The sequence below is a fragment of the Sphaerodactylus townsendi genome, linkage group LG08 (assembly GCF_021028975.2).
Source record: "Sphaerodactylus townsendi isolate TG3544 linkage group LG08, MPM_Stown_v2.3, whole genome shotgun sequence".
In the NCBI taxonomy this organism is placed as follows: domain Eukaryota; kingdom Metazoa; phylum Chordata; class Lepidosauria; order Squamata; family Sphaerodactylidae; genus Sphaerodactylus; species Sphaerodactylus townsendi.
Window position 1 is genome coordinate 31,707,316 of NC_059432.1, and position 1,077,505 is coordinate 32,784,820.

At 42.4% G+C, this 1,077,505-nt stretch overlaps 3 protein-coding genes and 1 long non-coding RNA gene across 11 annotated transcripts; 1 reads left to right on the forward strand and 3 right to left on the reverse strand.

Moving 5' to 3' along the window:
* Window positions 1–1,212: 1,212 nt before the first annotated feature.
* Window positions 1,213–5,164, reverse strand: DKK1 (dickkopf WNT signaling pathway inhibitor 1). Of its 2 annotated transcripts, none has more exons than XM_048506139.1 (5): window positions 5,014–5,164; window positions 3,949–4,188; window positions 3,685–3,847; window positions 2,710–2,847; window positions 1,213–1,831 (listed from the first exon to the last, which is right to left on the reverse strand). In XM_048506139.1, the coding sequence occupies exons 2-5, from the start codon at window positions 4,180–4,182 to the stop codon at window positions 1,581–1,583; spliced, it is 786 nt and encodes a 261-aa protein (XP_048362096.1). In that variant the 5' UTR covers window positions 4,183–4,188; window positions 5,014–5,164; the 3' UTR covers window positions 1,213–1,580. The 2 variants fall into 2 exon arrangements, with proteins under 2 accessions (XP_048362096.1, XP_048362097.1); XM_048506140.1 differs by lacking the exon at window positions 5,014–5,164 and adding an exon at window positions 4,609–4,711.
* A 25,076-nt stretch (window positions 5,165–30,240) lies between these two features.
* On the reverse strand, window positions 30,241–947,221 carry PRKG1 (protein kinase cGMP-dependent 1). 5 transcript variants are annotated; one of them, XM_048505459.1, is made up of 18 exons: window positions 946,882–947,221; window positions 767,763–767,929; window positions 560,460–560,573; window positions 358,833–358,938; window positions 308,621–308,684; window positions 257,543–257,620; window positions 255,042–255,136; window positions 180,547–180,612; window positions 163,210–163,284; window positions 100,217–100,313; window positions 61,975–62,114; window positions 57,839–57,928; window positions 50,802–50,943; window positions 48,927–49,090; window positions 45,285–45,407; window positions 45,109–45,171; window positions 35,255–35,321; window positions 30,241–32,448 (listed from the first exon to the last, which is right to left on the reverse strand). In XM_048505459.1, exons 1-18 carry the CDS (start codon window positions 947,145–947,147, stop codon window positions 32,350–32,352), a joined length of 2,016 nt encoding a protein of 671 aa, XP_048361416.1. In that variant the 5' UTR covers window positions 947,148–947,221; the 3' UTR covers window positions 30,241–32,349. The 5 variants fall into 5 exon arrangements, with proteins under 5 accessions (XP_048361416.1, XP_048361415.1, XP_048361417.1 ...); XM_048505458.1 differs by lacking the exon at window positions 946,882–947,221 and adding an exon at window positions 840,550–841,391; XM_048505460.1 differs by lacking the exons at window positions 767,763–767,929; window positions 946,882–947,221 and adding an exon at window positions 607,386–607,419.
* Window positions 947,222–1,007,163: 59,942 nt separating this feature from the next.
* On the forward strand, window positions 1,007,164–1,041,282 carry A1CF (APOBEC1 complementation factor). Of its 3 annotated transcripts, none has more exons than XM_048505463.1 (12): window positions 1,007,164–1,007,208; window positions 1,015,606–1,015,750; window positions 1,017,901–1,018,035; window positions 1,023,870–1,024,000; window positions 1,024,752–1,024,990; window positions 1,025,820–1,025,984; window positions 1,029,929–1,030,026; window positions 1,031,193–1,031,463; window positions 1,033,288–1,033,496; window positions 1,034,830–1,034,966; window positions 1,036,622–1,036,755; window positions 1,040,226–1,041,282. In XM_048505463.1, the coding sequence occupies exons 2-12, from the start codon at window positions 1,015,652–1,015,654 to the stop codon at window positions 1,040,375–1,040,377; spliced, it is 1,770 nt and encodes a 589-aa protein (XP_048361420.1). In that variant the 5' UTR covers window positions 1,007,164–1,007,208; window positions 1,015,606–1,015,651; the 3' UTR covers window positions 1,040,378–1,041,282. The 3 variants fall into 3 exon arrangements, with proteins under 3 accessions (XP_048361420.1, XP_048361423.1, XP_048361422.1); XM_048505466.1 differs by having other exon boundaries at window positions 1,033,312–1,033,496; XM_048505465.1 differs by having other exon boundaries at window positions 1,007,173–1,007,208; window positions 1,015,647–1,015,750.
* Window positions 1,041,283–1,069,378: 28,096 nt separating this feature from the next.
* Window positions 1,069,379–1,073,554, reverse strand: LOC125437658. The gene is made up of 3 exons (XR_007245254.1): window positions 1,073,043–1,073,554; window positions 1,069,833–1,069,899; window positions 1,069,379–1,069,528 (listed from the first exon to the last, which is right to left on the reverse strand). It is a non-coding gene; the product is annotated as an uncharacterized LOC125437658 (long non-coding RNA).
* Between the last annotated feature and the right edge of the window lie 3,951 nt (window positions 1,073,555–1,077,505).

Here is a 1,077,505-nt window from a genome sequence, read left to right on the forward strand (position 1 = left end):
AAAAAAATGTGGTAGCTACTTGGAATGCTTTACATTTTTGCCAGAAAACTGTAAGAAAACAGAGCTGAGAAGAGCAGGAGTGAACACAAGTGGTCTATATGCCCAATGGATTTAGGGGAGGGGGAGTTGGAGGATTCAAACTTAATACTAGTATTTAAATCTTTGCGGTCTTTGTCTTTAAAAATGCAAGTCACAAATGTGTTTATGAAATGAACCACCTTAAATTATCCTGATGTCAGTAGAACTTGTTATCAAGAGTGTTCAGAGGCCTTCTATAGATAGGAGAAGTTTATTTTAGATAGCCACAGGTCTTTACAATCTAAAAATTTTAACAAATAAAAATTTAATATCCCAAAAAATCTAGTATTTTGAGGGCATCTATATGCAATTGCATTGTACTTTAAGGTGAATGAAAAGTCCTATTTTGTCTAAAGCACAGACTTCTCTGGAATAGGAGATACATAACTTTACTCAATGGTTCTTAGGATATCATGCACAGCTCTGTCTTTAAAAGAGAATTAGTAGGTGACATTCCAGTTGACATTCAGATGACATTCCAAGTTAAGGCAAGTCAGTGGGGAATTATTCAAGAGGTTATTTGGTCATTCCATTTACAAAATTCTGGCATGTCAAGTGCTCAATATCCTATAGATGTTTATGCTTTTACAATACAGCTCAGCCTGTATTTTCTGACAAGTTATTTGTTTAAAAAAGCTACCCAGTCGTGACTGAATATGGAAATCCCATAACTGACTGAATAACGGAAAATAGAAAGAAACCTATTAAGATAGCAGCTTCATACATTCTGAAGAAATACCACACAACTGAAATGGTGTGTGAGGATGTGGAAGAAGAAATCTTACTTGCTGGGAAACCCCTCTGCTTGCTCCAATAATCCATCAATAGAAACAACAGTGGGGACTAATGCTGTCACTCAGCTCCAGTCAGTCTGGTGGACTAGCAGGAATCCATCCTGCCAGAAGTTCCAACACAGCATGGAAGCACAGCATGACACTCTTAAGCTTCCAGATATCTCCTTTTATTAAGAGGAAGTTATTTCTGACTATATCCCTGTACAGTAATATATCCCTGTACAGTAATACATCTGCTACTAATTGTTCTGGAAAGGATCTGGTCCTCAACGCACAATATCTCCAATTGCTCCGACACGCATAGGTCCCCAAGGAACAGAAGCATCAGGAAGTTACCAACTATATGGAGAAGTAATTTATTTCACAAATATAATAAAACCAGTGTGTACAAAACATGTCACAATAGACAGAATCATGCAGCACTCAAGGAACAAAAAACCAGAAATCCCTGCTCATGTACAGAAGTGCCACACCCAAAGAATGTACAGACACAGTAATTTACTGTAAATCAGTCACTTGGAAAAAAAGTAGTTCCTTAAAGAAACGAACTTCTTCACTCCAGCTCCAGAAAGAGGAGTTGCCAGAGTACTTTAAATGTAAACTCTAAAATGTGTCAGTCTTTGGGAGGTGATCTTCCAGAACAATAGGAGTCTCCACACCTCGTTAGAAAGTCTATCAAGTCCATCAGGTCTTCTCAGAAAGCACCAGCTAGTGTCTCTGGCAGGTGTGCAGTCTGGAAGTGTTGCTGGTGCTGTGGTCTCTCTGTAGCCGACACACCAGCCCATCTGCACAGTAACATCGCTGGAAGATCTCCAAACCGTGAGATCCCTTTTTTCGGTGTTTTGTACACACTTGGCCTTCCTGAAGGACAGGTTTGCAAATCTTGGACCAGAAGTGGCGTGCGCAGCACAGGCCGGTGGCACAATCCGAAGAGCGAAGGCAGACGGCACCTTCTTGACCTTGAGGAAGAAGAGAATACAGAAGAGATAAGGATACAGCACTTTCACTTATCCATAATCCCCCCTTTTTTATTATGAGCAATAACATTGGAAAAACTAGGAGACCAAGACAGCATGGAACAGTGTGCTTCCTTAGAAGTTTAGCTAGGGATTTCGTAACTAGTTACGAAAGACAAGCTTTTCCAGAAACCAGTTTATCATCATGACTAGACTCTCTCTGCAGCACCTGGGCTTTTTTTTTTTTTTTAAAGATGTATATCTTATTCATGCTGGACAAAGTCTGGCCAGCATTTTGCATGCACAGTAACTGAAACGTCCAACATGCCACAGAACCCTCTGCAAGGGTTCCACAGCAGACGTGCAATTTTGGAAAGCGTTTAAACTTCTCAGACTAAGTGGGGGATGATATTTTGCCAATTCTGCTGTTTAGAATTGTTGCAGGCCTCTTTCGTTTCAGCGTGAGATCACATGACTACTGGTACCTATTGCAAGGAGATAAGTATTTCCTTGGTGGGAAATGGGTCTCCGGGTATTGGAAATGTGGAGATATGAGGGCCCTGATTTTAAATGCATACTAAGAAGCTTAAGAAAAGGTAAGCGCACCTGTTTAAAGCAAAGGATTGAAAGTATATCACGCTGTATGAAGACAGCTCTAACTGTATGTAGAGGACAGTTCTTTCATTATCATTGGTAACAAATGATGTCACCAGTCTCCAGAGGTTTGTCACTTGCAGTGAACAGCTGCAGTAGCCCTAATGGTAGCCATACCCTGTCCACACCATATTAATCTTCATTTTCCAAGATCTACAACTCTCATCACATTTCTCAAAATCTAATTGATACACTCCACCACAGCTGCTCAACAGCAGCAACTTTACCTTTCAGATAGTGTAGTTGGGATGAAGATGTGGTTCTTTTGGGATGAGGGTACAGAGTGCCATGGTCAAAGTTCTCTAGCACCGTCTCCTCGATATCCCCAGGATGAAAGTGATCGTGTTCTGATGGCATACACATTCCTTTAAGAAAAAATAATCAAAACTTAAACACACAAAAGTGCCTAATCCCTATTATCACCCACAGACAGGTCAGGTCAAAATGGGACAGTTGACCTTGTATGGGCAGACACAGCGTATCGCCCTTGCTGAGATAGATAATTTAATTTACAAATGAAGCACTTTTAGAACACATCCAAGGATCTCCTAGTTCTGCTAGGATCATGCAAGAGCTGACAGGCTCATTTGCCACAACCAGTGAAGAGGGCAAGGTCCCCCCAGCAAGCTTAACTTCTATTAATTTGTTTAGTGCATTTTAACCTCACTATCCCTTTAAGGACAGCAGTAAGAATGGTTATTACGTCCTGCTCCATTTTACCCCTAAAATAACCCTGCGAAGGAGATGATAACTGGCCCAAGTGCCATGGAAAGGGGAAGGAGGCATTTGTACGTGGCTCTTCCCAGTCCAACATGCGAACCTTTGCAGAGAGATGATTCCACTGGGTACTTAAATTAACTTGTCTCCCTACCGAGTGCGGAGCTGACAAAGTTTATGCCCCCAAAGTTTCTAAGGTGCCACACTGATTCTTAAGGTGGCCACGAGTCGGAAGTGACTTGAGCGCACTTAGCCGGCATGCACAACCACTCAAAGGCACTACGGGGCTGGCATCTATCCCCCAGGTAAAGCCTCCAACAGAGGACTGATGGAAACGTCTCTGCCTATCTGAGCTCTGCCATTTCAATTCCACAGACTCCCGACGGGCACCGAAGCCCAAATCGTCAGATATTGGGGAGAAGCAGCGCTTTCAGGGGGGCGGGGGGGGGGCGACCTTCTCCCTCTCCCCGGTTTGCCCCACTCACCGTTGCTGCAGCGGCTGCCGGGGCAGCACATGGCGTCGCGGAGGCAGCGCTTGCGGCGTCTCCGGCACGCGAGGCAGGCTTGGCCCCCGAGGAGCCCCCCGCGGCCCGGGACGGAGCAGAACTCATCGGCTTTGCAGTCCTGGTCCCCGCGGCACGATGAAGGCTGCAGGGGAAGCAAAGGGAGAAGAGAGCGGTTGAGCCAGGAGCCGGACGCTGCAAGGAGCCGGGAAGGGGCCACGCTGGATTCCCCCGCCACCCACGTACCTGATGTGCCTCCCCAGCCGGGGCGTTGTTGCTCAAGTCCCGCAGCCCGGAGTCCCTCGGGGCGACGCTCACTGGGGAACCCGCCTCCGCCACAGCGCCCCCCGGCGGCAAGTTCTTGATGGCGTTGGAATGGAGCAGGTTGGCGCTGAACGCGGCGCTCCCCGCAGACCTCGAGAGGTGCAGGGCGGCCGCCAAAGTCAGAAGAAACCCCCAGGACCGTTCTGCTCCTAACATCTTTGCCTGAGATATCACGGTGCCGGGTTCGAATTCGAGCCACGTTGAGAAAAAAAAAGGCGGAGTGGGGAAATAATCAGCTGCGGTTACCAGAAGCTCGGAACAATGTACTTCTTGGAGCTACTACGAATCTTAGCCCGCCTGGCTGCGTTGGCTTTATACTCCCGGGAGACCTTCGCTATTCCCGCCCCTCGGGGAGGAGGGCAGGCCGCACGACCAAGGATGGGATTTCAAACGGATCCCGGGAGGGGGGAGGGGGAGGATGTCCCGGTGCTCCCCCCACCCCTCGCTAGGGAATTCGCTCATTGGATAATTATCCCAACCGGAACGGGTTTCTCACTGGCTACAACAGGATGAATGAGTGCGTGAGTGAATGAATGAATGAATTGAGACCCGGCTTCGTTTGATTCGAGTAGAAGTGCATACGTTTCTTCAAGGGACCCTGTTGACCCGCAGACTGCAATCCACATAGGCCAAGTCTATCGAAGCACCATGCGCGGCGCAATCCACAAACCCTTTGACATCGGGATTAGCCCACCGACAGAAGGTCTCTTGCTGCAAAGCTATTTCTGCCATTTTAACGCGCGCGATAAGCTAAGGAGGCTGCGAATGGTCGACAGCTGCGCGTCTCTTGATGTGCCCCAGCCGACCCCCTCCACCCTTATCTGGAGCGGGAGCGCCCAAGCCTCACAAAGGGAGCCCGTTTGCACATCAAAAGAGGCGTGTTAATGGCTCCGGGACGGGATCTTTAGAAACGAGGCGCGAGACGGGCGGGTTGTTAATTGCAATTACCGCAGAATCGGAGGGGAGGGTTTTAAAGGCGCGACTGACCTCTGCTTACTCATCTCGACCCTACGTGCGCCGCTTCCTGCCGGAGAGTTTCCAAGCTGTCATCGCGGGAAGGCTGGATAAACATCAATCAAAGGGAGCGAGGAGCAACTTTAGCTTCTCCCAGCCTACCCCCCTCAGACCATGCTAGCTTGATCTGGTGGTCACGTCGATAAGGAGACTTCTGAACGGGTGGCCCAGGGGAAGCTCGCTCTTGTACTCAGATCATTCCCAAAGTTCAAAGAGTTCTGTCCTGCCACCCTCAAAACAGCTGTTATTACACGGATGGTTGTGCCTGTATTGCCAAACTTGAGTGTATATTGTGTATATATTGCCAAACTTGAGTGTAGCTTAACCTGCATCATTCTTCCTGAGTTGCAGAAAACAAAGTGGTGGGAATCTATTACTCAAAAACTGCTTTGCTTGGGTTTAGGTTTTGAAACATTATTAATGTTGACGCCAGGGGAAATATTATCCCAAATAAAAATATGCCAGAAACAGCAATGGTTCTACAGTCATGCCAACACATCCTGTTCACCATTATATCATGGAATCTCTATAAAACTGGGCCAGTCAGCATATTATCTTAGCTTACTGATTGATCCTAGACAGAGATGGGTTTTCACCAGGGCCAGGTGTAATGTTTTCCCTTTGGCTCAGCACTAAGGCCAATTTAGTAAAACACCATATGCTGATAAAATTGGTAAAGTATGTAAAACAACTGTTGAAACTCTGGAATATATTCTTCCTCCAGCTGTTCGTACCATGCGGGACCTTGGGGAGTTCCGCAGGGCCTGTAAAACCAAGCTGTTCAACGGGGCTTTTGGGGAGACTAGCCGCTGAAATCCGCCCCTCTCTGTTGCCCTATGTGCCATCTGCTTACTTGAACATCTGCCAGTCCCCTCCCGGGGTATAATACTGGACGTCATCTGTTTAATTAATTATGGATGGGTTATTGCTGCTACTGTTTTTATTATATTTATTGTTTTAATTGGGATTATTCAATTTGTTTCTTCTTAATTACATTGTATTGTTTGTCTCGTTTGTACACCACCCTGAGCCATTTGGGGGGTAGGGGCGGTCTACCAAATCGAATAAATAAATAAATAAAATATTTGACTGTCAGAAATATGATGTGTTTAGGAAGGACTGTTCTCCACTAGCCAAACCTATTTACAACATGAAATTAAGAATGGTACAAATACTAAATTGTAACAATCTTCAAGTTTTACAAAGTGTTGCAAGATTTTTGGTGTCAGTTTTAGAGAAGTGATTGTTTTCATATTTTTATTAATATGTATGCCTAATAAAAGTTACCAGAACTGAAGGTTATGTTGCCAAATTACTTACGGTCCTGAGGAGGTTAATATGGTCTCTAGGAAAGCATGTCCGGTGGGGAATTCGGGTCAATCAGTTACTAGATCGCTTCCATCTCATTCTGAAGCTGTGCCATGATGAAGGAATTGCTCCACTGAATAACTAGATGGATTCAATGATTGACAGCATCTTGTGAGACCAGAGTACCCATCCCAGAGGCTTCCTGATGCATCTCTGGATGAGTTACTGCTCTGGTCTTGCCACTTCAATCTGTTTCTGCTTCACAGTTCCATGCACTCATGTATGATATTGTTTATCCTATCATTCTTTCTTTCAAGAAGCTTCTGTCTTGGTTCTCCCACTCACTATCAGTTTAATTATCAGCAAACCTGTGAGGTAGGCTAGGCTGAAAAATAGCAATTGCTCATTGATCACTGGGTGAGATTCATTACTAAACTGGGATTTGGACCACAGTGCTTATTGTGTTTTCTCCAAGCTCTTGTCAGTAACACACAGAAAAATCAAGAGGGGTCCCTTGCTGCTAGGGTTTTCTTTCTTTCTCTGAAAATCTGACTTCAAGAGTCTCTAATTTTAATTAAGAGGTTGAGGTAAGCTCAGCCATCAGCTCTTTGGGAAATTATGATCTGTGTTGAGTGATTATGTAGGAAAATCAAGCACTGGGATAAAAGGTGATCTCAGAATTGGAATATTCATCAGTAGGAATTTACCAACAGAACATCAGAAGTCCCAAGATTCTTCTATTCCTTGTGAAAAGTTTGGTCTGTGGTCACAGGAATCTAGTGGTGCCTTAAAAACTAACAGGATTTTTATTCCAGCATAAACTTTCAGGAACTAGAGCTCAGTTGGTCAAAATGGGTTCCAGGTCATGAATGTTTATGTTGCAGTAATATATGGTTATTCCGTTTATTCCGTTAGTTTATTTATAGACTGTTTTTCAAGTATAAAGTCCTTAAGACAGTTTACTGCACAATACATTTCTATTAAGCCAGTAACACACAAGAAAAAATCCAATTAAAATACAGAAAAAATCAATACAAATTAGTTTTCCAATAGTTCCACTACCCTTTTACATATTTTTCTTAATCTGAGGTCTTGTTAGAAAGGTACTACTACTGGATTTCTGTATATTTTTGAAGACACACAGAAGCTGTTAACTCTTGGAAAAAATTATCTCATGAATCAGGAGAACACATTACTCAACCATCTTCCTGTTGAAATTGGGATGAAAATGAATGCTATGTCTGCAGCAGTTATTTCTGAACTGGTAGTGAATAGGAGCATTCAGAATTATAGTCAATTTCAGTATCATTTCTTCTGTAATGGAACACAGGTTTGACATCATACTCTATGAATGCTTTAAGCGTGCCTACTCAGAAGAAAGTCAAATGGTGTTTCTGGACACTTACTCCCTTGCAAGAAGGCAGTGTGGAGTAGTGGTAAAGAGCAGCGGACTCTAATTTGGAGAACTGGGTTTGATTCCCGGTTCTACACATGAAGGCTGCTGGGTGACTTTGGGCATGTCACAGTTCTCTCAGAACTCTCTCAGGCCCCACCTACCTCACAAGGTTCTGTTGTGAGGAAAGGAAGGGAAGAAGTTTGTAAGCTGCTTTGAGACTCCTTACGGTTGAGAAAAGCAAGTCATCTGAACTCTTCTTCTTCTGTTTAATCTGCAGCTGGGGCAGTCTGTTTGAGCATTCCATCTTTTTAGCTATTTTGTAAGCAGTCCATCCTGGTAAATGTGGTTTCCAGCAACCTTCTAGGAATTTGTAACATTGGTATCATTCTAGGCATATTTGTGCATTGCATTAGCAATTCCTTCAATAAAAATTTGTTGTCAGATGCTATCCACTCCTGAGTTTTTGGAAAGGTATGCTTTTGACCTGCCCTCCTGTCTATTTACAAAACTAAAACACATACTGAGCCTTGAACTGCTAACTATTCAGAAGATAAGCTGTGTTTGTGTATGATTCTACATGGCATTCAAAGGGACAGCTGTGATAGAATGTAAAAAGGGAGACGGCTAGAATGACAGCGGAGAAAGACTCCAGACCAACCCAGCAAGGCACTTATGATGTTCTTCACCTTGGGCACCATATTTGAGTGGAAAGGTGGCATAGAAGTGTTGTAAACAAAGTAAAACCCAAATACTTAACAATGGCCTGTGAATCTAATCACATCCATCCAATACTGAATGGAGACCATCGTCTTTTGCAGCCCTCCATAATAATGCGAAATCCTCTGTACCGAGCATGCTTAACATAACACAGCACTCAGAATGACACAGACTAGAACAAGATACAAGCCAAATGTTGGAGCTAATAATGGCTCACCACCCGGGCTGCGAGTGTTTAGTCAATTAAACCAATTAATTCATTCAAGACCTTGAAACCAAATCTAAAAGTGTCCCTGATTAATCAGGCACCATTTTAGATTAAGCACTTACCCAGCTGCTTAGTGTGCAAGCTCAGATCTGGCCATGTGGCATGAATGTGTTCTGCCAGTGGAACAAGCAGTAAAAAGCTACGGTGAATACTCTTGTGGGGCAAACCCAAACACACCATTTCTCACGCTGGTTCCAATCCCAGAAGGGCTGCTATTGAGAATGCCCCATTAGCCACAAAGATGATGGCTGCTTTCACCACAGTGTTTCTGCTGCCCACCTGCCTTGTGCTGTCTGCCCCACTTGGATAGGCAAGTATGCAAGTCTGAGCCTGGTTTAGTTCCACCTAAACAGTTGGAAGCACAATACCCTAAAACCACAGCAAGACTTTGAGGAGATGTGATGGAGGGCATAGAAGAAGGGACCCTATCTTGACAGCATATCTAAGCGGATTTTATGCTGCCAATTTTTTATAGCTGTAGCAGAAATGGTAGATTCTAGTAATGCTCTGAGATCATTGGCATCATATGGGCAAGATCATTCCCTCAAGTGTTATAAACACCTTTGCTACTTTAAGAACACAAGAACAAGCCTGCTGGATCAGACCAGAGTCCATCTAGTCCAGCACTCTGCTAATCACAGTGGCCCACCAGGTGCCTTTGGAAGCTCACATGCAGGATGTGAAAGCAATGGCCTTCGGCTGCTGCTGCTCCCGAGCACCTGGTCTGCTAAGGCATTTGCAATCTCTTTAAATTTGCTTGCTTCCCAATGCATTAAAAAATTAACTCAAGGCATGTCCCTCGTCCTGTTTTGCTCTGTCCCCAACTGTTCTTTGTTTTAAAAATCGGAATTGTCAGGCGTCTAACCTGAAGACAAATCCTCAGTCTTGGAATTCCTGCCCATCAACCCAAATATCTGTGCATGGATTGATTGTGATTTCTTACTTTTGGTAGGGGAGCATACTTTCCATGCTCAGAGGCTCCATCTTTATTATTATGCATTCCGGGTCCCAAAATACATACAAATGAATTCTTCAGTCTGTTTACAAAATAAATATCCAACTTTGCTTGCATTACAAGATCCACCGTCTTGGTGGATACCCAAATCTGCAGCAATCCCTTGTGCTCTAGGAACAGCAGAGACAACAGAAAGAGCTGCTATGTAATTGTGGTTTTTTTTCCCATGAAGACACAAATTAAAGGACTTTATCTAGTGAACTTCATACCCAGACAAGTCCATCACAAGGGCTTCTCTGGCTGGGGACAGTCCAAGACACAGAATACAGTGTTCTTGTTTATATAAGACAAAGAAAGGCCTTTCAGTCTCACCTAGCTTCTCAAGTACAATGAGAACAAATTACCAAGAGGATAGGTGGCGGTGGGGGGAGGGGGAATACTTCTGCCAGGTTGAGTAGGTTGATTTGTACATCAAGGGCTTTGAAACAAAAGGAAATCTCCAATAAGAAGGAATTAAATTCTAGGAGAGAGAGAGAGAGTTGGAGATAAAGTAATTAGGAGGAATTGTCTGCTTCTTACATATCCTGGAAGAGTAAATCCATAGCAGAAGACAGCCCACCCACCATCACAGTGCTATTCAATGCGAATGTTGTAACACTACCTTAATGCAAAAGCAACAATAAGCTAATACCTTTATCAGGGCCACCTAAAACATCACAAAGTAGTGAACTAGCTTTCAAATGAACTAAAACGCTCCACCAGACAGGGCATTAAACAAGATGAAAAGGGGGTATGTACAGAAGGAAAAAGAGGCTGCTAGGAATGATGGAAAACACGTATCTCAAGACTTTAAACAGTTTTAAGACTAAAATGCAGACTTAATTAGATTAGAGCGTGCTAGGAACACAAAAGATTTCAAATTGTACCGAAGGCCTCTAGGACAAAGACACAATAGCTGCTATCCCTTTGAAAACTCACACACCAGCAGTCCTTTGGATCATGATTAATGGCTATCTTTCCATGAATGTGAATTGGCCAGTTAAAGACAATTGTGCCACTTACTAGTCATTTTTAATACAGTTAATTGCACCATAGTGTAAAGGACGCACACATCTTCCTCACCTGTTTTACTTGAACATTGCTACTACTAGTAAAACAAAACCCAACTTACCAATGGTTTTGTGTTGAGAATTCTGAAGTGCCTTCAGTGACCTTCTGGGTCCTGCATTATGACGTCTCATAGACTCTGCCCTTAATTCCCTCAAATCCAATCCATCCATACCACAAAGTCTACACTGGTTGTATATTCTGTATATATTCCTGCTATCAAAGCAGGGAAAAGGTGTCTTGTCTTTTTAAAGATGGTTCTTCAGCTCTCAGTTTGGTCCTGAGACAGTAAGATGATAAACATAATAATGGTCTTAAATTATGGGGTCAGTTACACCCAAACTGAAGGAGTCACATGCTCTTGGATTAGATCTTTTTTTTAAAAATCCAAACGTAAGTGAAAGCTTAAAGCCAAGTACTCCAGGTCTGAAGGACAACAGAATCAAATGAATACCACCACAAGCTAGGCATTGATTATATTATGAGACTGGTTTAAAATCAAGACAATTAAAAGTTTTTAAGGTCTTTCTTACTCAGAATCAGGATCATATAGGACTAGGATTGTCAAGAGGCAGGGTCAGTGCTGGATTTAAATCAGGGGTTTGCAACTCGCAGCTCTGGAGCCGCATGCAGCTCTTTCAGCCTTATACTGCGGCTTCGCGTGGCCTGGAGGTCGGAGGGTATTGTGGGCCTGTCCCTCCAGAACAGCTGCCACCCCCCTCTGCCCCACGGAGTAGGTGACTGCCTGCTCTGTAGGGCAGAGGGGGTTTCCCTGCCCGGCGCTTCCGCCTCCCAGCACTGAAAGGAAAGGTGAGTGGAGGTGCCGAACCGGAGGCAGCTCCATGTGGAGCCGTCTCTCTGGCTCGGTAGATCTTCGGGGCCGTGGAAAACGGGCCCAAATGGCTCTTTGGGTGGTAAAGGTTGCCGACCCCTGATTTAGATGAAGAGAGACCCTAGGCTATTCTGCTGTTGAGGCCCCTCCCAATCCCTCACAACTAGAGGAAGATGGGGTCCACAAAATGTGGTCCACTTCAGTGAAGTCCCGGAAGGACAAAATCAATACAGAAATCACTTCCAGTGTCGTGTTATCGGCTTAAGACAGTATTAGTCTAAAATGGAGTGCAAGAAAAATTACTGAAGGGTTGTTAAGAGACTACAGTGACAGCATGTGTAAGGAAGACCCACGACAGTGTCAAAAATATTATATACCTGGGCTGGAGGCCCCCTAGATTTTGAGGTCCTAGACTTCAGCCTGCCAACCCTATAGGTAAATCCAGCATTGAGCAGGGCACCTGTGCCACAGTTTCTGCATTAGAAGCAGAATTTCAGCACTTGATGCTTGCAGATAATGTTTACTGCCAGTCATATAGGTCTTATATGCAGAACAGTGCTACTGGGAGAAATATATATATATATTGTACATCAATATGAATATAATCTGGGAAACTAGCTCCCCTATTTTCAGTGGAATTTACTTGGCAAAAAATCCTAGTGAATGTATTGTCGAAGGCTTTCATGGCCGGATTCAACTGGTTCTGGTGGGTTTTCCAGGCGGTGTGGCCATGGTCCGGTGGATCTTGTTCCTAACGTTTCACCTGCATCTGTGGCTGGCATCTTCAGAGGTGTGTCACAGAGGGAAGTCTGTTACACACTGTGTCCTGTTACACAGTGTGTAACAGACTTCCCTCTGTGATACACCTCTGAAGATGCCAGCCACAGATGCAAGCAAAACATTAGGAACAAGATCTACCAGACCACGGCCACACAGCCCGGAAAACCCACCAGAACCAATCCTAGTGAACTCAGTAAGAGTTACTTCTTTATAAGTCTGGACTCACAGTACTAACAGAAGCAGATGTATTGGGGAATAATTTCTATAAGTATCACTGGAACTTGCATAAGACTATTTTTCTCCTCACAGGGCAATACAAAAAAGTTAACTCAAATGAGCCAGTGAGAGGTTCCACTCATTTAACATTTTGAATACCTGAAGTTCAAAAACACTTTCCCTATAATGTAGCCAACAAATGTTTTTACACTAAGAAAATCACAAGTATCATTTTCCCCAAAATGTGGCTTCTAAATAGTTTTTTAAACAAAAATGTATTGACTGACAAAGCTGTGTGTGTGTGTCACCAGAACTGAGCAAGAAAAGTGATGTTCTACCAGTCAAAGTGGAATGTTCCATAATTAGGTATGAACTGATTGATGAACTCTGGTAACTGGTATCCCGTAGAAACAAACAGATACTGACTGAACTTGGAGTTTTCACCCATGATGTAGCCCTGTGAGGTAGGCCATTGTTACACTGGCCTGAGAAATAAAGGCGAAACTGCCAAATTTATAGAATGAGGTTGCTAAAATTTTTTACAATTAAATAAAGCTTGCTGAGCAGTCTGGCCCTTAGAATTATGGCACATATTTCTTTGGCCTCTGGCACAACTTTAATGAACTTTCCCTCATAACTGGGCACTTCTCTTCCGCATGTCAAAACACTCTCCTACATAATCCATCATGAGTATAGGTGGATTTTTCACCTCACCACATTTTTATATGAATGTTGAGCCATAGCAACTGTAACAGCAGTGAATGATAACGCATTTTAACAGAATACTTATTGAGAATAATCCAAGCAGAAGCAAGAAGAATTCAGTCCCATGCAGGATTGATTGTTCTTATGTAATCAATGAAGCGATACCCTTTCCCACCAAAAGATTTAAGTGCAGTCAGTAGCACGTGGCAGAATAGAGAGAGTACCATGCTTCTGCAGTAGAAAATAGTCCCTTGGTGTTTGGGGTGAAGAGAGGGTTGGTGTTTGGGGCAGGGTTGAAGATGGAGGAAGTGGCAGCAGATGAATTCACAGTACTTATAACTTTTGGTGGGACAGTATATAGAAACAATGTGAAGGTAAGGACTATATCCTGTTCAGGATACAGATGGCAGGAGATTTGTGAATTAATGCGCCATTTCCTGGACCGTCTTTGTTCTAGAATGCTCTGCTTGGGTCTTAGTGCCTACCTAGTTCTGTTCCCAAGGCACTAGGTAGGACCCAGGCAGAGCTTGCTAGAACAAAGACAGTCACTTTCTGTTTGCCTTGATGAACTCCATTCTTTCCCAAACCTGGCCTAATAGGGTCTTTTTGAAAAGGTGGCAATCACAGCATTGCCACGTCAACGTGAGGTGTGCATTTTTTTTCACATTCCTGCCCTTGTTAGCACCATATTCCATGCCACAGCCACCTGCCTGGATAAAAGGGCTGCAAATACACCTTAAAACAAGATTGCAAGTTGGGAATGTAGAGGTGTTAGGAAATGGTGGCAAAATATGGTTATAATGTTGTTCTGCGAAAGTGATCTAGCTGTTGATGATTTTTAAAAGGATTTTTATAGATATTTTTGATCGATATGTTTACATGTATTTTACAACCTTTTATTACATCCTTAATATCACTTTACCCCCTTTTTCCCCTCCCTCCCTCCCCCCATATTTTTCTTCTCTTCTTCAAATGTGCAGCAGCAGGTTCATTCTTTCAACTCTTCTTTTCCATTTATCTTCCGAAATTCCAACTGCAATCAACCAGGCTGTGAATTCCGTCCAAATCATCATCATGTCCATTTGTTTTTCTTGCCATATCTGGTTTCTTGACATTATTCCAAATATTTCTAATGGTATTTGTTCCCATACATATTCCAGCCATTTCTGTATTGTCCATATTTTCTTATCTTTCCATCCCAATGCTATTACAGCATGAACTGCTCTTATCATTATTTTAAACAATGATCTCTGTTTTTGTTCTATTTCTTTATTATCAATTATTCCTAGAAGTAATAGGTCTACATTTATCCTTAATCCGTACTTTTAGAAGAGAAGAAGAAGAGTTTGGATTTATATCCCCCCTTTCTCTCCTGCAGGAGACTCAAAGGAGCTTACAATCTCCTTGCCCTTCCCCCCTCACAACAAACACCCTGTGAGGTAGGTGGAGCTGAGAGAGCTCCGAGAAGCTGTGACTAGCCCAAGGTCACCCAGCTGGTGTGTGTGGGAGTATACAGGCTAATCTGAATTCACAGCTCAGGCGGCAGAGCTGGGAATCAAACCCGGTCCTTCCAGATTAGATACACGAGCTCTTAACCTCCTACGCCACTGCTGCCGTATATATTTTTCTATATACAGCAAGAAATGTTTCCACATTTGTTTAACCTCTTCACATTCCATCCACATATGAAGATATATAGCATTTTTCCCCAGCTGTTGATGATTTTAAAAGCCCTTTACAGCCCTGTTTTGATAGAGAGGAAAATGGCAGCGGGGGGGGGGGGGGATGGGGGATGGGGGATGAGGCAAGAAACAAAGTAAGCTGCTATGAGTTTTTCCACTGTGATGGCTACAGGACTTGTAGGACCAGACAGAACTACATAGAGAACTGTGGAAGCAGCATGTATTTCTTAAGCGTAATAATATTTACTGAATATAATGATGTTCTGATACAAGTGAAGAGTTCAAGAACTTCCGAGAGTTCAAGAACTTCCGAACTCTTGTAGTTCTTCCCTTCCCATTTGTGCAGTAACAAAAGAAAGATTCAAGCTGTCTACTTGGAATAAAAGTAACTGAAATTTCTCACTGGTACCATTTCTCACCCAGAAGATCTGAAGTACCATTTCATCTGCTTTCTTGCTAATAGTCCATACTAAGCTATGCCAGCTTCATTTCAACCCTGCTGCAGAGCCAATCAGAAATAGCAGAAGCCCCATCCAAGAAAAATACCACCATAGAATGATTTGCCAAAGCCCAATTGGATGTTATGTTATGATTATTGTTATGATTTCACCACTTTGTTCTGGCATTTCTTCAAACCAACCTCCCTTCTCTACCTTCCCGCCCCCCACACATTCTGGTTCCTTGTGCGTTTGGTATTTTAGCTTGTAAACTTAAGGTGGGGCCTTTGTTTTATGTTTGTTTATGTGTAGTCCCTGTTGCCAAAATAGTTTAAAAACATTAAAGTGAACTGCTTTGGGGAGTGTTTTTTTTTTTCATTTGACAAACAAGATACTTCTCTCTCTCTCTCTCATATAAAGAAATGGCCCATATGTCAGAAAAGTTTTAAAATAATGCCCTTAGGATTTTGCTCCATGGAAGAGCCTATGGATGTAGATAGCATCTAAGATAAATGTAGTCAAAAGGGCTGGGTAATTCCCACCCACCCCCACCCCAACTGTGCAAACAGAAAGCAGAAGAGAGCTAAGCTTAAACTGAGGGGTTTGTTCTATGATCACACAAGAGTCACTGGAAAGAACAATAATGCTAGGAAAAGTTGAACACAGCAGGAAAAGACCCAATATGAGATAGATTGACTCTACAAAGGAAGACAGACCGCTCTGTTTGCAAGACCCGAACAAGCTGTTAAGGGCAGGACATTTTGGAAGGCAGGGAGAGTGCCATCAGTTGCAAGCACACAGAGAGAGCTAGAGCAAGTGAGTTGTGCGTAAGGTGAGTCTGGCAAGTCATGTTGGAAATACAGAGGCCACCTTTATTCATTTAGACATTCATTAGACTCTTCTCTCCAACGATAACCAAAAGCAGCTGACGCGGTTTAAAAAAAAACTCTCCTCCATTTTGTCCTCACAACAACTCTATGAGGTAGGTTAGATTGCAAGCGTGTGACAGGGCATGGTGGGAATTCCAGTCTACATATTATACCATACCCCGGTTCCATACTGCAACCCCCACATTATCTTGCGGTTGCACAGCTTAGATGACACAATATTGTTCCCCGTGCACTAGCCATTGCTAATTTGGGGGGCTGGAGGAGACCGGCGGCCACTTGGGAAAGGCGCAGCAGTGTCCCATCCTCGGGGCGAAGCAGGGGCTGCTCCCTGCAAGATGCGCTCGGGGCTTTGGCGCCGGCGCTGTTGTTTCAAGCCATCTCTGGGCCAAGCGACGGGTGTCAAATGAAGCTTGCCGAGGTCTCTCTTTGAAGAGCGGAGATCAAACAGCTTCAGGACCTCCGGCCTTAAAGGCTTTGAGCCTTTACCAACGTTTCCACAGGCGCTCCCGTTTGCCTGGGGCGTCGCGGGGTTTGTGCTCAGCACATTCAAGGACGCTTGCAAATCAGTCCAAGGGCGACTGGTGCTGTTGGTGTGCCCTACCCCCCGGCTCCCGGCTTTCGGGAGCTACAAAATACCTACTTTGAGCAGCCTTACGACGAGGCAAGGCCAACGCATCTTCTTCGGGGATTCATTTTATTCGCCGGGCTACAATGAAACGCATTTGTTTGGCGCCCTCTTGTGGAACCGGCGAGGTTGCACGTGTGAATTCTGCGGAAGGATTTCTAGAGTTCAGCCCTTCTTTTTAGCACCGCCTGCAGTCTGAGATCAGCTGTGATCCCAAAAGATCTCCCCAGAAGGCTGGCAAAAGCGCCCACACTTCAATCTGATGAACTGGGCTGTTGGCCATACAAATGTGCCACAATAATTCTGTTCATTACGCAGCAGATGAAAAAATGTCAATCGTCTTTTAAGATGTAATTGGACTCTTTTTAATTCTGTTAGTCTTTTTAAGATGACTTATCTTTGCTTTAATAGATGGTGATTGGTTGGTCTGTGGGGATGGTTTATGTGTGGAGGTTGTGGGCGCACAGCTTTCTCAGAGGATCCATCACATAAGCAAGATGCCTTTCTTCAGAATGGCCAGGTTTTCTAGAATGGTCCTGTGTATGAACATTGGCATTACCCCCCCATCCCCCGCAGCCATGAAAGTAAGCAGATATAGTCCAGTCTGACAGATGGGTAAGACCATGACTCAAGTGGTATCTACCATCGTCTACTTCAAGGCAAGTAATAGAAGTTACTTTTGCCCCCTAGGGTTATTAGCTCCTTGAAGGTGCTATTTGGATCAAGAAAAAGCAGGCTACACTGTTCTGAGCAAGTTTGGATTGGGGCACAGTTGCTTTGAAACAACAATGAAAGTGTCAGGTGATCCAATCCAGTATAGAGTAGTGGGTATGGTATTAGACTAGGTCAGATCTGCAAGACCCAGGTTTGAATCTCCAATTCTGCCATAGAACTGGTTGTTGTGGGCTTTCTGATCTGTGTGGCCTTGGTCTGGTAGATCTTGTTAATGTTTCGCCTGCATCTGTGGCCGACATCTTCAGAGGTGTTATCACAGAGAGAAGTGTGTTACAAACTGTGTCCAGTGTGTAACACACAGTATGTAACACACTTCTCTCTGTGATACGCCTCTGAAGATGCCAGCAACAGATGAAGGCAAAATGTTAGGAACAAGATCTACCAGACCATGGCCCCACAGCCCTGAAAGCCCACAACAACCAGTTGAGTCTGGCCATGAAAGCCTTCGACAATATATCTGCCGTAGAAGTTTGCTGGGTGACTTTTTGAAAAACCAATTAAACCCTTTCGTTGGTACGTATCTATTAATAATAACCAGTATCTGTAATAACTTCCCTTTAATTGCCAACCAATGGCTCTCTTTATATATTAATTTCCACTTAATTCCCCAAGGTTCTTCTTCAATTACAAGGATGATCCCTTTTGTTTATCTACAAGCTGCTGTTGACTTATGTCTTCCATAATGTTTTCAGCATCATGCCTAGGAGGATACTTATACCCATAACATTGGTTTCTTGGAGGCAAAAACCTAATTTTTAAACTATGCAGCTGCTTGTTTCCCTTTTGAAGGCTGATTTAGGCCATTATCATTTAGATAGATACATTTTATTTTCTGCATTGTTATCTCTTTTGTTTATTTTAAAATGTACAATAACATTTAATGTTCATCAATAATAAATCCATTTGCTCCTGTTATTCCATACGTTGAAAGGTTAGATGAGCGTATGAGTTTATTTAAGTGCTTTGTGGCTCTGCCATCCTAGTGAAAATCCAGCCCCTTTTATAAAAACCAACACTTTAAAAGTAGGCCTTAACTTATTGACTTAATTTAGAAATGCATTAGTTGAACTGACTCTTCCTGTTGAAAGTATTGGGGTGTATAGAAGTATCAGTTCTAACCAAATTCACTTACCAGAAAAAGAGTAGAGATTAAAGAATCTCTCTTAATGTTAGGCAATCAGGCTGCTAATCAGGACCTATTAAGCTATTAATCAGTTCAATAAAAAGCATCCTGCAACTTTAACATTTCCAGCAGTAACAAACTAGACCCACATTAGCATTTCACTCTAAGATTCCTACTTTGGATTAATCCAGTACGAGTTATTTTAAATTACCCATGCCCCTCCCCACAGCTCAATGAAGAGGCCAGACTACCCCTAGTAAACCTTATTCCCGGCCTTGATACCTTCCATCTGTTCCTAATTTGGAAAATGTTTCCAGGGCCTTGTACCTCCTTCCACTTTGCTGTGGATAAATCATGAGCCCTATATGTTAACACACCTGGTCCCCTCTCTAAGCAAAGAGGGACAATATGTTTTTGTTGAACTTAAGCCTCTTACCCTATTGCTCAAGCCAGAATCACTCCCCATGTCATACATTTCTACGCTTTGCTCATGCTTTGCCTTTCCTATATATGCTGAAATGTAATTCTCAACCATGTTCGCTTTTCGACGCTTTGCCATCGAGAAGGAGCTTTTTGCCTTCCCGAGACTGCAAATGTCAAACTGAAAGCAGCTTACAATAAAGACAAATACATAAAACAAACTGTATCTTAAGGCCAGTCTAGAATCCAACAGCCCAGTTGTCCTAGGCCACGGGCCATTGGCTAACATCCCTTTGGCTCATACCTCTTGGCAATACCCAAGACAAGAAGAGCAAACAAAGCACAGCGAAGATGTTGCAGCTGTCTGCTGTCCCTGCCTGAGTGTCTGTTCTCTCTGCTGTTATGGGTATTCAAATACAGACATGGGCAAAGGGTCTTTGCAGAGGGAGGAAAGTCTCTTGGTCTTTTGTTCTTAGCCTATGGCTCATAGTCCATGACTTCGAGTGAATGAGGCTAGTGGGTCCGTAAACAGCTCAGGATGTTGTGAGTTGTATTTTTCTATGCTTGTGAAATATTTCTGTGCAAGCTCAGATTTCCTACCTCTATTCTTACTCCAAAGAGAGGGAGGCCTCTAGACCATGCCAAGGGAGGACGGCATACAGGGAAGACGCATGGAAGCCCTCGACTCTACTGCGTTGTGGGGGCAGCTTTCCAGCCTCTGCCATTGGCAATGCCCAGAGATGCTTCAGCCAGCCAACCCTGAGGTAGCACCTGGCGTGAGCACCAATGGGGGACATCTGGGTGGTCCTGCCCTGGCCCCTGCCAGGTCAACGCGGCATGCCATGCGGCTGCTGGCTTTCGGTCATGTGGCTGGCCACTGGGCATGCCAGGGTCTCTTGCTGGGGTGGGATTCCTCTGCAGCCGCAAGCAGGCCCTCCCTTGTGGGCGCAATGCTGAGGCCGCCTGAGGACAGGGAGTTTGAGTGGGGGCGGCCCAGCAGTGCCTGGAACACCAGGCACCACATATGACCTGGTGGCTAGCAAACGGCTTGAAGAGGAGCAACGGAAAGGCTGCCGTAAAGGGAGCCCTTTCCACTTCCATGAGCCACCAGCAGTCCCAGAGCGCCTGCCTGCTGGAACCTGAAGACAAACAACAGGTCAGGTAAGCAGCAGGCACTGGCCAGGCAGCCAGCCAGCCTGGCCTTCGATCGATGCAGGTGGGTGGGCGGGGGCGGCAGCGACCCGCTGTTTGGGAAGTCAGGGGGTGGCCTGGGCAACTCTCTTCATCCCCTCGGCTGCTCTGGGGGTGTTTGGCGCACTCCATGGTCGGCAGGGCCTTCTGCAAGGATTTTTCTCCTGTAAAAGAGCTTGCAAGAAAGTCTCCAGCTCTTTTACAGGAGAAAAATCCCTGCGCAGAAGTGCATCTCGCCGCCCACTGACCAAAACACCCCCAGAGCAGCTGAAGGGCAAGCCCCAGCCAGGCCTTGATCTGGAAGGAAGGAGGCAGCGCATCCGGCTGCTTGGGAAGGCAGGGTGGAAGGAATGGGCGTACTTCTCTCCCTCTCGGCTTCTCTGGGGGAATGGATTTAATTGGCATGTCGGTGGTTGGAAGCGGCCTTCTGCAGGGATTTTCCTCCTGTAAAAGAGCTGGAGACTTTCTTGCAGGCTCCCCTCCCCTCGGCTGCTCTGGGTAGTAATGGTGGAGGGCAGCTGCCCATGGGGGGGGGAGGGGCGCAAAACTCAGATTTGGCCCCGGGCTACATTTTCCCTAGCTACACCCCTGCCTGAGGGTCAAGGAACCTACCACAGGCAATGGCCTGTTACCTGCCCTGGATTAATTGCTGAACATAACAAGCACGTGCTTAGGGCACCAAGGGGAAAGGAGCACCACAGAAAGTGAGATCACCACAAAAAAAATTTTGTGGCTAAAAAAATATTAAAAAGATGTGAAAGGAGGCACCACCACCACAAAAAAGTTAGTTCAACTTCAGGTGAACTAGGGTCCCACAATAAAGGCCTCTGGCACATACCTGTGCCCCATGAGCAAAAACTGTACATTATATGGCAGTGTTTCTTTCACAAAGTTTGGAAAAATGTTCTAACTTGAAACATTTTGAAATGATAAGTTTTAATAGTGTCATTTGCATTGTTCCCTTATGCCCATTTATTTTTTAAAAATGCTTTTTTGTACTTTCCAGCTTGTTAAAAGCAAATACATTGCTTTTTGCTATAAATTGTTACATAAACGAAATAAAAAAAAACCAGGCTATATCGTGAATATAAATTGTGAAATCTGGTCAGCCTGCATGTAAACTTAATTCTGAATCTTGCAAATGGAGGGTTTGGGCACCAAGGTGGGACTGTGCTTATGGCAGCAATTGGACTTAATCCTGCATGCTCCTCATATGTTGGGAGAGCTATGAAGGCTTCTTTGGTTGGGTGGGGTAGGAAACAATAACTTCCTTAGGCCAGCAGGGGTGGTGGGAGGAGCAGGAGAAATAGGTATCCTAGGCCCAATGGGCAGGCAGCTGCCCATTGGACCTAGGATCTACCACTCTCATTGGCTGCCCATTGGACCTAGGATCCAATGGGCAGCCACTCTCATTGGCTGCCCATTGGACCTAGCAGCTGCCCATTGGACCTAGGATCTACCACTCTCATTGGCTGCCTATTGACGGTGGATCCAATGGGCAGCCACCTTGGCCACGCTCCATTGACCTAAAGAAGCGCTCCATTGGACCTAGGATCTACCATTCTCATTGGCCCATCTCCTAGGATAATGGAGTGGGTGTGGCTGGCCTGTCTCAGCCCCCCAGGAAGCTGTTTAAAAGGGGCACCCTTGGCTGAGCCAGTGTGGAAGGGCCAGATATTAATTTTTAAAACGTACACATCCCACTTGGTTTAAAGTTACACAAACACACATATAATCTGTGTGTACACACAAAGACACAGACCGAAAAAATGGCCAATTGAAAATAAGGTTGCATTATTAGATTTTTAATACAGGTACAAACTGTAATCCTGAATTAAATCCTCCTTTTGTGCAAGCAGGCAGACAATCCCACTTGGAAAGAGAGGAGCTAATTTCTGCTGATTTTTACTTCTCAGTACATTCTAACTTGTGCTGGATGGCCCAACTAGTCTGATCATATCAAATCTCAGAAGCTAAGCAAGTTCTGACTAGTACTTGGATGGAAAACCACCAAGGAATACCAGGGTCTGGGGTGTTGTGTGGTTTCCAGGCTGTATGGCTGTGTTCTAGTAGCATTTTCTCCTGACGTTTTGCCTGCATCTGTGGCTGGCATCTTCAAAGGATCTGAAGATGCCAGATCCTCTGAAGATGCCAGCCACAGATGCAGGCAAAACATCAGGAGAAAATGCTACTAGAACCCGGCCACACAGCCCTTGTGTGCTACTAGAACCCGGCCACACAGCCCTCTATTGGGTTGCCCTAGGACAGCTGTGACTTGAAGGCACTTCACACATATATACAAAAATAATTTCCTGTAAGGGAAGTGTGGATTACTATTTAAAACATGTCCCTTCCTTCCAATTGAATTAACCATTTCAACTCTAAAGTTTATATCCCAAATTTTTGATTAGTTGAATATACATGAGAGACCTCAAATCAGTACTGACGGAAGGTGCTTAAATATTATTTATGCATTTCTGCTTCATTTGAAATTTGACAGAAGTAACAGTGTGACCAATACAATCAAATAAAAGGCAATTACTTTACAAAGGTAGCCTAGAAAATCAACATGGGGCCGTTACCGGGGTCCTATTTGTGTACATCTTTTCAAAATGCCAATATCAGTTCCAAAATTCTTCTAAGAAAATAAAGTGTCCACAAATATCTGCAAGATCTGTCCGTGCCATCCATGCCAGAGTGGTTTTAATTTTAGTGCAGGCAGACTAGTGTAGGCAGACCTTGGCGTTCAAAGTCTAGTGGGACCCATCTCTTGGAATGCACAACTTTTGGTCTCAAGAAAAGCAGCAAGAACTGCGTGGAGTAGAGGAAGAGTTAATTCAGATGTTGCCTTTGAATACTTGATTTGGAAAGCCATGCAGTTAAATTTTAAAATGTATTTTCTTTTTAGACCAATCCTTTAGTACCAAGTACAGCATGCCTAAGCCTATTGAAATGAATAGATCTGCACTCTACTCTCATGCATTGTTGATTTTTCTATTCAGCTGCATAAGATAGTTACTCCAAGCTCTATCTTCCTGTCTGATATCTTTAAATAGAGGCAGCAGCCATCTAAACTACAAGGAGAGAATCACTGTGCGTCGCTGTGGCACTGAGATGAATACACTCCTAGCTGGAGGTTCCAACAGGTCTTAATTTTCCCTGTATTGAGCCAAGTTGCTTAATTCATTCCAATTCTTTTGAATTTTCCCTACATTCCCAGAGAGCGCAGTCAATTCAGTTTGCTGATTTCCTTCAGTGAGGACAGATAAAAATATCATTACGCTTATCATGCCCATGAAAATAGTTTTGGAGGTGGAAAAAGGCAAACAATACCCCCCCCCCCCAATAGTACCCACTTCATCAAAGCTATACAGATTATAAATGTTACTTTCCCTTAAGGGCTGAATGTTTGTTTCATAAAATCATATCTTTTAATTACAGAAGTGTAATAGCTGACCACCCACAGAGTTGTTATTGCTGCTTGCCAGGTAAGGTATTGTCAGGTCTTGCAAGGAATGAAAGGCCAGGTGACTTGGTGAGGTTAGTAAGTGGGTAGATAAGGGAAGCCATTATATTAAAGGTTGCAGGAAGTGCACGTCAGGCGTGCCAAAGAGCTCACTGCCTAAATTGCAGCTTCAATTTTATATTGCTAAATATGCCATCCTTCTGATGAAAGGGAAAGATCAACAGCCTCACCATTTCTATAACCATTTGTGGTTGCATCATGCATATACACAGAGACAGGTGGCAAACCAATTATTTGCAGCTAAGCTTTTTAAAGGTTTTTAATTGTTTTGATGGTATCATTTATTTTTCATGACTTTGTGACTTAAAGCATGATGTTTTGTCCTAGTATTCATTACTATATTTACTAGCAAATATTACTGTACTTACTGTATTTATTACTATACTTACTGTATTTTATTACTATATTTACTATATTTACCCACATTTAGGTAATACCAGCAATAAAGCCCAGGGAAGAGGGTGAGTTCCTATCTGAGGAAGGAGAGAAGGATGATGGGGAATTGCAGGTTCCTAAGCAAGCTCTTTGGTTCTTTCAGACTGGAGACTATCAGTACCTCCTTTCCCAAGCCCTGGCAGTTATTTATCTCAAAAAGACCTAGAGGGAGAACAGGCTAAGGTGGACACAAAGCACAAAGGAAAAAAGGAGTTTCCCCCCATTTGGTCTTAAATGAGAGGGTTTTCTCATTCTGAGCAGCAATTGAAGGCAGAATGGGCAAAGCCTACCTCCACTGGGTGGATTCCAGGGTGAGCTAAGCAGTTTTAGACAGTGCCTTCTTACTCTAATGATTTGTTACAAATTCCCTTAACAGATGCTGCTATAACAGTCCTGCAGTCCTCTGGACTTCTTTCTGAAGATGGAGACGGCCACATTAGAGACAATGGTTTGTAAGGCAGATCAGCTCCCAAAATATGTCTCTTCGGTTTTTGTCATATAATGCTTTTATTTTGCCAAAAGAAAAAAAGTGCACCGTGGGTGGGTGCGGGGAGGACACATTAAAAGAATCATTGTATTTCAGTTTGAATGACAGTATTTCGAAAGGTAATAAAATTCCATCACAAGGCAACTGTACTGAAAAGTAATTTTTTTTTAATTTCAACTCTATAAAGTATACAACAGGCACTCGGCAATTACAGCTGCAGGGAAAATACAGAGCAAAACAAAAGCAGTTAGGTTTATGGTAAAAAGTTTTTTTCAGTCTACATCAAAAGAGTGCAACTGGTCAATGACCATTCAATGGAAGTGTTTCTTGGACAGACAAAATCCCCCTCTTTCATGTAGAATTATTCATAAGAAAACTAAAGGGGTGGGGGGTGGGGGAAGGATAGCCATAAGATTATAAAGCAAACCACCAGTGTAAAAACAGCATACATTGGAATAAGTATGGTAGTAGGGAACTCTGAATCAACCCCCCTTTGCTATTGAAGCCTGAAACATCAACGTCTCAGTGCTGTGGTCTGTTTATGGAGTGGACCATTCACAGAGGAAGAGGACTAAGAACACACTTTCAGTGGTTAGCTTTCTAGGTGTACTGAGAGCTTGTCTCAGAAATGGTTTGCATATACAAGAACTCATAGAAAGCACTGGTCCTGTTTTGTTCAGTGGTGCAACAAGATTCACCTCCTTTGCAGTCATTGGTTTCACGACGAGAAGAACGCGATTCCGCTTGGTGTCAATTTTTTTACAGCCAATTTTGCTAATCATTGGTTTGACTGGAACGTTTTTGCAATGGAGCCTATTAGAAAATATGATATGTTAGAACTTTTACTGCACTACAGTTTTAAAACTTGCACAGCTTAGCAAAACAGGAATACCTGTATACAGACTGATAGTATGTCATATATTAATTTGACCTGCACATACATTTATACATTTCACAGAAATGACGCTGTATCTCATTAACAGATACACAGCTCTGGTACATTTATAACAGAAATAAGAGAACAACTTCATCATTTCTGTAATTCATCAATATTATATAATAAAGGCTTATAAACTGTTAGCCGAAAGAACTGTAAAACGCAGCAAGCTAAGAAAGGACAACATTTTGAGGTGTGTTTGTCTTTGTCATGCAGCATAACACCAAATTTGTATTTTTTTTAATAGGATGCCATGAATTTAAGGCACTTGCAACAATGCCAAACAGCTAGATGATGGTCTAAACTATGGGACAGATGGACAACGGTACAGTTGACATCAGTTTCAGTAATACTGACAGTTATGACATTCATTCAAGTCTACGTTGATCTAAAAACATTACCTTACAAATAAGAAAATGGAGGAATAATGCCATGAAGTTCTAAATCAAAAGCTCCATGAGTACCACAAAATATCAACACGAAAAATACCTATTTACATAAACATTTGCTTGTGGTCCTATTATTAAATAAGAATTTTAACGTGAATAATGCAGCACTGTAATAAGCTACGGCTCGTCTTTTAGAACCCAGTTTTAGCAAAAAAGTGTCTTAAATAGGATAGCAAATTTTCTTCACGTACAAGCACATCGTCTTCCCATATATATTAAAAGGGAAACAGAGGTCCCAATCTCAGGCCCATGATTAGTGAGTACAGCCTGTTGAAGTGAATGGATCTAACTCTTTTGAAGACTGCTGCCTTAAATATGTGGGCTGCCCACTATGCTTGTCACGTGGATGCTGCCACAAATGACACCCTGTGGTGAATTTTGCATTCCCAGCTGTAATGGGAAGGACCACTCAAAACATGGATGTGGTAGAATGTTGAAGAGGGAGGAGAGAAATAGGGTACCTGATGGCCCAGCTTCCCATGATAGATACATACAGTGAAAGTTCTGACTCATGTCAAAGCTAGGATGCAAATCTGGGTGCAGTTTTGGGCAGAATCTGTGTGGAAAGAATAACACGCAGACTGGTCGTAAGAGACAGTACGTGAAAGTGTGAATGTGTGTTTTTCTCTCTCTATACATGAATAAAATATATTACTTATTAATGTAGGGTTCACTAATATACATATTCTAGTTTTAAGGTACGGTATTTAAAATACATTTGGTAAAAGAAATGCAAGGTGAATGAATCATATGACAAAATAAATTTGTATTAAGTGCACATCACACCAATTACATATGATTGAGTGTGGCTGAAGGACAAACAGAAGGGAAGCAAGCATAATAATTCATCCCAAGCACATTTGGACACTTTTTTGCATAAATCTTTTTTCCCCCTTTTGTATGTGACCTCTTCAGCTGAGTGCCTTGCACGGTCCATTATCATAAGAACTCTTTAGGCTAGAGACAGCAAGTCCTTATGCATGGATTAGGAAAAGTCAATTAATTAAAATGAAGAAACTTCATATTTCAGTTTGCTCAGTGTAGCCGCACACTATCTCTGGCTGAAGACGTGGGGGTGGGGGAGCATTTATGTAAAAGCAATTCCAGCTTTAATGCTGCACCAAGGTGACTTCTGACTAAAGTATTGTTTTAGCCCTAGTATCAAATGTCTGCTTCAGTCAATGTTTAAATTCTTCTATTACACGTGTAGAACTAAGTGTTAGATTTGCAAGGTGCAAATCATTCTGCTTTGGCAGATGTGTGCCACACAGGATTAATGAGCAGCTGAAATGATCAACAAGTGAATTTATGCATTGTCTGTTAGGATTGATATTCAAAGCAGCATGGAACTGAGCATGCATTATTTTAGGATCTGCCCTTAAATGAAGCACTCTGTTCTTCTGGAAATTTGTTGATTTGTTCAGCTTAGACAATACTATTTTTTTTTCCGTGTAGAAAGCTCTGTTCAAATTATGGGGGGCCTCACCAGTGTGAAGGATAGTCAAACCAAACTGAAAAGAGATAGCTCTGAAGTGGAATAAACTGATACTGTTTTCTTGCACCTGCAAGCATGAACTGGTCCACTTTAATGGTTTTTGGCAGATGAAATCAAAGCAAATCTGATTAGTTGAAACAAAGAAAAATCCAGGCTCCAGATTTCCCAAAGACAAGGAGAAGGAGAAGAAAAGCATCCCTTACAAAACAGCAATTTGTAAGATGAGCCCTGTGGCACAGAGTAGTAAACTGCAGTACTGCAGTCTGAGCTCTGCTCACAATCTGAGTTCAATCCCAACAGAAGTCAGTTTCAGGTGCCAGCTCAAGGTTGATTGTTCAACCTTTCATCCTTTCGAGATTGGTAAAATGAGTACCCAGCTTGCTGGGGTAAAGTGTAGAGGATGGGGAAGGCAATGGCAAACCATCCTGTAAAAATAGTCTGCCTTGTAAACGTTGTGATGAGACGTCATCCAGTGGGTCAGTAATGACCTCGTGCTTGCACCTTTACCTTTAAGACAAGGTGAAAAATTAATACTTCCCAACATGAGTACCATTCAGGAGTACCACAATAGTTTTAGATTTTAAATGATATAAATTTACAGAAACTGACAAATGTGTATTCTTTAATACTGGCTGAACAAAACATGCTTATGTGTGGAAAGACATCTCTGGCCAATATGATCCTTTGGAGTTCTTGCTTTTCTTATACCTTTAAATGTGATGTTTCCGGTTTTATGAATCACTTGGAGCAATTTTTAGAAATAAAATGATTGATCTATTTTATACTAAGCAAGCAAGTAATGAGCTATGTTGGTTCCAAACAACCCTGTGTTTGGGAAATGTAATATTTCCATCTAGCTGCTGTCCAGCTAAGGAGCTCCATAGTTTCTATATATGTGCTCAGTTTTTCCCCAGAGCAGCCCTAAACATCCAGTAAGAAACTACAAGGAGAGCTGTGTGTATGCGTGTACGCAGAGGTGGGATCCAGCAGGTTCTCACCAGTTCCCGAGAGTGGGTTACTAATTATTTGTGTGTGCCGAGAGGGGGTTACTAATTGGGTCCACTTTTCCACCTCCACGCCTTTCTCCCTCGAAAGAGGCATCCTGCCTTTGAACTTGAAGGTTCCATATAGCAATTGCGACTAATAATGTAACTCCCGGAACTGGGTTAATCCCTTTCAGGTACTGCAATTCATGGATTCTCAGCTTTTCGTATCTTTTATCTCACCAGTCTCATCAAAGAACCTGTGTGTTTCACCATTGCTGGGGTCAGATTTGTGAGTTGGGGCATTTTCTATAATGTGATGATGATTTAGAAATGACCTGGTGTAAAAACAAAATTGGGGGGTCATGGTGGGGTGGCTGCCCATGGGGGGGGCATCCAACTCAGGTTTTGCCCAGGGCTCAGGTTTGCCTAGTTACGCCTCTACCCCCTTTGCTGAGGGGGGGCTAGCGAGGGAACCTGTTGCTAAAATTTTTGGATCCCACCACTGCGTGTACGTGTTTGCGCATGTGACCTAATCTGCTATAATGCATGACTAGTAACTCTGGATTCTACTGCCACTTGATCCTGTGTGTGCCAGAAACAGCATGCTGTTTCTTATAATGTGGTACCCAATCACCTACACTCCTGATTGGTGTGGATGAGCAATATGCCATCACATTCTTTTAATACAGAAACTATCAAGATATTCAGGACAGAGCTGAAAGACAACATAGGATGGTAACGAGATCATGTGTCTGCTCTGAAGCACACTTGTTTAATCAGAAATCACAAAGAGATATGCTAGTTTCAATTCTGCAACAAGGAAAATTGCAAGCTGTTGCACCTCTACTGATGACTAGAAGCTCAATTGCCTTGGTTAACTGAAAATATTGATGCTGATTTGTAAGAATCTTAGATTTTCCTTTTTAGCCAACTGTTGTGATTGAGCTAGTGCAAAATCATTGTAGCAATGCATCGTGGCTGGGGGAAAAACCCAAGAGTTGCTCCCAGTATATAATGTGGTACAGTGAAAGAGCAATCGATGAAGAGGAACTGTTCTTGCACAGACTGTTGAAAGGGAATGGTGGTGGGAAGCAAGTAGAGGAGGGGAATGGAAAGATGAATAGGGTGACTTCCACAGGATGTTTCTTTAATCTTGCCTCAATGCACAATGTGGTGATTCACTGTCCTCTTTATAAGTTTCTCCATCCACAATATGCATTTTCTAAAAATCTGCTTTACTTCAATCTTTTTGGAAAGAATACTGTTCAAATGTGTTATTGTGCCATCTGGAAGGAAAGGTGCTGTTTTCCAGTCCTGCAAAGATTTTACCCACATTGGCACCATTTTCTCATCACCATCTCCTCACGGGCACATTTTTTTACTGCTGCATGAAGGCAGGGCTTTTTGAAAAATTGTGGTTTCTATTGCCCCATCGTGAAATACTATTACAGAGAGCTGTTACCATGTTATCTTTCTTTCTATTTCAAATTTTCATTTCTTCAAGTTCCCAGTGTACAACAATTAAAATTTAAGTCTCTAGCCCTTTTCATTGCAGAGATAAAAGCGGGGAGGTGCAGATAGTTTTGTTTAGATTGCCTAAAGGAGAATGGATTGGGGAAGCTGAAAGACAGTTGGAACAGAGTGGGTATTCACCACAGACAATTCTTTGGGTGGAAGCTCTATCATCACTGCCTCTGCATTGACAGCAATTTTGAAAGTAAAGAATCCTTGCCATAGTTTAGGAGAAATGTGGATACAAAAAAAAAAAATTGGAGACTGACTAAATGAGATGAAAATGGGCTATCGTTGGCTTCAGATGAAGGAGTAGGTTGTTAAGACTTTGGTGGTGCAGCTGTAATCAGAATGAATGGGTTAAATGAATGGATATGAACGACTGGATAGCGTTGTATATTTTCAGGGGCATTTCCTATTATGCGATGGCATCTAGAAAGTTGGAAAACATTTTATTGAAATGAATAATTTTTTTGTCATATCAGCAAAGATGCTTTAGCAGTTATGATACTTGCCATAAAGATATGAGTATACTGTGAATGTACAGTTGCTGGTTGATGCCATACATGGGGGAAGAATGCCTACGCTAAGATTGCTATCGTTGCTTTATGTGTTCATAATATGTTACTGTTAATACAGTGACATGAGTATGTCAGATGATTTCTGCCAAGTGGGTATAATCCACCCAAAGAGGAGTATTTTAAAAATGCATTGATTCCTATGGGAGAAATTTAAGCCTGGGCTTAACTCTTCCTTTGAAATGAATGGCATTCCAAAGTGCTCCGCTCCAGCTGCATTGTGCGCCACGTTTTAGACAGAATGATAAAGTTATATGATTTTGTGTCACAGGAAGAAGTAAGCTACTTATCTTTTGAATGGAAAAATAAACAAGTATAGCCCGATCACTTCGGGATTAAGAGGATCAATAAAATAACAAAGCAGAAAAGGCAACAATGCTGTGGAGCCAAAGCAAAATTATACATATAAACAATCCTTTGCGTTACTCTTCTCTTGCTACATTATTTTCCTAAAATTACTGTGGATGTTTGTTTCACAGATGAAGAATGTACATAGCACCTATAAAGTCTGCAGTGGGGGTTTGCATTTTCCCTCATTGGGCTCCAAAAGGTATTATATGTAGTTTTAAGCTCAGTGTTCGTGCCTATTAGACCGGTTGGCTGCTTTCCAGGACCTTTCTATAAGCATAGTTTTCCTTGTGTTGGTGTGTGTATAACATAAATGTAATATATATTTATATATATATATGTATATGTATATGTAAAATGAGTAGGTTTAAGAATAATTTTCTACATGCGTTTATGTAGCTGTACCAACAAAATTAAATTTTAGATATACTACGTTCCCAGACACATCCGAGAACAAACCGACCCATACCTGCCCTAACAGTTCAACAAAAACTGTAGCAGTTGTGCTTTTGTTATCAGTTTACAAAAAAAAAGCACATCAGGAATTAAAACTGGGAAAAAGGTAACATTCATTCTTGTCATGAATACTGCTTGAAAAGAAAGACAACTTACAGCACTGCTTTGACATAATCTCCTCGACCAATTGCTTCGTGGTCCTCCGCACACTGGCCTCTTTAAAGAGACCCCCCCTCTTTAAAGAGACCCCCCTCCCCGATCTCTTTTGCCATTTGGGAATACCCCAGATTCTAGACTGTAGATTCTACAGCGTAGAATAAACTACAGTACTTAATATTTCATTATTGAGAACTGAAACAATAAAGAAACCAATCTTGCAGCTAGAATTATGTGTATCTTACTCAACTTTCAAATTACAACTAGAGCATAGCAAATTCATTACAGTGATAGAAAACACATTTATTTACCAGTGAAAAAGGCTTCGCTTCAGGACCACCATGTCAACTGCTATGATAAGTTCAAACAGAAAACATGTGAAGAGCACTATTGTCATCTAAGCAATAAGTCCTAATGCCACTGTAGTTCTGTAGCAGCATCAATCAAGGCATCATGGTGACCCCGAGCACTAATCCTTCCCAATTCCTTCAGGTCTGCTGGCAGCCAAGTCTCAGGAAGCTGTCTTCAGCAAGGCAGAAGCAGGTAAGAGAAATACATTAAAAGTCTATGTCCCATCCTGAGTTGTCATCAGGTGGTGGTTCATCGTTGTCCTCAGGGAAACTATCAAAATTGCTTGTATCTGTGGGAGATGCAACCTGTTCAATGAAGAAAATGAGGTTTTTGGTATTTCAGGTTTCCAGAGTTTTGTTTGGAATCTTTAGGACATTTTCAGTTTTCTGCTTTCACATATATGGCTTTCTTATGCCCATATACACCACTTCCGGTTAAGTCATGCTCACTAGAAAGAGTTTCAGACAATATATTGAACAAAAGTTTCATATGATACTGCTTCCATTTACAGTAGCACTCAAGACCAAGATAGAATGAAACCATCTGTCTGAAGAAAATAACATTCATGAGTTCATGCAATACTAAATTGATTTCAAGGTTCTGTACACTTGGCAATAATACTTAGGTGCTATTTCTGAATTTGTAATTTGTGGGTTGGAAGAAAGTTACTGCTTCAGTTTTGTCCAAAAAGGTCATAGTTAATTGCTGAAATCACAAAAGCAAAATATTTACTGTGAAATTTGCAGCAAGTGTGAATAATAATGAGAGTGTGAATTTATACCCCGCCTTTCTCTCCTGTAAGGAGACTCAAGGCAGCTGAACACTCCTTTCCCTTCCTCTCCCCACAACAGACACCTTGTGAGGTAAATGGGGCTGAAAGAGTTTTGAAGACCTGGGACTAGCCCAAGGTCACCCAGCAGGCTTTATGTGGGAATGCAGGAAAACCAATCCAGTTCACCAGATAAGAACCCACTGCTCATGTGGAGGAGTGAGGAATCAAACCCAGTTCTCCAGATTAGAGTCTATCTGTTCTTAACCACTACACCATGTTGGGGTCTGAACTTGTCCTACAAAGGAAATCTAAAGGAAATGCAAAGCTTATTTGTAAATTGGAAAAATTCAGCTTATACTGTGTTGTAAAGCTTATACTTCTTTTTGTTACATTTTGATATCCCAGACCCTTTGGTGATCATATGTAAACGGGACTTATCAAAGGGGATGGGGACCAGTCATACCACAAACAACAAGATTTTTAATTACATTTCCAATTCTTGGGAAGCACCCCCTCTCATCTTGTATATCTGGCAGAATATGGTTACTAAGACTAGGCTTAAAAATTGCTTGTGAACATTTTTAAAGGCAAAAGGCAAGTTTTAGAGGTACAAACTGCCTCTTTGACTCCCCTGAATGTACCTCATTTGTTCATTTCTTAATGGCTATTCACAAGCTACCATTGTGCTCCTTTCTGCACTATTTCATCTCCCTCCCCTCCAAGGTCAACATGGGCCCCTTCCGCACATGCAGAATAATGCACTTTCAATCCACTTTCACAATTGATTAAAAGTGGATTTTGCTGTTCCGCACTGTAAAATCCAGCTTCAAAGTGCATTGAAAGTGTATTGAAAGTGCATTGTTCTGCATGTGCGGAAGGGGCCATAATGAACAAAATGGCACCAGACTGTCAATGAAGTAGTGTGAAAAGAAGTATTGCCAAAATTACCCTAGATAGTTGGTAACATTGATACTTTCCCAGCACTGTGCTGTGCAGGAGGGCCATTAAACTGGTATATTCTAGCATACAAAGATTGCCTAGGCAAGGCAGAGACACATTCCTTTCATTCCACCGCCACACTGCAGTGGTTTGATTGACTTCCTTTGAAGTGAGTGCTGGAAGAAAGGTGGCAACCTTTCTCCTACAGTGGGGTGCTGTGTGTTTTCCGGGCTTTCTCCTACACTTTATGAAAATATCTTACCTTTGATTGCAGCACCTTTCCCTGAGCACCATCAAAAGGAAGCGGGCTTCCTTAGTAGTCTGTAAAGAAGGCTTTGAAATTAGTGAATCCAATTGGGCTTAGTCCATATGGCTGTTTCCTGGAGTTTGTTTAGATGGTTTTCTCCCATTTTGTCACAGTGACTATAGCTCCAAACCAAGAAGTCCAAACAAGAGGTAAACATATTGGGTCATGGGTGCATAACCAAATGTAGAGTGAGATACACATTGGGGGAACTCATGTTAAGTGTCAGATGCACAAGCATTTTTTAAAGGTTAATTCCACCATTGTGGATCTGACTGCAAGTCCAGTTGTGCACCTGTGACCCTTGTTGGGCATTTCATGTAGTCTGGCCCTCAAGTTGCAGTAATTGGTTTGGTATAACAGTTGCTGTGCCACCTAAACAGATTATTTTAGTTCATCTGGATTAGCAGTCCTTGAATATATGGACTCCAACCAATGACATTAAGAACAGGCCAATCACTTGAAAAATACTTTGAGTGCAGCTGTATTACAAGCATGCTAATCTGCAAATGTATGTGCAGGTGTTACTGCATAGAAGAAACTTTTTGTGCTACAACAGCATCAGCTCGGATCAACCGTTGGAAATAGCAGACATCAGCATGTGAACTGGCAGTTGTGTGGCTAATATACTGAGTCACTGCGCCTGACACTAAAAAGGCCTTTTCAATGGATTATTAGTGACTGGTTTAGGCTTGCAAAAATCCTGCAAATAGTTCAATAATTACAAAATAAAGATCATGATGGTGAAAGAAAGGACGCAGCAGCAAAAGAAGAAGCACATGGCAGTTTTAATGTTCATTGCCTGGGAAAAGGGTAAAAAGGAACAAGTATTTACAGAGGCATCTCAGTTCAGGGCTCCTGTATCTATGGCATGGTGTTGATGCATGCTCCAGGGTGCTGTCATTGACTTCAGTGTCAAGGGCAGCAATTGAAACCCAGTCATGCTGCTGACAACAATGTCAGTGAGAAAACACTTGACACAGACACACGTACAACTCTGATCCAGACTGCCTGTTCGAAGCCATTTAGCCCATTCACTGGTGTTGCTGTCACAATTAGGCTGTAAAACAAATATAGGGATTAAAAGAATACTCACACTTGGTACTATGGGAGGTGTCAATGTACCTTTTCTCAAGCCTTCCCAGTTAAAGCCTTCAAACCACCTAGAGACAGGAAGATACTCAGGTCAGACATAGAGGTAGATGGTACACAGGCCATCACAGTAGAATTGGACAGCCTAGTAAAACAACATATTTTGAATCCTCAAGACACAGATATAAATATTTGGGGGCTTTTTTTATGATGAAGGGAATTTTGCAGAGCCAGCCTGAATTACTGGTACCGTTTTTGTATCACAATTATCCATTTAACATCTGTTTCATTTCATTTGCATACAAGTAGTGCTTCTCAACCTTTTTGATACAGTGACCTACAAGTCCAAATCCATCAAAGGTTGACCCAAGGTTTTCTGGCAACCTAGGTGAACCTTGGAACCCATACAGTCCAGCATTCCATTTTCTATAGTGGCCAACCAGATGTACTATGAACCCCAAGAAAGGGATATTCTGAAGTACACAGACTCTGCATATCGAGGTGACAGCCCAGCTTTTGACTATTCTCTTCTTCTCCATCACCCTTAGTGTCTTGCAACTGTGGTACAAGCTGTGAAAGCATCTCCACTTTCCATCCAAACCTTGAAGACATTCCTTTTACCATGATGGCTATTCAACAGTTGCTTGTTCAAACAGCTTAACAATGAGCGTTATACTATCTTTAACCACCTCCAGAGTAGACTTCCATCAGTACCTGTGTTGTAATAACGTAAGATTTAACCTACACAGTACTAATTGTATGAGTAGGGAAATTAAAAGGTTTACGTTACAGCAATCAAACCCATCCATAAACATGTCACTCACAGGAGAAGGTTTAAAACAAATGGTTCCCCCCACCTCCAAATGGATCATTCACATGATGCTTCCTGAGGTCACGCAGTGACAGCAGAGACCATTCTGTTGTCATTGCCAACTGAGCCAGACTGGAATTTGTGGAGACACATGGGGAGGGGCTAGGACAGGGGTCTGCAACCTGCGGCTCTCCAGATGTTCATGGACTACAAATCCCATCAGCCCCTGCCATCATGGCCAATTGGTATCGCCTCTGGGACGGGATGCCAATTGGCCATGCTGGCAGGGGCTGATGGGTTTTGTAGTCCATGAACATCTGGAGAACCGCAGGTTGCAGATCCCTGGGTTAGGAGATGTGTGAAGATGGCAGATGGGATAAAGGAGTTGGCAGCGAGGGGTTCAGTGTGGAGATCTCCCAAAGCAGGGAGGGAGCAATGTGGCACTGCAGCAGGCTGAACAAGAGATTGGGCTGATGAGGGAGCATAATCAAGATGAAGGCGGTATCTGCACTTGCCTCTTTCTCGCCTCCTCTAGTTTTCCCATGTCCCGCTGAACAGCTCCCACCCTCTCTCCAGCCTGTTCCTTCTTCCTGGTATACCGTAAAAATACTAACTGCTAGATGGCTTTGTTTTCCTCCTAATTACTGTCAAAGTGGGGGGGGGGGAGCAAGAATCTGAAAGAAGGAAGAGAGAAAGACAGCAGTGCAAGCCGTCAGAGACGGCTAATAGAGAGGACTGTGCCTGCAACCCACTTTCAGAGCCACAGTTAGGAAATAAGGTGGGCTTTCAGAGAGGGCTTAAAATTGAGCTAGGAAGAGTAGCATAAAGGTGAAATAGATGAATCTAGAACAGGGGTAGGGAACCTGCGGCTCTCCAGATGTTCAGGAACTACAATTCCCATCAGCCTCTGTCAGCATGGCCAATTGGCCATGCTGGTAGGGGCTGATGGGAATTGTAGTTCCTGAACATCTGGAGAGCCGCAGGTTCCCTACCCCTGATCTAGAAGGATAGAAAAATAGCTGGCTGGAATAAAGGAAGGGAAAGTGGTGGCAGTCAGGTGGCCGGACTGTGGTGGTCTAAAACGAGGCCCACTTTACAAAAGAAGTGGATTCTATGGAGGAATACGAAAGGAAAAAACAGAAAAGCTGGATAACTGCAGGTGTTAAAAATGGACAAGGAGCAAAAACAACATGGCAAAAGGAAACAGGAAGGAAGATGATAGCTTCAGCATGTGGCCGGCTGTTATCGCTGACCTATTCAGCCTATGCAGCACATCACATACGGTAATTTAACTGTGCTTGAGTGAATCAGAATAAAATCTGGCTCAGGCTGCATAAGGCACAGATTTCCAAAGAAATGTGGCAAGTAATATGGGGCTTCATCTGGGATTTGGAAGTTTCAGAATACAGAGTTGATTCATCAGGTAAAAGCAGATAAGTCACAAATGGAGAAATAAGATGAAGAGGTAACTTAATACTGACATGTGGACTCTTGGAACATACAGGAACAAAAATTATGTGTCTTTACATCTGGTAAACTTCAAGGAAAACCTAACACTTTGACAAATACCACATATATCATCCAGTTATGATGTATTATACTGACTGATGCCTGATCCTCTATTGGTGGTCTTGTCACTGTGCAGATAGTCAACAGACACCATGGGATATGCTATAGGGGTTTTGGTTTAATTTGCTGGATTCTGGTAAATCCTGTCAAAATCCAAGGGGACTGCAAAAAAGAAATACCTGATCGACTGTCCTCTGATTGTACAGAAGAGGTTTACAAAGGATGCAGTTGGCTCACAGGTTGGCAACAAAGGGAGAGTTTTAAAACTACTCATTGAAACAAAGCCAATTATGTATTACTGCACTTTTAAAATTCATTTTACTTCAGTTATTCCCCTCCTTTCTCTCAAGTGGGGACCCGAAGCTGTTCACATTGTTCTCCTCTCCTCCATTTTACTCTCACAACAACCCTGTGATGTAAGTTGAGAGAGTGTGATTGGCCCAGAGTCACTGTAAGGAATTCCATAGAAGCAGAAATAAAAGGCTCTTTGGTGTAAAAGACCGTTTATTCAGACATCTTAGAAAGCTCTTCGGTACACGAAATTGCAGTGGCTTAGGAATAAGATCTCCATAGAAACATACAGGTTATAATCCTGTTCATCCCATCCCCCACCTCCGATTCCCATGGGGAACGGGAGGTCTCATCTCCCTACAGAGATAAAGGTCTCCGCTTTCAGAGAAGCTGGGCCCACTCGCTTGAACTGGAAGGATATGTAGCTCAAGGCCAGGCTGACACTTCGCTCTCATTTACTGCAACACCATTGAATCCTTTACACTCTGCCTCCTTAAAGAAGACCCCTCCCCCTTGTAGGTTTGTCGCGGAAAGAAGCAGCGGTGGAAAGCAGGTAAATAAGAGGCTGGGCGCCAATATTTTTCGAGAATAAACCCATTGATTATACCCAGAGTGAATACCCCACCCAAGAGACTAAATATTGTAAGCGCTTTGGCGATTAAGCGAGTCCAGGATAAAGCGCCAATTTCACGTCGTCTTGTGGCCATCAATAATAGTCGGTGGGAGCCTCCGCTCGGTCGTAAGTGCCAGAGCATCGAAACTTGAGGAGCCCCTCCTTGAGTAAACTGGAATGGAAGACTGCAGGATGAATGTTACTAAGAGAGTTAGGCAAATCCAATCGGGCAGTGACATCATTAATCACTTCTTTAGTAATCTGAAAAAGGTCCCACCTAATCTTTTGCCTAGTTTAGAAAAATTTATGCACGCCTCCTCGAGATTTTTGGTGAACAAATACACCTTGCAAGCTTCTACACAGAAGAGGGAAACTGAAATCCGGCGGTGCTTTATCCGCTTACACAGCTTTTAGGAGTCTTTAGCCTGTTGTAAGCAAGCAGTTCTGGACCGATTTCCACCCCTCGGCCAGAGATGCGAAATCCATTGTTGAAACTCTGGAGGATCCAATGCTTCCGCCCAGGTAGTTGGCTGCAACGGTGGGGAAGGAAGCGCACTGCAGACACAATTCTGAAGGGGTTTTTTTTAGACACTACCATGGAACCGCGATTGTTATAGTAGCGCGTACTCGCATAAAGCGGATGAGCTCGCGATCCAATTGTCTTGGTGGTAGTTGGTGTAATGCGCGTAAATACTGCTCTAGGGTTCTGTTCGCTCTCTCCTCGGCTCACCGGTCAGCTACTTGAACGTGGTAGGGGCAACGCAACCGTGGCGGCCCTCAACAACCCTAGAAAAGCTTTCCAGAACTTTGAAATGAATTGGGGGCAAATGCTGTCGGTAAGACCACACCTTAACGGGGCGTAGTGTAGACGGTAAATATGCTGAATGAACAGGCAGGCCAACTTAGGAGCCGAGGGATGCGAAGCACATGGAATAAAAATGGGCTTGTTTTAGGAAAAAATAAGTCCACCACCACCCACAAGACCGTGCGTGTTGCCATGACTTTCTGGCAAATCTGTAATAAAAAATCCATGGAGATGACTTCCCAGGGCGGGAGGCCACACCGGGAGAGGTTTCCCAACAGCCCATGGGGCTTTCCCTCGGGGCGGTCTTTGGCTTCTGCACAAACAACAGAAAGCAACCTTTTAATATACGCCTCAATGTCGCCTTAAGCATGGCCGCTACCACACCAGAATTCCGACGGCGGCGAATTTAAATGCAGAGTTTTAGAAAGCCTAAAATGTCCAGCGGAAATGGGCATCATGGCAGGCCTCGAGAACTCTGCTTGCGGAGGGAGGGAGCCACGCATCACCGTGACCCCGCCAAACGCCATTCTCCAAACGCCAATTGGGAATTAAGCCTTCCATCCGCCCGAGATGCGTCGCCCGCTTACTCCTCAAGAGATCCGTAGGAAAGGGAGATGAGAGACCAGGCTGGGGAATGGGCGGAGAAAGGAGGAGTGGATGTCCTGAGATTCGGGTGATAGCCAGCCCCTGAATAGTGGGAGGGAGAGAATACAGTCGCGCTGAATGTCCCTCCGGGTAAGCTATCTCCACCCCTCGTAGGCGCCGGGTATATGCCTTGTGACGCATCAGCCAGTTTATTGGTTTTTTTCCGGGAAAGCAAATGGACCGTGAAAGAGAGAACGAGAAAACTGGAAAATCGCCCAACGGCTTACGTTTGAAGTTCCCGCCCAGCGGTTGCTTCATGGACACTTGAGGGGTGGAGAGGGGCGCTGACCCGAAGTTCTTGTGATCCCGACCAAACTTGAAAGGGGTGTTTAGCCCCCCTCCAGCCAGTGGCGCTAAGCGGAGAGTGCTACTTTAATGGCCGCAGTCATCGCTATCCCCCACAGTCCAGTTGAGTTCAGCACCGGAGTAATTTCTTTTGATAAATAAGCACCTTGGCGATGAACCAGCCTTATCATCTTTATTTCTTCTGGCAACAGGGCTGCCCTGCCGCTTTTGTCCGAGGTAGGCATCCGGCGTGAACCACAAGCGGGGAGATCTGGGTCAGGGTGCTTTTAGGATAGGTTCGGTGGCAGAGAGAGAGAAAGCAGACTTTAAAGTTGAAAGGCTGTCGATGACATCTCTTCAGACCAGGGAAGGGGCCCGGGCTTACGGTGGACAGTGCGATCTTTACCCTTAGTGCGTAAGAGGTCTGTGAGAGGGAGAGTCAGTTCAGCTTAATTGGGGTATAAAGTCCACGATAGAAATTAGCAAAAAACCTAGAAAAGATTGAGTTCTTTTGGTTGGTCAAGGTTACCCGACCATTGGAGGACCGCATCAATCTTCCAGCAGGATCCATTTGTAGGTCTCCTCAGGGAGATTCGTATAGCTTAAATAGTCAATAGAGGCTTTGGTGGAAAACAGCACTTTGGAAAGTTTGGTAAAGAGGTGGTTGATGAGCAAGCCGCTTCCAATACTTCGAACTAATGCTTCATGCTCCTCCATGGTTTGGAGAGAATAAATTAAAAGCGCCATCTTAAGTACACCAACTACTCCCTTTGTACAATAAATCACAATGGAGAACTTCGTTGATAAAGGGCTTTCAGCGTAAAAGCTCCGAGGCCCCACTTTCAACCGAATGGCATTTATTAAGTATTCAAACTGTCCAAAATTTGTGTTAAATGTAGTCAAGAGTTCATAGACTTAAGCAATTCTGACCCTGTAGTAAGCTTCTCTCAAGTCCAACTTAGTAAAGATCGTCCTTTGCCCAATCGTCTAAAAGGTCCTTTGATTAAAAGCGCAAGTAAAGGGTATTTGTGGACAAGGGGAGACTCGGCATTGAGACCTCGGTAATCTGTGCAGAGCCCATTAGAACCACATCTTTCTTTTTTACAAACAATACCCAGGAGCAGCATGTGGTGTTTGCAGTGGAAGTACGCCGTGATGAACCAGCTGAAGCTGGAGTTCTTTATTCTAAGAAGCGAAAGTTCCTTCTCCTCATTGGGACTCCATCACAGTGGAATTCTACCTTTGGGCAGTTCGCCTCTGGCTGTATTTCGATACGATTTTGCAGTCAGTGTCTCTATGGGGTGGCAACTGATCGCATTCTTGCTCCTGAAATAATACTCTTGGCTTAGATCTTGATGCGATTGGGATGCCGGTAGAATCGGGAACTGTCGCTGATGAAGCTAAGGGGGGGTGTGTGTCAGGAAAAAAAGGTCGAAGTTTTCCACAATTCATGTGTTCCCCGCAGGGAGGGTCAGTGAATTCCAAGATCCTTTCTTTCCAAAAGGAATTACGGTTCATGTAACAACAACCATGGCATGCCCCAGAACTATATGGAGTGTTTGGACACTGGCGCCAAGAATAAAACTAATTTTTTCCCAATGAATTCGAGCGCGAGCTGAGAGAGAACCGGTTGTGTTTTGAACTGGGCCGGTCGCTTCGCTTTCTTCCTTCCCGAGGACTGCCCGTCCATTTGGGTGAAAGGTATGGGCTTAGCCAGGGGACTTTGGTTCTAGACCTAGCTCACTCCGCCACTACACCTGGGCCCCATTAAACAATGGGGAGAACCTAAGCCAGCAATCCACAAGGGCTGAGGCTATAATCGCAGTATGCTATAGCGAAGGGTTGGCCAGAAACGCTTTGATTGTAATGGGGCTGCTGCTCTCTACTCAATCACGCTGTCTGAATTCGAACCCATGTCCATTGGGGCTGAAGAAAGGCAAAACAGCTGCTTCCCCTCTCCGGTCAGCTTTCGATGACTGCTTTAGATAGGCGTTGGGAAGCTGACCCTGATTTCTTGGTGGCCGGGCAGATGGTACAGCGGCGAGTGGATTGTGCTTCCTGTTTTTTTCAGGCAGTTACGGCTAGATGACCGGGACCTCCGCGAAGTAAAGACACAATCCCAGTCGGGCGACGCTTCGGAGAGTGGTCTCCGATTACTTAAGAGGCGGCTTGGGCTTCAGGGACGAAGTGGGTCGCAGTGGCGGCTTCGGCGAGGCGTGCGACTCCGAACGCATCTGCTTGCATCTAAGCCAGCGCCACTTCTGGGATCCCCAATGCAATCCAATCAGCAATAAAGCGGGGGCCGAATTAAACAGCAGTTGCGCGCAGCTTGCCGCCGACAGCATCCGAGAAGTATTAGCAGATTTCATGCGTACCAGGCCACTCAGGAGGAGTCCGAACGGCAACGCCGCGACGCATCTAAATTCACGGGCAAATTCTGCAAACGGCGGTTGCCTTGCTGAATAGTTTTGATACGTGCGGGGATAGCTTCATTTTCTGCACCTGGATCTTGAAGGCGCAGCCCTCCAAGGCTGTTGGGAGGAATCGCGGGTGCGATGCGAGAATCTTCATCTTGCAGGTTCAAAAGAGTCGACGCAAAACCAGTAGAGGCTGCTGCCCCCCATCCAGGACTGAGCCCGATAAGTCCCCTCGTATTTTCGGCGCTACCAGGATCGTATAAATCATCATGGTCCTCCATGTGGGCATCGAAGTTGCAAGATGAAGTAGGGAAGTTTAGGCGGTCCCATCCCGAAATCCGTGGCAGGTATTGGAGGACCTGTGCTTACCTCTCCACGCGACCCTTGGCGCCACTGGCAGGGCGATTTCGGCCAGAGTTGAGCGGGTTGAAGCGTGATTTAGCAGCGGGGGGGGGGGGGGGCTGGAACCGTCGGTGGAGGTATCAAGCGCCCGGTGCCGCTGGTGTTCGGTGGAGGCGGTCAGCTTTTTTGAAGGTGGCTGGACTCCAGCAGCATTAAGCCTGCCTCCTTGGCGCCGGGCTGTACCACGTGATAGCCGTAGACTCCAACTTGGGCTGTCCTGGTCTCGTTGCTTCTTCAATTCCCTCTCCAAAAGTAGCTCTCTCTCCTTACTGCGAGTCAATGCATCCTGGTAAAAGTGCGCATGCAAAGCTTCGCTTTCTCCCTGCTCCAATTTCAGCCAGTTCGTCCCGTTGAACCAGCTGCAGTAAGTTCACTTTATGCAATTTAGAAGGCCTGAAACACTTTCATGTTGACGCTTTCGTAAGTTCAGCGTTTAAGGTGTTCCAGGACTTTTATCATGGACTTGATAGATTCTGGCGCGATATTGCCGCTGGAGCGCCTCTTGGCACGGTCCCGCTAATCTCGAAGCGTTGGACTTCTTTAGCGCCCAAGCGTGCTCCCCTGGTCTCTGCAGGTTTTCACGCTCTTGCTGCAGCTGTTCCCGTTCCCTCTTCCCATAGCTGGATTCCACGGGCCCATGCTTCTTGGGCATCTTCGGGTGAATCGTCGCCGCCTTCACTCTCATCCCAGCTCTCTTTCGATGGGAGAGGAACAGATCCGGCTGGGAGGAGCAGGCTTCTCCAGTTCCCTCGCCAGTCTGGACGCTTAGGCGGCATCGTGTCTACCGTGGCTCCATCGGGGGCATCTCAGGTGCAGCCCTGCTCTTTGGGGATCAGGGAATCGGTCCGGATCGAAGACGGTACAGATACCCCTCCCAATCCCTGAGTATAGTCCTGAAGTGTCACCCGGTGGTCTTCGACGGCCCCAGTGCTGTGCCACGGTGTGGTTCTTTTGGGAGCATCACCCGAAATCACGGAAGTCCAGGAATCGCTCTCAATGGACTCCTGGGTTGCCGCATATGAAAGGTGGTCAGGCCCGTCTCCCTCCGTGACAGGTTGCATCTGAGGTTTGTAATCCCATCTCACGAGGAAGCGGTGGTAGATATCCCGGATCCACAGAGCTCGATCCATAGAACAGCCCCCAAGCGACTCAATGTAAGTCCCCATGGTCGCCACGCCCCTCGCTCCAACGGAGTAAAGGAAGACTCGCGCTGATACGAGGACGGAAAGAGCTCAGCTGGTGACTTCGCTTCTCCGGGTTCCTCCAGATTCAGAAGGGAAAAGGTCGGAGCTCTTTGGGGCTACCGCGACTTCAGAAACATTCAACCTCTCTCATGCCGAGGCACCAGAGGTCCACTGTACAGTAATGATGAATTAAGCGATTCTCGCCACAATGTAAGGAATTTCCATAGAAGCAGAAATAAAAGGCTCTTGGTGTAAAGACCGCTTATTCAGACATCTTAGAAAGCTCAGCACGGCAGGAATAAGATCACCAGAAACATACAGGTTATAACTTGTTCATCCCATCCCCCCTCCCGGATTCCCATGGGAACGGAGGTCTCATCTCCCTCGCAGAGATAAGGTCTCCGCCAGAGAAGCTGGCCCATCGCCCGGGCTGTGGAATGTAGTCAAGACCAGGCGGCTGCCCCTCTCATCAACACCATTGAATCCTTTACAGTCACCTAGCAAGTTTCCATTGCACAGTGGAGATTTGAACCTGGTTTCCCAGATCCTAGTCTGGCACTCTGGCCCCTTCCACGCATGCGGAATAATGCAATTTCATTGCACTTCGCAGCTGTGCGGAATAGAAAATCCACTTGCAAACAATTGTGAAAATGGATTGAAAGTACATTATTCTGCCTGTGCAGGAGGGGCCTCTGACCACTTCACAATTCTTATTTTTTCCCTATCACTTCCAACTGCAGGCTTCTGTGGGCAGCGCCCTCTTGTTTCCTTACGTTCCCTGCTGGTGCCATATAAACAACAACAACTATGATTTTCCCACTAGGGAACATACTTACTTGTGCTTTTGAATATCCTTGACTCCGTTTTTCAAGTTCCCTAATCTTTCTGATGGGTTGTCCCTGAAAAAAAAGGTTGAGCGACAAAATAAGTCAGGAAGCGGTGTTCATCCCTTGTTGAAGTATATGCAAGTGTCCTCCCTTGGCTACACCCGACAAGCGTTAAAAGTGTTTACCTGCATAGTTTTTTAATTAGGTTAGCAGCATTTTTGGCAATCTTCTTTGGAAATTCGATCATGTCAATCCCCCTTAATATGATATTATAGGTTTTCATGGGGTCTGGGCCTGAGAAAGGTGGACTGGAGGAGGAGAAAAACCCAAAGTTAAAATCTGTTTTTTAAAAAATGTCACACAAAATGCTAAAATTAGGCAGCTGAAACAGTTTGTGCATTTTGTAGATATATTCTATCACAGGGGTAGGGAACCTGCGGCTCTCCAGATGTTCGGGAACTACAATTCCCATCAGCCTCTGTCAGCATGGCCAATTGGCCATGCTGGTAGGGGCTGATGGGAATTGTAGTTCCTGAGCATCTGGAGAGCCGCAGGTTCCCTACCCCTGTTCTATCACAATCTTTAAAAAATTAAACTCCCTAGACACTCCTTTGCAATACTTTTTCCAGTCTGTGTTTCTGTAGCACTTCCATTGGCTTAGGCTAGTCGGATGAGGTCTGTGTTCCAAACAATCAGTCAGGGCCATGAAATGACCATGTGAATCCAGCAAACCCAATGAGTAATCATGAATGTATTTACTACACTGTAACTTTAACAATAATGAAATGATTTGTGATATTATCAGCCACAAAAAGTATCATAGTAAAGCTGCATTGGCTTAGACTGGAGTAACTGCATTAGCTCAGACTAGAGTAACTCAGAATAGGATTGCAACTGTTGCTGGTTTCATAAGTGTAATATATACTCTGGGAATAGAAGAGTAAACAATTCTAGGAAAACAGTGGTAGTGATTTTGAGCTTCGCTGACTCTTGTTTCAAGTGCTGTTCTAAACACACCATTGGCCCATATGTACGGGACACAGATAGCAATGTATCTCTTTGATGTACTGTATGGACTCACGTCAGTTCCATCCTTATAAGTACCCAGAAGAGCATTCTGACAACCAAAAGAAATCATGCTAAGGGATCTGTCACACCAACAAAGTAACCTCCTGTCAACTTCAGCAAGACAGTCACAAGAATAATGATCAGATTTAAAGAACTGGAAGTAAAGCTTGACTTGTTGGACATATTATTGATGCCTCCACATTCTTACAGCAACAAGTTGTGCCCCTTCAAACCCACCCTCATGGGAAACAGGACAGGAAATAAAAATCAGAAGAAATTAGTTCCTCTCTTCCCCATCTGCTTTCACAAGGGAAGGATTTAGTTCAGGATTACAGAGTTTGTACCTGTATCAGAAAACTAACAATGCAATTTTATTTTTAATTGAACTTTTTTCTGGCATAATATATATTTGTAACTTTAGACCAGGTGGTATATGAATGTTTTAAAGATTCATGTATGATTGATTAATGTGTATTATTTAAATTTTATAAGACAATGGAGAATATTATAGTTTCTTTGATGTAACATATATACTGTTTTTGTTCACATCACTATAACTGTTAATTATGTAAACGGACTTAACCCTGTAATTCCTACAGCATTATGATGATAAGGATTCAGATATGTATAGCTGCCTATCTCATATGTCATGATTCTGATTATTATGTATCTGGGATGAAACTTCAATTAATATCTTGCATCTTCCCAGGATGAGACTAGTATTTTAGTATCAAGATTTATTCAGATAGCAATTTAGACATCATGGATGTGTCTGGATACAAACAGATATACTATCCGAAAGGATGAAGTATTCCAGGGGTCTGAAAGTAATGGGGCAGACTAAAATTCTGAATGAGGATTTTGAGACTAGCATTTAAGCACTTTCAAAAACGTGAATTTCAAAAGGAATCCATTTGATGGCTTCACATTGTGTAGTATCTTGTAGATCTTAATATACAAGCATGCTGATAAATCTCTGTATGTCGAATGAACAAGACTTTTCAGTGTGCTTAAAGCTTATGACACAAATAGGAAAAACAGCATGCTTTATGGTATGACAAGAATGTGCAATAATGTCGTACACAGCAATGTTTCCTTTATCTTTTATGTCTGCAGTGCCAATATTCAGTTGTCCTTAATCAGGAGCAATTTTAGTAACTGCTGCTTATGGTAAACCACTACTGTTATATTAATTGTTTTAATAGGTCATGTTCTTCTCTGAAGCATCCTGATCCCACAGAGTAAGTTCAGTGAATAGAAGGCCATAACATAATCATGTTTCATCAGAAGAACTCCATATTCTGAGGCATCCATCCTTGGTACTGATGGAGCAAATATGGACCTTGTAAAATATGGCTTCTCTGATTTTACCCCTTAATGTAGTGTCCCCTGATAATTTCTGACTTTGCCCTTTGCTCCCCTGACAAATCAATCGTCTTTGCAAGGACTGGGAGCCTAAGCAATGCTGCTTATCATGGCCAAACAGGACTTGGGGTGATACTATTTCTGTAGCATTGTTTTGTAAATAGCTGATTGCTTATGGGATAATAGTGGAGACTCAGATACCTCCACTTCGGTTTGTCTAAAGTAAAAAAGTACAGGATCCCTCTATGATTTCAACAAAGTACTTACGATAAGTCAAGTTGCACCTTTCTAAACCCATTATTTAGACAGGTGTCACTGTTTAGGATGACTGAATTCAATGATATTCTTAAATCCTGAATTGGAAGATGCAAGTACTGGAAAATATATGAAGGGTCATCTACTATTACTGTTGTTGTTGTTATAGTCAACAACATTGTTTACAGCAGCTTCTAACATTACAGATCCATCCTCCTCTGAGAGAGGTTGGTGATGTTCACACTTTACACATGGGAACTGAGGCCGACGAGAGAATGACAAGAGTTTCTTGGCTAAGAAGGGATTTGAACCTAGGATTAGGGTCCACTAAGCTATCTACTATGCCACATCTAATCTACACCATTTAACCACTATATCTCTTCAAGTTAAATCACCCATGACACTTGCTAAGGCAGCCTCTCTTTATAGAAATCTTCAGGGAAGATAGCACAATTTCCTCAGGCAATGTATCCCAGTGTGCAGGTGATTTTATAATTATTTAGGCATTTCCCCCCTTAATGGTCAGTTCAAATGTCATAATTATACTGCGAATCCATTGGCTCTGGTCTTGTTGGAGATGAAGTTTGATTTTCATTCATTCCTTTTACAGCAGCCCATGAGGTATTTAATAACAGATGAACTTAATTCCTTGATTGTGTACAATGGCCACTGCACACTGTGCAGTGTACAATGGCCACTGCATGCCACCAGAAGTCTGCAATTTGATGTGTATGTGGTGTCCAATGCATATTGAGAGCAAAAGAATTTAAAACTGCTGCCACGTACCTTAGAGATTCCCTACTGGCTCTTAACTGTCTCTACTGGCCCCTAATCTCCCTTTACTTAAAGAATAAAGGCCAATTCAGACAATCTTCAAGGTAAAACAATATTACAGGTGCTCAAATCTTTACACTGGCTGTTCCACAGCCATTATACATCAGCAATACTGGCTATGGAGCGCTGCAAAACAATAATGAACAGGCTGAATGGGACAGTTTTCAGACCTTCCCCACCCCCCCCCGTCATAATGGACTATGCCACCTCTAAACCTCCAGTGCTCCTAATCAAAGTGACAAAGGCAGAAACACTCTAATTTGCTGATCTATTTTTATCAGCAACTCTGATTCCGATGCCCATACCTGCCAGTCAAGAGTTCATACATTAAGATTCCCAGTGACCAGTAGTCTGCTGAAATGTCATGACCTTTGTTCAGGATGATCTCTGGGGCTACGTACTCTGGAGTTCCACAAAAAGTCCATGTTTTCTTTCCAAATCCTATTTTTTTTGCAAAGCCAAAATCGACCTGTGAATGAAGGTTCACACACCATCAAGGAAGAAAAAAATATAGAGCAGTTCTATGGACAGAAAGGCTTGAGGAGATGATCCTGTTTTGATTAGGATAACAAACATCAGAAGGAAAGCTTTAACCATGGGAATGTTATTGGGGTAAGAACACTGGCTTTCCCAGAAACGAAAAGGAGAACCGTGTAGCACTTATCTTTTTAGAGTTAAGATTTGCAAAGGATGTGCACGATGAACAGGTGACAATTATGCAAGGTTTTATCACAGTTCTTTAGTTTATGTAGAACTAAACCATTTAATTATCCAAGGTAGTAGTATCCAACACTTGGAATGGATTCAGCCCATCAATGCGCAATTGCTGGAGTAAGATGGGACCCAAACAATGAAATCTGGTCTAACTACCATATACAGCCACCCTCGGTTTACAAAACAACTGTAAGCAGAAATCTGCTTAAAAGGGTATAACTCTGTCTAGAATTGCACTGATAGGATACTTCCCAAGATGTCAATATTAAATTAGTTTAGGGGTTTGTGAGTGCCATTTTTTGCCAGGACTGGACCCACAGCAAAATTAGAGTGACCATGAGCTGTCTCCATCAGCATACAGTAAATACTGCCCTGACTGTTTGCAGTGTATCAAATGGTCCTCTGCTAGTTACTTAATCCACTGCCTATTCTATACATACAATTATGTCCAGCTTGTTTACAATTGCAGCTACCACGTTCTTTTCTGCTCCCTGTGTTACTTTTGAAGGAAAGGGGAAAAAACTTTTCGAGTTTGGGTGGACCCTAAAAATCCAGGAAAGACTATTTCATGGCATCCTCAATTCATTCATTAAAGACCTTGGGGAATTTGCAGTTCCTGGTATAACCTCTGCTGCCACCGCTGTTCCAATGGAGAATTGGAATGGTCATCTATGATTTGGGTGTTTGTGGAGATGCAGTAACAATGAACTATACCATGCTAAACCATAGACAGTATGTTATTGCAGCACCTACACCCAGACTTAAAGAGGATTGGTGAACTGAGCCTCCCGCCGCTCCCCTGCCAAGTATTTCTGGACAAGACTTTGTTCACTTAGTCCTAGATTCTAACACTGACATGTTAATATCAGAAAAGAGAAGATTCCAATACATATTAGCACAAATGTTTGCTTGTGTCTTGCTTCTGTGACCCAGGGTCTCTTTTTCAAGGACAGAATGAGTTCTGCAGGTCTTGTACCTAGCTAGGACTAAGTAGATTTGAGGCCTAACTATTTTAAATCAACAAATGATAACCCATCATATCTGCACTAGAAAAAAAAGAATGTTGTATAAAATGATAGTGGTATGTGTTTTCTTTTAAACAAGTAATTTAAGAAATGGAAACCATAATCAAATACCAGAAGGATGGAGGGAAATTTACCCCGAAAACAGTTGTGAGTGAAAGTACACAAGAAGGCCTTTAAAACCATCCAGGGTAAATTTCAGATTTTCGCACCTTTACAGCAAGACAGATTTGCTTTTATTAGTTCTCCTCCTAAACCAATTTGTCCTTGGAGTGCAGTCCTGAATACTGCCTTTCAGCCCGAAGAACTATTTGATGGCTGTTATAAACCCATTAGAGAAGGCATTTTATAATGGAAGAGGAGCCAGAGCCTTAACTGCAATGCAGTGAGCATGACACAGTAATATTTTCTTGCTGCTTGGAAGAAAAATGTCTGAGCACTCACCAGTTTGGCATAACCTCGATGATCTAGGATGAGGTTTTCTGGCTTGAGGTCCCTATAAATGATTCCTTTGGAATGCAAATAGGCAAAAGCTTCTACCACACATGCTGTATAAAATCTGGTTGTAGAATCTTCAAATGAACCTCTGTAGGGGGGAGGAAAGATAATAAGAGCTCCTGAGTTCTTTCATTTTGTTTAAAAACAGCTTCAGGGAAGGGAAAAATTGGATCACTAGGGAAAACATACAAGTTTGCTTTGACATCCAGTTTTCAGCTTCACACAACACTACCTTCTGACATAACATGGTCTCTAATTTATATCTTTGTATCTAATTCTGAACATGGCTCCACAGTATGGATCAAAAGTTCCCCATAATGTACAGATACAGGGGTTCCCCCCACCAGTTCAGGGGAATCTCCCGTTATTGCAGTGAAATCCTAAAATGTAGACGTTGGGGACAGTAGATGAACCCTCCCAACTGGGAAGCAGTCTGTGTAAATGAAGTCACTACTCACAGCTCCATATTCTATCTCATTACTTCTGCAAGATTTCAAGAAAAACTATGAGTAGAGACTTGAAGCAGAAAATGCACTCTGTCTCTAAACCGCTGGCAAGCTGACGGTGGGTCTGGTTCAGAGGTGCTTTCTCCTCTGCTCCAAGAACACAGAATGCATTGCCTTCTGTAAGTTTCCCGTCATCAGCCAGAAAATGAGTGTGTTGTTATTAATTAATTTTCATATACCACCCAACCCCCAAAGTGTTCTGGGCAGTGTACAATGTTAGAGGGGAAAGTACTTCCAACCCAGACCCACCCCTTCACCAGGCCAGTGGAGTAGCTTACTGCTGGCAGTCAGGTGATGAATGGGTCTGGGCTGACATGATTTTTCCTCCAAATCCCCTCCCATCAGCTGGCAGTGGCAAGAAGCCTGGGGTAAAGAAGGAGCGGAACAGAAAGAGAGAAACTAGTAAGTGAGCAATGGAGAGAGAAAATGGTGGGAGGAGGGGAGAAAAGTGATGAGGGGATCATGGGAATAAGGACGAAAGGATGAAGTAGGGCTGGCTGGCTGGCTGGCATGCCCCCTATATTGCAAATTCTCAAATGTCTCCTCTTGTGCCTATTTAAATGTTTAACCTCTCAGCTGCATAAGCATGCACAAGTCTTCCTTTTCAGCTGGTACCCACACAAATAAAGGGATAAGAAGTTTTTATTAGCTCTCTCCCCACCCCAAATCCCACATGGGATGCAAGGACAGGAGCCTCTTAATAACTGCATTGACCTGAGGGGGACTTTCGTACAAACTGAAAGTCACCGTTCAAACATTTTTAGGCCATGAAACCACCTGAAGGATCTGCCTTGTCAGGAGAACATATTTCACATATTTAATGATGAGGCCGTAGAAGCCCACTGGCTGCCTGAGAAAGAATACTGTGAAACAGCTGTAGGGTTACGACGGAGTCATATTTCTCCGCTTGTTTGCATAGTTGTGGGAAGCTCATAATTTTTAAGGCCACAAATAACTTGCCCACATGTTGCATTTTGTTTTGCCTGGTGGGAACAAAGTGGGTCATTGACATCACTGGTTTCTAATGTGCATACTGCAAGGTCTGAAATAATTGCTATCTATTGCAGTCAGCTGCCAAACTAGTGTTGGATGTCAGGAACTAGAAATTGAAGTCATTCCTGTTATTTACAGTCAGAACTACTGAGACTGACTTCATAATAATCAGCAACTAACAATGCCCTAAAACCTAGTGGCAAGGTATGGAGCAGTATACTGCATATTTCCTTGACTTGTTTGGAGAAAAACAAATTATTAATATATTGAAGACTTTTTTAGAACCACCTTCCTATTTTCATTTCTTTAAATTCATTCCAGAGTAAACACTTTAGAACAGAGTTGAAGAATAGAAAGTGTTACAACATATCAGTGATATTTTAAATAGGAATAAATAAATGGTTATGGAATCATTAACAGCAGATACCATTTAAATAATTTTCTGCCTTGTGTTTTCCTGTTATATGCAATATAAACATGGGGGTCCAAACTGGAATTATTATTATTTTCAGACACCAGCCAACGTTTCTATTTCTAACTGAAGCTGGTTAGCAAGCTACAGATGTTGAAAAAAATTCTTGAAGTGAATGTAATTCCAATTAAATTTTAACACCATGGTTTCCAACTACAATGCTAACACACATCATTGAAGTAAAAGAATCATATTCAAAGCTAGATGGCAGCAGATACCATGAGTATAAGGAAAATAACTGCTTCTTTAAAAAAAACTTAAGAAAATATTAGTGAAATGGATTTTACTTAGCTGTTTTAATGATTATGAAAGACATGGCATTTGATTTAAAAAATAAGAATAAATATTCTTGTAAAAATCCCAAAGAAAAGTGACCATACCAATAACTTGTATTGTAAAACTAACTTTTTCCAGTTAGCTTTCCTCTTTTTGCTTTGTCATGCTATGCTATGACAACTGTTTCATGCTTATTAAACCATTTAGATTGGCTCCTGACTAATTTTTCTTAAAGGCAGAATAAAACGTTCATCCTGCTCTCCTTCCACAGCAGCTCGCTAATCTCCAAGAAATGTTGCTCCTGGAAGACAGGGGACCCGGAGAAACAACATTTGAGGGTTTACAGCATGAAAAGGAATTGGTGCCATCTTAACTTTTGTTTCCATGGCCGTTTCCGCATGGCCAAAACAGCGCCCTATGGACGGAAAAAACGCTGTCCCTAGGGTGCTGTTCGCACAGGAGGCACCCCCAGTGGTGCGAAGACGCCGCTTTTAAACCTTGCTCGTTGAGCGAGGTTTTTGAACAGTGGTGTCGACAGCATCATGAGGGTGCCGCTTTTGGCCCCTCCAGTGTCTGCGAGGGACTTACCTTGCCTTCCTCTGCAGCCTTGGGCAGGGTTGGAGGGCAGCATGGGCGTGTCTTTCCAGCTGCCTGGAGCTGCAGAGGAACACAAGGTAAGTCCCTCGCAGACACCCTGGGTGGCTCTGTGCAGAGCCACCCCTACAGGCAGCGGCAGGGTCGGGACTGTCCGCAAGGGACCATGCGAATGGTCCTGACACTCCACTGGCTTCATCAAAGCTGGTGGGAAGTCGCTGCTTCTGGCCGAGCGGAAACAGTCCATGATTCTTCCTATGGCTATAAGTTTTGATACCCATTACCACTGGCTAGGGATTTTGATCTCTCCCCATCACAGGAAAGATTTGAAGGCAGGGTGTTGAGGAGGCTGGTTTTGAAATTTAGTTACTACAGCAGTCATTTTTCTACAGACTTAGCAGAAAAGAGCAGGAAGAATCACAAGATATTGTGATGTCTCTTTCTCCTGTTCCTAGGGAAGTTGCCCTGTCTCAGTCCTTGGACTCTGACTCTGCCAAGAGCCACCTGTGGCAATGGAAAACCCTCTTCTACCACCATACCGAGTCCTGAGGTAGCAAGATTATCTCCAGCCTCTTCAAAGGGCTTGCCTCTGGAATACAATGAATTTCCTTTTAATTCCAGGCAGTGGTCTATAGAGAGGCAAAGCATGATGCACCTGCCATCGAAAGCTGATTTCAGATCCCATTTGATTCCAGTTTAATGCTCCAGGAAGTTTTGGTCCCCTGCATGCCAGCAATCTTGCACCAAGTCCTTTAAGTGATCTAGTGGCGTTCTTTGAATGCCTAATGCATCTTTCCAATCAACTAACTAATGTCTGGACTGACTGCCTAGTTGACCACTCTGATATCTTACCATATTTTGCTAGTACACCTCTGCAGCAAGGGACTTGAAACAATCAGTGATTTATGCTCATTGAGTGTTAATTTCATGCACCTGTGTGTGCACACTATGCAATGCCTTATCGCGTGATTACTCAGGAGTCAAGGACTCCTGGCTGAATGTCTGAGCTGCCTTCAAAAGCTACGTTTGAAAAGATGTCAGGGGATAGGAACAATTCATATGTAGTCGCAGATTTGTGAAAGCTGTTCATTTAACATTCACTGGCCTTTTGTGCATTTACTTCTGAGGCGCGGATGGTTGCTTCGCTGTGGGATTTCCCTCGTGGCTCTCTGTTTAAAAAGGAGCCTCCTGCTGCAAGGCTTCCTCTTTCTTGATCAGCATTTTGCCCACCTGTCACTTCCTGTTTGTCTCCTCTGGGAGGTTGCAAAACTCAGAAGAGTTACATTTTCTAATTGGCTGATTAGCTTCTCAGGGAAAGGGAAGCTATAGGAAAGGTCACATTTTGCCAGCATTTGAAAACTGCGCAGCTTCTATGATCTGCAGCACAACAGCTTTGGGGGAAGCCAAAAAAATATGCAAATGAAAGTATGGCAAAGGGAAGGTAAGCTTGCTGCAAGGCAGAACAAAAGTGCATAAATGCCCCCTTGTTCTCTATCTAAAACTAAGCAAACATATAAAACATAAAAGAATGAAACATTCATTTTAAAAATCCAGGTGCTCTACTTTGCAAACCTAACCCTCCCCCCAAAAATAATGAAAACTGGAATGTATAACATGTATAAAAATCATAATGAACCTTACTGGCATAAGCATGAGGGATTAAGACCCCTCAAGAGGCTTTCTGTAAACAAAAATGTTTTTCACGATCCATCTAAAATGTGTCAGGGAACAAACCTGGTGATCATTCATTATACGCATGAGCAGCATGCATGTATCAATCAGCCCTCAGTCGCATTCTAATAAAAAGAACTTCGGTATTAATCGCCAGTTAATTAAATGGAGCTCTCCTTGGTTTTTTTCTGAACCAGGGTTTTGCTCCATTCTGGTTTCTTAAATGCATCATTCTACCCCCAGACCCAAACATAGTAACATTTGCCTAGTTGTTGCTCTCCTGGTTTTCTTTTATTTTTTTTCTATATTTTTTTCAGGCTACTTTTGAATAGTATAATGTAGGGGGGAGAATGATGCAGTTAAGAAGTCAAGCCAAGATGCCAAGGGCAGGCATCAAACGACCCCAGGTTGAGCACTTGTTCGGGCCCAGGGTTTCTGACTGGGCTTACTGTTGCCAGCTCCACCCTGCCCACTCTTTTGCTAGTGGCCTATCACCCATGGTTCTTGCTGCATGCACTGCCCACTGGTGAAAGGTCTACAGGAAGCTGTGAACATGGACAGTGGGAGTGCTTGTGAGCAGATAAGGGAAGGACATGTGAACAGGTGGGAGGCATGCAGGTAGGAGGGAGGAAAGGAGGGCCTCATGGTAGGCAGAGAAGGGAAGGGGAATGGGCCAGGTAGGTAAGGGGGACGTAGGTAAGGGGGGTTCTTGGGTTCAACCTGCCGGTGGGGGAGCAGGGCGGGTGGGGCAGGGGAGTCTGCTTTTGTAAGCACTGAGGCCATGGGGAGGGCTTGGAAGACATGGTCCTGCCCCCAGGGGTGGGTGGGGGCATGGCCTCGCCCCCCAACCCCTCTAAAAATCTATACCTATGTCACCGGAATGGGCCCTTGGAATCTTCTGCCCATGCCCCCACAAAGCCTATAACAGACTCTGCTGGTGGCTGTTAGTTCTGAATTGTATTTGACATTTTTAGTTAATTCCCATGAGAGCTTTGGGACTCAAATTCTTCAAACAGCAGCTGCTGCACAGCTCCAAGGACACATAGCAAATCACTTCTGAAACTGAGAGGGACTTCAAAAGCAGTTCACTTTCATGATATGAAGGACTTCTATTCAAAGTATTTTTAATAAATAACACAAGATGCATATATACAACTTAGAGCTGTCAGATCCAGGTTGGGAAATGCCTGGAGATTTGGGAACAGAACCTGGGGAGGACAAGGTCTTAAGTGAGGTACAATGCAAGAGTCCATCCTCCAAAGCATCCATGCTCTCCAGGGTAACTGATCTCTGGAGATGAACTGTAATCCCAGGAGATCCCCAGGGGACACCTGAAAGCTGGCATCCCTAATAGAATCTGTTGGATCCAGGCTCTAACCTGGAGGGGAAACACTGGCCTGAATTTGGAATGTATATTTTCCATAGAAAGCATAATGGTGTCTGTGGTTAAAATGGTTGAAACCATGATGTCTATGATAAACAAAGGCTGTTTTTAATTTAACAATTTAATACTTTTAATAATGGTTTAATGCTTTTAACAATATAGGTTTGGTAAAGATTGGTAACGAGACAGGGAACAATTGCCTTTGTGACTGGTCCCATACACTGAAGAAACACCCACATAGCATCTGCCTCAGTTCCTGGTCAGGTGTGTCACTGATGGCATCATCACAAAAATCCAAATCTCAAGATCTTCCCAGTGTGCAAATCAAAAACTCTGCACAATAGAACTACTGGGGGTTAGGTAAATGTTTCTGGACACCTGGGAGAGCACTCGAATTTGTAGAAAAATCAGAAAATCTGGGGGAAATGTGCAGCCTCAAGTTAGGTCAAAGGATGTGTGTGGCCAAGACTGACCCATTTGTTCCACAAACCAGGATTTGACTCAGTTCTCTTTCTACGATGCAGGTGCCCCCTCACTGAAGGTCGGTTGTGGACACTGCCCAGCTTGTACAAGTGCCACAACTGTCTGTGTCAGCCATATGCAAAAGAGTGTAACATCTTGTGTTGAAACCCTCAGGACACAAAGACTGCAGCGATTAGGTGCGCTGCATGAATGCGCAAGATTTTCTGAAACAAACCTTGAACAGATGAATGCTGAGAGAATGGGCAAGGAAAGGATTTACTATTTAAAAACAAAAAAAGAGTAAGTTCTTAAAACACAAACAATAGAGAATCAGTGAAAAGAAAGTAATCGGAGGCTCCTAATTCAGTGTGGTATCATGGTAATGCTTCTTTTCATGCTGCATATAAAGTAATGAGATGACTCCTGTGCCTTTGAAAAGACATGCAAATGTTTTACTGGAATGAGTAATGCATGCATTTGGTACTCAGCCAGAGCCCAGAACTCCACATCTTTGGGAAAGAATTTAGAATTCGCAAAGTCTAGCTGAAAAGGATGCAGATTGACCATGTGACCATTCTGCCTGTCATATGAATTTCAATTCATACAAAAAAGTGAAATCTCTCACCTGTCCCTGAGAATTGTCCAAAGCTCTCCTCCTAAACAAGCTTCCATCAACATATATAAATATTTGCTGTCCTTGAATGTCCTGTATAGCCTACAACGAAGGGCAAAAGAAAAACAGTACTGCTAGTGCTTTGAGTTATTAAAACCATATAATCTCAGTGTAGTAGAATTCTTATTGGATGAAAATTTACCACAATAAATGAACTACAATAAAGTGGGAGTGGTACTCTCCAGTGATCCTTGCAATAACATCAAATAACACAATCACCAGATGCATGCAGTGTTACTCTTCCTTGACAGAGAGCTGGTCCACTGGTCTGATACAACTTAGGCTGTTTTGTTCTAATGTTTAATGATTCATCTGCAGCATTTTTATACCACTTATCATGGATCTAATCTTCAAAGTGGTTTACAACATAATATTAAAACCAGGAAAAACAGTGGCAGATCAATAGCCAACAGAAAAACAGCAACAGGGTTTTTTCTCAATATGGATTGATTTCAATTAACAGCAGTTTCATTTTTAAAGGGCTGGCAAAACAGCAATATTTTTCTCTTTGTCTTGATGAAGCCAATCAAAGTGTATTGGGGAAGGTCTTCCATGAATAAGGGGCAACCACTGAAAAGCCCCTGCTCCAACTGCATTTATAAAAGATAGCACATTGACCAACAGCCTCACAGATTCTGTTTAAGTATGGTGTTATTGCTGTCATATATGGGACGACAGTGCGACTCCAAGGTGATTGGTATATCAGAATAAAAAGTTCTAAGCTAATTTACTACTTGAGAACTACATGCAAGACCTTTTTCTATAGAATGCAGTTCAGACTTCTGATTCCTCCATTTGTAGTCCAGTAGGGAACAGCCCCTGAAAGTGGGACTGTGATTTTGTTATATGTATAGATCAGGTCCAACTGGCTAGATGGGATCTGTATCATATTTTGTATCATATCTAAATTATTTTACAATAACAAATACTACAGTTTGTAATGTTTACAGAAGGGATTCCCAAAGTGGGCAATACCACCCTCCTGACGAATTTTGGAGCAGTAGGGAGATGGCACAGGGATTCCTGAGCCAGCTGGCAGGTGAAAGGTTCTCAGGTCAGAACACCAGCGCTGTGGGCCAGACTTAGCTGAGACAGCCTTTGTGAAGCAGCCAGCCCTGCCATGAAAAGTATTGCTCTGCACTGCTGCCAAACACTGCTGCTGACTGGGATATGCAGGGCCAGGCTGGGTTGAGGGACGGCTGTGGGAAAGACCCCCTGGCCATCAGAGGGAGGAGGGGAGATGGCATCCTTCAGCCCTGCAAATCAGCCCCTGATGTGGATGGGTAGGTGGGATGACTCTTCCTCACAGAGAGCTGCCACAGATATTGAGTTCTCTGGGTAGCAGCCAGAACACCCTCTCCACTCCCCCCCCCCTTTACTTTTTCATATTGCTAAAACAGCTCAATAAATTGGTTTACTTTTATTAGGTCATCTTTTATTTGGAAATACATATATGCATTTACAGTGTTAGAAGTTGTTTTGAATTTGCAGTAGACCTAATACCAAGACAGAGGTGTGTGTTCATATGTGTGTGTGTGTGTGTGGGGGGGGACTAGGGATGTGGCTTGGGAGCCAGAGGGTGACAGCCTTGAAAACATTTGGGAATCACTGGTTTACAGCATCATATTTGCTAGGATGAGATATATTGTTTTTCTGGGATACTGCAGCATGACTTTTTTTTGCAGTTAGTTTGGGAGGGAGGGTATAACATCTAGCTGAGTGTCCACCTCCTTCCTCTTTGTGAAGAATATGAGTCTGGGCAAGGCCAGAGGTAGAAGTCTCACTTGTTTGATTCATTTATCATTTATTATATTGTGTAATTTATAAATTTCTGTAAGGTGCTTTGGGTAGCTCTTTGAGAAATGCCTAACTAAATTAATAATACTTTGGTGAGAAGACCAATGCTTCCTATCCTCTTCCTTTTAATAAATTCACAACGTTATTCTTCACACAGCTATCAGCAGACGTGCTTCCTTTCCTTTCAGCACTTTCAAAATGCTGCTAAAAATGCCACAAATAATTTTCTAATCTATTTCATAGAATTTTTTTTTCTGCAAAAGCCTATTACCATCTGGATATCAAAGGATAGCCTTCACCCAACAGATGAATATGTGGGCAGATCCATGTAATGAGACAACTGGGAGCAAGAACCACGCTTCTTACATGCCCTGCGTTTGACGGCGGGCTTGACCTCTGGTCTGCAACAAATCCCAAAGTTTCTAGTGCACTCAGCAGCAAAGTTCTCTTTCTAGAAGGAAGAGGGTTTTCCTGCAGACAATTTATTGGCTTTTTATGTTAGATTATTGCTGCGGCTGATCAGATGATAATTCAGTACTTAAACTATTGGTTTGGAATGGCCTTTCATGTTTCTCAGCAGATGCTGTCACTGTTAGAAGATGGTTCCCCGATAACTCTGTCAGGATATAAAGGGGAAGTGTGACTATTTAAAAAGATGTAGATCAGGGGTTTTGAACTCATTTGTTACAAAGGCTAAATATGACATAAATATGACTTGGTCAGGCTGGGCCTGAAAGGGTGGAGTAGCTGCCTCATCTGGAGAGCCCCAAGCAGGCTTGCCAGTCCAGAATGATACTGGAGGAGGTGGTCAGCACTGCGGGAGGGGGGTGGTCACTTCAGCTGGTGAGCCTGCAGCAGCCTCACCAGCCCAGCTCAGCACTGGGGGAGGTGGTCTGCACTGGGGAGGGGGCTGGTTGCCTCAGCTGGCAATCAGCATGGATGTGTGTTTGTGTGCCTGGCCTGGTGAGTCTGCAGCCGGGTGGGTGTCTGGCTTGGTAAATCCATAGCAGGCTCATCACGCCAGATCAGAAGCAGGGGGGGGGGGATGCCTGCAGTGGAGTGGGGGGGGGAGGAAGCCTCAGATCAGGAGTGGAGGGGGGAATTGCCTCAGCTGGCTCATGGGCCAGATAAGCTCTCTCAAAGTGTTCTAGAAAGACTGAGGGTGAATCAGACAGAGACTGCTATGCATTGCCCAAAGCACCCTGGGTATTCCCTCTCCATGTTGGGATCCAATGTGAGATGACTGCCTTGCAGGAATACCTTTTGCTTCCACCTATGATCAAATCCAAATCAATCTTATTATGACTCAAGATCAGCATATGATCTACTTTATATCTGCAAATGCATCAACTATTACAAAAAAGATACACAAGTCTCCAATCGTCTTTCCTCCAAAGGCTACCAAGCCAGGTAGCTCTGCTTCTGGAAATTTTCATTACTCAGAGAAGCAGAGGTCATGTAAGAATACTGTTATTACCTTGCTTAAATTGCTTTGCTAAAGAAGTTTGCAGTTTTGATAATAGAAATAGCACAATAATCTCCCCCTGCAACATTAGCATTTCATACTTCCTCAATGTAAAGTTTATTGTGGCAGAAATGGCCTAAAGGAGGATAAGAGTCCAAACATCTGCAGATTGCAGATGCAGAAATCAGTATTGACATAAACCATCTTGATGACCTTTTAGTGGGAAGATAAGGTAAAACACTCACACACACATGTATAAAACACTTTTTAAACTGAAAGTTAGCTATTCAATCAGGGAATGATTTAATGTGACCTTATGAAGTGAGAGGACATGCCCATGGGAATAGTTAAATACCAACATGTGGTTTGGTTTTGCTCATTAGATGTATTTCATGAGGCAGAAATCAAAAGCATTTTTTGCAGTTTGTGTATTTGCTATCTGTAATGCTGTCTTCGAGTCAAAAAGGTGACATTCATTCATATATAGAATTGACTCTCAACAGAAGGATAGGGAAGGATTTTCATATTCTTTACACACACACTTATCTAATTCCCCTCATTCAAGTTTCCCCCAGTGTCTATGCTTGCATTATCTTCTCTTGAACTGCCCTGAAGATTCCACTGTTAAGAATTACAGCTCCAGCATAACGGCTGCATCTCCACTCAGTGTCTTGGAAGACTTCTAAAAAGTGAACTCTAGAGGTTAAACCAGATGAGATGTAACCTATGTACCAATTCCGTCAACCCTCATAAGAGAGGGGCTGAGAAGTGGGATGCATGTGGCTGCGCGTGGGGAAGTGGGTTTAGGTGAGGGAAATGACAGTACCTCACAATAAAATCTGAGTGCGCCCCTTGCATGATCTGCTTCTCTGAGCGTATGTGCTCCTGTTGCCTTGTGTCTACTATGTGGCGTTTCTTTAGTATCTTCATTGCAAACGTTTTTGATTCCTCACTTTTCAACTGGACCTTGAGTAAAACAGAAAATCAGATTAACTGGAATCCGTGGGTGTAAGAAATCAAAATAATTGCAACTCAAGCCTTTGAAATATAGCTGAAGATAAAATATTTCTTTCTAAATGAAGAATCCAAACAAAATAGCTGGTCATACTAACAAGCAGAACTTTTAGGCTATTTACACATCTGGCCGTATTCACATTGAGTGTACATTCCCCTTCTGATTTGATTCTCCGGCTAGGCACATGTTTTCCCCGCTTTGGCAGCCATCTTGCCTTCAGATCAGAGAATCCCCACAATTTCTGAAAGCTCTCAAAGTGCAACTTTTTCTTTCCCTTCACAGGAAAACATAGTGGAACATATGTATTAGGCTTTCTTCAGTTTTCTTGCTCCTCCTTGCCTCTGCCCACCAACACCACAGCAATTTCCCCCACTCTTCAGGCTACCATTTCACACTTCAGGTCTATCCCTGGAGGACAGAACCAGTGAAATTGACAAGAAATTGACATGGTCTAGCAAACTGATGGTAGACTAAAGACAGCAGGGAAAAAACCGGCCTCCCCAAATGGTGATTGCATGGAAACAATGAGAAATTGACCGGGGCGGGGGAAGGGATGGTGGCTTGCCTTGACTCGGAACACTTTACAGGAGATGAATCACTGTGCAAACAAAAAGCCCCATTGTGAAGCAAACAGCCACAGGGTACATAGTGCATGCATAAATGAACTTAAAAGTTCTAAATATTAATATTTGGTCCCCAGATGCTGCCTTCCTTGCTTAGGCTGTTTTGAGTTCTAAAACACTCCCAAGTTTCAAGTCTTTTGCCACCAGTATCCTAAAGTCCACTTGCTTGGATACCTTCCGACCCTGAAAAATTCTTCAGTTCATTATTCCATTCTCAACATGAAGTGGACTGACTTCTCCATTAACTTGCACACTTTGAACAGATATTAAAATGTATCTTTGTCGGGGGCAGGGGAAACGATAGTTCCTACAATGTTGAGGGACACAAATGAAAGAAGTAACCCTTGCCCTCTTTCTCATGAATTAGACCAATAAAAATTTCTCTTCAGTTGGATCAATCACATCTTCTATACCAAAAGAAATAAAAGACACAAGGATGTAAACCACAAAAAACCTCTCCTAGAGCATCAACATACATCTGATGTGATACCTACAATGCATACAAAAGTCGTTTTGAACAGATTCACTGGAAGAGAGTTTTCTTCCATTGAGTAGCATGCTCTCCTCTCACTCTTCATCAGGTGTTGGACAGATATGTTTATCAGTGATATGAATGTTAATTCAGCTGTATACCTTGCATCTGTTCCCTATGCTTCAGGGAAGCTGTCTGCCTTTTTTTAATGCACCACTTGAAGTTTATTGATTTAAATGTTCCCTCTTAACTTTAATTTTTTAAAAAGATCAACGTTAAAAAAAACTTGGAAAACATTTCTAAGGGATTAGTGTGGTATGATGACACAGGTGCCAAACAATCAACTCTGTGCACAAGACTGCTTCTGCAAATGAGCTTAATCATTGATAGGAAATTGTTCATTTGATAACAGCAAAATGATGTGCTGCCCCAGCAGCTAATTTACTCAAAAAATTTACATCTGTGTGCAAACACAAACAAAACAAACAGCTATTTGTCTTGTTGAAGGCTTTCACAGCTAGAATCAACTGGCTGTTGTGAGTTTTCCTGGGTATGTGGCTATGGTCTGGTAGTTTTTGGCTCCTAACATTTCACCCACATCTATGGCCGGCACCTTCAGAGGCATGTCACAGTGAGATGTGCTACTCTCTCTGGCCACATACATCTCTGAAGATGCCAGTCATAGAAGGTGAAACATAGCAGCAAAAACTACCAGACTACAGCTACCCAACCAGGAAAACCCACAACAGTCAAACATTATTTGTTCAAGAACTCTACGTTTGAGTGACTGACATTGGCAATCTGCAGCTGAGCAAGGATTCTTTCAATTTTTCTGCAATCACCACTAAGAGACAGTTTTATCATTTTTCATATTATTCTGCCAACATTTCTTTTTTTGATCCATTCAGCTTTTGCTTCATTAGGTGTAAACCACAGCAATTGAACAGTTTGGTTATTAAGACAAGAAGGAAGTCAGATGTACTAAAAGATTCAAGGAAACTGAGGCAAGAAGCCAGTTTTCATCGCAAGCAACTGACCCCACACCCACCCTCCGCATGGAAGGGGGAGCAGCAGGAGAAGGTTAGATCCTGGCTGGGGTCAGGCTTAGAGCTGGGTCCAAGCCTGACCCCAGCCATATTTGGACTGAAGCCCACTGCTCAGGAGCCTCTAGATTCATACCGTTGGCTCCATCCCCCAAGCTTCACTTCTGGAAGTGGCATATTGGCAGACAATGGCACCCGGGACAAAACCTGATTTTTCTACCCCTGTCTGCCCAGCCCCACTTACAGCTGCCCTGTCAGCCTTGAGGGCCATCCTTGGGCCTGTTGACTGGCCCGGGGCCACTTAGAGAGCGGGATGCTTGGCTCAGCCCTTCCAGCTTGCCTCCGCCAGTTGCATCCTCCAAGCTGTGCATCTTCTCCTGCACTGCCTTTCACAGTCACAGTGAGTATGGACCCGGCGTGGGGGGAAGGAGGGGGTGTGTGGAGGGTTCCACTGCATGATTAAATTGTCTGCACCTGGGGACATTTGTACCCATATGTCCCTCTGGCAGGTACGCGTCTGACTTCTGGTCAGGTGGAGCCTGGGAGCAGAGCCAATAATATAAGGCTAAAGAGATCAAAAGCAGCCAGCTTCAGTCTGAGCTCAGCTGAGGCCATGCTTGGATCTAGCTTTAAGCTGAAGCCTAGAGCTGGGTCCAAGCCTTAGCCAGGCTCAAATGGGGCCTTGCTCCGCCCTCCTCCAAGTGGCAATCGGGTACGGGTTCACAATGGAGACTGTGAACAAAGTGAGCCCTGCTCACCAGCCTTCAATAGTGTTACTAAATGGGGAGTTCTTGACCGGGGCAGAGTAGGGGGAGTGGGGGCACCTGCAAAATACACCCCCAGAAGTGGTGCCTGGGGCTTGAGACCTTCCCCCTGCCCCCCCAGACACTCTACTGCTTCTGACTATATGAAGGTTTTTATTGCACAGGCTGTAGAATTTCTGAAGCACTGCAGTGAATGAGAGAGTTGATGTTTGTGCAGAGTTTTATGCATACTTTGGAGTTGTTGAAGCAGTTGCTTAAGAATGTGCCCAAGGACAGAAAAAAGATATGCATAACTGCAGCATAACAGGGCTGCTTTCAAGCCAGTCCAACTGCTCTTAAGAAGTTACAATTGTCCTTAACCCTGAGGCCAGAGAGGGTGCACTGCAGTGTGAATGGCACAGATGCTTTAAATTCAGAATAGGGATGATTTGGGATCAAAGGGTACGAGGGACGGTTTCAAGTTCTGTGCTCTAGGAGCCTCAGCCAATAGCTTCAAAACAGTGAACTGGAATGCAGAAAGATTTTTAAAAGTACATGGTAGTTTAACAGCTGGCCAACTGACAGAGTTGTTGAATTTTGGTGTGAGAAGGGTTAGGAGGTCTGCTGGTTAGGCAGGAAGTCCTATCAGAGACTTTTGAAGATATGTAGGACTTGTGTGCTGTTCTTATCAAGAATAGATAAAAGATATTCTGTTCCATGTCATAAGTCTGAATCTGTCAAACAAGAAACATCCCTTCTTGGAGATAGCTGGAGGAATAGAAAACAGAGAAACAACCAAGCCACTGAAGTAAACCCATTTCTTAGTTGTTCTGAGAGTTAACATGGTGTTGTGGTTAAGACCAGTGGACTCCAATCTGGAGAACTGAGTTCAGTCTCCCACTCCTCCACACAAAGCCGGCTGGGTTACCTTGGGCTAGTCTCAGTTCTTCAGAACTCTCAGTCCATGTGGAGACAACCAATGGTGAACCACCTCCAAATGTCTCTTGCCTTGAAAACCCTACAGAGTCACCACAACCCCTAGACCCATTCTAGTCCACCTTTTGACTGGGCCATGAGACAGAATCTGTGTTGATTGGCCTCACAGACAATCTCTGTAGACAGTTGGATCAGGGCATGATGGCATTGCTGTTGTTAGATCTCTCAGCAGAGTTCATGGTTGACTGTGATGTGTTGACCCACTGCCTCTCCAACTCTGGATTATGTGGGACAGTTCTGCAATGGCTGATCTTGTTTCTCCAGGGTTGGGGACAGAGCGTGGCACTGGAGAAAAGGGTCTCAACATTTGGAATCCTATATAACCGTGGTGGTGAACCTTTGGCACTCCAGATGTTATGGACTACAATTCCCATCAGCCCCTGCCAGCATGGCCAATTCGCCATTTGTTGATCTGACAATCACTCACAGATTGTTTATAATTTAGGAGAACAAAAAATGAGATGATGTGTGGATGAGGGATGCACATATCATATACCGAAAGCACTCGCAGCTCAATATAATAACCATTTGTGATTCAGATTAGGTAGCTTGCTTTAAAAAAACCATATTTTTTCTAGCATTTGTGAATGATTTTCTGTTTATGTTTTATGGAGTTGTTGCTGAACTATTTAGCTATTAAAAATAAATGACAAAAGAAAACAAATCCTATTTGTAATGCCGGCATTACTACTGCGGACGGTGCACTGGCTTTTGTTTGAAATTATTCATGTTGGCAGCTGTTTTCTCATTATTGGATGCATAATTCTGAGAGGAGCCCGGCAATTTGGCAATGCTAAATGAATTGTGTAGTAAATGCAGAACTAATTTTGGTTCTATTTTAAAGCTTTGTAAACAAAGGATACTGGTAAGGCATACTACTGGTAAGGCAAAAGGCTTGGAGAAAATCTTTCTGTTGGAGTCTGTAAAGCTATGCATTGTCTCATGAGATGCTGTGCAAAACTTAAAATAACAAAAGTGTCCATACAGACACAGCGAAGAGCAAAAACTGCTCATCTCCAGAACAGAGGCAAGTTCCATGAAAGATGGAAAATGCTAGCAGCTGTGGCACAAATGGAAAACGACACACACTAGCACTGAAACCATACTTCCACTGATCCAATAAAGCACCCACACGAAGGCCAATAAAAGAAGTTGGAATCAGCCGAGGTGGTCTATTTGAACAGGTGGTCTTAAGGATGGGAGAATTGAATCCAGATCCCTAAATCCAGACTCTTTCTCCTAAATGGCTGATGGCTAAATTCTACGTAGGTGTTGGGCTTAGGAATCACACCTTTAGCATCCATTGGGCCTGAATACGGTAATTTAGTGGCACCTGGGAGGGACTGTGGCTCAGTGGAAGAATCTCTGCTTGTAGAAGATCCCAGCTTCAATCCCCAGTATTATCAGTTAGAGGTCTTGGCAGTATGTGCTGTAAAGACCTTTACCTGAAATCCAGGAGAGCTTCTGCCAGTCTGAGCAGACAATCTTGACCTTGCTGCACCAATAATCTGATTCAGAATAAGGCAGCTTCATGCATGTTCACAGAATCATAGAGTTGGAAGAGACCACAATTGAGTCCAAACCCTGCCATGCAGGAACCAAGGACATAGGTAAGGGTGGGTGGGTTCTTGGGTTCAACCCCCCCCCATTACATGTCCGAAGCTCTGCCCCCCGTTTGTGATTTTTTGGTATTTTTAGTGGTGTTTGGTTTTTGGTCTGCAGGGGGCACTGATGACACTAACCAGCAGTGGCGTTCCTGCCTAGGGACAGGGGGTACCCTATGTCCCCGAGCGCCCCCCATTTGGTCATGGGGGGGCGCCACCATTTCAGGGTCGTTTGTGTGATTTTAAATTTTTTTGTGTTTTTTACGTTTTGGCCTGTAGGGGGCGCATTTTTAAGGCTAGCAACACCAAATTTTCAGGGTACCATCCAGAGACTGTCCTGATGATACCACCCAAGTCTGGTGATGTTTGGGTCAGAGGAAGCAACATTATGGACCCCCAAAGAGGGTGCCCCCATCCCCATTGTTTTCAATGGGAGCTAACCGGAGATGGGGGCTACCCATTTGAGGGACCATAACTTTGGTCCCCCTGAACCTAACTTCACCAAACTTGGGTGGCATCATAAGAATAGGTACCAGATGATACCCTGAAATTTTGGTGTCACTAGCTTTAAAAACACACCCCTTACAGGCACTCCAAGAAAGTTGCCCAAGATTCTTTGTTTTGCAGTGACTTTGCTCCATTGTAGCCAATGGGGAATTTCTGAGTGTGTAGGCAGGCTGCACATTTCTGAAGATAGAGGCACCAAACTTTCAAGGTGGCTCCAGGTGGTAATACTCAGAAAATACTCCAGACTTTCAAGGTGGCTCCTCCTGGTAATAGCATCCAGGCATAGAGACCTTTGCTTCTGAGGGTTCAATTTTATGGACCCCCAAAAGGCTTATTTTGTTTCCACACTCCTGCACATGAAAGCCTGTGGGCTGAGTCTCTCAGAACTCTCTCAACTCGTCCCCCCCCCACTCCAGAAGCAAAGCTCACCAAGCTTGGATGCTATTACCCAAGACCTCTTGGAGCCACCTTGAAAGTCTGGCGCCTCTATCTTCAAAAATGTGTGGTCACTGCTTACGCACTCAGAAATTCCCCAGAATCTGCCAGGCTCTTCAGCAAGTTCTGTGGTGGGAAAAATTGCTTTTACCACCATAGACTTCAATGGGGCTTTCTGTTATGCCCAGCTGGCTCTGTGGTAGAGGTTTCAATGGGAGGCACTGTGGTGGGGGTCTTGCTCTGGGTGGGGGCATTTTCTGCAGGGCTGCTGGTGTGAGTCTCCTGAAAGGAACCAACCAAATTTGCTAAAATGCTGTGGGCACCAAGTTGAAGGTGAACCTGATGCCCACAGCATTCGCCCATCCCAGGCAAACTTTAGTGCCCCCACCCAGAGCAAGACCACTACCACATTGCCTCCTGTTGAAACCTCTACCACAGCGCCAGCTGGGCATAACAGAAAGCCCCATTGAAGTCTATGGTGGGAAAAATAATGTTTCCCACCATAGAACTTGCTGAAGAGCCTGGCAGATTCTGGGGAATTTCTGAGTGTGTAAGCACTGACCACACATTTTTAAAGATAGAGGCACCAGACTTTCAAGGTGGCTCCAAGAGGCCTTGGGTAATAGCATCCAAGTTTGGTGAGCTTTGCTTCTGGAGTGGGGGGGGGGCAAGTAGAGAGAGTTCTGAGAGAACTCAGCCCGCAGGCTTCATGGGCAGGAGCATGGAAACAAAATAAGCCTTTTTGGGGCCCATAAAATTGAACCCTCAGAAGCAAAGGTCTCTATGCCTGGATGCTATTACCAGGAGGGCTTCCTGGAGCCACCTTGAAAGTCTGGTGCCTCTATCTTCAGAAATTTGCAGCCTGCCTCAGAAATTCCCCATTGGCTACAATGGAGCAAAGTCACTGCAAAACAAAGAATCTTGGGCAACTTTCTTGGAGTGCCTGTAAGGGGTGTGTTTTTAAAGCTAGTGACACCAAAATTTCAGGGTATCATCTGGTAACTATTCTTATGATGCCACCCAAGTTTGGTGAAGTTAGGTTCAGGGGGACCAAAGTTATGGTCCCTCAAATGGGTAGCCCCCATCTCCTGTTAGCTCCCATTGAAAACAATGGGGATGGGGGCACCCTCTTTGGGGGTCCATAACTTTGCTTCCCCTGAACCAAACATCACCAAACTTGGGTGGTATCATCCGGGCAGTCTCTGGATGATGCCCTGAAATCATGGTGCTGTTAGCTTTAAAAATGCTCTCCCTGCAGGCCGAAAAACACCAAAAATACCCCCCAAAAGCCCAAATATCTTGCATTCACACTTGTTCATATTTGGGCAGGACATAATTGGACACTTTTTGTCCAAATGTGCCCAAATTTGCCCAGATTCCGGCTGAATCTGGTATTTGTTTCATCTAAATCTCCAACCGTCAAAAGTGATGTTGTTTCAGGGTGGGGGAGAATCCACCCCCAAACAGAATCACTTTCAATTTTGTTTTAACTGGGGACCCCAGATTCTCCCTTTAAGGTGGATTTAAAAGAAGAATCTGAGCTCCCTAGTTTAAACACCATTGAAAGTGATGCTGTTTGGGGGTGGATTCCACTGGAGGTGTTTTGTGAGAGATGATGCTGACATTTGTTTGGTAAATGTTTTGCTGGGGGTGGTTTGTGAGAGATTTACATGCTTAATACCCACTTGCACTGGCTTGGAGTTGTTTCTCAGACTAACAACCTACCTCATAGGGTTGTTGTGATTAGGAAATTAGGAAAAGAGTTGGTGGGGAGAGAGCCATGTATGTTTTGCTGGGAGTGGGAGGTGTTTTGTGAGCTGGTGCAAAAAATAATTGTTTCTTCATGGTGGGGGAGGGTGGCCACCCATTTTCCAGGGGGGGGGCACCAAACTCAGGTTTTGTCCCCGGGCTCCAGTTTGCCTAGGTTTGCCCCTGCTAACCAGGTTTGGTGAGGTTTGGTTGAGGGGGTCTAAAGTTATGGACTCCCAAAGTGGGTGCCCCATCCCCCATTGTTTTCAATGGGAGCTAATAGAAGATGGGGGCTACACTTTTGAGGCTTCATAACTTTGGACCCCCATGAACCAAACTTGCAAAACCTGGGTGGTATCATCAGGAGAGTCTCTTACTGATACCACCCAGGTTTTGTGAAGTTTGGTCCAGGCGGTCCAAAGCTATGGACTCCCAAAAGGGGCACCCCATCCCCATTGTTTCCAATGGGAGCTAATAGAAAATGGGGCTACACCTTTGAGGGTCAATAACTTTGGACCCTCTGAACCAAACTTCACCATACCTGGGTGAAATCATTAGGAGAGTCTCCTAAAGATACCCTGAAAGTTTGGTGCTGCTAGTTTAAAATTGCGCCCCTGACAGCAGCCACCCCCCAAATTTCCCCAGATTCTTCTTTTAAATCCACCCCTTCGACATGGATTTCAAGGGAGAATCTGAGGTCCCCAGTTTAAACATTGAAGGTGATGCTGTTTCAGGGTGGGGGAGAATCCAATGTTGTTTTAACTGGGGACCCCAGATTCTCCCTTTAAGGTGGATTTAAAAGGCGAATCTGGGATCCCTAGTTTAAACACCATTGAAAGTGATGCTGTTGGGGGTGGATTCTAGCATCACAGTGGCCCCCCATGGGGGGGTGCAAAACTCAGATTGTTCACCAAGCTCCATTTTCCCTAGCTACACCTCTGCCCAGAAGGGGGCAGAAGGGGCTGCCGACTGGGAGCCCAGCTTGGGGGGGGGGGAGGGCGGGGCTGGGAAGTCTGCCATCCCCGGCCTTGAAGAGCTACTTTTATAAGCACTGAGCCCCAGGGTGGGGCTTGGGGAGGTGTTGCCATGCCTCCAGGGGCAGGTGGCGGCCTGGCCCCCTGAGCCCCCCCTAAAATCTATACCTACATCCCTGGCAGGAACCCACAATCAAAGCATCCTGACAGATGGCCAGCCAGTGTCTGTTTAAAAAAAAGGAGGAGACTCCACCACACTCTGGGGCAGTACATTCCGCTGTTGGACATGATGATGAATATAATGCCTAACCTAAGTTGTTCTGGTGCTGGTCAGTGTAATGGCTAGTAGACTCTGGTTTAAAATTGTACATGATTCCAAGTAGGGAATATGTGTGGGGCAGTCTGTATTGTTGCATATATAGTTCCTAGGAAGATTCAATCAAAACAGCGTAAAGATATTTGAACGACAACAAAAAAATATTCTCCTCCTCCTAGGCCAGTGATGGTGAACCGATGACACTTGTGTCAAAGGTGACACACCACAACATTTTAGGTGACATGTCAGTGTTCACTAACATCCAGCTTCTATTCTCCCTATTTGGATTTGAGTCATTTTTATAATTATTTGACATTTCTTTATATAATACATAGCACCATACATGACTGGACTACAAAAAAGCATGAATATGAAAAAAGATTATTTCTCTGTCGTTTGAAGGGGAGTGACATGCAAGCCAAATCAAGTTAGGTATTTTCTGAATTTTTGACAAGCTGAGCCCAGAAGGTTCGCAATCGCTGTCCTAGGCCATAGAGCCCCTATTACAAATTAGAGAGGGGCATTTGTTTCAATAGAAGCAGAAATGCAAAAGAATAAAGCTTAAGCATATCAATCTTATGCCAAGAATGATAAATACTGTCCAGTCACAAATTTTTCTTGAACAAGGTGTTATCTCAACAAGCAGGGGTCAGAAATCTTTGCAAAAAACCTAACCATTTTGAAGGAGTGCTATACATCTTCAATTCCCTGATCTTATTAGAATTCATCCATCTTAAACAGTGTCATACAAATACAAGTCAACAGCTTCTGTAGCTTTTTCTAAGAAGGAAAAAGTGATTTATATCTCTGACAAACATCAAAGACTGCTATACTACGTTCTGGGTCATTATAAATGGAATCTTTCAAGTACTCAATAAACCGAAGTGTTTTATTATAAAAACATCTGTTTTGAGGGCAAAACAAGGAATATTCCGTAGGCAAATATGTTCTTCCAATAGGAGTTTATCTATACAGAAAGGAGCTCTGAAATTCTCTGAAACGTTTCAAAGTCAGTGATCACAGGTCCAGATTCTGTAGCTGGAATTAATTATGTAATACAAGAACAAATTTCAAGGTTTTTCATAATGTGAACTGTCTGCTTAGTAGTAGCTGCATGTTCCTATGGAAAGGGTTTTTTTCCCCTTCTATACTACATACTGAAGTAGTCCTTAAAACAGGCCTCCACTCATTAGTTTATTGGGGAACTGTCATTATTTGGACACCATTCTGGCACACAGTTCAACTTGTTATTTTAAATCATATTTATATGGTGCCATTTATGTAGTGCCTGTTGGAAGTGGCTCACAAACAATTAAATCATAAAAACAACAAACATAAAATTGTCACTATTGAAACAATTCACAAAAATAAGCCAGAGAAGAACATTAAACAACCTAAAATGACATCCATAAAAAAGCAGTCTAGAAGTATAAAAAAGATGGATCATTTCCATAAGAGAAATAAAAATGTTTTTGACTAGTGCCGAAAGAGCAAAACAGGTGCCAAGTGAGCCACAAGGGCAGAGGCTTTCCAAAGGTGATGTTCCACCAGTGAAAAAAACCCTGAGTCTGAGTACCACCTGCTGCACTCCTGCAGGTGGAGGCATGGAAAGCAGGACTTGGGAAGAGGATTGTAACTAAAAGACCAGATCAGAGATCCCCAGTTCTTTTGAGCCTGTGCAATGACTTACCCACAGAAAATGACACCTGGGGCAAGTACTGAAATTGCAACCCCCCAAAATTGTGCCCTCCCCCCAAATTGTGCCCCCTGGGAGGGGTGGAGGGGAAGGATGCCCTCAATCTCTTGCCTACCTCTCCAGCAGGCAGGCAGGCAGGCAGGCAGGCAGGCAGGCAGGCAGGCAGGCAGGCAGGCAGGCAGGTGGTGGGTGGGCAGGCAGAGGTGGGGGTGAAGGAGGAGGCAGCGGCAATGAAGGCAGGCAGTGCAAAGCATCTCTCATGAGGGGAAAGAGGTGGCTGAATGTGCCCCTCATGTAATACTTGCAAATGCCACCTAGGGCGCTGGCCCCCACTGTCCCTCCCAGGTATGCCACTGAGCCTGGGGGCATATTTGAAATTCTGACACAAGGTATTGGTTGCAACCACAAAATGGCTGCCACAGGAAGCACAGCCAATTACAAAATACTGCAGAAGGCACAGTCATCTACAAAATGGTTGCCAAAGGAGAAAAGGAGACACAGTGAGAAATGTTAGAGAGTGAGGTTATACATGACTCTAATGGTAACTCCACAAGGTGGTAAACTGAAGTACTGCAGGCAAAACTCTTCTCATAACCTCAGTTCAATTCTGATGGAAGTCCATTTCAGGTAACCAGCTCAAGCTTGACTCAGACTTCCATCCTTCCAAGTTTATAAAATGAGTACCCAGCTTGTTGAGAGTTGAGAGATGAATGGGGGAGACAATGGCAAAGCAATGGTAAACGTAGTCTGCCTAGTAAACATGCAATGTGATGTCAACCCACAGGGTCAGTAACGACCCAGTGCTTGCACAAGAAACTACCTTTACTTTTAATAGTAACGCCCAAGCATTTCAGAAAGAAGTTCTGCTTAACAGACAGCCTTTCAAAATGAACATATTGTTTTCAATCAATATGTCATTCAATCAGATCCCTAATCGCCTGTTGGAAGCTCTGCTGGGCAAAAGTTGCACATGGTCCCACCAACTTTCTAAAAACACTTCATGGGCACCTGAAAAGGTGTCAGCAGATGTTATGGCATCCATGGGCACTATGTTGGGTATTGTAGGGGTGAGCCCACGAACCCAGCAGAACCGTAGAAAGAGCGCCTGGCATGCCGGTGCCGGCTACGGCCTTCTGGGCGCACAAGCTCCCCCACCCCCCAGTCCCCCGTGAGTCACAGGTCATGAGATGCCTGACTCACGGTCACCAGATGTCCCAGACAAAGGGACAAAGGGGGCTCTTGCCCTCCAGGTGTGGATTCGACCCAGACGTGGATGCTTCCTCCTGCACATAGTAGCCCGATGAGATCATGCATCACATGATGATCTCCCTCTCTCCCGGCTTCTCTCCTGCCTCCCGGTCAAGCCCACATTGCCCCCCTCTTGTAAACTCCTAATCAAAAAGGAGTGGCAGAGCTCCACAGCATCACGGCAGAGTTGCCGGGATCAACGTGGAATCCTCGGGTTTCCACAGAGCACGCTGGCGCTCTCCACCAGATGGAATCTCCAACGTGCCCTTGCTCTCTTCGCTTTGGGGCCTGCCGTGGGCAGAGACTACAAGCTGGTGCCAGAAACCAGGGGGGATCCCTCGAACCCTTGGCTTCGTGGCTTACTGTCAGCCTTGGGAAAGGGGCTTCTCGGTACCGATCTTCCGGCTGGATCAATGCGCATCCAGGGGACTCCACCCCTCAGAGTACTGACCATCCGGCTGGATCGGGCGCATCCAGGGGATTCGCATCGCTATAGGACACTCTCTCTGTCTGGATCTAAATCCACTGTGGCATGGGCGGCTTGTAAAAGCACTGGCTTTTGACAAGCACGCTAGCGAAGCTGAAAGCGCTTAGCGAAACAGCTGTGGGCAGGGTCTCCGGTAGAAGAGAGGGGAGCTGCTTGCTGGAATTGGTTGAGGAGGATTGATAGGCAAATGTCCATGGTACTCCAGAAAGGGGGGACATTCAATCTTAAGGACTGTGGAAAACATCGGGCGACACTCCTTTGCAACCAGAGAGCTCTCCGGCGCGCCGATACATGTCGCTAAGCTACTGGGACGTGTGGAGACAGTAAGTTATGTCGCCATCAGCCTGCAGGTCTCACGTGTGTCTTTGCCATGGATCTCCCTCCTTTTGATCTTTCACCTACAGTTTCAAGTAAGTCCCGAGACTTTCTCTATCCCACACTAAACAGGGACGCTTCTGTCCTCCTCCCGTTTCACTCTACTTCCTCTCCTCCATTCAAACTTCTCCCGGCTTCGTTGCTCACGCGGCCAGTGAGCCGCCTCCTCCTTTTGCTCCTCCTTCTGCTCCGGCTTCCCCTCCTGTTTCTGAAGCTACCCACACCTCCGTCAATGCCACACATAATGGTGCGGAAGTTTCTTTAGAAATCCTCTAGTAGAGCGTATTAGCCAGCTGATCTGCGGAGGAAGGTGAAACTCCTGATCGGAAAACGTAAGCCGACTCCTCCTGCAGCGCTATGTGCCTCCCCGGTCCACTTCACCCGACCATGTGGGGAAGATAAGCGTCACTCCAGCCCGAAGTTATCGGGTATCACCAGAGGGTTGGGTTACAACGCTTCTCACCCGAACCCGCTGCAAGGCAAAGCGACAGCCACTGATTTGTGCAGTGGGAGGAAATGCTCGACGGGAAGAAAAAATGTCACGACATCCTGGCACCATGCCCAGTCCATCTTAAGTTAACCGAGAGGGACTGCAACCTTGAGATCCTCTCCTCGGGCAAAATGCCCCCCATAGCCAATTCTACAGGGCAGGGAGGCCTGGGAGGGGGGAAGATAATTTCACACAATGGCCTTTAAGCCTAGAGTCCCCTTCATATAGAGAAGAAAGCCCCTTGGCCCCTCCATGCCGCAGCCAAGGTTTTAAGCCAGATCTCATAGTCTCTGGAGCTTGTATGCAAAGCCCTAAGCTCAATGCTCCCAGTACCAGAAAAAAATCGTCAGTACCTCAGGAAGAGCAGGATCCCAGCCTGTAAGGGAACCGCCTCTGCAAGGTCCAGGGGATAAGCTTCCCAAAACCCAGGTGGTAGCCATTCTCGCGATAGGTAATCCAACATGTGCGTGCTCTCTAAAAGAGACACTAGGAATGAGCCGGTTCGGAATCAAGCCCATAGAGAACAAAGGCTTTGCAATTTCGATCCCCCCTCATGAAGCCCCTTCACCTAAACTCCTTTTCTTTTTTTCACAGCAAAAGAGTCGACTGGCCCCTCTCCCCGCCCAGGAGGGGGGGAAGGGAAGCTTCTGAATGCTTCAGCTCATGTTGTTTCCCTCCCAGATATGTCTCCCATTGTGTGCTCAATAAAGAAATGAAGTTCAGTTTGGATACACCTCCTACTAGAGCTAGAGAGAAGAGACCTAACCACACTTCCTTTTCAGCTCTCTGCTTATTAAGCTTCAACTGGATGCCTGGAAAGAAGGATCTTGAGTCAAAATTGCAAACCCTCCCTCCCTCAGACATGTATGATTATGTATGTTCCTGTGTGTGTCTTGGGTTCCCTTTTTAGAGACCCCTTGAAAGTTTTTTTCCCCTCATGAGAGGGGGATTTTTCCATTAGCTTCTAAGCTATACTCTTGTGCTTAAATTCTAAAGTTTTCCCTCGCTTTTGGATTATGTGTGCCTATGCCTTGAAAGGTTTCACCCATTATGGTATCAGCCTTTAAGGGGCACAGTGCCCTCCCCTAGGGATGCCATTGGAATCTGGCTTCCAAGCTACCTCTATCTTAGTTTTAAACCCTCAAAGAGTTCTTCTTGCCGCTTTCCTTGAGTAGAACCTTTTCCTTTGTCTATCTGAGCCTAAGCACTGCCGCATTGGCGTGAGCACAGGTTTGCCATATGTGAAACCAGAATTACTTCCGCGGTCCTACATTTCTCGGGCTGAGTGCCATCTGGCCAGTCTCATGCAGTACTCCTCTGGGCTCTTCTTAGTCCCCATCTATCTCCTACACAGTCTCCACTGTGAGAGATGAGGAAGCGAATTCAAACCAGCTAGAGTCTCCTTTACAGGGGGAAAGGAGTAGGGTTAACTTCCAAACCCTCCCCCTCCCTCTTCTTCTGCTCACCTCCCTCCTTCTCTCGAATGGGCTGACACACCCCACCTCTAGATCTAGGGATTTTGATAAAGGTTTTTTTTGCAAAACCCTCTCAAGTTGCTTTCGTGGTGAGCGTAAACCGCCAAGCCCAGGAACTGTTCCCTCCCCTGCATTCTTTCTTTCCATATCCTCTCTATGTGATGCCTCTATTAAGATATGTTCATAATTGTGAATTGTTTAAGTTGCTTTCCAAAAACCCACACTTTAGATGGTGATTGGGATTGCTTTGCAAAACAAGCAACCCGACCTGGGTGTGACCTTTACTCTGTGTCATGTGTTCCTAATGCCTTGGAATGTTTGCAAGCCCGTATCACTGGAATGGGGCTAGCCTGCATCTTCAAGGAGATCTTGGCACAAACAAATGAAAGAAGGGGGAGTAGTGCCCCCCATCAACCCAAATCCAATCAGAGTCTATTGTCATCTACTAAACTCAGCCAGCGCACAAATCCCCTGGGGGAAAAGCGTTGCTTGTTCGTTTTCTCTTCCTACTACTGGTGGCTTCCAGTGCCTTCTGGATGGGGCCAACTCAATCCCAGGGACGCAGGGAAAGCCAGCCCTATGTGGAGAAAGTCCAATTGTCGCCCTGCCTGAGCCGAGATGGGAAAGATCTCTCTGGAGCCAGCACACCTATTCCTCCCACAAAGATCACAGCCCTCGCTGCCCCCAGGGGGAATACCGGCGAAGCCCTGGGCCAGCTAATGGCTCAGAGGTTGACGCCTGTGTGTCGCTGCCCCTCAATCTACAGTCGCCATTCTCTCTCTCCCTCTCTGCCGCCCCCCCTGGCTGAAGTTTAGAAGTTGCAGCCAGGAACATTCCTGGATAGGTTAACCTTTGGAACTCTCCACTGTTTCCAGCCACCTGATTGTTATCGGAACATGCCCCCCTCTCCTCCACAGCCCTTTCTTGCTCGTGAGAGTCACTGAACTCTGCAAAATGCTAAAGACTAATCGAGTAGCTCTCCCTGCACGCTCTTGGAGAGAAAATCCATGGACTTCTAACACCATTGCTCTGCAGCTTTGGTAGTCAAGCAACAGCAAGTAGCCATGCATTGGACAATTATGCAGCCACGGGCTGCCTCCCTCCCGCACATCATCCAGCTTATGTATCGTTTAGCAATGCTTTTATTGTTACTGTAACCCAACTGATCGTTGAAGTTAGTTGCATGCCTTGGATTTTAGAAGTTATGTTATTTGTTGTTGTTACATCCCTGCTCATCTTTCCGCTGGGACTCTCTCTGCTGTCTCTCAGTCAGCCTTTACCATCGTCTCTGCCTTCAGGCTCCTCGGCCCTGGGAGCTCCAGGCGTCTCCACCGCTTCTGCCCTTCCCCTCGACCCTCTCTCGCCCGGGAGCTTCCGGCGGCGGCTGCCCTCCCTTCCCGAGGCAGAGTATGTTTTCCCTCGTGGACTTCCCCTGTGGGAGTCCCCGGACTTGTTTCCTGAAACGCCAAGACTGTCGGGCTGTTCTGGCCTGCAGCCCTTGCTTTAAGTCCTCATCATTTCCACCTCGACTGCTCTGGATGCTCTGGCCTCCGGGCAGCAAGAGCTTTCCGCTGCTTAAGCTGCACCTTAGATAATCATGTCAGCTATTGGATTTGCTTATTGTTGTTAGTTCATATGAAGGCAAGTCTGCTGTGAGGTTGCAAGATGCTATACTTTTGTTCAATTCCTTGCATTGGTTTGATTGTATGCCTTATTGCTGAAGCCTTTTTTCTATGTAACAATGTATTTCCAGCTCCTTGCTTATAATGTTTGTGTAAGAGACTCCTTTGACTTTCCCCTACGTCGCAACCAGGTCACTCATGTTGCACAAACAGCTCAGCCAGCTTGGAAAGCGAGTTCCTGGGGAGGCAAGCATCCCCCTAAATTCAAGCCCCCCCAACTGATTTTGGCTTCCTTTCCTGTAAAACATAGAAAATGGGAAGATGTAGGGGTGGAGCCCTTCACAACCCAGCAGAACTGTGAAAGAGCTTGGCATGCCGGGTGTGTCCGGCTCTGACGGCCTCCTCTGGGGCGCACAAGCTCCCCCACCCCCCAGTAGTCCCCCCGTGGGAGTCACAGGTCATGAGATGCCTGGACTCCACCCGGTCACCTCAGATGTCCCAGACAAAGGGACAAAGGGGGCTCTTGCCCTCCAGGTGTGGGATTCGAGCCCAGACGTGGATGCTTCCCTCCTGCATCGTAGGTAGGCCCTGGCTGAGACTCATGCACTCACATGATGATCTCCCCGCTCTCAGCCTCTCTCCTGCCTCCGGGTCCCACTCCCACATTGCCCCCCCCCTCTTGTAAACCCTAATAAAAGGAGGCAGAGCCTAGCACACGGCAGAGTTGCCAGGATCACGGAATCCCGCGCTTCCTGCCGCTGGCGCTCTCCACCAGATGGAATCTCCACGTCTTGTCTCTTCCTTGGGGCCTCGTGGGCAAGACTACAGGGTATCTCTGGAAGAAGCAGAAGTACTGTTGCACAGAGCCCATTATTTCCAACCCAAACAGCCTCTCTAGCCTGATATCAGGGTTGATGGCATAAAAATCTGCCAGCAAATTTAGCAGAATCAACACTAGGCAATAATTATTTACATAATTTGAATCCAGAGACATCTTACTGAAAAGGTCTCTCACCACTTCTTTTTGAATGGTTGTAACTATACCTCCTGTAGAGAGGCATATACTATCCCCGAGACCCACTTAACAAGTCTGATCAAGGCTAGAAGCTATCAACTATGAAGGCAAGGGTCAAGCCTAGAAATGATAGGTTGATATTTCATCAGCCCTTGTCAACTGGAAGTCAACTGCATATCTTGGACCAGACTGTATTCAAACAGAATTCTGCAACTGAACTAAATCAACCATTGCATCTAAGCAAGAATATTTTTTTGCACAATGCATCACAAAAAAAATGTGAATTTCCACATTTTCTGGGTCTATACCAGTGATTCCCAAAGTGGGCGCCACCGCTGCAGCGATCCAGGGGGGCGGTGATGGCCACAGGTAGAAACATGAATACATATATCTTTCTGTTTAATTGCTATTAAAATTTAAAAAAAAAATTTCCAGGGGGTACTAAGTAATATTTTTTCTGGAAAGGGGGCAGTAGGCCAAATAAGTTTGGAAACCACTGGTCTATACCCTCATAAGCTCAAGACAGAAGTCCCCTTACAATTTGGAAAAGCTGCCCTGAACAGAATGATGGTGAAGAAAGTTTACTGCCACAACAACCAACTGGCATTATAATGAATTATCCTATGTGTTCAGTCACATTGACTTCAAGTTTTCCTCTGCTTGTACCTCTAACCATCTGATCTGTTTCATCATCCTATGTTCCTGGGTAAACTAAAAGCCATTCTGGATTCTGTCCACCACACAAATATTCTCTGTGTTCCATAAGCTGACCAGGCTTTCTACAAGAGAAAAAGAGAAGGGAGAAGAGTTTTGGATTTATACTTCACCTTTCTCTCCTGTAAGGAGCCTCAAAGCAGCTTACAAACTCCTTTCCTTCCTCTCCCTGTAACAGATACTTGTGAGGAAGGTGGGGCTGAGAGAGCGCTGAAGAACTGTGACTAGCCCAAAGTCACCCAGCAGGCTTCATATGTAGGCCAGGAAAACAAATCCAGTTCACCAGATATGTTTCCACTGCTTATGTGGAGGAGTGGGGAATCAAACCCAGTTCTCCAGATGAGAGTCCACCACTCTTAACCACTACACCACGCTAACCTTCCTGACTGGAAAATTCCAAAGAGACACCAGGAAATTTGGATCAAGTCATCTCCAGCATTGTGTATTAGTTAAGAGTAATGGACTCTAATCTGGAGAACTTGGTTTGATTTTCAATTCCTTCACATGAGCAGCAGATTCTTATTTGGTGAATCAGATTTGTTTCCCCACTCCTACATTCCTGCTGGATGATCTTGGGCTAGTCATTGTTCTTCAGAACGCTCGCAGTTTCATCTACCACATAAAGTGTCTGTTGCAGGGAGAGGAAGCGAAAGGAGTTTATAAGCCGTTTTGAGTCTCCTTACAGGAGAGAAAGGCGGGCTATAAACCCAAACTCCTCCTCCTCCTCCTCCTCTTCTTTTCCTCCTCCCCTTAAATGGTCCCCCACTGTTGCATAGATTCTGAGTGTCTGTGAGACTAAATCACACCAGGTAATAGTCTGCACATCACAAGAGCATAGTGGTAAATTGTAATTGCAAGCTGCCTCCAGCACACCTCTAAAATGGCAGCATTGAAATCTCCAATATATATAAATATCCCCCTCCCAATTATCAAGTCTTGTAATTTGTTTGCAGGGAAAACCACATTAAAAGCATATACCCCTCTTTTTGCACAGGGACAGAAATGTTCTGGGACAGCTCCATGGTTATTATTGGGTGCCATGAAGTCTTGAGTCTGTAGGGCAGGCTTAGCATTACCACCTTGAGGTTGTCAAAGTAGCCATCAGCTCAGGCGGGGGAATATTCTGCTTTTGCCCCACCACAATTATTTATTTTAAATGCATGCACGCACGCACGCATGCGCACACACACACACTGTTACTTTCAAATACTGATAGTGGACCCAAATTCATGCTCACATGACTACGTTTGTACTTTATTTAGGAAGCATATTACAACTTCCACTGAAGGTCTCCTTGTTGCTTGGACACAAGATTTATTCTACAGGGCATGGGCTGAATAATAAAATGCCAGAAGACAACAGTACTTGATCTGAACTCAACAGCTCCCAGCACAGGTCTGTGCACGTCCTTTTTACTGTTTCTGGTAAAAGGACACACTCAGGCATCAAAATGAACTGTCAAAAGCAACCTTGGTGTTCAAACCACACACTGATATCTATGGCGTACGTGTCTTTGAAAGGCACAGTTAGAAATGGAAGTTTTATTTGTTTATTTGCAAATGGTCCTTAGTGTAATGACACAAGCTAAATGGGCCCTTGGTTAAAAATAAATTAGCCAGCACAAGCTAAAACACAAGAAAAGCTGTGTCCATTTATTTTCGGAAACGCTGTGCTTCATCACACACCATTATACATAAAAGGCTGCATGGATATTTAGCTAAACCAAATCCTTATTTGGCCAATTAACACAGTCAGTAGCTTGATTTCCTGCTCAGAATGCGCCACGGTCGTGGCAGCCAAGTTGACTGAATCTATTTGACATGACACATAGTGAACACAAATCACAATTCTGAATGTTAGGAGGTTAAGAGCAGTGAGCAAAATTATGCCTTGTGCCCACAGTGGGTCATTTTGGTGACCGTATTCACCATTAATATGGTGCAAAGAAGGGATAAAAAGAAGCAGTTGATCAGGTTATGGTCACAAGTGTGTGTGTGTGTGTGTGTGTGTGTGTGTGTATGAAAGAGAGACTATAAAAAGCTAACACAGAATCCCTGCTAACTACAGTTAACAAATGAGAAGCCACCCTCTCAAATGCAAAAATCTCCACCCTCACCCCATTTAAGAACTTCATGTCCATGCAAAACTGTGTTGTCAGATCCTGGTTCAACTGCATTGTCAGTGCTAACAAACTGCTGAGCTGCAGCTGTATGGGGGTGGGGGCACGCTCCAGAAAGGGAATGAGCCCTCAGATGGAAGTGTGTTGTACTGAGGTTGACTTCCACTTTGGGAATAGGAAAGAACAGGGAACCAGAGTTGTGAGTGAGTTGGATCCAACGGAGCTTTTCTAGAGACAGAAGGATTTCTCATGTCTTCCACATGCAGCCCCAAATAATCTTCCCCCAAATGTTGTTCCCTCATTCGCTGAAATGCTCTGAGGGATGCAAGTCTATGGTCCCTTCTGCACATGCAGAATAATGCACTTTCAGTCTACTTTCAATGCACTTTTCAGCTGTGAAGAATAGCAAAATCCGCTTGCAAACAATTGTGAAAGTGGATTAAAAGTGCATTATTCTGCAGGTGCGGAAGTGGCCAATGTCTGCACCTATCAAAAACCAGGAGAATATTTCTTTTAAAATATTTATATCTTATATCCTCAGGCTCAAGGCTGCTGACAAAGTGACAAGAGTCCAAACTTCCACCCCAAGTCAATGGAAACCTAGGAGGGTTGGAGCATAACATGTTTCTGCTTTACGTCTCCCATCCCTACCCAGGAATGGTTTTTGTTGAGATCTTTCCCAATCCATACATAGCCCCATTCTGTGGATCTTCTGATCTACACCATGAAACTATGCTCACAATTAGATACATAGACAAGGGGGGGGGGGGTCAGAAGATTCACCCAGAGGAGAAGGTCTTCTTCCTTCTCCTCCACATGCTCACCAAGCCACTCACCCACCAGATCCCACTCCTTTCCCACTTACTGGCCTGCCTGCATAATTATTGCCCCTAGAGCTCATATGATTACTGTGACATCTTCTGTTTTTCCCCCACACTGCCCCCACTCAGCAGTTCACACATGGAGAGGAACGCTGTAGTGACTCCTACTACTCCCTTGCTTGACTGTCCACCTTACCATTGCCTCCTTGGTGCATAGGGTGCTGGTAGTATCACTTGCTCCTCCTCTGCCTGGGTACCTGCACTGCCACCTCTCTACTGCTCGCATAGTGATGGTGACGGCAGCAGTGGCTCCCATTCCTCTTCCATCTGCATCACCTCCTCCACCAAAGCTTATGCAGTGGCAGAAGGGGCAGTGTTGATATCTCCTATTCCTCCCCCAGCTGCAATACTATCTCTCTGCAGCTCACAAGGCAGAGGTGATGGCAGCTCTCACTCCCCCACCTACATCATTATGCCAACTCCTGCTCCTACCCACTCATATGACCATTTCCTCTGGGGCTCAGGCAGCAGTGCGGAGAATGGCAGTGGTTTCGTGCCTTTGTCTACGTTCCGCCTGACTGTCTCATGGCCCTCTGTCTACTGCCTCTCCATGAGGAAGATGGATGAGGCTGGGCCAAAGATGGTAGAGCACAGACCATGCTCATCCTTTTTTGGTGGGGGGGGGGGTCAACCCACCCCTTCTTTTTTAACTTTTGGGATTTTTTTTGCAAACAGGGTTTTTCCCAAAATTTGTAGACAAAGTTTCTTTCTGACTATATGACATCAGTCCATGGATTTAAGTCTCCAAAGATAGGGTCATGTTGAAAATTTGATATAGTGATGATAGCCAGTTATGAGTCATGCTAGCTACTGCATCATTTCAAGTTATAGAACTAAAGTTTTATGTATCAATTCTACCAGTTGGAGTTCCTAGGGATCACTGAAAACCTGAAAGGCAATGTCATACACACACACACACACACACACACACACACACACACACACACACACCAAACGTGTGTGTGTGTGTGTGTGTGTGTGTGTGTGTGTGTGTGTGGTAAAACTGAAAAGACACAGCACTAAGAGAAGAAAATTAATCCTCCTTCCAAACCATTTTTTCCACTGAAATCTCCCCCCTCGCAAATATTAGTTGCAAAGTGTAAAAAAGACACAGACCAACAATAATTTCCATGGAGAATTAATATGAGGATAAAGACTGAATCCAATTCACCACTCACCATGTTGTGGCCCTCATCCCAGGATTCCCATGGTACCCATGAGTGCCATGGAAACCCGCAGGCCCATTCCTGGTGCCCAAATTGTTTTACAGAGCGCTTCTGAGTGTCCATCAGAAATCTGATGGGTTGTGCAGATTTTTTAAAGAACACTGCTTTGACGACATCTGCCACCACATCCAAAGAGTCTTCACTGTTTGACTGAAAATAAGGTAAGTATTGGCAAGAAAATATTTTAAAACAGTATGTTCATTTTTTTTAAAAAAAGGTATCCTATTAAGCAGAGTTTCTGCCTGAAATTCTGGACTGTTATTGTTAAAGTTATACATAGCCTCACTCCGAGACATTTTGTGGTTGGTTCCAACTCTGTGGCACACATTTTGTGGCTGCGCCAGAATTCCACACATGTCAGCATTCCAAAGGTACTTGCAGGCTCCTAAATGACAGGGACCCCTGCCTAATCCAATTTACGCCCACAGAAAAATCTGATCTCTCATCACAGATCTCTTGTGTAACTTTCTGGCTGGCTCTTTAAATCTATAACAACAGGTTCCTCACTAGTATGGCCTATTTATGAATATATACAATAGCTTTTAACCTTTGAATTTTAAGAAAATATTGCTGTTCAAAATCCATGCAATGGCAAAAGCATATTCTTCAGTATCTAGGATATCTAAATGGATACCTTGGAGGTTTAACATTATATTTGGGCTCTAATTTTATTTTAAAATCAATTTGGCAAGGAGTTAAGGGATTTAGGGAGTGGAAGAGAGTCCATAAAATCAATTAGGTCAGGGGTGCTAAAATTAAGCAAAATACTCTTCCATACTATTACTGATGTTCTTATTTCATTTACATGTCAGCTGGTAGGCATATGACTCACACTCAGCTTATAGAAAATGCTTCTTTTATGGAACAACTTCAAAAGATGCTATTTTGCTTTATGGTATGTGAATGCCTTTATCTGTAAGTCTTGGTGTTTTTCTTTTCAGGAGTCTACCCACACCAATAAAGACATTTAACTCTTCATTTTTTGAAGATTTTTAAAGGTTTATTTTCTTAGAAAGTTTATAAATAATCTAAAATAGTTTTAAAGCGCCATGTTTGTTTTAAAAACAGGCTTTGCATGATTAAATCCTAAGGAACAATTTTGAAGATGCTGCATACCTTGTCCTACCTTAGCTAGCCCCAACAAAGCTTATTTGAGAACATTAACATATTGATCAGTTTAAAATACTTGTTTTAAATGTTTAAACGTATTGTGTATCTCATCTAATTAAATTTTATGAATGAAAACGAAGAGGTCCGGTCAATCATTTTTAAATCCAATTTATTTTAATGGAAAATGTATAGTGTCTCCAGTTTTACCCACTGAAATCCATGGGATACAAAAGTGCTTAACTTTAGTTGGCTCATGCCCGGAATGAATGAGTAAATGGGCACAAATGAATGCAATTATCTTAAAGAGATTTATTTAGAGAATAATAATATGGCGTATCAAGCCAGGGATGCTTAAGATCTTTTTGACCTCAGACACACACCAGTGTTACCCTTGAATATTGGATTAGGTATGGAAAACTGAACTAGTTTAATTAATAATTGTTTATCTCCTTTGAAGAGATGAAGGTCAACTATGCAAGCATATGAATTCAAGAGCTGCTTATAGGCTCACGGTATATGGTTAGATGATCCTGCCGCAAATATGTCTATCAACTCCGAGAACGTGCAGGGTGGTCAAGAAAGCTTGTCCTTCTGTACCAAACTAAGGGTCAAATTACCCAGTATGTTTGCAGGATTATAAGTAACAGCTTTCACAGAATATTTGTCATGTTTATGACACACTGCTGTAATATCTTAGTTAGATTTTATTTACAACGTCTGGCCCCAAATAAAAAAAGAAATATTCATTCATTCATTCATTCATTCATTCATTCATTCATTCATTCATTCATTCATTCATTCATTCATTCATTCATTCATTCATATTTATATTTATATCCTGCCTGTTGGTGACCACAGCCAGGCTCAGGGCAGCTTACAAACATTTAAAACCCTACATAAAATATAGCTTTATCATAAAATTAGAATGTTAAAATCTAAAATACGTTCACAGATGGCGAAGAATATGACATCCCAATCTTAATTTCCTTCATTTCCTAAATCAATACAGATTGGGGAGGAGGAGCCAAGGGCAGATGACAATAAAATATAAACAGATATGGGGGACGTGCACAATTAGTGTATCACAGTATAACAGTAAGTGCTCGGTGATGTTTGACACTTAATGGTTGATGGTGAATGGTCAGGAGGCCAGCAAGATGGTACAAAAATGATGGATAACCCAAGGACGTAGGTGGGGAGGGGTTCTCGGGTTCAACCCCCCCATTCATGTACGAAGCTCCGCCCACCCGTTTGTGGGTTTTTAAAACATTTTTAGTGTTTTTTGGTTTCTGGCCTGCAGGGGGCGCATTGTTTAGGCTAGCAGAACCAAACTTTCAGGGATTGTTTGGGGGACTCTCCTGATGATATTACTCAGGTTTGGTGAGGTTTGGTTCAGGGGATCCAAAGTTATGGACTCCCAAAAAGAATTCCCCCATCCTCCATTGTTTCCAATGGGAGCTAATAGAAGATGGGGCTACACTTTTGAGGGTCCATAACTTTGGACACCCTGAACCAAACTTCACCAAACCTGGGTAGTATCATTAGGAGAGTCTCCTAAAGATACCGTAAAAGTTTGGTGCTGCTAGCTTAACCATTGCACCCCTGACAGCAGGCACCCACCAAATTTCCCCAGATTCTCCTTTTAAATCCACCCCCTTCTGCATGGATTTAAAGGGAGAATCTGATGGGCCTCTTGGGTTCAGAGTTTGGATACTGTGATGTACTAACTGTTGCTGGTTCTGGAAATTACACTGCATTCAATTTTACTGTATTTTAATTGCTGTTTGGGCATGTTTTTTTTAAAAAAAAATATAATGGTCTTTGACCATTAAATTGGATAATATATGCATACATGCTGCATACACTCCATATTAGGAGTTCAGGGTAATAGCTACACTGTCGTAAGAGAACAGATCTATCTGCAATTAATTCCATACAATATGAGCTAAAGTCTGCACAATTAACCTCTGATGGTTTTTTTTTAAAAAAATAGGTCCATAATATCCAGCGGAGGTCTCTAATAACTGAAATGAAAGTCCTCTGCATTTAAAATGTATCTTCTACTTATGGGCTTCTAAAATATATGCATTTAAAATGCCAAAAATAGTAACACTTGTTACATATAGCAGTGTGCAGAATGTGGACAGGCTATAAAAATCACATTCAGAGTTATATTAATCCCAACAGCTGAACTACAGCATGCAGAAGTATTAAATATGTTTTCTGAGCACAGAAACATTACATCTGCAAAGTGGTGCAAAAATGTATCTGGCTGGAACTTATCTGTCATTGCTTGTTTATTTTACAAACTTGGAAAATGTATGCATTACTATCTAGATAAAGCATACCAAGTTCATACCAATGTCTGCTTTTTTGTGTGTGCCTGAACATAAAAATGGGGGTGGGGGATCAAACAAGACAGGAAAGTCTTTTTTAAAACAGGTAGACTCCACCTGCTTGCACTGTGTATGTGTGTGCACACTGTTGCCCTACCCTTCATAACCTGCCTTATTGAAATATGGATTTAATATGATTTTCTTGCAACATGTACTGACAAATGCCAGCAACCATGTGTGTGTAGCAGAGTGTCCAAACCAGAGGTGTACCTAGGCAAACTGGAGCCCTGGGCAAAACCTGAGTTTGATACCCCCCCCCATGAGCGGCCACCCTCCGCCACCATGACCAAACAATGGGTTTTTTTTCTACCAGGTCGTTTCAAAGTCACCATCACATTATAGAACATCCCCCAATTCAAATCTGAACACAGCAATGGGTCATGCCACACAACAGAAATAATTTTTGGAAAACATTTTCTAAATGCTTCCAAAATGTTTTATTACTGCTATGAAAACATTTTATGGTGTTGTATCCCGTCCCCCCAATTGGGGGAAACAGCATCACTTTCAATGTTATTTAAACTGAGGACCCGAGATTCTCCCTTTAAGGTGGATTTAAAAGGAGAATCTGGGCTCCCAAGTTATATTGGAATCCACCCCCAAACAGCATCATTTTCAATGGACATGTATTCATGGACATGTATCTTGATTACCACACCTTGCCAAGGTTGCTGTAACACAAAGGAACTGGGATATACCCTGTCACAAGAGGTTGCATCTTACTGCCTTTAGCAACCACCTCCTCCCCTGACGGATTCACGCCTCAGCCAAATCTGCATGATACACCTGGACAAAGACTCTTAAAAGAAACTCTGCCTAAGCCATTCAAGGCTACCCCTGATTCAATCACAAGACAATTGGCTCTACTGTCCCAACATTTAGAAAACAATAGATGAGCTGCGAATTAGCTCAACCCAGCAATCCCAGCATGGAAATCCAAGAACTCCAGGAAGAGAGCTCCTAGCTCCCGCCCCAGATCACACTAAGGGGTATAAAAGTACTGTTCACCCCAAGCTCAGCGCTCTTTACTAGCCTGAACTTCTCTTGTGTCAAGTTGGTTTTGAGTCACGATATCATCCTTTGCTTGGATTCACATGCTGGCCATTTGAATCCTTGCCTTCTCCAAGAACTTCTCAACTGAACCTAGGTAACGTATAAGTCCCTGCTATCCCCTCCCTAATCTTTCATCCAAACCTATTTTTCCATCATTTTTATATCTCTTAGGAACTGTGTGTAAGCTTCTCTATGTTTCACTGTGTGAATGTTTTTGCCAAAAACTTATAAAAATATTTAAATTCAATTTGGTCTCTTTTGTATTCTCTGTGGAACGTTTCAAGCCATTTTCTGGTATAGCTGTTGTAAAGATCCCACCGCTAGCCTACCTCTCACTGCCAAGCTGAGTTATCCCCCATCGCCATTTTAAAACATTTTAACTGTTGAGCTAGCGTAACAACACTGGGATAGATTAAACTCACAAAATCAGTAGTTCATGGATGCACACTACCCTGAGACTTGGTGTAAATCAGTGATCAGTAAGCAACTCATTGCAGGGCGGGATCAATCTGTATACTTCTCTTGACTCCAGTCCAATATTCTGTAAATGCCACTCCCTTGAAGGGAGAACATAAACAGACTTACAATGCAGGACTGTATATATTTACTTCAAAGTAAGTTCCATTTTTTCAATGGGGCTTACCCAGAAGTAAGTTTTTCTTAAAAGTGCAGCCATAGTCAAGGGGTATGAGATCAAATTGCCTCCTTCCATAATGGCTCTGTTCCACTGAACAGAAAAAATGAGATAGGAATATTTAAATAAACTAATACATTAATAATATATTATATACAAGACACCCGTGGTCCACTTGCTCAACCCAGTTACCAAACGCATCTTTTGAAAATATTAGTTCTGAAATATGATGGGCAAGGATTCCTATGTGGCAGAGGAAACAAGCGTTTTTCTGTTTGTTTCCCCCACTATGAGATGTTCATGTATAAATGATATTGTAACAACAGTTAAATGGAGACGGGGATAATAATAGACACAGGGTAATGGATGGAGAAAAAGAGGAGCTTGGATTTATACCCCCCTTCCCTTTCTCTTCTGAAAGGAGACTCAGAGGGTCTTACAAACTTCTTTTCTTTTCTCTCTCCACAACAGACACCTTGCAAGGTAGGTGGGGCTGAGAGAGTTCTGAAGAACTGTGACTAACCCAAGGTCACTCAGCAGGAATGTAAGAGTGGGGAAACAAATGTGATTCACCAGATAAGACTCCTCCACTCATGTGGAGGAGCAGGGAACTCAGTTCTTCAGGTTAGAGTCCACCTGCTCTTAACCATGACACCATTTTTTGTTCTCAAAAGTATCTGACATTGTAACTGAAAAGCTAAAAGAAGAAAGTCCAGGATTGTGAGCATCAGATATCTACTTAAAAAAATGAATGAAACCATTCACTTATGTATGTCCTTATATATTCTAATGTATGTCCTTATATAATCACATCAGAAACTAAAGTGTTTGTTCAAAAGAAATGCTCTGTTAAGGGAAACCTGGAGCTTTGTAACCATTTGCTTAAGAAAATGTATACACAACAAGTCAATAAAAGAATGTCTCTGATGGCAATGTTTTATGCTTTGGAACTAGGTAATCCAACAGACTGCTACCATTTAATGTATCAATGGGCATAGTGGCAAAAGGGCTTTTAAAAATCAGTAACATTGACTCACATGCCCCCCCCCCTCCTGAAAACAGATTACAATTTTATCCAGCTATCAAACTGGGAGAGTCATGTTTTTGATTCATTAGAAATTATTGTATTTTTAGAAATAACCTAGCTTCAGAACTTTTCCCAACTGAACTCATGTCCAATTATTACTCTCCTCTTCCAAGTGCTTGTTTATTCTTGTTCGGCTGTTACAAACCAGCAAAGCATGAACATGCTGAGTCAGGAGGAAGGACCAGCAAATTTGAAATCCAATTTGGTGAGGAGACTCCTCCTAACGCCTCTGGGTGTGCCTTCTGATAAAGTAAGTATCTTTGCCCCCCTGCTCCGTTCTAGCTTGAGCATTTAGCCATTATGTTCCTTTCCTCTCCCTCTTTTGCTTTGGCTTCCATTTAGAAGTGTAGGAATAGCTGGTAGGAAATCTCTGAAATTTAGAAGAACCGCCTCAAGTTATGAGAAGAATTGGGGATGTTTGTGTTTCAATTGCAAGCTTTTCGATTCAGGACATGATGTCTGGGTAATGTAAGATCCTGCTACAAACCTGCAACAGGAAACCTCTGATTAGAGGGAGATGCACAAAAGTTGCTTCAGTCAGTTTTAGGACCTTTATAATACAGATCCGGCACATCCACCATGGGATTTGTTGATTGACTGATTACTGATTGATTGATTTAATCCGTGTTTCTCCCCAATGGGTAATCTCACCTTCTGGTTCTCATTTTTATCCTCACAACATCACTAGCATTCTGCCTGAGTTGTCCTGGATTATTTTGTTACCAAGTGAAAAGAAGTAAAGAGAGAGAGAGAGATACAGGAGTCCATGTAACTGAGTTGCCAGAAACGTACCTACAGACTGGTGATCACCTCCTGCTCTGCTATAATATTGTACTTGTGTTGCCTAAAGCAAAGACATCTATTGATGGCTAACCTAGTGTGAAAAGTTGGGGCTCAGGAGGGAAGGACTAATCAAAGAACTATCTGCAGCTGCTATAAGGGTTTGCTAAAGCATGGATAGCAACTGACATGACTTGATCCCAAATACACCATGGCCAAAGGTGACTAGATAATGATACAAGGTCCAAAGTCCTGTTCTCTCTTGATGTCTGTATTGTATTTTTATGGCCACATTATGGCTGTTTATATCATCCTGACAAGCAACAGTAACAGGAAAATTCTTTTGCAGGGAGAGGGCTTGAGGATGCTTAGAAGGTCTAATATGTTGATGAAGGAGCTGGTCTCATGGGGTGACCCCATATCACTGACTGTGTGGCCTCTGAATCAGCCCCCCTCCACAGAGAAATGTTTATTGCTTTTCAGCATGTACAGGAAACTGCTGTGGGAGATCATCCAGAGATCTGGGGTACAGACTCCTCAGTAGCCTGTTCGCATGCAACCCTATCTCTCCTTTTCAGGCAGTGTAAACAGAAAAGCAATGTTTAAAAACAGCGAAGGACTGAATGAGGGTTTCAATAAATGGAAGATCCAAGTGTTACAGGTGGAGGCTACTTTAGCGAGCATAAATAATGGAGAGCAGAGAGGACTCTGGCTGTGGTACTTTTATTCTTGGTACACATGCAAATATTCCTGTAAACAGATCTTTAAAATGCCTATCTTGAACCCAAAGATTTTATATTGGAACAAACATTTGGCCAAGAATGACTCCATTTCTTGTTGCCAATGTTTAAACTGGAATGGTCAAGATAACTGTGCTTCTTTTTAAAGGAAAGTCTTATTTCTGGCAACTGCACCTCCTTGGAGGGATCCACAACATGTTTCTCAGCCTAGTAGTCCATGCTTTCGCCTCCTCTCTCACTTCAGATCCCATTTCACATACTGTCTTCACTTAAGAAGCTTATTTTAACTTTTCCCCCAATGGCATTCCATAACAATCGCACACTTCTAACCTTTCCTCTTAGTGGAGAATTCCAGACAAAACAAACAAAGCTTCTTGATGTCATCAAGGAATGAAAATAAAATAACTCCAAAGTCACTATGTTCTTCACAAGGATGAACTATCAAAGCTGAAAGGTCCAGTCAGAGGTCAGCAGAGTGGATTATATCAGACACAATGCACAGTATGACAATCTGGAATTTCCTGGTATTCGAGAAAGTGGTGGCGACCTGTCTCAGGTGCACAATAGGACAAAGACCTCCATCTCTCTGTGGGATGATAAATACTGGACAGAAGCCCTTGAACCTCTGAGAGGGAAGAACTCTTTCTGTAGTATCCTGCTGTAAGAGGGCAGAGTTCTCTGAAATAACAATACAGTTTAGGCATATCATTTTCTGAGTGATGGAAGAATCAGGATATCTGGTGGGCCTGTCTTACTTGTGGCAATGCAGGCAGGACTCTGCCTTATGCTCATCACTAGGACTTACAGAACTGCACGAACTGATACTGCACTTCAGGCACTGTTGAAAATTGGACTCTTTTGCCACAGTTGTGTAGTCCAACTCAACAAAAGGAAAATAACCAGAAAAGCAGTAGAAAGGAGGGAAGCTGGAGATAAAGGACAGACTGGGGAAAAAAGGGAAACTGCAGCTTAACATCATGAAAAAAGACAAAGTTTGCCATACTGTTGCTGCAGTGACAGACAAAAAGTAACTGAACTGGAAGGAACTCAAGCATGCATGTTGGTACCCTCTTCACTGAAGTGGGTGGGGCCAACTTCCAAATTTCTTTTAGCTTTGTATTGTCGAAGGCTTTCTTTTAGCTTTGTTTTTGAAAGTTCTGAACAGTGTTGTGGAATGGCAGAATTCCAACAGTGTGCTTGCACAGAGCAGACACCTAACGTTCCTCTGAAGTCAGGAAATAGTTTTGCACAGTTTTTGCTCCAATTCATGCTGTTACAGGGAGACAAAAATGCAATCTTATGTAGAGTTTCCCCAGTCTGAGGCTAGTCACTGGACTAACAGTCCAGTCCAAATGCCCCTGACAGCGGGGGACAGCGTCGCTGCTGCACCACCACCTCCAGAGGGGTTTCAGGTGATGCAGAGAGGCAGCCAAAACAACCCCCCACCCCTGCCTGAAAACCCTCCATAGGGCTACATGGATTTATGCTACCCTTTTTAGGAGTTTTCAGGAGTTTAGGGTACTTTCTGAACTCCATGTGACAGAAAAGATCTATACGGCAAACTCTATCAGGTTAGAGCCAGTCTGTACAGATAGTGGAAACTAAGGACTAAGGCAATGTATAGATCATGTCTTACTCAGGAAAGAATTCAGTTTATTTCTGTTGAGCTACTACAGTTAAAACAAAATGACTGGGTATCATATATTACTTCCTTTTATTTTGTCTTTGGATAGAACATGAGACAGACATTTCTTCGAACAGCAATGTTGTTGGCAATCTCTATTGAGATTTATGATAGTAGCTCTGGGGATTGCCCACGTCTCCTAGACAAGGACATTGAGGAGTGCTGAAAATATACTTCTTATATATTTCAGCAAGAGGGAACAAGCCAAGGCTGATTACTTTGACTCATTTATGGAGAGAACTTAAATCCAGTAATTTGACATTTGTGGTACTGGCAGAGGTCTATTATATTCTGCCCAAACAGCTCATGTTTTATTGTTAACTAGCAAACTCCCTGTCATTTCAGTGGGTGGTGTATGTATATGAAAGAGAGAGGATTTGAACATTGCAAGCACCTTCGAATGGATTGCAGGGCACCCTCCCCCCAATTGCTCTCTCATGTGGGACCCAATTCAAGACTGTCAGGGGCAAAGGAGAGGTTGCTTTTCAGCAATGTCCTCATGTGCAACACTCAATTTTTCTGTATAGGAATGGATTTTAAAAAGTCTTCAAAGTGAACAGCAACCATTCACTGGCCTGACAACATACCTGTGGCAGGAGCTAAATCTTTCCTCTGTAAATTATGAACCTGGCTGTTAAAAAAAAAAACATGCTCCTATCTTCCTCCCTTTCATTTGCAATAACAGCTTCCCTTGGAAGCATGGAATTGTGTGAGGTCTCAATGGGGAGAAATATGGGCAGAGGGGTTTATAATGTATCCATCCTCAGACTCAAGACACTTTGCAATCTATTGCATGAGAAGTTAACCTAGTTCTGCTCCTCTCTCTCTCTCTCTCTCTGAATTCTTTATGGATGCACCAGCCAGTTGAGGTGAGGAAAAGAGCAAAAATAGTAACCACCAAGAGCTAATAAGATTAAGGTCATATTCTAAAAAAAAAAAAAAAAGGCAGGAAACTCCATTAATAGTAACACTACTAGAACAGCCTATCAATTTATGAAGAAAACCAAATTACACAGGAAAAACCCAGCACTGCATAAGACAACTCACATTTTGCACTGCATCAGTTTTATGATGTGGCTTTTTGCAGCTAAAGAAAATCTCCACCCCACCCCCACTTCAAATTCTACTCTAATTTTTCTTAGAAATGAGGAATGTATTGTCAGTATATAGTATCTATATGGCCGTTTCCACATTGCCATTTGCTAGAGTATGGGTCAAGCGTTACATGACACTCGACTCCAACTCCCCCGGAGACGGGTTCACACTGGCTAACGGGTCCCGGTAACAAAAGGGAAGACGTCGACGCGGAGCGCTGTTGCCTGATTGACCTACCTTCTCTGCGACCGTCCGGTGCATCGCAGAGGCCAGGGGACACCCCCCCCCTGCCCTGCACGACCGCTCCGGAGTCGCAGGGCAGGGGGGGGCATGACCCCAGGCCTCGGCGACGCGACGGAAGGTCGCAGAGAAGGTAGGTCGATCGGGCAAAGGGGGGAGGGATGGTGCCTTTGCATGGCCTTCACACGGCAGCGGCTGGAAGCCACCGTTTTCCAACAACCTCGCTTGGTGAGCGAGGTGGGAAAATGGCGGTTTCGCGCAGCGGCTGCGAAGCATCTGCGCCCCCCATGCGAACAGCTCCCTGGGGGCGGCGTTTTTGCCGTCTCCAGGGCGCTGTATTTGGCCCGTGCGGAAAGGGCCTGTGTGACTGAGAGGCATTCCTACCTCAATGAAACTTCTTGAAACAACTAATCAATGCTGCTTAAAGATATATGTAACCACTGCCATTTGGTTCATTCTTTCCTTGAGCTTTACTTTATGGCTTCACACACATTGTAGATAACTAGGCTTCCCCTGACACCCTCGTCCCATTAGAAACAGAGTTACCTCCGTTATCTCATGGAGGCAGGAATCCAGGAGGCTCTCTCATAGTATCTGCCACCGACCCTGGGTGCCTCAGCTCTGGGGACTGTTTTTCACAACTTCTTGGGAAAGCAGGGGGTGGGGCTTGCTACACAGATAAAGAGGATGGCAAATGCCAGGTTTGTTAGAACTGGCTTTGCCAAGCTTGGGTGCTTTGATGCCTCATCAATAAATGCTACTGCTCAATACCTCAGAATCTGTTTATTGACTTTAAGATCCAAGACCTAACCATTATTTAAATAACTAATTGTCTCCTCTAAAGGACACAAACCTACATTTAAACTGATCAAGAGAATGCATTCTCAAAACAACTAAGAGAGCTCTATCCATGTACTTACACAGTCCACATCTGAACATCTATTCAGATGTCACCTATAGATTCCTGATAGATAGGCAATATTTACCCTGTGTCATAGAAATGGCAGTTTGCAACCATACCACTGATTGCAACCCTAAAAACAGAAATTTGGGTGAGATTTGGTAACTACAGAAATTAGACATTTTGGCAAGCATGACTTAACTCATAAACTTATTTCTCACTTGTGTGTGTGAGGTACTTTCTAGAGAGAGTCCATGGATGAAACACACAGGATCAGTTGAAGATCCCACATGTGGAAATCACACCAGACATCTTATAGAACACAGTTATTTGAGGAAGTAACCTCTGCACATCTATGGTTGCAGTGATTTTTAAGAACCAGCAGCTCATTTTTAGCTGCCGCTGTCACATCTTCAGGGAAATGGTTACCTTATCAGGAGAAGCTCCAGGCAAGAATCTAAACTGACCCATGAGGTCAGTCTGTGCAGACACTGCAGTACAAGTGATGTCTTCCTCTACATCCTCTAATTCCCTACCCAGCCTGAAATAGGGTTGGAGGAAGATGAGGTCATATTACCTTGCTGTGACCTATGGAGCAGTGAATCAGAACTTTCTAAAAGTGAACAGTAAGTCCTTTCTTTATCAACACTCAACTACTGGAAACTGCTTACTTTCCTATGCACCCCTTGCAGAAGGCACATTTTGGTTGATTACCCATGGGGCAGCTGCCGCATGCTGGCAACTGGTGAATGCTGGGGGTGCTTCCTCTTGCCCCACCTGTGCTTTTCATTTCCCCCGCAGAAAACAAGATCACTTCTGCCGTGACTTTTGCACCAGAGTGGGGCAAGGGCAGGGCAGGGCAAATAAGAAGAGCCGGCCGTGGGTAATTGACCTTTGTGACTTTCAGTGTGATCACAGCAGAAGGCTGTAAGCCAGAATGATGTACCTTTTAATTTCTTGAAGTCTCTGTTGAATGTTAAGGGATAGGCAGTAGGCAGGTGAGTTTTAGGCTTTGTTGGGGTTGGATATAGACTAAATTTTCCATGTGGAGAAGGGCACTTTCCTCCCATCCAGAGTGAAGTCTGCTGATGTCCATGAAATGCTTCTCCTGAAGCTTAGGGGAATTTGAGGAATGGCATTAAAACATCAGCACTGGGAAAGGGGGAAACCAGTTTCAACTGCCAATTTAGTTGAAGCCAACCTAAGATCTGTGGTAATGATTTTGTTGCACATGCAACACTCCATTGTCATATTATCTTGTTACCTTGACTTTTTCTGCTTGGTCCAATAACTGACCACTAGCAACTTTCTAACTGCAGCAAATAATATCCTACTACCCCAGGAAGTCCTTCATGATACTGCTGGACAACATGATACCTTTCCTTCTCACCATTAAATATTTATTTATTTATTTTATTTATTTTCAGACTTCTAGACCGCCCCATCCCCTAGGGGCTCTGGGCGGTGCACAACATAATGACCATCAGGTACAGTTAAAAACAACTAAAACTTTTAAAAGCAGCGGTAAAATAGAAACTGACTATAATAGATAAATTAATGTATAAGATGGCATCCGCAATCCCAATTTCAAACCCTCTTATGGGAGGGAAGAGCAGCAAATCCCAAGATGACAGGCGCAGATGTACGGCCATGGGGGGGGGGGGGCACCATCAACGGCTGGTACCTCCAAAGGCCCGGCGGAACAGCTCCGTCTTACAGGCCCTGCGGAACTCTGTCAGGTCCCACAGGGCCCGGACAGCTGGTGGTAGAGCGTTCCACCAGGCTGGGGCCAGGGCTGTAAAGGCCCTGGCCCGTGTGGAGGCCAGCCATACCCAAAATACGCAGTCACCTGGAAATAAACTGCTACTTATTACATGCAAACTCTAGGTACAGTTCAGTATTTTCTGTGTGCATCAGACCAAAATAGTTTGAAAGTTTGTCCCCATAAACGACTGTCTACTGGAAGAACTAAACTGGTTTTTAAACTATGCAGCTTGGTATATGAAGCTTGGTATAAGTATGCAGTATAAGAGATGCTTCCCCAAAACTTTAAGGACAAAAAAAAATACCCAAAAGAGATTATCTGAGATGCAACTAGATATGGTGGGAAAGTTTGCAATTAACCAAGTTATGAATGTATCCAGCTTGTAATGCTTAGCTATGTGAAAATAAAGTGCCATTCGCCCAAGAAGATTTTCCCTAGCTCCGAATATTCAGGGAGATTCTGTGCAGGGTTGTGGTGTGACTCCACGCACAGCTATATGAGCAGAAATCATTCAGTATTCTCATTGATTGCTGGGCAACATTTAGGAATAGACTGTGCTAGGCTGCACAAATAAACAGGAGGAACCACAGTGCTGCAACATCTGCATTTGCTATAACTTAATCATATCTGTGCTACCCATCCAAAAACAATTCCCAGGGGGAGAATGTGATAATAGCCCTTAACACCATTAGGACACATTTCCAGGATTAGGGAGAGAGTTCTTGGAAAACATAAAAACTTTTCCCAAATGCTCACCAAAAGCATTGAGCCGATTTTGAATAGAGTTGAAAGGCGCTTGCCCAGCACGAGATCAGATTTTAGATATTCCCAAGGACTCGCCATTAGGGATTTCTTTTGGTTTTACAGCAGACCCCAATGTCATACTAGAATTTGTACTGACATACTGCAATTTGTTCTGAACTCTTCTCCCCTTCTGTTTCAAACACTGGGCGGCTGGTTCAAGGAATCAGTTGCACAGTTATTAAAATATTAGCCATTGATTGTTGAAAGAACCCTGAAAGCATTTGGGGTTCACTGTTGGATTGTGTCCCAACCTGGTAGTCTATCCTGTGCAGTTGAAGTTGATATGTCACTTGCTGACTTTCGTGAAAGGGATATCCCCTTTATTACTGCAAAAGCAGCAGTTAAATGTGTTTACTGCACTGTACATACCTTAGAGGAGTTCCTAAGAGTTCCCCTGGTGTCATTTACCAGGGAGTCTTTCTAGCTAGTATAAATCTTGCTTGCATGATCTCACAACTGAGTCACTTCGCTAATAATATTGCACATTCTCTGTACCGATTTTATATATACTTCTCAGTGGAATCTAATATTTTTTCCCAAAACAATTTTCAAGTTATTTCATAATTCAAATTGTAAAGAAAAATTGTTTTTCATAATTGCAAAAATACATGACTCTTATTTCCTCTGAAATGTTAGCAGGACCTTACATTTATAGGGTGGTTGTAGCAATTTTTTCCTTAGCAGCAGTAGTGTATAAATATTAAAGGACATTGGAGAGTGATAAATCCAGAGGCATCAAACAAATGACAGGGGCTTCCTGAGATTTTTTGGGGGTGGGGGTGGGGGTTAGAAAATTTATCACAGCTTTTAGTAACTGACTTTTATAATCCTAGCTACAGTAACGTATCTCAGATACAATACCTACACAAAGCTAATTTTTCCTCAATATTCCCAACAGTAAGCAATATCAAAACGGGTATTTAAGGTACATTTTGAAAAATAACTTTTACCTACCAGCTCAACTCTTCCGAAACCTCCAACTCCGAGGGTGTCGATGATATTGAAGTCAGAGAGTTTCAGGTTGGCGAAGAAGGCAGCTTCGGCTTCATATCTGGATTTTTTAATGCGAAAAAATGGAAATTTCTTAGAGGTGCAGACATGAGTGCCATGTAATTCTGTTCTCAGATGGTATGAGTGCTGAACAGGATTTATCGCTTTAATTTCCATCTCGTCTCTCAAAATTCCTTGGTTTCCTCACCCATTGTTTTATTGGTCCAAGTTTCACAACCAAAATCTGTTTGCATTTTTTCTTTCAGAACAGGAGACCCAAATGCATCAGCCGCCTGTCTGTAATGCAATGCTTTGTGCTGTAATTCAATTTTGGTTATCAGTTGAACGCTACATCTTGACAGTTTCTATTAATCTTCTGTCGAGGCTTTTTTGGGGGTATTTCTTTTTCTTTTTAGTATTTTTGGAAGATAAAGCCTTTCATATGAGTTTCTCTTATCCACAGGCTGGCAGAGTTTCTATAAATGTTTACTGAATGTGCCAAGATCATTAAGGTCCCTGGAGGGAAATCACAGCCAGGTCTTATGAAATCCGATCCAATAAACTGAACACAGGCATGTAGATGCCTGAAAGGAATTTATTTCGGACAGACATTAACATTTCCAAAACAGCATTTTCTCCTTCGCCTACATTTAGAAACTCAGCCTGTGGATTCCAAAGCTTGTGGTCCCAAAAATCCAGAAGCTGTCTCTTCAGCCTCTGTAAAGAGTGGCTCAAATGAAAAAGTAGACAGAACTAACTATGTGAACAACGGGAACCTGACACAGGCACGCATGCTGAACACAAGCTTCCCATTGGCATGGCCATAGATATGAACGTCTTAAAATAGCTTCTTTGGGTGGATTAGAGTATTATTAGAAAGGTTAAGACGGGGCATTAGAAGGACAGGTTTCACCCACTTACTGAAGTTTGATCTGGGAAGTATCTGACTTCCAGAAAAAAACAAGAGACCCTTTTTGCACGACCCCTTCAAGCACAGCCTTTGTTCTTCAGTCCCTGACAGAGTAATGTTCACCATGTAGGGAGAGAATGGTCCTCCAAGCGTTCCAAAATAGACTACTTGTAAGGTCACAGAGGACTAATCAGAGGGCATCATTCTGAAAAAGCTCACAGGGACTTGAACTATTTAGCTGTGACTTCTTTGGCCTATCTTGTTTTAATCAGCCTTTGGTTCAACTTGCCAGTAGCTGGGATTTTTTTAAAGCAACCATAGGTGAATCCATGTGTCTGGTTTTCTGTGCCTAGTGGTAAGTTTTAATATTTTTTAAAAAAAATATTGACATCAGCATCATTCCCTCATAATTCCAACGCAGTTTGCTATTTAATACTGAGGGATGTGGAGACACTGGTTGAGAACCTTTCAGAAGCATGTAGAAGTAGCAGCAAATATTGTAAAATCAAAGTTGTTGAAAAATTTATCACTGATTCCCCTCCTCCCCTGTAGATTTTAAATGATGTTGGATACTGATTACATTTTTATTTAACTATTTATTGGCAATGTGATTTTCTAATATTCACACTCTGGACAGTTGACAACAGACAGCCAAACAACATGGTCAGCAACGTTACGCAAATCAAACGTTTTGAAAAATATTTATAAAGCCATCCTCCACTGTTATGCTCAAAGCAGTTTTTCAGCATTTGTGCTACAGTTAAAATGAAATGGCATACTGCTACTGATTATCATACGTATTACCCTCTAGCATCTGGTATGTGTTATGCCTAACATATTGCATCAGGTTTAGCTTTAAGCATTTGCTTCCTTTCTCTTTTAGTAAAAGAGGACAGAGTAGATAGCAACAACTCCAGGTTTCTGTGAGCCCCCTGTAACCACTGCCCTGCTGTCCACATCATTGGTGGGGCCAGTGAAACAGAGTTCTTGCTCTTCTGGCTGATCATCGTAAACCTCTCCCCTTCTGCAATCCAATGGGAGCAAAGGTGGTTTGAGGAAGAGGAGAAGCAGTTGCTAACATTAACACTAACTTTAAAAATCTGTTGTGTGGATACCATTCCTCTGCTTTTTCTATCTTCAGAAGAAGAAGAAGAGGAGGAGGAGGAGGAGGAGGAGGAGTTTGGATTTATATCCCATCTTTCTCTCCTGTAGGAGACTCAAAGGGGCTTACAATCTCCTTGCCCTTCCCCCCTCACAACAAACACCCTGTGAGGTAGGTGGGGCTGAGAGAGCTCCAAGAAGCTGTGACTAGCCCAAGGTCACCCAGCTGGCATGTGTGGGAGTGCAGAAGCTAATCTGAATTCCCCAGATAAGCCTCCACAGGTGGCAGAGCGGAGACTCAAACCTGGTTCCTCCAGATTAGATACATGAGCTCTTAACCTCCTACGCCACAAGCTCTTAACCTCCTACGTCACCTACCAACTTGCCATCTGGAGAAGTCTCCAGCTCATGCACTGGTCATCCTTCCCTTGCTGACTGAGAAAGTTACAGTCCTGTATGAATTTTGGAGAATTCACAGAAAGTTGAACAAATCAGAAGAAGCCGCCTGTAGTTTATGGGGCTTTGGGTGGGGGTGGGCCCTTTCCTGGGCTAGAGCTGTGGCAACCATAAAAGCCCCTGATGTTACCTTTGGGGTTGGCATGAAGGGAAAAAATATTTTTTGCTCGAAAGTAGATGCAGGATAAAAAGTTACAATAATTTTTAAATGGAAAACCTACAGAAGTATATTGCAAAGTTGTCCAAGCTTATTCTAAAACATTCAGATGGGAAATTATTGGAAATGTACGCTTTATTGTTTATATTGTTACTAGATCTTCCCAATAACCTTGTGTCTGCGACCACTGCATTGCATCTGATCTTAAAAGCTAATCAGCACTGAGCTTTTGGTGGTTCATGAAATAACCTTGTTTGACACAGTTGCTTATTGATCATTTTACGCTTGCCATGATGTGCATAATAAAGGAGAAGATGGAGCTAAACAGCTACCAAATGGAAGATCAACTTACAAACCTCTTTATTTCTACATTATAAAGAACACACAACGGGAAGATCTGAAAGGTAGTGAAGAAGGATGTTTTGTCAGTGTACTGCATAGGTCTGTTTTAATTTTGTTGCTATGCATACTAATTTTTTTTTAAAAAAAACTACTGCTTTCTTCACATATTTAATATTTTCATCTTTTTGTTTGCAAGGACACATCCGTCACACAGCTATGCTGAAATTACTAATGTAATTGTAGCTCCTGTCATAGAGAATAAATTAGTTAAATCTCTGATCTGTGTCTCTGAAAACATTATCTGAAAGCCTGTTTATTTGACAGTGGGTTCCCCTTAAGTGACACTTACTACCAAAATAATTCTCTCTGTTTTAAGATTACAGCTTTTGAATTCAGAGGTCTACACTACTCACATGACAGACCAGTCACTGAAACTTTTATCGAATAGTGGCTAACCACAAGATTGTCCATTAGTGAGAAGATATTCCTGTAAAATTATATCACCACATGTAAATGGATTAAGTAGTCTGAAATGATTTTAAAAACTGCAGTTTATAACACTGTTAAACTACATAACCTGTAAAAAATAGCCACTGAAGAAGGGATCACTGATAAATGAATGTATTTAGTTCTCTAATCAAACATACTCTTAATTGTGGGTTGCTCACATACAACATCCACATGGATATCTGTTCACACAACTACTTCCACACTAATGTGACCTTCTGAAAGTTCAGGTTTAGGCCTAAATCCTAGGCCGATTTTGCATGCCGAAATTGCCTATCTGTTGGCATGGGGAATGCCCCAATGCAATTGAGAGTTTTGCACCACCCTAGGTGCTACAGCATGGCTGCCATGTTTCTGCCACAGAGTCGCCCCACAGCAACGACTTTGCTCCGCAAATTTCCTGAACTGCAAAGGTTGAGGTCCTTTTGAAATGCCCTTTTGTTGCTCCGGAGGCTTCCACTGCCATGCAAAACACCTCTGTAGCAGAAACTGGGGCAGTTTTCCCACCTGCTCTGGCCCACCCTCCAATGGCCAGGTGCCAAGAAGCAGAGCCCACCCTTGCAGTGAAAAAAATGGAGGGAGAAACCTTGGGCAGAAAGCGGCACGAGTCGGCACCACGAATGGGACGGCAGAGATTCTCTCGCATACACAAGGATTTTAAATTTACATTTTAGACAGGTGGATGGTGATCCTGTCGTACATGCAAGGATTTTAGACTGGGTGGGGGTGGGGGTGAGGGCACTGATTGTCAGTGCCTGTTTTGTGTTCAGAGTCATGTAAAACTAAAATAGTGAAAGTGAGTGGGGCGAATGGGGCAAGATTCTGCCAATCCGAACACAGGAAATGGAGGCTGCCCGCGCACAAGAGACAACGGAAGAGCTCGCAATGCTTAAGCGGTGCTTATGGGAAAGCCGAGGCTTGTGGGGAACCATTCAGGGCTTCCCGCACCGGTCTTGACTCAAGCAAAGGAAAGAGCCAGGCAGCAGTGAGGAACTACAAGCAGGATGAGAAGTCCTGCAGCAGGTATGCTCCCCAGCTAAGCCACAGAGCATTTAGAAAGTGCAAAATCAGTCCTAATCTTTTTCATAAGTCCAAGGCAACTCTATCCACTAGTCCATATCTGTTATGGGGAATAGCATTTTAACTCAACATTCCCAGTATGATTCCAACTGAATGAAACATTGGCCTGCCAGAAATGTCACCAGCTTCGTAGCCAAACTCATTTTTTTTACTTCTCATGAATTTCTTGTTTATCTTGAGTAATGGTACAGTAAAGATAGTTTCCTCAGCAAACACGGGGTCATTACTGACCATGGGATGATGCCGCATTGCGATGTTTACAAGGCTAAGACTATGTTCACAATGTGGTTTGCCATTTTCTTCCACAGTCATCTACACTTAACTCCTAGCAAGCTGGGTACTTTTTTTTGCTGACCTAAGAAGGATGAAAGGCTGAATCAACCTTGAGCCGGCTACCTGAAACTGCCGTCAATTGAGATCAAACTCAGGTCATGAGCAGAGTTTAAGGTGCAGTACTGCAGCTTATCACACTGTGCCACAGTTCGATTCCCCACTTGCGGAATCAACCTAGGTTCGACCTGGTCCATGAAAGTACTGACCTAGGTCAATTTCACAGTCACTCCCCACAGCAGCCAAAATCGTCGTGCTGGAGCTGTGCTCATAGGACGGGATCACCTTGGCGCCTTTTCTCCTCTTCGTTCCCGATTGGCTATTGTCTGCTCTACTCACTTATCAGATCAAAATGGCATCTATCCCTTAGAATGACAAACGTTTTTAACATGCCACCAGAAAGAAGGGAGGGAGTGTAACTGATTAGCCGTTATGTTTCTAGGCAGGAAAAATGTTGCAACTTCATTGCTATCAGCAGTGAGTAAACGTGCGCCATTTATATGTATGGCCGTCGCTTCGTATACAAGAAGGATTTTTTTAAAGGCGCACTTTTCCCCACCATGAGTCTCCCATTCTGTACATGCCCAAAACACTTATCTGTGATTGGCTGAACGGGAGAATCATGGCGAGGAAGATTCCCACTTTACCAGCTTCAACCTGAGTTGGCCGAAAAAACTGTACCTCCCTGGTGGAATCAGAAATTTAACAGTAAGAAGGGGCAGAGCTGGAATGGCCCCAGGTTGAACTCAGTGGATGTGTGGAGTTCCTAGGTTGAACCTAGGTTGCTCCTAGGACAATTCTGCAAATGGGGAATCGACCACAGAGTTCTTTATCCTCTAAATTCACATTCTTTAGGTGAAATGCATGAGATGGGCAAGTACAGGTCACACAGTGCAAGTGAGAAGCAGATGATGCAGCAAAGTTTCAGTGACAACTTGCATTAACACTTTCTATGTTTTGCAGTAGTGATGCACAGACTCCACAACATTCTGCTGAACCTTGCTGCAAAAAAACTTTGATATTCTGTCCAACAATAACGAGTCAGAATGTCTTAAAAATTTTGAACTCTGGAACATCTGGTAACATTTATTCTCAAATTTAGTTAAGCAAAGTTAATAAATATGTATACATCTTTTTAAAATTATTACAGCTAACTAAGATGTAGAACATTACACTGGTAAAGGTTTTTGCTTCTTTAGGTGTTTTGTCACTGTTTCCGTTCTTAAAGGAACAATCTTAACAAACTAAAATGCACTGGAATGCCTAGGGTTGTAGAGGAAGCCTCAAATGAAATCTGTGTGGGTAGACTGTCACCCAACACATATAAAAATGTCTCCTCAGATAGTGCAGTTGCTGCTGGATCTGTCAACACTCTATCCTCTATACGAGCATCTGAGGAAAGCCACCTTTCACTTCTCACTTCAGCCGAAAAAGAATGGCAATACAGTCTCTTTGCAAAGGTGTACCTGAAAAATAGGGAGAAGCATGCATCTGCCAAGTCCCTTCTCTTTTGCTTATGGATATTTCCTTCTTTATGTCAGAGGTTCTCCTAAATTCTATTGTAAAAAAGGCATGACATTTGAAAGGGCTTAGAAATCCCTTGAGCTATGTCTGAAAAAGTAAAGTGGACTTAACCTCAGGGGATTACATATCTGAGGTGTCTCCTCTCTCTGGTACCAGTTAGGCATCATAAATCCAGCACCGAAGTTGTCAGAGTTCAGAGGCTTACCCCCAGTGGCTCAGTAGGGAGCTTCTCAAATCAAGGCTGTAGCCATAGCCACCCTTTTACCTAGCAATGCTGTTTTGAAGCAGCCCAGGATCATGAGAACGTCCTTGAACCTGCAGCAAGCTGAATGCCCTACACATTGTGCACTGACATCATCTTTGAGCAGGAGATAGAAAAGGTGGAAGAAAGCTGTAGCATCCATGCTCAATGAAGAACAGAGGGAAACACAAAGAGCTGGGAGCAGGAGGATAGACATGGGTCAAGTCTCTCCACTGGAGAAGGGGAGCCAGTTAATTCTGTATGCCAATGAATACAGAGCGGCTTTCTAAATCTCACCTCTCACTTCTGATTTCTAGCTTTGGCATCCTAGTGCTTGCCATTTTACTTATTTTTGTTGGATTTGTTCCTCTGTGTTCAGACATGCTGCATTCCGTCTGTTCTTGAGACAAGATCTCTCTTGCTCTCCTGTCATCCTCTTACCAAGTCTAGGACTGCTATTTTAGATTCAAGAAAACTTCTGGATTGGGACTGCATTTTTCCTGTGGAAAAATTTCCCTATGGCTCATTCCGCACATGCAGAATAATGCACTTTCAAACTGCTTTCAGTGCTCTTTGAAGCTGTGCGGAATAGCAAAATCCACTTGCAAACAGTTGTGAAAGTGGTTTGAAAACACATTATTTTGCATGTGTGGAAGGGGCTTTGAGATCTACAACAGTAACCTTGGGTGGGAAAAAGTGACCCCCATTCACTTCAAATAAGCAAAAGTATAGCAAAAACAAACAAAAATTACTGCAATGACTTTTTCTAGGGTTCTGTACATTTCTTAAATCCTGAAGATCCATATGGACTGAAAAAATAGTTGAATGCCATTTACTTCCAAGTAAAATCCATGACTCACTCATTGTACAACACATGCTTACTTGGGAGTAACCCCCTGAGTTGAATGGGACTTTTACTACAAGAAAGTCTGTACAGATTTACAATAGTGCAGCTGGAGTCTGCAAATGTTTGCTCTGAAGCAAGTCTGAGTTCAACAGGGCTTACTCCAAAGTCAGCAAGCTTGATCCTGTGCACACATTTATGGCATGTTTTGTCTAGGCTATTGATAAAAACATAGGTTTAACTGTCCCTTCACTCTGTTCTTCTCTGCTGGTTATAGCAATGTCCACTTGTATCTCTATTAACTCTAAAGTTTTATGACTGAAGCAAAGAAATCTGAAATCATCCAAGGCCACAAGTACAGGCCTTATCAAAAGAAGAGGATGAAATTGCATGTTTGCTACTAAGTTAAAATGTGTAATACCAAAATATATGCTATGGTAGTTTGCAATCTTGATTCACGTTTTATGAAGTTTCCCTTATAATCTATTTGTTGAAACAAAAAGTCCCTTCAAATGATTAAGGAATTTGCAACCACATACGGTAGGAAAAAAGCTGGATATAAAGACATTGGGACCCCAAGATCAGTATGTGTAACTGGTTAAACTTAACTTTAAGATACACCAATATAGTGCTTTATGGGTGGCTAGAGAAAGGAAATTAACTAAAGCAATAAATAGTTCAATTTTATATTAAGGGGTACAAGTAGGGGGGACATGCAAGGATTTCTATGGTGTATCTCATTTTTCCCTCCTCCACTATTTTCTCTTTCCCTGTCCTGGAAACCATCACAGCTTCTACCCTTTCCCTGCTTCCTTTTCCCTTCCCTACCTACTAGTCAGCCAATGCTTACCTGTCCACCTCTTCAACTTTACTTCCTTTTCTCCCCATCACCTTCTACCAGGAAAACTATGGCCTAGTTGCATAGTGGCAACTGGTGGACCAGGCCAGTGGTGGGATCCAAACATTTTAGTAACAGGTTCCCATGGTGGTGGATTCAGACAGTGGCATAGCGCCAATGGGGCTGGGTGGGGCACGACGGGGACGTGGCCGGGCATTCCAGGGGCGGGGCATTAATAATTTCTCTGTTACTGTAAAAAACTCTTACTGTAAAAAAAAGTTCCTAATTTCCAGCTGGTATCTTTCTGTCCATTATTTAAACTCATTATAGCAAGTCCTATCGTCTACTGCCAACAGAAACAACTACTTCTCTAATTTACTGCCTGTCAAATACTTAATACTTTCAAATACTTAATTTTGTTTCTAGAAATCAAAAGAAGGATACTTTCCTTAAACAAGGAACTTTACCATATTTCTAAAAGGCTATGTTTTTAAAACAGTCGAACAGGGAGAATTATCTGCGTTTTTCTACCTTCGCTAACCAGCCACATAGGAAACAACAGGACTTTATGATTTTTGGACCTAATGGAATTTCTAACGGAAAAGCAGACCCAATTAGTAACCCCCTCTTGGCACACACAAATAATTAGTAACCCACTCTCGGGAACTGGTGAGAACCTGCTGGATCCCACCTGTGGACCAGTCCCAGTTATGTGGTGAGGAACCTGCATAGACTTGCAGGGAGCACCTTATTTCTCCTGTATGCTCTTCCTCACACTATCTACTCCTTCTCTCCTCCTGGCAACTCCATTTCCTAAATTTTCCTGGCCATATTGAATTAAAAATATTGAAAAGTAAACACAGTAAAAATTAGTGGAACAGTAAAAACCAAGTAAATATAACCAGTTAAAATTATTTGTCTGTAGTTGAGTAAGACAAGCATGTTTACCTGGAAGGAAGATGATCTTCCTTCCAGTGTTCTACATAAGAATATTTTTATTAGAGTCCATGCAAGTAAACTGTATGCAAATGTAGGATAATGTCCTCTTTTTTCTTTTGGGTAAATAAAGTATTATTTCCTGTCTTTAGCTCAAATACCTATTGTCAAAAACTGTTCAAGATACATTTTTTTCTTTGTCTCAGTAGTAACAGCAACTTTTGAAGAGCTATAGAGATTATAATTTATAAATGTATATAATTTATAAATGTATAAGAGCTCTCTGTCTTCTGCTGGGATGCAGACATACATGCTGGCTGAAGGAAAAGAGAGCTCTCCAGAGAGATCTTGAGTCTAGTCTGCCTCTCACAGGCCAAAGTGGGCCATGTCCTATTGTGGAATGTCATCAGATATGACACATGATGATGAAGAACAGTTGGATTTTATAACCTGCTTTTCTGTATCTTTAGGAGTCTCAAATCACAATTCAGTGAGAAACCGAAGGTAAAAAATCATCGTCTTGGCTCAATCACAATCCCTTCCTCTCATCACAACAGCCACCTTGTGAGATAGGTGGAGCTGAGAGAGTTCTGGGAGAACATTGACTGCCCAACAGGCTTCATGTGGAGGAGTTGGGAATTAAATCCAGTTCTCCAGATTAGAGTCTGCTGCTCTTAACTACCACACTGCAATGGCATCACCTCTCTTTACTCTTTCCTCAAGGGTGGAAAAACGACAAAGCAAGTAACAGTACGATAATACAAAAATGAAACTAGCATGAAAAAGACACAGCATTTCTCGAAATAAAAAACAGAACCATTGATGAATGAAGGTCTACTGTAAGAACTAGTCACTCTTAGGGCCCACATAAAATAAACATCCCCTAACACCTCAAGCTTGGGAATGTGGATGGACAGATGAACTAGGGGAACAGCTGCGCCATTTTAAGCTGTGTTACACCCAAGTCAACAGGCTTAGAAGGATGTTACTCCACTTAGGATGGCACTGCCAGAATCATTTTGCTTCTTCTCTTTTTCTCAGGAGACCAAAATCAAGCTTCCTGTTTTTGTACCATCTCATCATTTTCTTAGCTGTGATAGCAGATTTGGATCTATGAGGTTACTTTTTCTTTGCCTACATTACCATCCAATTTTGCCGCACAAATATAAAGTTCTAGTTCACAATACATCTATTATGAAATGGTTAATTTTGAATGGTACTTCAGAGTATAGCTGTTAAAAATGGAGCGCATCTGCAAAAACAACTAAAGACAAAGGCAGGCTAACAGAATATGGCAACACAAATCTCGAACAAGTCCCACAGTACTAATACACAATTGTATAACAAACAAGACAAAGGATAGGCGATGCAAACACATTACAAGCCCTCTGTTTACATTTTCCATTTTATTTAAGAGGCATTACAGTTCTTCTAATCATTCATCAGCACAAAATGATAGATGAGAGCTGAGCTTTGTAATTACCCTACTGCTTTAGGTTTATGGATCTAGTTCTAGTAAATAAACGAGATGTGTTGGGAAACATTAGACATCTGTTAGATAGCATCCTCTCAGATAAACAGCCAAGCTCAATTCTACCATGTGGTAGACCGCTACCTAAATAGAAACAGGAACCAGCTGGGACAGATCAAAATGAAACACAGAAGAACCTAACGTTTAATATCAAAATCCTGTCATTCCAAAGAACAGTCTATGTTCCATTGTATCCCTCTTTTTTCCTCCTAGTTGTACAATTAGTGTAGGGTGTGAGGTTGCAAGTCACAGTGAACTACAGAAGCAACCAGGGTGTGGGGACAGGGGGAGGAAAAGGGAACAAAGCACCAGGGGACCCTCAAGGCTGATGGCTCCTGAAGTACCAGTACGTATTGCCTGAGGTTAGAGAAGAAGGAAGGCTGCATCTGTCTGACTTTTCACCTTTGACCTGCAGTGAAATTACTCATAAAGTCAAACATAGGCTTGCCATAATTTCTTAGGCTCAAACCAGGTCAATCAGCCAGCCACCTATGGATTCGCCCCTCCGCTGGGGTGAGTGCCCTGAAGAGGGCAAATCTACCAGTACAGCCCTGTACGGTCTGCCAGCGGATTTGCCCTCCCCACTTTGGATGGAGCTGTAAATCTAACAGGCACACAGATTATATTATTTTGTTAAGAGTATATTAAACAATCATTTGATGCTACACTGAGGCAAAGTTTGAGAAATATGGTTTTAGATCCAAGTTTGATAGATCCTAAGCTCATTTAATAGAGTGACCCTGATTTGGCCATTTATACAAAACCACTGATCAATTAAACCATGGTTAGTGTTTAATTAAACAACAGCTCTTTGTAATGTCTAAACCAAGCCAATATTTTTCACTGGTACAATTGAAAACTTGACTTTTCCCTAATGCACACATACTTTCATCACCCTAATTGATCTAGTTGTGGATGCTTGTGGACATGCCCCACTTCCTTTCTTATTAAATGTGTAGCCCAAGAAGGTCAGTATATTACAACGGAGAAAGAAAAGCTACGTTAACTCTTTGTCCCAATCAAATTATAATGCTTAATAAACTGTAGTAAAGATGGATAGTCAGACATACTTTATTCTGGAAGAATACATTCTTATGCAAAAGCTTCTTTCAAACAAAATTGAACGCTTTCTGCTTCCACAATGGAGTTTTGAATTAGAAGTAATACAAGGCAATGCCATCTAAAGCAGGAGTTATAACCTCCGCCGATCTCAGAAGATTGTTATTCTTGCTTTAGATGCTGGCTGCTGTATTTTGCTTTTATTCAGAGGGCCCTTCCAGAGATAAAGAATTCAATCCACACTGCTTTCCTCGGTAGCTCCAATGGCACTGCAAGGAAACTGTGCTGGGAACAAAGTGATCTGAAGCTCATAATGCGAATATCTGTGTCAAGCATGCAGAAATGAGTTCTTTGTGCCAGCAACAAAGACGGTAAACAGTTGAAATTTCCAGCTCCGCAGACAATGGCGTTAACACCCTTGTTTTCTTTTTTCTCGTTCAAAATATTGATTATCTGACAAACTCTGAGTTCCATTCTAACGGAAGGAAGGTGGAGGAGAGGATTTCTGACTTTCACAGATACCATTTCCCTGCTCAGATTCTGCTGCCAAGAATTGAGGCCTGGCTGCGGCTATTCAGAAAGGAACCGCAGCCGAAAAGCAACCCAAGCCAATGGGAGGTGGGTTATAACAGGCTTTGGGAGAGACATTTACTTTACTCCTGGCTGAATGCAGGTGTAGGTTATAAAAAAGGAGGCCGGTACTAAGCTGCCGAGCGTGTGGTTTTGTTACTCATAAGCCGCAAAGGAAAACGAAGGACAAAAAGCTAAGTTGGCAACGTATATTTCCTGCACTTGGCTGTGATAGATACCCTGTGTCAGCGGCTTCTGTTCTCACATTTTTCTCATTGCAGATGTTAAGATCTCTCCAACCACTCAATCACAAAAAATCAAGTACATAATGTTTTTTTTTTCATGCAGGCCATGTAGGACCCTTGTTCTCATTGTCTTCGTTCACCTGTATTTCAAACGGAAAACTAAAAGAGCCATCCGGACTCAAATCCAGAAGTGACCTAGCCAGTGATGCAAGTACTATCCAAGTAAAAGAAAGGGCAGAAGACACTTAAATATCTGTCAATGAGGCAATGAAGATGGGGCAGTCATCCCAGACATAGTTGCATTACACCAGTGCTTCTCAACCTTCCTAAGGATGCGACCCTTTAATACAGTTCCTCATGTTGTGGTGACCCCCAACCCTAACATTTATCCATTCTACAGATGGAGAACACTGATGCAGAGACTCTTAGGCAACCCCTGTGAAAGGGTCATTCGACCCCCAAAGGGGTCACGACCCCCAGGTTGAGAACCGCTGCATTACACTCAGGCCACTGAGCCCATTGGTGACAAATGCTTTTGTTATCTTTCTCTTCCAAGCTTCAGTTCAGGTACAGGGGTTGTTGTTGTTGTTTTTAGCTCATTTGATTGGGAAAATCTCATACAGTCTCTGATAATTTAAGGATGCTTCTTATTTTCACTTACTTGTGCTGGGAAATATATAATGATCCTTGATCAAGATGCCGAGAAGTGTTCTCTTGTACGTGTGCAGAAGCACACCTCTTTGCATCTTGATTATTATTTCCACTCAATCTCTGTCTTTAAGTTATATTAGAATCCTATTTAGGCTCTGCATTCAAGGGTCTGAGAATATCCCTTGATTTCCCGAAACAAAAGCCAGAGATGGCAACAGCCAATTCTCCCCTGAATAGTAGTAAATAACATGAATGACCCCAGCAGCACCTTCATGCAGGAGAATGCTTCCTGTGTATCAGTTTATTTGTTGGGACCTTTGAGCTTCTTCAGACAACCTAAAGTCTGCCTAGGTCTCCTTGAAAGTGCACATGAGCTACACTTATCAGAGCTACACTCACACTTTATTGTAATGGCCATGAGGAGTCTACAGAAAGTTGTTAGCCAGACCACAGCCTTGAAGCACACCAACATGATATGGGTTAAAAGGTTAGTTTGTCGTATGAGGGGAGAAATGCAATGTTTTGGAAGTTTCAATTCAAAGCACAGATAACAATGCTGAATCCTCACTAGATCAAATATTTCCCTCAGTTCTTTATCTGATCTTCACAGACATGGCCACACTGGGGCTCAATCACATGTAACCTTTTCCCACTTCATCAGCATGCTCTATAGTTTTCCCTTAGGTTTCCCTGTGGCTTAAACATAATTATCAAAAAGTGCCAGCTTTCTTTTACTTGTTTGCCTATGTACGAAGAGACAGCAGCTGCTCCAACAGCAGAAACTTCTGATGGCCAGGAGGGAACTTCTGCCAGATGTGTTTCCTTCCACCACAGTCCTGGGTGATAATGCAACAGGGACACACTGGGTGGCTTTAAGAACACTGGCCTGGGTGAAGGCCAATCTAATCCCCAAGGGACTGTTGACTATTAGCTGCTGGGGTTGCAGCCTTAAAACAGACCACCTGAGGCAGTCTGAGACTGGGGTGAGAATTTTGCCATCTCTGCACCTCCTCTGGTAATGCTACAAAGATGAACAGCAGTAATTTGGACTCATCATCAATATATAAAAGGTCCAGGTCGTCTGCAAAAGAACCAATTAATATTCATTTAAAAATCATTTCCACTCATCAGTCAGATTTTCCTTCAGAATCAATTGGAAATATTCCTTTGGCAGAAATACCAAATTCATTGTAAGTTCAAGCCTTTGGGCCAGGTGACAGGAGATTTTATTATTATGCAGCACCTGTCATGGTGCCCTGATATGATAGCATTGGCAAACAACATGTAATTGGTCACCTGAACTAAATTTGTACAATTAATTCCAGCCTACTTATTTTCCAAAGTTGCAGGAGCACATAAATGTATTGCACATTGTTAATTAGAGGCCATGAACTTAAAAAATGTGATCATCTAAGCATGTAAATACTTGATGGGCCTCTAGTCTCCACTCTGGATACTGAAATAAATGTTCATCACAGCGACAGCAATGCTCTGATGAATAACTTAATTGTACTTTTGGTTTTTGATTTTTTTAAAAAGGAAGAACAAAAAATGAAAAGGGGGAAAATCACATACCATCTGTCTATCGTGCATAACCTGTTGGCATGGCGCATATTTATTTGTCCCATGCTGCATGTACTTTAATAACTATGTATTGATTGAAACTGCAGCAGGGAACAAGTCATATTGCATTGCTCAGATCTTTTGCTCTTGGGAAACACTCATATTAACCTGTTTCCTGTTCAAAAGATTTTCCTTCAGAATCAATTGGAAATATTCCTTTGACAAAAATACCAAATTCATTGTAAGTTCAAGCCTTTGGGCTAGGTGACAGGAGATTTTATTATCATGCAGCATGTGTCATATCGCAAATGTCCTTAAGAGCAACCGTTACATTTACATTTTATTTAGGGCATTCAGTCAAAACCAAAAAAGCAATTTTATGTATCCATCAAATATAAAAATGCAAACATCACCTTTGATAGTACTGCAGTTTAAAAGCATATTGTAAATCCTTTAGATATACTCTTATTTTTCTGCCCTGACAGCAGAATTCTCTAATGCATGAAGAACTCATATAGAATTATTTATTGACATATGTACTGTGGTATTTTTGTCTGATTAACCAGAATTTCAAAACTGTTGTCAAGGAGTTCAACTCTTTTTCCTTACATTGAAGCATAGACGACATAGTTTTTCTGCTCTTTCCCTCTCCCAGGTCCTCGGATTAGGATTTGGGAGGGATACCCATTAAAATAGATTGGCAATAGATTCAGGATGGACAAAAAAAGGAAGTACTACTTTACTCAACAATCTGCCACAAGCAAAACTTCTAGAAACATCTCATGGGTAAGTCTCGGGACAGTGGAGAAATCTCTGAGGAGAAGAAGAAGAGTTTAGATTTACACCCCATCTTTCTCTCCTGTAAGGAGACTCAAGGTCTTTTCCCTTCCTCTCCCCACAACAGGTAGGTTGTGAGGTAGGTGGGGCTGAGAGAGTTCCGAAGAATTGTGACTAGCCCAAGGTCACCCAGCAGGAATGTAGGAGTGCGGAAAAACATCTGGTTCACCAGATAAGCCTCTGCCACTCAGGTGGAGGGGTGGGGAATCAAACCTGGTTCTCCAGATTAGAATCTACCTGCTCTTAACCACTACACCATGCTGGAGCCATGTAGGGAGAGATCAGATCTGGCAGGTATGAAGCAACAAGTCTAAAGAGCAAGAAGAAGCACTGATAAAAGCTCCCCAGCCTGACAAGGTGTTCCCAACTCTCAGCCAGGCAACAGCTGAAGGAACCCAGGCCTCTCGTTTAACAAACTCATCTGCAGAGTGATGCAGACAGCATCTGAGAAACTAAGTGCAGTTAAAAGATGCAGTGCTCACTTATTGCAAAAAAAACACTGCTTGCTTGAAAGCAGTCAGTCTTCTCAGGATGAAAGCTAAAACCTTCCCAGCAGCAGTGGCGTAGGAGGTTTAGAGCTCATTTATCTAATCTGGAGGAACTGGGTTTGATTCCCAGCTCTGCCGTCTGAGCTGTGGAGGCTTATCTGGGGAATTCAGATTAGCCTGTACACTCCCACACACGCCAGCTGGGTGACCTTGGGCTAGTCACAGCTCTTCTGAGCTCTTTCAGTCCCACCCACCTCACAGGGTGTTTGTTGTGAGGGGGGAAGGGCAAGGAGATTGTAAGCCTCTTTGAGTCTCCTGCAGGAGAGAAAGGGGGGATATAAATCCAAACTCTTCTTCTTCCCAGTCAATTACAAAAAGGATTGCTGGACCATCTGGAGTTTGTGAATACAACTGTGTGAATTCCTCATGGCAGTGCTGATACCTATCTGCCTCTGTCTTCTTAGAAACATGACCTTTGGACTGGAACTGTCAGATTTCACCCCTGACTTTCCCCTGACTTTCCCCTGACATCAACTGAATTACAGACTTCTGGCTTCTTTACTATGGGCTGGTACAAGATTTTTGAATGTAGTACACTTTTTGCAGGTGATTGGTTCTTTGGTTGGCTCTGAGTGCTGAAACTTGACCCCTGGGCTGTCCGAGCCAGCATAAAAGGCAGTGGATAAATTCCCTAAATAAATAAATAAATAAATTGTGGAATCCATTGGCAGTAGATGTAGTGATGGCCATGAGCACAGATAGCTTACAAACTCCTTTCCCTTCTCCCCCCGCCCACAACAAACACTGTGTGAGGTAGGTGGGGCTAACAGAGCTCCAAAGAACTGTGACTAGCCCAATACACCCAGCTGGCGTGTATTGGAATGCACAGGCTAATCTGAATTCCCCTGATAAGCCTCCACAGCTCAAGCAGCAGAGTGGGGAATCAAACCTGGTTCCTCAGATTAGAGTGCACCTGCTCTTAACCACTCTGCTGCTGCTGCTCTCATGGTATAAATTGTTGGTGTGGATTTTGTCATGGTATTTATTATAGGTTTTAACTGTATTTTATTGTATAACATGAGCTGCCCTGAGCCCACGAGGAAAGGGCAGAATAGAAATCTAGACAGACAGACAGACAGACAGACAGACAGACAGACAGACAGACAGACAGACAGACAGACAGAGAAGGTAAAGCCAAAAAAAGTTTTAGGTTTTAGGTTAAAGATATTGTTTAATATTTTAAAGATATTGTTTAATATTTTGTGTTCATTGTTTAGTGTTTGTATGGATGGAAATGTTGGTATTGGTGACTGTAGTAGTTCCCTTGGTTAGATTTTTGTTCAAAGTTTCTATACCAACTCTCCTGGATTTGGTATACATCTCCTAATGAATATTTTTATTATTAAACAAAACAAATGGCTACTAAGTTAAAGTAACCTCTGAATTCCAGGGCAGTAAGCTTGAACGCTAGGGTTGTGAGACCATATTAGTCCTGGGTGCTGTGCTCGCTCTCCAAGCCAACAGATTGAGGGTTGTGTGAAATAGGATGCTGGCTCAGACAGACCACTGTTCTGGTTCTGCAGAGTTCTTCTTATATTCTTATGCCAAGATTAAACAGTACAAATTACCTTCTTCAAATTGCCATTCCCTGCTAAGTAATTGATTGGTGGCATTTTTAAAAACAGAGCTACATGCAGCCCTAGTTGCTCTGTGAATGGTGAAACAGAGAGCGCAGCTGCAGAATGATCCAATTAAGTAGGTCTCACATTGGTCTGCTTTATAGGCTCTGTTTCTTTGCAAGTGAATGATCATATATACATAATTTAAAATAACTCATTAGCAACAGTGATAAATGTACATGTGCAGCTAATCATAGTAGTCAACGTAAGTTAGGCACTCTGAAATACTTTTTGTATGTTCTCAGATGGGAAATTTCAATCACCCAATAAAAGCTCCTATGGTGTACTTTTGTATACCTCCACTGGGGGGCAGACATGTTCTAGGCTTCTAGAACAAGAAAGCCCTTTTGCACGCTTTCATCTTGGTAAGATTCTTCAGCATGAACTGTGGCAGACTTTGATTTGACAAACAGTTTTCAGAGATCAATAAACTATGGCTCTTGTTCTACATTTCTTCCCACTCAAGATTCATCTTAAAAACTAGACTATCCAGGAAATCACTTTTTTCTGTGTTTTTGTGTATGATACTGATATGTTTTCATATATGTCGCAGCAAGATCAGTTCATGGTGTTGCTTCCACTTGTGATATTTTCATGGCATTCCATCTTCATTTTAAAATATTTCATGAATAATTTCCCAGTGGGCCACAGTTTTAGGCACCCAGGGGAAGCAGCTGTCTCCCAGCAACTCTGCCAGTGCCTGAGGAGCTGCTCTGATTGGACCTTTCATGGACAATGACGATTGGTGTCACTTTGCTAATTGCCTTTTCCTGCACTATTGCCAGGTTGTGGGACGAAGCAATAGGTGAGCTAAAGTACCACTGCAGTCCTGGCTTGTATCACTCAAAGGGGTCACTCAATTTGCCTTGCTCCAGGACCATTTGAGCTTCCCAGTCTGCCCCTGCTGTGAACAGTATAGCAGCTTGGCTTATCTTTAAAAGTAGTACCAGTGTGTGTGGTAAAGCTTAAGGCTTTAAAGGAGAAGAAAATAGCACTGGTGTTCTTTTAGCCTCCCAGTAGCTCTTACAATCCACTTGTGCTTGTTTCTTTTGCCTCCATTTTCACTTGCCGCAGTCTGCTCAGCTCTCTGATCATAGCTGTTGCCCTGATTCATAAATGCAGCCCATACTATGGCTTGTCCCCTGAGATTATATAAACAAAGATCTGTCACAGCTTGAATCTCACCTGTTCATTCTGATGATCCCTGTAGGTCTAGTACTGTTGTTTACTAAACTGAACCTTACATTTATTAAGGTTCATGTTGCGCCCTTCAGGATGATATGTCACAAAAAATCAGTTCACAGAAGATTGGATGAGAATGCTTGTGGGAGAAAGTTAAAATGGCCTGCTCAGTACTGAAAATCTATTTAGTTTGAATGTGGAATCTGGGGTGTGGGAACAAGATTTGTTTTGAGAGAAACCTGTTCATATAGAAACCTGTTCTTTCTAGTGAAGCTGCTCTTCTACCATATTTTAAACCCAAGGCTCAGCCAAGCAGGGCTAGTGCTAGCCATTGGATGGACCAGTCCATCAGGAGTGCCTCTCTACACAAACTTAACTGAAATGGAAAAGCAAGACATTGGCCTTGCATAACTTTTATTGATTTCAAAAGATTTACACTGATAATGTTCTCAGTTCCATGTTTGTGTCCTGTGGATCACAGAATCAATCTCCTCCTAAATAAGATTAATTTTTCCTAATGGCCAAACTACTCAGATGATCGGATCTGCCAACTTGCTTGCACAGCTAAAATGCAACGCAGCTGCCAATTTGATGACAGGAATTATGATAATTTATTTATTTATTTATTTATTTTATTGGACTTTTATACCGCCCATCCCCGAAGGGCTCTGGGCGGTGTACAATATATAAGGATACAATATAAAAACAAGTAGACAATTAAGAGCAGCGATAAAAATTTACATAGCTGTAGTTCTAATTATATAAAAGCTCAGTGGGTTAAAATGTTAAAATAAATTTATCCTCCTGCCACCACAGTTGCCATTAGAGCCACAACATATTACAAAAGAAGCTACCATTTCCCTGTGTAGTTTTGCCAGTCTCATTCATCCATCGCCTGTGCTGCTGTGAGACCTGCTAAGGAAAGCTTCTTAGCCAAAGGTTAAAAAAAAAATGACTTCGAGGAGAAAAGATTATTTACCCTTACACTAGGTTTCCTTCTGAAGATCATCTTTCTACATTTCCTCTCCATTAATGGATACATCATCAATCGAAGCTCCCAGCAGAGTCCTAATGGTGTCTATGTTTCCGGATATTAGCATTAGTGGTTTTAAATTAGTATCTATTTCTACCATGCAGAACTGGAAATGCGCTCAAACAGACTAAACATCTGAATGCTGAACATGTCGGGCCTTTCAAAGTATAATACTTTACTGTGAGCCACAGTGACTAATGGTACAAAAATACCACAACCTAGCATGGGCTACAACAATTACATGGGATTACAAAAATACTGTGAGTTGACACCTAGTGTACTAAATATAGTTTAATTTCAGGTGTTGGTACATCAATTGCCTTATGTATTACGGTCCAAATTCAAGGAAAAGACAGGAACCATGCAAAACCATGAAAGATACCATTAAGGAAACACAAATGTGTTCTCTCTCCTCTGGATTTCAATTGTGGCTGATTCCACACAGTGGCTTTTCCCCCCAGTGATGATACTGTTTTTGATTTAATTGCTGCTTAATTTTCCCTTAAATTCCCCCCAAATTCTATGTGGTACAAGGCAATCCAGCTTTTTACCCTTGTTAGCTGTGGTTTCCCTTTCAACACCAGGTGCAGGTTATATTGTTTCCCCTGCTGTTATCAAGTTGCCATTACAATTTTCTACATACCTTTTAAATAGAATTTTGGTGCATGTCTAGCGTTGCTCAGGAACAGGATAAAAATATTCTTAAAAGAAATCGACACATTGGCTCCAGAAGAACACAACACTTGAATACTTGGGTAGTGCTAACTGCTGGAAGGGACTAGATGTCCTATTGCAGTCATCTACATTGAAAAGACTGATTGGGTTCCTACTTCTTGGGGGAAGGGGAGAGAGCACTTCAGGAATTTTTCAAATGCTATTTAAGAGAGCAATGGGAAAACACTTGCCATTTGTTTTGTATTAACATAGCAATGGCCATATTCAGATTGTGGGCCCCAGGACAAAGACACTTCTTGTCAGATCTGACAAGCAGGGCTGGCCATAGTTAGTACTTGGACTGGAAGACCACCCAGGAATACCAGGGTCACTATGCAGAAGAATGCAATAGCATACATCCTCTGTAAGTCTCTTGCCTTGGAAACCCTTTGGAGTCATGACAAATCGCCTGTGACTTGATGGCACTTTACATACACACACAGTTGAATGTCACTAGGGCCCTTTCCGCACATGCAGAATAATGTGCTTTCAATCTGCTTTCAATGCTCTTTGTAACTGTGCGGAATGGCAAAATCCGCTTTTAAACCATTGTGAAACTGAACTGAAAACACATTATTCTGTGTGTGCGGAAGGGTAGGAGACTTTTATCAATATTAAACAACATGGGAGATAACATGATACTTCCTAAGCTTCGACTGCAACCTTCTGCTGATTCGTTGCGGGATCCAACTGCCTCTTTTGATAACAGTACTATATATTTTTTTTAATGTGGTGTAAAAGTAATTACTTAAAAAGCACTTACAGGACTTTTAACAAGTCTCAATTGTCCTTTACTCCTTCTCTTTCTGTGCAGTGAAATTAACCAAACACTTAGGTTTGGTGTATTAACATGCTGCAGAAAACATGTCATAATTAAGAAAGCCATTCCACTTTTAACAAAACAAAAATAATTCTCAAAAGTTGTACTTCATAATCCAAAAGGGCACCATAATGGGCATCTGACCGTCGATTGCCTCTCTCTTTTTTTTTATTTAATTTCACTATAAAGTCTTTACAGTCACCTTTTCCCACCACTTTTCAACGAGAAATTCAACCACTGAACAGGTTTTCTTCAAGGTGTATGTGGCAAATGTTAATAGAAGATGAAAGATAACACTCTTAAGACCTTGACATTGCCCTGAATTCCCACTGACACTTGAAACCAAAAAGCACACGTACACAAATACTGCTCAGTCTACTTCACTTACAAAATTGCTATCAAGACTAATACCTTCTCAAAGCTGATCTTGACTCAGACAGTCTCTCTTTTCTTTCCCTGAGGATATTTAACCCTATTTTCCTCTTACCTTTTATTTCAGGAGTAAAGCAAAGATCTAAACCCTGCCTAATAAGCACCAGCAGTCCTTTTAAATGGGAGTGTGCTGCTGTGGTATGGAACCAAAAGTACGTTTCCATGGGCAGAAGACTTTCTGTCTGTTAAATGTGACAGTTTCACCTCCCTGCTCCCACTGTAGCTCTTAAGAGCTACCAAAATGCCACAGGAAGCAGTTTTGATTGCACTGGGAGGCAAGAAAGTCATGCTCTGAGGGCAGAAATGCTTCCGTCTCATGGAAATGCACTGTTAGATCCAACCCAGTGATCACTCTACAAAGAGTATCAGGAAAGTGTCAGGAAAGGGCAAGTCAGAAATTAATAAATAAATAAATAAATAAATACATACATACATACATACATACATACATACATACATACATACATACATGATATGAACTTTCTAAGACTAATTTATTTTCTACCCAGTTACTCCGGCTTCAGACTTTTGCCCTGCTATAGTTTTTCTTGTCCCTATGTCATGGGTGGGCTGTTTGGGCCATGAGTAGTACTCAGAGGACAATATGTAAAGCCAAATGTTTTTTGGCAGGGGTGACGAAGAGAAGAGATAGCCTGTCTGTTAAGGTGTACACAAGGATGCCATATTCAAAGCTTTGAAAATCTGCAACCTAACATGCAGATTATGCAAACTGTTTACTAATTATGCAAATCAAGAACTCTAATTGCTGCACTATCCAACAGTTGCTTTTCATCTCCTCTGGTTAACAATGACAAAAAAATTGGAAAAGGATCACAAGAAACATCTCTTTCCCTGACCCTTTGCGCATGCCAGGAATTGCTTAGCACCTCTTCTGAGATAACACCAAAGCTTGTCTGGGGGAGAAAGATAGAGCAAAGCACTGTGCCATATGGTATCTGGTTTTGTAATTTCAGCTGTAAATGGCTCTTTTTTCCCTTTCAATTAACATGCAAATAGAAGTTTCCATGAAAGAGATTCTTAATTTTTGGCTGCTGTGGGTCTTGCAGGCTGTATGGCTGTGGTCTGGTAGTTTTTGCACCCAACATTGTACCTAACCTTGCCCGCATCTTCAGAGGCATGTCACAGTAAGATGTGAATCTTTCCGCGACTTTGACAATACATTCTTGTTTTCCACAGTTAAAAACCAAAGCACAACAGAGGCACCTTAGATTATAGCCTTTTAGCCAAAACAAGATCTGAAATGTTTATATGCACAATGGCCTTCTATTGATTTCAGAGGGGTTTCACTGCTTTCCATGAAGGTCAATGAAGCTTTATACTGCCACAGCTTTACAACTCCTCAAAGGAAATTCTATCTATTTAAATAGGTCTAATTTCAAAACAGGCATATATAGTATTGCAGCCTCAAACATCCCACAATAACACACAGCAATACAAATAATTTCTTTGCACGTACAAGGAATTAGCTATAAAGCTCAATGCAGCAGTCCATCATTTCATCCTTTTAACTGAACCCCAACAAGTGCTGTTGTAGATTTCTTACCAACATCGGTCTCAGTGCCAAACCAGACTATCCATTTTACAGCTAGAATTCCCTCCTTTTTCTAGTGCCAAAGGGGTCCAGTCCTGCTGGGTACTATGACAAAGGAAGAGCCCCTGTCTTTCCTACTGTCGTTTTCATGAGCCCAAACACAGCATGCTGCAGTCCTGAGCACGAATAGGCCCTTGCAGCATTTTTACAGTGAGAGAATTCCAGCAGTAAAATGGTGGTGTCATCCAAAGGGGTGCTATATCATTTAGTTTGGTTGTAAGTGTAATGTCACTCCACCTCATCCGAGAACCTGAATAAGCTACTTATTGACATACCCAATAAAGCATACCCAAAAAGCATAACCAAAAAATCAGTATATGGAAGGTAGGGTTAATGTTGATGTCAGTGGGCTTAGATGGGCATCACTTTGCTTAGGACTGAACTGCACCCTTGATTTCAAGTGTCTATGCCTTCTAGATCTGACCACTGAAAGCAAAATGTACACTGTATCACTGACTTCAATGGCTGTAACTTAGAAGGCTCTGTCTTTTAGGATTGCACTACTGGTTTGCAGTGGCAAATTGACAGAAAATGGAGCCCGAGGCAAGAACTGAGTTTTCCGCCCCCCCCCATGGGTGGCCTCCCCCACCTTCTCACATTCAACTCTATTTTATCCCCACAATGACCCTATAAGGTAGGTGAGGTCACGAGTGCATCTGATTGGCCCAAGGTCCAGTAGGGAGCTTTGGCGGCAGAGCAGGGAGTCTGTCATGCCAACCGCCTCTCCCCTTTAGTTGCTGCGCTGCATTCCCCCCCCCCCACTGAGTGCTAGTGGCTCTCCATGGTGGAGGGGGGTCATGAGGGGCTTCGCTCACTCACCCTGCAGAACCTTGGCTGGAGAGGCCATTGAGAGGTGGTGCAGCACCCCCTCCACCTCATCTGGTTCTCTGGGCCCCGCAGGGTGGCAGTTGGGTCTGCCCTAGCAGGAAGTGCTTTCCCCAGGCTGGCAGGGCAAGGCCAGGCTAGTGTATCCCGTGACATCAGCACCCTGGCTAGCTGGCAGCAGGGAGCAGAAACGCAAACCCAGTGGTTGTGGCTGCTGCTGTCGGGTAGGCCAGGCTGGGCCGGGCAGCCTTCTCTACCAATGGCCTGGACCCTGCTGCTGCTGGTGGGAAGGAGGAGGGTCAATTCTCTGCCCCCACGTGACTAAGTGGCCTCTGCCCGGGGACATATGACCCCATATGTCCCACTGGGTGGTATGCCCCTGCTGATCTGTTGCAGAAAAAGTCCAGTGGTCTCTAAAAGGCAAACCAGATTTATTTCAGCATAATCTTTTGTGAGGCAGAGCTGTGTTCATCATGTGCATGACATGTACATCCCTAGATGGTATATTTATACTTAAAGTTTCAAGCAAAAAAAAAATGATAATGGGGAGACACTGCAAAGCCAGGTGAGTTAGAAACAATAACCAATCAAAGAACTAATATATTGTCTTAGGATGTATGCACCATACACAAAAAGCAAATCAGAGATCAAAACCCAAAATAAGCCAGAAACCAAAAAAAGGTTGAGAAAACCAGAACAAATAACTTAAATTAAGATTTACAATGTCTTTATTGAATAGCGCTTAAAGAAATAATGTTAAAAAGATGTTAACTACTTAAAATTATAATAATTCAATAGGAAATGAGAACAAAAGGTTGCATCACAAATGACACCAAAAACATCAAATTGATTACACATGTCTTGTTACATGGATAGACCTGACATGTTTCAACCTGATAGATTTGCACTGGTACACAGTTTGCAAATTTTTATCTAATCTAGTGGTATGAGTGTTATAAGATACCCAATCTCCTGAACAGCTCTGATGTGCTCTTTTGTGAAACTGTTGCAAATTTTATACTGGAAATTAGTAATTTTAACTGTATTTCTTAACCTTGTTTTGTTTTAAAATTTTGTCCTGTTTTATAGGCCAATAAAGGCTTGTGTGTGTAGTTAAGGACAGATAGTTGGTTTTTCATTACCATCCACAATATGAACTCACAAATGAATAGCGATTGCTATCTTGCAATAATTATATGACCTACATTTGATTGGCGATTTCATAACCAATTTCTCTACCGGATTCTTTGTACTGTTTATACTCCTATGTTCTTTGACCTATTAGGTCGAAATGTGTCACATCTACCCACATAACAAGTTATGTGTGTACGCACCAGAAAGAGAAAACATTTGCAGTACTAAGACGTTTTCCTCATTAGGTAAGGTCAGAGCAAACAGGGAGCAACTGCCTGGAAACGTCAGTTAGAGAGCTTGAAAGGCACAGAAAAGCCAAGTTATTGCTATTTATTGTAACTTGTTTTTAAAGTTTTAATGTATATACTTTTATATATTCATTGTATTATATTGTTTTATTCGTTTTCTTGTAAGCCGCCCTGAGTCCTCTAGAAGATTTGGCTGGGTAAAAATGTAATAAATAAAAAAAATAAGTGCAAGGAGCTGTTGTCCGGGCACTTTAGAGTAAGAAGCAGAGAGTGACCTAGGTCTCGCTAGCATTTTAAATCTCACACCCCATAGGCAGAATTAAACTGCACTCCCACTCATATGTGCCATATGGTGAAGTATGCAAGGAGTGTAACATGTGGAGATGTGTATGAGATGGGTGAGAATTAGATCATCAAACCATGCTGTAGCGAACTGTAGAAAGGTGGAATCCTGCATGATTCCAGGGCTTCTCCCTATCGACCCTGGAGCGTTTTTGACATGTTAAATAAATAATTGGACTTCTCACTCTTGGTGTGGTAACTGGAAGTGATCTGGCACTGAGTACAAGCCCTGCTGCCAAAACCTTGGTAACATGTGCAATCAATTGGATGTTTTGGTTTTATTTGAGATGCAAACTTGTGAACCAGATTCCTACTGAATTATTATAATTTTAACATATTTAACATCATTGTTAACATTAATTCTTTAAGCACTGTGCAATAAAGACTTATTCTATGTATTAATAATTTTGATTATTTCTTCTGCTTTTCTCAGTCTTTTTTGGTTCCTATATGCACCATGGATCTGAGCAAGTGACTTCTGCCTTACATAAGCTTATGTCAAAGTAACTGTTCTCCCTTTTAAAGGTGCCACTGGATTTCTGCTTGATTTCACATCAACCAAAGGACCTTTCAGTTTATATCTAAAGGCACAAGTGATGATCTATAGGATTATGCACATATCTGACCCACAAAATATGCTGCAAAAGGTAAGTCTCTGGCCTCCAGAATTTCCTGAGGTTTGACTGTTTCCAATTTGTGCAGTTGCAATCAGCAGAGTAAATATAATATGGCAATGCCCAGATAATGTATTGTTTGTTTAAGTGTATTTTTTCATTGCCTGAGAACTTCATTAAGTAAATCTGTCTCACTTACTATCTTCTAGACAGCCGCTTCTGAGGAGAAAAAACAAAGAAAAATGCTCTGTGACAGTTTTTCACTCTAATTGAATACGGAGAAAACAAATAATAATGATTATATACAAGCTAGAGACATCAAGAGAGCGCTAGAAAATAATACAGAACAATATGTCAGATGAATAGAAAAACAAATAGCATGGGAGAGAGACAAAAGGCATGCAATAATAACGAAAGGACGGTGATACAAAGTCACCTGAAGAACACCCAAAACATTTACTTTGGGAGTGTTACAAATAGTCATTTCATACATTATGCAGAGGAAAATCAATACTTGCTACAACCATGTATACTATCAACAGGCAAAAAAGGCCATGGGCAAGTATCCTGCATGATACACGTGTCTGCACACTTTTTCTGATCTATGAAGCAGGAAAAACAAAAATCAAATGCTAAAAAATGGCACATTCAAAGTCAACCGTAAAACAATTTAAGTAAGAACTAGCGTACCTGGCCACGCGTTGCTGTGGCTCAGATTACCTCTGCGTTTCCTGAGGAGGGCCAGCTAGCTTCCTCCTTCCGCCCCTCCGGCTGCGCTTCCCTCTGCCGGTGGCCACCTGACCTTTCAGTTCCCCCCCCGGCACCACTCAGCTCGGGACCAGGACTGGGTCCAGTTGCCTGGGCCTCTGCATCTTCCCACGGCGGCTGGCTCGTTTCCTCCTTCTAGCACTCTGCTTGTGCCTTCCTGCTGTGGAAGGCCCCTGGCTGTCTCCAATGGCTCAGAGGAGTTGCACATGCACACCAGATGCCACCCCTGCCTATCGGATTTACCTGCCTCAGGTGTGGTACCTGAGGCTTCCAAGGAGTGGAAAACATGCTCAGACATATGAGTAGCATTCTCTGAAAGTTTCAGGGCATTTGCTCCAGCAGTTCCTGAGTTAGACCGTGAGGAACAAACACATGGTTAGCTTTTTATATATATAGATTGAACAGAAGTAACCCATTAGTTCAACCTATCTATTTATCAACAAGAAGATAGCCTCTCCAGCAAATCATTTGGGATTGTCTCAGAGATTGCAAAGTTCCTTTGTAAAACAATGCATTCTTCTGTAATCTTTTCGACCTCTCCAGGTTTCTGTCCTCTTTGCCCCACCCTGCAGAAAGGTGGTGAGGAGTGTATTTATTATTCTGCAAATATTTTTAATTAGAATAATCAAATTTTCATGAAGAATATGAACTACCGATTGGTTGCCCATGGAAATTTTACAGCTATGTAGACTCCAATTTCAGAACCTTCCAGTGGATCCCATCATGGTAGGATACTTTGTGTGTGAATGTGCCACCAAGTCACAGCTAATTCATGGCAACCCCATAGGGCAGTGGTGGCGAACCTTTGGCACTCCAGATGTTATGGACTACAATTCCCATCAGCCCCTGTCAGAATGGCCAATTGGGCGTGCTGGCAGGGGCTGATGGGAATTGTAGTCCATAACATCTGGAGTGCCAAAGGTTCGCCACCACGGCCATAGGGGTTTCAAGGCAAAAGAAGTTTGGAGGTGATTTGCCATTTGCCGGCCTTTGTTTGGATTGAGAGAGGTCTGACAAAACTGTGAGTTGCCCAAGTCACCCAGAAGGTTTCATGTGGAGGAGTGGAGAATCAAACCTGGTTCTCCAGAAGAGAATCCACCATTATTTTACAACCATGAAAATTTACAGCACAATCATTGGGGCTGCTGTAGCAGAGATGGCCTGCCATGACTGCAGCAGAAGGGCTGCTTGACGATCACCTGAGAGGAAACAATAGAGCCCAGTGACTGCCAGGGGACTGTCCTGCCCCCCCCCCCCAGGTTGCACCGTCAGTCTCTGCTGCTACCCTGTTTATCTGCATGGATAAAAGGACTGGTGTGTGATTAGCAGCAATGAAATGAAAGTTCAGGTTTTCCATCAAAATGTGAATACTTTTTTAAAAAAATCTGAAAAACTAAAAATCTGGAAAAGTGCTGAAAAATGAACTCTGAAATATTTTCTCTTTTAGATTGTGTGAAATGGCGTTTAAACAAGATTTTACTCACTCAAAACGTGCAGTTTGGAAAATTTCTGGAGAAGGCTTTTAAGAGAGCTGTTTTTTGGACCTTAGGGAAGCATATACTGATAAGGATACTTGTGTGATAACCCCAGTAAAACAAACAACAGCTTCTTAGGACCATTTCAAGTTGGGGAAAAGGTGTACAGAAGAATCTACCGGTATGTACTTTGCAATGAGACCTCTGAATATCTGAAAACTGATTTTCTAAAATAAGTGCTGGGAGGTTTGTGCACATTTAGTTTGGCCATCAGTTATGTGAAGAAACTTCTTGTTGGATACACCTTTCGGGCTTATTCACAGGGCATATCGTCCCATATGTTTTTAGAAACGTGACTGCCCTTTGAACATTACAGAAAGGGCAGTCTCCCCACTCCTCAGAACATCTTCTGAAAACATCACCTTATCCAAGCAGGTAGACATGTTTTCATGTCTGTAGGAATTTTCTAATTTCACAATTTTTATTTATCCTCCTAACATTAACATAAATTGCCTGATGGTCAAAAAGTTGCCTGGAGCACCTTACGAGTGAGCCTGTAATAGATGTAGAGACTACAACTCAATCATCTATCAGTTGTGTCATGGGGTCTCACATCTAATGAGGGATAAAGAAAACAGTTACCATAAAACATAGCCGAAGATGAAAGTCACCATTTCATCTTCACAACACAGTGACCCAGATTAAATTGAAATAACGAGGAACCCATTCATTTGAATTTGCTTTGATCATTTGATTGTTTATATTGCGGTGGGGGGGGGGGGTTCGTTCTATGGCACTTTATTTAAAAAAAATTGTACAAAATTTTGTGTCGTCCAGAAGGCCATGAATTGGATAGACAAGCCTATAATAAATGTAAATGGAAGGACAAGCAAGAATTTCAACTGATGTCTCCCAGCATTTGAATCCAGATTAGCTGCTTCTTCTATTATACTAGACTTACAATGAGATTCTAAACAGAGATGACACAAATTAGTTTCGAAGGGTGTAAATGTGCACTGCTACTTCTAATAGTTAATTAGCATTGACCATATTATTGATAATAAAGGAATAGTTTTGAACTGCCAAAAAAGCTGTATGAAATACTGACAATGAATATCAGTCTAGGAAACAAGGACACAGCCCTATAGCATTGTTTTAAAAGAAAACTTAATATATGACAATATCAGTGTGCCACTAACAGCCCCATCCGAGGGGTGGGGGGCAAAAGGGCTCTAGGGAAAGGCATTGCTTCATATCAGCACATTTGCCCTCCCAAGGGCACTTCCCTTGCTGGAGGAGCAGTTGCTCTGGCTGTCACCTGTCTCGCAGCACTGCAGAACCTAGAAGCCCGGGCTGTGGCAGGGCTGTGGTGATGTCCCACTTGAATGCCAGTGGAGGGGGTGGGTGGGCTGAGGCATTTCTGAGGGCAGAACCCCGGAATTGAGGGGTGAGAGCCTGGTGCCCCAGCCCTCAGACTAACTCCACCCTTTTGATACCACTTTTTGATACCATATGTCCTGCTCACTCCATGGGGCTTCCTGGCAGTGGGGAAGCTTTTCCATAGTAAACTTCCTCACACTGCTGGGAAGACTCTGAGGGAGCGGCAGGCCAGTGCAGCTGTGGTGCCATGATTGGCCGGTCTGTTGGATGTATCTGTACAATACTTAAAAACCTGGTATTAATCTCAATTATTACCATTCTTGACAATCATCTGGTCCACTTCCTCCATAGACACAGATTATGGACTATATCAGGGGTAGGGAACCTGCGGCTCTCCAGATGTTCAGGAACTACAATTCCCATCAGCCTCTGTTAGCATGGCCAATTGGCCATGCTGGTAGGGGCTGATGGGAATTGTAGTTCCTGAACATCTGGAGAGCCGCAGGTTCCCTACCCCTGGACTATATAAATGGTTACATTGCAGTTATCAGCTTATTAAAAGTATGCCTTCATGTGTATATAGACTAGACTACAAATTCTTCCAAGATCATTTTGAAAATTTCATTGACCTAGATAGAATTTTCTGATACAACACATTATTTTTAAAAAATCCTTCTATTAATACTGCATGTTAGCTATTATTAATTATTCTACTTTTGAGTCACATAATGGATATTGGGGGTATGAACATGCGAAGGTGTAACTGGACTTTCCATCGCAGAAAAAAAAAGTATGAGATAAACATGAAGTTGTTTAGCTCTTTTTTTCAAGATTAGAAGAACTGAAACCTATGTACCGTATATACTTTCGAGGTATAAATTAGGCCGAATATAAGTCGAGGCACCCTAATTTTACCACCAAGAAACTGGGAAACTTATTGACTCAGAGTATAAGTCTAGGGTGGGAAATGCAGCAGCTAGTGTTAAATTTCAAAACAAAATAGATACCAATAAAATTCATGAAGGTATCTCACTGGTTCCTAGAGAAAAGTTGACTGAAAGCAATCTTCATGATCAGAGGGATGGATGAACAGGATGAAGGCAAGAAGGAGACTGCCTGGCTGCTTCATGCCAAAGACTGTAAGTACTCACAAGGCCTCCCCTCAAAAAAATGGTTCACTAGAATTTTTTTAAAATGTCATTAAGCAAGGCAGTTTTAAAGGGATGCAGATACTGTTTGCTAGTACCACCTGGTGAACAGTGTACACTTTTATCTTGCATGTTCAGGGGACATATTTTATTCAAAGGTAAGATTTAGCCATTAGGAAGATCTACAGTGTCTCTTTTGCCTCCTACCACACTTGCTAAAATAGCACAGAGGGTATTTCTGTCCTTGGGAACTGTAAGACCCTCTCTTTTCAGCTTTAATTTGTATTGCTTTACAGAGAGGAATTTGCACAAAAACTCAGCTTGGCCTGATTTACTAGTAACAAATCTTGGTATTTTGAAGTCTTTAAACGCTACAAAGTGCAATGGAATATCTCTCCAAGAGGATGCCATGCCTGTCAGAACACAAATTTTAAGGGCACAGAGTAATATCTAACATGGCATTCAGAGCCAATGGAGCAACTCTATTTGCAAAGACTGTGGCTTTATCAAAGTTGGAGGATTTACAAGCCTAGCTTTACATAAAAACATAAAAGGGAATGGTGAATTTAATACTCAAAGTTGGATGCAGGCAAAATGCTTCTGCCACAGTTGGTGTGATCTCCTTTCTTGGTGTGCCACAGCTCTGGCGGCCATCTTGGAATTACCATATATATACTCAAATGTAAGCTTGAGGGGCTTTTTCAGCATTAAAAATTGTGCTGAAAATGTCAACTTATACCGGTATATCACGGTAGCAAAGCTTCAAAGAAAACATGAGGCTGGGTCTATATAGGAATTTCCAGCAGTGCTGATAGGATATATTTACTACCCAAGCAGAGATTCTTTGACAAATACTGGGGACAAAGGCTTGGCGAGTTTGTCCAAAAGGCTTTCATGGCGGAATCACTGGGGTGTTAGGGGTTTCGGGCTGTATGGCCGTGTTCCAAGTATTTTCTCCTGGCGTTTTACCTGCCATGTGGCTGGCATCTTGAAGATTCCAGCCACAGATGCAGGCTCATCAGGGAAAATGTAACTGGAACATGGCCATACAGCTCTAAACCTAACCTGAAGTGCCCAGGGGAGAATGAATCATCTGGACTGAGCCATTCATACTGTCTCTTTTAATTTTTGGTTTGATTTTAGGGTTAGGGAAACCAAAGTTGAGAGAGAAATCTAAGTTAGAAGGAAGGATTAGTCCTTGTGGAAGTCAGTGTAGTGGATCACTCACCCTCTCACAAGCTTATGCACACACATTCTCTATCATGATATTTTTCTGTTCCAAGCTTTTATAATTTTATGAGCGTGTTCTTTCTGTTTTGCTCACCCAGAATATATCAGTCTTTTTTGAATCTAGGTAAGTGAATTACTAATAAAAACAGACTAGCAAATTAGGCAGCGGCCCTTCTACAGCTCCTCCACAAAATATGAAATGCAGTGTTGAGAATACATACAGCTCAAATGCTAATATCTAGATTGTTTCTGGCAATTTATATAATCCATGGACTTCTATACTGAGATCATTTATATCCTTGAAGAACTGTTTTCATGTCTTTTATTCTCTGTTGTCATACCAATTTAGGTTTCCATAGCAACTGGCGAAAGGAAACAGTAAAATCCAAATAATGAACTGGCCTAAGTCGACAATGTTATGATTCATTATATATCAAAATGCAAACAAAAAATGAACTTACAAAATATACAAACTGGGTACCAACTGAAATATAGTAACAAAATAATATGTGGTGTTGCTTTTCAATGATACAGCTAGATGATATTGTTAAGGAGCTTAATAGCAATGCTTCTATTAAATGAGATTATAGATTAATACAAAACTGAGATTAATACAAAATTGAGACAGTTCTGAAGAGTGAAAAATTATTATTTTGTTGCAGCTGAAATTTTGGTTCTTCAGTGTTGTGGCATTCATTTCAGTATTCCCGTAGTAGCTTGGAACTAGATTTGGTTAGACCAGTTACATTCATTGGTAATTTTCAATAGATCAATATAATTCCACAGGAGGAAATAAACAAACCACACTGGTAGACAAAACACATTCAGTTACTCTTGTTTATGTAGTTAACACTCACACGGCTATGCCATCTCATACATGTATATATGCAACAGCACAGATAGCTGGCAAAATTACTTGATAACTGCCTACATCATGGGGGTCATGATACTTTCTTTTCTATCAGGACTCAACCAAAACTACTTTCTTTGTTTCATATTCATGTATAGCCCCATGGGGGTGGGGGCAAAGGCCTTACACCAGTACATTTGTGCTCCCTGGGGTGCTTACCCCAGTGAAGGGGCTTGAGGGAGTGATGTGGCCTTGTGTCAGTAAGTTTGAACTCCCTGAGGTGCTTACCTCTTTCACTAGTATGTTTGCATTCCCTGGGGTGCTTACCTTGGCAAAGGAAGCAGCCGCACCAGCAGCCGCCTGCTCCTCAGCCCTGCCACCACAAAACCTGGGAGTCTGGGCTATGACAGGGCTGAACTGGCATCCCAATTGGATGCCAGCATGGGGAGGGTATGGAATTCTCAGAAGCAGAGCCGATGTTAGTTAGCTCCCACCTCAGAGTTAGGGTTGGAAGTGTGGTTCCCTGGCCTTGGACTTCTGCTACCGTATGCCTTATGGAGGGCTTTCCACGCTGCCAGAAAATCCTCTTGGAGGCAGCAAGGCAACACCACATGCTGTAGGCAAGGGCTCTGGACCACATGCTGTAGGCAAGGACTGTTGGTGTCAAAAAGTGTCTCCTGCTTCTGACACATTTCAAAAATATTTGTTTTGTTTGGCTGTGAACTACCATGTGCCCATTGCTGCTCCTCATTGCCATTTTCCTTCTTCTTTGTTGATCCTGCTGCATTTACAAAGCTTTTCTCTGTGGCATCCCACAAAATGTTGTTGATGTTACCTCAGACACTAGGCAGCTACTGAACAAAATCAAATGTGACATTACAGCAAATCAGATTAAACAAGAGTGAGAATGTAGGAACTAGGGGAAAGAAATGTATTGAAAATAATTCAAAAAGATGCAGACGATCAGTGAGGAGAGTATTTTTCTGCAATTTTTCGGATGTGCTGAATATACAAAATTCAAAGTGAGTGCCCAAATACTTGGTAAACATTGAAGCAACTGTTACACAACACACACACATTCAGATATACCAATAAGCTGCAATTAATTCCTTTCAGATAAAAGCATGATGTGCTGCTGTGCTTCTGTGAGCCCACTTGATCCCCCCCCCCCATTTTCTCTTCCTCTAGCATAAGAAGCATGAATGAAGAGTTCTTGGCTCAATCAAGCTCCCATACACTGTGCTACCTGAGTGCACCTCATTGCAGAAGCCTTGTTGAACTGAAGGAGAGTTGTTTTTATACCCCACTTTATGGAAGGACGAAGTGGTTTACAGTCACCTTCTTTCCCCTTCCTCACAACAGACATCTTGTAAAGTAGGTGGAGATGAGCGGGTTCGGAGGTCACCCAGCAGGCTTTATTTAGAGTAGGTGTGTCAAACTCATTTGTTATGAGGGCCAGATATAACATAAATGTGACTTGGTCAGGCCAGGATCTGGAGTCTGTGTGTGTATGTGGCTGCCTCTGCTGGCGAGTTCCCAGCAGGTTCTGCAGATCAGACTGGCACTGTGGGTGGCTACCTCGTCTTCAGAGGGCTTATCAGGCCCACATAAGCTTACCAGTCAAGACTAGAAGCGAGGGGGCAGGTTGCCTCAGCTGGCTCAAGGGCCTGACAAACCCTCTCAAGGGGCCCCCAGGCTGCATATCTGACACCCCTGATTCAGAGGAATGAGGAAACAAGCCTGGTACACTGCATTAAAATCTGTCACTCTTAACTACTACAGCACCCACAAATCACTTTGAATGGTTAAACAAGCTAAGTGAGGGATCCATATGAGCACAGAAACAGACAGCATGTGCGCTTCATCACAGTTTAACTGCAGCTTGTCATGATATCTGAATGCAACTTTCTGCACAGCAGCTATTTTGCTTGAGAGCATACGCTTAGGGTGAATGTTCCTTATAATTCACATATAACCTGCAGGATTGGTTGAAGCCACACACTGTATTTTAGATGGGAAATGCTAACGCACAGTCAACTTGAAACCTTTCCCTACTGAAAATCTGAGTTCAGGCTGTGGTGATGAAGCTAATTACTACTTAAGGCTTTCACTAATTTTAACAGAACTTCTCATGAGTAAGCACGTCAAGGATCAGAGGTGTTTAGAGGAACAGATGCAAAGATAATTGAGTTGTAAGGCAAATTAGTTAATGAACATCCTTCTAACATACAGCATCATTTTGTCTGTTATGTTAAAGAGATGTTTTGAGTGGGAAATCAATTCCATTTCTCACAACAGACTGAAATTCTGAATCAAATCCATCCCAGAATCTCTCCTAGCAGTTCTGCTAACACACATGCCACACCCTCTCGCAACGGTAATAAGATGCTGTGAATATAATGATTTTGAAAATGAGGTATGTTGGTACATTAAAGATTCTGAAATCTGAAGACATCTAGCAATTTAGTTTGGCACTTAGATTTACAACTTTCAAAAAAGACTGTTCACTTGCTTAACAAGTTATGGAAAACAGATGGTAATGAGAACTCAGATAGTTGGAAATACAGAGAGCCTTGAAGAAACACATGTAAACAGTCTTAAGAAATAATTTAAAATCAGCCACAAAACCCACTGTTTGAAAACATTTCCATGTAAAATATCCATGTATTTTCTCAACAATATACATCCCGTCCATTCCATCTTTCTACAATTAACAGAGTTGTTTTTCTTTTTAAAAAAAGTTGTTTCAAAACTTGTTTTATTGGTTTGCAAGAATGTCAAAACAATCTAAACTTACAACTTGGATTCTGTGGCAATTTGGACACCACAGGCTAAGCATAGTGGCTCAGAGCACAAGCTACTAGCAGGATTTTAAAAAACCCTCAGTTATGGATTAAATTTGTGGCCTTAACCACACCGTATTCTGACAGTCTCAGCCCTCCCCTACTATATGGCAAAGGCACTAATAATATTTAACTGCCTTACTGAAATGTTGTAAGGATAAATAAAATGCAAGGGAAGAAGAGCTACAAAAATACATATTCTCATCACTTGAGCCACAAGGAAAGGTGGGGTGGCAATACTTTAAACAAATAAATAATGGTATTGCCCTGATTCACACCTATTAAGGGGAAATACTCGCCCTAGTCCAGCCAAGATTAAAGCCCACTGAAAGCAATGTGTTAGTCATGAGTAAATCACATCACAAGAATTCACGGGACTGAACTGATTTTCTGTGGCACTGTTAGCCCAAATGAATGTAACTCAATAAAAACACCATCTACCTTTTCATCCTTTCAAGAATGTATGTTGTAGCATAAACTTAAGGGTCATTGGAATGGACATTTGGAATTCCAGAACTGAGAGAATCAAAGGAAACCTAGTTTAACCCTTTGCCCCAAGGCAGAATCTTTCACCCATCAACCCTGTACAGAGAGGACTACACTATAACTGACATCCTAAGCAGACTCAAAGCCTTCTGTCTTCAATGGATTTAGAAGGGAATAACTCTATTTAGGCAAGGAATTTTTTTAGCAGAGGAGTCCATTGTATTAGGCTTAAAAGGTTTGCACTGGCAGGAATTAGAAGGGTTAAATTGATACCCGTGCTCACAGGAGCCAAAATAAATTCAGTCAAGTGTATTTTTTTTACATTAATACAAACTGTGATAACCCTAGATAACATTTTCTTGAGAGTAGGGCCCCAGAAAGGGAGTCTACCATTCTAAGCTTGACAGTCTACATTTACTGGCATCAAAGGTAGAATTAATTTATGGATAGCTGGTGTTCCTTCTCTCCAGAGTTCGCCCCCGAAGCATGCCTTAAGGCTAGGCTTTTTAATATCAGGATCTTAAGTTAAATGGGGCAGCCAATGCTTGCTAGTATATCAAACATTTTGATTCAGTTTCTCCAAGCTCTAAACTGCAGCAAGACAGTCAGAAAGAAATACTTGGAACACTACATTTTGTTGGATGAATCTCACTGACCCCTTCTGCACATGCAGAATAATGCGTTTTCAAACCACTTTCACAACTGTTTGTAAGTGGATTTTGCCATTCCGCACAGCACTGAAAGCAGTTTGAAAGTGCATTATTCTGCATGTGCGGAATGAGCCTAGGTTTTAATGTTCTAACAGATGTGGTGATGGCTGCAGTGAAGCCTCTGGCTGTGGCGTTTCCCCCATGGCCAATATATCCTGGGATAAGGAGGTGAAACATCCCGGTTCGGCCATGACTTCCACATGGCTTCCGGGTCTAACTCAGCAAGATATGGCAGCTGTGTATCCTTTCCTTCTGTCATCCCTGGTTCTCCCTCACTCGCACAAACTCCTAGATCGAGGATCCAATCAGAAGAGGGAGAGATTGTTTTTCCCTGCTAGTCATTTTTCATTTTTTTAATACAAATCTCACCTTCTATTTGCTTTTCCTCTTGCAATGGAAATATATATATGTTTCTTCATGTTTTCTCCTGCATCTTAAAAAAAGCTACCGGGGGCATAATTCTCAGGGGAAAACTGATTGTCAGGAACATTTCCAACCTCCCTGTACATTTTTGTAGGCTTCTGGTTGAAGCCACCGAAGACTGCTGTCGTTTATTTTAAAAAGTTCTGGGAAGTTCCCCAGAATTCTGCAGAAATGTGCGGAATTGTGGCCATCTGCCACAAAGTCAAGTCAGGGAAAATTAACGTTGCACATGTTCCTACTGAGGGGTAGCATTTTTCATGACGTTGAAGTGAATTAGAAACTCTTACTTTGGCAGGGCTTCTATTTTTGAGGTTTAGATTGAGTTCTTTACGTTTACTCTACACAACGCTTAGGAGTAATCTGTGACTGAAACGTGAGATTCTTTATACTTCACATATGCACACAGCTCAAAAGGTATTCTGTTCTTCTGACTAAATGTGACCATTCTGATTTTCCGTGGCTTATTTTGACAGTCTCCATCGTGAATTCTAACTCTCCCTCCCCTACTGTCTTTGTCTTCTCATTATAAGATGACTTATGAGAATTTGATAAGATTTGCCATGAGGTTCATTGGGACAATGGACCTGTTAATCTTGTAACTTTGGCACAGAGCCTGCAGCCATATTACTGGAAACAGAAGCAGATTTGCTGCGTGATAGACCACCATGGATCACCAGATATGAGCTATTATTAGTGATGTATTTCAGATGAATTGGTAAGAGTTTAAAATGGACATGAAGAAAACAAACACTGACAGTTTCTTTCCTATTGAAAAGAAATGCACTTAGAACAAATACCCACCCATTCATAAACACATTAGAAAATATTTTAGAAGTGCAGACAGTACACACACACACACACACACACACACACACACACATACAGGGAGAGAGGGAGAGAGAGAGAGAGAGAGAGAGAGGGAGAGAGAGAGAGAGAGAGAGAGAGAGAGAGAGAGAGAATGGATGTATAGACAGTAAGGATGAGCTAAGCAGAGGGACATGATTTATAATGAAAACATTATACTGAAATTCTACTAATTTATCTTAATTTTAAAGGATACATTTGTAGATATGGGATGCACCCACCCTCCAATTCAATCATATTTCACTTCTGGCAAAATTCAGTCATGGGAACGTTTGAGGCTGTCTCATACCAAATCAGGAAATAGTCTGTCTAGCTCAATACTGTTTATTCTGACTTGCATCAACTCCCCAGGGTCTCAGGGGCAGAATTGTCTTCCTGTAACACCTGCTACTTACATCCTTTTACGGGAAAGGCCAAGGACTCAACTTGGAATTCTCTGGATGCAAAATACATATTCTGTTGCTTAGTCACACTTCTCTTCATAAACTGAAATCACAAGAGCCCCTCTGGAAAGTTTGCCAAGTTTATAACATTACTTAAAGTTCACTAAACAGTTCTTTGTATGTTTTCTGTGAGCAGACCACTCCAAACAGGATTTGAATTTCATTTACGATGAAAGGCAGTTGTGATGAATATGAAATAAAGGGGAGGAAGAATAAATTACCTATCATTGGTGATCTCTCACTAATTGGAAATGATCCTGAGCAGGTCTAGCTGCAGGAAGATGCAGTGGTGGCGAACCTTTGGCACTCCAGATGTTATGGACTACAATTCCCATCAGCCCCTGCCAATTGGCCATGCTGGCAGGGGCTGATGAGAATTGTAGTCCATAACATCTGGAGTGCCAAAGGTTCGCCACCACAGTGCTAGAGTGTAAAGCAAGAGTGTTTATGGATTCAACTTCGGGCATTCTTAGTCTTCACCTGAACGTGTATGCTAAAAGGCAAGAGTACTGCTCAATCTGTATATAGTGGTACTGGGGAGGTCAGCACTGGGGGGTGGCACAGCTGGCAATCACATCACAAGCTCCCTAGCCCAGATCAGCACTAGGGGGGAGTCGCGGCTTCAGTTGGTGAACCTGCAATGGGACTGCTAGGCCAGATTGGTACAGGGAAGAGGGGAAGCTTGCCAGGCCAAATCAGAAGCGGGGTAGGGTGGATGCCTGGACTGGTCAGCCCACAATGGGATAGGTTGGATGCCTGGACTGATGGGCCTTCAGCAGGGTGGGTGAGCTTCATGGATTGGCGAGTCTGCAGCGGACTCACCAGGTCAGATTGGAAGTGACGAGTGGGTGGGTGCTTAGACTGATGAAACTGCAACATATTTACCAGGTCGCATCAGGAGCCAGGGGTTGCATCAGCTGGCTTGTGGGCTTGATAAGCTCTCTGAATGGCCGCATCCAGCTCCCAGGTCACATGTTTGACACCCCTGCCCTCAAATGGGCTCAAATTCTGATTTCTTCTTGCTTTCCTTCCATGGCTCAAGAAGGCTGTTTGTTTCTTTGTTTCGCTTTATTTTTAAAGTTATTTGTAACTTTTTAAAAACAATGTAACAATTGCTCTCAGGAGAGATATAAATAAGCACTGCTGAATCAGGTCCATCTAGTTCAGTATTCCATCTCACTCAGCAGCAAAAACATAGAGTATAGTTGCCAATGCCTTTCCCTGTGTCATTTCCTAGCACTGATATTTAAAGGTTTACTGTATACCAATGCTAGGAGGCAACATCAAGAAAAGCCTTGGACTCTGGGCCATGTTTGTTGACCCTCCAGGAGAACTGGATCATTATGTGAGACACAGGCTGATTTTGCATGCCCAAATTGCCCCTCTGTTGGCACAAGGAATGCCCTGACGCAATTGGGACTTCTGCATAGCCCCCAGTCCTGCAGCACGTCTGTCACGTTTTTGGCCAGGGGCTGGCTTTGTTCTGCGAACTTCCGGAACCGCAAAGGTTGAGGTCCTTTTGAAAAGCCCCTTTGTGGCACCAGTGGCTTCTGCCGGAGCGCAGAACTCCTCAGCAGCAGAATTGGGCCCACTTTTCCTGCCTCTCTGCTCTGCCCCTCCCAATCAATCGGCGCCCCCCTCGCACGAGGTGTTTGCAGGGGGTATAAATGGTGATTCTCTCGCATGCGCAAGAAGTTTAAAGAAGGGGGAAAGCTGGCCGGCGATTCTCCACTCGACCAGTTTGCAGGGGGGGAAGCCGGCTTCCCCGCCAGCAAACTCCTTGTGCGTGCAAGAGAATCACTGGGTTTTAAAAATAAAAATAAAAAGTTTTAACAATAAAATAAAATATTGTCAGTGAGTGGGGGGAATGGGATGAGATTCAGCCAATCAGAAAGCAGGAAACAGAGGCTGCTCTGAGAAGATGGGGGTGCAGGAAATGTAGCATAAAGGTTTTAAGCTAGTATCTCAAAGAACCAGATTTGCATTTCCACTCTGCCATAGAAGCTCTTGGGGGCCTTGGGACAGTCACTCTGTCTCAGCCCAACCTACTTCACAGGGTGGTTGTTGAGGGAATAAAATAAGAAAGGGGGGAATGATATAAGCTGCTTTGGGTCCCCATTGGGGAAAAAGTGGGACACAGATATCTAAATAAATATTCTTAATGACTGGTAATAGAATTGGCAAGTCAATGGGAATACATAAATTAGATAAATAGTTGCTCTTTAAGTGTGATCCAGGAGAGGATACATGTGTCATATATCCACTGAAGTTATTTACCTTTGTATGCTCTGAAAGTGGGAGCAAGAAGTCCTTAAGGGTGGAATGCAGAAACCTCTGCTGACAAGGCTGTGCTTTAGACACAGTTTGCTTTGTTTACATATTAAACAGTAATGAAAATTCACTTCAATGGCATCATTACATTAACTAGAATGGCTTAGCAAGATATCCTCCATTTCACTTGTTTCAAAGCGCTAACTATAAGTGCTGCTCACATGACCCTGAGAGCCTTTGCTGAGCTCCACAGCGGTCTCATGGCTTCTGGCATCTCAGCATTGCCTACAGCAATACTTAAAATGGCTTCCACTGCCAGCTAGTCACAAACTAGTAAAACTCAAGGGGATAAGATGGCAGCTTCTTCAATCTGCTAAGTCATTTGCATTTACAGAAGCCAGGGGGAAAAACACCTTTTTGCAAAGAAAAAAACAACCCTGCCCTGTTCTTTTCAACCATTAACATAATGAGCAGCCCCATTATTTTCTGGAAAGAGGTTTAATTTGGGGATAAAGGGCCAATAAACACATTCAGCTTCTCATTATAGCTTTCCATTGAAGTAGCTTAATTGGCTTTTTTCCTCCTCATTGGTAAATTTAGTGAAGTTGCAGGGGTAAAACAGAAAACATTTTCAGGCTCTTCAACTCCCAGTGCTTTTAAAATGCAAGCGTTGCTCAGTTGATTATTTCCTTCCTTTAAAAACTGAAACAAAATCATTGAGCTTCTTCTCATTGCCTTTAAGGTTAGCCTTCCATCTCCCTATCTTGCTCCCGGGGATGTGGCAACCGAAAGCTAATTACATTGAGGAAAACAGCCTAATGCTGTACAGAGGAGGAGTTTGAAGAATTCTTAAAAACAATAACTAGAAATTTAATGGTAGCAAACAATGAATATTGAATAGGACCAATGCTAAATATTTAAAATCATACATAACTTATGGAAAAGGAACAAATTACTCTGGGGCTGCACTAAGATGTAACAACCAACCACAGCTTGATACAAAAATAAGACTTGAAACTGCTCTGGATTTTGTGCTCCCTTATCCTGTCCCTGCCTCCTTTTGTGTGCCTGCTTCCTTTCTCAACATACCACTTAGGCCCTTTTCGCACTACAGGTTTAATCTAGATTAATTATTTGAGGCTGCTCCATATTCCACAAGTTTTCCACACTGTCGAGCCCCCTAGCACGGATTAGATTTGATCACTTACTGATTTGCGCCACATCTGGGCCCCACTTTTACCCCACTTTTTTCCTGCCCCTGGATGTATGCAGTGTTTTTTCAAAAACCCTGGTTTAACTCCAAATGTGCCCGGCTAGTGTGTAAAACTTTTGTGGTTGCTCCACTTTCAAGGTGCCCGCCTAAGCTGTGATGCAATTCAACTCAGCCAATTGGAAGGCACTACTGAATTGGAGTTGCGCGCGCAGATTTTTAGGTTTCGATTTGCTCTCACTAGCCTTTTACTGCTCCTTGAGGTCGGTCATGCGTTCCATTATCTCTCCATAGCACTCATTGGATCGGCAGGAAGGGAACACAGCTTATTGTTATGCCGTTTACTCGGGGGAGGCTGTCCATAAGAGGCAGAGAGCCCCCCCCCTTTTGATGCAACCAGTGTGTACTTCAGAGATGCTCTTGTAGAAGGAAGGGGATTCTCTGCTACACTGGAGGGGTGGGGCTATCCAGGGATGTAACGAGGCAAACTGGAGCCCTGGGTAAAACCTGAGTTGGTGCCCCCCATGGGGGGGGGGCTGAACTAAGATGTAACAACCAACCTCAGCTTGATATGAAATTAAGACTTGAAACTGCTCAGGATTTTGTGCTCCCTTATCCTGTCCCTGCCTCCTTTTGTGTGCCCCACATGACCCATTTTTGCACCACGTCATTGGGCTAGCAGGGGGTGCGTTTTTAGACATATTGGCACCAGAATTTCAGTGTATCATCAGGAGACTGTCCTGATGCTACCCTCCAAGTTTGGAGCAGTTTGGTTCAGGGGGACCAAAGTTATGTACCCTCAAAAGGGTAGCCCCCATCTCCTAAGCTCCCATTGGAAAGGATGGGGCCACCCCGCAGCCTGCACCCCCCATTGACAGCAATGCAGTAAACTCACTTCAGAACAAAGGCTGATTCCGCATGGGCCAAAAACAGCAGTGTGAAAATGGTGTGAAAATGGTGTAAAAGGGTTTAAAACAGTGTAAAAGGGTTTATACTGTTTTCACACCATTTTCACACTGCTGTTTTTGGCCCATGCGAAATCAGCCAAAGATTCTTGGGCAAATTTCTGGGATGTTCCTGAAGGGGTCACATTTTTAGACGTAACTTTGGTCCTCCTGAACCAAGCCTCACCAGACCTGGGGGGTATCATCAGGGCAGTCTCCTGATGAGACCCTGAAAGTTTTGAGACTGTGCCTTCAGAAATTTGCCCCCCCCACCTGCACCGCTCCCCATTGACATCAATGCAGAAAACTCACTGCAGAAGAAAGCTTTTGGGGCAAATTTCTGGGATGTTCCTGCAGGGTGTGCATTTTTGGACGTATCGACACCAAAAATTCGGGATATCATCTGGAGACAGTCCTTATGACACCCCCCAAGTTTGGTGCAGTTTGGTCCGGGGGGGGCAAAGTTATGGACCCTCAAAAGGGTAGCCCCATCTCCTATTAGCTCCCATTGGAAAGAATGGGGGATGGGGGCAACCCCTTGAGGGTCGATAACTTTGGTCCCCCTGGACCAAGCCTCACCAAACCGGGGGGGGGGGTCATCAGGGCAGTCTCTTAATGAGACTCTGAATGTTTTGAGACTGTGCCTTCAGAAATGTGCCCTCCAGACAGCCCCCCCTTTGGATGCAACCAGCCTGTACTTCAGACATGCTCATTTGGGGGAGGGGAGGAGGAGGACCCAGGCATGACAAGTTGGGGGCTGGAATAGAAGGGTGGGTAGATCAGAATCACCAAGATAGTTAATAACCCCAGTGAAGTGAGAATACTACAGTTTGTTTTTAAAGTGCAGGCACCAGCTCTGTATTCTGTTGTGCAACTCTGTATTCTGTTATTTTCATAAGTCTTGGAGCGGACAAAATTTAATAAAAAAAATAGCCAGGTCTTTGTTGCTTTTTCAAAAGACACATTCCAACCAAGGATGCCTTGTGCTCAGTTGTGGAGAGTTTTCACCTTCCATTGTAAAATGAAAAAAGAATCCTTCGGGTACACATGCTTTTGGGTTGCCAAAAGATCTGCTGGAGAAAAATGTCCTTTTTTTTGAAAAAAAAAAAAAAAAAAAAGTCAAGGCTTTAATGTGTGGGAAATGCACGGAGCAATGCGCCATGCGATAGGCGAATTGGAAGGAAGGTTTTGAGATCTCGTTTTACCCCCGCGAGAAAGCATGAGATAAAGGTAGCCAATAGGAAGACAGGAGTGTCATCTTCTCGTTGCCACATCCACTAGCTGCAACGCTGCTTCGAAGAAGTACCGCCGCTCTGAATGCACACGACAGCCAATCAGGACATCCATGGCAATCGAGGGCAACAGGACTTTTCAGTAGTGTGGAAATGTCAGCTTTCTTGAATCCGATGAAGGACTGGATACCTTCCATGGAATGTAGGTGAGGTGTGGAAGAAAAAACCTACATCAAAAAAATTCAGTTGCTGCTCCACATAGCATTAATCCACATCTACTTTACATTTTTCGCCAGTACGAAAAGGACCTTAATGATCTAATGAAAAGCCACAGTATTGAGGGAAGATTTAATAAGGTAGGGAAGAGGGAGAACCATTTTGCCAACTGCTGCTTCTCTGCTCAAAAACATTTCTTCCCCAGCTGCTTTCCCACACATGGAAGAAAAGATACAGGTCATTTATGCACATGTGGTCTCCTTCATTTTGAGCGTACATTTCCTTTGAGCAACATTTTCGGTTACATGCATGTTTTCTCCTCTCCGCACTCACCCAACTCTCACATCAGAGAATCCCCATGGTTTCCAAAACCTCTTTAAGGGAAACTTTTGTTTTCATCCTCCACAGAGAAAGCAAAGAAAATCTCTATGTGTTAGCATTTTCTTGGGTTTTCTTGCTCCTTCCTGCCTTCCAATGCTCCCACAACACTACCCCCAACTCTCCTGGCCACCATTTCAGAATGGTCAGGCTCCCCTACTGGCTTCTTAAAAATTTTTCCATTCAAGGTCTATTGCTGGAACAGTAAACCCAGTGAAATTGACAAGGCTGGGTACACTCTTGGCTCCTGCTTATCTTCCCTTTTGCGTCTCTTCCCTCACAGCTGCTGCCGGCTTCTTTCCTCCTTCCCTCCTTCCCTTCCCTTCCCTTTTGAGCCTCCTGCAAAACTTTATTGCTGAGTATGTTGTTCAGCATGGCAGACCTTTCAATGAATTATTGATAGACAAAAAATGGCTCCAAAAAGAAAGGAAGGGCAGTAGACAACCTCCCAAAAAAGAAGAAGTTGGTATAGGCTTAATAAATAAAGATCGATGTGCAGAAGCAACTCCTTTTCCATTTTGGAGCGCATTACATCAAAAAACATGAAATCAGCTCCTTGGATAGGGAAACAAAAAACTGTGGAGGGAAGAGAAAAGAATGATGTAAACAAGAAAACTCCACTGCGAAGCACTGCTAGCAAATCAGCAGTTTCTCAGCCACAGGGTAAGCAGTGCATGCATAAATGGGCACATACAGTATATTTTCTCCCATTGGAAACAAAAGGGTTAAGCACCTTCACGCCTTGCTGGTACCCCTCATAAGATTCCAGGCTCCTTTGGGGTCCTTTTGGGTGCTTTTTTTAATTTAAAAAAATCACGATAATCAATTGTACAAATGCTAAGTATCTTGGGAGAGAGAAAGAAGGGGTAAAGAATGAGTGGAGAGGATTTTGTATTGAGGTATACAGAACAAGAAATATCATAGGAAGAAGGCCCTGAACAGCAGATGGCATCTGAAGACAAAACAGGAGTTATTTCAAAATTCAACTTGTTCATTTCAATTCAACGAAATGGTGGCGCTTTTGTTTTTATGCACTTTTCCTGCACTCTCCAAAGAAGTACTTATGCTTGCAAGCTGTGCTTCTACAGAAGCCAAAGAAAGCGGTGGTGATAAATCCAGGCCATCCCATCCCTTTGTGAGTGGCCCATAAAATGAAAGCATGGCACACATTAGTCAACCATATTTGCTCAAATGACACAACTGTTTCTGAAACAGCAACGCCTGCCGAGAAACCCGACATTAATGCTTCGGGGTGGGTGGGGGGAAAGGACAGAACTGCAGAGAGAATATTTAGTAAGGTGAAACACAATTAGCTAAAGATGTCAAAAGGTGTGCTGAAAAATCACTTGTCATTTTAATACCTGCAGGTGATGCTTCCCATAACAGCAAGGGAAGCAGGGCTTTTCCCCTGTTAAAACAGTAGCTAAAAGAAAAGGAACATGATTATGTTTGGGTAAAATTCCTACAGTGTTGGCATCTTTTTTTGCAGACAATAGTACTAAACAGTTGCAGCTCATGGGGTGGGGAGGCAGTGAGCAGCTGTTCTTGTTAGTAGATGCCAAGGAGAAATAACTGACACCCTTCTGGGCAGGCATCACTGAGATGCAGAGAGAAGTTGGACTATATATCTCACTCTTGACGACTACACCACTCTGTTTCTCAGTTCAAAATTAGGACAGATTCGCACAGGTATGTCATCAAATCGTAACCACTACCACATGATAGCCTATACCTGCAGATCAACATGTGGGCCCTGGTCAAGAACACATAAATGGGGTCCCTTGCTTACCCTTCTTGCAGTATAAGCCAATGGAAACATAGCCTGTGGCAGAAAACAGAAACTGCTGCCAAATGGTTCCTGATGGAATTCAGGGCAAGACTAGATTTTGCCCCAAAATATGTGTGCATGTATAAAGTGCCATCAAGTCACAGCCAACTTATGGCAACTTCAGCAGGGAGCTTTCAAGGCAAGTGAGAAGCAGAGGTGGTTTGCCATGGCCTCCTTGGCAGAGACTTTCTTGGTCAGAGACTTTCAGAGACTTTCTTGATGAGATCAGGCTATACCATGATGTCTTTTTCAAAATATACTGTATAAACTCGTGTATAAGCCGACTCATGTATAAGCCGAGGCACCTAATTCCAAGTACTGACCCCGCTTATCTTCCAAGACCTGATGAGATCAGGCTATACCATGATGTCTTTTTCAAAATATACTGTATAAACTCGTGTATAAGCCGACTCATGTATAAGCCGAGGCACCTAATTTTACTACCAAAACCTGGGAAATGACATGTGACTCATGTGATGTTTAAGGTGGAAAGTTAGGAGGCAGAGGGAGCTCCTTATTTGGGCAGGTGACTCCCCTGATGCTCATTGCCCAAATAGGGAGTTTCCTCCTCTCCACCTCCCAGCTGGGTTTGAGGAAGCCCAGGCAACCAGGAGGTGGAGGGTGCTCCTTATTTGGGCAATGACATCAGGGGGAGTCACTGCCCAAATAAAGAGCTCCCTCTGCCTCCCAGGGTTTGAGGAAGCCCAGCCAGGGTTCCCCTTCACCCTCTGAGGAGGGCAGCAACAAGCGGCTTGTGCAGCCGCAGGGAGGTCGTCCTGGCCATGCCCCCAGCCTCAGTAGAGGCCTGAAGAGCCAGCTGGTAAGCAGTGACTTGTGTATAAGCCAAGGGGGCATTTTTCAGCCTTAAAAGACGGCTGAAAAACTCAGCTTATATGCAAGTATATATGGTAAGTAATCTAAAATAAGAAGTAGGGGGCAGACAGGGAATAACCCTTTCAGGAAATCCAAATTGAAAACCTTACCCACCTCTGCTAGAATGCCCCCTAGTGGAAGGTCTATATCAGAGGCATAGCTGGGCCAAACTGTGCCCGGTGTGCAGTGTGTTTTTTCCGGCCCCATGGCCCCCCGCTCCCCTGCAGTGCCCTGCCCCCTTCCCACACTTAAATTATTCTTTTACTTTTTCTAGTACTTTTTCAGGCTGAAAAAAGCAGCCTCTTCACAGTTCAGGCTAAAAACTGCCTGATGAACTATATTTCCCAAGAGACCTTGTGAGCCCCAAGGACTCCTGAGAACTGTAGTTCCTCAGGCCATTTTTGAGCCTGAACTGTAGATAGCCACTTTTTTCAGCCTGATAAAGTAATAGAAAAAGAAAAGGAACTAAGGTAAATGTGGGGGTGGGGCCAGCGGGAAGGCTGTGGGGAGGGACGTGGGGGATCGCAAGGAAAAGGGGAGGGGCCGAGGCAATTTTCTGCCCCCCAGGCGTGTGCCCGGTGCGTAACGCACCCCCATCCCCTTGCTGCTCTGCCACTGGTCTACATACATTCAACAGCACCCAATGGGTGTCATAAAAAAGATTTAAGGAGGGTTCAGGAGTCAAGCAGCTATTCAACGTTTGGAAACAATTTGGTGGAGCACCAATGTTGTAAAAAGTCCTGGATCACTGAGAAGGGTGAACCATATTGATTGCACCTGTCCTGTGACAAATCCTTTAGAAGAAGAAAAAAACATGTTTGCCAGGCCAAAGAGGTGCAATCAATATGCAGTGTGTGCCATGTAACCTGATTTTCAAAAGGAACTTGTGTAAAAGTGGTAAAGGAAAGCATAGGAAAAAGCCTTGTTTTATGGGATCTGGAAAGCTTCCCCCAGATGGGTGGAGTTGCTTCCTGCCCTTGTGGCACAAAGATCTATCTGTGGGTATTCCCATTGATGAAAAATAGGCAGAAGACATTTGTCCCACCCCCCACCCCCAAACCACTCATGGTGAAGTGTGTCTATGGTGCTGCATGGGTCTGTCTTATTGATGGAACAGGCATTATGGGTGGCCTGAAAATGGACATTTTTGCATACTTCCCAATTTAAGACTGCTGGAGCCTCCATGCATGGAGAAAAAACATGGCTTCCCCTGCTTGTTGACATAATACATGCCCATGGGGTGTCAGAGGAGATTTGCAAAAAAAGTAAATGAACAATGAATTACTCTCAACTCTAAGATGTTAATGTGTAAGTTGGATTCAGAAGTAGACCATGTACCATAAGTAGAGGAGCTGATGCAGTGGGTTCTCTAACCAATGGTGGAGGTTCCATCGTCATAGTACAAGATGGCAATAGCACACCACAATGAAACCCTCTTAGCAGTGGTGGGATCCAAAAATTTTAGTAACAGGTTCCCATGGTGGTGGGATTCAAACTGTGGCGTAGCGCCAATGGGGCTGGGTGGGGCACGACGGGGGCATGGCCGGGCATTCCAGAGGCGGAGCATTCCTGGGTGGGCTGTGGCAAGGACGCAGCCGCTGCGCTGGTCCTTGGGTGGGAAACGAATGCACACAGGCGTAGGCTGCCACACACGCCAGTGCACCTCCTGCTAGACTGCTTCAAGTTCTGTGCGCTACTGCTGAGAGTTGGGCCGTAACTAAGGCAAAAATCACGTGGCAAAATCACCAATTAGTAACCCCCTCTTGGCACACACAAATAATTCGTAACCTACTCTCAGGAACCTGTGAGAGCCTGCTGGATCCCACCTCTGCCTCTTAGTAAATTCTCATGTTGAATTCACCACTGCATAGGGAAGATTGCAGATCTTGGGATAATAAAATGCATGCATTGTGAATGTGTCTGAAGTCTAAAATATTCAAGAAACCAGTTATGCAATGGCCTCATATGCAGCCTGGTGAAAAGAACCACAGCTGTGGTGGATGCTATGAGACCAAGCAGGCTCTGGATCTCCCAAGCTGAGCCAACGTTTTTTACTTGTACCTGGCAACAACAAAAAAAATATGGCAGAAATCCCAAGGGCAGATGGATATGCACTGCCTTCCACAAAGTTCAAACAGACCCAATGAATTGCATACACTGACATGGGATGAGGTTGGATTTTTCATAGTTGATAGCCAGCCCCAATTTAGAGAGTAATTCTAAAGTCAGCTGAATTCCATGGGCTGAGGAGCCTACTGGTAACCAATCATTTAGATTGGGAAATATTGTACAACCTTTAGAACATAGTAAACCACTATCACCATATACTTAGCAAAAAATCATGATCCTGTGGCCAGACCAAAAGGAAACACAGTGTGCTGGAAACACTTCCGTGAACACATGAATGCATGGAGGTATTTCCTGCGAAATGGAAGTAGGCAATGTTAAGATCTAAAACAGCAAACCACAAATTTAATTCAAGGGACTGAACGATACCTGGGATAGAAATCTTCCTAAACTTCTTGACATTAGAAAACTTATTCAACTTCCTCAAATCTGGAATTGGCCTAACTCTGCTGTCTCTCTTTGCAACTTGATTTTTTTTTTGAATAAAATCTGTTTGATGTGCTGGGAGTTTTGCTAATGTCTTCACGCAGTACAAATCCAGTCTAATCCAGTCTAATAATAAAAAAAAACTTATTCTCTTTTTCTTTTTTTTCAAAAAGAGGTTTTTAATAATCCTTCAGTTAAAAATCATGCTGCAGATACAGTAAAAAAAAGAGTGGGAGATTACAAAAAACCTAAGAATAAAATAAAGGAAAAAAATAGAACACCCAGAGAAAATGAAAGTGGGAAGCCGCAAGAATGGGCGGGAGGTGGGGCGGGGGGTGAGAAGATGGAGAGGCAGCTTCTGAAAGCTGAATGGCTGGCTCACACTAACTGATCCTAAATTTTATCAAAACTATGGGTCAAAAAAAAAAGAACTCAAACAAGTCCACCTGTCAAATCGAAGGTCCCCAGAGCTTCCTGTCTGCTCTTTGCCAGCAATTGTCCCTGTGTGTGCTAGAGAGTTCCTAAAAGCTCAGTCTGTTTGAAGTGCTATCTTCCCTACTATCCATTATCCATATGGGACCAGTTGTATGGCATACTTCTGCAGGAGATCCTGTAAGGCATATAGCAGAAACATGATAGCTGAGGCAGCCTGCATTCATTTTGTTGCTTGGAAAATTTAACTGCTTCCACTTGCAAAAGTTTGGCCATTGACCTCCTCCCCCTGGAATAAGATATAGATAGGCTGACATATGGTGTGTCCCCCCACCCCCCCGGATATGCTGCCATCATGACTTGGTAGTTAGCTACACATGTTTTGAATGGAGCAAAAATATGATCATTGCCCAATGGAGTCAAGCTTATGCCCTTCCTTATCAGTTGGTGCTGAGTCTGCGCCTCTTTAGAATAAGGATGAGTAACCAAAAAAGAGAATCCTCCTGACACACCCTATAAATACTCTCCACCTTTCCTGAAGTTGGTGGGATGGTGGAAGATTTTTTCCAGACTGACACTGGAAGGTCCAAAAAGTCCTCCAGTATTGAGAAGGGGACCAATACAGAAGCCTCCAAGTAGAGGGCATTGGGGATCTACTTTTTGGTTTTGCATAAGATGGTATCATGTCCATATTGACTAAGTTGGCCATACGAAGTATTTGTTGGGAATAGAAATGCAGGTCCTTGTTAGATGAAATAGTTGAAGTATCCTCAACTGCCTCATTGGGAGATGGATCTGACAGGAATTCAGAAAAAAAAGCTCAGATGGGGAAGTCACATAGTCATAATCCGAATCGGACGCATGCTGGCTAGCAGCATCCTGAAGAAATGCAGCAGCATGGAATGGAAGCAATGGCACAGCTGGATGATACTGTTCATCCCATATTGGTCCATGGGTGAGAGACAGGGCATGTGGATATAGCTGCCATGGAACTGGTAACTATGGAACTAGCACTGGCGGGCTGTGTCAGAGCTGTGTGTGATTTCTTTGGAACTGGCATCTTCAAAACAGGAGCCATCCAGTTCCTGGAGGTAAGTAGACAAAAGTGAGGTGGTGACAACGCTGTCAGATCATTCTCCTCCAAAACTATTGGGTCTACTGGTACTGTCGGAATCAATGGGGTAGGTTCTGCATCCTTCTGATAATGGAACCATGGAGTCTTGTGAGCATGCTTCAATTTTGACTTAGGCCCCTTCTCCACATGCAGAATAATACACTTTCAATCTACTTTCACAATTGTTTGCAAGTGCATTTTGCTGTTTTGCACAGTAAAATCCAGCTACAAAGTGGATTGAAAGTGCACTGAAAGTGCATTATTCTGCAAGTATGGAAGAGGCCTCAGTTTTCTTGTGGGAGAAAGAATCTGACACACTCCACTGAGATGAGGATGAAAGCAGTGGTTGGGACCAATGCCAAGCTGGGTTAAGAATGGAACCAATCTTACAGAGAACACTGATTCCAGACAGGATGATTGCTCCCATGCAACAGATTGCTTTGCTACCAGGGTATGAGACAGCACCTTTTTCTCAAAGGGCTGCTTTGAGTCGAAAAGTCCTATCACTCCAGCCTTCGAGGGTAAAGCATGGACAGTGCCAACAAAACCCCCAGTGGGTGGCAAAGAAGGAACTGAGGGGAAGTAGTGCCAGTTTCCTTGATGGATTCGATGGCCCTTGTGGTCTCTTCCAATTATATGATTCCTTGATGCATTGATTTCTGCAGAAAATGTCACAACAGCATCTGAATGGAGGGACACCTTTCAGTCATACAGAGCTAGACAGTTCTTTCTCTGGTCAGCCTATGTGTGCATGCATGCAAACACACACATGCACACACATGCACACACACAGTGATTAACAATCCTAAGAATGCTTTTGGGGGATATAAGCCCCATGCAATACTTTCTGTAACCTCTCTTCACTTGGGATACTATTAAACATTCAGAAAAGCAGCAATATTTTATTGGCAATGACTTTCACTGGCATTTTTTTTCTTTATCTGTTGCACATGCAGTTTATTTATTTAAAAAAGAACATGTCTTAATTACTACCTTAAATGGAGTGCTACCATATAATGGGAACACATTTTATCTATATTTTCTACTCCCATATATAATTAATTTATACTGATAAGGACTTTTGCCTACTGCATAATGAATCTATCAATAAACACTGCATTTATAGTTTAAAGAACTATAGCAAATTTAAGCAAACACTGAGATTGTTATTTTTTGGAGGATCATATTTCTTTTTTGCTTTTGTAACACAAATTAATACTGACAGGAGTAAAATATTATTTCTACTCACCCAGAGCCCTTCAGAAACCGCCCAGAGCCCTTCGGGGATGGGGCGGTATAAAAATCCAATAAATAAATAAATAAATAAATAAATACTCAAAATTGATCAAATAACTGCTTTGAAATTTCTGATTGTAAGAAAAAAACTGATCAGAATTACATATTTTAAAACACAGCTTTGCTCATTTTATACTCCACAAATATTTACATCTTAACTTGGGAAGCCTGCAGTTCATTTTAACCCTTCACTGCAGTCTTACACCCCTTTACTGAGTGGCACAAATTTGGGGAAATTTGTATAAGCACTTAACACATTGAAGGTTCACACATTCCAGTATGCACTGTTCCCACAATCACACACACAAATGTGTACGAAATAACTTTTCTGTAATAACAAATGGTGATCTATAAGAAACTCACGGGAAAACGTCTCTCACTGATTTCCATTTTTACCTCTGGATTTTGACTATAGCCCCTCTCCTAGTCACCTTTCTGTACTACCGCCATCATCCTCACTCTGCCCTGATCTCTTTCTCTCCACACTCTCCTCCTTCTCAACTCTTCCTCCCATCACTGGTCCCGACCTCCTTATCAACTGTTTTTCTCCCCTCCCTCTTCCGTTGTCTTCTCTTTTCTCCTGCACCTCCTCCTTGTCTCCTCCAATGTCCTCCTATGCTCCCTCCTAAATTAAATGCTGCCAATGGTGAGTGCATAGCTCCTAGCAGCATTTCCTACATATGAAAGAAGAATGAATGGCAACTGCACAGGGAAAATGTCCCAGAGGAGAGAGTTGGGAACATCAAAGACAGATGAATAAGATGTGGGATGCCCATCTGTTTCTCCCTTTCTGCAGGCCATTTAAAGTTTGGATGTGGAGAGAAGTGCAAACCTTTGGCAGGAACCAAAGGACAAGAGCCAAAGGCATTTTGTCCCTTTACCTCTTAGCCTGTGGCTGGCAACAATGTCCCCGCATGAGCCATGGTAGTAGAACCAGCACCAGGCCAGGCTGACCATGTTGCTTATCACATGCTTTGAGGTATATTGAAAGTCTTTGGGGCTGTACAGGCTGTATATCTTTATGCAAAGTATACATTGTGTTGTGTAGCTCATTTGGTAATCTGAGAGCCCATGCAATGGAGTCAATCAGAGAGACCTGAATTCAAGCCCTACTGTGACACAATGGTCAGGTGACTATCTGTCAGGTGACTATCTGTCAGAATAAGCCACTCTCAGAGTTCTTTGATAAAAATGGTGAGGGAAATCATATCTGCACCCTGAGCTCCTGGGAGACTGAGGGGCAGGGGGAGGCACTTGATTTTGAGCAAGGTATCTTTGAATCCTTGTAAGGTAGGGGGTTAGTTTCTGCTCCGCTTCCCTGACCTTGGCGAATTCCACGTTCTGGGCCGCGTGCCCGGGATGGTTGCTGTCTTTAACCTTGCTGCGCTTATCTTATGCGTTTGAAGCTTGCTTTTCGCTCTGCCGTGGGAATTGCGCTTGGGAGTTCGGGGAGGGCTGGATTGTCCGTATAAGCGACACCTCAAGCCCGGGAAAGTCAGAATCCGCATTGCGTGTATTGTGATAATTGAAGTTTATGAAATAAAAGAACTGAAACCAGTTGCTATATTTCGAGTCCTTTGAGGTTCCTTACATTATGAGGATTCTCACTATTCTATCTTCGGTTTGATAGTGGTCAAGTACCATCCTTCATCCGTTTTGTGGATCCCTGATGTCTACCAACATGCAGGGATTGACTACTGAGAGTGCGTTGCCTTTGGAAGGCGAAGAGACTGTGGTAGCCCCCAAAGAGGGTTCCCTCTCTTCCTTCCACACAACGGCCTCTGTGGAGGTGCCAGCGGAATCAATCTCCCTGCGACCTCTCCAGGCTCCCGGCTCAGCCGGAGCTTAGCCTTCCTCCAACTGCCCCTTGATGGCTCGACGCTCGGTTTCGACCGGACGTCTGGAAGTGCGTCAGGAATATTACGATCCTGGTGGTGGAGTGTCGATGGACCGTGCTCCCCAGGAGCGGCATTTCACCACCCGCCAACATGTGGATTACAAACTGGTGATGCGAATGGTGAGGGAAGAAATAGGGGTATCGACCATCCATGGGGATACTCAGGAATCCTTGAAAAGATTTCTGGACCACTATCTCGAGGACCCTCCTCCCGAAGACCACTGGCAGAGGACCGGAGCGCGCCCGAAGGGCTCGCGTCCTCCACCACCCCGAGACTCCGGGGAGGATGTTTTGGATTTACCAAAAGGTTCCAGAGTCAGGCTTACCTTTGTGGAAGATGCCCGCGCCCGTGACCCTCCGGACTTAAGAGAACTCGAGGGGGCGACTGCCCTGCCCATTGAGGGTGGCTGGGATTCTCCAGACCTGCATGGACGTGAGGGGGCGACTGCCCTGCCTGCCATGGATGAGCGGCACCCCCTCATTTCGGAGCCGGATCTTTGGGAACAGCTCGAATCCCTTGAGAGGGCCAAACGTGACTGGGAACAGGAGCGGGAAGCCCTCGAAAGAGAGCGCGAAGCCCTAGAACTGGAACGGGAGCAGGAGCGAGAAGCCCTCGAAAGAGAGCGACTAGCTTTTGAATGGGAACGTGAACAGCAGCGCCGAGCCATGGAAGCAGAGTTATCCTGTGAGAAGGGTGTTCTTAGAGACCAATTTCTCAAAGATCTCACTTCCCGTGATCATGTTTTGGAACACTCCAGGCTCGAGCTCCAGCGTCAACGCGAGTGCCTGAAAGCACTGGAAAATCAAGGAGAGATCGAAGCTGCAATGCAACGCAGGGAATGCGATAGACTGCAGCTTGACCGGGAAGCTCTCACACGCCGGGGAATTACGGCAAGAGAAGCGCTGCTCGAGGTCGAAGAACCGCGACCCTACCTAGCACCGGCGGCGCTTAGCTGCGCCTGCGCTTCATTGCCCCCCCTATTCGCACCGCTCCGCGAATGGAGGCCCCCTTGCAGCAACGTAGAGTCCTACTCCCGGTGCAACCACCTCCTCTCCCACCGGTGCAACCTCCGCCACCTATGGCACAACCACCACCGGGACAGGTTCCTGCCCCGGCTCCGCGAGTGGCGCCAATAGCCGGTAGGGGCTATAATCGTCCGCACATCCCCGCGCTGTTCAATGGAACCGCTTCCAGATTGCCTTATTTTATCCTACAACTGGACGCACACATGCTCGAATTTGATGATCTCTATCGATCCGAAGCCAAGAAAGTGCAAGACATCGGATCCGTGTTGGATGGGGATGCCGAGGAATGATTTGTGGAATTACATGAACTGGGAGGGGCCCCTGAACTTCAAAATGTGGCGGCCTTACTACAAGGCCTCCGATTACGCTTTCAGGACCCGGAGGAGGTGAACAAGGCCATTAAGACTGGGTAACAAAACCTTCGCAGAATTTGCTCGAGAATTCCATTTAGCAGCGAGCAAACTCCCAGACTGGCCCGAATGCATGAAGTGCGAGTACTTCCACGATGCTATCGACCTGGAAATCTGCACCTGGGCAGATATGGTGCGTGAACCACAAACCATTGCCGAGTGGATTACAACTGGCAACCTTATTGCGGCCCGACTTACCCGATCCAAGACGGGGAAAACTGCCACCAGCAAGCCTCCTCCCAAGCCTGCAGCGGTTGCCGCCGCCCCGCCGAAGAAGGCAGGTGCAGGACCTCCTGCAACTGAGTCCACCTCTGAGCGTCGCCTGTCACGGATTATGCTTATATTGCGGGGACTCAGCCACATGGCAGCCAACTGCCCAAAGAAACAGCTCGCCTCGCTCGCAAGTCGACGGCACGAACCCCACGTAAACCGGGACCTCGGGATCCCAGGGAGCTGGGCGAAACCACCTGTGAGGACGAATCCGGAGATGTCGAGGACACCGAACCTGAAGGAGTGAGCCTTTCCTCTGGCCCCGCAGAGGAGATTCCAGCGCCAGATGTGGTGAGTGAAGGGGGAGCTCCCATTACTATTATGACCACTCTAACCAATACGTCCAAGCACACTCATATTTTAGCACGAGCCCTCGTGGATTCAGGTTGCTCCCACTGCCTTTTGAGCCCTCAGGTGGCGGAGCAATTAGGGCTTGAACATATAGCATTGGCCAAACCCATCCCCTTCACCCAAATGGATGGCAGCCCATTAGGCACCGACGGCCCGACCCGTTTCAAAACCCAACCAGTGCTCCTACAATGCGCTGAACACTGGGAAAGGTGTAGCTTCATCAGCTCAAACATCCCATAGTGTTGGGAATGCCCTGGCTTCTCTCCCATGAACCCACCATCTTCTGGGGGCAACGTATAGTCCGGTTCACCGATCCTCCTTGTGGGGATCACATGCACGAGGGAGAGCCACCGGCGGAGGCCAAAGAAAAACCCGATGAACCCCAGCCAATGGCCCTCGACATTGCCCCTTGCCCGGAGTTGACCGCAGTTCCCAAACAATACTGGGATTTCGCCAAAGTCTTTGAAGAACAAGAGTGCGATCAACTCCCCCCCCCATCGGGACACAGACTGTAAAATCCTCTTGGTCCCAGGGGCACAACTTCCGAAGGGTAGAATATACTGGATGAGCCCCACCGAGGAGAAGGAGCTTCGTGCCTTTCTCGATAAGAACCTGGCTCGCGGGTTTATTCGACAGGCCACCAAGAGCACCCACACAGCCCCTGTTCTGTTTGTGAAAAAGAAGGATGGGACCCTGCGACTTTGTACTGATTATTGTGGTTTAAACGCTGTCTCAATAAATACCCTTGCCCTGATCAAGGACTTACTCGGATGCATTGGGGAAGGGGCGATCTCTCACCAAGCTGGATCTGAGAGAAGCAGATATTACCGAAAGTACTCGAATCGCTGAAGGATTTGAACACTTAACAGCGTTTAATATGAAATTTGGTCAATATGAATACTGTGTAATGCCCTTCGGGTTATCCGGAGCCCCAGGGGCTTTCATGTCGCTTATCAATGATGTCTTACAGGATTTTCTGTTCAAAGGGGTGGTGGTGTATTTGGACGACGTTCTCATTTATTCCCAAACAGTGGAAGAGCATGAACGTCTGGTCAGGGTAGGCTCGCCAATTCCAAAACTGTACAAATGTGCCTTCCACCAGACCTCTCTAGACTACCTGGGCTATCGGATCTCCCCAGAGGGCCTGGAAATGGATCCTGCCAAAGTAGCAGCGGTTGTAAATTGGCCTGTCTCCACCACCCGCAAGGAACTCCAATCCTTTTTGGGTTTTGCCAATTTCTATCAGGATTTCATCCCCCAGTTTGCCATCCTCTCTTGAAATTGCAAGGGTTCTGAATCCTATTCCTCTCCATCTTCATGTTCAAAGCCACTAGCAGCTTTGGCAAGACAAAAATCATGTACTTTTGTCTCCTTGATATCAACACAGCAATTCAGAAGGAGAACAGAATAAAATCCATTTCTGCACTGCTGCCACCAAGATTACGCCAGGAAAAGGAGACGGCAGCCAATAGGGATGGGAACAGAAGAAACAGTGAAAGGTGGTGAAACAAAAGCCATTTCTGTGTGAACCAGTAGCTCCAGCTGATAATTATTTTCTCTCTTTCTCTTCTGCAAACAGGATGACAAAGTCCAAGCATTATTAAGCATAATTGTTTCGTTCATTTTTTCTCTCTTGTTTAAAGACAATAATGGATTATATAAAGAAATAATGATAGCGTTATAGAAGGTTATTTATAAAAAAAGAATGTTTTTTGGCATTAATCTCTGTATTTTCTGAGCTATCAAATATTGTAATAAGATAAGTGTATAATTTTCTATTATGATTTACTGTATGTTCAGTTATATTTATGTAATAAAAATTTTAAAAGAAAAAAAAAGAAAAAGTCCAAGCAGAACTTCCTATGTCCATGGGTAATTTTTCACCTCATGGAAGAAAATGGGAAAGGACTGTTCATGGAGAGAGCTTCTGGTAGGTTATGATAAGAACCCCATTCATCTGAACCCCTTCTTGAATCTCCAGTACTTTCTGCTCTGTAACATGCCTGCCAGAGCCAGGTGACAAACAGAGAAGAATAATATTATGCCACTTAGCTTATTAGCAAACGAGCACCTCGCACAGGCAAAACTGTGCTTCCTGCTGTCACTTCACAGTCTGATACCGTGAAAAGATATTCCCTTGAAGGGCAATTAGTGGAAGTCAATTAGAGCAACACAAGAAATCACCGCAGAGGAGCTGAGCTGCGTGTGGTAGGGAAGAACAAACTGCTGAGTGTTACACCTTTGTGAAGCAGGTTTCAATACAGCTTACTGGCAGCTTTTCCAGTTCATTTTATTGTGTACCATCTTTGCCTCTTCTCATGTGGTTGCTTTCAGAAAGTCAACAGAAATCTATCAAGGGGTACTGCTTCACTAGCATAACTCATTCTTTTCCCTGTAAAAGCATTTTAGTGTGGAACTTTTACAGTGAGATTCCAGGCAGTTATAACATCCTATGCCTGTTCAAATCAACAGGCTTAAAACAGCATAACTCTGTTTACAATTGAACCGTCAAAGCATTGATGCTTTCAAGCTTTACACAGTCTGAAGGTTGAGAGTCAATAATTTTGCTACGTAACAGTGTGTCCTAAATAGAACTATACCCTTTTAAGCGCACTGGTTTTAATGGACTTCAAAAAATATAATTCCGCTTAGGATTATACTGTAAATTACCTTTCGATTAGATCTGACAGCGCAACATAAAAGCAAACTATCTTAAAATTATGAAAATTAAAACAAATATCTTTAATCACTCAAGATTCTTCTAATGAAAGTCCTTTTTAGTGATAAAGATTTCATTAAATTACATGGACATAGCTTTATATTAGATAAGGCTGGTAATGCACCAAAGTACCTGCTAGTTATCTACTGGCTGATTTTGTAATAGTCAATCTTCAAATAAAACTGAATGCCTTCTCAAAGGACCGTATGTTTATGGAGCAAAGGGTGCCAAAAATACAGAAAAAGAAAGACCGACTATACCCAGGCTGCTGGCTGTAAAAACGCCAACCAAGAATACAGTGTCAAGTGTTCAATTTAATGTGACTAATATGTGCCACAGTGCAGCCATATAACAAGTATACAAATGCAACAAGAAGACAAGAAGGCAACAAGAAGCCAGCCAGCGAAAACGCAATAAACCCCCAAAGGGGATGAACGCTATAAATCCATGGATAGGTCAGTTTCAGGTAAGTGGATGGTCTCAGTAAGCAATGAATGCATGGGATTTTCCAGATGACCCCGGTTTTGCTGTAGATATGTTTCAGCAATGTACAGACGTTACAGACTTGCCCAGAAGAGGGATATATATGTCAAGCCTTAAGGAATTAAAGTGCAGCTTGAACAAAAATTCCCCAAACTAATAGGGCTGAATGCAAAAGATGAAATCACACTGATCATTTGATTTGCAACCTACCCATCAACCAGCAGAACACATTCTTCTAGTGACTAATAACAACAAGGGGGCAGCAGGGATTCACCGCGGCTGCCATTTGCTGCCAGGGGAAGGGCAGCGTGCTCCTTCTTCCCTTCCAGCTCGTCTGGGAGGCAGGCCAGTCCCCTTGGGATGAGGTCAGCAAAGGCGAGCCTGCTGACTGGTGTGAGGACGCATCGCCTTGGGGTCAGTTGCCCGGGCTGCCCCCTGGCTATATCAGGCGAGGCTGGGGCTCGTGCAGATGCTCTTTTGCCTCGCTGCTGAAATCGTCCCTCCCACCACTCCCTTACTGCAGGGGCTCAAGATTTTGTTTTGCTCTTGTCATAGCCATCTGGTGGTTTGCGCATGGGGGAAAAATTACAATAAACATTGATCAATATAAAACCACAGGAAAAAAGCTAAAATTCCCACACTAAGCAAATATAAAAACAAGATATTAAGCAATGATTGGGTACTGAATCCAGTTCCGTCTTCCATGTCCAAACAACCAATCCAACAGGATTGTAACTATTTTTAAAGGGCTAAATGAACTAGCAATGGCTGTTGGATCAAAAAGTGGAATCAAATACACAGCTCTCACTTATATGTGCAATTCCCCATCCAGCTTGGATTTTGTATCTGCTTGACAGTCATTATGGTTTAACTTGGTAGAACATGCATGACTCTCCTAATACCAAGAAATGCTACAGTGTTATCAACAATACCCCAGAAAAGCTATGAATACAACAAAGAGTTACCATGCCAAATTTTAACTATTTAGATACTTTCACAATCAGGATCTCTGATTCTGTCCACTTATTACAAAAATTATAGAAGTCATTTCTGGTTTCATACAGAAGATTAAACTATAATGCATAGTTGTAAAACTTTCTATTAAGATCATTCAGGCAGAAGAATGTCTAAGTGGCAATTACAGCCGTCCTTATCACTGATTTTCAAAAATGTGGGTTATTTTACATGGTTTTTTGAGAGGCAAGAACATATTCCCAAGTGACAGAATTGGTACATCCAGTCAACATACTTGTAGGACTTCTGCATGTGTTCTGTGTGTGTTTACTAAAACACTAGCCAGCACTTTAAAAATATCATTCCTGTTCTATGCTTTCTTTTATATGTTAGAATTGTGGTTTGCACACTAAACCGTGTAAAGAAAATCTAAAATACATATGAAACGACAGTGGATGGAGATGAACACCCATTGCCCTCTCCTCTTTGTCATGTGCAGTGAACCTATGGACAGAAGATCCATCTGCTGATGTTACTGTATAACAATTATGAAACTTGGGATATAGCAAAAATGAGTCCTCCTACTCTCCTGCTTTGTGGAGTTGAACTTTGCTGATGCCTTAGGCAAGCCAGGGCCCCTGCTCCTCCCCACTCCATGCTAGTTCCTTTTGTTCATCAAATCTTTCTCTCCTTGCTCATGGCAAGCAATGGGAACTCTGTACTCATTAAAAACCAACCCTAGCATGTACAATGTCTGGCCCACCAAGACAAATGCAGGCCATCACTACTGATGGTGGTCCACAAGGTTATTTATTTGTTTTTATTTATATTGTCAGAAGAAATACCATCTAATCTGCTCTGTGCTTTTGGGAGGATGTAGGATTTTTAAAAAAATCAATAGCAGAAGGATGATTCTTCTATTTCACCCTTTTAATGTGTTTCTTTTCATGTCACCAAGGCAAGAATGCTAACAACATATAGTTTCATTGAAATGTAGACTGCTGGCAAGGATAGAAGAAAGATGAAAGGACTTACTTTGCTTTTGCTTCAGCATCCTCATATGCTTTATTGGAAACATCATCCAAGCCCCCGATCAAATGTTTGAATGAACTGCAAAATAAATGCATATTTTAAAGAAAAGGTCTCTTGCATATTTAATTAAAGACCAACAAACATAATCCTTAATCTGCAACTAAAGAGGACTATACTTCAATGGAAGAATATTTGCTTGGGATGCAGAAGGTACCCGGATCATCAATTACAATTACAAGGATCAGGTTGCAGGTGATGCTAAAGATCTCTACCTGAGATTCTGGGTAGCTACTACCAGCCTGCATAGACGATACTGACCCTGATGGATAAGTAGCTTGACTCACTAGAAGGCAGTTTCTGGTATGTTCGGATGCTTACAAAATATTGTGGGAAAAGGAATGGTGTAAAGAACCAGCCACTACTTTCTACAGAACAAAAAATCAGTGGAAGATAGAAATAATTAGATAAACAACTGTACAAAAATGGTCCTGCTAATGTCAGGCCTGTGCTGGCCTGGCAGCTCGCACGTACACAGCCTGGGTGCAGATGGCCCAACTGTTATCACTGCCCAAGGCCATGGGGCCTCTTTCATTCGCTTGCAATGAAACTAGCAATTAATGTCTACTCTTATCTGCATTCCTGAACGAGTATCCCGCCTGTCCCAAAAAACAATGTCTCTTTCTCGCTGTCCTTTCTCATGCTGATATTGTGGGAATGTGAGGGAGGGGGGAGTCTGGAATGAGTCAAACTGTAACTTACAGGTATATACTGGGGCCAGAAAGCCAAACCCCAGTTTCAGCTGTCTGGCCGTTGGGCTGACACGGTTCTGAATAAAGCTCTTGAATCTACCTTGAGTCTTATTACTGACTGGGGTACAAGACCCTTACAGCTAACCAAGCTGGTTTTAAGGACATCTTTTGGGGCAGAATAGAGTTTCAGTGTTAAAAGAGGATATTTTTCAGGATAAATGTCTATGATCCAATCTACTTTCTGTACAGCGGTGTCTTAAGCTGTCTACGTTTTAAAGAAATAGTCAGTTCACACATTGCAATACATTTTTAGCTCAACCAACTTCAAAGGAGGATATTTGTCTCTCATCACCAATATTAAATTATACACGTAAGTGGTCCAAGATTACTCAATGAATTTTACATCTGAATAGAGATCTGAATCGAGGCTACTAAGCTCCTAGGTGGAGATACTGAGCACTGCACCATGCATGGCATGCTGGCAAGACATGTGGAGTATCACTTCTGCTATAGAGCACTTGCAAGTCTCCCTGGTAGATATGAACTGCCAAGAAAGATCAGTAGGCAGGCAGGTCTTTTTGCAGAGGAACCCCTGGGAGTTCCTGAGGAACAGTTTTCTAGACTGTAAACCAATCTACTATCCAAATATAACCAGCAGAAGGAAGGTTAATGGATAACTCAAACAACAACTTATCTGTATCTGCATCACTTCCCCTAGTGAAATCCAGGAAATTTTGTGTTCACAAAGAAGTCTGACTTCTCAAGGTTATTCATGAAGTTTGCAAAACACAGCTTCATGATCAGCAAATCCACAAAGGTATGTAACATGCATGCCCTTAATACTCCAACAATATCCCAGTTCTGCTTCCCTGCTGGCACTATATTGTTTAATTGGTGTTCTGGGAATAGCCATTGAAAGAAAGGTCCCGTACCTTGGAGACTGCAACGGACAACTTCCTATGACTACCCAATTTTTCTCTATAGCCATTGTTCATTTTTCACTCTCACCTGGTGTGACCTTATGGTCAGGTATTCCCTTCTTCCTCCTCATGGGGAAGAAGCAAAGAAATCACTGGATTGTACCCACATGGTACAAATTAAATAGTTATTTAATGCAGCACCTGTCTGCCTGATCTGTCCTGAGGAATAACACTGGTATGGGAACAAATGGTCAGACAGATGACATGAAGGAGGAGAAGACTTTGGATTTATACCCCACTTTTTTCAAAAGTAAGGAGTCTCAAAGTGGCTTATAAACTCTCTTCCTCTTCCCACAACAGATACATTGTGAGGTAGGTGGGGCTGAGAGAGCTCTGAAGAGCTGTCACTAGCCCAAGGTCACCCAGGAGACTTCCTGTGGAGGAGTAAGAAATCAAACCCGGTTCTCCAGATTAGAGCTTACTGCTCTTAACCACTACATACATCACACTGGCATATACCATTTCCCTCTTTGCTTATCGGAAGGAGAGGGAGCCATATGCTCATCAGAACGAAACTCATCCTGGACAAGAATATGTCTAAGAAGGCCAATCTTTTCCTATGGCCAATTACTTTCCTTCTTAAAATCAGCATGGGCATTCCTGATTCTAGAAAGGAATCACAAACAAGAACCAAATTTTCTTCTGGGGTAACAAGAAAAGTGGAATAATCTGTAATGACAGTGTTCTGAGGAATGTTCTGAGGAATGGAAGTACACAGAATGCCTGCCTTGTTCTGAGGAATGGAAGTACACAGAATGCCTGCCTTGCTAGGTGAACCAAAAATAAGCTGGTAAGAATGGCACACAGCGAGGAATATTGCCATGGACTGGATATCTTGGATGATTGCTTGTGAAAGCCTATTACAAAGCAGGCCCAGAATATTAGATTATTTTCTTCTGGAGGATTCTGCCTCATTTACTCATCAAAGCCAATAATAGATAAGTCTTTTGACATAATCAGAGTAGCTCATCTGGTACCATGGAGGCCTTGCTCAAACAGTTCCAGCACATCGCTGAGACTAGCAAAAGATGATTGCTAAAACATTAACAGGACCAAATTGTACTGCTCATATTTTTATAAATAAGACAGAGGGGGGAAGGGGTCGTAGGTTCTCACAGAATAAAGTGGTACTTTAATTGTAGCTTTGCACATTCAAATCATCTCCTAAGGCTGAGCTCTGGCATTCAATGTGTGGGTCCATGCTTAAACTAGGCTATAATTAGGTTTTGAAGGAGCCTAACTTACATCCCTGTACAAAGGTGGGGGGCCAAATTGCACCATGGAAGCTTACCCTGGTTGGAGGGGCAGAAATGCCAGCTCCCAGGACTGCATCAAGGTTCCTATGCCACTGCTAGCTGAGCTGGGGCAGCAGGAGCATGGTGGTCCGGGAGGTGGAGTTAACTTCCACATCATGTTAGTGGTAGTTATGCCACGGCCCCAGCTCCTGGGCTTACACCACCCTTTTGGGTGACATAAGTCCATTGAGCCCAATGGAAAGTTCTCTGGTGGTTGGTGGGCTTCTGCCTCTCCACAATGCCAGAGCTTATCAACTCTGTGAACTACCTGGAGGGTACTCCTAATTCTAAACCACGAAATCTGCCTCCTCTGCCAAAAGCTTTGGAAAGGAAACATTCAGAGCATGGTATTCATGCTGTGAAGTGCCAGATTTTATGAATTTGCAATCCACAAAACTGCATGAAGACAGGGAAAGAAGTGGTGGATCTACGTAAACTGCTGTTCACATCACCTCCAAATGTTAGGTGACACAAAAGAGCTAGAGAACCTAACTTTTGCAGTATCTTTGGGGGGTAGTGAAGCCTTTAGTCTCCAGCCTAACACACCAAATCATGGGGTACTTATGGCTCACACAAAAAGCTCTGTAATTGCAGATTTTGCTTCTTTTCTACCTTGTGGGTTTTGTACAGCCCAGTGGGTACCATGAGACCCAGAACTAAACTCCAACCTACCTGTAAATGGTTTGGGGCAGTTACATAGGTCAATGAAATATGTTTGTCTGAGAAAGACACCCCCACCATATTTCTATTGTGCCTTAGAAAGCCAGTGCTACTCAAGCTCCTTTTTCCTCTCCTTCCAGTAAAACTGCTGCATGATGTAACTCCACTGTAACTAAATGGCACAATTGTATTAAAGATTTACAGAGGAATCTTAAGCCACTGGCAAATTCATAACTACAAAAAGCATGACAACATCTAATGGATCAAACAGCACATTTGCATTCCTTCCTGTTACCCAGAGGAGACAGTGAAAGCATCCGGTTGGTCAGGTGTTGATGCAAGCATTTTAGTGAACAAAAAAACGTTCTGATTTGTGAAAGATTTACCGCTATTTTTGGCATTCCCAGTGTCAGAATGACATAAGTTTATCTTACAAGAATAATTCAGCTTTACAACTCCCTTCCATCAAAGATACTGATCATGGAAAATACAGGCATACCTGCCATTTAAAGAGACACCAGATGTTCTTGCTATCCAGACCGGGACATACTAATTAATGGAAACAATACAAGCTGAACAAGGTCCAGGGCACCTGATCGCTGCTTTACAGTTCATTTTAATTTTCTGCTTGCATATTTGTATCCTGCTTTTCTCTCCAAAGCAGCTTACAGCATTGTTCTCCCCTTGTCCATGTTATCCTCACAACAACCTTGGGAAGTGGGTTAAGCTGAGTTAGAGTAACTTGCCTAAGGTCATTCAGCAAGTTTTTATGGAAGGGTGGGGATTTGAATCTGGGTTCCCAGGATCCTAGTTCAATGCTCCAACCACTAGACAATGCTGCATTATGCTCAGCTCTTAAACTTATCCTACGAGGTTATACTTGTGTTTTCATTCACCACAGATCTGAATTTAGCTTGGTCTGTGTTGGCATGCAAGCAGTCCAGTACTGTACATTGAAGTTGTTTTAGAAGAGTCAATTATCATAAAAAGGAAGACAATGGGTGAGCAAATTTAAAGCAACTTGTCAGCCATGGGGGTTGCTTGTATTGGCCCTAAGGGGCCAAATCTACATGCGTGGCCACCATACAGAGTTGGCAGATTTCCGTTTAGAAATCAATTATACTCTGTTCCACAGAATAATGACAGTTCAGTCAGTCAAGGTGAAGTAGTTGAGAAAATTGTAAGGTTCTGCATTAGAATATAGTCCCGAATGAATATGAGTGGATACAAGAAGGGGAACTATTGAGCTCACTGGCAGAAATTCAAGGGCAAGAGGGTCTGAATCACCATTCTGCCATGGAAGCTTACTGGGTGACCTTGGATCAGACACACTCTCAGTCTACTTTACGGGGTTGTCACCAGTGGTGGGATTTAGCAGGTTGCAGCACTTTGGCAGAACTGGTTGTTAAAATGGTGCTTGTAAACAATCAGTTGTTAAATTGGGGTTCTGTGTGGTTTCCGGGCTGTATGGCCATGTCCTAGCAGCATTCTCTCCTGATATTTCGCCTGCATCTGTGACTGGCATCTTCAGAGGATCTTCTGCAGATGCCAGCCACAGATGCAGGTGAAACGTCAGGAGAGAATGCTGCTAGAACATGGCCATACAGCCCGGAAACCACATAGCACCCCAGTGATTCCGGCTGTGAAAGCCTTTGACAATACAGTTGTTAAATTATTTGGATTCCCACCACCAGAACTGGTTGTTAAATTATTTGAATCCCACCACTGGATGTCACTGTGAGGACAAAATGGAGGAGGAAAGAACTTTTTTGTGAGTTGCTTTGGGTCCCCAATGGGGAGAAAAATTAAGTATAAAAATCAAAGTAAATCATTTTCATTTCAGGAATTGGCAACCCTGCTTTGATCATGCAAACTGCAGTTGTGAGAGTAGATAAGCAGTGATGCAGGTCTGGAGGACAACTCAGTTCCTCCCAAATTTCATTCACTGGCTGCTGCAAAAAGAGGGTCACAGAAGGAGCCTGGAGTGCACTGAGCTTGTAGGAATGGAACTTGCTGCGATGCCTGCTATTCCCTTCTCAAGTTCAGATTTGCAACAACAAAAATATCTGTGCGAAGCCAATATGTATTTCTGACACTCTGATCCAAATGAAACCAACCCTGACAATATTGCTTTAAATGTCCCACTGCTCGGGGGAACGGCAGCTAAAGAATGCCATTATTCTGATGCACCACCCTGCAGAGTCAAATAAATTTGTGTGATGATAGCACAGTAAGTTGCAAGGCAAAGAAAGAACTGTGGCAGTATAACTGAGTTCACTGCAAAATGAAACACAGGAAAGGAGGCTCTGCTCTTGGTCAAGTGTGAAAAAATGATATACAGATTAAGAATTCAAACATAATGTATTGATTAATTCATTGCTACACATGTGCCCAAGTCAAAGTGAGCTTTGCAGATTAAAATGTACTTTAACAGAGAAAGGTATTATTATCTTTTGCTCTTTCAGTTTTTCACAGACATACATGCATACTAATTAGATAGGCATAGATGTCTTCAGTATAAAATATTGAAAAAATGACAACCTAACTGTATGGGCTGGAGCAGTCAAAGATATACCATCTCTCCCTGCCACCTGAGTATTTGTGCTGCCCCAGGCACATAAACTTGCTCAACATTTAATTCCCTTCTGATTTTACATTTATCACATTAAGTATTTTCCATCCCTTTGCAAGTACTTACCAGCAATTATCCATCAAGCAATAATAACTCTCTGAGAGTTTAAATAGCTTTAATAGATATTCCTTCGCCCCATAGAACTCTATGCACTGTAACCATACAAGGACAACTAGGGATAATGGACGTTCTTGGGTACTTTAGAACAGTACAATTCCCAGAAGTGTTTGGAAGGGGGAGGGCAGAGCGTGAGAATTAAATTTAGGTAAAACCAAGTTTATAGGCACCAGAGTGTGATATGATAAAGCAGTGGTGTAGGACCCATGGGGCTGGGGCGTGACACCCTGGGTGAAGCCGCAGTGGAGGTGTGACCAGGCTGTGGAGGGGGCATGGTGGGGGCGTTCCGGGGTGGGTGGCATTGCAGCAGGGGTGAAGTTTCCGGAGTGGGCAGCACTGCCCCAGGCGCAGTTTCCCCTTGCTCTGTCTCTGTGATAAAGGAATGACTTACTGGTACACCTTGGGACAGGTGTGGATCTTGAACCATTTCCCCCCCTAACAATGATTTCAAATTAAAAAAGAAAGAAAAAGCAGAGATTCTAGACTCTAATTTTACAGTTTCTTTTTAAAATCTATCTAATGTAGATGCGTATAATATTTAATGACAATGCTGTGTCTGAGACAATGAGATCCACTGTCTGAGAAGTCACTGCAGCTAGATGATGTTGCTTTTTATTAACTGACCACTCTTGGCCGTAAATACAAAGTCTGGAGAACAGCCTTAAGTCAAGATTACTGAAGTTAGCCATCCCTGATATACCAAATCCTTCAAAGCAAGAAAATCCCTTGATTTCTCTTGCTAGTTTTTTTTTAAAGAGCTCGAGGAGCTTCAACAATTTTTATGGGGTGAAGGAGAAGGAAAATATGATGATGGTGACCTCACTGTCATATGGAGGGTTAAGATGGTATAATAACCCACTGTTGACATAAACCTTCAAAGAATTGAAGGAGAAAATGATTTGCAGAAATGAGTGGAGTAAAGCCACATTTTAATTCTAAATCTACAAAGCCGTTACAGAAATTTAAAAAAAATTTCGGTATTCTGACAGTCAGTGAATTTAGGTATTCAGCTTGAAGAGTGACAGGAGGAAATGCTATTGAAAGTAGATGGAATAAGCAAGCCAGTAAAAGACCTGATTCAGAACTTCTGGCAAAGTAGTCTTGCAACGATATACAACTAGTCGGCATGTTCATTAACACAATGATGGATACTTTGGTTTGACAGGATGCTGTGCAAAATGTAACATTTTTGCAACAAGGTTTTATCATAAATTGGATTGTGTTTGTGAAAATCTCATACCATTAACCACCCTGGTGTTTTAGATAGAAACAGTCCTCTCTCCCCTCCTAAGAGCTGAGAGGGACGCTGGGATGTCAGGACCTACTTATTCAGCCTCAGAACGCAGAGTTAAAGATAAGTTCTCTCTCTCTCTCTCTCTGATAGCATGCTATGGTGACTGATCCTGCTTGCCATGTTCCCTCTATATTGTCTGAAAAGGAAAGGGAATTCAGAGAATGTATAAGTTCTGGATGGGAAAATAGTTAGCACATCCACTCAGCTTTTTTACCATGGACTTTACAATGGTATAGGCACCTGTAGAGACTCTAGCCATATCATCTAACATAGTTTCAGTGTTGTAATGGTTACAGTAAGAGCTAGGAGAACCAGATTTGAATCCCCACTCTGCAAGGGAGGTTTCCGGATGACCTTGGGCCAGTCACACACTCTAAGACACACACACCATTTGGATTTGTTCGGCTATCACTGAGCTGTCTGTGGAGATTGCAACCATCAACTCTTCTGGTGATGGTACCAAGTAACAAGCACAAGCAGTCCAAAGGATTAGCAACCAAAACCATGCTTCTCTAAACTACACTAGCGTAGTGTAGTGGTCAACAACAGGTGGACTCTAATCTAAATAATGGGGTTTGATTCCCCACACCTTCACCTTCATATCTGGTGAACTGGATTAGTTTCCCCACTCCTTCACATGAAGCCTGCTGGGTGACCTTGGGCTAATCACAGTTCTTCAGAGCTCTCTCAGCTCCACCTACCTCACAAGGTGTCTGTTGAGGGGAGAGGAAGGGAAAGGAGTTTGTAAGTCTCCTTGAGACTCTTTGCAGGTGAGAAAAGTGGGGTATAAATCCAAATGCTGATGCTGCTTCTTTTCTTGCTCACGCTGAGTCAGGTGGGCTGCCCCAGCAAAGTGGTTTTGAGCAGACTTCTCTGTAGCCAAGATAAGAATGGATTATCAACAGGAAACAAGGCAGGATGAACCCAGTCTGCCATGTTTGTATGTTAACGAGAAGCCATTTTTAAGATTAACTCTGGCTAATACATTTAGGCTGCTTCCGCACAGCACAGGGAGAGTGGGTTGCAGGCGGGATAAAGGAACCTGCTCTTTCTCTTGCCCCATTCACATGCCTCAGTGCAGGTAGTGACCAGAACCAGCAGAGGAAATGTGCACTGCTATCATGCCTTTGCATGGACGCATGGCTTTTTAAAAGAGACTTACCTCCGTAGCCATGAGGGAGGGCTTGCATGGCCCCCACAGCCATGCTGACATCTCGCACTCATGCGAGACATTCCTGCAACCCTGCGTAGCTATGCAGCCACAAAGCGGGGATGTTTAAAAACCGGAAGGCATGGCCAAGTACAATGCTTCCCAGGGCAGCCTTTTGAATGCGATCGGCTGCAAAATGCGCTAAAACAAAAGAATCACAAATAGTGTGATTCTCAAACAACCCGTTTTGCGGGGAATACAGAGCAGCCTCGCTTTGGGGCGAGAGCTGTGCAAACTTCCCCTCCAAAATGGTTTTTTGTACCATTATCATCCCGGGTTTATTGGCCTGTGCAGAAAGGGCTGAAGTTCACATCCTGGCTTCAGAACTTGGTTGGATAGACCCAAACTAACTATAACTGGTATAAAGGACCACATTCACATAATACATTGATTGCGGGGTAGTTTAATTAAACCATAACATCAACACTGAGCCATGTCTAACATTTTGTGACTTCTTACAAATGAGGCTCCATGTACACTGTGATTTTCCAGCTCAACAACAGGCTTCAGATATGTGTCAACAGATACCACATTCCCCAACATTTGCTTTTCTCCTATTCTTGTTAATTCCCTTTCCTTGGTTTCAGCAGGTCTACCCACTACATTAGTAGATTAAAAGTGGATTGCTGGAGACAACCTCATTGATGGACAAACATTCTGGTTTGGTATGCCTCACTAGTATTTCGTTGGCACTGATGAGACTATTGTGCTTTAAAAAGAAACTAAAAAATGAATGCTGGGAATAGGTTCATTTTAAACTAAAACAAAATGAATGATGGGAATTCTTGATAGATCCCTTACAGTTACATTTTGCCTGTTGTCCTGTCTATGTTGCAAATCACTTCTAACTTAAAGTGACTCTATGAATTAATGACCTCCAAAACATCTTATAATTAACAACTTGGCTCAGGTCTTGGAAACTGAAGTCCATGGCTTCCTTTATTGAGTCAATCCATCTCATGTTGTGACCACAGTTGAGTCAATCCATCTCATGTTGCAGTCACTATTAAGTCAATCCATCTCATCTGCCTTCAGTTTTTCCCACTATTAGTGCATTTTCCAATGAGTCTTGTCTTTTCATGATGTAACCAAAGAATGACAGCCTCAGCCTCTCTAGGCAAAATTCAGGCTCGACTGGATCTAGAAACTATTTATTTGTCATTTTGGTGGTCTATATCCTGCAACACCACAAATCAAATTAATCAATTTTCTTTTTGTCAGCATTTTTTGTTACCCAACTTTCACATCCATACTAATGTGAAATACCATAGTATGAATTATTTTGACCTTGATCTTCAGTGATGCTTCCTTTCACACTTAAGGATCTTTTCTAGTTCCTTCCATGGTTGACTTCCTTTTGGAGGATGATTGAGACCAAGACTAGCAAGTCTTTAACAATTTCAATTTTTCTTTGTGAACCTTTAGGTTTTTTAGTTTCTATGAAAATGTCATTACATTTGTCTTAATAATCAGCAGTAATCCTGCATTGGCCCTTTTAACCTTCATCAGTAGTCATTTCAAGTCTTCGCTATTTTCTGCCAGTAATGTGGTATCAATTGGATATCTCAAATGGTTAATGTTCCTTCCACCCATTTTCACTACACCTTCTAAATCTAAATCCAGCCTAAATTCTATCCAGGACATACATCAGTTGTTAATATTAGGTGGTTTCAGTTCACTAAGATTTGTGCTACCATCTTTATCCTTTAATTTCTTAAAATGTATTAACTGTTAGCCTTTGCTATACAACAGATCTTTCTTTGCCACAGAGGAAACTTTAGCTGTAACTTTCAGTTCTATACATTAGAGTAGAAGGGACTTTGGTTTGGTAGCAGTGCATCTCTTTTGCATGTAAAAGTCTCAGGTTAAATTTCTGACATCTCCAGTAAAAAAAGTCAGGTAGCAGGTGATATTAATATCTCTACCTGAGACATCGGACAGCTTCTACCAATGTGGGGAAGTTAAAGTCTGACAAAGTTACAAGCAGTGAAAAGTTAAAAGCCCCACCACTAGTTATGTATACAACATAACCAAAGTGTTCGCTAATGCAATTCAGAAATCTGCTTGGCTAGCTTAGTAGCAGGAATGTTTTGACCACAGAGGCCCTTCAAAAGCAAGTCCCTATAGCCCTTTCTGCACAGCACAAATAAAACGTCTTGCAGACTTAAAACACACACACCCTTTTTGGCTTTGTCTGCACAGGGACCTATGTACTGCTTGTAAAACAAAATCAGAAGCGAAACATGAAAATATCCTTTAAACCTGAATTGGGCTCACTGGATCACAGTTAAATCTACATTTTTTAAATTGAGATTCTGTTTTCCATTTGCCCATATAATGCATTTACAAAGACTTTTTCAAGCTACTAAAATATTTAAAGAGAAGTAATGTTCACACTTGAACAAATGAAAGCTGCATTTGATCTGTAAAAGTCAGTATTGTCTACTCAGACCAGGGGTACCTTTCCAGGATGTCGGGAAGAGGTACTTCTAGTGCCTGCTCTAATGCCAGGCACTGAACCTTGGAAATTATATGTGGCGAAGACGGACCATGGCCCTTCCCCATGCACAAGACTAGTAATTTTTGAAGTTTCATAGAAATACTTTTTTTTAGACAGAGTCTATTTATAACCATATTAAGAGCAACTAGAATACTTTACTTTTCTTTATTGCAATTTTTATCCTGCTCTACCCTAGCTGAGGCCAGGCTCAGGCTGGCTCCCAACATGGTATAACATAAACAATTCAATATACAATATAGGCATACAATATACAATAAAATAGTAAAAACACACATTTGCTTTCTTGCTTAGATTGGAAAGAACAAATTCTCATACACTGGAGCTTAGCAGAAGACAAATGATATAGTTCTGTATAGATGAATCAGAATAGTGCAAAATTAAAAGAAGTCCTTTGCCTGTTTTTTTCTTTACCAAGAAAGATAGCTTCAAACTATAGTGATTAACGCTCTAACCAAATTCTTATTCTCAAATTCTCCTTCCCCTCCCTCCCCTTACTTGCATGCCACCCCTCCCTCCCTCTCCTCCCTTACTCCTCTTCCCTTGCATGCCACCCCTCCCTCCGCTAGGGTGGGTGGGCCATGTCCAGATGCCGGGTCCCCTTCCCTTCCCTCCCCTTACTTGCATGCCACCCCTCACTCCCTTTCCTTCCTCACACCTCTTCCCTTGCATGCCACCCCTCCCTCTCCCCCTTTGCCCCCCCCTTGCTAAAAAAGTAGGCACCAGAAAAGGTGTCGGTGGGCGCCCTGGTTAGGACTGCTGCACTGAGGCCTCAAATAAACAATTAAACGATACTTCAAAACTGAATGACAATGCGAGCAATAATGTATTCCTAGAGTGTACGATATCTAATTAGCAGTGCAATAGGACCAGGAATGCAGTATTGAGTTTGAGCGGGAACGCCCCGTGTTGTTGAAAGTTACAAGGACACACGGCATTTCCTGCAGGCTTGAGAATGCCTAGATACAACTGCAATCCTAAACCCTCTAATGTGGAAGAAAGGACAGCTGTCACCAATGTGACTTTCTTGTAAGAAGGATTTTGGACAGAAGGGCAAGGTTTGGGCCCACAACCCTGTATCCTGTTGGGATACAATAGTGTTGAGGTAGAAGTCATCTCTTCTGAAACCGGAGGTATTTGGGTTCTAATAATAACCACGGACTGACTTTCTTTAAGGAAAATGAATCTGCTGTCAGACCCCATTATAGACTCTGGAAGCTTGGCAAGTACAAGCTGTGCCCAACATAACTGAACACATGAATACAAAACTGAAGTTTAAGAATTTATCTCTCTCCTTCCAAAGGGTTCTTTCCTCCCAATTCATTCTTCATTCAGCATAGGCCACGATAACGTGCCCTGTTAATTTCTGTCAACTTTGGCTGTTTCTGAAACCTGCTGATTAAAATCATCAATTAATATAAGGTCCTGCTTTCATTCAAGCAGTTCCGAAGAGCACTTTTCTTTAGGAGAAGCCTTCAATTTCCACCATATCCCTCCTCCAAAAGCAGCTCGACGAACCTCACAACATTTTGCTCATGGAAGTCAGAAAGCAGCACAGGGAGCAAAGCAGGAAGGAGGAATCAGCAGAAATCTCCTCTTCCAAAATCTTACATGCCTTTAAGTCTTTGGAACTGCATGGCCACTATTGTTTTAAAAAAAAGTTGATGAGAAAAACATTCCAGTTGGCCCATGTTGTATCCAGCTGCTAGAGTCCAACATGTAGGTTTTTTTCATCTTTTAGCAAAAAAGATGGACTCAGATTTTCCTACAAAATTGATGCAGTGCTATAGAGCAGGTCTGCTTCTTGGAAGAAAAAGAAAGAAATCCCTGTCATGTGCATAAAAATATTAAAAAGCCATAAACTGAGAATATTAAGGATGTTTCCATATATGCAACTCTCAGCTTTTTTTGCCTAAATCATCTTGTGATATGAATGAAAAACCTACATTGTCACCTGCATCATAAAAATATTTATGCTCAGATTGCTAAATCTGATTTAAAAACACCTGTCTTTTACATTCTATTCAAGTCAGTATGGTGTAATGGTTAGAATGTCAGGCTAGAACTGGGAAATCCAGATTCAGCTCCACACTATGCTCATGAAGCTCACAAGGTAACCAAATGCCAGTAACTCTCTGGTCTAACTTATCTCGCTGGTTGCTGTGAGAAGAGAACAGAAAAGGGCAAAACCTGTCTGCCACCGGAACTTTTGAAGGAAGGGTAAGATCAAAATGTGATAGATAGAAAGATTAAATGCTGTAGGAGATGATTCAAAGTTATTTAAGCTCCGGGGATCAAAACCTAAATGTTATGGACTAGGGTTCCGTCTCCTCCTCACTAGCTGAAGAAACGGAAGACCTTGATAATAGAGTGCAATTGTTTTTAGGTTATCGGTATTTTGACTTTTATCTTATGCTGTAACCCGCCCAGAGGCCTTCAGGTATAGAAGAAGGATAAAAATACAAACAAAGGGGAGGAGGATGTCCTGACACCACATTAGAAAGGAGAATCAGAGGTGCTTCTCTTTTATGCCTAGAAAGAATTCCAAGAGAGTGTGTCAGCTCCCCTGACCTGGGACACAGTCCTGCCTTCCTCTACAGACCCAGTCTCCAAACCCTACAATTCAGAGCCCACTGCAGCCCCTGAAGGCTCTCCCAACTGACCACTCATGCCCCACAAGTTAATCCCAACTGCACCAGAGAACTCTATTCCATAACCAAGCATGACACCTGTAAGAGTTGGTAGTCTGTTCCCAGAAAGGTGAGGCTTGTATCTCCATCTCTGTGCAGGATTACTTCTCAGTCCACCTTCAGTCTTTGCTAGAACAATGTCTGAACTATTGGATCCAACTGTAGTGACTCCTGCCTTGACTTCACGGACCTCACCATTGACAGGTCAAATCGATAGGATTTAGTTGTGTATCGTTGAGTTTCTCTTGACAAGCCACCAGTCCAGAGATCCTGACGGAATAGCCTTCCCCAATCACTTCTATAAAAAGGTAGTTTACTGGGTTAATCCCACTTTTTTTCCTGCCAAGCTGCTCTTCCACAGAAGTTACAGAGAAGCTTTGTGAGCATACCCAACCACCACTCATAAGATTTGTGGTTTGAAGTCACACACTTTATGGCCGTGGTGGCGAACCTTTGGCACTCCAGATGTTATGGACTACAATTCCCATCAGCCCCTGCCAGCATGGCCAACTGGCCATGCTGGCAGGGGTTGATGGGAATTGTAGTCCATAACATCTGGAGTGCCAAAGGTTCGCCACCACTGCTTTATGGAGTAAGCAAGATATGAATGGCCACAGGGCTGCATCCCTAATATGCAATTTGAATAATCTGTGAGAAGACATCTTGAAAATATTGATGTGAACAATTAACAGAGACATGTACTTTTTTACAGAGCCTAATAGGTTCCCACTAATCTAAAGCAAGTCTCACCACTTAGCTTTCCATATATAATTAACTGAGTGGTGGAAATAGATAGGGCAACAGCAAAATAAGATTCTCCCAGGTCACAATGAAGCAATGCACATATTTGGCTATAAATAGCGTAAATGTCGTCACACTCAGTTGCACAACACTGCCGACATTCTCTGATATTATGTGGATGAGCGAGACTTCAGAGTTCTATTTGCACCTCTTGCTACTTCAAGGGCATCGACGGCAGCAAAAGAAAAACATATTAGGCTGCTGCCACAAAAATCATAAATAATTACTTGATGATTAAAAGCTAATTTTTGAATTAATTCCACCCATTTATTTTAATTATGATTAAACTCCAATGACAAAATGTTTGTACAGGATCATTCAAATAAAATATGAGCAATCGGTTAGCAGGTTTTCCTCAATGAATATCTGCCGAAAGTGTCTAATTGGGTTCATTAATTTCCATCTTTCCCTATGGATTGCTACAGCAGAACCGTTATTTTATAAAACATGGAACCTATCTTGCCGTGTGTCAGAGAGGTGACTTAGCTAACATTCTTAACGTCCCTCATCTGCCTCTACTGGATGTAGACTCAGAGAAATTCCAGTGGGCCTTTAATTTAAAACAGCCTACATATTTCCTTGGAACTAGAATTTTCTTACCATTCAATAATACAAAGCAAATTTTCCCTCACTGACAACTGTTCACAACTTTGCAACCTTCCTAATTTGGAGTCACAACTAAATTCAGAAGGGCGTTTAAAATTTCTAATAACATCTTCCTAACTGGTGCCATGCATCTTCCACTACAATAAAGTCAATTTCTCTGTGGTGTTTCAGCTTTATTTTGTTTTGTCTGTGTGTGTGTTTAAAAAATGATTCAAGCCAGTTTTAAGAGTAGAAGGAGAAGTTGAAAATGTTGGGGGGAAGAATAAGGACTAATAAAAGGAAACACTTCTTCATGCAATGTGTGATTGGTGTTTGGAATATGCTGCCACAGGAGGTGGTTATGGCCACTAACCTGGATAGCTTTAAAAAGGGCTTGGACAGATTTATGGAGGAGAAGTCGATCTCTGGATACCAATCTTGATCCTCCTTGATCTCAGATTGCAAATGCCTTAGCAGACCAGGTGTTCAGGAGCAGCAGCAGCAGCAGGCCATTGCTTTCACCTCCTGCATGTGAGCTCCCAAAGGCACCTGGTGGGCCACTGCGAGTAGCAGAATGCTGGACTAGATGGACTCTGGTCTGATCCAGCAGGCTAGTTCTTATGTTCTTATGTTCTTAAACATAGTATATCCAAGGTACTGGGATGCAAATAGTGAAATTTCACAACAAATGCTTCATGCTTCTAATATCCTCTGTGGTATGTAGGGTTAGTTTTGGTGGTGAAAATTGTCATCAAGTCACAGCCTGTAGGGTTTTCAAGGCAAGAGATGAACAGAGGTGGTTTACCATTGCCCACCTCTACATAGCAACCCTGGACTTCCTTTGTGGTCTCCCATTCAACTACTAACTAGGGCTGTCCCTACTTAACTTCTGAGATTTGATTAAATCAAGCTAGCCTGGTCCATCCAGATCAGGACACAGGTTACTCTTACCTATCCTGATTTCAGTGCACCCTAAAACCCTGCTCCATAGTCAACACTATGAGAGCCTTTTGGGGACTGGGCAGTATAGAAATCCCATAGATAGATAGATAGATAGATAGATAGATAGATAGATAGATAGATAGATAGATAGATAGATAGATAGATAGATAGATAGATAGATAGATAGATAGATAGATAGATAGATAGATAGATAGATAGATAGATAGATAGATAGATAGATAGATAGATAGATAGATAGATAGATAGATAGATAGATAGATAGATAGATAGATAACACATGAGATGCTGGGTAGACTCAACAACAGGTTATTATATTGGTTTCAATTGGGAGAGGGCAATTACTAATGGGTATCTCCAGCATGCACTCAGAGGCCACAGCTTCAGCAAGCACACAAGGCAAAAACAAGGCCTTCCATATAGTTCTGGTGGTGGGGAAGAAATTAGCCCTTGTAGGCTTACTGTGGTATGTATCCCTACATCACAGTGTTGAGCTGGCGGGTGATATCAAGAGGAAATGTAGGTATGCATATTGGAAATGTAGGTATGCATACCATCAGGGCTTTGGAGTGGAAGGAAAAGAATACATCAGGAGTTTAAGATCACAAATATAATTAACATTGGAGAGAATTCCATATCCTGGGTGTTACCCCATGTACATTTGAATCTCTCTACTTTAAACTATTATCTCAACATCCATTGGAATCATTGCAAAATACTCTTTTAAGCAAAAATTAAGGACCATCTGACCCCAATACTAATGCAAAAAGGTTAAACGATGTCAGTTTCTAATGGATAACTGAACATCAGCATCAAACTGTATGCTATACTAACAAATTTTGTACTTACTCTCTGTCGATTACAAGACACGTTACGGCTTCAGCAGCAATAACATTGGCTGTCCTGACATCTTCCCTGAAAGGACAATAACATATATTTTTAGACAGAACATTCCACTAATTGTCTCAATAGTGCAGTAAAAACAGAGTGTTGATGCACCTTGCAAATGACAATGATCTCTTACCATTTTATTACATTTTAGAACACTGACAAAAATGTGAAGTTTTTTTTATCCTGCAGCTCTGCAAAAGCATTTCTCAAAACAACATTAGCATACAAAGTTGTTTTCTCAACAACTAAGCTGCTCAGTCATTTAGATACACACCCCTCCCCCCCCCCCTGCAATTAATTTTTCCTGATTGCTGGTGTGTGTCATTTTGCAGTTCAGCTTGGCAGAAACAGGCAACTTATTTCGTACTCCAGGCTACATCAGAAGCATGAATGCCAATAATGTAATTTCCATGCCTTTTTAAAGTGAACACAGTAAGTAACAAACAGGTTGGTGGGAAGGCTGTGGTATATATGAAGACAATAGACCCATGTTTTGAAGCACAGCTCTGTTCTATTCAGGGTTGAAATAGGGATAAAGTGTCAGAGTAGAATACAGGTATCTTTCAGCAGAACTATCTCCCCACCATTCTTTCAACCCCCTGTTTTCAGGCTGAAATCTTGAACAATACAACCATAAAACTTTAAAAAGACTGATTGTGTGCTGATATGTGGGGTCCCGCTTGCCCCAATAACATAATTCTCTTTGGAATAAAATTGGGCCGCAGCCCTTTTTATTAATACAATGTAGGAAGCTGGGCGAGCATAAGGGGCACATCCTAGCAGCCGGGCAGCACCCTTGCTAATCCCTGTTGGGGAACTGGAACAGAAAGTTACTAGGTTCCACCTGAGCACATGCCCAATATGTGACACCCCTTTCTGCTGGGGGGTAGTGGACTCCCTAGCAGAGTCTCCACAGCTTGTATTATTGAGCCCGCCCCACCCCCAGACCTCCAAGCGGACCTTGATAAATTAGGTGAGTGGGCTCAGAAATGGCAAATGCAGTTCAATGTAGCAAAATGTAAAGTGATGCACATAGGGGCAAAAAATCCAAACTTCACATACACGCTACAGGGGTCAGTGCTATCAGTCACAGACCAGGAAAGGGATTTAGGCGTCTTAGTTGATAGTTCCATGGGAATGTCAACTCAATGCATGGCAGCTGTGAAAAAGGCAAACTCTATGCTGGGGATCATTAGAAAAGGAATTGATAATAAAACTGCAAAGATTGTCATGCCCTTATATAAAGCAGTGGTGCGACCGCACTTGGAGTACTGTGTCCAGTTCTGGTCGCCGCATCTCAAAAAAAGGATATTGAGGAGATAGAAAAGAAGTGCAGAGAAGAACTGGCAACAAGGATGATTGAGGGACTGGAGCACCTTCCCTATGAGGAGAGGCTGCAGCGTTTGGGACTCTTTAGTTTGGAGGAGGAGGCGGCTGAGGGGGGATAATGATTGAAGTCTACAAAGAATTATGCATTAGGGAATTTAGAAAAAAATGTTGACAGAGAGAATTTTTTTCTCTCACTTTCTCACAATCTACTAGAACCAGGGGGCATTCATTGAAAATGCTGGGGGAAGAATTAGGACTAATAAAAGGAAACACTTCTTCACGCGAACGTGTGACTGGGTGTTTGGAATATGCTGCCACATGGAGGTGGGTGTGTGATGGCCACTAACCTGGATAGCTTTTAAAAAGGGGCTTGGACAGATTTATGGAGGAGAAGTCGCATTTATGGCTACTCTAATCTTCGATCCTCTTTGATCTTGAGATTGCAAATGCCTTTAACAGACCAGGTGATCGCGGGAGCAACAGCCGCATGAAGAGCCATTGGCGTTCACATCCTACATGTGAGCCCTCCCAAAGGAGGCACCCTGAAAATGGGACCACTGGAGTAGCAGAGAGCTGGACTAGATGGACTTTGGTCTCGATCCAGCTTTGGCTTGTTCTTATGTTCTTATTGAGATTCCCAACCACAGGAAGGTCCGGCACTCAAGCTCGGCCTCCCCAGAAAGTATGTGCTCCTATGCCCATACCCGCCAAGGCTGCGATGAAAAAAGCATTTAACAAACATTATAAACCCCACAAAAACCCTTTTAACCAAAGGGAAGGGAGGGTGGGTCTGCTTGCTTGACTGCCCCGAAAGAGGCCGGAGCACGGCACGTGCCACCCTTTATAGGTGTGCACACTCATTTTCAGACCTGGATCAGTACCTGCTGGGCCCTGTCATGTGCTCCAACCCTAAGTGCGTGTGTGCACATTGCTTGGAAGCTGGGGCTTGCTTCTCCCTGTCTGCTGCCACAACAGAAGCCCCCAAAAAGTCTGGGGCTGCGTTATACGTAAAAACACCTCCCTTCGACTCTTCTCTGCAGACTCTAAAAAATGAGCAACAAAATAAGTACGCTGAGGGTCAGAGTCCTCTAAGAGGAACTTTTTAAATCTAAAGTTGTTCTAGAAAATGTGGACCATTTATTAAAACATGGCACAACCCATTTTAGCCTCATTTGGGACACACGGCCATTGGAAAAAAACATGTACCAAGGAGTCCACTGACTGAAGTGGGCAGAGATATTGCCTGTCTATAAAAGGAATCATAGCAAACGACTCAACAAAACCATTGAAAAAAAGGGCAATTAAATCTTGAGTGTATAACTATTCTACATAACTTTAAACTAACCAGAGAATCCAAATAGGAATGAAGATTACCCTTAGACAGAAGGCCCATGGCAAGCAGAGAACATGTCCTCTGAGCATCAAAATGAGTGTAACTTTTATCTCTAGCACAGATCTAGTTGGTGACATGTTTTTTACATTGATATACAGAAAAAGAGAAAAGGTCTTCCACCTCCCCACAAATGGCTTTCGCCTTGCATTCCTTACCCTCAAAGTGTTTATTGCCCAATTAGCTTATTTTCAGCTACATGAAACAGACTGTGGAGGTAAGTGTGACATACGGGATTCAAACATGGGTGTTTCTCTGAAAAGTGTGGTTTGGGCTTTTATTTTATGCTGCTGTTATTCTGAAAGTATTACTCACATATTTGAAAAGTATATAGTTCTTTCATAAATCATGAAATAATAAGTAATTATATTTTTTTTCAAAATTAATGAAGTTATACTATATGTAGAACTCCAAACTAAAATCAGTCACATACTGTCTGAAATCCAATTTGAGCATTTCTCTGAGGATACATCCAAACCTAAGCACTGACATCCTACTAAGTGGTATAAGTCATATGATCCTACAGACAAACATAATGACATCAGTTCTGGTGGATTTTCCGGGTTGTGTGGCCATGGTCTGGTGGATCTTGTTCCTATCGTTTCGCCTACATCTGTGGCTGGCATCTCCAGAGGTGTAGCAGTGTGTAACAGACTTCTCTCTGTGATCCACTTCTGAAGGTACCAGCCACAGATGCAGGCGAAACATTAGGAACAAGATCCATCAAACCATGGCCACACAGCCCAGAAAACCCACCAGAATCAGTTGAATCCGGCCGTGAAAGCCTTCAACAATACATAATGACATTGGTTGGGGACATTTTGCTGATGGGCTGTTGGAAAGAAGCAATGGACATTAAAATCAATGGTCTTAGAAATATATAAATATTTACTTTTTATTTCATTAATTTCATATGCCACCCTTCCCCTGGCAGGCTCAGGGCAGCTACCATGTTTCATAAAGCACTAAAATCAATATGTAGATAACATTTACATAACAGTCCTGCCCTTACTAAAATCTGCTTAACTAGATGGCAGAGTTCATTAAAAACCATTTGAATCTTTCTGGAGGAAAAAGGGTGGCAGAAAATGGAAGAGGGGGAGGCCAAGTGCTTAGGACAGCATTTTTTAAACTGTATTTTATATAAGTTAAATAAACCTCCCACAAAGACAAGTAAGAAATCAGAGTTGGTTAGATCAGTAAGCCTCATTGATATCTGAAGATACAAGCGTGGTGGCAGACACATAGGCTGATTCCGCAGGGGCCAAAAACAGCAGTATGAAAACGGTGTGAAAATGGTATAAAAGGGTTTAAAACGGTGTAAAAGGGTTTATACTGTTTTCACACCGTTTTTACACTGCTGTTTTTGGCCCATGTGGAATCAGCCAGACACCCACTTCACCAATCCTCTTTCTTAACAATGTCCTAAACTTCTGCAGCTTTTCTTGCAAATATTCACTAGATGTCTGAAGGTTTCTGATTATGCCTCCACAGAAGAGTAGATAATAGAGAAAAAAAAACCCAATTGTCTTAAAGGAACAGAGCTGGTAAAAATGGCCTCTGAAGAAACAGACACTTATTTTAAAATCAATACCATATCTGATGTCTGTTTTGACACAGCATGGGAGCACTTTTAAAGCAATTTGAAACAGGTTATAAATGAAGTTACTACTACAAAAGATCAAAATACGATAAATGATATACTGCAGTTGGAATCTCTCTATAAACTGGGGCAAATCACTTAGTTCACTATATGTTCCTGGAATTCTGAGAAACTCAGGAGACCACCAATACAGGAAAGAGCGGCCCTGGAATCAACAGGGCCTGCCATTGCTGCCCGGGATGGACACTGCAAAGAGGCCCTGCCATGCCTCCCCTCAGAAGGGCAGAAGGGAGGCGTTGGCCACACCCACTATGGGCGTCAGCAGGTGGGGCGGCCAGGAGCCTATATTAGGCTTTGACCTGGCCCTTGGCCCCACCCTGGAGCAGATCGCCGGCTGGGTTCCACGATTGCTGCGCAAGGTTAACAGTTTCCTCCAACTGGCGGGTTGGAGGAAAGTTTTCACTGGGGGACAGCTCTCGGGCTGCCCAGTGTTCAGATCAGATCCCATACTGCGCCTCACACTTCTTTTCATCCTTTGTCAATAAAACGGTTTGGCTATGGCCAAAATTTTAACCCACAGACAAGAGTGTTGTGTCGTTATTTTGTTAGGAACTCTGAGCAGTGCCAGTCCCACCCTCGGGTGGCAATGCAGGTCGCTTCTCCTTCAGCGAGCCAGGGATAAAGTCCTTGCACTACCAAAAGGGACCGAACCCTTATATCAAGTATATTCTGCTGAACTGCTCTCTAGAACTACAGTGTGGCTCAGAATTGAACGGATTTTGGGGAGCCCACAGGAATGACGGCATAATTTTAATAATTTTTGCCCAGGTGCATGGGGGTAAGAGGAGGAGCAAGAGTTGGGGGTGACAGCAGCAATGAGGAAATAGGGGGCGTGGATAGCATTCCTGACTTCTCCCACAACATCTGCTGCTGCTACAGAGGATGCACATTTTCATGCCCCTATCTGGAAGCCCCTATATAAAAGGGACAGACCCAGTGGTGGGATTCAAATAATTTAACAACCAGTTGCGATGATGAGATTCAAATAATTTAACAACTGGTTGTTTACAAGCACCATTTTAACAACCGGTTCTGCCGAAGTGGTGCAAACCTGCTGAATCCCATCACTGGACAGATAATTTGTTGCACAATTTAAAAAAATATTATTTTAAAATGTCTGAATTATTAAAGTAGCTGAATATAAAAACTTAAAGTCAATTACTTATAGCTGCCCAGGATGCATGTAACATTAGGGTGCATGCTAAGTGAAACAGGGGGAAATATTTCTCAGTAAGTCCATAGTCTAGACCTGATGCTACAACTATCCCAAACAATGGGAATTGTTTAACATGTAACTTTCTAAAGAAAAAGTGTATAAACAAATGGGATTCTTTCTGATAAAAGGGTACTTTCTGATACTCAAGTACACAAATTAATGCTTGTCATTATAAACCAGCAGCACTACACATCACTACTGCCACTGAGCTGACATGTAAAAAAAGAAAAACAGAATATATATTAATAATTTTTGGTGCAAGAGAATGTCTACCTGGAGAGTGTTATGCTTGCTTACAGAATTGGATATGATCCTTCCATGCTGCCTTTTTGTTTCCTGTGTTTAGTGGCCCAACATACGTTGCCTCAAGAACATAAGATTTTTTTCAATGTTGAAGTGGGATATAGCAAAATGTTTGTTCTCTTTTTTTAATGTCACAATGCAAGAGGGATGCCTTTTAATATCTTCTAAAAGGTCACATGCATAGCAAAAGCTACTGCACAACAGAATTTAGTTTAGAATTGAACTCAGGTTTCAAAAAGGAAAAGGTTAATATTCCTGTACTGCAGTTTAAGACTATTAACCTAAGAATACTATTTGCACTTCGCTATTATGTATTAATATCTGCATTCAATTCATGGCAATTATTTTGTTCCATAGTACATCTTTAGGTTAACGCCATTTGACAAAAATATATATAGAAAGGTTCAGATCCGAAAAATTACATTAAGTTCACACATGCAAAAATTTAATATAGCCTGCGTATTTGTCTAAGTCAAATGTTCAATATAATGCAGCACTCTAGATAGTCACAGTGCCCAAACCAGAAAAGCTTCAGCACAAAATCATTATTAAAATATAGTCCACTAACTCTGAGTTTTTTCCAGCTTCAAGTGCATAATCTTCGTCGCTACTTCCGGACAAATAGCGCACTCTCTCAGAAGAGTCACTTTCACTGTCTGAATAGCCCATAGTTTGCATGCACCATTTTTCTTCTCTGAAGAGCTGTTGTTTTCTTCAGCCCAGCAAACCTATCTTGCAGTCTGGACTGGCTTTGGAATTTTACAGACCTTCCAAATTAAAACCTCTAGGCTTGAAAAAGGTCACAGCTGCTCAGGGAGTATCTCTTGTGTATCACTGGAAAAACGTATGCTGAGCATTGGAGCATGGAGTTCACCTGCTTGAGGTTATTTCCCCTTCTCACTGGTCGTCCCTTAGCAGCTCTGGCACACTGAGATTGTCTACTCTCAACAGACTTAGCAACAAATGCTTTTCACCAGCACATACTTAAAAAGGACACCTGTTAACTGAACACAAGCAGACCAAGCTAATCTGTAATCCAAAACCTTTATGTTATTTTCCCATCCAGCATAGTTGTGTCCCAGAATTGAGACTGTTCTTTTGGCATACATTCTGGAAGATATGTTATGCAAGACTGCATATATTAAAAGTGGTGCTATCAGGCTAGAATTTAAGGCCCTGACATTTGGAGGCAAAACTCACCAGTTCAGCAATCTCCTCCCACCACCAAAACATACTGTATCTGTGCAATTAAAGTGTGTTTTATCATCTAGAGAGGGGAAGCCAGTGGTGGGACTCAAATAATTTAACAACTGGTTCTGGTGGTGGGATTCAAATAATTTAACAACTGGTTGTTTACAAGCACCATTTTAACAACCGGTTCGATTGAAGTGGTGCGAACCTGCTGAATCCCACCACTGGGGGAAGCTGATATAACCATTCAGTCCAGAGTCTAAAACTCCCTCACTATGTTTTTTTTCTGAGGAAACTACAAGCAATATTCCCTAGGACTGTTTGACTACATATAACTGACCAAGGAATTAAATAAACTAATGGTTATTCTGAAGGAGAAAACTCTTCACTGAGACAGAGTCCATTTGGAAATGCTAACCAATGCTAACTAATACTTCTAATATTTTAATATTTCAAAGTTATCATGACTTTGAATATTGTTTCCAGAAGAACCATTTTGAGAAATACAAAAGGTTGCAATGAAATGGGGAAGAGCAGGAATTTGCTGCAGCTAGTACCACTCAATTTTTCCTGTTCAGGATCCAAGCCAACAACACTGGAGACATCAAGGCAATCATTACTGGGGTTCTAATTTTTTTAAACATGAAATGCAGTGTTAAAGCATTGTAAAACATAAATGTTAGACAAACGACTGACTGAGATCCTGGCAAACTGAACTTACAAGTTTGAAGTGAACAAAAAATGCTGACCATAATGTAATGAGATTTAAATGCCAAGCTCTGAGCTAGCATGGGTTTGAGACCAAAAATTCAAAGTAATTGGAGAGTTAAGCTCCAGGGGAGCAGTTTTAAAGCTCCCAGAGCTGAGATTTACTAAGGGGGTTATTAATTAAGTTCAATTTTTGCATATCAGATGTTAACAAAGTTGACTCAAGTGGATTCTAACACTGACAGTGCAATCCTAACTGTGCAATCTAACACTGACAGTGCAATCCTAAGGCGGGGTACTGCAGCATGATTGGGAATGGCACAGCTTGCCACCTCCTAGAAGGCTTCCTGTGCTGTGGTCAATAAGCCAAAAAGATGCTTCTATGACCTCTGTGAAATCCCCGTATTGCAGCACAATGGACTGCCCTGACCATTTTGCCAGTGTAAATCTGCGACAATAAATGGAGGCATTCCCAGTCCAAAAGGGCTTAGGACAGTGATGGCGAACCTTTTCCAGACCGAGTGCCCAAATTGCAACCCAAAACCCACTTATTTATCGCAAAGTGCCAACATGGCAATTTAACCTGAATACTGAGGTTTTCATTTAGAAAAAACAGTGGGCTCCGAGGCATGCGTTACTCAGGAGTAGGCTTGGTGGTAGTTGGTGGCTTTGCTTTGAAGCAACCGTGCAACTCTTCCAATGGGTGTGAATCACGATGCTAGGAGGGTTTTCTCAGAAGCAAGCCCCATTGCCAGCAACCGAGCTTACTCCCAGGTAAAGGATCGTGCTTTAGTTCTTCGCATGAAAATCAGTGGGGTTTAACAGCGCTTAACAGGGCTGCTTCCCCAAAACTGGGTCTTAGGTTTAATGCTAATAATCGAGCCCAGCAGCCCAGGCCAGCCTAGATGTGGGGAGCACTCTGTTTGCGCATGCCCACAGAGAGGGCTCTGAGTGCCACCTCTGGCACCTGTGCCATAGGTTCACTACCACTGGCTTAGGAAGTCAGCTGCAGTGAGCTGCTCCTCAAGAACACCCCTTTCAGCACTGCCATGGGCTCCTGCATCAAAGAGGTGCTGGTGCCACAGCTGTGTTGATGCCACATGTCACTCTGGCACTGTCAGAAATGCCCCTTATGCTGAATTACAGGGCATTTATGCTGGAATAGGGGATACACCACCTTTTCAGTGGTCCCCCGCCCCTTTGGATTGCAGTGTGAGTCTAACAGTTTTACTGTTGGGATGGCAATCGTTGTTTTAAAATGTAGGTATTAGCAATGGCTGTTTCAAGTAAAAACTGTCAGCCACAACATCACACAGACTTAAGAGCATTTCAACCTATTGATTTAGACAGACAGAGGCACATTAAAGGTTGTGTTGATTTATGGCCAAAGTGCTTTACAGTTCTTACCTATCTTCCCCAAAGGGTAGTTCAGAGTGAATGATAATGGCATATCTCAGGCTATCCAGAAAATGTCATGGTAATCACTCAGCCTAAGCCTCATATCCAAAACCAACACACTGTGCACTTTCTCACATTATCTCTGGGCAAATAGCAACTGTGGATTAGAAATACTCCACTCTTGCCAAACGTCATCGAAATGAATAGCCGTTGCTTGAGTGTAAGCCATTTCTAGGAGCTTGGAGAAGTTGTGGCACATTCATTTGACAAAACCTTTGTGCCAGCAAACTGGGAGAGAAAAGTGAATACACTTAAAAAAAACCCTGACAAACATTTGCAATGCGGAGAAAAACAGTGGGCCCGATTTCTGCAGAATTTTACTAGGAAAAGCAGCACTACGCAGACCCTGTTTTGGCCACACAGCTAACAAGAGGCATCTCAAGAGCTGGCAACCACAGTCAAAGAACACGGTCTACATGTATCCTTTAGAGGTTGCAGACTTCACAATCCAAGAAGCTCATTTGCTCAGTACCATATGGGAGGGTAGTGGAAGAAAGCAGTGCAGGGAATAGACTGAACATTCATTATGCTGAAGTATATAATTTATGACACCATATGCTGCATCTCCTGAAAAAAAATATTAATTGTCACTGGAGCCTTGCTAAGTGTAGCTCTTCAAATGATCCTCTGATTAAGACAGCGACGCTATAGTCTTCTGCTGTACACAATCTGTATGAGGCAGGTGGTTCTGCTGAACTGACAGTATTAATTTTTTTAATCCACTGAAGCAGACACATATTATAGAGCAGGCAGAAAAGAATTATGTCAGCGGTACCTAATTCATAGCTATCAGTGAGCCTGCAAGATTAGACACTTCTGGATGTCTCTTTTATCATGATTTAGTCATGTTCTGCCATCTGAGGATGGTTAGCAGCTCCAAACTGTGAGATGCTTTTCCCTGCCTCCCCAGTTGAGTAACACCATGGAGTCGGCAGCATCATGGTTGCAATTGCTTCCTAGGTGTCACTTTGACTACAATCTCCTGTGACTGGCAGATCTATTAAAACTGAAATGAAACTGCCTCTTTAAGCGTCATTCCCTCCTACCATCAGATTCTCTCTCCTGCCCTGGCTATTTGCTTTACCTGAAAAGACACAGGTTTGTAAACATCATAGAATTTCCTCCCCAGGAAGATTTGTCTGTCACCCTCTATCATCCACCAGCAGGTGAACATGTTTTTGTTTTGTTTGATATTTCCTTACTAATGACCCTTGTATAGAATTATTGTTTTTTAATGTATTTTTTAAAAGTTGGTTTTAATGCTTTTTAACTGTTTCCTGCTTTTAGGGCTGTATCTGAATAGAAAGGCAGGACAAAATGTTTCAAATAATAGTAACCATGAGCTCCTGCCATGAGCTTTTACATCAAAATGCAGTTGGCACCAGACATTAGCGACATCCATTATTAACAACCATACCAGACAGATGCAGTTACTTAAATTCCCCTTCCACTTAGCATGCTGAATTGCAAACCATTTTTAAAATTTTGAACCTGATATCAAGATTTCCATTACAGAATTTGGATTTAGAAACCACTGTTTTACTGCTTTGGCACTCACAGCGGCTATACTCAATGTTATGGACCAGCCTGGTGATACCTCCTCAGAGGGACTCCGTCTCAGTCTCGGGCTAATATCAGATAAGCAATCACAGGAAGAAGCCAAGACTCAGAAATACTTACCGTCAAAAATTGCTACACTGTGCCCTCAGCTCTTTAACTCAGCAACTCAAGTCCTGCCTGAAACCCAGGAACTGCCAGCCTCACCTTTAGGGTTGCCAGAACTTTTAGAACAATGACAGAGGCATCTATGAAGAGAACTGCAGGAAAGATATGAAGTGCACAATTGCTGGCTCAACACAGATCAGTTCCTGACAGCAAAGTGGAGGTAGTGTGATGAATGACACCTGGCTTGGGATGCTGGATTAGCCCAGCTAGCTTATTCATGGCAGCAAGTCACTTTCCTATTTAAGCAGTTAGCAAAGAAAAGCTGGTGTGGAAATGATGTGACAATACCCTTGAGCTGCTTGCCTTTGTTTCTGTGCTGAACTCTGGACTTTTGGTGAACATGCCTCTTTTATATTTGCACCTGACCCCTATCTTTTGAATTTGCCCTCTACTGTTGGACGCCTTGGACTCTGTCCTATCTGTATTTGAACTTGGACTATATCATCTGATCATACTTCTTATTGCCTACCAAACCTAGCTGCCTGACTCTGGATGTTCTAAATGTACACACAGGTCCCCAGTTTAATTCGTAAAGTGGACATACATTGGATCTTTCTTACAAACGGATGTACACAGGTACAGGCAGAATACACATATATTCACTGTAATGTGAACAGGGCGCCGTTTGGGCAGCTCTGAAGTCAATTTCTGTTTCCACACAAATTCAACTCTACAGTCAAGAGAAAGGATTTTTAAAAATACATCAATTTACCCAAAGTTTGTTATGTTCAGAATGGGTGTCATGTTGTATTACACCTGTTCCTAAAGTAGTTTTATTGATACAGACCTGGTATTGCACTTCTGCATGCTATCTTCGCACTGCTGCAGGAATTGAGGGAAGCCAAAGAAATTGGCTTGCCTGCTAACCTCCCAGCTGACTGGAACAGCAGTGCCTTGCTATTTTGAATTGACAAGAGTGCCGGTGGCAAAAACACGTTTTATTATGCCAAAAACTAGCTTAAAAAACCAAACTTAAAATTAAATTTTACAGAGACTCTTTCTATAGCATCATAAATATTTTATGCAATCTGCAATATTCCGTCATGGAAAAAAAAATCCCAAGCAACTGAGCTGACATGAGAAGAAATGAAGCAGTTTCCAATCCCAGTGCGCATAGGGGTGGCGTTCGTTCAACCTACAGGAAATTATGTTACTGAGATTATGATGGGAGTGATATAGTGCAATTACATTGGTCACCTGCCATTTTCCATGAAGAAATGGGATGGATTTTCATTCTGTTGTTTTACAAGGGCAAAGGCATGTCACTGAATACAAATTTTTTAAAAATGCAATCCTAAAATCAAATGGCAGAACAGCCAACTCTCTATACAAAATGCTCGGTTTTTTAGCACCAACCATTCTGTCAGACTCTCCCTTGTGGCAGATCCACTGCAACCCACCCAGCTGCCCAATATAAATTCTATGGCTCATTCCGCACACGCAAAATAATGCACTTTCAAGCTGCTTTCACAACTGTTTTTGCCATTCTGCACAGCTTCAAAGAGCCCTGAAAGCAGCTTGAAAGTGCATTATTCTGCGTGTGCGGGATGAGCCTATGTTTCTTAACTTTTACTCCATTGCCACTTACTAAATATGCACCGTTATCCTTGAATACAACCTTCCTTCCCCCCCACAACTCCAGGCAAGGAATACATTGAGATTCAATTAGATTCTTGTGCCTGGCTTGAGAGAGAAATCTAGAATTTTTATCTGCACAGCTGTTTGAAACTGTTGAAGCAGCGGCTACTTGGAGTAGACCACCTTGTAAAATGCAATGCAGAAACAACTAACAGACACACAGTCAATGGTGCAGAAGTTCTATTTATTGGTACGACTACCAAACTGCTTCGTCAGACAACAGGTGTTTGCAGGCACACTCCTCTGTGTTCTCTGTGCCAACTATATATAATACAGGTCCCAATCAGGTGCACGGGTCTTATCAGTTATACACACGTTACTATTGTTGCACTCAACATTGATTATGCGCACGGCACCTGTCTAGGGGTGGACACATCTGTCATGTAGAGTTTGCTCATCTATACATGTCTTTTTGACAGGTTCTAACAGAAACAAACTCCATCCTGCCTGTGAAAGTGGGGAGAAGGGGCTACTGCCCCCTAGCAGACATCAAAATTCTGAATTTCCGCTTTACACGGAGTCTAAAGTTGACTGGCATTGGCTCACCAGGGTCTCAGTGAGAGGTCTTTCACACCACTCTACTACTTGATCCATTTTGCTGGAGGTGTTGGGACTTGACTCTGGGACCTTTCACACAGAAAGCAGACAGAGCTGCCATCAGGCAGCAGAGGAGGCAGGAACTTCCAGCTACCTAGATCTGTTATTGACACATCAATGTGAAATGAAGAGGCAAGCAGACTAGATAAGTGTTGTGAGGAATCATAGGAACAGGAGGTGAGACAATAGAGAGCAACAGCAGTTTGATTCCTGTTGGATTACTCAGGGGGAAAAAAGATCTAGTGAACCAGAAGGTCATAACATTTCCAGATAATCAATTACAGTAATGTCAGACGCTCCACGATTATACCACTACTGCGCAGGCCTAGGCATGAAAAGGCCAGCAATATGGCTATATATTTCATTCACAACAGATATATGTGGTGCAATCCTCAGCCTTCTCACACAGCTTAAGCAATTGTCATAAGTGCATAGAACTTCATTAGAGTGTAGCATTTTAATGATAATTCAACTTCTGTTGTCATTTGAATATTGCTTTTGCCATATTTTTATTTCAACTACTTATATGCCAAGGATAGACCACTCTGGACACAAATAAGCTTCTGGAATAGTTTCAGTGTATACCCTATTGAAGACTCCTTTTCCTAAAGATACAGATTGAACTTGCTCTTAATTTGTTTTTTATTTATTCTTTTATATGTATGTAATTTACTGAATTTGGAAGAAGGGCAGAAGAGTCTTTTATGCATTATAGGGTGGGGTGGGGGAGTTCTTTTTTGAGCAATTCCAGAAGGGTAGCTGTGTGAGTCACCTTAAGACTACCAAAAATTTATTTCACCGTAAGATTTCATTGATTAAAGCCTACTTCTTCATATGCTATGCAATACTTTACGTAAGTACATCTGCTTATCAGGTTCAAATCCAAATGCTCTCACAACCTAATGACCCAGACATAAAACCTGCTCAGGGTCATAAAATCAATCAATGACTCCAGAGACTTATCTATAAGTATCTATTTACTTGAACCATATCAGGAATAAAAGAGATAAAAATAAACAACTTTAATATAACAACATTTTCTTTTAGAGAAGTCAAATAGAATACAGTCTTCACCTATCAGATAAATTTTCCAAGAGAGTTTTGCCTAAGAAACTTACCTAACCAACTTTCTTTCTTGCTGTAAAAGAAAGAAGGCAAAAATACAGCTTACTGGCTTTCTTGCCCCAGCAGGAGTTCCAGAGATCTCCTGCCAGGCAAGAACCCAGTCCCAGTGCATCTTGAAACAAGGCTGGAAGCCAAGCCCAAAAGTCCAGGGGTAGCTTGCATCCTGGTTCTAAAGTCCAGACTCCAAGCACCCAGTAGCATCTCACAACTTGGTTAGAAAGCCAGGCTGAAAGAACAAAGAGTGAGCTAAAACTTCTGCTTTTATAGTTTTATGCATTAGTCTGCATTATCTCATCCCCACCTGACTACAGTGAGCTCATCTTAAACAAATCCTCCGTGAAGGCAGGTTTTCTATATAGCCTTACGTTACTTTAGGTCAGTGATAGCAAACCTTTTCAAGACTGAGTGTCCAAACTGCAACCCAAAACCCACTTATTTATCGCAAAGTGCCAACATGGCAATTTAACCTGAATACTGAGGTTTTAGTTTAGAAAAAAAGGTTGGCTCCAAGGCATGCATTACTAGGGAGTAAGCTTGGTGGTAGTCGGTGGCTTTGCTTTGAAGCAACCGTGCAACTCTTTGAACAGGTGAATCACAACCCTAGGAGGGTTTACTCAGAAGCAAGCCCCATTGCCAGCACAGACTTACTCCCAAATAAAAGATCATGTTTAGTTCTTCGCATGAAAATCAGTGGGGTTTAACAGTGTTTAACAGGGTTACCTACACTGCTTCCCCAAAACTAGGTCTTAGGTTTAATGCTAATATTCTAGTCCAGTGGCCCAGGCCAGCCTAGATGTGTGTGTGGGGGGGTGATCCCCCCCCACATGATGAACTCTGTTTGCACATGCCCACAGAGAGAACTCTGAGTGCCACCTCTGGCACCCGTGCCATAGGTTCGCCACCACTTCTTTAGGTCAATCTCCAACTGAAAGGGGAGGGAGCAATGTCTCATTTGCAGTTCACATGAGTGACTGAACAAGAACCTTGGCAAGATCTTGGCAGACTTAGCAGACAAGACATCCCTCCAGTTAGGCTCAAAGACACTCAAGATCATGTGATTTTTACAGTGACGTGTAAAGGTTAAAAAGTTCAAGACAGACTTTCTTATACAAAAAACCTTTCAAACATATCTTCTCAATCTAGACAGCAAATTCTAGATCGTTCATTCTATCAACATATTTACATTTAAACATTTCTACCTTCTACTTATACAAAACATAAAGCACTCAATATATTTTTTTTCTCAGAATGGTACCTCTGCTATATAATTTATACAGGGGTATGGAAAAATAAACAACCAACATGGACATGGAGCCAAACATGTTTGAAGTACAGGGCAATTATGTAAAAGTCATATAAAAATAAAACAGACAGATCATATGCTAGTTTTGCTCAACTAGTTAACAGTTGGAAAGAGCACAGTGACCCGGGTTTTAAGATAGTTAACACCAATGTGAGCATGTGAGTTTGCTGTCAAGTCACAGCTGTTTATAGCAAATGCTGATGGAGTTTTCAAAGCAAGAGCTGCTCAGAGGTGGTTTGTTGTGGCCTGTCTCTACATGAGCTGAGAGAGTTCTGAGAGAACTGAGATTGGCCCAAGGTCACTTAGCAGGCTTCATATGGAGGACTGGGGAATGCCAAGTCTTGTTCAACTGGTGGGGGTGGGAAAACAGTGTGAAACTATTAAAAGCAATTTCAGATCAAGTCTGATGTCACCGTAAATTCCACTGGTTAGGGATTAAGATCTGGAAATCCTCAAGGGATTTGCAAGTCAGGATTGCAAAGTGTCCTCTGCCAAGCTATAAAGGAGCCTGAACAATACCGAGCAATGGAAAGCACTTCACTTTCCACTGTCCTAAAGTTTAAAGCCAAGCTGCTGGCTGGCTGACTGGCGAGCTGAAAATGACTCCTCTGCTCATGTGAAGAGCTTGACTGAGCTTCTTTAATGGAACATTCATTTTTTGAAAGAAAAGCTAAACCACAAATTCAGTCCAGTTTACTAGACTGTGTTAAATCTATGGGGAATTGTGGGGCTAGACATGGAATAGAGGTGGATCAAAGAGATTTGGGAAGAAACAATTGATTGCAGACTGGGCGTGAAGAAGACATACTCTGAAACAGTTCTGAGAACGAGTATTGGAAAAGAGCTAGAGAGACTAATTATATGACATTTGAGTGTCCTGTCGCACAAGGCTGAAGGGCTTCAGCTGTTTCAGCTTCATCATCTCCCCAAAGGAACTATTAAAGACTGGCACACAGATGAGGAAAGCCTAATGAACTTGAAATGACAGAGATTGATAGCACAATCGAAGAACAATGTACAATGAAGCCACTAATTGCAAACTGAGAGGATGATGATTTGGCACACAAGACTGGTAACAGATCAAATGCAAAGCTCCTTTTGAGAGAAGGTGGCTTCCGCTATAGTATGCAGGAGCTCTTGCAAAAATAATAACAGAACACAGAGCAAGATTGGCATCTCTTCTAACAGCAGTGGTTTGTGGCAGGGGTGGAAGTACCGGGCAACGTTCATTGCATTTTAAACATCTTGAATCACTTCTCTGCCTTTTTACGCTACTGCATTTAAAACTTTTCTAGAGATCTTGGGACATTGTTGTGCATTTTCACAACACTATAGAAATATGCTATTTATACTGGATGCCTTACATCAGTGATGGCGAACCTTTTCGAGACCAAGTGCCCAAATTGCAACCCAAAACCCACTTATTTATCACAAAGTGCCAACACGGAAATTTAACCTGAATACTGAGGTTTTAGTTTAGGAAAAAAACAGTTGGCTCTGTGGTGTGCATTACTCAGGAGTAAGCTTGGTGGTAGTCAGTGGCTCTGATTTGAAGCAACCGTGCAACTCTTCCAACGGGTGAATCACAACCCTAGGAGGGTTTACTGAGAAGCAAGCCCCATTGCCAGCAACTGAGCTTACTCCCAGGTGAAGGATCGTGCTTTAGTTCTTAGCAGGAAAATCAATGGGGTTTAACTAGGTCTTAGGTTTAATGCTAATAATAGAGCCCAGCGGCCCAGGCCAGCCTAGATGTGGGGGGGGCGGGGGGAGACTCTGTTTGCACGTGCCCACAGAAAGGGTGAGTGCCACCTCTGGCACCCGTGCCATAGGTTCACCAAAACTGCATTACATGGCTCTACATTGCAAAATATCAAATAAAGCTAAGAATGGAAGGCTATATGCAACTGATTTTATTGTTATGAAAAAGGTCACCGTTCTGAGTAACTAACTGTGCAATTCAAAGAGGAAGGGTTCTGAAAATGCACAAGAATGTCTCAAGATCTCTAGAAAAGGGGAGCTGAAGGTGCACTGGAAGTAGCAGAAGGATTGCACTGGTTCCAGTGTCACACAAAGTGGCACAGACACTGTACGAAGTGGCACAGACACCATACATTGGTGACGGGATGCCACGGCACCAGAACCCAACAGTTTCCCCACACTGTCACTTCTGTGCCACAGAAGGCCACACTGGTATTGTGGGGGGCTTTCCAGGGGCTTACCCAGGGATAGAGCTGACTTTAGTCAGTTCCAAAGGAGTTCTGGACCAGGAACGCCCCCCTCCCTTTGAGTAGTGCAGACTGACATTCCGTCTCCCTCAGTGGCAGTGCTGCCAGTTGCCTCTTTGGTAGCAGTCCTGCGTCATCATTCCTGGCCACCCCTCTACCACCCCCCTCCTCCTTTGGATTGGGCTATAATTAGATGATTTCATAAACCCATCGCTCCAGAGTACTTTCTCCACATTCTGGTACTTTAAAAAATAATCAAGATGACAGCCTTCTTTTTCACATGCATATTCTAAGTATGCCTTCCCATGAACCATATCAACACAAAGCAAAAGAATTCTTCAGAACATTAACATCAATTAACAAAGATGGTAACAAAGTGCACAGAAAAACAAACTCTCATCATTAAGCAGTTCTCAGTCATGTGGACTGACTTGGGTTGCCCAGCTCTGGCTTTGGAAACACCGAGAAATTTGGCGGGGTGGTGGTGGTGGTATAAACTGAAGAGGGCAGGGTTTGGAGAGGGAAGGGGAGGGACTTCGATGAAGTCCCCCTTCCAAAGCAGACAATTTCTCCAGGGGAACTCATTTTGGTCATCTAAAGATCAATTGTAATAGCTGAAGATCTCCAGAAGCTACCTAGACATCGGCAAGCTCAGGCCTGTCTCTTTTTCATTGCTCCTGCATATCCTGTTGCAGTGCTGAACTTAAATCCTTTAACTTAATTCTGACATTAATTTTAAAAAGAGTCTAACACTGGCAAACTTTTGTGTTTTCAATACCCCTTTGCATTCTGCTGCTTCTCAGCACCATTTTAGTTGCTACTTTGTGCTCCATGAACTCGTCCAAATTTATCCTCAGGGCTAATACAACAGGATGTATGACTTACATGATCTGTTTTTATGGGTCACCACAGCCAATCAGATTTAACAGTAGTGAGACCAAATGTTGTTGACAACACTGAAGTTAAGGGAAACAAAGATGAAAATGGCACTGAGAAGCAATAGCAGTCAGAACACAAAAGAACACAACCCTACTGATAGTGTACATTCTGAGAGGCACAATGTTTTGGTCCATTTTATAGACCTATTGTTCAAAATCTTCCAAAAGGCATTACTCACATGACAATGAGCACATCCTGAAAGTGGAATCAAATCTGCAGCTTCATGTCTCCATTTCAATAGTTGGAGTTACATGTGTAGCATCCTTCTCCAAAATCTCAAAGGAGGAGGGAAAACAGCAAGCAGGGACCAGAATACAGAGGTTTAAACTAGATTAACACCACATTATATTCCACAATAAACCCCATTTCCCCTTCTGTCTGAAACAGATGATCTCCAGAATTTTAGCTTTTAAAAAAGGCATTGCATGCTCATCTACACATGTTTCACTGAACCAAAGTGTATTTTATATGGTTTTCACAAAGTTTAGATACTGAGACACACTTGACAGTATAGCTGCCCAGAAAGAATTTGGGCTGGCAAAAAAATCATCAAATAAGAGGTGAATGAATGAATGAATGAATGAATGAATGAATGAATGAATGAATGAATGAATGAATGAATGAATGAATGAATAAGATGAATAACATCTAACATAGTGAAGCCACTTAGGCAGATACCTTCATCTTTGTTTCCATAGTGAATTATTTGTTTTGGCAAACAGCAAAGATCTTGTCAGTCACATCCTCTTATTTTCTAGTGAGAATTCAGCAGTTGATTTCCATGACATGGACTTTGTATATCAAAGGGATTTGAGAATGGTAATATTTTGCCACTGAGAATAAATCTACAGTCAGAGTTGCCGGCATCACACAACATGGATGCCTTTTTCACAATGACATTTATTGGAAGAACATTTTTGCATAGAATACTATTTGTATGATGGCTCACTAACTACCACCTGTTTTCTAATCTTCTTGTATGGTCCTATAAATCAAGAACACTTAGCAGAATTTTGGTTAAAATAAAATAAAAGAGTCAGGTAGTCATCTTCATTTTTCCTAAGCCAGATGGCCACAAATATTTGTAAATAAATCTGGACTTAATTGACCACTAGTTCCTGAAGACCATGAGCTGACTACTCCTGAAACTGCATCATATGGAACCAGACCATTGGTTTGTCAAGATCAGTACTGCCCATTCTCACTAGCAGCTACTTTCTGGGATTTCAGGTTTCTAATGACCAACTACCTGACCCAAGGATGTAGGTAAGGGGGGGTTCTCGGGTTCAACCCCCCCATTACATGTCTGAAGCTCCGCCCCCCGTTTGTGGCTTTTTTGAATTTTTTAGTGTTTTATCGGTTTTTAGGCTAGCAGCACCAAAATTTCACGGATTTGTTGGGAGACACTCCTGATGATTCTACCCAGGTTTGGTGGGTTTGGTTTAGGGGGTCCAAAGTTATGGACTTCCAAAGGGGGTCCTGAACCAAACTTCACCAAACCTGGGTGGTACCATCAGGGGAGTCTCTTACTGATGCCATCCAGGTTTTTGTGAAGTTTGGTCCAGGGGGCAAAGTTATGGACTCCCAAAGGGGGGTGCCTCCATCCCCCATTGTTTCCAATGGGAGCTAATAGGAGATGGGGCTACTACACCTTTGAGGGTCCATAACTTTGGACCCCATGAACCAAACTTCACCAAACCTGGGTGGTATAATTAGGAGAATCTCCTAAAGATACCCTGAAAGTTCGGTGCAGCTAGCTTAACAATTGCACCCCTGACAGCAGGCACCTCCAAAATTTCCCCAGATTCTCCTTTTAAATCCACCCCCTTCGGCATGGATTTAAAGGGAGAATCTGAGGTCCCCATTTTAAACATTGAAGGTGATGCTGTTTCAGGGTGAGGGATAATCCCCCCCAAAACAGCATCACTTTCAATGTTGTTTTAACTGGGGACACTAGATTCTCCTTTTAAGGTGGATTTAAAAGGAGAATCTGGGCTCCCTAGTTTAAACACCATTGAAACTGATGCTGTTTGGGAGTGGATTCTAGTATCACAGCAGCTGCTGGGGGGGGGGGCGCAAAACTCAGATTTTGCACCAGGCTCCATTTTCCCTAGCTATGCTTCTGCCCGGAGGGGAGGGCAGAAGGGACTGCCGGCTGCCGGCTGGGAGGGAGGGTGGAGGAGGGTGGGACAGGGGAGTCTGCCATTCCCAGCCTCGGAGAGCTGCTTTTATGAGGCTGGGGGTGGAGGTTGAGGAGGTGTGGCCTGACCATTTTACCGGGGGATGCGGGATTTGCAATCTGGGACCTTCTGTAGACAAAACAATCACTTTATCTCTGGGCCAACAGACTGGGGAGGGGCAGTCTTCTGGTCTGTATGTCTACCTTTTTCAGCGAAGTCCTTCAAATATAAATTGCACAGTGTACTGTCTGTTGGTATATATAGACATGGGGTTTGTTTATGGTGGAAGAAGCAGAACTGAGTATCTTTTTGGGGGGTCTCTTCCGAGTCCTGATGGGGGAATTGGCGGTAATAGAACCTTATATATGTCCACTGGGACCTTTTCTTTTTTTTAAAAAAAACAAGAAAGCACTGTATAATAGTTTTTAATATTTATACAAACACAGAAATGAACTCTCACCCTAGAAAGTCAATGGAACTACTCTAAATGTTTACAAATCTCCTTCACTGGCTTTCCAAAATGTCAGTTTTCTAAATTTCAGAAATAAGCTGTTTGTAGGCTTTCATGCTGCTTATTAGCAGCCCCATTTAGTGCTTTCCTTTACTTCCTGCAACAACTTTTTCTATCTCCTGCTGAATTACTTAATTGCTGCCACAGTCACATATGTCACGACCTGCTTGCAGGAAATGCTAGATAATTAAGGGAAAATCCTACATATAGATGCAATCCCTTGGTGCTCATGGTTTATGGATAAGTTATGGGTCATACTCTGAAACACAGAGTTAGAAGCCTCTTGTTTCATTATTCACACACACAACACTCTGTCTGGGAAGGAACCTTCTAACCCAACTGCAGAGACTGTAGGATTGATAGTGAAGCCAATTAGGATCTTACAAAACAGCTTCTGAAGTTTTGCCTAATAAAAACAATATATGCCTGTCATTTATAGTGGGCAGATTCTAGATAGTTTCCAAAAAAAGTTGCTTTTTAAATGCATATTAGCTTGTAAAGAAATGACATTTTGGTCCATTTATGGCAATTTATTATGTGTTGAAAGGTAAAGTTTACAGCATGGACAAATAAATCACCCATTACAAGTCTTTAATGGAAAGCAACTGCCCATTTCTCCAAGGAAATGACTTATAAGGCATAATAATAATGAAGGGCTGCAGTTCACAAAGTGAAAATCCCATTCACACATCAACAGGAACACCAATCATCACACTGAGTTTTAGCCTGGCATGTTCCCATTGGATTATTTTGCCATACCCATGGTTGCTTATCATAAGATAACCTGAATGGTCAAAGGATTATATATAGTTATCAAATGAATTTACAAATGTGCATGTATTAAATCATTCTGCGGTTGAAGTTACTTCACATCACTTGTTCACTTCCATTTATAGATGCATTCCACGGTACATGATAATAATATTTAGAATTTAAATAACACTTTCAGTGTTTCAATTATCACAGTAATCTTGACAACAATCATCTAGGGTGCAGAGCAACTGCTCTGCGTGGCACCTACTTGAGGGACTTAAGAAGGCTTATTAGTAAGTTCAGATAAAGCATACATATTATTAATAAATTATGGAAACTGCTTATCTCTGGTGAAGGATTATCCTGTTATTCAGGTCCCTGATCCTGGTGGAATGTGGCGATCTCTACCCTCATAGTTTAGCATAAGAATGACATAGATTATGGGGAGATAAGTTGAAACCTAGCAGGAGTCTCCTTATTCATAAGTAAGGTGTTGTCTCATACTGTGCATTCTCTGAATTCTGCTATTGGTTAATACTGGCAGAATTCACTTCTACACAGCTTCACACGGCATTGCTGGGGCCCACTACTAGCAAAATGGCGTCCTTGCTCCTGGTCAATCTCTTTGAACACTTTCTCTGCACTGCTCTGAACCTCAAAATAGTCCAGAATATTGAGTCCTGGGAAAGCCTGGTCTAGATTGCAGGCAGCATTGTTAGTCATAGCCATAAAGGGAGCCTCCAACCATTTCCGGGGTTGCTCCCTTCTAGTACAAATCAAACAATTTGGGAAAGATCATCTATAAATAAAGGCTATCAATGGGAGCATAGTTTCTGAACCAGTACAACGACAGGCAGGGTAATCTTGACTAATCAAGGGCTACTTATTCAAGGCGTTTAGAACATGTCAACTGGCAAAGAAAAACAGACACAGCAACCAAAGACACAAAGCACAATTTTAGATGCTATGATTAGTAGTTCAGATGACCGAAGCAACTATTCCTCCATGAATGGATTACAGAATACCTAGGGTACAATCCTATTTGGCCTGTGTGTGGAAAGCAGAGAACAGAATGTCTTCCCTGGAGATTAGAATCCAAGCTATTGTGCAGAGCCAGGGGGATAAGAGGGCTGTTGAAACACTTAAAAGTGAGATGGAGGAGGGGAGGCTTGCAATGAAATTACTGTGACAAAGAAGAGCAGTCCTCAAGGAAAAGGTTATATCAGCAGGCGACAGAGTTGCTCTACCTACTGCTCACTGGAACAAGTGGATTGCTCCCCTTAGACTCAGTAATTCACTATAAGGCCTGAAGCAATTCAACTGACCACTTCAGAAATAAGCAGTCATACTGGGACTCCTAAAAACGTGCTGTAGTAAACTGGCAGAGAAAAGCTGAGCAAAGAGATTATTGTAGAGAGAGTTTGTAGCAAGTACATGAACTTGTGTTTTTATTTCAGTTTAAATTAGGTTTTAATATTGATGTAAAAAGGTCAAATGAAATAAAATGGGCACTAAGATATTAATGTACATTATTCATAAACTCTGTTAAATGTTTTTAACCAATTATTCCTGCAAATTGCTCTCTAAATTAACTGCCCACTGGTAAAATCAGCAACAAGCTTGCTATCTCAAATGACTCAGGGATACCAAAGAAAGTAGATTTACTAGAATCCTTATGCTTGGAGAAAAAAAGGTTGCTTCCCCAAATTACAGCTCAACCCCAAGGATATTTTCTCAGAAGTAAGTCAAATCTGAACAGGATTTACTTCTGTGTAGACCAGGTTAGTGTTGCTCCTTTATTCCCCTGAAGAGCATTTGCTTAAAATGCACTGTACCTCACATTTTACACCTTGCGGTTTCAAAACAGCAAAACAGTATAAAATGCAAAACACAATGTCACTCAACACAAGAAAACAGAACAAAACAGACAAAGCTATTAACAACAGAAAATAGCAAATAAAACAGTTAAGTCCTGGGGCATAATTTACCAAGTAGATGAATCTCTAAGAACAATTATGAAAGTATTTCTACAGAAGGAAATGAAAGTGGAATCAGTTGAATAATCACATTATAAAAAGTAAATGATCAATACATTCAAAGCAAAAGTATTTGAATGCCCTTGCAATGTGGACAATCAACAAACTGAAGTCATACTCCTGTTATTCCCTCTGGCTTACATTTGTGTGAACTCCCTAACCTTTGATAGGTCTGTTTTGTTTTTAAATAATAGTTCCCCTTAGATAGATCACAATATCATTGATCATGTTTAGATACTAGAAAAGTTCTAGTGTTTTTCTAATCCATTTAATTTTGCACTACTATGGTTTTTCTTTTTATTCTTTATCAAACAAACCATTTCCTTATCTTTCTGTTAAAAAAGAATCTTTCCGCTAAAAATATTTTCTTTGCAGAAATTCCACATTTTGTGTAGCGTGAACAGCTATGCAAATACATCTTTTGCACCATTCAGTGGGGGCCTTTGAAATTATGGTTTTGGAGGCTGTTGCTGTAACTTTGCATTCCACATAGCTAATTTTGTAATTAAAGTTGCACAGCTACCTAACTATGTGTTTATCCATCTCAGCATATAACTACTGCAAAGAGTTTAACAAATTTAAAGGCTAGCACATAGCACATTAGGTTTCTGTTTGATACCTTCATATCATACAGTGTGATCTGACAATGACTCCAATTGTTTCTTTCACAACTCATGGCTGCATTTCAAGAAGCCAAGTATTGAGTTTTGATGCCACATCTTGAACAGAGTAAACACTTTTCAATTTCAAAGCTACTTGAAGACTACAGGGAGAGGAAGAGGTCTCTGAGGCATCCTTTGAAGATGGCAAATGTGAACCAAGGGTTATCTGGATTCATAAAGATTTTCACTACTTCTATTTTAAGACTCATGAGCTTGTCTGATCTTAGTGTTTGTTCTCTTTTCTTTCCCAGCATAACATTTCCATTAGCATAATCTACAAGTTGACTGGCCACAAACACTTATCTCTGACAAGAGATCCCTGGGGCACTTGTAAAGGCCAGAGATAAGCTTCAGCTAGGTTGTGGCTAGTGTGTGCTTCTTCCAAGAGATCAGCTCACCTTTACTGAAGTTTCTCTGAAAAATAGACTTTTAAAATTTCTGATATGGAAATTCCTTTAAAAAGGTTAGAGCTTTAAAAAGGGGTAACTATTTATTTAAAAGTAATAGAGAGGCATCTGGCGTCCTGCAAAATAGCAGCGTTCCAAATTCACCCATGTGACTCGCCAACCAAACTGTGCCTAACTCCCTTGGGGGTAGTTTTCAAGATTATCCTTACACACATGGGCTCCTGAAATTCAACCTGTGCTACTATAGCAGAATATGTAGTGCAACAGTTAATTTGTTATTTCTGTAGCAGTAGAAGTACCAGTGGCATACAGGGCCTAAATGGCACCCAGGGACATGACCACCCTGCACCCCCTTGCTCAGCTCCCCATGCCCTCCCCATGCCCCCTGCACCCCACTTACAGGAGTCAACAGGGAGGCTGGCGCTTGAGGGTGGGACTCAGGGTGGGGCTTGGGGGGTGCTGCGGTGGTGCCTGTCTGAGCCACCTGCTGCCGAGCTCTATCCCCTGGCATCCCTGCAGGCCAGCTCCCGTCCTCCGAGCCTCCCTGGTGGGGGCAGGAGCCATCTTGTGGCCACGGCAACCAATGCAACCAGCAAGTGGTGCCCTGGCATGGGGGGAGCCACCAGGCACTGGCCGAGTCACCACACCATGGGAGAGGCTGGGCGCAGTGACCTACCCAGTGCCCAGCCCAGCACATGACAAAACAGCGTGCACCTGGGGACATGTTCTGTGGACATGCACCTGGTTAGTACATAGCTCACAGGGTGCAGTGTCGAACTTGGGACTTAGAATACTCAACCCAAACACCTGGTCAGCCTCAAAATTCACTTGGGGCAGTTACTAACTTTTTGCCTAACTTACCTCACAAGGTTTTTGTGAGAATAAATTAGATAGCCTCCATGAATGTCATACTCAGCTCTTGGGAGAAAAAGAAGGATAACAAAAATTTCTTTAAACATTTTTATTCCCTTCCATTGTATGACCTGTTTAACATGGCATCAGATCTTCACTGTCTTTAGATCTGCACATCTGCCTTTTTAAAAAACTTTTCCCTATTAGCACAACCAAAGCCTAGGCTACCAGGCCAAACAATGGCATACTAACTGCTCTGCTAGGCAGGAATAATGGCAGGAAAATCTGCAGAGAAATCTGAAAATGTCATTTGTCGAGCTGCCAACCAATATTTTATAAAGATGAGTGAGTGAAAAGGCCATTTGAGAAAGGGAGAGAAGCTATCATTGAAGAAATGGACTGCTTCGAAACCTCTAGCCCAGCAATATCTCAGCTATGCACAATAATTTTAAGGTCAGGCTGCACACTGAAAGTATATGTGAATTATTACCTAGCTTTATGATGCAGAGATGTCTAAATATGGATAAACTATCAAAGTCTTTGATGAGAAAGAAACAAAGCCCTATTATTGGGAATCAATTTGTTTGCAAAACGTTAATGAACTCAGTTGCATGTAATTAAATAGGATGAGTAATGTCAAGGATCAAAGGCTGGCTAAAGGAAACAGATGCTTGCCAGATTAATCTGTACATAATCAAACACCCAGGTTAAGTATGTGGATTACCCTTTCCCCTTTCATCTCCTGACTTTAGGCAGAATTCAAGCATTTAAATATGACACTGGATTGAGCGAGAAGTTGTACAAATTTTTGTACACAAGGAGATTGTGTATGAATTAAAGGTGCAAACGTTGAGCTGTTGTGGAGCCTTTCCTTGTATTACTGTTTCTGAATTCAATAGTTACAAAAGATTGTTACAGCATGTTATACAAAATGGTTCCTTTGGGACATGGCCCGAGAACAGAAAAGAGACCATTAGCTGATGTAAGTATAAAGTGAGGTCATGACACCTGAAGTGTGCTTTGCATGCAGGAAGATACCAACTTTAATCCCTGGCTTCTCCTTTTAAAGGAGTTTGAGTTAACCTTTGCTTTCTCCACCACAAACCCTGGAAAGTGACTGCCAGGTATCGTAAACAACACTGAGCCAGTTCAGTTGGACCAATGGTTTAACAACTTCATAAGGCACCATGTTAAGGCACATCCTAATATTGGGAATGGGATTATAACTTACCTTTGCTAACTTTGTCTTAGAAAAACAAAAATAATGTCAGCAGGAAAGCTGAAGGAACGGTTTGAGCTTTGCTTGGGAGCAACCACAAACAAAACTGTGTTCAGGGGTGCGTGCAGATATAACATTCAAACTGTGGGGCATGGGTGGGGGGAAGGATGTCAAGACTTTGGAGAAGAAGTAGGAAAAAAGATGTCAGCATTTGGGGAACAATTGCTTTCTAAGCCCAGAGAAGAAAGGCTGGTTGATTGCTCTTTCCAGGGCCTAAACATGAATGGTTCCTCACCTTTGGAGATGCCCTTAAGAGATTTGGGGGTAATAACTAATAGAGGATATGCTTAGCTCAGGGGCTATTGGGAAGCACTCACCTCCACTGGCAGGGAAAACTACACAGTGTCCTATGTTCATGTGGAGTTCTCCCTGCTGCCAGTCCATGGTACTACCACAGCAGGCGGGTTGAGGAGGTCTTTGCGCATTGGTGAGCAGGGAGGTCAGCCGAAGACTGGATCCGTTTACTCTTATGCTGTACCAAGACTCTGTCAGCTTCAACCATCAAAAAACTGTGGCCACTGTCTTTCCCCCAAAAATAAAAGTTATCATTTCTGAATACCTGTTTTTGGGGTTTGCTTCTAGCCACCCTTCCATTCACCTAGGCACTGGGACTGCAAGCACAGACTCTGAGATTGCTTTCAATATTGCATACCAGTTACAGGAGTTTTCCCTTATCAAGCACAATATCTACAATGCCTTCTCTCTTGCCTCATTTCCCCACCCCTAGTAACTGAAGCTTAGCACTTTCAAGAGATCCCCTACCCTAGACTGAGGACCTCTTGACCTTAAAGTAGCAGTCTGCAAAGCATGACTGCATAAGATGATTAGCTAAAACTGGTTCACTTAAAACATAACACTTTAAAATCCATTCGGTTTCATAGGAAGACTAAAGTGCATGTTTAAATTACTCACCTTAAAAATGTAATCACTGAGATTTGAGAGCACTAAAAGGTAATTATAGTGCAAAGCAGCGAAAACCAAAGTAAACTAAGTCTCGACATATCCCATTATGGGGCTTCTTGGACAGGTTTCAGTGAGGTTTCCTTACACAGCTTCAAGCTGAGATGTCCCTAATAAGGATGAAGCACAGTGAAGGATGACTCTGGATTCTGCCCCTTGCTACAATGCAAGGGTAATATGGTTGTCAATACTGAAATTCTTTTGGAAAATTAAAATGGCTCTTCTCTGGTTCATTTTATTTACCCTAGTCCACACAAGGGAAATTAAGTCCCAGTCTAAAGGTAGCAAAAGTGAAGGTATAATTCCGTAGAAAGGTAAACAAAGATGCTTTATACATAACAACAAGAACTGTGTTAAGCTATTACATGCTTTTCTAAATTAGTCTGTATTCCTCGGTGACTTCTCGCTTTGGAAATGTATTTGAAAAATGTCAGACCATTCACAAGCACACAATGGCATTACTATAAAAATCTAAACATTTTGTAATTATTTTGTAGCAGTCGGGCAAAAAACCAACAGGTACAAAAGAATCATCTCTGTTCAAACGTTGCCAAGTCTCTTACGTAGGACCTTTTCCCACAAAATGTCAGGGTATTAATTTATTTTTTCCACAGGCTAGTGGAACCTTTAGCTCACAGTTTGTGGCTTTTTGTCTATGTGAAAGGCAGGTGTCCTACACAGATGGACTCCCATGGCCTTGTGACACCACAGTGAAATCTATGGTGTTCAGTTAAAAGGCAGGATGAAGTCAATGGCATTCAACACAAATGCAAGCATACTGTTATATTCAACACAATACATACGGTGTCTAAATAGAACCACTTCCCTAAGGGCCAGTTCACATTTTATGTGGTAAGCATTCCCAATTTAAAACAACAAGCGCATGGATTGCTGAGTATTTTGGGACATGTGATCAACACATACCAGAGAAAAAATGTTTTGAGATGTTCAATGTTTTGTCGAAGGCTTTCATGGCCAGATTCAACTGGTTCTGGTGGGTTTTCCGGGCTGGGCAGTCAGACCACCACCGGACCACCAATCCACCAGACCGCAGCCACACAGCTTGGAAAACCCACCAGGACCAATGTTTAGAGAATTTGATTCTGTGTTTGAAAGGATATGTTCCATCCAAGTCTTCCTCAGTAGTCATTAACTCCATTAAAACATTGCTAGAGTCCAAAAAATGCACACTAAATAAATATTTAGTATTAAATATTTATATAGAACACTTTTCAGGTATTTTTAACAACATTGTTTTTTACTCATTTGTAGGGTATTATAGCAGAATGCTTTTCCTGTGGAGGCAGCCTGCCACAACATTGTTTCTAGGATACCATAGTAAAAGTAGTTTTATTTTTTTTCCTCTGGGGAGGCAATTTACTATATTAACATTGTTTTCAGGATGAGTTAACTTATTACATTTATTTTTATTTAAAATTTGTTGTTTCTTTAGTTTTGTCTATTCTGATACAGAGCAGCTCTGGTTCTTTATTTAGCATGTACTTTTTGTACTCTAGCAATATTTTAATGAAGTTAATGACCACTGAGAAAAAGTTGGTCGAAATGCATTTGCTTATATATTTCTGATTTCTTAACATAGTAATACCTGTACCTCTAATATTCTGGTTGAGCACCTCTGATCTGTTTTGTATACACTGGGCTTTTGTGCATTTACTGCATGCCTCCAGGTTGTTTGCTTCACAGTGAGGTTTTCCCATGGTTTTCTATTTGCACAAGAGATTGGGGTGGAGTATTCACTCAGGCACCCTTTCTCAGGTCCACTCAGCAGAGACAAGCTGGCAGTGGCGTTCCTGCCTAGGGACAGGGGGTACCCTTTGTCCCCGGGCGCCCCCCATTTGTTCCGCGATGGGAAACAACATTTCATGGTCAAGCTATGTGTGTTTTTTTTTTTTTAATTTTAAAGTGTTTTCACGCTCTGAGCCTGCAGGGGCATTGAAGTACTTTGCTAGCGGCACCAAGAATCTCAGGGTACTCATCCAGAGACTGTCCTGATGATACACTCACCCAAATTTGGTGCATGCTTATTCAGGGGAGCAAGTTATAGACCCCAAAGGTGCCCCCATCCCCATTAGTTTTCAATGGGAGCTAACCCTGAGATAGGGCGTTACCTGATATTTGAGGGACCATGCAACTTTAGGTCCCCCCTTGAACATAACCTCACCTAAACTTGGGTGGCATTTCATAAGAATAGTTAACAGATGATACCCTGAAAAATTTCCAGTGTCACTAGCTTTTAAAAAATACACTCTTCTCCAGGGCACCCCAAGAATTTGCCCAAGATTCTCTTTTGTTTTGCTAGGTGACTTTGCCCCATTGTAGCCAATGGGGGAATTTCTCTTTGAAGTGTGTAGGCAGGTTGCACATTTTTGAAGATAGAGACACCAGACTTTCAGGGGTGGCCTCCAGGAGGGCCTCCTGGTAATAAAGGCAAGCATCCAAGGTTTGGAGGCCTTTGCTTTGGGGGGTTCAATTATGGGCCCCCCAAAGGGTTTTTTTTTTTCCTCAGCCTCCTGCACCTCAAACCCTGTGGGCTGAGTTCTCTCAGAACTCTCCCAACTCCCCCCCCCCCCCACTCCAGAAGCAAAGCCTCACCAAGCTTGACAAGCTATTACTCAAGGGGCTCTTGGAGCCACTCTTGGAGATGTCTGGTAGCTTCTATCTTCAAAAATGTACAGCCTGCCTCTGTGAAATCTCCTCATTAGCTACAATGGAGAAAAAAGTCACTGCAAAACGAAGAATCTTGGGCAAATTTCTGGGGTGCCTGGAAGGTGTATGTGGGCTTTAAAGCTAGTGACACCAAAATTTCAGGGTATCATCTTTTTAACTATTCTGATGAGGGCCACCCAAGTTTGGTGAGAGGTTATAACAGGGGGGGGACCAAAGTTATGGTCCCTCAAATGGGTGGGTAGCCCCCATCTCAGTGTTGGGGCTCCCCATTGAAAAACAATAGGGATGGGGCATTCCATTTTGGGCATCCATAACTCTTTGCTGCCCCCCTAGAACCAAACATCCCATCGCCAAACTCAGGTGGTATCATCATCAGGAGACAGTCTCTGGATGATGCCCTGAAATCCTTCAATGGTAGCTGCTAGCTTTAAAAATACACTCCCTGCAGGCCAAAACACCAAAAATACCCCCCCTCAAAAAAAAACAACACAAAATACCTTGCATTACTCATTTGTTCATATTTGGGCAGGACATAATCCGGATACTCTTTTGTCGAATGTGCCCAAATTTGCCCAGATTCCAGCCCGAATTCACTGCCATTTGTTTCCCATCTGAATCTCCAACCCTCCAAAAAAAGTGATGCTGTTTCAGGGTGAGGAGAATCCACCCCAAACAGCATCACTGTTCATTTTGAACCAGGGACCCCAGATTCTCCCTTTTAAGGTGGGATTTAAAAAAGAAGCAATCTGAGCTCCTTAGTTTAAACAATCACTTGAAAGTGATGCTGTTGTTTGGGGGTGGATTCCACTGGAGGTGTTTTAGAGTGAGAGATGATGCTGGACATTTTCAGTTTGGTAAATGTTTTAAGGGGTGATTTAGAGAGATTTACATGCTTAATACCCACTTGCACTGGCTTGGCAGGTTGTTTCTCTCCGCTAACAACCTACCTCATAGGGTTGTTGTGATTAGGAAAAGAGTTGGTGGGGAGAGAGCCATGTATGTTTTGATGGGAGTGGGAGGTGTTTTGTGAGCTGGTACAAAAAAATCATTGTTTGGTCTTAGTGGGGGGAGGGTGGCCCACCCATACTGGCGGGGGGGTGGAAAGCGCAAACTCAGGTTTTTTTTTTTTTTTTTTTTGTCCCTCGGGCCTCAGCCTGCCTAAGGTCACTTCCCTGCAAGCTGGTACAAAACAACAGCTTTTATTTACAAGGAAGGCACCTCTTATGACCATCAGAATTAGCTAAGAAGAACTAGAAAGTGAAACCAAGAGCTCCACCTAGTAGGACCAAACTACATTACAGAATTTCTCAGTGGGGATTCGAACACAGAAAGGCCATTCCCTAGCTACAACAGTAGACCTGAAGGGTTTAAATAAATGTGTGTGCACACGCACACAAGCGTGTGCACACACACACACACACACACCGAACACTTCTGATAATTCCAAAATGGTGGCCCATTTGTGGAGGGACCCTTTCTTTTTTCCTCGTGTCTGAAAGGTCAATTGAGCATCCCTTTGCTTCAATGGTAAACCTGCGGTGTTTAAAAACACATATGTGAATGACGGGAAGCAAAGCCCTTCTGACAGTTTGAAAATGGTCATCAGAAGAGCTGGAAAAACTGCTGTTGGATGAGCTGGGGAAGGTAGGAAGGAGCAACAAACCCAGATAAAGAATTACATTTCATTTCTTTGTATGTTATTTTAAAATTAATACAAACAATTCAGAAAAAAAAACTTATGCTAGCAAAACCCCTGGTAAACTTTCAGGTACCAAAAGATTTAAGTTGATTTTGCTTTTGTTACATCCAGCCTAATGAAAAATTCTTGCAGTGGAGACAGAATAATTCAGGGGGAAAGGGCTCAAGAGAGAAGACCATGGTCCATTGTGCACAGGACAAATAAGACATCCTGAGGATGGGGGGAAATAGGCATCTTGGGGTGGAACTCTGCACAGCTTTCCCCCCAAGATGTCCCCAGGACAACTTATTTCAGTTCGAACCGTTGTATTTTGAGGACAGAAAACTACTGACCATTTCCCCCCAAATTTTCTGCAAGTCATCTCCTCTTGCTGTACAGGACTCAGGAGATGTCTTATTTTTCTTGCCCGACTGTTAAAGCTCTCTTATCAGTTTCCTTCACCCTTATGCTCAACACTTTAAAGTGCTGCAGTGATGCTCTATGCCTGCAGCCAGTTGGTGAAGGTTTCACACTGAATCTTTAGGTGGATGTTTCAGGATGTTTGCTCTGCAGGCTCCACTGCTGGGTGCCTTCTCAACCTGAAAAGTACATGGCTGTACTCAGCTCATCCTGCCAATATACAGTTTTCCATTTTTAAATTTTTTTGATGAGCTGTCTTCGAAGACACAAACCCACAATATGAGAATCCAGGCCAACTGTCATATGTGTTCGTGTCTTCAAAGACAGCTCATTGAAAATTAAAAGAAGAAAAAGCTACATATTGCCAGAATTGACAGAACAAGCTGAAAGCAGCCATGTACTTCTCGGGCTGAAAAAGTGCCCAGCATTGGAGACTGCAGCTCAAATGTTCAAGGGAAAGCTAAGCAAAAAAGCTGTGTGCACAGAGAATCCCTGCAGCACAAAATGTCAGCAAGAAAGGTTTAAATGTGGGCAGGAGAAAATAGCGCGCGTGTGTGTGGGGAGGACTCTTTCTCCTCTGATGCCTTTTTTGTCCATGCTGTCCAAATAAAAAAAATAAGGAAGTGGATTTTTTAAAAGAAGTTCGCAGAAGTTTTTTAAGAAGTTGTGCTGTACGGAATGGACCTATGTCTCTCAAATGAGCTGCAGTGGCGTAGGAGCAGCAGTGGCGTAGGAGGTTAAGAGCTCATGTATCTAATCTGGAGGAACCGGGTTTGATTCCCAGCTCTGCCGCCTGAGCTGAGGAGGCTTATCTGGGGAATTCAGATTAGCCTGTACACTCCCACACACGCCAGCTGGGTGACCTTGGGCTAGTCACAGCTCTTCGGAGCTCTCTCAGCCCCACCTACCTCACAGGGTGTTTGTTGTGAGGGGGGAAGGGCAAGGAGATTGTAAGCCCCTTTGAGTCTCCTGCAGGAGAGAAAGGGGGGATATAAATCCAAACTCTTCTTCTTCTTCTTCTGCTCAGATCTCAGTAAAGAGTTTTCCCCTTCTTGATATTCAGGAAAGTCCTAAAGAAGTCACAAGCAAGAAAAAAAGATTTGCATCCCCCTCCAACAGGACAACACACAAAGGATTACAGCTCACCTCAATACCAGCAGCCCGTGGCTCAGCTCCCCTCTCCCCACCCCCCACCCCAAGTCAGGAGCAAAAGCATCTTTGCAGCAACGGTCACAGCAAAAGATAACAAGCTGCACTGTTGCTAGAGTTGCTAAAGAGGGAAGGAAGGAAAGACAATCAGTCAAGGATGACCAAGATGTGGTGGCTCATGTTGTGGGCTTTGCCTGGTCAGGCTGGGTTGGCAGGCAAGGGCAGCAATCTCTCCATCTTTTGTGCCAGCACTGCTGCAACTGGCTACAGCAGGCAGCAGCAAAAAGGGAGTAGGTGGCTACACTAAGAATGTGGCACTGTTGAAGGCACAGGAAAGAAAGATGGACATAATCATGTGTCAGCACCAACCTGGGACTACCTGCAGCAGCTGTCCTTATGGACTTAATCTGGGCAGTCTCTACTACTGACAACATACAAGGGTAGTATCCTGTCAGGATGCCATTTTTGGGAGGGGGGATTGCTGGGGTGTGCTTTAGCTTTGCAGCTGTTGTTTATCAGTTCCCCTGGCCTTGGTGCTTGTTGGCTGGGACGGGCTGCCAGGCTGGACTTTTCTATCTTTCAATACACATGAGGGGGAGGGGATTTGCTACAACATGTTGTGAACGGCTTTGGCGCCTTTTTCGCCAGATCTGTCTTTTGCTGTCTCTTTCATGCATGCAATAAAAATCCTTGAATCCATCAAGTGAAGTTATTGTCTGAACTGGGAGTTTGACTTGTCCTTCCGCCCCTCATCCAGCTCTGCTGCCACGGAGCTGCAACTGCAGGTGCTTGGAGGGTGAGGGTGGGCTGCTGTGCTGCAACCAAAGGTGCAGAAAGGAAAGACGAACACTGTCACAGGAGAACGCCAACCTGAGGATGCCTGCAGAGGCTGTTCCTGTGGGCTTCATCTAGGCTGGCTTGATTGATGTGGGTGCAAGCACAACAGCTCTCTGCCCCTCATGCCAACCCAACTGCTACTGCAAGAGGAGATCATCAGCATGGACTTTGTACCAATCCTCAAACTCTGGAACCCTAGATGACTGCCTAGGTCACCTATATGGAGTCCTGCTGCTACCTTAGACTATCTTTAACTGGAGATGTTATGGATCTATAACCTCAGTTTTGGGTCTTCCAAATTAGCAGGACAATCAGAGAAAAATGTACTGCCTTAGCGACTATGAAAAACTGATCACCTTAGGAGGTGACTCGTGCTTGTTTGTTTCAAATCCTTGAGCTAAATCAATACATATTTCTTTTTCCTGAGGTTAACACACTCTGCTAAGTTGTTGCCAATTAATTTAAGACACTTGCTCTCTTCCTCTCCACCTTTGGTCTTGCTACCAAGTAAACAAGTATTAAACATATCAGTGGCTAATAATGCTTGTTCCACAGTATTATTTGTGATGAATAAGAATTTTTGAATCTCTGAAGAGTTTCTGCAGGCTGCTCCAAGACACGCCCATTTTATTTCATTTCATTTATATTTTGCCACTCCCAGCCAGGGCCAGGCTCAGGGCAGCTAACAATACAAAAAAAATCAACAAGTAAAATACATAAATTAAATCTGTGGCAGAAACGCCACTCTAAATCTAGCCACGAGTGTAGGGTAAAAGTAACAGATCTCTTATACCACACCACACTGTAATCCAATACATAGTTCGGGGAAAATTGTACTGGGGGTATAGGCAGAGTAGCAAGATGATTTCTAGCCAAGGACAATGCAACAGAATGAGAGGAAAGTCTGCTGGTGTTTTTGTTCCCAACCAGTTATGGCAGTTAAACTTTTCAAGGAAGGCTACTGTAGGTTGCTGGCTTAAACGGAATATTTATGGCACTGAGAGAGTCTGAATAAAATGCTCTCTCTTTTATGATGCTTTTTAGAAATGCATTATTACAACACTTACCTCCTCCTGCCACATTTTACCACTTCAGCAGAAGTATTTAAACCACGTAAATGAGTGCTTTTAAGAAATAAAAAGGGTCTTCAAGGAGCAATCTCCTGTTTCATTGATTGATAAAAAGCCAGCAATGCTTCCACACATCAAGCAAAGCATACCAGCACTGGACTAGCATGTGAAATCTCTGCATTTTCTGACTGTAAGATATAACAAAAAGAAGCACAGCTGCTGGAGCTTGAGGTGAGAGCACAAAAAATGCCGCAGGTATCAAGATATTTTAGCTGATTTCTCAAAGGTCCTCTCAAACAGTTCATCTTGCAGATATAAGTGGGGAAAAGATTCTCGTTTTTAGAACACTCCATTTTGAACCTCCGCTTGCTACACTATTGTTTTATTGGCAAGCCATTCGGTCACCTGGACAACAATAAAGGAATACAATTACACAAATACTAGGCAAGCTCGAACACCTGTTAGTTCAGTTCACCAGCTGCTCATCTGTTGTTAACAGGAAGGTGATCATCCAACAAACTGTTTGCTGCTCATGAATTGTTCAAACCTGTTCATCAGATCATTTTTCAAATATTCAGACAGTACAGGGCAGTGCAAATGGTGATGTTTTACAACACGATTCCCCCTCCCCCACTTCTGGACAGGCAAACAAACACGTCATTTAGTTCACGGGTGTTTGCAGCAGTCAAACATGGAACACAGGATGTTCGACTATCCAATTTGTTCACTGCAAAATTTGCAGCATCTCTAACAAATATAGAAATTTGGGGGGGGGGGGGAATGGGTTTGGCGCCTGCTCAACTTCCCTGCTGCCGTCTCCCTGCTTACTGTAGTGTGGTGACCTGCACTCCACATACTACAGCAAATGTTTGTGTCAATACATAATTACAGTGCATTTATTTTAACAAAATGTATGATCCATAAGCAAATGTCACACAGATAGATTGAATCAGGTGTCTTTTGCTGATCCTCCCCAACTATGGGGAGGTAAAAATGCAGTGGCGTAGGAGGTTAAGAGCTCGTGTATCTAATCTGGAGGAACCGGGTTTGATTCTCCACTCTGCCGCCTGAGCTGTGGAGGCTTATCTGGGGAATTCAGATTAGCCTGTACACTCCCACACACGCCAGCTGGGTGACCTTGGGCTAGTCACAGCTTCTCGGAGCTCTCTCAGCCCCACCTACATCACAGAGTGTTTGTTGTGAGGGGGGAAGGGCAAGGAGATTGTAAGGCCCTTTGAGGCTCCTACAGGAGAGAAAGGGGGTATATATATCCAAACTCCTCCTCCTCCTCCTCCTCCTCCTCCTCCTCCTTCAGTTGAGCTCTTCTCTGGCTAGCATTGGCTGGTTCCTCTTTGGTCCCACTCTCCCAGCCCAGGCCATTGAGCTGGGCAGGAAGATTGCCAGATCCTGGCAGGAAACATGCTCTCTGTTCTGCCCCGCTGGCTTCCCAGCAAGCCAGGCAATCCTGCTTGTTCTGTGGCGGCAAGGATGAGCTGGCCACGTGTCGCTTTCCCTTTTCGTTTGTTTTCAGTGAGGCACCTTCGAAGCTACAGAGACACAACATGAGAATTGGCAACAGATGCATATTTCGAGTCTCCATAGCTTCAAAGCTGCCTCACTGAAAACAAACAAACAAAAGGGGTAAGCGACATGTTGCCAAAATTGGCAGGCAAAGCTGATTTGATTCATGCACTTAAATCACTGAAGTGTCACCAGCAGCAATGCCAGCAGAGGAAATGTCCCTGGGAAAAACTCTGCAAATGGCGGGCAGTGCAGAGAATCACAAATGACACAAAATGACAGATGCAACATAACCAAAGAGATAGCTTTACAGTTGGGCAGCAAGCACCATTTTTACCCGAAACACTTTATTTCCCCATGCTGTGCAGGAGTAAAAAAGCCAAAACGGTTCTTCTTAAAAAGTTTGCAAATGTTCTGTGTGGCAAAAGCCAAATACAGCCTGATGGAGGAATTCAGATATGGAGGTAGAAAGGGCCCAGGCCCAGCCTCCCCAAAAACCCGGATCCAGCTCTGGTATGCCTGCTTGTTTATCTCACCTGCTCACAGAATCTGCTTCCCGAATCGCTCAAGCACTGCTCAGCCCAACCCTTGCTTGCTTGATTATGCAAACCACTGCACCAAAAGCCTACCAAGTATAGAACTGCTTCATCATTGTCTGGTTCTGTAACTATGTTTTTGGAAACAAGATTGAGCTGAATGCAAGGAGAACACAGAAAAACTTTAAAGTTTTAATGAGAATGGTTGTTTGACAAAAAGAAACTCAAACACATTTTTTTTGTCCTGCACAGTCACACACCTATCATCACTATGAAGAAATTCAATAAACTGTTGAGGCCCTTGTCTGCGACGGCACTCAGTGGGCACCAAAATAATGAACGTTTCTTAAGGTCATGCTAATAGGCTCTTCCAGTATTTCAGCTATGAAGGTTACAGAAGAACTTAGCAGTATAACATGCATTCCTCAACTGATTTCTAGGGTGCTCAGGACAAACTGCTTAGTTACGGGTCTTTAGTCTGGTAAACAACCATGAGCAAAAGCAGGGGCAGACTGAAGGAAAAGGGGCACTGAAAAAGAGCTCCACCTCTGCCCACTATGACTCTGCCACTCCAAAGGACCGAGATAGCAGAAGGTGCCTGACCATGGAGACTGGCAAGGGTTAGTCTGGGCAGGATGGTCCTGGCTCTCATCGTAGCAAGTCCTGTCCAGTACCAGGCTGAGACACCCTGCCCCTTGCTGTGGTGAGGCATGGTTGGGCTGCCCTCTCTCTGCAGACAGAAAGTCCCATCCTTCATCTCCTTGCCCTTTTTTGGAGATGGGATGGCTCTGGCAGGGGTAGCCCCGGTAGCCCTGTGGCATTTTCTGCACTCTCACCTCAAGCTCCAGCAGTTGTGCTTCTTTAGTTATATCTTACAGTCAGACAGTGCAGGAATTCCACATGCTAGTCCAGTGACGGTTTGCTTTGCTTGATATGTGAAGGCATTGCCAGCTTTCTATCAATCAATGAAACAGGAGATTGCTCCTTGAAGACCTTTTTTATTTCTTAAAAGCATACATTTATGAGGTTCAAATGCTGAAGTGGTAAAATGTGGCAGGAGGAGATTAGTGTTGTAATAGTACATTCTGAAAAAGCATCATAAAAGTAAAGTGAGTCTCCTCCATGTCAGGACTGCCAGCACCCTTCCCTTTCCTCCACACCCTCTCCCAGCCCTCAAACACCTACCTGATCCACCAGCAAACCCCTTCCATTCTGGCCCTATCAGCAGATCTCTCATTCTCTAGACCCCACACATTATTGTTACTGCTCCACACATTATTGTTACTGCCACACCCCACTGCTTCTGCCAGTGTCCTGGGACCAACACATATTTGAGGCTCATCAACAGGTAGGATGTGGGCCGGGGTGGGGGGTGGGGGGAAGAGGGTGGGTAAAGCAGCAGAAAAAGCACACTGTAGGAGAAAATGCTTGATCGCCCCCACTCCTTTTCTAGAGTCCATAGCCTTTCCCCCTGCAATGGGTTTTACTGCTAGGAGAAATATAAAATGTAACAGGAATGTTTTAGAATATATTTTATGAACGAATGGGTAGACAGACAAATCTACCCCATTCCAAAGTTTTCATATATATGAGTTGTTACAGAGCTGAAAATATTTCTCTTTCCTAAAAGATTCAATTGCATAGCGTATGAATCTTTCTTATACTGAGTCAGACCTTCCCTTTAGTCAATCTACCCCAGTACCATCTACACAGAATGCAAGTAGTAAGTTACCAAAGGTTTTTCTCAATGCTCCAGTCTCTGACCTCACTAAGGACTGCAATCTGGGGCCATGTCCATGCAAGACATAAGCATTGTCACTGTGTTGCTCTGTTCATTTTCCTTCATTGCTAGTATTAAAATATGCCCCAGGCCATCTTAATTTCAGAATCTGTATTAATTAAAAGTCAATTAAATTAAAAATCACTCCACTCAAGCTACTTTATCCTTCTAATGCAGCGGTTCTCAACCTGTGGGTTGTGACCCCTTTGGGGGGGTCAAACGACCTTTTCACAGGGGTCGCCTAAGACCATCGGAAAATGGTCTTTTTATATTTTATATATACCAATTTTATGGTTGGGGGTCACCACAACATGAGGTTGAGAACCACTGTTCTAATATGTGCTTTCACCAGGATCTCCACATGGTCAAAGATGAGACAATCCCCTAGAACTGTGAAGCTGGTACTGTGATGGCTTGGCTTATTTACATTTACAACTCCAAAGGTCAACCATCACCATCTGGCCTAGCCAGTGCCTTCTCCTCACCTCTACCTGTTCGAACCTTGTTGCTAGGGCTGCTTTCCCCATTTGGGACCTTCTCCAACATCCTTAAACTCCTGCTCTGGCCACTGCAGCCTTCCTTCTGGTTAGCCCTTCTGCCTGGGTCAGGGATGTGAAGTTCCTCCCAGCTGCCCTTGGGACCACGATGCTGACTTTTGAGGTGTGGTGCCTCTTGTCTGCAAAGGCCCCAGGACTGCCTATCTATGGCCCTTGCCACTTTCAGCTGAAGTTTTTTTAATCTACCTGGCCATTTCTAGTTCCTATTTCACTGTTCTTCCTTTCAAGCAAGTCCTTCCTCTCCAGGAGGCCTTTACACACATGAGGAATCATTTGCTCCACAGGGAGCTAGTACTGGTGGGCTGCCTTCCCTTGCTGTTTCCATTCCCCTTGTTGTCTGCCTCTAGGTTGTTGCCCTCTTTAGCATCATGCCCCTTCTTCACCACTTCTCCCTCAGGAGTAGAGAGCTCTGGGCTGTCAGAGAATCTTTACAGAGTACTTTGCATCATTCACAATCTCCAGCCCCTTCTGAAGAAACTGTAGCCATGTACATGGGAATAGCTCTTGCAGACTCGACCCGTGCACAGTAGCCACTGAGAAATGATGCCATTAAGGTGAATTCCTTTGATGTTCATGGCAAAGCAATTGTTACTGTGTAATTGGTGAAATTCATAGTTGTGATGAGGGAGGGAGGGAGAGAGAGAGAGACTTCCTGGAATTGGGAGGACTGATTGTCTCTTATGGGCCCTCTGCCTTGAAGGATTCCTGCCAACAACTGATGATGTGAACTCATTCCACATAAGCTTCCGCCAAATGCAACCAAACATTTTTCAAGTATGGTCCGATTGAATGTGAGCTGCTTTTAGGGAGCAACTCCAATAGCAAGATGCACTTTAATAATATTGACAATAATTCTTTGGCAAATGTCTAGCAAGGAACAGTAACATTATAAAAATGTCATTCAGTGCACAGGGAGGTCCAGAACAAGATACCCTGAAAGGCTGTTCTCAGATTTCTTGTTTGTGTAAAATAAAGAATGACCCTGCCTATTAATCTGTACAGCTATTTATAAATAGGAAGGGCACAATCCCATGAGCACCACACAGCTTTCATTTTTTTTCCAGTGGTCCCTGCATGGGGGCCTCCTCAAAGCCACTGTTAAGTACATACCGCACAGAAGCTGCAATTTGGTTAAGATCATTTCCTGTGAGCATGGAAGGGGGTAGTATAATGTGCTCCTGTGAATAGATAAAAATTGTACATTTATGGGGGGTGCATGCATGTGTGTGTGTGAGAGAGAGAGAGCAAGCAAGACAGAGAGTAATTGCGCAGAGTCAACAGATTTGTTTTTGTATCTCCTGTCCTGGTGTGCTCTAATTTGGAGGAGGACACAAGCATGTCAGGTCTGTTTTGTTTAACTTGCAGCATGTTTGCATAAATGCTGAGGGTAGGGAAATGTTGGAACATGTGCTTAGATGGGACATGATCTATTTGACAGTTGGACACTCCCTCCTGCTAGTGCCGTGTGTAAATCAGTGCAGTGTGCATAACCAAGTAACGTGTGCAAAGACTGATATGGCATGGGCATCGGATTGGCACCTGGTTTGTATATTAGTAGACACAGTCCACTCAGTGGAAGGAGCTTGGAAACAGCTGTGTCTGGCGGAGCACTTTGGTGGTGGTTAGCAAATAAACGGATCTGAACGGTGACTGTGTGTCTTGCAGTTCTTGTTTGCCTTGCACCCCTCAAGGTGTCCTACTCTCGTGTAAGCCGCTGCTTCGACAGGTTATGGGCCCAGATTCTGCCCTTACTCGAGAGTAGCTGTTTTTGTTGCTGTGTCTTGAAACAGTTCCCTGCTGCACCATGGCTGCTTCTTTTGCCGGTTTGCCTTTCGAAGGCGGCTGACAGAGCACAACTATGTGACCTGGTGTTTGAAGATGAAAGCCTTTCTTCTGCGGTGGAGGATTTGTGGACTTTTGTGTCAGCTCCCTTACCCGCCGCAGCCCTCCCGCGTTGGAGATAAGAGCTGAAGAGCGGGCAAGAGCATCCATCATCTCTGGCAGTAGAAAGCTCCCAACTGCTCTATATTAAAGACGCAGCGTCTGCAGCCGAATGCTGGAACTTACTCAGAGGCGTCTACCAGCGTGAGTCTGTTGGAGTGAAAGTCTTACTAACAAGACAGTTGCATCACCTCAGGCTTCTGGAAGGGTGACTCGATCTCTGAGCACCTACAGAAAATGCGAACGTTATTTTCTGAGCTGGCTGATCGTGGTCTGCTTTATGAGGACTCACATAAAGCCTACCTGCTGATTTCGTCGGCTGGACGATTCAGGAGTCGTTGGTCAGCAGCCTCCAGACAGTTGCGGATGCCGCCTTAACTCTGGACTTCGTCACCTCGAAGTTGCTGGACTGCGAGCGACAGAGGGAATTCCAGAAGAGCGTTGCCGAGGAGCCTCAGAGGGAAACAACTCCTGAAGAGTTCGGTCCGTCGTGCCACCTGCTGTTTGTGCGACCAGGCGTTTGCCTACCGGGTATTGGAGCTCCTGGCCACTTAGCAAGAGCATGCGTGAAAGTGCTGGACAGACGGGAAGCCCAAACAGAGACAGAAGAAGGGTCCTGGGAGAGGGGACTCTGCCTCTTCTTCGTCTGCTTTTGTGGTTACGTGCACTGACAAGGACAGAGATGGAACTTGGCTCATTGACTCTGCCTGTTCTATGCACATGTCGTGAACCGTGAGCATTTGCTTACGCAGAGGATCAACGTACCCCAGACATCAAACACGTGTGTTTGGCAAACGGGACTCCAGCCTCTGTGGAGAAGCAAAGGTTAACAGCTTTACGTGCCTGCTTTTGCATGGACACATTAAAAATGTCCTTTATGCGCCCCTGTTTGATTTCTGTTTGCTCAGCGTCGCTAAAATGACAACAGATGGGTATGTTGTTACTTTTGCTGATCAAATATGTACAATATCTAAAAATGATGTTGTGTGTGCGCGAGGGAAATTGTTAAATGGCTTGTATTATTTAGAACACAGTGATAATGGTACTGTCTGTATGTCTGAGAAGGTAGCAAATGTGTCAGTGTCTAATGTTCCTCCTCGCGACCAATGCATTCATTATTACCATCGTGTGTTTGGACACACTTGAACTTCTGTAGAGCACTAGCCAACCGGTAAAGGCGGTCTGAAGGTAAAACCCTGCAAAAAGTTTTGGAGTGCTCTGTGTGTGGCAGAACGTAAAGCGAAGGCGTATCCTTCAACTGCCAGAAGCACCAGAGAGTCTGTCCGATCCACTCCAACTGGTCCATATGGATCTTGCAGGACCGTTCCAACTCAGTCAGGGGCGAGAGGTACCCAATGGTTCTGTGTGACGATTTTAGTAGGTACACGTACTCCTTTTCCTAAAGTCGAAGGCTGAGGCATTTCCAAAGTTCAAGAACTGGGTGGAAATGATAGAGAAGGAGCTGGGTCATAAGGTGACTGCGTTGCAGCCAGGACAGGGGAGAATGGACAGGTAATCAATTTCAGTCTTGGCTGGAAAGAAGGGGAATCCAACACCGCGAAAACGAATCCTTATCGGGCTCATGAGAACGGGCGAATCGGAAAGAAAAATAGCCGTGCTTAAAAATATGAAAGAAAGCATTGGTCTGGTTGCCAGTACTTCTGGGCAGAAGCAATAAATACAGCCACATATGTGCTGAACAGAATGTGGTCTTCAGTGAAACAAACCCCGTTTTTCCTGCTGTATGGGAAAAGAGCTTGTCAAACATGAGGATTTTTTTGGCAGTAAGGCTCATGTGTTGGTGCCACCACAGCAGAGAAAGACAGGTGACCCCAAGTGGCAAACTCTGACCTTTGTTGGCTTTGAACCACTGACGAAAGGATTTCGTTTCTTTCATCATTTTGGACGGGTTGTCATCTCCCGGAGTGCTAATTTTGTTAAGCATGCGAACTGGGAGAAAATCCACTCAAACACAGAGGTGTTACTTCCATTTACTGAGCCTGAAACAGATAATAATGGACAGCAGGCTTTGCCAGCTGCTGTTCAAGGTCAGCGCTCAGAGAGTGTGAAAGAAATAAACAAACCGTCTCCTCTAGTGAAGAGTCAGAAGGGAGGAGGTGGAGCGAACTATCCCCCGCACATCCAAAAGGATAAACAAGGGGTGTACCACCTGACCGGTACGGTCACAGTCAGAATGTTTATGTGTGTCGAACTTCTGTTTTTTGAACCGTCCTCCTATGCAAGAGAGAAGTGGGAGGAAGCTATGGAGGCGGAACATAGTACCCTTTGTTAAACAAAATGTGTTTGTAAAGGTAACTGCACCCCCGAAGCAGAAAATAATCGGTTCTAAGTGGGTATTTAAGAGAAAACTGTTGCCCGATAGGCTGATTTATAAGGCAAGAATTGTTGCTCGGGGCTTTGCGCAGGAAAAACCGGAGGAGGAGAAAGGGTATTCTCCCACAGCCAGACCAGAGTCTTTGCGGTCTGTCCTTGCTCTAGCGAGCAAATATGACATGAGGTTACGCCATTTTGATTTTCAATGTGCGTACCTTAATGCTCCACTAAGGCAAAACGTCTATATGGCCTGCTGGTTATGAAGGCGATGACCCAAACATGGTTTATAAGCTGCAGCGTTCCCTGTACGGCCTGATTCAATCTGGGAGGAACTGGTACTGTTGCTTAGATGCAAAACTGAAAGAGTGTGGGTTTCATCGTACCTCTGCTGATGCCTGTGTGTATGTAAGAGGTCAAGCATCAGACAGAGAAATCATACTGGTGTATGTTGATGATATTTGTGTATGTACTAAGACTGACCAGCAGGCAGAAAACATCTACAAAGAACTCAGTGAAACCTTTGTGGTGAAAGATCTAGGTGAAATAACCCACTACCTAGGCATAGACATTAAACAAGTAACAAATCAAGGCTTCTTCATGTGCCAGAAGAAGAAAATAGAAGCCATAGTCAAGAAAGCTGAGTTAGATCGCAGGAGAACTGCTGCGACCCGATGACTGTAGAGTTTTGTAAAGGATCTGATACAGAACTGTGTAGTGATCCAGAACTATACAGGTCTCTCTTAGGAAGCCTACTGCATATCGCGAACTGGACGCGACCAGACCTGGCTTTTGCCGTAAGCATGCTAAGCCGACATGCTGCTAAGCCAACGCAGCATGACTGGATAGGTCTGACCCGTGTGATACGATATCTGAATGGCACTGCTGAACTTGGATTACTGGTCAGAAACAGAGAAACAGAGTAACGTGCTTTGTGCAACAACAGATAGCTCTTTGTTGTTGAGAACCAAAAGTCATGCACAGGGTTTGTAGTGACTTATGCCAATGTACCAGTATCCTGGCAGTCCCACAGACAGACCTCAGTTAGTCTCTCAACTGCTGAGGCTGAGTTCTGTGCCATCTCTGAAACATGCAACGAACTGATCTGGTTGAAAGCATTGTTGTCAGAGTTAGGGGAAACAGTGCAAACAGCCAATCCCGATGTTAGAGGATTCACAGACAGCCATTCATCTAGCAGAGACAGAGAATCTAAAGGCTCGTACCACGTACATAGAGGCGTGAAATATGAACAGGTCACGAGAACTTGTACAATGTGGGTTCATTGAGCTGCAGGATGTGGATTTAAAGTCAAATGTAGCTGACGCCTTAACCAAGCCTACTGCTAAAGAAAAGTATGTACTTTTATGTGAGCAACTGAATGTACTGTCTGTATCCAATGTATAAAGTGTGAATATGTAATGTCTGTCAAACCGATCATGGAAGGGGTGTTGGAACATGTGCTTAGATGGGACATGATCTATTTGACAGTTGGACACTCCCTCCTGCTAGTGCCGTGTGTAAATCAGTGCAGTGTGCATAACCAAGTAACGTGTGCAAAGACTGATATGGCATGGGCATCGGATTGGCACCTGGTTTGTATATTAGTAGACACAGTCCACTCAGTGGAAGGAGCTTGGAAACAGCTGTGTCTGGCGGAGCACTTTGGTGGTGGTTAGCAAATAAACGGATCTGAACGGTGACTGTGTGTCTTGCAGTTCTTGTTTGCCTTGCACCCCTCAAGGTGTCCTACTCTCGTGTAAGCCGCTGCTTCGACAGGAAAGAGGGTTGTTTCAACAGAAAGTTGAATTAAGTGATCATGCAGTCCCATTTCACACTACGATTTTTGATAAGCCTTTGCTAACAACACTTGTCAGGTTTTCAAAATTTTAAAGCAGAGCATTTGCATTTATTTATTTATATCCTGCTTTTCTTCCCAGTGGGGACTCCAAGTGTCTTGGAACACTGCTCTTTCCTCCTCCGTTTTCTTGCAGCTACTCTGCAAGGTAGGTTATACAGAGAAATTTGCCAGGTCCAAGCACACCCAGAGAGTTTCCATGATTGAAGGGGGAATTCAAATATGGGCCTCTCAGAACCCAAGTGGTTATCCATTCTATCAAGCCAGCTCTGTGCACAGCATTATTATTATTTATGTACAAAATGCATCTTTCTGTCTTCATCTTTCTGTCTTCATCAAGGCCTCCAAAGCAGCTAGCATATTAAAAACAATGCAATAAAAACACAACAAAAGAGCTAGATGACCTTTAACATATAAACATGAGTGCAGGAAAAAAAAACATTAAATAATCACAGTACCTAAAACCCAAGTGAGCAACAATTTATGAACATCTAAAGAGCCTTAAGAAGATGGTTAAAAAGAAAAGGTTTTCATCTCTTTACAGAACATCTGAATGGACCAGGCATTCCAAACACTGGAGCACCTACAGAAAATGTTAGCATAGCAGGCAGTTTTCCCTAGGAGAAATAAAAGCTCCTCAGCTGAATGTTGCAGTAGTTTAATCTAGAGGTCACCAAAGTATTTTAAATCATATTCCTGTCTCTATAAATACCATGAATACTGAAATTTTAGAAGCCAAGAACATTTCTGCCCACTAACATTCCCATTTATGTTTGAATATTCTCAGTCTACACACTTTAATTGCTTCCATTTCAAGTACTTCAGGGAGCAATCTCAGGGTTGTGCCTACAGCACTGCCAATATTTTTTGAGCTCCTTACAGTAGCCCCTTATATCCAAGGAAACTCTGACAGCCTCTCTTAAACAGGACAAAGCCTTCTGGTATGCATTAATACTGGTACCAGCAGAATAACAACAGTAGGAGCGGTGGGGTTTGGAGAAACTGGTCCAGGAGGTTAGAGACTATTCATGGTGATGTCATGAAGGATATAGCAGAATAGAAATAAAGCTAAATAGCAGGGAAAAGATCAGGACTCTTGCTGTGTTAGGTTTTGCACTAAAAATGTCAAGACAACCTCAAACCAAAAATTTCCTTGTTTTCACAATAAAGATACCACCTGTCTTACTCAAATTTGCCTGAAACTTCATACAACTGAAGGAACAGAAATGCCAGGACAAAATCTATTTTACTCCACAGAAGTTTCCATTGATCCCACTGAAACAACACTTATCCTTGAAGGGATTTCTGTAGCTTGCTGAAGCAGTTACCTTCCTAGACTGATTCTGACAATGTTCACTGGCAAGTAATTCTCAATAATTTTGATGAAGACAATTGTTACATGTGGAAACCAATTTCTTCTTTCAAAAACAAAAACAAATCAGCAGCCTCTAAATAGGAAGCACATAAATATGTATTGTTACATATTAAAATGAAGCCATGCTGAATAAACCTGATCTGCTAAAAGCCACAGTAGGCAAGAAAATCAAAAGTGCTGATTCACATTATACCTGTCAGGCATACGGTAACTACAGATACAGGTGTCAGGAAATATCACACATTTATGGACAGGCATTTCTCCTTCACATTATGTGGTGTTTTTGACAGGAAGTACTGGTTTTCATCTCTTTACAGCAAAGTCATCTTTGGTTCAGTCCTTACATAATGTGTTCTCACAAGGTGCTCAGGCGCTCTTTTTGAACAGACTCCAAAAGACAGAATTCAGCAGCAGTGAGGCTCCTCCAAAGCACACTAATATACAGTCATGAGGAAACTGTAAACTGCTGTTATGAGATTGCAATGCAGCCAAAGGAAACAGACTTGTACATACTGTGACTCACAAAGCCAAATGCAACTTAGCAGTCACCTACAAGTAAATGCCAGGGGCACAATAAATCTCTTGTATTTCATAGATGCGGGCAACTGCAAAAACAGGGCAGTTTACTTGGCACGCCAGCCTATATGATTGTTGAACTTTGGGGCAGAGCGGTTTATTAAGTTGAATTAACCACCACCACCACCACCACCACCACCACCACCAGCACCACCATCATCATCATCATCATCATAAAAAGGAACACCAACCGTGCCAGAGTGGTCTCAATTGAGGAGCAGAGCTAAGTGCACCCGACCCATTCAAATATGGTGAAACAAACTCAAAGGAACTGGTTCTGGTGGGTTTTCTGGGCTGTGTGGCCATGGTCTGGTGGATCTCGTTCCTAATGTTTCACCTGCATCTATGGCTGGCATCTTCAGAGGTGTATCACAGAGGGAAGTCTATTACACCCTGTGTCCAGGCAGAGGAGAATGTTTTGGGTGTATATTGTCCATGTCCCAGGGTGGGGAACAAATCAGTAAGTGTTTGGGTGAAACTTGTAATGCAAAGATGTGGCTGATAGTATTGTATTGCGGGTTGGGCTTATCAGTCCAGGGAGTGATTCACATTTTCATGCCCTGCAGCAGTAGTAGTATTGGTGAATGAAAATCCTGTGTTTGGGTGGAGTCCATTGTTCATGAACTTAGCATGCCCTTGGGATTTGCTTCTGGTGTTTTTAAGTACTGGTAGCCAAGCTTTGCTAATTTTCAAAGTCTCTTCTTTCCTGTTGAAATTGTCTTGGTGTTAGTGAATTTCAATGGCCTCCCTGTGCAGTCTGATAAAGTAACCTTCTGAATTGTCCAGAATTTCAGTGTTTTCAAAGAAGCGGCCGTGACTTACCACGGCTGCCATTGCTGATGGGGAAGGGACAGCCTCCTTGGTGGCTGCCACCTTCCCTGGTGGCCTTGCGAGCTTCCAAGTGCTCGCGAGGTTTTTTCCAGGCCCTGGGGCGCCAAGCAGTAACGCTGGGCGCCCTGAAGTTGGTGGGGAGGTGGGCCTAGGCAGCCTTTATAAGGCTGGGCCTGGCCTACAACCTCCCCATTTGCTGGAGCTCAATTGTTGCCCACCCACCTCTCCCTATTTGGCTTTATGTTAATGCATGCCTATTTTGTTAGAGGGTTGGCAGTTTGCGCATCAGGGACTGATCTTTAGCCATTCCTTATATTTTATTGTAGCACACTACCAGGAGGGCTATACCATACTTATTTAATGCATAAATTGACCCTCAGATATATAACTAATACTATTCATTCTTTAACAAAGTTTGCTACATAAACATATTGTAACATAACACATTTACAATATTCAGGATCCTTTCAGGATTTAATTTATTAGCATATTTGCCCAGTATTTATGAGCAGTGAATGAATGTCCTTCCTTGTGCTCCCTCTACTATTTATGAGCATTGAACATAATTTTGATCTTGCTAGAAGATTACTGGTGCCATCTCAAGCAGAGTTATACCTTTCTAAATCAAATGAAATCAATGATCTTAGAAAGATGTAACTTTGTTTAGGATTGTGCTGTAAACATTAGAGCAGATTATATGAATGCTGCAACAATTCACATGGAAGAGGTAAAAAGGCCAGAACAAATAGTAATGAACACGATGCCCAGCGATACCCAGCAGAACCCAGTGCCACTGTGGAAGAGCAGGGTCAACAGAACTAAAATTAAACCACAGCAGTACAAATCCAAGCACTGAACAACACTGTGAAAACCACGAAGGGGCACAAAGCAGCTTGGGTAAAGAAAAAGGGGTGGGGGAACCTTTTGAAACTGATGAACACACTTGAAAGCCTAGCAAGCCCATAGAACCACCACACACAAACACACAAAAAGAAGGGGGGGGGGGAGAGAAAAGAAAAAATAGTCCCCAGGAACTTGCGAACAATGACTCCCAATCTTTCTTGTAAATCTCAAATATTTCCATGATTGGTTGTTGTGCATTTTCCAGGCTGTGGCAGTTTGGTAATTTTTGCTCCAAACATTTTCCCTACATCTATAGTTGTTATCTCCAGAGGCATGTCACGGTAAGATGTGTTTCTCGCCACAACATGATAGCCAATCAGAAGAAAGGGACATGGGCGGCGAGATTGTACACATGCACGTACATGCTTACGTAACGATGTAGCTTCGTGCCAATTTTTTTTAAAAAAAAATTACTGCCCCAGCACAACACAACAGCCAATCAGGACAGAGCCATCGAGCCAATCACGTGTTTGCGCATCAGGGACTGCGCATCAGGGACTGATCTATGGCCAACTTTTTCCCACACAAAAAGTGTGTGTACTTTCATTTATTCCAGGAATGGCAAGGAGGCCTTTAGTTACTTCCCTCAAGCAGCAAATAAAATGTTATGTCCAGTTTTGTTTAAGACATGTTTTGCAACTGCAGATTTTTCAGGATGGTTAAGCCGATAGTGTCTTTCGTGCTCCTTAATACGAGTTTGAATGCTGCGTTTTGTAGTGCCTATATAAACCTTTTCACAGCTGCAGGGTGTGCGATAGACTCCTGCAGAAGTGAGGGTGTCTCTCTTGTCCTTTGCTGAGTGTAGCATCTGCTGTATTTTCCTGGTAGGTTTGAAGATGGTTTGTAGGTTATGTTTCTTCATCAGTTTCCCTATTTGATCAATGATTCCCTTAATGTATGGTAGAAATATTTTTCCGGTGGTGGGCTGTTTCTCCTCAGTCCTCTGGGTTTCTCTTGTTCTTAAAGCTCTTCTGATTTCTGTTGTGGAGTAGCCATTAGCCTGCAGAGCCCAGTCTAGAAGATTGATTTCATCAGGGAGGAGGTGAGGTTCACAAATTCGTTTTGTACAATCTGTCAGAGTTTTGATTATGCTCCTTTTCTGTTGTGGATGGTGATTGGAGTTTTTATGTAGATACCAGTCTGTCTGTGTCAGTTTTTTGTATACTGTGTGGCCCATTTGGTGGTTGGGTCTGTGAAAGACCAAGACATCTAAAAAAGGCAGTTTTCCTTCTTTTTCAGTTTCCATGGTAAATTGGATGTTTGGGTGGATGCTGTTAAGGTGGTCCAGAAAGTTCAGCAGTTCCTCCTCACCATGGCTCCAGATTGCAAAAGTGTCATCCACAAATCGCAATCAAGTGCAGGGTTCCTGGGTGCTGTTTTGAGGGCTTGTTTCTCAAAATGTTCCATATAAAAATTGGCTATCACTGGGCTGTGGGGCCTTCCCATGGCCGAGGGGGCTCCTCATCAGTCTGTTAATAGTATTCATTGTCCCATTGGAAATAGCTGGTTGTTAGGCACTGTTGAAATAAAGCTGTGATGTCATCTGGAAACATCTGGCCAATGAGTGCAAGTGTGTCTTTCACTGGAACTTTGGTGAACAGTGAGACAACATCAAAGCTGATAAGTCTGTTGCTATGGTTGAGATGGAGATTGCTAATTTTTTTTGATGAAGTGGGCTGAGTCTTTAACATAATGATAGTATTATGAACAGATCAATGGAGTAGCCATGGGAAGCCATTGGGGAGCAGAAAACATGGAGGCTGCCATACCCCCTCTGCTCCATGGATTGCCTCCTCCATTGGGCAGAAGGGGGTTTCCCTGCTCGGCACTGCCGGCTCCCATGGAGCAAGAGCCGGCAGCACCGAGGGGGCCGCCACCGCTATCCACCCTCTGCCGAATGGAGGAGGAGGCCACCTTTCCTGGGCAGAGGGGGTTTCCCCACCCGGGGCTGCCGGCTCCTGTGGCATGAGAGACGGCAGCACCAGGTGGGCCGCCACCGCCATTCTCCCTCTGCCCAATGGAGGAAGCGGCTGCCTTCTCTGTTAGGCAGAGGGGGTCTCTCTGCCCAGTGTTTCCAGTTCCCGTGGCACGAGAGCTGGCAGCACGAGACAGGCTGCCATTCCCCCTCTGCCCAACAGAGCAGGCAGCCACCTTCTCCATCAGGTGAAGGGGTTTTTGCACCCCCCAATGAGACCTGGCAGGGGTGCGCCCGAGGCGGATGTCTCTGGATGTCCCCATTGGCGCTACGCCACTGTCCATTCCACATAATGCGACCAAAGTACGATAGTCTCAGTTTAATCATCTTAGCTTGGGGGGAGAGTTCAAATTTGATTTGATCTACAGCCTATTGGAGGTCCACAATATTTAACAAATTCTCCTCCACCACATTTCCAAGCAATCAACATTCTTTCTGTCAGCTTTTTTCACTGTTCAACTTCCATAGTAACAGGAATACTATGGCATGAATTCCTTTGGTCGCCAGTGAAACAAACTTACACTTAAAAATATTTTCCAGCTCCTTCATGGCCACCCTTCCCTGCCTCAATTTCCTTCTGGTTGCTTAGTTGCAGTCTTCTTTTTGTTCATGATGGAGCCAAGGAACATATTTTTTTAAAGAGCAATTTCCTCATTGGTAACTGTGTAATTCCCCAGCAGTTATTACTTTGTCTTCTTGGTATTTCGCCGTAATCCTTCTTCGGTACTTTCTGCTTTAACTTTCATCAGGAGTGGTTTCAAGTCTTCACTATTTTCTGCCAATATTTATTCACTTTATTCAATTTGTCCATGGTGTGATTTGCATATCTCAAACTGTTAATGTTCCTTCCACCAATTTTCGCTCTGCCTTCATCTAAATGTAGTCCAGTTTTCTTTATGTTATATTTTGCACAGAAGTGGAACAGATAGAGAGATAAAATACATGCATATCTGACATTCCTTTGCTGATTGGAAACCATTCTGTTTCTCCATATTCTGTCCTAACAGTAGCCTCTTGTCCAAAGTACAAAATGAGCATCAAAATAATCAGATATTGTGGCATTCATTTCTTTTAGGTGAATTACAAGATGTTTATCATGATGTGAGGTTTGTAATCCTGTCCTAAACCAAGTTACCTAAACTAAGTTACACCTTCAAAATTTATTAATTTCAGGTTGTAACTAGTTAGTAGGGCGCTGTCAAACTAATTAGAATTTTATAGGTCAAAATCAACACTGTGGATTGTTCTTAGAATAAGGATACAAAAGACAATACACTCTGAACACCCACTAGGAGCAGGAATTAGGCTGGCACATTTCATCATTTACAGCCATCAAGGGCTGTCCTGATAGAGTATAGTCTAGCTTTAATAGATATATATATCTATAGGATGAACACTAGATATGGCAATTCAGCAGCACTTTGTGAAGATAAGAACATAAATACAATGCTGGAGTCCCCTAGTTTCCAATTACTTGCTTTTTCCTCTTTAATCTTTGTTCACACTGGTAACAATCTAATTTCTTTTTGTAAAAAACAGCTTTCAATAACTTATTAATGTGCTTGTGGTTTAAAAAAACATTATCTTTATAAAGATTCATGTAGGAGCAGAAAATTCTTGCATACGTAGTAAGAGCACATAGGTTCCTATATCAGCAATTCTATCATCACAGAAACAAAACACCGTATTATTTTTGTCAGTACTGCAAAATCTATTGGATTGTAATGCTAGAAAGCTAAAATTTCCGAAATGATTTCATTTCCCCCTCACCTATAATCTGTAGCTCACACATCTGTATTTCTCAAACATACCCTGATTGCATCGTCTGGCTCTGCAATTACTATAGTTTGTTTTATTGTTATGTGGATTACTGTGATTTTAAGAATAGGAGGCAGTTATTCTCAGATCAGATATATAGGCAAGCATCCTATGAAAATCAACATGTAAATTTATCAAGACCTAACGTAGTTTGCAATCAACCCACAGAAAAAATAGTCAGAATGAAGTTTAAGCTGTAACAACATGATACACAATTGAGTGTGTCTTTTATTGCAGGCACTCAGTCTGGAGAATTTCACCAATACTATTAGAACTGTTTTATATTTGTACCAATTTTATAGAAACAAGTCTGTTTCCTCAAATGAATGTAGTCTGTGCAGAAAAACTCAGGCAGTATTTAATCAGGTTATCTTTAGGGTGTCCCAGTACATGGACCTGATAAAGAAATAAGTGCTTAACATTACGCAACAATAACATGCAGCATTAAAATATATTGTGTAATTCTGTTGTGGGAATACAGATATTTTCAACTCTTTCCCCTGCCTGCTAGCCAAGTCTCTAGAGTCATTTATAAGCAACATTAAAAAACACTGTGCTTCAGCAATATTACAAAATGTATCCCAAGTGTCATCTTCATCAATTCCTTCTTACTACTTTCTCAGGATAATTTACCAGTACACAGTACACAGTTGGAAAGCCCCAACCTAGCTGCATCATTATTAGTTTGGAAGTGGAAGTACCTATGATTTCCAGATAACAATCCGGAAATTTCAATAGGTGTCATCCTGCCAAGAAAAATGGAAATGCTTCATAACCACCTTTATATATAACAAATGATTCCATACTTTCATTTCTGGATTGTGTGGATGCTAAGCAGAGGTCATGCTTCAATAACCAGCAACCAGATTTAGCAGAACTATCAACTCACCAGATCTTCTCCATAGCTCTGCTCTTTAACCTACATTTTCCTTCCGCTATTAACTAAAATACTTCACATTCTTTTTTAAAGATGTTCAGTGCAGTTGCTAAATTGGAATCAGTTCAAATTCTTATTTCCCTGAAGCTATTCCACACAACTCAGTGGAATAGTGGATAACATATAATGCAGAAATGCTCAACTGGGTCAGCATCGTAATCTTGGCTGAATTTCTAAGGGAGTTGACCTTAATTCCCTCTGCTTCTTCGTATGTAGAACTTGTGTTGCCGTCCAAGGGGGGACCACCCTTGGTCAGAGTCCTCTGACCCAATAACCACACCACACTCTTGGTTGGGGTAAATTATTTGGCCATAGCCATTGTTTATTATACAATCAGAAGCATGAGGCGTGGAATTTTGATCTGTTCTGGGACATTGCTGCGGAGCTCTAGCAGGTGGTCAGCCTCTTACTGGAGCTTCGCTCTGCTGTGGAGCTCCACTGGGTGGTCGGCCTCTTGCGGGACCATCTCCCTGACATAATGCCTCTTGCTGTAGCATTCTCTATCAGCAGGGGTGGGGTAGCTCCCTAGCTTCCCTCCCCTGGCCCTTTCAGATCATGCGCCAAACCAAGAATAGCTATGACAAAGAAGAATGCAATAACAAAAACCAAAGCTCTAAGGGGAGAGGTGGGCGGGCAAGTCGCTGGCCAGCCCAAGCACATGGCCAGCGCAAAGGCTGGCTTGGTCCTTTATAGGTCCAGGCCAGCCTCTTTCTTGATGACATCATGGGGTGAGTGCCGTGATGCCTGTTTGCCCTGTCCTGGCATGGCTACTCGCCCACTTCCCCCCTTACCGGGGCTGAAGCTGGGGACTCCTTTTCCGCCCATCCCGAGTAGTAACTGTAGCCATGCTGATTCATAGCCGCTCTTTACTGGGGGAAATATGCATAACCCAAAAGACACCTTATTCTTCATTGTGGGCTCTCATAACTTTCTTTCCATAATGATGTACCACTCCTGTATCTAACTTGGGCCTGTCAGTTGCGAATCTCTGGGTTAAACTCACCCCTGATAAAGAGGTGAAAAAGTATGGCACAAATCCAAGAAGATGCAAATTTTCATTTCAAGTGCATCCTTGAATGGCTGTGGTCAGTTTTTCAGGCTGTGTTGCCTGTCTGGTAGTTTTAGATCCTAATGGTTCACCTGCATTTATGGCTGGCAGAGTCAGGTGAAATGTTAGGAGCTAAACCTACCAGACCACAGCCCTATTGCCCAAAAATCCCACAACAGTTAGGTAATCCTGGCAATGAAAGCCTTCAACAATATATTGCAACATTAAACTTCATCTTTGGACCTTCCTTATTCCACACATTTCCTTTTCTGACTTATTCTAACTTTGCTTTCACAAGCTACAGTATTATAGGTTACATTTTATTAAAGTTCTAAAGTTATAATAGAACTATATAGATTTATAATTCACCATGGGTTTATAAAGGGCATGGCATTTGGGAATCTTAATCTTTTCTTTTCTTCCAGCACTTTATGTTGTCTGATTGTTTACGTTGGTTGCTGTCTCTTAGAAATCAATAGAAGATATTCACAGAAATTACTCTATAATCTTCCTCTAAAACACATCCCTTCTGGCATAGTTAGATGAAACAAGAAACTCTTCTTATTCTGTAAATACTTGCCTATCTCATTAGGAACAAGACTTAAAAATGCTTCAAAAGGAAATTGCAAAATAATTCTAAATTCTGCTGTTCCTCATAGGAAGCAACTTATGCTTGTCACAACACTGTGTGCTTAGAAAGGCTTAAGGGAAAATGTTTTCCATCCAATTTCTTCACAATGAATAATGTTCAAAAATTGTTGTGTTCACAAAATCCTAGGCTTAATTCTGGTATGAACTGGCTACTAATTATAAAGGAGTTGCAGCAATACACTCTACCGCTCACATTTTTTAAAAAGAAAATAAACAGCACCATTTGCTTGCAGCTGTTTGAAGCAGTTACAGTTAAAGGTGCTGTCAGTTTTTGAGGGAACACTGCTTGATGGAGCATTGGGAGCAAAAATGAGGGGAGGGATCAGCATCACACAATACCACATAATTTCCCAGATCTCTATAGTTTTTACCATAAAGACTTGGGAAATTCCTAGAGTGACACATGACACTGATTTCTGCAGTCCCTCTCACTGATTTCTGCAGTCCCTCTCACTAAAATTTCACATGCCCAAAAGGCTATTTAGTCAAACACTGAATTACAGGATTTTGTTAAAACACAGTGTTTGTTTATGACTGATTTATATGGTTTTTGACTGATCTGTCTGTTTAAACAACTGTCTTCTGAGCAGCAGGGGTGTGTGCAGGACTAGAACTTCTGGCTGAGTGAGAATTTGCATGCTCAAAATTGTTCTATACTGTATTGTTAGGAGGGAATAGTAGAAGGAACCCACTGATTAGCCCACTCAAACAATCAGCTCCCTGTTCATAATGGGTGAACAGGCTTTGAGCCAAACTGGGGATGTTAAGGCACCCTCCCTCTCCAATTCAATTGTATCTCATGTCAACCTGGATCAGAATATCCTGTGCTTTTATGATGGGATGCTCCCATCATTCACTGCTGTTTTAGTTGCTGATGTATCACTGGAAGGCTCTGATATATCTGGACCACAGGAATGCCTAAGGCTCTTTCTACACGGGTGGATAGAGCGCCTCAGGGAAGGGGTTCGCACGGCCGCAGCCACAGCCGCATCGCAGCAGTGCCAGCCTCACTACCCCAGAGCGGCGCAAAGACGCTGCTTTCGAACCTCGCTCCGTGAGCGAGGTTTTTTGAAAGCAGCGTCTTTCAACCGCTGCCGTGCGAACGGCAGCAGCTGGAAGGTGCTATTCCCCCCCCATCGTCCCTGTCACCGTTCCTCGTCTCCTGGCTTCTGGCGTGTCACAGAGGCCAGGGGATACGCCCCCCCTGGTCTGCAACTCCAGAGCCACCGTTCCAGCCTGCAGGGGGGGTGTCCCCTGGCCTCTGCAATGGCCCGGGGATGAGGTACAGTGACAGGGATGGCGCAGCCTATGCAAAGGCTACACCGCCGCCCGCACCCCTACCGGGACCATCTGTGTGAATGGTCCCAGGGAGGCGTCGGTATTGTTTATGCCAACGCACCCTCGCTTGTGCCCATGCGGAAAGGGCCTAAGCTTCAGTAGGGTCAAAGTAGTTGGGGCTGTTCAGAAGAAACAACAACACAATAAAGTTTGGCACTACATGTCAGGTTTGTGAACTGCACAGTAAGGTCTTCAGCATATCTGTAGTCTTGCAGAGGTTTAACATTACCGTTCCTTTGCAACCTAATGTTGGAACAGAGCAGCATCCTCCAGATGATTTTCAAGTTTTTCATGATAATTGGAAGAATACATGTAAGAGTCAGGAGGTGTATGTAACAACCCCATCCCACTTCTATGTACTTTGCCTATATCAGCTATGCTGTGCATATAGAACTCTGGTTTTGTACATACAGCACACAACCTGCCCTGAGATGAATAGGGAAGTCCTTAGAATTCCACAGGTGATTCAGAGGTCGGACATCCACAAAGGATTGGACAGTCAGATCAAGAGGTAATCATCATTGTAGCATATATAAGTGAAAACAGCACTGGAAATTCACATGAAAGAGAATGACATCAGGTATAGCCCACTTTTGTCCACACATCTCCCCCTTCATTCTGTTTAATTCTAAAAAGAACAGTTTATAACTTGTTTTCCTGGAGCAGCCATGTTACTTTCACTTCAGGTCTTTTCTTGACTTTGAACTTCTCCTTCTAAAGATGCTCAGCTTACATATTACAAACGAGTACCCAACTTTAATACTCTTTTCTTGAAAGAAGCATAAGCTATCCATGCATGTTAAACAGAACTATAATTTATCTTCTGATAGACTTTTGCCAAGGGATCCTAGGTTTTTAAAAAAAATCTAGAAGTCAATTAAAAATTGGCATTTTTTCTTTTTCATAGAAAGCAGGTTTTATTCACAGAATTTTTATTAACATGATTGTTTCCTTTGACTATCTAATGCATTTTCATTATTTTGTATTTTTTTGTAAACATGTTTTTTTGAAATGCAAAGTAGCAATTTGAAATTCAGCACAGAAGGCAGACGGCTGATAAGGCACAAAAGATTCTAGTTTACTGTTCACTGATCTTCCAGCTCCAGTGTATATTATATTCATTTGCTCATTACTCTTAGCGCTATATTTGCTAATGCTGTTCAATTGAAATGGATTGTTCTTCAAACTTTATTGTAAAGGAAACCTACATGAAAGAGCACAGGCAACTACACATCATCTCGAAAAGTTTTGAGTTACTGAACAACAGTCATATGCTTATCCATGGTTTACTTAAATCCAACAGAGTTATCTGGGTCTTTTTCAGTGTCTTAACAGAATGGGATCTTTGAAAGAGGTTCATTCAAGTCATTTTTTTCTTAACAAATCCACATTTCCCACTTGAGAACAACGATGCAGGTATGTCAACTGCAAAGGCTCCTACACAAGTCATGTACATGATGAAAGTTAATGCATCAGGATTGTTGATTATTAACAATTGCCTCACATGAATATGAAATTTCCCTAAATATAGATTCCCATATGCCCCTGAAGAATGGGTTGTCCAAAACATTTATCCCAAGTTCACAGTGACCTTGGAGGCCATTACTGAACTGACATTAGGAAGGTCTGACATTGCGGACAAGATTGTGGTTCATGTCAAACGAGTTAATGGCCCAGTCAAGGTGGGGGGAGGTCATTTGGTGTTGCACGAGCTCATGCCAATACATTTCCTCATCCACCGGCATAAGGGGGCATTCCCCACCCCCGCAGACAGAGATTGGTCTGTAAAGTATTTCTGACGCATATCTGTAAAGTATTTCTGAAGCAGCATTACTCCTTTAATTGATATAATATTATTGCAGTCTGCAATGAATCATTTATACAGAAGTCAATACTAAGTGGCAGTTTTCAATGCCAAAAGGATAAAATCCACTTGAACAGATGAGATCCGAGATGATCCCCATTTTGGTCACAACCCAACATAAAAGTGAATATGCATTTCAACAAGCTTAAGGGCTCTTATCTACGTACAATTTTGGGCTCCGAGGGTTATTCTGAGACTTGTCATTCACCTGTATCTGATTTCTCTTTCAGTTACCCTACTTATCCTTTTGTCCTGAAGAAACCTTTAGGACAAAGTGTATGTTTGCAACCAGACGGTTTGTATCCCCAGTGAGCTCCAGTTTTCAAATGCAAGCATTACAGTAGATATAAATTGCAGGACTGCTCAGACTATAAATCTGCAAAATACTGGAACGTATTCTTGCCAAAAAGCTAAGAATTTCTATGTTACACTGATTTCACTGAGATAGTTAAGTATTTTGCATGTCACAATAAATTTAGCTAACGTTAAGTTGACAAGTGGTAAGCTGGATCACTTGTGATGAATGATACAGGCAATCCATTGTGTACATTTCAGTTCATATTTGTGTATATCCAATATGTACATTTCAACACATATTTGAGTGGTGGGGGAGTCCTGCTCCACATGTATGAAAGTCATGTAAAGCAAAAATCAATCATTCAAAAATCTGATAATTTGCCTTCAACATGTGTTGAATTCATATATAATTCTCTCTGGGAATTCATATGTAAGTGCTTAAGCTGAGTTGGAGTTTTACTCTGCAAATTAAGTATGCAATATTCTTTTCAACTGAAATAAACTGGTTGCAGGAATGTTGTAACTTTTGTTAGATCAAGCCCTGGAACTCAGTTAAACTAATTTATATTTACTCAGAGTTACAAATGTATTTTTTTATTTGCCATTTTCCAGAACGCATATGCAAAAGCAAGATTCTATGTCTAAAACAAGCCAATACAAAATTAATGTAGCATTCTGGGCGTCAGATTCTAATAAGCAATTTCAAATAAACTTTAAATAATGGAAAAAATGTAATGAAGACATCATATAAATAAACTTTGACCACGTAACAGTATAAATAGGATCTCATCAGAGTTGTCTTTTAGACTGAGTCATGCTATCTGAGATAAATTATGTTAACTGTATTCTTGAATCAATGTTTTAAATGGAAACTATAATCATGCCTGCCATACTGATATGTTTAGTGCTGAAAAGCTATTTTTTACATAAAATAGTATGTCCAGCTTGTGGTGGTAAGTACTGTCAAGTCACAGCGGAATGGGTCACATGGTGGCAGTTTCACCCTTTGCTAGAGTAAGTGCCCCGGAGAGGGTGAATTCACTGGTGCAGATTCGGACTGCCCCTCTGGATGGATCTCTAAGTCATTTAACCATTCTGCTGAAGACATAAAGTCTTCAGAAGTGAAGTGAAGCAGGATGGGGGTGTTCTGTGGTTGTGCTGCATTCTGGAACATTTCATCAAGAGATACTTGTCTGAATCCAATGCTGGTATCATTCAGATATTAGGTGAGTATTACTCTGTTTCCTTTCATTTTTGGTATGGTTTCACCTTGATTATTTTTTCCAGGTAATGGGCTGGATCCAGTGCAAAACTGTACAAGATACAGAAGTAGCTGCTTGCACTCAGTCCAATTGCTTCTATTTCTGGTTCTACAAGATTTTTTGTGCAACCAATTTCTGGGCAGTATAATATGTAGGAGGAAAATGATAGGTGTTGCCCAAGCTTTTGCATAAGCAGAACTAAATTGTTTATGTTTCTACTTGCACATTGCTGAATCCAAGACAGGCAGTCCCATCCACGAGATCAGGTGGCCAGCCACAGCTGTGGCATTGCAGCCACAACACCCCACTGCTCCCGTAAGGGCTTCCTGGTGGCATGGAGAGGCTTGCAAAGCAAAAAAGCTTCCCTGTGACCAAGAAACCCCCACTAGGCTTAATAGATTATGGCACTTTTTTAGGTGCCATAAATCTAAAGTCCCAACTGCTGGTGTAAGCTGGCAAATGGCTGAAGCCGATATCTGTCTGCTCCTCCCTGGCCATGCCTCTGGCCCACTACACCAACAGCAGCAGCAGAAGGACTGGGATGCTGGCACCGCATCCAGTGCTGTGTTCCAGTGCTGGGGAGGGCCGCAGAGGCCCTCTCCAGTTTCTCTCAAGGATGAAGATGAGCCATTGATGAGAACTCAAAGGGTGCTCATCAATGTCTCATCTTCATTCTGGAGAGAAGTGACTAGTGAGGGGTCACAGGGTTCTGTCTTGGGCCCAATGCTATTCAATATTTTTTATCAATGACTTGGATGATGGAATAGAAGGCATGCTAATCAAATTTGCAGATGACACCAAATTAGGAGAGGTAGCTAATACCCCAGAGGACAGAGTCAGAATTCAAAATGTCCTGGACCAATTACAGAGCTGGGCCAAAACAAACAAGATGAATTTCCACAGAGATAAATGTAAGATTCTACATTTAGGCAGAAAAAAATGAAATGCACAGAAATAGGATGAGTGACACCTGGCTTGACAACACTACATGCAAAAGGGATCTGAGAGTCTTAGTAGACCAACAGCTGATGCCTTATACTGGATCTGAGAATCCTGATGGGTGGGGGCTCAAAAAAGAATTCTACTGTTGGCAGTTGAGTGTGGCAATCAGAGGTTGGCCACTAGAAAGTGGGAGGAGAGCAGTGTAGCATCAAGAAGTTTCCTAAGGTAAGTGGTAGTCCTTCTCTGAGGGAAACAATTCCAAGGAAAAGAAGGAGATCCCTATCAAGTGTTAAAGGAGGAAAATTGGAACTTGTGTGTATGTTCCTGCCTCTACAAACTTTAGAAATTTTATGTCAGATAAGCTTATGCCTGTTATTCTAAGGAGTGAGAGCCAAGGGATCTTTCTCAACAGTTCCTAACACTGAGTAATACTCTCAACAGTTCCTAACACTGAGTAATACTCTGGTAGAACAAAACAGCTGCATTCATGTGACAAACTATCTATTGCATATACTTATACAAAGTTTCCCTCATTCTGTTTGCCTTTTCGCCTGCCCAGTTTAAACCGGAAACCTCCCTCACAGTCTGACTTGACAATTTCCCCATGAAACAGTTTGTGTTGAGAATTCACATCAGCCTCTTGTGAGCCATATTCAAACATACGCTGACGGAGAGTCCTCCAGTTCCTCAGCTTCCTAGGCTGGGTCAGAATATATCTAAATACATTTAATATATATCTGGGGGGTTGGGGAATCCTCATGGAAGCCTAGAAATACTTTAAGAAATGAATTAATTGATCAATATGGCCTCAAAGCATCTGTCAACGTCTCTCTGAGCCATCATTAAATATTCCCAGAAGGGACTTCAGCTCTTACCCTGGCCCATTCCTTCTCTGAAAAGATCACAGACGAAGTAACTGTAGTGTTCATAATATTTTATACTAAGTCAGGAATGCAAATCTAAAAGTCTTGATAAATTGTCTAATAAATGTTACCCTCTACAGAAACAAATTGCATTATGGAATCAGCAGCTACTGTGATTCAAATGAAAGATGGGTATTAGGCTATCAAACTGTTCCCAGATCGGAAACTGTGTTGATATATAATGATAAATTCACTCAAGGACATCCTGATAGTGTTAAAATGCACAACTGTTCAAGCATTGCAGAGGCCGAATGAAATGGCAATGAATTTAGTAAATTAAAACTCGTATTATCTGTCTCAACAGGTGATTTGCAAATAGGTTGTATGTCTGCATGTCAAATGAAGAGGAAATGAGCGAGCCGCTTTCTTCGACTGTTAGTGGGATGAATCTCAGCTTGTGTCCATCAGAATTTCAGTCTGTACACAAGGTTTGAGAAACATACAAAGGAAATTCTTTCATGCACGTCCCTTTTTAAAATAATGAATGTCAAACCTACAGTGCTTAAACCAGAAACCTTCTAGTCTGAGTCTGTGTTCAAGTCAACTATGGTGAAAATTCAATCCTAGGTCTTCCTAGATCCTAGTCTGACACTATGCTACATGTACATGCATAGATCTATTTGTAAAAAAAGACCAAAAGTGCATTCATGGTGATACCAGGGACAAGAACCTGAATAAATGTTAGGTTTAAATCACACACAGATTTGTAAGTGAATTGAACATAACACAAGAAGTACTCAATACATGTACAATAGTCCTTGTTAACAGGACTATTATTACACAACTTCTGATGGAGGATGAAGGAATTTGGAAGGGGTGATGGATGGTCCCCCAGGAAGTATGGGAAAATCAGTAATGGGAGTATTTCACTCTAACACAAAAATGCATTCTTGCAAAAGTGGGTGAAAATTATTTTAAGAGAAAATTTCTCTCTTCCCCCTTTTAGTTGTCACTCAAGAACACTCTTTATTTCCTGCAATAAACAGAAGCTGATTCAAATTTTAATACTGATGGAGTGAGGAGACAATATGCATGCAAATCCTTCACGCTAACATTCAAAATCTGCATTGCTGGCATTTGATTCTTGGGCCATGTGATAAAAAATGAATACCCTTGTCTGCATTCTTGGCTCATCTGTCTTGATCTGAGATCAGAGGATAGCCAAGATTAGAATTTAATCTTTCCCTTTGTGCTGCTAAATAATTAACACACATGCACATGCCAAAGGAGAAATATAAAAACCAGCAGCACCAACCAAGCCACAATGCATAAATGCTTTTAGCACATATTGATTCTCAAGTAGAGATCTTCATCTTTAAGGCTTTCAGAAGAAACTACTTTCAAGCAAGCATCTTTGGTTTCTCTTACAAGCCACACAGCTTTGTATAGATTTCATGCTCCATAAAATGTAAGACCTAAAGCTTGTCCAGTGGCAGAGCTGCCTTCCAGCAACCAGCAGCCCTCCTCGCACCTCTCCCTTTCATGGATGCCCACCCACGGATGGCAGGACACCCTGCAACTGGCAACCCCAACCCCAGACTTCCCAGTGAACAAAGGCAAATTGTGGAAGCCAAAAGCCAGGACAAGCTGTAGGAAGCTGGCAGAAAGGCCTGGGCAGCAGAAGCTACCATCAGCACTTCCACAGAGCAGGGTGGGGTCAGTACAACTGAGGCCAAACTGCTATCGGCAGGCCTCAGCAGTTCCCCAGAGGAGGTCAGAGCTTACACAGCCCCAACCAGGCTGCAATTAGTAGACCACAGCCTTTCCTCAAAGTAGGGTGAGGTCCACACAGCCCAGACTAGGCTGCAATCAAGGGACAAGGCCAAGATCACTGAGGGGGGGGGGGTCAATCCCAAACTGGCTGAGCTCAACTGATAGCCCACTGGCCATTGACAGCCTGGAGCAGGGAGATCCAAAAGGGAGACGGACCCTTTTGAGATGGATAAAGGGAAGGGAGAGGGGCAGCACAGGGTGGTTGGTAGGAGAGATGTGGAAGGGGGGAGAGGACTATAACTGCTTGATGCACAAAGAATCCTGTGGTCTTCACCTACTGTTGCACTGACTGGCCGGGAAGGTCTGAGCCCTAACCCTGGCAAGAACAGCAGAGAGCGGCAGTGCTTACAAAGCTCCAACTTTTCAACATGCATTATTTCTTAATATTCAACATAAAATTTCATGCGATCAATGTTATTGAAATTATGGGCACAAAGAAATACAGGAAACACTTGATCAGAAGCATGAAGAAGACTAGAAGGTGCAAGGCATATGGCCTGTCATATAGAAGGGCACAAAATGTAAACAGCTTCTATTACAGCCTAGTTTCTATCATGATCTTGCAGACATTTTCCTTTGATTGCATACAGATCACGCAAAGGACTTCTACAACATTAACTTAAGTTACCAGTGTATGATAATGATCCTGAACAAACTGTGGATACTTATCACAACGTATAAAGTAGCTATTATAATGGAAAATGTCATGCTTGAAACAGCACAGCAAAAGTACTGGACAGAAGGGTATTAATTTCTAAAAATAAAAACCTCTATAGATCAGCAACCAAAACGAATCAGAAGATTTTTCAAATGTTGCACAAGGGGCAAAGTAGATCAGCTACAGCCAACAGCAAAAATTAAACTTGCCATCAACACAGTTCACCATCCCCTGTGTAAATAAGGCTGGAAGGATTCATTCCTTTCAAAGAAATGAAGATGAAATAAAAGATGCACAGTTGTATGTGCTATGTGCACTTGGCCCACAGATCAGGACTTGCCAGTGTGGGCAGCATCTCAAAACCTTTGCATGTAATAGTTGGCTACAAGTGGCAGTGGGACCACAGAAATGACAAATTCCCATAAGGATTATGTTTCTGTGATACCACTCAACTCTCTTAAAAAGATGAGCAAGGAGACCATGAAATAGCTAAAGAGGAGTTTTACTGAACAGAGTTCCCTTCATGCAAAAGCTAACTTAAAATCAAGTGCTGATTTTTCATTTCCAGTCAGAGACGCTATGTACAAAAAACTAAAGGCTATTTGATGCAGTGATTACAGGTCAATCTGGAAGTATGGTATGATTTGATCAAAGAAGATCACTATCAAAGGGTGCTAAAATATGTTATGTCTTGTGTAGCAGAAATGGAAGCTGAGACACAGTAGGGCTACGGTCAATTACTTCCTTGTATTTCCACTCACACAAGAGCTCTTTCAGAAATGGAAATGTTCCAAGGGGTCCAACCATCCTTCTTCTCAAGGCTCACCTACCAAGTTGAAAATGTTCAGGTGTTGTATCAGCTAACAAAGTGGGCAGACATGTATATAAGCAACAGCTTTCTCCTTTAAAATACACATGAGTGGTAACCGAAAGGATGGGGTCCCAGCCTGCATCTGTTTTAAAAGACAAGCATGTATGCATGGTTCATTAACGGATACAATCAATGTATTATGTGTACTCAAGTACCTGGGCTATGGAAGCCTCAGGTAAAAAGCAGCCACAAGAACCATCAGTGTTTAGATGGGTCACTTCAGTGTCCACCTAGAATCTTAAAATTTTGAATAATGCATAGAAAATTGCTCAAACTGACAAACTAGGCTCTTTTGACTGCTGTCATTCTTTCTGAAAGCCTTGCTCCATCATTTGTTACAAAAGCCACTATGCCCCTTCCACAGCTGTTCTAAGTACGTCACTGTGTCACATCCAGTGGCTGCACCCTGCATTTCAGAAGTGGTCTCCAAGATTGCTTGTAGAGTGAGAGAGGAAGCTATGCTGCAGCAAATGCAACCCACACACGGCCCAAGAGTCAAAAGACAGCTTCTTCCTCAATATTGCAGATCATTTTGGAAGGCTCTTCCTGGTGTCCAGCACTCATTAAAACTCCTCAAAAGACTCGACGCTCAGGTAATTGCTTGAGCAGGTGGGTTGGCTTTGCGTTAATCAACAGTAATGCACTAGTCTTACTGAGGGGGCAGAAACTCATGCTGCATCACTGATTGATTATTATTGTCTGAGCTTCAAATAAGAACAACTTCATAAATGCCCGATGCAAGAGCCTTGAAGAAAATTATAAGAAGGGCAACACCAGAGAATTATTTATTTATTTATTTATTTATTTATTTATTTATTTATTTATTTATTTATTTATTTATTTATTTATTTATTTATATTTTAGATTTATAGGCCGCCTCTTCCCCGAAGGGCTCGACCTGCAGGACATCAAGAAGAGATGGAGATAATATGCAGAGGAACTATATGCTGGCAACAATGCTGATCATGCAGAGGGACTTTAACTGGATCAAGTGGAACTAGAACTGGACCTGTTGGAAAGTGAAGTAGCTGCCAAATAACAAATCACCTGGTATTGATAGAATTCCCACTGAGCTGCTCACACCAGTCCCAAGAGCTGCACTGACAGCGTTATGTCAGAAGATCTGGAGGACTTGCACATGGCCAAAGGAATGGAAAAGATCAGTTTTCATTCCACTATCAAAAAAATGTGACTCCAGAGACTGCGCCAACTATAGAACAATTGCCCTAATCCCCTATGCCAGCAAGATACTTTTAAAGATCATACAGAAGCGATTGGGCAACATCACTGAATGAGAATTTCCTGATGTCCAAGCTGGATTCTGCAAGGGCAGAGGAACCAGGGATCACATTGCAAACCTGAGATGGATTATGGAAAAGGCAAGGGAGTACCAGAAGAAGCTCTACTTATGCTTCATTGACTACACCAAGGCTTTTGATTGTGTTGAGCACAACAAGCTCTGGGAAGCATTGAGGTAGGAGTGCCTATACACCTAATCAAATTGATCAAATCACTCTATGACAACCAAGAAGCCACAGTGTGAACCAGGTATGGTTCAAGATCAAAAAGGGTACCAGACAAGGATGCATCCTCTCTCCTTTTCTGTTCAACCTCTATGTAGAAGTGATCATGAGGAAGCTGTACTTAAATATTGGGGTGAAAATCAACAGAAGAACCATCAGCAACCTGAGGTATGCAGATGATACAACTCTACTGACTGAGAGTGAGAAGGACCTGAAGAAACTGGTACTGAAACTAGAAGAAGAAAGCAAAAAGATGGGACTTCACCTAAACATCAAAAAGACCAATATCATGATCACTGCCAACAAAGAAGTCCATCAACAACGTAGAAATAGAAGTGGTTGACAGCTTCATTTTCCTTGGATCCCTCATCCATCTTAATGGCGACTCGACAGCAGAGCTCAGGCGATGCTTAACCCTTGGGCGCACAACCATGGTATGGACCAATCACTACCAAACAAAGACAAAGGTAACAGTCATTGTGTTCCCAATCATGACATATGGTTGTGAGACATGGACACTGACAAAAACAGATAGAAGAAAAATGGATGCCTTTGCGCGTTGAGTGTTGGAGAAGACTTTTACAAATCCCATGGACAGCTAGAGTCACCAACAAAGCTGTCCTGGAGCATATTAACCCACAGATGTCCCTGGAGGGCAAGATCGCTAGACAGAAGCTGACCTACTTCGGACATGTGATAAGGACAAATTCACTGGAAAAAGAGATGCTACTCGGAATGGTAAACAGAAACGGGGTAGGCCAATGACTTGTTGGTTGGAAACTATTAAGAGGGACATGGGCAAGAACATCAACCAATTGAAAGAAGTTGTGGCAAGCAGGGAAGCATGGAGGGGACTGGTTTACAGAGTATCCAAGAATCGGACACGATTAAATGGATAAAGAAGAGAAGAGAGAGAGCTTCAAATGTTGGATCTTTTAGAAAAAAATCCCCAAAGCTACAATCAACAGAAAAGATTCATCTGAAGCTGGCAAAGAGATCAGCAAATCCAAAATGAGGCACTATTTTCCACCTTCTTTTACAACCACTCCTACCCCCTCGACCACCCACGAAATTGCTTGGTGCACTTTGAGTTCTACTTATTCCTTGACTTTTTTCCTTGAAATGTTACCATTTATTTGTGGAATTGCATACTCCTAGATGGAATCCCATTTGCCAGCATGACCGAATTTTGAATTCTGACAAATGTGCAGGCTATCAAAGGAAAACTTGTGACAGCATGAGGCAGTTTGGTGCACTATAGGAAGGGTAATTAATTCATAAGAAATAGATGATGCTCTGCCTCCACAGCACCCACTCAGAGCAAGGGCAAAACATCAGGTTTCATTTGATCTTGGTGAGTTCATAATATGAAATCATTATGAATCAGTAAAACTGTATTTTGTGTACGAGCCAGAAAACTATCACGAGAAAACTCCATGGCTTTGGCGGTGGCTTGTTCTTGATAAGTCTTTCTCCCTATACCTGCAATTCAATCATTAGTATGGGAGATGATACTGTAGAGTCAAATCTCATTAGGGGGGAAACATCTAACTCAGCAGCGCTTCACCTCATCTCTTCTGTCTCTTCATTCTAGGTAGAGAGCTGAGTGTTTCGTGCTGAAAATGCCAGAGAGAATGTAGGTCAAATCTTTACAAACTGTCATAATATTTCACATTTTGTACAAAATGGACGGAAACCAGGCACATGATTACATAATTATTGCAGTGTATTATCGCCAGTTGCTCAACTAACTTAACATGTGCGTTATTCCTAATAGAGTGAAATATAAACATTATGGAAAATGAAAGGGAAGCAGACTTTAATAGAAACATCAATGTAACTGAGAAATACAATTCTGCATATTTTTAAAAAATAGTTTTTGTCCTTTTTTTCAGGTAGGTTACCTAGATAACTGAATGGTCAGGTGTTCTGCAGGATGGGCAACCCAGTCCATAGGGTGAGGTAGCTGGCCATGGTTACGCTGCCTTGTTGCTTTCAAAGGGGCTTACCAGCAGCGCAGGAAGGCTGAACAAGTGTGACAGCCTCCCTGCTGGCAAAAGCCCCAATTAGGCTTCACAGACTTATCTACCCAAAAGCCTTCCTGCCTCTTCACCCCACCCACCACCCCAGGCCACAAATCAGCTAATCCACGGGCCGCACAAGCCCTCTCCACCTTCTCCCCCTCCCATAGCAATCACCCTGACCCATGGTGATCCCTGGGCTGAACAAGCCCTCCTCACCTCCCACCCCAACCCACAGCAACCACCCCGGCCCATGGATCAGCAGGCCCCAGGAGGGGAGGGGAGGGGAGGGTCCCAATCCTGTTTGCTGGACTCAGCCACTGAGTCCAGCAAGTGGGATTGGGGCTTCCATGTTTTCCCCACCCAAGCATCCCCATTCCACCCTCCCCCACCCCAAGCCACATCTTTCAACCCTCCCCACCCCAACCCTTTCCATTCAACACTCCCCCACCTCAAGAATCACCTTGCCACTCAGCTCCCTACCCCAAGCCTCACCTTTCCAACCCTCCCTACCCCAAGCCACAATTTCCAACCCTCCTCCAGCTTAACCCACACCTTTCAACTCTCCCCTCACCCTGAGACTCACAGTTCCACCCTCCCTACATCCAAAACCACACCTTCTATCCCTTCTGCCTCCCCAAACCTCACCTTGCCACCCTCCCAACGTCAAACCTCTTCACCCTTCCCCTATCATCACCTTCCCTCCTACTATAAACCACACTTCTCCCACCTCTGAGCCACAGACCCAGAACCAGGTATTTATTTTACAAGACCCTCGCCACATTTTACATGTGGTGTGTGTCATACCAGGAGCAAGGGGGGGTGTGCTGCATCCCCAATAGCCCACTGCAGGCGAAGATGCTTCCTCTTCCATCCTTTGATAGGGGCAATTGCATCTCCCCCGGAATTGGGTTTGCTGCTAGTGAATATAATATTTCAGATGTAGTGCAGCAAGTGTTTACTGTTCAGATTCAGGGCGTAATGCAAGGTACTGGTTTTAATCTGTAAATGACATTAACCAAGCATTTTAGAAAGAGTACTACTCCACACATGTGGCTCATTTGCTACGTTCAACTTGAAACTCCCGCTTAAGACCCCTTTATTTTACAAGGCAGAAAAAAATAAGTCAGATTTTTGAAATGTTGAATCAGGCCCTCCTCAGAGATGGATGTCATATCACAGAGTAGACCTTCTGGTCAAGACCGTAAAATAGCACAAGCAAATGAAAATTTTCTCTAAAATCTCCTTGCTCCACTAAGCTTCTGTCATACCGTGATTAATAGTGTTCTAAAGAAATCAGCATTTGTTGTGTTGAGCTTATTGCTTTGTCTCAACAATTTTTGTTTTTACCTGTTAGCAGCTTCAAAAATTTGCAGGAAGTTGTATTAAAGGCACTGCCAAAGTTAATTGTTCTTCTGGCCAGAAGCAGGAGAATCATCCTGTTCTATGAATATAATGTGTGCACAGGCACCCAAAGCTGGAATATTAATTTTAAACAATTTAATAATAGTGACAGTCCAGGATGAAGGTCTCATTCAATAAGAGAATCAATGGATAATGTACGGGTAAAATGCCAAAAAGGCTTTGAAGCATTGTCCTTAAATGCTAAGACGCAGGTGGAAAAAGAAGTATCAAATCTGAGAAATAATATGCCAGCTGTTTATCTTGGACTACTATGCAGCAACATATTTTATTGACATGTAGAGATTCCTCTGTCATTTAAGCCCTATTGCTGAAATTAACTCTAGCTTACACCTAACAATCTGGGCCTTACAAATGCTCATCTAGGTACTTTCATTCAAGAAGTGGTTGCACGATTAAGCTTCTTGTAAAATAAAGATAACCGATAATCCCAGTGTTTGACCTTAATTTCATCAGATTTCCAAGATATTCTGCACCACTTTTTTGCACACTCAAAATAGCTTACATCAATCAGGCGGATTCTTCATGGGTCCAGGGAGCAGCAGAGCACCGGTGTACATGACACTGGTGCAAACCTGAGGCCCTTCGCATATGACACAATTCTGTTGGGATGAGGGGACAACCCCCCCCCCCCCCTGGCAATGCCCTGGGGTTGAAGGGCAGGAGGAGTTTCCCCTCGTCGTGACAGAGCTATGTAGAAAGAGAAGGTAGGGTTTTTTTTAAATAGCAGCACTCCAAAAAATGGCACCTTCCACCCAGTGCCGTTTGCTGAATCTGCCTCAGTAAAACAATATAATAAAATACATCTGACAATAACACCAGTAAAACCATATTAGAGAATGTCAAACCAACCAAAACAACTACACAGATTTAGGAGCACCAAAATACAAAGCAACAAAGATCAGTAGAACTTGCAGTATATTTTCAAGCAGCTTACAATGGAAAAAACTATCTGGCAAATATCCATTGAAGCAAAGCCGCTTTGTGTACTCTACGAAACCTAACCAGAGATGGTGCTTTACCCTTAGGGTGACAACCTTTAGATGGAGCCTACACATGTCCTGGAATTATGACTCATCTCCAGAGATCTCCTTGTGCAGAAAAAATGGCAGCTTTGGAGGGTAGACTCTATGGCGGTATTATTTACTACTATTGTCTCCAAAGGTCACCCTCTGCAGGCTACACTTCCCAAATCTCCAGTTCTTCAACCTAGAGACAGCAACCCTGTCTTCCTCAAATATCCCATCTTAAAGGGCAAGGAGCAAACTGAAAAAGCCATTGCTTTTACTGAGGTGAAGTCAATCTTCAAAAAGAAGGGATCCTCCCAACAAGTGCTAATGCTGCCCTAAGTCAAAGGCCATCAGGAAGCCACTCTGCCTATGGCCCCAGACAGCCTGGGCTTCATCAAGAATTTGACTTAGTTGCTACTGAAACTCCCCCAACAAAATTCTGGAAACCTATAGGATTTCTAAACCACCAGTGGTGAGCCATACTCCTTTGGAATGGATAACACTTTGGAATGGATAACACTCACTGTTATGACAAAGTATCACAACACGACAATTTGAACTACTGGGAGTTGAGTATTTTATTGAATACACATTGTCTGTGCAGTTGTTCATCAATAAATTTGTTTCAGTTTAATCCAGCTAACAATAGGACTTTAGAAGATTTAGCCTTGGGGACCACCAAGAACTGTCAAGAACTGGCATTGTGGAATAAGCAATACTAACACCAACTGCTTAGGAGAACTCATCCTTCCAATATAAACATCTGGCCTTTGCTAAAACTAACTAATGTAGCCTATTTTCTTAAAAAATGGCACAAATTTAGTTCATTTAATGAACATTTGTTTATAAAGGAATACATGTAGATTAGAAATATTGTACAGCATATGCTGGGGCTACTCTGTAGGAGAATATGTAATATATATTTCCTACCAATATTAAGAGAACTCTATAACTGAAACTTTACCTTTGGTAAATACTCCTTCTTTGACTGACAAATCAGGGTCCGATTAGATACAAAACCCTCACATTTAACTTGTGATTTAGCACTCACTTTATAATTGTGGTGTGTGTGTGTATGTGTGGCTCATTCCGCACATGCAGAATAATGAACTTTCAAACTGCTTTCAGTGCTCTTTGAAGCTGTGCGGAATGGCAAAATCCACTTGCAAACAGTTGTGAAAGTGGTTTGAAAACGCATTATTTTGCGTGTGCGGAAGGGGCCTGTGTGTGTGTCAAATCTGCTCCTGAGCATGACAGAAGGAGAGGATTCATCATTTCCTCCATTCCACCCTTTCATTAGCAAAAAAAAAAAGGGTGTGTGTGTGTGGATGATGGTTGTTTGTTTTACTGCTGGTAAACATCATGTGTTATGAGTGAAACATAATCTTAATAGAACCCTGCTCCAGTCCACTGAAATCAATTCAGTATTACTGTGAGGACACAAAAGTGGCAACACAGTCTTCCTTTTTCATACACACAGGATGAGAGAAATCTTAGCACATCTTCTATAGGATGGTAGCTATCAAGGTTGATTTTTCACCAGTTCCAGACACATAAGCTGTTCTTCAAATATTACTCAAAACACATCTCAATTGCACACTAAGATAGTATTTATTACTTACCCCTGGAGGGCTTTTTCTCCAAACCAATCTCCTTTTCCTAACGTACGGAGAAAGATTGGATCTTCCCCAGGAGAATCTTCCCGAGTAACGTTTACCTGATCAGAGATTTTGATAAAAAAGGATGTCAGTTTTGAAATGTTATAGCATAAAGGTTAAGTCAGCAAAACGTTCCCACTGGAAAGCACCCTGTTCAAATCTCAACTCAATAATCTGTTGTTTTTTGCCAGTGGCCTTCAGTGAGTCTCTCCACTGCCTCAATTTTTAACATGGGGACAAAAACCAGGAGAAACCTTTGAAGGGTGGCACAACTATGTCAGAGATACTTTTAAGAGCAGCACTTGGGACACTTGGAATCAACACTAGATAATTGATTTGCTGTTGTAATCAACATCATTGAAACATTAAAGTAGTCTCCCTGGATGCCAAGGTTGCCACTAAGGTTGACACCAAGGTTGACACCAGTTTCAAGCTGGCAGAGGGATTAATCCCCCCCCCCCCGCACTCTTGTTGCCTGCTGCTACTCAGCTAGATGGCTGGCAGAAATTCCTGACCAAAATGGGAAGGGGCACAATGTCATTGCTTCCACCTTGACGTGGAAGCAATGTCATCATGCCAGGTGATGCTTGAGTGTTCACCCCAAATTCTGTGGTTAAAAAGCAGGCTTATGTTGTATTTATAGGTTGCCCTTTCCCAAATGGGCTCAGGGTGGCATACAGTACTGATCAGACAGTAATAAAATCAATAAAATCCACAACTGTATCTTGACCCCATTACTCCACCAATGAATAACAATTAAAATTAATTATATCCCTTAAAAATGCATTCATATTAATGAAAGGAAAAAAGGAAAGGAAAAAAGGAAAGGGGAAGGGGAAAAGAGAAGGGAAAGGGGAGTTAAGTGGATGGATGCACTGGTGTCATTCCCATAAGCTTGGTAGAACAGCTCTGTCTTATGGACACCGTGAAACTGCACCAAGTCTTGCAGGGCCTGGATCTCACTTGATAGGGCATTCTACCATGCTGGGGTTAGAGCTTAGAAAGCCCTGGCATAGGCAAAGCTACCAGGGGGCGGGTTTGCCTTGCACCAGGCACATGCCTGGGGGGTGAAAAATTGCCCCAACCCCTCCCCCGGACCCTCTGCAGCCCCCCCCCACTTACCTTAGTTCTTAGTTTCAGGCTGAAAAGTGGCCTGTTCAGGCTGAAATGGACCCATTGTGGGAACTACATTACTCAGGAGACCTTGCGAGCTCCAAGGACTCCTGGCTAGAGCAGTTCCCACCTGAGCTTTTTTCAGTCTGAACTGAACAAGCCACTTTTCAGCCTGAAACTAAGAACTAAGGTAATTGGGGGGGGGAGCAGGAGCGGGGCCCATGAGGGGGCAGAAAATGCAGAATCCGCCCCAGGCACAGTTTGGCCCAGCTAGGCCTCTGGGCCCTGGTCCTGGTCAAGGACAGCCAGACAGCTGTTGATGCAGATGGTAGCCAAAACATTCATCTGGGCTCACTTTTTAATGTTTCTAATTGCAGTCTGAAATAGATTGGGACAATTGTCTAGATCTTGCTTTCCCATAAGTCCTTACTCCTATTCACTGGAACTACAAAAAGTACGGAATCACACCCTCCCATGCTCAGCTATGGATCTCTATGGCACACCAGCTGAACATTGGATTTTTCGTCTGCAAGTTTAATGAAATTAAAAACAAAATGTAACCTATCCATAACAGCCTGGAGAGTTTTGTACTAGTTGAAGCCTGCAACGTAGTGCTGAAATAACTTATTTAAAATGGAACAAAAGTCCAGTGGCACCTTAAAGACAAACACAGTTTATTCAATATGAAGTAGAAGAAGAAGAAGAAGACGAAGAAGAAGAAGAAGAAGAAGACGAAGACGAAGAAGATGACGAAGAAGATGACAACAGCGACTTTATTTATGGTCAATGACCAAATATTTATTCAATATGAGAATTCACAAAAAAGTGAGTTGTGAAATTGTGTAAACTTATACTAGAATAAATGTTAGTCTTTAAGGTGCCACTGGATTTTTAACATGGCTATTTCTTTCACAGTTTTCTTCAGCAAACAATTATGGGGGCAGCAAGTATCAAAACCAATGTGGTCTGAATAAGGTATTAAGCCAAAAACCCATGTTCTTCCAGACATATTTTGTTAAATCAAAGTCACTGTGCTTACATTTTTGTACAGATCTGGGATCATTCACAAGGGTCACATTTGGAAAATTTATCATGACATTTACTTATAATAGCGATGCAGCCATGTGATACCTGCAGGAAAAGTCCCACTGCCTCACAGTGTGCAAGTAGCCTACTTTCCAGTTGGAGAGGTCAGTCTCCGCTGCCATTAAATCATAATATCTAATTAAATGTGAAATATGGTAACTTTCTTGACACTGAATGCAAAGAACGGATGGCTGGTGCTGTATTCCCATAATATGCAACCCACTTCACATGACATTTGCTCGAAATAGCATGTCACAAGAACTTACCTTGCCTTTGCTGATTATGAAGAAAGTGTCCCCTCGAGCACCTTGCCTGATAATGTACTCTCCATTTTCATAGTGTGTCTGCAGAGAACAAAATTTGCAAGAATAAAAGGAATCATACTGAAACTCAGCTTGCAGCTTTCCAAGTTTTAAGGCTGTATGGAGCAACAGGCTTTATTCAACCTTGGAAAGAAATAAAAAAGGTAATAATTACGTATCTTCCTAATTGTCTGTTTTCATCAGACTATGTTATGCAAAATTATTACTAGGTAAAACTGCTTTTCCTTAATTATTTGTGGTTAAAATTCTGTTTTTCACCTTGGGATAATTGACTAACAGTGCAGCCTTGTCCTCTCTGCATTCTCTTTTTCCTTGTCTCAAAGTTCCTGTTTCTTCAGTGTTTTTTTTTAAGTTCGGCTCAATTTTTGCTCCCTCTCATGGTTGATTTGAAATCACATCCACATTTATCAAGAGTAAAAAACCCTGCTGCATATATCAGCAGGGTAAAAAGCTACATTTAATATTTCTCTGCTATATCGAATCAACCACTAGAGGGAGTAAAACATATGTGGATCTTTTTAAAAAACCAAAGGAACTTCAAGATGAGGGAGAAATCCCGCCCTCCCCCCGTTTCTTTGCACTTGATTGACTGTAAATAACTCTTACATTGTTAGGAGAAAGAACAAGAATTTTGTACTAGAGAGCATAGGCACACAAGATTGAATAGACTCAGATGACAGAAGATCCCAAATCCTTAAATCTTTAAACTAGATAATTGGCATGAAGTTACAAGTTACTTCCAGCTGATTTTTAAAAATGGACATTATAAGTACAGTCAGCCTTTTCCTGGAGTTCTCTTGGAGTTATAACTGCTGTCCAGGCAACAGAGATCAACTCCTCTGCAAAAGAATGCTTGTTCAGTACAGTGGAATCTATGACACTATTCTCCACTGAGGTCCTTCCCCTCCAAAAACCTCACCCTCCCCAGGCTCCAGGCTCCAATTTCTAGGAACTTCCTAACCCTAGGTAATCCTAGGCCCAGAGTACATTACAAAATCTCTAACACAGACAGAAAAACAGTGCTATCCTAGGCAAGGTTATGCACTTCTATGCCTACTGAAGTCAAAAGAAGAATATAACATTGCTTAGGACAGCATACTTTGTCTGTCTGTCGATTGATGATGTATAACCACTTTTTTACCTGAGTGTCTATATCTATTTCAACACTACATGATTACTCAGATCTTAAAAATAAAAAATAATACCATATAAAGCAGCTACTGTAAATGAAAAGCTATTAAAAGAGAAGTGAATTCTCATGTCAGGAGTGATTTGATTGTGCGGTTGAACTTGATGGCCCTTGGGGTCTCTTCCAACTCTACGATTATGTTATATTTGTTCTTAGTTCAATTTAACCGTCTTTATTAATTAAGAAAATGTAACATTTGTGAATCTTAGTTTAAGGCAAGATGTATTAATTTAGAAAGAAGTGTTGTAAGAATGAAAGTTTATATCAACATGTATTTCATATTATTTAAAGTATTTAGAAACAATATTATTTATAAGCCTACTTTAACTATTTCAATTATATATGTCAAGTAACTTTGTTTCTAGGAGGAAGGACAATCCTAAAGTAACACTGGCCTCTACATGCTCCTGAATACCTCTCTGTAGATAGTGATATTTGTGTGCCTCTGAGTCCTGTGACAGTATGGAGAGAGAAGGGCTTTTTCTGCACACCACAAATAAAACTTCTTGCAGACACTATAAAAAGAACAACCTTCATTTTTTTTGTCCACACAGCAAGGAAAAATGAAGAGTCGCCAGTGAAAATGGTTCTTTTTTCTGCCATTTTCTGAAGCTGCAGTAATCCTCTGTGCCACCCGCCATTTGTATTTGTATTTTTTGTATTTATATATTTAATTTATATACTGCCTCCCCCCCCCCAAAAAAAGACTCAGGGTGGTGCACAACAATAACATAACAACACCAGTAATCATATCATAATACAACAAACATCAATAAACATAGCATCAATAAATATAAAATCAATAACATAACAAAAGTCTTAAGCATAACATCATAAACATAATGTTGTAAACAACAATAACAGCATTATAAACATATCATTATGAGCAACAATAATCATAATATTATAAACGACACCAGTAGCAAAATATAAGAAATAAAAATACAGCAATAAATAAGCAATAAAACATATAAAATCAATTAAACATTGTATCTCAGATGGTGACTGCGTACAAACTTTTAAGCATATTAAACTTCTAGACATATTAAACCTAGCACTAACCCTTACAATAATAGCAGCAATTAACTGACACTAACAGGCTATACTAACTTCATAACAGCTGCTATCCTAAACACAATACAACCCCCAACAATATACACAAAAGGAGTTAACTACCTAACCCTCACTCTACATTTCTATCTACCTGTTCCTAATGCTAATCACAGGGAAAGAGGTCTTCTGAGGCAGTCCACTTTCCTTTGATCTCCCTCTCTGGAACTGACCACCAACAGTTGTTGGATGCAGTCGTCATATTGTGGCCCAAGCTACTGTTTTCCAGTAGTCCCAGCTTAGCGACAGCTCGCACCTCTATCTCAGCTTCACCAATAACTCGCTCAGTCACAACTTGCGTCAGTAGCTGCCCGCCATTTCAGCATTTAACATACATGAATAAACTGAGATTTGCCTGGTAATTCTCTGAATGTGTCTCCCGCCCCCTTTTTTTGTTTTCAATGGCTTTTTTTGTTTAATTGAAAAAAAATGCACAGACAGTTGAATGTGAGACCAAAACTCCTCATTTACCCAGCAACTAATTCCTGATTTAATGTGCAAAATGAATGTGTGTTGGCTCTTATCTTCCAAATAGATGAATATGCATGTGAGCAGGGATAAAGTCTTTGTGTTTGCTGGGTGATAACACAGGGATTATGAAGTGAACTGGAGTTTTTCTGCCTTCCAAATTCACACATGCCCTTTTCGCATCATGACTGCAGAACAAAATTACAACATCCCCTGGAATTACAACTGGCCTAAAGACTACAGAAATCAGTCCCCCTGCTTCTATGCTGAGATAGATCAACTCTTCAAACCTCCCCTTCTCCAGGGCTCATCCCCAAAACTCCAGGAACTTCCCACCTTGAACTTGGCAACTCATCTTCCGCCTCAGGGCAAAACAGCCCTGATGAAGGAAGGGAGGCATCCAAAGCCTCCCATTGGCAATTTTCTGATGAATCTTAATGACCGGTCTTGACTCTTGGAACTCGTTTGGCTTGCAGATATCATACATACACACACGTCTGTATCTGGAAGCCCCCTCCAGGTTCAAAAGACAGTAAATGAGCTCAAAGGAAAACCATTTGAATATGACATTGTTGCATGTTTTCCTGACATTGTAAATAGATATATAATTCTTTCTGGCCAAGGTTAGGACTATGTCAAGATCGTGCACATGAGGTGGGGGTGGGGTGGGGTGGGAAACAGAGCAAAATTCATTTGAAAAAAATGTATTAGTTCAGTTGCCATATATGTTCATATTTGAAAGCTAAAATAAGTCTGCAGGATTCTTAAAACTGAAAGAATTCTTAAAAAAAAAGGACTGATACATCTTTTTTTCCTCAGTTTTTAAAAATATCTAGCCAGCTTTGGAGAACTTGGAAGTGACTTGAAACTGGTGACAAGGAAAAGTTAAAAGCACAGAGCAAAATCCACGGAGGACTGAAGGGCACTGAACAGGCCACACAGTAGTCATGTTTCATCTCTTTTGGTTGATGTTGATGTGAATGTGGAGTAAGTATCTACTCGTGAGCCCTGGAGTAAGCACCAATAGTCTAGTCAAGTATTTTGATCTCCTTGGGATCTCTGCTATTGAAACCAATAGAACTTCATTAAAATGCTTCACTTTGCCTGCTGGGTGAGATATACACAATATACAATTCTCATTTCAAAATATATTTTAGATATTTATACTCTTTTCTCCTCAATGGGATTCTCAGCGGCTTACAACATTGTTTGCTACTCTTCCACATTATCCTAGAAATAGCCACTCTAAGTAGGTGAAGTGAGTAAGGCCCCTTCCGCATGGGTGGAATATGGCGGCCTGGGGACAGCAAAAACGCCGTCCCCCGGCTGCCATTCGCACAGGGGGTGCGGCTGCTGCACAGCTGTGTCGCCCTCATGCCGCCCGACTGGCATGAAGCCAGCGTTTCCAAACCACGCTTCCCCCAGCGTGGTTTTTTGGAAACGCTGGCTTGGAGCCACTGCTGCGCGAACGGCAGTGGCTTCCAAGCGCCTTCCCCCCACCCCCCACCGGGCGACTCACCAGTCCCGCGGCCCTCCAGCATGTCACTGAGGCCTGGGGACACGCCCCCTTTGCGCTGCGACCCTGGAGAGGTCGCGCAGGGCAGGGGGGCGTTCCCCTGGCCTCGGCGACGCGCTGGAGTGCCATGGGACTGGTGAGTCGCTCTGACGACGGCGCAGCTCTGCGCCGTTGTCCCAGCTGGTTCTGGGACCGTCCATGCGGACGGTCCCAGCGTCCCATGCGGACGGTCCCAGCGTCGTTGGGTCGGCGTGGGTTATACCGACCCAACCCCTTCCGCCTCTGTGCGGAAGGGGCCTAAATGACTAACCCAAAGTCACCAAATATGATTCAATAACATTTAAACCAGATCCTAGCCCAATGTTATATGCATACCCCATATAAATACTGTGGCAAGTCAACAAGTGGATGACTTTTACAGTGACTGATTTGAACATCTTGCTGTTGAGTAAGAAACCTCCTGAGTTAGCAGCTTAGTTAATTTGCACACATTTATTTAGACAACTTTGCCAGGTAGAAGAGATTATTGTCAAGGGTTCTACACTTGGTTATTTTAAAGAGACCAATGTTATCGCTCGCTGTAGCACCTTCTTGGGGCACAGGAAAACAAAACTTGAATACCAAGTTGGTTTATGGGTAAACTGCCACATTCACACGTAGAAGTTAGTAACTTGTTTGAGGCACAACCTATATAACAGTGTTGGAAAAGTACAGGTCATATGAACATAGGAAGCTACTTTATACCAAATCATATTATTGGTTCATCTAGCTCAGGACTGTGTACTCTTGACATGAAGCAATCCTAAAGGGCAGGAGTGTCAAACTCATTTGTCATGAGGGTCACATATGACATAAGTGTGACTTGGTCAGGATGTGGAGGGGAATGGTGGCTGCCTTGGCTGGTAAACCCCCAGCAGGCTCACTAGCCCAGAAAGGCACTGGGGGAAGTGGTGAGCACTTGCGGGGAGGGTTTGCCTCAACTGGTAAGCCTGCATCAGCCTTGCCAGCAAATATCAGCACCGGAGGAGGTGGTTGGCACTTGGGGGGTAGCTGCCTCAGCTGGCAAACCCTGGGGGAGGTAGTCTGCACTCGATGGGCAAGCCCACAGCAGGTTCACTAGCCCAGATCAGCTCTGGGAGGGGGCTGCCTCACAGTGGGGCTCGCTAGCCCAGATTGGCACAGGGATACATTGGCTCACCAGGATAGATCACAGTGGAATGGGTGGAAGCCTGGACTAGCCAGCTCACAACTGGTTCACTAGGTCAGATCAGAATCAAGGTTGCCTTGGCTATCCGTTGGGCCTTGTAACCCTGCCCTTTATCCCCTGCCTTATGAAATATTGGATTTTCATATTATTTCTTACACTGCATGCTATAAAATGCCAGTTTCCATGTTTGTATGTGTAGGTAGCAGAGTGTCCATCCGAAAGCAGTCCACAGGCAAAAGGTCTGTTTTGCAAAATTAAATCAATGCATGAGTTACTCCAGGCAATAGAATCTGGAAGCCTCATTGACAATGGGCATATCTTGATTACCACACCCCGCTAAAGATGTTGTGACTCAATGGATCCCAGAGAACTCCTTGATACTGGATGTTATATTTAATCTGCTTTTGAGAAACCATTTCCTCAACAATTGCTTCTCCCATGCATTTCCTCAATCTCTAGATATGATCTCCCTAACAATCAATCCCTTCCTGATTCACTCAAGCCTCAGCCAAATTTGAATACTCTAGGCAGAGACTTTAGGAAGTATCTCTGCATAAACCATTCAAGGTTTCACTGATATAATCTAGGACCAATTGACTCCATTGTCCCGGGAAGTAGAGACAATAGATAGAGCTGCTAATTAGCTCAACCCCGCAAGTCCAGCAAGGAAACCCCAAGCAGTTGCAGAGAAACAAAACCTAAGTTTGAATTTCCAGCCTTACCTGCACAAAGGGGTATAAAAATACTACACACCATAGCCTCAGTGCTCAATACTGGCCTGAACCTCTCTTGGTCACGTTGGTTTGAGACGCAAGGTATTGTCCTTTGCTTGGGTCCCTATGCTGGCATAGAGATCCTTGCCTTCTTCTGGAACTTCTCTGCAGATTTTAGGTAACATATAAGTCCCCTGCTTCCCCTCCTACTCTATTATCCAAAATCTATCTTTTCCTCCCTGTTTATATACTTAGGAACTGTGTGTATGAACCTTAATGTATCACTATATGATTGCTTGCAACCAAAATTTATATAAACGTATTTTAACTACAATTTAGTCTCATTTGCCTTCTCTGTAGAACATTTCTAAAGCCAATTCTGGTATAGTTGTCTAAAATATCCCACCTAGCCTGCCTCTCGCACTGCCAAACTGAGTTATTTCCCCATTGCTACTATAAAAATATATTTGTAAACTGTTAAGCTAGGTAACAGCCTGATAAGCCCTCTCAAGGGCCCACTTCCACCCCCAGGCTACATGTTTGGCATCTATACTCAGAAAGAGAGAAAAATATATTTCCTGCCAGCTGCTACTAAACCCAGAAATGTCTATGTGCAAAGAATATGATCTACCACTGATGAATCTACTGAAACCAGTATTCTCAAGCACAGCTAATACTATGTTGGCTTCTGACTTCTGCATCTTTATGTATGTCTCTGGGCTGGAGAGCACTTCATTGTGACTCGGAAAAAGAAGAAAAGAAGAATTTGGATTTATACCACACCTTTCTTTCCAGTAAGAAGTCTCAACACAGTTTAAAAACTCATTTCCTTCATCCCTCACAACAGACACCTTGTGAGGTAGGTGGAACTGAGAGAGTTTGAAGAGAACTGTGACTAGTCCAAGGTCCTGTTGCAGGTTTAATGTGTACAGTAGGGAAACCACATCAGAGTGTAATGCTCTTAACCACTACACCACACTGATCAGAAAGCCTAAGGGAACTAAAAATATGGTTATGTTTAGAAATAGCAAAGTTCTTTCCTTTAATTTTAGACTGTATTAACTATGTGGCAGTTCCTTTATTGTGTAATGTAAATAATGCATTCATATATTAATTTGTTTACCTCAGGTTAGAATCAGAAATTTTTCATTAAAGGAAACAGATTTTTTATAAAGGGTCCTTAATTAAACACATATTGATAGCACAGAAAATCACACAGACCCTTCAGCTAAGTTATGGCCTGAGCTGAACCTTTTCTTGTTCTACAGAACGTCATGCAGCTTTTCATGGTAAATATTCCATTAACTGGGAGGATGAATTATTAACTGCAACAAACTGTTGAAATATCTGGAAACCAGTCTTGACAATGATCATAACCTGAGGCACGTGGCTTTACTGTTTCATTACTCAAAGTAGAAATAATTCCATTTTTCCTTTAGATTAACTACCCTTGAAAAAGTAGCACTCTCTACTCCTTTGTCTGTTTATGTCTGCATTTCCCCTCCGCTCTTGCTCATCTCTTTTCCAAAATGGTCACTGCCAGTCTTTGCAGACGCTGCATTCTTAATCATCCCAGTCGACCTTCTGTGAACTACATTCAGTCATGCAATATTCTTTCAAAGATGAAGTCAGCCATATGGCACACAGCATTTCAAGCCCAGATGAACCACTGACTTGTATAATGGCATTATGATGTCTTTGGCATTCCTCTCTCTACAGCCTTACTTTGGCATAAAAAGACAACAGGTATAGGTATAACTTATTTTTGCCCACTAATGTGGATGACAGACCTGGAAGTGACATTGAATTTCATTTGCAATTGAGATACTGAATTTCTAAGGTTAGGAAGGGTGAACATTTCAAATCATCCACCCTACTCTAAGAAATTAATCTATCAGTTGCCTTTGACCACATGGTTCATTGTGATGTTCTGTGTTTGGGACTGTTTTCACACTTTGTGTAAGCACAACTTGGATTTAGCAATACAGTCCCAATAGCCTCAAGCAATGCTTCATCTGACAAGGCAACAACAGGGAAAAGCTTTAGCCTCCATGCCTTTTTTGAAGATCTTCTAGAGCATCTGGTTGGACACCATGAGAAAGAGGATGTTGGTCTGGATGGATTATCAATTTGATCAAAAAGAAATTTTTTTAAATGTTCTGAAAGTACATGAAAACTACAAGGCTGGCAAAACCAGTAGCATGTATAAGGTAAATAGTGTGGGAAATATGTGATACTTTCAATATGCTAATTAGAATAAGAGGGGTGGCTTCATGTACTGTTTGCTGATAATGTCATCATGTAGAAGTCAGTCAAGAATAACAGAGCCTTTAGAGGATATCTTCCATAACAGTAGAACCTGAACAATTCTATGAGACATAAACAATCAGACTCTGCTCTCAAGATCTCTCATTAATTTCCATAGGAAGTTCACTGCACGCACCAAGGAGGAAACAGGGCATACAATTTTCACATGCACAGCAATTTTTATGAACTGTATTATACTCTGATTTCTATCTGTTGTCTCAAAATGCTTATAAACCCATAATTTTTTCTTGATTGCAACAGAAATCTGATTTTAAAGGGAAACATTTATATGAAGGAAATTCAAAATTATTTCAAATTCAATTTCAGATCAAGTTTTTTTGTGGACTTTTCCTAATACTGTACATGTAAAGTTTGGCCATTGAGGATTATTTATTGTTTACAAATGCATTTGTAATGGAGAGTTGACATACCCATTTTAGCTTTACTCAAACAAAACCAAAAAAGAAAAGTTAACCACCTGCCAGGATAGGCCAATTCCCATACTACAGTGTTCTCATGGCAGCCACAAGGATTTGGATCATACAATGGCTGGGAGTTCCACACTTCCCAGGCATGCATGGACCCACTGCAGCTAGTTGGTACAGCACTGTGCAGCAGCTAATGGATTCACTGGAAACCTGCATGTAAATTTTCCAAAGGAGTAAATAGTAGAGGTTTTTTTAAAATCATTTCAGTTTAGAAAAATTGAATGGGAGGAGGGAGTGAAAAAATGGTCCCCTGTGCACCTGAGAAACATGGGACTCTCATCTCATGTATAATCGAATGTCCTAATGGCAGCCAAGAGGATTTAATAATGTGTGAATTCACCTCACATTCTGTCTGGATCAAAGCATGTTTGTTTCTGTTTAGAACCCCATAGGGCAGATTTTTAACATGTTTTTTGATCATGTTCAAAACTTCAGCCTTTTTGAAATTGGTAATTCAGTTTTTTTTTAATGAAATGTTAGGCTGAAATATACCTCTTGATTCAAAAGTTATTTTGTTGGGTTATTTAAAAGGGCACATTGCCCTTTTAGTTGCAGAATTAATCCTGAGCTTATGGCTGTTAAATTGGTGATAGTAGCAAAATGGAAAAAGTTAGATCCATGTTTAGTGGAGGAACTGTTCCTTTCTCTCTACAGTTGGGGAGTGTAGAATATGTTACATTTTATATGATGTGATTGAATGTAAATGAAAAATAAAACCTTACAGAAGGTTACATTATAATATCTATATCTTGTTGATTTATTCTAGATCAGATAAAAATCTATTAACAACTGAGTAGCTATAAGTCAAGGCTATACACTAAGCAACGTGGAAATAATGTTCTCGAGCAATTCACCATAGATCCGTGGTGGCAAACCTTTGGCACTCCAGATGTTATGGACTACAATTCCCATAAGCCCCTGCCAATTGGCCATGCTGGCAGGGGCTGATGGGAATTGCAGTCCATAACATCTGGAGCGCCAAAGGTTCACCACCACTGCCATAGATAATAAATGGTGAAGGTCTACAAGTTTATGCTTTCCGTCTTCTTCTTCAGTACCACCTGGATTTCCTTCCTTTCCTTATCAGAGTAAGTCATGGTGTAGTTCTACCGCTGAATCACTTCTAACAGTAGTTGATGCTAACCAAGTTTATATAAAACCCAGATTCAGATTCTAGTTTCAAACTCTGGGATCAATATAACTGTGGTTAGCAATGATATTAATGTAATTGTTAAACATGGTTGATACTGACAAAAGAAAAGAGAGGTATTAGGGGAAAGGGAAAAGCAAACATGTCTATACTGAACCAGTGAAAGTATCCCATTATGTTAAAAGGTTGAGTATACACAGATGTAAAGCATATTATTACAAAACATGACATTTCCTCGGCTTTAATCATCCCAGCAGTATTTTTTTTTTCAAAAGCACAAAGATACAACTTCATATCCAAACAGGTTAAAATTACTTTAGGAAAGGTTATGGTGATTTATAGAAGAAATAGTAATGACACTGGCAAAGTAACACATTTGCTCAGAAAATAATTGCCACTGTAGCTCACATTCTTTTATTGGACTAAAAATATCAATTTTTATATTTTCTTGGTTAATTAGGGTATGACTAAATGGGGATTTCATTTGCTCTAGATCTGGGAATCTTCACACACATACAAAACAAACAACAAAGTCAAGTGGCAGCATATCCCCATTATATCATATGGATCCTGTAGCTGGTGCTAAACTTCCTACAATTTCCTCCTGTGAGTGAGATATTGGTGTGTGTGTGTGTGGGGGGGGGATATCATTTGTTTTTATTTACATGCAGAGGTACTAGCAAACACACTAAAACCAAAGTATATACAAATATTACCATACTATTAAGCTAATACATAAACCATACTAATTAGTCATCAAAAAAACTACAATACCAGCAGTTCTTGCAACAACAGAGTTCAACAGTAAGCTTTATGAAGAATTGAAATAAAATAAAAGTTTCTCTGTGACATTGGCTCAGTGTGTGCTTCAAAACTAGGTTGTGATATGGGATTGGAAATGCCAGTGTGGATTTCATATGGGAAAAAAGGGGGGGGTCCCCTCAGGCTCCCCTTTCTTCCTTTGTCCCAGTGATCATTTTAACCTTAACATTATATTAAATGTGAACTGATGCTAACCATAGCCACAACTAATATCAGTGAGACTCCCTCTTACCCAGGGGTTGAAAATTTGCTTCAAACCCAGTTTTCAAATAAAATCATAGCTACAAAGGGAATTCTGGAACAAAGAGAGAAGGTGGAAGATGCTATGTATGCTCTGACATTCTTCCAATAACATAGAATAGAATAGAATAGAATAGAATAGAATAGAATAGAATAGAATAGAATAGAATAGAATAGAATAGAATAGAATCTTTATTGGCCAAGTGTGATTGGACACACAAGGAATTTGTCTCCGGTGCATATGCTCTCAGTGTACATAAAAGAAAAATACATTTGTCAATGAATAGGAAATTTGGAACATAACCATGAATAGGAAATTTGGAACATTATGTCTGCTTCAAGTCACAAAAGAGTGATCCAGTGTGAATGCCAGAATAGCCCTGCCCATTATAAGTTGATTGGGAAGGAGGGGCGCTATGGGAGATTTGTGATGACTGAATGAAATAGCTCACATTTCCCTCATAGAAAATATTTTACACATTTCAGAACCATTTATACACTCAATATCTCTTTAATTGAATTGGAACACCACATGTCCCGTGAAGAAATAATACGCATACAGAAACAAATACTACGTCGTTATGCCCCAAATGCTGGGAACATATTGCTACAATTTCAGGCTCATTTAGTGAAAACTTTGACAGATTTTGACAGAATGGCATGGTCATGGTAATTTATGTCTTAGAACTATCATATCAGACTGCTACAAAGTGTTCTCCTTGAGAGGCTGCAATTTAACAGTATGTGAAAACTATAGCTGATTCAGAATATGACTACTAGAATGATGATGAAGAAAATGCTATACTGTGTCTCACAAAAATATGTTAGTAGATCATATATTCCTTCAACACAGAATTCAATCTTCTTTGTTGTAGAATGCTCCTCCTGGGTCCTAGTGCCTACCTAGCCCAGTAGCCCTGCTTCCTCCCCCATCCATTTAAAAGTAAAAATACAATTAACTATACATGTTCTTGGATCAAATTAACTATATTCATGTTCTTGTTCGATAATACACAAAATAATGGTTTTGATGAAGGATTTTGATTTTGAAAGGTTTTGATGCTCAAATTGTCTATTTGTTTGGGACTATATTCTAATGCGGAAGAATACAATTTTCTCAATCACTGCACCTCAACTGACTGTACTAATATCTTTATCTGAGCCCTTCGGGGGTAGAGTGGTTTATCAAATCAAATCAATCAATCAATCAATCAATCAATCAATCAATATCTGAGACAGAGTATCAGTTTTACACAACACCACTGGCTTTCAGTTGTTTTCTGAGTTCTGGTTTTGACCCTGCAACTTCGACGTAAGGAAGTGTCTCAATACCCCACGTATATCAAAGAACCTCCCAAAAGGTCTTAATCTGTGTGTTCTCTACTTCTCCTTCACATCTGATACACAGTGAATGGATATACCCTGTTTCCCCGAAAATAAGACATCCCCTGAAAATAAGACGTAGTAGAGGTTTTGCTGAAGTGCTAAATGTAAAGCATCCCCCGAAAGTAAGACGTAGCAAAGTTTTTGTTTGGAAGCATGCCCGTCGAACAGAACACCAGAGCATGCAGCTGTGGAGCGGAAAAATAAGACATCCCCTGAAAATAAGACATAGCGCATCTTTGGGAGCAAAAATTAATATAAGACACTGTCTTATTTTCGGGGAAACACGGTATGAAACTGCTTTATGTAGAGCCAAGGCAGTGTATATTGTTGGTTAGTTGGAAATGGGTTCTAAATTACCCAGGAGGTGAACACTGAACAGTAACATACACCCAAAGCTGCCTTCTACTGAGTCAATCAGTCTATCAAGCTCAGTACTGTTTTCTCAAACCAACAACGGCTCTCCATGTGTGAGGACTTTGACATAACCAGATTGTTTTAGTGAGAGATAGAACTAATCACATTGCTAGGTTTCCCCAATTTGAACAAGATTTGCCTCATCCCATGACAGACCAAACACAGAGTTCTTCAGAATAATCAAACTGAACTTCTTCAGAATTTAAAGACCAGGCTTGGTAACCAAATTAACAGAAATGTCATATCTGACTTCAGACTTGGGATGGGGATACCCAGTGTTCATTCCATAAACCAAGTTGAATTGTGTATACCTTCAATATCTCAACTTCACCTATCCCTTCTACTAATGGATATGTTAATTGGTGTTAATGCTGCAAGATATTACAATTATATGGTGGTGCCATAGGATAAAATTGCCAAGGTGGATGCTTTTGTAGCACTCTTGATGCAAGGTATCCTTCATGAATAAACCATGCATATGTGAGTCATGTAAGTTAGACAATCTTGACAGTAATTGCCTTTGGAATTTGGGAGCTAAATAAAGCAACGGAACTCCTGGAAGAGGACTAGAGTATGTTCTTTGCGTATAAAATTCCTACATCCCTGTCTCCACAGAACTCTTTCTACTAAAGCCTAAGCTTTATGATGACATCACTGAAGTTTTGAAGTTTAAAAAAGCATCAAGACATTTATCTTCTCTCCTATTAGGATCAATAATGTACTGAGAAAAGAAACAACCAACTAATCCTGCATACTGAATGCTCCCTTCGTGGTGCACTGAAAGAAAATAATTCAAGCAAACTTCCTGCTCTCTTGTGTTTAAGAATAGAAGCAGTCTTGGTTTTCCTGAGATTTTTGATAAGAGGGCAAGAAGTTTCAATGTCGCCTCCCCCTCTCCCTCTCCCTCTCCCTCTCTCTCTCTCTCTGTGGTGGATTCCGCACGGGGCAAATATAATAGGTGTAGGATGCAATACAAGCCATTTTGGGAGGAGGGGGACTTCACACAGGTCCTGTTCCCAAAACAAGTCTGCCCCTTTTTATTTCCCTCAACCCAGGATTTTTGAAAATCCTGCTAAACCCAGCAATCCTGCTGCAAAATCCTGGGTTGGAGCCAATCCCACGTGAACAGCCAGGCAAGATGTGCTTTATTTCCCTCCCTTCCACCGTGCCATCCACAGTCAGGGAGAATCTGCCTGCCACAGCAATTTATTCATTATTGCCCTGCTGGTGCTCTGTGGGCAGGGGGAATCGAATGTCAGGGCAATGAATGAGGGTTTGTTTCTGTATTCCTGTGCAGGATGCCTCTGTTCTTCAACACACTAGTTTTGGGGGAGTGCTAGAGCATTACACTGGCATAATATTGGCGCTTCCAGGTCACACCAGAAGCGACATCATCATGCAGTGACAATGATTGCTCCTCCTTCCTGGAAAGTACCCATCTCTTTCCACCAGCAGTTGCCAGGCCAAGCAACCCTAGGCAAGAGGAATTGTGTCCTTGAAGCCTGCACAGGCACTTCCAAAAGTGCCAAGAAAAATGGTGGCTATATAGGGGCTTGCAACTCAGGAGTTGTGACTGTCACAGCCCAAGGGAAATGAAAAAAGCACAGCTACTCTAACTTATGAAAAGAGATATAGTGATTCTATAAAAAAGAAACATCAAAAAGGAAATATGCCATGCTGTGAAAAGTAATAACAGCTGTTCAGTAGTAGCCCAAAAAAAATATCCACCAACTGGGAAGGAAGTACATAAGAATAATCAAAGTGGCTGAGACTTATGGCACATTTAACTCTTTTTTTGTTCAATGCTGGCCCAAATACTTTGGACAAGATCACAAAAAGGCCACATTGCAGACAGCAATTCCCTGGAGTTCCACCTTGTAGTAGGAGCTTCTGTGAAACCAATATCTGAATCTTAAGCAATCTTTGAACCACAGCAGACTAATATAGCAATTTACAACAACTGACTGGGGACAAATCATCTATTTATGATGATGGGCCATAATTAACTCAGAGAATGTAATCAAGAGTTTTAAAACGATGATCACAATCCTGTCAATGGAACGTATGCACACATAATAGGGGGCAGGACTGTATCCTAGATTAACAATTAAGTCAATGAGTGGACAATCTGCTTAAGCAAGACAGAAACAAATCACAATCAAAGCTAGCTGATTCCAAGGTAATAATTTAATTATTTCAGTTACTTGCAATCAGCCTAGGGATATGTGACAGCCAAGGGGATAATAATCAAGGCATTAACAAAGGCAGAAAACTGTGACTAAGACAGCTGCCATTGCAAGGAAGAAGTAATGTCTGCATCTAACATGGAGGAACTTTTCATTAGACTTTGCCCTTCTATGCTTATTCTTATTGCTTCTTAAATTTTGTATCTCGCCTTTCAGTCAACCTCAAGATGGCTTGAGTAAAAATGAACAAGAACAACCAGCATAATCAAACCTCACTAAAAACCATTACAAAAACAATCCCTAAAAAACAATCTCTTGCACCTTCCAGCAAAAGAAGCTCAAGCAGGTACTTTGTGATGAGAGGTTCCCAAAGAGAGAGTGCCTCACCATCATCCTAGCTACAGATTTGGTGTCTAACAAAGGAGGGGTGCGGGGCAATGCTAGATGAAATTAACCTTTGAGGAAACGTATATGGAAGGAAGGTCCACAAACTCTTTAGGCCTCTCAAGGAAGCAGCCAGCATGCAGCAAAATGACCAAAAAAATTTCACTGGAATTTCCTATGACATCAGTTTTGAACATTACATAAAAGGGGAGCAATGAAAATCTCTCTTATCCACTCTGTTTCATGCTTTCTGTGTACATTCTGAAGCAGTGGCCACATGAGCACGTATGAAACAAATCTGAAACTCTTGAGGGATGTGCCAATTTTTCTTTTGCATTCTTGACGGGCAGCACAATCCTGGAGGAGGGGGCAAGCTGCTCAGAGAACTGACCAAGCAACAACCAACAAATGTCAGCAAAACACGGGCATAACATTATGGTTTAGTTATTTCAGGGCACATATTCTGTGCCTGTTCTGACAAAGCTTGAATATTACATTTCAGGAGTGCAAACAAGCTCATCTGTAGGTCCAAAGAATGTGCCTAAAAAGATTAAAACATACTACCCTACTTTAAAAGAACCACTTTTATAAGACTCATTAAAAATTAAGGATGACATTAAAAACGTTCATGTTTATTTTACTGATGTATATTTTAATGACAATAAAAGATATGGCTGGTGTAAGAGATCAGGGAATACAGGTGTACAACAGTGCCATGTCCCCCCCCCCCCCCGGCAACTCACAGGGGGAGGGAATATGCTTTGTTGATGGATGATTGGTTCTTTGCAGCATCACTGAGATCAAAGACGAGACACACCAGGCCTCATGTCAGAGGAGACTTGCCAGGCCATACACTTGGTGGGGTAGGCTGCCATCCAAAAGGCCCTTTCCTGGGACTAAGCCCCACTGAATAACACAAGAACCTAAAAGTATGTCAGAGGGATACAAGCAAACTTATGGCTAGTTAGACTACAGCAAAACAAGAAGTCCCATGTGCATGCTGCTGTTAGATCCAAGATTCATGACATATCCATATGGATTAGAACACTACATATGGGTCATGTTTAATTTCTTAAGCATTACTTTCATTTGTTATTTCTTAACTTTCTCCAAGGAGTTTGCAAAAACCAAGAAAGGCAGAGATTGAGCTTTAGGATGCATTCTATAAATCCTTTGATAAGTTTCCACAAATATTAAATAGGCAATTAATTTACATTGCATGGCAAGAGTGTGAAATAAACAATGTAAAACCAACTCACTGCTGCCTACATTTCTCTTAATTTGGAACACATTTCATTTGCTTAACACTGTCAGATTTGCTGTGTAGCCATAAGGAAGAAGATTAATTTTCTAGTGAATTACAGGGACTTCTTTTCAGGAAAGAAAAAGATAAATTGGAGCTGTTCAGGCAGTCTTGCTGACACAGAATGATATAATTGTATTCTCATAGCCTAGGTTGTGTGGCTTGTCTCAGAAATCAATGGGCTTTAGGGGATACAGGTATCATGGGAAGAGTTACTACTTATGCCAAAAAAAATGAAGCCATTGCTGAGGTAAACATCCTTGTATGCAAATGAAAAGACATACAGTTTTTGCAAACATACATTTTAGCTGCTTGAGGTGGGTTTTCCGGGCTGTGTGGCTGTGGTCTGGTGGATCTTGTTCCTAATGTTTCGCCTGTATCTGTGGCTGGCATCTTCAGAGGTGTATCACAGAGGGAAGTCTGTTAACACAGGCAGTTCAATCCAGGTGGGGGTTGGCAAAGTTAGCATCTGCCTGCCTCCCTGTTTGCCCTCCCAGCTGATGTAAGTGAGTCACTGGTGGGGTGGGCAAATGCACCAATGTGGCCCTGTACCAGCTCCAAGAGCTGCTTTGCCAACCCCCCCCCCGGATTGCCCCCCCCGGATTGAACTGCCCATGTAACTTAATGAGATTCATTCACAAGGTCAGGTTAATTAACTAAGCCTATAGTGTCATGATGAAAACAATCCACTTCAAATTTGAAAATATGACCATTTATGCACTCTCCACTGACCTGAAGGCTCTTTGACTCAAAGGGCCACTCCCCACTTACCTCTTCTGATTGCAGCCCCGCAGCGACCCCGCGTAGAAAAGCCTCCGTGGCTTTTGACCACGGAGACATTTGTTTCCCACACTGTTTAGGCTCCCTGGCTTAGGCGAGAGGGGCGCCGAGGGAGAAGCGCTCCCCTAGACCTGCTCTTGTGGCCACAAGCATGCGCCCCCAGCCCGGCCCTCGCCTGCCCACCTGTCCTCTTGCTCGCGCGCCCACCGCGGCCCCCACCGACCTGCCAGGCTGTTGTAGCAGTCGGCCTCTGCTCGTCGCTGAGTCCGGCCGCGTCGTCGTCGTCGCAGCGCTCCTCCTGGGCCAGCAGCAGCAGCAGCAGCCCCTTCAGCTCCAGCAACACCCAATGGTACTTGCTGCAGGGTTTTTGAAAATGCTGCCCTTTCTTGAGGACCTAATTTGCCGTGCGGCAAGGAGGTGGGAGAGCGGCAAATTCTGGGCAGCTGCGCAGTGGGCGCTGGTGACGTGGGGAACGTCCAGTATCCCCGTGTCTTTTAAAGAGGTGACCCCACGGCTTATGGTGAGTGGGGAGTGGCCCAAAGTGAGGTTTTCCCTGGTCTTTTATTGTTAGTATGATTTGAAAGAAGTCTGGGCTGATCTGCCATTTCGCCCCCTTTCAAACTCTTTCAGCAGTCATTTCAGGACAATCAGAAGAACTTTGATTTTTTTTTAATGACGATTGGATGAATTCTGACCCCCGCCCATTCCATATTACTCTCTGTTCTATGTAAACTCTACAGAAAGTTGAGAAAGTTGATTCAATGAACTCTGCAATCCCATTTCCTTGTGCCACCTTTATTTTTCCCCAGAGTAGGGACTGCAGAGTCCATCGGATCAGCTTTCTCAATTTCCCATTGAGCTTGCATAGGACAGAGAGCAATCTGGAAGTGGGGCAGGGGGAGGGGGACTGCAAAATCCACCCATTGTTGTTGTTGTTTTAAGCCCTTCCAATCACCCTGAAATTGCTACCATGGAGTGTTGTGCTATGGGTGGGGGAAGCAGGGAGGAGCCAGGAAACCTGAAGCAAGCTTAACGCTTTCCGATTTCCTCTGAGGGGAAAGCAGAGGGACCAGAAAAAATGTACTTTGCCAGGTTTCTAAAGCCACAGACCTTCTACAACTTGGGGTACGGTGAATTCAGAAGTTGCTTAAAAGAATGCAGAACAAAAAACAACACCTGACAGAAAGTTGAGCTGGCTGTGGGGCAGATGACAAGGGCATAATAGGCCTATTCGTTTAGATATTTATATCCTCCCTGTGGCCTCAAGTGACTTAAATCATCATTTTACCTCCTTCCTTTTACCATCACAACAATAACCATAGAAATAGTTTAGGCCACAGGTGTCAAACTTGTGGCCCTCCAGATGTTATGGATTACAATTCCCATCATCCCCTGCCAGCATGATGCTGGCAGAGGATGATGGGAATTGTAGTCCATAACATGTGGAGGGCCACGCATTTGACACCTATGGTTTAGGCTGACAGAAAAAGTAAGTAGTGGGGTCAAGGTCACCCAGCAAATTTCCGTGGGATAGATTTTAAGGTGTAGCATCCTTTTTTCCTCCCTGTCTCTCCAGGAATGCTTCATAAATGCCCAGAGCTCGAAGCCTGAGCTGAAAATTCAAGCAGCCTGATTGCTGATGCCAACAGATCAACATCTGGGCTAGTGGAAGTTTACTGTTCTTTAGTCAGCTTCCAATCACCAATATGTTTCAGCAGCATATACAAACCCAGTAAGTATGTCAGGCATTTAGTCACCATCTATATCATAGAGGCCATAATTATTAGGGAGAAAGAACTGTGGAGTTCTCTAAAATCAAACTGATGATTGTTAATCATACGAAGGCACAGCTGACTCACTTAGGTTTCAGCCAGATTTCATAATTTAAACACTTGTCATGAGAAAGTTAAAAGGTCATATATATTTGGAGCTGAAATTCCACACAAGTGTATAAAACAACATGCAGGCTTTCATCTGGCTTCTACAGTAGTTTATTAAGCAAAAGAAAAATTTAAATACAGAAAGGAAATCAGAATCCAAGGAGGGGGAGGATTTGCTGCTTGTTTTGCCAGCTGGTTTTAAATACCTGCTGAGCCACACCTCCCCGTTCATGTCCTTATCTTTATTTCCACTCTCCTATCAGAGGCTGTGCTGTTTTCTGCAAGTGTTTTTTTTTTCACATACAAGTTCTGGCCTTCTGCTTTGACTTATCCCTTGATTTCTGCATGCATTTTTCTGCTCTTAGTTTTCACTCTTTCACCATCCCGTTTTTTTTCTGGCTCTTTTGAGACCAGTTTTACTCTGTTCTTTTTCTGGAAGCTGGTTCTGAGTCAGCTTATTCCTAGTGCATAATGTTTCTATTGGGTTTCTTTGTCCCACCTACCTTCGTACTGTCTTCATCACTGGTGGGGTCCAATATTCAGTTGAAGTTCTGCTCTTCCCATTGCCTTTTCCCAGATCCATTCAGTTGAAGCTCCCTGCCCTCTACCAGTTGCTTTCCTAGATCCATGTGGACTTGCAAAATAGTACAGGGGGTACCATCTTTTTTATTTGGTAATATTCGAGCTTGGGTTTTAGAAATCTGAAAATCTTTGGTAAAAGCCGAACAAAACTGATGGTTATATGTAGATTTGGAAAATGGCAAGAGGGAGTGCAGAGCTTCAAACGAACGGTGGACAGTTTCCCTGCCACAGTTTCCCAAGTCTATGTGGACTGGGGAACTGCAATGGGGAGAGCTTCAACTGAATGCTAGACTCCAGTATTCAGTTGAAATCCTCTCTGTCCCACCCACACTAGCCGGCTCTTTCCCCAAAGTCAGACTAATCAGACAAGATCTGCTCATCACCAGAGACAGACCTAACAATCAAACACTCTCTTCTCTCCCAGAGATAGAGCTAAACTGCTCTGCCACACTACCAGCTACCCTTCACTCTGTCTGCTCTTTTTCGTGAGTCAGACCTGAAGTGTCACTACTGTCTCTGAAGTAAAACTCAACTCCTTTGACTCCTGCATTCCCTCTAACATCTCATCCACCTCCTCAAAGGTGATTGGATACTGGAACAGAACTCTCATGTGCTCATCTGAGTGGCCGATTTTCTTTTTGAGGGCTGGTCACTCTCCTGTCCATCACAGATACACATTCCAAGTAGGCCATCATTCTATCACTGCATGGTAGCTATGCAAGGACATAGGTAAGGTGGGGTTTCTCAGATTCAACCCCCCCCCCCCATTGCATGTCCAAAGCTCCACCCACCGTTTGTGGGTTTTGGGATATTTTAAGTGTTTTTCGGTTTTTGGCCTGCAGGGGGAACATTTTTAGGCTAGTAGCACCAAACTTTCAGAGATTGTTTGGGATACTCTCCTGATGATACTACCCAGGTTTGGTGAGGTTTGGTTCAGGGGGTCCAAAGTTATGGACTCCCAAAGAGGGTGCCCCATCCCCCATTGTTTCCAATGGAAGCTAATAGAAGATAGGGGCTACACCTTCGAGGGTCCATAACTTTGGACCTCTTGAACCAGTCTTCACCAAACCTAGGTGGCATCATCAGGAGCATCTCTTACTGATACCACCCAGGTTTGGTGAAGTTTGGTCCAGGGGGTCAAAACTATGGACCCCCAAAGGGGGTGCCCCATCCCTCATTGTTTCCAATGGGAGCTAATAGAAGATGGGGGCTACACCTTTGAGGGTCCATAATGTTGGACCCCCTGAACCAAACTTCACCAAACCTGGCTGGTATCATCAGAAGAGTCTCTTACTGATACCAACCTGCTTTTGTGACGTTTGATCCAGGGGATCCAAAGCTATGGACTCCCAAAGGGAGTGCCCCATCCCTCATTGTTTCCAATGGAAGCTAATAGGAGATGGGGGCTGCACCTTTGAGGATCCATAACTTTGGACCCCCTGAACCAAACTTCACCAAACCTGGGAGTTATCATCAGGAGAGTCTCCTAAAGATACCCTGAACGTTTGGTGCTGCTAGCTTAATAAATGTACCCCTGACAGCAGGCACCCCCCAAATTTCCCTAGATTCTCCTTTTCAATCCACCCCCTTCAGCATGGATTTAAAGGGAGAATGTGAGGTCCCAAGTTTAAACATTGAAAGTGATGCTGTTTCAGGGTGGTGGATAATCCACCCCAAAACAGCATCACTTTCAATGTTGTTTTAACTGGGGACCCCAGATTCTCCCTTTAAGGTGGATTTAAAAGGAGAATTTGAGCTCTCTAGTTTAAACACCATTGAAAGTGATGCTGGTTGGGGGTGGATTCCAGCATCACAGCAGCCGGCTGGGGGGAGGGGGTGCAAAACTCAGATTTTACACTGGGCTTCATTTTTCCTAGATATACCTCTGCCTAGAGTGGAGGGCAGAAGGGGCTGCCGGCTGGGAGCCCAGCTGGTGGGGGGTGGGGGAGGGGAGGGGAGTCTGCTGTCCCCGGCCTCGGAGAGCTGCTTTTATAAGCACTGGGGCCGGGGTTTGGGGAGGCGTGGCCATGCCCCAGGGGCAGTGGGGGCATGGCCCCACCCTCGAACCCCACCATAAAAAATCTATATCTACATCCCTGTAGCTATGAATGCCAAGCACGGGCTTTCTCTTCATTTCAGTCTGAATACAATGCTAACAAAGTACAGAGAAGGGGGCTTCTGCTGCATCTGAATTGTGAATGCTGACCCAGCTCTAGGGATTTAGTAAATAAGAAAAAAATGAACCACACAACTTCCATTATACATTCTAACTATACGGAGTCATTGTGACAGCATGTATTTTAGTTCTCGTGCTAGACATCTGTTACAGCACAGCTGTATACTGCTGATGGAATCAAATATCTTTAATCAGGGGACCAAAGTTCCTTTTATTGCATATATCAAGGGCCCTTTAGTGCATAACAAGGGTCTTTTAACAAGACAGATTGCTACTTTACATTGGATCAGAACAGTGAATGTATAATTCAAAGTCTCAGCATTTCTACCCAAGACTTTTTAAAACTGGATATACCAAAGACTGAAATTTACGCAACCTTTTGTCTCCATAGCTGGGTTATTGATCTTTGCTTAAGTAAAAGGTATGGCTGATCAGGAAATTGGACCCTGACTTGCTGCATTAAAGAAAAAGAATGCTGGTTCCTATAGTAATGAATTTAGCTGGCTTTGCTTCAGTGTACTTTTTATTGCTATGTACCGTTTGGTTTGTAACTGCTGCAGCATGACATTTTTAATGTCTACAATGCTTTGGAAAGACACCCCGAGGGAGGGGGGAGTCTGTTGCTGTTTAATAGGAAGTAACTTCTTTGAGCCAAATGTTTAAAACATTGCCCGATCCAACAAAGGTTATAAGCTGATGAAAACTTCACAATAAGGTAACACTTTATTATTTTTAAAATGCCAAATTTTAAGGGAAATACAAAATAAATGAAAAAAAAAAGCAAGTTCCAAGAAGTGAACCATTTGCCCAAGGATACCAACTTCTTTCTCCATAATAGAAAGAGTTGCTGTGGTCTATGAGTACGGAAGAGGTTAAGAAGCATGTCTTTTATTTATTTCATTATTGATTTTATTCGCCACCTTCCCCCTCACAGGCTCATTGAGGCTAACAATATTTAAAATCCAGAATCAATTTAAAATCCAGAAAGCCAGCACATAATTTACTAAAATCTACAGAGATGCTGTAGATCTCCAGATCTAGATTTACACTGTATGTGATTTTAATTTTTCTTAGCAGTCACTGATGCACTCCATGTTCAAGAATCAATTAATTATAGAAAGTCTGGAATCACACCTAATTAGGCACCCCCCCCCCCCCCAGTTTCATGCAGATAAATCTGCACGGGGGTGTTTTCCTGAAGATACATAGTTCTGCAAACTCCAGCTATAAAGAAAATTTAAAAACAAAATGGAAAAGTTAGAAATATAAAAAAAATCTAATTGGTGATGTCTGCACATCTACCAACATTATGAGAGAAAAGTATGAACTATCCTAGTTTGTCTGTCAACAGACGATGCTGAGTGATAATATGGTGGTCACAGCTAGTCCTAATTTCTGGTTGTGAACCCAAACTGAAACATTGATGATATGTAATAGTTTTGCATCTTAGCATAACATAAATGTTTCACTACCTCAAATCTTGCACCCCAACATTCAGCAGACTGTCCCCTACAAGAACAATCTATTCCTTAGTTCAAGGTCTGGTGTTTATGTTGACTTTGATACTGACTGACCTGAATGGTCTGATTCAGTATAAAGCAGATAGGTGTGTTTGCATGAAACATTCCCGATACAGAAACTAGAATATAGCCACTGTAGCATACTTCATTTGGACAATGACTCTGTGTAACTGAAACTTAATTTCAATATGCTTTTCCACACAAGCACTGAAAGAGAGATTACATAAAGGGATGATAAAAGCCATACCAGTTGTTTCTGTGCCTCTCTCCTTAGCTTTTTATAGCCACCTTGACAAAGCTGATTATTTGCATACTTGGAAGCAATTCTGTTTTAATAAGCTTTTGTAAAGGGGTTGTACATGTGAAAGCCCTTTAAAGCCTTACATTAAGTACAAACAACCTTGGCAATGAATAATATCCCAATTGAAAAATGTTGTTGTGCTGTCAGGTGCAGAAATAGGATGACTTCATTCTCTGCCATTTTGCTGCCTGGCTAGAAATATTTTCCTATTTATAACCTTTGTTCCATGTTGAAACAAAATAATTCTAAAAAAATAAGTGAATGCCTGTCTATAAGTCTTGCTGTTGCTCATCATCAAAATCAGGCCTTGCAAACTGCCAATTTTTCTCTTAGGAAAAATGTTTGTTTGTTTGTTTGTTTACATAGATAGATAGATAGATAGATAGATAGATAGATAGATAGATAGATAGATAGATAGATAGATAGATAGATAGATAGATAGATAGATAGATAGATAGATAGATAGATAGATAGATTTATTTGATATGCTATCCCTCACCTTCTCATCTTGGGATATCTCAAAACATTCCATATAACTATTTGAAAACATTGCAATATATTACATTTACAGTTTTCTCCACGATGGCTGTAAAACAATAAACAGATCCATTGAGGGTTGACTGTTGACTTGATGGAAAAGACGAAGGCCAGAAGGTACTATAGCTGCCTCAACCTTATGCCTGGTGGAACTGCTTTGCCTTCAGGCCTGCGGAATTGCTTAGTCTTTACAAGCCTTCCCACACAGTCAAGAAGCCTCTTTGGGGTCTGTGGCTAGGCATGGCCACGGCTCGATGGCTGGCGCCCAGATCATGAATGGGGTTGAAAAACACTTCAATAAGGATCCTGGAGAGGTGGCATAAAAACATCCTAAACAATAAATGAAATAAAGCATTTGGGATCATTTAGTTTAAAAACTGGTGATTAAGCAGTATTTTCATGGGCCTTTGCATGGGCTGAAAAAGTGGGATTGAAAGAATTTTTCACATTCTCTTATTCCTTTTGTATTTGGAGTCACATTAAAATTGATGGGTAGACAAATAGAAACGTTTCTTCACATAACACATGATGAACCTAGGAAATATACTGTTATAAAATGTGGTAATGGCCAAGGGCTTAGAAGCTTTATATAAGGCAATTCAATGGAGTACACCTCTGAATATCAGTTGCTGATGGACAAACCAGGCTTGTTGACTCCAAGGTCTGCATATGGTTGGATACTGTCAGAATGGAGATGGAAAACTAGATTAACTAAATGGAATCTGGTCCAGTAGGATTCCATTCATGACAATTTGCAACATGATTACTTACAAATTGATTTTAATCTGCTGGTGGTGGGTACATAGCTCTGCAACAATGTGCAAGTTGCTGGAACACTCAAGGTCAGTTTCCATTAGAAGGAGTTCATGAGTAAGACCTGCGCTGTGAACAACAACACAACTATATGTGATTTGTAAGTTTTCTACTATTTCTGACATTCTGCTCCCACCAAACAGTTTCTGAGGGAATAGTTGGGGGAAAGTTGATCTGTTGCAGAACTTTTTAGATGCCACAGGATCTTCTGAAATAGGTCAAATCATTCTTTCCCTGGACAATGTCTGATTCTGAGTGAGAACAGTGTGCATGGGAGTAGAGGAGAACACATGAATAATTTATTGGAGATCTTAACACTGTGCAAGAAAAGGTAAGATCATGTGATTGAAACACCTGTGTAAGGAAAGGCCAAAGGGCTCTATTCAAAGTGGGGGTGAATCCATGTGTGGGAATGGCTATTATAATTGTCTCATAGTAGTCCACAGCCCCTGCCATATGAACTGTATCTGATGAAAACTGTATCTGATGGAAACTGACCCTCAAAGTTCAAAATACATGGATTTTAATACAGTCTAGAAAGTGCTCTGAGTTGAAAAATCAGTGTGACACAATTACAGTTGCCTCCTTTAAACAACAGTGAGCAGGTCAAGTGTGTGCGCAATGAGACCTCTGTATTTTCCTTCTCCAAAGTTTAAAGCATGTGTCCGCTTTCCACTCTACTGGGAGCTTCAACATATATTGAGTTATAAATTAGATCAGTTGACCACTTATTGCAAAGTATACAAGTTCCAACGCAGGATGAAATTAAAAGTAGTTAAGAAGCAATAGTTCAAGGCTTAAGACACTGATCCAACAAAATAAAGTCCTTGTGTCACTAATAACATAGCATGAAATAAAGAAATGATCTAATGGGATAAAATGAAAAACTGAATAACACTAAAAAGGTTAATAACAATCTCAATCTTAGCTAACAATTCAGTGATGAAGGGAACAGAAGTTTAAAAAGTTAAACTTAATTTATAAGGCAGAGGTTCCCAATTTTGATGAACAGATTTAATAAAGATTTTTAGTTCAGTCTGTCAGAGTTCAAGACAAAGCATAATTCTGCTTCCAGTGGACAACTGTGTTCTTTATTTTAAAAAGCCTGTTTAACAGATGACTGATGGGGAGCTCAATCACATTTATGTGAAAATAAAAAAAAAATTAGAATATTAAAGCGTAAGCCATAAAAGCTGCCTCAGATTGGTCAGTTTGGGCATAATTTGTTATACACACGTCACAGAGGTCTTTAAGGACTCTTACCCTGCTATCCTAAGAGCACATCCTTGCAGGTAAGAAAAATTTAATAGCACAATTCTAAGTGGACCAGTTTAGGATTGCTCTCCTAAACATTTTACATCTAAAAGGTTGGAGGGTGGCATAAGCGACAATCCTAAGAACATTTTCCTGGGAGGAAGTCCCACTGAATTCAATAGGACTGACCTCTGAGTAGACCTGTTAAGCAAAATTTAATAAACCCAAGCACAATTTTGAGTGGACCAGTTTAGGACTGCTCTCAGAGGCGTAGCTCCAAGGGGACGGGGCGCACGCAACGCACCGGGTGTACACCCCTGTGGGAATGTGGCAAGGGAGTTCCGGAAGCATTCCGGGGGCATGGCATGGCATTCCGGGACGTGGGCGTTACAGGGCGGGATGGGGTGGAGGATGTACCAGTGCACCGGGCACTTTCCCCCCTTGCTATGCCTCTGACTGCTCTCCTAAATACTTTGCATCTAAAAGGTGGGAGGGTGACATTAACTTGGTGTCATAAGCTACAATCCTAAGAACACTTTCCTGGGAGTGTTGAGTTAATGTAACTTTTTTAGGACAGAGTAGTGCTTCCAAAAACCTTTTAAGCATGAATTGTCTTATTTTTGACACTTATCTTAGTTGGGAAAGCCAAGCTGAAACATCTGCCAATGAATCCTCGAGGCAGCTACATGCAACTGTAGATGTCACTGCAAGCAATATTATGGGATTGAATACAAGAGGCAACCCTAAACAAACTATTAACATTATTTTTCCTTGATTCGAAATATTAGCTTCTACAAAGAACCAAGTGGAGTTTACAACATAATTATTTAACATCAGTGAGAAGGATTTAGGTTATGAATGCCTTCAAACAACAAGAAGAAAACCACTAGGAACAAAATCCACCAGAGCATGGCCACACAGCTTGGAAAACCCACCAGAACCAAGAAGAAAACCCTTGAAAGAAATTATGTTCAAGACTTTTTGCTGCCTGGGAAGATGGGGGACAAAGAGAACCAGATACTACAACAACCCCATCATTAAAAAAACTAATGAATTTTCATTGGTAAAGGGCCTGTGGGAGAAAAAAAGGTGTTTTGAATTCCTGTTGAAACAAAACTAGGCAGAGGAGGCTCCTGAAAAACATTTCCTCTTCTATTTAATCCTCAGCAGTTTGTCAAAACATAAATTAGGTCACCAAGAGTTATAATCCATTCTCCCAGGGACAAGACGATCAGGCCACTATGATGCTAAATTCTCAGAGCTACTATATTTTATACAGAAAGACAAAATAGCCACAAAGTTCTAAGAGCAGGCAGGGTCGACTAATAACTCAGAATGATAGGGCCAAATGCCACTGAACAGCTCAACATAAACCTTTCCAATCTAATATATAAATTCAAGATAAAATGTGGAAATCCTGCAAGAGAAGGGGTACTGGGGCAGTGTGATTTGCACGGCAGTAATGATTATTTCAGTGTTGCCTCCGCATGCTCAGCACACCTTGCAGGATTTAGTCCCTACGGCAGAGTGAAGTGAGGTAATGAAAGGTAGGGAGGCACACTCAAGATTACTTAGCTCCAATGAATTTCCACTTAATCCATTTTGAGAGGTACATATTGTAAACATCCCCATTGCAGAGAAAACTACTGTGATACTAGAATGTGTTTTTCTTGCACAGTTCAAACGAAAACTTAAAAAATATCACTCAACACATTCTACAAATACAGGACTAAGCCGTGATTCAAATATCTGGAGCATTACAATATCTGTTTAGCTGCATGTAAAGATTTAAAGTGCATTTATGCTCAGACCCGGAGTGGAGGTTCCTACATCATCACCAGAAAAACAGCTGCCATACTTGCACACTGAGAACTATTTGGAGTTCTGGCCAATGTGAGAAGGGAAATATCTGCAGATGATTTCAGGGATTAAGAAAGATGGAGTGGACCAGCATGAATGATTCTGTGTCTGCTGACAGTGCATCTTTGTATACAAGTATCAAGTTATTAATATTGGAGTTATTGGAGAGCCTGTATGGGGTAGTGGTTAAGAGCAGCAGACTCTAACCTGGAAAACTGGATTAGATGCCCCACTCCTCCAGGTGCAGCCTGTTGGGTGACCATCGGCCAGCCCCAGTTCACTCAGAACTCTCTCAGACCACGCAGAGCCAGGCACATCCTTCAAATGTGACCTGTCTTGAAAACCCTATGGGGTCGCTGTAAGTCAGGTGTGCATTGACGGTACATGCATGCACACACACACCCATTATTAGGTGGAAGTGAAAGGACTTTCATAAGCTACATTTTTAGCAATATACACACACACAGGCACATACTACAACTATAGCATGTAAGGGAGACAAACATTTTTTAAAGATATAGGCCCTGTGTAAAATGTATGTCCCTGACTTCAGGGGTCCCCTAACCCATGTGCAATCAACAATTAAAAGCTATACATTTCTTCTGTAATGTTTGAAGAGGCTCTGATGAAACACAAGTAATGGTAATTACAGTTATTATAGCGAATTAATTGAGGTGGTTAAGAGTGACGGTTTCTAATCTGGAGAACTGGATTTGATTCTCCACTTCTCCACATGAACCACATACTTTCATCTGGAGAATGATGTTTGATTCCTCACTCCTCCATATGAATGGTGGACTCTGATCTGGAGATTAAGGTTGGTTCTCTGCTCCTCCACATGATGCCTGCTGGGTGACCTGGGCTAGTTACAGTTCTCTCAGAACTTTTTTTAGCCCTACCTACCTCACAAGGTGTTTGTTAGGAGGAGGTGAAGGGAAGGTGATAGTAAGCTATTTTGAGATTCCTTAAAGGTGAAGAAAAGTGGGGTATAAAAACCAGCTTTTCTTCTTATACTCTCTCTCTCCCTCTCTCTCTCTCACACACACACACAAAGCAAAAAACAAAAAAGTCACTTCTATATTATAAACCTTCTAGAATACATAGCTCAGTAGGAGTCCCATAGTCAATTCCATGATCAAGTATTGGATCAACAAGAGTTAGAGCTCAGTTCTACGTTTATGTACTTTAGTGATGCTTATAAAGTAAGCAAATAAAGGATTTGGATCCTATTAAATGACCGAGCTTGCTAAGTGATGGTACCAGCCATGTAAAAAAGTTGTGAGAGTCCTCTGCTATGTTGAAGTATAGGAGAGCCACAGCAAAGACTGCTGCCACGGCCATCTGGAGGAATGTGTGACAGTCATTCTTGTTAAACCCAAAGGGATTGAGCATAGAAACAGTTTAAATATTAACCCTTTTCCTGTTCCATCTGGGGACAGAACCACCAGCCTGTATTTTTTTAGACACCTCAACAGAAAACACTGCAAACTATGTTGCAAAAAACATATATAGCTTTCCCACATAGATTTTGAGTTGTGGTAGAAAAATATCAGAAAGAAGAACATGGCTTGGTTATACATTTACATACATAAGAGTATGTGACACACAGCAGAGAGTTCCAGTCCCTTTGTAGTAAATCTTCAAGGCTGTAGTATAGCGCCTCACTCATTTTAATATCGTTTGAATCTTTCATCATCTTTAAGTTACATCTGAATAATTTATGATGGAAAAGATATGTTTCTGCTCTTCAGTCATCTAATTACATGACAGGAACAAGGGCTCTGCCACAATTGTTCACTCAGAACCAATCAGGATTTAAACAAGGAGTAAATTCAAAGTTCTCAGCAAACTTACAGAAACATGTGAAGTGCTCTTTTACCAAAAAAACAAAACATGGGGTCCTCTAGCTCAGTGTTGCCTCATTAACAGCAGCTTTCCAGGGTCTCAGGCAGAAAAGAATCTCTCTCAATGGCCCCTTCCGCACACGCAAAATAATGAGTTTTCAAACCATTTTCACAACTGTTTGCAAGTGGATTTTGCCATTCCACACAGCTTCAAAGAGCACTGAAATCAGTTTGAAAGTGCATTATTCTGCATGTGAGGAATGAGCCCATATCTGCTGCTTCAGTTCCTCTGGCTGCAGGTGCTAGGGCTCAAATGTGGAAACCTCCACATGCAAAATGTTTGTTCTGCCATGGCTCCTACCAAACTATGAAGCCAAGACAGAGGAAAGCCTCATACTTCAAAATATTATTCAAAATGATGGCTTTCTACTACTTTCTTCCTTGTCTTTTATCTGCGTTTTTATGTTTGGAAGAGACGAGGATGATTTGCCCTAATGCAACAAGGAAATGGACAAGGAATAATAGGAGACTCTAATCAAATATAATTTGATCTGTTTGCAAGAAACGTGGCAAATAATGTATGTTGTGAAATTACTGCTCTTGATTTTCTCTGACTGAATAGATCAGGGGTAGGGAACCTGCGGCTCTCCAGATGTTCAGGAACTACAATTCCCATCAGCCCCTACCAGCATGGCCAATTGGCCATGCTGACAGAGGCTGATGGGAATTGTAGTTCCTGAACATCTGGAGAGCCGCAGGTTCCCTACCCCTGGAATAGATATTAGAAAGGGATGAACAACTGAGCCACAGTATTTTAACTGTAAGCAAAAAAAGGGGGGGAGGGATTGTTCAAAATGCAATTTCTTGGGTTACTTGTAACTGTTCAGAAAACACAAATGTATAATTTTCTAGAGAATGAATCTGGCTGTCATGGTTTAACATATTGGACAATATTGTCTGCCAAGATGCTTGATTAGAAAGATGTTTAAAATAATCACTATTGAAAAACCAACAGGAACAGCTATGAAATTCTTACCTGGGAATACAAATGGAGGAAGAGCCGTGCTAAACCATGTTTGTGTGTATGTTGGGGAGACATGTCTCAAATCTATATTCCATAAATTATGGTCATGTACAGTTAAGGTGCAGAGGGCAAAACGACTACAGCTGTTCATCTCTCTCTGCCCCAATGAGGATTTGATATAATACCTGAAAAAGTCTATGCATATACAAAATATGTCCACTTTGTCTCCAAACTTGTAATTAGGAACTCTGTCAATAGATAGAGTTGATAGAATGATAGATGACAGAATGCATGTTTGTACAGATTTCATTTATTCATCATATACCAAACTATGCACCTGGCCCCTTGCAGACAGAAACAACCCAGAGGAAGGTGCTAGATTAGGATAAGGAATATTCATCTAGAGACTTGGGGAAAACCCCAGGTTTGCATAAAAAAGTGAAAATCACAACAGTTGGGGGGGTTACCCCACTCCGCAGACAAAGAGCACAGACAAAAAAAAAGACTCTCCTTGGGAACAGCTGTGAGTGGTGGGTGGAGGAGCTCCAGATGGTGGGTGGAGGAGCTGCAGATACCACCTAAGCTAGGTGCAATGTATGAGGAAACACTATATTCTAGGTAGGTGGGGGCAGAGAAGAGGACAGCTGGAACCACCATCACTGCATGAGTCAGCTGGTAAGTAGACAATGGGGAGAGACTGGAACTGAAAAATCAGTGGTTGATCTTGCAGTATCTCTAGAGCAATGTATTGAATAAATGGAACTGCTTTAAGTAAAGTTTCCCTTCTAACACCACATGCTAAGATCCAACCAGTAGACTGTACACCACTGTAACATGGTACCATTCATGAAGAATTTGTGTCTAGTGGGATCTTTATACAGCATTTAATAGATTTCAGATTATTTATGAATCATATTAATACATTGTCTCTTTGGCCTGTAACTCTACATCTGAAATATATATCATGATACAAATAGCACAGGTGACGTTAGATAGGATAGCAGCTGTTTTATTGTTCCACAACTGGAAACATGGTTATTATTCATGTAATGGAATAAAAAATATTATGCTATTAACTTTGGGGAGATTATTTTAACAGCAGAATAAAAATGTTGTACAATAATTGTTTTTCTAATTTAGCTTTGGGCCTGTTCTAAATTACATGTTCACTTTTTAAATGTATTTGTTATATACAGTCCTCAGTATTTATCATCCTCACAGATCTACAGACAGCCATTTAATAAAGAATCATGGACATTTTGTTATGAAGCTAGTAATATAACAAGACAATATAATGGCTGGATTTCCTAGATTACAGAAGTCCAAATCACCCAACAGCAGGTATATGTAGTGCACTAAAATGTACCCTATGATCTAAATACAGCAGTAGCTTTATAAATTAAAGTGTTGGCTTTGAAATTTGTTCAGATGGGATTTCAAACTCCTTTAATCACTTCCTTTTAAAGAATAAATTAATTAGGCCATGTATATACAGCCATTTCATAAATATTGCATTGGTGAGCACTGGATTGCTGTATCTCTGAACGTGATGTTCTGCTATATGATTCATGTGCTGTTCTTATAGTTAGTAATAGATATGAACTCACTCCAGGGGAGCAGTGGGAAAATTATGAGTTAGGGAAAGTGGGTATGAAGAACTCTCTCCAGTGGTCAGCCCATTAAAACCTCTTAATTATCTTCTTTATTTACTGTACCTTAGTATGCCTCTAGTTGGGGAGGGGGGGTTGCAAAGGAAAATTTTCCCCAGAGACAATGAAGCTATTGATCATGTTAAAATGGTTACAGAACATGTAATGCTTATATTATACATTTAAACGTGTTTGAGAGTGTGTGTGTGTAAATTGTCACCTTATGCAACTGACCATCTTATGCAACATAACCATATTATGCAATCTCAGCAAGAAGTGAGAAGTGAGAGGCAGAGATGCTTTGCCATTGCCTGCCTCTGCAGTGCCTTCCTTGGTGGTTTCCTGTTCAAGTACAAACACTGCTCAGTTTCTAAGATCTGGCAAGATTGCACTATGCCATGCTGCCTTCCCTTCCATATATTTAAATATGAAGTTAACAAATCTTCTAAAGCCCCTTTTAAAAATAAAGCTGCAGTCCTATGCTCTTTAACATTGGAGCAAGTTTCACTGAAGCCAATGAGACTTGACTTAAAGTGAACATGCACAGGCATGGGTTTTTTGATAAGAATCTAGAATAAAAACAGATCTGAACAAATCCAGGGCCCTCAAATAAAAATAAATTTACTCCAAAATGTTGTCAAAAGTTGTTTCCATTGTCAGGTAAGCAGAGAAATAGATAGACAGACAGAAAACTGACTCTCCCTTGAAGGAACTGAAAAAAAGGAAAGAGAAAATACGGCCATGGTTCTTTCTGCACAGCACAAATAAAACATCTTGAGGACATTGAAAGAAGCATTTTGGGGAGGAAGTTCACACAGCTTTTTCCACAATATATCTTCAGGATGATTTGTTTCTGCTCAATCTGGGCTTAAAAAAAACTTTTCCCCACAAGTCGTTGTTACCCTATTTCCCCTTGCCTGTGCAGAACAAGGAACCATATTATTTTTCCCACCCGACTTACAAGCTTTCTACTGTCATTTCTCCCTGTCTTCCATTTTCTGCTGCTTGACTCCTCCATGCAGCCTCCCATTTGCTGAAGATCCCTTGGGACGTTTGCTCTGAAGACATCATGGCTGGCTACTGTTTAAGTCAATAAAGGACATGATTGAACTCAGCTTTTCCTGCCAATTTTGGCAATGTATAGTTTTTCCATTTTTTAATTTTCGATGATGTGTTTTCAAAGCTACGATAACTCAAAATGAGAATCCATGCTGATTTTCATTCTGAGTTGTAATTTTGAAGACATATCACTGATTTTTTAAAAAATGGAAAAGCAATACATTGCCAAAATTTATAAGTAAAGTTGGATTCAGTCATGTACTTTATTGACTAAAAAATGGCTGATATGCCAATAAAGGTTGACTTGACTTGACTAAAAAGGTGGATGGCCATGATGCCTGCAGAGCAAATATCCTGGACAATCTTCAGCAAATGGCAGGCTGCACGGAGGGGTCAAGCAGCAGAAATTGACGGCTGGGGGGAAATTAAAGTAGAAAGCTTGTAAGTCAGGCAGGAACAATAAAACACATGGTGGGGGAGCGGAATGTGCTGTCTTTTCAAACACTTTATTTTTTGTCTGTGCTGTCCAGACAAAAAAATGAGTAGGTGTTGTTTTTTTTTGTTAAGATGCCCCCAGGACGTCTTATTTTGGTGTGCGGAAATAACCACGGGAAGCTCTGAAACTCAAAATATACTGGATCTTTCAAGAATACAAATGACTTTAAACTGCAACTTTAACTAGAACTCTTCTTTGTTTCAGACTGTGTTAATTGAAACTAATGACTACGTTACAAACTGTTAGCATCTAATTACACAGAATATCAATTTCCTGTCTTTTTCAAGCAATGATCACAATTAGCATGGTTCTTTTTTTCCAGCCATCCACATTCCATCCGGCATACAAGGTAGCTATCAATAGGAGAAATACTTTAAAGAGAAGGGATGATCACCAAATGAGTTTTGCTGAAACTGCCTTAGATTTGTATTCAGTGCCAGTGTGCTGCATGATAAGGCTTGTGGATCATGTAATAGGGGCAAAGTCCTCAATGTTTTAAGTTGGCACAACTTCACATTGGAAGGAACACTATTTTCTTAAGAAGAAAAAATGTGGTTTACAAATAGCTCCACTGACAGAGTGGGTAAAATGATTATTATCCTGATCTTAAGTGGCAAAAAAGACATTACCAGGCAATCTAACAAATGTGTAGCTTGTCCTAGGAAATGGACATAAGCAAGGGTCCCAAACATGGTGCCCATGTTACCCACTGACACCTTTTTTGGTGCCTCCCAGGTGATTTTAGAAATAGGGTCTGCCCTTGCAGCTTGCTTGTGTATTTTACTATTTTTAATCCTTGATAAAATTGTAAACTTTCTTCACTCTGATTGTGTGCATGTTTCTAAACAGATCTGAATTCTTTATACGCTGGTGTAGACCGCCTCCCCCCACCCCAGCCTTTCACTTTGCAAACTCTGTTACCTGCTAATTCCCGAAACTAAAAGGGGCCAGAACGAACTAACTTGGGTAACACTACTTTTAACTACCCAGACTGTCGATGAAGCACCACATTAGGAGTGCATTTTGAAACATTAAAAGGGCTCCAAGAAAGCCTGATTGTTGTCAGACTCTCGAACGTGGAAATAACACAGACCGTAGGAAAGTCCTAAAGCAGCTTTATTCCAGGTATAACGGAGAGTAACAATGCAAAGAAGGATCTGAGCTGGAGGCTCAGACCCAGGACCTATATCTTTCTAGCCTCCCCGTTTCGCCCCACACCAACTGTCCACTACAATTGCACTACAGAGCTTCAAAGGACCCGGGAACCATTCGCGCCTCTTTGATGATGGGCTGGCGCCAGGAGATTGCCAGGAAGGGGAGCGGGAAAACAGGAAAACATTTACAGGGAAACATTTGCAATTCACACACACCAAGACATCTAGGTACTGACAGGCATAGTCCTGACAATTGTATTATCTATAAGGAAGCAAAGTTAGAACAAGGGCCAGGTTGGGCACCGTAAGTAAGTTGTGCTAATGATTTAGCTATATAAAACTTAACTGCAGCTGGAAATACACCACCTCTCAACATGGCTAAAGTACTTCTTTGAGCAGACTAGAGAACTAATATGAGTGGTTAGCCTTCTGTTGTATCATAAGACCACTCCAAAGTACCTGAAACATTTCACCTGCTCTATACAGTCCTCATCAATAACCCAGACATAATTTTTAAGCCTTCTATTTAAACACATTATTTTCATTGTAGCATAATTAATTCCCAAATGCTCCTCCTGGTAATACAAAGCCAAAATTCTCAAAGCTCTCTGCAGTCCTACCTTTGTTTGCAAGAGTATCATCGGATCATCGACATACAGTAGTATTGGTGGTAGTCCTTTGTCTACTAGCTGTAGACAATATCTGCATTCAGGGAGGACAGGGACTTCAGTGGGATACAATGCCACAAAGTGCCCACTCGAAATCATCCATTTTCTCTAGGGAAATTGATCTCTGCAGTCTGGAGAAAAATTCCAGTGGACCCTCAAGTCCCATCTGAAGGCTGGCATCCCTAGTGCACACTTTCTAAGAAATCCCAAAACTTTAAAAGGGAGGAATCCACTGGTCTCCATTTACTGGGGTAATCTGAGCAGGATCAAATGTCTGATGTACCCTTTTTTTCCTAAACAAGTACCTGTTTTCAGAGGCTTTACTTTGACTTTACCTTGATATCATTACCTTGATATCATTTACCTTGATATAATTTGGTGGAAATGGGAGAGATAAATTGCTATCTTAGTTTTCCTAAAATCTTATGAACTGACTTTAGTTGATTTAACAATTTGTAGTGCACAAACAGTGTGTTTTGTCTAGTAGAACATAGAATCTCAGAGTTGGAAGACACTACAAGGGTCTTTCAGTTCAACCTGCTGCCATGCGGGAATACACAGCCGAAGCACTCTCAACAGGTGGCCATTCAGCTTCTACTTAAAAACCTCCAAAGAAGGAGACTCCACTATCCTCTGTAGCAGTACATTTGACTGTTGAACAGCTCTTACTCTTACTGTCAGGAAATTTCTCCTAATGCTTAGGTGAATCTCTTTCCTTAAAGTTTGAATCCATTATTCTATGTCTGAATTTCAAGAGTAGTAAAAAAACAAGCTTGCTCCATCTTCAACCTGACATCCCTTCAAATATTTAAACATGGCTGTCATATCATCCCTCAACCTTCTCTTCTCCAGACTAAGCATACCCAGCTTCCTACGTCTACCCTCATAGGGCATGGATTGCAGAACTTTTACTCTTTTAGTTGCCTCCTCTGGACACACTCCAGATTGTCAATGTCTTTCTTAAACTATGGTGTCCAGAACTGGACATGGTATTCCAGGTAAGAGCTGACCAATGCAGAATAGAGTAGTACTATTACTTCTCTTGATCTAGTCACTATACCCCTAGTGATGCAGTCCAGAATGGCAGCTGCAGTCCTGAGTATAATCTTCTTTCTGTACTGGCTGGACTACCTTTTTGATATGATAGCTTTAGCCTGTGAAAACTTTATACCAAGGTTTATATAGGGCCACCCTGTTGATTAACATGTACTTGCAGCTTCTAGAGTCCTAACTGTCATGCTTAACAGGCTTCCTGGAGCATCTGGTCAATCACTGTAGAACATAAGATGTTCAGTGGACCCTTAGAGAACACTGTAAAGCAATTTCTCTTCTCTTCTTCTTTTTTTTTGCCAGGAGAACACTTGTGAGTTATAGCAAGCAAAATATATAAATCCATGAAATATTTTTCTTTTATTTTTTATATATTTTTATTTTATATTCACATTTACACCCCGCCCTTCCCAACTGGGCTCATGAAATCACAACTTACATGAAAATTTACCTGATACCTGCTTAATTGTCCAAATGGCCCAAATTGAAAAAAGAAAATCTTAGCTCGTTTCTGCATAGCCCAAATATCCTGGTTTGGCCAAGAAGTCTACACAGTTCCCAGTCCTAAAGCAGGTTTGTCCTGCAGTATTTCCCTCACCCCAGGATATTCAAAAATCACCACTGGTTTCTTTTAAAAAATGCTGTATTGGATCCATTACCATGCAATCACCACAGGAGCAGAACCAGTTTATTTTTCCCACTTAGCCACCTGATCTCCCTGCCCTGCCCCCTGCTCCCCTGATCTTCCCACCTGACATCATGTCAGTTTTAAACTCTGCTGAGCCATGAACCATTGCAGCCCACCCTTTCCAAAACTTTCCCCCAATCACGTTTTTTACTAATGGTATCAACTGGGTGCTGGGTTAATCAAGAATGGAGTCCAAAAATGTCCCTGTTTTCCTTTCTATACATGTACTGGTTGCATGGAGAGCATAGCTAGGAAGAGCTGAATGTTAGTGGGCATATCATGGGGAGGGTTCTCATTTTCCACAAAAATATGAGAATGTGAGTGGGAATGTGATGTGATGCTGTGCCCCATTGTTTTTTGCTGCCACTTGCCATGTTGAGGCCTGACCCAGGCCCTATCCAGAACTGAGGGAAAGGGGGGGCTTCATTTTCCCAGCTCACTGTGGGCTGGTCAATCAAAAGCACATCCTTTTCGTGGGCCAGCAATTCAAAAGGCAGGGCGGAGGTATTCATTCAATCAGCCACCCAAAAACAACACCCAATCAGAATGTGGGATACCAAGGATGTCTGCGCATGCATGGATACACTTGCAATGTAAATACAAAAGACCCATGCTCGTGCAAAACAAACTGGAGTATTTCCTCTCAGTCTTCACTTGATTCCTTCACAGAAATGGGCAGCCATGCCAAGGGAGAAACTAGGATAAAATAGACCCGGATTGTAAGATGCCGATTGTAACCCGGTATAATTGTGCCGAAAAAAAAAAAAAAAAAAAAAAAAAAAAAAAAAAAAAAAAAAAAAAGAAAAAAAAAAAAAAAAAAAAAAAAAAAAAAAAAAAAAAAAAAAAAAAAAAAAAAATGGAAACGTCCTTAAAGAGCTTTTCCCATCATGTGTTGTTTGGCTCCCATTTTGAAGTCATCTAGAACTGTTATATAATTTTTGTTTATGGTGAACTGAGGCCTTGGTTAAGTTGTTCTGTAATAGACTGGGAAGTCATCAGTGCTGTCTTTTAGTGCCTTCCAACTTAGCAATTCTATATAATTTTATAACAAATGCTGCTGTTTAGAAATTGCTGTTTTGTTGGTTCAGATCACTCAGTCTGTTCTTCAGTTCACAGGTTACAGATTGGGCATTTATAAAGCAATTGCCTTTCTTTCTGCCTGAAGTCTGGGGTTAGGAATAGTTTAACTTCTCAGCTCCGCTATTTTAGACTTCAGTGCACTCCATTAATGATCACTGGCACATTATTTAATGAGTTAAATACATTTCTCCAGAATTTATCTTGAGTTCACAGATCTGTTCGTCCCTCTGTTTCTATTATTTACTCAGTGCATTTTCAGATTGGATCCTGCTGGGAAAGTGATTATGGGGGTTCTGAACAATTTAACCCCAGGATGTCAGGCAGTCATTGTTGGCCAAGAGGATGGATAGCAGCAGTAAAGACCTCAAACAAGGGACTAAGAAAAATATCTCACTGGCAGGCAACAGAACCATCCCTTCAAAGAGACAAGTGTAGCCAACACAGAAAAGACTAACTCTTGTCCTGGTAAGGATCAGCTCTGACTTATATGCCTTTGTAACCTTTTCCAGGTAGGGGAAACTGGTGAACTTCCTAGAGTACAGATATATGACTGGGAAGACAAGATCTCCTGTTCAGTGGGAGATCTCCCAGTCTCCCTGTTTGTTGGCTGTGACCACTAAGTGGGGCAGCAGCAGAAAAATTGCCAAAGCAAATATCCTGAAGTGACATCATATCGCTGTCATATCACAGACATGACACTCTAGGATCTGGACAAAATTCTACGGTTTTACACATTCCCACCCCCTGCCTGTCCCACTGGTGATGGTTGGCAACCCTGTTTATTAAGGGTCACCAATGATAAAATCACACTTCAAAAACCATTAAAATCAACAAAAACGCACAATTAAAACCTGAGGCAAAATACACATTAAAACATAAAAACAACCCTGGCACGAGACAAGTTCACCAAAAACCCCAGAAAGTCTACATATGAATGTTATTGAGGTATTCAACCTGCAAATGTACAATGCTCTTCAGAGTGCACTCAGAGAGATTCACATATCTGAATGTTTTTCCATACCCCCTATCCCTGCACACATAAGACTTTCACATTGGAGCTAGGCTAGATGCTCTGAGTTAAATCCACAGGTTGTTTGCTACAGGTAGAATAAATGGTGATTTTCTACAAGAGAAGAAAGGGCTTATTTTGACTGATTTCCCACTATTACTAAAGTTCCTTTGTTCTTCCCACTACTTCTAAGGTTTCCCTGTCTCACAGCAACAGTTCAGTGGGCTGCAGCAGGAAGGAAGAGATAAGAAAGATTTGTTCCATCAGCAGATGTGCCTTCAGTGGGTGCAAAATAATCTTTGCATCCATCTTTTTGTTCCTGTCTTGATTTTTTTTATGCAGAGGGTTTTTTAAATGGATGAGCATTCAATTACATAAAACTACATACAATACAGGTGCAACATAGGTTCACACAGATCCGTCTCAGGATTACTACGTCAATGAGAACAAGGTCTAGAGTTCACAAAGACTACTATGGTACTATAGCCAGGAACAAAAGAAAATCACTCAGTAAAGCCTTTATAATTTGCAATAATGACCAGTGAGCAATGGCTACTAAGTTGTTTCAGTGGCAGTGCTTCAGGTCTGATGTAGCAAATCCAAAGCAGTAAGGTAGCCCTTATATATAAGGCAGCTGAGCCTCAACAGAATTTCATTCTCTATCTCAGAAAACCAAGCTCAGTTCCTTAAATACAGATATCTGTAAAATATAGGTACACCCACAAAAGCAAATAGTGCAGACTTTGAAATCTTTTTAATAGATCCATTTTTACATTGAAGAATCTTGAAAAATATCTGCTATTAAGCAACTTACAGAATAATGACTACTTGTTAATTCACATCCACTGCGGTATGCAAAATGAAAATCTCCTTAAATTGCCTCAGTTTTCAAGGTGCTATGTCATTACATAATCGACTTTTTTTGCCACCATTCTCACAAAAACATTTGCACATTAGGATTGCATAAAATGGACAATTTAAAGTAGATCTTTCGCTTCTGGGTACCAGCTAGCAGTTTGTAAAGGCTGCTAGAGAGTGGCAGTGCAGAAGTGCTAGATTATTCACAGAGTTTCATAAGGGAAAAGAGGATTTTAAACTGCGCTATGAAGAAAGAAGAGATTATTCCTTGCATCAAACTGTACTAGTCAGCTGTTCTCACTCCATTCTTTTTAGACTAGCAACCCAGATAAAATGCAGTTACATTGTTGGTTAATTTAAATACATTAGTTTTTGATGAAACATTACCAGTCCAGAGATTTCCACAGTATGTATAATCCTGAATAGTATTAAACAAAATAGAAAGATTGCAAGGGGGGGAGTCTCTACAGGGGAAAAAATATCAGTATAACAAATAAACTGGCTTTCCCTTTTGTGCTTGATGAAATTGGGCTGCTCACAAAAATGTGGGAGGCCAGACAATAGTAATATAATAAAAGAAAAACCATGTGGAGACAGAAAACTCTCCAGAATGGACAGGATTTTGAGATCAGCTGACTGACAGTTAAAGAAAAGGAAGGTAGAAAAAGAATAAACCTGCTCATACGCCTGAGTCTTTAGACAATTCAGAGAGGGAAAAGTGTGGGGATAGAGTGGAATTTACATATTGCTCAACCTCCAGATGGGTCTTTCAAGTTCAAGCCTTGTAGATGGCAAATGGAAGGAAGTAGCAGTGGGGATGCTGGAAGCCCACCTGCCCTTCCAAGCCACACCTACCAGGTAGAGCCTGAACAAATAAGAGACAGAAAATGTGGGGCTAGTACGAGGAAGAGGGACTAGGCAAGTCACAAGATGGAATGTGGTTCAGGCCAACAATCCATGGGCAATAAAGAAGATCTGTGATCTGGAGGTGGCTCCTGCATAGCCTAGGGGATTATGAGTGAAGACAGATCAGGTGGCGGAGCCTGGAAGAGCTCAGTAGATGAGGAAGAAGAGCAAGGCTGGAATTCGTTAACTCAACTCCCCCTCCCCCCTCAATTCATGTAAGATGTACACTCTCATATAGACTTACAAGCCATCTGTCATCAAGCAAGATGTGAGGGGGAGGGACTGTGGCTCAGTGGAAGAGCCTTTGCTTTGCATGCAGAAAGTCTCAGGTTCAATCCCCAGTATCTCCAGTTAAAATAACTCAATAGTAGGTGAGAGGAGCCAGTGCTGACCTTGATGGACCAATAGTCTTAATTCAGTATTAGGTAGCTTCATGTATATACAATGCAGATAAACACAGTTCAGCCTACAACTGTGTTTCAAGAAAATAACCTACATGCAAAGTTGAGAACCTTTAAAAGGTACCCAAACCACACATCACTTGTGTTGTATGATCAAGGAACTAAACTCTCAAAAAACATTGCAGAAAATATTTACCCACTGGAGTGGTAAGACACCTAGTTGCAAAGCCCTTGGGAGAACTCTAAACACAATAATCTTTCTCTGGCCTGCAAATGAAACTCAATTTAAAAGAAACACCACTTCCCTTTCTTTGTTTTCTCTAAAGTGCAGATGTTGGTCACCAGAAAAAGGGAATGTTGTCCCACTTAAGCACAGTTGACAAGCTTCTCAGACAGAACTGAGCGGCAGCAGCCAACACTGTAATCAGATTCTTGGACTATGTAGGGTCAAGGTTACAGACTGAGTGCCCAGGTCAAATCTGAACCCTATCCCCAAAAACACCATTCAGACTACAGTTCTGCTGCTTCAAAGAATTCACTTCACAGGAGGTAAATATACTTTCCTATATGATGATCAGAGCAGTTCAAAGCAGAATTATAACCTTCTAAATCCATTGAAGTAAATCCCATTTATATATTAAAATATCCACAATCTGCATTTTCTTTGATGCTCAAGGCAATTTATCAGTCCAGATTTAAAAGATAAAATATAATATAACCCCAGTAATCCCACCCCAATGGCTACAGTCTACACTCTAAGAAAAAGATCTAGCAAAAATGTGATCTTGCAACACCTCAAAACTTGTAGAGATGGCAATGCTCACCTCCTCAGGGAGCCTATTCCACAGGGTGGATCCTCATGTAGTTAAGCACAGATTCTGATCCATGCCAAGTGATCTACGTTAAGCAGGGAAACAGATAGTAGTCAAATGAAGATCCATGGTTAGTGTATGGGAACACATGGAGAAAAAAGATTCAGATTCTGCTGCTAATTTCTCAACTAGATTTTCCACCATAACATTATTTGCTATTATTTTACCCCAACTAATAACCACCAACAATTCTCAGAGAGATTAATAAACAAGATTAAGCCAATATACATTATATACTTGAATTTAAATAAATCTACATAAATACATCTAACAGTCCTAAATCTCACAGTTCCTAAATAAATCTAATAGTTGAAGCATAAGAATAATATTAGCCCACATCCATGCCCTTTCATCCAATTCCAGTATTGAGATATAATTCCATTTATTTACACAATACAAACTTGAATTATCTGGATTTGACACAAAAGAATAAGTATTAGGCACTGTCCCTTTAGCCCCTCCCCCAAATAATAGTATGGTCCCATGTAATCTTAATACTGTGAAGTTTATAATTACTTATCAATGTACTAACAATAAGCCTCATTAGAATATATTGATAAACTAAGGAATGGACTTGAAAATCAATTTTAAAAAAACTTCATGAGTATCTAATCCATGTTTTCCCAAACCTGAATATCACCCATATCATCTGGTTTTAGTATTTGTGGATTGTAAACAGATGTGTTAACAAGACAATCAATAGTTTATTCTTAAACTTATGTTAATATGATTATTTGCATTGCCTTCCCCAGTCATCTGCACTTTACCCAAAGCAAGCTGGGTACTCATTTTACTGATCTCAGAAGGATGGAAGGCTGAGTCAACCTTGAACTGGTTACCTGAAACCGACTTCCACCGGGATCAAACTCAGGTCATCATGAGCACAGCTTTGACTGCAGTACTGCAGCTTATTACTCTGTGCCATGGGGCTCTTTTAAAAATCTCATATCTGGAACCAGTCTCTCAAGAACTGATTTTTACCAGCAGTAGTACTTAAAGCAACAGTGATCTTTTAAAAATCAATTTCTATTGTACAATATCATTTTTAATTGCTGCCAGTCTACAAGAACGATAGTCAGTTTTTATACTAGACACAACTAAGCCACCTTTTAGTAAGGTTGTTAAAGAGTTGTTAAAGATATTCCTTCCTATGCTGGGATGTTTCACTGGCCAAATAAAATCAAGTCTAAAATTTCTGCCAAGCAAGTAGGTGAATAAGGACAGTTTCTAGAGCAGGGTAATTAATATATGTATATATTGCCCCCCCCCCCCAAATTGAAGTGAACATTAGTAGTATGGTGCATTAGAATGAAGTTGGATTATTAAAGACAAACTCTCTAGAATTTATTCAGTTAAGCTTTCCATTGAGTTATTTATTATATGATTTTGTTACGTCACCTGAGACTTTTTACTTATGCTCATGTAAGTAAAGCTACCAAATAGAAATAAATGGTTTTACTTTGAACGCAAAATTATCTTATGCCCATGGAAGTAAAAAAAAATGTCTGAACTACCACCAAAGGAGATCACAGGGTGTGTGAGGAATACAATCAGGTGAAGTGCCAACACACCTACAGTAAATGCACAACTGTGAAAGTAAATCAAATATACTATCTTTTTCCCACCCACCCCCTTTCCAGTTTTAGTCTTTCCAAATGGGTTGTAGCAATCTCACATACTGAACAAGTCAGGAAGTTTTATTATTTGAGGACTGTTTTCTCTTCAAATCTTTCTTGGTTCTCTCAGCTAATGTTTGCACTGAGTAAGACTGAAACTGTTAACTGAAGCAGTCTTACTTTTTTTTCCCCTGGGGGGAGATATATGCCGAATGCAACTCAGGTGTTCAATTCCAAAATAATTTCACAGCGACACTATTATGTTGTTATTTGAATTTAGATGATCTCAGGGTCTACTGATCATCACCTTTGTAAGTTTTTGCATAGGATAATGGGAACCCCTCAATGTGTTTCAGATGTGTCTCTCAAAACTGAACTAGGCCAAAAGTCATTGGAAACTAGAGTGTGCCTTAGTGCTTTTAACCTAAGAATAAAGACTATCTGCCACAGAAACGCATATATTGCTGTTTTCTCTCAAACAAGATGCTTATTATTCAGCATGGATGCTTATTATTCAGTATGGATTGATACTAGATTACAGCAGCTGGGCCTTACAATAGAAGAAATTCTCCAGCTGGGTAAGGCAGAGACCCTCTCTATTGTCAAGCATCGTCTTACTGAGCTTGATTATGATAGCACAGTAATTTGTGCTCATAGGAATTGTTCAGATCAGTTCTTTGGTATTTTACAACCTTGGTCCTTGTCTTCCTATACAAGATATTTAACTTTTTTTTTTACTATGATAGGGCATTTGCTCTAGCTTGTCTTCACACTAACCGCTCTGAAGCACTGCATGGGAGATTTTGTAATATTCCATATTCAGATTGTGTTGGTCCTTGGGTTCAGGGTAAAATTAATATTTTAGTTCATAAAATACTGGAATGCTCCTTTTTAATCTTTTTTTAGGAATAACTGGATTTTTACCTATTTTATCACTTTTGTACATTGTCTCACAGAAAGATAAAACCTCAATGTTGAATTAATTCACAACCATTTCCTGGGTCTTCTTTGTATTGAAAAAAAGTGGTAGTCATCTTAGGGGACCAAAAAAAAAGACGACAGTGGCAGGCTTGAGTTTTGAAAAACTGATAAGTGGAGAAGAATTCCTGGGTAACTCCAAGCAAAATGTCTCTGTTATACTCTGTTATACTCCAGGGATTCCAGACATACAGGTGTTGTTACCCATGGTGGCCACTTTGAAAAATCAGGGAGGGTTCCATTTTTTAAAAAAATGGGGGGGGGGCATGGAATCCTCAGAGGCCATTGAGCAAAATGCAGTTAAAATCACTGTAAGAGCTTCAGGGATACCAGAGATACAGGTGGTTTTATCCAGAGCAGCCATTTTAATATCAGAACTTTTTTCCCCACAGCAGAAGCACATTGTTTTTGCTTCCTCCAAACAACATAGAACTGCATTTTATAATCTTTTGGTGGGACAAAATGCCTGCCATTAGAGTGGAGTGGAGCTAATTACAAAATATTAGGATTTTCCAAATCAAGCAATGGGGGAACTTATTTCTGAATGGGTGTTCCTTGCAGACAGAAAGGTGATGCCTCCTGGAGTCTTCTGAAATACCTCCTACTCCAATGAGGTGGAATAAAGCCAGAACTGGCTCTTTGCCAGTAAGTGGGTACCAGGAAATACATTAAACATCAGCTGATACATTTTTGCCCTATTTCACTGGTTTCACTGGTGCAGGGTTCTGAGGCACTACTTGCTACATAGAGATTTTTGGTATGGATATTAACAAATCAATGAATATAAACTAATGTTAAGTTCTCCTATTTGTTTTTGTTGTAACTGTGACAATAACAAATGGAGCAAAATGCATTTGTTACTGTAATTAATAAATGACATGAAGCAATTAATACCAGCTGGGGTGGGAAAATCAAAAAGAGGACATGTTCTCCTTCTTTTAGACCTCATGGATTCTCTGATTGGCTGTTGTATGAACCAGGATCTAGTTATGTTTAATTTTATAATATTCTAGAATTTACAGCTTTGGTTTTTCAGATTTTCCATCTTCGAGTACATATGTCTTTCTTGCTTGGTTTTCCTAACAGCATTTATATAATCTTTAATTTGTAGTTTTCTCAAATTATATTTTACATCTTCTTTGATACATGGTTTGTTTGTTCATGTGCTACTTAAAAAGTGAAAATGCTAACTGAGAAATATGATTGAAGTTACAATTCTAAAGGAAACTTTATTTAAAAACATCAAAAATAGGGGACTTCCAGTGGAATGGTGTTTCACACTCTGGTTGAGCCTATGAGTGCTTCCAGACTGCACACTGCTGATAGGGGGTATTTTGCCAGCTGTAGAGCAGGCTTATTTTAGTTCTCTCCTTCCCAGATATTGGGAACCTTAAATTTGACAGGTGAACTAGGAGGTTCTGGATTTTAGACCCACTAGTTCTGAAAAAAATCCAGAATGAGCAGTGTGAGTGAGTTGTTGAAATACTTTTTCATAGTTTTTTCTGCTCATTTTCGGGATGCAGGTCTTGCCAGCATATAATTTTGCAGGTGCAGAACTAGTAATTAGGCAAATCACAACTAACATGAAGTTGCCTGGTGTGAAATTAACATGCATTTAATACATTTTGAATGAGGAAATCCAGATCTTCCTACATACTCTGGGACCTGAGGGTCATTATAAATGTTTCATTAAAATTCTAGCAGCCATATACCTTAATTGCGAGAGATTATATTAAGCCCAGATAATCAAAATTCAACTGTCAGATGTGATGTGTCAGATACAGAGAGTGAATATAAGGCTAAAAGAATAATGAAGAAAAACCAGACTCCACTGCAGTGAGAACAACATGCATCGAATCCAAGAATTTTAAGAGTTCAAGCTAGCAGAGGAAATCAATCCAGCAGAGGAAAAGAAGAGGATTTCCTTTTAAAACTTAATGGAGATTCCTTTCACAGTTCATTGACTTAGACCAATTTTAGCCCAGGAATAGTACTGTAAAATCTGTCTAGTGGCATAAGCTGGCACAAACTTCTGCTGCCCCTCAACAAGCCATCAAACAGTATGGGGGGGAAAGTAGTCACTGCAATTAAAGTTTGTGATTGGACTGCCCCCTCACATCTGAACTGATTTAAGTCTTTCCAAGATTTCTTGGAGAGCTTCTAAGAAAATGCAAAAAATTTCTGAGTGATTTCTGAGAGTGCGGGGGGGGGGGGGGGGGGGATCATGCCAATCTTCAACAGCTTCCAGTCCTCCAATGTTGCCCATTCCCTCCTCTTCTTATTTTCTCACACAAAACATAAAAACATACCAAAAATACAACCCATTACACATCGTAAGGTGACCTCCAGCGATCTCATCTTTGACTATAGGTTAAATCTAACTTCAATGCATACAATTAACATGTTTTCAGTAATTTTCTAAAGTGTCTTCTGGCAATTACAATCCACTGTTTTCCTTAGATTTGAAGCCCTGACACCACTTCTCCATTTGAATAGTTTTTCAAAAGGTATTCTGTAAAGGGTTTCCATTTTTGTGAAAAATTGTCCAAACTGCTATGTCTTAATAATGCTATCAGTTTTGCCATTCCTGCATATTCAGTAACTTTCAGAATCCAGTCCTCTTTTGTTGGTATCTTATTGTCTTTCCATTTTTGAGCAATTTTCTTTCAAATGGTAACATGCTGTAAATTATAAACCTTTCTTCCACAGTCTCTCCCACGGCTCCATCAAAATATCATGGTTAACATTTAATTGTTACAGATTTAACTGCCTTATCATCTGAATCCCATTGTAATTGCATCTCATACATTTTGGTAATCAATTTGTCATAATTTATACGTAAGTTAAATTCAAAATCTGTCATTTGTGGATTAAAACCAGCTTTCTTATTATCATCTTTAAATGTTTTTAACAGTTGGTAATGGTGAAATCAATTTTAATTATGTCTTTTAAATCACTGGTAGATTTTGCACAGCAAATGTATATGGGTTGCAGTCATTATAAAGGAACCCATTTTCCTTTTCCCCATTCATATGCATGCCATGCAGTAGCCCATGGAAACAATCTGGGTTGCTTTCCTGCCTTCACCAGAGACACTTCTCTTTTTTTCAGTTTTCTAAAACACATGCATAGCTGCGCAGGCATACAGAAATTAACCCCTGCAGCCATGGCAATCATCCCACAATATGATCAGCTGCACCTGTGTAGCTGTGCAGGTGCAACATGCAAAGTAAAAAGGAAAAGGAAAAAGGGACCTCCCGGCAACGGCAGGGGAATAATGAACATGTTGCTGTGGCAGGCGGATTCTCCCTGGTTATGGACAGCGTGGTGGAAGGGAGGGGGAGAAAGTGCCTCCTGCCTGGCCATTTGTTGCTCCAACTCTGAATTTTGCAAAAAAAAAAATATAGCGGGTTTAGTGATTTTTGAAAATCCTGAGTTAAGGGAAATAAAATAAGGCAAACTCATTTTGGGGATGGGATCTATGCAAAGTCCGTCCCCCCCCCCCCACCCCAATTTTGTATTGCACTCTACACCCGATATATTTGCCCGGTGTGGAATCCACCATTCATAGATTTCAGTTCACAATTATTATCTTGAAAAATCAACCACTCTCTACATGTAGGCCATTTTTCTTGCATATTCACCTCTTTTATGGCAAACTTCAATTAAAGACAACCATAAAGGAGTAATTCCTGCAATAAATCTCCTGTATTTCAACTATATCCATAGTAAGCTCCTTCAAACATAATGATTAGATTTTTTTCTGTATTTTCCCTTTATCATACCAATCAAATTTCCAATTGTGTCTAGATCCAGGAGTCTACTGTTCATCAAAATCACCCATTACTTACCCATACTAAAAAAGCAGCTTCAAAGTACAGTTTTAAATTTGGCAATGGGAGGCCCCCTCTTTCCTTTGTATCCTGGACATTTTTATATTTAATTCTCGTTTTCCTGCCCTGCCAAATAAAGCTACATATCTTTTTTGCTATTGTTTAAAACATAATACTGAGTTGATTATTGGAATGGCATGAAACAACAATAACTTTTTGGATTGAAATTTTAAAAAACATTCATTTTTACCACAGATATTCTTCTGAAAAAGGACAGATTCGATGTATTCTATCTCAACAAGTCTCTCTAGATTTCTTTCCATATTTTGTTCCCTCCACTTTCTCAACCTTATGCTGTGTAGGGGAGGAGAAGAACCGGCTACAAAAAGGTCTAATGATATCAGATGCCTCTTAAGTTACCAGGTTACAGGCAGTGATGTTCAATTAAGCAAGTTCAATTGTCTACAGGAAGTCTTGGAACTGTCTTTTTCACTCAACCTAGAGAAAACAACCTCCATCAATGGTCCCTCTAAGAGTTCCCTGGTGCTATGCAGCAGTCTGAAAAAGATGTGTGGAGCTGAGCTGCCTGGGAGAGCTCTCCCTCCCGACGGCCCCTTATCTGCATGGCACCGGTACAGTAGCTGCACAACCATGAACACGTGCAGTTTACACAGAATGTTTCCCCACAGCTTCTTGGTGACCTTGGAACCTTTAAGACTTGGATCATCATCCATCCTTACACCAATAATGTAGATCCAACCCATCACGAACTGAACTTGAAATCAGAGGAAATCTGAATTCAGTTTATAATGGAGTGGTAAGAGTCAACTCTAAATTGTGCTGTTCAGAATTCCAAATTGATCTGATTATTAATTGGATGGCAAAAGTCAATTTGGATTGAGATTAATGTAAGGTGATAAGCATGCATATGACCTGAGAGAAATATTCTGAAAACTGTGGCAGCCAAAATCTGAACGAGTTATATCAACAGACATCAATAAAAATGTTGATTTTGTGCTTCTCTAGAAAACAGGATTTATTTGAACTGGAATATAAACCATGTGTGACTTGACCTTTTCTCCTGCAGTTTGTTTTGAAGAACAGTGAAACACCATAATTTCAGAAAAGATATTCTCCTTCAGCAGAGGAGTCCCAGTGAACAGAACAATGTGATAGCTGAAATACTTTTAACAACAAAAGACTGGCTACTTATAATCCTCACGCTATTTTAAAGAATGAAAAGCAAATACCTCTTCAAGGACATCAGCAAGCTTACTGAGTATCTCTTCAGGGAGGCTCTGGAATGTTGGTACACTGTAATATAAAGTGAGAAATAATTTGTGAGCACTGATGTGGTTACTTAAGAAACTCTTATCACTTGAGAAAAGTTCTACTAGAGCAAAACAAAGGTGTTACTTTATGAATCCATATGGATTAACACCTGCTCAATAGTTTTTAAAATTGAAAGTGAAAAGCCAGTAGAAGAGGATATATTTTTAGAAAGCTGAGCAAAAAATTTGGCATATTCTTTTCAAATTACAAAAAAACAGATCCCAGTGTTTGACTTCCGTCTCTTGTTGGAAGAATATAAATTACATTTCTCATAATCCTTTTTTTAAAGTCCTATTAGGTGATACTGAATGATGTGTAAAGACACAGGACAGAAAAAATGATTAATAAAAGCATGACAAAGGGTTAGTCCATAGAGTCGAATTACCCATTACAAGTGCCACTGTCATGTAAGGGGTCTCTTTCACCACTGTAAAACAAGCAATGACTTAGAGTCCCATCTAAAGGAGGGAGATGAATCGGCTCAGGGAGTGTTGTGCCATCAGAATTACCCTCCCTGGGGTACTTACCCTGGTGGAGGGGCCAGCCTATCAATGTGTGCCTCCCTGACAGTGAAATGTGACACTAAACACCATGTCAGCACCACAGCACCACTGCCAGCATAGTAGAGGCAGGCCAGGAGAGGCACCAATATTAGTTAGCTCCCTCCTGCCTTTGCCTGCATTACGCCGATGGGCAGCAGCCTGAACGTAACGCAGTCTTTTGGCTGGCGTAAGTACAGTGTGGTAAGTCCAGTGTGGCCCACTGAGGCTTCTCGGAGGCAGGGAGGCTTTTTGATTTTCTCATGCTGCCGGGAAGCTTCTTTGGGTGCGGTGGCTGGGTGCAGTCATGACACTGCGGCTGGGTGCGCCGTTTATGATCTTCCCCATCTCCTATCTTTTTCACAGCATCCTAAAATGCCTCTTGGTATAATTTTGAGTCATCACAGGAGAGAAGGGGAAAAATCCTACCCTGCAGACAAGTCCTTGTGCCTACAAAAACATCAATACAGATCCAAGACATTATCTTCCATACTAATCTGTGATATTGATAATGCTAAAATAATATCCCTAGCAATTTCAAATAAACAAATAGTTTTTCTCTAGAAGAAAAGTATATTTCTGCTATGCAGTATATGAAAGGAATGGAGCAAAAATACAGAAATGCTCAGATGTCTTTGTAGACTAAAAAGTCACTCTCCTAGCTCTTTCCCTCACTTTTATTCTAATGGAAGACAACTAATGTAGAAAACTGATTGTATCATTTAAGCAAAAACAGAATGTTAATGGAATTACATTTTAATCAGTCTTGAATAAAGTTAATAAATTAAGCAAATTAATAATATTTTCTTTTCACAATATATTAAAGCGAACCACCAAAGGAAATGTCTGTGTAGACCACCCCAGGTTTCTGTGTAGGCTGCCCTAGATTTAGTTAAAGCAATTTCTGTATCAGTGGCATATCTGATGAATGAACCTCAATGAACTACAAAAATGCTATAGTTGAAAGCTTAGTTAAGGAGCCAATTAAGTTCATACATAAGTAGGAAAACTAAAAGGGGAAAAAAATTAAACCATTATTCCAGCAATGGAGCAGGTAATCAGGCAATCAGAAATGTTGGCAAAGCACAAATTCTAAATAAATGATGTCTTGGAGCTACGTAATTGATACTACAATAGATTTAGAACCTAAGAGCTTTCAAACGATGGGGACACAGATACAGATCTAATGGAAGACATTCTAGTACTGCAGAGACAAACAGCTTTATTCAATCAGGATTAAAAATAAATATTTACAAAAATATATACATAAGATGTTCATAACTCAAATAATGAATTAAAATATGTTTACTTTCTTTAGCCCCATCAATTTGATAACTACGGGCATGACGCCACTGGAACCCCTGCAAATCTGCAATGACATTCTTCCACAGGATTATTGGATGAGTTCTGAAGCCCACTATCAGTTTGCTTAGGGTTCCTCAAAAGAATACGCCTGGAACTTGTCAATATTCCCCTGAAGTGCAGGGAAGAATTGATTTTGGCATATAATATACCTTCATGGACATTTTCCCAATTGTTAAGCTTTTAAGAAATCACAGTCCCCACAGACACAGTTTAAACACTTAAAGGGAAGGGGACAGCAAACTGATCCTCAAAAGTGGGAGCAAGAAATGATAACATATTTTCAATTTCTAAGACTGCATGTATTTCTCAACCTTAATGTGGTATCATTGGCTATCTCAAACTGTTAATGTTCTTCCTCCCAATTTTCACTTCATCTTCATCTAAATTTCATCCAGCTTTCCTTATATGTTGTGTTTACAGATTGAAGAGAAAGACAGATAAAATATATCCTTGCCTAAGATTTTTGCCAATTGGAAACCATTCTGTTTCTCCATAATCTGTCATAACAGTAGTCTCTTGTTCAGAGTACAGGTTGCACATCAAAATAATCAGATGCTGTGGCACACCCATTTCCTTTAAAAACATCCACACAGTCAAAAGCTTTGATTGTAATCAATGAAACACAAGCTGACTTTGTTCTGAAATTCTCTTGCATGCTCCAGTAGCCAACCTACTGACAGACACTACTGGTATGTCAGTCTATACAGAGAAGCCATTGAAATCCACAAGCACATGGACAATTTCAACAGAAAGGAAGAAACTATGAAAATGAACAAAATTTGGCTACCAGTACTTAAAAATCAAGAATCAAGACAGTGGTTAGTTATTACCACCCAGACACAGGATGTCTCTCTGAAGGAAGCAATTAAATGGATTAAAATGCCAGGCAACTGCTATGCAGATACCCTCACTAACTGATTATGCAACTTCAGTGTTACATTCATATGCTTAAATGGGTGGATTGCACTTAACACATGCAAATTACACTTGCAAATTGCACCTTAACACCTTTAATCATTGTAAATGGTTCTTTCTCCCACCCTGGACATTCCACAGGTATATATACTCCACTTGCTTTACTACCATCAGATCCTCTGAAGATGCCAGCCACAGATGCAGGTGAAACGTCAGGAGAAAATGCTACTGGAACACGGTCATACAACCTGGAAAACCCACAACACCCTAGTGAAAGCCTTTGATAATACAACCAACCTATGTTTGAAATATGATCTCTAGTGCCTCTTCCTTTTCTGTATCCAGCTTGATATCAGAGATTTCTAGTTCCATATCTGGTAATATGGGAAGAGAATATTGGTGTAATATACAGTATATTAGAAATGCTGTTTGGTGGTAGACCAGAGGGGACAATAGAGTATGCACTCTCTGTATATAGTCATGTTTAATATGGCTAAATAAGCAATTTACAGTTATGTTACTGAGGCCTTGTGATACACACTTCTTTGGTAGAGACGTAGAAACTGTTTTCTCCCTCTTTCTCACTGTATATTTCACAATATATTTTAATTCTACAACAAAACCAGCAAAAACACAATAACAGTAATGCAAACTATAAGAAATATAGTTCTTGCAACCAACAAGTTCCAGTTTAGAAATGAGGTCCATCGTGAGATAAATTCTGATAATGTTGCATTTTTAGTGACCAAAATATTTGCAACATCTCAGATGTCTTCCTTCAGAGTTTATCATGAACTGCACCATGTTCAACCAATTGTATGCCATGCTCCACCATCACAAGAAAAATGTAGAAATATACACCGGAACATATTTAATGGGAGAACCAGTGGAATAATTGATCACTATGGGTTGGGTTCACTAAGGTCAAGAGACTTTTAGAGCCTCTGGTATTAACAAAACTCTCTCTGTGCCAGGGGGAAGTACTATCTTTACCAGAATTGGCCCATATAATCCAACACCATATACCTTTGAAGAAAGAAACAATATGCAACATAAGCCATCTTCTAACCACAATGCATGGTGATTTGACATGAAAATAATATTCTGTTCTCTATTAAATAACAATATAATAGAAGTGATGTGTGATAAGTGCTACATTTACAGTATGACAGACTATAAAGCCAGTTTAGGTAGAGCTGCCCAACATGGCAACACTGGCATCTAAGAATGATACTGGCACTAACAAAATGCCTTCAGAGGGTTCTGCTTAAATGATCATTTCATTGTTCAAGGGTCTGTAAGGAAACTGAAATTTAACAGTAGCAATAAGCCATGACTTCTACTGATCTGTCTCACTCATTTGTTAAAAGGCTTTCAAGAAACACAGACCAGACAGTATTTTCCTCCCACCATAGGACACACAATCAGTATATGCATAAGTAATTACTTAGACTTCCTTAACATGAATAATTTTAGGTTTAGAATTTTGGTTTATTCATTCACTGTTGAAAGAAGAACTTGCCAGTATGATAGCTTTCTGGAAACAGACACTACAAGGACATGTGGGAGATATCTCATTCCCTGCCCCCATTATTTTTTCTCTTTCCCTAACCTGGCAGCTCCCACAGCCTCCTTTTCCTGTTGTCTTCTCTCCTGCCTACCCGCTAGCACATCTAATATTATCTGACCTCTCCCCCCCCACCCCCTTGTCAGTTTTCCTTCTTTCCAAGAAAACTCTTGCTAAGGCTGATTCCGCATGGGCCAAAAGCAGCAGTGTGAAAACGGCATAAAAGGGTTTAAAACGGTGTAAAAGGGTTTATACTGTTTTCACACTGTTTTCACACCATTGTTTTTGGCCCATGCGGAATCAGCCTAAGTTTCCAAGAAAACTCTTGCTAAGTTGCGACTTCTCACAAGTCGCAAAGACTTGTGAGAAGTACCTCACTTTCCGCTATATCCCCACCTAACACTACACACACACACACACACACACATACACACACACATTTCATTGCTCCTTGCTTTCTTCTCTCCTTGACCCACCAATCTACCTATATTCATCTTACCTTCCATTTTCAGATATATTTTATTTATTTACTTCATTTATAGATAGCTGAGAGAGGCTCTCTGCGTACTGGTTGTCAAAAAAAATATTTCTCTGCGCTTTTTAAACTATTGCTAAGATTGTAATTCGAGTGCAGAGAATTGCCACTGCTGCTAGTGATATTATTTTATATTAATCTTGGGGTTTATGGCACCTAAGAACATTAAGAAAAGCGAACAGAATGGGAAGGAAAAACCGGCAGAGAGACGCTGAGGATTATACTCCCCCATTAGCTGAGCAATTAAAGATTGCTGATTTTTATAATATACAAGTCCCTACTGCAAACTGCTTCTCTGTTTTAACAAACAATAGTGAAGAGTGTTTAATGCAACAAAACTATGATGATAATGAGGTAATTGAAGGTCCTTGTGGAACCAACAATAAGGCATTGGAGGAGTCACAGTTTAAAGGCAAGGTAAGATTTACAGCTAATGAATTAACAGAGATGTCTGATCCATTTACTCCAACAAACAGCTGTAACTGTAGAATTTATTTGTAAAGAATTAAAGATGATTAATAGCAAAATAGAACATGTCAGTAAAAACATAGAATTGGAGAAAAAACAAGAACAGGTGAAAGTAAATGGTCACAGTAAAGCTCCAACTAAAGACCCAAAACTTTTAATGAAAACTGACTCTGCTAATTTATTACCATCAAATAAGACGTCTCCTTTATATTGTAATAGGATAGAAAAATCATGCCAACTACTTCTATCCTCAAACAAGGTGTGCTTGACAGTATGTAAACACAGAGGGATAAGACCAGCTTGGAACTCTAAACACCTTGCTAAAGCACCTTACTAAAGCAGGAGATATATAATTTAGATCTAATGTCAATGGAGGTTTTAACCACTACATATCAGACACCGAGGATATTACTAACTTTTAGTACAGATCACATTGTCTTAACTCTTCTGAAACTAAGAACCCTTCTGGCAACAAAGGGAGTTTCTCTGACTAGACTCAAGTATTTACTAATGTTATAGTACTCCCACTAATTTCAAAAGCTAAATACCTATGTGCTCTGCCAAATGCTCTCAGAGGAGATGCTAATGGTGTAAAGATTGGTAATAAGAACAAGCATGAGGAAAATATCTCACTACCTGACTGTTCTGCCCCACAAATAACTCTGTTGGAGGTGCCCTGTACTTGGCTAGGACAGAGTGCGGGTGACACAAGCCAGGTTCAACAGTTCTTACAATAGGTTTATTACTGGAGAGAAACAAGACCCTAACTCCTCCCCTAGGTCTATCTAAATCAGAGTACTTGCTTGTCTTGAGCTGGTTTGAAGCTGAAGACTGTGTTTTCTCTTGGCTTCTTTCAAGATAGTCCACTGTGTCTTGCTTCCTTTCAGTTCCTTTAGTCTTTGTCCAGTTCTTATTACTGATAAACTTGACTTGTGCTCTTTGGACCACCATATACTAATATGGACGTCACGAATATTCCGGTCACCAACTACCCTTAGCACCTCACTGAGACTGACTGACTAAACAGGGGGTTGCTGGGTAAGGAAAGGAAACTGCCTATTCAGAAATGTCTTAAAGGGGCAGGGACTAACTAAAATACCCTCCCATAAAAGACTTAACAAAGAACTAAAACCATGCTAACCATGGGGAAACTGAACCTTAAAGGGGAAATAACAAAAGCCTCTATGGGGGCATGACACTGACCAATTTAAAAACGTTAACATTAACTTGGACTCTGAAGCTGATATAAAAACAACTAACCAAGTACTTGAAGATAATCTCAGAAAATCCTTTCTGGCATTACCTGGACAGGGATTATAGAAAGACTGGATTTACTAAAGACTGAGCCCTTTGGGGATAGGGCGGTATACCAAGTTAAATAAATAAATAAATAAATAAATAAATAAATAAATAAATAAATAAATAAATAAATAAAAGATGATCTTGCTAATAAGCAGGATGCAAGTTACTGCAAATCCTGACCCTTCTGCAAAAAACTACGAAAATAATGAAAATAATGGGAACCAGATTTTTAAAAACCCTGCCTCCTTCGAGATTCAAAATTAAAGAGGATGTTCAAGCCCCTAAAAATAACATCCAAACTCTGGCATTTCCACTTATAGAATTATATGATCTTGGAAATTTGTCAGGGACTAATGACTTAGCCAACTTGACTAACCATTACAGAGTACCTGAAGCCCAAAATGAACTTATTCAAGTGTCAACTCAGCTGCAGAATGAGGGATCCCTTCTAAGTTGGAACTGAGTATGCACTCAACTAGTGTACTGCAACACAATCTTAATAACAGAAGTGAAGGAAAAACTTGGTCCCAGGAGTTGGCAGAATTATCCCAGGCATCTAATCCAACAATTTCAAAGGAAAAATTCTGCATTGACAAACAGGAAGCTGGGATATAAGCTTAAAATGGAGAATAAAAGGAGACCTTCTATGAATAATGGTTGTGACTTCACAGCCAGCCAGAGCCATTTGGATTTAATAACAATTGACTGTCTAGGAAATACATCTACAACAAAGGGCATTCCATCACAAATGCTATCTTTAATCTCATGGAATGTGATGGGATGGAAGGAAAAAGGAAGGATGATGATGCATGCAGATATCTCTCAAAATTTGATTTTACATTACTTCAATTTTTGGTATATGTTAAACATCTAAAAATAGGATGAAGACATGTGGGTTACATACATTCAAACATTAAATAAAGCTTAATAATGCTAATTTTAAAATAATAGAATTAATTTGTTCTGTGACTGCTGCGAACATGCTTGCTGGGCTAAATTCTTAACAGGTATTAAAGTTGTCCAAAGCCTTCCATTTTGGTGGCAGAGAAAAACAAAGTTCACAAAGCCTTTAAAACTCTGTCAAGTAGAATATAAACATGATCCTCATAAATAAACTCCTTTCATTATCCCCAAAACAGCTTATATTACTTTCTCCTAGATGTAAATGCCGTGATCAAATTACCTACTGCAGCTTAAGGCAAAAGCTGGTAATATTTTCCATTAAAATGAGATAAATTGTTAGAGTTCGAGAGAATGGAATCAGGCTGAATTGCAATTGGGCCCTGCAGTGCTGGTAAATGGAAATGCAACCTGTTTTCCTTTAGTGACATTGTGAACTGTCACTGTGGCCCAAGTCCAAGCTAAGAAGCATCCTTTGAAACTGCCCCCATGCATGGCTAGGCATGCTAACTACTAGTGGTCCCTCCATGGCAGCAGTCCAGTTAGAACAGTCCAGTGGGAATTTTTCCAATAAGTGGCCGTTTCCACACGGCCACGGTAGGGGTCGGGTCGGTGTACATGACGCCAACCCGACCCCTCTGGGACCGTTCACATGAATGGTCCCAGAACCTCCCGGGATGACGGCGCAGCGCTGCGCCAAGGCCAAGAAATAGTTTGCGACGGTTTGCCCTGCGTCTCTTCTGGCTAATACGCCGCCGAGGCCAGGGGACATGCCCCCCTGCCCTGTGCGACCGCTCCGGAGTCGCAGGGCAGAGGAGGCGTGTCCCCAGGCCTTGGCGACGAGCTGGAGGGCCACAGGGCAGGTAGGTCTACCGGACATGGGGGGAGGGAAGATGCCTTGGAGCCGCTGCCATTTGCACGGCAGTGGCTCCAAGCTGCCGTTTTCCATAAACCTCGCTTGGGAAGCAAGGTTGGAAAACGGCGGCTTCTTCATCGCCGCTTCAGGTACGCAAGGCAATCGCCGCTGCGCAGCAGCTGGGCGCCCCTGTGCAAATGGCTCCCTGGGACGGGCGCTTGCTCCGGCCCCTAGGGCTTACTATACCGCCTCGTAGGAAAGGGCCAGTGAATGGGCCAGCCCATCCCTGAACAAAGTGAATTTGCCATGGTGCAAAGATTAATCTACTTATAGTAAAGCATAATTAAGTCCAATTGGCTTCAATAGGAAAATTAACCACATGTTTAACATTGGCTGGTTTGTGAGACTCGTTGTTTTTTCTTTTCACATCTATGATATTTGACTTTTGTATAAACTCCAGAAAATCTGGAAACATCTCTAGCAAATGCTGGAGAAAGAACTGTATAGCAAACAAATGAAATTCACAGATGATGAACTTGCTTCCAATTTGCAGTTTACTGGGAAAACAATTTGAGATAATTAAAACAATCACTAGATTCAATTTAAACAACTGGACCTGTTCATTTTTCTGTTAAGTTGTTGATAGAACTATGTCCTGAAAGTGTTAAAATGGCATACAACATTGTGACTAGGGAAAAGTTACCTAGATATATAAGAATGAGGTGAGGGAAACAAACCATGCACACTTGTACAGTTTTGCTTGTACAGTTTTTTATCATACGTTTTACCATATCATGAAAAGTTTTTATCGCACTTGCAATCCAATGAGAAAGGTGGACTACAAATGAACATATTAATAATAATTTATATATTTGCATGGAATGTTATCTATGGTTCAAGAGTCAGCACTTGTGACTGACTTTGCCCCTCTGCCTTGGTAAGTGCCCTGGAGAGGACAAATCTGACAGTACGGGCCTGCACCATCTCCACAAGCCGGTTCACTCACACACACACACACACACACACACACACACACACACACACACACACACTGTGCCATTAATATTATTAGACACTCTATTCTGATGAGGTGAATTCTAGGTTATAATAACCTTATCCAGCATTGCTTTATTGAATATCCAAAGTTATTTTTCCCTAAGGATGATCTAAAGCTGCTTTCACACTTGTGGATAATGTACTTGCAATGAGCTTTAGCGATGGTTTGCATGTGGATGTTTTACCCAAAGTACATTGAAAGTGCATTATCAGGCGAGTGAAGGGGGGCGATTGGGCTCTTGGATTAGGATCCAAAGAAATAACTTAGACACAACTTTTTAAAAAAAATCTGCACGTATAGCCACTTTTTTAGGTGAAGATTCTTCTGCAGCAGCTCCTACTTCTGCAGAGGGAAACATCTTTCAAAACACAAAGGGGCTTGCCCTTTCAAGAAATGCTCCAGAAAAATCTCAAAAGAAAACTCCACCTGGATTTGCTGTTGGACAGCTTGTGCATGAATTGCTCTTGGTGCTTTAAGCACAAGCAATTACAACATTGGAATTCTCCCCTGCAAAATAATTATCCCACTAGATAAATAAGAGTGTTTCCTAAGACAAAATGAACACCTTATCCTCATGAAATCACAGGAAGCTTACTGAACAGAAAGGCCCGATACCCAATCCTGCTTGTATTTTGGTATTTTGGAGATAATAAAAAACAAACAAACTGAACTGGGTATCAGACAAACTAAATCTCAAATAACAATAATACTAACACTTGAATGTTAGCAATTGTCAAATCTGCTAAGAGAATCAAAAATTCCTGCAGAAGAAAAGGCCTTATTGCACAGCAATTTTGTGTTGATATAAATCTTATGATTTCATTACATGATGATGGCATAGTTTTGTCATGTGCCTTCACAAGATAACAAAAATTGGAATCAATTTCTACTGGTCATTTGATTTTAGTCTAATAGATACTCTTGATATGCTTGTAAGTGTATCAGCTTAACAATATTTGACTGGCTATTACTTTGGCAGGACAATGGGAAGCCATTAGAATTTTTAGCCCTCTAATCCAACAAAAATGCAAGAATGGCACCCTGTCTTTAACACAAGCTGAATGTTTTCAAATAGCCAATTTATACACTTTTTCAGAATTATTTAAAATGAAAACGTGGAATGAAAAGATGTTTCGTATAAATTACATTCTGCTCTGCATGCATAGTGTTGTTTTCTTTGTATACAAAGCTGGGTATACCTGTGAGAAAGTAATTGCACACCTCTTCTGCGAGACATCTTACTACAAACAAATTTCGTTCAACTTGAAAAATTACTGGCACAAAACAATAGCCTAAAGTCCTAATCTGAAACATTGCACAGGAATGTTTTACTGTTGAACAGCAATTCCATGCCACGCAGTTTTAAGCTGATTCTGTTCTGTTTTCTTAATCAAGTTTCACAAGCAACTTGAGATGTACCCTCAATAGAAGATTTGTAGCTTAAAGGCCAGTCGAGATGCTGAACAACTTCCCCAACCTCCACCCATCCCCATGTGCTTGTCTCTACTTGGGGGAATATTTCTCTGGAGAATGTAATGTGTGATCCACAACATCTATACTCACAACTTCAACTACTCGGAAGAAGCCGCTGGAAAAAAACATTTTGAAACCATCAATAGGAAACTATCACTAGGAAATTGTTGTTAGCTCATAAGTAACCTATGGGTAGCAAAGATTATGTATTACATTTTCCCCATTCAAGTGCAACCAAGGACAAACAGAGACCATCATACTGAAAAGCTATTTAAAGACTTAACCTCTTCCTCCCAGCAAGAACACTATTATCTATTATTATTATTATTTATCTATTGGTCAGATAAAATCAAATAGACATTCAGTGTCGCCTTAAAGATTGCATCTGATGAAGTGGACAATGACTTGTGAAAGCTTCTGCTGAAATCAATCTAATTTGTTTTAATGTTGTCACAAGGCTTCTGTTTGGTTTTGCTTCAACAGGTCCTTAGGTCTACCTCTACTTACTTCCCCTGTCAAAAAGACCGCTGTTTCAGCAGTCAATGTGCCGTAGCTGTGTTACGCAAAACAAAGGAGAAGTGATGGGAGGAGTGGACTGACATATGGATCTCAATGAACAACATCAAAACAGAAGAAGCCTACTAGGGAAGATCAGGGACCTGGAGACCAAGCCCTACAAAGAAAGGCTGAGGGGACTGTTCAATCTGGAGAATAAGAGGTTGAGAGAGACACAGTTTCTCTTTGGGTATCTGAAAGGCTGTCACTTAGAGGAGGGGACAGAGTTGTTCCTGTAGGTAGTAGAAGAAAGCATTCGCAATAATGGGTTTAAATTACAGGTGAAAAGATACTGGCTGGATATTAGAAGGGAAAATTACAGTAAGAGTAATTCTGCAGTGGAATCAGCTGCCTAGGGAGGTGGTGAGCTCCCCCTCACTGGCAGTTTTCAAGCTGCGGCTGGATAAACACTTGTCAGTGATGCTTTAGACTGATCTTGCATTTAGCAGGGGGTATGGCCCCTTCCAACTCTATAATTTTATGATTCTGTGAGATCACGTTGTCTACCACCTAACAAGAATTCTGCATACAAAAGAGTATAGTATACTCCATGCCTGTTGGGAATTTTTTCCACAATAAAGCCAAATTTTTGGACAATTATTTTCAAGCAAAGCTAATGGCAGCATTAACCTTTGGCCAGCAAGTGAGAATTTAACATTCTCACACCCATCAGCAACTATAACGAATCAAGATGCGGGCTGAGGAAATAGCTGTGTACTCTTTGATATAAATGGTTCCCTTGACCAAATCCTTGACCAAGACTGATGCTAGAAGTGGCATATCTCCATCCCACCTTCCCTGAAGCTTATCTCGTAGAATGTGGCTGGCTGGTACAATAAGGCCAACAACCCTGATTTCCTCAACTATCTCCTGAGTTTTGACTTGATCTGCTTTCAAGAGACATGGGCACCAACCCCAGTTTAACTACCAGGATATAATTCAGTCTCTCTTCCAGTCTATAGGTTGAACCCGAAGGGTCGTCACCAAGGGGGCCTTACTATACTGATAAAGTCTGAGGTGGGAGCTGCTGCTAAGACGCTGTTTTCTTGCCCCTACCTAGGCCAGGCGGTCCACCCAATTTGGGAGAATTTTGAATTAACTCTAGTGAATGTTTACTTACCTCCTAGCACAGAAAGGATCATGAAAGATTTATACTGGACTCAACTGACAGAATATATATAGAGTATGAAATTAGCACTTCCATCTGCTAATTTGATTTTGGCAGGGGACTTGAATGCTAGAGTAGGAAGGGACAAAAGCAACTTTCAGCATTTAGCCAGTCTGAACTTGGACTTATTACCCTGGCTTTTCTTTCTCCAAAGATACTTAAGAGATAATATAACTAACTCTGCTGGCATTAAACTTGTTAAACTGTGCTTCCAGCTTGACCTGATCCCACTTAATGGTCTAACCAAATATATCAATATGGGAAAGTACACCTTTCTTTCACTGCGGGGAAATAGCATCATAGATTATGTAATGGTTTCCCAGTAATGCTTTGTTCTTGTTAAGGACTTTCAGGTTGTACATCAGGTATGGAGCAATCATTTGCCACTAATGTTAGATATAGTCTCAAAGTCACCAAAACAGAGTGTTTGTGACTCCTGTAAAAAGATGAGCCCCAAAATTATCTGGTGCGACTTAGTAGAATCAAAAATCCACGAATTTCTTTACTCTCCAGCCCTAAAAACTCTTAGAGCAGAACTGATCTCAATGACATCACCTGTTGAACTTTCTCATCAACTTGATGCCCTGTTGCAGAGGATTTTGGCTCTATCTACTCAACAGCCAAACTCCAGTGCAACACAGACCAATAGACTCTGAGATATGGGCTTTAACAGGGATTGTAGGATCCTGAAATCCCAAATCATGGAGGTCTATTATTCTTTTAAGACTAGGAACGAAGCTAATCTGCCCACTGAATACTTTACCCTCAAAAGGCATTTATCACAACTGATGCAAGAACTTAGGTTCATAGCCATTTATATCTGAATGCTGATTTCATTGGCAGATCAATTAGTGTTACAAGATCCCTGAAAGCCATTGTCTCATTCATTCATCTGCCACCAACTGAACTTAGTGAACAACAACATTCTCTTAGATTTATACCCCGTAGCAGTAGTAGTCTTTATTTACAGTCAATGACCAAATACATTTATACCCTGTTAAACCTAAAGACCAACACCAAAATCCTGCTTCAATAATTGATACTTATGCAATTGGAATAGGAATCCTGACTTCAGGATTTGCTCAAGGCAATAACTTACTGATAAGTCCCTGCTAATTTTAAGAAATGCCAACATCTTCACAATCTCCTTATTTGTACGTTTTCGGAGTGTAGATGAAAGAGAGAGTATTGATTCTCTCTCGTATGCTGTAATTCAGGGCATTTAGCCTCTGTGAATTCCTGAAAACTAACAAATGGACTCTCCTTATTTATTCAGCATTTCGTACTGCTCTTTCTTCTTCTTCTTGCTCTTACTCCTCTTCATCTTCCAGTGTCAGTATTGACATCAGCGAGTTTCCTCTTGAGCTAAAAAATACCATAGCTGCTTTAAAAGAGTGGAATTTAATTTTGCTATTTGGTGTTGGAAATAAAGACTTGTCAAGTTTTTAATTATTTGTTAATTTGGAATTGTTATAACTAAGCCACCTAGGTGTTCCTTTTTATGAACAGTTGAGATTTTAAAATGTAACAAATGCTTGGAGCATGAAAGTAAACAAATCAAAGCTATTAATTTCAAAGAGAAGAACCTTGTTATCATAGCAACCATCTTTGGAAGTTGCAAATTTACCAGTTTGTTTCCCAGGCATATAAAAATACAGAGGGTTTCCCAGAAGGCTGGGTGAAATTACACAGCCATACTCTCCAAGTACTGCAGCCCTTTCATAAAGTCAGACGTTTTTAGTTGATAGTAATTTATGCAAGGTAATATCTTAATTAACTGATAAGTCTTGCTACATACAAAAGATAAAAACTAAGTACTAGCCAAGCAAAAGAAAAAAAATGGGAAAAATATAGTTGAACACAATTTACCATGAATTTCTTCTGCACAAAAATCTGAATATGCTGCTGTGATAAAAATTCTCCAGTTCAGTTCCTGGACTGAAAACGAGTTTGGGGGCTGATGGATGGGTGAAGTATTGCCCCAATCCCTCAACTGAGAGAATGTCTGTATCTAAAAACCCCACTGATACAATATATGCCTCTACAGAATGCTGCTTCAGTCCAACTATCTTTCTATTTAAGGGCTTCCTTTCCCAGAGGTGGTACCTGTCAATCAAAAGCTGTGCAGCAAACATGACAACACCAGGGCACAATCAGATTTGGCTCTGTGTTGATGTCATGAAGGGACTCATCTAGAGTGAGGCCTGAGTGATAAAACATGTGGGGAAATGTCCATGTGTCCATATCTTGTTCATTTAAACACTATCACTGTCAACATTATCTGAAGGACAGTATTTCTCTAGAGACTGTTACTTGCCCTGTTTATAAATAAATTGGATTATGGCAAAAGAAGGAACTGGATCAATTTAGTTTTGTACTTGCATAATAAAAATTCCACTTCATATTGATTAAAAAGTTCTCTTACCACGCGTTAATCTAGGGAAAAATGGAAAACTATGCCCAAATGCATGGCTATCCAAGCCCTCCACAGGAACAATTGTCATGGTCCTTGGACAGCCCATCTAGCTCTCTGAATTTTCTTTAGTACTAAAAGCTTGATAACCATGAGACCCATGGTGGTATGGTATCCTCACAGTATTTTTAATCTGCGGACTCTAATCTGGATGACCGAGTTTGATCCCCCACTCTCTACATGAGTGGCAAACTGGATTTGTTTCCCCATTCCTATATTCCTGCTAGGTAACCTTGGTCTAGTCAGTGTGTTCTTACAAGGTTCTGTTGTGGGGAGAGGAAGAGAAAGGAGTTTGTAAACATCTTTGAGTCTCCTTACAGGAGAGAAAGGGGGTATAAATCCAAACTACTACTCCTCATTATCCTTTCCCTCTTATTCTTTATTAAAGTAACTATGCAAGATTTCTCCAGGTATAGTGCAGAAGTCCTAGGGATAGTTAGGGATACATTTGACTTCTGTTTTATTATCCTAGCTTAGCTTGGTTTAGGGATCTGAAAAAAGTACAAAACATATTTTGAATCAATTTCTCTACCTAATATCCAAATTCTATCAGCTTCCAGTTTGAAGCATGCCATGGAATAATTCATTTCATAGCTGCTCTGCGATCCAAAATTCCAGCTTGTGGTTCTAAAGAGAGCCGTATGCCTCTCCAGAATAAGGAAAGAGCAGGAGAAAGCCATACATGCTCCTGAGACAATCTTCCCTGGCTGGGATCACACGGAATTTGGTCTGTGTCCAACAGGGGGAGAGAGACCAACAGGGGTGGAGACCAACAGGGGTGGAGAAATCGGAGCTCATAGTGTCATCAACATACCCAGCTGGAGTCACTCCCTCCTTTTGGAAGAACTACATCGAAACTATACATACCTCTCATTGATGGAATGAAAAAAAAGATAATTGAAAGACATTCATAAAGCCTGTTGTGGATAGTTCCAGAAAGAAACAGAAGAACTCCCTAAAAGATATGGAAGACAGGGAAAATTTGAAAGTTTTTAAAAAAGAAACAAATGTAAAAAAGACTAACCTAAGGGAGATTCTTTGAATTGAAAGCATTGGGGAGAGTGAGTGCTGCTCTGTGACTGCGTAATAAAACTGATCATGTAGTTTCTTGAGCTGGGAGTTTGCCAGAGTAAGACTGAAAAAGAAATGTTAATTTGAAAATGTCATTCCATACGAGGGGGAGGCAAGAGTGGTTCCAGAATTAGTTCACGGCTACGAAGTTTACCTAGTGGTCATTAGAGACATTAGAGATATAATGGTCTCAACCAGAAAAGGCTTGGCTTTGTTGGAGATAATGGAGCTATTTGGAAACATGAAAGCTTTGCCTGCTAATATACAGACTCTTCAGTTTGACATAGACTCTCCAAAAAGCAGTATTGGAAATATTCCAAGTGAAGAATTGAGAAATGTGCTACCAATGACCACTAAATTTTTGAAGGAGTTCAAAGAAATAAAGTTTTTTTTAATTGTACAGTTGGAATAAGACTTAAAAACAACAAAGTAGGAGGTCAAAGATTTGGGTGGAACATACTAACTTTGTACAAATTGAACTTAAAGCTCATAATCAGGCCATACTTCATATTGAATATCAGACAAGGGAGAAGGTCTTAAGGCTAAAATGAATACCAGAAGAACAGGATTCTTTAAAAGAAAACCTTATAAAGAAAATTGGCTCAGTACTGGCCAATTTATTTTTAAGATGGAAGAGGAAGAGATAGCTGCAAAAATTGAAAAAGTCTACAGAGTTAACTAAAAAAATCCAAAATCACAGGGATTTTGCAGAGATATTGTCATCTTCTTCGCAAAAGAAACTGCTGATCAATTCATAGTGACTCATTGGAAATTACCACTCAAGATGGAGATGTCATTGTGATGAAAGAAATACCATTGAGAGTCTTACAAAAGAGAAAAGATTATGCTTTTCTGGCTGATGCTCTAAGGGCCTTCTTTTTACATACAAAGGAAAGCAACAGAGACTCACCTCTACAAGTGCTAAATAATGCTTCAAGAAGAATAATAAGGTTTCACTTAAAATATCTAGGTGTTGAATTACTGAAATGTTTGATGAAAGCTGATTAAACAGATTAAAATGTAAGATATGAACGTTAACAGAGAAACACTAGATGTCAATTTTAATCACATAAATTTGTGGGAGAGATGTTTAAAAAGAGATGGAGGGTTTTTATTTACAAGTCTTCAATTTTTGAACTAAGGGAGATAAGGTTATACTATAGTTATATCTGTATTTACTTTGCTATTTTTTTTAGAAACTGAATTTGGTTTAAAGTACTTACCCAAATCTTACAGCTTTCTGGCTTTGATATTAAGGAAAATTTATTATCTTATGGATTACTTAAACAATGGATGATGGGTAGGAGGCCAAATAGGTTTTTTTTGCAGTTTTTTTTACCTATGTTGTCTTCATAATATAGAGTGAATGGATCACTATTGTGTAATTGTTCCTATTAATTTTGTTGTAGTTTTTATAAAAATTATACCCAAGTGCTATCAAATGTAGTATAAAACAAATTTCACTTCAGGTAACTCAAACAAAAGCTCATATGAGACAGTTCCCTTTGGCACATTCATCATCAAACAAGTGACCAATTAAATCCCTTTGAAGTCCCACTTCAATAAAGAATTCTCACCGCTGGCATAACAGTAGTCTGAATACACCACTGTCTACTTCATCACAGAAAAAGGCATGCAAAAAATCCATTAATGGTAACAGTTGTACTTAGCCAGTACAAGGAAAAGAATTTTTAAAAATACCAAGTTATCAGATTTTTCTCCAGAAGATGGGGAGGGGCGCAAAGGTGGATATCAGTTATATATTTTTTAATTCAACTGATGAAATCACAGCTGAAAGCATTCTCATCCCAGTATCCTGTATATTTTTAAGGAAAAAGTTGATGTATGAATTCTGTTGCATAGCTTCCACATGGCTACCTGATCTACAAGTGACCTCCTTGTCTTATCTCTCAACACAGATATGCTCACCCTACTCCTGTAATATAGTAATCCATTATAGTTGTGTGCCTTGATGCAGAGGTTGCATACAAAAGATGACTGTTGGGGATAAAATGCCTCATTAGTAAACACAGTGCACCAAGGCATTGGTAATTCATGAATTTTCTTGATGAATGGGTCAACCAGTGTCCATATTAAAAAGCAGAGACAGCAGAAAGGATCTTTAAAAAGTATCCTTTGTGAAAATGGTTGTTTTTAAAACATTTGGAAATAGGGAAGCTATTTGCAAAAGGGCACACAGTGCTGGGAAGGTCTGTTTGTTGCCTGAGGTTTAAAGCATCACACACAGATGTCATCATGTACCAGAACTTTTCCATACAGAAATTCCTTAAAGGATCTATTCTACCACTTTCTATCAATATATCAGGCTTGAACCAAGAACCCTGTAGATGTGAACTGGCTTCCTGAACCACTGGGACTGCAAAATGGAGGAGCTATTCTAGGTGTGATGTTATCACAGAACCCATGATTATCTTAGCTGGGAAGCTCAGGAATGTTGAAAAGCCAAGGGAAACTACTAAGAGACAAATTTATTGTCTAACTAGATGTGATGGAGAACACTATGTCTGTTAAGTTTTTCAGTCAAATTATAACTTTGGTGCAGCCTCAATTCACATCAGGACCCAATGATGGGGTGGGAAAGGATCCACGCCATATGGTTTTGATCATTAAAAGCAGCCTCTCCCACCCCAGCCATGACATCATTAGCTATCTGCAGGAGAAAAAAAGACAATACTCTTTTGCCAGTCTTTCTCTTATAACAAGGCAGGGATCTCTGTTTCAATCTGTATGGGGTATAATAATGATAACCCTCCTCTTCCCTCCAGGCACCGCTTTGATCTGATCTGGTATTCTGTGTGAGTTTTAAAAGTTGCTGGAAAGTTCCCATCATGATCCTCCCAACATCTGATCTGTTTTGATTCTAATAGTCGGTCTGACATTTTGCTATGTCTGAACAACTTGTCATTGTGTTTTGCCATCTGTCCCGGCTTCTGTTCACCATTCCTTTTGGTTTCCAGACTGCTTTTAAACTGCTTCCCAACTTCATGCTTGTTTCCAGCCCATCTGCGTTCAGCCGGTCAGCCTTTGGACCCCTTGCTTGCTGCCAGGCTTCTATGATGGAACTGAACTGTGTTTCTTGCCACCATGCCAACTGTCACTGGAGATGTATCTTATGAGAGTCCATTGATCACAATTATATATGTCTGGCTACGCAAGGACATTCTAACATGGGCCAAAGGTCAATACAAACGGAACTGCCTGACAGATTCTTTTCAACATAGTCACTGACAATGTTGTGGAAAATGTGCAACCAGCTTCACAGATGTCACCTATGACAAGAAAATGTTGTAGCTAGTAGCAACTGGATTATTTTAACCTACTGGCTGTAGACAAGGGAACACATAGGGCTACACATGAACCTGTCTACAAATTAATGTCAAGTTCATCAACCAGTGTGAATGATTTATGACTATTGGTTAATCCATGCCTGGAAAATTATATTCATAGACGTATTGTTTGCTGTATTTATAAAGGCACTACTGAGAAATACCTACCCCTATGCCCCTGTTCAGTGGTTAGCTCATTAGGACCATTAGGTTGGATCCCAAGTTGCCATTCCATCAGTGTGGCAGGTCCTCTGAAGGAATTACTTTTCTACATCTGGAGGAGGAGATTTTTGCTGATTTCGGCCACCACCAGCCCAGCTGCTACACACTCTCACTTTGCTCCCCCCCCGTTTCATCAGGTCCACTGACCAACAGGAGCACCATTTGTTGGGGAGGAAAGTGGGAAAGTAGCCTTTCTCCACCACAGCTTAAGATCCAAGCCTAAGTTATCATCATAATTCTTTGTTGAACAATCACTAGTTGCAATGTCGAAAGCTGAAGGGATATCACCTATCATCTATATATCTCATTTTAAATCTGCTCCCAAAGTGGCAATCAAAAAATCTGTGTACTGGGGCCATGTATGGACAGGTAAGAGGTTTCTCCGGATTCCCAAGTTTGCAGGAGACAAAGTTTTTTTTAAAAAATATTTTATTTACAAAGTTTATTAAAAATATGATTACATTTTTAAAAATTATAAAAAGTCAAACTCTTGGAAGATTACTTCATGAAAGCTAGACAACTTACAAAGAGAGCCTGGACTTTTGAAAACTTTTGCCTTGGAAATCTAGTTGGTCTTCAAAGTGCTACCGGACTCAAAACTTGCTCTTCTACTGGAAGCTAACATGGCTATCCACCTGAAACTAAGGCCCCTTCCGCACAGGCAAAATAATGCATTTTCAAACCACTTTCACAACTGTTTGCAAGTGGATTTTGCTATTCCGCACAGCTTCAAAGAGCACTGAAAGCAGTTTGAAAGTGCATTATTCTGCATGTGCGGAATGAGTCTAAGTTATCATTTGCTGCTTAGGTAACCTAAAATGGCAGTTGCAGTTTCATTTTGAAATACAAGGCGATCTGGGGGCAAAAGAGTGGGTAAGCAGGCAGGACAAAGAAGAACACTGAAAGGGAAACAAGGCTAGAATTCAAGGAAGAAGTTATAAAATACAGAACAAAAGGTAAAGAAGCAGGTTCTATAGACAGGAGAAGAAAGCAAAGAAAAAGACAACTTGCATGGGCTTCCATGGCGAGAAAAGAAGGGAAAGTATGAGTAGCAGGGAGAGGATAACAAGGAGAGTGGACCTCTCTTCCTTGCAGGTCCATCGCTCATCATATCCTATTTTTTTAAAACCCACAGTGTTGAAAATTACTGGAGCTGATAATAAAGGTTATCCTTGGCCTTCAGTTTAATCAAACACCTAGTTCCATACCCTTGACAGGATAAAAACATGAATTCTGCTGTCATGTTACTGCTTTTGAATGGGAATGCTTTATTATTATCATCAATGTTAAGAATGGTAAGGCTAATATGTAAACACTTCTCAGATTTTAAAATGGCAAATATCATATAAGTCTGTTGAACCAACATTGCACATCTGACTATTTGCCTGAGCCAAATAATGACTCTAATTCAGGAAAGCAATTTTGATAGAAGGCTATGGCAAATGGAATAGCATTTTGAATGTGACCTATTTTAGTGATTTCTTGAATGCAAACACCCTCTGTCTGGGCTGGTATATTAGACTGAGTAGGTGCTTTACATATCTAAACACTTCCTTCTTAGTAGCAATGGGAGGGTATGTGCCAAGTTGGTTGCTGGTCTGATCAGAGGCACTTTCTTCAAAACATGTCTTATGAAGCAGTATGGGGAAAAGTGTGATGGACGACTCTGGTACCACTTTCCAGGCTTCCCAGCAAATCCTTGTCAGAAGAGGCACTTCGACATGATCAGTCAAAGAGAAGCTGTGGAATCTCTGGGGAGAGGTGGAGGAGAGTTAAGTATGTAATCATCTCAGATAGCGCTTGGGAAAATATTAGAGAAACAGGAGGAAACCACCAGGAGATCAGTTAGGTACTCAGGCATATACAGCATAGGTTCATAGGATTTAGGAACCAATGAAGAGGCAGAAATAGAGCAGGTATTCCGTGTTATGTGTGAGAAATAGTAGATTAATGACTTGAGAGGGAATAGAAGGAAATATCCTAAGAGATGAGCCATCACTATTTCCATATACAGAGATGTTTGATGAGAAATTTCAAGTGAAATCATTCTCTTTCTCTCTCTCTCTCTCTCTTTCTCTGGCAAGAACAGTCTGTCAGTTAAGTAAAGCTGTGAGTGCATGAAACTGTAAATGTTTTAAAGAAGAGTTCTGCTACTCCTTGCTGACAATAGCCAATAACTTGTTACATTCATTGCCTTGTCCACGAAATCACTATGCACTGCACCCATATAAACAAGGGACATTTTTTTTAGTGAAAAGAAGCTGTTGGTGTGAATCACTCCAAGAGAAGGGACGATGCAATACAAATGCCTCAGATTTCTATTCTACCTCCACTGCTTCCTCTGTAGCAGCAGCATGTAATCCAGCAGAGTTAAAACTGCTTCTCACATCTCATCCCACAACTGAATTAACTTGATCACTGTGGAAAGTGTGATGGGGTTGGTGGGTTGCAGAAAGTGGTGGGTTGCAGAAACTTGATCACTGTGGAAAGTTTGGTGGGTTGCAGAAAAAGCACCTGGATGTCTCAGAACATCAATACATTCCAACCCGAAAAGGAGGAAAGTGATGGAAGTTCCTGAAAAACAGCATTTGAATATTTATTTATTTCATCACATTTCTATAATGCCCTCCCCCGAAGGGCCCCTGCTGTTTCTCAGGCTGGGAAGTTTAAGACTTTTATGTTCTCTAGGGATACTAGGTCTGCCCTGGATAGTCCAGGATAGCCTGACCTCATCAGATTTCAGAAGCTAAGTAGGGTCAGACTAGACAATAACAAACTACCGCTCTTTGGCCATTTCCACAAGGCCACGCTCGGGGGGGTGCGTCGGCGTATATGATGCCGATGCCCCCCCCAGACTGTTCACACAAATGGTCCCGGTAGGGGCAGGGAAGATGGCGCCCCCCTGCCCTGCACGACAGCCCTGGAGTCGCAGGGCAGGGGGGGTTGTCCCCAGGCCTGGGCGATGCGCCGGAAGGTCGGAGGGAAAGTAAGGCATTCGGGAAAGGGGGGGATTGGCGCCTTCCAGCCGCTGCCATTCGCACAGCAGCAGTTTGAAGCCGCTGTTTCTGAAAAACCTCGCCCAGGGAGCGAGGTTCAGAAACAGCAGCTTTGCGCCGTTGCTGTGATGCAGCGCCGGCAGCCGTGCGAACCCCACCCCAGGGACGCTGTTTTTAGTGTCCCTGGGTTGCTGTATTCTGCCCATGTGGAAACAGCCTTTGTTTCTTGCTTTGAAAACTCTAAGTGATTGTCATAAGTAGGCTGAGCCGCCCTTGGCTGCAATTTCCATCACCAGGATAGTTAGTGCCTATACATAGCACTATTTAAAGCTGGACCTACTACAAAGATTGCATTATCAACTAGTGCTGACTGGCAGATTTTGTGAGACAGCAAGTTAATTTGAAATCTGTAAGAGCTGCATGCCAATAATCATGTTTAGGACTGAGGTGCTGGTTTATTATAGTTGACAATGCTAACATCTAATATGCAAGATTGTTGGTCACGCATCTTTCCGTTTAAAATATTCCTAAAACTGCTGCTAGCTGTGTGATCAGTAAATCCTTTGATGTAAAGTGTCACAAACAGGATATTGGGCTAGAGGAGTATGATCCTCACACGGTTCTAATGCAACATTTTCTATATTTAGCTGGCTGCTTTTCATGTTTCACATTAAGTAAATGTTGGCATTCTTCTGTGTCACATAAACATTTCACAGAAAATGTTTATAAACAGCATAGTCTTGCTGTTCACTTCTGGAAGATTACTGTGCTCATCAACCCATCACTTTCCTCACAATGATCATGGGCAAATGGTGATTTATCCTGATTTTATCAGTGTTGAGTTCAGGTTGTGAAGACACTGAACTGTTGCCAGTGATCACTTCATTTTTATCCAACATGTTCCATTAAAACCTGAAGTTTTGAATATGGTTTCAAATTCCGTTGCAATTTGTTTCCCACTAATTATACACACGGGGATGTGTTTAAATCAATACTTTTGATAACTTAGTTCTTCAGCCTATTTGCTCCCTAAGCTCGTTATGGGTACTTTGTGACAAAATACCAAATCTCTAGTCAATTGCAAATTATGTTCTGGGCAACACGTAACTTGAAAGGTCAAAATATCTGTCAAAATAACTCTCACAAATGATAACATTTAATCCATACATCTTAGCTGTTTACAGAAAATCATCTTTAAAAATCGTAGCCAGTCACTAAAAAGGGCAAGGATAGCACTGAGAATACAGCTGTTTTGGATTTTCTATAACTTTTATGAAATCTGTGAATTCCCATAATTTGTACTATTGATCTTCAAATGACTTTCGCATTCAGAGATACCTTATGCCTGCAATTAGCAATTTTGATTGTATGCTTTTTCTATTGGGATTCAGAGATACTTCGAAACTTATTGCTGTGCCATCCAGTGAGACTTCTACTGAGATGACAGAGATAGTATCTGATCTGGTGATGAAGTACCCTAGACTGAGATAGTGGATGTCAAAATATATGCTGAGTCTACCTTACTAGGCTCAGTTCAGAATTTGACAGCCTGTGTGATTACAGAACTAATCCAGATTGTTTCACACACAGTACATGACAACAGGACATAACTGGAATGTACAATTCTGAATGGAGCTGGTTCCTGATATTTAGTTTTAAGTACTTTTTTATAACTTCTGTTTGTGCAAAGTTTGGTTGGTGTTATTGCCCCCTTGTGCCATAAGCATGGTGGACGTGTTAGGATCATCCACAGCTGCAACCATATGCTGGTTTCCAGAATGCTCAGCAGTGGTGACTTCTGAAACTTGGGTAACACTCTAGAATTGCAGTCTGGCAGAGAGGGTATTCCCCTAGCGTCTGTCACCCCTTGCACCATAGAACTACTGATTCTAGTATACTAGGAAGATGTCAGTTTTGAACCACGTTGGGAGACATCTGGACCAACATAAAAGGCTGGATAACCTGGAGCAAATAATTTCAGAAGAGTTAGCCAGTATAACCACTATTACTTGCAACTTTGATAATCATCTGCACTACACAAAAATAGTCTGTGACAGCAACAGGAATCTTCAGGCAGTGGCCCATCACCCATCTGGAATTTTCCATCACTGCTCCTCAGCATCGGGCTTGAGGAAATCAGTAGCTGGGGGACAGCATTCAGGCTGTCATACCTCCATGCTGCGCCTTTCACTTGTTTTCCTTGATCCAATAAAGAAAATGGCTATGGCTGATATGTTTTTCTCACAAAAAAATGGTGTTGTCTCTGATTTCTGGGTCTGGTTAAGGGTAAGAGAGAGGGCAAATCATTCCCTTGGCTGGCAAAAACCCTTTATGCAGGAACTTCAAGAAAGTAAAGGTATTGGGCCATACGACCTGGTTGATTTTGAATACCAATAGAAGAAGGAGAGTACACACATGGCCAGGCAGGAAAGAGTTTAGGATAATCCTGGTCCAATAATCTCTGTTAAATAGATCTAAATATATTTCTTTCATCAGAAAGTAATAACGAATCGAAAGCAATTCCAGTCTGAGGTTCTTTTAGTGTAATTGCTTGAGACCATTTGGACCAGTAAGAATCACTCTTTAGATAATCCAGTAAACTCATAATATCATTTCTGAAATGTATTTTAATCCAGTATTTGGAAGGAGCAATCCAAGCCATAACTTCAACAGAACTTTGACCTAATTCAGCAAACATGGCCAAGTAAGGGACGCATTTCGGAACCCAATTTGTTCCAAACCGATTATATTTTGGGAATTAATCCAATGCTTTAAGCAGAGTTCAAGGTGTTTGGCATTTAACTTCCCAATTATAGATAATAAACTGATTGGCCTGAAATTGTCTGGATTTTTAGGATCACCACTTTTGAAAATGGGTATAAGAATTGAATTAAGCCAAGAGTTTGGAATAATCCCATAGTGATCTATAATAAGAGTGAACAATTTAGCTAAAGGAGGGAACTACCAATCGGTATGTTTTTTCAATAGTTCAGCCAGAGAGAAAAGATACTAAAGAAGTTTGAAGACAAGCCTGTGATTGTTGGTCTGGTAACAGAAAGACAATTCTTTATTTTAAAAAGGGAGGCAGATAAATTTAAAGCAAAAGGTAACAAAAATGTCTGACAGCCTCTGCATTATCAAATTTCTTCAGTACTAGATTATTAAATATTTCAGGAAATTTATTTATTTATATTTTATTTATTTATTTATTAAGCTTGTATGCAGGCCCTCCCCCGAGGGGCTCAGGGCGGTTCACAACATAGTTATATAAATACAATTAATTAATAAGAACACTGGTTCTTATTAATAAGAACACTGGTTTTCCTTCATGTTCCTGATGTGTTAATGTAATGTTCTAATCCAGATGTTCAGCAGATTTATGCTTAAAGAACAAAGAACTGACTTCAGTCAGCTTTTAAATAAATGCCCTTTGTTTATATATGAATAAAATGGAAGAGGAAAAGAACATCGTAAACCACTGTAGGTCCTTATTGGGGTGAAAAGTGGGGCACACAGGAAGTGAATCTATCAATAGAAACTAACATTTATGGATTGGTAGATTCAAGTCAACTAGCACCTTAGAGACTGTGACAGACTACACAGGAAATTTGTGTTTAAAAAGTGAAGGTCTGTTTAAAGCCAGAAGTGTTCACAATCAGAATGACGCATAGAGGCCCTTGGAACAGAGAAATGACCTGATTGGTTGTGGTTACTTTGCACTCTGTTTGGGTGAAGTATTTGATGTCACAGAGAGGGAGGAGAATATCTTCCCGTGAAGAACAATCTGAGGGGCTTTTGGATTTTGAGATTCCTTGTGTGAACAGCTATCTGCCTTTGATGTGTAAACATAACAACTCTGAAAATAGTTGATGTAATCAGAGTGTGAATATCTGGTTTGGTGACAGTTACGTGAGCTGTGTGGGGAAAGCAAATAATACACAGCCTGAGTGTATTGATGGTGGGGTTATTGAGGGACCCAGGTGGAGAGGCATAGATATAACTGGATAAAGGGATAGATCTTCCAGGAAGAAGGAAGAAGAATCCCTAAAACTACTTAGTCTGGAGCATTGGCTTTTGCTTTATTTTTCCTTAAGAGAGTGGTTTATGATTTACTGTTGGGTTTTTTAACTGTGAGGGCTGAGTGAAGATACTATTGTACCAAGCCTGATAGGATCCAGTGTGTACTCACTAGTGTGGATTCACTAGCCAAAACAACTTGAAATAACTGTACTAGCTAGGAAACACCTTTATGCCACTAAGCTAACTGAAACTGAACAAACATATTAAGCCTGTGCCCGAAAAACCAAAAACGGATTCTCTGCCAAAGCTATTTATGTAAATATATATTTCTTCTGCTTCCATTTTTACCTCTAAGTTATTTATCTCCTATTCCCATCTCCTCTCAATTAAGTAAATCTTTTATTCTGTTTAATTTTGAAATCTGCCTCAGTATTATTTTGTGTGCCTTGTAAAAGTTTTTGGTCTGCCTAGAAAGTTTAAAAACAATGGGCATCCTTCACTTTCTGGAGAGCATATCAGAGCTGAGGGAAATTGCTTTTATTATATCATGTGCTACCAAATCTGAGGCAGGTCAGAGCCTGACAGGACAAAAGGAAGGACAATGGGAAGGGCCTGGTCAGAGAGTGGTTTCCCTGCCTCAGGGATATAGGAAGATGTGGGGAGGGTCTGTCTCAGAGACCAACAAGGTCTTTGGGATATAAACTTTCAAAAGTAAAAGCCTCCTTCATCAGATACCTTTTGTATTTGACAAAGTGAACATTGACTCTTGAAAGATTCTGAAAATCTTGTTGGTCTCTAAGCTGCTACCGCACTTGAATCTAGCTTTTCTATTGCAGATCCCTGAGGAGGATGAATTCATCAGCATAAGGCCATGATGCTCCCTAAAGTCCTTCACCCCCTGTTAGGGCTGTAAGTCTAATTTTACTGATGTGCTTTAACATATGTCCACATACATAACCTACAAATTATAGGGTACAATTTTTTCCAAATGAATAAATAAATAAATCTTATAAGAGAGGCTTCTTTGTACATTGTACTGGGCTTCTCTGTGAGAAAAAAACAATAATACAAAACATTAATGTCAGTTTTTAAATCAGATGAAAGTGGGAAGTTATAGGCACAAATTGCAGATAGAAGTATAGAACACAGATATCTGAACATATTTTGAATGGTTTCATTTGGCTAAACAAGCAAGTCAGATTTAGATGGGAAAATAATCTGTTCTGTTTACTGGAAAGTAACCCAGGAGCTATTGTTACTGGCAACCAATTGTCTACTCTGAAATATACTGCAGAAATTAGTACTGGTAATAATGCATGTAACGTGTAGTTCAAGACACTGTACACACAGATATACACATACATCCCTCTCACACACTAAACTCTCACGAACGTCTGTTTATCCTATTAAATTTCCATCCATGAACGTGAGAAAACTTAATCATTTGACAGAATAATTGCTTTAAATTAGTCAATTTACATTTGCATTGGATTGCTGTCTTCTTTTCCACATGCAAATTATGGCAACAAAAAAAGAAAATATGTGAAAAGAAAAACAGATACTGATGATATCTTGCTGATAAAGAAGTCTGAAAAAATGGAATAAAGGAAAAGTGCAAATCAAGCAACCATAGCAAAACAAACTGCCTTACAGTCCAAGCCTGGTGCATGATGTGGGAGGGGGTGAATTGGCTGTTGGAGCTGGGCCAGGACTGTGTCGGTGCATTTACCCTTCCTACTACCATAGATGGCACTTACACCAGTGCAAACAGGGAGGTGGGCAGGTGCTGTGGACCTCCACGGCACCCGATCCAGAAGAGCCTATGCCCTGCAGACCTGCCCGGGCCTAAACCTGGCAGCTGGCACAGCTAGTGGGGAGATAGGGACGTTCCTGAGGGTGTAATCAACTTTAGACAGTTTCCACTGGGCTTTTAAGCCCCCAGCACAGTCCTCAGACTTACGCCACCCACTTTGTCTCGTGGAGGACTTTCAGGCAGATGAGGGTTTCCCGTTTTTGTTGCCTTCCTGTCTCACCTGGAAGTCTCTTGAGGCAGCACAGTGGCTCTGCTGTCCCTGGCAATTAGAGCCCTCTGAACTGGGCTGTTACATATTTATCTTTGAAACTGAAATACAGTAAAAGGATTTCACTTCATGGTTTGAGAGTTATAGAGTTATAGGTGACTTTTGTGAAACACAGATTCAGAGCAGAGATTTTTTAAAAAAAAATAGCTTAAAATTGTCACAGTATATATATGTAACAATGAGAGTTTTTTTGAAAACATATAACTTTATTGCAAAGTTACAGGACTTTCTATATTTTTTCTTTTTAGAATTTATAATCCATATTTCTATTTAAGAGGAAGCAGTGGATAAACAAAATTTAGTAACCATCTTCTTCAACATTTAAGCATAATATGCAACAGCTTAAAGCTGTGATAAAAGTGAATCCTATAACAAAGACACAACAGAGATGAAGAAACACAATTGTCACATGATAAATTTTGCCTATTGGATGGTAGAACTGGCTCTTCATACCATTTAATGAGCTTATTTACTAGACATATGTGAAAAGCCATACTGGGAGGGTAATTTTATAGGAACAAACAGTTAAGGAACCTCACAGTATATATACTCCACTTGCTTTCCATTCCTACCATCAGATCCTCTGAAGATGCCAGCCACAGATGCAGGCGAAACGTCAGGAGAGAATGCTGCTAGAACACGGCCATACAGCCCGGAAACCACACAGCACCCCAGTTAAGGGACCATTGGACCAAATACTGGACCACTGGCAGAAAGGAAGAGATCTTGGAGGTCCAGATAAAATCACTGCATCCACTCTGATCTGGACTTCACTTCAAATAAGAACTGGGGGTGAGCCTTCTAGAGACAATTGTCCCTGTTTGATCAATACAACCTGAGAATGTAGACAAGATCTTTTGAAAAATGAAGCCCATAACATCTGCTTGAGCTTTGCTCTTCATGCCTGTTAATAGTAGCTAGGTGTCTGTTTCTATAGACAACAGAGATGGCGGAAGCTGCATTTAAGGAAAAATGGATTCCTGCAACTCTTGAAGAAGTCCTGAAAAGAACAGTTTTCATTTGCTACCTTAGACAACAACAGACTTAGTTCTATGGACGTTATGCTGGCAGCAGGATAGAAGATTAATTATTTGATGGTTCTGTTCCTTTCATGAAAATGGGATGGAGAAGGTGCCACTAAAAGATTACTGCTTTTCTTTGTGGCCTTAAGCCCATAGCATTCCACAAGTTTCCTTCTTGATTCATATGTTATTCAACATTAAGGCCACAAGGATGGATCATCTGAGGAATTATACTTATTCAGTATGTAGGTGAAAAATCCATCTCCCTTTGCGAACAGATCCAAAGCAATCTGTGAAGAGTATGCATCAGTGTCAAAATGAAGTGATGAGAGTAAACTGAAGCAGAATCCTTACAAGGAGGTACTATTGATTGATGACACAGATTATGCAGTGTTGGAAGTGATTTATTACCCCTGGACACTCATGTGTGCAGTCTGCATGACTGCATACAGCCCCACAGCCCCTACGAAATCTTGGACATTCTGGTGGGGGCTGTGCTCAAGAAAACCTTTGGCAGTCCCATCGAGTTGATATAAAAACTTGCATCTTTTCCAGCACTGTCTAATCTAGCTACAGTTACACAAGTGCTTGTGTTTGCCATTGTCTATTTATGTAGAGGCTTTCTTGACAGTCTCCTTTCCTTGCTTAGTTTCCATGATCGGAGGAGACTGTGCTAAACCATGCCACTTTCCCTCCTGAAGACTGCTTTTTAGAAAACTTTACAGCCCAATCCACAGGGTTCCAGCTGCTGGGGACAGTGTTGCTGCCATGCCATCTCCAGAGAGCTTTTGGGGGGTGTGGAAAGGCAGCAAAAAAGAAAAATCCCCTAGCTTCGTGGAAATCCTCCATAGCCTAAAACAGAGTTATGCCACCTTAGGGGTAGTGTAACTCTGAAGCCCATACCATGGCATTCCTGGCTCCAAAGTCTGGGTGGAACGCCAGTGTGCCTCCAGCACAGGAGTCTGTGCTGGTGATGAAGAGGGCATTTCTGGGGAAGGAGCCAGCTTCAGTTGGCTTCCTGAGCTCTTCTGGCCCCCAAACACCCCATTTTGCCAGCACAGACCTGCACCAGCACTGCCCGGGCACAAGCTGGTGCCGAGGAGGCATTCCTGGAGCTGGGGCCAGTTTTAGTCGGCTTCCTGAGCCTTTCTAGCCAGGGATTGTCCCATTTGCCAGTGCAGACTTATTCTGGCAAAAAGATACGTAGTGTTCTCCAAAAGGGATTGGGGAAGCATCACTGGTGGCCAGGGTGCAGCAACACTCTTTGGAGGAATATCTGCAACCTCATGATATTTAGAATACATGTCTGAGACACATATAAATGTCCGACCTTGAAAGGCCAGATGTTCCAGGAATGGCATCACTACTACACGGGGAATCAGAGGTTACGCTTGAATGCTGGGAGCAAAACACTTTGAGACCAAAACCAACAAATAACTGCTTATACACTCTTGAAGCCATATATCTAAAAGAAGTGGGAAAACCTGAGAGCAAATCCCTAAATCTTTGACAGTCAGAGCAGTGACCCCATCTTTCTTGTTTATATCATAAGACAGGTCACTTGATTACTTACAGCTTTTCCCCCGATATGTGAAGATACACCTGAAGTCCCAGTATGATTTAGAGTAAATTGCTGCCTAATTGAGCCACTTTCTTGTCAGAGAGATTTCTTTGTACTCTGCCATCCATCTACCAGATGGACACCTGCTGCATTTGTTCTCTTTTTTTAAAAAAAGCAAATTGCTTCTACAAAGGTTCACCATACAGTCACTGGCTTTGTCATGATCCTGTATTTTAAAGAAATGTACAGTTTTATAGATGACCAATTGTTTCTGATTCTGGTGGGTATTCCGGGCTGTGTGGCCGTGGTCTGGTGGATCATGTTCATAATGTTTTGCCTGCATCTGTGGTTGGCATCTTCAAAGGTGTATCACAGAGGGAAGTCTGTTACACCCTGTGTCCAGAAAGAAGGGAATGTTTTGGGTATATATTGTCCATGTCCCAGGGTGGGGAACCAATCAGTAAGTGTTTGGGTGGAACTTGTTATGCAAAGCTGTGGCTGATAGTATTGTATTGCGGGTGGGGCTTATCAGTCCAGGAAGTGATTCACCTTTCCATGCCCTGTAGCACCAGCAGTAATGGTGAATGCAATCCTGTGTTTGGGTAGAGTTTATTGTTCATGAACCTAGCTTGTCCTTGGGGTTTGCTTCTAGTGTTTTTAAGTACAAGTAGCCAAGATTTGTTAATTCTCAGGGTCTCTTCTTTCCTGTTGAAATTGTCTTGGTGTTTGTGAATTTCAATGGCCTCCCTGTTATGTCCAGTTTTGTTTAAGACAAGTTCTGCAACTGCAGATTTTTCAGGATGGTTAATATGAGTCTGAATACTGCATTTTGTGGTTCCTATATAGACCTTTCCACAGCTGCAGGGTATGCGATAGACTCCTGCAGAAGTGAGGGGGTCTCTCTTGTCCTTTGTTGAGTGTTGAGTGTACCATCTGCTGTATTTTCCTGGTAGGTTTGAAGATGGCTTCCCTATTTGATCAGTGATTCCCTTGATGTATGGTAGAAATATTTTTCCTGTGGTGGGCTGTTTCTCCTCAGTCCTCTGGGTTTCTCTTGTTCTTAAAGCTCTTCTGATTTCTGTTGTGGAGTAGCCATTAGCCTGCAGAGCCCAGTCTAGAAGATTGATTTCATCAGGGAGGAGGTGAGGTTCACAAATTCGTTTTGCACAATCTGTCAGAGTTTTGATTATGCCCCTTTTCTGTTGTGGATGGTGATTGGAATTTTTATGTAGATACCAGTCTGTGTGTGTCAGTTTTCTGTATACTTTGTGCCTAAGTTGATGGTTGGATCTGTGAAAGACCAAGACATCTAGAAAAGACAGTTTTCCTTCTTTTTCAGTTTCCATGGTAAAGTGGATGTTTGGGTGGATGCTGTTAAGGTGGTCCAGAAAGTTCAGCAGTTCCTCCTCACCATGGCTCCAGATTGTAAAATTGTCATCCACAAATTGGAACCAAGTTGCGGGTTTCCTGGGTGCTGTTTTGAGGGCTTGTTTCTTAAAAAGTTCCATGTAAAAATTGGCTATCACTGGGCTGAGAGCTACCCCATCAGTCAGTTCATAGTATGCACTGTCCTATTGGAAGTAGCTGGTTGTTAGGCAGTGTTGAAATAAAGCTGTGATGTCATCTGGAAACATCTGGCCGAAGAGTGCAAGTGTATCTTTCACTGGAACTTTGGTGAACAGTGAGACAACATCAAAGCTGATAAGTCTGTCACTAGGGTTGTGCTGGAGATTGCTAATTTTTTCGATGAAGTGGGCTGAGTCTTTAACATTATGCGTTGTGTGTCCAATGTGGCTTTGTAACTGTGAAGTCAAAAATTTTGCCAGATCATATGTGGGGGAACCAATCACACTCACAATAGGTCTGAATGGGATGGAGTCCTTGTGGATTTTGGGGAGTCCATATAACTGGGGTGGAAGAGCTTCTGACTTGCAGGGTCATTGGCGTGTGTCTGGTTGAATGGAGGAGCTCTTAATCAATGTGATGGTTTGGCGAGTGATTACAAAAGAAAGTCTAATTTTATTCAATAGCACTTGCTCATAGGAACTTTCATTCAACAGCACTTGCTCTCAGGAAATTCCTAATAATTTCAGCATAACAATGCAATCATAGAAGAACCACACCATTTGGGAAGCCCCATTCAAATGGTTGTGTGCCCAGATGCAGTGCTGCAGCTGCGCCAGCCCATCATACGCAAGGAGGCTTTCCAGCAGCACAGGGAGGCTAAAAACACACACACACACACACACACACACAGCACATTCACTCCTCCCCCCCACTTTGGATGGGACTGTTAGTTTACTAACTTAAATGGAGTTAGATGAGTTCTTCCAAATAGATCTGTGGTGCAGCGTCATTCTGAACACTGTGTGCAGTTATGCCTCCATATTCCCAAAAAGATATCATAGAGTTGGACAAAGTACAGACGAAATCAGTTAAAATTATTCTGCTTCAGTCTGCACTGCAATAGCTTTAGTCAGGAAGCTGATATGCTTTATTATTGTGGTATTTTCCAAACAAAAGCTTTGGACATGCTCAGAATAAATTTCACTTGAGTGTGGAAAAATTAGCAAGAATGCCTTAGTACATCTTCAGTGACTGGAGAGTTTCATATGAATGCAGAAACCATAAAGTTTGTCAAGTCCAAAGTGTTTAGAATTGGCCACTTGCCTTTTGAATGAAGGCAATTTAAATGTTCATTAAGAGCTGCCTAAGAATGTCAGTTTACAGGTAAGCTGGCACATCTGTGTGCTATGCAAATTTCTTACATCTGTGACTTTTCCCATATTTCACAAATATACAAAACTATTCTGAACATCTCTTCTTTTTAAAAATTTTGATGCTTCCCTACGATAAAGACCAGATGAGAACCAGGGAGCTGAAATTAGAATATTAGGCAAGGAGGAGGAGGAGGAGGAGGAGGAAGAAGAAGAAGAAGAAGAAGAAGAAGAAGAAGAAGAAGAAGGAGGAGGAGGAGGAGGAGGAGGAGGAGGAGGAGGAGGAGGAGGCAACATGTACCATTTAATTAGCACAAAAACAAGGACACATTAGCCTCCTTCTGTCCCAATCAAACCACAAAATTGAGGGAGCCCATTATAAACACTATGACATTCCACAGTAATAAATGGAATCTGACTATTAATCAAAAGCAGTTATTTGTCTTAATAAGGCCCTACCAGTCAATGTCAATGTCTAAAAGCTATGAATTGCTTCTGATATGGCTTGGCTGCAATTCAAAAAGATTGTGAACACTTTTGTGAGAACTATGAGCATACCCTTCATAAATAAAGATTGATTGGTATTGTAAGCAATGGGTTGCCCATTCAAGGAGGAGATAGGGAAGGGAGGCACAGAGAGGAAGGACACACAGGCACCAACTCTTTCATAAAATTTGCTGGCCACAGCTTTTCATTAAGAACACAGGCAAAGGAGAGGATCCTGGCATCAGGCAACTTGCCTACCATCCAATGAAACATCGTCCCTCAGCCCGTCTGCTAAGGAAAACTACGGGATGGCATGTAACTGGGGGCCAAGTGAACATCGACCTCCAAATAGACCCTCTTGCTACACAGAGGTGTAGGCCAGATGGCCGTCCCAACCTGGGCATGTGGCACAGTGGCTCCCCCAAATCCTCAAGGCCCCTTATGGGGGCTCCCAACAATGGGGAAGAAGGCTCGCTGGCACAGGCTCCCCACAAAATAATCTATCCCAATGTTGAATCTTCCAAACTGTGACAAAATAAAAACAGATAATCCAGGCATACAATAAACAACTACTTCAGCAAGGCGGGGAAGGGGGTGGGCAAGTCAATGATCTGGAAGCAGAGGTATATCAGGGGAAATGGTGCCCGGAGACAACACCTGCTCTGGGTGCCCCCTCCCCCTTGCTTGGGGGTGGGGCTCGGGGTAGCTCAGATGGACACCACAGTGGTAGGCTGGCTCCTGAGCCCACCTGCTGCCCTGGTGCCCATATGAGCCACCTCCCCAAACCAGTCTCCCCACCTCCCTGGGGAGAGCAGTAGCTGACCTGCAGGGAGAAGCCAGAAGCCAGCCAGTCACCACAATGCCCGTCCGAGCCATCCCCACTCTCGAGGGCCTGAGGAGCAAAGGAGATGGCTCGGATGGGCATCACCGCAGCAGGTCGGCTCCTGACAGCAGGCAGGCTCTGTCTTTAGGCTCCTCCTCTGCACCAACCCAGTTCTTCTGAGCAAGGTCGGCGCAGGGGAGAAGGGGGGTGATTTTGCACCCCCCAGCATTGCACCCGGGTCATTTGACCCCTCATGTCTCCTTGGGTGGTACACCACTGTCTGGAGGCAACAGGAAGACTGTGATCAGTGCAGATCTTGTAGAGCCCCACAGTCTCTGCCCTGCCCACCTGCTTGATCAGGCAGGCAATTCATACACCAGCTCTGGCCCCAACAGTCATGCCCAGAGCCAGAGGGAACCATGTGATCCACCAAATGTACCTTCTTCTCCTGCTTCCCCCTGCTTTCCTGAACAAAAACTGCCAGTGCCCAGGATAAGTCAGGGTCATGTCTATTAGAACTGGTATACTGAAAAATATCACAGAAAACCCTTGCTGAGTATACATTAATGACTTGTATGTGTTCATACCACTCCATTGGAAACAGCTCATGTTTATAAAGCCACTAAGATATCAGATAAGTGCATTTAAACTGAACGAGGCACCTCCCATTTTTTGTGCCCCCAAAATACAATTTTCTTCTTTTCTTAGAAGCTACAAGAGGAAATCTGGTGAAAACAGAACTTGCTGCAAAGGTCCTGGTTTGTTTTCCTTTGAAAGGTAGCAGTCCCCCTGGCAAAACAGCCCTTATTTCAGTGCGAAAACTCAAGAAAGAAAGGGACATTAAAGAAATGTCAAATACTTCAAATCTTTAATATCCACAGATGCCTTATTACCAGCTACCACCTGTGGCCTTTGTTGCACAGTCTGCAGATTTCATTTATATATACAGCTTTGTCTAACAAGCTGTTTCCTAGCAGACATATCAATGCATCATTTCAGTAAGGCCTTAAATTGCTTCACAGATGGACATCAGGGAGAACAGGAATCATCAACCACCTGCCTTTTGTTGAATTATTTGCTGCTGATTTGCAGATCTGAATTATGAACAGCATAGTCAGAGATATGTATAGCACAGAATGATATTCTTTTCTTTTTTAGTGATTGGGGAAATAAAAGACACGTAAGAATACCGTACCTGAAACAGGAAAAAGGGTACCAAAGGCTATGGCAGCTTTTTAAAAAAAGAATTCAAATGGCAGTTATAGCAAAAACTATAATTAAGTACAGTAATCACAGTGAGCCCCATGATATGTTCCTATAACTAAAAAAAATCTTAGCCAATAAAAGTGATATGAATGAAATCACATAGATTACTCAGTTCCTGTCAATGCAGAAAGGATAAGGAAGTGTGGTTAAGGGTTTGAAAGATGTTTAGATCAACTCAGAGCCTAAATCATAGTTGGAAGATTACTAAAACTTGATGGTCACTGTATTGTCAAAGGCTTCCATGGCTGGAATCACTAGGATGTTGTGGGTTTTCCAGGTTGCATGACCGTGTTCGAGTAGTATTTTCTCCTGATGTTCCACCTACATCTGTGGCTGACATGTACCAGCTACAGATGCAGGCAAAACATCAGGAGCAAATGCTACTGGAACACAGTCATATAACCTGGAAAACCCACAACATCCTTGCTGGCCACTCTTCCTAAACTGTCTTGTAATTCATGGTTTAATTATATGTTAGAATCCAGGCTCTAATGTTCTGTTCTTTTTTATTTGGAAGAAGGAAAGATTAAGTTTAGACACCACAATCTTCTAAGATAACTGATATTGATGGTGTTCAGTTCCATTTGTATATACTTATTTATTGTTATTATACAATTTCTGTTCAATAGTGTTTAAATTCCGTAGCACTAAATTGACTTGACCTAATTGATAAAACTAATTAAAATTTATAAATTGGCTTAAGGCATTTTTGGTCCATGACCGTAATAAAGTATTCATGATACTTCACCAGAGGCACCCAAGTCAGTAAACTGTCCCCACCATGGTAACCTCATGGGTAGCTGGAGACACAGGGCACAAGGTGAGACATTAGAATGGTAGCACAGAGAAGGGAATCTGGGCACCCTGATCTTCTCAGTTGGGTAGTTCCTATAAAGACCAGGTGATGGCAGTGAGTGAGAGAAAGGTCCCTTCAGATGCTGGGAAAGCCAGGTGGGTGACTGTGTCAGGCAGACACCTTGGACAGTCACAGGTGCCCAGATGCCTTGGAGGGCAAGACGAAACAGCATCTGCAGGCCAGAGGGTGGCTGTTCCACCACATCTTGTAGTTAATCCTAACATACATAGCCCAGGCTAAACTGATCTTGTTAAATCTTGGAAGCTAAACAGAGTTGACCTTGGTTAGTATTTGGATAGAAAATCACCAAGGAAGTTCAGGGTTGTAACACAAAGGCAGGCAATGGCAAACTACCTCTGTTTGTCTCTTGCCTTGAACACCCTACAAGGTCACCATACGCTACCATTTCATAGCACCTTTCACCATCATAAAATGTTGTCCGTGCACAACTGTGTCAGGTAAATGAACAAAATCCCTGCTAAAAATTAGGATAATTCAAACACCATACTAGAAATAAACAAAAATCCAGCAGGGCACCCTTACTTTTTGTTAAAAAGCGAGACAGCAGACAGCCTGAAGATTTCTGGAAATCTGATTCAGAAGATCTCTTCCTAACAAACATGTAGAAATACAGTGCTGGAAATAATTGTGTAGACTAATCATCAGCAGGTAATGACCCACTGATATTGGGTTGAACCCTTAAAACTTTAGAACAGAGTTCCTTCTGTGGAAGGGGTGTACTAATTTGCCATTCCCGCTGTTGCGAAACCTTCAGGAGTGCCTTCGAAGTCTACAGCTTTGAAAATGCAGACACTCCTGTAAGCAACACTTTGGATCCTGCACATTTTTGACAGAAGAAACCACACCTTACTCCTCTGTGGTTCCCAATTCTTTCTTTGTGGATCATAAACATTATGGTATCCATTTAAAACTGACTTTTTTTTAATGTGCAGCTGGTTATTGAGGGTAGGTATTCCTATTTGTCCATTTCTTGTTTTCTGGGGGGGGGGGGGGTTGCCACTGAGATGGTTCTATTCTCTCACTTAACTCAGAACATAACTGACTTTCCCACTGAATTACATCAAGCTTGCAGTATAATCTCTTATTGATATGCATGGATTCTTCAACTGTAACTTCCATTAGCATTAAATTGAGTGTTTCATAGATGTTCCCAAACTTTGTGATGAGAGTACAGAACCAGCGGATAGTCGTCTAATCAAAAATGTTGAAAACAGTGAATACCTCATTTAAAATCACTTTACCACCTGTAAGTAGGCCTAAGGCATGCTCTATAAATCCCCAAAGACTTGTTAAGGAAAAGTTGTGAGCTTCCATTATTCAAATTTCACCCTGCGTAAAACCAGTGATCCGTTTTTAAAATGTGACAGAAAAGGCACAAACAGTACTTAACAAACCTTATGTCCTCTTTTACTGAGGACATATTAGCAATACAGGAGACACTTCTGAAAAAAATCAGTCCAGATTAACTGGTTCTTGTATACGAAAATGTAACACAAGCCACCTTGCATATTTTACTAATCATTGCTCAGTGCTCCCCTACCTGAGATGTGAATATGAAACTGCCTTACACAGTGATAAAGTTCTACAAACACCAAGTGATAAAGTTCTACAAACACCATCTCAATACTCTGCAGAGTTCTCTTTAAAGCAACTGACCCAAGGGAGAAAGAATCTTAAAATGGGCAGTGCAAAAACAACAGTTTGATTATTTTGGCACATTGACTCAGTTCTGCTCCACTGCCTGTGTGCTGGGTGTGAAAAACCACCTTTGTACTGCCAGTTATTTACTAGCAAACCTCTTGCAAGAATAATTCTCATGTGTCCAGACTTCCAGCTGCACTTAAAGTAATAGTGCAGAATGGAACAGGAGGGCAGAAGCCCAGCTGTTCTTATAAAATTTGGGCCATATGGTCTCCTCGGGAACCACTTCAAGTGTGACATTTTCCTGCAAAGAAACATCATCTGTATAAGTAAAATCATGTGTTGTCACTCATAAATTATGACATGAAAATTGCTTTATTTAGGTATGCAGCTTTGTACAGTGAAGGAATTATTTACACTGCATACCTGAGATTAGATCTCTGAAAATCAGTGCTAGGAGGAACAGGGGAAGGCCCTGCTTTCTGTGCTTTGATTGTTGGCCCTCCAGGACAACTGGTTACATCCAGCATGAGTAGTGTTGCCAAATCTGGATTGAAAATGCCCTAGAGATTTGGGGAGGGTGGAATTTGTAGAGGGGAGGGACTTCAGCAGGTATGATGTCACACAGTTCCAGAGGTGGGATGCAGCCGGTTCGCACCGGTTCAATAGAACCGGTTGTTAAATTTTCTTCAGTTCGGGGAACCGGTTGTTAAAGATTAACTTCAACTCCTTTGATAAATCTTCCTCAGTTCTGCAAACTGCCGGTTAATGATTAACTTCAACTTCAACTGACCCAGCAAGTCTGTTAATGATTAATCCCCCTCCCCTCCATGGCGAGAGATGCGCCCACCCTGCTTTGTTAAACGTTCTACCCTTGTGGCATGGGGATGGGGAGTGCAGAATTGGGCCAGTGTTTGGTTTCTGTGGGCAAATCTTGCTTCCTGCAGGGCAGGCGAAGATGGACCCGGCGGCTCGGATCTGCTTGGCCGGCCGCCGGGAGAGCGCCCGCCCCGCAAGCAGTGGGGCGGGCAAGAGGTAAAGCCCACGGCACGGCCTGGCCGGCTGCGGGCGAGAGATGCGCCCGCCCTGCAGGAAGCAGGGCGGGCGAAGATGGGCCCGGCGGCTCGGCCTGGCCGGCCGCCAGGAGAGCACCCGCCCGGGCAGGAGGTAAAGCCCACGGCACGGCCTGGCTGGCCTTGGGCGAGAGGTGCGCCCGCCCTGCTTCCTGCAGGGCGGGCGAAGATGGGGACGGCAGCTGGGCCTGGCCGGCTGCTGGAACAGCACCCACCCTGCAAGCAGCGGGGCGGGCAGGAGGTAAAGCCCACGGCATGGCCTGGCCCTTAGGCGCTGCTGGCTTGCCGCAGGGCGGGCGGCTAAGATGGGCCCGGCGGCTGGGCCTGGCCGGCCGGGCCGAGGCACCCGCCTGGCAGGTGGAGGCAAGCCGCGGCTGGCCTGGCTGGCCTTGGCTGGAGAGCACCCGCCCTGCTTGCTGCAGGGCGGGCAGGAGATAAAGCCCACGGCTCCGGCTTCCAGTCTGGCTGGCCGCTGGCCGCCCGCCCTGCTTCCTGCAGGGTGGGCGAAGATGGGGACGGGGGCTCGGCCTGGCCGGCCGCCGGGAGAGCACCCGCCCCTTCAAGCAGTGGGGCAGGCAGGAGGTAAAGCCCACGGCACGGCCTGGCCGCCTGCTTCCCTGTGGGCTGGCGAAGATGGGCCCGCGCCTCGGCTCTTCCTCGGTCTGGCCGGCCGGGAGCGCCCACCTGCTTCCTGCAGGGCGGGCTAAGATGGGGACGGCGGCTCGGCCTGGCCGTCAGCCGGGAGAGCACCCGCCCGGGCAGGAGGTAAAGCCCACGGCACGGCCTGGCCGGCCTTGGGCGAGGGATCCCTGCTTCCTGCAGGGCTGGCGAAGATGGGGACGGGCGGCTCGGCCTGGCCGGGCCACCGGGAGAGCACCCACCCCGCAAGCAGGCGGGCAGGAGGTAAAGCCCACGGCGACCACTGGCCGGCCGCGGGCGATGCAGCCCGCCCTGCTTCCTGCAGGGCTGGCTAAGATGGGTCCGGCCACGAGCCTGGCCGGGCCGGGAGAGCACCCGCCCAGGGGCTGGCAGGAGGTAAAGCCCACGGGCACCACCCTGGCTCCGGTTGATGGGATATGCGGCTCGATTGGCCGGGCCGGAATAAGCACCCACCCAAGCAGCCGGGGCAGCCCACGGCACGGCCCGGCCCTACCCTCCCGCAGGCGGGGAAGAGGGAGGGCAGATGGCCTGGCCGGGCGGCCGCCGGGTCACCGCCACCGAGCCCGCAAGCAGTGGGGCGGGCAGGAGGTAAAGCTTCCACGGCTGGCCGCCGCTGGCGAGATGGGCCCGCCTCTGCCTCCTGCAGGGCGGGCGAAGATGGGCTGCTCCGGCCTGGGTCACCCTGGCCGGCTGCCGCCGGGAGAGCACCCGCCCCTGGTGGCAGAGGTAAAGCCCACGGCCTGGCCTGCCCGCCGCTGGCGAGATGCCCCACCCTGCTTCCTGCAGGGCGGGCGAAGATGGGGACGGGCGGCTCGGGCATGGTCTGGCCCGCCGCTGGCGAGATGCACCCACCCTTGCTTCCTGCAGGGCGGGCGAAGATGGGACGGGCGGCTCGGCCTCGTACAGCCGGGTCGCCGGGAGAGCTCCCGCCCTGCAAGCAGCGGGCTGGCAGGAGGTAAAGCTTCGCACTGCAGGGTTCCCCGGCCTGCCTTAGTAGGGAGAGCAGGAACACCACGAAATAATCTCAGACTGTTCCCTCCCTGGTATTAATAAAGTAAGCAACTGCTTTTGTTAAACGTTCTCACCCTCTTGTGGCATGGGGATGGGGAGGGCAGAATTTGGCCACAAAGTGGCTCACTTCTGTGGGCAAATCCTTCTATCCCTGGTGGCATGGGATGGGGAGGGCAGACCTTTGGCCTGTGTTTGGCTCTGTGGGTAAATCTTTCTATCCCTGGTGGCATGGGGATGGGGAGGGCAGACCTAGTCTCTGTGTTTCTGTGGGCAAATCCTTCTTCCTGGTGGCATGGGGATGGGGAGGGCAGAATTTGGCCAGTGTTTGGTTTCTGTGGGCAAATCTTTCTACCCTGGTGGCATGGGAATGGAGAGTGCAGAATTTGGCCAGTGTTTGGTTTCTGTGGGCAAATCTTTCTACCCTGGTGGCATGGGAATGGAGAGAGCAGAATTTGGCCAGTGCTTGGTTTCTGTGGGCAAATCTTTCTACCCTGGTGGCATGGGGATGGAGAGTGCAGAATTTGGCCAGTGTTTGGTTTCTGTGGGCAAATCTTTCACCCTGGTGGCATGGGGATGGAAAGTGCAGAATTTGGCCCAGTGTTTGGTTTCCTGTGGGCAAATCTTTCTACCCTGGTGGCATATGGGAATGGAGACAGTGTAGAATTTGGCCAGTGATTGGCTTCTGTGGGCAAATATTTCTACCCTGGTGGCATGGGAATGGAAGTGCAGAATTTGGCCAGTGTTTGGCTCTGTGGGCAAATCTTTCTACCCTGGTGGCATGGGAATGGAGAGTGCAGAATTTGGCCAGTGTTTGGTTTCTGTGGGCAAATCTTTCTACCCTGGTGGCATGGGAATGGAAAGTGCAGAATTTGGCCAGTGCTTGGTTTCTGTGGGCAAATCTTTCTACCCTGGTGGCATGGGAATGGAGAGTGCAGAATTTGGCCAGTGTTTGGTTTCTGTGGGCAAATCTTTCTACCCTGGTGGCATGGGGATGGAAAGTGCAGAATTTGGCCAGTGCTTGGTTTCTGTGGGCAAATCTTTCTACCCTGGTGGCATGGGGATGGGGAGAGGAGTTTTTGCTCAGTGCTTGGCTCCATTTTGCAAAACTGTCTACCCAGGTGGCATTGGGGTGGAGTGGGGAGATTTTGCCCAGTGCCCCTGCTGCAGTACCGCCCACCCTGCTCTGGAAATCCCTTCACCCAGAACGCCCAGACCATGCCCTCGCCATGTTGTGCCCCACCCTGCTCCGTTTGGCACTACGCGACTGTTTGAATCCCACCACCATCGGAACCTGTTGTTAAAATTTTTGAATCCCACCACTGCACAGTTCCCCATTGAGAGCAGCCATTTTCTCCAGGGGAATTGATGCCTGTTGTTAGGAGGTCAGTTGTAATTTCAGGAGATCCCCAGGACTTATACAAGGACTGGAATTGGGAGCGTTTTTGTAAGCTGCAGTATTCAATTTCTGTGGTTCACATATGAGGTAGTCTTATGCCTAATAACAATGCTCTCTTGTTCAGAACTACAAGTTACTGAAAAGTCTAAAAGATAGATGGTTACGATAAGCAACAAATTGCAGTTAAAATTAGTTTAATGTTTATAGAAGCATTGATGTAATCATTTACATTTCATAATATTTGTTTTGCAGAAGAGGGTCCATAGGATTATTTTTTTATTATAAACCCATAAAATAAGGACATATTTCATTTAAAAAATTAGATTTTTATAAGAGATATGTCTTCCTCTCTATCAGTGCTTTAACTTTGCTAAGTTCTGTGTCATTTCATAGACTAATAAGGGTTCCCTTTATCTCCCGTCGTTTCATAGACTAATAAGGGAGATAAGGGTTCCCTTTACCTCCCGTGAGAAGGCGGGCCACCATATTCTGGACCGCAGCATTTCATATGTGTTTACAGCTGGGTGACATCCAACCAGCAGGGCGAAGTAAAGAGTATAGTCTGTTGTTTAGGAGAACTACAGAAATTCTGTAGAGGGAGAAAGGTGAAATGATGAGGTAAGAGCTTTTCAGAATTCAAGACATATGAGGGCCAAACTACACATTACTGTTTTTAAAAAGTTGAGTCCAGAGAACGTTGCGGTTCTCTGAAGCCACATAGCAGTTGGGAATGTCTTCTTATTAAAAAAATGTCTTCTTATTCAAAATGCCCAACCTTCCACCTCAACCCACTTTCTTGTCAGAAACAATCTTGCTAGTGATGGGTTACTTCCCCATTTTTGCTGTTCACTGTGCATTCAACACAACAAAGATTGAACTATTTAAAAATACTAATGTGTATTTTGGCCCTGAGAGGGAAAGGAATACATTGGAGAAACAGGTACATTACTACCATCTTCATTTTCCTTTGCTCCAAAGTTTGCCATTAAAGCTATTGATTAAGCTCTCTTGTCTGACATTTTAATAGAAGACACTTTCTTGCATGAAACATAGCATTTGGTACAACCTGAAAACAACTGTTGTCTTGAGGTCTATTTTAAACAATGAGCTTTGATTCTACAGAGATCACCTTTTTTCTTTTAGGAGGATAGAAATCAAGCTCAAGAAAAGTGATTATCAGCAGTTGATTGCACAATAAAAAGGCAAGATAATAACTTAATCAGTGTATTCAGTCACCTCATTTCTTCCCTGCAACCTGATCCCCCCCACCCCGCTGCCAAGCACTGAATAGAAAATAAGAACCATGATGGTGCTGAAAATGTGGATGTCGAGATATAGACACTAACACTTTATCATTTCAAATACCAATAACAGAATTATAAGAATTTAAGGGAGCAATCCTAAACAGATCAGGTTAATCTGTGGAGCTTACTTGCAGGAAAATATTCTTAAGATTGTACTATTAATGTGTTTAAAAATATAGACATCATTTAAAAAATACTCCCTCCCTTCTCTTCTCATCCTACTTGTTCCATATGAGTCAAAGAATGGTCTACTCTGCAGTTAGAGTTCTGGAGACATGGGCTAGATCAAGAAATGTATTAAACCTAACCGGGATCCTAAAATGTGAATAATTCTTAGACAACAATTGAACTTCATGTCTCACATTTCCTGGAAATTAATTTGCCATTTGCTTATCTCCTCTCAGATTAGGTGACAGTAAAATGCAACTGTCTTTTGATGTAACTATCCTTTGCAGTAATAGCTATTGAGCCCCAGAATTTTAAGAGCTTCCTCATTAGACCCACTTTATCCTAAAGCAGTTTGCAACACTGATCTCCATGTCTCCATTTTATTCTCACTACAACAACTTAGGTTAGGTAGAAAGAGTGACAGGCCAGATGTCACTCAGTGAAGTTTCACTGCAGTGTGGGTATTTTGAATATGGGTGAACCTGCAATGCTATGAGCTAGGACTAGGGTTGATTCGGATAAAACGAATCACGTATTCAGGCCAAATCGCGGCCTATTCGAGCGTATTCGGGCAATATTCACCTAAATTCCTTATGCCCAAATACAAGCCGATCCAAATAGAAAGCATTTGGATTGGCTTCTATGTATTCGGGGGCATTCTGGGTTTGTTTAAATGATTCTCAAATGCCACCACTTCCCCCCTTCCTCGGCAAGAGCCTGAGGAAGGCTCCTCCTGGCAAGAGGGGAGAGTGATTCTAACCCCCTCTTGTCAGCTGAAGCCTGCATGCCGTGGATCTTAAAGATCCATGAGGTGCAGGCTCCTCCTGACAAGAGGGGAGAGTGATTCTCCCCCCAAAGTGGATTATTTTGTTGGTTTTTTCTTTAAGATTGTTTAAAGGGAGTTCAAGCAGCTTGAACTCCCTTTAAGCAATGTTTAAAGAAATTTTAAAAACCCTGAAGAATCCACTTCCACAGAGAATCCCCCCCCCCAATACTTACCTTGGGATGCCTGTCAGGGGTGCATGTGTTAAGCTAGGAGCCACAAAATTGCTGGGCATCTTCAGGTGACTCTTCTGATGATACCTCCCAAATTTGGGGAAGTTTGGTTCAGGAAGGCACAGTTTCCAATGGGAGTTAACAGGAGAGGGGGGCTACTCCTTTGAGGGTCCACAACTTTGGCCCCCCTGTACCAAACATCACCAATCTCAGGTGGTATAATCAGCACAGAGTCCAGATGATACCCTGAAATGTTGGTGTCACTAGCTTTAATAATGAGCCCCCTGCAGGCAAACATGTGAAACAACACCAAAAAATACACAAAAAATCAGACGAACCAGGATTTTTTGGATATATTTGAATTTGTTATTTGTCTTATTCAGGCATACAGATAATGTTATGCCTCAATAAATCTGAATTTTGCCAAATTTCTAGGGTAATGACCAAGCCTAGCTAGGACTATGTTTTCTAGGCTGAAAGTTTCTATGTTTCTATGTTTTAGTCCAGCCACAGCAAACTTTCTGAATAAATACTTTTCCAAATATTTTCCTACTTGGTTGCTTTGAATTAAAATGTGTACTGTCTAGTACCCTTCTTGTAATCTTCCTGAAGATTCAGTCTCTGAATGTAGATTGCCAAATTCATGGGTAGATAACAGGCAAAAATCTAAAGTCAGTGGTAGGACTGTCAGAGTCTAAGGGCCATTCGTGGCACAATGGGGACTTGAACACAAGGTTTACTGGGTGAATTTGGGCTAGCCCATTTCTTTCTGTCTACTCAACTTCACAGGGTTGTTGTTAAAAAACAGGTGGGATAAAATCTAATTAAATGGTCAACCTGTAAGCCTAGCACTCTCTCTGAACCTTTCTTAGGATTGTATTATGTTAGTGGTGATCTGGCTTTTTAAAACATAAGCATTCTCTGACATCTAATTTTCTAGACAAATATGTATGGCAAAATATTTCATCATGTAAACTGCTGTTGAACAAACAAGTTGTGAAAACAAGCTGTCAATCAACCGATTTTAGAAGCCTCAAAACGAACACTGAAGGAAAAAATAATCCTCTGAATTTCTGTTTTTTTCCCCTCATTCTGGAAGTAATGTGTAATGTTTAAAATATGGAAGAACTTCCTTGAATTTTCACAGCTTGCTATTTTCTACCTCATAGCAAATCATATCATTTCACAGTGCTTTTGTAGTTCAATTTTTCACAAAAATGTAGTACAGAAAAAGAACAATTGTACGTATAAAGTATAACTAGAAGAATAAGGCTGTGGATTTCAGCACCAAAACTGCCCACATTTCTTTGTTAAAGTCCTCTGAGATTTAATTCAAACCAAAATATTTCCACTCCAGTCACAACTCTTTGTCATTCCTTGTAATAGCCAAGAATTGTGCAAGGCAACATGCTGTGACAGATTTATCGTGCTTACAAATATTGAAGGATTTAGGCAATAATGAAACCGGGGGTAGGGGGGGTGGAGAATCGCACATCCTGAGGAGTCAAGTTCATGGTACAATTAAGAAATTCCAAAATGTATTTTAGGCAAGTAAATTTAAAAAATCAAGGATTTAGATTTTCTTACACCTCTGATTAGAATTTGCAATTTCCACTTTTTCTGCACTATATTGCTAGTAAAATTTTCTTCTCTGTGTGCAGGATTGAGACTAAGTATTTTTTTTTATTGATACAGAAGCAGAAAATAAAATGAGCTTCATGTTTATAGAAGCAGCTTTTAGCTATATGCAATATTTGTGCACAATAACACTTTTATGGTCCATTTACTACATGAGGAATTGTTACAAAGAATCTGTGTAAGCTGATAACTGTAAAACATGTATAACACATTTGCCATCGATACTGCATATATTGGGGAATAAAATGCTAGAATAAAATACTGCTGCATTAGTCTAAAAAAACCCTAACAGATGCAGAAAACTTGATTTGCATGCTGACCTTCCACACCTGCGAGGTTTACCACAGCAGAGAAGCTAGCTGAACAAGGAAATCTCTTTGCTGAGGGCAGCACATTCAAACCTCTGGATCAGGACTTATATCTGAATTATTCAGCCCTCAAGGAAAGAAACTGGCTACAGCTGTATTCATTTCACTAAGTTAACTCCATGGAAGATTTGACATAAAAGAGGGAAGAGAGGACACATGTAATATAACCCAAAGACTAAGTTCAGTGGGATTTATGCCTAAGTCATTTGCTGTATAGTGCAATGGAGGAGCTTCCAGGAGATAGCTTGTAACCTATTGGTAGCCTGCTAATGTAGAGCAGCCTGGGTATCTCTTATTTATTCGGCATGCTGCCACCAGGACATCACGCACAGGAAGGGGAGGGAGGGAAGGGTGGAATGCAAGGGAGGGGAGGGGGCCCGGCATCTGGACATGGCCTACCCACCCTAGCCGAGGGAGGGGAAGGAGGAGGAGGGTGGCATGCAAGGGTGGGGAAAACTAGTCTTAGAAGACTAGGCAAAGACTGAAAAAATCTGCTCCAGGATTTATTTATTTGTTTCAAAGAGCTTTCATTACATAGGTTTTTTTCTCTGTGTTGTTTATGTGATAGCTTCTTTTCTGGTGCTCATCCCAGTCCATATGCTGTTTCTAGACCAGCACAAAACTTCATAACATGCTGGTGTGTAGAAAGAAGTAACAGCTGAAGGGTTTTTTAAAAAAATATTGCGGCATTAATACATCTAATTCAGAAAGGGCTGAGACTCTGTGGTAGAACATCTGCTTGGCATGCAAAAGGTCTTAGGTTCAATCCCTGCCTTTTCAATTTTTTTTAATCTGGTTGGAGTGGAGGTAATGTGAAAGACCACTACATAAAACCCTGAAGAGTTACTTAGGGTTGTCAACTCTGGTTGGAAAACATCTGGAGATCTTGGGGGTCAAGCCTGCAAAAGGGAAGGTGATCAGTAGGGTACAATTCCATAGAGTCCACCATCCAAAGTGGCCATTTTCTCCAGGGAAACTGATATCTATTGTCTGGAGAACAGTTGTAACAGCAGGAGAACTACAGGCCCAACCTGGAATTTGGCAACCCTATGCTGCCAGCCTGCATAGACAATATTGATCTTTATGAACCAATGGTCTGATGCGGTATAATGCAGTTCCGTGTGTGTGTGTTCTTCTGGATGCACCACCAGCTTCCAGCAACACAGGGCAGGATTGGAACAGTAGGCATGTTTATTATTAGTGGATTAATTTTTAACTATTTAAAATTAATCAGAACTTTATTAGATTCATACTGGGAATGGATTCAATGTATTTACTCTGTAAATTATTCACAAAACTGAATCTTTGTTTACAGTTTTGCCAGTTTGATACACAGTGACAAATCTGCTGTGGAGTAAGGGAGATTCAGTAGGAGTAGGCCTGAAGGCTATCAGAAACACTGTTGCTAGGCAACCCAAATGATTTTGTGGTTACTTATACCTTCTTGGTGGACTTTGGGAGGGGGGTTCTATGAACATGGGCCACGTAATTCATATCTTTGCCATATTCTTCATCATTTTTATTAAAATATAACTAATATTTGCTTAATACGTTAATTGGCTTAAATTTTGTGGAATTATGCAGCACCACATTTTGTCAGCTGTATGATGTTTTATGAAGGCAGAAATACTTGAATAAATTTGGAGAGCTAAAACTCAAGTTTAAAGGATGAAAAAGCATCTCATTATCCCGCTCTTCTCTGAGTCAAATGACCCATATTGTACGTGCCTGAAGCAAAAAATAGTTTTTGTTTCACTGAAGCCTTATAATTGTCCTCCGTTTCGGAGACACACAAAAATGTGCTTTAAGTGGAACAGTTTGCAGATTAATCTATGTACCATTTCCATGAAAGATGATAATTTTATTTCTTTGATACTTATTCCCTCAAATAAAAGATCTTTGACTCATATAAATGTTTGCTCCTTACACTTGTGCTATATTTTGATACCGTTATAATGGCAGGTGCCATTTTCCTACAAAACAACCATGCAGATGAACAATCACAATGAGAAGAATTGTATGGTAATGAGACGATGATCTTCAGCTATTATATTTCCTTTTCCAAGTTCTTACAGCATACATGTGGGTAGCATGCAAAATTAAAAGGGATGAAGAGAGATGAGCAGTCATAATGCTGCATTCACAAAAAAGAGCCCCAAGAAGTATGGGCAGCAAATTTAGCGTGTGTTCCAAAAAATAAACAAGTGCCATACCTTTTCAAAAATTCCATATACTCTGTATGCTTGATGAGGCCAGTCCTCATCATTATTGTTTGAAAACATTGCCGATCAATAGCCCAAAGTTTCACATTTACGAGAGCTGGAAAAAAAAAACAAGACAAGGGGAAAATTTTAATTAGCAAACTGAAGTTTTTTTTAAAAAAAACTTTGTGAATTGCAGAGGAAATGAATAACTTATGAGAAAACATGAGAATGATAAACTTTTAAAAACAAACAAAATTAAAAACGTACAAAAGAAAGATTTTTGTCTGGGCAATGGATTCAACATGCAGTTCTCGGATGCATCATCAAATTTTTTGTTCAAAGATCTCATTATAAATTTGCTTGCTAGATCCCTTTATCAGAATACAATAAACATACACTAAGAAAAATATCTACCAATAAAGAGGTTCAGCTAGCTAGCAAGTTGACAAAAGGCAAACACTGTTTTAAGCATTATAGATTAGCTCCTGCAACTTCATTCAGCTAAACGGGATCTTATGACTTCATTCCATCAAGACTTCCTTCAATAGAGAAAGTTCTTCTAACTTGGTAGATTTGGGAGAAAAGTATCATAGAATTCAATTTAGTTGAACGGGACATGTGCATTCCAACATGCTTGTTGGGACGTTTTAAAATATTAAGAAAAAAGGAATCAGTAAAAAAAAATCTAATTGTGATAAAATCTATATAGACAGAAATATTCTCCTAAAATATACTAGTTCACAAGTTAATAATTAGTAGGCAAGCAATGAAGTTATCCAACTCAATGGCCCATCGGCCTGATGGAGTTCTTTGATCCCCCTTGCCTAGAAATGATACTATGAATACTTTACTTTCATTCAGCTTTAGAAGATGTCTTTAGCCATGCTTTTTGTTACTATGATCCTGAAGATATGAAAGCTGAGTTCCACAGAGAAATAAAAAGCAAATCAAGCACTTTCCAAGTAATTATTAAGGCCTTTTATATCCGTTTGATTTCAGTGGGAGAGAATTTAGCTCATGTATACTGACCTATTGAAATAAATAACGGTGAAAGCCAGCTTTAGCTGACCAGGGGGCAATAGTTTCTTCCATACACATCATTCTGAAAGGCTGATTTATGAACTGGAACATACAAGAGCTATTCATTACCCTGGGAATAAATAAGTAGTTTGGTTTGAGAGGCAGGAATAGGCACAGGACTTGCCTGTGCCCTTCACTGTACCAATAACTTGCTTGGAGGGAAGGAGGGAGGAGAAAAAGTTAAATTCTGTCTTCCTTCCTCCAGCCAAACAAATGAATAACTATTGAACACTATTTCATTGAGATTCCCGCCACAGGTCTTCAACTGAACTTTTAAGCTAAGAGAAATGTGCACATTGCCACAGATTACTGCACTTCAATTTGAGCTCAAGTCCATCTTTGGCCATCACTGAAATAGATTCTTCAAGTACAGAAAGTGAGTACAAACTACTCAAAGATTGGCCAGTTGCAAACAGCATATTGCAGTTTTGTAGATTAAAAAAATAATCCCATGAAGTTGTGACGTTGCTTGCCTTTTGCTTAGGAAAACAGCTGAAACAAGTATGAACCGTTCAAATTGATGTGATACACACACACACAACACACACACACACACACACACTTTGTATTGTTGCATCTATATCAGAATTTTGATTCCCAACCTCCATGTGAGGCCCAGAGTTCTCCTGAAATGACAACTGATGTCCAGACTACGGAGGTCTGTTCTGCTGGAGAAAACAGCAGCTTTGGAGGATGAACTCTGTGGCATCTAATTCATGCTCAGCTCGCCCCCCCTCCCTGAACTCCATGCCTCCTTGGCTCCACTCCCAAATTTCCAGGAATTTCCCAACCCACAGTTGGTACCTTAATCAGAATACAAAAAGTATTAGAAGAAGAGGTAATTAGAGGGGAGCTTTCCCAAATAAGTACTTGTTTGATTATTCTGGTAAACTTAAAGGTTGCATTGGGGCACTGCTGTGCAACCATTATGAAAAGGAAACACAGCTCAGGCAGTTTTAGAGCTGCTGATTGCTGTTCCCCAACCCCCATAAGTGGTGTTGACCAGGTCAGTAATCCTTATAATTGGCTTTGACCCAAATGTCCCTGAAAAAGGAAGGCTCTGTAAGGCACCAAAGTCTTCAGAGTATTTTTTAAAATATTATATTGAAAACATTTTGGATATAATTCCTATATGTAGCACTCAAAAGTACTGCCAGCCTACATACACAGCAACCATATTACTATTATTAAATCCTAAAAATACAGAAGTTGCAAATAACTGTCAGTTACAAGGCCTGTTCCATTTTTGAACTATCAAATCATAAGTGATACTGAAACAATCCCCTGCTGAGAAAAATCAGAATAAAACTTGTGTAACTGCAGAAGTTATGGAGACTCCAGATGAGGTTTTGCCAAATGAATAGGGATCATGGATTATGCAACCACATTTCAGAAATGAATTATACCTCAATAGCACAGCATACTCTCTGCATGCAGAAGGGGCAAGGTGGTATCTCCAGAAGAATCTCAGGTAAGCGATGCAAGAAAGGACCTCTGTCCACAATCTAAAAATTACTTAACAGATAAATAAAACCATATATAATAACAAAGAACTGAGAGCTGTCAATAGCATCACTACCGGTTTTTTTTTACTAGGGAACTAACAGTAAGAAGTGGAGGGGTTAATGCAAAGTAGCTTTAGACATTAACAAAGTATGACTAAGGAAGCCCTCTGCCCTCTCCATTCTTGAAGATGATGTTTCTTCCTTAAGTTTCTTCTGATTAATTCACTAGAAACAGGATAAATGTGTTTTTTTAAATCAGAAACAGGTACAGATACTCCCAGATGAAGAAGTACAGCAAAAATTCAAAGATTTTCCCCAACGGGCAATTTTGAAGCTGTCTGCATTTTGGTGTTCTGATTGTCATTTATCGTTTTTTAGACTGGGATTTTCAGTGCCCTGAATGAATGCTTGGTCACCTGAATATGGTGCTGAATAGTAAATGCTCTGGGTAGCCTGCAAAATAATCGAGTGAATGTAGAATGAAGTAAGGCAGTGAGCTGTCATGTGTAACCTGGATTAAGCAGTTACTTAGAATTTTGCCACTGACATTTGCCAAATTTGCTACATCCTTTTTCTTGGCATTTTTTCCTGTTTTTTCCCTAAATAAACCAATAAATTATTTCAAATACCTGATAAAATCAATATTTTTTTAAAAATATTGAAAATAACACAAATGTCCTACTACCCCCATTCTGAAAAACTCATCAAGAGCCACCTGTTAGCCACACAAACCATAACTACAAACACATATTCCTGGCAGTGTCATAAATGTGGCGACAGATATTGTCATTATTTGAAAACAGGCCTGGTAATACTTTGAACTAATCTGAAGAGGAGGAGGAGGAGGAGGAGGAGTTTGGATTTATACCCTACTTTTCTCAACTGTAAGGAGTCTCAAAGTGGCTTATAAACGCTTTCCTTTCTCCACAACAGACACCTTGTGAGATAGGTGGGGCTTCATGTATAGGAGTGGCATTTTCCAGATTAGAGTGGTTCTCCAGATTAGAGTCCACTGCTCTTAATCACTACACCACACTGGCTCTGGTGCAGTGATCATTTCAATCATCATTTCCAATAATCATCATTTCAATAATCTTTTTAAGCTGAAATGCACAGGGCAGAACTACAATAATTGACAGGAATATACTGAGGGAGGATGTGTAACACAAAATCTATGGGTAGCAGTGCTTAAGTCTTCAGGAATCTGAAAGTTCCACCTGCAGACAACTTCTTTCTGTTAGTTTTACATCGATAAGATTCTTATGGTCACAGAGTTCTGAAGGTACAACGGTAAGCTGGTTGGAGACCTTGGCTGAGGAAAGAGTTAGGCAACTGCTTCATCAGGCCCATAACCAAAAATGTTAAGGGTAGAGGTATAGTTATCATGTTCCTATCAATCTAAACCATGAGGTACATCATATGGGGACTGCTGATGTCATGGGTTGGGTCTAGTCACACTGTCACATTGAACAATTATACTACCAATATAATTTCCACACACCAGTAGTTATATACCACATAACACATGTGTGTAGTCACCATCATGAGACTTCGGACATATCAATTTTATTTGCTCACAGGTTTAATTCAAACTCCATTGGATAAAAGAAGTTCTTGAGCATCAAAATAATGACCACCAAACATATTTGACTTACAGCCAAACTTTGACAGCACAAAACTACTGATGCCTGTTTAGGAATTTTCCTAACACACGGCTTTCGGCTGAATGATTATTCCGTGGCTATGTCAATGAGGCAGAAATTTTTACAGATGTCTCCTTAATGTTTTTACCTTAGGAAACAATTCAAATGCACAGTCAGGGAAAAGATTCAACATATTTGTAACTATTTCTGTTTCTTTAAAGAAACTTTGTAGTGAGCTTGGCATTTCTGTTCTTTAAAAAACCTGATGTGCAACCATTTTTACCTTAGCCTTCTACTCGATTCTACACTAGTTTTAAACATGAATAAGCAATGCTTCCAATATAAATACTCGGTGCCTTCCCTCTTTATTTCAACTGTAAAAAAATGACTTTTTAAATTTATTTAGTGATTTGGATGAACAATGCTTTGTTCTTGGGTGCTGTGTGGTTTCCAGGCTGTATGGCCGTGTTCTAGCAGCATTCTCTCCTGACGTTTCGCCTGCATCTGTGGCTGGCATCTTCAGATGATCCTCTGAAGATGCCAGCCACAGATGCAGGCAAAACGTCAGGAGAGAATGCTGCTAGAACACGGCCATACAGCCCGGAAACCACACAACACCCAAGTGATTCCGGCCGTGAAAGCCTTCGACAATACAATGCTTTGCTATGTTGATGACTCAGAATGTTAGTTGACATTTCCCCCTCCTTTTTGCCATCCAGTCTTGGCTTTAGCTGAATACCACAGTACCTTTTGCACCACTGAAATAAAAGATGAAAATAAGAGCCAACTTATGATGACTCCATAGGGTTTTCAAGGCAAGAGACATTCAAAGTTGGTTTGCCATTGCCTGCCTCTGAACCTTGGTATTCCTTAGTTATCTCCCATCTAAATATGAACCCTGGCCAACCCTGCTTAGTTTCCAAGACTTGATGAGACTGGGCTACCCTGGGCTATCCAGGTCAGGGTAACATTTCCATACTGGCTATAAATGGTTAACAATCCACTAGCAGCATTCTCTCCTCTCTTCAGACTAATGAAGGTTAATACATTGCACATATTCAACTGGAAAACTGCTAAACACTAAAACCCTAAATGTTACTGGCCCTCCTTCTAGTGTTGTTTATGTGTTTAATTGAACTTTCTATACTTTCAACTGAACTTTCAGTTGCTTAAATATTTTATTGTTTTTATGTACACTGCGTTGGGGTCCCTGATCGGATAGAAAAACATTATGAAATGTTTTAAATGAACAAACAAATAAAAATAAAAGAGACAGGCTTCAAACGGTTCAGTAAAATTTGGCAAAACAGCTGAACTTGGATTTTTTAAAGAAGAATTCATGTAGAAAGACTTTGGACTCCTAAAACATAACCAAACCTAAAAGAACTCAAAATGTACCGGTTAGTATATCCCTGTTTATGGCTCATAAACGTCTATGAAAACAGTCAGTGTTTTCAGTATTTTGTCAATGTTTTGTGCATGACTGCAGTTAGATGTTTAGATAGAAAGTATATTTTACTTGTAACAGGAAGATTCATGTACTCTTATCAATCGTCTGTGAAGATACTGCATATCTCCAGTAAACACACTCCAAGGGGAAAAATGATAAGTCACAAACACTCACTCATACCTCGGCAAGAGACTGAAATATTGCACACCCCAATCACAAATGATACCTCTGAGGAGAACTGCTGTGTGGCTTTTGCCAGGTTCACACCTGTTTATTATGTCTTTCACAATAAACGTCCTAATGAATTTAATTTAGTGTTCCCCAACACAAAACAAAGATTCTGCTTTTCCACTGTGAGGCCCTTTTCGCATGGGCCAAATACAGCGTCCCAGGGACACTAAAAACAGCGTCCTGGGAGACCGTTTGCATGGCTGGCACTGCTGCATCGCAACTCCCAAGCGGCGTGAAGCCGTGCAAATGGCAGCAACTGGAAGGCGCCATTTCCCCCCTTTCCTGAACGCCTTACTGTCCCTCCGGCCTTCTGGCACGTTGCACAGGCCAGGGGACACCCCCCCCCTGCCCTGCAACTCCAGAGCTGTCGTGCAGGGCAGGGGGGCGTGTCCCCTGGCCTGTGCGACGTGCCGGAAGGCTGGAGGGATGGTAAGGTGTTCGGGGGATGGCGCAGCCTCTGCGCAGGCTGCGCCGTCTTCCCCACCCCTACTGGGACTGTCCATGCGAACGGTCCCAGGGGGGTGCGTCAGCGTCGTTTACACCGACGCACCCCCGCAGCGTGGCCGTGCGGAAACGGCCTACGTGAGTGATATGGGTAACTTATTAAAGGAAAATTAGACCAGGCTGTAATCAATCAGAGTTAATTACTCCTTTTGGTTGCAAATGAATTTAGGTGCTATTGTATGGCATACTATTCTGTGTTGGACTGTGTAAAGTTAACAGATTAGTAAATATTAAGGCACAATACACATAATAAATGATAAGTAGTAATAATCTCTTGGATCTGCAAAAGATCACACATTCTCGCTAAAGATTATGGTTTCACTTGAAATGTAATAAGGCGGTATCATAGAGAGGCCAAATACAGAGATAACTGCTGATCTTATGCCTGCTACTAAAGGTGCATTCAGATATCCAAATTGACTAAGGTCAAATGAAGATATCCAAACCTGGTTTGAGCCAAGCAGTACGCAGAAGGAATTCTGCATACTGTTTTTGCATATTGTAGGAAATCCAGAGTTAGCCTTAGAACATCACCCTTTCATAGTGCACTGTAGAAGAGGGGTGAGGAAGAGGGAATAGACAGGTTTGCACCCATTTTATTTAACCACAGTCAAAAATTAGCCTAGGAGTTTCACTGAACAGCAGCTGCCAGCTATGGAAACCATTTCCAAGTTACTTCGGCATAACTGGATTCATAGGCTCATTCCGCACATGCAGAATAATGCACTTTCAAACTGCTTTCAGTGCTCTTTGAAGCTGTGCGGAATAGCAAAATCCACTTGCAAACAGTTGTGAAAGTGGTTTGAAAACGCATTATTTTGCGTGTGCAGAAGGGGCCAAGACTCTTATCTGATAAGAATCTTATCATTACAAAAATCCACACTGTTGAAAATGCCCTGCTTGATCAGACCAATGGTCAATTTATTTCCAAGTCCTCTTTTACAGAGGAAATAAGCCACCGCTCTGGGGGCTCAACAAACACGGCATAAAGGCTGAGGTCTCTCCCTGGTGCTGCCTACTAACATGGGATTCAAATATTTACAGCCCAATCCAGAGGGCTCTGGTCAGTGGCGTACTGGTGGAAAATGGGACCTAAGGACAACATCTGCTATGGCACACACACCCCCCCCCGCACCCCACTTACCTTAGCTGGTGGCTGCTCAGGCGGCAGCAGTCCCAGGCAAGGTAGGGGCAAGGAGCACCTGGCAGCAGCCTAACCAGGCTCCTCCTTCAGCCAGTGGAGGCTCCGCCAGCTGAAAGACCAGCCTAGCAGGACTGGACCAAGGGGTGCCTGGTGGGGCAGGGCTGAGGGGTGCCCAGTGGGCTGGAGCAGTCAGGCTGGTAGCCTGCTGTGGGCTGCCCCTTGGCCTGGCCCTGCCAGGCTGTACCTTCAGCTGGTGGAGCCCCCCACTGTCCCTGAGCTGCTTGTTGTTGAGCCATGGCTGCATGCTGGCTCCTGCCTGAGAGCCGGCCTGCAGGTGCCTGAGGCTGGCTCCTGCCTCACTGGCTTCCCTGCTGACAGAGAGGCTGGCTCTCAGGCAGGAGCCGGCCTGCAGCTGCAGCTCAACAGCAGGCAGTGCAGGCAGGTGCTGCAGCCACAGCTGGTTTCCCTGTCAGCAGGGAGACGAGGAAGTGCAGGAGTTGGCCTGCGGCTGCAGGGCCCACCTGAGCAGCACAGAGGGAGCTGCCAGGCACCAGCCCACATGATCAAATGGTGTGTGTCCGGCCTATTAGCGGTACGCCACTGGCTCTGCTGGTTGGTGATGGCAATGCTGGTCCACCTCCAAAGGACTTCCAGACAGCGCAGGAAGGCAGCAAGCTCCAGAAATTCCCTGGCTACCTGAAAGTCTTCCATAGAGCTAAACAGAACCGCACCCAGTTTGTCCACCCTGCTAGTGTAAGTGCCACTTATGCCAGTGAGGTGGGCAAATGTGCCAACGCGGCCCCGCGCTGGCTCCAAGAGCTGATGCAAACACATACACCCCCTGATTGGAGCTGTTACAACCTCTAGAACACAATTCTGGTCAACAAAGTTTTTACATTCATGTGATAGATATAACGAAATGTGACGTTTTTATAGTGACATCTAAAACTACCCCATTCTGAGGTAAAAATTAATCTGATATTTTAAAAGAAGAGTTGGTTTTTATACACACTTTTCTCGGCCTTTAAGCAACTTACAAACATCTCTTCCCTTCCCTACAATAGAAACCTTGTGTGGTAAGTGGGGGATGAGTGAGTTCAGAGAAAACTATGATGAGCCCAAGGTCATCCAGCAGGCTTCTTGTGTAGGTGTGAGAAAACAAACACTGTTCTCTGGATTAGAGTTTCCACTCATGTGGAGCAGTGAGGAATCAACCTTATTCTCCAAATCAGAGTCCGCTGCTCTTAACCCCTATACCATGTTGGTTTGTAAAATCTGAAGTGTACCATTCCTTGAAAGAAGATCCAAAATTGAACCACTTCAAGATGCAGTCAGTTTGAATTCATTAACAATGCTGGGAAATATTTTTAAAAAACATATTTTACATGTTAAAATGAACATAATGTGCTTTCACATCACATAAGGAAGCAACTGCGTCTGAAGAAACAGATAATCAATGTAATAGCAGAGAAAATGATTTCCTAAACTGTCATTTTTATTCTAGAATGAAGAATGTCAAAGTGATTGCCCAATATATGTATAATAAAAAAACAGTGACTGCTTTTTATAAAATACAACTAACAGTCTAATCCATTTTCATATTCCAGAGTGGATTGCCACTATTTTGAAAAAATCTATATATGCTTCTCAAGACAGCTAAGAGTTATAAAGGTAAAGCTATTTTGATAATACCACACTAAGCTCTCAATGGCTGCCTTCCAGTGAAGCAAACTATTATAATGTCAACATTCTCCCTTGTAGCTATAACTTAGTCATTATTAAAAAATTCAAAAGCATTGTGGCAGTTGTGATTTTATGTTACAGTGACTTTATTGTACAAATATATGTAATATCAACAGAACATTTTGGGTGCCAAGTCCAAATGTATATAATTTATGGCAAGCTTACAAACACTTTCACCAGGGCAGGCAATCAGTCATCTGAAATTATGTTACTGCTTCCCATTCAGTAATTCCTCCCACTAAAGAGAAAGATATCACAACACTGTGCTTTATGTGGGATTTGAGTCCAAATCCATAGGCACTTCACACCCAACCTGCATGAATTGAGGATCCAATCCTGCAACATCTAAGGTGTAAGGCAGGCCTGAAATACTGATATTTGCCTCAGTGTGCCAAATCTGAAGTCAGCTTGTAGTAAAAGTCCAGACTGACAGAGCAAGTGCATGCAGAAATGGGGGAAGGGAGACACAGGAGAAGGGGAACACATCAAGAGCAGCTACTAAGTGGTCTAGGAACAGATTAACCAGCAGATAGTAGTGTTTAACCAGCAGGCACTGTCTGGTGACATTTACAAGGATTCAGTGTTAAGATGCCGCAATAGGAACATCAGGAACAGCTTGTTCACATTAGTTGCTGCTAACTATTCTCAATATGCTGTGTTGTGGCATAAGAATTGCATAGCACTAGGCTACACCTAATTATCAGCTTCTGACCAGCACACTTCCCCTTACCATTACTCTGTATGTGTGTAAAATGCCATCAAGTCACAGCCGACTTATGGCGACCCCAGCAAAGGGCTTTTAAGGTGAGTGAGAAGCAATGGTGGTTTGCTATGGCCTTCTTCTTCAGTCTTCCTTGGTGGACTTCCATCCAAGTACAGACCCTACTTAGTTTCTGAGATCTGACAATATCAGGCTAAACATGCCACGTGTCCTCCCCTTAATACTACCACTGTCCTGTTAATCTAATTTGACTAAAAGCTTTTCTTAGAAGAGCTTGAGAACAGCAAGGAAACACCATATTTGAACAAAAGAGTGGATGCCATTTATTCATTTGGGAATTGAGGGATGTAGGACTTCCTTTCATTTAAGAATTTTTTTTAAGTACAATACTTCTAAATAAGATAGATTAGCCTTAATCAGTTACTCAATTTCTTGACACTAGAATTCCCACTAGGAGAGGACAAAACAAAGCTAATTATACACAGCCTTATGAATGCAACTTTACATATTATTCCCTTTCTACGATAAAAGATCAAAAGTCAACCCAAGTTTTATAAACAAGAATGAACATAGCATAAATTAATGAAGCCTAATTTTGTAAATAAGAAACTGATACTATAGAAACGTTCTAAAAAGTACTACAGAAAGTTTAAAAAACTGGGTTAAAAAAGAATGATACTATCACAGCAATCCTAAACACAGTTGTATATGTTAAGTACCATCAAGACCCTTCTACCTTATGATGACCCTATGAGTCAATGTCCTCCAAAATGTCCTAAAGTTAATAAATAGCCTTGCTCAGGTCTTGCAAATGGAGCCAATCCATCTCATGTTGAGTATTCCTTTTTCCCTTCTGCCTCCAACCTTTCCTAGCATTATTGTCTTTTCACTACTGTTTTCTCATTGTGTGACCAAAGTATGACAATCTCAGTTTAGTCATTTTAGCTTCTGGAACAGGTCATGCTTGATTTGATCTAGAATTCACATATTTGTGGCAGGGTGGGTGAGTTTGGCAGTCCATGGTATCTGTAACACAGTCTTCCAACACCATATTTCAAAGGAATCTACTTTCTTCCTGCCAGTTTTCTTAATTGTCCAGATTTCACATCCCTACATATTAACAGGGAATGCTTCTCAATTGAAGGTAAACTTGCCCTCCACAGTTCTAATGCTTTTCAATGTGAGACCTTAAAGCAGCTAAGATTCTCTTATATGTGTCTGGGTATCTTCCAAGATAGCTCCTCCAATATATATATATACATTGCCAGAATCAGCAGTACAAACTGAATACAGCTATGCACTTTTGGGGCTGAAAAGGCACCCAGTATCGGAGTCTGCAGAGCAAGCATCCTGAAGCAACCTCCAGCAAATGATGGCAGGGAGAATCTCTTCAGCTGCACACAAAATGTCGGGCACAAGCTGAGGGTGAAACTGACCAGAGAGCAAAATGTTCAGGTGGGAAAAATAAGATGCTTTTTGAGCTCTGCATTCCGCACACCTAGGCAGTAGACATTTTGCATGCAGCTTAGGAGAAAGGGGTCACTTTGAAGCGTTTTCCAGAAAAGACTCCTTGAGTTAAAATATGGTGTCCTGAGGATGTCTTGGGAAGAAAGCTTGAGTGTTGAGTGCTTTCCCAGGACACCATTTTTAGCTTCCTCAGGACATCTTATTTAGGCTGGATAGAATGAACCAAAGACACAAGCAACACATTCTGTAAATGTGAATTACCATTTTTTTGGTAAAGTAACTGGGTAGCACTGCATTATGGTTAGATCTTTGAATGCAAAAATGAAAACCAATTGCCTGAAATCAAAGGGATTTACTACTGAGTAAATGCATTTACGTTCACTAATACTGAAAATCTGTGTGAAATTATTTTTCTAGGAAGGTTATTATGGAAGTGTGTTCAAATAAAACACCTTGACAACCAGGCAACTCAAAAGGGGGGAAAGAATTTTACTAAGAAAACAGAGCTTTGTGGTTGTCCCTCGATCCATCTGCAAACTAGAACTATTTATTGCAAAATGTGCTGTTTCTGTAGGGGAGATGTAAATCAAATGTGACTGGCAGGTTGAAACATGGACTCATTCACTGTGAAGCTCTCCACACTGAAAGCAATTTAGGAAAATATTTTCAAGATCTGTTAACTTCTTTAAATACTTTTGCTACTTATTATGCAATATAAAATTGTTTTGCCAGATAAAAATATCTGCACATGTTGCCCATCTTCTATCAACTAACAAAAAAAAGTGTGATGTCAGTTTCTTTAGAGAAAAATGCAAGGACCTCAGTAATGGAAAATTATAGAATAGTATCTCCACAGGAAGCAGCTTTCCTTTTATTAGGCAGCCTGAGTTTAAATTCCACAAATAATTTTGGCATACATAACCATTTTTAGTTGAATTTTATCAAGTATATTCTGGCTGTAGAGGAGCAGTTTTAATTTAGTACTGATCTGTTTGTTTTTTAATTTGTCCAGGAGGCTAATCTAGATTGTTTTGGCTGTGAAGCAGATCAGCTACTTTTTTATCTTTTTATAGTGCCTACTGGTATTATTTAATTCTCTGAGTAGTTATATAAACTCGCCATGCATCTTCATGTGGTTATATTCCTCAAAAGCATCCTATTTTTCAATCTATTCTGTATCAATATGCCATGTTATGAATAACATGCCTTACGTCTCACTGAACTCAATAGGAGTTACTTCTGAATAAACAACATCCATCAATCAGGCAGTAGACTATGGTCCTTTCTGCACAACACAAATAAAACATCTTGAGGACATTAAAAGAAGAGTTTGAGGGAAGAACTCTGCCCAGATTTCCCCCCCCCCCCGCCCAAACATCTTCAGGATGTTTTATTTCTGCTCAACGCAGGTTTTTTAGAAAACACTAAATTAGCAATACCCCCCCCCCCCAGATGGGGTCAAGTTGCTTCCTGCTTGCAGTGTGGACAGCAGGAAAAGTTTTATTTTTTCCACCCGATTTCAAAGCTCTTTTATTTTCGCCACAGCTCATGCCTTCCATTTTTTTTCTGCTTTTGATTCTCCATCCATCCCGCAATTTGTTGAAAGTTTGCAACAAAGGTTTCCTCCGGTTGCTGCTCATCCATGCACAATTTCACTGTATAAAGTACATGAATAAAATTAGTATGAACCAGCGACCCTGCGCACTTTTTTCCTCTTTCTTGTTTTCAATGAGACATCATCAAAGCTACGATGACATAATATGAGAATCTGCAATATGTGCCTATTTTGAGTCGTCATTTGAAGAAACCTCCTTTTTTAAAAAAGGAAAATGATACGTGCGTGAGTGGGATCACCAGTCCAAACTAACTTTATTCATGCACTTTATACAGTGAAATAGCACGCGGATAAGCTGAAAGCAGAAGAAACTTGAGTCGCAAGCGTCAGCAGATGGTGGGCGGGACGGAGAATCACAAGCGGGAGAAAATGGCGGGTGTGCATGAGAGCTAGTAGGGGAGAGGCAGGAAAAAGAAACACTTTCCCTAGCAACACTTTTTAAAATCTGTATAATGTAGATCAAAAAACCCCAAGCTGTTCTTTTTAAAAATGTCTGTAACATATTTGTTTGTGCTGTGCAGAAAGGTTCTATGTAGCCCAATCATATGCAAGCTGTCTTGGAGTAAGTCCAAATCTTTTCCATGGGATTATGTAATTATGCATTATAATCCTAAACAGTGGCGTAGGAGGTTAAGAGCTCGTATATCTAATCTGGAGGAACCGGGTTTGATTCCCAGCTCTGCCGCCTGAGCTGTGGAGGCTTATCTGGGGAATTCAGATTAGCCTGTACACTCCCACACACGCCAGCTGGGTGACCTTGGTCTAGTCACAGCTTCTCGGAGCTCTCTCAGCCCCACCTACCTCACAGGGTGTTTGTTGTGAGGGGGGAAGGGAAAGGAGATTGTAAGCCCCTTTGAGTCTCCTGCAGGAGAGAAAGGGGGGATATAAATCCAAACTCTTCTTCTTCTTCTTCTTCTAAACAGAATTACATTATTCTAAATCCATTAAAAATCCATTAAAATGGGTTCAAAAGGGTGTAACTTTACTTTAGATTGCACTATCAGAGTCTATCTGTATTACTTATAAATGGTCTTATAGAACATTTTTTCCCTCCAAAAAATTCCAAAAAGTGCTATTTTGTGAAGTTCTGAGAGAAGAATAGCAATGCATATATAAACATATTATGAACATATTCACTGAATCAGATCATTAATTTATCTAGGTATGTACAGTCTAAACCAGGGGTAGGGAACCTGCGGCTCTCCAGATGTTCAGGAACTACAATTCCCATCAGCCTCTGTCAGAATGGCCAATTGGCCATGCTGGTGAGGGAGCCTAATGGGAGACAGTTCCTAATCTGGAAGTATGGGAAATTCTGGTCTAAACTAATTGGTAGCAGCTTTCCAGAGGCTCGGGAAGAACACTTTCATATCACCTACTATGTTTATCCAGTGTTTCAGATATGTTTCTCGTGAAACAAGACAATATCCATTCGAAGACCAGTGCTATGAGGACAATCAAAAGAGCTAGTGTTTGCAAGACTGTGACCTTTTAGAATTTTGCTACCACTAGTAATTGTTACTTTATTTATAACTCAGTGTAGCCCTAGTTACATCAAAATCATCATTTTTGATCACTTTTCCTGACTTCTAGAAGATATGAAAGAATGATGTTTTCATCTACTTCGAATGGTGAGAGATTTAAAAAAAACCTAAATTATTTGTATGATCTTATATGTGTGTTGATTATCTTTCTCCATTTAAATTCCTTTTACTTCCTAACTTTTAGATTAGTTTGCGTATGAAACTGAAGTTAATGTGAAAAGACATAGAAGCCATTACTCAGCAGAACTAGCTCTTGTAAAACTATAACACTGCATTCGCTTCATTGTTGTATAGCTTTCCTTTAAAATCTTGATTAAATCTTCTTTGTAAAATATTTTGACTGTTCCTGGTAGCCTGAAGAACGAAGGAAAACAGTTCCATGGAATGCAAATGTAAGCAAAAAGGAAAGTGATATGGATGATGAATTAGCAGCTAAGAGCTCTGACTATTGAATGTGTAGATTTTTTAAAGAAATGAAATCTGTCTGCATAAATCATCTGAGGAGCTTCTAGTAGAAAGATTATTATTTACTATATTAAACATGATACAAAACCCTTTATTTGCCTTGTAAAGATTTATCTTGAGAAAGTTCAGTAATAAACTAGTAGAATAGCATAGAAAAATAGCCTGGACTGGTTGTTGCACAAGATAGATAGATATTTAATACGGCCTTTTGGCCAGTCAATAGTTTAAAATTTGTTGCACAAGAAATGTGGCATAGAGTTAGGGCTAACCATTGGTTTAAGACTTATGGTTTAGTCTATTAAGGTGGACTCACACAAGCACTACTAACCTTACAGGACATGAGGTTAGATTCCTGCTTCTGTCTATGAGGAGAAAACCAGATTTATTATTTGACAAAACTATATGTTGTCATCAGATTCCTGGGGTGATAACAGCAAATATGTAAACCGATCAGTAAAGTTCAATAAATTAAAATTCAGTACAACCAAAAAATGAAAACTATACATTTCTTTGTTTCAACGAACCCTTGTCCATTCCGAGGGTTCAAGCCTGCTCTGCACAGCATCAGTTTGAGAAGACAGAAGCAGTAGCAGTTCCTAGCAATTGCCAGTGATTCCCAATCAAATAAAAAATCAGGGAGTGTGCTGGCTGGCTGACAATCAGAAGTAGAGTTTTACTCATCTAATGTAACAGTTGCCTCAGGCCCCTTCCGCACATGCAAAATAATGCGTTTTCAAACCGGAATGTGCGGAATGAGCCTCAGATTGTGTGTGTGTGAGTGTGTGTCTGTGAGTGCATGTGTGCAATACTCTTGGATGTGATTATAAAACCAATTCCTTATCCACCTAACCATCCTAAAATCGAATCCACAGCTCCCATCTTGCTGTGGGAAATCTTATTCAATGTCTTACTAAAATCCAAACATACAACATCCATAATATCCCCACCAAACATGTCACCCAATCAAAAAAGAAATGAGATCATTCTAACAAGACCTATGATGACTATTTCTTATTACCAAGTTATACAAACACTACAAGCCTCACACCCCCAGGCCTGACTTCTCCCACATTCATACTCAACAGAACAGTTGACAGGATAGCTGACAGGTAAAGTTTCCCCTTCAGTTGTGTCCAACCCTGGGGTACCACTGCAAGCAATGATTTTATAGGCAAGCCGCTTTTGTGAGGTAGTTTGCTATTGCTTTCCCCGGCTATTCTTTACCCCCTAGATCAGCTAGGTACTTATTTACCGACCAAGAAATGGATGGATGGCTGAGTTGACCAGCTGATACTTGGGATAGCTGATACTTGGGAGCAATTGATTTCTCCTCTGTCTTCAGTCAAGAAGAAAGAAAAAGCAAGTGTGAAGTTTTTGCAAACCCCAAATCTCTACACAGAAAGCTAGTGATGCACATTGCAGTCAAAATAATCTGGACTTCTATGGTGATCTCCCATCCAAGTACCAACCAGGGCTGTCAACCAGTATGAAGCCCCCAAATTTTACAGACTTCTTCATGGGAAAATAAATTTGCACTTTTCTGCAAGTTATGAGGGTGCAGGAAGAGGCGATTGCTGTGTCTGCTTTCCTTGTCTTAGCCATGTGGTTTCTGGATGTGACCAACAGGATTTTCTGAGCCAGAGAAATAGAAGAAAAGAAGGACCTAGCACCTCTCCAGGGCTCTCAGAGTTGGAAGCCTTCTACCCACTCTATTGCAACAGCTCTGCAAGAGCTTGAAAATGGCTAATCAGTGGTTTTCCAATGATCTCCTGAAGTATATTGACTGGCCCACAGAAGCCTGGAACCCGGAGCAGGAGAAGTTTGAGTGGGAGTTGGAGGGGGCAGCCTGGCTGTGAACCAACACGGAGGCATCAGCCACCAGAGGAGGCAGTTCAGTTCAATAGCATAGCCCCAACAGGGCACCACAACACCAGATGTCTGAAGAAGTTCCGACCAACAACAATAAGCCAATCCAGTCTGTGGGGCTTATATTGCAAAAATAAGGGGCTGTCTGAGGCCAATAGTAACAGCCCTCTCCTTTTTAGGAAATGTTTCAGGGAGAATTATTTTTCCATTGTTTTATGGAGGAAGCTGCCCTGAAGGGGAAGGGTGACATACACTTTGAAATAACACTACTAATAATAGTCATGAGTAATGTGGTTGACAGTCATCATTTCAGTGCAAAGTAATTTTAATATTTGGCCTCAAAACCACCTAGGGAAGCAGATAATTACTATTGACATTCCACAGAAAGGGAGATATTAAATTGTGAAAAAGCCCCCAAGAGAGTTCATGGATTAGGAGGGACTTCAAGTCATATTCAGACTCTCAAAGCATGATGAACATGGAAAATGTATTACAAGTGTCAAGCAAAGCAATGGACAAGCTAACAAGTCATATTTGAGAAGGGAAAGGAATGGTAGAAGACATCTCAATTATATAAGCACTTTAGTAAAATACATTCATGTTTTAATAAATTGGGGGGAAGAGTCTAATTAATTATGCTTCACACTGACCACAAAGATATTTTTCCCATTTCTTTTCTACTGAAAAAGATGCTCTTTTGTGAGATTACATCATTAGCTGGATAAATATATGGTAAATGGCTAGAAGAGCACACTTCCTACAAAACCTATTCAAGCAGGCCAACCAACATGAAGTCATGTGGAAATCCATTTACTCAGTTAGATACTTTTGCTTACAGTCCAGCTCTGCTGGGTCCCATAATTCATGAATAACATTAGCAAAGATAAAAAAAATACATTGGTGTGGCTTCCCTAAGTTTGATAAACAAGCAGCTTCTTCTAACAATGTGTTTTTTTATCATTCCAGACCCTTCCATCTCATTAGAGGCACAAACATTAGAAAAAACAGAAAGAGAAAGGGAGCTCAATTCATTACACACAGAACAACAAGCATCAGGATGTCCTTTGACTGACTATCATGGTTATATTATGCATGGAAGACTTGAAGCTTTTGAGTACAAAGTTTATCGGAAAGGCTAATAGGTTCCCCAGGGTTCTATTCACGATGCCATTCTCTATTTTTTCATCTAATGCTGTCTCTCCAGATAATATTACAGGAAAAGGTGTATAACCCTGAACAGTATTGCAAACGCAATGTGATTGGGTCTGGTGAATGTCACTGTCAGATGATCATACTGGCAGGAGACATCAGCTTACTGGTAAAAACAATTCACAGTGAAATGTTCTTAAAATAAATAAAACTGGCAGAATGCTAGGATACAGACAACCAACATTTTACAGTCCAATTCCAAAATTTGTAACTTCTGCATATAAAATGTTAAAGGGTGGGGTATAAAAAAGTTTGTTAGAAACAAAGTGGCATGCTGAAATGGTATTATGCTGGTGCTTGAGATAGGAATGTATGTATTCATTCAGAGGCTACAGGGCTTACGACTAAGTCTCGTGTTCAGTTCCCTTGATCTTATATCCTACCCTACCCCAGCCAAAGGCCAAAGGCTTGCTGCGGCTCACATACAAACAATACACAATACAAGAACATTCAACATTCAGCCCAATAACAATCCAAACCCAACTCTAACATAGGCCCTTTCCGCATGGGCCAAAAACAACGGCCTGGGGGCGGTAAAAACGCCGCCCCCAGGCCGCCGTTCGCACAGCCGTCCCCCCAGGCCGCCCCCCAGACATGGATTCGCTCTGAAGACCTGACGGCGCTTCCCCAGGGGCGTCAGGCGCCTAAACAACAACCCGCCCAGGGTTGTTGTTGAAGCTTATCTTCCAGTGGCGCGGTGCATGTCTCCCTGGCCGATCCCACTCCTTGTCCCTGTCGTAGCCTGCTGGCCGTGAAGCCCATGCCTTTGTCCTCCGACCCCTGGAGCCGAGGAGGGCAGCGATGGTAATTAACGGCTCAGCAAGCTGGCTGGGTAACCAGGTAACCGATGCTTGAGGAGCCGCCTGCGGCCTCTGCTGCGGCTTCGCATGCGTGCATGCGAGCATTCGGAATTCTCGCCGGCGTGGAGGCGACAGGGAGGCCATGCGGAAACGGCCATAGAGTTTAAAAAACTTTGACACCACTAAAATTTCTAAGTTTTCCAACAGGGGAAGATAATGTAGTAAAAAACAAACCTAGCTAAAAACTGAAGGGAAATAGGGAGAAGGAAGGGGAGGCCAGTTGAGATGAGGCTAGCTGGATGTCCTTCCAGCCAGGAACTTTCAAGAGATTACTTGCGAAGAAGCAAAGTGCTCTCCAGGGTTGGTATTGAAAGATGTGGTCCCAGAGGCGTAGTGCCAACGGGGAAGGGTGGGGTGCGGCGCCCTGGGTGGAGCGGTGGCAGAGGCGTGTCCAGGCTGTGGACAGGGCGTGGTGGGGGCATTTCAGGGTGGGGGCACCGCAGCAGGGGTGCAGCACGCGCATGCTCTGAACGGAGTTTCTCCTTGCTCCGCCTCTGTGCGGTCCCATAGATATAAGGGCCCCAGACCGCTCAGGGCTTTAAAGGTTAACACTGGAACCTTGAACTTGATCTGGAATTCAAATTCTAACCAGTACAGCTGGTGTAGCACAGGAAAAATATGCACTCTAACTGAGGTCCCTATGAGGACTCTTGCTGCCACATTCTGGACTAGCTGCAGTTTCCAAAGCAGACTCAAGGGACATGCAGCATAGAGTGAACTGCAGTAATCCTACTAAGCATTTACACAGGATATTTAACCCCCCAGAGAGTATATAAAAACAGTCATTTTAAAAGATTTGTTAAACTCTGCATTTAAATATCAGCATATTACACCAGTGTACACAGCACTGCTAATATTCTGACATCTCTTTTAGGATCCATCCACCATTTTCTTTCTATACCAGCTCATTAGTCTTGTAGATAACTTGAATTTCCTTCTAAACTTTAATTACTGTATTTTCTTTCTACTGATAATTTAATCCTTTACTCTTTGTTGTGAATTTGAAGTTGGAGCATTGGCTCTAGCTAAATACAACTGTTTTTTTATACTATTGCTTCTTCCAGCTCAGCAGAAATGACAATACAAATTGCAGGTCCCGTTCCAGAGGGTTTCTAGGGCTTCTTGATTCTCTTCTATCTATCTCTAGGTCTGCACACAAGTATTCCTGCCTTTCCCCACCACCCACTTGCCTGATGTGACCTTCTTTTGCCCACTTGTGAGCTCTGCCATTGGTCATGCTCACCATTGCCTGCAATCATTACCTGGTGACAGTGGGCACTGAGTGTAGCTAGGAGCACAGTGGAGTGCTAGCTAATATGTGGGGTTACCCTCAGGTTGACAGCAGTGGATCCTTCCAGAAGTCCTGGTCCATGGCAGCTGCCCCATCTCAGGATATGCTGATGCCAGCACTAACAGGTTGTTTTTTCATATAGATTATTGCAGTATTTGATTTTCTGATCATCTGTATACTGTGCCTATCCAGAAACCACTCCAGGTGGTTCACAATGAACAATACAAAACAAAACTAGCCATTAAAAACAAGCCTCTTTAAATACATCACGTTTTAAACTTCTCACCTTAGTCCCAAGGTCCTCTGTTCATCTTATTTATCTTGGTCTGAGCACATTTCTTCCCCTTGCTTTCCCATAGTTTTCATTTTTAAATGAATCCTAGTTAATTTTTTTAAAGTCTGTGCACTAATTTCTGTCTTTCTTGTTGCAGCATGTGGCTGGAATTCCCTGCAGACATTCATCTGACAACTCCTCTTTCCATTAAAGCCTCTTTTGCTTGCTTCCTTATTTTTTAATTAAATCATTCTTTGTTGTCTTTATTCTCTTCTTTTTCATTCTGAAATATGACAGAACTCCCCTTCCCATTGCCATAGCCCTTTCCCATATCCCATATATCTCTGCATTGCAGTATCTTAGACTAGTGGTTCAAAATGCTGTACCGTACACTTTAGGTGATTTTTAGATAGAGTGTTCAGTTTGGATTGTATATGTAAATTATTGTAGCTCAAAAACTCTGGAACTCTTTGCCCATTTTCGAACAGCATACTAATACTGGATTACATTTGGTATTTTAAAATCTGGGTCTATTCGGTATTTCAAAATCTGGGTTTCTCCCTTCGCATGGGTGCCCGTTTCCATGAAGGAATTGAGTTAAGACCAGGAGGAAATATTCCAATTTCTTTTGAATGAACCCATTTTTTCTGCAGTGCAGATGCAGCCACACATGCTCGAACAATTCTGGTGTGCTGCATTCTGACTGACTCTCCCCCCTCCCCCCGCCGCCCCAAGGCAAAGCTTCTGATTGGTGGATCCACAGCAACTGTGGGAAAAACAAGCAGGACACCCTGACCCCTTTTCTCTAGCTTTGGTGCAGTGAGTGGTGCAGTGAGTGGTGCAGTCAGTACAGTGAGCAACACAGCAAGCACACTGTGCTAGACAAAGTAAAAAGTTTTGACCAATACTGGGGAGACCACTATGTCCTAGCCACATTTAAAAGTGTGCAAGAAACCACAGCATGAGCCATTCACCCCACCCCCATGATATACCAAATAACATTTGGCTGGTGTTTGGAGCCATCACAGGGTGCTTGAGAGCATCCTGCCAGACAGGCACTTCCCTGCCCCCCCACCCCCCAGGGCCCCATTGGGAGCTTGAGCCCAGAGCTACGGGTTGGGTTTTTGGGGCTGCGGCTCAGCTAGCAAGTGGCGCTTGGTGAGAGTGAGCGGGAATGGGGCAAGTGCTCATGCTTTCCTGCATGGGCTCAGTTGCCTGACTCCCGGAAGAGCTTCCAGGTCTCTTCCAGGATTTGGTTTGGAACATGTGCCCAGAGCTACTGGGCTGGCCAGGCTGCGGCTCGGCTAGTGAGCACTGCTTGATGAGAGCGAGAGGGAATTGGGCAAGCACTCATGTTTTCCCGCTTGGGCTCGCTTGCCTGGCCCCAGGAAGACCTGTTGAAGGGCAGAAAACTTGCTTGAGAAAGATTTCGTAAAGGGTGGGCTGCCACACCAGTTGGCGGCTCAGCAGAAATGAAACTGACATGATGCCAGGTGGGGTGGGGTGATCAGGCTGCTGGGCTGGAAAAATAAATTGGTTACTTTCCCATGGTGTTCCCATGGAAGTGGGCTCAATGTGGGATTTTGAAAAAAGCTCACCATTTTAGCAGTTTTTGAAAAACCCAGGATGAGGGAAATATTGGGGGACAAACTTGCTTTAGGACTGGAAACCACGCAAATGGCAAAACTGGGATATTTTCCTTGCTCAACTCGGGATATTTGGACCACGCAGAATCAACCTTTGTCTGTCCCTTTCTACTGCAATCTTCTGCCAGTGGGAAGACAATTGTGTTGTGTTCAGCGTCTGGGGACCAAGCCCCCAACCTCCCACTCCAACCTGGAGAGGGCCCAGAAGGCCTGAGAAAAAGGAAAAGGCAGAGAAAACCACTTTTAAAAAAGTTGCTCTTAAAAAAACCGAATTAAATGCCAGGTGCTAACATTGGCTACAGATGATGAACAAATACTTATAAGGGAAAGACAAAGGAAGCTTCACTGTCTTATTTAGTTGGTAGGCACCAAAAACTCCCCATCAATTTGGGTGCCATCAGCTCAAAACAGAGCCTTTCCAGGCCCCTAAGATTCGCCATAGGGAATAATAGAGCCAAATAATGGCAGAATCCCTCCCCTCAAGTGAAGGGACTAGACCAGAAGTCTCCAACCTACAGGCCTCCAGATGATCATGGACTATGATTCCAGTCACCCCCTGCCAGCCATTGGCAGAGCTGATGGGAGTCATAATCAATGAACATCTGGAGGGCCATAGCGTGGAGATCTAGATGTTTTTTTAAAAAAATAAAAGTTGGGAATGCATTAGGGTTGCCAGGTCACAATTGGCAACCCCTGGGAGAAATTGGGGGCTGTCACACTGGAAGTGGGGGTGGAACCAAAAAAAGAATAAGGAAATTATTATAGGAACACCTTCGTTCAGCCATAGGATAGAAGGGTCACAGATAACACTGACAGGACACTGGAGGAGACAAGGAATCAGAAAAAGAAAGAAAACCAAGGGAAGGTGGGTGGGAATAAAAAAAAAACAGGATTCAAGTGCAACTACAGAAGAGGTTTTTTTTAAAGTATTTCCTTCCATCTCCTGTTTTCAATCCTTACAAGGACATTCACATCTAAGACAGCACAGATTTCCTAACATCTATAACCAACATTGTCCACCATTGTTACCAGCATTAAGCAACTGATCCATGATGGTTCTCTCTGATTCATTCAATTGTGATGGACCATCAATTCATAATATACTTACTTATCACAACAGTCACGTTCTTCCTATGGTGAGATCCATGCAGGGAGAAAAAAAAGCAACATATGAAGTTCAACTATCAGTAAGAATGCCCATTCAGGAGAAGACAGAGGCTGCTAGAAGTCTATGTGTTAGCTTATCAAGGAAACAATCAACAGACTTCTAAAGACCTGAAAGGCAAGGACAGACAAAGGCCTGCAGGGGGCTGTTCTAAGTATGGGAGAAGAGCAGAATGCAGTATGATTCCATGGAATAATTCTGTCTATCCATCACATTTTTATTCCACCGTAGATTCCTTGCTGCTACATTTTGTCTTCACAACCATCTTGTGAGGCAGGTTAGACAGAATGTGCCACCTAGTGAGCTTTATGGATGCGTCAGGATTTGAACTTGAGTTTCCATGACCCTGGTCTAAAACTGTAGCCACTGTACAATACTGGCAGCAGCCCCAGGGAAAAAAAAAGATGCAGTGATAGAAACTCTTTGTGAACAAAATGATTGCCCCCTCCCCCGCCTCGTTCCCGACACTAAGCTTCAGTATATTAAAGTAGTCCAGAGCATAGAAGGCTAGACCCTAAGGCAACAATTTTGTTAGAATCTTCACCCTTGCCTATGGCTAAAAGAGATTGGCTCTGACACCAGATCCAATCACTGCACCTTCCTTTCTCTTCCTAAGAACAGCAACAGAAAATAAATTGTTGTCGGATAGCAGAAAAGAATTGCTACCAACAAAGGTATCTATTGGAAAGGGGCGGGGGGCAGGCCTTTCAGTTTTTGCAAACTGGTGACTGTTTCAGCTGCCTCTGATGAGAACTGATAACTGCAGTAATAAGAATGACTTTCACAATGATTCCCACATGAATTTGACCAAAGTGCCTATTGCTCTCTCTGGCCTTTTGTTGGCACCAAAAAACAATCTTTATCTGCCAGGGGACTGGACAGCTTAGGGATTGGAAATAGCTTATAAAACCCTTCACCTCTGAGGTCACTGCCAAAATCATGCTGGGTTGCTTGAATTCACAGCTTTCTTTGTGTGTTGGCTGTTAGTTGACTTAGACAGTGGAAAAAAGAGAGCAGGTGACCTCAACTTTGCTGCTAAAGACTGATCTTTACACCCCACACAGAAACTGTTTTTTCATCAACAGAGAACCCTTATAATGTGTTCAGATAATCTCACAAATGTATTGTGTGCCATAAGATACAGACAAGCCCCAAGTAACTCAGCCTTATTTATTTTTTTACCTTGCTTTTAGTTTTAACTTCCTACATTTATAATAAAAATATACATTTTTTTAAAAAAAGAATAAAAGTATCAAAGCAAAAATTAACAGAATGAAACTCCAATTTAAAAAATCTCTTCTCATAAATGCTGAAACAACCCATAGTTAAAAACAGGGATATGAACAGCATGAAGGAACAGGAAACTTTATCTTTACAACAAATACATTTTTAAAATGGCAGCTAAAAGTGATACAAATTAGACACTAGGGCCGTGGTGGCGAACCTATGGCACTCCAGATGTTCATGAACTACAATTCCCATCAGCAATTGGCCATGCTGGCAGGGGATAATGGGAATTGTAGTCCATGAACATCTGGAGTGCCATAGGTTTGCCACCACTGCACTAGGGCATGATCTGACTGCCACTACCAAGAAGAGTCTCTTTACAGTGGTCACCGGTACATACTGGGATGAATGGGACACACCCCCTGGTCTCCGGTGCTTCAGCCGTCGCTCAGAGCCTCCTCAGAGCGACGATAGAGCGACGCGGCTGCCAGCAGAAGGTAACGAGGAGTTTGGGGCCGGGGAGGGGAATATGCGGCTGTGCAGAGCTTGCTCCCACAGCTGCGCATCCCATGGGGCTGTTTGTGCGAACGGCCCCATAGCCTGCATCGGCATGATTAATGCCATTGCAGGGTCTCTCCCTTGGCTGTGCGGAAACCGCCTAAGATACCGTTCCAATTGCAAAAAATATATAGATATAGGACAGAACCACCGTATGCTGTGGTTTGAAATAAAAAAATCCTTTAAAATGTCTGGATGGTAGGTAGTAAAGGCACACCTAAGATTTGAGTGCATACTGATTACATGAAAAATAAGAAAAAGAAAGTTACTTTCTGTCACAAGTGATTTTGCCATGCTGACAAGGCTCACTATAAAATCCACTCCCAGTACCTGGATACTACATCTGAACTGAAGTGATTGCTCAGCCACCTTGATATAACAGGCAAAAAGGAATTGGTTCAGACAGACAAGATTACTGTGTGGACGTTACAAAGATTGTTGCAGAGTCACCCTTGGTATTAACTTATATTTCTAGATGAGAATTTGCCCTCGTGTAGTATATTTTACATTGCTGACAGTGGTTCATACACAGTGATTCACTTAAATGTTTGCTGATGTTTTTATCAGCATTTGTTACAACCAGTGGCACTTCAGTCCATGGATCTAGGAACAGCCAAAACAAAACACAACACCACTAATAATGCTGAATTCCCTTTCAGAGTTATCCCAGGCTCATTCCGCATATGCAGAATAATGCACTTTCAAACTGCTTTCAGTGCTTTTTGAAGCTGTGCGGAATAGCAAAATCCACTTGCAAACAGTTGTGAAAGTGGTTTGAAAACGCATTAATTTGTGTGTGCGGAAGGGGCCCAGTTTTCAAAGATCCACTAAGAAAAATACTTCATGCCCAAAGTCAAAAATATTCCTTGTCAGTGCTTAGTGTGTAACAAGCTGGTTAGTCCAGGATGGATTGAAATCATCCATAGACGTGGTATAGAAATGCTATGATACTGCCCATATACAAATCTATAATACTGCCCTTATACGAAATGAAACCACACTTGGAATACTGTGTACAGTTCTGATCACACACCCAAAAAGAGATACTGCAGAGTGAGGAGGAACTGCCCCTGGGATACATGTGCGCCCTGCGCCCCCACCACACCCAGGAACGCCCTTGCCACCCCCCTGCACCGGTGTGCGCCTGGGTGCATTGTGCATCCCCCTGTCCCCTTGGTGCTACGCCACTGATTGAAGAGCTTTAAAAAGTGCAGGAAAAAGCAATTAAAATGTGGGCTACAGCACATAGGGTTGATTGTATAGAATTTCATTAGTTTATTGTAATGATTGAAATGGTTAATAAACATATATTTTTTAAAAAGAAAAAGGCAGGTAAGAGGAGACATGATAGAGGTCTATAAAATTATGCATGGGGTGGATAGGGAAAAATTTTTCTCCATTTCTCACAATGCTAGAATGTGGGGTCATCTGATGAAGCTGAAGGGTGACAAATTCAAAACAGCCAAAAAGAAGTATTTCTTCGCACAATGAATTGTTAAATTGTAAACGTCTCTGCCCCAGAATGTAGTGATGGCTGCCAAGTTGGAAGGCTTCAAGAGGAGAGTGGATATGTTCATGGAGGATAGTGCTATTTATGGCTAATAGTCAAAATGGACGCTAGTCATGATGCATGCCTATTCTCTCCAGTATGACAGGAGAATGCTTATAATATTAGGTGATAAAGTAACCTTGCTTGTGGGATTCTTAGAAGTACCTGGTTGACCACTGTGTAAACAGACTGCTGGACTTGATGGATCTTGCTCTGATCTAGTATGGTTTTCTTATGTTCTCATATCCAAGATGTCCCCACTTCAGGGAGGCCATTCTCAGAACATGAGCAAAATAGAAAATGCCTGAAGTCCGGTCAATGCAAGTTGGGCTACCCTAAATTGTTCAATAGACAATAGATATATACATGAAGATTTGTAATTGGTGCTAGGCTTGGAGATTCAGGTGCAACGTATACCAGATTCGGCCTGAATCTGGGTGAATTCAGGCATATCTGGGCCAAAATCGGCTGAATATGTGCTGCCTGAATATAAACAAATCCAAATGCAAGGTATTTGGGCTTTTGGGGGGTATTTTTGGTGTTTTTGTGTCTTGGGCTGCAGGGTGTGCAGTTTTAAAGCTAGCGGCACCAAAATTTCAGAATATCATCCAGAGACTGTCCTGAGGATATCATTCAAGTTTGGTGAAGTTAGGTTCAGGGGGGCCAAATGTATAGACCCCCAAAGGGGGTGCTCCATCCCTCATTGTTTCCAGTGGGAGCTAACAGGAGAAGGGGCTACCCCTTTGAGGGTCCATAACTTTGGGCCCCCTGAATCAAACTTCACCAAACTTGGGTGGTATCATCCAGATAGTCTCTGAATGACACCCTGACATTTTGGTGTCACTAGCTTTAAAAATGCACTCCTGACAGGCACTCCAGGAAATGACCCAAGATTTTCTGCTCTGCAGTGCCTTGGCTCGATTGTAGCCAATGGGGAATTTTTGAGTGTGTAAGGAGGCTGCACATTGCTGTAGATGGTGAGACTCCCTCGCTCAATAAGTACACCACAACAACAGGCTGGAAAGCCCGTTTATTAAACAACAAACATATAAACAAGAACTATTTACATCAGAGCTGGGCGGCAAACGGTTCGCACATCACAATGAATGGGAAACTGGCGGGAAGGGAAGCCCAGAGATCATACTCCTGAATGCTTCCACACTTCCCGCCCCTGCTGAGGAGACGGGCACCGGCTGAGCCCCAAGGCCGCCCCCAGCCCGTCTTCCTCCCGTGCTTGCTGGGGTGTCGGGCACCGGCTAAGCCCATGGCCGCCTAACGGCCCAACCCAACCTCTCATCTCCCTGGGGTGTGGCCGGTCGGCAGCGGCCTCGGCCTGCCGACCTGCCAGCCTGCCCGCTCCCACCCCCCCTCGGCCCTCTCATAGGGCGCAAGCCCTATGGGGAGCCCCCCCAGCTGGAAGGTTCGTTCTCTCTCCCAGATGTGCTGGCTGACCGTTGCGAAACCCGCCACGCAGCTGCTCCACCCTTGCAGCTCACCTACCAAGCTCCCTCAAGCCTGAAGCCTCGTCTCTATCTTAACCACCGGACGAAGCGGGAGTAAACTGAACTGGACTGAAGCCACAAGTCCAGCATGCCCCATTGGGATTGCAGGCAGGACGCCATCCTCGGGCTGAAAAAGGTCCATGTGACGATCCCCGGTGATTTCGAGTAGTTCGGCCACCGCCCCCCCCGAGGGGAGAGAGAGCACCACCTCATGGCTGTGCCGCCTTTATTGATCTTTTCTGCAGGTCCCTGTCTCACTGCAGAGGGATCCAACGCTTCAAAGCTCCAATGGGCCCGCTGCACCATCTCGGACCTAACCAAGGTCCTATTAGCCGGTGCCATGGCAAAGCTCCTGGAGCTGCATGGCGGCCAAATCGCGAAAAAAGCAGCGCCGAGGTCAAAGGCCTGACCTGGCGGGGAGATCTTCCTCCCCAAGGTGGATGACCAGGAGGTCCGTGTAGCCAGCTGAAAAAATGTATTCAATGACCTTGGGCTCTAGCTCATGCCAAAGAGCATGTGCCCCTGACCCATATCCAGGAAATTCTTCACGCATACTCTTCGAGTCCGAGATGCCGGCCCCATTCGGAATTGTATATGTAGTCCCTCGACTCTGTTGACGCAGGCTGTGCCCTGGCGACCCACACCTGCCGATAGACAGTCTGGGCGGCGTCCCTGGAGGCACTGGAGGAGGGAAATCAACAAGTCAGGTGTGTGGGCTGCATGTAGCCGAAAGGCCCCCGCACCGCCACCTGCCCAAACTGCGGATATCCTCCGGGGTCCTGCTCTCTAAGCTGTCCGCTGGTCATTGGCGCCCCTGTTATTCTGAATCCAGAAAGTGCAGGTCAACTCCAAGCGGCCGGGTAGCTCCAGCTTTGAGCCAAGCATGCTCCCTGGAAACACCGCCAGCATTTGGAACCTGGTGAGGGGGACTCCATCCTCGTGCACCAAAAGCATGCCGCCTCCCACCCGAGGCCTGTGCCGTGAGCCACTCAATGCAAGGGAGGGAGGGGGGCAGGTGGCGTCGCCTCGTAGGGCTGGCATGGTGACCCAGGGCCCCGCTGGCCCTCTTGGTCGGTTTTTTTTGAATGGGCACAGCTAAGCGTAGACCATGTCCCCCGACAGGTGACGCAGGTGTTCCCTTGCAGCGCGGTGCGCTGGAAGGTCGATCCCTAGTGAGGCGACCAGTGCTCCCCAGGCCTGAAAGCCCACGTGGTGTGCCAGGTGGATTAGGCGGCGAAAAGCAAGCGCTCATAGCTGCCGCACATTAACCTGCCTTTAGCACCCCAGTGACCGCCCTCAACACTTCCCTTGGTGACTGGGCTTGAGGTCCCTCTGCCCTGGTGTACTCACCCGCCGCCACTCCAGCCACTAGGCGGCGGACTACAAACTTGCTTTGGTGTGACGTCAGGAAAACCGGAAACCTTTGCAGTAGAAAGCGATGCCCGCCAGGTGCACTCCCCATGGTGCGCTTGCTGGTGCATCCCCTGCCCATGGAGCCGGACCAAATACTCGAGGAGGGAGGCCAGTGCGTCCACTCCCACACGGGCCCAGACCGGGCGCTCGGAGGGGGGACGAAGCGAAGCTTTCAGGAAATGGAGTGCACGGCTCCGTGCGTGGCCCTTGCCTGCATGTGGCCGGTGCCAACGAAGTTCAAAACACCTGTGATGTTCGCATCGTCACCTTCCGCTGCCAAGGCTCCAGAGGGACGCCGCACTGTCGCCGAGAACGGCTCCGCCCCGAGCCAGGCAAAGCCGGAAACGATCCACCTGCTGGCGCAGATAAAGCATCAGCAATCTCATTCCCTGCAAACCTGGGAACAAAAAGCAGCTTTGAAAAGAGATGTTATGAGTGGCAGAGGCAGGTGAGAACCAAATTGCCAGACCAGGCGCATTGAATCCCGTGCCCGCATTTTGCTTTCGACTGTCTGTTTACCACCACGCCGACCACTTCCTGGTTGTCGCGATCTCAGAGAAAAGCACCCGCTTTGTTAAACCACAGAGGTTGTGCCAAATGTGCACACGGGCCACCAGGTATGGGGAAACAGCTCCCAGAAAGAGTGCGGAGATCCCTGGTGATGCCCCCTGCGGCTGTGTTGCCACTCTGGGGCCAAAGGCCCTGCGCCCACTGACCCCGGAAGAACACACCGAAACCAAAAGCCCCAGAGGGCATCAGAGTGCACCACTGCAACTCCAGGCCAGGTTTCCAAAGCCTGATTGCCAGCAGAGAGATCCCGTTGAAGTTTCTCTCCGACATGATGAAGGGACAACCAGACCTGTAGGCTCTTCTTTCACGCCTGAGACCCTGATGCTGATGGTCGGGGACTTGCAGCCCGACAAGGCGACCTCGCCATGGCCGAGGGAGCAGAAAGCCCACCCGGGGCCACCACCACCCGCCCTGCAAGCGAAATTGAGGTGGCCGAGTAAGGCACTTCTCGCCGGGACCAGGCGCACCCTGCACTTTTGGAGGAGGGAGAGAACGGACTGGAGCAGGGCTGAAAGGGCTGAAAGCTTTATCAGCCGGGAGACGACGGCGATGCCTAGGACCGTGTCCAGGTGGAGAATGCCCAGGTAGCTGAGGGCAGTGGGCGGGCCCCTCCGCCTTGTTGGGGAGCCAAGGGGACCCCAGCTCGGGCGGCCAGGGACCTGGAAAGCCTGAAGGGCCGTAGCTCACACTCCCTGGGCGCCCTGCCTGCCGATAAACAACAAGAAATCACATCAAGGTAATGGGTCACTCAATAGCCGGGAGAGGGGCACCTTCGCTGCCTGAAAGCCCATTCACAAGGAAAGTGCTGAAAGTTCTCAAAGGCGGCGCAGGCAAAGGAGCGCAGCCCATGGGCATGGCCCCTTGTCCACATACCAATTTCCTTGGAAATTATGGATGCCCAGCAGCCTCGAAAGTCCACAGGGAAATGGGCAGGAGCCGGAAGGCGGACTGAATGCGATCACACTTTGCTAGGGATGCCCCGGACCGCCTGCCTGATGCAGCAGGATGGCTTCGTCCAGGGTGGCGTAACGGACCCGAACAAACCTTCTGGAGTCCAATGAAATGATTCAACCCGGAATCGCCTTCCGCTGGGTGGGAGAGGTGTTGAATTAAGGCAAAACTCCCTCCGGGGCTTTCTTAGGCACGACGCCAATGTGGGGAGACCCTGAGGGTTGGGGAGAGGAGGAGGTGACTGAAAGGGGCAGCAATCACGGCCCGGCCTGGATTTCCCTTGTTGAGCTTATCAGCCACTCACCCCAGGGAGATCGCGGACAGATTTTTTAGATTGCTGGCTTGGCAAGCCCTCCTTTGGAGCCTTGGTAATGGATACGGAAGCCAGAAGAGAAACCATCCCCCAGCAGGCGCGCTATCTCTTTGAAATCTGGATAACGCTGCAGCCACCGAAGCAGCACTTCTACTTGAACGCGTGTAGGAGCCAGAGACTGCAGCTGAGCGGCATCATCTCAGTGTTTTGCGGGGGCGGGAGCAACGCCCTGGCAACCGGCATCTTTTTGGGAGGGTCTTCGCCGGACTTAATCGGGCCTCACCGAAAGGGAGGAAGGCCCCGCCGGCTTGGGACGCAGCCGATCCCGCTGTGGCTGCCTGAACAAAAAGATAAGAGTGCTCTCAAATCTACATTTTGGCCGCTGGCAAGCACCTTTTGTTAATTTCCCAACACAACCCCTTAGGCCCCTTCACCCGCTTCCGGTATATTCTGGCCGGTTTTGAGAGAATAGGAGGATCCTCCTAGCGGCGCCCATGGGAGGCTGGACCACGCACCATCCAGGTTTGGTTTACGTGGATGAGGTCCTTAACGGAAAAGGCACTTAAAAGTGCGAGGCGCTTCTATGATGGTTCCTCGTCGTGAAGTTTGCGTCGCAGTTTCCCCAGCCAGCGCTCGGAGCCCGCAGAGCACATGAGCCATGTGAGCTGCCAGGTGCCAGTCTTAGGGGATACACAGCCTCGGCGAGGGCTGGTGGAATTCGGTGAAGCCCTGCAGCCAGTTGTTAAAATTCCGCTTCGCTGCTGCCGGAAACCGCTTTTTGTCGGGTTTCCTACCGACAAACCTTAACTCCTCCTTCCGCCGCGGGCCATAACGATGTCTGACGTGAATACCTTATCCAGCTTCTGTTCCCGGAGTTTCCTGGGGAGGTGGGACCTCGGGCTGGTTGCCGCGGTCGTCTTGAGCCTGGTCGGGGGATGGCGCTTCGCCGCCCCCGAAACGCTTCTGGCGCTTAGTAAATACGGTGGGGAGAGCAGGGACTCTCTCCCCGCGCATCTAAATTCCCCTGTAGCTCAAGTGCGCATTATCATCCTCAGTAGATTCACCCGACGACGAAGAAGCTGGTGGATCGCCTGGAGGAACGGGAACGCTTCGACGATCGCTTCCTCCTCCTGCCCTCGCGCTCTCGAAAATGACGGACTTTATATCCACCGATGTTTAACGCGCTTAACCGGGTATTAAAGGTGCAGCTCCTCCACTGCTCAGCTCGAGGTTCTCGCTGGTTTATCGTATGCTGCCGGCGCGGTGGGTCTTTAGGGCCCCCGAATTTCGAGAGGTAGCCCGACTCGCTGTGCCGCTCCCGGCCGAGGACTTGTGAAAGATGCAACAGGGTGTCTCACGCTTTCGTAAGTTGCGGACCAAGGCAGGATCGGGAAATATATGGTCGATATTATGTTCGGGCCGGGAAGATGCCGGGTTTACCCCCCGGGACCGCTGGGAGGGCCCCTCCTGGGGGAGACTACCGCCTCGCTTACGCTTCAACCGGCCGCTCCCTGTCGATGGGAGAGAAGTTCGAGCCTAAGGTTGCCCTCGGCGCAGCTTCGATTCGGTTCAACAATCGGGGTCGGGTTATCCGGACGTCCCCGCCGCCCATTCTGGGCCCGGACCCTGTTCAGCAGAGCACGCCAGCCGCCCGGATATGGTACCGCCAGAAAGCAGCCACAGGTTCTTCGCTCTTGGCCCTTTTCGGCCCCATGGCTGCCAAGCGAGACCGGTCTGAAGAGGTGAAAAGAAAAGAAAAAGGTTGAAACGAGAGAAGCGAGGAGAGCAGAGGAAGAAGGAAAATCAGCTAAGAAAGGAAAGGAAAGAAAAGGCCAGTCTCCTTCCAGGCCTTACGCCGAGACGCCAAACACAATTTACCACGCTTTGCTGGTTCTCGCCGCCGGGAAGGGCGCTGACCGGTGAAGGCTGCCTAGATATACCCAGGCTCCTCCCGCCTTTTTCGGTGGTAGCCAATCATTGCACCCGTTTCTGCAGCTTTCCGCCAGGCCATGCATGCCCCTTATCTTGCTGCGTTGCTCACCACGGCAGCAATGGCTGCCCCTGGTTATTCAGGGTAATCCATTTTGCAGAGGCACTGGAATTTAAAGGTGGTTCTGCGAGGCTCTCCGGGCAATAGCATCCAGACTTGACAACTTTGGTTTCGGGGGGTTCGTAATTTTATGGGCCCCTAAAGTTTTATTTTGTTTCCTCGCGACTCTGCAACATGAAGTCTGCTGGCTGAGTTCTTTCAGAACTCTCTCAATGCACCTCCTCTCACCGCCCCCAGACTCAATGCACCTCCTCTCACCACCCCCAGTCTCAGGACAGTCTCTGGATGATACCCTGAATTTTTGGTGTTGGTAGCTTTAAAAATGCGCCCCCTGCAGGCTGAAACACAAGCAAACACCAACAAAATAGGGGAAAAATCAGACGGACCTGAATTTTTCAGGTACGGTATATCTGAATATGTTAGTTGTCTTTTTTTGGGCATAAAGATAATTTTATGCCTGAATAAATCTGAATCCAAATTTTATTGAATTTCTAGGGTATTGACCAAACCTAGTTGGTGCCCAGGAATACATGAAAGAACATGATCCATCATATATGTGGGTTCTGGGTTATGAATCAAGCTCAGAAACAAACTGGCAGCCAAATGTTTCAGAATGGGCAACTTATGTTCCTTGTGGCTAGGCTCTGACTCTATCTAGGACAAATAGATGCAGTCCCTCTAGAATATCAGTCTTACTAACCATCATTACCTTTGAATTAAGCTTCAGTTTGTTCTGCCTTCAACACCTAAGAACAGCTTGGTTCAGAACCAAGATGAATGAATCTGGATGACTGGATAATGAAACAGCTGGTATCATCTGCATATTGATGACACTCAACCCTAAAGTGTTGGATGATCTCATTCAATGGCCTCATATATACGTGTGTATATAAGGGCATGGGTGAGAAAATAGAACTCTGTGGCACTCCAAAAGGCAAGTCCCATTCAGCTGATTCTATACTTCCAGTGAAGACTCTTTGGCTTTTCCACACAGCAGAAATATAATGTCTTGAGGACATTATAAAAAAGCATTTTGGGGAAGAAATTTGCACAGTGCTCTCCTCCAAAACATCTTCAGGACATTTTATTTCTCTCACCCCAGGTTTTTCAAAAACCGCTGAATTAGCGATCTTGTTCCTTGAAAGGTTGAAGACATCTCTTGATTGCTTGTACAAAAGCAGGCAGGAAATGCTATTTCTCCCACTTCTCAGCTCTTACTTTCATTTTCACAGCCGTTGCGCCTGCCATTTTGTGTGCTGCTGCAGAGATTCTCCTGCCTCTGCTATTTGGTGAAAGTTTCCCATGGAGGTTTCCTTTGCTTGCAGCTCATCCGCACCTCATTTCACTGTAAAAAGTGCATAAATATAGTTTGTTTTGCCAGGCAATCCTGCGCACACATTATTTTTCCTTGGGGTGTTTTTTGTTTGTTTGTTTTGAGGGGATGTTTGTGAACATGACATCACAACATGAGAATCTGCAGACATCCCCTTCAACACCCCCCCCCCAAAACAACAACACATGTGTGGGATTGCCAAGGAAAACAAACTTTATTCCTATATTTTTTACAGTGAAACTGTGTGCAGATCAGCTGCAAGAAGAGGAACCTCCGTGGGGAACCTTCTCCAGATGGCAGAGGCAGGAGAATCTCTGCAACAGTACACAAAATGGCAGGCACAATTATGAAACTGACAAAAGCTCTGTCAGGCAGCAAGTTGGCAACACTTGTGTTGTCTGCGCAGAGTGAACACAAAAAGCCAACATGGGTGTTTTTAAAATGGATGTTTTATTTCCACTGTGCAGAAAGGGTCTTTGTATGCCATCAGATAGAAAAGAGTTAAACCATTGAAGGGCTGTGCCCTTAACACCAACTTCATACTCAAGACAATGAATAAAAATGGAGTGGTCAACTGAAAAGTCTAATAAGTAACGACAGGGATGACTGTCCTCTGCCCAATTTTAAGTGAAGATCACTTACTAGTGCAATTAAAGCTACCTTGGTACCAACAGCAGGCCTGAAACAGACTGAAAGGGTCAAGAGAAAATGTGCCATCCAGGAAGCCCTGGGGCTGTTTTTCTTACCACTATTTCTCAATGCAGGTATTGATGTGCTGGTTTATTAACCATAGCTGAGGAACATCACAGTCCCATTTGCTTCAGCACCCATGGAATTAACCATGCTAATGTGTTTGGCACTAACTGGATTTAGCGTTTAACATCAGGGATTGAAGCTATGTCGCAAATCCCCATTTGGGAAACGAGACGGAGTTAACTGAGAACAACAGCAAGACTGGTGTAATGCTGAAGCATGTTTAAGAGACACAGGAGAGGACACTTCAGGAAAAAATGGGCAATTTGTGCTGGAAGAGGAGAGGAAACCAGCATAATAAATGAGCATAAAATGAGCATTTCTGATTCTTTAACTGTGGCTAAGATCTGGGCAGTGTCTGACCAAATTCTCTGTAAGGGCCTCTTAACTATTAATGAGCTCTGTCCTTTGTACAGAATCTGATATTGCCTTTTAAACACTAACAACTTTTTTTTTCCTGTGTTCCTGACTTGAACTTGGTAAGTCAGTTTCACATCATACATTTATTTCCTACTGCTTTCATAACAAGAAATGTAGAATGCATCATTTAAGTTTAATGTCTTGTCTTTCTTTTTCAATGATTTTACACTTGAGGAGCTATTTCCCTAGCTAGTGAGTACATACCTTTTAAAACATCTTTTTATACATTTATTAGACAAAACATTGGCTTTTCAAGATCCACTGCAGGGTGGCACTCAAGAAAAAAAAACCCATCCCTTTCTGCTTTCTTTGAAACTGCGTGGGATGAACATCTAACATGAGTTGCTAATAAATAGATGCTGAATAAAAAAATTATTGCTGGTGTACAAAGGCACCATTCTGCCATTATAAACAATTGGACTCTCTCATTTAAACAAAAAATACCACTTACTTAAATCATTGTCTGAAATTAGGGTTCCTGCTGAACAGAGTCTAAGAAAGCTCTTTAACAGCAAGAAATGTATTTTGAAAGAAAAACATATTTGCTTCTTAAGGATAATTCCAGTTGAGGAACTCTAAGATATTGACTGTGCAATCCTAAACAAATCTAATCAGCAGGGTTTACTCTCATGAAAGTGTTGTTAGGGTGGTGCAGCAACAGTTCTTAAGACTGCAAAGTTCTTTCATGGAACCAGGGGTGTAAGCCTAAGAAGGTCAACTCAGAAGTAAGTTCCATGTTATTTGAAAGGTCTTGTTCATTAGGATTGCAACCGCAAATGAAGTAGAATACAGAATCTGATAGTCGAAGACAAAGGCAAGAGATTAGTATGTTGATTTGTATATTAAAAATTCAACATGACCATAAAGAATGGGATTTTGAGTTAAATGAATGAAAAGAACATATTCCTCTCTAAACAACAGCAAAGGTCCTTTGGGTGGGCATTTCTGTATCTAAATGGAAGGACAGAAAAAAGCATCCTATTTCAATTATACTGTTACAAATGTAGCTAATGCTGGTATTTATTTATTTCATTTATTACATTTATAGGTAACCCTTCTGTGTACAGGTACAGGGCAACTTCCAGCAATGTGCAAATACAATAATATACAGACTGTTTTTCAGCTGATCTCAAAACAGTGGGGTCAACGTAAATTAAAACTGCCTGACAGTAACGTAACAACATAGCCAGTTCTAGCTCCTAAAAAAAGATCTGTTTAGCTTGAAACACAATTGGCAATAATAAAATGTGAGCACCTGTATGAGTTTTGTGCTCCTTATCTGACCCTGTGTTCAGTACACTAGACTTTTATCCATCAATGCCACTGGAAGTAATAAGCAGCAGTGAAGTAGAAGTGAGACAGAATTGAGAGGAACAGGAAATATTTTTTAAAAGATGGGGCTAGAACTGTGAGGACCAAATAGTGTGACAGTAAACCCAAGAAATAATAAACTAACCAAGATTAATGAATGATTCAGCATTATATTACTGACTACTTTATCCTTGTAACTGGAGATGCTAGGGATCGAACCTTCTGTGTGCTCTACTTCCTGAGAAGTAAAGACAAAGCAGAAGAAGAAGCTGCGGAAGAAACACTGCACAATCAAGACTGCAACAACAGAGAGCAAACAAGCACCTGGAGTGGAGGATCCAAAACTTTAACTCCTCTGCAGTCGGCACCCTTATCTGAGCTCTGAATACCGAAAGCAAGAAAAGCAACCATTTGGACTTAAAAGTGTTAGAAAATGCACTAGCTACAGGGAAGAGAAACGCCTACGGGTTTTTTAATTTCTTTCCCCCTTCTCTTCTGGACGACGGATTTGAAAGAAAAGATGCTAGAAACTGGGAAGTGCCTTGAGGCGTTTTTGTGTGTGCTGGGCAGATCATCATATTTCAGTAGTGAAAGTGTTTAATGTCTGCTTTATCTACTCCAGACATTTAGACTGTGTCCTCTATTCCACTACAAGCCATTAGAACACCACATTTCTGACAACACCACAGCATACTTTGCCATTGAACTCTACAGGTTTGTTCTCACCCACAGATGTCGTGAGAACTTATACTAGTGGCTCCAGCTACCACTCCAACCAAATCAAGAAGTACTTTGTATATAGCCCTGTACTATAGTTGTATCTACTCCAACCCTTCAGACAGTGATACTCACTCGAATGACCTTGGAAAGGCCAGAATGATACCCAAGCACAGTTCTACAAGACAAGCCCAATGAATATGACAACAGAACACCACGGTGATCACATACACCTTTTAAATCAGTCCAGTGACCTACAACCAGTGATAGATTGTGATACTTCCCTCACTAAGGCACTGTAGGGGGACCCTTTCTTGTTTATAGACAACCTGCTAGTCTAAAACAACTTCTCACCTTTTGCCCTAGACTCACATTTTGCCCTGGACTCCATTTCCCCTCGATAAGCCTCTGCAACAATGTCACCCATTAGGTTCATACTCCTTATCATCAAATGTACTTTATGTCATCACATGCCAGCAATGTCCTTCCACCACCTACATTGCACAAGCAGGCCAGTCCCTATGACAAAGATTAAACGGACATTTACCTGACAGCAGAAACCACAACATTCAAAAACCAGTGGGGGAACATGTTAACCTTCCAGGACATTCAGCTGATGACTTAAGAGTAGCAGTTCTCTTACAAAGAAATTTCAAAGGGAAATTAGAAAGAGAGACTGCTGAATTAAAACTAGTGAATGATTCAGCATTCAGAAGCTCAAGACAACACGTACTGCTGAATTGAATAGAGACCTAGGATTCCAATCTCACTGCCAATGCTGATTTCTCCACGCCTACTACCCTGCTGCATCACACCCAATCCAATCAGGCCCACTAGTGTTATTTACTTGCTATTGACATTTTCATGCAATTGCTATTGGGTGTCTGAATTCACTCTTCTGTATTTAAGGATAGTTCAACTCACATTCTAGCAGCATCTGAAGAAGTCAGCTGTGACTTGCGAAAGTTCATACTCTGCCATAAATTTTGTTTGTCTTTAAGGTGCTACTGGACTCTTGCTTTTTTCTACTGCTATAGACAAATATGGCTACCCATCGTGATCTATCTCCATTCCACCAGTAGGGAACAGTGTGGTAGGTTCCCCTTCTCACCCACCCACTCACCCACCTCAGGCTTTATGAGGTGAATTTTAAAATATACTTTCTTTTTAAACCGTCAAGTAAATAATTGTCATTTTTTAAAAAAACTACATGAAAGGTTTTTGTTCTCTGTAGGATAAAGCCACTTTGAATTCCACTTTTCCAAAGCACATTTAATGGAAGTCAAATGCCCTTATCTTGACAGTACAAGAAAGATAAGCAGCACCTACAACATATCCAAAAGGTGAAGTATCTGTTCAGCTGCTGTAGCTGTCTTCTACCTCCTCAGCAGCTTCTCTCAGACATTTATCAAGTTTGTAGAATAAACTAAGGGTATTAGTAAAAGCACATAATGTCAATAGTGTTAATCTGATAGCCAAGCAATAAGTATTATCTGGTGCTTTGAACAGGAGTACCCAAGGACCAAATACATAGGGGGGAAAATACAACAGTATCCCACATTTACACACATTTTAAAATAAATCCATTTAAAAAGTTCAAACATGCTCTGTGAAAGGGAAAAGGAAGCAATATTCTATGGATCAACCAGTCAGCATCCCCACTGCCAACTTCTTCAGAAATAGGAAGAGGTCATGAACTCTGAAGCTGATCCTAAAGGGAAGGCTTATACATTCCAAACACAATGTGTGTGACAGTTCAATATGAGTCCAGTAGCACCTTAGACATCAACAAGAGTTTCCGGGTGTGAGTCTGATGAAGACATGAATCTGATGAAGGGAGATGTGACTCTTGAAAGCTTTTATCCTGAAAATCTTGTTGGTCTCTGCTATAAGTCAAGTCTCAAGAAATCATCTGGACTTGCATCTAACTGTCCTACAGGGCAGTTACTGCTGGACTTGCATCTAACTGCCCTACTGCTGCAGACAGCTGCCCTCTGAAACAGTGAGTGTACTTCCAAAGGGGTTCAACACTGAAATAAGCAATCACTCCAGCCAGTCAGGCATACCAGATCACTTAAAACAGTTCTTGTTTTCTTGATGATTCCCTGAATCATGGCAGGATGAAGCCAAAATCACCAGATCTGCCAATTAGACTCTCCCTGTGAGCATGTATCAGTATTCTGGATGCCAAAGGCAGTAATACGTTTGCTGCATTCCCTGTAGCACCTTGCCACATTCTGTCTGTATCCTTTTTCAAAGAAGTTTGAATAACTTATGGGAAGTTGCAGCAGAATGCTTGAAAATGTTTGTTTGTTTTGCAGACTAGAAGTAGAATAATTCTTCAGCCCACTGCAGTTGTATCCCTAGTCTCTCCCACACAGTCTACGAAGAGCTCTGTACCAACAACATGGAAACCTTCAATACACAAGGAGGACTATTAAGAATGAAATCACCATGCACATTGATGGAACAGCTCATAATTGTTCCCCGAATCAGCATACAGGCTCAGAAAATCACTCTGGTACTTGTGCCTGATTACAACTTTCCTGTGTTAACAACTCACTAAAGATCCACTATCATCACCATCTGGAAGCATCAAGAAGCAACGTTTTATCCACATGTCTGAGGGCATAAATTGCTCTATATTCGTGTAGCAGGTCTAAGAAGAAGTTACTACACCCTGGAAAACGTTGCCTCGATTATCTTAATTTCAGCCTAAACTCAACTGGTCCTTTTGAGCAGCTCATTCAACCCTCTCCAGATAGAACTTTAACTAAGCAGTAAGGACAGCTTAACTGGAGAGCATGAAACAGACAGTTTAACTACTAAGTAAAACCCAGTATCTTTATATCTAAACTTGAACATGATCCCAGAATGTAGATCCAAAAAAACTGCACAAATTTTCAGAAACTTCCAGGTTTGCAGAAATGTCTTCAGTTAAATTAAATAGGAAGGGCTCAAATTAAAGTTTTTGAATGCTGAGATCTCATAATAGATCTCAGATTTTATTTTCAATTGAACTTTTTTTTTGCCCATGCTGCTTTGTAGTCTGTGTTATCCAAAATCACTTCTACATTTCATTTTGAAACTTACTGTGTGTGGAGAGGAGGAGAAGAGGACATGCAGGATGGAAACTCAAGATGGAAGGTGAGGAGACGTGAAGCTAGAGTAGAGAGAGGCATAAAAGAAAATGTAGCATGAGGAAAAGAAGGGAGGGCTAGAAGAAGGGAAGGGAGACAGGAGAAGCTGAGGGGGGGGGGTGAAAAAGAGAAAGCAGAGATGACTTAGGGCATCCCATCCACCTGTCAAAATTCTAACTTTCCAATTACAGCCACAGCTTTCTCACACAGAGAAAAAAAGATGACCTCTCAAAGGACGAACCCATTGACTTCATTCTGCTGTCCTCAAGGGTTTCATCCCACTTCTTTTATTGCTGATGTAGCTGCCTTTAAAAGTTTCAGACCTTCTCTTCCCATGCTCATAACAGATTTCCCTAATTAGCCTGGCCTCAGACTCCACACAGTAACTCTATCTAGGACCACTTATTTTCAGCAACCCAACCAAGAACAAGAACAATGCAACGACACAAAGTCAAACCTAATTCATGTCTGCCTCTTCATCCCACTGTGGCCCTTTCCATATTATTAGTGCAGCCCTTACAAACCAGGGCAGAAAAATACCTGCAAACATAAACTATTTCTATTCATATTGCCATATGCACCTAACTGCCTAGACACATATCCAAATGATATCAGTGAAAAACCCTGAGAAAGCTGGGCAAGGATTTCAGAAGCAGTCTAGTCGTGCCAGAGCAATTTCAATTACATGAAACCTGCCAAGGGAAAAATATGAGCACAAAGGGAAATATAAATTCCATGGAATAAAAGCAAAAGTCACATTGAGTGTATATGCCATAGTAGTAAACTCAAGGATGGCAGAATATCTGTAAAACTCAGAATTCAACCAAAGGAGTGTTATTTAGAAGGATGCTTCCAAGATGATAGTGTATGCCCACAGGAATGGCAGCTGTTTTGGATTTTAGCAACAGAGAGAAATAGATAGCATGCTTTTAATATTACATAAGCATCTACCAGCGAATGTGCCTTACAGAAGGAGAAAGGGAGCAATGTTTTGAAAACATTTTAGCATCCTGCATAGGTTATGTCCTCAATCTGGGCCAAATAGAAACTAGACATGCTGAATAAGGTCATACTTCTCTCTTATGAGACTGGCTTTATTTGTAATTCCAGTAGTAATTAACATTATCTTTACACTGGTTGTACTAATTGTAGATGTAACAAAAGCAAAAATAGTGAACTTCAAACTCTTGCCATGCAGTTTTAATACAAACCTGGATTTTCTTACTACTACTTTTTTCTGGCATTACAATGACCAGTTCAATACCTGTTTAGACACTATTACACCAAGGTTCTGCATAAAATATGTATGCATGTGCCATCAAGCTGCAACTGACTTATGGTAACCCCAGCAGGGGGCTTTCATAGCATTGCCCCCACCATTGCAGCGGGGGATCCCCTACTTTGGCTCCCTTCCCCCAGGGGTCTTACCAGTCTTAAAATGTGGCCTAGGTCTTGACATCCCCAGCATGACGATATCACTTAACAATCATGTGACCATGTCAAGGCCTAGGGATTTTAAGTCTGGCAAAAAACCCAACCCCCTTCCCTGCTGGTTGTCAGGGGGCACTTGGCAACCCTAAGCTTCCAAGGCAAATGAAAAGCAGAGGTGGTTTGCCATTGCCTTCCTCTGCAGAGTCTTCCTTGGTGGTTTCCGATCCAAGTACTTAGCTTCCAAGATCTAATGAGATCGGGCTATACCATACTACCCTGGTTAAGAGCCTCTGACAAAATAATCTGTCATTTAACTGTAGATGAGAAAAGCAGGCTATTTATTTTTATTAATTTAAATACTGAAAATTTACACATTTACGTAAAATGAGAATTCCGTTCAATACTTTAAATTAGAATGTTCAATTTTGTGGCACACAGTAAGAAAAACAAACACTCTCAGAAAGAAATTCAGTAAAACAAAGTGAAGAAATGCAAAATAAATGTGAGCCATTAATAAAGGTCCAACCTAAATAAACCCAGTCTGCTCCTTTTCATACCAGGGCGGCCGGGGGGGCACAAACTCAGGTTTTGTCCACAGGCTCCAGTTTGCCTAGATACACCTCTGGTTAAGACACTCTCCTATTTAAAGTAAGATAGCCACAAGAAATAGGGGTTTCTTGGTGGCTGTATCTTTGTTTCCCAGGGAAACCTGATGAGCTCACTCAGTCATCACTGAATTTTAGAGTGATGATCAAGACAAATATTCTCCTAATTAGTTATGTTTAAAATACCTATGGTTTTTAAATTATTTTTATTAGATTTTATTCTATCCTTTTCCAACCAAGGTGGGACTCAGGATGGCTTACAACAATTATTTGTTGTTCTAAATAATTGCATCATTTTTCTGTAATATTTTGTTGTGATCACATATATCATGTTTTGTTAAATAAATATTAGAATTGATAACATAACCAGTTAGATTCCACAGATTACACTAGAAAACATTCAAATCAATAAGAGAATTGATTGTTTTCAGCCACACTGCAGCAATTTTATTCCAACGTTCATCTACAAAGGGTTTCAATCCAAATTACTATGGCCGTTTCCGCACGGCCGTGGAGGCGCCTCCACGCCGGCAGAATTCTCGCCGGCGTGGAGGCAGAGGCCGTTCGCATGGAAGCATGCGGGCGGCCTCCAGACAGGCCGGCAGGCGGCAGGCGGATCCGCACGGAGCCGCCTTTCTCGTCTCTGATTACGTTCCATTGGCCTTGTTGCCGCCGACCGCTTCACGCTTCGCCTCCCACCTCCAGGGTCAGAGGACAGCGTGGGCATGGGCTTTGACGGCCAGCAGGCCGACGACGGGGACATGGTGAGTGGGACGGGGAAGGGAAACAGCGCAGGTTCCCGGCAGTGCTGTTCGCACCGCGCCACCGGGAACACGCTGTTGAAGGAAAAACAACCCTTTAAAGGGTTAGCCAGGGCTGCTTGACGCCGCTTCTGGGGGAGAGGGAGTGAGTCAGGGTCGGCGCTAAGCTGTACTGGGTAAGCAGCGCCGCTTGTGCCGGCTCCCTTGGGACGGCGCTAACTCGGGCCCCCCCCAGGGCGCCATTACACGGGCCGTATGAAACGTGCTCCATGAGAAGTTAATACATATCCATAAAAATTACATAACACAACTAAAACAGTAATCCAGTTCACAGCTCATGGCTTTCACCACTGCCAGGATCATGTTAATATTCAGAGACACCAAACTGAAACTGACCCCAAAGGACCAGACTGTGCTAAGGGCATGACTACTGCCTGATCTATTTCACAAATTACATCTTAGTTTGAGTGCATGAGAGATTTTATTAGTAAATAACTGGGGGAAAGCACCATAGCCAATTTCTTCTTTTGGGACTTCAACTTTGAAGACATCAATTGTCCAGTCACTCTAAGTACTTGAGTTGGATACTGTTCATCCTTCCAATGCAATGTACAGAGTGTCATGTCAGGGTTTTCTGCCAACATTGCTCAAGTTGTAGCCCTATCATTTTCAATTTTCCCAGCTCTGAATTAAACCATGGACTCAGGTTCCTGTGTATGGGTGGAAGAAAGAGCGGTGGAAGAACTCTGTCTATTCCCCCTAAATTTTATGCTCCAACCCAGGTACTCAAAAGAGTTACTGACTGGTCTCTCAACATCCTCACCCAGGGCCTCCTGAAAACCAAATGCATCCATCATATATAATGGTAGACAAATTTAATTGCCCTGTCAACCCTGCAAGATGTATGTGGAGGATCTCAACTATCATGTGAGTCTTCATCCAATAATGATCTGATTATGACAATGGATGTATGTCCAACCCTATAACCAGAACACTGAATACCTGCTGGGTTTTAAAGATTAAACTTTTTTCTTCATGTATTTGACCCACAACAATATGGGATAGACCTATAATAATCATAGAAGCTGAAAATTCCAAAGTGTAGTCAGTTGGGAGACTCTATATGGGTATTAAAGTCTCCCAGAAAAATCAATATCCAGCTTCAACCCCACCCCTGCTAGTATGGACAGAAACTTTGCAAGAGATCTATGGCAGTAAACTACCTAATATATTCTCTGAATCCCATGCAAGGTATACACACTCAAGGCCTATAATAGTTTGCACCAAGAATCTGGAGAAGGAGCAATATTGACAAAGTATCATGCCTAACTCCTGTGATTGTTTAAGAACCAAAAATACAGGTGTTATTTGAGACACTGTCATCCATCCACATTTCAGTCATGCATGCCAGGTCAACATTATCCTCAATTAAAATATTATATTTTCCAGGGACTTTATTGCCAATTGACCAGTACTATGCAGCACAAAGTTCAAAATCATACTCATATTTGCAACAATGGAACAGAGCTCAAAGTGACAGTGATCTCAAAACATCTCCCTGTTTGTGTCTCAAATAACACCTGTATTTTTGGTTCCTACAGACATATATTCCCAACCTGTGTAATATGGAAGTAGATGCTGTGGACTTAACTTCCTTCTACTCAGTATAGAAACCCAAGAGGAGGACAAGGTTCTTAAAATCACTCATCCTTTCTTAGCCCATACAAAATCATCAGTTAAGCATAACACAATATTGTGAAAGCAGTCTTGCTGGAATCCAAAGTCCAAGGTGGAGGACATACCATGTAATAATATACTACTTAAAAATAGTTCAAAGACATTTACTATTTTCAGTGTACATTTGTGACACTGCCACCACAATCCAGGGATATAACAGTTGAAATACTCATGAACTCTCCCATCTGCAAGGATAGTGACATTCATTTCAGTAGATATGGCAGACAGATGTCCTTTGTGTAAGCAAATCTGCCTCCATGAATACTGTCACCACTGACATTAATTGGGAGGGGGGAATACTCAAGGTCTCTGGTTTAGTGCTAAACCACTGAAAGAAAATATATCTACACTCAATATTATAAGATCATGAATTTTTGGCAACTATTTCCATTGTTTGTATTTCTACCAAAATAAAAAAGCTGACATTTCAAGCTCAAGCATTCTACTAAATTTACTTCTAGCCCATAAGTATTGTGAAAATATGTAGAGATATTTTTTTTCTAACAGGATATAATTCTGATGTTAAATTAAATTTAGTTGCCAGTTCCTCCTAGGCAGAGTTAAATAATATGTGTCAGGTTTGTTGTAACAAAGGAAACAGCTCCTTATTGCTCTTCATGTTAAGTTTGACCTTAAGTCTTTTGATAAAAAGCAGTTAATGTCATATCTCAAAATTATTCAGTTCAAGGGTGCTTCCAAATAAAGGAGCTTTTTGAGTGTTGGGCACACTGATTCTGGAAGGTTAGACAGGTAATTGTTTAGGAGTGCAGCGTGGAAAAAAATTCAGCTGAAGAGCTTGTGTCAACATTTCAGACTAAAAATAGCTCAACGGAATGAAAAGAACTCTGTTACACTGTCCAATTGCTGGACTAAGCTGCACAAAATAAAAATATAAAATGTCTTACAAACTCCAAATGATTAACATTATGAATGCTGGCAGCTCCATCATTTCTCAGGCAACCATATCAACTTTGATTTTACTTTAGTATTGATTTGTTTTCAGTCCCGTATTCCTCTAATGTAACAAGGTTCTTATTGAAATCCCTTTACAATCCATGAAATGAATCCTTTGGAACATCAGACTCTAACTGGCTTTTGCTATTTCTTGTGTTTAAAAATATCTAATCTAGTTGGTATCTTGATGTTTTATACTTAGATTGAGAAACTGTGCAATTCACCCTGCGTGGGAGATAGGGGGAGAGAGTGTTTAATAAAAAAATGGGGGACATATTTATTTAGAAATATTTTTCACTGCGTTCAGTGAGCACATATGATTGCAATGAATCTGATACCATGTGTCCGACAGGCAATCAGACAATGCACAGTTTGTTCATGTGTTAACCAAAAAAAGTACACCAAATATAACATGCTGAATTTGCAGTATAATATGATGTACTGAAATGTAAAGCAGCTATTCTTGAAATACCTAAACATATATTAAAGGCCACTGACAGATGTGTACACATAAATGTTTCCAGATATTTGTACAAACACATGTTATTTGGTGGGCTGATGGAAAATATGAATTTTTGATTGGCCGGGGCAAAGCATAAATTGCCTGGGGCCTGCTCATCTGAGTGACTGGAAACTACAGAACATTCAGCTGCTTCAAATTCATGGCAAATAAGATCATGAGGATCTCCTGCCATTTGCAGGTTCAGCATCAGCAAGCATGTACCAATTCAAATACTCCATACCCCAGAGCAAGGGGCAACTGCAATAGCAGGGTCTAGCTCCAGGAAACAGTTGGTCTTTGGTTGACATCCCATTTGTAATCTGACTGGCTCTCCATCTCCTGCACTTGGCCATTTAATAATTCGTTGTGATGTAATGGTACAATAATCTGGATGAACACATAAACTTTTACACCCTGCTTTCTCTACAAGCCAAAGTCCTTTCTGATAGGTCATTGTGGGTTTTCCAGGCTGTGTGGTCATGGTCTGGTAGTTTTTGCTCTTGACATTTTTCCTGCATCTACGGCTGGCATCTTGAGATGTGTTTACACATTTTAGGTACAGGGGAAACATCAGGAGCAAAAACTACTAGACCTTGGCCATGCAGTCAGTTGATTCCAGATGTGAAAGCCTTTGATAATCCTTTCTAATAACTGGCTCCTCAAGTCTGAAACCTCAGTTCAGTGATATTTTGAAACTAAATAAAATCAGCTCCTTCATTCCTATTAATCTTGTGTATCATGCTTTGTTGTTTACAATTGAAAATTGTCAGAATTATGTGAAAAGGAGCAGATTGAGTTTATTCATGTTGGACCTTTATTAATGGCTCGCATTTATTTTGAATTTCCTCACTTTGTTTTGCTGAGTTTCTTTCTGAAAGTGTGTTTGTTTTTCTTACTGTGTGCCACAAAATTGAACAAATTCTCATTTTATATAAATTTGTAATTTTTCAGTATTTAAATTAATAAAAATGAATAGCCTGCTTTTCTCATCTACAGTTAAATAACAGATTGTTTTGACAGAGCATTTGTTAATGTTTGACATTTTTACTCATATATCATTTTTCAGTTTAAGCAGGGCATTCTATCTTTGTAACTGTCACATTTCTCTTTTGTTTTGTTCTGAAACATATCATTCTGATTACAAAAAAGATCCAAGTAAAACTTTTTCATTCATTTAAGATTTATCCATTCATGTATTTGATAAAACTGATATTTTTTCATCCCACAAATATTTGTAAAATATATGATGTGACCCCAGAGGCAGAGCTACCAGGGGACAGGGGGGTATGCATTGCACCGGGCGTGCAGCGGGGGCGACAGAAAATCACCCCCTCCTCATGGCTTCCCCTTGTCCCCCCACAATTACGTTAGTTCAGCCTGAAAGTGGAGGTTGGAAAAGCGGCCTGTTCACTTAAGGCTGAAAACAGTCTGGTGGGAACCACACTTCCCAGGAGACCCTGTGTGCCCCAAGGTCTCCTGGGAAGTGTAGTTCCCACCAGGCCATTTTCAGACTCAAGTGAACAGGCTGCTTTTCCCAGCCTGCACTTTCAGGTTGAACTAAGGTAAGTGTGTGTGTTGGGGGCAGGGTGCTGGGGAGGGAAGACGCAGAGTGCGTACCAGGGGCAGTATGGCCCAGTTACACCTCTGTGTGATCCTCATGCTGAAAAATGTGGAGACCCCCTGATTTAGGCAGATCATGAGAGGGAGGGTGTGAATAATTATGTCAGTGCTTAGCTCTCATGGGCCTTTCTTACTGGCTCAGGATAATGATGATTGTCACTTTGAGGTCAGGAAGCAGGCCTGATTGGTCAGGGATCCTGGAGGTACATCTTCTGGGCATGGAGCAGGGGTCACTGGGGTTTTAAGGGGAAAATAGCTGTGAATTTCCTCCATTGTTAAGGGTGTTGGGCTAGATGATCCTGGAGGTACCATCCAACCAATGGTCCCTCTAATGATGGTAAGGAACTGTGAGAAATTCCTTTCCTCTGTGCAGAACTAGACATAAGAACAGTTTTTTCCCGAATGCCATCACTCTGTTAAACAAATAATTCCCTCGATAATGTTAAACTATTTATTATATACTTATTATATAATTACTGCACTACTTTTTTCATCATTCCTATTACCCATCTCCTCCCACTTATGACTGTATGACTATAGCCTGTGCTGACATTTTATTTTATTTTATTTTATTTTATGATTTTACATTTTATGTTTTCATTACTACTGATTGTTTCCTGATTGCTTACTAGACCTATATGACAATCATTAAGTGCTGTACCTTATGATTCTTGACAAATGTATTTTTCTTTTATGTACACTGAGAGCATATGCACCGGAGACAAATTCCTTGTGTGTCCAATCACACTTGGCCAATAAAGATTCTATTCTATTCTATTCTAAAGAAGTGACCCACCTGTCTTTAACAAAAGGCCCCTGCACATTGTCTCTAATGGTGTGAAACAGAAAATCATAAAATGTTTAGAAAGAACACAGCACTGCTAGAAGAGTTTTATTAATCCAGACCTGAGTTAACACAAGCACCCTACAAAAGTTGAAAGTATCTAATGGCATCAAAACATAAGCCAAAACCAACATTTTCTAACATCAACCAGGATTCAGCTAATACTCTGTGAAGCTCCTGGAGCTCAACACTGATATGATCTCTAACTGAACCACCACTTAATAATGTACTTTTCATGTTCCCGCCATCTGCTTTGGTACTTGAGATATAAAGCCCCCTTTCTCCATTTTAATAGAATTTTTGAAGCAACAGAGAGCTATCATAATAAAGCCTCTACAAAAGCAATATTTCATTTTATTTCAGATAAGATGTCCAAATATTTAATTTCTGCTAAGGTATTGTGGGGCCAGGTCTCCTCTGAGGCAGAGAGATCCTTCATCTTGTTGTTTACTGAAAATGAACATCCAATTCTACATATGTATCTTTAAAACCAATTGAAACTATATTTGTAAACTATTAGTAATAAATGAAGTTGAGCTAAAAGAACCCTTTTGTTTACTGTTGAAAAACATGCTTTTGACTTATCTCAATATTGCATATATTTCATCCCAAGATCTGGAACTTTACAGAATTCCTTACAGGCAGATTCTGAGACACTAAGGTCGTTTCCGCATGGCCATGATGGGCAACACAGCTTACCATATTATCCTCTCCTGCTTTTTATCCTTATAACAATCCTGTGATGGAGGTAATTGGTCCTTAAAGAGGGTGACCCAGCCATTGTTTTCCACTGAAATCCTTATATTTCCCAAGCTCCATCTCCAGATCTCCAGGAGTTTCCTAACATGGCTTGGTAAACCTTACTTTCCTGAAAGTCCCCGAAGCAGCTTCCCATTTCCTTCTTCCATCTCTTCTTCTCACCCAAAAGTTAATCACATTTATCTTCCCCCGCCCTCTTATTATGCTTTCCTCTTCCCCTTCCTGCAGCCAATTCCCAAGGAAACTATGACACAGTTCTTTGGTGCCAGCTACTGGGTCAGGGCCACTTGCATGGTAAGGAACCTTCAAGGACTTTTGGATCTCAGTTTCCCCTCTATCCCTCTCCTCGAACTATTTCCTTTCCCTTCTTCTGGCAACCCCCACATCCTCTCCCCTTTTGTTGCCACACTGCCTACTTCTCAGCCATTCACCAACCTACCTTTTATCTACCTCACATCTTCAGCTATATTTATTTGTTCACCACACCCTAGCTTTCTCCAGAGTGCGTTGAGGGGGAGGGGGCAACACAGCTTACCATATTATCCTCTCCTGCTTTTTATCCTTATAACAATCCTGTGATGGAGGCAATTGGTCCTTAAAGAGGGTGACCCAGCCATTGTTTTCCACTGAAATCCTTATATTTCCCAAGCTCCATCTCCAGATCTCCAGGAGTTTCCTAACATGGCTTGGTAAACCTTACTTTCCTGAAAGTCCCCGAAGCAGCTTCCCATTTCCTTCTTCCATCTCTTCTTCTCACCCAAAAGTTAATCACATTTATCTTCCCCCGCCCTCTTATTATGCTTTCCTCTTCCCCTTCCTGCAGCCAATTCCCAAGGAAACTATGACACAGTTCTTTGGTGCCAGCTACTGGGTCAGGGCCACTTGCATGGTAAGGAACCTTCAAGGACTTTTGGATCTCAGTTTCCCCTCTATCCCTCTCCTCGAACTATTTCCTTTCCCTTCTTCTGGCAACCCCCACATCCTCTCCCCTTTTGTTGCCACACTGCCTACTTCTCAGCCATTCACCAACCTACCTTTTATCTACCTCACATCTTCAGCTATATTTATTTGTTCACCACACCCTAGCTTTCTCCAGAGTGCGTTGAGGGGGAGGGGGCAACACAGCTTACCATATTATCCTCTCCTGCTTTTTATCCTTATAACAATCCTGTGATGGAGGCAATGTTCTACTACTTGCCCAGAAACTCTATGGCAACTGCAGTGCTTCTGGGCAAATGCTAGAGCATTACTCTGGTACAATGCCTTTGATTCCAGCTCATGCCAGAACTGATGTGATCACCTGGCAAAAAAAGATCACCACCCTGCCCGCCCCCTCCTGCCCTGTAGTAAGTGCCTGCCTCCTCTCATTTCCTGCTGGTTGTCAGGCCACACCTCAGAAAGTACACTTGTGACAGAGGTTCATGGACTATCCTTCATATGAAGAAAATTGCATCACATATTTTGACTGCAGACCTTTTGCAGCCTCTATTTACCATCAGATAATTCTGGTTAAATTTTATTGCTTTCAATAGCTTTCCAGGGGCTTTAGAATCAGCATTTCTGTTCACTAGTTACAAATTTATCATTTATGCCACTCTGTGATAACATGAGAATCTGTGACATGTGCAGCTCCTTATTTGCTGTAGTTTATATTCACTTTTACAAATATTTTCCCCCTTCACTATATTTTGTAACAAAGTACTAGGTAGCCTGCTGGGTGGAAAACGTTACTTGGCTACATATTCAGCTGACTAACAAAATACCTGATAAATAGAGTTTTATTTACCATAAAGTGAAATTTGGAATAAAAGTGTGTGTTGTGGGCTGGGGCTGGGGGGAGAATACCTCCGACCCAATGTATGGTTAATTTGTTTATGATTTGACTAAAACTCTAGTAGGGTGATTAGATCCAAAGTCAAGTAAATAGGAGTTGAAACCATTACAGCTGTACTGGAACCCCAACAGAATGAAAACTCTCCATTACGATCACAATATTTGAGTTATATCGATGCAACAATTAAAATTAGGGGTATAGTCAGGTGAACAGACACTTTTATTTACAACTCAAATGATTACCATTCAGAAGAAAAAGTACATCAGCCTGGGGAGATTCATGGAAATTAACACGGGGGGTGGGGGGGTTAATGCAGACTTCATTATCATCTTTGTGTGCTTCTACTCCTGAACTATGAACAGTAAATTCTAGAAAAATGTCATACTTTTACACTTCATAGATGTCATTGTCAGGTGCATCAATTTAAAAAAAACTCAACAGAGGCTTATTTATTTATTTATTTATTAGAACATGTCTACACGGCCTTTTTATTCAACTCAAAGTTCCCAAGATGGTGAATATTAAAACATTTCAAACATTAAAACAGTCCATATAGAACACTAAAGTTCAATCCGGATGTGGAGGGAGCTCTGCGGCAGCCCGAGATAGTGCTGCAAAGACAGCACCATACCAACTCCACAAGGACTTAAGGTGGTATGAGAAGGAGGGAAAGCAAAAAACCTTCCTGTCACCCAAATAGCCCCACAGGTTACAAAGACTTATGCCACACTGTCTGGTAGCGTAAGTCTGTGGTGGAGGGGGGTGTCTTTGGGCTAGAAGCCCAGTGGAAGTTGACTAAAGTCACCTCCACCACTGGCACCCACCCCGCTGTGCCAGTGTACACTTGGATGCCAGCATAGCTCCTGGACAGTGGCCACTTCTGGGTGTGACTGCCATGGAGCTGTGTGGCGCTCGAACTCTAGTGTCTTTGCTCTCCCCACCAGCATAGGTGTCCTGCTGGTGTAGCTCTCTGCCACTCCCACAGGCAATTTCACCTCCCCCATCTGGATTGGGCCCTTACAATAATTAAATAAAACAATCACATAAGTACATGTAAACACAAAAACAAGGGAAAGGAGGGTTAAAAAGCATTCATAAGCACACACCAAATAAAACAAGCTTCAATATTAAAACTTAAGTATCAAAACAGTAAAGAGAATTTTACAAGCATCTGAAGGTTTAGAGGTTATTTTCCTATTTATTTTGAATTTCATTTTTTAACTTTATTTTTTACCCTTTATGAAACCTTATTTTTTCATGCTACCTCAATAAATCAAACTCAGTATACTCTACCTGAGAGTTCTAAATCGTTGCCATCAAAGTGTGATTTCAGATATGTTATTGGAACCATCTATGCTATGAATAACTGAGGCCAATTATTTGCATCAAAAGAACAGCACAATGCAATCATAGATCCATTGAAAATGCTATCTTGTTTTCATACTGTACAACTGGTGGTGCTCCCTCAAGGAATTTCTTCTTGTCAAAAAATACATATGGCCATGAAGCCAAATAAGCATTGGTGGTCACTTAAAGATTCGGGTACAAGTAGGCGGAAAAATGTAAAGATGATTCATTTGTTTTTGTTTTAAATACACAACCGCTGAAAGAAAGAAGAGTTTACAAAATGTATGTTTTTCATTCAAGAAGCAGATGGTGAATTAAATGGACAGCACAAGTACAAAAAAGCAAGGCTTCCTTCCCTATTATAAATATTTGGATGTCTAATATTTTAATAGATTATTTTCAAATTATATACATTACAGTAAATGCTCAAAATTGGGTGCATGTTGTCATTTGCGCATGAACACTGACAGTCCCAGCTGCATCTTTGTGATCATCTCCTAGCTTCCCCACCACCATTACTGCATCTGGCTGTGCTCTTAGTACCACCAGCTTAAAAGGCAAATCATCAAAAGGACCAAAAAAAGATTGTATTTTATCGTGAGACTTATGTATTTGAAGTACAATATTAAACAGGATCACACCCTTCTGATGCCCCAATCCAGACTGGGGTGGGGGGAGGAGAGAGGCTGAAACAACCAGTGGGAGCACTGGAAACCGGCACTCGCACATTTGCCCACCCCATCCCCACTTGTGAGGAAAGCACCTATGCCAGCAAAGAGCGCACAAATGCCAGCATGCAATAGCCACTCAGCTCTGTGGTGGTCAAACCTGGAAGTCACTGCTACCAGGGAACTATACTGCTGTCCAAGGAAATGCTGGAGCAGGGAGGGGCCACTGGCGGGCACTCCCAGGAGTGGAGCTGACTTTAGTTGTCTTCTACTGCGTTTCCTGCCCAAGAATGCCACCCTCTATGGCCACAGACCTATGCCACATAAAAGTGAAATGCAAGCCTGTTTATACTATGGAGTGTTTCAGGCAACAGAAGAGTTTTTACATTTCCCTCCTTTCCGCATTGCCCAAAGCCCATTTGGAGGCAGTGCAGTGCCACCTTCACCACACCATTCCTGGCCACCACCTTCACCACTCACCCCCCACATCTGGATTGGGCTGTAAGTCCATTACAATAAAAAGATTTATTTATTTTATTTATTAAATTTATATCCCACCCTTCCCAACAGGGCTCAGGGCGGCGAACATCAGTAAATCAAATAAAACAGTACAAAAAAGTATACTATTAGCCATATCAGTTAAAAACTTATCAACAATAAAACAATAAATAAGCAGATGGTGATAAAACCCTATAAAAGATACCCATGGGAGGTGCGAAGTTCCAGTCAGGCCAGCTGGCAAGATATAAAAGCTTGGTGGAATTCACCAATGTCCCGCAGGGCCCTGATCTCAGGTGAGAGCTCATTCCCCCAGGTGGGGGAGCAGGGCTGAAAAAGCCCTGGCCCTAGTAGTGGCCAGCCGGACCTGTCTTGGGCCAGGCACCACCAGCAAATCCCCCCCTGACGAACGGAGGGGTCTCAAGGGGCAATATGGGGAGAGGTGGTCCCGTAGGTATGTAGGTCCAAGAGCGCTCGCAGCCTTAAATGTCAACACAAGCACCTCGAACCTGATCCAGAACTCGATTTAGAAGATATGACTTTAACAGAGAAATGTCTGTGCATCCTCATCAAAATAGTATAACTCTGTTTAGGATTGCACTAATTAGCGTCTCTGGGAGATATAGTAATCAGTTCTATTCCAAAGTCAGCTCTATATTAAGTCAGTCAGCCAAGAACATGTTCTTCTACTGACTCAAGTATAAAATATCTGACTACATTAAATAATCCAATACACTGTAGAACATTTTCTCTTGCAAGATTGAACGTCTTTCCCTCTGCAGTCTCTCTAGGGAGATTTTCACAGACTCCATACTCCGCTCATCTATGTATTTGTGATCTCAACGAACCAGATACGCTCATTCATATTATTCTTCACTGTCCTTTACATGAAGAAGCCCAAACACTTGTCCTTGGACAACTGATTGATGATCAGAAAGAACTTTTGGCACCAAAGTCCAGACATGCCACAGCAGCATCAGGAGGAGGCAGTTGTTGCACCCAAACCTTCTACCTCAGAGTGTGTCCGAACTGAGCCAGACAACTGCAAGCAGCAGCCATGAGACTGTAGACCTGTTAGCCCAGACACTCTGGAATTGTCTGCGATATTTCCTGCCTCCCGCTTTCCCCATCTCCTAGGAAGAGTTGAGTTCCATGAGTTCAGAAGAATTGGTGACTTTCCCACTGAAAGAATATTTCAATCAATATGAGGCTGGTCTGCAGAAGCTGTGCAACTCCTACCAGAATCGGGCGAATGCCCAGGCCAAAGCCAGAGAAGAAAAGCTCTTGGTTCAGGAACAGAAGCATGCAGAGACAAAGGAAAAGCTCCAGAAGCTGAGGACTTACATAGTAGCACTACTCCAGAAGGTATAAAGAGGACATTGACATCAATACAGATGATGAGTTGGATGCCTACATTGAGGATCTAATCATTAGGGGAGACTGAACATTCCAACATCAGAGTGAAATTGCCAAGGAGTTGGTCCCCATGTCTTCTGTGACTTGAATATATGGAGGGAGAACAGAAACATGGAACCGGAACGATTAGAGACCATTTACTGTTACAATACGTGTTTATATATTACTTGTTCTTGTGGGTTTTTTTAAAAATACAAAATATTTAGTGCTGAAGAAAGAACTTTTGGACAAGGACCATGTGCAGATAAGAATGAAGCAATCACATCTACAATGGCTCATTTCCTATCTATAATAATGGTTGATAGATCTCACTATGCCTATCATAACATCATGTCGAAGACATAAGCTGCCATAAACAGACTTTTATTCTTTTGGGTGCTGTAGGGTTACAGCCTGGTCAGTTAATGGTCGTATTTAGTTAGCATTTTCCTCCTGACGCTTCGCCTGCATCTGTGGCTGGCAGATGATCGGCATCTTCAGAGTGATCTGAAGCATGTTTCACAGATCCTCTGAAGATGCCAGCCACAGAATGCAGGCTAAACGCCAGGAGAGAATGCTGCTAGAACACGGCCATACAGCCCGGAAACCACACAGCACCCAAGTGATTCCGGCCGTGAAAGCCTTCGACAAGACTTTTATTCTGTTCACGATTTCCTTTTATGTATTTTGCTAATTATTTAATAATGCCATTAAAGGTTTTATTATTGAATTCGCTAGTTACCAGTCCTATATTTTTCAGTCCAATATTATTCACTGCGCTTTATCCCCAAGCGGGTGTTCTTAGGACTGTAGTCTCTGTGCACCCAATATTGACAGTTTAGCGGGCAAACCTTATAACCTGTTCTTCTATGTTCTGATTACAAGCCACCAAAAACACAGCAGGCAATGTAGCCACTGTAGACTGAGGGAGGGAATGACACTTGATGTCACTCCCTCCCCCAGTCTACAGTGGCTACATTGCCTGATGTATGATGACCCCATTGGGTTTTTAAGATGAACAGAGGTGATTTGTCATTGCCTGTCTCTGCATTGCAACCCTGGACTTCCTTGGTGGTCTCCCATCTAAATACTAACCAAGGGTCAGCCAGTCCTGCTTAGCTTCTGAGATCTGACGAGATCTCTACCCTGAACTATCTAGGTCAGGGCTCACTATAACTTAGTTTAATATGAATCTTACTGTGAGTGATCTGTGGTTAAAAATGAGGTCACTAATAATCAGGGGCATACATTGAAAATGCTGGGGGGAAGAAGTAGGACTAATAAAAGGAAAAATTCTTCATGCAACACGTGATAGGTGTTTGGAATATGCTGTCACAGGAGGTGGTGATGGCCACTAACCTGGATAGCTTTTAAAAGAGCTTGGACAGATTTATTGAGGAGAAAATCTATGGCTACCAATCTTGATCCTCCTTGAACTGAGATTGCAAATGCCTTAGCACAGTGATGGCGAACCTTTTAGAGACCGAGTGCCCAAACTGAAACCCAAAACCCACCTATTTATTGCAAAGTGCCAACACGGCAATTTAACCTGAATACTGAGGCCAGCGGGAAGGACAAGCACTCCTGTCATGGGAGGAGGAGACCTCTCCCCATGTGTCCGGCCTCTCCCCCATGCGCCTGGCCTCTGCCAGGGGATTGCGCAGGGGTGGGGGTGACAGCGCACGTGCCCACAGAGACGGCTCTGAGTGCCCTCTCTGGCACACGTGCCATAGGTTTGCCATCACTGCCTTGGCAGACCAGATGCTCGGAAGCAGCAGCAGAAGGCCATTGCTTTCACCTCCTGCAGCTCCCAAAGGCATCTGGTCGGCCACTGCGAGTAGCAGAGTGCTGGACAAGATGGACTCTGGTCTGATCCAGCAGGCTCTTTCTTATGTTCTTATGTTCTAACCCAGGCATGACTGTGAGGGAAGACTGTTTACCAACAGCACAGTTGTAAAAGCAGCCCTATGATGCAACAGAGTAAATGAAAACTTGTCTTAACAAGATATACTCAAGCCATGACCATATAGTAAGATCATGTTTATATTAAAGCTATCAACATCTCTAGTTTATGCAAAATGAAATAATTGCAATTTACATAACAAAAAATAATTTTACATTAGTCCTCTGCTTCTTAGTAGAATGGAAGTTTAGCTTCACCTGAAAACCTTCTTGTTCCCAAACAGACAGTGCTTCTAACCTCACTGAACCCACCCTCCCCCTTTAAAAAAAAAGCACAACAAATGTTGGAATTCATGATATTTTTCATGTTTTGTAGGAATGTGCATATTTTCAGCAGAATTTCTTAACAATGCAGGAAAATGACAAATGCTGTCATTTTAAAGGAGGAAATTCAGCATTCACTCCTCTATGTGCTGTCATCTTCTGCGCTTTGTTAGAGAACTGACAAAGAGTCAAACAAAATTGAAAAAGAAAGGTAGAGAAATGTTGCTTAAAACATTTAATATGCCAGCAGGAAAAATACTACATGTTAGAAAATCAGTGGCAATGCTTTGATAAGGTCAAAATTATCAGTAAAGCCATTAGAGCATTATGGGTGCAGTTTGTCATTAACCAATTAAAAGGGAAGTTATGTATTTTATTTTATCTGCACAGGCAAACAAATGTTACATTTCTGTAAGCACTGGGTAGATCTTCACTGAGACATTTGCATTACTCTTTGTGGGATTATTAGGCCATATTTTCACCAGCTGTTTTCCCCATGACATTTTCTGGGACTTATTAGGAATCTATCCTTGGTCACTGGGTGGCAGTCACAATTATGCTCCACTTCAAATCAAATTGCTTCTTCATCAAAGAGGTGCCACTGTGTTGGGAACTGATTACAGGCAGCATTTTGGGAAAAGTATATTACAATATCACAGCAGTACAGAGATAAAAAATTGCTCATTGCTGCTCCACTGAAAACATTAATACATTAATATTAATTGTATTTTACCAACTTTTAAGCCAAAAACAGGCTTCCAAAATAGATTAAATCATGTTGATGCACGGATGAAACAAAACTGTAATCAACATATGGGGAGGGAAAGTGGCATGATCTAAGCTAAGCAGGGTCTATACTTGGATGAGGGACCACCAAGGACAACCACATAAATAGGCATTGGCAAACTGCAACTTCTCATTTGCTGGAGTTATCATAGGTCAAATGCAATTTGATGGCACATATGTATGCAATCAATGCTTTGGAAAGCAGCAATCATGGTGCTGGTGGAAGATGGTTCCATTGAGTTCCAGCTGACCTATGGTGATCTCTTAGGGTTTCAAGGCCAGAGATGTTCAGAGGTGATTTGGCATTGCCAACCTTGCATGGTAACCCTAGAATTCCTTGGTGATCTCCCACCCAAATACTAACCAGGGCTGACCTTGCTTACCTTCCAAGAACCAATGAGACTGGGCTAGCTCAAAACACGTTACAAGTTATTCTTACTCCCCATTTCCAGTAATTAAACAAGGGCCTGGTTTTCTGTAGCTCATCTCCACTGCCAATACCTCTTAAACCTATCCTTTCACCAACATTGAAAAATACTTTATTATCTTTTTAACTTCAAAGCATTATTCTTTGGAATACCCAGGTGTTGTTCTTTCTCACATGTAATTTTGCTGGTGATTTTGAAATAGTAGCTGCTTGAATGAAGCACTTTCATGTTCCTTTCCACAAGAACTAGAGATGAATGGGTGACTTACTTGTACCTTATGCTCTTTAATTCTGGTTTCAAGCCCCAGATTTGTTGAATCTTGAACTAGAAACTTCAACCAAAATTCTTCACAGAACAATCATTTTTACTCCAGTGAGGCATTCTTTATCAGCAGTAGCCTTCCCCTCACTGCTCCCCACTGCTTCCCAGGGTTCCAGCTCTGGGTTGGAGGCCTTGGCCTCAGAATGGATGGAGAGGAGGACATCACCAGCTCTCTCTATCCTCGGAAGGAAGATTCCCCAGTTGCATGGGAGTCTTCTTCACCAATTTCCTCCCTGGCCATGCCCCTCCATCCTGCATTTAAAGGATTGCTCGACCCTCCAGCCCAGCCCTGCCCACCCAGGGCCTCTGGACCAGTCCCTGGCACTTCCCTCAGGGCCGAGATTGGTTCCCTGTCCCATCCATTTGGGCCCCACCTCCCAAATCATCCCCCTTGAGCCCCACCCTGGCATCCCTCTCAAACATCAAAGTCTGGCAGCGAGCAGCAGGTTCCACTTGACACTTGCCCCTGCAGCCTCGCATAACATCATCTGCCCCACTCCCAGTCTTTGCCCCCCCATGCCCACATTTTCTCCTGCTGCAGTATCTTGTACCAGAAACCTGCTGTCACTGCGGGCATCCCTTTTCCAACTTTTCCCACAGCACAGCCTTGGGCTGCAAAGATCGACTGGGCAGGCCCTGTTTACCTTTCCCCACCACTGCTGTTTACCTTTTCCCACCACTGCTTTTCTCCAAGTGGCCTGTTGGGGGGTGGGCAGGGGAAATCAGTCCCAAGCTGGGAATAGTGCAGGAGAATTCCTGACTTGGAACCTTTGATTTTGGCTCTTGATCTGATATTGACTGTCCAGAACATTTTCAATGCCAACTAAGATAACTGTATTTATGATTCCAGCAGAATTTGTGAGCATCTTAAGGTAACAATTTTAGGATCATGTTTTCATCAACTATGAAGTTCATAGGGGGAAAGAAATGCTTTTCTTCTTCATCCCCTTATTATCACACTAAAGATTTGGAGAGAACCAACAGAATCCAGTTCCCCTTCAGGTGTCTCTATGGCCCCAGGGCAACCAATCATTTGCTAGAAACAGTAAACAGGATGAACCAACTTCAGTCAAGTGCCTGTCAAGTTGCTAAACAAAGTCCAGAATAAAGGTGCTAAATGCTCCTTAGGGGCTATGTCGAATAGCAGGTTTCATCTTCAGTTAAAAGAATGCTGCCAAAAACCTACCCATTTCTAGCCTTTTCAAGCAGGTATCATATTCCTATCCCTTTCAAAGGATTTGGAAAAGGATCTGAAGAGCATTGACAAAATTAATTTCTCAAAGGGGCAGCAATGCGACCTCTTTAGCAACGTTTTTATAAGTCCAAATTGTTGACCATAGCCCAGAATTTCCTAGAATCATTGGAGATCACAGCAGAATGCAAACACTCCCATTGAAAGTGAGCACATTCAAGTTGCCTTGCTTCCATTAGCTGCCAAATATCACAAATTGTAACATATGTCAAAAACTTGGGGAAGTGACCTTAGTCTACCTGACCACTAGATGCAGTAGTTTTCTGATTTGTTTATTCATCTTAATTAGGATTTTTTTAAAAAAAAAAAAAAGATTACATAGTAATTAGGGTTGCTTGGCCAAATCAGGATGAGTGAAAATGAATCAGTGCTCTACTGAAGCTGATACAGATGCCAGTCACAGAATAGTTTATCATGAATTGCAATATATGTTTTCAAATGTTTCCTTCTCAAACACAGTCAAATATAAAACAGAGGTTCCCCTCTGCCCTTGTGAGCAACAGTGGAGAACAGGAAGTTCTTCATCTGCTGCCATTTCCTTTGTATGAATGAAGTGTGGACAAAAGTGTATACCATTGCACGGGATGCTAGCGGTATTAGGAAGAACATGCCTTAATTTGCATTCCATTGAATGTGCTTAATATGTTACCTGTTCCTTAAATTAGTGCATTATTCGGTGCAACCAGCACATGGTTATTACCACTGCAAAAGCAAACTAATGTAACTACATTGATTTAACAAGTTGATGCACATTTAGATTTTATCAACAGAACAGTTGTTAACACATAGAATAATATTTGATAAACCTCCAAAGAGGCAGTCGTGCCCCCACTTAGGCCTGGTATGCCACTGAAGGGAATGCAGGGATTTCCCAAGGGCTTTTGGAACCCTAAGGTAGGAAGGGACATCTCAATGAAGTGCTGCAAGAAGCTTCTACCTGCCCCTTGACCTTCTCACCAAGACAAGTAGCCATCACCCATCCTCCTGGTGAGACAGTGCCAACTTTCCTAAACTTCTGCTGTAGAAGTTTTGCCCCCCGGTGGAGTGGTGGCAAGGCTATGCAGCACCCACCTTCCCCATCCCCTGGTGAAGCAGATAGGCAAGGCAGCACCTGCCTTCCTTGTCACTTGGCAGAGCAGTATGACAAGGAGAGGCAAGAAGAGGGAATACGGAAGAAGTCCAGGATATATTGGGGCTGTGGGCTTTTCCTGGGACTTTTCCTTGCTGCAGCAGACATGGACAGCGCAGGTGAGGGTGACAGAGTTAATGGTGCCCCTTCACTTCTGGCACTCTAGGTGACTGCCTAGGTATGCCTAGTGATGGGCCAGCCCTGAGGGACTGTAATGTGTTTTAGGGAGCTTCTTAATGACTCTTACATGTTGGGAAATGGTTTTGTCTAAATACCCAACTGGCCTAGAAGAGTTGACTCTCTGAGGGAAAAAGCAGGAATGTGAGAAAAATGCAGCATTTTTAGAGCAGTTATCAACTGTTGGAAGCAAGCTGATGTATCTGTGGAAGGATCAGAATTTTTCTCTCTGTGGGAAGGCCATGTGGAGTGACAGATTTGTAGACCTATAGGTGTGTGTCTTAGTTCTCATCCAAACTCTGTTATATATATATATCCCTTACTTGTTTTTAGCCAGCAGACAAGAACATTGATCTTTGTTTCAGGCTTTTTAATAGTTTATTTTTAAATGATTTATGCTGTTCTGTGATTTTATAAGTTATCTTTCTTTTATAAGTTGCCTCAAACAGACTCTCTGGGGGAGCAGTAAATCATTTGAGGCTGTGCTGGTGTTCCCCTTCCATTGCAAGGGTTGGGAGGAATAACTACCTCCACGTGTACTTTCCATGAAGGTTCCAAGCCCAGTTTGGAGTTTAGTGGAAACAGAACCGAGGGACACACATATTTTCTGCTCCTGTCCATCAAGTGTCACTCCCTCCCCAAGTCTACAGTGGCTACATTGTTTGCTATGTTGTTGCTAACTTGTAATCAGAATAGAAGAAAAGATCATAAGGTTTGCCAATTAAACTGTCAATATAGGGTGCACAGAGGCTGCAGTCCTAAGGACACCTGCTTGGGGATAAGGTCCAGTGAATAATATTACATCTAATTAATAATCATAATACGTTGTTGTAAAGGGAGGATTGAAACCATTTTAGAAAAGTTTCAGGGGATTTATGAGGCAAGGGACAATTTTATAACTTTTGTGATTAATATTATCTGTTGACACCATAAACTTACATTTCTCTTTCCTTTGGGTATTTCCTGCCATTGCTACAGCAGTGGTAATTCCAATTTCTTTATGCATGATATCTATAATTAATATTTATACTAAAAAAAACTTCGGATGATTACTTGCAAGCTAATGTCACAATATCACAGACTACTCATCAGAGGATTTCAAGTTTCTAGTGCTACATCTAATTAACCTTTGAGAAATTTAGCCACAAATAGGTGTATTAGCATAGATTTGATAGAAATAACATCTTGTCCTGAATACCGAAGGGCCATCTAAGGAATAAGCACATTAATATTTTCCCACAAAACCCTTCTAATTATACAATCTTGATGATGTTTCTATGAGCGTTTAATGATTCAGCAGACTGATACAATTAGGAAGAACTAAAGGCATTCTTCTTGAAGTACATGAAATGCTTGCGGGGAGGGAAGAGGTAGGAAGAAAAGTTCCTCATTTTAATCTAGGTCTTGCTCTTTTAGGTGCTTAAATGTACCATGGAAATTAATTTATGTACAAGTTCTGGGTCTGTGAATGATTCTAATCTTTGCAAGGGCTGCATTGAAGTGCTCCCAGGCATATTAGACTAGTCTAAAGTGATTCAAACAGTGTCAGTAATAGCTTCTCAGTCATGCTGCTTGGCATAGAAGATCACCTGCTGATTCGTCTGCTTTGTACTGCTCCAGAAACCTCTTTAAGATGATGCAAGGGGAATGATGGTCAACAATTTCAGCCTGTTTTCAGATCCTTGGCCTGCTTTGACTGATCTTCCCAAGAACCTTGGCTGTTTAGCTTGCCTCTCCCCTGTACGTTTTCCCTTGGATTGTCCCTTAACCTAGCCATGCTGGCCCATAACTTGGAGGTTAATATAGTAGATGTGGCATACTGCTTGTTTTACACAGGAGTTCCTTATCCATAGTAAGGGTGTTCAATCAATATACCTGAGTCAAGACTATACCCCAGATTAACTATTGAATGGTGGTTAGGTAATACCCAAAATGAAGAAAACCACTCCTGAAATTCTGGGAGAAACAAAAATTTGCTTGGAAATTCAGGACTTTTTCAAAGATGCACAGGAATGGTGTGTGAGAAAGCCAGGCTGCGAAACAGTTGTTAGTTCCAGAAGAGAGATGCCAACTAATGGTTGATGGTTGATGGTTGGATAGACATGGCTTCCACCTGTGGTCCTCTAGATTTTAAAACAGAAAGAACTAAACTAGCCTCAGACTTACAATGTCATTGTTGTTGATGCTGGAGGTTTCTCCCCCCCACCGGCATTGGAGGCAGCAGAGTCCACCCCCTCAGCCAGAAAATGGTGGGTACACTGGACTTCCACGATTGACAGTCACAGTGGCCATTTCCCCTCCTGCCACCATATTTTTTTTAAAAAATATTATGATTAAGGACCACAAACATTGAACATGGCCTGGGCCTTTCAGGTCTTCTGAGAACTATTTTTTATCGTTCATCAGCATTTTTAAAAAATAATTCTGATACTATGTCTCCTTTTAAGAAAAGGACTATAATTGTAAGGTTTTGCTCCTCCTTTCTAGTTCATTAGAATCGTGTTTTCCAGATACTAGATATCTTATCAGTTTCTACCAGCATGGCCAATTGGCCATGCTGACAGAGGCTGATGGGAATTGTAGTTCCTGAACATCTGGAGAGCCGCAGGTTCCCTACCCCTGTTCTAGTCTATATATTTGCAATTACACAGTTTAAAGGTTTGTGGGTTGGAGAAAAACTGGATAATATCTGAGGAACACCATTCATTTCTAAAGCACATTCACTGTCAAAACCATTGAAGCAATAATAACCTTAATGCAATGAAAGCATTAGAAGCACTAAGACCATGACTCAAGAAATGTATATAAAGCAACGCGAACAGCATTGCATTTTAAAAGACATCCACTGCATCTTTGAGATTTACACTTATACTCTTCTTTTGCCATGTGAGGAAGGGAGAGCTCATACAATTGATTCCAGATAGGTAGCTGAGTTACTCCCAGGCAACAAAATAAAAACGAAGCCTAATAGCACATTAAAAGTTAACATTTAAATGGTTATTAGTTTCTAAGGTTGCACTGGACTCCTGCTTTATTTTATACAATTTATATAGCAAGGTCTTATCCGAATCCTAATCAGGGCTACTGATTGGGGCTACTCCCAGGAAAGTGTTCTTTGGATTGCACTGTAAAATACTTTTTGGTTTCTGCCAGACAGTCCTTGCTTTCAAAGACATCTATACCACTGTTACGTTGGTAGTTGTGGTAGCCGCAGTAATTTTGCAACTACATCTTTGTAGTAATTTTGCAACTACATCTCTTTCCCTGGGAACTGTCATTTGCTTTTTGCCCATACATTAGTGACAGGTTCCCAGAAAAAAGAGAGATAATCCAAATGCAGGCCAACACCTGAGCAAGTTCTAATGCCCTCTTTACTGATTCAGGATGGATGATCATCATTGTCCCAAAGTGATCTGGTCAGAAAGATGCTCAGTGCAAATTGCTGCTTCCTTCTTGTGTTTCCTCATGCTAGTTACTACAAGGAGGAAGTCAGAGGCCCTTTCCGCATGGGCCAAATGAAGCATCCCAGGGACGGCAAAAACACCGTCCCTGGGAGAGTGTTCGCATGGCCAGCGTTGCTACATTGCAGCAGCGCCGTCCTGCCTTTCCCTGGGCGGTGTGAAGTCATCCCTGAAAACCTTGCTCATTGAGCGAGGTTTAAAAAAAACCCTGCATCTTCCCCCCGTCGCTCCCACTCACCTGCCTCTCCAGCGTTGCACCAGGGGTCGGAGGGCAGCGTGGGCGGGTCCCTGCAGCCCTCCAGAGCAATGCTGGAGAGGCAGGTGAGTGGGGGAGGGCGACCGAGAGGTGGATCTGTGCGAAGCCACCCCTCCGGCTACAGAGGGAGCTGGGACTGCTCGTGCGAGCAGTCCCCACACCTCCACGGGCATAAATTATGCCGGTGGAGAAACGCTGCCGCCGCCATGCAGAAAGGGCCAGAGAGTGAGAAAGAGAGAAAATGCCTGAAAAAAAAGATGTTTCAGACTACAATGGAAAGACAAGTATCTTAGAATGGAACAGAGCACAGGATATGTTGCAGTTTTAACTCAATTAGATTGCTCAAGTGTAATGGGTATCAAGTTGTACTCTAGTCCACAGGGACAGGTGGAAAAAGGTCAAAATAATACAAGTCGTTGAAATTGCTAAAAACAGCTTATGAAATTTAAAATACTGCAGAATAAAACCACTAAAAATCCTACAACTGAGCTTTCTACTCAGGCAGGCAGCCACAGAAAGCTAATTGTGCCTATTGATTGTAAACATTCTCCCTGAATTCTCTTGTTTAATAATAGATTAGATTACAGAGTTAGATTCAAAAAGCTATGAAGTAAAGCAAGTTGAAGCATTAGTTTTGCTTAAAACCCCATTTCAATTACTAAACACCCTGCTTCTGTGATTTGCTGTTCCAGCAAGGCAGAGTTTCCCATGAAATGCAAAGGAAACTGCCAATATGATAGCATAATCTGAACTGTGACAGAAGATTTGTGTATCAACAGATCATTTGGAGCAGATTCATGGGGCAGTGCTATTATGGAGTGGAGAAATAGGCAGAGCAGAGAAGCTGTGGGCGGAAATGATAGGGAAGCGAAAGGGAAAGTATTTTTCCCAGTGGGACTGCAGGACTCAAATGGGATTACTAAATCTATTTCCATGGTGCCCTGAGGACATTTTGGCTATCAGGGAGACAACTACACTGTCACAAACCTATTTAGTCTGATATATTATAGCCAGTTGTTACAGATGTTCTTCTACAGATGTTGGCCCTTCCACACAAACCTTTTAAAATGTTTTGAGGAAGGAAATAAAACATTTCCTCCATGGAGGCCTCCATTGTTTATCCCTTTATGTCCTGAAATCACGGCCCAGACTTACCGGGCAACCCATGGCCATGGCCCGATATTGCACGTGCGCGCATTCGGGTTGTGGTCACGTGATTCAGCCCGGATTGGCCCAAGTCAAGTGACGGGGGCCCTGCCACATAGGCAGAGGGGGTGTGCACGACTTTAAAAGGCAGCACACGACAGCTCTGGCCTCTTTCCTATGGCCAGGAGCAAGCTGACCCACCCTTCCCTGACCTAATTGTTGCACAGAGCTGCCAAAACTATTCTGGCATTCCTAAAAAGTTCTATATCAATAAGATGGCATGGAGAGGATACTACCTAAAGCCCTACTGAGTAGGTAGCTTCCAATATGGGTGCAATCAGCAGACATATTTGTCAAATTCATGTCTGTCAATTAAGCAGATTGTTTTCTTTCCCCAGATCTTTAAGCCCATTGCCTAATCAAAAGTTGAAAACTGAGTTTTAAAATAAAAATGTGGAAACTTTTAGCATGGCCAGAGGCAAATCACCTCTGAATAACTCTTGTCTTGAAAACACTACAGGGTTTCCATAGTCAGCTGTGATTTGATGGCACTTTATACACACACACACACACACACACACACAAGCACAAGCGTATAGTCAATTTTTTTGTTTAGACAGCAGTGATTTATTTGTAAGAAAAAAATAACTGTGCATAATCAGTGTATTTTGTATATGAATATGGAATGATTTGAGAGTTTTCTAATTCACACTAAACATTCAGAATGATCATCTCTCTTTTCTAGAGAGGCGCCGCGCCAAACCAGATAGATTCATGTGGCTTTTTCTCTGTTGTCTCTCATTGGATGAATGCCCATTTCCTCAAGCTGAGCTGTGCCAAAAACGAGCTTCTGGTTTCCTTCTTCTTCAGAACCCTTTTCAACATCATGCTCTCTTGTTCTCGAAAACGCTGCTGTTTGTTCTTTCCTCAAGTTCAGAATCTGGTGTGACCTTTCTGATTCCTCTCTTTCTTCCTAAATCCAAGCTGTTGCCAAGTCTTACGATTTTCAGTTGGAAAATACATTTAGAATGTCTTCCTTTTAATTTTTTTTGTGCGTTAATAATTATAACATTCTTGTGGCAGATATTCAAGCCTCTTTGATGATGTTATCCATCCAGTCGTTCTCGACCCTTGACAACCCGATAGGCAAGCTCTTTCCACATTTTTTGATTAAGTACTGCTTCTTTCAGCTGGTTGATGCTCATGCCTGTATCAGCTTTTATGGTATCTAGCCATCGTTATTCTTTGGCGTCCAAGTCTTCTCCCGCCACTGACAAGTTCGAGCATCATAGATTTTTCTAGTGAATTTGATTGCATCACATGACCAAAGTATGTAAGTCTCAGCCTGGTTATTTTCCCTTCTTGTGATGTGTCTGGTTTTATGCAGCTCAAGACTTCTGTGTTTGTCACCCTAGCTGTCCATGGTATGCATAGTAGCTTTCGCCAACACCACAACTCGAACGCGTCTATTCTTCTGTCGGCTTTCTTTGTAGTCCAGCTTTCACACCCATACATGGCTATGGGGAAGATGATGGCTTGTACTAGCCTGTGCTTGGTTTTGATGCTGATGTCTCTTCCAAATTTTATCCATGCTCAGCATTGCACTTCATCCTAATGCTATTCTCCACTTTATCTCAGGGTTACCTTTCCATTACAGTCAATTTTTGAGCCCAGGAAGATGAAGTCTTGGACACACCCAATGATCTCATTGTTAATGCTAATTTGTTTTAAATGCTTATTCTCTTATCACTTGGTTATTATTTCTTTAATCTGCTCCTGCTCTGGCTCCCGCTCTCTTTCCATTTTCATTTGAAGCTTCCTGTACTTCCAGGAGCAACCTGATCTTGCTCATCTATATGTCTCTCCTGTTTGTTCTCTGTATGGGCCTCCTTGGAACTTTCACTCCACAGGTTCCAATATTTTAATTAAACCAAGCACTGGCAGCTGGCAGAAGGCTGGGGGAAGGTTTCAAATCTTCATAGCTCCAAAAGCATGACATCACTTCTGGCACAACCCCAGAAGTGACATCATCTTGCTGGAGTGACATTTTACTATTTCACTGATTGCACTGAAAGTGACAATGTGCCCTCATAGCAACAGTAAGCAATCAGTGGTGAAGGTTGAGTTGTCAGTTGGAGGTCTAGAGCTGTAGCCGGAAAACTGAGACACCTACTCTCCCTGCTCCCTGCCTACATTCATTTCCCTTTATTCTAGAAAAAAATTCTCGTACTTGACATTTATCATATAGTTCATTCTTATACAGAATCTAGGTATAATAACAATTAATCGACCATAAGATTACCAAAAAATCATCAGCGTGCCAGCCATTACCCATAAATCATCAGTGTATCAAGAATTTGCAGCATGCATGATTGGAAACCAGAACTTTTACTGGAGTCTTTTGACACTCTTCATGATTTGTCAAAGCAAACACAGCTAGCTAACCATTTCTTGTTGGTTTCCAAGTGACAGACGCAGGATGTTAATCAAATACCTGGAAGGTATTTCAGGCAACAGTTTTTCCCTACCCTTGCCATCATATGAATAAACCTCAAACAAAAGTGCATGGAGTTAACCTCCAGTAACGATGTACTAGAATGCCCACAGGCCCTATATCATGAGCAACGTACACGATGAAAGTAGATGCAGCCAAACCACAAGACATGTGAATGGTAATTTAAACATTGGTGTGTGTGTGTGTTTATCATGACTTCAGAACAAGGAACAGAAGGTGAAGAGTAGGTAATAAAGAGATTCTTTATCAGGAAAGTAGGGTTCATGGACTGGAGCTTGCAGAGATCAAATATGTATACAATCTGTGAAAATACATACAATTCTACATTGAAACATTCAATGTTCTATGTTATAGTAAACAACATTCTGCTCCAACACAACATTCAAGTTTTAAACTGAATTATGTAAATATGAATATACTTGCTTATTTTGCGTAAGTAATTTGCCTTTGTTAATCAGGGTGATAGAGCAAGTAGCTATGCCACAACCTTCCCTAGAGCACTGGGAATCTTCTTTGGCCTCTCTTGGGTTCTGCGAGGACTTGCTGACAACAAACACTGAGATCCTTAGGGTCCTGAATTCTATGCTATGCTGTACTATAAGACATATATGATGGTTGCTATGACCGTTCCACATAGTGCTGGGTTGCACACCTTCAGGCCTTTGAAGTCACTGCATGGACTAACATTTATTCATTCTGTAGTACAGATACCATCCTTGGGTATACAGCTATCTTTTTAAAAAAAAACCCCTAATTATTACATTATTCCTGATAACTGCACCAATTTATCAAGTTGCATTCCATGAGATTTTTTTAAAACTACTTTGCTTGGAGAGGGACTGTCAAATGCCATTCTATTATTAACATAGTATGTGAAACCCTACTCATTATTATGTCTATCTAATTATAATTTGCTAAGGGTGGAGGTAGAAATGACACTGACAAATTTAGAAATAAATGAATGCCAAGTGAATGCTTTTAGGTTTTAACCTTCAAGCCCAGGACTGCAGGCAATGTGTTCTTTCCTTGAAATGGAGTCACCACAGTCATGCTACTATGATATGAACATGTCACTATTAAAGAACTCGACTTAATAATAATTTCTACACTGTACACATATGGACTATTTCATCTTTGTTCTGGTAAAAAAAAACAGAGCAGCTACCTCTTCACAGTGTTATATGTTATGCTGGTTTCAAACAAAAAAAAATATGTTACTGCATCAAAATGCAGCTCTCCAGTGAGTCTGACTGAACATTTTCATTTTTACCATAGGGCCACTTGGTCTTTATTTTTCTTGAAAAGAAAAATAGCTGAGGCACTAGGAAGTGAGTTGTGCTTCAGAGAGAATTAAAAGAGGGGGGGGGAGTAGTTTTTGCTTTCCACTCAAAAATATAGCTTGGTACAATCCTCTATTCATAGGTACACAGAGCTGTTGTAGATCTTTTGAGAATGTAAAAAATGCACAGTCAGGCACATTAAAGCATTCTGGAAATCAAGGAGACAAAATGACAGCACTAGATTACTCACTGGCATGTTGGCTTTTAGAAAGCTAGGAAAGCTCACATTGCTTTATAGTCACACTGGTATGTGAGTTGCATAAATAACTGGAAAGTTAAAGGTGTCCTTTGACATGTATTTTCCTGTATGAATGGTCTTTTTCCAGTTTATCTACTAGACAGCTGCCGGATCTACTACTGCTAAGCTTTACATGCATGTGCCGTTAGTTAGAGCTTGCGCAGCAAACTCAGGTTCAGCTGGAGTTTCCCATTGCCAGTAAATATTGCCAGTAAATATTTACTACCATAACTATGGCAGCATTTTATATGCCATTTTTAAGTTCAAAGAAAGTGTAATGGACTTCATAGGGACTCCCTCCAAAATAGTTGTGGGCAACACTGCAGCCTTATTGACAGAGTCTTTGACTAAATTTCACTAATTGAAATGTGCCAGTCCTCCCTCTGAACCAAAAAATACATCCTGTTCTTTGACCATTTGCCTTTTCATGTGTAAAAACCTTTACATACACAGAGAGACATATACATACACACAACACTCTGCTCTAGATATTCTTGACTGTGTCGTTAACATGTTGGGATTAACCACCCAGGCTGTGAAAGTCCATCTGCTAATTTTGACAGTTTTAGGTTACATTCTTAACCAAACCTGTTAGGAAGCACACTCCACTGAATTCAGTATAGTTTACTTCATATGGAGTATATTAAAATCAGACTGCCAATTCAACTGGATCAAATTCTGACTCAACTGGATTGTTGACTTGTACATGATTTAACCAACTCATTTCCCCATACTAATTCCAATGTAGGTGTGAATACATAAGTTTCTTTCCTTGAATGCCACACAGTCTGATGATATTACAAACCACTGAATATGCTCTTCTAAGCAGAGACCACGTCCTTACTACCTGACAGCAGCAACAATGCTATTAATATTCAGATTAATGACTGAAACTGACAAACAGACAGTTTCTTGGGAACCATGAGAGGAGTTTCTTTAAGAGGCAGCACCTCTCAAAGCTTTTCTTCGGCCCTCCCCACAAGGAATTTAATTTCTGCATAAGATGAACACCACACAGAATGGATTTGACAGAATGCAATAGAATCTACTGTCTTCTATCAGACCAGATACTAGTACTGAGTTACTAAATTATACCAGTCACGCTGGAGTTGAAATGTGTCATTAATTCAGGTATGTCCATATATTGTAATAAAGTCAGCTATGCATGCCCATCTACCTTATCTACTATCACAGTCTGACAGCCAAGGAGTATGCCTTCTGAAGAACTGGACCAACATTTATTCAATATAAATGTTTGGTTCAATATAAATTATTCGAACAAAGGACCAACCAGAGGACTTAATGTTGAAGACAGTATCTAACACTATATTATAATGGAAGAATGCTAATAATCTTCAATTCTGTAGAGTGAAGTGACTCAAAAAAGAAAGTAACCTACAAAAAACCTCCACTGGAATTGTAAATGCAAATTATATGGCTGATTATCGTGACTACATTTGTTGACCTCCCAACACAAAGTTCTTGAGTCAGGAATTTTTGCTTCCCTGTACTATTGTAGATCTGAATACTTTCTCACTGTTGTACTTGGAATCCATATGCTACCAACTTGTATTCTAACATTAGTCTCCTTGTGAATTGAATTTACATGATCTTTATCCGGGGGTCAAATATTTTGCTGAAAATGAGCCAATGGAGAAAAAAAAACTTGTGTCCAGAGTCTAAAAAGGCCAAAGAGTTCCATTTAGAGAGGATCTTGACTATAGAAATGGGTGTGTGCAACTCTTCAGAAAGGCCACTTGATCCGAACCTCTAAATTTCCAGAGTGAAGTTGGGATGATGGATTGAGTTAGCATTCATGTGTTGTTTGAAATACAGTTCCCTCCCTGTCAGGGCCCAGTAAGAAAAAGTCAGAGAGACACTGACTGCTCCCTCTACTGGGCTGCAGAAAGAGATTTTGCAACACATTTTTCAAGGCATTCGATACAACTTCATAGGGGTGAAAATCTATAGTGACCACCTTGGATTTTCAAGGCAAGAGACGTTCAGAGGTAGTTTGCCATTGCCTCCACAAAGTGACCCTGGACTCACTAAGTGGTCTCTAAATACTAAACAGGGCAGAGTGTGCTTAGCTTCAGAAATCTTATGAGATCAGGCCAGTCTGGGACATCCAGGTCAGGGCCCAAGTCAACCTCATTACCAGTTTTTAATTCCTGTGAAGAAGAGAGGACAGTACACACCATGGGACAAGAACACTTCATGCATCTGACAAAGTAAACTCCAGTCAACCAACCTTATACTATTGTAAACATGTTATTCTTGGAAGTGCCACAAGATTCTTCGTTGCTTTTGGAATCTATGCCCCCTCCTGCCAGCTGCTGGAAAATGATGAGTGGGCATCAACCACATTGAGAAGAGCCACAGCACCAGTTTTTACAGCCTTGCTCCTTCAAACGCTCTACAATATCTTCTGCATTTCAATTTGTCATGCTTTTCTGGATTAATTTCTTGTCTCCCAAGATAGTTCAAGAAAAAATATGCATTTTCTTGCAATAGTTCTCATTATTTTATTGACTTTGATCAATTCACTGTGAGGGTTTCTGCAGCTCAAAAAAATCTGTGCCTCACTTGTCTTGAGGTGTCCCTGGTGATCACCGCATAATAACTATGAACTGACAGAGCAAAAATATTAACAATTTCTGCAGCCAGTAAACGTGCATCACAGCACCCTTCCTTTTAAAGCACTTTTCTCACCCTCTCTTTTAAAAAAAATAAAAATGAAGTTTGCATGTACTTATTTTAAAAGCACATGACAATTCAAGGGTATCTTGTTATCCTGCTGCATGTTCTCCTTGGCAATTTGATATTCTTAAAGTAAGTGGTGGTTAAACAAATAAGGAGAAAAGCACTCAGTAATATATATATATACATTATATCATTTCCTGGTATGTGCATTTTTAAAAATGTCTGCGGCTGTTAAAATGTGAAGCGATTCTAGCCAGCCCAAAAGTGGCATTATAAACAAAGTATAGCTCAAAAATGTGTTATTGAAATCCATATTACTGAATTACAAAGTGGGCATTATATACAAAGTGGGTAGCTAAATGTTAAGTGTACTATAAAGGCTCAATCAAAATGCTTTTACACAGCTATTCCTTAAAGTACCACCATTAGCTGCCATGGCTTCACTGCCAGATGCTAACATGTCAATAAATGACCTTTGATGTTTTGACCTTAGAATCATGGTACAATTGGATGCTCAAGAATCACAATTAATTTGTGTTTTGCTATAAAAAGCATTATGAAAAATTCAGGGCAAGATCTACTTGTTCATGTATATCCACAATGCAAGTGTGAGCTTATGGAGCTTCTTAATGCACACGTAAGGGAATTAGGCGTCAGCTTGCAACTAATGTCATTCCGATTCATTTAAAAGAACGCTATAAGAACCCGAACAAAACCTTATGAAGATTACATTTGGCTGCTCAGGATCACAGTTATGTTTTCAGACCAGGTAAACTTGACTCGTTTTCAGAGTCTCTCTTAACTAATGAGGCAAACAGGGTAAAGTTGCCAACCTCTAGAGGGAGCCTGGTGATCTCCTAGAATTTCAACAGATCTCTAGATTACAGAGATCAGTTCACCTGGAAAAACTGGTAGCTTTGACTGTATGGCATTGCACTCCTGCAAACTACTCTCTGCTGACTCCACCTCCAAATCTCCAGAAACTCTCCAATCCAGAGCAGGCAACCCCAACACTGGGTGATCTTGGGTGAATTCCTTTCGAGGGTAACCTAGCTCATAATGTTGTTGAAGTGTTAAATTGGGGAGAGAAGCGCCATGTATGCACCTTAAACTCCTTGAAGGAAGGAGTAGGGTAAAGATCTAATAGGTAATCAACTCATAATCGATTCAAATAAGCTCTACATACTATTACTAATTTTTAACGATTAATAAGTACAAATAGACAAAAGCATCAGAAAAGAGTTAATTATCTCATCAATCTTCATTTGCACTTATACCCTGTGGTTGGTTATGGCAGACAATGAAAAACTTATCTGATGCTCAAACATTGGCAACAATGATTGTAGGCAGAGAAGGAAGATCCTTTCCATATTTGTATTTATCAACTGGGGGGGGGGGGGATCAGCATGAAACACTGTATTTCCATAGACTACTGGGGAGCAGGATTGAAAGCATGCTGTACGCAGGAACACTTCGGGATTCTGAGTCTATAAACCAATGAAACCTGAGTATCCTCCTTCAGTTCTTATGTCCTACAAATGTCATAGAAACTGGTTCCACAGGCAGACTCTAGGTGGACAAGAAGCCTAGTTTGCCCTGAAGTTGCAACTTGTTCAGTCTGAGCTAAGGCAGGCAGGGGAGTTTGGAAAGGCTAGACTGGGATCTCACCAGGCTCTTTCAGTCACTTGATCATTGATGGGTAGGTAGCTGCACTGGTGCTGCTAATACTAGAGCTCTGATGTCAGAATTCTTGGTTCTCTTTCCTTAGAATGCATTAATTAGTCAACTGCTTCCCTAGTTTTTTTTTTACTCATCCAATTCAATCAAAGTAAAACTGACTACAGTTTAACACTAAATGCCAAAGTTATTCACAGAGAGCTCTCACAGTCCCACTTTGCCCAAAGGCAATGGAATTAGAAGTCTTCCTGAGGTTCTCTGAGCAGTAACATTACATGACGCATGATGGGTATAGTGGCTATTGCCAGCATAATTAATGGCCCTGACTGCGCAATTAACCAAATCAACTTCTGTACAACAGCTGCTATACTTCATTCTAAATATTTATAAAGTGACTTCTTGGAATGGGATGAATCATTTCTAAATGACTCCATTTCCCAGCAACCATAAGTTCTGATCCAATCAAAGACATACAAGGTATCCAGAAGCTGAAATCCCACCAATCAAATTAATAGCAAAAAAGGTAAGAAAACCTAAATCCCTCCCAAACAGCTATTAGAGGGAAACCCACTACAATCAGTTGTTTTTGTTTAAAGGTCTGTGCTTGTCTTTCAAATCAGAGTTAGATGTCAGAATCAAACCAGAATTTCCATCTGGTTTGTAGGACAAACATAAAGGGGAAGTTTGATTTACTTCAAACACGAATGAAGGGATAAGACCAATTTGTGATAGAAGAAGGCTCCTGTGACACTGATAGACATATTTGCTGCTAGGCTACACTGCAGTTTACTCAAGCTGAGAGCTCAGCAGTTATCTCCAAATGCAGTAAGTTATTAGAGCAATCCTTAACAGGTCTCAGAAGTCTGTCCCATGGGTCTTACTCTCAGAAAAGTGTTCTTAGTATTAGTCCAAATATCATAAAGGTTTTCCTTGTCAAAACTACTATCAACTATAATAAATTGGCCATCCCAGCTTGCCACATCAGAAAATAATTTTAATTTATCATCTTAGCATGAGAATCTCACTTTCTAGTTCCAGTTTAGCTCTTGACAGGAACCAGGATGTACTTTTAACGTATCTTTGTGGTTACAATATTCTCTGGTTACAAATCTTCTGGTGGTCATGATACCCAGCGGCGAAGCCACAAGGTGGCGGGGGGAGGTGCGTTGTGCACTGGGCACATGCCTGGGGTCGCAAAATCACCCCCAGGCCCCTCCTCCTTCCCCACAGCACCCCCCGCGGCGCCCCCTTCCCCCTTCCCATACTTACCTTAGTTCCTTTTTCAGAACTTTTTCAGGCATCAAAAAGCCTTGTTCTCAGTAAAAATGGCATGAAGAACTACAGTTCCCAGGAGACCTTGGGGCTCACAAGGTCTCCTGGGAAGTATAGTTCCCATCAGGCCTTTTTTTTACTGAGAACAAGGCCTTTTGAAGCCTGAAAAAGTTCTGAAAAAGGAACTAAGGTAAGTATGGGAAGGGGGAAGAGGGGTGCCGTGAAGGGGTATGGGGGGGCAGAAAATGTGGAATGCGCACCGTGTGCAGTTTGGCCCAGCTACGCCTCTGATGATACCTACTAGTAATACCAATGCTATTAATATTGGTGTATATATAATTCCTACAGCCCTGAAAAAATAATTCAATTAAAAAAGGTATGAAGTGAGCCAGATAAATTAAACATGTGAGAACAAGTGATATTATAGTTTCTCCTTCTTCAAATATGCATTATAAAATATATATTGATAATTCAGATTCCTTTGTATGTTGTCCATTAAAATCACTGCAAGACTGTATTATAGTTCTCAATAAATGCAAAGCCAGGGAAGTGGCATGACACAATCCAATAGAATGAAGCATCTTTAAACCTGACTTCAAAAGGCTTATATTTGTTTAACTTTGATGGATGGTGGTCAGTGAGTCACCACTAAAATAATCCTGCTCATCATAATGTCTTCCAGAAAGGGCAGCTAATCAACCTTGATCATCCTCTTTTTAGTGACAATAACAAGAGGGACAGTTGACAGACACTTCACTCTGCCCAGCCCACAAACCTCTGAGAAGCAGAATATTAAGAGACTATGACTACAGTGTGGTGACTGAGAAAAAGGCAATCCCAGTCCATTACTGATATGAAATACTGAGAGGCAGTGGAAGCAAGGGGCACCTGGCACTGGCACATACAGCTATACAACTGCTGATTGTCCCAGAATGCCCGGTGAAGGTAGCGAGCTGCTAATATGATCAATCCACAGTCACACCTCTAGTCATTCACCCACCACATTTTCCCCAGTGGTAATTCCAGTCAGACTGGAGACACAAATTATCATCTCACGTCAATAAAGGTATGGTACTGTCCCCTAACACCAGTCTGAGGTGATTCCTAACTATCACACTGAAGTTTTAAAGGTGTATTGTGTGAGGACCAAAACAGACATCCTGCCAAGCCGACAATATGTGAACTAATGAGAAACAACCACCTTAGAAGGGGTCATGAACCATGACCTCAAACAGGTTGCATTGCAGAAGAAAAACTCTAACATAATTAGTGATGTCTCAGACTGCTCACTGTTCTCGATCCATTTCACAGCTGCTGCATGGACTTCTATGTTGCCCTCTGTACTAAGTGTTTCGAAGTAATAGTGCACAGGAACATGATTTCTGGCACTTCCAGAAACACCCAGTGCTAAATAAGACAAAAAATCACATTAATTGTAATATTGTATGGTACATCAATTAGAGCCTCTATCATTTAAAGTTGACAGCAGAATTGTTTTTAACCAGCCAGTTCCAACCTCTCTCTGTTTCCTCTTTTCCTGTACTCTCAAGACTATTCCAAAATGAAAGATTCTGTGATCAGAACTTTCATGGCACTTAAATTAAATTTTCAATTTCAACTTGTAGGGCAAATAGTTTTTATATTACACTAATTTGTTTCACCTGTCAACAAAAGAGTAATAGTATGTAATTATATTGTGAAGAGAAACACAGCAAATAGAAATACTTTCATCCTTTCGGTAGTTGTATGTATCAAATATTTTAAAGCGATGGCAACGTAAAGATGATTTGCCTTGCAAACCTTTTTGTAGTAGGCATTGAGGAAAATTTTATTTCGGCATTAAAATAATAAAGGTAAGTATGTTACTGTAGACACATGTTACTGAATCACCCTTATTTATTAGCATGCTGTTTTTCTTCCTCCCTCCCCATCTGAATTTGTTTAAAGGCCACAGTTCAGCAATCTGTGCTGAATTATAGAGATGGAAAACTGGAGAGTGAAAGTTTGGCTGTTTTGGAAGCAGTCAAAAGGCTACTTTTTTAATGGGCTAAACATCATAATCAATTCAGCTACCACCAGGCTGCTTGCACTTGTATATGTAAACAGCAAGGACTAATTAAAGAACCAGGGCTTCAAAATACTTGCCCTGCCAATCCCATCAGCATGAATGCAGAGTGACAAAGAAAGAATTACTGCATTACTTGAAAACATCAATAATGCATGTTATAAAACTCAAGCATCTCATTACATTTCTGGATGTGCTATACAGGAATTTAAAGCCTGCAACTGGGAAATTATGCTGCCCACAGGGGAAGAAAAACATGGCATATTTTTAGTGTTCTTACAAGTTAGTGTTCTTACAATTTATCTTGTAATCAATGCTTAAATATTAATAGTAGACTTCTGAATGCAAGGAAATTGCATTGTCCAATTCTCCTCTTAATCCCACCCTCTATTTACATGCCAGTAAACAAACTCGTTGCAGAAACAATTCTGGTCCCAGTTGATGTGGATAACAAGAGACCAAACCGAAAACTATTCTTCCTCCTTTGCCTTTCCCCTCCCTTAGCTGTATTTTAACATTGAAATCAGTTTAGAAATCTCTTGAACTCTGCTGGATGTTGTTTTTCTTAGGAGTCAAGATGCACATCCTAATATAGACCTAACAGCACCATCAAAGGCCCATTTACGATGCTACTCTGTTCTCCAAGGAGTTATCCTGGGACTATAAGTAGTAAATAACCAAGTAAAATTGGTACTGTTTAGCAGCAAATATTTTATGCTTGTGGAATATATAACGTACTTAGACATATGTGCTCAAATTAAAATATGAACATTTACTTGACAATCATATGACAAAGTCAAAGGAGAAGGGTAAAATTAAATTCTGGATTACCTGTGGCCTGGATACCTGCCTGGCTTTGTCTACATATATGAACCTATCTGTGATTTTAAATCTATTGAGGTCTCCCTGCTTATCTACTTTTGGTGAAGTTACTAAGCACATGTTAATAAGCACTCGGACATTTGTCACAGACCAGCATAAGGCTCCTGTTCAACAGATGAAGAGGATAAAAGAGGAGGAGGGAGCTGGATACCTTAGCCCACCACAAAAGAAGGCAAGTGAGATAGATCCAAGAGCACTTTTTGATATGCAGGCAGATCCCTAAGAGTCCGATCCACCCAATTTTCTATATAAAAATGGCTCTGGGTGGTCTTGTCTGGACTCTCTTCAAACAATGAAGCTTAAATGGACAGTCCTAAGGGCTGCATAAGCCTCTCTGGGTGAAGAAGAGAGCAGGAGAAGCTGCATGCGCTCACATAGAAAACATGATAGTAATCCTCTAGAGAAACTGGAACTTAACAGCATCACTATCTTTTCCAGCTTGAGCAAATGACCTTCCCATGACAGGAAACATCCAAGCTGTGCACCTCTGAGGAATGGAATGATGATATAAAGAAACTGATGAGAGAACTCTAAGTTCTGCAGTTGATAAGCTTTAAAAAAGGGGAAGATCTTCCAAAAAGGTATGCAGTGATGAAAAAAAATAAAGAATTAACTAATTAACATGTATGGAAAAGAATTAAAATAAAGCTAAATTAAAGGAACTCCCAGAGAAGAAGACACTTGGGTGTTTTTAAAATCAAAAAGTTTCCAGAGCTTTTCCCTCTTTCAGTTGGTAGGCTGCCAAACAAAAACTGGAAAGGAAACTACATTTTAGAAGATGTCAGCTACCAGTGAAAGAGGAATGACTGTTTCCTGCATTAAAACTCAGTAAAACCTGGGTGACTGCAGAAATACTGAAATCTGGTGGGCAAAAAAGGCAGCTGCACTTAGTGGATATATGACAGGGGAAGTAACTGAGATCACTAACTGTGTTAAAGTGATAACTACTAATCTGCAGAATCTAAGATCAGAAATAGACTCCATGAAAGACAGTGTCAACAAGAATATTCCCACAATGATGTCAGAACTTATGAGGGGACAAAGTTGATTTCAAAAATATTGTACAACTGGAAGAAAATATGGAGAAGATGAAGGAGGAAATTAAAATTGTGAAAAAAGCTGTGCACTCTGTGCCAACTGAAGCCAAAATGCATGATTAAGCTATTCTTTGTCTAGAGTACCAGATTGCAGAGAAGGTTTTAAGGCTGAAAAAGGTTCCAGAGGACCAAGATCCAATTAAAAAAGACTTAAAGAAGATCTCCTCAGCTTTAGCCAACTACCCAAAGACAAAGGAAGAAGAACTGACATCAGAGATTGAAAAATCTACAGTCTCATCAAAAAACCCCAAAGAGAAAGGACTGTATAGAGACATTGTCATCTATTTTTTGATCCAAAGGAATTACAGAACAAATCTTGGAAACACACTGGAAGTCAACAATCAAGATAGAAGACACGGACATCATTGTGATAAGAGAGGTTCCTTTAAGAGTTCTACAGAAAAGGAAAGAACAATTTAAACAAAAAATCAGATATGATTCTCCTGGCTTAAATAGGAAAACTCCTTTTTTACCTCAAGGAACAACAGCAAAGAATTACTTCTTCAGCAATTACCAAAGAGATTTTGAAGAAGACGAAGAACTTACTTAAAATTGTACAGTCGGCTTAAGAAATGGTTTTTAATTTGTTGTGGTATTAGAGATTAATTATAGTTAGATGGGATGGTAAAGTTTGATGGAGGGTGAAATTTATGGTAAAAGTCTAAACATTTGGAAAATTAAACCAGGAAGATAGATCTTTTTTTTTAATCGCTTCAAGCTTTTAATTTATATATTAAGAAAGGTTTAGAAAAAATGAAGAAATTATTTTGGGCTTGATGTTTTAAATAAACAATGCAAAAAGGTAACACATAAGTTTGACAGCAAGGTTTGGGTGGGAAGTCATTTTGTTAGATGTAAGTATAGGTCCTTTTATGTTTGTTTTTGTGAATAGATTAGGCTAGCTGGAACACTTTTGTCTTTTCCCTTAGCTGTTGTAGTTATAGTTGTAAAAAAAAAACAAAAAAAATTATACATACATGTGTGTGTTTTCTCCACCACTGATCCCTCAAAACTATTCAAACTCTGAGCCATCTCAGCCCCAGCACAATACTTGCTACTATAACCAGGCATGGCTCCTTCAATTACTAGTTGCCTGCTCCTGGAGGGAAGGGACCATATCTCCCCCTCCATGCAGTAAGTATTTAAGATCTCTGTTCACCCAGAGATTTTGTTAGAACAGCATCTATGACATACTGCTAGCTGAAGTTCTAGTCTCTCCTCATGAATCTCAGCCTGGAGCAGGAGAGCTTTGGAACTTTGCAAAGAAGTCCATCTAGTCTCTTCAGTACTAGCTTCCAATTAATCTCTGAAATTTACTTTTTAAAACTTTGGGAATTAATTAATCGATGGGTCTTTATACAAAACCATAAAGAATAATTGTTCAGTTAGGATTGTTGGTTTAGAAGCCACATTTTCCAGACTGCACAGAGACAATAAGAGTATGGAGAAAGAAGCAGGAGGGAAGCTGGGAAGCTTTTCTCCCTTCTTTGGTGGCTGGCCGACTAGTATACTCTCACAACAGCAGGTAAACTGGCTGGATGTTAGGGCTCTCAGATTTCCCATGGTTCTCCTACAATATCATCAGGAACGTCATGGGATTCCAAGAATTACAGGCCATTTCCGCAAGGCCATAATATCCCAGGGTGAGCAAGAAAAATATCCCTGTGCAGCAGGGAATTCTGCATGGTTCTTGGTGCTAACGTGGGCCTGCCCTGGTGTTGCCCTGCGATATTTACCTTAGTCTTGGATTTTCAAAAATTGCCAGCTTGGAGGTTCTTTTAAAAAATCTCAGCATGACCGTCCTTGTGCTTGCTACTGTGCAAAAACCAATTGGGAGAAACCGGTTTATTTTTCCCACCCAGCTGCCTGATCACCCCACCTGATGTTCATTCAAGCTGCTACTCAAAAACAACAGTCAATCAGAATGTGGGACACCGAGCATGCTCAGACATGCTTCCAAAGTAAATAGAAGTCCTAGGCTTGTATGGAGCCAACTGAAGTATTTCCTCCCGATCCTAACTCTGCTCCTGGGAAGAAGAGGGGAGCCATGAGGAAGAAGAAACAGGGATAAATTAGATACAATATATAACACCCCGGTTCAAACCTGGTACAATCAGAATTGGACTTCTGAGACCAAAACTACATTGCATGCAATTTATCAATTTTGTCAAGAAGTAGCTTGGTTTATCAGAAGCAAGGTAAATTTATTTAAGATTGGTGAATCCACCCATGGGCCTCAAGTTGCCTGTCCCCAGGGGCAGAACGAGGGGGAACTGTCCCTGGGGTGCATGCGCCCTGCACCCCTCCTACAGCATCATCTACCCCCACCCCAGAACACTCCCAGAATCCCCCCGCTATGCCCCGCCATGGCCACACCCCCACTGCTACACCACCCAGGGCATCACACACCCCAATCCCTTGATGCTACGCCACTGCCTGTCCCTTGCTACAACAGCAAGTTAACATGTAATAAATATTTTACCTTAACTAAAATCAAACATGTTGATGAAAGATGACAAAATAATCCACCTATTAAGCTGTTTTACAAACAAGTATGCCAACTTTCCTGTTCCGTGGCTTTTAGAAAATTTTATCGCCATGACATTTATTAATCCAAGCCTGTTTCAGTTTGTTAGAGCTTTACTGTACCATTCTTGAATACATTAGTGCTTTGTCTATTGATTGTTATCTACATGTTTACAGCTTTGAGTCAAATCTTTGTTAACATTATTCTCCCAAACTCCAAATTCCTCAAACATTCTTTCATGCAGAATTTTGACAACTGAAACACCTAATACTATCAGGTTTACCACCCACTTTAAAGAAAAAAAAGAATATTTCCTTCTACTGAACCTTGGAATCCTGAAAATTTATCCTAATATATAACAGATCTGCTGTCTCTGTCATTCTATCTAGACGATTTTGTAGTCCTTGTTATTAAATACAACAGAAGCATGAAAGCAGCCAAAGAGTCAACAAAGAGGTGAAAGGGCTGCTAAAAGACAACAGAGAGAAGATGAATGAACTGCTTCCATCAGTCTTTACCACAGAAGAAGGAGAAGAAGAAGAAGATTTATATCCCCCCTTTCTCTCCTGTAGGAGACTCAAAAGGGCTTATAATCTCCTTGCCCTTCCCCCCTCACAACAAACACCCTGTGAGGTAGGTGGGGCTGAGAGAGTTCCGAAAAGCTGTGACTAGCCCAAGGTCACCCAGCTGGCATGTGTGGGATTGCGCAGGCTAATCTGAATTCCCCAGATAAGCCTCCACAGCTCAGGCAGCAGAGCGGAGAATCAAACCCAGTTCCTCCAGATTAGATACACGAGCTCTTAACCTCCTACGCCACTGCTGCTCCTGAAAATTTTATACAGAAGATTTTATACAAGATCCATGCCTGAATCTCTACTGAGAAGGAAGAAATCTGAACTGCTGAATGAAATGGAAGTGGGAAGAGATGATATTCTAGGGCTCAGTGACAAATAAAGCGAGTGTTACCTTGTGATCTATTAAATTGTTGTTGAAACTGACCTCCTTGCCTAAAGATTAGAAAGCAACAAATATAATGACAATTATTTAAAGTGGGGACCAGCAAATTACAGACCATTTTGCTTAATGCTAGTTCATGGTACTTGATAAAAATTATTATTTAAAGAAGAATTATTTAACAAAAAGAGTAAGACTTACAGAGGAAAAATGAGCACCATTTCTGTAAAAGGTTTTGCCTCACCAAGTTTTTGGAATTCTGTGAAAGTGTTGCCAACTATCTGGAAAAATGTGATTATGGAAGTCTGTAGTATATGCTGGACTTCCAAAAAACATTTGCCAGAGCCCCTCAACAAAGGCTCTTCAATTACAGTGTGACTGTATAAAGACCCATCATTACCAGTGATGGGCTAATAGGACCAGCCCTCTTTTGAGTTAGAACTGGTTACACAACAGGAAGCAGAAAGAACAAGTAAAATGACCATTCTTGTGATGGAAGAGTATAAGCAGTAGATTCCCAAGGATCAGTATCAGGTGCTAATTTATACACAAATACATTGAATATGCAGTGATTAGAGGCCAGCATTGCAAATGACACCAAATGATTCATGATGATGAAAATCAAAGCAGATTATCAAGAGTTCCAAGAGGACTTCAAACTAAATGAATTTACTGCACTGTAACAAATGAGGTCCAAAAGCAATGCAGAGAAAAGGGAAAATTCTATATCTTTATATACTTTGATGGGGTGGAAATTGGTAGCAAGGAACCAGGACAGACATCTTTTCGTTTGGCATGAAAATGTTAATTATACAGCAGGGGTGGAAAGGCAAACTTTTAGTATTTCATCGAAGCACACTGCATGTTCTTGTCACTAAGACTATATATTAAAATAAACATGATGAAACCATGCCTACCAACACATCAAGACTGCATTTTACTGTGCTTTATCAATGTGCATAGATGTATCAATAGATCTCAAAAGACACTAATTAACAGGAACAAGCAAATGCTGCATTAAAAATAATGAGATTTTTTTAAAAAAAATGACGACGATCCTGGTATCACGTCTACTTCAGAATCAAGAGCAGGAAATTTGGAAATCAGGCAGCCCAATCTAGGGAGTGGGGGGGACGAATCCCCCTGCACCAGTGGGAAAGTTACTTATCCTGGTGGGTGGGTGCACACACCTCTGCATGACCTGGCCTGGAAGCTGCCTGTCCTGCCTAGGCCTGCCAGGGCAGAACACTGTGACAGCATAGCCAGGGGCTTTTTGGGGTAGTCCAGGATGTGGAACCAGCCTTAGTCATCTTCCACTGGCCCAGCCAGTCCCTGGCTGGGCCAGTGTTATGCCACATTTTCTGTGGTGTATCTCCACTGTCCTCTATAAGGGAATCTCAGGCCCTGCTTTTTATTTTTTGAGCTTCCCCTGCTGTGGGAAAGCCCTTTGGAAGGGGCGGGGCAGCACCAGAGCAGCACCATCCTTGCCTGCTGGCACACTCAGAATTGGGCTATAAATCTTTGGAGAAGGATTTTCAGAAGCTTTCATACTGACAATGAAACTTTTTTGTATATCAAAACTCCGAATAGCTGGCACCCCTGTGCCAAAAGATCTACCATGATTATCCATCTGTTTCTGGACCCACTTCAAAATGCTGGTTCTTGCCTGTAAGTACTTAAATGGCTTAGATCTGGCATAGATGAAGTGATGCTTCCTACTGTACTTTCAGGTAAAGTCTACCTCCCAAGCCCAGCAACTTGTGCCCCCACCTTTGGAAGTGAGATTGGTAGCAACTGGACACAGGACATTTTCTATGATGGTACCTTGACTTTAGAATACCCTGTGCTTTGAGGCTAGCCTGGTTATTGTCTAGGTTGCAGGCCAAGCCATTTCATTTTTTTTACTCAGGGACTGAACTAGGAGTTTTATCTTTTCAGCTCTTTTTTGTCTGCTTCTGGTCTGAGCCTGTTTTAATTACAGTTTAATAGTGAATTCTGAGCCTCCTCCTCACTAAATTCCCTCTAAATTATACAGTCCTCAAGCCCGGTCTGCAGGCTAAGAAACACAGGCTTTGAGCTAGCTCCTCTGGCAGGGGGGAGCCTTGCAATTCAAATGCTCCCAGCCCCCACCTCTCAACAGTCACAGCAACAGCGGAAGGCGGAGCCAGCAATCAACCCCAGGCAATCAGGTCCGCCTCTCTCAGCAACAAATGAGACAAAGGAACACACAGAACAGCAATCAGAAGCCCTTCTGCAGCAGATTCCCAGCACCACTATGTCACACACACTCTCCTCTCACATAGCAACCTCAGTTAATCCTCCCCAGCAGTTTGGAAACAGCGAAAGAAACTGTCCAGCAGCTCTGTCCTGTGCTCTGCCTCCCAGCCCAGCCGACTCAATTCTTGAATAAATCCTGTAAAAGCTGCTAAATATACTAAATTACAATTGATCACATGAAGCTGCCCTATACTCAGATAGACCACAGGTTGATCACAAGGTTTCTATCACCTGTACAGTGGTACTGATAGATAGGAAAGCTGTCTCAGGGTCCTTTTTTGTTTTATTAGAAGTTTGATCAGATACATTTAATGTAATGATATTCCCCTCTCCCCTGAAGAAATGTGAAACAGCTTGTTGTCGTGCAAATCGCTGTTTTTGCAGACTATAAGCAGAAGGGCTAAAAGAAACAGATGAGTCCAAGCAGATGTGCTAACTGAAAAGCAAGAGCAACATATGGGTCTGCCAGGGGAAGGGTAACCATAATATCTAGAACTCATACAGCATTATGACTGTGAACAATGTGTTACAAACAACTGTTGCTGTTTCAGCAAATTTATAACTGATCAGTCAAACAATCAGTCAATTGTTTATCTTGCCCTGGGGAAAGCCTGTTTTTGGGGAAAAACTGAATAGGGGATACAAGGCCCAACAGTAGATGACCACTAGCAAATAAATGAGGATAAGGGAAATTGGCATCTACAAACTGGTTAAGGGGAACTCAGCCCAGGTATAGAACCCCCCAAGATGTAGAAAGAGAGAAGAGATACAACAAACAATGAAAACACAGAGCCTGATATACCAAAGTGTTCATGTAGTTAATAAAAACTGTCATGATGACAGTTCAGTCTGTGTGTTTCCCAGATGAGAACTAAACATTGCATACTATTCAAAATCAACAGCTTTTTCATGATAGGGGCAAGTGAATCAAATGCTCCTTTTTCTAAATCCAACTGGAAAATTATTATATCATACCATGCTGTCAAATCAAACAACAGAACTGTCAGGATCAATACAGGTGTTGGGACAGAATGCACTGTTCGATCTCAGCCAACCACAACCCATTTATAGGTGAGTCAGTCATTAATTGCCTTGGTTGACATAGGTTATGCCCCCTTGGACTTCATCACACTTCCTATAATCTGCGTAATTACTTTACCAGCCAGCAGTTGTTACAGTCCTGATACCTGCTTTCTTCTTCCCACTTGATTCCTTGCCTATCTTGTAAGAATTCATCACCCCAAGTACAAGAGTTTCCCCTTCCACTCTTTATCTGCCCTTTTTTACCTCATCTATTGGCGATTTCACACTTGAGAATTGACATAGAATCAACTCATCTGGATGAAAGAGTCGACTTATGTTAATCCCCTCGTAACTTCCCACAGCAGCCAAGGTTGTCCTGCTGGAGCCGAGTTCAGAGGGCGGGATCACCTCGGCGCATCATTCACTCGTCGTGCCTGATTGGCTGCTCCGTTCAGGTGGGAATGCGAACATGCGTCCCTTTTTTTCCGTTACAGCTTTTTGCCGGCGCGAGTCTTCCATTCTGCGCATTCCCAAAACATTCATCTGAGATTGCCTGAACGGGCTAATCAACCCAATGAAGATTCCCCACTCCTGTCAGCTTCACTTGAGTTCAACCTAGCTTCGACGGTTTACCCCACCTCGGAGTGGAGTCGAAAATTTAATGGCAAAACGGAACAGAGCAGGACGAAACCACGTCGGATTCACTGGATGTGGGGAGCACTTGGGTTGAACATAGGTCGAACTTGAGTTCACACAGTGAGTGCAAAATCGCCCTATAAGTCCATGATGGCTATTCCAAAGTAGGCAGTGCCACCTGTGCTTTCCTACATCCTGCCATCACTTGGTACTTTACATGAATTAAGGTATAACTGGGAGGAGGGGAACTCTGTTTGGATTCTGTTTTTCTCTTCTCTCTTCCCTGAAGTAAGACTTACTTCTTCCAATGGGAAATGACTCAGGACCAAACTAGACATGGCGGCATCCTCATGGCAGCTACATGGCAACTCCATCACATCTAGTCTGGCCCTTTGTATGATGGAGAAAGACTTGATCAGAGGAAGAAATGTTTCTGTTTGTTGAAGGAAGTCTCTCTGCTGGAGGAAAACTTGGTAATGGGAAATGATACAATCCAATTTAGAGGAAGGGAGTCATAGGATCCAACCCCATGGTTTTACACTGCAGTTTGGATTTAGAGCTTGCTACTGGCCAGAATCAGGGACCACATAAAGTATCAATCATAAGTATATCAATGATGAGTTCATAACTTTAAAATAAAGGTTCTTTTTTTACTAGTGTTGATTCAGTTAAACATAAATTATAATTTGAGTGTGATAATGAACATGGAAAGTACATTTTTGACCTAGCTTAAGATATTAATTACCATTTCTTCCTTCTCTTACTACTGCCAGCCCACACAACTAACTTTTCACCCTCACATCTGCAATGATTTCACAACTAATAAGAAAATTATTTATTTAAAAAACCCAAAATACTTCTTCCCTTTCATCAGTTAAATGAATCCTTCCATTCTGAACATAATCTTTGCCTTGAGAGATTAAATTGTACTTCAGCAATTGAGCTTTAGCTCCAGGTTCAATTAACCTTTAGCAGTTTAGGGTCAAATTATGGCAGACTTTTAATAGTTACATTAGAATTAAGAGGAAGGTGCACAGATTCCATTCCCTGCAGAAGCAAAACCCACAAGTACAAGGATAATGAAGGGCCAATATGACTTTTGCAACTGGTTTGAGCTACAAATTTTATCATTAATTCTTGCAAAGGCTAATACAAATCCACAATTCTCTGTCTTTGATCCTGGAAGTATCCTTGTACTTGATGGGATGCTATGAAATGTCTTGAAGAGAAAAAAGTACTAATGTGGGAGTGCTTACTTTCGTCCTATGAGAAATGAGGGTGAAATGTTACGACCTAAAACTACCAGTCTACGGTCACACACTCTGGAAAACCCACAGCAGCCAGTAAGCATTTGTTTAAGTCATTTCCGTATCATCTAGAAAACTATTTCACTGCTATCCTAGTGAGATCAACAGGCCTCAAAGATTTCCAGTTGTGTGCTTACAATTCAGCAGGATTTAGACATCGTTAATTTTTTAAAAAAACTGTCTTACAAGCACAAAGCAGAGTATGTTTCATAGATGAAGTCTCAGTGGATAAGTGTACCTTAAAAGATATGCTTTCCAGTTCAGGATCTCAGACATCAGATGCAGCAACTAGAAGCTGAAACGCAACAGGTGGAAGGCAAGATTGAACTGGAGAGGATGCAAGGCCTCACAGACCATGAAGAGGGCAGAGCACACACAGTTCATCGTAGCTCATTAGATTCAACCCTGTTCATGATCCAGCATCTACAATCACATGAATACCTATTATGTGATTACTGATATGGAGAAAGGCTATCCAGTGTAAATAATTTTCTTCCAATTTCTTTTATATTTTCCTAGAGAGAATATTTGATAAGTGATTGCCATAGTTACTTTCCTTTCCCCTTTTGCAAAAAAAACAAGAAAATCAATGCATGATTATTTTTAAACAGAATTGCTTATGCTACAATAACTTTGCCAGACGATTCCTTTCACTGCCACGTATGCATCTCAACCCACTTCTTTGCAATCTTTTTCCTGCCTGTAATTTATTATTAAAGACCCTCAGCAAACATTCTGGATGGGAAATACAACATATGCAATTTCCTCAGTCAGTGGACCACAGGAGACTCTCCGTTCCTTCTTCTCTTTTAGTTGTCTTTACCTTTCCCGCCTGTCTCTGTCTCTGTCTCTGTTCATATGTTGACAGTGGCAATGTAGCACTGTGCTAGAGCATTGTGGGATTGGGGAGACCTGTGCTAAAAACATGCTGGGTGATCATGAGACAGTGACTCACTATTCTCAGCCCAGCCTCTCACACATTGTTGTTATGAGGATAAAATAGATGACAGGAGAGTTATGCACGCAGTCCTGAACTCCTGAAGCTTGCTGGGTGATTTCGGGTTAGTCACTCTCCTCAGCCTCGCCTACATCACAGGGAGAAATGATGAACACTGTTCTGAGCTCACTGAAGGAAGGCCTGGCTAAAACTGTACTAAACAGACAGACAATGGAGCAAGGTGTCCAAAATGCAGCAGCAAGGCTACTGTCAGGGGTTGGATACGGGGTCCCTATAATCTCAGTGCTGGAAGTTCTGTACTGACTGCCCATTTGTTTCCAGGCGAAATTCAAAGTGATGGTTCTTACACTGGAGGCCAGGGTATTGAGAGTCTATTTCTGCCTAGAGCAGCAGTAGCGAAGTGGTTAAGAGGAGGTGCACTCTTGAGGAACTGGGTTTGATTCCCCACTCTGCCACTTGAGCTGTGGAGGCTTATCTGGGGAACTAGATTAGCCTGTGCACTCCAACACATGCCAGCTGGGTGACCTTGGACTAGTCACAGCTCTCTCAGTCCCACCTATCTCACAGGATATTTGTTGTTGGGGGGAGGGGAGGGAAAGGAGATTGTAAGCCCTTTTGAGTCTCCTACAGGAGAGAAAGGGGGGTTATAAATCCATACTATTCTTTTCTTCTGGATTGTCCAGTCCAGCTCACAGGTCCTTTTCTCTATGTTCCTGTCTCCAGAGATGAGGTGGATGTCAACCCAATAGATTGGGCATGTTCAGTAATGGCACCTCACTTAGAGATTGTCCTCTCCCCTTGAGGCTCACCTACCTACTGACTTTACCAGGTCAAAATGTTTTTCGTCACCAGTGCTTTTAATTAAGGAGTTTGTTTTATAAAAAATATTTTAGTCTGGAAATTGTCATTTTAAGCTGTCTGTGATCTGCTTTTTATAATCAATGTTTTTTATGCTAGGCTGGGGTGTTCTAAATTCTATTTTGTTTTATTATTTTGTAAGCTGCTTTGGGTAGACTTCCTGAAACTATGAACCAGGTGGTCATCCCAAAAATGGCTGATGGGTGAGATTTCTTTCACCCTCTCCTGCCTCACTGGAATATGAAATACGGAACATAAGCAAGCATCATTATGTCGGAACTGAGGCTACATTTCCTGCTCATCACATTTATTTTGTTGTCTGTCTTCATCTTTCTTTCCTGAGAACATGCTGGTTTCTCCTTTTCCTCCCTCCCTCATATTTATACTTTCTAAAGTAAATGTTTTTTAAAGATTTTTTTCTCCTGTTTTGAATGGGCCCACTGGATTCACACAGGCTCAATGAACTGCCAAAGTGCAAATAAAAACCCTGAGGAGAATTCACCTGTCAATAACCTCTGGAAATAAAGATGGAAACACCACCCTATCTATGCTGCTTAAATTTCCACCATATATCTATGAAGTGTCAAGTGCTTTAATGATACCAAAGTTCTATGAGTAAATAAAGTGCAAAGCACAATACAATGATATAAAACATCAAAGCTCATCTGCAACAATTACAAAAGCCCTATCTATAGGTTCCGCTTACGGTCAATCCATGCTGTCCAGTTCCGTACATAAATAACCTCAATATTCAGCTACTTCCATGGTATGGCCTTGTATACGCGGATACATCTATCAAGACTTCATAACTGTCCGAGAGGGATACCAATCTCTTATTCCAAAGGCCATGCCTTAGACACATACATTCCCAAATGATCTGTAGCTTTAGTCCACCTATTGTTTGATAATTTATCAATTTATATTTTTTCATATTTCTCTGTCCTCCGTTCCTTAATATACAAAAAGCATACATCTTCCTAATAATTCAGAGAGAAATATGTGATTCCAAGGAAAGTTTTCAAGACAAGCCAAATTTGTCTTGAAAACCCTCCTTGGAATCAGATATTTAAAGAGGGCTTTCTGCTCACCTTGCCTTGATTCTAACATATCTTACATGGATTAATACACATGAGAATGACTGATTTTTTTAGAAAAAGAAGAGTAAACCACCACCACATTTTATACTACCAATTTAAAGCCAGAAACCTTTCAAGAAAAACTATTATACTACTTTTTTTTACAACTACCAACCTTACAAAAATTTGCTGTGCATGCAGCATTATGGGCATTGCCCTCTAAGGACTGAGTCTGTAAGATCTTTCTCCTGAGATTCAGAGGTAATTGCAGCCATTTGAAGATAGCAGCAGGGCTTTAAAAACTTCCCTGGTACACAAATGTGCAATGTCTTTTCAGGTGTGCAGGATGCTTCTACCTGCTGAGTTCCATTTCAAAGATGCACAAAGATATCCATTTACTCTCTTGTTTGGCGGGCACCAATCTTGTTTTAAAACCTTTCATGTTTGCTGTAATAGGACCCTACATGTATCTGTCTGGCATGAGCAGCATACTGTTTCCAGAGTTATTTATATCCCAAGCTAGCAGAAGCTGTTCTTCATTTCATCATAGCTGATGCTCAGAATTGTATCTGTTATGTGTCCTGCTTTGTACAGGTTGCAACCCCCCCCCTTTTTTTTTTTAAGCAAGGCAGCCTCCTTCACAAGATATTTCTGTCAATAATTCACCTGTAAATCCCAGACTTTAAACATAAAAAGCTGCCATTGTTTCACCTAGTTCGGAACTGGATACAGCTCTAAGAGATTTCCTGCAGGAATCTTTCATAGCCGTGCTACTGGAAACGGTTTCAACTAGCACAATGTTTTTCAATAGATTTTGTGTTCAAGTTTAATAGTTCCAGAATTTTTCAAACAATACAAAGAAAACCCCAACCCCCCCAAAATTCCAGCCACCTCTGAAGTCCACATGGATCTGGGAGATGGCAGGTGGTGTAAAACCCAGCATTCAGTTGTGCACCACCTGTTACCTCTAAGACTCAGCCAAGGTGACAGGGAGAAGAAAGGAACAGGGAGAGCTGTTCAGCATCCTTAAATCGCTTTTCGGCTCCCTTAGATCACCTTGTGTGACTTGGTTCTGAGGCTTATCAGAAATACAGTCCACTTATCAGTCTGAGTGTGGTGCGTTGTTTCTTACAGTCCCTCAAATCACCACCAATTGATGAGCTAAACTGATGAGCTATTGGGGAGGGGGGTGGTGTGGTGGTTCATCTTTGCCAAATGAACACTTCTAGTTTTAACGGAAAATATCTAAAAGTCTGTCTAGGACTTGACCTGGATGGCCCAGACTGGCGTGATCTCTTTAAAAGCTAAGCAGGGTTCTCTGTGCATAATATTTGAATGGAAAACCACAAAAGAAATCCAGGGTCACCACACAGAGGCAAGCAATGGCAAACCACCTCTGACCACCCCTTGCTTCAACCCCCTCCCCCAGGGTCACCATATGTCAGGGGTCTGCAACCTGCAGCTCTCCAAATGTTCACGGACTACAATTCTCATCAGCCCCTGCCCATGAACATCTGGAGAGCCGCAGGTTGCAGACCCCAGCCATATGTCAATTGAGACTTGATGATATGATCCATCACAACCATCTGCCATGGTCGAGAAAGCTACTGATTTTTCAAAGAGCTTGATAGAATATATTATGTCATAGGAGGGGCAGAATTTCCTGGATGTGAGCAGGGATGCCCTAGGTTAGGAATTTCCTGGAAATTTGGGGTTGGAGTTTGGGGAAGGCAAAATTTGGGAAGAGAGCTGAGTATGGATGTGATGTCACAGAACTGGCCTTCCAAAGCAGCCATTTTCTCCAGGGGAGCTAATTTCTTTGGCCTGGAGATCAATTGTAATTCTGAGCTCCACCTTGAGATTGGCCTAGATGTGACAATGAAAGATGACTGCAATGTTTATAAATACACAAAACAAAATTTTAAAATACTGAATATGTAGATTGACTCAGAAAACAAATTTCACAACAGCTATCCATATTTCTGTGTATATACGATCTGTTCCAAGATTTGTTAAAAGATAAGAAGTCATCTCCCCTTTAGAACCCAGCAGTGGTGTAGAAGAAAACAGTGCCTGGGCCAAAATGGCACCTCCCCCCCATGGTGCCCCATCCCTTCACTGTGGCACCCCCCCCCAATTAGAAGAAGAAGAAGAAGAAGAAGAAGAAAAAGAAGAAGAAGAAGAAGAAGAAGAAGAAGAAGAAGAAGAAGAAGAAGAAGAAGAAGAAGAAGAAGGAGAAGAAAAAGAAAAAGAAGAAGAAGAAGAAGAAGAAGAAGAAGAAGAGGAAGAGGAAGAGGAGGAGGAGGAGGAGGAGTTTGGATTTGTATCCCTCCTTTCTCTCCTGCAGGAGACTTAAAGGGGCTTACAATCTCCTTGCCCTTCCCCCCTCACAACAAACACCCTGTGAGGTAGGTGCAGCTGAGAGAGCTCTGAGAAGCTGTGACTAGCCCAAGGTCACCCAGCTGGCGTATGTGGGAGTGTACAGGCTAATCTGAATTCCCCAGATAAGCCTCCACAGCTCAAGTGGCAGAGCTGGCAATCAAACCCTATTCCTCCAGATTAGATACACAAGCTCTTAACCTCCTACACCTACTACCTTAGTTCAGTAGGCTGCAAAGAGCAGCTGGCTGAAAAGGCAGCCTGGGGGGACTACACTTCCCAGGAGACCTTGTGAGCCCCAACTCCTGCAGAACCCCCCTGGGAAGCCTCACAAGGTCTCCTGGAAAGTGTAGTTCCCACCAGGCTGCTTTTTCAATCGGCTTCAAATGTAGGTGTGGGGGGTGGGAACTACACTTCCCAGAAGACCTTGTGATCCCCAACTCCTGCAGAGGCCTCCCTGGGGGTTGTGGGTGGGAAGGAGGCCTTTGTGATTTCTGCTCCTGCCACACTAGCAGGCTGCTCCAGACTGCCAGGACTGGTGGGGCAGGGCAAGGGGAAGGGGTGTGGGTGGTGATTTTCCACCCCCACATGACCCCAATGACGTGCACCTGGGGCGCAGCAGACCCCTTCCCTGTTGCAGCTACACGACTGGAACATAATAATCCTAGTCAGATTATTATATGTGAGTTCTCAGCAAATAGCTTTGTTGAACAGTCATTTTGGAAATGTGTCTGGTGTGTCAAGTCAAGTTTCCATCTTCCTCATCCCATTCTGTTAAATTCTGTTGCCATAAACAGGAACCATTACCTCCATATTCTTCTTGTGCCTCTGGGCTGACAACTGGAAAAGTAGATTGTATTCCTCTGGATGGCTAGATGTGGTCCAGAATTAATAAACTGATTGTAAGCAGGGCTCAACAGCCAGCAACATGTGGTCCAGATATTATTGACTGTTGAGCTTATTAGTTCTGTCTCCATCCCATCCACTTTCCCACCTTGACAATCACCATCCCGTTTTTCCTTTTTAAAAATATTCCTTGTAGCCTACTTATCTTTTTTCTTTCATTATAATTTCAGTGTTTCATCTGTTATTCTCCTACTGCTAAAAATAAGATAAATCTCTCTTATCCCCTATCACAAAGATTATTACTAAACATAATACCATTTTTAACATTAATTATTTCAGTCCTAATTATGACCAACCCTATCTTTGGGGTAGTTTTAAATTTTGTACTTCACAAGTTTCTCAACCACTGAAATAATTTATAACACTTCTGGAAACAAAGTATAACTATTATACTTTATTATATTAAATGAAGTATAACTATATACTAGGTGATACACCTCTGAAGATGCCAGCCACAGATGCAGGCAAAACGTTAGGAACAAGATCTACCAGGTCACGGCCACATAGCCCGGAAAACCCACCACAATCAGCATAACTATTCACTTCGTTGTACAGTTTTTATTGACACTTATGTATTTTGATTCTATTTGTCACAGAAACGTTACAAGAATGAGCTGATATTTGTTATGATTTACTGTCCCCAACTGTGAGTGCAGGGCTGTGTTGTTATGCCAATGAGAGGTTTGACAGGGTGAGAAAATGAGAGGACTAAAGCCAGTTCTTCCTGATTGGTGTAACTGCCTCTGATTTTGCAGATCTCTGCATGCACAGCCCCAACTGCCATATTAAGATGGGTAAATTTTTCACAAAGCACTCATTCAGTTGTCCAGTTCCCTACCAATTCAGCAATATGTCTGGTTTCACTTGCATTCAGCCATTAGGCTGGATTAAAGCAGACGTTACCAATTGAAATGGCAATTAAAAGTAGCCCAGACTCAGAGGTTTAATCCTGCGTTACTCATTTTCCATGGGTTATCAAAGAAAGTAATATAATCATGTCATGATAACCACACTTCAGTTACTAGATGAAGAATTTAATAGTTTGAAAACCACTTCTTTATATCTGCTTTATATCAGCTGAAATTGAACAAACTGAATGGCCCATTGCCAGCAAGGGAGTGCTACTTTTAAGATGTGGGGAAATTATTCATTATAGAGATGGAGGAATAATTCAATATATGCAATAAACCAATGTGTTTCTTCAGAATTTCAAACAAAATACTTTAGAAAGCCACTACTGCATTAGAAAAGCAGTAAAATATTCTATAGTATAGAAAGTTAGACTGCCCCTTAGCTGGTGATTTTTTCCTAGTTTATGTCCAGCAATGTTGCCACTGAATTTTTGTTAAGATCACATTCTTTCACACAAAAATTCCTACTGTCAGTAATATTTAACCTTACATGCAATTGTGAGTACATGAGCACCATCTTTTACAAATGCATGATTATTACTGAAACTTTTCAAAGAGATAGTGAGACTAGAGCTGCAGCGTTATGCATGTATAGTCAAAATTTTGAAAGCATGGATCTGCTGGCTAGTAAAAACTGGGACATGAGCCAGTTCTCATGAACAAGGATGTGAGCCCTTCCCTGCCCAATAGTTATAATAGGGATGCAATCCTGATAAAACCCTCAGATTCCAAGCTAGTAATTTCTAGGAAAAAGAAACATAAAATGTAGACCCATATCATCTATATTTAAAGTTAATTATGCTAGAAACAAATGCACATTTACGTTTAACCCTTATTTCACTAGAAGTTCTTTACCGGAAGAAAAATGCCTTTGGTAGCTGCCTGTATGAAGTAAACAAAAATTCTATTGCCTCACACAGATATGAATGTTTTGTTTCTTGCATCTAAGCTTCTGCTCTCCTCCTCTGCATCTCCTATACATGATATTTACTTTAAAATATGCTAAGTCTGTAAGTGAAATGCTAAAGCCCCAATTTAACCAGAACTTTTAAAAAGCTGTAAATATCACTATTAGAGAAAAGGGAATTCATTTAAATTGTATATTCATATTAAACAACTGAAGTGTGAAGTGCAAGAATGTCTACGAGCACTTAGTGAAAGGGAAGGAAGTCCATGATTGGCATCTCAAAACCTCAGAAAGTTACAAGCATTACATGCTCCAGTGCTTCAGTCTAAATGTGTCATAGTACTGGCAACATGTTTCTCAATATTCTACCTATGGGGTTTACAGTTTTTTACAATACCGTACAATGGGGAACACCTGGCTGAGAAATAGTGAAGGCAACAGCCAAGCTGAATTAAGCTCAAATTCACTTGGGAAGCTGCTACACTGCTGCATCTTGAAGGATAGAAAAGCAAAACATTTTGAGTGCAGCTCAACTCCCACAGATACACATCTTTAACAACTCTTACATAGTAACTTCCACAGTAAGTTTTCACCTTATCTACTTTTTCCAGATGTTATCAGGACTCTCAAATACAACTGAGATTTTTCAGGATACCAAAAATGTGTCCTGACAAATCCTGGAAGTATTTGGGGTTAACCAGGAATATTGGGAGCTGACTGGCTTTCCCCCTCTATTTTTCTTCTATCCCCCCTCCCCATTTCTGTGTCTCCTGAGCTTGGAATCACTTGGTATCAGCTTGACAGGCTGCTTTAGATAATATTCTATCAATTTCAAGTGCTCTGTCATTGTTTAAAATGTTCTTTGAGGGAGTTTGTGCAGGTTTAAGGTGGATTCTCTCATTTTAGATGGGTCAAGATTCTCATGATTTACATAGTTTCAGATTCTTGGGCTTTACATAACTTCAGATTCTCAGGTTTTCATTTGGTTGGCTTGGAAATAGCTTGCAAAAGCCTTCCTATGGGGTTTCATTTTTTAAAAAAGGGAAGTTCCTCCATAGGGAACTATGGAGGACCGCTGGGGGCATCTTGTTCAGGGACCCACAGAATTGGACCACTTGATTGTAGTATAAGATTAGGAGAAGTGTCATTGGGAAAGCTACAATAGAGAAAGCAATAGACTATCAATTTAATCCAAACATAGTTTTGTATTGGAGGAAGGAGGAGAAGAGCAGGAAGAGGGGGAGTTTGAATTTATACCCCACTCTTCCTTTTTGTAAGGAGACTCAATGTGGCTTACAAATTCCTTTCTCTTCCTTTCTCCACAACAGACCCCTTGTGAGGTAGGTGGGCTGAGAAAATTCTGAAGAACTGTGGTGGATTTTGCATGGGCCAAAAACAACTGTGTGAAAACAGTGTGAAAACTGTGTAACAGCTTTTACACTGTTTTAAACTTTTTTACACTGTTTTCACACCATTGTTTTTGGTCCAGGCGGAATCCACTTGAGTCTAGCCCAAGGTCATCCAGTAGCCTTCATTTATTTCTCAGCAAGGAAATAAATCCAGTTCACCAGATAAGAGTCCGCCACTGATGTGGAAGAGTGGGGAATCAAACCTGGTTCACCACTCTTAACTACTATACCATGCTGGGAGGGGGCAGATCTGCATAATGTGCCCATCATCTGTTTCCCAGGGTACTGATTCAGGGGCTATGCGAAGTGCCACAAGATCTTGCAAATGCTTATTCTTTGGCTCCAACTCACATTCCTGTTGTATACCTGCCTTGATTACTATGTTGGATTATCATGAACAAATTGCATACCTATACCTTGCTGTTGGCTCTTGAGAGACACCTGGGCTCCGCCCTGTTGCTTTGCAACCAGCCTGAAAACCTCTGGGACTTTGCTGTGTCAATAGTAGAAACAAAGGCTTCCAAGTTGTAAGGGTGATAAAAATATTCCTCATCGGCCAGTCAGCAAAAGGATTTCCCTACTGTGGCCCCAATCTACAAGTCACATTCTTAATCCCTTAGCTCTCACTGTGGCAGCCAAGAACCCATCAATGCTTTCAGAAAATGATTTGCATTTGCTAGCATTTTTTAAGCACAAGTGTATTTGGCATTGTAGCTTGGAGTCTAGATCATTGCTGCATACAGCTAAGTGCTTTTCAGGTTGAATGAACGCATGATGCCTCAATATATCATAATTATATATACATCTGTGCTGAATATTGCTTTATTTGACCTCAATAACAACTGCACCTTTTTATTAGTGGATTCAGCTCTGTAATCTTAACAAAAAGATTTAAAAATGCAAACATAATATCAGGAGTCTATTGTAAAGCAAATGTCTTTTGTAACCTCCCTCCATTCACACACATCTAAAAATGAGCCATATGCACATTGCCACACGGGCTCAAGATGTAACACAAAACCATAGTTTATTTTAGACGTGGTTAATGAGTGAAACAAAAACACGACTTGCACCAAAATCCTGACTTGTCTCAGCAAACCCTGGCTTTAATGTTGTGACTCTTCCCCCTTCTTCCCTGCTAGAGACCTAGTTGCTATCTCAGGCTGCCTCATGGTGCCCAACAGATAGCAAAGCCACTGGCCACTCTCAACAGTTGTCTGCCAAGCCAACTTCACCCCAGGCTAGCTGAGAAAGCTGGTAGGCTGTCTTGTCAATTCTTTCCTCACAAAAGGCAAATGGAAACAACCTCTTGTAGAAAATCGGAGTGCAGCGGCCACACATGTGAACGCAACCAAATACTTTTTTTCAGACATCCAGTGTCTGACAGAAGGATTCCCACTAATGGACTCTATGGACTGGTGGGAGAAAAATCCAGAAGTTGTAATGACACTGTGTAATGTATCAACATGTCAAGCCAAAAATCTGGATATGATGTAAGTGCATTATATGATGCTGTCTCACCCAATACATCTGCATCACCTCTGGGGTTTGGACTGGACGGGCCTTTAAAGTTCCTGGGGATGTAGAACAGCAGCCTAGAATCCCTAGTCCCATCTTTCCTCTAATCCTTGCATAATGCTAGCAGTCAAAATTGTATCCTTCCACCCAACTTTTCACTCAAACACACCAGAAATTTTGTAACTTCCTTAAAATAATACACAGAGTGTTCACAAAAGAGTCTAACCCCCTCACTCCTGCAAGCCCATGGAAAACTCCATTTGTTCCACACCAGTTTCCTTTCACACAGTATGCACACAGATTAATTGTGATGAATGCACTTTGCTGGAGTGGGGAAAGTACCTCACAGTAATACCGAAAATGCTAACATAGGGTTGCTGTCCAAGGGTGGACCCATTTTGTGTGAAACCCTATACCAATAATACACACCACCACATTGCTGGGGTAATAAATTGGCCACAAACCATTTTATTGAGCAGAAGCGTGAGGCTAAGCATGGGTCTGGATACCCATACGGGTGATGTGCTGAAGCTCCCACAGGGCGGGCTCCTCGTCCTGAGCTTCGCTCTACTACGGGGCTCTGCCGGGCAGACACTCCTGCCAAGAGGTGTTCCCCCTTGGCCCTGTTTGGCAGGGGCGGTTGCCTCTTGCTGCTGTTGCCATTCCCAAGGGGAAGGCCTAGCTCCCCAGCTCCTTCCCCTTGACCTTCCAGATCAACACCCATGTGCCAAACTGCCACAAGAGCACGGCGGCCTGCCCCTGTCTCCTGCCAAACGCTTCCCTCTACCCCAGCCACTCCCACAAGGCATGGCTCGCCTTCCCCTTCCACCCTTATCTGCGGCATCTACTGGTTTCGCCTCCCCTCACCCCAAGCAGCAACTGCATCTCATGGTAATTCTGACACAAAAAGTTTTTGTGGAAAATGCTAGGGTGGAGAATTCCTCTGCCCTCTATCCAGCACAGGCAATTACAGCTCAATTGCCACTGTTTCTTTCACTTGGAAGAATGCATGGAAGGGACTTTCCACACTGCCATGTCTTTAAGAGGACAGAGGTAGGACTGGAGAAAGGAGTCCGTTGCAAGGGAGACTTGGAGCTGAGGGTATTGATGCTGGGGAGAACTGGTAGAATGCAAGAGTTGTAGGAGGGGGAGACTTGAAGCATCAGTGGGAAAACAAACCAGGGTATGGCATTTGTGTTTAAGGCTAACTATGGTTAATAATTCAGGTTCACATCCTGTCTTTTAGATCCCAGACTGAGGTGCTTGAACCAACCAGAGTTAGTGTAGTTGGCAGGGGCTGGATGACCAGTTAATTAAACATGGTTAGCGTAACTAAACTTAATTAAACAATGTTATAGCTGAACTGAGTCAGCATCTTCATCCCTTACTTCTCTGCTTCACATCCCTTCCAATGCACCCAGAAAATCCTAAAAGCAGTAATCCTATATTTTGGTGGTCAGGATCAATCCCCACTTGAATGTTCCAGGAGTGGCAATGAGGCAGATCCCCCCCCCCCACACACACACACACACTGAGAGAGAGAGAGAGAGAGAGAGAGAGAGAGAGAGAGAGAGAGAGAGAGAGAGAGAGAGAGAGAGAGAGAGAGAGAGAGAGAGAGAGAGAGAATTTCAGAAATAGCCACAATGAAAAATGACAGTCATACAAAGGAAGCAGAAATTTCCATCATTGTACAAGGTAGAACGATCACGCCACATGATTTGATTTGGTAGCTAGTAAATGGGAAATGGCAGGTGGATGCGGAGGACTGTGAATGTGATAAAGCTTAAGCAAGACAATGATGAGGTACCAGCATTACTTCCAAAAGTTAAATAAAACAATTTAGCCCAACTGATGTCTTTGCTTTAGTTATGTCCTATATGTGAATAATTCTGAGAAAACCAGTTGTAGGGGAAATAAAATAACAAAGGAATATTACTGTAAATTGTCATGTATTCTGCAGCTGAAACACATTCTCAACATTAATGGTACCAGAAATTAATGTAGACCTAGTATTTGAATAATGTATCTGCATCATTTAACAAAAGAAGTTTTCACCCCAGAAGTTTTTGTTCCAAATAGCAGTATTTGGTTACTGCAGAACGTACATTAATTTAATCAAGGCTATTACAAATATGTAAAAAAATGTAGAATTGGCTGTTCAATATGTAAATGATAGGAAATACTGCTTTAGAAATGCACATAAAAGTAGAGATTACCATCTTCTTAAAGCACAAGTTCACAGAGAATATGAGCCTTCTGGCATTCCCTAGTACAGAAATCAGATGAATGGGAACAGCAATATATTTTCTTCCTCCTTTTGTGTTGTTATTGAAGAGGCTCTATTGCTGCAATACAATGCAGAGAAATGAAAGTGAGGCTGCTTTTTTCTTCTTTCTTTTTCCAGGTCAAAGCCAAGCTCTAGGTATTCAAGAGGCCTGATAAGGTAAAAGCAATCTAAAAAACTAAGGAAGCTGTCAGCACTCAACATAATAATACTTAGCTTATAGATAACATTCTCAAGTCATTCATTAGCTTCAGGGTAGGCCAGAATTGCATATGGTGGGGAAAAACTGAGAGAAGGTTGCCTGGGACCTTCAAGTGGGCTCATGGCAAATGTAAGGCCTGAATTTGGGACATCCTGTTTCATAGCTCAGTTTCTTACCCAACATGATGCTAGTTCTTGTAACAACCTTAAAACAGACGCCTCCTTCATTGTACAGATTTATTTGTACTGTCAAACCACAGCTGACTTATGGTGACTGCATTTTTCTTTTTTGCTGTTTCTGAAATTCTAGGTGTTTGTGTGTGTGTGTGTGTGTGTGTGTGCGGGCGCATGCGCGCGCGCACGCGTGTGTGTGTGTATTTGTCTTATTGTCACTCCTGGAACATGCAAATGGAATTTGATCCTTACAACTAGAAGGTAAGGTTACTTTTCTTAGGGTTTGCTGGGTGCAATGGAAGGAACTTCAAGCAGAGAGGTAAAGGATGGGAACACAGCTGACTTATGCCTTGACCAGTTGACCATGGCAACAAACCATAACAAAATGTACAGCTGGGTGTCATCCACATATTGATGACATCAAACCGCAAAGCTCCAGATGTTCTCATACAGCAGCCTCATATAAATACTGAAGAGCATGGGTCACAAATTTATTGTTTTCAACTTTTTGCCATTGAACTTTATTGAGAGTTCAACACACAAATATCATGAATAAGTCTATTGTTTTCTCTCAGTGTTTGTCATAGTTATTTGATATTTGTACTTAGGAGGATATACTTTTCCTTCCGTTAGCTACAATTATGTATAACTATAAAGCTTTAAGCTTTGAAGGGGAAGTATTGTATAGTAGATAGAGGGGTGGAAGGGGAGAGCGGGGACATAATCTGACTGAAATATGAGGGAGAGGGAAGCGGGTATAAATTGACCAATTTGGAAATTAACAGATATGAAAACAGACGTTAGAGTTTTTGTTCTTATTAGCCTATGTTTATCTTGACAACTCATACTTTGTTATTTCCAATATGTTTGGACCTTTCCTTTTAATTTGATATTTGTTATAACTGGAAATTATTGAATAATGTTTTTTTAAGTCTTTGGACAATTGTCCTTAGAATGAACACAGTCAACCAAAGCTGGTCCTAAGCGACTATCATTAGTTTAGAAAGGGAAGTAATGAAGCTCCAAGATGAAAAGCTTCGGGGAATGCATTGTCATAGGCAGTTAGCATTCACAAAAATGTGGGCCATGTTAATGGGCTTGCTTATCTTCATTGTATGAACTCTATATGCATCCTATTCTCAGTCTCATCTGAAGCCCTAACACAGTTTACAAAGCAGGGTCAGAATTGCATGTGTTTTTCTCTGCATTAGTTCACTCCAAAGCATGATGCTCTATTTGGAAGGTCCAAGATTAGAGGCTAGGAATGGCTTTGGGAAAAGTGGATTGCAGGGAGCCCTACTGCTCCCAAAGTCTCCCTTTCTATCCTGCTTCTCACACGTAAGCCAAACACCCCAGGTCCAAACCAGATGTCTTCAGCTCCCTTCCCTCTTCGCCCTGGTAACACAGAATGAAGCTCAGCATGGTACGGTGGTTGAGAGCAGGTTTCTAATTCTAATTTGAAGAACTGGGATTCTAATTTGAAGAACCGGGTTTGATTTCCATCTCCTCCACCTGAGTGGCAGAGGCTTCTCTGGTGAACCAGATGTGTTTCTGCACTCCTAAATTCCTGCTGGGTGATCTTGGGCTAGTCACTGTTCTTCAGACCTCTCTCAGCCCCACTTATCTCACAAGGTCTCTGTTGTGGGGAGAGGGAGGGAAAGGTGCTCATAAGCCACCTTGAGTCTCCTTACAGGAAAGAAAGGTGGAGTATAAATCAGAGGTGTTCCTCCCATTGGGCAAATTGGGCAGTTGCCCAGGGTGCCATCTTGTGGGGGGCGCAAAAACTGCAGGTTCGTTTGTAGGATTTTTTGTATTTTCAGTTTTTTTCCGTTTTTGGCATGCAGATGGTGCAGTTTTTAGGCTAGCAGCACCAAAATTTCAGGGATTTTTCGGGAGACACTCCTGATGATATCACCCAGGTTTGATGAGGTTTGGTTTAGGGAGTCCAAAGTTATGGACTCCCAAGGGAGTGCCCCATCCCCCATTGTTTCCAGTGGGAGCTAATAGGAGATGGGGGTTACACATTTGAGGGTCCATAACTTTGGACCCCCTGAACCAAACTTCACCAAACCTGGTTGGTATCATCAGTAGGGGCTCACAAAGATACTCTGAAATTTTGGTGCTGCTATCTTAATAATTGCACCCTGGCATCAGGCACCCCCTAAATTTCCCCAGATTTTCCTTTTAAATCCACCCCCTTCCTGCCAATGCTTGTTTTTTCTTTCTTTTATTCTTTCAATGCCTAATAAAGGTTGTTATTATTATTATTAAATCCACCCCCTTCGGCATGGATTTAAAGGGAGAATCTGAGGTCCCCAGTTTTAACATTGAAAGGGATGCTGTTTCAGGGTGGGGGAGAATCCACCCCAAAACAGCATCACTTTCAATGTTGTTTAAACTGGGGACCTCAGATTCTCCCTTTAAATCCATGCCGAAGGGGGTGGATTTAATAATAATAATAATAACCTTTGAAAATAATGATGTTTGGGGGTGGATTCCAGCATCACTTGTTTAAACTAGGGAGCCCTGATTCTCCTTTTAAATCCACCTTAAAGGGAGAATCTGGGGTCCCCAGTTTAAACACCATTGAAAGTGACGCTGTTTCCCCCAATTGGGGGGACTGGATACAACACCATAAAATGTTTTCATAGCAGGAATAAAACATTTTGAAAGCATTTTGAAAATGTTTTCAAAAATATTTTTGCTGTGTTCAGATTTGTGAGTTGGGGCATGTTCTATAATGTGATGGTGACTTTGAAATGACCTGGTGGAAAAAAAATAATTGTTTGGTCATGGTGGGGGAGGGTGGCCGCCCATGGGGGCCCCCCATCAAACTCAGGTTTTGCCCAGGGCTCCAGTTTGCCTAGGTACACCACTGGTATAAATCCAAACTCCTCCTCTTCCTCCCTCATTTCAAGAGTAAGTTCAACAAAGAGTCATAGAAATGGAAAGCTCAAATGACTGCTGGTTTTGGTGGAACCCTTGAGTTTGGGCCTCCATTGCTCATCAGGTTTGGGGACAAAGAAATTAGGAAGCCAGTATAGGGAAATATAATATAATCCCTAACTATTTTACATTATTGCAGCACTCATACAGGAGGGGGCAGATGTGTGTCAGACCAGCAGTGAGATGTTATACAGAGTTATGCTCTTCTAAACCATCTAATCCAGTTTAGGTTTGTGCTGCAATCAGTTTAAGGGTACAACAAGTAGAACTAAGACAATGAAATGTAAATAAACAATCTGGATAAACCTGAAATATAGACATGAAGAGGTTCTAGAAATACATACTCATACAACAAGTGCTACCACATCGCCTTATTAATCACACAGTATTGTTTGCTTCATTTTAGTATTTATTCCAAGAAAAAAACACAGTAGTAATTGAATATAAAAATATGTCTGGTTGTTATGGAAACTAACTTTTTTGGGGGGAAAACATTAAGGAAAAGATATTTCACAAGAGAAAGTGTGTTGTTATAGCAACTATTCTAGAGTAATTATGTTTTAAAATGTTCCTTGTTTTAATTTCTTTTTTTACAAAATACTGTAGTTTTAAAAACATATTTAATATTTTAGTCTTATATTAATTTTTGGCATATAAAAAGCAGCAATTATTTCTCTTTTTAAGTACACAATACACAAGATATCAATAGTAGCAGATGTATCAAGAACAGGACCAGACTGAAAGTTTGGGTGTCCAAGGATGGCTGGATTTATGTATGTGCGTGAACTAAACCATAAATTGTGCAGGTGGACACCTGAGATGCCAGCTGGCCAGATGACTCAGAGGGCATGTCCAGGGCTGCCTGATAGCTCAAGTGCTCACCTGGCCAGCCAGCCAGCTGCTACCTGGCCAGCCAGACACACACGCACCCAGCCCAGTTTGTGGAGCAGATGCCCAAAAAACCACAACTGCTTACCTAAGCCACTAGGCAGCTTGGTGGGTGCCTGAGCCACTGTCTAACCAGTCAGCCCAATAGGCACACCCCAAGTTGTTGACTGGACTGTCAGCAGACATGTCGGCACCCAGACCTGGCAAGAAGCCAGGCAACATAGGCATCAGCACTGAGGCAAGAAGAATGACAGGGTTGCTCACTTTTGGTGCCCCTGCCCTCTGGTGGTCTATCCTGAGGCCTGGGACTCTTCCAGATGTTCAGGAACTGGTTGGCTCTCCCATCAGTTTACCAGCATGGCCAATTGGCCATGCTGACAGAGGCTGATAGGAATTGTAGTTCCTGAACATCTGGAGAGCCGCAGGTTCCCTACCCCTGGTCTATACAATCATCTCAGGTTCCCTATTGGGTGGGCTTCCCCTTGAACAAGAATTCACACTGTAATCATTCTTTAAAGTTTTCCCAGAATTTCAACTTCTGTCCAGACTACAGAGACCTTTTTCCCCAGAGAAAATGGCTGCTTTGAATGTGTGGACTCTCTGGCATCCCATCCTTGCTCAGCTCCCTCCCTTTCCCTTTTCTCTCCAACCCTGATCACTCCCCATGCTCCACCTCCAAATCTCCAGGTATTTCCCAACCTGGAGTTGGCACCCTAAGTTGGTTTTACTGTCAAGGACTGATAATCAATCACTAGAAATCAACAGAACAGAGAAGCTCAGGGACAGAAAACTGCCATGAAAAGTCATATGCTCCCTACCAATATGTAAGGAAAGATGTCTGTGTTCTGACTGGTTTTTTCTTCTCCCTCCCAATGAAGAACTTATCTGTCTTTATACTCTATGGCTGGGGATAAAAAGGTAAGCCACTTTAGCAAGACTTGGAAGTTAATTATGATCATCACGGATACTAGGGCTCCATGTGCTTTCACTTTATTATTGCTGTTCTGATGTTTTGTTTGAACACACTGACTTGATTCACAAAATCTTTTCTGTGTAGTTTATATCTCTGTCCAAATGGGTCTGAAAACAACATATCACCATCCTAATTAACTCCAAGGAAGAGACAACCTGTGAATGCTCCACAACTCAGGGTGAGAAAGAAAATGCTAACTAAAGCAGATTACCATTTCACTTGCCCTAATGCAGGAAATGTTTATTTAATTCAGGCATGCCTGTCCCCTTCTGAACAAAAACAGGTCTTTTGCCTGTCTATATTTTCCTGAAATTTGTTTGTTAAACATTCATATCTTCCTGACTGCTTAAAGATAACTCTGCATTTTTGGTAGCCATGTTAAGTGAACCAATTCATACACTGAAACATTTAATTAGCACTAAAGAGGCAAATAAGTATTATCACATAGAATTGTTACCTTTGCTTCTAAGGGGAAAGCCTTGCTTTTTCCTTTGTGTCTATTTACTGATAACATTTATTTTAAAATTATTATGTCCTTCAAATATTGGGCTTAGCAGATAACTTGCAATTCTGCAAAGTCTTCTAAGGCACTGTATTCCAGGGAGAATTTGCTGCACAGTCTTAGCATCAGGTTCCTTTGCAACTTATACTGTCCTACCAGTATTATCCCACTCAGGTGATCTGATCTCTAAAAGACATGGTGTTTTTAAGGTGGCCAGGGGCAGAATATCCAAATAAATGGGATAGTTACCCAAGCCCAAATGACTAAGGCAGGGTAGGTGCCAGAGAGAAGTTATGAAGGAATCTAGGAAGCCAGGAATGGGAAGTGTGTGACAGAAGCAGAAGAACCTGAATGTCTCCCTCAGCATCAAGGTGTCCATTCTGGGGAAAGCAGCAGTCACAAGCCTTTATTGGCATAAAATAAACATACAAAATCAGCATACAAAATTTGCCCATTATTGCTCACAATTATAGACACTGGTACTAAAATACTAAATACTAAAATATATACATGGTCCTTCTGTAACTATAGGACATTCCTTCAGCTAAGTTAACTCACTTAAACGTCATCGGATACTGACAGAAGCTAGCAAAATTACTGCTGGCTATATGTGGTCATATAATACATAGACATTGGTTGGTATTCATCTAGACCCACGCCTATTATTGTTAGCAGAAATTTTTGCTATATTTCTCCTACACTGTGGGATCCATGTTGTTCAAAAGCATAGGTATCTTAAAGAGCATCAGTTAGATTGTTATACAGAAATGGGATAAGTGCAGATTGTGACATTCTGATTTTTGCAAACCTTACACAATGAAAGAGGGTATGATCGAGTGTCTCCACCTGACCCATATTGCATGGACATAGCCTCCTCTGTTTATCAATTTGTTGATATCTGCCATAGAGCAGCATAGAAGGCATTAGATTGAATCTGGCCAGTGTTAAAGCTCTTCTTAATTTAGGGTTGGTGATCCACTGTAAATAATTGGCCATGTGTCCTTGTTCAATTGGAATAAGCAGGGTCAGGGGGGAACACGTTTTCCTGCAAGAGCTGTTATCATATCCCGATACTCTTGTTCTAATAGCTTAGTTTTCAAGCAGCTATATGCTTCTGATAGGGAAAGAGGGACTAACGACTCTAATGAAAAGCCAAGAGTGTTGATTTTTCCCTCAACTAGTTTCAGCCACCTAGAATTTGCATAGTCAGAAAGCATGAGGTGTAACAAACTGGAGTGATCCTGCAGATAGTGGATACGTAGCCAGTATCTGACAGTTCTCAGCCAGGCCAACGTGGCATATGATATTTGCCCGAGTTCTAAACATAGGGCTGCATATGAAGCACAATTTGGTAAGCCCATAATTTTGTGGAAGAAACGGGACTGGGCTGTGTTTATATTTTTGTTTATAGCTCCGATCCAAATAGGTGCTCCATAGAGGAGCTGAGAGCCACATTTAGCATTGAACACCTTCAATGCGGATGGTATATACTGGTGGCCCACAGGGGGAAAGCAGCAAATCTAGAAGCTTTACATCATAGAGTAGCATCAGACTTGCCCTTTGGTGCCACTTTACATATCAGACCTGCAAGATGCTCTTGCAAAAGTTATTTTGACTTTTCCTACACAACATATATAAAACATCTTGCAAACATTATAAAGAGGACTGTTTGGGCTTTATTTGTCCACCCAGAGCGGGAAAATAAAAGTGTTTCCAACCAAAACGGTTTTTTCTGGGTTTTAATTTTTTTGCCTGTGAGGTATCTTTGAAACAACAGAGGTAAGAAGACTCCAAATCTGTGCATATTGCTGATTCTCATATTATGTCTCCATGGCTTTGAAGATAGCTCACAGAAATGTTTTTAAAAAGGGAAAATGATATGTTTCTGGAATCAGCAGGCAATACATGTACTTAAATCACTAAAATGGTGGGCAGCCACAATGCCAGCTGAGGAAATGTCCAAGGGAAACAAACAGGAAATGGTGGACAGCATGGAGAATCCTGAAATGGCAGAAAATGGTGGGTGCAAGCGATGGAGAAAATGAAAGTCAGAGTTTAAACTCAGGTGGGAAAAATAAAATACTTCCTGCTGTTGCACTACCAGCAGGAAACATCTTGAAACCATCATGAGGGGAAATTAGCTAGTTTAGCATTTTCATAAAAACCCATTTAGGGCTGAAATAGACCATTTTCAAGACATTGGGGGTGTGGGGAGTGTGTGAAGTTTCACCCCATTTCCAGGCATTCCTCAAGCTTAGACCCTTAAGCCAAGTGCCCACCTTTGCCCCGCCTCTGGAGGACAAAAGCCATATTCCTCGTGGCAAGATCAGGTCCCTTAGCATAGCTAGAGGGCCAAATTTTCCCTATAACTTAGCTGTCTACCCTGCAGTCAGTGCCCAGCATTTTTTAGATTAACACCTGGTTCAGTTGTGCTGCATGCCATCTGCTTTCACCCTATGTCTTTGGAACTCAGTGTGGACACACTGGACTCTGCATTCCTGGACCCCTTCTTCAGGATAAGGTAATTATTCCTTTATTCCCTGAACCCCTTGATCTGTTTCAGATTTTTACTCTCATCTCTACATACATCCTAGGACTGTGTGAACTCTCTGTGTGTTTTGATTATTTTTACTTTTTCCTAATAAAAATGCAGAAACCCATTCTGTAAATGCTGGTGGAAAAGATATCATAATAATTACCCAACCTCCTACTATGCCCGTGGTGGCGAACCTATGGCACTCCAGATGTTCATGACTTCAATTCCCATCAGCCCCTGCCAGTCTATGAACATCAGGAGTGCCATAGGTTCGCCACCACTGTACTATGCAAAGTCTCCCTTCAGTAATTCCCCACTCAAAAGGGGAAGACCCCAGGAGGCCAAGCAAACCCACGGGATATATAGACTTAAAGGCAAATCTGAAAGTGAGTATCTAGACTCATCTAGATTCTCTGCCCTCAGGAAGTTCTGTTTTCAGCACCATACTTAGAATAAGGAGGAGAAAGAAAGCTGTTAAGCAACCCCAAACTAACAATCCAATATCAGGCCTGGATTCATTAAACCATCTGGGCATGTTGAAAACCTGTTCAACACACACACACTTTGTGAACCCACAATGTTCAGGCATATCTGAAGTTAGGCATTATCGTTAATTTTCAGCAGCCATCTTTCGCTCTTCCAGTGCCATGCAAACTATCCGCTTTTTCAAAGGTCTCCAAAGTTTCTAAAGAGATCTGATATGTGGCAAGAGCTGAGGTGGGTTGAGTGAAACTGGTATTTGTACTTGTACTTGGACTCCAGTCGTTATCTTTATTATCTGTAAAGAGGGAATTATACTGTCCCACTGTAAAAGAGAGTCCTGAGGCTAACAGCTAATACCATGAGTGGCTTTAAGTATCAATAGGCTAATAGAAATGAAACAACATCAGTGAAGATGTAATTGGATCCACCAAGGCCCTGGTATAAAGCTTATCTACATAGAAGTTTGTGAACTCCAGAAAGCTGGGATCAATTGACATTTTTAAAAATTATGTCATGGTTTACTGTTAAGAAACTGCTTTGTCTGTTTTCTATCTATTGGATTCTCAGAAGCATTAGTTTTGATTTTAGATGCTGACTGATATGCTATGCTGTATTTATAAATCCTGTATTCCAGCTAGGTGAATACAAACAAAGCAAGAGGGGAGAATGCCTCTTGTTTTGCTCTGAGCAATTGCTGAGATGGCTTCAAAATTATTCTTGTGTTATTTCCATTGTGAAACACCAAAAAGGGAATAGAAAAAACTCAAACCAGAAAAATACAGGGACCCTCAAAAGGTGAGCTAAAAAACTATAAAATCTATAATAAAATAATTATATGCAGAGGTGGGATTCAGCTGGTTCTGCCCGGTTCGGCCAAAATGGTTGTTAAAAGCTCCATTATTCCCCCTACCCTAGGAGAGGGAGTGACAACAGGGTTTTTAGCACCAGCCCAGGGCAGGAAGGAGAGCTCCGGTTTGGCTCTCCTCCCTGCCCTGGGCTCCCCAGGCGGGGAAGATACCTCTTGAGTTGGGAAGTGCTGGGGTGGGTGGAGGCGGGGGGGGGGCTGGCTGGCCCGATCTGCAGCCAGCCAGTTCCCCATGGGGACCTCTGGCAGCTGCAGCCCTGCTAGAGGTCACTCAGTCAGCAGTCGGGCGGCCTGGGTGACCTCTACCAGGGCCTCTGGCAGCTGCAGCCCTGCTGGACTCCACTGACTGCTGCAGTCCCACCTCCTTCCTTGAACTCCATCTGTCAGGCTCCCTCCTTGAGGGAGGAGGTGGAAGCAGCCGGCAGCAAGCCGCACCCTCGCCAGCTACTGCCGCCCTGCCTCCTCCCTCGTTGGAGGTTGAGTGGGGGGGGGCAGCAGCCAGCTCCGATTGAGCAGGGGCGGCAGCACTCTGCCACCACCACCCCTCAACAAGAATCGGTTGTTACATTTTTTGAATCCCATTACTGATTATATGGTATACACAGAAAAGTTTGTGAAAAACATGGGGTGTGAAATACAGGCTACACCTTTAAAAGAATCAGTATTAACTGTTACAAAGGTCTCTGATACTGTTATTATTATTGTTGTTATTGTTATTGTTATAAATAACCAATATGGGACCATATCCATTTCAGCCTATTCAGTCTTCATCAGTGGTCATAAATACAAAACAAGCTTATTTAAAAAAGCACATCTGGAAATACACCTGATGGGTATTTTATCTGATAATGAGTAATCCTAAGAAGAGGGAGAAAAAAGAAAGAACCTAATTAATATAACCAATATTGTTACTGTAACTGGTTATTAGGTGATCAACTGCAGTGCGCAGTTGTTGATAAAGCTGTTGCCAAAAACTTTGCTACGTCTGCAGTTCTTTTAGTGCAGCAGTCAAACTAAAGGTATTTGCAAGTGACAAAGCTGGTGAAGAACAATGCTCAGCGGGCAGCGGGGGGAAGAGACATCAAAGGGGCACAATTGGAAGGAAGGTGACAAGCTGGGCGGGGGAGGGGGGCTGAGAACCTGTTCAAGTTTGTCCAGCCCCATTTAAACAGAAATAAAACCAACTTAGACATAAAGTATCTAGCAAAACAAAGCAAACAAGGCTAAAGACTAACTAGAAGGTATTTACAACAAAACAATGCTGAAAAATGTGCAAGCCCACACATCACTTCCGCTTTTTTCCCCCTGAAAACTTGGGGGTTCTATCAAATTTGTATAAACATCTCCCTTTCTGTGTCTTGCTCCATTGAGCAGATTTTTTTAACTCTCAACAGTGAAACCAAGTTCAATGCAACTGTGTAAACAGAATGAAAAGCAGCAGTAGTAATAATAGTTTCTTTACAGATATGTGCTTTTTTAAAGTGAGAAAACGTTTTCGTTTTCTGCTAGACATTTAGATCTGCTGGGGAAATAGACTGGATGTTTAACAAAACCACAGCTAGCCTCAGCTGCATTTAAATTTTGTAATAAACCAGAGGTTCTTAACCTTTACTCCATAATTGCCCACCAAGTGCACACGATTATCTCCAAATAGTCCCAAAGCCACAAGAAGAACTTCAGACAGAAAATCAACTATCTCAAAAAGGAAACTGTTATATTTTTTATACAATATGCAGACCTCAGGCACATATTTAATGAGACCCTTGTGCCTGATGGGCATCAGCCAGTTCATCAATCATAATGCAATGAGTGATTCCTTGGAGACAAAATTTAGGATCTGCAATTTTAACATCAGGTTAGAGTGAATAGTGTGAAACAATTCTCCTTTGCTGGCTGTCAGAATCCATTGGAAGTGGGGAGGAAGTCACTGTCTAAAATCCTAAATGTCATGCATCATGTACCCCACTCCCTCAATTCTGAATGTCCTGTAAAATGTGTAGATCACTCACTGGAGGCCATATGCACCTGTCAAGGACCCCTGTAATAAATCAAGGTTTGACAAGACATGGTTCACTGTGACAGTTTCAAAAACCATGGTTTAGAGATTTCAAACAAAGTTTGCAATTTATTTAATAGCCACATCTTGTGCTAACTGTGGTTTGGTTTGTTTGATGTCTGAATCCACAAGCTTCAGTTTGCTGAGGTCATTTGAGCACAGCATAATAATAATGGGCCACATCCATTATTTTTGAATCCACGTCTATTTTATTCAGTTTTTGTCCTTTGCATGGATGTCTGTTTTCCATGAAGGAAATAACCTGTTTTCTTTCTGCCCCTTCACACGAAGCCACTTTCTGTTAACATTGCAAACACACAGGCACAAACATCCCAGATTCCCTGTGTTTTGATTGGCTGTACCCCTTCCGCCCACTCCCACTCTCTGCTAAGGGAACACTTTTGATTGATGGAGAATCTACAGCAACCCTGGGAGCCCAAGCAGGCCCTCCCCCACCCATTTCTTCAGCATGGAGAACAAGTTTAGTGCTTTGAAACCATGACACAAGTAAACATCACTGCCCCCATAACATTGTGATATGCAAAATAATAAAATCCGTCCCAAAAGGGAGCAAAGCAATACATCCCATCCACATCCAAAGGTGTGCATTCGCCTAGCTAAGTGCTCTGAGCACCCAAAAAAAAATAAAAAAGAAAAGGAAACAGGGTAATTGCTCACAATGGGCCCGTTTGTTGTGAATCTGTTGCTGTTCACATTTGGGTGAAATAGTGCTCTCAGTCGCTGCCAGGGGGAAAAACTGTGTTTGGGGACGTTTCTGAAATGACAGGCTATAAGTTATAATACTGGTCAGCAGCTCAGCAGAAACAAAACTGACATGATGTAAGGCAGAAGAATGGATGGCAGAGTGGGAAAAACAGAGCAGTTTAGCGTCTGTGATGTTCCCACGGAAGCGGGTTCAACCCGGGATTTTTTTTAAAAAATCACAATTTTGGTGTTTTTTTGAAAAACCCGGGTTGAGGGAAATATCACTGATCAATCCCGCTTCGAGGAAGGGACCAGGATATTTCCCTTCATCAACCTGTTATATTTGTATTGTGTGGAATCAGTCTCAGTTTCAACTGCTTGAGGGAAGATATCTTCTCTTGCTGACAACTGGGAGAGGAGGCAAGAACATGATAAACAAGCCAGAACCAACAGAACAGCTAATGGTAATATGCAAATGAGATGTTTATAGGCTTCTTGTTTGTAAACAACTAAATTCTAATGACAATCATGTTGTCATCTCTTTTCCACAGACTCCTTCCTGCCTACACAAATTATAACATCACAGCATTATAAAAACATCCAGTAAGATTGCTATATAGTTTAAACAAGAGTTAATTTTCTCATAAATGTGTAAGTAAGCTCTTCTCTGCATCCACACATATGCAGGAGCGAAGAGAAATCTTCCTAATTTTTACGTTAATCATGCTTTGGGGAATAGATTTAATAACTCAAACATCTGCCACTTTACCTTGGGAACATAACCCAGATGCAAAGAATAATTTCTCATAGCTCTGAAAAGTCTTCTAATTTTTATGCATAAATGCACTTATTGCTTAGGTACTTATAATCTAATTCACAATTATGAAACACTCTCTTTTTTGTAGTCTTCAGATAACATTAACAGTTTTGCACAAGATGCACTAGAGTACAAGATGAACTGCCCCATTCTATTAAGAAAAAGGAGTCAGGGACTTTCCAAGGCAGCAAAAGTAGGATACCAGCTAGAGACCACTTCACAACTCCATTCTGGAATTTGATTAAGAATCACACTGGATATGGCAGGGACACTTTCTGTTTCTCAGATGTGTGTTCAATAGTTTACAGAACTGGGCAGCTCAATCCAGATCCCCAGGCACCTGGGGATGGTGCCACCGTAGTACTGCCCCACTGCCTCCGGAGGGCTTTCCGGCACTGCGGGGAGGATGAAGGGGGGGAGGAAACCTTCAGAAAGCCCTCCACATGGCTTCATGGACTTACATGACCCCAAAGTATGGTTTCAATGCAACCAGCTGCAAATCCACAGTAGGAGTTGACTAACATTGGCTTCACTCTAGGAATTCTACGGGCCACCTCACCCAATGCTGGTGTCCAATCAGAATGCCAGTGCAGCTCTGGAGTGCTCCAGATATACAGATTTTGCTGTCATGGAGCTAAGGAACGGCTGGATCCTTTACCGCCTCTGCTGGCACAGATGTCCCTTGTGCTGGTGAAACAGGCAAACACATCGGTATGCCCCTCTGCTGCTCCCTGAAGACACCTTCCCCATCTGGATTGTGCCCTTAGTTCCCAGTCCCTTCAAGTGATTTGGATTTCATCAAATATTTGTAAATGATCAACATGTCAAATTGGCCTTGGGAGTTTATGAAAAGAAGAGAAAGCAATTGTATAGAATGTTAGGTGAGGTTTGTGTCCATGATCCCACCAAAAAAAATGTCAGTCAGTCAAAACTTACACCCAAAGGCCATTAAAATATATTTTAATATACATTTAAAAATTTAAGTAAAAGACAGAAAGGAATATATAAAAAGCAGAGACAAATAAATAAAATATACATCTTACTATAAAATATGTGTTAAAATAAGTATTCTTACCCATCAATTACTAACATCTATCCCTATTCAATCCCAGATGGTTTATTGAGGGCTCATACAGATGGTTCCACTTTATGTGACAGAATCCTTTTAAAAGATCCTTTATTAGATAGGATGCAATCTTGAAATCTAGACATATCCCCCAAAAATTATTATTAATGGAAAAATTTCTGTCAGCACAGCATGATTTTCTAATTGTCTCCTCCCTCTGCAGAACCAAATATTGCAGTGAAATTCTGTTCTTGTAGGACTACAGACCTCCAAGAACATCATAAAGATACCATAGGAGGTTTGCACAGAAAAGCGGTATCAGCAACTCCTCCCTTCTATCAGAAGAAATGTTAGGTGGGATCCATCTGATGTCCCTAGTAGAGTTGCCCTTCAAGTTGCCAACTTTAATCTTGGCAATTCCTGGAGATTTGAAGGAGGTACCAATTGAGGAGGAAGGATTTTGGGTTGTTTTTTCAGTCTGGGACACCTTTTGAATTGTGACAGAGTGATGGGCATAAATACAAAGTAACTGCCACAGGAAGTGGAGACAACCACAAAATAGTAGGGAGTGATGCTATGCATAACTCTAATAATAACTCTTCAAAAATTTAGGCAGAAGCCCTATTTAACAGGATGCCTTTTAATCTGCCCTGCCAATCACATCTCCAGTGACCAGTCCTACTGGGCAAAAGCCCTATTTGGCCACACTTACTTTCCTAAAACACTTGGTGAGCTCCCACTGACACCATGTTAGGGACCATAAATCCATAATATACTATATTTTTTGCCTGCCAAGTAGCCATTATCTTCAGAAGAATGTATCTCTGTAATCTGAGTATCTGTTGTAATTCCATGTGAATGCCAGACCTCACCTGGATGTGGCCAACCATAGCAACTTTTTTTGTATTGGTACCACTTCTTCACCTTTAAGCAGTAGCTCAATATATAAAAATATGATCAAGATCAAGACAAGCCAGGAGCAAGACCTGTTAGTGGTGTAGGAAAATGACAAGTTACCTCATAAAGCAATATAAGGCCCCTCACTATAAGGCCCCTTCCACACACACAAAATAATGCATTTTCAAACCACTTTCACAACTGTTTGCAAGTGGATTTTGCCATTCCGCACAGCTACAAAGAGCATTTAAAGCAGTTTGAAAGTGCATTATTCTGCATGTGCAAAATGAGCCTAAGTAACGCAAACTAATGTGTTGTGACCCCCATTAAAGGAAACAGACATTAGGTTGAATTACTTTCTAAAAATGATGACTCCCCAAGCCCACAGCATAGAAAAATTATGAAAAATTTGTGTATCAGCATCATTCAGAGAATACTTTTCATTTTCTTAAATCATAAGTATATTGAAACTCCGAGATCCCATATGAGTTTTCACAGCATCTGTTTGAAGCTTTTTGTAGGAGTTTTGTATTCCCTGAGAGTCCTTGGAGACTGACAAAGTTATCAGACACTAACCACACTGCTACTCATTACTGGCTTGTGTACAACAGGAAATGAGCTGACTTTAGGACGCAATATAACAGAAATGTAAACACTGACTTTATTGATCAGTGTTATGACATAGTGCTTTGGGTGACATATAGGAAAAAGAGTGGATACTTGGAAATGCTCAGAACATGACTGCTGAATCAGTGAGCAAAGTTTAGATGCTCTCTGTGTGATGTCTGGCAAATTGCCATGTCAAAAATGTTCCCATTTTGCCTAGAGTCAGAAAAAGTCAATTAAAGGATAGCAGGTCTCTTCTAAATAACGGGAGACATATTTCTAGTTGCACTGACTCCCAAAATAGAGTGTGTTTGGAAATTCATCAATGAAATGCATTCCATTTAAAAATTCATCAGTAAAGTACAAGATGCACAAGTAGGCGTCAATCAAGATTTCTACTTAGCAAGCTTAAAAATGTCACCTGCAATAATACCAAAAACAGGTGTCTGTAACCCTGTTTCTCAAAAAGTCTTCCCCACTATATTGCAGAATAAATGAGTGTCAAATCTGGTGCTTTAAGACACTGGAAAATGTTAGAAACTTATTTCATAACCCTTACTGTCAAAATTTCACCTCACTAACTTTGACAGGAATTTTCAGCCTCAGAAAAAAAAAACCCAAGAAATGACAGCTTTGAACAAAACTATGGAATAAATTAAGTTTTCAACATTTTTTTTAGAAAAATATTTTCTGGCACGTCCAATTATGTACAAAGCAAATCCATATTATTTTTTAAATGTGGAATGTCTATAATGGGGATTGTCAGGGAACAATTTTCGTCCAGTTAATGTATTTTCTGAGGATCTGTGTATCTTTAGGATTTGATCATTCACTTGAGCAGACTGATGCACATCAAAACTCATCAAGCACTTAAACACAAGTCCTAATTTTTGACAAGGATGCAGAGATGTTTTTCCTGCCAGGAAGGTGGGTGGGTTGAACCAAAAACATGCCCCAGAAGAACCTCTTACAGAATTACTTAAATATCTAGAATGAAAACATTGTGAAAAAGAATAGCAAATTAAACTTTCAACTTTCAGTTAAGATCAAAGAAGTTTATTTTTGTAATACTGGCTTCCCACTGATGTGTGTATTTCAAACAAAAAGGCCAGGTATCCATCTAAGAAAAATAACAGAGCGATTTTTTACGTAGGTCACAGCTGAGAAAAATACTGGTTATGCTAAAGCAATTCTTTCAGCAGTATGACAGCATGTGCCTGATATAAGAAAAAGCGACCTTAGATTTATCTCTATATTTCTTTTTTAAATCTGTAAAGAATTTATTTTGGAATGACCACTGCAACAAAATTGTGGTCAGAAATGAGAGTATTTTTCAATGAAGTTACTAAGGTCTCAGTCATCGCTGGGTTTAATATTAAAAACAGTCTTGCTAGATCAGACGAAAGATTCATCTAGTCCAGCACGGTCTTCCTGTATGGGCTGAAAAGATAGCCAACAAGATCTACAGAACTGAGGCCAGAGCTTTCCTCTGCTTTTGCCTCTAAACAAGGAAATCCTTTTAGCTCTTATGGCTAGATCATTCTGCACAACACAAATAAAACATCTTCAGGATGTTTTTTAAAAGTGTTTTGGAATGGAATTCCGCAGTTTTTTCTTCCAAAACATTTGGAAGATATTTAATTTTTTCTCAAAACAAAGTTTTTTTGAAAATGCTAAACTGGCAACTTTTTTCCTTAAGTCACTTTGAAAACATTTCCTACTTGCTGTGGGGAAAGCAGGAAACATTTTATTTTTCCTCCTAACTTGTCACAGCTCTCACTTTTGGTTTCTGAACAGCTCACACTATTTTCTCCAGATTCTCCGGATTTTCTCAGGATTCTCCTTCCCCCCCCATTTGCAGAATGTTCTCACAGAGGTTTCCTCTGCTTGCAACTCATCCATTTCAGCATGTAAAGTACACGAATAAAGTTAGTTTTGGCTGCCAAAACTGCAGATGTAATTTTCCCAACCTCTGAGGGAACATTCTGCAAATGGTGGGTGGCACAGAGATTTCTGAAGTGACAGAAAATGGTGGGTGCTAGCTGATCAGACACCAAAAGTGATAGCAGGGGGAGGGTTAAGTGGACAAAAGAACTGTTTTCCCCTGAAATACTTTCCCCCCACACACACACACTATGCAGACGAAAAAAAATGCCAAAATGATTCTTTTTTAAATGCCTGCAAGATGTTTTATTTGTGTTGTGCGGAATGGGGCAAGTTTAAGTACCTGCTGTTTCAGCTCATGTCCTGTTTGCCAGTCATTAACAGGGAACCATTTTTTGATGCACTGTTTGTGCTTATTTGACAGGTTGTTCATTGTATTCCTTCAGCTTTTCACACACTGGCATTCTCAACAAGCCTGCTTGAAGTCTATTTCCCCACCACCACCACCACCACACAGTTTCTCCAGCAGACAGGAAATTATTTAAACAGATAATTAAATCAGTGACAGATCATATAAATCAGTCATTACTCCACAGTGTTTTTTATTTTAAAAATTTCCTGTAATTCCATCCAGTTCTTAGCAATATTAATGACTGCTGATCGTTTTAGATCAGCAGTATTATCATGCACACACAGTTTGGATAAAAAACTGATGATGATGATGATGACGACGACAACTAGGCTTAGTAAATACCCTACAAAATCGGTAAAATTCGGATTTGGATTTCTTCGGGCATAAAATTATCTGTATGCCCGAATAACACAATAACGTATTCGGATACACCCAAATATTCAGGTCCATTTGAATTTTTTTGTGGGTTTTTTGTGTTTTTTCACATGTTGGCCTGCAGAGGCCAAAAAGTTAGAGGCACCAGACTTTCAAGGTGGCTCCAGGAGGCCCTCCTAGTAATAGCATCCAGTGTTGGTGAACTTTACTTCTGGGGGCAGTGGGAAGGGGTGCATTGAGAGAGTTCAGAGATAACTCAGCCAGCAGGCTTCACATGCAGGAGCAGGGAAACAAAACAAGCCTTTGGGGGGCCCATAAAATTGAACTCCCAGAAGCAAAGTTCACCAAGCCTGCATGCTATTACCAGAAAGGCCTCCTGGAGTGCCCCTATCTTCAAAAATGTGCAGCCTGCTTACTCACTCAGAAATTCCCCACTGGCTACAATGGATTTAAGGTACTGCAAAGCAGAGAATCTGGGCAAATTCCATGGGGTGCCTTCAGGGGTGCCTTTTTAAAGTTAGTGGCACCTAAATTTCAGGGTATCATCTGGTGACTGTCCTAATCATACCACCAGAGCTTGGTGAAGTTTGGTTCAGAGGGGGCAAAGTTATGGACCCTCAAAAGGGTAGCCCCATCTCCTGTTAGCTTCCACTGGAAACAATGGGGGATGGGGCACCCCCTTTGGGAGTTCATAATTCCCCCCCCCCGAACCAAACTTAACCAAACTCTGGTGGTATCATCAGGACAATCTTCGAATGATCCTCTGAAATTCTGATGCCACTAGCTTTAAAAATGCATTTTCTAAAGGACAAAACGTGAAAAAAACACCAAAAAATACAAAAAAGCCAGAATACCTCACATTTGGATTCGTTCATATTTGGGCAGGACATATTTGGCCGATTTTTGCCTGAATATGCCTGAATTAATTGGTTTTAGCCGAATCTCCAAGCCTAATGATGACAATAACAATGGAAATGAAAACTATGGAACAGTCAACATCAAGTGAATAATTTTCCAAGGTGATTCACCATCACATTTACCTTTTATCATCACCATGATCCCACTTTAAGTGATTTCAAAGAAAAAAAGCTGAGGTGTCAAATGGCTAAAAACTCGGAAAAAACCTCACATTTACTGCACATGGATGATTTGAAGCTGTACAAGAAATCAGACACAGAAATCCAGTCACTAGTGAACACAGTCCGAATATTCAGCACAGACATTTCGATGGAATTTGGTCTGGAAAAGTGCACCACTGTGGCAACAAAGTGGGGCAAGATTACTGAGAGTAAGGATATAGAAATGCCTGATGGTCATTAAGTGCTACCAAAAGGAAGCCTATAAATACCTGGGCATTTTGCATCTGGATAACATCAAGCATGGGCAAGTGAAGACTGTGGTCAGTACAGAATATACCCAGAGGGTCAAGGAAAGACTGAAATCCAAATTAAATAGAAAGAATACCATTAAGGCCATCAACGTTTGGGCCAGACCCATCATCAGGTACACTGTGGAAATCATCAACTGGATACAGGCTGATTTGGATGCATTGGATCGAAAAACTCAGAAGCTTATGACAATGCACTATACCTTACACCCACGTAGTGATACTGATAGACTGTACCTCCCCCAAATAGCTGGTGGTAGAGGGTTACTGCAAGAAAAACAAACAGTGGAAGAGGAGAAACATGTGCTGGCCGATTATGTGAATGAAAGACATTGACTGAAGTGAAGAACAGACATTGACTGAAAGTTCAGAAAACCAAACCGGAGTACAGAAAAAAATGTGATTAACAGGAGGACTGAAAACTTGTACAACAAATCACTGCAGGACTAATTTCTAGAGAATATCAAGGACCAGGTGGACAATGAAAAGACCTAGCTGTGGTGAACAACTGGAATGCTGAAAAAGAAAACTGAATCCCTGATTTTAGCTTTTCAAGAGCAAGCCAATAGAACAAATACTACCAAGGCCAGAATTGAAAAATCCTTGGATCATGCAAAGTGCAGATTATGCAAGGAAGCTGACAAAACTGTAGATCATATACTCAGCTGCTGCAAAAAGATCGCCCAGACTGAGCACAAACAGGCACAACTCAGTGGCCAAGATGATCCACTGGAATTTATGCAGGAATTACAACATTAGGAAAGCTAAAAACTGGTGGGAACAGTGTCCAGAGAAAGTCATGGAAAAATGAGAAGGTCTGGTGGGACATTCAAATCCAAATGGACAAAGTGTTGGCACATAATATACCAGACATCACAGTGATTGAGGACAAAGAGGACCATCATCGACATAGCAGTATCTGGTGACAGCAGGGTCATTGAAAAAGGCCATGAGAAGAACACTAAATACCACGATTTGAAAATCGAGATACAGCTACTATGACATAAACCAGGTGAGGTCATCCCAGTAGTAATCAGCACCCTGGGTGCCATTCCGAAAATGGTAGGGCAGCACTTTAAACATCTTCAAATCAACAACATCAACTTCTGTCATATTTAGAAGGCAGCCCTGCTGGAATCCGCACGAATACGTCCTAGGCTTCTGGGTGAGGCTCGAATTGTAATGAAAGGCCAACAACCAGCGAAAGAACTGGAAGCTGTGATATCAAATATAATAAGTGTTCAGCAAGCATTCAAGTCATTTGGTGGGAAATCAAACACACCAAGGGATCAGGTCACACTTCAACGGCTGTTGAACATGTTCATGGCAAAATTTGTGACAACCCTAGCTAACAGCCATTTATCTTCCAGTCATTTAAGGCAGCAGACAATACAGTATTCTGTGCTAGAAGGGATCCAACAGCATTATCTGAAGTCCTTTTTGTGCGTTAAGAACATAAGAACATAAGAACAAGCCAGCTGGATCAGACCAGAGTCCATCTAGTCCAGCTCTCTGCTACTCGCAGTGGCCCACCAGGTGCCTTTGGGAGTTCACATGTAGGATGTGAAAGCAATGGCCTTCTGCGGCTGTTGCTCCCGAGCACCTGGACTGTTAAGGCATTTGCAATCTCAGATCAAAGAGGATCAAGATTGGTAGCCATAAATTGACTTCTCCTCCATAAATCTGTCCAAGCCCCTTTTAAAGCTATCCAGGTTAGTGGCCATCACCACCTCCTGTGGCAGCATATTCCAAACACCAATCACACGTTGCGTGAAGAAGTGTTTCCTTTTATTAGTCCGAATTCTTCCCCCCAGCATTTTCAATGAATGCCCCCTGGTTCTAGTATTGTGAGAAAGAGAGAAAAATTTCTCTCTGTCAACATTTTCTACCCCATGCATAATTTTATAGACTTCAATCATATCCCCCCTCAGACGTCTCCTCTCCAAACTAAAGAGTCCCAAACGCTGCAGCCTTTCCTCATAAGGAAGGTGCTCCAGTCCCTCAATCATCCTCGTTGCCCTTCTCTGCACTTTTTCTATCTCTTCAATATCCTTTTTGAGATGTGGTGACCAGAACTGAACACAGTACTCCAAGTGTGGTCGCACCACGGCTTTATATAAGGGCATGACAATCTTTGCAGTTTTATTATCAATTCCTTTCCTAATTATCCCCAGCATAGAGTTTTGCCTTTTTCACAGCTGCCATACATTGAGTTGACAATGTACGTTCTCAATCTACTGACTATCAACTTCACTGAGCATCCCAAACTCTTGTATTTTGAGAGATATTCTTTCTATCTGCTTTCTCAGCTGCATGCATAAATCCACACAGAATTGATTACCAGTTCATTTCCTGTTTTTCAGGAGGGGGGGGGGGGATGCCATTCGTAATTTGCCTACAATATGCATACTTTGTAAATAATTTCCCAGTGAAGAGTACATATAAAGTACACTCGATAAAGTTGAGGTGGTAATTAGGCTGATCAGAATAAATCCCTGCATTCAGACAATGTTATAAATGTGCAGGGAAACAAAAATCTTTTGAAGTAACATCGTTGCTTAATAACCTATAACAAATGACCTACTTACCGGTTTTTAGCATTTCATCCATATATCTTTAAATAAAATCAGACCTTCTGAGGCATAAAGTGCCTTTTAAATAGTTTTCCTCAACCAGTCCCTCTCCCATTTTTTTTCAGTTTGTTCTGTTGTTCAACTTACCTACTTAAAGCAGATATTGCTAGAAGCATTATCCACATATTGTCAATACTAAATTTAATTGTGCCTACCATGTTGTTCGTAGTCAAAAATTGGTGTGTGTGTGTGTGTGTGTGTTGGTTTGTTTGTTTTACAGTCATTCCGTTTGGTGTTTTTGTTTCCCATTGCCAACAAGAATAAATTACTTTTGTTTGCATGAACAGGAAAGTGGAAATCAAGTTGTCACTTGTGTATTATGGACATGCAACATCAACATGACAGCTAAACAATCCCATGCTACAATGGAGCAGCAAATCATTTATAGATACATGAAGAATATAAAATTGATTCCTAATCGTAACATGTCCCATTATTTTTGGCAGAGACCTCACACAAGAATTCCCTTCCCTCCTCTATAATATTTTGAAAGATTTTAGCACAAAATTAATTGTCACCATTTTACACTTATTTTTCAGGGATCTGGAGAAATGTACAGAGAACAGCAGCACAGTGACATTTCTCGGTGCCTGCTGAAGTCAATGGCCTCACAAGGGTGTGGGATTGCAATGCAAGTCCCCTGCTGTCCAGAGATTGCTTAGAGAAATACTTTTTTAAAAAAAACCCTGTCCTTTCTTGCATAAGAATTAACTCTCCCACCCAGAAACATAACAGAAGCTAGTCATCTAAAGTACTTTTTAATGGGTTGAGCAAATGGTACAATTTGTGCCTTTCAAAATCTGCGGCTTTCTGCTTGTTTTCTTTTAATTTTACATTTTAACATGGACTTCAGAATGAGATATTCATAGGAAGAAAATATATACAGGGATGCTGCAAAACCAGATCTGGGGCTCTTGCCAAAACACTTCATGTATCTATCACTCCTTTCCTTGTGTGTAGCCAGACTGGGGTGACCCTTCCTCCCTCTTCCAATAATTCTCCTATACAAAGCTGAAACCCTCATCCATAAGTGTTTCTGTTTTTGAGCAGAGTAAGACAACATGGCAACACCTCCTTTTTCTAATACTCAGTGTATGGGGGCAGAGGGCTGATCCAGAAGACAAGAAAGATTCTCCCCAGTTCTTTCCCTTTTGGTGAAAAATGGAAATTGGTGAGCCCAGCAGTATGATGTAGGCCAGTATTTGACAATGACAGATTCTAGTCAACCCACACTGATACTTCGGCATCCTGCTGTTCTTAGAGCTTACAGCACGATATGGCTCCTCTACACAAGTAAATGCACATCCATTTTTTGATTGCCGTTTCAGATCCTCGACCAACAGAGCTGGTTCCAGTAGAATGAAAAGTCACCATGAGCTGGATGAAAATCAGAGCTGCCAAGCAAGGAAACGATCATGAGAACAGCCTCCCCTTCTCCCCCAAAATTTGCCCAAGGACACATTTGATGGAAGAACTCAAATTGCCTTTGGAACGTGGAGCCTGTGAATTTTCTCTGAAAGGCAAATGTGCATGTAATGAGTGTAGCCCACTCAACCCCCGCTTCCATGCAAGCCCCATTAAGCTCAATGGAGCTTGGGAGGGAGCTTGCAGAGCCAAGAATCTCCTAGGGCAAAAACTGCCATTATGTTTGCCTTCAGAGAGGATTTCAGAGGCTAAGCAAATTTAAATCAATCACTGTGATACCTCTTGTCCACTGAATGGCTCCACTATCACAGTCTACCCAGAGAATAAATACTATGCAGTATGCATTAATTTTTCTTTGTTCTACCTGCCATTCTTAGAACAGTTGCCTTATTTCCTCAGTAGAGTGATTCTGTTTATGAGTCCTGACTGCTGATGCCTGATACACCATGTTGTTACACTGAACTAGAAAAGTACAAGCAGATAAATTTCTGGGAAACAGGAAGAGTTCTGCACTACTAAAGCATGTATTTAATATATTTACAGTGTAATCATAATCAGAGTTAGCAACCTTTTAAAACCCATTGCTTTCAATTGACTTAGAAGGGTATAACTCGGCCTAGGATTCCAAGTTAGTGAAAAGCTATCAAAGGACTGATTTAGACACATTGACATTTATGTTTATTGAATTTCTACACCACTCTGCCTTGTTTGCCAGGCTCAGAGTGGTTTTCAACATTTAGTACAATAAAATCAGTGTAAAATCAGTCATGGTGCCTAAGAATATAAACCCAGCAAAGGATAGGGTTGAATAATATCTTAATATCAAGAAAGAAAAAAGGAAGGAAATCAGGGAAAGTAGAAAAGGGGAAAGGAAAAAGAGTCAGCTAAGATGGATAGTTACCATTGCTGCAATCAACCATAGGCTTGGCAAAACAACTCCATTTTGCATATACATCATGTAAGTATTCAAGCTGGCTCACAAGTGACTGCAGAGATCAACATCAATGCAAAATCCTGGAATCACTTTCATTATTTTACTTTTACTCTACCTGTCCTCTGTTCATGTTTGCTTCCAAATCCATGAAATCATTTTTTGAAATGATTTGATATAAAAATCTTATCTGATCACAGATGGACCATTCACACGAGACAAGTTACCACTACAAACTAGTTATTAAGTATTGATGGGTATGTATCAATCAGCACTAAATGACAATGAGACAGAAAGTGGAATGGTATTGAAATGTAAGGAAATCTTCCCTGTCAGAAAATCTCTTCTTTTTCCTCAGAAACCTCTTATAGCTCCTCAGAAACCCCCCCCCCACACACACACCCCAAATCAAAAAGTTTCAAAAGTGGAATGAGCCATTGGAATGGTGTAGGCTCGAACTGATAAATTTGCCCACCCACTGGCTTGTGGCGCTTTAGTGGAGTATCACAACATACAGTCTAGCCTCCAAGGCAGTAATTTTCTCTAGGGGAACTGATCCCTCTCAGTGGAATCAACTGTGATTCCAGGAGATCTCCAGGCCCCACTGGGAGGTTGGCATCCATACTTCTTGAAGAAGAAGAAGAAGAAGAAGAAGAAGAAGAAGAAGAGGAGGAGGAGGAAGAGGAGGAGGAGGAGGAGGAGGAATGTGCTGGAAAATATTTTAGAATATATTTGGCCATTTGAATGTCTAACTAAACAATGCACAAAAAACATGTGTAAGAAAACCCCAACATTTGTTTCTTCTAAGGAAAAGCAGCTTAGGAAGTGAGAAGGCACAGTTGAAAAGTGGCAAGGAGGGTTAAATGTTATACTTTCCCACGCTGCAAATAATTTCTCTCTGCCAACCCACACTTTCTTTAGAGGAATCAGCCATCAAGGTTATATTACAACTTGCTTGAAATGTTCACTGGTGACAAAGGCCAAAGTGCGTATGAAAAATCCAACCCACATAATCAATCATGAAGTAGCTGAAGAAAAATATAATTCTTCCCCTTCCTGCCAAAATTTACACAAAGTGAAAAGGGTGTCATTTTTTTTGCCAGAAATACAGGAAAGGTTATAGTTGTATGCCAATATGTACAACATCCCTTTGTCCTGAAAAGCAGTCTGGGGAGGCTGTGATTTTAAGCAGAGAAGGTTGTGTAAGGAGAGAGAATCTTTTCCTCACAGGCTATTTCAGCATAACCTCCTCCCAACCCTACGCATATGGAATCCATTAAGGAAACATACAAAGGGCAAATTAAGAATTTACAGCAGAAAAATGGATGGCAGGGTTAAGCAACCTTTTCCATGCTTTCTCCTCAGTCTTCTATCTCTGTTGACAATTGCACACTCATGAGGATGTTTTTCAGGTTTTTTAAAAATATATATATTTTACAGGTTTGTGTGCAATTTGTCCTTAGCTTGCAGAATCTCTTTTGCCCTCAAGGAATGTCAAGGATGGTATATTTATCAGATAGTTGCAGCTGGAATACTTACTTTTGTTGTTTGTGTGATCTCTGGAGCCTCTTTTGAGAGCTTTCCTTTCAGCCTTCAAAGAGGAAGGCACTTAAATCACAAGCAAAAGAGGAAAATTCTTTTTGATAATCAACCAAAGACCAGCATTCATAATATGGTGTGCTTTCACAACCAATTATGGTCATTGAATTTTCCCTACCCCATTGTCAGGGGAATCAATTCTAAACTATCTGTGGAACATCTTTCTGAAAATGAGCAAGATAATTCATGAATAAGATTACTATCTCCAACATTAACTTTCACAGTGTTTTACAATGTTATGCAAATATGAACAAGGAAGAGGTAAACCATTATGTTTGGGATGTAGTATGCATGTACAGGCTATGAGTCTTCTTGTGGCACACTATGGTCTGAATTATGAGGGTTAATGAGGACTATTTTATGCTTCTCATATCATTTCAATCTGGTGGGGCACAATTCATCTTGTGCCTTAAATGTAATGGTTTTACAATCCTTTCAGGTACAATGATTTTGTAGGATTGATGGACAGTCTGCTTGGCAAAGAGGATAAAGAATCTCTCCCTCAAACCCCTACAGTGTCATGACACTCTCTAGTTCTGTGGTGGCAGGGGCTGATGGGGATTGTAGTCCATGAACATCTGGAGTGCCATAGGTTCACCACCACTGTGTCTAGTTGATCTTTAGCCAATAGTTCTCTGTCAGGCTAATTTAACTCACAGGTCATTGTGAGGGTAAAATGGAGACAGAAAAGCCAATGGCTGCTCCCCTGAGCTCCTTGGAGGAGAGGCAAGATACAGTGCATTGATTAAACTTGCAAACCATTAAGCCAAACACTGCATCCAGCTGCTTGAAAACATTTCCCTATGTAACTGGTTCTCAAGCCCTTGGGGCTTGCTATATTTTGCTGTTGGCAGGTTTCAAGTTATATAGGCCTGTTGTAAATGATTAAAAGCTCTGTGCTAGTGGGGAGCCAGCTAACAGTATCAGGACTTAGGCCTACTCTGTTGCACCTCAGCTAAGCTTCCCCAAGCGCAATTGGTATCAGTTGCTTCATGTGCCACTTGGCTGCAACCTCTGAGCAAGCAGAGGGCAATCAAAAGCATCTTGTGACTTTGCTTGCTGAGACTGCCTCTCTGGTGACTGAGCAGTGCACCTTAGGATCAAAGCCTGCCAGTTCTTCTGCCTTGGATCTGATCAGACCAAGCTGTGAAATATGCCACATGCCAAACCATCTGGAGCACGTGAGGGAATCTTGTGGAATCAAAGCTTTGCAACTATTCTGGGAAAATAACCAAATTCATGTTGTGATGTCTTAACAGCATAGACATTTTGATGTCATTTGCACACTACAGGCACATTTTAAATAGCTGTGCAGTGCTGTTCCTCTTGAGACGAAGAATAAAAAAAACCACCCTGACATAATCAAAGCTTATTAGGATTTTTGACATTTATAAACCTCTAGCGCTGAGCCATGACTGCATTATTCCTCGGATAAAACTGTCAGCTACTGATAACACAGGGCCTTTTTGTCTTCCTGCATTTGCTGTTGCTTGAGTGTACGCACAAAGCACATGTAGCAGAATTTTTCCTTACAATGTTTTGGGGCAGAATGCAAGGCAGAAAAGCAATATCCGAACCTGCTTCATGGATTTCAAATGTGTGCAAAACACACTTTCACCTCTTCAAGGCAAATGGATCCACTAATTAAATTAAATTACATTTTCTTGCCTGCCAGCCTTAGGGGAACATAAGACTGACAAGGTGAAAACAACTTTATTATACACAAGACTCTAAAGAAGACAAATACCTTGATTAAATCGTGGAGAGAAGTGATTACTTATGGACTGGACAATCAGCTGAAAATGCATTATACTGCAAAAATCACTTTGTTCAAGACATAATTTTATTGGGATCAACCCCACGAATTCTGTAACCTGATTTCATCAGCAGCTCATTAAATCTCATCAGTAACAGCCAGAATATCTGGGCAATGCATGGCATGCTTTCGAATAAGTCACAATAAATGGAATGCACAGGGAATCACTCTGTGCTACTTTGGCTATGTATTATATAACCAGGGTTTCCAACCTCCATGGAGGCCTAGAGATCTCTCCTAAGTACAAATGGTATATAGACAATTGAATCAGTTCCCCCAGAGAAAATGGCTGCTTTGCAGGCATTGAACTATGCTGAGGTCCCTCCACAGACTCCACCTCTAAAATCTCCAGGTATTTCACAACCCTGGTATTTCATTGGCAACCCTGTATAGAAATGGTTTCTAATCTGTGGTCAAGAATTCCTAAAATTCCTTGGGAATTTACTGGAGATATTCCATTAGAGATGTCACAAAAATATATGGAGAAGCCATTTGTAGTTGAACATACCATGTTTGGCAGTTGTGATCATTTGTAAGACAAACATCTGATCTGTTCACCTATTTATCAGCTACCTTAAATGGCAGTCAAACAGCTTTGCAGTTTTACAGAAATTGTGATGGTAAAGCTTCATATTCTAGCCTTTTGCAGGGGCTGTCTTCTCTGCACAGTCGACTGATTCTGTTTGGGGTTATGGGTGATGGTGGAAAGGGAAAGATAATGTCATATCTGACTTACAGTTCATTCAGAGGTAGTTTGCCTGCCTCTGTATAGTAACTCTGGATGTCATTGTCTCCCATCCAAATACTAACCAGGTCTGAACCTACTTAGCTTCCAATATCTGATGAGATCAGACTAACTTTGGACATTCAGGTCAGGGTATAATGAACTGTCCAGGTCAGTTCATTAAACAATCATGTGACTAAAACGAAACTCTAAGTAATAAGACTTTTTCAACATGGAGTGTTTACTTATAACCATTGGTTGAATTAATTTGTGCACTATTTGTTTATATTATTGATGGTTCAGCAGCATACAGAAACAACAGGTCTGTGCGGAAATGGGAAAGTAGGACTGCCATGAGATCCTCTGGAATTGTGCATGTGTGAAACACTGCCTATTACTCTGTACTGTACTATTTGATAACTGAGAAGTAACTTAGGGAATAGGCCCAAACTGCTCTCCAGTGGCAAACTGATGGGCAGATAAAAGATTCTATTTGAAACTAGTAAACATATAGTGAGACCAATGGTGTAGCGCCAGGAGGGCGAGGGGCTAGAGTTAGGGGGTGTGGCGGGGGCGATCCAGGGCAGGGAAGACGAGGGTGCATGCCTGCCCTGGGCGCAGTTCCCCCTCACTCTGGCCCTCTGAGAGCCAAACTGGTAGGTGTTCAAGTGTCCCTAATCTCAATGAAAAGATCAGCAACAGAGGACAATTATACCTGAAAGAAAAATAAAAAATGTCAAAAAATGTCAAAAATCCTTGGGCCAGATCTGAAAAAAGGGGCAGAGAAACATCAAGTAATATGTTGGAGAGTATGGTGTGTCAAGAGTTTATGTTTGATACTGCACAAATTTCTTCAGAGGTAAATCAGACATAAACCCCATGATCTTACTCCCAAATATCAGTGTTAAAGACTGCTGCCTTAAGCATCTAATCCCCACAGGTGTACAGACAGCAAATATTGTGAATTTTTACAAACCTAATCTTACAGCAAATGCACTGAAAAACCGAAAAGAAATACATAAGTATCCTTCGTGCTCTAAGTGTTGATTTACCCTTGTTTTATGCTTCTCATATCATTTCAATATTTCTTGAAATGAATTCTGAATCTTTAAAGAGGAGAAAGTATAATGTGGAAACCCCAGAAACCTTTGGAACTAATTCTGCCACTATTTTTTTTATTAAAACATGTAGAGAACTTAAAGACAACATAATACATAATCTATGCATTTATCATATCTCACACTTGCCACCACTGCAAGTTTAACAGAAAAAATATTCTAGTTGTAACCTTTACACTTGGAAATTAAGAAAAGACAAAGTAGTAAAAATGAAAGAAAAAAAAACTTACACTTGTTTCCATGGTAATAATAGACCCAAGTGAGATCCTACACATGAATAAAGAGAAGAATTGACTCTGGGGATTCTTCATACCATAGATGACATTTTGAAATGTTTGCTACAACATTTCTGTAATGTGCACATAGAAATCACTATGGCAAATCGAAATTGCTCTTTTAAGCAAGGAAACACCTTCTAACTTTTAAAACATCTTCAATTAACTTTCAGAACAGATGTAGTAGTGGTGGTGATGGGGAATGAAACAGATCTAGAGCATATGAAACTTTGAACTAAATTATTCCTTGTCTAAACACCCAGAATTGAAACCACTAACTTGACCCAAAGGTTATACACCTACTGCCATTTCAGTCTGAGAAATTAATATGGAAATTAAGTGACTCTTCATCTTCATTAAGTGACATACAGCTGATATAATTCATTATTTCTTTTGCTGCCTGTAAAGTCACACAAATAGTGAATTAGGCTGACAATGCATAATAAATGAGATTCTTACCAAAAGATTTTAAATGTCACAGTGATGCAACAGAAAAAAACACAACCAGTTTCCAAAAAGCAGATCCAGTACAGTGCCAAGTAACCCATACTCGTTGGATGTTATATTCTGTTTTACAAAACAAAGCATGCTGGACCTCCTTTGTTGTAGAATGCTTCACCTGGGTCCTAGTGCCCACCTACCTAGCTCTGCTCCCCCATCCATTTGAAAGTTTGAAAGTAAAAAATTCATCTTGGCATAAACTCTCTTGCATCAAAGTACAATGTTCAGTAATGCACAAATTAATGATTTATTAATCAAAATAATTATCAAATAAATGATAATTTTCAGATTTGTTCAGGACTACATTCTAATGTGGAAACATACAACTCTGTCAATCATGGCACCTCAGTTGACTAACTGTCGTCTTTATATGGAACAGAGTATAGAAAGAATACTTGCATGCTGGATATTTGTGTAAAAGTCTGCAAAATCTTGTCTTCAATTATGTGTGGCTCATTTCATTTGGAAGCTACAATGGGTGTTAGTCTCTGGATTTTATCAACTTTAAGACTCCACAGCATTCTATTTCAGGACTGCCTGGGTGGATCCAACCAAAGACCCATCTAGTCCAGTGGTTCCCAACTTTTTTTTACTTGCATACCCCTTGGCAACCCATTTCCCTAAAATTGTACCCCCATATTAGCAATATTACATATGTTTGTAATTAATACAGCTGCTTTTTTCAAATGTATATGCTGTAATTGCAAATAAATGGTCTAATAATGGGATTGGAAGCAATGGAATAATAAGGTGAACAAGCAGTGCATATACATTTACACTCAAAACAAAAAAGATAAAATGAGCTCAAGTTCACATGAAAACTACATTGTATATACATTAAATTTTTAACATTTGATTTATTAACAGTTGAAATTTTTAGTATTGATGTTCAATGCTACCCTGAAACTTGTTTTGAAGCAGTTTTTTTAAAAAATCAGGTTCAACTGTGCAAGATGCAGTAGTAAATCTGGAACTGCATTAAACTATACTGCAAATTAATCCATCACTTTTTTTACATTTAATTTATTAATAATTGAAAACTTTAATTTGTTTTGACATTTTAACACACAACAAATGTCCAGTGTGATCCTTCAGCTTGTTTTGAGGCACTCGTTTTTTTAAAAACCAGGTTCAACTGATGCAAGAGACAGTCTTAAATTTGGAATTGTATTTCCTTTACTATAGTATTTATTTTTTATAAAGGTATAAGAAGAGAAAGTTCTCTCTACCAGATCCATATTTGTAGAAGACCACAGAAATCTAAGCACCTTGTCAAAAAGTTGTTCATAGTCTGTGCTGATGTCTGCCCAAAAGTTAATTCAGTTTTTACAGTAGTATCAGTCAAACGGTCGATCAACTACTTTTTTCCCTTAATTGATAATCTGGTTGCTTGGAAGTATTCTTCTTCAAAGGGATCTGCAGTCCAGCTGTTCCCTTGTCCAGTTTTTGAGAAGTACTTCTCGAAAGACAATTTTAGGTCTTTCAAGTGTTCAATTGTTTTCTCGCTCGTTCACTGAAAAATTTGTAGCTCGTTCTCCAATACAAAACTGTGCAAAGTCTCAAATACCTTAGGTGTTGGAATTTTTTAGTACATGACCTCCCAAAATCTGTTTCTTAAATAATAGAGTCAATTCCGTCTGAAGCTTTGAAGATCGTTATCAAGCTACTCTGAAATGCTAAATTTAGATTATTTATTTGTAAGAAAATATCTGATAAAGATATAAGAACCTGAAGACAATCACAGTTGTGGAACCTGGAAGCAAATTAGAAAGGATGGTCTTTGTTCTGTTCCCCGAGCAAACGAAAAATCAGGTACCTTTCACTTGGCCAGAACAGAGTGTAAGACCCACAGACAAATAAGTAATAGTTCAAAAATGGTTCAATAATATTGAAAGTTTAGAACTCTGACTCCTCCCATGAAGTCTATCTAAATAAAGAATACTTGCAATGCTGGAAACGTTTGGAGATAGTTTGAAGAATTTGCAGACATCAACTCTTTCCTTAACTGCTTCCAAGGAAGTCTGTGCTGCTTCTACTGCTTCTGAGATCTTCAGAAGGAGCAGCAGTGGCGTGGTGGTTAAGAGCAGGTGCATTCTAATCTGGAAGAACCGGGTTTGATTCCCTGCTCTGCTGCTTGAGCTGTGGAGACTTATCTTGGGAATTCAGATTAGCCTATGCACTCCTACACAAGCCAGCTGGGTAACCTTGGTCTAGTCCAGGGGTAGGGAACCTGCGGCTCTCCAGATGTTCAGGAACTGCAATTCCCATCAGCCTCTGTCAGCATGGCCAATTGGCCATGCTGGTAGGGGCTGATGGGAATTGTAGTTCCTGAACATCTGGAGAGCCGCAGGTTCCCTACCCCTGGTCTAGTCACAGTTTTTTGGAGCTCTTTCAGCCCCACCCACCTTACAGGGTGTTTGTTGTGAGGGGGGCAGGGAAAGGAGATTGTAAGATCCTTTGAGTCTCCTACAGGAGATAAAGGGGGGATATAAATCCAAATTCCTTATACTCCTCATACTCTTCTTCTTCCTCCTCTTCTTCTTCCTCTTCTTCCTCTTCCTCTTCTTCCTCTTCTTCGTTTCCTTGCAGTTCTGTTGAAACTGGATAACATAAAAATCATGGATCTTTTATACCTTAAACATCTGAGATATTGATGTCACCAGAAAAGAAAATAGTGAGGGTGTTTCTGGGGGCATGACAATTTCCAAAAAAATTCTGGACCTTATGTCTAAGTTCAAACAGCCAGGCAAGGACTTTCCCATGAGAGAGCCACCTCACTTCTGTATGAGGGAGCGGGGCAGAATTAAGGCTCATCACATAGTGCTTTGAAAATCTTTGCTTTATGAATTTAAACTTTTTAAAATCAACCACTGTTAACAACTTTATCAAGAATGACTTGTAATTCACTAGGAAGGTGTTTAGATGCCAACTTTCACTGTGAATGCAACAGTCACTCCAGGACACAGTCATGAAGACTGGAGTAAAAACCTTACATAGACTTGCCTCCATCAGTGCATGCAACAATAAAACCAATTAATGTCCTTTCCTTTGAAATAATCAACAGCATTAAAGATATCCTCACCTGTTGTACACTCTGACAGAGGATGACAAAGCAAAAAGCATTCTTCAATTTCACTGCCTATCACTCACAATTACAAGCAAAACAGTGAAATTAGAAACACCTATGCTTTTGACAACTGAAATAGCAAATAATTTTTGATTCTACCTATTACTGTTTCTTTAAAATATCCTTAATTCTTTGCAATATTGTCTTGCTTGAAAAAGGAATTGTGTCAATTTTCTGCACATGTTCTTCTGAACAACATCCTTAATACAAGGAGAAATTAAATTCTCAGTTATAGTATGATTTTTACCACATCCAGCAGTACAATCGCTAATACAACAGAAGGCTTCAACTGCATTTTCATTATCTTTATTGACAAATATGACATATTCAATTTCTGTTGTTTTGCTAGGCATTAAAAACAACAACGTTCTTTGTTTGTATAGATGGCATGTTTTCTTTGTAAATGCCATAAGAGAAACTGCCACAAGAGTAAAGAAGGTTTCATGCTACCACTGGATGTTACTTCCACACACACTACACACTAGGGCTTAGGGCAGTCCTCATCTCCTATATACAATGACACATATTTCATGTAGTCATCACATTTTTTCCTGTTTGAAAAACTGAAGACTGTCCCCCTTCACTGTTTTGCATGAAAGCATTAAGCATGTCCTGTGAAATTCACGGTGACTAATCACTTTCCACATTATGTTTCAGCATTTTTGCCGGTTTTTAAGTAGCGATCCATATCTGATAATACATGCACATCCTAGTTTGCATCTTATCACTATTACTTATTTATGATTACAGAAGCACCCTTTCCAATTTCCTCTGATTCTTCCCTCCCGCTGTAGACCCCACTTTTCCTCCAAGCTGTTTATGAATATCCACTGACCTACAAGGACAAAATTTTAGGCAGGGGGCTCATTGAGCCTGTGGCTCACTGCATGACATTAGAAGGCCCTCCCTGGTAGACACCAGAGCAGCTAAGGATTTTTCATGTACCTTTTGTTCCTGTTTATTTACACTGCATTTTAAACAAAAATCTAAATGATACTGGTAACTTCATTCATAAGCCATTTTAATTTCTCACTGGGGACACAAACAGGATAAGTTTCACATAAAAATAAATGATAATTTACTAGATAGCGGGGAAAAGTGTCTCGCATGAAAAACCTGTGTTTGCAAAACAGCATCTGCAATCCTGAACTTCTCATACCATACTTAAAAGGAGAGCATATTGTTTCCCCTTAATATATCAGCATTATGATCCTGCAGATCCATAATTAAGAACATCAAAAGAAGATCAAATATATTATAGCATATGATGCTATCAAATGATTGATTTGGTATTTTCAGATTTTTATCGGCTCTGTAATCGAAAGAATAATCATGAAGCTATCTGAGACAGATGGCTTAAACACAATAAACTGGAAATCTATTTTAATATGACTGCAGCTCAACACTTTATTTGCATTTTATGTTTTTCTACTGACCTTGAGAAAAAGAATAAGAGATCATTGTGATTTTAAAATAATCTGTGAATATGTAAAACTAAGAAAATATTCCAGTCAAACATATATTCAAATAAATGGAGGCATACATAGCTAGGAATTTCCACAGGTATTACTGAGAAATAAGTGATCTTTTCTTCACTAGGTCAAGGAACCCATCAATCATTCAGTGGTGGACACTGGGAAAAATGGGAAGGGAATTTGACTGTGATAATATTCTGAAGTCTAAAACACATGAGTGCCACAAAATGGAAAACACAACATTTATTATGTGAAACTAAGGAGAAATTTGCTAAAATTGTGTGTACTTTCCTTGAAATTGTTTCACAACATACTGAATATGGTTTACTTCGAAGTCCTGGAAAAACTGGACAATTCTGCAGAATGTGAGAATCTTTTTTTTATTGTGATCATTGCTGGAATACCAATACACTGAATGTTAATTTAAAATACACTCAGCATTAGTTATTTAAATTGTGAGAATAACCTTTGTAAACCACAAATGAGTTTGGAATTAGAAAGACTGAGAGAACATGTAAATGTAACCCTCTGTTCCTAGAGTTCCCGGGAGTCCAGTGATGAGACTGGAAAATATAAGAGCCACCTGTCTACCTTTGTTATACATACTAATATAAGAGAGCAAATTTGCTGTGCCTCCCTTTGTATGATACAACTTGCAATCTGCTGGTACCTCTTAATATATCCAGGAATAAAATGTGTTAAGGAACTGCAGTAAGAATACATAATATCAGTTTGTCATCATATACCCCAACACAGTGATGGGATTCAAACAATTTGACAACCGGTTCAGGTAGTGGGAATTCAAATAATTTAACAACTGATTGTTTACAAGCACCATTTTAACAACTGGTTCTGCCAAGTGGTGCGAACCTGCTGAATCCCACCACTGCCCCAACATCAATGTCAGACCACCACAAAACAGAATTTGTTCTTACTCAAGAGAGAGTTAGCCATGTGCTGAGATAACTGTAAATATGTAACAGTGCAGTATAGTGTTCATTGCGTTATTTCCATGTTACCCTACACTTTTAGCAAGTAAACTGCTTATAATGCAACCTGTTACTGTCTGGGTCTTTATTAGCATCCACTGAACTCTACTAGTTATGTATGTCTACCAACACAGTTCCTTTAAAAACTGTAGATTTGTTTACAGTGGTATAGTTGGTATCTGAGGACAACTGAAGCATGTTCTGGCATTACCCAAATAGTATAGGAGAGTCTACTGAAGAGCTATCTTTTATATCTCTGTGTTGCTAGAAGCCCTAAATCACATATAACAAGTCTACAACATGCCTCTTACTCATCCTTGTGCCCTCTAATGCACACACAGGGTACCAGCAGTTGCCTTCTTGGCAGTGGCATCTCCTTGGTCCTTTGGTCCTTTGGTCACAGAAAGGAGCTGTTGTACAGCAGATCTAGGACTGCCAACTCTGGCATGGGAAAGTCCCGGATATTCTGGAGATGGAGAATGGGAAATGTGGGGTTTGGAGAGGAGAGCCTATTGGGTATACTGCCATACAGACCAGCCTCCAAAGCAGCCATTTTTTCCAGGGGAATTGATCTCTATTTTCTGGTGATGTGCTATAATTCTGGGAGATCTCCAGGCCTCAACTGAGGATGGCAACCCCTGACTGGATCCCATAATGACTGGAACCTCACTGAGTCAGTTTCCAGCAATATTCTTACTGGATAAACTGTGCCAGTAATTCACTCAAATGAGTCAGTCACATTAACTATTTACTGTCAGAAGAGTGAACTTGCACAAAATCACCCTTTCAGTTCCCTGAACTTACCTTGAAAGAAACGCTGCTCCCATTTACCAATGTAAAAATCCAAGTGTTTTTACAAATTCTTAACACAGCCTATTTAATTCATAAGTTAGTATCATTATTCTGTGAAATCTCCAGAGAAATCTGGGGGGAATTCAAAGGTTATCTGGAACTGAATTAAGTGTTTACTGGAATATTTACTGTAGAGCCACCTGTGAATGCTACGGAGAGCTTCATTTTCCAGAAATGTGGTTAACGTTCAGTCCAGAACTTGCACTCACACCTTATTAATTAATTAAACTTGATAATGCATTAGCAAAGACAAGGGGAGGAAAAGGCAAGGAGGGAAATTATTAGGTTAATTATTAATTTTTATTACTCATAAATTAAATGGTACCACAATTAATTAGAAAAGGCTTGCATGTCTTTTAAGCTCCTTGGCTTAATTAAGACAAACTGCATCATTGGTTTAGAGTTTTGTTTCTCCATAATTAATGTTTTGATGAGACGCGAGGAGCTCATCAAGTATTAGAAATAATATAAAATTATTATAGTTCCTTAAAAACTTATGACAAAGATACAAAAGCTTCTTTTCTCAGAACAGATCACTGTTTTTAAATTCTGGGAGGAATTCTATCACAGTTTGCATCAGCCTTCCTTTTATTTTCATATTGAAGAATCATAAATAAAATAATTTCTTAGCATTAACATTTGTGCTAAAGTCCATGTAGAGCACAGATGTCAAACTTGCATCATGGGAACTGTAGTCCATAACATCTGGAGGGCCGCAAGTTTGACACCTATGATATAGAGGTAATGAATTCATGACTGGATATTTGTAGTTTATGGAGCTTTCCATGCTTTATTATGGAAGTTTGCTTTCATAAATAGAAAATATTGCAGTGATCAGACTACTATGATTTGCTCATTTTGGTAGCTGCGAAATACACTTTAGCTCAGCTGCTTGTCAGATAAGTTGTATGATGGAGATCCCACTTATTGCAGATTGCAAGGAAAATACCTATTTCCCTTTATCATGATTCTTAAGAAGCATCTCTTAAACTAGTCCTACTGAAACAAATAGAAATAGGACCTTAATTAATTTCCATGAGATTCACAGTGCTGAATGTGGTTCCAGGGCAGGGCAGGGAAAGTGAAAAACAACATCAAAAACATGAATGGAGAAAAATAAAGCGCAGTTTTTATTGAATTCAACCACAGGAGCATTGGTGTAGCACAGGAAAGGATCCAGAACTGGACATCTGCCTGTGGCCCAATGCCACCCTATTCTCGCAGTCAGACTGCTGGGGAGTAAACCTGGAGTGGCAACCCCCCCAGGATCCCACATGGGCAAAAGCCACTGCGTGGTTTCCTTGCTACTTGGTGATGACAGACAGTCAACAGCCCCTGAGATGGGCATGCGTCTATATGGCTCCATCCAAAAGACCCCTAAAGTGAATCCCTAACAAGGGGGAGGCAGGCATGAAGGTACAGTCTCCCCCTGTTAAATGGATCCAACTAAATGCCCAAACTCCCTGTCCAAGGTGTGACAAGAATGCTATTAATAACAAAACAACAAACTGTGCCGGGACACAAATACAACAAAACCACATAGCTAAGGAAGTGTGGGCAGAAGGACCAGAACCAACTTGAGGATGAGGCCCCCACAGCAGAACAAATAAATAAGGAAGGGGCAAAGTGGAAAGAAGTCTCTGAACTGCATGTCTTTGTGAAGCTCTGCCCCACCCAGACCAGCCCCAAGAAGCTGATTTGCTGACCTGCACTTGGTGCAGGAATCACCCCCCCCCCCAGCTCACTGATGCCAACGTGTAGCTGACAAAAAGGCTTCCCTCATCCATGCTCTTGGATACTCAGCTACAATCATGGCCTCAGGTAAGTCCAGGCCATTGTTACTGCACTTTTAATTTCATCATTAGTACTGCTCAAACACTTTTGACAGTTCATATTCTGTTTGTCAGAATATTATTTAATTAACTAACTTGACCATCAGTGACCCTTGGGAAGAGTTCATTTTACCTTTTGCATTTGTGTAGCAAGGGCAGACTTGGAGAGAAAAGCAGCCCTGGGAAAAGGCTCATCCGTCCCCAGCCAGCTCTGGTGCTGGCTGCCCCTGCCACAAGGAAATCATCTTTAATGCAAAGCTTTATAGTTAGCACTTGACTTGACTTCCCATATATTTTATGGATTTGTTGGAGAATGACCATTGGTACTTACCCATGAGGGGTCCTTCTTGTCTGAGCAGAAGGAGGATATCTTGTGGGGTATCAGTTAGTGGGGGTGCCTGGGATTTTGTTCCAATCCCACGACGGCCTTCAGGGCACTTGGAACACCAGCGGGCGGGCGATGTGCCAGCTAGGTGAAGGGGGGAACAGGTAGGCCCAAGTCAAGGAGCTCGATTGACCCTGGGAGAACAAGGGGCTTGTTTGGGATACCTTCCCAATTTTCTTCAATGCCACTCCCAATTTTCCATCCCAGCGTTTGCTGTACGCAGCTTTTGGGGGGGCATGTGGAGCTAGTGGGTGGGTTGCCCCCTCTTCCCTCTGCCCCTTATGGGCATTGGCAGGGCTTTCAGGGCCTATGGTCTTTGATGCCACGGATGAGATGGTGGTTCCCAGCTGGCTTTACGGAGGCGAGGCGGTTTACTGGGGGTCAGCCAGGTTCCTCCCTCTTTGGGCCAGGACATTCACAGTTTATTTATTTATTTATTTATTTATTTTATTTATTTATTTTGATGAGCACCGCCTCTACCTCGGAAGGGCTTCCAAGGTGAAACAGTTTAAAACATACAATCAAATCTCCCGGGATTTAAAATAGATACAGCTTAAACATATAAAACATATAAACAGCCAGCAACAAAATCCAATTTTTAAAACCTCCTCAAGAAAGGAGGGAGGGTCCCATGATGGTGGAGGGACCCTAAAACAAGAACTAGAGCAGAAGGGGAGGAGGGGGGGTACCACATCAGCGCCGACACTCCAAAACCGCGGAACAACTCCGCCTTACAGGCTCCCGCGAATTCACCAAGATCCCCGGCAGGGCCCGACAGCTGGAGGGAGAGCGTTCTGACCAGGCAGGGCCAGGGCCGAAAAGCCCTGGGTCTGGTGAGGCCAGCCGAATTGCTAGAGGGGCCGGGATCAAGTAGTAAATTGGCCTCCGCCGAACGCAGAGGCCTGGAAGGGACACTATGCGGGGTAATGCGGTCCCGAAGGCAATGAAGCCGTGAAGGCCTTAAAGCAGCACCCATACCTTGGAAGATGATCCGAACTCAACTGGGAGCCAATGGTGGCGGCGCAGCACAGGTTGGATATGATCATGAGCGTTTCTGTGAGAAGGGCCGCCGATGTTGACCAGCTGTAACTTCCGGATCAAACACAAGGGTAGGCCCGCCGAGAGCGAAGCATAATAGTCCAACCTGGAGGTGACCGCTGCATGGATCAATGCGGGCCAGGGCTGGGGTGCGAGAGGAAGGGAGCCAGCCGCCGGGCTCCGACGAAGATGGAAGAATGGTGCCTGGTTGTATGGGCCACCTGGGTCTCCATTGAAAGAGCATCTAATCCAGGTGGACTCCCAGGTCATGAACAGAGGAGTCGGGCGCCAATGAGACTTCCTCCCACACCGGGCGTTGAAATTCCTAACCTCGCCTCAATGCCAAGCCAAAGGATCTCCTCGGCTCGGCTGGATTAAGTTTTAACCTGCTCTGCTGCAACCAACCAGCCACCGCCTCTCCAAACAATGTAGAGCTGCAGGCACACCGCTCCCCTCCATCAACAGAATGAGCCGAGTGTCATCAGCATATTGATGGCAGATCAGCCCAAAGCCCGCACCAGCTGGAGCAAGGGTCGCGATGTAGATGTTAAACAATAGCGGGGACAGTAGCCTTCCTGAGGCACACCGCACAAAGCAGGTACTCTGAGAGGTGCTCAACCGCGACCACACTTCTGCTTAATTCGTCCCGAGAAACGGTGGCAATCCATTGAAGGACAGTGCCTGCACTCGGCCGCCAGGCTGTGGGTCAAAAGGTCGGGTCGCATTCACATCAAAACGCCAGGCGTCAGATCTAACAATACCAACAGCTACCGATCCGCCTTTGGTCGCTTTCGCATACGGAGCGGTCTGTGACGGGCGACAAGAACAGTTCCTGTCCCATGCCCAGCACGGAAGCCGGACTGGAAGGGATCATAATGATGTGTCATCCAGGGAAACCCTGAAGTTGCCTTAACACCATTTCACTACCTTTCCCCAGGAACGTAAAAGATTCGACACGGGCGGTATTTGGCCAGAGCTGCAGGATCTAACGATGGTCTTTTCAAGAGGCATGGACCATCATTCTTCCAACCCACCCGAAAGACTCCTTGCTCAAGGGAGCTACATGATATTCAACAGGTATCGAACTCCTCCCGCAGGTTTTATATTTCAGGAGGGGCACGGATCCAGAGGACAGGTAGTAGGTCTAACAGCAGCCAAGGCCCTGTCAACAGCGGCTCGAGAGCAGGAAATCCGGGCCAAACAAGGGCCTGAAGACGGCAAGGAGCTTCCAGTTCACTAATTGTAGACAAAGTGGAGGGAAGGGTCCCGGCGGAGCGACGGACTTTGTCTGCAAAAGCTCATATAAATGCCTCAGACTAATCGCCAATTGGGAATTTACTGGACCTCCGATATGAGGCGTTAAAGATCTAATCATCGAACACAGTTGGGCGAGTATTTTCAGCAGATGCGAGAGGAGGAGAAGAATCTCTTCGCCTTCTTCACGCCATCTCATAGGCTTTCATAAACGCCCTATAAGATGTTCGCCGCGAGCTTCGCCGCCAGATTTCTCCACACCGCCTAGACGCCTGGAGTCTTCGCTTCATAAGGCGTGGAGCTCCTTACAGTATACCACTGAGCCCGGCCGAGAGCTGACGAGGACGCCAGGGCAACAACTTCGATGGCATCGGAGAGCCGGAATTCCAACTTCCACCTGCTCATCGAAAGTGTGCCGCAGGTTCAGGATCCCGCAGATATCCAGGAAACCAGTCGGATCCATAGCCCCGCTGGCTGGCATAAATCAGCCTCGCCGCTTAGACAGGGGTTGGTGCGCAACCATCCGACCTTCAGGGCATATGGTCGATCCGCGGCACTCTATCAGCAGAGGATACTTACTCAGATCAACTCCCCACCCAAGACTGGGGCCCAGCGGTGGCCAGCCTCATGAGTGGGCCAGAATTTTACTAAGGAGAGGCCTAGCCATGGATGACACTAGGTCCACAGCCACTGCAATAAGAGGCAGATCGACATGGACGCGAAGTCACCCAAGACTATAAGCCTGGGGAACCCTCAACCAGTCAGCCACCACCTCTAGCAGCCGTGGCAGGCTGTCCCCAGGCAGCGCCAGGGCGACCATCACAAGCAGGACTGCCAACCTCCAAGGCCAACCACTCTAGGCCGGCCACACCTAAGCCAGTGATCTTCGGGACAGGGATAGCCCCTAGCTAATAGGAATCACGATGAACATTGCCACTCCTCCCGGCCACCGCCCTGGGCTTGCGCTGGTGGAGGCATCGCCGGTCCTCCGGTGTATGCTGACCGCCTGCTTAATTGTCTCGCTTTCTCACGCACTCCAGGTTTCAGGACACAAGCCAGGTCCATCTGCTGGTCTCCAAGATAATCGTGGAGAACTGCGGTTTTATTATTGATGGACCTGGCATTTATCAACACCAGTGACGAAGCAGGGTGTCTCTGAACCCAACCACTCTCGTTCCTTGGGATAGGACGGAGGTCAGAAGGCGAACGAGCATATCCATATCTTGTTCTTATCTTATCAATGGTAGGGCCATTGATGTTTAATTACATTTAATCCAAAAGTTCCATTTTTTATATCAACAGTAGTTATGCTAGCAACTGTGCATCTTAACACACTGGTATTATTCACTACTACTATAAGTTGCTAAGTGACAATTACATTTAGAAGAGAATGACTTGATGTTATTTAGGTACAGTCATTTCAGTGACAACTGCTATGTATTTTATCTTCTCAGAATCCTATCAACAACTTAAAGCACAACAGATTTGTGTTTGTGTTCACAGATGTCAGATTCATGATATTTGACTGACATTTTCCTTCCCAAAATAAGTGATCAATTATTTTTATTATATAGTCTAGAACTATTGGATTACAGTTGCTCCAAAATGCACTGAACACTCTTACAGTGTAAAAGAAGAAAACTACTCATAACCCATTAAAGCCACCCATCGGTCATGTAAACTAGATCATCTCCTGAACTATGTGTGTAGAACAGAGAGAGCTGGCTCAGACAGTGTTAGAAAGAAGCCAGTTTCTAGCAAGGAAGTGAAGTGAAAGGGAGTTGGGTGAACACTACATGGCATCAAGATTTTAGGCACCAGAGGTTACACATGACCCTCTAAGTGCAAGTTTGAGTCAAAGCTCTATTAACAACTAGAAAGTCTACCTTATTTCCAATAATTTCAACATTTGTAACAAACTGAAATCATCAGTCAAATAACAGCTGGACCTTACTATTAAAGAATTGTATATAAGTCTGCTTCTTTCTTCTCACCAAATTTCCCCTGCCCTTATCTTACTCTCCTGAGAAATTTAATACAATTCTAATGTTTTTTGGTTGAACTTTGAAAAGCCTAGTGTGATAATCTCTGAAATCAAATACAGGAAAGAAGGGGGTGGGGAATAACCTCACTTCCATAAGCTGACTCACACCCCATCCAAGCAGCAGGGTGCCCAGCCACGGTGCTGCAGCCATGCTGAGCTGCCATGCCCAAGGAGGTTTCCTGACAGCACGGGGAGCTTTTTGGTGGCATAAGTCAGCCATCCCAGCTGTCAGCACAATGAGGCAAACAGCCAAGAGGGAGCTGGCTAAAGTCGGCTCCTTCCCCAGCCACACCCCCAGACCATCCCCATTGTGCTGTGTCAGTTGGGAGAGAGCAGCAGTGGCCACAAACTGGTGAATTTGCCCTTCTGCCAGGACAAGTGCCTCGAAGAGAGCAAATCCACCAGCACAGCAATGCGCTACTTCCACCAGCAGATCCCTCCCCCGGATGAAGCCGTTTCTTACAAATTTACTTCAAGTAGGTATGGGTGGGGCAACTGAACACCTCCCCTCCCAAAAAGGTTATATTTGGTAAAGCTGATTGTCAAGAAGATCAGGGGGGGGGGGGGAAATGAATTCTTTCCTATGGGTATAAGGAAGGTGGAGGATAGCCCAGTTTTACAGAATGTAATAAATGACTCAGTACTAAAAGTACTGAACTTCAAAAACTCACTTGTAACTAGCTTGTAACAAAGAGTTATTGCTAATGTTACAGTTTTAATACTAAGAGATGGGGTATGCATTATTCACATGTTTATTTTATTTTATTTATTGGACTTATAGGCCGCCTCACCCCCGAAGGGCTCGAGGCAGCTCACAACACAGCTGTTCTCTAGATAGCAACCAATACAAATACAACTTAAACCCATTAAAACTTATTAAAACCTTTAGCAGCAGTTTCTAAAATAAATACAATTAAACAACAGAAATTATTAAAAACAAGCGCCCGATCTAAGGCCAAAAAGGGGGTAGGAGTAGGTAGGGCCCAAGATGAAATCAGGGCCCAACCAGGATGGAAAAACAGGCAGCCTCAATCTCAGTGGGGGGCGATGGAACCACGGCCAGCCTCCCCAAAGGCCCGGTGGAATAGTTCTGTCTTACAGGGCCTGCGGAACTCACCAAGGTCCCGCAAGGCCCGGACAACTGGAAGTAGAGCATTCCACCAGGCAAGGGCCAGAGCTGTAAAGGCCCTGGCCTGGGTCGAGGCCAGCCGCATCGTCATAGGGCCCGGGGTCTCCATCAGCTCTGCCGTCGCTGAACGCAGCGACCTATGTGGGGTGATGCGGGTCCCATAGGTATGAGGGCCCCATGCCGCGTAAGGCCTTAAAGGTCAATACCAACACCTTGAAAACGATCCGGAACTCCACTGGGAGCCAGTGCAGGCGGCGTAGCACAGGGGTGATATGATTTCGATAACCACCACCTGTCAAAAGCCAAGCCGCCGCATTCTGGACCAGCTGGATCAGTCGCAAGGGAAGGCCCGCGTAGAGCGAGTTACAGTAATCCAACCTCGAGGTGACCGTCGCATGGATCACAGTGGCCAGGTCAGACTGGGAGAGATAGGGAGCCAGCCGCCGAGCCTGGCGAAGATGAAAAAATGCAACCTGAGTAGCATGGGCCACCTGGGCCTCCATTGATAGTGAAGAGTCCAGGCGGACCCCCAGGCTGCGGGCCAGGAACATCGGGGTCAATGCAACCCCTTCGAAAACAGGCGGCTGAAATTCCCTTAGTCTCTCCCCCCGGCCTAGCCAAAGGACCTCTGTCTTCGTTGGATTAAGTTTTAACCTGCTCTGTCTCAACCAACCAACGACCGACTCCAAACAGTGCTGCAGAGCCGCAGGGGCAGAGGTCGTCCCCCCCTCCATCAACAGAATGAGCTGGGTGTCATCCGCATATTGGTGACAGACCAGACCAGCTTATGTTGATGGTTATTTACTGCTATATTATATAACAGTTCTCAAGAAATATCCCCAGGGTCTACAGATATGACTAGTGTTTAGATGAAAAGTGTATGCCTGTTGATATAGCATCTATTTGGAAAGGCAACAGTTTGATCTGCCACAGAGACCTTTCACCTATGAAAGATTTCCAGAGTAAATGGAAGTATGTGGGAAAACTAACATTATCATTCAGAAGAGAAGTTCAAAAGATCTGAAACTAGAAAAATGAATGTTATGGTGTAGGAATGTTAGCAGTTCACCATTTTAAAATCTCAGGGGCTAAGTGATGCATAATATACTATATTCAGTCCTATTGCCTTGAAGTCTTATCTATGTTGACTCAAAAGTATGTTTCTGGTATAGCACAATAGCCTCAAGTATCATTCTGTTTTGTTTTGTTAATGAGGAAACTCAATTTAATTGACAACCTAGGCAGTGAATAGTGTAGACTGATATGGGAAAGGGAATTCTTGCTAACACAGTGAGAGCATTAGGGTTGAACAAAGTGCTTCAAGGTTTACAGGGGGAGGACATCAAAGGCAATATACTGTCTTCAACCTGGCATGTTAAATTAATTACTTCTTCCTTGGAAATTCTTATTTGGGGACAGCCTGGTTGAGATTTTGCATGAACTGGTGCCCAAGTTAACAGTTTCAATACTTTCAATACTGCCCTTAATAACTGGTTTAAAAGTAAATGATGTGTCTATTAAAAACAGATTTAATTTATCCTTTGACATCCATCAAATTAGCTTGTTCATTTTGGCTGCAAATCATAGTCGACTCATGCCACTCTCAAATACATGGGGATTCCTTTGGATGTCTAAGAAAGCAGTGTATGCCAACAGACTGCCAAGAGAAGCTGTTAAGATTGCCGACTTTGATATGCTCTGTTTCAGCTCAGTTTGGTTTCCAAGTGTACTGCACTCTGGGGAGATCAGACAAGTTTGCATTTGTAATCTTTTTAATATGACCTAATACCTTTTACCAGTGTGTGATTGATAATCTTCAAGCAAGGGCTTGTGTATAAGAGGCACTGTTCTAAGCAGATTAAGCTCTCCCTAATATTTAGGAACAGAAGACCTGAGGAATTTGGCTGTTTTAACTGGAATCAAACGTGTTCAGAGAAAGCTTCAAGCCAAAGCTGTGAAATTCTCAAGAACTTCTCATTCTACCACTGGCCTACATTTCATGTTGCAGTGTTTACCAGTAGTTCCTAACATTTTGTCATTAATGAATGTCTAAGTGGCACAGGGAAGTGCTTTTCAAAATGTAATCAGATAGAGAGCTAGGTCTAATGATGGAGAAGCACAAATGGCAGAAACTTCACTTGCCTGCCCACATCTCACACCAATGTCTTAAAATAAAATGAGTTCTCTTAGGCCACATTTTTTTCTCATACTGGCTGCTAACAAAAATGAATGGCTACTATGATTCCTGTGAGTAATGCTGGACCTATAACAATTATTCATGTGGTAACTTAAACAAGCTAACATGGGGTAATTGCAAATATCATATGAACAAGTATGGCAACCTAACCAGACCACTTCCACGAAAAACGCAGACATATGAGAAAAAGTTGTATCTAGAATGAGAGTTGCCAGTTCTTTCTTTAGGTTCTGTTCTTATGATGTGAATGGAACCCCTTTTTGTAAATTTGGTTCAATATCTGGATTGATGAATTTGACAAGTTATGAACTCTTGTCACTCTTGTTAATACATGTCTTTTCAAACTATGATTGACTATCCGTGTAAAACTGGAAAGGCAGTGTCAGGAGGATTGCATTAAGGTGATTGAGATGCATTCCTAGCTCTAGGGAGCTAGGAATGCATCTCAATCACCTAAATGCAGTCCCCCTGACAGGTGGAAATCAGAAGAGTTTTCATATAATCATGAGGTAAACCAAAGCATTCCTATCTGCCATAAAACATAGCAAACTATGAACATGCAGTTCATCATAAACATAAATACTGAAGTACCCCACTGTGCTTTAAAACACCATTACTCTGGAGCACAATAATGTTGTTAACATTCCAAATTTCCAACGTAGCTATGGAAAAATATGAAACACAGTATAATCCCTAAACAGATTTCTGGCAAGATACTGATCCACCAACAACAGGTGGATGGAAAATAACTGTTAAGGCAAGTTAAATGGAGTCATTTTTCTTGTGTGACATAGTTAATCTGAGAAATCAATACACTTGATAAATTAGTTTGGTAAATTAGATTGGAGTTAGATTGCAACGTTGCACTGGCTAAGCATTCTGGAAAATCAGAAGGGAGCTACAAATAAATAGTTTTTTTATATACATCCTATGTTTTGAAGGAAGGTTATGCTGGATGTGAATATTAGAAAGCAATTCCTGCCCCCCTCCCCTGCAGAGTGGTCGGTAAACACATATGCTAAGTTTTACATGTTGTAGGCCTTCAAGAATCCCCAAATTCACATGATTGCACAAGCCACGGATCTTGATATTGAGGCACAGCTAGGTACAGTGGAGCCAAAATATTTCTTTGTAGTTTAATTTTTGCTTTTAGCATCCTTAAAAACAACCCTCCATATTCTGGAGTGCTTTTGGTGTTCTCAAAATTTCATCTATTTTAATCTACGCTCTGAAAACTAGCAGAAAGTATGGAAAATCCCTCAGGGGGTAGTATTTAAGGTTTTATGATACCTTGATATCACATATAGAATACAGATCAAAGCCTGAAAGTAATGGAGCTGCTGTGCAGTCTCTAAGCTTGTCTGATCATACTCCACAGACTGATCATACTCCAGCAGCCATATGTAAAGTTGAAGATCTGGCTGCAGCTAAAATTAGCATAGACCTGAGACTTATTGCTGCCCAGTATGTCCAATGATGTTCAATGCTTTGCTGGCAGACTGCTGACACATATATACATAAAGGCACAGAGCACTGTTATCAGACTATTGGAAAGAAAATATGGGATCCTTGGGACATGTGAAGGGAGACTATCAACAGATGTGATTAAGCGTCTGAATAAGGTTGGCCTACAAACTTCACCCCTGTTCAATGATAAAAGCGGATTCCACTGTACCATTTATGCTTGCCAAAGTGCATTCTACAAAACATCTATTTCAATATTTGCTTATGCATGTATTGTTGATAGTTTATATCTGAAATAGTGCAGAACTAGGGAAATGTAAACAAATGGCCAAGGATAATAAATAGGAACTATCCAATGCATACATATGTAGAAAAGATAGATATTCCATCAAGAAATAACTTAACTGAGAAGACTGCAGGGTAGCCTAGGAGAATGGTATTAGCCATCCCATTTTCAGATAGTGTTTAAATGTGAAGGCAGAATGTAAGTTTTTGATTGGTAACTATTCTAGATAAGCTTTAAGCTTTTGGAATCAATGTTGGGCACTAGCCCCTAATCTTGTGATATAAATGCCTGCTGATATAATCTAGCAGCTACAAATTCCTTAATATATTAGTCAATCAATCAATCAATCAATAAATCAATCAATCAGTTTATTGCTTCAGTGCAGCCATAGCAAAAACTATAATATTATTTATTGTCGAAGGCTTTCACGGCTGGAATCACTTAGGTGCTGTGTGGTTTCCGGGCTGTATGGCCGAGGATCCTCTGAAGATGCCAGCCACAGATGCAGGCGAAACGTCAGGAGAGAATGCTGCTAGAACACGGCCATACAGCCTGGAAACCACACAGCACCCAATATAATATTATTTATTTATTTATATTGGATTTATATCCCGCCCCATCCCTGGAGGGCTCAAGAAGACAAATATAATAAATTACAATATCATCACCAGGACAAACTCACACAATTTGACCAATTAGTAATAATACAAATTAACATACCCCTGAAAATATATCTAAATTAATAAAATCCATAAATAATATGAAATATAATTACTCATATCTAAGATCTTGCTAAATTAATTTACTTCAGTATCTCAACTGTGTCCTAATGACAGATGTTACAAACTTTGTTATTTGCATTGAATCTGTCCTTATCCGCCAATAACACAACTAATTAATTTTGCTCTGATCTCCCTGGCAGATGCTGTAAAATATTCTAAGAAATCTCTCTCAAAATGTTACAAATCTTGGGCAACAAAATGTTACACAAGCCAATAGATTTGTGATCACAAGAGTACACTCAATCTACAAATGGGTTCTTATTTATTGCTAATTGTAGATTATCCATCCTAGACCTAGTAAATGCCTTTCTATAATCTATGATCATTAGGTCATCAAGGTAAGGCAGATGAGCTACAGGGAAAGACACAAAATGAGTATCAAGAGTAGCTAAACTCATGATACTAAGTAACCCTATTAATGTCCAACAATCTTTATTTAACTAAATAACTAGCAGCTGCATAATTTAAACCCCTTAAATATTCTTTGGATAACCCTAATTTGGCCAGTAAAGACAATATTTCATCTCATCATATGACATTGTTACTAGGAGAAATGCTTGAGAACGAAAGATTTTCTGCCAGAAGAATATAATAAATTTATGCACTGGCATCAATACGGGTGGTAGAACTCACCCCAACTGATGTTGTGGAATTAGGCGCTCCCAACATTATACAAGCACATTTATTTTGTTTCACTTCTAATTATAGATTTCCAAGTTCCCAAAGTGGAGCACTATCCAACATTTGAAGGAGTATTTTACATTTAAATATTTCAGGAGGGGCAGTACTAATGATCCACATTTTGTTCTATGAAATCTACATAATCCAATTAATACTTTATTAAGTTTCTGTCTAGTGTCTCCAAACTCCTGACTGATGAAAGGTAATGCCAAGATATTTAAAGGAAGTCATATATTCTAATATATTATCATTCACTGTCCACCTATCGTGTTGCATTCTCTTGCCAAACCCCAAAATTTAATGTATTTTTTGCATAATTGAGTAGATTTTTCGTACAACATGTATTAAATTGATTTAATAATATTCTAAGGCCATTTAATATCTGAGCAGTAAGTAAGCTATCATCTCCATGGAATAGAACTTAACGTATTAGTAAACCTGCCTCCAGTCCATATGACTAGTAACAAGTTTGTACAAAATGTTTATTCCTCAGGCCTGAGAACTTACCTCAGATAGTCTATAGGCTACCTAAAGTACTTCTTGTTTCTCTGTATCTTTAAAAGTCAGCCATTAAGATTTTGCCTAGGTTTTTCAGTGTTGTGATTAGTATCCAGGTCTTCTATTAAAGTCGCCTTTTCATGACTGTGCAATTTGCTGAATTATCTGATGAAAGGTTATCTTTTATTGAACAGTTTGACAGACATATCAAAACTCATGAAAATCCAGTAAAGCTCTAGATCTAAATGGTGGCTGTTTCCCCACTGATAAATTAAACCTAGATACAACCAGGTTTCAAAAGAAACGGCACCTTTTCATCATGGTTTCACCCACCCCACTGCAGCATGTGTGTGATGAGGATATCCATGTCTATCATGCTTTCAAACAGTGCAGCACTCCCCACAATCGTGTGATCAAACTTGCAATCTGCTTTTCCTTCTGATTGGCTGTTGCACTGTGTTGGGGAAGGAATTTTTAAAAACTTTTTTTGCACAGCTATGTCACCACACACATGCGTAGTTAGGACAGTCACTGTTTTTTGCGCTAAGCTACGCTTATGTGCGGCTTCGGTACTCTTAACCACGCAGCTGCGCTGGCACAAAAGTGTAATTTTAATTTACAGTTGGCACAGAAATCACGCTCCACGCAGCCAAGTTTCAATGTAGCCTCCGCTTGCGCAAGACCCCCCAAAAAGGACTGCACGTGCTTCGTGCACAGTCTGCCATATTCTGATTGGCTGGAAGGCTCCACATCACACCCTATGGTGGGAAAAACAAATCTAGATTCAAACCCCTATCCTCCCCACCGATCTGGATTCGGCACATGTTTTTTAAAAAGATGCACTTTCATGCAGGTTCTTAAAAAACATGTGATAAAGGGGAGAGGGAGTGCCAGAACCGGGATGAATCCGTGTTCGGTGATCAAGCAGTGGGGAGTTCTTCCTGAAACGTTGATATTTCGCATGACTATCATGCAATTAATTGACCGTGGGGAATTGACTGGTGTTTCCAAAATTCAACGAGCCTCACCTTTCCCTATAAACAAAACACATTTCTAATCCTTGGATTGCCAACAAGACTCTGCTGAAAAGTTTTCCAGGACTTAGTAACAAGTCTGCTATCCCCTTCAAATATTCAGTGGTGGGATTCAGCAGGTTCGCACCACTTCGGCAGAACCGGGTGTTAAAACGGTGCTGGTAATCAACCAGTTGTTAAATTATTTGAATCCCACCACTGCTCTTGCCCCTTCTTAATACATTTATGATTGAGAAGGCTAAGAAATAATCATCTGATCTCATTCCAGTCATGGAAAACACGCTGAAGAAGAAAAGTTATTCAACCCACATGGGTCATTTAGCTAGAAAGGCTCTTAAGAAAACCACTGGGAAAGGACAAGGAAATTCTTCTTCCTGCCCTTTTTCTTCCGTACTCCTGCAATGTCTGTTAGATCAAGTGCTTTCATCATATCTTTCATCAAAGAGAGGAAAGAGTAAATAGCATTTTTCAAAGTCATGATGACACTTTTTCAAGAGTCTGTGATTACATTGTTGGGCAGAGTACGGAGAAAGGCACAATGACCGTTCTAGAGAGCTCATCTGAGGAAGTGAATCTAGATTTTTAAAATTAAATCATTGTTCTCCACTGCTAAAATTAAATGTAGGGAAGGGCATTTTGCCAGTGGACATAGTGATGGCCATGACACCAGATGGTTTTAAAAGGGGTTGGACATTCATGGAAGATAGGTTTATCAATGGCGACTGTCAGCTGTGGGGACTAAAGGGAAGTCCCGTATTCAGAGGCAGCAAATCTCTCAAACCCAGTGCTATAAAGCAACATCAGGGAAAGGCCCTGGTCTCTGCTTTGCTTGTTGGTCCTCCGGAGCTATACTCTGTTTCATATAAAAATGACAGTTTGGTCAGTTGAGGTGGAATGGTTGAGAAAATTACATGCTTCTGCATTAGAATATGGTCCTGAATGAATACAAGAATAATCATTCATTTTCATGTGCTGCCTTTCTGAAAAGGCATTATTTTGTGCATTACTGAACACGGTACTTTGACACAAGAGCATTTATGCCAAAACGTATTTTTACTTTCAAATGGATGGAGGAGCAGGGTAGACATTAGACATTAGGACCCAGGCGGAGCATTGTACAACAAAGATGCTCCAGCATGCTTTGTTCTGTGGTGGAGGAATATACAATCTGCTATCATCTGTACGTGGAACAGAGTATAGTCACTGGGTTCTGGATTAGATGGTCTGATTCTGGCCTGATTCAGCAGGGCTGTTCTTATTTGGGCTTCACACTTTTTACATAATGCAAACTTCTCAGAGCAAGGCTTTTTCCCCCACTGCTGGAAAGTGCCTTGCGTGTTTGAAGCACCATATAAATACAACAAAGAGATCATTCTTTGACCATATGGCACTGCCTTATACTAACTCAGACATTTGGCCCATTACTGTCTGTCTTTGGCCTTTCACATCATCTACTACTCAAACTTTAACTGTAGATGCCAGGGATTCTTTCTGTCCCTTCCATCCTTTCCTTCTCAGCACCACAGTTGTCCACTACAGTGTTAGAATTTCAATTATAAGCACGTCGGAACATTGTCTGCCTGTTACTCTGAAAACCTCTCCAAACACTGGTGCTACAATTTAAGTAACAAAAACAGTCCATCCACTAGCTGGATTTAGGGTGAAATTTCGGCTTCAGGAGGTGGCAGGGGGGGTCTCCACTTATTCATGCTGTCTCCAAATATATTTGTACACCCATTAGTTTAAGGACATTTCAATTAACTGTCAAATAAATACACTAGTGGAGACTGCCAAACAACTGCCCAGACAGAAGACTCCGAACGAACCTGTCCATTTTTCAGGAATAATTCATTAGTGAATGTGTGTCCTGCTGGAGATTTAACAGAGGCAATTACATTCATGTCTCAGAGTTTCTTGTCTGCCATATGCTAAATAAATAAATTCTCTTCTCTCCAGGTTTTTCTTTTGCTTAGTAATAGCTCTGGTGATAAACAAAGCTCCTTAAGAATTTAATGACAGGGCTCTGAGAGATTTAGCAAAGTCTTCTATTAAAGTAACTTTTAACATGACTCCAACTTTTTAGAAGGCATAAAGATTCACTGGTTTCTAAAACATACAATTTCATAAAGTACAAGTTTTTACATTTACCTAAAGTCCAGCCAGAACTGAAAGAAAACAGAATTGAAGCAATGCCTGCTAATATGCAAACAACAGCTGCCAATTAGGGCTAACTATAATAGAGGTTACAATAATAGCATCATGTATGCTGTGCTAAGACGACTGCCGCTATGTTTGCCAATCTGTCAAGTATCCCAAGTACATCAGCTAGAAGAAAAAAAATGTCAGCTGCCAAACAAAGCTTGAATTCCTAAATATCCAAGAATAGTTTAAAGCACGGGTCAACAATTTTACCACCCAAAGAGCCATTTGGACCCGTTTTCCATGGCTCCAAAGATCTACCAAGCTGGAGAGGCAACTCCACACAGAGCTGCCTCCAGTTCAGCCCCTCCACTCACCTTTCCTTCCAGCGTTGCGAGGCATGGTGGTTGTGGGGATGGCAGAGCTGGGAATGGGGACTGCACTGGAGGGACACGCCCTTGCTACCCTCTGACCTCCAGGCCACGCGGAGCCGCAGTATAAGGCTGAAAGAGCCACATGCTCCAGAGCCGCAGGTTGCAGACCCCTGGTTTAAAGTAATCACATCACGTGCAAAAATTTCATATGAAAAATAGTTAATAGCTCATTTTACAGTTGCCAAATGAACAGCCAGATCAAAATTCTTTATAAGTTATAAGTCTATGATCCTGTCCTCTGCCAAGTAGACGATATAAGCAGAACAGGATTGCATTTATGGCTTCTTGGATCTGTACCACACACAAAATATATTCTATTTATATAGGGAATGGAAAGTACAACTGCCAGCTGTGCCAACATAGCTTTATGGCACAAAAGAGTATATAGACACAAAACAAATTGACAAGTACGTCAGAATCCTACCAGTCTAAGATCAAAATTGCTCCTGGCTTGGATCTAGAAGGGATTTCCACAGACTGTTTGTGGAACATTATATTATATTCATGTCAACCTTATGCCTCTAATCAGCTCTCAACAAGAACCTCAAGTGTGCTGCTTTAACAAGAGTTGTAAAGGCAAAGCAACAGGATCAGAAACAGCACCAAAAATGCAGTCAAATAGGCTTGATCTAAAAATCAATTGCCAGAGAATCACAGATCAAGAAACTTGCAAAGCAAAGGCATGAGGAATTCACTCAAGCAGTTCTGGGTTGTGAGAGGTTCTGACTTGCTGAGGGCAGGCAATCAGCAAAATGGCTGTTTGGTTGTTTCACAAAAGCAAGTTATTTACATCTAATTCTCAGCCCAAGTAAACCAAAGGGATTGAGGAATAAGCACAAGAAGGGTGGGAAGAGTAATGACCCCCTTATTCCACATTTCTCTAAATAAGCAAAAAATTAAATTTATCTACTGTAATTGGGAAAATCAACATTAATGATGGCTTCCTTTCATTTGTACTTATGACTGTTACCGGTAGGTAGTCTATTCATGCCATCTATGGCAGCACATGAGTATACTTATATGCAGGCAAAATGGCAAACTATATGGTGCTAACCTTCCATTTTTATGTTCTAGCCTTCAAATAAAATAGGATTCTTCCTACATGACATATTCAGACACTGGATGATGTCCATATTGGAAGCTTATTGTTGGAATCAATAGTTCAAGTGGTTGCTTCCTTACAGAATAGTGAAATACAGAATGCAGGTGATTCCAGAATACAGACCAGCGAGAGAGACAGATATAGGAGGAACTCAGAGGAATCATTACATATCTGAAAAAGCTATGTGGGCCATTACGGATGAAAGTGTTATGTCTTGTTGATGTGGCTCTCCTTCAGTCTTTTGCAATGAACCTGGCTTGACCATTAGACAGAAGAACTGCAAATGGACATTAAAGTGTCCTCACATTGTCTCCTTGGGTTAAGATGTAATATGCTGACTCCCAGGGATCCAATCATAAAAAATGTTTATAAAAGGCATTCCTACAAAATTAAGATACGTCAGTCATAGTGGCCATATAAATTGTAATGCTGGAGACTTCCTACAGTTCATCATTGAAGAATAAGGGCATCCATATTCTTTGCTCTTTATGAAAATCCCAAAATATTTGTCCTACAAAATAAAGGGAATCTGTGACAAATGCTCATATTTGGGAAGTTGTTTCAAGTGAAAGACAGCATGGAAATGGTTAATCCCTGCCCGGTCCTGATTGGCTGAGGGAAATTGCCTGCAGGTTGAAAAAGAGGCAGCAAGGGTGCTAAGGGGGGGGGGGGTTGGGTGTTCTCTGGGGAGAGTCCCAGGAAGGGAGACTCTGAGAAAGGAAAAGAAACCTAAAAAGAAACCTAAAAAACTGAAAGGGCTAAAAAGAAATAAAATTAGGGTGACCCTAGAAATGTGTCATTGGGGCTTGTTTACTCTCCCAAAAGGGGAGGTCTCCCTCATATGGCTGCAGGGAAGCGCCTGAGGGAGACTGGACAGTGTTGAAGTGGAAGACCAGCTTCCTGAGGGGAGAGCTGTGACCCTTCTTGGTATAAGCCAGTGGACATGGGGATTCTAGGCAGGAACCCAACCAACTTACCTTTGGACTTTGGACCATATGAGAGACTAAATACTAGAATGACCATACATACTTCTATTTTTCGTTATATGCTTATTTGTTCCTCACCCCTACCAAGGGAAGTTTAGCTTTAATGTTCATTTAATAAAATTTGTTCTTGTTGTTGTGCTATAAAGCGATACAGGTTGTAGTACTGATTATTGTAGAGGTACTCAGAGGAAAGGGTGGGAATAATTTCTGGGGAGATAGTTCCTCCGTTTTGGGACCTGTGAGAAAAGGGAAATCTTTTTCTCCCCCCCCCCCCCCCGCTTGTGGGATGTTTGCTTCAGCATCTCCCTGAATCTTTAAGGAATCGTCAGTGTCACCAAAGACTTCATTCTCTTCTTTCCACACATTTAAGGCAGTAACACAGAAGATTCTGTTCTCATCCTTTTCCCCTCACACAAAAGGAAATTACAATAATATGGAGAAATGTGGAGAAACTTACAATGTGGAGAAACTAACAGTTGCTGTAAAAGCATGAACCGAAGCTGGGGCACCCTCTTGTGAAATAATTCCCTTATTTTAAGGGAAGTGAAAACCATTTTGTAGAATGCTAGCAAAATTTATTAGGAAGGTTTTACACATCCCTGTCCAGACATTTCCTATTTTTTATTTGTTGTCTGTAGAGACAAAAAGCAACTTTTGCTTGGAGTTGTGAGCAGAAAAGAGAAAACGGCCTTCCACTTTCACTTATTCACTGCTCTCTGTCCTAAATGTGGTGGTTGCTTCTGATTGAGGTAACTGTAGAAGAGTTAGTAAGACTCAGAGTTGCAAGTTTTAAGTTTTACTAGGAGGCAAAAAGGTTATGAGAGCAACTATTGATAGGGAATGATTTCTACCTCTGCTATAGACTTTTGTTGTGCAAATCTGACTAAAAAGTGTAGTTCTTGACACCCCCCCCCTTTTCTCTGTGCACAGTTCCATCAATCAAGCTTCAGGGTGCTTCAACTCCCATCAATCAGGCTTTGCAAACAGCACATACATTTTCAGATAATGTGGACAATGACTTAAACTGACACTAAATCCTAGTTTAAAAGACACAGACTGTTCCTCATACCTAACTTGCTTTAAACTGGAGGAGATTCACTTTTTTATTGCAGTTAGCATTCCACGAGCCCATGTACTGGATTTAACTCTGGAGATTGAACTCACTTTAATTTGGGTGGAACCAGAGCAGGATGTAACAGGCTCAGGCACAAGTGTATCTTCTCACAAAGAGCAGTCTTCCCACTTCCTCCCCTCCTGCAGCTGCCTAAAATGACCCCAGGGACTCCCAGGAACAAAATTTAAGGGGGGATTTTGATCTGTTGTTGGAGGCAGGGAAGGGGTAAAATTGCTAACCATGAACCAAAATCCATGTGCCCACAGGACATTAGTCTGAGTCCTACCCATCGTTTTGACATATTGTTTCTGGTTGACTTTTACAGTTTTGCTGTTGCTAATTTTTTCTCTTGTTTTAGTAATTCAAGCTGATGGCATATTGTGCAGATTTATTATTTGTTACGAATCTGTTTTGAAGTTGCTTTGTTAGCTACCTCAAACTCTCTAGAAATGCAGGTCATAAATATTTTAAAGAAATATCTTAAATAAATATTGAAAACATCACCACAACAACAACATATTCACAGATCAGTGAGCAATTTCCAGGTGGAATTTGCCTTAACAGTTACAGATGCTTCCAGTTACTGGCTTGTACACTCCAATCCATCACCTAGGGACTGAACTATATGTGCAACACATAGAAGATGCAGAAAATGTCTTCTAATTCTTTTTCGGTGCCATGTCTAACATCCCAGTCACTGGCATAATGTTGCAATAACTGGGAAGTTCCAGTGCTGGGGAGGGGGGCAGTGGCTGCACGCCAGCGGCTTCATCCCTCCACTGGGGCAAGTGCCCCAGAGAGGGCAAATCCAGCAGTGCAGTCATGTGCTGTTTCCACTGATAAATTCCCCCCTCCCCAGGCCTCTTAGTTAAAATAGGGACAATCTGTTAGTCACAATAAGGGTTACATTGAGGGCATTCCAAAATCATGTGGGACAGAATCAGTCTTTTTAAAGTCACAGTGAAAAAGTCTATCTGGGTCAGGCAGATTATGGCATCTCCCTGATAAGACTGCCAAAGGTGCAACAATAAGACATGCAAGCATGAATGCAAGCATGAATGCAATAAGACTGCCAAAGGTGCAACAATAAGACATGCAAGCATGAATACAAGCATGAATGCAATAAGACATGCAAGCATCTATAATACCAAGAAACTGTTAGTTTCTAATGTATGCTGGAATTTTTGAAGGTGGGAGAATACTAAAGAACTGGGTGAACCATAGTCTTCCAGCTCTTTCATATTTTCCTTAATAATTGATAGGGATTTGCTTCTTACAAGCCTTAACACATTGTCCTTCGTTAGAGCAAGGATGAGCAATTTCATATCTATTTCTTGCATCCAGCAGGAATAGAGCTGACCATAAAGTGGTCCATCCTTTGTTGAAAGAATAACTTTTAGTTCATGATCGAATGCTTACAGCCATGCTTTAACTTCAATAGACCCTTGGCCTAGTTGCAACCTTAAAGATACCCTGATAACACACCTTGGGGTCCCTGTAGCTCTCTGCAGGAGTTGACAGAGAGGCTGATCTAAAATTCTCATTAGAATGAAGGATCCACATTGATGCTCTGTATAAGAGCTGTGGAACAATTTTCGTGTTAAATACCTACAATCCCCCTGGAATATATTTGTCTCTTTTGGAAAAGGAAAAATAATTCAACTGCTGCCATTGAGAGTTTGTTTTTATTTGTTATGAGTTTGATATGGGATTGCCAGTTAAGATTAGAGGCGAAGACTTTGCCCTAGCATGGGAATTTAGAAACTTGTTCTAATCGAATGCCATCAACTTTCCAGATCATAGGGATTATTTCTTGGTTTTAGAGAAGATTATAATCTTTTATTTGGGCCGTTTCCGCACAGCCAGCGGCAGCGGCTTCCCACTGGCTTAAATGAAGCTGGTGGTGCGTCGGGAACTGCTTTCATGCGGTCCCAATACAGGAACTAAGCTCCAATGCCAATGCACTGCAGGGGGGGGTGTGCTGAGACTTATCACACTGTCCTATTCAGCTCAGGCTGCACAGGGCACGCCCACACTGTCCTCTGACCCCCGGGGATCAGAGGGCAGCGTGGGCGTGTCTGTGCAGCTGCCCGGAGCTGAACAGGACCTTGCACACACCAGAGGGGCCGAAAGTGGCGCCCTCACACAAGTGTGGTTCACACCGTGCCAGCCCGAAGATGCCGCTTTGCAAAAACCTCGCTTGTTGAGCGAGGTTTAAAGCGGTGCCTTCGTGCCGCTCTGGAGTGGCCAGGACGGCGCTGCTGCAATGCAGCAGTGCCTCCTGTGCAAACAGCACCCTAGGGACAGCGTTTTTTTCTGTCCCTAGGGCGCTGTTATTTGGCTGTGCAGAAACAGCCTTAGAGAAGTTGATCTGAAGTTCCTCAGATTTACAGTATTTTGAGAAATGGTTTAGAATGATCTGAGTATGAGACATAAGAATGGCATCATCCGCATAGAGGAGGATTGCACAGTTTTAAAGAAAAAAAGGGGGAAGAGAGTTGGCAGTAGCGTCTCCCAAGTCTTCTCTGGATCTTAGACAATCACTTACACTGCCATTCTAAGCAGAGTTATACCTTTTAAGTCCATTAAACTCAAAAGGCTTAAAAGGATGTAGTCTGCTCAGGATGGCAATGTTAGTCAATGAAATAATAAAACTTGAAACATAAATTGTATGAAACAATTATATAAAGTTCTAATTATTGTTTATTTATATCTCTGCATAACTGGCACATTAAAAGCTATAAAATGCTGGCAAATTAAATGATATAATTAAGAACTGGCATCTTTTATTATTTTCTATGAGCTAGTTTTGGGATACCATATTTTCCCCAACTCATCATGTAATGTTATATAAACATATTGCTGAAAAACAGTGTGTTGGTAATATCTAAAATGTGTTTATTATGCAATGTGTTAATTTTTAGACAAAAACATTTGCCTGTTTGGAAAAATTCCTGCAGCCACAGTTGAAAATCTCATCAGTAACCCATGAAGGAAAGAAACGGATATACAACATTGATAAATGTATTGTCTTTCTGTAGAATTCAGTACAACTGGAATTCATAATTTATAAGCAAAACCTAAAAATTATAATGTTTAATTTTGTCTTAAATTTTAAAACAATTATAGTAAAAAAAAGTTTTGTCCTGTTAAAAACAGATAAAACTAATCTGAGATTACTAATACATAGAACAGATAATGTATAATCCTTCTTTAAAAAAACAAACACACTTTTCTATGATCTATGAGCTTTTTGCTATGCGGGACAGTGTGAATTGTAGATTATATCTAGTTATTACCTCTGGTTTGATTTAACAGTGAGCATAAATCTTCAGACAGATTAAGGCAAGAATACCAAAGAAGTAATGACTACTATTTTGTTGTACAAATTGTTAATTCCTAGGGGAAGGAAGTACTAGTACATTGTTCTAGGGTATGCATACTTAGAAAAATAATTTTCTATGTACTCAACATACTCTCTGACACAGTCATAAGATGATATAGGCACATACCCATACTCTCCTGTGATTCAAGAAAGAAGTTCAAACAAAGCCTAGATAATGGGGAAAATACACAATTTGTAATTCCTCCTCTCCTACCCTTTAACTTTGCTGTTGATGTAAGACAATGAGATGGTGAAAAAATACAGCTGAGAAAAAGAAAAAAAATATATCTACCACGCTTTCCATTTTTTCCAACCCCACCAGAGATTCCTTGAATTTTATTTTCCAGAACACCTGATACTATCCACCAGGACTTCTGGAACTACATTTCCAAAATGCACTAGGCACCTTCCTTTGGGTGCCAGCACAAGCTTCTAAAGACAATTATCATTCCCATTTTTCCCAATTTGTAACAGATCCCAAGGCCTTAGACCAGAACTCATGAATGAATCACTTAGAGGGTACTCTGAGGTTCTTCATCGGCTACCCACTTTACCTATGGCCCCGGTCTGGGTACTGCCCCATCCAGCAAGCCAATGGCAGGGTGGATTCCCTCACCAACTCCCTCATACTCTACAGGCAGTCCATTTTTCCCAGAGCTACCTCAGAAAGCCTGGGGAGTTCTAATTGACTACCCCTCCAAATTTGCTTCTCTGCAGCCTTGTCAGCTGCTAGAATCTCTAGAGACTCCAGGGAAGCTTTTGGTACACCAGACTTTCAATTCCTTGCAGGTAAGTGCTCTCCTCACTTATTCTACTCCCATTTTTGCTGTTCCTGCTCCTCACCACTCCTAGCTTCCCTCAGGGTCCTCCTGGCCCCATCTTTAGTCTGACCAACTTTTAAAGTTTTTGGCTGACAAAATTGGTCCTGTTCCTCCACTGATGACAGTGAATTACCACCAGTCTAAGCATTTTTCTGCTGTCCTGTCTGTTGGCAGTCCCGCATCATCAATTAGGCCCTGTGAGATCACTCATAACTACATACCACTGTTCCCACAGAACCTTATGTTTCAACCTGCTTGATACAAAGCCATACTGCCTGCAGTCTCCAAGATTGCTTATGCCCTTAGTTTCCTGTCTATCCTTATGGTCTCTCTAAAATGTTTTCCTACTTTATTACTAACTGCCCATTTCCTCGACCATTTTCTGTACGCCAACACATCTCTTATTCTCTCCTAAGATTTCTGTTTCAAAGCTCACTGCCTCCTCTATTTCTGAACAAAAAACCCCAAACCCACATCAAAATATGTAGCAAGGAATGTCCATTTTTTTTCTTGGGCTAGCGTACAACAGGTGAGAGAACAGGTTTATCAGTTTCTCCCGTAAAATACGCGTTACCATAATACAATACCAATAAAATATGTTAGGGGGAAAATGCTGGATGCTATTTTTCTCTCTCCTTTAGTACCTTTTACATTTCTCACTCCATTCCAAAGGAAACAGAATGACAAATGAACACTAGGAAGCTTCTCTACGATAACCAGCAAAGGTTTGCAGAAACCCACTATGCTAAATATTCTGGACACAAAGCACTCAAGGGAGCTTGTGTCAAAGGTAGTTATCATCTCCAGGCAGTAAGGGAACACGACACTCCGGGCCTTCATTCCTGCTGCTTGAGAGGAGCACAAATAAGAAAGGGTTCTCACCTATGCCATGAGAAAGGAAATGCAAGCACTGCTTATCTATTAACACCCCTAGACACCGGTGCTCAAAAAATGGTTAGGCATTCAAGTCAAGGCCAGTTTATAAGTAACCTTCCAAAATTACTTGATAGAGAAAATGAGTGTTCAGAATTGCTAATATTACCCCTTCACAACTTGAATGACAATAGCTTGGATTCACTGGAGAATTTGCACAGAGGGAACCATTTTCTCCAACAGAGCCCTTCTGCAGTATTCCAAAATACTCCTCAATTGCAGAGGGAGAGGAGAGTCAAAAAGTTGTGCTCTGGTGGTAAAAATAATTAAAACATAGAAATGCTGAGGTACATCCATGCCACTATTCCTTCACACCCTTGACAATATTAGAAGTTGACGTATGGTAATATACCTATTGTAGCATACAAGGGTACGAGTAGATCTAATGTAGAGATCCATGTATAGTTCACTTCCAGAATCAGAGCTGACTGGGGAAAAATCACTTCAGACAACAGCTTACACTGTGATGGGATGAGGGAAGGAATAGAGTTTAACTCTCCTTACCCATGCATTCAGGGTGGGGAAGATTACCCAGACATGTAGATAAAATATATGGGTATCCTCTTTCCCATAAAGCTTGTCCCTAAGATTTCATGCTGTGAATCAAGACACACATATACACACACCGGGTTGAACCTTGATTTTGCCATGAGTTCAGGTCAGCTATGCTCTGTTTTCCTTAGCCCTTCATTGCTAATCTTGAAATAATGCTGACCTTTGAAGGTCAGTGTAAAGATAACAAGACAATATTTGTGAAGCTTTAAAGTTTCTAAATGTCTTGTAAATGAGAAATATTTATTAGTAAGCCATTAAAAGAAGCATTCCATAAGAGGTAAAAATTTATATGAAATTCCGTGGAATTAAATCCACTATGCATCTTAAGAACAAAATAATCCAGTGTTCAAAATCTTTGTATTGTAAATGGAATAGGTTTTGTTCCTCAATGCTCAGAAGCACTTATAATACAATCCTTAAGAACTTAAATTCATTAATTTTTAAGCCCTTTAATACTGGAGTATTCTCATTGACCTTGGTAGGATTATTCCACAATAAACAGCTGTCAATAAATTGCCTTGAACACTGCATTCTTTAGTTTGTTGAACATCCTTTTGTGAACCAAGTCATAAAATAGACATGGATCCCAAACAGACAATAAAAGAAGTCAAAATTTGTTTTGATTTCCATGTAACGATAATGATGTTCTGGTGACTCTAGAGTAACTGTCAATATTTAAACATTTCTTTTTGATGCTCTTCCTCTGCAGACAAATTCATGAATATCCCCAATACGCTTGTTTGCTTTTTGATTTACAAAAAAAGGATGTACTTAATATTAGCTGTTTTCCTTCTAACAACTTACACACATTGATGTACAATTTGGTTTGAAACAGATTAAAAACATTCAGGTTACTAATGGAAAAAACTAAGATATTCCCAATATAAAATCTAGCATATCCCAATGATAGCATATTTTAAAATTGGTCCAAAGTGAATGACTGTAAAAGAGAAAGATATGAACGTATGATTGTCACATTGAAATCAATTGAATTTACAACTTCTTAACTTTGAATCTCCTGTACCATTTGTACAGAAGACATATTCATCAAAAGAATACATATATTGTTGCACTGACAGGGTAGCATCTTATACCAGACCCATGAGGGAGACCGATATATTGTTTTCCTTAACTTCATTGCCTAAGTTCCTCTACAGAGCTGCAGCCAGAAATTGATTTTGTATTGATTTTGTTACATAGTATAAGATCCAGATAATTCTTCATAGTAAATATGAGTAAATGGCACGAATGAATCAATTTGATGACACAACTGACAATTATTGTTTATAAATAAAAGCAAAGTCATTTATACACACACTGCTGACCTTCACAACATAAATAGCTGTAAAACAGATTATATCTGCACTGTGCACATAGTGATATATATAACACTTCTATGAAGTCAAATAAATACACATGTACATAATATACTTTCCACATAACCTCTTACTTTCAAAAGTAGCCACAATCAGACTGTTGAGAGGCAAGTACAAAAGAAAATATAGAGCAATTGTTGGGTTTCAGCCATTCCTTTTCAGAGGCATCGGTCCATTCTGCACAGCACAAAAAATATGCCTGGAGGATGTCTTAAAAAGAAGCTTCTTTTTTTTACTCTGCACACCCAAAATAAGATGTCCTGGGAAAGTCTGAAAAAAAGTCACTTCTCAGCCATCAGAGGAGAAAATAGGTTTTTCCCTACCCAACCGGTATGGTCTCTGGTCAGTTTCTGCTTGTGCCAGTCATTTTGTGTGCTGCTGATGAGATTCTTCCTGCTGCCATTTGCTGAAGGTAGCCCCAGGACGTTTGCTCTGCAGGCCCTGATCCTGAGCACTTTTTCAACCTTAAAAGTACTTTTCTTTCCAAGTTCTCTGCAAGTCCTTCCTCTAGCATCTTCAAAATATGATGGCTTGGGCTGAAATAAGGCATCCTGAGGGCCTCTTGGGGAAAAAGCTGTGCAGAATTCCTTTCCATGTTTTTTTTTAGCATCCCCAGGACATCTTATTTGTGCAGTGCAGAACAGACCATCATTTAGTCATCATTTCCTGCCAATTTCTTGCAGGTGTTTGCTCAGGCTTAGAAATCTCTAAAATTTGAAATTGTCCTGTGTAGGCATTAAGCAAGACAACTCTCATGTGCACATTTGTGCAAAGTACAGTTCTAAAAGCTCTACAGTATGGCAACTTCAACTCTGACAGTTCACACTTTGTTATGAGATAACATTATTATCGTACTTTCATGTATATAATAGCGTATGTTAACATGGTTGCATTAGTTGCATAGGTCTTTTCCACCTGGCTATTATTCAGCTTCAAGGGAAGCCAATGACTAAGGCTGTTTCTGCCTTAGTCATTGGGGAGAGCCTTCACACAGATGCCATCGCCAAATCAATGCGGCATCACCCTTCCCCCCCCCCGATGGTGTTTTTGAGCCTCACTCCCTGAGCAAGGTTTTTGGAAAATGCCGGCTTCCATCCAGTGCCAAGCAGACAGCACCAGGTTGAAGCCAGCATGTTTCCCACGCTGCTCCCGGACACCTCCTACCTCCTTCTGTCAGGGGACATGCCTCCTGGCCTCTGACCCCAGAAGTGTCACTCTGGGAATGGGGGGGATGTCCAGTGGTCAGATTCAAACAATTTAACAACCGGTTCCGGTGGTGGGATTCAAATAATTTAACAGCCAGTTATTTACAAGCACCATTTTAACAACTAGTTCTGCCGAAGTGGTGCGAACCTGCTGAATCCCACCACGTGGTGCATCCCCTAACCTCCACAAAGTGACAGAAGGCGGTAGGAGATAGGAGGCTTTCAGGAGCAGCACAGCCCATGCAAAGGTTGCACCGGCGGCTGCAGAGCCAGCCATGCCATTCATGCGAACGGTCTTGGGGGAGGGGTGCATAGGTATGAACTATGCCAGTGCACCCCCACTCAGCTGGCCATGTGGAAACGCCTAAGTGAGAAAAAATAATTCAGTTTACCCTGTTTGTATTCTTCCAGTGTCATTGTAGGCTGGCAGAACAGAAATACATTTTAGCAGCAGGATCAGTACATTACATCATTTCTGAGGAAAACCTGTAAGATATGTCATATCTCTCAAGGAATTCCCAGAAACTACATGGTTTCTACAACACCCCTATGTCCTTGCCCCCCCAAACTCCATAACATCACCTTTTTTTCATCTTGATTCTGAATAATTTCCAGAATATTACTAAAAATACATTTGGAATTCTAAAGTTTTATAAGCCAATGGAATTTAAATAATAAAAGTAATGTCTTGACTCCTATTTCAAAGTATGGGACCCTATGCTGAGATACCTATATAGTAATGACCCTCAAAACAGAACAATAATAATAGCAATGTAGAATTTACTTAGCAGCGCATGGTTGTACAGTGTTTTTTTTGTTTTTTTGTATTTTTGTTTCTATCACATACTGCATGATATTAACAACAATGTAAAATCTAAACAATTTTTTTCAGACATATAGTATATATCTATTGTATTTCCCCCCAGTTCTCATATATTATAATGAATTATTCCTTCATATCTATGTACAATAGAAAAAATTAAAAAACAATAAAAATATACTTGAAAAATTATAATAAAAGAAGCTTCCACATAAACATAATTTATTTATTTGGATCCTTTTATCCCACCTTTTCTCCCAACTGTAGAATCAAAGCAGCTTACAAAATGAGATAGCAACATACCACCAACTACAACAAATCTACCTATCAGCCACAAATTAATCAACCAGGGAGGTAAGGGATGCAAGGCAAGTGGTAAAAACTCTGCACTGATGTCAACAGTCTTTCCCCAAGCAATTTACATTGTCCATAGTCTCCAGTAGCACAATGAGATCTATGTGAACATATGGACAGCATAAACTCCACTGGACAGGAAGGATTTCAAACATCCCAGATTCCATCACCACAGTTAATTTGGCACTCCTCTGCCCGAGTAAATCAATATTATCTATGGCTAGATTCCACTTTTTAAAGGTATTTGGCAGCATTCTTGCTTATATTGAAATACAGTTCTATGCAATAAAATATTCCTTACTGTAGGAAAGCCTTTGAACTGTAGCAACTTTATGAAACATAAACACCCTCGCCAGAAAAAGTTAGAAGTACTAGAATCCTGAGCACTACATTACTGGATCAGATCAACATGCATTTGATACTGGTGCTCAATATATTCCTTCAATAAGAGCACTCATGGTCCTTTAAATGGTTTGCTTTCATAAATGGAATTTTCATCTTGTCCATCAGGGATGTAATTTCTAGTGAACTGCAGAAAAAAAATACTTGCTTTGAGGCAACTAAATTTGTTACTGAGTGGCTCAACGCACACATTCGAAACGCTCCACATTAATTTTCTGTCATGTTAGGAATCACTCAGCTTCAATTTTTAGCAAGTTCAGACGTACCATGTTTCTCAGTACAAAGATTATGTTATGAAGTGGATATACTCTCATTTTTAATACTAACTAGATTAAAGTCTCAATGTTAGAGATAATGCTTGGTAGTAAAAGCTATTAAAATCAGTAAGATTCACTTAGCAAAACTCTAGAAGAGGTACTATAGCAGACAGGGACTGTATGGAAGAAAGAAAGGCAGTACTTTCTAGCATGGTGTATGACTCTGCTGGATTTTGCCATTCCTGCACAAGAGAAGGCTGGAAGGAAAGTTAGCAAATCCCTGTCATGTCTGCTACCCCCAGGTTAAATAAGGGGAGTAGGACAAGCAGCAAGCTGGGGTAGGATATCTTTCTTCTGACAGATTGTGCAACACTTTGACTGGATAAAAGTTATGAACTAATAACAGAGGTGCAAAATCCAAGAAAAAATCAAAATCAAAACACTTTCCCCCCCCCCCACACACACACAGCCCACATTTAGTATCTTTAAAAAAACACCACTGTACCAAAATCCAGTGCAGAACACTAAACAGTGGGTAAACATGGGCAATGCTCAGTCTTAGGAATCAAGCCTGAAAGTTTAACAGGCCAACTGCAACCCTAATTGGGCTCTGGTATCACTTGAATGCAATTGAGCAAAGGACACCAATAACACACTGCACCACTTGCAGTGATGGTACTAAAGAACAGCAGATAGCAAGCCATCAGCTTCCTTCCCTGCAAATCACCATGATAGCAAGATGCTTCGCCAAAATCCCTAATTTAGGGTGGAAAATGAGTTTTCCCCCCAGACCTTTTTGCAGCTGCCATTTTTTCTACTGGAGACAGAGAATAACATGCTTCTTCCCTGCTTGGATCTGAGCACCTCGTGTCTTGGTGAGGAGGACATTCACTCCACAAACAGAACTGACACCAGGAAAGGGAGAGGAGATATAGTTAACGTATTTGTTTTCTATTCTAAGATGCTTTGAAGACTTTGTATTCAAAAGAGAGGGCTCACCCATATGGTTGAATTTGCTCATTTTATTGTAAACTGCTCAGAGCAACAAGAAAAGGCAGTAGCGAAATATAGTAAATACATAAACCACAACAGATTGGGCTGAGATCCAAGCAATTGTGAAACTCCTTTTGTAAAACCAATGTATTAAAAAGCTTCTATACTGCCTTCCTTCATGTTATGGTGAATCCAAGGCAGTTCAAGCAGCCTTTAGATTTGTTTCTCTCAAAAGGAAGCTCTTCTTACTACACTGTGCACGGTCACTGAAAGAAAGAAGATTTTCAAAGGCAACTCATGATACATTTTCAAAGCAAAAATACTTTTAAAAAAAAATGTATTCAAAACCTAAAGGAACTCTTTGGATCCCAGATGATATCTGGCCGTATTTCAATTTATTCTATTTGCACTTTCGGTGCAAGAGTAGAGTGAAATTGATAAAAGAATGCATTAGTAATGCATGCATTTTGTGATGCTTCTGCTTTCCTTTTCTGTCACATTGTAACATTTTAGTCTATCCTCATTTTGCATAGTGTTGTCTGGAGGCAATGGAGATTGGACATCGTCTTCAACACATCACAAGTCATGATTGCTTCTCAGCACAGATGTAAAAGGTTTGCACAAACATCATCAAGAAGCAAATAAAGTTGTCAGACTCTATTGTCTGGGTGTGCGCTAGAGCTGTTGTGAGACAAATAAAGGTTTTCCATTCTAATTATCTTCAGAAAGGACATCTAATTCTTGAAATGTAATGAGGTTTCACTCTAGCATTGCTAAGAAACATGTTTATTCAAAAGTATATTTAACGTTGAATTGATTTATCCTGGTATCCAACAGGTTTTACGGATTGGTACTTCAAAGAGATTTAAATTTCACCTATCAAGCAACATCTTCTGAAAAAAAATGCCAAATAAATCACATACAGAACCAGTTAATGCAGCGGTACTGCATGAATATTTGGCCCTGAGACAAATCGATAAATCTGTATACAAATTTGTGTCTTTGCTTTTTGTAAATTCTTTCCTGTCTGAGACACCTTTCCGCTTTTTGTGATTTTTCTACCTCTTTGTAGCCATCCTGAAATTCTGGCCCCTCTATCTTGAAAAATGTGCTCCCTGGTTACACATATCCAGAAATTCCCCATTGGCTGCAATGGAGCCAAGTCACTTTAGTAGAAGAATCTGGGGAATTTCTGGGGGTGTGTTTTTCAAGATAGAGGCACCAAACTTGCCAGGTGACTTCAGGAGATCCTCCTGATAACAGCACCCAGGTTTGGAAACCATTAGAAACAATAGGAAATAGGGATGTCACCTTTGGGGGCCCATACAATTGGATCCCCAGAACCAAACTTCACTACACTTGACTGGTCTCATCAAGAGAGTCTCCCGAAGCCACCCTGAGAGTTTGGTGCCATTACCTTGAAAAACACAAAGACATTCAGTTAACACGGATATCAGCAAGCATATTCATTCAAAATTTTTCATACACGAAAGGTACTGAATCATGTGTGTTTCTCAAAATGATTTAACCATAAAGTATCACTTTCCAATACTCCATAAAGTATCACTTTCCAGTGGCCTTAAAAGTACATTTTATAGGTTGTTCTTTGAGCCAGAAAGTTCACTGGAATATTTAACCAAAAAGTATGCTAACCAACTAATGGTATGCCTTTTTAGTTTCATGCAGTTTGACTACAATGCAATCCCAATTCTGTGTTTAAAGAGCACAAGATTTCCACAGCCACCAGGGTGCTCCTGCAACCAGTCCCAGATGTCAGAGCGTTAACGCCTGGCCTGTACCGCTTGTCAGGTGGGCCACTGTTAGCAGGCTGTGGGTTGGCAATGGAATGCTCTCCACACCCCCTCTCCAAGAAGGAAATCCTTTCCTGTGAGTTTTAGCCAGCAGCGGGAATATTCTTAGGTTGTCAGAGCAACCTTGGAAGACATGTTTACTCTGGATGATATTTTGCTGGGGAAGTTTCCAGAGGGTGTACAAAACCAACTTTGCTTAACAACACAGGATGAAAGGAGAATAAATAATATGTTCACAAGTGGCTTTATACTTCTGTAACACTGCCAAGCTAAAGCAGTGAATGAATAGCTTGGGAAGATATTGGATCCTTTATTTTCTTCGCAACATTGAAAGCCCATCAGAATAGGCTCCTGACCAGCCTATTTTTTAATACTAATGCAAATTCTATGTGAGAGATGAATCTTCTACAAAACACTGGAAATGTCACACTGATAATAGTTTCTTTATTCAATCTGTCTTTATCTGCTTTACTTTAACTCAGGAAGTTTTCGAGACAAAAGGCAAAAGTCAAAAATAGGCAGCTTAAGATATTTCGTTGTCTCACAAAGAAAATATAAGTAGTCACCACGGTAGTTCAAATGTTCAGCTAAATAAATTGGCAACTCGCTGCACTTTGCTGCACCCCAAAATCTATCACCAAAAACAGACCCGCCCCCAGGCTAACTAATGGTATGGACAGCTCTGAACCAAAGTGGCATCACTGCTACTTTGCTTTCCCATTATTGGCTCTCAAGGAAGAAAGTGCCTTCTTGCCAAACTGCAGATCTAAGTTAAACACTAAAACACCATGGCAGCAAATAACAATGTCTTAGAAAGCACCTTGGCTATTAAACAGCCTGCAGGTTTTTCCCTCTGAAACCATTCACATATATGAATTAGATATATTTCCTTATCTAATAATTTGCATGTGAGCAGAAAGCAATAGTGTTCTCTGTACCAAGATTTCCTGCAGAATATTAATATTACAGTTGAACTTGAATGGAATGCTAGTAAGAAACAAGACTATATCATTCACTTCTATAAAGTAAGACTTAAAAACAATTTGGATGATGGAGAACAGATTGGCAAACTCATTCCATGAACTGCTTTTTTATTTTTTATGGATTCTTAAGATTATCCCTCTTAATTTTATACCTTTTTAGGAGGTTTTTCAAATACACCTCAGTAAACTATAGATATATCCTGAGCTCAATTTCATTATAGGATTTTCCCCAAATAAAATTGAGTAGAGTTACAGCATTTTTAATGGAACCATTTTAAGTGAGATAATGCATAATTTACTTCACACTCAACTATACTATGGATCCGAATTTAGTGAAATAAAATACCTACATGCCAAAGGGCAATTTAAAACCATTTGGTCATTACACATGAATTGTTAAAGACAATTTCAAATTAACGAAATGATAACTCAAGCTATACCCGAGGATCTTTAAAATAAAAAAAAGGTTCTCATTAGTGCATAGCACCATGGGGCAATTTTACATTTAATGGTTGTACTCTTTAATTGAGAAGTTGAACAAGGGAGGACGGCTGGAGCTTGATACCCCTTCACATAATATGTGTGGGCATTGACAAACAAGGCTGGCTGAGACTGGAGCCAGGATGGATTTGCCAAAACAAAAGGCAGTCATGGCTAGCACAGCCAGCCCTTAATTAAATATTATGATAGTTATCTGATGATGTACATCAGCTGTCTTCAATAAGCTAGATAAGCTCATGCTGCGGTTTCGTGTATTTACTGAGTACTGGGGCAAGGCTTTCAAAATTATCTGTGGGCTAAAAAATCAATCAAAAATTCTATGCCAAACAGAAGCCATATGATTAGAAATGGACTATTAAGAATTTGGGAAATCTACCCAAGAAGAGTTAGTCCTCTTCTACCCGCATTAACGTCCCCAATAGAAACATATTATGATAAGGAGCTGAGAAAAAGGATTTTATAACATGGAGATATAAACTCAAGGAGAAATCAAGTCTTGGCAAAAGATTAAAGCAAAAAGGTACAATGGCTTTGTGATGGCTTGCAGAGAAATGTAAACCATTTTGTTTAAAATTTAGTTGTTGCAAACTCTTTCCAAGTTCTGCCCCACAGAACCCACAAGCAGAGGTTACACTAAGTTATCAGAAGGACCAAAAAACAGAAAGTTGCTGGTATAAATGTTAATATAAGCATTTTGCCTACAAAGAGACAGAAAAATGCAAGTGAATTGACAGTGAAAAGTATATTGCCTCACGCACAAGATACTGCTTAAATATTTGATCTTGTCCATCAACTCATATATCAAAGCTACTCTAGCTTTATCATTTCAAAAATCAATGTTTTCACAGCTTGTAATCAAAGAGAATGAAGTACAGTTTTTGTAATTATTTTAAAGCTACAGTCGCCCTTTTTCTAGAAGAACTTTTTAAAAAAGCTTTAACTCTACTATCTATCCAGACATCCAAGAATATGTTATTCTTATTTTAAATACCCATACTTTGCAAATTTGAAACAAAGAAAAGCTGGCATTAGAAGCTCCAATCCCTCTCTGATCACAGCTAATGCTTCCAGTTGCCCTGTTTTGTTTCTGAGTCTCCTTCATGTCACAATCCAGCACCCTAATTGTTGTTCACACTGTTGTTTTGGGCAGCAATATTAACTGGATTTCTCATCCTTCCTCATGTGAGTCCAGGAAGAGAGGAAGGGGTGCTGTTCCCTCAGTGTTGCTGCTTGCCACCAAAGACTTGCTCACATGCTCTTCTGGCTAGGCACAAGGGTGAATGATTGTGATCATGGTTGCTAACCGCTGCCCATTGGGAAGTATGAGGGGGAAAAAGAAAGTGCTGGTTTGCTGGGATGGGGAGAGTACTGTTGCGCAGACTCTTACTTACATTTCTTGGAAACATCAGCAGAAATAATATTTTACTGTATAGAATGTTTTAAATTAGAAAGCTATATATACAAGCAATGCTTTCCAACCGGTGCTGCTAATGAAAGATAGGCCGTTTCCGCACTGCCAGGATGCGCCCCCACGCCGCCAAGAGTTCTGGCGGCGTGGGGGCGCAAGCCCATTCGCATGAACGGGCGAAGCAGAGGCCGGCAGACGGCAGGTGGCTCCGCATGGAGCCGCCTCTTCCCCCCCATCCATGCAGAAATTCTGGTGATGCGCCTGCTAGGCGGCCCCGGCCATACGCTGCCCTCTCCGACCCCTGGAGCGTTGAGGAGGACAGTGTGGGCGGGGCTGCGACGCCCAACTGGCGGCTTAATGCACGAGGACACTCGTGAGTGGGGCAGGGATGACGGAGACAGCGTCTTCCCAGTAGCTGGTTCGCACCATACCGCCGGGAAGACGCTTCTCCCCAACAACAACCTCTTTTAAAGGGTTTATGTTGTTTTGCAGAAGCTGCCCGAGCGCCGCCCTGGGGAGGGAAGCGCAGTCGAGGTCGCCGCTGCTGCGTTGTAGCAGCTGGCGCTTCGTGTGCTTGAAAGCGGGCTGGCCTGGGGACGGCGTTTTTTAGCCCCAGGTCAGTAGCCGCCAATAGCCGTGCATGAAACGGCGCATAGTGATTTACCACTACACACACAGGTACTGTCTAGATTTACTCCAAATAATACTCCTAAATTCCACTGACATTAAATGCTCAATCTTACCCCAGTAGCTTTAACTAGATGGAAAGTGGCTGTAGTGCTGCCAGAAAGCATAAAGGATTAATGTTCCAGCATTTTATTTGAATTGAGCCATCTGCAATTCTAACTCCAACTCTTTAGAAGCGTTCTTAAAGTGCAATCCAAAATGGAGTTACACTCTTAAAAGCCCATTAAAAACAATGAACTCAGAAGGGTATAATTCTGTTTAGGATGGCACCATTAAATACCTACTTCCTCCCGGGTCTTAAGTTGTTTAGTTTTAAGCATATGAGGTGTTCAGATGAAGTCATTTGGTTTGAATTCAGTAGGAGGTCTCACATGCTAATAACAGACCCATAATCAGGACCTAATACTTCAATTTCCTGTTTCCTAATGTCCCTGGAATGTTGCAAATAGCTTTAATTGCATTCCAGGCTTCCACCAAATCTTACAAAGCACCTCTGGGCATCTTCTTTTCACTTCTGCCATTAAGTTAGTTTGTAATATGTTCATTCAATAAAATAGCTCAACAAAGTTTTTAAACAGAGCATTAATTCCTCCTGTGATCTAGAAAGCCCTCTGAGGCAATGCTCAAAGGCTCTTCCCCTAAATAATGGAAAAGTTGTATTCTAGATGTAATAAGCTGAAACTCATGGGAAACAAACTCAGAGTACAGCAAAGCATCTCTGATCAGCAGGTTGTTTCTACTTGTTAAAATTTCAGGAAGCATTTATGGCAAGCTTTCTTGAAACTACCAGGTAAACATGGCTTCGGCTTCACATCTTTCCAAAGATCTCAGATGAGATGTGGTTTGTGAATTCTGCAAATCAGTTGATAGGCATGCCATAATGACCTTTCATCTTTAACCCTATGTTTTTAACTCCAGTTAAGAGTTTCTGCAGTCTATCAAACGCGAGTAATTCATGACGGAGCACGCCTGTTTAGAATAAAGTGTGCGACCAGAATGCAAGCTTGCTGGCGAGGGTACATTGTGAGAAAATGGTATAAGAACCTGAGAAAAACAGTGCCTCCAAAAGATCCCAAATTACGAAAAAGGTTCTTTGAAGAAAAGTTTACAGAGATTTGCCAACGTTTATTGAATTCATATGACAACAAAGTCGACAAACTCTTCTCTGAGATTGATTCAACAATCGCTGCAAGTCAAACGATGTTTCAGCAACTGGACAAAAGGCTGGGCCCATTCACAAGTGAAGTCGAATGGGAAAAAATCCAGATGCAGGCACTCCGGCAAGAAATTGTCGACTGCCCGATTTGCATTATGCCACTCAGTCACCCCGCTTGTCTTCACGATGGACTTCCCCAGGACAGCCACCGATCATGTTCACGCAAAACTGTTCTGCTCTCCCTGTTCACATGTTTCCACAACTCCACGCTCCAAGCGTTTGAAGAGTTTACTGCTTGGGAGAACACCGTTTGCCTTGTGCCGTTCTGGCTACCAAAAGAAGATCCTCAACATGTTGGCATAACTGATATCGATCACACTGGGAGAAATAAATATACTTGTTGTTTCACAAAAAAAAAAAAAAAAAAAGAGTTTCTGCAGTCAAAGCCCACTGAACTCAATGTGCTTCAGTTGGAGTAACCCTGCATAGGACTACACTGCAGATCAGGCTGTTTGGGGGCAGTCGTATCTATTGTCTTCTCTTATAATACTGGATACTTGGTAATGGATTGCATATTTTTAAAAAAGTGGGGGTTTTTTCTTAGACATTTAAATGTACTAGAACTTCCAGGTCCGCCTCTCTCCCCTACTGCTGTTTTGTAAGGCAGCAAAGAAAAAATGAGGAGGGCCCTAAAAAGGAACACTGTGGCTTTCTACGGGGGCATATTTTGACCCAATATTTCTTGGGGTTTTTTGCAAACCTATTTAGAGTGTCTACTTTTTATTAAAGCATGGAACAACAAGAAGTCAGCACCAATTCCTTTGAGTGCAATGTCCTAGATCACACATGATGCTTGCTCATAGAAGCACATATCCAGGGATGTAGAGAAATGACATCTGAAACAAGCTGCTTAGCCTAAAGCATAGTTTTTAGAATACACTTAGAAATATGAACCTAAATGAATTAAAACATCTCACTTGGTTTTATTGGTTTTACTTTCATCGCTGATTAGCTAGAGAAGACAGGAAGTCGAGACTTGGTGGAGGATAACAGCCCATTCCCATGCATGTTGATTGATACTGATATAAGCCTTTAAAAATAATTTATCATTAGAATGGTTGTGACCTATTTTAGTGCGTCTTCATCTGGAAACACTTCCCAATGAACCAGAGTGATTTCTACACAGGCTGAGAGGTTCCCCAGCAACAGAATGTGGGCGTGGGGAGGTAAACTCCGAGAGGGGAAGGAGCTGAGATTTGTTTCTTTGTTTTCCCTGAGGAGGTGGAAGATTTTCTATGGAAGGAGAAGTTCTATGGTTCTATGGAAGTATGGCCTATAGAGACAGGCGGTTGACAGAAGAGTGGTCGTCATCTGGCATGGGACTTTTGTTCTGCAGCCTTCATGAGTTTCCCCCCGGCTATTGTGAGGAAAATTTGTGCTTCGGAGACTGCAAAATTCATACCTTCCTAGAATTCATGATTAAGAGCTCAGAGATTTACCTTCCCTATCACCCTGGCTTAGGAACTACTTAATATATTGTATTATTAATCCTTCTGTAGGGAAGCTGCACATTTCAGCAGTCCAAATGACCATATTCAAAGGTGCTCACACCTATTTGGTTCATGCTGAAGAGCACAAACACTTGCCAAAGAGGTTTGAATCAGGTGTTTGCAAAACTGTGCATGGGCAAAGGTCCTGGCAATTTAAACCAATCACCAGACATTAGCTTCACTAGGGACTTAGGATGTTCGGATTTTATTAAAACACAGCACGACTGATTGTGACTGATTGATATGACTTCTCACTGATTGGATCATCTATTTAAGCAGTTTCCTGCTGAACAAAGAAGTCACACAATAAGGACCAGAAGGGGTAGCAGAACTCAGCTGAACTGTATGTGAATATGCAATGCCTGAAAAGCCAACTTTTCTGCACTACGTGGTTCAGAACATAGTGAAGCAACCTGCCGAATGCCTCTGTATAGGTGAATGAACAATCACATTAATCATTAAAAAAAGCCCCATACTGTTTGCAACCAGGAATAAAATGAAGCCTCCTGCCGAGCACTCACAAAAAGTCAATCCGATCATTAGAGGAAAAAACCTTCCTGTTTGCAACCGAGAATAAAGCGAAGCAACCAAAGTTATAGTGAAGCAACCTGCCAAACACCCATGAATTGGTCAACAGACAGTCGAGTCAATCCGTTTAAAAAAAATCCTCCTTGTTTGCAATGAGCAAACAGACATGAGCCAAACTGGCAGGTGTTCAAACAAATCTACTATTGTATTCAAATCTCCCAATTCCACATCCCTTATTTTTCCTGCCTTTCCATAAAAGCTGCTTGTTTAAGTGCAGGTCAGGCTCTGAATGGAGCTTCCACAACACTGACCACTCACCTGGCTTTTCAAGGCTGAAAGGATTACACTGAATTCAAGGGGACCTCAGATATGTAACTGCAGCCCTAGTCAATCATTGGATTTTCAGAATTGATAGAATTACGAATGCTGAGAGGTGTGACCAACCAAAAGGAAATTTTGAGAGGAACATAATAAAATAGACCACACAGATGACAAGTCAAAAAACAAACATAAAATGGAAAATATAATAAAAACAAAGTTACGCTACAATGTTCACTGCTTCAGGAAACAAGCTAGAAAAAATGGATGCTAAAAAGCCAGAGGCAAACAAATAAAAATCATAAAACCGAGTACTAAGAAACAATAAATGAGCCAAAAAATAGAGAGAGAAGGCAAATGATGATAAAAAAAAATCTAAAATCCTCCTCAAGAGGCAAACAACATCTAACATTAAGGGCGGGGGAATCCCTTGAAATTTGTTAGGCACAAATGTAAACAAAGGGAACAAGGTTTGAATATTATTTCACTCAATTAAAAGTGGATAGCCTGAGGGAAAATGTTATTTTTTTTCCAGCAATAAAAGCATATGATGAAGTGCTTGGTAAAAAAAAAGAGCACAAAGGCTGAAAATCTTGAAAGTTTCAAGAAAAAGGGAAAGTACCAACTAGCTGTATATTTTCAGGCCACACCAACTAGCTGTATATTTTCAGCCCACCCACTGAAGACTATGCATATTTTTTATAAATATTCAGGAAAGGACAGTATGGAGGATTGGCTCTTTATGCACAACACAAATAAAATGTCTTGCAGACTTTTTAAAAAGAACCATAGCATGTACCAAAAAAAGTGTTGCCAGGGAAAGTGGTTCTTTTTTCCTTCCCCTCCCCCAAACTATGGCCCCTTCCGCACACGCAAAATAATGAGTTTTCAAACCACTTTCACAACTGTTTGCAAGTGGATTTTGCTATTCCGCACAGCTTCAAAGAGCACTGAAAGCAGTTTGAAAGTGCATTATTCTTCATGTGCGGAATGAGCCTAACTGTTACTTTCATTTTCACAGTCTAAAAATCTAAGGCCAGCCAAGCCTGGAAAACATGGACTGTATATACAGACGCAAGGCAAATGAACTTATTGGTATATATTTGCTATTCAGATAACTTCCATTTTTCACTGCAGCTCACACCCACCATTTTCTCCTTCTTGTGATTCATGCCACCCACCATTTGGTGAAGGTTTCCCTCAGAGGTTTCCTCTTCTTGCATTTCATCTGCTCGTGATTTCACTGTATAAAGTACATGAATAAAGTTAGTTTGGACTGGCAATCCTGCACATGTGTCATTTTTCCTTTTTCTTGTTTTGTTTTGAGGCAAGTGTCTTCGGCGTTTTCCCCATAGCCAAAATGTCCTGGGATAAAGAGGTGAAACATCCCAGTTCGGCCATGATTTCCGCATGTCTTCCGGGTCTAACTCGGCCCCACCCCACGAGATTTCCCTTATCCTGCGCCTTTCAAAAACAATGAAATTGGGTGTTCTTTTTTTTAAAAAAAACGTGCTGCTCCCACTCCCATGCAAACACTGTAGGAGATGGACGTTAATTTTTCCTGCCTCGCTGACTGCAGCCAATCATAACAGTGGAAAAACGGGAAAGTTTGCACATGCGCAGCAAAGTCAGTGAGGAAAATGAAAGTAAACAGGGGGCCATGCATAATCACCCGGAGTTCTTCCTCCTGGCCTGAACTTACTGATGGGCTGCTGTGCGGGGAGAGAAACCAAGGTAGAAACATCCCAGTATGTAAGATCCTGGTTTTCCCCCAGGATATATTAGCCATGGGGGAAATGCCTCTGAAGCTATGATGACATATAAGAATCTGCAATATGCTCACATTTCAAGTCATCATAGCTTTGAAGACACCTCTCTCAAAAAAAGGGGGGGAAAGGGAAAATGACATGTGTGCAGGATCACCAGTTCATACTAACTTTATTCATGTGCTTTATACAGTGAAATTGCAGGCAGATGAGTAGAAGAAACCTCCAAGGGAATCTTTCACCAAATAGTAGGTGACAGGGAGAATCACAAGCAAGAGAAAATGGTGGGCGCAAAGTGTGGCAAAAATGGAAGTAACAGTTGTTAGAAATTGAGCAGGAAAAATAAGATATTTCCTGCTTTCTTCAGAGCAAAAAAAGAAGATTGCTAATTTTAATGTTTTCACAAAAATGTGTATTGACCAGAAAAAAAAAACATTCTGATGATATCTGGGAGGAAAAGCTGTGCAGAGTTTTTCCTCCAAACACTTATTTTAACATCCTTAAGAATTTTTATTTGTCCTTTGCAGAAAGGGCTATTGTTCTAAGAACAAACCAATGCAATTTCTTCAGTTCAGTTCTTAAGACAGGGCTGGTTCTTCTTGATAGTGTTTGTGTGTGTGTGTGTGTGTGTGTGTGTGTGTCTGTCTATGACTGGCCTAATGTTACCCAGCAGGTTTTATGTGGAAGAGTCACCATGCATTTTAATAGGTTGCCTGCCACTTGTTTGTCGGTTTGTTGGGAGGCCATCTTGTTTATCACTAGTTCACTGAATAGATAGATCCCACATTTTCAGACTCTCCTGCAGGCACCCTCTGAAGTCTTCTGGTCATTGGTGGGGGTGCTGGAAGTAATCTTCCCTGTATTCCTCATAAAACATTCCCATTTTTCTTCCTCTCCCTTCTCCTGGGCTGTCTGGTTTAAAACATTTCCCCCAAGCCTTGCCAGTTTCACTGGATTCACTGCACCATTCAACAGACAGCACTCAAAATAAAATTTTAAAAAAGAATTTGATGGGGGAACTATCAAAAATCTCCAATCATCCCAACTTGGAAAGGTATGGGAGGGAGGCAGTACAGTGAGAGGAACTGCTGTGCTGTGGGTAGAAGAAGGTGCAGAGGAATAAGAAAACACAATGAAACTATACCACATTGGGATCTCTTTCACATTCTCTGCAAAGGGAGGAAAAAAGTCATGTTCACAGAGCTCTTGGAAACTGGGGATTTTCGGATCTGAAAACAGAGTGAATACCAAAGAGGGGAAAATGTGTCCTTAACTGAAACTCAAACCTGAAAGGCATGTACACTCAAAGCTAAGAGACCACTTGTGTGTAAATGGCTATAAATAACAAAATATATAGTTTTTTCCTCTCAGTATTTTAGCGCAGCCACTGAATAAGATTAACAGCTTCTAACTTCAACAAAATAAATCTTCTAATCCCAACGTTTATGATCTGCAATTCACTAAAAACCAATATTCATTTATCTACCATTCCCATTATTTTTTCGAGGCACTCTGGTCCAGTTCTGAACTCCACAGCATCTTATTTAATAAATCCTTAAATATTTTTCATAGACAATAGGCTCAGATGTTCTATAAATATTTCAGTTAGCCCTTCCAACTCAACCTGCTCTGTCTTTCCTTATGCAGTTTCTCATCTATATTAAGATTTCAGCACTTTTGATGTAAACATCTTGCCACAGTAACAGTGGAAGCAAAGGACCAACACCTCTGCCACGTCAGTGCCAAGAAATCTGAAACACATGCCCTGTTGGAAAAGAAATCTGTAGTCTTCAATTATTATCTCAGCCATCTGTTTTTTTAAAAAATTGTGTTCTTTGTATGCTGATAAAATGTATGGTTTAATCTGAGAAACTAACCATGACAGGCATACTGATGCTTTTGAGAAGCAGAATTTTCAGTGAAGGGAAGAGTAAAATGTTCTTGCTTTGTCATCGATAATACCCTTGGCTGCTTACAGCCGGAAGTAATAATTTCAAAGAGAAATGTATCTTATTTAAAATCACCTAAGGATGTTTGCTTTCATCCTTCCCTGTCCACCAAAAGCATGACTTTGTTTTCTATAGAATAGAACAGGCTTAAATCTGAATTAAAGCTCACCAGCTCCAAGTGTTGGAATACATAAAATGGCATTACTCCACAGGGGTAGCTGCATTAATCTGTTGGAGCAAACATGAACAGGAGTTTTGTAGCATCTTAAAGACTAACAAAATATTATTCCAAAATATTATTCCAAAATATTATTCCATAAACTTTCATGGACTATAGCAAAAGAAGTGGGGTCTAATCCAGGAAAGGTTATGCTGGAATAAAAATCAGTTGGTCTTTAAATTACCCCCAAATCTGTGTTTACTGCTGAAATATATTAATATCTATATCTTGCTATATTCTCCTAAAGACAGACAATGGGCTCCTCCTAGTACCAGTAAGAGACTAATATTATACAAGAACGAACTGAAATTCTACAGGTTTCTTTTGTCAGCCAGAAGAACATGCAACGTTTTCTCCAGCTGAGTTTCACTCACTCAAAAAACATGAGCTAATGTGGAACAAGAAGCACAGAGCTACCATTCTCTCTTCTTTCAGGTGACATCCAATGCAAGAAAAAACTGGGGCAATAATTAAAAGCAAGGAGGGCAATTGGACAAGGAGGAACCTTCAAGAAAATTTTGTAGAAGCAGTCAATGCTTCTTGATAGTAATCCCAGTGCTAACCCTAGATATACTTGATTAGGAAATAGTACAAGAAAAATCACATTGTGAAAAAAGTCTGCCCAAAAAGTTAAATGATTTAAAAGAATAATTAAGTAAGCAGAGTTATCCCTGAAGTAGCATTCATGCCTAGTGAATGTGGTTTATGAACTTTAATATAGACTTAATCAAGAACAGGGAATAGAGAGGTGACAAATCAGTAATATCTATTTCTGTCATAGAAAACACAAGCAATAGGTTCAGAGTGGCAATGGAAATTATCCACATACACTTGTTTCTTCCCAATTGTCTTGTGTTGTAGTATAACAGAGAGGGAATGAGCTTCTTGAATCCAGACTGGGCCATCTTGAAATGTGGGTTATTGGTAGTGACCAGAGATGTCACCAAAATCTGATTTCCTTTGGCTTGGAGAAAATGCCTCAGAATCTTTTTACATTCATCTTACAAACTATGGAGAAAATGGCTGCTTTGGACCATGGGCTCTATGGCATTATACCCAGCTGTTACATTCCAATTTTGGATTCACCCGTGCTTTAATCACAGTGACGCTAGCCTTTCAACTAAGGTGACGCTAGCCTCTCATCTTTTCTACACACCACAGACTGGTGGGCCCACATTGAAGGTAAATTATGTGATTTGGGCCTTCCTACTGATATGCTTCATTCTAATGAACTGCTCTGCATTATTTAAAGTAAGCTGTTTGAGCAAGAGCATCAGACTTTGGTTTCTCGGGTGAGTAAATTTTGCTCTCCCATTTCCTTAGGCATTCCAGTAAGAACTTTTGGCATGGCCAAATATTTATGTTTAATACCTGAGCCAAAATTACGCCGAACACTTTCACTTGCAAGATGCAACATCCTTCCTTCCTCTTTGAGGCAGGGGAGGGAATGGAAAATCCCTCACCATGAAAGACTGTGCATCTGCAAGATGAAAAGTCAAGAAACAGTTGATCACATCCTACATCATTGCCCTCTGTTCAGCATTGCTAGGATTAGGTTGCTTGAACCTTTATTTCTGGGTGGCAGTGAACTTACTGAGCAAGAAAAGACTGTATCTCTTTTAAATAATGAAGTCACAGATGTTCTTGAACAGACAGCTAAATTTCTTTGCTCTGTAATTCTTCAACGGTCTTAATTTTATATTATCAGCACTATGGTTATTTTAATGTTGACTGTTTTACACCTGTTATGCTCAGGAGTTGTTGTTTTTTAATAACCTTGTTTAATCTTATATACCAATAAAGGTTCCATATTGACTGTGCCTCAGCCTCCGTTGCTTTCTTCTTGGACTTGACCTTCTGATGGTCACAGATAAATCTTCCACCTTTGGCACCACGGCCTGCTTAGTGGACATTACAAGCTTGCCCACAACTTGCCTCTACACTGCCATTTCAGTTTTCTGTCCATGGAAGGAAGTCCAATCAAAATCTGTCCCAGCTGACCCTGACATCAGCAGTAGGTAAGGGAGGTGTGCAGAACCCCATGGCTCTGCATTTGGGATAAGCTTGCAAGTATGGCTCTGTACATCACCACTCAAACTATTCCTAGAGGGAACATTTATTTATTTCGTGAAAAATTATACTCTGCCTCTCAATGGACTTGCTTCAGGTGGCATACAAAGTAAAAAAATGCACACAAATATTTATTTTTAAAAATCAGAATTATCAATTTTAAAAAGCCATTAAAACAAACAGGGGCACTGAAAGCTTAAACAACATTACATATTTGTAAAAAAATCTCCTTCCCACTGGTAGAAAAATCTCCTTCCATCTCTGACCGACTCTACTAATAGTATAGATGAGGAGACAAGATTCCTCCATCTGACTTGTAAGGCTGAGAAGAGTCTTCTTATTTTTCACAGACCTGAATAAGACCACCATATGGCTTCCAAAAACTCCATTCTCCACACCCAAGTTTCTTTCCACATATTAGACAGCTAATTAGATAGAGCTTCCACTTTTCTTCTTTTGAGCACTGAAAGTTGTAAGTGTCACTAAATCAAGAAAATTCTGATTTAGACTACAGTAGGACTTCAAAGGCACAGGTACTGAGAAAAAGGGGAACCAAGGCAACAAAGGGAGGACAAAAATAGGAAGCCAAAAAAACACCTTCATGATTGCCACATTCCCTGCCAGGGACAAATTCTTTTTCAGCTTGACTGCTTTGAGGTACTCATGAGATGCTGAAGGACTCCAATATTTTTCATGCAGCTGTTCTTTGCCCAGGAGTCTTCCCTTCAGAACCTTGGTTTCCTGCTCATGGGCACAGTCTTGGAGTTTTCCTTCAGGAACTCTTTGCTCCTCTCAGTCCATCTGCTTGGCTAAAGCAAAAACAAGCTTCAACTTCTCCAGTGCCCCCTCTTTCTGCCTTTCCCATTTGAGGTGAAGGTCAGCACCTGTTTTACACGCCGTAAGTTCCAGGTTCAGTCCATGGCATCTCCATGCTACAAGGTAATAGGTGATACTAAAGACCTGAGTCCCTGGAGAAGTACTGCTGGTCAGAGTAGACAGTATAATTTTGACAGACCAATGGTCTGACTCTGTGTAAGACAGCTTCATATAAAACAGCAGAATCGCACCTCTCCTGCACTTTCCCTACCTACCTTTCAGTCTCTCTGGAATTTCCCTACCTTTAAGTTCAAAGGTTTGCTTTTAAGAGATGCAGGATCTCCTATTAGCTGTACACCTGGAAAATAGCCAGTGTGACCCTTTGAACCTCCCCAAGTACATCAACTATTTAACTTCTGATTCAAATCAATTTCTGTGTCATTATAATTTTGAATCAACTGATTGCTCTTAGTTTGATTTTCCTGAACCATAGATAGTCCCCCAGCAGCAATTTGGAGAGTCTTCCTGGAAACAAGAGACAATTTCCCTATCTCTGTAAGGAATTCCATGACTTAAATAAAAGGCTTTTGAGTCATAAAATCCGTTATTAAGACATCTTAGAAAGCTCAAGTACATGGTGGCAGGAATGACACTTCCCACTTCAGAAGCACAGGGTTACCAACACCATTCACCCCATCCCCTTCACTCTTCCATGGGAGCCCGGTGTCCTCATCTCTCCAGCATGAGATAAGGTCTCCGCCGAGAAGAAACTGTGCTCCTTGGGCTGTGGGATACACTCAGGTTACTTCACCATCAACACCATTGAATCCTTTACACTCTGCCTCCCTTAAAGAAGACCTCCCCAGGTTTATCTTGGAAGAAGTGGAAAGCAGAAATAGGGGTGGGGGCTTCAATATTTTGGGAATAAACCCATTGATTATACCCAGAGGAATATCCCACCCAAGAGACTAAATATTACAGATTTGCGATTAAAGCGAGAGTCCAGGATAAGCGTCAATCTAAGTAGTGCTTGTGACCATCAATAATAGTCAGTTAGAGACCTCTCGGCCCGAGTCGTGCCGAGCTTGTCAGGCGGGAGCCTCCTTGAGCAAGCTGGAATGGAGACAGGATGAATGTTACACTAGAGAGTTAGGCAAATCTAAGCGGGCAGTGACATCATTAATCACTGGTAATCTGAAAGGTCCCACAAATCTTTTGCCAAGTTTGGAATGGCCCTTACTGCGTCTCTGAAGGATTTTTTGTGAATAAATACACCCCAAGAGCCCTACGCAGAGAGGAAAATCCGGCGGTGTTTATCCGGCACACAGTTTTTGGGAGTCCTTACCGCTTGTTGTAAGAAGAAGCGGTCTGGACGTTTCCATCCCTCGGCTGGGATGAAATCCATTGTTGAAACTCTGGGGTCAAAGCGCCCAGCGGGCAGTTGTGTAGCGGCGGGAAGGGCTGACCAGACACAACTTCAAAGGAGTTTTCTTTGCTGCTATGGACGCATTGTTGTAGAGTACTCATAAGCGGAATAAGCTTTCGCACCAGTGTCTTGAGTGGTAGTTAGTGTAACAACGTAAATACTGCTCTAGGGTTCTGTTACGTTCTCTCTCCGTCCTACGCCGTCACTTTGAGCGTGGTAGGCGGTGACGGCAGGCGACCCAACAACCCAAAAGCGCTTTCCAGGTTTGAGACAGATTGGGATTGTGATTAGGAGACCACCTGTGAGGGAAGTGAGGAATGGAGGCGGTAAGCATGTTGAATAAACAGCCGTTATAACAGAATGAGGAGGGATGAAGCACATGGAATAAAATGGGCTTGTTTGAAATAAATCTACCACCACCCACAAACCGTGTTGCCATGACTTTGAACAAATCTGTAATATAAAATCCATGGAGATGACTTCCCAGGCGGAGGCCACGGGAGAGGTTTCAATGTATGGGGCTTTCAAGGATAGTTTGGCTTCTGCACAAATGAGGCAGCCCTTAATGTATGCCTCAGTAATGCTTTGCGCATTGCGTACAAGTACGGGCTAGTAGAGGGATTTTCAAAGCCAAAATGTCCAACCCGAGGGCATGAGGCAAGCTTCAAGAACCTGCTAGCAGGAGGGGGGAGGCAGTACCAACTTCCCCCTCCGCCAAACTCCATTCTCTAGCGCGATTAGGTCACTTTCTTCGCTGGAGCTCGTGTAGCCCGCACGCCTCCTCGAGGAGGATTCCAGGAAAGGAGGAGGAGGCGAGTAGGAATGGAGGGTGGAGGGAGGGTGATCGTTTGAGATCAGTGACAGCTAACCCAACTGGGAGGAAAGAATTACAGTCGCGTGGAATGTCGTGAGCAGCTCCACCCCCCCCTCCCGGGTAAGCCTTGAAGCTGGCGTCAGCTAGTTATTAGTTTTCCCAGGGAAAAAGTGGACCGTAAAAGCAGAAGAAATCGGCCCAACGAAGTTGTTTGAGACATCTTGAGGGGGGGTGGAAAAGAGCTGCCAGGTACATGATCCGACCAAACTTGAAGAAAGGTGTTTAGCCCCCTCAGCCAATTAATGCCAAGTAGAGAGTGCTACTTTGATGGCCGCCCAGTCTCCTTATCTCCCACAGTCCAGTTGAGTTCAGCACCAGAGAACTGTTAGACAAACTAAGCTACGGAACCAACCTACCATCTTTATTTTTCTGTAGAATGCCCCAAGTGCTTTGTCCGAGAGGCATCCATTGAACCTGGCGGAGATCTCTGGGTCAGGATGCTTTAGGATAGGTTGGTGGTAGCATGAGACTTTAAGAGTTGAAAGGCTGTTTGACGCTGCTCCTCAGACCAGGAAAGGGGCCGGGCTTAGCGGACAGTGGATCCTTACCCTTAGTGCGTAGAGGTCTGTGAGAGGAGAGTTAGTTCAATTGGGAATTTATAAAGTCCACGGTAGAAATTAGCAAAACCAAGAAAGATTGGAGTTCATACTTGGTTGGTGGGGCAGGCCAATGGAGGATACGTCCAATTTGCTTAGAGTCCCTTTCAAGCCCTCGAGGAGAATCCGGTAACCAAATAGTCAATGGAGGTCGGTGAAAACAGCATTTGAAGTTGGCAAAGAGAGAGAGTTATTAAACAAGCGTTTCAATACTTCGAAACCAATGTTTCATGCTCTTCTATGGTTTGAGAGTAAATTAAGCGTCATCTAAGTATACCACAACTCCTTGTACAACAAATCATGGAGAACTTACTTAGTTATGAAGACCATACAAAACCCGGGGCCACTTAACCGAATGGCATTATTAAGTATTCAAACTATCCAAACTTTGTGTTAAGCATGATCAAGTGTTCATAGCCTTCAACAATTCTGACTCTGTAGTAGCTTCTCTCAAGTCCAGTTTAGTGAAAATCATCCGAGGTGCATCTAAAAAAGGTCCTTGATCAAGGCAAAGGATATTTATTGGACAGGAGACGCGTGAAGGACCTCGATAATCTGTACAAAGCCGTAAAGACCCATCTTTCTTTACAAACAAAGCGGAGCAATGTGTGTGTGTGTTTTGGTAGCCGCCCATTATGAACCCTTTGAGCAAGGTTGCTTGTCCAAAGAGAGCCTGGCTCCTTCTCCTCATTGGGACTCTAATGCGGTAGATTCTACCTGCTTTGGTGGTTAAGCCCCTGGTTGTATAACAATTTGCAGTCAGTGTCTCTGTGGGGTGGCAACTGATAGCATTCTTGCTCTGAAAACTCTGGCTAGATCATGATGCACTTGGGTGGGATACCAATAGAAATTGAGAACAATGCAGCTGAAGAAAAACCAGAGGGGAGGTGTGTCAGGAGAAGTTGGGTTTTCCCCAATTCATGTGTTCACCATGAGGAGGGTCAGTGAATTCTAGATCCGTTCTTTCAAAATGAACTTTGGTTCATGTAGCAATAACCAAAGGCATGCCAAAACTATGGAATGTTTGGCCACTGGCGTAAAATAAAATTAATTTTCTCCCAATGATGCGGAGGGCCGGCTGTGTGTTTTGTACTGGGCGGTCGCCGTTCCCAGAGCTGCGATCCATTTGGGTGAATGGTATGGAAGGCTTAACCAGGGGAATTGGTCAGACCTAGCTCCTCTGCTACCTGGGGCGGCATTAAGCAATTAGAACAGCCAGAATCCCTGAGGGCCGAGGCTATAATGCGAGTGTGCATTTAGCGAGGGTTGGCCAAATGCTTGGACAGTAATAGAGCGCTGCACCTTCACTCCTGCCGATCATTGAGACTGGTTATCCCGTGGGGGGGGGGGGGGGCTGATGAAGGCAAACAGCTGCTTCCCCTTCCTCTCTAAGAGTGCGCCTTCGATGACTGCTGGGCTGAACCCGTCGGGAATGACCCGATCTGCGATAGTGGCTTAGCAGATGGAGTCGCTGTGAACTGGGAGGCGGTTAGGTTTTGTTTTCTTGGAAGGACAGTTGGCGGCTAGATGGCCTGGCCCTCCACGCGAGTAAAGACCACAATCCCAGTGGCTGACGGCGTTCGAGAGGTGGTTTTGGTAGAAGGCGGCTGGAGCTTGGCTTAGTGGACACAGGAGTGGGTTTTGGCGTGACTGGCGTACCTCAGCGGCCTGGCGTATTCCAAAGCGAGGCGCCACTTGGGACTAGCTGGATCCAATCTGCAATGTAGTGCGAGGGAACCAATTAAAAACACCGTTTCACGCAGCAGCTTGCCATCCACAGCATCGAGAAGTATTAGCATTTCATGCGTTCCAGGCCACTCGGAGGAAGTGTGCCGCCGCGAAATTCGCGTGCAAATTCTGCAAGCAGGCGGTTACGCCTTGCTGGATAGTTTTGATGGTCCGGATAGCTTCATTCTCGGCCTGGATCTTAGGCGCTCTTAAGGCGAAACGGAGGAATCACCGGGCACCGATGCGAGAGTCTTACTTCATCCTGCAAGTCAAAAGAGTCACCGAACCAGTGAAACGGCTGCTGCCCATCCAGGACTGAGCCAATGTCCACGTATTTTTTTAGCGCTCCAGACGGTATAAATCGCCGTAATGAGTCTTCAAGTGGGCATTGAGTTTACCCAAAATGAAGTAGGGAAGTTTGAAGCGGTCCCATCAAAAGCGGGCGGCTGGTGTCGGGGCCGATAGTAGCCCGTTCAAACGACTCTTAAGCCTGCTGGAAGCGGTGGTTGCGTGGAAGTTGAGCAGGTTGGGCAGGCAGCTGTTAATGCAGGGGGGGGGGCGGAGTCAGGTAGCTGGCCCGGTGCAGCTGGCGTTTGGGTGGCAGGACCCAGATGCATTGGCCCCCCCTGGCACCGGCGTGATCAGTAACAACATAGGCTCCAACTTGGAATACCTGGTCTGCTGCCTCCCTTAGCTCCCTCTCCAGAAGCGCCAGCCAGCTCCCTCTCCTTGCGGGTTCAAAAGCATCCTGATGCGCCATGCAAAGCGAAGCTTTTTCGTTCCAATTTAGCCAGTTAAGATCCCGTTTAAAGGGCTTCAGTGAACTCACGCTGCGTGCGCGGGGGGGGGAACACAGAGCAGCTTTTCGCGTTACGCCGTTATAGAAATCCAGTCTGGAGTGTTTCCAGAACTTTATCATGGACTGACAGATTCTGGGCATATTGTGTCTTTGGAAGTAGCGTCTTTGCTTGCGATCAACTTCGAGCCTGAACTTCTTTGCGGTGCGGTTCCAGTCCCTCTGCACGGGTTTTGGCGCTCTTGCTGCAAACTGTGCCGTTCCCTCCTCCCGCTAGCTGGCGTTCGCGGGTCCATGCTTCTTAGGCATCTCGCCAGTCGCCCCACTTCCTCATCCCAGTCTCCTTCGATGGGAGAGGTAGATCCCGGCTAGAATTACGAGCTCGCCCGGATAACTCTTACGTCGTCCGGACGCGAGACGCCGGAGACACCGTAGCCGCCCGTAGCCACGGTAGCTCCCGAGGGGCACCTCGGAGTGCGGTGCGCTGGCCAGGAGTCAGGGGTCCCGATTGGGAAGCTGATACGGACCCTCGAATTCCAGGTTTGAGTCCGGTGTCCTTTGGGCGGGCCCCAGTGCTATTACCACGGTGGTTCCTTGGGAGCATCACCAAAATCTGAGTCCAGGAACGTTCAATGGATTCCTAGGGTTACGCACATGAAAAGGTGGTCAGGCCCGTCTCCTCCATGACAGGTTGCATCTGAGGTTTGTAATCCACGAAAGCGGGTAGAGATCCGATCCACTGGCTTCGATCCATAGACCTTAAGCGCCCCAAGCGACTCATGTAAGTCCCCAATGGTGATGCGTCCGTCCCTACGTTCAGCTTGAATTAAAAGGAAGACTTCGTGCTGATCTGAGGGGCCGGAAAGAAACCGCAGCGAGGCCCGTTCTCCCTGCAGTTGCTCTAGATCCAGAAGAAGAGGAAAGGTCCGGAACCCTATTTGGGGGCTACCGCGCAGCTCGCCAGTAATATTCAACCTCTCCATCGCCGAGACACTAGAGGTCGCTGCACTAAGTAAAATATAGATGGATTAGGGTTTCCTGCCACAATGTAAGAATTCCATAGAAGCGAAGAAATAAAAGGCTTTTTTGAGTGTAAGAGAAGTCCGTTTATTAAAGACATCTTAAGAAGCTCAGAAGTACTGCGCGGTGGCAGGGTGTACTTCCGCCAAGAAGCACAGGTTATAACACCATTCACCCCATCCCCCCTTCCTGCTTCCCATGGGAACGGTGTCCTCATCTCCCGCGCAGAGATAAGGTCTCCGCCGAAGAAGCTGGCCCATCGCCCGGGCTGTGGAATGCACTCAAGGTTACTTCACCATCAACACCATTGAATCCTTTACAATCTCACTTTATTTAGTTTCTTATTATACAGAATAGATTTATAATTAGCAGGGTAGTTTAATCTTCCAACTTCCCCAGAACAGAGGAAAAATAAGTATATCAATGCAATCAAGCTACTTTATTAGAATCACTGCTAATGTTTACATTCATAATTTAATTGTTTGCTGTGCTGGGGCTATTGAATGGATGGTCTTTTGTATAATCATTTGGAAGCATTTCTAGCAAAATATCACACTTGTGCATGCAAAAATTAAAAGTTAATCATCTGCCTTGGTTTCTGGTTTCTGTTACACACATCATCTTATATCCAACTTAATATTTTCATAATGGTATTATATTATTTAACTTGATTTAGTCATCTCTTCTTGAGAAGTTAGAGCAGGGCGAATTGTTGGAAGTCATTTTGTAAGCTGTCACAAGTAAAAGGAAACCAGCTTTTAAATTATTATTAATAGTAGTAGTTGTGGTGGTGGTGGTGGTGGTAGTAGTAGTAGTAGTAGTATATACTCTGGCTATGCATGTAGTTAGTTGCTACTTCTGAACTATTCTGGTCACAAAACTATTCTGGTCACAAACTTCCAGCCACTGCAATTTCTGGTTCCAATTTCATTTTGTGCCATTTCTGCCATTGCTACCATTGGTACTTACCCCTTTGTCTCTCTTTTAATAGTTTTATGGGCACATGTGCCTTAAATATTGGAACATTTAATAGTGACAACACTGATTGGGCCCAATAGTTCTTACGGAGCTACAGCAGCAAACCAATGAAGGAGTAGGCAACACAAAGAGAAAATGATTTCCCCTAAATCCCTTATTCTGAAGGTATCTGTCAATATGCACTATCCTCTCTGACCATATCAACCTTCTGCTTTAAGTACATATGAGCTCTATGTACCTATGAGGTCTAGGAAAAGAAGCTTCAGAAAAAGCTGACTGAATGACCAGAGATCCAACAGGAATGTTACCAACCTACTTTTACCAACTTTTTTTTTGCCATCAAGTCACAGTATTGCAACCCTGCAGGGTTTCCAGGAAAGAGATGGTCAGAGGTGGTTTGCCATTGCCTGCCCCTGTGTCACTTTAGTATTCCTTGGAGGTTTCCCACCCAAGGGCAGGGCTGAGAATGTGTGACTGGCTCAAGGTCACTCAGCAAACTTCCATGGCACAAATGCAGATTCAAACTTGGGTTTTCCCAGTCCTAGTCCAACATCTTCACCACTCTCAGTTATCTAGTTCTTTTGTTATCATGTCTGGATGGAAGGAAAAAATAGCTAATTAACTTCATATATTATGTAGTATATAATATTTATTTTATTATTTTTTATTTTTTAATTATTTTTATATTTATTTTATTATTTTATTTATTAATCAGATTTAATAGACCGTCCACCCGCAAAGATAAAACCAATGAACTTAAAATCACATAGTTAAAAAACAAGTTAATTAATTAAATTCAGCAACAACAACCCCAAAAAACTTAACATCAGATGGCAACCCGAGAAGACTTCCTATCCCTCAGGGAGGGGACCAACACAGCACAAAACAGCCAGTGAGATTATATATGGAGGGTAGCTGGCGAGGCAATCAGCAACTAGCCCTCGCAAAGCCCAGTAGAACAGCTCTGTTTTACAGGCCCTGCGGAACTGTCCAAGGTCCTGCAGGGCCCTGATGGCTGGAGAGAGTGTGTTCCACCAGGCAGGGGCCAGGGCAGTAAAGCTCTGGCCTGGGTAGAAGCCAGTTGCATCATTGAGGGGCCAGGGACCACCAGCAAATTTGCCTCTGCAGAACGGAGAGGCCGATTAGGAACATAGGGGGGACTATGGACCTGGTATACCACAACTTGCAATGTCTAAACAATTTCCATGTTTGTTGTGCCCAGTTTAGAATATGGCTATAGCATCCACAGCAAAGGGGCTTCTGCCTTCCTGTCTCATCCATTTCCCCAACCTGAAACAGGTTGGAGGGGTTGTCCTTTGGCCTGTAGGCGAGACCCATATGCATCCCGGAGAGTACACTGGTTTCTCCAAATAGTGGATCACATTGGCAGCCATTTTCTCCAGAAGAACTCATCACTATCACATGGAGATCAACTGTAATATCAGGTGATCTACAGCTTATCAGCTGGTGGTTGGCAATTCTTGGAATGGAGGAGAACTGCCTACATATGAGACAGGGTTATACACAGGGTGTGGATTCTAGATGCAATCTGTTTATTCCGTAATGTGCGAATTTCAGAAAGTCTGGCCCTCTTGATTAAAGGAAGATTTAGTAATGATGCTTAAACTAAAATGAAGAGCATTCAGGTGCAATGCCTTGGAAGAATGAAAAGAAGCAAATTAATAATAATAATAATAATAATAATAATAATAATAATAATAATAATAATAATAATATGAGTAATTCATGGGGTGTTGTGTGGTCTCCAGGGTGTATGGCCATGTTGTAGTAGCATTTTCTCCTGTATCTGTGGCTGGCATCTTCAGAGGATCTGATGGATGAGTAGTTCATCTCACCCAATTAACCATGATACAATATCTGAATTTTCAATGCAGCTACTCTACCAGTTGGTATTAAATGTGGGGCGGGGGGGAGAAGGGAAGGGCTACTGATAGAGATAAATAGGTTATTTAATAAATCATATTAATCATAACCATAATACTGTGTGTGTGTTTTTCAGTGAGAATACCTTATCTGTTATGAACACGAAAAGGACTAATATCTTATTTCTCAAAGGGCAGGGTTGGCTTTTCAGTAATAATATTTCATTCATAGACTACTTATGCTGAAGTTGAACCAGTGACCCATCATTAAATGTGAACAAATACATATGTCAGATGTAAAAAACTGGCATAAAAGGGAACTGTTTGAACCCTGCATGGGGCACTATCTATATTATTTAGACAATGGACTAACGTTTCAGCATGCTGGTGGTTCAGAGAAGAAAAGTGAACATTGTCTGCCACTGTTTGACTTGCTCACCTTTATGATTCTTTTTTTTGTGCAGCTAAAGTCAGAATTCATATTCATGTAGTAACACTAACTAAGCAGCTGTATTTTTCTGGTATGGATCCATGCACTTACAAGTATGAAAATGTGATCTGAAACTGCAGTCCCTAGTGTTTAAATAAACACTTTCTTAGGTACATGACCTTTGTAAAAATCAAGCATAACAGTGAATACTTTTGGGACAAAACAACTGGATTACTCAAATTCTACAATTTTCAACCTAAACTGGTCATACAAAAAAAACCCAGGTTACTTGCCAGTTGTTCTTCACGAGTCTGTCTGTGCAGTCACATTGACAGGTTTGTGCCTGCACAGAGATGCAATCTATAAATTTCTAGAGCTAACTTTTAGGTAGGAGGACTCCTCACCCCTTCCTGCTCAGTGCCTTCCAAATAAGAGAACACTGTGGCGAATTACGCACAGTGAGGCTTCCGCAACTTCAAAGAGAACTGGCTGGGGAATCTTTGTTTATTGGCATGTTTGGCATTATTACCCACTGTCCAGTTTGCAGTGGGGCAGGCATTACCCATCAGCTGGCTTTTTACTGGAGTCTGGGGGGGGGGTGTTGTTTCACAGGTTCTCTATTGTGCACGAGTGCTTTCATTTTTAACATAATCTTTAATTTTTTATCTTTAATCTTATCAATAGATTGATATATCAACCAATCTGTTGATAATTTGATATATCAACATAAAAAGGTGAAGTATTAAAGAAAAGTCTTGAATATGGCATCTGTACACTTTGCCCAAACACTGAGTGTTTTTTATGTTGGGAAGTGAGGGGAGAGCAGTGACAACATGCAAACTACAAAACACAATGTGAACTGCCATTTGCTAACCTCCCCAGGTTCACAATTGTCCATCTCTCAGTGTGCTTTAAACACAAGTGTCAAGACTGACGGGCTTTTCCCGGTGTGGTCTGGAATAACTGATATAAAACTACAAAGCTGGAGATGGCCCGGTGTGTTGATCAATTGCAAGGGTATATCGAATGTTTGGACTGATCGACTAGTCTTATCATTTTTATATTTTTTTAAAAAATGGGTAGTATCAATTTATCAATTGATTGATATGATTATTTAATTTTTTTCAAATTTAAAGATATGCAGGAGAGGGAGGCCATGGGCAATAGAAATGATTCAGCAAGACAAGAAGCAGGAAGTAGTCAGAAACAGGGAGGAGGGCAAAGGGGAAGAAGAAGAAGAAGAAGAAGAAGAAGAAGAAGAAGAAGAAGAAGAAGAAGAAGAAGAAGAAGAAGAAGAAGAAGAAGAAGAAGAAGAAGAAGAAGAAGAAGAAGAAGTAGTAGTAGTAGTAGTAGTAGTAGTAGTAGTAGTCACCCAGCTGGTGTGTGTGGGAGTGTACAGGCTAATCTGAATTCCCCAGATAAGCCTCCACAGCTCAGGCAGCAGAGCTGGGAATCAAACCCAGTTCCTCCAGATTAGATATACGAGCTCTTAACCTCCTACGCCACTGCTGCTCCTTCCTACTTGCATGCAAAGCAGCAGGAGAGAGTGGGGTGTAAGACTAGGCAGGTTGGCTGAAGGTGGAGGGAAGTGGTCTGAGGAAAAGCTGTGACCACTGGCAAATCTCTCCCCGCCTCTTCCTAAACCCCACCTTCACAAGGCTCCACCCCTGAAATCTCTAGATATTTCCCAAGTAGGAATTGGCAAGCATAATCCAACTGTCCTCAAAGGTGCCTGCCTTCAACATAAGCAGTTCCTCCTCCCACAGAAGTGCCATTTAAGTTGGAATTAGCCTCCTTAGGCTGGAGGAAGGCTTCAAATGTTAGTTGAGTGATTGAGCCAGGGTAGGATCCACCCCAACACCACTGAAAGAGAATGCTTTTAGAAGAAGGCCCAGAAACATATTCCACTAATTCAATCGATCAGATAGGTAAAGCAAGATGTCACTTTCAAAGCTGACTGCATAACAGGATCAACGTTTTCATACTCCTTCATACTTCATACGCCATTCCTACAAACATCTGCCTTTCCAGAGTTGCAACAAGTAAGCTGAGTTATTTCACAGACAGAAGAATGAACAGATGTTCCAATCACAGTTTCATAAGACAATACTAATAATTTACATTTATTTGTCAATAATTTTCCTTAAATGGCTCTCTGTACCTCAAGGAGCTCAATGTTTATCTAGATCTAGCCGAAATGCTTCTCAGTTCTAACAAGTGATCTCCCCCATCAGAGCATCTTGGAAGGGATATAAAGCTAATTACAATTATGCCTGCCGTTCATTTATTTATGCATTAATGAGCAAGAGAAATTACACTGAAGTCACTTGTTAGCATTCCAAATGACATTATGCACAAAGCAACCGCCTAAAGAAGATACATAATTGCCAGCAGCTTTAAACACCCATGGAAAAAAGGACAAAATACATGCACACACCCATTCGTAAATATTGCCCATTTCTCTTTTCAAAAGTCTCCTTTCAGAATAACAATAGTCCTGACCCCATCGCTGCCCTAGTTTAATGAGGAAAGAATGCTGTTGTTAAAATCAATTATGTAATGATATCTTGGGGAAAAAAGATAAGAAAGGACATAATGTGAGAAATAATCATAGTAGCAGCTAGTATACATGTTAGTAGTTTCTGTTCAGTTTTTTTGCCCTATGTACCCGGAAATACAGAGCATAAGGAAGTGAACAACCTTATAAGTGTGCAACAATCCCTTTATTCCAGTGATGCTCTCTTCTACACCCTAGCTCCTTTATCTCATCTCTATATATAAAAAGCTAACAGTGTTTTTGTTGATGATAGTATAACTCAGTAACTGCTGGACCAATTCCTCTGAAAATTCCTTTCCCATTTCACCACAATAAGCCACAGCAACTCGTGGCCAGGCCTTGCTAGTCTATATATATAAAAAGCTAACAGTGTTTTTGTTGATGATAGTATAACTCAGTAACTGCTGGACCAATTCCTCTGAAAATTCTCAGCCACTATAGTCAGCCAGGTGAGAGTGTTTTTAGATGTTCACATACCTGAAATTTCACACCTGGCCCAGGTAAAACGCCTTTTTCCTGGCACTCCATGATGAAGGACCTGTAGCTGCCTGTGTGTAACTGTCACCCTTAGAATGTTTGTGCTGCTTAGAATGTTCACTCAGATGGCCAGATATGAGCAGTGAAAACAGTACATAGGCAGTAACTCGAGTGGAAATGAAACACACACACACACATACACATGAGGGAGAGGGAAGGGAGGGAGAGGGAGGGAGGGAGGGAGGGGTGGCATGCAAGGGGAGAGAGGGAGGGAGAGGGAAGGGACGGAGGGGGAGGCATGCAAGGGAAGAGAAGTGAGAGAGGGGAGACAGTGAGGGGTGGCATGCAAGGGAGGGGAGGCAGGGGGCCCAGCATCTTGATACGACCCACCCACCCTAAGCAGGAGGGAAAAAAGGAGGAAGGGAAGGACGGGGAGGGGTGGCAGGCAAGGGAAGAGAAGTAGAGGAGAGAGAGTGAGGGGAGCAACATGCAAAGGGAGACGGGAGGGAGGGACCAGGCACCCTAGATTCCCCTGAATACCTGCGGTTACAGTTAAGAAAACCAGGCACACATTACTCAGGAGTAAGCTCAGTACAACAACCTTGAGAACATACTTTGAATGGCTGCATCACGCCCCTCAGAGGGTTTCCTCAGAAGCGCCACCCATTGCCACCAACCAAACTTACTCCCAGGTAAAGGATCATGACCAGCCAGCCTAGATGTGTGAGAGGGGTGCCTTTCCATCCCCCCCCCCAAGGAATGCGGACACACACATCAATGACATCGCACAGTATCAGGCTGCATGTTTGCATGAGCATGTACTGCTGGCCTCTGCAATTGATTTGCTGCTACTGTTCCTTTCCCATTTCACCACAATAAGCCACAGCAACGTGTGGCCGGGCCCTGCTAGTGTATTAATAATGGTAGATAAAGCACAAATTTCCATTTGTCCTGTTCTGTGAGGAAAAAATTTAGTAGTCAACTACTGAAGCTTCGAAGGCTCTTGAATGAAGAACAAAAAAGGTAGGCCATGAAACTGGCAAATAACAGACTAGCAAAATGGCATAGCTGTAAAACTGTTGCCTAAAAACAACACAGAAAGCATAACTCTGTAGAGACTCCATGCAGCACTATGAAAGACTATACAATGGATGAATCTATAAATGTCTATTGCTTTAAAACTTATGTGTAATTCAAAGAACCAATAAGTAATCAAAGTGTATACAAACCAAACATCAACACTTGCCAACAATAATTCAAGACTGAATTCCAGTGTAATCTTACTTTTGACAGTGGCTGTCCGGGTGCAGTTGTAAAGGATGGCCAGTTCCCCAAATACCTTGCCAGGCCCCATGGTACACAGCTTTACACCTTCCTTTGTCACCTCAACCTTTCCATCTGAGGAGAAAGAACACAATTACATCACAAACTTATCACATTATTTTGACTTTGTCCTGTAAAACATTATATGCATTTTCCATGATACTGAAAGAGATAATAAAATGAACCAATTCTCTGTCTAAAACAGTGACTCTTAATGGACATCCCTGGGGCATTCAACAGATCTCAGGAGGCATTCAAGACTGGAGGGAGGGTGCACAGAAGGTCTTGCTCTCTTGCTCTTTTACACCTACACCCACATCCACATGCAAATCTGCCTTTTCTGGAGTGTAGTGCTTGTATCCTATTTTGTTTTATGTGTGTGTAGGAGAACATCCAATAATAATGGAGGATGTTTCTTGACACCAGAAACTTAGTTGGTGTGGCCTCTGAGCTAAACATGCCAAAAAGGAAGCCTACTGTGCAATGCATTGTATGGGGGAGGGGAGAGATATGAAACCAGTGTTACCAACATAAATGCCACTCCCTGAGGCAAATGGGGCATGTACTCCAGCAATAGAGAGCCATGTGGCTACATATCACCTAAACCCAGATGCTGCCACTGCAGGAGTCCATGCAGGTGCCCATGCTGGCACCATCGGGGGCATTCCTGACGGCGTCCCTGCAGAGCTGACATAGACTTATGCCACTAAAAAAGCAGGCACTGCCTGTTTGGCTGCATAGGGCACTTGCAGCGGGGAAGGTGAGTTTTGTCTGTTTTGTCACTGGTGCCTCTGCAAACCTTTTGGGGAGGGGGACAGTGCCCAGCCGCTGCCCATCTAGCCCCCCTCCCCGTTACCCAAAATGCTAGGGTCTTCCCTCTTTAAAGTGGGGAATTAGTGAAGGGTAGACTTGGCTTAACAAGAGGTTGAGCAAGCGCGGAATCTTGGTTGCCAACTTTTATAAAGACTTGATTTTACAAGAAATCCACAGGAAAACTTTGTAATGGTTTAACACGTTTTGTTTATTTTTTAAAAAATAAAATGTTAAAAATACAAGCGCACAATAATCAAAGCAGTAGAACATTCACACAGGCCTAAGATGTCTATAGAGTTGATTTGGGGCATTTTTAGGGGTGATACATTCTAGCAAAAAAGATTGCTAGTTCAGCATTTTCAAATGAAACCATTTTGGGCTGAAATAGACTTTTTTGAAAATGTTGTGGAGAAAAAGCCATGTGAAATTCTACCCTTAAATTCACATTTATTGGAAGTATGAAATATTAGGAGTGATTTCCCCCACCCCCATCTCTGAGTGGAGCAATACCTTATGGCCGTGGTGGTGAATCTTTGGCACTCCAGATGTTATGGATTACAATTCCCATCAGCCCCTGCCAGCATGGCCAATTGGCCATGCTGGCAGGGGCTGATGGGAATTGTAGTCCATAACATCTGGAGTGCCAAAGGTTCACCACCACTGCCTTATGAAGCACTGAATGGTGTAGATGATGTTGTCAGGAGATGAATGCGGCATTTGTGAGCTTTCAGTTGGGAGCTTTTATTCTTTGAAGTTTAACATACAATCAAAAACTGGTAAATACTTATCTACATGCATATCTCACAGGTGAGACATAGTAAGCCCCACTGAACTACTTTAATATTAAATACATCCAGCTGCATAGGTAAAAAGATATCTTAAAAACCTGCCATAAAAATGATCAGGCTGCTCAAGTATATCCATTGCTTAAAATACACATGCCTTCAGGTAAAATCTTGTGCTTTTCTTAAACATAATTGAATTTTGATTATTTCATCATATATCATTGTGTCAAAAAAAAAATATGTTATACCAGTCAAAAGTAAAGCAGAATTGCTTTAAGGCAATTTCTGCCATTTTCCAAATAAACAACATACTCTTACCTTATTAAGGTCTCTTGTTTAAGTTTAATGGAAATTTTGAACCAGAAAATGTAGCTATTTATTCAGTTGTAAAGCCTAGCAGCACTTACACACAACAAGAGAAATACAGGATGCTTTTTTAAACCACTAGTGATGTAACATTTCAATAATGAAGAATACTGTACACTTTCCCTACTTCAAGAATTAGGATTCAGGCAGAGGTGTCACTAAATTGCATATGATATAAAATTCTGAAGTCTTGCTTTGCAAAATATCAGGACAAAATGTTTTTGATGTCATATAGCAGAATGCAAAGCTGGAAACAGGAACACTTTACATTTGCCTCTAATATCCCTTTCCTTATGTTGTTGTCCTTGTTTTAGATCTGAAACAGTCAGCTACTAAATAGGGTTGCCAGACCCCTTATGGTAACCAGTAGGAGACTGGGGGATGGAATTCACTTCCAGGTTTCCCTGGAAGTTCTGTTACACAATAGATCGATGATCATTTAAAAAAATCTACCACTGCCACTCATAGCAGCCAAAAGACAGAAACACGCCTCAGCGAATCCCCCACCATTACAGATCACTGGCAACCCTATATCTGGAGTAGGAATCTAATTTTCCCATATTTTGAAAAAGTATCATAAATAATACGAAGAACATAATAAATAAATGTTTCTAGTTGGCAGGGGGCTATATATTTTTAGCTGACACAACGTTTAGTCTAAACTGAGATTTTGAGACAAAGTGCAGAATTCTAATAGTCTAAAACATCTGAAAAATGTTGATGGAGTACAAAATAACATTTATTGAGTCGGTCACATATGGCTATTGTCGAATTTTAAAGGATTGTTGGATCATTAAAGATTCTTGCTAACTAAATTTCAGCAGCTAAGATGTACAAATCTGGGCTGGATACAACTTTATTCAGTTTTGGTTGTCCAAGATGACACTAAATTAGACATTCTGCAGGGCTCCTGGTCTAATTTGATCTACAATCTATTGCAAATACCCACTTTAGTTAAAAGTACTTGAATTCTGTACTTTATCTCAGTTCTGCTCTTTCATGTCCATCCTGTGCAAGCCAGCGTGATCTAGCAGTTAGAGCTTCAGAGTAGGGTCTGGGAGACCTACGTTTGAATCTCCATCTTGCTGTGTAAGCTCACTAAGCGATTAAGGGCAGTCATATACTTTCAGTCTAACCTACCTTACAGGGTCGTTCAGGGAAGAAAAAAAGGACAGGAAAATAATCTAAGCTGCTTTGGTCCCATCTGCGGAGAAAGCTGGGGTATAAATGAAGCCAATAAATAATAAATGTAGATGAATATGAGAGGCAGATAAAAGGTAAATTGGTAAATGGCTGAGAATGAATGAGGTAGGGAAAGGGGAGAGGATTTGAGGGTTGCCAGGAGCAGGGAAAGACAAAATAGTGTGGGGAGAGGATGCAAAAGAAAGTGAGGTGCCCACCCGCACAAGTGCTTGAGTATTTCCTATCATGCGAGAGGCCCAGTGGCCAGCACCACACAATTGAACCATAGTTCTCTTATGTGGAGGCTGCTGAGGGACAGAGGCTGCTGAGGGACAGAGGGCAACAGGAAAAAGGGACAGCCTAGGGTGCTTTCAGGAAAGGGAAAGAGGCAATAGTGTGGGAGAGGAAAATGAGATGCTTCCTGCAAGTCCTTGCGGGTTCCTACTTGCACAAACCCTGATCCTAAAAATCTCTACCTAATATGACAAACACACAAATATATTCTATTGGCCTGTAGAATAAAAAAGCAAGCAAGCTAGAGACTGTTCTTGTTTTGTGGTGAGAACATTTGGTACTTTTAGCACATTGAGTCCATCCAATTAAAAATTAAATAACATCCTTAGTTAAATTGCATTTTGGTTTCCCAAATATATTGGGCTATAAACTAAACAGCCCCATCATGATGTTTTCATTTATTGTGAGGATTCCCCCACTCCCAATAATTAAATAGTCATTTTCTGTTCCCTGTGAACAAGGAAAAGAAAAACATCAGCCTGGCTGTGTAAGAACATCATCTGCCATGTAATTCTTCTTGCAGTAGCCAATCACCTAGCAGCTTACTTTTCACTTTGTTCAATACAATTAACAAGTTCACGTAACCACAAACTCTGAAAGGCCATTTTGATCAACAACATGCCAGAAACAAACAAGTAGATTCCTATTACTCTCCGTAATGTTGTAGTTTGTTGCTGTCTATCCATTCAAGTTGTACTTGTCTAACAGCAGACCTTGCAACTCTTTAAGCAGTATAAGATTCAGAAGCCCTGCTTGGCTGTCTGTCCAACAGTTGACAAGCCTTCTTTAATTTTATTTAAAAGCTTATCTGCTTCCAAGTGGCTCCCATCCTCAGTCTGAATTCCAAGGACCTTCTCTCTTATGTAAGTGTGTGTGTTGGAGATTATGTACTGGCAAGTCACAGCTGAGTTATGGTGACTCCCCAGGGGTTTCATTTGAGGCAAGAGTTATTTAGAGGTAGTTTGTCATTGACCCCTTCCGCACATGCAGAATAATACACTTTCAATTCACTTTCAATGCACTTTGCAGCTATGTGGAATAGCAAAATCCACTTGCAAGAAACATTTAATGAAATTGGATTTAGTGCGTGTCTACTGCAAGTCTTGAAAAGAATATGCTACTGCCGCCTGTGCTGTGACTGGCCCAAAGTCACCCACCCAGCAGGCTTCATGTGAAGTAGTGGAGAATTGTGCCCAGTTTGTCAGATTAGAATTTACTGCCCTTAACTACTGCACCACGTTTGCTCTCCTTATAAACCTATATTCCAACTGGGTTCCTTGAAATAGCTCCTTCTTATTGTCCCTCCACCTAGCCCAAGTCTTTGCACTTGTGATACCAATTGTATGGAATAGCCCCATGGTGGTGAACTTTTGGCACTCCAGATGTTATGGCCATGCTGGCAGGGGCTGATGGGAATTGTAGTCCATAACATCTGGAGTGCCAAAGGTTTGCCACCACTGGAATAGCCTATCAGAGTTGCTGAGGAGTGTACCCTCTTTGATGACCTTTAAAACTGTTTAGTTTGGAACGATTTAAATCATTGCAGGTGACTGAGACTATTGCTATGCTCTGGTAAAAGTATTTCTATTGTTATTGTGTTCATTCTTTTTTTACTGTTGCAGTTGACCTTGTTGGGCTTCTTATAAGCCCTGGGGCCCTTTGGAGGAAAACTAGGATAGGAATATTTCTTTTGAAAAATACATAAAATATTTCTCAGTTCACAGTGCCAAGCACTGCCTTCAATATGGATCACCCTCCCTGGAGAACTTCATCCATCTGTTTCAAACTTAGGCTCGCTAACTACAACCTTTTTTTTAAACAGGCATTTGGTTAAATTTCTAAAATTAACTATTGTGACCAGATAGTTTTTTGTCTCCTGCTTTTATTACTTCTTCTTAATGTACTTTTAGCAGGGTTTTTTTTCTGGTTTATGCTTAGTTTTATTCTGAGTTATGGTGATAACAGGGTATTGAATGCTATATGGAGCCATGCAGTGGAATGTTTTTGAAATCAAACATATTAAGAGGAAATTTGTCAAGCACATGCAGGGCTGCAATTTATGGTTGTGAACTATATTTGGCTTGGTAGATCTGCTGTAAAAGAATATTAAAAACTATGTTCTTACTTGGCTTTTTACTAACAGTTTTAGCTTCTGGGATCCGACTTGTAACTAATGAAAAGCATTCTTAGGATTCAGCCTTCAATGCAAAAACCAACTTCATCTGAAAAAGTTATATAGCTGAACTTACATTTTTGGCACGTTTTCTCACATAGCAAACTACAGTTTGTAAAATTTCTTGCAATTTAGGAGGACACTGTGCAATCATTTAACATTATAAAACACTATAATCCCTGAAGGTTTAGTAAAGGTGGGCTACTTCTAAATTCTGAATTTACATCCCCAGATTTCTTTGACTAATCTGAACCTTAATAAGGACAAAAGATCCCCTAAAGATTAGTTGATGGCTTCACTGAACCTTCCTGGAATAGTCTCTACTTACAGTGTTGAAATCTTTTGCTATTGTTATGATTAGATTTTCTTCATAAGTAATGGCTTGGGACCTGGCTTTTGTCTCTGATACAGAAAGAGACTCCTCTTATCAGGAGGACAAAATGATTTCTGGTTCCGCGCCTCCTACTGCAGGCCCCCAGTTTCCCCCATATGCTACTCAGGAGGGTTGGCTGACCTCCACAAACAAAACTTCAAGGGAAGCCCCATTCTGCACTATTAGAAAATCCTGTCTAAAACATACCTGGTGCCAATAAGGAAACAATAATCTGAGTTGACTCAGTGAGCAGTGCACATTATTAATTCTGGTGTACATGAATAGGGGGGTTTGAATGTTTGAATCAAATCCTAATTAAAAAATCCTAAGCATGAAAAAGCAGAACGGGGAGAAAGCTTCTAGCCTGATCTTCTCCATCATGCTCCAGAATATTTGCCACATTACTGTAATGCCTCCCTCATACTTCTAATATTTACTTGAGCAGTGGGATGGGATGACAGTTAGTTGCATCTGGATTACCAATATTTTGCCCTGGCTGCCCTCCTCCCTGATCCATTTGCTCAGTACACCCAACAGGGGAAAAATCTCAGTTTACAAAAAAAAAAAAGATCATTTTCTTGGTGTATTTGATTGATGAATGCCACCAAGTGTTCATACATAATAAATGCAATCCAGTAAACTGTAAATGTGCACCAACAAGGGCTATCCTGCCAGCTGACATGCTGAATGCCATCACTGTGATCCTGTCAAAATGCTGTTTATCTTGAAGTGTAAGTCACAAAAGCATTCTTCTCGAGTTAAAGTTCAAATGTTGTCTGGATTTTTAAAAGATTTTTTGGAGAAATTAACATTTCTGTGGTATGTTACTGTACAAAGAACAAACCATTGTATGGTATCTTACAGACTATATTCATGTGTGTGGTGTGCAGGCATATGAGTTTTGCCATCAAGTGACAACTGACTTAGGGCAACCCTGTAAGGTTATAAACTTTCAGGGTGATTTGCTGTTGCCTGCCACCACATTGCCTTTCCTCTTCCTACCCTTTCCCTCAGGTTGGGTGGGCCACAACCAGATGACAGACCCCCTTCCCTTTCCCTTCCCCTCCCCCGCCTTCCCAACCAGATGATGGGTTCCTTCCACTCTCTCTTTCCATTACTCTTCTCCCAGGGTGGGAGGTCACAACCAGATGACTGGCCCCTTCCCCCTCCCTCTCCCTCCTCCCCCCAGGGTGGGTGGGCCACAACCATTTGATATCACATCATACCCCAGTATCCCTTGGAAGTCTCCCATCCAAATACTTGGCATGGTTAAGGCTGAGACTCTGTGACTGGACCAAGGTCACTCAGCAAGCTTCTATGGCAGAGTAGGTTCAGACCTAGATTTCCCAGATCCTAAGCATATAGAGAAATACAGACTATATATACTACATGGGCATAAACAGAAGAACTTATCCTCCTCCCTGATATCCTTCTTCCATTTGTACCAAACTGGTCTGTGAAAGCTTACAGCACGAGAAGCATCTTACTCATTAAGGTATCCCAAGATTCCTTTTTTTTAATGCAGATCACTTTTTCATCTTACTCCCCCTTCATTTTCACAATGATCTTTCAATATATTTTCTACCATTAACATTAAAACAGCAATCCAGAAATTCACATTATCAGAACCATTTCCTACAATAACCTCTTGGGTAGGAAATGAGCTCATCTATGAAAAACTAAATGATGCATACCAACTTTGGAGCCTGAAACTTTTAACAGGTAACGATTTCTGACTTTCAGCCCCAGAGCTATATTACTCAGGGTACACAAAGTCGAGAGCTTCTGTTATGAAGTCTAGAGGGAGAAAGGATTTAAACTATATAAAGGAAATAGGAGAGCTGAGTCTCAAAATCTGTAAGTAGTCGCCTAGGGGCATAGAGCAGAGGATTGACAGTATCTAGGAGAAAAATACACATCTGCATTTAATGGATGCACTCATTTAAGGCTGTCTTGTTGGCAAAAAAATTCTAATGCAATGAGAGGATTTAGTTCACCAAAGAGGGAAGCAAAGGAAAGCATTTCAGGGGTCCAAATAAAATGCTCAGGAGATCTGTGACTAGGAATGCAGTAGGAATGCAGAGAACTTTGTTCAGCAAATACATTGTTTAGTGAGTGAATATATTGTTTTTAACAGCTGTGGTCACTTGTGCCCTGGAGCTTTGGGTCTCCTGACCTTGCCACCCATCTGATTCAGGCAGTTCACCAAAGAGTTCTGCAGTTGCACAGTAAATGTGATGGTAAAACTTCATCTGCATTTGCCCTGAGGTCATTTCTGTACCTGCATAGGGGATAAAATCAACCCTTACACCCAAGGTCACAGATGCCAGGAGAGAAGAGAAAACCTCAACTCCGATTTAACTGTGTGAAAGTATGTGTGACCACAACAACATGGACTCAGACAAATAACAAATGGTAAAGCTTGTTTAAAAATATGGTATCACGTATACAGAGCTAGCTGGTTTGGTTTCTATTTAAACTATTAGTCATGAAGTGGTATGCAGAAACGCAGAAATGGCAGATCAAGAGGAACGAGACTTCCCACTAGCCTGAGTGAGAATATTGCTTTGCTCCCTTTTTGAGCAAATTTTATTATTTGGTATATCACAATGCTGCATGAGTCATATTTACATATGTCATGGTTTAAATGCCCTAATTTTTTTCCACACCTGAGAAATGGGAGGAGGAGGTCCTGCTTGGACTCCCAGGGTTGCTGTAGACTCTCTACCAATCAGAAACATTCCCTTAGCAGAGGTGGGAACGGGTGGAAGGGGGGCTCTGAAAATGCATTCCTATCAGAGAAGCTCAAATCAGGTATAATGGCAGCTAGGGAAAGAGGAGGAGGGAAGCTGAAGGGAATGAATCAGGCTGCTGCCAATCAATCAAAATGCAGGAGGCATGAGAAGCTGGAAACAATCGAGCTGCGGTCGAACAGGAAATAGAGTCAGCACTAGAGTCAGCTAGGCCGTAATTGTGACAGGGGGCAGGGCACATGGTGAGCTCCGAGGCAGTGAGCATGCGTGCCTGGGCCGGCTGGGTGGCTGAGGGGCCACACCCAGCCTGATCACTTGATACGCACAAGTCGGAGGGGTGGAGCATGCTACCTATATATTAGGCAGTAGGGTTGGAGATTCGGACAGTCCGAATCCAGATTTTGTTCGAATCTGCACTGATTCGGACAGATTCAGACTAGCAGGGTCCAAATCTGAGCTGTCCGAATCCCATCAGGTCCGAATCCATAAGATTCGGATCACCATCTGAATTGCGTTTTTATTTTTTTGCTGGTTTTTCCCATTTTGGCCTGCAGAGGGCGTATTTTTAAACATATCAGCACCAAAAATTTTAGGGTATCATCAGGGGACTGTTTGGTAAAGTTTGGTTCAGGGGGGCCAAAGTTATGGACTCTCAAAAGGGGTGCTCCATCCCCCATTCTTTCTAATGGAAGCTAAGGAGATGAGGGCTACCCTTTTGAGGGTCTATAACTTTGGCCCCCCTGAACCAAACTGCACCAAACTTGTGGGTTATCATCAGGACAGTCTCCTGATGATACCCTGATGATACCCTGAAATTTTGGTACCGATACATCTACAAATGCTCCCCCTGCAGGCACCCCCAGAAATTTCCCCAAGATTCTTTGTTCTGCAGTGACTTAGTTGCATTGCTGTCAATGGGGAATTTCTGATAGAGGGCTGTGGAGTGCACATTTCTCATGGTGAACCCACAAAACTTTCAGGATATCTTCAGGAGAGTCTCTAGATGACACCATCCAGGTTTGGGGAACTTTGCTTCAGGGGGCAGTGGGAGATGGGCCCTATCCTTTTGGGGTCCCATATAATTGAACCCCCTGAAGCAAAGTTCCCCACACCTGGATGGTGTCATCCAGAGACTTTCCTGAAGATACCCTGAAAGTTTTGTGACCATACCTTCAGAAATGGGGTGGGCGGGAGGCAAGCGGGAGGGGCGGGCGGGAGGCAAAGCCTGCGGTGCGACCTAGCTGGCCGTGGGCGACGGATGCGCCCGCCCTGCTGCCTGCAGAGCCGGCAAAGATGTGGCCAGCGGCTCGACCTGGCCGGCCGCCAGGAAAGTGCCCGCCTTGCAAACCGCAGGGCGAGTGGGAGGCAAAGCCCGCGGCACGGCCTAGCCGGCCATGGGCGACAGATGCGCCCGCCCTGCTGCCTGCAGAGCGGGCGAAGATGCGGCCGGCGGCTCGGCCTGGCTGGCTGGCCACCGGGAGAGCGCCCATTCCGCAACCAGCGGGGCGGGCGGGAGGCAAAGCCCGCGGTGCAGCCTAGCTGGCCGTGGGCGATGGATGCGCCCGCCCTGCTGCCTGCAGGGCAGGTGAGGATGGGGCCAGTGGCTCGGCTCATGGAGCCGCAGAACAGCGGCAGAAGAGTCGCATGCAGCTCACGAGCCATGGGTTCCCGACCCCTGGTCTATACCTTTTGGAGAGATCTTCTGATTTTTGCTGGGCTCATCTGGGCTTCTCTTTTTATTCCCCCTTTTTTTAATGAGAAGTGCATGGCTTTAATGAGAAGTGCATGGCTTTAATGAGAAGTGCATGGCTTGGATCTAGTCATCCCTAAAGAAGGTGAAGACTCCAGCAGGGAAATGGTAGTGGTATTGTGGACTCCAACCTCTCTATCCCTGTGAATCCCTATGATAAGCATTTCCATGTGATTCCTATGAGGGGAGACTGTCTTGGGGGTCTAGGTGGCTTCCTATGCCATTGCTAGTCCAGAAATCAGCAGTGAGAGAGCTTTTAAAAAGTATGTTCAAATTTGTGAAAAGAATTAAAAAAAATAATAATTTATAAATTAATGGTATACACACACAAATGTACACACAGGTTTGAGCCAAAAGGGAGTTGGAGGAGACAGTCATTTTTGCCAAATTTCCCCACATTCTAAAAAAGTGTCCTTAGGCAAGAACTCCCTGTTTTGGCACAGAACACAATAACAAAAAATTGCCACAGCTCTACAGAGTATTGGCTTTGTTGTGTTGGCATTAGAGATGTGGAAGCCAAATGACTGGCTTCATTTGACTTCAATTACACAAGCAAATTTGATTTTCTACTGGTGCAGTAATGTGATCAAATTCATTATGATCCTTAATTGCTTGGTTTATATAGTGAAGAATATAATGGAAAAAATGCAAAAGAAAGAAGGGGGGAGTGTCTAACATCCATGAAAAGTAAAAAATTTTACCCAGAAATATATGTATGAGAATGTTCGACACATGTATTAAACCTATGTGTCCTAAAGGAGAGTGTTGTGCCTTTGGAAGATTCCTTCCTTCCTTCCTTCCTTCCTTCCTTCCTTCCTTCCTTCCTTCCTGCCTGCCTGCCTGCCTGCCTGCCTGCCTGCCTGCCTGCCTGCCTGCCTGCATTACAATCGAGTACAGTCACTAAATGCAATGTTTTGACAATGAAGCCATGATAAATATAAATGATTTTTCCCCCTCTGACCTTTTTTCTGGTTGATTTGAACTATTTTGTGCTGTTTGAGGTAATTTCCAAATGGGTTATCTACCCTAGATTCAATGCTGTGGTGGAATAAGGTTTTTCCCCCTGCTTCCCCACAACACTGTGCTGCTTTCATGAACCTTAGGGTTTCATCAGCTATACTCCAATATTTCTTAAACTTGTTTTGCCACAAAGTTCTGGGAAAGATTACAGTAAAATCTGGATGACAGTCATGCAAGTGAAAAGGTTTAAATTTCTTGTCCTCTTGGCTGTCATTTTCCCTGACATTGTCACTAAAGTGGCTACTTCCTTCCCCTGCCACTAGGGGCTTTTAAATTGATAACTGAACATTGTTGAAAAGCTATAACATTACAAAACTCTGTGTTCCAGGTTCTCTGAATTGCCAGCTTTCATTTAAAAAATGAAAAAAAAACTTATTCATGCCCTTTCATTAGAGAGATTTAATAGAACCATTTCATATTCACAATGGAAAGGGGCTAGAGACCTACTTTTTTGTTTTAAATGAAAGCTGGGAAGAGAACCTGGAACACAAATTGTTATAATGATATTCAATTGCTGAGCTTAAAAAAAACGAAAAAGTCCCAGTGTGCCATGAAAGCGGGGGTGGGTAGATGACCTCTGCTGGGTACTGAGACAGGAAAACTCTGGGAAATCCATCATATGGAGGTCCTGTTACCACTGCAATGAATGGATAGTCACACCAGCGCTGGAAAACCACAGAAGCCCATTCTTGTATGGAAATGACTTGAACCTACAGTTAGTTAGTGCATGGGGCAGATGGAAAGCTTTAAAATACTAGCTTGCATTTATGATTTAAAAATGCAACTAATGTTTTGGAAGGAAAACATTACTAGCTAATCAAAGATTCCAAGAGAAAAATCAAAACTCACATTCTGAACTGTCAATTGCCATAAATAGATGACATTCCCTATGTTGCACCACCCATTTTTCCATATAGTATAACTTAAAAACACAAGCTTTAATTATTAGGAAACCTTTAAATCATTACTTTAGAAAAAGAAAAATCCACACCAGAAGAACCCTCAAATACTTGACTGATGACACCTTTGTTGTTATCTCAGCCTAGTAGTTTCTCACCATCGACAATGTGAAAAGAATAAGAAATGCAATAAAAAATTACCTATGATTCAAATCAGCTGTCAACTTTCTCAACAGCTTTTTCATCTTCTTGTTACCTCACAGACTATTTTTGTGACAAAGAAAAATCTAGATCATGTAAAATAAATCTCCCTTAGCAGATGAAATTCACTGTGACAAGATGTAGTGATGGCCACAAGCTAAGAAGTGCAAACCACAGAAAAGTTATACCCTTCTAAATCTGTTGAAGTCAATAGGCTTCAAAAGGGTGCAATTCAGTTTTTCTGAGACTCTTCTTCAATGATAGGTACTTTTGAATAACAAATATTCCAAGCTTTTTTTCCCATGCCGGGTATGTTACCAAATTTTGTTCTGTCCTAGAAGCAAAACATGGATTAGGACAAGTAAACAGCAGTGAAAAAACCCTATTAAATAAAAATAAATAATGAGACCTAGAGCCCATCTTTTCACCATCTGTACCTGGGTCTTCTAGGTGACGCTTGCCAGCTATAAGCAGACATCGCTCTTGCTGATGTTCTCCCACACCCTTCGGAATTTAATGAAGCAGTGTGGGGAAATAGTTTGTACCATAGACATTGAAGGGAATCCTAGAGCATCATGTGACACTGTCATGTCACTTCAGGTTTCCTAGCTGGAACTGACATTGCAGCATTGTGCCAAGCTATTCTGCAAGTCTCTGATGCCCACCTGCCAAGACTGCCCTACCTTGTCCTGAGAGAACTGTTCCCTTGTCTCAAACTTGAGACCTGGAACAAGATCCTCTGTTGATAATGTAGTCAAGGTTACCCTGGGTTTGGGCCACTTCACCCACAGCAACAAGACACTAAAAACTGAATAAGCTTTACTGAAACAAAAGTGAAGAAAAAGATTTCTAAAAATACAGTTCCAGTGAAGGTTCAAGCTCATAAAAACAAGAACTCTAACATCTTAAATACACTTACTGAAGTTCTTGCAGCATAGATGTTAAATTCTTGAAGAACTGGCGATCCAGCCCCAAACCAGCCAGCATAATCCAGAATAGATATAATGGCGACATAACACAGCAGAGGGAAATATAGCAAGTAAAGGTAAGGGGTATGGGATAAGGCCTGTCAGAATAGTCTACATTAATAGGAAGATTAGGCAACTGAACATCTGACCTCCTACAATTGACCAGGACACTGCCTTGGAAGAGCTTTCTGGAAGATGAGCAAACATCTCTCCTCTCACTTACTCCAGCTGAAACCAGTAGGTTAATTAGCTGGACTATTTGGATGCCTGTGAAAATAAGCTAGAACTGGTAAAGGGCAGTGCTGCTAAGGGCTGTTTCTCATCAATTGCTGACACCTGTTGTTCACTGAGATGAAAGAAGAAGAAATCTTCCAGATTAAATTTTACCCTGAGACAGTTCTTCCCCCTAATACTGCAAAATGCTCTCACCACTGTGCTGGGCTCAGTTGCTATTCCATGGCAGCCTCTTGGAGACCTGTGGGCAAGTCACATTCATGAAGGATAGTAATCAACAGCTATTTTGCTGCTGTTGCTACCTCCCTGTTCAGAGACAATATACCTCTGAACAACAGTTGTTCAAAAGACCACAGGAAGAAAAGGCCATTGTGACAATTCCTTGCTTGTGTTTTTCCCAGAGACATTTAGTTGGTCACAGAGAAAAACAGGACACTGGATTGACCAAGCAGGAATTTATTTATTCCTTGCTGTAGCGAAGCTACATATTACATACAAGTTGCATGCTTCTATCAGCCTGCTTTTTGTTCCCCAGTGGAAAAGTTGGTATGAAAACTGAAATCAAAAGTAGAAGAGTGGTGAAACGGAACTCTTTCCCTTTTTGTTATTTCTCTACTCAGAATCAACCACTTCACACACTACTTGTCCACCCGGGAGGAAAACAAATGGCAAAACAAAGTGCCATCTCCTTTAATGCCATTTGATAAATCTGCGGCTTTATTTATAACACTGAGTACAATTCTGAAAATCCAGCCTCAGAAATAGAATCCACGGAGCTGGAAAAGGTACTGAGAAGGGTAACTAAAATGATCATAAGGTGAGAGGCCTGGAACAATAAACTTGCTGAGCACCTGGCCAACCATAAAAGGAACACAAAAGGGCCAGCAGCAGACAATGGGGATATTTCTGCACACCTGAGGTAAACCCTGCCTATGAAACCAACTATTTTATTTTCTTTTGATCCCCTGAAGGGAGGAGGAACTTAAGAAAATAACAGAAGGCCTGCACATGCTCAGTGAAATCATACTGCTATGTAATTAAGCAGCACAGTGGCCACCATCACAAAGAAGGGGCAAAAAAACAGGAGCACACATTATCAACGTTCAACAGACTGGCCAGGCTGCCCCTTTCTGACAGCATAAAATACAAAGTGACATGAAAAAAAAATTCCACCTCCTGACCCCAGCCTCATTTAAGACAGATGTTTACTGAGGTATCAGGGCATCTGGTTCCATGAATCAGGGTAGCCACTTGATCTACAATATCGGCTTTTATCAGACATTACAAAATAAATTTCTACAGTTCAGGACTTATTCGGAGGAGGCAGCACTGGTTCAGCCCTTGGCAGCTCCAGCTCTTGTTGCATTGGATCATCACAGTCACTTTCCTTATGGCAGCCTCAGGAAATTCAGATGAGAACAGGGCTGGGGAAGCAGCTAGACTGTGACCTCTGCAGAGTAAGCTCGTGCACACAGACTCCCTCTCAGCCTATCTAGCTTACAGGAACAAAATGAAAGAAGACAGGTATTCCACCATGAGCCTTAAGGAGAGACGACAGGTAAACCACCATGAGCCTTTTGGCCGAAGGGCACTAAAAAACTGTAATATATTCTATTAGATAAAGACAGGGTTGACAGTCTCTTTGAGGGGCAACAAATACCCAGCAATATTATTTCATTCTGTGATATGGAAATTTTCCACTGTCCATTAATGCATATGAAACCTCTACTAAAGACACGCACACAACACACACACACGACCAGTTTATAACTTCATAGTTAGATTATTAATGTATGAAATTCATTTCCATAAGATATGGTAATAATTGCTTCTTTTGATGGGTTTACAAATAGGCTTGTCAACTGCTATTAACCCTGAAAGTTAAATCAAACACCATCTACAGAGCCAAATATACTTTGAACCTTAGATGTAGCAGGCACAAAACAGAAAGAAATATTTACTTCATTGACTTGCTTATGGGCTTCCAAGTGGCCCCCAGCACTATGCTATTGAAAACAGAACAGCATCCTAGAAAGGCTTGGCTCTTATTCTTACTTCTTACTGAGTATTGTGCCATGGGAGACAATAGCTATGTTTTGTTCAAAACCAACATCTTCTTCGCCAAACTGCCTGTCTATTCTTATTTGTAAATTTTATTAAGTGCTAAGGTAAGGCTAACTAATTCAGTTCAAATATTTATTAATCATTTTTCTGCTTCTGAACCAGGCCATAGAGTGTGGATCAAAAATATTTGTTTGTTTGTTTGTTTTGATTGCTTTAATCTGAAAATTGAGCCAGGGACATGCCTGGGAAAGGGTGTGGGAAGGATTTATCTTCGAATGTGAAGGAGGCCCCAAGTTTACAGAAAAAAATGAAATCTAAAAAAAACTTCACACAATTATAAAAACAGTACTGGTAGTTTCAAGGAAGAAAATCCACTAAGGCTATATTCTGAGATTTGTGTGATGATTTTGGCGGTTGCCAGGTAATCATGACAATATTGCCCTCAAAACCTTGGTTTCTATAAAGCAAGGTTGAAGAGGATGGATTAGAAAGCCAAACTACTCCTTAAAACGTTAAACACCCCCCTTTCCTGTCATGTCCCCTCCCCTGATGGAGGACGTGCCAGGGACAAGCCTTGGTCCTTTCCACACAGCAAATTTAGACAAGGTTGCAGCCAGAATAAACGAACCCAGCATAGCCCTGGGCACTTTGCAGTGTATCAGCTGGGGCGTGCGCCTTCGCACAGAGGCTCTTAAATTTTTTTAAAAAAACGTACCTCCCTCCGAAGCACAGCTACGCAGGCAGGCACATATACCCCCCCGGAGCCTTGCTGGAGCCAGCAGTGCCTGCATGGCTCCCAGACGGGGGCCGGGAGGGAAACAAAAAAAGCTCAGCTGCATAATGTGCCTCACAGGTGCAGCCATTCACTCGGCTGCAGCTGCAAGGCGCATTAAAACAAATGAATTGCACACATTGCGATTCTTGTGAAACCCGGGTTTTGGGGGGGGGATCCTGGGGTGGACTTGCTTCAGGAGCGGGATCCATGCGAAGTTCCTCCCCAACCCAGGTTTTATCCCACCCTTAACCTGTGTTTATTGGCCCATGCGGAAAGGGCCCTTGTGGCAACCAGTGGAAACTCACTACCAACATAACTTGGCTAGGTCTGGTGGCAATGGCCATTGCATAACTAGTCTGGACCTGGTAGCAGAAGCCACCATACAACTCAACCAGCCTTCTTCCATGGAGGGGCTGGAAGTGTGTGAGGGAAGGAGAGAAGCTGAAGATGGAGGGAGTAGTTAAAGGTAAGTTGGCTGGTAGATAGGAAGAAAAGGTAGAAACATGAAAAAATGGGAGAGGATTCCAGGGAGCAAAAAGGGGACATAGTGGGGGAGGGGATACAGGGGCAGATGAGATGCTCCCTGCAAGTTGCTTTGGATCCTTGGCTTGTATAATTAATAATACAAAATCACCCACAGAAACTTACAACCTTGTAAAAAATACCACCATGAAACAGAATCACAAATACTGGGATAGTTGTCAAACTAGCAGCATGGGGATTATGTCCACATCATGTGGTTATGTTCTCCAATCAGCAGCAGCTCATGCAGTGATACACTAGAGCCATGATGGCGAACCTTTGGCACTCCAGATGTTATGGACTCCCCCCCCCCCCCCCACCACCCCCCCCCTTCCCCCCCCCCCCCCCCCAACCCCCCCCCCCCCCCCCCCCCCCCCCGCCCCCCCCCCCCCCCCCCCCCCCGCCCCCCCCCCCCCACCCCCACCCCCACCACCCCCCCCCCCACCCCCACCCCACCCACACACCCCCCAACCCACCCCCCCCCCCACACCCCCCTCCCCCACCCCCCCCTCCCCCCACCCCCCCCCCCCCCCAAAGCCCCCCCCCCCGAAATTCTTGCCCCACCCCCCCCCTCCCCCCCCCCCCCCCCCCCCCACCCCCCCCCCCCCCCACCCCCCCCCCCCCCCACCCCCCCCTCCCCCAACCCCCCCCCCCCCCCACCCCCCCCCCCCCCCACACCCCCCCCCCCCCATCCCCCCCCCCCCCCAATCCTGAACATCTGGAGAGCCGCAGGTTCCCTACCCCTGGCCTAGGAAGACCTGAGGGTGGTATGCAGAGGCAGGCAAAGGCAGACCATCCGTGAATGTCTACTGCCTAGGCAACCCTATAGAGATATCATAAGTTGACTTGATGGCTCTTTCCCCTACCATTTATTAAATGGAATGCCATCCCAATGAGAAATTCTTAATCTAAATGTAGTGTCTGATCATTCATACCATTCCTTTGTCACAAAAAAATATGTACCAACATTTCCATTTTAACAATACCCAAAGATTTCTTTACCACACAGAAACTGTTGTCACCTCAGCAGGTGATTAAAATCTTGCTAAAGCAAACTTTGCTTTTTTTCCTCTTTGCAACTATTAACCTAATGTTAACAGCCCTTTCACAGAAGAGCTAATGGTTCAAAAGGTAACCTAAAACCTGCCCCATTATTTCTAATATTTTCCTTCCAGAAACCTTTCACCTCCACAGAGTTTCACAGTTAATACGAGGTAGCTTCACACGTTTGTGTGCTGTTACAACAGACAGCTTCCCAACCACTAGAAGGAGACATAGAATGGATTTCACTAGAAAACCATATTTGACAATAAGAAACTGGATAGGCAGCAGCATGCCATAGGGAGGAATGCTTTGTTTAAAAGCGAGTTAATTTTTTTTAAGTTACTGCCCACAGTGCTGGATGACTGCTATGCATGATTGATAAAGTATTGAACCTGAGGCATGTGAGTCTCCCTAGAAACCGAAGAAAAAATTCAGTTTTTAATTAAGTCAATGCACATCCAGCTTAGATTGGACAGATTTCAATAAGCAACCTTTCATACCAGTAAAGCTGCCAGTTCCAATATTGCCAGCTAATCCGATATCTTCGATATTTAATATCAGAAATGTGTACTTTTTATTCTCTTTTGATTTGTTTATAATGTTGACTCAGTACAATCAAACATAGGATCTGACTCTGAAAACATTGTGCAGAGCCAAATGTCACTGGCATTAAACAATGGAAAGACTGACAGGTTGCCTTTTGAGTCCATTCTTTGACAAAGGGAACAGACTACAGTAAATATGAAAAAGCTCACTGTTTTAAAAGGGGAGATGTAACTGTGTCTCCTGCTCTTTGTTGAGTCATGTCATGCCAAAACATCCAGCAACTGCACACCTGCCCCCAATTTAATTTCCTTTTGAATGCAATGGAATGCAGTAAAGTACATTGATTTCATAAACAGATTGATTATTGACATTCCTATGAAAATCTGGGACGTTTTTAAAAAGTCAGTGATTGTCCTAAATCTCCAACAAAGATATTATTCCTTTGAAAATATCCATAAAACATACTGAATCAATATTCTAAAAATCAGCTTAATATTACTGCTCCAAGTAAGCTGGTTTCAACTGGTAGGTATTAACAGACCAATTTTAGTCTCTCGATTGGCCCATTCACTTTCGATTTCTGGCTCATTCACTTGCATCACGAAGTGACCTCTTTCTTGCTCTAAAGCGCACATGGAGGAGGGAGCACAGCTTTGCTCGTTTGTGTTCTTCTAAGCCCCATCATTATTAGTAAAGCTTGTCAGAGGTCAAAAGAACTGCATTCTACTACTCCAACTAGGTAGTGTGAATGGAGAACACTTGTCCATGATCCTTATATGTCTGTCAGCACTGATGGAACTTGGAGAAGCATGAATGAGTTCTGCTCCACTCCTATCAGAGGCTGGGTAAAATCTAAGGAGGCAGCAGACCACAGCTATTTGCAATCTTAGAAACCCTTCCGGGTGAAACATGAATGTTTCATATTTTTACAAGCTGTGCTAGCACCAATAGGGCTTGAAAGAAAGTGCAAAAAACATTTTGTCATCTTGGCTTCTATACTTCAGGAAATGGGAGACTACTCCAGAGAGCACTTCAGGGCTTCATAGGCAATCTTCCAATTCCTCTGGGAAGGCTATCCGGAAAAGCAGCAGAACCTGCTCTTTTATGCTCCCTCTAGCCTTAAGGATCATAAGATGGTTGCTCTTTGCTGCCTCTAGTGGCAGGAGGAGCATTTCTTCCAGCTGCTAAAAACAGCAGCAAGCAACTGATGTGCATTCATCAAAGCTCACTACTGCTGGAAGGGTAGAAAGAGCTTCATGGTCTCTTACTGGAAGGAATGTGAGTGTGTGCCCAAAGGAGCTGGTTCACTTGAGGCATCTTGCCCAGACCCCTCCCCTCGATATGATGCCAAAACTGTTACTTCTACTACTTACTCCAGTGGTCTCCAGCATGGTACCTGTCAGTGTTTCCTGGAGCACACTTGCTTCTTCCTGAGAGCAAACAGCCAATGCTGACTTTTCTCTAGTACACTGGAAATGAAGTGCTTCGTGAGACCCTAGGAGTCATTGGTTTTGTGTCTTCAGCGAGCCCCCATTTGGAAACAGCTGCCTTTGTCATATAACTGTGATTGGTTTGGTATTTCCTACTATTTTGTGGAACCTCCCAGCATATTGTAATTGGACACAACTCCCAAGGGATCCATTTGTAGTGATGCCCACCACATGTTCTCATAATTCCCAATGCGTTCTCAGGTTTTACATGGTTTGGGATTCCTGGTCTTAGTCATTAACCTTGTAGCCCATTTGTTTCCATGGTGACTGACTTCCTAATCTCTTTTCATTTCCAACCCAGAATTTTGTATCCAATCTGATATTTTTATTATGCTAATTTAATATATACAATTTATACTGTAAAAATCTGAGCAATCTACATGAATGCAGCCCCCACATACTAATATTTTCTACTGCAGCCTGCAAAAATAATAATGCATTCCATCTATTATAAATGTGGTTCCCATGATTATATGTGGAGAATAGTAATCTCTTTTTGGGGAAAAAAATCTCTAGGATTTTAAATGATATGGTTTACTTCCCTTAGGTTTCATCTGATTTTGATCCACTTGGGATGGTCAGGCTGAAGCAGAGTCTAAACTCATGGTGGCGAACCTATGGCACCACAGATGTTCATGAACAACAATTCCCATCAGCCCCTGCCAGCATGGCCAATAGCTTGCTGTATGTTTAATTGCTGTATGCATTTAGTACAGCAATTAGTTGCTGTATACATTTATACATGGCTCTCTTTAAGACAAATTATATTAAAAATAAAAAATATAGCATATGTTAAAATGCAAATTACCATATTGTGCAAAAAGCAGAAAGAACAATTTTAATAACTTCAGTTAACAAGCATAACTACAAATCATAAAAGGAGTAGCACTTTTACATGATTTCTGTTGCATCTTTTCCAAATCAGAAAATGCCTGTGTTTCCGAAGAAAGCTTACTCCACAGTCCTGGGGAAGCAAGGAGAAACATATTCCTATCTTACTGTTGACTTTCAGTGCCATACAATGAAGAGTTGCATCCTTCTACACCCACTGATTTCAACAGATTTAGAAGAGGATAACTCTTCATAGGACTGCAAACCAATGTTACCAACAGAACCAATCCAGGGATTGCTGGTTGCAGCAAAGTTGTCCTTTCTAGGCCATCCTAGCTTCCTCTCCTGCTATCCATGTCAACAGTGTTTGCTAGCAAGGGTAGCCAAACTCATATAATCACCTGAATTCATGAGCTGAGTTACACTAAACAATAAATTGGGGAGGAGGTTAGGAGTAGGGAATTTAGCTGGAAAATTTCAAAATCTAGGTTGAAGGGAAACAACCATCTTACCCATAATCTGTGCAAGCAAAAGGATTTGTGCCAGGAGATATTATTTCTGAGATATGCGGATCTCCATCCATACAGGATTTTCAAATTCAGCCATCTTGATAGGGGTTTGGAAACTAACAGGAAAACAGAGGAATTGCTGAAGTATTGGCTGCCTGTTTTCCCACCCCTTGGGTTGCCAGCTTCCAGAAGACATCTGGAAATCTCCTGCTATTACAAATTATCTCCAGACAATCAAGATCAGTTCCCCTGGAGAAAGTGGCTGCTTTGGAGGGTGGATTCTATGGCATTATACCCCACTGAGAACCCACCCCAAACCCCAAGCTCCCAAGTTCAACCCCCCCCCCCAAATCTCCAGGTATTTCCCAACACAAAGCTGCAACCTTACTCACCTCCCCCCACACCTAGTAACAATGGGGCTGCAGTTTCAACCTCCATTCGAAATAATGAAGGAAAGACTGGATAAGCAGGAATCCCAAAGGAAAAGATATCCCAGGTGTGAAGGACAAGAGAAAAACATAAGTTATGAGAAGTCACACTCAAGGTGTTGTGCTGACTGGAGGAGGAATGAAACATTCTGCCCCAGCTTATGTTTACATTCATGCCAACCCTGCTCTCTGGCTGAGAATAAGGAAGTGACGGCTGCCAAAAGACTTCCATGGAAGAAGCTTGTTGTACTGCCAGTTGAAAAGATGCAGCTGGGACCCGAACACAAGATGTCACATTCTATTGTTAATAAGGAGGGAGCTGGCTGTCTACTGCAAAAAATATTTTCTGGTTAATTCAGTGGGTTTTCTGTCACATATTGGAAACTGCTTCACACTACAATGAGTTATTGGCTGCCACAACCACTCAGTCCCGAACAACAGAGCTAGTGTACTGAGACGGCAGAGTTTTTCCAAGAGTCTGAGATGCTTTCCCCATGGCTGATTGAATGTGGCAATGTTAATATTAACCTGCTACTGGAGGAATGTTTATTACATATAAGATGTGTGGTTAATATTAGTTTCTGTGTACACAAGTAGATTTGTACTATACAGTCAGAGGCTGTGCCATCCACACAGATTTTTTTAAATTTTTAAGTTTTTTGATCCTGACCCAAAGTGATATTCAAACTGACAGGACCAGTTGTGGCATACAGGCAACAATCAGAGGACTGCACAGAGAACACATTTGTGTCTATGTCAGTATTTGACAAGGAAACGGACAAGACCCAGGGCTATCTGAGCACATGGATACATGAAGCTGCCAACTACTGTGTCAGCAAAGCACAAAAAGGGGATGGCTACAGATATGAAACTAGCCTGAAAAAGAAGCAAGCTAATAAACTTCTCTGTTGTGTCTTATTAACATAAAATACATGCATTTATATATACAATATGTTTAATCATAATTCAAATATATAGCTCCACTCAAACCTATTTTTTTTCTTACAGCAGCAAAACACCACAGATCCTCTTGAATATTTACAGTCAGTATAATGTCTATAGAGGCTGAAAAACAGTATAAACAGTATATCACAATGATAGCACTTCCATATGATCTACATAGAAGCATTTAAAAGGGGGCAACTAGCTGATTCCTCTTCTACTCTCAACTGGTATAGGTGATGAATGTCCCTTTTGAGAAGTGAAATTAAATCATTTGCTGTGCCAATGTATATTCTATATGGATTATCAAAAGAAACCCTTGGATGCATAGAAAGAGAGTCTTCTGTTGTTTGAAGGTATGTCACGATCAGGTGTCATTCCTACCTGAATTCCTTGGTACTTAATCAGAGAGGTGACAAGGACCAAGAAAGCAGTAAGAAGTAAGCTGGGGATTGAATTGCTGTGGTGCACCCAGAGACCTGACTACATAAGGCTGGCGTCTTCTGCTGTCCAGACCCCTAAAGCCTACACTTGATTCTCGATCTTTGTTTCATATGGAAATATTTATAGCAACATATTTTATTTGATCTTTGATGGGAAATTTCCAAGTGTGAATCTCTACCATTAACATTTTCTCTGATACCAGGGAATCTTTCATCTGAATGTTCACTGGTCTGCAGCCTATTATGACTGCCACATTACTTTTTTAAAAAAGGCTGATGAAAAAATGTAAAGATGGATGGGTGATGGGGAAAAATTTGCTGCAAGCAAAATTATTTATCTGGTAATTTAAGATAACATAGCAAAATAGAATTGTACAGTAGTATGTTAATTTCCCCCCCGAAGAATTAAGTTGTATGGTGACATTTACCAAGGCAAGGTGCATAGATTAACATTTCCCTAAATATATTTTTTGTAACATGTGCCATTTTCTGACATACAAGATGAATCATTTGTAGATATATATATGTTCTCAAATTACCTTTGCATTCTTGTCCTCGTTCAGATCTTGCCCTTTACGTAAATTCAGAAAAATCTATTTATTTCTTTTCCCCAATAAATGTAGTTCAATGGCAAGTTCAGATAAAACTGCGCTTGTACATGCCCATGGTCACCACCTTTTGCAGCTCTTTTTGATACTGGGAGTGTGCTAGCAATGTTGCAGCATCTAAGGCAGATTCCGTATGGGCCAAAAACAGCAGTGTGAAAACAGTGTGAAAACGGTATAAAAGGATTTAAAACGGTGTAAAAGGGTTTACACCATTTTCACACCATTTTCACACCGCTGTTTTTGGCTCATGCGGAATCAGCCTAAATGATCACCAAATGGCTTAAGCATTTATTTTTATTTTAAAGAGAATTTTTATTTATTTTACATATCTAGCTAGTTGCCCCCCATTCAAATGCAGCAGCTTCTGACATGAAGATTCAAGATTGGTGGCCACTTCTCCTACATGATAATAGTGTATCATGATTTACAAGTGGGTCACAATAATGCAGACAGCACTGTGGGCACGGATTTTTAGCAGTGATCTGCCAACACCTGTTTCAGTCTAGGTCCAATTGACACAGAGAGCAGAATGAAGTGGAGATGAGATGGCAGGGGTCTGAGGGGGTAAACAGGACTCGGCTATTTCAGATCACATGCAGATTCCTATTTTCAAATACTCTTTGAATAAACAGAACCCCATTCATACAGAAAACACCAGCACAGTGAGGAACAGACTATGCCAGAAATGCTTTCAAAGCTAGCATGGTCCAACTTACAATCTAAATGGTGCAGAAAAGCCACTGTGCTGCAGCCTCAGCCCTTAATCTGCAAAAACAGAGATACCTAGCTTGCAATACTTTTTTTTTCAAGGCTTAATGGGTGGAATCTCCTCGCTACGCATTTTATGAATCTCGTCTCCATAGTTTCTTTTTTTTAAAAAAAAATCCAAACATGTGCTTAATTCGCCTTGCTTTGTGAATGTTTAAAGGGCTGTAATAAAATGAATGGGGAAACAGGACAGGGCTAAGTGAATGCTGAGCAAAGAAAAGTATTAGAAAGGAATTAGAAAGCCAGAACCAGACAAACAGTACAGGGAAGTATTTTCAACACTACAGAGAGCTGTGTACATAGTATAGTAATATTAGGTGACACAAAGAGGCTAGTTTATATCTCTGTTTTCCATCTGAGGGCATTGCTGTTGTTTCTGCTAAGCACCAACAGTGTTCAAAGGATTGCCTGCTGCTATGTGTTCTCGGTTGGCACTGGCTCCTCCATTTTCAGACTCATATTTCCCATTGCACTTTCTTGCCATCATCTCGTCACTCATTTTGCTCCCAGTGATGGAAGCAAGTAGGCAACCAAGCCTCCTCTATAAAATTCCTCCCCAAAGCTTCTTTCCCTTGTAATGCTTTCCTTGGTCCTTCATGACCTTTGTGCATTGCCAGGTGATGCCACCATTCTCATAGCTGTTATGTTGGTGCAACTTCTCATCTCTGCCCAAGTGTTATCCATTTTACATAAGAGTGAAAGGAAGCACGGCGAGAACAGACTGCATCATGGTTTGTGGGGAGCATTTAATAAATGGTAAACATAGCTGAAGTGAGAAATCAGAAAAAAATAGCAATGCATGAAATCATTTTCATCCTGCACATGATCCACAATGTGCTTCCAGTTGTCAAAGACATAGCATATGGGGTGAAGTTTCCATGGAAAATTCATAAGAACATAAGAAAGAGCCTGCTAGATCAGACCAGAGTCCATCTAGTCCAGCACTCTGCTACACCAGATGCCTTTGGGAGCTCACATGCAGGATGTGAAAGCAATGGCCTTCTGCTGCTGCTGCTCCTGAGCACCTAGTATTCCTTGCTAACATTGCTGTGATATGGTCATTTTCTTTACTAAATGTAATTGCAAATTATAACTACCTGGGGTAGTGGTGATAGATGGAATAAATGTCTTAAACTAATGAGCCAAACTCAGTCTTTTAACATACCTTCTAAAAACAGCTGACGACAAAGCACATAGGAACAGCAATTGAAATGTTATGAGTGTTACCGTACACTACAAAAGGGGCACATAACTCCAAACACCAGTTAGTTAGTTAGTTAGTTAGTTAGTTAGTTAGTTAGTTAGTTAGTTAGTTAGTTAGTTAGTTAGTTAGTTAGTTAGTTAGTTAGTTATAGCGAACCTTTTCGAGACCAAGTGCCCATATTGCAACCCAAAACCCACTTATTTATTGCAAAGTGCCAACACGGCAATTTAACCTGAATACTGAGGTTTTAGTTTAGAAAAAACAGTTGGCTCTGAAGCATGTGTTACTCAGGAATAAGCTTGGTGGTAGTCGGTGGCTTTGCTTTGAAGCAACCGTGCAACGCTTCCAATGGGTGAATCACAACCCTAGGAGGGTTTACTCAAAAGTAAGCCCCACTGCCAGCAACTGAGCTTTCTCCCAGGTAAAGGATCGTGCTTTAGTTCTTCCCATGAAAATCAGTGGGGTTTAACAGCACTTAACAGGGTTACCTACACTGCTTCCCCAAAACTAGGTCTTAGGTTTAATGCTAATAATCGAGCCCAGCAGCCCAGGCCAGCCTAGATGTGGGGGGAGGGGCACTCTGTTTGCGCGTGCCCACAGAGAGGGCTCTGAGTGCCACCTCTGGCACCCGTGCCATAGGTTCGCCACCACTGCTCTATTTTATCCTCACAACAACTAATCAGTGAGGCAGGTTGGATGAAAGAGAGCATTAGGATTGGAACCTGGATCTTCCAGATCAGGGTTCTGCAACCTGTGGCTTTCCAGATGTTCATGGGCTACAATTCCCATCAGCCCCTGCCAGCATGGACAATTGGTTGCAGACCCCTGTTCCAGATACTAATGCAATACCCTAATCACTACACCATACAGGACAGCCAGCAAGATGTATCAGTAATATTATTTTTTTAAAAAAAAACACATCTGTGTCTCTGTATATGCCTTCACAGAGGTGAAAACTATCATTTGTTGAAGAAAAAAAAAATGCACATCACTTTTAGGAACCAAACAATTTCCAGCATATGCTGGATTTCTATATCTTTGTTCAAAAATAAGACTCACATCTGCTTCTTTTCAGGAGAGAAGCCATAACCTTCCTAATTATCGTGTGAGGTGTTCTAACAATGATGCAGCCTTATAAAATCTTCAGTGGAAGAGTGAGCTCAATGAGAAAGGGAAGGAACCAGAGAGATGAACAAGCTGCCTCCCGATATTAACATGGAGAGACTGTTGCATATTCCTTTTGGCACGCAGAAAGATTTCAACACCAATCCTCCTCTCTGTTGGAAGATTTACTGCTCTTACTTCATCAGTTCTTATCTTCTCCCCACACACATACAAAAAAAGTTCTGTGCTGCAATTTGGCGGATAGAAAGCTGAAGTGCAAAACAGAGTTATATCCACAGGCACAGCATGAATTTCATGGGAAACCAGCTTCCACACGAGAACTACTGAGTCAATTCTGCAGTATCATTAGGCTCAAACCGACCATGGTGGAGGCCATACACAGTTATAGCCTGAATACACCACAGCAACCAGCTTAAATATTCAGCATGATGAAAAGATAAAACTAAATCAAATTCTCAAATCTGCCCACATAACTATGTACAACAGCCAACTTCCTGGCCTTTGTATGTACAATGAAAGCAGAAAAACGAGGCCACCCACAGATAAGATAGGACTGTCTACCCACAGGGGAGGGGGAAGCTCCCCAGTTATGCAGAAATATATGACTTTGCCAATCAAGGGGGAAGAAACTGCCTGATGAAGATTGAAAAAGCTATAGAAGGAATGGGATGCTGAAAGCCCCTGAGTGTCATTTAGAGGGGGAAAGATGGGGGGAGAAATCAGACTTGTCAGTCCCTGAGAGCTTAATTAAGTCACCCCCTGAGAGTGGCTGGTCAATAGGACAGTGTTTTCAGCTTGCTGTACTTGAGGCTCAAGATTAAGCTACTAATCTGAGATTCCTTGAATTGGAAACACTCTCGATTTGAATCTTGCTGCCTGCACTGGACTACAATGGATGGTGAAAACAGCCCATAATGAGAATTTTGTTCCAGATGTGTGTGTGTGTGTGTGTGTGTGTGTGTATAATATTTACATGTTCATTATTTATTTATTTATTTATTTATTTATTTATCATTCTTATATACCGCCCCTCCCCCGAAGGGCTCTGAGCAGTGAACAAGATAAATAAAACAGACCAGTGTTGGAGCATATAAATAAATACAAGTTACAAGAAGATAGGCTCCACTTAATCATGACATTAAAACACCATTAAAGCCTCATGAAACATCACCTCATTCAAACAATCAAAATTGATTGATGGTTATATCTTCTACAAGGCTAATAAATCTATTCTATTCAAGATTTCTATGCTATTCTATTTACATTTATTCTATTTGCATCTATTACCTGTCCTTTACTACGGTCTTTACGCAGAGGCAGGCAATGGCAAATAAAATCTGAATGCCCCCTCCTGTATTTTGACTGCACTTTCCACCACCACACATGTAAGGAAAACTCATTTTTGTGGTGCTCCTTTTGGCCAATGTTTGGTTTAAATCAGTGGTTCTCAACCTTCCTAATGCCATGACCCTTTAATACAGTTCCTCATGTTGTGGTGACCCCCAAGCCTAACATTTATCCATTTTACAGATGAAGAACACTGATGCACAGAGTCTTAGGTGACCCCTGTGAAAGGGTTGTTCGACCCCCAAAGGGGTCACGACCCACAGGTTGAGAACCGCTCGTTTAAATCAAGCTGCACTGCCTCTTCAAGCATCATGAGCACAATGGAGATTGGTGACATACTAGCATACTAATGCTAAACAAACAGTGGGCGAGAGATCAGTTTGAACAAAACAAGGGCTGAATGCTGGGAAAGCATTTCATATGGATCTTGGCATCATGTTTGAAATTGGACCATTAAAGCATCTTTGTGAAGAAAACACATTTTCATTTAACTTAACAGAACAAAGGGGAGAAGAAATTTCCCTTGCTATTTCCAGCAGCGGTTCCCAGAAATCTAATAAAAACACAGCTTCAATATAATTCATTTATTACAAAATAAAAGTGTAAGACTATGTATAAAAGCTCCATCTGGTGACTCCCACCATCACAGTAGTATCTCAAACAGCCTGAACAACTCTTCTGATGCACAGGAGTGTCCAGTTAAACATTTAGGGAATTCAACTAATGGCTTTAAAGTCCCTTTGCACAGATTAAAAATCTGCTCAGACATATAACAAAAACAATGGTTGCTGACCAGTTATTTTTGTTATAGGAGACTCCTTAATGACATTTACAATTAAGCCTAGAATAAAAATAAAGTGTCCTTGTCCCTCCTCCAGCTGAGACCCCTTAGATAGTAGGATTCCTGTCTTAGTTGCTTTAATAGGCACCCCTTTTTACAGCCTAAATGCTGGGAAATCTGAAACTTGTGGGGAGTCTCATAAGGCACCTGGATTGAGCCATGACATTGGAACTTCCCAAGGAGGAAGGGTGTTGCTGCAAGGAAAGCAAAACAAGTGTAATCTTGTATGGCCTTCTCAATTTCAAATGGCTTTTCAGGACTGGAGACATCACCCAATATCCCCAGAGGTGTCTGTCCAACCCAAGGGCATTGTTATTTCATTAACCAACTACCAGTTCCTCCTCCTCCTTTTTCATTCAATCAAGAAGGGCACTCAAGTCATTAATTTGCCCTCCAGCTGAAGTTACATTGCCTCATCTGGACTTTTGGGTCCACACAGATCTTGCTCACATCCATCTAATTATAGTACGTCAATCATGTTGCCACACCCAGGTGCTTTCTACACCTGAAGGTTTGGCTCACAATAGTCAAGTTATTTTCCCCAGTTTTTCTCACCAAAGATTGACAGCACTTAACTTCAAACCAGACAGTGAGTTGTAATCTTCTTATCTTGACCCACTCCAAAGTCACAATGGCCAAACCCCCACCTACCCTGGGAACCTTCTGTCCACAAAAGTAGACCCGGCAAATAGTTCCTCAGATCTCCAGTTCAATTGTGAGCTGGTCAGAAATCTGGCTTCCTTCTGAGGCCCCTTCCGCACATGCAGAATAATACATTTTCAATCCACTTTCACAATTGTTTGAAAGTGGATTTTGCTATTCTGCACAGTAAAATCTAGCTGCAAAGTGCATTGAAATAATTAAAGTAATAAAAAAAACCAAGCGAGCCACCTTTACTTCTATTTCTGGCATTAATGCCTGCATCTCAGGGAGGCTCACAGTTTATTTGTTTCTCTGGTGGCAGCTGTTTCAAGGCAAGGACCACTGATTAGCCTCAAGTACCACTGGACAAGGGTCTTGCCCACTTCCCTGAAACAGGGAATTGATGCCATGTTGGGAATGGTGCCCAGAGGAATCATTGTTGGCAGGTCAAGAGTCACAGGTGGCTCCAGCACCATTAAACAAGTATAACAATTTTAAATTATATACAACATGGGCTTGTGATAAACTCCCATCCAATCACCTACATCTGTGAACAAAACACTAAGAAGTTTGGACAGAAATCTGTGACAATATATGGAGGTGAGACTTCACTCATGTCTTCACTCATAGCAACAGAACAAGTTAGTAATAACAAGCATAGAATATCACAAATTTAGCCATGGTAGACTGTATTATACCATACTGGGACATATATAAGAACTGAGCAAATTCCCCACATGGTAAATTACTCATCTATATTCATCCCATGTATGTGATGTAAAGTCATGAAAAGTTCATACACAAAATGTACATTGTTTCTTCCTTGGGACTCTTTCTAATATTAGCATGATATCTTCAAGGGACACTCCAGTATGCTAAAATTCCAGTTTACACGGGAGGAACCCATCACTTCTACACCAGCACTAATTCTGCTCCAGATATGATCAACACTAGTATGGGAGGTAAATCTATCACTAATTCTGTCCACATGGCCTCAGACTTTCGGGGGTTGTTAGGGCAGAATGGGAAGGAGATACAGTGACTGTTATGGCTCTCAAGGTATGGAGATACCACCTTTAGTAAACCACAGTTCTATGTATGAATTAACTCAACTGAAACTAACTTAGGCCGTTTCCGCACGGCCCATAAACGACGGCCTGGGGGCAGTAAAAACGCCGCCCCCAGGCCGCCGTTCACACAGGCGCCGCTGCTGCAACGCAGCAGCGGCGACCTGACTCCGCTTCCCTTCCCCCAGGGCGGCGTCAGGCCACCCTAAACAACAACCCTTTAAAGGGTTGTTGCTGGGGAGTAAGCCGCCTTCCTTCCCGGCGGCGCTGCGCTAACCGCAGACCGCCAGGAAGACGCTGTCTCCCTCCTCCGTCCGACTCTCGATGTCCTCGTTATCAGCCTGAAGCCCGCCGCAGTTCTCGCTTCACACTCGGTCCCTCCTCGACCTCCAGGGGTCGGAGGGCAGCATGGGCGGGGCTTAGACGGCCAGCAGGCGACGACGAGGACATTGTGAGTCAGACGGAGGAGCGGGAAGAGGTGGCTCCGTGCGGAGCCGCCTCTCCTGCAGCGGCCTCTGCTTGGCCTGCTCGCACGCTTGCGTGCGAGCGGGCTTCCGCCCCCACGCCGCCAGAACTCTTGCAGGCGTGGGGGCGTGAGGTGGCCGTGCGGAAACGGCCTTAGAACTATGTAATGTGTGGTCTATTGCACTGAGTGGTATCTGTAATGCATGATCTGTCACAGTTCAATCATATACAGGGCTGCCAGCTTCAGGTTAGGGAAGATTGAGGAGGGCAGGGTTTGGGGAAGGGAGGGACCTCATCAGGGTATAATGTTATAGAGTCCACCCTCCAAAGTAGCCATTTTCTCCAGGGGAATTTAGCTCTGTAGTCTAGAGATCAATTCTAATACCAAGAGATTTCCAGCCCTGACTTAAAGGTTGTCAATCATGTTTTAATTTAATGTACAGTCATCAAGAAGGAAACATGCATGTGTGAGCCAGCCCTTAACACACAATCCTTTCTTTAGGAAATATAAGCATTTTTTGCAACTAGCTTCAAGAACACTTTATCCCATATATGGCCAAATACTGTCTCTAAACTTTAAACATGTTGGATAAAAATAAGTTTGCCAATCAATATTTCACTTTGTTTCAAAACCTTCCTGCTGTTAGTTAGGAAACATTCATCAAAACAATTTAATGATATTGCTAGTTCTATTTAATGTTGACATAATTTCATAGAACAGATGGCTATCAAAGGGAAAAAAATGGCGAAGGCATCTCTCCCAAACATGCCTTTTGGAAGTGTTAAGAAACTTTCACTGCATTAAGTTGCATGCTTTGTATCATTTTGTTTTTGTCTCGAGATGTAAAATGGTAACACTGGACAGGAGGAAACAGTGGGGTTCCACATGGATTGTAACTGGTGATATTTAATTTGTTCATAAGTTTTTCTGGAAATAGGGATGAGCAGACAGCTGTTCAAGTCTACAGATGACAGGAAATTATTTATGATAGAGAGCTAAGCTGGATTCTCAAGAGCTCCAGAAGGATATGTCCAAACTAGGAGTTCAGGTGACAATGTGGCAAATAAGGTTCAATGAGCAGAAAATGTAACATATTTGGACAAAAGTAAATGTGCATAGATGTAATGTGAGCTTATGGTTACAGACCAGGAAAGAAATATTGAGACAGTAGCTTAATGAAAAGTGTGTGGCAGCAGTAAATCTATGTGGTGGTTGTGGAAACTAGCATCAAGTCATAACTAACTCATGGTGACCCAATAGGGTTTTCAAGACAAGAGGCATTCAAAAGTTGTTTGCTGTTGCCTGTCTTTGCAATAGTGACCCTGGACTTCCTTGGTTGCCTTCCAGGGGGAGGGAAGGAAAGGTGGCATGCAAGGGAGGGGAGGGGGCCCGGCATCTGGACATGGCCCACCAACCCTAGTGGAGGAAGGGGGTGGGGAGGGAGGGGGGGTGGCATGCAAGGGAGGGAGAGGGAGGGAGGGAGGGGTGGCATGCAAGGGAGGAGAGGGAGGGGAGGGAGGGAGGGGTGGCATGCATGGGAGGGGAGGGAAATGCTAAACACTGCTTTAGCATCTGACATTTGACAAGACTGGGCTAGCTTGGGCCATCCAGTTCAGGGTGGTAAGCCTATGCTGGGAATTATCAGGAAAGACAGGCAGATGGAAAGCTGCCATGACAAATCTCACAGATATATTTCCTGTGAGTCTATTAACATTCTTTCACAATTCATCTAATATTCCTTTTCTAGCTATATCTTGTGAATGACTCCCTCCATCACCCTTGTGTGGAGAAGAACTATTATTGAGCACACTAGCAAACACATCAGAATAGTTGATCCTTCATTCAGAGTGGCTGCTATTCCCCTTTGTTCTCTGAAGACAGAGGAAGAATAACACAGTCTATCAAACTGTAATTCATCTAGAGATCTTATTGATGTCTTGATCAAAAAGAATGCCTTTCTAGTGGAGCTATTTCTTTAAAAAAAAGAAACTTCATTAGTAATTCTATCTTTGACTTTTTTTACATTTAGATGAACTCAGAAAAGGGTTTATAATTATGATTGCAGAGGGCAATGCTGTGGATGAGTATGCTTCGAAACACATCCATCACTACTGTAACATCTGGCCTCTCTAACCAGTCAATTATCTTCACCATTTATTCTAATTCTAGTTAATGGGCAAAGTCTCACAGATTATGATATCCAAACAACAAAATAACACTTCAACAGTTCAGTATACTGAAGTGAGGAACTCAGCTCATCCTAAACCAATTTTCCTCTTTTTCACCCATTAAAAGTCTTCTGTGCAGCTTAGCAAATTTACCAAAACCTTCTAAAAGTGTTGTATTTTTCTGTGAAATTGCATACAAATATAAAACTAGATTGTTTCATGTATCTTTTCCCACATGTTATTCTATGTTATCAGAGTTTTATTGCTTTACACAAGTTTATTAATTAATTAAAATATTTATACAGTCACCTTTCCCTGTGGCTAAACACAGCTTATAAATACAAATTTTAAACATACAAAATACAATAAAATCCCTAATAATCCCACCCCCCTCAAACACCTGCAGACTATATTAAAAGCCGCAAATATATTTGCCTTGTAGCACCACCTAAAATCCTCTAGAGATGAGATCCCTTTCAACGTTTCAGGGATTCTGTTCCATAGGGTGAGAGCTACAATAGGAAAAGCATTTCAGTTGGTCTGGTCAATGCCAGTTGAGCTACCTTAAGTGAGGAAACAGCCAGCAGGCTATTATTCAACATAGCATATAACATACTAACAATGACCCACTACCCATCTGGAAAATCAATTTCACCCTAAAGTGTGAAAAATGAGAACTATTGAAATTATGTCTCTGTTTATCATAAGTAAGTGGCAGCAAGTAAAGGTCTGCCAAATCTATCACTACACTGGAGAAATCTGCTTTGGTCTTACAGAAACATTTATATGCCATTTTTGAATCCCTGTTACAATACTGGCTTCTGTTCTTATTGTTTGCATGGGGATGTGTGGAGACTCATTTCGTCAGAAAGAATACTAACACAACTTGTTGGAATAGAAATCGGCCGCAGCCCAAAATTTATTTTAACACATAACCAAGAAACCTTGAAGCTGGGCGTATGCTATTACCTAGAGCTATCTCGGCCCCTCAGGTAGCAAACCATGAACCTGGTTATAGGGCAGCCTGCTGACCTCTCTTAGGCCCTTCGGACAGAACCCCTGTCAGGCACATCCTCGCAGTCTTGAATGAACAGGAAGCACAAAGCCACATGGACGCGAAACCCACCTCTTAGACACCCCTCCCTGCTGGGCAGCGAGCTCTCAGCGCAGCCCCCAGGCTTGGCTTTCGAGAGCTCTATCGCCACCACGGACCTCATATGGAGGCCCCCGAGGTGGGAAGGTCCGGCATGCAAGCTTCTGCCTTCCCCAAATAGGATGTGCTCTTATGCCCTACCGCCCAGTGAACTGCGACAAACAGAACAATATGAACAACCCCTCAAAAAACCCTTCAAATTGGGACGGGGAGGGAGGGCCTTAAAACGATCCGGCCTTGAAAGAGGCCCAGCCCCTGCCGACGCAGCCTTTTAAGGCTGCCAGAGTCTTGTCATACGCCGGCACCCTGCCATTGGCTGACCGCCTCATTCGGCAGGTGGCAGAGAGAAGCTCTCCAATCGTCCCCCCCCCTTGTAACGGCGCTTCCAGGCTGAAGTCAGCTGATTTGCATGGGGATGTGTGGAGACTCATTTCATCAGAAAGAATACTAACAATAACCCTTGTTGGAAGAGAAAGCGGCCGCAGCCCAAAATTGATCTTAACACAGAACCAAGAAACCTTGAAGCTGGGCGAGCATACCAGGGCACATCCTGGCCCCCAGGTAGCAAACCGCTGGAACTTGCTATAGGGCAGCCCAAGCTGACTTCTTTAGGCCCTTCTTCGACAGAACCCCTGTCCGGGCATATCCCCCCGGAGGGAACGTGAACAGGGGAAGTTACTTAGGTGCCACATGGACGCAAAACCCAATTTAGACACCCCTCCCTGCCGGGCAGCGAAGCTCTCAGCGCAGCCCCCAGGCTTGGCTTTCAAGAGCTCTTATCGCCACCTCAATGACCTCATATGGAGGCTCCCTGAGGTGGGAAGGTCCGGCATGCAAGCTTCTGCCTTCCCCAAACAGGATGTGCTCTTATGCCCCACAAATTTGAAGCTGTCAACCAACAGCTGCCGCCCCAGCTTCAGCAGCCCAGAGTCTCACAGCTCAGTGCGTGCCGCAAAGTCACTGCAACAGAGCAGAACGGATTTCGGCCAGCTCAGTGCGGGCCGCGAAGCCACTGCAGCAGAGCATAGCGGACATCATGCAACCAGATGTCCTGGCCCCAATCCGATAAGTGGACTCCGTTGGGCAAAAACAATGCTGGCATAGCATGAGACAAATCAACATGGGGAATAACATCCCCTCCCATGCTCAGTACCAGCCGGGCTGCGGACCGACAAATCTTGGACCTGACTTTGTCAACTCTGGCCGGAGCCACGGCGTTCTTCCAAGATCTCCGCTGCAGTAGGCATGACCAAAACAGTTTAGTCTTTGGCATCTTGCGACGGAGCAACTTTAAGTCATCCCTCATGGAGTTCTGCAATGCTACTCCCTTGACAGCCAGAATGTCGTTTTCCCCCAGCTGAAGAACGATTGCGTCTGGAAAGCCAAATTGAAGCACTGCGTTCCGCAAACAGAAGAGCAGAGAAGGCCACAGCATGCCTCCCCTCGCCAGCCAGTGAATGTCCAGGGAGGTGTCCAGTCCAAGGTGTTGTCCCCAGCCCGACTTCAAGCGTAGAGCTTCCGCCTAGTAAACAATACTCAGGCCAACCATCCACCAGGGGTGGTAACGACGGGCCACCGGAACTATAAAAGAACAAAGTTACAACAAAAGGTGAGGCCGGACATAAACACGGTAGGCTAAAGACCTCCAGCAGCCTAAAGCCTGAATCTCAGTTGCCGAGTGCCCCTCTTGAGAGGCCGTGGTAGCTGCCCCTATCCGAAAGGAGTGGGAACCAAACTGCTCTGCAGGGAGTCCTAAAAATTGTAAGCACAGCCGCAACACAGCCGTGAATTGATATCTCGACACTGCTGCTCTATCGTTGTGAATAAACAGGGGACCCTGCCCTTCAGGGCGGACAGCCAAAAATGCAGCCATGCGAGCCACCGGGCAAGGTGCCCCTGGAGGGGAGGGGGCCAATGTCACTCTGGTTCCCCGACGCCGCTGGTCAGTCTTGGACCCCGCCAACCATATAAATAAGTTCCCATCAGCCATGGACACGTCGGCCCTCTGCAACGCCTTAGGGGCCACTGATGTGGTGGACGAGGCAACCAGCTCACCACACCGAAATGCCCCATAGAAAGCCAACGTAAACAAGGCTTGGAAAAGTGTAGCCTCATAAGCAGAGTCACAAATTGAGTCTGTGGCATTAATTAGTGTTCCCAGTAGCTCCCTGGTGATGGGACGCCTACTGTCTTGTGACCTGGGGGAGGCGCGCTGCCACCCGGCCACAGCTCTTCTGGCTTCAAAAGACCGGGAGTGGTCAGTGATCCCAAGGGCCTGGCTGAAAAAGGAAATGGCCGCCAAATGGACCTTAATAGTCCTGGCAGCCATTCGACGGTCCCTCAAATCAACCAGATACCGGAGCACCAAATCCTTAGTAAACCCCTGTTGAACAGGCTCGCCAATGGAGGCCGCAAAAGCAAAGAAGGTGCTCATAGCCCCTTCATACGCGCGACGTGTAGCTGGAGCCAGTGACTGCAAGACACCTTCGGCTATTGACTGCCTCCAAGACGCCACAGATGATCTGGACACCTCTCCGGAAACTGGTTGGCTTCGGGAGCTAGGGAGCGAAAGCGGCTGACCTGATGACGAGACAAAGCGTCAGCTATATTGTTAGATATACCTGGCAGGAAAACAGCTTTAAAAGAGATGTTGTTAGACAGGCAAACCAGCACAAATTCCCTTACCAGCCGCATCACTCGCTCCGACCGGCTGGACTGCCGATTCACCACCCTGACCACGGCTTGATTGTCACACCAGAATTTAACTGCGTGGTCTCGAAATACATCTTTCCAAATGTGAACCGCAGCCACCAGAGGGAACAACTCTAAGAAAGTCATGTCCCGTAAAATTCCGGTCTGAGACCAAGCCGCTGGCCACTCCCCTGCACACCACTGGCCCCTAAAGTAAATCCCAAAACCTATAGAACCAGCTGCATCGGTGTGAACCTGAAAACTATCCTGCAGCTCCCAAGGAACTTGCCAAAAGGAAACTCCGTTATACTGCTCCAGAAAACGTAACCAAACCCCTAGGTCTTGACGAAGACCCGAAGTAACCCTGATGTGATGATGGGGAACCGTGTAGCCCGCCATGGCCCTGGCAAGGTGGGAACAAAAGGCCCTTCCAGGGGAGACCACCCTGCAAGCAAAATTAAGGTGCCCAAGCAGGGACTGTATTTCCTTCAACCTGCACTTCTTTTTTGCAGAGATTTCACCAATCAGTGTGTGTAATGTTGTCAGCTTGTCAAGAGGCAGGGAAGATGTTCCTGCTATTGTGTCTAACTGAATTCCTAAATAGGTTAAGCAAGACACTGGCCCTTCCGTCTTGTCGGCCGCCAAAGGAACCCCTAACTCTGACGCCAAGTCCTGAAATGCCGACAACATCACTGCACACTCATCAGTGCCGGCTGCACCTACAAATAAAAAGTCATCAAGATAATGAGTAACTTTTGCTAATGGCATGCGATCCTTGATCGCCCATTCCAAAAAGGTGCTAAATTTTTCAAAGGCTGCACAAGCTATAGAGCAACCCATAGGAATGCATTTATTGACATACCAATTTCCCTCAAAGTGAAAACCTAAAAGTTCAAAGTCCCCGGGGTGTATGGGCAGCAGCCGAAAGGCTGACTGTATGTCACACTTTGCTAACATCGAGGCCGTTCCCACCTCCCGGATGAGACTCACCGCCTCATCCAAAGTGGCATACCGAACGGAGCAGATGCCCGGGTCGATGAAGTCGTTCACCGACCCCCCTGCGGGGTAGGACAAATGTTGTATCATTCTATACTCCCCGGGGGTCTTTTTGGGGACCACCCCAATGGGAGAAACCCTAAGATTCGGTAACGGAGGATCTGCAAAGGGACCTGCGATTCTGCCTGCCTGGCATTCTTTTAGAATTTTGGCAGCTACTACCGCAGGCAATTCCCTTGCTGATTTTAAGTTGGGAGCTGAGGTTGCCACCCTGCTCCCTTCAAATGGGATTTGAAAACCAAATGGAAATCCTTCCCTTAAGTATAGAGCGTCTTCACGACGCAGATACCTGTCCAGCCATTGGCACAAAGGTTGCACACGCACCGGGGAAGGGGCGAGACTCTGCAGAACCTCCGGGACGTCAGGCCTTCTGGGCGGGGAAGGATCCTCCCTGGCCACCACCGTCCTTCTTAAAGTTGCCGGAGCCAGGGTTCCGGCCACATCGAAAGGGAGGCCGCGCCAGTTGCGGGCATTGCACCCTGGTGTGGGCCCCAAAACACCGGGAACAGTTGTGCTCGAACCTGCATTTATCTTTCTTGCAGGAGCCTTGGTTAAAGGCCCAGCAGGCTAGGCGGGGAGGATCCCGCTGACCAGTCCCCTTCCTTCTCGGCCCCTCGGCTCCGCTAGCAGTCACTTTAATTACATTTGTCATCCACGTCTGATCGTGTATGGAGATCCCCACCTGGTAATTCCCCGGATTTATGTGATGCACTCCATGGAATGCCCTATCAACATTTTGATAGGTTGTGCCGTGATCCCTCTGACAGGGATCGCGTCTTCAAAACATTGGCCCAGTGAGCAGACAAATGCTCCTTAGTGGGTACAGCTTCTACGGCAGGTCACATGTCTCTGAATAGCAGCCAGTTGTTGAAGGAACGCTCAGCTCCTTCTAGCGTGCTCTTCTCTGCTTAGTTGACCAAACCCTGTCTCTTCGGTATCTCTCTTCCTGCCGCAAAACCGTGAAGATTCCCAAGTAGCACCCATCCAGGGCACGTTCTCATCCCTCCTCGCCCAGTGGGAGCCCAGTCCCCTGAGGTCCCATGCCGAGCCAAAGGCTGAAGCCCCTGAATCCCCGGCACAGTCCTCTACTGCGAAGCCTCTTTTCTCCTTTGTGGAGTAATCCAGCCGGGGAGAGCTGGCACCTTTTTTCCCTCTCTCCCCAGTAATCTCCTGCTGCCTGGGAGGCGGAATCCTCATCCAGTAGGACCTCACCAGACGAGGATGAGGCTAGGGACCGGGCACAGGCAGATCCTAGGCACGGCCAGAGAGGCCTTTTTCCCCCTCCGTCTGCTCCTGGCTCTGGCCCCAGCAGTCTGGCTGGAAGAGCCTGCTGCCGCTTCAACACTGCCCGTTGGCCCGGGCAGAGTACTACTCCCTGCTGCCGACTCTGGTCCCGGAACCGTTGGTAAGGCAGTTACCGAAGGATGCCAGGCCCCCGAAGGTGCTTGGTAACCCAAGCCCTGATGGAGCTGAGTCCCCCCAAGAGTGGCGACAGGGGAACCCAAGTTCTGCTGGACCTGTGTCCCCCTAGACTGACCACCGTAAGCACTTTGAACTTGAGGAGGCCACAAGCAAGGAGGCTGGTTCCCCATGAAACTTCCTGGCCATTGCCCAAAACCAGGGGAGGGGTTGAATTGCCCCGGCCATCCCATACCGGGGTTAATGTTCACGCCCATATACGGAGAATATGGATAAGTATATGGCATAAAAACAGAGTTCCTGGATATGGGCAGTCCACCTTGGCCATGAGGAGGCATGAGCACTGAGGGACTATTCATCCCGGTCCGAATAGAGGGAGGCCGAGGAGGGCCTGGAGTTCCCGGCCCCGGCTGCCCCAGCACCTCCATGCTAGGCACTTGCCCCACCCGGATGGCTTCTGGCCGGATTACTGCAGGTGCTGCAGGTGTTTCGGGCACCCCTGCGCCAGCAGAGGAGGCAACCGTTCCTGTTGGATTAAAAGAAGCAGCCATCTCCCTGTCCGGGTGTGGCATCTCTGTCACAAACTCCTGAAGGGCCCAACAGTGGGTCCCGCCTGCCCCTGCTCCAGGCCCCTGACAGGCACTGTTTGGCCGCCTTTTCGTGACTTCTTTTTTGTATTTCTCGGCTTTGATGCCATAGCACCGACTACCCACTAAATAAAGTTGCTGTCGGTGGCTCCTAACTTCTAGCTGCCCCTGTTTGTTGATGGGTTTTTATTTATTTATTTATTTATTTCCTTATTTATTTTTACTATATATATTCAATTGCTAACCGCAGATCATGCAGAGTTCAATTGGCTTAAATCGACGCCAGTCCTATAGCTGCCGCCTCTGAAAACCACCACTCGTTCCACTCCTCAAACGGGCTTTGTAACAGCTTGAAAATAGCCTGCCAAACCTTGCCAAAATGGTCGCTGCTTTTGTGGTGCCTTGAGCTATTTAAAATGGCTACCAGAGGGAGGGAGGGACCCAATGAAAATTGCGGGCCAAGATGGCCACCGCTCCACTCCCCGCAATGAATTAAACTGCCCTGCAAGGCCCGGCAACTAGGCCCGCCCTGCCTTCTGTACTCTCGTCCTAGGCCCTCGAATTAAACTGCGCACTCTGCTCCCCGGGCCTACCAACACCCCACCCCGATTGCCTCGGGAGCAAGTGAAGGCCCGCCGAGCGTCCACTACGCAAAACGCCCCAGCAGTCGACCAACCTCACAGCCGGACGTCCCACAGCGGACGCTGGAACGCCCGCACAACCGAACTTTCTCCCGTTAAATAAACCACCGGCCGAGGTCTGCTGTTATAGCCAGACGCGGCCGGTGCTTTCCCCCGCAATTCAGGAGGGAGGGAGACCAGGAATCAGCGCCCGCCCGGGAGCCGAACGAACGAGCCTCGGCCAAACGGTCGATCTGCGGCCCCACTTCAAGCAGCCGTCGGCCGTCCGTGAGCCGGCTCTGGCCGTAACAGGCGTTCTGTCCGCGTGAGTGGGGAGGGGAGGGGGATGTGGATCGCCCCAGGGGAAAAAACAACCAGCAACGAGCGCCTGCTCCTGGAAGTCTCGGCTAGGCCGATCTTCCTCTCTCCAAGGCCGCAAAAGGAAGCTCCCAAAACAGTCTCCCTTAAAACGATCCGGCCTTGAAAGAGGCCCAGCCCCCACCGACGCAGCCTTTTAAGGCTGCCAGAGGCCCCTGTCACGTGCCGGCACCCAGCCACGTGACCGCCTCATTCGGCCGGCGGGAGGAAGAAGCCTCCAATCGTCCCTCCCCCCTTGCAACGGCGCCTCCAGGCTGAAGCCTGGGGCGCGATTTCACAAAAGGAATTACAGATAGGGTTGCCAACCTGCAGGTGGTATCTGGAGTTCTCCCAAAATTGCACCAGATCTCTACTGCAGATATCAGTTCTCTTAAAAGAAAGAAAGCTTTGGAGTGTGGGCACTATGGCATCACATCCGTGCTTAGTCCTCTCCTCTCCCCTACCTCCGCCTTTCCCGGGCATAACACCTAAATCTCCAAGAATTTCCCAAGCTAGAGTTGACAACTCTAATTACAAAGTACACATTCCTTTTCCGATGTGTTCCCAACCTTCCGTTGGCATTGTAGCTATAAAGCACAAACTTTTCAAGAATTTTAACTTGCCAATTTGCTAGCGATGCTGATGCAAAGTAGCAGCAATTGCTTGTGAATAATGCAGTGAAAGGGAGAAATGGAGGACACTGCCTGGAGCCAATCTTGAAGTGGTGGACACAGACTAATAAATTGAGGTTTTATCTTGACAAGATGGAAGTACTACTGGTCAATGGAAGGTCTGACCTAGGATTTAAGGTGTTTCCCGTTCTAGATTGGGCTGCACTCCCCTTGAAAGAGCAGGGCCAGAGTTTAGGGGTCCTCTTGGGCCCAACCTTACTGTTGGATAAGCAGATGGCATCTAAGGCTAGGAGTGCCTTCTGCCAGCTTTAACTGGGTAGCAACTGCAGCCTTTCCAGGCCAGAAAATATCTGGCTGCAGGTTATGTCTGGGTTAGATTGGGAGGGGACTCCCTGACATGTGCACACACCCCTCCCTTTTCTGTGGAGGATATTTTAGATTGTGTTTGGGTTTTTAGGATGGAGTTGTAAGCCCCTTTGAGTCTCCTTCAGGAGAGAAAGGGGGGATATAAATCCAAACTCCTCCTCCTCCTCCTCCTCCTCCTCCTTCTTCTTCATTATTATTATTATTATTATTATTATTATTATTATTATTATTATTATTATTATTATTATTATTATTATTATTTTAAGCCCTTTCTGAAGATCTCAGATGGTGAAACTAGGTTAGGGGAACGTAGGGAGGGCTGAGAAAACCCAAAGAGAGAGTAACATACTAATGTGTTTCATGTTCCCTGAACAGGCAGGGGGGAAAGTCACACTTTCCCTGCTTTTGGAAATAGTAGAAATTCTCTCATCTGCGGCACAGTGAGTCCAGGAGCAGGGGAAATGGGCACAATTGAGAATCTAACATGAAGGTAATGTACCCTTGCAATGGAGTAGACCACAGTGCAAAATGATTTGTTTCTCCTCTGTCTTACTACACCCTGTCACCACAAACACAATTTAACCAGTCAGGACTGATAAAAAGAAGCAATATGAAGTGGAGGTTTCCCTGTGCTATTTCCTTTTAAGAAGTTGTGAACCTAAACAATTCCTGATTTTACTGTTAGATTTGTTAATCACAACCAGAAGGCAGGATCTGAATCTCAGGATTTTGAAATGTTGACATGGGTTAGCTGCATTCTTTTTCCAAATCTCTCACCAGGCAGTTTTCCAGATCATCCAGAGACTTGCGTCTTCCAGCAACAGAACAGATAACAAAATAAGAGGCAAAGGAAATGATGGATTTCTCCATATTATCACCAGTCTTCTTTGGGCTCAGACTACCACTTTGGTTGACTGTACATTTACTGATCACCTATGAAAAAGCCTTCATTTGTACGTTTCTTACACAGGGCATGAAAAGATGTAAGATCGATACAATCCAGTATTCCAGAAGCCTCCAGCCAAAGCACTGTCTAATTCAGGGGACATCAACCTTTTGTTTAATCGGAGCAAGTTATAGATAATGAAAAATATACCAAGCTACTAAAACATAATATTTAAAATTCCCTGTTAATATATGCAGATCGCTTCCCACCCAGCATGCTACTTCATTTTGTTCTGTCCTAGAAACAGAATAAGGATTAGGAACAGCCCTAGAAATGAAGATATCAGCTAAGCAGCACAGAAAAATCTTACGAATTAAAAAAAACCCTTGAGTGCTATTTTTATGAAAGCACAGATTATTATGTTACAGCACTCTGCTCAGGGGTAAAGGCAAAGGAGAAAAAATGAATACCCCCTATATCATGGCAAATTGATCAGAAAGTTCAGACACAGACCACTGCAAAAAGATAGCAGTGATAAAGGTACACACAGCTATCACAATCACAAAAAGGCGTGCTGTTGGCTCTCATTCCTTCCATTTCTAATTGCCCCTTCTCCATTCTAGCCTCTGACATCTTCCCTTCCCCATGATTTCACATATTTCAGCAACAGAACTTTTGGGCCCATGCCAGAATTGTCCAAGATGCTTCCACACACTTCCTTAAAGAAATGCTCCCCATTCCCATTTTCTTTCCATTGCACCTTGCTAATTCTCAACACAGAAAAAGGGAAGAGCTAACAGCAGCACTGGTTCCAATTTCCTTTACATAGAGAGACGTATATGGCCAGTTGATTGGATCTCCTTGAATCTTTGAGTCCTGTAAGAGTATTGTTCTTTGTGATCTTTTCCTGAGTCTTCTAGAGGCTACATGAGCTACTCTTCAGCAGCTGGTGAGCTGCCTGTTGGAGACATCTGGTCTACTTAATTCAAACCAGTATGGGACACATGGCTTAATAGTCCTCACGTTTTGAGCCCTTGCAGTTCTAGGGTTGTCAGGTCACAATAGAGCAGTATCAGCAGATGCCACAAGTGGCAGTATCAGAGGCATTCCTCCCATTGGGCAAAGTGGGCAGTTTCCCAGGGTGCCCCCTTGCAGGGAGCCCCCAAAATGCATGTTCGTTTGTGGGATTTTTTGTATTTCAGTGTTTTTTTTAGTTTTTGGCCTGCAGGGGACGCAGATTTTAGGCTAGCAGCACCAAAAATTCAGGGATTTTTCAGGAGACTCTCCTGATGATATCACCCAGGTTTGGTGAGGTTTGGTTTAGGGAGTCCAAAATTAAACACCATTGAAAATGATGCTGTTTGGGGGTGGATTCCAGCATCACTTGTTTAAACTAGGGAGCCCAGATTCTCCTTTTAAATCCACCTTAAAGGGAGAATCTGGGGTCCCCAGTTTAAATAACATTGAAAGTGATGCTGTTTCCCCCAATTGGGGGGACTGGATACAACACCATAAAATGTTTCATAGCAGTAATAAAACATTTTGAAAGCATTTTGAAAATGTTTTCAAAAAATATTTCTGTTGTGTGGCATGGCCCATTGCTGTGTTCAGATTTGTGAATTGGGGCATGTTCTATAATGTGGTGGTGACTTTGAAACGACCTGGTGGAAAAAATCATTGTTTGGTCACGGTGGGGGACGGTAGCTGCCCATTGGGGGGGGGGGACATCAAACTCAGGTTTTGCCCAGGGCTCCAGTTTGCCTAGGTACGCCACTGGGCAGTATCCCACTACCAGGTCCTAGAATCTGGACCAGGGATAGTCAATTTCTATGATGTCTTGAGGGCCATGTTATTCTCCAGAAAAGTACCTATGCTGGGAAAAATCAACTCCATAGTGAAAATGGTGCAATTCAGCTATACAAGCTTAGGAAAAGCAGTACCTACAAATATATACTTTCTTCCGAAAATCTAACATTTAGATGTGAAAATCTTATTTTTTACAGCTTTAGAACATTGATAAACTTCAGGGTCAGGAAACTTCACAGGGTCAGGAAAAGAATTCAGAGACCCTGAGTCACTAATTGGTCTTTATTGATCTCGCATCCTGTCCCTAGGTCTAGCACCTTATCTCCTCTAGGCTTCCTATCCCACAATCCTCAGATCTCTGTTGTTTATGCAGTTCCTTTTGCACACTAGTACACAGATCCTCCTTCCAATAGAACCTAGATGAGACTTTGGCACAGTCTCATCCACTCTTAGGTGCTTATATTCTTCAACTCAATTCATCCACCATGTTTCCCCCTTCTTGATTGTTTCAGGAGATTGCTGGTGGCAGGAATACACTTGTTCAGTACCACTGTGATGCCATGAGTTTGGATGAATGCTAGAGTATCACTTAATGCCACATCCAGGTCACAGCAGAAGTGGCATCATGACACAACACCCATCTCCCCATTTCCCGTCATTTCCCCCTTGCTGGCCAGCTGAACAGCAACAGACCAAGCAACCAAAGAACAGGCCTCCCACAGAAGAAGGAAACCTGGTCTCTCTATCTCTTACCCAGACTACCTTGCATTCTTCTCCCTACCCTATAATTTATTTATATGACAAAGCTATTCCTTCCCTCAGTCTGAATGATTTAAAAAAATCACAGTCAGATTGACAACTTTTCCTTCTCTCATTGAAACTCAACTGCATACATTCTAATAGCCCTATTTACAAATTACAGTAAACATCCAAACTGGGTACGATGTACACTTTTCTTAATGTATGGGCTGATTAATTTTTGTGTCATATTCAACACATGTAAAACTGAATGTGTGACACAAACCAAACATTTATCCAATTGCTGGTCCCTGGTTCCATGTTTAAAGAGAGAACATGTTGGCTTTTTCTCATAAATAGAGGTACGCATGTACATGCAGGATGTATATGCAAACGCTATAATATGTAAACAAGATTAATGTAGCTTCCTGAACAACTGACAAGTCTGTGGAGCAGTTCAGCAACCTGGTGTCGGAGGATTTACCACTGTAGCAACCATGCAATAACAATCATTGTACTTGTTAGCAGTCACATCATTAAACTTCAAATTAATTTCCAAACCATTTCTTTTACCATAACTGAGAATACGCTGGGCCATTTATTCAAATGCAAATTAAAAGCCAGAAGCCAAACAACAAAAAAAGCTGTAATATTTTTGCATCTCTGGTGGAGCACAAATACAATGCTTTTCCCCATCAAAATTTGCTGCCTTTCAAATTGAATAAAACTGCTCTGAAAACAAATAATGTAAAACTATCCAGAGACCTTATCCTTTGAGAGCAAGATCATGAACTAAAAACAGACTGTCCAGTGTTTAGGCTAGAAGAAATCATGGAAGAAAACGAGTTTCGCTGCAGTCTTCTGCACTATTAGCTACAGAAATGAACTCAGCAAATGAACTCGGCATTTCAAAAGTGAATTTCACTGTCACTTACATGGTAAAAGCAGCTCTTCTACCAGACACCACTTCCATGTGACAGCTGCTGCTGGCAAATATGACTAAACAATTTGTCCTCTTCTACAGATCATACCAACCAGTGTGGAAATGGAGGGTGATAATTTTACCTACCAAATGGAAATGTTTGTAAAGTGCTCTGGAAATGAAAAAGACTACATAAAACTTGAAATTTGATGGAGATTAGTACATGAGAGGTTGGACAGTGTTTGTATTCCACTCATTTTAAGGGTTTGGACCCCTGCAACATTACAGCAAATTCAAATCAATCCTAAGGTTAACAAAAGTGAAGAGCAACAATCAGATTTTGTCTAAAGGCTGTATAACAGTATGCGGAAATAATTCCTGGTCTTCTCTCCACCCTCATTCCCACAAAAGCAAATACTACCTGCTGACTCTTGTCTCCATGCAAGGCTATGATTCTCAATCTTTAATCTACCACTGCTTCCCCCACCCTCCTAATGCACAACATTATTATTGAATGCAACCTATTAATTTATTAAAATATGTATATTACCACTGTTCCCACCAACCATTACACCTCAAGGCACTTTACAAAATAATCTGACAGTGAAAATTAAACAAAGGACAATAAATATTTTAAAAGAACAAAAAGGAACACAATTTTCCCAAACAATCCGTAGAACTTCAGAATGCCCACCTTAAATTTTACACAGAAGGCAGACTGCATAGGGATTCTTTACGCTCCTTTGGGGAGAGTATTTTGTAACACTGCAGCTGCTAGGGGAAGCCCCCCATTCCCTGCTGTTGCTTCACAAACCGGGAGGGGGGAGGGGGTAGTGGGTGCATCACACAAACAAATAGTGTCATTTCAGGCCCAAAACAAGATGCGATGTCTTCATGCTGGGGAGACACTATAGGATTCGCCAAAAACTCAGAGATCTAAGCAAGCCTTACAAACTTGCCCCTTTAACCATAAGTTTGGAGGTTCTAGCAGGGGAGCGCAGCTATCGTATACCCTTGACCGAAGAACTGTACACTCCTTCTATCTGGGATGACCATCCTCTTCCTCCGAGCGTGCAGCTTTGGGAGGGACGCACATGGAGCGGTGAGGGAGGTAGGGGACACCCGCCTAGCCAGCCAGATCAGCGGAATCAACCCTGGCAATCAATGGGGTGACAGAAGTCGCAGCCAGATCGCCCTCACATCCATAAGTTATGTTGCATATTGATATGACACCAAAAAGACTGTCTGTCACCACACAAATTCCTCCCTCTGAGATGTCAGCCCAGCAGCTGCCACTGAAAAACTGAAGGTCCATGCTAAGGCGGAACGCACAGCTTGAAAGGAGGGTTCAGTCAGTGGCAGGCTCTGTGAAGGTCTGAGGTGGCAAACTGGTAATCAGTTTAAAAAAAGACATCAAATCAGCACTTCAGACAAGCCTGTTTTTTCTGTGATGCTTCTAAAGGCAGGTAAGAGAAATCTAGTATCTGTGATTTTATTTTCAGGTAGTAAGAGAAGGATGAAACAAACATCCCCTGCTTGCTGTCAAGCCATTGAAAGTTAGGAAAAGGGGCTGTCTAAATTCCTGATGGGCCCCATTTGTTGCTCAAAGTTCTGAATGTCTTCAATATTTCTATATTGCCTCTGGGGAACTATATGGCTCCCACCAATTTATAGCTGTTTCTGGGACACATAGGTGAGACAAACAGGCACTGTTTCTCAACCTTATGTCCAAGCTTTGCATGGCAGCTGTTAAAACAGTGATTCTTACACAATAGTATTGTGGCCACTAGAGGTCCCTTATCAGTGTTTGTAAGTGGAGGGTGCACTTTTTAAAGTCTACTTTTTCCAGCCTTATCTGCCCTATATATTCTATACATTGCTACCCTAAGGCCTGGCTGGAGTCAGATGAAGCTGGCACGATGAGATCAGTAGAAGTTTGGACAGTGAGTAAGAAAGTTTTCATTTTTTGGTTTACAGAAGGTGATGAAAAAGAAACTTGCATTAGGCTGCTTTCAAACTAATGCTACTGGAAGGGGGAGGGTTCTTCCTTCCCAGTATGGAAAAAGAAGGTCACTAGGCTTCTCAGCTGCTGCTTCCCTTTCATTGAGCATCGTATGAGAAGCTGCACATGACTTTATTAACCCTTTTCTCTATTTTTCACAAACATTGTAAAGAGATTCTAACTGAAGACATGGAACTGTTTTATTAAAGACCTGAATGTAGAAGCTATTATTTTTAACATAATTTAATTTGTAGTCCACTTGGAGTTTAGGGAATAAGCTAGTATAAATTGCCCATTTACCTTGTAGATTATTACACAGAAAATATATATGCAGCATTTCAACACAAAAATTACTTATACATTCCATCCTGAACATCAGTATCTATGTTCTTAAAAGTAGAAGTCCTTCCAGAAACCAGAGCCTATGGTGTCATTTATACCCCACTGTTGAACAACAGCCTCAATTATGATCAATCAGTGCTTTTACTTAACCCAAGGAAAGGGTTTAATCCGAGGTCATTTCTGCACGGTCCAAGTTGGGCAGATATTTTATGAATCAATGGCCTGGTTGAGAACTTTTAAATACTGGCTGCATATCCATTATTTAAAAGATCACTCCAGTTTACTATTCTTGATGCTCTCTGATTCTGTGGTGTCTAGATGGCTGGAACTAAGGCTGATTCTGCATGGGTGGAAAAACAGCGGTATGAAAACAGTGTGAAAACAGTATAAACCCTTTTACACTGTTTTAAACCTTTTTACACCATTTTCACACCATTTTCACACCGTTTTCACACTGCTGTTTTTGGCCTATGCGGAATCAGCCTAATTGAGAACAAAATGATACTATTGGCTTATCATTAGATTCGTTGTACTTTCTCACCCCATCTGAGGCATACAGATGTCTGAAAATCAAGCTTCTACAACAAGAGTATGATATGATAGTCACTGCAAGAAAGCATGGTCCCCCTTAACTCTGCTCGTTCCTCTAAAACAAGGGCACATAGCCAATTATCTTTTTTATCTTTTAAATCCGAAACAAAGAAGAGTTATCTCTCTTGCCCGATTTAACATAATGTCCTCCATGCTTCTCTATAGCAAGTATAAACAAATAGATAAACAAAAAAGAATATGCCCAGGTAATTCAGGCCATATTGAGACACTAGACCACACTCTTCCTCACTGTGCAAGGTTTGCTAAAGTTAGGATGAACTAGACTCTCCTTATCCCACTCTTATTAAACAATTAACTGATACACTTAAGATCCCTCTAATCTCAGTGAATGTCGCTATTTTTATTAGATATTATACATATGTCTCTAGATGGACATTAACTCACTAAATGGTCTGTAATATTGTATATTTGATGTTTCATGTCTGTCAGAATTTTTTTTATAGCTGAAGTAACTTGAGTTTTTAGCTGTTTTTGTATTCTATAAATTCATTATAGGTACTCTGAATCTTTGTGCTTTTTCCTTTTTCTTCCTCATTAATTTTTTTTCAGAGCCAGAATTCACATAATTGATAATCTTAAAATGGAGCTAATTCAATTAGCCTATGGATAATTGCTTCTGGTTTTCTCCTCCTCCAGTTTTTAATTTTAATATTTTGTTCTAAATTAGATTGTTAGCCCATTAAGCAGACCCTGTCATTATGTGTTTCTTTGCACAGGTCTAGACTTTTAAATGCTTCTCTATTAGTATTATTATTCAAGACCCTTGAACACCCAGCCAAATACACACCATTATTAGTTCAATAATTCAATTCAAGGAATGCTGCATTGAGGAGCAATGCAGAATTGCAGAATAGGACCCAAATAATCCCCAAAGAAGGGAAAACCCTTAACATGCACACACTCTAGAAGGCCAATTTCAGCCATTCAATTATAATGGAGGCTGGTTTGAAATGTCTCATCTCATCTGTTGTTGGGCTCATGAGCCCATGAGTTTCCATTCTTATCTATGCAATATTTTAAGATGATTCATAAAGCCACAAATAATAATGGGGGAACTGCACCGAAGGGTCATGTAGCACAGAGAAAGTTTGCAGCTATTTGTATGAGTTGAAGAGGAAGTATATATGAATTTAAGGGCTAAGTGGGCAATCTCTCTCTCTCCCTCTCTTTCTCCCTCTCCCTCTGTGTGTGTGTGTGAGAGAGAGAGAACAAGCAAGACCTAGGAAATATGGCTGAGTAAATGAGAAGATGGATACTGGAATCCTGATATTAGTCTTGGAGCAACTGAAAGAGGAGAGTGAAAAAGCTCAAGGGGTGGCAGGCATTTCGTAGCTGGTTCCACCTCTTGTGGCAGCTGTTTTGTGGTGGTGTCCACCACAAAACGGGTGTCCACCACGCCTCTGTGTGTGTGTGTGTGAGAGAGAGAGAGAGAGAACAAGCAAGACCTAGGAAATATGGCTGAGTAAATGAGAAGGATACTGGAATTCTGATATTAGTCTTGGAGCAACTGAAAGAGGAGAGTGAAAAAGCTCAAGGGGTGGAAACACTCAAGAGATCTTTGTATTTCATCTGCAGAAAATGGCTTCAAGAAATCATGTATGCATGACCTGCCTGTACCTATTTCCACCTACCAGATAATGGCCACATGTAAACAATGTGGCTAAAGGTTACCCTGTCAGATCCTGAAAGCAAATCCTCAGCAGTGGCCCCTAAAACAGACACTAGTCTTCAACTGAGAAGGTCTCAAAACTATTGCCCCAAGAGTTATGGCAGCAGCAGAAGGTCCTGGCTGAGGTGGTCTGAAAGAGAACTGCCAGGCTAGATGTGTACAACTCCATCCCAGACCCAAGCAGTGAAAGCAATACTTCTTTGCAGAATCCTGGCCAAAGCTCAGTGCAGTCACAGGAGCTCAACACCAGCCAGAAGGGCAGCTAAGCCTGATTACTTCCCTGCCTGTTGAGCTGAGGCTTGGGAAGATTGTCTTGCAGGATCAGTCAGTCCACGAGGCCCAAGCCCTGTGTTCTGGTTCCTTGCTTCCAGTTCCAGTCTATGCTTTCAAGTCTCACTAGCCAGGTCTGAGAGTGCCACTCCAGACCACATCTGCCGTAGACTGCAGGACAGTACCTTGTCTTTGGAATACATCCTATATCTTTGCAAAGCTTATGTTTTTAAAGGCAGGGGAAAAAAGAACTACAATAATATCGTGGGCAGAAATAATTCACCACTTTGTTACCGATTTCTTTATCGCAAAATACACAATCCTGAATATACCCATACAAATGTAGTTCAATGACTCAATATTGCCTGTTATTTACTTTACTTTTGTGTTTTGTCTGGCAGCCTGACACCCAACACAGCAGCGGCACTCTTGGAGATCAAGCATCATAGTCCTTCCCAAGCCAAGCTGAGTGTAAAATTATTCATCTCTTCAGCAGACAGTGTGGTTAATTGTTCCAAAAGTACTTGACCGCACTTGATAAAAAGAGATTACCAGGCATGGGAGAAAGTTATTCACTGCTTCACTGCTAACCATTCACCATATGTAAACCTGAAAGGACTGAAAGAGCCCGGATAGTCCTTATAACAGGAGTAGGTTTTTAATCTGAGTCCTAACAGCTGGCATTCTGCATGCTCTGATGCACTGCAGGGTTCTTTTCACCCCTACATGCCTTGTTTTTAAAAAGGTGCTCTGCATATCTGTGTCTTCAGGAGTTGGAAGATTTATCCTACCAGCTGCTATGTAGTAACAGTGGAGGAACTAAGGCCAAAACAAAAAAGAAGTCAGAATAATGACAGCAAATGAGTACTACGAATTACTAAAAGGAGAAGCAACTGCTTTGGTAGTTTTTGAAACTGCAATTCTCTGCAATTTCAACTTTGCCTAATTTCCGGCCAATCTGATTTAATTTTTCTTAATAAATCAGAGGAGGCTGAATTCCATAGAAAGGCTAATTACCTTAAACAATGCTTGAAGAGATAATAGGTGTATACTCTAACCCACAGTTAAATGTGTTCAACGCTGATTTGCTTCATTCGGACTTTATCTAGTGTTATTCTTGTCCTGATTTCAAATCATCCTAAGAAAACCTGGCAGGTATGTTTGGTTGAGTCATCTGGTGAGCTTAATGTCTGCAAATGGATCTGATAATGTCTGCAAATGGATCTTGATTCTTCTGTAATCAAACCCAAAATTCCCTCCAGCAGGTCAAGGGTAAGGACGTGGCTCAATGGTGAGCATTTCCTTTGCATGCAGAAAATCTCAGGTTCAGTCCCCAAGCTCTCCCATTAAAAGGATCAGGCAGTGAGATATGAGGAAGATCTAAAACTCTGAAAAGTGCTGCCAGTTAGGACAGACTGTACTAACTTTTATAGGCCAACGCTCAGACTCAGTAGATGGTGGTTGTGTGTGTTTAAGCTTCCTCCTGGCACTTAAACTTGCTTAACAAGCTACAATGCTTTTGAAAAGGTTTTTTTTTTCCTGAAGAGCTTCTAGGGCTCTTCATTATTTATTGTTTATGCTGGCCACTTATATTAACACAGCCACTCACAATGCACACAGAATGGAGGAAAATCTGAGCTGATATTAGGAACACCTGAAGAAATTCCAGATGTCTTTTTCACCCTAACATGGCAATCAGAATATTTCAACTTGACTTCAGTGATTAATATACCAGCATTTACAAGGATTAAAGCAATTACTGCAAAATCAAACAAATGCCTCTCTTGTTCAGAAGGCAGGACTGCTGCTTTAGCAAAGTGGAAAAAGGCTGGGAACGCTTCAAGATTCTTGTTCATTAAATGAATGACAATTGACAATCCTGTACTGTAAACATGTAAAGGCTCTCCAACCCAGCAGCCAAGCAAACACATTGTGACGCAGGGGCTGATTATGCACGGCAAGCTTCCCGCAACCTGAAACTTCGCAGCAGAATCATTGTTTTGAGGCATGTTTGGTATTATTACCCGCTGGTTGGTTTGCAGCTGGGCAGGCATTATCCATCAGCTAGTTTTTTGCTTGTGTCCAGGGAGGGTGATCTCTGCTATCTCTGCTTGTTTTCATGGGTTTTCTATTGTGCATGTGTGCTTTAATTTTTAATTCCAGGTTGCTGATCATCCTTCACCTGATATGCTGTAAATGCCAAGTGTCAAGACTGGCAGCCTTTTCCCAGTGTGGTCTTGAATCACTGATTTCTTGTATGTAAAACTAGGAAGGCTGGCGACGTCCTCATTTGTTGATCAGTGAGAAGGAATTGAGACATGGGACAATATATGGGCAAATCAGGTGTTTAGAAGTTATTTTATTATTTTTTATTATTTATCTAGTATTATTTATCTAGTATTATTATTTATCTAGTATTATTTTACATCGATATATCAATATGAGAAATTAAAAATTTTAAAAGATCTAAAGATATACAGGAGGCATCTGTGGCTTTAACCCCAGGAATTTATCCATATCCAAGACTATTCATACCAGAGTTAATCTCTTTGATGTTCCAGATCAACTCAATTCCTAAACTGTACAATCAGTAGGGTGCATATTAGAGAAATCCTGCTTGCAACTGCCTTGATCCATCCTGGTGGCTTGCTTCTTGCAAAAGCACATGGCTCTATTTGCAACAGAAAACTTGAAAAATTCCTGAAATCAAAGAAGCCCTAAGAGTGTGCAACAGCAAAAGGCAATTTGGATTTCATATAACTTCCCATGGCTCCGAACTGTGCGACTGGCTGTGACTTTCTGCTGTCACAGCATGAGCAAAGAACAACTTCTTTGTCTCTGTCACACTCGCAGCACTAGGACATAAAAATTCTGTATGCGGTTATCAGTCTGACTTGGAGTGCATTTTCCTTCATCATTGCTGCAGCCTTCTTCCTTGTCATTTCATTAGTCACATGGTGACCTGTGAAGACCATGAAAAAGTAAGGGGCATGCAGGTTTCAGGCTGCCACTGTCTATGGATAAGTGATTTCTGTAATATTTCACTAAAGCACACTGACAAAGAGGCTTAGCAGACATATGACAACAATATCTTTCAGACCAGGCTGAAGCAAAAATAGGTCTATAACTCTCCTTGGCCAGCTCATCAAGAAAGATCTCCACCCTGCCAGCAAATGAATAGATCCTTACTTGTCCTACTGACAGTTGCTCAAAAACGTCAAATAAAAATTATTATCCTCAGAATATAAGCAGCTAGTTGCAACCACTGATTGAACAAAACAATAACAAGATTCAAAATCCTGATCTTCAAAATGTTCATAATTAAACTGCAGATAGTATATTTATTTATTTTGTTTATTTAAAATATTTTAGCTGCCTTTCTACATTACAGAACTTAAGGAAGCTAACAATATAAATAAAATACATAAAATGCTTATATATGATTGCCTAAGAGATGGCGTGTCTGATGACGAACGCCTAGCCAATGGGTGTACAGGACTCCTGACATTCCACCCTGTTCCCCACACACCCTCCCCCAACCCAGGAGCCTTCCCCAAACCCAGGATCCTACCCCAGTTTTTAGAACTGGGTATCAAGGAACCAAAAAAAATAAAAGTATTCCCAGTTTTCTGAGTTCCAAATACCAAACTGGGTTTTTTTCCAGAATTCTGATATTATTCAGCTCCGTTATTCCCTATGTGGGATCTTTACAGGGAACTATTGCTAAAGGCACCAAAATTGCCATGATGTTGCTGGTGTCTGTCAATTAAATAATTCCCAAGTTCCAAGAGAATTGGACAAAGCAATCCAGTTCTGTGAGCCCCTGGATAAGGTTCCCCCAGCTATCCTCCCATTTTTCCTATGGGGGGGAAATACCAAGTTTTCTCCAGGCCCAAAAGTAACCAAACACTCAAGAGCAAGCAAATCAACCACTGGCCAAAAGCCTCCCAATAGAAACAGAATGAACAAGTCCAAGAACAAATGCAGAAGCAGGAAATCTTGGCAGAATCACAGGACAGCATTGTAAGCCTAACCCCAAAAATAACAGATCAGAGAGTCCCACCCAGCAGCTAGTCAGAGTATTTTCCAAGCCAAATCAAATTGGAATGCTGTTGCAAGCCCAACAAATGTAAAACCAGAGAATCCAGCCCATTTACTACTTGAGAATCTAAGGCAATGTGAAATCTGAGAATCCACCACAAACCCAGTACAAACCAACTGCAGTGGTGAAGCCACCAGGGGACAGGGAAGGGTGCACAATGTACTGGGCGCACCGATTCTGGTCATGTGGGGGTGGAAAAATCCCCTCGGCCCCCCATGACCCCCATGCGGTGCCCCCGTCCCCCCTTACACAGTGCCCCCCACCCCCCACCCCCACTTACTTATAGGAATGGAACATCCCAGAGAAGAAGCCTGCCTGCGTTGCCTGGGCCTGTTGGGAACTAGTTCCCACCAGACCCAGGCAACGCAGGTAGGCTTCTTCGGTCTGCTCCTTTCCTAAAAGTAAGTGAAATGAAGTGCTGCAGGGGGCCACCAGGGGGGGGCGGAGGCCATGGGGGGCAAAGAAGCCAGAGTGTGCACCGGGTGCACTCTGGCCTAGCTATGCCTCTGACCAACTGTAGCAAAAAACACGTCTCACGACCAACAAAATCCATTTTAAAGGACTCAATCAAAGCCAAAACAACAGGAAAACATATGCCAAGCCCTGGGAAGACACAGAAGCATAGAAAAAAATAAAAGAAAAAAACATTTCTGGGAGTCTTAAGCATTCTTAAGTCTAATATTCCTGGTTACTCCCAAATATTTTTAGTATTTGGAGAGCTATTTCCTGGTATCCCCCTAAATCCCAGATACCTTCTGGATACCCAACTATATCGTGGAAATACCGATATTTTTCAGATATATATTTGGACATGATATTTCCGAAAGCACACACATAGGTAATGGCATGGTTTGTGTTATTCTCACATCATCATCTATTCACCAATCTGAATCCATCTGAAACTGTGGAACATTACATTTAATCCACTGTTATCCTGCCAAGAATTCAACCTATCCCCAAGATACAAGTAAAAAAATACCATAAATTGCACTGACAAAATAACTTTATTTATGTCTCTATATTTATTATATGTACACATACAATACACATTTCTCAGGCATGCATTCAGTGAGCCCCTTATGTTTGATGACCATCAATCAACACCTTAATGCTACTTTTAACTCCTATTTTCTGTGCATCTCTCTTTTTTTGAAGACTTGGAAGAGCAATTTAGTATGTAGGATTTCATTCCCAGGGAAAGGTGAACAATATAAAACAATTTTAACTATCAATAAGTTGTTGCAAAGTGGGAGAAGGTGCTACCTAAAATCCTAAATGCTCAAATCACACACACACACACACACACACACACACACACACACACACACACACACACACACGATTCTGCATGGCTCATAAGGTTTGCTCTCCTGGGGAGTCAACTAGTCCCAGTTTATGATCACTGAGCTAAAGTTACTTACTACAAAGTCCCATTAAAAGCAATGTGATTCCAGTAAGCCATGACTAGTTTGTTTTGTAGATTTTACTGGAATCCTTAGCTGGATCAGGGGCTGACCACATCCTTTGAGTGTTTATTTGCTGATGTGGTAAGATTTAGGTACAGAAATTTAGAAATTCATAAACTATTTTGGCAGCTCATGAATGAGAGCATTTTCAGTTCTAACAGTGGCATTGTAATCAGAGGTGTATCCTTCTGACTGCAACAATGGAACATGTTTCATTGCGCTGTGCCCACCACACTGATTTACATAAACAATTCATTGAGCCCCATATTAATGTAAAATTTGCTCTCTCCGATAAGGCCAAGATCCAGTTACTCCTCAATGATCACTGTTCTAAATGGACCAAAGATGTGGCAAAGTTCTTAGTTCTGGCATTGTCAAAACTCCAGTCATATCAATCTTGATTTTATTTTGGCTACCCTTATTTTGTAATTTTAACATATGTCTAATAAAGGTGATTGTACTGAATTGAATTGACTGAGTTTACAATTTTTTAGGCCCTTCTCACAATTGCCACTTTACTTTGCCCTGCCCTTTGATCTTTCTCCACAAAAGTCCACAAAAATTATTTTTAAAATCTCTTGGTTTCTTGGAGTACAACTGCACTGCATGGCGGCAACATCACAACCTTGTTAGTTCATAGTGTGTCAAGAGTACCGAAAACTGAAACTCTTTCTGCAGAAGTATACGAAAAGGAAATAGTATACGAAAGGGAAATAGTGAATGAATTTGTTACATGTGATGTTGGAATCCACCCCCAAACAGCATCAATTTCAGTGGTGTTTAAACTAGGGAGCCCAGATTCTCCTCTTAATTCCACCTTGAAGGGAGAATCTGGGGTCCCCAGTTAAAACAACATTGAAAGTGATGCTGTTTGGGGGTGGATTATCCCCCATCCTGAAAACACCATAACTTTCAATGTTTAAACTGGGGGCCTCAGATTCTCCCTTTAAATCCATGCTGAAGGAGGGGGGCTCAGTTTTTGCACCGGGCTCCATTTTCCCTAGCTATGTTTCTGCATAAGACTGAGTGGGTAGCAGCAAGTAAATTTAGATCATTAGATAATTCCAGCTCAGAAGAAGGTGAGTTTCACTGGAATTCAGACTCCATCACAGGAAAAAACTGAATTAGCAAGAAAGTCACATCCACTGATGTGACAATTCCAAAAGATTTGTGGGTTAGTATTTATCATCTCTGCTCAGGCATTTCCACTTACAAATGGAGGAATTCTGATCTATCAAAAATGACCTACTTAGAAGAATGAAAACAACATGTCAATGACAAATAGAATACAGCCTATTTGGCATCATCCTGTAAATCTGCAGCTCCCTCAAATGTAACTCTTAGAATCTGTACTTTCGTGCATGCAAAATAATGCACTTTCAATCCACTTTCACAATTGTTTGCAAATGGATTTTGCTATTTCACACAGTAAAATCCCGCTGCAAAGTGCATTGAAAGTGGATTGAAAGTGCATTATTCTGCATGTGCAAAAGGGCCCTAAGTACAGTAAGCACAGTCATGACATAATCGTATTGTCGTCCCTTCCAGGGTTCACTAGAGAAGGAGGAGGAGGAGAGAAGGAGAAGGAGAAGGAGAAGGAGAAGAAGAAGAAGAAGAAGAAGAAGAAGAAGAAGAAGAAGAAGAAGAAGAAGAAGAAGAAGAAGAAGAAGATTTATACCCCCCCTTTCTCTCCTGTAGGAGACTCAAAAGGGCTTACAAACTCCCTTCCCCCCTCACAACAAACACCCTGTGAGGTAGGTGGGGCTGAAAGAGTTCAGAAGAACTGTGACTACCCCAAGGTCACCCAGCTGACGTGTGTGGGAGTGCACAGGCTAATCTGAATTCCCCAGATAAGTCTCCACAGCTTAAACGGCAGAGCAGGGAATCAAACCCGGTTCCTCCAGATTAGAATGCACCTGCTCTTAACCATTACGCCACAGAGCAGAAAGGAAAAAGGGATACTCAGTAGAATATGACAGACTCGGTGTAACAAGAACTTATATATGGTTCTGCTGTTACATCTAAAATATTCCAGGTTTTCTACAGTGCCTTTTTTTAAAAGTAACATATGTGCCAGTTCTTCTTTAGTGGCATTCCAGAGATTCCAAAATTGTTATGCAGTGTTAGAATTTCACAGGTAAGAAGGTCAGTGCTAGTCCTCCTGGTCTCACCTACCAAAAAAACAGAATGACTGAGTAACAATATGAATAAGATTTCCAATATTATGTTCCATCCTCCACCAAAAGTCACCTGCTGCAATTACACCACTATCCAAAAGCCACAGGAAACGCTCTGCTTGGTATTTTTATGTGACTGGAATCCGATGAAAAGCACTCAAACAAAAATCATTGACATTTAAGGTGCCTAGAAAAGTGGTCTCTGTGCCTACTTGTAATATAAGTGTAATCAGGGATAAGAGGAAAATGAATCAACCACTCATTAATCAGTTACTAACCTAGTGGATAAAGACAAAAGATTAAGACAATGTGACCATGCTTATTAAAAACAGATATAGTTCCTGCATCAGCTGAAGTTGAAAGAAGGTGCTATTTGCCATGGAAAACACCTGAACCACCAACAGTAGGCCAGAATCCACTACCATCCAAACTATTAACTTCCTCCTTAGGAGAAGTATATAGTCTTCTTTTAGTTTCTTCTAATTAGACAGCAGCATAGTACAATATTCTACTATCCCTTCCTCTAAAGTTTAGAGGAAGGGATAGTAGTAGATTCTAAACAAATAGAATAATGGTAGCTATGAGAACAGTTTGTAGAACAAAAAGCACATCACATTTTTCCAGAAAGTTGGACCACAGTACAAACTTACTGTCTTGAGAAGTGTGTCAACCTAAATCCTTGGAGCTTACTGCATTGCAGGGACTATGTTATTATCTTTGTGTAAAAACAAAGAGATCAGATGAGAGATATCATAAAAATGACATGTTAGCATTCAGTGGCTGAAAGAGTTCATCTCTTCTCGGCAGAAGATCTGGTCATTTTGTCCAAAGGCAGAAAAAACCAAAGCATAACAATCCCTGATACCAGGAAAGATTAGCTGTGTAATTCTGTTCAGAGATATTTTAATGGAAGGTCATTAATGTCAATCAGTTTAAACTGGAGTAACTGCATAGGACTGTACCGTAAGCCACAGAAGTCTCTACTAAGAACTGGGGGAAGGTGGGAAGCAGTTATTGCCCTGATATAACTCAATGCCTAGTATAACCAAGCATGAGACTGAGGTCACTTTCAAATCAGGTGACTAGCTGGGTTTAGTTGCTAAATAGCATTGATGTGATTTTGTACACATTCTAGGTTTCCCCAGCTTTTTTGAAACCTATTCAAAACCTTTTTATTACAATCTTTTTGGAAAGATTACGGCAAAACTGGAATGTCTGTCATGTGGATAAGAATCTCTAGATATTTCTTGGTTTTCTCCCCACACACATCAGCACAACTTTCCATGCCCCAGCTTCCTAAGGCAACCATTTACTCTCCCCACACTACTGGGGGTGGGGGGAGACAAACCAATGATTTTCAAATCGCTACAGCTTTATAGTACATTATAATTCTCTAGCAATATGTGAATTACCAAGTTTAAAAACCCAGAAAAAAGCACCCCAGTTGCATGGGATGGAATGGCCAATTAGGGAGCCAAAGAGGAAAACATGGGGAAACTGACTATGTAGTTGTCCTGTTATTGCTGCACTTAATTATCAGATATAAAAAAATTCTGGGACTCATCACAGTATTGAATCCACTCAAAGCCTGTTTTAAGTGTGACGCTGAGTAAAATGGGCAGCCCAGACCGGAGGGGGGGCGCGCATTAGGTTTACCTTGGAGACCCCACCCAGAAGAGTCTGAGCCCCAAAGAGCTCTGCCACCCTAAAGCTGTGGGCCAGCATGGTTAGGGGTGGGATGTTCCTGGAGGCACAGCTGACTTTAGTTGGCTTCCACCAGGCTTTTGCCCTGACACAGCCCTCAGACTTAAGCAATGAGAACAGTGGATTCAGATTTCAGAAACCTTTAATAGGCACTGGAAAAAAACCCCAAAACATAAAAACTAATAAAGTTACAGTTAAAAGAACATTATTGCAAGGCATGCAAAACACATATTAAGAATGTGGCTACAGCTTCGGATATTTCTACCTAAGGATTATCTGGTAACATAATCATTTTTATTTTGTCTGAAAACGACGCAAATCCTGAAGGAAATAAACTGTGGTGTAAGTCCGTTTCCTCTGTGGGGCACAATGGATGGCAGGAGGAATTTTTTGAATGTCCTTTTTGCCTGTGCCACTCAGAGTCCTTTTGGAGGTATGTCGTCACTGCCTTTGCCACACTGTCTCTGGATACAGTGCAGCTCTCCCTCCTCCAATCTGGATTTCGCTGTAACATTGCTTTCTGAAGGTTGTAAACCTAAGAACACCTTCCTAGTAGTCATACTGAATTAAGGAGACGGGTTAACTTTTTGGTAGATGTGCAAAGGGGTGCATTCTTACTAGGATTTCATGCTAAGTGTTACTGTTGCTTTATTGTTTCATCATTCGTACGATGGCCACTTTTAATTGGTTCTAGGTTTTAAAGACAGATTGGAATGAGTCACGGTAGAGTTTTTAGCTACTAGTTTATACCATAGTTTGTTTTATATTCTCCTTTTTGTAACTTCAGCAGAATAGAATAGAATAAAACTATTTGACATCACACTATTTGTTTTGTAAGTTCCTCTGAGCAATTTTTTAAAAAGTAGAACAATGGGATATACATTGTGTAAATAGTTTTAACAGTGCTTTGAAAGGGAATGAGTGCTGTTTTTATCACACCAGGGACATCTGGCCATTTTGTATGCCACAGAAACAAGTTAATGCTATCCAGGGAGGGCCAAATTTAAATGAGAACATGGGATGCTGCAGACGTACGTTATTTTAGCTTAGTGTGAATCACATTTAAATTGGGCCTTTGAGAGCTCATTGGCAGAAAGTTGGAGATGTAATTTTAAAGGATATTCAGTTTTCAGTTATGCTTGCTGGTCCACCTCTTCAAAGTCAAGGAAGAAATGTTTTCTCTCTTTCTGTCTCTCATTCTGATTTGTAGTGGGGAGTATTTTTGCCTTACCCTTGGAGCCACAGGCACCAATACTCTCCACAGGCACCAATTTCAGGCATACAGTATTCTTCCAGCCTAGTTTTACCCTGATAGGGATCCTCCAGTAAACCAGATCTTTACCTAGGTGAGTAGCAGTCATCAAGTCTATGAAGATTCTGCATATGACGATTCAAGGGGGGGGGGGAAGGCCCTTGCTGGTGTCAATGTAAGTCAGCTGTGACTTGATGACAGTCAGTCAATCAGTTAATCTTTATTAGGCAAACTTGTTAAAAAGAATTTAAGAACAATCACTTCTCTAAAACTAACACCCAAAATTTGCAATACTTTGTAGAACTTGGAAATCATTACAATTAAGTATTTGTACCATTCTTAACTTCATATTTTTGGTACGTTTGGCTAATAAAAAACAGTCCTTTCTAAACAGATCACACTTCAGACAATCAAATAAAATAGGTTCCAAAGTTTCAACAGTTGTTTTACATACGGTACATTACAAACTCTATCAGACTATGGCATATAGTAACATTACCCATTGTTAAACAGTGCAACCTAGCCTCTCTGAGTTTAGGTGCTAAATCATTCAAAAATAAATTAAACAAGGGTGGTGCCAATATGCATCCTGGTTTTACACCAGTATTTATTGGGATTTTGATAGTAAGTTTGTCAATAGATGCACATTTTATTTGGCAAGGTCTTTTTATAATTGCAGCATCTAATTAATGTTAAGAAGACTTTGATCAATGCCCAAAAGTCTTAATTTATCCCAAAGCAGAGTTCTATTACCGAATCAAAAGCACCTTTAAGATCTAAAAAAGCCAGAAAGATTTTGGTGTTACCCTGAGTCTTATATTTGGACATGAGCACGCTGAGTAGCTTACAATGATCTAGTGTTGTAAAGCCCTTCCTAAATCCAATTTGTTCATGACTCAAGATAGTGTGTTCTTGTATCCAAGCTTGCAAGCGATTTACCAAATATCTTGCATAGAGATTCCCGACTACTGACAATAAACTAAATGGTCTATAGTTGGTGGGATCATGGGGATCTCCTTTCTTAAAGACTGGCATTATATGGGCATTCATTCAGGAGCTTGGTATAGTACCTGTATTATTGGTCAGATTGAATCAAAATAGGTGCCCACCAGTCAGCATGGGTTTTATAAACTTCAGTTGGAACTAAATCAGGTCCCAGAGATTTGTTATCTTTAAGCTGGAGAATTAAGGTTTTAACTTCATCAGCTGATACAGGGGGACACAAGAGTGTTTCTGTTAAGCAGCAAATATCGTGTGTGTAAGGGAATCTAAAGGGCCATTAAAAAGGGCAGTAAAGTATGCCTGCCATTGCAAGGGATCTATATTTGCAACGGGAGAAGTAGTGTGATAGCCCTTGGCAACAATAAACCAAAAACTCCTAGAGTCTTTTCTGAAAGTTGTTTGAATAAGTGATTTTCATTGGGATTGTATAATTTCAAGATGATTCTTATGGATGCATGCCAACAGGGAGCTCCTCAAGGTGTAATATAGGCTGGGTAAGATCTTTACATTTTCTACCATAGCATTTGGGTACATCTGCCTAAGAGTCCTCTTAATGTCCATAAATTTTTTATCAAAAAAAGTATGTTTTGCAGGTTTAGCTAGCAGTGGATATATTTTCTTGTTTGATGACAATGTTTTTTATTTTGTCAATTAATTTCTCAAATTGTTCACAGAAAACAGTTGAAGAAAAACTTGATGACACTTGACACACATATATGGCCTGCTTTTCCTCCAAGAGGGATCTATTGCAACTGCCATAATCTTCCTTCCTCCATTTTATCCTCACAGTAACAACTCAGTGAGATAGGTTAGGCAGAGAGAAAGAAACTAGCCCAAGGTCTCCCACAAGCCCACATGGTACAATGGGAGAGGACAATCAAAGGTCCGCCATGTTGGTTCCAGTGTCTGCCTGACCAAGCCTATGTGTTAGTGAATCTCATAGTAGTTCTATCATCTGTGTGCTTTAACCAACCATACTCCTTCAGGTTTATAACACTTTAGTGATAGGTCAATTACTGACTTTTTAAAAAACCCAAAAAGCCCTCTGATAGCAGTGGAAAGGATGGATGATTCAAGAAACTAGGCCAGGGAAAGTATGGGGGAACCTGCTATGTAGAGGTGCCATTTTCACTACTAATGCCCTGCATAACAACCTTATGACTGTGTGGAAACAGCCACAGATCCTGAAAAGCAATGACTAGCACATGGCATGAAACCAAAAGGTGACAACAGGTCTCTCACACACTTTCTAAAGGGCATTTTCGGTCTGTCACCATGTGTTCAATGTGGATTGGTGGATCTAGGGTTGGATACAAAGATGTCTGTGTGGTCAAGCTGGAATGTGGCTCTCAGGGTTGTGTAGAATTTTTGTAGCATTGAAATCAATGCATGTTGAATATGAGTAAGAAAGCAAATAAGAAATACTTCACTGTGTCAGACCAAAAGTTCATCTAGTCCAGCATCCTGCCTCCAACACTGGCCAGCTTTGTAATAGTGGAAAGCTTTATACTGTAGCTCTCAAGATTTAGAAAACTTTTAACTACAGACCACATTTTGTGAGCTTAGGCGAAATGGTTCATTTCTTCCAGCACTGGGATGATGTGAGACTTCTGTTGAACTTGTTCAACCATACAACATCTTAGGAAGTACATTATATGGGATTTTGAATTTGAGCCTGGAAGCTGGATCCTAATGAAGCTGTCTTGGAGTCATGTAATGACCTACTGTCCAGCCCCTGAATTTTATAATGACTTGGCTACAGGCTTTTTTCTAGCAGTATTCAGAATCTCTCCTTTTAGTGTCATAGAATCTGACCAATGTCATACCTGCTAACTTACTTAAATCCCATCCAAAGGGGCCCCCAAAAGGACTAGTGGGAGTGGCACTTACTCTGGTGGAGGGCCAGACACACCAGTTGTTTGTCACCCCTCAGGTCTGCCATGGCAGAACCTGGAAGTTCAAGCTGCAGCAGGGCTGCGCTGGTGTCCCACTTGGATGCTTGAGTAGGAGGAAGTGGGCTGGGGCATTCCCAGGGACAGAGCCAACTTTAGTCAGCTCTCTACTGGGACTGAGGGTCAGTCGTTCTGCGCACTGGCCCCTGCACATTCACCTGTCTTTCAGCGGTGTACTTTCAGAGGTGGGGTTTTTTTGGTGGTGGAGTGGTTCCAGACTTTTCCCCATTCCCATGTAACTACAAATCCCTTTTGGAGGTGGTGGGGCAGTGCTGCATTGGTGCTGTGGCCTGCTGCCTCTGGGTTTCGATGGGGCTGTCTGTCTCCTGAACTATATGTACCATTATCGTGTTCTCATTTTTTAATGTCCCTTAATTGTACTTTGTGAGCTCTGTGGAACAGAATGATAAGCTGAAGTACAGTAAATTTGATGGAAGTCAGTTTCCAGTAGCCAGCTCAAGACTGACTCAGCCTTCCATCCTTCTGAGGTCAATAAAATGAGTACCCAGCTTGCTGGCGATAAAGTGTAGATGACTGGGGAAGGCAAGAGCAAGCCTCCCATGAACACAGTCTGTCTAGTAAACATTATGATAGGATATCACTCCATATGTTAGTAGTGACTCGGTGCTTGTGCAGGAAACCACCTTTACCTTTTAACATAATTGTACATTGACAAATACATCATGTTGATTTATCCCAATTTATTTGCCTTTTTTCCTCCTGGTATTTAATACTTGACTGACTGAATTCTACCCTGATAAATCAGTACCTTTGAAAATGCTCACCCATATTCTTACTTTGCTCTGGATCAAATCAATATCACCCGAGATTGCATTTCTTTCTCCGTTTAACCATTTCCCCTCTCAGTAGATTCAATCTGGACTTGGCTACTTATTGTTTTGTTCTCTCTAAGGGCTGGGGGTGTGTGTAAAAATGAAGGCAAAGATAAACTGTCAGAGAGGGTGAAAAGAGGGAAGGAGTACATGACATATATTTTAAAAACACAAGTTCTATGGCAAATTAGATAGATATTTTATTACGGCCTTTTGGCCAGCCATTCTATGGCAAATTCATTTTTATCTCTTTGATGGCACTCCAATTTATTCCTCTCTGGATCAAATTATTGTTTTATGTCATGAATAGCAAAATTGGGATTTTAAAAATTTATTTATTTATTTATTTTATTCGATTTTATAGGTCGCCTCATCCCCGAAGGGCTTAAAAAAGTAATCTTGATTGAACAACTAAAACATATTTACTTTTTAGTGCAAAATTTAGAGATACTTCTACCCTGGCTACTTGGATTCTGCTTTGCTGCTGATTTGAAGTGCCTGCCCACATCCCCATTTTCACACAGCAGTGTGGTGCTCTTGTGTACCTTTTAACATTTCTCTGGCTTTGCTGGGATTTTTCTTAAATCTCCTTTGGTACTACCTTTTAGATAAAGTTTGGCTATTTCCCTATTTACCTGGTTTGACAGAACATCTTGTTTTTACTTTTTTTTCTCCATCACCAACCACCACTATCACTCCTGAGACTTACGAAGGGTCTCTCGCTGGCTTTCAGTCCCACACTTTTGAATGGTTGGGGGATCAGCCACAAATACCTCTTTCTTTATATATAAGCCAGAAATATATGGCATAAGAGAGGCTGATTGAAATAAAAGCTCTAAAGGGTTTTATTTGTCTCTTTTGGGGAAAGAGAAAAGTCAGGTTAGCAAGGTTTCAGAAGATTCATTTAGGAGGTAACAAAACAACAGGGAGGAAGAAACTTATGATGCTTAGAGACAATAGATATTTTGTAATCAATGTTGTTCCCAGAAAGCTGTTGATACTTTGGATAAATACGGAGATAACTAGGGGGTATTTTTCAGATTTGAAAACCCAGAACATTTCTAAAAGCTGAAAAAGCCGACTTCATTCAGATTTTTCAATTTTTTTCAGGTCTATAAAACCTAATCCCAACAAGCTGCTAGCTGCCTCCAAAGTCCATGTGGGTCTTGGAGATGGCAGGCAGTGTACAGCTGAAGTCCCATGTGGACTTCAGAGGCAGCAGAGCAAAGCTGAACACTGAGCTTGGCTTGGTTCAGATCAGTGCCACCTCCAAAGTCCATATGGACTTCTGAGACTGTGGCAGTATCCCAGACTCATCATATATACTAGAAAACAGTGAACTGTTTAGGGGTCTAATGTTAGAAAAAATATTTTTCTCTTTATCTACTAAAGGAACCTACATCAGAGGATTAGGGGAGTGAACAGCATAGCTAACTGTGCTTTCCCCCCCTCTTAAATTCATCATTAGCTCACGTAATGAACAATTGCTATTGTTTGCACTTTAAAATGATTACTATTTGTTATAATCAACAATTATATATTGCATTTTGTTCTTTTTTATTTGAAAACAGATGTTTTGAAACAGTTATAATTATGATAGTGGTTTTGCTTGTAGCAGGGAGAAGAGAAAGTGAAAGCAGGGCTTGAGAAAACACAACCATACAACAAATCTTGAAGCGACGTACGTTTGTCCGCTTTGTGCAGTAGATGCCTTGTGCATAATCGGCCTCTGCAGAGTTTTCAAGGTAAATAGTGAACAGAGATACTTTGAGATTAATACTGCTATCAAGGTGAGTGCCTGCTCCCTCACTGCTCAATTTGATGATTTTTAGATATTACTGAAGCCCATCCATGTTTGAGGGGTGTTTTTTCTTTTGTTAGACGAGTTCTTGAGCGGATTAGCAGATTAGATTTACCTCTGGCCCATTATCACTTATTTACTCAGGAAGGCCAAATGCACGATAGGAGGGGGAAGGGTGCCATGCAAGGGAAGGGGAGGGAGGAAGGGGAGGGAGTGAAGGGTGGCATGCAAGGGAGGGGAGGGAGGGGCATCTGGACATGGCCCACCCACCCTAGCAGAGGGAGGGGGAGGGGAGGGAGGGGAAGGAATGCCATGCAAGGGAAGGGGAGGGAGAGAGGGAGGGGAGGGGAAGGAGTAAGGGGTGGCATGCAAGTGTAGGGAGGGAGGGGGAGTTAGATCTCATCTAATAAAAGAAACACCCCTCGAACACCCCTCACACGCTATAAGTGTGCATATGCCTAAATCACATATCTGCTGCTCAGTGTTTAATGTGAGTTAACAACCACCATGCCTAGGCCAAAACAAGTTGAATTTTATGTGGATATGCCCTATGTAACGGTTACACACATGTCCAGATATACATCCAAGAGGTACAATTAGTAGATAAACATATATGAACCATAGAACAGAATCAAAGAGTTGGAAGGGGCCATACAGGCCAACTAGTCCATCTTCCTATGCAATACAGAATCTGCCTAAATCATTCCTAGCAAGTTTTTGTCCAGCTGCTGCTTAGAGATTACCAGTGAGCGGAAGCTTACCACCTTGCGTAGGCATCTTTCAACAGTTGAACTACTCTTCCTGTAAATTTATTTTCTTAATGTCCTGCCAGAACCTTTCTACTTGTTCCCCTTCCCACCGTGAAACTTCTCAGAGTCACATTTGAACTAACACATTATCTCTGATACAAAAAGATGATATGCAACCCCTGGGCTGTGAAACTACCCCTAAATAGCTGAGTAATATCAAATATTTAATAATTAATACCCAACATGAAGTATTCACTAAAGAGAAAATAACTTCAAGCACCCGAACTCTAAGCCACTCCAGCAGAGAGAAACCAGAAAGAGAGAAACAGAAAGCAAAAAAAAAGTTCATTATTTACTAGCCCTGAAACTACTGACTAAAACATCTAGTCTAGGCATTCATGCAGCTATAAAATCAAACAAAGGGACACAGGAGGGTCACATATCATGTGCCAGACAGGCCATAGAAGACCAAACATGAGCAGGTTTGTGTGCAGATAGAAGCACACTTTGGAAAATGACTCTACCCCCAGCTAGAGGGCAAGCAGCAGAGACTAGGGTTGTTAAGTCCCATCTGGGACATTCCTGGTGGGAAGGATAGGCTGAGACTTCAGTGAAGTACATCTACGAAGTGCCATCAAGTCAAATTATGATGACCCTTTGTGAGGTTTTCAAGGCAATAAACATTGGGCTTTTCCACACAATCCATTTAAAATGTTTGGAGGCAGGAAATAAAATGTTTCCTCCATGAAGTTCCACATTGTTTTTACCCTCAAATCTTTTATTTTCAGCTTCAAAACATTTTAAACTAATCTCCCTCTAAAGCAATTCTCTGGCCTGTTTATTTGCAGCATTTATTTGGGGGAGGGGACAGTCTTCAAAACATCAAGTATACAAGGAGTAGACAATGCAGCATGGGACTGTGAAGCACTGAAGCATCAATTGAACACAGAACTAAAAATAAAGAAGAAGAAGAAGAAGAAGAAGAAGAAGAAGAAGAAGAAGAAGAAGAAGAAGAAGAAGAAGAAGAAGAAGAAGAAGAAGAAGAGTTTAAATTTATATCCCCCCTTTATCTCCTGTAGGAGACTCAAAGGGGTTTACAATCTCCTTGCCCTTCCCCCCTCACAACAAACACCCTGTGAGGTAGGTGGGGCTGAGAGAGCTCCGAGAAGCTGTGACTAGCTCAAGATCACCCAGCTGGCGTATGTGGGAGTGTACAGGCTAATCTGAATTCCCCAGATAAGCCTCCACAGCTCAGGCGGCAGAGCGGAGAATCAAACCCGGTTCCTCCAGATTAGATACATGAGCTCTTAACCTCCTACGCCGCTGCTGGGAGGAAATCACAAAATGGCAATTGTTTCAAGGGGGTGAGTGCAAACAAAAAGTGGGAGAGAGATTTGCCTGGCTCTGAATAACAAACCTGGACTTCCTTGGGGGGTCTCCCATCCAAGCATTAACTATGGATGGCCCTGTTTGACTTCCAAGATCTGATGAGATCAGACTAGCTTAGGCTATCCTTGGGCATCAGAGTATAATGCCACAGAATCTACCATCCAAAGCAACCATTTCCTCCAGGGAAACTGATTCCCATAGTTTGGAGATCAGTTGTAGTTTTAAGAGATCCTCAGGTACCACCTGGAGGTTTGTCAACCCTAACACACTCGAACAGAAAAAAGATTGTTTTTTTCAGCTTTGAAAAGAGGGATGGTTTGTGTCAAATCACAACTACGTATGCTTCGGGGAATAAATATGCTTCTGAGAATAGTCCAAGCTTCTGGGAATAAATACACCTGGGAAGGAAGATTCCAGGCAGGAAAGAATGGATGGGTAAACTTAATCTGAGCTGCATGAACAGGAATTGCAGAGTGACTAGTCGAATGGTGGGAAATGAAACAAGGATAACTCAAATATGTGCACAGATCCTGCGTTTAAAGTAACGAAAATGCAAATTGTGACAGGTTCTGCTAGTAGCTAAATGCACACTGATTAATTACTCATGGTCCTTGATTAATGAACTGAATGCCAGGCACTGAGCGATGTAAGGTTTTTCTAGGTGACTCCCTGGGATGATTCAGCTCCAGTTAGCCTGATTGAATTAACTGCTGCCTCTGTTGGTTCTCTTCCTTTTGCTTCTGCACTGGGCAAAAGCCCGTTTATTTCTTTTAAGGCAAAACATAGAAGCACATATCAACAAATGAAAGGGAGAAGAACAAATGGGATTATTCTGGAAGTATTACTCCAGTTCTGCTATTTAACATGTGTTGGGAGTGGCTGACAGAGATACAAATACTTCTGGGTATCTGGGAGGTTTTTTCCTCCATGAATCAAATGAACTTCAATGGGCTGGTGTAGACAACCATTATAAACCCCTACACACACCATGACTGCTATCAGAAATGGTTCATGGGTGTTAATTTTAAAAAAAAACAGGTCTTTTTTCACATTCATTCTGTGAAAACCATATTATTAGATTGTTCCCAATTTATTGACTTACTTCACCTGGTATTTCTTTTTCTTTTTGTTATTTATGGTTTTAGCATGTTGTTATTGGTTTTATCTGTGAAGTTTTTAATATGCATATTGTACACCACCCAGAGCCCCTCGGGTGCGGGCAGTATATTAAATTGAATAAATAAATAAACAAACAAACAGTGGAATACTGAAGATTTCCTAATCAAGTATAAATAAATAAATAATTAAAAAGAGAGATTCTGGAAGAGAATTACATGTGAGGAAAGACAAATAGAATGTATACTATACATAGCAAATATAGAGTTACTTCCCAACAGTTCTGTACTGGATGTATCAGGAACCATCAAGATCCAAGGCTGTAGTTGGAGAAGTTTCTGACTGAGATTCCCTTAGTAATGTGATCCTAAGGGGCAGTTATGAAAGTGTTAATACCCTTCTGTGTATGGGTATGGCATATGTTTAATTCAACGTGGCTCCTAAGGACAAAATGGAGTCCAGGCAGAAAACAGTTGGCACCTAAGAAGGGTTGACTCAAACACTAATATTATCATTCCTTCCCACACCCTTAATGAAATGCAGGCTATAGAACAATGGGTCTCCTGCCAAAAACTACTAATCTTAACAGGACAGATGTCATTTTCCCCCTCTGAAAATGCCCTTTGAATAGAACTATTACTATACTCTTTTTCGCAAAAAGATTACAGTAAATTTACATATTAATTCACCATTTCCTGGACCTTCTTGGTAGTAGAATGCTCCGCTGGGACCCTAGTACCTACCAATTCTTCTGGGTAGGCACCAGGACTCCCATGGAGCATTCTACTATTTTTTAAAAAGGTCGAGGAAATGGTGAATTAATGGACAAATTTACTGTCATCTTTTTGTAGAAAAAAGAGTAACATTCTTCTAAAGAACCCATTCCTTAGTAGAGATTACCATTCAGAAGTCTCTGGGAACACACAGAGACTCATCAACACATGCTTCTCATGAGGCACACTCATCATCATTGCCTCAGGATACATTTCACCCTATACATTTGGAAGTAAATTGCACCTGTATGTGTCTTGGTTCTATCCGTACAGCAGAGGCTGTCCTTGTCTCCAAGTTAATATAGCTGGTCATCCACTGCTCTGTGCTCCTTGGTCTTCTGGACAGGTAATGCATCATCCCAAACCAATTCCTTCTCTGTAACCCTCACTCCACTCTTTATTTTCTTAGGCTTTGTATGTTTGCAGCCCTCTTTCTTTTTAATAAAATCCTCTTTTCTTTAGGTATAATTTTCTTCATTATTTCTGGATCTAGTCTGTTAAAGAAGGATGCTATTATACACGGGTGTAGAATCCCACCATTGCCCACCTCTTGCTAAGCTGCCAGCTATCCTCTAATTCCTTCCAAATTAACTATTAGAAGGCAGATCACCAATTTGGGTAACACTTTGATCAAAGCTCATCACAAGGCACAAAGAGGCCAAATAAATGACTATCTTTTGCTCCCTGTTCCCCTTTCCCCTCCAACTTAACTGCCTCATTTTCTTCCTGATATTTATTAGACTGTAGAGATATTTCTTCTTTAAAACCTGCGTTTACTGACCAGTTGGGTTTCGACAAAAAAGTGTTCTTGCTATTACACGAGGATTGAGCTTGCTTTCCTGGAGGGAACTGTTTGCAAATCTCATACTGAGTTATAGAGCCCCAGTGAGAGAGCAGCATGTACGTGAACAAGCATTATTTAGACAACATATATGTGTTATATTGAAAATGGGAGGAAAGTCTAGTATTTAGCCACTCACAGGGCAATCTGGGCTGGAGGAAGGAAGGTGAATGCCCTTCTGGAGATGGCACAGGCTTATCCCAGTGGACATGCCCTCTCTGGAGCACTTATGCTGGTGGAGAGGCAAACCTGCCAGTACCTGGCACCAGAGGGATCCTGAGATGTCTGGCTGCAGCTTCCAGCTCCCTGCCGGCATGCCCACACTGCCCAGAGCTTCATTGACATCCCAAGAGCATTTTGGGGGGCAGGGATGACCTTAGTCAGCCTCCAGAGTCCTCTCAGCCTCTGTTCATTGACAGTTCTGCTGGAAAAAATATACTGCATTTTTCATGGCATATCTTTTGGTAGGATTTTTAAAATCTTTTTGGGATTCCCTTTGGAGTGGGCACAGCACTAAAGCAGCTCTGTCCCTACCTACCTGACAGCTCTGGATTGAGCTGTTAAAACCACAAAAGGAAGTTTCAATACAAATCAGCAGTGTCTCTATAACAAAGATTCCCAATGTGATGCCGATAAGCACCATAACATCCACTGACACCTTTCCTGGTATTTGCCCAGTGTTTCTAAATAGTGAGTGGGGCTAGGTCGGGCTTTTGCCCAGCAGGGCTTCTGACTGGTCACTGGAGATCTCATTATGCAGATTTTTTAAAACATTGCTTTGGCAGCGGCCGCCATCACAGCAAGAGGATCTTTACTGTATGATTGAGGGGAAGCTGTGTATTTGCAATTTTTTAGAATATCATTTTAAAAGGCTTCCTGTTTAACCAATCATTTGCCTTAAATGCTGAAAATTTACCATTACAGTTTTGCACAACCTCAGCCCCTGAAATTTTATGGTTGGCTCCACCCCTTGTGGCAGCCATTTTGTGGTTGTGTCCATCACCTTGTGTCAGAATTCCAAAGGAGCCCACAGACCTAAAAAAGTTGGGGACTCCTGATCTATAGCATGTATTGTCTTGGATCCTTATGAAAACATAGGCATTATGAAAACACTATTTGACACATATGCCTCTAAAATGTCAAACTTCATTCTTAGTCGCTTCAATATATTTCAAAACAAAATCCCATGCAGTTCAAACAAATTAAATTTGTGCAAACAGCATCCTTTTTACTAGCCCTTGCAAAAAAAAAAGGAATTCCTGTTGGATTATAACCACAGCACAATCCCACAGTTGAGACTATAACTACAATCTAGACTATAACCACAATCCCACAATCAAGAAATCTTAAAACTACTACCTTCAGCCACTTAACAGAATACCAGAAAAGTGACTGGAGTGGAAATAACTGCAGGGGTATGCGATCAATTAATCTTGTCTTCTCAAGACAATTAATCTTGTCTTCCCAAAATATTGACAACAGAGGCAAATTTTAAAAATTAACATTTAGCTATTTCAATATTACAAGTCTAATGAAGACCGAGGACTGTCTTGCAACTTTTCAGAAGATTCTTTGTATAGAAAGTATCAGATAGGACATTCTTACAAAAAGATTTCTTTTGCTACCCTAAGTGCTCTATGGACAGCATAGATGCTTGCAATTAAAAACACAAGACAGAGAGAGCAAATGCACCAGCATCCAGCTATCCCACAGTTCTGTGGTGGCACAACCAGGAGGCGGATGCTGCCATGGAGTTATGCTGGCATCTGAGCAGACACCAGCACAGGGGAGGTGGGCCAGGGAGTGCCTTGGCTTTGGGGCTGGGTATGCCAAAGTTAGGGCCTTGAACTTATGCCACCCGAAAAGGTGGTGTAAATCCATTGAGCCCTATAGAGGGCTCTCTGGGTGGCCAGAGTTTTCTTCATGTTGACTGCCTCCTTGCATTACCTGGAAGTCTTCAGGAGGCAGCATGGCAGTGGCACCATCTCCAGCCACCAGAACCCTTTAGGCTGTCCAACAAAAGCAGCATAAAACTATTCATAAACAAAAGCAGACCATTCAAAAGCTGATAAGATTAAACCCACTAATGAAAAACCCGGGTAAAAAGATGTGTTTTAACGTGGCACATGACAGAGAAGCCTCACTTGCCAGCTCCAGATTGTAAATAAAATAAAGATTATCTAAATCATTGCAAGCAGGGAGTATGAAAGTGAATTTTGATCTGAGAACCAAGACTCAACCCACAAGCAGACCCTGGCTGAGTTCTTCCTAAATAAACCACAGGCTAATTGTGACACATTTTAGAACACTGCAGGATGGGTGAATTGAGGGAGCGTGTCAGTTGCTGTAAGCCTTAAAAGCAGGCCGTAAATCTAACAGAACAAACAACTGAATAACACATCTGCCATAAAATGACTGTTCCCCTTGATGTCCACAGATTAAATGGTACAATGCTTCGTCATGAAACTTATGATTGTCATTTGCATCAGAAAGAACAAAATGGGATTTGAAAGAGATTTTGAAATGTAGACTAATCATAAAGTGGGACAGACTCATACTGCCCAAGGATCTTTCCAATCCATTCTTTTATTGCACAATAAATGTGCAGATGTTGTCTGGCTGAATTTATTTATTATCACCACTACACTTTTTTCCCCTCTAGTTCTTGTTCTTATTTATCTTACGCACTGGTTCTTTAAACAGGAATTCAGCTATGTCATCCACCAGCTTACCCATTCCCAACCAATGTCTTGGCAAAATCAAATCTACTTATGCTTTTGCAGAGCTGAAGTAACTAGTGCTAGTGTTTACTCAAAACATTCCCCCTAATTTGGATATGGTGGGGGGATTGGAAAGGGCCTTAAAATCTACTCGTAATTAGCCTTACTACATAATAAGTTTGTAATCCTTTACAAATTAATTGTAACAATTCTTTCTATGAAGGATAGAGAAACAAACTAATTTGGAAAGCGGATGTTTTATCAAACAAACAGGCCAAGCGAGGTGCTCGGGCCAATCACTATATCAGTCTAATTTCTCTCACAAGATAATTGTGACGATAAAATTTTAACAGTTCTTTGGCAGGACTAGATACAATGCAAATCAACAACAAAAAAGAAAATGTAAACATGTATACCAGCTCAGCTCCTTGGAGGAAGGATTAGATTGAACAGATGGCAGCTTCCAAATCCTAAAGACATTCCCCAAAAGCAGCATCCAAATCCTAAAAACTGACATATACAATAAAAATATCTGACTGCAAACAAACACCTCCCCCCGCCTCCCACCAAACAGAAGAAGTTCTAGCCAACTAAATGAAAAGCTTTCTGGAAAAAAAGAGCTGTTTCCTACAGCCCTTTCTAAAGACAAGTAAAAAAAGTTTCAGCTATGCAACTCAGGGGAGAGTCATATACCCAGCCTTCAAGTCAACACTATAAAAGAGCAAAGGAAGTGTGACTTTTTAGCTCAATGGGATTGTTTCTAGAAGGCCAAGGCTGTTGCTCCTCCACAACAAACTTGTTGGAGCTCAGCCGGGGTCCACTTCTGATGAACTTTGAACAACGACAGTTGAACGTACTTCCCAAGCATGCTTGGATCATCTGAGAATAAAAGAAAGGTAGGCAACCAAAACAATGGATTTGATGGCAGGCAACAAAAACAATGGATTTATTTAATTGATATCATTGCCCTGCCTTCAAAACCAGAGATCCTCCAACATTTTATACAAACAATTTAAAAATTTGATTTTTATCTACCCTGGAAAGGTCTTCTATAACATATGTCCTTAGTGAGTTGCCAACCTATAGGTTGTGTTCCTATAGCTGGTGTTCCTATAGCTGTACTTCTATAAGGAATTTTGGCATTGGAGAAAAGAACCTCAGAAAATATCTTTCCTTCAAACTGGCAGGTACTTCTTGAGGCAGGAACTTGTGATCTGAATGCATGGCAGAAATGAAGGAATACAGAAAGATAGGGTGCAGGATTCCAACAACGCTTGTGCAGTGGACACCAGAGAAGAGAAACACACCCTTTTGTGCTATAATAAAAAAAATGGCAAGTACCAAATAGAAAGCAGGATCATTTGTTCTAGAATGCTACTTCTATTTCCTGGACCATCTTTGCTCTAGAATGCTCCTTGAGTCCCAGTGCCTTGGGGACAGAACTAGGTAGGCATTAGGACCCAATTAGAGCATTCTAGGCCCCTTCTGCACATGCAGAAAAATGCACTTTCAATCCACTTTCACAATTGTTTGTAAGTGGATTTGGCTATTCCACACAGCTGCAAAGTGGATTGAAAATGGATTGAAAGTGCATTATTCCTCATGTGCAGATGGGGCCCTAGAACAAAGTTAATCCAGGAAATGGCAGATGAATTCTCTAATTTTCTGTCATCTTTGTGTTGAAAGAGGTATAGTCAAATGGGAGAAACACAATCTATTAAGTAACATCAATCAAACATTTTTATCGAAAAGTATCACTAATACACACTAGGATTAGTTTTGTTATACTGCTTATTGCCTTGATCTTCATTCTCATCTCTTACTTTCCAATCTATATCTTGCTAGGATAATAAAGTTCTTTGCTGGTTGTTGGGAGTGAATTTGATGCTTCCTCATCAGAGGATGAAGGCACCAAGGCAGTTGATTCTTTGGCCTGCAGACTCCAGATCACCGCAGGAAACTCACTTTGATAAATAACCTCCATTCAGCTCTGGCTGTTACAGGATCAACAGTTCTTGCTATCCCTGCCTTGGGTCCCTGGAAGTGAACAGGGCATTGGTTAAGTCCTTTGTGTCCCTTCCAATCTTTTCTTGTCTAAAAAAGGTTACTGCATTTATCTGGGAGTCATGTGGACACAGGACTAGGCAATTCCAATTTTGACCATAGTGTTTTGTGCTCTGACTGTACCCATGTAAGGGGATGGTCTGCAGTGATAGGCTTGGCACAAGGACCGATTTGGGTAATAGTAGGGCCTGGAGTTCTCCCAGAATTATTTAATAGTCAAACAAATTCTATTCTATTAAGCTTCTTTAAGATCCTTTCAGTATAGAATGAAGTTTAGATAATCTAGCAAAGCCAGGCTGACAGCTCCAAAATCTCTTTTTAAAAATGCCTTAATGAAGTGTCATTTTTAGTAAATCTCAGCGGAATACTGAGATTAGTTTCAAATATTGCTAAAAGAAAAGATAGTGATCCAGTGTAGCATAGTGGCTAATAGTGGCTAAGAGCAACAAACTCTAATCTGGAGATGTGGGTTCCTTTCCCCACTCTACCACATGAAGACTGCTGGGTGATCTTGGCCAGTCACAATTCTCTCAGAACTTCTTCAGCCCATGCAAAGGCGGGCAATGGCAGATCATTTCTGAATGTCTCTTGCTTTGAAAATCCATCTTCAGGATCTCCATAAATGGCACTTTCAACCACCAAAAGACTTAGGAGTATCTTTGAAAACAAGAGCGTATCGAAGAAAAAAAGAATTATTTTATTTATTTGTCCTTATAGGTATAAAAACATAATAAAAACATAAAAGTGTAAAAGTTATTACAGTAGTAAAGAATATACATAAAACAGAAATACAGTTAAAAATATTAAGTATGTAGCAGCTCAGGCAGGTAATTAGCCACCAATTTGCAGATTGCGGGATCAGCATCATGCAGCAAGAATAAGAGTTTGCATGTATCGGAGATTTCATTAAATAAAAAGAAGAAAAGAATTATAAGTGTGGTGTTATGCTTGTTCCAGAAGAGTTCTGACTTCCTAAACAACATTACAGCTATTCAGCTCATGAGACACTACAACTGCAAGCATCATTTTGGATCTGCCAGTCTCCAATACCTTAGTCCCACTGCATCACTTGTGCACAAAAAACCCAAACCAAACTAAAATCTAAGGAAGTGGATATTAGTGTCAGAAAGGGTAATCAGAATAAAATGTCCTTCGCTAGTCTTTTGGCAACAAGCCCTAGGAGAAACCATGATGATAAATTATATGTTGTACTTTGACAGTGTTCTGTCATAAAATTCTGCTTAATCATAGAATGGAGTGAGGCTACTTACAGTGGTTTGTAGTCAGGTTACAACAACTCCCTGTACAATTCATTTACTTCATACTTCAGTGTATATTAGTTAGCTTTAAATTTTAGGAAGCAACTGCATCAGGGACTAAAAGATCAAGGAAGTCCTCCCAAGTAGGCCTTAATCAATTAATCAACCCAGCTCAAAAATTTAGCCTTCAGGATTTCATATTTTAACAACCACATTTTAACATTACTACCACAAAACCTTAAATTTTACACTTACAACCTAAATGTTGTAATGTATAACTCTGGTTGCTATCACCATAATCAAAACATACAGCCTGTCCTAGCTTAAGTTCTCAATTTCTCACAATTCCATTATTGCTTTTAAAAAGCTCCATTTAATTGAGTAGTGGGGCCAGAAAAGAAAGCAACTAGTTAAGAAACTGGTTTATCCATCACCACTGAATGGTGTAAGTTTACATATAAATAAGTAATGACATTAACTTAATGCAGATTTATTTTGATGAAATACAACAAAGAATTCTGATGCAAAATGACAAATAAGCTTTGGCTTGAATCCAGGCCGGGGGGGGGGGTTGATCAACAAGAGCCAGTTCTCTTATTACACACACACACACACACACACACACACACACACACACACACACACACACACACACACACACACACACACACACACACACACACACACACACACACACACACACACACACACACACACACACCCCATTCCACTTAGCTTTTGTCCGTGCAGGTTTCATGACCCCAAAGTTAGTCCTGTTAGTGGTCAAAGGGAAATTCCCACTTTTTGCAAGTGGAAAAGGCTTCATCCATTTGTCTTTCCACTGAGAATTCCTGAGCGATGTGCCACAACTAAAATCACTGGTGAAAATATTAGGCAGGACAGTGACAGTTCTAGGCTCCATAGCACCTGGCATATGAGGTCTGTTAAGCCCTGTGCTAAAGAACATAGTAACATATGCAATAGAAACAAACCATGTCAGTGAAGGAAAAAAATGTACTGTATTCACAGATACTGACAGCAAAATAAAGGCTGTTCACTTATATGTGTTTGGGGGGGGGATGAATACTTTATTCTTCAACAAAGTGGTATTATGGGGTTCTGGGAAAGAGTGGGCTACAAGATGCTTCAAACATGATGTCTGGAGGGGCCATATCAGTTTAAATTACCGGTAAGTAATCTGCCAAATCACAGCATGCTTGGCAGAGTATTAGGCAGGATCAAACTACAACCTTAGACAAACCAGTTCTGTTCCCTGCTTAAGCAGAGTGCAGGTTTGCAACTTGACTTTCAGTATTTTTACTTTAGTTGGCACATGGTATATTTTCCTTCAACAGAAAAGCAACTCGTACATAAACAAACACATGCTGCTCTGAGAATCTCAGAGATATTTTTTTAGGACGTGAGTACATGTTGTTTAGATATCCAAGTTTTAAGGCAGTGCCATAATACAAACAGTTATACCCTTTTAAGCCCATTGACTCATACGGTCTTAGAAGAATGTAACTGTGATTAGAGTGGCCCTAATAATTTATTTCAAAACTTATCCCTGTGTTTCCAGCAATAATATATGCCTGTTCAAATGTAGACTTTTCCGACAAATAAACATTTGTGTACTAAAACTGACTACATTTTACATTTTAATGTGAATTTGAAAATACCCAGAATGCAGTCAATTAGGAACAATTATTGTGCATACATAATGACAAGTATGTACATAACATGCAAAAGTGTACCTAATATATTAGGTATCACAACCCCAACGTATCATGTATTGGTTATGTATTGATATTGTAGATTCCACATTTTAATCTACATCCATCGCAACCTTTGAACTTCAAGAAACACACTACACATAGATTTAAGTGACTAATTAATATCACTACCCAAGGTTAATGCCCATGAAAGTATCAAATTAAAAAAACCCTTATCGAACAACAAAAAAATAAAGCCAACTGTATGATAAAAATGCCAGTAGACATATTCCCACAAGGATCTGAGTATGACACGGCAACACATTACTAAATGATAAGATTTAATTTGCTAATTAATATCCCATGGAGAGAGAACTAACGCTTTCTTCCATAGAAAAATGAGACCTGTAATTTTCCAGAGCACAGCAAATTTCATCAGAAATGTGCGTGCAGTCAGCTGCCTTCCATCTGTGTCTTACCATATGCATATCAAGTACAGTAATTGTGTTCACGTTGCTGGGTAGAATGTTTCTCTCTGTATCATGTAGCTTTTTCAGTCTTCTAAATGGATCATCATACACCTTATTTCACTCCTGTGTTACTTAAAAGCACTAGTCATCTCTAAAAGCCACATTTTAAAAGCCCATTACTACACATTGAAAACTTTTGAATAGTTACAAATCAGTGCAGGAAATCCAGGATGTGACTACAGGCTACATGGGACAGATATAATGGAATCTCTAGACATATTAAAGAAAGGAAAGCTCAATTTGGATCAGAACCATAAAGCAGAGGAAAGTCTAACATTTTCCCAACATGATCGTCTGGGACGGTAGGATAAATACCTAGATACTGCAGAACAACTTTAATCCCAGGCATGTCGTTCAGTCTGGTTACAGCACTAACAACTCATGGACACTCAAGGGACTTCAAAAAGTAGCTGTACTTGTGAGTAGATCCCATTGAACAAGGAGAGTCTTAGCCTTGAGCCAACAAACACATTTGAAAGGACTTGACAACTTCAGCCATAAACTCCCATCCTCGGGATTAGAGCAAAGGAAGACAGCAAGAAAAATGCCTAGAATCAGCTTGACCATATATTTTGAGGCATGAGATTTTCCATACATCTCCTGACATCTGGGTTTCGAGGTGCCACAGAGTGCAACTGAAAAAACTGAAGGAGACAAAAGATTTGACAGGAATTTCACTGTCATTAATGTCCTACACATTCAATATTAGAAGGAAAAAATGATTACCCCACAAAATAATAGAAGTTGGAAGCGATTTTTTTTTAATCAAAGAAATGCTGTATAGGAGCTCCAGCAGAGTTCATGTTGCCAACTCCAGCTTGGGAAATTCCTGTAGATTTGTGGATAGCAGTTGGAAAGGGTAGAATCTAAGAAAGAGAGAGGGAGCTCAGTGGGGATGTGATGCTATAGAGTAAACCCTCTGGTGCTGTCATTTCTTCCAGGGAAGCTGATTTATGTAGTCTGGAGATTACTTGGAATTCTGGGAGAACTCCAGCCCCACTTGGAGTTTGAAGACCCTGGGAATTATCCAAATTGTTTCATATTAACTCAGGAGGTATCACAATCCTTCTGTCCCTTTGAGAAACAGCTATCTCTATTTCAGGACAACCATTAGCTTGCAACCTCCTAACACTTTGTGAATGGCCCAAGTATTGAATGGCAGATGTTTTGCAGTGACACCCACTTTCCATTCTCAAAAGTTCCAAAGTGCCTGAAGGCTCACAAAACTTGGGACATAGTATGAAGCTACTACATACAGCAAACTGCTAAACTTAAGCCATTATGCTCTTCTTTATACACTGCCTTGGAGTTGCAAATTCTGGGAGATCTCCATGTCCCATCTGGAGGTTGGCAACACTATGCCTGGAAGCTACCTCTGAGTGACTTGATACCACTTGATTTGCATGACTTAACTAGGCCTGGCTGCTTGCTACTGTTCATCAGTAGCCATCCTGTGAATGGCAGTGTGATGTAGAAGTCAGAGCTTTAGAGCAGGGTCGGGGGGGGCACATTTGAATTTCCATCCTGCTGTGGAAGCTCATTGGGTGATTTGGGGCCATACTGGTAACCTAGCCCAGCTCACACAGCTGTTGGGCAGATAAGGAGGAGAGGAGAAAAATGTAGCCCATTGTGGAGAAAGCTGGGATACTATAGCAGCACACAACTGGGCCAGTTTTTCTAGGTAGAGGGGGGACCGGGGCAGGAGGCACCCAGAGAAGGTGTTATCCCCAGGCACCATTTCCCCCTGATATGCCTCTGACCCCAGCAGCCTCATCTAATCCTAACCCACCCCCACCCGGCCCTCCCCCACATGACTAAAAGGTGTGCATCCGGGGACATGGGTGACCCCATTCCCTATAAGCCATACACCCCTGGCTGGAGGGAACCTGGGGAGGGGAACCTGAAGACAAAGGGGCAAATAAATGTAGATTGTTGGTTGGGCAAGAAAGGGAGAAGAAAGAAGGAAAAGTGTGGGGGGCTTTCAGGAAAGAGGAAATAGTGGGGGAGGAGAAAATGAGATAACTTCTATAAAGTCACTGCATGTTGCTATTTGTCAGTCCTAATAGCCCAGATGAGCCTGTTCTCATCAAAGCTCAGAAGTTAAGCAGTTTCAGTACTTGGATGGAAAACCACCAAGGAAAATAGGTGCTGTTATGCTGAGGAAGAAAATGGCCAACCACTGTCACTTATTTCTTGCCTTGAAAACCCCTTGAGATGGAACTTTATGGGGTCATCAAGAGTTGGTTGCAACTCAGTGACAAACTTTACCTCAATGGAAAAGTCTCTGTTTCTTTTTTGTTGTAGTTCTACTTACAGAAGTCTTGTTCTGACTAGGATTGAGAACTCCTCCTATAAAATGAATAGAGACCAGCTGCTGCCTCCATTGCATGAGGATCCCTTATTCAGTGTCTGGGTAAGAGGAGGCAGGATGTTAAACTACCAAGCATAGTAGCAGGAGAATTTATTGGAAAATGCCTGCTAAGATTCCAACTGTCAGTAATTCTAAGAGCTGCTCCAGTTAGCAGATGGATAAAATATAATCTCCGTGGTTTCTCCAAGTCATAAACAAAGAAAATAAGTTGGCTCCTTCACTATATTCAGCGGTTTAAAGGCATTTGAAGTTTCCACATATTTTGAGGAGTGTTTTTAGGGAGGCATATTCTAGCCCTTCTCTCTCCATTTGTAGAACTCTTACCCTTCCCATATCTCATACTGCAAATCCTTCTCTCTTTCTGCTTATAATGCCTTGAAGTGCTATGGAGACAAAATTTGTGTGCATGGCTACATCTATCACAGACTTCCATACTTGTAGGATCCAAAAGCTGTTACAAAGAAAGCCAATTCACTACAAAAGTCGGACTGAAAGTGATAGCCCCACACATGAAACATGGAATGGAGCATTCTACTAGGATTAGCAAAAGAAGCATTCCATGAGTAGAACAGGCTCTTTAAGCAAATACAAGCTCTGCTGTCAACAGAAGAGAGTTGTGTAAGATTCTTTTATTTATTCATTCCCTCCTCCAAGGAACTTAAAGTGATGTGTTTAGTTCTTCCCTTCTTCAGTGAGGCACATGAAGGTAAGACAGAATGACTCACCAAATAAGATTGAAGGCAAGTGAGGATACAAGCCTGAGACTTAGTCGGGAACTCTAACTAAACCACCACACCAACACTTCATAGAGAAAGGGTGAGATAAGTTTGGGCAGCTAGATAGAACACAGTGACACATAAGTCTATTAAATTTTATTCCTGCGCATCCAGAAGACTGGAGGCACAATTGAACTAAGTTACAGTAGCTGATTTACAGTTACTGGCACTATTAAACTAGGGCCCTTTCTGCACGGGCCAAAAACAGCACCCTGGGGACAGCAAAAACACCGTCCCCAGGGAGCTGTTCACAGCCGCGCCACCCTCGCTCCTCCCCGCCACTGTTTCCCAACCTCGCTCCCCGAGCGAGGTTTTTTGGAAAACAGCGGCTTCCAACCGCTGCCGTGCGAAAACCCAAGCAAGTACTAAATATTCAGTATACGTCCTCCCCCTCCACATACACACATATACCATTCACTGAGCAGTAAAAAGACTGAAGCAGAAATAATTTCAGGAAAACCTTTCTGTTAAATTCTGAGGTACGCACACACAGGGTGGGTTTTAAAAAAAATCATCAAACATTGTACCATTATGTATGTCAGAGTTAGTTTTCAAGAACACTTCTGTAATCACAATAATGAACAAAGCCCTGTGATACTTAGCTAAATGTGTGTATCACAGCTATTATGTTTATGATACTTAGCTAAATATGAACCTATTAGAGATATTACTCTCATATGCCTCCCCTTGTCTTGATGAATATCAATATTAAAATTGAGTCTTTCTGTTGATTAATTTGCATACGTTGCCTATTGCTTGGCTATTTTTCCGAATAAATGGGGTAAATGGTGTGCCTTCATATATGCTGAAAGAGCGTGTATGAAGGCACACCATTTTCAGGGTATATAAAGGCACACCATTTATCCCATTTATTCACAAAAATAGCCAAACATTCTAGAGCATCAGAGGCTCAACTTCTGACAGTCCACATCTTTGCTTTTCATTCCCATACAATATCTCAACAGAAACTGTAAATAAAATTCCCCCTTTCCCGGATTCCTGTTATTACAACTTTTTTTCCAATCACACTCCGAAGCTGGATCAGTGGGGAGAAACAGGGGACAGACGTGGCTTATTCTTCCCGCCCTTTGAACCTTCCAGCCGATCAGCGTGCAGTGGACTGTGAACAGAGCACACATACATTTTTTGTACTGCGCTGGGCGTGGCTACGAAGGAACGTAAATAAGAAGCTATGGTACAATGATTTTCATAAATTGTTTATACGTGGCTACATTTGAACGTAAAAACAAGAAGAAGAATAACGTGAATTTTCAATCAGGGGCGGAGTAGTGCTCCCGCTCCAGCACAATAGCCAATCCAAATGTGGGGAAATTCTGCCTACGCATCTACATAGCAACGTAGCTGCATGAAAAATAGTTTTTTTAAAAAAATAGTTCCTGCCCCAACATAAGAACATAAGAACAAGCCAGCTGGATCAGACCAAAGTCCATCTAGTCCAGCTCTCTGCTACTCACAGTGGCCTGCTACCTCAGGTGCCGCTTGGGAGCTCACATGTAAGGATGTGGAACGCCAATGGCCTTCTACTTGGCTGTTGCTCCCGATCACCTGGTCTGTTAAGGCATTTGCAATCTCAGATCAAAGAGGATCAAGATTGGTAGCCATAAATCGACTTCTCCTCCATAAATCTGTCCAAGCCCCTTTTAAAGCTATACAGGTTAGTGGCCATCACCACCTCCTGTGGCAGCATATTCCAAACACCAATCACACGTTGCGTGAAGAAGTGTTTCCTTTTATTAGTCCTAATTCTTCCCCAGCATTTTCAATGAATGCCCCTGGTTCTAGTATTGTGAGAAAGAGAGAAAAATTTCTCTCTGTCAACATTTTCTACTCCATGCATAATTTTGTAGACTTCAATCATATCCCCCCCTCAGCCGCCTCCTCTCCAAATCTAAAAGAGTCCCAAACGCTGCAGCCTCTCCTCATAGGGAAGGTGCTCCAGTCCCTCAATCATCCTTTTGTTGCCCTTCTCTGCACTTTTCTCTATCTCCTCAATATCCTTTTTTTTTTTGAGGATGCGTATGCGTGAGAACTGGACACAAGTACTCCAAGTGCTTGGTCAGCATTCACTGCTTTATATAAGGGCATGACAATCTTTGCAGTTTTAGTATCAATTCCCTTTTTCTAATGATCCCCAGCATAGAGTTTGCCTTTTCACAGCTGCCATGCATTGGAGTTGACATTCCCATGGAGACTATCAACTAAGACGCCCAAATCCCTTTCCTGGTCTGTGACTGTTAGCACTCGACCCTCTTGAATGCACGATGTATGTGAAGTTTGGATTTTTTGCCCTATGTTGCATCACTTTACATTTTGCTGGGCATTGAACTGCATTTTGCCATTTTCTGAGCCCACTCTCACCCCTAATTTATCAAAGGTCCGCTTGGAGCTCTTTCGCAATCCCTTTGTGGTTCTCACCACCTCTACATAATTTGGTATCATCTGCAAACTTGGCCACCACGCTTCTACCCACCCCTATATCTTCCAGGTCATTTTATGAATAGGTTAAAGAGCACTGGTCCCAAAACGGATCCTTGGGGGACACCACTCCCGACATCTCTCCATTTGTGAGAACTTCCCATTTACACCCACTCTTTGTTTCCTGTTTCTCAACCAGTTTTTAATCCATAGGAGGACTTCCCCTCTTATTCCTTCATTGCTGAGTTTTCTCAACAGTCTCTGGTGAGGAACTTTGTCAAAAGCCTTTTGGAAATCCAAGTAGACAATGTCCACCGGTTCACCCCTGTCCACATGCCTGTTTACACCCTCAAAGAACTGTAGTAAGTTTGTAAGACAGGATTTGCCTCTGCAAAAGCCATGCTGACTCTTTCTCAGCAGGTCTTGCTTTTCTACATGTTTTATAATTTTATCTTTAATGATAGATTCTACTAATTTACCAGGAACAGATGTCAAACTGACTGGCCTGTAATTTCCCGGGTCCCCCCACACACAACACAACAGCCAATCAGGACGAGGAAGAACAGACCTGCTGGAGCAGATTGCATGTTCGTGGGGAGTGTTACATTGTTTGAATCTGCGATAGACATCAAGGTCACACATGCTGCAGTGTGGAGGGAGAAACTACGATGAAAAGGTGCTGTTTCTTTAGAAACATGGTTATATCTGGCTTTAATTTCTCAATGGGGAAATGGTCAGAGATGAGAAAATAAAAACACCCCAAACAACACCTGAAGAAGATATCTGGGGGGAAAATTGCCTTCCACAGAAGGGCAATAAAATACAAAAACACCCGCCAAACTCTGCAACCAACTAAACTACAAAATCAAATAACAAAAAAAACAAGAATCACACAACCAAACAGAAGAAGACAATCAGTCTGTTAGACCTTGCAAGGATTTTTCCCCTTCCCCCAGAATAAGACAAGAGTTTCTAAGCAAAAGATAGAAGGGGTGAAAAAAGCACCCCTCCCAAAGACACCCAGGAAAAACAGATCAGAAAAAGAACCAGCAAAGCCACCAACCTACACAAGATCCCAAAATTAATTTTTTCAAACCCTTAAACAACTTTTAACAAAACAAAACAAACTCATGGCACTTGAAAAGGCTTTAGGCTTTAAGCACACCATCACCACACATAACCCACCAACATGTCAAAAAGTAAAAGATGCAACAAGCATATTTCACTAAAAAATAAAATAAGCCAAATTACTTAAAAATAATCAGGCAGCAGGAATCCAATGCAGGTGGATAGTAATCCAAGGAATGTACCAGTCAAAGCACCAGAAACTCAGAGGGAGGAGCAGAAATCATGTTTTGTACTGAACTCTTTCAAACCTATGTCTGGAATGGGATATGCTAGAACCAGATCTCCTTTTTATTGTCTTTGGCAGTGTACAGAAAAATTAGAAAGAAATCCAGGCAAGAAACACTTTGTGTGATTTGCCAAAGAGCAGTGTTGTCTCTAACCTGAAATCCTATTGGCCAGTCTAAGGCTGTTTCCACTCGCACCAAAAAAAGCTGGTAAAACAAGGTAAAAACAGCATTATAGGTGGGGAGTTTGCATGGCTGGCCCTGCAGAAACAACGCTGCAGCAATGCAGCAATGCTTCAGCAGCCCCACAACAATGTATTGTTCATCAATTGCTCAATGATCTAGTCTTTTCAAAAACAGCACTCTGCAGCCGGTGTTGAGCAAAGCGTCCGCCAGGAATTGGTGCTACAGAGCCCGCTCCCACAATGCCAACCCACACTGGCCAATCCTGGTGCCAAAGACCCATGATGTCTACCCTGGGGAAAAAAGAACGCTGTTTACAAAGTGCAGCCGCGTGAAGCACCGTGGTTCAGCCAATGTGCTACCTGTCTATGGAGCGCCCGCTCATGTGAACGCTCCATTGCTGCAGCGTTGCCAATAACACCGATGGCACAACGCTGTAATTGGCTGTGCAGAAACAGCCTAACTTTCTGTCACATTAGAATTGCAGCAGCTCAGCAAACATGAAATGCAAAATGTACTACAACCATTGGCAAAGTAAGAAAGATCCAGCAAACTGTACTATTTGTTCCTTCCAGATGCCTCTTTCCCTCCCTCCTGTTGCCCTGGAAACAAGCCAACGAAAAGGAAAAGGGCAACAGGAGATTGCTCTTTCCAGAGCAGTCCAGCAAAGGGGGGCACCATCTTTGTCATCTCAAGAGAACTCAACTGAAAACCTAGCAGAGCACCAGCCAAGATAAGTTGAAGGGGGAAGTAAAATTTAAAACAGAATCACCAGCCTTGCAAATGGACGTTTAAAAAAATTAAATATTTTTTCTACTATGCCTTACACAGGCCACAAGAAAGCTGAAAATCTGAGAAAAACTTTTCGGCTTTATCCAGATTGCCTCTTCTATTCAGTTTGGCATACATGAATGCAAACCCCTAATCAACACATTGTCATTCAAGGAAGAACTTGTACTTTAGCTACAAGCTAATATTATATTGTCAAGTGTGGCTGCAAGTTGGTAAACTTTTTAAAGTGATTGCGTGTTTGGAGGACTGAGAAATTAATTATGAAATGTTGTCATTATGCACAGTGCCCTAGCCATTAAAAAGATGGCACCTGTGGTGCTTATATACCAGTTCTGCACAAGGCTGGTACCAGCCCAGGGGTGCTTTTTTAAGATTTAAAAAGTCACTTTGAACAAGGATCTCATGATCATAATTTAAGGAATGGCCTTTGGGATACCACTGGGATACCACTGTCCAAGGTATTTGTTATTTACTTAGCACATTTTTATGCCACATTTCCTCTCAGAAACTCAAAGCAACATACATTGGTTCTCCTTTTCGCTTCACAAAAAATCTGTGTGGTAGGTTAGACTGAGGGAGAATGATTGGCCCAAGATCACCACGTAAGTTTTCAGGGCAAATGCGGAATTGAATCTACCTAGACCAGTCCTACTCTAACCACTATATAACAATGGTTCTTTCAGTGAAAGAACTCCCTTTGACCTTCTCAATTATGCACCTACAAAATATTAGTAGGGAAATATGGGAGATGCAAAGTTTGTTAATTGAGGATATACTAATAAATATCTTTGTAACATATTATCATTTACTAATTTTGTGTTTATTTTCTTCCACATAATATTATCTACTTATTTCATGCAAAGATCCCCGAATATTATCATTTCCTCTTCATTTATTGTGCATGGTTTGTTTCCATCTGCCTGATAAATGACTATCATTTGAAGTGCAATTCTGGAGAGAACAGTTGCTTTAGTGCTTGTAATGTGAACCTTTGTGATGCTCCGTAACAAGATATTGTCATCAATCTAGTTTATGCCTAAAAAATGCAACAGTTTTCCTACTAGTTAAGCAGAATTTTTATGGTGCTGATTCATACGATGGAAAATGATTTCACTTAATATTTCAATGTGAAACAACGTAATAGCATTCCCCTATTCATTTTTTTCTTCTTCGTTTTATTTCATTCAGCACAAAATATGATAGCTTTGGCAGTTTGAGCTAAAAGAAGAAGTTGTCTGATGAATTCACATCAAATACCCTGTTTCCCCAAAAATAAGACATTCCCCAAGAATAAGACTTAGTAGAGGTTTTGCTGAAGTGCTAAATATAAAACATCCCCCAAAAGTAAGACATAGCAAAGTTTTTGTTTGGAAGCATGCCCGTCGAACAGAACACCAGAGCATGCAGCTGTGGAGCGGAAAAATAAGACATACCCTGAAAATAAGACATAGCGCATCTTTGGGAGCAAAAATTAATATAAGACACTGTCTTATTTTCGGAGGACACGGTATATTCTATTCAATTGAACAAGCATATTATTCTTCACAGATCAAAATCTCCCATATTTATGGAATAATGAACTAGCAGAAAGTTTGTGGGCAGGAATATGAGAGGCACAATAAGGGATGGGGCACCATATCACTTCTGGTAAAACCACTTCTGGTGATTTCCAGAGCCACTCTATGTCACTTCCTTTTTTTTTACCAGAAGTGACATAGCGCCACATATGGTGCTGCTGTTTCTTTTTAATTCTCCCACTGTTGCTCAGAGCAGCAGTAGGCAATGGGAGCAAGGTGTAGGGAATCCTCTCCTCCACCAGAGACATGGGGCAGCTACTTCTAGGAAGCACTGAGTTTTGTTCTGTCATAGAAATAAAACATGGACTGGGAAGAGAACTAAAAATGAAGCTGTCAGCTAGGCAATACAGAGAATAAACCAATGAAACAAGAGCATTTTAAAAAAAGATAAAGACTACAGCAGATACTCCCTCTCCCACTGCCCATGCAGCCCTATTCAAAAATGGGGGTGGGTGGGTTTGAAAGGTTCCTGAAAGTGGTGCGATCTCTTGCTCATTCATCTTCCCCAGATTACTTACCCTGGCAGAAGGGGCAGATGAGCCTGCGGTCGCATGTCCTGCAGCCCCACATTGCAAAACCTGGAAGTTCAGGCCATGGTGGAGCTGTGCTGGCATCCTGATCCGACACCAGTGTGCAAGGGGCAGGCTCAGGCATTCCCAAGGTGAAGTCGACATTAGTCGACTCCCTCCTGGGATTTACGTCCAGTTGCTCAGTGCACCAAGCCTTGGACATATGCCATCCTTTGGGTGGTGTATGTCCTCTACAGCCTATGGGCCTTTCTGGTGGCAGGGGAGTTTCAGGGCTTTCCCAAGTTCCCTGCACCACTGAAAACTACTATTGGAGGCAATGCTGCCGCATCCCACCACCGCCAGATTTGGATGGGTTAGGGTTAGCATTTCCCAAACAAGAAGTGGGTTACATACACCATGAAAGTGGGTTCCAGGCAATGGTGGGGTTCAAATAATTTAACAACCAGTTCCAGTGGTGGGGTGCAAATAATTTAACAACTCATTGTTCTCAAGGAACAATTTAACAACTGGTTCTGCCAAAGTGGTGCGAACCTGCTGAGTCCCACCACTGGTTCCTGGCTTATACTGTTTTATTAGTTTGCGCATTCTCTGATTTTTTTGTAAGTGGGTTAATCAACACACCAAGAATGTTTGGCCTTACAAGTCACCATATCAAAAAGGTTGGGAACCACTGATCTAGAGGATAAATGAGCAACTCTGAGCAGCTGGCAAGCTACTTATTAGAGATTCCTCTTGTAGATATTTCCTCTTCTGCCTTACTGAACTGCTTCCTAGAAGGTAGTAATCAGAAACAGATATCTATCACTTTATCTATTCACAATTCAGGAATGAATGCGAAATATTAGTTTTTCCTTAATTCAATGGGCTTTAGCAGATCACCAGAAAACACTTACCAATTCAATAATTGTTTCTGCGCTTCTCAAAAATGTTAGCTCTCACAGCTCTTATACTTTCAAAAGCAGGTTTAACCTTTTTTATTTATTTCATGCCAATACGCATATGAAAAGAAGCTGCAAAATGCTCGTTATTTTCAAACATCAACAACCTGTCAAAAAATCAACTTTCACAGGTTTAAAGAAATGACAGACTGAAAAGTCAAGTTTTTCAAAATACTCCAAAGCAAAGCTATCCATCCTATAACATGCCAGAAACACAGCTTTCCAAATTTGTACACTGCCCACGGCCACACTGGCTGAAGAAATAGGAGAATGAATCACTGATTTCAATTAGTAGTAAATGCCATACGTTTTCATCTGAGGAATATTTCCTGAGTTACCCTTTCCTTTACAAGGGTCAAAAATTCCACAACAAAAACAATCACTCAGTACTGTGATGTACAAATCCAGCTGTGACTTTTTACACTTTAAATGCAAAGGGTAGCCAACTGGAAGCAAGTCCTTTCCAAAAAACGAAACATGAATATGGATGACAAGCTAATTTCCATGCCAATGTTTTCATGTCCTCTTTCTGGTTTTGGTTGGTGTTGCACATGTCTCCAACAAAGTTTTCTGCACTGGGTTTTTGTTCCAGATTGGCTTCTTAACGGTATCATTTTTCCCTCCCTTACACACAGTATTAGTTGTTTTGTTTTGTTTTAGTTGTGGGTTTTACCCTAAGTTTTTCCCATTTTTTTTCAGATGACCTGCACCAGTAGTCAGAAGAAAAAAACCAAACAGGAAAACCTGGCAGAATAACTGAGAATAACAAACTATACTGTGTGTAAGGAAGATTGAAATCCAATACAACTAAGGAACCAATTAAAACCTGGTAAGGAACCTTTCAAGATCGTGTCCAGTTATACCCACTGTACTGAAATAGGCTAAAAACAGTTAAATTAAAGCTAAGGGCCAAACTACTTTGTCTCAGATGTAAAGAAGGTTTAAAGAACTGAGGAGGAAAAATACATAGTTTAAAGTATATATAAGTTTCTATTAGTGCCAAACCCAGCTTATCCTTAGACATAATTCTCTAAGGGAATGGATATGGCCAGAAATATAGCAGAACAGATGCTGGACTTGGCCAAAAGATCACAGAAGATGCTGTGGCAAACATAGGCCCCTTCTGCAAGGTGGAATACGGTGGCCTGGGGACAGCAAAAACACCGTCCCCAGGGAGCCGTTCACACAGCGAGGTTTTTGGAAAACCTTGCCCAGCGAGGTTTTTGGAAAACAGCGGCTTGGAGCCGCTGCCATGCAAACGGCAGCGGCTCCACGGCGCCTTCCCTCCCCCCATGTCCTGGCGACCTGCGGCCCTCCAGCGCGTCGCCGAGGCCTGGGGACACGCTCCCTCTGCCCTGCGACTCCGGAGCAGTCGCGCAGGGCAGGGGGGCATATCCCCTGGCCTCGGCGATGTGCCGGAGGGCCACAGGACAGGTAGGTCGGCCTGACGACGGCGCAGCTCTGCGCTGTCGTCCCGGGAGGTTCTGGGACCGTTCATGTGAACGGTCCCAGATGGGTCGGGTCGGCGTCATCTATGCCGACCCGACCCCTTCCGCTGGCATGCGGAAACAGCCATAGTCTGAGTAAATTTGGCCTCCCAAGGAAGCATGCCAAGAAGGGAGTCTAGAGACCTTGGATAAAATAGCCTTGAGGAACATTAAGAAGAATACAAAATGCCAGCAATTATACAGCCTCCTGTAGATTAGAAAACCTCTAATCAATTATCAGTAGATTTGTAGAGGCTCAGGTGCTGAAGCATCCAAGACTTGCAAAGAGTTTGGGAGTGTTCATTGAAGGCTTAAAAATATTAAGATATAAGACACTTATAATCATTATAGACTTCATTAAGATAAAAAGTAGCAAGAACAAACTAATCTCTTTACATATTTTAAGTTATTTTAAGTAGGTATAACCTTGCATGGTGTTTAAAGTTAGAAGATAATGAGTTAGTCAAGAATGTGCACCCTTATCAAGTGTGATAGCTTCTGTTAAAAGATGTTTGTATAATCCTATAAATATGGGAAGCTGTATCGATCAAGAGCTTTTTCTCAAAAGGGGGTCCTTGCCAGAAACCTGCTTACTTTTGGGGTAGGAGACTCTTATAGACTCTTGTAATTGTTCTCCTTGAACTATCTATTTAACAATGATGGATGGATGGTATAATGCTTTGTTGAATTACCTTATATTAAGAACATAGGAGCTATGCTTTAATAAAAAGCTTAGAATGAAAGCAAAGACTCTCTAATAGTACTTACTTGGTTACTATACCCAAAACAAGCCTACAGCATTACTGAGGTGTACCTCTGGCTAGGACAGGGGTAGGGAACCTGCGGCTCTCCAGATGTTCAGGAACTACAATTCCCATCAGCCTCTGTCAGCATGGCCAATTGGCCATGCTGGTAGGGACTGATGGGAATTGTAGTTCCTGAACATCTGGAGAGCCGTAGTTCCCTACCCCTGGGCTAGGAGTTAAATAATCTGTATAGATGTCTTACTTAAGTGCACACTTATAGCTGAATCAGGCCTGAACAGATTCATCCAGAACAAAATGTAACTGCTTTGGCATCTCATCACACTTTTAGCTTTTTTTCTGAGGAATGTAATGTTACAAAAGTGGCCTCTTAGATGCCCACATCCTGTTTGCACTTAGAGGGGCTACCAATTGGAAAGGGGTAGCCAGCTGCAGGAAATTCTGATCCACAAAGCAACATTCGTTGCAGAAATGTGCAATTCGACTGGAACCATAATCTTTCATATACATGCATATATTTCTGTGACACAGCAATATTTTAATATGTATCATATACTAAAATGGTCCAGACTCAATGAATGGACAGATCGGGGACAATAAATCTGAGAAGCTTTTTACGATTCCTTAAAGTGAAACCAATAAATACCAACAGCCAATTGAATGTATCACATAATCTAGTCTGTTCCATTTTCTCTCAAGGATCAGAAGGGTGACATTTTTTGCATACAAATAGAAGTCGCTGTGTCAAGGTTGGTAGGACAAGCATGGCTTTAATTTGAAGCAAGAAGTATTTTTTACTGAGATTACAATTGTTATATGACTTTTAAGTCAATAAAAGTCAATCCACGTGATTACATCGATATTTAAATAATTAATATTAAATATATGAGTTATTAAATTACACTGAACTTTCCATTACAGATCAGTAATCAATTTATACCAAGCTCACAGTTTAAAGGAGGCATATACATGGGGAAGCAAGGAGACACCAGCCTAACCAACTTTGTGTGTGTGTGTGTGTGTGTGCGTGCGTGCGTGCGCACCATCAAGTCACAGCTGATTTAAGACAATCCTGTAGGGTTTCCAATGCAATAGAGTTCATAGGTGGTTTGCCATTTCCTTCCTCCATATGGGCTGAGAGAGTTCTGAGAGAACTGTGACTCTCCCTGGGTGACCCAGCAGGCTTTATATGGAGGAGTGGGGAATCAAACATGGTTGTCCGGATCAGAGTTCACCACTCCTAACAACTATACCTTTCTGGTTCTCAACTACACCAACAGGCAGCACCATCCAAACAGGAGGCAGTGGGTGGTCGTGCCTATGTGCTGCTGGCCCACAGCTCCCAAAGAAGCTTCCTGGCAATGTGGGGAGACTCTCAGAGCACCAAATTCTCCCCACCACTGAGAAGCCTCTATAAGCAACAATGGACTTTCCCCCCCCCCCCCCCAAAGAGTGTTTTCAGTTCGAATTGCTGCCTGCCGGCATAACATTAACAAAGGCCAGGAGGAAACTGACTAAGGTCATCTCATCCCTGGCCATGCCCCTAGCCCACCCCTGATATGCTGGCAGCAGGAGCCCTGGAATGCTGGTGTGGCACCCAGTGCTGCATTCCAGTGCCAGAGCAGGGCAGCGGCGGCCACACACTAGCAGAATTGTCCCTCTGCCAGGGTAAGTGCCTCAGGGAGGGCAAATCCACCAGTGTGGCAATGTGCTGCTTCCAAGAGCATATTCACACGCACTCCCTTTTGTATGGGCTCTAAATCACACATGGTCAATTGCAGTCTGGGTGTGGCACTGGCAAACGTTAATAACTGTAATAAGATGTTTTGCCCCAATAGTCTTTGTTAAGAAAAGGACTGTTTATACTACTGCCCTTTTCCAATAATTTGAAGCAGACATTAATATAGGATTTATAGTGTTAGTTCAATCAATTTTAAAAATTCCTTTTCCACACAAAACCTACACAATCCTCAACAAGAAAAAAAGTGGATTTCTGCTAAATGGTCCAGTAGAAAAGCCAAAAGCAATTTCCCCCCAAACTGTAGCCCTTTCTGTACACACCAATTAAAATGCTTCCAGGCAGAAAATAAAACATTTCCTCCATAGAGTTCTACACTGGTTTTTGCCTCTTTCATTCCAGAGACATTTCCAAGCAGCTTTTCCTCTGTTTTTCTTTTAATTTTTAAAAATGATTATTTTGTCTAAAACATTTCCAAGCCAGCTTTCCTCTCAGTGCAGTCATATTTACAACGTATTATCTTTCACGCAGCTATTTTCCACTCTGTGTCATCACCCAGCTTCCCCCCTCAGCACCATTGTTTTGCATTCCTCATCTCTGTCCTTTCTGCCTCATCTCTCATTTTGATCATTTCAGGGGTTATTTTTCCTGTTTTGGGTGAATCTGCAAAACCTCAATTGAACAGAGCTGCAGAGCACTGAATTAATGAACCATTATTTCAACAAAGAAGCAAGGAAAAAATAAAAACCCTTCAGAATGGCCATGAAATGTTTGGAGGGGTTGAGTGCAGAGAAAACATCAGGGTAAAGATGGGAACAGGAATTGAAAACATTCTGGAAATATTGTGTCTGACTTGTGCAGTTAAGGCCTGTAAGAAAGAAAAAGAAAGCACACGTTCAGTTTATGTGGTAAAATACACTTCTACACTATGTATTGTTATCAGAAGAATATTGTGACTGCTGCAGGTACTAAAGATAGAAGCCAGAACTGAACTGTACGTGGCATTTGATTAAGAAAACTATCACTTATTTAAAACATTCTGGTAGATCTTTCCGAAAGGATTGAGATGATAAAGATCCAGGTCCAAGAATGTACGTTGTCCTCAAGCAGCTGAGAGGAACAAATGCATAAACCTTACAACAATCTTCTTTCCCCCCTGCAACTCCTTCTTCCAGCTGTTTCTTCTTCAAGGGGGCAAACTCACATCCAGAACCACAGCTCAAAGGAAAAACAACTGAGGATTAAGTGAAGGAGTGGCAGGCAGAAAAACAGTTAAGCCCTCCTCCTCTCAGCCCACTGTTTCTATGCCACTGTTTCACATTCCAACTCTTCGTGTGTGTTTTAAAAAGAAACCAGATCCACCATGAACATCAAGGTCACCCTGAATTTATTCTTTTATTACCTTCTAAAGGTTTTTCTGTAACCTTGTTTTATCAACAGCTTTCAAAAAGAAGAAACAATGACATTTCTGGTCTTCCACTGACACTTTCTTGATCTATTTTTCTTCACAAGATTTTTCTCCGTAAGATCACCAGTCTACAAGCATTAAAATAAAGCGGCAGCTTCTTTCCATACTTTAGCACAAATGTATGACTAGAGGAACGTACAAGTTATTCTTCCTCTTCCTCACGGGAACCTTCCTCTGAAGATGGAAAAGTAAACATCTTGGACATATTTCAGTCAATGCCATTCTTCATTTTTTAATGATAAAATAAGAGGCAGGATAGGAGGCAGGGAATAACATTTTCTTGAAGATTCCCAGTTCAGTGGAACTAAACAATAATTACATCTGCCTCCCTTCAAATTACACGAAACTATTACCTTGTCTGAAAATTAATGTTGCTTATTTATAATACCTCAAAGTAACAACAGTATCATTAAAGGACATAATTGGCAGCTGCAGCACAAACAGACAAGAAAACTGGATTTTAGATGTAATATGAATAAAAGTATAGTTGGACTCTTATCTAAGACTTTTTAATTTTAATTTTGATGACTGTGGTATGTCTCTCTTTATGATCTACTTCATACATTATTTCAGCAAATATGTACAATAATCAGAAATGGACATTTTTTGCCTTGTGACTCAAACTTATTGAGAAAGCAAGGTCAGCTAATTATACAGGAAAGGGGGAGCAGCCTTTATAAGATGCAAAGAGGAAGAGGAGAATAAAGTATAAATGAATAGTGTTCACAGGGGGAAAATGCTATTGTCACACCACAGTCAGGATACAAGCCTGGATGATCAGCTTCCATTAGTACATGTTATGTGTACATTTATTCAGTGGTGATAGGTAGAAGACCTTTACTCCAGCCTTCAGAGGTATGCCCCAGTAAACTTGAAACTTCAGCAGCTTAAGATACAATTTAATCCTAGGAATATGTTCCTAGGACTAGGCCTTATCTACTATACCTGAGCAGGATTTTGAGTAGACCATTTTGGAATTGCTCTTTAAGTGCTCTTTAAGTGCCAGCACTACTACTCAAGAGCTTTCATTGGTTAACTCTGCTCAACAGCTATTTCCCCCTGTTCAGAAATATAACTTAATATTTTTATCAGTCATAAGCATGTGTCAGTCTTAGTATTTCCTGGCATAACTGAGAAAAACAAAAACTGCTGGAGCAGCAAATGTCCATTTGTACTTTAAGATTTGGTTATGACAGTAGAAGGAAACATAATACATTCTTCACTAAAATTATGTTCCACTTAAAAAAAAACTGAGTTTCCTGATGAAATCAGCATGCAGCAGAGAAAAATATGTAGCTTATAGTAGGTTCACACAACTATATGACAAAGGCACAGGGCAGAGGGTGCAATCACAAAATGGCTGCCACAGGCAGTACAGCCAATGGTTGCTACAGGAGGAGGTGCAAACCATAAAAGGTTATATATAACCTTTTAAGGAGCAAGGTTATATATAACCATTATAGTAACACCACAACATTTCAGGCAGAAGCTCTGTTTAACCAGATGCCTTTAATCTGTTCAGATAATCAGATGTCCTTCTGGGCAAACACCCACCTAGCCCCACCCTCTTTCTGAAAATATTTGCTCAGTGTCAGGAAAGGTGTCAGAAGACACCATGTTAAGGACCCCTGTTAGTGGGTTACATTTACTTATTTTTTTTACAAAATGTATACCTTCTTTTATGGGCTACCAAGGAGAGTAAAAGATTAAAAGTATACATACTAAAACCCAGTAAAATCAAACAAAAGTACCTCATTAAAATTGTCATCCTTCCACCTCAGTGCCCAAAAGGCCACCCTTGCTCCTTACTTCGACAATCAACAAACCAAGGTCTAGCCATGCTCAGAATTCCTGTGGGGGGGTGTCCTTTTAGTTGAGGGAAAACACACTTCCCAGTAGGCCTTCCTCCCTGCTTCCCAAAGTTTCATGGCTGCCATCACGTCCTGATATTTGCCCCCTCCCCCTGTTAGATGCCAGGAGGAGCACTGAGCTGCTTCAGTAACATTAGTCACAATAAGTTACACAGTTAGGAATTAAGGCAATCACTTCTCTCTTAAAACCAATAGAAGCTTTATTCTACTAGCATAACCCTAGTGACAATACAGATTACAGAACTATGGTGCAGTTAAATTAAAAAAAAGGTGAGAGAGACTGCAAACCTAACTTAGAATTTACAATATCTTAGCATCTGCACTCCTATGCTTGCCAAAATCAATCAATCAACCAATAAGTGGGGATCAAGCCATAATCAGATTCCACATTTTCATTCTTAGCTATAAAATTATGCCTATCCAAGCAAGATGAGATTTCCCTGGGTGGTAAATCTCATCTTGCCTAGATAGGCATAGTTTTTCTAGCTAAGAATGAAAATGTGGATCTGGTTGATACCTACACCCAGATAGGAAATCCTAATAAACAATCCTAATAAATGTCAGCATCTTCTGCTCTCATCCTGAGATAAAATTGTACCACTTATCGTGTGTATGATTAAAACAATTAAAACCAAAGCTTTTGTACACACACACACACACACACACACACACACACACACACACACACACACACACACACACTAAAACAGCAGTAAAAATACAGGGAAGAAAAAGGGAAAAATGAAAGAACACCACATAAAACAAAAATAGTCTTCAACCACTGGCGGAATACAAAAAAAGGGGATAAACAAGGCTGCCTGGGGAGATATGTCTGAAGTTATGAAGCCATGATTGAGACAGCCTGCTCTAAGGCTGACACCCAACTTCAAAATGTGGGGGCATTCAAAATTGGGCCTTCAAAGGTTATCACAATGTTTGTGCACAATGATGTAGGCACAGATTTTTAGGGGTGGGTGGGGGCGGGGCCATGCCTCCCCAAGCCCCACCCCCAGCCTCAGTGCTTATAAAAGCAGCTCTCCAAGGCCAGGGACAGCACACTTCTCTGCCCCGCCCCCCCATCCCTCCCTCCAGCTGGGCTTCCAGCCACAGCTGGCAGTCCCTTCTGCCCTTCCCCCCTTCCCTCTGGGCAGAGGCGAAGCTAGGGAAAATGGAGCCTGGTGCAAAATCTGAGTTTTGCAGGGGAGCCCACTCTCGGGCAGCCACTGTGATGCTGGAATCCACCTCCACACAGCATCACTTTCAACCATGTTTAAACTAGGGAGCCCAGATTCTCCTTTTAAATCCACCTTAAAGGGAGAATCAGGGTCCCAGTTAAAACAACATTGAAAGTGATGCTGTTTGGGGGTGGATTCTCCCCCCAACTCAATTGATAAGAAGGTTCCCCAATAATATTGTAGAAAAAATGACATGGAGACCCTAACTCCTACAATTCCTTGATACTCACAACAGGTCTTTTATTGTAAAATAAAATACTTGTTTCTTACTCCTGGACAGTACTGAAGCCTTGTATGACTTTTGTTCATATTCTAACATTAGCTGCATGTATCAACTGCTTCCAGGAAACAAAAGTCCACTTCTTTAAGTTCCCTTGCAACCACTTTGGTGCCCAGTACACAGCTAGAACAAAGGGAGAGCCAAGCAAGTGGTTAACAGCTCAAATAAAAGGTTTATTTAGGACATGGAGACCCTAAGTCCTCTCAGGTCTGTGTAAAATACTATTCTCTGCTAAACTGGACTCTAGAAGAACTCTATGCTCTCTTTACACCTTTGATGCTTGACAGGAAAGTCCACTTTTAAGCTGCCTCCTGAGAGTCTCCATCTAGGCTTTTACCGTGTACTGTAAACCTGAACTGACTGAACAGGGGGGGGTTACACCTTGGGTAATAAAAGACTGCTGCCTCCTGACTCTTGGCACCCTGTACTGAACTGAACTTCTTAAAAGGGGGGTTACAGGGGCTAACTAAAAATTCCCCTCCATTTGGAGGACTTCTTAAAGGGACAGGGGCTAACTAAAATTCCCTCCATTTGGAGACTATACAGAGGACTAAACCCATGGGGGTAACTGATACTTCATAATGAAAATAATAAAGGCTTCTGTGGGGCATGACACAAAACTATTAGCCTAAGCTTCCATTTTCACACCACACACCATTGCAGAACCAGCAATTGCTTTGCCACATTCATTTTTATCAACTAATATTTTTTTTTCAATAGAAGATTTGATTGGGCATGTATAACACAGAAATGCCAGTCTCAGCAGAAACAACCTACACTACTAAGTAACCACCAGTCCTGTTTTAAGTTTAACCTACCTCACTGGGTAATTGTTATAAGAATAAAATGGAGCAGGAAGAATGATGTGGTAATTTGTGTTGGATTCCCATTCAGGAGAAAAGAAGGGTACAAATAAACAAACATACAAATAAGACACAGCCTCCTGTATTTTGTTAATTTGATTGTTTTTTTTTCATGCTGTGGATGGGGTCAGCATACAAACACCAGAAAAGCCCAGCCAAGTGAAAGAAACTAACACAAAGTGGCAAGGAACAAGGAATTATCTGCAAAATATTTTGAAGTAGCTCAAGTGCCACAGCAAATAAAGAATCCTTACAATAAACATACACTGCAAACTACTAATCAGTATTTCAACCCACATGGGTAAGAGTTCAAAATAAGAGAAATCATATAATGTCAATTTTTCAAAGGTCTTTCATCAAACCCATGCATGAAGCCTTGGATGTTGGGGGCAGATGTTTCCAATCAAGATGTAGCAGTGCAAGGCAAAGAGACATACTCACGCCAAGGTCATGAAACAGTAAACACAGAAGTCTCAACAAGAGCAAACAGTAAACACAGAAGTCTCAACAAGAGCAAAACGCTTTGCGCGCTAGAGGTGCGTTTTCGACTGGCATCATCTTCTTCAGTGCATTCAACTTCCAAAACCAATCTTATGGTATTTGCAGAGAACTTGTCAGTGATAAATTACACACATGCAATATTACTGTGTTCCATTCATCTGGCTGTCCCTCAAGTATTTTCTGTGGCACTTGAGCTCCTTTAAAATATTTTGCAGATAATTCCTAGTTCCTTGCCGCTTTGTGTTAGTGTCTTTCAGCCTTGGCTGGGCTTTTCTGGTGTTTACATATTGCTTGCGCTACACTTTTCACTTTCTTTTTGTCAGCATACAAAGTCCAGGACAGGGATAGTTTGATGATATGGGGTTAAATTAGGAATCAGAAGAGTTGGAAGGTTCCATTCCCTGACAGTTCCAGAATCTCTGCAGTAGATTCCAGTTCTTTTTGATTCCAATTTAATTAGGGGAATTTCTAAAATACATTCAAGGATTTCTACATGCATAGCTTGGCATGGGATTCAGTTCTTTAATCTGCTTGTTTCTGCCCACACCCACCCATTCATGTAAGTGTTAGGCTGTGGGCTGTGAATGTTTGGCCCCTTGTACGTTTAGAAGAGTGCCAGAATATGTATCATGTTTGACATATGACAACACAGTCTTAGTCAACGGGCAGTGGGGCAACCACTCTTAGTCCCACTCTGGGGAGCCTCCAACCACCAAAAGAGGGGCAACAACCAACATAGGTTTGCACCATCACTGCTGCTTGTGCCAATCTCATTTGGGGCTGAAGCAACTAAATTGCTCCACTGCATGGCTGCCCTACTGAGGGTTTCTGGTGGCAGCACATGCCTGCTTTGCACACTTTGTGTGGCTCCTTTTCTGGGCCCCCATGCTAGACTTGTATTCAGGGCTCCACAATCACTTAGGACTAGCCCTGGAAACATGGACTTAATTCAAACTTCAGAACAAAGTCTTTTTTTTTACTCTGACAAAATGCTTGTTGTAGGCAGTGTAAATAACTTTGTCTAGAAATACCTGATACCTCTTTTTTTCCAGAGCTGAAGGCAGCTTGAAAAACTGACTGCTACTCACAATGAAGAAAACTGATACTAGTTTAATATCTAGTAAAAGGGCTATAAATATTTTATTGTTTCAAAAACTCACAAAATATTTTCGACCAGAGATGACAATGAGATAAAACAAATTTAAGTAAACAAAATGGGAAGCAAAGCCTCATTCAAATGGCTTATAACTATTCAGCTGTCTTATCCAGCCTTGTTCATATATTCTCTGTAATGGGTCCTTATTGGTGTTTTATATACGCAGGTATGCTGACAAATCAGTAAGTGGCTAAAATGATGTGATAAGGTGTTTGCAGAATAGCGATCAAGACAGTACACAATATTTACCATAGTACCCCTAAGTTTGTCAAAACTCTCCAACTGCTGCAAAAATATGTGTTTTTAAAGTTAACAGCAATAACTAAAATTTCAGTTTTAATAAAAGCCATAAGAGCTTGAAAAATAAACAATAGAAAGCACAATTCAAGAAATGCATTGTTTACTCAGAAATATTTCAGCCACATGAACTAGCATAGGTAACATGAGAATACAGTATTAAATAGGATGCCAATTTGCTAGATTGTCTGGAAAAACTAAAGCAACAGTATGCTGGTGGTCTTAAATGAAAATTAGACAACAGGTGGTTTCACAAAAACAGAAAGCCAGCTATATCAGGAAAAGCTTAACTTAAATGACCTAACAGCCTTGTCAAAACTTTCTGAATTACAAAGTGGCTCAGGAGCAAAATAAGTCAAAGGAGAAAACAGAGTGGAAAGCAGAGAGAAAAGCACTGGCAGAAATGAAACAGCATAAGAGTAAAAGGTTCTTAAGGAGAACGAGACAGAAAGAAAAGAAAGGGAAGTAACAGAAGTTGACAGTGAAGTGGAAAATTGACAGCAAAGATCGATGATGACACAGAAAGGTGTTACAATGGAGAAATATATGAAGAAGGCAGAGAAAAAAATATTATATATAAGGCAGAAGATGAAAACATAAAGACAAAGTATGACTTTTCTAGTTAAAATGCAAATTTTTGAACTTGGTTTCCAGAGATGGAGCAGTAAGAAATGGGACACAACAGTGATGGATATTGATTTAGACAGCTCAGTATTTACTGTAGCACAAGAAGTGTGGCAGAGAACATTATCAAATACAATTTATCCTATAAATGCTAGATCAGTTAACTTATAAAGATGAGTTACTGTGCAGTCCTGAGTAGGGGGATGAAAGGGCTCTGAATGTGGTGTGACCCCAGCATAAATGCTAGTTAACACTGAGTGACTATGTGATACCCAAGTGCCAATCCTCTTGGGGTGCCAGCACTTGTCTGGCACAGACACTCATATCAGTGCCAATGGGGGCATTCCTGGGGGCAGAGCTGACTTTAGTTAGTCTCATGAGCCCTTTCAGCAGGGGAACGTCCCCTTTTGTTGTCATAGACTTACACCTGCAAATATGGTGGCACAGTCCATTGGGATGCATAGGGGCTTTTTTAATGCTGTCAGAGGGGGTTGCCTGTTTTCTTGTTGGGTGCGGTGCCATAAACCACTTTGGAGGTGGTGGAGATGTGCCATGTCCAGCTGCTGCCCATCTACCCCCCTCTTAGGATTGGGCTGTCCACTAGCTGGGGGAAAAAGGCTGCCTCAAATCTTGCAGTCAATGCTTTCAATCCCTACCTGAGAACTTCCCAGAAGCTGGTCACTGTTAAAAATAAGATACTGAACTAAGATAGGCCTTTGTGTTCAGCCTCTCAACTGAAAAGATAACACAGTATGTCTGTGTATTAAGTAGTGAGACAACTGTCAAGAACTGAGCATTCCAGTTAGTGTGGAGGTCCTGAATCAGCTATTGCAAATGTAAATGACTGAAAATAATTAGCACTTCAAAAGTAAATCTCAGGGAGGGGAGACAGCGAACAATCCAAGGCAAATACATGATTGGAAATTAAATACATTAAACGACAACCAATACAGATTTGCGATTGGATGCATGTAAACAGATGCAAATCTAAGTAGTTTCCATTTAGCATAAATTAACAAGTAATATGTGAGTAAATAAAGAGCATGGAATAGGTTAGAGTTTAGCAATTGAAATGTCAACATCCAAAGAATGAGATCAACAAAGAGCCAGTATGAGAAAGATTGTCATGCCAATTTTCATAAAGTAAAATATACAATTTAACATTACTTATCACTGGTATTTGATTAATAATCTATAACATTTCTGAAGCCCAAACACTGGATGCTGGGAGTCCTCTATTAGAAAGGGGACCACCCAAGGTCTCACACTAAGTAATAAATATACACTGGATCATCCAGAGTGAGTGTTTTAGTGCTTGGTATATATCTGAACACTGTTTACATTTTGTGAGAGGCTACTGCTCACCTATATCATTTTTCTTTCTGTAAACAATCTCAAAGAAACCCTTTAAGTCCAATAATTTCCCTCTCTCCCATTGCCTATTCTAGTTATTCTAGTACACCCTCCCTCTCTATTATACCTTAACTAAAAGATTTTTAAAAGAGCCATATTTGGTTCCATACTGAGAACCAGTGTGTCGTAGTGGTTAAGAGCAGTAGACTCTCATCTGGAGAACCAGGTTTGATTTTCTGCTCCTCCATATGAGTGACAGACTCTAAGCTGTTGAACTGGGTTTGATTCATCACTCCTTCCCATGAAGACTGCTGGGTGACCTTGAGCCAGTCACAGTTCACTCAGAACTCTCTCGCTGCATCTACGTCACAAGATGCCTGCTGTATGGAGAGGAAAGGACTGTGATTGTGAGCTGTTTTGTAAGCAGCAAGGCCAAATACCCTGGGACCAATAAAGCCGAACATGATTTGGTTTTATTGGCTTTTGGATTGGGGTGGAGGAGAGAGGTCTAAACACTGAGAAGGGCTAAGACCAGCACAGCACTCAGATCTCCCCACCATATGTCTCCCAAGTCCTCCTGGGAGACATGTCTCCTGGTCATGGGAGACAACGGCGAGTAAAAGTGAGTGAGTGAGTGAGTGAGTGAGTGAGTGAGTGAGTGAGTGAGTGAGTGAGTGAGTGAGTGAGTGAGTGAGTGAGTGAGTGAGTGAGTGAGTGAGTGAGTGAGTGAGTGAGTGAGTGAGTGAGTGAGTGAGTGAGAGAGAGAGAGAGAGAGAGAGAGAGTGGGGGGGATGATGTAGAATCTCCTGCCAGCATTTCTCAAGCCCTGCAGATGTCAAGTCATCTTTTTTTAACCTGAATATTTTCGGTAAGAGGTGAATAGAGATAATGGATATTGGCTGTATTTACCGAGATAAAAATGCCCAAACCCAAAATTTACTGATAGTTTCTATCGGTGCTCAAGCCTAATGTAAAGCCCTTTTGTTCAAGTCTAATTTATGTAACAGTTTGTCCTGGTGCCTACAATCACTAAGAATTAACAAGCAGAAATATTTTAAGCCTACATACTGGATCAACCTCTCATTCCATCTGTGTATGTGTGTGGCTCCCCTCTCCCCCCAAGGAACACAGATCATTAGCGAGATAAGAAGATAGGAATAACTATTCTCTATAGAAAGAATTACTATTATTAGTTGTGTTGCAGTCTGATTTTTATCTGCTTTTATTGTAACTAGATGGCTGTCATGCAACTGCTCCTCCTGGAATGTAACACAAATCATCCTCTCTATTATCTGAAGCTGATGATGTCTCACTCTGTCTTTCAACTCAGTCCTCTTACAAGCTGGAGAAGCAATGAGTAATTTGCTGGTTTAAATCTGAAGTGGAGTTTTACATTAAATTAATCTGAGCACTCATTGAAATTAGACAGCTTTCACAAACAGCCCACTTTCAATTTATGGGACAGTTCAAGCTCTCATCTATAGTATAATACAATTATGGAGGGTAATTAACCTGACACTGATTCTCAAGGCAGTCTTTTATAAATTAGCCAGATGACAGAATGGATATGCATACCATATAATAAGCTCACAGTCACTCTATCCTTTATCTAAAAATTTAATAAGATATTCAGAAACAGAAGTGATGAGCAGCACAATCCAACCAGTTTTGACTGGGCAATGAACAGACTGTGGGCTAAGCAGAAGCCTATTGGACTGGTCCTAATATATATGTAATAATGCCACTCAGCAGTAAAAAAGGCATTCCATTTTGTTTATTTCCACTCACCGTTATGACTCATGGAAATTACACCCAATTGTAAAAATGCACTGATATGCAAAATTGATGTTTTATTTTTTTAAAAATTTCTTGCCTGTGAGGAAAGGCCAAAGTGTTTAGAGGTTTTTGGACGGAATAGAGTTTTATAAAATTATGCGTGGAGTAGAGAAAATGGATATGGACTTTTCTTCCCACTTCCATAATTAAATTTGGGACAGCCAATGAAGTTGATGGACAATAGAACCTGGATGGACAAACATGCACACTTTCTTACTCTATGGCCATTTATGCACTTGTGGTCTCCTTCACGTTGAGCACCGGATTCTCCACAATACATGTTTTTCTCACTCCCAAATCCACTGCGCCTCAGATCAGAGAATCTGTGCTATTTCCAAAACCTCTGAAAGTCTGAATTTTCCCCTCTCTTCGAAGAAAAGCAAAAGGAGACACATGCATTTGGCTTGCATAAGATTTTTTCACTCCTTCCTGCCTTCTCCTGCTCAACAAGCTTCTTCCACTCTTTGGGGCAGCAATTCAAAGCAATTAACATTGAATTTAAAAAAAATGCTGCCAGTCTATCTCTGGAACTGTAGACTGGTAAAATCTGCATGAAATTCACGTGGTCTAGCAAAATAATGCTGGACCCAAGATGGCACACACATCCACACACATAAAGAAAGGCACCAGAGAGCAACCTTCTAAGCTGGAGAGTGCACAGAGAGGACAGGTGGGCAATTTGGTGGATCAGCTTGGCTGAGGACTCTTTGCAGCAGGAAAATCCCATTTAAACAAAAAAAAGGCAGGAAAAACCTGCTGCTAAGCTGACAGTTGCAGGGTATGCACTGGATGCATAAAAGGCCAATGACTTATTAAACTGTGGAATTCACTGTCAGAGGATGTTGTGATGGTCACAAGCATAAAAAGTTTTAAAGAAGGGGATTAGCCAGGTTCACAGAAGACAGGTTCATCAATAACTACTAGCCATGGTGACAAAAGGGAAGTCCCATATTCAGAGGTAGGTGAACCTCTTAATACCCTTGCTAGAAAGCAACATCAGGGGAAGACCTTGACCTCTAGTTTCTTTTTTGTTTGCTTGGTCCTCCAGGGAAACTGGTTGGCCACTGCATGAAACAGGATGTCAGACTAGGTGCCACACTGGCCTGATCCAGGAGGCATGTTCTTATGATAATGCGCAGGAAAAGAAGTAATTCAGTATTTAACTTGTGTGCATGCCTTTCAAAAAAGAATAGGGATATTGCATACCATTCACAGGCACCTATATAGAGAAAAAGTCTTACAGCAAAATTGATTATATCCACAGTGTTGATCAGTTTAGAAAGGAAAAAATTAGTTTGAATCAAAAGCAAATATGCAGAGCTTTCAGGACATGCTGGGTATTTTCAGGGGCCCCCACCTTCTAGGATGAAACTGAAGTATCTGGTGGCCTCTGAAAAGTTATGTTTGAAAGGTGGGGGACAGTCCAGGAGGGAATTTGATAGAATTAGGCAAAACAACAGCAAATCAGTTCTTCCATATCTCCAGTTCAGAACTACACTGAATAGACCATATATCTCCTGGAATCCCACCCTTTATTATTATTTTTAGCTAGCTGAAGAACTTCTAATTCAAAAAAATCACAGCAATTTTATTGGACTATTTAGAAAAAATATATATAATCCTTTGATTAACAGATTTGGAGAGGAAACATCTTAAAATGTACAAGTGACTCATCATCACTGGCTGTTCCTTCTCATGTCCATGAATATTTCAGCTCCTGTGTACAGTAAAATGTGAATGAAATTAAATTCAGTTCCAATTTTTAGCATCAGATAAATACTTCTACACTTTGCTACTATTTTAAGGTTACTGCTGTCACTGAATATGTTAATACACAGTATTGCCAGCCCCACTTAACCTACTTTTTAGTTTATGTTTGAATAATGCTGTTTCTTTTCCACCACAGACATGTCGTTCTCTGTATGTAACAGAACATGCATCTATAGTGACATAATGGTTTTTTCCCCCAGCATGTGTAAATTGGAAGTCTGTGGTCTCAGTATTCTAATGAATATTTTTCTACTAAAAATAGAACATGGATAAACTACCACTTTAGGATGGAAAAAATAAAATAGTGTCATTAATGTGTCCCAGAAGTGCTCAAACAGAAAACAAAAACCTTGTATATGAATGCACACACACACATCCAAATCAATGAATAAATGAGAAGCTGCATCTCAAATCAGAAGAGGATTATTTTCTCGTCACCATCCCTTCTGGAAGCATGCAAGACCTATTGCTCCATTTAGGGAAATGAGACCACATGCTGATAGCTCAGGTGGCACTACATGCAATTGCGGTTTAGCTCACAATGGTGAAAAAAAAACCCTTTACAAATGTATGACTGCACTAAAAAGGGGAACTGATGCATCCAGTTCAGTGGTCACCGTGATTAATATTTGGATGCATAGTATAAGAAAATATTTGAAGGTAACGTAAAACAAGGGAATAAGACATTCCTAAAAAGAACAAAATCGTTTATGAAGTTCATTCATTTCATTCTCACCAGAGCAGTGACAAAGGGAGGGGAACTGTGCTTGGGGCATGAACTGTTCACACGTTCCTTCCTCGCCCCAAAATGCCCCTGACACAGCCTGCAATGGCAGCGCCCGGGACAAGCCGCCCTGGATGTCCCCATTGCAGCTACATGCCTACGCCAGAGATACCAAAAAAGTTATTAGGGCTTGCAAGTTGCTGGAAATGGTAAAAATTTGGCTGAATGTGTTTGCTAATGATTTCATTACTTACAGGTGGCTAATCTTTATTATAGGTGCTACTGGTTTCAGAAGGCGTTTATGGCACTGTACTATACTGAAATAATGAGAGCCTGCAGGAGTACCTATCACCTGCAGTCATGCTGTGGCCATGTTAGCCTGTCTTTCCCATGCTGGTGTACTGCTTACTCCATGGCTCCTTAGTGTGTGTGTAGAAGGGGACAGATACAGAAAAGTCATTCCTAAAAAGAATCAACATATTATGTTTAGAGTGTTGGACACCAATATGTGAGTCCTGGGTTTGATTTCCTACTCTGTCGTGGCCTCAAATTGGTCACTCTGACCTATGTCATGAAGTTATTGTTGTGAGGATAAAATGGAGCAGGGAACAACAATGTTGTAAGCCACTGTGAGTGCCCACTGGAGAGGAGAAGTTGAGTTTGAATGGCTAAATTAAATAAATGCAAAGGTTCCCTATCAAAGAAGAATATTTCAAGTTGTGGGATGGAGGAGGGGGAGGTAGGAATAATAATCTTACAATGGTATGAATTAATTCACTTTAATCAACCAATAAAAACAATATTTTTTGTCGCAACAATAGTTTTGCCATGCTCCAAAAGATTAAGATAGGCAGATGTTAACAACAGGCATTCACCTTGGGAGGTCACTCTCCCATGTAAACGCAAGAAAAGCTTTAATAATTAAGTTCAACACTGTTTCCTACAGACAACACATTATGTCAGTCAGGAGAGCATAAGACTGTTGGTATTTGCAAATGTCTGTCACAATTCAGACATGAAGGGTTAGCTATGTACATACTAATTAGCTACTGAGGTCAGAGTTTTATGGTCAGTTCACTGATCAAGCAATTGGTCAGCTAACCCCAGCATTGCCTATGTGAGACTAGTCATGCAGACAGAAGTTATAAAGTAAAGTATGTTTCTTTGTCTCACACACACACAAGGCCACTTTGATGATGTGATCACACGAGGAATACCTTTGCCTTGCTAGGTAGACACCATGTGGGACCACATGTTACTGAGCTGCATAAGCAAGTTAGTTTTAGTATAGAAAGCTGTTCTTTGTTTTCTCCCATGTAAACCCTTCCCAACAGAAAGTAAACTCATTTGTAAAACCAGCAACTGTCTGATGGCCTCTTCTTCTGCTCCTCTGCTAAATATTAAGTTAAGAAACCCAACGAAGACTCTTACTAGTACAGTTTCTTCCAAAAAGAGGAGACAGACACCAACATAAATAACATACATTTGTTTGTCTCATTATTTCATATCTAAAATTAATTAATATGTTCCATAACTACAAAAAAAATCCTGCAGAGATATAAATTTTATACAAAAAGATGTAATTTTCCAAGTACATCTGAATGAAATGGCAAGATTTTCTTTTTAAAAACAGTTTCCTTTTTTATGTACTATTTGATAACCCACAGAAAACCAAATGGATAGTCCTCTGAGTATGGCCTGCCATTACAAACTGAGAAGCACAAAAGAATGGGTAGGAGAAGAGGCCAATGGCTTTCTTTCCAAAACGCGGTTTTACAAAATACTTCTCTACACCGCTAAAGAAGACAGTTGAATAAAGCCTCTTTTCAAAATTGTCTACAATTTTCCAATCATTTGAAAACTACTTACAATGGGGTGCTTTTTGGACATTTTAACAGCTTGGCTTTGTATAGTTTAAAAATAATTCAGAATCTGTGTCTTCCAACATGGATTAATGCATTATAAATCAACATAAAATGTATTCCTTCTACAGTGTGTTTTGCAGGGTCAGGTATCTCCACCCCCTCCACTCCTAATCACACGCTGAACCAAAGAAAATGATCAAATCAAAGTTTGGGTGTTTGCATTTCTAATAAGGTCAGGAAGGTTGAAGGAAGCAGGAAAAGAGGAATATGAGATGGACTGACTCAGGTCATTTTCCCACTTGCCATCTGCTGTGCGCTACTGTTGCCAAGTACCCCGGGGTCCCCTGGCACTCCCCACTACAGGGGCGGCGACAATGCAGCCGCCCCGATGCTGCCGCTGCCATGCCCCTTCAGCACACGTCATTCCTGGTGCTCCTCAAAACGGCGCATTTTGATGACCCCGCACAGAGCACGGAATCGTGGGGAAGCCCGGGAGCGCGCCAGAAATGACGCACGCTGAGAGTAGCGCACAGCAAAGGGGGGTCGAGGTAAGTAGAGAAACGACCTCAATCAAGGAAACCACAACCCTCAGTTTGCAAGACTTAGGCAAGGCTGTTAACAATAGGACATTTGGGAGGAAACTGATTCATAAGGTCATCATGAGTTGAAAGCGACTTGACACCCAGCAGTTACTGAACAGCAAATCCACCCAAAGGTTGCAAACCTCCAGGTGAGGTCTAGCGATCTCGTGGCATTACAACTTATCTCTGAACTATAAATATCAGTTTCCTAGGAACAAATGACTACTGTAGAAGGTGGCTTCTATAGTATTATAATCCACTGAGGTCTTTCCTATCCCCAAACTCCCACTCCCCAGCTCCACCCCCCTCCAGATCTTCAGGAACCTCCAAAAACTGGCGCTGGCAGCCCTAATTCACCCTCTTTCTTTATGTTTCACATTTTCAACAGTTACTCTTTTCCCCTTCCTGAAAACTGCCAACCAAATATTGGGAGAATTCTCACAAGGCAAATCCTCATAAGGGACCCATGAAGTACCAAGACTAAGTGCTTGTGCCAATAACTTAGGGCCTTTCCCCACTCTCTTCCATCCCCCCTATGCCGCACACTGCTCTCAGTGCGCGGCATCCCAGGCGCGCGCCCGGGCGTCCCCACGACCCCATGCTCTGCACAGAGTCATCAAAAGGTGCCCTTAAGAAGAGCGCCTGGGATGCTGCACACTGAGGGGCCGCAACAGCAGCAACGTCGGGCGGCTGCGCTGTCGCTGCCCCTGTCGTGCGGAGTGCCGGGGGACCCCGCGCTACTCTGCTCAAGTAGCGCGGGGCTTAAGGCAAGTGGGGAAAGGCCCTTAGTTGCAAGAGCACACATGGTGAAATAAGTAACATTTCTTCAGAGTTTATGTCCACTTCGCAAATGCCAATGGCACTTTCAGATTTGCTACTACTGGTATCGCCTAATGCGGACACAAACATAACCACAATTCAAAATATGACACATTCCAGTTATTTAAGATTATCTTAAACTATCAAAAACATGGCTATGACCTAGAGGAAGTAAATCGGTTTTCAACCACATTGTTGTTGACACCAGTGAGTTTAGCATATATTTAAAACTGTTTCTGGTCAAATGAATAGGATTTACTTCTTCTGGATATCACCCTATGATGAAAAATTCTAGTATCATTCAAAACTTTGTTATTTGTGTTGTCTATGTTGCATTTCAGGCTTCGGATGGAAAAATAAATCTGACATTTGGCACTTGGGGTCCCTGTTTGAGTTGTTTATAGTCATCTGTGGATATGCCCATATGTCAAAAGCCTTGTTTCCTTTTCATTATTTCAGGCTGAATTTAACGGTGCACATGATGGGCTTGATAATCTGGAATAATCTATACAGAAAAACCTGACCTTTGGGCAACAGACTAGATTTTTTTTTATTCTTCTTGTCTTTCAAGGTCCGCAAAGCATGTTTCAGTGCCAAAGGGCATCTTGTTACTGATAAGTTTTAAGGTAAGAAAAATATATATCAGTGAATCAGAGTGATAAGAGGAGAAAGCATGATACCAAGCTGAATATACAACAGTACAACATCTGTTGTAACTGAAATGGAAAAATCTTCAGAGTGTATTGATTATCTCGTGAGGTCAGCATGTCAGTGATATGATCCAGTCCAGCCAGCTTAATATTTTTAAAACAACATTTCATTTATATTCCAGTGGCAATATAAAGCAACAGCACCAGTTTTTGCTATCATGAACTATGACAATTTGAAAGGGGCCAGTTTCCAGCTCTTGATGGTGTGCAGTTAATACGCATGCTGACCATCAAGAGTCTAAGGATTATGGCAGATAAGTCATTATCAATGGAGGCACAGATCACAAATGCAACTGGCTAGGTTTTTTATTCCCTTCACCAGGCTAGTATGTTGGGACCCTGCCTCTCCCAACCCAACGTGGCCACAGTGATCCATTCAATGGTCACTTACTTCAACTCACTCTGCACAGGGCTGCCTTTGGACCTGTTCTGAAAGTTCCAGTTGGTACAAAATGTAGCAGCTCAGGCTCTTACTGAGATCCCATGGTGGGCACACCTCTAGCAAGTGCTCTGCCAGCTGCAGTGGCTCCAGGTAAAGTACTGAACCAGGTTTAAGGATCTGGTGTTCACCTTTAAAACCCTAAAATGGTCTGGGGTCATCATATCCATGGAACCACATCTCCCAATACATTCCCCAAAATGCTTACTGGTAATTCCTGCCCCAAAGCTGTCTATCTGGCCTCATTCAGGGCCAGGGCTTTTTTGACTCTGATCCCAGCCTGGTGGAACACCCTGTCAAGTGAAACTCATGCCCTGTGGGATATAGTACAATTTCACAGGGCCTGTGAGACAGAGTTGTTCCATCAGGCCTATATAGTTGCGACAGCAACGGTATCTATCTAGTAGGCCTCTCTCTCTCTCTCTCTCTCTCTCTCTCTCTCTCTCTCTCTCTCTCCTTTTCCTCTTTTTATTTCCCTTTTTCTTCCTTATACTGCATGTGAAATGGTTTATAGGATATAACTTAACTGTTTGATGCTATTAAAGATAACAGCACTGAGCCTTGGACAGGAATGTTTTATTGATTTTACTGATACTATTCAATGTAGGAAGCTGGCCTAAGCCCACAAGGAGAAGGGTGGTCTATAAGGCGAATAAAATAAATAAATAATGACACTCAATTTAATCCTTAATGATTAAATGTGGTCAACATTTCACAGAAACCCTGAGGATACAGTTCCTCCACCTTCAATTAATGTACAGCAGTACCACTCCAGTATTCTGCCTCCCACCCACTCCCAATCTCCAGCTACTCATTAGATTGTCAACACTTTAACTATGCTTATTTATTTATTTATTTATTTATTTATTTATTTATTTATTTATTTATTTATTTATTGTTTCGATTTATAAACCGCCCCATCCCCTGGGGGCTCTGGGCGGTGAACAACATTCACATATACAATTAATTAAATCGATAACAACAATATAATACTAAAATCCATTAAAAGCTACTTAAAAACAGCGGTTAGCATCATAATAGGTGCCCTATTATGGCCAATTCAATTAGATGAAATGTACATGCTCTGTGTGGGGGCAGGGGCAACACACTCTTGTACACTCTCCCACTGTGTACCAACCAAACACTTAGAGGGACTGTGTGTCCAGGGCAACATTAATCTACACTGTATGGCACTAAATGCCCATTCACCTATTGTGGTGGACCTATCTGAATTCTTCAGAAATACTGATGACCATCATACTGCTCATGGCTTTGTGTTATATTCAGCAAAGGTGTTTGCAGCCTTTGTGAGGGTATTAAGGTGCAGTCAAAATTTTCCCAAAAAAATAAACATCACATGTTGAGGGAAATGGCAGAGTACACTGTCAGAGAGTGTAACCTCCATAAAAGAATGCCACTGAAGCCCTTGAGATATTCCAATCCTTGCCATATGGTAACCAATTCACTGTTTTGGATCATGGCTTTAACTGTGGCCTTATGTATAACTCCTTGGTAAAAATTATGTTTCCAGACAGTATGAATTTACTTGCATGACTTTCCTGGAGTTCATGGTTCCCTGCTTTGAATCCAGGCTACACTCAGCTGCTCTGGGCACCTGTTCCCATGTCAGAACATGTTGCATACTTAGGCTATGGACACCATAGTAAATGTTCTAAATTAGTGGTAGACCTGATTTGAGTCCATGCTAAATCTCTTCAAATACCTACAGGACCATGATTATTAACTGGGCAGCCTACCACAGTCAACAATTTTATGCTTCTCTATGCTGATATTTCATTAGCTAATTTTATTATCCAAGACTGTTCTTATACTCGTAACTCAGACACTAACCCAGTTATGTTATAATTGAGTCAATAGCTCAGTGTATCAGTCACTTCTTCATGCATCCCTAATTCATATTTCTTTTCTTTTTTTGTGGCTGCTCCAATGCAGATTTTAATGAAAGCTCTGAACAGTAGCAGTTTCATTATTATGAACTTAAGGGTGACCCCCAAAATCAAAGGGGAGGAAGGAAGAAATACAGTTAAGCAACAGCATAGCCATATTTATTTTGGTTTTCCAAACTAATCTATTGTTTGAACTCAAATAATTGCTGAGGCAGGGGCAAGGGAGTTCAAAGACTTACATGGCAGCTCTGGCTGTCTTTGCTCTTTTTGGAATGAAGCTATACAGGACCCTTCCATGTAGTGGATCTACATTCTCTGAGCTGGGCAGCCCAATCCAGAGCCCCCAGTGGAGTAAGTGGCACTGGGAGGCAAAAAAAATTGGGAGGCTTTTCTGCTGAAAAGCCCTCCATTGAGCTCTATGGATTGCCCTACACAGCCCCATGTGGCCTCCATAGGAGGATTCAGCCCCCCCCCCCCCCCCCCGGCCACATTGGACTGTAAGACTTACAGTTAGAATATGGGCTGACTGAAAGTTTCCCTTCCCCACAAGGGAATCCAGAGTTGTTGTTTTATGAAGCCCAGAGGAATCATGATCACCACAAGAGGCTTACTGAGTAACAAAAATTTATTGCCTTTTGGAAGTCCAAGCAGAAAGGAGGCAGCCTAAGATATCTAATGGAAATGATTTCAGCTTGAACCAAGTTTCAAATTCTGGGATATAGAAAGGAGAGTAGTGTCTTGCTAAGTCACTTCAAAAAAAAATTAGAAAACAGATACAAGAGTTTAAGTGTGGACAAAGGAATGGTGTAGTTTTCCATGCTCCTTGTACCCTGATGCCAACCCAGTTTAGAGGAACAAATGAAGGTCAAGCTTGTTTCAGTTCTAATCATTAAGATATTATTTTCAAGGATAGACATGTCCATTCACACCCAAGATGAAGCACACTTTAGCATGGTGTGACACAAGACGTAAAAAAAGGCAGGGAGCCTCTGACCAGGATGAAGTTAATTGAAATTATCAGAGTGGCATGAATTTGGCACACAATATAGGTAGGTTTGTCAGTCTCCAGGTATGGCCTGGAAATCTCCTGAAATCCCTACTTATCTCCAGGCAACAGCAATCAGAAAATGGATACTTTGGAGGGTAGACTCTACAGCACTATACCCTAGCCCCTTCTTCAAACACCCTACCCAGACTCCACCTCAAAAATCACCAGGAATTTCCCAAATAGGCAGTCCTGCACAAAAAGCAGCAGTAGCCCCATTTTGATCTCAATGCTTAATACATGCTGAAATTGAGAATTGAAGCTCCTTTGCCAATAGCCAGAGGTGGCATAATCATCTTCATATGCATCTCATAAATAGTTCTCAATACCTGGCCAAATGCTGAAGCTTCTTGAAATTGGCTCCACAAAGGAAACTGCTCCATGCAGTGAGTTGGTTTTGCATGGGCAGGTGAATGCAGGCTTCTGGAATTTGTTGCAAAAAGTAACTGTCTCTTGTATTGTCAAAGGCTTCCACAGCCGGATTCAACTGGTCGTGGTGGGTTTTCCGGACTGCGTGGCCGTGGTCTGGTGGATCTTGTTCCTAACGTTTCGCCTGCATCTGTGGCTGGCATCTTCATAGGTGTATCACAGAGGGAAGTCACTTGATTAGGATTCTAGGGGTCCACTAATGTCAATCACCCACCAATTGATATCACAACCCACCAACATTCAGCTGGCTGGAAGTAAGCAAGCCAGCGGAAAGCAGGGAAGCAATCTGCATTCCTCTGTGATGATGTCACTTCCAACACGATGCGAAAGTGCTGACACTGTACTGGGGGAACCCTCTATCATTCTCTCTCAAACTCTATAGAAATCATAAGAGTTTGGAGGCGAGTGTGAGATGCAATGCTGGCATTTCTGCATCATGTCAGAAGTGACATCATCACAGACATCATCACAGATGAATGAAGATGGCTGTTTCCTGTACCTGCCCCCCCCCCAAAGTTTCTACCAGTTGCCAGGGGGGACCTGGCAACCCTACTCTTGATGTGAGATAGTATTTCAACTCCTGTTTTTAAATTATTCCTTTATTTACTTTATATCAAATTAAAGCAGCAAAATATCGTCTGCTTCTTCCTCAGTTTGCTCTCTCTCTTCTCTCTGTCCTCTTAAGTAAGTTAGCTTTATTTATAGCACAAAACACGTGAAAATAAAATCTTGTTCTCCCAGAAAGTCATTTACAAAAGATAACCATAGCAACACATTAACCTTAGAACTGATCCATGGATTTCTGGTATATAAGTTTCTGCTGGGCTGGCCTTTAAAAGGTTGATATTTAACTTGATGCCATGTCCAATTTACCAATTTTTCTTTCAAGTATCAGGCTTAGCCTAATTCACTGTTTTCTCCTCGGATTCTAAATTTTATCTGCTTTTGCCCTTCAGCAGTGCCAACAGAAATCACCAATTTCTACTTCAAACATATTAAATCTTTTTCATTTACAAGGGGGAAATTTGCCTTAAAGTTTTCAACTGTTGATTCTTGAAAACTATGCAACTGGGATCTGATCTACATTGTTCATTCTGGACTTTATAGTAATCTGCTGAAAAAAGAAACAGCACTACATCACCCATTTCTCCCCAGGTAGAAATGACATAAATAATGTCAAATACCTGAATGATTTGCTGTTAATAATTTTTATCAGAAAATAGAAAACTACATCATTTGATAGGAATTCACTTTAAAAAAATGCTGATCAAAAAGCAGACGAACTAGGGGGTCTTTTGGGACTGAGATGACAGCCAGTTTAGCTCATAAGTGTCAATATGGCAGCACCATTCTCAATGGGGTCTGTAGTTTAACAATAGTTTTGGCAATTGGTCAGAGTCTAGGGTGACCATGGAGTGGGAGATGCCACCATTTGTGTTATCATGTTCACTACATGATTTCTGATTGGTTGTGATCACTTGCCAGGAAAAACAACCCAATTCATAACGAAAAATTGTATTTAAGTAGCTGCAGATTAGGCAGTGAATAGACAGAAAAGCAATCATCAAGCATTTCTGCTACCTGCTCTAGAGCACAATTCTGTTCCCAGAGGTGGCTGGGATTAGATACATGAGCTCTTAACCTCCTACACCACTGTAAGCATCCATTTGAATGCAAGCAGGTTTTGGAGTGGGGGGGGGGCAGTGGCGAGTGGACCTGGTTGTTTCCAAGAGTGGAGCTGATTTTTTTTCCTCTTTCCATGCTGCTAGACCCAGCAGGGCAGGGCAGTGGCAGTGCTGTCCCCAAAAAGCAGCAAAAATATTGCCACTCCATGATCCAAGGAGGGCACCAACCCATAGGTTGAAAATAACTAGCACAAAGAGTCAGTTCCTCAGCACAGTTAGTTCAGGTCGGCAGACCTTTTACATAGCAATGTTGAACATGATCTTATTAGATTTTTCATCCTGTTGATTGCACTGTGTTATCCATCTTGATCTCAGTGAGAAAGGTTGACCATTAAACAAACAAATGTTGTCTCTCAGCATGCTCTCTCTGAACACAACAGGAAAGTTAGAAAGTTTTTTCAACCTAACAATGATCTCTGTTAAAAAAAAAAACAAAACCCTGTAATTTCTTTGGAACCAAGTCTGCAGTATTTCATATAGGCTCATTCCGCACATGCAGAATAATGCACTTTCAAACTGCTTTCAGTGCTCTTTGAAGCTGTGCGAAATGGCAAAATCCACTTGCAAACAGTTGTGAAAGTGGTTTGAAAACGCATTATTTTGCACGTGCAGAAGGGGCCATAGCTTCATCTCACAATAGTAAGTAGATATTCAGTTACCATTATACCAATTGCCTACAGTGACCAACACAGCTGACATTGCAAAAAATAATCATAAAGAAATATTGCAATTTTTTAGATAGTCTATTCATATGCATGCATCTACGGGCATTTGTAAAACTCTAACAATGCTGGTATAATCCTGTTTCAAATGCCATTTCCTCAGGTTTTTATAAATCAGCTGAATCACATTACCTGCAATGACACCAAAAGTACTTAATCTCCTGGCAATTGATGAACAGTGGCAAGAAGGCCATTCTAAAATTAAACACAGCTGGAACCTTTGAAATCATTGTGGCCATATTCTCTGACAGCTTAAATGTTTTGCAATCTGGAAGGTGAATTGCAACGGAAAACATTTATCCCCCGTAGCTTTAAAATAACCCATTGGCCAAACCTTCTCAGTTAAACTGAAGAAATTCAGTTAAACTGAGGAAATTCATCAACAGGGTGATGTCAACGTAACTAAAGCCAGAGAGTGAGTCTTTTTAATAGGTACTGTGAGTAGTCCTTCAGTGTATACAATCCCTTCAAGCTAAAACAAAAGCATTTATTGCTCAGGTTCTACACTTCCCAGAGACTGGAAATGTAGTGATGCTTATTCATGTTTTTTTTACTTCCAAGGGTTGACTGACGCACGTTATTCAATGCTGCTCTTAAATGTAGTAAACCTGCAGCTGGTTCAAAATGTTACCAAACATATTTCCAGATCCCGTATTTGGTTGCACTTCCTGATACATGTTTTCTTTTACAATTATTCTATTTTCTCCATATACCTGGAAATAGTGTTTTTTGTGCTTTTTTTTATGCACAAGATCTTGTGGGGCTCCTCCTACCTGGGATAACACTGAAAGGGGAAAGAAGAATGACTGCTTTTGTGTCTCCTTGTTGCTGCAACAGATGACCAGAATGTAACATTTAAACATGAAAATAAAGGTAGATGATCCAACAGCTGCTCTTTTGGAGACAGGCTCCAGTTATTAACAATTCAATAGGCATTGCTCTGTATATAAAATCGTAGGAAAAATTTCCAGTAGTCTCTCAATGATACAGAGATATGTGGATTGGTTCAATGAAGCGCAAAAGCTTTTATTGCAATAAAGTGGGACAAAGTGCTGTAATCAGTCAAACCAATGTTCAAAGAACACATTTCAAAAAGCATCTTTTATACAGTTTTCAAAGCAAGCCATCTAACTTTACAAATATTAGGGTTGAGAGTGACCACGTGCCCATAAGAGATCAGATGTGTAAGAACATGGCTGATCCCTTTTTTTCCATATCATTTGATATATGATATGTTGTCCCCTCATATTTCCACTTATAAAGAACCTGTTATAAGCTCCCCATCATGGTTTGATTATGACTACAGAAAGATGAAAAGAGATCTTCGTCGCATTCAGGCCGCATTAAGGAAAAAATTTAGCCCAATGCTGCTATCCCAACTGTCAAAAACTAGGTCTGATCATAAACAACTGATTTGGCAGAAAAAGTTGGCATTCAACAAATCACAATGGGAAGATTTAATTAGCGCAATGGATGAGAAGCAAGACAGCAAGTTCTGGAATTTAGCAACAATAGGAATGGGGAATAACCCTTAGGTGGATAACGCAGAGCAATGGCACAATCATTTCTCCAACCTTTTTAGTGCTAATGAAAATAGTGTACATGAGGTTCCTGAGAATCACCTAGAATGCAAGGACCCACTTCCAGAATGGAAAATGATGACAACATCCGAATGTGAAAAACTTATAAATTCCTTGAAAAGTGATAAGGCCCCAGGTGATGATTTAATTCCCCCAGATTTATTCAAACTGAATACATCTTGGTGGGCCCCAATTTTGGCAAAACTTTTTTCGGATATAAATAACTCGTGTAAAATTCCTGATTACTGGAAACAAAGTATTACCATTCCTCTATATAAGAAAGGGGGGAAATCAAATCCTTCAAACTACAGGCCTATTAATTTGCTTAATATCGCCTATAAACTGTATATATGCCTTATTCTAAATAAGCTGAATGAGTGGGCAGATGAAAACAATGTATTCATCCCTGAACAGGCTGGTTATAGGAAAAAAACCATAGTTCAATAGACCAATGTTCAATTCTTCACGATCTCATCCAAAGGTACACCTTCCATAGTTCTATAAACCTTCTATTAAAATTATTTTACTCAAAAGGTGGCCAACTGATTCCTCCAATCCTTAAAATATATAAAAGGAAAATAATTGCCCAGATAATATATGAAGCAGAAATCTGGGGTGTGAGATCAAATTTAATTGCAGAATTAGAAATAATCCAAAATAAATTCCTTAGGAAAATTCTTGGCCTCCCACAATCTACTCCAGCTCCTCTGTTGCGATTGGAGACGAGGGTACAAGCTATTAGAACAAGAATCCACCTTAGGCAAATGTTATATTATGAAAGGCTGGCCGGACTACCTAAAGAACATCTGGCCAAATTTTGTCTAGGGTTTAGAAAGCACACTAAATTTTGGTTAACCTATTTAACTACCTTAATAACCAACTATGAGATCCCGTCTATCTTGGTATGGGAACCAAGTGGAATTAGAGACTGGTTATTTAATAAAGACTCCCAACATGATATTGAGAGTGCTGCTGACACGGATTTTGTCCCTTGGTTTCCAAAAATTAAGACACATAGTAAGCAGGCTTTTCATTTTACATATTTAACGAACCCAAATTTAAGAAAAGCATTCACTAGCCTAAGATTCCAATCCTTTCCATCAAATTATCTTTTTGGTAGATACAATAAGAGCCCTAAAAACAAACATCTGTGACTGTGGCTTAAACCAGATAGACAATGTCAAGCATTATACCTTGCACTATCCCATGTTTTCCCATATCAGGAAACTATACCTTAAAAATATTTTAGAAAAATTATCTGGTACTGAGGATAATAAAGTGTGTTTCATAATGGCCAATGTCTTAGAGGATGTTACACACAAGGTAGCCACATTTATGTTTCTCTCAACTCATACACAGAAAGGTTGTAGCATAAAAGGCTGTGTATTTATTATCTGTAAATTATTTATTTGTATTAGCCATTTGCTTCACTTGTTGGGGTTGGGTTGGGTTATTTTTGTGGGGAAGTTTGTGTTGTACACCGCCCTGAGCCCTTTGGGGATAGGGTGGTAAATAAGCCTAAATAATAAATAAATAAATAAATAAACTGTGTACCAGAACTATGTAATATAGACAGAACTATGTAAATAATAAACAAGACACAAACCTCCTCAAAAATAAGAGCATCACTTGAAAAAACTAACACAAATTGGAGTTTGAAAGTATAAAAGTTAGTCCACAAATTCATCATTTCCTCAACAAAACATGTTGATATTGATGGAAAGTACCCAGTATTCTGTTTGTCAGTATTAGCACCTCTGCTAAAAACTTAACTTCTTGAATGTACTTTTAAAGACGGCTGATCTTCATTTAGCTTATTCATAGAAAACATTAAAGCAAAATTGGCAAAGATAAATTTTACTCACATCAGAAGTAGAGAAGCTGACCCATGACACTTTTGGCAGAGTAGATAATTACTTTAAAAATACGGGTTGCTGTTCATGAACATTTCAATTTCTTTCCCTGTCCGCCATGAAAGCCATCTGCTGTGCATGGCTGACCTCATGAATTTTCAAGCCCATTTCTGCACTGAAAATGCAGAAATGGTTGTTACAATTTGGAAAAATGTGAGTGAATCACAAACTCTTCATTAAAAGTGAATAATGCCTGGCTCAAGCTTGTGCTGTGACCCCAAACTGTCCAACCTCATTATTGTATTTGGTTTACAGATACTTGAAAAAACATTATGGAATACAAACAAAAGTAGTATCATATATGGTATTTTCACACATTAGGTGTCTACCTGAGATATATTACACCTGAGGGCTGGTACAGCATAGTGATTAGAGTGTTGGACTAGGACCAAGGATGATCCAGTTCAAATCCCCCATTCTCTAATGGAAGTCCACCGTGTGACCTTGAACCAATCATAATCTTTCCACTTAATTTGAGAACTGTTGCGAGGATTAAGTGGAGGAGGTAGAACAATGTTAAAAGCTGCCTTGGGTCACCATTCCAAGAGAAAAGAAAGATACATATAAATATACACAAAATATCTTGGCAGCCTTTGCATTCTCATCTCAGTACTCTAGCTGCAGCCAGGACAACAGCAAGCTGCCCATGGAGAAGAGAAAGTACAACCACCATCAGCACCATAGCAACCACCTAGGAAGAGAATGAGCTGGCCACAGAGGAGGTGGTGGTTTTATTCCCCTTTCTCCAGGCTCCTTGGCATTTTCATTCTGTCACCTGAGTTGATGTTCCTCATGCAGAGGAGAGAGCAAGAAGGCAGAGAGGGAAACCCTTCCATTCTGATACATAAGGGCTACCTAATGATCAACAGCAGTGAAGAAAGACTACCTTCCATGCTCAGAAAAAATCTGATAATTAACGTTATACTTACATATTTAACATGACAGCCATATTTTATAAGATTTCATGTGTGTGCACAGAGCTCTTTTACTGCACGCTGATTGTGGAAGCAGTTCTCCACCTGCAACAGAGGCCATTTTCGTACAGATCCCTGAAAATGTTTGCAAAATGTTTTCTGCTCCCCTGCCAGGAGGTTGTCCGCACTCACCTCCTTGAAACGATTCCTGGTCTCCATTTTATGGTTGTTCTAAATTTTCGCACAGATCTTTAGATCTGATGCTATGAAGCTACAAAGCCTCATGCTGTGATTCTCCAGGGGTCATGTCTTTGAAGGTACAGAGACACAACTCCAATTTAAAAAAAAACTGATGAAAATACAGCGCACAATGGCCGGCATGAGCACAGAAAATGGCACTGACAAAAAAGTCCGGGGACTGCAGAGTGGCATGGGAAACATTTTAAAGAGATCCACACTGTAAGATAAATACTTCCACAAAAACACTGATAAAGTGAAAATGTTTCCAGAAAAAAAATGCTAAAGAGGATTCAGCTAAAACATTTTCAGGCTGAGAAAAAATAATGTTTAGTGGAAAAACCATGCAGAACACCACAGAGAAAATGTTTCATTTCCTGGCTGGCAACTGTTACCAGAAATGTTTTATTCCTGCCTCGAAATGTTTTATTTTGGTTGTGCGGAAAAGGCCAGTGTATGTACCACTACCTTAGAAAGTTTCTTCTTATGATCAACCAAATCTATCTTTCTGAAACTGAAGCCTGCTAGATTTACTTGTGCCTTCTATGGGCATTTCTCCACTCAGAAGGATCCCCGCTATGCCGCGCGCTGCATCCCTGACGTGCACCCGGGCATCCCTACGGCGCTGTTTTCTCCAAAAGGCGCTGTTTTCTCCAGCACCAGGGATGCCGCGCGCTGAGGGGGTGCGACAGCGGCAGCGTCGGGGCGGCTGCGCTGTCGCCGCCCGTCATGGGGAGTGCAGGGGGACCCCGCACTACTTGAGGAGAGTAGCGCGGGGCTTAAGGTAAGTGGGGAAAGGCCCTATGCCAACAGACGACAAGTCTTTGATATGTTCCATGAGGCTGCCCTTCAGATATTTGCAGAGCAAATTAATGCTGTTTTGTATCCAGCAGGCTAAATATACCCAGGCAGTCCTTCAACCTTTCCACAACAAATCAGCTAGTATTTCATGAAATGTAGCTGAAACCACAGGTTCTGGCAAAAAAAAAATACTTGTAGAGAATTCTTTGGTTAAGTAAAGGTATAATCAAACCTAGTTGGAGTGCATATGGCAGACACCAACTGGCAGAGGTCAAGAACTAGGATCAACAGAGTTAGTACTATTTTTATACTGTGAATAAGCTTCAGAAAGAAGGGCCCACTAGGAAGCAACAGCTTTATACCTCCTGGCTAAATCTCATTGAACCCTATAGTAATTCACTGCAGTTTTCATTATATCCTGCCAAAACAGGGTATACTTCCTTTGATGGCCAACATGAGGATGGCAAGTCAGGTGGCACACAAAATAAATTTCTGGAACTGCTAGACCCAGGTCCTGTGTTTGAGTCTCCGCTACAACTGACAGAAGCATATGCTCTTAATGCCTGAGTATGAATTGGAAAGATACAACAGGATAAGCTTGGAGAATGTACCGTGCCAAATTCTCTGTTCTCCCAAATGTTAAAAAAATATCATGGCAACTGATACCAGGATCAAGTTTAAATCCAAGTAATATAATTCTCATTTCTTTGATACATTGCTATTAGCCAGGTAGCACCAAACTCTGTGAATTACAACTTTTTGCTAAAAGCTCTAATATTCATGAGGCTGAGACCTGGGTAACAATTTTCTGACCTATCAAGTGATCAAAGGGTTATCTATTTAGATGCTAGAAGAAGTTGTCGCCCCCCTTTTGAGGTGCTTCTCAGTCCCTTTTTTCCTTTTTGCCAAGTAACTTCTACCTTTTTAGCAGTCTCAATTTGTCATCAACATTTTTCTTAGCTAGAGGAAATGCTTTTCCACTTGCAGAATTATCAGGTGCTGCAAATGTATTAGCCACCTCTAGAGACTGCCCACATGGTAGAGCTGTAATGGAAACTTTTCCTCATTTTGTATTTAGCTGTTATTTGTACTCATCTATAAGAGCGAAATATATATTACCTTTATTGAGCAGATTCATATGATTTTCACCTGTTATATATCCTGGCTGGTAATGATAGGCATGTTACTCTGTCTATGGTAAAATTTAAGTTTTGTGCCCTCAGATTTAGACAGGCATATGTTAAAAGTCTCCTCAGGGTTAAGTGTTAATGGGTCTGTTGTTTATTAGCTTTGCCAAGGTGCTTTGGGGCACACAGGCATTCTGATTTTGAAACAGATTTTTAAAGATTACTTATTAATTCCCCAGATGCTGCTGTATCTTTCACAGTGCAACTATGCAGAGCTAATCCAGTTTCACTGTAATTTGAAGCAAGTCTGAATAGCTTTGTACTCCAGCAATGTAGTCTCGAGCACAACTTCACCCTTTTAAAAATCCCACTGACTCCTAGAATGGTATGGTAAGTCTACTAAGGGTGGCACAAACTGATTAAATATTCCCTGCCATGATCAGATGTCAGCTCCATCTATTCCACAGTACCGTTCCTGAACACTAGACAGGTAAGCATTCTGGATGGGTCTTACTGTAATGCTGTCTGCACTGGCTTCTTGGCAGAGAGTACCCAAGAGGACATTCAGCAGTGATGTACGTTCCAGCACAAACTCAAAACATTTAGCAGTTACTCGGAACTTCAGGCACCTCATGCTTTTTGTGAGAGAGCAGGAGATTTTCCAGCTCTAATCACAGCTTTAAGCATCCCGAAAGCTCTCAGCAAGCACACCCATAGGGGAGTTTATTGCTCACACGTTTGATTATTGCTGGAATCGTTCATGTCTCTATGATCACTTTGTCCTTGGGCTAAATTGTTGAAAGATGAAATGTGACCAAGTGTCCATCAATGTGCCTGGGGTGACTGAGAGGGAGGACAGATTAATCCTCAGCTTCTGGCTGTATGCTCCTGGAATCCAGCACAGAAAATGAAGCCTCTCAAGTTCAGGAGGAAAAAGGCCACAGAGCCTTGTTAAATATTACGCGTCTTTTTCCTTGTTGCTCTTCTTTTCACTCAAGATACACAGTTTGCGGCAAGAAAATCAGTTTGGATCTCTTCTTGTAGTTTTCTTAATACCTGCCAGTTTCTCTATTGTCTTTGGAAAAATGGGAAGCATGTATGTATATCACAACAGCAGAACACAGAAAAGTGTGTGCATTGCAGACTTCATAGCCCAAACTGCATGGGGAAAGGATGAGGGGAACAGGAGAGAGAATTAACAAGAATAGAGAGCCGAAAAGGAGAACCATCTTAAAATTTGCCTACAAAACCTGCTTAATACCACTGCTTAGTCTTAGTTTACACATGACTGGTACAGATTAAGTAAAAAGCAGTTTCATGTGTTCAAGTGTAATTAGAGAAGGGAAAAGAAGAAAAGTTGGTTTTTATACCCAGATTTTCTCTCCTGTGAGGAGTCTTGAAGCAGCTTACAATCACCCTCCCCTCCACTCCCCACAGCAGCCACTTCGTGTGGTAGTTGGGGCTGAGAGAGTTCAGAGAGAAATGTGACTAACACAAGGTTACCCAGCAGGCTTCTGGAGAAGTGGGTAAAACAAACCTGGTTCACCGGATAAGTGTCTGCTGCTCAAGTTGGAGAGGGGGAAATTAAATCCAAGTTTCTAGATTAGAGTCCACAGCTCTTAACCACTACACCACACAGGCTTGCCATTCTTCCTCTTCCATGCAAATGTCTCTTGTAATAATGTCATTAACATATAAAGTAGGTCAGCACTACTATTGCTATCCTGCAAGGGTGGGGAAGGGAACTGAATAAGAACCAAAAGTTGAAAGTGGCAGCAAACTACATATGAATGGGGGTGCTGTGTGGTTTCGGGGCTGTATGGCCGTGTTCTAGCAGCATTCTCTCCTGACGTTTCGCCTGCATCTGTGGCTGGCATCTTCAGAGGATCCTCTGAAGATGCCAGCCACAGATGCAGGTGAAACGTCAGGAGAGAATGCTGCTAGAACATGACCATAAAGCCCAGAAACCACACAGCACCCCAGTGATTCCGGCTGTGAAAGCCTTCAACAATACATATGCATAGTCTATGGAAAGAAACTGCACAATGCATCAGTTCTGCCACAAAAACAAGACCAAAATCCAAGGAGAAATTAAGGGGAATTATGGAAGTATTATCTCAGACTGTGTAAAACCATTCTTAACGTCACTTATCAATGTGACACATCCCCCTGAAATCTCACAATAGTTGAAGGGTGATGTGAAGTTTTTTTTTCTGCATGAAGTACTCACTTCCTCTTTTTGGGAATACACTTTGTGAAGTCAACAGTGAAATGCAAAAAGGAAGACGAGAATTCTGATGAAGTCATACAGAATGCACGGTATTGCTAACATCAAGCCAAAACAGGATTAGAGACATCCGGGAAGTGTCATTATTTCTGAACCACTAGCAACAAAGTTTAATCTCCACAGCATGTTCTCTCCAACTCATTGGCTATGGAGAGAAATTAATTTTTTGTTTGAGTAGACCCAAGGAGACTCTACTTTCATCTTGTTAAGTAATAAAATAAAATAAAACAGGAAAAGTTTCTGAAAGATCTAATCAGTGTAGTGTGAAATGAAGATAATGGGCTCGCTGCTTATTCTAAATAGCAGTGTATTTTTTTCAAACACTTGGCCAAAAAGGCAGATTATACAAAGGTGAAATGAAAAGTCCTACATCATTCTGTTTAACTTGACAGGGAATTAGAGTTTCAGCTAGCTCCTGGAGGTTGATGCTAACCTATAAATGTTACATTTTACTGTGAGAGGATTCTGTTTATTTAAAACTACCAACCATGGCAACCCCTGAGATTTTAAAATGCAAACAGTGCTATTTCCAGCATAGTTTGGCTTTGGGTTTTGCCTCTGGACTATGGATTGCATTGATAATTATCAGGATTTGTTAGGATGGCTGCAATCAGAATTTATGCTATGCTTCAAGGTATTTCAGCATCACTACACAGCAGTTCTGGAAGTTTAAATAAATCTCGACTAAGAAGCTTTTCGAAATAAGTATTACAGTGCACTCCTAAGTACAGATAGTCTTCTAAATCTATAAAAGTTAATATGTTTCAGAAGGTTAACTTTCAGAAGGTTAACTAAAGACTGCATTGATGGTGAAGCTAGCCTTTTGCAGAAATTATTCATTTGTGAAGGTTTTGAGACAATGGAGTTCATTTTGAGTATCTGAACAGCCAGGGTTTGTGCCAGGATATAGCTTTGTGGAGCTAATGTTGAGTTGTGAACTGCATCCACTTGAACAACAGGCTTCATATTGAGTTTTGATAATATGACAAAAGGATAAAAGTTCAAGAACACGAGTTCTTGAAATCTTGTCATCTTGAAATCTTATCATCACTTCATGGAACTACATGAAAAAAAATTCATAAAATTAGCATTCAGTTGAATATTATAAGTACTCTTGTAACTCCCCTCCCACACACACACACAGAGGCCCAACACATAAAACTATATGACACTTGACATACAGATGGTAAGTATGATACTCTAATGATATTAATGCCATCAGAGGCGTAGCTACCATGGGGACATCCGGGGACAGGTCTCAAGTGCCACCTTTGTGGTGGGCGCAAAATTGCAGGTTCAGGCGGCTTTTTCTATTTTCAGGTTTTCCCATGTTTGTCTGTAGGGCGCAGTTTTAGGCTAGCAGCACCAAACTTTTCAGGACTATTGTCAGGTGATTCTGGATGATAACAGCCAAGTTTGGTGTGTTTGTTCAGGTTCAAAGCAGGGACCCCAAAATGGGTGAATCCCATACTCATTATTTCCAATGGGAGCTAATAGTAAATCATACCCATTTGAGGGGGTCCATAACTTTGGGATCCTGAATCAAACTTCACTAAACCTAGGTAGAATATATGATAGTCTCTCGATACCACTCCAGGTTTGGTGAAGGTTGGTTCAGTCCAAAGTTATGGGACCCCCCAAAGGGTGTCTAATCCCTCCATTGTTTCTAAATGGGAGCTACTGGTAGATAATACCTCGAGGGTCCATAACTTAGCTTCCTGAACCAAACTTCACCAAACCTGTGGTTTTAATCAGGAGAGTCTCTGAAGATAGCCTAAAGTTTGGTGTACTGTTAGCTTAAACATTGCTCCCTTTAACAGGCACCCTCAATTTTCTCTAGGTTCTCTCTTTAAATCCACCTCCTTTGGAGGGATTTAAAGGAGAATCTGGGCCCTCAGATTAAAAAAAACATTAAAAGTATTGTTGAAGGCTTTCAAAACCAGATTCAACTGGTAGTTGTGGAGTTTCCATAGGCTGTGTAGCCATGGTTCGATAGGATCTTGTTCCCACATTTCCTCAGCCTGCATCTGTGGCTGGCATCCTCTGTAGTGTATCACAGAGAGAAGTCTGTTATAAGAGAAGGCTGGACACAGTATACAGGACTTCTCTCTGTGATACACCTCTGAAAATGCCAGCCACAGATGGTGAAACATTAGGAACAAGATACACCAGACCACGGCCACACAGCCCAGAAAACCCATTAATAATCAACATTGAAAAATGATGCAGTTTTGGGGTGGGGAATCTACCCTGAAAACAGCATCACTTTCTACATTTTTTAAACTACCAGAGTATCCCCCCAAGGTGGGATTTGGAGAATTGTCTAGTTTAAACAACATTGCAAGTGATGCTGTTTGCGGGTGGATTCCCACCAAAAAAAATAGCATCACTTTCAATGTTGTTTAAACTAGGGGAGTCCTAAAAGTTCTACCATGTTGGGGCATGTTCTATAATGCAATGGTGACTTTGAGATGACCTGGTGCAAAAAATGTTGTTTGGTCGTGGTGGGGGAGGGATGCTGCCCAAATGGGGGGGGGCGCAAAACTCAGATTTTGCCCCGGGCTCCATTTACCCTAGCTACACCCCTGAATGCCATTTCCTCCATTGTTTCTTCCCTAACAGACACTTGTCAAGCCACTGTTGTAACACAATTCTGACATGTGGAGCCTCCAGCGGCCTTACAATTGCAAAGTGCTTCAGCTTTAGACATTTCTGACATAAAATGGGAAGGCTCTGAACAGACATGGTTCAGGTAAATAACAAAGCTAAAGAATAGGAAATGTGAATTTAAACTACAAATAAAAGCCAGTTCAGATAACAAGTTACTAGAAATCCACTGGGACAAAAAGTCCAGAATGTTTATCTACTTTCTATTGTATATTTGACTGAAAAGATGTATACCCATTAACAAGAGTTTTTCCATAAGCTTTCCAATGCACATACTTCTAAAAAGGTAGAATTCACAAAGGTAGGCTGACCAGACGTCCCGCTTTTGGCGGGACAGTCCCGCCTTCACACAATTTGTCCCGTGTCCCGCGGGTTAGTTCCATTGTCCCGATTTTTGGGAGACTGCCGCACTGCCTTCTGGGGCGCAAGGCAGTGCGGCAGCCTCCCATGCATCTAAAGCCAAGATAAGATTCGCACTGCCTTCTGGAGCTCTGCTTTCCCGCCTCTGTGGCGAGGGCGAGGAAACGCGGCCTGCATGAAGGCAGTCGCGCTTCAACTGCATTGCTCCCTCGCGGCTATGCTTGTGAGGCTGAAGGCAAGATGTGGTCACGGCTACCCCTCCTGAGTTCACAAAGGTGACCATCTGGTCACCTTACACAAAGGTCATCTTAGTCATAAAGCATCTGGGATAGCTTTCCTGAGTTTCGGGTTGGGGAGGTCCCTGAGTGCTCATGGTTATGGGTCCCACAGAGGGGAAAGAAGCAGCCAGCTACCATGTGCATACCTAATTGCTGCCCATCCTGTCCAGGGATGGTGCTAGGCAGAAGCTGGCTGGCTCAGTGGCCTCCACCCATGTGCCCTTTGAGCTTAGGCAATGGCCGACTTGCCAGGCTGCCTGAATTATGCCTGGGGTGGTGGGTGGGTGGTGGCAGCAACTCTGAGGTCCCAATGCTTTTGTCTAATAGCACAACTGCTCCAAAGCTGAAGTTACAGCATGTGTTTTTAACACCAGATTTGTCTGCACATTGTTATGCTCTCTGCCACACTAACAGCGCAGGATTATAAAAATGCAAATGACGTATTACATTCAAAACATTAAACACACTTTGCCATAAAGTCTGTTGCACTGCGCATTCTAAGTTTCTGGCAGCAGCCTGGCAAACATCTAGCGAACAGCTGTTTCCCAAAAAGTTTGCAATCACTCTCAATTAGGAAGGAAGACCGTTCCCAACCAATAGTACGGTTATGGCATTTATCTCTCTGAAGGTGTTACTATGATTAAATATGGCCTCACGCATTAGGATTCTCTGGTTTAGATGGCAGCCTGCCACCTGCCAAAAATAACTCATACCCTTTTCACCTTTTCGTAAGCTACTCAGGCTAATCTTTTTTCAGCATCTCCCTCACGAAGTACACCTGTCGTTCTGTGCCTGATTGTCAATTACTATCCTCTTGTGTATTATGTGGATGCCAAGAAAAATAATCTACTTGGTCAAAATATTATTGTGATTTTTTTGCTACTGAAACGGCAGTTTATAGTAACTGGTTAAAAGAACAGCAAGATGACAAATATGCGGACACTTTCTACAACACAGGAAGCAAAATTAGTTTTCAAATCATTACCAGTGAAGGAATGGGACCTACTCCGTGGCTGGATTAACAATGAATGGATTATGAAGGTTTTCATGCTGCTACAAATAGTTCTAAGTTTCTGAACCGTTTTCAAGCCTGAGTTGTGAAGCAAGAATGGTAAGAGGGGGATGGCAAAGGGCAGAGTTCCCACCCTCAATTGCATCAGGCCAGTGGTGGGATCCAAAATTTTTAATAACAGGTTCTGATGGTGGTGGGATTCAAACAGTGGCGGTGCCACACACGCGCACCTCCAGTCCCTATTGGGCAGGGAGGTTGCTTTAGTAACCCCTTCTCGGCACTCAGAAAAAATTAGTAACCACTTCTAGAGAAGTGGTGAGAACTGGTTGGATCCCACCTCTGCACAGAGGCCAGGTCTCAGAGCTGGAAAGGAAGCTGGGGACCACCACCCTCCCCAGTGGGAAATTTCTTCCAAGGTCAGGTGGTGGCAACAGTTACTCTAAAGAGAAAGAAAGCCTCTGAAGATCCTCATCCTCTGAAGATGCCAGCCACAGATGCAGGTGAAACGTCAGGAGAGAATGCTGCTAGAACACGGCCATACAGCCCGGAAACCACACAGCACCCAAGAAAGAAAGCCCCTTTCAGGAAAAGTTGGCCACCCTGGGAGTGGGCTGAGTGGAATAGGGCCTGCAGATTAAAGCAGGTCCGTTCTGCCACAGAAGGTTCTTAAGACTTAGAGGTAAACAACATTTCAAGACTGTATTAAAGGGATAAGAAATATTTCCACAGGCAGTTGGTGACTTCTAATCACAGGTAACTAGGTAAGTATATTTTTAACAAGTCTGCATCATCTTCTCAAGCTGTTTCTTCTTTGCAAATGTTTTAAATTGTATCATTGTAATATATATATTGGCTTGTAAGAAAATGACCTCAAACACAGAAAATCAGGATTTTGGGTATGTTATTGCTTGAAATAATTAAGAAGCAGATGGTGACTTCAGCTGCATACTTTTGAAACAAAGCAAATTCATCTAGTTTATTTATGCTATACTGACAGAAATTGTTCATTGTCAAAAACAAAGGCATTCCCTATAAGGAGGACACTCCTTCACCTTCCCTCCCAAATGTAGCAATACATTTCTTATCCTGACAATAAAAGTGTGTATATAGAAAAGAGATTTAGTGCTAGCAATTTCTTCATTGCATCCTCCAAAATACATAATAAAGTTAATTCCATTTGGAATGGGCATGTGAGCATATCACTTTTGGGGATTTTTCTAAAAAACTGTTTATATAAGATAACATCCAGCGCCAAGCTACAGCACCTTTGGAAAATGCACAGTGAAAGTGTTAAATATTCACTATTGGACAAAACAGTGAAAGCGTTAAATGTTCACTATTTGACAAAACAGACAGGAATACATTGTAATGAATTTCAAAACATCAAATTCCGGTAAGGGCACTGGTACCCTGCAATAGCTTTACATCAGTTTAGCTGCCAGTTTAGCTTCACCAAAAGAGCTCAAGGACTTGCAGTTTGGAGAGACTTCTGAGAACACTTTGTTAGAGAATCGTGGCACTCTTTGACAGAACAATATATTCATGGCATCTCCAGAGAGAGTTACATTCTTCAGCAATATGAACACTTCAGACACCGAGTTGGCACACACACAAAGCTTCCTTTCCAGTCTCTTAGGCAGACTCTTCCACATTAGATGCTACCTGATTCCTTTTAGCTAGAAGTACTAGGAAAGTGATGGCGAACCTTTTCGAGACCGAGTGCCCAAATTGCAACCCCAAACCCACTTATTTATCACAAAGTGCCAACACGGCAATTTAACCTGAATACTGAGGTTTTAGTTTAGAAAAAATGGTTGGCTCCAAGGCGTGCGTTACTCGGGAGTAAGCTTGGTGGTTGGCTTTGAAGCAACCGTGCAACTCTTCCAATGGGTGAATCACGACCCTAGGAGGGTTTACTCAGAAGCAAGCCCCATTGCCAGCAACCAAGCTTACTCCGAGGTAAAGAATCGCGCTTTAGTTCTTCGCATGAAAATCAGTGAGGTTTAACAGCGCTTAACAGGGTTACCTACACTGTTTCCCCAAAACTATGTGTTAGTTTAATGCTAATAATCGACCCCAGCGGACCAGGCCAGCCTAGATGTGTGTGTGGGGGGGGGGACTCTGTTTGCACGTGCCCACAGAGAGGGCTCTGAGTGCCACCTCTGGCACCCATGCCATAGGTTCACCACCACTGTGCTAAGAATTGAAATCAGAATATTCTGCATCCAAAGCAGATACTCTACCACTGAGCTATGTGCTACTCCATGTGTAGAAATGCAGAATCTAACATACCTGTCAGGTGAAAACAGCCTAAGGTGAGCCTGATGACTAACTGTTAGGGAGATTGAATTTGGATCATTCTAGTACTAACTAGCCTGACTAAGCACTATACTACTTTGTCTCTAGATGTATTATTATGAGTAACACAGTTTTAAATTACTATCAATTATTAATTTTAAAAATCAGGAAAAAATGTATTTAGGCTGAAGTAACTTTTAATTGTGGAGAGCAGTAAAGCACTTGAGTAAGTTGGTCACCTAATTTCCGGACAAGGGGAAAGGAACATTTCATAGTCAAAGAGCTGAATATTAAACCAGCCCAACATGGTATAAATCTACATTTTTTTACAGTGCAAGAGCTAATTTATGTTGAGGAAGCAGGTACCAGCACATTATGCTTTTTAAAAAAAATGCTCTGAGAAAGTCTTGAGTTAAAAGAAAAAATACACTAGTAAGGGTGTATCAGGGATTTGATATACCACAAGAGTTAATTCTAGAGATCATCCTTAACATTCTTATTTTACATTAAATTGAACTGACAATCGCTTTTAAAACCATGACTTCTGTTAGGGCTAATCTGGTCCTAATCCAATTTATCCAAATGCTTCATTTTTTTCTATTGCATTTCCTGCATCTATATTTCACTATATATAATGAAAGAAAACCTGTATCAACCCTATTTGGTTTCCAAACTGTTCTCTGTACCATCATGTTCTTGGATGACACACTCCAGACACACACACACCCCGCAAATTTCCTATTAAAATAAATTTCCTATAAAAATAAAATTTCCTATTAAAATATCAGTACTTCCAAAAAAAGTGGTGTAGTGGTTAAGAGCAAGTAAACTCTAATCTGGAGAACCAGGTGGCAGACTCTTATCTGGTGAATTTGTTTTTCCACTTGTACATTCCAGCTGGGTGACCCTGGGCTCGTCACAGTTCTCTCAGAACTCTCCCAACTTTACCTACCTCACAAGGTGTCTGTTGTAAGGAGAGGAAGGGAAAGGAGTTTGTAATCCCCTTTGAGTCTTCTTAAAGGAGAGAAATGGGAGTTAAAAATCCAAACTCTTCTAAAAACATAATATTATTTTAAACTGTTGCACAACTGGATCAGATCAACATAGATATTCCATTTGAATTTGCATAGCATATTTGTAAAAAAAGTATGTTCCAAAACTGATGCCAAGTTAGGTGATGTATGAATATGAAACTGCTTTCCACAATACATAGATCAGAGAAATTAGTTCTAACTTGGGATAAAAGAGGACCACAAGATCAGTGACATAGAAAGGAGGTGTGGGGGGGGGGGCTAAAGCCCCAGATGCCACTTCCTCGAGTCTTGTGGAGATGCATTGCAGGGCCACCCCTCACAACTGTACCCCACTCTCTAACTGCCCATCTATCTTGGGAGCAGAACCAGCTGTACTGAACTCCACAAGAAGTTTGGGAACAATATGGGCCCAGGGGTGCTGTGTAGTTTCCGAGCTGTATGGCCGTGTTCTAGCAGCATTCTCTTCTGACGTTTCGCCTGCATCTGGGGTTGGCATCTTCTACGCTGCAGAGACACAGATCTGCTGAAGATGCCAGCCACAGATGCAGGCGAAACGTCAGGAGAGAATGCTGCTAGAACACGGCCATACAGCCCGGAAACCACACAGCACCCAAGTGATTCCGGCCGTGAAAGCCTTCGGCAATATGGGCCCTTTTCATGCTGGCCTCAGCTCCCTGAGTCCAGCTTTAAAATGCAGGCTTCCAGCCTGATCAAGCTGCTTCAAGCCTGCAGTTTAAAGCTCTCCCCAAGCTTCCCTGAGGCCAGGATCAAACTGAAAAGCTGGGCTGACCAGATCCTGCTTTATACTGTTGCCCCCCCCTCCCCAATACTCAAGCTCCACGTGATGTGGTGTTAATACAAATATGTATAATTTCATAACTACATATTATTATAACAAATAAACTACAATTATCTTGTTTTCTTTGTAAGATGATGTTCATCAGGCAAATGTTAGGGCACTGAATTTTCCTCTCACCACTTGTTATATTTGCCAGCCTCAAGGAGGGAACTGGAGTTCTCACAGAATGACCACTGATCTCCAGACTACAGAGATTAGAGCCCCTGGAGGAAATGGGAGCTTGGGAGGGCAAACTCTTGAGCAGAACTCCATGACAGTGGGGCTCCCTGACAGTGGGGATTTGGAGACGAAGGAGAGTCCCTGTGTGGCAAATCCACAGCTGACAGGAGATGACCAGCAAGGGAGATCAGGTGCAGGCATGTTTGGATTTGCAGCTGACAGAGACACCTGCACCTTCTAACCCTGAGTCAGCTAGGGCAGACCAACAACCTGGCCCCAGCTCTCCAGGGTCGCCACCCCCCTTGGAATTTCACAGGAGAAGGCTGAGGTCAGAACAGGCATGGTGGCACAATGCATACATTGCTGCTCAGCATCAGCTGCACATTGATAGCGAAGACAAGTTATTGCAGGACTGTTCCTGAGAGGCAGGCTGTACACATGACATCCTGGCAAGTGGCTATAAAGTCTCTTGAAAGGAGTCACTGAGCGTGGACACAACAAATTCAACAAACACTGGACCTGCCAACACTCTACTGACTGATTCTTGGAAACCTGACCTTGGACCTGATGACTGGCTTTCTCCAACCTCCCTGGGTTCCCTGACCCCAACTTAGCTTTTGAACATTTCTCTGGCTTGTTATTACTTGGACCTGAGAGAGATGCTATAACTTGACACCAGCAGCCAATAGGCAGCCAGAACAACACATCTTCAAATGCAGAAGTTTACAATTACATACAAGATTAAGAATGAATTCCTGACTCATTCCAGTGTTGCCTCCTGTTCCCAGTACATTCTTTGTAAATCTATTTATTTTGTTCTGCCTCCAGATAGTCCAGTATTGTGGTTCTTAATTATATTTAATATATCACAATTGGAGGAAATATGCCACACAGCTTTCCAAAATCTTGTTCTCTGAAAAATCTACCACCTAAACCTAGTATTGTCAGATACGTATGCTTTGTACCAATTGTGCAATATCATTATTTTGTAACAAACTAACATGTGTGACTTGGGCTTCTTTACATTGAATTGAATACATCAAAAACCTTTTTGATGGCCAAGCCACCAGCCTCCACTGGGAGTTTCTCCCATTAGGAAGTTCCCTGTTGCTACTGCTTTCTCTTATCTCCTATCAGCAGCTGTTGCAGAAAAGGCCTGAAGGTGAAAAGCATCTAAATACGGGCAAAACTGAGGAAGGGAAGGGAATAAAAAGGTAACAAATAGAGATAGTTCAAAACAGAAGCTGCAACTCCCCAAAAGGTCTTGCTGACAGAAACATTTTAAAAAATATATAGATAAAAGTATTCGGACTGTGCCTGGATCAGCCTGAGGAACAGAAACCCAAAGATGCACAATATATGCTCAATGTTAGAAAAGCATTTGGACAATATGATTGACAGCAATATGTGCATCAGATTATGACAGATTTGTATGGAGCATAATTTAAAATTTGCTTTTTTTAACAGCAAGTTAAAAACCCAAGTACTTTAGATTTTCGCTAAGCATTTGGAACTCTACATATATTACAAAGTAGCAGGAAATTGACTATGCAAAAACAACATCCTCGGAGTTGCCAATGATGGGCCAGATCTGTTGGCTTTCTACTTCTGTACTACACATAGCACAGACTGGATGGAAGGCAATAGCTGTCAGCACAAAACTTGACATTTGCCTAACTCTTTTGTTAAAAATTCTTGGCAGTGTTTAGATAGGTGGATATTTTACTGTAGATGTGCAATGTTAAACTCGTCATTCAAATAAATTAAAATCCCACTTCCGTAGGTAGATGGGTTAGACTTTGCAGAGTTTTTCTTTTCTCCGTGACACCTGAGTCACTAAATCCACATAGGGTGTCTTTTCCTTGTCAACAGACAGGAAGCGCTACATGAAGGGAAAGCATTCTTTGTGAGCACAGCAAGATAGCAGGATCAGTAGCATGAAGAAGACTAAAAGTATTTTTAAAATGTATTTTATCCTCTTCAAGGTGAAAGGGAGAAGCTCAACCAGTCCAGAGAGGTACACCAGATGTCATCCAACACAGTTAAGTGACCAAACAACACCTCTATAAGGGACCAAAAAACCTAGAGAATAGAATGGTTGACAGGCTTCTAAAAGGACCAAAAAACCTTCAGACCAGAATCACTTCCTTCCTAAGTGCCTTGTTGAGAGAACTTCTGAAGATCAGTGAAGATCAATGAAGACAGAACTCACCTGGAGGGGCCAAATAAACCATCTTCCCATAGTGCATTTTTCAAAGGACATCTTTTTGGTTTTTAATCACTGCTGGTGTTTTAATGATTTTATGTTTGTTTTTTACTATTTCTGCTTTTAATGGTTACAGCTTTTTAAAACAAGATCTGAATGGGTTAAGGAAAGGTTTCCACAACTGCTGTTTTATTGGGTTCCTTAAATACATTTTATTATTCTATGTTTATGATAATTAGTTTTGTATTTATTTGATATTTTCATCTGGTTGTAATCTTCACTGAGTGTTTTTAAGAAGGCGGATGGGATATAAAGCTTATAAATAAAATAAGCTATTAATAAATTGTAGAAATCTCAGGAAAATCAAAGGATAATAAAAAAGTGATTCACAGTTGGCATTTATGAAAATAAAAAGCAGATACTATTATGCTTTTATATAAATATATAGGATAGCAAAATGTTCACAAAATTCTTGCTTCATATTTTAATGCACATTTTGCCAATATACTGCCTGATCTGAAGTCAAAAAGCACTCTCCATTTAGATGGGAATGTATATTTTAGAAGTGAAGAACAGAAGAAATATTCAGCAAACTTGTCTCATCCTGTCCTACTACCCGTACAGACAAACACATATGGTATAAGCAGATTCTAGGCATACTTAGGCAGTTATCCCTTCCACATCACTGGAATTGCAGTACCCCCACGATCTGGAAATCCACATACAAATTTTTGAAGGGAGATTCATATCAGAGAAGTCTGACTTTTTCTTTTATTTTAACTTTTTAAAGGCCATTGTGTATATTAATGGTATTAAAGGATAAAATACGTTGATATTATACAATACTATCCATATATTTTATGCATTTCTGATTTTCTAAACTTTTTTGTGTCATCCACTGGCCTTTGCATGTCATCTGCAGTTTCCGCAAAACTCCCCCACCCCCAAAATTCCTATTTAATTTCTTATGATGTCCCGCAATGTGTCAAGACTGTGAAGTGGAAAATCATGATCTGGAAGGTATAATCATATAGCTTGATCTTGTCAGATCTCAGAAACGAAGCAGTGCCAGTACTTGGAAGGGAGACCACGACAGAAGACTCTGAAAGCAATCCAATGGCAAAACACCTCTGCTTCTCACTTGCCTTGGAAGTCCCTTGCTGGGATTGTCACTTGACAGTACTTTATTCACACACAGATTTATGCAGAGGTAAATCCCACTGTTTTCACCTAGGCTTGTTGGCTGATTGGTTCTTGCTGCCATGTCCATAATGGTCAGCTGCCTTGCCACATCACCTCAAGGAACATAGTGGCAAAATTACTGTGGACACCAAAGTGGTTTCAGCCTCGTAAAGCCAGCTGCTGATGCTTATTTTCCTGTCAGTTGCCACCAAAACAAACCTTACTGGGACCAGAGTCTTGATGTCATAGTTATGCCACAGTTGACTGCCACAGCGTAGGCAATCCTCAGAATTGCCCTGCTCATAGGGAACAAATGTAGAAATGCCTCCTTCCATTTCAGCTCTAGGAATTAACAGAGGCCCTTTCCGCACGGGCCATAAACGGCGGCTTGGGGACAGCAAAAACGCCGTCCCCAGGCCGCCGTTCGCACAGGGGGCGCAGCTGCGTCGCAGCCGCACCGCCCTCGCGCCGCCGGCCCGTCCCAATGCCGGTGTTTCCCCAGTGCGCTCGGAAGCGCACTTGTTGAGGAAACGCCGGTTGGAAGCCGCTGCCGTGCGAATGGCAGTGGCTTGCCGACGCTCCCCCCCCCTTGCTCCCTGTACTTACCTTGTCCCCGGGCCTCTGTTGCGTCGCCGAGGCCTGGGGACATGCTCCCCTGCCCTGCGCCGCTGGAGCAGGCATGCAAAGCCAGGGGGCGTGTCCCCAGGCCTTGGCGATGCGCCAGAGGCCCGGGGACACGCCGGGTCGGCCGGGCGCCGGCGCCGGCTGCCCAGCTCTTTCTAGGACCGTCCGTGTGGACGGTCCTAGCGTTGTCGGGTCGGTGTCAAGTACGCCGACCCGGCCGCTTCCGCATTCGTGCGGAAACGGCCAGAGTTCTTATTTGTTCTACCTATGTAAGGAGATTAAGAATGATAATCTACTCCATAACTAAATTACTGTAACATTATTGAAGCAGAGGTGACTAGCTATTGGGAAAAATGTTTCCTCACAAGATTGCAAGCAAGGACAAAGCCCAGTATGTTTCAAAATTGCAGCCCAATTCTATCTCCTTTTGAAGTAAATGGGATTTTAAAATTGCTTAACAGGCACCAATATTAATAATTTCCCACAACAAATTGCCTAATTTGTGACAATGCTTGACCTAAAAGCTCAAGATCACAGCACCTGACAGTCTTCTCTCACACAGTGAAGCAAATTTCAACATCAGTGGAATCCCACTAGTGAAACAAGGAAGGTGGGCAATTTCCCCCACTTCTCTCTCCTCATAGCAGCCTCCCATTTTACATTCTGTTTTGTCTATGAGAATCTCCCAGTGGTTAGTTGGCCGAGGGCAGGAGGCTGCTAGGGAAAGGTAGAGGAGATCTCTGTCATTGTGAGAGACGTTCATAAAATGAAAAAATGAAGTGTATACTTTCAAATGCTGGTCCAGACTAAAATCAGAATTCATTTCAAATCAAGTCACTTTCAAGAGACACGTTTTAAAAAATCTGCTGCAAAGAAGAGCTCAATGTACTATTTTAATCCAATATTTAAAAATAATAGATTTAATCCAGCCTACCTGATTGCTTCTCTTCCAACTCACTATATTTCATTCAGATTTTAAAAATGTAATTAGAAGCATATTTTAAAATAAAGCAAAACCTAGCAGACTGCAAAGGTATGTGAATTATTTTAGTTGGACTAAGAGTGCCAGACAGAGTTTGTACACAAGGGCACAGACCTCAGAATGGTGACCAAACAGAGAAGAAAAAAAGAATAAAGGCAGGGTGGAGCTTCTCACATAAAGAAAGCAGCCATTCCGTAATCCCGAACAGGGCAAACAACAAAGCAGCTTCCATTTCAGAACTGTCAAGTACAAACAGGAAGAACATCAATGATATGAGCCAAAGGGGCAGACTAGCCACAAAGAAACTAACAGAGAATCTGTCCCTATGGAGTCAGACAATCCTTTGCTGGATCATGAAGGTAGATAATGCAGGAGATTCAGGTATTTTGCTCTAGAGGGTGGGGGATTTCATTAGTAGATTGTAGAGAATGAGCCATCACCTTCTGTCCAGAGCAAATAGGGCTAGAGAAAGAAAAAAAATCTAGGCAAACAGAGAGAAGCTGTACAAACAGTTTTTCTTCCAAGCCAAGGAACATCACAGGACAAATACTAGTAGAACATTGTATTTTTCATCTATCCCACACTTTGTGTCTTCTTTGGGTACCTAGTAGTAGTAGTAGTAGTAGTAGTAGTAGTAGTAGTAGTCGTCGTCGTCCTCGTCCTCGTCCTCGTCCTCGTCCTCGGCGTCTTTATTTACAGACAATGACAAAATACTGGTACCTCCCATTTGGGTACTTCATCAGCTTTTGCAATGGTTAGCAAGAAAAATGTTCTGATTGAGAGTTATTTGTAATAAAATCAGAAATAACCAATTCAGCAGCCATACAAATACTCAAAACAATAAATCAGCAGGGGCAATTATACACAGTTGTTGTTTTTACTGTTGATGTGCCCTTTCAAAGCAGCAATAAAGTTAAAATACTTGACTGACATCTTTTAAAATTAAAAAAAGTTAAGATAGTTTTAAAGTTAAATCCTGATGAATTCCCTTATACTGAAAAAATCCAGCATTTGCTTTCATAAAAATAAGTCTAGTATTGGCCAATTCTGCACAAAGTCTTTGCTGTGTAATGGAGGCCAATGTTGACTGCAGCAAGATTTCTTGTACGGACATATTTTCTGGAGCCCCACTTTCACATTCCGCTCTCTTTGCGGCAAGCAAAACCACTTACAGCATGATTAAAATCTTGCTTTGCCTACAGAATGGGACAGATTTGCCCCGGGTCTCTTCCCTCCACCCATGGCCAGCCTTCCCACTCCTGTGCACCGTTTGCATGCCTTCCCCACACACACACACCCATGCTGGCAGTTCCTTCCTGCTTCCCTAAGTGCACTGATCAAGAGATCGATCTCTGATATGTAGGGGGGGGGGGGGAGAACCTCCCTCATCTCTGTCTGTGTTCAGTCTCTCCTCCACCAGCACAGCCTCAGCACAACCTCAGTTGCCCTGGAGCCCTCCGCCTCTCCATGCTGTAGGCTCCTTCCTGCTTCACTAAAGTACACATATTGAGTGATTGATTTTTTTAATACAAAGTAACAACAAAGAAGGCTTTTGCAAGGAACAGTACAATCAGGTATCTTTTTGGCTCTATCCCACCTCCCCCACTCTGCTTCCATGGAGGAGACTGAGAGGGCTTTTAAAAGTTAATTTCAGGCAAGACTCTGTTTTAAAACAAGTCTCTCTCTTCCCTTGCAGTGGTGGCAGAGAGACAGAGAGAGAACAGAGAGAGTATGTGTCTGTGGAAGGGAAGGGAGTGGGGAAGAGAATATCAGCTCTGTGCCTTTAAGGCTGTTGGTGGGCAGAGTTAAGAGAACCAGGAGAAGCAGAGCCAGCAGACAAACTGCACTGCAGGCTGTGGGCTGCTTCCTCGTGTGTAAACAGAGAAATGCAAGGAGAGCCCACTATAAGCCCACTATGCAGAGAATAAGCTCAACATAAGTGTTTCATGTATAATGGGCTGGCATTCACCAAATAAAAAAACAAAACACGGGTACATTTCACACATTGGTCTTTACTGCCAACAAGACTTCAATCTTCTTCACCTCTGGCCACCTTATCAATAATACTAGTCAGAGCATTTCCCCTTCTTCCTTTCATAGAGAACATGAAATGGTTCAGAAATGGTTCAACCTATCAACCTCCTTTGAGCTTTGTGGGCTTCCACATAAAGGGTTTGATTATACCTCTTCTCAAGCTCTGCTGTAGCCATTGTCTAGAATTGTTCAGAGCTAAAAGCTTTTCTTCAACTGGCAGAGGAAAAGTGTCTGATATTTTGCCAAGCCATACTCTGTCGGCATGAGATAGATAAGGTGAGAATTTAAAAACCTGAAGAGTAGTAACGGAAACAGCAGGCAAATTTCAATGCTATTTCCAAAGCAAGAGGCACTATTTAGGCTTTGTGCCACAGAGCTGAGTAGAATAAGTGCATGCCTGTTCATTGGCCCCAAAGACTATATCAGATCCGGAGGCTCTAAAGTTTCAATAATATCCTATGCATTTACCAAACTAGAAAAAAGTAATTATGGAGAATGGAATGTTCCTGCTTCCTCCAAGATCTTGTCATCACTAAGACAGGCAGAGCACCACTGCAGCCGGTTCTTTCCACCTCCATTCCCCCTCCTGACCCCAAAACTAGAGAAAGCCCAATGACTACAACATTCAAGAGGAAAAAATGAAATCTGTCTCTTTGTTCTTTTAGGCATAGTAGGCATAGTAGATCTTCATTTCTGTTTTATACTAATTTAATAACTCAGAAGGATACTGATTTGATTTACTTTGGAGACACTAAACATTCCCTCGTGTTAATTAGAATCAATATAAGCCTTCCACTACAGAAGTTGTATATAAATAGTTATTTCCCAAGTAGATCATTCATCAGGAATCCTAATTATATTTGTTTCTTGTGTGAACAATCACCCTGTTTCTCAAGCTTACTTTCTAAAATGTTATTTAATAAACCTCACCAAAAAAACCCCACATACATTTGTGCTAAGCCAGTAGGGTATTATCATGTAATCCAATTGTGTTTAGATACAATAAATATACAAGTTTCTACTTAACAAACTGTCCACATTGAGCATTCAGCCAAAATGTTAGATTGAAGGATGCATAATTTGGCGCTTCCATCTTGCTACCACTTTATAAAGAACCCATAAAAGGAAAGGAAAGTTGCAAATATTGGCAGTGCCTATATTTTAACCTAGCATATTCAAGTCAGATGAAAGTACATCTTCAAAGAGCGCGGTACAAGAGAATCATATGTCTGGCCCAAGCTAGCCTGATCTTGTCAGATCTCAGAAGCTGAGCAGGGTCAGCCCTGGTTAGTGGTTAGATGAAAGACCACCAAGGAAGTCCAGGATTGCTATGCAAAGGAAGGCAATGGTAAACAACCTCTGAACATCTCTTGCCTTGAAAACCTTACAGCATCGTGAGTCAGCTGCAACTTGGACAGCCCCTCCCACAACACTACATGTCTGACTGCAGCTCTGCAAGAGGTAACAGATGCCTGCTACTTGGAATAAGGGATAGGAAGAAAATATTAACAGCTTATTTCAGTTCTGTGCTGGTGTACTACTGTGGATTACTGATCTGTATCAAGTGGGGATCTGCAAGAAATTTGTGTTCCTCACCTTTGGTACCACCCCTTTCCCCCACATCTCTGCCTCCTAGTCTTTCTCTATCCTGTCTTTCCCTGTCTCTTCTTCTCTTGCTGCTCCCCTATCTTCTCTTTCTGCCTCCATCCCAGTTTGCTCTGTTTAACTGCCCACTTACTCCAGTTCTCACTTTCTCTTTCTGCCTCCCTTTTCTCTCTGTCTGCCCCTATCTAGCTCTCTCTTTCTGCTCACTTTCTTCTCAGCTATCCCACCTCTCTCTTTTTCTGCCCCACACAGTTGACTTTCTCTCTTGCTGCCTCCTACCCAGCTCCCACTTTCTCTTTCTGTCCCATATCCAGCTCCCTCTCTCTGCCCACCTGCCCTCTCTTTCTACCTGCTTACCTCAGCTATCGCTTTCTCCACCCCCACACCCCCCAGCCCTGTTCTTGGCAGCTCTTCCAGACTTCTATGGGTGGGTGCACTGAGACTTTTCCCACATCAGGACACTTAAAAATAAGTGTTTGGTCTGCACATGAGCAGACAGTGCTATTTTGCTTTTGGGTAAATTCACACACACACACACACACACACACACACACACACACACACACACACACACACACACTGATTTTTTAAAAAAGGTGAAGGATTTTTTCTTAAAACCTAGAATGCCTCCCAACTTTGTAGAAAAATCTCTTTTGGGTAAGTATGGCCCTGATTGAGGGAAGTTACTACCCTACGTGGCAAGTGAAGAAAATAAATATGTGTGCAAGTTATTAGCCTGGTGATAAGTCAGAAAATCATCCTTATGGCTAGGTCTATTTAAGAAACCATTTCACTTATGTATCTATCTGAAACCATTATTCCTGTAAACCAATGGAAACAACAATGTTTTACTTATATGTAAACTCTATTCATAATTCAGAAAATAACTTTATTTTAGAATAATAGTAATAATAGTAATAATAATAATTTAGAATAATAATTCAGTCAATGCACTATATACAAACAATCCATTCTGTTTTTTGGGTCCAACTAAGAATTCTGAGATGAAAACTTTGGATGGCAACAAAAATAAGAAAGGCAGCGTAACATACGTCACCAGAGAACACTACAGAGAAGAACCTTTACAGAAGTTACTCCTAAAAGGGTCAATAAAAAACCCTACAGTGGGCAATATAAAAACCCTTTTGGGGTTACATTCAATAGGGATGTATCAACTCTTTTAGCTTTGAAATATACATGTAATATAATAGATAAAAAATAAATCTACATTTTCAGTAATCTATGGTTTTAAAATTGGAAAAAGTAATCTTATCCATGTTATACTTTTTTCAACATTAATAAAACATTAATACTGGCTTTTCTTTGGAATTTGGAATTTTATTAGGAACATCTTCTGTTATTGTATTAGTTAGCCATTTCTCACACTATTTTTTTTAGATTGAATCACTTGGAAACATCTATGGAAAATAGGCAGACCCAGTGAATATAAACATCCTTTTTTAAAAAAATGGTTGAACTGTTTTACTTCCTCATAGACATCTGTTTAGATTAGATGAAATTTTCCAGTGTTTCATCCCACTTGAAGTCATTTAACAGATGAACTAAAAGCCTTAGTTCTATATTTATCTGAAAGATCCCTGAACAGATCGCAAACATTCCTTTAATTAATATTTGATAGTTTTAATTTTCCAAAATTGGTTATAAGGACCTTAGCACAGTTTCCTAACTTAGTGTATTATAGTTCAATCCTGAAAATCCAACTAGTTCAATTCTGCAAATGTTAAGCAAGAGAACAGTCAAAATTAAAAATGCATAAATCACAGTGGCTTAAGGCAACATTTTTACTTTGATCTGTGGAAAGGGAAAGCCCAACATTTTGGTGTTTTCTGCTGCACCTACCTCTGCACCATATGCCAATAAAATCCCAACAACTCGTTATGATTCAACCTTTCACTCTTCCTTTAGAGTCCACTTCAATGGAGATTTTTTCAGTGGTCCCAACTTCCATCTTATACATGCAAAGAATAAGCTGTGCAAATGACTGAAAGCAACTCAAAACTAGATCTGAAGCTGGATCCCAAGAGAAGGCAGGGGTTTGGGGAAGACAGCAGGGTACAATGCCATAGACTTCACCCTTCAAAGCAGCCATTTCTTCCAGAGGAACCGAGCTATGCAGTGCAGTGCTCAGTTGTAATTCCAGGAGATCTCCAGGCTTTACCTGGAGGCTAGCAAATCTAGTCAGTCTCCACAGGAGTATGCTTCTGAACTGCATGTATATTCACAGCTCAGTCCAGAGCTGTCAGATGGGTGGGGATTGTTGCTGCTTCAGCACCGCTCTGGCCACTCCACAAGGCTTTCCTGTGGTGAGGGAAGCCCAATAAAGTAAAAGAAAAAAAGGAACTCACCTTTAAATCCTCCGTAGGCAAGAACAGGGATTTGTGGTGTACCTCTGCCTAGGATTCTGCAGGTGCACAGGGCCGAGTGGGCTCTGGAGGTCGACTAAGGTTGGCTCCACAACTGGAATGCCCCCACCACACCAACGCAGCTGGGTGCTGCATGGGAGTGTTGGTGCAGAGCTGAGCACCATGGTCAGGCATCCCAGGATCCCGCAGTAACAGGGCACTGGCGGATTTGCCCCTCCACCAGCATAAATGAGTTCAGGAGGGCAAATCTGTCAGCATAAGCTTGGACTGCCTCCAGATGAGGATTCACTTCCCTGCCCCACCCCCACCCCCATACCCAGACTGGACTGTAAAGTTTATACCTAACTTTCAAGAATCCTAACTTTCAAGAATCCTATTACAAAACTTTCAAGAATCCTAACTGGTATATGGTATTCAATTAGGATTTATCAGTCTTTTCAGGAATAGATACACGAATATCCCAATCATGACACACCTTTCCCTGTTAGTTCTCTTCTTTTGACTTTGTGCTTCCTGAAGATTGCTATCAATCTATGCCAATTCAGTGAAAAGGAGGGCAACACACGGATGGTTTAGGTGGACTCTAGTTTTATACAGTATCACTAATTATTGACCTGCAAATTCTGCTGCTTCCGAGGTCATGACATATTGCTGTATTTACAGAAATGTAATGTATGTATCCTTCTTAGAGGAATGAGAGGTTAAAGAAAGACAAACCAGGACAACTCCACAAATTATCAGCTTAAAAGCAATGTGATAACTACACAAATAATGTTATTTCCTCAGGGTGAAAAGGATCTCAACTGGAAGTTATTTAATCAGTATCCCCTCTTTTACCAAGAAGAGAAGGCTAAGCTACAAAATTACTTGGAATAATGAGGAGTTATTACCAACAGTAAAGGAAACTAGGGAAATGTTTCAATAAATCTATAGCTTGCTTCATTAACAGCAATTACCACATTGGGCATTAAGTACAAGGGGCACTTATAAGGATGCTGCAACATTTCCCATGAACAAAGATGGCAATCAGATGTGAGACAATCACTCAGTCTATTTGGTTCATGCTGAGCAGCCACAAATGCCTGCCGAAGTGTTTTGTATCAGGTTTATCAAAAACTGTGCACTTGCGAAGCCACTGTTGATGCAAACTGCTCAGGAGCTATTAGCTTCACTAAGGACAACATGGATGAAAACTGAAGGGTTGGATTTTATTGAAACCTGGCATTCCCTGACAACTGATTTGCTGAACAGTGACTATGTTCAACCATCCCTGGACACTATTGTTGTACCACTCGGTATACACATTATTTGATTTTCTTTCATCTATAACAGTATTTCTTCCTCATTGGTAGCTAAATGCCCAAATGAAAACCACTGAAATAATCTACTAGGACCAGGGCTGTAAAAGCCCTGACCCTGTTCTGGTGGAACAGGCTCCCAAAGGAGACCAGGGCCCTGCAGGATCTACAAGCTTTCCGTAGGGCCTGTAAAATGGACCCGTTTCGCCAGGCATTTGGCCAGCCGGGTTGATTGAGACTCCATTTGATCCTGGCCTCCAGTGGGCCTGGCTGGGGGGGTGGGGGTAGGGGTAGGGGTTTTTATTGCCTTCTTTTCCAGTTAAAGTTCCTTTAGTATTTATTATTGGTGTTTTAAACAGAAATAGTTTTAATGCTATCATTTTGTGTCATACACCGCTCTGAGCCCTTCGGGGGAGTGTGGTTTAAAAATCAAATCTAATCCATAAATCAATAAATCAAAGATAGATAGCTAGAAGACAGACAGACAGAAGACAGACAGACAGACAGACAGACAGACTCTCATTGAATGTTTAACACAGGAACACAATCTTGGGTTTGTTTGTTCCAACACAGTAATTTCAATAACAATAAAGCATAATTGTTTTTTTAATTATTATAGTATTAGTTTAAAATATAGCTGTTTAATGTGAATATTACACAGGTCTTTCTCTCAGTCCTTTCATTAAAATAAGAGGAACATAACAGTAGCCATACTGGGACTGACCAAAGGTTCAGACTGAGCCCTTCCGGGGAGGGCGGGATATAAATTGAATAAACAAACAAACTATCATCGCATTTTTGAAAGTGATATAGACATTGCTATATATTGCTCCCACAGTTTTGAACCCAGAGGTAACTGTTGTGTTTTAGGAAAGATGGGCTTCGATTGTATAAAGTGTTACCAACCTCTGAATACTCCAAAAATCCTGTTGGTCTCTAAGGTGCTACTGGACTTGAATCTAGCTGATATTTTGAGCATTCGGAATTCATGAGTGTCATATATTTCCAAACTTGCTAATAACTTAGCAGATCACCAGAGGACTATTGCACTGTATGTATTACACCCATTTAGCATGTGAGTATCCCATCCAATATGAGGATCCCACCCAACACATGCAAATTGCACCCTTTACACTTGTTAACAGGCAAATGGTTCTTTCTCACACCCTGGACATTCCACAGGTATATATACTCCACTTGCTTTACTACCATCAGATCCTCTGAAGATGCCAGCCACAGATGCAGGCTAAACATCAGAAGAAAATGCTACTAGAACACGGCCATACAGCCTGGAAACCACACAACACCCCAGTGATTCCGGCGGTGAAAGCCTTCGACAATACATTCTTTAGTATTATTTGTGTGTTTTACAATATAAGCTGCTTATTAGATCCACAAACGGATTCAAGGACAAGGGAAAATATTTAATCAATGATTATTATTTATTTTTCCTTTCCTAAATATTCCGAATGTTTTGATAGTATTATAGGTTATTGTTGGGAATGGGGGAATAGATGTTTTTCCAGTTAAGGAAGGTACCAGTCAACATTGTTTTGAAAACAAATTACATTAAACTTGTTACAATACTATTGTTCCTAGCATTTTATATTCCTCCAGGCAGATGATTTCCCCCTCCAAAGCAACTAAACACACACAAGTAGAAATAAAAGAGGTGCTGTCTAATATACTGTGATCATGCTTCCTTCACCTTTTAAGGCAAAACCTGTTTTTGCAGTTTATATGGCAGCCTAAGCATTAATATCACAAACTATTGAAATCAGAGAAACAAGGACATCATCCTACAACTGACCTTGCCTTTAAGTAGCAGAAATGTGATTCTTGTAACTATAGAAACTAAGCCATCAACATTTCATCTTTAATTCATTTGATTAATTTGAAGGCACAAGGAATTGGGAAATTGAAAATTAAAGTTTGGCCCATCTCAAGAAAGCAATTCAAATGCTAATAGCAGCAAGCTTGCCTCGGGGGGCTTGGGATACAATTCACTGATAGTTAATTACAATACAAAATTATTGAAACAGGTGTCAAAATTGACAAATAGCAGCATTCCTACAAACACTCAAAATGTGAAGTTTAATCTAATATTTTTAGGAGCATTCAGTCATCAAACACCAGAGATAAAATTCATGTTGAAATTCAGCAAAGAACTCCAAGGCATATTGTACTTTATTCTTCATCTGAAGGTCTACCTATGTTATGACAGACTGGCCAAAATGTCTATTGATAGCTGCTTTACAGTAATCAATAAAACACTCTCATCATATAGCAATTTCTCCAGACATCCACCAGTACATGTTATGAGTCTTTTCACTGGTAATATTGCACTTGAAACAACTGTCTTTTAGAAGTGGCACCCTTACATAGCTGTATGAAGCTGTGAAAGCTTTCCAGAAGTGGTTTTGCTAGTAACTCTGAGACATAAAGATTCCACAGATGACCAAACTAATCCATGTGAGCTACCGTAACATAGGGCAGTTTTGATTTCTGTATCATCCTGCAGAAAGGAAATGGTCGATTTTACCAGACATCAAGCCCAAGTGTACACTACACAAGCTGTCTGTGTGGGCTGAGAGTTATTTGGAACCAAATTCCAACTGCTCAGGAGGACACTGCTTATCGAAACATATATATCACCATGGTTTCAAAAAATATTTGTAAGATTCAGAAAAGTGTTTTTGTAACAAATATTATCATTTACTGTTAAAGAAAGTTTATTGAAAAAGTTGCAGAAAGAATCTAAATGGTCATACTACAGCCAAAGCAAGAGGAAGATGCAGCATTTCCAAAATTATACTGTTATTATGCAATGGATCTTTTCTTTCTGACAGAGTGGATCACATTTTGTGTGTGTGCCTTCTTCTGTATCAATTTGGACCTGCCTGTGTCGTTGTCGCTGTTGTACTATTGTTTGCACAAGTGATCTGTGCTCAGTACGCTTTCCTCTCTGTTCAAATATCACTGGGTCTAACCCACACCTCATCCTTTGGACTCTGCTCGTATCACACTTGTGAAAAACACTGGCAACTGCCATACAAGTTGACCCCAAGAAGCTCAGCCGAGCCAAAACAACAAAATGTTTGACATTGGAAAGGAAGACAGACATGCAGACTACGAAACACAGCCCCAGTTTGGAGCTAACCTTGCATACTAGATGACCAACAGGACCAGAATGTGCTGAAATCCTCAGCATTGCTGACCTAAGGGATTAGATGCCACAACACGCATCTTGTAGATTCACACTTTTCCTCTTTGTAAATCTCTGCTTACCAATGTACATCGAAGACATTCTCATACTAATTCTATTTTTTAGTAACACAGAGGATTACAGACAATAATATGTGAAATCAACAAGACATTCTGGTAATTCACTTTGGAAGAGTTGGTTAGCAATCATAATTGTTGTGGATCCCTGAAGAATCTGATGGACATCTGGCCCCCACCCAACCCCGCCCCCAAGCAAGTTCGTTTGTTTTCATGTCAGCATTGGATTTCAGCATAATTGAAAGAAATGGTATTGGGAGATAAGAGACTGGCTTGTAAGAGATATGTTATTCTGGCATTGCATTCACTTCTCCCAAACTAATGTAAAAAATAATTAAATGGTATCTGTCCAGTCCTCTGACCACAGAGCTCCTGAATACACAGCCAAAGTAAATGGGCGTTGAAGACTGCAAAATGAAAACAGCAAATGAAAAGAGTCTTCAGTTTATTGCTTATTTACTTGAGGTTTGGTATTTTATTAAAGCTTATTATCAATGAACCAGAGCAGTGAATGCCGAGTTACTCACCCCTATGTCTTAAGTCTGCACAGTGGGCTATTCATTCATTCATTCTTTTATTCAAAGCACATAAAAACACAGCATTCTGCTTAATATTCAAGGGGGAAACTGAGAAAACATACCTCAGGCATCTCAACATTGAAAAAAGAAGATTGCCAACTCTTTCTTGGGGAACTCCTGGAGATTTAGGGGGAGTGCCTTCAGAATGCAGAGTTTGGGGACGGGAAAAAACTCAGCAGTGACATGATGCCCTCTGAAGCTGCCACGGCCTTCAGGGGAGCTGATCTATATGGTCTGGAGTGAAATTGTAACTCCAGAGAACTCCAGGCCCCACCTAGAGGTTGCCAACCCTAATTTTAAAAAACCCTTACAAGAGTCTACAAACATTTCATCTACTATGGTCCTGAACAGTGGTGGGATCCAAAAATTTTAACAACAGGTTCCGATGGTGGTGGGATTCCAACAGTGGCGCCGTTGCACACACGCACCTCCAGTCCCTATTGGGCAGGGAGGTTGCTTTAGTAACCGCTTCTCGACACTCAGAAAAAATTAGTAACCACTTCTAGAGAAGTGGTGAGAACTAGTTGGATCCCACCTCTGGTCCTGAAGCTACATACAATTTCAGATAAAGAAAAATCCTTAATGAAATCTGGGATGCTCTGCAAGAGTACTAAAGAAGAAAGTTATTTCTTTTAAAGAGCAGAGCTCTTAGTTTTATTTGTCGCAAGGTGGTGGTATTCCTCATGCATTTGCAAAGAATGCAAGAATTTAAAAAATGTCCAGAAGCAGTTACAACTGTTGTCTGCTCATTTGTTTCCAGGCACTGAAATAAAGTTCATTGACAAAACACCATTCTCACAAAATTAATCAAGGGGAAGCAGTAAGTGGCCTTAGATATTTACAGTAGATGTTATGGACCTACAAGCAATTTTCCCCCTTTCAATGGCATCAGGAATCTCTCCAAGTCGTGTTTCAATAGAACTGCACAAAAATCCTGTTCAGTAACAAACAGGTACGTGGCGCTGCATTTCTCATCTCTAGTTCATTTGACTTCATGACACTTGGAATTACAACACTGCAAGGCAAAAAAGTAATTTTCAGATACATTCATGCCCAAATATATGACAATGGATTTTAGAATAAAGCAAAGCACAGATATTGGAAAGCACATTTTTAGCATTTCAGAAATCTATTTTCACAGTCATTCATTTTCTTTTCATTCAGCTTCTGAGATCAGGTTCAGGGTCTCAACTACTTACTCTTCATCCATGCTATAATAAACCAAAATATGGCAGATAGCTATGTATGATGAAAATCCTCTTAATATTTTATTTTGTTTTCACACACCCCAGCCCTTACTGTCTCTGTTGAAACTTATAACCTGTTATGACCCCATTGCCTCTAATTATGAAAGCGCCCTCATCTTAGATAAATGGTCAGAAATACGAGGCACTGAAGAGGCTTTTTGAAGTATAAGTCCAGGATGGTTTTATTTATCTATTTGGGGGAGATGTGAAAGCTTTATAACAGATGTGAAAGCTTTATAACAGAAATGTGGTTTGTAACAGAATAACAGAATCGAGAATCTTAAATTGTTATATTTAAATGATATGTTTTAATTCCAATTATTTCAAGGCAGTCCATAAACGTGTTTGAACTTTTATTTTCTACTGAGAATGATCTCTGGAGTCTGGAGATTGGCTGTAATTCTAGAACAGGGGTGGGCAACTATGGCCCTCCAGATGTTTGTGGATTACAATACCCATCAGCCCCTGCCATAATAGCCAATTGGCCATGCTGGCAGGGGCTGATGGGAATTGTAGTCCATGAACATCTGGAGGGCCATAGTTGCCCACCCCTGTTCTAGAGGATCCCCAGGTCACCTGCAGGCTGGCATTCCTATCCTGTAATTGCCTTTATTACTCCAGTTTTACACAGTAGACTGAGAATCCTTACTCTGTACAGTGCAACTCCCTGAGTGATATGCTCTTTACTAAAGGTGCCAGTGAATCACCACGTGGCGAGGTTGCTGCTCGGGGTAGGGAGTTGCGAGACCAGCTGATGATGCCCGGAAGGGCGGAAGGGGTTGGGGAGCCATGTCAGATTAGGGCAAGCATCACCGGAAGAAAGGAGGGGCGAGCGAGTGATCAACAGGCAGTTTTCCTGGTCGCCTAAGGTGATGCGGCTCGTCCGCCGTTTTGTGATCCGCTGTTTGGTCAATAACATCACCTTTGTGGCTAGGTATGTTCCAGGGACCGAGAATGGCATCGCCAATACGCTGTCCTGTTTCCAGGAAGAGAGGTTTCGAGCCCTGGCACCTGGAGCCCTCCCTGCAGGACCTGTGGAGCCTTGGAGACGGCCCTGAATCCAGGGCGTGCTGGATTCCCTCGCCCTGGAGACTCAGTGGGCTTACCAGGGGGCCCTCGCCACCTTTTGGTCATACAGTGGGCTGCCGGCCAGGCACAACCAGGGCCAGTTCAGCGAGGACAATGTCCTGCAACCTCAGCCACCTCCACTCCCTGGGGCGGGCTACACGGACCATGCATATTTTCTTGGCCGCCATTTCCTTTTATTTCAGGGTGGCTGGCATCGGGGACCCCTCCCCCTCCTTCATCGGGCAGCGGGCCCTTCGGGGGTGGGACAGGGTGTCCACCCGCCCAGCAGACAGGCGGCTTCCCATATCCATGGATCTTCTAGGGCGCCTGCTGGGGGCCCTTGGGGCCACTTGCACATCGCAGTTTGAGACCATCCTGTTCCAGCAGCTTTCTCCCTGGCCTTTTGGGGAGCCTTTCACTGCAGCAAACTGGTATTGACCTCCCGCAAGGGGTGGGGTGGGGGGCCCTGGGGGTATGAAATGTCACCATTCAGGGCAATTACCTGCTCATCTGACTGTGCTGGTCCAAGACCAACCAAAGGGCATGGGGAGCCCCAGTGATGCTCCAGGTGGCACCGGCCTACATAGCAGTGCGCCTGCCAGGGGAAGTCCCCCTCCTGGTCCATAGGGACTCATCCTCCCTGTCCCTATGGACCAGGCGTGCATTCTCCGTGCGTTCTCCGCATGATGCTGGAGAGTTTGGGGATTTGATCTAGATCCTACGGACTCCACTCCTTCAGGATTGGGGTTGCTTCCACGGCCATGGACTTGGGGGCCCCTGCAGCTCGGATCCAGGCAGTGGGCCGGTGGCGGTCCTTGGCCTACAGGGGCTACGTGCGCCCCTTCCCTGCGCATTGACTTGTCATTTTTTCTCAGTCCCACCAGATGCCAGGGGTAGCAGGTCTGGATTGTGGGTCACAGCATTGTGCATTGGGTGTCTCGTTACACGTCCACCTCCAGCTAGGGAGGAATCGTTGGGCCTTCAGCCTCAAGCAACCGTTCATTGGCGGGGCACCTGGGGCATGTGCTGGGCGTCACTGCTGCAGCTCCTCCGGTGGACCCAGCAGCTTCTTGGCACTCCTCATGCTGTTGTCATCCAGCTTGGGGAGAATGACTTGCCGGAATCAACACGGTTGCAGCTCCTGCACGACATGCTGGCCGGCCTGGGGGCAGTGCCCTTTCTTCTGCCTGGTGCCAACATCTTCTGGTCACAGCTGCTGGAGAGGCGAGTCTGGCACAGAGCCCGGGCCCCTGGTCGGGTTGATGAAGCCAGGAGGAAGATCAACTGGGGAATCTTCCAATTTGTGCTGGCAGGTGGGGGAAGGAGCGTTGCTCACCCGCATATCTCCTTTCGGGCCCCGGCCTTCTACACAGATAATGGCATCCACCTTTCTGAGCTGGGCATGGACCAGTGGCTGCATAGCATCCAAGTGGCTTTGCGGGATTGGCTGGGGTAGAGAGAAGCATTTGGCAGGAGACGGGCGCAGGCCTCCGTGCTCTTGTGGCGGTTTGGCACATGGGTATGGCTCTGGAAGGGCAAGGGGAAGGGAGCTACACCTTCCCCTTGGGAATGGCAACAGCGGCAAGAGGCGACCACTCCTGCCGAACCGGGCCAAAGGGGAGCATCTCTGGCCAGGTGCATCCGCCCAGCAGAGCCCTACATTAGAACGAAGCTCGGGACGGGGCACCCACCCTGCTGAGCGGTAGCCTTATGACTAGATCCAGACCCATGCTTAACCTCACACTTTTGTTCAATAAAATGGCTATTGCCAATTTATTACCCCAGCAATGGTGTGGTGTGTGTTATCTTATAAAGGTCTTCGCACAAAAGAGATCCACCTTCGGACAGCAACATCAGGACAAGTTTCTTGTTTACGGTGAAATCTCTGAGGAAGCTTGCTAGCCTTTTTTCTCACTTTACAGAGCTCCATCCAAAGCAAAGGATTATTTTCTAACCTTGTATTTACATGTTCAGCACTTTCAATAGAGGGGGGGTGCGTGCGCGCGTGCGTGCATGCGTTCGCACCTATGTGTTATCAAGTTGCAACTGATTTATAGTGACCCCACAGAGTTTTCAAGGCAAGAGACATTCAGAGGTGGCTTGCCATTGACTGCCTCAGCATACTGACCCTGGACTTCCTTAGTGGTCTGCCATCCAAATACTGACCAGGACACTTTTTGACAAATTAAGGGGCAGGACATTTTTTTCCCCTCCAGGTCATTGCCAACCTTGATTACTGTTTCCTCTACAGTTGCAGAATCCACTCCTACAAAAAGAGGAAGGGAATCAAAGGTATCTTTCAAATTATCATTCTAAAATGGATGTCAATCCATTGTTTGCCCGAATTCAAATAAAACGATTCAGGGATGAGTGTTTCATACAGCTTGTTTCAATCAATCTATAAGCCGCCTCTAAAGCGCTGTGGCTGTTTCAAGCAGTCCTTTTAAAAGAACTCCAGGCAGTTCAAACAGCTTACTTGAGTGATTTAGAAGTGCAAGGAAAAACTGAAAATGGGAGAAAGCAGTTTTCATTTTAAAAAATGGCTGAGCCCTGGTATGCCAATGGGACACAAGCAGCTTTGTCTGAAAAGGTTTTAAAAATCCGTTAGCAGCCAGGAGCCAAAATGGTTGTGTCTGAAATGACCAAAAAAATCCATTAGCAACCAGCTGCTCAAATCATAAGGGCCGTTTCAAAGGGGTCCAAACAAATATGGAATATTTTTTTAATACATGGATTTCTCTGCAGCCCTTTCCCAATATTCTGTTGTGATCCAAATCACTGTTATATCCTCAACAGATGCGCAACTTCCATCAATCACTTTCTACTGGCCCTGCACCTTTGTCTTGCACCGCAGCAAGACTCAGAAATTAAGCAAACAAAACACTTAAAGACATGGAAAGAAGCGGCAAGAAACCGTTTATTTGCTAAAATTCTGCATGCCAGGTTTCCGATCAAGGCCGATAAAAAATACAACAACACTGTGCACAACAAGATTTTAAAGCCCCTGAAATGACCTAAATTTATGCTGTGGAAAGATGAAGCCATGTAGTCTGTTCCTTAAGTGACTCATACATAGTACATTTCTTCTGTTTATTCAACAGCAATGTTATTTCTTCCAACAATAACTGTAAACTGAGCTAGAGGTCTAAAACAGAAGTCACAGAGTGATCTTTCTCAGGCTTCTCAGGATTCTTTTGAGAAAGATGGAGGTGAAAGGGTTTTTTTTAAAAAAAATATGTATATATTAATGACTCTTATGGAAGACATGATACGAGGCTTCTTTTCTGTGTATACTAGCACTGGACTGTTGCTCTCACAAGAGGATCAAAGGCCTGACTGATGTAAGTAGCCGCGACATCAAGGCCATAACCCAGAATCACACTTCCCACCCTGGATACACAATATGGAATCACAAGTTTCTTTTCCAGCAGCAACATTCATTCAGAGCCAGGCACCAAGTCTGCTACTGCACAGTTATAGCCGGGAGAGAATTAATGACAGAACCCAGAACTATCAAAAATGTTCATCTTGATAGCAATTGTCAAAATATAAGCCACCATTATTCACACAGTTAAACATGTTTAGGCCCAACAGGCACACCTAACTATGTATGTTGGTTTTCAGCCTTAGAGTGGGGTTTTTTTTAGTTATACTTTTTATATACAGTTATGTAATTAGTTTGACTGTTGGTTTATGCCCTGTAGGCTCTCTTCTGACATTTGCTATATATCAGGGGTCTCCAACAAGAGTTCACCAGCTTCTACAGAGCAGCTTGTACATCCACTAGAAAAAAACTGTAGGTAAAAAAACCTGCTCTAGGCTTTCTCTTTTAACAAGGAGGCTTTTATACCACAGCATTTTTCCTTAGTGCTGCTTAGCTGCTAACTAGGGTGCTTTCCCTAGTTTTTTTAAAAATTTTATTTCTACGACAGAGCAACATGCCAGGAGGAAGGGAGAACACAGGGCCAGATTTTTGGGGGGGCGGGGGGGGTGACTAGAGAGGGCATGTGCACATGGAAATGGGCAGAGAGGAAGTGGGGCATGGGAGAACAGGGGCATGTTTCATTACTCATATGTAGTTATTAAAGGTTGATGAACACCACTCTATAGGAGTGCAGTGTATAGGAAACCTGCAGTGTAGTTCCTTCTAAAGTCATCATTGCCTCAACTCCCAGATGGATAGTATGGATATGCAGTGGCGTAGCACTAATGGGAAAGAGGGGTGTGACGCTCCGGCCCGTGCCGGGGGTGCTCTCAGGTGTGGCAGGGCGCAGGGAACGCATGTGTCCCAGGCGCAGTTCCCCCTCACTCCACCCCTGTGGATATGGGAAACAATATGGATGTCAGTGGTTTAGATCATGTGGCCTTCTGATATTTCTGAAGGGGCATGGTGAGGAGACATGCTGCAACAGCTCCTATGCATCATCCAAACAGGCCCTTGGCTTGGCAGATACTGATATGCTTTTATGATGGAATCTAAAATAGTTATTGCTTCCACAGTAACTAGAAAATTATTAACTGAGGCTACATTTATCAATGAGCCTGTTTTTAAGCCTAATTCATCTGTTCGACGTAGAGTTCATTAAGGCAAATGACCCATATTGGGAGATGTGGTGAATTTTTTCTGCCTTTCTCAAATCAGATTGACTGCAGTGCTGGCCGTCCACCATCCATTTCAGCCATCTGGATTAAATTACTCCCTTTATGCCAAAGCATCTAGCATGATAAGAGCCTATGTGGCAATTGCACTCCTCACAGTAAGCTCTCTTAGCAGCTCTCGTGCTTTCAAGGAAACAATCTGTGACAGCCTTTTCTATTTCTGCTCTGATACCATGAAGTAGCAAAACCGAAGGGGTGAGGCAGGCACCCACCAATGGGACACAATGAAGGCTACAGATGTGGGCTTCCGGCTTCTGTTCCCATTAGCTATTTTAATGATGCATTTTTGTTATTGTAACAGAATGTTTTTGTATAGTATTTACAGCACAATCCTAAACAGAGCTATATCCTTGGAAATCCACTATCTTTAATGGACTTAGAATAATATAACTCTGCTCAGGAACTGTCTGGAGTTTTGAGGTCGAGCCTGGGGATGGCAGTCCAGGTGCTCAGGAGAAACAGCCGCAGAAGGCCATTGCTTTCACATCCTGCATGTGAGCTCCCAAAGGCACCTGGTGGGCCACTGTGAGTAGCAGAGAGCTGGACTAGATGGACTCTGGTCTGATCCAGCTGGCTTGTTCTTATGTTCTTATGGAAAGGTTTGAGAAGGAAAGGGACCTCAGCAGGCTATAGAGTTCACCTTCCAAAGTAGCCCATTTTCTCCAGAGGAATTGATGTATGTAATCTGGAGATCAGTTGTAAAAACCAACTCTTCTTCTTCTTCTCTGGGTTGGAGCTTGAGGATGGTGGGCTTTGGGGAAGGGAGGGTCTTCAGTGGGGTATAGTGCCATAGAGTCCACCTTCCAAGGTGACTATTTTCTTCAGGTGAACTGTTTCTGTGTCGTAAGAGATCTTTTTTGGGGGGGAGGTATTTGTTTGAAAGGTTGGTGCATAATTTATTTTATTCAGGGTGTTTATACACCTTGCCTTTCTCCAGATGGGGAGCAACAGGGTTGTCAACCTGCAGGCGGGTACTTGAGATAGAGTTCCGACCTCCAGGTAGTTAAACAAATCTCGATTCTGCACAAATAGACACAAGTCCAATTAAATACCGCAGTGCATGCTCATTCAACACATCTGTTTCAGTTCACAGAAAAGCAGTATAATCTATATTTTGATTTAACTCGAATGGTTTGCATTGTGTTAAGTTGAAACACAAATTTTGCTTCTAGTTGTCTCCCAGAGACGTAACTGGGCCACAGTGCACCCGGTGCACACTCTGCCTCCCCCCCCCGCGGCGCCCCCCCCCCACTTACTTTAGGAAATCAAGCAGGCTGGAGGCCTGTTCTGGTGGGAACTACATTTCCCCGGGGATTCTGGGAAATGTAGTTCCCACCAGAACAGGAAGGCCTGTTCTGCAGCCTGCTCGGTTTCCTAAAGTAAGTGGGGGGGCGCCACGGGGGGGGGCGGGGGAAGGGGGAGGGGCCAGGGGAATTTTGCGCCCCCCACATGACTGAAATTCATGTGCCCAGTGCGTGGCGCACCCCCCATTCCCTGGGAGCTTCGCCACCATTGTCTCCGTCTATTTTTAACATCTACGGGGGAAGCCCAGTGATCCACAATTGCAAGCACTGTGAACTTGAATTAATTTGGCAGGTACTTCTCATGTAGGAAATGTTCTATCAGTGACGCTTCCATCTTCTTGATTTTTGATGAATTTTCTAGCATTCTTATGCACAGTTTTCTAGAGGTTTGGCCCAAGTATAGGAATTCACAATTATACTTTAATAAATGCACCACATTAGATGTATTATAGTTGGGGGGGGGGGAGTTCAGCATTTTGGAGAAACATCAACTCTTAACCTTGATTTCTTTCTCTTCCCAAATCATTTTACAAGCAGCACAACTCCCACATCAGTAATCGACCAGTCACCACAGGTGCACTTTGTTGGATATTTGTACAATCTGCCCTCATGTCAAAAATTTCTAATATTTTAGACTTCCTTAAACCATCAGAGGTGGATACTGAAAACATGGAAGTTCCTTTACAACAGGCCAGAATTTATAAATAATATTTTAATCCTGTCACTTAGGACTGAAAATTCCAATGAGACCATTTTGAATATTATTTGGCTCATTTGGACCTGCAGCTGTTGGTGTAGAGAGGACCTACAGGTGTACCTACCCCTTTTATTTAATATGGTGAATCTCTATGTAGTGGCAGATGATCTCCTGGATTACATCTGTGCCGCCTGGAGATCAGCAGTGATTTAGGAGATCTCTCACTACTACCTGGAGGTTGGCAACTCTATCTTAAGGACCCACCTGGAGGCTGACAACCCTGTTGTTACCTACCACCTGGGGTCTTGACTATGCCAAGAGAAAGGGACGGTGTAAATATACTCTGAATAAACAAATACATGGTGCACCAGCCTTTCAAGCAAGCCCCCCCCCAAAAAAACTTATGAGTCCATAAAAATCAATGCTTGTCCAGTTTACAGGATTCCCTGCTTAGTCATCTGTAGATGATTCCTACTCAAGCTTCCATACAACCCATTAACTCCTATCCTGTGCTTGTAGCTTATTACTGTTCCAGATAATGCTGAGATTCCAACCTAAAAACTCTTAACTCTTCCAGCTAAAGGTTCTAATTGTGTTCACAAGCTAAAAAACAATAGGTTTGTTAACATGGTGCGTGGGAGCATGCCTTTACACATCCTCTTGGAAGGCATTGCAGATTAATGGCATTAAAGTATAGCCCATGCATAGGAATAACAAATGCACCAATTCAGAAGTAGTACACCACCTTGCTTCCTATTTCAATAACTATGTGTAACTTGGAAGACATTTTTAACACCTAAGTACAAATTAACATAAGAACAGAGAAATGCTCTCTGAAAACAGCAGTCATTTTCAGACTGAATAATACTCCTCTTAGAACGAGTGCTGAAATTTTACGCTTTCACATTAGCTATAGCGCGCCTGAATGACAAAGTTATAATCAAAATCAAGGTAAAAACATTTAATAGCAAAATACACAACAATTTACATAAGTCAGTTTCCAGTTAAGCTGGTATTGTAATGTTAGAGATCTTCTGTATTATAGCAATATGCTAGAGGTTAATTATAGATTGCAAAAATATTTTCTACACCAAGCCCAGCCATAGTTCTTTATATTACCTTTTAAGTATTCCATAATGTCACTTCAGCAAACAAGGTACTTACCCAGTAATAAGTACCATATCATAGAATGTATCTTGACAATATCAGTAACTACAACGTTTACGACCTAATTAGCTGAGAAGAAAACCTCCACCTATTGGTGGGGGGGAGGGAGAGGAAGTGCAGAACAGTTAGAAACAGAAAGCAGAAGAGCCAATGTAATGTAGTGGTTAATGTGTTGGAAAAGGAGCAAGGAAATCCAGGTTCGAATTCCCACTTTGCCATGGAAGCTTTCTGGGTGATCTTGGGCTAGTCACACACTCTCAGTCCAACCTACCTCATAGGGTTGTTGTGAGGATAAAAAGGACAGAAGAATTATGTAAGCCACTTTGGATCCCCATAGGGGAAAAATTGGGATATAAATAAAATAAAGACAGACTGTTGCTAACTTTGAATTGATGTTAAGATCTTCGTTTTACCCTTTACTAAAAAAATCTGCATAAATAGCACTTTACAGCTTGTATTCCAGGGAACTCTGGAGTTTTTTGGAGACTGATCAAGAGATCCTCAAATAGAAGATCAGCCATGGAGAACAGTGTTTCCAAAAAGTCATTTTGCAATTGCTACTGACTGCTCTTTTTAGTAAGTGCAGCTGCAGAGGAAATTTGACTGTGCTTTAGTGAGATATACAGGTTTCCTAACAGTTACTAAAAATTAATTCTCTTCCTCCTCAGTCTCCATGTTCACCTGCAAGTGTGGGGTGCAGTCTCCCATTACCCCGACCTGCCAATGATTATCCATCTGTAATCTTTTGGCATACCAGCAGTAAAAACAGAATGCCTGTAAAACATAAACGTCTTTTTCAGGAAAAAGAGAACTTGTTGTTTCTTTCCTGGTGGCACCAAAGTTCTTTGAGAGAGTGATTGTGTAATGTAAAAAAGAAATGCAGAGAAACACTGTTCAAGAAAATACGCTCTCTGTTCATGTAGAGCAAGGACATAGGTCAGGGGGGAGTTCTCGGGTTCAACATCCCCATTGCATGTCTGAAGCTCCGCCCTGAATGTGAGTTTTTTGTATTTTTTCCAGTGTTATTTCCGTTATTGGCCTGCAGGAGGCGCAATTTCAAGGCTAGAAACACACCTACAAAATTCTGCAGGAGAATTTATCTTCAGGGAGACTCTCTCAGAGTTTGAGTAGAAGTTTGTGAGTCCTAGGGGTCCAAAGGGGAATGCCCCATCCCCCCCATTGTTTTCCAATAGGGGACTAGCCATAGAGAAGATAAAGCTTACACTTTTGAGGGTTCATAACTTTGCCCCCACTGAACCAAACTTCACCATACCTGGGTGGTATCATCAGGGGAGTCTCCTACTGATGCCACCCAGGCTTTGTGAAGTTTGGTCAAGGGGGTCCAAATCGATGAACTCCCAAAGGGGGTGCCCCCATCCCCCATTGTTTCCAATGGGAGCTAATAGGAGATGGGGGCTACACTTTTGAGGGTTCATAACTTTGGCCCCCCAGAACCAAACTTCACCAAATCTGGGTGGTATCATCAGGAGAGACTTCTAAACATGCTCTGAAAAATTGGAGCTGCTAGCTTAACAATTGCATCCCTGACAGCAGGTACCCCCCAAATTTATCCAGATATTCTTTTTAAATCTACCCCCTTCGGCATGGATTTAAAGGGAGAATCTGAGGTCCCCAGTTTAAACATTGACAGTGATGCTGTTTCAGGGTGGGGGATAATCCACTCCAAAATAGCATCACTTTCAATGTTGTTTAAATTGGGGACCCCAGATTCTCTCTTTAAGGTGGATTTAAAAGGAGAATTTGGGCTCCCTAGTTTAAACACCATTGAAAATGATGCTGTTTGGGGGTGGATTCCAGCATCACAGCAGCCGCCCATTGCCCCCCCCCCAAACTCAGATTTTGCACCAGGCTCCATTTTCCCTAGCTATGGCTCTCCTCAGAGGGGAGGGCAGAAGGGACTGCCAGCTGCTGTCTGGGAGCCCAGCAGGTGGGGGAGGGGAGGGGCAGCCAGGGCAAGGAGTCTGCCATCCCTGGCCTCGGAGAGCTGCTTTTATAAGCACTGAGGCCAGGGTGGGGCTTGAGGCATGGTCCCGCCCCGAACTCCCCTCTCTAATAAAAAATCTATACCTACGTCCCTGATGTAGAACAATGGGAAAATCTGGCCAGAATCATGTGAACTGATTGAGTGTCATGAAACATGTTCAAAATATTTTTGCAGAGTGCCACGGCTTCCTCAACACAAAAGATAACATGAAAAAAATTGAAAGCCATTGCATGTGAATGAATGTGGGTAGAAAGTGTTCCAAGGCAAAAAAAAAATCAGTATTGTATTCTGATTAAATGTTTTTCATATCGTACTCCTTATAGAGCACCTCTCCATAGAGGAATAACTTTCTGTCAAAACTAGTCCAATGCATCTTAGTTGCCAAGTTTCACATCTAACTAAGAATGCCATTGGGAAATTCAAGAAACTGGGCTGAAAAACTGCCTCAGAGCTTTGTATTTTTAATCACTAGATTAATATAAAACATATAGAGGTAAGTGACCCTGAACAGCCACATACAATATTTACAGATACAACAGAAATGCACATTTCCAGTTTCTAAAACAATTGATGCTAGATTTTACCAGGATTCAAATCTGAATGCAAGGCATAACCCAAATGCCCTGCTGTTCTCATTTAAAAGACCAGATGGTGGATAATTTACAAAGTCAAGGTTCAGTCTCATATTTGTCTACATTTAAAGGCACAGAAATATTTCTAATATTCAGTCATCTTTTGATACAGAGAAAAGCGCCATTATTTATTTACATTTCATGGCACCTTTTAGCCCAAACTAACTAATTATTAAGTAGTATTTTTGAAGTATAGCCATACCTAGGTTTATCACTTTCTTGATGAGCTGGTGGGCAAGAAGATTCCATTTCTAGAGTCCTTCCTAAGCTAGTATTGTTACTGGAGATTCTTTCAACTGGGTATGCTATGAACTGAAAGTGTCCCTCTGCATACTAGAAAAGCAATGCTACTACTGTATCATTATCCCTGCTCCTTTCCTGAACCAGCTTTCTACCATGCCTCCTATTCTGGATTTCAAAGACGCTGAGAAGCAGCAGAGAGACAGCAGAGCACCTTGTTGAGTTGGAAAAAGAAACATGTTTCTATTATTTGGTGAAGGGGTTCTGCCCATCTTGGCCATTTAAAAAGAGATGCCAACATTCTTGCTCGACTTGACATGAAAAGATATTTCCATTGTAATCCCACCTGTGCAATCCAGACCTTTCTCCTCGGCCCTAAGCATTCTTTTATCCAAACAAATTCCTGTGAAGTCATGAACGTTAGGGACTGGACTTACATTTAGTAAACTTTGGTAACAATTAGATACAATTAGAATGTTAGTTTGAGGTAAACACAGCTTGGTAAATGTAAATTAGATTTAAATGGAGCATAAAGAGAATGAAACAAAACCCTTCGTAATTAGCTTTTTAAATTCCTGAAAACCTCAGTTTCTGTAATGTGACTTAGATGCCCATATTTTATATAGAAGAATGCTATTTTTTTTAAAAATCACAAACTCCAAATCCAGTCCATTATACTTTTCTAAGTTTTTGTTCAATTTTTTTATCAAGTACAAGGAAGATTCTAATTTTGCTCAACAGCAACAGTAGAGAAGAGGATAGGAGGCCAGATCAAAGGGGGAACCACAGTATCCCCCTTTTCTACTGCCTTTGGAGTATAGGCACCAGAGGCGTATCTAGGCAAACTGGAGCCCAGGGACAAAACCAAAGTTTTTGGCACCCCCCCATATGGATGACCACCCTCCCCCACCACAACCAAACAATGACTTTTGCACCAGCTCACAAAACACCTCCCACCCCCAGCAAAACATGCATGGCTCTCTCCCCACCAATTCTCTTTTCTAATTTTGTCTTCACACCAACCCTATGAGGTAGGTTATTAGCCTGAGAAACAACTCCAAGCCAGTGCAAGTGGGTAGTAAGCATGTAAATCTCTCACAAATCACCTCCAGCAAAAATTTACCAAACAAATGTCAGCATCATCTCTCACAAAACACCTCCAGTGGAATCCACCCCCAAGCAGCATCACTTTCAATGTTTAAACTAGGGACCTCACATTCTCCCTTTAAGTCCATGCCAAAGGGGGTGGAATTAAAAGGAGAATCTGCAGAAATCTGGAGGGTGCCTGCTGTCAGGGATGCAATTGTTAAGCTAACAGCACCAAAATTTCAGGGTATCTTTAGGATACTCTCCTGATGATACCACCCAGGTTTGGTGAAGTTTGGTTCTGGGGGGGCCAAAGTTATGAACCCTCAAAAGTGTAGCCCCCATCTCCTATTAGCTCCCATTGGAAACAATGGGGGATAGGGCCACCCCTTTTGGGAGTCCATAACTTTAGACCCCCTGAACCAAACCTCACCTAACTTGGTTGGTATCATCAGGAGTGTCTCCTGAAAAATCCCTGAAATTTTGGTGCTGCTACCCTAAAAAGTGCGCCACCTGCAGGCCGAAAACTGAAAAGGCACTAAAAATACAAAACACACATAAAAAGAACCTGAATTTTTTGTGCCCTCCCACTAGGGGGCACCCATGTCCCCTAGGTAAATATGCCACTGATAGGCACCATCTCCAAATGAGGCCTGGAAACTGTAATACTGCTATTTATTCTCTTGTATATTTTCATTGAGTTGTTGAAACCTCATATTTTCAAAAATAGGAGCTCCTTCCAACATGTATTATTAGTACAAAAAGCTATTGTCAGTTACACTTCAACAGCATTTTTTAAAAACAAGTGGGTACAATTGGGGTGAGTTTTGAGTAGGAAGGGTGACAACACAAAACATGTTTGTGGCTCTTCCATGGAAATGAATGAACCCATTATTTAACCAGTCTATTTGCTAAAAGAAATCTTTGTTTGAGACCATAATGCTCAGAATGATATAGTCGATAGCATGGGGCACAACATTGTGAATGTAAAACAGAGAAAAATACATCACTCGCTATTTTTCATAGGAACTTGGAGCTTGCAAACTGGCATGTGACAAAACTCCACGAAAAAGAAGCTGCCTGGGGCAATCTGATTATTTGCTTTAATTGAAAAGGCACATAACCTACTGGATGACAAATACAACTGTGCTCAGAAATACTCAATAAACTCAGGTTGGTAGGATGAGAGCCCGGTGCTTTTCTTCAATGACACTTGTCTCTAATGATTAACGTTTCTGAACAGATAGCTTGTCCACCACCGCTGATAGTGTCCTAAAAAGCACAGCTGCACATGAGTGCAAAGTGTGTTCTAAGGTACCTAGTTGGGCCAGAAAAACGCTCCAAGTATGAACAATAATTTAGCTTAGAGTGCTTAACTGTGATGATCAAACATGAGCCAACGACCCAGTCTGTTCACTTCACACCAAACAACTCAAACACCTGCCAAAGGGATTTGTAATGGAATCATTCAGACTTCAAATGTTCAAGAATGCTTCCAAATCAGTCTGGCAGCCATTAATGTCACTAGGGTCACCAACATTCAAGGGGCACCAGGAGATCTGCCATTATTACAATTGATCTACAGGCAGCTAAGATCAGTTCCCGTGGAGAAAATGGCTGCTTTGAAGGGTAGACACTATGACATTATACCCTGCCAAGGTCCCTTCCCTTCCCAAACCTTGCCCCAACCAGGCTTTACTCACAAAACCTCCAGGTATTTCTCTACATCGAGTTGGTAACGAAGGACTACTTAAAGCTTAATCCAGAGCCCTGGGGCAGCCAGGGGCGGCGCTACTGTGGCACTGCCCTACCACCTCTAGAGGGCTTTTCAGCAGCACAGGGAAGCAAAGAACAAAAAAACCCTCACCAATGCTAGAAAGGCCTCCATTGGACTCAAAGTCACAGCCCCAGTCTGCAGTATATCTGGAGGGAAAGCTGGGGTAGAAACCAACCAACACCAGTTCCACCCCCAGCCACACCTCTGGAATGTCCCTGTTATGCCAGCAAGGCCTCTGGGTAGCATGGGAATACTGACATGGTGCTCTGTGCCACATCCAGGTGTCCTGAATGACTGCAGCAGCTGCCCGCCAGCAGATTTGCCTTTTGTGGGGGTAAGTGCCCTGTAGAGAGCAAATTCACTGGTGCAACACCATATCACCTCCAGATGTTAATCCATTCTTCCCCCATCCCCAAGATTGGACTGTTAGATGAACACTGAACAGTAGGAGGGGTTCTTTTTAATTACAGCATTCATTTATAACTCATGTATATAATTTATTTAGAAGTTAAATCAATCACAATTTCCTGCTGATTAGAATGGTAACATAGCAAGGGGAGCAGAAGCATACCTAGGCAAACTGGAGCCCTGGGCAAAACCTGAGTTTGATGCCCCCCCATGGGCGGCCACCCTCCCCCACCGTGACCAAACAATGATTTTTTCCACCAGGTCATTTCAAAGTCACCATCACATTATAGAACATGCCCCAACTCACAAATTTGAACACAGCAATGGGCCATGCCACACAGCAGAAATAATTTTTGGAAAACATTTTCAAAATGCTTTCAAAATGTTTTATTACTGCTATGAAAACATTTTATGGTGTTTTATCCAGTGCCCCCAATTGGGGGAAACAGAATCACTTTCGATGTTGTTTAAACTGGGGACCCCAGATTCTCCCTTTATGGTGGATTTAAAAGGAGAATCTGGGCTCCCTAGTTTAAAAAAGTGATGCTAGAATCCACCCCCAAACAGCATCATTTGCAATGGTGTTTAAAATAGGGAGCCCAGATTCTCCTTTTAAATCCACCTTAAAGGGAGAATCTGGGATCCCCAGTTAAAACAACATCGAAAGTGATGCTATTTTGGGGTGGATTCTCCCCCACCCTGAAACAGCATCCCTTTCAATGTTAAAACTGGGGACCTCAGATTCTCCCTTTAAATCCATGCCGAAGGCAGTGGATTTAATAAGAATAAGAATAAGAATAAGAATAACTTTTATTAGGCATTGAGAGATTAAAAGAAAGAAAGAAAACAAGCATTGGCAGGAAGGGAATGGATTTAAAAAGAGAATCTGTAGAAATTTGGGGGGTGCCTGTTGTCAGGGGTGCAATTATTAAGATAGCAGCACCAAAATTTCAGAGTATCTTCAGGAGACCCTACTGATGATACCACCCCGGTTTGGTGAAGTTTGGTTCAGGGGGTCCAAAGTTATGGACCCTCAAAAGTGTAGCCCTATCTCCTATTAGCTCCTAATGGAAACAATGGGGGATGGGGCACTCCTTTTGGGAGTCCATAACTTTGGACTCCCTAAACAAAACCTCACCAAACCCAGATCATATCATCAGGAGAGTCTCCCAAAACTTCCCTGAAATTTTGGTGCTGCTTGCTTAAAATCTGGGCCCCCTGCAGGCCGAAAACTGAAAAAACACTGAAAATACAAAATCCCCCACAAACGAACCTGCAATTTTGTCGCCCACCACAAGGTGGTGCCACTTTGCCCAATGGGAGGAACGCCTCTGAAGGGGAGAGTAAAACTCAACTGGCCTTTGTGAGATCACACATGCAGGACAAGTCAATTGTGCTGTACTCCATTGTAAGGAAGTAATACAGGGACGTTTCCAGTTAAACAGCCAAGATCCAGTTGACAAACATTCAATCAAAAAGTTGGTTCCCTTTTCAAGATTTCTGGTTGCTACCAGAACTTGAACTGAACTGGCATGCATTCAAGCATCTCCCATTTACTACTGCAGCAACAGGCCAGGCTAACACCCTTTGTAAGCAGTGAATGTGCCTCAAACGTTCACCAGAATCCACTGTAAGCCAGAGGACTACAAGTGCAAATATGAAGGGTTTTGATTCTCAAATCCATGCTAGAATGCTTGAAAATCACTGAGTATATTTGGCTGAGTTTATGTCATCCTTCTCTACTGTTGCATGCTGAAGTTCTAACCTTTAAGCAGAGGAAAGAAACAAGAAGCTAATATTTTAAAGGAAGCTCAGGACATAGTGAGCAAAATGTCAGGACTAATCAGATAAATGTGAATGTGAGCGAGCCCTAAAGCAAACTGTATGCGCCAATTGTACATTATTAAATACTTTGACAAAATCTGCAGGTCATTTCTGTACATGACTCAGAGATTTGGGTTTTTACTACAAAGAACATAGAAATCAGCATCTGTATGCCTGCCCACACAAAACGGCTACTTTATCCAACCTCTAGAGATAGCTTCCCTCTGCAGTTTAATGCAACGTATGGCGAAAGCGGTATTGTATCAATGTTTGATTTTTCTATTACTTGCAATTTTAAAATGCCTTCCTAGTTTTACTTACTGTAGCAACTCTGTCATTAATAATTAATTTGGTTGCAAGGCAGTTCTTTAATATCCTCTTCATTAGCTTGTGTCTGAATTGTTTTCTCCAGAATTTGAACTGCTAAGCTTCCATTAACCACAGCTGCAGTTATATCAAAGTGGATTAGTTATCAAACAAATGCAGTCCTTGGGACTGAAAAAAATGCTGTCACTGCTCTTTGTGAGGAGTATACATTTTGAACTTAAATAATATTTAAAATACAACAGAAGTATAAGTAATGGAAAGTGCATTGCCTAGGTTTTTAAGAAAACATTTTACTGTGTTCTGCTTGACTGTTTTCGCAGAGTAAAGGGTATCCTATATGGATACTATGAAGTATTCAGATTTTCTAGCAGACCCTGCTGTATGTTGAGGAGAGTTTCTCATACACAAGCAGCAGGCTTCCTTGCTGTTTCTCCTTAAGAAACTGTAGCACTTGGTTCCCAGCATGAACTCACTGCCCTCATCAGTTTTCAAGAATTGCTTGGGAAAGGAGCTGTTTTGTTCTTCATTTTTGCCTTTGAATGTGTAGGAGGCCTCTACCACTATTGGACCCACCGTGAGGTCCTGGATTAAGAACACATCCGTAGCCCTCCACTAACAGAAAGGAAGTATCCCATCTACCCCAACTGCTACAATTCATCATTTCACCTGCCCCACCACCACTGCTAACAGGAACAGTACTGATATGGTTCTGATTAGGGTCTTTAGTGTAAGAGGGGAATCAGCAAAATTCCTCCACATGCAGAAGTTCCCCTCTGACAGCATAAAAGGAGCTTTGAATCCAACCCACTGGGGTGGAACTTTTGGGGTAGGAGGGGGACACCCTGTATAGTCTTCTGAAGATATGCCCACTTTACAAACAGAGAGATAGGTAGCTCTAGTCCATTCACACTGCTTGGGCATGAATTCTATTCACATGTATATAAAGAGTGTGGTGAGCACTGCGACCAATGTGAGCTAGCTGAAACAAGGATGCCAAGAATTAATGAAAGTAATTAGATGACAAACACACTGCTGATAGATATTGTAACTTCTGTACTCACACAAAATGGTTCCAAACTCTCACCCCTCCTACAACCAGTGCTCTCTTAGATGAAAAGAGGCCCTAGGCCAGGGATCTCCAACATATGGCCCTCCAGATGTTCATGGACTGCAATTCCCATCAGCTTTGCCAATTGCCATGCTGGCAGGGCTCTCTTGGATGAAAAGAGGCCCTAGGCCAGGGATCTCCAACATATGGCCCTCCAGATGTTCATGGACTGCAATTCCCATCAGCTTTGCCAATTGCCATGCTGGCAGGGCTCTCTTGGATGAAAAGAGGCCCTAGGCCAGGGATCCTCAACATATGGCCCTCCAGATGTTCATGGACTGCAATTCCCATCAGCTTTGCCAATTGCCATGCTGGCAGGGGCTGATGGGAATCATAGTCCATGGACATCTGGAGGACCATCGGTTGGAGACCCCTGCTCTAGGGCACTTGTGAGGCCCTTCCCAATCTTCTACCCTCACAACTAGAGGAAAATGGAAGTGTGTTTTAAGCAAAATGAGTAACGTGGAAGATGATGAATGTCTAAAATTCTGTAATTCATAATTCTTCCTCTAAAGGACAAACATAAGATGCTATTGTTAAATGCTGTAGTGATTGAAAAAAATATAAACGTTAAAATTAACTTTGTGAAAAATTTTTGCCATAATCAAACTTTGAAAACGTCTTGTGGAATAAACAGGATTTTTTAGGAAAATGAAATCGTAAGTTTACTGTTATATTCTTCTTAAAAAATCTTGAATGAGAGGAAAATGACTGAAGGGTTGTTTAGAGACTACAGTGTGCTGTGACAGCATGCGTGAGAAGGGCCTATGAGAGTGTCAAATATATTGTACACCTTGGCCAGAGGCCCCCTGAATTTTGAGGCCATAGGCTTCAGCCCACCAAAGCCTACAGGTAAATCCAGAACTGCCTTCAGCTCTTCTTTTCTACACAAATCTATCACATTTTTCCCAAATCAATCCTGAGCTTGTGAGCTGTTTCCCTAATTCTGTTGTTAATCCCATCTAATATAACTGTAAGATGCTCTCATTAGCCACAAAAATGACTAATCCTTTTTTTGAATCCTGTTAATCTTTTTGAGTCAATGATATCGTGTGTCAATGAAGCTTCGCAGGTTAATGATGTGTTACAAAAAAGTGCTTCCTTCTATCCGTTTTAAACAGGACATTTTGCAATTTTACTAGAGGTCTTGTTTTCATGTCATGATAAAATGCAGGAACACCCAAAATTAATCTACCCATACAAGAACTGATCATTATTTTGTATGTCCTCGCTTTGCCGGTTACAACTGGCCTTGTAATGACTTTCTGGGCCAGTATGTTCTTCCCGTAGGGCCAATAATGCTTGAGGTTGATAAAGCAGCAGGGCAGGAAGATAACTCTCCTACCTCCTTACATTGTGACCTCAACCCAGGTGCCTCCATAAACACAGACCTGGTACTGAACTGTGAGAGACCTATCCATAGTTCTCTCAAAATCACACTTAGTTTGTGAGTTGTTCAACTACTGAACTGGGTTAAACAGGTTATTTGTACAAACATGGAATCAATCATACTTTCCATATGAACGAAGTAAAATTTTATCATATTGTCCCACAGCTAATTTTTAGACTAACACCATGGCTGTTTCCGCACAATACATTTAAAAAGTTTTAAAGTGGGAAATAAAATGTAACCTCCATGGAGTTCCACATTAACTCCCAAACATTTCATTTACAGCATCAATATATCCTCTTTTAAAACAATTCTTTGAATGAAATGTATTCACTTATTGTGCATATCTCTTTGAAACATTTTACAAGAACCCTCTGCCGTTTCTGAACTTTCTACTCAGTGTCATTTCATGAGCTCACTTTCTGCTCCCCTTTGCCTGTTCATTAGATTTTTTTTTATTTTGGGGGTTAATATTCGATGCATTGAGTGTATGAGGCACAAAGAATCACAGTATGAGGCTGTGAAGCAATGAAGCATCGATTCATCAACAAACTAAAAAAGGGGGGAACCATGTAATGGCAGCCCTGAATCCTTTCCAAGGGTGAGTTTGGACAAAAGGGTGGAGGAATTGAAAATATATTACAAACATTTTCAGAGATTTGTATGGAAAGGGCCCTTATATTCTCCAGGGACTGGAAGCTCATAAAATTAAAAAAACAAAAAACAAAATAACCATTAAGGTCCTTTCCGCACGAGCCAATTAAACTGGGATAAACCCAGTAAAAAAAACAGGTTGGGAGAGAACTTTGCATGGATCCCAATCCTAGCATGGACCCGCTCCATATTTCCCCCCCAACCCAGTTTTTTTAATAATCGCATTATGTGTGATTCTTTTGTTTTAACACGGCTTGCAGCCAAGGCAGACTGAACATCCATGGTTGTGAACCACGTTAAAACAAGAGAATCGCACATAACGTAATTCTCAACAACTGCTTCCCCGGTTCCCATCTGAGGAACCATGCATGGGAAATGGGCTGTCTCATGGCCCAGGGGGTCGATCCTCTGCTTCACAGGAAGTTGTGCTTCGCAGGCAGGCAGGTAAACAAAAAAGCCAGGCAGGGAAGGGGGGGAAGCGCCTTTGTGCGAAGGCACAGGCCCCAGCCAACATGCTGGCTGTCCATGGGAATCCGCCTTTCCCCCTCTTTTATTGGCCTGTGCAGAAATGGTCTAAATTCCCAATATTTTTTTAAAAAAATGAAAAGCAAACAACCTAAAAACATATCCAAAGCAAAGCCTATTAAAACAGCTTGAAAAGAAGAAAAATGTCATTCAAAATCTAGGACAAGAGAAATCTTCTGCCTTGGTGTCCAAGAGCCCCATTCTAAGGAAATCCTCTTTAGAAAATGGTGTGCTGGCGTGGCTGGTGGATTTGCCCTTCCTGGACTCTTACCGCAGTGGAGGGGTGATCACGCTGGTGTGCAGCTGCCACACCTCCCCCCTAGAGTCAGAATGCCATGATGAATGCCACATCAGAACCCCACCACTGCTGGATTATTAGTTGTGTCCCTCCTGGCCTTTGCCAGTAATATGCTGGTGAGCCACAGTCTGCACTTAGGCCAGCCTTTTGGTTGGCATAAGTGCAGTGCAGCCCATTGGGACTTCTTGGTGGCAGGGAGGTGTCTTGACCTCCCCACACCACCGGGAAGCCTCAGGGGGTGGCCAGACACCTGGCTCATAGACAGGCTTTAAAGGACAGGACAGTAGCTGCCAGGTGAACCTCAAGGGTGAGGGTATTCCAGATAAGAGAACCCATTACTGAAAAGGCTGCTCCACAAGTTTCACCCACCTGTAAGCAGGCAGGGACATAAGAAACAAGGCTTGTCCATTAACTGGCAGAAAGGATAGTATGGAAAGAAGATGACCTTCAAATACCATGGCCCAAGCTGTTGAGAAGCCTTAGAAGTAAGAATTAGTTCTCTAAATACTGGCCTGATGGACAGTCAGTGAAGATCTTTCAGCCCAAGGGCAGTAAGATTTCATCATCCACTTCCCTATAATCTGGCTGTCATAACTGGGACCGACTGAAGTTTCTAAAACAGTTTTCAAAGACCATTCAATGTGAAGTGTGTTACAGTAATGTAACCAGGATGCAGCAGTGTCCGAATTTTTGAAACCACAGAGAAAATTTTTGTTCCCAGGCATTTTTCCCTCCCAGAAAAATGAAAGTTAGAGGGAAACCGATGCGGCGTACTCACTTGCCAATCAAACCTAAACTTAATTTATCGATTCAACAACATAAAATGCATAACTTATATCTCAACATATAAAAGTATACTATTTGTGGAATTTAAAAGAATTGTCATATTTTTAATAATAAAAATGACAAATACACCCCATACTTGAGAACGATTTGCAAATTGCTGCACCCGATGCTACTATAATCTGTGTATTTTAAGCTTTGCCATCTGAGAGCTGGGGGTGGGGGGAGGTTGAAGGTAGAAAGCAAACTCTGCAATAAACAAAAGGAGTGCATTTTTTGGACAGAAAGATCTTCAGGCTTTTTCAAGCTATACATTTTGAGTGAGAAAAGCATCTGACTAATTCTGAAAGAGAAACTACTTTATATTTTCCTGAGCACGTCCTTAAAGTTGCCCAATTTTTCCGTCAGAAAAACTTTTTTAAAAATCTATTCAGAATTCAGAGAACTGGTGGAGGTGGAGTTTCTAATGTTTCTGTCGTTCCTCCAGGTCTTCATTTCACAGCATAGATCACCATGACCAGATCCTACTTTTTGAGAAATGGCCAGAACTGTTGAATCATCTGCAGGTAATTTTTTTTTTAAAAAAGCACCATTACATGCCATACAGGAAACCAAAGCTTCTGTGCTGTGTGTGAATGGGAAGGGGGAATACTTCCTCAAGCTGCACTGTGGCCTGCAATAAATGCTTCAGTGTCCTCCTTGGTGGCCAGAAATCTATTCAAAATAGAATAATCAACTTTCCTGCAATGATATAGCTTTCCACTTTCATCTAGATCTACCTAAAGTTCCTTGCAACCATCTTTGGATGCAATACATCCTCTGCAGAGCAATCCTGGTGTTCCTTGATCTGGAATCCCTCATCCACGTATTAGCCATGACTGACCCTGCTTAGCTTCAGAGATGCTTCTGACAAGATGAGGGGAGACTGGGCCACATAGTGGAGTTGACAGCAGGGGAGGGGTGCAGTTGAAGGGGGCCAATTAACAAAAATTACCCTACCTCTCTTCTGATAAAGCAATCCAAAAGTACAGGATCCAAGACCAGATTCTAGTAAGAAATAGATGGTACAAATGTGAAAAAAATCAGTCATGCAGACTTTCCATATGGTCTTTATTAAGATATGCTTATTTCAACAGGCAAGCCATCAACACTTAGGCAGCCATTAAGGAAATAATTGCTAATACTAATGCTATTGTTCTTCTGGGCTCTGCACATTACCATCATTTACACAGCACGGTAAGCAGACATTCTCATGCAGAATTCAGATTACCAATCTTCAAGGCCACAACAGCACACAACACCTGTAGGCTAATATTTATATCAAAGTATGCTTTTTTCTGCATGGCAAAGATGAAAAACACATGCATCTGCTGCTCAGGATGAATGGAGGCAGATGCAAACAGGTTGGTTGCACAGAAAATGAGGAAAAGCTGTGAAGCAGGAAAAAGCCATGAAGCAGGCCAGGCATGACATGAACAACCATCTCAGAATATAACCACCAGAGCCCATCCACTATTTCCCACTTGAAGGATCTGTACTGCAAACCCTCAGTACCACATTGCTGTTTGGAGGCTCCACCGAAGTGCTGCATCTCCTGCTTTGTTCATTCTAGCTAGCACACACACGATCTATTGCACTGTCATAACTTACCTCTTTAGAGATGGCAGGCTCACCTGAAGCCCCTCTCCTTTGCTGCTCTTTGGAAAGTTAACTGACTTTGGCATGCTATGGGTTTTAGGCATGCAAATAATAAGGAAGGCAATTTTATATGATTAAGATTAAATTAGTATAATGGAGTTCGTGTCTCATTTGAGATCTCACACCTGACCTGGCCTGTTTTCTTTCTCAAACATTGTATAATTAATCTATCTTTCTATTTACAGTGATATGTGACCTCCACCTGTGGATACCGAAAAATGTGGATTGGGACCACGCCAATGCTAAGCAGGTTAGTCCCCAAGTTGAAGGAAGGAAGGAAGGAAGGAAGGAAGGAAGGAAGGAAGGAAGGAAGGAAGGAAGGAAGGAAGGAAGGAAGGAAGGAAGGAAGGAAGGAAGGACGGACGGACGGACGGACGGACGGACGACTACTGCTGGGATTTGCTCTGGGTCCAACTGTCGTGGGCGCAATTGCCAGGAGTGGCTCTAGGCCCAGCCATGACAGAGGATGCCAGGAGCTGTTCAAAGCAGTTCCCAAACACCTTTACTGGGCTTAAGGTAGGTGATGGGGTCCTTAAACCGTGATGGAGATTGGATTCTTCCTCTTGAGTATTGCATGCCATCCACTTGTAACACACTGAAAGTTAGGACAAGGGAGAAAAAAACAATGGTTTGGTGGGATTCAGCAAGCAATGAGAAACAAGAAATTGAAGCTGGAGCTGACCAAAGTAAAAGCTTTGGTCTTTGCCCAAGACTCAGGCAAGGTGTACCTTTGTACAAGTGAATCTATTAGTAGCCCAGTGATTGCTTGTTTCTATGGTAATAAGCCAGGCCCACAGAGATCTTCAATATGGTGTCTGTGGCTGCCTTGGAACCTGACATCACCTTTCTTGGCACCCACCAAATGTCTCCAGAAAGTGGGCACAGACTTCTTCCCAGCAAGGCTTCCAATTAGTCACTGGAGATGTGGGTGGTGGTGCAGATGTCTTTAAAATTTGCTTCTGCAGCAGCTGCACAAGGAGCTGCACAGTATGACTTAAAGTAAGCTGCAGCGGTCATTTTCTGGCTGGCACTACCTCTTGTGGCAGTCATTTAGTGGCCACGCTCACCACATTGTGTCAGAAATCAATAAATGCCCCCACAGGCTGAAAAGGGCTGGGGACTTGAGCCAGGGAATGCTCGGGCTCACATACTCGCTCCTCCGTTTAACATCTTGTATCATTGTACAAACCATAGTTTGCAGATTGGACATAGCAACAAATTATGGTTTGTGGCAAGTCTGGAAACCTTTCACTAGTTCAACAAGTTCAGGCAGAGGAAACATGCAGTTTGACCATTATGTCTGAATCATGCCATATTAGCCAGCTCACAATGAAGTTGGTTTTTTTTCCTTATTTTTTTCTTTTACTCAACTTCATTAAAAAGTTATGCCCTCAAATGAAGCTGCTCTCTTCTCTTTTCTCCTAGTCTGAATGCCTTCTTCAAACTTAATCCATTTCTTTTGACAATCCAATTCATATACTTCAGTATTCTACTGATACAGCTAATGTGGCACTAATAAGTATTCTGCTGAAGAATCATAGTCATTAAGATTATTTGAAGCTGAATAGGAAAGCTTGCCATAAGTGGTTCTGTAGTTGACAGAGGTTTTCTCTTTATTGTACTAAATATGAAAACAGCATTGCATAAAGGAAACAAACAAAATTAAATCTCAGTCTGCTTTCCCAGGGATTTTGGCCTTCTGGAAAAAAATGCTGTCCATTATCACTTTGATCATAGGAAAATGAGACAGAGGAAAATGAACAGCCCAGACGAATGCTTGAAGTTAATGGGCTGTTTCAAAAACATTAACTTTGCTAATACCACATGTGAACACGAGAAAGTTCTACTGAAATGCAAGGGACTATTCATATAAATATATTTACATGGTTTTGTTAATGACTTCTAGATCATCTCAATTAGCATAGAAATGTTACCTCTAAGCAAATGAAGATTGGTTGAGTTTTTCCTAAATGTTGGGGGGGGGGGGGTAATTTCAAAAGTATTAAGTTAACAAGTGGCTCTCTGTCTGATTTCATTCCGAAGGATTTCAACTTCTAGAATTCCACAGGAACTGTTTATATGCACGCCTTCAATTACATGTCAAACTGTGCTGTATTTTATACGAAATCTCAGAGACTGCTGCAGGACTGTACATACTTTTGATTTAATGTATAATTTATAGTGATTTTCTTTTCTTGCAAGCGTTTCATATCGCATTAATGAAAAGCCTATGGCTTGAAGTCAGAAAGGGAAAAATATCAACTTTCTAACTTGGGGCTTGAATTGCAAGAGAGAACCGAATAATATTTTGGCTGTCACTTAACAGTGCCAATAAAATGCTATTTTATACATTTCATGTTATAAAAATCTGTTGCTACAAATGAATGCCTTACAATACTTTGCAAGTGAAAACAGGATCAACGCTCCTCAAGCGACGCTAAACAACTTTGTGCTCTATAGCTAATTTCCCCAACCAAAAAAGGGTCATTGCATCCCACCATTTTGGGTAACAGGGTGCGTGATGCACCGGGTGCAAGCCAGTGCAGGGGAGTGGAGGAGGACATGGAGGGAGTGTTCCAGGGTGGGGTGGGGTGGCCGGGATAGGGGCTCAGTGCGCACACATGCCCCGGGCACAGTTCCCCCTCAATCCGGCCCTTACTCACACTACTCTCTTCTTTCCACGTGCTTTCTGTACCTGACTCAGTTTGTGCCAAGACTCATCATGCTTCAGCTCAATATCCCTGGCAGTTAAGACATGGAATATGAGAAACCCTATGAGCATGCACAAACTTCCAATGCAGTCCTAAGTACAGTCAATAAGCTTAGAAGGGCATAAATCTGCTTTGGTTGGCACTGCATCTCACTGAATAACTGCACTCTACCATTTCCAACAAAATGTAGAATTTACCAGCAGGCTCCTTGGAGAATGTATTCAGCTGAACCTCCAGTCCTTTCTCCATCTAAAACATCCATTTTTGGTTTCCTCTACTCCACTACCTCTATCTTGCTCTGAATCTAAGTTCACAAAATAATGATGTCCTGTCCTGCTCTATAAATTCACTAACATGGCAGAAAATACCAGTTACAAAATTTTGAAAATGTTTGTCTTTGATTGATACCATTTCTCAATTAATTAAAGAAGAGCATAGAGATCATATTCCTTGAATACACTTGACTGTTCTCTTGCCCCCTTCATAAATTTCAATTGTAACTCAAGTTGGATTTTAATTCACGTCAGTGAGTTGAAAATAGTGCAGAGAATCAGCCAGTGGTCAAAAGCTCCTAATTTACATATACCTCAGAGGCTTTTAATAAAAGCATTCAAAGAACAAAAAGGAAGCAACAGCCTTTAAAACAAATATACTTGTGCCAGCTTCTTTGCTAGACTCAGTGATATGATCAGTTACAAATGTAAGATAACAGTTCTATTTTAGGATTCAGCATAAGGAAAAGGATATAAATAGCTGATGTATAAGACACATATACTTGAACTTCTGTGCGACACAACCCCTCACCAAAGGCTCTTTAGCAAAACCCGCAATCATAAAACAAGACAACAAGTTTGCTCAGACTAGTAACTGGTTAAGCAACAATGCATCAAAGAGAACTCTGACTCACGAATGCTTATGCTGAAATAAATGGTATTAATTTTAACTAATTAATTAAATTCATTAATTTGTACCTCTGCTTGTAGGCCTTTCAGAACATGTGCCTGGCCACTGTGGGAACAGGATGTGCCAGAAAGCCAAAAAAGGAAGAGAGATGCTAGGTGACAGCTTTATTTTTATACAAAGCTTCTATGCTTTCACCATAAAAGCTTCGCTTTTTACAGTGAAAGGCGCAGGGGATTCGTAAAATAATAAAGCTGACACCTAGGATCTCTTTTCCTTTTTTGGCTTGCTGACATGTTGCTTGGGGTAGCCCTATTTTTTCTTTCTCCTTTGGAACAGGCTGTGGACTGGATTAGCCTCATCCAACTCTTCTGATACTTTTGTTACATAAAACAGAGTGTGTTGTGATGCTTCTGAGCTTCAGACAGGGAAGGTATTTTCCTGGAGGCCCACACCCCCTCATGCCAGGCCATTACAGTAGTTAAAAAGCAGTTAAAAAGAGAAATTTAGTACACAGCAGTGATGGTTGGATCGGCAGGCAAGCAGGTTCTTCCTTTCTCCCTCCTGGGGAGGACTGCCTTTTGCACAACCATTTTTTCATCCCAGTCCACTCCTAGTTTTAGGTTTAGGTTACAGAAGTATGTACATTGTTTCTTTAAGCATGCAAGTCAGACAGCAGAGATTTCCCTTGGCTGGAATCTGAAAACAATCCCAGACATCGTGAGGGTAATAAAATGTAAGTTGCATGACTTTTAATCCAGGATTCTGCTTTATTTGGTCCGTGTCACTGATTACAAACACCTATAGCATTTTTTTTAACTGAGGGAGTCATGGAGTCAGACTATTCTTGGCCCTCTTATTGTATCTCTGTATGAGTCATTGCTCTGAACTGGGTTTTTTTTACAATCAAAAGGTACACAGAATAATGACTCAGGTATAAAGTAGGAGAAGCAGTTATATACTGTAAAAGAGAATATTCTTAGGGGTCAATTCATGATGTCACGACATGGAAGATGAATCATTTAGGTTAAATGTTTGGTTTTTTAAAAAAAATCAACAGTTTTTAAATAATTTGTTATATCTTTATGTTGTGGAACAGGGATTCTCAATATTTTTCAGCCTGTGAGCACAATTGCATTTCTGACAAAGGATGGTAGACAGAATGGCTGCCACAAAATGGCAGCTATAGAAGGCGAAGCCAGTCACAAAATAATTGCCACAGTTTCTCTTCAGTAACACAGAGTAGATTCTTGTGCTGCTGTGGCAGTTGCTGCCAAAGCAATATTTTTAACAGCTGCACAGCCAATCAGATCTCTAATAGTCAGTCAGAAGTGCTGCTGGACAAAAGCCCTAACTGGTCACATCCACTTCTTGAAAGCACTAGGTGGGTGCCAGAAAAGGTACCATAGCACCCATGGGTACCACATTGAGTACCGCTCTTGTACAGGAAATAGAAAAAATACCTGCAACATTAAAAAATTAAAAAGAAAAAGCATTTTGGCAGATTTTTTAAAAATTATTTTCATTGCATGCAAATATAAATTCTGACATCATTGGATATATTCTGGTAAGTATTTCCAATAATCCAGAATCCAAAAATTCAGGAAGAAATTTGTCAGAGAAGTGTTGTGTAAGCTATATCACTGTTAGAAACATTCAAAAACAGGAATGTTTTTCTTCATCTTCATGAAGAAAGATTCTTCATCTAGGGACTGGATCTTGGGATACAGGAATGACATCCATTTTCCCTGTGTATTTGTTTCCAAAACTCTGCTTTTTATTGAACTGCTACTAATTGCACCTATTTTCATTATTACTTTCATCTGCTATTATATTGTGATGCTTATTGATGTTTTGTTGGTTATGATATTGTTATTCATGCTATTGTTGTATGCTGCCCTGAGTCCTTTGGAGGAGGGCGGGATACAAACCAAATCAATCAATCAGTCTTTACATGCATGACATTCTCAGGAGATATATCATATTTCTCCTTGTCCTCATTTAACCTTTTCCTGAGAAAAATAATAAACCAGAACTTTTCAGATGGGCACACTCCAACACAAAGCTTGGGGAAACACAGCCTTTAAACCATCTGAAGCCCCCAAGAGATATGCCTGTCTTAGATATTTCAGTGGAACTATTTACACATCAATGGTCTACAACACATAACAGTCAATAACAAGTAGAAATCTGGGGGCCAAATGACATGGATTACATTCCTGAAAACTGTATGCTCAAGTTTTAATTATATCATTCTGGCCACCTCCTGTCCATATTGCGGTGCTGAGAGAATCTGATTAGCTTGAAGTCAAAAGATGAACCTTTCTTTACAAAAATGCTAAGTGAAGCACTATAAAAAGTGTTTTTAAACTCTGTATCCTCATATTTCAAGTTTGTAAGAAGATTTGCTGGCAGTCTAATGATAGAGTGATGGACGAGTGTTGGGCCAGGGCCGCTCTCTGGTCCTACACAGCTGAGTTAGTTTTAAGAAAAACTTAAAGTTTGAAATAAAGCAAAAGACATCTGACATTAGAAACAAACAGACAGTTTTTACTTTGCAGAATTTAGATAAGATTACAGAACGTGAACTCTCCCGAGGAAGAGACACGCCCCAGTGCCCTCGAGTGATAGACACAGAATTTAGAACATTACAGGAGGTTGACCTCTCCTGGGTGGCTCTCGAAAGAGTCACACCCAGTAGAGGAAGAGCCTTAATTTTTATAGATGCAAAGAGTACAGACGTCACACAGTCCTCCCCTTTTGTTCCACGTATTACAAGCATGTACCTTAAGAATCTAATTGGATAGATCTGGTCACATGAAGACAGCCCTTTACTCTACGTATTTTCACATTCCTTCTGTAATTCAAACGCTACATGCTGTTAGCTTATGCCCTCTACGCATATGCAAAGGACAGTAATAAAAGGTAGCTTGTTGTCTTCAAGAAAAACCCGTTTTGCTAGGTTTCTCCCAGAGAGAGCTATACCTCCAGGGCATGCAGTTCTGACTCTACATACTTTTAGATCATAAAACTTTTCTGTTCCCCAGCATGAAATGTTTCTAGCATTTCCCCAGTTTGAAATGTTAAAACATGATTCTAACAATTATACAATGATTCTAAAACAATAGAATTATAGTAAAATACTAATACATGTGAATTACTCTCATTATCATTTATGTGTTCATTTAGCTATATAGAAAAACACTTTTGCCTTTAACTAATCACATTCTATTCCTAACCCAAAAACCAAGTAATAAAATGCATCTGTCTGCTGTCACGTAGGCCCTCAGTGCCAAGATGTCAAAGATGTTATCTTGCTTGTTTGCATAGTCACTAGCAAGCTGCTGGTAACATTCCTTTTTGACCTTTTGCAAAAATGCAGGCTTTTGGTCACTTATACAGAAGCTCCCATTTTGATTCTTTGCAAATCCTTGGTTCTATGACTTAATCAAATACAAATTTATACACATTCTGGCCTGTTCCCACACGAGGATCTGAAAGACCAAAGCTCAAATCCCTACTCTTTTATGGAATCTCATTTGGTGACTTTAGGCCTGTCATAAACCCTCAGCCTAATCTATTTTATGGGGTGGTGGTTCTGAGGGAAAAAAAGAGAAGGGGAGAATGGCATTTTAAGACACTTAATGTCCCTGTTGGAGAGAGAAGTATGGTATAAATGTTTAAATACATTGTATTTTTAAACTGCCATGATATTTGTATGTATCTTAATTCCTTTAAGAGTATTAATGTTATCCTTGCAGGAGCATTTATCAATTTCAACAGGAAAAAATGTAACATACTACACTTAGGCAGAAAAAATGAAATGCACATATATAAGATGGGCAATACCTGGCTTGATAACAGTACATGTGAAACGGAGCTGGGAGCCTTAGTAGACCACAAGCTGAATATGATGTGGCAGCTAAGAGCCAATGTAATTCTGGGCTACATCAATAGAAGTATAGTGTCTGTGTTGATCAGACCTGGCGTGGAATACTGTGTCCAGTTTTGGGCACCACAATTCAAGAAGGATATTGACAAGCTGGAGTGTGTCTAGAGGAAGGCAACCAAAATGGTAAAAGGGCTGGAATTCATGCCCTAGGAGGACTTAGGGAGCTGGGTATATTTAGTCTTGAGAAGGAAGGTCAAGCGGTGACATGATAGCCATGTTTAAATATATGAAGGGATGGCATACTGAAGATGGCGCAAGTTTGTTTTCTGCTGCTCCAGAAACTAGGACACCGTGTAATGGATTCAAACTACGAGAAAACAGATTGCACAGAAACATTATGAAGAACCTCCTGATGGTAAGGGGTGTTCAATAGTTGGATACACTGGCTTAGAGAATGGTGGGGTCTCCTTTAAAGGTTTTTAAACAGAGGCTGGAAAGTCATATGTTGGGAGTGCTTTGATTGCATCTTCATGCATGGTAGGGGGTTGGACTCAATGCTCCTTGTGATTTCTTCCAACTCAATAATTCTATGATTCTATTGTGATGAAAATGCCTTAGTTCACATGCTTAAAATATGGGATAATATTTGGGGAACAAGCAAAAGAATAAAGATTTCTAGCTTCAAATATGAAATAACACATTGATCCTCATTAGGAGCAGACAACACCCACACATCTGATAGCTGTTAACCCAGCACAGGGTTGGCAGTATTAAAATGCTGAACCATCTCTTCATAATGACCTCTGTGAATAGTTTAATTAAAAATAATGATTGCAGAAAGATGAGCATGTTTAGCCAAAGGAGGCATACAAATAGCACTGAACGTAACCATGAACTACTGTCTTGCATTAATATTACAGCACAGAGATCTACAAGTGATTACTTAAGCTCCAAGCTTCAACTGTTCATTTGGTATTTATTAAACTGTGTTTCCCAGACAAACATAAGGCCAAAACATTCTTGCCTTCTAAGGTTAGTATATCTTTTACAGGACAACAAGTCTGTTGGAATACTGCAAGAAAAAAATATTTTGAGTACTTTAAAGACACACATACATACCACCATTTAATGCTGTAACAATGTTTTCTGGCTTGACATATTAAAATTTGCAATAATATGCAGCAGGGATGACTGGTGTGGTTCCAACATGCCAGGTAAATGTCAATCTGCAATAAGTCTGCATTGTTTCACGTACTTAAACAACCCTTTCATTTCTCCTTTTTGCTGTCAGTTTTGACGTGTCTATCAGCCCCATCAAAAGGGGGGAGGGCAATTGTGCAGTGGAAGCGGCACATGTCTGTGCTGGTAGATTTGAATACCTCTTCAATGTGATGTCCTTTCAAATATTTAAACATCCTTTCAAATATTTAAACATCATGTTATCATGTCACCCTGTACATACCCCAGCAGAGAGCCAAAAATGCCGACGGGCAGCCATAGCCACACCCTGTGGCACCCATTCATCAGCTCTTCCATGGTGCTGCTAGCCATATTGGCACAGTGAGGGCATGGTAGGGCAGTCCTGGGGTTGGAGCCAACATTAATCAGCTTCCATCCCAGGTTTACGGTAGTTACACCGCAGCCCCAGCTCTCTGATCTATGCCACCCTTTTTGGGTGGTGTAAGTCCATTGAGCCCAATGGAGGGCTCTCTGGCAGCAGGGTTCCCCCCTTGTTTTCTGCCTTCCTGTGCCACTGGAAAGTCCTCTTGGAGGTGGTGGAGTGGTATCATTGTGGTGCCATATCCCACCACCATGACTCTGGTTAGGACTGTAAGGAATGCAGAAGCTGAGAAGTCAGGGAGAATTAGTTCAATGCTTTCAAGCCTTTTACCAGTTTCTTTACTAGGGCATGGTTGCTAAGTAACCTGGATGTATTGCTCAGGTGCATGAGATGCTACCTTCTTAGCTTTTGCCAAGTTCTTGCATGGGTGTGGCATGTTTTTGCAAAGACTTAGGTGCATAAAAATTAAAAACATTTTTTCTTAACAGCACAACATTTCAGCACTCCTCAAATGTCCAGTTTTGGGGAGGTAAATCCATTTTCTTTTAGTGAGCCAACTTCCAGCTAATTATTTTAAGGACTGCACACAGGATGTATATAGGATTGAATCCTCCTCCAGGAACTGAATGACTGACTTGGAGCTAGTAATTCCCTCTGTCTAACCTGCCTCACAGGGTTGTTGAAGATAAAATGGGGTGAATCATGTATGTATTTATTTAGAATATTTCAAGGCCCCCATTTCAAAATCCTGGTCAAGGTAGCAAACAATGAAAAACTAAAGCAGTTAGAATCAAGTCCAGTAGCACCTCAGAGACCTACAAGAGTTTCAGGATATACGCTTTTGATAGTCAAGGCTCCCTTATTAAAGCACAAGCCATTAAAACAAAAACAGGCCATTAAAAAGCTGATCAGATAAGAGTCCTAATTAAAGGCCTGTGTAAAAAGTGGTGCCTAAAGTAAAGGAAAGTAGGTGCCAGGCTCACCTCCAGAGTGTTGCAAAAGTGCTTTGAGCTCCTTATGAAGGTAGACAGAATTCTACCCACTGCAGAGGAAAAAGGACTTTATTTTTCTTATATAGTTACACGCCAGTTCAATTGAATTGCTTCTTGCTCAGACCGGCATGAGAAAATGGATGCACTCCAAAATCACATATCACATCATGGTACAAAATACAAGGACTGGATAAGGGTCAGAGTTGCAGAGAAATAAATCTGCAGGGCCATAATACATAGGTTCATACTTTACAGAGCTGATAGAATCAATGCCAGTTCGGTTGGTCAAGTAGATCTACGTATCAATTATGAGATGCTTTTGAAAGAGACTGCTGAGGGGGGTTTCCTGAAGAGTGTCTTTCTGGTCCTGAATGACTTCACTACCACCAGATGCCAAATATTCCATTCTTACGCAAGGTATTCAAATGGGTAGGAGCTATGCAGCTTCAGGCAGTCTTGCAGTAAAATGATTATCCAAACTCTTTTCAATCTGGATTCAGACTTTGGTTTAGGATAGAAATGACCTTGATGCACTGTGCAGTCCCATTAATTCAACCATGATATCATTCTAAAGGGGCTGGCTTGACTAGGAGCAGGGGGCACAATGCTTTGGAGGCTTCATACTCACATGATAGCATATTTTGGGAAGGTGGTGCTTAGGGACTCATCTGTACCACATGACATTTATACTATAGGGACATGCAAAGATCCATACTGTCACCCCATGCTATTTAACATCTTCATTAAACCAACAGGATAGATAGTTCAGAGATTTGTAGTGAGATGCTGCTAATAAATTATGATACCTCTATTTCTCCTTAAAAGCCAAGTTTGATGGACCTGTGAAGGTCCTAAACAGGTGCCTGTAAAGTGTAATGGGATGGAAGACAGTTAATTGAAGCTCAGTCTAGTTAATTGAAGCTCAATCTAGACAAGACTGAGGTACTATTAGGCAATGACAAAGCAGCCCAAGAAAGAAGCTGGAGGGAGAAATACACCCTTCATAGAATGGGGTTCTGCTTCTAGCCTACAGTTGGAGGCTCCAGCCTCCTCCATCAGTTTCGGCTGATCCAACAGCCATGATTCTTCCTCAAAAAGTGTGATATGGTCACATTGATCCATGCACTAATCACTAAACTTGAGCAATATCAAAAAATTCTGGAAATTTTGGATTCGACTTGATTCGGCTGTAAAATTATCAATATGGCCGAATTAGCCGAATCCCTGATATTCTGATATACCAAAAAATTCGGGCTCATAATTTTAAACTGTTTTTTCCTTTTGTGGCCTCTAAGGGGTGCATTTTTAATTCTAATATTATTGAGGGCATTCTCATTATCCCCTTTCTCCACAGGAGGCTTAAGTTTATCAATTTTTTTGTCCTAATTGTCATTTTTCTATGCTGAAAATATTATTGGGTATTTCTCCCAGTAGTGATAATTTCAATAGTCCATTTTCCTCCTCTATACCACTATTTTGAGATGAGGATTACCAGAAGAGTACACAAGACATCGAGAATGGAAGTACCATGCATCATAAGACTTGTCTTTTTTTTTTTGCTAACAATCCCCAGCACAGAATTCACCTTCTTCACTGGTGCAGCACACTAACATTTGCATTGAACTACCAACTGCAATACCACTTTTTTTAGTTAGCCACCATAGGTCAAGGCTTCATCAGTGTACATATAAAGTTAAAGGGCTTTGTGCTTATATCAATTATTTTACACTTACCTAAGCTAAATCTCATTTACCATAGCTGCTGCCCACTCAGTTTTGAAATATCCTTTGCAAGGTCTTCATGAGTTACTATTCTTATCACCACCCTAAATAATTTGATTTCTTCTGCATTTGGCCATATTACTGTTCATCATTTATAAACAAATCAATATTATCACAGAACTTCCGGTGGAAATTCCACTTCTCACTTCCATGCATTATGAGAATTGTTCATTTACTCTTTCCTCCTGTCCTCTTATCCCATGCATGAATAAAATTAGTAGTTGCCTTTAATAAGCAACTTCCATCCTTTCTGGGAAGTCTATCTAATATCTATTGGATTCTACTTATTCACATGCTTGTTAACACTCTAAAAGAGCAGAAAGGCTGGAGAGGCAAAATTCCCTTTTGTAGCAGCAACACTGATTGTTCCTCAGTAGGATTTATTTATATATTAATAATTCAGTCATTATGTAGTCTAGGTGATTTATTTACTGCATATTATTTGATACCAAATTAGTGATTGCAACCCCATTAGGGATAAAGGATGAGTTCACTTTACTAATTCTCTCCAAATATGAAGAGCTATATGAAGTCACCTCATGGAGTCTAGTTTTGTCAAAGAGTAACTCTTGTTGGTCATCACATAACAGTAATGAGGTTTACCACAAGAGGAACTGAGAGAACATTTTATAAAAATCAATGACGGATGAAGCAAGAAACTGATTTTCGGAACTCATGCTAATGCAATGACCCTTGACCAAACAGTAGTTTTGAGAACAGAAAGCTACAAGAATACCATACTTATAATATTTCTTTTACAATATTCATATGGTATTGTAGATGTAATCTCATATGTAGATTTCAGATGTACTGAGGGAAAAATTAATCACTAAAAATTGCTTTAAAAACCCTCCAGTAGGTTCTAGCCAAGGTTAAGATAAGGTTATAACTAAACTATCAAAGTAAATTTATGGTACAAATACTCCCTAGGTGGAACAATAAATAAATATATATTCATAAAATGTATGTAAAACCTTAATCGAACATTGTCTTTTTATTCTGAGTGCCCTATTTTGAATGCATAAACATTCCCAGAAGTCATCCATAGGAAACAAAACAAAATCATTAATAAATCATAACATCAGAATAAGGAGAAGACAATAATAGAAGAAGCAGTGACAGCAGTACATACAGATAGGGATTATGTCAAACAGAACACATTTACTAAATTGGAAAAGGCTTTTCCAGTGGGGTAAATGGTGTTCTTGCTTTAGATTAAATGAACAAGAACAAGAACTAGATATCCATTCTAATTGCAAACTTATCAAGTTGTTTGTAGCCATGATGATGAAGCATTTGGCAGGGTCGCACAGACTTGGTTCAAAGCTCAGATTAAACTGCACAGTCTGTGGATGTGCCAGAAACAAGCAAGTTTGGAGAGCAATAAGGTGAGGCAAGGATAGAATCTGAACTGACAGTTATTATGTCAGTTGGGAGACAGCCCTGCAAAGATAGAAGCTGACTCACAGTCAGGATCCAGCAAGATCAAGCATTCCAGGTAAGCCCTGAAAGAGAAGGCTTTCCTTAGAGCAACAATGAAGGAAGAATGTACTCTCCAGGACTACATACAAATGCCTTATTTTAACAATGTAACTGGGAACGAATAGGAAGAAAAGATTCAGACAAGATTCCAGTAAGGAATTGCTAGGAGTTGTAGCAGCAAATGCCAATCCAGTTGGATGTGAAGATCACCTAAAGATGCAGACACTCTAAGGTTTACCATCCCTAAAAAGGATCATGACAACTCATGTGTAATTTTAACTGCAAAAGACCTGTCAACCCCTTTAGCATACCAGACTCTGACACTGGCCCATTATAGCTCAAAATATATAGACTGGTCCATGGTTGGGATGCTACAAATTTCACTGAAACACATGGAATGTACTGTGTTCCAGCTCACATCTGCGCTCAAACAGATGTGAGCTGCTCACTTGGTCCATTCAGTTTCTACAAAGCATCCAAAACTTATTTGCATCAGGTTTTTCCCAAAGTATTTGAGCAAACTGATTAGCAGTCATTTGCACCACTAAAAACTATTTAACAAAACATCAAAGGATAAGATTTTTTTTAAGCACAGCATTTACTGATGATTGATTTCTATAATTTGTGTGTGATCTCATTGTCTGCTGAGTGGAGCAGTTATGCAACAAGGATAGGAGGGTTATAAAACTTATACCAAATTAGAAGACACATGGGTTGAATCCCCACTACCGTCTTAGCCAGGTTTCAGAACACAAACTAACCAGGTTTGAGGGACGACCTCCCCGGTCGAATCCCCACTACCCTCTTAGCCAGGTTTCAGAACACAAACGACCTCAAACCTGGTTAGTTTGTGTTCTGAAACCTGGCTAAGACGGTAGTGGGTACTTGACCATGTACAATGAGCCAGTTGGTCTGTTGTGCATGGTTAGTAAGGAGTACAGTGAAACAACCTGTCAAACACTCATGAACAGACTGACCAACTATTTAAAGTTAACAAAAAAATCAGGTCTTTGTTCTTAACTGGTAAACAAGGTGTAAGCTAAACTGGTGGATGTTTGTGCACCCCTAGTCTGTGAGCGCTATTACACATTTACTGTAACTTTGGGCGAATCCCCACTTGAAATTGCAAGCGGATCCAAACCTGTTCCTTGTGAATCCGTGTTCTCCTCATCGCAGTTTCTCCCTCCCCACCACAGCGAACACACAGCAGAGACTCCCGGGTGCAGGCATGCAAGTTTACCGTAATCCCCAGCAGCCATGTGATCGCTAGCTTCATTGGGCCCTATAATCTGGATTGGTCGGGTGTTCAGTTGGAAGGCGGGACCTGTTAGCCACTTCAGAAACATCTACCCATTTTTACCTTATGCAAAAAAACCTGTGCGAACCTCTGAAGTGCAACCACTATGCATACTCTGTCATTTTGCATACAGTAGAAGCGCGCAAACTGGCCATTTTCTGGAAAGTTTTACTGTTAAATCGGTTTACCAAGCACTGACCGTTTACTTGTATTGCACATGCTCAGAAACGTGATCGTTCCATCAACCTGGAAGTAGACTGCGCAAGGGTCAAATCAATCTGATTGGCTGCGCGAAATGCACGTCACACTCTGGGGCGCGGGAACAACTCCAGGTTCCAAACCTTGGTTCCTCCCCTCAGAACAGCTTCGTAGAACTGTGATAACTTGGGGCTCTGAACCACTTGCATCCTGTGGTTCCCTGGCTACAGAACATGCGGATTAACAGGGCGAACGAGCGTCAGAAACGGTTGCTGCCACAGAAGTCATGGGGAGGATGTCGATGAAACCGTGTTAGTAAGTGGCCCAAAACCGTGCTAAGGAGGCAGTGGGAATTCGCCCTTTGACTATCTTGCATTCCACTGCAGAAGTCTGAGTAGGTACATTTTTGGTCCCATCCGACTCAATCCACAAAATCTTTGACTTTCCTCGTATACTTCTTAGAAAGTATATCCATTATCTTTTTTGCTCTATATGCACTAGAACTACTGATCTATGGAGACGCAGCTGTGGACTCCATCAACATTTTAGTATTCAAAGCTCACTATGTCTGTAAGAAGTGCCTTTGGGCTTTGTAAATGCCATTCAAACAATCAGAGTTTACATGCACTGCAAACAGCATACAGATTTCTGAAAATGTTTGAGGAAGATTTCATTAAGTGATGAAAAAAGGGAAAAGTTTGCCTATGCTTTGATTTCCATAACAGTTGAATTGGAGAGGCAGGAACAACTGAGGCTTCTTCTGGAGATGTTTCACTGAAATATGAGCATATTGGACTGGGGACAAGGTATCTTTTGCTGGTGAAATGCCACCCTGGAATACAATACCAGTAATGAACACAAAAAGGAGTGGGATCTTAGCAAACAAATTTATTAAAGCCCCAAATCTGTCCCAAGACCTATTAGAGACTATGTATGATTGTAAATTACTTTCTTTCTTTGATCCTCGGAAGATACCCTGTTTCCCCGAAAATAAGACATCCCCTGAAAATAAGACGTAGCAGAGGTTTTGCTGAAGTGCTAAATATAAAGCATCCCCCCAAAGTAAGACATAGCAAAGTTTTTGTTTGGAAGCATGCCCGTCGACCAGAACACCAGAGCATGCAGCTGTGGAGCGGAAAAATAAGACATCCCCTGAAAATAAGACATAGCGCATCTTTGGGAGCAAAAATTAATATAAGACACTGTCTTATTTTGGGGGAAACATGGTACCAGCCACAGATGCAGGTGAAACGTCAAGAGATAATGCTACTAGAACACTGCCATACAGTCCAGAAACCAAACACTACCTCTCTTTCTTTCTTTCTTTCTTTCTTTCTTTCTTTCTTTCTTTCTTTCTTTCTTTCTTTCTTTCTTTCTTTCTTTCTTTCTTTCTTTCTTTCTTTCTTTCTTGTTTGTTTGTTTGTTTGTTTGTTTGTTTGTTTAACTGTTCATGCATCAAAGTGGTCATGAACAGCCAATAATTGTATATTAGCCAGGCAGCGTATACAGATGTGCATACTCTCCAACAGCCTCAGTGAGTTAGAAATATGGCTTATTGTTAGATATGTTAACTATTCAACTCCTAATGCCCATTGTACACATAATATAGGGAACGGAGGGAGAAATGTTAATATATATATATATTTCTCTTGACAGAGAATCATCCATCATAAATTTAATGAAGAGGATTGTAGCCCAATATACTTTAGTAAATCCATTAGTCTAAGGTGGTTCGAGACTCATTTTTGTTTTTCTGTAACAGACTATTTCAGCCACCTCACTAGAACTTTTACCAGTTCTAATAGCTGACAAAGTACATTACACCTTTGTAGCACAGCCTGAGGTAAAGCTGACAAACCGGCAATGACCTCTTCCCAGATGCAACGTTGGAGTTGCATACTGAAGTAAACTTAATGAAAATAGGAACTCCATACTAATCTTGATAAACAAGATGTGCAAGTGCTTAAATACCCTAATCCACTAATTATCTCTTGAATCCAACAGAGGCCAACAAAGCCCCCCCAAAAGATTCTCTGTGCAAGAAGTGTGGAATTCAGTGCATAAAAAAACTAAAGGGAAGATCATTGTGTTCTAAAAACATAATTGCTAGAGGTCTCACATAAGCAGCTAGCGTGGAACAACCATCTGATCTTGCTGCCATAACTATGGGGTTTTTTCTTGCTCATTACACTAAAAATGTAGGTTCTGACAGTTTCCATATAATTTAATTTATATATGGCATTTTGACACACATACAAGGATATTTCTAAATATTAGTAACAGTTATTTTCCAACAACCAACTTGAGAAAAGAGCTCAATGCCTTTAAGCTTTCCTTGCATGGTCACTTCTGATGGTATATACTCAGATGGCCTTCAACAGGCAGAGCTGTGACCAATACTAAACCCTTGAAGAAATTCTAAACACACTGCTACTATTGCTTGGTACAGGCAACAGACCTACATGTTCACTGAACACAGAGATGAAGAAAAATAGTGTTCCACTTACCTGTAACAGTTGTTTATTGAGTGGTTTTCTGTGCAGGTACACATTTGGCTGGAACATGGCAGTTCCAATGTGGAACTGCACAGAAGCCATGAAGATGAATAGGTGTGATCGTCTGCAGGGAAGAACATGCTCTCCTTCCCAGCACAGTCAGTGAACGTGTGGGGCCTTTGTGTGCATCAGGCTAAAGTGAGAGTTAATAGCATAGGGGTAAATGAACATGAATGGTACAAATTATCATTTGCACTCCTGAATTTAGTTAAGATCCTCAGTTCATCACGTTACATTCTCATTAGAGATTTCCTCTCTTCCAGTTATACCCACATCTTGGCTATGAAATTTCTCCAGAAGGCCAAGAGTAGCAGATGAGTTGGCATGACATCAGAGGCATGGAGCCCAGGGCCACGGGGGGTGGGGGGAGGAGGAGGGATGTGTGGAGCGATTTTATGCCCCCAACGTGATCAAATGGTGGGCACACAAGGACATATGACCCCATATATTCCCATGGCCGCTCGGCCCCTGCACGCCATTGGTGAAAAGTAACCGGATATGGGGGAAACTTGATGGAAGGCACTGCAAGGCAGTGGAAGCACAGTGATTAGTCATTAGCAGCTATATAGCTGCTGAATATAGAGAAGTGCCTAGTATGGCACAGACCATGGCACACAGCCTACTGAAGACACTGCCACAATGTAAGATTTCTTTACCCATTCTCCCAAAAGGTCTCTCAAGTACACCTAGGAAGATATTATTATGCCCTAGTAATTAATATAGCTGAGCTCTAGACATAGGATTTTATTCAAGAAGTGGATTCATAGAACAATTTCAACTTAAAGTATGCTATGCCAAGAAAGATATTGCCTTTGATCCAGAAATGCACAAGCTGAAACATAAAAGTTGGCTGAGTTTTGTTTGCAGAAGATCTTGTGCAACCTCCTGTACATTATAGTGCCCAGAAATTAACTGCACAAGTTCTTACACAAGTGGAAATTCAATTTTGCAAGAGACTACTATTGTCTTTTTCTTGCATTTCTGCTCATGCAATAGCTGCAACATAAGTGGAAATTTTGTTCTGGAGCCAGTCCATTATGAAGAGAGGAAAGTAACACCAACTCTAACTACTGTCTCTCTATATTTTCTATTTACACATTGTAACATTTCTATTTCTGCTACATTTGTATTCACCCCTTTCCCCTGGACACTCGGTTAACCAAGCCCTCCCAAGTCTCATTTTCTTCACACCTCTTTTCATCTCTCGCTCTGCCGAACTGCCCCTGACCAACTTCTAACAGATTCTAGTGGACTCTAACTGCCTTTCACCAGTCTTAAAATTTGTTGACAGCTTTCCAGCTTGACCAATCACAGGCAAGCCAAGCAGTGACCAATCAATCTCAACCTCTTCCTTGTGAACTTATTCTCTCCACTGCATTTTAACTATTCCTTTTTGACTTTTCCATGTGCTGTTTAACTAAGGGCCTCATTTTATCACACAGGCCAAGAAGTCAGCAGCCAGTACTAAAAAAAGCTAGCCATGTATTGTCGAAGGCTTTCACGGCTGGAATCACTGGGGTGCTGTGTGGTTTCCGCAGTGGCGTTCCTGCCTAGGGACAGGGGGTACCCTATGTCCCCGGGCGCCCCCCATTTGGTCACGTGGGGGGGCGCCAACATTTCAGGGTCGTTTGTGTGTTTTAAAATTTTAAAGTGTTTTTTCACGTTCTGGCCTGCAGGGGGCGCGTTTTTAAGGCTATCGGCACCAAAATTTCAGGGTACCATCCAGAGACTGTCCTGATGATATCACCCAAATTTGGTGATGTTTGGTTCAGGGGAAGCAAAGTTATGGATCCCCAAATGGGGGTGCCCCATCCCCATTGTTTCTCTTCTAAATGGTAAGCTAACAGGAGGATGTGGGGGCTTACTCCATTTTGAGGGACCATAATCCCTTTGGATTCCTCTCCGAACACACCATAACTATCACCAAACTTCGGGTGGCATCATAAGAATAGTTAATACGATGATACCTCCTGAAAACTTGGCTGATCACTAGCTTTCTAAATAAACACCCTTCCAGGCCGCGCTAAATTTTAAGAATTTACCCAAGATTCTTTGTTTTGCAGTGACTTTGCTCCATTGCTGAGCCAATGGGGGGAATTTCTGAATGTGTGAGCGCAGAGGCTGCACATTTTTGAAGATAGAGGCGCAGGCACCATTGTGACTTTCAGGGTGGCTCCCTAGGAGGGAACCCTCCCTGGTAATAGCAATCCAGAGCTCTTGGAGACCTTTGCTTCTGGGGGTCTCAATTTTATAGGCCAGACCCCAGGAAGCAGGCTTATTTTGTTTCCCCGCTCCTGCACATGAAAGCCTGTAGGCTGAGTTCTCTCAGAACTCTCTCAACTCCCCCCCACCCACCCAGAAGCAAAGCTCACCAAGATTGGATGCTATTACTTAAGGCCTCTTGGAGCCAGCTTGAAAGTCTGGCGCCTCTATCTTCAAAAATGTGCAGACTGCCTCAGAAATTCCTCATTAGCTACAGTGGAGCAAAGTCACTGCAAAACAAAGAATCTTGGGCAAATTTCTTGGGGTGCCTGGAAGGGATGTATTTTTAAAGCTAGTGACACCAAAATTTCAGGGTATCATATATTAACTATTCTTATGATGCCACCCAAGTTTGGTGAAGTTATGTTCAAAGGAACCAAAGTTATGGTCCCTCAAATGGGTAGCCCCCATCTCAGGTTAGCTCCCATTGAAAACAGTGGGGATGGGGGCATTCCATTTGGGCGTCCATAACTTTGCTGCCCCTGAACCAAACATCACCAAACTTGGGTGGTATCATCAGGGCAGTCTCTGGATGATGCCCTGAAATCATGGTGCAGCTAGCTTTAAAAATGCGCTCCCTGCAGGCTGACAAAACACCAAAAATACCCCCCAAAACCCAAATACTTTGCATTCGCATTTGTTAATTTGGGGGCAGGACATAATCAGACAATTTTTGTCTGAATGTGCCCAAATTTGCCCAGATTCCAGCCGAATCTGCTATTTGTTTCATCTGAATCTCCAACCCTCAAAAGTGATGCTGTTTCAGGGTAGGAGAATCCACCCCCAAACAGCATCACTTTCAATTTTGTTTTAACCGGGGACCCCAGATTCTCCCTTTAAGGTAGATTTAAAAGAAGAATCTGAGCTCCCTAGTTTAAACACCATTGAAAGTGGATTCCACTGGAGGTGTTTTGTGAGAGATGATGCTGACATTTGTTTGGTAAATGTTTTGCTGGGGGTAATTTGTGAGAGATTTACATGCTTAATACCCACTTGCACTGGCTTGGAGTTGTTTCTCAGGCTAACAACCTACCTCATAGGGTTGTTGTGATTAGGAAATTAGGAAAAGAGTTGGTGGGTAGAGAGCCATGTATGTTTTGATGGGAGTGGGAGGTGATTTGTGAGCTGGTACAAAAAATCATTGTTTGGTCATGGCGGGGGCGGGTGGCCGCCCGTACACTGGGCCGGGGGGAGGGGGGCAAGCGCAGATTTTGTCCCCGGGCACCAGTTTGCCTAGGTACGCCCCTGGGTTTCCGTGCTGTATGGCCGTGTTCTAGCAGCATTCTCTCCTGACGTTTCACTTGCATCTGTGGCTGGCATCTTCAGATACTCTGAAGATGCCAGCCACAGATGCAGGCGAAATGTCAAAAGAGAATGCTGATAGAACACGCCCATACAGCCCGGAAACCACACAGCACCCCAAAAGCTAGCCACTCAGCAACCATGTACCTTCCATGATAGTTACCTGGTGATCCCCATGCCCTGATGGCCACCTTGCAATGCCAACTAGAAAAGGCCTCCTGCACAGGCAATGCACACACTAAGTATTGCATGGTGCTGCCAGGCTCCATATTTCATGGGCATAAACAGTCAAACATTCTCTTGGGATATCTTTTTAGAGATTCCACAAGAGAGTCATTTGCTGAAGAATGCCAACACTGGGTTTGGAAATACCTGGAGATTTGAGGGTGGAACCTGAGCAAGTGGGGTTTAGGGAGGTGAGAGGCCTTGGTAGGCTTGAATTCGATGAAGTCCACCTTCCAAAGCAGCCCTTTGCTCCAGGAGAAGGGGAATAAATGTTTAAAATAAATAATGAGCAACTTATGGATTGTAATTTCAGGCAATCTGTAGCCCCCACCTGGAAGTTGGCATGCCTGTGCTAAAGCCACTCATTAATATCACTAAGATTTTTAGGAATGTTTAAATTTGGCTTAACTGTACCTGTGTAGAATAGCATTTCCTACAACTGTTCAATATTTTGATAAAATTAGGTATTTGCAAATGACGAGCCATGATCGTGAATTGATATTATGTAACACATTTATACCTTCCCACGTAAATAGTGTCCACAAGGCATGCTAGAAACAGGCCATTTATTATATGCCAAAATTGTTTTTTTACCGAAAAGCTGTTTTTCCCCCAATTGATTGTCTTCCCCTCCCCTCCCCTGCACACACACACACACTCACACACACACACACACACACACACAAACTAAGGACAGAAATACTAATTATCTAGGCAAAACACGAATTTCAAAACAAATGTTTGATGACATAATGCCAATACAGGGCTGCACTTGCTGGACATGATCAATGGTTGAGAAAGACAAGTATTTAAGTCCTGTCCCAGGGTCCCCTGCAGGCCACTTTCCTCCCAGACAGACTTATTTGAGATGGAGGCAATTAAAACAATCTTACCAGACTTAATCATCCTCTCAAACTCACCCATTCTCCTGGGTCTGCTATTGCCCACTAAACGTTATAAGGAAAATATGGAACAAGAGACCCTATGTTCATTGCAACATGGAGTTCTTACTTCCTATATTATGAACAGGTATTGTTTTAAAGAGTTATTTTCCAGACAGCGCAGAAAATAAATTTGCCTGGTTGGTTTCCCATACCCAGCAATGAAGCACACAGTCTTGGTCTTGTCAGAAAAGGCATACATCTCAAAATCTCAAGAAGAAAAACAAACCTTCTCTTGGCCAAAAATCATTGCCTTAAAAAAACAGAACAAACCATCTTTTAGGACATCAGTTCAAAACCCACACACAAACACTTGTGATTAGAGAAAAACATTAGATTTCCAGCTTGAAATTACATTTCAGAGCATAGTTTCTAACTTGGGTAGCCCCATGCCATTCAAGGAGATAGGCAGCTAGCAGCAGAGCAACAGCTGCGACACCCCACCACTCCCATAGAGGCTTCCCAGAACTGTGGGGAGGTTTGAAAAGCAAAAAAGCCTCTACGCCACCAAGAAGCCCCCAATGGACTTAAAAGGTGGTGTTGGCAGCAGCGAAGCTACCAGGGGACAGAGGGGTGCGCCACGCACCGGGCGCACAGATCTGGGTAGCGTGGGGGTGCAAAATTCCCCCTGGCCCCTTCCCCTTCCCCTGTGCCCCCTGCGGCACCCCCCCACGGCGCCCCCCCCGCAGCGTCATTTCCATCAGAACAGGTAGGCCTGTTCTCCAGCCTGATCGGTTTCCTAAAGTAAGTGGTAAGTGTGAGGGGGTGCTGTGGGAGGGCGCCACAGGGGCGGGCAGGTGTGATTTCCCCCCCACAGCGCCCTCCCTGCGGCGTCCCCCTCACACTTACTTTAGGAAACCGAGCAGGCTGGAGAACAGGCCTGCCTGTGTGGGAATTACATTTCCAGAGTGCGCCAGAGTGCGCACTGGGCACTGCTGGCAGCAGCAGGGGTGCTGGGATACTGGCACAGCATCCGGCACAACAGTCCACCACCAAGGAGGGAGGCAGTGGCCACACCCTAGCAAAATCACCCCTCCACCAGGCTAATTGCCCCAAGGAGGGCAAATCCACCAGTGCTGGGATTAGTCCCAGTGCCGGGTTCAGCATGGGTACTGCCCAGAGGCTAGGATGTTGGTTTTAAAAAAATGGGCTGCAGCCAAAGTTCATTTCAATGAAAGCTGTGTCTGTGGTCATTTAGAAGCAAGCCTCCGCACATCAGCACGCAAATCAACGGCAGCAGGTTATCACCACCAGTTCTGATCACCAGTTAAAAGCAACATTTGTGGAAAATATTTCATGTCTAAATATCTTACAAATTAAGCATCTTGAACATTATGCATTAAAATCTAGATATGTAGTGTCTAAAACTGAGCTGCAAGTTGATTTTCAAAAATATAGAAACTACCAAAAGAAATCAGTCAAGCACAATCTCAAAAATTGAATTGTTACACTAGGAGCCATATGCATTTGTTTATCCTAAATCCTTTATAAAGAGTAATTCCTTTTTAATTAATATCCCACTGTGATAAAATAGCTCCTATTATGTGATAAAAATTAAGGATGAAAACATAACAATTTTCTTCAGAATCAATGAGTTTTAAAAGCATTGTATTAAAGTTAAATTTGCTTCTTACAAAAAGATTAAGGAAATGAAAAACAGTTACATTTCACAGACTCATTTGTATACAGTATTCCCAATACTCACTAAAATTCAGGTCTTCAAATTTCAAGTCCCTTGACCATCTAAAAATGGAAATCTATGCTGCCGTAATGTTACAATGGAATATACAGATCTGAGCCTTAGATTGGTTAGAATGTAAAAACATAAGAAAGAGCCTGCTGGATCAGACCAGAGTCCATCTAGTCCAGAACTCTGCTACTTGCAGTGGCCCACCAGATGCTTTTGGGAGCTCACATGCAGGATGTAGAAGCAATGGCCTTCTGCTGCTCTCAAGCACCTGGTCTGCTAAGGCATCTGCAATCTCAGATCAAGGAGGATCAAGATTGGTAGCCATACATTGACTTCTCCTCCATAAATCTGTCCGAGCCCCAAGGATGTAGATAAGGGGGGGTTCTCAGGTTCAACCACCCCATTCATGGGTGCAGCTCCGCCCCTCCGTTTGTGGGTTTTAAAAACATTTTTAGTGTTTTTTTCAGTTTTTGGCCTGCAGGGGGTACACTGTTTGGACTAGCAGCACCAAACTTTCAGGGATTGTTTGGGGGACTCTTCTACCCAGGTTTGGTGAGGTTTGGTTCAGGGGGTCCAAAGTTATGGACTCCCAAAAAGTGTGCCCCCATCCTCCATTGTTTCCAATGGGAGCTAATAGAAGATGGGGGCTACACCTTTGAGGGTCCATAACTTTGGACCCCCTGAACCAAACCTCATCAAACATGGGATGTATTATCAGGAAAGTCTCTTATTGATACCACCCAGGTTTTGTGAAGTTTGGTCCAGGGGGTCCAAAGCTATGGACTCCCAAAGGAAGTGCCCCATCCCCCATTGCTTCCAATAGGAGATAATGGGAGATGGGGGCTACACCTTTGAGGGTCCATAACTTTGGACCCCCTGAACCAAACTTCACCAAACCTGGGTGGTATCATTAGGAGAGTCTCCTAAAGATACCCTGAAAGTTTGGTGCTTTTAGCTTAACAATTGCACCCCTGACAGCAGGCACCCCCCAAAATTTCCCTAGATTCTCCTTTTAAATTCACCCCCTTCGGCATGGATTTAAAGGAAGAATCTGAGGTCCTCAGTTTAGAAGAAGAAGAAGAGTTTGGATTTATATCCCCCCTTTCTCTCCTGTAGGAGACTCAAAGGAGTTTACAATCTCCTTGCCCTTCCTCCCTCACAACAAACACCCTGTGAGGTGGGTGGGGCTGAGAGAGCTCCGAAAAGCTGTGACTATCCCAAGGTCACCCAGCTGGTGTGTGTGGGAGTGCACAGGCTAATCTGAATTCCCCAGGTAAGTCTCCACAGCTCAAGTGGCAGAGCAGGGAATCAAACCCGGTTCCTCCAGATAAGAATGCACCTGCTCTTAACTATTATGCCACATTGAAAGTGATGCTGTTTGGGATAATCCACCCCAAAACAGTATCACTTTCAATGTTGTTTAACTAGGGACCCCAGATTCTCCCTTTAAGGTGGATTTAAAAGGAGAATTTGGGCTCTCTAGTTTAAACACCATTGAAAGTGATGCTGTTTGGGGGTGGATTCCAGCATCACAGCGGCTGCCCTGGGGGGGGGGGCTCAGATTTTGCACCGGGATCCATTTTCCCTCTATGCCTCTGCCCAGAGGGGAGGGCAGAAGGAGCTGCCGGCTGGGAGCCCAGCTGGTGGGGGGCAGGGGAGGGCAGGGCAGGGGAGTCTGCCATCCCCGGCCTCGAAGAGCTGCTTTTATAAGCACTAGGCCAGGAGCGGGGCTTGGGGAGACGTGACCATGCCCTAGGGGCGGGTGGGGGTGTGGCCCCACCCCCGAACCCCCATAAAAATCTATACCTACGTCCCTGCCAAGCCCCTTTTAAAGCTATCACCACCTCCTGTTGGCAGCATATTCCAAACACCAATCACACTTTGCATGAAGAAATGTTTCCTTAATTCTTCCCCCCAGCATTTTCAATGTATGCCCCCTGGTTTTAGTATTGTGAGAAAGGGAGAAAAGTGTCTCTCTGTCAACATTTTCTACTCCATGCATCATTTTATAGACTTCAATCATATTCCCCCTCAGTTGTCTCCTCTCCAAACTAAAGAGTCCCAAACGCTGCGGCCTCTCCTCATAAGAAAGGTGCTCCAATCCCTCGATCATCCTCGTTGCCCTTCTCTGCACTTTTTCTATCTCTTTGATATCCTTTTTGAGATGTGGGACCAGAACTGAACACAGTACTCCAAGTGTGGTCGCACCACTGCTTTATATAAGGGCATGACAATCTTTGCAGTTTTAGTATCAATTCCTTTCCTAATTATCCCCAGCATAGAATTTGCCTTTTTCACAGCTGCCATGGATTGAGTTGACATTCCCATGGAACTATCAACTAAGACGCCTAAATCCCTTTCCTGGTCTGTGACTGATAGCACTGACCCCTGTAGCGTGTATGTGAAGTTTGGATTTTTTGCCCCTATGTGCATCACTTTACATTTTGCTACATTGAACTGCATTTGCCATTTCTTAGCCCACTCACCTAATTTATGAAGGTCCTCTTGGAGCTCTGTTGTGAACATGACACTGAGCTTTTTTTAAAATGACAAATTGTGAAAACAAATAAATGTTGAATTAATATTGCATACACATTTCATTTGTAATGCCTATTTGGAGTTAGGTAAAAGTTTTCTTTCTTGTTACGTAAACAGAATCTTTGCCCTATTTCCAAAGTTAGTAAAATTTTGCAAAGGCTTTAAAGCTATTTCCCAGATTGCACTTTAGGAGGCAGCAGCAAAGAGAAATCTCCCAGCCACCTACAAAGCCCTCCATAGTCTGAAATGGAATTGTCCAGCTCCAAAGCCCAGGTAGAAGCTGATTTATGTCAGCTTTACCACTGGGAACACTCTGCCCTTCCCCCCCCCCTCACTGATTGGGCCGTTAAAAAAGTTTTGCAAGTAGCAATTCTTCATTTGCATCTGTATTGATAAATGTGCATGCTAGATCTGTACTGGACACACTGTATCATACAGCAACACACATACTCCATTCCTATACTCAGTCTCCAACTCAAGATCTCATTGACTGCATGATGACTGTGAACTGGTACTACAAGGAGGACTTGAACAGTTCCACAGGGCTTGCAAAATGTAATTATTCTGCCGGGGTGTTGTTTTTTTGGGGGGGGGGTTACCACTGAAATGCCATCCCCTATATTCCAACTGTTGGGCAGATTCATATTAACTTTGATGTTGCTATGCCACCATGTCTACCCTTGCAACACTAATCTGGATCACCATCTTGCCATCTGATTTTGTACTGCAATTTATTAATTTTTAATTGGTTTTATGATCATTTAACTGGTTTTATGTTATTGAATTTATTATGTATTGTACACCGCCCAGAGCCCTTCAGGGGTGGGCAATATAGGAACCTGAATTAATAGATAAATAAATATTATCAGATAACGTGACTCTGACTTAAACAAATGTATTATTATTTTATCATATTGTATTTATACCCCAACCAATTCCCAGCCGAAGGTGAGCTCAGCATGGCTTACAAAAATAAGCTAAAACCAATACACTGTAAAATCACAAATAAACACTGCAATATAAATATGAACTCAAACAATTAGATGTTGTTCTTAAAACCAAATACAGATGGCTGCATTAATAAGCCCCAAGCCCAATATTTCTCTCTGTGCTATCCATTTTTATTTATTAAGGGGAGAGGAAAGAGATGGAGGCGAAGGCAGAATCGCCTAGTTGATGGTAAAAATATACACCCATTGTCAATATGGGTGTGGATGTAGGAGGCTGGCTACTTCCGGTGGAATATTCACTCACAGAATGATCTCACCCAAAAGCCTGGTGGAACTTCTCTGTGTTACTGATTAAGGTCTTGCAGGTCCCTAGTGTCAGCTAACAGAGAGATCCTCCAGGCTGGAGCCAGAGCAAAGCCAGAGCTCTGATTGAGGCTAACTGGATGTCCTTCAGGTCAGGGACCACCATCAAATTTCCATTAGATTACCAAAGTGTCCTTCGTGGGTGATATAGGGAGATCTGGTCTCAAAGATACGAGGGTCCCAAACCCTCAAGGCCTTAAAGGTCAGAACCAACACTTTGAATATGATCCAGAACTTGACTGGCAACCACTGTAACTGGAGAAAGTCAGGTGTAAAATACTCCTTTGCCCAAGTCCCAGTAAGGAGTCTCGCTGCTGTGTTCTGGACCAGCCTTAACTTCCTAGTCACCCTCAAAGGCAAGCCTGCATAGGGTGAGTTACAGTAATCCTGCTTGGAAATGACCATCATATAGCTCACAATAGTCCTAATTTGGTTAGGTTATTCAAAGCCTAAGTTATTCTTCAATAAACAAGTGGGAGCACAGATGACTTCTACTGCAAGCAGATCAATTTCTAGTATTGAACAACATGTCCACAGCTAAAATCTACACAAAAATATCATCCATCAAACTAGCATGAAAAATTATGTGGAAAATTCCAAACAAATATGAAATGCTGCATAGTCTCTGTGGAAAGTGATCAAGGGGAAGGCATCTACATAACTCTCAAAGTATACTGACTACACAACATACCTTCCATGACATACACCAGTGAACCCACGTCTCCTTCTTTGATGATGCAACTGTCTTTGCCATATTCCACTGGATACATACAATCCACAATTTCTTGGATCTGAGACAGTTCCAGATTCTTCATGAAGTCATTGTCAAGAATTGCTTCCTTTATTAGATCCTTTGACCTAAAATGAGAAGGAAAAGGTGTATCTATAACTGAATCAATTCTCTCTCACAGATAGCCATGAATGGATGTAATAAGTTGGAAGTATTTCAACTCTTTCACAAAAACTAAATCAAAATCTTGTGATGTAGAAGCAAGAGCAAAACAATGAAGTAGCATGTGCCTGACCTCTGTGTGTTTATGGTGGTTCTGTCATGTCTGAGTCATGTGAACAATACATATTCTCAAGATCATTTGACCTATCTGTGCTGATAAATAAGAAAATGGAAACAAAACATTAACAGCCTGATGGATTGTTAATTGTTGTCCCACCAATGATAAAGGAAACAGAAAACTTCTGCTTATGTATTGAAAATTCCTTTTATAGAATTATTATGGCTACAAATTCCATATATCATAGCATGAGAGACATTATTTACAATGCTTTGTTCCTTTCTCTGGAACTTCATAATCCATCTTTTTCTCTAACAAGTTCCTCAGCATATAACAAAAAACAACAACCTCCCCACACCTCAATATTTTAGATTGTAGTGAGAAAAGGTTTTTTGATTTCATCGTTATAACCATCTTTCAGTAAATATATTAAAAATCATTAAAGTTTCATTATTTAGCTATTATCAAGCATCCCAGTAGTTGCATTTTTGCATAAAATATAACAGCACAGAATGACCTCTTGGAAAGTCCCTATAGTTCTGTGCTTCATCAGTGAAGATAGGAACGTTCCTGTTGGTTTTTTCATTGTCTTTTAAAGTTTTTAATGAAGCTTTACTGCAACACTTGAAGGATTATCCTCCCACTCTGAGTCACTCTGGCACAAATGTTAAACACAGCTCCACTCATCATGATTTACATATTGAATTTCCCCCAGAATGTCTATCAAATCTATCTTTATCCATCTGATAACACAGTCAACATCAAGACTACAGACATTAATTGTTTAAAAGCTTGTTTAAGGGATTTGGTGCAAATGACATCTGTGAATGTGAACCAACTAGAGCTTAAAGAACATGTTTTTTAAAAAAATGGGAACACATGAAATATAAATGCCATTCTACACCCATGTGCTCTTGTGAAAGTATTATTTAACTCTTTCATAAAACAAAAGTCAAATTGTTTTTAATGATCATTTATGTACTGAACCGATATTTAAGTTAGTTCTCAGGGTAGCTTCGAACACACTGACAAAGCACACATCTTTTGTTACACAACTCGCCTTTACAGTATGATGGGGAAAACAAAATGCCGGTCTTTGCCTAGTTTTGCCAACCAGCCGGAACCTTTTCGTGAATGAGTAGGTGAACATACTTTTGCACTGGGCTCGATTGGGACGCGCACTCAACCACAAAATAATAATGAACAGTCCAATTTGTAAAGATTCAAAGCAGAACAGAATTATTTCTGACATCCAAGAGTAGTCTGAAACCTTATTTGAACATTTATTCTGGAGCCTTGGTGTCTTATTTCATTTTCATCTGTAGCAGTAAGCACAGGTAGGGATGGCAGCGGCACACCAATGGGAGCAGGGTTACCAATAGGCCTAGAGAAAAATGTGTCCTGTCCATTTAATAGGGAATGTGTTAATGTTGAGATATGGTTAGGTGAAGCTTTTCATGCTATGAGAAGAAATAGCAGTAGCTGGTAAGTAACCTTCCATTAAGACTTCACAAAGGGACAGAATGTCATCCCCCTCCCAACACCTGCAGCAGTTGGGAACAGGTGGTCCAGGCTCTGCAAGATCACTATCCAACCAGAACAACTTGCTTATCTTCCCACAATGGGATCATCACAACTAACACATCTAAGCACACTGTTACAATTTTGTACCAGTCATAGACGAGTGAGAAACCTTGTTTGTATGATCTATTTTGTTCTCTGATTCACCTTCCACCACTTATACCCAATGTAAAACTGGAATGGAGGAACAGAGGCAAACTTGGAAACTCCCTCTCCTGCATGTCCCCTATGACAGGAAGCCTGCCAGAAGCCAGGAAAGAGGAAAAGTCTTTTCTTGTACACACTAGGAGGCACATAGGGCTACAAAGACAGAAGACGCTGTGGCATCCTTCACCCTGCATGATAATGAAATGAAAAAAATGTCAACCTGCCTAGAGATAGAAAAAAGCAGAGGTGAGAAAAGATTCATTCACATCTCTCTATAGAAGAGGGATGTTTAAAACAACACCATATAGACCAATATGCAGAGGATTTCTTTTTCAAATAAAATTGAAGGGCATGGACCCTGCTCTCTACCCTCTTAACTCACTGTACTCTGAAGCATATTTTCTCCCATCCAGACTCCAAACAACAAATGGGGGGTGGGGAGTCTAGGGGGAAAATATTGCTCAGCGTGATTATAGGGTTGCCAGCTGTTGGTTGGGAAATTTCTGGAGATTTGGGGGCAAAGCCTGGAAAGGGTAGAAACAGGTCCACTCTCCAAAGCAGCCCTTTTCTCCAGGGGGAGAAAGTCAGAGCTTCATTTGCATTTAAAGGGAATGCTTTCTCCTGTCTGCCTGAAATATGGGAGAAAAGATCCTCTTGTTGAAGAGGTAATCCCTGAAAACTTATCCTAGTAGAACAAGGTAAAATAATTTGTTCCCAGTCAATCCAATTAAAATACATTAGTTTTCTGGTACAATTAGCTTTGACTCCAGTACTGACGCAAATTCTCAAGATCAAACACGTACTCAGTCAGCTTTTCCTTTTTCAGTTACCATTCGCCTACCAAAACTATTAGGCACCATTATAGTCACCTTCCACTAGCAGTGGATCCTACTTTGTACCCACTCCAAGCTCAACTAGCAAAATGTCTAATTTCAAAAGTTAGTAACTGCATTGTTTCCTGTTGTGAGAAATCCAGATACATGGAACTCAAATATTCTACCATACATGGCTTCGAGCAATGCATTTAAGTAATGAAAAGAGGCAAATGCCCTCCCAAGTTCTCTGACACGGTTCACTGAGAATATAATATTACCCTCTTATCAGCATGTAAACAAAAACTCAACCCTCACCAGGGAAAGAATGCTTACTCTCCTTAAAAAGACTTTATCCCCTTCTGGCTTCAACTCATGTTTGGCTACCTCAAACTTAGCTGCTAGAAAAGAGACAACTCTGTTCCAGGATTTCTGTATCTTGGTCCAAAGCAACTTTATTTCAAGGATAGAAGACATTCTCAAAGTTACAATATAACTTCTCTATGATTATCTAAATTAGAATTCAGTAGCACCTTAGAGACCAACAAGATTTTTTGGGTATAAACTTTCAACCATCAAATCTCCCTTCACTCACCCTATGATTGTCTTACTGCAATCACCCAAAAGACCTCTCTCTCTCCCTCCTCCTTATCAAAAGCCATCCTACCCTCAATACTTTCCCCAACATCTTCTCCCTTAATCTACCAATTTCCAGTCATACCATCTTTTTGCCGCCTTTAGCAGGCTAGTTTGTGAGGAGGCCTCCCTTGTGCTCCTAGTAACAGCTGCAGTTAATATTTGACTATTTCCCTCAGCTGAGCTGCAGTTTCTAATACGGGTCTCTTTTATCTTCTGTCTCATTCTTTTCAAAAGTGATTTTAAGTGTCTTCAGGCATGGTTTGGCATTACAATTCAGGCCCAATTTATGCGATTTTCTTTTCATGTCATGTCATGTTATGAACATTGTTTAAGTCCCTCTTCACTTGGTGAGATGTGGTATGTTCCATGCCAGCCTTACTCAGCCCCTATGGCAAAAAGTAAAGTAAAATAAAAATCTGGTTTTGGTGATAAAAAATTATGTTTCACAACTACCAAAGCCTGATTCGATCAACTGAAGTCTTGATATATGCTTTCACATGAGATAAAATGCTTCTTTTGCTTAGATTCTCCCCTTATATATTTAATAATTCACACAAGTTCTGTGGAATGTTATCAGGTCATCTTTCTGTAAAATGGAGGCCATGTGTCTCTCCACAACAGCATGTCTCCACAGCAGCTTCACAGTGTTTCCCTGAGGGGAAAAAATTCTGAGGGGAAAAAATAATTGTGATATTTATTTACTCATTTATACACTGCCTTTCTCTCCAATGGGAGTCAAAAGTGGGTTGTATCATCCTGCTCACCTCCATTTTTTCCCCTCACAATATGCCTGTGAGGTTAGGCCTAAAGTCTTCCAACACATTTCCACGGCAGATGTTTTTGCAGGGAATAGTTTATAGGGAAAATTAAACACTACAGCAGCCAACAGCCTGGAGGAAAAATTCCTTTCCCTTTTATCAGAGGCTCAAGGGGTGGAAATGGACAATTGAAGCTTTTTATGGCATGAATGTAAATGTTCAAAAAAACAAATAGAGAGAACAAGTGTGGCAGAACGAAGCAATAACAGAAAGCAAAAACCTTCCACACCAATGTTTACCAAATCTTATAAACACACAAAGGTAATATGTTCAGTACAAAAAGGCCAGAAGAAGAAAAAGATACGGTGTGCACATATGAAGACCAAATGAATACAAATACAAACAGTGAGCAATATACAAGGAGACAAAATTCGTCAAGAGCCACTGAAGAAAAGAAATGAGACTAGAAGCCTAAGGTTGGTCGTGGGCAACAGCCTCAAACACAGATGAGTCCTACACACCTCCAAAAAGTCACAATTACTTCAAAATAATTGATTTAGATTGGAAGGGGGTTCAAGGTCTTCAGGTAGTTACATGATACCAAACACTTTCAAGGGCTAGCCACTTAAAATGCATTGGCTAGGACCAAAAATTTCCACTATGGGCAGAATATAAAATTTGTGTCACTAATGAAGCAGTCCAGCCGCTGCGAAACAGAAGACTCAGATTGATTATTCTGAAGAAATTGTGACATATATCTTTTTGGATGAGTTTTGGGACTTATCTGTGTTTGAGGCTGCTGCCCCAAGACTACCTCAGTCTCCCATTCTTTGTGTGTTTACAAGTTTTGGTAGTCATTGGTGTGGTATGTCATGAATGTAAATGTTGTCACAGGATAAAACTGAATTGAAAATAAACTCATGATGAAGATTGACAGCTCTGGTATAAAAACTCAGCAGGATCACAGCATGATGACATCACTTCCAGGAACTGAGAAGTGATGCAATTCCTTGAGCTACCACTGTTGCTTCCAGGTTTTCCCCAGAAGTGACATCATCATATGACCTACCCACCCACCATGTCCTGGCAACTCTATGAATTAACTGTGTCAAAAAGCAATTCCTTGACTGAATCATCATAGTCCCATTGCATGGGATGAGCTTGCTTGTAGCAAAGTTACTTTACAGTTGCTTGCTGAATGCTCTTGAATGCCTAGTATTTAAAAAATTAGTTCACACTAACGTTTGTTTCAGAAAGGGTGCTGCAAGCACATTTCCCGAGATAGTTCTTTACACTCCAGCTATAATATTTTGAGCAATTCACAGAAACTTGTATTACCTTGCCTGCAGCTTTCCTCAAATCCCTTAAGTTGTGGTGGTGGCAGGGTCAGGGAGATGGTATACCATTTTACAACAGTATGTATGTTTATACTACTCACTCACTGAGTGCTTCTTAACAGAGGCCTGTTCCGCACAGGCCATTTAGACCTGCGCGAGGCCAGTAAAAACGCTGTTGTGGGGGAGAAGATTGCACAGCTTCCCCCCACAATATTCCCCCACGCACAATGGCATTTTCTCGTATCGCTCATTGAGTGAGTCTTTTTGAAAACATTGGCTTCCGTCTGGTGCCAAGTGAATGGCATCATGTGGAAGTCGGCATTTCCCCCATGCTGCTCCCGGTCCTCTTTTACCTCCTGCCGGCTTCGGTCACTCTGTGAAGGCCACGGGACATGCCTCCTTGCCTCCAACTCCTCTATGGCCATGGGGTGTGTCTCCTGGCCTCCACAGAACAACAGGAGCCGGCAGGAGGTAAAAGGGCATCAGGAGTGGGGCAGCCCATGTGGAGGGTGCATCGCCGGCTGCTGGGCCAGCGGAGCTGTTTATGCAAATGGCCCTGGGAGGTGCTCCGGCATAGGCTATGCCGATGCACCCCCACTCACATGGCCCATGCAGAAAGGGCCATAGTTCTTTGCCTGCAGTCATTTTTCTATATCCCAGATGTAATACTGGGAAAAGCTTACCATTTATCATCACTATTGTCATGCTGTAAATCTTTCTGCATTACTGCAGCACATGCAAGGGAGCTAGATTCAATGTAATGACAGCAGTTGACATACCAAGCTATTCTAATGCACAACTTGGACATTGTGAGCTTTCCCTATGGAATCTCTTTTGCACAGCATTATGTGGAAGGCACCATAGAATTCACACCTGGAGTTCACAGATTATTTATTTATTTAACATAGTGTTTAATACGCAACAAAAAAAACCCCTCAAGGTTTCCATTAATATACAGTTAAACAAAAAATGAACTTGGATAAAAGTATCCCATTTGGGGCACTCTTTTGGCCATTTCCGCAAGACACAATTATACTGGATTATGATGGATATCTTACAATCAGGTCTATTTTATCCCGGTTTCTCCCTTTCAAACCTGGTCTCCCAGAACCTAGTCCAGTGGTTTAACCACTATGCCACATCATCTTTATGAAGTCAATATCAAGTCAGCTCACAAGCCACAGTACAATATTACATGGTAAAATAACCATTCCTCACAGAAATACAACCTACTGTAGCTTGCTAACACTTAGTAGAATTCTTTTTAAAAATCAGTGGGCAAAAAAAACTAGCTATGAACAACCTAATAACATGATTCACAGAAGTTACAGAAGTCGGGTTTCAATGGCAGTTTGTTAAGCTTCAAAAACTGACCAGATCTCAGCTCGAATCCCTCCCGGTCAGCAGTTAGCACCAGACATGTGCAGCAACATGTGCAACTGTATTCTAAGCAGCATGTCCAACTGTGTTTGATGCCTCTGCATCATGGGGTGTATGATAAACAATCTCTTTTACATGATGTGGAAATTCAACTTGAGGGGGGAAGTCACATTTCCATTTCCCATTCCTGAATAGAAGTCAAGATCCAATCCAAAAGCCAAAGGCGTACAAAAAAGAGAGAAAGTTATCTACTATAGCACAAAAAGTGCCGTTTGTTTCTCAACAACAATGTCAAGAGCGGTCCTTCTCCTATTCCTGTTGCCAGAATTTCAGCTCTCATTCTTGTGGTCTTTTATCTTGACTGTTTTTCCTCTCCCTTATATTTCTCTCTAAAATTCTGGTAAGCTGGAATCCTCATCTTGCTTATTGCACTGACCATGTCAAAACCCTTCACAATGTTCTCCAGTGATCACTCTGTTCTGTCTCTTATCAACTGGAAACTATTTTCCATTTTTGTTTATCACCTTTTCAAAGCCTAGGACTGCTTGACCTTTGACTGAGGCTGTTTCCACACGGGCAGAAAATGACGGCCTGGAGACGGTAAAACGTCCGTATCCAGTTTCGCTGCCGATTCTACTGCCGGAGCGGCGCAGAAGCTTGGCAGCGTGAAAGCCCAGCGCCGCCCGGCTGGCTCCGTATAACCGGCGGATATTCGACTTCGAGGAAACGCTTAAGAAGCCGGATTTCTTTTTTTTTGGAATACCTTCGCCCGTGAAGCCGCTGCCGAGCGAATGGCAAAGCGGCTTCACGGTGCCTCTCCAACCCGGCACTCACCTTGTCCATCTGGGCCTCCGGCGCGTCGCTGAGGTTTCCGGGGACACGCCCTACCTGCGCCGCTCGAGCCGAAGCGGAACCAGGGCAGGGCGTGTCGAACCCAGGCCTCGGGCGCATACGCCGGAGGCAATTCAGGGACTAGCTAATCTTGACTGGCGCTCCGCGAGCGGCAGGAACTGCTCGCCTCTTCCAGGACCGTCCGTCGCGGAGACGGTCTCCCAGCGTCTTCAATTCGGCATGCTGCCGACTCCAGCCAAGATTCTACTAAGCCATCGCGCGGAAACGGCCTGATACTTTTAGCTGGAATGTTCTACCGGCTGGTGTTCAGCATCCTATGGTTAGCAGCTTTACACTGGTGTAGCAAACAGGGCATGTAATAAAACAATCATATGTCAAACCCACACAGATCCACTTAATGGGATTGCCACCTGTAAAGCTCCAAAATCCAGAACAGATTTTCTTACTGCTGCACAATAATCTCTTATGTGTCACAATATTATAAACATCATAAAACAATTATTAGACTACTGTCCTTGAAGTGAATTAAACTAATATTGTATTGTCGAAGTCTTTCATGGCTGAATTCAACTGGTTGTGGTGGGTTTTCCGGGCTGTGTGGCCATGGTCTGGTAGATCTTGTTCCTAACATTTCGCCTGGCATCTTCAGAGGTGTATCACAGAGAAAAGTCTGTTTCAAACCAGACTTTTCTCTGTGATACACCTCTGAAGATGCCAGCCACAGATGCAGGCAAAACGTTAGGAACAAGATCTACCAGACCATGGCCACACAACCCGGAAAACCCACCACAACCAGTAAACTAATATTGCTTTTTCACAATTATGACCATCTCTTTTTTTAGGGTTCTTTTTAGGGCAAGTGTCCAGAGATTTGGGGAATGGTGCTTGGAGTGGGCAAAGGATGTGATGTCACTTCTAAGTAATGCTCCAGTCCTCCTCTCCTAGCTTCTACTGTCTTTACCAAAGAGATTAGGTGAATTTTTTTTTCTCCTATTCCTTAATTCCTTGGGGGCAGGAAATTAGGGCTGGTGGATGACTGGTGATTCCCTGCCCAGGGTGGGTAAATGGGAGGCCTGGTTCTTTTCTACAACTGTTCTTGAAATGAATAAATAAGAAACAATTCCTTGAAATAAGCAACAGATGGAAACCCCTACCTCTTAAACCACATTCATTTCATGCCCACTGGGGCTTGTGCCTAAGCCACAGCAGTATACACAACTATATTTATTCACTGCTTGATAGGAAACCCTAGTAATTTTCCTCCCCTTTCTTGCTTATCTCATTTCAAGCAGTTTAACACAGAACTGCTCAGCTAGTTTTGCTTGACAAATTGTTCAACATAACTGATGGGACTGTTTTAAGAGCTAATATACTATTATTTCATTGAAAGGAAATGTGGTTTTAATTTTGCTGTCTCACTAAACTGTTATGAGTAACCAAAATATTGAAACTTTAGATTAAAAACAAATAATGGGAGCATTCAGGTTTAACTGACAATAATGTAGAAATACTAACGAAAAAGAACAATACCTTGTCAGAGGGCCCTTTTATTTAGACTGAGAAACAAAGTACGAGTTTCATAGAAAAAGTGGCAGGGAAAAAAATCATATGTTCACCTGTGTAGACAAAAACCCAGAGACAAGTACCACAAAGGAACTGTAGAAATGAACAGTATTTTATATGCCTCCTGCTAACATAAAAGAGACTTCAAAATGATCATTTTCAGGATTTTGAATGGCTTTGCTGGAACATTCGACAAATTGCAGATGTTTAAGATGACAACAACTCTAACAGTGCAATGTTAGATGGAGTCAAATTCTTCCAAGCCTATTAATTTCTATGAGCTTAGAAAAGTGTAAGTAAATGTAAACTGTAAATCTTTTAGGTCACTTTTCTTGCTAGCACAGGATATAGTCTCCTGAAACAGGCACCATCTCACTAATTACAATTTTCATATCAGCCACGAACATAAATGTTAGATGAACTGTTCCACAGAACATTGCACATTAAATGTTATTGCATACTTATTAAATGTTATTGCATACCATATTGCATGTGGTACTTGTTAATATAACATATCATTATCCTTGCAGAGACATGTGGCTCTGTTCTACGGCTTTGCAGAACTTCTTTCAACTGTTGCTACTTTTTTTGTATACAACCAGTCAAAGAATTAACAAATACTAACTCCAATGAAGAGACCCTGAGAGCATATGGACTAATCATTAGCAAATTTTATTCTCTAGTGTGCTTATCTTCAACTAATTCTCATAAATCCTATACTTGGTTTGACCAAGAGTGCCATCAACTTAAACTTTCTCTGAGACAGAAGTTCCATAAAGTGCAGCAGAGGGATGAACCAACAATCTGGCATGCATACTTCTCAATTTAACAAGCCTACCATAATTTGATCACTCTGAAGAAAAAAACCTATTATAATCAGAAATAGACTGATCTTCTGCAATCTGTAAAATCCAACAACTCTAGGGTATTTTGAGCACAGGTATTGGGTGCCTTATGGACCAACAATAGATTACAAAATCCCAACACTCCTGAGCAAATCAGGGTAAATTATTACGCAAACCTATTTGATAATTACACATCTTCTTCATGCAAAGTAAAAAAGACAGTCCTATCTAATATCCCACCCTGGCCTCTGATCGACAAAGGTCATTTCAGCATGGCAGAATTATACCTGCGTACCACCAGTTCCTTACAATCCTGGTCTGTTTTATCCTGGTTTTTCCTTTCACATGGCTGCCCGTTTTGTGAACCCACTAGCCTGGAACTTCTGTATTTACATTGCAACGGTATCTGAGCATGCTCAGTATGCCACGTTCTGATTGGCTGCTGTTTTTGAGTGGCAGCTTGAATGAATGCCAGGCAGGAAGATCATGCAGCTGGGTGGGAAAAATAAACAGCTTCTGTTCCCGATTGATGTTTGCACGGTAACAAGCTCTAGCTGGCTCACCCCAGGATTTTTTTAAAGAATCACCAATTTGGCAGGTTTTGAATACCCTGGAATGAGGGAAATATTGTGGGGCAAACCCGCTTTAGGACCGGGAACTATGTGAACTTCTTGGCTGCACAGGGATATTTTTCTTGCTCAGCCCAGGATATTTTGACCGTGTGGAAATGTCCAAAGAATAAATTATGATATTAGTAAAATCATTGAAAAGCCACAAAACACCAGGCACAGATGGCATGCCAATCAACCTTTTTTAAAAAAAAACATGCAGATTTATGGACTCAACCCTTAGCCAATTTATTTACGTTATTAGATCATCATGCCATTTTCCCGGAGTCCTGGCTTGACTCTATAATTGTACCTGTATATAGAAAAGAAGCCACAAGAGAGAACATTCAAACATATTGTCTATTATTGGAAAAATATATGCAAAACATCTAGAGAAAAGATTGAATGCAGGGATAATATCAAATTGCATACTGGATTCTGAAAAGATTGGTTTCCACCCAGGGAAAACTATTGTAGACCATTGTCTGATATTAACTTCACAAGCAGAAAAAAAATGAGAATCAAAAGAAAAAATTATATGTGGCTTTTTTAGATGTAAATGGGGCATTTGATACTATCCAGAAGAAACCCTTGTGGAACAAACTTCACAAAATTGGAATAGACCCACACCTTCTTATGTTAATGCAAAGATTATATTCCAACACGACTTGCCAAATGAAATATAACATCAATGGTGACCTAACAATAAAAATTCCAGTTAAGAAAGGTGTAAGACAAGGTTGTATCCTTGCCCCCTATGTATTCAACTTATACATTAATGATTTGGCCCCCTTCCTGGAAGAAATTGGTGGTCTACCACCAAAACTGGGCCACCAGTCAATACGTTTGCTCATGTATGCTGATGAAACAGCAATCTTAGCTCATACGCTGACTGGCCTGAGAGCCTTTATTAACTACTGCCAATAAAACAATCTCGTTATTAATTTTGAGAAATCAAAAGTCACGGTCTTTGCAAAAAGATGGCAACAGCACCCATGGGAAATTGGCAATGGAACCATAGAACAAGTAAAGTGCTTCAAATATTTAGGCCTGAATTTCTATTACACCTGGAATTGGACACAACATAAAGCTCAAGTAATAAATCTGGCAAAATGTGCATCATCAGCCATTACACAATTTTATTGCCATCAAGGGAACCAGCTAATTCCAGCAACAGTTCGAATTTACAACACCAAAGTACTACTACAACTTCTCTATACAGTGCCTATCTGGATACATGCATTTTCCACTAAAATAGAGCAAATCCAATCCCAGTTTCTCTATCAATTAGTCTGCCTACCGAACTGTTACATAGTTTACCATCTGCGCAGAAATCAAACAATGGCTACTGGAGACCAGAGCCTGGATTATAACTATCAAATATTGTCTCAGGATTCATTTCCAGGCTTCAACTCCAAGCTTAACATCTTATTTGTTAGAGGATACCCACCAATTTGAGTGGTCCACAAAAATCCAGAAAAAAACTCACCCAAATTGAAATCAATCTGAACTCTTTACTCCACAGATGGAAGTTCCATCTTGAGGATGATTAAAAGAAGATTGTATGATCATGAGATCCAGAAGAGATTCCCTGCAGACTTTGAAATCTGCTCTCCATACTATTTTGGAATAAGACTAACCCACATCTTCTGCCCAAACTACCTAATAACACTAGACAATCCTAGACTCAGAAGACCATTTATGGAAGCCAGAACAAACACTCCACCCTCAGCAATCTTAGCAGACAGATTCCAGCAAATTCCATACTCAGAGAGATTCTGCATCAGCGGATGTGAAACCCCTGATTCCCTGCCTCATATCCTGATCGACAGTCAACTGCATAAAGATTTAAGGGAGAAATTAATTCAGAATGTAGCACCCTTTTACCAAAGACTGAACAAACACGAGCTTCTTCATTTCTAATTGATGGACCGCAATTCAACAGGTACTTTTGAAGTGGCAAAATTTTTATTAGCAGTTTCTGATCAACTGTTATCTAGTCTTACTAATAATGCTAAGTAATGACTATGATTTATGTCTAACAGAGACTTCATTGGGCTGAACATTATTTTTAATTTAATAATTTTAACTGTGCCATTAAAGGTTGTCTTGACTCTTGTATACAACCAGTTTGCTAATGGTGGTTGACACTCCAGGCCTCACTGAAATTTCTGTAAGTCCTGCTCAAAATCAATAGCCACAAATTTCACATTTGAATGCTTGAAATTGATTCCTGTATCTTCATTTCCCTGTTGACACATTATTGCCAATTCTGAGTCTCAAGTCATTTTGCCTCTCCCCCAGTATTTATGATATAATTATGAATCAATGGGACACGGGGGGCGGGGGGCACTGTGAAGTTACAAAGTATGTATCTTTATTTCATATTGTTTCACCCTTGAAAGATAGTGTGATGTAGTGGATCAAGTGACAAATTAGGATCAGGGTTCAAATCCCCACTCTGACATGGAAGTTTGTTGGGTGTCTTTGGGCCAGTCACATTCCCTCAGTTTGAACTGTATCACACATTGCTCAGTTTCTCCAATACTTATTCAAACAAAAAAGATTAGTGTTGACAACAATATCAAACAATTGGAATTTTTTTTGTCTAAGTCATACATAGATCTGCTGGTTTATAACCCAATCATAACACACAATTCCAGAATGGAAGCCATGCTAGTCCGTTGCAGCAAAAACAAACAGGAGTCATGTAAGGGCTGAGTTTTATTCCAGTATAAAGTTTTATTCCTGCAGTTTTATTCCGGCATAAGTTTTTGTGGACCAAGAAAGCTTGTGCTTGAATAAAATGTAGTCATTAACATGCTACAAGGCTATTTTTATCACACAGTTGTCATCTTGCAGAGGATACACCACTGAGAAAGTGACAACAATTTGCACCTTAGGATCATCACAAAACTTTCAGCACACATACACTGTGTTTCCCAGATATCTGCCAAATAATTCATTTTCTCTGGAGCACTTAACAAAAATTTAGTTGACATCTTGTATAACTGATACATTACTTCAGATAAAATACATTTAGATTAAGAACAAATGGGAAAATAGCTGAAATTCATATCAGGCATTATTAACAACAAACTCATATTTACATCTATACTTAAAGACCTATAATTTATTGATGAAATAAAGTCTGGATCTAGTTTACATCACTCTTTGCCCATTCCACATGATGTATAAACAGAGAGCACTATGTTACTAAGGTTCTCAGTTCCTGCAGGCATTCAACTGTGCTGAATCTCTGGTTTGTTTGAGGCCACTTTTAGTCAACGAGGTTATCTTTCTAGCAATTTTTACCTCACCCCTTCCTAAAAAAACCTCAGGATGGTATGCACACTACTTCCTTCCCCTGTTTTATTCTCACAACAACCCTATAAGGTAGATTAGGCTGAGAGTATGTGACTGGCCCAAAATCATCCAGTGAGCTTTATGGCAATATGAGGAGTGTGAACTTAGATCTCCCAGATTCTAGTTAAACACTGCTCTAGGGTGTCCTTTTAACACCACACATGGCTACAATTTTTAACAGCTCTATTAAAACACTAATGTGCTTTTGTGAATATTAATTTAGCCGCAAGTCTGTTTTGTTCCACTAATTTCAACAGAACAATCTTTCAATTGCTCACAGGCTCCAGGGTACATGGGATTAGAATTAATCGCCAGAGCAAATTTTCCAGACTTGAATACTCTGAGAAGATGAGAGGATATTCAAAAGACATTCGCAGTTATGTGACTCTCTTTAAATGTACAGGAACTGCAGAATATCAAAAACAAAATCACATGCTTGAATATCCTACCGACACTGGCGACATTCTTTAACAAAAAAAAAAATCATCCTGGTGAGGAATCAGAGATACCTAAACCTTGGAGGTCTGGTCCTTTAAGTTACTAGGAATGTTTCCAATGGGCTTCTTCAGTTCCTGGAGAGGTACATATGGTTCACAACTAATGAAAACAGACATCAGTTCATCTATCACCTCCATCCATACCAAGTCCAAACCAAGCAGCTATAGATTAGGCTTGGTGGCATGGTTAGGCAATACAAGTCTATGGGTCAAACCTAAGTGATCCCTGTGGTCCTCTGACTGCTACAGAGTTAGCAAAGGGACTGGCAAGTGAGCAGGGAAAGCAAGTATGAAGTGGCAAAGCATTTTGGCACCTGCTCCTAAACAAGAAAGAACTCCTAGCCAAGTATCTGAATTGAAAGGGGTTCTATCGAGCAACACTCACAGACATTGTATTCCCCAACTGGAAGAGGGGAGAGAAGGAAGAGGTGACAGTGATAGAGCAGCTAGCCAGTGGCTGTAATGCAATCCAGTAGTCTATTTACTTGTATCCACCAGCAACGTGTTTAAAACAGAGCTCGAAATCAGTTCATAGCCCTGCAAGGCTTTTGTAAAGTAAATCTGTCTTCTCCTTAACAATGAGGCTACCTACGGGAAGAACATCCATAGAAAAAAAATTATTGTTACAGATTGTAGCTACCAATCTATGGCTCATTCCGCACATATAATGAGTTGCAATCATTATAAATATGCTGTGAGTCTTATCTATGGCTTGTATACTGGCTAAAATTTCCATGGACAGAAATCGGCTGTGCAAGTGCAACATTCCACCTCTTGTTTGCTCTTGCAACCTAAAATGTTCCTCCAGATATTGTTCTTGAAGAGGGGGAGATCCACGGGCGGAGGGGGGCAGATCTTGGAGGCTGGTAGGGAGGTTTTCCCCAGGCACCACTTGTCTGGGTCATGGGGGGTACACATTTGGCCACCTGCCCCCTCCGCCCACCACATACCAGGAAGGCAGCCTGAGTGGCCCTCATGTTGGGCAGGCACCCTCATGTAGGGTGGGCAAGCATGGGGCTGGTGTGCTGCTGAGTGATGGCACGGCTCTGCAGCATGGTGGGCATGCAGTATGGCGCAGAGCGGCACATCCCATGGCACAGTTGGCTGCAGGTGAGGCTGGGAGAGGTGTAAGAGTGAGTGCGCATGCAAGGCAACTTGTGGAGGGTAGCAAAGCAGGACTCATAGGTCCTCCCAAAGGAGAAGGAGTATTGTGGGCATCGGTGGGACTGCACCTGAGATGGCCATTCTGTGAAGCACCAGAATAGTGAGAGGCATTTTGTTCCTCTTGGGCAGCTAATGGTGTCCTGTGCATGGAGGAAGGCAGTGCTTCTGACTGTTCTTCCCCAGTCCTGGGCAGCCCTTCCAAGATGGAGGTGAAGAGGCAGGCTTGAAAGCAAGAATTCTGGGTTCTAGTCTCCCCTCAGGAAGGCAAGAGGCTGCGGGTTCAGGGAGGGCTGCCAGCCAGGCCTCGAGATGCCAGCACAGTTTGGGGAACAAACAGCCAGCCTGGAAACTCCACTCTACACATGAAGCCTGCTGGACCAGTCACAGTTCTCTCAGAAGTCAGTCACGCATAGGCATAACTTCCAAATCAGAACGGGGGGGGGGCAGATTGAGAGCTTGCCCTGGGCATCATTTTTGTAGATATGTGCTTGGAGGCAGGGACCCCCCACACACACACACACTAGATGGTGGGAGTCCAAGGTCTGTTGGGAGGCAATAATCAAAAGTCCTTCTCCCTGCACACATGGAAATGTTAGGCGAGATTCAATCCTGCGGCTCTGGAACAGCAACTGCTTTGCAGGACATAAATGTAAGCAGATGTACTACCGTATAGAAGTACCATTAAGTTATTACCGAAAAAAGAAAAAGATCAAAATCATAATGCTTGGCATTGTTGCTATTCAACAATTAGGTGTGCAGCTGTAGGGAACCAACATTGTTTTGTATATTCATTCATTTCCAGTACATATATGGATACTACTTGAAGTACCACACCATTATCTAGTTACACAGAATACCCATGGCGCCCTGCATTTCAACTTTAAGATTGAACTGTCTTGGTGAGAATCTAGTGCTTCAAAACATTTATACTTCTCAAATCCAGTTCACATTTTATGGTGATAAGGCTGCCAGCTGCATTTCTAACAATGTCTCCTGAAATTATGCATGTAATAGAAAAGGAATGTCTCCAAATACTTGTGAGGAGAGGGAGAGAAAATGTGCAAAGGAGCTAGGATTCTTCATGGCTGATACAATGTTTGAAGAAATGTGCCTCTCCTGAATTTGTGCATCTCTTGCAGAAAGCATCTGGGAAAAATGCATTTTTAAAAATCTCCACATATTCACAGAGAGCCAGTGAGATGTAGTGCTTAGACTACGATATGGGAGAGCCACAGGGACAGCCTTAGGAAATGTGGGACCCCATCTGCTCTTCTGTGGCAACTTCAGCTGCTATGAGTCTTTCTCCAGGTTGGGCCTGTAAGGAAATAATCAATTCCCTGAGTCAAGCTCTGGGCATTCCCTCTCCTGCCACAGGTCAGTTAGACTCAGGGGGTGTTTTAAAGCATATCTTGAACAATAACATAATTAACAGCCTGACAAACCCTTTCATTATATTGGAGAAGATTATAATATGTCATTTCTTCCTTGTTGAGCCCACCATAGTATAATTGTAAGGAAACAATCAATTCCCTCAGTCAAGCTCTGGGCCTTCCGTCTTCTGTTGCAGGCCAGAAAGACTGCGGGGATGGAACTCTTGCAATTGGTAATATATGAGCAAACGTACCAACTGCATCTGCTCTGTAAGCTCCCATTCCCTAGGCCTTAAAGTCCAAATGTTAAAAAAAATTAAAATGGCATGAGTTACACAAGTACAGTTTTAAAAAAATCAAAATATAATCAGTATAAATAAATATTACTGACTTTTTAAGAATTCAGAAGAAAATTACAATCATTGCTGTTCTTTGTAAAAATCTGCAGTGTGTTTGTTAGGTGTATGTTGCAATGTGTTGTCTATACTTGTCAAGACTAGAGTAGATTATCCTAGTGCGGGGCCCCTACTGGAAGCAATTGGTCCAACTGGCTTAAATCCGGCCCTGAAGATCCAGGTTCAAATCCACCTTCTGCCACGGAAGCTTGCTGGGTCACCTTAGGCCCATCACTCTCTCTTTCTCTTAATTTACCTCAGATTATTATTCTGAGGATAAAAGGGAAGAGAGAGGAATAATGTAAGCTGGTCTGGGTCGCCATTAGGGACAATGGTGTGTTATGTACCCCTTCCACCCCACACCTTAAAACACACATCCAAGCCGGGATATTTATGGATAGAATGTATATGTGAGACATATTTCTGATATATTAATGCTAACAAACATATATGGTGTGGCGCAGGATAAAATGGGCTAACAGCAAGCCTAAGAAATAGCAAACAGTCAGTAGAAAATAAATCTACTCATTTGCTCGATGTCCACACCCAAGGCCCCTTCTGCACATGCAGAATAATACATTTTCAATCCACTTTCAATCCACTTTGCAGCAGTGCGGAACAGCAAAATCCACTTGCAAATGATTGTGAAGTGGATTGAAAGTGCATTTATTCTGCATGTGCGGAAGGGGCCCAAGCCAGAGCTACAGTCAATAGAGTTGTAAATGTGAACTATCCCTTGAATTGAGATGCTGCACCCTTCCTTCCCTTCAGCTGTTCCTAAAACGTCCTAAATGCTCCCATCCTTAATGTAATCTCGCTGCCTCAGCTAAATTACAATAGCCAGAAACTTACTCTGCCGACCACCTATTCAAGGTGTTGCTAATGTAATCAAAGAAACGATTGGCTACCAATCCCCTGGGTTTAGAACAACAGATAGAGATGCTAATTAGCTCAGCCCCGCACAGCTGTAAGAAACGAAACCTAATGCAAAGGGTCTCTTTTCCCGTCAAACTAGCGATCCACCCTATAAAAGTCCTGCTCACCTTAAGCTCATTGCTCATTTCTAACCTGAACCTCCCTTGGTCAAGTTGGTGTGAGACACGATATCGTCCTTCTACAGGATCTCTGTGCTGGCATAGAGTCCCTGTCTTCTACTTCTTCTGCTGAATTGGAACCATTAGGTAACGTATCACCCCGCTGCTTTCCAATTCCCTTTCTATCATCCAAACCTATTTTTCTCACCTTTTTATATCTCTAGGAACTTGTGTGTATGTGCCTCCATATCTTCCTGTATGTGTGCTTGAAATCAAATTTATATAAACATTTTAAATTTAATTTGGACTCCTTGTGTTACTCTGTGGAACACTCCTTGCCAATTTCCCCGTATACATAGTCTCAAAGATCCCCGCCTAACCTCCTCTCGCATTGCCAAGCTAAGTTGTTTCTTCCCCAAAAAGCTCTGCCTAACTGAGTTGCTCTCCCCAAAAACACTGCCAAGCTGAGTTATTTTCCCATTGATACTTTGAGAAAGATAGTCATAATGTTACACCATTAACAGGTGGGATGTAAGTAAGTAAGTAAATAAATGAAAACAGTTCCTGGTAAGAACCTATCAATAATAACAACAGCATTCAAGTTCCATGCTTATATCTTTACTACAATAACCAACAACTTGACAAAAAGCATGACACAAACATTTACATGCACATTAACATAGGAACTAAACTTTGTTACTTGAAAACATTTATTGTGAAATCAATTTGATTCATTTACATGGAACCCACCAAAAAAATCCCAGTTATTGAAAAGGGGGACATTAAAAGGTCTTTCTTGTGTTCTGTCAGTCTAGAAAGGTTTATTGCAACTAGTGATATAACACCACTAAACGCTGTACAGGTTTATCTAACAATAGAAGTTCAGGTTGGTATAATTACCAGGTAATTTGCTGGCAGCTCAAGTGATTAAGTAGAGTTAATCTGCCACCACAAATACAAATATTACATAAAGCACAATTACTGTTTATGGAACTGTGGAAAGCCTTCCCCGCCACCGGGGACACACAATGCCTTCTAAGATTTTGGAGATCCAGGTTCATTTTGAACTACAAACCTTCCCTTCTGTTTCCAGGTGTTGCACAGGTAGACAGTGTATAGGTTTGGGTTCACTGCTGTGAAGTAAGTTTTGTGATCCACAAGGAGATTACTGACATAACTGAGGCTGCATTATTACATAAACAACGAAGAAGATTTATTTATTCACAGGTTGTCTTGAAAGGAACAGACCGACAGCACAGGTCTCCAGTAGTAGAAACCTGACTGAGTAGAAACCTGACTGAGTAGACAAAGTAGAAACCTGACTGAGGTTATGACTTCACAAAGTCATTAGACTTTTCTACAATGCTTTCATGCACAAATAAGCCTCTGTTGACTAGCCACAAGATTGGATCCTTTCTCACACACAGGACTCAACCCACACCAGCCTGTCCTTTCCCCAAGTCAGACTAAATTGTACTAGGTCTGCTCATGACCAAAGATGGGCCTAACAATGGAGCAATCTCTTCTCTCCCAGAGATAGAGCTTAACCTCTACATTGCACTGAGACAGGGCTACCCTTCATTCCTGTCTGCTCTTTTTCCTGAGTCAGACCTGAGCTGTCACTGCTCTCTCCCTGAAGCAGAACTCCCTCTTCTCCATTGTTGCCTCCCACATTTTCATCCCCCTTCTCAAAGGTGAGTGGATCTGGAGAAACACTCCTATGGATTCATCTGAATGGCTGATTTTCCCTTCAGGGGCAGGAAAACCATCCTGTCCATCACAGGAGCTATCTCTTCAAAACATTTGGACACTGTGACTTTTAAACTGCCTGTAGAGTTAATAACATCTGTCACATATAATAAACATTATGACAAAAGTTAATTAGCATCTCTTTCAAAATCAGTCACTAGAAAGAAAGAAAGAAAGAAAGAAAGAAAGAAAGAAAGAAAGAAAGAAAGAAAGAAAGAAAGAAAGAGCATAGATTAAACCTTCTGAAATACATCAAAACACCTGATGAGTATATTAAGTTCAGGAGTTCAAATTGGCAACTCAGAAAGCATTTATGGTGTACAGACATAAAGTAACACTTGGCTTTGAATTAGTTTTTATAGCAGAAAAGCCATTAAGAACAATAAAATCTAGCACTAAAGTGCTTGACACAACATCTGAAGGATGGAGCCATTACTCATTTCAATATTAATTTATTTAGGCTGTTACAAGTGGTAAAACTGCCTATCACCTAGTACAGATACCAAATTACATAGTCTGACTGTGTGGAAAAAAATCCACTAAAACATTTTTCAATCTTGTTAGGGGTCTCTTTTTCCTGCCACACATCACCAAATAAGCCTTACGTCCTGCCACACATCACCAAATAAGCCTCATATGTGGTACATTTGTCCTAAAATGCTGACAGCCCCCTGCCGCCCCCTGCCCCCACCCCACACAAAATATCCTACACAAGTATGGAGAGAGACAAGGCAATTTATCTCAATGGAACTGTCATGTTGGAAACATGAACAGTCTGCTTTTTCGTGTTCTGGCAGCTCCTAATGTCAAAGCAGTATAAAGAATGCAGTAAAAAGTAGTCAGTGGCAGGCTCAATTATCAACTCCTGTTTTACCCGGGCAGCATCCCTTGCTATACTCACTGGAGGTTATTCACAGAACATGCTTATGCCTGAATAGTCCAGCCACCCCAACTAAGAACCTAACATGAGAATTTGTAAAAAAAGAGAGAGAGAGAGAGCTATTCTCCCACAAAACAAGGAGATAAAAAGTGCTATTGCTCAATTCTGTGCATTTTCATTCAGAACTAACAGCCCAGTCCAGATGGGAGAGACTGAACACACACAGAGAGCAGCACCGACATGTTTGCCCCATCTGCTGATGCAAGGGGCACCTCTGTGGCAGAGGGGGCAGAGTGCTGGCACCTCTCAACCATGTCAGCGAAAGCCAGAAATCCAGTTGGGCTATGAGCAACCCCAAGCAAATTTACTCAAAAGTAAGTCCCATTTTATTCTATAGGTCTAATTCTCAAGGAAGTATTCTTAGATTTGCCATATGTAATTTTGTCCAAAGGAAAGGGGATTTTTCATTGGAAATTCTTCACAGTTCTATTCCACATCTTGTCATTTAGGGTGAATGAGATCATTGGATGAGCTCATAGAGAAATAACAGAATTCAGAACCATTCAATATCCTGGCAGCCCACTCCCTCTGCTTCTTTATCTCACCCATGAGAGTCTTTAAGCTGTGTTGGTGTACGATGGGGCCCTGATTTATTTTATGCATTTAAAACATTTACTATCTTACAGAGCTCAAGGCATCTTACAACATAGATAAAACATATAAAATACGTCAAAAAACATAAAATCCAAAATTTAAACTCACAACTCAGAACTGCTAATAAATTTAACCCAATGTGATCCGAAATAAAACCTTGTTCAACTGCCTAAGGATTGAAAGTGAGAGGGCCAGGCACACTTTCCAAGGAGGTTGTTCTATAATTGTGGGGCTAACACGGAAAAGAACCTCTCTCATATGCCTACTAAATAAGTATCTTTAGATGATGGGACTAGTCAGGATGGTCTTTCCCTGTGATCTTAGTTTCCAGGCAGGAACACATGTGAGAAGACCTTCGGAGACCCCACTGCCGAGTCATGTAGGCTTTAAAGTACAAAATGAGCAGCTTGAATTGGACTCAGGAGAGGGCTTATAACTAGTGTCATTGCTGTTATATGGAGTTCACATAGCTGGCCCCAACCAGCAATCTAGCTGCAGTGTTTTGTAGCTGTAACCTCCATTCACTCTTCAAGCATAGCCCCAAGTACAGTGCACCATAGTACTCTAGTTGAGATGTTACAAAGGCATGGATCATTGTGGCTAGATCTGACTAATCCAGGAATGGACACAGATTACACACCAGCTGAAGCGGGACAAAAACACTCTAAATCACGATAGCCATCCTGTGGCTGCTGTGTTGAGTAGCATTCCCAAGCTACAAACCTGGCTTTTCAAGGGCCCATCCAAGACAGGAGAGACCACAAGTCTCTAGTCTGTCTTTCTAGTAACACAGAGAATCTCTGTTATAGGATTAAATTTAACTTTTCTCTCATCCAGCCCATTACTGACTCCAAGCACTGGTTCACAATATCAGCAACATCCTCAGAATTAGATGGGGAAAAGTTAGAGCTGGATATCATCTGCAAAGTAGAGACAATACACTTACACCAGTAAGATCTTAATCCATATCTTTTTGCACCAAAAGAACAAAGCAAATAAAGGGGGACAAACAGTTTATTTTAAATGAATAAGTAATTATAGTTAACAGCAAATTTGCACTTCCTTCCTCTGAACGATTTCCCTACTCTGCTGAGTCAAGGATGTGCTATATATAAGCTTGCCAGGTCATTCCTGGTAATTGGCAGGAGTCCAAGAAGGAGCAGGGATGGGGTATGGCACCACTGGTAACTTTGTGGTATCAGTTTTGCGGGGGAGGGGGGGGGACCCTGAAGTGATATCAGCCCTGTCTAGGAATCACTGGAAACAAACCATAGTGTTTCCAAGCTAGATTTGAGTTGTAGCACTTTACAGCACAACAAGATTTTCAGGGTATAAGCTTTCAAGAGTCATAGCTCCCTTTGTCAGATAAGAACATAAGAACATAAGATACAAGTTTCTTGTAATTCTTCAACAGGTCTGCCACCACTTTTAGACTTTTTTTCCCTGAAAGAGATGTCACACAGTCACAAATGACAATTTAAAAACTATCTCCTGACAGCTACTGAAGTTCCAGTGGGCAATGACCAGTGGGGGTGGGAGAACTCATGCCCCGAGTTGATATATGGCATCCCTAGCTACATATATATTGCCAGTTGGCTTTTTAATTGTTCTCTAGTTGAGCTCATTTTAAATGCAGCATCATGATCTGCAGCACTAAGCCAATGACCTTTTTTTAGTTCCATGCCAAGAAAAACTTTCAACTTGCTGATTTCTGCCCAGGAAACTGCTGGTAGAGGCTTAGGTTCTTCCTGCCCAGTTGGCAGGAAGACAACTGAGTCCTCGAAAGAAAGAATTCCTGGATTTCACAATGTTTGGCACGTGCATTTGGAAATAAAGTAACATGCAAACAGATAAGTCTGCTGTCATTCCATAAAACTAACCTAGAAAGAGCTAAGATCATTGCAAAGCACTTCAAGGTTTTTTTAATTGAAGGAAGTACAATGTAAGCAATCATCGAAAGGAGGTGGTCTTCCAAAGTATCTGCTCAAATGTGCATTAAATATAAGACAAGAATTGAACAAGGCAAACTTGTGATTAACTCATTATAACAGTTCACACAATTTGAGAAGCTTCATGGATTATTTGGAAAAGGGAGTACATAATTAAATTATGTGGCTGGATACAGAATATTGTTGCAGACGGAGGAAGCAGTGCTATGCAGCACTCCAATGAACCAGAACATCAAGATTTCTTTTTTGTGAAATAGAAGAGATGTGAAAACTATTTGATCATAAAAGTATCTGACAAGATTTAACTAGAAGGAAGGAGACCAAAAGTTACATTTTCTTGGGATACAAGAAGATCTGTCGTCTCTGGAAAGCTAATGGGTCTGACAGTGAGGAAAAATAAATTTGTGACAGCTTCCCTATACCCAAAGGAAGTCAGGAATGAAAAATCCCTTTCCACTGCTTGGTTGTACATGGATATTTTAATTTTAAAATTAATCATCCTAATTCCACTAGAACTGTATGCTAGTCATCACTACTGTAACATTATTAATCTATCATAGCTATCTGTTTGAAAATGTTGGTTGACATCAATCTGTTCCCAACTATTTAGCTTCATTCAGAAACTCAAGGTCAGTTCAAGCAATGGATGTGAAGTGTTATTTAAGAAAGGCAAATTTTGAATAAATTGGACCCCAAACACACACCCTGTTCATATTTCCAGCTTCAAACTTCTAATAAAATCCTTCAAGATGGCATGGGCATAGACTTCCTAGAGCAGTCAGTCAGGGAGAAAGCTTGCATGAAGGATGCATACCCAACACTAGCTTGAGATCACTTCCCCAGAATTGTGTTTTGTACTTCGATCTGCATTATGGAAATTTGTCTACAGAAATGTGGTCAGGAAATGAAATGTAATTTGTTGCCATTGTAGCCTGAGATACCTTATCTCAAAATGTGATCCACATTTAGGTTCTCAAAGTGCTAATGAATCTTTAAGGCTCTCTTTCAGCTCTCTGCCTCAAAAAGTAATAATCCTCCACTGGTTACAATGGAGAAGGAATTAATTAAGGTATAAATAAGGGCAGTCCACACATGATCACCCTAGTCCAGATTCACCAGCAATTTACCTTGTTCTCTTTTTCTCCTAATTAAAAGACGATATAGCCACTGTAACTTATTCCTATGTGCACAACTAAAAAATGGAGCTCAGGAACCAGTGGGAAATCAGCTTACAGACTATTTCTCTGGTTTGCTAGCTTCTCTTTCTGAGAATGCCCTAGAGGGTTCTGTGGAGCCTAGAGGATCAACTGATTGAATTATCTGAAAAAGATTTCTACCATCCCGACTGGCAGATACCTTTTCCTTTTCTCTTTTTATTCCTTTGATTGTATCTGAAACGGAGCTGTAAAATTGACTATATCTAGAGTGGCATCAGAGTTTAAATCATGAACACTGATTTTTTAAAACTGGGGGGAAAGGACCAAAATCTGTCAGTCTTCATTTATACAATATAATAACTGGGAAGCATCATTTGTATACATTACATTTTATTACACACACACACACACACACACACACACACACACACAGAGAGAGAGAGAGAGAGAGAGAGAGAGAGAGAGAGAGAGCATTAATACAGTTCTTTGTGAGAATTTGCATGTATTCCATTTTTGCATTCAAGACCCAATCCCCTAAAAAAGTCCAGGGTTCAGACCTGACACATAATGTAGGAATGACTGAAGTTGTAAAATGAACATGCATAGAGGAAGGAGTTGGATCATAACTCCCAGCTGTGCCCCCAAATTTACAGATTCAGTATAAGATCATGAATACAGCACATATGTATAAAAGTGTGCATATGTAGAGCTCTCTTTCACTTGTCAAGTTTGGCATCTGAAGAAGGACAAAATACATGAGACAGAAGAAGTCCTGTGATTGGATTTCCTGCTTCTCCCACCATGAAAAACCAGCATCAGCCATGAGGAGGGTCTTGCATTTGAGCCATGATACTATGGAGCAGGAATAACCATTTATCCAAGCTCCCACACAGTTGCTATTTGTCCCACAACATAAAACATACAGGTACCATATGGCACCAGCATGTTCCTCCAAGACTCCCCCCTCCATACAGACCCAGACAGAAAACCATACAAACAGCAAGAAAGCTTTGGTTATTTAATGGCATGTGGGAAAATGGCATGTGGGGAAAGACTGAGGGGGTCTAAATACATTCACGTAGAACCACAGCTGATTTTAACATTTGGAAAAAAGAATTCATTATATCTTATCTCAGACTTTCCACCATATAATCTAGTTTGGTGCAGCAGGTTGGAGACTGTCTTTTATCCACTTGAACTTTACTCTTTTTCCACTGCACATCTCACTCTCTTATCCCTCACTGAGTTAACCATAACCATAATTGTTTATTTACAATCAATGACCAGTATATAAAACCCCGTCATACCCTCACTGAGTTTAGTTTCTTAAGCAGAGCACTTCTTTGTCCCAAATAACACTCTTGTCAGCCACCAAAAAGCCAGTCCTTATCTGCATAAGTCACTGCTTCCCTTTGATGCGACTTCTTTCTTAGTGATACTAGATGGTCCTCCAAACATTGAGGAGACACATATCTATGAGAATCACTAATGCATCTAGGAAAATATGTAGTAAACAGGCCAATCATCTGAAGGGGGCCCAGTTATATCTTTCACTAAATCAGTACTTCTTAAAACCAGGAGAACATCTAAAAGGCATTAATGTCACCAGTGGTTGAGAGAATATAATGGAATTATGCCCAAGACCGAAAGACACAGGAAGGTTTTGTATATTACAACAACCTTCCAGGGGTATAATGCACCTCTGGATGTTTCGTGCATAGATGCACTGGTGTCACCCACATGTCTAAAACCTTTCTCAGTGAGGACCAAACCCCTCTCTTGGATGACATGATGTATCACAATTTGAACCAATGATGGACCATGAACTAATACCTCAAATTCCTAAATATCTTTACCTTGTCTATTAAGGTTTCTGTTTCACTGACCCAGCAGCAACAGACATTTAATCCTGACATTTACTATTAAAGCGACAGATAAAACTGCATATAAAATGAAGGCTTTGAAAGCAGGGCTTGTTACTCTTTCTTCCTGCAGACTAAGCCTAGTTTTCCATCTTCTTAGTAACCCTTTTAAAAGAGGGACTAATTAGCAAACTGAATGCTAACTTATGAGTTTATCCTGTTGTCACCCCCCCCCCCCCACACACACACACACACAATTTAGGTAGGGCTTTCCCACACAATTCATGTAAAATATTTTGAGGCAGAAAATACTGTTTCCTGCATTGCTTTTACTCCCAGTTGTTTCATTTCTAGCCTCAAAACATTTTAAATGAATCCCCTTCCGCAAATGCAGAATAATGCACTTTCAATCCACTTTGAAGCTGGATTTTACTGTGTGGAATAGCAAAATCCACTTTCAAATACTTGAGAAAGTGGATTGAATGTACATTATTCTGCATGTGCAGAAAGGGTCTGGCTAAAACATTTCAAAAATGTCTTCCGTTACTGTGCAATCTATCTACTACTTTTCCCATGCTTCTCTATTTCCCTGAACTTCCTCCTCGGCGCTATCTTCTGAGTTCATTGAGTTCCCCCTTGCCTGTTTATTTATAGCATTTAGCTGTTTGTGCTTTTATTTGGGGGCAGGGGGCAATCTTCAAAGCATTGAGTATACAAGGAATATAGAATGCACTGTGAAGCACTGAAGAATTGATTCAACACAGAACTGAAAAGGGGGGAAATCACAAAACGGTGGCCAGGAACCATTTCAAGGGGGTGAGTGCATACAAGAGGGAGTGTTTAAACATTTTACAAACATTTTAGGAGATCTGTGCAGAAAGGACCATAGTCAGTCTGGTTTATTTATATCTGGCTTTTAAAAACGTAGCACAAATGTCTAGTCACTTCAACATTTGTTTGGTACTTTAATTATAAAAAGGCACAATTAACTTTTTGAAAGTTAATGAAGCCTGTCGTGGGAAATGAAGAAGTGACCTAGTAAACAGTGCTTGGCCATGGCTGGCTTCCATTACAAAAAGGCATGAAAAAGATGAACCAGAATTTCTGGAGACTGAACTTGAAGACAAGGTGGTAAAGATATGCCAACTTTTGTAATAGACAACTGGGAACATTTTGGGACAGTTGGGGCATGTGAGGTTTGGTAAAAAGCTATGGAATGGATCCTGTGACTCCTTTCTATCAGCTCTTCCTTTAACAGACTTACTTTTAACAGAGCAAGACTTTCTCCAGAGAAAGTTTTTCTCCATCAGAAAAAGTCAGTCTTTTTTATTGCTGAAGGAAGATTTAGTGGAACAGTTTCATGGGATCCAACCTAGCAGAAGGGAGGATCCAGCTAGAATTGTTGATTCAGGTAAGCCAAAATCTCAGAAAAACCAGAAAAAGAGCCATATTGGCTTTTTCAGGGTTTTTCATTTACCGATATAAAAACCAAAGTGTATTTTAAAAAACCCAAAGACACCTGGTCCCAAAATAGCAAAATAACATATTTTTCCAGCTTTTAAATCTCTCCCCCCCCCCACCATTTCCCAAGCCCATGCGGATTTGGGAGCCAGCAGAAGTGGGGAAGAGAGAAAGAGAACTATGCTACGCTAAACAAGCTCAGATTGGCATGGAGTGCTCTCCCTTACCGACACTTTCCAAGTGTTTTGGGGCTTGGGAAATGCTGGCAGGGGCACTTCTCATCCCTGCCATTTCCCAAGCCTCCCAAGGGGTGGAGAACTGAAGAAAAAAATCAGGTATTTTTAAGCAAAACATTTTCAGTAACAGTCCAATAAAGCCACTGGGTCTCTGTTTTATCTGGCTTTACCAAAGATTTCCAGGTTTAAAAAACGCAAACCTGAAATTTACCAAGCACAAGATGTTGCGCTCATCCCTTGATCCAACCCTACATTGTTTTTTCAAAAAATAAATAGATGAGGGGGGAAAGATTGAAAATATAGGAAATGAAGATGAACACTGATTTTGTCTGCTCTCATGGTCCCATTCCTTCCCTCTTTTCAATTAGAAAATGTTCTGCAGAGTGAGCTGTACTCGCTGCTTAAGTAGAAGAAGAGAAGAGGATAGAATAAACCCTGCAAACCATGATGAATGCTTTTTCCCAGGAGGTTTACCAGTCCAGTTTTGTACAGCTATATAGAACCTTACATTACAAGGCAATTAGATTTCATGATATACGGAAAAGACCAGAATTAGCTCCTCAGGCTAGTATCCTCTCCATTAGGGACCCCATACATTCATCCTTTGATTCTCATTCTACAAACCTTGGAGTTAAAATTTAGGAACAGAAGCCTGATAATTCAAAGGAAGGATGAACTGGATAAAGAATGGAAGGATGTACTTTGGTCAGCAGTAAACTGTAATGGACATTCTCTCCACCAGCATGAAATACTTCACTGCCATTTGAACACAGATAACCCATTTTTAAAGATGATCGCTGTTCACATCAAGGTTTGAGCAAAGTTTTAAAATGTCATTTGCCATTTAAGAAGAGCAATTTGGCACATTTTGTTTGGAAGGGAATGTAACAAATGTAACCGAGTGCCAGGAGGTCTTCAAGTGAGATAGTTTCGTACAAAAACTTCATCATGAATGACCAACATAACAATGTAAATTCCCACTTAGTAGAACCATCATGCTAAGAGTCTGACATATTGAGGAAAATACCACATCGCACTTTGCAAAGGAGAATTTAATAGAAAGAAGGCAACTGAATGACACTGAAAATTTTTGCAGCTTTGAATTACAACCTTTGTTCCCTCCTGATGAAATACCTTTGACTACCAGATCGACTTCAGATATGCCTCTCTACCAGTGGCGTAGGAGGTTAAGAGCTCATGTATCTAATCTGGAGGAACCGGGTTTGATTCCCAGCTCTGCCACTTGAGTTGTGGAGGCTTATCTGGGGAATTCAGATTAGCCTGTTCACTCCCACACACACCAGCTGGGTGACCTTGGGCTAGTCACAGCTTCTCGGAGTTCTCTCAGCCCCACCTACCTCACAGGGTGTTTGTTGTGAGGGGGGAAGGGCAAGGAGATTGTCAGCCCCTTTGAGTCTCCTGCAGGAGAGAAAGGGGGGATATAAATCCAAACTCTTCTTCTTCTTCTTCTACCTAGTGTCCCTTTTAAATTTATCTCCACCTTTGCTAATTACTAATTACTAAGGGGGCTGTCATGCGAGGACTTTGAGGGGGTAGATAAGACTCATATGCAAGTAACGCTTGTGTGAACCAGTGTCTCCATATGGGAAATATGTCTGTGGACACTGTTATTGGTGTGAGTACAGTGGCTTGACAAGTGACAACTCAGCACCTAGCAGCGCCCATTTGGAGGTTGCGGTTTTCACAAATGGAGCACTTTTGGGCAGAGACACATTTCTAGTCCTATCTTTTGTCTTAACTGATAGCTGCCATTTTCCGGACATGGAATGTCCATCATCATATAATTCACAAATAAACTAGCTATATTAGGGCAGGGTTTTTCCATAAACAAGAAACAAATCCACAAAAACACCAATACAAAATAAAACAAAATAATTCATGAAAACTGCTATGAAAATTTTGGAAAGAATATTGGTTTTTGAAATCTAAGAATCCTCATGAAAGAAACAGGAAAGACAAATTGCCCCTTAAAAGAATACCAGCCACAAAAATCTGCAAAGCTGGAGAAATATTCATGGGGGATATTTCCATTTAAAACTTTACCAGTCATAGATTACTAATCCACACTGTCCAATTAAGTGAAAAATATGGGGAACTTTTACCACTGGCTGTTAATCCTGTATATAGCGCCATCCTAAGCAAAGTTACACACCCTGCTTAGTCCACTGAAATCAGTGGTTGTTGCCCTGCTTTTGGAGGGAATTTTCATACAACACCATGATAAAAAAGAGCATGGTTGATGAGGCTCTTGGAGCTTTCCCTTTTCAGTTGGACCAAAGAAAATATTTCTTTGCCCGGCTGCTAGCATAGTTTCCGTGTGCTTTCAGCCAATCCGGGGGGGGGGGGGGGGGAGACCTTGGCACTACCTGCAAAATAGCTCCAATGTGTCCCCCTTTAGAAGAAGAAGAGTTTGGATTTATATCCCCCTTTCTCTCCTGTAGGGAGACTCAAAGGGGCTTACAATCTCCTTTCCCTTCCCCCCTCATAACAAACATCCTGTGAGGTGGGTGGGGCTGAGAGAACTCAGAAGTACTGTGACTAGCCCAAGGTCACCCAGCTGGCATGTGTGGGAGTGCACAGGCTAATCTGAATTCCCCAGATAAGCCTCCACAACTCAAGCAGCAGAGCTGGGAATCAAACCCAGTTCCTCCAGATCAGAGTGCACCTGCTCTTGGCCACTGCTCTTAGCCACTACGCCACTTTACACCTTAATTGGACATTTTAACAACTTAGCTAAGCCTCAGCTATCAATTGGAGAATGAATTTCCAAGCTGCAGGGACTGAGCAGGAGAGGGGAAGGAATGGTGCCAGAAATGAGTAGCTGAAGAAGGCACCATTCCTACGTACCTGAATTCCTCTTTGTTGCAGCTTTCACAGTGGGGATAGCTTCTCACACCCCTTGTATGAAATCAGCTTTTGCTTAAGATGACACTGTTATGAATAGTCCATCACACATAGAACAAAATAAAACATCCGGGGGGGGGGGGGCTTAAAAAGAGTCGCTTCCTAATTTTTAGTTTGGCACAGACAAAAAAAGGCATCAGACGAGAAAGAGGCTTTCCCCCTCACCTGACAGTTAAAGCCTCTTGTCATTTTCCTCTGCAGCTGGCACCTGATGTTTTGTGCTGCACTCACCTGACAGTTAAAGCCTCTTGTCATTTTCCTCTGCAGCTGGCACCTGATGTTTTGTGCTGCAGGGATTCTCCCTGTGCTCAGCTATTAGGTAAAGTTTACCCTGGACGCTTGCTCTGCAGGGTCCAATCCTGGTTGCCTTTTCAATCCGAAAAGTACATGGTTGTTTTTTGCTTGTCCTGTCAATTCTGGCAATATATAGTTTTCCCTTTTTAAAATTTTCGATGAGCTGCCTTCAAAGCTACGCAGACACAATTTTAGAATCACAACTGATTTTCATATCATCTCTGTGTAGCTTTGAAGACAACTCATCAAACATTTTAAAAAGGGAAAACTATATATTGCTGGAATTGGCAGGATGATCAAATAAGAACCATGTACTTTTCTGACTGAAAAGGTGCCCAGGATCGGAGCCTGCAGAGCAAACGTCTGTGGTAACCTTGTTTGTTTGTTTATACTTTAGATTTATTAGCCGCCCTCCCCCAGAGGGCTCAGGGCGGCGTACAACACAATAAGTACACAATACAATTAATAATATGATATTAAAACCAACAACAATACAATACAACATTCTAATAAAACCAGAAATAAACTCAGAATTAAAACTCAGATGGTGATAAAAAAAACCCTTCCTTCCCCCCCTCCGAAAAGCCCACCAGAGGGTGAGACAATGGAATCACATTTAGCCCAGCTGGCCAAATGCCTGGTGGAACAGATCTGTTTTGCAGGCCATACGGAAACTTGACAAGTCCTGCAGGGCCCTGGTTTCCCTAGGGAGCCACCAGAGAGGAGCCAGGACCATAAAGGCCCTGGCCCTAATAGAGGTCAGCTGGATGTATTTCGGGCCAGGGACCTCTAATAGGTAATCCTCCAAGGATCAGAGGGTCTTAACCACTACACCACTGTGGCTCTTAGGGCTCATTTAGCAAGGGCTGCTAAATACCAGCCTCCATTTCCAAACTTGCCTTGGAGCATCATTCTTCCACTCCACAGATTCACTGGGGAGGGTGGGGTGCCTTCATCAAATAGCTGTGTGCACAGACAAAATGTTGACTCCAATGGCAGAGGAAACTGACAAGAGGTTTTAAGAGTCAAGTAGGAAAAATAAAACATCTTCTCTGCTCCTGAGCTTTGCACAGTTAGCAGGAGACAACTTGGAGATGACTTCAAGAAAAAAAGTCCACATTTTTGTGACATCAAAAAAATACGGCCTGAGCTGAAATAAGGCATATTGTGGAGATAGTGTGAGGGGGGGGGGAGCTATGTGGAGTTCCTCCCCAGGACACCTTTTTCCCATCCTCAGTGGTCCATTCTTCTGTAAAGAATGGACCACTGAGTGATGAAAAGAAGCAAAACCACCACCTCAAGAACACAGATTACTATGTAACTATAAAGTACAAAAAAATTATCACATAGTAATCATGTGATGTGGTCACCTGTACCGGCTCTTTAATATGATAAAATGTAAGACATGTAAGACATTCCTCTGTGAACAAATACCCTTATTAATGCTCTGTAATTCATATACAATTCTTCTAAAACAACCCTGACACAAATTTGTAGCAAGTATTTGAAGAGTTTGGGCCCTGAAGAGGAAGTAAGAATGTCACAGGAGGAACAAGAGCCTGTAGAGAAGATTTCTGAAGGAAGCCTGGCTGGCTGCATAGTTTAAAATAATTAGCTAAATTATACACTGTTTTGGCTAAGACTAGCAGCTGTTTCTTCTTGAATGAGTACGGCGTGACAGTGATTTCTTTATAACACTCTTTTGCTCTTTACAGCTGTGATTACTGAGGGAGAAAAAGATACAGTTACCTTACTTGCAGAGCTCTAGAGTCATGCACTCTTGCTCAATAACACTGTATTATATACAATTAATCACCTGGCCATTTTAGGTAAGGATTTTTAAGAAATCGGTCACAGTCAGTAAATGCTGGATTTCTCTTACACGTGGAAAATATATCATTGTAGGCATTCAAATGTTTAAAAATGTACTTCATAAGCATTTGGGGCAATACATTTCTAAAGGTAAGCTTCCCAGTATTTCCAGTGGCACTGGCTTGTTCACAGTTTTTTTAATCTAGCAGGGGTCTGCAACCTGTGGCTCTCTAGATGTTCATGGACTACAAATCCCATCAGCCCCTGCCAGCATGGCCAATTGGCTATGCTGGCAGGAGCTGATGGGAATTGTAGTCCATGAACATCTGGCGAGCTGCAGGTTGCAGACCCCTGAACGGCAACAAGATAGCTCCCTCGGTAATAGAAAAGTAGTGTTCACAATTCCATCAGGTGAAATACAGGAGGTTACTCTTAAAATGCCTTGACCCAGATAGCTCAAGACAGCTTGAGCTCATAAGATCTCAGAAGCTAAGCAGGATCAAGCCTGGCAAGTATTTGGATGGGGTGGAGCTTGGATGCAAGCAATCACAAACCAACTCTGAAAGTCTGTTATCTTGAAAACTCCACCAGAGGTCACAATAAGTCAAATGTGACTTGAAGGCACCCCCCCCCCTTAAAATGGACCAGGCTAGCCCCAATCGCAACAGACCTCAGAGGCTGGGTTAGTACTTGGATGGGAAGCCATCAAGGAAGTCCAGGGTTGTTCCACAGAGCCAAGGAATCACAAACCATGTCTGAATATCTCTTGCCTTGAAAACCCTGGACTCACCCTAAACTGGCTGAAGGTGGCACTTTTCACCACCACTGCTCTTAAAAACTGATTTAGTCACCAATTTCTACCTGACATATGGATCAGAGTCAAACTCCCCTCTTGTGTTCCCAGCTTCCAGTCATCCACTTTTGCATAGTTCTGTTTCCTCAGTTTATGAAATAATACATATCAAGAGGGGGGTGGGGGTGGGATAGGGGAAATAACCAAGGTCTGCTAATACTGGCAGTATTTGAGGTTACCTTTATGACTACCATTTGGTGGCCATCTCATTTAATATTTCTGTCCTTTCTACATATTCCTCACTTATCAAGACAGAAGCAGCAGTAAAACAGATATTAGTGTATTAATTTATGGAACAAATATGGTAGCCATCCTTTATCATTGGATTGAATTAAAATTGAGCACAGGATTTCAGTTCCATGTTGCTATTTCCTCCTGATGTTAATTCTTGTTTTGACTAATCCTTGAGGTCCAAGTGCTGCCTAAACAGACTCTGACATGATAAACTATATCCTTCATGAGTCCACTAGTTGTTTAATAATCCCTGGATTTTGCCGCCTCTAAGGGGCTACAAAGCAGGGAGATTAAAACACACCCTGAAGAGTTCAAAACACACCTTGAATAGCCCCAAATACACAGATTGTCGCAAATCCCAAGCTGTTCTAGGATGTTGTAGGATGGTCAGTAGCACACATAACCCATGTCCCACAGTATAATATTTATTATAAATTGCCCTCTAACACAAAATTGATTAATCTGATAACACCACTTGGATAGTTTACAGCAGGGGTGGAGTGAGGGGGAAATGTGCCTGGGGCATGTCTGCATCCTCTGCCATGCCCCCGCCTGCCCCAGAAGGCTCCACCATGCCCCGGAAGGCCCCATTGGCGCTACACCACTGGTTTACAGCAGAATTTAAAAATGCTAAGTTTGGGTTTCATTGCCACAGACTATTTCCCAAAGATATTACATTCAGCAGATTTCCTTTGTGTACAACACAAACTAGAGGGATTCTGATATACTTTTTTTTAGAAGAACAAAATATTTGTATAATCTATACACATGACATGACTAACTGTTAAACCGATTAACCTGCAGAATTTAGCACTGGTTTTCAGCAGATGTCACAATAGGGTGTTTTTTTTCAGATTGAACATTGCTCTTTGCTAGGTCTAGAAGACCCATAAATCTCCCCTTTTCTCTCATGACAAATTTCAACTTCAGAAGACAATCATAAAGGTGGCAGTCAGTGTTGATGAAGGACAGCTAGATTGTTCTTGGTCCTGGATAACAGATGTTTTGAGAGGCATTTACCAGGGTGGCTGATGGGGAAGATAATGATACTTGTAAAAGCAGAAGGTACAGCAGCTGTTCTTCCTTAGTAGGAGCAGGGATCTGGCAGTATAAGAATCAATGCTAGCTGTCCCCTTGTGCCTGATAGCTAACAAGCAATGGCGGCACACACAAAAAAGCCAGGCTTTATGACTGTTGGTTGAAATACTGTGGCATTCAGGCCTGCCACATTTCTCCAGTAAAATTCCCACCCACCACCTCTTGCCTTGCACAACAAGCTGATACATCCATCAAGAAAATAGAGAAATCTCCACTTTCCTGGGGATTTTCAAGCTAAAAAACCACATAGTTACACTGCAGAACAGAAATCATATAAGAAAGTATTGGTTGTTCACAACTCCTTCCCTAAAAATGATACAGTTCTCCTAGCATTATACCTGGGTAGGAAATGCATGTCAAAGACAGCCTCTGGCAGGGGGGGAAACCCCACATACGTTGAACTACTATTATTCAGAAGCAGTTGATATGTGAATGACTCACACATCTTTTTTGTGTTTCTGGTACAATTTTTAAAGAAGAAACTCCTTCATGCTCCCTATGATAGGATGCATGACTGGTATTTATAGCTGGAGCTCAAGAATCTTACCCTAGGGGAAAAAAGAAGTTCTCCCTTCAAATGTTACTCCGGAACATCGTGGAAGGTCAAAAACACACACACCCACACACTATTTTTGTTTCAAACAACTCCAACACTGGCAAATGATACTTCATTTAAACAATGGCAGAAGAATATATCAAATTTTGTCTGGCAAAGGAAAAAGCATCAGATGTGCAGCCCAAACCAGAGGCTGCAGTGACTTTCAGGTGGTGCAGGAGGGCAGAAAGAACAACCAGCCGCCTGAAAGCCCTCCATAGGGCTAAATGGAATTATGTCACTCTGTTGGGTGCGTAGGTTCAAAGCCTGCACCAGGAGCATTTCCGACTCAAAAGCCAGGTGGAAACTGACTAAAGTCAGCTTCACCCCCAGGAATGCCCCTAGCCTGTCCCCAACTGTGCCAGCAGCCAGGTTTAAGCTGTCACAGCTCGACAGGGCACAGACTTTTCCAGGTTGGACTCCAAGGAGCTCTGCAGTTTCTGGCTGCCTCCCAGACTGCCCCCCCTCGGGCATAAGTGCCACTTACACTGATAAGGTGGGCAAACACGCTGGCGCAGCTACACACTGGCTCCAAGAGCCAATTTGCCCCCTTCAATAGGATTGGGCTGTAAATATAAAATCTTGCAAGATGCAAAGGAAAGAGGAGGTATAGGAGTGCCTGATCTGAAATTATATTTTGCTGCCTGCTATTTGGTTTGGGTTATAGAATACGTTAGCTTAAGAAATAGATTATAACATATCACGATATTTTAGATGCCTCACATGGGGGAATGTAAAATGAAATCAAGAATTAATGGCAGAAGGAAATTGGTTCCTTTATGCAGCATTATTAGAAATTTTTAAAACAGAGAAAAAGATCCTATGATTTTGAATAGTCTAAGACTGAATCTTAGAATTCGAATTCTGTTCGAATGATTATCATGTTGCCAACATGTAAACTTTTGCCGAAATGTAAACTTTTGTTGGGATTTGAAACAGAAGACCAAATGAAATATTGTATGGGTATAGTATGCAAGTAAAATTATGGGAGAATATGTGGTGAAAGGATCTCTAATTTTAAGTACTAGTCTTAATGAGAACTTTTATAAAATGATTTATTGGTGATGTTTGACACTGGAGAAAATGTATCAAATTTTTCCAAATTTATATTGAAAATGTGAAAATCATGAAGGGTCTTTTAAATAATTTATAATGGACTTGTAATAAAGCTAAAAAATTGAATACAAATGCATTCAACAATTCAGAAGATTTTAAAGATTAATATGCAAATGAAACCAGAGGCTTTTCTTTTGGGTCTTATGGTCTGAGTTTGAAAAAAAAGGTATTTTGGTTTTTTATATGGCAGCAAGAATATTATGAGTGCAAAAATGGAAAACTGAATCTATACCTGCAATAGAAGAATGGTTTGTGAGGTTGTTGGAATTGGCAGAAATGGCCAAAATTACTTATTTAATTTGAGAAAAGAGCTTATCTAAATTAATTTATAATCAGAAATCCCTGATAGACTTTGCATAAAACAGAAAAAAATGAATTGATGATTTGTGGATTTGAGGAACAGAAGAACAAGAAAATAGATATAATTCAGGAAAAAAACTGAACCTTGTTAGTAAGAATAATTAAGAATTAATTTTGCAATTGGAATTGGAATAATTTTAAATTGTATTTATATTTGGTGAAGATGACATCAGAAGCCTTACTTCTTCCCTTATAGTGAGATTCTTGTGTACTTTTTGTTTGATTTTTGGTGGTTGGTCTATTTGAATTTTCCTCTTTCTGTATGTTTTCAAAGTCTTAAAAATAATTCTCCCTGAAAAAAGGAGAAGAATGTAAAACGATGGCTATGGGATGTTGAAGGCAACTATGAGCCAGCTAAAAGGGGGGGGGGGGGGAGTTGAATGGAAATTTAGCCTATCCACATCTGTGAGAACGTGTTGAACCCTGGGAAAGAAGATTTAGATATGTCAGGAGGACTTCCAAATATTTTTCTCTCTCCTTACCAGGATTTCTCACAGACTCCAAGCTTGTCACTATATATAATAGTAATGGTTTGTGCCAATTGTGAATAGCAACACAGGAATAACAAGGAAAGGTCTTCCACTAATTCAAAGGATTCCCCCATCGTTTAGAAAAATAACATTTGGCAAACTAACCAAAAGAAAAGTAATTTTAAAACCACCTGCTGAATGTTCTCCATGGAACGTTATGACCAATTTACAGTAGTAGTGAAAAGAAATAATGCCAGGAAATGAGCAACATGACGAGAAAAATTCAGTGGAGGGAAACTTTGGTGAACAGGTAAAAATCCCACCTTACTTTCCCCTCCCCCCTCACCAAAAAAACTTGAATTTTTCTACTCTGAAATGTAATTGCTCAAGTCAAAGGCATATTAATAGAACTTATGCTTTGTACATTCATATATCTGTATTTTGATAGACAGTGTCCGTATATCAGTCCCCCGAATACAAATTTATGCTGGATGGCAAATATGAACTGGAAAGTCCCATCCACTTGCCTGTTCCTTACCATTCCACAATAGCCCACTTGTACTGAGTGAGGAGAAACAGAGGCAGCACTAAAGGCTGAATAATGTGTTTCCCCTTGGGCTTGGACTGGGAGAGATTGCTAGGTAAGTAATATTGCCATTTGCAAGAACAGAATGCTTTGGAGCATTGCCTTACACCTAGCAGTTACTTCACACAATTGATTTCAATTATAGCGTGGTGTTTTTTTTTCAGAAATAGTACAGTAGCTTTTCTTTATTCTCTACCTCAAAATAAAAGAATGACCTCAACTACGCACCCCATTTGATGAGCTGATGACCAACTTATCTTCCTACACTTCCACTGATATTGGCAACAAAATTATCAAAGTGCATAGAGATATGAAATAATTGATGAGATAATTGCTTCCATTACCCCTGGAAGAATTCCTCACGTGCTTAGATTTCAATGACGAACTATTTGTAACAGCAGGACAGCTTTGAAGAGCTGAAGTGTCATTTTCTTATGAGAGGAAAATACTGAAAGATCTCAGAAAAATCACTGCATGACTGTCAGGCAATGCACTGGTTGTATCATGATGTTTTGTCAATATAACTCAATGTCAATGAGAACTGGGACACCGGGACAAAACAGACTGTTATGGCTGTTGAAGCTTATCTGCTATAGTGACTGTTACACAGAAGAAGTGATAGCGGATGTGGGAATGATTCACACATATCTTTTTTATTTGTGCTTACATAACTTTAAAGAAGGAATGCATGAACACTACCCACATATAGAACTCAAAGACCTTATTTGTAGGAGAACAGCACAAATTCATATGTTGTACTAGAAGAATGAGAAGTGGATGTCCATCTTCTCAAGAATGGAAAATCTCTTTCTTTAGCTGTGTTGTTCATGTTGCATGCCAAAGCTCTAAGGGGCTCATGCTGGTCTCAGTCACTAAAACAAAATGGTGTCCTTTGGACACTTGGCATGAAGTAGGGAAAAGAGACATCCTCTCCTAATCTCTCATTTTTGCACTAAGAACAGTTCAGTGGGAAAGAAAAGCAGGCGTCAGGCTCACATTGCAAATCGTTACAGTTTTGGAAGACAGCATGTCTTCAACAAAGCTCTTTTCAACAGGAAATTTACTAGACGTTTACCTACACTTAAGTGAGAATAGTAAAATTAATCCCGAGAAAAATTAGCTATTGTATAAAAATATGCTATGTTAGAGGTGTTTGGGCTCTATCTATGTCACGAAGACAATAAAGTAAGAATTTTTAATGGGAAAGGGTTACATTCAGGCTTGATTACCATAAGGCTTGGGCGTGTCTTTGAACACTGTGTAGAAGTTTCAACTGGTTCAGAATACAAAGTCCAGACTGCCAACTGGGCCACATGCAGTATTGATAATATTACTCCAATGTTGAAAGATCATTACCAGCTGCCATTTTGTTTCTTGGCACAACTCAGGGTAATTCTATAATCTGGAGTAAAGGTATCTAAATTACATGACTTGCCTGAAAATTACAGTAATTTTCACAGGCCTACCTTCATGGAAATGAATGATTATAGGAAAGGCAACCTTTGCTGTGATGGCATCCTGGCTTTGGAAGTTTCTCAAAATGGGGATTTACCTGGTACCACCATTAAAGGTAAAGTTTCCCCTTCAGTTGTGTCCGACCCTGGGGTACCACTGCGAGCAGTGATTTTATAGGTAAGCCTCTTTTATTTATTTATTTTATTTCTTAAATTTATATACCGCCCGATCCCCGAAGGGCTCCCCACTCTTTTGTGGGGTATTTTGCCATTGCTTTCCCTGGCTATTCCTTACCCCCTAGCGATGAGCTAGGTACTCATTTATGACCAAGAAATGGATGGATGGCTAAGTTGACCATGAGCCAGCTACCAGGATATCTGATCCACAGGGGGCTCAAACTTCTGACCGTGTGAGTGGCAGTGCAAGGGCTTAACCACTACGCCACATGGCTCTTAATACCACCATTATTATCAATTAAACATGAGAATTGCCAGGTTCCCAGACTCAGCCTTGACTCTTGTGGGGTGGATTGTCGGGTTGTAAAAGAGTGGCATCTGGAGGTGTCAAATGTAATAGCAATACAAAGAAAGGAATCTCATGACATGGTACCTGTGAATGTGCATAATCATAACCATGTAGCTTTGAAAAAGTAGACCATTTCCCATACAAAAAAACCCCATAAAACATATAAATGGACATTAACTATGTGTTGAACATAAAATGTAGTCAAGGTGTCAATGCCAGATTATTGCCCTCTATCTCAAAATGTATAGGTGAAATAGTTAACATAATCATTCATGTTTAGAATACAGAATCCTACTCATGTTTTTTTCCCAGTGGGGTTTACTCTCAGGAAAAATGGATGGTATGGAATGGTGGACAGCCCCATCCAAACCTGGAGGTGGCGGGACACAGCACCAGTGAGGGAAGACTTCACCGCCACCAAGGGGGCTTTCCAGAGATGTGGGCAGCTCCAAGAAGGCCTGACCACCCCCTCACTGCTGAAAAGCTTCATAGGGCTTACAGGACTTACGTCACCCAAAGGGCTGCACTCCTGGCCCTCAACCCTTGGAGGGAGCCGACTAATATCGGCTCCCTCACTAGAAACACCCCACCCCCCCTGCTCCATCATAGCCCAGACTTTTGGGTTCTGTGGCAGCACAGCTGTGGGACAGGCAGCCACTAGCATGTCTGTCTCCCTCACCAGGGTAAGTGCCCTGTGGAGGGCAAATGCAAGAGCACAAGGTTGCACTGCTCCCTAGACACTTTTTGATACCCTGTTTAAAAGTCTTTTTTGTACGTAAGTGTGTTTTCACATTGTAGTTTTTTTTTAAATGACATTGTATTTACATTTGATAGCTAGCATGCTTTTTTGATTGTTTTAAACACTTCTGGGCTGTCTTTCCACCCAAATAAAGTCCTCAAGACAGCAACATTCAAAACACAAAAAAATTTCAACATTAAAATAGCATATCGAAAATCATTCAATAAATATGCTTCAAAATGAAGACCAATAATAGTTATTGGACCAAACCAAAAGACTTCACCTGCTGGTGGAAAATAATGATAGTAGACAAATATATCTGGGGATGGAGTTTCAACATTTTGACACTACGACCAAGAAGTCTAGCTTCAGATAGCATGAGCACATGAAGCAGGGCCTCCAAAGATGACCAGAGTGGATGGATAAGTTCAGATGGGAGGAGGTCCTTAAGAAAAGGTGGGCCGAAGCAACAGAGAACTTTTCAGGAACAGCACCTTTAATGGAACCCAGAAGCAAACTAGGAGACCATATAGATGGAACAAGACTAGAGTGACATAGAACCTATGGCATACTACAGTCAGCATTCTGACTGCAGCATTCTGTACTATCTATAGCTTCTGGACAGTATTCAAAGGCAGCCCATGTCCATTATAGTAAACTAATCTAGATGTTATCAAGGCACGACTACAGTGGCAGGATCTTCCTCACCCAGGAAGGGTCTGAAGCTGTATAACTTTGCAATTCTATGCACATTTACTCAGAAGTAAATCCCACTGTATTCTGTGAGGCTTACCCCCAGCTAAGTGTTCTCAGCATCCCACATACTTAATAAATACATTGCATTAGTCTGTTGAAACCATTTTTAACAGATGTTCATATTATAGTATTACCAAATTTTGATGTACAACATACCAGAGCAGAATAACTAGACTATGGACTTAATGCCATCTGAAACTACACAGAATCAATTTCACCTCATCTGTCCGATAAGTAACAGTGTCCGTTTCCAAGAAACTAATTTTCTTCATTTACATTAACCCCAGAAAAACACAAATCAATTTCTTCTCTGCCTGGTGGATTTTGTACCCAATCCACATCTGATAGTTTTAACTGTAATAAGCAGTGGCAGAATCAAAGGACCATTATTGTGAGGTAACGGGGATGAGAAGAAGATTTAAAGCCAGTGCTCTGTGTCTGCAATTAATTTTTCTAAGCTATTATCAGAGTTACACTCTGTGGTTGCCAAGCTGCAGTTTCTGCTCTCAAAGACTAATTCCTTTTGAGGCACGTGTGTGTCTGTATAGTTTTTATGTAGTAATTTTGTATGCTGATCTAAGTTAGCATGTGTGCTATTTTTAAGCCAGTAGAATACAAACATGGACTCATAAAATTACAAGCAGTTATGCCACCAAAATAACCAGCATATCCAAAAGAAGGATAAACAAACATTATAGTCCCTCTGCATCCAGATTTTCATTGAGTTCAGATGCAACTAAACAGTTGAGCTGTCCTTAATTGTAAACACTGCAGTTTTTAGACCATTTGTTCAACATGTCAAAAAGATTGGCTCTTTTCTTATGATTCCAATGGTGGCCATTTTTGAAACTGCAGTTGGGGGCATGGAATTTTGATCAGGGCCATTATTTGGGGTAAGTTGGGTATAATCCCACTCCCAATATTGGTTAGTTGATTTTATTAGTCCTCCTCAGAGAGAACATACAGGTCTTGCTCTGTTATCTGTATGTTTTTTTCTCTGTGTACAAATAACTGCTGTGGAGCAGAAGGGAACAATTTGCATTGGGTAACAACAAAGGGAAAAAAGTTCAGTCTTCAAGTGTTGCAGCTTTAGTCTGAATCCCATTCTCAACTGCTTTTACAGTTCCATTCAAGAGTCGGGTGCCCAAACACCCCCATCCCCACCAAAGAGGTGTCCTGGTGGCATGGGGAGGCTGGAAATGTCAAAAAGCCTCCCTGCCACCGAAAAGTCTCTATGAGCCTCAATGGACTTATGCCACCCAAAAGGGTAGCTTATAGGCCACTGACGTAATGCAGGCAAAGGCCAGGAGAGAGCTAACTGAGGTCAGCTCCCCTAGCCACACCCCTTCCTCACCTCTACTACACTAGTGGTGGCAGGGGCCCTGGGACACTGACACAACATCCAGCACCACCTTCCAGGACCAGGGGGACTGCAGCAGCTATACGCCAGTGGAATCATTGCTCCACCAGGGAAGGTGAGTCTGCTAGAGAAGTGGCATACTGCTCCCATGAGTGGATTCACCACTCCCCCTTTAGATGGGGGTCTTAGCCTTTTAAAATAACATATGTGATTTCCCAGATGACATCAATTCAGGTCCTAAAAATACCTTAAGACTAAGATGCTTTCAATTGTGAATGTTGTTAATGAAGAGGAAGCAAGAGAGAGCTTTTAAAAAAAAACAAATGTATATTCTAGCTGAGCTCGGATCTACATAGCTCCTGCATAGCCTTATCTCATCAGATCTCAGGAGCAGGGCTGTGCCAACATGGTATAGTGGTTAAGGACTAGGACCTGGGAAACCCGGGTTCAAATGCCCACATGCTTCATGGGAACTTGCTGAGGAATCTTAAGCCAGTCACACACTCTTAGCCCTGACCTCAGCTAGTACTGAGATAGGAGACCTCCCAGGTACGCACTGCTTACCATAGTAGGATGGTAATAAATTACAAAAAATGGTTTATCGCACAGAACTTAGCTTATGAGATTCATTGTCCTGACATGGGAAAAGTGGTTTTCAGAACAATTTTTTTAAAAAAATCCATGAGTTGTTAGTAACTACTAGCCATAATAGTCATGCAAAGAAATTCCATATTCATATTCATGCTTACAGTATGCTAGATACAAACAACGGATGGCTGTAACCATAATGCCCTGCTTGTTGGGGCTTCTTTTCTTGCTGCCTTTAACTTTTCCTAGCATTGTTGTTCTTTCCAGTGATTTTTGTCTTCTCATAATGCGACCAAAAGTATGATAGCCTCAGTTTAGTCATTTTAGCTTCTAAGGAGAGTTCAGGCTTGATCTGATCTAGAAACCCTTTATGCAGTGATTGGCTGAGCAGGAGTCTCTGGTGAGTAGTTGTTTGCTGAGAACAGGCATTACAGAAAGCTCACTTTCACTTCTGAGGAAAGCAGTCCAGAGCAAGGGGTGTCCATTGAGCAAAACAGATCAATCAATCCGGTCTGGGTCCACAAAGCCAAATCGTCAGTCTTCAGGTGCTACAGAAACTAGCAGGCTGTTTCATAAAGTTGCTCCTGCAATGCTTGCTGTTCACAGCTGCCTCTTACAAGCCTGCAATCATGCTTAGTCCAAGTCCTGAGCTGACTTACAGCCATCCCTTCTGTGTATATGGGCTTCCAAACGGGTGCTGCGTCTTTTAGCATGCAGTGCCTAATAGCCCTGCTGTCTGAGCTGCCTGACAGAAAAAGGTGAGCCAGGGGAACTGTCTGCCCTGTCCTCTTGCTCTTGGCTTGGGCCAGCACTGCCCTCTACCTGCGTGACTAGAGGCTGCTCACAGGACTCAACCAATTGGGGCTCTGGGGATTCAGTCAGCTGAGACTCTGATGGAGCTGGATCATCATGCCAGCATTCCTCATCTGAGAAATCCTGGCTGGCTGCTGGGAAGCCCACGACACCATATTTGTCTATTTGGCAGCCCATGGTATTCATTAAACTCTCTTTTAACACCACATTTCAAATGAACCATCTTTCTTCCTAACAGCTTCCTTCATGATTCAACTTTCACGCCTATGCACAGAGATAGAGAATACCACAGTATGAATGATCATAATCTTGGTTGCCAGTGACACATCCTCACACTTAAGGATTTTTTCACTTAAGGATCTTCTTTGTGGCTTCCCCTCCTAGTCTCAATTTCTTTCAGATTTCTTGGTTACATTCTCCCTTTTGGTTGATGATGGAGTCAAGGAATAGAAAATCATTAATAATTTCAGTTTCTTCGCTGCCAGCCTTTAAGATGAGCAGTCATTACTTTTGTCTTATTGATATTTAGGGGTAATCCTCCTTTGACACTTTCTGACACTTTCTGCTTTAACCTTTGTCAGCAATCATTTAACGTCTCCACTACTTTCTGCCAGTAATGTGGTATCATCTGCATATCACAAATTTAGGATTATTATGAGCCGCCTAGAGCCCTTTGGAAATGAGGCGGCCTATAAAATGGAATGATTAATTAATTAATTAATCAATCAATCAATCAATCAATCAATCAATCAATCAAGGGTACAACTGAAGCAGTGGTGGGATCCAAAAATTTTAATAACAGGTTCCGATGGTGGTGGGATTCAAACAGTGGCACCACCGCACACATGCACCTCCAGTCCCTATTGGGCAGGGAGGTTGCTTTAGTAACCCCTTCTTGGCACTCAGAAAAATTAGTAACCACTTCTACAGAAGTGGTGAGAACTGGTTGGATCCCACCTCTGAACTGAAGTTGCACATTCACACATGAATGCATGAATGGTTCCCTCTTCCGCTGTCCAGTGAGCATAATGGTGCAATGTACAAGCACATTAACACAAGTTACAAGAATTAAATGCTGGCTGGAAAAAAAATGAACAGGAGTGGAAAAACTCACTTTCTCATAGTATAATTACGGGGGAGGGGAAATTAGGAGCCCCTAAATCAAACGTGGGTTTGTTGGCAAGATCACTAGGTGCGTAGCAAGTTATAATGGCAATTTCTCGTATCACCTAACAGTTCTGACAGCACAGAGAGCAATCATTTAACGTCTCCACTATTTGACTGCTATCTGACCTGGGAGTGCTGTCTTCCCGCACTATACCTTTTTTTGTTTTGAACTGTCTCATCATAGGTTTTGAAGGGAAGAAATTATCAGCAGTGGGTTACCATTACCTTCTTCTGCATAGTATCAACCAGGGTTAGCTAAAGGGTCATTGCCATTGTCTATGATAGATCCTCCACCAGTGTCACCTTCTACTACTGCTGATGCCCAGTAGTTACCCTTAATGAATTCCTTCACCCCCAACGCTACTGGAACTGTTCTCTACTGCTAATGTAGTCACTGATACCTGAAGGCTGTGGGTTCAATCTCATGTCTCAGATTGAGTAACTCTGCTAGAAGTTCAACCCCTTGACTGAGTCTAACTCCTTACAATATTGCTCTCAGCCTCTCTCTCTCTCTCTCTCTCTCTCTCTCTCTCTCTCTTTCACACACTCACACACACCACGTCAAAGAGTGATCATTACATATGCTACCTTTATCCATTTGTTACACACAGTAGATTGTTGGGATCAGAGACACCTTAAAATTTTACATTTCATCTCGGGAGAAATGTATGTTGCTAACAGTTTTATGGATTTCAACATCTGTTGCAAGTATACTAACCTATTCTATTTGGCAATCATTGTTCTGACAGAAAAACAATTCAGTTTAACACTCCAATCATAAAATTTATTCTGTACTGAAATCACAGGTCACGTTAGTGGGGAATTGCAGGGGAATATTTTGATTGGTCTTTGTCCCTGGAAAGTTCTCTTGTTCAAGCCACATTTAAATAAATGTGAGCTGCACGTTTGATAGGGCTTGCTCAAGGATGTGCCACATCATATAATATCTTAGTCTTAATGACACATGAGCTCATACAGATTGATGAATCTACAACTTGCCTTTTTTCCTATGTCCCCCCTTCTTAACATAGACAGTCCTGTTTGAAAACAATGACTCCTATTGTCTGCTAGTATTATTTAATGCCAGGCAGCAGCGATAAAAGTTTTGGTTATATATTCTCATGTACTAGTTTCCTAGGAAACGAGCAATTGCATGACAAAAAAAAACTTATTCTTGCTTTTGCATCACAAGAACTCTGTTATCTCTGTTCTGGAAATTCCACAACAATGAAGTTATGTGTCTACATATTCTAATGTTAGTGCTTTTATAATTAAGGAAAATTTCAAAGGCATGCCCTTTGCATGAAGGACGCTTCTGGGCCAGCAGTACTCTTAACAGGGCAGAGAAGCTGAAAGCTATTTATGAGAAGCACAACTTCTTCCATGATGCCTTCCAGAATGTGAATCACTGAGTACAGCCCCAGTAAATTGAAAATCCTTCAGTGAACTGAGAGTCTTAGGATCTGCTAGTATGTGGCATATGTGTATTTTTGCTATGAAGTAATACCACTACTAATCATAATAATGGCTTTTGTATTCAGATGCTTTGCAAATAACCTGAAGTTCGTAGCATACTGTCTGTTTCTTCACCCCCACTTTGAAGATGCGTTGTAATGATGCACAGCTATGTTGTTTGCTGTTTAACCACCTCAGATGCCCCACCTCACCTCTTCCTTACACACAAGCATAACCCCAATCAGAGGTAAGTGGTTTCCCTCCCTCTTGGAGGGCTCAACTGTGAAGACAATGGAAGACCCCCTCCACCGTCTCCCACTGAGAGTCCTAGCGGAAGACTGAGGTTGGTCAGGAGCAGCAGGTGGGACATCTGATCCCTATCTACCGAACCCCAATAAAACTACGGTACAAACTATGAAACAGTCTTTTATTGAACAGTGTCAAGCATAAAGCTCTGCTAGACAAACAGATGAAATAAGATCTCTTGACCCAACAGGGTTCCTGTGGCTCTGCAAGTAGCATGGATAGGCTTCATGACTGCAGGTAAAGCTAACCATGTCACTGCATGCCCACAAGGAGGATATCTGCACTGGTCATACAATTGTCCTATAAACAGCTCACAATAACGCAGGAGCCAGCCTTGAACAAGAGAGTTGGCAGCAGAACAGCTAGACGCATGCTGATCACTGCTGCTGTTGGTTGTATTGTATTCTTAGCAGATGGTTGGCACTGCTTTGTGAGTGGAGTCCATCTCAGCCTCTGCACCTGTTGGATGGCTGCCTGAAAAGAGTCAAAAGGACAGCAGTGAGTAATGTTTTGCAATTGCAACAAACAGCAAGTGGGTCCCAAATCTATACACAATGATCTTGAAGTTCCCTCAGCTCCCACTCCTTCATTTGGGGTTTGAATGTGGTACGGGAACACGGTGTACCTCTTGACCCAATACTTACCCATTCTTTGTAGGGAGTTGTACTGGAACTAGATTCATAATTTCTGTTAGGGTTTCTCCAAGTACCTCTGATCCTGCAATGCAATAGGAACCATAAGTGTGCAATAAATGGTACCAAAGGTTCAAGTGGGGTAATTGGTTATTGCACAGAATTGTGATTTTGGTCCCTGTGTATTTGTGTGTGGGGGGGGGAGGGGCAGCTAAAGGAATAGAAACTCTTGTTTCATGTTTGTGTCCTGATATGGAGAAGCAGTGAGGATCCTGAGCAGAATTGTGTTAGAAATATACAACAACAATGTTATTCTACTCCCTGGATCTTTGTGCAAGTGCTCCCATTTATGAAGTCTCCCCTCCCTCTGTTTAAATATTTGAGGCCAGAGAAATGTAGCTCTGTACCCCATGCCCTCTCATTCTGAGATAAAAGGGCCCTAACTACAGTTAATATATTGCTTGGGAGAGCTGTGATTGGCTGCAGGCTTTGATAGTATCCTAAGATATATGATAGCTTGGAGGCAGAGTGGGAGGCTGTAATTTGTCTATCCATCTCTTCCATGGGAACTTTATGAGTTGCACCAGGGTTTTTTGTTAGTGTAACATTATATCAATATTGGGGAAGGCAAACAGGTTGGATGGGCTTGAGATGTTGACTAAGGCATGTTCCTGCCCTGATGTGCCCAGTTCTACCTAGGTGCTAGGGTTATGCCAATGCAGGCCCAGCATGGTGCCAGTATATCTTTGTGCTGCCCTATCTCCAGAGATGCTGACACAGCTTGGTTTACACTGGCTTGGGCTTAGCCAGTGTTCTAAGCTATTCAGAGACAAAGTGTACGATTATTCCCATTGTCATCTGTTTAAGATGATTATAAGCTTCATTAGGTTTTCTGGGCAGATTTGCTATTGGTGCTTTCACAGAAACCTTTCAGCATATGCTCATCTACGCCAAGAGAAAAGAGAATATGCCTTGTATCTTTTCCCTAGCAAATTATGTCTAATATTTTGTATTGATTTTAACTCTGCAAAATCATCTCATCTTGTTAGCATTTTAATGCAAGCTGATTGACTGGTCATTCTTCAGCTTCATAATCCTCCCCCGGATCTCGTCCGGGGAGTGGATGCATCTTCTCTAGCATCAATGCATGTCATGAACACCATGGAGCACGCAGTCGGCCAAATTCAGACCCTGCAGCTGCTGGAGTCTATTTTGAACTCTTGATAACATATTGTAGGACAATTATGTTTTTCTAGTATATCTTTAACCCCCCAAATAAACACCCCCTATCTTCTCAGTAGGTGAAACATAGGCAATTGCAAAGGGAATGAATACAGCATTCAGAAGGCAAAGCCAAGCCTTCAGCAATGTGCAATAGTGAGTGGGGTGGGAGAGGGGGAGAGATTACCAAAGCAGTGACCCTTGGTCTCTCATAACATGTCATTATTTATCAGTGAAACTTAGAGGCAGAGGTGGGATCCAACCAGTTCTCACCACTTCTCTAGAAGTGGTTACTATTTTTTTCTGAGTGCCGAGAAGGGGTTACTAAAGCACCCTCCCTGCCCAATAGGGAATCGGGACTGGAGGTGCGTGTGTGCAGCGGCGCCAATGTTTGAATCCCACCACCATCGGAACCTGTTATTAAAATTTTTGGATCCCACCACTGATTCTCAGTCAGAAAAATGAACGATAAATGAAATAGATAAATGTAAAAAAACTGCCTTCACCCCAATTATGAGCACCTAACTGGTATTTGGCTGAGGGGCTACAAATTGTTCAGCTGTAGGGCAGAGAAACCTTTATGTCTGACCAGCACCCAGAAACAAATACGAGAAATAACTTACCTGGATCCTTAAATGCCCTGCCAGAAAGCAGACTTCTGAGATGCACAGCAACGATACTCATACAACCTCGTGCCAGAATGTTTACGTACAGCAACCTGTAAATAATATGCTGCAACATGGGAACATTACACTTATGTACCAATACAGAAGCCTTTGTTTCCGAGGTAGTTGAAGTTTACTGATGTTAATGAATATTACTATTTAATCAAGAATTAACAGATTTCTCTGATATGGGCACACACATTGTTAACAAACATAATAGCCAATTCATTTTTAAATTACATCAGTTTCCCAGTGGGTTACTCTGTGTGTGCTAATGATTGCTAAAATAATGATAAAGGTATATTACTGGCAATCCCTTCCTTTCATATCGTATTACTTGGACAAATGTCGAGACATATTAGTTTAGTACTGCTTTTGTATAACGAAACATTTCAGCTCTCTGTGCTGTCAGAACTGTTAGGTGATACGAGAAGTTGCCATTATAACTTGCTGTGCACCTAGTGATCTTGCAACAAACGCACGTTTGGTTTAGGGGCTCCTAATTCCCCCTCCCCCATAATTATACTATGGGAAAACCAGTTTTTTCACTCCTGTTCATTTTTTCTCCAGCCAGCATTTAATTCTTATAACTTGTGTTAATGTGCTTGTACACTGCACCATTATGCTCACTGGACAGCGGAAGCGGGAACCATTCATGCATTCATGTGTAGATATGCAACTTCAGTTGTACCCAAGATTTATTTATTTATTATTTATTTATTTGATTTCATAGGCCGCCTCATCCTCAAAGGGCTCTAGGCGGCTCATAATAATCCTAAACAGCCATATAACAATTTTGGGAATCCAAAAGGATACACAAGCCATCTAAAAACAATAATTAATTAATCAATCAATCAATCAAAATTCAATGCAGCAAATAACTTCATCACAACAGTACAATGCATGATTAGTTTGGAGGCACCCGATCTAAAAGGCTGGGTTAACTGCTGTGCCCAGCGGCAGCATGGGAACCAAGGAAGCTGCCCCATGGCTAAGACCATTCCTAGGATTGCACTGTTAGGATGCTGATATTGGACAGAAGGGCGAGGATATACAGTCCTCTTTGGAATTTGCTCTAGTCACTTGTAGACATCCTGCCTAGTCCCAAGCCATGCAGCTTAGTTTACTGCCAAAGAGCTCACAGCTACCACCACCAACCCAACAACCACCTCTTTTGCTCCCAAATTGCCTGAAGGTTAAAAGTAGCAGTGAAAAAGTGTGCTGGATCCCCTCTCAACCCAGCTGGTGCAAGACAGCAGAAGCAGCTAGGGCATGGCCATATGTGCTTTCTGTGGGTGAAAAAGAGAGAAAGAATTGTGTCGATCTGGGACTGTGCTGTCATTATAGGATGGGTCAAGGTTGTTTATGTGTGATGAAGAGAAATTGAAACAAATTGCAGGTTTCCCATATGCTGTATTCTGTGACTATAATATTCTTGGCATGTGACTTATGTGATTAGTATGTGGCTTGGCTAACTTTCTTATCTATTCTATGTGCATTTTGCATTCTCTGCCACAAATTAACTGATTTTCACCTCTGTGTTTCCCTACTATTAAATAATTACACATTTCAGAGTGTCTTCCAAAAGCTTAGATGTTCAGAATTACACTGCATCTTTCTTCTTTCCTTTCCTTTCTCTCTTCACATTTATTAGTTTGAAATGTTGTAACTATAATTGCATAATTGAATAAATAAATATATTTTTTAAAAAAATTACATTGCATCAGTGACGTAGAGCCAAGGAGGCGGGGGTGCAATTCACAGGGCGTGCACCAGTGTGGGGGCATGGCATGGTGGGGGCGTGGGCATTCCAAGGTGTGGGGGGGCACAGCGGGGATGCGAGGTTCACGCATGCCCCGGGCACAGTTCCCCCTTGCTCTGGCCCTGCATTGCATATATTGCATTATATATGTGACTTGATGTAGATTCTGTGGCTAGGTTCATCTGTTTAAATTCTACTCTAGACAACTATTTCAGATCTTGTTTGTGCTTTATTGATCAGTGATGGCTTGTGCGGTGGCAAAAGACTCGGAACTACCATGTATCTGAGGCAGAGAGGTTTCTATAGGTACTACCCACTTACAACTGAGCTCCTCCTTTTATGGTTAACACCCCCTCTACCACTGGCTCCACCCTACATTCCAGTATGCTAACTTCCACCTTGCATTCTGAACCAAGACTGTGACCACTGATTTTAATTATATCTTCCAGCTCAGAATTATGCTTCCCACATGACCATATGAAAACAAACCATGTCTAATAGCACATAGTGCTTGATTATCTTTTCTTAATTGGGTTAAAATGCTGTTATTTTCCCCTTCAATTCAAATAAGTTTAATACTCTGTATGTATGTGGCTTAAGATATTTTCAGAGTTCAGTCTTATGGTAATGTAGTTCAATAATCTGGCTATAGCTTCAATGGTTTCAGAATTAGAAAAGCAGTGGCTTATATTTCATAATTTTTGTGTTTATGAATGATTAACAAAGAGCTTTTGGCTACCATTTAAAAATGGTTGACTATTTCATGTGCTCATAAGCTAGAAATATGGTAATATTCATCACATCTATTATGCATTTGGGAATAGTTAAATTTATTTTGCTCCCTGAACTTATGATGCAGCAGCAAGAATTCAAAGAAGCCATTTCAAAAGACAGTATTCTGGCTTGTACTACCATATGTTGACTGGACCCCCACCACTCACACACATTTTTTTCACACACTAAACTGGAACATTAGAGAGAAAGATATAAAGTGATTCTTTAGACTGTGTAGTAGACAGTACTTCTATGGAATGAACTGCAGATAACCTTCACTTTGGAGTGTTACAATTTTTCTTTTGTATAGAAAATGTTTTTTCTTGTAGGATGTCTAAATCTTGTACATTCTCTTTGGCTAGCTAGAAAAACAGGTCATTTCCTAGAAGATGTTGGATACTGTGAAAGGCTGACAAATTGGCCATATTATTTATTATTATTTAGAGGGACAACAATTTGGATTATTCATCACAAGCACAATGTTTGATGCTAGTCCTGTGTAAAACTATATATGTTAAATACAATTCTTGTAGTTGTAAGTGACATGCAGAGTAATTTCTTCTCTACAAAATTATTTCCTGGCTGATATTACCCAGGAAACTCCAGCTTTTGAACTCCTACCCTAGAAACAAGTCAGTACTTGGCTAAAGAATTAAAAGCTCAGAGGGTACAGTTGAGAAAAAGATTTCCAGCTGTAAAAGAGGCATGCAGGCTGAGAAGAATATTTGCTAAGTTGCAGTTAAACCAGACAGAGCCAGTTACCAGAAGACCCTTTGGGAAAGTATCTGGGAGCAAGAGATAAGTTAAGCAATTTGTGACCAGAGTCCAGAAGTTCATTACTTGGGGTCTCTTTGCATGAATGTCTGGAAAATTGGGGAACAGCTCACACAAGGTAATAATCAGAATGGAAACTTCTGCTTGAAGCAACGTCCGTAGATAGTCAGGAGGAAGATGGAATATGAGCTCTTTGAAATTGATAGATCTTACTCAAACCCTTCTTTCATTCATATGCAGAAAAGTAAGCTTGCCTTTAATAAATATAGCCAGAAGATGTGCAATAGAGACAATGGAGAGAAGATGGCATAATTGACCTTTTGACCTGCTCATTGAAAACAACAGAAATGTTTTCTTTTCAATTTGGACCACCTGGTCAATGGAAGCTTGGAGTATTCCAGTGTAGGAAACACTCACTCCAAACAATCAAATACCTTTCATGGGTGTATGTTTCTACAAACCAAACCAAAACATGACTTTGGGCATTGCTTCCTCTTTGCAATCTCTTTGAAATAACATGCTTTCATTTGTTACTGATAATGCCTGTAACCAAGGTAAATATATTGAGGTTTGATGAACCTGAACACCATGTAGCACTGGACCAAATTAAATGTGGTGGTGTATTTATGTATGCACCTGAATGAAAAAGGTCTATATATTTTCACAAAAACAAAGCATGTGAATAAAGGGAGCAAAATCCTGTCCTCTCTACTGACTTACTTTGCTTTATTTACACTGTTGCTTTCACCACGTTTGTATAGGCTATTTCCAATGCTGAAAGTGAAGTGAACTGTAAAAAAAAATGCCAAGGCAGATAGAAGGATTAATGTTGCTTTACCTGTCTGGTCCCTTTTTCTTAAAAACTAGATTCCTCCTGTGTCCCCCCCCCCCCACTTGAAATATGAACAGGAAATATGTATATAAATACATGTGGATCCCCATCCCCGTCATGTCTAGATCAGCCCTAGATGTCAGTATCCAAAGAGACTAGACACCTTTGGATCTGAAATCTCCAGAGAGCCGTATGAGATTACAGGTCAGAAGATTCCTTACCTTTATAGCCCAAACCCCCTCTGGAGTTGGCACACCCCTGCACCAGTGCAGATGCTTTCTCCACCAGTACAAGGGGCAAATGCACTGGGGGGGGGGGGCTGCTACTTTGGCAGGAGGGACACTGCATGGCTCCACGGTGCCCAACCTGAAAGCCGCCTGTCCTGGCCAGGCCCACCAATGCAAAACACTGTGCCAGCATGGCCAGGGGTAGAGTCAACTTCCACTGGCCTGGCCATCCCCCGTATGCTGGTGGGGTTGGCTCAGAGATACGATCTGATTTCTTCTATGGAGGATTCTTGAATGGATTTTTTAAAAACTTATTGGGTTTCCCATGTTGCAGGAAAACCCTTTGGATTGGGTGGGGCAGCACCATCCCCATCCACTGACCCAGTCTGGATTGGGATGTTAAACTGGTATGGCTATGAAAACGTGTATGGGATCACTGTGGCTGAGGCTGCCTGGTTCTAAACCCCCTGTAGACTGGACTCTTGTACCAACCCAAGCATGGGATCATCCCCTCAAGCCCCAAATTCAGGAATTCTTCTATTTTTACTAGCATGAATTCATGGAATTTATGCCATTTTACTTCCTGCTGAACAGCTACTCTCAGTTCTATGACACTTGGAATCTGGCTGCTTTCCCAACTTTGGATTTGCAATAAGATAAAAGCTTATCAGGACATAAAATAGGTCAATTTCCCCTTCTTTGCTGAACTATTGTCTGTAAATTATACTCCATTTTCCAGTAAACTGCATGTGTGCGCACATAAACAGCCCCCCCTACCCCCAAATATAGATATGCATGCTAGAACAAGTAGGTCAGAGCCTGGATTCCTGGTGAGTAATGGCACTGACCTCTGAAGGAGAGCTGAATAGGAATCCAATACAGAACACATACCCATTAGCTTTTTATTCAGTTTAACATAAAATATGTATTGCCAGCAGAGTCCGTGATTTCTACAGGGACACGCTGTCCAGTTTCCAAAATGCATACAGATGTTGTCCATCAGAAAAGAAAACATTCTTTTAAAAAAATCATAAATCTTTTCCCATAGTAAAAAAAAATAAACAAAAAAGAGTCTTTATAAAATGTTGGATTTGTTAAAGGAGGCAGACTCAAAGCAGTCAGTTTAAAAATAATTTTCTGAAGTACAAATAGCAATAACCAAGTTCATCCCAGGCCAGGTTAAAGTAAAGTAAAGTAATCAATTTAGAGTCACTTTTTAATGGCCATTGTACAGGTTTTGTAGCAAGAACATTGTTTTCTATATGTTAAAATAAATAGCTCCAGCCTCTGGGTTGTTTACAGAACCAATTTTTTTCCCTCAGAAATGTTGAGATTTATGAATGCACTTTAAAAAAAAATAAAGCTTACATCTCAAATAGGATTTAACGACAACTTTTCAAATCAAATTTTATTCATGATTACTCTGAATGATGGACAGTGAGGTTACAGTGACACTGTTGAGGACCAATGAATAACAGACATGTTACAAGGACCTTCCTTCCCATTTTCTGTAAAAAGAAAACTTGAGACAGTTCTCTACAGCACCTTAGTTCCGAGTCCCTGCCCAGGAGAACGAGGCAGTCTATTGCCAGACAAAATAGCGGGGATAACGAGTGAATGGCACAGGGGAATACTTTTGCTAACTTTATGGTTCATCACTGTTATTAGTGATCTTTAATTGCTTGACCTGAATAGCCCCAGATTAGCCTGATCTCATCAGATCTCAAAAGCTTAGGCAATCCCCAAGGAACACCAGGGACATGACATGGAGGCAGACAACAGCAAACCACCTTTGAACATCTCTTGTATTGAAAACCCCATGGGGTTGCCATAAATCAGCTGTGACTTGAAGGCAGCAAAAAATGTTCACAGATAGTGATTAATAATGGCAGAATGGCAGTTCCATACACCTCCCACAAACTGATTAAGGTATAGGAGATCCAGATAGCAACAAGTTTTGATTCAGAAAGTTTTACATGATTAAGGTACTATCCCATACACAACAATATTGAGGTCAGCTATAACGAGGCAATGAAAAAGTAACATTCGATTAACCTAAATGTCATCAAATTATTTACAGGAAGATTAAGAGATTCACTAAACTTAGCTAGCAGGAAAACTACATATTTTTTCCTTGATATACAGGATAACGTTTATGTCCTTCATGGTTAAAATACAAAAATGTTTTTAAAGTTGGGGGAAGGGCATTAACAGATCTACTCAGAAATAAGTCCCATTTTATTCAAAGGAGCTTACTCCCAAATCCCAGGAAGTGTTCTTAGGAGAGCAGCCTACATTTATTTACAACTTGGGACCAATCTTCATTAAACTTTAACTGTGTCAATGACTCACCTCCCTAGTAATCCTTGGAATTGTACTTTGGCAAGGGTACTGATAATTTTCTGCTAGAAACCCTTACGCTACCCCTCATACCTACAGACCCCAGGATTTCTTTGGCAAAGAGCATGTTGAATGACAAAGTATAAATATGCAATCAATCAGATTTTCAACAGTTTCAATCCATTATGGGAATATTGCAAACAAAAATTTTTAAAATACCCAATCTCTTTTTATGAACTTCTACCAATACTTTGCTTTCTCAGTTTCAAATGTGAATTCCTCAAACAGGTAAAAGCTGTTACCAAACATGGTCTATATGTGGGTTCCTCTTCTCACAATGTTTGGATAAAACAGAAAAGTTAGAAAATAGTTGTTATGTATGGGCTATGATTTTTTGCTTATATTCCTTCCGGATATAAATCTACAAAAAGGAGTACTAATTATTCAACTTCAGTTCCCAGGGGAGTGTCAACTAGAGTATTTGTGTCATAAGCAGATTTATGACATTATAATGTATTCATAATGGAAGTGTTTATTTTTTATTATTATTTTTTCTCTGTAATCAATGCCCCAATTCTGCTAGTCATTCTTATTAAGCCAAGTATGTTTTTATGCTCTGCTATATGTCTACTGAATACATTTTCATATTTTAAAATTACAATAATACCTTGTCAGCAACACTGATTAGATGAAGCCTGCTTTTCCTCAAAAGATTTGTGCAATTGAATTAAACATTCATCTTGCATATAAAGCATTTCATTTTACCAATCTTAGCCCAAGGTATAATGATTAAATTACATATTTAAATCAGTCATATCAGCAACAATTAGTAACATTTATCCACTTATCAAAGAGTTTATTGCTACAGGAAGAGCGGATAACTATTACTTCCTAGACTCAGAACTTTGAGAATCTAAACACAGGTGGCATGCTCGCACCGACAGTAAAACTGAGGAAAACCTCTTTAAATTGTAGTAGTCAATTTGGTGGAAACTTACATTTAACACTCTCCAAAGATCTTGGCCTTGTAATTAACTAGGATCTCAACATGGTTTACAACACTAGAATTTCTGAAGCCACATAACTCCCAAGAAATAAGAGATACAGAATCAGTGAGATTGTTTTTTGTTACAGAACTAACAATAGGATTGATAACTCTGGATTGAGAAGTTCCTGGAAATTTGGGGTGAGGCCTTGGAAGAGCAGAGTTTAGGGAGAAGATGAACTTCATAAGGATGGAGTCCAACCTCTAAAGCAGCAATTTGCTCCCAGGAAACTGATTTCTGACATCTGGGGGTCACTTGTAATTCGTTAACACCTCCAGCCCTAAAGATGTCAGCCTCCAGGTTGGACCCTGGAATTACAGTTCATCTCCAGACTACAGATAACAGTTCCCCTGGAGAAAATGGAAGCTTCAGAGGAAGGACTCTGCAACATTATTCCCCAGGCTTCACCCCCAAATTTTCAGGAGTTTTCCAGTCTGGATCTGGTAATCCTATATCCTCCTTTGGTGTCCAGGGGGAAACAGGAAATCCTATCTAGGCAACCCTAATTAAAAGTGAGTTCCTAAGACCAGTTGTTACATTCTAATCAACAGGAGCCAATTATACACTTGTGCTTTGCCCCACAGTGAGAGTACATGTCCATTATGGCAGAGTTTTCATTGCAGGCACGCTCACGTTTACGACGCCAAAAATCCTGGAATCCCTACCGTTCCTGAAAACGGGCAAACCCCCTTGCTTCAGGGTTTCTTCTCCTTCTGTTCCCTCCCCCACACTCCTCATAGGCATTTCCGGGGAATTAATGGCTGGCTTTCCCCCAAAAATTAATAATAACCCAATAGCAATGTGGAAAATATGAATATAGCCCCATTTGAGCATTTCCACCTCTTCTTCCTTCCCCCATTTCCCATCTTCCAGGCTCCTGTTACTTTCTTGGGAGGTAGAAAGATCAGGGGCTTGCCCGACAGCATCCTCCTCCTCCTCCTCCACCAATGATTGATCATGCCTGGCCTGCCTCCCTCCCAAGCTCTCCAGCACTGCAGCAGAAGGAGGGAGTGAGACCACTCTGTGGAAGAATATGGATATAAAATTTAAAAGGCTTGTTTTTAAAAAGCTGTCAATCTGGTGATCTACGTGGGGTGACCCAGAAGTGAGGGCAGGCAAGCCATGCACCCGGCAGTGGGACACCTTACTGCATGCAAACAAGGGAATGTGTGGAGGCCCCACTGCATTGCAGAGTGGAGAACATTTTGGAAAGCACTCCATTTTTTAAATTTTTGCACGATAAAAATGCCCCGTTATTGGCACAAGGAATGCCCCGGCGCAATGGGGAGTTCCCCTCAGCTCTTGGCGCTGTGGTGTGTCTGCCATGCTGTTGCCCCAGCACCACCCCACAGCAGTGGCTTTGCTCCAGGACTTTCCAGGACTTTCCAGAACTGCAAAGATTGAGGACCTTTTGAAATGCCCCTCTGTTGCTCCAGTGGCTTCCACTGCTGTGGAAATTCCTAGGCAGCAGAATGAGACCATTTTTGCTGCCTTGCCACCAGAGGCATAACTACAATGAGGACATCTGGGGACAAATGTCCCGGGCACCCAGCATTGGGGGCACAGAAAAATTTGGGCTCATATCTCATTTTTTTGGTATTTTTAGTGTTTTTACATTGTCAGCCATCAGGGGGCGCAGTTTTTAGGCAAGCTGCACCAAAATTTCAGACTATCATCAGATGACATTCCTGATGATACCAGCCAGGTTTGGTGAAGTTTGGTTAAGGGGGTCCAAAGTTATGGACCCCCAAAGGGGGTGCCCCATCCCCCATTATTTTCAATGAGAGCTAATAGGAGATGGGGACCCCAGAGTCTCCCTTTAAGGTGGATTTAAAAGGAGAATCTGGGCTTTCTAGTTTAAACAACATTGAAAGTGATGCTGTTTCAGGGTGGATTCCCCCCTTCAAAAATTAGCATCACTTTCAATGTTGTTTAAACTAGGGAACCCTGGGTGCGTTCAGATTTGTGTGTTGGGGCATGTTCTATAATGTGATGGTGACTTTGAGATGACCTGGTGCAAAAAATGTTGTTTGGTCATGGTGGGGGAGGGTGGCCACCCATATCAGGGGCCCCTGCAAAACTCAGATTTTGTCCCGGGCTCCATTTTCCCTAGCTACACTTCTGGTCACCACTCTGGTCCACCCCTCCAATGAATGGAGGCCTTCTACCCCCTTGCAGTGGAATAAAAACATGAAGGGAGAAATCTTGAAAAACCTTGCAGAAAAGCGGCATGTGAAGATGCTGCGAACAGATAGGCGGCGATTCCCTTGCACACGCAAGGAGTTTAGACAGGGGGTATTTGACTACCATGATTCCCTTGCACATGCAGGGATTTTAGATGTGGGGGGGGCAAGGGCACTGATTCCCAGTGCCTATTTTGTGCAGAATCATTTAAAACTAAATTGGTGAAAGTGTGTGGGGGAAGCGGGGGGGGGGGAGATTCAGCCACCCAGAATGCGGGAAATGGAGGTTGCCCGTGCATGCATAGAAGACATTGCTGAAGATCTTGTGGTGCAAGTGGAGGAGAGCCAAGGAGCAGTGCAAAGTCAACAGCAGAGTAAAAAGTGCCACAGCAGCTGCGCTCCCGGATATAGCACAGGGCACTTTCACTGTGCAAAATCAGCCCATATACAATGGGCCTAAGGCTTTAGATTGGAGTAACTCTGCATAGAATTGTACTGTAAATGCCCTTTAAGATATTGTTACATCCTTAATGTGCTTTAGCAGCTGCTGTTCTTAGTAAAAAGCTCCTTTTAACAACAACATGAATGATTTGGATAAACTTTGCTACTGTCAGATCCGAACAAACTGTATGATGGGATTATTTGCAGCAGCACCACAAAAGATCAGGCATACATTTGTACATTCAAAGGTTGCTTCTTGTCATGGAGATCATCTGTCATCAAGAAACTGCTGAGAATACATTTCTCTGTGAGACTATCTATATACTGTAGGAAAGCTGCATGTGTTCAAAAGCATTTGCAATATTTTGTTTTTTTAAATATTTGGTGCAGCTTTTTTAAAAAAAACCAACAGTAGACTATATCTTTGGAAAGCAGCTATAAGAGTTCTCTCAGCACTGAGAACTTTGGCTCACAAAGCAAACTGGTAACATGCACAAGCTATGTATAGCAGCCCATCAGGAAGTCAATCACCCTTCTCCTTAAACTGCCGCTTTAAGTCTGGAAACATGTCTTATTGGTGGACTTGTTCAGCTTGGTGGCTCACAAGCTGTGCAGCCTTGTTGGCATACAACAGAGAGTGAGAAAGAGACAGATAGACAGGGAGCTGGGATAGCTGGTTGTTGGGGAACTGGAGCAGATGCTTAGTATCCTAATCCCCCAAACACCTCATTATGCAACAAACAAACAAACAACTCCCCAATTAGTTATTATTTTTAAACACTTCTTGTCACAGACCCAGTAGGCATCTCTGTTGTTTTGGGAAGAGGGGGTACAAGAAAACAAGGACAGTTTGAGGACAAGGGTCAGGATTATTGGGAAGCCCTGAGGATAAATCAAACTTAAATGCAAGTAAGAAGCTTTTGTTAAAACCCGTGATAGGTATGTAGGAGTAGTATCCATCCAGGTTTTCCACTGGAAGGAGGAGGGTCCCCTTTGAACACCAACAGGGCTATGGTAGAAATAATAGAAGCTGCATGGACAAAAGCCTTGTGGGGCAGGGACTGATAAAAGGAAGACAGTTTAAGCAGGAGGGAGCTGAAAAGTTGGCAAGAGCCAACTTATAATGTTTTTCATAAGCTGAAGACATCCATCTTCATTTTGCATGTAGGCTCTTCACCATCATACCCATCTGGTTTCTAGATAAACGAACTGGATATAGTCAACAGACACTATCAATATTTCACTCTACCTGCTATTTCAATATTGTATACATTTACACAAGTAAATTCACAGTATTGTATACATTTATAAGAGAAAGAAGGCCTCTGAAGGTATACATTCACAATAGACTGTTGAACTCAGACTGGGAATAAGATAGGCTGGATGGCCATCTATCAGGAATGCTTTGATTATGTGTTCCTGCATAGCAGGCAGTTGGGCTTGATGCCCCTTGGGGTCTCTTCCAAGTCTATGATTCTATTATTCTATGAAAACAATCCCTGGTAGGACACGGATGTCACTGGCATTTGGATCATTTATGGAGATCTGTCATGGTCACTAGATCATTTTTCATGTTCTGTGCTTGGGAACTGATGCATGTGGTTCATCTCTTGAAGCGTGGTCCCAAAATATAACTTTCTCTTGGTTCTATTGCAGAAGAACAATGTGACAGGTCATATGTATTTGGGGGGGCTTTGGTGGCAAGGCAATCCTAAAGCATAAAAAAAGGAGGAGCCAATAAAATTCAATTTTCTAATTCATTCCAATCTCATTGCTTTATTTTGCCTGGTCAGCAGGGGTGGGATTCAGCTGGTTTCGCGCCACTTCAGCAGAATCGGTTGTTAAAATGGTTCTTGTAAACAACCAGTTGTTAAATTTATTTGAATCCCACCACTGCTGGTCAGTCATGGCTTTTGGCAACACTTCCCAATTCAGTGACTTCTACTGAAAGCCAGATGCTTGCAGGAGAAGCAAAAAGGAAATGAGAGAGCTTATTTTAAAAACGTCCGGGTACTTTGTCATTGCTCGTGCAGTCTGTTTAAAATTGAGACCCAGCACTGATCTTGAGCTATTTGCCTTAAAAGGACAAAATATCTGTAGAAATGAACTTCAGCAAGTCAGAAAGACAGGAAGAAAGTAGAGAGACTGAAAAGAGGATGTATTATGAGGCTAGAATAACTCAGCTGCTATTGCAAATGTCTTAGCACTACATTGCCAGCTTCCCAGAAATGCAAAAACATTTTGTCAACTACAGATTAGCTACAGAGTGGCACAAGGAAAGGTATTAATGTGTTGTTATACAAAACTTTACATTGTGTGTATGTTCACTAGGTCATGAGAAAGAAAGTACATATATCTGAGCAAGCATAAATTGGGGCAGGTTCACACCTACATGTACATCACTTGCAAATATTAAATGATAGGTTGAATGTGTGAATGAGTCTGCGCCAATTTAACAAAACAGATAGAACTTTCATGTCACCTGATGTCGCCTCACAAGGAATGCTTTTTCATTTTCCATTCATCAACAAGTCCTCAAATGTGCATGCCTGTACAAATGATCCCTAAGGCAAGCAGAGTACTACAGATATGTATGTGTGGCAGGGAACATCTTACATTCAACACACACTGGCTTTTGGTATAATAAGCACACATCAAATGCTGTATTGAGTTTCTAGGCTAAGGAGTTACACTTCTCTCTCCTTCTTCCTTTTTCATTAGGAGATTGACCAAACCAATCTAACCCTTGCCACAAGACATTTTAAGACAGCAGCTAAACTTTATGCCAGCACATCTTGAAGATGTGATTCCAAATGCAGTTACAAGTGTGATTGCAAATGCAAATGCAAGTTAACTAAATGGGACTGTGGCATGAAGAAGGAAGGGGCTTAGACTTTCCTCACCCATTTTCCCCAGGAATACTATTTGTGCTATGGTGAATATGTAACAGAGTATGCACATAGTTTCCTAACAGCGTAAACAGCACTTCTCAAGACCATTTCAGGTTAGAAAAACAGTGCAGAAGCTCTAGAACCCTTCTCTCCATACACCATGGTTCTGATTCAAAGAAGACTCCAATGTGCCTGGGAAGCATGAATGAACAGGACACCCCCACCCCCACCCTGCCATCTTCACCTAACCCAAGGATGCCCCCAGGAAAATGTAATATGGAGTTAGGCTCTAATTTCACACTGAAGTGAAACAGCTGTCTGTTTGTATCACTTCAGACTATAAGTAGGGACTTATGTGATTTTAGCATAATCCTAAGAAAAGATACACCCTTCTGAAGTCAACTGAAACAATAAGCTTAAAAGTGTATAACTCTGCTTAGGAATACACTGTAAATGTTTTCCCATCTTAAAAACAAACAAACCTCCATATAGAAAATTCAATGTCAGAGAGAATGGTGGCCAAAATTACTGATGCCCTGGCATCAACTTTTCCATCTTTTTGGAGGGGCATTTAATCCTGTGTGTCTCACCTGTCACCTGAAGCGGTACAGCAAAACAGGGTTACCACTTATAATGAGAATTAGGCCATGTAGCGAGACAGGGAGAGAGAAGTTGGAAATATTTCTGATGTATTTCCAAACTCTGCATGAAAATGTTGGCACTGTGCGCAGTTCCTGGCAACCAACATCTCAGAGCATGAGCAAGACTGTTAACACCAGTCTCACAATGTGCAAAAACCCCTTTGGATATTCTGGATAGGGGGGACATCCTGTCACATGCAGAGGTCTTCTGATGTGTTCTTTGTGTTTTCAAAGTAGCAGATTAGCATTAATCATCAGTGGCATAGAAGGTCTGCCACACAGAGCTGCCTTTCATGATTTCATCCTGCCCAAGTATTAAAAAAGGACGTCCGTTTAAGATGTCATAGCAAGAAAGCAATCCAGTTTGATTTCACACAGTGTGCATAAGAGGTGTGAAACTGAAAGGAACAAGGGAGTGTGTGAATTGTTGGGAGCACACCAACCATGCCCTGTGTGGCTTTTCCCTCTGCACCCTCCCAAGAGCTGTTCCCACACCTGAGTTCTGATACTGCATATGGTCAGCTAAACAGGGAACTGCAATCTGTGGCTCTCCAGATGTTCATGGACTACAATTCCCATCAGCCCCTGACAGCATGGCCAATTGTCACAAAGTGACAAGGCTAATTGGCCATGCTGGCAGGGGCTGATGGGATTTGTAGTCCATGAACATCTGGAGAGCCGCAGGTTGCAGACCCCAGGGCTAGAAGAAAAGACAAATAGACAGTAGTGAACAAAGTGAGGACCCAAACTGCCCTCCCCCACTAGGCACCACTTTGGCCCTTTAAATACCTCTGCTTACAGGTGTATGGACACAGAGGTGTTTAAAGATATACTCTGCCACCACTCTTGTGTGCTCTTTGGAGCCACAAGAGAAAAGTCAAAGAAAGGAGACAAATCTAAAGAGGCAAGTTGCCTCCCTGTTCTGCCCATCAGACACTGAGCAGTTTAAATATCTGGAATGCAGCTGAGCCTCCCTCAAAGAGGATGCTAAGAAAAGAGCAGGAGGAAGGGACGAGGCAGCAGCAGCAAGCAACAGATTTTGCAACTGTCTCTCCTTGGGAATCTTTGACGTTGCCTGATCTTTGGATGTGGGGTATCTGTCACTGTGAGCCAAAGATGTTCCCCGCCCCTTGGGCATCAGGACTGAAGTGTCTTGCCCCAAAACTCCACTCACTGGCATAGGCAAGACAGCAGAAGAAAAAGAGAGAGAGAGAGAGAGAGAGAGATGGCAAAAAGACCAGCAGTCAAGCATTTTAGCCTGTGGTTGCTAGGATACTGTGGAGACCCTCCACTGCTAAGCAGGCAAGGGAGAAATAATAATAATTTAAAAATGCCCAGGCCATATAAGCAAACAACAGTAACAATAGAAAGATCCTACTTCCTACTGCCCATATCTGCCTGGGAAAGATGCCAGTCTCCAGTGAAAGAACAGGAACTATAAACCTGGAAACAGATACTCAATAGACTAAAGGAGGGAGGGGGGAGATGATTCATATTCTAGAGGCAACAGAAACTGGTCCTCTAGTTAAGGGTCTGTCAGTTTGCAATTTGAAAGCCAATTTTCTAGGACACAGATCTCAACTATCCCTTTTAAACTAGCCCTTGAGCATATGGAGGTTATCTTATCAGTGTCCTAAATGTTTCATTGGTGATGAATTATGGAGGGGGGGGGCTGTTCTGATGATTTTTTTTCTTTTAGAAGTAGTTATGAATACAAATCTTCAAAATTACAGCAAAGTGACATTCTGCATCAGACTGCAGGGAAACTTAGTAAAAGGTCTGAGAAACATCAGCCTGGTTTGGCGAGTGGATTAGAGTATGCAGGCTGTTTGCATTATGACAAGTTTTGTATTTTAATTTAATCGACATGGTTCTTATAGTCACTCAAATTAGCAGAAAAAGATAACGGTATACATCCAATGACCACTATTCTTTCATGCTGATCATAACACACTGCTTCATGTGAGAGACTACGAGTTTTGCATGAAAAAAATCACAGTCCCACAAACTATAAGACTATATTGTTGCTACATTTCTAGAACAAATACTCTTACGGCACTTAAACAACACATTGCATTTACAGCGTAATCCTAATAAGGGTTATTCCAGCCTAAATCCATTGATTTCAGTGGCTGAGACTGTGTAACTCTGCAGTGGATTGCACTGGTGCTGGTGTTACATAAGCTTTTGTGAGCCACAGCCTCACTTCACAAGATGTGTCAGGTTGCATCTGACAAAGTGGTCTCTGGCTCATTAAAGCTTATGCAACAATGCATTTTTGTGTCTTAAAGTACCACAAGAGTCTTATTTTAGGTGCAACAGCCTAAAGCAACTACCTTTTGGAAACTGTATTCTGAAACTTTGTGAAGTCTGATTGCTAGCCATTCTCTATTGATACAAAACATCCCTCATCTATACTAAGTTTTATACTGTTCCATTCTTACATTGTTCGAGAAGTGCTGGATTTTTTTAAGTGCATCTTTTGTGAATGATTTTTTAAAATGGAAAGCAACATGTTCTGAAGTGACCAAACCATACCACGTTATATGTATATTGTTTAACTGTTTATAACTCTGTTTTTGGTCTAAATAACCATTTAAATAAATAAGACATGAAGTGATTAAACCAATTACAGTCATGCTTTCTACCAGCCAGTGAATTAAATTGCACATTAAATCTCATATAGCAGAGGACAGAACAGAGTGGAAGTCTACTCTTTGTAACTGAGCGTATTCTGTAGTTTTGTTAGCCCCATCCTTCTATGATGTTTTCTTTTTCTAAAGGAAACTGACATGAACAGAGAAGAATCCCACTTTCTAACATTAGTTATCTCAAGATCCTATCTATGGCCAGCTCAACCATTCAGACAGTCCAGGCAGCCGTTTGAGGCGCCCATTTCAAGCCTTGCCTGCCATGTTGAAAGCAGAGAGCAAGCCCATGTTCTCATGCCACTTCTATTTCAGCTTGCTTCTCATGTCAGCTTCTCCACAGAATCCAAATTAAAACTTTCTGTGGCAGAATTCCTGATGGGGCAGCATGGACAGAAAGGGAAAGTGCAAAGCATTTTTAACTACTTGTTCCTCCTGTCATATCCAAAGCATAGTTTCAGCAGGTTCTGGAACACCACCTTACTTGGTGCAGGTGTGCCCTCTTACTCTTACCCCACTTATAGTGGCAAAAGCTCTTGTGCCAAACCAGATCCTCACTCTCTGACCAATTTGTCAGCTCTCCTGACAATGCATTATGTCCTTTCTGGCCCCTTCTGCACTTGCAGAATAATCCACTTTCAATCCACTTTCACAGTTGTTTGCAAGTGGATTTTACTATTCTGCACAGTAAAATCCAGCTGCAAAGTGCATTGAAAGTGGATTGAAAGGGCATTATTCCACATGTGCGGAAGGGGCCTCTGTGCAAGCAGAAATCAACCAAGCACCAGAATGAGCTATAATGGTACATTAGTGAGGCACAGGCAAGTGATTGCTGTTAATGGCTGCATATTTTTGTGATGGGATTTGTATGCTGTGATTTAGACTGGATATTTACATGGATCATTGCACTCAACGGGACTTACTCCAGTGTCAACATAATTATGACTGAACCACAAACGTTATCATTTTAAAAGAAGAAAAAGAATGCTCCAAAATCTTGTTAAACAGATTTCCGTTTTATCTCTTATGCCTAAGAGAAGCGGATGAAGTCAAATACCATTTCCAAAAATCCAACTCAGCATCAGAAGAGTTTGCAACTTTACTAATTGCAGAAAAAAATAATCCCATACTTCTTTACACTACAATACAACTGGTCGATTCCGCAGCAAACAAGCGCACACTTTGATGGCTTATCCAATGGAAAAAAGCTTTTACATCAACAATAGTGGGGAAAGTGCCTTGCCCTGTCAAATAGGAGAGTTCTGTTCCATGTGGAAGCAACAGCTACTTTTTCACAGTTCCAAAGCACTAACTCTTAACAGTTCAAGTTAGCATGGAGAAAATCTGATGTCACTCACCAGCTAGTTAACCATGTTGTAAAGGAGAAAACTGCTATTAACAAAGAGTCAGTTTTGGTATAAGAGGGTACCACTTTCCATACAGCTTACTGATCATTTAGCAAAGATTCCAAACGTTAACTCTCAAGGAGACAAGTTTTGATGCCTGCACACGTTTCAAGTGCACTCGATCAAGTCAAATGGCTAAACAGAACATTGGTAGGGCAGAGAGCAGACTCTAATAAGGAAATCCACATAATACCCACAGAAATCAATATTAAGGTTATATATTGTATCCTCTAGAGAATCTCTCCCATCCATCCATGTTTCTACAACACTGCATGTTCATTTTAAATGTTGCATTCAAAAATGTTAAAGTGAACCATATCTGCAAAGATATTTGTGTTAACAGCCGTTGGGTACTAAAAATAAATAAAACCATGTGGTGCGTTTTGACATGAGCCATGATTTTTTTAAAAAAACTGGCACACTTTTTCATGATTACCACACAAAATACATGAAGATTTATAAGGCGGTCATGAAAGGAAATTAAATGTGGAGTGAAGGATGCTATATTTCTTCTTCATGAGTTAGCTTTCTCCATTAAAAACTTGTGACAGCAAGTGTGAAACAAGAACAGATGATTTTACCCCAAATTTATTTAAAAGCTTCAAAGGAAGATTTATTATGACTGTCCTTTCTGGGCAGGCAAGCTAGCTCTCTGGGAAAAGACCCTGAGAGCAGAGGTTTTCCTTCCCTTTGAAGATGTTCAAAACCACAGTGGGGAAAAAGATCAGGAAAGCTAAGGCAAGTTTCCACAAAGTGCCCCATGGGACTTGTGTGTGCTGGATTCGGGCTCAATATTTCTGTCACAATGGATATTCCCTGATCTCTCTCTCATTCCACAGAATGTCAGAAAATAAAAAGCTCCATGCATTGAGTGTCTATCCCTTCACCAGTTTTTTCCTTTCCTCATTCCATATTTGACTGCCCTCAGTGTATCTGACAAGCTCTTGTTTTACTGCTTTACCTTTGAATTCCATGGTCACAACCTGTCTCTCATCTTTGTTGTTTCTTAAATTTTATTGCCTGATAATTCATCACTGCAGCAAATCCATAAATCTAACAGGATGCCACTAAACTGTCAGCTACACCAGGAAATAGAGTTTACAAGTTTTCTTCTTATTCAAATCTGAATGTGAAAGGCCACAAATCTCAACAGGTGTGACCAGGGCTCCCGGCAGTTCTCTCATGAACCTGGTACTGAAATTCACATCTCAGTTCTCCTCTAGAAGGTGCAATCCCTGTGGGTCTCAGAGCACTTAATGTAGAAATGGAATGGAATGTAAATTGGGAGATTTGTTCCAACAGAAATGTTACCTTTTCTGTCCTCTCGATACAACACAACACTGAAGTGAGAAGGGCTTTACAAATCAGTACTTTTGCAGGTTGATAAATTAAATTGTCTCATTCTCTCTCTTAAAATTTCAGTGCAGAACAATTCATGTGGCCAAAATTGTCCCTCTTGGAGTATGGCCACCTTAATGTGATATTAAGGGGCATATTCAGTGTTTGAGTTTACCACTGTGGACCCAGGGAGCTTTCCAGTACAAGTTAAGGCAAGCTAAAGAATTCCCTCAAACTGCACTGCAATCTACCCTCAGCTGGTTGATGCCAGCATGTGACAGATTCCCTTAAACTTGCCACACTCAAGAGGGCTCCTTTTTTGTTGTTGTTGTGACTCAGACCCAAAGTTGTATGCCTAAGATGTATCCAGGCTATGAGCCAGAAGAGAGAATGAGGATGTCGTAAAAGATGAAAGGACAGTACAAGAAGAACTGAAGCAAAGACCCCTCTAGACTAGCATTCTTTTTCCAATTGTAGCCAGCTAGAACGCTTCCCAGAGCCTTGCAGGAAGGCAACAATAATCCAGTGTTTCAAATTCCAAGATTATTTCTCACACGTTGTTAGGTACCCCAGTCAGGGTGGTTTTATTCAGTTCAGACCTTTGTGTGAAACAGCAACTCATATGAGATGGAGTGATCTAGTTAGTTGTTAACTGATTGACTTATCTGGAGGAGAAGCATATGGTCTTGCACAGATATTTTCTTACATACATTTACCACATTTAAAGATTCATATGTGTCCTCAAGACTGCAGTTTATGTTGCACCAAAAGTTTCCCTTAAGCAAGGGAAATGAATGCTTTTGTACTCCAGTAAGAATCTAAAATCACATGAGAAATCTGGAGAGCACCTCCTATTTCTTTATATATGGGTATTAATAGCAGTTTCCTAAGAATGTGCATTTACTTGGGAATACTAAGAATAGTGGAACTTGTGTTCCACTTACCATATTACACAGGATTTTGCTGCCTGGGTATCTTTTCAGAATAACTACACCCACAGCATCTGACTACCCATTGCCTCCTTCTCTAGAAGCACTGCTTCACAATTTGCTAAGCTGTTATGGTGTCCATACACCACCATACAATGCCAGCTAGAGACACCCCCTTAAATTCTAGCTTTGGTGCTTCAGAAAACCAAACAGCCACCCACCCTCTCCCCCACTTCTGCCCTCCATGGGCTTTATAAACTGTGAAGCAAGCCAGACTTCTCCAAGAGAAGTGTGAGGGAGTAAGAGGAAAAACAGACAAGAGAAAGGGGATAGAAGGAAATCCAGGACTGGAGATGTCGTACTACAGAGGATCCTAAATTATGTGCAGGACAAATTTGCACACTTATGTGGACAAAATTAAGTGCTTAGCATAAAGCTAATGAACCTCTCCTAGCGCCTGTCTGTATCAATGGTAGAACCAATGTGAAGGACAGAAAGAGACAGGGATCTCGGAGCAATCTTCAAGGGACTCAGCAGGTTGCTGCATAGAATGGATCTCATAGCACTTGTTTTTTAATGCCAACATTTAGTCCTAAAACATGCAACGCAATGCAGGGCATGCATGGAGTGTCTTTTCATCACCATGCTTCTGGAGTTCAGAATGGGGTTGAACCCTGGCACCTCTCTTTTGAGATACTGAGCTCTGTTCTGCTGCTATATTATAACCTCACAAACAAGAGCCCAGCATGAACTGACACACAAGCCATGAGATAAAACAGTCAAGGTTTCGGATTTCTGCTAACCTGAAGAGGAGGGGAAAGAAAAACATTTGAGGGTGAGGTAATCAAGGGAGAGCTCAACTCTCCCCCAAACTGGAGAAGAAACTTCGGTGCACTGAGGTGGAAAAAAGCAAAGCCCCTTTGCAGATATGTATATATATTTTTACACACCACTGAAGTAGCTATATAAATCTTGCCCATCCTTCTGTTCTCCCTAGGAAATAGCGTAAGAAAGCAGCAGAGGAGTGGAGAAGCTGCAACTCACATTCTTAACATCTGCTTTATGACAGTGCCAACAGGCAGCTTAAAGACATCTTTGCGGGGAAAGGTGAGAGCAGTTTTGCGGAAAACTGCTAACTGGTAGATCTATACCACAGTTAAAGGGCCCGAGATCACCTTTTCATCTGTCACACAGAATGATGAGAGAAACGACCCAAAATAATTTTGCCTGCCTGACTGCCAAAGGAAATCAGAGCTTGGGTGGGGGGGCACTGAGCAGCAAAAAAAAAAGGGGGGGGGAGAAAAGCCTCCCTTTCTTTAAGTAAACGGAGACCTGGCGGACAGAATGAGCACTTTTTTTATCCTCAAGTCAGTGAATTTGCACAGTTCGACCATCAGCCCCCAGTTACATTCAGGGCAGAAACCACAACGAAACGAAAAAACCAGACAGAAGCACATACCACATGGAAGAGACAGTCTATAAAGATGCTGTGATCACTTGGAGGGGGAGGTGATAAAATTAAACAGAATGCGCTCTGTTGACACTCTAGGAACTCTGGTGTGGTTTTTTTTTGGGGGGGGGGAGATTGCCTTGATGTCTGGTAAGGACGCAGTGGAATGCTGAATGTGTGCAGTTGAATGTGGCTTTGGAAAGGAGACCAGAGGGTCGGGGCGGAGGGGGGGGGCTAGGAAAAGACGCGGGAGGGGGCCATTTCTGCGGATGAGCAGGAAAGCGATGGCAAGCAGAAGGCGGGCGGCGCACAGGGATCCACAAGGCGAGTGGATGGGCAGCGCGGGCGAGAGAGACAAATGCGGGTGGGGGGAGCAGGAGCAGGAGCGACAGCGAGCGAGCGAGAGAGTGGGGAGAGCACGCCACAGGGACGCCACACGGACACAACGCTTAACCCCTGGCTTACTGTGGGCTCTTGGGGTAGAAAGGCAGGGTGACATGGCTGAGGTCCTGGATGTCAAAAGCGGTGGGCTCGGCCGAAATGGCCTGCCGCTTGGTCCTCTGCTCCCCTTGCAAGGCGCCCGTGCCCGGCTGCTGGTGCGCCGCCTGGGTGGCGGGCCGGATCACCGAGCGGTACTTGTCCAGCTCGTTCTGCAGCTTCTGGATCAGCTCGTCCTTTTGGTCCAGCTCGAGCTCCAGCTCGTCGATGAGCGCGTCCCTCTGCCTCAGCTCCTCGATCTTCTCTTGCAAGGCATATTGCAAATCCCGCAGCGTCCCCATCCTCAACCTCCACCGCCGCCTCCACCGCCGCCTCCCGGGGGCTCCTGCCGGCGCCCCCCTCGCCGCTCCTGGGAACTTTCCCCCCCGCCCCGCAAGGTAGACGCCGCCGCCGCCGCCGCCGCCTGTCCCACTTCAAGCCAACTTTGCCGATTGCGCCGCCGACCGACCGACCTCCTCCCGCCGCCGGTGCCGGATCCCGTTCGCCGTGGGACGCGCGCCTCCAGCCTGGCTGGCTCGGGGCTCGGCGCGGCGATCCGGGAGCAGCGGAGCTAGACCGGGGGGCTGGCGAGGAGCCCCATCGCCTTAAACGCTGCTCCCCCGGCGGCCCCCGCTCCTCCGACGGCTGGGCTGCTCCCCACGCTTCCTGGCTGCCTGCGTCAAGCTCGGCTGGAGAGGGAGAGCGAGAGGAGACGGAGACGGAGGGAGGGGAGGCAGGCAGGCAGGCAAGAGAGCGAGCGAGCGAGCAAGGGGCGTCTGCAGCATGCCGTAGCACATGCACTTTCCCTGTCACTCTTCCGAGGGCTACTACTCCGCTCAGCTGCACACTCCCCACCACGCGCGCGCGCGCAGCCACATTGACACGCGCAGCCAGCCAGCCAGCCCGAGCTAGGGGGGTAGGTAGGCACGGGGGCTCGTGGGCTGCCTTCTGGCCGGAAAGCCTCGCCACGTTTGCAAAAGTCGGTGCATCCCCGTGGGGTTGGCAGGACGGCGCGAGAGGCCGCATCTGGACCTCCTCACCCCCAAGCAACCTCCAGGGCTAGCCGAAGTTTGCAGCCTCAGGCTGTATACACGCTGCGTCAAGGAATGCCTGCCCGCTGTCGAAAAGGAGATAACGGGAGGACTCAACCTTTGCCTGCGGAAAGCACTTCTGGAAGCCTCATGTCGGGGGTGGGGCGGCTGGGGGACTGGCAGTGCTGAGCGTTGGGGCAAAGTACTCTCTCCACTCAACAGGTACTCTGTGCGTTGTCGAACCCCTCTCAGATTAATTTTAAATCCAACTTGAAACATTCTTTCCTCAAAGCAGCAGCTTCGATGGACTTTTTCAGCCTGCCCAGTGCAAACTGGCTGAAACTTCATCTGTAGCAAACAGGTGCATTAACTGTTGTAGATACACATTCGCACACTTTGAAATAGTCCTTGTAATGCCATTGCCAGGCTGTTTCAACAGGCTTAAAGCAACCTGGAGGGTTTTCTGTCCGTGCTTTGTGACATGGGAAATAATTGAAGGCTTGGTGACATGGGAAATAATTAGTTTTTAACCATCCACTTTTCTCAGAAGGGTCAGTTTGTCCATCTCTGTCACAGGGAGAGCAGTAAATGTAACCACCCCCTGTGTCATTAAAATGGCAACAAATAAGACAGTTATCAAAGAAAGCAATTTGTTGACTAAAGGGGGAGAGGCATTTGCATTTTAAATGGTTTTTGAAAGAAACCTAAAAGGAATTTTGATCAACCTGCTGGAAACCGCTAGCTGCAAGTTCTGAACTTATTTTTTTCCTTGCTTTGAGTGTGTGAAAGCATTGTCTACCTACATGCTGCTGAGTTTTGGCCTCAGTTTCTCAAACAGTACGATTTGAGAACAGGTGCAGCCATCAATCTACACCAAAATCCAAATTAATTTAGGCCCAAGACACCCCTTCCCAGCAGTCGATGCATGACTTTAGATTAGGCACCTGGATCCTGTTCAGTCCAGCCAATATTCCTTTCCCATCCACAATTCCAAATTTGATATCAGGAAGCAAATTACTGCTGTAAGAAACTCACTGCAGGGAAATAAAAAGTGAAGACCATGTGCCCCATCTTATTCACGGGTGTCGTGAAATATACATGCAGGACCATTTCTCCCGTGTGCATTCAAGTGCAAATTCAAAACCACAACAGGACAGTTTTATCCTGCCAGATCTAAACAAGCATTAGCCAAATGATACCATATGGCTCGAAAAATGGAGCTGCTCTTATTACAATGTTATGTTCAAACACGAACAAGCCCAGGTAGGAGAAAATAGAGATGGAGCTCATCTTGCTAGAATAGTGGTTCTCTGGGGAGGGTGAGAGCTGATTCACACATGCATATTATCACTCAAGTAATTTCAGCATCAAATAATATATTGCATATGTAAATAGGTCATCACAGAATGTATTACCAGAGACCAAACTTTCCAGTCTCCTCACAATCCTGTCTCCTCACACATTCAGAGTATACTAGTAATAAAGGGAGGAACATCATGCAAGAAGCAAGTTTTGGAGTTGGCAGAAGGAGTTGGCACCAGAGATAGTGCTGGATTAAATTGTCTTTGCATTGCAATTGTGTTCTAGGAGATAAGCATTTTCCCTGCCAATCTTTCTTAAGACAGTCCTTGCATGTGTATGAATTGAAAGATGTAGGAGAGTTCTGATTGCTGCCTACGTCACCAAATCTCCAAACAGGTGCAATGTAATTTTTCTTGATGGATTTGGACTAATGGTGAGAAATGGCAAAAAGAAAAGCTCTTCATGGACACACAGACAGTTCAGCGTAGATGGGTTGACTGGCTGGCTCCTAGGTTTTTAAAGAACAGAAGCATGATGAAGCCCAATATTTTCTCAGTAGCGGAACATTCATTAAATAGTTAAACTTAGAGAGACTAACATGGGCTATACAAGAAAGACTCCTACAGCTAGAAGGGGTCGCACAATTGTCCCCAGTTCACATATCTTTTTGTCCAATTGTCCATACTCATTTTGAATCTAGTAAGTAACTGGAGTCAGCTGTAGTCTATCATAGGGCAAGGAGTATAGGTACTTCCTCTGTGGGGTGAAGTAACTGGAGGTACAAATATTAGCAAGAAAATGGGGGGGGGAGGAGAATACTGTTTCTCCCTTCTCCCCACAGCAAGAGATAAGTGGAAAGAGGAGGAGAGAGATCTCTAGAAGGGTATGCAGAAATCTTCATTCCTGTCAGCTGCACAGAATACTAATGGCCTCAGCACCAGTGCAAGAGGGACAGTAAAGCCCTTCTCTCTCCAATCATGAATCTGAGTACTATTTTGATAGGTTCTGTTACTATCCAGCAGGGATGTTTCAGATGTGGATACCGTCAGACTCCTATTCCACTTATAATTTTTGTGTTATGAGCTGCAAAAGGATTGTAACTTGCTAATATCTACATGAAACAACTAAGGGCAAGAAAGCATAGAGTGATGTCATTAATATGGTGATACCTAACTCCATTTTTCATTTCATACATGTAAGGTGATGGAAACCATAAATGCTTGGATCTCTAAAAAGGTGGCATAAAAATGTTCTAAAAATGTTTACCATCTATTTGTTTAGAAAAATGTTCTAAATAAACAGATAGTAGTCCAAAGTGTTAGTATTGGCCAAAAAAACCCCTCATAAGTGCCTAAAATGCATTTTCTTCCATTTCAACCTATCCACTGATGTGCACATCAACAGGACTCTGATGGAAATAAGATGAGAGATAGACACAGGGATTTTTCGGTAGTGGCACTGTTTAATGTTTGTGATTTTAATTAGTTTGACTCTGCTTTTAAGGTTCTTTATAATGATGGTGGGGGTGGGGGCAGTGGTGGGATCCAAAAATTTTAGTAACAGGTTCCGATGGTGGTGGGATTGAAACAGTGGCGTAGCACCAATGGGGCTGGGTGGGGCACGACGGGGGCATGGCCAGGCATTCCAGGGGCGGGGCATGAATAATTTATCTATTACTGAAAAAAACTCTTACTGTAAAAAAAGTTCCTAATTTCTAGCTGGTAATCTTTCTGTCCATAATTTAAACTCATTATAGCAAGTCCTATCGTCTACTGCCAACAGAAAATTGACTGCCTGTCAAATAATACTTTCAAATACTTAATTTTGTTTCTAGAAATCAAAAGAAGGATACGTTCCTTAAACAAGAAACTTTACCATATTTCTAAAACATGTTTTTAAAACAGCCCAACAGGGAGAATTATCCTGTTTTCTACCTTCGCTAACCAGCCACATAGGAAACAACAGGACTTTATGATTTTTGGACCTAATGGAATTTCTAACGGAAAAGCAGACCCAATTAGTAGCCCCCTCTTGGCACACACAAATAATTAGTAACCCACTCTCGGGAACTGGTGAGAACCTGCTGGATCCCACCTGTGGGTGGGGGTGGGAGGCTGAGAACTTAGGCCTAAAGGCCTAGGACCCAAGGTTCGGGCTCAGCCTGCATAGAGGCCAAGTTTTTTGACCAAATTGTGTAAAAGTTATCTTAGGAGGAAAAAAACTGCTTGTTTTTGTTTGTTCTTCCCCTTCTCTAAAAGTTATATAATTGACTGTTATTGTGGGTTTTTTTTTAAGTTCTGCATTTCTGATCTAAGGTTGCTGTTGTGGTGTTAAGGTTTGTGGGGAGAACTTTCAAGCTTCCAGTTACATTTTTCTTTCCCACCCACACCAACTTGGGTGTTTTTGCATTTGTTGCTGCTTCTGTTCTTGTTTTGGTTGAGTTTGCTGCTGTTTGAAGATTTTTTTAAAAAATTAAGGTTTCCTATGGTTGAATTCCTGCCTTTGCTCTTTTTCCATGGTGTTTTTGTGTTTGCTGGTTATAGGTTGTTTTTTTTTTTGCAGATTTTTAATTGCCAGTTTTAATATTTGAATTTTTGCCAGTTTTAATATTTGAATTTTGTTTCCCAAACTCTTTGGTGGTTTTCCTTCTTGCTGTTTCTTTGTATGCTGGTTTTTGTTTGGTTTTCCAACTGGTGTTGTTGTGGGCTGGGTAGACTTGTGGGTCTCCCCATATTAGTTTACAGGGCTTTTGGGGAGGAGGTTTCTCTGCTAAGAGAAGTGGAGTAAATTTGCTGTGGTAATATTTTTGGGTTCTCTATATTTGAACCACACATTTCCCAATTGTTAAATTTAATTAGAGGCTAGTCGTAAAGGGCTTGTTAGAGTTTCATTTCATTCATTGCTGTAGATTTTCAGTTTCCTACTTAACAGGATATTAGCAGGTCCAATAAGAGTGAAGGTTCTGGGTTTGAAAAAAAAAATTTGTAGAGTGGTTTGGTTGTTGTGATGTTAGGTATAGAGTTGTTTCTGTGGAAGGTATTGGGAAAGTAGGGCGTGCCTCTGCTGTTTTCCTGGAGGGAAAACGTGGTGCTTAATAGGACTCCCACTCACCCAAACTTCAGCAAAGTTTGTTGGTTCCTGTGAGGAAAGTCACCATCAGCTGTGTGAAAAAGTTGGTGTCCTGCACAAAAAACCCACCATAACCCCCGTCACAATAAAATTTCTAGTACTGTGTCAGCTGAGCATAACAGCAGGGATCATGTAAGTCAGTGGTGGGGGCAAACAATGGCCTTTCCCCCCGCACATGTATTGCTATGGTAAGAGATATTTCTACACAAGTATAACAGAGGCTTCTAATAAGGTCCAATTGTTCTTTCAAAATTGAAAGAAAAAAATAGTAAATTCAAAAAGAAAGGGTGAAGATTTAAGTGAACTTTCAAGCTAGCAAGTCAGATTTCATTCTTCTGACACAATTTTCTCAAGTAAAAGATTTCTACCTTCCTTCCAACCACTTCCCCTATATAGCCCACTACAATTAAAATCTAGATTTCCTAACTCTCTGGCTTCTGAAAGTACAGACTCCTCTTGAGTCTTTGGCAGTCTGTGGACATCTTTTTGAAGACAATCCACTCATCAGCCACATTCTTTATTGCATTGAAAAGATCAAAGAGTTTGCAATTAATACCCTGGTATAAGATTGAAGAAATACTTCAGACAATTTTCCTTCTGCAGAAAAACTCTCCACCATGAAATGAAACGTGCTCTCACTGCCAAAACAGGTGAGACAAAATATTACTGGCTGCAATCCTACACAATGTTCTCTGTGTGTAGCAACTCAGCATTATTGAACCTTAATGCCTCCATAATTAGTTGTCAGATTGCAGCTGTCAGCAGATATACTCAAAAAGAAAACCTCTTGTTAAAGAACTAGATGTCATACAGGCGATCGTAATTCCCTTTGACTGTTGAAGGAACATGTCACCCTATTCTCTCCATTGTTAATGCTCACACACTGAATGTTGTCATAGTGAGGTTGTTGGGTTTTTTTGAGGGAAAGTAACTCAATATGAGACAATTGCTACAAAGCATGCATTGTAGTGTGCATGTTATCCTGCTATTATCAATATTTCCAGAATAATCATACACTGGTTTATTCAGATATCATGGAAACTGCATTTTCTAGAGCACAGCCTCCTGAATATTAATTGAGAGAAAAGTCAAAAGCATTACATTCAATCAATAATTTCATTAAGTGACACAGAAGGTCAGGACTGATATGATTTATGAAGCATCATATACGCTTAGTGATGCTCTGTAACAGCTAATTGACAGCTCTGAGTATAGAAACTTACATACAGAAGCAGCCCACCCAATCTGCAATTTTCCAAAAATGATTCATAAGAGTACTAGCTCATATGTTTTCAAACATGAAGGTGTTAGCCACTATACTTGCAAACTGCACCATGGGAGCAATACTAAAAAGGTCTGCGGCTTACAGGTAAGTATCGTTCGGATTGAAGCCTACATACGCTTTCTTAGGAATTGCTGGACATAGACCTGGTATAGCTTATTAGCAAAAAATGTGCAGACTTTTGAACTGCGATTTTTTAATAGAGAATTTTTAGTCATATACACTGTAGCTATATGGACTGCAATCTAAATAGGTAGATGGATGCAACAGAATAGTTTTTTAACCTATTCATTCAGCAAGGTGTACTGGTTATGAGTGGTGGACTCTAATCTGGAGAACGCTAATGGGAAGAAGCATGTGATTTGACAAAGGTAGGGTTCCCAACCTCCTGGTAGAGCCTGGAGATATCTCAGAATTACAACTGATCTCCAGACTATAGAGATTATTTTCCCTGGAAAAAAAGTGGAAGCTTTGGAAGGTGAACTCTGTGACATACTCTGCTGAGATCCCTCCCTTGCTCAAATTCTGCCATTCCTAGGCTTCACCACCAAATCTCCAGGAATGTCTCAACCTATAGGTGGCAGTCCTACAGAGGCGTACTGGGTCCAAATGGTGACCAGAGACAAAGCCTCCTCTGAGCAACCCCCCCAGGAGCCCCGCCCATTCCTGCTGCAGGGGGCCAATGAAGCCCCACCCACCTGAAGAGCATGCAAAGTTGGGCCACCCCCTGGCCTCCCTGGAGATCAGGGACGTGGCCGTCCTTTTGCTTTTAGCAGACCCTGTCCTGCCTTGAACTATCTTTTCAAGTTATGGTGATAATTTCAACAATAACTTGTTGAAAAAGATAGTCCAAGGCAGGACTAGGCCTACTAAAAGCAGGGGGATGGAACCACATTCCTGATCTCCAAGGCCTTGGACTATGTTTTCAAGTTATGGTGAGCATTTCAACAACATACCCATGAACCTTTGCTAAATATGCAAATTAGTACATTGTAAAATTAATCAACTTTCCATCAACTATACAAAAACCAAGGTTATGGCAGTGGTCACACATCAGCAGGATCACCCTCCTCTGGGGTAAGTGCCCCGAGGAGAGCAAATCTGCCAGTGTGGCCGGCATGGCATTCCCTTAAGAGGATTCACACACACCCCTTGGATGGGACTCTTAAAGCCATATCACAAGTTCCCAGGTATGTACCAAATTCTTGGATTAGATTAGAAACTGGCATATTGAAAGTTGAAACAAGAATTCATGTTCTTTCTGTCTTTAAGTGGTTGACAGGTAGTATAAATCCCCAAGGCTGTTTCCCTTAATATTCCAAGACTATTTTCAATCTAGATGGTATAAGGCAATTTTAACTTTGCTTCAAAATTTAGGACTCTCTCTCCAAGTGTATCAAATAGTGGCAAAGATCGAGCAAATTCAATTGTTAAGCAGGGAGTAATAGATTCAGAAAGACAACTGGATTTGCAGAGAACATCTGGCTTCATTGTTCCTGAAACTATCAGATATAACATTGCTTCCACTGCCTGCTTGTATTTTCTTGAATCAAATAACTCCAGAAGAGCATTTACACTAGCCAGAAGTATGGCTATGCCTTTGGCAGTTCTGGAGGGGAAATACAGGAAAATCCCTTATACACAGAGAATCTGTTCCTGTTTGAAGCACATGTTTTTTAGTTGTCCTACTTATAGCAAGATTCATATCAGCCCACTGTTTGAAAGGTTCCCAGGTCTGCAAGTACAGAATATCTGTTCAGGATAACAAAGATTGAAGCTGTTCAAAACACTTTCTTAAATCATTAAATCTCTAGCTTTTGTGGTTAGATTTATCCATAAATTGATTTTATTTCCATTGTCTTTCTCCTCCGTTCTCCATCCATCCATTAAGTGGCTTTCATCCATTCAAGTCCGGCTAGTCCATTCCATTGGCCCCTCCCTTCCTCCACATTTTCCGCTCCATTAGTTCCAACCCCACTGCTGTTTTCCTTCATTCTCCACTATCCATTTCTTTGAATATTAAAGTTCCACAGAACCTATTCCATGTCTTTATTCCAGTCCATTCTTTCGTGTCCCTCCATATAGAGCCTCTTTTATCCATGGGCCACATCTATGGAACCACTGTGTTGGTCCATTCTTTCTTTCAGGTTCCATTGGTGGTGGGATTCCATTTCAGTCCTTGTGGTCTCATGGGCAAGTGGGGCTATCTTTATAGGGCATAGTCTAAGGCGTTCTAGAAGGGGATTTCAAACAAGGGTCCTGCTGGGGCCATGTGTTCGTTCATGTCCATACCCGTGCGTTCGGTCCATTCCATACTGGGGTGCCTCCATTCCATACCCTCTGGCCACTGTGTCCTCCATCCATGTTGGTCCATGCCTGGGGTCCTCCATCCATACTATATGGGTTTCAGGTTCTGACTGGTCGTGTGTTTCCAGAAGCATCCTTCTTCCTTCCATGTGCGGTCCATGGGATCTTCCATTATGACCATCTTCCTTCAAATGGCCCTTCCATTTCAATACCATATCCTCCATATTTTCTCGGCCTCTTCCTTTCCAGCCCTTGAAGCCACCCTACTGTGTGGCTTGATCCACCCTTCCTCTTCCTTCACGATACCGTCCATTGGCCTCCATGGCCATTCCGGCCACGGTGGGGTTGTCCATTCCAAATCGGCTGTCCATGCAGTGGCCTCCGTTGTCCTCCACCACCACATCTCCCTGGTGCTGGCCGGGTGTGGCCGGCCGTCCATTCTTCCGCCACTGCCGGCCGTGTTCCTTGCGCGCTGCGACTGGTGGCGGCGGTTCCACTGGGCTCGATCCACGCGTCCATCTTCCGGCTGGAAGTGCCATCCATGCTTGTCTGTGGTCGTGTGTTATGCATTCTGGTCGGTCCGTTCCACTCTGTTCTTCGCCACTTAACTTCCATGCCCATGCCGCTCACCTGCCTTCCGCCTTCCGCCGCTCCGCCGCTGCCGTATTTCCATATTTCCGCATTCCGCGTATTTGCCCGCCGTCCATACCTGCCGCCACTACCCATTCCACCTGCCGCTCACCGCACCCATTTCCGCCACCTGCGCATATTTCCACCGCCGCCTGCACCGCCGCATCCATTCAGTGCCACCCTGCCGCCGCCGCCGGTCCGCGCCGCATTATCCGCCGTCCGCCGCCGCATACCGCGCATTTCCGCCATATTTCCGCCGTTCCATACCTTATTTTCCATATTTCCGCCGCGGCTCCGCATGCCGTTCGCCATACCTGCCATCCGTTATTATTTATTTCCACTGCCATGCCGCCTGCCCACCCGGCCACCTGACTGCCCCGCCCCTCGGCGATTGTTCGGCCTGCCGGTTCGCTCGCTCACCCCCCCACTCACTTGCCCGCCCACTCGCTCGCCGCTTACCTGCTTGCCTCGCTTGCCCGTCCGCCCCTGCTCCTTGCCATGCCGCTCGGCTCCCCCACTTGCTCTCTCACTTGCTCACCCCGGCTCTGCTCGGCTCACCCGCTTGCCTCGTTTCCTTTGGTAGTTTCCGGGAAGGGGCAGCCCGCCAGGGAGCCTCACAAGAAGCCAGCGAAGAGCATGACTTGCGGCTCATGAGCCCAGCATGGGTTCCGACCCCTGGAGGCTGAGACCCGTGCCGCGGTCTTTACCTCCTGCCACCTGCCCCGCTGCTTGCGGAGGCAGGCGCTGACCCGGCGGCCCGACAGAACGAGCCGAGGCAGCCATGGGCCCATCTTCCAGCCTGCCCTGCAGGAAGCAAGACCCCTGCCCACCCAGAATACCAAACACTGGCCAAATTCTGCACTCCCCCATCCCATTACCACAAGGGTAGAGACGTTTAACTCTGAAGCGGAGGTGCGGGCGCATCTGCCATGGAGGGGAGGGGGATTAATCATTAACAGACTTGCTGGGTCAGTTGAAGTTGAAGTTAATCATTAACCGGCAGTTTGCAGAACTGAGGAAGATTGATCAAAGGAGTTGAAGTTAATCTTTAACAACCGGTTCGCCGAACTGAAGACAATGTAACAACCGGTTCTATCGAACCGGTGCGAACCGGCTGCATCCCACCTCTGGACCCACCATTCCTCCCTCTTGGGGAGGGTTTTAAAAATGGGTTCTCGCTGGATGCCTTTTAGTCAATAAACCGCTGTTTTAAGGGAATTCTAAAGGGATTTAATGATCCCATTTTATAATTGTGGGAGTAAACTATTTATTTGTATCTAGTCTTTGCTCCTTTTGTTTGCCTGTAATAATGATGGAATTTTATGTTGCACACTGCCCAGAGCCCCCTGGGGATAGGGCGGTATAGAAAACTAAATAAATGGATGGATGGATGGATGGATGGATGGATGGATGGATGGATGGATGGGACTCATTCTCCTCATACTGGTAGCATGGCCAAGGGGTAGGACAAGTAATGCCCCCCCAAAGCCACAGCCCAATCACTACACATCTGAATAGCATAAACCAGAAATCTGCAGCTCAATTATCATCTAAACCTTGATGAATTTACCAAACACCTTTGCCATGTCACCTATCTCTCAGCCTCAGCCCATCATCTGAAACAGTAAAATGATGCTCCTGAACTACCTTAAAGTGTTGTGCAAATTACACTGACTGTGGATCATGCCAGAATGCAGATAAGTATAGCGAGCAAATGAACTGCCTTGACCTGGATGGTGGGGACAAGCTCAATTTTGTCTTCTGGCCATATAACCTGGAAAACCCACAACATCCTAATGCAACAGAAGTTTGGATTGCAGAAATCTGTAAATACAGCTGCAACAAACCATAAGCATTAACGTATTTATAGCAACAGACAGTATGTACTAGACGCAGTAGTATGGATTTATAAACTGCTGTGATGGACAGGTTAGGTTCCACCTCTCCTTGGGCTTGACCAATGGAAGCTGACAGAATGTTGGTGAGCTGCCATTTGGGAAATAGCTGTTGTGGGTTGGCTGCGAGGGAATGAGAAACACACACACATCAGTGAAACTCTTGGTCTGTATATGTTTTGCAATATGAATAAATGGTGAATGGAACATTGTATAACTCAGTGAAGTTTTTGAGTGGGGGCCTATTGTTAAAGAAGACTGGGCTACCCTGTCTGCTGATGTCTCTTGTGTGAGAGATAAGCCCTGAGAGGTGAAATGCTCATGGCTCTCTGAGATTTCAAAAGAGACAAGGATAGGGTTTTTTGACAACCTGACCTACTGTTAACTCTGAACTTGAGAAAGAAAGGTGTAGAGAGTAGTAGGCACTGTGTGTGAGTGGAAAGGAGCATCTCATCTGCCTTGTGAGAAACTTTCTCCATAGTTTTTCTTCATATTTGCACAGATATTCATTTGTATTGAATGGCTGTTTTCTGCTATCAGAAGGAAAGTGGAGTGGCACTCTTCCCTTCTACTGCAGACACCTATACCCACACACCCAGAGAGAGAGAGAGAGAGAGAGTCCATTTCTATTCCTGATGATCTCCTGAACGAGTCCATTTCTATTCCTGATGATCTCCTGAACCTAGACCAGGGGTAGGGAACCTGCGGCTCTCCAGATGTTCAGGAACTACAATTCCCATCAGCCTCTGTCAGCATGGCCAATTGGCCAATTGGCCATGCTGACAAATGGTAGAATTCTAGTATCCTGATCTGTTCCTGAACACAGCCTTTTGGGAGGCCAGCAGGAAAATTCAACTATGTGACTGAAATTCCACTCATGATTCTCACTGGATACAAGACATGACTTCACCATCATTTGGCAACAATCTGATCTTTTATTGGATGTGGAAGATTTACACTTTTCAATGTACTGACACACAGTGGCAACACATAAACACATGACTGGGAAGCAGCACAAATTATATAGAATCCTACCCTATTGTGGCTCCAGCTATCATGCTGCTTAACAGCTAACAATCTTCAACTCCTCCAGCCATAGTGCCACCTGCCCCCACTCCATTTTTGCAATCCCATGGAGGCAGCAGCAACAGAAGGATTTTCAAGCCTTTCATATGTTTGGTGGGCTATGATCTATTCGGGTTGAACATTGTATAGTATTGGTTTAATCGACAGATTTGTCTCCATGCTCTCACTGCCTTCTCACACTACATCACGTTAAAGAACATGAGCAGAGCACAAGGCAACATCCCCTCTAAAATTTTGATATGCAGGGCCTCAGGCAAAAATCTCAAGATGCCTGAGATGAACACTGTTCACAGGAATCCAATAAAATAGTTATCACGATCATGAAAACAGAAAGGGAAAAAGGGTCATTCAAGGAAGTAGCAGGAAGCCAACCATTTTGCTGAGGAAACGTATAACTAAACTTAGTTGCAATCAAAACTAAAATCTCTCTCTCTGATTTGCAGTTCATATCATGTATAGACATAATACCTTCGGTCAGAAAGACTAACAGCCACACTAGTCAGAGTTACACTCTTTTAAGTCCATTGAAGTCAACCGGCTTACTAGAGTGTAACCCTCTTAGGGCTGCACTGAAACTGTACCATATGGAGCAGAACTGCACCCTTTTAAGCATTGATTTCAATGGCCTTAGAAAGATATAAATCTGCTTAGGGCAGCATTGTTAGCAGGGGTGTAGCTTTGTATAACAGTGTCCAGGGCTCACTCAGGGTGCCGCCACTGTCCCCAGCTACGCCTTGGCCCTGAACTCCTTGTGGAGATTAGGAATAGGGCCAGCCAACACGCTCCCTCCCCAACCTCCACATGGAGTTCGGGAGTAGGACCAGCTGGATTGCCCAGTCCCAATCTCCACTTTAAGATTGAGAGTGATGCTCTCTTTGCCCTTCTCCTGATTTCCACATGAAGATCAGGAGCGGTGCAGGCCTATTTGATGCTGCCCTCAGCTCGCCCTGGTCCAGTCTGCAATTTAAAGTTCAAGCCAAGCCTCACTGAGGCCAGACTGAGCACTGTGGGCTGCCGGCTCTAGTTTTATACTGTTGCATCTGCCCCCAAACTCCACCTGGCTGGGCAAGCTGAGGCCAGCATCAAACGGCCTGCAGTGCTCTTGATCTCCAATTTGGAGGTTGGAGGCAGGGCAAAGCAAGCTGGCTGGCCTCATTCCTGATCTCGACATGGAGTTTGGGGGCAAGGCAAGCCCCACTTGCAGGCATTCAACTACACCACTGCAAGGGCGCAGTTGTGTGTGGGGTGGGGCATGGCCCTGCAATGTGCCCCTGAAGAAGTGGTGCCTAGGGCTCCAGCATCCCCACACCCCCTTGTTACGCCACTGATGATTAGCTTGTCTGTTACATACTTATATCAACACTGTCCTAGAATCCATACAAGGTTTTTTTTCGAGAATCATATGCCTCTTGTTCTATTTACCCTGAATACAATCTCATATTTTAATCTAAATATATTCCTTCTTCAAAGACTTCCAGAGCACTCATAAACACCAGACTGGGTAGTAATTCAGTGGTTCATTCACAAAAAACATTGCCCTCTACTGAAATACTAATTCAGCAGTTTCAATCAGAATCTGTAGTTTCACTGAAATACCAGGTATTCTTGTTCATTACATTTTCTGTCCCTTTTGTTGTCTGACCTGGTCTTTTTCTGCAGATCTGTTAAGGAACTGATAGCCAGAGAGGTTTCAACTGAAACTAAGGCCCTTTCCCCACTTACCGTTTGCGGCACGCCACTTTCAGCGCGAGTCATTTCTGGCGCGGGGTCGTGTTCCCCACTGCAGAGCACGGGGTCATCAAAAGGTGCTGTTTTTTCAGTGCCAGAAATGACGCGCGCTGGGGGGACGCGAGAGTGGCAGAGTCTGGGTGGCTGCATTGTCGCCGCCCGGACTCATGGGGAGCGCCGCTGGACCCCGCGCTATTTGGGGAGAGTAGCGCGCAGCAAACGGTAAGTGGGGAAAGGGCCTAACACTAACTGGTTTTCATGCTAACAAAAAGGCAGGTTTAGCCAGCTACTCAATACAGGAACACACTGACTTCTATGTATTGTCAAAGGCTTTCACGGCCCAATTCAACTGGTTGTTGTGGGTTTTCTGGGCTGTGTGGTAGATCTTGTTCCTAACATTTTGCCTGCATTTCACCTCCTTTTGAAGATATGCATATGCCTGGAGGTCTTTAAGTAGTATTATGTCAGCCATAGATGCAGGTGAAACGTTAGGAACAAGATCTACTAGACTATGGCCATGCAGCTTGGAAAACGTACAACAAACACTGCCTTCTGTTCCCATTTATCTACAAAATTGACATCCTGGATGTTTGGCAGCATGATGAAGGAAAGTAAATACACTCATAACAAGAATTCCGTCTAGTTTATAAAGCTCATTTCTGCTGTTCAAAGTATTATACCAGGTCTGTATAATGCTTACAAAAAGTTGGTGACACTAAAACTTGCTACGGTTGTATTATGTCTATATTACAAGCCCTGTTCACAAGTTACAGAGAATGCACAAACAATTTGTATACAGGATTATTCTCATTTTGCATTCAACACACATCAAGCTGAATGTGTCATAGATAAACCCTAAATTTACCAGGTACTGGATTCTAGTTTCAGCAGTAAAGTGGATGTGTGTTAACTCTTTCTTAAAACAGTTTTATATGCGCACATACAGCATGTATATGTGTTCTCTGCAATGGCTCAGACATCTGGGTGAAACAAATAATAATGTGCTATCCACCTAATGGATTAGTAACAACTGTGAAATTTGAACCAGACATTTCCAGCTTACAGCCACTTCACTCCATTACTTCAGCAAGCCATGACATACATTAAAATAGGGGTGACTACATGTGTTGTGATTCACAATATAGCTATTTTCCCAACCGTTCTTTGCAGACATGGTGACTTCTGAGGTTATTCCACAATGTTCTCCATTAACAGAACACTGCAAGCAACCTCCATCAGGCTGAATAGACACACACACTTCTTTCACACACCTTCTCACAGATCTGAGGTATCTATTTTACTGTTTGAAATATACTAGAAAGCAGAATGAATGAAGGTTGAATTAGGAGCTAGAAGCCAATAGAAGGCCTTTTGTATGACTATTACTTTAATAAAATACTCTTAGGACACTTGAATGCTCAAAATTACTTACACGTCTGCAATTGTGTGAGTAAATTTTTGCTCCTCTGAATGTTCTGTGATACCACGGTATTTTGACCTGTTACCTATTCAATACCAGTTGTAAACATATGCTAGTCCTCATTTCCACTTTGGAAATTATGAAGGAGGAGAGAGAGAAAGAGAATGTGGCAATGCAGAAATCAATTTTTTTCTTAAATTAAATACAGCTTTGTTATTTATTCCATAAAGTCCTTCGCTCTACCTTGTAATTGATTTTGTTCTTCAATCATGCCAGAAGACTAATTCATAGTCACATATCTTCACATCAGCTAATAAAATCCTTCCTTTTACCAATTCCTATGTAACACACAGCATACCGTGCATTTTTATGGGTCATGTATCCTACTGAAGTTTATGAAGCAAACTGAAAAAAAATCAGTAAACAAATTCTTACATTTAACCAACAAACCTCAAAAGAACCTTTAGGGATATCACTTGTATGATCATGTCATTGTTACAAATTATCTGTCCAAGGAAGTTATTCTGGTGCAAAGGTGGGTTTACATATTTAAAAGTAGATGGTTCATGAACAGGAAGGAAAAGGGAAGAAAATAAACCATGCTATGCTAACAATAGGGAAAAAGACACCTGCTGCAATGACTAAAAATAATGATGCACTGCATTATAATTGGCAATATGCTTAGCTTTTTATATCTCATTAGAGTCATAATGTAAGAGCAAAAAAATGGATGGCAGTGTCATGTAAGCTGAAACTAAGGCATTACTGAATTAACAAATAAAATCATACTGTCATTTCTGCTTCTTGTCCATAGAAAAAAACCCAATTTATTTTTATATGTTCCTTGCACTTCCTAATTTAGTAATCTTAACAGGCAAATATGTTCAGAAAGACAGATTGCCAACTCCTCCCAAGTAAGTAGAACAAATCCAACAAATCCTTGGGAATCCTCGATGGGTCTGCTGAGTAGGAGGAAAGTCGTACTACCTTAATCCGGGTGAGTAAACAATTCTTCGGGAAACTCTAAATCTACCGCTTAACCGTTGCAGATAAAACAATATGGACAGGTTGATAACATTTTTAATGGGATAGTCAGAGTTTTGGATTTTGACTGATTGACTGTGATTCCTACAAGTTGAAGTAGTTTTAATTATGGCTAGGCCACCCTAAGCCCAACTTGTTGGAAAAGGGTAAAGGTAGGGCCCAGTGTAAGCACTGGGTCATTACTGACCCATTGGTGACATCACACCAAGACATTTATCAGGCAGACCGTCTACAGGGTGATTTGCCATTGTCTTCCCCCAATAATCTACACTTTACCCCCAGCAAGCTGGGTATTCATTTTACTGACCTTGGAAGGATGGAAGGCTGAATCAGCTACCTAGAAGTGACTTCCATCAGGATTAAACTCAGTGTCACGAGCCAGCCCCTGGGTACTAACCAGCATACCGAGGACTCTGAGGGAGAACCTGACAACACAGCACAGCCAGAGCTGGCTGCTCCTGAGGAAGACCAGGCAGCAGAGCCAACTCCCAGGCCTTCCCTGCCTGATGACGTGCAGGTGGAGGAGCCTGCAGATCTTCCTAGGGAACCCAGTAATGAGTCAGTTGTGCACAGGAGCCAGCAGCAGAGGCAGCTACTGCAGAAGCAAAGGGGGAGTGCTCCTACTGCAGCAAGATATGGGAAGATAGAAGTGTCTGCATCTGATGAGGACTAACTCCTTGCAGAATCCCAACCCCTTGGACAAGGCTTTCTATATAAGCCTTGCTGTGAGCTTGCTTCTGCCTGAGTGCAACAAGTGTGTTTCCTGTTGCCTCTGCGTGCCTGGTCTACTGCTGATTTCCAGCCTGTTTACCTGATCTCCTGTGCTGTGACCTGTTGAACTGACCCGTGACTACGCCTTCACCTGCCGTGACCCACTGGACTGTCTTCTGACTATGCTCTTGTCTGCTGCCGGTTCTGTCCTGCGATACTGGACCTGATCACGCCCTGCCTGCAGCAAACTCAGGTTGTGAGCAGAGCTTTAACTGCAGTACTGCAGCTTACCACTCTGTGCTATGGGGCTCCTCTGTTGGGAATGGTGGGATATAAACCAAACAAACAATCAAACAAATGGAAATTATACCACAAAGGACTATCACAGGGAAAAAAACAACTTTTATAGGGCAGGATGTATATTAATTTAAAGACATGATCTGGCCAAAGTTCTGTTGCAATGAGCAAACTTAACCTGTCAACTGTTTAAATCAACGGTATTACTTGGGTTAAATGGTCTCTGTGTTTTACTAAAATTCTTCAGTATTATTACACTATGTTCTAACCTTTACACAAATTCAAGAAGCCTAGCAAATCCCAGTGGGGTAGCTGCATTCCTCTGCTGCAGCACAAAAAATAAAAGAATCCTATAGCACCTTAAAACTAATTTATTGTGGCATAAATTCTTGTGAACAAGGGCCCATTTTATCAGATGGGCACAAAAGTTTATGCTACTATAAATCTGTTCATCTTTAAGTAGCCTAATAAAACCTTATTAACTCATTCATAACCCTTAGAAATGACAGAAATTCATTTTTCTTTCTAGGTTTGGCCATATTCCTAACAAGCTGCTGATCAGCCAAAGCATTTTGCATGCTTAAAAAGCCCCTCAATCCTGCATAATCCATTCTTGTTTGGTATTATGAAGGATGTTTCTGATACATCAGAGAATCATTCACAGTCACATGTCTTGCTGCCAAACTTTTTCCTCTTGACATGGCAATCCAAAGTGATGCAATTAAACTGCCTCTTCATATCTCCAACCCTAGTCATGATACTAGGAATCAATTATGTTTATTTCTCACTGTTCCCTTTTTGACCTCTTGTGAAAATATTCCTTTATAGTGATGTTTACAAATTACTTAAACATGGTACTTGACTAGACTTGGTTCAAGTTAAGAAAAAGGAGGAGTCACACCAGATTTTTTTAAAAAACATCAAGCTTTAAACTGTACCATGTGGGGTCATGATTTGAATCCCAGCTGTGGGTGGGGAATAATCTTTTCCTTTGAACCCTTTCACAGTCTGAGTCTCTCCTCTCAAGTGTGCTATTTGCCTCAGCGGAAGAAGAATACAGACCTTGTTTGTGTACCTACCCTTGCTCCCAAGACAAATGGCAGCATGGTCTGAAGCGTATTATTTAGGTTATAGAAATTGTCATGCCCCCACAGAGCCTTTGCTTATTTCCCCTTTAAGATTTAGTTTCCCCACAATTAGTATGGGTTTTGCTTATTGTTAAGTCTTCCTTGGGAGGGTGTTTTAGTTAGTCCCTGCCCCTTTAAGACTTTTCCCAGTAGGCAATTTCCTCTCCTTACCTAGCATCCGCTGTTCTTAGTCAGTCAGTCAGTCAGTCTCAAAGAGGTGTCAAGGGTAGCTGGGGTCCCTTAATATTCATGACGTTCACGGGTCCATATGGTGATCCAAAGAGGAGTCCATATGTCCCTGTGATGATTTAAAGAGAGCAAGCCAAGTCTATCAGCATCCAGAGCAAAGACCAAGACCAGCAGAGCCGCGAGGAAGCAAGAGACAGTGTTCCAACTGAAAGAAGCCAGAAAAGGACACAGTTGAAGCTCCCACCATCAGAAGTCAAGCAAGTAACCCCCTTAGTCAGAGCCAGGGTGGAGTTAGAGGCTTGTCTTCCTCTGTTAATAAAGCCTTTATTAGAACTGTTAAGACTGGCTTGTGTCTCAACCTTTCTGTCCCAACCGAGAACAGGGCACCTCCAACAGAGGCACTTGGGGGGGGAGGGGGCAGAACAGAAACTGTACAGGGAGAAAAGGCCGGATCCACCCACTCCTTCCCTAGCTGATCACAGCCCTGTTCCAAATGGAAGTAACATTTTAAATGACAGTATGTATATTTATGCAGCTATTACTACTATATTTACCTGAACGCACTGAAGAAATTACTGTTGAAAACGTGGACTAGTGCGCAACGCGTTCTGCGAATGTGGCTGCTGTCGCCGTGGTGTCTTCATCCACTTGCTGGAGCTGCTGCTGTCTACTACAACCCAATTTGCTTTAATATTTCTGACTCATTGAACATTGGTGATACTGACTCTTTCAATTTATTGAAACGCAATATGAATGTTACAGGTTTCTTGCCTTATGTACAATGTTTATGAGATCTTATACAATGTTTATGAGCATTTGTTACTAAGTACTGTCCCATTATGCTTCTTAGGTTGCCTACGTGCCCTCATTGTAAGTTTTGTTGTTATATTTATATCCAGTTGCATATTACTTATAATATAATCACAATATATCTTTATGAATGGTGTATGACTTATCTATTGACTTTATACTCAAATTAATTGCATATACCAATTAGTTCATTGCCTTGTGTTACTATATATGCAGTCCATGCTTCTTAGGCTTGGCTGGCCTCAGTTTTTCTAGTATTGGTTTGACTGTATATATTTGCAGATCTGTTTAATATGACTGAAATGTAAACATGAAAAAAACAGTTGGGTACCAATCACAGACCTTGTGTTACAGTGCTCAGAGCATCAATCAGGAATCAGGGAGAATAGGTTCAAATACCCAGTCTTCCAGGATATCTTGCTGGGTGACCTTGGGCCAGTCACACACACTCAGCCTAACCTACCTCCCAGAGTTGTCATGAAAATAAAATGGAGAAAGGAAGATTGATGTAAAGCTACTTTGTGTCCATTTGAGGGGCAAAAATGGGGCATAAATGAAGTAAATAAAAACTCCAGTCATCAGGTTTGATCAATAAATTAGAATTAAAACAGCAGCTGATAAACATGCAAGTCATCAATAATAGAATATGGCATTATGCACTATTCATGCATGTATGAATTGGTCCTTAAAGATAAATCTGATGTATTAATAATGTTAGTGTTCATCTTCACATCATTACGGAAAAATATAAAAGTCAACATAACAGCAACCAGCTATGAATATAGATAAAAGCTTCACACAAGATCAGAAGGTTCTTTTATGGAGATGAAAGAAATCTTAGAGACAGGTAATGACTTTTGCACAGGAGCTAATTAAGTCAAACAAAAAAGTTTATGCAGTCAGAAATATTTGCACCCTACTGATCACAGCACATTTTTGAAATGCTTTATTTAGTTTATTCTACCCAAATGGTGTTTTGAATGGTCTATATGGACAGAACAGATTTGCACAACACAGGATTCTGTGTATTAATTTGGTATTGGTTTTAATGTTGGGCTACTGCAATATTTGTGCCTGCTAGCTTGTTAGGCACCTTGAATTTGCAGAGACTAAGGCAGAGTATAAATAATAAATAAATAATAAGTATAAATAAGGCAGAGTATAAATAACATCAAATAACGTGAGAGGGGGAGAATATGAAAACTAACAACTTTCATCAACTTTTATTCTGATGAAACTTTCTGCTGATACTTTCATTCTGATGCTTAGCTGCCTAGAGAGCAGCCCATTTGGGGGGGGGGGAGACATGAAATGAATGTTTGTCCACCCCACTGGCTAAAGGAACATCTACGCTGGTGGAGAGAATAAGACACTCATGGGTGGGCATCACAGAACTCCACAGCACCCAAACTTGGAAAAGCTCACTGCTTCGAAGTGACTGTGGCATAGGAGAGCATGCCAGCCCAGTGGAGGGTGGGGTGGTGGAGTCGATTTTAGTCAGCTTCCATCAGACACCCAGCCTGGGAATGCCCCCTTTCTGGCCATGGACATACGCCACTGGAAAGTGTGGTGTATGGGGTTATTTGGGTGACAGATCTATGGGGATATTTGGTCTATTGGGCTATTTGGGTGGCAAAAGGGTTTTTGAATTTCCCTCCTTCCAATGCTGCCCAAAACCCCTTTGGAGGTGGTGCTGTCCCCGGCTGCAGAGCTCCTCCCCACCGCCAGTCTGGTTGAGCTGTTCACAAAGGAGAGAGATTCCCCATTCATCTTCCTCTCCCCACCTCCCTAGACCTTTTACTGTATAGGCTGGAAGCCATAGTCACTGCTGCTGGAATGGTCAAGCCACACATAGGAATGTCATGATTGAATCAGGCACAAATAGAGGGACGTGAGAGGGAGCTTCAATTCACCACCTTCCCATCCCAACCAACCCCTACTATTAACAATTGCAGCAGATGCCACTCACAAAGCAGCCCCCTCACCAACTTGCCTAAAAGGAGGTTTTGTTAACAGAGCTAAGATGAATCCCTGTGCATAGCAACCTTGGGTTGCATAGGGGTCTCCCACCCAAGTACTCGTCAGGGCTGACGTTTGCTTTCTGTAGGCTAGCCTAGGGTTATTGGCTGTCATTTCCCCACATAATATCTATCAATTTGTGACTCCAAGGAAACAATATTTGAGATAAGGAAAAGTGAGAATGCAATTGGTATGTAATTAGGAAATCCAGGAACAGGGCAGGAGGGAAAACTCATATCCAAACAAATGAAAGTTTCAAATAGTCCAAATCCAAGTGAAACCCTAACTGTAGTTTTCCTAACCTATACATTAGTGTGTGTGTGTGTGTGTGTGTGTATTAGTCCAAAAGCTTTGAAAGCCCATTTGACTAGAGTTTCTAACAGCTGTCCAGTATGGACACACCCTTTAGAAGTACCTTAGGAAATGTACACAGGATTTCCTTTTAAATGAGCTGGCAAAGGTACCAACCACTCCCCTGGGCTGCTTTTTTCATATCTCAGCTCTGGCAAAAGAACCCAAATTACCTGGAGAGGCACAGTCCTAAGAGGAAGGTTACTGGCAAAATGAGCTAAGCATCTCTGGAGAACACCCTTCCCACCCACCCATGACCCACCCCACCCCCAAGATATCACTTGGAGAAAACAGTAAACAAAAGTCACTGGAAACATGGTGAGGCTGATGGATGGAAAAAGAGATAATCTCTCCTTACTTCACCCTGCTGATTCTCTTTCTAACACTTTCCAGGAATACACCAGGACTGTATTTGCCAGGATCAGCTGAAGATTCATGCTTATATGCATTTGAAACATTGTCTAAGATACTGTGACAACTGGGAACATCGATTCTCTTCCTGCACACCCATGCTTAGCCCATTAGCTCCCTACTCATCTGGGCCAGGACCACTAGCAGCATAGCAAGTTGTGATCCCAGTACCCAGTCTGTAGGCATATTATCTGGCCAAACAGGAGGAGGGAGTTGAGAAAGATGAAAATGAAAATAAATAGGCTTAAAACAAACTTACTGAAAACCGATACCTTTTTTAAAATGAAAAAAAAATGCACATCCTTATCTCAGGTTGCAGTACATTTTGACCATTTTAAAGTATTCCTTGATTCTCAAAAGGGATTCTCTCTATGACTTTTAGAGTGTTGAGTTATATTATTATTATTATTATTATTATTATTATTATTATTATTATTATTTATTCAATTTCTATACCGCCCGATCCCCAAAGGGCTCCGGGCGGTGAACAACATAATATATAAACAATAAGCAGGAGCAAATCCGGTAAAATACAAACATAGGCTCCGTCAATAAAACATCTTAAAATACATAAAAACAGCGGCTAACAATTAGCAAATTAAACAAGAGGCGTCCAGGCTCAATTTAAAAACCCACCCCAAGAAGGGGGGGACGGCAGGCCCCTCAATATGAGGAACTCTGTTGTACCAGTGCCAAAGCAGGAGCAGTGGGGGGGGGGGCACCATATCAGCGGCTGGACACTCCAAAGGCCCAGTGGATTGGATTTCTATCCATGCTCTCCTTCCCTATTTTGCTTCCTATGTTTGCTGAGCCTCACCTTTGGAGAACCCCTCAGAATGAACAAAGTCCACTAACTATAGCAATATGGTTTGTCAGGTGCCTGACAAATCCTGTGATTTTACACTCCCATATAGATAACAAAAGAGAGGGCCAGTGGCATGGTATAACCCTTCTTTGTCAGACCTTGGAAGCTAAGCAGGGTTGGTATCTATTTTTATTGCTTAGATTTTTATCGCACACTGCTTGATACAGCAAGCTCAGAGAGGCTTCCAACACTGTGCAATAAAAAAATATTAAGAACTCAATAAACCACCTTAGAACTTGTAGTCGTGCCCGCGGAGTCAGCGTAAGAACGAGACAGGACGCGGAGATATCATCTGGTGGAGAGCGCCAGCAGCGGGAGCGCGGGGGTCCGTGATCCTGGCGACTCTACCGCGTGCTAGTACCTGGCACCTTTTATTAGGGTTATCGTGGGGGCGTGTAGAAGGGCGGACCGGGGGAAACCGGGAGAGCGGGAGACTGAGAGATCATCATGTGATGCATGATCTCACCTGGCTGCTACGTGCAGGAGAAAGCATCAGCGTCTGGGTCTAATCCTCACCTGGGGGCAAGAGCCCATTGTCCCTTTGTCTGGGACACCTGGTGGTTGTGAGCCAGGTAGTTCATGACCTGTGACTCATCGGGGGGTGAGGGGCGGGGGAGCGGTGCGACCAGAAGATCGTAGGAGCGCTGGCATCCCAGCGCTCTACTTACGGTGCTGCTGGATCAGTGGCTCATCCCTACAAGAACTGCCTTAAACCACCCCCCTCCCAATCAGGGATGGTACAATTTTAAACTTAAAACTAAAACATTCCCCCAATCCCATACTATACACTCCAATCAAAGACAAAAGGACAGGAGAAGAGAGGCCAACTAAGATGGATCAAATCTTCAACTATAGCCTAGCAGAACAGCTCCATCTTAAGGAACCACCTACAGAATTTAGACTAATCCCCTCAGGGCCCTGGTTTCATTCAAAAGAGCATTCCACCAGGCTGGGTCCAGAATTGAGAAGGCTCTAGCTTCAGTTGACATTCAGATACCTTTTGGGCCAGGAACAACCTATAGCAGATTGTTAGCAGAATGTAATGCTCTTTGGAGGACATACTGAGAGAGGCGGTCCTGCAGGTACGATGGTCCCAGACCACTTAGTGCTTCAAATATCAATATAAGAACCTTGAACTTGATTCAGTACTTCACCTGGAGTCAATGCAGCTGACTGAGTTGATTATTAATTGAATATGGCCCCTCCATGGTGTCCCCGTAAGGATCTGTGCAGTTGCACTTTGTACCAGCTGGAGTTTCCAGATCAGGTCCACAGGTAGCTCTGAATAGAGCAAGTTACAGTAATCCTATCTAGAGGTGACCATTGCATGAATCACTGTGGCTAGGTCAGAGCAAGACAGGTAGGGCGCCAACAGCCTGACTTGGTGCAGTTGAAAAAATGCCAGTCTGGCCACATTTGTGACCTGAACCTCCATAGAAAGTGAAGCACCCAGAATCACACCCAGGCTCTTGACTGGTAGCTTAGATGTCAATTTCACATTGTCAAGAGCCAGAAGGTGGCATCCCACTCTGGAATCTCCCTGGGAGAGGGAAGCAGGAGTGTGCCCCCTAATCCCTCTCTGGTACTTGTAAAGGGAACCACCAAGGAAGATCTGCAAAGGAATGTAATAGCAAACTACCTTGAGTTCTCACTTGTCATGCATGCCGCTTACTGGGGTCACCATAAGTTGGTTGCAACTTGATGGCACGTATAGTTAGCAAAAACAGAGATGATTATTGAGCCTCTGATGGGCCATCAGACATATCTTGAAAGCTGCAATTAGTCTTAGCTTGTCACAACTTATGAAGACCTGTTCCATATAAAAATTAATGGGAAATTCTACCATTGTAGAAATTCTACCATTGTGAGCCCTCCGGGGGAGGGCGGTATATAAATATAATAAATAAATAAATAAAATTGTCTACTTCTAATGTTGAGGAGGCAGGTCAAAGGTGCATTTCCTTTACTTGTCTTTCATTCTTGACTTTTCTTTAGTATTTCTGACATATTTTTGACCTTTTTTTGATGAAGTCTACCTATTTCAGCTCTGCTTACACAGTAAAGCCTTGTATTCATGTATAGAGGGTAGCAGGAGTGTGCCTCCTAATTCCTCTCTGAGGATCAATGCATACAGTTCATGAGCTGCAGTGAGCCCTACAAATTTACCATTTCAAAACAGCAGCTTTTAAACATGGCCCTTTAAGTGCACGTTTGCTGAACCCTAGCATAAATACAGGTTACTAGGCATCTAAGTAAAATGTATCAAATGTATTTGTGCACAGGCTTTAAAGTTACCACTTTGGCATTGTTTATTTTCCAGGCATTATTTGCTATGGCAGCAAAGATCAAGATCCAAGCTCAATGTAATTCATCTCACACAGCACCAGAAGCAGCATCTTCTATTTTCAGGAGCCTATCGCAATTTTTTAAAAAGCAGATCCCCCCCCCTTACTATTAGAATTATAGAATCATAGAGTTAGAAGAGACCACTAGGGCCATCAAGTCTAACCCCCTGCCATAAAGGAATACACAATCAAAGCACTCCTGACAGTTGGCCATCCATCCTCTGTTTAAAAACTTCCAAAAAAGGACACTCCACCAGCCTCTGAGGTAGCATAGTCCACTGTCGAATAGCCCTTACTGTCAAAAAGTTCTTCCCAATGCTTAGGTCGAATCTCTTTTCCTGTACCTTGAATCATTACTCCTTGTCCTAGTCTCTGGAGCAGCAGAAAACAAGTTTGCTTCTTCTTCAGTGTGATATCCTTTCAAAGATTTAAACATGGCTATCATGTTACTCCTTACCTTCTCATGCAATACTGTAGAACAGTTTAGAGTAATATATATTTTAAAAATCAACAGTCTGTATCTGGAAACCGAAATGCATTAAATAATATTGTAATCATTTTTCTTATTTATAACTCATTTCCAATTTTACTGCCTTTGCTCATACTGGCTCCTAGTACCAATAGTCTTAGCTTTGCTGCCAACATCTGGGTTTAGAGTTCCGGAATACTCATCGATAACCTTCTAAACCCACATCACATCTTATCTCTCAATGCCAGTAATGTACCAATTTGCTGTAATTTATAATCAACTAGGTCCCTATGCTATATCCAGACTTCAGAAGAGCTAATTTATAATGGAGAAAGGATGTTTTTAAAAACTCACAAAAGGGTTAGCAAGATCAATATTTCATTCTTACATCTTACAGGAGAGAGTTCTCAGAAATAAAATAGAAACCTTTGCATATGATCAGTTCTGTTCATATGAGTTCCTGATTTATTTTTATAGCTGGGGCAGGTTTGAACTCAACTGTCGCATACTTGAGCTGCAATTGTCAACTGCCACTGTCCAAAAGAAACCATTCCATTTAGTTACACCAACAAGATGGTGTACCAAAACTGTTCAAATTTAAATTCTAAAAATTGCTTCGGGGCTCTGCTCCTATGTGACATCACAACAGCTGAACCAGTGGCTTATCCCCAGTTTTGCTGTATTTTTCAACAGAAAATAGCAGACCTATTGTGGTTGCTTAGCAACTTTCTCTACTGTGTGAGGACCAAAGTATCGAGGCACAGGGCTACAGAACCCACATGCAGAAGTCTAGATCCCTTTCAAAGAGCTGATTGGCTGAGGTAGAACTGACTGAGGTGAAGCAAGAGAGAACTACAGTACAGAAGAAAAATATTCTATACATGAGTATCATTAACAGCAAGTTAACTACTAGTTGAGTCCATTTATGATCAATTTGTATTTTTACCCTCCTCGTCTTGAATAACCATAATGTGCAAGTCATGTATATTTGTGCCTGCCCTGTTTCATTTTAATTCCTGTGTTCATGAAAAAAAATTAGAAGCTGTAAATTGAATGGAGTGGTTATATTATTAAATCAATTAATTGTTATTGAAAAATGCATTCTGTAATAAAAAAACATTTTCAGAGATAAAAAGCAGAATTGAATTTATTGCTGTTTACCACCAACATGCAACAGACTCATTTTCCCATCTTTTGTAAGCATTAGTGTCCTGGAATTAAACAGAACGACATCACTTCTGCCTACACAAAATTCCAAATTTGGCAACATTTAACATAACATCTCTGTGTATAGGCATATACAATGAGCAATGTTTTTCTGTCCTGACTTACCAGAACCAACAAATGATTTGAACCTCTGCATTCCTTCACTGCTCTCACTAACAACAAACCTCAAGTCAAATCTATGTACAAACCCGGTTCTCCAGGTCAGTGTCCACCTGCTGTCAACTACTGCACCACACTATACGCAGTAAAAAAAAGTGAAGAAATAATACTATTTGGCTTAAGGTGGATTCTGCAAACACTGAAGATAACTGATCTAAAGCACTAGATACATTTATAACTCTTACAAAAATAAGCAACTGTCTATGGTAGCCATATGGTTGGTAGCAAGCCAAACAGAACAATAATGGTGGGGTCTTGTTTAATAGCAGTTCCCCAGAAACCCAGAAAACCAAAGAATGCGATATTGCCTTACAACTGAGAATGATCCAACATCCAGCAATTCAGCTGACATCCTGCTTTCCAGTTATGAACAGGGAGCCAATTTTCTTACAGACTGTTCATCTTCTTGTTGATTTGTTCATGCCTATACAGCAATTTGCTTCATTTTATTCCTTCCTAATGGCATAATATAGCACAACTGGCTTTTCACTCATACTCATTTCACTTCTCACTGCCACTAATTCACTTGGCAGGAAAAAGAGGTTGCTTCCCACATTACCCCTGAAGACTTTTTTGAAATTGTGAATTGCTCCATAGTGGTGGCGAACCTTTGGCACTCCAGATGTTATGGACTACAATTCCCATCAACCCCTGCCAGCATGGCCAACTGGCCATGCTGGCAGGGGCTGATGGGAATTGTAGTCCATAACATCTGGAGTGCCAAAGGTTCGCCACCACGAATTTAACAATCAGTTGCTACAATCGACCAGCTTCTCTGACTTTCCCATTTTCATTTTGGGGGGCAGGGAGAGAAAGATAGATCCCTAGCCCTTTTCATTGTGAAGATATGAGATATCTCTGCAACAAAAAGAGCTAGAGATTTTTCCCCCACTAATGTAAGCAATACATGGTTAGAATCTTAGTGCACATTTGTGCAGTAGCAATTTCCAGTTCAAAAATAAATCCTGACAAGCCTTCCGACAGCATGGTTCAGGCTAGAACCATCCAGGAAAACTGCAGTGTCGATATACCGTTTCCACTGTGAAAGCCTCTTCATGGGGCTACATAGAGAACTGTTTCCATGTACATCACAGACCACTAGATTAGCACAAATCATACAGAGCAGTAATAAATAAACACTGTTTTTTAAAAAAAACCTACCATGCTGTGTTCATCTAAGTAAACCTTAGCAACATTAACGGCTGTCAGTCTGTTCGGATCAGTAGTCTTTTGACACATGCAGTTTTGAAAAGAAAAAAATAAAACCAGATGCAAATCTGCTCGGTAGCTGTTCCAATTGTTTGATGGGGATCCAAACAGACCAGTGATTGCCTCATGTCAAAATAGTTGTAGTCAAACAAGATAAGTGCAGTTGTTGAATATGTTTGACATGAAGTTTGCAGCATCCATATTCAGATTTCCACTTCCTAATAATCTTATTTGAGATTCTTATTTTTCCTTTGAAAGAAAACTCCAACTTTGTAACTTATGCAAGAATGTACTTTCGAATTTTTGTATGGAAAGCGCTGGGAGTTTTGTCTGAAGAAACTGAAATTTCATCTTTCCCCCTCCTTACTGAAATCTCAGACGGCACACTGGGATTTTGTCAAGCACAAAGTTACAATGAGATGCAATTTTGCCCACAGGTTTCAGTACCAAACTGTGGCTTTTAATGAAAGGCACCCTTAAGGGTTCTAAAAGCTACAAAATGGCATCTTCTTAAGCAAATTAGCTTCCTGAAAAGGGAAAACAAATTACTTTGACTAGCTTTTGCTTGTTTTCTTGGTAAACTTTTTTTTTGAAGCTTAGAATTGTGATAATAATTACCCTCTGTTGTACAATGCGGATATTACTTTCATTGTGCTTCCCCATTGCTGTGCTCTGAATGGCTGTAATGGCATTTCATGAAAATGCAGCGCACCAAAGACAAAGCTATTTCAGTTTAGCTGCTAAAGAGCCTATTAGTGGTTAGATTGCAGATATAATGTCACAAAAGCTCAATATTTGTAATGCTTTGCCGCTATTCATAATGATAGGCCACTATTCATAATGGCAAATAGACAATTCAATTCTACTATTCAAATACAAAGGTATAAATACTGTGTCATTTTCTCTAAAAGCCACTGACCCTAATTCTTTTTGCAGTTATACTTTGCATGGGGGTGGGTGGGGTGGGAGAGCTTCCAGTAAGGAAATAGCCTTTCCCTCTTATTTTAGCACAAAACAAAATGATTTTTCCCTCTCCTTTGTTTTATGGTGGCTTTTTTGTTTGCATTTTTAGCTTTTCATCTGTTTGTTTAATTGGAATATAGCTGTAACTTGCCTTGTACCTGTCAAATGTCCCCACCACACACACACACACACCCCTTTAGCAGTAATGACTTGGAAAGATACAAAATCTCGAGGTACAATTGCACCCTCTAGTGTCTAGTTTTCTATGGCCCTCTTAGAGCCATCATACATTTCAACATGAAAGCCGCCTTTGAGGTCTGTCATAATTTATCCAAACCTCTGAAAAGGAAGCAAAAAAAATACCTGCTCTAGATATGCAAGTCAAATAAAGATCCACATCAAATATCTTCATAACATTAATCTGGCAACATTACATTTAAGTGTAATACTTCAACTTTGATTTATACTTTATCAATGACCTTTTTAAAGACACAATGCATTTTTTACAAATAGACTGGAATTCAGAATTATCAGTCTCATTTATTTCCATGCATGCACAAGACCACAGCCACAATTCTAACATCCCAACTCATCTATATCTGCTTTTCTGTTATCAGCCAGTTGCACATTCTTCTATACACCTCCTACCTTTGTAACTCACATGCCAATCCTTAATCCTATGCATCATCTTTGTTCCTGTTTATGAAGGAATCTAAGGCTTATGAGTAAGGGCTGTGTCACTCATGTGATGTATAGGTTGCTTAGAATGTCCCTGGTGTTATCACCTCTCTATAACGTTGGATTTATCCTTTGTTCTCTTGCTAATTCCTGTGCTTCCTTGCAGGGACATAGGTATAGATTTTATGAGGGGTTCGGGGGTGGAGCCACACCCCCACCTGCCCCTAGGGCATGGCAACGCCTCCCCAAGCCCCGGCCCTGGCCTAGAGCTTATAAAAGCAGCTCTCCGAGGCTGGGACAACAGACTCCCCTGCCCTGCCCTGCCCTGCCCTCCCCTGCCGCCCACCAGCTGGGCTCCCAGCCAGCAGCCGGCAGTTCCTTCTGCCCTCCCCTCTGGGCAGAGGCATGGCTAGGGAAAATGGAGCCTGGTGCAAAATCTGAGTTTTGCCGCCGCCCCCCCCCCCCGGCAGCCGCTGTGATGCTGGAATCCACCCCCAAACAGCATCATTTTCAATGGTGTTTAAACTAGAGAGCCCAAATTCTACTTTTAAATCTACCTTAAAGGGAGAATCTGGGGTCCCCAGTTAAACAACATTGAAAGTGATGCTGTTTTGGGGTGGATTATCCCCCACCCTGAAACAGCACCACTTTCAATGTGGCGTAGTGGTTAAGAGCAGGTGCATTCTAATCTGGAGGAACTGGGTTTGATTCCCTGCTCTGCCGCTTGAGCTGTGGAGGCTTATCTGGGGAATTCAGATTAGCCTGTGCACTCCCACACACACCAGCCGGGTGACCTTGGGCTAGTCACAGCTTTTCGGAGCTCTCTCAGCCTCACCTACCTCACAGGGTGTTTGTTGTGAGGGGGGAAGGGCAAGGAGCTTATAAATTCCTTTTGAGTCTCCTACAGGAGAGAAAGGGGGATATAAATCCAAACTCTTCTTTTTCTTCTAAACTGAGGACCTCAGATTCTCCCTTTAAATCCATGCCAAAGGGGGTGGATTTAAAAGGAGAATCTAGAGAAATTTGGGGGGTGCCTGCTGTCAGGGGTGCAATTGTTAATCTAGAAGCACCAAACTTTCAGGGTATCTTTAGGTGACTCTCCTAATGGTACCACCCAGGTTTGGTGAAGTTTGGTTCAGGGTGTCCAAAGTTATGGACCCTCAAAGGTGTAGCCCCCATTGGAAACAATGGAGGATGGGGGCACACTTTTTGGGAGTCCATAACTTTGGACCCGCTGAACCAAACCTCACCAAACCTGGGCAGTATTATCAGGATACTCCCCCAAACAATCCCTGAAAGTTTGGTGCTGTTAGCATAAACAGTGCACCCCCTGCAAGTCAAAAACCAAAAAAACACTAAAAATGTTTTAAAAACCCACACACGCGGGGGCGGAGCTTCAGACATGAATGGGGGTGGGGTTGAACCCGAGAAACCCTCCCCTTACCTACGTCCTTGCTTCCTCATCTGGAATGCAGAGTGACCTATGTCCTACTACTCCACCAAGTTTGAAGTCTTCACTAGCCTAAGAAGTCATCCTCCAGCTTAAATGGCTTTTCTGCCAGAAAAAGAGCCAATTGAAGGATACAGGCATCCACAGATGTATAGTTGATATTGGATCAATTGCTGAAATTTTAATGGGCCAGCATCTGGACTTGCAGCTTTGTTTCATAGTACTCCGTCCCTTTTTAAATTTTTGCAGCACCCAGCCCAGGTTAGCTACTGTTATGTCACCACAAGCAACTGTAAAGCCATTTGGCTTTTCAGTCAAATGGCTTTGAAGGTACAACTGACTTCTTTTTTCACTCCCTAGAAACATCATCAATGTCCTGCAGTGGAAGCAAAAATGCAGAGGCTCTGCTTGGATTCTCCCTCCCTCTCCGATCTGACCTCTATAGCAATTGTGGCAGAGGACATACTCTAATAACTATCGAACTATCATAGTCTGCAACCTGACTTTCATGCAACCATCCCCAACATGGTGCATATGGGCACTATGAAACCTGCCGATGAGTTTCCTGATGGCCATATGCTTATTCTACAATTATTCTTTTCACTAAACCAAAAAGCTCTTATAAGAGCAGGAGAGCCCAGAAATGGACTTCATAGAGGGAGCATGCATGGAATGTAGCTTTCCAGCATTTTGTGATTGATTCCCAATAATACACCAAGGCAGTCATTTTTATTGACCCTTTTCCTCTGGCAGTTATGAGAAGAGCCCCCACTGGATTACTGGCGGTCTTCAAACAGAGATGCTTTAGGTTGATTCTGCACTGAGCAGGGGAGTGAACTACTTGGCCTGTATTTTCCCTTGCAATGTCATGATTCCATTGATCAGACCAGTGGTCCATCTAGTCCAGCATCTTGTCTCACACACTGGCCAACCAGTTCCTCTGGATGTTCAAACAGGCCATAGAGGCTGAGGCCTTTCCCCATTGTTGCCTTCTGGCACTGAATGAGAAAAGGAAAACAGGGCAACAGATAGCAATGTGCAGCAAATAAAAAAAGGCAAAGAAAAAAGATGCCAGGTGACAGCTTTATTGTCATGCAAAATTCATATGCATTTTGTTGTAAAAACTTCATGAGGGGGATCAGAGTTCTTTTGTGCTGACGCTTTCCACAGTAATTGAGTTCCCTTTAGTCACAATGGCTAGTTGCCAGAGATAGAATCTGTCTAATCTCCTTTTCAAGTTGTCTATGCTTGTGGCCATCACTATAACCTCTGGTAGCAAATTCCACATTTTAATCACTCACTGTCATTTTATGGTGGTGCCTATTTCCTGTTCTCAAAATTAGAAAAGGACTCACAGGCTGAACAAGATTGGGGGGCCTATGTATTCGAATGTAGACAAACCTGCTCTTACACCCTCAATTAAATATAGTAGACGTGTAATGGTAGGGGAGGAAGAGCTCTGAGGCTTCTGGTCTCTAAGATCTTATCTGCCCGTCCTTTAGCAAATGTCAGTGCTTATTTGAGTTCCTTTTGAAGTACCACTGGACTCACTGAAAACATCAGGAAATTGTGGGGTACTTATATCAAGGCTGGGTTAATCAGGATTGGATAAGATGATGCCTTTTTTGGTCCTCTTTAAGGACCAATGGTGGCACATGCCTTAGGACCAAACCAAAGGCAATTTCAGAGCTTTCACATGATGATTTCAGAAACTTTGCTGTGGTTGTTAATATACCATTGAAATTAATTGTTTAGAAAGAATATACATTCTTTCTAACATACACATGCTAATCATGACAGTGTCTGTCTCTTCTCTGAAGTCACTCTGGGCTAAAGCTTCCCATATACATATGCCCTTGGGCCAATGGCTATTCTCAAAGACATCGCATAGGGTAAACCATGGACTGAACAACAAAATTATGTATGAGCCATAAAATCACCAACAGGGGGTGTGTGGGCTCTCCAGAAATATCATGGCCAGTTAAATCACAGTGTTTGGGGTGAATGCTAAGGTGTTGTCCCAATACAGTGACCTCACTTCCAAGTCACACTGGAAGTGATGTCACTGCATCACTGGAAATTTCCCTCCCTTCCCCCCTGCTTGCCCACCAAGGAAGTGGGCTGCCAATAGTTTCCCCCTTTGTTTTTTTCTCTCATCCTTGAATCTTTCACAGTTGAGCATCTATGTCTGAGGGATTTACAGACATTTTAAAAGTATCTCAGGGGATGGGGTGGTATATAAATATGATAATAAATAAATAAAATAAATAAATCTACAAGAACAAAAGCAAATCCTACAAATATATCTTGGAGCCCAGCCAAATACTATTTTTAAAAAAATTATCTGCTTCCAAGAGCTCAGAATGTTTTACATCGGGGTGGCCAACCTACGGTGCTCCAGATGTTCATGGACTACAATTCCCATCAGTCTCTGCCAGCATGGCCAATTGGCCGTGCTGGCAGGGGCTGATGGGAATTGTAGTCCATGAACATCTGAAGCACCGTAGGTTGGCCACCCTTACTTTGCATGTTTCTCCCTTTCATTTTATGTTCACAACCACCTTGTCAAGCAGGTGAATCTCAGAGAGTGTGACTGGCCCAAGGTCAACCAATTAGGATTTGAATCCAGGTCACTCCAGTCCTAATCCAATATTCAAACCATTACACTGAACTGGATCTGAAAAAAAGCTCATGAGAAAGACTTAGACAAAATATCAGGTGTCTTCGAAGCCACGAACACACAATATGAGAATCACAACTGATTCTCATATCATGTGTTCGTGTTTTTGAAAACACCTCCTCAATTAAAAAAACAACAACAGGAAAACTATATATTGCCAGAATCAGCAGAACACATTAAGTCAATCCATGTACTTAATTCACTAAAAAGAAACCCAGCAACGATGCCTACAGATCAAACTTCCCAAAACAACTTCAGCAAATGGTGGGCAGCACGGACAATTTCAGCCTCAAAAAAGACTGATGGGAGAAAGTAAAAATTAAGAGATTGCAGATTGGGTGGGCAAAAAAATATCCGCTTTCTCCTCAGACTCTTTATTTTTGTCCTGTTCAGACAAAAAATGAGGAGCCTGGGTTTTTTATTTTGTTTATGCAGGAAAGAGCAGAAATTCCTGCCCAAAAATGTGGAAACGTAGCTATCCCTTTTCCCCCAACTTTTGATTTCTGTTTTTCTCACAGTATATTCAACAGGAGGCAACTAAAACATCTAATAGTGGTTTATATCATTTTTATAGACTATTATAGACTACTTCATTTGCTGCTTTTCCATATCATCTTGAAAAACTCTCAGCTCTTTAGAAGACAGATATTACAAGGTAAAAAATGTCCAGGGGTGGGAAAAATCTTGTATTAAGTAGTAAGCCAGAAAAACAAACATGAATAATATCTGTTCAAAATCAGTACTCGATTAAGGGATGGAGGCTAAATTAGAAATAAATTACAAAGATTATATTAACTGACTATGAAAGTCTCTGTATTTTTCAGTGATACTTCATAGATCAAAGCATTTGATAACAAATTTAACATTTAATCAGTCAGATTCAGGAATCTGAGATTCTTTCTCTTCCCGTTTCCACTGCCAAGGCGGGGTCAACTTGCTTCTGCTTCCTTCTTCTTTTGGAATGTGTAGATCGGAGGAGGCAGGGATGTGGAGGAGCACTGTCAGTGACAATATGACAAATTTTCCTCAGAAAATTTAGAAGTAATGTCATGTCTTTGGTAAAACCATAGAGTTTCTGGCAGTTCCCAGAGAGGACTGGTATAACTTCTTTTTCTCTGGAAGTGACATTACATTGTCACCAACAGCAATTGTTTCATTTTATTTCTTCCCACCAGTTGCAGCAGCAGGGACCGGTTGGCAATCCTAACTCTCCTGCATATGTATGGTGTCTTATATAGCTGGGAATTATAACAACAATATATACCATGACCTATCAGCTGCCTTGGATGTATCACACATATACTGGAGTGTCCACAGTTTGAAATTCTGCTGAAGTACAAAAGGCAACATTGCAGCTTCCCATAACAAAAAGAAATCTGAATGATTTGGGGGGAACCCATTTCAGGCATGAAGCTTTACCAGGGTCATGATTTTTAAGGCATGGTGCATAGAGATTGCCTGGAAGCAAGATCCCAAGGATGCAGTAAATGACATGAAGCCAGACATAACTTTTAAAGAGTGTTGGAAAGAACTTGTCCTGAACAAACAATTGGCGCATTCCATGGAGCAGAGGATCTATGCTCACAATTTCCAATATACTTGAAAATGTCTGACTGTTTTCACATTTGGCATTCCCCATGGGCCCACACGTATTCCATATCTGGGATTTCAAATACAGAGTTTGAAAGCAGCATTTCATGCTATAAGGAATCAAGAAAACCCAACTTAAAAAGAAGTGAAACTGCATTATCTGTGCAGCGAGGCCTAAACTGGAGGCACTGAACTATCAACTTGCAATAAACACGGTGAAAATACTGAAGCCAAACAATTCTTCAACTGTCAGAACTCATTGTCTTTTTCAAATATTTCTTGTGAACCAGCTAAGGACAGAAATACATTCGTGGAGACTACTTCATCCCACAAAATATTATCTTCTGAAAGATTACCTACTGTCTGATCTGATCTTAGTCTCCGTTTGCGGGTGAACAATTGGGAAAAAAAGCAATTTAGTGCTCTTCATTCAATGTAGATTCTTTAACAGAAGACTTTGGGCCAAGATGGATATTCTTCAACCATGCCATACACAGAAGAGAACAAGTACATTGTCCACCACATTTTCCACACGCTCAAAACGTGTGAGGTCAGGTCCACAAATGTTCATCCATATGCCCATATACCTGATTCCTGAAATTTTTGCCCTTCTTTTTTCTGTGAGGGAAGGACTGTACATTTCATTGATATATATTCATTTGATATAAAAAATGGATACATTGCCATCCTTATTATACACTGCCTTCTTTATATGGTCCTGTTTCTTTACCATATATACTGGATCCCTTGATGGGGTGGATATTTGAATTGTCCCATTATCTAGAGAAGAACTCTTTAAAAGAACATTGTTCACATTAATAATAATCATGTAAATTAACTGAAAAATTTAAAATTCTATACCAAAAGGTGAGAGTTGAGAAAAAAATCTGCTTTATATATTATCGAGTTGGGCATATGTCCACAGGGAAGCTGCAATAAAGGCATAACTCATCCAGTAATACTAAGTGCCAATTCATATTTCTTCAAGAAAAATACTCCCTTTTAATGCAGCCAGACTTAGGTCATTAATCATCCACAGCTGTGAACAGGGCAGACAAACTACTGCAGAATGATCACAAGCCATTAGTACATTCTGAAATGTCAATTAACACTACTGGGCGGAATCCTAGATTCACAAATTTATGAAACATTTTCTCCAATTTTAATCTGATTTGCAATATAGTTCAAACAACATTGTTTGGGTGCAAAATTACCACTTGGAAATGGTGGGAGAGTGTGTTTTCCCATTTTACATTTAGGAAACTATGATCAAAGACAGGTGGCTGGATTCAAGACGGGGACTGTTCCCAACAATCAGGTTTTATTCCTATGGCAATTGACCAATGCACTGATTTAGAACAATCAGCACCTACAAAATACATGTCCAAGGGACAACCCACTTTCTGATCACCACCAATCAACACAGACAAACAGAATGCTTTACATGGCCTGTTGTGGAGCAAAGCTACTGTCGTGCCTAAAAAGTACCAGTAGCTTAAATCCACCAACAGAAAAGATATCTTCAATGAAACACATCCTATTTTGGTGTCTAATGTTCTGTCTCCCAGAAAGTCTAGGATTTAAAGGATATTAATGGGTCGGTTACCTTAAACTTCTGTGGCTAAATACAAGCAATTCCAGAACCTGTTATTTTCTACCTTCTGTGTGCTCATATAATAGCCTTCCATTTACCAGATTTCAATTTCTCCACAGATCTTCCATCTCCTATGCTTGCAAGACTAGCAGAGAAGCGCAATCAGTAAAAGATCCCAAGACTATAGCCTTTACTGGATCAATACCACCATGATGGATGTGACTTTATTTTGTCTTTTGCTTACACTATGATCATTTAGAAAGCATCTGAAGAGGCAGGTGCTCCACAATAACTATACAAAGAAACAAGCCTGAACAAAATTACTCATTTGACAGATTATTTAGATATGATCTTGAATAATCATTTCAAATTCTATTTCTTTAAACCATTCCAATTATTTGAGTGAAACTATTAAGCCTGTGCTTAAAACTTTTCCAAATGCCTATATGACACCTTAAAGTATGGAAAATTGGTTGTACTGTGCAGTGGTGGGATTCAGCAGGTTAGCACCACTTCGGCAGAACCGATTGTTAAAATGGTGCTTGTAAACAACCCGTTGTTAAATTATTTGAATCCCACTGCTGGAACCAGTTGTTAAATTATTCGAATCCTACCACTGGTACTGTGCCCTTAATTTTTCAACTTGTCTGGCTTCTGGTGGAAGTATTCAGCTAGCCTCAACCAGGGCCAGAGCATTTTCTGCTCTGGTCCCAACCTGGTGGACCGCTGTCAGCCGAGACCTGGGTCCTATGGGACTTACTTCAGTTCCGAAGGGCCTGCAAGGCAGAGAAGTTCCACCAGGCCTATGGTTGAGGCAGCAACAGTTTTTCAACTAGCTGGCCCCTCAAATCCAAATCCATCCATCCCTTCCCCTCCCTTCTTATTAATATAATTTAAATCAACATCAGGACTTACTGAATATAATAGAAATTAATTTTAATAGGCATTGGAACTTAAATTATATATCTATCAGCGCTGTAGACATTAATATGAATTTTAGCTGTTTCTTGTAGAAATGTCCGGTTTTATGTTTTTTTAGGATTGTTTAGAGATGGTTTTGTCGACTTATCTATTGCATGCTGTTATTGGACTGGGCTGCTCCAGGAAAGAGTAGGATGGTAAATCAAATCAAATTTCCAATACATCAATCATAAAAACAAATTACTTTATTTGGCCATTAGAGTTAATTGCATGTTTATAGGTGCCATAGATATTTATAAGAATTTTAGCTGATCATTATAGAACTATTATTTATACATTTTTAAGGTTGTTTATATATGGTTTTTCTGTTTAAGTATTAGATATGTTGTCATGTGGATGTTGTTAGCCCCCGAAGACTGGCTTTGTGCCAGGAAAGGACAGTATAGTAAATGGAATAAAATAAAAAAAAATGTTGGTGGTGAACCCCCTGCTAGGGTATTGGGGGCAGGTGTTCAGTGATGGTGAGCCTTGACCAGAAGAAAGCAAACTAACGTTATGGGATCATTTTGATGATCGTCACAAATGATACGATTCTTGAAGAAACTAAATAAAGAAAATCTCAAAAAAGACAGAAGAAAGCACGAATGACAAGAGTTGTCTCAGAAATGGCTTCACATTTTTAACATGGTTACAGTATAATTGTATTCAGTAAAAATGGAGTCATAATTTAAAATGAGGATAAAAGATTTAATTGCAAGTAGAAGAGTCTAATTTAAGTTCTCTTTCACATGCAGAAAAAAGCCATAATATAACAAACACTTTTCGTATCATATTGCCCAATCCATATTCTAAAATCCAGACTGAGCTACGTCACTTTCAGAAGAATAGGGAAAACATTGGAAACATGTACTGTTTTCTGCTTTGCTGTGCGTTTTATGGATTAATTAAAGATTAACTATCATTATCATGGTCAGTTTGCTAGATTCATGTACTGTATTTCCAACATGAATTATTTAAGGCATTAATTATTTAAACCTTTTTATTTCATTCAAGGAAGTATTAGGAGCCAGATGAGGTTATTAGGCTTGGCAGACAGAGCAAAAGTGCTGCCCCCAGAGAGCAAATGATACCCTTGGGGTGGGTGTCATATCTATGATGATGTGTATGGATTACTGAAGAGATGTAGGAGGAGATGCTTTCAGCTATCAAATAAAGGAAATTATATATTCCCTTTTCCTTGCTGCCTAGAGGCTGGTTATGGAGATCATCACAGAAACAAAAGGAAACGGGAAAGAATCCTCAGGTCTGCTGTAAAAAGGCACTATGGAAAAAAATGACTTTAACAGTCAGACTCCATCTGCTGCGTGGCCAGGACTCCCTAGACCTAAACTACAACACAACCAGATGGTTCAGCTGCCAGGCTCCTCTTACAAGTCTATAGAGATCACCCAGATAATTGTTCTACTGCCCAACTATCTTTACGTTTGCGATGTACTTTGTGATGTAAGCATTTTAGTGCCATAAAAAGTATTTGCCTCCCATTCCTGTCACTTTATTCCTCCACCCTTCCTTCCCCTCCATTATATTTTAATTGAAAATTTTCATATTTTTTTAAAGAGTCACATTTGATTCCATACTGGTCCATATTTGGCTCTGGACTCATACGCTGCAAACATCTGCTAGTGGTGCAGGAAAAACTACAGGATCTGAAATGTAAGGTTCACACTGCTTCCTATTTCCATATCCACATGTCCTTGATTCGAGAATTTTGCTATACTCTGTTTCACACAAAGATGTTAGTAGGGATGTATATTACTCCACCAAATGCTGGACCTTCTTTGTGGAAGAATGTTCCACCTAGTCCTAGTGCCTACCTAGCTCTGATTCCTCCCCCTCCCCCTCTGTTTGAAAGTAAAAAATTCATTTTGGCATTCAGTATAATTATACAATATTTTACAGCTTTAGCACCCAACTCAAGTTACATACTTTTACTCCCAGCTGGCCTTCTTCATGTGCCACACCGATGGTGCCCACTTACCCATCTGGAGTGAGCTCTGTCTCTTTGCCAGCACCAGCTGGCCAACAGCAGTGGCCTGAAAGCCTCCCTTACCTGGATCCAGTTTGTCAGCCGTTAGCAACTGCCAGATGGACCCACGATCCAGCAGCATTGGAGAAGTGGGCCTGACTGTTTGGCTGCCCTCATGACTTTGTTGGTGACCAGGAATAGCCCAGGGAGGGGCATGCAAAATTACGTACAAAGCAATTGCCTGTTGCTTTAGACTGAAAAAGAAGCAATGTATCCTCCACAAACCCTTCCTTGCACTCAAAGTGAGCGCAAATCAAGTGGGCATGTGTACTTCTGGAGAAGAAGAGAAGAAGGAGAGTTTGGATTTATATCCCCCCTTTCTCTCCTGTAGGAGACTCAAAGGGGCTTACATTCTCCTTTCCCTTCATTCCTCACAACAAACACCCTGTGCGGTAGGTGGGGCTGAGAGAGCTCCAAAGAACTGTGACTAACCCAAGGTCACCCAGCTGGCGGGAGTTGAAGTGCACAGACTAATCTTGGTTCACCAGATAAACCTCCACAGCTCAAATGGCAGAGTGGGGAACCAAACCCGGTTCTCCAGATTAGAGTGCACCTGCTCTTATCCACTATACCATGCTGGCTCTCAGCGTGGAGAGAACTCTCCTCACTGATATTTTAAATCCAGTCACTCCATCAGTCATTTTGCCAAGAAAAAGTATGACACAGGGGAAGCAAGACTACCAGGCTGGGACCTTGTTTGATTTTATTATTTATTTATTGATTTAGTAATTATTTATTTTATTATTTATTAATTACTTTATTATTATTTTATTTATTTTATTAATTATTTATTTTGACCTTGATTGATTTTATTAAGCCCTTAACACCTTGTTTAAGGTAACTGCAACGTTATTGGGAACTAGTGTGAAGGGAGTGTTTATTTTTGCTATATTGTAAATGTTAGAATTTATTGTTTCAGATTGTATAGGTAATTAGTGAGAGTTCTTTGGGGACCTTCATCATCTTGGATCCCATTCACCAAGCCTCTGAAGTCTTCATTAGCCAACCACCAGCAAAGAAGAATTTGACTTGGCATTATCAGTAGACTGTAAATATAAGGACTTGAAATGTAACTTAACAGGACTGTAAAGTGTTAATGTTAAATGTTAAATTTTATTTAGTGTTATTTGTTAAGAAAGTAAACCATTTTGTTTTAAATTTAGTTATTTGCAACTCCTTCCAAGTTCTGCCCCACAGAACCCACAGATAGAGGTTACACAAGCACTTAACCACTACACCACATGGCTCATTGTATCAAAGTACCATGTCCAATAATGCACAAAATAATGGTTTTGACAAAGGCAATGCATAAAAATGAATGATAATTGTCATATTCATTCGGGACTATATTCTAACGTGGAAGCATTAAATTTTCTTGACCGCTGCACCTCAACTGATCATACTAACATCTTCGTATGTGGGTCAGATGTCAGCGCGCGGACTGCTCCATGTGAACTCAGACTCTAAATGTAACCAGAAGTTATGGTAGGCTCTTCACAGCAGTGACTCCCATTCCCAGTAATGATAATGGGGAACCCTCAGCAAGCAGTGCTATGCTGTCATGGAAAAAGTCCCTAAGGTTGCTTCACCATGCCTAGCAACTGGCAGGAGGGTTGTGGGAGGGAACATGGGGGAACTGTGTTGTCAGCTGGAGTGCTGCATCATTTCCAGTTAAAACCCAAACATGACATCAGGTAGCACTAGGAATTGCTGGAAAAGTCAACGATTCCTACAGCTACCCATTCTCACTTCCATGTTTGTGGTGGAAGGAATGTAGAGCTCCATGCAACAACCATTATATTGTGAAAAAAATCTCCCACTGCCACTTGGAATGTGGCAAACTACAGAAGCTGGGAACAGGGGGTCCCCTCCACCACTGGGGGCTTACAGCAATGGTGGAGTACTGCAGCACAACTCAAGAGCCCCTTCAGAAGGGAGACGTCAAATCTATAAATCCTGCAAAAGCAAACTAACTTGTGCAGAAATATTTAGAAAAGGGGCTTAGGATAAAGCTTCAATGTCCTCTGGCAACTGCTTCCACCTCCATAAAAGCTACAACAGCCCTGGCTCTTGAGAGATATTGAAATGTTCTGTCTGGCCAGATGTATTCCAACCATCTGAAATGGGTAGTCCATATTTAGCTTTCTGACAGCATTAAAAGTATTTACTGCATTCCAGCTCTGTTTGGAATCCAACCTCACAGGCTTCTCCCTACCTAACATTTTTTTCTCCCAGTCGGTTGGATTTGGCACAAATTCTTCTCTAGGGTTCGAACTGATAAAAATACCAGTGACTGAACAGTGGAGCTTTTCATTCCTCTTGGTGTGGCCACGCAGAACACCACCCTCAGTTTACATCTGCATAACTACCTTGGAACTGGCCTTCCATCTGTATAATGCAGCTTGTTTAAAACACACAAAAAAAGGTCTTGTTTGAAAGTCTGGTTTTTCTACATTCTTGGAGGTACTTTTCTGTGCAAGCAAAAAGTTGCTGATCCAAATTTAAAAGAACTTTTTTGTCACTGCATAGATTTTTTTCTCCTTATAAATTCTACATAAGTGTTATATTTTTTTCCTCATGGAATTGTTAGGTGTTTTCCTCACATGGAAGATTTGTTGCGGCTGCTGTTGCAGCTACCGATATAGTGCAAAGGCAGTCAGGTTTCCATGTATCTGGTTTGCTCTCTCAAATAATGGGGTGAGGAGGTAGTTTTTTTATTTACACACACACACACACACATCCACAAACCATTATATAAATATATTTCTTTCATTTTTACCCTATCTTTCTTCTCAATGAGGACCCCAAACAGCTCACATTATTCTCTTCCATTTTATCCTCCAACCACTCTGTAAGATAAGTTAGACTGAGAGTGAGTGACTGGCCCAGACTCCCATGGCAGGGTGAGGGCTTGTACCTTGGTCTCCCTGATCCTAGTCTGACATTCAAACCACTACATCACACCAGCTCACCAATTATCAGGTTCTCAGAATTACCAGGGTTTTTTTTAAAAAAAAGGAAACCTCTAGTCCCTTCCTTCGCAGAGATATGCCTTTTTCTTTATCTCTCGGCATTGAAAAGGGCTTGAGATTTATTGGCAATTTCTTTTCCCTGTTCTTAGGCTTAGGATTGCTCCCTAACGATCACTACGCATCTCCCAACCCCACACACATACTCCACATTCTTCTCTCCTCTCTGCCTGTTCCATACACAGACTAATTTGGTTGCAGGGAGTACAGTAAAGTTTCAGCTTAGTTACGGCAACCTCATAGGGCCTTCAAGGCAAGAGGCATTCAGAGATGATTTGCCATTGCCTGGTATTTTTGGGGTGGTCTGCCATTCAAATACTAACCAGGATCAACTCTGATTAGCTTCCAAGATCTGACAAGATCGGGCTACCCTGGCCCACCCAGATCAGGGCATTTACTCTGTTTCCTTTTTGTGTTACACTGCATGACACTTAGGTTTCACCATTAGTTTCTGTAAAACAAATCTATTTAACTTTGTTGTTACATTTACTCAGAATTTAAATTTATTTTTTTTAAAAAAAAACACCTGGAGCTACATGTAAGTACTTTTTCCAAGGAGTTCACGGAAGATTATTCTCCCTCTGATTTTATCTTCACAGCAGCTCTTTGATGGAGACAAAGATGACAGAGAGTATCTGGCCTAAGGGTATCCAGAAAGCTTCCTAGCAGAGTGGGGATTTGAATACAAATGTGTCCTTTCCTTGCCCAATACTCTAACCAAGGGGTCTCCAACCATCTTTGGCTTGTTGCTCAACACTGTAGGTACTTGGTTTATCATTTGGGGTTTTTGTCAAAGGCTTTCATGGCTGGAATCAACTGGCTTTTGGGGGTTTTATGGGCTGTGTGGCTGTGGTCTGGTAGTTTTTGCTCCTAACTTTTTGTCCGCATTTATGGTTGGCATCTGCAGAGGCAGGTCACAGTAAGACGTATTTCTTTGTTTTGAGAAACACAGCTTGCTGTGACATGCCTCTGAATATGCCAGCCATAGATGCTGATGAAACGTTAGGAGCAAAACTACCAGGCCATGGCCACAGAGCCCACAATAGCCATTTGGGGTTTTCTTAGATTGCCTCAAATGATTTTTAAAAGAGATTTTACATTTTTCTGCAAACTTAGGGCCATTTTCAGGTTTGTATAAAGATCTGCCTTGCTGCTTATAGTGCCAGTAACTAGATTTAAGTATCCTCAGATATGACTGACTTTGCTATTAATATATAGAGGATAAATAAAGACATATGTACTTGGTATACTTGTTTCTTTTTGTTGATTGTTAAACTGTATAGCAAAATAAACAAATATAAAGCATAATGTAATCAAAACTGAATTTCAAAAGGAATAACTAATAGTAATCTCACTATGAAATTCAACTTTACTAGTATCTGGCATGATTTATTTCCCCCTCTGTGGAGCAGCTCGCCTCCTGCTACTCCCACCATATAATTTGGGTTTGAGCATTGTTGAAGTACATCACCATAATAATAGCCTGCTGTACAGATCTCAGATCCAAACATGGCCATCTTGGGAAGATGTCAGTGACTTGACTTAACTTTTCAGATGAGCACATATTTGAAATTTTAAGATGAGCACATACTTATTTGAAATTTTATTTATCTGTACGAAATATTGGCTCATCATATTTAATAATGGTTGACAGACACAAATGAAAATCATACACATCAGACACTCAAAACCTTTGCAACCAAAGACAGTCTAACTGCTTCAGAAGAGACATTCACATTTAGAATGTAATATACGACACAGCTCATTCGTTGGAGACAAAGTTTTAGTTTGCACATAGTTTCAGCACCTTGATATAGTACAGCTTTCCTCCACAGTGGTTGCGAGAACTGGCCTAGAGAAAGGGTCCCTAACTTTTGAGGTTGCAAACACATTTGGAATTCTGACACAGGGTGGTGGGCAGGAGCACAAAATGGCTGCTACAGGAGGCAGAGCCAACCACAAAATGTCAAGGAGTGAGATTCTTTATTACTCCAGTAGTAACCCTTCACAATTTCAGACAGAAGCTCGACCAAATAGGATGCCTTTTAAAATGAACCTATTGTTCTTTCTTACCTTCAAATATACAGTGAATATCCTTGTGCTACAATGCTCCTGCTGTCACAACATTTTTAAACATATGCACAGCTAATCAGATTTCCAATGGCAAATCAGAAACACTGCTCGGCAAAATCACACTTGGATCTACCCAATTTCAGAAAGAACTTGAGCACTGTGGACCCCATTGGCACCATATTGGGGAGCTATTAAGTGGAGCCCCATTAACAGCTTACAATCAAAAGTCTCTTGCAAGAGATGAAATTAGCAAGATCTCCCCTCACACACACACACATAACTGTAACAATCTAGGTAGGATAGAACCCAAAAAGTAGTTTTAAACTCTGAGTGTGAACAGCATGGGCCCACCTTCACTTGTGTGCCATATTTAACCAAAGCTGGTTTCTTGTGCATCCGTCATAATGATCATAAAGCTCCACATTCCCCACAGATTCTGACAAAAAGCAAACTCATACCAACAAAGCAAAGGTCCCTCCTGTCATTCCACAGAGCTTAACTATTGCATCAGAAATGGCCACTTGCACATAAATAATGTGCAAGGATAGATCATGAAATAAACATAACTGATGGTAGCCAGGCACTGTAATACAAAGGATTACGATAGCATAGGATTAGCAATATTTGAAACAGATGGCTATATGAAGGTTATTTAAAGTTCATAGACTTCCACATGGTTGACTGGAGGAAAGTAACCTGTTTTAATACAACTATAGGCTTCTTTAGACTTTTAAGTATAATGCAAACAAAGTAGTCCGGGGAGAACGGAAGTTGTAGAGGTCAACGGTATGAGAGTACAAAGCGCTCCCCCTTTTCATACAGCTTTTCTTATGCTGCTATCACACTCAATGCACCACAGGAAGTACAAATTGTTGATCATAATGCTAACATATTGCAGAGCATTTTTATCAGGTTGTCCAAAGGCCAGATACCCATTTAATCCACTTTATTCAAACATAAGGTGAGAGGCTGATATATTCCCAGCCCACCAGCTGGGGACCAACAGAAGCAGAGGCAGCATGTGAGAAGCTAGTGAAGTAACACCGTTCAGTTTACCCAACATGCCTGTGAAATGTTTCAGCATTGTACTGCCAACTGCTTGTTCTAGTCTGATCTCTCTTTTTCAGAGTTCCAGAGAAAGCAAAGCTTCTGATAACAGAACAGAGAAAATGCGAGTGATTTCACAAGTGGCTGCTTCATTCAGTCAAGCAAGAGTTAACTGCTGAAGTCACATGCCTAGAATCACATGAGTTTCTGGAAATATCTCTCCTTTTTTCTTCCAGCAAAAGAAGAGAGGCAGACATACAGGCACAGACAGAGTGCACAGATTCCCAGACTGAACACTTGCAGATAGAGAGTTTGCTGTTCCTATATTTAGTGTAAATTCATTCTGTTATCCAGAAAACTTCTACAAAACAACACACTCGCATTGCTGCTCTATTATTTTCTCTACTAATTCACTGCAATACAACAGAAAACCATGACTGCTTGTCAACCTCCTTGTGACATCCATTGCCTAGGAACACCCCTAACCTGCCCCCAGCCATGCTGGCATCTGACTTAGGCTGATGCAGCTCTGTGGAGCGCAAGCTTTTACAAGTCAGGTGCTGTGGAGTTCCACAGCACACACCAGCCTCCCTCTTTGTCCTTCTCACTGGAATAAGTTATACCAGCAAGGTGGACCACATGCTGGCATGGCCGTGCACTGGCTCCATGATGCAGTTCAACCCCCCCCCCCCTCAGTTAGTGTCCTTTAGAAATAAAAACCAGCCATATATAAGGATGAAGACCTCTGCTGTTTATTGGATATTAACAATGGTGCAACTGCTTTCAGGACCTCAGAGAATTCCCAGTAACACAATTGCATCGTTGTAATATTAGTAGTCAGTATATACTTTATTTTAGGTACCAGGCATATTTTGGAGCATATATAACAGATATTCAACATCTATCCTGGGCATTGTATAGTCTCAAACAAGACTATACAGTAGGAGAAAAACTACAATGCAAATTTCAGTCATTAACACGATGGAATTTTCCCCCACCACCAACAGCAAATTACAAGAAATCATAAGCAGACAATCTTACTTTATTCCTTCAGCAAACCTGATTACAATAGCTGTCCTTGGGCAGAAAACCTCTACATGACATTTTGCCATGTGTATTCCATTGTGTCCTTTCTTTGAAAACCAAGGAAGATCTCACTGATACAACCCCTGAGTGAAAAAAAATATTTGTCCAGGGATAGGGCTGCCTCCTAGCCTGTTCCACACTCTTCCTTGTCACAAATGCTTTCCCAGGAACCCTGGGAAACCCCACAACTGCCAGGCTTGCCCCTGGACTTATCAAAAGGAGATGGGACCTCCAGGAAGGCAGAAACTGGGAGAAACTGCAGAGAAATGGCAGCAGGGTCAAAGTAGCAACAGCAGGCCTCTGTGGTTCCAGATAATAGGGTGGAGGCAGCACAGCCCTAGCCAAGCTGCAATCAGCATCTCCCTGCAGGCTTAGATAATGGGATGGGGCCAAACCAAACCCAGCCAGGCTGCAATCAAAGAGGAGGGCCAGGAAAACTGAAGAACCAGTCCCAGGCCAGCAGGGCTTGATAGACAGCTCACCAGCCACTAGCAGGCTGGAGCAGGGAACTCCCAGGAGGGAGAGAAACTTCTGAGAGGAATAAAAGGAAGGCAGGGCAAGAGGGAGGTAGTAGTGTGGCTCAGAATAACAGGAGTGCTGTTAACTGCTTGATGGAAATAAAGAACCTATGAACAGAAACCAGATCCGTGTCTTGTTTGTTTCGAAAGGGTAGCCAAGACCCTACAAGACCAAGGTGACCTTCCTTGCAGCAGTGGCTGGCAGAAAGGTGCTCACAATATTTCTATGAATTTATGCTAGGCATAGCCTCAAGCAGTCATCCTATAACAGCAGCAAAGATTTGACAATAAGGATATTTGGGATATCAAATATTTCAACAAAACAGCACGTAGCTATTGTTTTGAAGAATAAGAAGTTTGCATTTCCTTCAAGTTTAAACACATTTTAAATCTCCAGATCTAATCTTTATTTGTTCACCAAATATGCTTTTATTTCATGGCTGGATTTAAGTTAGTATGATCTAGTTATCCTGGGAGTGTGCTGTTTCTTGTGGTTACAGTGAATAAGGTTATGTATGCAATTGTGCATATGCACAGCAACATTTTGATGTCTCATTCTCTACTGAACTGAAATAAATTCAGGCCTCAACTTATTCATTTGTGAATCAAAACACCAATCTGTTTCTGAGCTCAGAATGACCCTCTTTGGCCTCCTTTAGGATTTGCAAGTAAAATCAAAGACTGCTTCTGAAACTCAGATTTTATTTCACGGTGATTCATCAATGTGACCTTCATTTGTCCTTATTATCTGACTTCCAGTGGAACAGTTTAGTGTCTATTCATCTGAGGGTACTAAAGCAACACAGTTCACAGCAATAATACCATACTGCACTGTTGCTTCACACAATACATCTCTTGAATGGATTGGTATATGGAATGAAACATATACAGTCATATGGACCATCACATGTAATTATTTTGCCATGTATTTAAAAATGCTGCCAAGTGAAACTTTCAGAGAAGTGTATATACAGCAACATAGGCACATCTGACATGTTCACTTTACTGCATAGAAGTTTTTCTTCTGCATTCAGAAATATCTAGTGTGAAATAGTTCATTCAACTGAAAAACATATAACATGGCAGGCACACTTTGCCTGGCCCTAGGACTCAACTGCATCTTCTCCTACCCCTTTATATTTCCAATGGAACCCCAGTTTGGACTGGGTTTGTATGACCACAGTAAAGAGGAGGTAATCTTGTCGACAGCACTGTTTTCAGGCTTTCTGGAGTTTTCATCAGCCTCAGGATCCTGCATCAGAAAGGATTTACCCTTTTCTTCCCTCAGAGCCTCAGTCCAGTCCAAATACAACTTCTTCTCCCAGCTGCTATGAATGAAAATCTAAAGGGAGAAATTATTCATTCACAACTCTCCAATGTCATTTCAAATTAAGATGGGAGATTATTTCAAAATGATAAAACTCCACATGTGGAAAGGCCCCCAACTGTTAAAGAAACTAATGGCAAGAGATGATTCAGGGACTGCTGATAAAGTTTAGAAATGGTTGTAAGCTGGCTTTCTTTCATTCACTCAGATTCTTCTTTCAAAAATATGTGCTAGAAGTCAGCTTCTGGTGGCACTGATTCCAACTTTGGCCACTTAAGGGCATATCTGGGGCTCCCTAAAATGGTAATCCAGAAGCAAGGAGTGCAGAAGGAGCAGCAACTATACAGGCAGGCCTTCCTGGCAAACTACTTGAGAGGTGTGGGATATGAAGCCTCCATCTACTCATCCTGAACCCCACTCCATTCTCAAGGAATGCCAATTTTTAAAAAATGTAACTGCTGTCAAAGAAGTCTTCACATAATAGTAGTTAATTCACATAACAGTAGTCATGCTGCCACTATAGAACTTCTAGGATTACCAACCTCTGGGGTCGGGGAGAGGTGAACTTCGAGACTTATGAAAGATCTTCGAACCACAGGGATCGGTTCTCTTGGATTAAAAAGGCTGCTTTGGAGGGTGGACTCTATGGCCTTATATCCTGCTGAAGTCTCTACCTTTTCTCAGACTTTGTCCTCCTTTGGCACCACCCCCAAATCTCCAAGAATTTCCCAACCCAGAATTGGCAGTCTTCAACTTGTTTTCTGAAATGTAGAAGAAGAGTTGGCTTTCATACCCCAATTTTTCTCTCCTACAAGGAGTCTCAAAGCAGCTTACAGTCTCCTTTTCTTCCCAGCCCACGGCAGACACCTTGTGTCGTAGGTGGGGCTGAGAGAGTTCTGAGAAAGCTGTGCCTGGCCTAAGGTCACCCAGCAGGTTTCATGTGAAGGAGTCAGGAAACAAACCCAGTTCAGATTAGAATCCATCACTCTTAGCCACTGCACCATGCCGGCACTACACGAAGTGCTTGTTTTTGTTTTTTAATCTTCGTATAATACTTTCTGTTAATATCTTTATTAAAAGACTAAGTATGGCAGCTCTGATTCTGTGAAATACTCAAAAGAGAATTATGGTTCCAAGGTAAAGAAAAATAAATAAATCACAGGGGAAGAATGGAAAATGTGATAGTCTTAAACGGGATTTGACCTGAAAATCATTAATGCCTTTTGATCTTTTTATTCACCAGGGGAAGGCACAGATAAATGGAATAAAGGTTTAATCAGGAAGACCCTATAGGGTTTTACTTGTAACAGTGGAAAGTTGAAATATTTTTGTGCTTCAAGGGAAGTACTATTCTAAATAGTGTGAGCATATTATGTTTCGGGTTAGCTTTCTTATATCTGAATCAGGTCTAACTTGAATCATCCAGAACAGTATGCACATTTGCTTGAAAGTATCCCATCATTATTCACTGTGATTTAACTCTCTGTTAAGAATGTTTAAGGGCCATGGCTCAGTAACAGTGCTTGAGCTTTGCATGCTAAAGAAAGTAGTGGGTGATATGAGAGACCTCTGACTGAAACCCTGGAGAGACTCTGTGAGGGAACTTTTGCACATGCAGAATAATGCACTTGCAATCCAGTTTCACAATTGTTTGCAAGTGGATTTTGCCATTCCACACAGTACAGTCCAGCTGCAAAGTGCACTGAAGTGGATTGAAAGTGGATTATTCTGCATGTGCGAAAGTGCCCTCCGTCTGAGCAGTCAGCACTGATCTTGATGGGCCCAATGGTCTGATTCAGCATAAGGCAGCTTCAATGCATTCACATGACTATGACTTGCCTGCCCACTCTCCCACTCCTTCATGTGAAAGGTGCAGCCATACAGCCTGATAAGGTAATAAGGGCATCCCAGTCCCAGTTAAAGTGCTGAAAGATGCATCTGATGGGGAAAAGTATTGCAGCAAAATTCATTTTAACCTCCATAATGAATGTAACATTATTTGTAACAGAGGCATGCTTGGAATTTTACTGGCTGATGTTATAACTGTGAGGAGAAGCTTGAAAAACAGCTTTCCTTATTGATTTGCAAGTTGTTGGCTTGTAGCATCTCTTGAGGCCATGATCCTTTCATGATCAACTCCCACTGCCTTCTGCCTGTTCTTATCATTTGCATAATCCTGCAGGTACTTCTTATTCAGCTCAGCTCAGTCTTTATCATGGCCCACAGGCCATTCAGAAGCAGAATAAAACTGTTAAAAACACTAATATAAAATTAATTAACTACATAAAACCTCTCCATATACCACTAGTCCTAATATAGCTATCAGTTAAAAGGTTAGAATCTGAGTAAATTATATACTGGTTGTTATGTCAGCCTGTATTTTCATTGCAGAACACAGAAACTTCACCACACCACCACATAAACAGCAGTTTTTTGGTCAGTCCTTGCAAATCTGATTTTTGAGAGTTTTCTGTTCAGAGAACATTATTTTAATCAGCCAACAGAGGTTCTAATAAATCCAAGTACATAGAATCCACAGTGGAAAAACATGTGAACCGATGTCTCAATCAGGTTAACAGAGCAGGACCAAAACCTGCAATTAGATGGAAGGTCATTGTGTCTTCCTGTCAAAGAGTACAGATTGTAGCACATTAAATCTACCTAGTGTAAATGCATATCGATATTTTGAAGGTTCTTTCTATTGCATTTAAGGAAAGATATTCATAAAATTCCTCAATTATTTCGGTCGTCTGCATCTCGGCCTCTGTACAGCTATAAAACTTTGCCCCACACCATTAGTCCTTCATACTCTATTAGTGAACATATAAGGCCTGAGAACCACAGTCTTCCTGCAATCTCACATTCCACTATGACAGTGAGATGTACAATTATTGTTCCGGTAGTCTTTTATACTTTAATGTAATCAAACACTTTTTTATGAAGGAGAATTTGGTAACAGGCACTGAATTACTGCTTGAATTAAATATTAAATTCACAATGAAGAGAGTGATTTACTGTCTCATAAAACAATCATTTGAATTGAATGCATGTTTATTTGGAAATAATTATCAGCATTTTCAATGGGATTTGCTCCCAGGTGAGTGTGCATAGGATAAGCAAGCATAATTGCCATTTAACACATATTCTACAAATTAAATGAGACCCTCCCTTAAATACACAAAAAAGCCTTCTAGATAAGAATGTCTGTCAAATACTAATATTCTAATTCACATTATACATGCAGTCCTCCATCTCAAATCAAACAATGAGTATAAGCCAATTTAGGTTAGAAATAATGAAAAAAAGTTATTGGATGTATTTATCAATGAATGAAGTCCAAACAGAAGGGGGAATGAATTTCCACTAACAGTGAATATAGACAGGCACTGTACCCCATGTGCCATGAACAGCTGCTAAAGTCAGACAAACAGTAAATCAGAGGCTAATCAGAAGGCATTTGCAAAATAATGGAACCAAAAGGGACAAGGAGGTCACAATGTGAACTCACTGTCCTTCTCCATGTGAAGCACCATTAACCCACACTCCAGATCACAGTGTGCCAGAGCAGTCAAAGAGCAAGATTCAACCAGCTGCCCTATGCCAAGACAAGGCAAAACAGATGACTCAGGGCAATGCGCACTTGGGGAAGGCAATGCATTTTGTTAATTTCATTTATACTGAAATTTATATGGTACTTTGCCAACAGAAAAGATGTCCTATGCACCTTGGGGGAGGGAAAAGGACAAAAGGCAGTAAGAAATATAAGAACAAAATTAAAATCAGTACTCAGAGAAATCTGAAAGTTTCCCCAGCCTCTTAAAGATTAATAGGGCAATCCTGAACAATTTCTCCAACAATATTCCATAACTATGGTGACATCACTGACAAAAAAAATCTGCTTAGTATAGTACATTCCTAAACAGAGTTGCATCTTTCTAAGACTGTTCACTGAAATTGGCTTGTAAGTGTATATTTCTGCTTAGGATGGCATTGTAAGTATACTTACAGCTCTTTGATTTATTTTAATTGATGGGATGCAAGGACAGAAACTCTGGGCTTTATAGGTGTAAAGGTTTCAATGGTGTTGATGGTAAGGGCAGCCGCCTAACCTTGAGTACATTCCACAGCCCGGGCGATGGGCCAGCTTCATCGGCGGAGACTTTATCTCTGCGCGGGAGATGAGGTCTCCGTTCCCATGGGAAGCAGGGAGGGGGATGGGATGAATGGAGTTATAACCTGTGCTTCTGGCGGGAAGTGTCATTCCTGCCACTGCGTGTACTTGAGCTTTCTAAGATGTCTGAATAAACGGTCTTTTTTCACCAAAGAGCCTTTTATTTAAGTCCCACAATTCTTTGGAATTTTTTACATTGTGGCAGTGAATCCTTAATTCATCTATATATCCCTAGTGCAGTGGACCTCTGGTGTCTCGGCATGGAGAGGTTGAATATTACTGGGCGGAAGGTGCTGTGAAGCCTCTAAAGAGGGCTCTGACCTTTCCCTTTCTGGATCTGGAGGAGCCGGCGGGAGAACGGGCCTCGCTGGTGACTTCCTTTCCCCATTCCTCGTATCAGCACGAGTCTTCCTTTTTTACCTTGGAACGAGGGACGCGACGCATCACCATGGGGACTTACATGAGTCGCTTGGGGCGCTGTCTATGGATCGAAATGCCTGTGGATCGGATCTCTACCCGCTTTCGTATGGATTACAAACCTCGTGATGCAACCTGTCATGGAGGAGACGGGCCTGACCACCTTTCATGCAAGTAACCCAGGAGTCCATTGAACGATTCCTAGACTCGTATTTTGGTGGAGGCTCCCAAAGAACCACCGCGGCACAGCACTGGGGCCCGTCCGAAGGACACTGGGACTAAACCTGGGATTGGGAGGGGTGTCCGCATCAGCTTCTTCCCGACCGGACCCCCCCTGGATCCCGGGTCAGCTGCTGCACTTCAGGGAGCCACCGGTATACGGTGTCTCCTCGATGTCTCGCCTGGTGACGGCATTTTAAGAGTCCGGCGAAAGCCTGCACTCCCAGCCGGATCTGTTCCCTCTCCCATCGAAAGAGAACTGGGATGAGGAAGTAACGACTGCGCAGATGCCCAAGAAGCATGGACCCGTGAACGCCAGCTATGGGAGGAGGAACGGGCACAGTTGCAGCAAGAGCGTGAAAACCTGCAGAGGGACCGGGAACAGCAACGCAAAGAAGTTCAACTCGAAGTTGGACCGTACCAAAGATGCGCTACCAACGACAATATGCGCAGAATCTGTCAGTCCATGATAAGGTCCTGGAACACTCCAGACTGGATTTACAGCGGCAACGCCGGTGCCGTTTCAGGCCTTTACACGCGAAGTGAACTTACTGCAGCTATTAAACGGGACTAACTGGCTAAATTGGAACGCAGAAAAAGCAGCTCTGCATGCTAATTCAGGATGCATTGACCCGCAAGAAGGAGAGAGCTGGCTGCGTTGGAGAGGGAACTGAGGAGGCAGCAGACCAGGAAGCCCTGCTGGAGTCTATGCTGTTATTGATACTGCCGGGCGCCAGAGGGGCAACGTGGCTGGGTCCTGCCACCCAAACGCCAGCTGCACCGGTATTGATAATTTCCGCCCCCGATTCCGCCCCCCCCCTGTGCAACCGCTGTCTACCAACCTGCTCAACTCCGTGTAAACTCTGCCGGCGCCAAGAGCCGTGGAAAGGGGTTACTATAGGCCCCCCCGATACCTGCCTGCTTTTGATAGACCGCTTCTAAGCTTCCCTACTTCATTTTGGCAACTCGGATGCCCACTTGGAAGACTATGATGATTTGATAACCGCCTGATAAAAAATACGGGACATCGGCTCAGTCCTGGATGGGGCAGCAGCCGCATCGGTTTGTGACCCTTTTGGATTTGCAGTAAGATGAAGACTCTCGCGACGGTGCCCGCCAAGAGATTCCTCCAAGCCTTTTAAGAGCGCTGGCTTCCAAGATCCGGGCGCCGAAAATGGCGCTATCCGCACTATCAAAACTATCCCAGCAGGGCAAATCAGTCTACAGCAGAATTTGCCCGTGAATTTGCAGCGGCTGCTGCTCGACTCCCTCCTGAGTGGCCTGGAACGCATGAAATGCGAATCATTCTCAGATGCTGTTGACGGGCAGCTGGCGCGGAAACGGTTTCTTTAATTCGGGTTCCTCGCGATCAAGCTGCTGATTGGATCCAGTTGGGATCCCAGGTGGCGTCTCGCTTGGAATACGCTCGTGCCGGAGGCCGCCCACGCCCTAAACCTGCCACAAGGCCCACCAAGGCAAGCCCAGCCGCCCCCACCGAGACCACCTCTGATTGCCGTCGCCGACTGGGATTGTGCCTTTACCGCGGAGGACCAGGTCATCTAGCCGCCAACTGTCCGAAGAAACAAAAACCAACCGCCTCCAGCCACGCCACGCACTCCGCATCTGCCAAGCCACCACGCAAGTCCGGGCCGGCTCCGACGGGCTCTTCTAAGGCGGTCATCGAAGGTTACACGAGTGAGGGGGAAGCAGCTGTTTGCCTTTCTTCAGCCCCCATGGATATGGGTCCGACTCCTGACGCCGTGAGTGAAGGCAGCGCTCCCATTACTGTCCAAGCGCTTCTGGCCAACCCCGCTAAACATAGTTCTCGCATTATAGCCTCGGCCCTTTTGTGGACTCTGGCTGCTCTCATTGCTTAATGCGGCCCCAGGTGGCAGAGAGAGCTAGGTCTGGACCAAATTCCCCTTCTGGCTAAGCCTATACTATTCACCCAAATGGACGGTAGCCCTCTCGGGAACGTAAGGACCGGCCCAGTTCAAAACACAACCGGGTTCTCCTCCGCTATGCTCACTCATTGGGAGAAAATTAGTTTTATTTTACGCCAGTGGCCAAGCACTTACAGTTTTGGGCATGCCATATATTGTTACATGAACCAAAGTTCATTTGGAAAGAACGGATCTTTAGAATTCACTGACCCTCCCTGCGGTGAACACATGAATTGGGGGGAAAACCCAACTTCTCCTGACACACACCCCTCCCTGGCTTTATCAGCTTATTGCTCCCCATTCTATTGGCATCCCAATCGCGTACTCAAGATCTAGAAGCCAGAGTTTTTCAGGAGCAAGAATGCTATCAGTTGCCACCCCATAGAGACACTGGGACTGCAAAATCGCGGAGACAGCCAGGGGCGCAACTGCCCAAAGGCAGAATCTACCGTATGAGTCCTAACACCGAGGAGAAGGAACTTCGTGCCTTCTTGGACAAGAACCTCGCTCAAGGGTTCATAATAAGCGGGCTACCACACACACACACGCCGCTCCCGTTTTGGTTGTCAAAAAGAAAGATGGGTCTTGACGGCTTTGCAGATATTATCGAGGTCTCAATGCAGTCTCCCTATCCAATAAATATCCTTTGCCTTTGATCAAGGACCTTTTGGATGCACTCGGGCAAAGGGCGCATCTTTTACTAAATTAGACTTGAGAGAAGCTTACTACAGGGTCAGAATTGCTGAAGGCTATGAACACTTGATCATGCGTTTAACACAAAGTTTGGACAGTTTGAATACTTAATAATGCCATTCGGGTTAAGTGGGGCCCCCGGGGCTTTTCTGGCCCTCATCAACGAAGTTCTCCACATGATTTATTGTACAAGGGAGTTGTGGTATACTTAGATGACGCTGCACTTATTCACAAAACCATAGAGGAGCATGAAGCATTGGTTCGGGAAGTATTGGAAACGCTTGCTCAACAACTCTCTCTTTGCCAAACTCTCCAAATGCTGCTCTACCCAGACCTCCATTGACTATTTGGGTTACCGGATCTCACCCGAGGGCTTCTAAAATGGATCCTGCTAAAATTGACGCTGTCCTCCAATGGCTGCCTGCCCCCCACCAACCGCAGCGAACTCCAATCTTTTCTGGGTTTTGCTAATTTCTATCGCGGATTCTTTATACCCCAATTCGCCGAGCTGACTCTCCCTCTCACATACCTCTTACGCACTAAGGGTAAAGATCCACTGTCCGCCAAGCCCGGGACCCCCCCTTTTCCTGGTCTGAGGAATGTCAAACAGCCTTTCGTAGCTCTTAAAGTCTGCTTTTACCAATCAACCTATCCTAAAGCACTCCTGACCCAGATCTCCCGCTAGGTTCACGTGGATGCCTCGGACAAAGCGCTTTGGGGCAGCCCTGTTGCAGAAAAATAAAGATGGTAGGCTGGTTCCGCTGCTTATTTATCAAAGAAATTCTCCGGTGCTGAACTCAACTGGACTGTGGGGGATAAAGAGACCGCAGCTTAATCAAAGTAGCACTCTCCACTTGGCTCACTGGCTGGAGGGGGCTAAACACCACTTTCAGGTTTGGTCGGATCACAAAAACCTGGCCGCTCGCTCCACCCCCCTCAAGATGCCCGCAAAACAACTCCGCTAACGATTTCTTTTCTCGTTTCTCTTTCACAGTCCATTTTTTCCCCGGGAAAACCACAACTGGCTGACGCGCTCTCGCGCCTACCTCGAGGGGGGTGGAGCCGCTTCACGAGACATTCCACGCACTGTTCTCTCCCCCTCCCAGTTAGGACTACTGTCACCCGATCTCAAACGCCCACCTCCTCCTTCACCGCCCATTCCTAGTCTTCGTCTCTCCTTTCCAAGGGAACTCGAGGAGGCTGGCTGCACCGGTGAGCCTCCAGCGGAGGAAAAGTGACTCCCAATTGGCGCTTTTTGAGAATGGGAGTTTTACGGAGGGGGGGGGAGTGTTGGCACGTGCCTCCCCGCCTCCGCCAGCAGGTTCTTAAAGCTCGCTACCATGCCCGCTCGGCTGGACATTTTGGCTTTCTGAAAACTCTGCATTTGGCCCGCCGTCAGTTCTGGTGGCTGCAATGCGCTATGACATTGAGGTATGATATTAAAGGCTGCTCTGTTTGTGCAGAAGCTAAAACCATTCCGGGAAAGCCCTATGGGCTGTTGGAAGCTCTCCCGGTGGCCTCCTCGCCCTTGGGAAGTCATCTCCATGGATTTTGTATTACAGATTTGCCCGAAAAGTCATGGCAACACGGTTCTGTGGGTGGTGGTGTGGACTTGGTTTCTAAATAAGCCCATTTTATTCCATGTGCTTCCATCCTCCTCAGCTCCTAAGTTAGCACGGCTGTTCATTCAACATGTTTACCGCCTACACTACGCCCCCGTTCGGCATGTCTCCGATCATGCCCCCCAATTCATTTCAAAGTTCTGGAAGGCGTTTTTGGGGTTGTTAGCCGCCTTCGCGTTTCCTTACCACGCTCAAAGTGACGGGTGAGTCGGAGAGAACGAATAGAACCCTAGAGCAGTATTTACGCTTGTTAAGACCAACCAACTACCAAGACAATTGGCGCGAGCTCATTCCACGTTTGCGGAGAACGCCTATAACAACGCGGTTTATAGCAGTACAAAGAAAACCCCCTTTGAAATTATTGTGTCTGGTCGCTCGTTCCTCGCCGCTGTCGTTAACTACCCGCTACAGCTTTGGATCCTCCAGAGTTTTCAATAATGGATTTCATCCCTAGTCGAGGGATGGAAATCGGTCCAGACCGCCTTTACAACATATACAGGACTCCTAAAAGCTGTAAGCGGATAAGCACCGGGCCGATTTTCCTCATGCGTGTGGGCGCTTGGGTGTATTTGTCTACCAAAAAATCTCAGAGACGTGCATAAATTTTTCTCTCAAACAAGGCAAAAGATTCAGGGATCTTTTCAGATTACTAAAGTGATTAATGATGTCACTGCCCGATTGGATTTGCCTAACTCTCTTAGTAACATTCATCCTGTCTTCCATTCCAGTTTACTTCAAGGAGGCTCCCTCATTCGATGCCTGGCACGACCTACCGGAGAGACTTCTACCAACTATTATTGATGTAGCCACAAGCATCACGTAAATAGACGCCATCCTGGACTCTCGCTTTAATCGCGAAACGCTTGCAAAAGATGGTCTCTTGGGTGGGATATTCCTCTGGGCATAATCAACGGGTTTATTCCGAAAAATATTGACGCTTCTACCCTTATTTCTTGCTTTCCAATCGCTACTTTTCCGTGATAACCCTGGGGGGGAGGGGTCTTCTTTAAGGGAGGCAGAGTGTAAAGGTTTCAATGGTGTTGATGGTATGGGCAGCCGCCCCACCCCCCCCCCCCCCCCCCCCCCCCCCCCCCCCCCCCCCCCCCCCCCCACCCCCCCCCCCCCCCACGCCCCCCCCCCCCCACCCCCCCCCCCCCCCACCCCCCCCCCCCCCCACCCCCCCCCCCCCCCACCCCCCCCCCCCCCCACCCCCCCCCCCCCCCACCCCCCCCCCCCCCCACCCCCCCCCCCCCCCACCCCCCCCCCCCCCCACCCCCCCCCCCCCCCACCCCCCCCCCCCCCCACCCCCCCCCCCCCCCACCCCCCCCCCCCCCCACCCCCCCCCCCCCCCACCCCCCCCCCCCCCCACCCCCCCCCCCCCCCACCCCCCCCCCCCCCCACCCCCCCCCCCCCCCACCCCCCCCCCCCCCCACCCCCCCCCCCCCCCACCCCCCCCCCCCCCCACCCCCCCCCCCCCCCACCCCCCCCCCCCCCCACCCCCCCCCCCCCCCACCCCCCCCCCCCCCCACCCCCCCCCCCCCCCACCCCCCCCCCCCCCCACCCCCCCCCCCCCCCACCCCCCCCCCCCCCCACCCCCCCCCCCCCCCACCCCCCCCCCCCCCCACCCCCCCCCCCCCCCACCCCCCCCCCCCCCCACCCCCCCCCCCCCCCACCCCCCCCCCCCCCCACCCCCCCCCCCCCCCACCCCCCCCCCCCCCCACCCCCCCCCCCCCCCACCCCCCCCCCCCCCCACCCCCCCCCCCCCCCACCCCCCCCCCCCCCCACCCCCCCCCCCCCCCACCCCCCCCCCCCCCCACCCCCCCCCCCCCCCACCCCCCCCCCCCCCCACCCCCCCCCCCCCCCACCCCCCCCCCCCCCCACCCCCCCCCCCCCCCACCCCCCCCCCCCCCCACCCCCCCCCCCCCCCACCCCCCCCCCCCCCCACCCCCCCCCCCCCCCACCCCCCCCCCCCCCCACCCCCCCCCCCCCCCACCCCCCCCCCCCCCCACCCCCCCCCCCCCCCACCCCCCCCCCCCCCCACCCCCCCCCCCCCCCACCCCCCCCCCCCCCCACCCCCCCCCCCCCCCACCCCCCCCCCCCCCCACCCCCCCCCCCCCCCACCCCCCCCCCCCCCCACCCCCCCCCCCCCCCACCCCCCCCCCCCCCCACCCCCCCCCCCCCCCACCCCCCCCCCCCCCCACCCCCCCCCCCCCCCACCCCCCCCCCCCCCCACCCCCCCCCCCCCCCACCCCCCCCCCCCCCCACCCCCCCCCCCCCCCACCCCCCCCCCCCCCCACCCCCCCCCCCCCCCACCCCCCCCCCCCCCCACCCCCCCCCCCCCCCACCCCCCCCCCCCCCCACCCCCCCCCCCCCCCACCCCCCCCCCCCCCCACCCCCCCCCCCCCCCACCCCCCCCCCCCCCCACCCCCCCCCCCCCCCACCCCCCCCCCCCCCCACCCCCCCCCCCCCCCACCCCCCCCCCCCCCCACCCCCCCCCCCCCCCACCCCCCCCCCCCCCCACCCCCCCCCCCCCCCACCCCCCCCCCCCCCCACCCCCCCCCCCCCCCACCCCCCCCCCCCCCCACCCCCCCCCCCCCCCACCCCCCCCCCCCCCCACCCCCCCCCCCCCCCACCCCCCCCCCCCCCCACCCCCCCCCCCCCCCACCCCCCCCCCCCCCCACCCCCCCCCCCCCCCACCCCCCCCCCCCCCCACCCCCCCCCCCCCCCACCCCCCCCCCCCCCCACCCCCCCCCCCCCCCACCCCCCCCCCCCCCCACCCCCCCCCCCCCCCACCCCCCCCCCCCCCCACCCCCCCCCCCCCCCACCCCCCCCCCCCCCCACCCCCCCCCCCCCCCACCCCCCCCCCCCCCCACCCCCCCCCCCCCCCACCCCCCCCCCCCCCCACCCCCCCCCCCCCCCACCCCCCCCCCCCCCCACCCCCCCCCCCCCCCACCCCCCCCCCCCCCCACCCCCCCCCCCCCCCACCCCCCCCCCCCCCCACCCCCCCCCCCCCCCACCCCCCCCCCCCCCCACCCCCCCCCCCCCCCACCCCCCCCCCCCCCCACCCCCCCCCCCCCCCACCCCCCCCCCCCCCCACCCCCCCCCCCCCCCACCCCCCCCCCCCCCCACCCCCCCCCCCCCCCACCCCCCCCCCCCCCCACCCCCCCCCCCCCCCACCCCCCCCCCCCCCCACCCCCCCCCCCCCCCACCCCCCCCCCCCCCCACCCCCCCCCCCCCCCACCCCCCCCCCCCCCCACCCCCCCCCCCCCCCACCCCCCCCCCCCCCCACCCCCCCCCCCCCCCACCCCCCCCCCCCCCCACCCCCCCCCCCCCCCACCCCCCCCCCCCCCCACCCCCCCCCCCCCCCACCCCCCCCCCCCCCCACCCCCCCCCCCCCCCACCCCCCCCCCCCCCCACCCCCCCCCCCCCCCACCCCCCCCCCCCCCCACCCCCCCCCCCCCCCACCCCCCCCCCCCCCCACCCCCCCCCCCCCCCACCCCCCCCCCCCCCCACCCCCCCCCCCCCCCACCCCCCCCCCCCCCCACCCCCCCCCCCCCCCACCCCCCCCCCCCCCCACCCCCCCCCCCCCCCACCCCCCCCCCCCCCCACCCCCCCCCCCCCCCACCCCCCCCCCCCCCCACCCCCCCCCCCCCCCACCCCCCCCCCCCCCCACCCCCCCCCCCCCCCACCCCCCCCCCCCCCCACCCCCCCCCCCCCCCACCCCCCCCCCCCCCCACCCCCCCCCCCCCCCACCCCCCCCCCCCCCCACCCCCCCCCCCCCCCACCCCCCCCCCCCCCCACCCCCCCCCCCCCCCACCCCCCCCCCCCCCCACCCCCCCCCCCCCCCACCCCCCCCCCCCCCCACCCCCCCCCCCCCCCACCCCCCCCCCCCCCCACCCCCCCCCCCCCCCACCCCCCCCCCCCCCCACCCCCCCCCCCCCCCACCCCCCCCCCCCCCCACCCCCCCCCCCCCCCACCCCCCCCCCCCCCCACCCCCCCCCCCCCCCACCCCCCCCCCCCCCCACCCCCCCCCCCCCCCACCCCCCCCCCCCCCCACCCCCCCCCCCCCCCACCCCCCCCCCCCCCCACCCCCCCCCCCCCCCACCCCCCCCCCCCCCCACCCCCCCCCCCCCCCACCCCCCCCCCCCCCCACCCCCCCCCCCCCCCACCCCCCCCCCCCCCCACCCCCCCCCCCCCCCACCCCCCCCCCCCCCCACCCCCCCCCCCCCCCACCCCCCCCCCCCCCCACCCCCCCCCCCCCCCACCCCCCCCCCCCCCCACCCCCCCCCCCCCCCACCCCCCCCCCCCCCCACCCCCCCCCCCCCCCACCCCCCCCCCCCCCCACCCCCCCCCCCCCCCACCCCCCCCCCCCCCCACCCCCCCCCCCCCCCACCCCCCCCCCCCCCCACCCCCCCCCCCCCCCACCCCCCCCCCCCCCCACCCCCCCCCCCCCCCACCCCCCCCCCCCCCCACCCCCCCCCCCCCCCACCCCCCCCCCCCCCCACCCCCCCCCCCCCCCACCCCCCCCCCCCCCCACCCCCCCCCCCCCCCACCCCCCCCCCCCCCCACCCCCCCCCCCCCCCACCCCCCCCCCCCCCCACCCCCCCCCCCCCCCACCCCCCCCCCCCCCCACCCCCCCCCCCCCCCACCCCCCCCCCCCCCCACCCCCCCCCCCCCCCACCCCCCCCCCCCCCCACCCCCCCCCCCCCCCACCCCCCCCCCCCCCCACCCCCCCCCCCCCCCACCCCCCCCCCCCCCCACCCCCCCCCCCCCCCACCCCCCCCCCCCCCCACCCCCCCCCCCCCCCACCCCCCCCCCCCCCCACCCCCCCCCCCCCCCACCCCCCCCCCCCCCCACCCCCCCCCCCCCCCACCCCCCCCCCCCCCCACCCCCCCCCCCCCCCACCCCCCCCCCCCCCCACCCCCCCCCCCCCCCACCCCCCCCCCCCCCCACCCCCCCCCCCCCCCACCCCCCCCCCCCCCCACCCCCCCCCCCCCCCACCCCCCCCCCCCCCCACCCCCCCCCCCCCCCACCCCCCCCCCCCCCCACCCCCCCCCCCCCCCACCCCCCCCCCCCCCCACCCCCCCCCCCCCCCACCCCCCCCCCCCCCCACCCCCCCCCCCCCCCACCCCCCCCCCCCCCCACCCCCCCCCCCCCCCACCCCCCCCCCCCCCCACCCCCCCCCCCCCCCACCCCCCCCCCCCCCCACCCCCCCCCCCCCCCACCCCCCCCCCCCCCCACCCCCCCCCCCCCCCACCCCCCCCCCCCCCCACCCCCCCCCCCCCCCACCCCCCCCCCCCCCCACCCCCCCCCCCCCCCACCCCCCCCCCCCCCCACCCCCCCCCCCCCCCACCCCCCCCCCCCCCCACCCCCCCCCCCCCCCACCCCCCCCCCCCCCCACCCCCCCCCCCCCCCACCCCCCCCCCCCCCCACCCCCCCCCCCCCCCACCCCCCCCCCCCCCCACCCCCCCCCCCCCCCACCCCCCCCCCCCCCCACCCCCCCCCCCCCCCACCCCCCCCCCCCCCCACCCCCCCCCCCCCCCACCCCCCCCCCCCCCCACCCCCCCCCCCCCCCACCCCCCCCCCCCCCCACCCCCCCCCCCCCCCACCCCCCCCCCCCCCCACCCCCCCCCCCCCCCACCCCCCCCCCCCCCCACCCCCCCCCCCCCCCACCCCCCCCCCCCCCCACCCCCCCCCCCCCCCACCCCCCCCCCCCCCCACCCCCCCCCCCCCCCACCCCCCCCCCCCCCCACCCCCCCCCCCCCCCACCCCCCCCCCCCCCCACCCCCCCCCCCCCCCACCCCCCCCCCCCCCCACCCCCCCCCCCCCCCACCCCCCCCCCCCCCCACCCCCCCCCCCCCCCACCCCCCCCCCCCCCCACCCCCCCCCCCCCCCACCCCCCCCCCCCCCCACCCCCCCCCCCCCCCACCCCCCCCCCCCCCCACCCCCCCCCCCCCCCACCCCCCCCCCCCCCCACCCCCCCCCCCGCCCACCCCCCCCCCCCCCCCCCCCCCCCCCCCCCCACCCCCCCCCCTTCCCCCCCCCCCCCCCCCCACCCCAGGCTGATGGGAATTGTAGTTCCTGAACATCTGGAGAGCCGCAGGTTCCCTACCCCTGGTATAGCCCATTAGGATACATGACCTCCCCCAACAAGACAAATAACAGCCCCTTGGGCCATTTCAGAGGTCTTAGGGAGAAGGATTGAGACCTTTCCTCCAACATGCCACAGTCCTGATCCAAATGGAGCCTGCGTACACCAGTCAATTAAGTTTCAGGCACAAAATTCTGATATGAGGCAAACATAAGAGGGAGCCAAGATTTTCAAACTATGAAGACACACGCAAAGCTACTTTATAGTGGATTGGTCCATCAAAGTCAATGCTGTCTTCTCAGTACCAACAGTACTGTCCACCCAGACTGGCATCAGTCTTCTAAGGCTGAGGTCTTTCACATCATCTACTGTCTGGTCCTTTTGTCTGGAACAGCTAGGAATTGAACATGGGATCTTCTGCATGCAATGAAAAGATTTTGAGCCAAAGCCCCTCTCCCATTGGCCCTGGTCTATGATGGTCTTAGATGTGAGAAGTCTTCTTCTAGCAGTTTACGCACGATAATCCGATCTCTGACCAATGGCGAGAACGACTGGTTTAAACGAGAAGAAGGAGAGGCATTTTAAACCATTGCATTTATTTAAACAAGATGATATTTAAATGAACATGCAGGATAGTCACTTTACAAGTTGAAATGTAGATAAGACACAGAGCACTTGAAGTACAATGAGTAGAACAGGCCATACGGAAAAGGGAAAAGAGAGTGCACAGCTGACATGGACAATTACTCACTGCAAACTTTCTATATTGGGAACTCCCATGAGCACTCAGGAATTAAATTCCATAATTGTACTCGATACCAACTAAGCCTGACAACTATTTATTCTTCTCAATATCACACTCAAGAGAAGTGCTCTCCTGCTGTAATAATAAAATAAGTCTCTAGCTTAAAAATGAATGCCAAAGCAAAGAAAAAATCACTTACCAAAGATAAACATTAAAGGCCACCTGAGGCTGCTCTAAAGGGGGGGAAAGGAAAGAGAGAAACACAGGATAGTCCTCTTGTGTAACAGTTCTAGATTTAACAGCAGGGTATGCTCAGATTTTAAAAATGTGAAGACACAATAAGGGCAGAAAGGAGCTTTCTGTCTTGACGACGCAGCTGTAAGACAGACAGTTTTAAAATGAATCCATGATTTAAATGCGCATGAAATATACAACAACAGTGCAAGTCTGGGATGCCTGAAATTCAACTACCCAAAGTTTTTTCCAAATCTGAAGACATTTTCAAGATGGTTAACCAGTTTTCTACATCAATTCCTTATACTTTGCCTGGACAGAAATGCAGCTGAACTTCCATCGTTGGTTTGAGCAGTCCAAGGGCTATTCCTTTGGGCTTGGTACATACTTGTGACATTGTCCCCACACAAACTCACTCCAGTTCACTGCATCTCATGAGTCAAAAAATACTCAGAGTCCTGGCAGAAGTACCACTGAGCAGATGAGCGTTCTTAAGACAGCATGGCAATGGCTTTCATCCTAGTCTGGGCTCTCCTGGATCTTCTTAGCATAACTCTAACCTTTTCCTAAACCCCATCCTTGGGCCCTTGGGTCAGTATCTGAGCAGATTTAACATTTATGCCTCACAAATGTATCCAGCATTGGCTTGAGCTCATTAGTGCTTCTTGCTAAAGAGTGTTCCCAAATTACACACATCTAGTAAGTAAAAAACCTCCTTTTCATATGTAGTCCAAATGTGTTAAGTGCCAATTTGCACCCATTGCTTTCTTTAATTTCCCTTTTTAGTTTCTCTAGTGTATTTATAAAAGTACTATCATGTCCCTTCTCAACTTCATTTTTTTAATAAGAGCCCAGTAAATTCTTTAATTATCTGCTGAAGACCTATGTTTCATTCCTATGATAAATTCCAATTGCTTTTCTTGTGACCTGCTCCAGTTTGAATTTATCCTTCTTGAATGTGGGTTATTTAAAATTGACACCGTTATTCCTCGTATGGAGTGAGGAACACCCTGCATAAGAGGGCCTTTATTCCCTGATCTTAATGAGAATCTGGTCAATTGCATCCAATTTGTCCTCTTCAAAGCAGAATCACTCAAAACATCCATTGTTAGATTGTAGCTAACTGCATATAAACAAATTATTAACAGTGTAATCCTAAGCAGAGTTACACCCTTATAAGATCCCTGATTTCAAGGAAAGGATGCAACTGCAATAGAACACTGCAGTTCTCCCAACAGGAGTAGATGGATGCTTTAGCACTGTAAGAATTGTTGAGATGCTAATCAACTGATTCAGAATAGTCTCAGTGAATAAAGCACAATAGCAGACAAGAAGAAACTCTTTGTGAGTATACTTTTAATAAATACGTTTAACACACAGATTTTAGCAAGCAGTGATTTAGGTTCAATAGGCTTATTTTATTGATTTTTTAATGGTATGGTATGATTTTATTGTATTGTATTGTATTTTTTTATTGTATTCTTACATTTTAATGTATTTTGCAAGCCATAGGACAGTGGGGTATAAATACTTTAATGGATTAATAATAAATATTGAGAACTGGGGTGTATTCCTTGTCTTCACAAGGTCACAAGGCAATGGCTTTTACGCCACTTATTCTAAGTAGATTGTTGATTATAGAAAAAAACTGGTCAAGAGAACATTTTCCACAGCATTACTTGCCAGCTTAAAAAGTGTATTCAAAGTGCAGAGCTACATGAACCATGGGAAACTGGAGAAGAATACAGACCCCAAAACAGAAAATTATTCTTTCTAGCAAACTATTTTAACACCTTCCATGCCTCCTTATATTAAAAAAAGCATCCTTTTTGTTGCCCCTTATTTTATGGTCTCAGTAGAAAAGGAAAGTTTGATTTTGACCAATAAGGGCAAAGGAGTAGGGGAGATAGGCAAACCCTCCCTCCAACATTCTCTTTTCCAGTGAAGATAGGTACTTAGGACTAGGCAGAATTTTCAGTCAGTTCTCCAGACAGTTTACACATTTTGTAGTGAGGGCAAAGGTGGGGGAGAATACCAGTGGTACCAAGGGTGTGCGTATGTTTCTCTGATAAGCCATTAATTATAAGTCTGACTACTATTCTGTTCCCAGGTATTACTCAGAGACATGTGGTTTATCTTTTAATGTACTAAACATCTTGACCACCTTTAGAAACAAAAGTCATATTGCAGCAATATGGCCCTCCCCGCCGCAATACAGGCAGAGATTCAGGCGGCGGTGGCGGGCGTTTTCTTCCGCCAAGATCTGGCACTTTGAAGGCCCACGTCGCACTGCCAAAACCCGAAGGCTGCGACTCTCGATAGTCCAGACCCCGACAACGACGCACAGTAACTCCCTGTGAGCCGTCTAACGGGGCAGTCATAAACTGGTTGATCGAGTCCACCTGGGGTAGGGGCTTCTCCGCCTGTTGCACTTCCAAGCGGGATCCGAGGCCCCTCTGCTGGGTCAGAGGCTGAATCCGAAGTTCCTTGGCTACTTCTTTCTTTATACTAATTAAAATATTGACTAAAATAGGCCTCAAGAGCCCAAACCTAACACACCTAAAGAAGTGAATTACAGTAGCTTGGCTGAAACCAGTTGCTAGGCTTCAAAAACAGGTGAGCATATTCCCTCCAGCACCCTTTCTTGACCCTAGTAAAATTGACACTGGGAGCTTGTATCTCCTCTAGCAACTGCCCTTACATTATTAAAGAATCCAACCTCATATTTTGTAGCCCAACAAGAGTATTATACTTAAGCAAAAAATAGCATAATATCACATTCTGACAGCCTTGCAGTACAATCAATTCCTGGAAGTAAGTCCCACAGAATAAATGTGAGTAGCATTCTGGGCTTGTTCTCTTGGTATATCAAAGCATACACAGAAATATCAGAAACTAATGATATTTACTCAACATACTGAACAGAATTTTCTGCAGGCAATAAGAAATGTTGAAAGAAGACAAATCACACATGGATTCCTCCCCTCCATCCACCCCCCCCCCCAAATATTCTGTTGGAAATATTGTCTAGGTTAAAGGGGTTCTTTTATCCTCTCCCTGAAGGTAATACAAACTGTCTGCCCCAACCCTCAATAACTGTGGAAGAACAGCAGCGCTTGCCAGTTTTTCTGTTTATAGATAAACCTCCTAAATGGCTGGGGTTTTTTACCCCGAGAGGATAATCTGAGATGCTAGTCTCCGAATGACTGAGGCTGATGCGGGAGGAAATAGCCATTCAATCTTATTCACCTTTCATGTCCTCTTCAGATCTGACAGAACTTCACTCCATTTACACATTCTGTACTCTAGTAACACTACTGAGGCCAAGGAACTGAGTTTCCTGACACCCAAGATTCCAAAATCTTGTAATGGCAAATTTCTTTATGCCAAGGTTGGGCAGGAGTCATTTGAACCTCCGCAAATTAATTGGGAGGAAAAAAGAGAATATGACTGGTTTTTAAGACAGTTCAGATGATTTTCCTGTTTTAAAGGTAAAATAAGGAGGCCTCCTATTGAAATTCCTAATGAATTACAGCCTGGTTATTGCAAATAGTCCAGTTGGGTATAATAAACTCTGACAAGCATGTAGAAAACCCCACTGGTAGTTTTTAAAGCAACAGAGAAGAAATATTCCTTTGTGATGGACAGTCTTTGTTCTAAGAGCCTATGCACCATATTGCTTCATGCACTTACATTGTACTCGTGTGCAGAGTTACTCCAGTCTAAACCCATTGAAATGAATGGTCTTAGACTGGAGTAACTCCACATAGGATTGCAATGTTGGGGCCTCTGCAAGTGCTAGATTTTATTGCTGCCATTGCAGAAGGGGAGAGAAGGTAGCAAAGGTATGGCCTGACCTTGTCAAATTTCAGAAGCTAAGTAGAAGGGAGACCTTCAGCGAAGGCTCTGAAAAAAGAGGCAATGAAAAAAGAAAGCCCTTTACTGAGACTGCTTTAAATTGCTATGACTTGTCAGCACTTTACACACATAGTAGCAGAACAGTGGTTGGGATCTAGGGGGTTGATTTCCAGGGTCAACCTGCTGTTCTACATCTTGACCAGATCCTCTTCAACAACCTTCAACGTGTTTAACTCTGACAACGTTCTAGAATCAATCACTTTCCACACATTGCAGTCCTTTGTAGAACTTCATTTTAAGACCACTGATTTCAGTGAGCTCAGACTGGAGTAACTCTGAAGGTACAATCCCTTAACTTAGAATAAACATCATTAAACATCGGGGGACTTAATTCTGAGTAGCAATAGTTTGGATTTATATCCTGCCTTTCTCTCCTGCAAGGAGTCTCAAAGCGGCTTACAAACACCTTCCCTTTCTTTTCCCACAACAGGTACATTGTGAGGTAGGTGGAGAGAAGAGAGTCCTGAGAGAACTGTGACTAGTCCAAGGTCACCCAGCAGTCTTCATGTATAGAAGCAGAGAAACAAATCCAATTCACCAGATAAGAGTCTAATGCTCATGGGGAGGAGTGGGGAATCAAGCCCAGTTCTCCAAATTAAAGTCCACCACTCTTAATCACGACACTATGCATGCTAGGATTGTTTTGTGCATATCCCAAGACAGACCCACGTTGTGTGGTGCTGGAAAGTGCCATCAAGTCACAGCAAACTTAGCGAGATCCCATAGGGTTTTCAAGGCAAGAGACAAAGCGAGGTGGTTTGCCACTGCCTCCCTCTGCATAACAACCATAGATTTCCTTGGTGGTCTCCAATCCAAATACTAACCAGGGCTGACCCTGATTAGCTTCCAAAATCTGGTGACATTTAGCTAGTCAGGTCAGGGAACATTCCCAACATTAGAACAATACAATTCCAACATTTATTCTGCCAAATGTATTGGAACATTTGCTGTTCAAGAAAGATCTTTGATAGTTGAGAAGCTGAAATCTGTCAGCAGGCCCAGAATACCTCCAGAAAAACATATTTGAATGACAAAACTAATTAGCAAGTCCAGCCATAAGCTCAAAGGACAATGAGAGAGCTAACATACTAGTGGAGTTCTTCTATCAATTCTAACATACAACCAGCTTATGTTGCATCATTTCCATGTTTATATAACAAAGATTTGATAGTAGGGATATAATTGCTTTCTCTAAATGCAAGCAGGCAGTAAGGAGTAATTTTAGACATTCTGCTTGTTCAAGAACTTTTGCATACATGGAAGCCTTCCACGGTATCCAGCCCAGGAATTCAGAGAGTCTTAAACGAACACAGGGTACTAAGCCACCATAGCATAAAAGAAGTCCACTTCTTCTTTTCTGGAAAGCTTTCACATCACTATCTCCCACTGAGCTAACCGATCGCACATCTGGGTATTTCACTCACAATTAGGATAAGTACAACTATTTCTTTTTTAATGGCACACTGAACGTACTTTAAGGCATGCTGTGTCTAGGGAGATTAGCATGAAAAGAAGGGGGAGCAGAAGGAAAAACAGGAGGCATTCCACCATTTTTTTGAAAGGAAGAAAAACAACTGAGTTCCAAAATTGGAAGAGGCAATTACACTAACCTATGGTCCTTATTCCACTCTCCCATAACACACACGGACTCTCCAGTTCTGCAAGGCCATGCATATAGATGTGACACATAAAAAAGTGAAGTGCTCATTTATCTAATAAGAAGATGGTGGTAGCTGATCCACTGCCTTCTGCTGGGTACATGTGTTATGCAAGTTGCCACCCATTGCCAGAGAGGAGCTTACAGTCATAGTTCTTTAAATAGTGCATCTGCTTTCAGGCCAGCACACAGAGGTACCATCTCCATTACAAACACTCCCTGGTGTGTTTTAGGAGTCAGAAACAGCAAACTCCTAATTACCCAACTCAAAAAGCATTAGCTGAGATTGTTGCTTTTGCCAGTCTGAAGCAACAATAATTCAGAATAAGAGATCAAGAGAAAGCTACCAACAGTAGAAACATTACAGGATTTACCACTTTTTTAAAAAGCAGCACGAACTCAAACAGCATCTATTAGTTCAAAGTTGCACAATGGACTCAAGAAGGATGGCAGTTCCGCCTCTAATGTTCTGTCATAGATGGATCCTCAGGAGCTCCAGGTGATGAAGAAGCTCTTAAATAAGTAAAGATCCAAGAGCCTCCAGGGCAGTTCTGAAAAGCAGCTTATCCTCATGATCAATGCTGTGTACAGCTTCCGAAGCACAAACAGAACTGAAGTTGAAAGAGGAGGAAAAAATGGAAATCTATACCATTTTATGTATTATTTATCCTAAGTTTTGCTCTTTTTCATCTGCTCTCCGGGCACTTCTGCCCTCCAGTGATACATGCTAGAAGACCCAAAGTGAAAAATGGTTCAAAATCCCCATCTGGAATGGTGAAGGCTGTATCACAGCCACTGCTTAATATATATATATTGGTGGAACAGACATTGGCTATTGTGTCAGAATTATATTATGTTATAACTCGAGCCACATACTTGCTTTTCTGCTTCTGCTACAATCATCCAAATTACCCCAGGCAGGAATCAAAACTCCCATCTGTCAATAAATTAAAAAGTGAGAGATTCATATAGATGAATGATAAAGAAGTGTGGAATGCCCTGTGCGACTTTAAGGACAGTGGTCAAAATATGGTAAAACTTAAGTTTGCTGTTAAGAGAAAAGAATCTATCTAATAATTGGAAACCCTTGATAGACTTTTTATGCGACATAGAAAAAAATAAATTGATGATTTGTGGTTTTGAGGAATAGAAGATTAGGGATTTAGCTACATTAAAGAAAGTTATGAATCATTCAAGGGATAGCGTTTAAGATTTAAGATTTTACTTGGTTGTGTCAGGACTACAACTTTCAGCATGCACTGCCTACCACCTTTTTCCAACAAAAGTGGGAAAACAAACTGAGATGCTTCAACCCACCGGAGCTTCATGGCCAATGAGAGGCCAGAGACTTGGTGGGGGGAGAAAGCTGATTGGTTGTTGTTGAGTTCAGAAATAAAATAAATACTGGAACTGAAGACACGAATCCTCAGTTCCAGCACCCTGTATTTAGGGTGATGCAAATCAATAAAGTTCTTTTCTTTAAGTTCACTGTATTCGAGTGTGTTCAGCCTTACAGGTTGTACCTTCGGGGGAAGTGGCAAACTTTAAGGATAACTACATTTGGTGCAGAAGAAATTGGAAGTCCTTTTTTTCCTTTTTTGTATTGTATTATATTTAGATGTTGAGTTTATATTTATATTTATTGTATGTTTTTATATTTATTGTAATAAAAATAAAAGATATTGAAAAAATGTATTTGCTGTCAACCACCGAGTCCAAATTCATACATGGTTTATATAGGGTTGGTAAATACCTTAAAAATTCAGTAAAATTCAGATTCGGATTTATTTGGGCATAAAATTATCTGCATGCCCAAATAAGATAAACATCATAGTCAGATAAACCCAAATATTTGGGTAAATCCAGAAAATTCAGGTCTCTTTGAATTTTTTTATTTTGAGAGTTTTTCATGATTTGGCCTGCAGGTGGCACATTTTTATATCTAGCAATACCAAAATTTCAGGGTATCATCCAGAGACTGTCCTGATGACACCCTCCAAGTTTGGTAAAGTTTGGTTCAGGGGGGCCAACGTTATGGACCTCCAAAATGGGTGTCCCATTCCCCATTTGCCCCTTCCAAGTTGAAGGTGAACCTGATGCCCACAGCATTTGCCCCTCCTAAGCAAACTTTAGCGAATTTGGCTGGTTCCTTTCAGGAGACTCACAGCAGCAGCCCTGTAGGAAATAAGTGTCCCTACCCAGAGAAAGACCCCCGACCATTGAAACCTCTACCACAGAGCCAGCTGGGCATAACAGCAAGCCCCATTGAAGTCTATGATGGGAAAAGTTATTTTTCCCTCCTTAGAACTTGTTGAAGAGCCTGGCAGATTCTGGGGAATTTCTGATTGTGTAAGCACGGGCTCCACATTTTTGAAGATAGAAGTGCCAGACTATCAAGCTGGTTACAGGAAACCTCCTGGTAATAGAATACAGGCTTGGTGAATTTTGCTTCTGGGGTCAGGGTGGGGAGTAGGTCAGAGAGAACTCAGCCAGCAAGCTTCACATGCAGGAGCAGGGAAACAAAATAAGCCTTTTGTGGGCCCATAAAATTGAACCCCCAGAAGAAAAGTTCACCAAGCCTGGATGCTATTACCAGGAGGGTCTCCTGGAGCCACCTTGAAAGTCTGGTGCCTCTATCTTCAAAAATTTGCAGTCTGCTTACACACTCAGAAATTCCCCATTGGCTACAATGGAGCCAAGACACTGCAAAGCAGAGAATCTGGGCAAATTTCCTGGGGTGCCTGTTGGGGTGCAGTTTTAAACCTAGTGGCACCAAATTTCAGGATATCATCCAGAAACTGTCCTGATGATACCACCCGAGTTTGGTGAAGTGTGGTTCAGGAGGTCCAAAGTTATGGTCCCATAAAGGGATAGCCCCATCTCCTGTTAGCTCCCATTGGAAACAATGGGGGATGGGGGTACCCACTTTGGGGGTCCATAACTATACTGCCCAATGGCACAAGCTATAGGGGGTGATTCCATGTCTCTTGTGGGAAGGTTTCTCTAATGAGCAGAAAGTGAAAAAGGGGGATTTGTGGTGGGAGCAGGCTGAGGAGGATCTGCCATACTTTCACTTCTGCGGTTGAAAGAGGAGAGCTGAGGTTGCCTTTCGAACCCCTCCTCTCTCATACTGACTCTTCAAGGAAGGGGAGGAACTCACTGGTGGACCACAACAGTTGGGGAGGGTGGGCTTGATGGACCCTCCCTCACACAAGAAGCAGAAGCTACTCGACCCTGGTGAGCTAATTACAATTCACAAGCTAGAAGAAGACTGAACATCATGATGTCAGAAGTGCCTAGCCAGTTACATCACACTGCTTAAGTCTTGGCAATGAAAACCACTCCAGGGTAAGTACCATGTGAACAGATTAAGCTCAGCCTTCCTCTATCTAGAAGTGATCTTTCTATTTTATAAGGTCAGCTCTTCAAAATAATTACTACCAAACAGCTAAGGAATCAAAAGGTTGCCTGGCAACCGACTGCTCTCCCCAGAGTTGCTGCGCACTGTCGTAGTTAGCCACTTCTGCAGTGCTCAGGGAACGGTGCACCCAGCACCAGTGACTGGTGTAAAGCAACAATAACAAAAATAAACTGTTATTTATTGAAAGAAAGGCATTTCTGTATGAAATGTGGCTTCTGCTATTCTATTCATATGTTCAAAGTGCCAAAATCAAAATAGCATCATTATACGGCAAACTTCTGAGGCCAGGGAATTCCCTCAACTTCAGACAATTGATTAAGAGCTGTTGTGCCTGGGCATTCCCTCTGCTGGATCAGCTGGGGTTGTTGCTTCCAGCAGCAGGGAGGGCAGGGCCTTGGGCAAATCAACCAGGCATACAGAAGTCATTTTCAGACATTATAGTCACACATAATGGAAGCCAATCAACTATGAGTAATGGAAACATGTGCCATCTGCAGTCTCCTTATGGTCAACATGCTGTATGAACAAGGGCAATGTCCATATTTAGCATACCGTCTAGGTACACATGAACAGAAACCCAACAAAATCTGGCAGTCAGTTGGTGTGTACCAAGCAGAGGAATAACTCCAAGGAGGCCGAGGGGTGCGCGACGCACCGGGCGTGCGCCTCTGTGGGGGTGTGACGAGGGCATTCTGGGAATGTGGTGGGGGCGTTCCAGAGTGGGGGCATTCTGGGGTGGGGCGGGAACGGAGGACACACAGTGCACCGGGCACTTTTTCCCCTTGCTACACCTCTGGTACCAAGGGACTATTCACATGGCAAATATGCAGACTGTCTCTGTTTACACAACAGAGACCATGCATATCAAGAGTATAACAAGAAGCACATGTTCTCATATGTGACTATAACATCTGATAAGGACTAAAGATAAACAAGAATCATGCATACTGTGCAGACAACAAACAAAGAAAGTAGTGCAGGACTAGTGTGAATGGGGAGACATTTCACAGAATGCTTGTCAAACAATAAGCAGAAATGCCAGGATTTATCCAACTCTGTTTTTCCAGACACAGTTCCAACTAGGCTGACAGTTATCATATAATATTCTAATATACTGATCTTTTAAGAACTGTCTCAGAAAACTATTTTTAGTTTCTTCTGCAGTTCTCTATTTTTAGACACAAAAGTGTTTCATATTTTTAGTGTCTTCAAGTGTTCCATTAAGACACAACCAATGTAGCTCTTCCCAGTGTGCTTCTTGAGAAGACTCTTTCTTTTTGCTTGATGTACTCCCAAGAAGGGGGGTTCTTGGGAGTATATCTGCCAGCTGCATAATATCCAGCTGAGGATTCAACGAGATGATATAAAGAACACAAATCAGGTAGGGGGTCCCTAACTCAATCTGGGTTTTAATATGGGAGAACTGTCATTAATTCCCTAAGGGGCCAAATTCAGCTCGCAAGTGGGGAGTAGGGGAAAAAAGTTTTTCAGTCTTTTCTCCCATGGCATTTCCCTGAGCTGAAATGGTAATCGGGAACTCTATGTGCCCCACTATGCAATGCTATATGTTTATTTATTTTATTTTATTTATTATTTAAATTTCTATACCGCCCCATCCCCAAGGGCTCTGGGCGGTGTACAACCAACTAATACAACAAATACAGGAGCGAACAATAAATAAGCCAACAACAATCCATAGGCTCCATCATTAAAACATACTAAAACATACTAAATATTGTTAAAACAGCGGTACTCATAATAAAAGGCGCCCAGTGAGACCTTACTCTTAAAACCCTCCCCTAGGGAGCAGCCGAACTCCTCCATAGGAGGGTAATCTAGATGTAAATGAGCAGGGGCGCCAAACTCAGCAGCTGGTTACTCCAAAGGCCCGGCAGAACAACTCAGTCTTACAGGCCCTGCAGAACTCACCAAGATCCCGCAGGGCCCGGACAGCTGGAGGGAGAGTGTTCCACCAGGCCGGGGCCAGGGCCGTAAATGCCCTGGCCCACGTGAAGGCCAGCTGCATCATAGAGGGGCCGGGGACCACCAGTAAATATGTTGAAGTTGGTCTACATAGAGCCTCATAGTGGGACCCTCCCCATCGCTCATAGAGGTAAATCTGAAGCCCCTCCCTCTGCCATGCTCACAAGCTAAATCTATCCCACAGTGCTTGGGAATATTAGTTTCCCTGATATTATATGTGACCCAATTTGGGTTGATCCTCAACCTAACTCATGTCATACTTATTGCCTATTTGAACTTCTGGTTCCCTTCATATTTGCAGCTATTTAAGCTTGAGCATGGACACAGTCACAAGCCTTTTGGGAAGAGCCAGAGGACAAGAAACAAAGAGCATTTGATCCTTGGCTGTCAGTCAAAAGGTCAGGGCCTTCAGCTCTGAATGAGTCGGTCTTATAGATCCAAAACCAAACCAATACAACTTAAATGAACAAATGGGAGGGGGAAGGGTTAGAATAAATTTCTCCTAGGACCAACCCAGTGGATACAGAGTGTAGTTCATTGTTCTTAATTTTCTACTGTGTGTTCTTTTAAATTCCATGTTATGTTCCACTTTGGGTTCCCATTAAGGAGATCAATTGGCTAAAAAAATAGCCAAATAAACAATGCACATATCGTAGGGATTCCATTTATTGCTCTATTTTTTTTTACTGTGTGTTCTTTTAAATTCTATTTTATATTTCACTTTGGATTCCCACTGGGAAGAACAGTTGGTTAAAAAAATACCCAAATAAGTAATGCACTGATCACAGACATACCATTGTACAGTGTAGAACTGTACATAACACACCATCTTTTATTGAAGCCAGTATAACATAACCCTAGATTACACTGGTGTGGGTTAGTGTAGGTTTGGAGATTCCCCCCCCCCCACGTTCTTTTTTCACTTGCTGTTATCTAACACACTATTTTTAATTTTAGAGGATTTTTCCAAGATTTTTTTCAAGAAAGCAATTAAAAAGTATCCAGATTAAAAACAGTTCCTTAGGGATGAATTAATGTGGCGTTTCTCCTGGGACTGCAAATTCTATCAGCTGCTTTTCCTCGTTACAAGGCTGTAATGTTCACACCCTGTTCTCTCACTAGTACAGGCCATATACATTGACTTGAGTTTTGGTTCATTTGTTATCAGGCCAAGAAATTCATTTGCAAACCTCTAAATGCACAGTTCAGGCAATGTCATCAAAACACTTATATCAGAAATTGCATAACTTGCAACATTTTACAGATAACACTTACAGAGCAGTCCTAAACCTATTCCTAAAAGTTGAATAGACCTGAATAGGATTTCATTGAATAGACCTGAATAGGATTTCATTGAATAGTACTGAATAGGATTTCATTGAATAGACCTGAATAGGATTCTGAGGAGACTTGCTCAGGATTGCTATATAAGGGTACTTTTTTTGTATTTAGGCAAAGATGAAGGTAGTCCCTGTGCAAGAACCAGGTCATTACTGACCCGTGGGGTGACAGCACACCACAACATTTACTAGAAAGCCAGAGTGGTGCAGTGGTTAAGAGTGGTGGGCTCTAATTTGAAGCTCCTCCACATGAGTGGTGGACTCTAATCTGGTGAACTAGATTTGTTTCCCTACTCCTCCACATGAAGTCTTGTGGGTGACCTTGGGCCAGTCACGGTTTCCCCATAACTCTCTCAGCCTCACCTATGTCAAAAGTGCCTGTTGTGGGGACAGGAATGGAAGGAGTTTGTAAGCCATTTTGAGGCTCCTTACAGTTGAGAAAGTGAGGTATAAATCCAAACTCCTCCAACACCACCTGCTTCTTCACAGGCTATGTTTACAGGGTGGTTTGCCATTGAATTTCCCAGTTATCTACATTTTACCCTCAGCAAGCTGAGTACTTCAGGGGGGAGGGGGTTCTTTTTGCCTGGGTTTTTTTTTTGAACATTGATAAATATGAGCAATAAAAATATAACAAAAAATAGAAAATGAAGCAGCAGCTGAGGGGGGAGGGCATAGTACAGGAACTCTTGTTCTGCAGTAGCTGCCCCAGGAGGGGCAGAAGATATTTCATGGCAGTTTTTTCTAGTCAGAGATGTGACTGAGAGTTGGGAGAGGCAATACACTTTCCTTTTCAGTTCAGAAGAGTGCCTTCGGTCAGCTTCCCCAGTGGAAAAGGTTGTTCTAAATTTTTCCTTCATCTTCTGGAAGCCTTCTGAGAACCAGTTCTTGGTCTTGTTGATGATTTCATTGTTGTACCAAGACCTCCTTGGTTTTCTGTCCCACAACATCAATGAAAGTCTGAAATTCTCTCAAATTTCTGAGACAGAGGGTTCCATCAATGAAACTTCAGTGTCACAACAGATAAAGCCATCGGAATCGCAGCAAAGGATATCACAAGCTGCACAATGTCCAGCGAATCTTGGAGTTTTGCAGCTGAGAGAATCAACGCAGCAAATGGCAGTAGCCAAACTGGGTACTTTTTGTATTTTTGCATTTACAACACAACTAGTCTTACATCAAGGATCTGCCTGATCCCCTGCACTCCACTCACAAACACTGCTGAAAGTTCTTCTCCACTGTATATGGAATTCGATCACCCTGCTAACTACAGAAACAATATTATATCAATATTTTTCTGGGACTGAGCCTCATTGATTGATATGGGATTTGTTTCTGAGTAGACTTAGTATTGCTCTGAGTTTGAAAATAAAAAGACCAGAGCAGTTTAGGAAAAAAATTAATAGTATTAACTAAATGCCCAGGGTGCCATTATAAGGTTGTGCTGGAGAATCCAATTTTAAGCACTAAAGTCAACTGCTTAGGATAACAATGCAACTCCAGAGTAATTCCAGTGTTAGTACAACTATGCAAGCATTTTTTGCCATCAAATCACTGCTGACTTATGGCAACACCATTGGGTTTTCAAGGCAAGAGATGTTTAGAGGTGGTTTGCTATTTGCCTACCTCTGTATAGTGACACTGCTATTCCTTAGTGGCCTCTGATCCAAATACTAAGCAGTGCTGGTTAGCTTGCAAGATCAAATAAGATCAGGCAAGTCTGAGCTATCCAGATCAGGGCACTTGCATAAGGGGTTAGAAATGAGGGGGGTGGCTGGGGGGCAAGTCAGGGGAAAAGGATCCTCATTAGATCCTCCTTAGTTTAAGGTCCTCCCTCCCCAATAATAATGATGGCATTATGTTATAGCAGTAAAAGGTGAACAGAATATATGATTAGGTTATGTTAATCTCACAATAGATGTGTGGATATCTATTGCAGAATAGCTGCAATTCTAACGTAACTGCCTGGATAAGCAGTAATAAGGGGGGGAAAGGAAAGTAGTACATTCTAGAGCACATGCTTCAAAATTCACTAAAATACATCTCAGAAATCTCAGAAAAATGCAAAATTGCAAGAGTGGTTTATTAGGGCACTTTCGCACATGCAAAATAATCCACTTTCAATGCACTTTAGTAATTGTTTGCAAGTGGATTTTGCTATTCCAAGCAGTAAATTTCAGCTGCAAAGTGCATTGGAAGTGGATTGAAAGTGCATTATTCTGGATGTGTGAAATTCCCCCAAGTAACCAGTTCCAATAAATAGGAACTGTGCAAATGCATTGAATTATCCTTCATACATATTCTTCAGAGCACACTTTAAAAAAAAGTCAATATATTTTCTTCAAAAAGCTTATTATTTTCTTGGGTTCTATATTAGGGTAACTTTATATACACAACACTTTTTCCGGATGTATTGAATCAAAATTCATGCACCTCTTCCTGCAGAAAGATGTGTGTGCTTCTGATGAAGAGAGCTCACTGTATACCTCGTTAAGGCAGAAGAATGGGGAAAAACTTCATGAATTACAAATAAGCACCAGGATCAGCAAGGGTGATTGACTAACACTTCTGCTACTTCTTCGTCATTCTTTCCCAGAAGTCTGAAGCAACTGTATCTCTTCCAAGCAAGTTTACTGCAAGAGAAGTGGCAAACAACAGTTCCCAGTGCTTGCTTTTCTGCAGTGTGAGAGAATGCTACAGTATCCCAAAGAAAACATAGCAGATACTACACCTGTGAAGAATAGAATTCATTGTTACAGCAGCATCTCATTCTAGTCTCAAGGCTGCATAGAGTCATCTCTGAAAGACAAGCCACAAGGCACGCAATACAAATGTATTCAACAGCTACATTATAGCATTAACCGGGTTGGTTTTGTTTGTTTTAGAAATAGCATTCTATTTATTTTAGTCCTGCTTTTTAAAGAAAACAAAATCACACCTCTACAAATTGTCCTAAATAGTAATTGAACTGACATGCTCATCGTTACATCAATGGCATATTGTAAGATCATGGAGAAGGGGACTCACCCACAACTCATCTGAGGGAAGGAGGCAGACACATATGTTTGTTACAGGGATAGGCAGGGAGAGATTGACAGCTCTGGAGGTGATGCAGGCTTACACAGGTGGCTTTGCCCTCTTTGGGGCATTGATGCTGGTGGAGGCAATGCCTGGCAAAAACAGGGCCTTGGGACACCCCGCCGCAGCACTCAGCTCCCTGGCAGGACACTCACGCTGCCCAGAGATACACTGGCATACTGGGGCTTGGGGCTGGCCTTATAGACAGCCTCCAGAACCCTCTTGGTCCCTGTACACTGGTGGGGCTGCTGGCAGAAATACACCATGATTTTTGTGGCATATCTCTATTCTCCCCTATGGGGGAGTTTCAAGTGGGATTTTTTTTAACCTTTTTGGGTTTCCCACTCCAAATGAAACCCCGTTGGAGCAGGCAGAGCAGTGCTGAAGTGTCCCTGCCTGTCTGACAGCTCTGGACTGAGCTGTTAGACAAAAAGTAAGCTGTGAATTGATTGAGTTGGTTAGTGTTAGGTTGAGTGAGTTGGGTAGTGTACAGGATATCTAGAAAGAGGACTTGCTACTTTGTAAGGAAGACTTTGCCCTTACCTATGCCTTCACCTATGCTCTACTTCTTTACAAAAAATATGACAAAGCCATAAAACATCATTCAAAGGGGGAGATATGCTGGTGTCGCCTGACAAAAGTCAACTTGGAAAAAATTTCCCAATGATCAAATGTTTGAAAACTGCTATTGTCATCTCATTCTTTATAAGAGCATCTTTCAGAAAAAGCTTTTGACATCATAAAAAGGTTATCTACAACATTTGTATCCTGCCCATCCTCCAAGGAGCCCAGAACTGCATTCCATGTAAATTTCACTTTATCCACACCACCCGCTCTTGGAAGTAAGGAGGCTTCTGGTTAGGCTGCCAGTAAGACATCCAAATCAGTTGAGTTGGGTTCATAGGAGAAGCCAAAAACTTTAACAGGCTTGCTGATTCACATTCATTATGTATCAGACAAGCATCCTACAATGGAGTGTGGTGACTACTTCAAGCATTTTCACAACTGATGCTAACAACGGCTGAGAAGAAAAGAGTTTGGATTGATATCCCCACATTTCTCTCCCGTAAGGTGACTCAAGGTAGATTACAAACTCCTTCCCCTTCCTCTCCCCACAGCAGACCTCTTGTGGGGTAGCTGGGGTTGACAGAGTTTTGAACAAACTGCCAATAGCCCAAAGTCAACCAGCAGGAATGCAGGAGTAGAGAAACAAATCTGGTTTACCAATAAGAGTCCACCACTCACATGGAGGAGTGGGGAATCAAACCCAGTGCTCCAGATTAGAGTCCACTTGCTCTTAACCACTACACCACACTGGATCTCTTTTAGTTTAGAATGCATCATTTGTGAACATTGTTAACAAATGGCAGAGGGATGAACAGCAATCATAACGCTGAATAAATAAAGAGCTTTAATTAAAATTCATTCATTCAGAGGCAGGTTGAACAACACTTGTGAAAACAGCCTTTCTTTAACCTCCCTCCCCATCTCAACAACCAAATACATCCAGCAAAAAGAGGATTCTACACCTGAGTGGAAGACAACAGCCACATGAAAGCACTTAAATAAACTGACCCAAATAGAGAAGACACTCACCAAACAAAAGGTTGGTTGATCAGGACATCTGGAGGCATAGGACTTCATAGTTCACAAAGTTTCATAATAATCAGATTGCAGGGTTAACATTAAAGAACATCTCTGCATGGGCCAACAAAGCAACTCCATTTGGGTAACATTTGCATATGCACAAAATTTTCTTTAGCATTTTGAGTCAGAGAAAATGTTCTGGAGGAAATGACATTCTACTGGTAATATTGCCAAGCATTGTGACCTGGACAAATTCACTTACTCATACTGAACAGCATGCATGGCCTTAACATGATGACCCCAATGCCCAAGTTTAAAACCAGCATGGTTTTCTGCGTTTACATTTCTAGACCATGATTTGTGCATTCCAAGTAAATGCATTCTGGCTTGCAGTGTTTATTTCTGTGCTATTGCCACAATTTTGTCTTCTGGCTTATATAAACATTGTTACAGTTGGTCTTCAAAGCATTTGGTTTGATGATTCTGACCTGTTGGTTTTCCCCATATCAGAATGTGCTCCTCAGCAGAGTTCTGTGCCACCAAATGCTATCTGAGCCAATAATATCCCACACAGAAAAGATAATGTGTTTTCTTCTGAGGTTTAAAATGAGTTCATGAGAAAGATGTGATGGATGGAAAGCAGTTTATCATAGCATTGTCTTGAAGCATCTCCACAATATCTGTTTATGTCTATGTATAACCATATTTTTCACAAAAAAAAACCACCCTTCATAACAAAGTTATAGAAAATCTCTGCAGGCTGAAAACTGCATTAAAGTATAATATCTCAAATCCTGTGAAATCTAGCCAACTGTGGATTAGTCTTCCTCAGAAGGCAGAGACAGTTCCTATCCTTTCAGTCATTTAGAAGTGGGATGAAGAAATAATTCAAGGGTCTATTCCTGGGGACAGTCCTGTTTTGTCTTGATGAAATATGTTTCTCATGATGCTTGCACAAGTATTTGTCACTACCAAGTCCTTCTGGATTAACTGAATAATAACTACGGATGGGACTTTCTGATTTAGGCAGTAATCTTAAAAATTATGAGTTCCTTGTCATTCTGGGGTGCCACAAAAATTATACTTTTCCGCATTATTCTAACCCATCTTTAAAACTAATACTACTGAAAAGAGTTTGCAATTGTCGGATTTTATGTGCAAACAAAAATTCAGGTTAGAGCCCAGTGACTGAATGGTACATTTTAATTCTCTTCGGTTGCGTTTTACAAATGCTCTGTTTTTAGATGTAATTGTTGATTTTATTCTACTGGAATGTTTTATTATGTATCATCTTGAATACAAAGACAATCAATAATTGTCTTTTAGTAAATAGCACATTAGTAACTAGCACATGCACCATCTGAAAAGCAGCTAAGATTCTCTTATGCATGTCTGTGTATCTTTGAAGATACCTCTTTTCCCCTCTGATGCTTTTGCTGCCTGGAAAGCACTCCAGAAGATGTCTCTTTTTAAGATGTCCTCGGATGTCTCACTTTGGGTGTGCAGAGTGAAAAGAGGCAGTGGCCTCTTTTAAAGAAATCCCCTAGAATGGAGCTTGCTCAGGATTTTTCTCTCATCTTTGAACTTCTCTCATGTTTGTCAGTTACACAAAAGAGAAAATAGAACAGATACATCTGAAATGTCAGTGAGCAGTCTGGTCATTTGAGGTTCTGCCTTCTCACTTGTGTGACTGCTTTACGTATAGGCTTAGTCCCCCCAAAACCAAATTCCAAACCAAATGAAACAACTGTTTTACACTTCATAGTTGAAAATGCCCACAGATGCATTTGCTGGTTTGAGTCCCACTGAATCTATGCTGTAATGCAACTTCATGACTAAAGTCTTTCATAGAACAGTATTTTGCTTCTCTGATTTGATCCATTTAAGATGCTAACTAGAAGCCAAATAGAAAGCTGTGAAAACAACACTTGTTAATAAACAACGATCGTCCCTGATCCAATAGCTCTTTCCAGTTATTATGATTTTGGTGCACCTACCATGCACATCAGAACAGCGTGCTATGCATGATCCTCTGAATATTCATGGTCATCATTTTGTGCAAACAGGAAAATGCCCATTGATTTCCTGTATCAGTATGCATGAACGCATGCCTTCAAATATCCAGGTTTCCAACAGCATGTACCAAAGCTGGAAAATACATGTGCTGTCCTAGTCACACAAAATGGCTAGCAGCCAACTCATTTAAGCGAGAAAACAGAAAATAATCATCCAGTTGTTAGAACATTCAGCCCTTTTCAGAATTCTACATCCCATTCTTTTTAAAAAAATCAACCCTAGTCTAATTCCATTAGTAGATTTGTCCCTTAATGTACCGTAGACCATTTATACCAAGTGCTATAAAATGCAAACCATGACATCAGAAAAGATTACTTCACTTCCAGCCTCTGGAGGATTAATGCGATTACAGGCACAGGTACAGCTGAATGAAATCGTCCTCTTGCTAACTGCTGAATAGGATGCTCTCAGGGAATATCGATTCAGAACATTGTTGTCAATTAGACATGACCTCATTATACCTCATTCCCTACTATGGTGCCTCATATGTAGGACATGGATCCCCCCCCCAAACCCGGCAGCAATTCTGCAAAGAAATAATAGCACTTTCTAGATACATATCTGCACAGATTTCATCCTTACATGCAAAATTTATCCACGTGGTTTGCATAGCTGCTTTAATCTAGCCCCACTTCACATGTGGCTGTTTTCCCTGCACAGGTATGGGAGACATGAATACATTGTCCAGGTGTTAAAATCTTACATAATAGAAACTGCTGCACACAAGAGATTGTTCCATTTTCAGATGGCAGCATAAGAGGATGTGTTGCTAGGTGCTCACAAGCCAGGCATGATAGTGATATAATACAGGGAAACTGTAAGATTTCCCAAGGTTGGCAAGCAAAGCAAGATAATTATAAAAGTGAGCTAATCCACACATCAGCACCACCTGCAAGATCTGATTTTGTACTTCAGAAGAGCAATATGCTTTTACAGAAATATATATATATATATATATATATATATATATATATATATATATATATATATATATATATATATACATATATATATATATATATATATATATATATATATATATATATATATATATATATATATATATATATATATATATATATATATATAAATATATATATATATATATATATATATATATATATATATATATATATATATATATATATATATATATATACACACACACACACACACACACACACACACATACCGGGGGGGGGGGCACTTGCTCCACTAACCAAGGAGAAAACAAAATAGATATTTGGTTGCAAAGTTCCTTTTTGAATAATTCAGTTATGCCTGTAATTTGGCTTTTGCTTTGCTTTGCTTTGCTTAGTACCTCTTTGGGTACAGGATTGCCTGAAGAAACATCACAGTGAACCAGCCAGGTTTGTCTAAATGCCCCCACCATATGCAACCATGATATATACAGTCAGCTGGAGGAGGGGGGAGAAAATGCTTCAGTTATTGTAGAAACTGATGCTGGGGTCATTTATGACTCTAGATTTACTTACTGAAAATATGTATTTCTCATGTTTTCACTGAAATGAGTTAAAAAAGAAAAAAACCATCCACACCAATAAAAGCAGTCAGAGAATTAAAAGCTGCATACATTACCAGCCACCCATCTAATAGTTTTGATTTGATTAGTACTCTAGCAAAAAGATTCAAATTATCATTGGAAACCCTTTTCAAACATGCTGACTTCACAACTTAAATGTTATCAAATGTAAACTCAAATGATTTCTGTAGGCCACAGACAATACCTTGAGAAAACCAGGGTTTGTTAGGGGGTGGGGGAGGGTGCATCTAGTGGAACTGAATGGATCTCTTAACAGCCATCAATTTAACATGCCTAAGCCAAGATGTCAAAAAGTTCACAGAATAAGTTAAACTCTATGTATTAGAAAATCAGAACTTGATTGCTATATGGTTTATTTGTGTAGAACAAATAAGACTATGCTCTTGTGACTGTGGCAGAAAAAAAATCATCAAAAACACACACAAACCCAGCTGTCCCCAAAGTATTTTAAATAATTTTACAAAGACGCCATTGCTCAAGAAAAAGCAAATAGTGTCTAAAAGGCTGAGCAATATTCTCAACAATGTGTGTTAAACCTTAACTTCAGCTGCCATCTTGTGGCTAACTCGATAACAATCTTTTTTGAAATCAACCTGGGAGCTTTAAAACAAAATATTCATAAATTTCAGAAACATTCTTTAAGTACATAAACAACAGTATTTTAAAAGAGAAAAAAATCAGCTGAGTATAACTTCTATGACAATCTACAAGTAGGGTTATTGGAACTATTAAGGCGATTATTCATCAACACCAAGTCATATCCAAGTGGAGTTCAGGATCCGCTGTCTTAATTATCCCTACCAGCAATAAATGCATTTGGTTGCATTTGCAACCTAACCAATTTTAATTTTTTGTTTAGTTATTTACACACTCAAAATATGTTACCTTTTATGCTTCAGAGTGACAACAGGCTTTTTTAACATATAATTTTATCCTAGAACATTATGACATGAAAGTCTAGATGAAATCCCAGGGAATACTTTACAATTCCCTACTTATCTGTAGGAGGCTGATCTCAGGCTTTGAGAACTACGGGCACAACATAAGAATATGTCCTGATGATTGTTGTTTATTTTTTATTTACTTATCTAGGGAACTTGCACTGTACCTCCCCTGAACCTGCTTGAAGTGGCTCCCAACAAAACAATGCCATCTAAGTAAGTAAAACTTACACATATTATAAGTAAGGTGGACAATACCTGGTTAGAAAATTCATAGAGAATTTGGAGATGGAGAGAGAGGGACCTCAGCATGCTATAATACCTTGGAGACACCCCTCCCCCCATCTGTTTTCTCTGTAGCCTGGAGACCAGTTGTAATCCTGGTTGATCGTTACATTGGTAACTAATATTGAGTAGCTGCTATGTAGACTTTTTTGTTTATAGCAGAAAAATCACCACTATCTGATTCTGCTGGTGGGTTTTCTGGACTCTGTGGCTGTGGTCTGGTGAATCTTGTTCCTAACGTTTCGCCTGCATCTGTGGCTGGCATCTTCAGAGGTGTATCACAGAGGGAAGTCTGTTACACACTGCTACACAGAGACTTCCCTCTGTGATACACCTCTGAAGATGCCAGCCACAGATGCAGGCGAAACAGGAACAAGATCCACCAGACCATAGCCACACAGCCCAAAAAAACCACCAGAACCAGTTGAATCCAGCTGTGAAAGCCTTCGACAATACCACTATCTGAGTTTGGGCATAGGATTGTGACTTAGTGGCAAAGCACATGTTTTGTTTCCAGAAAGTCACAGCCTGAGTCTCTGGCATCTTTCTCTTCCTAAGATTCTGGTGAGCCACTGGCAGTCAAAGTAGACCACTGAGACTGAAATGGTCAGTGATCTGATCCAGAATACAGCAGCTTCATTCAGAACACTCAATTGTGAATTTAATGGAGGAGAAGAGCTTATAGAAGTGGAACAGGTTACAAGCTGTAACGTGCTCTGAAAATTAAAACTAGCACCTTGGATTGGTGCAGATGCAGCACCTTGGATTGGGCAGATGCAGCAAATTTGACAAAATTGTTAGCCTACTTCTCAAGTCCTTCTGTCCGTACTCTTCTTCTTCAGAGGCAAGGTGGCCAATGACTACAGGCAGGGCATTTTGTCTGGTGACATCTCATCTCTAGAATGCCTTCCTCCATGAGTCTTGTTTTCTTTCAAGTGCTGGGCTAAAACATATCTTTTTACTCAGGCTTTGAATTTGAAGTTTTATCTTACCAGCTTTTAAGACGGGCTGTTTCTGCTTTATGAGTAACTATCATGACGTTTACGTCCAATGGCTTGTTTGGAATGAAGCAGAAGAAGAGGAGGAGGAAGAGGAGTTTGTACCTCTTCTTTCTCTCTTGTAAGAAGACTTAAGGCAGCTTACAAACTCAAGGTGGATTACAAACTCCTTTCCCTTCCTCTCCCCACAACAGGACCTTGTGAGGCAGGTGGGGCTGAGAGAGTGGTATACGAACTGTGACTTGCCCAAGGTCACCCAGCAAAATGTAAGAATGGGAAAACAGCCTGGTTCACCCAATAAGAGTCTGCCACTCATGTGGAGGAGTGGGGAACCAAACACAGTTCTCCAGATTAGAGTCCACTTGCTCTTAACCACTATAACATTCTAGTTTGTTTTTAATAGCTTGTTTTTTATATTGTATATTGTTTTAATTACCAGTATAAGGCACCTTGAGTAGGACTCTGAAGAGATGACAAAGAAATAAACAAATAAATACACTATAATATATATACATTCTCAGAGAAGGTAGACTGAGGCATTATATACCAGCCTTCAAGGGAAAGCCCACATACAGAACATTGCAGTAGTCAGTCAAAGAAGATATAAAGGTTTAAATGAGAATGGTCAGATACTTTTCCTCTAAGAAGAGTCTCAGCCTTCATGTGGGGTGTATCTGATAGGACTCATTTTCTGGTCACAACTGTAACTTATACCTCCAGATGCAAAAATGGATTCAGGAGCACTCCTAATAAAGAATAACTTCACACTATCTTTCCAACTAACTGTGTGTGTGATAAGAATAAGAGTATTTTTAGAGGCCAATTTTCCATCCTTGTTAAAGTAAATATAAAGTCAAATTTATACAATATAAACAGCAGTAGAATATAATAACACCTTTCCGTTTTATTCAAATGATCACAGAGTTTTAAAACAACTTTGTTAAATTGTGCATGAAATAAAACTGATTACAATCATAAGGATGTCTTGTCAAAGGTATTTTTTTATCGGCCATCTATTCTGCTTCTGATAATGGCATGTTTAATAGCACTTTCAGAGTTCTGACAAAATGACATTTAATATTAATAGCTGAGAACTGGGAAGCTGGTTGAATATCAAATGGTTACAAAAAGCAAAAGTCAAATAGTTCATTTTCAGTATTTCCCTGTGACCAGTCAGAAAACTTTTTTGTTGTCCTAGTCTCCAGAAGGCTACCAGAAGGCTCCAGATGGCTACCAATCTTGATCCTCCTTGATCTCAGATTGCAAATGCCTTAGCAGACCAGGTGCTCAGGAGCAGCAGCAGCAGACCACTGCTTTCACATCCTGCATGTGAGCTCCCAAAGGCACCTGGTGGGCCACTGCGAGTAGCAGAATGCTGGACTAGATGGACTCTGGTCTGATCCAACAGGCTAGTTCTTATGTTCTTATGTTCTTAAGTGATATCTGGGACAACAAAATGTATGTCAAAGATTCTATTTCATTTATTTATACTTTTATCTTGCCTTTATTTTAGGGATTCCAGGGTACAAACATGACCCCTCCATTTTCTCCTCAGTTAAGAGAATAAGTAGTCCAAGATCTCAATGACCTTTGGGCTAAATGAAAATTCAGTTCAAATTTTCCCCAGGTCAAGACCAACCAATATACCACAATGGTTCTCAAAATAGCTATCCACAGAGCTGCCTATCCAGCCTTCAAGAATATTAGCAAGAAGTAATGTTGGACAGGTCACCTTTCATCTATTCTTTATCCATTTATTCAAAGTATTTCTAGGCCTGCTCTTACACCTGGGATCACTAACTATTCCTTCCAAAACACATCTTCTCAGAGCTAAACTAGATGTTACATTTTTAATAAAGAGTCAGGCCTGGGGATTTACACTTCCCACAGAGACTCAGCAGCTATGCAGAATGTCCTTTTAAAAATGCACGAGAGTCCAATTCAGCTGGAAACTGTAACTTCGAGGGGTGGGAGGAGGGCCCCTTTCACCATGTTCCCAGGATGAAACAACAATGGGGGAAGCTTTCACGGCCAGATTCAACTGGTTGTGGTGGATTTTCTGGGCTGTGTGGCTGTGGTTTGGTAGATCTTGTTCCTAATGTTTTGCCTGCATCCATTGCTGGCATTTTCGGAGGTGTATCACAGAGAGATCACTGTTACACACTGTGTCTAGTGAGAAGGGAATGTTTAGTGGGGTATATATTGTCCATGTCCCAGGATGGGGAACCAATCAGTAAGTGTTTGGGTAGAACCTTGGCAAAGGTGTGGTTAAGTTCATTGTATTACAGGTGGGGTTATCTGTCCATTTACATTTGCAAATGCGACGACAATGTAAATGGACAGATAACCCCATCTACCCGACCACAGCGACACAGCCCAGAAAACCCACCACAACCAACAATGCGAAAGTTAGTTTCCCCTCTTTGCAGCTGCACATCCATAATACTGTGCCTGTGCAGGTACGAAAAGGAGGAAACAGCTCCACACCAGCACCACTTCAGCTCAGAAAAACAAGGCGGTAAGGTAAGAGCACTTCCTCTCTCCCAAGCTGTAGCTCCCAGTTGAATCAGCCCTTCCTTTATTTTTACAGAGACATTCCCTGTAGATGCCGTGTGGTTGTAAAGAGAGTGATTATTTTAAAAATATATCTCTAGTTTAGCCCTCCCCCCCAGAGTAATGGGTATTTTCCACATGAATTTCTGTTTATTCAGGCAATAAACAGCCTCCAAACAGTATTACTCAGCAGCAACTGGAATATGGAAGCAAACGATAAAAGCTTTGGATGCTACAATGTGCATCCCATAACTGCCAAGTCAACTTTATAGAAATGCATGTACGGTCCAAAATACTACCTATCACAACCTTTCTTCCCATTTTTAATGGAATACTCTTTCAGCTCCTCTGCTGTAAGAGCATGATATATGCATACTACTACTACTAGGGTTTCCAATCTCCAGGTGGTAGCTGGAGATCTCCCACTATTACAATTGATTTCCAGGCAACAGAAATCAGTCAGTCCACCTGGAGAAAATGGCTACTTTGGAAGGTAGACTCTGTGGCATTATATCCCAATCCCAGCCCTCAGGCTCAACCCACACAATCTACAGGTATTTCCCAATGGGCAATCCTAGCTGGTGCATGTGCACACACATACACACACAAATCCTTGCCACCAGGGGTGGCCTATGATATTTGATGATCCAAACAGCTATCACAGCTGATAGTACAAGCCAAGGTCTCTTGAAACATTGCAAAACATGCTGTGACACAGCTTTAGGACCATGCATGGCTTCATCTAACCCAGTAGTTGGGCCCTGGCATGTACGGCAATAGTCCATGGGAAACTGGGGTGCCCATCTCATTCCACGCACAACTTCTTTGATGTCCACAACAGTGGCATATTGGGGCTAAATTGAACCTGAATCTAAATTGATGTCCACAACAGTGGCATATTGGGGCTAAATTGAACCTGGGGGCATGACTGTCTCCCCGTGCCCCTCCACACCCGGACCCCCGCATCCCACTTATGGGAGCTAGGGAGCCAGCAGAGAGGCAGGGGTAGAGTGCGGCTTGGGGGTGGGGCTCAGATGGGCATAGTGGCGGCAGGCCAGCTCCTGGGTTATCTGCCACTGAGCTCCCCCCCGGCCTCCCTGCAGGCTGGCTCCTGCCATCCCTGCCAGAGCCGACCTGCGGGGAGACCAGGGGGTGGATTTCGGTGGAGAAAGGGAGGGCAGGTGCCTGGGCCACCAACTGCTGAGCCCCCCCACCCTCCCTGCAGGTCAGCTCATGCCCTCCCCTGGCCCCGGGGACGGCAGGAGCTGGCCTGCAGGGAAGCCAGGAGGGCGGGAGTTGGCCTGCAGCCACAGAAACCAACTCAACCAACAAGTGGCTCCCCGGCATGGGGGGATCCACCAGGTAATTGCCACGCCACAGGAGAGGCGAAACATAGGTACCTTCGGGGATAGAGTGGTCTATCAAATTGAATAAACAACAACAACAGCAGCAGCAATAATAATAATACCTGGCTGATGCCCGGTGCCCACCCACCCCCAATGTGATGTAATGGTGTGCACCTGGGGACATGAGATACACCATGTCCCCATTAGCGGTACATGACTGGTCCACAACACTTGGATGGTTTCATCACTTGGGCCACCTCTATACACCACTTCCTTTGTCATCTTTCCTGATATTGCACTGATTTCATGGTCTTCCTAAACAGTATCTAAGCAGAGATGTTTTGTTCTTGCAGCTCTTTTCCCCCATGCATACCTGAGTGAAGCAGCCATTATACTTGCCAGAGCATTACAGGAAGAAGCTTTTGTTCCTTTCAAAGCTACTTGGCTTGGAGAAATCCATAAGGAGGACGTTTTTTTCCATTATAGTGCAGAGGCGCTTATTAAATGTCTCCCTGCAGTGCCGCTAATAAGAACACAGGCATACCCTTCTTTGCATCCCTACAACCATAGCAGTCCAGACATTGCTAGAGCGAGATGCAATGTCAAGCAAAGAACATGGACAGGAAGTCTCAGGAACCAAATCTATTTCAATCTTCATTTTTACAACTGCATGGCTTCTGCAAATTTAGCTTTTCTTTTATATACGCTGACCTTGCTGCAGAAGCACAGAAAGTTTGCTAAATTTCATCCTCTAGGGTCTTTTAGAAGCCTCCTCATCCACATCATATCCACAGCAATAAAACTGAGTCTGTCCTGCATTTATAACAGCAATTGCTCATAGTGAGCTGGAGAAATATTTCATTGGTGTTCTTGGTTAAGGCCATGAATGACATGAGAAGTTCTGCCCTTTTAGTAACATTGTGTTCCAAAGGCTTTAAGTATCCACCAATCCATTACTGATTTCCTTTCAGTGTATTTTTACCTTCCATCTCATTTAAAATGTTCTTGAAAATGTTTCTACATTTTTATTATTTTATGAAACCCATGTAATTATGTACGCCAACCTGGGTTGCAGCTGTTAACAAAAAAAGGGTGCTAAATTAATTTTAAAAAGAGCTTACAGATCTGGTTTATCATTTACCTTCTCTAGAAGTTTTGCATCCTCTCTGCTTAAACCTAAAGCTACTCCCAAAGAATGGTCTTCTGCCCAGAACTCATTTGCAAAGCAAGAGAAGACAAAACTCACTAGTCAGCGCACAAGGCACAATGAATGCTTTGAGAGAATTTCAATTAGCGGCCTTATTTTTATGCCAAACTGTGTTCTTTTAAAACAAAAACAACAACAAAGCTGTCCTTAATAAAACAAGTGCCTCTTTAAAATCCTCCCCTTATCATGGATAGGAAACTATGCCAAACAACAAAATGGATTTTTCATAAAATACAATTTCACATTCAAAATCAAATTCACCGATTGTCATGGTCACAAAGCTTAAGTTTTCAGATTTGTTATTCCAGTGGCAAGATGAACTCTCATCAAGAACTGTGTTTCGTAAGCAAAATTCATTTGTTTCTAGAATACAGATGTCTGAAGAGTAACATGATTTGCTGGGCTAAAATCCTTGAGAAGAACGTAGATATGGAAGACTGGGAAAGATCTTGGCATAATAATAGGAAATTAACAACTGAAAATAACATCAAATAATATTTTAGATAGTATATTTCGCCTTTAACTATCTCCAAAATGAATGAATCATGTTCACCGATATGTTGGAAGTGTGGAAAGAGTGAAGGATCATATTTCCACGTATTGTGGACATGCAAGGTGATACAAAAATTCTGGAACAAAATACACACTAAAATAGAAAATATACTGAAGTACAGATATATTGGAGTAAAACTCGAGAAGTCCCCAGAAATATATCTATTATGTATTTGGAATGTCAAACTGGAAAAATTACCCCCCAAAAAGAAACTATTATACTATTTAATTACAGCAGCAAGTATGGTCTGGGCAAGACATTGGAGATCAACAGAAGCACCTACGATTGAAGATTGGATAATAAAAACCCAGGAAATTAGAACAATGGATAGATTAACCTCGCTTCTTAAGTATGATAATTTAGGCTCTTATGAGGAAAATTGGAAAAAAGTAAATGACTATTTTGTGTATATGGATAGCAGACAATACTCAATAATAAATGTCAGCTAACACTCATTAATTTTATAGATGGCTAGAATGTTGACTCTAATTACGTTGTATGAAACTGTAAATTATAGATTTAGACTAACTGTTCCGTTTTGTGACTTTATACCTAGAAATAAGCATAGTAGAATGGTTGAAGTCCAACTTTACACTTGTTTATTATATAAAATAATCTAGCAATATACTTAATATTCTGTGAAAAGACACACTAATAACAATGATGAAAAGTTAGAAATTTTGCTAGGAAAACAAAATGGAAATGTTCACCAAAGTGTATGTTGTTGTTGGTTTTGTGTTTAAGTATTATTGGAATGTATTTCTTCTTATGTATTTGAAAGAACTAACATAACTATTAAATAAATGCAATTAAAAATAGAATACAGATGTCTCATTCAGGTTTAAACAAAAAAAAGTTCTAAATTAATTGATTTTTGAATATCATTCATTTTATGATTGGTATAGCACTTTCAGTAAAGATCTCATAGTTTTTAATTTTTTCTTTCTTTCTAAACAACAACAATGACACAGAGCTTTGCATTCCCTGTAAAGAGACTCAAAGGGGCTTTGGCATAATCTCTTCCACAACAAAGACCCTGTGAGGTGGGTGGGGTTGAGAGAGCTCCAAAGAACTGTGACTAGCCCAAGGTCACCCAGTCAGCATGTGCTGGAGTGCACAAGCTAATCTGGTTCACCAGATAAGCCTCCACAGCTCAAGTGGCAGAGCGGTGAATCAAATCTGGTTCTCCAGATTAGAGTGCACCTGCTCTTAACCACCACACCACGCTGGCAGAAGAGCTGACTTATGTAGGGTCTTCAAGACAAGACCCCTGTAGGGTCTTCAAGACAAGAGCATTCAGAGATTGCTTGCCATTGCCTGCCTCTGCATTATTGAAGGATTCAGTTAGTCAGGCTTGTATGCCACATCGCCTCCCAGACCTGTGTCACTATCACCCAAAAGAAACACCTCTGGAGTTATTTTTTTTCTCCTGGCTGACACTATGCTTTTGAATCCTTTCACATGCCATTATCTTCCTGAGTCCCAAACGAGCACTCGTGATGTTTCTAGCACAGCTGGGGCTTCACGTGAATCCATGAAGGCCAGCATATGGTACCTACTTGGGGTGGGGAAAGTGTCATGAGTCATCTCTTTCCCAAAATAGTAATTTCAAGTCAGTTCAAACATTTTCAGCACCAGGTCACCAACCTTGTCTTTAATGAGAGCTAGTTTTGAATGCTAGCAAAGGTTGAAGACAGCCGGAAAAGAGGTCAGTTGACTCTATAAAGGAAACCATGGTTCTCAGTATGCAAGAGCTTCGAGGCTGTTAACAATAGGATGTTTTGGAGGGCATTCATAGGGTCACCGTGAGTTGGAAGCAACTTGTTGGCACTTAACACACACACTTCTGAATAAAGAGATAGTGTAGTGGGTAAGAGTGGTGGATTCTAATCCGAACAACTGGGTTCAGTTCCCCACTCCACCTCATGACACCTGCTGGGTGATTTTGGGACAGTTATAGCTGTCTCAGGACTCTCTTAGCCCATGCAGAGCCAGGCAATTAGCTCATGCAGAGACAGGTAAACAACCTCTGAATGCCTCTTGCCTTGAAAACCCTACGGGGTCATCAAAAGTCAGCTGTGACTGGACAGCACTTCGCACCCCTATTTCTGAATAATGAAAATTAGCTTGAGTTACTTTAACCCTACACAAGCACACTACTATCCTAGAAGAGAACATGAACTAGAATGAGTATCAGAAATGAAGCTATCAGCTAAGCGGCACAGAGAAAAACCCTATGAAATAAAACATCAAAAGTCCAGAACAGATCTTTTCATGATCTTATCCTGGGTCTCCCAGGGGATATAAGAGCTACTCTGCAGCAGTGGCGCCACTCTTCTGGTCATCCACGGCACATGAAATAATAGTACGGGAGAATATAGTGTGAGTCGGACCAGGGTGGGATATAGATTAGGACTGGCATAGATATAGGAGAACAAGGGGTATAGTCACCAGGGCCAAAATGTTTCTCACAATACTTGGGAGCTTATGAGCCTAGCCATAAAGCAACCTTATCCTGAATCCTACCACTGGACCACTTAAATTCAGTATTGTCTGGCAGCACCACTCCAGAGCCTGAGACAGAAGTCTTCCCCACATCATTTACCACATGATTCTTTTAATTTTCATTACCAGGTTCTGAACCTGGGACTCTCTTACGAGGGATCAACCAGTCAGGATGACCCAGAGCTTTTCTGCATGGTGTTTTTAACCTGGTCTCATCCTGTTTTTTCCCTGACTTCCACATGTAATTTATGCTTTTAATTTTCACTTTGGTTTCTTTTTTTGTCCTCCCCCCATCTCCCTTGAGACCACTTTTACCCTGATGTTTTCTGGAAACCAAATTTTAGTTGGCGTTTTCCTAGTTCATAATATTTCTATCAGTTTTCTTTGTCCCACACATTTCCACTTTTCAATGATTGGACTATGAAACCACTCTCTCTTCTCCCAGACAAGTGATTTCATTTTTAAAGTCCTCTAATAGCAATGTAAGTGTTGCAATTATAGTTTAAGTAGGCTTTTGAATTCCCAACTTCCCATTTTTTTAAATTAAAAAGTCAGTCTTTAGTCTCTTCCCTCCAGGAGATATAAGGAAAAAGATCTATCTCACTGCAACACTATAGTGTTATATTGCTATTCCAGGCTTTTTTTTAAAAAAAAAAGGGGGGGTGTATGTGATCTGATAATGACGCTGATGACGAAAATTGAAAATTCTTATTATTGAAGCTGGAAGAAAATAAACTGACTCCACAACTGTAAAACTGTACAAGTGGGGAAGAAGTGCAAAAGAACCCTGCCCAAACTGATTCCAATGTTTGTGGATCAACTTCCAAGAAAATCAGGAATAATTCTACCATGCAGAATGGGTTTCCATCCCAATTGAGTGTGTATGTCAGGAAAACATTATCCAATGCTATTACTCCCAAATAAAAAGCTGTTATGGTCTACTAACTACCACGTATAAAATGCCATAAAAGCACCATATGAATAGTAAAGAGATGAAACTCATAGATAACATATTGGAAGAATTCTAAATGGCTATTATATGATGACCTGGATGGCTCAGACGTGCCCAATCTTGTTGAATTTTGTAAGTTAAGCAGGGTCGGCCCTGGTTAGTATTTAGATGGGAGACTGTGACTTGAGGCAAGCAATGACAAACCACCTCCACCCCTCGAAGCCCTTACAGGTTCACCTAAGACAGCTGCAAATTGATGGCAGTTTCCACCATCATTATATGATTAGAAGACAGTAAAATACCCAAATAAATCAAATGGCTGCTGAGTCTGGATAAAAATGTAATGATTTTCAAATTACATGATGTGCGACAGTATTGTGCTGCAAGTGGAATGTTAGCATGCCACAATAAATATATTTAAAGTTACTATACAATTAAAGACTTGCAATGCATCTCTCCTCAAAGAAGGCTGGCTGCTGCATGATTTACTGCTTTCTCCTCTATGTTTTGCTAACTCTCAGCACTGAATGTAACCAGACCAATAAACAGCTCCTGATGCATAGAGGTACAAGAATTACCACTACTCTGTGTTCATTAATGTTGTGTCTCGGTGTTAGTTAATGCTCTGAAGTTGCTGCCTTCTAGAGAGACCTTCTGAAAGTAATGGTTCATGTAGGTGGGATCTTTGTGTACAGTTCTGGGCACCACAATTCAAGACCAATATTGACAAGCTGGAATGGGTCCAGAGGAGGGCAACAAAAATAGTAAAAGGTCTGGAGTCCATGCCCTACGAAGAGAGGCTTAGGGAGCTGAAGATGTTTAGTCTGGAGAAGCGTAGGTAAGGGGGGGGGGACATGATAGCTTTGTTTAAATATTTGAAGGGATGCCATGTCGAAGAGGGAGCAAGCTTGTTTTCTGCTGCCTCAGAGACTAGGACACGGAGTAATGGATTTAATGTGCAGGAAAAGAAATTCCACCGAAATTCCACTGAAACATTAGGAAGAACTTCCTGACTGTCAGGGCTGTTCGACAGTGGAATTCACTGCCTCGAAGAGTTGTGGAGTCTCCTTCTTTGAAGGTTTTTAAACAGAGGCTGGATGAACATATGTCGGGAGTGCTTTGATTGTGTGGTCCTGCATTGCAGAGGGTTGGACTTGATGGCTCTTGTGGTTTCATCCAACTTTATGATTCTACAAGGACATGGGAGGTAAATATTCTGGGTTCAAGAGTATAATATGTTTCTAGTTTTAATTGATGAAGTCACTTTCTTGTATTTTTCTGATGTCTGATAGCAAAGCCATCTTTGCTATCAGACATCAGAAAAATACAAGAAAGTAACTGTGAAAATAACTTATAGCACTTTTTCACAATATGCATAGATTATGGATTTTAAAAAATTTAATGGAGAATACATTATACGTGTGTACAAAATGGAGATTACGAGATACACACACATAAAAAGTCAAGAATGACTGTGAAAGCAATTAGGATTCCTTTCTTAAAGTTTAATGGTTAAGAAATAGGAAAAATCTCATACTTTCTCTTTAGTGAAAGGATAAACTTTTTCACACAGCACATGTTTGATCTTGGGAATTTAGTATCGTATCATGTGACAATGTCCAATGAATAAAAAGTTAAAAAGAACTATTCTAAGGGCATGCAGCTTGTCCAGCCCACGTAATGAAACCCAAAATGTATAATCATGAAACTGACCATTGCAAATAATCTTCATGCTTTTGTTGCATATCTCACATTAATCTGCAAGTTTTTCCACTGATGTTGTGAATCCTAATCTACATTTGTTGGCAAGATATACCTTTTTCTACATTTTATTCTAATAACACTGTCAAACAGAAACCATGCCTTAAAAACTTTATAATGTAGAATTTTAAAGAAATCTAACAGCTATAAAGAAATGAATATAGGCTCTTCCCTATTTGATTTCTTTTCAACCATTTAAACACATTTTGACTTTACATACATACTTCACTAGAGTTCTAAGTGTTGAATAGGAATCTCAACAAGAGTTTTGAAAACATGAAGCTGCTTTATATATTGAGTCAGACCATTGGTCTATCAAGGTTCCTATCAAGCAGGCTTACAGTTAAAATTGAACAAAATCAGTACCACAATAAACTATGCAAGGGCACCATAAGAATCTGTGTCTAGTTTTAAGGAAAATGTATTGAAAAGAAGAGGAAGGAAGGGAAAATGAAAAGGGCAGCCAGTTCCACCTTCCAGGCCTTACAGAACTGTGATAAGTCATGCAGGGCCCAGGGTTCATCTGACAAATAATTCCACCAGGCTTGCTCTGACCCTGGTTGAGGACTGCCAGATATTTTTCAAGCCAGGGACCACCACCAAATTGTTATCCGCAGAGCATAGTTTGGAGAGGTGATTTCACAGGTATGAAGGTCCCAGACCGCTTAGGTTTTGAAGGTTAGTACCCTGTTTCTCCGAAAATAAGAAATCCCCTGAGAATAAGACGTAGCAGAGGTTTTGCTGAAGTGCTAAATATAAAGCATCCCCCGAAAGTAAGACGTAGCAAAGTTTTTGTTTGGAAGCATGCCCGTCGAACAGAACACAGGAAAAATAAGACATCCCCTGAAAATAAGACATTGGGCATCTTTGGGAGCTAAAATTAATATAAGACACTGTCTTATTTTCGGAGAAACACGCTACCAGAATTTTGAACCTGATTCGGCACTCCACCAGATATCAATGCAGCTGGTGGAGCACTTGTGCAGCTGCACTTTTTCTTCCATTACTTATTTAGACCAATTAATGAAAGACATGAATATCAACAGCTATTAATAAAAAGCAGGTTTGCACATGTATGTACTCTACATACCTGATCACTCTATACTTACTAACTCATACCTGAATAGGAGAACTAGCTGCACTGAAAACACAAGGCATAAAATTACATTCGGTGTGCAGAAAGTTTGGTCATGTTTTATTTCTGCAATTGCTCTTTCAGACATGCACATACTTGTTCAATGTTGTAAATCATGAACATGCAAACATGAATTAGTCCTGTGAAAGCTACTTGTCTGTTCTCACGCTGTTGAAGACCCCAAACACTTGACTGCGGAAAGTTGAAAGTAGTAAAATAGGCCTGAGAAAGGGATTTCTTTAATCTATATTATTGAGTATCAAATAAGATTGGGTACAGACTATTGAGTTGATCCAGGTAGGTTGTTTCCATGGTGTAGAGCAATGATGGCGAACCTTTTCGAGACCAAGTGCCCAAATTGCAACACAAAAACCACTTATTTATCACAAAGTGCCAACACAGCAATTTAACCTGAATACTGAGGTTTTAGTTTAAAAAAAACCGGTTGGCTCCGAGGCATGCGTTACTCAGGAGTAAGCTTAGTGAAGCAACCGTGCAATGATTCAAATGGGTGAATCACAATCCTAGGAGGGTTTACTCAGAAGCAAGCCCCATTGCCAGCAACTCAGCTTACTCCCAGGTAAAGGATCATGCCCAGACCAGCCTAGATGTGTGTGTGTGTGTGGGGGGGGTGATTTTCCACCATAGGTTCGCCACCACTGGTGTAGAGAATTCTTTAACAAGGAAGCATTTCACTTTGTTTCAAAATCATTTTCTATGAAGTTGAGATCATGAAAACTGAAGAAGTCCCGCTCTCTGAGCCATAAATGGACATGTTAGCATCTCTGTCCACCTTAAATGGGCAGTGGTCATGAGGACTAAATGTTAGATCCACTCCTATTATTGGACTCAAATGCCATGCTACAGTTTTCAAGTGATCTGGCCAATCTGTGCTATGCGTTGCCTGCGAGCCTCCAAATTATTCAGCAATCCATTTGAGCTGGGCGGCGGCTACTATTTCAATAATTTAATCACATGCTATAAAAACACCATGAACTTCCCATATCAGTTTTGGTCTCACACTTTAGAGATGGAAATATTCACAAATACATTTAACATAAATGGCACCAAAATGCAAACCTAGATACTGTGACACAAAAGTACTAATTGGTTTATATATTTGTTTTGCCACAGGAAAAAAAAAATCTTTGCATCTATATCATTTCAGATAAGTAACTGTGACTCTGTTAGAACAACAAGTCTTGTGGTACTTTAAAGACTAACCAATTTATCTAGGCATAAACCTTCTACAAGCCAAAGCACCCACTGTCCGATACCAGTCCAATACTGTTTGTTATTGATACACTGTGTTTCAAGCAGTTTACAGCATTACCAGTTATCATTTTGGAAATCATAAAGATCTCGTTTTAATAAAAGTCATGCTTGTCTATTTCAGAAGTAGTTCCAGGGGCTGAAAGTGACATGTGGTCAGGATAAATTATTGCTTAATTGGAAATGAAATATTTGTGGAATATATATTTATGTGTTATATAGAAATTAGAGGGGTCCAGGTGGCAGAGCCTTGCTAAGACTACTCTTAAAGAGGATACTGTAACTTGAGTAGCCGTCATTTCTCACAATACTTCAGGCTATATATTCTACTGCGAACATTCAATAGATCTGCCTTTTCCATCCTTAGTACTATGTATTAGTGTTATTTACATCAACTTTTAGCACAGAACCTAGGAAAATTCCCTTCCGGGCCTATTGAAGAATGCCTATTCGTTTATTTACTTTAGGGGCCCACAGAATTCTCAAATAAGCATGTTTAAGATTCCAGAAATAGCTTTCATTACAAATAGCAATAAATATATAACTTCATATACTGAATGGTCACACTGCTCACAAAAAGAAAAAAAAGATGGGGAGAAAGCTGACCGAAGGATTGTTCACAAAGATATTCTGTTCCTTTAAATTTCTGGTGCATCTCTCCCACCCTCAATTCCAACCATTACGATCTCCATATATTATACTTGTCACAATTCCATGCTACAGTGAGTCAGCGTGCTCAAAATAAACTTCATGGCTTCTATTTGAAAGTCCAAATGTTGAGTGGGGAAAAAAAGGTTACCCTGTGTCCTAGTGCAAAGCACCAAGAGAAGGAAGTCGGGACTTAATACTTGCAATGAATGTTTGAAGAAAAATATGTGCTCCCGGCATCTGGTTGAACAGATAAATCTATCTCTGTGAACTCAGACTCACTCTCCATTCACACTGTAGTTTCCCACTTTGGGAAAGAGCAGGGAGGGGCATCCACAGCCTTGCGAAACCTCTTTCAAAGTTGTTTTCCAGTGGGAATATCAAGCTGATGGAACCCCTCACTTATAATCCTATATTTACAAAGCCAGTATAATTTAAATGCAAGACTTACAGTGCTCTCTTTCAAGCAACTCTCTGTTTTAGACTTTCAACATTCAGAAAATAACACCAGTCATTAAAGCAGAGGGTTTTTAAATAAAACACCCAAAGGTGAAATGTTAGCCAAACAGTCAGTGCATCCATTAAAGAACAACAATCCTCTAATGAACTACATGTGTTAAAGAGGCAGACAATCTGCGCAACTCCCAAGCCCACCCCCCAAAAATTCCAGTAGTTTGAGCGAGGAGGAAGACACCAGAGGCAGAAATAACCTAAGGAACAGCACCAAACCCACACACACATATCCAGGCCACAGTTGACACAGCGAGGAAGCCAACTTTTAATCATACCCTTCTGGCTTCCTTGCATGGGATGTGTCTGTAACACAGTTTTATAGATATGGTTTGGAATCACTGAGAAACTTTACTGCTCTTGTGCCTTCGGCCCAAAGTAACAACTCTTCAGTGTTCCTCATTCAGCCGGCCTCATACTCTTCTCTGTCCTCCCCATTCCCCACCCCCAAAATTGGTTCTCTTTCCATTTAAGCAACCAAAGCAAAATCATACTTTCAGTTTTACTGACATGTTTCTTTAAGAAACATTTCTCTCAGGGTTTAGTGATGCTAAATATAGATGGCACGATCTTTATGTTGAGTATTTCACTTAAACCCTTCTGATAGATTAAAAAGCACCCTGGTTGGACAAAACGTTTTAATTTTTTTAATTGAAAGTGCTTATAATAAGCATGGTACATTCTCCCCATTTTCTCTGATGCCTTACCTCTTCCAAGATGGTGCCCGCTGTGATACAGGTACCATTCCAAAAATAAAATAGGCTTCCGACAAATTGCTTTGTATGCAAATCTAGTATGAGTCATATAATTAATTCATAAATAATATGATGAATTATCACAAGTGTTGGGGGACAGAGATACTAGAAGATATAGTTACTAGTGACAAGTAACTATGTCAGCATCATGTGGTTGCCAACTTCCAGGTGAGGCCTGGTGCTTGACTAGAATTACAGTGGAACTTCAGAAGTCAGTTCCCCCTGAACAAAACAACTGTTTTGGAGGGTGGACCCTATGGCATTGTACCCCACTAAGGTCCCATCTCTCCCCAAATCCTGCCCTCCTCAGATTCTACCCCAAATCTCCCAGAATTTCCTATCCCTGAGTTAGCAACCCATTATTACATTAGCACAGCGGTGGCTACAGCAAATGGTATAATCCAGTTGCTCACTGTGGAAATTGCCTTCCTTCCTTCAATACTGCGCCAATGTTACCCTGTAGCAATAATTCACAATTGCATACGGGATATCAGAGTTTCTTATCGGAAAGGAGATTGTCAGCCCCTTTGAGTCTCCTTACAGGAGAGAAGGGGGGGGGGGATTTAAATCTAACTCTTCTTCTTCTTAAGTGCCAGGGCTGCCATCTCCACCAGGCCTTGGAGCAGGGGCACCTGCGGCCTCTCCCTCTAGCCTTCATCGCCAGGGGAATGACAGAGCAACATTTTCCAGAGAGCCACAGGAGGGCAAACAAGCACAGAAAAAGGAACACAAAGTGGTGGACCCACTTAAAACCAATGGCGTACTTATTCTACAACAGCAGCCCAGGTGAAGATTTGCCCCAAATAAAATATAGACTGGGGGGAGGGGTTTGCAGACTTTGCCTGCAAACTTCTCTCTGGGATTCAAAAGGCAAAAAAACCCCAAACCCCTCGCTCTCTCCCAAACGCAAACTTTTATATCCTGCGCGTGCCTGGCACTTCTCCTCCTTCCCTCCCTCTCTCGTATTAGCATCCCCCGCCCCCTTCCCAACAAAGTCCACCCGTTCAAACTAGGCTAGGGAAGAAACCGATGATCACGAACGAGGGCAAGGCGGGGTGGTGGTTGTGGTAGAGAAAGAGAGACGCGGTTTAATGGGATATTCAATATCCTGCAACATGCATTTCGAGCTCTGCGTTTCCAGCGACTTAAAAGCTCATAATGCGCGCCGCACTTCCTCTTGCTAATGTCCACAGGGGGTTTAATGCTGGGGCCGATCGATGGGGCTTCTCTGGTGTCCGAGACTTTTTTTTTTTTCCTTTTGCAAAAAGCAGCCGCCGCCAGACGGGAGGAGAAGCAGAAGCAGGCGGGATGGTGGGAAGAGGAGGGCTTGGGTTTCTCATCGCCTCTCCCAACAGGGTTTTGAACCCCAGGCTGTCTCTCCCGCTCTCCATCCCAAATCCTCAAGACTTCCCCTAATCATGCATCCCCCTCCGCTTCCTTTCCCGTTGTGGGAAGCAGCAGCTTCTAGGGGCAAAAGGCGGAAGGGCAACGCGGCTTCGACTGTTGAGACTGAGCATGCCCAAGCGCTCAGGCATGCTCCACAAAAATAGTAGGGCAGCTCAGACTGCCAAATGATGAGGGGCGAGACGCTGCGCACCCCCGAAGGCGGCGAGGGTTTGCAGAGGGAGAGGAGAGACGAAGAGGGGAAAGCGGGTTGCAAAAGCACTTCAAGAACTCCTGCGAGAACTTTGCAAAGCTTTGGAAGGGCAAGATCCGGACTGAACCTCTAAGGAGGTTGGTGGTTGGAATCCTCCCCCCCCCCCGGTCCAAGTCAGCACGTGATGGGCTGGGTCGAGGGATCCATTTCCCCTTCGCCTGGTCTCCCTTGAAGAACTTGCTTCCCTAACCCGGGTGGGAGCGTGCGTGCTTTGGAGGGGGTTCCCCATGTACAACCCACGCCCTCACCCCCCCCCCCAGCTCCGCCCCAGACTCCGCTGCAGCCAGCCAGCTTGGAGGAGTGTTGGGGGCTGCGTGAGACCCCCGGGTGCGAGAGATGACATATCCAGACCCGCGGCACCCCCACCCCTCCGCTCCCCTAATCCGCTCCGCTCCTACCTTTCGGATTTGGTGAACTTCCGAAACGCCTGCCGGAGATCGTGGAAAGAGCGATAGGTCTGGGGCTCGGCGGAGATGCCCTGCGCCCGGGTGGTTCGCGGGCCGATGTGGGTGGTGGGCGCGGGCAGCACCGATTGACACTTGTGTAGCTTCCTCTTCAGCTCCTGGATCTCCTCGTCCTTCTCCGACAAGCGCTGCTCCAGCTCTTTAATGCGCTCATCTTTCAGCAACAAAAGCTTGGCAAAGTCCCCTTCCAGCTCGCTCATGTTTCCCACCCGTGGCCGCTTCCAACTTTGGTATCCCGTAGGAGCCGCGGGAGCGGAGCAGCAGCAGCAGCAGTAACCCGGGCGAGCGCGGAGTGAATGGAGCCTCTAAGAGAGAGAGAGAGAGAGAGAGAGAGAGGAGGGGGGAAAAGTAAGTCCGAGGCAGTGGGGAGAGATCTGCTGTCACTAATGGGTGGTGGTGAGCAGCTTTCTTCGATCCACTTACTGCTGAATGGGCTGTAAATGGAGGCAGGCAGGATGGAGAAGGCTGAGCTCACTGGAGGGAAGAAAGGTTGAGTGCTAATCTCCAAGCCTCTCTTGGGACCTGGTGATTATCTTTCATTGAGAAAGCAATTAGAGCCATCCTCCTGCTGTTCCTGCCCTTGACTCGCTGGGGGGAGAAAGTTGGTGGAGAAGAAGCAGGACAGAGCCAGCCCAGCTGCCATCCCTCACCCCACCCCAAATTGCTGAGACTCTTCACCCTCCATCACAGGGACACAGCATCACTTCCCTGTGCTAAGTGGTAGGGGGGGAGTGTATTTTGCCACTTTTTGAGATGTGATCCTTGAAATAGCAACAATTGCCATGTGGTCTTAAAGGTGACGCAGTTCCGGTAACCAGAACCTAGAGGGGGGTGGGTGTTCAAATTAGATGACCTTCATCCGGTATTGGTTTGGGTGTTTTGAGTAATAACCCACAAGGATCATTGCTTCCCTTCCTCAGCATCTCTGCCACTCAAGTGTTGCAAGCATTTTATACACTCTCAGTAACTGCTACAACAGCCCTGCAGTGTAAGCCAGTTGGCTGAAGGACAATGGAACATTAGCCATTTGCCTAGCAGAAGAATATAAGAAGAGTCCTGGCTCAGACTAAGGCTCAGTCCTAGTTCAACATCTTCTTTCCAAGAGTGATGAAAGGCTGTTTCCTAGAGGCCCATATGCCTACAAGGAACCCTACAACTAAGCCACGAGAACAACAACTCTTGCATTTGCTACTTAAAGTGTTATCGTCTGTGAACATGGGAGTTCCATTATCCGCAAAGCCACCTTCTACTGAGTTGGACCACTGGTCCATATTGCCTACTGTGATTGGCAGCAAGGTTTCAGGGGTTTCTAGGGCCTTTCACGCAAGCCCTCTTAAGTGGAGATGCTGGGGACCTTCTGCATGCAAAACTGATGCTTTCCTACCAAGCTACAGCCCTTCACGCTGCTAGACTCATACTCCATGAAATGTGTCCAATTATTTTTAAAGTCCTCTAAGTTGAAGCTTGTCACAACATCATGTGGCAGTGAGTCCTACAACTTAACATGTTAGTTCCTTGTGACTGTCCTGAATTTACAGCCAGACATTATTTTTAGGTGGTTCCAAAACTCTTAGCTCTCTCAATGCTATTTATAGTCTTTAAGTAAACTTAAAACACCCCAAGTGTTTCTCCGTTCCTTGTAGGGAAGGTGCTTCAACCCCATGTGGTTTCCTCTTTCTGCATTTTTTTTCCGCTCTGCAAGAACCCCTTTGAAATATAGGGCAAGAAGAGTTACAAAAGCAGCCACCCAGTACATTGAGTATAAAGTCATTTCAGTACAGGCAGTTTCGTTTTCAAGCCTCGTCATTAATTCACAGATGGAGTTTTCTTCTTTCTCTGCCACTGTCCACCAGGTTGATATTTTCAGTCAGCTGTCCACACCATTCCAAACTTTCTGAAACAATTCAGAGCCCATCCACACTGATACGGAGCACTTGCCACAGTCCCCACCACTTTGCAGTTACTCACAGCGTGTTACTTTGCAGTTCAGTTTCATTTCCCATTGTGATTTGATTTTGCACCGTTTGGAGAGATACTTCTGGATTTCGTCATACTGAATAATTTGGCAGCGTCCACTTGGCAACTTCACCGCTCACTACAAACTCCCAAAATCATTTGTGAATGTTAAAGCTGATATTTTCCTCTCTAGCTCTGCTTCTTGTTCTTTAAGCATCTGGGATCATTAGTGACTTTACGCTTGAGATGACATCCAAATCAAAAACTTGCCAGCTCGCAAACACCTACTGCTATATACTAATCCCTGTTTCTAACAACGAAGGGCTGACCTTAGTGTGGATAAAAAAAATCCACAAGTTGGGTCCTACCCTGGCAGCAACATATACTTCTCCAATCTCTAGGAGAACCTCCAGGTTTCCAGAAAAATCAGAGTGACATGCAACAAAGACGTTAACCCCCTGCTGATAGAGAAGAGAAAGATTTTAGTCCAGTAGCATCTTACAGACCAGCAGGGATGAAGGAAGTTTACTGTAGTTCCTAAAAACTTGCATCTTGGAAATCTTGTTGGTCTTTAAGGTTCTACTGGACTTAAATCCTGCACTTCTACTACAGGCCATCACAATTGTCCACCTAGAACTTCCTACCAGTAGACACTAAAAACAAACCAAAAAAAGTTCAGGCAATCAAAAACGGAGCCATGAAAAGGATTGAGAGCTAAGGGAGAGGAGCCAGTGGTGGGTAGGGAGTAAAAGGGTAGCTGGAATATTAGTGTGTTTGGAGAGGGGGTGTGATATGACAGTCAGAGCTCAGTCAGGGAAGGAGAAAAACCACATGGGATGCAGGGACCAGCGGGAAAGATGTTATTCCCCTGCCCTGTGAAACTTCACAGGTCTTCTCTTGTCATCTCATTACCAACTAATTAGTACTAGAGTGCAAGCATAGTGAAGTGGTTAAAGTGTTAGACCAGGATTTAGGAAACCCAGTTTTGAATCCTCATTCTGCCAGGGGAACTTGCTGGGAACTTGCTTGGGCCAAATGCACACTCTCAGTCTCAACTGTGGCAAGTTTTTGGAGGGGAGACATCCAAAGAATGTCAGGGAGACAGGCAATGGCAGACCACATCAAAATGTCTCTTGCCTACCAGGTTGCCATAAGTCAGTTGTGACTTGATTGTAAAACATACATATCACTAGTGCTAGACAGAGTTCGATCGCTCTAGTTTCTATTTCTACAAGCACCACGACAAGGAGCCATGATTAATCTATATCTAAAAACACGAAATACCACTGACTGACTCATCAACAGAACTCAAAAACACATGAAATTTGGTGCACCTGTTCCTTACGTACTCCTGGTGCTCACTAAGAATATTTCCCAAAATATTCACTTTCACTCAATTTATTACCTATTTACTGTTTTCACTGCTCATCTCTGGCCATCTGCGCGAACATTCTAAGGGCAGACCAACTGCTCAGTCCACAGACATGCTGCACGAACATTCTAAGGGTGACAGTTAAACACTACCAGCTTCATGTCCTTCACCTAGGTGCGCCAAATGCATTCTAACACTGCCCTCCACAACGCATGCGAACCGATCCCTTCTGCTGAAACCGCTTCAGGGAGAAGAGGAATTAAATGCAGAAAGTGCTTTACAAACTGCATTATAAAAAGACAACTATAGGAAGCTGCTGCACAATGTGCAAAAACAAACCCATCAGTCCACAGACAGGCTGTGAGGAAATATGCTGCATGTTACCCCAAAGTTCAAAAACAGGCTGCAAAGAAATATGCTGAATGTCACCCCACTGTTAACAGACAGGCTGTGAAAAAGTACTCCTCCACTCACCCTCACATTAACAACACTGCTACAGCCAAATACTATCAACATACATTACAAACCACACTATCACCTTGGACTACTAAACATTTGTCGGGTTTTGCATATGGACATCAGATTGATTACTGTGGAGACAAGTTTATTGCTCTCGGCCTCTGATCACCTTGTGCTTGATGTCGTGCTCTGAAGTGGCGGGATGAGTCCCCACGATTGTGCTGCAGTGGCGGTACAGCCCAGCTCCCTGCCCTTCAACCCTACCCTGAACCTCTTCACAGCCTTCTCACTCATCAGCATCCAATGGCAGAACACTTCCTTTCTGCATCCTGAAAATTCAACGGCTGCTTCCACATGACGTCTTTTGGAGCCCACCAGGTGAAAGAGAGCAATAACACATTGGATTAGAAAAAGACAACCACAGGAAGCTGCTGCAAAATATGTGAAACCCATCAATCCACAGACAGGCTGTGAGGAAATATGCTGCACGTCACCCCAAAGTTCACAAACAGGCTGCAAATGAGTATGTTGAATGTCACCCCGAAAATCATAGAGAGCCTGTGATGAAGTATGTGTAGCGAAGCACGGGTGCCCTGCTAGTATACTATAATTGTGTTGAATTGCAACAGCCCCAAGCAGGGGCAATTCTGATAACTTACTGTAAAAGATCCCACAGAGCTACATCACTGGAGGGCCACTGGCAACCAGGAACAAACCAAACTTCAGCTGCTTGGCCAAGACCCACTCAGCTTGGATCATGAGCATCACTGGCTCATCCATTGCCTCCTCCTGTACTGAGATCTGCTACCTTTGGCTGCTGAAGAGTCTGAGGTGAATAGTTCCTGCAGAGCTGGCTGGCTGGCAGTGCCACTCATCTTGGCTTCCTCCTGGGCTGTTTTAATTTTGCAATCTGTCATCAGGTCTGAGCACCTCTGGAGTTGTTTTGCCAGCTATAGCTACTCCTGGAAATCTTGCCAGAGTTGACCTTGCTGTAGTAATGTCCAGTCTTGACAACAATAATGCATTGCATGTGGGGCTGCCTGTGAAATGCCTCTGGAAACTTTCACTGATTCAGGATACAGTGTGGCTAGGTTGATCTCATCATATTGCCCAGATTATACCCGTGTTAACTTGGCTCCAAGTTTGTTTCTGGACACAGATCAAAAATTCTGTTCACAAAAACTTTTGAGTTTCAAAGGGTTTTTTTTAAGGGTAGGACAATATGGCCTTGATCATCCCCCTATACGATATGTAATCCCTGGTAAGTGGTCTTGCCCTCTGCCCAGTTTGAGTTGCTGTTGCTAATTATCCTTTAGTGCCATTTTGTGCATGTACGTCATTGATATGCTAGTATAACACGGACAAAAGTATTGAACTGGATTTGGGGGACCAAGACATGAATCCACAATCAGAAATGTATAGGGTGATGAGCCAATCATTCTCCTTCAGAGTAACCCACTTGACTGTGTGAAACAAAAATGGAGGATATGAGAGACATTTCACTTTGTGAAACTAAAATGGAGGATAGGAGTCATCCAGATCTCTTGAGAGGAAGGGAAAGTAAAAATATGATAAACAGATATTCAAGTGTAACTATCAAGCTTGCAAATTTGGTCTCATCTTGGGAGTTTGCTTGTTCTGTTTCTTGCTTTTCACTCTCTGACGTGCTACTCCTGCCCTGCATTCAGTCTGCTTCTCAGTTTGTACTGTCCTGGTGTTTTTAGTTATTTATAGATTCAAATGGATTGTTTTATTGATCTGCAAGTTGCCTTGGATCCCATGTTGGGAGAAAGGTGACACAGATTTTTTTTAAGGTATAAGCTCTAAATAAACGGCATTCACAGTAACATAGCCATAAAATATTGCTTCCAAACTGCCCAATGTGAAAGCTTTGTCGTAGTTCTATTTTAATTAAGTGAAAGTTAACAAATAACCTTATTTTGTCCACAAAATCCACAAAATTACTCAGAAAAATTTAATGAGTCATTCTTTCAACTACACATGGAAGTGAAAATCAACATCTTAAGTACGTGCAGATGGTAATCCGATTTATGATTTGCTAAAATTGAAGTCTACTGAAATCTGTTGGCTCTAGCCCATAGGTTTAGAGCTGGCTCTTTAGTAATCTGATCACTTAAACAAAAGTAGACACACCCTGTCCCAACTAATTCTGTTTCCACTCTAGATTCACTGGGCATTTCAACTACTTTGGTCTTCTGATAACCTACAGAGCAGAACCACTGTAGAACCCTCATGTTGGGTTACTGTGCTGAGCATGATATGAAAAGAATCTGTCTTCGTAGAGACCATTCTTGAAAATGTGGTTGTAACAACTGAAGAACAACACACTCCCTCCATGTGTCCTCACCGAGCACACAGTCCCAGAGGGGACACACCTGGACTGGTGAGGTAGGCAAGGGACACCCAGCCAGTTACATCAGTGGAATCAATCCTGACAATCACTGGGGTGACAGATACCACCGCTAGATCACCCTCACATCCAACATACAGATGTAGGTTCCAACAAGGTAAGTTCTGGCCCCTATGGCAAGGCAAATCAACTGAAATTCATTCGTATAGAGATTCAGTTTTGGTATTCAACACTAGTTCAACATACATGTGTAGATTACTAAGACAGCTGAATACATGGATGAGTCACTTCCAAAGAAAGGTATTATAGCTCAGGTGATGCCAGCTGATAGTAGAGCCCTGTAGTGCTCAGTTTCTGGTGGCTCCTCTGAAGCAGAAGTAATCACTTAATGGTCGCAGCCAGCCAGCATGGTGTAGTGGTTAAAAATGGCAGACTCTAATCTGGAGAACCAGGTTTGATTACGTACTCCTCCATATGAATCCTGCTGGGTGACCTTGGGCTAGTAACAGTAGTCTCAGAGCTCTCACAAGGTAGCTGTTTTGGAGAAAGGAAGGGAAGACAATTGTAAGGCACTTTGAGATACCTTACAGTAGAAACAAGCAGGGTATAAAAACAAACTCTTCTCCTTCGATTGATAAAAATGCAACTTTTATGAACCATACCTTTAAATCCTCGACGTTTTGTTGGATGCTGTGTTTTTCGTTTTTCTTCATACTGTTAGTATGTGAATTCTGAGCTACAGAATAATTGTTTTTCTCTGTATCAACACATCTATAGCATCAAACGAATGCCCAGAGGCACTGAGATTACACAGAAGTTGTCATTGTTGATTCACTGTGATGCTTTGAAATCCCAGCTTGTAAAAATCAGCAAAGTTACAGCACTATTTTCGGTGTACTTTTTCACGCTTGCATGTTGTAAAAATAAATATGTTTCATTTTTTGCAATGAAGAGAGTACTCTAAATAGCACTAAAATTAGATTTTAATTTTAAGCCTTGCCTGATCTTTTTTTTTAAAAAAGCAATACCCATGAAAATGGCAAACAATAATGATCTGATTAGGTAGAAAGTTAGCACATTCAAAATAAAGCCAATTAAGTTTCATCAGCAAATCATAAAGGCATCTCATAATAACTGGTATCACAATTTTCAACTGGTATGGTGTTTAAGAACATTATTCTTGTGCATGTGTGATGACAGCATTGCTAGTCAGTCACATAAAGAATTCATTTTTTCATCAGCTCCAAAATCCAGCAATTTGCTATTCTAATGTTTGTTTATTTATTTTATTTGTATGTCACATTCCTCATAGGCTGGGGGCGGCTTCCAACATATATAAACAATAATCATACAACAAATAATACTTTAAAACATAGATAGATCTCTAATAATTAAAAAAGCTAAAGTTTTCAATAGCAGTTACATTCAACCAATGTATATTCCAAGGAGAAAGGTAAGGTGGCCAGTTTGATCTTAAGGGCCATAGCTGCCTCAACCACATGCATGCTGGAAGAGCCAGAGATGTATCAGGGGAAAATGGCACCCGGGGACAACACCTGATCCGGTGCCCCCCTGCGCTTGGGGGCAGGGACGGCCCGGACAGGCACCACAGTGGCAGGCCAGCTCCTGAGCCAGCTTGCTGCTGTGGCACCCATCTGAGCCCGCCTCCTGCCCTCCCCAGGCTCCAGGGAGGGCAGAAGCTGGCCTACAGGGAAGTGTGGGGGGCAGGGAGCTGTGGTGGGTGGCCCAGGAGCCAGCCTGCTGCCATGGTATCAGTCTGAGCCGCCCCACCCCTGAGCTCTGCCCCCAAGGTCCTGGGGAGGGAGGGCGGCAGCTCAGACGGGTGCCGAAGCAGGCCAGCTCTGTCTTTAGGCACCTCCCCCGTGCCAACCCAGTTCTTCCAAGCCAGGTCAGGAGAGGGTCGATTTTGCAGGCCCCCACCACCTTTGCACCCGGGGTCATTTGACCTCCCCGTCCCTGTGGGTGGAATTCCCCTGGGAAGAGCTCTGTCTAACAGGCCCTTCAGAAGTGCATCAAATGTTCTACCAGAATTATATCAGAGTGTTCTACCAGGTTGGGGCTTTAACACTCATTCTGGTAGAAAAACTTATAGTCTAGATGGAACATAGAATTTACTCACTAGACATAGATTGAAAAGCCCTCCTTTGGTCATGTGTGACATTAATGTTGGTTGTCTTGCTCCAATGGAAGCATAATGGTAAAATCAACGTAGTTCCCTGTGCAAGCATAGAGGCATTACTAACCCTTAGGTTGATGTCACATCAGAACATTTTCTATGTAGAGTACATTTATGGGGTGGTTTGCCACTGCCTTCCCCAGTCATCTACACTTTACCCCCAGCAAGCTGGGTATTCGTTTTACCATCCTTGAAAGGATGACAGGCTGAGTCAACCTTGAGCTGGCTACCTGAAACCAATTTCCTTAGGATCCAACTCTGGTTGTGGCTAGAGTTTTGACTGCAGTACTGCAGCTTACCTCTCTGAGATGCAGGGCATGCTGGGTGTGAATGTTGAAAGACTTTGGTAAGGTGTGGGGGACCCTGCATCAATCCTCCCCATGGTATGTGGGACTGTGCAACTACTAGTGGAAGATTAGCAGTGTCAGTTTCCTAAGTGCTGATCATTCCAGCAGTGACTACCCTCCAGCAGTGATCTATTCAACCAACTGGGGAAGTAGGGAGTTTTGGCTTGGTCTAAACAGGCAGAACAATGGGGGAAGTGCAGTGGTAAATGGGGATTCTGGCAGTTTTGTTCAGCAGGCAAATGTACCTTTTTTGACAGCCATAATCAGTTACAGACTATGTTTCAGATCTCCTAACCTCTGACAAAGGCAGGTGCGCAATAGCTTGGCATCTGCGCAGTAACTGGGGTGGTGGAATTTCATTACCATTTGCCTTGAAGTCTTTTTGGCACCTGCAAAGTAAGTGAAATCAATTCCTCCCACCCCATGGCTGGTTAAGTCAGGTAATTTAATCATGGCAGGGGTGGTAAACAGTGACTTCCACAAGGCTGCGTGAAAATGCATAGGTTCAAACTGTTTCAGATCAGATTGGCAGCCATTAATTTTGCAAAAGCCGCAAACAACGAACAGTAAGAATGTTTTTTCTTAAATTTTGCAATGGTTATTTTAGTTTTGGTTTAATTGGCTATGGAGCACCACAGTGGGTGAAGAAGTTTATACTCACTAAATCAGATCTAGACGGAATTTTCCAATAGTAGAATAGAACGTTCCTGCCTTCTCTCCCATTGCAGCCAACTGATCTAGGGACATATGGGGGAGGCGCTTAAAAATGACATAAGCAGGGTCTTATTGTGGGAAGGGGGTCACAGTGAAATAGCCAATTTGGATTCAACCCACAATGTGGACAGTAATCCAGTGAACATGCCTGAGGTGCTCTGTTCACCAAACTGTTCACCAAACTGTTCACCAAACAATTTGCTGTCTGTTCAGACTAGGTAAACAGGATATGAGCAGAATTGTAGGGTGTTCAAGCACTCCATTGTTATTTTACTATACCACTTCAGACTGAATGTGAAGGATTACGTTTTTTGAACTTGCACAAAACACCAAGGGCTCATATTAGAACCTTAGAACCTTCTTTCTAATATGCTATTTTTATCTGATATTTTTTTTATCTTGGGGGGGAGGCGGTTACAAGGGGGAGCAAATAAAATGTGATATATCCCCCTAAGGTTTGGTACAAGGAGTTTTGGGATGGAACTACTATCTCCTGATCTATATAGAAGAAAAATAAGTGTTTGGATTTATACTCTGCTTTTCGCAACCATAAGGAGTCTCAAAGCACTTTACAAACTCCTACCCATTAACAGACACCTTGTAATGTAGGTGGGGCTGAGAGAGTAGGTGGGGCTGAGAGAACTGTGACTAGCCCAAGGCCACTCAGCAAATTTCATGAGTAGGAGTGGGGAATCAAACCCGGTTCTCCAGATTAGAGTCCACCACCATAGGTACAAAAGGTTCTTAGAATGGTGCACACATAAACCAGCAAGATTAAAGATGATAAAGATTATCAGTGGGATTCTACCAGTTTTTCACTGGTGGAGGAAGAAGGAATGAAATCTTGATTAATTCCCATCCTCACTGCAGCCTCATCTTACATATCTTTCAGTACAAATGGGTGCCACAATCCTCCACACTGCATTTTGGAGCTCTCTCTCTCTTCTCTACTGCCAGCTGAAAAGCCAGTAGGACTCAACTACATGTTATTTATGCAGTATTTTTGAAGGAACATGAATTGTCCTTGTAGAACGAGCTCTTAGAACAACATTAAATTGTGACCAACCAGCCCTGGCCGTGGGTGGTGAAAACACTGAAACCCTCTCTGGCAGAAACAGGCAGGGAGCATAATAAGATCAACAATTTGTGGAGAAAGTTATCACTGTGCTCCTTAATATGAATAGCTGGCAACCACCTGTCTGCAAGTCAGACAGGGCTGAAACTAGAAGATTGAGGAGAAACACTCTCCCGCCCAGAGTCACCAAAAAGACTAGTGACTCTGCATGCCTACAGAGGGAAGTTTCTTCCCATTAGTGAAAACTGCCCCTCCATTGACCATTGGGGAACTAATAATCTACAGCTGAAGATGGCCTTGAGAAAAGTATGTGGAATTTGGCTTTAGCGCAGAGTTGTTTTTGATGGTAGCGATATAACCAACAAGCAAACTTAACTACAGCGTAATCCGAAAGACAATAAGTAGGCAAGCCTATATGAATAATTTTAACTTAAGTGACTCATTTTAATGCTAAGTTATGGAATGAATTCATTTTAACACTAAGTTATAGATTGAATATATTTTAATGCTAAGTTATGGATTGGACTTATTTTAACGTTAAGTTATGGATTGGATTTATTTTTTAATGCCTCTGCTATAGATTGGATTCATTTTAACGCTAAGTTATGGACTGAATGTATTTTAACGCTAAGTTACCGTATGTATGGAACAAGTGAAACAAATTAGGCTTCAGTGTTGATTTTAGGGTATTTATATATTACAATTACACGGGGAATTAAGGTTGAGAGTGTGTATAGAATTTGTTGATTCGCGACTGCAATTTGCTGTATAGAATTTGTCGGTCCCTGACTGTAATTTGCTGGTCTTTGACTGTAATAAAGTGAAATTGAAAATTGAAAATTGAAACTACAGCGTAATACTGGGAATGCTTTTCAGAAGTGCATTGGAGAATGAAGTTTGAGTCAGTCTTTCCACAAATGCTCACTAAACTTGAACAGCCATGGGAAATAGTAAGATCAGACAAGAAATTGGCTGCAGAATAAATAATAGTTCGAAGTACATGTTTTATTATGAAACCTTTGTATCAAGCTGTTTCTTTCAAAACAGGAAAATCTATCCTTCTGAAGCTTTTTGCCATGGAATGCTTTGATTCATTGAAAAGGAAGTTGGAAAACCTGTACCATCTGAGAAATTGTTATCTAACAATATTCTTCAGATTACTATCTCAAATGAGGGTAAACTGTCAAGAGGCATAGGGGGAGCCAGTTAGTAGGGTGAGGTCCAGTGTGACAGAGTTGTTAGAGCATTGGACTACAACTCAAGATTCAAACTTGCATTGGACTACAAATGAAGGTTCAAACTTGAAGCTCATGGGGTGATCTTATATATTTATTTTACTTGTCTAAAACATTTTATGCCATCGTTCCATCTAATCAGGGTTCCCAATGCTGTGAACATGGCACCCTTAAAACATTCCAGCAATTAAAATCTATATTTAAAATGTTTAAATAATTTTAAAAAACACATAACTGTAAAAACACATAAAACTCGAACCAGGGAGAAGGGCGTTATTGGGGCTAGCCAAATGGGGAAAAAGTCTTCACCTGCTGGTGGAAGATAACGATAGGAGACAGATGAATTGTTCCTGGGAGTGAATTGCAAAATTTTGGTGCCACCACTGAGAAAGCTGTTTCTCAGGTTGCCATCCTTCTAATCTCAGGTGCCTTTGAAGTTTACAAGTAGGTTCACATAGGAGAAGATGGTCCTTAAGGTATATTGGTCCCAGGGTTTACAAAGCTTTAAAGCATCTTGAATTGAATTGGAAAAGATTCAATATGGCCCCATGATTCATTCCGTCAGCACTCTGGCTGCAGCATTCTGTAGCTTTCAGTCTTCAAGAGCAGCCCCATGTAGAGTGAATTGCAGTAATCTGATCAAGATGTTACCAGGGCATGCTTCACAGTGGCAAGATCTTTCCTGCCTGGGAAGGGCCACAATTGGCTCATCAGCTGAAGCTGAAGAAAATCACTCCTGGCTGATGCTGCCCCCTATTTTTCCAACATGAGGCCTGGGTCCAGGAACACCACCAAGCTATGAACCTGTTCTTTTAAGGGGAGTACGACCACATCCAGAACAGTAGATTACACATTTCATGTGTGAAACATTCACCACACCAGTAGCACCTAGAATTAAGTTTCAGTTTGTTAGTTCTCATCCATCCCAAAACTGTCTCCAGGCATCTGTTTACAGTTCTTATAGCCTCCATGGAATCTGCTGGTAGTGCAAGATAAAGTTAAATGTCATGCGTATACTGGTGGTGTAACCCCCATGCCCAGAATGGGTTGGCCCAGAATGGGTTGACCCAGTAAGGGGTGGAGACTCGGAGCAGCAGAGAGGCTGAAAGAGCTCTTTTGCAGAAGAACAAGGCTACCAGACTCGGACCTTGATTTCTATAAGCCCTTAACACCTTGTTAAGGTAATTGCAATATTGTTGGAAACTACTGGGAAGGTAGTTGTTGTTTTTGCTATGTTGTAAATGTTGGAGTTTATTGTTTCAGGGTTTTCTTTTGTGGTTGTAATGGGTGAGAGTTCTCCTGGAGACCTTCATCATGTTGCAACCTGTTCATCAAGCCCTTGGAGTCTTCAGGAGCCAGCCAACTTGCAAAGAAGAATTTGGACTTGGCAATATCAGTAGACTGTAAATAGAAGGACTTGAAATGCAACCTGAACAGGACCTTGAATTGTAACGTTAAATGTTGATGTTTTAAAAGTGTTAATTGTAAAGAAAAGTAAACCATTTTGTTGTTTAAAAATTGTTGTTGCAACTCATTCCAAGTACTGCCCCACAGAACCCACAAGCTGAGGTTACAGTGGCAACTCTCAATCCATTCAACTATGATTCTCACACTGCCTGCTACTGGTTGTTGGGAGTGAAGGACTTTGCATCGTCTCTTCATCTTAGACTTCAGAGGGCACCTTGACAAGAGAGTGAGACAGATAGAGGGGTCAAGACACTGGACATCCTTTCTCTACTGTTCTGATATCCCTTTGATGTGTAGATAGATACTGTTAGGGAAACTTTCTTCCTCCTCCTCCTCATAATTTATTTTGTTCCTGGCACACCCAGAGATTAGATGGTATTTGCTGGCCACAACAGTCTTTGTTCACTCTACTAAATTACCAGATTTAGTTGCAGTATCTAAATAGCTAAATTTGTCTCCAGGCAGAGAGTATGCTGGTGTGCAATTTACCTGACAAAAAGTCTGAGCTGCATTGACCAGTGTGTGTATCCTTAACTGCCAGAGTGAGCTGAATAGATAGGTAAGTCATGGCAAACACACAAACAACAGATGGGAGACTGAAATGGGAAATCTTGTTGGTAAAAAACACAATTATCTATGGTGGGGGGAAAACTGACCAAAAGACAGCCGATTAAAAAAAAGACTTCCATGTAATAAGAAAAGGACTTCTTGAAATCAGGAAAAATACTTATGACTCAGCCCCTCAACTCACCTTTAAAATCTCCCATAGAAGCCAATTACGATACAGAAATAAAGAAGAAGAATAACAATATACTTTATAAGGAAATGATCAACAAGCAAGAGAAAATCAAATCATGGCAAGAGATTAAGGAGGAGGGCAAGAAAATATAATGGTTGACATATTTCCAGATAACATCTAGACTCAGAAGAGAATTAATACCAGAGAAAGGAATACTATGGGAATGATCAAATTTTGAAAAAGAAATTACAACACAGAAACAGCATTCGATGGGAAGAATATATAAGGTTCTGCTGAAAATTGAAACAGAAATGGAACTGGTAAAGATATGCATGGTGAAATGGATGCAAAATCATAAAGAGATAACCTTTCAAAAATGGGAAACATTATGGGCTAAAAAGTGTTAAACTTACTGCAAGCCAAATGCTAAAAAAGAATTGGTATAAAATGTTTTTAGATGGTACATAACTCCTGAAATGATCAAGAAGATGACTAAACAAAATGATGTCATGAATGATGTCATCTGCTGGATATGTCATGAAGAGGTTGAGTCCTTTCATATGTGATGGACTTGTAAAAAAATCAAGAAGTATTGGGTAGAAGTACACATGAAAATGCAAAAAAAATCAAATTTAAATTTCCGTTTACTTCGAACATGATGTTATTGGGTATCTTACTGGAAAACCTTCCTAAGAAGTTTAATGAACTATGTTGGCACTTATTAACTGCAGCAAGAGTAATAATTGTATCTTTTTGGAAATCCAATAAATATCTTAGTATAGAATTTTGGGAAGATAAAATCAGAGAATATGTTACAGTGGCTAAATTAACAGACCTTGTAAATAGACAGCCAAAACACAAATTTGTGGAGAAATGGGAACTTTATTTCTTATTTGAAGCTAAATCAATTATGTAAAATAATAATAACTGGAGGATTACTAACGATAATGATTAAGATATAAGAGACTGATTAGTAATGATGTCGTAGAGTCAGTGGACAGAAGATAATGAGATTAAGATTTCACAATTGTTTCTCCAATTGTTGTTTTGGGATCCAATGCCTCATGATTATATCAATGCAGTTCTGGGTAGATGTACTGTGTTCTTTTTTCTGCTCTGGTTTGAAATCGGCTATTGGTTCACTCACCGTGAAGAGCCTTTCTCCGGTTAGGCGTGGGAAGTCTGCGATGGGTTCTCCTGTTGTCTGCTACCAGGAGGCAGGATCTTCTTAAAAGAATTGCTTCCCGTTGACCCCTCGTCCGGGTTAAGATCCCCAGTTGCGAACTGACCACGTAGTCTTAAACAAACGACACTCAAGAAAAAACAATCTTAACCTTTAAACTAACCCACTAACATTGGGGATAACTAACCCACTAACATTTGAGGGGTAACTGGACGAATAATTCAGGATTTGGATGGAAAACTGTTCCAAGGGAGGGCCGAGACTTCCCACGCCTAACCGGAGAAAGGCTCTTCACGGTGAGTGAACCAATAGCCGATTCTCCGGTAGACGTGGGAAGTCTGCGATGGGACCTACAACGCCGTGTCCCTGCTCCCTGGGTGGGAAGTTCAGTTTTCCTTAACCAGATCCAGAATCTTGGTACCGAAGGCAGTCTGAACTGCGGACCAAGAATCCAACTTATAATGCCTAACGAATGTAGATGAGGATGACCAGATGGCCGCTCTACAAATATCCTCAACTGGGATTCGTTGCCTAACAGCCGCGTTGGTAGCAGCGCAGCGGACAGAATGGGCTGTAATTCCGGTTGGTACTGACAGTTTAGTGGAGGCGTAGGCCTCGGAGATGCAGGTGCGGATGGCGTTGCTTATAGCAGCACCCGACATCTGTTCGCCCAGCCTAGGATGGGCCACGTTGATAAATAGGCTGTTGGATTTCCTGATGTCCTCTGTGCGTACCAGGAACGCTTTAAGGGACCTGCGCACGTCTAATTTGTGCCACAACTTTTCCCTGTCATTGGAAGGTTTGGGGTAGAATACCGGGAGCACTATTTCTTGTTTCAAATGAAAGTTGGATGCGGCTTTGGGCCGGAAGGAAGGGTCTGATCTTAGGGTGACCCTGTCCGGATGAATTGTGCAACAGTCAGGGGAGATATTGAGGGATCTGAGTTCTGAGACTCTCCTGGCTGATGTTAAGGCCACAAGGAATAGAAGTTTCATCCTCAACCAACGGAGGTGAATTGACCGGATTGGTTCAAAGGGCGATCTAGTGAGAGCCAATAACACTGTATGTAGGTTCCAGGAGGGAAACCTGTGAATTTTGGGAGATTGTGTTTGGGAAACCCCTTTTAGGAACCGTAGGATGTCTGGGTGAACTGAAACGCGGTGGCCCTGGATTTTGGGCCAGACCGTTGAAAGGGCTGCCAGTTGTCTACGGAGGGTTGAGGCTCTGAGACCCTCTGTCACCCCACCCTGGAGGAATTCTAGGATGTGTGCCAGTTCAAGCTTTTGGGGATTCAATTGTCTAATGGAGGCCCATCGTACGAACACTTTCCATGTATAGTCATAAATTCTGGAAGTGGATCTACGTCTAGAGTTTAGAATGGTCTGTATGACCTGAGCCGAGTAGCCTTTCTTCTCTAACCCTGCCCTCTCAATAGCCAGGCGGTTAGGTGTAGCCTGTCTGGGTCCGGGTGCCATACCGGTCCCTGAATGAGAAGGTCCGGCCTGGACGGTAAGGGAATTGGTTCCCCCACTGCTAGTTCTAGTATTGTGGAGAACCAGGGTCTGCGTGGCCAGTATGGGGCTATTAGGATCAATGTTGCCTGTTCCTGGAACAGGCGCCTGAGTAGTTTTGGGATGAGGGGAATGGGTGGGAATGCATAAAGTGTCTCTGGAGGCCAGGGGGCCGTGAGTGCGTTGGTTGCTATGGCTGTCTTGCAGAAGAAGCGAGACATGAACTGGCGTAGTTGGGAATTGTTCTGAGATGCAAAGAGGTCTATCTTTGGGCTGGGGAAGTGGCTCATTAGTTGTTGGAAGACCTCCGGGAGAAGAGTCCACTCTGCATTGTCCAGGGTCTGTCGGCTGAGCCAATCGGCCGTGATGTTCAATTGACCCTTGATGTGTTCTGCTTGTATAGATGAGAGGTTGGACTCGGCCCAGTTCATGATCTTGTCGGCCTCCTTCTGTAGGAGTCGCGATCTGGACCCTCCCTGATGATTTATGTAGGCCCTCGCAGCTATATTGTCTGTTTTGATTAATACGTGCTGGTGCACTATCTGGTCCTTGAAATGGATGAGAGCTAGGAGAATCGTGCGTGTCTCTAGCAGATTGATGTGAAGAGCTTTCTGAGACTGTGACCAGTGTCCTTGGACCATCTGGGACCCCAGGGTGGCTCCCCAGCCGGTCAGGCTGGCATCTGTGAAGATCTGGATCCGTTCCCGGACCAGGTAGACCTTCCCCTGGGAAAGGTTGTGAGAATTGGTCCACCATCTGAGATTGGTTTTCAATGAGAATGGGATTACTATTTGTTGATCCCGTTTGTGGGTGATGTCCCATTGATACTGGCGGAGAAAGGCTTGCAGTGGTCTCGCATGCATTCTCGCCCATTGGACCGCATCGATGGCCGCTATCATCTGACCTAGTATGCTCGATAGGTGCATTAGGGACATTTGTTTGCTGGAGATGAGCTGAGAAACTTCTTTCTGGATTTTCAGCACTTTGGTTCTTGGGAGGAAAAGGGAATTTAACCTTGTGTCCACAATTACACCTAGGTGTTCCATCCTGCGTGTGGGTGTGAGTGAACCTTTGGACTTGTTTATTAGGAAACCGAATTGTTGAAGTGTTTGGGTTACCGTTTTGACGTCTGCGAGTGCAGTGGATTTGGTTTTGGATCGAATTAGAATGTCGTCCAAGTAAGGGTGGACGTGTATTCCCTATTGACGTAAGTGGATTATGGGGGGCAATAGGATTTTTGAGAAAACTCGGGGTGCAGATGCAAGCCCGAACGGCAAAGCCTTGAATTGAAAGTGTTCCTGCTCCACCGCGAAGCGGAGGAATTTTCTGTGTCTTGGGTGGATGGGGACGTGGAGGCATGCCTCCGTGAGGTCGAGTGAGGTTAGGAATCCTCCTTCCCTGATGGATGCCGTGATGGTGCGCAGTGTCTCCATCTTGAATTTTGCGACCCTTATGTGTTGGTTCACGTATTGGAGGTTGAGGATTGCCCTCCAGTCCCCTGATTTTTTCGGGACGGTGAAAAAGTGGGAGTAGACTCCCGTGTGTTTGTGTTGTGCAGGTACATGTTCGATTGCTTGTATGGAAAGTAGGTGGTGTATGGCGTCCAAAGTTCTGTGTCTCTTTTCTGAATTGGGGCTCAGTGGGGATGGGAAGAATCGATGTTTTGGGAAGTGTAAGAATTCTATTGTGTAGCCTAAGTGAACTACCTCTCTGGCCCAAGCATCTGCAGGTGCCAGGTCCCATTGTTGGCTGAAATGGAGCAGCCTCCCCCCCACTGGAATGTGAGTGCAGTCATTGTCTGTTGGTCTTATCCGACCTGGTGAATCGGTCGCCTCTCTTAAAAGGTCGAAAGGATCCCCTTCTAGAAGGCCCACTGGAGTGATATTGCTGTTGCCAGTTGGATCTATTCCTGTCTCCGCTCCGAGGGAAGGAACGAAAGGAACGAAAGGATCTAAAGGAACTGCCGGAACCCCTGTTGGAAGAGCTGTCCTGTCGGACGAAGCGTGGGAGTAATTTTCTGTCTTCTTTGTCTTTGACTAGGATTTGGTCAAGTTCTGGGCCAAAAAGTTTCTCTCCCTGGAAGTGGTAGCCGGTGACGGCTGCCTTAGAAAGGGCGTCCGCTTTCCAGGAGCGCAGCCAGATGGTTCGTCTGGTTGCGACGGAATGGGCCATTGATCTGGCCGCCATCGCCAGGGCATCCAGGGTGGAGTCCGCTAGGAAGGAGGCTCCTATTTTAACCCTATCAATCCCTTCTTTAATGGCTCTGTGCTCTGGTGGAAGGAGTTCTGAGATTCTTTTGAGCCAGGCCAGGAGTGCCCTGGCCACTGTAGCGGATGGGAGAAGTGCCTTCATGGATATGGCTAAGCACTCGTGTGCCCTTTTGAGGTGCACATCTGCCTTCCTGTCTTGAGTATCTTTAATGGATCCGTCTCCATCTCTGGAAACTAGGCTACCTGATTGGATGGACGCGACAGGTGCGTCTACCAGGGGGACCTGCAGGGATTTGTGAACGTAAGTAGGGAGAGCGTAGAGTTTCTTAGCTAAGGGAGGTGGGTTTTTGCTGGATGTGGGATTTTGCCACTCTTTCCTAATTCTCTTTTCAAAAGCCTCTGGAATGGGAAAGCACGACTTGTCCGTTCCATCCTGATGGAAATAATCCTGATTTCCCTTGGGTCTGCCTTTGATAAGTTTGAGTTGTTGAGGATTGGGAACCTCTTCTGCTTCTGCAGAATCTTGGAGGTCCAGGGCAGAGATGGTTCTAGAGATCAGGAATGGAAGGTCTTCTAACTTGAAAAACCTAGGGGTTTGCTCACTGGGTTCGATCTGGCTGTCTTCTGTGTCAGAGAACTTTTCCTCTTCTTCTATACACTCCCCCTCACTAATGCCTGCTTCGCTCTCTGATTCCTGTGTTAGAGTGGGCTGAACTGACCCAGCCGGGCAGTTGGGAGCATGTACTGGAGTGCCCTGATGTTGGAGCTGTTGTATAAGCAAGTTAGCAAATTGCAGGGGAGAAATAGAGCTCCATGCGTTTGGGTTGTCTGAAAGGTTGACCTGGCCTCCCTCCTGAAGGGAACCGGAGTTTGGTTGCCCAACATCAACACTCCCCTGGGGCACAATTACTTGCCGTGGTTCAGGCGCTTGTCACCGACTTCAGCCCGGTTTTGCGCCTTCAGCGCCTCGTCGCCTTACGCCCCTGGGAGGTAGTAGAGGGCCCCACGCGCTTTGGGACTGCGCCTCACAAGCGCTTAGTTGCTGGTCCATTTAGAGCGCTCGGATTTGGACAGCAGACGGTTGGACTTAGCGGCTGCGCCTGCTGACGTATGGCCTGCCGGTCTCTGGCACGGTCGAGGAAGCTCACGCAAGCCCGCGTGAACTCTGCCCCCTTTCAGGGGAAAACCGGCCGGCCGCCATAGTTGCCGCCCGCTAGGCTGATGAAAATCTCAGAATCAGCTCTGTGAGAGCGTGAGATTTGCGGCAGGGAAAAAAGCGGCGTTCAAAATGGCGCCCGTCAGTGTTTCGGCCGTGCCGGGCTGGTTGGATCACGCCGGTACCCGCGCCAAAAACCGGGCGGCGCCAGCGAGCTCGCTTCAGCCCTCGACGTGGGAGGGCTGCGTGAAGGCTCCGCCATGTAACGCCGCTGCCAGGTGCCCTCCCTGTACCATTAGTTTCCAGCTGGGCGAGGGAAGGGAGGGAAACGAACTGGTAGGGATAGAAGAATAAGGGTTAAAATGGTGGTATTTCAAAGAAAAAAGAGGAGCTCTGCAGTGCTCGCCTGAGGCAGGAAGTCAACTGGGGATCTTAACCCGGATGAGGGGTCAACGGGAAGCAATTCTTTTAAGAAGATCCTGCCTCCTGGTAGCAGACAACAGGAGAACCCATCGCAGACTTCCCACGTCTACCGGAGAATGTTTCCTTTTTTCTGTTTCATATTTTTTCTACTGTGTCAATTATACTGTGAAAATTAATAAAATTATTTTTAAAAAATAAATATATTGTTTATTTCTGCTCAGTGAAAAGTCACAGGTGCTTGACAAGCTGAAAGACAATGAAGCTCTTATCAACAACAAATTTGAGAGAAAACCAAAGATTCTGAGTACAGATAACAGAGGAGAATACAAAGCAATTCCTGAGAGAACATGGTATTGAGCATCAGACTACAATTATTTACAGTCTCCCAAAATGGCATGAGTGAGAGAAAGAACCACACATTGTTGGATGCATGCTAAATAGTGCATCTCAACAATGCAACCCTTCCAAACAAATTTTGGGGAGTATGCATCCTGACAGCCCCATACTTACAAAACAGGCTACTCACAAAAGTCTCAAACATTATAAACCTAGCATGATCCATTTATGTGTATTTGGAAGTAAGGCCTACATTTACATTCCAAACGATAAAAGGTCTAAGCTAGATGATAGGATCACAATGGTAAGACAGTGAGCTAAGAGCAAAAGCTATAGGATTTTCAATCTAAACACCAACAAGTTCAGCAGCAGCAGACAAGTTCACGTCAACAAAAGCAAGCAAGTTCCAGCTTCAGAGAGACTGTGTTGTGAAGTAAATACCCAGATTGCGTATCCTGCTGCTACCCATCCTGAGGAAGAAGCTGAGAAACCTGAGATTATCCTACTGGAGGAAGCAATCCTTGACAATCAACCAGAGCAACCTGGCCAACTAAGAGAGACCACAGAGAGTGAAGTGAGGCAATCAACACACTCAACCAAAGGTATTTCAGCCAAACTGCTTTACCTCGCAGGAATGGCAGAAGTATTTGAGCCAGAGTCCTTGGATGAAATGTCCCAACTGTGTCTACAAGAAGCCAGAAATGGAAGAAAGGGAGTGTTGGAAAGGGGAGGGGTGGGTGGATTTAAAAGGAGTGGGTGGATTTAAAAGGAGAATCTGGGAAAATTGGGGGGTGACATGCAAGGAAGGGGAGGGAGGGGTTCTGGCATCTGGACATGGCCCACCCACCCTAGCGGAGGGAGGAGGGGGAGGGAGAGGTGTCATTTGTAGCATATGAAAATCCAGATGACAGCAAAAAAATAGTGAATCAGCTGAAAAAAACCAAAGTTGAAATCAACTGACTAGGAAACATCCCACATTACCTAGGCATCCGAGTACAGAGGGGAAAAGAAGGAGTTTTTCATCAATCAAGAACAAAAGGTTAAAGAACTGATAAAATTCCTGAGAATGGAAAAAGCAACTCAGTACCAACGCCCATGGAAGTGAGTTATGTAAAGAGGCAGTACAACACACAAGAACTGCCTGTAGACAAGCTTCTTTACATTAACACACTGGCTAGACCAGGGGTCTACAACCTGTGGCTCTGGAGCCGCATGCGGCTCTTTCAGCCTTATACTGCGGCTCTGCATGGCCTGGAATTTGGAGGGTAGCGTGAGCGTGTCCCTCCAGTCCTCCAAAGCAGCACTGACTGGAAGGAAAGGTGAGTGGAGGGGCTGAACCGGAGGTGGCTCCATGTGGAGCCGCCTCTCCGGCTCGGTAGATTTTCGGGACTGTGGAAAACTGGTCCAAATGGCTCTTTGGGTGGTAGAGGTTGCCGACCCCTGGGCTAGACCAAACAATGGCTCAGCAGTAGATTTACTATGTAGAAGAACTGTATCACCAACTAATAAAAATTGGAATGTTATTAAGAAACTCGTGAGGTGTCTGAAGCTTAAGTTGCCAGCAATGAAAGCCCTGAGCCAGTGGCATATGTAGACATAGACAGGAGAGGAGATACAAAAGGGAGAGAATCCTCTAGTGGTCACATATTTTTCTGTGGAGGAGGGGCCATAAACTGGTCAAGTAAGAAACAGAATAGCATTATCCAGAACATGAACTGAATATCAGCAGCCCAGGGTTGTCAAGAAACACAGTGGCTATGCCAGTTACTGATGAATCAAGGGGTAGATGTACCATTGCCCATAGTAGTACAAACCGGTATATCCCTGTCTAATCAAGAAGATATACATATGTGCTCCAAGCACATTGACAAAAGTTCTGTCTCTTAACCTCAAACTTCAGAGGGGGACTTGATTAGAGAATCAGACAGAGGAGTTAAGACACTGGGCATCCTTTCTCTACTGCTCTGACACTATCCCTTTGATGTGTAGTTTGCTAAAAAAAACCGTTCTTCCTTCCTCCTTCTTCACACACCTTCATTCACACACATGCACAGTTTTCCATCTTGCAACCACAAGGGCAGGACACAAGTCCTGTATCTCCCTCCTCCCTAGTTCATTAGACTAGATTAGAAAACAATACTTAATCTATCCTATCCAGAACCGGAGTTCCTATAATATGTGAAGCATATTTGTTTGAATAGATAAAAAGGTTGTAGGTAATTTTTGTTCCTGGCACACACTGCGATTAGATGGGCACTGCTGTGCACTATAGCTTTGTGCACTTTGCTAAATTACTAGATCCAGAATCTAACAGGTTGAGGGACCCAGATTCTGAATCCAATATTCTTAAGGTAGTCTGCCTGGCACCAGAGCCCCTGCCTTTTCCAATGCAGCTCCTACAGTGGAACAGGATCCTGAGCAGGAGATGTTGCAGGAGGGGGGGGAGCACCATCTCCAGATATTTTTAGGATTCAGGATCTCCTTCAAGGTCATTTTATTTGCTAGGCCTTTTTATGGAGGTATATGTAGGTATCTTTTGAGGGAGAGTGATATTTGGGACTTTATTTTGTATGCTTTAAATTGTTAATTAAATTTATGAGTTGCCTTGAGGCACAAGGAAAGATGAGTTGTAAATTTATTAAATAAATCCTTGTCCTGCTATCGTGTTTTACTCTGCATGTGTTTTCTCTACCTCTACACGTTTATATTCACTCAATCATAACGGGGTTTGGGAACACACATTTGCAGAGATAATGTGAGCTTCTGTCTTTAGTGGCAGGAGGGAGGGAGGCTGGCTGGGTAGTTTGAGAGGTATTGCACTGAGGCAATTGCCAAAAACAAAGTGGGGAGGAGGCAGAAGACTTATTTAAAGAAAGTTCAAGATGCTATTTAAGGAGAGATTATACAAAAATCTTCTCATGGGAAAATAAATGAATCCGTTCTAAAATGTTATGTTAGAACATTTCTAACTATTTACCTATCCAGAGAAAATAGCTTATGCATTAGCTGTAAGAGTCAACCCCTTCAGTTCTTAAATAGTTTAAATTCAGTTCTAAACGTCTCAAAATAATGGGCACAATTCAGCCAAAGGTTAAGCATATTTTAGCCCTGTTGGTTTCAACTGAAGAATTAAGAATGTGGTCTGGTCTTTCCGGATTGTGACAGAGATAGGTTGGGCAAGTCTGTATTTTACAAATTGAATTAATTCAAAGAAAGATGCTATTTTTAATGTTACAAGTTTTTTAAAGAAATAAATAAAAGGAAAACAGCGCCCTCTTGTGGAGAAAAGTAGCTCAACCTGGCCCTGAGGAAGTGTTAAGTATGAGCGCAGTCCCAGAATGCAAGGCTAAAATGAAACTTGATGAAAGATATTTGACATTGTAGTGATCTAAACTAAACCACTTCTGTGCTAGGTTGTTTTTAGTTGTATAAGCCTGCCTGCTGTTTCAAGGGATATTTGGGGAGCAATAGCAAATGAAAAGCAAGTTGTTTCAAGAGATGTGATGGAAGGGCCTCTGTCATATTTAATAATAATAGCAATAAATCTGTATTACACCAGGGCTAACTTAAGCACAAACACAGGTCTGTGTTCCAAGTTTGTTAGAACCTAATTGTTGAAGGAAAAACAGGAGAAGGAAGAAAAGGTGAAAAAAAAAACGAAGGCCAGAGGAAGAATATGTCCATATATTCATTCTTGAACTCTTAATGCATTAAGTCAAAGTTTAATGGAAAAGGGAGCCAGTGTAATGTAGATATTTGACTGTTAAACAGATATCTAGGAGATGTGGATTCAAATCCCCACTTTGCCCATGGAAGTGGCCTGAGTGACCAGTCTCTCTTTTTGTCTCAGCCTAACTTCCCTCACAGAACTGTCATCAAGATAAAATGGAGAATTGTGAGCCTCAGTTCCTGGGAGGCATAAAATGCCCCATATAGGAAAGTTGGATGTTGACGATAAATTCAAGGAGAGGGGGGAAAGTAGCACCACATAGGCAGACTGAGGGAAAATGCAGGCTTAGCCGCTCTCCGGATCTGAGTCAGGCTCCCACAGTCTTTTAAAAACGATGTTCCTCACAGATGCAGCAAGGCTGTGTGGCTAAAGCCAGTCAGGTTCAGGACCCAACTCATTAAAAAAAATCTCTTGTAGTTTGGTCTTGAGTAATTTTAGGAAGAAGGCAACCATGAAGTTTAAGACCCAGACGTTTCATACAATAACTGTGAGGTTACTGTATAAAATTTAATGTCAGCTCTTCAATCTAGGACAGCATACCATTAACAGTGCAAGAAATTTCAGAATTATAACATCAAAAGAAAGAAAACAGTCTCATTCAGTTCTTAGATATACATGAAATATATCAGGGTATTAAAAATCAAGTATAAACCTTATGATTTAGAACATTTATGGTGTTTCCTTCCATTTTATTATTGTTTTCTGTTTAAAGTTTATTGGAATCTTTCTCTTCCTCATAACCACAAATACGACAGCTCAGAGAAGGGAAAAGGAGGGAAGACATCACCGAAGGCACCATATAAAACATACTATCTCCCTCCCAACACTAAGCTCTACCATATCTTCTATAAATTTTTCAGTCAGAAGGGAATTTCAAGACTTCAGCAATGCTGAAAAACAATTATATTTTTCTACCAGGATCACGTTTTGACAGCATCCATGAAATTTGGGCATAACCCAGTCTTCAGTTATTAAAAAACAATGTTATTTGGAATTACATTACAGACTCTGTATATACAGGGGGAAATGATCGATGAACACTTTCATTCTAGAGCAGGGATCCCCAACTTTTTGAGCTTCCCTTCTGACAGAATAATTACAAAATGGCTGCTTTGGGAGGCTGAGTCAATCATAAAATGGCTGCCACAAAAGGGGAAGCCAATCATAAAATGTCAGGGAATGAGATAATGTATAACATTAACTCATCAACATTTTAGGCAGAAGCTCTGTTTAATGGGATGCCTTTGTAAATGAACTTATTGTTTAAAACTATTCTCTTGCATACACAACATACCTTCAGCCATTTTGTAAAGTTCCTTATGGTCTGGTTGCAGCTGTTGCAAAATAAACTTTTTAAAAATATATGCATAGCCAATCAGAAGCCCAGCAGGGCAAAGGCTTCACCCACTTTCTGAAACACTTAGTGGGCATCATAAGAGTTGTGGATGCCATCACCCACAGTCACCCACTGGGGGCTCCTGCTCTAGAAGACTATAAGTACATTAAACAAGGTAAACAAAGTAAAATTTTCTGGTATGAAGTTATGATGTCTATCATACTACACAGCTCAAGAGATTTGAATCCTGATCTTGTAAATGTTTACTTGGAAAGAATTAAGACAATTTACTTGTTTTGCTTTTGTGTTTGGAGAGAAATGGTGCAGACTGACATACGTTAACATTCTTTTAAATTAATGTACTCAAATGCTATTTTCCTTTTCTATCCAAAAATACTTTTAGCATTTTGCAGCAAATAGTTGAAGAAATTCTTGAAGGCTGAAATTCAGCATTTCTGTCCTGTTGTGCTATTCACATAACAGAACAGTAGTTCATCAACACATCTCAGCTATCTTGACCTGATAAACTGCTGTTTGCATTTAGAAACTTGTTTTAGTCAATATAATTACGACAGCCATTTTGTTTATTTTTAATAGGGTTTTCATGCTCAGAAAAGATTTTTGAGGGCATACAGTTCTCAGGAATTCATTCTAGCTGAAATGAGTGAAATGATGTCATTTTATAAATTTAATAAATGAAATGAAATGTATTTATTTTGATATTTATATCATGCTTTTCTCCTCAGTGGGGATTAAAAGCAGCTTTCAACCCACTTCCAGTTTATTCTCATAACCACCAGTTTGTAGGTTAGTCTAAGAAAGTGACTGAGAGGCATACAACTATGTGAGAGACACATATATATAAGTTGTCTGGCTGGTAGAGAACTAGTTTTGTCAACTACAGAAATCTTTTCTGTCCCCACTGAAGTCAGCCTGTCATTGACCTAGTTTGGTAAAACAATATCAAGACCCATTGTTATTTTAGGACATACATGGCATAATATCTCACTACTAATTGCCCCTCAGAGAATAATCTTGTACACCATAAGTAGTACATGTACACCTTCAAAATTCTACTTTTTGTACTTAGCATTTTGAGTTCAGTCCTGATCTTAATAGGTCATGTTAACCATAGAACAGAAAAAGGGCCCTCTGGCTTAATTTGCAGTATATTAAATTCTACTGATAATGAACACTGCAAGGAGATACAAAAAAAAAGGACAGTTATCTAAAATTACCTGAGGCACAAAGTCAGAAAAGGGTTTCATTTCATTCCAGAAAAGCCCTGTAGGCATCAGAGTCACAAGAATTGGCCTATACCAACCATGTAGTTCCAAATATTTAAGGGCACTTAAGTTTTCTTAAGAGGGATGCAGTGATTTGGTTGATTCCCCCAATTGCCATCCCCCCACTTCAGCCCAGTGAGTCTTCCCAAAAAATGTTCCTGGGAGTAAATGGACACTCGGGATAGTACCATGCAGGTTCTGAATGGGAGATCTGAATCATCAGAGATCTCTTACTCACTTCCTCTTACGAAAACTTACATGTCCTTAATTTTTTACAACTGCATAGTTGGATGGCAAATGTCTTCTAGAGTATTCTCAGAGGCATTTACATCCATGGTTTTTTGAGGCATGTTTCCATGGAAACGTCATGATGAATCAACGTCTGAGCTAAAGTGATTCTATAAAACAGGGTTGTGGTTTGTGATCCTTCACCCTTGAAACACTTCTTGGGTTCAAACTTATGTAATATTTGAGCCACCAATTCCAACCCAGTCCACCAGCCGTGTTTAGTAGCCCACAAAGGACTGAAAACCAATGGTGATGCTTCTCAATGGGACTGCAAGAACAGAGGATTGACAGATGCTTAACAAACTATAACATGCAGTTGATGGGGTACATTCAGCATGGTGGATCACATGTGGTGCAGACCTCTTAATATCACATACACTTTTTTGGTGTTGAAATCATTTAAAAGTTGAAACAAAAATTTGGACCCAAGATCTTTATCATTTGAAGTAAAAATAATTCATTTCCACCATCATTGCTTACTACATGAAAGAATTCAGTGGTGGGATTCAAATAATTTAACAACCGGTTCCGATGATGGGTTTCAAATAATTTAACAACTAGTTGTTTACAAGCACCATTTTAACAACCGGTTCTGCTGAAGTGGTGTGAACTTGATGAATCCCACCACTGGAAGAACTGAAATGTGGTACAATAAGCACAAAATAAATAAATAAATAAATAAATAAATAAATAAATAAATAAATAAATAAGCAAGCAAGCAAGCAAGCAAGCAAGCTCAAATACTGTATTCCCCAGTACTACTATGCAGACAATGTTGCCAAAATAGTAATGAGTATTTGGGCATTTCCACATAATTTATGGTGCAATCTCAAAAACACTTTCCTTGGAATAAGTCAATTGAATTGACTTGAGTTGAATTCTGCATAAACTCGTTTAGGATTACACTGTAAGAGTACTAAATTCTACAAGGAAGGGCCCCAATGCAAGGAAGCTTCAGCCTTTTTACCTCTGAAAAAAATGTGTGGGAATGAACTGGATTAACAAAATTCAGTGCCAATGCCATTGCTATGGGCCCACAAATTTAGGAAAAAAGTGTACCTGTGATCATAACTGAATGTAGTGTAAATCCTCTAGCCACAGCACAGTATTGGTAGCCATAGGATTTCAGTCCAGGGTCAGGGATGCAGAGAGGAAAGGGGACTAGGGCACACAATTCCTAATCATGGACAACTCATGTGATCAGTTTTTGTAACTCTCGGTGGTAAAAGGGGAAGGCTGGAAAAAAATGTTTGCCTGAGGGCGCATGCTAACCTGCTGGGACCATGCCCTTTCCACTTGGGCAAAATCAGCACAGAACAGTCAAAGGTTTTCTGATGCAGGTGTGCTGTTCAGCAAGGATCTCATTCCTGAGGTCAGTTCCATGGTTTTGGTGGCCCTCAAGAAGGAACCATCAATAATGGGGGCACTTGTAGGAAGACCAAGAAAGCTACACTCAAGAATGTTTTAAGCTTTCCCTACTGTCCTAAGCATTCACTAGTCTTTCTCTCCTGTTGTATTATGAAAGGAGCTCAACAACAGAACCTCTGCTGTTAATTACTGATTAGTGAAGTCAACAATGTAAAATATCCAGAAAGATTGTGTGAAGAAAAACAAGCACTTATCCATCCCCAGCTTTAGTTAAATGGGGCTATCACATTCCAGTGTATTTCCAGTTATCAGAAACTAACTAAAAATGAAAATGGTCTGTCTCAGCCAGTCACTGCAAACTGCTAGACAGCTGCCATAAAGCAGCTGCTGAAAAAGCAATGTAAACTCTCTGAATTTAGCACTCTGAGCAGTGAACAATCCTAATCCTTCCCTAGCTGCCCTGCATATTGCTCTTCTTGTCCTATTCTGACCGCAACACTGTTCAACACAGAAAAAATACCATGTTGTTGCCCCCCTCCCCCAACTTTTTTTTACAAAACACAAAGAACTTGGATTTGGGGATATATATCTCACTTTGCACTGAGGAGGTTTGGTGTGCTCTAAGAAAGGTTCATTCCTGACTTTCCCAGGGATCCGGAATGAAGATAAATTTAGCTGATTTAGAGGGGTCCCCATAGTCTCCTGAACCGCAGTGTTTGCCCAGTCTCTGGCACTTGGTGTAATTTCTTCTCTGCTCCCAAAAATGATCCATAGCTCTCACTGTTCTCAAAGTAGTGATAACAGTTCAGGAGCTGTTTTTATCATTAACTTTGCAGCCCTACACAGCCAGCATTGCTAGAACATCTTAGGCTCCTAATAACATTACTATTGCTCAGCATCACAGAAAAGAGACTACAGATAGTAGATATCAAAGGCGTGCCAGCTATTGAACCAGGAAGAGCCAGTGCCTTCGTTTTTCATTGAGAACTCCCTCTGACAAAAGAAGATCACTTTACAAGACAGAAACATGCAGACATTACTCAGACTGTGGCTGCAGTTATCCATTTAGGTACCATGCCAGTAAGTCTTTTGTGTAGCTTTAGCAGAATATTCAACATACTGCTGGGTTTTATGGGGAAGAAATCAATGGGCTTACTGTTAGCAGAGAACTTTCTTTCAATCAGTCCCCTCCTTCCTCAATACACACAGTAATTCTTTATTCCTCATCTCGGAATTATAATTTTGTACAGTGTAAGGAAACTCTTGAATCTGATCTCTGGTATTTCAGAAACATTTCCTATTAACTAGACAGTCCAGGGTAGGCATATCCCAGCACATCTGACCATTTTGTCTCACACCAGGGGTGGGTTGGGAAGCCCAAATGGTCCTGGAAAGGGACCTACATCCAAGTCCACCCCTCCCAATGGAGGGGAGAAGAGAACAAAAGCAGGCTCCTTGGTGGGAGGTACTTGTGGGCAGCTTGGGCAGCTAAGTTGCTCACTGCTGCAGCTGCTTGCCCATGTGGTCTGAGTAGCTGATTCTAGGGCTGCCATTTTCCCACCAGGAGTGACAGCCAAGAGTGACAGACAAGAGTCATTTCCTGTTTCCCATGAGAAAAATAATGTAAAAAACTGTTTTAAGTGAAGGACTTTACATTGTCTCCTGCCTCAGTGACAAAGTGGATCATATCCAGTGGTGGGATCCAAAAATTTTAGTAACAGGTTCCCATGGTGGGGGATTCAAACTGTGGTGTAGCGCCAATGGGGCTGGGCAGGGCATGATGGGGGTGTGGCTGGGCATTCCAGGGGTGGGGCATTCCTGGGCGGGGCTGTGGCAAGGACACAGCCGCTGCACCGGTTCTTGGGCGGGAAACGAATGCACAGGCGCAGGCTGCCACGCACGCCGGTGCACCTCCTGCTAGACTGCTTCAAGTTCTGCGTGCTACTGCTGAGAGGAGGGGCATAACTAAGGCAAAAATCACGTGGCAAAATCACCAATTAGTAACCCCATCTCGGCACACACAAATAATTAGTAACCTACTCTCGGGAACCTGTGAGAACCTGCTGGATCCCACCTCTGATCATATCAGTGAGTCAGACAGGTAGAGAGGGTCAAGACACTGGGTGCCTCTTCTCTACTGCTCTGACACTACCCCTTTGATGTGTAGATTGCAATTGGGAACCCAAACTTATTTATTACATTCTACCCTTCTCCATTTTATCCTCACAAGAACCCTGTGGGGTAGTTGAGCTAAGAATGTGCAGATTCATTGCATGAAACCATTCCTTTCCAGTGTATGCATGGATGGATTCCTCCCTCCCTCCGCTTCACATATACAATCCTGTACCTCCAATTCTCACATATTTATTTATTTGTTATATTTGTACCCCACCAAATCTCCCAGAGGACTCAGGGTAGCTTCCAATTATACAGTTTTGTGTTCAGTCTCGAGGCAATGAAATCAGGCTGCCACTGAGACAAAATAAAAATTTTGGTAAATAGACAGTGAAATCACTAATTTTGTAATTTTAAAAGTGTGGGCTAGTAAGCATTGAGCATCCTCAGAGTTTTCTGTGATCCACAGGAAGTTGAAGGCAGCTATGTATCAGCTAGAAGGGGAGGGGTGGCAATAAAATAAAATAAAGGGGAGAAGATCTGATTGAGCTAGTAAGACCTCATGCTATCCTGGTGAGAGAGAAGGATTAATGTTCCATATATAACCATGAGATGTGCATCTTTTGATCCTAATACCCCCCACTTTGCCAGCAAAGGTGGTTGTGAGCTTTTAAGAACTCTGATCATTGTGAAGTGAAAAAAAAGTATTGACAGAGGGATTAATTAGGATCAGAAGAAAAATACCGTCAACAATCTTAATTGTATCCCTCCAAGACTTATTCAAACCACAAAACAGAACTACTCCCAATAACTTATAACACCCTGCATAGAAGTTAAATCCAAGGTTGCCAACAGGCCTGGAGAAAAAAAATGTTCCATCCCTTTAATAGAGATTTAATATGTGGAAATGAGCAGCAAAAGCTGCTCACAACACAGAGGTAAATAACATCAGTTGTTAAATAACATCACCTTCAGCATCTATTAAGGGGACAGAAAAAATTTGTCTCCAAGCACTTGCAACCCTAAATGAAACCCATCTTCCCCAGTTTGTTCTCCCATTCTTCATATGGGACAGAGAGGTACATACCTTTTGTTTACGTTATACCATGCCAATTCATCTTTATTTTCCTGCTCATCTAGCCCTAATCTTAGCAGTCAGAATTATAATAATGTTGCAACAGACGTCTGCAATTCACTGCTCAACTAGTCCTGCTGCTCAGCAGCAGGAGAGGATTTTGTTCCACTCTTCCACATACACAATGATCTGTCACAGCTTCCAACCTGTAGAAGTATAATTGCCACACACACTAATTACCTTAAAAGGCTACTTGGTCTGGTTTTAAGAGTTATAGGTATCCAGAGTTAGAAACCATTCCAAATAATTTACAGCTCATGGAAAATTACGAAGGAAACATTAAGCATACCTGCCAGTTAGTGATTATTTTAAATTCTGTTTTATAAAGAGATAACATTCACACAACTAATGAGCAGCATAACATTCAGAATGTGTTAATTGGTCTTTTAGATCTTGCTCTCATCTCCTATGAAGCCCTAGAACCCTCTCTCATTAATTTTCCTTCTGGTTTTTTTTTTCAAAAAACGGAGAGAAAGAATGAATTTAGACTCAACAGAAGGAAGTGTGCACTTTGGAGGGTAGACGGTTTTGCATTTGGGCTACCTCTCCACTATCACTGCCCAAAAAAGAAAGCCATTTGTCTGTATATGTTTCCTCATTTTTATCACAGTTTCCCCTAGTAGGAGTAATTGAAGATGGCCAAAAACGTAAAAACAGTGCTGTGCAGCCAAAAGGGACACATAAACACAGAGAAAGAGACTGAATTATTCTGGTAAACCAATTAGAGTTTTTTAAAGTTGATTGATCATCATACTTTCCTTTTCATTGCCACCAATTACTCCAGGGAAACTGATGTCTATACTCTGGACATCAATCTCCACACCTGAAGATTGGCAGTCCTAGCTTTATAGGCTTAGGCATAGCCTAGAACAGTGATGGCGAACCTTTTCCAGACCAAATGCCCAAATTGCAACCCAAAACCTACTTATTTTTCACAAAGTGCCAACACGGCAATTTAACCTGAATATTGAGGTTTTAGTTTAGAAAAAACAGTTGGCTCCGAGGCACATGTTACTTGGGAGTAAGCTTGGTGAAGTCCATTGAGCTTAATAACTGCTCTTAGTAGCATCTTCTGGCTGCAGTGGATCTCTTGTGCATCTTCACCATGAATGTACAGGTACAGATCTCTATGTCAAACATTGCAGTGTTTAGCGTAGGGACCTGCAATAAATTAAGGTTGCTTCCACACAGGCATATTCCCTGTCATGGACTCATTGCTGCTGTAAATGTAATTCGCAGCTATCATGGAGTTTCCACACTGGGCATTTATTTCCCTGAAGCATAGTGCTGAGAGGTGTACACCCTCCAAAAATTTCAGGTAACATGAAACATGTGCTTTCCCCAAAACATCAGAAAAGCTTGGAAGGCATTCAATAGGTGGCCACCACTACCTCAAAGACTTCCTTTGTGAGCCGAAGGAAGAACTAAGCCAAACCTCAGCAGCACTGGCTTCCTTCATTCCCTGTCTGAGCAACAATGGCAAATGAATTGCTCCCTTACAGGCATGTCTGGGATAAATTTTCTGCCCTTCCTCCTTTGCATCCATCAGCCAGTACCTTTCCCTACCTTGCCAAGCTGTCTCAGGCTCCCAGACAATTCTGCCTGGAGTCTCTCACCAAGATTCCCTTCTCAAATCTGGAGCAGACTGACAATTTTTGGTAGAGATTTTCCCAATTCCTTATGTTGCTTCCAAGGTTTCCCTGGAAATTATGTCACACCATTGACATGATGGTAACTGTTCAAACCTTTTCCTCTTGTGACCACTACAAGAAGCAGCTGGGGTGAGGTATCCCCCACTCACACCAAGGGGGCTGACAACCCTGTGCCTCGCGCTCAGCTGGTTTGAAGCACTAGGGGCAAAATTAGTTCATCATGCAGTTCCCTGTTTATTTTTTTTAATTAGCAGTACTGGTTGAAATTGGCCATGCAGTGTTGTTGTTGTTGTTGTTATTTTAGAAAAGAATTATACAATGTGTTTTTAATAATGAGACAGACTAGTTCAGAATAAAGAAGTATAGCAGAGCATTTTTGAGACACAGTTCTTGGTTCTTAGGAAGGCTTTGAGTGCCTAGCAACAGATCTACTGTATTGGAATAAAAGGTGGGATATGTATTACGAGTAGGATAATAAAACTATTTTTAATATAACTTCATTTAACAACCTGATCTTTAATTTTATTTTCAAGAAAGTCTTTTCACAAACAGGAATAAAGAATGTTACCAACAATCAAGATACATTAGATGACTCCTTGCTGTCATCCTACATGAGAAATAACTATTTAATTGCCACACTCACACACACACCATGCACACACATTGTATTTGAAATTCACAAGCACAATCCATCTGGAAACTCTACTCATTTAAGTTTACATGACCATGTTTAACCATGACCTGGATAGCCCAGGCTAGCCTGATCTCATCAGATCTCAAGAAACTACAGTTTAGTACTTGGAATGGAGACAACCAAAGAAATCAGGGTTGCTATCCATTGCCAGACAAAGGCAAGCCATTTTTGAATGTCTTTTGCCTTGAAACCCCTACAGGGTAGTCATAAATCGGCTACAACTTGATGGCAAGAAAGAGCATGTTTCAACTGAGGTTTCACATGTATGGATATCCAATGGAAATGGTATGAAGTGGTTCATTTATTAAATTTTAGTGAACTGTATTAACAGTTCTGTTGTAAAGGAAAGACTTGTTCACTTGAAAAAAAACTTAATTTATTGAAATATATGTTGATGATGATATTGTCTGCAATTCCAGGGTGCTGAGCTCGGAAATAAGGTTAGATACTTCTCTGGGCCCAAACTAGAATTTTCTTGCAATTTTGCAAATGAGAAGTGACTGCATAAGATCACAAAATGGGAGAAATGGTGAGAGAATCTACTTAACCTGTTTCTCTCTAGCTGTTTTCTGGTAGGGTTGGGGATTGATTCTCAAGATGGTTTTCTTATCAATGAAGAGAAAGTATGTGGACTCAGTCTCATATTATGTTGCTGTGTTTAAACAAAGCTTGGGGGAGTTGATTTAGATCAGGAAAAATCAGTGGAAGGGCATGAATAAAGCCTCCAATTCCTGTCCAGTGTACAAATGGTTTCTGTGACTTGTCTTCTCACAAGAGTTATAACTATAGGAGACCCTAACTGTTCATGGATCCATCATTTCACTTATTCACAGTCTGTGATCAAATTGCAGCAGACCTAATGACCCTACATGGTTTTCGAGGCAAGAGACAAATAGGGGTGCTTTTCCATTGCCTGCCTGTGCATGGCAACTGTGGTCATCCTTGGTGGTCTCCTAACCAGGGCAACCCTGCTTAGTTTCTGAAATCTGATGCGGTCACGTCTGCTAGGGGCATAAATATTGTTAAATTTTGTAGAAAATTTGGTTGCTTTGCTATTGAGAGGCAGTAGTGTTCTCCCCCTCAAATATCCACAGAGTTCACCATTTGCAGTGATCCCAGGAATCGATCCCCTGCAAACGGTGAGGGTCTACACAGCATCTTACTAGCTTAGAAGAACAAACTGAACAAAATATTACTTGAATCCTTAGACACAATTCACTAAGAAATGGAATGTGAGTCAATGGCTCACTTCCAGCTAGGTGCCAATTGGTTGGAAACCAGGCAGATGGGGCAGCTTGCCATCCACTGCCCCGTCTGCTGCAGCACCGCCCTCCCCATTCTCCTCCCCTCGCCCCAAAGAAGCAGGGCCAGCAGGGCAGTGGTGGGTTGCTGCCCGCTGCCCTGCCGGCCATGGCATCACCCTCCCCATTTCCCCACCTGCCCTTTACCAACTCTCTCAACCCTCAAAGACCCAGGCAGGCCTGGCGGGGCATAGGCAGCCAGCTACCCTCACTGCTAGACCCAGCACAAGCCTCCCCATTCCCCTGCCTGCCCTTTCTCCTCCCCCCCAAGACCAAGCCTATTGTGGGGGGAAATGCTTGCTTGCCCCCCTTTCTAGAGCCCATTGCATTTCCCCCCACAGTGGGCTTTACTGCTAGTACAGTATAATAATCATATGAGATGAATGTGTAAAAGAAACATATATATGTGAACAATGTTACCAGAAAAGAACACTGGACTATGACCAAGACAGAATTATATGATAACTCATATAATGAGTCTGAATGCATAGAAGATATAGTTGTGATTAGATGATGTCAAGAACTTTGTGTGGATGGAGTCTTTCCAATTCAATTTTTTACTCAGAATATCAAGGAGCACTCATCTTCCAAGACTCAGCTGGAGTCCAGCAATCAAAACTGGATAAGGCTAGGCAGAGTTTCAAATATATTTCAAGTTCGTTTCAAGTTCAAATAAAGAAAAATGAATAGAAATAAATCGCTGTACATTTGTACGCTTCAAAAGGCTTCCATTCTTTTTCTTTTGCTTCATGGTGAATCTCTAAAATTATATGGTGTTGGAGGGCACACACATTTCAGATTTGAGGGATATGCATACCTTATACTCCAATATCTGCATCTTAAGTAGAAAGTGTAAAATGGAATTGGTGCGATGTTTTTGCTTTCAGTTGCTCCTGAGTAATATGAGATTTAAATGCCATATCAATATTACTTCAACCGTCAGCATCGTATAGTGGTTAAACTGCTGGGATAGGACCTTGGAGAGCCAGGTTTAAAATCCCCACTCTGCCATGGAAGCCTGCCTGGAAGTCAATCACTCTCTCTCAACAGGAATGGCATTACTGATTCTGGGACCTCAGGCAAAAATCCAGGATGGCACCCCAGAATCACTGAAATACTGTTCATTTTTCTGTGCATTTACACACTGGTTATTGGTACACTGAACTTTGTTTTCAATTGTATGTTTGTCATATTTGTTCATATTCTGGTTGTGGGTGATGTTTTCAATTTGTAGTTTAGAAGACATCCTGATTTTTTATATAGATTATGTTATCATTGTACTTTGTTTTTACACCCCAGAATCTGTGGCCCACACTCTTTTTGAGTCACCCACCCTGCCAGGGGCATCCCAGGCTTAAGTGAGGTGGTTGCCTAAGCAAGCCAGTGCCTGAGACCCAGGGGTTTGTTGCCAAACCTGAGGGGGTGAACAGGCATGTGCACTGGCTGGCTATTTCCCACACTCCAACGGAGGTTGGAGGTCATGGCTGGCTGCTTCTTTCGCTCTCCATGGTGTGGCAGGGATGTGGGCAGTTATGCTGAGTGCTCTGTGGCCAAGGATACCCCTGACTTTCAGTTTAAACAGGGTTATTGTGAGGATAAAATTGATGAGAGGAGAATGTCGGAAGTTGCTTTAGATCCCTTAATGGCATCCATCAAGCAGGATCATATTCTTCATTCTGAACAAATACATAGATTGCAATCCTAAGCAGTCTTTCCAGGAAGACAGGAGACAAACAAATCACCGTGGGGAGGGAATTCTGAAGTTTGACTACTCCGTACTATAAGAATGGAGCTTGTAACTAAATGCTTCACCCTCTATGGGTGGTTACCCTTTAATCTGTGGTTAAAACAGAAATTGCAAGATTTGATCTGGTTTTGACACAGAGGCTTTGACACAAGCAGATTAAAATGTTAGATATGAATGTTAACAGAGAAATATTTGATGTCAGTTTTAATTATATAAATTTGTGGGAGCAATGTTTAAGGAGGGATGGAGGATTTTCATATACAAATCTTCAGTTTTTGAACTAAGTTAGGGAGATCTGGTTATAATACATTTATATCTGCATTTGTTTTGCTATTTTAAAAAATGGGATTTGCTATCTCCATTGTTACTCCCATGCTATAGACTTCATTGTTACTCATACTTCTATTCAGATGCCCTCACCTATTGATCTGGCTGTCTTCTTTGTTACTCACAGACAATGTTTCTTCACCCACCCAGTACACTCCAACAGGTATATATACTCCACTTGCTTTCCCAACATCAGATCCTCTGAAGATGCCAGCCACAGATGCAGGCGAAACGTCAGGAGAGAATGCTGCTAGAACACGGCCATACAGCCCAGAAACCACACAGCACCCAACTGTTCACATTCTTTCCAGCTCTATCTTTCCTTAGTCTGCCATGTGGTTAAAAACCAATTTTGCTGGAAACCTCATAGTTTAGAAAGACATTTATATGGTGTGACTTCCCTGAAGTAAGTAGATGCTCCAAATATTGCTTGTAAGAAAAGGCTTTCTGTCTTCTATGAGTCATTCCATTAGTGTATTGATCAATAGAATTACTGTGTATATTGTTGTTTAGATTTTTATTCCACCCTTTCCTGACCAGATGGGATGGGGGGGTCAATTTCCATGCTTGCTGTGGGCCCCATTTTCTGTAGCCACGCCCTTGGTAGCGATACAAAAATCAATCAGATATAAAACTGTAAAAACACCCAAATCTATTCAAATAATACTGCTTCTGCTCTCCTATTATGGAATTATTCTCTTTTTCACCTAGTGAAAAAGTCAAGTTGCATCAAGTCTTCGAATTGTAAAGTACAGATCATTGATTCTACTAGCAGACATTCTTCATCTAAGTAATTTGGGATTATTATGACCACAGTGTGGTCTGAGATAACAGCAACCATGAAAGTATTTTTACTACCAACGACATCAGTGAATCAAATAATATTCTTTGAGGTAAGATCAAGAGAAATAAGGCACAGCTGCCTTATTTATATGTATAATTTATATATGGCTTCTCAGCTTTTTGGCTAAGATAAAGTGTAGTAACAGTATTCCTCCATGAGAATTTCTTTAGGGAGAAAAGAAGTCCATGCAAAAGAATTATCACAAGTGCTAGAATTCATTCTGAGCACCAATCCCAGAAGAAATCTAAAAATAAATGTTCATGGCTACAGGTCACTAATTAATTTTTAAAAAATTATTTTGCAAGAGTAAAGGCACAATTGATGTCAGTGGAAATGTTAACCGTGTACTTTAATTACTCCCATTGAACAGACTGTACCCTACGTTTGATTTCCAGTATCAATAAAGCCGGCAAAATTAAGCATTTTTAAGCAATAGCATTTGAAGCAAATCTTCTTTTAACCATTTCACTACATCAAGATTTCCTCTACTTCCTGAATATTTCTTTATGTAGAGCTTTGATTTTCCATATTTGTATTCTTTGATTTGTTGATTCAGAGGTTCGTTGCAATGATTCCTCACTTAGGTTCAGCAGAGTGACTTGGACCACTGCTTGTAAATCCAGGTGATCAGATGTTCTGGACTCATTTCAGAGCTTTAGGAACTCACATTTGCAGAGTGCAGCTCTATCTTGATATTTATTGTATTTTGATCCCTCCCTTCCTCCAAGGAGTTCAGGGCAGTATACATAGTTCTCCTCACCTCCATTTTATCCTCATAACAACCGTGTGGCTCACCCACCAAGTTTTTCAAATGCCTGATTGGAAATTTGACCCCAGGTATCTCCAATCCTAGGTTTGCTAAATAAACAAAAAAAAAACCCCTGTGTATATTAAATAGAGATGCCAGCCTTCTGGTGAGGCTTGGGGATCTCCTGAAACTGCAGCTTATTTCCATACTATGGACATCAGCTCCGCTGGCAAAAATGAATACATTGGAGGGTGGGCTCTGTGGTGTACCCCACTGACGTCCCTGTTTTCCCCAGAATCCACCTTAAAATGTCCAAGAGTTTACCAACCTTGAGCTGGCAATCCCTTCACCCCTGCTAGTGGTCAGGGGAACCTGACAACCTAATGTTAACCCACACTTCAGACACAGGCAGAAAAAGTTCATTTGAGTTTTCTGGTGGGGGGGGGGGAGAATCAGCTGCGGGAAGGAAATGTGCTACTGGAAGGGTTGGAGGAAGCAAAGTCCACATCAGGAACACTGCAGGAAGGACAAGAGGACGAGCAATACTATTGCACCACTTCTGGAAAAACACACGGTTGTGACTTCATGCTTCTCTCAGAATTGCCGGAGATGCTATGGTAAAACCAGAATGTTTCCATCAATTGATAGGTAAGCATGACATCAGTTCTGGTTTTCCCCAGAAGCGATGCAAGGTCGTGTTGATGGTGTTTTTCCCCTTTATTTTCTCCCACAGAGTGGTAGAGGGCAGTGGGAGTTGTCATTGCTTACAGCCCTGTTCTCTTTCATTGTCAAATGAAAACATCACGTATTATTGTAATGCTTCATCTGTAACTGGTAGTAATAATGGGACCATATATGCAACCAGCAGCATTCATGTGTCACACAATTGTGTGATGATCTCTACTAGATGTCACACTTACCCAATGAAATCTACATGGTGCAGCAACTGCTAAAATCTTTTTTGGCTTCTATTAAAAGCAGCATTACTCACTGGACTCTTTCAAACAACAAAGTCCTGGTGAGTTGCATCATGATGTTATTAAACCATTATTACCCAATAGGGAAATACCATGCTTTAATCTGCTATCCCCAAGGCTATTTAAAAGTTATGCAGTAGTAAACTTGGGTTTGTAACCAACTGTACACTCCACAGACAGCTGCAACTAATTATGATTCCTAAAGAATATGGTAGCATGGTACTTTTTGCAAACACAAGTATGTTACATTCATACTGAATATTTTAGGTATAACCTTCAGAGATCTTACGTGGTCACCTAAAAATGTAATGTGTGAATAGCGTTTGTACACAATTCCTGCCTAGTTATCCTCATCACATACAGTAACCTTGTAAAATCAGAGTATCCTAAATTTTCTCTAAAAACTATTTTTTCAAATCAATTTGACAAAGAAAAAACATTTTAATGAACATGAAATGTTTGCCTTGAATTGCTGTTTCTTTACAGCCATTTGGAAAGGGGATTGGAAAAGTACTCTCACAGATGAAGGTTATTTTATTAAACTAACACCAGGGGTTTTTTTAAAGAGGAAAAAAGGAAACTTATAAGGTCTAAACTTGGCTCCTTTTAAAAATAAAAATACATGGTTTGTTTTAAAAGTCATCATTTGAAAACAGGAGTATTTCCCACACATCAGTATGCCATGGCTATATTGGCAAAACACCAGTAATTTTAGCATTCAGATTAAAAGGAGAAAGGGGGAAATTTGGATAGTATGAAGGCTAAACAGCATTTCATAGTCACCTAAACTGAAGGAAAAATGTAAAACAAACATTGACATTAAAAACATTAAATAACACCACTCTGCCCACACTAGGTAGCTCACTCTGTGTCCTGCAGTCCTTTATATTAAATACTTACTAGACTGGTGGTTTGCGCACACAACGTAAAAATAAACCCTACTGCCACTGGACCACAAACAACTTTTTGTTAGTATTGGACTAAATCCAAAATAATAAACCAATAATTTCCCTGAACATTAACGCCATTAAGATTCTCTTCTGAACAGTAAACTGAGTATCTTGGGATTTTCTTTTTAAAATGGGTCCAAATTATCCCTGAATAATTTTTCTCACGTATAAATTTGTCCTATTATTTAATAGATTCCATTTCTAAAAGAGGGATTGACTGCAAATTATGTATATAAGCCTCAGCAATGGGTACATGTGTGGTATTAAACCTCCATACAACAGCACAGATGAAGACAACTATACCAAGTCTAATTTACCATGTTCTGCCTGTCACCATTAGCAATTAGCAAAAGTTGTATGTGCATAACCATTTCAGAGTACTTGTGGTAAAATTCTCATTATTTGATAAGAATATAAAAGCCATTTAACAAGACTTAACTTACCAGCCACAAGGGCAAAACAGATATAAAAGATCCATAATTAGGATTTTATTTGTTTTTTAAAAGCTAATTAGTAGTGCTAGGCAGCTGCGTTGACAATGGGTGAGCTGTTTAACCCTTTCCTCCCTCACCTCATTTATGATTTAAAACACACTGCTAATTAGGGTTTTTTTTAACATGGAAAATCTTAGTCACAGATCTGTGTTGGCCCTGACAGGCAAGACTTGAGTTATCCTACCCAATGTGAGGAAGAGTTTTACTATATCAGCTATAGAAGTGTTAACAACATGATGAATCCATCATTATCTTTATCCTTTTCAGTTAATTTCAATGCTAAAATTTCTTAAAATGTGGTGTTTGTTGTCAAATACCTAACAAAAAATCTCATTCTCTGCCTTCCTGAGAAGTATCAGTGCTAATACTTAACAAAGGCATTTCTCAAAGTAAAGCTACGCAAGTATGGGACTGCTATGTAACTCAGAATTTCAATAAAAGCTTCACCCATTATGGAGACAGAGATAGGGGCAGGGGCGTACTGGCCTAGGGACATAGGGATACCCATGTCCCTGGGCGCATGCTTTTCGGTCACGTGAGGGGGCGCCGGACGTCCCCCCATGTGACAAAACAGTGTGTGCCTCCCCTGCCTTGGTGCCCTGCCCCCCTCTTGGCATCCCTGCTGGTGGGCTTCTGCACTCCCCAGGCCCTGGGGAGAGCAGCAGCTGGGCTCCAGGGATACACGGGGGAGTGGCAGACGCTGAGCCTGCCTCCACGGACATGCTTTTAAAAGCATGGTGGCTGGGGGTGGGGCTGGGGTGTGTGGCCCCACCCACTCCCCACTCCACTCTGAGCCCTGTTCCCTGGCCTCCTTGCTTTTAAAAGCACATCATTTCAGGCCAGCTTGGCTCCTGCTCTCCCCAGGCTCTGGAGAGGGCAGGAGCTGGGCTGTAGATAGCGGGGGGGGGGGGTGGAGCCACTCCCCAAAGCCCTGCCCCTGGCAATTGTCTCCATTTTCCCCATATACCTCTGGATGGGTTTCTAAGGTCTCTACCCTGGATCCTGTGTAACAGTCAGATGTGTGTTATGGGTTCCCTTCAGTCCCTGAATGCATGCAGTGCCTAATTTTGATTGTGTGCTTCAGTCTTCACTTCTACATCATTTTTCCTGACCTGAAACAGTCCGGGGGGGGGGGGGCTGTGATTTAGTCTGTTCTGGAAACCCACACATGTGCACATGGGTTCCCACAGCAGGCCAAATGGCACATTTTAGATCATCTGCAGGTCTGGAAAATGCTACAGGGTGATGGCTGAAGCCCCTTCTCCAAGTGTGCCACAGTTTCCATCCAAATCAAGTAATGTGCCCAGGAATTGAGTGGAAGCCCAACTTATACCTTGCAGACATTTTTAAAATGGCCATTTTGACTTTTTTTTTGTTCACATACTGTAGACAAATAAAGCGATGGCAGGAAAAGCGGTTCTTTTTCCTGTCCCCTCCCCCAGCTTTTACTTTCAGTTTCTATTGAGCAACTCTGCCATTTTCTGCCCCCTTTGGAGGCTCCAAGCTGCTGCCATTTGCAGAATGCTCCCACAGAGTTTTCTTGCTTGCAGCAAATTCACATGTATAAAATTAATCAATAAGTTAGTTTTTCCTGACGATCCCATGCATGTGTAATTTTTTCTTATTTTTTGTTTTAAATGAGATATCTTTGAAGCTATACTGATATGATATGAGAATCCGGGATGCAGACAGGGTTATCAGTCAACCAGAAAAAAAGTGGCTGAGGTTCTGTCTCTGACCAACCTGCAGACAGGGTGGATTTGGGAGGCAAAAGTTGCCCTGGAAAAGTCCCCATATGATAATTACCCCACCATGACTCCCCCACAGAGACACACACAGACGGGCCTTTCTTCTGCCCACTAGTGCTCTGAGAATTTTTCCTCCCAAGTTCTAATGGTCACTGTTGCAGTGACTGAACAGTTCTCATGGAATGCAGTAGCATGTGTGGTTATTTGAAATTTGTGTTTACTCTTGGAGATTTCCCACTTTTATAAATGAAATACAAAGAAAGAATGCTATTGAAATGTTCCACTAGGGCACCTTTCAGTCAGTAAGATGTGCAGCTCTGTCTGGACAATCAGTAATCCATTCCTATCTGTCAGAGAAGTAATAAATTGGTTCTTGAGGCAGGTAGAATTCCAACAAAGATTTTTTTTTAATTTACAAGGAAAATAATAGAAATCAGGAAGTGTTTCAGGCAAAGGACATTAACAAGTTTCTTCAAGAACCTGTTGAAGACAAGTTACTTGTTTACAAGATGTTTCAGTATACTTATACTGTTGTTACAAGGTTCTGATAGGTCACTAACTTTAGTGCCTTCCATCTTGTTACAATCACTTAGAAAATATCAAACACCTCAGGTGATGTTCAGTTATCTGTTTGGAGCTCCGGTCGGAGCACATGGTCAGCACAAAGGCTTGGCCAGCCTTTAGTAGGCTCTGGCCAGGTGACGTTGTGCTTCCCCTCTAGGGCCGTGGCTGGAGGCCTCCCCATCCACCCTTACTAGGACGGACGCTCAGGGCTTCCTCCTACTCCTCCCAGACAGCAACTGTGGCCTTGGTGCTTTACGGCTGCTCTTATATCAAAAACCTCAGGTGATGTTCAGTTATCCGTTTGGAGCTAACTAAAGTGCTAATAAGACTTAATTCCTAACTTCAGTTAAGTATAATCAACACAGTTCCTAAACCACTAACTTCTAGACTAGTCGAAGGCTTTCACGGCTGGATTCAACTGGTTCTGGTGGGTTTTCCGGGCTGTGTGGCTGTGGTCTGGTGGATCTTGTTCCTAAAGTTTCGCCTGTATCTGTGGCTGGCATCTTCAGAGGTGTATCACAGAGGGAAGTCTGTTACACACTATGTCCAGAGAGAAGGAAATGTTTGGGGTACATATTGTCCATTGTTTGGGGTATATATTGTCCCAGGGTGGGGAACCAATCGGTAAGTGTTTGGGTGGAACTTGTTATGCAAAGATGTGGTTGATAGTATTGTATTGCGGGTGGGGCTTATCAGTCCAGGGAGTGATTCACATTTTCATGCCCTGCAGCAGCAGTAGTATTGGTGAATGCAAATCCTGTGTTTGGGTGGAGTCCGTTGTTCATGAACTTAGTATGCCCTTGGGGTTTGCTTTTGATATTTTTAAGTACTGGTAGTCAAGCTTTGCTAACTTTCAAAGTCTCTTCTTTCCTGTTGAAATTATCTTGGTGTTCGTGAAATTTAATGGCCTCCCTGTGCAGTCTGACAAAGTAACCTTCTGAATTGTCCAGAATTTCAGTGTTTTCAAATAAAATGTTATGTCCAGTTTTGTTTAAGGCATGTTCTGAAACTGCAGATTTTTCAGAATGGTTAAGCCGACATTGTCTTTCGTGCTCCTTAATACAAGTTTGAATGCTGCGTTTTGTGGTTCCTATGTAGACCTTTCCACAGCTGCAGGATATGCGATAGACTCCTGCCAGCCACGGATGCAGGCGAAACATTAGGAACAAGATCCACTAGACCACGGCCACACAGCCTGGAAAACCCACCAGAACCAACTTCTAGACTGTTTTTCTCATTTAAGCTGTCTATTTCACATGGTTCTTACCAGAGAAGCACCTGTGACTTTCCTCTAGAAAACCCAATCCTTTCCCTGTTTACAATTTCACCATTCTCAGAAGCTTCACTGCCCCATATCTAAGTGGGTTCTCCTCAGAGAAGCTAAACCAAGTCACCAGTGTGATTAATTAGGGTTTATGTGTAATGGATAACTACAGGACCTTGGCACAGATTCCTTCACATAAACCTGCCCTTACTGGCCTTTTTTTCAGAGAAGCTCATCTCTGACAGAACTAGCCCTCAGCCTCCAGGGCACGGATCCAAAACAGAACAACCGTTCATTTTGACGTTCCAGGTCCATGCTGACTGCACATGATGAGGGCAGCAATGAGTCCTGCCTACCTCACAAGAGTCTGCTGGCTCCTTCAGCGAATCATGACTACTTCACATATGAGGATTTCTCCTTTTTTATCTTCACAGAAATCCCCCACTGCCTGTCTCACATGTTGTTGTGAAGATGAGAAAGAGAAATTATTACATTGCCCTGAGCTCTTCGGAGGAAAGAAAGGCTACAATCGTACTGAATAAATAAATGAATATGGGGAAAGTTGTTATACTATAACAAGCACGAAGAATTTTTGACCCTCTAAGTCAGCTATGTAAGGTGGCCCACCAGGCACACGGCTAAGCAAGCTGGGCATGTGCTAGGTAGTTTGGGGACTGAGAAACAAAGAATGAGGGGAGAGGAGGTCAACCATCTATCAAAAGCAATATATGGCTGGTGGTCTGTGCTCAGTTCAGTCAGCAGCATGCTGAGCAAGATCAATTCTGTACAACGCATCGCTCTTTTCTCAAGATTTCTTTGCCATTGACTTTTTGACAGCATTGTAAACCTGACTCTATTTTTTTAAACCCTTAAATTCAATTAAAACAAACACAATAAAATAAATACAGCAGATTTTAAAAAATTAAAGTGAATATGATAATTCTGTGCCTGAATATCTGCTTTCAGCAATACAGGAAAATTCTTCATTGTACGGGCTCACTTATACACCATTCCACATTCCTGCCTTTTACCCTTTCACACAATTTATACAGGTGGCAAAATTTTCTTTCCTGCCCTTCACACTGGGACGACATCCTCCAAAGAGACAGTTTAGGCCTAGGTCTTTAGTTAGATTTATATGTGACATGTTATTGAATAGAATGTGCTATGGTAGGAAATCCTACAAAGGCAAACATAAAGATTCACTAGTTTAAAAAAATGAAAAATGTAAAAGATCCCATTTTCTTATTTCTTTTTTCTGAATTCTTTAGCAGCTCCTCTAGCACAGTTACAACCTGCTAAGACTTTTCAGGCTGTTAAAAATACATACACCCATCCCCCTGACAAATCAGGAATGTGTTTGATCAAGAACACTCCATATCCATTTCAGTGGATTACATTAAAAGTGTAAAACATTTTGTTTGGATTCAGAGAATGGGAGCCCATCCTTATGAGTACAAAAAGGATTATTTTCTCAATTTTTGCAAGAATGTGACTTATTTAAAAAAATTAATAGCTAAAAATTTACATTTTCCACTGAGGTTTTCTTTTTCTATTAGGCCAAATATTTTCCAAGTGTCACTTTTCAAAGAAAAAAATCAGGAATGTTCGGTAGTATCACTTTTATGAGTTCTTTTGCACACCACCAAAACAAAGAAAAGCCATAGGGTATATCAATTCCACCTAGGATAGTGGTGGTGAACCTATGAAACTTCAGATGTTCATGGACTACAATTCCCATCAGCCCCTGCCAGCATGGCCAATTGGCCTTTCTGGCAGGGGCTGATGGGAATTGTAGTCCATGAACATCTGGAGTGCTATAGGTCATGGAGGACAAAGTAGGAAAACATTCCACTGTCAAAGTGAAGGTAAGGATGTCTCCAGATCATAGGCTATGTCCATGGTTTTCTACACATAGCATACAACGTGTCTGTCTCTTTCCTTGGATTTTGGTATGAAACTATGCCAAGCTCTACTCTGTATAAAAAATTCCACTAGGAATGTCACACCCACTTGCTTGGGTGAAAGTTGAAAGCCACAAAAAGTAGTTTGTCCAATCCAGGAATAGTCAGATTGTTTTTAAAAAAGGAGAAGAAAAACCAGAGAGCATAGACAAAGTTAAGGCTATTGGATAGCAACTTCCACTTATTAAAAAATAGCCGACAATATGTGATGGAGCATTCCAATTTCATGATTGCCTGTATTTAGGCAGAAAATACCCTAACCTGGATAGTTTAGGCAAGCCCAATCTAGTCAGGGCTGGTAAGCAGAATTGGTCCTGTTTGTACGTGAATAAGAGACCACTGTGCAATATCATGGCCACCATGCGGAGCCGGAGACAGGCAATGACAAACCACCTGTGAATGTCTCTTGCCTTCAAAACCTTATAAGATCACCATATGTTGGCTGCAACTTGATGGCCAAAAAACAAAAAAACCCACACCAAAACACACACACATACACCCACAGAAAACAGCCAATGAATTTTATTGCGGAGGGAACTCTTCTTACACTTATTGGCAAGATTTCACTATCCAGAAGTAAGGCAAAATGAGTTTAGAAAAAAATGTAACACATCATAATACTGGATGGCTTTATCATGCTTGCAAGCCTGAGCCTCCTCTCCAGAATTAGTCCACAATGAATTGTTATATGATAGCGGAAAAAGCTTTGTCTATGAACAGAAATCTTCATTGCGCTGTATGCAAACTGTTTCATTTTGTGGAGTGTTGTGGGACAATAAACTACAAGTTACTACGAAACGCTCCTCCAATCAAATTATAATTTGATCACAAAATTGCAAGCAGAATCCTAAATAGTTTAAACACGGTAGTTTTATTGAATTGTCTAAGTGGGATCACAATTATTTTCTCCATTTGCATTCTTGCACTGACGCATGGGAATTGTAGAACAGTGCAGGGAAAAGCCCAGGCAGCCAGTGGGCAGAGAACTGGTCTGATGCCACAGGCGATAGTGACACCCATATTCCCCTTGGCTCAAAGTGTGGTGCCCAATATTTCTTTACCAAATATCAAGTCAACAGAAGAGAGTTTTAAGTAGCTTTATTTGCAAAGAAAGGGGAGCTATCCCCACATGGGCAGACTCCACTGAAACAGTATATCCATGGCATGTTTATCCCCTTCTCCCGAATTTGCCACACCCTCTCTGTTCCCCTGTCGGCTAAGGGTACTTAGTGTTACAGCTTTCCAGTCCACCTATTTAGATGTTACTCCTTAATATGTTGCCCTCGCCAATATTCTTCCTATATGTTTATTATAATACAAACTGTTGTCAGAGAAGGAGAAGTTAATATTTATTAGCCTATTAAGCATGCTCAATACGTACAATCTGATGCAAGCCTTGCCCTTTATCTTAGTTCCCCAGTTCAACTGGTCTCAGCTGGTCTTATCCTGTTCTGCCACAAGCATCCTCCCTTATAACTAATTTCCTCATTCCTAGAAAACACATTTCTCGTTTATCACAAAAGTAGCTTGCCATTTCAATTTTTTTTAAAAAATGCAAAATGCAAAACAAAAATTAATTCTTTGCCTCAAGAAAATGCCTGCAGCCTACAACCCATTAAAAGCTCTAGAAAATGTGATGGACTTTTGGTGCCTTGTAAAAAAAAATCTAAATACAGAATCCTCCCCTTCCCTCATCAGGGAACCCACTCAACCAGGTGAGAGCTACTACAGAAAAGGCACAGGCTCTAGATACAAAGCTTGCTAATCTAGGGTTGCCAACTTCCAGGTGGTGCCACAAGATCTCCCAGAATTACAACTGATTTTCAGACTACGAAAATCAGTTTCCCTGGAGAAAATGGCTGCTTTGGAGGGTGGACTCTATGGTACACAATCTCTGCTGGGTTCCCTCTCTTTCCCATGCCCTTCCATCCACCCAAATTCTCCAGGAATTTCTGAAACCACAGTTGGCACTGTAAATAAATACTTGCTGCTATAAATACTGGAACAGTCCTTTCATCCACCAAAGCATTCTCTGTCATGCTGTGATCATACTATAACAGTATTACTGTGCTTTATGTTGGTCACATCTTCTGTCTGCTCTGATTAACTTTTCTCGTATCACCAGGAAGTTGAGTTAACACAATAGTTCGGTCAACACAGTAGCTCTTATGTGTACATGGCCATATGATCAGATCTAACATTTGAGAATGAAAACTTTAAAAATCTTTAGCTTTGGCTTTAGCTAAATCTTTATTTTTCTTTGTCACCCTTCCCCCACCTCAGCAAAAGGAATTACAGTTTAAGAAGATAAATGTGAAGACATGCCAAATGCAAAGCACTGCTTGAGATGAAAATACTCAACAGCATGCTCAAGTAGTGACTCAAAGGAACAGAAAATGCTGCATTAATTGAAAACATGGTTTTGTCAGGCAATCAGTCTGTTCTTTTAGAACTTGTCACATGAAAATGATGGAATTTTAAGACACAGCCCCCACGCCTATCAGAGTTCATTTAGACACAGGTTCTGCAGCACTTATTCCTGAGTAAGTAAACACAAGATCAGTGTTAACCACGCTTCAATTTATTAACAGGTATTAGATTAAGACGCAGTGTAATCAGGTAAGTGGCTCTAGATTTATCTGGATCTATTAAATTCAGATGCAAGTCCTCTTCATAATAACTGTGCCTGCTGCTTTTTTATTTCAGCTAAGGAGACCACTTGCTTTTGGGTATGCTGAGGAGACCACTTACTTATGGGTACATGTTCCTGGTTTCATTTTTTAAACAGGAATGCACTTCTGTTATACTATTCTGAATTGCAGCACAATAACATTGCTATAAAGGTCCCACAATAGCCTGATCCAGCCTAAACCCTACTTCATAGTGGTGGACGTGCTCTACCTTTAAAAAAAATAGCAGAGCAAAGCATTCCAAGAAGAATGAGAGAATCGTGATATTCCGAATCCTGGCCTGTACTCCCTCCCCTGCCTGGACTTATGCCTCTTCCTCTAAGCATATTCCCTTTGATCCACAGCAGCCACAGGGCCTCTCAAGTATCAGTCTGTGAGATCACAGATGATAGGCATATTTGGGGAGATAAGTTCTACCACAAACCTCTCTCTTTCTCCCAAATATGCCAGCTTTGTAAATACTGGACGTTTTTCTCTCCACAGAGTTAAATTAAATGTAGTGCCCACCCATCCAAGCCTCACAGCAAGAAGTGGCACAGTCTCAGCGATACACTGTGGGATTGTTCTGAAGATGCAGAATGATTTTTGTTTGTTTTGAACTAGGGCTGAAGAGACCTGGGTTTCTTCTCAGATCATTTGGGTGACCTTCCACCAGTCATTCTTTCTCAGCCTAACCTACTTGACAGGGGTGCTGTAAACATAGAAACAGAAACTATACTCTGTTCCTCAGAGGAAGAGCAGGATCAAAACTGACAGATAGAATTACTACTAGGTGAAATCAATCTTGGGAGGTATTTTATTTTTATTGTTCCTGTTGACTAATTTTAAACTAGGACAAAATGACATCACCTTTCCAAAAATATCCTTAGGGGCTGAAAATTGACTGGCTACATTTTATTTATTTGTTTGTTGTATAAAACTACAAGCAGGGTCAAGAGTTTGCCTGTTACTTTGAACATGAGCAAAAATATCTACCAAACAGTGAAAGGGTGGGGGGGAAGGGGGGAAGAAAGAAATGAATAACATGTTCTCAATAAAAACAAAAGGGCATCAATTCTAACTAGTCATTTGGAAAGCATGCAACTATGGGCTATTTTACAAATTCCTTCACCTCAGAACAAAGATAATCTCTGTGTGGGGGAAAGTGTTTATCCTGACTCATATTAGAAAGCCACGGATTGCAAGAAAGTCAGGATGGATGCAGTATCTTTTTTATATATGAGTTCAATAGAGGAAACATACTTATGTATTCCAGCTACCAGAACATTTGTGAGGAATCAAGCAGATATACCAAAGTTTTAGTACAAGAACAGACTTCACTGCAACTGCTGTATGGCCCTAGAATATGGCCAGCAACAGTCATTTAGGAATCATAAACAGTGGGACAATCCATCCATCCATACCATAAGCAGAAAGATGATAAACCTACACCATTTTAAAATGAAACAGAAGTCCAGTGCACCTTAAATTTAACAAAGGTTACTGCAGCATAATCTTTCATTAGCCTGACTTCACTTCATCAGACACATAGGATAATCTTTTTCAATGTTACATCTTCTTTTATGCATCCGATAAAGTCAGGACTGACTCCATGGACGTAGGTAAGGGGGGAGGGGGTTCTCGGGTTTGATCCCCCCCATTCATGTCCAAAGCTCCGCCCACCCGTTTGTGGGTTTTTAAAAACATTTTAGTGCTTTTTCGGTTTTTGGCCTGCAGGGGCGCATTGTTTGGGCTAGCAGCACCAAACTTTCAGGGATTGTTTAGGGGACTCTCCTGAAGATACTACCTGGGATTGGTGAGGTTTGGTTCAGGGGGTCCAAAGTTATGGACTCCCAAAGGGGGTGCCCCATTCTCCATTGTTTCCAATGGGAGCTAATAGAAGATGGGGGCTACACCTTTGAGGGCATATAACTTAGGACCCCCTGAACCAAACGTCAGCAAACCAGGGATGTATTATCAGGAGAGTCTCTTATTGATATCTCCCAGGTTTTGTAAAGTTTGGTCCAGGGGGTCCAAAGCTATGGACTCCCAAAGGGAGTGCCCCATCCTCCATTGTTTTCAATGGGAGCTAATAGAAGATGAAGGCTACACCTTTGAGGGTCCATAACTTTGGACATCCTGAGCCAAACTTCACCAAACCTGGGATGTACTATCAGGAGAGCCTCTTATTGATACCACCCAGGTTTTGTGAAGTTTGGGTCAGGGAGTCCAAAACTATGGACTCCCAAAGGGGGTGCCCCATCCCCCATTGTTTCCAATGGGAGCTAATAGGAGACGGGGCTACAACTTTGAGGGTCCATAACTTAGGACCCCCTGAACCAAACTTCACCAAACCTGGGTGGCATCATTAGGAGAGACTCCTAAAGATATCCTGAAAGTTTGGTGCTTCTAGCTTAACCATTGCACCCCTGACAGCAGGCACCCCCCAAATTTCCCCAGATTCTCCTTTTAAATCCACCCTCTTCGGCATGGATTTAAAGGGAGAATCTGAGGTCCTCAGTTTAGAAGAAGAAGAAGAGTCTGGATTTATATCCCCCTTTCTCTCCTGTAGGAGACTCAAAGGGGCTTACAATCTCCTTGCCCTTGCTCTCTCACAACAAACACCCTGTGAGGTGGGTGGGGCTGAGAGAGTTCTGAAAAGCCGTGACTAGCCCAAGGTCACCCAGCTGGCGTGTGTGCACAGGCTAATCTGAATTCCCCAGATAAGCCTCCACAGCTCAAGTGGCAGAGCAGGGAATCAAACCCAGTTCCTCCAGATTAGAATGCACCTGCTCTTAACCATTACGCCACATTGAAAGTGATGCTGTTTCAGGGTGGGGGATAATCCATCCCAAAACAGCATCACTTTCAATGTTGTTTAACTAGGGACCCCAGATTCTCCCTTTAAGGTGGATTTAAAAGAAGAATTTGGGCTCTCTAGTTTAAACACCATTGAAAGGGATGCTGTTTGGGGGTGGATTCCAGCATCACAGAGGCTGCCCGGGGGGTGGGGCGCAAAACTCAGATTTTGCACTGGGCTCCAGTTTCCCTCTATGCCTCTGCCCAGAGGGGAGGGGAGCGGAGGGGAGGGAAGGGAAGGGCAGGGGAGTCTGCCATCCCTGACCTCGGAGAGCTGCTTTTATAAGTGCTAGGCCAGGGTCAGGGAGTTATAAGTGCTAGGCCAGGCTTGGGGAGGCATGGCCATGCCCTAGGGACGGGATGGGGGTTTGACCCCACCCCCGAAACCCCCCCCATTAAAAACTTATACTTACGTCCCTGACTGACTCATATAAACTTGCACTTAAACTTTGTTAGTCTTTTGCTCCAGTAGACTAACATATCTACCTCTACGGAAATACATGTTAGAACAAATAGAAAAACAATAGTTTCAAAGCAGAATTATTATTTAAATATGGGACATTTCTCAGCAAGTCTTTTTAAGCAATCCTTTCAAGAGATGGCACATACAATTGCTGAATAAATCTGAAGTCAGTGATATAAATCAGACATATGTACCCTGAACTGACTTTTTCATTCAACAAAGGGATCGGTTAATGAAGCAAAATGTGTAGAGCAAACTATAGCAAGCTATGAGGAGTAGAAAAGCTGGCGGTTTGCATACAGAAGATCCCTGATCAGCCCACTCAGCGGCGATCCCAAATCAAGCTGGAAACCAAGTTACTCTGCTATTTCATTCTTTATGCCTCAAAGCCTCAAAGTCATCTCTCACTGGGATAACCAAGTCAGCAGGCATGGGCACGAGCACCTCTCATGGAACTGCAAATGCACAGCATAAAAACCCTTCCCTGAGAGTAAGCCTTATTGAATAGTCCTAAGTAGACTTCTGAGTAGAACTTCTTAGGATTGCACTGTGGATCTTCCAGGTTTGGTATGGTTTGGTTTTTAGCTATAACCCAGCAGAAGGTTTTCCAGTGCAACAGTCTCCCCATGCCCATGATTCCTGTAGAGTAAGTGGAAAATAGTAGACAAGAGAAAAGCCTTCTGCAATACAGGCAATGAATGGTGCTTAGGCAGTAATCCTCACTTTGAGATCAGGGGAGCACGATGCTTGTCCCTATTTTAATCCATGGACTGTGAAGGGTATGTCTTTGAACCAAAATATACTTTTAAGCTTCTGTGCTCTAGATTTTAATATCAACTGCCCCAAAAGCTGACACCTCAATGTTTCTCTACATAATACTGAAATCTGTGTTGACCTTTGATATTTTGTCAAAAAGATGAAAAGTCAAAAGAGCACACGCCCCCACCTTTCTTTAGTAATCTGGACTTTTTTTTAATATGACACAAAGAAGCTGATGTTGCAGGCAGGAATAGAGAGCCCTCTCCTGGAATCTGCCACAAAAGCAACCACTTACATTGCTTCATAATAAGGCTTGGTCCTGCTTAAAATATCCATGAGTTCACAGAACCTTTTTGAAATAGAATGTACAATATGCATTCCTGAGCTTCAATGAATCTATTTGGGCACAGATTTTCCATATGTCTCCCATTATAGTGCAGAAAGAAAAGAACGAAATGAGAAACTATTTAACTGCTGGATAAATGAACTGAAATTATGACAAATGATCTGCTTTAAGCATCTGTAAGAAAATAAAATTAACTTTTCAAAAAAAATCTCCAAGGGAGATGCCATGGAAGTTCATGGCATCTTCATACCAAAGATTCAAGCACTGATCCTTAGCTGTTTCAAAGTGGTTGCTAATTGGGGAAATCCAGATCTCAGAAGCTAAGCAGGGTCGACCCTCACAAGTATTTGGGTAGGAAACATCCAAGGAATACCAGGGTTGTGATTCAAAGGCCTGCAATGGTAATTCACCTCTGAATGTCTCTTTCCTTGAAAACCCAATAAGTCAAATGTAACTTAACAGCAAGAAAAAAACCTGAGAAAATTTAGGTTTTTTTCAGGGACTCTGAATCTAAATAATATAAAAACCTTTATAGCTCTACAGCAGTCTTGTGAAATCTAGCCTAACATGTATATAAATGTGTCTATAAAACTGGTCAGTTTATTTAGCAACTAGAAAAAAATATATACATGCTACGTTGGAGTATGCAGCTAACTTTTCATGCCCATACTTTACAGGCTTCTTCTATAAACTGAGATGGTGCTTCAGCCAGACCAGGTCTGTGGTGTCCAGCAAGAAGGAAGTCTAATCTGTGCAGGGCTATCCTTGAAACTGCTCCAGGAATTATAACTGCTTCAGAATGCAGCAACAAAGGTCCTGACAGGGACCCCTTGGAGAGCATATATTCAACCAGTGTTCTGCCAGCTGCATGGATCGAAATTAAATGCCAGACTAGGTTCAAGGTTTTGGTACTGACCTTCAAAGCCGTAAATGGTCTGGGACCACCATATTAGCAGGGCTACATCTCCCAGCACACACACATCCGCAAAGAGCACTGAGCTTGTCTGGAACCAACCTGCTGGTGATTCCTGACCTGAAACATATCTGGCTGTCCTCAACCAAAGCCAGGGGTTTTTCTGCCCTGTCCTCAATCTGGTGGAACCTGGTGAGACCTGAGCCTTGCAAGATGAAGAAGAGGCAGAGAAGGAGGAGGAGGAGTTTGGATTTATACACCACCTCTCTCTCCTGTAAGAAGACTCAAAGCAGCTTACAGACTTCTTCCCTTTCTCTCCCCACAACAGAACCTTATGAGGTAAGTGGGGCTCAGAGAGTTCTGAGAGAACTGTGACTAGCCCAAGGTCACCCAGAAGGCTTTGTGTGTGTAGGAGTGGGGAATCAAGCCCAGTTGTCCAGAGTCTACTACTCCTAGTTTTGCTGGGCTTGTCGTTGAGGATAGCAATGATTCTCTGCCTCTTCTTACAGGAGAGAAAGGTGGTGTATAAATCCAAACTCCTCTTCTCTCCTCTGCTGGGCCCACTAAAGGTTTGTGGCCATTTAAGATTTATGCCCCTGTCACATTGCTGTGTACCCTGTTGTTTCACCCATAGGATAAAAGGGATTACCATCTTGGCAACATCTGTCATACTCAGATTTTAATTGCTGTTTTATTTTAATTGTTTGATATTTATTAATGTGTGACTGAATCTTTCTATGATAGCTAATCACCCTGAGCCTAACCTTGATCAGGAAAGGCCAGGTTACAAATCAAATAAATAAAAAATAAGTAATACTCGATATTAAAGCCTTGGGTCAAAAGTTGACCCTATAGAACTGAATTGTCTATTAGGCAACATCAGACAACTGTACATTGGTGCATTCTCTTGGGCTTTCTTCTTCCACCTATTTATATGCTGAGCAACATCAACAAGTAAAGGAAGGAGGAATAGCTTAATGCTACAGGATTGGCTGTACTTGGGGATAAACCATTACCTGAGCCTCCACAAGCATACCTTTGTGAAGCTTACTATGGTAAATTTGAGAATCGCTAATTTTGAAATGGGGCTAAGGCTGACTTCATTAACAGAACATGCTATTTACAAAGCGCAATGTGAGAGGTGAACAAAAGGAACCAGATTCTGGTGCTAAAAGACAAAAATAGATTCTGCTCACTTTGAGCTTCTATGATCTAACTTTCGTTTAAAAAAGGAGGGCAGCGTCCTCCTTTAATGTATTAGAAACAAGAGTAGTTTTCTTTCTTTCCAAGTCCAAAGTGCCAGCAAAAACAGGTGATAAATTTGGTTCCATGCTATAAAGCATTTTTTTACCTTTCTCTTTAGCTGTTGTATATCTTAAAGATTCAAAAATAAATGATCAAAATTACTCTACAAGATAGAGGTAAGTAATCTCACCTTATGGGAACTCCCACCCCCAAGCACTGTGATGCATTCCATTTAAAGAGCCTTTCCCCGCCCTGCTATCTTCAGCAGAAGATTTTCAGTGGCCACAGGAGTGTGTCCAGAATTTCAGTGTTTTCAAATAAAATGTTATGTCCAGTTTTGTTTAGGACATGTTCTGCTACTGCAGATTTTTCAGGATGGTTAAGCCGACAGTATCTTTCATGCTCCCTGATACAATCTGTGTTTTGTGGTTCCTATGTAGACCTTTCCACAGCTGCAGGAATGTTAGGAACAAGATCTACCAGACCACAGCCACACAGCCTGGAAAACCCACAACAACCACCCGTTATTTATTTGTCATCATTTGTCATCTTTGGGTACATGGGTGATTGTGAAGAATTGTAGAATCCTGGATCTGGAGGGATATGATAGGAGGTTTGGTTGGCATGGATATTTGTGATATGATAAGGGGGAAATACATGTAGAATTTCCGAATAATTATATTAGAAGGAGCTTGTTATGGTACATGGGTGACTTTGAAGAACTGCATTTGAAGAACTGCATATGATAAGGGGATACATATAGAATTTTCCAATCATTATATTAGAAGAAGCCTATTATAGATATGGTTGAAATATAAGAGATTTGTTTCAGGGATTGCTCCTCTATGGTTGTCTCCAACTGAAGCGCTTACCAGAAAAGAAGTGAATATGCAAGAAAAATGGTCTGCATACAAAAAGTTATTGATTTTTCAAGATAATAAATATGAATTCAAACCTATGAATGAACGCTTTAAAATATATAACTAAGAATTGGTTCCATTATCATCAAGAATTTAAAAAGGATTATAAGAATGTGGGTTTTAATCCACAAATGACAGATTTTGAATGATGACAGATTGATCACCAAAATATTAACATGCTATTAAAATGGGATACAGAAGATGCAGTGGTTAAATCTGTAATGATTAAATGGTCTAGAAATGTTGGGCATGGCATTTTGATGAAACAGTGAAACTGCGGAAGAATGGTTTAAAATTTACATCATGCTATAATTCAAAAGAAAATTGTTACCAAATGATGCATAGATGGCATTTAATGCCGAAAACTGTATAAAGAAGTATAAGGTGCAAAAAATGATGCATAGATGGCATTTAATGCCAAAAACTGTATAAAGAAGTATAAGGTGCAAAAAGCTATATAAAGGTGTGTCAAATAAATCTGGAAGTATCAATAGCAAGAGGGTTCTTTCTCATATGGGGTGGATATGTAAAGAGTCTACAGTTTTTTGGAATATGATGTTCAAAAAATATGATACTCAAGGAATTGCAATTTTTTTTTTGAAAATAACTATTTTGAAAAAAAAACCAAGGTCTTTCTGTTGAAAATTAAGGGAGAGGATTTTATTTATTGTGTGTAATGTTGTTCCTGGCCTGTTGTGTATAATGTTGCTTTTGGCCTGTTGTACACCGCCCAGAGACCTTCGGGGGTGGGCCGTTCTGTAATGCTAATTAATTAATTAATTCAGTAATCAATCAATCAATTAATTAATTAATTAGCATTACAGAACTATGTTTATGTATATGACAACTGCAGCAAGGTTATATGCAGAAAAATGGAGAGACAATAAGAAACTAACAAAAGAGGATTAGATTCTGAAAAGTAAAGAACATGCAGAAAAGGCGAAGCTGACAGAATTACTAAGAGATAACAGTTTAGACCATTATTCAAAAAATTGGACATCCTTTACAGAATACCTTTTGAAAAATTATTGAAACAGACAAGTAGTGGCAGCATTTGAACTATAAAGAAAACAGTAGATTGTAATTACCAGAAGACATTTAAGAAAAAAATTACTGAATCACGTTAATTATATGCATTGAAGTTAGAGTTAACTAGTCAAAGATGAGATAGCTGGGAGTCACTAATACTATATGATGTGTAATGTTTTGTTTCTTCTTTCTTTTTGTATGTTTGTGTGTTTTGTGTGTTGTCTTTTTATGTGAGAAAGTAAAAAATATAAAAAACTCCAACCATTACCTAAGAAATAAGCTACTGAACTGATCAAAAAGTAACTATGTAAGCGCAAATCATGTATTGCTAATGTACAGTCACAATAGCGTGCACAGCAGCACTAGAGCACATGTGTAACCACTGTGTTAAGAATGAGATGACCCAGAAAGGGGTGGAGACTGAAAGAAGCAGAAGGCTGCAGAACTCATGAAGCTGAAGGAAGCAAGGCTACTGGGCGGGGACCTTGATAGATTATTATAAGCTTTTAACACCTTGTTTAAGGTAACTGCAATGTTGTTGGAAACTAGTGCGGAGGGGGATGTTTCTTTTGCTAGATTGTAAATGTTAGAATTTATTGTTTCAGGGCTTTGTGTAAGTAATTGGTGAGAGTTCTTTTGGGGACCTTCATCATCTCAAATCCAGAACACCAAACATCTGGAGACTTCATGAGCCACCCACTTGCAGGAAGAAACGGACTTGGCATTATTGGACTGTAATTAGAGGGACATGAAATGAAACTTAAACAGGACCTTGAATTGTTATATGAAATGTTAATACTTGATGAGTGTTGTAAGTTAGGAAAAGTAAACAGCTTTGTTAAAAATTTAGCTGTTGCAAAACTCCTTCCAAGTTCCGCCCCACTGAACCCATAAGCTGGGGTTACACATGCTCAAAAGGTAAACAAAAATGAAATGGAAGTGAGGGCAGTGTCATTCATGACATCACAAAAGACACGATACCTCCCACACACACACACACACCTGAAAATTGCTTTTTGTGAAAACCAGTGCAGAAAGGATTAAACTGATTTAGAGGTGAACAGGAAAACAGAAAACAGCATTGCAAATGGAGGTTTGTGGAACTACTTTGTGGAATTCAATAGCAAGCCTTGAAGACCAACCACATGGAAAATATGGGTTAAGCAAAACATGCAGAAAAGGCCTGAAATGTGGTTTATAACACAGGTCTTTACTGAATATCAAAGAAAAAGCACTGTGTATCATATATACTTACCTAAATTGTAGCAGATAGTTTTATTAAACCATAAAGCTATGCAACTAATAATTGCCTAGGGCAAAAATAATTCTGAAAATACATATCCTAGAACTTTCTGAAAACTCAAAAAAATTACAGAGTATTCTTCATGGAAGTGATGAAGCAAATTATTTCAGCTTTAAAGTGCCTTAACTGAAATAATGTTTCTTCAGTTAATCTCATGAACCAATTTTTAAAATGATATCCTTCTCACCTCAAGTGCAAATGAACTCAGGTCTCCTATTGACTTTTGTCCTGTGAATTTTGTAAACTTCTGTAGATAGTAAGCTGCAGTGACCTAGCTATCTGGTCAAAGGGCTGCATGGAGCAAAGAGAGATAGGGCTGGTTAAAATTTAACCTACGGAACTGTAAACCAACCTGAGGCTGGTGAACCTTTGGAGTTTGATATGATGATTAGAGAATAACCAGAGTGACACGTCGAAAACTTGGCATAATCAAGGAGAAGCTTTCGAGGTGGTGATCTCTGAAATTGCTCAGGTACAGTCTATTCCATTCTGTTTCCCTTATGGACAATGTCTTAAATGTAGACCGCAGTATTTGGGTGTTTCTTACTGTTTGTTACGAGTATTCAACAGCAAAGCATAAATGGCAGACATTTCTGAACAAGAAAAGGCTTTTTGAATTTCTGACTTTGGAGTCTGCAGGAACAAGGATTCTTTATCTGCACCCTAAACAGCTACTCCAGGGCTGACAATAAACAGAGAGCTGTGAAGTTGGCATCTGAGATAATCTTTTTTACTGTTTACCAGATGGACAACTTTTTTACTGTTTACCAGATGGACAACTGCTGAGGCAGACATGGTGGTGACAAGGCTCAGAATGTTACCTTCTTGCTGCTTCGCAAGTTTGTGCCAGCTCCCATGTTGTGCTGCTTCTGGCTTGTCATAGGAAGCGTTGTGTATCAATTATAGGTGCTGGTTCCAATTTCGTAAAGGCAGCAGTGAAAGAAGCACGGCTTACTTTCATTTATTATAAAATGAGAGGGACAGAAAAGAATGAGTTCTCTCTATTCCTCCCTCCCAATTTTCTCTGGAATTTTTAAAGAATAAGGTTGTTGTGGCTTATCATTAGTGTCCCCTGCACAATTGCTCTCTCAGTAAAAGGTGAGTACTGTTGTATTTCTGAGCAGGCAAGCAGGCATTTGCAAGCAAGCAACTCTTTTTGTTGTATGTAACACATGTTGTTTTGGGCTGTTTACAAGCAGGGAATGCAGCATGAGATCTAGCAAGGAAGTTGTTTCGGATCAGATTAATGTTTTCTTGGCTTACATCTGGGCCTCTTCTCCCAAGCTGGAAAACATGAACTGAATTCCAAATTATTTCTTTAAAAAACCCACACACATTAAATTAATGTGTAGTTCGTGACAACTAGGTAGCAGCAGACCCTGACCTTGGAAAATGCAGTGACAGGTGCTGTTGAAAGAATGATATAGGGCAAAGTGTTGCAGTGGCCCATAACAAACCATAAGCCCAGTGTGTCCATTCAACCAATTCATGGTGGAATTATGATTTTGCTCTTCCAAGGTCACTTTTTGGGGATGATGCATAACAGACATTAAAGGCAAGGACTGAGAATGGAAGATATTTGTGCTATTTATACAGCATCATTATAAGAATCATTTGCACACCACATAAAGCTTTGTAATAACAACTGAGTGGAAGCATATTTATTTTGTCAGTTCAGAGATTTTTCCAAGTTATCCAACGTAAAAAAAATGCTGTGTGAATACACTGACAAAAACAATCTGGACAACAAATATGTGGTGTCTACATCTGATCATCTATTTTGTTTTTACTATGCTGTCTCTCTATCATGGGGGCAGCTCTCATTAAAACTATAGGTGGGTAACCAAAGGCTGATGTTCCTAATCAACCTGATCTCATGTAGGGGAAAAATGAGTCCTGTGCTTTTGGTTATGTTTTGAATTTTATATATGCTGTTTACTTAGAGACCTGTCTCAAGTAGCATGTTATAATTTAAAAATATTATTCTTAAGGGAGCCTGTTCTCCCCCAACCCCAACAAACAGGTTTTAGATATTTATGTGCCTAAGGGATCTTATCCTGCCATGCTTACTTGGCTGGATTCTATGCCTATCTTCCCAATCCACTGTGTAAAGGTTTTTTCCAACCTAAGGGGCCTGCCTCTAACTTAAGCTGCACCTCCTTTGGAGAAGAGCCATTTAAGTTACAGGAACATGAATTGGGGAGGAGGAAAATTGTTTCGAGGACAGTTGGATCCCCCCTGCTGTCTACATGGAAGAAAATGGATGTGAAGAGAATCTATTACATATCCCTCCAATCTGTTCCTACAGAGAACAAAAGAAAATATATATCAAATTCCCACTCAAACTCATATTATCTTCACAACAGGTAGGATGAGCCGCATGATACTGATTAATCAACATCACTCGGCTTCATGCCTGAACAACAATCTGAACCTAGGATTCCCAGCTGAAGTTCAGCACTGCAGCCACTGTATTAATTTGGTCCTTGAGAGCTCCTGAGTTTGAGACCTACTTCTGGCCTCATCTGGGTAAAATCTTGGAGGCCAAGAAACTTCTATTCAGGGCAAAAGAGTATTTGTAGAAATGAAAATGTAAAGATGAAGACATGCGTTTATAGAAATGAAAACATAAGTGAAAACATATAGTGAAAACAAATCCCAAAGATTTGTTTTATCCCACTTTATCCCCTTTACAGAAAAAAAATCAGAAATCATGCTTTGGGGTTCATGTATTACATATGTAGTGAGAGAAGAAAGTATTTATTGACATTGACCAGGTTGATATCAAAGGGGCTTACGTACATAAATTTTAGTTTTAAAACTACAAAAATACACTATAAATTTAAATTTAGGTTAGAAACCTTACCAATAAAATATACTCAATTCAATTCATGGTCAATTATCTAAGCATAGTCCTGGTTATACATTCAGACCAATATTAATGCCCACTTTTGCTAATTAAAAACATGTGCAGTGTTCACCTAGAGCAGGGGCTAGGTCTAGCTAATTAAAAACATGTGTAGTGTTCACCTAGAGCAGTTCACCCTGCGCTGGCAGGGGCTGATGGGAATTGTAGTCCATAACATCTGGAGTGCCAAAGGTCCGCCACCACGGACCTAGAGGGCAATCTCAAGCAGGTCTACTCAAAGTCACATTCAGACCTAATAATTGGTGCTCACTCTCAGGAAACTGTTCCTAGGATTGCACTGCTGAAGATCTTCTTGTAGCTCTTCTTGTTTAGCCTGTTCCCAGAGTTCTTGTACTCTACCATTTCAGTGCAGTTTTGCTAAAAGTGTCTCTTGCAGCTCAGTATTGGCCTATTGATCTGTAGACGACAAACACCATTTTTCTTATCTTATTCATGGAAACAGTAACTAGGCTTCCTGAGAGAGCACCGCTAACAAGCACTCTCCAGAAGCAAAAGCACAGCTGGAGGGAAAAGCAGTACATTGGAAACCTGTTTTTCCAACAAATTAAGAAGTTCCACCATCTCTTTCTTTACAATGTGCATTGATCTTGAACAGCAAAAGACAAATTGTCTGCAGATACAGAGGTGGGGGCAGAATCCTGCTAGGCAAATCACTGCAAAACCTCATGAGTCAACCTCAAGTAGAGTCAAAAAGGTGTTGAGAACCCATTCTTATGATAGGAATAAAGGTATGGGGAGGTTAGAATTAGTGAATGAAGGTGACTCAAAAGGGATAGAGTACGTGCTTTGCAGAAAATTCAAACCTTTGCACCTTCAGTTTAGACAAAACTAATCAAAGGTAAAGCAGTCAAAAGCTATAAGGATGCTTTATAAATTCATATGTTAAGTGCTGTATTGGTCCAAATGGAAAGGCTCAGGATCTCCATCATTATACTACTTGAGTCTTGCAAGCTATAATCTAATAATGCAACATGCAACAATACAATAGCAAGACAAAACTGTTAAATGCAGTGTTAACTACATATAACTGTAAGTGCATGAAGTGCCATTAAGTTGCAGTTGACATGGCAACCTCATAGGGTTTTCAAGGCAAGAGACTAACAGAGGTGTTTTTGCCATTGCTGTCCTCTGCACAACAACCCTAACATTCCTTTGGGGTTCTCGCACCCAAATGCTAACCAGGGCTGACCTTGCTTAGCTTCTCAGATCTGATGAGCCGGGGTCATCCAAATCAGGGATATATAATTATATGACCCTCCAAAATAAAACACCTAACTAAATAATTAACAGTGCCTTCCTATGTCCTGACAAGCCTATTTTCCAAGTTAGGGCAATATCTTTTGTAAAATGAGAAAATACCTGGCATCGCCTGTTGCATTTAGATTAGAGAGACAGAAGTCGAGCTTTACTCATTACTAGGTAATCCTGACTCAGTCACATTCTTTAATTCTAACCTCCCTGTCACAAATAAGGTTTTAGGAAGGATACTATAGAATGACCCCAAGTTTTTTGCAGGAGGAATAGAATAAAACTGTACTGTACAAAATAAACCTTTTCCTTTTGATCAGGCTTTTTGTTTTGTATGTTAAACCTCCCCATGCTGCCGTAGGGAGCAGGCCAATGTAGCTATGGCGACGCAGCCAGCCAATGAGCTGGCCTGTGGGATGGGACTGCCTGGCAGGTCTCTGAAATTAGTTCAGAAAAAGGTGTGCCTCAGCTATTTGAAGTTTGGAAAACTGTTCTTTAGATGAGGAGACGGGGGGGCACCTTCTAAAAATGTGATCTGTATCAAAGTAATTTATCTGTATTGAGAGCTAAATATATTGCGGTGGTCAGAATATTAATGCTGTGAAACAGGGGATTTTCCTCTTGAGCCCTTAAGGACAACACATCGATTACATTTTCCATTTTGACATGCCGTACTGTTGACTGTTTGGGGGAAGGTTTGTAACTCCCTTCTAATTTCTATGACCCTTGTTTTAGGAAAATAAATATTTTGCTACCTGCAAAACACATACACACACTCCAACTTATTTCACTGAGTTGCTGGAAAGATAAAATGGAGGATGGAGGAAATATGTGCACCATTCTGAGCTCCATGAAGAAATGGTGGGATAAAAATATGATAGATATTTGGAAAGTCATTTTGAAATGTATTTGCATTGTCTGAAGTTCGTTGCTGGTTTAAAACTTGTATATATTTGTTTCCAGAAGATGGAATGGGTGTTTTAAAAAAGGCCCCATTATTACACTGAGGATTTAAGGTTGTTTTTTACTTGTTCCATGACATGATCATATCTGCATCAAAATTATATTAAAAGGCAGTAGACTAAAAAGTCTTTGATGAAAAAAAATTAACATGAAGGAACCCATTTTGAAGCAGATTTTGGTTAGGAATGAAAAGATGGTCTAATTTTAACTGGCAAATATAATTACTTTATTTTTAGTAACTCAGCTGTAATACTGCCAGCAAATAAGATTTTTAAAGCAATTTGATGGCGGATAATGTCATCACATGACAGCTTAGCTCCACAAATTTATCAGCAAGAAAACTATGTAATGATAGTATAAACTTGGCTTGGCTAATGTAATCTAAACAGATTCATAAAATCTTAACAATCCAGAAACCTATTACCACCAGAAACAACCTTAAAATAGCCCTAATGAGAACACCTGCACAGAATGATATTGTTAGATAAGTCAATAGTTGCTATTTTTGGCAGAACTTTTCTGTAAAAAAACTAAAACACAAGTTTGATGGTTATTATTATTGTATTCCATTGTTTAAATAAAATATATAGAAAGGAGTAAGACACTGCCAGTAGTAATTACTGTAAATGATATTAACCAGACAACAGTCACTAGTTATGCAGCAGATAACCTTTGAGAATTTCCTGTGCTCCGGCAACCATTTTAACTATTTGTTGTATTATTTAATAGTTAGCGTTTATGTACTTGAAGAACTGTCTCCTTCTATAGGTCCCTGTGCACCAACTACAGAAGTCAGGCAGCCAACTGTTGACTATTCTGCCACTTAGGATGGCCCGCTGCCTGTAATAGTCCCTCTAAATGTTCCATAGTGCTGAATGGAACTTCAAAAACACTGCACAGAACTGAGGCTGCCTGGAAGAACTCCCCCTATTGGGCAGCCCCTCATCTGCATGGCTCTAGTATGGTGGCTGCAAGGCCATGCACCCATACACTCTATATGGAATATTACCCATCTGACATTGACTAGAGTTGAAGTTTTTTCCATTATGGCTCCAGCTCTTTGGAATGGGCTCACTGAAGAGGTGAGGGGACCTTCTCCTTGGAGATCTTCAGGACGCCTGCCTGTTTTCCAGGGCTTTTGAGAGTGTTTGAATGGCAGACATGTTTTAACTAGGCAAGGTGCAGGGCGGGGGGAGATCTGGAGTTTGCTATGTTATTTTCGGTTTCAGCTGGGGATATTTCAACCATTATTGTAAGCCACCTTGCACCATGAGGAAAGGCGGGATATGAGTGTTTAAATAAATAACTAAATAAAATTAGGTAGCAGTGAAGAATGATCAAAACATTTCAAATACATTATCTCGGAAATTGGTAAGGTAGATTAGTAGTATCAACCCCATATTAAAGAACCCCATGTTAAAGATACAGCATAGGTAACAATGTTCATGTTCCACTGAAAGAACTAGTCCACTGGTGGAGAATGGAATGATTTTTGTCAATTCCCATTTCATTGTAAATCTTCACCTTGAACCTAGCAAAATTCCAGGGAGCCTTGAAATCTGGGGCCACATTTCAGAGAGAGGGTAAGAAAGCTCCAATTCAAGTGGTACTTTTGATCCAGACCATTAACACTAAGCGCTGAACTATATGTGTGAAACATGGAGAGAACTGTATATGCTGAGTTTATTGCATACCGGAGTTAAGGCCTATGTGTTAAGCATGGAGCTTGCTGCTGTGATCCCATTCCCCCGTACCCATTTGCATTTTACAGGTTTAGGAAAAAGGAGGTCTGAATTCTAATACCTTTTGATGGATTATACAGTGACTTTGCAGCTCACTTTCAAGCCATTGTGCCAAGCATCTGAACAAACAGATATTAAACAGACAAGTTTCATCTGTGAATCGATCTAAATTGTGCTCCTAGATGGTCATTTCATTTTACATGTCGGTTCTTCCCTAGTGTATCAGAATGCAAAGCCTTCCACCAGCAATCTAAATAATAAATGACAATTCATTTTCATGTGATAGTAAAACACCATGATGGTATAATTTATAAGATGGTGGAACATTACAGCGAGCAATAGATTCCTGCATATTTTTATTTGTATCCATATTTGTATACCGGTACTTTGTTTCCTCCCTCTGTTCCTATTGCATCTGTTAAGATTTCTCCTGAAGGATACAGTGGGTGCAGAACTTTTTGCCTAATCCATTGTCACAATATAATATTCATCAATTTTGTTTCACATTGTTCCCACTGCATTGTTTTTAATTGTGTAATCTGCCTTGAGTCAGTGGGAAAGGTGAACTATAAATGAAGTAAATACAATAAGACACCAAGGAATACCAGAATCGCCATATAGAGGAAGACAATGGCAAACCACCTCTGTTAGCCTCTTGCCAGGAAAACCCAGGGATACCATAAATTGGCTATGATTTGACCACACTTGCCACACACACACACTCACACTGTTTAAGTTACTTTTCAACAAAACATTTCTCAGTGAATGATTCTAGTAAAATTAGGCTCTTCATACAGAAATTCTTTCTAACTGCATTACAAAAATCACCCCCTTGTACTTAGGATGAATACAGATTCCAAACGGTTCTTAACAATGTACTTTTTAAAGTACTCAAAAATTGCTAAAGTCAAATATTACTAAAGCTAAATAAAAAGTTGATAACATCAAATTCACAAAGCAGATAGCAGATGCAATGTGGTAAAGCTATACCAGAATTGCATTACATTTTATGGAAAGTTTAGAAGGCGCATAACTAAGCATTCTACAACTCCAGCATATGAAAGAAAGACATGAGAAACAGAGGCAGAAAAACAGCATCTTTGAGAGCTGCTCCATACTTTTCCTAGAGCCCTGTTTCAGCCATGGTTCAATAATAAGTCAGTGTGTCTGTAAAAATGATAGTACCTTTTTCCTAGTAGAGAGATCAGTAGAGAGAATGACCAATCATACCTAAGTCTCAGAATTGAGTCTTTTACCCACTGAATTCTCTCTTCTGCGCTCACTGCATAAGTTCTATGCTATGTGGGACTGTCTCTTTCACTGTTTTTGTTCTGTCAAAAAGTATGGCTATAGAAGATGAACCCAATCTTTTTCATTGTTTCACTGTGTATTTAAGGCTGGAACAAGGATTCTAAATGGTACTTGTAATTGTGACTATAAATGCATGGGTTTATATTCACAATAACAATTAGTGAATTAATTCATATTAATTGATCGAGAATATGTTTTTGAGGCCTTTTAATGCATCTGTCGCCAGAACTCCTGCTTTGTGAAGAAGAGTGATGCAAATAACACTGACTGTACAGCTAATGACCTCAGGGGTAATACTGAAATGGTTGGGAAATTTGCTGACACATTGGATACAAAGTTCATTCCCTTAACCTGAAGACAGGCAATCTTTTAAAAACCTACAATGAATCCTGAATATCAGTATCAAAATCACTGATCCCAAAGCTCAAAGCTCTAAAAAAAAATTTCTTTTGGATGACAGCAGTCCATTCAATGGTAGGTTTTAACTTGAGGGTTCACATAGCTTTATTGTAGTCCTAAGGTTCTCTCTTGATTCTTTTTGTTTTGTTAAGGGGTTGGGGTCTTTTTAGCTTGTTCGTTTTTAATTGCTTTGAACGATTAATATAAAATATCTTCACAGACATTATGAAGCTTTCTTTTTTTTAATTTACTTAATTTATCTTAAATTTGATTTCAGTGAGCACCTCTAATTAACGTGATTTTTTTGATGATAATCAGTCACAATGGAATCAAATCAAAAATCCGGGAATGGATTGGCCGGCACCCAGAAAGAAGCTGTCCTCCGCACATTAATTCAGCGCACAGGATATAATTTGACTCAGGTAGGAATTCCCCATCAAATTCTTGATTACTATTTCCTCATTGATTTGAAGGGAAATTAAATCGTTTACAGTGTCATTCTAAACGGAGTTACACCTTTCTAAGCCAACTGACTTCATCTGTTAAGATGGCGCCATTATCAAGACTTTGCTCAATGATTAGGGCAACAAGTTCTGACCTCAATCAATAATATTTTTCAGTATCTATTACAAAGATAGCATTATATGTGATAGATATCTACCTGTGCTGCCCCATGTGATTTTTTTGATACAAAATACACAATGAATCTATATGGCTGATTTTGTTCATTCAATTATCTCTAGAGTAAGCAAGGTTGTCCGGGGGCTTGCAGTCTCACAACCTGGTTGAGACTGTTGTATAAACTGATATCTCCCTATGGAGGCTCTGCATGCAACTACTGTAAATCAGACAATTGCAGCTGATCAAAAAAGGTTGCCATGATCACATAAATTGTTGTAGCTACCTGTCCTACCATACTTCAAAATGTGATGATTTCTCAGTCTCGGTTGGGTCGTACAGTGATGACTGTATGAGTGCTCCTGCACATCCTGCTAAGAAGTTTCCTTGGGCTGTTATGCCCAACCTCCAAACTTTATAGATACATTTTTTATTTTCACTGCGACATAATGAAGTAAGCCCAGGCATCAGAATATTTGGAACCTACACAGATTTTAAGATGCAGAATCCTTAATATTTTAAAATTCGCAGACATTACCTGTATGAATACAATGAGAAAGTCAAGGTGTGTGGATTATAGGCAATGATCATAATGTCACAGAGTCAATTTCGCACAGGAATTGTAGCAGTCAGTATAAAGGAACCCTTTTTCTTGTCCACATGTTTGCCATGCAGGCAGAGATTGAAGCCCACAGAAACAATCCGGGTTGCTTTTGCGCCCTTGCATGGACATGCTTCTCTTTTCAAAAAAATTTTTCCTGCAGCACATGTGTAGCTACACAGGCATGTAGAAATGAACCCCCACAGCCATGCCTACTGCCCCACACTACAATCGGCTGCAAAGAGAAAAAGGTGCCTCCCTGCAACTGCAGGGCAATGGCAGGCAGCTTTTCCCTAAAGTGGACAGTGCGATTGAAGGGAGGGAAATAAATCACCTCCTGCCTGGCTGTTTGTGCAGCAACGACTCCAACCTGGGATTTTTCAAAAGGATTGCTGGTTTAGAAATTTTCAAAAATCCTGGGTTGAGGAAAATAAAATTGGGCAGGTTAGTTCTGGGGGCAGAACTTGTGTGAAGTCCCCTCCCCAAAATGGGTGACATAGCGTCCTACACCCACTATATTTGCCCTGTGCAGAATTGACATATGCTAATTCTCACACTCTCCCTATCACCTGGATGATTAACAGTTACTGATCTTCTCACTTTCACCAAGATATCTATCCTCTGTACACATGCTTTGCCATTCAGTCAGAAAGAAAGATGCAAAAGTTCACAGTAGAAAGGATGTGCAGTTATTATTGGAGCAGACGAATTACATTTGGTATTCTATCAAAAATAGTGATCTGCCATCATTAAAGGTTTTTAAAAGGGGGTCTTTTAGCTCCTTTCTCATCATTTATAGATGTTGTAATACATTTTCTGTCATAAATTATATTTTATGATGAAAATAGAAAAAGGCTCTTTCAGGTGTCATGAGATGATGTCTGGATAGGTCTGAATACAAAATATATCCAAGTGGTCAGTTGGGGTAGCAATATTTTTAGAGAAACTAACCAAACAATATATGTGCCAGAAGGGCATGTAGGCTACCAGAGTGTCTTGGAGGTCTTAAGGCGTGTCAAATGCCAGTAGCAGCAAAAGTTCTGTAGACAGAAGAATTTCAGTCCATGGAGTATACTTTCCCTGATTTCCTCTTCCCACTGTAGCCCAAAATGCCCCCTGAAACACTGCTCTGGGGAGGGGGGGCAGGAGGCGCTCAAGAATAGCTTCAGGAAAGGTAAAAGTCTGCCGTGTGGGGAGAGGTTGGCAACAATCACTCCTCCTTGAGCCCTCAGAACTTTTAGGTGGGATTCAAGCCATCACCACATGAAGAAAAATCAACTGATGTAAACTAAATACACTTGCAATTTTGAGGTTGCATGCATTTCAAAGTATCTTTTGTTCTTTTAAACTCAGGAAAATGGCCAGAGAAAGTATGGAGGGCCACCACCGGCCTGGGATGGACCACCACCAGAAAGAGGCTCTGAGATTTTCATTGGAAAATTACCACGAGACCTCTTTGAAGATGAACTTATACCATTATGCGAAAAAGTAATAATCCTATATTTCCTAGCTTTTCTTCTCTTATGTATAGAATGCCTTTTTTAAATGTGTTTATTTGGTTATGGGGATGAATAAGTGTTTTGCCTGGGGTGATAACTGAGGGCTTGGACAGCTCAGTAGCTCAGTAGCTCAACAACAACAAACCTGCTGTTCTAATCATATAAAAATTGGTGTCCATTGTCCATTGTCCTAATCACCAACAGAGACCCACCCTCAGATCTGCTGCCAGCTTTGCACATACAGGAAGGGTGTGCACATGTGTGTCAGCCGCCTAAGTTAAGCAGTTGTATTTCCAGCTGCATCGGCACTGTGGTCAATAAAAGAACTTTCCAAATTAGCATACTGTGTTGGGAAATCCAACATGCAACATGCAGAATGTCTAATCAAGTAGACTTGCACACACACAGTACTTATGGATGATTTCACAAGCAATACTAAAAGAATATTTTATATAATTATGGTTTACATGTGGTGCTTTTTCACATGGTTATGAAATAGTTCAAATACTTATTAAGATACAGATACCCCCCCCACACACACACACACACAGTTAAGGGCCAAACTGGTTAAGATACAGATACTCCTCCACAGTTAAGGGGCCAACTGATTAAGATACAGATACTCCTCCGCAGTTAAGAGCCAACCATCTACATATATATAAAAAGCTAACCGTGAGTTTGTTACTCACGCCCTAATGCAGGAACTGCTGGACCAAATCCTCTCAAATTTGCCCATGACGTCCATTCCCCTGGTGGGCATGTTTCAGTGGCTTCACCGGGCTCTGAGGTCACTCCTGAGCCCAGTAAAACGCACATTCCCCAAACCCCCAGCAGACCAATGAGGGCCTGCCGGGCCAGGGGCGTGGCTTGCCACGCCACGCAAAAACTTTTCTCCAGTTTTAGGTATATTTTGCAGATGTTTTGATAATCTGCATGGGACGAGGAAGATCCTGGTCTATTCTGGTTTCATGCTGCCATTGTTCAGTCTTTGAAATGTCACCAGATTGTTGCTGGGGTTTTTGCTTCAACAGACTAACCTAGGTTTATATAACCTAGGCATCCTTAAAATCAATTTTTAAAAAATCGTAGGAGGTGTCAGGAGACCACCACGGCTGTTTGTGAAAAGTGAAATTATAGAGAAGGCAAACTGGTATGGGATATACATGCCTCAATCCTAAGGAAAAAACTTTCCAGGGTTTAAACCCCATTGAATAAAAGGGAACTTATATCTAAGCAGACCTGCTCAGGATTGCTGTCATAGTCGCTATAAGAAGTCTTCAATTGCAGCAAACATTCCCAAAAACAAACCAGAAAGCAGAACTGATGACTGTGACAGGAATTTATGAAGTGAAACAACGAGGTGTATGTACACATTACATTCATAAATAGCTTGGTGTTGATGTAAAGTCTGCACAACTGTCTTCTACTATCAGAGCTTTTGATGAAGTGAAGCTTTGGCCAGGTTTGGAATGGGGTTCTCAAATAACTATGAAACATATAGCTGGGAGTTGCAACTCATGTTCAGGCTTCTAGAGGCATCCTCACAGACACAGGCATGTATGAAACCCTCCAGATTTACCTCCACTCTTACCTGTTCCTAGTAGTGATTGTGTGAGGACAGATTGTCTCCTGACCTGTAGTGGCCAATACTCAGTCATATGTACCATAACCTGAGCAAAGTTTGAAGACTTCCTCCAGTCTAAGAAGCCTTCCTCTCAGGCACTCTTCCAATGCCAATAAAAATCTGTTGTTCGAGGAAACATATTTAGCCTACCATATATACTCACCTATAAGTCGACCCAAATATGTCGAGGCACCTAATTTTACCACAAAAAAGTGGGAAAACTTATTGACTTGAGTATAAGACTTGGGTGGGAAATGCAGCAGCTACTGGCAAATTTCAAAAATAAAAATAGATACCAATAAAAATGTTTTTGAATATTTATTTCAAAGAAAAACAGCATGGTGTCAACAATAACTTTAAAAGTTCTGAAGTGGAATTTATTTATTTATTTTATTTATTTATTATCATATTTATCATATTTATATACCGCCCCATCCCCTGAAGTATCTCTTCAGAGTTTCATAGGGAAGATGCTCAACAAGATCCCCCTTTGAAAAAGTCCCTACAGGTTCTCCTTCAACATGGATAGCTTATCATTACACAGTGAAGATGCCTGCATGGTGATGGCAGCCTCTGCCCCAAAGCAAGTCTTTTTTGCAGGTCTGCAAGCTCAGCCATTCACTTGCGTATAAGTCGAGGGGGGCTTTTTTCAGCACAAAAAAATGTCCTGAAAAAGTAGACTTATACGCAAATTTATAAGGTAAGTAGGATATATGCTATTTTAAATGCAGTAGCAACACAACTTTTTTCCCATTAAGTCACAACCATCTTAAGGCAACTCTGTAGGGTTTTCAAGGCAATAGGTTTTTAGAGGTGGTTTGCCATTGCCTGCCTCTGCATAATGTACTGCATAATGTACTGTACTCTGCACAAGAACATAAGAAAAACCATTCTGGATCAGACTAAGATCCATCAAGTCCAGCAGTCTGTTCACACCACTAAAGACCAACCAGGTGCATTTAGGAAGCCCATAAAGAGAACACTGCAGCAGCATTACCTTGCCTTTATTCCACAGCACTTAATATAATAGGTATGCTCCACTGATACTGGAGAGAATAAATATGCATCATGAGTAGTAGCCATGGTGTTCCTTGGTGATCTCCTATCCAAATACAAACCAGGACCAATCCTGCTAAGCTTCCACATAATATCAGGTCACATCTGAAGGCTGGATAGAATCCAGTTGTAGCCAATTTTTGAGCTAAGACAAGACCAGCCGGACATTACATTTCTGAGAGATTGACTCAGTAAGTGTAGAATAGGGTTTGCACTCATAGTGTATAATTTGTAAGATGTACCTGTGTTATGTGTGTCAGGAGTTTATATGATTTTTACTGAATTGTTCCAATATTCTATATATACCCTTTTTAAACCTGCTTTAGTGTCTTCAATATTTTAATGTTGAAATGTTTTGAAGTGTCGATGTTCACTGCCTAGTGCAGCCTATTTGGGAGGAAAGGCAGCATAGGAATGTTTTAAATAAAATAAACATAAAATAAGTTTAACAAAGCATAATCATATGGGCCTCCAACTGTCTTCTCTCAAGTCTATTCAACTTTTCTGTGGAATACAAGAAAATAGTTCTGAGCAGCCACCTAGCAGACTTCCTCAGAGCAGTCCAGCCTGCCCCCTTCCCCCAGCATGTAGTTTATTCATTCCCGCTGCTGTTCATGTGTCAAAGTTCACAGTTCCATAAGAGCTCATGTGTGTAGAGAGACCAGATAGGCTTTGATTCTGCAGCAGATAGGCTTTGATTCTGCAGATAGGCTTTGATTCTGCAGCAGATAGGCTTTGATTCTGCAGCAGAATGACTGTACAAATGAAACTTATGCATGTGCACCCCTGTGCTAAAATAACGTTTGAATTCCAACACAGGATGCGTTTCTACAAGTAAGCACAACTCTGTGTGGGATTCTTGTGTGGATGAAGAACATTCTGTGTAGCCGAACTCCACAAGCCTTGCTCAGACAGGCCTTGCAGAAATCAATGCCTAGCCCATCAGAGGATTTAATCCCACCTTAAAATCCCATACATGCAAAGGGGAGCAGTTATCACTAATCTCCCGTCTTGAAGCAGGCCCTCAATTCCAGTGGTGGGGTCCAAATAATTTGACAATCGGTTCCGGTGGTGGGGTTCAAATAATTTGACAACTGGTTGTTTACAAGCACCATTTTAACAACCGGTTCTGCCAAAGTGGTGCAAACCTGCTGAATCCCACCACTGCCCAATCCCCCCCCCCAAGCTATTCCAACCACACCCCTAACCCACAGGACAAGCATTTGGGGGGGATTTGGGGCAGCTGTGAGAAGGGAGCTGACTGGCAATCCCATTTCCCCAGATGGAAATCTTTCCATCCCTGACAGTTGTAGGCAGGATCCAAACCTGACTTTAAATTTTTTTTAAAAAAAAATCACACAACTATTGTAACCTTTAGAAAAGAACTAGTCAGTCCAATAAAATTTAGATAGTCAGTTCTTCCCTTAGAACTACTTCCAAGCATTGTGAATTTCCCTGATATGAGTGGCCCTATCCTGTGAGTTCTAGTACACTGCATTGAAAGTTATATTAATATTTCACCTCTATGTGCAACAGTAAAAGTATAAAGAGAACCAGAATGATGTAGTGGTTAAAGTGTTAGACAGGAATCTGTGGAAAGCAGATTTGAATTGCCACTTTGCCATGGAAAATTGCTGAGTGATCTTTGGTCAGTCACACGCTTTCAGCCTCTCCCTTGGCTAGAATTTGGGTGGGAGACCTCAAAGGAACACCAGAGGAAAGATGTTCCTCTGAACATCACTTGCCTTGAAGACTCTACAAAGTTGCCATAAGTCAGCTGTACCTTGATGGCAAAAAAGTGCATTTTTACAGAAGTTTTGAGTGCACCTAAGGCAGATGTGGGCATAGAATACATGCATAATATGGGGACTGTGTGTATTTCTGCCCCCATCTTACTCACTTTCAGACAGAACCAGAATATGGAGGCAAAGCACAAGCCTCCCACACTTCTTCTCTTTCCATTACCACTGAGTGTTTAAAGAACATTTAATATCCTATTGTACCAATGACATTATAACGCAGTCTAAGAGGGATATGAAATAGATTACAAAAAGAAACAGCCAGCAACTTCATTCAACTATCTTCCTAATGCTCAGTGTTGCTGCGGAGAAACAAAAGGTGTCTTTGAATCAGAGTCATTGAAGTTACCCACATCAAGTTAAATTGGTAGGTATTTTTTTGCTGCTTGTATGTAGGATCTTTCTGAGATAAACAGTGCCATCCTACGCAGAGTTAAACCAGTCTAAACTCACAGCCTTTGACTGACTTAAGAAAGGTGTCACTCCACTAGGATGGCACGGCTAGAAACCTCCTGTCTCTTTGTTCTCAGCACAACCAGAAATGGGACTTTTTAAAATGCAAAGAACAGATCAATGTGAGAAATCATTACTTATATTTGGATAAACGCACTTCTCAATTCCTCAGACATGCACAAAAACCCAGGCATTGTGTTATCAGTGTGTGCCATTTACTTTGCTAACTAGATCAACAGTGCAAGCGCAGCATGGCTGTTAACTTCAGCATATGCCTCCTTTATTTATTTTGACTTTGAACATGAGTCAAAAAGCATATCTTGAGTCAAGCACGCTTTGCTTTACAACCATGGGCAACGGTCAAGTTACTCTGAAGAGGAACTGACACACAAGCAGAACTGCAAGAACATCAGACGTTTGTCTGTTTGGAAGTTGTTAGAGTTGGCAAAGATGGCTAAACTTTCTTTGATTTGAGAAAAAAATTTATTAAGTTCATTTATAATTGGAAACCCTAGACAGATTTTTTTTGTAGAAAACAGGAAAAAAAGAATTGATGATTTGTGAATTTGTGGAATAGAAGAACAAAAAATAGATATAATAGAAAAAAGTGTGAAGCTTATTAGTAATAATAATTAAGAATTAATTTAAGAATTGTAACTAGAGAGCAAGTAGTAAACTTTTATGCGTGTTTATATTCAGTGCAGACAAAATCAGAAGCCCTCTTTCCCCCGTTATATGTATTTTTCTCTGTTTTTGTTTCTATGCCTCTAAAGTATTAATAATAAAACGTTCATTTCCAGAACTTCTGTCTGAGCAGGTGTTACACTGTTGTTTAAAATAGTGTTCTGTCTAAGGAAAAGGGTTATAGAAGATTGTTCTTTGCACTTTCAGATCGGTAAGATCTACGAAATGCGAATGATGATGGACTTCAATGGAAACAACAGGGGATATGCTTTTGTAACCTTTTCCAACAAACAAGAGGCCAAGAATGCTATCAGGCAACTGAACAATTATGAAATCAGGTAAAACTGGTTGGTATGAAAGGGCTAAGACCAGTGATGAAGGGAGGGGGAACTGCACCCAGGGCATGAGCTGCCCGTGCGCCCCTCTCACCCTGACATGCCCCCGCCTCTGACACGTGACTTCAATGGCAGCGACCAGGACAAGCGGCTCAGGATGTCCCCATTGCTGCTACGCGTCTGGCTAAGACTAAAATTGATTCAACAAATTATCCTGAAAATATTTTTGTGTAACTTGGCTACTCAAGGCCCATGCTGCACTCAAGCCACAAAACTGATCCTTGCAAGCTGCGTTGGGTCCCAGATCCAAACGACACATCGTTTAGCAAGGATTTATCCTAGAAATCTGTAAAACGGAACACCTTGTGCCAGATCTAACTACCAGAAGCCCCTTAACCATCAACTCATTGTCCAATCTCTGCCCACTCTCTTACAGGGCTGTTGTGTGAACCAAAATGTATGGATTTTATATATGAACAAATTAATCTTAAATCAGATTTTCTACATAACATCTTCTCTCATTAAACGATGGAAAATATTTTCATGAACAAATCTTAATCTATCCCTAACCTATTTCACACAAAAAATGGATTATTATTGACAAACTCCTTACCCATTTGAAGGCAGTTATGTTTTTCTGTCTACGCTGTTAATACTTTACCCAATCGAATTTAGTTCTGAAGCACAATCTTGATCAATAGTTCTCAAGAAAAGTAAGTTTCACCACAAAAATGGAACTGTTGTTTATATGCAGGAATGGACGGCTCCTAGGGGTTTGTGCCAGTGTAGACAACTGCCGTTTATTTGTAGGAGGAATCCCTAAAACTAAGAAGAGGGAAGAAATTTTAGCAGAAATGAAGAAAGTTACAGATGGCGTGATTGATGTGATCGTATACCCTAGTGCAGCCGACAAAACAAAAAACCGTGGATTTGCTTTTGTGGAATACAGCAGTCACCGGGCAGCAGCTATGGCAAGGAGAAAATTGCTACCAGGTAATATGCATAAGAATACTGAAGTATTGTTGGGTGTAGACAGGATTAGATGGTGGCCACCAACCTAAGCAGCCAGATGGGTGTCACGAGCAAGGGAAGCAGAGCTTAAGGTGCATTGGCCTACGTCATGAATCATGCAGACTCTTGAGCAAGTGCAAAGAAAAAGATCTCCATGCTATATGTGAGATCTTTTGCACTCTCATGCACAAACGTATGAGAATCCAGGGTTTTAAAGTACAGCAGTCACTGGGCAGTGGTCAGTAAATCTTACTCAATAGTATGTGTGGGATGAATGGGTAAGATGACAGCTTTGTGGCTGTTGTTGATCTAACCAAAAAGAAGAATTCCAGTCATATCTCCCCTTTTCTTCATTAGCAACCTGCATCTATGACAGTGGACAAATGATTTTCCTATTTCTTCCTACTCCCAACTCAGCTACTGCTGGTATAGGAAAAGCAGGATCAGAATATCTGAAATTTATTTTAATCCCCAGTATTTTTTTCAGGGTAGCCGTAAGAGTCATATCAGTTTCTGACAGGCTTCAGACTGATTAAAATGGATACAGTATATATGTCCCCCACGAAGTTCATATATACGTATTCCTGGTATCCAAATCAGAACTTGTGAATTTATGAAATTCAGGAAAAGAGATCATTTTTGTTCTTACAATTGCCTTGCTATAGAGAATAGCTATTTCCATAATAATGTCGGTTTATTATGGTAACAAGATCTCTGCAGACAGAGAGACTTTCCTCCCCCAAGTCATTTATATCTTATATCTGATTTGAATTAAAAGTTATATATTTATGTAATTCTGATTGCTTCACAGGAAGGATACAATTATGGGGACACCCTATTGCAGTAGACTGGGCAGAGCCTGAGGTTGAAGTTGATGAAGACACAATGTCATCAGTAAAAATCCTCTATGTGCGAAATCTTATGTTATCAACGACGGAAGAGACTATTGAAAAAGAATTCAACAGTGTTAAACCAGGTAAAAAAACAACAACCCCAGAAAGAATGGCAGCTTGCTCAAGTCTGTCAATTACAGATACAGGATCTAGGAAGGTAATTAACTCTCTCTCAACCTAACCTACCTCACAGGATTGTTATAAGGATAAAATGGAGGAGGGGCAGAAGTGGACTGGGATGATAAAACAGCCCTGGGAAAGCGCTTCTCACAAAAGGAACAAGGAGTCTGCCTGCCTAGACAGTCCTGCAGTTTGTGGAGCTCCACCAGACCGAGAACCAATTTTCCTTCCTTGTAAGGGGCTATGGCTGGGCAGACACCTCCTGTCCTGCCCTGTAGAGGGCAAGGGCTGGTGGTCTGCAGTGGATACCACTCATCTTGCATGGGGGAAAGGCCACCATTCACTAAGGACTATGGTGGCCCTGGTAGATGGTGACCTTCAGGCCATCAGCCCCCTCCCAGTTGCTTTAATGACTCATTTACCCCTGGGGAAGGGGAAACCATATATGCCACCCTGAGCTGAAATGCCCTGGCTGCTACTCCCACCTGCCTCCATCCCCACTACTCTGCCCCTGGCTGGCAAACAATGATCATGTTGGCCACATTCAAAATCTATTTACAAGTTAATATTGGTACAAATAAAATGCCTTGAAACTGATCAGACTGCTGTTATTTAAAAGCATCCTGTCTACATGGGAATATATGGTTCATGAGCATCTTACCCTTCTTGAGCGTCCTCTCTTTTTTCTGGTTGTTCTCATGCAAAGCCATCCTACAAATCATGCCATGTAATTAAAATCACATGCCTTGAGAGAACTTCATTTGCAAACAAAGCAAACGTTGCAGCAACACAGGCTGTTTGAAAATGTCAAGATGCCACACCTTTCAAGGTATTCTGAATGAGAAAGGATGCGCGTATGGTCTCACAGATGTAAGCAATGGCAAGAGACATGTTGAAGGTTTCAAGGTACCAAAGTGTACCTTGGAAGGCAAGGGCTTAGGAGTGTGTTTTAGTTGTTGACACACTGAGATGAAGCACAAACGTAACAAAAAAAAAATTAGGACCAGAGAGCAACCTCAAAGATTAGTTTAATTGGTCATGGCTGGAAGAACTCAACATTCTTGTTGTATGTTCGGTGATAGGGCAGTGGTACAAACTCAGTATCTCAACTTGACATTTTAACAGACTCACCATCATCTAACAGAGTGTTACATAACAGCCAACGGTTATACCCAGCCATCAAAATGGAGATTAGCAGGCATAAAACCACAAATTCTCTAGAGTCTCATTACAGGCCCTAAACAAGGATACAGAAACGGAATGGTAAGGGAAGTAATTATATTTAGCTTCAAAAGTCTCCACACTTAGCCAGGTTTTGACATATGACTTTAAAAAAAACCCATTATTTTTCTTGGTATAATTACTTACTATCACAACTTTGCGCATTTGGATTTCTTCTCTACCTATTGCCTAGGGCTCAGCTACATGTCAGAATGCATTTAAAATATAAAAACATTTAAGATGTTAACAGTACAATCCTAACCAAAATTACACCCTTCTATTCAAGCCAAGAGGTTTGAAGAGAGACGCTATTAAAACATGACGTAAAAATGTTCAGTTGTATGACTTTCTTAGCCATCCCATGCCTTGTATTGTATTGAGCCTGAAACTAGGATTGCCATATGCCTGCTGTGGGTAGGAAATTTCCCAGCACTCACCAGCAGCACTACAATGGCCAGTTGGTGAAATAATTTTTTTAAAAAACCACACATTTGGCAATTGTGTGACTCCACTTCCAGGTTTTCCCTAGAGAGGTGTGACATCTACTTCCAGGGAAAAATCAATGATTCCTAGAGAGGCATAATGTCACTTCTATATATTCCTGAAAGTGATGCCATGCTGCTGCTGACGGCTGGCCCTCTGGGTCCCTGCCTTCACACCAGTCTCCTGCTGGTGTCCCAGCCAGGCCAGGCAAAGCCTGATTCCTCCCCAATTCTGGCATGGAGAGTGTTTTCCTCTTCCCACTCTGTCTGCCCATCCCTATGAAGAATGAAACATAAAGCAATTTTTAAGAAGTCCTTCTCTCTTCTGAGCAGTATCAACTGCCTTCTCTTTTTTTTTTTAAATGGCAATATGGGATTTGTTGATTAGCAGAAAATCTGAGACAGACTTTCTCAGACTGGCCAGAGGTAAGGGGTTGTTTTTTTCTTGCCTCACATTGCTTAAAAATTGAGAACAGTCCATAATCCACTAACTGGCTATTTAGGAATTAGTGGCAGGGGCAGAGTGAGATTTTGTGGCGGAAGCTAAGGATAATTGTGACCAATCAGCTTGACGGAGCATCATGTAATTCCAGTCAGCATGCGGACATATTAATGAGAACAGTCACCCTTTGGCACCTACTTAAATGTTCAGGAAATGAAAAATGAGGTATGGTAGCATTGCAGTGCTGAGACGTGAGGTGGGATGGGTTTGCCTGAACATTAGTAGGCCCCATTTAGAACTATGAAAGCACTGAAAAGGAGGGGAGTTCACATACACACACTTCCCATTTTCTTATAATTCTACTCTTGGATCATTGTAAAGATGTTTTAAAATGTCATGCATGTGTATATATTGTGCTTTTACGGCAAATATTGGTTGGAAAATTCCTGCACAGTTGGGAGTGCAGCGTGGGGAAGGTTGGGTTTGGGAAGGGGTATAATGCCATGGAATCTACTCTCCAAATCTTCCATTTTATCTAGGGAAATTGATCTATGTCATCTGGAGACCAGCAGTAATACTGGGTGATCTCCAGGTCCCACCTGGAGGCTGGCAACCCTAGGTTGTTCTCATGGAGAGTTTCTATGGACTGGTGGATTTGTGCTGGCAAGTGAGACTTTGTTGCCTCCCCCTCCCACTGCATCCCCCAATGCCCCCCTAAAATGCTGTTTTGGTTGTCATTGGTCTCCTAGGAGCAGCACTGGGACAGTTGTGGCTGCAATTATGGGGTGGGAGAGCAAGAAAGTGGTCATTTCCACATAAACCATTTAAAATGTTTGGGAAATGTTTTTAAAAGAAACGTTTTGGCTTTGTTCTCCTGCACAGCATGGGAAAATAAAGTGTTTCAGGCTAAAATGGTTCTTTTTTTCCCACCTGCTGTAAGAGCTCTCACTTTTGTTTTGTTGTGCCTGCCATTTGTGCCACTTGTGATTCTCTGTGCTTCCCACCATTTACAGAGTTCTCCCCAGCAACGTTTCCCCTGCTGGCACTGCAGAAGGGTGACCTTTCATTGATTTAAGTACATCAACTCAGCCTTGTCTACCAATTTTGTCAAAGTGTAGCTTTCCCTTTTTTTATTTTCGAGAAGGCAGCTTCAAAGCTATGGAAACTCTGTAAATGGCAGGTGACACAGAGAACCACAAAAAGCACAAAATGGTGGGTGCAACAAAATGAAAGTGAGAGCTCTTACAAGTAAAACGTTTCCTGATCTCCGCAAGCAAGCAGGAAACATTTTGAAATCATTCCAGAGGAAAAAGTTGCTATTGTAACGTTTTAAAAATGAAACTTTTGAGGAAAATAAAACATTTTCCTGATGTTCTGAGCAAAAATCTGTGCAGACATCCTGCAGGAAACGTTTTATTTTCAGACTGCAAAACATTTTATTTGTGTTGTGCGGAACAGACCAGTCTTACTCTGCAGACATGCTACCTACCTAGCATTCCTTTTCTTTGCATGGTACCATGAAGGTAAGCAAATTTGCAAAGGGGTTCCTCACTCCTTGTTTTAGTAACAAAATATTCAGATCAAAAAGAGCACAGCGCTAAGTTAGTGAAAATACAAATAGAAGTACTGCTTGAAGTACTGCTCAGAGTGCTAGGGTTTAATATTTACCACAGAAGTATCACATTGAAGACTGCAGAAAATTTGGCAGATCAGTGCTTTACTAATATTCACTGCTGACCTATTCTCCAAATCTCTTCTACAGGATCAGTTGAACGAGTGAAGAAAATCAGAGACTATGCATTTGTGCACTTTAATAACCGAGAAGAGGCGGTGGAAGCCATGAAAGCTCTGAATGGGAAGGTAATGCTGGGTTTGTTCAGAGTTTGCTAGGATGTGTGTAAGCATGGCTAAATAGTTTTTCATTAAGATGGTCAATGTATAAATCTTAAAAAAATAAAATGTAGTGCCACCAGTGTGGACTTGGCCTGAATGGTTTTGGTTTGCTGTGATTTTCTTTCCATCATAAACTGTAATCTTCGGTGCATGCTTAGAGTTTTAATCATGAGCCATTTGATGAACTATCTGCATAACTGAAATGTATCTGTTATTTATACTTCCATACAATTTGAACCAGCAAGTACTAGCCTAAACTATTCCATTTTGACAATGTGTATTTATTTCCAGAATATATTTTGCCAAAACCATAACTGAAGTTATTTATCACTTGAAATTGATATACCTGCCTTTTAATCTTTTATTTATGCTATTACTGATATAAATAGATCACAAAATGCACTTAAAATAAAGTTTTAAAGGCCATGAAAGGGCCCCCCCATTAAATTCCTATTTTTAAAAAGTTAAGCCATAAAATCCTTCTTAATATAAAAGTCTATACTAGAATCCACACACTTTCCAACAAATTGGCTTGCTGAATAATTCCATAGGGACAGTGATACCCACAGAAAAAGCCTGTGCTTGTGACTGCCTTTCTAAATGTTAGGAAAAAACAGAGCAAGGCTTCCCTGGATTAACAAGAGTATAGGGGGTATATATGGAAGGCCACACTAGGTTTGTAAACTTCCGGTGGGGCCTGGAGATCTCTTGAGCTCAATTTTCTGGCTGCTTCAGAGGGCAGACTATGGCACTATAACCTTCTGAGGTCCCTCTCCTGGCCAAACTCTGCCATCCTCAGGTTCCTCCTCCAAATCTCCAGGAATTTCCCAACCAGGGGTTGAAAACCTTGAAAGAGACTTGGCGTGAAGCCACCAGAAACTTCTGCAAAGTGAAGGGTCTTATCTTTTGGAGCCCCAAATACTTCTAAGGGTTCTGTGGGAATGGTATGATGAGAAGGAGCCGGAGTTCTGTAGCAGGAGGAGGGAATTGGTGAAAATATGCCACCCAGGCACAGCAAGCTTGGCTGAACCTCAGATTTTGGCGTAGCAATTTTGGTAACTGAAATGTGTTTTAATGTCTTTATAAGCCTCATTCCCCCTCCCCTTTATGCTTTCCCTTAATTGTGTTCTTAGGTGGTGGATGGCTCTCCTATTGAAGTTACGTTAGCTAAGCCAGTAGACAAAGACAGCTATGTGCGATACACCAGAGGCACAGGCGGACGAGGCACAGTTTTGCCAGAATATACCTATACATTTGGGCATGTCTATGATCCTGCTACAGCCTACCTGGGAGCCCCAGTATTTTATGCACCTCAAGCCTATGCTGCTATTCCCAACCTCCATTTTCCAGCTGCCAAAGCACATCTGAGCAACAGGGGCATTATCAGGCCTCCATCGATTAGAGGTAACTCTTACTTGGGGCAACAGTATATTAGCAATCCATACAGATAAAAGTTTTCTGAACTCTCTTTATAGTTTGACAAGTAGATATATGTTGAAAATATCAGAGATATCACTACAGTGCAATTCTCTGTGCAGATTTCCCCAGAAGCCCAAGTTGACAGTTCAGTGCACACTAGATGGATGCCAATCTAGGTGCAAAATAACATGTATAAGTCAGATAAGCATGCAAGACTTCATGAGCTGCCATGCTGATGGAGGTCATTACTGGTGAAACTATGGGTTTGATTTCTGCTATGTGTTAAGAGTAGAGGCCAGAAGAGGAAGCAAGACTCACTGCTCCATAGGGCTATCTAGTCCCAGGTAAGGGAGGAGCATTCCCTGCTCCCAGCTCCCATTATTTTTTTAAAATGGCAATCAGCCCAATATTATGTTAATTCTAAAGAAAAACCATCAGTGTCATTAGCCTTCTATAGAATTGCTGCAAAGGTTTTTTTACATGTTTGAATAACTTTAAACTCACACACACAAAATTTGTGTCTACAACTGCAGAATACATTGTTGATGTTCATGAATGTACCGATGCACCATCTCTTGTTGAGTTCCCTCGAACTTTCATATTACTGCATATCAAAACAAACTTAATGCTTTTCACTATCAGTTCACATATTTGTTTCCATGTCTTCAAGTACTTGAGTAACTCAGTGATGGAGGGGAAAAATCAAGTGATTTACATGCATGTATGTTAACCATCTTTCAAGACTAAATCAGTTATAAAATGTGGCAGGAACAGGTGGGATGGATAAAGGTGGCAAATTACAGTGGCGGTGGCAAAAAATACAGATAAGCAAAATTGATTTAGAGGCTGATATATATGCAACTGCAACTGTTAATGTCTGACATGTTTATACCTTAATGGGAAGCCAAGTTAGAAAAGAGATTCTCCCCTCCCCCAAATCAAAATAATCTGTACATAAATTCAATGGACAGGCGAGCCTCATATTAAACTGAACAGAAGAGTGGAGATGGGGAAAGTAATATAGGATTTGTTTGTTCTCTCTAACCACTGTATCTCCAGGTCTTGTACAAAATGAAGGCCTGGGGTTTTAGTAATCACAGCCTGCCTTGCATTCAGTACAAGCTGATACTGCAGAAAATGTAATAAGACAGCTGTACACTGAAGTCGATTGCTATTCCCAGGTTCATCATGTTTTCCAGTTGGAGGCAGGTTTTTGGTTTTCTTTTTCACATGACCTGGGTTGCCTGAAGCTTGCAAGTGAAAATTGCAAATACTAAAAATAAGAAAAAGCCCACAAGGTACAATAAAAGTTGGAATCATACAGTCCTGTAGGCACCTGTCTATATCTATATCCTGTCCCTTCAAAGGCAATAAAGGAATTTTTGTGCCTTCAGCATCGATACTTTATATCTAACGAAAGGAGCTTTGACTCTCAAAAGCTTATATGCCAAAAATCTTGTTGGTCTCTCAGGTGCTACTAGACTCAAATCTAACTATTCCCTGAAAATTGTGTTCTATAAACAAGTAACAGGGACAGAAACACCAAGGAAGTTCCATGTTTATATACTAAATAAATCAACAAATTTGATGCCTTTAATGGTACACCAAAATCTGCTGCTTGAGGAAGGCCCTATCACCCCGCCTAATGATTGGGCTGACTATCACCTGTACCATTTTATCTACCCAGAATTCCCTTCTCCAGTCTTCTTATCCAGTATCAGTGTGTGGGGCTAAGCCTTCCATTACAAGAAGAATCAGGGAGATTTTCCGGTGATTTGATTTCAGTTTAATGCCTTCTTACATTCCTAGAAATTTACATGAATGTACCTGTAGGGGCTGCCGGAGTTAGAGGACTAGGAGGCCGTGGCTACTTGGCTAACCCTGCCTTGGGTCGTGGATACCAACTCAAAGGAGAAAAGAGGGGGGAGGACAAACTCTATGATCTTTTGCCTGGAATGGAGCTTACACCAATGAATCATGTCAGTTTAAAGCCACAAGGAATCAAACTTGCTCCACAGGTGGGTAAAACAAATTTTGAAGAAATGTTCCAGTTCTTCACCAGTGCCTGTGTTTGTGTTAGCTCTTAAAAAGGGGGCATGGAGAGAAATAATTCCTGATGCTCCTTCTTTGCTTTTGAGCTTTTTTTCCCCAACATATTTTGCATATATTAGTATTCCTATCCCCAATCGCCATTTGAGCCAGATTTGGGGATGAAACACAGTCACTTTAAGATGAAATGGGTTGCCATCTTGAGGTTAGTGAATTCTTGAATATAAGTGGGCGACCAGAATTTAGAGAGGGAGTTCAGTAAGGAGATACTTTTGTTGAGTCAGTCCTCCAGAACTGCTATTTCTTCCAGGGAAACTCTGATCTCTGCAGTCTGGAGATCATTTGTGAATTAGGGAGAACTCCAGTCCTCACTTAGGATGGCAACCCTAAAAGTCACCAAAAGTATGTGGAAATATGTCGACAATTTAACTACCCTGGTAGAAGCCAAAGTTTTCCTGCTTCAAGATAAGTGGAGCTAGCTGAATGACTTCCTGACCTCTTGATGGGGAGGACTGAGCTATAGTAGTAAACAAAAAGTCTGTTTGTAGTGCTTGCTGGCCGGCAGATAGTGCTGGCAGCTCTGGGTTGGGAAATACCTGACAGTTTGGGGAGTGGAGCCTGGGGAGGGAAGGGATTGGAGAGCAGATGGACTTCAGCAGATTATGATGCCGTAGAGTCCACCCTCCAAAACCGCCGTTTACTCCAGAAAAACTGATCTTGGTTGGCTGGAGATCAATTGTAATAACAGGAGATCTCTAGGCACCACCTGGAAGTTGGCAACCCTCCGAGCAGAGAAGTAGCAACTAAAGGCCTGTGGGCCGCAGCTGATAGCTCTAAGAGGGCAGGGCAAATTGTAAAACAGCTATAGTCCTTTCTCTTTACAGCTTCCTCATTTTGGTCTGTGGACCAAATAAGCTGGAGAGGTCTTGGTAACCGTCCATGGAAATATTTAAGCTACTTAGGTTTCCTTGTATGAAGTGAGTCATCCAGACACATAAAGCTGCCTGATGCTGAGTCAGCCTTACCTCCTCTGCTTGAAAATGGCTGTCCAGGATATCATGTATCTCCATCTAATCTGGAAATGTGTAGTATTGAACCTGAGACCTCCTACATTCCAAAGATGCTTCATAGTTGGGCCCTGGCAAATTGTCATCATAGCTTTTCAAACCAAATGATTAAAATATACCAGCAAGCAAAAAATCAGCAACATAGTCTACAGAAAGAAATATCTTTCTGGGCCAAATTGGGCCAAAATTTATAAGTGCCGCACTCTAACAGCAGGGAATATATTTTTCATTCTAGATATTGGAAGAACTCTGTCAGAAGAACAACTGGGGGCAGCCTGTCTACCAGCTTCATTCTGCTATTGGCCAGGACCAAAGACAGCTGTTCTTATATAAGATCACTATTCCTGCCCTTGCCAGTCAAAATCCAACTATGTATGTTATTTTTCTTGTTGGGCTTAATCCTGGATATGGGACTTCTATATGGTGTGTGTAGGAAGAAATTTTTATGCAGTTTATTTGCAGCCTAACACATCGTGTGCATATTAAGGAAAGCCAGCATGGTGTAGTGGTTAAGAGCAGATGGACTTTAATCTGGAGAACTGGATTTGATTCCTCACTCCTCCACATGAGTAGCAAGCTCTCATCTGGTGAACTAGACTTTTCCCCCTACTCCTACATTCCTGCTGGGTCACCTTGGGCTAGTCACAATTCGTCAAGAACTCTCTCACTCCTTCCTACCTCACAAGGTGTCTGTTGTGGGGAGAGGAAGGGAAAGGAGTTTGTAAGTCACCTTGAGTCTTCTTACAGGTGGGAAAGGCAGGTATAAATCCAAATTCTTCTTCTTGGAAGCAAGTCCCACTGTGTACAAGTGGGCTTACTCCCAGATAAGTATGTGTAGGATTTCAGCTTTACTATAATTACTCATCACAACCAATGAATTATTTTTATCTTTCTGAATTTGAGGACAAAGGAATGGGTATGTTATTAATTAATTATAGTTAAAATTAATTATATATTAACCAACAGAAATTATACTTATCAGGTGACTTGTGAATCACCCATTAATTTCATTATGAAAACTGACAAACATAAAAAAATTATGATGCTTCTTAACCATTCCTTATTTTGGAAGAGAAGGAATTAATGGATACTATAAGTTATTGGATTTTGATGATTGATTGGTATTTAAAAATAGCTATATAGGTGTCAAGGAGAGCTGGCATAGTGTAGTGGTTCAGGTGTCAGAATAGGATCTGTGAACAAAAGTTAATGCCATGGAAGCTTGCTGGGTGATCTCTTCGTAGGCAACAATGGGATTATATCCAAGTTTACTGATCAGGGAGCAAGCATGAAATCCATAGTCCATGATTTTTTCCCTATCCATGTTGCAATATTTCCATGAAGACTGTCTTCAGGGCTCGCCACCATCCTTGTCCCCCTGTCCTCCCCTGGGCTGTCAGGAAATGGGAAAATTGCTCTCCCCTCCTTCCTTCCAGGGCCTTGGAAACGTATGAAACCATCATCCACCCACTTTTTCCCCAGGCAGACAAGCATGGCAAGGCAGCACCCTTTCAAATCTTCACTGCTGGAGGAGAGGCGAAAAGCCCCCCAGCAAAAGGGTGAGGTGATGCCCACCCTCCTTGTCCCTGGCTGCGCTATGGGGAGGGGAAGCAAGAAGCTGCTACCCATGCTCCTAGTCCCTGCCCCCAGGTGGATGGGGGGCAGAGAGATGGGGGGCTGCCCTAGCTACCTTATAGATCAGTGGTTCTCAACCTGGGAGATGGGACCCCTTTGAGGGTCGAACGACCCTTTCACAAGGGTCGCCTAAGACTCTCTGCCTCAGTGTTCTCCATCTGTAAAATTGATAAATGTTAGGGTTGGGGGTCACCACAACATGAGGAACTGTATTAAGGGGTCGTGGTATTAGGAAGGTTGAGAACCACTGATCTAGATATACTTTTAAGCAATATTATAACACTATCATACTTGGGGGGGAAAAGGTTTTACATCACAGACAGTAAAGAATTGATTGCAAAATGATAGTATTAGCAAAATTATAGAAACAAATGCTTTTCGCTGGTTTTTAGGCACCCCTTCACACCACCCAAGCTAAGTGCATATGTAGATGAAGCCAAAACCTATGCAGCAGAGTACACCCTTCAGACCTTGGGCATTCCCTTAGAGGGAGCAGAGACTCCAACTGCTGCAGCTCCTTTTCCAGGTATGTGAATACTGACCGATTCTTTTTCAGACCCTCCTTAATTGCATGTTACAGGCAGTAAGATAATAGATGTGTTTGAACCACATCTCAGAGGTAGAATTTCACTTTCCTTGCTCTGCAATCTTACTTAACACACCCTAGTTTATTCTGGTAACTATTTCACGGTTTAGCTTGACCACAAAGACATCATTGCAGGCTCAAGTGAGATGGAAGGAGTATTTATTCAAACAAGTGTTAATAGTGTGCCTAGTGCCAAAGACTGGACATTTGTATTGGCCAGATTACTGGTATATATGTTTATACTGGCAACTTTGGTTTAAGCCCCAGGGAAAACTAGCAACAGGGAAAATATTCAAATGATGAAGCAAAACTTTAAAACTGGGGTCCAGGCTTTAAATGCTTAAAGTTGAAATCACATATTTGACATAGTAAACCAGCTGTTATTTAGATCACAGGAGAGAGGGGGAGAGAGAGAGAGAGAGAGAGAGAGAGAAAGAAAGAAAGAAAGAAAGAAAGAAAGAAAGAAAGAAAGAAAGAAAGAAAGAAAGAAAGAAAGAAAGAAAGAAAGAAAGAAAATGCTATAATCTTTCCTTGGATGAAGGTATGGAGGGCCAAACTAGGCATGATGCTGGGATACCATATATACTCGCATATAAGTCGACTTTTTCAGCACATTTTTTGTGTTGAAAAAGCCCTCGTCAACTTATACAAGAGTGAGGGTCCCACTTACCGGTAATTTAGGAACTCTTCGTAGCAGCAGCAGTGACCCGGCCCACCCCTTCCCCACCTCGGTCAGCCCCCAGCAGGCGACTCGACTGTCTGGTGTTTCCTTGCTTGCAAGGAACAGGCGGGGGCAGGGAAGAGCCGGGGCCACCCATGACGCCGCGCGCACACCTGGGGGGGCCTAGCAGGCTCCTGCCCACCCACCCACAGTTATCCCCCTCACTCACTCACCCCAAAAGCAGGAGAATGCTCTGTCTGGTGTTCCCTTGCTTGCACCAGAGCAGCCAAGGGCTGGGGCTGCTGTGGGGATCTTATAAGATGCCCCAATTAATGTGATTTTATTAATATCTATTTTAATTTTTGAAATTTACCACCCTAGACTTATACATGTCAATAAGTTTTCCCATTTTTTGGTGGTAAAATTAGGTGCCTCAACTTATACGCAGGTTGACTTATACATGAGTATATATGGTATATATGTGGGTATATTTCCTGCATTTCTACAGGGAAACAGAAACTCCCTGGGGCCTTCAAGTACAAGGAGAGGGGCTTAACTCTTCTTCCTGTGCAGTTTCAATGATCAAAACCAGCCTCGTACCCTGATTACCCCAATCTCAAAAAAGGCAGGCAAAGAAAAACTACCTTCTGGGTCGAAGAATCAGCTTTAGCAGTGAATCCATACAAGGAGGTTCCCCCCTTTCTCATGTATTGTGGCCCTAGTCTAAATTGGATCTCTGGGCAGCTATTTCTCAAAAAAAGTTTTAGGGAGATTCTTTAATGGATATGCCTGCATTGCATTTAGTCTGATCCTGACTGATCCCATGGAAAGGCAACATCAGTAGGAATCGAATCCTAATTGTACATTGACATTTGACAATACTGTAATAAGTTTTGATTAAGCAGATAATCCTTGAATTGGTGACGACAGAATTCTTAAATATATTATAAAGTCAATCAGAAAATATATGGGACCAGTTCATAGGCATCATGTTAATAGGTAGTATAAATAAAATTGTCTCCACTGTAACTACATTTCCTTTATGATGTGATACCCACTTTTTGCATTACTGGAAATATACACTAATCGGTTCTGTTCATTAATATAAACTGGTCAGGAACATCAGAGGGTTTTTAAAAAAAAAAAATTAAAAGCCATCTAGCTTTCTCCCATGCAAAAAAATCAATAGTCTAGGCTTGTTCAAGCTTCCGCATTATGTATGACATGCTGATGTTTTATTGAAGGCAGGGCCATTTATGACTGAATTACAGTGACCTCTCACTTTCCTTTACCCACCAGTACTTCTGACTTGGGAGGCTGAGAAAAACATATTCAGACCAAGCCAGGAGCCAGTAGTTCAGTAACAGTCTAAAGTAGATTGAATTTGTGGAGTATGAGTGGGTTGAGGAAATTATGCTGGTTAGCTTATGGGCTAATAGATATTTGCTGACAAACCAATGCAGCTAGACATTTGCTGAATTTACAAAAATGATTTAACATTCCATCAGTATCTTATCCATCAGTAAAGGAATTATCTCAGGTATCACCTGTTTTCTTATACCACTTTTCTAAAAAAATATAGAAGAAAAATGCTGACTGTAGACTAGTAATAAGCTAAATACATGCTCTCTATAAGAAATCCAGTGGACACTAAAATTCACCAAAAGCAGTATTCCTCAGAAACTTACTCCATGAAAATCATCTGGGATTGGAAGGAAAACTTCAAAAATAAAGAGGAAAGCAGCAAGGAATTCCAGATTTTTTTTTCCCTGAAGGGCATTTATATATGCACTCCTTACCCCAGGGCTGTTTGCTTTGCACTAGAGTTCTCCTGTGGTTTTTGTTTACACACAGATTCTCCTCCTGTGAAGTGTCCCGAGCCAAGCCAATTCACCATTTTGCCTGTCCACTGCTTCGTTGTTGTTTCCATGCAACCTCCATATGGTGTGGTTACCTACCACTTTTTATTCCTGCCATCTTTGGTCTACAATAACTTTTCTAGACCATGTCAATTTCTCAATGTCTATCGCTCTAGCTGTAGACCTTCTGCATGAATTTGCTTTTTTAAAAAAAGGCTTTCTGATCGTTCTCAAATGGTGGCCTGAAGAGTGGGAAAAACAGCTGCTGGTCAGGGGAAGGTGGGGAGGAGCAAGAAAAGTAAAAGAAAGTAACACACAGTGATCTTTTTCATTTTCCCTGCCAAGGGAGATAAAAAAATCATACTTTCAGAGGTTTTGGAAACCATGGGGATTCTCTGATCTGAAGGCGGGATGACTGCCAACACAGGAAAACATGTGCATAACTGAGAATCCAACCTGAAGGGAATGTACGCTCAATGCAAAGGAGACAACAAGTACATAAATGGCAACAGTAAGCACGGCCCATCAATTTGACCTCCATACATGCGGAAACATGAACCCATACTAATCCATTTCCTTTTCACCAAAGATCTTGGTTTATTCCTACATCTGAACTTACCTAAACCAGAAAAAGACAATGTAATTATATATTATTACAAAATACCATCCCACTTGCCTTTCACTCGCCATGCCCCACTCTACGTACAGTATTGCCATCTTCATGCCATTAATACCTGCTGGTTTATATTTTAACTTCCATTAATTAGTTTACATACATGTGTCCTAAATCACAAAACAGTATTTGGACACACTCAGAAGAGAAGTGAAGGAGCACTACCACCCTTTTCTACTGCTAATAAAACACTCTTGATTTTTGCATTTCCCTGCAGGGTACACCATTGCTAATGCAGCAGCATCCGTGGCAGCCACTCAGCTCAAGCACACCGTGACTCTAGGACAAGATTTGGCCACCTATGCAGCGTATGAAGCATATCCTGCATTTGCAGTAGCTACTCGCAGTGATGCTTATGGAGCTTTTTAAAAATAAACTTGCATTATATAAAGTAATGTTTCACCTTGAATTATGCTTTGGCAGGGGACAAGAGGTGCTTCAGGCTAATGATTAGTTGGACAGTGTAATTTTGAATTAATGATTGAGCAAATTTATTGATGTAAGGATAATTTTTTGCTAGTAGATTAGCAGTTTAGTCATAATAAATAATGCTAAACACTGATAAGTTTTTTATAATGGTTTTAAGTAATTTTAAACTGGAAATTATAAGCTTCAAAAGAAAAGAAAGCTTCTCAAATATAACATGTGGGGTTTGTGTTTACAAATAATGAACCTTGATGGAAAATGCTCAATAGTCTTTTTCAAAGTGTAAAAGACATTTGGGCTCATGTAGCTACTACACCCAATGATTTTCCAGTTTTTGTACATTTTATACAGTTATTCTTTTCAGAAGTGACAACCCTGTGCACCAAGAGCCCACCAAAAATGCTGTGTCCTACCCATGATGCTTCCAATCGGTACAGTCACCATTTTGGATTGTGGCCCTTGTGTACTAGAAGAGACATAGTGAAAAGCAACCATTTCAAAGGTGCTGGCTTCTGTTTTGAGAATCTCCATTTTTACCCTTAAAAGAAAAAAGTGTTTCTGGTCCCCATGATGGTAGGAGACGAAAAAACTGAAAATATGCCAATAGGGTTCCAAAGGTAAATCAATTGAACCCCCACCACATTCTTGTCCAGATACCACATTCAACTGATCTAATGGTATTTCAGGGGCATAATCATTATTTTGAAATTGTTAGTTCCAAATATACCATGTGAAGATGCTGCTTGGTCTTTACTCGCTATATTCATAATAACATGAGAACATAAGAACTAGCCTGTTGGATCAGACCAGAGTCCATCTAGTCCAGCACTCTGCTACTCACAGTGGCCCACCAGGTGCCTTTGGGAGCTCACATGCAGGATGTGAAAGCAATGGCCTGCTGCTGCTGCTGCTCCTGAGTCTTAAGCCAGCAACTTTACACCACTGTCACAAGTGGTGTTAAGCTGTACATATTTTTAACCTCATTTGTAACCCAAATGAGAATGCAAGATAGACTATAATGTACACCTCAACAAAAACAAAACAGGAGTCCAGTGTCACTTTAAAGACAGAGTGCTGTTTTGCATTGCAGCTAAAGATAACACAGTGCTCCCTCTGGAATCTTCTGTGTTCTGCTTTTTATGTTGCTTCCCAGCCTAAAACTGGATTGTATCATTACAAATTATTGAAACTGGATGATATGCCTATGGGCTTCAAAGAGGGCAAAATGTTTTGTTTTCATCCTATTGTAACACAGCTAAAAAAAACTGGAACAAGTTTGATGATAGCAAAGAGTAAGCTTGGTTTTCAATACTGTGAAGTAGCAGCTGTAATGAATTCAAGCAAGTGTAACTCAGACATCTGCTACCACTATTTATGTGTAACATGAGAAGGGTTCAAGGATGAGCACATCTTGCTCTCTTGTTTTCCCCCCAAAGCAAATGCTTGAAAGATGTCATACTATGAATGCACAATATTGCTTGAATTGTTAATAGAGGAGAAATAAAGTTTGGGGGAGGGAATCCTTGGGAACTCTGTAATGTCAAAGTCTTTTCCCAGTTACAGCACAGACTATGCTTTATATTGCTTTACCAGCACATATTCAGTGTGCTGTCAATTGCAGATGAACCATGTTCTTGGCTAGCATCTACATTCTGTTCTTGATAGTGAACAGGCTGACTGCTTGAGCTGAAGTTGCCATCTTTCTTTTAGGATTATAGAGCTGTTCATGGTGTGAACAGGGTTATTTTTCAGCCAGATCTATGGAATTTTAGCTTGTAAGCAGACCTTTGATAGTTTTCGATGCCAAAGATATCAATTAGTAGAATAACCATCAGTGTCTTTATTTTCTATTAGATTAAAAAGTACCACTGTCATTAAAATGCAGGTTTGAGTTTTAAAAAGCCATGGATAGAAAGCTGTTGAATGGGTAATAATGAACACTAGTTGAACAAAAGAGGGGATAATGTTTGGTGTCAAAGCTTTTCTCTGTTGTGATAGACATAAATCATTAAAATGTAAAAAAAAATCTTACAAATAAAAGTTTGCTTTTTGGAATGGAAAAAAAAGAATTTTATCAGAGGTTCACAAAATGGCTTCCAGGTAGAGACCATAAAAGTAATTCTGAGTACCAGCTGGTTATAAATATAACATTTCTAAATTCTATAACACTTAAAAAATAATGTAAAGCTTTTAAAGAAATGCTATCAGCAATATAGGAAGGCAAAGTGCCTCTTTTGATAGGGTCAGGTTGCATTTTATGTTGAAATCACTTGGCATATGAACTATAAAGCCAGTTCACCAAACTGTAGAAACATAAAGGATCCTCTTACTTTCCTTCTGTGGAACAAAAGTGGGAAATCTAAGGCAGATTCCGCATGGGCCAAAAACGGCGGTGTGACAATGGTTTGAAAACGGTGTGAAAATGGTTTAAAACAGTGTAAAAGGATTTACACCGCTTTCACACTGATTTCACACCGCTGTTTTTGGCCCATGTGGAATCTGCCTAAGCCTTGCTGGCTACTAGAAACAATGGGTTAGTAGTAAGAACACTTTTATAAGTGTACTTTAAATTTTTTAATTCAATAGATCGCACTGCATTTTCTTCGTTTCATTTCTGTCCCTCTTTTGGACATTACAGTGGCTGTATATTTGCCCAACATACCAAAGGCCATTGTTGCAACCCAAGCCAAGTACTATCAGTATTGTGTTTTGGCTCTACCTGTCCTTACAATAGTATGAACTTATAAAGCTGCCTCATACTGAGTCCAGTCAACGACCCCTTCTACTGGGACTGGCTGTGTCTCTTTTTTTGTCTCAGGCAGGGGCCTTTCCCAGATCTGCAACCCACAAGATCTATTAACTTAGAGATGTCATGGATTGAACCTGGGACAGCTTGTATGAAAATTGTGGGCCCTTTCATTTTTCTGTAATCTTTCCTGAGTACAGGAATTTCAGGAAAGGAGCATTTGCAAGGGCATTAGGAAATTTTACAGAAACCCCTCACCTAATGGAGATAGAAGCCATATAGACCAATAGAAAATAGGCACTGATGCTACTATATTGGTTTGTGGTTGATTCACTTGTTAGAGCTCCCCAGAATCACGGTGTTCCCATGTCTAATATTAAAGAAAATTATTGTCATAAGGTGAATATTGCTCCTTAATTTTTATTTGTTATCTACTCTCCCTTCCCCCTTACATATTTATAAGCAGCAGGTGCCAAAGACACAGAAACAGTATTAAAATGTGTGCATGTAAGCACTTATTGTTTTTGTATGTGTTTGTATGTTTAGTACAGTCTTTGTACAGAATTCTAGGACTGTGAATTTGTATATGTAATTTTATTAGAGCAACAGTTTGTTTTGAAAACAGTGTAAGCTTGCATCTCTTGACGAGCAAATAATGAATTAATAAAAATAATTGGTAGAGCTGTTCTGTAAATCAAATGGTGATCAAATTATCTAAGAAATTATTAAAAATCTGAAACCTGATATACAAGTGTGAGACTCTTTTGAAGCTTTTGGGCTCGGTGCTTCCTAAAAGAGTCTAATTGTACACCTATCAAGTAACAATGTTATTGTTCTTCATGGATTTACAGACTAGTTTGTCTTCTCTGTTCTCACACCAAGCATCACTAAATGTCCCTCCGCTATAATAGATATCTAAGGTTCTTGTCTGCATGACATGCACTGTATTAAGTAATTAATTCTGTCACAGCCTGGCCTGTGCTGGCTTATGAAGCAAGTGTGTTAGTGGACGGACTGCTTTAAAAATTTTTAAACTCATAGCAGATATGGATGCACTTATTATAGAACAGAAATGAGTCAAATATGTTCAGTCATATTTACTGTTTGGCTAGGCCGTCACTGGGGGGAGGGAAACCTGGTGCACGCTGGAGCACATGTACACAAATTGTTCTGCCCTTTGGGAAGATCTGAGCTATGCCTTGAGAATCTCATGGTTTGCTTCCATTAAGCAAAAAGCCTTGCTCTGGTGGAGGGAATCTGGGTTTAGTAGAAGAGACTTATCCTTTTTTTGCCATTTTACCAGCTCTCCCTGGTTTTCACCTGAGGGCTGAATTTGCTCCTGAAGATTCTTTAATTAGAAATGAACATATGCCTTACACCGAGCCAGACCACTGGTTTATCAAAATCAGTGCTGTCTACTCTGACTGTCAGAGACTCTCTGAGGTCTCAGGCAGACATCTATGACATCATCTACTGTCTGACTCTTTTCACAGGCCTTCTGCATGCAAAGCAAATTCTCTCTCACTATGTTATAGCCTCCATTCTCATGACAATTCAATGCCAGATATTGAATCTTAGACCCCATGAAGTGTTGTACCACCATGCTCAACAAATCTTGGGATATGCTGTTGAAGGGTCAATTGAATGCCTGCTTCTGAAAAAAAAACAATTATTGATCCAATATTTATTGCAGATGTAAATAAAGATCAATCTAAATCAGCAATTGTCACATTCTTTTTTTTTTATGGACACTTCGTAAACCATTGATACAAGCTGGTACTTTCCAACCCGATACCAAGTTATATCACAAATGAGCAAATAAAACACTTAAGGTTAGTGGTCTGTATGGGCAAAGGTAGATGGCATTATTTTGGATGTGCATTAAGTTGATCAAAATGAATTTGAACTGTGCCACCTAGTGGAAGGCAGGCATGTTTTTCAAAAACAAATGTTAAGGTTTAGTTTTTGTAAAGCTGTAAACCACATTTAATTCTATCAACTTGCCAAACAAGGCTCCAGGTTCAGTTTTCAACAAACCCAGTCATTCCTGAGACCTGTTTCCAGCCTTGTTGCCTTTTCACAGACTATATTAACTATATGCCTAAAAATGTGGAGCAATCGTCATAACAAACATAGATAGGTACATTAAAGAATTAGCTGTACCTGTCTGTTTACTCTGTTGCAAACCTGGAGCAGGTATTGAGAAATGTGTCAAAAGACCTTGTGTAAATAATACTGCAGTTAGGTTAATGGATTGATTCATCATAAGGCAGATATAGTACAGATATAATGACACTGTCCAAGTGAGATGTCCACAGAGGAATATAGCTCAAAAAAAGCTAGAGCATCAAAGAAGTGTCTGTCCCAGAAACCTAATTCCCCGCACATATCTAGAAAGGTGATGTCTAGTACTGCCATATTTTAATGATACGTATTTCACTTTGCTGCTCATCATTGTTCAATATTGAGGGTTCAAACATTGGAATAGCCACAAAGTAAATCCAAGAACAACAGACAAGCTAAAAGATGGAGGGTTTTTTCCCCGTGCAGAGGAAAAATGGATTCGAATCCCAGCTTGACATAACGTTTAGCTAGGTGGTTTTGGAATAGTGACCACCTTCTAATCTAGTCTAGTTTAACAGGTTATTATTAGGATAAATGGGATAATCTGATGCATCCTGAAGAAGGGCAGGAGAAAAAAAAATGAGATGAATAAGCTGCCACCCCCTACCAGGGGCATAGCTACTGAAAATAGTGTCTGGGGCAAGCAGAAATTGTGCCCACCCCCACCAGACTCCACTGCCCCAGCGCAGCCTCCACAGTGGACGGTAGAGTCATGAAGTTGCCAATCACCCCTGGTTATGTTAACTGAAAGACAGATAGACACTGTGGGAAGGAAGGAAGCAAGCAAGCCAGCAAGTTGTGGAAAGGAAGAAAGTAAGCAAGCAGAAGAGGCAGGCAAGTGAATGAGCAGTAGCAGAAATGCCCTTACAACCTTCCCTGACTGACCACCCCCGCAAAGGCAGGGCCATCACTTTGCCAGCCTGTGCCTCTTGGAGGCCTCAAGCAGAATGGGGGTGGGAGGAGAACGTATCGGGTCAGCCAAGCTGGGTAAGGTTTAGAGCAACTCCAATGATGCTGCCAATGAGCCTGGGCAGGAGGGGGCTCTTGGAAACAATGGGAAATCCCAGCCTTGGTCAGGACTGCCTTAGGTGAAAGTCCAGAGTGCTCTGGCAAGGCAGTAGCCTGAATTGGGAAGCAGCGGCTTGCCCAGAGCTGCAACCAACAACCAGAGCAACCCCACCCCACCCCCGTGGAATCCCCACCTTGGGTGTCAGGAGGCCCAGGGTGAGGTAGGCTTGCCAGGAGAGAGGAGGGAAGGGCTGAGGGCTAGCGCCAGGGCTGCCTTCTGTCCATGCTAACCACGGGGCTCTCTTTCCCTTGCCAGGGTTTTGCAAAGGGATGGCGTGGCATTTTGCAAAGGGGTGTTCTATTGCTTCTGCCCTCAGCCAGGTCGATCCTTGGCCTAGCAGCCCCAACTCCTCACCTCGCTCCTGGGGGGAGGGGGAAGGGCAGCCAAATGTCCCCCACGTGACTCGCATGAGTGACACCTGGGGCTCAGCCCCCCCCCCCTCACTCCCCTCACTACACCTATGCCCCCTGCTAGTGTTTTCAACCTGGAGATCTTCTGAAATTATAACTGATTTTCAGACTAGGGAGAAAATGTCTGCTTTGGAGAGTGAACTCTATGGCATTATACTCCGCTGAGGTCCCTGCTTTCCTTTCCCCCCTCCTCCCAAATTTCCAGAAATTTCAGACCAAAAGCTGGCAACCCTACTCTCCAGTTCATGTAAACTAATTTTCACCCCAAAGCCTCTTACGCACTCCCTGCCTGAGCAAATACCACAGAGAGGGAACATTGACCAGAAACACACGATATGGAAAACTAGGCTATTTTCAATGTTATTCTAACCAGAGTTGCCAGTTTCTGAGTTCATTGACTTCAATGGGCTTATGAGTATGTAACTTTGCTTGGGGTGGCACTGCTAATTTTTAAAAAGACTCGGTACATAATGAATATCTGAAAGGGGTTGTACATTGCATCTGTTTTATTTTAGATTTTAGTCTCTAGAAAGCCCAATCCATGAAGGCTGGAGTTTAGAACATGAAAATATCACCATACCAGTCTTTTGCTTTCTGTACAACTGCAGTACATCAGGGCAGATAATGCTAAATTGTTATGAACAGTCAAGGTCTTGCCAAAGCTTGAGATAACAGTGTTTGCCTGAAATCTGTCTAGCCCCTCACCTGTTAGGGAGGAGGGGGGAACAAGCCCAGTCATTTTTCAAACCTTACTGCCTTCACACAAAAGCAGCCACAAGAGTCCTAATTCTCACGCTTCCAAGAGAAGCATTCTAGAAAAGGCACTCCTGGTTTTTAAATGACTTTCTCCCTACCTCTCCCTCTCAGGTTGGTGAGTTAATAAGGACAGTCTGAAAATACATCATTTATTTATTTTACGTTATTTATAGTCTGCATTTCTCACTGGGTTACGCAGAGTCAACACCATCAACAGAATGGGATATTCAATAAAATACAATTAGGGTTGCAGAAACAATCAGAAGTTTAAAAACAGAACAGAAACACACCACAGTCAAGAAAGTATGTCTCAAGCCTACTAGTTTTCAGAGTGGACTATAACAATCTTCCATGGACTAACAGACTACTAACAGGACCATATAGGCCTACAAAATCTATCTTTTGCATAGCTGTCTTCTGGAATTTGTGCACAATCATAAAGCTTAACTACGAAAACAGATTTTAATCAATGTCATGCTTAAAAATATAATCTGGAACCTATTTTCACGTGTATAGTCACGGCAGCCTGTCATCGTGAAACAAAAGTCAAGATCAGCAGCAGCTTAAAGAGCAACATTTTTTTCCGGATACACATTTTTGAGAGTCTAAGCTCACTTCATTGGGCAACATGGGCCCTTTCCCCACTTACCTTAAGCCCCGCACTATTCTCCTCAAGTACCGCGGGGTCCAGCTGCACTCCCCACTTCAGGGGCGCCGAGAACGCAGCCGCCCCGACACTGACTCTCTCGCGCCCCCTCAGCGCATATAATTCCTGGCGCCTTTTGAAATGGCGCTTTTTGATGACCCCGCGCAGAGTGCAGAGTCGTGGGGAAGCCAGGGCGCGCGCCAGGAATTGCGCGCGCTGGGAATTGCGCTCAGCAACCCTCGGACAAAGGTGAGTGGGGGAAGGGCCATGAGGTTTGACTCATGAAAACTTATACCCTGGAAAACACTGTTGGTCTGTAAAGTGCTACTGGACTCAATTTTTGTTCAAATCTAGTTGACTGGCGCATATCATAATGGATTAGGACAGGCTTAGGCAATGTGTGACCAATCAAGCTCCACATCCAAAACCCTTGATCCATGAATGGCAGGCTACTATAACTCATCAAAGAGGTTTTTGTTGCCTGCCTGGACTAAGAAGCCAAGCCCTTGCTTGGAGGCAAGACATGACAGGTGGTAGCTGGAGATCTCCCACTATACAACTGATCTCCATGCAACAGAGATTGATTCAGCTAGGACAGTGGTGGCAAACCTATGGCACGGGTTCCAGAGGTGGCACTCAGAGCCCTCTCTGTGGGCACGTGCAAACAGAGTTTCCCCACACACACACACACATATCTAGGCTGGCCTGGCCCGCTGGACTCAATTATTAGCATTAAACCTAAGACCTAGTTTAGGGGAAGCAGTGTAGGTAACCCTGTTAAGCGCTGTTAAACCCCATTGATTTTCATGCAAAGAACTAAAGCACGATTCTTTACCTGGGAGTAAGCTTGCTGGCAATGGGGCTTGCTTCTGAGTAAACCCTCCTAGGGTTGTGATTCACCCGTTGGAAGAGTTGCACGGTTGCTTCAAAGCAAACCCACCAACTACCACCAAGCTTACTCCCGAGCAACACACGCCTCGGAGCCAACCTTTTTTTCTAAACAGAAACCTCAGTTTTCAGGTAAAATTTCTGTCTTGGCACTTTGCGATAAATAAGTGGGTTTTGGGTTGCAATTTTTTCACTCGGTCTTGAAAAGGTTCGCCATCACTGAGCTAGAAAAAGTGGTCAGTTTGGAATATGGATAGTCTGTCAGAGGCATATCTAGGCAAACTGGAGCCCAGGTACAAAACCTGAGTTTGGCGGGGGGGCCCATATGGGTGGCCGCCCTCCCCCACCACAACCAAACAATGATTTTTTTCACCAGCTCACAAAACACCTCCCACCCCCAGCAAAACATGCATGGCTCTCTCCCCACCAATTCTCTTTTCTAATTTTGTCTTCACACCAACCCTATGAGGTAGGTTATTAGCCTGAGAAACAGCTCCAAGCCAGTGCAAGTGGGTATTAAGCATGTAAATCTCTCACAAATCACCCCCAACAAAACATTTACCAAACAAATGTCAGCATCATCTCTCACAAAACACCGCCAATGGAAACCACCCCAAACAGCATCACTTTCAATGTTTAAACTGGAGACCTCACATTCTCCCTTTAAGTCCATGTCAAAGGGGGTGGATTTTAAAGGAGAATCTGGGGACGTTTGGAGGGTGCCTGCTGACAGGGGTGCAATTGTTAAGCTAACAGCACGAAAATTTCAGGGTATCTTTAAGAGACTCTCCTGATGATACCACCCAGGTTTGATGAAGTTTGGTTCAGGGGGTCCAAAGTTATGGACCCTCAAAGGTTAGCCCCATCTCCTATTAGCTCCCATTGGAAACAAAGGGGGATGGGGGCACCCCTTTTGGGAGTCCATAACTTTGGACCCCCTGAACCAAACTGCTCCTAACTTGGGTGGTATCATCAGGAGAGTCTTCTGAAAAATCCCTGACATTTTTGAGCTGCTATCCTAAAAATGTGCCCCCTGCAGGCCAAAAACTGAAAAAACACTAAAAAATACAAAACACACACAAAGAACCTGAAATTTTTGCGCCCTCTACTAGGGGGCGCCCGGGGACATAGTGGGTCCAGTGGTGGGATGCAGCCTATTTGCACCTATTCGGTAGAACTGTTTACTAAAATTTTCTCAGTTCAGAGAACCGGTTATTAATGATTAACTCCACTAGGGACAAAGGGGTAATCTCTGTCCCTGGGTACAACAAATCTTGTCAAGTGGGGGATGCAAAATCACCCCCCAGGGCCCCCTGTGGACCCCCTGCCCCCCATGGCACCCCCCATGTGTGTATGAACTGTATTAAATAATACAATATATAGTAATTCTATTTTTTTGTTCATTGGTATAAAGGTTGGGCAAGTATTATAGGTAAAGATTTTTCATTTTCTTTTTTTCCCTTGAAATTTATATTGGAAAGAGAGGATTTTAAAGTACTCTTTTAGATTAAGGATTTTGGATCTCTCCCTCTGTTAGTTTTCTTTCAAGTGGAATAGATAAAGTAGTTATAGGAATCTGAAGGGGAAGTAGAAAGTAGGGAGGAAGGTAAATATGGGAAGGAGGGAGGCAATATAGGATGTTTTAGTTGGGGGGTTGAGAGAGATAGACAATTAGATATGTTTGTAATATGTTAACAATTGTAAATCGCGCCCCAGGCTTCAGCCTGGAGGAGCCGTTGCAAGGGGGGAGGGACGATTGGAGGCTTCTACCTCCTCCCGCCGGCCGGATGAGGCGGTCACGTGGCCGGGTGCCGGCACGTGACAGGGGCCTCTGGCAGCCTTAAAAGGCTGCGTCGGCGGGGGTTGGGCCTCTTTCAAGGCCAGATCGTTTTAAGGGAGACTGTTTTCGGAGCTTCCTTGTGAGAGGAGGATCGGCCTCGCCGGGAGCTCATAGGAGCTTCACCCCTCCCCACTCACGGGACAGGCGTTTGTAGAGCTGCTAGCGGCTGCTGCGCCGGCCTTTGGCTGGTGCGGCGGTCGCGTCGCGTGTGACTGGGCGATCTTCCTTCGGCTTCTCAGGCAGGCGGGGAGATATTGGAAGCGGCGCAGGGCTTTCATGGAGGGCTTTCGCCGGAGCCCGTCCGTCCGCCCGGCGATCGTCGCGGCCGTTTGGCTGCCCGGCCGTGAGGCTTGCAGGGATATCAGGGGCTTGGCGCTAGGTGAGCCAGCGGCATTGCCTTTCAAGCGGCCTCCCCTGAGGTTGCCAGCGAAGCCCTTGGCGGCCAGTTTTACCTTCCTTTGCTGCTTTCGTGAGTCTCCGGCGTTAATTAAAAAAGCTCCCAGAGGGACCTGAAGCGTCTGTTTTAAGAACGAGGGGGTCGGGCGTGTGTCCCTTCCCTTGGGACTACTCTGGGGGCTGCCTGCTGACCGGCAGTTTGGTGAAGCTCATAGGGACAATCTTTAGGCCAGCATCGCGAGGCAGTCGCGGCCATTTTGTCCCCCTTCCGGTGGGAGGGACTGGAAGGAGCAGCCATTTTCTTTGATATTCTTCAGATAGCTTAAGGCCCCGCAAGGCAGCGGCCATTTTTGGAAAACTTTTGGGCTGCTTTACAGGCTGCTACAAAGTCAATCGCGGTGTGTGATTTCTTTTTAGGCACTTTAACGCTGCAAGAACTCTGCACTTGTGTCAAACTGGAATATACATATATATAGTCATAGATATATATATAAAAAAAGGGACAAACAACAAACAAGGGCAGAGAGCGGTTTTGAATTAACAAAAGCAATTTTATTGGTGGAGTTAGTCAGGGCCATGGCATCGAAGCCTAAAGGCACAAAGAAGAGAGCAAGGAAGGGTGGCCAAACCATGCCACTCAGGCCTTCAGAACAGGGGCAGGTGGGGCCCACTCCTCCCCCCCTTCGGGAATTTGAGTCAGCCATGCCACACCCTGACAGGGGAGTTGGCCGTTTCTTTACTCCAACAGGTGCAATCCCTCCTCTTCCAGGCAGGGGCGCCTGCCATGCCTGGAGCACCTACAGTAATCCGGCCAGAGGCCGTGGGTGGAGCAGGGGTCCGGCATTAGAGGTGCTGGGGCAGCCTGGGCGGGGAACTCCAGGCTCGTCTTGGCCTCCCTCTATTGGGACCCGGGATGAATAGTCCCTCTGTGCTCATGAGTCCTTATGGCAAAAGTGGGCTGACCATATCTGGAAACTCTGTTTTATGCCATATACTTATCCATATTCTCCGTATATGGGCATGAATGTTAACCCCGGTATGGGATGGCCAGGCCAATTCAACCCCTCCCCTGGTTTTGGGCAATGGCCAGGAGGTTTCATGGGGAACCAGCCCCCTTATTTTTGGCCTTCTCAAGTTCAAAGTTCTTCTGGTAGTCAGTTTAGGGGGCGCAGGTCCCAACAGAGCTTGGGTTCCCTCTGCCACCAATTTTGGGGGGACTCAGGTCCATCAGAGCTTGGGTTGCCAGGCACCCCCCGGGCGTGGGTTCGCCGGGACCCGCTGTCCCAATAGTTCGTGGTCCAGAGCCGACGACTGGGGATTGTACTCTGCCTGGACCAACGGGCAGTGTTGAAGCTGCAGCAGGCTCTGCCAGCCAGTCTGCTGGGGCCAGAGCCAGAGCCAGAACCAGACGGAGGGGAAAAAAGGCCTCTCGTCGCGCTAGATCTTCTCGGCGGTCTCCTAGCTCATCCTCGTCTGGTGAGTCTACAGATGAGGATTCCGCCCAAGCAGCTGGAGATTACTGGGAAAGAGGGGAGAAGGTGCCAGCTCTTCCCCTCTGGATTACTCAGAGGAGAAAAGGGGAGCTGGCAGTGGAGGACGGTGACGGGAACTTAGGGGCTTCAGCCTTTTGCTCGGCATGGGACCCTGGGGACCCCCCAGGCTCCCATTTGCCGAGGAAGTTAAGAGAACGTGCCCTGGATGGGTACTATGTAGACATCTTCACGGTTCTGCGGCCGGAAGAGGATCCAGAAGAGACAGGTTCCCGGTCAGCTAAGAAGAGAAGAGAAGCCCAGAAAGAGCTGGCGTTCCTTCGACAACTGGCTGAAAGGGTTAAGCTGAATATATGGCTCTGATAGGAGCTGCTTACCCACTAAGGGCTTGGCATCTGTCTGCTCACTGGGCTAATGTTTTGAGGGCACAATCCTATCAGGGGATGCGGCTGCTATCAGGTGCGATGAGGCATTCCGCAAGAGTGCCTCACATCGGCCGGGACGCAGGTGGGATCTAATACACGATCAGACTTGGATGACAAATGTAATTAAAAACTTCGTCATCTGGTGCTACTCGTCAACTGGGGCTGATGGGCGAGGAAAAAAGAGGTTTAGTCAGCGGGACCCGCCCGCTTAGCTTGCTGGGCCTTTAACCAAGGCTCCTGTAAGAGGGATAAATGTAGAGTTCGAGCACAGCTGTTCCCGTTGCTTTGGGGCCCACACCAGGTACAATGCCCGCAACTGGCTCGGCCTCCCTTTCGGCGTGGCGGAACCCTGGCTCCGGCAACTCTAAGAAGGACGGTGGCGGCCAGGGAGGATCATTCCCGTCCAGAAGGCCTGAAGTCCCGGAGGTTCTGCAGAGTCTCGCCCCTTCGGTGCGTGTGCAACCTTTATGCCAATAGCTGGACAGGTATCCGTGTCGGGGAAGGCGCATTGTACTTAAAGGAGGGATTTCAATTTGGTTTTCACATCCCATTTTTTAGGGTGTAGGGTGGCAACCTCAGCTCCCAACTTAAAATCAGCCAGGGAATTGCCTGCGGTAGTGGCTGCCAAAATTGCAAAAGAATGCTTGGCGGGCAGAATTGCAGGTCCCTTTGCACAGCCTCCGTTACCCAACCTCCGGGTTTCCCCCATTGGGGTGAGTACCCAAAAAAAGGCCCCGGGGAGTATAGGATGATACAACATTTGTCCTACCCCGCAGGGGGGTCCGGTGAAACGACTTCATCGACCCAGGCATCTGCTCTGTTCGGTATGCCACTGTGGATGAAGCAGTGAGTCTCATCCGGGAGGTGGGAACTGCCTCGATGTTGGCAAAATGTGACATACAGTCAGCCTTTAGTCTGCTGCCCATACACCCCAAGGACTTGAACTGTTAGGTTTTCAATTTGAAGGACATTGGTATGTCGATAAATGCATGCCCATGGGTTGCTCTATAGCTTGTGCAGCCTTTGAAAAATTTAGCACCTTTTTGGAATGGGCAATCAAGGATCGCATGCCATCAGCGAAAGTCACTCATTATCTGGATGATTTTTTGTTTGTAGGTGCAGCTGGCTCACAGCGAATGTCGCGATGATGTTGTCAGCATTTCAGGTCTTGGCGGCGGAGCTTGGGGTTCCTTTGGCGGCCGACAAGACTGAAGGGCCTGTGTCTTGTTTAACCTACTTAGGAATTCAATTGGACCACGGTGGCAGGAACATCTTCCCTGCCCTCGACAAGCTGACAACATTACGTGCACTGATGCATGAACACCTGTGCAAAAAAAGAAATGCAGGTTAGCGGGAAATACAGTCCCTGCTTGGGCACCTTAACTTTGCCTGCAGGGTTGTCTCCCCGGGAAGGGCTTTTGTTCCGCCTCGCCAAGGTCCTTGGCGGGCTATTCAGTTCCCCATCATCACGTCAGGGTTACTTCTGGTCTTCGCCAAGACTTAGGGGTATGGTTACGTTTTCTGGAAGCGTTATAACGGAGTTTCCTTTTGGCAAAGTTCCTTGGGAGCTGCAGGATAGTTTTCAAGAAGTTCACACCCGATGCAGCTGGCTCGATAGGCTTTGGTATTCAGGGGCCAGTGGTGTGCAGAGGAGTGGCCACCAAGCGTGGTCTCAGACCAGAATTTTGAGGGACATGACTTTACTGGAATTGTTCCCTCTGGTGGCGGCGGTTCACATCTGGAAGGATGTGTTTAGCGAACATGCAGTTAAGTTCTGGTGTGACAACCAGGCTGTGGTCAGGGTGGTAAATCGGCCGGCCAGCTGGTCAGAAGCCGTTGTGTCGCGGCTAGTAAGGGAATTTGTAATGGTTTGCCCTGATTAATAACATCTCCTTTAAAAGCTGTTTTCTTGCCAGGTATAACTAACAATATAGCTAGCAGCTTTGTCTCGTCATCAGGTCAGCCGCTTTCGCTCACTAGCTCGAAGCCAGCCACTTTCCGGAGAGGTGTCCGACCATCTGTGGCGTCTTGGAGGCAGTCAATAGCCGAAGGTGTCTTGCAGTCACTGGCTCCAGCTACCGTCAGCCAGCGTATGAAGGGGCCCTGAGCACCTTCTTTGCTTTAGCGGCTTCCATCGGCGAGCCTGTTGACAGGGGTTTTGCTAAGGATTTGGTGCTCCGGTATTTGGTTGACTTGAGGGACCGTCAATTGGCTGCCAGGACAATTAAGGTCCATTTAAACCATTTCCTTTTCAGCCAGGCCCTGGGGATCACTGACCACTCCCGCTGCTTCGAAGCTAGAAGAGCAGTGGCCGGGTGGCAGCAGCTTCCCCAGACCGCAAGATAGTAGGCGTCCCATCAGCAAGGAGCTCCTGGGAACTTTACTTAACGCCACAGAATCAGTCTGTGACTCTGCCTATGAGTCTACACTGTTCCAGGCCTTGTATACCTTGGCTTTTTATGGGGCCTTTCGGTGTGGTGAGCTAGTGGCCCCGTCCACCACATCATTGGCTCCTAAGGCTCTGCAAAGGGCTGATGTGTCCATGGCCGATGGGAACTTACTCATATGGTTGGCGGGGTCCAAGACTGACCAGCGGCGTCGAGGAACGAGAGTGACATTGGCCCCCCCCTCCCACCAGGAGGCACCCTGTCCGGAGTGGCTTTCGCATAGCTGCGTTTTTAGCTGTCCGCCCTGAAGGGCAGGGGTCCCCCTGTTTATCCACAGCGATGGAGCATCAGTGTCCAGATTTCAATTCCGCGGAAAACTGTGTTACGGCTGTGTTTACAATTTTAGGACTCCCAAGCAGAACGGTTCGGTTCCCACTCGCTTTTCCGGATTGGGGCGGCTACCCGCGATGACCTCTCAAAGGAGGGACAATCTGCAGCACGAAATTTCAGGCTTTAGGCGGCTGGAGATCTTTAGCTTATGCGTGTTTATGTCCGGCCTCACCTTTCCTTGTAACTTTGTTCTCTTTATAGTTCCGTTGGCCAATGTCGTTACCTTGTTTGGATGGTTGGCCCACAGCATTGTTTACACTGGGCTGGGCGTTATCTCTTGCGAAGAAGTCGGACTGGGGACAACACCTTGGACTGGACACCTCCCTGGACATTCGCACTGGCTGGCGGCGAGGCATCGCGGTGGTCTTCTCTGCTCTTCGAGTTAAGCGGAACTTCCGGTGCTTCCGAGTTTGGCTTCCCCAGGCCATAATGGATTTACTTCAGCTGGGGAAAATGACATTCCGACTTTCAAGGGGTAAGCGTTGCAGAAGAGCGCGCCATGAGGAAGACTTACGAGTTTAGCTTCGTGCGCAAGATGCGAAATCCAAGCTGTTCTGGTGGTGCTTGCTGGGCGGAGGACTTGGAGGAACGCCCGTGGCTCGGCCAGAGTTAACAAAGTCAGGTCCAAGGTTTGTGGGTCCGCAGCCCGGCTGGTACTGAAGCATGGGAGGATGTTATTCCCCATGTTGATTTGTCTCATGCTCTGCCAGCATTGTTTTTTTACTGCCCGGCGGAGTCGCAGCTTATCGGATTGGGGCCAGGACATCTGGTTTACCACGATGTCCGCCATGCTCTGCTGGAGTGGCTTCGCTGCCCGCGTGAGCTGGCGAAATCCGTTCTGCTTTCATGTTGGCACAGTGACTTCTCGCAGACGCGCACTGAGCTGTGAGACTCTGGGCTGCTGAAGCTGGGGCCCGAGGAGCTGTTGCGAGTGACAGCTTTCGGTGGCGGTAGGGCATAAGAGCACATCCCTATTTGGCAGGAAGGCAGAAGCTTGCATGCGGACCTTCCCACCTCGGGGGCCTCCTTATAGGAGTCCGTGGTGGCGGCGATAGAGCTCGAAAGCCAAGCCTGGGGGGGGCTGCGCTGAAGAGCTTAAGCTGCCAACGGCAGGGAGGGTGTCACAAATTGGGTTTTTAACGTCTGCTTGCTGGCACCCTAAGTAACTTCCTGTTCCGTTCCCCTCGGGGATGTGCGGACAGGGGTTCTGTCCGAAGGGCCTAAAGAAGAGGGTCAGCTTGGGCTGCCCTATAACCAAGGTTCAGCGGTTTGCTACCTGGGGGCCAGGATGCTGCTCTGGTATGCTCGCCCAGCTTCAAGGTTTCTTGGTTATGTGTTAAATAAATTTTGGGCTGCGGCCGATTTCTATTCCAACAAGTTGTGTTAGTATTCTTTCTGACGAAATGAGTCTCCAAACATCCCCATGCAAACAGTTTTTGGTTTCTCTCCTTACTTATGTTATTTAAAATCAATCAATATAATTATATAAAAAAGAAATAATACACTACCTTTCAGTATATTGCTTTTTTAATACTTTAAACAGTCATTATTTGAATCTAGAGGTGGGGCGAAGGGGAACTGCACCTGGGGTGTTCGCACCCTGCATACTTGCCACAGCCCCGCCCAGGAATGCCCCGCCCCTGTAATGCCTGGTCACGCCGCCATCGTGCCCCACCCAGCCCCATTGGCGCTACACCACTGTTTGAATCCCACCACCATCGGAACCTGTTACTAAAAATTTTGAATCCCACCACTGAGTGGGTCCCCTAGGTAAATACACCACTGTTGTCTGTCATTATACCCTCTCTCTACAGACTCTACCCCACACTCCCAGGTTCCATCTCCCAAATCTCCAGGTATTCCCAACTCTAGGTGGGCAGCATTCAGGCTGGAAGATCAAGGTGGCCAGGAGTGAATTAAGACAAGCATCAATCATGCTGTATAAATAGCAAAACTGAACCAAAAAAATTAAAAAAGACCTAGTAAACAGATGAACCAAGCAAACAGAAAAAGGAAATAGGTTGCCACAGTCTCCACATGAGACCTAGAAATGTACTGGTATTACAACTGATACCCAGACTACAGAGATCAGTTCTCCTGGAAAAAAATGGCTGCTTTGGAGGGTGAAACCTATGGCACTGTACCCCACCGAGGTCCCTCCCACCCCCAGTCTCCACCCAATAAATCCCAATACACAATTGGCAACACCATTTCCCAGCTGGCAACCTTACATGAATCTAGTTAAAAATTAGACAGAAAACTCCACATTAGGAAAAGAAAGAACATGAGTCAGTCCAATACATCTATCATTGCTCAAATAAAAGTACTTGGCTCAGCAGGTGAAAATACAGCATAGTTATCGTTCTACAGAGGAACCAAACAGACCAGTCAGCAGACCAAGGTCATGAACTGCAGCTGTATTAAGATTTCTGAATAATACCAAATGATAACGAAGCCTGCTTCCTTTGCATGGAAAAATGTTTTAGAGCTTTACACTTGCAGAGCACCTTCGCCCCTCACAGCAAGCCCCGTTCACCAGCATCTAAAAACCATGGCTCATTTAAAAATTGGGTCTGCAAAAGTTCAGGTTTCTGTATCACTTCCACACCATCCTCTAACAGTCGCAGCCTTGAGTAAAATGATGCCTGAAGTCAGTTACTGTGCTGACAAATGGTAATAGTGCCATTACTGCCTCTAAAGATAACACCAGGCTATTTATGCATTCAGATGCTGAACAACACATTTAACCTTGCCCTGCACACCGGAATTTCCACTAGAAACACTGACCTGCTTACTGTGAGGCTTTGATGGCAATGGATATACAGGCAGGAAGTTAAATGCAATGAAACTCTGGTCTCCCCCTTCCTCTTTCTTTTTGGGTTAGTCTCGACGCTGATCTATACTTGCAGCAGCTCTCCCTGGACTCTACTATTTCAGATTGCAGGATGGGAGCATGTCATCTGTTAGCACTCCTGCAGGAAAACATAAGGAAGTTGCACATCAGGAATACATGTCCTAACTTGCATTTTTCTTGGTGATACTAGATTTCTACATGCATGGAATCTGAATACTCCCTGTAAGGAAAGAAAAATTAACAACAGGCTATTTTGTTATTTATTTGGCTATTTATGCCCAATGAAGACCCCAGACCACTACATTGTTCTCTTCTCTTCCATTTTATTCTCACAATCAGCTTGGTGAGTTGGTTAGGCTGAGAGAAGGTTATTGCTCCAAAGTAACCTGGGAAGCTTCCATGCTGGCGTGGGGGGTCCAGCCTGGATGCCCCAGAATGTAGGCTCACCATTCTATACCAGAAAAGGTTGAGGAACAGAAAAACAATCTATTACAGAAGTGAATATAATCCTAATAGATTTAAAAATATTCCCATAAAACATCATACAAAGCAAGATGTGCTTTTGACCGAGTGGTCTTTTTCAGTGAACTCTAACTAATAAAAGTCCTATTCCAGTGGTGGTGAACCTTTGGCACGCGTGCCAGAGGTGGCACTCAGAGCCCTCTCTGTGGGCACGCGCACACAGTTCGTCATATAGGGGGAGCGGAAAATCACACACCCCCACACCCATCTAAACTGGCCTTGCTTCTGAGTAAACCCTCCTAGGGTTGTGATTCACCCATTCGAAGTGTTGCACGGTTGCTTCACCAAGCTTACTCCTGAGTAACATGCGCCTTGGAGTAAACAGTTTTTTCTAAACTAAAACCTTGGTATTCAAGTTAAATTGCCATGTTGGCACTGTGTGATAAATAAGTGTGTTTTGGGTTGCAATTTGGGCCCTCGGTCTCGAAAAGGTTCGCCATCACTGTCCTATTCCTTCATAAAAAGAGAGAGATTAGTCTTTAGGAACCCTGTGGTACAGAGGAATAAGCTGTAGTACTGCAGTACAAGCTCTGCTCATGACCTGTGTTCAATCCCAAAAGATCAGGTAGCTGGCTCAAGGTTGACTCAGCTTTGCATCCTTCTGAGGTCAGTACAATGATTACTTAGCTTGCTGCCGGTAAAGTACCCGTTCTGTGGCGGAGGAATATACACTCTACGGACATCTTGAAGTGAAACAGAGTATAGCTGCCAATTTAGTAAGCATATTTTAAATACCCAACTTAAAGACCAACCTATATTCCCCCAAGAGAAGAATGGGCAGCCATCAGCATTACATTGTGTGAACACCAGGATTCCTCCAATTTACAGAACATCATCATCAGAAGCATAGAACTTTCTTCATGCAGACACTTCATGATCATACCCTGATCTCATTTAGATATAGCACACTCCTTGCACTGAGCCATCCAACTGATTCATTTTATCCAGCACTGCCCAATCTGACAGGCAGTGGCCCGCAAAGGGCAGAGGTATTTCCCAACCCTGCTGCCTGGCTTGGCAGGCTAGAAAAGCTGGTGCCTTTTCATTCTTGTAGGGCTCTCTTGATTTATAACTTCCGGAGTTGAAAGGAGGTACCCAAGCTCATCCCTCTCCAGAGTGGCAAGGAGTCTGCCTCATAGACTGCTTCTTTATATTGTGGTAGAGAAGACTCTTTTTTTCCTCGTTTGGCTTATGAACAAGGAAGTATCAACTATGCAGAATGGAAGAGATGGAAAAGGAAGGTGAGGGAAGCAAGCTGAAATCTCCGGGTGTGGGGCTGGACATTTGCCGGCATTACCCCAAGCAAATTCTGTTTTGCTGCACCCTGATTTTTGTCTTGGTGATGAGAGTCGGCTGAAAAATTCTTCACCCTCCCTGACTATTTATAGCTTCTCCTCACTGCATTAATTCTGAATTCTGAGTGAACCAAGTGGTGCTTTGTGTCCCAGTGGGTGAAACAGGTATAGCATTACAATTAAGCTCTTGCTGCCTCCTTAATGAGGCATCTTGATTTATTATAGAAGTGTTGCGCTCCCCACTCCAACCACCACACAGGGTTTCAGTTGCGTTAACTCATTTCCTGAGAGAAGGCCTCAAAATAGCCTCAGAACTGTCACCAGAGAAGATCTAAAAGGGAATTTAAAAAATTACAGACACCTACTTTTGAGTCCTAAATATACTTAAAGCACAGGACACAACCCACCCAGCTTAGGGTGGCAAGCTTGCCAGCAGGAGACCCACACTGTCTTTTGACATTTCCTGATGGTAAAGCCAATGGGGTGTAGTAGTTAAGAGCAGGTGGATTCGAATCTGGAGAACCAGGTTTGATTCCCCCCTCCTCCACCTGAGAGGCAGAGGCTTATCTGGTGGACCAGATGTGTTTCTACACTCCTACATTCCTGCTGGGTGACCTTGAGCTAGTCACAATTCTTTGGGATTCTCACAGTCAGCCACACCTACCTCACAAGAAGTCTGTTGTGGGGAGAGGAAGGGAAAGGATCTTGTAAGCCACCTTGAATCTCCTTACAGGAGAGAAAGGTGGGATATAAATCCAAACTCCTATTCTTCTCTTCTAAAACAAGGCAACTGCAATTTCCATCACCTGCCCATTTTCTCTTCCTCCCTCATCATCCTCTCCCTCTAAGGCAGCTCCAATTGGTAGCTGAAGATCCCCTGCTATTGCATCTATTTTCTAAGTAACACATCAGTTCACCTGGAGAAAATGCTCTCTTGGAAGGTGGACTTTATGGCATTATATCACACTGAAGTCCCGCCCCTTCCAAAACCCTGCCCTTCTCAGGCTCCACCGCCAACATCTCCAGGTATTTTGCAATCCAGAACTGGCAATCTTATGTGAAACTTTCTTCCCCAGGAGTAATCCACAGAAGGTGAGGGAGGAATGGGCAACAGAACAATGGGAAATTTAAGCAAGAAAGCAACAGTTCCCTCAGGGAGCTTAAACACCTGGTAGTATTCTCTCATTTAGCAATCCATTCAATGCAATGAGGCTCACATTAGAGACTGGGGCTTGCTAAAATTGCCCAACACAAGCCAGGGAAAGGGATGGATAAGTTTCCATTTGTAGGAGGCAGGTATACAGTGACCTTTCCCTTCTCTCGGCCAGAATGAATTATATTGCAGTTCTTGCAGTATTGCTCAGATTATGCAAGACAGCAAACATTTTTGCTAATTTTTCTGCTAGAAGTAGCAAACACAGATCCCAGTTATTTGTGGCACAGAATTGGATCTGGGTGTAGAATTTTCAGTTTGTGCGGAGAACGCAAAATACCCGAGAGGGATACTGGCTCCTTTTATCTTCTGTGTGGCTTAGTGCAAGAGGCAGAGCAGAGTACCTCCCTTGACAACAAAATCCCAGAGAAAGCAAGACCTAGAGGGGTAGAAGAATGGAACTGGTAAGAAGCTGGGTGCCCCTGGAGAGCTTTGCCGGGCACACTTTCCTGGAATCTTTGCTGGTTGACATAACATTAGTTTGCTCCCTCTGCAAAAGTACTAAAGCTTTTTATTGCGTTGGTGCTTCATTTATATCTTTGGTTGTTAACACCCTTTTTGGGAAACTGTTTCAGCTGGTGCCTAGAAGACCAGAGAGCAAACCACTTCTCAGACACGCCACCCACATCCAAAATATGCACACATGCTAGACAGTTATGTACACATTGGCACACACGCAGACTGCCCTTCCTGCTGGCAGCCCAGGTGCCAACCAGAAAGCAGCTGGAAAATCATCACACTAAACAAACTTTGGGTTCTTTTACTTTGGCCATAATTTTCCAGGCAGTTTTATGGGTAAGACAGAGAACTGTTCTGTAAGCTGTGCTTGGGTTTTGTTTTTCATTTGGGGCGGGGGGGGGGGGGGTGGTGAACATGTTTGTCAGGCAGCAGCCGGTGAAGCTTTTTGTGGTTGATGCCACTTTCAACTGCAGAAAGGGGCTTGTGCAACTGGGTGCATTTTCTCTTGTTCACTCATATACACATACATATACACATACACATATCTACATGTACAGGAGAAGGAAGAAGAGAGCATACCCCACCTTTCTTTCCTGAAAGGAGACTCAAGGGAGCTTCCCTTTCTCTCTCTTCAACAGACACCTTGTGGGGTAAGTAGGCCTGAGAGAGTTCTGAATAAACAGTGACAAGGCCAAGGTCACTCAGCAGGCATCATGTGTAGGAGTGGGGAAACAAATCCACTTTACCAGATAAGAGTCTGCCACTCAGGTGGAGGAGTGGGGAATCAAACCTGGTTCTCCAGATTAGAGTCTACCACTCTTCACCACTATACCACGCTGGGACTCAGACAGGAGTTGGTTTTTATACCCCACTTTTCTCTAGCTTTAAGGACTCTCAAAGTGGCTTACAACAACTTTCCTTCTACCTCCTCACAACAGACACCTAGTGAGGTGAGGCTGAGAGATTTCTGAGAGAACTGTGACTAGCTGAATGTCACCGTGCAGGCTTCATGTGCAGGAGTGGGGAAACACACCTCGTTCACCAAATTAGAGTCTGAGACTCTTAACCAATACACCACACTGGCCTGCCAGTATAGTTGGAGGAAGTGTAGCAAAATAGAATGTCAAAGTAGAACCTCAGGAAACCCAGTTTCAAATCCCCAGGCATGGACTTCTCAGAACCTCAGATATATAGGCGATAATTCACATCAAAACCATAGGACCATATGATAAGGGACTAAAACGTTCCTCCTTGACCGGTTTTCCAACCTAAAATGTACATGGGGGAGAGTATTATTTGACCAACCCGGGTAACTTACATGTAGCTCTGCAGTACTTATAAATGTATCCCTCCAAAAGAACCCTCCAGGGCAGTTTAAGATCTGGAAATGGTGTGGGGAGGAAGGCTTAAGCCCTGTCTCCCCATGCACTGCAGCCCCAGCCCAGATAGACTGCTGTGCAACTGGGAAATGAGTTCCCAACATGGAATTTGTAGCCATGTTTGTGCCATTAGACCCTCACCTGTGAAGTTATCCAGAAGACTGGTATTAATCACTCTTCCTTAGCCTAAGCTACCCCACAGGAGTGTTGTGAAGATAAAATAGGGAAGAGAGAACCACAAGCTCTGTCCCCAACTCCTTGGAGAAATGGTGGGATAAAAATGTACTGGAGTCCACCTAGGACAGCGATGGCAAACCTATGGCACAGGTGCCAGAGGTGGCACTCAGAGCCCTCTCTGTGGGCACACGCAAACAAAGTCCCCGCCCCACAGGCGGGCCTGGGCCGCTGGGCTCGATTATTAGCATTAAACCTAAGACCTAGTTTTGGGGAGGCAGTGTAGGTAACCCTGTTAAGCGCTGTTAAACCCCACTGATTTTCATGCAAAGAACTAAAGCGTGATCCTTTACCTGGGAGTAAGCTCTGTTGCTGACAATGGGGCTTGCTTCTGAGTAAACCCTCCTAGGGTTGTGATTCACCCGTTGCACGGTTGCTTCAAAGCAAAGCCACTGACTACCACCAAGCTTACCCCTGAGTAATATATGCCTTGGAGCCAACCGTTTTTCTAAACTAAAACCTCAGTATTCATTTTAAATTGCCGTGTTGGCAATTTGGGGTTGCAATTTGGGCACTCGGTCTCGAAAAGGTTCACCATCACTGACCTAGGGAAAAGGTACCTATTACCCCCTATTGATTTAAAAATTGGCATATCAGGTGAATTCCTACTCTCTCAGAAATCTCAGCCTCACCTACCTCACGAGGTGTCTGTTGTGAGGAGGAGAAGGGAAAGTAATTTTCTTCTTTGCATCAAATTCCAGCCCAGGGCAACTTACATATTTTTCTCATTTTTTTTCTTCCATTGAGCAATTACCGTATTTAAGAAGGGTTTTGATTTTACATGGATTACCAGTGACACCCAGTGGTTGATTGCATACATTGCGGCTTTCTGAACATAACAAACGGTGTCGTTTGCCTAAAAAGAGCGCTTAACTCGCCTTTGCTTGCATTGTATTATTCGTCCCACTTGTTCCTTCGTTTATTCCTGGGAATCCGGAAGACATTCCACCCAAACTGTTGCATTCCTGGTTTTCTCTGGTGTTGTCTTAAAGAGTTTGTCTGCAGCCATTTAAGAGCTTCTAGCGCCACTGCAGGACAAATCTTTTAGGTGCTGAGAAGAGCGCTATTTCCCCACCCGGTTTTGACGGCTTCTTTGGGTTGCCTGTCCGCTAGTCTGCGTCACATTTTTGGGACTGAGAATGGGAATTTTGGGCTACTTTCCGTGGCCTCGTCTGAGTGTGGCACGCACGTCTGCTCTTTTGTTTTTTACATAGGTTTCCTGCCATTTTGTTAGAAACTGGTTTTAATGTCTATATCTTTTATACTGCTTTTACTATACCCCATACACTATGCAAGCCGCCTCAAGTCCCTTTGGGAGATTGGCAGGGTTAAAATGGAAGATAGTAAAGTTTCTCCTTCAGTCGTGTCCGACCCTGGGGTGCCACTGCAAGCAGTGATTTCATGGGCAAGCCTCTTTGGTGGGGTAGTTTGCCATTGCTTTCCCTGGCTATTCTTTACCCCCTATATGTAAGATATAAATAAATAAAATGTTACTTTATTTTTTCCCCCACTGAAGGAAACAAAAGACACTGAACTCTGAGGAGACCAGTGGTTTTGGGAACAGCAACGGGAAGGATAAGAGAAGGCTATCTGGAGTTTCCAAGAGGGAAAGATGCATTCCTGTGAGAGAACTAAATTTTCTTTCACTGAAAAGACCTTGTTCCTGGGCTGCCTTAACAATAAGGCACCCTTTCCTCTGCCTCCTCCCTCAGCCCCCTTCCTCAGCACTGGAGTTTGCTTCCCCTTCTCCCCTCAGCATGCTCCTGTTTCCTTCCCGCCCAGCACCGTTGCTGCTTCCGCTTTTCGCCTCTAGGTGGCGCTCTGCGGTGGGGAAACAAGAAGAGCAGCTCGCTGAGCTCCGAAAGACAAAGGGAAGGTGCGGCCTGTTGAAGAAGAGGATGCTACTTTACTCACTACCCACGCCTTCCCCTCCCTTACACACACAAACACACACACCCCATGACGGCAGGGCTGGGTTAGTCTTTGAGGACTTTTGTTTGATTTGGCTGCGTGGCCGAAGAAAAGAGCAAGGAGTCTGGATAAAGTTACTACAGCAGTAGCAAGTTCACCCACACGGTGCCTTCAAAATCACACCAAACAGAAACTTTTTGTTGTTGTCGTGCACAGCACTTGTGTTGATACAGTGGGAGCTACGATGAATAAAACAAACAAATACGTTTCTGTGATGAAATCCAGAAATGCCTCTATTGGCTTTCCACAGTTGACTCAAAACAGACTTCATAGAGTCAGAAAAGGTCATACAGCCCATCTCCTCCAACTTCAGTTCAATGCAGGAGCAGCCTAAAGCATCCCTGGCAAATGTTCATTTGACAGATGCCCTTTAAAGGCTTGAGACTGCTGCTAATGCTTACTCTCTTACTGTTGGCGTTGGCATTTCTTTGCAAAAGCAAAGTAGGGAGATACTTAATACAATCCTGATGCAGACATTACTGGTTCCATCTTACTGCTGGATTTCAGGCTAACCAGGGGCTATATGCTTTCTCTCTCCCTCTCCCCCCCCGCCCAACTAAATGAGCAAAATTCATTCTCTTTCACCTATCCACACAAATCTCCTACCTAAAACATTTTGAAAATGTTTTCAGTCTCCCCCTTTACTATGCTATATGTCCATACTCACCCCCTGCAAATAATTCACGGCCACTATTATGTGGTTTCCCCCCCCCCCTTTTGAGTTCATTGATGAATCGATGTTTCCATGCTTCACAGCTTTGTGCTGCGATTCTCCACACTTTGTCTCAAAGATTAGCCCCCCCCCCAAAAAAAATAACAAAAACAGAAATGACTCAAACACAGGTGAGGGGGGAACAGAGAGCAAGATCACAAAATAGTGCTGAGGAGGAAATTTGGGGATGGCAAAGAGAAATGGGAAATGTTTTTAAAAGATATGCATGGCAGAGAAGCAGTTTTTGAAAACAGTTCAACCTCAAGAATTGTTTTAAAGGAGAATTCATTTCAAACATTTTGAGTCTGGAACTAAAATGTCTTGGGAACCCAAAGGAGATGAAATGAAGTGGAAATGCACAAAAACCTAAGGAGGAAGGTACACCCTGCTACCTTAAAGGAAACTTGGGTCTTTTCTTCTGTAAATATTTTTAACCCATGGACAAAACAACCTAAGGCAAAACTACATGCTCTCTAAGAACATGGAGAAAGGAAGGGGCATTTGTAGGGAAGGGAACAGTGCTTAACCTAGGGTTGCCAACAGATCTGGAGAAAAATGGCCTGTCCCTTTAACAGAGGTTTAATGGGCTCTTGTTGCAAGGTTTACTTAATGTTTTCAGTTCGTCTCCAACAACCCTGCCAACCTATTTGAATTTTTTAACAATCCTCACCTATAATAGAGCCTCAAAAAAAAAAAAAAAAGCTAGGATAAATCTGCTCTCATCAGCCAGACGAGAAACTTGAAAATATTATTCCAAATATTTATGAATAAAAGTGACATTTCCATATATAACAAAAATAAAGAAGCTATGAATAAAACTTTGGAATACTAATTAAAATGGGACTAATTTTCAGTGTAGTAATGAAGCACATTACGCAGACACACACAAAGAATAATAAAAATAATTTAGTGCGGTGTGACTTGAGACCTTTGCCCAAATGAGTTGACCATTAAAGAAAATAACTGTTATGGCATGGAGGTAATTAAAATAACTTGGTAAATAGCATGCCATTAAGTCTCTGTTCAAAGGACAGAACCTTTTTTTCCCTTCAAACCATTGGCAGCCCTAGTTTAATTTCTCCAATGCCAGTTACTTCCCACAAATGCCTCTTGTTTGTGCATTTGCATTACAAGAAAATTTGTGGAGGGGATGACCCGGCAATCTGTATATTACTTTGAACATATATTTCAACCATTTGACTTGAGTATCTGAAATCTTGAGATACGGTACTCAAGAAATTGTTTTATGTATTTAAAATTCAACAAAATAATTATTTCTCCACTAATTGACCAGAGGGGGGCACACTGAATACCTAATACATTCAGTAGTGAATTGTGATGGAAACTTTGTTCAAGCACAGAATAATGCTTACTGTGAGTTAGGAGTTCCAAGAGGCAAAACTTACAAGCCTGTATCCTCTGGTCCCTGTCCATATGCATATGTGCTCTTGTACAAGCAAAAGTGCATGTTCATGTAGCCAAGTTCATGTTCATTTAACTCCATTGTGTTCAGACTTTGTCTTCAACTTGCACAAGGCACAGCGCAGTCTTCACTACAGTAGCTTCGGACCCATCGTCTGGATAACTGTGCATTTTTATGGTATGATATGATAATTTAATTTATATACTGCCCTCCCCCGAAAGGCTTTATACACATATACACACATACAACAGTAAGCTGAATCTATTTGCAGAAGTTATATTCTACAAGACTGCTTTAGCAGAACAGTGATAGATTTGAATACAGATCCATGGAGAAATGCAGATTTCAGGTTTGATTCCCTGATCTTCCACATGACCAGTATGCTCTAAGTTGGAGAATTAGGTTTGATTACCAACTCCTTAACATGAAGCCTGCTGGGTGATTTTGAGCCAGTCAGTTTCACAGTTCTCTCAGAACTCTCTCAGCTCCACCTTCCTCACAAGGTGTCAGTTGTGGGGAGCAGAAAGGAATGAGTTTGTAAGCATCTTTGACACTCCTTACGATAGAGAAAAGCATGGTTTAAAAAACAGCTGTCTTTCTGCTGCTGCTATCACTGCTACCTTAGCATGATATGTTAATATTATATAAAATTCTGTAGAGTTGACACTCAAATCCTCTACTCCTCTATAGTTTTGGCATTTAAACTTATACGATGTGGGCAGATTCTACCAACTGTGTATATATTGGAATGTCCACCTTGCATCTTGTGTGGGGGCAATACCTGGCCTCGTGACGATTTTGTCGTCCCCTAGGAATCATGGTAGTAGTGGCAACATGCACATTGTCAGATTTGTCTTGCTGCCTTTCCTTCCTCTGCCCCACCACTATTGAAGGATCCTGGTTTGCTTCCTTCAAGAGAACGTTCCCAGATTGTAGATAACTGTGAATGACACCAAAGAGCTTTTCCAATCCCTGTACCTTTCAATAAGGTTAAGCAAAATCTATTTTCTATTTAAAGCTTGGAGAACTGCAGAAAGGGGAAAGCAAGCAGAGGAGAAGAACTGGTAATGAATGTCTTAGCAAAAAAGTATGACCTGATCCAGCATTCAGCTCATGCAACAGTACGAGAAGAGGATAACTGAAATTCCCCATCTGCATTAGAAGTATCCAACAAGTTCAGTGAGCCCTAGATGAGACCCGCAACATAGGCACGCAATTCGCATCAATTCTTGAAGCTCTCTTGCGGGAGGTGTTTAAATGCAATTTAAAAACGAGGGCAGAGGCAAGTGTACGATAGGAGGGAGTTTATTCCAAAAATAAGGAATTAAAAAGTGAAAAGGGCTGAAGTCAAGGATAAATTAAGACACCTTTGGCAGAAGAGAGGGTCTGGAAGAATTTCTGTGTTGTGATCAGTCGATACAGCTTTCCATGGAAATGAGAAGTACAAAATGTGCATAGCCAAAACCTGTCAAGAGATATGCAGTGGATGGTTATTATGGCATGACAGGAAACAAAAGCTAGCAGGTATGTTCCAAAGCATGTACCATCAAGTCATGCAGCTTTAAATCAAAGGTGATAAGGTGACAGAACAATGCATACAAGAAGGTGCAATCTCTCTTTCTCTCTCTCTCTGTCAGTGCATATCTATTTAAAGGATATGTGAGGTTTGCCACATCCACAATCCTCTTGGGATTTTCTATGTAATACCCTTGTTAAAATCACAGCAGTTTCTTGTTTGAAATACAGAAAATCTCAGAGGAATTGCTCACCTGGTGTCTCAAGAGGCATCGTTATACAGTTCTTGCCAATTTCCTGAAGTGTGGGCTTAGTTCTGTGCTGTAAGAAAAGTGTGATCGGTTTGGAATAAAAATGTACATATATAGCCAGGCAGATGCTACATTGCAAGACTCAGTTTTGTTAATGCATAGCTGTATAGCACGGGAAACAATCTATCTGTTTATGTGTATATATGTTTTATGTTTTTTGTTTTTGTATTATATTAAACCTTATATTCAATAAAATATTTTTTTAAAAAGGAAACAATCTATCTGTTGCAGCCCAAAGAGTACTTTTACATAATATTATGCGAAAGTCCAAAATGCCTTTTCTTTAAGCCTGAAGAATTTCAAGCAATCCTCAGCTATACTGCAAGGATTTGTTAATACTGGAATGCCCCTTTTCTTTCTATGCTATTATTAGTGCAGCTATTATTAATACAATTAATCAAAGATAATGCCAAGCAATATTTTAAAATGCTCCCATTCATTAGATGCTATTTCATACTAGGCATCCTTCTAAATTGGAATCTGGTTTTCCTCACCCTATGATCTACTTGGGAGTCTAGATCCGTGGTGGTGAACCTTTGGCACTCCAGATGTTATGGACTACAATTCCCAGCATGGCAGGGGCTGATGGGAATTGTAGTCCATAATATCTGGAGTACCAAAGGTTCGCCACCACTGGTCTAGATGGAAAAAGGAATTTAGATATAGCAGTGGGTCACATGGATACTTTCTGCTAATGGAAACGGGAGAGAGATTTGCACTTTCCGCTCCCATTGCAGATTTCTGGCTTTTCATGCTGTTCCGATGTATCCTCAGTTCACCACAGACAGGAAGGCAGACATTCCTTCTGTTATCAGAGATTTTCCCTGAAATCCAACCCACAATTCATAGAGGCTCAGACTTCTGCATTGCAATCCCACTGCAGGTTATCACCAAACCTCCTTAAGGAATTGGTTCAGCAAAGGAAAAAAAGTTGATTTGCCCACTCTTCCACCAGTGCAAGACTTCATACTCAGTCCATCCAAGCAGGCTGCAAGTCTGAAGTTCAGTTCCCCCCCAACCTACTCTCTCCTTCCAGTCCTTGAGATGAAACCTTTTATAGTCATGTTCCAGCACCTTCAAAACCAGAAGGTTTACATTTTAGATACATATGTCTACAAATGCATACATTCATATGTAAGTGTATATACACACAGAGACACACATATACAGGCAAAGCGCTAAAGTACTTATAGGCATTTAAGCATGTAAAAATTCCTGCCAACAATTTAAAAACACAGTTGTAAAAAATAGCCCTTCACTTATTTGCTGGTGCTGCAAACAGTAATGGTGTAAAGAATTCCCTTTCTCACTGTAGTTTGTCCAACCTGGCTCACTGTATGCATAGGTCCCATGATATTCACCAGAGCCCTGCTGGATAAGTTAAAATGCCCCCCCACCCCCATTTCTGCTTGCGGAAAAAGTGGAGGATTCCACTCATTATTTATATCTAACTTTTCTTCTAGTGATAACCTTCAAACCCATTTATAAAACCACAACAATAAGCATAATTTTAAAACTCTGAAAATGAACAGAAAAGAGCAGTCTAATCCTTGGATTCTCTGTCCAATCATTTATGATAAAAGTTAAAAGTTACATGAGGCTGGTTTTTGATAAATGCCCTGCTGAAAGTCAAGTTGCTCATCAACATTCTCTATGTCATTACACGTTCTAAAACAGATTCACCTTGACAAAAGTATAGCAGAAAGCTATTGGCAGGAGGAATTAAAAGATCCGAACACAATTCTTGAATACAGTTACACCAGTTCTGATTTTCATCACTGTTTCTTTGGGGTCGGGGTGCAATTTCTCCATCTGTCTTCTAAAGCGTGAGATCAGCAATCTTCTCCATTTCTCACATAGAAGACCACTTCATTTAAGATGGTGCCAGCTTCAAAAACAAGCTGTTTTTTTAAAAAAATCCTCCATATGCAAACTTACACAATGAGTTAAGAAATCTTAAACTGCCAACCTGGAGACAAACCTTGCTTATCACACCCACAAAACACACAATGTATCTGAAGCATCATGTGCACTTTTTAACATATGTTTTCATTTAGGCAGAATATATTTGGTTTTTTTTATTAAGCTCCCTCTTCCCTGTCATGTTTATTCTGCAACTGACAATTTCAGCATTAGGCACAGCATGTCTGATTTTCGAGCTAATCAAAATGCCTGGGTCTGAGAGTTGGCCACTTGAGGGAATCTAACTTGTTACATCTTCCCATGTTCACGAGGGAGCTGAAGTGCTATTTCAGTTACCTTGGGTTGAATTTTGATGAATTTATTTTTGTTTACCATATAGCTAGGAGACTGTTAATGCCGTCTCAGGGTTATTTGCAATGAATAATACATTGTCATTTTATTCTCCCAGGGGAAACGCTGAATTTTTTAAGCCTTTGTTTTGTGTATTCATCGAGACTGGAACATTTTGTACATTGGACTGCAGGAAGCAGAATCTCTGGCTGCACACTTCTGCTGAACTACTGCTTATTGATGGGATACCAGCAATAGCATACTCTCACCTCACATAATGAGGTTCAGTCATGTTCCCATTTACGATCGTTAATTTCAGTTCAGAGTGATCTATCCTGGAACCCTCCTTTTAAAAAAACAATCCCGTTCGCCTAACCTTATTTGCCTTCTATCTAGATTTTCACTGTCATAATTTATATTAAAAAACCAATTTTTATTGTACCTCATATTTTTAGGAAAATTGCAGAACTATAGCTGGCTGTGGTAAAAAAAAAAACCTGAATCCTTCCTCAGGGCCAGATGAAGACATGTGGTGTTATTCTAACACAGGGGTAGGGAACCTGCGGCTCTCCAGATGTTCAGGAACTACAATTCCCATCAGCCTCTGTCAGCATGGCCAATTGGCCATGCTGGTGAAAGCTGATGGGAGTTCGAACATCAGGCATATACCTGTTCTAACACAAGTGGGCTCTCACACTGACTTGTGGGAGGCACCTCATTTTCACTCCCCTACTATGTCCTCTTTCTCTTTTCTGAAAGCCCCTATAGTCTCTCCTCTTTCCCTGCTTCCTTCTCCCACCCAACAGCCAACTTACATTTCCTTGCCTCTTGGTCTTCATGTTTCTCTCCATTCTCTGTGCCCTAAATATAGTGTATTTTCCAAAATTTACCCATACTCACACAAACAGGCACAAACTGGATCCAGGCTCATATGCAGGGAATTCTGGAGGAAAAGCCCAACACAACTTTCTTCTCAGCATTAATTGTTGTTACCTTCTAGCACACCTTGGTAGCACTCCCCTGCCTTCTCGGTCTGTATGGGATAACAGGAGGTAGAGGGTCAGGTTTGGAAAAGTAAGCACAGCACTGCCTGAACCGGTGGAGGATATCAAAGCAAGGGGGGGGGGGAGGGGGAAGAAGAACCATCTACTTGCATCAATTTGACATGCATTAATCACTCAGCCAGCAGCAAAGGGCAAAGTCAGCTTCTTCACAGAAAGGTGAGCATGAGATTTGGGGAACGGACTAGAAGTCTCTGTCCCTTCCCTTTCCTACCTCCATCAAATTTCAAGGTATCTAGCCAATGGTGAAGAGACTGTCATGTATTTCAAAACATTCATTTAAATACAACCCTGATAAAGAAAAGCACATGCTCATTGCAAAACCTACCATTTCCGTGTTAAACAAACAGAATCAGATTCTAAAGTATTATCATATATTGGTCTAGCTAACCTTGTCAAATATAATTGTCCATCACTTATATTCAGGAGATGGAACATTTCTTCTAGGTCTTTAAGGTATATAGCTCATTAACGAATTTCTTTTAAAAATGGAATTAAATAGACACAAAGCAACTAAAAAAGTTTGAAGAAGAAGAAGAGGAGGAGGAGGAGGAGGAGGAGTTTGGATTCATATCCCCCCTTTCTCTCCTGTAGGAGACTCAAAGGGGCTTACAATCTCCTTTCCCTTCCGCCCTCACAACAAACACCCTGTGAGGTAGGTAGGGCTGAGAGAGCTCAGAGAAGCTGTGACTAGCTCAAGGTCACCCAGCTGGCATGTGTGGGAGCGTACAGGCTAATCTGAATTCCCCAGATAAGCCTCCCAGCTCAGGCGGCAGAGCTGGGAATCAAACCCAGTTCCTCCAGATTAGATACAAGAGCTCTTAACCTCCTACACCGCTGCTGCTCCTGCTGCAACTACTTTAAAAGTAGTTACAGGTATAATACAGGGTCAAAATGCCTGCCCTCAAATGAAGTATGTGTGCATGCCAGGGTTCCCAAAGTGGGTGGAGCTGCCCCCTCAGGGACCATGGGATAACCTTGGGGGGGGGGGCACTTAGAAGCAGGGAGCAGTGGGGTGTGCTGGAAATGGATTCCTTCAATTGTGTTATTCACTTATTTACAATAGATCGAGCTAAGGTACTGTGCCAGCAAATCTGGTGGAAACTATCAGAAATTTTTTTTCTGACTTTGCTGCTATCACTGAGTCAAGTTCATTAATTTTTCTGAATACATTAAACTAAAAAATTCTAATTGGATTTTGAGCAGATGTGCAATTGATTGTTACTGTTTTTAATTTAACTGTTATTATCTTCCTTAGTAAGTCATGCAAACCTCTATTTTGAATAATGCTTTTTATAGGTTAGGGGGCACTGGGAATAAGTTTCTGGAGCTAAAGGGGTGGTAGCCTGAAAAGGTTTGGGAACTCCTGGTGCACACCAAAGCACAGACTCCACACTTGGGGATTTGATACAGTGTAATAGCAAAAAGTCCACTGCTACTGTTTAACGCAAGGGCACTTTTCGCTTCATGGAGTCACCACAATCAAGTATTGTCAAATATGCATACCACATTATTTATTTAGTATATTTTTATCCAATCTTTTGTACCTGGAAGACTAGGATGGGCATTGGTCACCATTCTTCTTCTTCTCCATTTTATTTTCCCAACTGGCCTGAGAGGTAAATTAATCTGAGAGAGAATTCTTGGCCCAGGCTCAGCCAGTGAATTCCATTTGAATCTGGACCTCCACTGCTCTGGCTTTATCAGTTAGTGGACTAATGTCTTATCCTACCTCCAATCGCTTTCACCCTTTTTTTCCATTTGACTAGTCCAGGGGTAGGGAACCTGCGGCTCTCCAGATGTTCAGGAACTACAACTCCCATCAGCCTCTGTCAGCATGGCCAATTGGCCATGCTGGTAGGGGCTGATGGGAATTGTAGTTCCTGAACATCTGGAGAGCTGCAGGTTCCCTACCCCTGGACTAGTCCTTGCCAAAACCTCCAAACTAAAGGTATTTGAGAGAATGCAAACCAAATCCAAATCAGAACATTCGACATTTCTTTCAGGGAAACTTAATACAGAGAAATAGAGTACTATGGACATTTTCAAAGACTAACTTCCATATAATCTCAACATGGTTAAGTTATCAATAAAACTACCCATGAAAAACCACGAGGGGGCTCCAAGGGGCAGTTTATCTTTGCCAGATTTATGCACTATGTGCTTCTAATGCTAGTGGCTAAAAGTCCTCATCAAACATTAGCATCTTTTCAGTAAAACAAACTGCAATTGGCACAATTCCAAGCCAATGACACACATTGTTTCAGTAAGTGGCATTTGTTCAAGTAATGTATTTCTCACTAGTTCTAACTCAAGCTATGCTTAACCATTACCACTATCACTGATTTCAGCAACAGAAAGTTAGAGTGAAAGGGAAAACTTGCTTCTTAAATAATTTATTTCCCAAGAAGCTGCAAATGGCCCCTTGTCTGGAGTGGTACATTTGATGGAGGAGAAAGAATAACCAAGGCCCTTTCCGCATGGGCCAAAAACGCCGGCCTGGGGGCGGTAAAAACGCTGCCCCCAGGCTGCCATTCGCACAGGCGGCGCTGCTGCAACGCAGCAGCGCCGACCTGACTACGCTCCCCCTCCCCCAGGGCGGCGTCAGGCCGCCCTAAACAACAACCCTTTAAAGGGTTGTTGTTGAGTGGAAAGCGTCTTCCCGGCGGCGTGGTGCGAACCGCACCGCCGGGAACACGCTGTTTCCCCTTCCCTTTCCCATGTACCTCTCGTGTCGCCGTCCTGCTGGCCTCCTAAGTCCCTCCCTCGTTGTCCTCCGACCCCTGGAGGTCGGAGGGCAGCGTGGGCAGGGCTGAGGAGGCCCGCAGGACGGCGACACAAGAGGTACATGGGAAAGGGAAGGGGAAAGAGGCGGCTCCATGCGGAGCCGCCTGCCATCTGCCGGCCTCTCCAGAGGCCGTCCGCATGCCTGCATGCGAACGGCCTCCGCCTCCACACCGGCAGAATTCTTGCCGGCGTGGAGGCGCCTCGATGGCCATGCGGAAACGGCCCAACATAACACCTCTCCATGTGTAACTTTAAAATTTATATATTTAACAGCCACTATACTATAACATAGAAATTTCCATTACCCAAATTAAAGGTATATCAAATTGAATCTAGAGCTACATCATTGTGTGTAGCTAAAAGTATAATTGGCAAAACAGTAAGAAATGCTATAGACTCAGGCTACATTTCAGATGATAGGTTGTTTTTTTTACTGTGACTCTTGAACATCTTCTTTTGTCATCCAGGTTTGAGTATTCTCTTCATTGTCACTGTTTCATTACTCCAGAAGGGACTATCAGTGTCGAGGATTTTCATGGTCTGAGATTCATTAGTGGCTATAAGATAGGTGCCTTTATGTCTCACTATCAGTTTAAATGGGAAACCCCATTTTTCTCTGATGTTGTGTTTACACAGAGATTCTGTAACTGGTTAGCTACTGTTGTCTTCCCAAAGTCTGTGCTGATATATTCTGAAATATTTGTATCTGGATTTTTTTGAAAAGGTAAAAAGCCCCTTTTATGTGTCACATGTAGAATTTTCTCCTTTGATCTATGATGAAGTCAGCTATGATCTCATGAGGAAATTTTGAACATCTGTCTTGTAAAGGACAAATTTAGTGGCCTCTATCAGTTTCTGGAGACATTCTACCTTTCAGCGGTAGGACTTTAGCTAGATATAATTTATTGGAGACTGATGGGAGCCGCTGCCTCACACTGAGTTCCAATAAGAACCCAGTAAGAAACAATTTTAATGCTTATTTCAGTCTTCACAATTTTAAAATTAAAGCCAAGCAGTCTTCTTTTTATTTTCAATTTTAATCTTAAACCTAAAAGTTAATTGTGGGACAGAAGAAATGGCCAAGGCTCATTCTGCACATGCAGAATAATGCACTTTCAAACTGCTTTCAGTGCTCTTTGAAGCTGTGCAGAATACCAAAATCCACTTGCAAACAGTTGTGAAAGTGGTTTGAAAACGCATTATTTTGCGTGTGCGGAAGGGGCCCAAGAGATACTGAAGATGCCGGAGATGCCACCCTTCCCATATCTAAGCAACTAAAAATAGTAGACTTTTTCTCATTCTCTACTGCTAACCGTTATACAGTTTTAACAGATAATGAGAATATTTTAAATGACAACTGGCTGGCAGAGAAGCAACTTCAGGGCAATGAAGCTGAAGTGTCTCCTTGTAGAAATATAAATATAACGAACAAAGTCCAATTAAGATGCAGAAAGACATAAGTAACATGGACAACACTGATAAAGAAATTGTTGAAAGGACTGAGCATATCAACTT

Bases quoted from the DNA above. Each gene is read 5' to 3' on its own strand.
- DKK1 (XM_048506139.1), bottom strand. From the start codon at position 4,182: ATGTTAGGAGCAGAACGGTCCTGGGGGTTTCTTCTGACTTTGGCGGCC. The intron at 2,848-3,684 runs GTGAGTGGGGCA...TTTTTCTTAAAG, and splicing joins CGGCAGCCGCTGCAGCAACG to GAATGTGTATGCCATCAGAA. The intron at 1,832-2,709 runs GTAAAGTTGCTG...TTCTTCCTCAAG, and splicing joins CCAACTACACTATCTGAAAG to GTCAAGAAGGTGCCGTCTGC.
- PRKG1 (XM_048505458.1), bottom strand. From the start codon at position 840,863: ATGGGGACGCTGCGGGATTTGCAATATGCCTTGCAAGAGAAGATCGAG. The intron at 308,685-358,832 runs GTATGGCACTTG...TTTATATTACAG, and splicing joins TATATGGAATTTTTGAAAAG to TGTACCAACATTCCAGAGCC. The intron at 100,314-163,209 runs GTAAGTCCTTTC...TAAAAAATCCAG, and splicing joins GATGCTGAAGCAAAAGCAAA to ATATGAAGCCGAAGCTGCCT.
- A1CF (XM_048505463.1), top strand. From the start codon at position 1,015,652: ATGGAATCAAATCAAAAATCCGGGAATGGATTGGCCGGCACCCAGAAA. The intron at 1,025,985-1,029,928 runs GTAAAAAAACAA...TCTCTTCTACAG, and splicing joins ATTCAACAGTGTTAAACCAG to GATCAGTTGAACGAGTGAAG. The intron at 1,036,756-1,040,225 runs GTATGTGAATAC...ATTTCCCTGCAG, and splicing joins TGCTGCAGCTCCTTTTCCAG to GGTACACCATTGCTAATGCA.